The 818,546-nt window shown below is 45.1% G+C and overlaps 279 protein-coding genes across 279 annotated transcripts; 137 read left to right on the top strand and 142 right to left on the bottom strand.

Moving 5' to 3' along the window:
- Nucleotides 1–506: 506 nt before the first annotated feature.
- N7466_010395 (type I polyketide synthase) lies at nucleotides 507–8,180 on the top strand (the record flags this gene model as incomplete). The annotated part of the gene is made up of 7 exons (XM_057169784.1): nucleotides 507–529; nucleotides 618–681; nucleotides 1,010–1,143; nucleotides 1,200–5,919; nucleotides 5,975–6,259; nucleotides 6,321–6,736; nucleotides 6,806–8,180. The coding sequence occupies 7 exons, from the start codon at nucleotides 507–509 to the stop codon at nucleotides 8,178–8,180; spliced, it is 7,017 nt and encodes a 2,338-aa protein (XP_057016393.1).
- A 214-nt stretch (nucleotides 8,181–8,394) lies between these two features.
- N7466_010396 (uncharacterized protein) lies at nucleotides 8,395–9,212 on the bottom strand (the record flags this gene model as incomplete). The annotated part of the gene is made up of 2 exons (XM_057169785.1): nucleotides 8,395–9,159; nucleotides 9,210–9,212. The coding sequence occupies 2 exons, from the start codon at nucleotides 9,210–9,212 to the stop codon at nucleotides 8,395–8,397; spliced, it is 768 nt and encodes a 255-aa protein (XP_057016394.1).
- Nucleotides 9,213–9,791: 579 nt separating this feature from the next.
- On the bottom strand, nucleotides 9,792–11,217 carry N7466_010397 (lipase ROG1 family protein; the record flags this gene model as incomplete). Its single annotated transcript, XM_057169786.1, has 2 exons — nucleotides 9,792–11,094; nucleotides 11,162–11,217. The coding sequence occupies 2 exons, from the start codon at nucleotides 11,215–11,217 to the stop codon at nucleotides 9,792–9,794; spliced, it is 1,359 nt and encodes a 452-aa protein (XP_057016395.1).
- Nucleotides 11,218–11,813: 596 nt separating this feature from the next.
- N7466_010398 (RNA exonuclease) lies at nucleotides 11,814–13,763 on the top strand (the record flags this gene model as incomplete). The annotated part of the gene is made up of 1 exon (XM_057169787.1): nucleotides 11,814–13,763. One exon carries the CDS (start codon nucleotides 11,814–11,816, stop codon nucleotides 13,761–13,763), a length of 1,950 nt encoding a protein of 649 aa, XP_057016396.1.
- A 377-nt stretch (nucleotides 13,764–14,140) lies between these two features.
- N7466_010399 (60S ribosomal protein eL22) lies at nucleotides 14,141–14,893 on the bottom strand (the record flags this gene model as incomplete). The annotated part of the gene is made up of 4 exons (XM_057169788.1): nucleotides 14,141–14,267; nucleotides 14,344–14,540; nucleotides 14,629–14,664; nucleotides 14,876–14,893. The coding sequence occupies 4 exons, from the start codon at nucleotides 14,891–14,893 to the stop codon at nucleotides 14,141–14,143; spliced, it is 378 nt and encodes a 125-aa protein (XP_057016397.1).
- A 1,084-nt stretch (nucleotides 14,894–15,977) lies between these two features.
- Nucleotides 15,978–16,415, bottom strand: N7466_010400 (DUF3759 domain-containing protein; the record flags this gene model as incomplete). The annotated part of the gene is made up of 3 exons (XM_057169789.1): nucleotides 15,978–16,147; nucleotides 16,203–16,337; nucleotides 16,400–16,415. The coding sequence occupies 3 exons, from the start codon at nucleotides 16,413–16,415 to the stop codon at nucleotides 15,978–15,980; spliced, it is 321 nt and encodes a 106-aa protein (XP_057016398.1).
- Nucleotides 16,416–17,920: 1,505 nt separating this feature from the next.
- On the top strand, nucleotides 17,921–18,525 carry N7466_010401 (DIM1 family thioredoxin-like protein; the record flags this gene model as incomplete). Its single annotated transcript, XM_057169790.1, has 4 exons — nucleotides 17,921–18,035; nucleotides 18,090–18,137; nucleotides 18,197–18,439; nucleotides 18,500–18,525. The coding sequence occupies 4 exons, from the start codon at nucleotides 17,921–17,923 to the stop codon at nucleotides 18,523–18,525; spliced, it is 432 nt and encodes a 143-aa protein (XP_057016399.1).
- Nucleotides 18,526–19,172: 647 nt separating this feature from the next.
- N7466_010402 (translin) lies at nucleotides 19,173–20,549 on the top strand (the record flags this gene model as incomplete). The annotated part of the gene is made up of 8 exons (XM_057169791.1): nucleotides 19,173–19,238; nucleotides 19,376–19,412; nucleotides 19,525–19,578; nucleotides 19,727–19,860; nucleotides 19,916–20,021; nucleotides 20,109–20,194; nucleotides 20,257–20,406; nucleotides 20,475–20,549. 8 exons carry the CDS (start codon nucleotides 19,173–19,175, stop codon nucleotides 20,547–20,549), a joined length of 708 nt encoding a protein of 235 aa, XP_057016400.1.
- Nucleotides 20,550–20,966: 417 nt separating this feature from the next.
- On the bottom strand, nucleotides 20,967–21,876 carry N7466_010403 (glutathione peroxidase; the record flags this gene model as incomplete). Its single annotated transcript, XM_057169792.1, has 3 exons — nucleotides 20,967–21,374; nucleotides 21,412–21,464; nucleotides 21,633–21,876. The coding sequence occupies 3 exons, from the start codon at nucleotides 21,874–21,876 to the stop codon at nucleotides 20,967–20,969; spliced, it is 705 nt and encodes a 234-aa protein (XP_057016401.1).
- Nucleotides 21,877–22,701: 825 nt separating this feature from the next.
- Nucleotides 22,702–23,164, bottom strand: N7466_010404 (CTAG/PCC1 family protein; the record flags this gene model as incomplete). Its single annotated transcript, XM_057169793.1, has 2 exons — nucleotides 22,702–23,029; nucleotides 23,118–23,164. 2 exons carry the CDS (start codon nucleotides 23,162–23,164, stop codon nucleotides 22,702–22,704), a joined length of 375 nt encoding a protein of 124 aa, XP_057016402.1.
- A 567-nt stretch (nucleotides 23,165–23,731) lies between these two features.
- On the bottom strand, nucleotides 23,732–25,041 carry N7466_010405 (uncharacterized protein; the record flags this gene model as incomplete). Its single annotated transcript, XM_057169794.1, has 5 exons — nucleotides 23,732–23,862; nucleotides 23,917–23,991; nucleotides 24,054–24,326; nucleotides 24,391–24,654; nucleotides 24,720–25,041. The coding sequence occupies 5 exons, from the start codon at nucleotides 25,039–25,041 to the stop codon at nucleotides 23,732–23,734; spliced, it is 1,065 nt and encodes a 354-aa protein (XP_057016403.1).
- Nucleotides 25,042–28,999: 3,958 nt separating this feature from the next.
- On the top strand, nucleotides 29,000–30,965 carry cdcA (phosphoprotein phosphatase CDC14; the record flags this gene model as incomplete). The annotated part of the gene is made up of 3 exons (XM_057169795.1): nucleotides 29,000–29,039; nucleotides 29,117–29,658; nucleotides 29,706–30,965. The coding sequence occupies 3 exons, from the start codon at nucleotides 29,000–29,002 to the stop codon at nucleotides 30,963–30,965; spliced, it is 1,842 nt and encodes a 613-aa protein (XP_057016404.1).
- A 690-nt stretch (nucleotides 30,966–31,655) lies between these two features.
- Nucleotides 31,656–33,899, top strand: N7466_010407 (putative C6 transcription factor; the record flags this gene model as incomplete). The annotated part of the gene is made up of 6 exons (XM_057169796.1): nucleotides 31,656–31,720; nucleotides 31,776–31,835; nucleotides 31,921–32,642; nucleotides 32,705–33,128; nucleotides 33,193–33,475; nucleotides 33,543–33,899. 6 exons carry the CDS (start codon nucleotides 31,656–31,658, stop codon nucleotides 33,897–33,899), a joined length of 1,911 nt encoding a protein of 636 aa, XP_057016405.1.
- Nucleotides 33,900–35,966: 2,067 nt separating this feature from the next.
- Nucleotides 35,967–37,778, bottom strand: N7466_010408 (sugar porter family MFS transporter; the record flags this gene model as incomplete). The annotated part of the gene is made up of 6 exons (XM_057169797.1): nucleotides 35,967–36,130; nucleotides 36,195–36,355; nucleotides 36,421–36,780; nucleotides 36,837–37,157; nucleotides 37,234–37,513; nucleotides 37,601–37,778. The coding sequence occupies 6 exons, from the start codon at nucleotides 37,776–37,778 to the stop codon at nucleotides 35,967–35,969; spliced, it is 1,464 nt and encodes a 487-aa protein (XP_057016406.1).
- An 879-nt stretch (nucleotides 37,779–38,657) lies between these two features.
- Nucleotides 38,658–39,277, bottom strand: N7466_010409 (GFA family protein; the record flags this gene model as incomplete). Its single annotated transcript, XM_057169798.1, has 2 exons — nucleotides 38,658–39,071; nucleotides 39,152–39,277. 2 exons carry the CDS (start codon nucleotides 39,275–39,277, stop codon nucleotides 38,658–38,660), a joined length of 540 nt encoding a protein of 179 aa, XP_057016407.1.
- Nucleotides 39,278–41,362: 2,085 nt separating this feature from the next.
- N7466_010410 (homeobox domain-containing protein) lies at nucleotides 41,363–43,277 on the top strand (the record flags this gene model as incomplete). The annotated part of the gene is made up of 3 exons (XM_057169799.1): nucleotides 41,363–41,541; nucleotides 41,624–41,735; nucleotides 41,823–43,277. The coding sequence occupies 3 exons, from the start codon at nucleotides 41,363–41,365 to the stop codon at nucleotides 43,275–43,277; spliced, it is 1,746 nt and encodes a 581-aa protein (XP_057016408.1).
- A 698-nt stretch (nucleotides 43,278–43,975) lies between these two features.
- On the bottom strand, nucleotides 43,976–45,858 carry N7466_010411 (flavin monoamine oxidase family protein; the record flags this gene model as incomplete). The annotated part of the gene is made up of 4 exons (XM_057169800.1): nucleotides 43,976–44,973; nucleotides 45,078–45,466; nucleotides 45,575–45,612; nucleotides 45,733–45,858. The coding sequence occupies 4 exons, from the start codon at nucleotides 45,856–45,858 to the stop codon at nucleotides 43,976–43,978; spliced, it is 1,551 nt and encodes a 516-aa protein (XP_057016409.1).
- Nucleotides 45,859–46,955: 1,097 nt separating this feature from the next.
- N7466_010412 (uncharacterized protein) lies at nucleotides 46,956–47,879 on the bottom strand (the record flags this gene model as incomplete). The annotated part of the gene is made up of 1 exon (XM_057169801.1): nucleotides 46,956–47,879. One exon carries the CDS (start codon nucleotides 47,877–47,879, stop codon nucleotides 46,956–46,958), a length of 924 nt encoding a protein of 307 aa, XP_057016410.1.
- Nucleotides 47,880–49,427: 1,548 nt separating this feature from the next.
- N7466_010413 (T6SS phospholipase effector Tle1-like catalytic domain-containing protein) lies at nucleotides 49,428–51,551 on the bottom strand (the record flags this gene model as incomplete). The annotated part of the gene is made up of 2 exons (XM_057169802.1): nucleotides 49,428–51,356; nucleotides 51,435–51,551. 2 exons carry the CDS (start codon nucleotides 51,549–51,551, stop codon nucleotides 49,428–49,430), a joined length of 2,046 nt encoding a protein of 681 aa, XP_057016411.1.
- Nucleotides 51,552–54,447: 2,896 nt separating this feature from the next.
- On the top strand, nucleotides 54,448–58,086 carry N7466_010414 (peroxidase/cytochrome P450 family protein; the record flags this gene model as incomplete). Its single annotated transcript, XM_057169803.1, has 5 exons — nucleotides 54,448–54,843; nucleotides 54,931–55,028; nucleotides 55,094–55,335; nucleotides 55,417–57,972; nucleotides 58,034–58,086. The coding sequence occupies 5 exons, from the start codon at nucleotides 54,448–54,450 to the stop codon at nucleotides 58,084–58,086; spliced, it is 3,345 nt and encodes a 1,114-aa protein (XP_057016412.1).
- A 3,182-nt stretch (nucleotides 58,087–61,268) lies between these two features.
- On the top strand, nucleotides 61,269–61,955 carry N7466_010415 (dynactin subunit 5; the record flags this gene model as incomplete). Its single annotated transcript, XM_057169804.1, has 2 exons — nucleotides 61,269–61,307; nucleotides 61,389–61,955. 2 exons carry the CDS (start codon nucleotides 61,269–61,271, stop codon nucleotides 61,953–61,955), a joined length of 606 nt encoding a protein of 201 aa, XP_057016413.1.
- Nucleotides 61,956–62,192: 237 nt separating this feature from the next.
- On the bottom strand, nucleotides 62,193–64,533 carry ccg9 (putative trehalose synthase (Ccg-9); the record flags this gene model as incomplete). Its single annotated transcript, XM_057169805.1, has 6 exons — nucleotides 62,193–62,902; nucleotides 63,003–63,073; nucleotides 63,118–63,582; nucleotides 63,650–63,925; nucleotides 63,978–64,378; nucleotides 64,432–64,533. 6 exons carry the CDS (start codon nucleotides 64,531–64,533, stop codon nucleotides 62,193–62,195), a joined length of 2,025 nt encoding a protein of 674 aa, XP_057016414.1.
- A 503-nt stretch (nucleotides 64,534–65,036) lies between these two features.
- N7466_010417 (ADP-ribosylation factor family protein) lies at nucleotides 65,037–65,834 on the top strand (the record flags this gene model as incomplete). The annotated part of the gene is made up of 4 exons (XM_057169806.1): nucleotides 65,037–65,130; nucleotides 65,204–65,509; nucleotides 65,594–65,706; nucleotides 65,793–65,834. The coding sequence occupies 4 exons, from the start codon at nucleotides 65,037–65,039 to the stop codon at nucleotides 65,832–65,834; spliced, it is 555 nt and encodes a 184-aa protein (XP_057016415.1).
- Nucleotides 65,835–66,831: 997 nt separating this feature from the next.
- On the top strand, nucleotides 66,832–67,225 carry N7466_010418 (hypervirulence associated TUDOR domain-containing protein; the record flags this gene model as incomplete). Its single annotated transcript, XM_057169807.1, has 3 exons — nucleotides 66,832–66,880; nucleotides 66,963–67,075; nucleotides 67,157–67,225. 3 exons carry the CDS (start codon nucleotides 66,832–66,834, stop codon nucleotides 67,223–67,225), a joined length of 231 nt encoding a protein of 76 aa, XP_057016416.1.
- A 625-nt stretch (nucleotides 67,226–67,850) lies between these two features.
- On the bottom strand, nucleotides 67,851–69,201 carry N7466_010419 (cobalamin-independent methionine synthase II family protein; the record flags this gene model as incomplete). Its single annotated transcript, XM_057169808.1, has 3 exons — nucleotides 67,851–68,422; nucleotides 68,494–68,910; nucleotides 68,985–69,201. 3 exons carry the CDS (start codon nucleotides 69,199–69,201, stop codon nucleotides 67,851–67,853), a joined length of 1,206 nt encoding a protein of 401 aa, XP_057016417.1.
- Nucleotides 69,202–70,338: 1,137 nt separating this feature from the next.
- Nucleotides 70,339–71,418, top strand: N7466_010420 (F-box domain protein; the record flags this gene model as incomplete). The annotated part of the gene is made up of 1 exon (XM_057169809.1): nucleotides 70,339–71,418. One exon carries the CDS (start codon nucleotides 70,339–70,341, stop codon nucleotides 71,416–71,418), a length of 1,080 nt encoding a protein of 359 aa, XP_057016418.1.
- Nucleotides 71,419–71,888: 470 nt separating this feature from the next.
- N7466_010421 (Proteinase inhibitor propeptide) lies at nucleotides 71,889–72,319 on the bottom strand (the record flags this gene model as incomplete). Its single annotated transcript, XM_057169810.1, has 4 exons — nucleotides 71,889–71,988; nucleotides 72,059–72,127; nucleotides 72,203–72,243; nucleotides 72,305–72,319. The coding sequence occupies 4 exons, from the start codon at nucleotides 72,317–72,319 to the stop codon at nucleotides 71,889–71,891; spliced, it is 225 nt and encodes a 74-aa protein (XP_057016419.1).
- A 358-nt stretch (nucleotides 72,320–72,677) lies between these two features.
- N7466_010422 (uncharacterized protein) lies at nucleotides 72,678–74,553 on the bottom strand (the record flags this gene model as incomplete). The annotated part of the gene is made up of 4 exons (XM_057169811.1): nucleotides 72,678–73,617; nucleotides 73,697–74,158; nucleotides 74,235–74,387; nucleotides 74,450–74,553. The coding sequence occupies 4 exons, from the start codon at nucleotides 74,551–74,553 to the stop codon at nucleotides 72,678–72,680; spliced, it is 1,659 nt and encodes a 552-aa protein (XP_057016420.1).
- Nucleotides 74,554–75,765: 1,212 nt separating this feature from the next.
- Nucleotides 75,766–76,831, top strand: N7466_010423 (uncharacterized protein; the record flags this gene model as incomplete). The annotated part of the gene is made up of 2 exons (XM_057169812.1): nucleotides 75,766–76,011; nucleotides 76,073–76,831. The coding sequence occupies 2 exons, from the start codon at nucleotides 75,766–75,768 to the stop codon at nucleotides 76,829–76,831; spliced, it is 1,005 nt and encodes a 334-aa protein (XP_057016421.1).
- Nucleotides 76,832–77,176: 345 nt separating this feature from the next.
- Nucleotides 77,177–79,714, bottom strand: N7466_010424 (putative PHD transcription factor; the record flags this gene model as incomplete). Its single annotated transcript, XM_057169813.1, has 1 exon — nucleotides 77,177–79,714. One exon carries the CDS (start codon nucleotides 79,712–79,714, stop codon nucleotides 77,177–77,179), a length of 2,538 nt encoding a protein of 845 aa, XP_057016422.1.
- A 3,073-nt stretch (nucleotides 79,715–82,787) lies between these two features.
- On the top strand, nucleotides 82,788–84,749 carry N7466_010425 (sigma-70 region 2 family protein; the record flags this gene model as incomplete). The annotated part of the gene is made up of 1 exon (XM_057169814.1): nucleotides 82,788–84,749. One exon carries the CDS (start codon nucleotides 82,788–82,790, stop codon nucleotides 84,747–84,749), a length of 1,962 nt encoding a protein of 653 aa, XP_057016423.1.
- Nucleotides 84,750–85,225: 476 nt separating this feature from the next.
- N7466_010426 (Male sterility NAD-binding) lies at nucleotides 85,226–85,513 on the top strand (the record flags this gene model as incomplete). Its single annotated transcript, XM_057169815.1, has 1 exon — nucleotides 85,226–85,513. The coding sequence occupies one exon, from the start codon at nucleotides 85,226–85,228 to the stop codon at nucleotides 85,511–85,513; it is 288 nt and encodes a 95-aa protein (XP_057016424.1).
- Nucleotides 85,514–86,662: 1,149 nt separating this feature from the next.
- On the top strand, nucleotides 86,663–87,529 carry N7466_010427 (Male sterility NAD-binding; the record flags this gene model as incomplete). Its single annotated transcript, XM_057169816.1, has 1 exon — nucleotides 86,663–87,529. One exon carries the CDS (start codon nucleotides 86,663–86,665, stop codon nucleotides 87,527–87,529), a length of 867 nt encoding a protein of 288 aa, XP_057016425.1.
- A 75-nt stretch (nucleotides 87,530–87,604) lies between these two features.
- Nucleotides 87,605–88,864, top strand: N7466_010428 (Male sterility NAD-binding; the record flags this gene model as incomplete). The annotated part of the gene is made up of 1 exon (XM_057169817.1): nucleotides 87,605–88,864. One exon carries the CDS (start codon nucleotides 87,605–87,607, stop codon nucleotides 88,862–88,864), a length of 1,260 nt encoding a protein of 419 aa, XP_057016426.1.
- Nucleotides 88,865–90,485: 1,621 nt separating this feature from the next.
- On the top strand, nucleotides 90,486–92,079 carry N7466_010429 (DUF1593 domain-containing protein; the record flags this gene model as incomplete). The annotated part of the gene is made up of 2 exons (XM_057169818.1): nucleotides 90,486–90,800; nucleotides 90,871–92,079. The coding sequence occupies 2 exons, from the start codon at nucleotides 90,486–90,488 to the stop codon at nucleotides 92,077–92,079; spliced, it is 1,524 nt and encodes a 507-aa protein (XP_057016427.1).
- Nucleotides 92,080–92,209: 130 nt separating this feature from the next.
- N7466_010430 (sugar porter family MFS transporter) lies at nucleotides 92,210–93,995 on the bottom strand (the record flags this gene model as incomplete). The annotated part of the gene is made up of 4 exons (XM_057169819.1): nucleotides 92,210–93,322; nucleotides 93,384–93,464; nucleotides 93,527–93,729; nucleotides 93,821–93,995. 4 exons carry the CDS (start codon nucleotides 93,993–93,995, stop codon nucleotides 92,210–92,212), a joined length of 1,572 nt encoding a protein of 523 aa, XP_057016428.1.
- A 2,025-nt stretch (nucleotides 93,996–96,020) lies between these two features.
- Nucleotides 96,021–99,353, top strand: N7466_010431 (putative C6 transcription factor (Mut3); the record flags this gene model as incomplete). Its single annotated transcript, XM_057169820.1, has 5 exons — nucleotides 96,021–96,189; nucleotides 96,368–97,118; nucleotides 97,186–97,797; nucleotides 97,867–98,251; nucleotides 98,310–99,353. 5 exons carry the CDS (start codon nucleotides 96,021–96,023, stop codon nucleotides 99,351–99,353), a joined length of 2,961 nt encoding a protein of 986 aa, XP_057016429.1.
- A 585-nt stretch (nucleotides 99,354–99,938) lies between these two features.
- N7466_010432 (oxidoreductase, 2OG-Fe(II) oxygenase family) lies at nucleotides 99,939–101,025 on the top strand (the record flags this gene model as incomplete). The annotated part of the gene is made up of 2 exons (XM_057169821.1): nucleotides 99,939–100,288; nucleotides 100,425–101,025. 2 exons carry the CDS (start codon nucleotides 99,939–99,941, stop codon nucleotides 101,023–101,025), a joined length of 951 nt encoding a protein of 316 aa, XP_057016430.1.
- Nucleotides 101,026–102,549: 1,524 nt separating this feature from the next.
- pacC (putative C2H2 transcription factor PacC) lies at nucleotides 102,550–104,554 on the top strand (the record flags this gene model as incomplete). The annotated part of the gene is made up of 2 exons (XM_057169822.1): nucleotides 102,550–102,777; nucleotides 102,851–104,554. 2 exons carry the CDS (start codon nucleotides 102,550–102,552, stop codon nucleotides 104,552–104,554), a joined length of 1,932 nt encoding a protein of 643 aa, XP_057016431.1.
- A 1,934-nt stretch (nucleotides 104,555–106,488) lies between these two features.
- On the top strand, nucleotides 106,489–108,738 carry N7466_010434 (putative forkhead transcription factor Fkh1/2; the record flags this gene model as incomplete). Its single annotated transcript, XM_057169823.1, has 2 exons — nucleotides 106,489–106,602; nucleotides 106,717–108,738. The coding sequence occupies 2 exons, from the start codon at nucleotides 106,489–106,491 to the stop codon at nucleotides 108,736–108,738; spliced, it is 2,136 nt and encodes a 711-aa protein (XP_057016432.1).
- Nucleotides 108,739–109,612: 874 nt separating this feature from the next.
- N7466_010435 (putative transcription regulator PAB1642) lies at nucleotides 109,613–110,809 on the top strand (the record flags this gene model as incomplete). The annotated part of the gene is made up of 1 exon (XM_057169824.1): nucleotides 109,613–110,809. One exon carries the CDS (start codon nucleotides 109,613–109,615, stop codon nucleotides 110,807–110,809), a length of 1,197 nt encoding a protein of 398 aa, XP_057016433.1.
- A 775-nt stretch (nucleotides 110,810–111,584) lies between these two features.
- N7466_010436 (2EXR domain-containing protein) lies at nucleotides 111,585–112,577 on the top strand (the record flags this gene model as incomplete). Its single annotated transcript, XM_057169825.1, has 1 exon — nucleotides 111,585–112,577. One exon carries the CDS (start codon nucleotides 111,585–111,587, stop codon nucleotides 112,575–112,577), a length of 993 nt encoding a protein of 330 aa, XP_057016434.1.
- Nucleotides 112,578–112,993: 416 nt separating this feature from the next.
- Nucleotides 112,994–115,061, top strand: N7466_010437 (putative PHD finger domain protein; the record flags this gene model as incomplete). The annotated part of the gene is made up of 2 exons (XM_057169826.1): nucleotides 112,994–114,868; nucleotides 114,921–115,061. 2 exons carry the CDS (start codon nucleotides 112,994–112,996, stop codon nucleotides 115,059–115,061), a joined length of 2,016 nt encoding a protein of 671 aa, XP_057016435.1.
- A 339-nt stretch (nucleotides 115,062–115,400) lies between these two features.
- On the bottom strand, nucleotides 115,401–116,960 carry N7466_010438 (Gfo/Idh/MocA family protein; the record flags this gene model as incomplete). The annotated part of the gene is made up of 5 exons (XM_057169827.1): nucleotides 115,401–115,665; nucleotides 115,725–115,815; nucleotides 115,902–116,600; nucleotides 116,712–116,874; nucleotides 116,937–116,960. 5 exons carry the CDS (start codon nucleotides 116,958–116,960, stop codon nucleotides 115,401–115,403), a joined length of 1,242 nt encoding a protein of 413 aa, XP_057016436.1.
- Nucleotides 116,961–117,575: 615 nt separating this feature from the next.
- On the top strand, nucleotides 117,576–118,586 carry N7466_010439 (dihydrodipicolinate synthase family protein; the record flags this gene model as incomplete). The annotated part of the gene is made up of 1 exon (XM_057169828.1): nucleotides 117,576–118,586. One exon carries the CDS (start codon nucleotides 117,576–117,578, stop codon nucleotides 118,584–118,586), a length of 1,011 nt encoding a protein of 336 aa, XP_057016437.1.
- A 1,038-nt stretch (nucleotides 118,587–119,624) lies between these two features.
- On the top strand, nucleotides 119,625–120,959 carry N7466_010440 (NAD(P)-dependent alcohol dehydrogenase; the record flags this gene model as incomplete). Its single annotated transcript, XM_057169829.1, has 5 exons — nucleotides 119,625–119,699; nucleotides 119,766–119,793; nucleotides 119,847–119,906; nucleotides 119,975–120,016; nucleotides 120,082–120,959. 5 exons carry the CDS (start codon nucleotides 119,625–119,627, stop codon nucleotides 120,957–120,959), a joined length of 1,083 nt encoding a protein of 360 aa, XP_057016438.1.
- A 1,232-nt stretch (nucleotides 120,960–122,191) lies between these two features.
- Nucleotides 122,192–124,388, top strand: N7466_010441 (F-box/WD repeat-containing protein; the record flags this gene model as incomplete). The annotated part of the gene is made up of 3 exons (XM_057169830.1): nucleotides 122,192–122,945; nucleotides 123,012–123,357; nucleotides 123,416–124,388. 3 exons carry the CDS (start codon nucleotides 122,192–122,194, stop codon nucleotides 124,386–124,388), a joined length of 2,073 nt encoding a protein of 690 aa, XP_057016439.1.
- Nucleotides 124,389–125,020: 632 nt separating this feature from the next.
- On the top strand, nucleotides 125,021–126,200 carry eb1 (microtubule-binding protein BIM1; the record flags this gene model as incomplete). The annotated part of the gene is made up of 6 exons (XM_057169831.1): nucleotides 125,021–125,034; nucleotides 125,108–125,179; nucleotides 125,268–125,302; nucleotides 125,424–125,501; nucleotides 125,577–126,052; nucleotides 126,138–126,200. 6 exons carry the CDS (start codon nucleotides 125,021–125,023, stop codon nucleotides 126,198–126,200), a joined length of 738 nt encoding a protein of 245 aa, XP_057016440.1.
- A 1,433-nt stretch (nucleotides 126,201–127,633) lies between these two features.
- On the top strand, nucleotides 127,634–129,274 carry N7466_010443 (uncharacterized protein; the record flags this gene model as incomplete). Its single annotated transcript, XM_057169832.1, has 1 exon — nucleotides 127,634–129,274. One exon carries the CDS (start codon nucleotides 127,634–127,636, stop codon nucleotides 129,272–129,274), a length of 1,641 nt encoding a protein of 546 aa, XP_057016441.1.
- A 2,274-nt stretch (nucleotides 129,275–131,548) lies between these two features.
- Nucleotides 131,549–135,462, top strand: pmcB (putative calcium-translocating P-type ATPase(PMCA-type); the record flags this gene model as incomplete). Its single annotated transcript, XM_057169833.1, has 5 exons — nucleotides 131,549–132,382; nucleotides 132,451–132,881; nucleotides 132,946–133,088; nucleotides 133,146–134,583; nucleotides 134,655–135,462. 5 exons carry the CDS (start codon nucleotides 131,549–131,551, stop codon nucleotides 135,460–135,462), a joined length of 3,654 nt encoding a protein of 1,217 aa, XP_057016442.1.
- A 910-nt stretch (nucleotides 135,463–136,372) lies between these two features.
- Nucleotides 136,373–136,793, top strand: N7466_010445 (uncharacterized protein; the record flags this gene model as incomplete). Its single annotated transcript, XM_057169834.1, has 2 exons — nucleotides 136,373–136,406; nucleotides 136,555–136,793. The coding sequence occupies 2 exons, from the start codon at nucleotides 136,373–136,375 to the stop codon at nucleotides 136,791–136,793; spliced, it is 273 nt and encodes a 90-aa protein (XP_057016443.1).
- Nucleotides 136,794–137,439: 646 nt separating this feature from the next.
- Nucleotides 137,440–138,809, top strand: N7466_010446 (uncharacterized protein; the record flags this gene model as incomplete). Its single annotated transcript, XM_057169835.1, has 3 exons — nucleotides 137,440–137,509; nucleotides 137,596–137,693; nucleotides 137,772–138,809. The coding sequence occupies 3 exons, from the start codon at nucleotides 137,440–137,442 to the stop codon at nucleotides 138,807–138,809; spliced, it is 1,206 nt and encodes a 401-aa protein (XP_057016444.1).
- A 1,518-nt stretch (nucleotides 138,810–140,327) lies between these two features.
- N7466_010447 (uncharacterized protein) lies at nucleotides 140,328–141,245 on the top strand (the record flags this gene model as incomplete). Its single annotated transcript, XM_057169836.1, has 1 exon — nucleotides 140,328–141,245. The coding sequence occupies one exon, from the start codon at nucleotides 140,328–140,330 to the stop codon at nucleotides 141,243–141,245; it is 918 nt and encodes a 305-aa protein (XP_057016445.1).
- Nucleotides 141,246–141,623: 378 nt separating this feature from the next.
- N7466_010448 (ferric reductase family protein) lies at nucleotides 141,624–143,517 on the bottom strand (the record flags this gene model as incomplete). The annotated part of the gene is made up of 3 exons (XM_057169837.1): nucleotides 141,624–142,481; nucleotides 142,543–142,728; nucleotides 142,804–143,517. 3 exons carry the CDS (start codon nucleotides 143,515–143,517, stop codon nucleotides 141,624–141,626), a joined length of 1,758 nt encoding a protein of 585 aa, XP_057016446.1.
- A 577-nt stretch (nucleotides 143,518–144,094) lies between these two features.
- Nucleotides 144,095–145,604, bottom strand: N7466_010449 (Zn(II)2Cys6 transcription factor domain-containing protein; the record flags this gene model as incomplete). Its single annotated transcript, XM_057169838.1, has 4 exons — nucleotides 144,095–144,413; nucleotides 144,479–144,588; nucleotides 144,654–144,782; nucleotides 144,843–145,604. 4 exons carry the CDS (start codon nucleotides 145,602–145,604, stop codon nucleotides 144,095–144,097), a joined length of 1,320 nt encoding a protein of 439 aa, XP_057016447.1.
- A 731-nt stretch (nucleotides 145,605–146,335) lies between these two features.
- Nucleotides 146,336–148,565, bottom strand: N7466_010450 (uncharacterized protein; the record flags this gene model as incomplete). The annotated part of the gene is made up of 10 exons (XM_057169839.1): nucleotides 146,336–146,386; nucleotides 146,451–146,719; nucleotides 146,782–146,937; nucleotides 147,003–147,162; nucleotides 147,234–147,698; nucleotides 147,751–147,873; nucleotides 147,936–147,945; nucleotides 147,998–148,230; nucleotides 148,296–148,358; nucleotides 148,407–148,565. The coding sequence occupies 10 exons, from the start codon at nucleotides 148,563–148,565 to the stop codon at nucleotides 146,336–146,338; spliced, it is 1,689 nt and encodes a 562-aa protein (XP_057016448.1).
- A 1,882-nt stretch (nucleotides 148,566–150,447) lies between these two features.
- N7466_010451 (uncharacterized protein) lies at nucleotides 150,448–150,903 on the bottom strand (the record flags this gene model as incomplete). The annotated part of the gene is made up of 1 exon (XM_057169840.1): nucleotides 150,448–150,903. One exon carries the CDS (start codon nucleotides 150,901–150,903, stop codon nucleotides 150,448–150,450), a length of 456 nt encoding a protein of 151 aa, XP_057016449.1.
- A 1,894-nt stretch (nucleotides 150,904–152,797) lies between these two features.
- On the bottom strand, nucleotides 152,798–153,373 carry N7466_010452 (uncharacterized protein; the record flags this gene model as incomplete). The annotated part of the gene is made up of 1 exon (XM_057169841.1): nucleotides 152,798–153,373. The coding sequence occupies one exon, from the start codon at nucleotides 153,371–153,373 to the stop codon at nucleotides 152,798–152,800; it is 576 nt and encodes a 191-aa protein (XP_057016450.1).
- Nucleotides 153,374–154,940: 1,567 nt separating this feature from the next.
- N7466_010453 (type I polyketide synthase) lies at nucleotides 154,941–162,236 on the bottom strand (the record flags this gene model as incomplete). Its single annotated transcript, XM_057169842.1, has 5 exons — nucleotides 154,941–155,813; nucleotides 155,867–156,013; nucleotides 156,068–156,235; nucleotides 156,303–161,634; nucleotides 161,692–162,236. 5 exons carry the CDS (start codon nucleotides 162,234–162,236, stop codon nucleotides 154,941–154,943), a joined length of 7,065 nt encoding a protein of 2,354 aa, XP_057016451.1.
- Nucleotides 162,237–162,706: 470 nt separating this feature from the next.
- On the top strand, nucleotides 162,707–163,816 carry N7466_010454 (uncharacterized protein; the record flags this gene model as incomplete). The annotated part of the gene is made up of 1 exon (XM_057169843.1): nucleotides 162,707–163,816. One exon carries the CDS (start codon nucleotides 162,707–162,709, stop codon nucleotides 163,814–163,816), a length of 1,110 nt encoding a protein of 369 aa, XP_057016452.1.
- Nucleotides 163,817–164,882: 1,066 nt separating this feature from the next.
- N7466_010455 (flavin-containing monooxygenase) lies at nucleotides 164,883–166,880 on the top strand (the record flags this gene model as incomplete). Its single annotated transcript, XM_057169844.1, has 4 exons — nucleotides 164,883–164,931; nucleotides 164,990–165,863; nucleotides 165,924–166,581; nucleotides 166,635–166,880. The coding sequence occupies 4 exons, from the start codon at nucleotides 164,883–164,885 to the stop codon at nucleotides 166,878–166,880; spliced, it is 1,827 nt and encodes a 608-aa protein (XP_057016453.1).
- A 395-nt stretch (nucleotides 166,881–167,275) lies between these two features.
- Nucleotides 167,276–168,093, bottom strand: N7466_010456 (short chain type dehydrogenase; the record flags this gene model as incomplete). The annotated part of the gene is made up of 3 exons (XM_057169845.1): nucleotides 167,276–167,444; nucleotides 167,510–167,792; nucleotides 167,853–168,093. The coding sequence occupies 3 exons, from the start codon at nucleotides 168,091–168,093 to the stop codon at nucleotides 167,276–167,278; spliced, it is 693 nt and encodes a 230-aa protein (XP_057016454.1).
- Nucleotides 168,094–168,432: 339 nt separating this feature from the next.
- N7466_010457 (DUF3237 domain-containing protein) lies at nucleotides 168,433–169,142 on the bottom strand (the record flags this gene model as incomplete). The annotated part of the gene is made up of 4 exons (XM_057169846.1): nucleotides 168,433–168,590; nucleotides 168,647–168,765; nucleotides 168,821–168,957; nucleotides 169,026–169,142. 4 exons carry the CDS (start codon nucleotides 169,140–169,142, stop codon nucleotides 168,433–168,435), a joined length of 531 nt encoding a protein of 176 aa, XP_057016455.1.
- A 350-nt stretch (nucleotides 169,143–169,492) lies between these two features.
- Nucleotides 169,493–171,039, top strand: N7466_010458 (FAD-dependent oxidoreductase; the record flags this gene model as incomplete). Its single annotated transcript, XM_057169847.1, has 3 exons — nucleotides 169,493–169,794; nucleotides 169,846–170,117; nucleotides 170,171–171,039. 3 exons carry the CDS (start codon nucleotides 169,493–169,495, stop codon nucleotides 171,037–171,039), a joined length of 1,443 nt encoding a protein of 480 aa, XP_057016456.1.
- Nucleotides 171,040–171,302: 263 nt separating this feature from the next.
- Nucleotides 171,303–172,269, bottom strand: N7466_010459 (uncharacterized protein; the record flags this gene model as incomplete). The annotated part of the gene is made up of 2 exons (XM_057169848.1): nucleotides 171,303–171,641; nucleotides 171,715–172,269. The coding sequence occupies 2 exons, from the start codon at nucleotides 172,267–172,269 to the stop codon at nucleotides 171,303–171,305; spliced, it is 894 nt and encodes a 297-aa protein (XP_057016457.1).
- Nucleotides 172,270–172,770: 501 nt separating this feature from the next.
- N7466_010460 (Zn(II)2Cys6 transcription factor domain-containing protein) lies at nucleotides 172,771–173,480 on the bottom strand (the record flags this gene model as incomplete). The annotated part of the gene is made up of 2 exons (XM_057169849.1): nucleotides 172,771–173,222; nucleotides 173,297–173,480. 2 exons carry the CDS (start codon nucleotides 173,478–173,480, stop codon nucleotides 172,771–172,773), a joined length of 636 nt encoding a protein of 211 aa, XP_057016458.1.
- A 3,305-nt stretch (nucleotides 173,481–176,785) lies between these two features.
- N7466_010461 (uncharacterized protein) lies at nucleotides 176,786–177,890 on the bottom strand (the record flags this gene model as incomplete). Its single annotated transcript, XM_057169850.1, has 2 exons — nucleotides 176,786–177,513; nucleotides 177,596–177,890. 2 exons carry the CDS (start codon nucleotides 177,888–177,890, stop codon nucleotides 176,786–176,788), a joined length of 1,023 nt encoding a protein of 340 aa, XP_057016459.1.
- A 269-nt stretch (nucleotides 177,891–178,159) lies between these two features.
- N7466_010462 (ATP-binding protein) lies at nucleotides 178,160–180,038 on the bottom strand (the record flags this gene model as incomplete). The annotated part of the gene is made up of 5 exons (XM_057169851.1): nucleotides 178,160–178,594; nucleotides 178,649–178,989; nucleotides 179,043–179,284; nucleotides 179,337–179,702; nucleotides 179,761–180,038. 5 exons carry the CDS (start codon nucleotides 180,036–180,038, stop codon nucleotides 178,160–178,162), a joined length of 1,662 nt encoding a protein of 553 aa, XP_057016460.1.
- A 673-nt stretch (nucleotides 180,039–180,711) lies between these two features.
- Nucleotides 180,712–182,184, top strand: N7466_010463 (PP2C family serine/threonine-protein phosphatase; the record flags this gene model as incomplete). Its single annotated transcript, XM_057169852.1, has 1 exon — nucleotides 180,712–182,184. The coding sequence occupies one exon, from the start codon at nucleotides 180,712–180,714 to the stop codon at nucleotides 182,182–182,184; it is 1,473 nt and encodes a 490-aa protein (XP_057016461.1).
- An 844-nt stretch (nucleotides 182,185–183,028) lies between these two features.
- N7466_010464 (translation initiation factor 3 subunit CLU1) lies at nucleotides 183,029–187,002 on the top strand (the record flags this gene model as incomplete). Its single annotated transcript, XM_057169853.1, has 4 exons — nucleotides 183,029–183,065; nucleotides 183,167–183,226; nucleotides 183,291–183,346; nucleotides 183,406–187,002. The coding sequence occupies 4 exons, from the start codon at nucleotides 183,029–183,031 to the stop codon at nucleotides 187,000–187,002; spliced, it is 3,750 nt and encodes a 1,249-aa protein (XP_057016462.1).
- Nucleotides 187,003–188,094: 1,092 nt separating this feature from the next.
- On the top strand, nucleotides 188,095–188,808 carry N7466_010465 (uncharacterized protein; the record flags this gene model as incomplete). The annotated part of the gene is made up of 1 exon (XM_057169854.1): nucleotides 188,095–188,808. One exon carries the CDS (start codon nucleotides 188,095–188,097, stop codon nucleotides 188,806–188,808), a length of 714 nt encoding a protein of 237 aa, XP_057016463.1.
- A 1,086-nt stretch (nucleotides 188,809–189,894) lies between these two features.
- On the top strand, nucleotides 189,895–192,630 carry N7466_010466 (uncharacterized protein; the record flags this gene model as incomplete). Its single annotated transcript, XM_057169855.1, has 1 exon — nucleotides 189,895–192,630. The coding sequence occupies one exon, from the start codon at nucleotides 189,895–189,897 to the stop codon at nucleotides 192,628–192,630; it is 2,736 nt and encodes a 911-aa protein (XP_057016464.1).
- A 342-nt stretch (nucleotides 192,631–192,972) lies between these two features.
- N7466_010467 (guanylate kinase) lies at nucleotides 192,973–193,606 on the bottom strand (the record flags this gene model as incomplete). The annotated part of the gene is made up of 2 exons (XM_057169856.1): nucleotides 192,973–193,541; nucleotides 193,600–193,606. The coding sequence occupies 2 exons, from the start codon at nucleotides 193,604–193,606 to the stop codon at nucleotides 192,973–192,975; spliced, it is 576 nt and encodes a 191-aa protein (XP_057016465.1).
- A 382-nt stretch (nucleotides 193,607–193,988) lies between these two features.
- On the bottom strand, nucleotides 193,989–194,998 carry N7466_010468 (RTA1 domain-containing protein; the record flags this gene model as incomplete). Its single annotated transcript, XM_057169857.1, has 3 exons — nucleotides 193,989–194,584; nucleotides 194,639–194,731; nucleotides 194,803–194,998. 3 exons carry the CDS (start codon nucleotides 194,996–194,998, stop codon nucleotides 193,989–193,991), a joined length of 885 nt encoding a protein of 294 aa, XP_057016466.1.
- Nucleotides 194,999–196,362: 1,364 nt separating this feature from the next.
- Nucleotides 196,363–197,249, bottom strand: N7466_010469 (uncharacterized protein; the record flags this gene model as incomplete). The annotated part of the gene is made up of 4 exons (XM_057169858.1): nucleotides 196,363–196,436; nucleotides 196,493–196,839; nucleotides 196,886–197,139; nucleotides 197,217–197,249. The coding sequence occupies 4 exons, from the start codon at nucleotides 197,247–197,249 to the stop codon at nucleotides 196,363–196,365; spliced, it is 708 nt and encodes a 235-aa protein (XP_057016467.1).
- Nucleotides 197,250–197,576: 327 nt separating this feature from the next.
- N7466_010470 (Transketolase C-terminal/Pyruvate-ferredoxin oxidoreductase domain II) lies at nucleotides 197,577–198,097 on the bottom strand (the record flags this gene model as incomplete). Its single annotated transcript, XM_057169859.1, has 2 exons — nucleotides 197,577–197,798; nucleotides 197,837–198,097. 2 exons carry the CDS (start codon nucleotides 198,095–198,097, stop codon nucleotides 197,577–197,579), a joined length of 483 nt encoding a protein of 160 aa, XP_057016468.1.
- Nucleotides 198,098–199,310: 1,213 nt separating this feature from the next.
- Nucleotides 199,311–200,915, top strand: N7466_010471 (uncharacterized protein; the record flags this gene model as incomplete). Its single annotated transcript, XM_057169860.1, has 5 exons — nucleotides 199,311–199,687; nucleotides 199,777–200,091; nucleotides 200,171–200,233; nucleotides 200,322–200,394; nucleotides 200,511–200,915. The coding sequence occupies 5 exons, from the start codon at nucleotides 199,311–199,313 to the stop codon at nucleotides 200,913–200,915; spliced, it is 1,233 nt and encodes a 410-aa protein (XP_057016469.1).
- A 9,111-nt stretch (nucleotides 200,916–210,026) lies between these two features.
- Nucleotides 210,027–211,093, top strand: N7466_010472 (Rab family GTPase; the record flags this gene model as incomplete). Its single annotated transcript, XM_057169861.1, has 3 exons — nucleotides 210,027–210,110; nucleotides 210,177–210,333; nucleotides 210,468–211,093. The coding sequence occupies 3 exons, from the start codon at nucleotides 210,027–210,029 to the stop codon at nucleotides 211,091–211,093; spliced, it is 867 nt and encodes a 288-aa protein (XP_057016470.1).
- Nucleotides 211,094–211,697: 604 nt separating this feature from the next.
- N7466_010473 (40S ribosomal protein eS7) lies at nucleotides 211,698–212,759 on the top strand (the record flags this gene model as incomplete). The annotated part of the gene is made up of 3 exons (XM_057169862.1): nucleotides 211,698–211,853; nucleotides 212,198–212,280; nucleotides 212,396–212,759. The coding sequence occupies 3 exons, from the start codon at nucleotides 211,698–211,700 to the stop codon at nucleotides 212,757–212,759; spliced, it is 603 nt and encodes a 200-aa protein (XP_057016471.1).
- Nucleotides 212,760–213,483: 724 nt separating this feature from the next.
- Nucleotides 213,484–215,486, bottom strand: N7466_010474 (putative dynactin Arp1 p62 subunit RO2; the record flags this gene model as incomplete). Its single annotated transcript, XM_057169863.1, has 2 exons — nucleotides 213,484–215,050; nucleotides 215,104–215,486. 2 exons carry the CDS (start codon nucleotides 215,484–215,486, stop codon nucleotides 213,484–213,486), a joined length of 1,950 nt encoding a protein of 649 aa, XP_057016472.1.
- Nucleotides 215,487–216,077: 591 nt separating this feature from the next.
- N7466_010475 (uncharacterized protein) lies at nucleotides 216,078–217,239 on the top strand (the record flags this gene model as incomplete). The annotated part of the gene is made up of 2 exons (XM_057169864.1): nucleotides 216,078–216,302; nucleotides 216,397–217,239. The coding sequence occupies 2 exons, from the start codon at nucleotides 216,078–216,080 to the stop codon at nucleotides 217,237–217,239; spliced, it is 1,068 nt and encodes a 355-aa protein (XP_057016473.1).
- A 243-nt stretch (nucleotides 217,240–217,482) lies between these two features.
- On the bottom strand, nucleotides 217,483–218,129 carry N7466_010476 (actin-related protein 2/3 complex subunit 5 family protein; the record flags this gene model as incomplete). Its single annotated transcript, XM_057169865.1, has 2 exons — nucleotides 217,483–217,693; nucleotides 217,771–218,129. 2 exons carry the CDS (start codon nucleotides 218,127–218,129, stop codon nucleotides 217,483–217,485), a joined length of 570 nt encoding a protein of 189 aa, XP_057016474.1.
- A 1,441-nt stretch (nucleotides 218,130–219,570) lies between these two features.
- N7466_010477 (uncharacterized protein) lies at nucleotides 219,571–219,792 on the bottom strand (the record flags this gene model as incomplete). The annotated part of the gene is made up of 1 exon (XM_057169866.1): nucleotides 219,571–219,792. One exon carries the CDS (start codon nucleotides 219,790–219,792, stop codon nucleotides 219,571–219,573), a length of 222 nt encoding a protein of 73 aa, XP_057016475.1.
- A 425-nt stretch (nucleotides 219,793–220,217) lies between these two features.
- On the bottom strand, nucleotides 220,218–222,916 carry N7466_010478 (putative glutaminase; the record flags this gene model as incomplete). The annotated part of the gene is made up of 5 exons (XM_057169867.1): nucleotides 220,218–220,853; nucleotides 220,912–221,042; nucleotides 221,097–222,108; nucleotides 222,166–222,568; nucleotides 222,648–222,916. The coding sequence occupies 5 exons, from the start codon at nucleotides 222,914–222,916 to the stop codon at nucleotides 220,218–220,220; spliced, it is 2,451 nt and encodes an 816-aa protein (XP_057016476.1).
- Nucleotides 222,917–224,334: 1,418 nt separating this feature from the next.
- N7466_010479 (uncharacterized protein) lies at nucleotides 224,335–225,514 on the top strand (the record flags this gene model as incomplete). Its single annotated transcript, XM_057169868.1, has 3 exons — nucleotides 224,335–224,634; nucleotides 224,747–224,917; nucleotides 224,993–225,514. The coding sequence occupies 3 exons, from the start codon at nucleotides 224,335–224,337 to the stop codon at nucleotides 225,512–225,514; spliced, it is 993 nt and encodes a 330-aa protein (XP_057016477.1).
- A 1,676-nt stretch (nucleotides 225,515–227,190) lies between these two features.
- On the bottom strand, nucleotides 227,191–227,436 carry N7466_010480 (uncharacterized protein; the record flags this gene model as incomplete). The annotated part of the gene is made up of 1 exon (XM_057169869.1): nucleotides 227,191–227,436. One exon carries the CDS (start codon nucleotides 227,434–227,436, stop codon nucleotides 227,191–227,193), a length of 246 nt encoding a protein of 81 aa, XP_057016478.1.
- A 458-nt stretch (nucleotides 227,437–227,894) lies between these two features.
- On the bottom strand, nucleotides 227,895–229,526 carry dbp8 (ATP-dependent RNA helicase DBP8; the record flags this gene model as incomplete). The annotated part of the gene is made up of 2 exons (XM_057169870.1): nucleotides 227,895–228,957; nucleotides 229,027–229,526. 2 exons carry the CDS (start codon nucleotides 229,524–229,526, stop codon nucleotides 227,895–227,897), a joined length of 1,563 nt encoding a protein of 520 aa, XP_057016479.1.
- A 476-nt stretch (nucleotides 229,527–230,002) lies between these two features.
- N7466_010482 (anion exchange family protein) lies at nucleotides 230,003–232,112 on the bottom strand (the record flags this gene model as incomplete). Its single annotated transcript, XM_057169871.1, has 5 exons — nucleotides 230,003–230,877; nucleotides 230,937–231,433; nucleotides 231,496–231,583; nucleotides 231,651–231,799; nucleotides 231,898–232,112. 5 exons carry the CDS (start codon nucleotides 232,110–232,112, stop codon nucleotides 230,003–230,005), a joined length of 1,824 nt encoding a protein of 607 aa, XP_057016480.1.
- Nucleotides 232,113–232,695: 583 nt separating this feature from the next.
- On the bottom strand, nucleotides 232,696–235,047 carry bbp (putative zinc knuckle transcription factor/splicing factor MSL5/ZFM1; the record flags this gene model as incomplete). Its single annotated transcript, XM_057169872.1, has 7 exons — nucleotides 232,696–233,412; nucleotides 233,474–233,694; nucleotides 233,749–233,857; nucleotides 233,915–234,123; nucleotides 234,333–234,550; nucleotides 234,608–234,830; nucleotides 234,900–235,047. 7 exons carry the CDS (start codon nucleotides 235,045–235,047, stop codon nucleotides 232,696–232,698), a joined length of 1,845 nt encoding a protein of 614 aa, XP_057016481.1.
- A 251-nt stretch (nucleotides 235,048–235,298) lies between these two features.
- On the bottom strand, nucleotides 235,299–236,181 carry N7466_010484 (glutathione S-transferase family protein; the record flags this gene model as incomplete). Its single annotated transcript, XM_057169873.1, has 3 exons — nucleotides 235,299–235,923; nucleotides 235,985–236,038; nucleotides 236,102–236,181. 3 exons carry the CDS (start codon nucleotides 236,179–236,181, stop codon nucleotides 235,299–235,301), a joined length of 759 nt encoding a protein of 252 aa, XP_057016482.1.
- Nucleotides 236,182–236,551: 370 nt separating this feature from the next.
- On the bottom strand, nucleotides 236,552–237,395 carry N7466_010485 (putative oxidoreductase, short-chain dehydrogenase/reductase family; the record flags this gene model as incomplete). Its single annotated transcript, XM_057169874.1, has 2 exons — nucleotides 236,552–236,926; nucleotides 237,033–237,395. The coding sequence occupies 2 exons, from the start codon at nucleotides 237,393–237,395 to the stop codon at nucleotides 236,552–236,554; spliced, it is 738 nt and encodes a 245-aa protein (XP_057016483.1).
- Nucleotides 237,396–238,522: 1,127 nt separating this feature from the next.
- stm1 (uncharacterized protein) lies at nucleotides 238,523–240,093 on the bottom strand (the record flags this gene model as incomplete). Its single annotated transcript, XM_057169875.1, has 5 exons — nucleotides 238,523–239,168; nucleotides 239,377–239,506; nucleotides 239,610–239,786; nucleotides 239,938–240,004; nucleotides 240,070–240,093. The coding sequence occupies 5 exons, from the start codon at nucleotides 240,091–240,093 to the stop codon at nucleotides 238,523–238,525; spliced, it is 1,044 nt and encodes a 347-aa protein (XP_057016484.1).
- Nucleotides 240,094–240,694: 601 nt separating this feature from the next.
- Nucleotides 240,695–242,297, bottom strand: N7466_010487 (bZIP transcription factor; the record flags this gene model as incomplete). The annotated part of the gene is made up of 4 exons (XM_057169876.1): nucleotides 240,695–240,981; nucleotides 241,111–241,584; nucleotides 241,651–241,867; nucleotides 242,112–242,297. The coding sequence occupies 4 exons, from the start codon at nucleotides 242,295–242,297 to the stop codon at nucleotides 240,695–240,697; spliced, it is 1,164 nt and encodes a 387-aa protein (XP_057016485.1).
- A 1,678-nt stretch (nucleotides 242,298–243,975) lies between these two features.
- On the top strand, nucleotides 243,976–245,273 carry pex19 (putative peroxisomal membrane protein receptor Pex19; the record flags this gene model as incomplete). Its single annotated transcript, XM_057169877.1, has 3 exons — nucleotides 243,976–244,150; nucleotides 244,251–245,086; nucleotides 245,151–245,273. 3 exons carry the CDS (start codon nucleotides 243,976–243,978, stop codon nucleotides 245,271–245,273), a joined length of 1,134 nt encoding a protein of 377 aa, XP_057016486.1.
- Nucleotides 245,274–245,521: 248 nt separating this feature from the next.
- Nucleotides 245,522–246,393, bottom strand: N7466_010489 (uncharacterized protein; the record flags this gene model as incomplete). Its single annotated transcript, XM_057169878.1, has 3 exons — nucleotides 245,522–245,706; nucleotides 245,789–246,155; nucleotides 246,202–246,393. The coding sequence occupies 3 exons, from the start codon at nucleotides 246,391–246,393 to the stop codon at nucleotides 245,522–245,524; spliced, it is 744 nt and encodes a 247-aa protein (XP_057016487.1).
- Nucleotides 246,394–247,446: 1,053 nt separating this feature from the next.
- N7466_010490 (DUF1765 domain-containing protein) lies at nucleotides 247,447–250,980 on the bottom strand (the record flags this gene model as incomplete). Its single annotated transcript, XM_057169879.1, has 3 exons — nucleotides 247,447–248,434; nucleotides 248,488–250,071; nucleotides 250,127–250,980. The coding sequence occupies 3 exons, from the start codon at nucleotides 250,978–250,980 to the stop codon at nucleotides 247,447–247,449; spliced, it is 3,426 nt and encodes a 1,141-aa protein (XP_057016488.1).
- Nucleotides 250,981–254,243: 3,263 nt separating this feature from the next.
- On the bottom strand, nucleotides 254,244–254,767 carry N7466_010491 (ATP synthase subunit H; the record flags this gene model as incomplete). Its single annotated transcript, XM_057169880.1, has 3 exons — nucleotides 254,244–254,509; nucleotides 254,609–254,684; nucleotides 254,741–254,767. The coding sequence occupies 3 exons, from the start codon at nucleotides 254,765–254,767 to the stop codon at nucleotides 254,244–254,246; spliced, it is 369 nt and encodes a 122-aa protein (XP_057016489.1).
- A 797-nt stretch (nucleotides 254,768–255,564) lies between these two features.
- Nucleotides 255,565–256,611, top strand: N7466_010492 (transcription factor SUA7; the record flags this gene model as incomplete). Its single annotated transcript, XM_057169881.1, has 1 exon — nucleotides 255,565–256,611. The coding sequence occupies one exon, from the start codon at nucleotides 255,565–255,567 to the stop codon at nucleotides 256,609–256,611; it is 1,047 nt and encodes a 348-aa protein (XP_057016490.1).
- Nucleotides 256,612–257,442: 831 nt separating this feature from the next.
- Nucleotides 257,443–260,362, bottom strand: N7466_010493 (Aim21 family protein; the record flags this gene model as incomplete). The annotated part of the gene is made up of 2 exons (XM_057169882.1): nucleotides 257,443–259,376; nucleotides 259,441–260,362. The coding sequence occupies 2 exons, from the start codon at nucleotides 260,360–260,362 to the stop codon at nucleotides 257,443–257,445; spliced, it is 2,856 nt and encodes a 951-aa protein (XP_057016491.1).
- Nucleotides 260,363–265,069: 4,707 nt separating this feature from the next.
- N7466_010494 (Tvp18 family protein) lies at nucleotides 265,070–265,827 on the bottom strand (the record flags this gene model as incomplete). The annotated part of the gene is made up of 4 exons (XM_057169883.1): nucleotides 265,070–265,370; nucleotides 265,425–265,520; nucleotides 265,691–265,706; nucleotides 265,791–265,827. 4 exons carry the CDS (start codon nucleotides 265,825–265,827, stop codon nucleotides 265,070–265,072), a joined length of 450 nt encoding a protein of 149 aa, XP_057016492.1.
- Nucleotides 265,828–267,147: 1,320 nt separating this feature from the next.
- On the top strand, nucleotides 267,148–267,591 carry N7466_010495 (uncharacterized protein; the record flags this gene model as incomplete). The annotated part of the gene is made up of 1 exon (XM_057169884.1): nucleotides 267,148–267,591. One exon carries the CDS (start codon nucleotides 267,148–267,150, stop codon nucleotides 267,589–267,591), a length of 444 nt encoding a protein of 147 aa, XP_057016493.1.
- Nucleotides 267,592–270,006: 2,415 nt separating this feature from the next.
- N7466_010496 (CFEM domain-containing protein) lies at nucleotides 270,007–270,830 on the top strand (the record flags this gene model as incomplete). The annotated part of the gene is made up of 3 exons (XM_057169885.1): nucleotides 270,007–270,087; nucleotides 270,148–270,286; nucleotides 270,358–270,830. 3 exons carry the CDS (start codon nucleotides 270,007–270,009, stop codon nucleotides 270,828–270,830), a joined length of 693 nt encoding a protein of 230 aa, XP_057016494.1.
- Nucleotides 270,831–272,003: 1,173 nt separating this feature from the next.
- N7466_010497 (Clr5 domain-containing protein) lies at nucleotides 272,004–273,007 on the bottom strand (the record flags this gene model as incomplete). Its single annotated transcript, XM_057169886.1, has 2 exons — nucleotides 272,004–272,463; nucleotides 272,541–273,007. 2 exons carry the CDS (start codon nucleotides 273,005–273,007, stop codon nucleotides 272,004–272,006), a joined length of 927 nt encoding a protein of 308 aa, XP_057016495.1.
- A 762-nt stretch (nucleotides 273,008–273,769) lies between these two features.
- Nucleotides 273,770–274,649, top strand: N7466_010498 (SDR family NAD(P)-dependent oxidoreductase; the record flags this gene model as incomplete). Its single annotated transcript, XM_057169887.1, has 2 exons — nucleotides 273,770–274,119; nucleotides 274,187–274,649. 2 exons carry the CDS (start codon nucleotides 273,770–273,772, stop codon nucleotides 274,647–274,649), a joined length of 813 nt encoding a protein of 270 aa, XP_057016496.1.
- Nucleotides 274,650–274,862: 213 nt separating this feature from the next.
- Nucleotides 274,863–275,792, bottom strand: N7466_010499 (class II fructose-bisphosphate aldolase; the record flags this gene model as incomplete). The annotated part of the gene is made up of 2 exons (XM_057169888.1): nucleotides 274,863–275,133; nucleotides 275,206–275,792. 2 exons carry the CDS (start codon nucleotides 275,790–275,792, stop codon nucleotides 274,863–274,865), a joined length of 858 nt encoding a protein of 285 aa, XP_057016497.1.
- A 737-nt stretch (nucleotides 275,793–276,529) lies between these two features.
- N7466_010500 (Zn(II)2Cys6 transcription factor domain-containing protein) lies at nucleotides 276,530–278,272 on the bottom strand (the record flags this gene model as incomplete). The annotated part of the gene is made up of 3 exons (XM_057169889.1): nucleotides 276,530–277,255; nucleotides 277,428–278,130; nucleotides 278,196–278,272. The coding sequence occupies 3 exons, from the start codon at nucleotides 278,270–278,272 to the stop codon at nucleotides 276,530–276,532; spliced, it is 1,506 nt and encodes a 501-aa protein (XP_057016498.1).
- Nucleotides 278,273–278,760: 488 nt separating this feature from the next.
- On the bottom strand, nucleotides 278,761–280,461 carry N7466_010501 (cytochrome P450; the record flags this gene model as incomplete). Its single annotated transcript, XM_057169890.1, has 3 exons — nucleotides 278,761–278,914; nucleotides 278,976–280,377; nucleotides 280,437–280,461. 3 exons carry the CDS (start codon nucleotides 280,459–280,461, stop codon nucleotides 278,761–278,763), a joined length of 1,581 nt encoding a protein of 526 aa, XP_057016499.1.
- Nucleotides 280,462–280,841: 380 nt separating this feature from the next.
- On the top strand, nucleotides 280,842–281,766 carry N7466_010502 (uncharacterized protein; the record flags this gene model as incomplete). Its single annotated transcript, XM_057169891.1, has 2 exons — nucleotides 280,842–281,630; nucleotides 281,692–281,766. The coding sequence occupies 2 exons, from the start codon at nucleotides 280,842–280,844 to the stop codon at nucleotides 281,764–281,766; spliced, it is 864 nt and encodes a 287-aa protein (XP_057016500.1).
- A 1,170-nt stretch (nucleotides 281,767–282,936) lies between these two features.
- Nucleotides 282,937–284,809, top strand: N7466_010503 (uncharacterized protein; the record flags this gene model as incomplete). The annotated part of the gene is made up of 3 exons (XM_057169892.1): nucleotides 282,937–283,763; nucleotides 283,831–284,043; nucleotides 284,107–284,809. The coding sequence occupies 3 exons, from the start codon at nucleotides 282,937–282,939 to the stop codon at nucleotides 284,807–284,809; spliced, it is 1,743 nt and encodes a 580-aa protein (XP_057016501.1).
- Nucleotides 284,810–284,937: 128 nt separating this feature from the next.
- N7466_010504 (putative phosphorylase) lies at nucleotides 284,938–285,924 on the bottom strand (the record flags this gene model as incomplete). Its single annotated transcript, XM_057169893.1, has 2 exons — nucleotides 284,938–285,747; nucleotides 285,805–285,924. 2 exons carry the CDS (start codon nucleotides 285,922–285,924, stop codon nucleotides 284,938–284,940), a joined length of 930 nt encoding a protein of 309 aa, XP_057016502.1.
- Nucleotides 285,925–286,768: 844 nt separating this feature from the next.
- N7466_010505 (uncharacterized protein) lies at nucleotides 286,769–288,630 on the top strand (the record flags this gene model as incomplete). The annotated part of the gene is made up of 5 exons (XM_057169894.1): nucleotides 286,769–287,096; nucleotides 287,157–287,200; nucleotides 287,259–287,326; nucleotides 287,375–287,568; nucleotides 287,636–288,630. 5 exons carry the CDS (start codon nucleotides 286,769–286,771, stop codon nucleotides 288,628–288,630), a joined length of 1,629 nt encoding a protein of 542 aa, XP_057016503.1.
- A 359-nt stretch (nucleotides 288,631–288,989) lies between these two features.
- N7466_010506 (NAD-dependent malic enzyme) lies at nucleotides 288,990–291,093 on the top strand (the record flags this gene model as incomplete). The annotated part of the gene is made up of 7 exons (XM_057169895.1): nucleotides 288,990–289,058; nucleotides 289,114–289,335; nucleotides 289,418–289,621; nucleotides 289,689–289,817; nucleotides 289,874–290,007; nucleotides 290,060–290,326; nucleotides 290,391–291,093. 7 exons carry the CDS (start codon nucleotides 288,990–288,992, stop codon nucleotides 291,091–291,093), a joined length of 1,728 nt encoding a protein of 575 aa, XP_057016504.1.
- A 1,889-nt stretch (nucleotides 291,094–292,982) lies between these two features.
- N7466_010507 (putative ubiquitin-protein ligase (Asi3)) lies at nucleotides 292,983–295,913 on the bottom strand (the record flags this gene model as incomplete). The annotated part of the gene is made up of 2 exons (XM_057169896.1): nucleotides 292,983–295,430; nucleotides 295,482–295,913. The coding sequence occupies 2 exons, from the start codon at nucleotides 295,911–295,913 to the stop codon at nucleotides 292,983–292,985; spliced, it is 2,880 nt and encodes a 959-aa protein (XP_057016505.1).
- An 863-nt stretch (nucleotides 295,914–296,776) lies between these two features.
- N7466_010508 (elongin C) lies at nucleotides 296,777–297,241 on the bottom strand (the record flags this gene model as incomplete). The annotated part of the gene is made up of 2 exons (XM_057169897.1): nucleotides 296,777–297,042; nucleotides 297,115–297,241. 2 exons carry the CDS (start codon nucleotides 297,239–297,241, stop codon nucleotides 296,777–296,779), a joined length of 393 nt encoding a protein of 130 aa, XP_057016506.1.
- Nucleotides 297,242–297,436: 195 nt separating this feature from the next.
- N7466_010509 (SDR family NAD(P)-dependent oxidoreductase) lies at nucleotides 297,437–298,516 on the top strand (the record flags this gene model as incomplete). The annotated part of the gene is made up of 3 exons (XM_057169898.1): nucleotides 297,437–297,844; nucleotides 297,906–298,299; nucleotides 298,359–298,516. 3 exons carry the CDS (start codon nucleotides 297,437–297,439, stop codon nucleotides 298,514–298,516), a joined length of 960 nt encoding a protein of 319 aa, XP_057016507.1.
- Nucleotides 298,517–298,943: 427 nt separating this feature from the next.
- Nucleotides 298,944–301,609, bottom strand: N7466_010510 (E1 ubiquitin-activating protein ubaB; the record flags this gene model as incomplete). Its single annotated transcript, XM_057169899.1, has 8 exons — nucleotides 298,944–299,211; nucleotides 299,268–299,614; nucleotides 299,685–299,797; nucleotides 299,851–300,309; nucleotides 300,367–300,428; nucleotides 300,506–300,903; nucleotides 301,030–301,200; nucleotides 301,292–301,609. 8 exons carry the CDS (start codon nucleotides 301,607–301,609, stop codon nucleotides 298,944–298,946), a joined length of 2,136 nt encoding a protein of 711 aa, XP_057016508.1.
- A 934-nt stretch (nucleotides 301,610–302,543) lies between these two features.
- N7466_010511 (queuosine 5'-phosphate N-glycosylase/hydrolase) lies at nucleotides 302,544–303,973 on the top strand (the record flags this gene model as incomplete). The annotated part of the gene is made up of 4 exons (XM_057169900.1): nucleotides 302,544–303,009; nucleotides 303,080–303,234; nucleotides 303,295–303,526; nucleotides 303,585–303,973. The coding sequence occupies 4 exons, from the start codon at nucleotides 302,544–302,546 to the stop codon at nucleotides 303,971–303,973; spliced, it is 1,242 nt and encodes a 413-aa protein (XP_057016509.1).
- Nucleotides 303,974–304,307: 334 nt separating this feature from the next.
- Nucleotides 304,308–305,760, bottom strand: N7466_010512 (uncharacterized protein; the record flags this gene model as incomplete). The annotated part of the gene is made up of 2 exons (XM_057169901.1): nucleotides 304,308–305,499; nucleotides 305,576–305,760. 2 exons carry the CDS (start codon nucleotides 305,758–305,760, stop codon nucleotides 304,308–304,310), a joined length of 1,377 nt encoding a protein of 458 aa, XP_057016510.1.
- Nucleotides 305,761–306,087: 327 nt separating this feature from the next.
- On the top strand, nucleotides 306,088–306,791 carry cyp5 (uncharacterized protein; the record flags this gene model as incomplete). Its single annotated transcript, XM_057169902.1, has 2 exons — nucleotides 306,088–306,099; nucleotides 306,174–306,791. 2 exons carry the CDS (start codon nucleotides 306,088–306,090, stop codon nucleotides 306,789–306,791), a joined length of 630 nt encoding a protein of 209 aa, XP_057016511.1.
- Nucleotides 306,792–307,638: 847 nt separating this feature from the next.
- On the bottom strand, nucleotides 307,639–309,260 carry zpr1 (zinc finger-containing protein ZPR1; the record flags this gene model as incomplete). Its single annotated transcript, XM_057169903.1, has 3 exons — nucleotides 307,639–308,869; nucleotides 308,934–309,037; nucleotides 309,138–309,260. The coding sequence occupies 3 exons, from the start codon at nucleotides 309,258–309,260 to the stop codon at nucleotides 307,639–307,641; spliced, it is 1,458 nt and encodes a 485-aa protein (XP_057016512.1).
- Nucleotides 309,261–309,970: 710 nt separating this feature from the next.
- N7466_010515 (RTP1/Tango6 family protein) lies at nucleotides 309,971–313,487 on the top strand (the record flags this gene model as incomplete). Its single annotated transcript, XM_057169904.1, has 3 exons — nucleotides 309,971–310,047; nucleotides 310,089–310,676; nucleotides 310,736–313,487. 3 exons carry the CDS (start codon nucleotides 309,971–309,973, stop codon nucleotides 313,485–313,487), a joined length of 3,417 nt encoding a protein of 1,138 aa, XP_057016513.1.
- A 451-nt stretch (nucleotides 313,488–313,938) lies between these two features.
- Nucleotides 313,939–316,184, bottom strand: N7466_010516 (RNA lariat debranching enzyme; the record flags this gene model as incomplete). The annotated part of the gene is made up of 3 exons (XM_057169905.1): nucleotides 313,939–315,891; nucleotides 315,965–316,066; nucleotides 316,149–316,184. The coding sequence occupies 3 exons, from the start codon at nucleotides 316,182–316,184 to the stop codon at nucleotides 313,939–313,941; spliced, it is 2,091 nt and encodes a 696-aa protein (XP_057016514.1).
- Nucleotides 316,185–317,406: 1,222 nt separating this feature from the next.
- On the top strand, nucleotides 317,407–320,614 carry canA (putative cullin binding protein CanA; the record flags this gene model as incomplete). Its single annotated transcript, XM_057169906.1, has 3 exons — nucleotides 317,407–319,722; nucleotides 319,806–320,144; nucleotides 320,198–320,614. The coding sequence occupies 3 exons, from the start codon at nucleotides 317,407–317,409 to the stop codon at nucleotides 320,612–320,614; spliced, it is 3,072 nt and encodes a 1,023-aa protein (XP_057016515.1).
- A 552-nt stretch (nucleotides 320,615–321,166) lies between these two features.
- On the bottom strand, nucleotides 321,167–322,418 carry N7466_010518 (uncharacterized protein; the record flags this gene model as incomplete). Its single annotated transcript, XM_057169907.1, has 3 exons — nucleotides 321,167–321,430; nucleotides 321,486–321,745; nucleotides 321,926–322,418. The coding sequence occupies 3 exons, from the start codon at nucleotides 322,416–322,418 to the stop codon at nucleotides 321,167–321,169; spliced, it is 1,017 nt and encodes a 338-aa protein (XP_057016516.1).
- Nucleotides 322,419–325,366: 2,948 nt separating this feature from the next.
- N7466_010519 (uncharacterized protein) lies at nucleotides 325,367–328,066 on the top strand (the record flags this gene model as incomplete). The annotated part of the gene is made up of 3 exons (XM_057169908.1): nucleotides 325,367–325,677; nucleotides 325,759–327,432; nucleotides 327,493–328,066. The coding sequence occupies 3 exons, from the start codon at nucleotides 325,367–325,369 to the stop codon at nucleotides 328,064–328,066; spliced, it is 2,559 nt and encodes an 852-aa protein (XP_057016517.1).
- A 603-nt stretch (nucleotides 328,067–328,669) lies between these two features.
- Nucleotides 328,670–329,089, bottom strand: N7466_010520 (class I SAM-dependent methyltransferase; the record flags this gene model as incomplete). The annotated part of the gene is made up of 1 exon (XM_057169909.1): nucleotides 328,670–329,089. One exon carries the CDS (start codon nucleotides 329,087–329,089, stop codon nucleotides 328,670–328,672), a length of 420 nt encoding a protein of 139 aa, XP_057016518.1.
- A 782-nt stretch (nucleotides 329,090–329,871) lies between these two features.
- On the top strand, nucleotides 329,872–331,125 carry N7466_010521 (Kinase-like protein; the record flags this gene model as incomplete). Its single annotated transcript, XM_057169910.1, is given in 3 exon segments — nucleotides 329,872–330,070; nucleotides 330,090–330,352; nucleotides 330,520–331,125. 3 exon segments carry the CDS (start codon nucleotides 329,872–329,874, stop codon nucleotides 331,123–331,125), a joined length of 1,068 nt encoding a protein of 355 aa, XP_057016519.1.
- A 1,023-nt stretch (nucleotides 331,126–332,148) lies between these two features.
- N7466_010522 (uncharacterized protein) lies at nucleotides 332,149–332,496 on the top strand (the record flags this gene model as incomplete). The annotated part of the gene is made up of 1 exon (XM_057169911.1): nucleotides 332,149–332,496. The coding sequence occupies one exon, from the start codon at nucleotides 332,149–332,151 to the stop codon at nucleotides 332,494–332,496; it is 348 nt and encodes a 115-aa protein (XP_057016520.1).
- A 728-nt stretch (nucleotides 332,497–333,224) lies between these two features.
- On the bottom strand, nucleotides 333,225–334,749 carry N7466_010523 (NAD(P)/FAD-dependent oxidoreductase; the record flags this gene model as incomplete). The annotated part of the gene is made up of 3 exons (XM_057169912.1): nucleotides 333,225–333,373; nucleotides 333,441–334,418; nucleotides 334,473–334,749. The coding sequence occupies 3 exons, from the start codon at nucleotides 334,747–334,749 to the stop codon at nucleotides 333,225–333,227; spliced, it is 1,404 nt and encodes a 467-aa protein (XP_057016521.1).
- A 529-nt stretch (nucleotides 334,750–335,278) lies between these two features.
- N7466_010524 (Major facilitator superfamily domain general substrate transporter) lies at nucleotides 335,279–337,059 on the top strand (the record flags this gene model as incomplete). The annotated part of the gene is made up of 4 exons (XM_057169913.1): nucleotides 335,279–335,411; nucleotides 335,467–335,557; nucleotides 335,627–335,850; nucleotides 335,963–337,059. 4 exons carry the CDS (start codon nucleotides 335,279–335,281, stop codon nucleotides 337,057–337,059), a joined length of 1,545 nt encoding a protein of 514 aa, XP_057016522.1.
- Nucleotides 337,060–337,292: 233 nt separating this feature from the next.
- On the bottom strand, nucleotides 337,293–342,850 carry N7466_010525 (uncharacterized protein; the record flags this gene model as incomplete). Its single annotated transcript, XM_057169914.1, has 2 exons — nucleotides 337,293–338,460; nucleotides 338,514–342,850. The coding sequence occupies 2 exons, from the start codon at nucleotides 342,848–342,850 to the stop codon at nucleotides 337,293–337,295; spliced, it is 5,505 nt and encodes a 1,834-aa protein (XP_057016523.1).
- A 1,753-nt stretch (nucleotides 342,851–344,603) lies between these two features.
- On the top strand, nucleotides 344,604–345,197 carry N7466_010526 (uncharacterized protein; the record flags this gene model as incomplete). Its single annotated transcript, XM_057169915.1, has 1 exon — nucleotides 344,604–345,197. One exon carries the CDS (start codon nucleotides 344,604–344,606, stop codon nucleotides 345,195–345,197), a length of 594 nt encoding a protein of 197 aa, XP_057016524.1.
- Nucleotides 345,198–345,530: 333 nt separating this feature from the next.
- Nucleotides 345,531–348,378, bottom strand: N7466_010527 (uncharacterized protein; the record flags this gene model as incomplete). The annotated part of the gene is made up of 2 exons (XM_057169916.1): nucleotides 345,531–348,137; nucleotides 348,214–348,378. 2 exons carry the CDS (start codon nucleotides 348,376–348,378, stop codon nucleotides 345,531–345,533), a joined length of 2,772 nt encoding a protein of 923 aa, XP_057016525.1.
- A 427-nt stretch (nucleotides 348,379–348,805) lies between these two features.
- On the top strand, nucleotides 348,806–352,448 carry N7466_010528 (uncharacterized protein; the record flags this gene model as incomplete). The annotated part of the gene is made up of 3 exons (XM_057169917.1): nucleotides 348,806–348,884; nucleotides 348,935–351,690; nucleotides 351,747–352,448. 3 exons carry the CDS (start codon nucleotides 348,806–348,808, stop codon nucleotides 352,446–352,448), a joined length of 3,537 nt encoding a protein of 1,178 aa, XP_057016526.1.
- Nucleotides 352,449–352,698: 250 nt separating this feature from the next.
- Nucleotides 352,699–356,645, bottom strand: N7466_010529 (uncharacterized protein; the record flags this gene model as incomplete). Its single annotated transcript, XM_057169918.1, has 10 exons — nucleotides 352,699–353,641; nucleotides 354,108–354,531; nucleotides 354,586–354,772; nucleotides 354,822–354,997; nucleotides 355,055–355,328; nucleotides 355,379–355,422; nucleotides 355,474–355,920; nucleotides 355,980–356,138; nucleotides 356,200–356,363; nucleotides 356,599–356,645. 10 exons carry the CDS (start codon nucleotides 356,643–356,645, stop codon nucleotides 352,699–352,701), a joined length of 2,865 nt encoding a protein of 954 aa, XP_057016527.1.
- Nucleotides 356,646–357,696: 1,051 nt separating this feature from the next.
- N7466_010530 (putative proline oxidase Put1) lies at nucleotides 357,697–359,168 on the bottom strand (the record flags this gene model as incomplete). Its single annotated transcript, XM_057169919.1, has 2 exons — nucleotides 357,697–358,510; nucleotides 358,582–359,168. The coding sequence occupies 2 exons, from the start codon at nucleotides 359,166–359,168 to the stop codon at nucleotides 357,697–357,699; spliced, it is 1,401 nt and encodes a 466-aa protein (XP_057016528.1).
- Nucleotides 359,169–360,253: 1,085 nt separating this feature from the next.
- N7466_010531 (L-glutamate gamma-semialdehyde dehydrogenase) lies at nucleotides 360,254–362,093 on the bottom strand (the record flags this gene model as incomplete). The annotated part of the gene is made up of 3 exons (XM_057169920.1): nucleotides 360,254–361,738; nucleotides 361,807–361,914; nucleotides 361,974–362,093. The coding sequence occupies 3 exons, from the start codon at nucleotides 362,091–362,093 to the stop codon at nucleotides 360,254–360,256; spliced, it is 1,713 nt and encodes a 570-aa protein (XP_057016529.1).
- Nucleotides 362,094–363,420: 1,327 nt separating this feature from the next.
- On the top strand, nucleotides 363,421–365,875 carry mvp1 (sorting nexin Mvp1; the record flags this gene model as incomplete). Its single annotated transcript, XM_057169921.1, has 5 exons — nucleotides 363,421–363,910; nucleotides 363,978–364,724; nucleotides 364,779–364,921; nucleotides 364,992–365,585; nucleotides 365,666–365,875. The coding sequence occupies 5 exons, from the start codon at nucleotides 363,421–363,423 to the stop codon at nucleotides 365,873–365,875; spliced, it is 2,184 nt and encodes a 727-aa protein (XP_057016530.1).
- A 1,571-nt stretch (nucleotides 365,876–367,446) lies between these two features.
- Nucleotides 367,447–370,689, top strand: N7466_010533 (Na+/H+ antiporter Nha1; the record flags this gene model as incomplete). Its single annotated transcript, XM_057169922.1, has 1 exon — nucleotides 367,447–370,689. One exon carries the CDS (start codon nucleotides 367,447–367,449, stop codon nucleotides 370,687–370,689), a length of 3,243 nt encoding a protein of 1,080 aa, XP_057016531.1.
- Nucleotides 370,690–372,365: 1,676 nt separating this feature from the next.
- Nucleotides 372,366–375,795, bottom strand: N7466_010534 (tethering complex subunit PEP5; the record flags this gene model as incomplete). Its single annotated transcript, XM_057169923.1, has 9 exons — nucleotides 372,366–372,746; nucleotides 372,821–373,219; nucleotides 373,272–373,778; nucleotides 373,829–374,164; nucleotides 374,224–374,457; nucleotides 374,511–375,143; nucleotides 375,219–375,512; nucleotides 375,578–375,646; nucleotides 375,700–375,795. 9 exons carry the CDS (start codon nucleotides 375,793–375,795, stop codon nucleotides 372,366–372,368), a joined length of 2,949 nt encoding a protein of 982 aa, XP_057016532.1.
- A 473-nt stretch (nucleotides 375,796–376,268) lies between these two features.
- Nucleotides 376,269–378,419, bottom strand: N7466_010535 (uncharacterized protein; the record flags this gene model as incomplete). The annotated part of the gene is made up of 1 exon (XM_057169924.1): nucleotides 376,269–378,419. The coding sequence occupies one exon, from the start codon at nucleotides 378,417–378,419 to the stop codon at nucleotides 376,269–376,271; it is 2,151 nt and encodes a 716-aa protein (XP_057016533.1).
- Nucleotides 378,420–379,554: 1,135 nt separating this feature from the next.
- amdX (putative C2H2 transcription factor (AmdX)) lies at nucleotides 379,555–383,204 on the bottom strand (the record flags this gene model as incomplete). Its single annotated transcript, XM_057169925.1, has 3 exons — nucleotides 379,555–379,640; nucleotides 379,696–383,043; nucleotides 383,111–383,204. The coding sequence occupies 3 exons, from the start codon at nucleotides 383,202–383,204 to the stop codon at nucleotides 379,555–379,557; spliced, it is 3,528 nt and encodes a 1,175-aa protein (XP_057016534.1).
- Nucleotides 383,205–383,656: 452 nt separating this feature from the next.
- Nucleotides 383,657–384,012, top strand: N7466_010537 (uncharacterized protein; the record flags this gene model as incomplete). Its single annotated transcript, XM_057169926.1, has 2 exons — nucleotides 383,657–383,698; nucleotides 383,830–384,012. The coding sequence occupies 2 exons, from the start codon at nucleotides 383,657–383,659 to the stop codon at nucleotides 384,010–384,012; spliced, it is 225 nt and encodes a 74-aa protein (XP_057016535.1).
- An 8,351-nt stretch (nucleotides 384,013–392,363) lies between these two features.
- N7466_010538 (ribosome biosynthesis protein RRB1) lies at nucleotides 392,364–394,000 on the bottom strand (the record flags this gene model as incomplete). Its single annotated transcript, XM_057169927.1, has 3 exons — nucleotides 392,364–392,388; nucleotides 392,450–393,713; nucleotides 393,802–394,000. 3 exons carry the CDS (start codon nucleotides 393,998–394,000, stop codon nucleotides 392,364–392,366), a joined length of 1,488 nt encoding a protein of 495 aa, XP_057016536.1.
- Nucleotides 394,001–394,630: 630 nt separating this feature from the next.
- Nucleotides 394,631–395,811, top strand: N7466_010539 (Spg1/Tem1 GTP-binding protein; the record flags this gene model as incomplete). The annotated part of the gene is made up of 3 exons (XM_057169928.1): nucleotides 394,631–395,231; nucleotides 395,293–395,660; nucleotides 395,713–395,811. The coding sequence occupies 3 exons, from the start codon at nucleotides 394,631–394,633 to the stop codon at nucleotides 395,809–395,811; spliced, it is 1,068 nt and encodes a 355-aa protein (XP_057016537.1).
- Nucleotides 395,812–397,060: 1,249 nt separating this feature from the next.
- Nucleotides 397,061–399,295, top strand: N7466_010540 (uncharacterized protein; the record flags this gene model as incomplete). The annotated part of the gene is made up of 1 exon (XM_057169929.1): nucleotides 397,061–399,295. The coding sequence occupies one exon, from the start codon at nucleotides 397,061–397,063 to the stop codon at nucleotides 399,293–399,295; it is 2,235 nt and encodes a 744-aa protein (XP_057016538.1).
- Nucleotides 399,296–399,740: 445 nt separating this feature from the next.
- Nucleotides 399,741–403,859, top strand: N7466_010541 (uncharacterized protein; the record flags this gene model as incomplete). Its single annotated transcript, XM_057169930.1, has 3 exons — nucleotides 399,741–399,825; nucleotides 399,899–401,448; nucleotides 402,216–403,859. 3 exons carry the CDS (start codon nucleotides 399,741–399,743, stop codon nucleotides 403,857–403,859), a joined length of 3,279 nt encoding a protein of 1,092 aa, XP_057016539.1.
- Nucleotides 403,860–404,208: 349 nt separating this feature from the next.
- Nucleotides 404,209–406,425, top strand: N7466_010542 (Carboxylesterase type B; the record flags this gene model as incomplete). Its single annotated transcript, XM_057169931.1, has 8 exons — nucleotides 404,209–404,224; nucleotides 404,389–404,660; nucleotides 404,718–404,722; nucleotides 404,774–404,958; nucleotides 405,013–405,097; nucleotides 405,229–405,739; nucleotides 405,846–406,248; nucleotides 406,301–406,425. The coding sequence occupies 8 exons, from the start codon at nucleotides 404,209–404,211 to the stop codon at nucleotides 406,423–406,425; spliced, it is 1,602 nt and encodes a 533-aa protein (XP_057016540.1).
- Nucleotides 406,426–408,697: 2,272 nt separating this feature from the next.
- On the top strand, nucleotides 408,698–410,499 carry N7466_010543 (sugar porter family MFS transporter; the record flags this gene model as incomplete). Its single annotated transcript, XM_057169932.1, has 3 exons — nucleotides 408,698–409,002; nucleotides 409,070–409,270; nucleotides 409,356–410,499. The coding sequence occupies 3 exons, from the start codon at nucleotides 408,698–408,700 to the stop codon at nucleotides 410,497–410,499; spliced, it is 1,650 nt and encodes a 549-aa protein (XP_057016541.1).
- A 1,142-nt stretch (nucleotides 410,500–411,641) lies between these two features.
- N7466_010544 (zinc-binding alcohol dehydrogenase family protein) lies at nucleotides 411,642–412,688 on the top strand (the record flags this gene model as incomplete). Its single annotated transcript, XM_057169933.1, has 1 exon — nucleotides 411,642–412,688. The coding sequence occupies one exon, from the start codon at nucleotides 411,642–411,644 to the stop codon at nucleotides 412,686–412,688; it is 1,047 nt and encodes a 348-aa protein (XP_057016542.1).
- A 1,012-nt stretch (nucleotides 412,689–413,700) lies between these two features.
- Nucleotides 413,701–415,044, top strand: N7466_010545 (uncharacterized protein; the record flags this gene model as incomplete). Its single annotated transcript, XM_057169934.1, has 1 exon — nucleotides 413,701–415,044. One exon carries the CDS (start codon nucleotides 413,701–413,703, stop codon nucleotides 415,042–415,044), a length of 1,344 nt encoding a protein of 447 aa, XP_057016543.1.
- Nucleotides 415,045–416,010: 966 nt separating this feature from the next.
- Nucleotides 416,011–417,498, top strand: N7466_010546 (TLC domain-containing protein; the record flags this gene model as incomplete). Its single annotated transcript, XM_057169935.1, has 3 exons — nucleotides 416,011–416,133; nucleotides 416,226–416,960; nucleotides 417,025–417,498. The coding sequence occupies 3 exons, from the start codon at nucleotides 416,011–416,013 to the stop codon at nucleotides 417,496–417,498; spliced, it is 1,332 nt and encodes a 443-aa protein (XP_057016544.1).
- Nucleotides 417,499–418,951: 1,453 nt separating this feature from the next.
- On the top strand, nucleotides 418,952–419,917 carry N7466_010547 (phosphotransferase family protein; the record flags this gene model as incomplete). Its single annotated transcript, XM_057169936.1, has 2 exons — nucleotides 418,952–419,164; nucleotides 419,231–419,917. The coding sequence occupies 2 exons, from the start codon at nucleotides 418,952–418,954 to the stop codon at nucleotides 419,915–419,917; spliced, it is 900 nt and encodes a 299-aa protein (XP_057016545.1).
- A 389-nt stretch (nucleotides 419,918–420,306) lies between these two features.
- Nucleotides 420,307–421,433, bottom strand: N7466_010548 (zinc-binding alcohol dehydrogenase family protein; the record flags this gene model as incomplete). The annotated part of the gene is made up of 2 exons (XM_057169937.1): nucleotides 420,307–420,955; nucleotides 421,054–421,433. The coding sequence occupies 2 exons, from the start codon at nucleotides 421,431–421,433 to the stop codon at nucleotides 420,307–420,309; spliced, it is 1,029 nt and encodes a 342-aa protein (XP_057016546.1).
- Nucleotides 421,434–423,437: 2,004 nt separating this feature from the next.
- N7466_010549 (uncharacterized protein) lies at nucleotides 423,438–425,976 on the top strand (the record flags this gene model as incomplete). Its single annotated transcript, XM_057169938.1, has 2 exons — nucleotides 423,438–423,466; nucleotides 423,519–425,976. The coding sequence occupies 2 exons, from the start codon at nucleotides 423,438–423,440 to the stop codon at nucleotides 425,974–425,976; spliced, it is 2,487 nt and encodes an 828-aa protein (XP_057016547.1).
- A 1,010-nt stretch (nucleotides 425,977–426,986) lies between these two features.
- On the top strand, nucleotides 426,987–428,939 carry N7466_010550 (uncharacterized protein; the record flags this gene model as incomplete). The annotated part of the gene is made up of 1 exon (XM_057169939.1): nucleotides 426,987–428,939. The coding sequence occupies one exon, from the start codon at nucleotides 426,987–426,989 to the stop codon at nucleotides 428,937–428,939; it is 1,953 nt and encodes a 650-aa protein (XP_057016548.1).
- Nucleotides 428,940–429,135: 196 nt separating this feature from the next.
- Nucleotides 429,136–430,258, bottom strand: N7466_010551 (uncharacterized protein; the record flags this gene model as incomplete). Its single annotated transcript, XM_057169940.1, has 2 exons — nucleotides 429,136–429,600; nucleotides 429,662–430,258. 2 exons carry the CDS (start codon nucleotides 430,256–430,258, stop codon nucleotides 429,136–429,138), a joined length of 1,062 nt encoding a protein of 353 aa, XP_057016549.1.
- A 634-nt stretch (nucleotides 430,259–430,892) lies between these two features.
- N7466_010552 (phosphotransferase family protein) lies at nucleotides 430,893–432,315 on the bottom strand (the record flags this gene model as incomplete). The annotated part of the gene is made up of 2 exons (XM_057169941.1): nucleotides 430,893–432,179; nucleotides 432,235–432,315. 2 exons carry the CDS (start codon nucleotides 432,313–432,315, stop codon nucleotides 430,893–430,895), a joined length of 1,368 nt encoding a protein of 455 aa, XP_057016550.1.
- A 1,047-nt stretch (nucleotides 432,316–433,362) lies between these two features.
- Nucleotides 433,363–434,335, top strand: N7466_010553 (F-box protein; the record flags this gene model as incomplete). The annotated part of the gene is made up of 2 exons (XM_057169942.1): nucleotides 433,363–433,827; nucleotides 433,877–434,335. The coding sequence occupies 2 exons, from the start codon at nucleotides 433,363–433,365 to the stop codon at nucleotides 434,333–434,335; spliced, it is 924 nt and encodes a 307-aa protein (XP_057016551.1).
- Nucleotides 434,336–435,511: 1,176 nt separating this feature from the next.
- On the bottom strand, nucleotides 435,512–436,873 carry N7466_010554 (uncharacterized protein; the record flags this gene model as incomplete). The annotated part of the gene is made up of 1 exon (XM_057169943.1): nucleotides 435,512–436,873. The coding sequence occupies one exon, from the start codon at nucleotides 436,871–436,873 to the stop codon at nucleotides 435,512–435,514; it is 1,362 nt and encodes a 453-aa protein (XP_057016552.1).
- Nucleotides 436,874–437,207: 334 nt separating this feature from the next.
- On the bottom strand, nucleotides 437,208–438,028 carry N7466_010555 (uncharacterized protein; the record flags this gene model as incomplete). The annotated part of the gene is made up of 2 exons (XM_057169944.1): nucleotides 437,208–437,544; nucleotides 437,601–438,028. 2 exons carry the CDS (start codon nucleotides 438,026–438,028, stop codon nucleotides 437,208–437,210), a joined length of 765 nt encoding a protein of 254 aa, XP_057016553.1.
- A 2,226-nt stretch (nucleotides 438,029–440,254) lies between these two features.
- On the top strand, nucleotides 440,255–440,812 carry N7466_010556 (uncharacterized protein; the record flags this gene model as incomplete). The annotated part of the gene is made up of 2 exons (XM_057169945.1): nucleotides 440,255–440,277; nucleotides 440,353–440,812. 2 exons carry the CDS (start codon nucleotides 440,255–440,257, stop codon nucleotides 440,810–440,812), a joined length of 483 nt encoding a protein of 160 aa, XP_057016554.1.
- Nucleotides 440,813–441,881: 1,069 nt separating this feature from the next.
- On the top strand, nucleotides 441,882–442,689 carry N7466_010557 (uncharacterized protein; the record flags this gene model as incomplete). Its single annotated transcript, XM_057169946.1, has 2 exons — nucleotides 441,882–442,562; nucleotides 442,639–442,689. 2 exons carry the CDS (start codon nucleotides 441,882–441,884, stop codon nucleotides 442,687–442,689), a joined length of 732 nt encoding a protein of 243 aa, XP_057016555.1.
- Nucleotides 442,690–444,367: 1,678 nt separating this feature from the next.
- Nucleotides 444,368–444,872, top strand: N7466_010558 (uncharacterized protein; the record flags this gene model as incomplete). Its single annotated transcript, XM_057169947.1, has 2 exons — nucleotides 444,368–444,742; nucleotides 444,789–444,872. 2 exons carry the CDS (start codon nucleotides 444,368–444,370, stop codon nucleotides 444,870–444,872), a joined length of 459 nt encoding a protein of 152 aa, XP_057016556.1.
- A 252-nt stretch (nucleotides 444,873–445,124) lies between these two features.
- On the bottom strand, nucleotides 445,125–446,043 carry N7466_010559 (SDR family NAD(P)-dependent oxidoreductase; the record flags this gene model as incomplete). The annotated part of the gene is made up of 2 exons (XM_057169948.1): nucleotides 445,125–445,364; nucleotides 445,423–446,043. The coding sequence occupies 2 exons, from the start codon at nucleotides 446,041–446,043 to the stop codon at nucleotides 445,125–445,127; spliced, it is 861 nt and encodes a 286-aa protein (XP_057016557.1).
- Nucleotides 446,044–446,516: 473 nt separating this feature from the next.
- N7466_010560 (alpha/beta hydrolase) lies at nucleotides 446,517–447,808 on the top strand (the record flags this gene model as incomplete). Its single annotated transcript, XM_057169949.1, has 3 exons — nucleotides 446,517–446,670; nucleotides 446,812–447,580; nucleotides 447,643–447,808. 3 exons carry the CDS (start codon nucleotides 446,517–446,519, stop codon nucleotides 447,806–447,808), a joined length of 1,089 nt encoding a protein of 362 aa, XP_057016558.1.
- Nucleotides 447,809–447,970: 162 nt separating this feature from the next.
- N7466_010561 (uncharacterized protein) lies at nucleotides 447,971–448,843 on the bottom strand (the record flags this gene model as incomplete). Its single annotated transcript, XM_057169950.1, has 1 exon — nucleotides 447,971–448,843. The coding sequence occupies one exon, from the start codon at nucleotides 448,841–448,843 to the stop codon at nucleotides 447,971–447,973; it is 873 nt and encodes a 290-aa protein (XP_057016559.1).
- A 604-nt stretch (nucleotides 448,844–449,447) lies between these two features.
- N7466_010562 (uncharacterized protein) lies at nucleotides 449,448–450,938 on the top strand (the record flags this gene model as incomplete). The annotated part of the gene is made up of 1 exon (XM_057169951.1): nucleotides 449,448–450,938. One exon carries the CDS (start codon nucleotides 449,448–449,450, stop codon nucleotides 450,936–450,938), a length of 1,491 nt encoding a protein of 496 aa, XP_057016560.1.
- Nucleotides 450,939–451,484: 546 nt separating this feature from the next.
- Nucleotides 451,485–451,970, bottom strand: N7466_010563 (uncharacterized protein; the record flags this gene model as incomplete). Its single annotated transcript, XM_057169952.1, has 1 exon — nucleotides 451,485–451,970. The coding sequence occupies one exon, from the start codon at nucleotides 451,968–451,970 to the stop codon at nucleotides 451,485–451,487; it is 486 nt and encodes a 161-aa protein (XP_057016561.1).
- A 2,265-nt stretch (nucleotides 451,971–454,235) lies between these two features.
- N7466_010564 (adaptor protein STE50) lies at nucleotides 454,236–455,847 on the top strand (the record flags this gene model as incomplete). Its single annotated transcript, XM_057169953.1, has 3 exons — nucleotides 454,236–454,506; nucleotides 454,569–454,730; nucleotides 454,784–455,847. The coding sequence occupies 3 exons, from the start codon at nucleotides 454,236–454,238 to the stop codon at nucleotides 455,845–455,847; spliced, it is 1,497 nt and encodes a 498-aa protein (XP_057016562.1).
- Nucleotides 455,848–456,484: 637 nt separating this feature from the next.
- On the bottom strand, nucleotides 456,485–457,165 carry N7466_010565 (uncharacterized protein; the record flags this gene model as incomplete). Its single annotated transcript, XM_057169954.1, has 1 exon — nucleotides 456,485–457,165. The coding sequence occupies one exon, from the start codon at nucleotides 457,163–457,165 to the stop codon at nucleotides 456,485–456,487; it is 681 nt and encodes a 226-aa protein (XP_057016563.1).
- A 654-nt stretch (nucleotides 457,166–457,819) lies between these two features.
- N7466_010566 (uncharacterized protein) lies at nucleotides 457,820–459,931 on the top strand (the record flags this gene model as incomplete). Its single annotated transcript, XM_057169955.1, has 2 exons — nucleotides 457,820–458,129; nucleotides 458,199–459,931. 2 exons carry the CDS (start codon nucleotides 457,820–457,822, stop codon nucleotides 459,929–459,931), a joined length of 2,043 nt encoding a protein of 680 aa, XP_057016564.1.
- Nucleotides 459,932–461,616: 1,685 nt separating this feature from the next.
- On the bottom strand, nucleotides 461,617–463,149 carry N7466_010567 (chitin deacetylase CDA6; the record flags this gene model as incomplete). The annotated part of the gene is made up of 2 exons (XM_057169956.1): nucleotides 461,617–462,770; nucleotides 462,837–463,149. The coding sequence occupies 2 exons, from the start codon at nucleotides 463,147–463,149 to the stop codon at nucleotides 461,617–461,619; spliced, it is 1,467 nt and encodes a 488-aa protein (XP_057016565.1).
- A 548-nt stretch (nucleotides 463,150–463,697) lies between these two features.
- On the bottom strand, nucleotides 463,698–464,674 carry N7466_010568 (uncharacterized protein; the record flags this gene model as incomplete). The annotated part of the gene is made up of 2 exons (XM_057169957.1): nucleotides 463,698–464,376; nucleotides 464,445–464,674. 2 exons carry the CDS (start codon nucleotides 464,672–464,674, stop codon nucleotides 463,698–463,700), a joined length of 909 nt encoding a protein of 302 aa, XP_057016566.1.
- Nucleotides 464,675–465,728: 1,054 nt separating this feature from the next.
- N7466_010569 (uncharacterized protein) lies at nucleotides 465,729–466,683 on the top strand (the record flags this gene model as incomplete). Its single annotated transcript, XM_057169958.1, has 3 exons — nucleotides 465,729–465,898; nucleotides 466,010–466,475; nucleotides 466,534–466,683. The coding sequence occupies 3 exons, from the start codon at nucleotides 465,729–465,731 to the stop codon at nucleotides 466,681–466,683; spliced, it is 786 nt and encodes a 261-aa protein (XP_057016567.1).
- A 1,452-nt stretch (nucleotides 466,684–468,135) lies between these two features.
- N7466_010570 (uncharacterized protein) lies at nucleotides 468,136–469,049 on the bottom strand (the record flags this gene model as incomplete). Its single annotated transcript, XM_057169959.1, has 2 exons — nucleotides 468,136–468,788; nucleotides 468,866–469,049. 2 exons carry the CDS (start codon nucleotides 469,047–469,049, stop codon nucleotides 468,136–468,138), a joined length of 837 nt encoding a protein of 278 aa, XP_057016568.1.
- A 1,214-nt stretch (nucleotides 469,050–470,263) lies between these two features.
- On the bottom strand, nucleotides 470,264–472,209 carry N7466_010571 (putative PHD and RING finger domain protein; the record flags this gene model as incomplete). Its single annotated transcript, XM_057169960.1, has 2 exons — nucleotides 470,264–471,867; nucleotides 471,945–472,209. 2 exons carry the CDS (start codon nucleotides 472,207–472,209, stop codon nucleotides 470,264–470,266), a joined length of 1,869 nt encoding a protein of 622 aa, XP_057016569.1.
- A 1,067-nt stretch (nucleotides 472,210–473,276) lies between these two features.
- N7466_010572 (60S ribosomal protein eL43) lies at nucleotides 473,277–473,883 on the bottom strand (the record flags this gene model as incomplete). The annotated part of the gene is made up of 4 exons (XM_057169961.1): nucleotides 473,277–473,340; nucleotides 473,478–473,642; nucleotides 473,760–473,790; nucleotides 473,865–473,883. The coding sequence occupies 4 exons, from the start codon at nucleotides 473,881–473,883 to the stop codon at nucleotides 473,277–473,279; spliced, it is 279 nt and encodes a 92-aa protein (XP_057016570.1).
- Nucleotides 473,884–474,652: 769 nt separating this feature from the next.
- N7466_010573 (saccharopine dehydrogenase family protein) lies at nucleotides 474,653–476,126 on the top strand (the record flags this gene model as incomplete). Its single annotated transcript, XM_057169962.1, has 5 exons — nucleotides 474,653–474,842; nucleotides 474,911–475,058; nucleotides 475,116–475,188; nucleotides 475,238–475,362; nucleotides 475,418–476,126. 5 exons carry the CDS (start codon nucleotides 474,653–474,655, stop codon nucleotides 476,124–476,126), a joined length of 1,245 nt encoding a protein of 414 aa, XP_057016571.1.
- A 409-nt stretch (nucleotides 476,127–476,535) lies between these two features.
- Nucleotides 476,536–478,069, bottom strand: N7466_010574 (alpha/beta fold hydrolase; the record flags this gene model as incomplete). Its single annotated transcript, XM_057169963.1, has 7 exons — nucleotides 476,536–476,813; nucleotides 476,896–476,947; nucleotides 477,030–477,360; nucleotides 477,435–477,544; nucleotides 477,638–477,745; nucleotides 477,824–477,876; nucleotides 477,991–478,069. The coding sequence occupies 7 exons, from the start codon at nucleotides 478,067–478,069 to the stop codon at nucleotides 476,536–476,538; spliced, it is 1,011 nt and encodes a 336-aa protein (XP_057016572.1).
- A 937-nt stretch (nucleotides 478,070–479,006) lies between these two features.
- On the top strand, nucleotides 479,007–479,333 carry N7466_010575 (PHF5 family protein; the record flags this gene model as incomplete). Its single annotated transcript, XM_057169964.1, has 1 exon — nucleotides 479,007–479,333. One exon carries the CDS (start codon nucleotides 479,007–479,009, stop codon nucleotides 479,331–479,333), a length of 327 nt encoding a protein of 108 aa, XP_057016573.1.
- A 226-nt stretch (nucleotides 479,334–479,559) lies between these two features.
- Nucleotides 479,560–480,898, bottom strand: N7466_010576 (twinfilin; the record flags this gene model as incomplete). Its single annotated transcript, XM_057169965.1, has 4 exons — nucleotides 479,560–479,676; nucleotides 479,743–480,003; nucleotides 480,144–480,781; nucleotides 480,880–480,898. 4 exons carry the CDS (start codon nucleotides 480,896–480,898, stop codon nucleotides 479,560–479,562), a joined length of 1,035 nt encoding a protein of 344 aa, XP_057016574.1.
- A 438-nt stretch (nucleotides 480,899–481,336) lies between these two features.
- On the bottom strand, nucleotides 481,337–482,586 carry N7466_010577 (putative succinate:fumarate antiporter (Acr1); the record flags this gene model as incomplete). The annotated part of the gene is made up of 5 exons (XM_057169966.1): nucleotides 481,337–481,950; nucleotides 482,040–482,238; nucleotides 482,303–482,352; nucleotides 482,416–482,463; nucleotides 482,520–482,586. The coding sequence occupies 5 exons, from the start codon at nucleotides 482,584–482,586 to the stop codon at nucleotides 481,337–481,339; spliced, it is 978 nt and encodes a 325-aa protein (XP_057016575.1).
- Nucleotides 482,587–484,353: 1,767 nt separating this feature from the next.
- Nucleotides 484,354–485,679, top strand: N7466_010578 (uncharacterized protein; the record flags this gene model as incomplete). Its single annotated transcript, XM_057169967.1, has 2 exons — nucleotides 484,354–485,117; nucleotides 485,175–485,679. 2 exons carry the CDS (start codon nucleotides 484,354–484,356, stop codon nucleotides 485,677–485,679), a joined length of 1,269 nt encoding a protein of 422 aa, XP_057016576.1.
- Nucleotides 485,680–486,687: 1,008 nt separating this feature from the next.
- N7466_010579 (arylsulfotransferase family protein) lies at nucleotides 486,688–488,271 on the top strand (the record flags this gene model as incomplete). Its single annotated transcript, XM_057169968.1, has 1 exon — nucleotides 486,688–488,271. One exon carries the CDS (start codon nucleotides 486,688–486,690, stop codon nucleotides 488,269–488,271), a length of 1,584 nt encoding a protein of 527 aa, XP_057016577.1.
- A 471-nt stretch (nucleotides 488,272–488,742) lies between these two features.
- Nucleotides 488,743–490,112, bottom strand: pex26 (the record flags this gene model as incomplete). The annotated part of the gene is made up of 2 exons (XM_057169969.1): nucleotides 488,743–489,622; nucleotides 489,688–490,112. The coding sequence occupies 2 exons, from the start codon at nucleotides 490,110–490,112 to the stop codon at nucleotides 488,743–488,745; spliced, it is 1,305 nt and encodes a 434-aa protein (XP_057016578.1).
- Nucleotides 490,113–490,723: 611 nt separating this feature from the next.
- Nucleotides 490,724–492,596, top strand: N7466_010581 (CAF1 family ribonuclease; the record flags this gene model as incomplete). Its single annotated transcript, XM_057169970.1, has 5 exons — nucleotides 490,724–490,958; nucleotides 491,019–491,111; nucleotides 491,164–491,390; nucleotides 491,442–492,075; nucleotides 492,139–492,596. 5 exons carry the CDS (start codon nucleotides 490,724–490,726, stop codon nucleotides 492,594–492,596), a joined length of 1,647 nt encoding a protein of 548 aa, XP_057016579.1.
- Nucleotides 492,597–493,095: 499 nt separating this feature from the next.
- N7466_010582 (mitochondrial 54S ribosomal protein mL46) lies at nucleotides 493,096–494,275 on the top strand (the record flags this gene model as incomplete). Its single annotated transcript, XM_057169971.1, has 3 exons — nucleotides 493,096–493,141; nucleotides 493,198–493,862; nucleotides 493,973–494,275. The coding sequence occupies 3 exons, from the start codon at nucleotides 493,096–493,098 to the stop codon at nucleotides 494,273–494,275; spliced, it is 1,014 nt and encodes a 337-aa protein (XP_057016580.1).
- Nucleotides 494,276–494,771: 496 nt separating this feature from the next.
- Nucleotides 494,772–495,190, bottom strand: N7466_010583 (uncharacterized protein; the record flags this gene model as incomplete). Its single annotated transcript, XM_057169972.1, has 2 exons — nucleotides 494,772–494,903; nucleotides 495,041–495,190. The coding sequence occupies 2 exons, from the start codon at nucleotides 495,188–495,190 to the stop codon at nucleotides 494,772–494,774; spliced, it is 282 nt and encodes a 93-aa protein (XP_057016581.1).
- Nucleotides 495,191–495,764: 574 nt separating this feature from the next.
- On the bottom strand, nucleotides 495,765–496,934 carry N7466_010584 (uncharacterized protein; the record flags this gene model as incomplete). Its single annotated transcript, XM_057169973.1, has 3 exons — nucleotides 495,765–496,082; nucleotides 496,187–496,634; nucleotides 496,705–496,934. 3 exons carry the CDS (start codon nucleotides 496,932–496,934, stop codon nucleotides 495,765–495,767), a joined length of 996 nt encoding a protein of 331 aa, XP_057016582.1.
- Nucleotides 496,935–498,796: 1,862 nt separating this feature from the next.
- N7466_010585 (uncharacterized protein) lies at nucleotides 498,797–499,615 on the top strand (the record flags this gene model as incomplete). The annotated part of the gene is made up of 1 exon (XM_057169974.1): nucleotides 498,797–499,615. One exon carries the CDS (start codon nucleotides 498,797–498,799, stop codon nucleotides 499,613–499,615), a length of 819 nt encoding a protein of 272 aa, XP_057016583.1.
- A 2,152-nt stretch (nucleotides 499,616–501,767) lies between these two features.
- Nucleotides 501,768–502,232, bottom strand: N7466_010586 (ATP synthase subunit C family protein; the record flags this gene model as incomplete). Its single annotated transcript, XM_057169975.1, has 1 exon — nucleotides 501,768–502,232. One exon carries the CDS (start codon nucleotides 502,230–502,232, stop codon nucleotides 501,768–501,770), a length of 465 nt encoding a protein of 154 aa, XP_057016584.1.
- A 4,075-nt stretch (nucleotides 502,233–506,307) lies between these two features.
- Nucleotides 506,308–507,428, top strand: N7466_010587 (isocitrate lyase/PEP mutase family protein; the record flags this gene model as incomplete). Its single annotated transcript, XM_057169976.1, has 3 exons — nucleotides 506,308–506,794; nucleotides 506,864–507,345; nucleotides 507,399–507,428. 3 exons carry the CDS (start codon nucleotides 506,308–506,310, stop codon nucleotides 507,426–507,428), a joined length of 999 nt encoding a protein of 332 aa, XP_057016585.1.
- Nucleotides 507,429–507,751: 323 nt separating this feature from the next.
- N7466_010588 (uncharacterized protein) lies at nucleotides 507,752–508,584 on the top strand (the record flags this gene model as incomplete). Its single annotated transcript, XM_057169977.1, has 3 exons — nucleotides 507,752–508,018; nucleotides 508,075–508,301; nucleotides 508,473–508,584. The coding sequence occupies 3 exons, from the start codon at nucleotides 507,752–507,754 to the stop codon at nucleotides 508,582–508,584; spliced, it is 606 nt and encodes a 201-aa protein (XP_057016586.1).
- Nucleotides 508,585–509,927: 1,343 nt separating this feature from the next.
- N7466_010589 (GNAT family N-acetyltransferase) lies at nucleotides 509,928–510,437 on the top strand (the record flags this gene model as incomplete). The annotated part of the gene is made up of 1 exon (XM_057169978.1): nucleotides 509,928–510,437. One exon carries the CDS (start codon nucleotides 509,928–509,930, stop codon nucleotides 510,435–510,437), a length of 510 nt encoding a protein of 169 aa, XP_057016587.1.
- Nucleotides 510,438–511,443: 1,006 nt separating this feature from the next.
- On the bottom strand, nucleotides 511,444–511,766 carry N7466_010590 (uncharacterized protein; the record flags this gene model as incomplete). The annotated part of the gene is made up of 2 exons (XM_057169979.1): nucleotides 511,444–511,670; nucleotides 511,730–511,766. The coding sequence occupies 2 exons, from the start codon at nucleotides 511,764–511,766 to the stop codon at nucleotides 511,444–511,446; spliced, it is 264 nt and encodes an 87-aa protein (XP_057016588.1).
- A 3,975-nt stretch (nucleotides 511,767–515,741) lies between these two features.
- On the bottom strand, nucleotides 515,742–520,127 carry N7466_010591 (uncharacterized protein; the record flags this gene model as incomplete). Its single annotated transcript, XM_057169980.1, has 7 exons — nucleotides 515,742–515,779; nucleotides 515,906–516,688; nucleotides 516,876–519,304; nucleotides 519,364–519,448; nucleotides 519,498–519,910; nucleotides 519,984–520,057; nucleotides 520,104–520,127. The coding sequence occupies 7 exons, from the start codon at nucleotides 520,125–520,127 to the stop codon at nucleotides 515,742–515,744; spliced, it is 3,846 nt and encodes a 1,281-aa protein (XP_057016589.1).
- An 831-nt stretch (nucleotides 520,128–520,958) lies between these two features.
- On the bottom strand, nucleotides 520,959–522,631 carry N7466_010592 (uncharacterized protein; the record flags this gene model as incomplete). The annotated part of the gene is made up of 2 exons (XM_057169981.1): nucleotides 520,959–522,162; nucleotides 522,288–522,631. 2 exons carry the CDS (start codon nucleotides 522,629–522,631, stop codon nucleotides 520,959–520,961), a joined length of 1,548 nt encoding a protein of 515 aa, XP_057016590.1.
- Nucleotides 522,632–523,002: 371 nt separating this feature from the next.
- Nucleotides 523,003–523,755, bottom strand: N7466_010593 (uncharacterized protein; the record flags this gene model as incomplete). Its single annotated transcript, XM_057169982.1, has 1 exon — nucleotides 523,003–523,755. The coding sequence occupies one exon, from the start codon at nucleotides 523,753–523,755 to the stop codon at nucleotides 523,003–523,005; it is 753 nt and encodes a 250-aa protein (XP_057016591.1).
- A 2,447-nt stretch (nucleotides 523,756–526,202) lies between these two features.
- Nucleotides 526,203–528,554, top strand: optB (small oligopeptide transporter, OPT family; the record flags this gene model as incomplete). Its single annotated transcript, XM_057169983.1, has 1 exon — nucleotides 526,203–528,554. The coding sequence occupies one exon, from the start codon at nucleotides 526,203–526,205 to the stop codon at nucleotides 528,552–528,554; it is 2,352 nt and encodes a 783-aa protein (XP_057016592.1).
- A 1,597-nt stretch (nucleotides 528,555–530,151) lies between these two features.
- On the top strand, nucleotides 530,152–533,230 carry gua1 (GMP synthase (glutamine-hydrolyzing); the record flags this gene model as incomplete). The annotated part of the gene is made up of 22 exons (XM_057169984.1): nucleotides 530,152–530,196; nucleotides 530,373–530,396; nucleotides 530,522–530,645; nucleotides 530,699–530,731; nucleotides 530,782–530,821; nucleotides 530,884–530,892; nucleotides 530,948–531,012; nucleotides 531,066–531,190; nucleotides 531,241–531,313; nucleotides 531,376–531,404; nucleotides 531,458–531,845; nucleotides 531,896–531,927; nucleotides 531,983–532,059; nucleotides 532,110–532,153; nucleotides 532,241–532,269; nucleotides 532,322–532,336; nucleotides 532,396–532,407; nucleotides 532,468–532,509; nucleotides 532,564–532,737; nucleotides 532,794–532,946; nucleotides 533,077–533,135; nucleotides 533,194–533,230. 22 exons carry the CDS (start codon nucleotides 530,152–530,154, stop codon nucleotides 533,228–533,230), a joined length of 1,629 nt encoding a protein of 542 aa, XP_057016593.1.
- A 1,340-nt stretch (nucleotides 533,231–534,570) lies between these two features.
- Nucleotides 534,571–535,302, top strand: N7466_010596 (ribonuclease H-like domain-containing protein; the record flags this gene model as incomplete). The annotated part of the gene is made up of 1 exon (XM_057169985.1): nucleotides 534,571–535,302. The coding sequence occupies one exon, from the start codon at nucleotides 534,571–534,573 to the stop codon at nucleotides 535,300–535,302; it is 732 nt and encodes a 243-aa protein (XP_057016594.1).
- Nucleotides 535,303–536,021: 719 nt separating this feature from the next.
- Nucleotides 536,022–536,612, bottom strand: N7466_010597 (cell wall mannoprotein 1 family protein; the record flags this gene model as incomplete). Its single annotated transcript, XM_057169986.1, has 2 exons — nucleotides 536,022–536,213; nucleotides 536,283–536,612. The coding sequence occupies 2 exons, from the start codon at nucleotides 536,610–536,612 to the stop codon at nucleotides 536,022–536,024; spliced, it is 522 nt and encodes a 173-aa protein (XP_057016595.1).
- Nucleotides 536,613–537,393: 781 nt separating this feature from the next.
- Nucleotides 537,394–545,512, top strand: N7466_010598 (Fum1p; the record flags this gene model as incomplete). Its single annotated transcript, XM_057169987.1, has 12 exons — nucleotides 537,394–538,058; nucleotides 538,123–538,636; nucleotides 538,689–539,373; nucleotides 539,424–539,879; nucleotides 539,943–542,104; nucleotides 542,165–542,261; nucleotides 542,314–542,339; nucleotides 542,401–543,267; nucleotides 543,322–543,603; nucleotides 543,664–543,738; nucleotides 543,794–544,612; nucleotides 544,667–545,512. 12 exons carry the CDS (start codon nucleotides 537,394–537,396, stop codon nucleotides 545,510–545,512), a joined length of 7,494 nt encoding a protein of 2,497 aa, XP_057016596.1.
- Nucleotides 545,513–546,053: 541 nt separating this feature from the next.
- On the bottom strand, nucleotides 546,054–547,307 carry N7466_010599 (uncharacterized protein; the record flags this gene model as incomplete). Its single annotated transcript, XM_057169988.1, has 4 exons — nucleotides 546,054–546,282; nucleotides 546,334–546,917; nucleotides 547,006–547,122; nucleotides 547,176–547,307. 4 exons carry the CDS (start codon nucleotides 547,305–547,307, stop codon nucleotides 546,054–546,056), a joined length of 1,062 nt encoding a protein of 353 aa, XP_057016597.1.
- A 736-nt stretch (nucleotides 547,308–548,043) lies between these two features.
- N7466_010600 (male sterility protein-domain-containing protein) lies at nucleotides 548,044–549,258 on the bottom strand (the record flags this gene model as incomplete). Its single annotated transcript, XM_057169989.1, has 1 exon — nucleotides 548,044–549,258. The coding sequence occupies one exon, from the start codon at nucleotides 549,256–549,258 to the stop codon at nucleotides 548,044–548,046; it is 1,215 nt and encodes a 404-aa protein (XP_057016598.1).
- Nucleotides 549,259–549,742: 484 nt separating this feature from the next.
- Nucleotides 549,743–550,453, top strand: N7466_010601 (uncharacterized protein; the record flags this gene model as incomplete). The annotated part of the gene is made up of 1 exon (XM_057169990.1): nucleotides 549,743–550,453. One exon carries the CDS (start codon nucleotides 549,743–549,745, stop codon nucleotides 550,451–550,453), a length of 711 nt encoding a protein of 236 aa, XP_057016599.1.
- A 680-nt stretch (nucleotides 550,454–551,133) lies between these two features.
- Nucleotides 551,134–554,027, top strand: N7466_010602 (uncharacterized protein; the record flags this gene model as incomplete). The annotated part of the gene is made up of 3 exons (XM_057169991.1): nucleotides 551,134–551,249; nucleotides 551,276–551,440; nucleotides 551,489–554,027. 3 exons carry the CDS (start codon nucleotides 551,134–551,136, stop codon nucleotides 554,025–554,027), a joined length of 2,820 nt encoding a protein of 939 aa, XP_057016600.1.
- A 1,748-nt stretch (nucleotides 554,028–555,775) lies between these two features.
- N7466_010603 (sulfite oxidase) lies at nucleotides 555,776–557,547 on the top strand (the record flags this gene model as incomplete). Its single annotated transcript, XM_057169992.1, has 2 exons — nucleotides 555,776–556,002; nucleotides 556,074–557,547. 2 exons carry the CDS (start codon nucleotides 555,776–555,778, stop codon nucleotides 557,545–557,547), a joined length of 1,701 nt encoding a protein of 566 aa, XP_057016601.1.
- A 602-nt stretch (nucleotides 557,548–558,149) lies between these two features.
- Nucleotides 558,150–559,898, bottom strand: N7466_010604 (uncharacterized protein; the record flags this gene model as incomplete). Its single annotated transcript, XM_057169993.1, has 1 exon — nucleotides 558,150–559,898. One exon carries the CDS (start codon nucleotides 559,896–559,898, stop codon nucleotides 558,150–558,152), a length of 1,749 nt encoding a protein of 582 aa, XP_057016602.1.
- A 1,844-nt stretch (nucleotides 559,899–561,742) lies between these two features.
- Nucleotides 561,743–562,561, bottom strand: N7466_010605 (uncharacterized protein; the record flags this gene model as incomplete). Its single annotated transcript, XM_057169994.1, has 1 exon — nucleotides 561,743–562,561. The coding sequence occupies one exon, from the start codon at nucleotides 562,559–562,561 to the stop codon at nucleotides 561,743–561,745; it is 819 nt and encodes a 272-aa protein (XP_057016603.1).
- Nucleotides 562,562–563,956: 1,395 nt separating this feature from the next.
- On the bottom strand, nucleotides 563,957–564,346 carry N7466_010606 (uncharacterized protein; the record flags this gene model as incomplete). Its single annotated transcript, XM_057169995.1, has 3 exons — nucleotides 563,957–563,996; nucleotides 564,044–564,194; nucleotides 564,250–564,346. 3 exons carry the CDS (start codon nucleotides 564,344–564,346, stop codon nucleotides 563,957–563,959), a joined length of 288 nt encoding a protein of 95 aa, XP_057016604.1.
- Nucleotides 564,347–565,015: 669 nt separating this feature from the next.
- On the bottom strand, nucleotides 565,016–567,830 carry N7466_010607 (uncharacterized protein; the record flags this gene model as incomplete). The annotated part of the gene is made up of 2 exons (XM_057169996.1): nucleotides 565,016–567,178; nucleotides 567,240–567,830. 2 exons carry the CDS (start codon nucleotides 567,828–567,830, stop codon nucleotides 565,016–565,018), a joined length of 2,754 nt encoding a protein of 917 aa, XP_057016605.1.
- Nucleotides 567,831–569,363: 1,533 nt separating this feature from the next.
- N7466_010608 (sterol methyltransferase) lies at nucleotides 569,364–570,500 on the bottom strand (the record flags this gene model as incomplete). The annotated part of the gene is made up of 1 exon (XM_057169997.1): nucleotides 569,364–570,500. One exon carries the CDS (start codon nucleotides 570,498–570,500, stop codon nucleotides 569,364–569,366), a length of 1,137 nt encoding a protein of 378 aa, XP_057016606.1.
- A 2,094-nt stretch (nucleotides 570,501–572,594) lies between these two features.
- On the bottom strand, nucleotides 572,595–573,691 carry N7466_010609 (uncharacterized protein; the record flags this gene model as incomplete). The annotated part of the gene is made up of 2 exons (XM_057169998.1): nucleotides 572,595–573,267; nucleotides 573,342–573,691. 2 exons carry the CDS (start codon nucleotides 573,689–573,691, stop codon nucleotides 572,595–572,597), a joined length of 1,023 nt encoding a protein of 340 aa, XP_057016607.1.
- A 1,546-nt stretch (nucleotides 573,692–575,237) lies between these two features.
- N7466_010610 (glycoside hydrolase family 47 protein) lies at nucleotides 575,238–577,281 on the top strand (the record flags this gene model as incomplete). Its single annotated transcript, XM_057169999.1, has 5 exons — nucleotides 575,238–575,505; nucleotides 575,605–576,110; nucleotides 576,185–576,299; nucleotides 576,354–577,051; nucleotides 577,135–577,281. The coding sequence occupies 5 exons, from the start codon at nucleotides 575,238–575,240 to the stop codon at nucleotides 577,279–577,281; spliced, it is 1,734 nt and encodes a 577-aa protein (XP_057016608.1).
- Nucleotides 577,282–578,363: 1,082 nt separating this feature from the next.
- N7466_010611 (ankyrin repeat domain-containing protein) lies at nucleotides 578,364–581,585 on the bottom strand (the record flags this gene model as incomplete). The annotated part of the gene is made up of 1 exon (XM_057170000.1): nucleotides 578,364–581,585. One exon carries the CDS (start codon nucleotides 581,583–581,585, stop codon nucleotides 578,364–578,366), a length of 3,222 nt encoding a protein of 1,073 aa, XP_057016609.1.
- Nucleotides 581,586–582,170: 585 nt separating this feature from the next.
- On the top strand, nucleotides 582,171–583,258 carry N7466_010612 (uncharacterized protein; the record flags this gene model as incomplete). Its single annotated transcript, XM_057170001.1, has 2 exons — nucleotides 582,171–582,785; nucleotides 582,953–583,258. 2 exons carry the CDS (start codon nucleotides 582,171–582,173, stop codon nucleotides 583,256–583,258), a joined length of 921 nt encoding a protein of 306 aa, XP_057016610.1.
- Nucleotides 583,259–584,648: 1,390 nt separating this feature from the next.
- Nucleotides 584,649–584,918, top strand: N7466_010613 (uncharacterized protein; the record flags this gene model as incomplete). The annotated part of the gene is made up of 1 exon (XM_057170002.1): nucleotides 584,649–584,918. One exon carries the CDS (start codon nucleotides 584,649–584,651, stop codon nucleotides 584,916–584,918), a length of 270 nt encoding a protein of 89 aa, XP_057016611.1.
- Nucleotides 584,919–595,392: 10,474 nt separating this feature from the next.
- Nucleotides 595,393–595,710, top strand: N7466_010614 (uncharacterized protein; the record flags this gene model as incomplete). Its single annotated transcript, XM_057170003.1, has 1 exon — nucleotides 595,393–595,710. The coding sequence occupies one exon, from the start codon at nucleotides 595,393–595,395 to the stop codon at nucleotides 595,708–595,710; it is 318 nt and encodes a 105-aa protein (XP_057016612.1).
- A 4,942-nt stretch (nucleotides 595,711–600,652) lies between these two features.
- N7466_010615 (uncharacterized protein) lies at nucleotides 600,653–600,895 on the bottom strand (the record flags this gene model as incomplete). Its single annotated transcript, XM_057170004.1, has 1 exon — nucleotides 600,653–600,895. The coding sequence occupies one exon, from the start codon at nucleotides 600,893–600,895 to the stop codon at nucleotides 600,653–600,655; it is 243 nt and encodes an 80-aa protein (XP_057016613.1).
- Nucleotides 600,896–622,427: 21,532 nt separating this feature from the next.
- On the bottom strand, nucleotides 622,428–623,925 carry N7466_010616 (uncharacterized protein; the record flags this gene model as incomplete). Its single annotated transcript, XM_057170005.1, has 2 exons — nucleotides 622,428–623,113; nucleotides 623,181–623,925. 2 exons carry the CDS (start codon nucleotides 623,923–623,925, stop codon nucleotides 622,428–622,430), a joined length of 1,431 nt encoding a protein of 476 aa, XP_057016614.1.
- A 956-nt stretch (nucleotides 623,926–624,881) lies between these two features.
- On the top strand, nucleotides 624,882–625,345 carry N7466_010617 (uncharacterized protein; the record flags this gene model as incomplete). Its single annotated transcript, XM_057170006.1, has 2 exons — nucleotides 624,882–625,084; nucleotides 625,162–625,345. The coding sequence occupies 2 exons, from the start codon at nucleotides 624,882–624,884 to the stop codon at nucleotides 625,343–625,345; spliced, it is 387 nt and encodes a 128-aa protein (XP_057016615.1).
- Nucleotides 625,346–626,592: 1,247 nt separating this feature from the next.
- Nucleotides 626,593–627,712, top strand: N7466_010618 (leucoanthocyanidin dioxygenase; the record flags this gene model as incomplete). Its single annotated transcript, XM_057170007.1, has 2 exons — nucleotides 626,593–626,979; nucleotides 627,044–627,712. 2 exons carry the CDS (start codon nucleotides 626,593–626,595, stop codon nucleotides 627,710–627,712), a joined length of 1,056 nt encoding a protein of 351 aa, XP_057016616.1.
- A 758-nt stretch (nucleotides 627,713–628,470) lies between these two features.
- Nucleotides 628,471–629,173, top strand: N7466_010619 (uncharacterized protein; the record flags this gene model as incomplete). The annotated part of the gene is made up of 2 exons (XM_057170008.1): nucleotides 628,471–628,733; nucleotides 628,792–629,173. The coding sequence occupies 2 exons, from the start codon at nucleotides 628,471–628,473 to the stop codon at nucleotides 629,171–629,173; spliced, it is 645 nt and encodes a 214-aa protein (XP_057016617.1).
- A 211-nt stretch (nucleotides 629,174–629,384) lies between these two features.
- On the bottom strand, nucleotides 629,385–629,996 carry N7466_010620 (glycosyltransferase family 34 protein; the record flags this gene model as incomplete). The annotated part of the gene is made up of 1 exon (XM_057170009.1): nucleotides 629,385–629,996. The coding sequence occupies one exon, from the start codon at nucleotides 629,994–629,996 to the stop codon at nucleotides 629,385–629,387; it is 612 nt and encodes a 203-aa protein (XP_057016618.1).
- A 1,532-nt stretch (nucleotides 629,997–631,528) lies between these two features.
- Nucleotides 631,529–635,395, top strand: N7466_010621 (hybrid sensor histidine kinase/response regulator; the record flags this gene model as incomplete). Its single annotated transcript, XM_057170010.1, has 7 exons — nucleotides 631,529–631,608; nucleotides 631,674–632,759; nucleotides 632,809–633,480; nucleotides 633,541–634,587; nucleotides 634,650–634,938; nucleotides 635,016–635,130; nucleotides 635,187–635,395. 7 exons carry the CDS (start codon nucleotides 631,529–631,531, stop codon nucleotides 635,393–635,395), a joined length of 3,498 nt encoding a protein of 1,165 aa, XP_057016619.1.
- A 47-nt stretch (nucleotides 635,396–635,442) lies between these two features.
- Nucleotides 635,443–637,306, bottom strand: N7466_010622 (uncharacterized protein; the record flags this gene model as incomplete). The annotated part of the gene is made up of 5 exons (XM_057170011.1): nucleotides 635,443–635,670; nucleotides 635,727–635,827; nucleotides 635,885–636,284; nucleotides 636,343–637,011; nucleotides 637,079–637,306. The coding sequence occupies 5 exons, from the start codon at nucleotides 637,304–637,306 to the stop codon at nucleotides 635,443–635,445; spliced, it is 1,626 nt and encodes a 541-aa protein (XP_057016620.1).
- A 2,860-nt stretch (nucleotides 637,307–640,166) lies between these two features.
- Nucleotides 640,167–641,293, top strand: N7466_010623 (intradiol ring-cleavage dioxygenase; the record flags this gene model as incomplete). The annotated part of the gene is made up of 2 exons (XM_057170012.1): nucleotides 640,167–640,598; nucleotides 640,664–641,293. 2 exons carry the CDS (start codon nucleotides 640,167–640,169, stop codon nucleotides 641,291–641,293), a joined length of 1,062 nt encoding a protein of 353 aa, XP_057016621.1.
- Nucleotides 641,294–642,107: 814 nt separating this feature from the next.
- On the bottom strand, nucleotides 642,108–643,604 carry N7466_010624 (uncharacterized protein; the record flags this gene model as incomplete). Its single annotated transcript, XM_057170013.1, has 1 exon — nucleotides 642,108–643,604. One exon carries the CDS (start codon nucleotides 643,602–643,604, stop codon nucleotides 642,108–642,110), a length of 1,497 nt encoding a protein of 498 aa, XP_057016622.1.
- A 509-nt stretch (nucleotides 643,605–644,113) lies between these two features.
- N7466_010625 (uncharacterized protein) lies at nucleotides 644,114–647,129 on the top strand (the record flags this gene model as incomplete). Its single annotated transcript, XM_057170014.1, has 2 exons — nucleotides 644,114–644,381; nucleotides 644,482–647,129. 2 exons carry the CDS (start codon nucleotides 644,114–644,116, stop codon nucleotides 647,127–647,129), a joined length of 2,916 nt encoding a protein of 971 aa, XP_057016623.1.
- Nucleotides 647,130–647,759: 630 nt separating this feature from the next.
- Nucleotides 647,760–649,808, bottom strand: N7466_010626 (nuclear export protein Noc3; the record flags this gene model as incomplete). The annotated part of the gene is made up of 1 exon (XM_057170015.1): nucleotides 647,760–649,808. One exon carries the CDS (start codon nucleotides 649,806–649,808, stop codon nucleotides 647,760–647,762), a length of 2,049 nt encoding a protein of 682 aa, XP_057016624.1.
- Nucleotides 649,809–649,986: 178 nt separating this feature from the next.
- Nucleotides 649,987–650,520, top strand: N7466_010627 (ribosome biosynthesis protein NIP7; the record flags this gene model as incomplete). The annotated part of the gene is made up of 2 exons (XM_057170016.1): nucleotides 649,987–650,230; nucleotides 650,309–650,520. The coding sequence occupies 2 exons, from the start codon at nucleotides 649,987–649,989 to the stop codon at nucleotides 650,518–650,520; spliced, it is 456 nt and encodes a 151-aa protein (XP_057016625.1).
- Nucleotides 650,521–652,630: 2,110 nt separating this feature from the next.
- N7466_010628 (DCN1-like protein) lies at nucleotides 652,631–653,050 on the top strand (the record flags this gene model as incomplete). Its single annotated transcript, XM_057170017.1, has 1 exon — nucleotides 652,631–653,050. One exon carries the CDS (start codon nucleotides 652,631–652,633, stop codon nucleotides 653,048–653,050), a length of 420 nt encoding a protein of 139 aa, XP_057016626.1.
- A 762-nt stretch (nucleotides 653,051–653,812) lies between these two features.
- Nucleotides 653,813–654,852, bottom strand: N7466_010629 (Mpv17/PMP22 family protein; the record flags this gene model as incomplete). The annotated part of the gene is made up of 4 exons (XM_057170018.1): nucleotides 653,813–653,875; nucleotides 653,943–654,209; nucleotides 654,346–654,621; nucleotides 654,733–654,852. The coding sequence occupies 4 exons, from the start codon at nucleotides 654,850–654,852 to the stop codon at nucleotides 653,813–653,815; spliced, it is 726 nt and encodes a 241-aa protein (XP_057016627.1).
- A 1,420-nt stretch (nucleotides 654,853–656,272) lies between these two features.
- Nucleotides 656,273–656,871, top strand: N7466_010630 (uncharacterized protein; the record flags this gene model as incomplete). The annotated part of the gene is made up of 4 exons (XM_057170019.1): nucleotides 656,273–656,482; nucleotides 656,640–656,675; nucleotides 656,728–656,788; nucleotides 656,849–656,871. 4 exons carry the CDS (start codon nucleotides 656,273–656,275, stop codon nucleotides 656,869–656,871), a joined length of 330 nt encoding a protein of 109 aa, XP_057016628.1.
- Nucleotides 656,872–657,821: 950 nt separating this feature from the next.
- On the top strand, nucleotides 657,822–658,855 carry N7466_010631 (uncharacterized protein; the record flags this gene model as incomplete). Its single annotated transcript, XM_057170020.1, has 2 exons — nucleotides 657,822–657,979; nucleotides 658,069–658,855. 2 exons carry the CDS (start codon nucleotides 657,822–657,824, stop codon nucleotides 658,853–658,855), a joined length of 945 nt encoding a protein of 314 aa, XP_057016629.1.
- A 1,289-nt stretch (nucleotides 658,856–660,144) lies between these two features.
- N7466_010632 (sister chromatid cohesion factor PDS5) lies at nucleotides 660,145–664,841 on the bottom strand (the record flags this gene model as incomplete). Its single annotated transcript, XM_057170021.1, has 2 exons — nucleotides 660,145–664,428; nucleotides 664,503–664,841. 2 exons carry the CDS (start codon nucleotides 664,839–664,841, stop codon nucleotides 660,145–660,147), a joined length of 4,623 nt encoding a protein of 1,540 aa, XP_057016630.1.
- Nucleotides 664,842–666,396: 1,555 nt separating this feature from the next.
- Nucleotides 666,397–667,938, top strand: N7466_010633 (MFS transporter; the record flags this gene model as incomplete). The annotated part of the gene is made up of 1 exon (XM_057170022.1): nucleotides 666,397–667,938. One exon carries the CDS (start codon nucleotides 666,397–666,399, stop codon nucleotides 667,936–667,938), a length of 1,542 nt encoding a protein of 513 aa, XP_057016631.1.
- A 2,595-nt stretch (nucleotides 667,939–670,533) lies between these two features.
- Nucleotides 670,534–673,807, top strand: N7466_010634 (putative translation elongation factor eEF-3; the record flags this gene model as incomplete). Its single annotated transcript, XM_057170023.1, has 2 exons — nucleotides 670,534–673,651; nucleotides 673,722–673,807. 2 exons carry the CDS (start codon nucleotides 670,534–670,536, stop codon nucleotides 673,805–673,807), a joined length of 3,204 nt encoding a protein of 1,067 aa, XP_057016632.1.
- A 328-nt stretch (nucleotides 673,808–674,135) lies between these two features.
- On the bottom strand, nucleotides 674,136–674,648 carry N7466_010635 (acyl-CoA-binding protein; the record flags this gene model as incomplete). Its single annotated transcript, XM_057170024.1, has 3 exons — nucleotides 674,136–674,246; nucleotides 674,318–674,389; nucleotides 674,451–674,648. 3 exons carry the CDS (start codon nucleotides 674,646–674,648, stop codon nucleotides 674,136–674,138), a joined length of 381 nt encoding a protein of 126 aa, XP_057016633.1.
- Nucleotides 674,649–674,958: 310 nt separating this feature from the next.
- Nucleotides 674,959–675,575, top strand: N7466_010636 (uncharacterized protein; the record flags this gene model as incomplete). Its single annotated transcript, XM_057170025.1, has 3 exons — nucleotides 674,959–674,970; nucleotides 675,030–675,143; nucleotides 675,246–675,575. The coding sequence occupies 3 exons, from the start codon at nucleotides 674,959–674,961 to the stop codon at nucleotides 675,573–675,575; spliced, it is 456 nt and encodes a 151-aa protein (XP_057016634.1).
- Nucleotides 675,576–675,806: 231 nt separating this feature from the next.
- N7466_010637 (DEAD/DEAH box helicase) lies at nucleotides 675,807–677,756 on the bottom strand (the record flags this gene model as incomplete). The annotated part of the gene is made up of 3 exons (XM_057170026.1): nucleotides 675,807–677,507; nucleotides 677,584–677,698; nucleotides 677,731–677,756. 3 exons carry the CDS (start codon nucleotides 677,754–677,756, stop codon nucleotides 675,807–675,809), a joined length of 1,842 nt encoding a protein of 613 aa, XP_057016635.1.
- A 316-nt stretch (nucleotides 677,757–678,072) lies between these two features.
- Nucleotides 678,073–680,001, top strand: N7466_010638 (uncharacterized protein; the record flags this gene model as incomplete). Its single annotated transcript, XM_057170027.1, has 1 exon — nucleotides 678,073–680,001. The coding sequence occupies one exon, from the start codon at nucleotides 678,073–678,075 to the stop codon at nucleotides 679,999–680,001; it is 1,929 nt and encodes a 642-aa protein (XP_057016636.1).
- A 439-nt stretch (nucleotides 680,002–680,440) lies between these two features.
- rscE (uncharacterized protein) lies at nucleotides 680,441–682,608 on the bottom strand (the record flags this gene model as incomplete). Its single annotated transcript, XM_057170028.1, has 3 exons — nucleotides 680,441–681,799; nucleotides 681,863–682,443; nucleotides 682,506–682,608. The coding sequence occupies 3 exons, from the start codon at nucleotides 682,606–682,608 to the stop codon at nucleotides 680,441–680,443; spliced, it is 2,043 nt and encodes a 680-aa protein (XP_057016637.1).
- A 333-nt stretch (nucleotides 682,609–682,941) lies between these two features.
- N7466_010640 (uncharacterized protein) lies at nucleotides 682,942–683,166 on the bottom strand (the record flags this gene model as incomplete). Its single annotated transcript, XM_057170029.1, has 1 exon — nucleotides 682,942–683,166. The coding sequence occupies one exon, from the start codon at nucleotides 683,164–683,166 to the stop codon at nucleotides 682,942–682,944; it is 225 nt and encodes a 74-aa protein (XP_057016638.1).
- A 3,451-nt stretch (nucleotides 683,167–686,617) lies between these two features.
- N7466_010641 (uncharacterized protein) lies at nucleotides 686,618–686,959 on the top strand (the record flags this gene model as incomplete). The annotated part of the gene is made up of 1 exon (XM_057170030.1): nucleotides 686,618–686,959. The coding sequence occupies one exon, from the start codon at nucleotides 686,618–686,620 to the stop codon at nucleotides 686,957–686,959; it is 342 nt and encodes a 113-aa protein (XP_057016639.1).
- Nucleotides 686,960–687,550: 591 nt separating this feature from the next.
- N7466_010642 (putative sister chromatid cohesion factor (Chl12)) lies at nucleotides 687,551–690,823 on the bottom strand (the record flags this gene model as incomplete). The annotated part of the gene is made up of 3 exons (XM_057170031.1): nucleotides 687,551–687,968; nucleotides 688,031–690,533; nucleotides 690,592–690,823. 3 exons carry the CDS (start codon nucleotides 690,821–690,823, stop codon nucleotides 687,551–687,553), a joined length of 3,153 nt encoding a protein of 1,050 aa, XP_057016640.1.
- A 422-nt stretch (nucleotides 690,824–691,245) lies between these two features.
- N7466_010643 (electron transfer flavoprotein subunit alpha/FixB family protein) lies at nucleotides 691,246–692,417 on the bottom strand (the record flags this gene model as incomplete). The annotated part of the gene is made up of 3 exons (XM_057170032.1): nucleotides 691,246–691,823; nucleotides 691,884–692,052; nucleotides 692,121–692,417. The coding sequence occupies 3 exons, from the start codon at nucleotides 692,415–692,417 to the stop codon at nucleotides 691,246–691,248; spliced, it is 1,044 nt and encodes a 347-aa protein (XP_057016641.1).
- A 462-nt stretch (nucleotides 692,418–692,879) lies between these two features.
- N7466_010644 (uncharacterized protein) lies at nucleotides 692,880–694,102 on the bottom strand (the record flags this gene model as incomplete). Its single annotated transcript, XM_057170033.1, has 2 exons — nucleotides 692,880–693,983; nucleotides 694,034–694,102. 2 exons carry the CDS (start codon nucleotides 694,100–694,102, stop codon nucleotides 692,880–692,882), a joined length of 1,173 nt encoding a protein of 390 aa, XP_057016642.1.
- Nucleotides 694,103–697,365: 3,263 nt separating this feature from the next.
- On the top strand, nucleotides 697,366–698,771 carry sun1 (SUN family protein UTH1; the record flags this gene model as incomplete). Its single annotated transcript, XM_057170034.1, has 2 exons — nucleotides 697,366–698,655; nucleotides 698,727–698,771. The coding sequence occupies 2 exons, from the start codon at nucleotides 697,366–697,368 to the stop codon at nucleotides 698,769–698,771; spliced, it is 1,335 nt and encodes a 444-aa protein (XP_057016643.1).
- A 2,611-nt stretch (nucleotides 698,772–701,382) lies between these two features.
- On the top strand, nucleotides 701,383–702,963 carry fhdA (putative transcription factor Tos4; the record flags this gene model as incomplete). The annotated part of the gene is made up of 2 exons (XM_057170035.1): nucleotides 701,383–702,873; nucleotides 702,937–702,963. 2 exons carry the CDS (start codon nucleotides 701,383–701,385, stop codon nucleotides 702,961–702,963), a joined length of 1,518 nt encoding a protein of 505 aa, XP_057016644.1.
- Nucleotides 702,964–703,956: 993 nt separating this feature from the next.
- N7466_010647 (regulator of nonsense transcripts 2) lies at nucleotides 703,957–708,019 on the top strand (the record flags this gene model as incomplete). The annotated part of the gene is made up of 7 exons (XM_057170036.1): nucleotides 703,957–703,975; nucleotides 704,034–704,078; nucleotides 704,138–706,959; nucleotides 707,026–707,361; nucleotides 707,421–707,562; nucleotides 707,614–707,722; nucleotides 707,905–708,019. The coding sequence occupies 7 exons, from the start codon at nucleotides 703,957–703,959 to the stop codon at nucleotides 708,017–708,019; spliced, it is 3,588 nt and encodes a 1,195-aa protein (XP_057016645.1).
- A 711-nt stretch (nucleotides 708,020–708,730) lies between these two features.
- N7466_010648 (Amino acid/polyamine transporter I) lies at nucleotides 708,731–710,641 on the top strand (the record flags this gene model as incomplete). The annotated part of the gene is made up of 4 exons (XM_057170037.1): nucleotides 708,731–708,940; nucleotides 709,019–710,192; nucleotides 710,270–710,381; nucleotides 710,464–710,641. 4 exons carry the CDS (start codon nucleotides 708,731–708,733, stop codon nucleotides 710,639–710,641), a joined length of 1,674 nt encoding a protein of 557 aa, XP_057016646.1.
- A 958-nt stretch (nucleotides 710,642–711,599) lies between these two features.
- Nucleotides 711,600–713,404, top strand: N7466_010649 (sugar porter family MFS transporter; the record flags this gene model as incomplete). The annotated part of the gene is made up of 3 exons (XM_057170038.1): nucleotides 711,600–712,136; nucleotides 712,224–712,937; nucleotides 713,036–713,404. The coding sequence occupies 3 exons, from the start codon at nucleotides 711,600–711,602 to the stop codon at nucleotides 713,402–713,404; spliced, it is 1,620 nt and encodes a 539-aa protein (XP_057016647.1).
- Nucleotides 713,405–714,195: 791 nt separating this feature from the next.
- N7466_010650 (coiled-coil-helix-coiled-coil-helix domain-containing protein) lies at nucleotides 714,196–715,105 on the bottom strand (the record flags this gene model as incomplete). The annotated part of the gene is made up of 3 exons (XM_057170039.1): nucleotides 714,196–714,418; nucleotides 714,479–714,770; nucleotides 714,910–715,105. The coding sequence occupies 3 exons, from the start codon at nucleotides 715,103–715,105 to the stop codon at nucleotides 714,196–714,198; spliced, it is 711 nt and encodes a 236-aa protein (XP_057016648.1).
- A 276-nt stretch (nucleotides 715,106–715,381) lies between these two features.
- Nucleotides 715,382–716,536, top strand: N7466_010651 (thiamine diphosphokinase; the record flags this gene model as incomplete). Its single annotated transcript, XM_057170040.1, has 3 exons — nucleotides 715,382–715,496; nucleotides 715,560–715,639; nucleotides 715,754–716,536. 3 exons carry the CDS (start codon nucleotides 715,382–715,384, stop codon nucleotides 716,534–716,536), a joined length of 978 nt encoding a protein of 325 aa, XP_057016649.1.
- A 570-nt stretch (nucleotides 716,537–717,106) lies between these two features.
- Nucleotides 717,107–718,324, bottom strand: N7466_010652 (uncharacterized protein; the record flags this gene model as incomplete). The annotated part of the gene is made up of 3 exons (XM_057170041.1): nucleotides 717,107–717,866; nucleotides 717,953–718,186; nucleotides 718,245–718,324. The coding sequence occupies 3 exons, from the start codon at nucleotides 718,322–718,324 to the stop codon at nucleotides 717,107–717,109; spliced, it is 1,074 nt and encodes a 357-aa protein (XP_057016650.1).
- Nucleotides 718,325–718,961: 637 nt separating this feature from the next.
- On the bottom strand, nucleotides 718,962–720,270 carry N7466_010653 (putative mitochondrial carrier protein; the record flags this gene model as incomplete). Its single annotated transcript, XM_057170042.1, has 2 exons — nucleotides 718,962–720,014; nucleotides 720,076–720,270. The coding sequence occupies 2 exons, from the start codon at nucleotides 720,268–720,270 to the stop codon at nucleotides 718,962–718,964; spliced, it is 1,248 nt and encodes a 415-aa protein (XP_057016651.1).
- An 829-nt stretch (nucleotides 720,271–721,099) lies between these two features.
- On the bottom strand, nucleotides 721,100–722,164 carry N7466_010654 (uncharacterized protein; the record flags this gene model as incomplete). Its single annotated transcript, XM_057170043.1, has 4 exons — nucleotides 721,100–721,662; nucleotides 721,716–721,936; nucleotides 722,008–722,025; nucleotides 722,097–722,164. The coding sequence occupies 4 exons, from the start codon at nucleotides 722,162–722,164 to the stop codon at nucleotides 721,100–721,102; spliced, it is 870 nt and encodes a 289-aa protein (XP_057016652.1).
- Nucleotides 722,165–722,957: 793 nt separating this feature from the next.
- Nucleotides 722,958–725,059, bottom strand: N7466_010655 (transcription factor domain-containing protein; the record flags this gene model as incomplete). Its single annotated transcript, XM_057170044.1, has 3 exons — nucleotides 722,958–723,655; nucleotides 723,723–724,810; nucleotides 724,947–725,059. 3 exons carry the CDS (start codon nucleotides 725,057–725,059, stop codon nucleotides 722,958–722,960), a joined length of 1,899 nt encoding a protein of 632 aa, XP_057016653.1.
- Nucleotides 725,060–725,352: 293 nt separating this feature from the next.
- Nucleotides 725,353–726,615, bottom strand: N7466_010656 (uracil-DNA glycosylase; the record flags this gene model as incomplete). The annotated part of the gene is made up of 3 exons (XM_057170045.1): nucleotides 725,353–725,646; nucleotides 725,729–726,188; nucleotides 726,245–726,615. 3 exons carry the CDS (start codon nucleotides 726,613–726,615, stop codon nucleotides 725,353–725,355), a joined length of 1,125 nt encoding a protein of 374 aa, XP_057016654.1.
- Nucleotides 726,616–727,153: 538 nt separating this feature from the next.
- Nucleotides 727,154–728,885, bottom strand: pdiA (protein disulfide isomerase PDI1; the record flags this gene model as incomplete). The annotated part of the gene is made up of 4 exons (XM_057170046.1): nucleotides 727,154–727,508; nucleotides 727,566–728,005; nucleotides 728,072–728,450; nucleotides 728,518–728,885. The coding sequence occupies 4 exons, from the start codon at nucleotides 728,883–728,885 to the stop codon at nucleotides 727,154–727,156; spliced, it is 1,542 nt and encodes a 513-aa protein (XP_057016655.1).
- Nucleotides 728,886–729,874: 989 nt separating this feature from the next.
- On the bottom strand, nucleotides 729,875–731,679 carry atg22-1 (putative autophagy protein Atg22; the record flags this gene model as incomplete). Its single annotated transcript, XM_057170047.1, has 2 exons — nucleotides 729,875–731,448; nucleotides 731,517–731,679. The coding sequence occupies 2 exons, from the start codon at nucleotides 731,677–731,679 to the stop codon at nucleotides 729,875–729,877; spliced, it is 1,737 nt and encodes a 578-aa protein (XP_057016656.1).
- Nucleotides 731,680–732,592: 913 nt separating this feature from the next.
- N7466_010659 (mediator of RNA polymerase II transcription subunit 14) lies at nucleotides 732,593–735,878 on the top strand (the record flags this gene model as incomplete). Its single annotated transcript, XM_057170048.1, has 2 exons — nucleotides 732,593–733,276; nucleotides 733,332–735,878. 2 exons carry the CDS (start codon nucleotides 732,593–732,595, stop codon nucleotides 735,876–735,878), a joined length of 3,231 nt encoding a protein of 1,076 aa, XP_057016657.1.
- Nucleotides 735,879–736,204: 326 nt separating this feature from the next.
- On the bottom strand, nucleotides 736,205–738,499 carry N7466_010660 (DNA polymerase epsilon noncatalytic subunit; the record flags this gene model as incomplete). The annotated part of the gene is made up of 1 exon (XM_057170049.1): nucleotides 736,205–738,499. The coding sequence occupies one exon, from the start codon at nucleotides 738,497–738,499 to the stop codon at nucleotides 736,205–736,207; it is 2,295 nt and encodes a 764-aa protein (XP_057016658.1).
- Nucleotides 738,500–738,832: 333 nt separating this feature from the next.
- On the top strand, nucleotides 738,833–740,266 carry N7466_010661 (SHNi-TPR domain-containing protein; the record flags this gene model as incomplete). The annotated part of the gene is made up of 2 exons (XM_057170050.1): nucleotides 738,833–739,906; nucleotides 739,979–740,266. The coding sequence occupies 2 exons, from the start codon at nucleotides 738,833–738,835 to the stop codon at nucleotides 740,264–740,266; spliced, it is 1,362 nt and encodes a 453-aa protein (XP_057016659.1).
- Nucleotides 740,267–740,742: 476 nt separating this feature from the next.
- Nucleotides 740,743–741,432, bottom strand: N7466_010662 (yippee/mis18 family protein; the record flags this gene model as incomplete). The annotated part of the gene is made up of 1 exon (XM_057170051.1): nucleotides 740,743–741,432. The coding sequence occupies one exon, from the start codon at nucleotides 741,430–741,432 to the stop codon at nucleotides 740,743–740,745; it is 690 nt and encodes a 229-aa protein (XP_057016660.1).
- Nucleotides 741,433–741,932: 500 nt separating this feature from the next.
- N7466_010663 (ornithine decarboxylase antizyme) lies at nucleotides 741,933–742,603 on the bottom strand (the record flags this gene model as incomplete). The annotated part of the gene is made up of 2 exons (XM_057170052.1): nucleotides 741,933–742,149; nucleotides 742,233–742,603. The coding sequence occupies 2 exons, from the start codon at nucleotides 742,601–742,603 to the stop codon at nucleotides 741,933–741,935; spliced, it is 588 nt and encodes a 195-aa protein (XP_057016661.1).
- A 1,019-nt stretch (nucleotides 742,604–743,622) lies between these two features.
- N7466_010664 (cleavage polyadenylation factor subunit MPE1) lies at nucleotides 743,623–745,665 on the bottom strand (the record flags this gene model as incomplete). The annotated part of the gene is made up of 4 exons (XM_057170053.1): nucleotides 743,623–744,881; nucleotides 744,977–745,077; nucleotides 745,141–745,438; nucleotides 745,494–745,665. 4 exons carry the CDS (start codon nucleotides 745,663–745,665, stop codon nucleotides 743,623–743,625), a joined length of 1,830 nt encoding a protein of 609 aa, XP_057016662.1.
- A 942-nt stretch (nucleotides 745,666–746,607) lies between these two features.
- Nucleotides 746,608–750,425, bottom strand: N7466_010665 (histidine biosynthesis bifunctional protein hisB; the record flags this gene model as incomplete). Its single annotated transcript, XM_057170054.1, has 9 exons — nucleotides 746,608–746,697; nucleotides 746,758–748,197; nucleotides 748,268–748,435; nucleotides 749,136–749,186; nucleotides 749,249–749,336; nucleotides 749,390–749,522; nucleotides 749,577–749,938; nucleotides 749,999–750,344; nucleotides 750,404–750,425. 9 exons carry the CDS (start codon nucleotides 750,423–750,425, stop codon nucleotides 746,608–746,610), a joined length of 2,700 nt encoding a protein of 899 aa, XP_057016663.1.
- Nucleotides 750,426–750,848: 423 nt separating this feature from the next.
- On the top strand, nucleotides 750,849–753,315 carry N7466_010666 (putative autophagy ubiquitin-activating enzyme ApgG; the record flags this gene model as incomplete). The annotated part of the gene is made up of 7 exons (XM_057170055.1): nucleotides 750,849–751,039; nucleotides 751,095–751,203; nucleotides 751,292–752,016; nucleotides 752,078–752,222; nucleotides 752,288–752,755; nucleotides 752,808–753,170; nucleotides 753,235–753,315. The coding sequence occupies 7 exons, from the start codon at nucleotides 750,849–750,851 to the stop codon at nucleotides 753,313–753,315; spliced, it is 2,082 nt and encodes a 693-aa protein (XP_057016664.1).
- Nucleotides 753,316–754,884: 1,569 nt separating this feature from the next.
- Nucleotides 754,885–756,535, bottom strand: N7466_010667 (uncharacterized protein; the record flags this gene model as incomplete). The annotated part of the gene is made up of 3 exons (XM_057170056.1): nucleotides 754,885–756,093; nucleotides 756,157–756,447; nucleotides 756,503–756,535. The coding sequence occupies 3 exons, from the start codon at nucleotides 756,533–756,535 to the stop codon at nucleotides 754,885–754,887; spliced, it is 1,533 nt and encodes a 510-aa protein (XP_057016665.1).
- A 237-nt stretch (nucleotides 756,536–756,772) lies between these two features.
- Nucleotides 756,773–757,937, top strand: N7466_010668 (OST3/OST6 family protein; the record flags this gene model as incomplete). The annotated part of the gene is made up of 4 exons (XM_057170057.1): nucleotides 756,773–757,117; nucleotides 757,183–757,259; nucleotides 757,337–757,692; nucleotides 757,756–757,937. 4 exons carry the CDS (start codon nucleotides 756,773–756,775, stop codon nucleotides 757,935–757,937), a joined length of 960 nt encoding a protein of 319 aa, XP_057016666.1.
- Nucleotides 757,938–758,920: 983 nt separating this feature from the next.
- N7466_010669 (uncharacterized protein) lies at nucleotides 758,921–760,225 on the top strand (the record flags this gene model as incomplete). The annotated part of the gene is made up of 1 exon (XM_057170058.1): nucleotides 758,921–760,225. One exon carries the CDS (start codon nucleotides 758,921–758,923, stop codon nucleotides 760,223–760,225), a length of 1,305 nt encoding a protein of 434 aa, XP_057016667.1.
- Nucleotides 760,226–760,420: 195 nt separating this feature from the next.
- dbp3 (RNA-dependent ATPase DBP3) lies at nucleotides 760,421–761,984 on the bottom strand (the record flags this gene model as incomplete). The annotated part of the gene is made up of 2 exons (XM_057170059.1): nucleotides 760,421–760,577; nucleotides 760,648–761,984. 2 exons carry the CDS (start codon nucleotides 761,982–761,984, stop codon nucleotides 760,421–760,423), a joined length of 1,494 nt encoding a protein of 497 aa, XP_057016668.1.
- Nucleotides 761,985–762,606: 622 nt separating this feature from the next.
- N7466_010671 (replication factor A subunit protein RFA1) lies at nucleotides 762,607–764,740 on the bottom strand (the record flags this gene model as incomplete). The annotated part of the gene is made up of 6 exons (XM_057170060.1): nucleotides 762,607–762,700; nucleotides 762,765–763,663; nucleotides 763,718–764,261; nucleotides 764,323–764,419; nucleotides 764,476–764,627; nucleotides 764,697–764,740. 6 exons carry the CDS (start codon nucleotides 764,738–764,740, stop codon nucleotides 762,607–762,609), a joined length of 1,830 nt encoding a protein of 609 aa, XP_057016669.1.
- Nucleotides 764,741–765,064: 324 nt separating this feature from the next.
- N7466_010672 (uncharacterized protein) lies at nucleotides 765,065–765,406 on the bottom strand (the record flags this gene model as incomplete). The annotated part of the gene is made up of 2 exons (XM_057170061.1): nucleotides 765,065–765,230; nucleotides 765,330–765,406. The coding sequence occupies 2 exons, from the start codon at nucleotides 765,404–765,406 to the stop codon at nucleotides 765,065–765,067; spliced, it is 243 nt and encodes an 80-aa protein (XP_057016670.1).
- Nucleotides 765,407–766,157: 751 nt separating this feature from the next.
- Nucleotides 766,158–767,729, top strand: N7466_010673 (ubiquitin-specific protease UBP14; the record flags this gene model as incomplete). Its single annotated transcript, XM_057170062.1, has 2 exons — nucleotides 766,158–767,530; nucleotides 767,585–767,729. 2 exons carry the CDS (start codon nucleotides 766,158–766,160, stop codon nucleotides 767,727–767,729), a joined length of 1,518 nt encoding a protein of 505 aa, XP_057016671.1.
- Nucleotides 767,730–818,546: the final 50,817 nt, after the last annotated feature.

Genomic DNA, 818,546 nt, shown 5'->3' on the forward strand with positions numbered 1-818,546 from the left:
CATGCAATCTGCAGCCTGCATTGTCGAGCTGGAAGTGTTCCCTGTCAAACATAGTACAGCAAACACGGTTCCTCATCTAATTTTTGATCATAATGAACATTTCATGATCCACATCATACATTCAGGCTGTGACTCAGTGAGTAATAGACTTCTTACGTTACGCAATGTGGATTAGTCTTGCTATTTATTACCGCTAGGCTACAGCGTCACAAGTGGGGGCCGTTCGATGGGCATGCATGTCAAATACGGAAGGATGGAGGCGAGCTGATGTTTTCTTTAGACTTCTATTCCAATGAGTTGTCAAGCTGACCTGCAGCTGTCATTGAAACAAACCTTTGCAAAATTTCAAGCGGCACGTGCGGTGTGTCCACAGAAGATGATACCCGTGGACCCTGCATGACTATAAGTTCTACTAATTTCCAAGGTTTGACTCTCATATACTTCCCCACCATCAAAACCCCACTGAATACTATTTACACGTATCTGTATCGATGACTTTATTGAAAATGACCACTGATGCCTTGAATGGGTATGTTGAGAAGCTCTGATCTTGATCGAGAACCATGAAAACTGCATGGATTGCTATTAACTCTGACTAACTCATATAACAAGATCAGCAATCAGGATGGAAACCATCCAGAGAAGTCGCACCCAGACCCCATTGCCATCTGTGGTATGTCAGTACGTCTCCCGGAGGATACACACACCTCAACAACTATGGGATTTCTTGATTGCCAAGGGCGATGCCTGCGGTCCAGTACAGAGTTCCAGATACAATGCTTGTGCATACCACTCCAGACGGAAAAGCCAGTTAGTACCAAGACTCAACATGGGTACTTCCTTGATGAGAGCGTTGATATGGCTACTATCGACACGTCATTTTTCAGCATGGGCAAGACAGAGCTTGAGTATATGGACCCCATCAACGGCAAATGCTGGAAGTTGCCAGAGAGTGCATGGAAGATGCCGGCGAAATCAACTGGAAAGGACGGCCAATTGGCTGTTATAGGGAAGCTTTGGCGAAGACTGGAAGGAAATGTTCGCCAAAGAAAATGAACAGCATGGCATGTACCGTGTAACAGGATATGGAGATTTCACTTTGGCAAATCGTGTCTCATTTGAGATGGACCTGACAGGCCCAAGGTTAGTCAGTCAATGCTTTTTCTTTACCTTTCCATCCACTTACTTCAAACAAATAGTATGGTGGTTCGTACTGCTTGTTCCGCATCTTTGGTTGCGCTCCATGAAGCATGCCTGGCACTATCCAGAGGTGACTGTGAAGGAGCCATTGTTGGCGGAGCAAACTTAATTTTGAGCCCAGAGATGACAATGGCCATGTCAGAACAAGCAGTCTTGTCACCAGATGGCTCCTGTAAAACCTTTTCTGCCGACGCCAATGGATATGCTCGTGGAGAAGCAATTTCAGCTGTTTATATCAAACCCTTGGCTGATGCCATCCGCGATGGAAACCCAGTACGAGCTGTCATCCGGGCAACATCATCCAACAACGACGGAAGAGGACCAGGTGGAATCATGATGCCTAATGATGTTGCTCATGAGGCTTTGATCAGACGCGCCTATGAGGTGGCGGGCATAACAGATTTTTCCCAGACTGCATTTTTTGAATGTCATGGCACAGGTACACCCGTCGGTGATCCTATTGAAACTAAGGCCGTTGGACGTGTTTTTGGCCCATTCGGTGGCATTCAGATCGGATCTGTCAAGCCCAACCTTGGTCATTCCGAAGGAGCTTCAGGCCTCACATCACTGATCAAGTCAGTACTGGCCCTGGAGAAATCTATCATTCCTCCGAACATCAAATTCAACAAGCCCAATCCGGATATTCCGTGGGACTCTGGACTCTTGGTTCCAACAGAGCCAATACCATGGCCCGCATCTCGAAGCGAAAGAATCAGTGTGAACAGCTTTGGTATCACCGGTACCAATGCTCATGTGATTCTGGATTCAGCTAAGAGCTTCGGCATCTCTCCAAGGCCAAAGCGATCAATCACCACATCTCAACTACTTGTTTACTCTGCCAACAGTGCTGATTCGCTGAACAAACTAGCCGAGACTTACAGATCTTACATCCTAGCCAACTCAGACAGCATTGGCGACCTAGCGTTTACATTAGCCAATAGAAGGGAGCACTTGCCATATCGTGCATTTGCTGTGGCGAGCCCCATTGGTACCATCACGACCTCAGCACCCTCAAAGTCTGAAGGAACACCTAATATTGTTATGGTATTTACCGGCCAGGGTGCCCAATGGCCACAGATGGGTCAGTGCATGCTCCAAAGCAATGTTTATCCCACCTTCAAAATAAGTATTCAATCGCTTGATGCACATTTGCAGACGCTTCAAAATGCTCCGGAATGGTCAATCGAGGAAGAGCTCCAAAAGTTGCCCGATGCTAGCAGACTTGGCTCGGCTGAATTATCCCAGCCACTCTGCACAGCCATTCAAATTGCTTTAGTGGACACTTTAGCTTCCCTTGGAGTGCAACCTGCGGCTGTCGTAGGTCACTCCAGTGGTGAAGTGGCTGCTGCATATGCTGCCGGCGCTATCACAGCGAATGAGGCTATTGAAATTGCATTCCAACGTGGCCAGGTCACGATGCTTCAAACAAAGTCTGGGGCTATGGCGGCCATTGGCCTGGGATCTGAAGATGTCCAAGAATTTTTGCAACCTGGTGTTGTAGTTGCCTGTGAAAATTCTCCGAGGAGTGTTACTCTGTCTGGTGACTCCGAAGCTGTTGAAGCTGTCGTGACCAAGATTAAAGAGGCTCATCCCGATATTCTCGCAAGACAGCTGAAGGTGGACAAGGCATACCACTCCCATCACATGGTTGATATTGGCGAGGATTATCATGCCTTGATAGAACACAGGGTCTCTGCCAAAAATCCAACAAAGTTGTTCTTCAGCAGTGTTGAGAAGAAAGTACTCACTCAAGGCTCGAGCCTTGGCCCCCGGTACTGGCAGAAGAATCTGGAATCTCCGGTGCTTTTCAAACATGCCGTTTCTTCCATCATCCAGCATGAGGTTTCTAAGAACATGGTGTTCTTAGAGATTGGCCCTCATTCTGCTCTCTCTGGTCCTTTGAGGCAAATCCAAGCCCAGCTTTCCGACTCTTCTCCCTACGTCTCCGCATTCCTTCGCCAACAGAATGATTTGGAATCATTTTTGACAGCTATTGGAAAGCTGTATGTACTCAATGCCACCATAGATATGAGCAAGCTCATTGCCAGTGGCTCGACCCTGCCAGACCTCCCAAGATACCCATGGGACCACTCCAAGAAATTCTGGTACGAATCTAGGCTTAGCAAAGATTCCCGAAATCGAGAGCACAAGCATCACGATCTTTTGGGTATTCGAGTAGTGGAGAGTCTTGATTCTGATGTTCTCTTCCGCAATATTTTCCACCTGAAGAACGCACCATGGATTCGGGATCACAAGGTTGGTACGGATATCGTCTTTCCATTCGCTGGATATGCTGGGATGGTTGGTGAAGCCGTGCGTCAACTCACCGGAGTCAATGAAGCATTCAAGCTGCGCAAGGTCGTTATCAGCACAGCTCTTGTCTTGAACGAAGGCCAGCCAGTCGAAATTACCAGTTCTTTCCGTCGTATTCATTTGACGGACTCTCTTGATAGTGAGTGGTGGGAGTTCACTATTGCTTCCCACAACGGAACCAGTTGGACCAAGCACTGCTTCGGTGAGGCCAGCTGGTATGGCGAAGAGGTTGGAGAAGCAGAGAGTCATGTTTCTTTCGTACGCAAAGTTGACACAAGTCATTGTTATAAGTCAATGGCTAAATCTGGGCTCAACTTTGGCCCTGAGTTCCAACGTCTTGACAACGTCCAGGCTGACACTACAACCCAGAGAGCGGTATCATATGTGGCCAGCAAAGATAGCGAGGGCTATTATCTGCATCCGACAGTGATTGACGCCTCACTGCAGCTGCTCAGTGTTGCTGCATCCAGAGGATATGCGGATCCCGCTTCTAAGATCATGGTTCCTACTAACATTGCAGAGATGTACATCTACCGTTGCCACGATGATGTTCAGATCCGTGCTTCTGCATCCTACACTCAAAATGGTTCCATTATTGGAAGTGGGAAATGCGTCACAAACCGCGGCAAGGTTGTGTTGCGTAGCTCTGGAATCAGGCTATCCGTTCTCGACGAGCAAGAATCCAACGAAGCTGGCGACACCACTTGTCGGGCAGAATGGGGACCAGATATTGAATTTTTGGATGCCAGTACTCTGATAAAGCCTTTGATTGGCCGCAGTGACTCGATGCCTACTATGGTAGAGCTGACTCATTTGTGTATGATCCATACGGGACGTGTCATTGCAGGATTGGACACCCCAATTGATCATCTGCACAATTACAGATCATGGATCGAGCGCCATCTTCAATCTGTTGATCTTCAGGGTCTGCAAAATCTTGATAACTCCATAATTGAGAAACGGGTCAAGGAGATTATTCGCAAGACGCCGCAGAGTGCGACCGATTATGCTTGCATGGTGGCCGTACAGAAAGTCTTCGACAACGTTGAAAAGATATTCACAGGTGAAAAGGCGGCATTGGATATCCTGCTTTCCGAGGATACATTGAATAATGTCTACGTCTCTATGGAGCAAGTCGATGAATGTCTATTTTTCAAGCATTTGACTCACAGCAAGCCCAATCTGCGTGTCCTTGAAATTGGAGCCGGAACAGGTGGATCGACCGTCAAAACCTTGAAGATGTTGGCTTCTGAGAATAGAACTCTCTATTCAAACTACACCTTCACTGATATCTCGCCTGGTTTCTTCGTTGCGGCCAAGGAGCGCTTCAGCAAGTATCCAAACATGGAATACATTGCTTTAGACATCAGCAAGGATCCTTCCATGCAGGGATTGGATGGCCGAAAGTACGACTTGATTCTGGCTACCAACGTCATTCATGCCACAAGCTCTCTAAATGACAGTTTGAGTAATATTCGACAGCTGCTCGACCCCAACGGCTGGTTGCTGCTTCATGAATTGACCCCGACCTGCAAATGGCCCAACTATGTCTGGGGAATTCTGCCCGGCTGGTGGGCCGGGCAATCTGATAACCGATCAGACGAGCCTTACGTTAGTCCTGAACGCTGGGCGATTGAGCTCAAGGCCGCGGGATTCCGCATCCCTGATGCTGTAGTCCCTGATTCACCATTTCCACATCAGTTGAACACCATAATTGCGGCTAGGCCGGCAGTCGAGATCTTGCCCCAAAAGCGTGTCACACTTTTGACTCTCTCCAGCTCAGAGAATGTGAGCGCTATGGCACAAAGTTTGGAAAATCGGGGATATGCCGTTCACCATTGCGGCATGCAAGATATGCCATTTCCTGTTGGTCAAGATGTGATCGCTCTACTTGATGACGACGGCCCATTCTTTGAGGACTTGGACAATAAACGGTTTGAGTTATTCAAAATGCTGGTGGATAATTTGAAGAAATGCGGCATTCTCTGGGTGACTGGCCTTTTGCAGATGCAATGCCAGGACCCGAGGTTTGGTCAAATCAACGGCATTGCGAGGACAATTCGCCATGAATTGCTGGCTGACTTCGCTACTTGCGAAGTCGACAAAGTTGATGCCTCCATTGAGAATATCATTGATGTGTTTGAGAAGTTTCAAGCCCGCCAGGAAGATGACACTCTCAAGCCGGAGTTAGAATACGCTGTTGTCGAAAATACGATCCACGTTGGACGTATTCATTCTTTCTCAGTGCAGGGTGAACTGCTGTTATCGGACCCGAATGACACGATCGCGCTTCGTACCAGTAAGCCTGGTCGCTTGGCCGCTTTGGAATGGACCCACCAGGAATCTCTAGCTTTGAAGGATGATGACGTGGAAATTGAAGTACATGCAGCCGGCTTAAACTTTAAGGTAGGTTGAAGCCTTATTTTAATAATTATTTAACATGTTTAACGTGAATTCTTAGGATGTTCTGTGTGCGATGGGCATTCTCGAGTCTCCGGGAGATGGGTTCGGCTTAGAAGGCGCCGGAATTGTTCGACGCACTGGTCCCAATGTTAAAGACACGAAGACCGGCGATCGCGTCATGTTTATTGCACGAGGTGCATTTGGCACGAAGGTTGTGATTTCTGAGAATCTTTGTGAAATCATTCCAGACGGCTTGAGCTTTGAGGACGCGGCTGCTATGCCATGCGTTTTCGCGACGTCGATCCACTCGTTGTTCAGCGTTGGAAACTTGAAAAAGGGACAGGTATGTTCTAACTACTATGAGTCCGTACGTATCGTGTACTTGAGCCCTGACGTCGTATTAGTCCGTCATGATCCACAGTGCTTGTGGTGGAATTGGTATCTCTGCCATCCAGCTGGCTCAGATGGCCGGAGCCGAGATTTACACAACCGTCGGCAACGAGGAAAAAGTCAGGTACCTTATGGAGAGATTTGGGATTCCTAGGCACAGAATATTCAACTCTCGAAATACCTCATTTGTTGAGGATGTGATGCGAGAGACCAATGGTGAGGGTGTCGACTTGGCTTTGAACTCCCTATCTGGCGAGTTGCTGCATGCAACATGGCAATGCATTGCGCCATTCGGCAAGATGGTCGAAATTGGCAAACGAGATCTGGTTGGCTCTGGCAAGCTTGATATGAAAACGTTTGTAGACAACCGTAGCTATTGCTGCGTCGACCTGGACCAGATCTGCTTCACGAGGGCAAAGATGGCAAAAGAGTAAGTGTCACTGGCGGAACTGCCCCTTAGATTTATCGCGTTGGACAGCTAACATACTGCATGATGAAGGCTACTCAAGGAAATTGTCAAGCTGACACGAGAGCGTCACATCAAACCCATTCGACCTATCAAGGTCTTTGCATCCGATGCGATTCTTGACGCCTTCCGATACATGCAACAGGGTGTTCACCTGGGGAAGATTGTTGTATCAATGCGTGATAAAAACGGTCAATTGAGTCTGGGAGAAAATATTCAGCAGCGAAAGAAGCCCTTGCGCTTCGATAGCTCTGGTGCGTATCTGCTTGTCGGTGGCCTTGGCGGCTTAGGCCGTTTTATCTCCACATGGATGGTAAAACACGGGGCCCGGCACCTAATCTATCTCTCAAGAAGTGCTGGCTCAAATGAGAAGCACTTGGAATTTGCCCAAGAACTTTCTAGCATGGGCTGCCGCGCCAGTTTTGTTCAGGGCAGAGTTGACAGACTTGAGGATGTTAACAAGGCAATTTCACAGGCCCAAGGCCAGCTCAAGGGTATCTTCCAAATGTCCATGGTGCTTGCTGACCAGAGCTTCCCACGCATGACGATGGAGGAGTGGAGCACTGCCGTTAATCCCAAAGTTCAAGGAACCTGGAATCTCCACAATGCTTCATTGTCCGCTGGTGCTGACCTTGATTTTTTCGTCCTCTTCAGTTCAACTTCGGGCTTACTTGGACAACCTGGCCAGATCAACTATGCTGGTGCCAACAGCTTCTTGGATGCTTTTGCCAATTATAGGTTGGGATTGGGCCTGCGCGCATGCTCTATCCAGATCGGCGCCGTCGAAGAGGTTGGATATGTCGCCGAAAACGAGTCGATTCTGCAGAAGCTCAAAAATTCCGGGACAGCAGACTGGACGGTTTCATCACAAGGTCTGATTGAAGCTATAGAGGCAGCCGTTCAATCTCCTTTGAACAATTCACCACTAGGTGCTTCGAAAGGTTTAAAAGGCTTCTGTCTTGGGCCTCGCACAGACGATACTTCAAGAAATTCCAAAAATCGTGCGGTCTGGAAAAAGGATACCCGACTGGCTGTCTTCAACAATCACGACAATAACGGAAAGGCCTCGGGATACCCATCTAGCGAGGGTCTACAATCATTCCTTGTTGCAGCCAAGAGTGACCAGTCTTTGCTTGAGCAGCCCGAATCCACCCGTCTTCTTGCTAAGGAGATCGGAAAGAAAGTCTTCAGCTTCTTGCTGAAGCCGGAAGAAGACCTACAGACATCCTGCCCTTTGTCTGATCTTGGAATTGATTCCCTTGTTGCCATTGAAGTGAGACAGTGGTGGAAATTGACCTTTGGATTCGATATCAGTGTTCTCGAGCTGTTGGGAATGGGTAGCCTTGATGCTCTTGGGGAGCACGCTGCTCGCGGAATGCTTAAAGTGCTCCATGGTGTTGAAGAGTAAGCACTTGAGACATGATAAATAGCTAGTACCCAGGTGCAGACATCCAGTGGATCTCATCAATATACAACCTTGAAATTCAACTGAGTAGGTACCTACTAATGCATCAATGGGGATTACCAGTTGACCTAAATTTTTCAGTAACGTCGAACCTCAGAATCGGGTAATGGCCGCACAGCACCCGTGATCGTAACATTACAGTTAAAAGTTTATATTTCTATTTCACTTCATATGAGATCCGGCTAACCCCACTCTTCCTAGTGATCTTGCGTATGCTGATCGAGCCAACCAAACCAGTCCGCTCCACATGGGTACCACCACAGGGACTCTGGTCGAGTCCACCAACACTAACAATCCGAACAGGACCATCCCCAGGCTTAGCACGATCATCCACAATCGAGCCAGGATCCAACCACGAAACAGTAACCGGCAAATCCTGCCGAACCAACTCATCAATCTTTGCCTGAATCAGCGGCTTATGCTCATTATACAAAAGTCCCTCATACTCCATACCCGCCTCTTTGGGCGTATGATTAGCCTTGAGCTCTTTCATATTCGGCATGAGAATCTCCATTGCAACGCCGATAATGTGGCCGGCCGTATGAAGCCGAGAGTGGTAGTCCCGTTTGGCGCCATCGACCGTCTGCACAACGCTCTGGCCCTCCGCGAAAGCAGTCGGGTCCCCGTTACTAGGCTTTCCGAAGTGAATGATTTTTCCGTCTGGTGTTTTGCGGACCAGAGACACGGTGAAGCTGGGTTCTTGGTTTAAGGCGGCGATGGTGCCGGTGTCGCTAAGCTGGCCGCCTCCTTGGGGGTATAGGATTGTTTGGCGCACTGTCATGGCTGATTCATCTAAGCTGATGTTCTTGGCTAGGTCTTGTTCATCCTCGGATAGCGAGGAGATGGGTTGATATGTCAGGATCTCTGTAGTCAGAGTTCTCAGAGAAGCGTCATGCAGGTATACTGCCTCTGTGGGAAATGCCTAGATTGATTTAGTGGATTGAATTTGGAGAAATCTAGATTTTCACATACCATGTCTTCAATTGGGGGCTTTTGTCACGCTGTATTACCTGGTCTGCGTTTTTTTTTTTTTGGTTCTGGTCCCTGGAGAAAGGAGACCAGTTGTTCCCGCACTATGTGGGCCCGTGGGGGCGTGTCAATGGAAGGGCGGAGTACTGCGCCTAAGATATCAGGCACCAGTGGGGTTATCAAGCTTAGACTGGTCGCTGTTGACCAGAAACAACATAAGTGCCCAGAGTATGAAAAAGCAATAATGTATGAACTGCGGCGGCCGATAGGATGGCCTCTATCGGCCGCCATACCCCAAGCTGAGGTGACAGAACTATTTACTGTGGTTATAACTTCAAGTTGGTATGCAGTACTAGTTCTTGACATCATTCTCCAGTTTCATGAGACAAAATTAGGGCATGAAAGGTCGGTTTGAAAAGGGAAAAAGAGACTTCGTCATGAATCAAGTTTAAGATGATATTGTGTAGAATGTAATGTCTATCGCGTGTAGTATACAAGTGTCTATGTAGTGCTGAGTGTCTTCAAAAGATAACGCCGAAATTTCGTAATGGTGGAATGAGTCAAGATGATACCGCGTGAAGCAAATTATACCATAAAACCATTGTCAAGCCAGTGTTTCATGACCAGCTTGCCCTCACTGTGGCTTTCCTTTTGAATCCGATGCACGATCGCTGCATGGCTATGTCGGTGCTTATGGATATAGACAGGATACTTGCGGAAACCCACGTCATTCAGAGAATCAATGATGTCGAATTGGCCAGGTGTCAATGCAAGCTTGGGGGATTGAGACGCCACAAATCCAGCTTCTGAAGACTCGGAGTCGGTAGATGAATCCGAATTGAATCTGTTGGACTTCATTCCCTTCCCCGTATTCTTCTCATGGGAGTCAGAAGCCTCGAGGTCAGAACTAGAGAGATAGGCAGGCTCCTGTCGAGCATTGGCACTCTCAAATACTTCGTCCATGACGTGTTGCATATCCCGCACCAGTAAAGGTACTTTGTACTTCCCAAAAAGCGCGCCGTTTTTGCCTTCCACGTGAAGCCGAATTCGTTTCTGGCTGCGGAATGTTTGAATGGCGGCATTGATGCAGAACAGTGTGGAAGCAGGAGGCAGCAGCAGCAGAATAAGCAGATAGATTGGCATGTTTTGTAGAAATGCTTTGCTTTGCTGCCAAGCTTCGGATGCACAAGTCTCGGGTTCCTTGGGTGTGAGCGGTAGCAGGAACTCTTCAGGATCAATGATCACTTGTTCATAGCCCTCAACATAATTAATATTAATTTTTTCGAGGTCCCGGAAAGGGTTTGTTTTCGTAAAAAGGGTTGTGTAAAATGCCGTGGTACGATCGTTCACAATATTTCCGTAGACACTTCGATTTTGGAATCTCTTCAGTCCCTGAATGAAAATGCTCTCTGGGTCGGCGAGAATGCTAAGCAGGGGTCTTCCAGTATCGCGGAAGGAATCGACCATGAACAATTGTTGGCCGGAAATCGAGACCAGTCGAGGGCCTAATCCATTCCATATGCTGTCCCATACCCCCTTAAGGGGTGTTCTCACTCCAATATGTGGTGAGGCAAATGTAGTGAAGTTCATTGGTTCCACTTTATCCAGCCATCCGTGGGCCTGAAGCAACCCAATGGCATATCGAGCGACCAGACCCCCCAAGGAGTAGCCAACAACGCTAATTTTCGTAATCTTTTGCCCTTTGGCCTCCAATTTTTGCAGGGTGTCTTCGATTTCATGCACGACTCGTTCGCCACCCACTTCGACTCCATCATAGGTGAAGTTGCCGCTATTTCCTTCTGGACATAGAATGTAAAGGTGATCTTCTCCATATCTCTCTTTGAGTGCTGCTGCCATGTAGTCAAGGTGTGCTGGCTTACCCCAGAGCCTAGTCAAAGAGCAGGTCAGCTTGTGTCCATTCCGACGTCATCCCAAACCAAGGGAACCAAACATACCCATGCACCAGGACACAGAGGTGGTCGGCTTTGGTCGGAGCTTCGGTATCTGACATTTTTGCAGTATGTGACGGGATTATTTGCAAAGGGAAAATTAAGAGGCCAGGCTGACGAAATAAAAGGCCATGTCTGCGCTCGTCGGAGTTAAGGCTGACTCTAAGTTCCTGTATCCGATAAGGCCGGGCGATAAGACCAGTCTGCATTTGCTTGTGGCCTAGACTTTCGGGTGTCTAGTTTGATTTGGTTTGCATTCCAATCTTCAGCAATCGACTGCTTGGCTTCTCCTACAACATTCACTTCCATTTGTCTCTCCTGCTTCTTTAAAGTGACTTTTTTTATTGTTGATTTCTTTTTTCAATTTCGCCCGAAAGGAAGAAGGTCTAATATATCTTCAATTAGGACCGTGCTATCTCGCAAGCAATCGGTGATACTAATGTCCGCATCCCGAGCTCTATGATTTGCAAGTCATAACAACTGGAAGGTTGCTTGCTTCTCTGCACCTGGACCAAGCTGAAAACATTCCCATGAAGTCTATCGTCATTTTTGAAAGTCAATCATGATCTCTTGATACAGCTTTGAGCAATATCTCATCATATCACACAAAACATTACTTTGTACTTGAAGGGTCTAGCTCAGAGCTCTTCAGCCGATAATGTTCACAACTCTGGGTTTGTTCAATGGGGTTCCCTGTCCTCAGGTCAATCAATGCTGCCTCATCACTTGCATTTTCTCGCACACCGCACAGACAAGCACTCTGCCTATAGTTGTGAAACGAGCTTCTAGCTCAGTTGACGATGAGCGTACCACTAAAAGGCTAAAGGTCGACAGCGCCACCTCATCGTCAGGCTCAAAGTCAATATCATCTATCCATGTGCCTGTTCGAGAGCACTCAAGACACCCACCAGTGGCTGTAACTGAAGCAGACCAGAAATCTCAAAGCGTCAAGCCAGATATTTCCAGACTATCATCGGTTTCTCGGAAAGTCTCTCCTCCGCCAGGGCGCACAGCTTCTAAAACTACGAGTCAAGAACAAAAAGCTCCGGCCACTTCTCAACCGAGTACATCTTCCCAACTTCCTCCGCGAAAGGTGCCAAAAGAAAGTCTCAATCCTCGCATGCTTCCCAAAGCTCCAGCAACTCATGCGGTCCGGTCGGCCATTCTGACCAAGCTGCATTCCGGCATGTCAGCACTCAATGAGAAACTTGCCAAGGACAAGGGCAGTTCAAACAAATGCTTCGTCCTCAACAAAGATGAGCTTGTGACAATGGCCCTGGATGAGGAGGAAAAGGTAGCCAAAGATAACCCAGGGGTTTACTCCAATATCATCAAACTTCGGATCGTAAAATTGACGAAGATGGGATTGGAAGAATGGGCTCAGGAGGTAATGGCTCATCTGAATTCCCGGTACTACAAGATCCAACCTGTCCAACCCAATACGCAAAAGCTATTGAAGCCTATCACTACGGGTCTCTCAATGAAGGAAGAAACAGCTCTTGCAGTTGCACTTGTCACACCAGTGACCGGTCTTGAGGAGTTTGGCTATGTCACTAAGGCACCCACCCAAACGGAGGTTGAAACTGCCAAGAGGGGCGTCATCGAGTCTAAGGGCTGGGAAAAGTGTGATCGGTGCGGTGGACGCTTTCAAGTATTCCCAGGCCGCCGCGAGGATGGAGCATTGGCCAGCGGCGGTCAGTGCACATATCATCCAAGTCGACCTATGTATTCGACGCGCAAAAAAACAGACAACGTCACTGGCTCCCAAGAGGCATACTTTCCATGCTGCACTGAGCCTGTAGGTGCGTCGTCAGGCTGCACCAAGGCCAAAACTCATGTTTTCAAAGTGTCAGAAGTAAAGCGCCTTGCGTCAATTCTCCAGTTTGAAGAAACACCCGCACAACCAAATAAAGGACCCCTAGATCCTGTTTCTTTCGACTGCGAAATGGGTTACACGACTTTGGGTTTAGAGCTCATTCGTCTGACTGCTGTCACCTGGCCGCAGGGTCGTGATATCTTGGACATCTTGGTCAAGCCTATGGGTGAGGTGCTGGACCTCAACTCACGCTATTCGGGTGTCTTCCCTGAGCATTTTGCGTCTGCCATTCCTTATGGCACTGCGAATGCCAAACAAGAAAATAATGGGAAAGACACCAAACCTCTGGAGGTAGTTGATTCCCCTGCTGCGGCGCGATCCCTTCTGTTCACATTTCTACAACCTGATACACCTTTGATTGGCCATGCAATCGATAATGACCTCAATGTTTGTCGAATCATTCATCCTGTCATCATTGACACCGTGATTCTCTACCCTCACCCAAGAGGCCGGCTGCCCAGTCGCATGAGTCTCAAGGCCCTGGCACAAAAGGTTCTCGACCGTAACATTCAAATGGGAGGAGATCAGGGTCACGATTCTAAGGAAGATTCGATTGCTACGGGTGACTTGGTGCGGGTGAAGGCAGGCGTTGTATGGAAAAGATTGGAGGCGAAAGGATGGAAGTTCCAAAATAACAATCTAGTTGCTCCTCCTGGACAAAAAGTTCAGGATGTGAGAGAAGCAGCACAGGGAGGCGGTGGTCCCAAAAGGAATAACCCAGGCACCACATAGCATACTACTACATACTAGTACTAGTACTTTGAATACTGTGATTTCAGCGAATGACATTAGGACTTTTTACATGACGGGTTGATTTGAGAATTTATTCCACTAGAGATGCGCCCTTCTACGGCAAATGTCTGGACAATCTACGATCTCTAGTTGACGGTATGCTACGAAATTTGACTGCAAAATGTGTGAAGGGTATAAACTTTTTTTGATTTCATAACCCAATTAAGGGCTAGTCTATCCCGACAAATCCACGATCCAACCTTCCACGGCTCTCACACTTTTGTCCGGCAAAAATCACAAGCCAAAGAGGAATGCACATAATCCAGATGGAATCGATCGACAATCATCATTCAAGAGTTGGTCGAGGGTTTGAATATTTATTCCTCATCCTCCTCAGCCTCGTCGTTGACGACGTTGTAGAAGCGGAGCTCGTAGACACCCTTGGAGGTGGAGACGACACGGAGCCAGTCACGGAGCTGCTGCTTCTTCAGGTACTTCTTGGTGCTGTAAAGAGAGAAAAGACTCCAGTCAGCAAGACGATTCAATTATGTTACCGAGAATTGGGTGATTATCAACGTACAGGTACTTGAGGTAACGTCCGGAGAAGGGGATGTGAGCAACAACCTCGACCTTGCCGTCACCAATGGAGTTGATGGCGACGTTGTCACCGAGGTTGCCGACACGGCCCTCGACCTTGATGCGGTCGTGGAGGAACTTCTCGAAGGCAGAGACATCGAAGATCTTGTCGCTCGCGGGCTGCGAAGCGTTGATGATGAACTGTAGTATATTGTTAGTTTCTCCGGCTTGAAAACATCCAATTGTATTGGAGGTTGATTTTTTTTCTTCGTAGATTGCAGCAACGTACCTTCTGGGTGACCTTCTGGGCCTTGCGACCACGGGCCTATTACCGGAAAACAACTGAATTAGCCTACTGCTCCAACATGTCGAGTTCCCCAGTGGTAGTCGCAGCAGATCATGGCCACGAAGAAGTCTGGACAGCCGAATAGATATTCCAATATTCGGCCGACATCATTTTGGGTGGTGCATGGGTCTGCTGCATACAGCCAGTGGGGAGGAACAGCAAAGCGTTCACGGGGTGTCTTTCAACGTACAGCAGCAACGGGAGCCATTGTGAATAGATGGGAGGGGATGGGGACGGAAAAGGGTAAGGTCGCAAAGAGGTAAATATCCTGCGCCGGCGTGAGAGATGGTCGGAAGAAGATCTGTCGGGCTTCGTGGTGGAGCCCTTAGTCGAGCCTGCAAAAAAATCCAAAAATTACGCCGACGTGGGCTGCGCTTATCCCGTTTGGGTCATATTAGGGCTGGGGCTCACCGTTAGTCACAGGACTCCCTAATGAGGTGGCGGTGAGGTGCAGAAAATGCAGCAGGGTTATCACATGACCCGGTGGCCCCACTCTTGTTTGCTTGTTTGCTTTGATGATGTAAGCTAGAGACGCGCACGGTCCCCTTACTTTTGGGTATAAATACTTTGTTCCGCTCTCCCCCATTTCCTGTTTTCTTTTTTCTTTTCCAGCTCTCTTTGCCAATTGGCTTAGATCAAGTGTAGTATCTGTTCTTTTCAGTTTAATCTCTGAAAGTTTCCTACGGGAAACACATTGATTATTCCCATTTTTGGATCTCGCAACCAACCTCTGTGCTTGCGCATGTTGGTCGCACAGTGTCATCGGGCTTACACTACCCTCGATCGACGCGAACTCACTTTTTCATCAACTGATCGGCTTGCCCGGTCGCTTGGAGAAGAAGTTTAGTCTTGTAGAAAATAATAAATGCGTCATCGTACCCAGTAGTATTGAACGGCTTTGTTTACGTGTAGCGCGTAGCGCGCGCTAATGCTGTGGCTGTGTACTAAATATGTCCCTTCACCTCTCTTCCAGTCTGTACTGTCTAGTGGCTGCCCAGGCCACATATGCTAAACCTTTATTTCTCTGCTTGACGATCGGCTAGTTCCGAAGCTACTTTAATATGATCTACAAAGCTTCCAAAATCTTCTACTGCGACCTGTCCCAGCGTCCTTGCCCCGCTGTCCAACAGAAACCCGTCTTTGACTACGTATTTTTTAGAAAACAAACTCTCACAGCAGTTCATGGAAATGATCTCATTCAATCGTGGTATTGTATTGTATTCCCATGTCTTCAATCTTCATTCTCCGAAATCGCCAAGTATTGATTGTGGGTCGTTCGAAAAAGGGACTGTTTACCAGCGGCCACTCTCCTCCATGCGGGACTCGTAGGCCTGCTTGGCGTGGTGCTTGGCCTTCTCGCGGTCGACGAAGTCCAGACCACGGGTCTCGACCTCACGGTCAATGAAGGCACCGGCAAGACCAGCAATGATCTCCTTGGCCTTGGCGTGGTTCTCGACCTTGCCTATAAAAGATGTCAGTCCATGAACTTTGGCGACCTGGGGTGGAATTCCAATTACCCTCACGCTCCTCGTGCTGCTCGTAAGCCTTCATGGCCTCGTAGGCGGCGGCACCGCCGATGAGCTCGTGGGACCACTTGGCCTCGTGGGGGCGCTGGGTAACCTCCTCGTGGGCGCGGGCCTCGTTGCTCTCCTCTGTGATAAGTGTGTTAGGCATGGACAGTCTTTCATGTGTAGAAGGATTGTGTGGCACATACCGTGGAACCAAGCCATTTTGATAGATGTGATGTGATTTGGGGGGGTAGAGAGAAAAGTGTTGCGGATGAAGAGAGTGTAAGAGAAAGGGAGAGACACAAGCCTTATAACCCCTCCTCAGCCCCGCGCCACCCTTGTGAAACTACCTTTTCCAGTGATTCGGTCCATGTTTTGCCAAGCTTAGCGAGCTTTGTCTTTGGGGCTTGTTTTGATTTCAGAATGGCGCATCGAATAGTACGTATCCACTATACCTCTTTGGGCCTGTGGGCACCTTCAGATCGGGTTTATGATTGGAACAGCAAAAGCTTTTCCGTCTCCCACTCAATAATCCCCAATATTCTTTCGCCTTCTGAGGCTTAGACTGTCTTGGCCCATAGTTTGTTGAGGCGGTGTCTGGCACCACTCGCCGGCTTAGAGCGGAAGATAAGACAGACTTGAGGTGTCAACCTTGGAAACATTAAGTGCCTCATAGATTACATGTAAACAGGTTTCAAGCCTACGCCTGATAATGTAGCACAGGCATCTACTAGATAGTACCTACTACGCCTTACATAGTACTCTGTGCGTACTATGGATGTACCAAAAGGTCAACTGGTAGATCTTGGGCATCTAAGTGCATCCACGACCTTCCAAGATCGCAATTGGAAGTGCTCAAGTAAAGGGGTGAACAGACGAGCATCAGAATGTTGACCCGAGTAGTAAACATTCAATGTCCAAGGGATCCACAACCGTGTTGGAGGTGGTTCCAAGGTTTTGGACTAAATAGCCGCTGGTAACTCAGTGGAACTTCCAAGGTTTTTAATGTACAGTTCCAAGCACTTGAGCACTTGACTGCAGACTGGTGCTGTTCAATGTTGGTCATTCATTGAATCAATTCCAAGATGTTTCCCAAAACCGCTCCAACAGTATGGATCTCCAGTTGGGCTTGGAATAATCCACATGTAGGTCTAGTTGACAGCGCCTGTATATGTATGGTACTACAAATAATCATTTGTACATGGGTCAATATATTTGGAAATACTGGTGCCTTATTCCCGAGGTCAGGACCAACCTATTTCGATATCAAGCTGCATAGTAGGTATATAAGGTTATTCTGGAATCTTCGAATCCTGGTTGGGGAATTTGCGAATGAATATTCAGGTGAGTGGACGGGCAGTACATAAGCAGTTCCAGATGCGCATGTGATTTTATGGTGGGGGGATTTGTAAATATATGTGGGCATCCATGATGGATGGATGAGGCCTTAGGTGCCCAGGTGGGTGACAACGAGACATTTGCGAGTTGTAGTGTCAATTACGAAGCACCCAGTAAGCGCAATTGTTCAGCCTTTTAAACCTCCAATAAATGCCAAATATTGAATTATCAAAAACCTCTCGAAATCCACTTAACTTTAGTACTGTAGTCTGTCGATCGGTCGTCACCTGACCCTATCGCGGGGTGCTGCGATAAGCTCCAGCTTCTCCAATTTTCACCCGTGAGTTTGACCGAACGCAGTACTATCTCTCAGTCACAGAAACAGCGCCATGGGTTCCATTGTTCTGCCTCACTTGCGATCAGCCTGGCACGTTGACCAGGCCATTTTATCTGAAGAAGAGCGCCTTGTGGTCATCCGGTTTGGCCGCGATCACGATCCCGACTGTGAGTTTCTTGTACTGTTCTGCCGAGGTCGCGACACTAATTCCTACCGACTAGGCATTCGTCAAGATGAAGTCCTCTACAAAATTGCCGAACGAGTGAAGAGTGAGTCCAATCACGGCGTTTTACCCCAACGAACGAGTCCTAACATCAACACCCACTAGACTTCGCCGTGATCTACCTCTGCGACCTCGACGAGGTACCCGACTTCAGCACCATGTACGAGCTTTACGACCCGATGACGATCATGTACTTCTATCGAAACAAACATATGATGTGCGATTTTGGTACGGGTAACAACAACAAGTTGAACTGGGTGCTGGAGGACAAGCAGGAGTTGATCGACATCATCGAGACCATCTACAAGGGCGCAAAGAAGGGTCGTGGTTTGGTCGTCAGCCCAAAGGGTACGTCCCCCAATCCAGCTTTAAGCTTGTGAATTTGGGCACACGCTGACAATTATGCAGATTACTCGACCAGATACCGGTACTAAACGAGGCCTCTTCGGCACAACGGCGGCTTCGGGTGATGTGTGCTCGACGGCACACCCCCAATTCATGATGTTTACGATTACGATCGCTAGAAATAAAAAGAGAGGCGAAGATCAGGAGATCTCAGGGGGATATGGGAGCTTTGATAAGGAATCGATTCTGTCCACGACTGTTCATTCAACCAAATTTATGGGCCTGCTGATGTGCGCTTAGTATGTACAGGTATATCCGGACTCTAAGGCCATAAAAACATGAGCCGACAGAGATCAACAAGTAAAAGAGCTTCATTCAATTTAAGCATTGACAAGAACGTATTGATCAAACAAGTAAATGCACCGTAGATAAATCTTATCACCTTGCGCGACTCTCAGTCGCTTCAAGGTAGTCGTATCTTACAAGATCATCAATGATTCCTAGTAGGTAAAGACAGCAGAAATAAGGAATAAACTGACTCTTTAAGTTTCTCGCAAGCCATTTTGTCCTCGACCAATCGATTCACCAAGCACTTACTGCTTGTTCAACGTTTGTTGATAATAGTCGTTTTTGACGTAACTCTCAACTCACCACGACCACCAATCACCCACCGCAACACTTTCTTCTCTCATCGCTTGATCATCCCCCATCAACCTTCACCCAATCTAACGCCAAAATGATCGACCAACGTATTTTCGAGGATCTCCAGACCAAGATCGACGAGGAGACCACCGTCCGTGACGTGAGTTCACCAAGAATTCTTGCAATCCGCGTATAGCGAAATTCTTCGCGTGCCAAGCCCAAGCCGAAGCTCAAGCTCAAGCACACCCGCTACACGTAATATATGGCCATCAGACAAATCTGACAGTGATTGTTCAGGAACTACACGACATTGTCCAGACTCTTGCACGAAAGGGTACATTTCACTTCGCACCTGATTTCAAGGCTCGAATTTTCTTTTCTGAGATATGACGAGTCCCGCCAACACGGCTGCAAAATTGATTGGACGCTGATCGTGTTTTCTTTAGGGCGCTCTACACAGGCAATTCTCTCAAGGGCACACTCTACCCCGACCGATCAGAGTAAGTAGATCGTTTCGATATATTTGGAAGCTATTCCTGACCTTGTTTGGTGTCGCGCGTTGTGTTGTGTGCCGCCAGTGACATTACACGATAGCTTGGATTTTTTACGAACTCCAACATAATAACTTGGCTAACTTGAAAAACACAGTCAAATCTGTCCTTGATGATGCAACTGCGGCAATTATTGCCCAGAAGCAAGATGTCGCCCGGCTGAAGGCTGTGGCAGACAAGCACCCATTCTACAAGTACAACAACGTGTGGTCACGAGAGTTGCAAAACCTGGTGCGTTTTCCCGTGCCTGACAAATTGGAAACGGCGATTAAGTGTCTCGATTTAGGTTTCTTACGTTGAGCTGTGCGCTTGGCTTGGTGGACTTCAGGAGCACAAGGGCCCTGACTCCACCTCGTTCATGACTATTGAGGACGTCGGAAAGTTCCTGGAGGGTATGTGGACATTCTACATGCATGAACCAATAGAAAACGGGCAAAGAAAGTGATAAGAGGTGATACTGACAAGTTTTCCAACCGCAGTCCCTGTCAACCTGAAGGAGCAAGATGCCTTCCACCTGACTATTGAGGAGTACCTTCTGGCGCTGATCTCTATGGTTGAAGAGCTGGTAAATATGCAACCATTTATTCCTTTACCAGACAGAACATGGAATGGCTGATTTGATTACAGTCTCGTCTGGCTGTCAACTCTGTGACTCTGGGTGACTATGAACGCCCCACCCAGATTGGCAACTTCATCAAGGAGCTCTTCGCTGGATTCCAGCTGCTGAACCTGAAGAATGACATTCTTCGCAAGCGAAGCGATGGAATCAAGTACAGCGTAAGTCGATTCTTTTCAATCGTCTCATATGGAACGATGGAAGGTGCTAACGTGTCTACGATAAACAGGTCAAGAAGGTTGAAGATGTGGTTTATGATCTTTCGTTGCGCAACCTCATCCCCAAGGGCGGCGCTGCTGTTTAATCGTGATATAACCGATTTCTTCAGAAAGAACGGCGAAGAAGCCTATTGCCATCAGAATTTGATGAGGCACACGAATGTCAGTGGACAAGCGTTCTAGGCAATCTTTTCTTTCGACCTAGCTAGCAATAATCATATATTGTCTTCCAAGGTCCCCGTGAACAGCAGCTATTACTTTTATCTGTGGATGACGCTCCAAGTTCCTACGATTTGAAGATGTGCTAAATCTCAGTTTCAGACCCATCTTGTAGACGGATAATCGTATTTAGTAAAGGGGATACCGAAATTATATAAACCCAATCACAAAATTATGTATACATTCCAAAAAAAAAAAACAAAATAAGAAAAATTGGTATCAAAACAGCCTCATCCCGGATATAAAGCAGAGAGGGACATCCAGCTCACATCAACTGAGCTTGCTTACTGCTTAGAAGAAGCAAGAGTACCGGCCTTCTTGGCCTTCTCAATCTCCTTCTCAATAGTCTCCTGGAGACCCTCGGGCTTAGTCAAAGACGAGTAGCGGGAGACAACCTTGCCATCAGCGCCAACAAGGAACTTCTCGAAGTTCCACTTAATGCGCTTCAGACCCATAACACCGGGCTGCTGCTCCTTGAGCCAGGAGAAGATGGGCGCGGCCTCGTTGCCGTTGACGTCGATTTTGCCGAGCACGGGGAAAGTGACACCGTAGTTGAGCTGGCAGAAGGACTGGATATCGTCGTTGGAGCCGGGGTCTTGACCGCCGAACTGGTTGCAGGGGAAGCCGAGGATCGTGAAGTCTTCGGGGTATTTGGCCTTGAGGGTTTGGTAGAGCTTCTCGAGGCCCTCGAACTGAGGGGGTGAAACCGCACTTGGAGGCGGTGTTCACGACGAGGACGACCTTGCCGTCGAGGGAGCTGAGGGGGAAGGGAGCGCCCTTCTCTGTTGGTAGAAAGTGGTTAGTGAATGAGTTCTTCCAAGTCTTGAGTGATTATGGCGCATGGGCAGATGGATCATGGAGCCACCGAGAAGGCGCAGCTCATCTGTCGCAAAAAGAGCTGAGAGAAACAGGGGGAGCGGTATTGTGAATGAGACTTGTGGGGGACGTACTGTCAACGGGCTCAAATTCAAAGAAAGAGGTGGCGGAAGACATTCTTGCGGTTTGGGTGGTGAGGGGTGAAGAGAAGATTAGGTGTTGCGGCCGAGGCTGAAGAGGCTTGGAGCTGTGTTGGAGACGAGAACTCGATGACGTCGTAGAGTAGTAACGGTCGCGAATGATACGGGGAGTGAGCCAAGACTTGGGATAGGAGCGACGAAGGATGGTGCGCAGGTACTGCTTTTGTATTGATTGCATTGAGAGAGACTTCGAGAAAATAGGTACCAGTCTTAACAGGCAATTACCAATGATCACAGGTCCAGACACGGAGCCTTGAAGGGCCGGCGGGGTATCCCTGCAGCCGAGCCGATCCCATTCAATCCAAGTGCTCTGATTGGTTGATCTGTGAACGCTTCTTGCTTTTCTGTTTGGGCAACTTCTTTTTTCTTCTTCTATTGATTCTATGATCCACCTTCAAGTCCCACTGATGCATAACGTAAAGCTTATCCGGTCTATTTGTGCACAAAATTGGCACGGGTAAACGAAAACGATGGATGGATTCGTGTACAACGGTTCATTTTGGAGCGGGAGATGATTATGGATTTCTGCTTAGAAGAGCGGGACGGTCTCGATTCCACCCCAAATTGGCATGTGTCCGTGCCAAGAACACAAATGCAAATACTTCCTTGCGGCATTAAGGTACCGAATGGAGGTCATTTTCCGATGCTAGGATCAATTGTTTGTATGACCAACAAGCACCCCACACCATGGATACCTTCAAATCAATCTCAAGACTGTTCTGATCAACCTCGGCCAAGTACTAAGGTCTTCGCCCTGTGTCTGCGGTCCAGACCCCCCTTTTCGGGAAAGTACACAGGGTGACAGGGGGTATGGGTTGATCAACAGCGCCTTGTTCATATGAAGATAGCGATGCGTCATGCAGAAAGCACCATGCGCCCCTGGCGGCAACCGGTTAACAGGTTCGAGTAGCTCTTCCGACCTCGTAAGCACTGCCTACAGTTGCACAGTCATATCCCGCACTTTGGGTTTCATCGATCAGATAATGCAAAACGCCTCCCGAATTCAACCTTCAAATTCGGCTTTGAGCACATCAACGTCTAGCTCGGTCATCACGCCGAGAATAACACCGAAGCTTTCCATGAATCCATTGACAGCGACTCGGAGCATGCGGTTCGTAGTGGCGTAGTAGTTGACCAACAAAACGGTCTTGGACTCATCAGAGTTGGGATCTTGTTTCTGCTTCTTTTCTTGGGGCTCGGTCGCCGTTTCGGAGGCGGGGGTTGTAAGGGTCAGAGTGCGTCGCACAGAGGCGGACAACTCAGGGTCGACATCAAGAGTTTGCAGGGCAGCCGAGGCAAGACGCTGGGTTGGCAGTGGAATTGAAATTGCTCTGTGATCTGGGTCAGCATAGTATCCGACAAGAGAGAGTATTGCACGCGTGTTGCTGATCTGTACGTGGGGAGGTGGGGTGATCGTACAACGAGCAAGGGAATTCGGATTGCGGAGGTGGTGCGGTAGCTGCCATGGTTGTTGTTATGGATGTCGATGGAATGAAGATTGATAAGGAAACCGAGAAGATAAATGTCTGTATCGCTTAAGAACGTGTCGTAGCGTTCAAGGTACAATTGCTGAGTGAAGTTGAATATCTTATTTCTGAGTTCGAGGGGTGAGAGGGTGACTCAGCATCTCCACTCCTTTCAGCTTGAAGTATTTGTGTCCAAGGGCCAAGGTAAATATAGTTAAAATCGGACGCGAGTTACTACTAGCTTACCAAATGGCGACTTTCCATGGTACTGACTACATGCGATGCTCCAGATTTCTCTTAGGCATTATCGGGAATTAAGAGACGTCATATTCTAGCAAATTGGAACAATTTCATGGCAAACAGCCAGATGTTGCGAACGGTCATCATAAATAGAGAAGCGCACTCGTCGGATATAGTACAAAAGCTTGATCAAGCAAGAGCCCGAGGTATGACGGGGAAGAAAAGAATTAAAACAAGAAGGTAAAGGCCACACCGAATCAACAATGTCATGACACCTTGAATGCAGACAGACAATGTCCAAATGCTCTATTAAGATTGCAAGGGCATTTAAGCGGTGTAGAGGAACTCGACGACGTACTCGAACTCAACAGGAAGGCTGGAGATCTGGCTAGGAAGAATGTTGCCAGTTGAAAGAGCAGTCTGCAGGCCAGCGAGGGCGCCAATGAGGCCAGATGGGTCTAGGATAAAAGGTGAGCCAGGTTCATTTTAGGGAGAGGATCATGTAAACATACTGCCGGTCAACATGCCAAGATCGTTCTGAACGGAAGCATCGACAACGTTACCGAGGCCGGGTAGCTGACGCTTGGCTATTACACTGTTAATCATATGTTATTTGACGTTCGGTCGGCGTTTGTCGATTGAGACTTACCAGGAACGACACCAGCAACCGTGCTCTCAACGGTTCCAACAGCACCAGCAGAGGTGGTCTCAGCAGTGCCGGCAGCACTACCAGCGATACCAACAAGTCCATTCGTAGATTCAGTCACGCCATAGACGGTTCCGGTAAGGGCATCAGTGCTGTCACGCTTCACATCACGCTTCATGCCAGCAGCAGCTCCCTCGGCCGTACCCTCAACTTCACCGACGACGGTACCACCGGGCAGAGCGCTAAGGCCATTAAGACCAGGAACTTCACGCTTGGCTAATGTGTTGTTAGCACTAGATACTAATTCCATTTTGGACGGGGTATCTCAATTGAAACTTACCAGGAATGACACCAGCGGCCGTGCTCTCGACAGTTCCAACGGCACCAGCGGCGGTACTCTCACCAGTGCCAGCAGCACTACCAGCAACGCCAACAATTCCATTCGTAGAGCTAGTCACGCCATAGACGGCTCCGGCAACAGCATCAGTGCTACCATCACGCTTCACGCTACCAACTGCTGCCTCGGTCGTACCCTCAACTTCACCGACGACGGTACCGCCGGGCAGAGCGCTAAGGCCATTAAGACCAGGAACTTCACGCTTGGCTAATGTGTTGTTAGCACCAGATATTCTCTCTAATTTGAGACGGTATCTATGAGTTGAAACTCACCAGGAACCACGCCAGCAACCGTGCTCTCGGCAGTTCCAACGGCACCAGCGGAGGTGCTCTCAGCAGTGCCGGCAGCACTACCAACGATACCAACAAGTCCATTTGAAGAGCCGGTCACGCCATAGACAGCTCCGCCAAGGGCATCGCCACCGTCACGACGCTTCATAGCAGCGGCAGTGCCATCGGTCGAACTCGCAGCATCACCCACAGCGGTACGACCGGGAAGAGCGCTAAGGTCAGTGCGACCCGGAAGGGTGGGAAGAGCAGAGACGGATAAAGCGCTCGCAAGGGCAAGAGAAACAGAAAATCCAGAAAACTTCATTATGGCGGTTGATTGATTTTGGGTTAAGCTTTGTCAAAAGAGCGACTGTGTTGAGTTGACAAGTGACTGCAAAGAGCGAAAGGGAAGGAATGAGTGACTTGAGTAGTGAGTGGACTGGGAGGGTGTAGAAGGAGTGGTGCTAGACCGGATTTTATACATCTCCTTTTGGTTGTTTTGATGAGCTCGAGCAGCTACATGTTGTCCCAGTGAGCTCCTCGCATGTATTGCACCGGGATCACCAGGGGTCCATGGTTCCCCGGCGCTTTTTTTTGTCCGTTTCGGCCATGGCTGATGATGATCGACATTAGGAAGTGCCATCCGCAGCACCATGTAACTAGTAGTGTCGAAGGCCCACATGAGCTCCAATGAAATCTCTTGATGCAGGATATCGAAGGTTTTTTTCTTATGGGCGGTGTACTCGATTTGGAAAAAGTCGGATAGGCTTTCAGCAAGGGCATCAAGACTAATTAAAGGGCCATTGGTTGCCAGAGCCGCGTTGGTCATTTCCAAAATGAACCTCTAGGTACTACCTTGAGGCTTGGGTATAGATCATATTCCTGTCACGTTAGGCTTTCAGTATGGAGCACCAAAAGTGAAATGTCATTGAATGATCGCTTCTTCTTTTAATTCGAAGGAAATATTGAAGACGTTTCCAAAGCTCTGCTGGGTTAATTGCCTAGTGTTGCAAGCTATCACCCGGACAGGGCCTCATTTCATTTTCGCATGCTAGGGATGGCGCGGGTGCATCCGCTATGACCTGTGTGGTGGGGTGGCCGAGGCAAGGGCGTTAATATCGGACGACGCTCGAAAAAGGGTCCTGCTATTGCCCTGTCGATTCAACTTTGTTTTTCTTTTTTTTTAAGATAGGCCAACTCTTTGGATGCATCGCCCGCTGACCCTACCTTCCCGTGGCTCTTTACTGACGCCCGTTCAATAACCCTGTGTCGATCGTGCACTGACCCAAGGGGGAAATAGTTTCCAGACACTGAGCCATTGTTTGATCAAGAGACAATCGATATTTGTCGCTTCGGCGATGTGTTGCCTTTTGGATTTGCCCTCCGGACACTACAGTAGTCCACGTTCTGAGCCTTGGAGGTTGACCGTTGGGAGTCCAGGAGTCGGGACTCGGGAGGGCCTCGGCAAATAGATCGAGGCGGGAGCCAATCACCGGGGACAAACAACCCTGGATCTGATCAGTCTGCGACTCTGCGCAGAACATTGAATGTCAACAAACAACTAGAGTGGCAAAAAATACTCCGTATCGCAACCTTCCTATCGAGCTTTCAAAAGGCTCCTACCATTTGAACCTTAACCATCAACATGGTCCTGGAAAGTGCGCCGGTGGACCGTTCAGTCCTTGGCAATGGGTCTTCCAACATTGAAGTTCCAAGGTTAAAGATCAATGCATGTGCCCAGTTGCCCCAGTGTCTAGGTAAGTAGGTACTGTATATTCCTTATATCTTCGAAGATACGTGGTGTTGTTTCCAAGCCCTAGAGACTTTCCCTTTAAGGTCCATGTAGATCTCCCAAAATTTTGTTGTATCCAACGACCTCTGGAATTTTTCTTTGAAGGTTGGAATATAATATAAATAAAAAGGGCCAAGGTAGATGGTTAAATCCATGGATGTTGTAGTAAAAACTTTAGAGAGTGACTGTAGTAATTCGGTGCTGACTTCTGAGCTCCCGCTGCTTTCATGAGAGTACTGAGAGTCAGGCTCACTGATTACTACTCAAGGTCTATTTCAAGCAGTCACTCATATCAATTTTCCAGTCATGGCAGCTGATGCACTCAATATTGAAGGTTTCAACGTTCAATGTTGGTTGGATGACAAATTTAAACGGTTCTTTCAAGTGGCTTCCTAGGTCATTCCTTCAAATTTTCTCCGCTTTCCTGCACTACATGTACTATGTACCCCATACCTCCAGTGCTTATACATATCCGATTCCCCATACTTTCCAGGTTTGTATAACATGACTAGACCCAGGCCATCACTTAAAGTGACTTGTAAAATCAACTCAAGTCGCACATGAATCCCCTCAACGGACTTTTGTAAAGACATTATATGAAAGTAGGAGTACATATTTATAGTGGACCGTTAGGATAGACCAGGCTGCAAAAATCAACGGGATTAACACAATCAGGCAAACACTCGTTTTACTTCCAACATTGAAGGTCACGCGCTGGGGTTACAACCAGTAAACATTTAGGAAACCGAAAGATAAACTCTTCTACTGAGAAGCGGGCTCAGGTGATCCCTATCTCAGGACTTCAGCTCTTCTTGATTTGTCTCACCTCCTGAGCCATTCTTTCTCTTACTTTGTCCGTTGCTTTTCTCTGTCACACACCTCTGTTGCAACGATTTTGTCCCCACGTGCACGGCGCTTCCTGCTTCACATTAATCAAATTACTTATTCAAACATTGCAAGGGTGACATCTTTCATCCACAACCCCCGTTTACGAGCAATATGAAAATTTGGTAACAATGAGAGACGACTGCACTAAGTGGTAACGCTACACTCACCCTGGCCCGGACGAGGACGACCCCCGACCTTGGATGAAATTCAAATGGTGCGAAAGTTCATTGAGCGCTACAGCACATCCGACCCTGTTCACCACAGGATGCCACTCATAAGCTCATTTCGCGCGTGACAGATAAGCGCCAAAATTCCGTCGTGACCAAAGGCGACTGTGTTGGTTATTTTTTGTGAGATGTTGGTATCGACATCCCGTGCCACCAACTTGCCATTCTCGAGTTATTAGAGGCTATTCGCGTGCTTCCTCAGATAGAAAGAACTGAGGAGCAGATCCGTGCTGTTCATTTCGAGGACACACTTGGAAGTCCTTGGAGAAATTCCAATATTTTTGGGATATCACCTCCTTTTTCCGCGAGTCGCTCGCTCCATATTCAACAAAGTCCTACCAGTAGAGACCAAGTAAACCAAAAGGAATAGTCTATGTAATGAAATTATTTCAAGTCAAGTAGTAGACTGGAAGGAAGACAGGCATATAAATACACCTGAGGAATTATTGATTACGTTCAAATGTTGATGTTTAGGTACATGCACCCGTGGACTGCACACATGTGCATGTGGATACGCTCGCAGCAGCGATACATATCCATGGATATGCATACCAACATACATGTATGCAAATGTTTCAAGACCTCAGCGGCAATGCCAGGTCACGCGATACCCGGCACGGCTTTTTCCGCGGATCTCAGGTGGCGGTCAACATTGTTGATGAGATCAGGTGAGCACAATTCTTCACTAGTTCTGTGGAATGCTTCCAATGTTTGGACTGCCTAGCATAGGTTGCCCGTTTCAGGCATCGACACCTTACCGCCCTGATGAAATGTTATGTTTGGATGTTTTGATAGAAGGGAAAACATTGCAGATGCCTAGGCAACAACCGCCAACAAGAAGTAACATTTATGTATTTCATGCAAGCCAGACAGCCCAAGCTGCATTGCAGAGAGGGGAAAGACGAGTGTACAAATCATGATGGATCATTTTGATGGAGTTTAATCCAATCTTGGGGGCAATGTTTGGCTGAGGTAATCTCTCCAACTTTATTGCCGGCCTGAGGCCACACATAGCTGATGGTTGTCGAGCCAACGGCGGACACTAATCCCAATCAGGCCCAGCACAACATAACATCGTTAGCGTGGCATGGCAATTAATAACCCCAACACCATGAGATTCTTCTTCCACTCTTCAACCTTGTGAAGTTCCTCTTACCCAGGCACTTATCATTACCTTTCGTCCTTTTCATTATTCCTCAGGTCTTTAAGATCATGAGCGTTTAAGGTCTTTGTATCCTATCAATTGTCGAACTTCGTGTTTTCCACACCATCGGGCACCGTCACCAAAAGTGACCATTTGCGACGCTGTTCAAGCTTGCATCATTTTACCTTCGTTGTTCCATACCTACTGAAGTCGCAACCTACTCATCGACAACATGTCGCTTGATTCTGGCAAAATGATTGAATACATCGCAGGTGCGTGATCAATGTTGTTATTGTTGTCATCCGAAATGTTTGAAAATGGTGGGGTCTAACAACAAACAAAACATCAGACCGCCTGTATCTGGCATCCTATGACTCCGCACCAAGCTCTAGAACGCACTTCCCATTCCCTGCCGAGTCCTCCAAGTCCCCAAGCAAGCGGTCGCGTGCTCAACCCCCAGCTACACCTAGCACCAAGCGTCGCAGCCCCGTGTACTTCACCGTCGATGATACTCTCCTTTACAATGCCTTCCACGCGGACTTTGGCCCACTCCACATTGGCCACTTGTACAGATTTGCAGTACTTTTCCATGAGATTCTCGGCGACCCAGCCAACAGCGACCGGCCCGTGGTCTTCTACAGCAAGACCGATGCGCGAAGCCGTGCGAACGCAGCATGCCTTGTTGCATGCTACATGGTCCTAATCCAGTCATGGCCACCCCACTTGGCCCTCGCACCGATTGCACAGGCTGATCCTCCATACATGCCGTTCCGCGATGCTGGATACAGCCAGGCGGATTTCGTCTTGAACATCCAAGACGTTGTATATGGAGTGTGGAAGGCCAAAGAGAAGGGTCTGTGCGGTCTCCGAGACTTCAACCTTGAAGAGTATGTACCTAAACCTTATTTTCCACCCTTGTCCTACAATATACTAATTAGTATCGCAGATATGAAAAGTTTGAGAGAGTCGATATGGGTGACTTCAACTGGGTGACACAAGATTTCCTCGCTTTCGCTTCCCCTCAACATCAACCCGTGGAGCCGGTCCCCGCAAACACCCCCGAATACGATGCCCTGCCCTCCACCATCTCTGAGGTTTGCTCTGCCAAACTGCCTTTGTCATTCAAGAATGTCCTAGTTCACTTCGCGTCGCGGAATGTGGGTCTTGTGGTTCGGTTGAATTCGGAGCTTTACAGCCCGTCTTACTTCACAGCTATGGGTATCGCTCATATCGATATGATCTTCGAAGACGGCACTTGCCCACCCCTACAACTTGTACGCAAGTTCATCAAGATGGCCCATGAGATGATCACCGTGAAGAACAAGGGTATTGCTGTTCACTGCAAGGCAGGCCTTGGTCGCACGGGATGCTTGATTGGTGCCTATCTGATCTACCGCTATGGCTTCACTGCCAATGAAGTCATTTCTTTCATGCGATTCATGCGACCTGGCATGGTTGTAGGACCTCAGCAACACTGGCTGCATCTCAACCAGGGCTCGTTCCGCGAATGGTGGTTTGAGGACAGCATGCGCGAGAAGATGGCACAGTCCGCCCCTGTCACTCCTGCTCGTATGTCAACCAAGAAGCGCGCAAGCAATGGCGTTGTTTCCACACCTCCCAACAACACTCACTCAAAGCGCGCTGCTCTTGGGGAAATCGATCACAACGAAGGCGCTGCCAACCAGTATGAGGAGAACCTCCCAGCTCCAACCCCCGGTCAACCCCGTAAGTCGCACCGAAAGGACTCTCGTCACCACCCTTACTCCCGCACCGCATCTGGATCACTAGCTGTGGAGCATGAAGGACACAAGAGTGAACAGCGCAGCAAGGGCCACCGCCTCAGCAACGAGAGCAGTGAGAGTGACGAAGAGATTCAGCTTCGTATGTTGGCCAAGAAATCATCAAAGTCTCCTGTTGCATCACCTACACGATCCATCAGCTACTCAGCAACTGTCACTGCCAGCTACACCTTGACAGATGACATCCATGATGATCAGGAGAACTGGGTCGAAAATGCCGCCCCCAAGACTCCTATCAGCCGCAAGAGTGGTGGCGCCCCTATTTCTGTTAGCAAGGTTCGCACCAGCCCCCGGCGGGCAACAGATAGCTCCAAGGGTGAATCCCGAGGCGTTCGCAAGCCCAGTGGTCGCATCGGAAGCACATCAAGCCCCGCTCGCGCTGTTCGACCTGTTCAATAAGGGATGTGCCTCTTGATTTCCTTTTCTTCCACTCTGTCTGCCTGCGGCGACACATTACATTCTTCCTGCCTCCTCGGGGCAACCTTTCGCATACCCCATTTTCTGCTGCATTTGAATGCTCTTAATGTTTACTTCTCTTCGTCTTCACATTTTTTACTTCGGGTTTTTCTGGCGTGACATTAGGGTCTTTGGCATGTTCTGCTTGGCGTTTGGTTTTTGTGCTTTAATTCTTCTGTTTCGTTCTTGGGTGACTTTGAAGCTGTCATAAATGCCGTCGATTCCGATTGTCTAAATTCTTTCTGGTTTCTCCGCCCTCCTGGCATGGCGTTCTGTTACAGGGTTTTTCTGTACGTGTCAATTTGAATGGCGAAACGACAATCAATTTCACGATCCCACAATACTTCATGCTCACTCTGAATCGTAAAATCTTCCAAATCTGTCCATATTAGAAATAGGTTGTGTGTAAAGCCATATTCAATCCTTAATGGCTGCAGACTGGATTACTATGCTTCTTGACTTTATTCAATCCCGACTCCGAACCATGGCTCGACGCTAAACTACTTTGGGAAGATTTGATTCGCACTTTCTCCTCAATCGCCTCACATCTACTTTGAACCTTTCCAGCCCCATGGGCCAATACAATGAGAAATACTGATGATCGGCGCTCGCAATCACCCGCGACCCGGCGAAATGGCGCGTTGCAGTCCTGCGAGCCTTGTCGTCGGTCAAAGCAGCGATGCGACCATGAGCGACCCGTCTGTCACCGATGCGCGTCTAAGCGGATGAGCGACAAATGTTTCTATCATCCAGCCCCAATGACCAGACGGAGATCTTTACAAAATATCAGGCCAACGGTAATATCCTCCAACAGTCAGTTAACGAGCCAGCCAACTTCCAAGTAAACATCCATTTGCCCCGCCACTTCTGACTCGGAGTTTCTCTAACAAGAATCTAGTGCCTCAAGCCCGGGATCCTTGGGAAGTGGTCGCATTTTTGCTTCGTTAGAGGCTCAATCTGCTCTTCCTGGCTACCTGGGATCCACAAGCTACACTGCGATTCTGACGGAGCATCGCAATGAAATTCCCTTTGAACCGGAAGAGAGTTCGGATTCATATCCTGTCCTGTCAGTGGAGCCCGAGCGAGCCCGGTCCGGGGCAGACGTTTTGCTGTTCCTTTATAACCTCAGTTCCCGGCGAGCGTTGGTTGAGAAATGGTATAGTCGGTCGTGGAATGCGGTCATTCCTAGTATAGTATTGGATGCTATGCTTGATTCGGTTCAAGAGATCTTTGATGGGCTCAATCCTAGCAATCTTATGCCTGAGCTGCAGAACTTGGCCACGCAGATATTCCAGAACTCATCACGCGCAATGAAAGCATATCCGTCGATGACCGTTAAAGATTACTGTGCCTCGTTTACTGGCCGGAATATTCGGTGGGAGGCTCTGGGGAATATTTTTTCTGTGTGCGGTCAACAGCTCATGATCACACCGGAGAATGATCCCGAGGTCTCTCAGGGCATTGAGGACCCGCAGGTCAAGGAACGGCTGCTGGAACAGTTGATAGGAGCCAGTACCGTTTGCCTTGGTTTCTGTGACCAGGCTTCTTCGGCGAATGAGCTGCTTGCTTATCTGCAATATAACGATGTCATGCTTCGAACGCAGCAATATGGAGACTCGAGTATGTCTTACCTTTGGCACTTGGCGACCTCCTATGTACAAACTGTCTAACACATACTCTAGGTTATGAAGCATGGCGTCGATTAGGTGACTTGGTCGCTACGATCTATGCCGCAGGTATCCATCTTGATACCGATAGTGCCGAAAACTATCCCTTTTTTCTCCGCCAATGGCGAAGAGGCTGTTTCATCTCAGGTTTCTATATAGACAAGATGATGGCCACATTTGTCGGTCGGCCACCTCTAATGAACTATCGATATTGCACTTTGACTCCCCCGCTAGATCTGAGCGACGACGTTCTTATTGCAGGGGGAGACGCTCTTGACAAAGCAGTGTCAGAGCTTGACAGTAACGGCTGGAATACGCAAGGAGCTCGGCATAGAATGTCACCCTCACGGCTCCGTTTCCATCTGGCTGTTGCGAGAGAAAAAACCCTTGATATCGCGTTAGGGAATCCTGATATTCACGACCTGGTCCGCAGAACAAAGTGAGCTGATGCTATAATTTATCGGCTTCTCATCCGTCTCTAACATATCATGTTTATGAAATAGTGAAATCGAAGAAGATGTACGCAAAATATGGCATGCAACCCCCGATCATCTTCGATACGATCGCCAATCCAATGATGAATTTCATCATGGATGGTTGACAATCGTTTATATTTACCTAAGCTATCTATATACCTGCTTCCTTCTCCAACGGGCTCTGATAAAGCACACAAACACTGGGCAAGCCGCTCTCTGTGATGTTTCCCGCCGAGTCCTCGCAATTGTCGTTACCATCACTTCTCAGCGAAGTCCCATGATGGACTTTGCAGCGCATTATTCCTGGATTGTACGTTTGCATCCCTAACTTCGGTTGTACAACTCTGGAAGGCAGCAGTTTTACTAACTTGACACAGGCCCTCACTTACGGTCTTCCAAGTGCCAGCGTGCTTCTTGTCGAGCTCCTACACCAGTCTCACGAACCTGGCCCTCATAACGTGGCATTGCCGCGCGCTGAAATAATTCGCAATATTAGCGTTTTCATCTCGTTGTTGTCATGGGTATCGAAACCTGGCCATGGGAACTACCATACCTGCAAAGAAGCGGAGAAGAAGCTTTCTCGCATCTTGGACCAATTACTGGATCCACAGCCAGTGCAAGCGGATATGGTGCACGATGTTACTTCTGGCCTTTCTAGCTTTCTGGACTGGTCAAATTATAACGCCTGGGATTTTACTGAGTACTTTCCCGGCGCTGGCGGATTCGCACCATAGGGGACTCTTTTTGAAATGCAGTATATAGATCATTTAGCCCATATGTAGCCCATGCTTAATGACAAACGACTGTGCCCAGGCGGCATGGAGAGATTCCCTCACACTAAAAATTAATACTGACTGGCTTCCAGTCTCTCTGACTCATTTCGATTGATAAATTGCCTCTTGATGGCCAGGAAGTTTTCAAATGTTATAGAAAAAAATAGGGAGCTGTATGATAGGCATACTACCTACCAGGACTTGAGTATTGTAACTTTGAAAGCTGCAAAATAAGGTTGAATACCATAATCCTCAACATTTGAATCATCATAATTTCATAATCATTAATATCGGGTGTTACCATATATTTGAACGCATATCCTTGATCGTGTAAAATGTTCAAATGATCCACCCCAGTGCTCCTAAATAATCATACCATCCAGACATAATCATGCCGAGGCGGAGTCTCCGCAACAAAATATGCGCGATGGCACAGCGGACAATTATAATGATCACCCAAGAACCACTTCTCCAGGCATTCCCGATGGAAAACATGCAAGCAGCGTAACTCCCTTATTTCTTCAGACCGGCCCACCTGCTCCAGACATACGGCGCTAGATTAACATGATCAGCCAAATCCCATTTTCGCACGCATATATGAGTTGTATTTTTTGAGAGAAATAGAGCGAGCAAGGGGGTATGGATGCATGCATACCAGACAAACTGGCCATCCACAGCCTCCGAAAGGCCCATTTTGCCCTTAGTCATGGTCCACCATTGTTCCAATGTGCGGGTGGGTGATACGGCATCTAGACTAGCCAGTCGTTGATCGGGATTCTTCTTTGATTGCAGGAAAGCGCGGCGATCGCGTCGGTTAACAACAATCGTCAAACTGGGTTGGATTGTCAGTACTTTCTCGTCGCTGGTTCGTGTCGCACAAAATCGGAGGGTAATTCAGGAGGTTCGGCACTGTCGGAATTGAATAGAATTCAATGGGATCAAAGAGGAGAGTCGAAAAGAGTCGTCTTCAAGCCTGGGGCTTCTCCTAATGAATATACAAGGAAACCTCGAAAGACCCTCATAAAAGTATCATAAAATCAAATTAAAAGAAAGTGAAAGTGAAACAGAAAGACTGGAAAGAAGGGAAACAAAAACAGAAAAGAAAAGTCAAAGATAACTCACACCAGGCTTAATACGATCAGTAGCACCACCCCGAGCCCAATACCCAAGACAATGGCCATATGGCTCGTCTTGAGGTTATCATCTTCGGCCATTTCCCCACCTTTTGGAGAATCCTCAGTCGCGCGATCGACCAGCAGGGGATGGCGATAGATGCGCGATCTTATCTTCAATGTAATCCAATACGAGCTTGTCAGCGGTGGAAAACTGATCCTCTCCCTGGAGCTAGAAATAGATCGTATTGCAGCGCAACGCAATGTGAAACGCCCAGGATCCAAGTCAGCTCCAATAAGGAAGTTCGCGGTAGGAAAGTCGACCAGGGAGGGAAGTAAGGAAAGAAAATTTTGCAAAGAAAAAAAAAAAGTGCAAACGAAATAGTCTTCAAATTAAAGGTGTAAGCTTGGGAGCTGTGAGCCGAGAGCTGACAGTGGCGACCTTTTCGGCTCAGGTATGAAGAGGATCGACGCATTCAAAGCGGGGGAGAAGCTGGGAATAACACGAGATGCGCTTTAGTTTCCCTCGTTGACTCTTGTTTCTTTTCTTTTTCGTCTCTTCCCCTTGTGCACCCGTGGAACCAATGGTGATTCGAGTTGTTGGAAGGGATGTGCGGGCCAAGGTACTTAGTGGGAATGTTGATCGGCTGAAATGTCCTATTCTTTTTTCAGCTTTTTGCAGTGATTGGATTAAATTTGAATTTCCGTTTTCCATCTTGTTTTTAGGTTGTGGAAAGTAAAAAAATCATGGTCAGATGAGTGGTTTTTATCGACGTGGGTTGATTTGTGTAAAGATGTAAAGAGTTGTGGTGCCACACTGCCCACTGCCCACTTCCATCTAACTCGTCACTTTATCCATTTCTCCACTTTCTCTCCACTTCTCCATACTTTCTCCATACTTTATTTCTCTGTGTTTTCAAAGAGCATGTTCAACATTCGACAATACTACCTTTTCTGACTCTACCGGAATCACTGCAGGTATCCGATCCGACCGATCAAAAAGATCATCTATCTCCTCAAGTGTCTTCTGCTTGGTCTCCAGAAAAAAGAAATAAATGATCGGAAATGTGACGCAGAGATCTACACGGGAAACTGTCAGCAGGGGGATCCACAACGCAGCTTTGAAGGGATGACGGAGACTCACTCCATGCCACAAATACAAAATAAAACCTCCACTGGATCTGTCCAAGAGCAGTTGGTGAGACCTGATTCCACACGGTACTGACCGCCCAGTTCCCAATCCCCACTGAAAATGCATTGCCCTTGCCGCGGATTTGCATGGGCATGACCTCGGCCATATACACCCTGTACTGAATGTGAGAAGTGGAACATGATTTGAAAAAAAGAGGGGGCGGAGTGGAGGGTCGCACCAGCTACACGGCCCAAACGAGACCGAGAAGGCAACCGATACGGCAAAAATGAAAAACACTCCACCGATGCTATATCCGATTCGTTCGCCGTTGGGGTTCTTCCAGGCGAGAATGGCCTCACACGCGAGCGCTATGGAAATCGCTACTGTGCCGAATAGCAGGGGCTTCCGGCGTCCGACTCGGTCGAGGAAAAACACCACGAAAATAAGGTTAGCAAGCGGGCCGACACAGTTGTAAACCCCTGCGATGAGGGTGTCGCGACCACCCGTAATCCCCAGGGCTTTGTACATGATTGTCTGGTAATACGTGATCACGTTAACACCAGTCATTTGGGTGAACACCTGGACTGCAAGGCCATGGCTGCAACTGTGAGCGTGGAAAGTCAAAAGGGAGCAAGGGATTGATCCGGAACATACAGCATACGAGTCCGCCACTTTGGAACAGTGAACATCGACACCCAACCAGGGGCTACAGCCGACTTCCCAGATTCATGGGCTTGACATATATTGTTGAACTCGGCTTCAATCCACTCGTCATTCGTTCCATCGGAATGCAACTTTCGGAGCACGCACATTGCCTCTGTGTGGCGACCTTTCTCGATGAGGAATCGCGGAGACTCAGGTACAAAGGTCATGCCGATAACGAGAATAAGCGCTGGTATAACCTGGAAGGCTAGAGGCAACCGCCATTGGAGTTGACTGGAGTTTGGCGCACGGAGAGAACCGTATCCTACCCATCTAACATTCCGGTTAGCTTCGACCAAAATGTTGGTTCTAATGAGATACTTGTTGAGTCGAGACCAGGGAGCCATACGTGCTAACAATAAACCCAATACCAATCATCTGCTGCGACAACCCCACAATCAAGCCCCGGGAGCGGGGATGCGCAAATTCGGCTTGGTAGACCGGGACCGCCATGGACATGATCCCGACACCCCAACCCGCCAAGATCCGACCAACAAGGATCATGGGTAAATTCTGAGCCGCCGCCTGAAGCGTTGCGCCGACGAGGCAGATCAAAGCACCCATCTGGATAGTGATTTTGCGGCCGAACCGGTCCACGGTGTAACCACCCTGAAAGGCACCGATCATGGCTAATTGACAGGAAAATATGAATGTTAGAAATTGGCGAGGCATCTCTATCATATGTACACCGGCTTATCAGAGCTAGAGGGACTTACCACCACCCGAATAGGTACTATTGATAGCACCGATGATTGCTGAAGTCTGCGTCGTATGAAAGGATTGCAGGAAATTTGTAGAGTCAATCACGTCGGTCATGACACCACTATCATATCCGAACAGAAATGAGCCCATCGCCGCCAATGCAGCTATGAAAACAGAGTATGATCGCCCCATTGTCAACAGAGTGGGCCTTTGAATGATTTCTAGAACAGCGTGGATAAAGACAAGAATATCTCCGCAATTGATCTACATCACGGCAAGACTGAGCTTTCCCGTTCCTGACTCGCATGGGCTCAAAGTGCGGGGGCTAGGGGAAAACAGCAGTGAACAGCCAAGCTAGAGTGACAGGGGGCAAGGTCCGCAAGGAACAGCGAACACGGACCAGAAAATCCAAAGTCCGGGGTTTGTGGTGGATCTGCGTTCTGGGCCCTGGCCTATCAAGTATCAGACTGTGGGGAAACCGGAAAAGCATCTGGAATCTGGATAGAGACAGATTGCGAAGTCTATTCTCAAGTCTATTCTCAAGTCTCTTCTCAAGTCTATTCTCAAGTCTATTCTCAAGTCTCTTCTCAAGTCTCTTCTCAAGTCTATTCTCAAGTCTCTTCTCAAGTCTCTTCTCAAGTCTCTTCTCAAGTCTCTTCTCAAGTCTATTCTCAAGTCTATTCTCAAGTCTCTTCTCAAGTCTATTCTCAAGTCTCTTCCAGATGTCTCAAGTCTATTCTAAAAGTAACCCATGTTTAGATCAAATTCCTTAAGAAATTCCTATATATAACATATACAATACAGGCAAGAAACAGGGCGGTAAAGCTAAAAATCCAAATTGGACTGGTTATGGCAGAGGGGTGGCGGGTATCGGCCGCCGTACATAGACAGATGATTAGTATGGGAGGGAATTCGATACTGGGATTCCTGCCCCAGTGGATACCGATGACGGCAAGGAGAATTGGACTCAATAAGAAAAAATTGAAAAGGGTCATTCTTATTATTTTTTTTACATGGGTTGATAAACAATTCATACACACTGGTAGCCAATTGCTCCAGACATCGCAACTTCTATACATGCAAACCATCCTCGACAAACTGCTTGGTCCCTTCCGTAGGAGCCTTCCAAGCCACGCGGTCCTTGGTAAACTGCTCCATCGTAGGCCTCAATTTAGTCTCGTGCAACGAGAAATCATCCACACTACCAACACGCAGAATACTCATGCCCGGGAAAGCCGCACCAACGCGGTACATTAGCGAGCCGCATGTGGAACAAAAGTAGTTGGTCATGGTGTTGTCCTGGCCAGGAGTTTTGACGAACACCGTGCGAGACTGGCTGTATGTCTTCAGGTTTTCGCGACCACGCAGATGTTTCAGGTGTGTGTCGTAGACTGTGAAGTTGGTTGCGTGCATGGATGCGGTAAGCTTGTGGCAGTCGGAGCAATTACAGACGAAGGAGCCGACGTAGCCAGGTCCGTGGGTTGGCTGGGAGTTGACGGCCGTTGTTAGTACTAGCACTTGAGTACAAAAGGAAAAGCAAGCCTGTAGCGCTAGATGAGACTCACAAATGATAATTGCACTGCACCACAGAAGCATGTGGCTGTTGCTTCGTCCTCGGTAGACCAGCCATCCTCGGCGCCGCCGGCGAGAGGAAAATAGGACTTTGACTTGTCGATGGTGGCGGATGCCATTGTTTCGTTGATTCTATACTTTTTGATGAAAGCTGTGAAGTTTTTCGATGTAAAATTGAAGAACCTCGCGGTTTCCTGGTTTTATATACTCGAGATGGAACAATCTTCAGTCAATTTTTGTCCTCGTATCGTGCGTCATTGTTAGCCACTTTTGGTTGAATCCCGCGAAATGTGGTTTGTAATCGGTGGCTTTGAAATTCAATCCTTCTGCATGATTGTATACAATCCTCCCGCGGGCCGCAATTAGTCTCCGAGAAGCATACATGACAATTTTCCAATCAATTCCTTCGGGGGATTAAGGTTAGTTGACCGGGTCAATTACTAGGCCGCTTATTTCAAAGCGCTTCAGAATATTGGCCAAAGATCTCCGAAGGGTCCGTGGATCCTTGAAGCGCTTAAAATATGGGCCCTTGAAGTACGACCAATGGTATATCGACACTACATACAAGACGACCGAGACAACGCCGCATGAAATCCAGCACATGTGAGGCATCCGCAGCATCCGCAGTATCCGCAGACTGGACTGAGTAGAATACAATGCCTACTAGTATCAATGTATATCAAACCTAAATAAGTACAAAGTTCACCTAGATACTAGGCTCTCTCTGAATCCTGCTCAGAGGTAGTCGTTTGAGGCCCATACATTCCGTATCTTCCAACAAAACGATTTCACTCATCCTAACGCAATCCACAGCTACTCTTTCCGAGCGCTATATGCGAAGACCCGACTCCACTCAAGGGCCCAGTACTCTAAGCTCGCCAAAGGGCGATTTCAACCACCCTAATGCAGCCCTGTACTTCAGCCCAAATCGCGCCACTGCAGAACAATACCGGCAGCTTTACCCCCGAATGCATTCGCAAACAATAGCCGGAATTATCTCAATCAGTATTCTGCGTCGGTGCATCGAGCAACTGAAGACAGCGGAACTCTGGGTTTCTTCCGATTGGAAACGATTCGTTTGGAGTAATAGACGCGGACAGTGTGCATGTGTACCGTCGCATCTATCCCTTTGAATACACATGCACCACGAAGATGAGCTCTAATATACTGGAAATAAGCACTTGAGCCTGACGACCACAAATATATCTTTGAAGCACTGGCCGTCACCCAACAATTTCCATGTATTCTCATTTGGTCGACTACAACTACCAGTCTCGTTCACATGTGCAGGCCCTGAACACGTCCGCGGATGAATATGTATATACTTCAAACACTGTACCCCTACTCAACTTGAGAACTTGTACCTAGTAGCTACTTCTTAAAACATTGAAGCATGCCTAGGCGCTTTTTAATTCAAAGCATAGGAGATTTCGTTACATTTAATGACGTTTTAAATATATTGCACAGTATACTCACAAGGTCTGTAACCCCTAAGATTAATGGCACTTGTAGGTACTATTCACTGTTCAGCACTGGCATTGAGCAACTGGTCAATGCCTAGAAAAGGTCACGTGCAGACGTGTTTTTCGCGTTCGGGGCTTTTTTTTGGTAGTAGTTCGCATACCTCGGTCTAAGACCCGGGGCTTTTTTTTTTGCATCTCTTCCTGGATTAAGCATGATGTTATGTGAAATGTTACATACCGGAGCCTCCAAGATTCTTAGGATCTCGCGCATTCTATAACGTGACGTGGGACACGCGATGGCCCCATAGCACGTCCGTGGCCGCAGTGGAGAATCCCGAATTACCTCCGACCGCGTCAATAGAAGAAGTAAATAAAGAATAAAAGAGCTCGAAATAACGAAGAAATTGGTGAAAACATAGACTAAAAACAAAAGAATGGAATATTGCCATTAGATATCAGCTAAATTGAAGAATAAAAAAAGTAGAAAAACCATCACCAAAAAACCTTGAAGGCAAAAACTAGCGCGGGCACGGTCTCGATTCCTCCGCGTCCACAATCGCGACGCGATTCCACTACGGCCTTGGTCTGCATACTCTTTCTCTGCACCAGCCTCACGCCCAATTTCCTTTTATTCTTTTCCTTTTCCCTTCTTTTGCTTTTGTTTTATATTCTATCTTTGAAATTGCCTCGACCGACCTATATACTCTATACCTCTTCCTTCCCCTCAATGCTCTATTGAGAATGATGTCTGATCCGGAGCCCTCAGTGGCCGTGGCTTCGTCCTCGCCATCTCTTCCGGCCACCGAATGCAATGCCTTGAACTACGCCTTCCTCGTTCACTCCCAAAAAACCCTCACACAAAACCTCCCTCCACGCGTCGACAACAAGCTGCTAGCTCGCCAAAAACGACGCCGAACGAGGTAAGTTCGCCATTGGTCGACCCACTCAACCCCGAAGTTGAACGCGTTGTTTTCTAACCAGCTATGGGTGATTTGATTTTAGCCCCGAGGACCACGCAATTCTAGAGACCGAATACCTGAAGGACCCAAAACCGGATAAAGTCGCTCGTGCGAATATTGTGAATCGCGTCTCGCTCGGCGAGAAAGAGGTCCAAGTACGTGATCATGATGCCAAGACCTCACCACAGCCCGCAGAAAAAAAACCTCCACACACCGTTGAACCTCGTGACTGACCCTTACAGATCTGGTTTCAAAATCGCCGCCAGAACGACCGACGGAAATCTCGACCTCTTCAGCCGCACGAACTGCTCGCTCCTCGATCGAGTATGTCTGATTCGTTGGGACATCCTTCTAGTGATGATAACGCGTCTGCGGAACATGGGTCGTCAAGTGGGGCAGAGCAAGTTGACACTCCAGACCGATCGGAGGGAACAAGGCCAAAATCGTGGGGTGGCAATCTGTTACAGTTGTCTGATGACTTGGAGCCGTTGACAAGTGAGAGGGAGGAACCTGAGCTGCCACCTCACAGCACACAAACTAGTGTGGCGACGATGGATTCTTTGGATGATACCCCGCCGACAACACAGGAGGAATTCCCCGGGGCGGACTCACAAAACAACCTGAATGAAAACACAACACTGGACGACTCACAGATACCCAAGCGGAAGCGCTCGATTTCTGAGATTCAAGATGTAGGGGCACCACAAGAAGAGCCACGCACAGATAAAATCATGTCAACACCGACAAAGTCACCACCATCACTACGGCTGTCGATGTCGTTTGATGGGGAGGCGATGGTGAGAAAGGAAGATGAGATGACACCGTCGCCGCCAAAGGGTCAGAATGCCCTACGGATTGCCATGTCGTCCGATGGCAAGGCTGTCATCCGCGCCGAGAACGAACCGTCCCCGTCCAAGAACAGAGTAGCCATGTTCTCAGCACGCCGCACAAAACTCACAGGCATGCGTCGCAGCAGCAGTGCCATCTTCCCATCCACGCCACGCGCCGGCATGGCCGAGAATGATCGCGTCTTCGGCCGATCGCGCGATCCCCGCAACTGGGAATCATTCTTCGACACAGACGCACGAAGCGCCCTATCCACCCCCGCCAGCTCCCAGACTGCTCCAAACCTCCACTCATCCCCCAGTCTCTTCCAGTCTCGCGGTCCCCGTTCCCTCACCCGCAGCGCATCAACAAGGCATAGTCTCCTCTCCGCCCACGCCGACCTCGCCCGTACGCCGATCTCACAGGCCATGGGAGAAAAGCGGCGAAAGCTCTCTCGTACCGTCTCATCCATGGGCAGGTTAGAGACCGATCGCAACCGCGTGAATTCTCAATCTAAGCTCTCCAAGCTGACGCCTTCGGCCTCAAAGTCTGGCAAGCTGGACTTCGAGCTGGATGCCGGTGACTCGGACAAAGAAAACTGGGTCCCGGGCACTCGAGCGTCTCAGAATCGTCGTCGTACAACCTCTCATGCATCCCGTCCTGCTCTGCGGGATGCAAACCGGAACCGCGGGTTAGGGCTGACAAATGGGAAACGGAACCGGCCATTTGCAGCTGGTGCGCAAGGCAAGGCTCCGCCAGAACTGAGCGCTGAAGTAACTGCTTTCATGTCCGGTGGTGGAGGGGACAGTCAAGAGGATGATCTTGACTGTGTTCAGGGGCTTCTTTCCCTCAGTCAAGGGGCATGGCGATAGCGATAGCCCCTGCCCGCGCATGAAGCGGGGAATCCTTTTCCTTCAATAAAAAGGGTCCAGGTACATACAGATGATGTATCACCTGTCAGCGTTGTCATTTAATCCTTTCTTTCCCCGCCACGGCCATCTTCGGGGATTTTGTCTGTTTTTCTTTTTCCCTTCATGTTCCCTTTCCTTGTTTGTCTATGTCATGATTTCTGATTCGCGATGTGTGCTCGCAAGCGGTTCTTCGCCACATCTTCATCACGTGAACTCCATGATCCCTTTCTAGGACTGTTGAGTCCTACTTCTTCTTTCTGTGTATATCTGCTCCCTATCGAGTTACATACGGCTCGCTGTGCGGGATGTGGATACATTTGGCCATATAGCCCTGTCTTGGTCGCTGGTCGCTGTTGTTACGACCAACTGTGGGAGATGACTCCCGGTATAGATTTAAAACTAATCCTGGAATAAAACTTCAGTAACGATCCAATGATACAGACTGTTTTTATACTCATTTCAGCGCATGTCCACTGACATCCCATACTACTAGTGGAGACAACCAGCAGTTTCCCACTTTGACTTGAACTACCAGAGCTCACATTCTCCATTGGTACTATTTACTATTTAAAAGCATCCGCTTTATATGCACTCAACAAATACACCCATGCATCAAGTCCATCAATCCAAACGACATCCGCATCTCCAGGTAATCCAATCTACAGCTTCGCACCACCCGAAGGCAAAGAATCATCCACTCCACCAGAAACCCCAACACACCTCAACCCCCTCCTCTCGCAAACCTGCCCAGCAACCCTCTCACCACTCCAATAAGCACCAGTAGTAGTACCCAGCGCCACAAAAGGCGCAGTATGCTCACCAGCAAACCACAGGCCCCGCTCCGGCCCCGCACCCGCCCCAGCGCGCAAAGCCTCAATATCCCGATCGCCCTGCTCAAGCCCAACCTGGAAATTGGAGTAAGATCCATACCCGGCGTACGGATCTGCCTGCCAGCGCGTAGCCAGAATAGTACTGGGGACGCAATCGGGCGACGAGGCGTCGTAACCCGGTAGCTTGGAGTAGAAGGGCTGAAGAGTCTTCATTAGTGTTTCTTTGTATTCTTTTGAAGCGGGGTCGAGCAAGGCGATGCTTTGCACTATTTCTGCGCCGCCGGGGCCGTAGGTGTAGAATAGGAGGGTTGGGTGGGCGCAGGGCGAGGGGAAGGAGGCCATTGAGAGGCATTCTTGGTTCCATTCTAGATGGGGCGGGTGCTCTGCGTAGGAGGGGTCGAGGAATTGGGTGAAGGTTGGGTTTGTGGGGAGGGTTGAGTCGGTGGGGTTGCTTGTGTTGCTGCTGCTGTTGCTGGGGTCTGTTTGCCAGAAGGCGCGGGGGAATTTCACGAAGATTTTCTCCAGGCGGCCGACGGAGAGGCTTTCGATTGCTTTTGTGAGGCGGGGTGGGAGGGCTGGTGTGAAGGCTTCTGTGTTGTGCTTTAGCCAGCCGAGGGGGCAGGTGATTACCAGGTCGTCGAAGGTGAAGCGGGCTCCTGTGGCTGTTGTCACGGTTACTTGGTGCTGGTTAATTGCTGTGTCGTGCTTGCGAGGCGGGGCTTCGATTTTGACGACGGGGTGGTTCAGTTTGATGTCGGCGTGGGACTGGGCTTTCTTGGCCACTTGCTCTAGGATGCGCTTGTGGGTGCCCGCTACGAAGTAGTTATCTGTGGGTTGCGACGTTGTTAGAATGTTTCAGTTCACAAGCCACGACATACCTACTAAGTAGTAATTGTCTCGTGGATATGCGTTATAAAGATGGGAAACTTACATCCGTCAATGCATTCTTCCAGACGGAAGAATCTCAAGCTTTGTCTCTCGATAGGCTCGCCTACATAGGCACCCCAGAGCTTGCATGTATCCAAAACCATCTGCTCTTCCTCCTTGGAGAAGGAAGCCTCCCGCAGCTTCATTAAGAAGAAATCATACAGACTTTCTTCGGGCCGGATGCTCTCTCCGCGCTCATTGCTGTATGTGAAGGCATCGGCGATGGTCTTCCACACGAATTCGGTGATCTTGGTTCCAAGTTCCTCACTGACATACTTGCCATCGCGAGAAACAAGGAAATTTCCTCCCTGGGGGTCCCAAGTGACAGTCTGGGTCTCCCGAGCCATTGTCATGATGGGGTTCTCGCCCTGGCCATGGATCCAGTTTGCTCCCCTGTGATATAGGTTAGTCTACATCCATAGTAGGAATAGGACATGAATTGGTCCATATCAATTGCAGATATGAAGCAGTAAGAAATCTTCAGTCTAGATATGCACTTACATATCCACTGTATGACCTTCCAACACATCTTGATACACCTTTCAAAGTAGCACAGAGATTAGCTCGAGGGGTCCCAAATACAAATCCAGAACATTGAGCATTGAAGCATTCGATCAAATTCCACAAAACAGCAAGCAAAAAACAGATCAATAACATACCCTCCCACCAATGCGATCCCTAGCTTCTAGAATGGTGACCTTTGCCCCATTTTGAATGAGGAGATCAGCGCAGCGCAGACCCGCAAAGCCGGCACCAATGATACCAACATGCGGCCGGGAGCTCATGATTGCGGAACGAGAAGAGAAGAGTCGAGTAGATGGGGGTATTCGGCAAACGCACTGAATTGTTGCCCTGAACATGAATTGAAAAAGAATAGAAAAAGCCAGCAGGTCGAAATCGAAGCTGTGATGAAGTTTGCGCGGTATTGCGCTGGTAGGAGCGGGACCGGAGATAGCGGGTGATTGGCTGTCATTGATGTATGGACCGCTTGGACCTACTGCATGGGGTAGAGGCGGAGGGTAGAGGCGGATAGTAACTGGAGTTGATGGGTACGTGTAGTATGAACGTATGTTGACTTCGGAGATATCGAACATGCACCAAGTAGCTAAATGAAAACATCTACTTGCTGCTTTAGCGACCGAATTAGTTGCCGTGATGCGGGTTCTAGTCCGCTTTTTCTTCAGGGTCTGTGGTTCCAAGGTTACTACCCAGGTGGGCTGTTTGTCATGTGTGTGGAGCTCTTTCTAGGCTGAACTCTGGAGTATGTAAAGTTCACGATACTTGATACGAGAACCATTCCTCTACGTGATCGATCGATTTTGGCCGGAAATTGACCCTTTCATTCCATTGTGAGGCTAGCCGAAGACCAGAAGCATAATGCAGATGAGGACTCTTGAGTGAGATGCCCCGAGACCATGGTATTGAGCAAAGATAACAAAAAGAACTAAAAAATCAAATGGTACACCCAGAGACAAAAACAATTATGCTCAGCATAATAGATGAAGAATTCATGCGCCTAGTCACCGAGGAAAGCATAACAAGGGGAAATAAACACCGAGAAGGCAAAGCACCCTTAAAACTCCTTTTGGTGTGATGATATCGCGGAAAGATGAGAGAAATAAGAGGCAACCGAATATGTACGTGTCGGATACAATGGGAAGGGTATCAAATAATGTCGAGGAAAGCGGGGCGAAAAAGCAGCTCGACACAGCTCGAGATTACCCGTGGAGATCAACTCCAGAGGAATAAAACAGGCTTGTCGAGAGGGAGAGTTGTGGGATCGCAAACGCAAGGTATTAACGTGCTGCGGGTGATTCGGATCGTCCGGTCTTCAGGCCAGGACGAACAATGAATCATAGTATTGGCGATAAGGGCAAGCTCGTTAATCTTCCCAAATAGTCTCGAGGTCGAGATCTTGCCGGCGCTCTGCGCCACAGACACTCCATCGCTTGCGACCACCGCGGGGGGTATTGAACGAGTTAGACGAGCTAGCTGTGTCGGGAATACCACGTCGTCGGTTCAAGGTGTTGTTGCTCGCGGCATCATCCGCATCGGCCGCAGCCTTGAGCTCCGCGATCCGATCCTCTTCCAGGGCTTCAGCCTCAGCGTCGGGAATATCAGGGATAGTTTCCAGAGAAGAAATGCTGGGACTGCGAGAGCGAAGGCTGGTCGGGGTTGACGGGACGGACGAAGAGGAGGAAGCGGAAAGGCCGGGATATGATTCGTTGTATTTTCCGGTGAGGGTGGGGGAGGTATGGATGGCGGGCGGGCTGTTGATGGGATTTTGAAAATGAAGAGGGGAAGTTGAGCGCATGCGACCGATGCGGGGGAAAGTCTGCGGCATCAGGACGGGGGAGTTGCCCGACTGTGAGGGGGATTTGGGCACCGTCTCCAGCTCGGCATTTTCAGAGATGGTCTCGGAGATGTTAAGCGAACCCAGCCGGGTCTCGATGTGATCGTCCATGCGCGTCTGCAGGGGCACGCGCTTTGCATCGACAGATGAGGTGGGCATCCCGCGGCCGTTGACGAAGATATATCTTCCCCGAGAGTCCAGCCCTGGGGAGGAATATGCGCGCGTCATGGATGGCATGCCGGGGATTCCCACCAGTGACCGAGAGCGCAGGTGCGATCGGGCCAAAGGGGATCGGGTCCGGGAAGGTGCCAATGGTTCGGGAGAGAGAGACATCGAGATCATGACGTCTTCCTTTCCCACCCGTTCCAAAGAGACGTCAGAGTTATCTTTATTGGGATCGTTAGAGTCGGAATGAGGAGCGCGCATGGTCTCTGGTCGTTGCGATTCTTCCATGTCGATCAAAAAAATTGAAGAAAAGGGGGGGGGATGCGGAGGAAGATGAAAAAAGGTGAATCACGGGCGCATCATATCAAGGGAAACAAAAAGAAATCTTGGGCCGGCCAAGCTTCAGAATATGCGAGCCGAGGTTTGTTGAGAAATAAGGTGGGAAGCAAAGGGAGGGAGAGAAAGAAAAAGAGAAATAGAGAGAGAAAAAAAAGATGCTAAGACTTTGAGGCGAAGGGCAGGACCGGTCCAGACCACGGGAACCCTGAACACGCATCGGCTTTGATACTTTTGATTCGATGACTCTGTTCCTGTTACAATGGTTTTGTTTTAATACTTTAACAAATTAAGTAGGAACATTCAAGAGTTCCAGGGTGAATATTGATATTCATACTTTAAGATCTGGTGAATGGCGGAGAGCTACGGGAGGTTTCATCGGTTCATCACGGAGATAAGTAGCAGCCCTCACTCCACCAATCGATAGAAGCCACCGGTGTTTATCTGAACGTCGTGGCACTTGAGTATGAGTTTAAGCTTAACATAAGACATACATGTAGCATGTATGGTTCACCTGTAATGTTCAATTTGGTACATCTAATAAACCTAATGAACTTACCATAAAGAACTTGCATTAGCCTTTGATTTATATGGATCTTAGAGTTTTTTTCTTTGCAAAATCTTCTAGATCAAACGCGACTCTAGAATTAGAAATACTTACACATGAACCATGAGCTTTTATCTGCATGACGCCATATATGAAGTTCTATAAGACATGAGCCATATACGGCAACTCCGATATCTAAGTATAGAAATGTGCGGTGTATGGAGCCTTGGAAAACGGGCGTTGATCGGTAAGCCTGCACCTTCTCTACCACGTTCTTCTCGGCATGACCGGGTGCATTTAAGCGTGATAAAGTCTGGACTCCCACATTTCACTTGCCAATTCACTCAGATCATTAAAAAAAGACATGTATGTCAACACAGTACTTATCAGATAATGGAAGCCTACCCCTCACCTTCCTTTATAGGCAATTTTATTTATATGAGCCATTTCTTAAAGCTTGTCCAAAAGACCCTGAGAATCGGGTACTAGAGTCCCCACCAAAGACTAGTGTCCGTGGTGGGGGGACTCAACTTGAGACTGTGTCAACATGAGACATGATTGTTACTCGTTACCCGATAATCACGCACCTTGGTGCCTGGGGCTTTCCACAATTCTTCTCGTTACATACATGAAGTGGCACTAGTAACTAAGTCGGAGCCGAGTAATGGAAATTGACTGTCGCTTAGGCAAGATAATCAACATGTGATTTTGATCTGGGCTACAGGAATCTAGATGGCTCCAGGTGGTTCTAGATGTAATAAACAGTGACATTTTGAAACATGTTACATACTGAGACTGAATATTATACCGAGGATAAGGTAGTAGATTAATGAATAGTTAAGACAAAGATAAAAGAGACTAGAAGAAAAGAAGGGACTGAAAATTAAGGGGAATCCAAAGAAATAAAAAATGAAAGAAGGCAAGGAGGAAAAGATCATCAGATCATTAGATCATCAGTGGGCATGTTCGTGCTCATGCTGGTGCTGAAGTTGCTGCACCAATAGATCCTTGCACTTGGTAGCTTGGTCTTTCCGCACATATGTCTCACGTACACCATCGCCCTCATTCTTGAGGACCTCCCACTCTCCCATACCGAGATAAGTAGGAGCAATCTTAACACCGCGTCCACCACCGCCCACAATAATATTACCAGGGCGGTAGTTAGGGTCAGCCTGCATTCTTCGAATAGCAGAAACGTGAATCTCGGCATCCAGTGGCACATCGCGGACCTCACCACGCGGCAACGGCCAACGAATAGGTTTCCACGACCCATCAGCCTGGAGATCCATCCGACGGAAAGGCAACCACTCCATGATTCGCCAAGAAATAACAGAGATGGTTGGTAGGCCCTGCTTGAACTCGAGACAATCGTGCTTGGGACCCTTCGTGCTGGACGTGTGCAGTGCATGCCAGAAGTCACGGCTAGCAGCGCTCCGCTGCTTCTCATCAGGACCAACGCGGTAGGCATCGGGATCGTCCTCTGGAGAACCCACCGTACGACTGATACGGCTGCCACGGCGGTTGCCAAGGGTTTCCTGGATGGGAGTGTAGTCGCCGTCGTACTCTTCCAGACACTGGAACTGCTTCATCTTGCGCTCGTCGAGTTCCAGACCGGCCTTTTGGGCTTCCTGGACCATCCAGACCAATGGGGCGTGACTCAAGGCCCACAGCTCGCCACCCTCGAGTTTCCATCCTCCACCAATATCGGCGTGGCATCCTGGGAACCAGACCTCGTGAATGTCCTGCTCCTCGTCGTCACTCTCATCATCACCGGCAATGCTGGGGACCTGGATTGAGAGGTTTCCAGATTGACCGCTACGAATTGATGTGAGATCATCACAGGAGGCATTTCCGTTGGGAACGGTCAGTCCAAGCGTGGGATTTGGGGATTGTCCGCGGTTTGGAGACGGTGCGCGGTATCGATGAGGCTTCTCTCCAGCATTGTTCTCACTTCCCTGGTTTGAGGAACCGGCACGAAGGTGGTGAGGGTGATAGTAGGACTCGCCTGGATTGGGACCCCATCCGGGGTTCTCAAAGGTGGGTAATGGAGCGGGCGGTTTTTCATTTTGAGGACTTGCGGAATCATCATTCAAACGAATAGCGGGGACTTCGTCTGGGTGGGCATCATGAGGTTGTTGAGATTGCTGAGACTGCTTCTGTTGCTGTTTGCGCGAACCATCCTGGCGGTGCATATGCAAATGGTCGAAATGGGGAGTAGGAAGGTGGTGTCGGTGGTGCTTGTGCTTCTTTTCTTTCGGGCGCTTTCCGGAGATCAGATCCTGACGGAACTTGGCACGTCGCTCATCAATACCGACTGCGTGACGGATGACACTAGCAGAGCTGCGTGCCGTATAGGGGAACTTGCTGCGCTGCATCCAAGCATTCTCGAAACGTGGAACACTGTTTACGGTATCGAAAAGTCCCATGAACTTGATGCGAGTGATCGGACGACTGAAGGTCTCACGGAAAGCCTTCATATACTCAAAAAGTTTCTTCTTCTCGTCTTGGTCCTCTTCCGAATCGCCTTGGCGTTGCTGCCACTTCGCAAAAGTCTTCCAAGCAAACCGGATCAATTCCTCGTTACCGGCTTCAAGCAGACCGATATAGTCGAGCATCTCGGCCAAGAAACGAGCAATATATGAACCTCGACTAAAACCAATGAAGAAGATCTCGTCACCAGGAGAATAGTAACGCATCAAGAACTTGTACCCGCCCATCACATGCTCGTCGAAGGAGGAGCCAATGGCAGAATCCTTCGCCTTTTCATACCATGATCTAATGCGCTGAATGCGACCATGACTGGAGAGTGATTTCGTTGTCACATAGGTACCGATACCAGGTTGGTAGTAATGGTACTGGTGCGGTTTACTGCGATCCAACATCTGTTGGGGAATTTCGATTAGCAGGCATATTTACACGATGATGCCTTTTAACTTCCGACAATCGGAGAGGGAACATACACGGAAAATTTTCAAGACATTACTATCCGATTCATCACCAGCAAACTTGTTGCCCGTTCCATCGAAACAGAGCACAAACTGCTTTGGCGTCGCGGAAGAGGCTACGTGATGAGCCATGATCGCGGGAGACGTATAATCCCGACCAGTGTGGCTTTCACGGGAACTATAAATGGAGGGGGAGGGACTGGGGGTTTTTACGAGGAGAAGCTGCAGCTTTTAGAGGGGCGTAATTACCATGAATCAGAGCCAAGGCGGCATCGGGGGGTTGGATAAGAATGCTCCAAGCGTGTGTCGCACCCACTCACACACTGAGGATGATCCCTGCAGTCCAGAGATACGTCAGGTTCAACTGGATGTGGAGACGGCATTGGCGTATTCCGATTATGGATCCCATATCCATTTGCTGGGACCTTTCTTGTATTTTTTAACTTTTTGGGATAATTGTTTTTTCCCACCTGGTGACTCGACCGCGATGCACGCAAAAGAGAAACAACTTTCCGAGAAACAGGGCAAACAAGGCTGACCCAAAGGTAGCTCATGTTGCACACAAACAGCGCTATGCATTCAAATTAACGTGGGGGCAAGGTCCAGCCAATCACTTTGTTGCCTCGGATCGCATTGCTCTTGTTTTGATCTGGGCTGAACTGTACTCCTGAGTGGGGATTACACCAAGGCCAGGGCGCTCTGGGAGGGAAAAAAACACCCGCGATTCAAAATACCAGTCCAAAAAAAAACACAGAAATTCAAATCTTGCAGACCGTGCAAATCGAGACACTAAGGAACATCGATGGAGACTCAAAGCTCCACGATGGCAACGGGGTTGGACCTATGAGAGCTTCGATGCGGCAAGCAGATACAGATGAGATTGGTGGTTCGGGAGATTATTGTCGATCTTTCCCCATACTGCACCGAGTATCCCCTTGCCCATGGATCTGTGCAAAAATAAGGGGTTTGAAAGAAAAAGTAAAAGAGGGGGCGTTCATCTGTATTTTTGCTCCTTTTTCGCTCTGATCGAGACTTTCGCCGCCACTACGCCTAAAGTGTCACTTTTTCCACATCATGGCCCGCCCGGGATCCACCTGTCTGCCGTCATCTGAAGATTCCTTAAGGATTGAATGAAAGATGCGGACCTGAAAGTTACCATGTGGAAGTACGGCTGAAGGGAAATCCAGGTTTTTATTTTTATTTTATTTTTATTATTATTTTTCTCTATTTTTTTTTGGTGGAACCGGATCACCTCACAGACAAAACTTTCGACGCCTGAGAGTTTTAGACCCATTACTTTTCAAGCATAATACGGGCGAAAACAATCACATGGAATTGAAATGATACCTTTTCCAAGGAATAAATCAATTCATAATTCCAAGGTTCATATTGTTCATTGTTCACAACCGTGCCAAAGCCCCGGGAAGGGCCGCGTTCCCCGGACCTGCCATATCCGACCCGTGGTTTTAGTGCTGTCCAGCCTGCAGAACCAGGGTCTTGATCAAGAAAAGAAAAAACCTTAGAATCTTTTTGAAAATGGCCTTGACACTGCAGAGATCTCGAAGAATCTCCAATACCTTCTTTTTTGTCCTTGATGCCTAGTGTGCATCTTTCCCACGAGGTTCGAAAGTTGGATTGTGCGACGAAGCTAAGGGAAGGAAGTGGGGGAAAGTCACGATGCATCCGATTCTCTGATAAATTTCTGATGATGACTGGCAGATTCGTCCGCCAATGACCAGGGGCGCAATGAGGTTCGTGCTACCATTCATGCTTCTTGGGAGACGCTAGAGCCCATAGTGGGAGAACATGTGGGTCCGGACCGCTGATCCATCTCATTATGAGAAAACAAAAAAACAAAACATGACAAAAAGAAGACGAATGACAAGATAACAGAGCAGCTGCATCAAACAAAAAACCGTGAGGCTGCATCCAGTTTGCTGAAGGTTGGAGAGACGCATCCCTTGCATCGGGTCCCTAACCGCCAAATCATGGGGGTGTATGACGGTTACTGCTATACAACCCTAAACCCATAATACTAGTACAGTAGTTATGGTTCAGCTCGTCTTCAAAATAACCAAAAAACCGGTTGCTATGGGATCGTCCTCCCAGCCAGCCACGCAGGGACGAAGTTTTCCGATCGGGACGTCAAGCGCAAACTTACAAGTTTACTTTACCACCCCACTTAGCGTTGCTTTCACCCATTTGGCTGGATCTATACAGTGTTAATGTGGGGCCTCATGACTCCACGACTCCGAGATTCGGTTCATCTCGTCTCGTCTCCGTACGAAGTACACCGCTACTGTGTAATTTGACCCCCTTCCATTGGTCTCGTTTCTTGTATTAAAAAAGAAAATTAGGAAAGAAAAATTTACTTCAAGGAGCACGACACACCGAAAACAACTCTTCTCAGAGCACATGACGTCGCAAGAGAGCTGAGCTGAGCTCGTCTCTATGGTGATGGTGTACTCCGTAAGGATTTTCCTTGTCTTTTTGGGTGACGTGCCGTGTTCAATGGCTCTGGCCCACCCCCTTTTCTAAACAATCTTTACACTCTCCACTAGAGGGGACACCAGGGTGATCAATTACTCGGTTCAGCCGTTCGTCATCGCAAGAGACATGTTTGTAGTGGGGACAATTCAGCAGCTGGACCTCAAGCTCGTCCCACGCGGGGCCACCGAGCTGATTGGCTATGGGGCTCCTACGAGCCACAGCCTCCGGGCAGATCGAGGCTAGTGCTCACTGAACCTGTCTATCCCCAATCAGATCTGCTTATGACAGTCAATCAACTATTGGCGATAACAAATCCGCCACTTATGGATGCTCCACAGTCTTGCAGCTGCGGTGACCTAGGTCGCCCGCACAGCTCGTTTTTAAATCCGAAAGCGCGCGCGGACTCTGCTTTATTACCTTCCCCTCCCCCCTGATTCAGCTCGTAGCTTAACATTTTTTTATTATTTTTATCTTAATTTTTTATTTTTCTTTCTCCCATTGAGTGACCTGTCTGTGTGAGCCTCAGACTACCATCACTATGTTGCGGAGAATCTCTACACAGTTCAAGCGGAACAAGGACGGCAATGGCGACGCCGAGCCCAAGGCTGAGAAGCAAAACAAGCGCTTCTCCAAGGTCTCGCCTACGCGCAAGTCTTCTGCCAAGGAGGAGCCCGCCGAGGTTCACCAGGTGAAGCGCGCCGAGGTTGTCGCGGTGTTCGAGAAGTATGCACAGGCTATTCACGCTTCGCGCGAACCTTTGCCCAACCAAACTGGCGATGGCACATACCTTAAGCACGACCAGTCCAGTGGACTCATTGATGACATTAAGACCCTCGGTTTCCGCGATGTCAACACCGTCAAGGATTTGATTGCGAACAAGGCTTCCGGTGAATTGATTGACGACAAGACCTACCTTATGGAGCGCATTATTCAGGTACGAGAAAAGAACCATCGTTTGGAATTGAACTGTGGGAGATTCAGTAGAGAGAAAATTGCGAACTAACAATTATTTGAATTGCAGCTTGTCGCAGACCTGCCCGGCCACTCTCCCAGACGTGTCGAGCTCACTAACACATTCCTTGACGAGCTGTGGACCTCTTTGCCGCATCCCCCGCTCTCGTAAGCATCCCTCAATTGCACCACCATTTTCAAGGAGAAATTTTGCAACTAACAAAACACAATAGTTACATGGGTGATGATTACAAGTACCGCACTGCTGATGGTTCCAACAACAACCCCACACTCCCTTGGTTGGGTGCCGCCAACACCCCCTACTGCCGCACCATTCCTCCTCTTGCAATCCAGCCCAGTGGGTTGCCTGATGCCGGTTTGGTCTTCGACAGCTTGTTCGCTCGTCAGGAATTCACTCCCCACCCTAACAAGGTGTCCAGTATGTTCTTCAACTGGGCATCTCTGGTTATTCACGGTAAGCAAAACAACGCTCCCAACCTAGAAAAAAAAACCACTAGCAATTGCGAAGCCAACGGAAGTACTAATGGTTGAATAGACATTTTCCAGACCGACTACCGTCAACCACACCTGAACAAGACCTCCGCTTACCTAGATCTCTCTATTCTGTATGGTGATGTCAAGGAACAGCAGGATCAAATCCGTTCCCACAAGGACGGTAAGCTCAAGCCTGATTGCTTCTCCGAAGGTCGCCTGCAGGCCCTTCCTCCTGCTTGTGGTGTCTTGCTGGTTATGCTTAACCGATTCCACAACCACGTTGTGGAGCAGCTGGCCGAGGTGAACGAGGCCGGGCGCTTTACTAAGCCTACACCTAACCCTAGACTCTCTGAGGACGATCTCGAGAAGGCTTGGGTCAAGTACGACGAGGACCTGTTCCAGACTGGTCGTCTTATTACTTGCGGTCTGTATATTAACATTACTCTGTACGATTACTTGCGTACAATTGTCAACCTGAACCGCACCAACTCTACTTGGTGTCTGGATCCCCGTGCCCAGATGGAGAAGGCGGGTGCCACTCCCTCCGGCCTGGGTAACCAGTGCTCCGTTGAGTTCAACTTGGCCTACCGCTGGCACTCTGCCATCGCCGCTGGCGATGAGAAGTGGATCGATCAGGTCTACTTTGACCTCATGGGCAAGCCCGCTGACCAGGTTACCATGCCCGAGCTGCTGATGGGCATGAAGAAGGTTGAGAACATGCTTGATGCTGACCCTTCCAAGCGTGAGTTTGCTCACCTGAAGCGTGGAGAGGATGGCAAGTTCAACGATGAAGAGCTTGTTGCCATCCTGAAGTCTGCCACTGAGGATGTTGCCGGCAGCTTCGGACCTCGCAACGTTCCCAAGGCTCTGCGTTCCATTGAGATTCTCGGTATGGAGGCTGCCCGTCGCTGGCAGGTTGGTTCCCTCAACGAGTTCCGTAAGCACTTCGGCCTGAAGACCTACGATACTTTCGAGGAGATCAACTCTGACCCCGAGATCGCCAACACTCTGCGTCATCTGTACGAGCACCCTGACTTCGTCGAGCTGTACCCCGGTATTGTCTCCGAGGAGGCCAAGAAGCCCATGGTTCCTGGTGTCGGTATTGCCCCTACCTACACTGTCTCGCGTGCTGTCCTGTCCGATGCCGTGGCTCTTGTCCGTGGTGACCGTCACTACACCGTTGATTACAACCCTCGCAACCTGACCAACTGGGGTTACAACGAGTGCCGCTATGACCTGAACATCAACCAGGGTTGTGTCTTCTACAAGCTGGCTACCCGTGCTTTCCCCAACTGGTACAAGCCCGACTCCATCTACGCTCACTACCCCATGACTATCCCTAGCGAGAACCAGGTTATCATGAAGGACCTCGGCCGTGAGCAGGATTACTCTTGGGACGCTCCTGCCTTCACTCCTTCTCGTATCAACTTGACCTCTCACCAGTCTGCCAAGCTCGTTCTGGGCAACCAGGCAGACTTCAAGCCCTCTTTCAGTACCGCTTTGCAGGAGCTTTTCGGCAAGGGCGAGTTCGATACCAAGCAGCAGCAAGCTCTGAGCCAGGCTCTCAGCAAAGAAGAGTTCCCCAAGCTCATCAAGCAATTCTACGAGGAGACCACTCTGCACCTCATCCAGCAGAACGGTGCCAAGCTTGCCAACATCAACCAGGTTGATATCACCCGCGATGTTGGTAACTCCGCCCACGTCTACTTCGCCTCTGCTCTCTTCGGCCTGCCCTTGAAGACCGAGGAGAACCCCGCCGGTCTCTTCACCGAGCACGAGATGTACATGATCCTCACCACCATCTTCGCTGCGCTCTTCTTCGATGTCGATGCCCCCAAGTCGTTCTCTCTGCAGCGTGCCGCCACCGCCGTTGCCCAGCAGCTCGGTGCCGTTGTTGAGTCCACCGTCAAGGCCGACACCAACACCGGCCTCCTGTCCGGTCTCATGAACAACTTCCGCCCCCACGATAACGCTCTCCGTGAGTTCGGTACCGCCGCCCTCCGCAACCTGCAGGAGTCCGGTCTTACCTCTTCCGAGATCACCTGGTCGCAGATCATCCCTACCCTGGTTTCCCTCGTCCCCAACCAGGGTCAAGTCTTCACCCAGGTCGTCGAGTACTACACCAGCGAGGCCGGCAAGAAGCACTGGGCCGAGATCACTCGTCTCGCCAAGGAGGATTCCGCCGCGAACGACGAGCAGCTCTACCGCTACTCCCTGGAGGCCATCCGTATCAACGGAACCTTCGGTGCCTACCGCGAGGCCCAGAACGCCGTCACCGTCGAAGACGATGGCAAGACCGTTCAGATCCTGCCCGGCAACATGGTCTTCGCTTCCTTCGTCGAGGCCAACCACGATGCCAGCGCCTTCCCCGACCCCGAGGAAGTCAAGCTCGACCGTCCCCTCGACTCCTACATCACCCACGGCCAGGGCCCCAACACCGGCTTCGGTCAGGAGATCACCAAGATTGCCCTTGTTGCCATGCTCCGTGTCGTCGGTCGTCTGGAGAACCTCCGCCGCGCCCCCGGTGCTCAGGGCCAGCTGAAGAAGATCAAGCAGGATGGTGGCTACTACGTCTACCTGCGCCAGGATGGCACTTCTTACTTCCCCTTCCCTATGAGTAAGTCATATATGCCCAAATTTTTATTTTCTGAATAAATGCTAACGAATTATCTCTACAGCTCTCAAGCTCCACTGGGACGGCGACTTCAAGTTCGAGCAGAAGAAGAACTAAGCTCCCTCAGCCAAAAGCATCTTGCCCGTTTTTTTTTTAATACGGGACGCTTATTGTCCCGGGCTTGGAATAATGTGTGGTCCTTCAAATGTGGGCGGCCATGGTTAACGTTTTGAGTTTTTGTTTTGAGGACATGTTTGTTCTCCAGGATATCCAGAATTTGTGCTTCTAGTCATGGAACTTTGTTTCCTACCATGTATTGTTCGATGATGACACTTTATATATGATGATACTTTTATCTCTGTCACTGCATTTCAACCTCAGGCTGTAATTAAATACGTCCGTACTCCATAGTGAGGACCTCGGGTGAGGTACAAGTAGACCCCGTAACATTTGAAGGCATTGAGTGCAAGTGCCTAGGTAGAACCTTGAAATATTAAGTAAACATTAAACATTGAAAGTGATACGCATGGGCAGTTGATGGCAATTAAATAGCAATGATCAACTGGTTCCATTTCGGTTCATTTCCAATACGAAATCTCAAATTTATAGAGGCTCCACGACCTCACGCGTTTCTTCCACATGTGCATGCGATCAACTGGAAAAGACATGACAAAAAAGAGCACAGACACCGACTACAATACAAAAAACGATGATGAGACCCAATATAGTTCTCAAACAGTCTATTCAGATAATATTCTATCTGTCAAGAGCCATGGTCTCCCCATCTCCGTAGGTGACCCAGTCTACATAAGATGGTGTGGATGTGCCACATAGCAAGAGCTCCCAATGTTCTTAGCGCTGGCTCAAGGAGAATTCAACTCAGTTTGTGGTTCTGATATCGCGCCGGGGGGGGGGGGGGGGTTCGGCCCTTTAAGTCCAGCAGGTTGGAGCTATGTCCTACATGGGGCAGGTTCCTACTTAGGAAAGTTACAGTTACGAGTCAAAACATTTAAAAGTAACCTTGAAAACATTTATTATTGAAGGAATTATACATTTCAATAACGATGGGGCAGCAGCTACCCATATGAATGCGTACAGATGAAGGATAATCGATATTCAATTCAACTATAAACACATTTGAAAGGCCATGAGATGAATCAGTAAAGAGCAACAGCCATCCGGCTCTATAAAATCCCCTCTCCCAAAATTCAATCCTATCGGGGCCCCAAAAACAACAACAGAAAGCCCATTATAAAAGCTCAAACGGGGGAATTATCTGCACAGCCGGGGCAACATACGTCGCGTATAATCACAGTACCAAGAATAACGCAAAAGAAGGCGCAGATGATTAAGAAAATACACAAAAACTTCAGTAGCCATATGATAAACTCAGGCACTTGCGGCTGGGGATTATAAAAAAGTACCTTGTACATTTCGCTCACGCCGTAAAAAAGTGCCCCTCCACACGCAAGGAAAAACACCCCCCATATCCAGCGGATATTAGGCGAGTCCTGTGGCTCCCGTCCGCTTTCTTCGGGCTCCGGGGAGACTGCTTGTGGTGGGGTGTATGGCCTGGAGATTCTCGGTTGGGGAGTATAGGCTGGAGGCGGGAGTAATAGTGGTGATGGTTCCCTGTATGAGGGCAGGGACGAGTAGGAAGGATTAGAAATTGTAGCCACTGAATCTTGGCTAGACGCTTTGGTGGGTTTTATTTCCATTGTGAGTAACCTTGGGTAGTTTGAGATGTAGAGTGGGTATAGTCGAGAAAGATGGTTCAAATTACGAGGAGAATACAGTGAAGGAGCTCGTGTGCGTACATAGGATGTACTATATGCATTGTCTTATTTCGGCACACCCGTCCGACTACTAATGCAGTAGTTGGGGCAGACCCAAACATGTAGCGGCACCGACTTTCTATATAGAAATACTCCCAAAGAGCTTTAGTGACGAAACTCAACTAGTAGTTCCAACCTTGAAACGTTGAAACTTAGAACCCTGCAACCTTGGAACACTTCAATCTCAATACCTACTATGTACACGGCCAAACACAGCCCCACTACCTACCTAGGAAATCAGGTATTCGTCTTCTTCGCTTGACGATTCTAGCACCTATGTACTACATACCTACATATGTCTAGGTAGGCCGACACCTGGGCAAGAACTAGGTAGATCTAAAGAAGAAAAAAACTGCTTCCATTGAATGCTCCAAATGATAAAATTAAAGCCATGCCCCATCAAGTCTCGCAAGAATCAAATCCATCCGTCTTGAATAACATTTAACACATCACATACAAAATTTGAACAATTGAAACATTAGTCTGTAGACGAGACATCCCCGTTGCCTAATAAAAGAAATACATGTAGCAATGGGCAACCAACTTCATTGGGCCAGTTCCACGGTTTTTTCAAAAGCCCACTTAGGTAGACCCTCTTCGACATGCCAACAGCGGACGCCGGACACCCAATTCAGCAATGGAAAGTAGACCGAAGAGAATGCCGATTGAGCCAATGCCGATGAGAAATATGTAGAGAAGGAGAACCTCACCTTCAATCTTTGTAGTCGAAGGGTCGCACACGCTGATGGGAACCATGAGAAGAAAGACTCCAAGGACAATGAGCAAGAGCCCCACTAGAATTGCACGGAAATCCAACGCGCGAATGCACTTTCTCAAGCCTTGGAGTTTCTTTTTGGGCGGCGCTGTTTGTGCAACTTGACCTATGGTGTAGACTGGTAGAGATTCAAGTTCCATTGAGCTGCGCTTTGAATACATGGCTCTGAGCGTGTGTATGGGGAGAAATTAGAATATTCGGGTATGGTAAAGAGTGAGGATTTACGAGCAGGATGCAAGGGGAGAATTTTTGACAACCTACTAAGAAGCAACTGCCCGTCTTTAAGTACTAATATCTTGACCGAAAGTCAACTTTGCTTCCGTATCTTCTTTGGGCCAAAGTTCAGTGTAAACCTTGGAAGGAGTTTGAAGTTTCCTGCTTTTTCCATAGTGGGAAAAAAATAGGTATAATAATTGAACGCCAACCACATCTCCGATACTGTAAAGTTTAGTACAAAACAAGAGCCGCCAACCTACTATGTTTCGCCCGAAATCCGTTAAAGTAACATGGACTCTGTACAGTACGGTATACTTAGTAGTACTATGTAATTGTATAACTAGTAGTAGACTAGTAGTTAGTAGTCTCTGACTCTCTCCACCTCCACACCGCCTTGGTGGACCCGCGTCAATCAACATCGGGGAAAGACCGAACAAACATTTAACAACTACAGGCACAGCTCCCTCTCCAAAATGCCTCCCAAAGTCGCCAAAAGCGAGTATATCGAGACCGTAAGTTAAATCACAAATATCTCAATGCCTGGACAATCCACATATTTCCCCCTCAAACCCCCATCAACTGACACACCCCAGGACACGGGCAACAAGATCTCGCGCCGCTCGCAAATCCACGGCACACAGCACATCATCCTCGGCGGAAAGACCGTCATCCAGGCCGAAGCAGTCATCCGCGGTGACCTCTATCGTCTCCCTTCCACAGCCGTATCCACAGACCCAAACAACCCGCCCCCGCAACCCAATACCCCCAGCGTTGCGATTACCGTTGGTCGGTACAGCTATATCTCCAAGAGCGTGATTTTGCGCCCTCCGAGCAGGTTACACCGTGGCGTGCACTCGTTCTACCCCTTGAAAATTGGAGATCATGTCTTTGTGGGCGAGTCCGCTGTTGTGGAGGCCGCGTCGCTGGGAAATCATGTCCATGTTGGCGCGGGTGCGACAATCGGGAGTATGGCCATCGTGAAGGATTTTGCGGTCGTTTTGGAGGGTGCGGTTGTTCCGCCTGGCATGGTCGTGCCTAGCTGGTGTGTTGTTGGAGGACGACCGGCGCGCATTGTTGGTGAGGTTGGTGAAGGCTATGGAGTTGAAGGGGCCGAGGGTGGTTTGGCGAGAGAAAGGTATCGGCTTGTTGGACGCCCGTGAGATGGTCTCCTTGTTCATTTTCGATTTTTTTTGGCCTGTTTGATTTTAAATGATACCCTTCTACATTTCTTGCCTGAATTGATTTGCATTTTGGTGTTGACTGCGAGTACTAATGTTGATGCTTGTGATCCTTTTCTGATGTCATGCGGTGATATTATTCAATTATGCCTGATAAGAGAGGAGAGAAAACTGAGAAAAGAAGACGCAGAACCGTCGGGTCAGACTGGGCGCATTTTTTTACCCCATGTTTTGCACCTGCACGGCTCGCTTGAGACGAGGACCGTCTTCTGGAAGATCAAGATGTTCAAAAGCCATGTCATTGATCCAGCGCCCATTTGGCCGCACGTCCTCACCCTTGGAAAATCTTGACGCAAGATAGAGCCAAAGTAGAGTATTGCCTACCGTGCCCATCTCATCAGAGACGTGACTGTGCGCATACTCAGACATACGGTGGTATAGAGCCTTGTCCGTCCATAAATCATACAGATGCTGTGCAACAGCATCGGTGTCACCCACATCTACCAGGAAACCATTCTTGTTGTTCTCAACCTGCAGTGGGATTCCACCAGCGCGCGTGGCAATCACCGGCTTACCTTTATGAATTGCCTCGGAGACTTTCACCTCAAACCCCTCGCGGCTAGATAGCTGGAGGGCAATAGTAGCTTTGGAGAGGAGAGCATTCAAAACCTGATCAGAGGGCCTCAGTCGCATGATGCAGATAAGATTTCGGAGGTGTGGGAGATTGCTTTCGATGTGATCTATCACTGCATCGTAAATCAGCGCCCCGTCTGGGTCATCTACCGAGCCATGGCCACAGATCAAAAGCTTTGGAGGCTCCACATCAGGTTGGCCATTGACCAAACGATTGTAAAATTTCTCGTACGAATCCACGACGTCTAAGATTCCTTTGGAAGGATCGAAACGTGCGATCTGCACGATGTACTTGTCTGGTTTGGGGATAGTTAGCTGCATTGGCTGATGCATCTTTATCAGAGTTGCCCTGTTTACCTTCGGGATAAGAGATAGGTGCCATATCTGCAAGCTTACATGCTGCATTGAAGATGCGGCCATAGTGGGCTACATCCCAGTCGCGCATGTTTTTATTCAACCCATCCAGCCTGGACACGTCAGCAAGATAATGCATGTTTATCGGGCCACTTACCAATCAGTCGACGCCGGCATGTATCCCACCATTTCAGGTGGAACATTACTTGGTACAAAAGCGCTTACAGGGTGACTGATGAAGCAGTCGGCAAGCTTAATTTGGTCCCACAAAAAGTCCCATACTTCGGCCTGGGGACTTCCAGATTGCTTGATGAGATCGCTGCGGATTTGAATATGGCTACGGAAGATGATTGGCCGATCTGGAGCTTGTTGTTTGGCAATAGGTATCAGTCCTGGCATCTGGGGGTCATCTACAATGATCACATCTGCTCCCCCCTCTGATGGAGGTAGCAATGGACCACTCGGCCCGGTCCAGTATCGCCTGGCGTTTTCTTCGATCCATTCTCGCAAAGACTCCTTATTCTTGGCGGTCAATCGTTCGTCAGGCGGTGCGACACCCTGAAGAATATTGTGGGTGTTCTTGGTCAATCGGAAAACCCCAGGCCGGGGTTTCGGAACATACCTGGAGCATCCAGATTAACAAATACGCATTTTACAGTCAATTTTTTTTTTTAGTAAGTGAGGCCCACCACTTGATGTCTGTGCCCAGATGATAAGAAAAGCGAACCAGCGCATGCCGCATCAGCGCCACCCCACCACCTTGAGGAGTCGCACTGAAGAAGGCAATACGAACGTTTCGTTTCTTCAAATCCGCAGCGTAATGCTCCACGGCAGACCAAGTTTTAGCAGAGACGGTTGTCTTGAAATCATCAAGATCTGCTATTCGCACATGGAAATTTGTGTCAACTTCCACGAGGCCCATGTAACCCACTTGTAGCAAGGGTAGATTCTCCGGGCCAAACAATCTGCCCAAAGTTTAACGGTAAGTTCTCCACAGCCCTGCCGATCCCAACTTACCGCACGCATTTTCGCGACATAGACTCCGCCTGCTCGTCGATCGTTTTCGGATCATTTGGTCGTGTGCCCTTTGGGACAGCTGAAGCGTATTGGTCCGTCAGACTTGATTCGGGTAGCACCAGGGGAAGGATGTCAAGTTCTGCCCATAGGCGCGAGCAGAGCTTGGGACATTGCTCCGCGACATTTTTTGGCATGGTCACACCAATGATCTTCTCCAGGTGTTCTTCTCCATATGTTTTGAGTTCCGAGACGATGAAATCGGTGGTTGCCTCTGCACCCTGTTTATGTCTATCGAACACTTTTTCGATAAAGTCCAGTAGATAGGTGGTGTCACGGAAGGCAATGACAATGGTAGAGGGAGAATCTGTCGAAAAGAATCCTGAAATTCCTGCATAGATGATCTTCTAGGGGTTAGCTTTGGCTGAATTTCAAGCTCATAGAAAAGTGGACATACATCTGATGGAGGACATAGCCAAGCGTGTCTCTTGAATGGGTGTGAAAGCCGGCGCTGCTGCGTAATCGAAGCGCGCCGCTCACCTGCTCCGTTGGTAGGCATAGTTATGATAGAGATTTAAGGAAAAGGAATTACATCCCACAATTGATATGAATTGAAAAAAAAAAAACAAAGAGTTGTAGGTAGATTAATAGGTAAACTCCGGGCAGCCACCCAGTCACGAGTCCGAACTCATGACGTGTGAAAAGTCACATGCTACCACGGTTCCTGATGCTTGGCCATCGATTTGGAAAAACATTCTCAAATCGAGATTGTGTACTATCATTCATGGAAACGGATGAAGCCCCGAGATATACGTATACACAGCCCAATCGAATAGTTCGGTGGAAAGTAAATTGCATTAAAGTGGATCCGCGTCTCAATTGGGGCTGAGTCAGCTTAGCCTGCCCCTTTTCCCCCGCCTCATCTCGTCTTGTCTTGTTTTCCCAAGTTCCAACTTCCGGGGTGAAAGCCACATTTATCCCTGGCTTAATCCGTTCCAATTATTTGTGCAAGAGCACCCCGGTTTGAATCTCCCCTAAAATCAGTCAATTGATACCGTCAATATGGGTGGCCAAGTCTCCAAGATGATGGGGAAGATATTCGGCACGAAGGAGATGCGCATTCTTATGTTGGGTTTGGATGCTGCTGGAAAGACTAGTAAGATTTTTCTATCACGCTTCTCATTGAGATCGAAAAGCGCACGTGGCAACAACAAGCTAACTTATACCAGCTATTCTTTACAAATTGAAACTCAGCAACCAGGACGTGACTACAATCCCTACCGTCGGCTTCAACGTGGAAAGCGTGACCTATAAGAATGTCAAGTTCAATGTCTGGGATGTTGGTGGTCAGGACAAGATCCGACCACTCTGGCGACACTACTACTCCGGCACACAAGGCTTGATCTTCGTGGTGGATTCTAGCGACACTGCTCGCCTGGAGGAGGCTCGCTCGGAGCTCCACAAGATCATTAACGATCGCGAAATGAAGGATGCTCTCTTGTTGGTGTTTGCCAACAAGCAGGATATTAGCGGTCGTACGTCTTTTCTCCCGCCCCCGAATTTCGATTCGCTTTTCGGAATTACCCCCTTTCAAGCTGATACTAACCAAATTGTTTTAGACTTGAGCCCGGAGGAAATTACCAACACGCTCCAGTTGACCAAGCTTAAGGACAAGCTGTGGTACGTCGCGCCCAGTGTGGCCACGGATGGTACTGGTATCTTCGAGGGTCTGGTAAGTAATTTCCTTATACATTTCCCTGTCCGATCGGATCAAAACAAAAAAACAAAACCCTGACCCGCATTGTCTCCACTTTCCAGGCCTGGCTCTCCAACAACGTCAAAACTCAACCTGCCAAGTAAACGTGTCCATCTCTCCTCGAATTGAACGCCAAGGGTCGTACCTCCGTTGGGTCTTCCCAGACATGCGCCCAACCAGGCACGCAACGCCGTTGATCACTCATACCCATCCAGACTGGGACCTGGATCGTTTCCCGGCTATGATCCTGAGAGGCACCCCTCCGCCGCCTCGTGTATAACACCTCGCACTGTCCGACAAAGTATTCCATCTCTTTCCGCTTCATGTCCGTGCTTGATGACCAGATGAAACCCGCATTCCGGCCGTATTCCCCTTCTCCCTCTCCCCCCTTTCCCTGGAACATGCTTTTCTTCGGATGATTTCCTTTTCTGTGCGGGTTACTTCTCTGTTTTTGTTCTCCCTTCCCGTTTTCCTTCCTATGATATCCCCTCTGTTCTTACCCATGGGACTCGTCATGAGCTCCGACTTAATTATTTAATTCGTATAGTGGTCCATATCATCAGCGTTACCATTGTTCGATTCCCTTGTGATTTTCTTCTGGATTCCCGATGTGTATAGAGTTGATTAACTTCATAGAGAGATACAATAAGTGGAAACTGCGCTGGGATAGAGAATCAGAATGAACATGACATACGCGTGACCGAAACAATCACCATCCACAACACCCTACTAGATGCCCTCGGAATCTAAATCCGGGCCCTTCTCGTCACTAGATCTGATGCACTCTTCCTGTCATCCTTGCCATGTAAATGTGACGTGTAGCCCCGGCAATAGAATCCTTTCCTCAATCTCGTATAAATAGAGCCAATGCACCGAGTCGATATCAATTCAAACCGCAATTGACCGATCCCACGCTTGAGATCGCTCCCATCCAAACCTGAAGCTACTAGTACCTTGCCTCGCACCCCTCCCACCTGCATCTGCATTCGCCTCCATTTCCCACCCTTAACATCTAGAGAAATCGCCGAAACGCACAAGTCCACACCCCACCAGAAAACACCTCACAACGAGTTCCTCCTTCCAAAAAAGTGTCCAGACACAATGCCCAACTTCCAGGAAGGACAGAGAGTCAACTACAAGCCCGTGGGAGGTATGGATCAATTCCCGATCTTATTAGAGTTCGAGCAGGTATCGGATGGTTCGAGACTGACCAGATCTTTCGAATCCGATAGGTCCCAACTCTAATACCAGTTCCAGTATCGGCATCATCCGCGAGGTTGCCACCAAGCCGACGGCGCTTACTGGTCGCAGTGTGACGGCTTCGGATGAAGAACCGCGTTACCAGGTGTGTATTAGGTTTTGGATATCACTTGTTTGTTTGGGGAACAGGATTTTATGGCTGATTGACTCGCTTTGAATGTTTTAGATCGAGAACTTGAAGACTCACAAGCATTCGGCGGTTAAGGAGGCTAATATTATTGGGCCTGCGGAATGAACTCTGTCATCTTTTGGTTCTAGTCTGGCTTGAAAAAGTGGTTGTTTAGTAAATTTGAAGTACTTACTTAATTCACTATCTTCACTTCTACAATTGTGAAGGAGTTTTCGTATATCGTGCGTTATTGTAGTCGCGTTTTCAGGATTCTGGTGTATGTAGTACTGGACAGTGGGTACATGTGATGATGTGACAAAGGTGGTATCCATCCAAGCTTACTACTGCATACTACTTGTTTTGAGGACCTTGGGAATGACTCGATGAGTTAAATACAAGGTCCCTCCCCCCCGCAAGTTAGTTTCCAACATCACCTCCACTACTATTACACTTTATCTTTACCGAGAAAGAAAAAAGAGAGAAAAAAATTGTGATCGCAATCATGAACGCGGGTTCATCGTTCATTGACTATATTCAAGAATTATACGTTAAGTTGGTCTTCCGGAGTATCAATCATGACGTTCATCCCAAGCATCCCACCAGCGCTGTACACAAAAAGAAAATCCCAGACCCGTCGCATTGTTGAATAGGCAACCGAGCATGACGCCTCTTGGCAGTGACAAAGAAATATTTACAGATGGGTATTCGTTGAAGTCGTTCTACATTCAGTGTTTTGTTTGGTGCCGTCCGCTTACAGCTGACCGGGCCAGATGTCGTTGGCAATCTCACGAACCAAGGTGAGCTTGTTGATCATGCCATCCCAGTCGATGGCGTTACCCTCACGGTGAGAAGCGAATCCACACTGGGGGCTGACGCCGACCTGGTTAAGGGCAGCCTCGAGGGTGATGTTGTTGCCCTCGGCGATGATCTTGGCGGCGTTGATAACGCGAGCCTTCATCTCTTCCTTGTCCTCCATGGTGGCGAACTTGGAGGTGACGACACCCAGGATGACGTTCTTGTGGGTGGGGAGGTGCTTGAGGGGCTCGAAGCCACCGGCACGCTCGGTGTCGTACTCGAGGTAGTAGGTGTGCATGTTGAGCTCCTGGAAGAGCTTGGTGGCGATGCGGTCGTAGCCACCCTCGGAGAAGTGACGGCTGCCAACGAAGTTACCGCGGCACAGGTGGACACCGATGTGCAGGTCCTCGGGGAGACCGGCGACGGAGTCGTTGTACAGCTTGATGTACTTCTCGAACATGTCGTCGGCGGTGTAGACGTTCAGGGGGTCAGCCTTGAAGCCGTCAAGGAACTTCTCGGAGCAGAAGTCTGGGGATAACTTGTGAGTTTCGTGTTTTGATTCATAATTGGGGATTGGTAGGGGCGGGCTAATTGCTTACAGGCAAGGTTAGGGTCGTCGTACTGGACGTTACGGCAACCGGCCTCGTACAGGATCTTCAGCTCGGCCTGGTAGGCCTTGGCGATATCACCGAAGTACTCCTCATCGGAGCTGTACACGTCCTTGGGGTAAGCCTTACCCTCGACGTAGCGCAGGTGGTACCAGTTAGGAGCGGCGAGAGTGATCTTCAGGTTCTTGACCTGGTCGGCGGGGACCTGGCTAGCGAGGTACTTGAACTGGTCGACGTAGGTGGAGCCAACGTGCTTGATCTTTCCAGTGCAGATGACGGTCTCACCGGGCTTGTGGCCAGCCTCGAGGAAGGCAGCGATATCGGGAGCGTAAGAGCGGAAGATGTCGGTCTCGAAGTCGGTGATCTCCTCGAAGCCATCCAGACCGGGGAAGAAGGTACCCCAGAACACTAATTCAGGTCAGTATTTTGTTACATTTTTGCCCCTCCTTTCTTTTGGTATGAGGCCATGAGGGTTCTCTTACTGTGACGACGGTATTCACCGTCAGAAGCGGCCGGGTAACCGAGCTCCAGCTGCTTCTTGACGATGTCGGTGACTTCCTTGTCCTCAACGACAGCCAACTCAGCATCGGAGACCTTGCCGGCCTCGTGGGCGAGCTTGGTGTCCAAGAGCTGCTGGGGGCGGAGGAGGGAGCCCAAGTGCTCAGCACGGAAGGGGGGTCTCTGGTGAAGGCAAGGCATTGTGATATATGCTAAGTACTATGAGATTAGCTTCGGGTTGGTAAGAGCTGAAGTCAAGTTTGCACTCACAATTGAATTGTTCTAGTAAAGGAGAGGGGAAAGAGGAGAAGAAAAAACGAAACCGAAGCCGGAGTAAAAGAGGGGCACGGAACCAGCTCCTCATGGATTCCATCTTGCCGTTGTGCTCTCCGGATTGAGTGGGGCGTCAAATCGCAAATTGATGGCCATCTCCACTCTAGGATTTCACCTATCGCATTCCTTTGATTGACACACTGATCTACTATGAAGCAGTGAAAATAATGTACCACAGCCACAAAAAGGCATCATTGAATTCATAGAAAATTGATTGATACTACATCTTGTAGTTACTAGTATATGTCTTGTTCGTCTGACGTCAAGGACATCCGGACGTAACCGTGAAACTATACAAAGTACAAAAAGTACAAAATAAGTAACAATGTATAGAAAATTGTGGGGCGCATCTTAGCGCATAAAACTCAGCGGGGTTTTAAGCCTGGGGACTTTGATCTGAATTCAACAGCATAGAAAAAGGTTCTAAGCAGTTCAAATCCTGGTCGAATCCCGTCTCTTGTCCATATTCCACTGGTGTCTCATGTTATTCCTTCAAGTAGACTGTAACCGAACTCCGTGGCGAAAAAAAAAACCCAGCAAATCATTAAATATCATTTCATTTTGACTAGTTCATAAATGTGGATCATTGGAAATAAGCTCCACTATTTTCTTCTTTTTTTTCCTTCTGGGGGTTTCCCGGATCAGCTCCCCAGGTTTTTATGTCTTATGCCAGTCCAGTATGTCTAGAATTGCTATTGTATACTCCATAGATCCAAACCAAGACATTGAATCCTCTCTCTTATTTTCAAATTCCATACAATCTCAAAAATCGAAATCACGGACCCTGGCTGAGTAAAATATGACAAAGTGCCAAGTGGAGGACTTGCGTTTGGTCAAAGTGGGGAACCGGCACTTCTACCTCCTTTTCCTTCCCGAAGACCTCAACTTCACCGGCCCAAGCAACCAGTTGACCACGACACAGCCACTGCAACACCAATTTCCTGGGGGCCGAAAACAATAACCACGTCATGTGAAACAAGGGCTGCGGCTGCCCTCCCGAGCATCATGCCGTGTGCCCTAGAGCTACTTCCCAATGAGCTCCTGGATCAGATCATCTTCTATCTAACAACAGAGCCGCCCTCGCTAGGACGACTCAATCAAGCCCCAGACCGCCAAATCACTCAATCCCAATACAAGCCACTTAAGCATTTGGCACAATGCTCATACCACTTGCTGGATCTTGTCCGACCTCGGCTTTTCGCCCATGCATGCCTAGACCTAAAAGATGAACCGGCCTTTCAAGCGTTCATCATTACATCTGACCTGGCTCGATATGTGACTTCCCTCGTGGCTATCACGGAGAATGCCTCTCTTGACTCAAACGATCAACACTGGTGGCGCCGACTCCTCCATTATCTGGATCCGACCCGTGTCACCGTAATAGCGCCACCGACTTTCATCGGGAACATGTTAAACACGCGCATCATGGATGGCCACAGCTGGGCATTTGATATCTCACTGCAGATCTTACAGCTTGAGCGCAATGGGCCATCCTTTCCTAAACTGCCTCCTTTACCCGAATTGGATGACTGTGAAAGTCTACTTTTGGCCCGTCCGTGGACATCAATGTCCTTTAACGAATCCTCCTCCCTGAAAGCTTACAATCATTACGAATATTTTCTCTCCCGCGTCCCCTCCATTCTCGGAGAATGGGGCTCCCAGCTTAAACCACAGGAATCTCCACCCGCGCAATTATCCGCCATGCTAGGCCGTCTCACCTCCTTTTCCTATACTGCCATCTTCCCCTTCTACAACCACGTGAAGCTGGTACTGGACTCCCTTTCCCTAATGCCGAATCTGCAGAGTTTGAGCGTACAATTGGCACCCGAAGAGCACAATCATGTCTTGGAGATGGAACAACGCGGGTCTTTGGACCCCAACGATCCATGGACCGAACTGTCAACTTCTTATTCGTTGATTGGCTTTGAAATTCGCCATAACCAGTCTTTGATCGAGTTCAAAAGTCGTGACTTTGCCTTTGAGGCCATACGAGAGGAGCTGGCTTCTGAGCTCGATGCTGATTTGGGGCATACTGACTGGGCTCCTCAGGGCAATGGGATTTGGAGGCGACCCCGCTCTACATGAATTTTCTACCATAATGCTCATTGATGGTATGTAAAGTGTAAGTAACTCAAATTTACATCATCGGCCAGCGATGAATGCAAACATTCTCCCTTCGTAGATAGATACAGCACAGCCTTGAAACCGAGTAGTACATAAACTGTACTATGTAGGTTATTGACTAGCCCCGCAATTACTACCTAGTATTGATTACCAGATCTAAATGACGTCATATGACCTTTGAGAATCAAGCACTCGAGGAGATTCTACTAGTAATATTCGTATATGAAACAAACCCTTATCTAGACTCACATGCTAAAATAAAGATTGCCAACCTTGAAACAGCATGCCCACATGTTGATCGTAACATGTGTTGGGTAAATAAAAGTAGACCTCGGGAACCCTGGAAACCTGCTATGTAAAGTTCAAAGCGCGGTATCTAATCCTTTGAATAGACCGAATTCCTTCCAGACCCTTGGTTTCCCTTAAACGCCTTATTGAGTCGTGACGGTCTGGTCAAGTTCCAGACTGTCGATCGCCGGATGGTCAGATAGAGCGCCAACGTCGAGCGTAGACACCTCCGGCTTTGTGAAACTAGATTTCATTTGAGTTAGACCTTTTCAACGTCTTTGAAACGCGCGACCTGAGATCATAGATAACTAACCTAAAGCCCTTGATCAGATTATATTCATGTCCGATGACACCACCGCCCTGGGTAATGTGATCTTTAACCCTTTGGAGAAAAGATCAAATGTTAGTATCCTGCTCCATATGCTAGGGAAATGAACTAAGTCGTAATTTAGCTTACTGCTGGATTTCTTCGTCTGAAGTGTTTGAATTGAAGGAGACCTGAAGATACAAGGTTAGCGTTTGTTACACCCAGTAGATTGGAAAATGGGGGCCAAGGTACCAAATAGCCCGACATGGTGAAGTTAGCCTCGTTTATAGTAGATGAGAGAGTTTAGATATTTGATGAAATTCGAAGTCGAAGTATGCAAGGATGAAGAAGAGAAGTTCCAGTGAGTAACTTTGCTGACCTTTTTATACTAGGTAGCACCTTCCCCTGGGGCCTATCTTGTTGTAGTTCCAAATGTCACTTGACACTGATGAGCCCCGCACTCTTGATTGCGAAATCTACAATGACGTCACGTAATCGAAGATAAACATTTGAATATAACATGATTTTAGGGGCAAGTGGTATCATCAATGACGGTGATATCCGATCGAGCTCGACTCAACTAAGCATAGGCCTCGTACAAAATAGTGACTGCCACATGAATCCTTTACGCGATTCCTTCGGCGCTGGGTCCCATATCAGCTTTCCCGGAATCGTCAACCTCGATCTTTTCCTCAGGCTCCCACATAGCCTCGCGCATGAAGGTACTCCGCTCCCGGATTTGAGGTCCCTTAAGAACCAGAACAACAGGAACGATGGAGAGTGCAATCCCGATGAATCCAAGAAGCGTGCCAGCCCATCCAAATCCAAGGTTGCTGAACAGCTCAGTCGAGGCAAGGGGCAAGAAAGCGCCAAAGGCATTACGTCCCAAAGAAGCAGCTGACAAGGCAGACGCAGCGTATCGCTCATACGCATCAGTCAGATAGTTGACAACTGCCATATAGATGGAATAAATGCCAATACCGGCCGCGCCGATTCCAAGAGTGGGAACGATCCAGTGAATATCTGGCTGACTAGCCCAGCCATACCAGAAGAGACCACCCGCAAACAGCAAGCTGCCAGGGATAGCGGTGTATAATCGTGCTTCGGGAATTGGACGACCTGGCTTTTCGGTATTTCTCCGGGCAGAACGGAGATACAACCAATCCTGGAGAGGGTTGATGATAGTACCGATGATAGCTCCGACAGAAATGGCAAGCTGCACTAGTCCTGTTGCCAGAGTACCCCAGCCGTAGTTGGTAGAATAGGTCTGCACCACGCTAGAGAAGAACAGATACAGGATTCCCCAGGCGAAACTGATCCACAGCGTGAAGAAGATCACCACGGGCTCCGTGGTGAGCATGCGCGTTGGGCGTTGGAAAGATGTTTTAAGGAGAGAGATTTTGTTTGGAGCATCAATCTCTGCGGCGGCATAAACAGGGCGACCTGTCTCCTTGCGAATCTTGCGAGCACGTGTTTTGAGGATAACATCTGGTCGGGTCTCACGTAGGATGAACCAAAAGACGGGGATAAGGGCCGCGTTGTAGATGATTTGAATATAAAAGATCCTGAATCGAAGCACATCGTTAGCAAAAAAAGTCTGAAAGAGCTTCAAAATGAGGGTATGGAGGAAAAGACAAAACTTACCACCGCCAGGGTTCACTCTTAGGAATCTGTACAATGACAGAACCGATGAACGGTCCGAGTGCAATACCCACGACGCTAGTAAATCCAAAGATAGACATGGGTAGACTACGAGCCTTGTCGCCAAACCAAATGTCACTGATACTTCCTCCCACAATGTTGATCGAAACAGATGAAGCACCACCACCAAAGAATCTTGTAACAACCAGAGTCGCGAAGTTCTTCGCGAAGGCCGAAGGAAACAATGAAATGACCAGAATAATATAAGCCACAAAGTACCCAGGCATACGACCAGAGGATTCCGTCAGGGGAACGAAGATCAGTGGCCAGAACGCAGCACCCATATTCCAAGAAGTTGTGGCCCAGTAGAGATTAGGGAATGGGGAGTTTTGAACATGAAACTCTTTCTCCATCCAATCGTCACCAGATCCATAAGTTCCCGCTGGAAGACCTGTCAAAATAGACCTGTTTTGAAGAATAAAGCGTCAGAAAACAGTACAACTATGAAAGCCCTTCCTTGATATCGTCCGAGTGTTCTTACACGAAGCAAACTGTAATGGTCAGAAGCCATTTATACTTGGAACTGAAGTTAAATGGGTTCTCCGGGTCATCAGGGCCATTCCAAGTGTGAATTTCGATATCCTTGTATGCAGGCATTTCCTCTCGAACATCCGAGCCGAAAAATCCCTTGATCCTAGACGAGGGTTAGTCCACATCCAATGACCAAAGCATAGTTGAATGGGAAGGCAAACTTACTTCCCCATCAAGCCTGGACTGGATGAAGCTTGCTGAGTACGAGCAGGCTCAGCTACTCCAGCCTCATGGATCGAATCACCGCGAATCGCATCTTGATTGACCATCTTGTCCAAAACTTTCGACGAAAGCCCGAGTGATAGATGGATTAGGTCAACCAGATGGAACGCCAGAGATAAATAGAAAAGAAAAAAAATTCAATCGGAATTGTTCGGCACGGTTTTATTTCGATTCAAGAATTCCTACTCCGTGCTCAATGCTCAAAGCCGGTTGTACCTGGTTCCCGATAATAATAGTCCGACCGGGATGCCGAGATAGTTCCGTTTCGGGAACCCGGTAAGGCTCAGTGCCAACGGATTGCCATCCATTCCATGCTTTGAAATCGAAGACTAGCAGCGTGGAATCTCCACCTTCAACGTCATATTTGTGGTCCTATGCCCATTGTAAAAGTCTTCAAACTTGACGGTTCTGCCATTCAGTATCCGTGATTCCGTATTGCCGAGCGGAATGCGTCCTTTTCCTTTCTTCGAAACCAGAGACTGGCCAGTGGCAACGAAGGGTTCTCCGCTTTCGACGTCATTTTCGAGGTTATTTTTGTACAAGCGAAGAGTATAGCGTTGTTTGTGCTGGCATTGAATGATCCAGGGGTAATTTTTCTTCCAATTTGTCAGAAGCGACAAAGACTTACGTTGAACACCTGGGCTCCTCGTATTCTTTCCATTCCCTTGAGACTTTTCGCCGTACATCTATGGTCAATGGATACTGTGTAAATCGATAGACAGTCAAGTCTTCAATCTTGAAACCTTGAAACCTTGCCAAGATTTAGTTAAAGCTTGGCGTTTGAGTAATCCTTGATGGCTCCTACATACAGTAGTTACCATGTAGCTAGTAGCCATCAATGTATGCAAGAGCCTCAGAGACATATCAAGAATTGCCACGCGAAGATTTGGTGTGGAATGCGTATTATCTTCAAATGTTAATCTCAATACGCAATAATCAAGCTTTTTGTTACATTTGATAGTTACTAAATAAGAATGATTTCTTCCCACTCAAAATTGATGTCAAGGTTAATATCTGAATGAATTTGTGTTTCCCCTATAGATCTGTGGGTCGCGTACTCGCGAATCGCGAATCGCGGGAAGCCGAAAGCTCCAGTAAAAAGCGGTGGGTCTCCAAGCTTACTCTTGAAGCTGCCCCCCACCTCCAAAGCTACCGACTCTCACCATCTGATCCGATCAATTTGATCTATGAATGCCTGGAACAATTCTAACATGAACAGCTCCCAAAGGCACACTGTACACAATTACTGATGCCTGATCATGACATGCAACATTTATTCCGCGGAACCCGCTCATCCGGTCCTTGCCCACTCCCTGCTCAGTGAGCCAAGACCCACAACGATCGACCAACCCATCCATGGACCAACGACCAATGATTGGGACCTCAAGGATGACTGGACTACAGGCCTGGGAGTATCTAAAGATGGTGTTTTCCGAAGCGGAACGATCATTGGTTTCTCACGACTACGAAACAGAAGCAGCGATAGTGACGAATATGTCGGACAGGTAAACAATCCTCTTTTCTTTGTCTTTCCAGAATTTGCACCAGCTAATGGGATATCATTAGCTTCCGCGCTATCTTCTCACAGAATATCTGCGGAAGAACCCCCCATCATCTGAAGCAAACACCTTCATAATCTACCCCAGTTTCTCCGATGCATTTGCTGCCAGGACCTTACTCACCAGCCTGCAATCTGGCCCATCGCCTCTATCCAGAGAGGATGCCATGAAGAGGCTGGATTGTGTACAACTATATCCAGTGCAAAATCTGCCAGATGCCGCCCAAGCCATCAAACAGGTCTCGGAACTGTTGCAGCAGGCCGAAGAAAACCGACAGCTGTCGGACCAGGCAGCAAGTCCAATCTACCCCGCTATCATCCTTGTCGTGGTCGGCCTGGATACGTTGGCTGAGGGCATTATTCGGACTTCTAATACAGCTAGGGGATCGGCCGTGCTTGCGAGTACCTTACGGGCATTGACGCGCATGTCTCGCACACATGGCTCTTTGCTTTCTATCTTGCTTGTCAATACTAGTGGACTTGGGTCTTCTCCTTTCGACGCTGGTCAAGATACGTCGAGTGGACGGGCTGCTATGATCGGCAGCGGTGAAAATGACACAAGACCATCTAACCATGATGGGATTCATTCTATCTTCCAGCTGCCTGGCTCTCAGGTGCTGTCAACTTTACTGATGAGAACGCTGGATCAGGGAATCGATACGCACATCTTACTTTCCGATGTGAAATACGCGCGTGTGGCAGAGGTCATTAAAGATCGCACTGGTACGGGTTTGGGGAAATGGGGAATATGGTCACCTCCGAGATGAGCATCCGACCTGCCAATCTCAATTAAATTTTGGGGTCATTTCCCTCGAAATTCGTTCGGATTGCTCTATCGCACAACCACTACTAATCGTACAATATTGACATACATGTGTCATTTCCACTCCCTGAAGCGCCACGATTCAATGCAAAAGAGCCTTCAATGAAAAGCCCCGCCGAGTACTCCCGATTTTGGAAAAGAATACCAACTCCGATCCATGAGCGAGCTTTGTCTGCTGAGAAAAGAAAAAAAAAGGGGTATCAAACGTTCCATTTTTTGATTTGCTGGTCAAGTCCTGGCAGCTCCACGCAGCGAGCTGGGAAATCAATGAAACCATGGGTATCTCCGACTACCTACCATTCGTGAGCACATTTTCCTTCTCCGCCCACCTCCTCAGAACGGCCCTCTCAGCGACAGAGCGTGCTTCTGTCGCATACTTGGCAAGATCTGCGTCTGTCGTTTCTTCTTCAAATACCATATCTTGCTGTTGCACCTTCATCCATTGCTTGTGTCTCTCGCAACGTTTCTTTGTGCAAACCCCACGGGTAATGAAGCTGACTTGGTCTTCATCTGTACCGTCCATGGGTGTGTCATTGTCGGGGTAGCTGAAAGCCATGGCTTCAACTGTACCCTCCACAAGCGCAACTTTGCCAGCTTCAGACAGTCTCCAGTCATCGAATTCCTCGTCAGACCACGAGAGTCGCATGTCAAAACCACAGATATCCTTCCATCCGCCTTTGGGCTCAAGTTGCTTCAACTTTTCAACTAAGCCCTTCGCTCTCGGGCGTAGCAGGTTCAAGAATGTGGTGCGAGCAGCAATCATTTCTTTGCGGTGGATGAGCTCGTCCCGTCGGATCCGGATTTTTTCGATCTTAGCTGCCTCCTCGGCCGAATATTCCGCATTGGGTGCGTCCATGTTGAAGTCTTCGTCGACAGTCTTTGATGACTCCTCTTTGTGGTCACCGTTGGTCATCTCCTTCTTGATGGGTTCTGGTGACAGCGGCAAGATCCTATCACCCAGTTTCCGGAACTCCTCCACGGAGGTGACCCCCATAATCGCGGCACGGAGGTCACCGGGTGTGAGAATGCCACCCATGCTTCCCAGATCCTCTTGTCCTTTCCTCTCCGGCGCTAATTTAAGGTTGCAAATTTGACGACGCATGAATTCATGGCCATGGTCATCAGAGCAATACTTGCTCCTCTGACCAACGCGAGCCGGTTTTCGACATTCCAGAAGACGACACATTGGCTTCCATGTTGTGCAGCCCTTGCCATTCTGGCTGCAGTTTGGACCTGTTTTCATCTGGTTAGAAGCAAGATATAAGACGGAAAGGTCGGTGGGAGGAAGTAGCTTACAGATGTATTTGTCGATCAACTCAGAATCACGAGACTCGATATCAACACACTTGCCATGGAACCAATCTTCACATCCACCATCGCAACCGATCATCCATGTATGATTATCAGGCCGTCGGCAGATACAGAAAATGGCATTTTCATCCGATTCTTCGTCGTCTCCAGCCGCAGCATCAGCTTGTCTTTTTGGACGCCTTTTAGGCTTTTTCTTATTTTCAGGTGCAGGCGATCCTGCGATTGACAGAGAATCCTGCTTTTTGCCAGGTATTTGGCCCGTGCGGGATGCAGGAGTGTTAGATCTTCGCCCATCAAGGCTATCTGTATCTGGGTCATTGGCCTTGCGCTTCTTGGCAGCAGGCTTTTTCTTGAGAGGCGCCTTTTTGTTTGAAGGCTTCACCGAATTTGCTGGGGAGGACCGATCAGATGATGATGCTCGGGAGTTGACTCCATTCCTAAGATTGGCAAGTGTTTTTGAGGTTGGATAATCATTTGCTCCATCACCCCCAAATGATTTGGTTTCAAAATCATCCCCAGTGGGTTCGGTTTTGACAGATGGAAGGGGGATATCTTCACTTGCAACCAGCGGTGTACCTTGACTAGGGTCATAATCACTGTTATAAAGATCTGACCATGTCGCAGCCTTTCCACCTTTTGGTTTGGGCAATCCGGTGTTCCTCAATAACCGGTGTATTTTCTTGGCCCTCTCAAAGCCAAAATATCCGCTTTGTCGCCAGCCAGTAATACCGACGACCCGGTCGTCCTTCAAAATTATATGCCCAGGCACCAAATCGTTGTGTGTAAAGCACATTTCCTCCTTCAAGGTTTTCTCGGAGAAGAGTATCGTGTGCTCCTTTTCTTGGCCGGAAGGTGATTCCTGGGAGTTGAGTCCGCGACAGACGTAAGAAGGTTCGTTCAGAGCGGGGTCGATGGCGGCGAGGATTTGTAAGATTTGGCGGCATTGGTTCTTGAAGCCAGCGATTTGTTTTGGAGTGAGGTAACGCCCGGCGACTTCGAGTGAGACCCCAGGAATTCTAGATTCCACGGTCACATTGCGTCCTTCGATTGTGCCACAGTAATAAATTACTGGAACCGCAACACCAACCTCCCTGAGCGACTCCTCCACTTTTCGTGCGGCGGATAATTCATTGGCATTCACACATGAAAATCGTTCTGAGGCTGCGCCCGCAGGCTCACGGTCAACCCATATGATCACGCTGCCTGCAGCGAATGCCTCTCTAGGTCCCGAGGTGTTGAGGGAGTGCTCCGGGGTGCAGTATTTCTCCACAACTTCTACCCAGAAGGTATTTGCGTCGGGGTCAGATTGATACCAGTCCTTGTGGTGAGGGGTGAAATCGTCGGGATGCGGGGCATATCGGCCATATTGTGCGCTTAGGGCGAGAAAAGGATCCTCGTGTGGAATGTGATCTGGATTGGTTTCGTATGGGTTGTTGCTCGTTTGATGGGTCTTTGCGCTATCGGCGAACCCATTCACATGGGTTCCGCGGCCCGCGGGCTCCACGTCCGGTGTCATGACAACAGTGACAGATATGAGCTCAGTGGATTTCGAGAGCTTCCGTGGTATATCAAATCACGCGAAGATAAGAGACGCAACGCCAAATCTAAAGAGACTCGGGCTGGGTCAAGGTTTAACGGGAACACAGGGAGCGGGCGCGAGATGAGTTTTGATTCACACAGATGTAAACAGGACGATTGGAGGCATCATGGAATTTTCATTCGAATCACACAATTCCCAAAGCTCTCCGGAGAACCTTCGCGTTTTTGCGACGACCAAGATATATGACGCGGCCCTTTTAACTGGGTCAGGGTCGCCGGGGGGATTTCTTTCGCGAGAATCGGGGCTCCACCGCTTGCTTGGAGGGGAACAGCCGGGGTCCAATTTGAGTTGTGGGTGGTTGCCAGAGGGGTGGTGAATATCAAAAGAATTCTGGAAAGGAGCTTCGAACATGCGAAACCTCACCGGAGTCACAGATGTTAGCGCTATCACAGGGAGAATCTTGGGGATTCACGGATCGGCGACGCGGAGTTTTGGCGGAATCTCAGGGCGGTGAATAGGTTTAACACGCGATCAGTGTGGGCGCGGCCTTACCGCCTTTGAATGCCAGAACTTACCGCATCACTTGGATTTCTTTGTAGCCCAAACCTTTATCTGTCAAATCCTTGTTTGTTTGGTGGGGGACTTCAGAACTTTTCTGAAATGATAGGCAAACTGTCCTTGGAATTCTTGTAAAGGGAATTTTTTACACCCTTAGTCCCTGCACTGGCGCCGCCAGATACCCCCCAAGTCGATACTTTGTGCCCAAAACCAAGCCAACTCTCTGTCGGATCCGATTCCCAACAACCTACAATATAGTTGCAGTCATCACGAAGCCATCCAAATAATCTACGGCTCCGATATTCCCCGGCCACCGAGCTCCTCACCGCACATATTTAGTACAGGGGGTCAAGATTTCTATGTGAAAACCCCCTAGGTGGTTACAATCATACAGGAAATTCAAGGTTTGAAGAGGCCTGGGAACCGGTGTGCTCATTCAGGAAAAAATCCTTGTTTGGCTTATGTGTAGGTTTGTATATAGTACTAAGTATTATCCAGGGCTTTTTTAAAGCGTGTAAAAAGCTTGCACTAATACGGAGTAAAAATAGAGGAATATGAGTGGAAATGATGCAATAAGGTCAGACATTGGAGACTAGCCCTGGAGTCAATGAATTGTGGCTGAGACTCGTATCCTTAATCTATGCTTTTTTTCGCTCAAGTGCTTTAGTACATACTCGTATGTACTGAAATTTTCGTATAGCACCTGGGCAGGGGCAGCATGAATCATGAACCATGAAGTCAGCCTGCATGTGGAGCGTTTGGGGGCCGTTTCTTAGCGTGTTATCGCAACTGGGGATCAGACCAACGGTTGTCGATCGGCAAAAGTACTTGGAACTACCAAAGAATTCCCTGCGTCTTACCACTTTGAAGGGTGGACTTGCCCACATTGTCATATGGTCTCGGCAATTATGATCATGGATGCATAATCAATCAGACATCTACTACTAGTTACTAGTACTATACATAGAGGAAATAAACGTAGAATTGTCAAACCCCCTGAAAACAGACAGTTCACACGTGAAGATTGGGATCATCAATTCAATTTGCCCCTGGATAAAACCCTAGCAGGGATCATTGTCGAATGAAGAAGTAGAATCCAATAATTTCAGTGAGGAGGACCCTCATGTTGGTCGCCTAACCCGCCACACCTTGAAGACTCGGGAGACGATCACTCTAATTAATACCCAAGGAAGTTATAATGTCGCAGATGGGTTATGTGGGGGCTTTCCAAAGTTATCTGCAGTCTATATATGGATAATGGAGCACCGATAGTGCCAAAACACGGGAAACAATAAAGGCCATGAGGCGGTCCCATGGATAACTACCAATGATCATCGTAGATTCCTAGGGCATCGGGAAAAGGAAATGCGAACGGGTTGAACCTCTGGGGATATTTGGGGATTCTGGGTCCACAATTGCCGTGTTCAAATTTGAGAAATCGAAGAAATCGACAGAAAAAGAGGATACAAGAGAAAAAGCCGGAGATATTCCGACACGAAGCGAAGCGAGACTGGTCACAAAAACCTTTTCTCCACCAACTAAACGAATTGCTGGGATTTTGACGTCAAGAGTCTTATCAATCCCCCCCCCATTACATGCCTAAACCCTTTGCCCAAAAAAAGAAACAAACTTAAGCAATTTCACCATGAGCACGAGCCTCGCCAGGGACTAACGAGTCAGTAGCTAATTCGTCCGCTCGGTAAAGCAGAAGGATTCCCACCGTTGCTTGTGGAGAGCGTCTTAAATTGTGGCCCCTCGGATCACGTCTAACCGGAAATGGGGATAGGAGTGCGAGTTTATGAGTAATCTACCAATCATCGTCATCTCTCGTGACGGGCCGCATCAACTGATCTTATCCGTCTCAGATCGGGAAAGGGATCATTGCAGAGTCTTTGGAGACGGGTCAAGCTCAGGGAATAATCATTAAATCCCAAAGCATTCTCGCCCCCCATCTCTTAAGCCCTTATGCCGGGCATTTCCTGACCGCTGATTTGTTCTCCCGGCGGCGATCCAGACATTTGACGCAGTCAACTCGAACCACACGTGTCGGATCCGGCATATCGGTTCATCACCTCTCGGGTCCTAGCTTATACCCACAGTCCCTTTGCCCTGGATGTTCACTTGAGCAAATCTTCGTTAAAACAGTCCCTTTCGAGGTCAATGCATCAGCGCCCGGTGGACCCCTCGCCTCTGCCTATCTTCTCGATCGCCCGCCGTGCTATCCCGACTGTCTGGACCTTCGGCCGTTGAAACCTTTTGGCCCCAGGGACCTCCTCTTTTGATGCACTAAAATTCTATCTGACAGAAATATACATTCGCTTGCAGTTGCAGTCACGGAATATATAACCCACCAAAAAGAACAGCGCTGAATCAATCAACCGTCGTCCCTCCTACTCCCCCCTCCCCTTTACCCCCACTTATAGCCGAAGTAACGCGATACACGCGCACAAAGCATCTGCCGGCTTCTCAGTGAAACATCATTTACTTCACAATGTCGGATACAGGGGATGGGAAGTCGGGTAGTTTGCCAGATACCTCTACATCTAATGTAAGGTGGCAATTTATCGATGCGACGGAAAACCGTCGAAGCAACCTGACGCAGGTGAAGCGTCATGTGATGCAAGAGTATATGCGCCAGAAGAAGGGTGGGCCCCGTCAAAGTGATAGCGACGAAGAGATCCCTCGTCCGCCGGCTAGACGTGGACGTCCTAAGAAAGACCGAGCTCCATTGAAGCGCAAGCCTACCAAGACCGCCAGAAACAACAGCCAGGGGACCTCAAGCGCATCTGCAAATGAATCTGAGCCTCTATATGGGGAAGAAAGTTCACCAAACGGCCTCGAACACATGCGGGGCTGGCATCAGGGAAACTCTATATCATCGCATTCTCACGATGCCTCGTTATCTCTTCCCTTTCGAAGCCCGACGGCCGAGACACAAGGAAATCCCTTTCTACCAGACTTCTCCTCTACAACGGACTTCGGCGGTAACTTCACACCGGGATCTTCAGGATTAGAAACACCTTGGGAGGTCGTGAAATCCCCGAGGACTATTATGAGCGCTGCCAGGACAGACCCATTCAACTCACTTCCCTTACAACTCGATCAAGACGGTCAAAGGCTTTTCGACTTCTACGTGAACGATATGCCGGCTTGCTCTTATGGAACCCATTTCCGGTCACCGAAGGCCCACAACTGGTATACTTCTGTATTTGTTCCGGAAGGGATGAAGGGCGCTGTTGCTTTCCAAAACACCATCCTCGTTCACGCTGCAAATACCTGGGCGTGGGTTCGCAACGAGACTGAATCGACAGATGCCCTGGTGCATCGTGATCGTTCGCTCAGCATGCTTCGCGAGCATTTGACCAATTATCCGCGAGACAATTCGGACGTCGCAATTGTATCCTGTCTGAGTGCCGCTGCTCTAGAAGACTTTGATCCGCGACCAGGGCACAAAGAGATTAGTTGGGTACATATGCGTGCTGCCCGGGAGATGATTCGTAGCCGCGGCGGGCCCGCTGCCTTTGCCAATACTCGCCTTGGGATGTTAATCAACTGGCAAGATTACATTCTGTCAGGATATGAAACACATGGCCCTAGCTTTTCATTTGAGTACTCTCCATCTACCACAACCTCGCCTCCTGATCCTACACCACCCCAGCCTTCCGAAACCATCACTTTTATACCCTCTCCGCCATCTTCCACATCATCTACCCTGTCCGATTCACCACCCTCGGGGGGCTGTATTGATGTTCCTCCAAATCCTTCAAAATCCCTCCAAGTTTCAACTCACCCCATGGATGAAATTCGACTTAATTGCGAATACTTCCTCGATTTTCTCCGGCGCTGCGAGCAGCTTGCCTTCTACCAAAAAGACAACCCAAAGACTTGTGACATATCTCGACACACGGCCGTGTCAGAGACCTCTCATCTCTTCCAAATCCTAGCTGCGCCACCTGGCTCTCGATTCACAACCTCAGGAGATCGAAAACAAATGGTTGCTCGGTTAACTGCACTCGTGATGCTGAATGCCGCATTCTGGGACTACCGGTACACTCCTGTCCATGCAGCGAACTTTTTAAGAACGCTGCAACAGGCCATCGTTGAAAGCGAGGTTAGCATGAGCGGCTCTGTCGAAGCAGTCCTCCAAATACTGCTCTCATGCAATGATGGCTCTACGATGGAATGTGGAAATGGTCCTGACGGTACCACTCCAGATTTCTCGCAATATTCTCCCAATGCTCCATCCCCTTCTGCACGGCCCTGGTTTGCTGGTCGAATGTTAAAAATTGCCAAGCGGTTAAGTGCGGACTCGTGGTATCGCATTAGTGATTTTCTTTTTTCATGTTTGACAATGCAACTGTCAGAGCCTACTACATATATGTGGGAAACTGATTTACGACGGGAGATTTTGGAAGCCCCCTTGACGAGTTATATTATGCCATCGTTGTTGTAATTACTCCATATCATATGTTCTATTATACAATTCTATATAATTCGCAATCCCATTCCAATGGGAAAATTCAACATACAGATGAAATTCAATGTTGTGAGTTTGATGGCAAGGTGGCCCATACATACCCCCAACTCCAAATATACCAACATTCGCGTTGTCCAGGCTGGATACCGTTCTGGAGTCTGCACATGTGGTTTTCTCTCGTGCTTTGGAAGCACTAATCCTCCGGTTTTAATCGGGACTTGCGCTTTCCAAGGGTTTTAATTTTTGGGCTCATCTATACTATGCATGAACACTCAAGTGCTGCTCACTGCATGAGTTCTCACATGACTCTGGCTTTTAAAATACTCAAGTGCTACCCCTCTGCCGACCGTAAACATTTGCACATAAGCATACTAATCAATATCTTCAGTGATTAGAACATACCCCAGGCCCCAGGCCCCTTGGCTCATTTTATTTTGATTCCAGCTGCAGTTATGGCTACAGCCAATATTCCAGGAACAGAATACACCCATTATGGTAACCAGTCTGCTGGGCGTCGAACTCTGCTTCATTACATTAGTGATCTAGCGATCCGAGACCCACATAAACCAGCTATCCATCAACTTCTAGCTCCACCAAATGATCAATCTGAAGGTCAACAGGTGATCCTGAGCTATCGTGATATTGCCGCCTTGGTTGACAAAATATGCTGGAGCATCCATGGCCACGGCGTTGAGATCAACGATTCCTCTGTTATTGCGTATGATCTCACCTCCAGATGAATTTAAGTCCTATGGACCTAATTCAAGTTCTTGATAGTTACTTGGGCCCGAGCGATTTGAGAGATCTGTTGATTTCATTGGCAGCAACAAAGTTGGGCACAAAGGTGCGTACTGTGCTACCTATTAGATGGCACTTGAGTTCAAATTGATATCGAGGTCTAATCAACATCTAGGCTCTTCTGATATCACCTCGCAGTAGTCCCGCAATCTGCAAGCATCTTCTCGGGAATTGTGACTCAACGCTTCTGTTGTTTGATTGTTCCTTTGATGGCATCAAAGATGAGATCTCACAGACAATGAAGATCGATACCCTTATGATTGATGATCTTCTTGATCTGATTCAAGATCTAGATGCTGTGGAAAATTATCCATTCGAGGGATCATGGGACACTCTCATTTCGAGCCCTATGCTCGTGAGCACCCCGGACAGAATTAGTCCCTGCAATTTACTAATTTGCTAATTTCAAAAAGGTATTGCACACGTCCGGCTCGACTGGTATGCCTAAACCTGTGTCAATGTCCCATCATGCAGTTGCAGCAGCGGATTCTTCGCGTTTCTTGTCAAAGAACGAACCCTGTGGTATGAAGTGCCATTTTGAAATAATGGCGGAAGCAAGGACAGTATATGTTGCATTTCCATTGTTCCATGCGGCAGGTTTTGGCATGGCTTGTTATTTTCTCTTCTCAGGCTCTACTGTTCTTTTTGGGTATCCGCACCAACCACCAAATACTTCGGTTCTTCGCGATGCGCTGCAGGTACCTGATTTAGATGGTGCCCTTTTGCCGCCTTCGTTGATTGATGATATCGCAAAGGACGCGGAGATCTTGGACGGTATATCTAAGCTTGATTGGATCTTTTCTGGAGGAGGTAGGTGAGAGGCTTCGACGTTGATTTTGTGTGCTCGGTTTATTGACAAGAGTTCTATCCTAGGCTCGATAAGTCTGAAATCAGGGGATACAGTCTTGACAAAGTGTCGACTTTTTAATGCCATTGGTAGCACAGAGTGCTGGTCCTTTGTCCAGTATCCGACTGATCCCTCAAATTGGCACTATTATCATTTCCACCCCTGCAATGGCATATATTGGCGGCCTGTTTTGACTGGCTCCAATGAAGAACCTACCGACTTTGAGCTTGTGATCCGTCGCGATATGTCTTACGAACAATATCAAGCTGTGTTTCACAACTTTCCTGATGTCGAGGAATGGTCTACCAAGGATGTGTTTCGGAAGCATCCATCAATCGATGAACTATGGGAATATAGGTACAGGATAGACGATCTCGTTGTCTTTTCCACTGGAGAAAAAATGAACCCTATGCCTGTCGAAAGTCGTTTGAATGGCATTCCAGGAGTGAAAGCAGCTTTGGTGTTCGGAGGTAACAGACTATATCCAGGGCTGCTGGTAGAGATGGATGATGGAACACAAATTGGAATATCTTTAGATACAGTCCCTGATGATCTTCAAAGATCCATCAAAGATGCTTTGAAGATCGAGAATTCGCAGAATTCCCGCGACTCTGAAATCCACGAGAAGATGATCATCTTTGCTCCGACAGACAAGCCTTTTGTTCGGACCCCAAAAGGCACGGTTCACCGGAACCAAACACTGCAACTGTATGAGTCTGATATCGATAAGATATACCATTCAGTGGATATTTCCGAGTCGTCCGACTGGGAACCCCTGTGCCTAGATTTATCTGATGAAAAGGCTCTTGCAGCCAGCCTGGCTACTTTTATTGGGAAGAGTTTATTGAGCTCAACAGCATTGATGGCTCATATGGATGTTTTTGCAGCTGGATTGGACTCCAAAAAAGCCCAAATTCTCGCCATTTCTTTGGAAAGAGCGCTTGGAGATCGGGGATGTCGTGCCAGCGAAGATAAACTGACTATCAACATCAACGCCATCTACCAAAACCCAACACCTGCCATGCTAGCGAGCTTTATTTTTCGAGATCTCGAATCGCTTGAAGATGGACCAGGAGAAGAAAACGGATTTGATCAAATTCTGACAAGGTAACCCGCCATTCTTGGCAAATCAGAGGCATCGATATGCTAATTTTATAGATATCTCGAGGATATACCAACCACTCCTATGAGCACTAAGGCTGCCGCTTCCAATAGTAATGGCAGACACGTTCTTCTTACTGGAAGCACGGGTTTCGTCGGATCTTACACACTATATGCTCTTCTTCAGAGAAAGGAGATAAAACGGGTAACCTGTTTAAACAGGAGTGGAGGCGATCAGACCAACGCTTGGATCCAGCAATTCCCCAACTATGAACCGACTGTCAAGTTTAAACATCTACAGGCAGATCTAACACAGCCAGACTTTGGTCTTTCCGCAGATGTCTACTCCGAGCTCCTAGACAGCGTCACGGACATTCTTCATTGCCAATGGGCAGTAGACTTCAATCGGCCTCTCGATTATTTCGAGCCAAACATCAAAGGCGTGTCAAGCCTGATTCATTTCACCCATGCCGCCAAACATGCAATCCATTTCATATTTCTTTCCTCGGTCGGCACAGTCAGAAATTGGGACCAACCCAACGCAGTCCCAGAAGAAAGATTGACATCTCCATCAATTGCCGGAACGGGCTACGGGGCAAGTAAATTAATCGCCAGCCTCCTCCTTGACAAAGTCGGCCAATCGGTCGGGATCAGATCCTCAATCTGTCGCCTCGGACAAGTTGCCGGTCCTATACAATATCTCCAGAAACGGAAGCATAGCCAGCACCAAAAGCCAGAGCTTGACCATACTCGCGCTTGGCCATTGCGCGACTGGTTTCCGACTCTTCTCACCAGCTCCATTGACATCGGTTGTCTACCGGATACGCTTGGCTTTGCGAACGAAATAGATTGGCTCCCCGTCGACTTTGTAGGCGAAATCCTTTCAGACCTCGTTTGCAATTTGGATCTGGACGCGTCTCGGTGTGTAGACCATTCTGGACACGGTCACGCCGGCACTGATGGTTTTTTGACAAAATACTACCATCTTGTGAACCCTCACCGTACGCAGTACTCTGATATGGTGCAATTCTTGGCGGGGCGGCTTGGGCGGCCGGATGCTCTCAAAGTGGTGTCTCTGCAAGAATGGGTGTCGCTCTTAACGGACCTGGCGCTTGGAAGTTCAGGGATCCGGTCGCAAAGTTCTGGTATTGGCCTCCTTGGCTTTTTCCAGGGGCTCGCCGATAGCAGTTATCTGAATCCGCTCATATTGGATACGAGAAAAACTGAACAACAGTTGCCCCGTTTGGTGAGCCTTGGGTCGGTTAGTGAGCACTGGTTGGATATGTGGCTTGAGCAGTGGGGGTTGATGAAGACTCGAGGGGGAAAGCAAATGCTTGAAGATTGAAAAGGAGCATTGTCCTCGTAAATTGTGAGATCTTGAGCATAAATTTCAACTGGATATCTAAGAGAGTGACCTGTGTTTCTATCAATTTAAACCCCATAATCTATGCCACTCGCGCCCCACTTGTATCCCAAAGGAAAGTGTATTCTAGACAGAATCTAGAAAGCTTCTAGAATACTACTAGTGTCTAATTTTAACATGGTATTTTGATTTGTAGAGGCTGTGCGCGATTTAAAGTTGAGCACATTTTCAACCTGGGAATTGTTCTAGATTTTGTTTAGAAGATACCTTCTTTTGGCACCACTCCCCAGACTGAAAATATGCTCAACTTTAAATCGCGCATGGCCTATATAAACTGAAAGTCTCAGTAAATTTAGCCTTTTAGATCTTCTAGAATACATACATTTGTTTATACAGCAAACGTTCTTGAAAAAGCAAACACAAACAATGGGCTCAACTTTAAAAATCGCGCATATCCTCTATAAATCCTGAGGCCACACTAACATGAGACCTTTCTAGAACTACCCTTCACCATGGATCTGCCAAGTAATTTAGGCCAATTATTACTCCTCCAGTCTTTCTTATACCACAAGTACCTCAAACTTGTTATTGCTTCTTCGACTTAATACCCTTTCACTTCACGCACAAACTTCCAATGATATGTAGTGAGGGCTGACATGACCGTCGCTACCGAAAAGAGATGAGTTAACGCGTTATTGTAGGCGACAAGCACCTTATGGAGGTCCTTTATGGGTATCATAGATCGTAGCGAGGCTGTACCCACTGTAGAAATCTGCGGGGCATCGAAGGATCTTACGGTTGGAAATGTCGCTTCGAGGTCAACCTCTAATGTTCATGAGCCGCACGGTTCTGCAATATATTTTGACCGACTGTTATGAATGCGGCACCACCCAATGTTTCAAAGGAAGAGCACAATCATCGTTTGAAGCTCCTGCCGGAGTATCGGCTTGAAATAACACGGCCTAGATTGCCACTTGGGGCTGTTGAAGTGCTGGCCCATGCTGATGTCAGGAGTCAGGCCTATTAGAGCACTTGAGCCTGGTATCCGACCCAGTGAGAGAAGCTGGTATCGACCTTCCAGGTTGTCATGAGACCCTCTCCAATAGGTGTTATATTCGAGACGAGTAACATGAAAGGTGTACCTAAAGTTTGAAAATGTGAGTTGGATTGCCTAAAATTTGGAATGAGTTTCAAGAAAGCACTTGAGGTTCATTCTCGGACACCGGGCCCACATCTCAAACACATGGTCACAGCCTACCCCAGCACTTCTTTCAATATGACAGGGCCCAATTCTAAAACAAAGTGGATCCCGATCTAGGACGGCAACATTTGAATCGACTAGTTAATCTTTACCCCGGCGGTTAAAGTTACCACTTTCGAGGAGTGCATCGGCTAAACCCCGGCTCGACCGACCCCCCGCTTCATCAATCCGGGGCTGCGGGGCTCGAGTTGCGGTTTTGGGAATGTGCTGCTTGCATGCTCCAATAAGTTCAAATATGGCTTGTTATCCTCATGGTTATCGCTTGACGATTTCCCCTCCTCTTTGTTCTCCCTTCTTAAGTTTGCTTGGATCAAACCTCAAGCTTGGAAGCCGTAAATCACCATGGCGTCTCCCGATCAACTCCAGCTCCAGACTTTCCCCTCGAAACCACGTGTGTTTATTTTGAGTGACATTTCCAATGAGCCGGATGATGCGGAGTCGTTGGTTCGCTACTTGCTTTATTCAAACCAGTTTCAGACTGAAGGGCTGGTCGCTTGTACGTCGACATGGATGAAGAACAAGGTTTGTCCACAGGATATGCATAAGATTGTCGATGGCTATGAGAAAGTGGTCGACAACCTCAACGCCCATGCGAATCCAAAGGATCCATACCCGACAGCTGATTATATGCGATCTTTGATCAAGAAGGGTGCAGAGGTACATATACAAGATTGTCCTCCCGCGCGTTAGAATTGACTCCTGACGTTTATTCATGTACCATTCTTAGACCTATGGCATGACAGCAGTCGGAGACGACATACCCCTCAGCGAAGGCGCCGAGCTTCTTCTACAACGTATCCTCACACCAACAGACGAACAGCCCCTCTGGATCCTTTGCTGGGGCGGAACAAACGTGCTCGCCTCCGTCCTCCTCAGAATCCAAAACACGCATTCAGCCGCCGAAGCCCTAAAGCTGCGCTCCAAGCTGCGCGTGTACGCCATCTCCGACCAAGACGACACAGGCGCCTGGATGAGAACAAAGTACCCGGATCTTTTCTATATCTGCTCCGTGCACGGCTGGAACCAGTACGGCATGGCAGCCTGGTGCGGGATCTCCGGCGACGCATGGTACGGCTTTGACAAGGGCGGGCCGGATCCCAGCAAGATCAGCAAGACGTGGATCAAGGAGAATATCCAGATCGGGCCCCTGGGCGGAGCGTATCCGGATTATATGTTTATTCCCGAGGGCGATACGCCGACGTTTCTGTATCTTATCCAGAATGGATTGGGTGTGCCTGAGCGGCCGGAATATGGATCTTGGGGCGGTCGGTATATTGCGACTACATGTGGGGTTGGTACGGACGGCGTGGCCAATGGTCATTTTAGTGATACTTCGGATGAAGTTGTTGGGTGTGATGGACAGACGCATAAATCGAATCATGCAACTATTTGGCGATGGCGCGATGCTTTTCAGATGGATTTCGCGGCGCGTATGCAGTGGTCGCTTTCGTCTGATCTGAGCAAGGCTAATCACCATCCTGTTGTTGTTTTGAATGGGAGTCAGGGTCTGGAGCCGCTGGATTTTGAGCTGGAGGCTGGTTCGACGTTTCGGTTCGATGCATCTGCGTCATATGATCCTGATCCTGACGATCGTATTACGTTCAAGTGGTATCAGTATCGCGATCCAAGTGCGACGCAATGGTCTGTTCATTATGAGGTTGGGTTGTTGGAGATTGAGCCGGTCAATGAGATCGGTAGCATTGTGGATGTCAAGATCCCGCCGCCCGATAAGTGCTGTGTGGAGCTTATCAGTCGTGTGGCCGTGCCAAAGGGTCAGGTATTACATCTGATTCTTGAAGTGATGGATAACGGGTCCCCTGCTCTTATTAGCTACCGCCGGGTTATCATTCAAACCACGAATGAGAAGCTCCTAGGCGGAGGCGGTGGCGCAGACGCAATTGGCGATATAATGCGGGATGTGATTTCAGGTCATTAGAGATTTCGGAATTCCGTGGTAGTAGATGAAATGAATAGAAGTGTATAAATGGCAATCTTCTAGATGCCATGGTAAAGCATTTGAAGTTGGTCAAACAGAAATCGTTAATTGGTTGTACATATATGCAATCTTATACTTCATCCATCTTCTTACACCATAGCTGCGGCGATGTGTTGCCGCGACTACCCCAGCTACTATTTGTTGGATGCATGGACAAGGGATCCATTCCCTTGTGCTTGATATGTGAGTCTCGTCGTAGATCCTCCGGACTGGGTGCGGTAGGAAGAACTTCCGGCTCCGCAACATAGTTCTTCTTTATGAAAACATCTTCCACCTCCTCCAGAGACCGACCCACGGTTTCTGGATAGAAAAGCCAAACAAGAAGCATGGCCATCCAATTGAAAGCAACAAAGCAGTAAAAGTAGTTTGAACCAAGCTTCGTGAGCGCAATGGGAGAGCACTGCGCAAAGATCAGGTTCAGACACCAGTTTGTCGCAGTAGATATAGAGGACCCCCGAGCTCGAATGGCCGTAGGGAAAATCTCAGACGGATAAATCCATGATATCATGCCAAGGGACGTATAGAACAGAGAGAAGACAAAGAACATGGCGATCGCAGCACGGAGCGCGTTCGGGTTGGCGTTACTGTCGTTGAAGTCGACATATCGTGCAAGCGTAGCCTCGGCGCACATGGCTGCACCCATGCCCAATAATGATGGAATGAGCAGCTTTCGTCGACCCACTTTATCGATGAAGAACATGAAGACCGTGTTCCAGAACTGCGCCAGCGCACCCCAGACGCCGATGATCATGAGTGAATTCGAGGTTGAAAGACCCAAAGACTTGTATAGACGAGGTCCGTAATACTGGATAACATTTGCGCCAGATATTTGCGTGAAAGCCTGTAAGCCACAGGCTAGGAGAATCCTATATCGCCATTGTGGGGAGAGTAAGAGTTGGCGCCAGGAGCGGACGGCAGATGTGTTCTCGTAAGCGAGACTCTCGCGAATCTGGGCCAGCTCGTGTTCAACCAGCTGGTTGTTGGTTGCGTTGAAGTTTAGGTGCAGACGAGTCAGTACCGACCGCCCGGCGGCTTCTTTGCCGTGTTCGATGAGCCAGCGAGGCGATTCGGGGAGAAACCATACTCCACACGTGAGAATGATGGCTGGTGCTGTTTGTAGGGATAGAGGAAATCTCCAGGCGAAGTCGTCGGGATAGCGGGAACATCCGTACCCCACCCATTGCTGGAATGTATTAGACAAGGATCAGACACCCCTGCGAGCAAACGGAAGCTAAGCTACTTACAGCTACCATGATTCCCAGGCCGATCATCCATTGCTGCATGCTTGCCAGCATACCACGGATCTGAGGCGGTGCAACTTCGCTCTGAAAACAAAATTAGTTAAAGCTGTTGAAGCTGACAGTGCGGCTGAGTAGAGTCAACATACGCAATATACGGGGATTGTGGCGGACATGAGACCGATTGCCAAGCCCGCGATGAATCGACCAGCGATTAGCATCGCAATAGTGACAGCACCTCCCTGAAGTGCAGCACCGAGGGTAGCAAGCAGTCCTCCAATGAAGATGACCATCCTCCGGCCGCTGAAATCAGATATGTAGGGTGCTAACAAAGACCCCACGATTGCCCCTCCTAAAAAGAGAAGAAAAAATTTGCAGATTAGAGATCGGATGCTCTAGTTCTCGTTTTCGGTTTGGTTCTAGACCGGTTTCAGGGACTATACCTGTGTACGAGGAGATAATCCCGCCGCTCGCCGCATCTGACAGAGCGGGGGATCCGAATTTGTTCAAGAAAGCATTTTGCGCTATGCTGGACGAGATGATACCGGAGTCATAGCCGAATAAGAATGAGCCCAGAGCAACAAAAGCGCAACAGAGAGTGACTAGCACGTAAGCCATGGTTTTAAAGCAGCGCAGCTGCCATTGTCTGACTTTGAAACGGATTGTGACAGGCAGCGGAGTGGACAGGAAGCGTATAAGAGTTGGATCGGCTCAGATTTGGGGGTCGCGTCGCAGAATGTGGCGATCCACACTGGGGATAGTGGGACCACTGGGACGTGCCGAAGGGGGTAATCGATCGCGAAACCACCAAAGAGTTATCATCAATTGAGCCTTGGAAAAGCTTGGAATGCCATGCAGGATGTGAGGGAGATCAGTTTTAATCCTGTTAAGAACAAGTTTGAAACGATTGTCAAATAAGGAGATGAAATTGAACGCGGGTTGTCCCCTGCAGGGCTGACAAGCTTAAATTCTAGAACTGAGTTTTTGGTTCTTTTTTTTTCCCGTCGATCGCAAATCGTTCGAGACTTGATGGAGAACCATGGTTTGGTCTCACTACTAAACTATACTTTTCTACTCTGCAGTGGTACCCACTAAGAATCCAGTATATTTCAGCTTTTTCTTCATCAATAACTTCCTTGTTATCTCCCTTTTTTTTCTCTCTCGTAATCCTCAGGGCTCAGGCATTCCTTGTCGCGTCACAGGGTTTTGTCATGGTCTCCTTTGCATGGTTGATCCCTTCATGACGATGAGATATCAAGGATCAAGCTAAGGAAAAAAGTGGCCAACATCACCAATGGACAGATCATCTGCATTGAAATACAGCAATAAATCAATATCGTGCAGTGCCGAGGCAACTACTTGGTGATTAGTGATAGAGTAATCACCTGATAGAGGATCAAGTGACCCATAAGTTATAACCATAAAATCATTATCTAATCAATCACCAATCTTGGCAGCATAAATTTATGCGCATAGTAGTCATGTGCATCCAACATTGAAGGTTCCTTGGCATGTTACTACTCCATACTCAAACTAGTATATTCCCATGGAAAAGCAGGCTGTGCAAAGTTGGCTCCATAAAGTACACATGTGCACATCAACCTTGGAAATGTTCACAAATTACTAAAAACTTGGGAGTCATATATCGGTGATTGACCTCGGCGATAAAAACCCGCAGGCCATTGACCGAATGCGCCGAAGTCTCTGCATTTATTTTTTTCCCCTTTCGATATTTGAATGTTACCTGACAGGTTGAATTTTAAATAGATCGGTGGAGTACATGCGGACATTAATATGTACTTTATAGGTATATATACCCCATTCTTTAAACATTGAGAGTACTACCGATTAGATGCTTCAATAGTTCAAATATTTGGAGATTCCGACGGAATAATCGGCAGATTCCCAAACTCTCGACTCCGTACCTAGGCAACTTGACTTGATCCCATTCGGCATATAGGAAGGCCCACCGAAGCTTATAAACCGACGCCAGCCGAGTCGAGAACCACAGTGGAGAATCCGGGAAAATTCTATCATCGGAGTGGAAGCCGATACGAAAATGCCTCAACCACCAAAGAAACCCTGAGAAAAGCACCCCCGCTTATCGGGCTTGTCGGCGTCGCGAACACCGGATGTCCGAAAGACCTTGAACCTCCGTCACAGGTACTAAAGAGCCCAACGTTTGAACTTGCTTTGTCCAAGTGGGTACTTGGACACCGAGGCAAAGTAACCTGTAAATCCTTTCCAAGTTGTAGTACAACTCCTGTAGAGGTTCAAAGGGAAAAAAAAGGAATTAAAAAAAGGCCAAGCTTTAAAAGAATAAAAGAATATTCCACCCAAGTTTCCTCTCCACTTTACACCGCTTTCGGTTTCCAATTAATCATTTCATCATCGCCGCAGCCTTTCGATCCTCTTGGACGATCTTCGTACATCCCGTCTCTAACTCTACCTATCATTCGTCGCTCCAAGCACCTTTAATAATTTTCTTTTTTCTTTTTTTGTTTCCCTTTCTTTTTTTATCTATTCTTCTTGTCAAATGTTCCGGCAAGGAGGGCGATCGAGAACTTGTTGAATTAGATCGCCCGCCAAGCTCTCCTTACATGAAGCACAGTCTCTCCCACTTCCTACACTGCTATGGCCACCATGACAGGTCCTTATTCTGGCGAGAATGAGGATGATCCCTCCATCATGGATGCCTATTCGCACGAAGAGGACTTCTCGCCGCATGAGACCTCCCCCGCAGACCCCAAAACCAACCAGTCCTTGCCCATGCAAAAGAGGCGACGAGTTGGTCGCGCTTGTGATGAATGCCGTAGAAAAAAGATCAAGTGTGACGGGAAACAACCCTGTACACACTGTACGGTCTATAGTTATGGTGCGAACCACTGAAATCCCATTTCGTTTTTTTTTTTTGCTTTCTTTTTTTTCTTTTCTTGGTTCTTTTCTGCTTCTCTCATCCCAGTCTCCTTCACGTGGCTGACATTCCACAGACTGCACGTATGACCAGCCCTCTAACCGTCGTCGCAACCCGGCCCCGCAATATGTGGAAGCTCTCGAAGTACGCATGCACAAGGCGGAGGCCCTCCTCCGATCAATCCTCCCGGATATTAACCTCGATGATCCGGAACTGGACGTACGAGCCACCGAGCAGCGACTCGTCACCGCGCTGAAGGAGAAGCACACGCCGACCGAGGCCCTCGCGCCAAAACCCCCCGCGGCACCGGTCGAGCCAACCCCTGAGGGCGGGGATGAGTCATTGCTCGAAACTATGGTCGATAACTCTGGCTGTCTAGATCGCGATGACCAGGGCCACTGGGATTACCATGGCCATACCTCCGGCATCATCTTTATGCGCCGTCTGCGTAAACAACTGGGTGCTACCGAGTTGCCTATAACACGACCGGGCGGACTTACACAAACCCTCGAGAGCCCCAAATCAGTCTCGGATTCCCCACAAGATTCGCCTTTTCCCCCCACACACGATCTGCCGTCTCGGGTCGTTGCACGACGCTTGTGTCACAATGCGCTAGATGACGCTTGTAGCTTGATGCGCTTCATTCATGAGCCATCTTTCTTCGCCAGCCTCGAGCGCATTTACGATAAATCCCCTGATCAATATACCAATGAGGAGAACTCTTTTCTACCGCTGCTATTTATTGTAATGGCAGTGGGATGCTTGTTTTCAGATGACGGAGTAGGTACCCTCGACCTAGCTGGTTACGAGGGAGCCATCGGCCAAGGGTAAGTTTCTCAATTAAGCCTGCTTTCCTTCTTAAGAACAAACAATAACTAATGTTTTTTTTTCAAGATTTCAATTCTTCAAAGCTGGAAGACAGCTTTTGGAGGTTACAGATTGCCGAGATCTGACCTCTTTACAAGCGATTTGCTTCATGGTTCTCTTCCTTCAATCCTCTGCCAAGCTTAGTACGTGTTATTCTTATGTGGGTATTGCGCTCCGCTCAGCACTGCGATTGGGTCTGCACCGTAACGTGATTGCGGACTTCAACCCGATTGAGCGAGAGCTCCGCAAGCGCATATTTTGGGTGGTACGCAAGATGGATGTCTATGTCAGCACACTTCTTGGTCTGCCACAGATGCTCAGTGACGATGATATTGACCAAGAACACCCCTTGGAAGTTGATGGAGAATTCATTACTGCGGAAGGGATCATTCAAATGCCCACGGACTACACTCCTCTGATGGCTGGTCCAAATGCGCATACTCGCCTTTCCAACATTATTTTGAAGGTGGTCAAGTATATTTACCCGGTGAAGAATGCGAAATATCGCTCCAAGTTTGATCAGCGATACATGGTCAGCCATTCCAAAATCCGAGAAATTGAGCGCGATCTTCAAAATTGGATGGAGGAACTACCACCAGCTCTCCGCCCCGGTACAGAAGTGTCTCCACAACTTGAAAGGTAAGCACCTGCCCAACGCACATCAGCATGACCGCATTCCAGGATAAATTTGGCTGATAAGCTCTATAGGATTCGTCAGCTGCTCCGAATCAGCTATGCACACGTACAGATGGTCATGTATCGTCCATTCTTACACTATGTATCGGGTGGGTCCCAAGCTCGGGGCGTCGATAAGCGTTCTTACGCCTGTGCTGCGGCTTGCGTCAGTGTGTCTCGAAATATTGTTCACATCACCACTGGAATGCACAAGAGGGGTCTCCTGAATGGATCATTCTGGTTCACCATGTACACAACCTATTTCGCCATTCTTTCTTTGATTTTCTTCGTGGTTGAAAATCCTGATTCTCCCACCGCTAAGGATGGCGTTCTCAAGGATGCCATGGAAGGCAAAACCACCTTGGCCGGGCTAGCTAAGAAAAGCATGGCAGCAGACCGGTGCTCTCAGAGCTTGAATGTAAGTGTGACCCTATTCATTCGGTGTTCCCCTCCCCCCTTACTAATCAATATTGCAGTGTTTGTTCAAGACATTGCCCGAAATGTTGAAGAATCGCCAGGGCTCGAAACCTCTAGTGAATTTGAAGCGACCCGCTCCATCCAGCGTTTCCATGGAGCCAGAACCTATCAAGCTTCCCTCAGACCAAACCACCTTGCCTCATCGCTCAAGCACCTTCCCCACCCAGTTGATGCAACATTCTCAGATTCCGGACCCTTCTACTCGTCGACAAAAGAGTATGGATAACCCCAAAGCTATGAACAACCGCCCCGTTGATAACGGCTCGCACTCGGCGTGGCTGGCCTCGACACCTGAGCTATTGACAGAAAGCATGGCCACCCCGGAACCCATGGCCTCTAGCTCTTTAAACGCTACCCTTGCCAACCAGGAACCGTCAAGCTTTGTGTGGTCTCAGCAGTCTACCAATCCAAACAACCTTCCCGATCTCATGCCCATCATGTTTCCCTCTGACGATCCGTTCGCGTATCCTACTCAGCCTATGTCTACCCTGGAAGACGATCACTTCCGCCATGACCGCTCCGGCATGGCTTCCGCTCAATTCCCATTCGACTCTGCTTCACAGTCAGGAATGGCGAATTCACCAAGCGACCCGAGTATCAGCACTCCCGGATTTGACTTCTCGACGCTTCCCGGCTTTGGGGCAACATCCGGTTTCAAATCCTCAGTGCCCAGTCGTCTCCACGCCCCTCCACAATCATTGAACTCGCCTCGAATTCAGTCCCCAATTTCCCAAAGTCATACCCCGACCGAAGCTCTAAGTAGCCCTGACCTGGTCTCCATCCCTAATCAGAACTTTGTCTGGCAAGGTTACAACTTCCAACCGACAAACGGCAATCTAGCTTCTGAGCAGCAGCCTATGCAGCAAGAACCGGTTTCCAATGGACTTCCAGACTTTACCATGGGCCTTGACGAGAATAACATGGGTATGAACATGGATCTGGGCATCTCATTCGATGACCTGTTTGGGAATAACACCAACTGCCGCCCTGGTAACGGCGCATCCAACGATGAGTGGAACCAGTGGATGAATGCCGGCATGTAACCTGACAACCTGTGAATCTACGACGAAATGCACTTACGAAGAAAGCAAAAAAGAAAAATATGTTTATACCTGGTTGGCGTTACGTAGTAGTTATGGGCCTGCTTTTTCTTTTTGTAACAGGTTAGTTTGTGATATACAGCACTATTTAGGAGATTGATCTAGCGATCGCCATAAATGATTAGTAATGTTTTCATGGATTAAACAACATGAGATTTATTTCTAGAAGTTAAGCACTACGTGTGACACCTACTAGATGACATTGATCTTCCAGATGTCATAGCCTGGAACGGGTTTAGCCTGGATGAGCTTCAGACCCACTTGAGTGATCCTCGCACGCCCGAATCACCCCATCCTCCAAGACAACTTTCCCCCCATTTAAACATGGCTATGCCTAACAACAACCCATTAATTGGGACGTTCATACCACAGCATTGATAGCAATTGAGAATATCGACCGCCAAACACCCAACATTTCAACCAAAACATTCCGCAAATCCTCTACCGGTCGCATCGCATGAGCTCTTCAAGAGACCCGAACAATCTACCTCTCATATCATACAATATCCAATTTCCTATCTATTCAGAATGTCATCCCTCCCGAAACTTTCCACCCTGGTTACATGGGCTCTATATTTCATCCCAGTCTATATCTTCATCCTCTCTCCCCTCCTGCAAACCTTCTTCGGCTCTCGCACCACCACCACGACCCACTCCTCCGACACCGAGAACATATTCGACTACTGGACTGGCCCAGACTCAAGTCCAGCACCAGAACTCAGAGACGACAGTTTCATCAGTCCGGACGATGGTGTACCAGAAACATGCCCCGGCGAGCCTGCTGGATATAAAGTGCATTTGCTTTCACGCGCACCACTCATTCTATACCTAGAGAACTTCCTTGGTGACGAGGAAGCAGATCACCTAGTTGATATCAGGTGAGCCTACATATACACGAACCCTACCCATACTCCTCCACTTTTCAAGGCATCGTGCAAAGGGGCATAGAGGAGGGGGGCAAAGAAATAATAAAAACCGAAATTAATCAGCTACTAATACCATCACTCATCCTAGCCTCAACAAATACACCCCTTCAATCGTCTACGACGGCCAAACCGAACAAGTCGACCCGACCAAACGCCTCTCAGACCGCGCCCTCCTCGACCGCGACGACACAGTCCGCTGTCTCGAAGACCGCGCGCGCGCCTTCCAGGGCTGGCGCCCCCATCTACATATCGAGCGCATGTGGGCACAGCGCTACAACGCCTCAGGCCACTACCAGCACCACTACGATTGGGCGGGGACGCTCGCGCGCGGTGGAGACCGCCTGAGTACGTTTATGGTGTACCTGGGTGCGGATTGTGAGGGCGGGGGCACGAATTTCCCCCGACTGAAGATGCCGCCTGGGGAGCAGTGGTGTCGATTTTTGGAGTGCGAGGAAGGCGGTGCCGAGGCTCAGGGACAGGATCAGATTCCTGGGGTAATTCCGAAGCAGAAACCTGGTATCACGTTCAAGCCTATTAAGGGGAATGCGATCTTTTGGGAGAATTTGCGGGCTGATGGGTCGGGGTATGAGGAGACTTGGCACGCCGCGTACCCGGTTACGTCGGGGACGAAGGTGGGATTGAATATTTGGAGTTGGTATCAGCCGCCGATGCGGGCGCGAAGGGGTTGAGAGGGACGTGCTTTGACGTTTTATGTGTTTTAATAGACCCAAGGGTTTTTTCTTTCTTGTAATTTTTGGAGGGCTTAGAGGGTTGCCAATTTGGCCCGGGAGAGGCGTTGTTTGGGTTCTCACAAGCACTTGAGGTATCTTCATGGAATGCTTGGGAGGGTTCTGTGTTGCATTACACTGGTGTAACTGGCACTGCTTATTTTGTTCTACCTACTAACATTGGGACCGGGGTAGGGACCAGTTGACCTTGTTATTGTTGTTGTAGATGGCGTTGATTGGTATATAGCGTGTTACATAGTGCTTCAATACATACTGATTCTGCAATTCCTGAATATGTATATTGCAGTGCTGGATTACTTCGATATACCCCGGATCTAGGATCCTATCTTCCCCGAGTCTTGACTTCCGGCCCCATTCGGATACGAAAATAGATGAGCAAAATCGACACATCACCACAGTGGGGGAAGAGGGGCTTCGAAAAATAGGCAACGACATTCATGGTACAAGGAAGAAGGGATGCCAAGTGCCAAAAACGTGCCGAGACACTGGGATTGGGGGCTTCGGAGCGGGAATTGGCAAAGAGGAAAACCTTGGCTGCCAAGGATGGATGGCCATGGCTGACGACGCTTGGCAAGTGACCCCGATTGTTTTGCCACTGAATAACATTTAATCCATGTTTCCCGGCTAGAAAGGAACCTGTTGCAATTTTCTGTCGTTCTTGCTTGATAGGATAGGGTTTCCCTATGGGCTGACCTCGTAAATTTGGTACATTTGATACATTTACATTTTTGGTACGCAGGACCCGTGGACACATACTAAATTGGGTAAATTTGGTAAATTTGGGGGAATTTTAGTCCTGCGCTTGACCCGATTGGGGAAGACACCGAGAGAAAAAGAGCAGAATAGGAATTTGCAGTGTTTGCACATGGATTTTACGGTACAGGTGTGGTTTAAATACAAGTAGTACCAGATAGTTAGTATGGGAAGATGTTCATTATCGTGGAGCAAAATGTGTTCAGTACAAAACTCTCCGGATTTCTCTCCTAATATACCATATTTCTCTCAACAACATCCTAATAGGAAAGAAAGTGCACAGCCCCTGTTTTTTCGAGAGCTGACCAGTCATCGTGCACCATCCAACGCCATCTCTTGGAAGACCCGCATTAACTCTTGGCCCGGTGTTGTCCGTGCTTGTCCCTTTCTTGTCCCTCCGCCCCGGCAAAAGGGCTCTGGGCAAAGGCTCGGCTTATTATCCTCTCTGCGGAGTCCCCCCCTTCTTACGCGCTTTCCCTATAATCCATCTCTTCCTCTTTTCCCATCTCCCATTTTGCTTTTCTCTAATTAACTTGGAAACACGCTGGCATAATAAAAATCCCTCTGTGTGACCTCGTTAAGCATTTTGGTGGCCAGATTACATATTCTGGTGTTCTTCGCCCCCCCTCTTTTTTTTCTTGGTCCATTTTTGATAAAGCGTTGTGCCTGGGCATCCCGCCAGCACGACAAGACTCCCCGTTTCTTGGCATCATGTCGGAGAACAATATTCCCCAAACTTCAACTCCTCAACTGGCGCCGTCGGTCCCGGTTGACCAGACACACCCTATAGCTCAGGTCACCACCACTCCGACCGCCTCGGTTACCGCGACCGCTGCCGCCGCCACCGCCGCCATCAACAACTCCATGAATGGCGGCGAACAGCTCCCTTGCCAGTGGGTGGGTTGCACGGAGAAGAGTCCGACTGCCGAATTACTATATGTAAGATCATCGCTGCTCCCATTACTGAAGATCTCTGGGTGAAATACTAAACAAGCGATTGTTTTCAAAACAGGAACATGTCTGTGAGCGCCATGTCGGTCGCAAGAGCACAAACAACTTGAACTTGACTTGCCAGTGGGGATCTTGCAACACTACCACTGTTAAGCGCGATCACATCACCTCGCACATTCGAGTCCACGTGCCCCTGAAGCCACACAAGTGTGATTTCTGTGGCAAGGCCTTCAAGCGTCCTCAAGATCTGAAGAAGCATGTCAAGACCCATGCTGATGACTCGGAAATTCGGTCACCTGAGCCCGGGCTCAAGCATCACCACCCGGATATGATGTTCCCTCAAAACCCCAAGGGATATGCCGCTGCTACTCATTACTTCGAGAGCCCCATCAACGGGGTCCCTAACCAGGCCTATACCCATGGCGCACCCCAGTACTATCAGACACACCAGGCACCACCCCCACCCGCCAATCCGCATTCATATGGCAATGTCTACTATGCCCTCAGCCAGGGTCATGATGGCGCCCCCTCTTATGACCGCAAGCGTGGATATGATGCGCTGAACGAGTTCTTTGGAGATCTCAAGCGCCGCCAGTTTGATCCGAACTCATATGCCGCTGTTGGCCAGCGTCTGCTGGGTCTGCAGGCCCTCCAGCTCCCAATTTTGAATGGACCCGTACCCGAGTACCAGCCCATGCCGACCGGCGTTGCCGTGGGTGGAGGTGGCGGGTACAGCCCTGGTGGCTCTCAAGCCCCTGCCTACCACCTGCCCCCAATGTCCAACGTCCGTACCAAGAACGATCTCATCAACATTGATCAGTTCTTGGAGCAGATGCAAAACACAATTTACGAGAGTGACGAGAACGTGGCTGCCGCCGGTGTTGCGCAGCCCGGTGCTCACTACGTGCACCCTGGCATGCACTACCGTGCCACTCATTCTCCGCCAACCCAGCTACCCCCTAGCCACGCATCAGCCACTAGCTCTGCGCCCATGATGCAGGCACACTCCCCTTCTGTCGGTACTCCGGCGTTGACTCCTCCTTCCAGCGCTCAATCTTACACCTCCAACCGCTCTCCCATCTCTATGCACAACCACCGTGTTTCTCCACCGCATGAGAGTGGCCCAGGCATGTACCCTCGTCTCCCATCCGCCAGCATGTCTGATAGCATGGGCGCTGGCTACCCCACTGCCTCCGGTGCTGCTCCTCCGTCAACTCTCGGTGCTTTCGATAATGATGACCGTCGTCGTTATACCGGAGGCACTTTGCAGCGTGCGCGCCCGGCAGACCGCCAAGTTGACAATAGTCAAATGGATATCTCGCATGATAGCAAGGCGGACGGAGAACGCACTCCGACTAAGGAGCACATGAATATCTCAGAAAGTCTGATTGACCCTGCTCTGTCTGGCACTTCTTCTGATCCTGATCAGGAAGCTGCTCAGCGGACTGCTCAGGCTGCTACTGAAGTGGCCGAGCGCGATGTGAATGTTGCCTGGGTGGAGAAGGTTCGCTTGCTTGAGAACCTACGTCGTCTCGTCTCCGAGCTCTTGGAGGCCGATCTGTTTACCCCTGGCTCTGGGCAGGAAAGCAACTCTTCTACCCCGATTGATGGGGCTATGGAAGGTATCGAGATTGCCAGTGCACGTGCCTCCTCCGAGCCATCTAAGGAGGAATTCAAATCCGAGCCTGTGGAGACCGTCTCCTACCCGACCCTTCGTGGGCTGGATGAAGACGGAGACGCTAAGATGCCCGGTGACGATGAATAGGGGCATGAAAAAATTGGACCGATCCTGTCCTTTTCTCATCTAACGCTGTCATGACCAATTTGTTCTACTTCCGTTCTACTCGTCTTTCTTTTTTCCCCTTTACTTCTCTATCTATTTTCTTATTTATCTTGCCTTTGTAAGCAACGGCCCTGGAGTCCATTGCTTAACCCTTTCTCATCGGTGGACGATGCCTGTCTTATACTCACTGTTCTTCTCTCCTTTGCCTTTGCCTTTTCTTTTTCATTATTGTTTTCTCCAAGTGTCACCTGGATTGACCAGACTTCTCCACCTTCTTCATCTGTAGCAACAAAACTGCACACACTGTTTATTTACAAGCTTTCACGTTGTTTGCATCCAAATATCCCTATTTCTTATGTGGGGTAGCGTAACTATGGAAGTACGTAGCTACGGAAGACCTGATCGGTCTTAGAATCGATCGAGATCTTCTCCTTGGCACAATTAAGGTTACATGATCTGTTGATTATCCGATGTGTTTTTTTTCGCTTGTCTATGATCTTGTTGGCATAGTCCCCGGATTTGGGTGATGTGAGGCCCGATCGACATGTCAAGTCCTAAAGGGGGAAAGCAACATTCCAACGGCGAGAGACTAAACTGCATCCGGGGGGCCCTGTGACGCAAACGATTAAAGCCGTCAATAGAAGGTGACTAAACCTTGCAGGGATGATTTGATTTCTAATTGCCAGGGGTGCCATTGTCAAGCCGAGAATACCAGTGGCTTGCATGAATGAAGTCGAGAGATCTAGAAAATGTACTATGTATAGGGGATACTATAGCTGGGCAAAAGCAGAGTTGACAAGAATCTCTTTTTTCTTCTGCAGTTCCTATCAAGACCTTGAGCGGATCCCAATGGATGTCTTCAATCATACCTTGATCAGCATCTTCCAAGGCAGCCCCTCATCCAACGTAGGATAAGTTTTCCATGAACTGATCATTCTGTAACTGCACTCGGCAACATCGTGGATCCCACGCTGAGCACGTAATGTGTATGTAATGGTATTACCGGAGAAGTCCCTGGGTTATCGTGGGGTTTTCTTAGCTTCTCCTTGACAATCGGTTGGTATTATACACCGTCGTGACAGCGACTCCACCACTGTTTACGGCCAAACGGGCGCACTTCGAACTAGCATCTGTTTTCTGTTTCTTTTGATTTCTTTTAGAATACATTGGACCTTCTTAATTCCCCTGTTTTTCTTTTTCTTCTTTCTCTTTCCCATTGATGTTTTCTTTTTCTTTTTCTTTTTTCTTTTTCTTTTTTACCTTGTCTCTGTGATCTATACTAGATGATAAGGTGAGAAAAAAGAAACAAAAACATCACACGCTCCCCACGCGACAAGGCGGTCACCCCCAAACAGACGCCATCGCGTCGATCGTAGGGATTATCGATAACCAACATCCCCAGCCACTTGATTTACACTTCCCAAAATCTCCTCCACTTGGTTGTTGTGTGTTTTGCGATTTTCGGTTTCGGAGCTTGGGGGTCATCTTTGGTTTCTTCAATTTTTTATTGGATTTTTTTTTACTTCAAACCTTTTTTCTTGGGGCTTGAAGGTGGCAAAATCCAGACTCTACCGGCTGGTTCTTACTGACTTCATTCTCTGGTTCTACCTCTCTGAAAGTGTCTCCGAAACTGGGGCGCTGAAATCCGGATCCAGACTTGGTCTGTTGTGTTTTTTATTTTTTATTTTCTCTTTGTCCTGGGATCTTGCCTCTCTCTCACCCTCTCTTAACCTCACCTTTTGTTTGCCCCGCCGTGGAATATCTGCGGAGTATTCGAACCTCCAAACCGCTACATTGCCCACATTCTTGAAAATTCCGAAAACTGTCACGCTCACCATTCCGGTACTGATTCGCGGCAAAACCCCTCTCACCTAAAACCGACCTCCGCCTCTATCCTCCAAAAAAAAGTGACCGAGATGCCGTTGTCAAATCGCCGGCGTGCGCGCCGGAAGGAAATCCAACTGCAGGAAACATCCGACGCAGAGGCACCAGACTCGTCGCCTACTCGTCCCTCTGCAAAGAAACGCAAGGTGAGTTCCGATAACAGTGGCGATAGGATCCGTCGGTCCGAGGCCGCACCCTCCGAAGCACAAGAAGTGTAAGAAAAAAAAAAAAACAATCGCTGACAAGGACTCGAATGATAGGTTGAGCGCCGCGCCTCACCATCTCGAACCGTTATCAAAGCGGCGCCCGAATCCGACGAAGACGAAGACTCCGCCGCTGAACATGAACCGACAGCCCCTCAAGATGTGGTCGACCTGGTGATCTCATACCTGAATATTCCGCGCGAGGAACTGCGCGTCACGCGCGACTTCTCCAACACCAAGACCGAGAACAAACAATGTGTTCAAGCCTATGCGAAAATCGCCGGCCGCGACTGGACCTATTACGTCAAGTCCCTGCATGTCAACATCGGTCGCGAACCAGACCGCGAGCAACACCCCGCCGAACAGTCCAGTCCAGTCACCATTGCCGCTCGTTCACTCCCAGATGTCGATGTGGATTTAGGTCCGAGCAAATTTGTGTCGCGGCTTCATGCGGAGATTTTCTATGATGGCAAGTCGGCGCCCGCCTGGCATATCCGGGTGAATGGTCGCAATGGTGTCCGTCTCAACAATCTGATGCTGAAGCGGGGTGTCGATGCGATCCTATCTTGTGGTGATATCATTGAGGTCGCTAATACCCAGATGATGTTCGTCACTCCCGGTGATGTCCCCAATGTTCAACCCGCTTTTATCGAGCGCGCCCAGCGCATTGCGAGTGGTCAGGAACCGGACCCGGCTTCCATAGCCTGGGATGCGTCGCAACATGCTCATCCCCAGCTGCAAGTCTCGCAGGCAACGGAGTCGGCGCGTCCCTCTTCATCTGGTGGGCCTTCTTTGGCGCCTCCCCCGAACTTCCTGAAGCGCAATGTGACGCCACCTCCCCGCTCCCCGGATACGTCGGGCGCGCGCACGGTCAAGCAGTCCCCACTTTACAACCGGGGTATGATGATGGAGAGTACTGAAGAGATCGACTATAGTCAAGATGCGGCTAAGGATCTTAAGCCTCCGTACAGCTATGCTTCATTGATTGCGCAAGCTATCTTCTCCAGCGAAGAGGAGAAGCTTACCCTCAACAGTATCTACAATTGGATCATGGACCGATACGCCTTTTATCGACACTCCCAGAGCGGCTGGCAAAACTCCATTCGCCACAATCTTTCCTTGAACAAGGCTTTCCAGAAAGTTCCACGTCGGACCGATGAGCCGGGCAAGGGAATGAAGTGGCAGATTGCTGCCGAGTACCGTGATGAATATCGGAAAAAGCAAGCACGGAAGGGTAACCAATCGTCGGCCCCGTCATCGCCGGCGACCAAGGAGCCTCCTTCGTCCGCACGTGCAACTCACATCCCATCATCAATCGATACTTCCTTCCCAGCCACCGCTAAAAAGTCCCCGCCCGTCTCATCCCCCGGATTCAGCTCATTCCCCGTCGCCCCCATTGAGGCTTTCACTCCGGAGCGTGGTTCGCGGGCCGGCCGTGGTGCCGGCTCCGACCACCCACTGCGACACATGGATCCGCAGGCCGGCTACGAAGAACCTTCTCCGCTTCCTGCTCGCACACGCAGCACTGCCGAGGCCAGCAGAGCGCCGAACGCAAGTAACAACCTTGCCCCATACGGAATGTCAGACAACGTGGCCGGATCACCACCAGTGCTTTCCTCATCTTACTATGATGAGGGACCTTCATCTATGATCACGCCCGCCCCGCAACGACAGCAACCCCGCCTCCCTCCTCCAAGCACTGCCCAGATTCCATCAAAATTCATGCCCATGAGCTCACCGGCTCAGTTCTGGAAGTTCGCCGATATTGGCAGTACCCCTGCACGCCCGGTGCCGGACATGAGTCCATTGAAGGGCGAACGCAGTGATCGGGATCGTATCATTGGCGGTTTCCCTAGTTCTAGCCCCCCTCCACCAAACCTGGCTAGTCCCAGCAAGCCAGGGACATCCAATGGACTTGGCTCTAGCAGGACACTGCCGCCGCTACAATCTGATGCGTCGGATATGGGACCGGCTGTCTCACGGAAGGAAGAGGAGGAAGAGGATGATAATGGTTTTGATCTTGCTCGGTATGCTACCCCTGGTCTTTCTTTTCTTCCATCGGCTCCACCCTTCAAATAAAGTAAACAGTCACTAATGTCCAGACTTTCTAGTGGTTTCCAACCCATTGGTTCATATCATCGACAATTGAGCAATGCTGCACGTGCCACTGCAACCTAACCATTTCTCTTCCTGACTCTCTTGCCCCAGTGATGTATAACATGTTCACTCAGATTGTTGTATGCTACGTGTTTACTGTCCCTTTTTTTGTTTCAACTTTTGACCGCATAACCCGGTGTTGGGTGGCTGACTCATGATTCTGCGTATCTTTTATCTTTTGCTTTCTATGTTTGCTTTTCATTGACGGGCTCGGTGCTTGGTTTGGTGTTTTGGCTTTGGGTTGGGCATTTTTATCTCTTTTTGGGCTCACGGCTGTCTTTTTTGCTTGGTTTGATGTGCGAGAATCTGAGCCACGGTGGCTATGTATGTATGAGCAGTTAGCAATGTATGATATCAACATGCAATATGCCACACGCAAAGCTAGTATGTTTCAGTCTGTACTACTGCTACCTAATAGATTCTTTTACCCCGCCCCCATACCATAGAGGTATTGCGGGGCATCGGGCGTAATGATATTGTAGCATATTCAAATGTTGAGATTAAGAGTATAACCAAAAAGACACCCAACTCTCTTATGCTTTTTCTGGTCAGCTCATATGCAAAGGGTACAAGAGACTAGTACGCCTTGCAGGAGTATATTCTGCAAAGTACCCAATAAGCTTAAGTTAGTTCAGGGTCGCACTGACGCCATAACCACATCAGACCCACTCCAGCTCCGATCTTAGGGCCGTTATTACTACATCGCCCCCCTCCAAAAATTCAACTATCAAAACAACACACCCCACCATCCTCCACCCCTGAATTGACAAGTCACACCACACCAATCAACTCCAAAATGTCCAGCCAAGGCCCCCTAACAACTTGGCTCCTCGAAAGCTCCCCCCAATCCCTCACCCGTGCAACAAACCATCCTTTCCTCGCCGCCGCCGGCCGCGGCACCCTCCCCAAACCAATCCTCTCCCAATGGCTCTCCCAAGATAGACTATACGCACAATCCTACATCCGCTTCATGGGCCAACTCCTCTCCAAAATCCGCCTAGACGCCCGCTCCACAAACCCCAAAGCCTCCCAAGCCTCAACAGCAGACCAACAAGCCGTCGACATCCTCATCGACGCCCTCGTCAATATCCGCACCGAGCTCCGCTTCTTCGAGTCCACCGCAAAGGAATACGGGCTCGATCTCTCCGCCATCTCCGTCGACGAAGGCGGCCACTGCCTCGCCGTCAACGGCTCCGGCTGCATCACCACCTCCGCCGGCATCTCGACCACGGGCTCAGGCTCCTGTCCCGGCTTCACCGGCGCCGCAGGCCCAATGGGCGGCAAGGTGATCGGCAGCAGCAAGACCGGCGGCTACGGCACCAGCAAGGACGAGCTCGACCTGCCGCTCTCGACCATCGAATCCGGCGAGCTCGATTCCGGCGACAGTATCCTCCACCGCCTCTGTGCGGCGCAGGGCGAGTGCCAGGTGCAGAGCGCTGGGGACGTGTGCCATGCGTCTGCGGCTGCGTCGGCGGCTGGTGTCAAGAATAAGAATCCAATTGCGTTTACGCCGGAGGGCGAGCCGGTTGTGCCGTCTGGGGCTGGGGGGCGGCCGGCTTCGCTGGAGCCGCTGGAGCGTGGCGGGCCGGTTTTCTTTGCGGCGACGAGGATTACGCGCGCGTATATTGATATGTTTATGTCGGCGGGGAGTGCGGGCGTGCCGGTTATTGAGGGCTTGACTGTTTTGTGGGCGACGGAGGTGTGTTATTTGAGGGCTTGGAAGTATGCTGCGGCGTTTTTGAAGGCGAGGGAGGGTAAGGATGATGGGGCGCGGGATGCGGATGGGGGTGCGTTGCGGGAGAAGTTTATTCCTAATTGGTCGAGCGATGAGTTTGAGGCTTTTGTGGATCGCATTGGGGAGGTTTTGAATATTTTGGCTAGTCAGTGTAAGGGGGCTGAAGAGTGTGAGATGATGCGGGGTCGGTGTTTGGAGTGGTGGAGGCAGGTTGTATGGCTGGAGCAGCGGTTCTGGCCTATGATGGAGGAGTATTGATTAGAGTACAAGACCTAACATTCTTGGATGTACACTAGTAGAGTATATGTATAACTTGAAGCTTCAAATCCAAGGCTCTTCGGTTTGGTAATATTGTATCTGTATTTTGAACATTTCAAGTATCTCTTAGGGGCAAATATACCATTTTACTAGTACTACTAGCATGGATGGAAGACATGTTAACATTTGAATATGACTGGATCCTAAGACAGTATGAATAGTAAACTTCCTCAATTTCCACTAGATATACTATTACTTACGCATAATAGTCCTTCCTATCTTAGGGAATTCTTATATACCCTTATATCCCACTGCTCAATGGCTCTTATATTATAGCTCTCCTCTTTACTAGGAACTATAGCTAGGAAGATGGTTAGAAAGACAGTTAGAAAGATAGTTAGGAGGATAGCTATCATAGCTAGGAGAATAGGTAGGAAGACATTTCGGAATATTGAAATAGTACGGAGAACAGAAAACTAGACTTAGTAATAAAAGGGTTGTTTTTTTAGCCTCTAGCGCTGTGGTTTGAAGTTTTGATAAACTCCTAAAAAAAGCCCAACCTGTCTTAGGATCCAGATGACCTGTTTTTGTATTAAATTCCTTTACCTATTACGATGAGTTAGCGAATATTCATGATCAGCATCACTGAGCACTTACGTGATCTACAGACTCTTTCAGATTGTGTTCTTAGACTGCCGAGTGAATCTCCAATATCTCCGTCCTCTTGGCCCGGAATCCGAACCACTGATACGACCTACATATACCGCTCACGCCAATGACGACCTCCGGCGATGATGTTGGTGCTTTCTCGCGCTTCCTGGACCTTCCGCCAGAGCTGCGAATCATGATCTGGAAATTGTGTTTACCGCATCGAATACACGAGCTGGACAAGGTTCATTACGCGCCCGATGAAGGCGACTTTGCATTTATCTGCGGGGCTCAAATGACAACGCATGCCAACCTTAGGCCACCGGCCATCTCCCGTGTATGCTATGAGTCTCGCACTGTGGCTTTGCAAAGTCGCGTCTTACGCCCGCATGGAGAAATGCTCGAAGACGCCCGGTGGGAAGATGAAGGCCCTGCTGAAATCACAAAGGGCTTTATTGATCCATCCAGAGATATGGTGCACCTGAATGACTCTAATGGCTTTCCGCATGGAAATGAATATTATTCTGCAATCGCATATCTTGCCTGGCATGCGGAGAACTCTGCACAAGGAGGTTCTCTGAACTTGGATAATATATGCTTCCATTGCCCAGAGGCTCTTAGCGGAATACCCAACTTGGTGGTCATTACAAAAACCATTGTTATACATGCCAGCGCCAGATATTGCAGAAAAACAGGATTATTTGGACTCTTGGGCGATGCCCCTATTCAGCTTGTTGATCTTGCCGACGAAGAGAGACTGAAGGCATTCTTTGATTTGGCAGAAAAAACACAGAAGAAGGGCCATGTCACCTTCGCCCAAGACCTGCAGAGAAAGCCATCTGAAATTCTTCAACAAGAATTTGAAAACTTCCTGGCTGGAAGACTTGGCAGCCCATACAATGATCAAAACCCGCCGCCGCCCATGCGTCCAGTGAGGATGTTCCGATTATGTACCGATATGTGTAACAACTCAGAAGATGCAGAAGACGGATTCCTTCCCCCGCCTGAAACTAGATTTGTTTTACCGTCAAGTTATCGAGGGCGCGAATCCGAATTGAGTGAGGAGCAAACCAGGCTATACCGTTTAAGAGGCTGTCGCGGAAACAAAGTCGTTGCATAGGTGTGACCATCATGTTCATTTATTCATATCATCTACTATCGGGGCTACTCTAAGTCAATTCTATGATCTATTGCTCCTGTGAAAAAAAATGAAAAAAAGAAATCTTCAGCTAAAAAGATAGAAAGTTTGACCTACTTAGAATGTATGGAGTGGGTTTCATTATTTATAGATCAACTGCCCTTACTCACCGCTTCCATAAGGGAAAACAAACAGGCTCCACCCGGGAACCCCGATTTGAATGGCACATCGCCGCACATGCAGGAGCTTGAGCTGACCTCACCCTGATCACATTTCGCTGGATATTGGGCGCTTCGCAGTCCGTGTTCTCCTTCCATTCAGCTGGAAATAAATCCATTCCGTGAACTCGCTCATCCTTGCGGTCGCTGACAAAACGCGTCGTCGTTAAATCCGCAAGGATGCCAATGACCGATGAAACCGACCACAGCGGCGGGGTCATCTTAGATGGCCCCTTCGATCCTGACGCTCAAGCTACTGTAACCGATTATATCGACTACACCGAATACCTTCCCGCCGATCTCATCCGCTCCCTAACCCTCATCCAGGGCCTCGATGATCGTTACCTTGACTCCGCACAAGAAGTACACAGCCTGAGCAGGACCTACGGCCAACTCCCTAACCTTCCTCCCGATGAACGCCCAAACCCCATCTCCCTACGCCACCAAGTATCTCATCAGTTAGACCGCGCAATTAATGCACGTGAATCCGCCTATGCAGAAGCCTGCCGTCTATACGATGTTGTGGATCGCCACTTCGACCGCTTGAGTTGCATTCGACAAAAGCTAGAGACACTACCGCGTCCACCCTCGGTAGAACCATCTCCGCCGCCAGAACCTACTCCGAAGCGCGCGCGCAAGGATAAGAAATCCGGTGCATCCACAACACGTATCACCTTGCGCCTGGATGGTCGCAAGAAGAGCGGAACACAAAAGTCAAGGCGGCGCGTGGGCCTAGGAGGGCAATTCGCAGACTTTAATCCGGATTCTCCAATTGCCAGTACCGAGCAATCGGATGCGGACGCGGAATTGCCGATTGTTCCCAAATCCAGACCCTCGAAGAAAGAGAAGCAACGCCGTCCTAGCTCAGGGGTTGTGGTTTCGACAAGCCATGCCCTTGCTTCGCTTAAACCTCCGCCTCCAGATGCAAAGCCGGGCAGTGAACATGCTCCATGGGGCCGATTGACCGAGTATGAAATGACCAAACTACGCAAAAAGATGAAGAAGAACGCTATGTGGCAGCCCAGCGAGGTCATGATTCACCGCGAGTTAGCCATCATGGGACGTGGCTGGGATAACTATGTGAATGCTAAGCAAATGGCTGAAGAATCTGGCATTGCACTTTTGGACTGTGACAACTTGGCAGAAACCTACCGTGGCGCAAAACCCAAAGATATGGAAGACACCAAGATAAGCAATAGAGGCATGAAGCTGAACGAAGCGAAGAAGCTCAAGCGGGAGCTATTGGCACGGGAAGCGGCAGCTAACGGCGGAGAACTGCTTCTTACTGTAAAACAGCCAGTTCCTGCTCAAGGGACTCCAGCTAGCCGACCATCCCGCAAGAGAAAACGTGAAGAGGATACCGCTGAGGACGATCTCTTGACTTCGACCATAAAAGCTCTTTCTGCAAATGAGCCTGTTCTAGTACCGTCGTCAAAATCCCGTCGCAAATCTGACCGAGGTGGGCCAAGCAGCGGATCAGGTTCAGCAGAGGCGACCAATGCCCCCGCGCTGCCTGAAATTGTAAGCCAAGCACCTGCCGAAGCAAAGGTATCGCCTCCATTGCCCTCCCCAAGTGGATCACGACGCTCTGCTGGAGCCAAATCCGTCGGAAAGCCTGTCGCTACACCTACTCCACCAGTTACCCGGCCTTCGTCCAGACGGTCTGCGGCTGCGGCATTGAGCGAGCCTAGAGGCTTGGCAGTTGCCTTCCCCGTCGCTGTATCTGGTGGACGAGACTTGCGTGTCAAAAGCGCCACTCCTGCCCGCAAGACACCAGTCCGAGAGACGTCTCATGCTCCCAGTGTTCCCGCTCCAGCTCGCCGACGCAAGCGCCCCGCTCCGGGCCCTGTCTCATCTGGCCAAGACGGCGGTGCAGCCGTGAGCTACGGCCGTCGCAAGGCCAAACCTAGCAAGAAACGTCTGCTTATTCCCAACTCTCAGGATGTTCGTGTTGACGAAGACGGAGTCCTTGAGGAAATTAATGCCAATGAGCCCCGCTACTGTCTCTGTGGGGATGTGAGCTTTGGAACGATGATTTGCTGTGAAAACCAAGATGTAAGTTTCTAATCTCATGATATTTTCAGTGCATCTTACTAATTCCGCTTAGTGCGATCGGGAATGGTTCCACCTTGACTGCATTGGCCTAACTGAGGTGCCTTCCCGCACGGCTAAATGGTACTGCCCAGAGTGCCGTGTCAAATTCAGCAAGGGCTCAGATGGTATCGTCAAAGGTGGATCGCGACGATGAAGTTTTTTATTGAAGTTTCTTACATGATACCACATGATTTTTCTTTTATTTTCTTATTGGATTTTGACTGAGGATGTATTATTCTTTATTTTTCATGTTCTGGCGTGGAATTAATTGAGCTTGGAGTTCCGGGGGAATCAAGGATATCCTTAAGCCAAGGCTTTACTAGTAGCTATCGAATTCGACTACTTTTTACTTACTATATCTCAATATACATACTAGTACATATTTCTTTATTCGCATACTACCAGTTACGCCTAGGTACTGCTGCAGCTGCTATAATTGGAATAAGGTTGGTTCATTCACGTGATATATACTTGTTACTATTTACGTTCAATTTTACTTGAGCTCCCACTTATCACCCTCTGATACAATCTCCACCGGTCGGCGCTCATCCAGTGCCTTGCGGCCGGCATCGAGGATGGCCGTGGTGGCAATTGTGTTTCTCAAGGTAGGCAAGGGGCGCGCATCGAGCTGGTCGAGTGTCACACGGCCCTCGTTGAGAGCAGTGACGGCATCAATGAACTTCTCGAAGCTGACATAGCCGTAACCAGTCTGGCCACCGAAGTTTCCTTCCTCGTCGGGAGCGTAGCGCATGTAGAAGCTAGAGAATAAGGTTAACAAACTTGCTGGAAAATGTTTTCTGTGGAAAATTCGACTTACGGGTTCACCCAAATCAATCCCTGTTCGTCGGTGGTCACATCGTAGCTACGCTTAGCCTGGTTCACGCGGATCTCGCCATTGGCAGCCATGTCTATCGATAAACGTTAGTATACCGCAAACAAAAAAAAGACAGCACGCGCACCCAGAGGAGCCACAAAAGGAAAGGGGGAAACATACAGTGGAAGTACTGGTTCGAGTGCACACCCGCGTTCTGGGGCGCAGTCCAACTAGCCGTGTAAACACCCGTAGCGATCTTCGCCGGGTTATCACGACGCCGCCACTCCACAAGCAGAGTAATAGTATCCTCGGTCTCAGGCACACAGCCCAAAGCCTCGGCCGTACCCTGCGAAGCCGTAGCCGTGACCCGCACAGGCTTGTAATCCGGCACCATACTCTCGCAGATATCGATGTGGTGCGAGTTAAGGTAGTAGGAGATATCAGACTCACGGCCAGCCCACGCCTTGAAGGTCTCAAGTTGGCTCTTGGGCTGGCTCATGTAGCTGTAGAAGTAGTTGAAGTCGCCCAGGGTGCGAGCCTTAGCGCGGGCATCAGAGTACGCGGGATCGAAGCGCTTGTGGTGCTCGATGAAGACGAAGACGCCGTGTTTGCGCGCGGCTTCGACGAGGGCCAGGTGGTCTTCCAGACGCTGGGTTGCGGGCTTGGTGATCATGACGTGGATGCCGCGCTCGATGGCGTAGAGGGCGATTGGGAAGTGGGTTGGGTCGGGGGTGAAGATGGTGATTGCGGAGCCGCGGGGGAGAGCGTCGATGGCTGTCTTGTAGGCGTCTGGGTCTGTTTGGTCGTCTGAAGGGAACGAGGCGAAGGATGTGTCGAGGCCATTGTAGACTTGGGAGATGTTGCGGTGCAAGTGATCGCCTGTGTTTCTCTGTTAGCTTTCGTAGTCTAGCTTCTGGATGTGACAGCACTTGGTTTTCTTGGCCTTGTTGTCTGGCCTGGTTTTTTGGGGGAAGTGTTTCGTTTACTTACGGATTCCGGGGAACTTCTTGCCGGACACGCCGACCATGCTTAGATCGGCCACCTTGCCTCGGCGGCGCAGATCGAAGAGACTCAGGCCGACTACGCCGACCTTCTTGTCAGAGCCAGAGGCGCCACCACCGACGAAGCCGGTGGTGTACTCGCCGGTGCCGACCTGGATATTTTGATTAGCTGCTGCTGTATGCGGTATGCGGGGCAATTGTTAGTTGAACTCACCATCAATACACTAGGAGGAGCCATGATTGTTTGTTGAGGGGGTAGAAGAGGATTGGAGGATATTAGGAGAAGTTAAGAAGTAAATAGGAAGAATTAGAAATAAGAATAGAAATTCGTGACGGGGGGGATTGCGTCGCTGGACATAATTCTTCCGGCGTTTGAATTGGAAAAAACGTCAATAGCCGAGTATCTTATCGTGAGCCGACGAGCTCAAGCTGCTCAACCTTCAAGAAGCTCTATATTCTCTACAATCCTGAGAATCGCAATGAGTTGATGATGTACACGATATGAAAATTATGAATTAATTGACAATGTCCATTGATTTGTTTTCTTCCAATGTCACTGTCGCGTAACATTGAGCAATAGAAGACCCCTCCCCCTCTCCCCCGCCACGATATGACAATGTCCCCCACATTTTACTTCCATGACTTTGATTGGTGGAATAAAATCCTCCGCCATACATAATGCATCGGAGCATTCGCCGAGCGTGGGGGAAATGGAACGATTAAAAAGAAGAACAGCCAGCTGTCTTTTGTTTTTCAAGTCAACATTGTATATTCTTCAATCACAAAAAAGTCATTGTAAGTCCCACTCCATCTAAATATTCACTCAATAGCTCCAGCTAACCAAGTCAGCATCATGCCGTCACTCACTCCCCTCCGCCCCGGTGTTTACGCGCCAACCATGACTTTCTTCGATCCCGTCACCGAAGAACTTGATGTCGCCGCCATCCGCCGCCACGCCGTTCGTCTGGCCAAGGCCGGTCTGGTCGGTCTTGTCACCATGGGATCCAACGGTGAAGCCGTGCACCTCACAAACGAGGAGAAGATGACCGTCACCCGCGAGACCCGTTCCGCCCTCGACGAGGCCGGATTCCAAAACGTCCCCGTCATCTCCGGTGCCAGCGAGAACAGCATCCGCGGCACCATCAAGCTGTGCGAACAGGTCGCCGCTGCCGGCGGCGAGTACGCCCTGATCGTGCCCCCAAGCTACTACCGCGGCGCCGTCGGCAACGACGAGACTCTGTACGAGTACTTCACAGCCGTCGCCGATGGCTCCCCCGTCCCTCTCATCCTCTACAACTACCCCGGTGCCGTTGCCGGTATCGACATGGACTCCGACCTCATCATCCGCATCTCCGAGCACCCCAACATCGTCGGCACCAAGTTCACCTGCGCCAACACCGGCAAGCTGACCCGCGTGGCCGCTGCCCTGGGTGCTATTGTTCCTCCTTCCCCGTTGGCCCCTGCCCAGCGCACCGCGACTGTCTCCAAGCCTAACGCCAAGCACCCCTACGTTGCCTTTGGTGGTATCGCCGATTTCAGTCTCCAGACTCTTGTGTCTGGTGGCTCGGCTATTCTGGCTGGCGGTGCTAATGTCATCCCCCGCTTGTGTGTGCGCATCTTCAACCTCTGGTCTGAGGGCCGCCTTGCTGAGGCTATTGAGGCGCAGCAACAGCTCAGTGCTGCTGATTGGGTTCTTACCAAGGCTGCTATCCCTGGCACCAAGTCTGCTATCCAGACTTACTACGGATATGGTGGATACCCTCGCCGACCTCTCGGCCGCCTCAGTGATGCCCAGGCTAAGGAGGTTGCTGATAAGATCAAGCCCGCATTGGATGTGGAGCTGTCGTTGAAGGATGTGGTATAAATTATTTGACTTTTCACGATGTAAATGGACATAGCCTATAGGGAAATACTTTTTAGTTGTATATGATCATAAATGATGACTTTGAAAGCGCAATGGAAGAAATATTTCCTCATAAGCTTACTACTGAACACGGCTCGTATGTAAAAAAGGCCGCTTAGTTCTTGGCACATAAACATTCTTAGTATAGTAACCACTACCATAATAACCCCTCATTGGAATTCTTGTAGCTTCTCAAGACTCTTATCGATTACGATAAGCCCCATATTTTCCAATAGAATCCATAGCGGGTCCAATTTCTCCGGGGATCCTTATAGGTGGAGAAACCCCAAGTCGGAGTTGATACGAGACGTCACTTCTTATCGTTATGTTTTTTTGGAGTCTTGGACTGATTTCTGCTGCCCCACGCCTAATAAGCCGGAACCCAAAACCACCCCACGCCATGTCCACCTGACTGGTTTTTCCATATCCACTTGACCCAATTGAAGCCGCGATGCTCGGTATAGTAGATTCCGGACACGGTTTAGTTCAAAATGCACTCGGATTCCACTTCGGGATTCATTGTCCAGCCGCTAACACTATAGCATGGCCTCGTGCTCCGTTTCCGAGAAAGCCGATTTACTCTAGTTTGAGGAGGGAGAATTGAGCCATTGGATGTTATTCGTGGAGTATACGATGGGATTGGAAGGGATGTAGATCAATTAACGTGTTTTGAGTTTCTCTCTCGGTCGAGAAATGACGCTGATTCCTGGATTCATTCTTGGTGGAGATGATCCAGATGGGCATATGGGGCGTGGTGACGGGGACGGGGACGGGGACAGTGCTCTGAAAGAGTCGGCTGGAATTACTCTTGTCTTTTTTTTTTTATTAATTTCTTTTTCGTCCAAGACTTGATATACCCCTCCACTCCCACTATTTCTGTTTTTCTTTTCCTTTCTTATTCTCAATTCTCAAGACTTCTATCCATCTTTGTTGGCACATCCTCTGAGCCATACCACTATCATATCTAATTGAACTATCCATCTCTCCAAATCTACAATCATGCCTTACCCCGAGGAAGCTGAAGGCTTCCAGGTCGATGGACCTGATTCCTTTACCCAGTTCAAGAAGCGATACGTGCGTTGACAATCTCGTGGTATTCTTTTCAACTCAAAGCTAATAATGGTGTTTTGCAATATACAGTTCAAGTTGAAGCCCTTTGGTGATCATGGTGCGTCAATGGACTTTGCAATTGGCCATTGTCATCTCTAACGTGTCATCTAGATGTTGACATCAAGATCGAGGCATGCGGTGTATGCGGCAGTGATGTCCACACCATCAGCGGTAAGAAGCCACCCTATAACCTAACCAAGGATTAGAACCAGAAACCAGAAACTCACACTATTCTGCAGGTGGATGGGGAGACCAGAAATTCCCTCTTTGCGTCGGACACGGTAAGCATTTCTTCCAAAACCCAAGCAACACAAGCCAGGAATCCAGCCGCTAATATTTTTCCTAGAGATCATCGGTCGTGCCATTCGTGTCGGATCCAAAGTTACCCTAGTCAAGGAAGGCCAACGCGTCGGCGTCGGCGCTCAGTCCTACTCCTGCGGCGAATGCAAGCAGTGCCTGAACGACAACGAAACCTACTGCCCCGTACAAATGATGGACACATACGGATCCGAGTGGCCCGAGACCGGCATCGTCAGCCAGGGCGGCTACTCATCGCACGTGCGCACACACGAGCACTGGGTGTTTCCCATCCCCGACGCCCTGGAGACCAACTCCGTCGCGCCGATGCTGTGTGCCGGATTAACAGCTTACTCACCCCTGGTGCGTAACGGCGCTGGACCGGGCAAGAAGGTGGGTATCGTTGGGCTGGGCGGCATTGGACACTTCGGTATCATGTTCGCGAAGGCCTTGGGTGCGGAGGTGTGGGCGATTTCACGATCACGGGCGAAGGAGGCTGATGCGCGGAAGCTGGGTGCTGATGGGTACATTGCTACTGCCGAAGAAGGGTGGGAGTTGCCGCATCAGTTCTCTTTTGATTTGATTGTCAACTGTGCCAATTCTTCCGAGGGCTTTGATTTGGCCCGGTACTTGTCCATGATGGATGTTCATGGACGGTGGATTAGTGTTGGGTTGCCTGAGGAGGAGGGCCAGGTTATCAAGGCGCAGAACTTGATTGCTAATGGCGTGCTTATCGGTGCTAGTCATCTCGGAAGTCGTCGGGAGATGTTGGACATGCTGCAGCTCGCTGCGGATAAGGGGCTTAAGGGTTGGGTTGAGGAGATTCCTATTGGAGAGGAGGGGTTGAAGGAAGCTATGCAACGGATGCAGAAAGGAGATGTTCACTATCGGTTTACTTTGACTGGTTATGAGAAGATCTTTGGGTGAGAGGAAAAACCAGGAGAGAAAAAAAACTTGCTGATGCCCAGGTGGCTTCGGACTTTGCCCAGGTGGGATCTTTGAATGACGTATTGATAGAAATAATGATTAGAGAGAAAATTGCAAATGACTTGAGAGCTTGATTGTTTAATTTTTTTTTATATATATATTTATATTTATCTTAAGGAGAGGGGTAATATGGTTGGATAATAGCACTAGAAATCATAGATGAATGAATATATGCTAGATATAACCTCCATATTCTAGCCCCGATATAGGGCTATTTTTGAACAAAGACTGGAACATTTGAACATGGATTTGGGGTCCATTCGAATGTTGCCTGTAATCGTTATCTGCAAAAACATCCCCAATAACCATTTCCCCATAGTGGATCCGCTGGGGCCGAACACGATCGCCGATATAGCCGCATGTCAAGGATCAATTCAAATGTTAGTATTTCCAATCCAACTTTGAACCCCAAATCCCTACTTTGCCCGATTGTGATCTAGATATAGGAGAGCCAAAAAAAAACCTTGAGATCAGGAGGGCCTAAACCGCCACTCCGGGCCCAGAGCCCAATTATTGGTGGTTGCCAAAGTACTTGGTACTTGGGGCAGAAGGCAATTTGTGGTAGATCTCTGGGTAGCAGCTACTCTACATATCTCGTCAGCCCCAGAATTTGCCCCCCAGAGACAAGATTTTTTTTTTTATTTCATTTTGCTGCGGGTAGAGCGAGAAGTAGCGGTGACTTGAATCCTGGTACAGTTTACCATAGAGTTCCAGCGACACTGGTACTTCCCAGTGACTTCCAAGTGACTTCCCACATACAGCCAATCATTCGGGGCCGATTCACCGCCCAACTCTCAGACCCATTCAATATTTCCTTCTGGAATTCTTCCGCTTCTCCTTTTATTCTCCTTGCGCAGCCCTCGTTTGGTCCATTTTTTCTTTATTTTTCTTTCCTTGTATTCTAATCCATTGCATTCATTCCCTTCTTTCTATTCTCTTGCAGGGCACGTTGTGTCGTTACAATCTTTCCATACCTTGATTCGCCATCGGAAACCCGTTACATCTGAATTTCTATATCAACACCAAATTTCAACACATAGACGGGGATTGGAGAAAAAAAAAAAAGAGAGATTCAATCGTTTTTGTTTAAAATCTACTACTGATCAGCCAAAAGGATCAGTGTCAGTATTTTTGTTATCGTTTCACCTTTTGGCTACCCGACGACCGACGTCATGTCGCCACGAGAGTCCACTACCTCCACGAAACGCCACCCCTCGTCACTTCGTCCACGAGCCCGAACTGCAGTGCAGGTCCCCTTTCCCAAAGACTACACATTCGACCAGTGGCAAGTTGGAGCCTGTCAGGATCATAATGCATCGGTGGTCGAAGAGATGGAGCCTTTCCCGCACGCTGCGCCCCGACGCCGTGCGGCTAAGAGCTTCTCGAGTCTGCGCCACCCAGTGGATGGCTTAGTAGCCCTGGGACGCCGCCTTTCGGTCACCATTCGCAACAAGTCGTCAAAGCACAATCTCCAGGTTCAAGGAGAGGAGGAGAAGGAGGAGGATAACGAATACCGCCATTACCAAATCGCAAGTCATTCCCACAAGCGCAATGCTGCGTCTGGTAACTGGGAGGTGCGACCGCAGCCATGGACGCATGGCTATAGTCAAGTCAACCGTCGTCCTTCTCTGAACAGCGTCTCTGCGCTCCACAGCTTTTATGCGCCCACCGCAGCAATTCCAGCTCCTATCCCGGGCCATGGATTGGAGCCGCCCATCCTACCCAACGATCGGTTCTCCGGTGCGGCGGCCCGTGCCGCGGCTGCGGCGCAAAACGAGCAGATGGAGATGGCCAGACTCGAGTTGGCCCAAGCAGAGCGTAGGAAGATGCTTGATATGATCGTGACGCAGGACTCCGAGAGTGGGATCGAAATTGATTTGCGAGATCATACTGACTCGGACGATGAGCTGGACATAATGCGCCTTGGTAAGCCAGTCTTTTATCTGCGCTTGACTTTCATCTCGTTATTTGCAGGCCTAACTCATTCTTTAGATCCGGCTTCTTACTTGCCTGCTGAGCTCATGACACACATTCTTTGCCATTTAGACCCTGCCTCTTTGTTAAATTCTGAGCTGGTTTCACGTCTCTGGAACCAGCAAGCATCGTCCCCTTATGTCTGGAAGCCCGTGTTTCGTGGTGCCTACCCCCGCCGTCCTGCCAGTTCCACCGCAACCAAGAAAAAGCAGTCTCTCGGGTTGGGGAAGCAGATGCCCCACCAAGACTGGAAGAGAATGTTTCTTGTTCGACGAGCTCTCGAGCACCGTTGGAAAGAGGGGAAAGCGGCCGCAATTTATTTGCATGGACATCAGGACAGCGTTTACTGTGCGCAGTTTGATGAGTAAGTCGAAAATGCGCGCTCATTTGGTTATCTGGGTTTGCGCTAATATTCCTCACAGAGATAAAATTATTACCGGATCTCGGGATCGCACAATTCGTGTGTGGGATGCTCACTATCCTTGGTCTTGTCTCAAGGTCATTGGTCCCCCTCTGGACGACGTGCCCGGGATTGGCCAAGTGAACAACCCGGCCCAACAAGCGACCGGAAAGTCTCCCTTCCTGACCATCTGTCCTCCGTCCACACCTCTGGAGAACATTGCTTCACCAGTGACACAGTCGCTAGATTACCATAGTGCCTCGATTCTCTGTCTTCGATTTGATGAGGAGATCATGGTCACTGGGTCTTCGGACTTTACCTGTATCATGTGGGATATCAAAAATGACTACAAGCCGATCCGTCGTCTTTCTGGTCACCGTGCTGGAGTCTTGGATGTCTGTTTTGATGATCGTTACATCGTTTCATGCTCCAAGGATAGCACCATCTGCGTGTGGAGCCGCAAGACTGGCGAACTCCTGAAGAACCTTGTGGGTCACCGCGGGCCGGTGAATGCTGTACAGCTGCGGGGTGATCTCGTGGTGTCAGCCAGCGGTGATGGTGTGGCTAAGCTGTGGAACGTCACATCCGGCCACTGCGTCAAGGAGTTTCCCAGCAAGGACCGTGGCCTAGCTTGTGTTGAGTTCAGCGACGATGGTCGGACCATCTTGACGGGTGGCAATGACAAGACCATCTACCAATTCGATGCCAATACGGGCGAATTGGTCAATGAACTCCACGGCCACACTGGGTTGATCCGCTCGCTGCACTTGGACAGCATGAACAAGCGCATCGTGAGTGGCAGCTATGATATGAGTGTCAAGGTTTTCGATGCAGACTCTGGAAAGCTATCTATTGATCTGCCTGGATGGACCACCAGCTGGATGTTGAACGTCCAGTCAGATTACCGACGCATCGTAGCCACCAGCCAGGACTCGCGAGCTGTGATCATGGACTTTGGTTATGGTCTCGATGGGATTGAATTGCTGGAAGAGTGATTCCGAGTATCTGTTTCTATAATAGTTTTGATCTTACGCATTCGACCTTTAGCGTGTTTCTTTTTGCTTTTTTTTTTATGTTTGTTCTGGGACAGATTGGTTGGCATCCACGGATGGATCATGGCGGAGTTGGCATTGAAATATTGGGAACTTTCGGACAAACGAAAATTGGGGGGAGAGGGCATATTTGGCATAGATCTCTTGTACGTTCACTTTTGAGCTTTGATTCTTTTAGTTACCACAATGGAGTACATACAATTGGACTTGAGAGACTTTGACTTGTCTGATCATTATTTCTTAAATTACTACTGTGGATACACTTGCAATAGTCCAATATAGTTCCAAAAGTTCCAAAAGTTCATGAAAACCCGTGTTGCAGGCCTCAGGCGCTAAGATGACGTAAGAGCCTCGTGATTGGTTCCCGTGATGCCTAGTACCACTGTGATCCGTGGATTTTGGCATCAAAACAATCACATCGCTGTTTTGCATCAACACAGACAGGCAAACCCTGCCAAGGCGCTCTGATTCCGAAATATCAAGTCCAATTAGCGTTTTTCACTTCCCGCCCATTCTCACATTCCTCCCTTTTCTTTTTCCCTCACAATCTCAGCCGCGGCTATTATTACCCCACCATGGGTGAATCCAGGTTCGGCTTTCACCCCTATCGTCAATGAGTTATAAAGCGCGTCAATTAGGTGCTAACCATCTTTTTTGTCCAGACAAGAGCTCCTGGCTTGGTTGAACAACCTCCTCCAGTTGAACATCACCAAGATCGAACAATGCGGAACCGGGTATGATGGATCGACAGACCCTGTCCCTCGGGGGCGGGATAAGACAAGAACGGTGTGACTGACGTTGGATTGTGCATATTCAATACAGTGCTGCGCTATGCCAGATTTTTGATTCGATCTTCAGTAAGTTCAGCCTTGATTGCAAGGCTCGCTGACTAGCGGTCAGACGTGAAAGGGGAAAGCGAGGTCCCCCAAAAAAGTTGAACAGTCTTTACTGATGCGGGGAATTTTTTTTGCCTTTTAGTGGATGTGCCCATGTCGCGTGTCAAGTTCAACGTCAATTCCGAATACGCTTACCTGCAGAACTTCAAGGTGCTCCAGAGTATGTGCCGACGGACCTAACCTCACCCCAGTCAATACCAATTTTTTTCCCCCGACGCGTCTAATTTCCTCCCAGATGTTTTCGCCCGCCACAGCGTTGACAAGCCCATCCCCGTCCAATCTCTCAGCAAATGCCGCATGCAAGATAACCTGGAGTTCCTCCAGTGGGTGAAGAAATACTGGGACCAGCACTACCCTGGTGGTGATTACGATGCTGTTGGCCGCCGGAAGGCCTCTGGTGCTCCCGTTGGTGGTGCCCCAGCTTCTTCACGCGCCCCCTCAGCGGGTTCGCGCCGCGGAGCTACCCCGGTCTCATCTGCTGCTCGTCCCCGGGTTGCCACTTCAACTGCCCCCCAAACTGCGGCCCTGAACCAGGAGATTGCCACCCAGAAGGAAGCCATTGCTGGTCTTGAGAAGGAGCGGGACTTCTACTTTTCTAAGCTGCGCGACATTGAGTTGCTGCTCCAGACCGCCATTGAGGCCGACCCTGAGCTTGAGAAGGAAGAGGATACACTGGTGAAGCACATCCAGGGTATTCTGTACTCGACCGAGGTATGTATTACGTTTTATTCCGGTTATGCTTATACCCGTTGTGAGGCTCTGCTAAAATCTGGTTTTTTTTTTCTCTTTTTCTTAGGATGGATTCGAGATCCCAGCCGAAGCGGACGAGGAGACTCACGAGGATTTGGAGACATTCTAAGCGGTCAAATAGGGACCGGAGGCTAGAAATTGCGAGAAAGTGTCCCTTTTGGATGTCCCCTTTTTAACTAAATACCCCTCATGTGTGTGTGTTTCTCAAGTGAGCCCAAATGTGAAAGAGTGAATTTGCGCCATCTGTGAAGTACAGAGAGTAGAGATTGTTATTGGTGTGGTTTCACCAAGGGTCGGAAGAAGAGCCCATTTCAGTCAGCGCAGAGTACTTCCGTAGTCCATATTAAATCATATTAATCATATTAATAGTACGGGACTCTTTTCGTCCTTGCTGAACAATAATTAAACCTGCGTGTGCCGCTAGTCCTATTGCGGTTTAGTCTGGCTGACAGTGGCTGGCCAGAACTCTCGGCGAACTCCACTTCCTCCACTCTGATTCGCTCGTTTCCTCGTGTACCTGCAGCGTCACTATTCCTTTTTCGAGACTCCCGTTGGTCTCCTCGCATCTTAATCACTTTGCTTTTCCAAATAAACAAAGATGTCTATCGAATCCATTGCCATTTCTCCCAATTTTGAAGTGTCCGATTCTTTGTGAGCAACCTGAGCCCCTTGAAAGCTTAGGGGGAAACCGTTAGGGAACAAAAAAAAGCCCACTTTGGCCCCGTCGGGCTAGGTCGTCATCCACGCGGGTCGGGACTTAGCTTCGATTAGGGGAGCGCTGGGTCCTGGTCTGGCCGTTCCACCCATTTCGCTTTTTTCTCTTCTCTTCTTTCTCACTTCTTCCGCCCCCCACTCTCAAGACATACTCAACAGAGTCACTGTTTCTGCAGAAAGAAGGTTTTAGGACTACCTCGTGTCACGCCCAGTGCGTTTTGCTTATCACGTTGAATCCGCCTCATCCGGATCAACGCTGATATCATTCGACCGTTAGTGCTTTTGGAGGGAAATTTGTATTTGGCAATGTTCAACATGGACTAGGCCGCGCGGTCTCTTGTTCATTTGTGTTTCCCTTCACTTTCTTGATTCTGGTACGTTGCTAGTGGGGAACAGGAGACGAAGTTGCAATAATCCTAAAGAAGGAAAAGGAAAACACCGACATCATGTTTACCGTTGACCACCTGAGGCAACTCGATTGACACTTGCTTGAACCATACTAACAGGACTGAACTATCAGGTCATTCCACGAATGCCATTCACTCGTTACTGAAATTCAATCAAACCGTTGGCGGCTCCTTTCACCCGACCAACATCCACTCCTTACTTTTCCACAAGTTTCCTCCTTTCTTTTTAGGAAACATTGGATCCATTCATTTGATCGAATTAGCGGGCAAGAGCCTGCTGTTATCTATACCGACGAATTCCTCGCCAAGGAAAATACCCTTCCATTCACCATATCGTTCGTGCTGGTCGATCCAGCCCCAACCTCTGTGAGGACTTTCAACAAACCTTTGTTTAGGACCTCTTTTTACAACTATCGGCACAATGTCTCACCATGGATATCGCCATTCCCGGATCAGCAGGATCATCAATTCAAAGCATCGACATGAGGATGGCGAAGAGGATTTGGTGGACGACTTAAACCCCATTTCGTACGACTTAGATGAAGCGCAAGCGCCTCTGGCCCCTGAAGATGCCATCTTGACTGAACCATGCGCACAGTTGCTCAATAAAGCTTGCTCGGAAGATGCGACTGGTCTTTCGGAAGATTTGCTGGTGAAACGACAAGCTGAATCCTCCGCAACTGCGGCTGCGGTGGAGACGTCAGTGCAAGTGGTGGAGAGTATTTCTCAAACTGTATGGCCATCAACCGGAGTAGATTTTACAATGACTGCATCCGTTACAGCTTCCATTGAAGTGGTGATCTCTGCAACTGATTCATTACTGGCGACTTCAACGGACTCTGCAATTGCGTCGGTAACCTCACTTACTACTCAGTCCACGTCCACGTCCACGTCCACGTCCACTACATCGTCGACTACATCGGCCACAAGCAAGCAGCGTGTACCTGTTTCTTCACCTAAGGTTTCTCCAGCTGCTAGTAATCAGCCTCACACGTCTACTCCACTAGTCCAACCCGCCACTCCGACAACGTCGGCTACGACTAATACCCCAGTCGTGAATAGTAGTAGTACAACGGCTTACTACTACCCGGCTTCTGCTTCATCGTCATCCCAATCAACTTCATCTTCTGCTGCTTATTCAACCAGTACATGGGATGATTACTATTCGAGCTCGACGCAATCAGCATCTTCTACTACAGATGGGTTTGGAGGGGCCGTGCACACTGGCATCAGTTCTGGCTCTGGGTCCAGTGATGGATCAGGATCATCAACGAACACGGGGTCATCGGGATCGGGTTCTTCCATCTCTCCTACGACGTCTAAAATTGTTGGCGGAGTTGTGGGCAGTGTGGCAGGTCTGGCTTTGATTTTCGCTCTTCTGTTTTACATTCTTCGCCGGCGAGGTTACTTTCAACGTTTCTTCAAGGATAAGGGAGGCCAAGCCCTCCCATCCAGCGATGCCGGACCTACCGGAAGCAGGGAAATTGCCGAGAGACCCTCCAGCATGTTCACAACGGCATACCTGGCACCTGCTTTCATGAAACGCTGGCGCAATTCAACCATGACCACAAGGACTGACAGCACAGTGGATTCTTGTTCTAGCGAACGCGGATTCCAAAAGATTTCAGGCCGCAAAATCCCACCCGTTCTCACCCACGGAGGAGATGGCTTTGGCGGCAGAGTAGAAGGCCACTCACCGACGATCCCGGATTGTTTGATTGGCCTTTCTCCGCCCTCCAGTGCAGGACCTAGTAGTAGTGGAGCTGGAGCTTTATCTTCTCCAACCGCATATGGCCCACCTCCAGCATCTCCATTCGGCTCACCACTTGATACGAACTATACACGGGAAATAGACGAGTTTCCACGCCCGCCGCGGCCCAAAATTCAACTTCCCGCTTCCAGTTCAGTGAACTTTGGCTCTCCCACCATGGTCACTTCTTCCCATCCCATTCCCCAGCCTCAGAGTGCGGTTCCTGTACTGCGACCGGATGCATTAGGACGGAGTCATCCAAGTTTTGATGGCAGCCGCAGCAGCCGCTTCACGGAGAGTCTTGATCTGTGATCCAGAATACCCGACCTCTTCGAGATATGCGATATGCGATATGAACCCAAAAACAACAAAACATAAAGGCAAGTTGTTTATGGGACTTGGAAGATTCTACCTTGCCGATAGGCCACGACCCATTTTGAGCGCTTTCATTTGAATACCGTCTTCTTTCGCCGTGTTTTCTTCTTTCTTTCTTAGTATCTTCTTTCCTGCTTTGCTTCGTCTTGCACTGCTCTCTGAGCATTTTCCATCGTTCATATTGAGTCCCCCCCCCCTATTCTCATCACTTATTCTTTTCACCCATAGATACCCATTCTCTGATCCCCTCACTTGTCCATATTTTGTTCGCCTTTTCTTGTCCATCCGTCTTATCTTTTTCTTTTTCTTTTTGTTGATGCTTCCAGGGACATTTTGGTAATATGGTTATGAGCCATTCCGCGGTCATGCCACTAATGTTGGATATATCCAGGATAATCTAATAATTGAACCTATTGCATATAATAATTTCTTTTGATCATCTGATGGAAGCCTAGAGTGTGGCAGTGAAGCACATGTGTAGTATTTAAGCGAAAACTGCCTTGAGCGTCGTGCCCAGTTGCCTAAATAGATGACATGAATGACATGTGAGACATAGCCAAGAGGCAACATCGAATGTAACATTTACAGCCTCCTCTCCAGCCACATGTACCCTGAGAAGTGCATGTGCCCGGGTGCTTGGAGGCAACACTTGGCATATGAGCAACGATGTACCTGGTCATCACTTTATCTGAGCACCGCCACAAGGTTAATTGCCACGGGCCACCGCCACATGGCTGTGGCTAGTGGTCCGACCATCGCCAAGCTTCTCTGAAGACTGCTTTGCCCCAAGTGCTCACTGCTGAGTGGCCAAACACAAGTGTCAGATCTGGCATCCCTGCGATCAACAAGCCAATGAAAAAAAACTGTTTTCACCCAGACAGATCAGTACTAGAATCCAATGATGGATAATACTTGAAATGACTTTCAAACTATCTCAGCTCAGACCTCGAATTTCGAAGTACCTGCATTGAACATTCTCACACTGTCAACCTAACCCAAGCCGCGAGAATGACCTCCACAATCTCACTCGCCCCTTCACGGTGTGGAAAAGAATGCAATCAGTTTTTGAAAGTGATGCATGACCCTCTCTATCTGACGCATAGAGTTAAGCGGGGTCTGCCGTTCCTGTTGTCATTGGTGAGTTCATCGAGGCGCAGCAAGCAACCCACTCCACTCGGCGGCAAGCCAAACCCGTCAGATCAGACGGCCATTGGACCGCTCTTTTGGCGGAACCAGTTCCATTATCTGATTCTGTCGTCAGGCCTAGTCCCACGGGTCGAAAAGAATAAGCTGGGAGGTTTTTGGACTTTTGACGAGATAGGACCTCAGCTACTAATGACAAATTCTCACCAATCTCTGGTGCAGAATAAGTTGATCCATGCATATGTCATATCGTGCTGTGCTTGGTATCCCCCGAGGCCGATCTAATGGACGGCACTGCCGCCCCAAGTAATTCGCCTCGCCCATGTTGTGTTTTTCTCTCAGTTATATCAGTCATGCTTGTACATAGACTTTGGGTCTGATGAGTAGTTGGGCCGCCCAGTAACCTAAACTAGAATCCAAGATACCTGTGAGGCTATGGTGAATTGAAAACGTCATCTCGAAAAGATCACCCCGGCAATCAAGTGCTTTTTACGCTCGTGCCAACAGTTTTTACCGCTACATTCCTCTCAACAGACCTGTGGAGCCTAGCTTGGCATCTTCTTAACGACTAGCAAAACACGGACGTCCTATCTATGTCCGGCTCTATCTTCACTAGGCAGTCTCGGCATTTGAACACAGCCTCCTTCACTCCCACTGAGGAGAGGGGTCATAACAGCCTTCTGCGCCCCAGATTCGAAACAGGAACCAAAACACGAAACATCAGATTTGGCTATTACACCTGCATAATTGAAGGAGTGAGCTTGGTGCATTAGTGCTCAGCACCCATGTCTTCTCCAGATCAACACCGGGCCCATCAGAGCTCGTTATTGAGCCCAATTGTGGTAACCAATACCTTGGGCAGAGAGGTACGTTCTACTATATTCCGAACATTCGAAACCCACCCCGGCGCCAAACAAAACAAACCTCATTAAATTTACTACTCACACTAACATCCCATTTTATCCACTTCCTCAGCGTTCACTTTCTGTCTCATCAGCAGGAGCTTCATCATCATGTGCCAGTCCAACAGATTTTGCTCATAGTCCATCATCATCTCTATCCCCCGACATGGCATGGAATCAGGATCCCAAGCATCTAAGCGTGCAGCATGCCTTTCAGCATCGGCCCTCCCACTCCATAGACGGAGACACTCTCCGTCCTCGCTCGGACTCATTCGCCTCAAACACAGAAACAGTAGTCCGCTCCAGAGCAAATTCCGACGTCGGCAACACAGACCCAGACAAAAAGATAGCATATGACGACGTCCTGCTCTCCGAGGCTTTACTCCCCGGTCCTCGCGAAGAATCAGATTTCCATGTCCTCGACAACCGATTTGCATTCTCACCGGGCCAGCTGAACAAATTACAAAATCCCAAATCTCTCGCTGCTTTCCATGCACTTGGCGGCTTACAGGGCCTCGAACGTGGCCTTCGAACTGATCTTCATGCCGGTTTGTCTGTCGATGAAGGTTCGCTGCCGGGATCCGTGGATTTTCAGCAAGTGACTCCGCCTTTATCGTACAGCAGGCGTCCGTCAATGAGTAAGGCGGCCCTGGATGAACAGAGCAGCGAGACGCCAAGCATCATCCCCGAGACGAATAGTGGCGATGGTACGCCGTATGAAGACCGCATCCGCGTTTTCGGCCAAAATAAGCTACCAGCTCGGAAGTCGACTGGGATTCTCAAACTGTTTTGGATGGCTTATAATGATAAGATTATTATTTTGCTGACTATCGCTGCTATTGTCTCTTTGGCATTGGGTATTTACGAGACAGTCGATGATGGCACCGGTGTAGAATGGGTAGAGGGCGTTGCTATCGTCGTTGCCATTTTGATTGTTACAGTTGTCACTGCTGCCAATGATTGGCAGAAGGAAAGACAGTTTGCGAAACTCAATGAGCGAGTGAGTATATTACAATTGTCCTTGTTATTCATTGATTGTATCATCTGCTAACTTTCCACGCTTCATAGAATGACGATCGGGATGTCAAAGTCATTCGCTCCGGCAGATCTATGATGGTATCTGTCTATGAAATCATGGTTGGTGACGTTCTTCACCTTGAGCCTGGTGACTCTATTCCCGCGGATGGAATCTTGATCTCGGGTCATGGCGTGAAATGCGATGAATCGTCTGCGACTGGTGAATCCGATCAGATGAAGAAGACTGATGGTCATGAAGTCTGGCAGAAGATCATGGAGGGTAGGGCGACCAAGAAGCTTGACCCTTTTATGATTTCCGGTAGCAAGGTTCTTGAGGGCGTTGGGACCTATTTGGTTACTAGCGTCGGGCCATTTTCTTCGTATGGCCGTATCATGCTCTCTTTGCAGACTTCTAATGACCCTACGCCGCTGCAAGTGAAGCTGGCTCGCTTGGCGGACTGGATTGGATACCTGGGATCAGCGTAAGTGAACAATCATTGCCAGATATAAAGAATACTCCTTTTTCTGACCGATGAACTGCTCTAGCGCTGCAATTATCTTGTTTTTGATCTTGGTGTTTCGGTTCATCGCCGATCTTCCGAATAACCATGACACACCTGCTGTCAAGGGAAAGGAGTTTGTGGATATCCTCATCGTGGCTGTGACTGTCATTGTTGTCGCTATTCCAGGTAAGCAATCACGCTTCAATATTGCCTTATCATGTACGTGCTAATGATATCTTCTAGAGGGTCTTCCCTTGGCCGTCACGCTAGCGTTGGCTTTTGCTACTACTCGCATGGTCAAAGAGAACAATCTCGTACGAGTCCTCCGAGCTTGCGAGACAATGGGAAATGCGACAGTCATCTGCTCTGATAAGACAGGAACCTTGACACAAAACAAGATGACAGTGGTCGCCGGTACTTGGGGCTCAAACCAAAGCTTCAGTCAATCCTCTGAGATCGAACTCGATGCCACTAACAATAGCCCAATGAGCACTGCAGAGGCCTTTAAGAAGCTCTCGGGCCCGGTGCGGGATCTCATTGTCAAAAGCGTAGCGTTAAACTCCACGGCATTCGCAGAGGACAAGAACGGCCGCAAAGAATTTCTGGGCAGTAAGACTGAGGTCGCGCTACTGCAGATGGCCCAGGATTATCTTGGCATGGATCTTGTTTCGGAACGGGGATCTGCCAAGATTGTCCAGCTCATCCCCTTTGACTCGGCACGGAAGTGTATGGGTGTCATTTACCAAAACTCTGGCGCTGGATATCGTCTCCTTGTCAAAGGTGCATCGGAGCTGATGGTTGCAGCCTGTTCCAAACAGATCACAGATCTTGATGCCTGCAAAGACTCTCTCTACACCGAGTCGCTCTGTGATGAAGATAGACAAAACACCATTTCAATCATTGATCAATACGCCACAAGATCTCTTCGAACCATCGGGATAGTCTACAAGGACTACGAATCTTGGCCGCCGCATGGTCTTAAAAAATTGGAAGATGAACCCTCTGCAGCGAATTTCGACGATTTATTCCACGATATGACATGGGTTGGAGTCGTGGGAATCCAAGACCCGCTTCGCCCAGAAGTTCCAGCTGCCATTCGCAAATGCCATGGCGCAGGAGTCCAGGTCAAGATGGTAACAGGCGACAATGTTGCAACAGCTACAGCTATCGCTTCAGCCTGTGGGATTAAAACCGAAGGTGGTCTCGTGATGGAAGGTCCCAAGTTCCGCCAGCTATCGGATGAAGAAATGAACGAAGTGATTCCCCGCCTCCAAGTTCTGGCACGTTCCTCACCCGAAGACAAGCGAATTCTCGTTGAACGGCTGAAAATCCTTGGAGAGACTGTCGCTGTCACAGGTGATGGAACCAATGATGGACCTGCTCTGCGGACTGCTGATGTTGGGTTCTCTATGGGTATTGCTGGAACCGAAGTAGCTAAGGAGGCTAGCTCGATTATCCTTTTAGATGACAACTTCCGGTCCATTGTGACGGCCATCGCATGGGGCCGGGCTGTCAATGATGCCGTGGCCAAGTTCCTGCAATTCCAAATCACGGTCAATATCACCGCTGTGATATTGACTTTCGTGTCTTCTGTGTACAGCAGTTCAAACCAAAGTGTTTTGAACGCTGTGCAGCTACTTTGGGTTAATCTTATAATGGACACATTTGCTGCTCTAGCCTTGTGAGTATTCCCGAAGCTCAATCCAATACCTTTCTCCGATAAATCGAAGTCTCCCACTAACATATCAACAGAGCAACCGACGGCCCAACAGAAAACATTCTAGATCGAAAGCCCGTCCCAAAACGCGCATCTCTCTTCACCTTGACCATGTGGAAGATGATTCTTGGACAATCCGTCTACAAACTTGCAATCACATTCATGCTCTATTTCGCCGGCGATCAACTCCTCGACCCATACCTCGTTGCCGGCGACCCCGCTCTCCGCGCAAAACAACTTTCGACAGTCGTCTTCAACACGTTTGTATGGATGCAAATCTTCAACGAACTCAACAACCGACGCCTCGACAACCACTTTAACATTTTCGAAGGCATGTTCCGCAATTATTGGTTCTTGGGCATCAATGCCCTTATCGTTGCCGGCCAGATCATGATAGTCTTCGTCGGAGGCCAGGCATTCGGCGTAACCCGACTCAACGGCACTCTATGGGCAGTGTGTCTGGCCTGTGGATTCGGATGTCTACCATGGGCGATAGTCCTCCGCCTAATACCCGACCGTCATTTTGGCCGCGTGTTCAATGCAGTTGTCAGTGCATCTGTTTTTCTTTTCAAGCCCTTCTTGATGGCTTGGAAATGGGTCGTTCGCGGCTTGAAGGCATTCTTTCGGCCCTTGACTCGGGTTTTCCGTCGCGTCTTCTCTCGTCGCCAGGTTGTCGAGGACTCAGAGATACCGATTGAGTCACCTGCTCAGGTATCTTCGGACTGTCCTGTTATTGATGAGGAAAATCCACCGGACCACAAGGTCATTCGACAGGAGAGCCCTGAGTGGGTTTCTACGCCGGGGATATCAGTTCCCCCGATCACGGTGACTGTGTCGCCATAGACGATAGAATTTAGAAAAAGACTTTTCATGTTGTTGACGAATGGGTGGATGTCTATTCTACTTTTTGATAGCGTTGTGCTTGTTCTTTCGGCGTTTTTTGATACCTCTCTCATTGGTTCTCATCACCTCGTGGCGCTTTGGAAACGATCTCCCCCCCTTGATGGGCAAAAGAAACTACTAGGTAGCACATGTACTTTGAAATGAAACACTTACGAATTTTTTGAGGTTTAATTTTCAAATGTTCCGTAGTCATGTAGCTGTAGATACCTGCTACCCATTTCCGCACTCCTTCTTTTTACTCGGTATGTACTCATCTCAAGTACTCGGTATGTACTCATCTCAAGTACTCGGTATGTACTCATCTCAAGTACTCAGCTTATACTCTTCTCCAAGTGCTCCATAAGTACTCATCCCAAGTATGCACATAGTACTTGTATACCTTGCTTCTGGATGATCCTCGGCAAAAATATTGACTCCTAGGTATAAATATCTTGGAAGTCTTTTCTTATTTTCTTTCTTCTTTCTCTTCTATCACACCCTTGATGATTTGAATTTGATGCTGACACCCTGACTTGTCTTCACGACAGCCTCCCCTCCCGCTACCCCTTTCAATTTCATCTGCCTTTCAGATTTTTCCAATTCTACCAATTTTTGGTCGTTCAAGGACTATTGAAAACATACCGATCCAATCACTCTATTGATCCAAATTCGCCCACATATACGCCCACATATACGCCCACATATACGCACGTACGTGAATATCAACACATGCCCTTATGCAAGTTATGCCACGCAACGTATGATTCAACATCCGATCCGGGATTTGTGTTTTTTCCTGCCGACCTGGAGTTCTTTTTGCAATTTGAGAGGAATGACAAGAAGAGACGATCGAGCCCCTCTGGGGAAGACAATGTTTCAAATCGCCTCGTCCCTACGGCCGAGCAGTATGAACAACATTTGCGGGATTCCGGGTCGTTAGATGGCTACAATGTTGGCCACTGAACGATTATTGCCGTTCTTTGAAACGTAAGAACCTTCTCTTTTGGCCCCTTTCTCCTCTTTTTTAACTAACTGTCTTTTCTACAAATATAGCCATTATTAAGGAATCCTATGTGGGGCTGGACCTCACAACCAAGGTATTGGGTATTCTGGCCCTGATCCTGCCGTTGAAGGCAATCGGAAGTTTTTTGTGGAAGTGTACAGTGAAACGCTTCAAATGGGGGGATGACAGTGAGGACCTCGAAGAGGGGCATCTATCCGATAAGGATAGAATTAAGATGCTCGAGGATGAAAAGCAAGATACGGACATCATAGGCGCATGGTGGAGTTAGAGGCCCTGGTGAACAGGCTGTCAAATTCGATTCCTGTAGCAGGGACGTCTTCGGGGATGAAGATCCCCGATTCTGGAGAGGCGTCCAAACGGAGTAGCAAAAATCCCAAGGACGAGGGCGAGAACAAATAAATTAAAATGAATTTATTATGTTCTCCAGCACTGACTGCAGTATATCTCGAGGATCTGAAATCCGCAATTACAATGATATGCATACATAAGCATTGTGAACATCTTATGTACATGAGATTACTTGCATGAATAGAGCCATGCTCACGTGCATCTTGTTTACTACGGGATATGGGCAGAGTCAACCTTGTTACTCGAGTTTATTCACTAGTTCACATCCTCGACTGTTCAAAACTCATAATTTCTTTGACTTCATGATCATGCATGGAAATCTATAATTGGTGAGACAAAAAGCTTTGGAATTTCTTTATTGGCCTCTGCTTGGCCCCCACACATGCCGCCCACAACGAGACGGCTTGTTGCCAAGGCCCAAGAAGATCGTCGTGACAAAGCTACGTCCAACCCCCCTCAAAACAAAAAAAACCCCCCAAACGTGGAGCATTCAAGATCCATGGGGTGTGATCCAATCTTCAATTTATCCATCTACTCGAAGGTGCCTGGTACACGGGGATGAAACAATGTCGACCAGCGCAGAATCCCCGAGTTTACGGAACCCGCTCCACAGTCCCGTCCCCTCTTCGCTCTCCTGTGAGTACACAATGAAACATTTGAACCACTGTTTCTCCGCACCGAACCACCGACTCATGTCCCACACTAACAAACATATCATCCAGCCGAGTGCGCAAAAGCAGCGGTGATTATAGATTCGTTTATCAACCCGAAACTCGTCGGCGATGGCGGTATTCCACGCAAGCTTCTCTTGCGCGCCAAAGTAGGCGCATCTCCCATAAACTCTGTCTGCACGAGAACCACAACCCCGATCGATTGAAACTGACGCATTATCTACTAGGCCCTGATTATCTGTACCATGGTTCGAGTCGGCTTCCTCGGTTGCGGGCGTTTCGGCTCTGGAGTGATTGTTGTTCGTCTCCCCGACGGGAGCTGGTCTGCTCCGTCGGCTGTGGGCCTAGGCGGGCTGGGCGTGGGCCCACTTCTCGGCGTTGAATTGACGGACTTTGTCTTCGTTCTCAGCACAGACGAGGCGGTCTCAAGGTTCACGCAATCCGGCTTCCTGCACCTAGGCCTCAATCTCTCCTTTGCGCTCGGGATGGGCCGGAGTGCGGAATCGGGTGGTATTGCGGGCGCTCGAGGCGTGTCGGGCTTCTACTCTTATTCGAAGACTCGGGGCTTGTTTGCGGGGGTTTCGGGCGAATGTGGGGTTATTGTTGAGCGGTCGCGGGCTAACAAGAGGATCTATGAGCGGAAACTCAAATCGGTGCATTTGGCTGGTGGGGAGATTCCTGCGCCCCGTGAAGCGGAGTCGCTGATGCGCATTCTTAATTCGAATGGACTTCGCCCTGCGTCGTCGTCGAAGCCTGTTGCGAACCCGGATTCTAGTGGCCTCCAATCGCTGGGACGCGAAATTCCGCAGGAGCTGGAAATGGGCGACCTGAGTAATTTGGGTCCTGGACTCTCGGAGATTGGGTCTTCCGAGGCTCACTGGAGTGCTTTGTCGGCTCAGGGTAATACACATAAGCCCAGGGAACTTAACAAGGTTCCCCGAGAGCTGCTCGGTAACCCTATTCAGCCTGTGGAATCGGTTGAACCTGCTCGGTCTAATGAACCGACTGATCCTTCTAAGATCTTCGAGTTGGAGTCACGTCAAGAGTCTACATTGCCGCCCAGCGAGAATCTTTCGCATCATGCATCTGTCAATTCGTCTACTGGGAGCGCTTCGCTGAACACGTCGCTTCAATCGTCTGTTGTTAACTCGCTGGAAACGCGAGACTCGTCTGTTATGGCGTCTCCCGGTATCATTCCTGAGATTCCATCAAAGGAAGCGCAAGCAGAGCAATCAGCAGACCATGATGCGACCGTTCATGCTTGATCTATATTCCACCTTTTGACTCATATTACTGGCCATTTCATGGGCATTGTATTATGTTCCCTTTGTTTGTTTGTTTTTCTTACCCGTTTGTTTACGCCTGATCGGCTAGATGTTTGGAGCTTGATTTATATGATCTGCTTGATGATATCCTTACTACAGTATAATATCCTTGGATACAATGGCACTCCAGGGCTTTCAGCCTGTCACACACCTTCGAATACTGCCCGAAACATTGGGACTGCTACGTATCTCGATTATACATGTGCATGCCCTCAGCCTTGGGAAGCCTAAAGAGAAGACCAACTTTGGAGCCACCTACGCAGCTTGAGGTGCGTGCATCATGTTGACAATAATGCATTCTTGGCGTCTCGAACTGAGCTCCAACTTGATAACCAATATTGGGCATCCGCTTCCCGCAGAGGACGTAGACGCCCTTCAGGACGGGGAACCAGGGTTCGTTTGGCCAGTAGATAATTGGCGCCGGCGACAAAGGTATCCTGTCCATCCGGCCGTCTCCATTGGCGTCAACGGATTAACTGGCTAATTTGTGCTCGACGATCTGGTGCCTGGGCCTGGTTAATCTGACCTTGAAACATTGAACATGGTCTTCTAACTAATTTTAACCTCGCAACCTTTACAAATTTCGTCCCTCCATCTTTCTCCATCTCCTTTCCTATAGACATCTCTCTTGTTTTATCCTCTTCTCTCTTTCAATGTCGTTCTTCACTACCTCTTTTCGAATCGAAGAAAGAGTCCCCCAACCCGCCGCATCAAACATTAAAGGCGTGAAGAAGTGGCTGGAGCGTGCAAAAAAGGTAGGGCAGGGGGTTCCAATCGTGCACCATCGCGCATATGGCCATCACTCAAGTCCGCTTCCCAAAAGACAAAATCGAAATCGTAGCTATGAGAGCTATTTGGCCAGAAAATCAAAACGCACCTACTGGCTACTATTATTGGGGCCCTTTCATGAAAGCGCTCAGACTCGACACATTTTCTCGGAGTCACTGAGCGCCCAGTGCTCGTGATTGGTTGTTAATTACTAAGAGGTATTTATTGACCACTCTACTGCTTATCCCCGAATTCTAAGCAGGCCGACCGCGCAATGATGAGGGCAAACTCTGCCAAACTCTGCCAAACAACGCTTACCAGTGGCTTGATGGGTAGAAAACCTCAACTACCTCTGCAAATGCGATCAATTCGTATGAAGATCAGAATGACCCCTCTCGCTCTGGTGGCATGCAGAAGCACATGTTATTCATCACTGATTACTGACCCAGTGACCATCATTCGAATTCTTCATTTTTGATGGCTTTTTGGCAGAGGCCAGTGGACTGCGGTTGGGGTCGGGCACGGAGTTAGCTTAAGCCGCAGCTTAAGCCCGAGGTGAGAGTGAGAGTCAAGGCGTACATAGGGTCCACGAGATGACTACTCCTCCTCCCACTAATAAAAGCAACCTCTTGCCCAAAGAAATTCAATTTATCGAACAATTCAACTTTCTTTTCTTCTACATTTAACATCATGTCGACCGTCATTGTATTTGGGCCAACCGGCAACATCGGTTCCGTCACAGCCCGCACTGCTCAAGAGCATGGAGCCAAAGTCATCTTAGCCATGCGTGACTCGAAGAAGACCATACCGGGTCTGAGCCCACAGCAAGAGCAAGCTGGTAGTTTCGAAAGAGTCCAGGCCGATTTGACGGATGCCGATTCCGTCGCTGCAGCGATCAAGAAATCCGGAGCCAAGCGTGCCTTCATTTACGCTACTCATGGTTCTTCAGACCACATGAAGTCGGCTCTCGAGACTATGAAGTCCTCTGGGATTGAGTTCGTCGTCTTTCTGAGCAGTTACACCATCTCAGGGGACCCCAAGGACGTCGAACCCCGCGATCTCATCCCTTATATCCACGCGCAGGTGGAACTGAACCTCGACGAAGTCTTTGGTGTGGAGAACTACGTTGCCGTGCGCCCTGGAGGTTTTGCTACAAACATCATACGCAACAAGAGCGAAATTCTGGCTGGGGAGGTGAAAACTTATACACCGGACTTCCAGCTCGATTGCGTCACGCCTATTGATATGGGTCGCGTCAGTGGAACTATTCTTGCTCAGGGACCGAAGAATGGTCAGAAAAAGGTCTATGTCTATGGTCCTCAGGTCATCTCAATGTCAGATGCCATTCATATTGTCGCGAAGGCTCTGGGCAAGGACATTAAGATCACTACTATCAATGCGGAGGAGGCCCTGGAGCAACACCTGAGCCATGGCATGCCTAAGCCGGTAGCCGAGTATTTGATTCGGGCATTCGGAACTGATGAAGATCTCAATATTCCGCGTGCTCATTACGAGGAAGGTGTCCAGAATGTGCAGCTTTACACTGGAACACCTTCAACTGGGTTCGAGGAGTGGGTGGCTGCGAACAAAGATCTCTTCAGCGCGTAATATGGTTGAGGCCGAAACGTCCGCGGGTAATCGATTATCTTGAGATTTTGCTTCTTGGTATATATGATGATGATCACCGGAATTTGCATCTATGGATTGCTGTGACGCAGACTCTTTCATATCTCGCTTCTGTACTATCTTTTGAAAATAATCGGGCTCGGAATTCCCAGAAAGAAATGTCGATCTGACGAGCGATAGCAGTTCCAGTAAGACCACATTGATAGTAACTGGTGATCATGAAACGAGCGCTCTGACGACTTTCCTCATAGTAGCACCGAAGCCGAGGCTCTGTATCCTGGCATGGATGGACCGATCCATCCATATACCTAATACTCAGACACCAAATAAATTTCCAAGGTTGAATCCAGACCTCTGTTTCTACCATGAGAAGCTTTCCTCAATAAAATCAATCTTTGAAACAGACTGTCTCCTCCGACAGACATATCGAACACTGTCACTTAAACTCCCATTCCCGCATACCATGACACCCATAGCACCTATTTGATTGCCGATTTCCATATCAACCAACGTTTCAATATTGGGTCGACCAGGAAATATCGGGACCGTCATCGAAGACCCTTGAATCTCCTTTGTACTCTGCGGCTGCGTAACAAACAGCATGATTCGAAGTACATCTCGCTGCTGACTGATAGCGAGTATATTCGATATCCAAGACCGGACCCATTCCAAATGTGCAGAAGAGCGAACGATCCACACGAGAAGAACCCTGCGCATCGCTACCGTCCCTTCCGAGTATCCCTGGACAAGGTGACGAAGGAAAGAAATCTGGTGTGCAATCCCCATGCCACCTGCGAAAAGAAGGACTGTCCCATATGAGTCTAAGGAATGGATATTGCCGTAAGGCCCTTCTATAAAGGCGCGGTATGTCGTGGATTCTTTCGAGGCTAGCTGGAAAAGTTTGTCTGTCATACCGCCACGGCGTTGGACTACTAGCGAGATAACGCTCTGCTGATAGTCGACAAGGCTTTGTTTGAATGAGGGTAGGGCCGCCTTGTTTGAAAGTGTTCTTTCGCTCCAGGCGACAGAAAACGGGTGAGACGTCCACCATCCGATTGATGGGATATAGAGGTATATATGCTGCCCTGGTTTAAAGTTCCATGGTCGTGCCAGGCGAAGGATAATACACATTGCGTCTCCAGGGAGGATCTCGACATTCGCGGTCGTTGAGTTGGGACCAATATTTCGGTAAATGAGGGACACTATACGGGCAACGCGCTAGAGTTTGGATCAATGAGTGAATTTTCTGATTTTCACGAATAGTTTATCTCAAACATACCTCTAGGACCCAGAGAATTATTGCGACTAGGAGGTACATTTGAGAATGCATACCATCTAGGTGGACCCAAAGAAAGCCCATGGTCAAAGCCGCAAAGACGAAGTGCAGATACAGGAATGTTTCATAGAACGCATGTCGAATCGGCGACGGTGAATGCAGGAGAAGGGCTATTAAGACACAAGTTGCCTGTTTCGAGAAAAGATCTCAGTAAAACTTCACAGACGAGACATCTCTCGGTTAATGATTCCACGCCTCACTTACAATAAAGCCATCCCGAAGAAAGCTTCCGGCAGTCAGCGCCGTAAAAACCGTCCTCCAACATTCCTTCTCAGCATACGAGATCCCCCAAGTCATGACATGCACCAGAGACTCAAATACAACAATGCGCCCCAGCCACCGATGCAGCAACATCCACGTATCAAATGGAACATGCAATATCCTGCCGAGAGGATTATTCCTCCCAGCCATCAAAACAAGAGGAATAAAATTGGCAGTGGCCACCGTCCCCGAACTCTTGCGAACGGCTTTCGCCGCCAACTCTCGATCGCGAAAAGGAACACCCACCAAGCAAAGACACACGTTCAAAGCCACCATGCCGAAAATCAGCAGGCTGTGGAACCGACTTGGCAATGTGCCCATGTGTATGTTCCTTGACAGCCGGAACTCGCGATTGTGGCGCACTCGGAATAGCGGGGCGTATATGAGGTGTTCTTTGAGCCAGGGGAGTATGCCGTAGGCTGGAGTTGCGAAGTAGCGTTGGTTGTTGTGGCCGAAGGTCGACAGGTGGCGAAGGTGGTTGTTGTAGCGGGAAATAAGCTGCCATATTAGGTAGATGAATGCTGAGCAGGCGAATGTGAGGAGACTGTATTTTGCTAGATGGGTGGGCTCGTTGCTTGACCAGGTTCGCTTGAATTCGACATCTGAGGTGGCACTGCATAACTTGACGAAGGCTGGTAGAAGGAGAAAAGTCTTCATGATTATTTTTTGTTTTAATTTTCCTCTTGTTATCACACATATGCTTCTTACGCTTAGAACCTTTACTTTATATCTAAATTTAATATTGTATTGTTGATGGTAAGGGCCGTAAGGCTACCGGTTCGGGTAGAGATCGGCTCCTGGAGCACACATGCATACACAGCCCATGTGAGTTAGTCCGGGACTCCGCCCTGAGCAACCTCAGGATGCTTAACCATGTATGTATAAGTCAATATCCTTGTACTTGAGGCATATCCTTTTTTGGAGACATTGTAAACGTGGCAGGCTTCAAGGTGAGGGAGCAAGCATGGGGAGGAGTTCAGTATACTTAAGTAAGCACTACAAAAGCGAACAAATGACGATCAGTCTTCAATGAAATTTTCGCCTAAATTTAGTAGCAATCAAAAAACCACCATGATAGAGCCGCCCAGCTTGAATTAGTTACATAACATCTTGAAGTTGATTATACGGATTTTGAAGACCACGATTTATCCCCCACAGCACCACGCACAACGTCTTTACTCGGTTTTCAACGTTATAGTACTGGATTTCGGATACTCATTTATTACGGGTACATCTAAACCATCGCTGTAGCTAGCGTAAGCATAAACCCAACTGTATCAGCCTCTGCGTTCCAGCAATCTAACTTGTGAATCATGCTCGGGTCACTGCTCGCCTTATGAGCCTCCATCAAATCTCCAAAGTATGTAAGCTGCCTCCCAGGGACAGTTGTCTGTGTTGCGCTGTACTCTGCCTCCCAGCCTTGATTCGTTCGGCACTCCCACAGAGATCGGCCACCCGGCAAAGGAAGACAATGGTATTCTTCGGATGTGTCGCATGGGATACCCGTTTTGGTAGATATGACCTGCCCGATGATGAACCAGATGCAAGCAACCCTAATGATTATATTTGTTAGGACAGCCTGGAGTTACATGATCCGAACAGGAAAAGTCAAGCGTACCTGCGCCGAGATTCGGCAAATACCCAGTCAGGCCAGGTGCGACTGGGGTGTGTTTGCTCTGGATGGCTAAATGGTCCTTGGCAAATGTTGCGGAAGCGACTGCAAAGAGTCTATTTTTTTCTTGTTAGTGTGGCTCTCAGCATTCTGATGCGCAACAGCGGAAAAGGAAACTCACTGCGAAGGTGAGTAGCATATTGAGGTCATGCTCGCTATGATATGCCGCGTCATCAACCACCCGCATGATTATATAAATAATATAACACTGTATCGAGGCAAGCAAGTCCTCCGGCCCGAACGACTCAGACTAAATGAATTTCATCAATATTAGTGTCCAAGCTTTGTCAACAACTCTAAAGAGGCTCACCTGGTCCATCAGTCGTCGCTGCTCTGTTCTGATAGCGTTCCAAACAAAGGCCCTCGTATCAGGTGTTCTGGAGGCGAACATATGTGCAATACTCATACAGTTACCAAGCGGCTCAGGCAGTGTCTTCCGTATTTCAGGCCCATCTGCACGGTGCCAGTTAGGATGAACAAAAGGTGGGAAAGCAGCTCTCCGGACCATCATTTGAGGAAAAGCTCGCAGTATTTGAATCGTATGAGTGGCGTTTCGCTGCGCGATGGGATCATCAATAGGTAGCCGTGTGAGAAAGCCCGCATCAGCCAAGGGCGAGATTTTCGGCGGCCCAGCAAGTGCTGCAAGCAGTTCTGGTGGATCCATGCTCCAGCCAAATGTGAAGTCGGGAGTGGATGCCACTAATGGCGCGGTAGTCATTGTGGATGCAGAAGCTTGCACGCCCTTGGGGTCAGTGAGGCTTGGATCCATTAAAAGGAAATCGGTGGAATTTGAGTCTCCGTCCCAGATCATGTCATCTGCCATTTTGTCAAGATTGGCCATCAGGCTGACTGCACTACCGTCGTCAGGACTTGTGTTTACTGAATCTGCCGGTGTTCGTTGATCGATGGAAGGGGCCTCATCCGCGCCGCCTTGTTTGGAGAGTTGTCGCCGACCGGATCGCTGTTCATATATACATTCGATGCCGCGTCGCAGGCACCGGGTGCACGACGGATGAGAGCTGGTGCATTTTGTCTTGGCCGCGCTGCAGGCGCGACATGACAAGGTTCGCATGCGAGGCCGGTCTGTTGCCTGGCGGCAATATTCTAGGTGCCGGTTCCGGGAGGAAACTGGAACGGAATTAGAGAGTTGCGCGACTTCTCGATCCTCTGCAGTGGGGGTTGATAAGAGTCAAGGATATCACATTACTTTGTTTGAAGGGCTTCGAGCAGAGCGTACACGAATACATGAGAAGGATAACTATTTGATTGTATTGGAGTGCAAAGGATAGAATTTCATAGTTTTAAGACTGATGTTATCAGAACGTGAGAGCTTAGAGGACAAAGGCCCATTTATTAGTAATGGGGCGCCGGCGAAACTGGCCGGCCCCCACGGGCCACGGGCCACCGGCCAATTTCGCCGCAAAACAAAGGACAAAGATTGGGAAGACTGAGAGATGACTTGCAAATAGTCGACTCAAAAATTGCGATAAAGAACTTATTAATAATATCAAGATTATGCGTAATCACAATTTGGATATCCGGAAAGAAGAAGTTCCAAGGTTAGACTAATATACCCTGGGTACTTGTCACACATGAAGGCCGTCAAGCAGCCTGCGGCTGCTGGGCTGACGAACAGACGGGACGAGAAGAAAAGGTCTATGAAGAGGGGAAAATTTCCGAGGGGATAAACACTACTAGTACCAGGTATGGGAGGCACTCCCAAAAAGACCAGACACGGCTCAAACCGGGGGTGGAGGGTGTTAGCCACCTGGTGAAGGTGAGTTGTCAACCCATGTGGCACATTTATGCTGCGATGGCTGTTCCTTTGGCGCCCTTGGTGAATAACTTGTCTTTCTATTCGCGGAAAGAATGTCAGTATATGGTCACCGAAATTTAGGCCGGGGTTCTCTAAACATACCCCCAGGAAAAGAGACAACACCACACAAATGCCACCTGCAACAGCAAGTAAGATCCACACGGATCGCATGGCCACGATGATAGCATTAATGACGGCGACGGACTGGGAGCTTGTCAAGCTGTCGCTGAGGCTGGAGCTGGTTCCAGCAATAAACTGACGAACTTCGGAATCGCTAGCACTGGGCAAAAGCTTGTGGATCTTCTCAATGACCAAATTCTGGTAGGATGTTCCCATGATCGCCAAGAAGAACAGAATTCCAAGGAATTGCGCTAAATAAGACTGTCAATATGTGCCTTCGAGTTCAAGGCTGGAAGAATCGTCATGTACTTACATATACTCATCAAGCCAACAACATTAGTCAACTCGGTCATTGGAACCAACTGCTGGGATACACTGTAGCTGGCTTGGCAGTAGGCGCCGACGCCGATTCCCAACAACACAGTGTATCCGTAAATGGTAGAGTTGGAGGTATTCGCATTGACGGTGCCTGATCAGAGTTCATTTTATTAGCGCTGGAACGTATTTGGATGTTTGATGAATTTGAGAACGTACACATCAATGCTGAGCTGATTACTACCAACGCGCCACCCCCGAAGTACCAGGGCATGTAGTATCCAAATCGAACCATAAGAGCAGCGTTGATCAAGCAGCCAGCGACAAGCATGAAAACGTAAGGTAGAAGCCGTACGGCGGCATCGAGTGCTTTATCGCCCTGAAGTTTTGTAATTAACATTAAAGAGCACGGAGAGTGAAGCGAGCGATGATATGGAAAGGGAGGCATACCTTCGCAAATTCAAAGTACAATGGAATGTAGTAGATGGCGCCTTGTAGCACACCGGATGATAAAAACATTTGAATGGACAGGTTAAACATCAGGGGACTCTTCAGCAGATGACTAGGGAAGAGAACCTGCTCCTTTTTCACAAGCGGATGGAAATACTGTACCAGGACAAATCCAATGCACATGACAGCCGTCATGACCCAGAGAACGATTTCCTGAGCAGATCCCCAATCATAAACAGCACCTCCAAAGTTGATGGCCATGACAAAGCATGCAACGAATCCATTTAGAAAAATGATGGATACCCAGTCCACTTGCTTGTGCTTCTCAAGTAAAGTCGCTGTTGGCTGCGCGTCGATATTAGGGAGAAGGAAGAAGTAAATGGGGGCAAACAGGGCAGCGATCAAAAGGTTGATGTAGAAAGTCCAGCGCCAACCTGCTGAGCTATCTGCGAATGCGCCACCGACCTATGTACCAGATTAGAATTTGAAATATGGTGAGGGGATCAAAGGGTCATACAATCGGGCCGAGGACAGTCCCAATGCCCCATACAAAGCCAACTAGACCGATATAATGCGGACCTTCGCGAGGGCTAGTGGTCATAGCGAGGTATGTGATGCAACCGAGATACATGCCCGATCCCTAGTTTCGTTAGCGATTGTTTCAAAGAAACGGAAAATCTGAAGATTTTGCCAAAGACTCACTCCAATTCCACTGGCAACATTGTTAGCAATCGAAACCGAAAAGTAGGAGGAATCAGACATACGCAATCACTCGTCCGATGATCAGGGCCGTCATATTCGGCGCCGCACCACAAATGGCACTCCCCACCTCAAACAGGCCAACCGTAAGAATATATGTCCACTTCAGGTTAAAGACACCGAATGACTTTCCCCAAGGAAGAATGTTCATGGCCCCCAATGCATAGCCAGAACTCAACCAGGGGAGCAAATCTGCATGACCGAAACGACTGATCATCGCGGGGGAAATATCCGCAACCTGCGAGGGACAAGTTTGAATGAGTAATTGCGACAGGGAGATTGAAAGTTATATTGGAATCTTACTGCAGTGGTATCCAAGCCGAAGAGAAAGACAGACGAGAAAATGGCCAACACAGCCAGAGACCACTGCAATGGTTAGCAGTCACTCAATACCCGGACTGGATTGAATCCCACTTTAATGCCATGGATTTTGCGGTACTTGTCTCGCTCATCTTCAACCGGCACAATTTCCTTTGAGGTGTCCGGCGCGGATTCACCAGAGCTAAAGTGCCCATTGAATTCATCAACGTTGGTCGCGTCCGAAGACGGTGCCTTCTCGCTGGAATCGGCCATTTGATGGGTTATGCTTGCACTTGATGATACAAGGGCAGAAATATACAATAAAATATTTTGTGAAAAGGGGTATTATTGACCAAAGATTGAGGAAGAAGGAAGAAGAAGAAGAAGAAGAGAGAAGAATAAAAGACCTAGAAGAGAGACAGACCCGGGAGTCCAGGAAATGTGGTCAATTGACAAGTCAAACACATTAGAATTAGAAGCAGAGAAAGTCGAGGTTTTATCGTGAATACATTTCTTTAAGTGTTGGGGGCGTTCCTGTCCGCTGCTGCAGTGACGGCGAATTTCGCCGTCATCCCGGCGAGCGGCGCCGGTATGTGGTTGTTGACAATGGTTTTGCGGGATTTCTCAAACCGCACAAAGACGGAGAGAACACTCGGGTTTTGGGGGCTTAGTTGACTTTTTCAAATTATGCCGCCCATTTGAGCTACGAAGTTGTATTTTTTAATGTATATTCGAACCAATTTGACCTTTACTTGACTGTCCCTTGCCAATGTCTGATGTATTTCTTGTTCTGGAGCCTTCTAAAACGAGATCAACGTATGTAACAATACTAGTATTCAAAGCAAACTTAAAGTAATGAACCCTCCCGGAGAACCTGGTAATAGTACTGATCTGCTTTGAAGGAAAATAGGACTAGGGGGAGTTATTTGTGCACTTACTTGGCTCAATATAGTTTCAGCACAAGATCTACCACTGAGCATTTGGTACAGCCCCAGTACTTTAAGGTTAGAAAGAGAATAAGCTTATTACTTGGAGACAATCCATCTGAGGGTATGGATAAGTCTCGAAACCAATCGAAGGCCCTTATAACACGAGAGAAACATTGGAGTTCTTCAATGTTTGCCTCAGATAAAGAGGTATCCGAGATCAAATACTGCAACATCGGGTACAAAAGTATCACAAGTACTAACATATTTCTTTTTTTTTCACAGAAGCAATAGATCACAGAATTGATTTTTTGTAGTCCGACAGGTGATATGAATAAATGAACATGATGGTCACACCTATATAACGACTTTGTTTCCGCAACGGCCTCTTCAACGATATACTAGCCTGGTTTGCCCCTCACTCAATTCGGATTCGCGCCCTCGATAACTTGACTGTAGATCGAATCTAGTTTCAGGCAGGGGAAGGAATTTGATCTAAACATGGGTTACCTTTGGATAGACTTGAGAAGAGATTGAGAATAGACTTGAGAGTAGTCTTGAGAAGGGACTTAAGAATGGATTATATGACTAGGATCTCACATGCACTGATTTTATACTAATACTATATCAGTATTACTATATGATAGTTTCTTAGCTAAAGATTTCCATATCTAGTAATAGTTATTTCTCCACACCCCTACCAGCAGCAGGTAAGTGATAAGCTAGCTTTATCCCTTTTAGCATCAGGATATAAACTAAATAAACTAACTGTTAGGAGAAGTGAACCATATGAACCATTCTGGTCACATGGTAGATGCTCCAGCGCGTGGGTTGGTTTTGTGTGCGAGAGGGTTAGTGTTGGTACTAGTTAGTCCAGGGAAGTGAGAGCTTCTCTCTCCTTTCCTTCCTTCCTTCCTTCTTTCCCCTCCATTCCGCTCAGTAGAATAATACCATTACCATTGATTCTTCTCCTCCTCTTTCTCTTTCCTCCTCATTACCATTCGTTTTCCCCCTAGAACCTCATTGGGGTTCTAACAGCAACAGGCGGTCAGTCAGGACTCAGCACGGTGGCTATCAGCATAGCGGTAGCCGCTATCCGCCCGCAGCATCAACTGCACCCCGGGCTCCCACCATAGGTGTATATCAAGTTCACTAATGTACCCCCCCACATTTCCGAACAGAAGATCTCAAAAGCATGCCGTCAGATGTTTGATCACGGCAGCCGAACATTACTGGTTACTGTACCTAGTGGACCACATGAGCGGGCTTCCCACAACTTCATGCGTCAGTTCGGCATGCTCATCGGTGCTGCCTGTGGCTGCCGCCGGCTCAACCAGAGTGGAAGGGACATGCTGCTCTAAGGAGGCGGACGGCACAATGCAACCAATCAGCCCTACAGGCTCCAAATGGCCATCGGTTGTAGTGGAAGCTGGGCTGTCCGAATTCAGAACCAAGCTGAAGGCAAATGCTGCTTGTAGCCGAAATACAGCGGGTGATGGCATTCCGAATCCGCCGCCCATCAGCGGCCCAACGTCGCCACGAGAGTCGTCATGAAGAGGAAAGCAGATCCCATGGCGTATCACACGGTTCACCTGGCGCCCCTGGCCCTGCCCCTGGTGCCCCCGGTCTCCGTTTTTCAAAACCTTCCAAATCTCCACAAAAACCATCAAATCAAAAATGGCCATCTCGTGGATGGTCCTCGTGTTTTTCGCTCTCTTCATCAGTAAGATCAACAAGCTAAATAGGGGCATCACCCAAGAGTTCAAATAATCCTATTTTCCCTACCCTTATTCCTCGTTTATACTTATTCTTTGTTCATTCACTATAGATCATATAAGTACTCAGTAAGTACCTAGTTAGTAGTAAGTACCTAGTTAGTAGTAAGTACCTAGTAAGTGCTAGATCATGTAAGTCCTTAATGAGTGCCTAGTAAGTCCTGAATAAGTACTTAGTGAGTGCTCAGTGAGTGCTCAGTAAGTGCTCAGTGATACTAATCATTATTATTCACTAACTTATTATAATAGCTAAAAGGGGATAAGTTACAACTAACTAAGACTTACTACTCTCTGCTCAGATAACTAATAAGAGCTTATAACTCCCTAATATCATATATCAGTATTATATCAGTATTACCATATAACAGTTTCTGAGCTGAATATTTCCATATCTAGTAATAGTAGCTATTTCAGCCCCTTGTTTGTTCCTTTGTTCTCGTTATTTGCTCTTCTTTCTTTGTTCTCTTTGTTCGTTCTTTTATCCCTGATTTCGTGTAGGAGTAAACCTACTAGGCTTGGATATTTAATGGTGCTCCTTTCTTCTTGTATCTTTCCCTTTTCTTTTTCTCTTCGGCCCTTTTCCTCCGTTTTTGAAGACCTTCCAAATCTCCACAAAAACCATTAAATCAAAAATGGCCATCTCGTGGATGATCCTCGTGTTCTTCGCTCTCTTTATGGTAAGATTTTCTTTCCCCACTCTATCAATTCAAATTCACCCACGTATACGCGGAGTGGAAATTTCACTTAAGCACGCCGAGACACGGCAGCATGTCCGATTAGGCGGCGCAAGCGTCTCACCTAGTATTCCAGAAGAAGGCTAACGAGATTTGATATGTGATAGATGAGCTTGGTTGTCACTGCCAAGAAGGCAACTCCCGACTTTCCCCTACCCAACAGTTTGGGAGAGTTTTGCGTGAATATTGACACGCTTAACGAGTATTGCCGTTCGTTGAAACGTAAGTACCTTCCCTTTTGGCCTGCTTTTAATCTCGAGGCAGATACTTAGACATGATGTGGTGCTTGATTTTCTTTTTGGCGTTCTTTTTGGCGTTCTTGGCTTTTTCAAGAAAATATGCTCATCAAGAGATGCTAAATGAAAAAGAGACCAGAACATGTCTATGTATCTACCTAGAGAATAAAATACTTTTTGAGTGTTCAGTAACTAATAGTACACTGTAAAAATATAGCTATTATCAAGGAGTCTTATGTGGGGCTGGACCTCACAACCAAGATATTGGGTATTCTGGCCCTGATCCTGCCGTTGAAGGCAATCGGAAGTTTTTTGTGGAAGTGTACAGTGAAACGCTTCAAATGGGGGGGATGAGAGTGAGGACCTCGAAGAGGGGCATCTATCCGATAAGGATAGAATCAAGATACTCGAGGGGGAAAGGGAGAATGCGAATAGGCGCTTGGTGGACTTGGAAGCCCTGGTAAAGGGGCTGGTGAATACGATTCCTGAAAAAGGAACGTCTTCGGGGGTGAAGATCCCCGATCCCGGAGAGGCGTCCAAGCGGAATAGTAAAACTTCCAAGGACGAGGGGAAGAACAAATGAATTTATTATGTTCTCCAGCACTGACTGCAGTATATCTCGAGAATCTGAAATCCGTAATTGATTAATTAATTGGTTTGAATATGGAGATATTGATGCCTTTAACATGGAGATTTGTTTGAATGATGCCTATTATCATTTGTGATACTTGTGCATCGGCTTATACTTGTACTTCCAGGAGAAGACGATTGGAAAATAAGTCAATCTGTAATGATTTCTGATTCTAATGTTTCAAAGTTGTTTTTTTATGTTTGTCACCTTCGACCCTTCTTCAAAAAGCGTAGTAGGAATGAAAGCCACTTGAGCTCCCTCATCTTCGGCCTCTCTTTGCTCTCAGGAGGCTCTTCGAACACAGTGTGCCACAGTTCAGGCCATCCAATTCCCGTAATATGCTCAGGAGACATGAATGTTTTGTATTTGTTGTTTTTAAGATAGGAGAGGTTGCGAGACTCCAACTCCTTGAATGATTTGGAAGCCATTATGCCTTCAAAGTAAAATCGAGGATTTGTGTAGTGATTATCATTTGGAACCTTAGCTTGCCAAAAAGGGATCAGTTCAATATGGGTCCTCCATAACTCATCATCTTGAGTAAGGCCAGGCCCTAGGTTGAACCATCTTGTCATGACAATGGTCATCGTAGAACTGTCTTCAGCAACCCGAACCTCAATGTAGGAATCGGTATTACAGATATCGCATGTAAAGTCCTGACCAGCAGGGGTTTTTATTCCTTCACTCATCGAGTCCATGATAGGCAGAATACTGTCGATCAAAAGAGAGTGTTTACATAGCTCAAAGGCCTGTAAGGGCTGGAGAGTCTGTAAGGACTGCATGTGGAAGAATTTGGCAGTTTGGTCAAGATTCAACCCATTTTGTGGTTTGAGAAGTATTATGTCCTGCATTCGAAAATGGAGGCCCGGGGGACTTGGACAGATTTGTGCTTCTCGCGAGAATAACGAGATTATAACTGGCCCCAACTTTTTAGGGAAGTGGTGCACTTGTGTATATGATAGCGAATCAGTACTGATTCCAGCTATTGGACCATAGTAAAACCTCCTCATCGCGAGTTTAAGCTGAAGAAAGGTAATTCTGCTCTGCACATGATTCCAGAACATCGGGGAATTGGTTCTCATACTAAATGCCCTGACCGTCCACTCATACGTTCGGATACACTTCAGTGGGGATTGTCTAACTCCGCGACGAGTGGATTTAATGGGTCCAAACCAGTCAGAGCCATCATAATGGTGAAGAATTCTGCAAATATCACAAGCAAAGTATTCTGGGAGATCTCTCTCCAGGCGTGCTAAGAGAGAGAATTTATCATCGGTTGATGGTGTATCCAGCCGCGAGAGCGGCCTCCGAGATATCTCAAGCAGACGGCGATTGCACAGGGCAAAGCAAGTTAGATCAGTAGATGGAAGAAAGTCGATTATTGATAATATGAGCTCGGGGGGAAGTCGATCGAGGAAATTCATATTGAGATTTTCCGGCCTTGGATCCATGGAGCGATCGTATGTATCTTGGGTTGCACGATGTGGGATTTTGCAGGTGGAAGAATTTGGTTGACTTGGGTTGATGAGGAGAAGTGGTGGGAATGTTAATATCTGTTACCTGTGCAGTGTGCTCCGTGCAAACCTTCAATGTTCAAGTCGGAACCCTAGAAGGCATAGTAGTGATCAGACACGTCACACGGCACTTGCGAGACCGTGGCGCGCGAATTCAGCGATACCATCCATGGATATATCTAAGGACTAAAATCGATAATGGAAAAAGCCAAATCGACACTAGCCATTTTTGGGCTCATGCCCCAGCAGCACTTGAGTACTTCCGTCGCCAAAAAAGACATCTCTGAGACTGTAAGAGTGCTCGGAGGTAAATATAAGCGTTTTAATCTAAACACGGGTCACTGACTCACTCTTATGCTAAGTCATAAAATGCGCTAAGCCTAACCGGGACGCATTCTTTCTGCCCGAGGCAGAAAGAAGGGTCATGTGATTATTTACTGGACTTGGAAAGTTGTACCAGCAAATGCAAATCCTTCAGTTCATCAAAGAAGCAAGATAATGGTTTAAGAGCTGCCAGAGCTGCTAGTATTACACGCTAGTAAATGTTAGCCAAGAAAAAAGGGCCCAGGGAAGATATCGATTACTAACTTAAGAGCTGCCGGATTCCATAGAATGCACCTGCAGGTTGCAACCTTAGACCCCCGGGTCACTCATACAGCGCAATATACACAGAAGCATTTTCATTTAATGCAATTTGTATTGATCTGTCAGTAGCGAAGGTACAATTTAAACAAACAAGCCTCGGAGAGATATTCAGAGTCATCTTTCTCGATCAATGGCAGGTTCACGAAACAAACGATAACATGGAACGTATGAAATAAATAAGGTAAACGTCTCACAGTGGCACAGGGAGCAGGCCTAACTTATTGGCGATGGCTGTAGCCAAAATTTTGACGCTCATTTTCGCTGCCAGAAGCTCCTGGAACGCAATGTCAAGAGTATATTGCTTGAAAAGCCAATTGCGCAGCTCTGCGCCAATCATGCTGTCAATGCCGTAGCTAGCAATGGAGTTGCCATCATATTCAAAACTTTCCAATGGGACGAGCAGCATTCCAGCGAGCTTCTTGATAACATGTTGACCCACTGCTTCAAGCATGGCCGCAGGTCCCTCCTCCTTGAGAATCTTCGCAATATCTCCGTCACCAGAATCGCCTGATGGAGAATCCTGACCAATAGACTCAACAGTGTGGCGGATGCTTTGAAATCGTGCATCGTTGTACCAGTAAGCATCGGCCGACTCGGAAGCTGTCAAAGCGGCTTCCAGCCGGGCAGGCTCCATGCCTAGGATTATCTGAGCATCGCCAAGAATGGGCGGGCTGCCGATTTGAGGGATTGGCTGGGCCATTGAAACCTCAAAGCCGCGAAGCATCTCCCGTTCATCAATACCGTACATTGCCTTGCGCGTCAGGGAAGCTTCAAGACTCTGATCTTCTGAGACCACACCCACATCAAGGATCATGGGAAGGACAAGAGAGACACCCGGAAGACCAAGCTGGTTACGGTGCCACGCGAGGCCATCCAAATAGCTATTACCGGCACAATAGTTGGCTTGACCGGGGTTTCCGAGAGTGGCGGAGATAGAGCTTGTCATGACAAAGAAATCTAGTGCATGTCCCTGCAGCACCTCGTGCAAGATACGAGCTCCGTTCATCTTAGGAACCAGGGCCGCTTTGAACTTTTCATGTGACATGCCGTTGTATATTCCATCCTAAATTCGATGTCAAAACATATTAATTGGCTATGAGAGGATTTGCTGCTTACCTGCAATACCATGGCGGCATGTACCACTCCACGAAGAGGCCGCTCCGATGTGACTTGAGTGACGGCCTCTGTGACGGCCTCTACATCCGAAGCATCGGCGCGGAAAACCTGCACCCGAGCCCCTGCTACTCGTAGAGACTCGACCAGCTACTAAATGTCAGCAAATAAAATCTCAACGCAAGTGATATAAAGTTAACTTACTGATTTAGCTTCAGCCTTATCATCACCCGATCGGGACAGGAAAACAAAATCTCTCGCTCCCCGTTCCATCATCCATGTCGTGAGACTTCGACCAAGGCCACCAAGACAGCCGACCAAAAGGTAGGCTACATCGGATGGGAATTGGAGCTTTCTTTCGGCAGAGTAAATCTAATAAAAAAATTCATTAGTTTAAAAACCCATCAACTAGTCTCTGTTAGAGAAGTCAGTAGCATACCTGGACAGGAAGATCATTGTAGTTGAATTGAAGGACATTATATCCAGTCGACCAATTTGCAGCGTTAGGCATGCTCTCACCCAGTGATGTGATCTTGTGTTGCGTGGCACCTTCGAAAGGAATATCATTTTGCCCTTCCAACAAGTGAAGAGCACGTTTCACCAGAGAACCCAAAACCGGACCTTCGTTTTTGTAAAGGGTCTCGATGCTCGTAGATTGGAAAGAGGCGCCACGCTGGAAGGGAACCACATCAGGCGCTTCATCCAGCGAAGCACCGTTGAAGACAAATCGGCCTAGGGCCGGGATGGATCGCCATGCGTTCCGACTAAGAGTGTTCCATTCATGGCTGACAATAGAGACAGGAGTGGCTTGCTTGGAGAAACTTTGCAAAGCCCCACGCACTTGATCCCAATCAGCAACACTAAGGTGGGTTTCAGCACTGAACCCTGGTGCTGATGAGATCAGCCGCCGCTGCTCTTCATCGGCACAAAAGATGGTTAGTTGGAATGCAATTTCTCTCTGTAGTCGAATGACCGCTTGGATGAACCAGTAAGGCGCCGGAAGTAGAATCAGATGGTCCGCCGCCCCTGAGACCTGGGCAGCTCCCTGAACAGAGTTGATCGCGGACACGAGACCGGGGAGAACAGTGACCACATTTGCAGCACTGAGATTGAGATTCTCCGGATCGTAAACACCAGCAGCCAGCGATGTAGTTTTTACAAGAGTGCTGATTGGGCCGGAAGTATATGCAATAGCGGTGGAGCCAATCAGTGAGCTATCCACCCCAGCTCCAACCCGGGTAATACTACCTGCAACCAGTCGCGGCTCAACAGACACAATCTTCAGATCGGTTTCGAAAATTTGCGCTTCATGAACCTGGATTTCAAGTTCATTTTCGGCAATATCGATATGAGTAGCGGCGTGGAAGACAAATTCTCCCGCCACCGGCTTGGCCGCGAAAGATTGACCTTGTGTAAGGGGTGTGCTTTGAACGTCTTTATCCCCCGGACTGGCCCAGGTTTCATTGAGGTGAACATTTGGTGTGACCCGTGGAATGTGAAGGATGCCCTTGTGGAGCCAGAACTCAGTCTCCTCTCGCGAATCTTTGGTCGGAATTCGGTCTAGCAACTTGGCAAGAGTTGCGGCTATTGTTTCCTGATCTTCATTTCGATCCACATCAAGCAGAACAATCCTAGCATTCGCTTGCTCAGATCGAATGGCACGAAGGAAGCCCTGAGAGGATGTTCCCTCAACACATTGGCCTTCATTGACGCCGGCCGTCAACCAGATAGTTGGAATTCCAGACTGAAGGATCTGCTTCAGGGAGACCCAGGTTTGTTTTGTCAAAGTTGACAACAGTTTGCCATCCACATCGTGGATAAGAAACACTTCGTTTGGTTGAGGGTTCAATACAGTGACATCTGACAGAGGCCATTGCTGCGTCCTTACCCCTGCTTTGGAGCCCAATTGCTGTCCCAGCGAGACAAGGTGATGATCTTGGCTGTCATCCCGATAAAAGGTCGTCACCCCAGTTGCTTTCGATGAATGACCATTGGTAGATTGAGATTCAACTTCTTGTTTATGCGAAAAGACCACGGAGACTGCGGGGAGCGGGAAGACTAGTTGGGGGGATGAGAATCCGGTTTCTGAAAGCTTCTCAACAAAGTCTGAGGTGGAAGAAGGAGACACCAATGCCAGTAAGCTGCCCTTTTCTGCCAGCAAGGGGCTCACGGCAGCCAATAGTTGGGCAGTATCCACTCCGCTGTGGAGTCCTGCAAGTACCAGATCTGCGGGGGCAAGGTTGAGATTTCTCCACTCTTCAGACGCGTCTACCGTCACCTTGGAGATACGACCCGCAGAGTGCCCTACTGAAAGGTTGTCCAGGTACTCATCTGATGGATCGAGTATGGTTACGGCAGTGGATGAGTTGATTTGCGCCCATACTGCCTCGAGGACTTCCTGACTAGGCCGACCCAGGATAATCAAATGGGCCAAGGAGGTGTGATGTTCCATTAGCTCAACAATCGCAGCGGCCGAGTCTGCATCTGATTGCACGGACGGGTAGGCAGCTACTGCCTGAGCTGTGTCAAGTGTGGTGATCTCGGGCTTCCAAACAGTCTGCATGTACGGAGCACGGTCCACGCTATCATCTACTTGCGGAACCGCAGCCTCATAAGAAACGCAGCGGAGCTTATGTACGTCAAGAACTAGCTGGCCCGAAGGAGTGAACAGCTTCGTGTTGGTATCGAAATAACGGCCTTTAACCTGGTCGGTCCAGGCCACGGCCTGGCCAGTTAGTCCGATCTCCGTTTCGTTAGGAAACCAGAGCGACAACTCCTCAATCTCAATCGGGACGACGCCGTGGGGCATCTCCTGATGTAAACCCTTGTTGATTGAAATGATGATGAGCTGCAGACAGCCATCGATAGTAGCCGGGTGCAGAACATATCGGGATTCGCCAGTGATCAGTCCGCTCTCTGTGTTGATCTGCACTTGTGCGGCGGCATGGTGGTCGTGGCCGTTGCTTCGAATCTTGCTTAATGGCTGGAAACTTGGACCATATTGGAAGCCGACGCGGTGAAAGGCATCGTACCAGCGTTTTCCTGGCACCTGGTGAGGAAGTTTTGATGCCAATGTTTCGACGGGGTGCTCATGCTGTCCTAGAGTAGCCTCAGAGCTCTCTAACGTCGCAACTCTCCCCTCGCAGTGCAGTGTCCATACACCATCCTGGATGGATTCGACTGTGAATTCATACCATCCTCTTTCGGACGCGTCTTTACTGGTACCTTTTGTGATCGGTGAAAGACGGACTTGAATCTCAGTTCCATCGTCATTATCTGGGACTACCAGGGCAACTTTGATCGCCACATCACGGAAGGTAATGCCAGGTATGGCGACTCCTTCGTTTTCGCACACTTGACGCAGAGCCTCAACTGCCACGGACAGATAGCCAGCAGCAGGGAAAACGTCGGCATTTCCTAACTTATGGTCCACCAACCAAGGGATATCCCGATGCCGAAGCACATTGCGCCACACGCACGAGCGATCCGATAGGCCTGCAATCCGACTGCCGAGGAGGTCGTGACGGGGATGTGTCAATTTCCGGATCTCTTGGCTTGGGCGGGGCTCAGCCCAGAAGGTATTATCGTAATTCCATTGGTAAGGAGGTAGGTCCACTAGTGTGCGAGGGCGGCGAATTTTAAGACTTGCGTCCATTGCATTGACACGGTGAAGGTCAAGGGGATAGTCCTGGACCCACAGGGAGCCGGCAGTCTGAAGAAGCTGGACAGCACTGTCCTTTCCCCGAATCAAGGTTGGTAGGTAGTTGAACCGTGCCATTTCTTTCACGGCCTTGTGAATCTGCTTAAATGGCCCACTGAGGGCAGCATGAGGACCAATCTCAATCATGCTGATGCTTTCATTCTCATCCAGGAGACCTGGAATGGCAGCAACGGCTGTATTGAAGCGTACCCGCTCACGAAGGTTGGTACTCCAGTAAGACGCAGGGACTTGTTTCGCAGTAAATTCTTCTCCGGTGACTGACGAAACCCAGGTAACCCGAGGTAAGACTGGCTCTGTATCGACACCCTTCACGGCGTCTGCGAGTAGCGCATCATAGACACGTGATACGGGATCCATCTGTGGTGAATGATAAGCCTTGCCCGTTTTCAGCTCTCGTGCAAAAACCCCATCTGCATCCATTTTAGATTTGACTGCCTGAATAGCTTCCAGCGAACCACTTAGGGTTACGCTGGCAGGGCTGTTCTCGCAGGCGATGACAATACCCTCTTCAAGGTATGGAAGTACCTCTTCTTGTCCAAGGCCGATAGCTAGCATGCCGCCGGCCGAAGCATTCTGCGCTACAGTCAATCCGCGCAGATAGGCCGCAATGATGGCAACAGGAGCAGAGATGCGTCCGGCAGCGTATGCGGCTGCAATTTCACCAGATGAATGGCCTACAGTCACTTTGGGTGTGATCTTCCACTCAGCAAAAAGGTTCACAATAGCAATCTGCACCGCAGTGCACAATGGCTGGGAAAATTCTGCCTCGGAGACACGGCTGGTCTCGATGGGGCCTAGCAGAACATCTTCAATTTTCCAACCAGGGGTGGGCTGGAGAGTCTGCAAGACTTTGTCCAGGCGTTTAATGGTTTCTCGGAACGAAGGGAAAGCTCTGATTGCGTCAGCCCCCATACCCGCCCATTGGGCACCCTGCCCTGTGAACAAAAAGCCAACACTGGGGGTGGCTTTTGGAGCAACTCCATAGGTGATCTGATTAGCATCAAAGGCATGAACGAGACTGCCCTCGGAAGCGACCGTGAAAGCGCGTTGGGTGAACTTGGTGCGATGATGGAGCAGCGTGTAGGCCAAGTCAGCCAAATAGTAGCGATCGGCTACCTGGGAATGTGCCACAATGTTTCGCGTTAGAGTTGTTTTCCCGTGAGCTGAAAAGCCAAGAAGAAATGGCCGAGATGCAGAGTGGTCGTATGAAGCCTCAAACTTGGCTTTACCATGCTGCTGGTAGTGGGGGAACAGTGAGTCAATGCTCTCCACGATGACATGGCCGTTGGTGCCTCCATAACCAAAGGAAGAAACACTAGCACGTCGCTCAGAGAATTCTGCAGGCCATGGAACCGTGTTGGCATTTACTTTGATATTCCACTCATCCTCCTTGATTGCCGGATTTAGTGTCTTTAGCCCACACACGCCCGGAATGATAGCAGCCTCTGTCATCATAGCCGCCTTCATCACTGCAAAAATACCGCTAGCGGCCTCGCTATGACCAATATTTGCTTTGATCGCTCCAATGAGCAGCGGCTTTTCCAGACTGCGAGTGTCATTCATGGCCATCGAGACAGCGTGACTTTCAATGGGATCTCCCACTGGAGTACCTGTTCCGTGGCATTCGAAATATGCGGTGCGATCGGGATTCAGGTGCGCTTTCTCATAAGCAGACCGAACGACGCGCTCTTGACCGCGTTTGCTTGGGTGGGTAATACCCATCCCAGGAACCTTGCCATTTGTATTCACGGCAGAGGAACGAATCACTCCTCGAATGACATCCCCATCGCGAATCGCGTCGGACAGTCGCTTCATGTAAAGAGCACCAGCGCCTTCCGCACGACCATAACCATCGGCCGAGGCATCAAAGGTGTGACAAGTAGATGTTGGTGAAAGGATTCCCAGCTTCGCAGTGTTCATGTGCTGATCGACTGTCATAATCAAGTTCACTCCTCCTACAACGGCGGCATTGCAGTCTCTTCCACGAAGTGCGTGGCACGCGTTATGGACAGCATAGATGGACGATGAGCATGCAGTATTGATTGTGAAACTAGTGAAAATAGTCAGTCTTAATTTCATTTCCAGGTGAGAGTAACGGTAGAGTTACCTTGGTCCCTGCAGATTGAAAACATTTCCGACGCGAGCACTGATGAGGCCCGTGTCCACACCTGTCGCAGCATAGTTGTGACGGAAATCCGGTTCGCGTGTCGACATTTGCTGATAATCACTAGTAAAACTGCCGATAAAAACAGCAGTGTTGCTGCCTGACACTTGATCCAATGTCAGGCCAGCCGACTCGAAGCACTCATAGACAACTTCGAGAATCTTGCGCTGTTGAGGGTCCAACCACATGGCCTCTATGGGTGTCATATTGAAGAAACTAGGATCGAAGCTTTCAACCGGTTTGTCCAAGAAGTAACCTCCGGGGACATTGAAGCTTCCGGGGCGCTCAAGATTCGGATGCAGGTAGGCGTCAATGTTGAATCGTGAGGCGGGGACTCGTGGGGTTTGGACTGATCCTTTTTGGACGAGGAGGTCCCATAGGGATGATGAACTATCCACGCCCCCAGGCAAGCGGCATGACATGCCTACAATTGCGATGGGCTCGAGTGGACAGTCCTCTCCCAGTTTATCCTCGTTGAAGTGAGGCATGTCGGCGGATTTAGCACGGGACAATCTAGAGGTGGCTCAAATCCAGCTCGATGTGATGGATAACAGAACTGGTATGAGAGTCAAGCTTGAAGCCATCCTTTAATGTTTTTTCATTGTTTGATACCTCCCAAGCCAAATAATGATGTTTGTAAGCCTGCGGCCCGAGTTCCGGTATGGCGAAATTCGAGATATGGAGGCTCGGCCCGGGGGCCTCTCTTCCTTGGGTAAGCCGCCACAAACAACCATGACACTCGTTTCTGTGTAATATCGCGTTCGGCAATCACGGCGGGATCCGTGCATCAATGTTCAGCTCTATACTCATCCTGTGGACTTCTGTCAGTTTTTGGCATTTTGCTCATTATGCTTCCTGTGACCCGCCAACCTTTTGATCATATACATGGTTTTCTAAACTTTTCCATCATTCACAAGTACCGTGGTTCATCTCAAACATCATTCCACTTGCTGTAGCAATGTTGACAGCGGAAAACTACTTCATCTCATTGTCAGTTGTGGCAACGCTGCTGCTTTGGGGGGTCAGTTTGTGGAACGGCACCGTCTTGGAGCTGATCCTGACAGTCTGGCGCGGACACTTTGAGGATGGGACACCATTCTTTGCTAGCTATACGGGATTCTTCCCTCTGGACTTTCCTATCGGCCTGTTGGTTGCGTTCTTTTTTTATGGAACCAATGGCTCTCACCCCGGATACCAAGTCTTCCTCATCGATGCCTATTCAACATTGCAGTCGGCCTTTGTGTGGTTATATATTGAAAGTTACCGACCATCTTCAAAGCCTTCTACTATCTCGCGCCCCATTCTTTGGGGCCTGCTGTGGCAGGCAGCTGGAGCTGCAATCTCCCTACCTCTATTCTATTATCATCACCTAAAGTGGATTTCCAATGTTGGGGCTCATAAAGTTGGGGCTCCGGATTCCACTTCGGCCGATGTCTTGTCATTAAGCTTCCTCTTGGGAGCCGTCGCCCCGGCAGTCATCGGAATGCTCCCTACTTGGGGTCCTCGGGAGGATATTCGTCATCAAAAGATATTGGCCGCTTGGCAGCCAGATCCTGTATGGGTCTCGATCTTCCAAGTCATCTTCATCGCAATTTTGAGCCAGGCAAGGCGTGGAAATATAGACGCACACCTTAACCGCCGTCGCGGCGTGTACTTCGTATACGGTCTTGCTGCTCTTTCATCCGCTATTGGTCATCTATACGCATCCATCGTGATTTATCGGTCTTCCGATTTGGAATTGACCTGGAGCCGCATTTACATCCCGAATTTATTCCACGGACCTCCCGACGCTACTACGCTGCTGGCAAAGGGTCCTTGGCTATTTCTGCAGTATGATTTGATTATCATTGCCCTGTCTAGCTTGTCGTGGGCATATGTGGTTGCATGTCGCTCATCGGACAGACAATCTTCTGTCAGATTATTCTTACCCTTCCTTCTTTTCATCGGCCAAGTCGTTCTTGGGGCAGGTGCAACTGTATCACTGGTACTGCTTTGGCGAGAAACTGTGATGGCGCGCAAGGAGGATTCCATGAAGAGCGGTTCCTTGCGTACCAGGAAAACCAAATAATGCATATCCTACAGCTGTGTGCTATCAACATTTAAATTTAGCTACCTGCACAATTTTAGCCAGCCTCGGGTGCTTGAATACCTACATATTCACCTACGGGAGCATTTGAGTAGTTTCTTTTGGTCTTTTTACCTAAACATTCATTTCAATTGATGATATACACATGTGCATATAAATTATTTCAGAGCCATAGAGGTAGACTTCCCCAAACCAACATTCGGGAAAATCATACTTTTCCGAAATACCAATGTTTGGAATGTCAAAATTACAATAGATTACACCACTATACCCATGGGCCGGGGCTCCTCACACCAAGATTCAGCTTCCAAGATTTTTGTATAATTTGCGGTACGGACTAAGCTCGACCAGTACTGTGATAATACATAGTGTAGTAGGGAACCGCATGTTACATGTTATTACGGGCAAGACCGGAAGAGGTCTAGAATCTCGAAGATAGTAATGTCTAGAACTCTCCATGTGATGTGCAAAGGTAAGTGTCATGCACAAATATCTCATAAAAACCCATGCATGTGTGCGGTTGGTTGTGTTGTTGTGTTGTATGGCAGAATCGGCCCTCAGATCCTGAGATGTGCTGCTTTCAAGCGTTCCCCTCTTCAGTAGGTAATATCAAATACGATATTGTTGATTAATCCATTAGATCTTGTTGTATCAGCCTTACCTGTTAGTTAGTACCAAGTACTGTGTGAATTCTACTGGAGTACTCCGGTTCTCACCCGGACCGGGACCGCCGAGTGATGCCCCACACGCTTCGGGGCGACCCCGAAATTCGAATACTCACCTGGGCAGAGGCCATATACCCCGGGGCCCGGGGACTACCGCCGGCCCTCCGTCAGCGAATGAGGCTTGGAATTATTGCTGTCAGAACTAGCCTCACTTGGACTGATTTCACAAGACCTCTGTTCAAATAGAATGGATGCTTCCAAGTACATCACCTCTGGTCATTTCTCATATTGGCTACATAACACCAATCACTACGGTCGCTCCCACCCTGGAAGGTCTTCCCTTTATTTTATTTGGTGTCCCCGTCCATCACTAAAATCACTAAATGGAGTCCAAGTCGGTTGAAAATGTCGATGTAGCCATCATCGGAGCAGGTATTATCCCTTGTCTCATGAAAATCGATCTTTACCTGACGCGCTATTTCCGATTTAGGATGGTATGGCCTCGTTGCAGCGCGTACATATCTTCGACTTTGTCCGAATGTCAATCTAGTAGTGATTGACTCCGACTCCACAGTGGGCGGCGTATGGAGCGAAGACCGGTTGTATCCCAACCTTGTAGCGCAAGTAAATCTTGGCTTGTTCAACTATACCGACACGCCGATGCCCAGCATCGGCGTCACTGGCGAGAAACAAGTAACCGGCCGCATGATCCATGATTATCTCCAGCGGTATGCCGAAGACCACAACCTCCTCCCGCATATTCGGTTCAATACTTTCGTGACTCAGGTGAATCGTGATCACTCATCGGGTGGATGGCTTTTGACTCTCCGTGACTCTTCGGAGATCATCAAAACCGCCAAGCTGTTGGTCGCTCCTGGAGTCACCTCAATCCCCAACATGCCTGACATCCCCGGCATTGAACCCGATACTGCGAGAGTGCCAGTTGTTCATTCCATGGATTTAGGCCGCTCCTTCTCCGACTTGGAAAACCCTGAAATAAAAAAGGTCATAGTCGTCGGTGCTGCCAAGTCCGCTTATGACGCGGTGTATCTCCTGCTCACCATGGGGAAAGAAGTGACTTGGGTCATCCGAGAGAATGGCGCAGGGCCCTTGGCCATCCTACCTTCTACGCTACTTGGAATATGGACCAGTATTGGCGTGGCATCCACCAGATTGATGACTGGGCTCAGTCCCTCCATTCTCAACACCGATGGATACCTGTATTGGATTTTTCAGAAACATCATTTCGGTCGCTGGCTCACAGGGCGGTTTTGGGACACTGTGGCGATGCTGAGTGACTTTCATGCTGGATACTACAAAGGCGATCATGTTGCTTCGCTGCGCCCCGAGATTGGGAACAAGAGGTGAGCAAGCGATTCTTTCTGCTTTCAATCGGGTACTTCAGGAACTAAGTAATACCTCAGCATATTCTGGGCAAACTCGGGACTGGGAGTAGTCACCCTCCCAGACTTTTGGTCGACCATTCACAAGGGCAAGGTTCGCGTGGTGCGAGAGAACCTGAAAAGTATTGATCGGAACGCTCTTTTGCTGCAGTCGAATGAGAGAGTGCCCACTGACTTTATCGTAATGTGCACTGGCTGGGGGGATCACTTTGCATTATTCGATGCAGAGACAAAACGAGATATCGGGCTCCCTACTCAGACCAAGCCGAAGGATCTGAAGGTTGAGCAGAGCCCCGACCGCTGGCAGCAGGCCGATCAAGATGCCGATGCAGCTGTAAATCTCAAGCTACCGTTCCTGGAACACCCACCTGCACTACGGAACCCAGGAAATCTCCAGCGACCCCAGAAGAAATGGCGTCTTTACCGACGCGCCGTTCCTCTCGAGCTAGCTGAGAAGGGAGATCGCTCGCTCGTAATCCTAGGCCAGATTCATACTGTACAGACCCCACTAGTGGCCGAATTCCAATCCTTCTGGGCTATTTTGTATCTCCTTGGTCGAGTTACTCTCCCGGACAGCGAAACTATGGTTCGAGAAATTGCCGAGTGGAACGCTTGGACTAGGAAGCGGTACCTGAGCCAAGGGCAGAAGTTTCCTTATTCCCTCTACGACTTTTTGCCAGTATGTTACTCTTCCAAACTTAACTCCACTCACGATATGCTAATTGCACCTAGTATATTGATACGCTATGTAAGGACTTGGGGATCAACTCTCGGCGAAAATCAAACCCCCTAGCAGAGATCTTCTCTCCTTATCGCCCCGAAGACTTCAATGGTTTCATCGATGAGTATTTCGCCAATCAAATGAAGGCTTCGACCTCTGAACCCAAAGCCTTGACGCGAATTCCATCTACGTGGGGAATTTTCGGATTTAGTATCGCATTTATCATGATTTTCTCTACTGTTGCCATAATGATGTAATGCCAGCATCTCGCGACGACTTTATTTAGAAGAGAAATATTTGCAATGAATATATGATTCTTGACTAGCTTCAAGAAGAGTCTTTCTTGTCCCTGTCAAGAAATTTTATTTTCCTATACCAGCCTGTCATCAATTGAGGAACCATGACTGCAGGTGATTTCCACTTATGCTTTGTAATGTTTCATACGAATGTCCAATGTTGTGCTCGGTTTCTTCAAATGTTATTTTTCATGCCTTTCAATCTGGGCAGATTATTAACAATGCTTTGAAAAATTATGTAGGTGATCAGGATCCAGATTATTGCGTACGTACAACGGATTGAGATTTCAAAATGGCTTTGCGAAGAAATTGCTTCTCTCGATTATTTACTTGAATAAGGCCCTGGTCATACAAATTTAAACCTTAGGAAACTCCTTGTATCCTTGGCCAGCGACAAAGGTATCCATCCACGGTCTCTGCTTACGATCCTGGCTAAGCTCCCAGTACCGCTCCGCATGAGCAACGCCGCTGATAGCACCACTAGCGAAATCGCCATTGGCAAGGCGCTCATCGCCATAGTAGAAACTAGTGGGTAGATTATTAGCTTGACCAAGTATCGAAAAAGTTGCAAGGGTAGATGGATTGCTTACGTATATCCTTTGCCTGCGAAAGCGAGAGTAGCATTCTCAATGACATGGCCAAAAGCAGTCTTACCAAGCCCGAGGCTGACGAGACGAGGCATAGGCATCATGTTCAGTCCATTTGCAGTATATATGAATGACTTGGGGGTTTCAGCGGGAAGCGTCTCAAAACCCTTGATAGCTTCCTGTGCGGTGAGGTAGGCGGAAGTGAAGTTCACGGCCAGGTCATAGTTGAGCTGACCCAGACTGAGCGACAGGGGATTATTTGGCTGCGCGGGAAACACGTGGTACGCTGTAGGATATGGGTGTTTAGCTTCTTAACTTTGTGGCACGAAGCATCATGCGTACTTACCATTGTGGATCACCACATTCGGAGCACCTCCGTACTTCTTCTTGACTTGAGCAAACCACTCAGGGATCTTCTCAGGGCTGGAAAGGTCACCCTGGATGTAGAAGTAGGAAGGATCGAAAGAGGTAGAGGTACCACGGCTGACGAGAGCGACTTGGTAGCCTTGCGCAGCAAAGTGCTTGGCAGTTGCAGTGGCAACATTAGGGCCTGCACCAAGGATAAACAAAATTTTCTGGTTCGTCATTGTTGAAAAAGGTGGATTGTGAGCAGGCAAGGAGAAGGAAGTCTGCTGATCGAGTAAGGGAAGAAGGATAATTAAGAAAGAGAGAAAAGATCTGCAAGAGAGATAGACCGAAAAGAGCCAGGAGAAGTCGTCACCTAACAATTGTTACTGAGATGCAAATTGGAGTATTTACTGATAGCCAGTGAAAGCGTGGAGATTATTGTTTATTTAAGATAAGAGGAGTTCATTTCTTAGATTGTCCCGGGGAACGGCCCGACGCGGGCATGGGCAGGCCGGCGAAATTCGCCGCAACCACCGGAGCCCGAATCACATCATTCGGTGCTACTATGAACTCAATCACTATTCAAACCCGGTGGCAGGAACAACGCGTGAGATACGAGATTCCACCGTAATAACCCGTGTTTCCTCGTCTACCAGCATACGTCCATTGCCCACCAGGGTCATGTTCTGCAGCTCCTCAAGGGCTGGGTCTCCGCTATGGAATACATGGGATCCCGCTTTTTCCTCTTATTAGTAATTATCCCTCTCAAGACCTGATACCAAGACTACTTACTGCTGAACCCGAATGGAACACTGACAGAATCTGCCTCCATATTGAAAATCTTCATCACTGCTTCATTCAATTCGATAATGCCTTCGTATCCGAAACTAATATCCTTCCCGTCCTCGGTCCTGAATGGAATCAGAGGCGACTTTAATTGATTTCAGGCACATAATGCAGACTTACCTGGCAACAGCTTTCATGTTGATGCGCGCATGCTTCTTGTCGGGATCAAATTCAAGCCAGTCGGCACCAAAGACTACCTTGGCTGAGAACTGGGGTTCAAATCCTGGCACGGTCTCGATTGTCCCAGTGGGAGTTTCCTATGATATCCATTAGTAGTCCGAAGTATAAATCGCATGGTGAATATAACTTTGAGGAAAATTCATACAAAATGGATCAATGTCGAGCCACTTTGGCGAGGTCCAACAAGATGCGCGGCCCCCGCATTCACCTTCCATACAATGGCAGGTTGTAGGGTTGCAAAGTTGATCGTAGGAACAGACATGATTAGGCGACTCAGTAGATAAATTGCGGCTGTAGACTGGAACCAATAGTTTCAACCTGTAGAGCCATGACGGTCATTTAAATCTCCGTAGATTTTCTTCGCGAAACCTACTGAGGCCATAGTTCACCTCGAACGGTGAGGAGACAAAGAGCCCGGGCCGAACGCCGGCAGGGCATCAGAGTAAGCTGAGGAGGGCCGGCGATTCATGGCGCGACCCTTTGGAGATCTGACGGCCTCGACCTCCGTACCTTGAGTGAGAAATGTAAACAAATAGCGAAGAATTTGTGTCTTGATCCATGGTTTAGAGCACGCTACACTATTTGCCTCAGATTCGAGTTCATGTCCAAGCTATGAGTTCTTCTCAAAAAGCACCATTCCGTGTTATCGTGGTAGGTGGCGGTGTCGGTGGTCTGACAGCAGCTCACACCTTTCACCGCGCCAATATCGACTATGTGATCCTGGAGAAAGGTGTGATTGCTCCGCCGATGGGGGCCAGTATTGGCATCTACCCACAGGGGTCTCGCATCCTAGACCAAATTGGTTGCCTGAAGTCCGTTGAAGCGGAATGTTATCCTTTGGGAAAATCAATCAATATTCTGCCCAATGGTAAGATCATCGCGAACAGTGACTTCTTTGCTCACTCACGCAACTAGTAAGGCTTCACCACTGTGCATCTCCATCGCTTTACTAAATCAACTTCTAGTCATGGTTATCCCATTCCGGTGCTAGAGCGTCGGCGATTTCTCGAAATCCTGTACGAACAGTTGCCCGACAAATCCAAGGTGCGCACCAAGGCTGGTGTAGTGGACATCATTGATGGTGTCGATGGGGTCAAGGTTTTGCTAGAGGACGGCAGCATTGAGGAAGGGGATCTCGTTATTGGCTGTGATGGTGTCCATAGTGCTGTGCGCAGTCTTATGTGGCGCAATGCCAATGCAAAAATCCCAGGCTACATAACCACTACTGAGAAGAAATGTGAGTTTCACCTAAAACGCTAGCTTCCACATGCTGACATTCATGGCCCCCAGCTCTCTTCTGTGACTGGACTGCCCTCGTGGGTCTTAGCCCAACACTCCCCGGCATGAGCAATTGCGACATGACATGCACTCACTATCCAGGTCGCTCTTTTCTCGTCATTGGCCAGAAGACATACACTTTTTGGTTCGTCTTTTTCAAGAACCCCCAGCGACTCCATTGGCCCAGTCGTCCTCGTTGGAGCGACGCGGACGCGGCTGAACGGGCCCGTGAATGTGCCGATTGCCCCATTTCCAGCACGCAGGTCTTTGGTGAGCTTTGGAAGACACGTATCCGTGGGGAGCTAGTCAACGTCGAAGAAGGTCTTTTTGACCATGCTTACTTTGGGCGCGTGGTTCTCGCTGGTGATGCGGTCCACAAGATGACCCCCAATGTCGGGCTTGGTGGGAACTCAGCTATGGAGAGCATCGTACTTTTGTCTAACCTCCTCAATCGCGCCATCCAGGTCCACCCCGGTGGGCGTCCGGATGCAAAGCTTGTTGAGCAGGTGCTGTCAGAGTATCAGAGTTTGACTAAGGAGCGCATGCGTAAGATCATCGACTTCTCCAATCTTGCCACGCGCATTCAGGCTTGGGATACGCCCTTCCACAAGCTTTTGTCACGCGTGGTCCCCTTTCTTCCTGACACTACATTTGCCAAGCAGGCTGCTCAATTGATCAAAGCCTCTCGCAAGTTAGAGTATGTTCAGTTACCGAAGCGTGATGTCACTGGAACTATGCCATGGGACGACGAGCTACAGCTAGCTCCCAATGACAGCAAGGTAAACAAGGGAGTAACTTCATTTTCGTTCCTATATACTCCCCTCGTTGGGTTATTTGTGGCTATCTCGTTTCTTTTTCTTTCGAGTTTGATTTCAGCATAGGAATTACATATGGGCAATAGGGTTGTTGGGTCACCTGGCGTGTATCTACCATATCCCTCCACATGTCCGTAGAAACCTGTTGAAACGCGGTCACTCATTGTGGAATGTGAATTTCATTGAATATAGTCCAGGGCTAGGTACTGTTTTTCAGTCTGAGATATCGCCATCATTTCTTCCAGTTGTCGTCTCATGTATCTATGTTTATGTTATCTTAAGATCGATTCTATAGAGATCTTTCTTGCTCTTGGCCAAAAGAGTTATTTTCAATCGTGAGGTATTTCGAACCCAGGCACTAGGTTCTCCACTCGACCAATGAGTCGAAGGTCAGTGAACGGCTTGCCTCCCATAATTTCCATATCAATCTGCGAAATAAACAATCCGGCGATTGGGTTATGCAGAGTAAGGATTGACAATGTTTCCAGCAGTCGCTGAATATAGTCCAAAAATCTGTACTGGGATGTACCCAACCCGGCGGTCGCAGGTGCGGCTTCTTTCTGTAAGGCGTCCAGATGATTTGGTGTTGATGAAATTCCTGATTGTTGCAAGTCTCGCACAAAGATTTGGGCAGCGACATAAATAGCCCACAGAATATAGGGGCTAATCTGAGATTCAACAAGTAAGGTTAGGTAAATTGGAAGAACGACTGCGTGAACCCTGGGGAGAGAAGAAACTTACTGTACCGCGGTCCATTTGACAGACTGCGCTAGTGGTCTCAGCGATTCTAATCGCCGAGTCCAAACACTTTGTCTCATGATCGATCAACACAGGCAGAGGCGACGTCTTGGAATTTGCAATTTGCAGGTTGGCAGCAAAGTGCAGGGTGATATTAGTAGCATGTAGGTTTAGAAACATGCATATTGGACCCGAATCTTGGCCACCCATCAAGCTGCATGTGGGCTGATCTATCCCAAAAGTTTCGAATATATGAATCAAGGCCTCGCAAAGTTGGTAGTGTTGCAGCCAGAAATCCCCTTGTCCGAGGGCAGGATTTAGTCTTTGAGATGAGTTTTCCAGATGAACAAAGGCAAAGCCTAGCACAGCAAAACTGACGATGTATCCTTGGGCAGTGGACAATGCTTTAGGGGAAGTTGATGGACAGAGAACTTGCGATAGTGTGAGTTTCGAGGATGATATGACCTGCTCAAGAGGCAATGAAGTCGGTAAGAATGTTGTGATCTGCCATGTCAGAGTGATTAGCTTCCAGAGGCACCGCGAGCGTTGTGCTTCCATTCATTGGGAAAATGCATTTATTTTGGATGGAAGTTACCTGGTTGTAGTCAATCAGCGCATGTGCGTTCCAACCAGCTGTGATGCTGGCAAAGCAACTCAAGTTGAGAACAGTCCAGAATGTTCGCCTTTGTTCCTCCAATTCACTTTGTGTATCACCACTAACTGGACTAGAGTCTCCTCTTTGATCTATACGATCTAAGCCAAATATCTTAGACATCAAAACTGCACGATTCAAGCTAGCCCTGGCCTTTTCAAAATGAACATTCTGCAGCTCATAGAATGCAATGAGAACACAAGCCTGTAGCGCGACAATATTTCTTCCCTGGCTTGAGGCCTTGATCTGTTCAAAAAATTTGCAGGCCAGGTTGTAAAAATCTACCTTGTATCTCAAATAAGTCGCTGAAGTTGACGCTCCTTGAGCTAGGAGAGCATATTTCAGGCTGCTGACCTCTGGTGTTTCTGGGACTTCTCGGAGTCTTGCATGAAAACGATCAGGGTCAATCATAAAACAGCCAGAATTCGCCTTATAAATATATGTCCGGTATCTGTGAATGCCATGGTTAGATGGTAAGGAACTAGACCCAGAGCAACCCGATCTTCATTGAATGGTGAGAAATACATGTTCTGCAATTCCGAGTCCGATGAAACTACATTGTCGGCCAATTTGGGCTCAACAAGCTTGTTCGCATCGTACCAGGACATCATCGGCACTGGAAACGTATCCCCAAAAATTGGTGGTGATGATATCTCCAAATCGGCCAGTATTTGTTGGAAATCAATATCCGCTACCTGCGGCATCATGAAGATATTGTCATCTGAAGTCTGTTCCACGGTCCCTAAATCAGAGGGTAACATGTCGTCTGGTGAAAATGACACTGGATCTGTCGCAGCATCATGCTCAACTCCGGGAGTGACCGGTTCGTATTGAGGGGCAAGGTCATTTTCAAAGGCACCTGTATTCGATTGACGCATTAGCTGGCCCGATGCGGAAATTGCATCAATCGATTCCTGCGTCGATGGTACCCACTCAGTCGTTGAGTTAAATCTTTCAACAGGCCTAGAATCTCCCGTTGGTCGTGGACCTCGGGGCGAATGTAGCTGCAGGCACTGTTTCTAGTGGCACACTGATTGCAACAGGGCTGATTACCGTCGCAGCGGGTCTTGCGTTGGCGACAGGAGTTGCAGGCCACATGTCTAGCTTGTGGGGCCATGGTTGCTCCGGCGGGTATTAGATCAAGAAAAATAAAGGAAAGAGACGAGAACCTACTACACCTGGGCAACCTCGATTAATAGAGCTGCTGTCACTTTGATACTTTAACTTCTTCAGGCGCTCCATAGATTGAGTCTGACACATAGCTTCGTGTTCAGCTGTGGCCCCAAATCCTTCACGACCTGAAATGGCGTTTTTTACTACCACCAACCATTGCTACCACCAACCATTGGCCAAGATAACATCATCGGCCATGGTATTGGCGGAATTCGGCTACGGAATTCGGCTATCCTCAACCCCATTAGGAATGCTGCACGCATGGCATTTAATGGACAAGATAAAAGCAATTCAGTTACGAAGAGATACATTTGGATCTTACTTCGCGGGCTGCGATTTCTAATCGTGAACTTCGGCCGTGCTGCATAAATAAAAGCTACTGCTTTGAAATCATCGTGTTTCTTCCATTACAGCACTATGGCCTCTAGCACAATTGCAGTCTTGCATATGCTAGTCTACATTTATCCAGTAAGCGACGCAGCCACTCTGTACTATCTGGCCAAGGAATCACTAACATTTCTTAAGCCCTGAAGGAAGCATGTAGCATGTATATGCAAGAAACAATATAAGCGTCCCAAAGTGGATCTATAAAATCCAAAATCCAAAATCCAAGATTTTATTTCGTGGTTGCATGCGCGGTATGTAGTGTTAACTCTTTTGACAAACAGAATCTCAGTCAAGCCAGTCCAAAGGGTCTGAGACTATTCCTCCGGTCTTTCCAATTGTTCAAGGCTTTTACTTTCAATTTTTACTTGATTTTGAGTCTCAGGCTGCCTTCAAGGAACGTCGGTCTTCTATGTGTTGGCTGAATTGGCACGGGAAGAAGGCTGCACATGTGGATTAGTAGGTGGCCCGGGCTCTAGTAAAGCGGCAGCCTTGTCTACTCCAGAGTCCAGATTATCTTCCTTTATTGAAAATCCCGATTTTATCAGACGCATGCCCGGAAGCGGCGCAATGATTATTAGGAACCGCTGCACACCCGTCCGACGGGCTGACTCCATGGGGCCTCGATCCAACTCCTCCGATAAGACACTTTTTTTCTTCAAGCACATGTGTTTGATGTCCGTAGGGCTATCGTCGGACACCACAATGGGGTGAGGGGAAAGGGTTAAATTGGTACAATAATTACGCTAGTATTGATTGAATCAGCCACCAAGACCACCAAAACGGCGCTTGTATTTTTCAACATTGTCATCACAGATGAATTGACTACGCATCTACACTGAGATGGGAAACATGTGGTAGATAAGATGAGATGAAGAACAGGAGCTCTTGGGATTCAGGAATGGGCCCTGGAGTAGTATAAAGGCAGAATCAATGCATCCACCATGTTCCTGGGAAAGACCCAATCCTGCACGTTCAATGTTAATAAAATATACTTTTCCCATATCGTCTAATTACTAGTCGTATCGTCTCGTCTGCTCTTTTATCCGTCCTCTCGTCTACATGACATTTGAATTCTCTCCTTCCTAGTGTACATGGATACTTTCCTGAGTTGGCGAAATTCCGTACGCTTCGCACCGCTATGGCCGCGGGAAATAGGACTATGCTCATTGACCCCAATGATATCGGGCGCTTTGCCGCTGCTGCTCTCACGGAGCCAGACCCGTGCTTGCACCGTTCTGTGAGTATTGAAAGTGAAGCCTTGATGGCAGAGTAGATGGCGAGCGCAATATTTGGGGTCAGCGGACGGGAGGTTGTGGTCGACCATATCCCCACAGTCTGGCGGAGCATCTAGCATCCTCGAATCCTCAGATCGACGCTAAACTGTGGTTCTGAAAGCAGCAGGATAGATTTGAGCTACGAGAACATTGAACGAACCAGGGGCAAAGTTTGGAATTAGTGTTGACTAAGTTCAAGGAGTTCATGACTGCAAATAAAGAGCTGATTAGGCAGACGTTTGAATTTATAGTAGTCTTGGTGGATTTTGATATCCTCAAGTGCTGATTGGGACTAGTGTTTTCTATCCCACCAGTTAGGCTTCCAAGTCGCTACACAATATTACGCTAGTAGTACGTAACATATTGTATTGCTTCCCGCTCCCGCATACTGGAGTCTATAATTATTAATGTTGGTGTACGCACATGAAAGAGGGGAGTATGGATTTGCAACTTACAAGCAATTAAGGGCCATTGTAGTCGATGTGGTACTCAAAGAGGAGTCAATAGGCTTTGAAACATTTGAAATTATGGCAGATTCTCCTTCTCCTGCCATGAATACGCATAAACAAATTCTGTATGCCAACTACCTCGAACCAGTTTGAATACGAGCGAAAATACTTGTAACGGTTTGATCTAGCGTTCAGACTAACGCAGGTCATCCTTAACTTACTGCAGTTTTGATTGACGCCTCGCAATTGGGGCCAGCCGACGTTACATTGCATATGCAGTCATTATTTATTGATTTATATCTCGTCAGATCCAGACCAGCTTATCGCGACGATGGCGCCATCTCCAAGTGCGGCAGGACAGATAGAGACCGCCGATTTCGCCGCAGCAGGCAAAGAGGAAGAAAGTTGACGACAGGAAGTCATTCTTAATTGAGGACTGTCATGAATCCATTCGAGCTGTAAGGCAGCACCCAGTTAGTAAGCTGTGCCTGGCAGCTGGTCTATCTCATTGTGCTGGGCCTCTCTACTTCCAACCCCTGAACAAATTCCCTGATTTTGTGCTGTATTAACTCTTAAGGCTGACTTCGGGAAACAAAGTCAAGTTCATCATCAGCACTGGAGCCGCTAGCATAGCATGCTTGGGATTGATCTAGAAAGACAGGAATTGAACTCCGAAGAGCACCAGATGCTTGACTAGCCCCCATTCAATGTTTGAATTACAACTGGGGTCTTTGCATTTTCAGTGACGCAGACATGTCAAAAGGACTGACCGATGTCGGGATCAACCCTTGAAATAAGGCCCATTCGGCCCCCCGTCGGACTTTACGGAAGTTGCAGATCCCAGGTCGAAAGAGGTAGCCAAGACACCTGGATGTGAATCAGTTTCTAAAGTAATTCTTTGGATTTTTTACTGCTACAGCCACATTTTATTGGCTCGGAGACAATTTGGCGAACATCAACCTTCTCAAGTTTGTTATGGCAATCTTGCAAACAAAGAATTTTACCACGTGAAACCCAAAGACTCCCATTAAAAATATGATAACAAACGTTGATTCCAACACCGTGCACCGAGCGCTATCAGAATTGAATCGTCAGATCGTCAACAGCCGTCTCCAACACCCTGATCATCCTTTCACCCATCATACACCATCAACGGCTTCAATCCAGCCAAAGACCGCACCCACAGCCAATGTCGCGAACGTCCAGACCGCACCCCAAAGCGACGCTCCCTCAACAGAGACACAGTCGATTGTACCTGCCACCTGCACAACCGTATTGAGCAACACACCAGCAGCAAGCACAAGAGTCCGGGAAGTAAGAATTCGAGTCTTGGCCGACAGCTGGCACCAAGTCTTGCGGTAAACGGCTGAGATCAATAATTCTCCTTCCAGGTCTGTAGGATCCGATTGCACATTTGTCGCGTGACCCGTGGAGCTGACGAAAAGGAAGTCGCGCACGGCATAGCCGGTGGGAATGAGGGTCAAGAAGAGAGCGGGGAGCCCGGCAGGACCTGCATGCGCAGCGCTAATGTCGGGAATACTCTCAAAGTGCACGACCAACTGGGCGGGGAGCCAGGATGCATAGCTGGCATACAATACAACGGTGAAAATCGAGGTCGCGGCAAGTGTAGTGTAGATTGTAGTGGGGCGATCTTGTAAGATAGATCGGTTGGCCACTGCGCCGGAAGGTGCGTGCGATAAGTCATGGACCGATGTGGGGCGACGAAGGAAGAAGAAAGGAATCACTGTTGAAAGAACTGTGATCGCGTAGGATATGATCGTGGATGTCGGCCGGACACCGTAGAAGTATGTCAAGAGCGAGTAGGTGGGAAGGTGAGTTATGTAAAGAAACGAGGCAACATCCCAGCCTGTATTCAAAGGTAAAAAGGTTATGTTAGTCTTCATTCGTCTGATCAAAAATCTTCCGCCATGTGTGGTATGTTCACTTACTATCGAATCCCAGCACCCAAGCTAGTCCGATCTCCACAGCTTTCCAGGCCACGAGCCCGCCCACTTCCCACCACTCCTCCAAGTGCTTGCTGACCAGTCCAAGATCACCAACGGTAAGGTCGGAGGTTAGAGTAAACGAAACTGAGCTCACGATGAGACTAGTCAGGACAACCAGGGAGAAGCGCGCTGGTGAGGGGATGCGCGCCAGGTGTGGGACCGCAGGGGCCAGAGCTTCTGTGAAGTCGCGCTCGGGCGCATAGCTGGTCTTTGAAGTTGACTGCTTCTTAGGCGACATTCTCAGCTCTGTGCAATTCAATTGCAAGGAAATATGGGCTTTTTTGGCAGTCGCAAGAAGCTCTAACAGAACAGGAAAGTTGGAATGTCTGGTCGGCGGTGAGTGGTCAAGTCTGATGATGTCACTATGTGATTGGGCAGTTTAAATTTCTCTAATCTTGGAAGTTGGAACGAATCACTTTGTACACCTGGGTAAGAACTTGGAATCAAGTTTGAGAAGTTCCAATTACAAAATTTGATCACATAAATTACATTACTATTGACAAATATCTACTCATCATCCTCTCGTTCTGCCACAGAGAACTCTACAGTTCCGCTCTCATTGCCCCTGTTGTCCTTCACCACGACCCGGTACTTGCCCTGATTCCAGAGGTCCTTAATAGTCAACTCACGGGTACGGCCGAGAGATTCGATGTCGTCAATCCGGTCCAAAGTTCCCTGAAGGTGTTTATCAAATCCTTCATCGGCGCAAATCTCCTGGAATGCACGTTGCATAGGAACAGAATCCGCACGCACCATGGCTCGCGAGTCAATGGTGAAAATGTTTTCATGATCGTAGGCCTGCATGAAGTCGGCACGGGTCATAATCTCGCGCGCTTTGTGTAGCGGGATTTCAGGCAAGATGTGGCCAGTCTCGGGGTGGTAGGTCTGCTCCATTTCACTTTCAAGGTCGACGAGAGCTTTAGCCAGAACCATTGCGGCAGACTAGGAATTCATTAATATCTAGCGTATTCCATCTCAAGGTAAAAAGGCACTTACAGAGAACTTCTGTTGATCCATCACGTCGTCATCCATGCTCTCGCCTAAAATCCAACACTTGTTCAGGAACCATGTCTTCTCGGCCCGACAGATCTCACGGCAGGTCTGCAAGATATCGGGAGATTTGGCTACTCGGTTCAAGAAAGAAAGTCGACCGCCAACCTCATTGTAAACATGCTCGAGAGTGGAGGCAGGCAGATCTTCATTGCAGAATTGTTTGCGATATCTCTTCAAGGCGTCCATCGCTTTCTGCTTGGGCAAATCCTTAACTGGGATTACCTCCATCCGAGTAGCGTAGCGCTTTAAGCGTTCATATACCCAATAGTCATCACTGTTGAGGACTGGTTTGTTGTTAGTTAGTAGAATAGAATACTGTCACATTTTTATTACGTACTTGTGGTGACCAGGCCACTTGCAGCCCACTGTTCAGCTCGCTGCTGGATCATCTCCAGCAAATCCTGTCCATCATGATCATCGCGAACCAAGTGAGTGCTATTGATGATCAAAACCAATGGCTGCTTGTCTGTCGCTCTCCTCGTCAGTGCGACCTTTTCCAACTTGTTAAAGGCGCGTTCGATATCTAGCAAGGCGGTGGTGTCTCGCGGACCGCGGATACTGAACAAGCTGCCGATGTAGCTGTGTATCTTTGTTAGTACCACTATGCCAGGGCGTATGGAATGGAACCTACTCCTCGTGGAATTCATAATCAAGTGCCTTTCCCAGACGAACGCGGAAGATCTCCAGATCAGCATGTGCTTCAAAAATAGCAACGCCAGCGCCATTGATCTTGCGCATGGCCTCAAGAAGCATTGATGTCTTTCCAGTACCCTTTTCGCCGACCATCAAATAGTAGTGGCCGGCTTTTTTTCCGGCAACGATATCATCAATCCGAGGTTGCTCATCCCGAGAAATCCAGTGCTCTTCATGGAAATACTCATGTTGGCCTGGCCCAACACCCGCCACCTCGAGAGCGGGATCTCCTGGATTGAAGGCATTATCCATTTTGTCCAGGATCAAGTACTTGTAGTACCGGTGGTATGAATAACCCGCCGCGCTGTGTAATACGGTTTAGCTAGGCCCGGTCTCACTTCTTCTGTGAGAAAGGATCTTACCCTAGGATGAAGATAGATGCTGCAGTAGTTGCCGCAGTTTCAAGCATCTTGAGGATTGTAGATTTCAGATTGGGATCCGAATCATTTTTGCGGCCTCGTCCCCGATCCTCTTCGTCATTTTGATCGGTAGGATCTGGAGTATACTGGCCGGTGTTTTGAGGGTTCGAGTTGTACCTCTTGGCTGTGTATTGCAGAATGCGTCCACAAGGCCTAATTGGTTTCGATAGGCCTTGTCGAGCAAATGATGACAAGGGTGGCGTGAGCCTTTTCCATAGCATTGTGGATCTCCTTGGCACCTTTATCTGACACTAATGCAGCTTCAAATGGATTTGGAGGCTCTGGTGCCTGCTTTTAGGCAAAAATGTTCAATTTAAGAAGACCTGCTAGTCCCAGCTGGTTCGATGCACCGTTACAATGGGCACAGCTGACAAGGTTTATCGTCAATTGTGCTAGACAGTAAACTTGTTTTCAATGTCGACGCCACACACCTTCCAGGGGGTGACGTGAGAGAATAAATGACCGGACTGGACCCAAGAAAAAAGCCCGAAAAAGTTATTGATGAAATGAACAGCTGATTCAATGAATGAAAAGAAATGCAAGGAGAGACAATGAGTGGAATGGGGTGCAGCCCTGGAGGATGTCAGCCAGGAAAGAGTGCAGAGAGGGCATTGTGGCTTAGCGGTGGAGTTTCTACCGGGGCTTGGACCGCTTGGCAGATGCGTTGGCCTTTCAACACAATCTCAATGATTTTCATGATTTGGAACCACAACAGGGGCCACTACCAGTTGACTCGAGTTACCCGTCACTGCCATCGGCTACTGATAATTTCCGCTCTCAATTTCTCCTCAATTACAGATGCGAAATTTGTCAAAATACGTCTAAATAAATTGCTACCAAAGTGTGCCCTTTTTCTGCTCTCCTCTTCCCCTCTTTAGTTGAACCCTGCCGATCATGTTATTGGGCCCAGCTCGAACGCGACTACGCGTGACCACAACATCAAGTCTACGGGCGCGGGCAAAGAATCCATATTCGAGTAGGGGCTCTAGCTCAGGCTTAGACTCATTCTCGAACGCGATGATATATATGATGGTTGCCGGCGTAGTCGGTACGCCAGGACTTTGGTGGTTGGTAAATACTCTCGACGATGCGACGAGAGACGATGCCCCACAAATTGAAAATCCTCCAAGCAAGCACTGGAATGTTGAACCAGGTCCTTCTAAAGACCAAGTGACCCGTATCATTTCGCAAGGAGCATATTCATTTCTGGTCCGAAACGTTGCCGGCATCAGCAGATATGATGGTGCTCAGTTAGCTTCTAATAGCCCGTGCGAGGATCAGTTCACCCATGGTAAATTTCCTTCACCATGGAAAGAAGGCAACCAATGGATGGCCTGGGCTGTCTTTGATGGCCATTCGGGCCTGCAAACATCAGAATTGCTAAAGAAGGAACTTCTCCCTTTTGTCCGGCACAGCCTGGGTCAAATAAAGCTATCCTCAGCCTCAAACACCGCACCAGAGGAGTTAGTGCACTGTGCTATCATCAAAGGTTTTACCGACCTCGATGATTCCATTATAAAAACCGCTCAGGATACGGCTCAAAGTGAAGGATCGTTGCAGGAGAAAGTAAAGAAACTATCCCCCGGTTATTCTGGCTCATGCGCTTTGCTCTCCATGTACGATTCCACCACAGGCACACTGCATGTAGCATGTACTGGTAATTCGAGGGCTGTTTTGGGGCAGCAAATGCCAGACGGAAGGTGGAAAGCAATACCATTATCAGTAGATCAGACTGGCAAGAACGAAGAAGAAATTGCCAGGCTTCACAAAGAGCACCCGGATGAAGGAGATATGATTAAAAATGGACGGGTGTTAGGAATGGCGGTCTCACGAGCCTTTGGTGATGGACAGTGGAAGTGGCCTCTTGGATTCCAGAAGGATGTGCAACGAAGATTTTATGGTCCACCGCCGCTGGTGCCAAGATACAACATTCGAACGCCCCCCTATTTGACGGCTGAACCGGTCGTGACAAGTATCAAGATCGACCCTGGGAATCCTTCATTCCTGATCATGGCAACAGATGGCTTGTGGGATATGCTCTCTAGTCAGCAGGCAGTAGATCTAGTGGGGAAATGGTTGGAATTCAAACCGACTGAGAAGAGGAACAGCAAGCTAGAGCCAACATATGAACCATTCGACTTCGGCCAATTCTGGAATGGAGTAAGCTGGAAGTTCGTGACGGGCAGAACAATAGTCCAAGATGACAACGTTGCTGTTCATCTGGTGCGAAACTCACTAGGTGGAAATCATCACGAGTTGATAGCAGGTCGACTCGCCTTCAGCTTTCCATCCTCCCGTCGTCTACGCGACGATACCACAGTGCAGGTGGCTTTCTTTAATTCCCCAGATCTTGGAAAAGAAAAGTAGTTAAAACCTAGTATTTTGAGCGAATAAGCGCGCACAGAAGACCTGAGTCTTTTATAGAAATTTTCTACCGCTTTACCGCTAGTTTGATGGCCGGTCCTCGACAGGTTATAATTTATGACCCCTTTCCCCTCAGTCCTCTTGATTCATCACCCTCATAAGGTTTGTCAGGATTGCAAGCCTGTTGGAATTAGCTAAGCCACGGACGCGCTGCATAGATGTGTTTACAGGTCACTCACCTCACCTTTTGTGGGGTGACCTGATTTCTGAGTTGACTTGCTTTGTTAACAGAATTCCGCGGGGAAGCCTCAGGCCTCCAATTCTGCACGTCACCAATCAGAGCATTTCAAGTATAACACCTGTAAAGTACTCTACTATACTTGACCAATTCAAAGATCCACATATACTACTAGTATATACAACCTTGATATTTCTAATAAAAATTCTATTCCATTCCAACTTCAATCCAACATTTGAAATACTACTTGTAAATGTCCGATTCCCGCAATCTCAAGGTTTGTGGAGAAGATCCACGGTGCCTTCCCCGAACCCACCGCCCGAGCACTTCCGAGGGTATGCCGCATCCGCGAAATTTTCTCCTCCATTCCATCTCTCATACTATCTGGACCCTTTCCTTTTTTTTGCATCTATATTCTGGGGTACGGGGTTTTTTATTAATCTCCTTTCAATTGCCCTATCCTTCTTGTATCATAGCGACTTCTTTCTTCCTGTGATCCGCAGGTCGTCACCTTTCTTTTCATCTTTTCTTGATTCATCCATTACTCCGTTCGTGCGATAGCTACCTGTCAAACTTGACTGGAGCTATCCCTTTCAGCAATCCGAAATAATGGCACACACCAATGGCGAATTGGAGCCCTCGAAAGGTTGGTCCGCCCTCGATTACCCCCAGCTTGTCACACGACATCGAAATGCGGCAGAAAACACGAAACATGAAAAGATGGACATATTCTGACTCGGGCAATAGAGGTTCCTCAGGAAAATGGAACCCACTTGGAGGGTGCTGCGGAGGATGAGAACGCTGGTGGTATGTGCAATGGCTCAAACATTGGTGCCCGAACGAACATGGTGGTTTTCTGACTTGTGTCAAGGTCTCTTCCAAATCTCCGTCAAGCTTCCTCATGAACCCTACAAGATTCAAGTGATGGTGGGTAGATTGCCGTATCACGTCTTGATGGAGTAGACCATCTAACGAATGCTTCATAGGTCTCGAGCCAAGAACAGGTTCAAGATGTTCGCCAATCCATCGTCGAGCTCCCCGGTACCTTCCAGTACACCTGCTTCCACCTTGAGTTCAACGGCATCCGCGTCAACGACTTTGTCGAGCTGTCCGAGGTCCCCGATCTGAAGGCCAACTCCGAGATCGTGCTGGTTGAGGAGCCCTACACTGAGAAGGAGGCCCGTATGCATGTGGTGCGCATGCGCGACCTGGTTGGTGCCGCTGGAGATCGTGTTGACACCCTCCACGGTATCTCTGCTGGTCTCTCCTTGCACGATTCCATCTCCGCAGAGGCAGCTCTTGCCGGTGAATCAGAGAAGGACCACTCGCTCGCCAAGTACGACCTGACTGGTCCCTCTTCCCTGCAGACCATTCTTCCCCAGTCTGAGGCTCCTCTTCCCAAGACTGTGAAGTCGATCTCGCTTTCACCATGGAACCCCGTTCCATACCACCTCCGCCAGAAGGGTCACCTTCTCTACCTCCAGGTCCAGACCATGGAGGGCGAGCAGTTCCAGATCACTTCCCACGTTTCAGGATTCTTTGTGAACAAGAGCTCGACCAGCCGTTTTGATCCCTTCCCCAGATCGATCCCCAAGAAGGCCAGCGCCCACTCTCTCCTCACTTTGATTTCCATCCTCTCTCCCTCTTTCAACGCTTCCTTCGAGGCCCTGCAGGAGGCCAACAACCAGAAGGATCTCCTGACCACCTTCCCCTTCCAGAACGCCATCCCCAACAGCCCATGGTTGGTTGCCCCGACTTCGTCGACCCTGAACGCTCACCAGCCCGACATCACCCGTTCGCAGGAGAGCTTCTTGATTTCCGGTGCCGACAACGCTGAGACTCTGCGTGATTGGAACGAGGAGTTCCAGACCACCCGCGAGCTTCCTCGTGACACTGTCCAGGATCGCGTGTTCCGTGAACGTCTGACTTCCAAGTTGTTCGCCGATTACAACGAGGCTGCTGCCCGCGGTGCGGTGCTGGTTGCCCGTGGCGAGGTTGCTCCTCTGAACCCCACCGAGGCTCAGGATGCCCAAATCTTCGTTTACAACAACATCTTCTACTCCTTTGGCGCTGACGGTGTTGGCACCTTCACCTCCGAGGGTGGTGACGAGGCCGCTCGCGTTGCCGTTGGCAAGGACGTTCTTGGTATCAAGGCTGTGAACCAGCTTGATATCCAGGGTCTGTTCACTCCTGGTACCGTGGTTGTTGATTACTTGGGTAAGCGTATTGTGGGTCAGAGTATTGTCCCAGGAATCTTCAAGCAGCGCGAGCCAGGTGAGCACCAGATCGACTACGGTGGTGTTGAGGGCAAGGAGGTTGTGGCTACTCACGAGGACTTTGTTCCTGTCTTTGAGAAGCTGTCTAAGGCACTCCGTATCAAGCAGCACCCTGTTTGGGATAAGGATAACAAGCGTCACGACCTTCAGGGCAGTGTTGAGACCAAGGGTCTTCTCGGCACTGATGGTCGCAAGTATGTTCTTGACCTTTACCGTATTGCCCCTCTGGATGCTCAGTGGCAGGAGGAGATCGGCGAAGATTCCTACCCCCACCGCATGTCGGTTTTGAGATTGGAGTTGGTTGAGTCATACTGGAGACACAAGATGAGCCAGTATGTTAAGGCTGAGGTTGAGAAGCGCCGCGCTGCCAAGGCTGAGGAGACACCCAAGGAGAAGACCGAAGGTGAATCTGAGGAGAAGTCTGAGGAGAAGACCGAGGAGGCTGCTGATCAAGAGCGTGTTGACATCTCTGGATTCAACCTGTCCCTGAACCCTGATGTTTTCAGCGGTCAGGTCCCCCAGACCGAGGAGGAGAAGGAGCAGTGGGCTAAGGATGAGCAGGAAGTGCGTGATGCTGGTGACCACTTGCGGTCTAAGATCATTCCTGATTTGGTCAAGGATCTGCACGACGGTGATGTTGGTTTCCCCATGGATGGCCAATCATTGACCCAGCTGCTGCACAAGCGCGGTATCAACATCCGCTACCTGGGTAAGCTGGCACAGCTTTCTACTGAGAAGGGTGCCCGTTTGCAGGCTTTGTCCACTCTCCTTGTTCAGGAGATGGTTGCTCGTGCCTTCAAGCACGTTGCTAACGGCTACCTGCGTAATGTCCCTGCTCCTTTCGCCGCTCCTTGTGCTGCTCACTTGCTCAACTGTCTCTTGGGTACTGATGTGAACTCCGCCCCCGTCGCTGAGATTGATCAGTCTCTTCGTGAGGTTTACCCTGAGGGTGACTTTTCTTTCGAGAAGGTGACTCCTGAGTCCCTGCGAACTGCTATTGAGAAGCAGGTTACTCTACGTTACCGATTCACCCTGGAGAAGAGCTGGGCCGACTCTCTCAGACATCTCCAGCTCCTCCGTGACATCTCCATCAAGCTTGGTCTTCAGCTTGGTGCTCGCGACTATGCTTTCAACAAGGCCGATGTCAAGGCACCAGCTCCGGCTCCTGCCCCTGTCAACGGAAACAGCCAGGATGAAGGCAAGAAGCGCAAGGGCAAGAAGGGCGGTGATAACAAGGCCCCCGCTCGCGCTGTCGTTGAGAAGGCCAAGCCTGCTGTCTCTATCCTTGCAGATGATATTCTCAACATTGTGCCACTTGTCAAGGATGCTTCTCCTCGTAGTGCTTTGGCTGAAGAGGCCCTGGAGGCTGGTCGAATCTCTCTCATGCAGAACCAGAAGGAATTGGGCCAGGAGCTCATTCTTGAATCTCTGTCCCTGCACGAGCAGATCTATGGCATCCTCCACCCCGAGGTTGCCAAGCTCTACCACCAGCTGTCCATGCTCTACTACCAGACTGATGAGAAGGAAGCCGCCGTGGAGCTGGCTCGCAAGGCTGTCATTGTCACCGAACGCACTATGGGTGTTGACTCCGCTGACACTATTCTCGCCTACCTGAACCTGAGCTTGTTTGAGCACGCCTCTGGCAACACCAAGACTGCCTTGGTGTACATCAAGCACGCTATGGATCTCTGGAAGATCATCTACGGCGCTAGCCACCCCGACTCCATCACTACCATGAACAACGCCGCCGTGATGCTGCAACACCTTAAGCAGTACGGTGACTCTCGCAAGTGGTTCGAGGCTTCCCTCTCCGTTTGTGAGAACCTGTTTGGCAAGGAGTCTATCAACACCGCCACTATCCTGTTCCAGTTGGCACAGGCCCTCGCCCTGGACCAGGACTCCAAGGCTGCCGTCGGCAAGATGCGTGATGCCTACAACATCTTCCTTGCTCAGCTCGGTCCCGAGGACCGTAACACCAAGGAGGCCGAGTCCTGGTTGGAGCAGTTGACCCAGAACGCTGTTTCCATCGCCAAGCATGCCAAGGATATCCAGGCCCGTCGTCTGCGTCGTATCGCTGTCAACCCGCGTACCTCCTCCATGGGTACTCGCGTTCAGCCCCAGGTTGGTCAGACCGCTCCCGAGACCGCTGGCACGGCCGGTGTCTCTGGCTCATCCATGGACTCCCGCAGCATTGATGAGCTGCTGAAGTTCATCGAGGGTGGTGATGCCAACTCTTCTGGCTCCAAGCAAAAGAAGCGTTCCGCTGCCAACCCCAAGCTCCGGGGCTCCAAGCAGTCCAAGGCATAGATAATCCCTCCTTTTTCACATAACGTTTGGGGTTCCATTTTGGTTCAGATTTTCAATTTCTTCCTTTTTTTTCTTTCTTGGTCATCTCGTGTCTTAACAACAAATATACTCCATGATTATGTACGGAAGGGGGCGGGGGTTAAGGTTGATGAGCGAAAAACTGCTATATTTTCAATGTTTAGATCTCTCTCCTCTCTTTGATTCATTTTACGATTTGATCTATTGATCTTGTCCTGTCTACTTAGTTGGGCACCGCATCCATGGATGGGAATTTCATGGATTTGGTTGTATTATAAAATCCTTCTCTCAATATGTTGATGACTGGTATCTATCAAGGACATATGACGTGTTAAGGTTAGATGATCCATAAATTAAGCGCTTGACATTATTCATAGGCGAGAGTCTGTCCTTTTACCTAGTGCTAGTAGGCATGGGTTAGCTTAATCAAGTGCCCAGTTCCACACTTGCCTCTGCGAGGCCCACTACCCTTGAGGGCTACTAGTAGGGTACTAAGGCCACAAGGCCACGCCTGGGCAAGATAAAATGAGCCCTGCACTCGAATTCAACTGGCGTTGTGAATACCAGACATAAAAATGCCAATTTGAACCCTTTTGAAAAATAATTTTGGTTGTTTTTTTTCTACGGCGAAAGGCAAAGCCATGCTTTATTATCATGATTTACCTGGGTATCAAGGTAATTGTCTTTATTCCCACTGTATCCATAGGTTCATAGAACTGGAACGGGATTTCGAGCTCAAATATTTCAAGTGATACAAAACAGAGTTGATGGCCTGGAGATCGAGCAGGTGGAGTTGGAGTGTTCTCATTAAAATCTCCACGCCCTATGTGCCATTCGGTCCTATCTTGCACGTGCCTGAGTCCTCTTAGTACTCCCAGAGATCACGCGACCTTGCTGCTTTTGTTTACTACACAGATTGCTCCATCTTATAAATACGCCTCCAACCTTACGGTATGATTTGCTATTCATGGTTCACACAAACCAACGCCCTCCAAGACTCGTCCTTTTTTTCTGGTTACCTGACCTACTTCACGGCGCCGACCTCCTCGGTCAAAAATTGACATCACTTCCGATATGACAACAACGGGTCCAAGACGTCCTTCCCTAGCGGAAATAGACCCATCCGAAATTCGCTCCACCGCACTTCATATCATCAGGGAGATTACGCGCTCTGTTCCGTCTTCGATATTCAAAGTAGATATGGAGGGGGAAAGGTACGCATTAAAGCTTTTTCACGACCATGGCGAAGCTGGATCTCAGCAGAGAGGTCACGATTCGCACCGATTTGACCGCGAACGCGATGCATATGAAAAACTCCATGCCTCGGGCGTCTGTGCGCGCCACTATGTTCCTAAATATTATGGCTACATCGATCGACTGGACCCGCAAGCATTCCATCCTGCTTTCGATCATTTCGCCGAAGACATGTTCAAGCCGAGAGGAATCGTCATTGAGTACTTGCCGAACGCAGAGACTCTGAACTGCGTGAACTACTCGGATGCACTATATTCTCAGGCAACAGAGGGTATGAAGGATATTCACAGGGCGGGCGTTCAACACAATGACATCTCTCCCAGGAACGTTCTCGTTGTTCCTGGAGACCCCGATAAGCTAGTAGTCTGGATTGACTTTGATCTTGCCACGACCTTCACCAACCTTGGGCCGGAAGAGCAGTTCTCCTGTAACTCTGCTATGGAGCTTGTGAAGTTATTTGGGGCAGCACTGGTAAGCACTTCACTGCGCCCTATGTTTGGAGCGATTGACGTGCTGACCAATACAGAGCAGTGACCAGGCCGAGGGACTCCCACCGAACACGAAGTATTATTAGGTTTTCGTGATGTGTCGACTATGCTGGCAATGCTTGTCGCGTGCATGCGTTCGTGTAAGAGATGACTTGGGTGGGATTATAAGTTAGGGCTGTTTTGCTTCGGTTTACAGACTTTATTTTGTTTCGTCCTTGAAACGTTGGCCCTGGAGAGGGGTGGGTATGTTATACGCTTTCCATCAAGTGCTGCTCTTGCTGCCAATTTTATCCTGTTTACTTCGTTAGCTACAACACCTGATACAATCTTCGTTTCGAATGATATCATCATTGGGGGTGCTAAACAGCATCCGCCCAGCTGAATGCCAGCCCGTGCTCCCTGGACATCATCTACCTACTACTAGATAACAACCTTGGAATTGAGCTAGTGAGTGAGCTAAATCCACAGCTGCTTGCCCAGAGGTCTGAATATAATGTACCACACGAGCCTCATGGGTCATAGGCCTACTTAACTTACTAGCAGTGGTTTACTTTACTTTTTCATATTACTGACCGGCGACCGCAGCCAGAAAAATTTGGGTCTATTATAATCCAGCTCCTTTGAAAGAATGAACAATGAACGATGTGATACGTGTTATAACTTATGGTATCTCAGAGCTGAGACTGACAGCCTGAGAGAATAGATGACTGATAAGAGATAAGAGATAAGATAGCCCATCTATCACGTGTCGGAACCCTAATTTTCATGCCTTATTATTCAGGCCTAAAGACTATGACGATGGACGCTAAACCGTATACAGAAGACCCACCTGAGTTTGTTTTGTTCCGATCTCCGAGTGTCGGTTGTGTTCACATCAACATTCCATTTCAACGCGTTGTATTCTTGTGTTGCACCTCTATCTTGTATACTCTTACTTGCTTAGTTCTCCCATTATGTTTGGAGGCTGAGTGCGGTCTTTTGCCATGCTTAAATGCAGATATAATCGCGCGCAAGTCCCATTTCTGCAGTACGCCTCGTTTGCTCCCCACTCAATTTCTTTGTACACCAGACTAATGCCTTTTTTTCCCAGGCATATACTTCTATCCGATAGCATTACTCCCAGAATTTATCAATGGATGACGTTCAACCCACCGCCAAATGGGCAAACCGTGTGCTGCGCCCTTTGACCTCCATTTATCGCCGACTCGAAAAGCACCAAGAGACATTAGCCATTATCGCGGCCGAATCCAAGGCACTCAACCACGACAAAGACTCCCAGGAACACCGTTCGGAAGCACCAAAACCCGCAGACCCTCGCGAAAGCTTCGGATCGGACGCCGACGAGGATGATCCCGGATGGATCCCAGGCAAAAGCGCCGGCCAACGGCGCGTCAGGCATAAATATTCTGGGCGCAAAGGAAATACAGGTGGGCGCAAGCGCGCGAGGTTCTCGCTTCAAAGTCCAGAAACTCCGAGGACCCTCCCCGGCGCGATTGAGGTGGCTACGCCGCTGATTACGGGCAAACGATGGGAGGTACCTTTGAGTGCTCGATCACAACAACAGCTGTTGGAGGAGCAAATACCGAAACCCGATTCACGCGGCCCTACGCAGGTCTTTCGTGACCGATACGCACAGCACAAGAATCCTTGGCGTGAAGCCCTCAATGAATCTGGAGATACGGGCCTTGTCGATATCGTACATAACCTTGACTATGTGCTTCTAAACTTCTTGAGTAAAACGGATACATCCGCCAGGCCGAAGAAAGGTGCACGCTCTCTTCTTTCTATGGTCGCCCGGCACTTACCAGAGTTCATCGCAATCGAGCAAGAAGCGATGGATGAAGAAGATGAGGATGGGGATGATGATGTGTGCCACGCGTATTTGACGGAGCTAGAGTCATTTTATGCTCCCCATGGCAAGGGATGGAAACCATTGCGCGAGATAGTCCGCGCCCAGGGCCTGTATATGGTCTGTGCGATGATACGAAATCGGTGGCTGACAGACTCAATCATCTTCGCATTAATTGATGCGTGTCCGCACCTTGAGCAAGATGCATCTGAACAGTTTCTCTCCACATTTCTTTCAAACTGCACGACTTGCCCTCTTCCTATGGCTCTTAAGCCTACTACGGAGAGCCCCTCGCCTGGAAGATCCGTTGCGTTATTGCATAAGTATGCTATGTCATCTGGTCATCGATCTTACATGTTTGACGAAGTTTCAAAACTACTTGTTCGAGGTGCACTTCCTCCAGAATGGATGGCCACTAAGCCATGGACTGGCTGGATGACTCGGGCAACAATATCATTCTCACGGCATGATGGCGATTATGCTGTTTCCTCGCGGTTAATCGAGGCTGTACTTGTTTCTGCTTGCAAAATTTTTCCACATGAAACCTCCAAATCCCTTTTTCAAACGCCATCAACAAGCCATTGCGTTGGCCAAGTCAGAGCGACGCGGAATTCCATGGCCCCAGCAAGCAATTTGTATGTTTATCGGAAATGTCCTGTGCCAGTGGAAGATGCCTTGAGCAACCATGTTGCAAGTCTCTTGGCAACGCTTTGTGGTATGCACATATCGCGATCTCGTATGCTTGATAAGATCAAGGATACAGGTGGTACAAAAGCAGGCCATGTTATCAACTATGTTTCCTTTACATTGGGAAAAGAGGTGGAACGCGAACCACTCTCCCACATTTCCATTCTTCCTTCCCATCAGTTATTAAGACGCGGTTGCATTTTGCTGGCACGTTGCCTTGTGCTTTGTAACGATGCAGTTTTGGCAGGCGAAACTGGGCCTGTTTTGGTATCAACAGCGTGCACTGAAGAATATTCAACTACATTGACATCTCAGTCGGGTGTGATCAAGGAATTGGCAGTATTCGTTCGTGAATCATTCCGCTGCTTCAGCAGTCCGTCCAACGATGATAGGGACACCGATATGAGAAGCGAAATTCGACGTGTAGTCTCACGACTTCCTACTCTGACAGAAGATCCAGGTCTATCTACATTTCTCAGTCGTGTTGCCGTGGAGGCCGCTATGAAATTCGCAGAAGGGACTGGGGACCCAGATGATCATCTGTGGGCCGTGGATATTCAGGAAGCAACCATTACTCTTCGACACCAAACGGAATCAAGCCCCGGGTCAGCAAGTGAAGATGAGGACTCAAGACCGAAAAGTGGCCTCTTTCGCTGGGAAGATGGTATTGGTGAATGGGTTGCTCGTACTCCCGCAATCAAAGCAAACCCCACAACAATCACTACAACAAAGAGACGGGCTTCTGGGATCTCCAACTGTTCGCCTTGTATTCAACACTCGTTGGAGATCGGCTCTCCTGAGATTGATTCCGATTCCGATTCATCAAATCATCAAAATGAGGCCGCGGATTCCTCGCCCATTCGAACTCGATCCTTCAAACGACGACGTACCACTCCTATGGTTACGGTTGAACGTCCACAACAAGGCCGATCCGCATCCCCGTTCTTTGAATGTCTGTCATCTGAGTCTCTGTCCGAACGCTCACTGTCGAAGTCTCCCTCGAGATCTCCATCTGTGGAACCGGTTCGTTCTCATCGCCGTGTTTTGCGTGATATGTCAAATCATGTTATTTCCAATCCAACACGTTCTGTGCCATTATCCAGGCCTACATCTAAAGTCGAAGTGGTGATCATCAATAAACCAAGTCCTCGGCTCACTGCAATGCCTGCCCTCAATTACGCTGAGAAGCGGCATCCTCGGTCTATGGACCGGCGAAGATCCGGACGACCTTCGGCTTCTTCAGCCCCTAGCCCGGTGGTGGTGGTGCCTCGGCAGCAGCCTGCCATCCCCTACTCGCAAGATGACAGCGACGATGAGCTTAGCTTCATTTAACATCTAACGTTTGATTTATGTTGGCTCAATCCAACATCTGCTTTGCCCCCAAATGATCTAGGGGCTTTATCTTTTATCTTTTTTTTTTTTTTTGCCTGTCGTTCTAGACTCTGGTGTTCCGGCTCTTCTTACTAGATACCCTTGGGCTGCTGTTTTGAATCTTGAATTTTGTCTCTCTCAAATCAATGTTGCCCAACTGGACATTTCCCTTTTGTTCCCATTCGTCATTCGCTCATGTGCAAAATGAAATTCCCATAGATCCAACACGAGCCAAACTGAAATGAAATGGAGTGAACTATCGAACCAAATAACAACCAAGCAAGCCAAACCCCATCTAGTTATTTATTGTTGGAAGATGTACGCCTCCAGCTCCCTGTAAGCCACCTCCAAATCATCATTAACAATGTGCATATCCTCAGTCTGCGAGTTGCCATACTCCAGCTCCGCAGTAGCCTGCGCAAGCCTAGCCTGCACATCCGCATCAGTCTCCGTACCGCGCCCCCTCAATCGCTGCTCCAAAACCTGCAGGCTAGGCGGCTGAATAAACACATAACGAGGATCGATGCTGGGGTTGGCCTTAATCTGCTGCACGCCGTTCATCTCGATATCCAGCACAACGACCAGACCCTTGGCCATCTGGTCGCCGATGGTCCTGTGGCTGGTACCGTACTTGTTTGAGCCGAATTGCGCATGCTCGACGAAGGCACCCTCGGCGACGAGGGTGTCGAATTGGGGGCGGTCGACGAAGAAGTAGCTTGTTCCGTCGGTTTCACCGGCGCGGGGTTGGCGGGTTGTGTGGGAGACTGTGAAGGCGAAGGTGTTGGGGTGCTCGGCGAAGAGTTTCGCGATCAGCGAGCCCTTGCCGACGCCTGAGGGGCCGGTGATCACGATCGGTCTGGTGTTGGTGGGGGCTTTGGGGGGCTTGGGTTAGTTATTTGGGGTTTGGGGGGGGTTTCGGTTGGGACGTACGGGCCATTTTAGGAGTTTCAAGGAGTGTTGGGTATAGAATCGGGCTGGATTGTAGATGAAGTTGTTGTGGGCGGGATGTTGAAGGTGGGATATGTAATTTATTGATACTGGTATTTACCTTTGTTGTCGGTGCTATTGTGTCTGTGAGGTACGCATGCGGGGTGTATTTTGGTATTTCTATGTATTAGTACCATTCCGAGTCATCGCATCCGGAGAAGCTCTCTATAGATAAGAATGTAGTATCTACTGGAAGTACTTACTAGTAATTGAACGAATTTAAATGCAAATTGAAATGACGCTTTTGTTAATTCTGCTGGTCTATAAAGTCGGTCTTGAATTATCTACATTTCTATTCTTCAACTCCGGCATTAAGGACATCAACCTTAAAGCTAATAATTGTTCGGAGACGGCTTCATCTCAACTTCATCTGAAGGAATATCTGGCGTAAAGGCAGTATCCTTGGGCAGGAACCAGCCAGGGTGCACAACGTTGAAAACCACAACAGCAGCGATCATCATAGCGCCGTCCATCGCAATGAAGTATTTCTCGTGTGTAATCAGATAGCCAGTCCAACCCTGTGACAGTTCAATAGTACGGTAGATACTCCGAACATAGATACACAACACGGAGAAGGTCATGGCAACCAGCAGCGGGATGATAGTTCCGGTCAGGGGTTGGATAAGATTGTGACGCACAGATCGGCGAATGAAGTCTGCGGCGCAGATGACGAAGACAGTGACGGAGAGCAATTGAAACACGATACCAGCCACCATGATGTGTGTACCGGGTGCAGTGTTGCCACCAACCTTGTTCACTGCCATGGAGGCAAGACCACCACCGACAGCTTGGATAACCAGGGAGATGATATCGCAAGTACAGAAGATCCAGAGGTACAATTTTGGTGACAAGATGGAGGACTGGGGGCCCAGGATTTGGATAAATCTACCGAGGAGAACGTAGATTCCAGCAGTGAAGAAAGTCGGAGCTTTGAGGAAGTTAGTAATAAGCCTTCAAACAGCAGGAAGCACACTCTACTTACCAATAATGAGAGTGGATATCTGCATTAAGAATGCGGTCCCGTTATACGGACACGAATGCGACCAGGTTCGACCAGCCCATCCGATCAATTCCACTGTAAATATCATTCGTCAGCTATACTGAACTGTAAACCGGTCAAGATCCATTCTATGTCTCATCACTCACCCATGCAGCCAAGTGTAAATACCACACACCACCATTGTCGCTTCAAGCAGAACTGAATCGTATGTGCAATCATGGAAACGCCAAAAAGAACACAAAACGCGATTCCCACTGACAGGTGCGGGACATATCCATAGGAAGTGTTAACACCTTCAATCTTGGCGTGGCAGCCCATTGTTAAGGCCATTCGGTCAACCATGGTGAACTTGATACCACCTGGCAGGCGACTGAAGAAGGTATAGAGTCGAGGAAATTAGTGGCTCGAGTGGACCGAGCGTGTTGAGTGATATAAAGCTGGGAGTCGTCTGAATGAAATTTGGAGATAAAGAAAGTAGGTCTGGACGGATAGACTCCACAAGCTTGCGGGATCAGAAATTAGGCAAAGAACGAGTGCGGCGCCACAGGGTATTAGTATATAAGTAAAAAAAGGGAGTGCGGAGATAAGGCTAGGCCGAGCGAGCGTCACGCTAAACCCCTCTTAAGGATGCTTGCGAAGATCCCCAAGAAGATGCTTGCGAGGATCCTGTAAGTATAAGTACGTACGTACCATGCATCCACGAATAAATTTATTCGTCAAGTTTTTATCTGCAAACTCTGCCGGCTAAAGACCGGGGGTCCATCGGGGGAACCAATCCCGATTCTTCGTACGGATAATATGCCGCACGTTATTGGTACTATTAGAAACCGCATGGCGTCAAAGAGAGGTAAAGTGGATACCCAGCTAGGCAACCTTGGGAGGTATGAATCAACTTGCAGCAACATTGCATTGTATTCAGCAAGAACCGGCTTTCAACTGCTTAGGCGCTGGGTGATATGAACCATATCTGATAGGAATTCGGGCCGACTAGAATTGACTGTCCGTATGTCAACTTTGGATCTCTCGCAAGCCCCTCCATTTTGGGTTTAGTGGTGTGGAGACTGTGGAGGCACAGTCGCTGAACTCCGATCCGACGTTGCCGAATGAGCCTCGTACTAAGCCACTATTGTTGTCTTTGGGGAAATTGTTTCATATATTGAAGTTGGACCGTAACAATAACAGAGTCAGAGAGCCAATGGCCATGTCATAAGACTCGCAACATGGTCCAGAATCTCGCAAGATGGATTGTAAAGGGAAGGCTTGAGCTGACGACGTGCTGCAGTTCCAAGTTTTTATTTGTGGTGTATGCACGGGCCTTCACCGCTCCCATGTTCCCTTTGAGTCTTTGACACATTTGAAACTTGCCAAGAAGTTGAGTTGCAGTGCGAAGCTGATAGATCTGCTTTCTGTACGTGTCTTATGTACGAAATTGCCTGCAAAATATCGTGGAAGACATGATCCCGTTGAATTCTCCTATCTGGAAGAAAAAAAAGTAGGATTCATTCAACTTATTGTATGTACTCAACCAACCGTGATTTCTTGGATGCTCACCTTCAACGTTTGATTTTCAATACCCAATCTCATTTCCGGTATGCTAGGTATACGAGATCACGGGCCAGTCTGGATCTAAAGGTCAACTCTACATACTGACTGAGTCACATGCAGACGCACACCTCACTCTTCTTTGCAAATCTATCCCATGCAGTCTAATCTGTTGAATTCCCACTGCCGACGTCATCTGTCTGTGTGAATCTTTGAAGGTCGTATGAGCCCTCGGGATCTGAAATTCAATCAGAAAGGCATAGCCGAATACCAAGAACTGGGTGAAATACTTACCTTCATGCTTCTCAATGATAAATTTCCTCGACCCAACGATATCATGACCAAGCTCAGCCTGCAACTCGTAATTACGGATCTGGATCTTCTCGTTGACCTTCGACGCACCCTGATCAGCAGCTTGTGCCACACAATACCGCGACGTACGTTTGACAAGCATCGTATCGAACGGCGTGGTAGTCGAACCCTCCTCCATATACGCAGCAATCAAAACACATCCCAGACGAGGGCGTCCAAAAAGCAACCCCTGCAGCTCGTGCCTATGCTCATGGTAATTGAAATGGATGCACTTGTTAGCAGTGAACAGGTGGTCAAATTCTTCAGTCGACAAGGAGTTCGGATGCACACTCGCGTTACCAGCATCATCAGATCTGTCACGTTAATCACACAGACACGCAAGTCGGCCGTTTCGAGCCTACCATCGGGTTGATATAGTTCCTCGACTCCAGACAGTGGTGCAGGATGGATAAGAAAGTATTTGCGTCTGGTGGGAGATATACGCGAGCTGCACTGCGTGTCAGTTTCAACACCGGTCCGATGAAGGATGGGCTTTGGTGAGAGAAGTCGTTGTGTTCCTGTCGGGTCCAGGTGCCGGTCTCGATATAGTTGAGACTGGCTTTGGTGGAACGCCATTTGCTTTCCCGGGCCTGCTATTTGTTAGAAAGGCATATTCTATTCACTGAATTCGAGTGGAAAGAGGCAAAGGTAGGTAGATCCAGCTAACCATGTTAATGAATTTAGCGTACTTCACTATCATCGTGTGAATGATTCCCAGGAAGCTTTCATACGACGGGAAGATACCCACGCGACCGATCAAGGTGTATCCAATGTTGCATGGAGCCCTAGCGCATATTTTCACTGAGCACTGGAATTTTCGGCCCGTCTTCTAAATTTCAGCATCTAGCTTGTTGCTCTCCAGTTCATCTGGCAAGGACAGACGCGCGCCATGTGGGTTCTGTAGGAGAAGCTTATTGATCATTCTACCCGCTGCCTTCATCGAACTTTCTTCCACGGCCGTATTCACACCAAAATGTTTCCAGTCTGGTAGATTCGGTGCAGTATAGCCGTTGTATGATTCGATGCGCTAGCCAAGTTTCTCGGAATTATCGGTCGAGATAATGGATTTGATCTCATCAATTATATCGCCAGTTTCGGTGAACAGCTCCTCGGGTTTAGAATCTGAGAGCCACTTCTGGACCAAATCCAACTCTTCTTTGTCAGATTTTACCTTGGGTAAGGGTACCTCGTGTGAATGAAAGAAGCCCTCAACGAAATTTCCGTAGAGCATTTTGGACCCCGACCAACCCTGTGGCACTCTTTATCCGGAACAATATGAAGACCTACCTTGATAGTTCGCAGAATCAACATCGGCCAGCACGGTTTCACAATTGGTTTTCCGGAGCGCGCCGCATTTTGAATTCCATGGATCTCTTTCACAGCCCAAATCATACAAGAGTGAAGATCAGCATCGATGTCATTCATATCATTCATATCTTCCACAAACCGAACTTGATATCCGTACCCACTGAAGAGAGCCAAAAGCTCCTTTTGGTCGGTCCATGCACCGAAAGACGGTGCGCTCACTAATATTGAACCCATTGACATGGAGGATTGGAAGAACGGCCCCAAACTCTTTGAGATCAAGGTATTTTATGGCATGCCAGGATCTGTACCAATGTCATTGTCGTTCTTGAAATGGCAGAATTGGTAACGAACGTAGCCGTTGGACTGGTCTCGGCCTCCCCATCACCCACAACGGAGGGAACGATCAAATAAAGATTATCCATAACCGCGCCAAACGATACAGCCAAGGCATACCCCAATTCCGCACCTTTGTGGATCGCACCTGGGGTCTCGGCATTGATGTGGCTTGGGAAACCGGGAAACCAGCCGTTCTGCTAAACGTGGATATAAGGTTATGAAATCCCTGGGCGTCCTGAGAATACTCTGGATAGAATCTCTCCAACAATCTCTCTAGCCTGCTAGAACTCCCGGTGCTCCTTGTCCTGGACCGACAACAAACAGCATTTCGAGGTTCATTATTTTGTTGAGATACATAGTTGAGGTGGGAGTAGACTAGCACTAGGCCGGGACATGTTCCCCAGTGGCCTACCAGATCTTAGCAAAGTACTGCGTGAAAAAAAAAGAAAGGAAAGAAAAAAAAAGGGGGGGGGGGAGGAAGAAGGAAGGAAGGAAGTAAACTCATCCAGTAACCAAGGCTTAATATCATCAAACGTAAGCTTTTTGTTTCAAAAGAGTGTTCTCATGCAAGAAATCATCGCTTGGTGATAGGTTCCTGTTTGCAGTATGTTTTGTGGGTCATGTCATACCTGCGGCGATATAGCATGCCGCCCTGCGAAATTTGAATAAGGCATCGCAGGCTTTTTAATCTAGTGTTTTAGGAGGAATGGTGACCCTGATATTCTCTATCTCGTTTAGTAAATGTGATGGTAATGGTTGTGGATTTGGCCGATCAATGACTTCGCCTGGCATGACGGGTAGAGTCCACGGGTAAAGATGGGTAAGTTCGGTGGATGACAATGCCTAAAAACGAACAACTGCATAAATTGAATGAAAAAGGCCAATTAAAAACATAAAGATGCCTCAGTAGGTACGAAACGGAGGGCACTAAAACCGTTTAATGCAAAGATCATGCCATGGCATCCGCTTTAAGTATAGGTATTATCCGGCATCTCATCTACGTCACAACTGATTCCAACCTTGCAACTTTGACATCACTTACAACCACCACGAACCACGCGCCCAGTTGCAATAAATTCTTCGCGCATCATTTCGAGTGTCATTCTTCATTTCCACGATGGCAAAGTACATTCTCGCCGTCAACGCCGGCTCCTCTTCGGTCAAAGTCACGTTCTATACATACGAGAACCCGCCAAGAGCTATCGCCGATGCCCAGGTGTCAGGTATCACTGCCCCACCACCTTCGCTCAAGTACCAGCGCGGCACTGTGAAAATTAAAGAAGAGCTGAAGGGGAAGCTGGACACGCCTCAGGATGCATTCAAATACATCTTGCAGCGCTGCTTTAATGATCCCGAGCTATCGGAGGTCGCTAGCGAAACTGACCTCAAATATATATGTCACCGGGTAGTCCATGGCGGGGACTACAAGGAATCAATCAAGATCAACGAGCAGACTTTGCACCAGCTTGAAGAATTGGAGGACCTTGCGCCGCTGTAAGTGCTCTGCTTCTGTTTACGGGTCACATATATACCGCAGGTGCTAAGTGAGAGTTGTACATTTGTAACTAATTTCCTTCGACCAGACACAATTTCTCGGCCTTGGAAATCATCCGCCTCTGCAAAGAAGAGCTTCCAAGCGTCGAGAGCATCACCTTTTTCGACTCGGCGTTCCATCAGACGATGCCCCTCCACGTGAAAACATATCCCATCAACCAGGAAATCGCCAAAGCCAACGGGCTACGGAAGTACGGGTTCCACGGAATCAGTTACTCGTTCATTTTACGCTCCGTAGCACAGTTTCTCGGTAAACCGGCCGAGTCCACTAACCTGATCGCAATGCATATTGGCAGTGGAGCTTCGATCTGCGCGATCAAGGATGGCAAATCAATTGATACCTCGTGAGTTACCCACTTATTGTTTTTCTCTTCTTCATATCGTGATTCATTGTTCGGGTCACTAATAACAACTCTATCTTAGAATGGGCCTTACACCCCTAGCTGGGCTACCCGGCGCAACGCGAAGTGGTTCCATTGATCCCTCGTGGGTTACTCCATACCTCGATCTACCTACCTCCACTCTAGCCCTATTGCAGGGCATACATACTGACCATCTACCCCTCATGATCTAGACTGGTCTTCCACTACACGAGCGAGGCGGGAAAATTGAGTCCCGGCAGCACCAAAGAGATGCACATAAGCACGGTAAGACCAAAGAAAAAAAAAAAAAAAAAAAAAAAAAAACCGGACTCCCCCATCCTACAGAATCATTCGAGACCATTGAATCCGAACCCCTCGCTCACGGATGTGATGTGATACAGGCGGAAGAAATCCTCAACAAACAATCCGGCTGGAAAGCTCTAACCGGCACGACGGACTTTTCCAAGATCGCGATCGAAGACGCGCCAGAAACACACAAACTGGCGCTCGATATCATGGTAGATCGAATTCTGGGCTATATCGGGAGTTACTACGTAAAGCTGAATGGACAGGTAGACGGGCTCGTATTTGCGGGCGGGATTGGGGAGAAGAGCGCGTTGTTGCGGCGGAGGCTGGTTGAGCAGTGCGGGAGTCTAGGTGTGGCGATTGACTCGGGAGCTAACGACAAGGGGCCGGCGGATAACGAGACAGTTCAAGATATCTCCCTTGGGACCGGCAAGGGGCCTCGGGTGTTGATTTGCCAGACCAATGAACAGGTAAGAATGGAGTTTGGCGGCTTTGATTAGTTGCATTTGCCCGGTATTCGTTCCGCGAAGCAGGGTTGGGAATTGTTTGCTGATGTTTTTCTTTTTTTAGTTTGAAATGGCTTATGCTGTTTGCACGCGATGAACTTTGGAGGAGCGGTTTGGTTGGATCATAGTGATCAGTGGGAAAGTGGCTAGCCTTGGATCAATCTTGAGGCAGAGCGATTGGATTGGATTGGATTGGATTGGAATTTTCTTTTGGGGGGAAACAATTACAAATGTCACATATGACAGGTTGGAAGGTGATGGGACATTTATGACTTCTTTGGGATTGGGATTGACCTGCGTACTCGCTACACCGTATGATGTACTAGTAGGCTACAAAGCGCCTCAATTTGAAATGTCAGGAACACCGCGCATAGGCGCATTTAGGCTTTTATTTTTGTCATGCGTGTGAAGGGGCAAGCCCAGATCAAAGAGAGAAAAAGAGAGAGAAAAAAAGACATGTCCCTGCATTCCAATGCAATTGAGTCTAATCTACGAAGATCCAAAGTGGGGAATCACGATTGACAGCGCAAAGTTGATGAATGTGATGGATCCAAACCTGGTTGTCGGATTCGACAGCTTGCATCGGAATTCCCGTTCCCAGCTTCCCCCCGAGCCTTTCCCAGTCGATCAGGACGCAGTAATGCAGGCAGGCGGGAAGGGGCGAAATCTTAGGATCGAGATCGGGAATGGCGATCGGGAAGCTGCAATACTGTGGTAAATTGTAACCTTGGGAGAGGCGCTACTCAATTTGAATCTGTAAGTACATTAGGTACTAATGTATTGAATAGGTAGGATCTGCAAGGACAAAGTGCATTACAAGTCTACCCCCCCGTACATCTCCTCTCCGTTCCATGTAAGATTAAGTAACGGATTAAGTACGGAGTACATGCAACTACTAAGTGAGTGTTCTAGATGTCTGGAGGAGATACGGGGTAGTACCTTCGTGCTAAAGAGAATTATGGAGTATACTAAGTCATATTAAGTTCAATGTTGGATCTTCTGCAGTCTTGCAGATCAAATGCAAGTCAAAATTATCCATGGCACACAGTCCCCAGCTATGTACTCCGTACAGGGCACATGTAGATGTAGAATGTAGTCAGGTACGGAGTACATTCGAGATGTCCGACTACATGTACGGAGAACAGATTGCAGAGGAAAAGAGAGGGAAATGTCATAGTGCATCCCAAGTGTCATGTAAGACGCCGATCTGGAACGAACCCAGGGGCTAAAGCACCAAAGCGCGCAAATGAGAAGCTGAATTTGTTTTTTTTTTCTTTCTTTTTTTTTTCGGAGCGATCTCCACTGATTAGTGTGTGGCTGGAATCAATACCCATTCCCGTCCTGACCTGACCATTCAAGTGGCGCGCGGAAGGTCAAGATGAGAAGCCGGCCCAAGAATGCTAGAAATAAAGCCCTGTGGAGTCCAATTGAAATTTTCTTGATGTTTTTTTTTTCTCTATTTATTATTTTGATTTTTGGAAATTTTTATTGGATATCCTGATTCATCTGAAAAAAAGAAATCTCCAAATCTGATAGTCTTTTCTCCCCCTTCAAGTGCGTCACAGAGAGGGACCCGGCAGGGAGGGAAAGGAGACGATCCCATACCCGACAAGACGGATGTTGGGGCCCGTGGGGAATTGGAATGATCGTCATTCACTGGACTTGTTTCTTGGTTTTTTTTTTTTTTTTGTTTTTTTTTTCTATTTTTCTATTTTCTCATAGCCATTTACCAGAAAACGGATCATGGATTGCTCTCCACTTCAGTTGCGAAAGTCTGGTTTCCTGCGGGTGTCGCCGTGCGGTTTTCCGACGATCTCATGCGATAGAGCACGTCGCACGATATAGAGGAAACAAAGGGAGATCACGAACTCAAAAACAGGGAAACAATCACAAAGAAACGATAAAGTTCGATTTAGAAAGATTGGCCCGGGGAACGAACGGAGTTGGACGGCGTACTTTTGTTGAATCCTTTCTTTGACACATCACCAACCTCTCTGACCATCATCCTTCAATGTTGGACTTCGAGGCCCGCATCGGCTCAGCATTTACACAAGGCATCGTGGATCCATACCGGGTTCCAGAATATCCAGCCTTGGAAGAGTATCCAGAATATCGGCTAGAAGCTGCGGAGCCCATACGGAGTACAACCGGAATACCAGAACCAAGTGGACTTTGTGGACTGTGCCAGAGAGTCCACTTGTTCCAGAAGCCTTCTTCTTCCATAATTTTTCTGTTGGATGGAGCCTTCCAAGCTTGGAGATTTTTCTTTTCCCGCTCTTATTGGGACCTCAGATCGTCCGGCTTCTCTTCCGCGGAGCCCTAGTTCGAAAGAAAAGAGAGAGGAGAAAAAGGCCAGCAAATATGGAAAAAAAATATAGAAAAAAAAAACGGCTTCGAATTTGGTCTGACGCTACCCGTGTGAGCTATTGTGAACTACCAACTGCTACTTGGACTAGACGGTCTGGCCCATTGCGAGATTGAATGCCCCAACGGCCGTCACTGTCACAATCTTGAGCAATTGATGTATCAAGATCTATTGAGACAAAGAGAAATCGACGTTGACTGGGATACCCCCTGTGCAGCAAGGCCGGTTTCCCAGGCTTTTTGTCCAAATCTTTCCGGATTCCCTTCCCTGATCCCTGTTCCCCGTCCCCTGCGCCGCGGACTGGAATTGGCGCATTGCATATGTGGTGTCCGTTATCCCCGATCGGAGAATTCGATTAACATCATGTTTGCTTTTGTTGCGTATATGGAGTAAATGTAAGTAGTGATTTTCATTGATTTCCCAAAACCCTTAATCTTGACCTAGAAAAAAAAAAAAAAAAAAAAAAAAAAAAAAAAAAACCTCCCCTGCGTAATCGAAAGCCCCCCAAAGCCAAAAAAGCGGTTCATGCAATTCGCTAAACCTTGTTCCTCGCGGGTGAACTAATGCATCGAGCCGAAAGTCTGGAGACGCGTTCAGGAACCCGCTGTGGCAAGCTCATCCGAGATCAGCAGAGGCGAAAAAAGAAAAAAAAAACCAAACACCTGAGCCGTTAAGCGCCCTGGGTAAATCTTGCCGTTTTGGACCCGGCTATGGAGTATAGACAAACAATAAACAAAGAGGACCAAACGGACTACGGACTCGGGGAGAACGGTGCAGCCCCGAGTCATGATGATTCTGGAAGTCAACTTGTTTCTAGCGTTCTTCTAGCCGTAATAGAAACGGGGTCTTCCCGTATGTTGCTCCACCTAAGCTTGCGTTACGGTAGTACTGTAAAAGGAAGCTCGTTTTTTTTGTATTACGTGGAACACGGCTTCTATTTTCCTTCTTTTTCCTTCTTTTTCCCTTCCCTTTTCTCCTTGAGTTCCCACTATCTCTTTGCTTTCTTTCCTAAACCACCGAGTGGTACCCATATAAAACCCATATATGGAGTATGTAACTCATACTTTTCCCTCCCGATCGGGCCAGCCTACTGCAACGAAAAAAACGTAAATACCGGTCCCATTATTTGGATCCTTCCAAAGGTTCTACCGCGTGCGAGAGAATGACCCACTGAGGATCATCGTCAATTCCCCTGCCTTGAGGCCCATCATCCCACGAATGGGGACCCAGCCTGCGAAAAGGTGGCTTGCAAAGGCGGCAATCACATCAGCAACTTGCGAGCTTTATGGAGTTTTTTTCTTCTTCTTCCTTCCCCGTAGAAGCTCTTTCTCAAAGTTTCGCCTGCCGTGTCTTAGGGTACCGCTCGATCTCGCTAACGGCTCTCGGACTATACTTCCGCGGTAGATCATCAGGCCCGATGGCAATAGCCCATGAATGTCCGGTATGGCTAGTAGGACTTATCGATTTCACTATTCGCACTCTATCTCCCAGTCTAACCTATCCCAACATTGAAGGCAATCTTTGCCCTAGTTTAGATCTTAGCCTACTATGTACCTACTGATAGGTAGATGGAATCAGTTATATACAGTAGTTGACGGAGTTATGTAGCTAGTGTCTAGGCTGTGCCTACTAGGCAGATGATATCAATTACCCAGGTAGCTATATAATCCATGCACATGTGTAAACTACAGGGATAAACACGGCTGAAACAGGATTTCCCGAGCCAATTGCGTGTGAGCCAGGATGGAAAGATGCAGGGCCGCACGTGGCCGAGGCCTTATTAATTTCCTAAATCTAAAAGGGGAGGTGATGACAGGGGAACAACTCCATATTCCGTACAACATAGCCACATCAGCTCCAGTGTGGCGAACATTTACTCCATTACAGAAAAATGGAAACAGAAAAGAAGAAAAGAAAAGAAAAGAAAAAAAAGACACAATGACAGAGGGCTGACGCAAGAGGGCATTTAATAATATTGTTAATTGTTATAGGCTGGACTGTACCCTTAAACAGAAAAGATAGGGGTATGGGGGTGGATCCGACTTAACTGTTTTCTGCAGTTCCCAGGGAGATTCCAGAAAAAGATTGCGATGGAGAATTTACCGGGTCGGGGGTGCCACTTGTATCATCGCATACCGTCAAGTGGGCCACTGGACCCAAGTCCCCGGGAGAAACTAGAAAGGCTAGAAGGCCAAAAGAATGTTCATACGTAACCGAGACCTTGGGTTCATTCGAGCTTCGCATTTGTGAAAACTTGACGTACTGATACCGTAATGGCAGTGTTTTTTATTTATTTATTTTTCCTTTTGGCTCCTTTGGGCTCTGTTTAGGGGGGGTGTTACGGAGGTCCTTAGCGCGCGCCCCCCGGGGACCCACCCCCTATGATGGAGACTTCTCCCAACAGGATCGTGGGAACCATGATCGAGATCGGTTGGTTAACGACTAGTGCGAGAGAAAGGAAAGAAACCACAAAAAAAAGACACACGGAGAAACGGGATCATCAGATGAGTCGGGCGCGAAAAGAAGGAAAAGAGAGATAACAAATAAAAAAGAAAGAAAAAGTAGACGCCCGAGGAGACGGGAGTTACATGTTAGTTTCTTTTCTTTTTTTTCCTCAACGATTGGCTTTGTTTGAACGTTTTAGTGTTTCTGGTGACGGGATTGCGAATTTGCGATCAAGGGGGAAGAAAGATAGGGCAAGCGATTGGCCGAGGGAGTCGTGCGAAGCTTGCCGAGACCGTGATCTCGTTCATATGAAGGATGTTTAGGATATTGCGATAGGTTTGACTGGGGGGAAAAAGTCCATTTAGATACATAACAATATTCAGGAGAGACTAAAGGTGATAGCGTGAAGGCGAAACCGAAACCAAATGTCTGAACTTGATTACTTTTTTCTTCTGATGAGAACATCGCACCTGGTAGGTTATTGGGTCATGTGTTCATTACAGTATTCTATAGAACTACCTAGGCATCAGATGTCAGGACCCCTGAAGAACGGGAAATCCGAATAGAAGTTGAGGTAACTTTACCTGTACATTACAATGACGGAGTACCTATCAGAAATACCTGTTCGGATGGATCCGTCTGTTCCTGCGGCTGCTTCCCCTTGTCCCCACTTATGCAAAGGCTTGCCCGGAGATTCGGTTCCTAGCTTCCCCTGGGACAGTGGAGAGCTGGGGGAATATCACCTGTACCCTTTTACTGCATGGTACTTTGGAGATAATGATAGAGTGGAACGATGCATCGATAGAGGATTATGATGGATCCAGTGGGTTTTGATGTCAATAAGAGATAAATAAAAGAAAAAAAATAGAAAATCCAAATAATAGAAGCATCTGATCGGCCCCTTTTGGCGCTATCTTGTAGAAAGGGGAAGCAGGATCAGTTCCCCCGGGCCCCAAGAAACAAAGAAATCGAATTTAAAGATAAAAAATCGAGATCAAACTGGCATGATTTGCATCGGTTTTTGGTTTATTTATTTATTTTTATTTTATCTTATTTTATTTAATTCTTTTATTGATTTTTCCAATTTACGTAGTTTGTTCCCCTTTTGATTTCCCGTAATTCTTTTTCTTTTTCGATTTTATTTTCTAAAATTCATTTCTTATTTATTCCTTTTTTTTTTAATTATCATTTTTATTCTTTTTTTTCTCTTTTGTTCCTTCTAGTTTTATTTTTTTTTATAAAAATCCAAAGGAAATTTTTTTTTTAAAAAGAAGGACGATCATCCTAATGTCTATATCTACTTAATTCTTCCCTGATCTTCCTCTTCTCTCTATTTAATTCTCTACACTTTGGGGACTCTACCTGGACATACTTGACGAAAACCACCCAAAAAACGCCCCTACCTGTCCCTGTTCTCTCCCTTCTCTCCCTTGCGATTAAATCTTTGCTTCTCAACCGGAACTACCGGGTCACTTCCGCGGCACTTCTCCTTTCCAGGGCCTCCCTTGCCGGACCTCAAAAGCTATCCCTTCTCTGCCCGTTTATCCTTGGTTCAGATCGCGATTTCGAATGAACTTGATTCTGCAGCCACCCTTCTAATTTCGAATTACAATCTTGGGGCTTTATTCCGATTCTTACGATCTTCATCCGTGGCAAAACCCATAAAAAGAAACGAGCTGCGACCTATCGAGCCTCTTTTGCTTTCTACATCACTGCCGAAATCCACCATCTGAGCGTATCGGGTCTGCAATCGTCACATTCCTGCCCTACAACCTGTTGGCTCCCGCATCAACCTAGCGGTCACCTTTAAAAAGGTTCACCTTTTCCGATCTCGACCGCATACGCCTATCACCACCATCCTTGTCAACAACCGTTTCCTGCCGTTTCTTTCGATTTTTCTCATACTTCGGGGGGTGGATTGGGACTCCGTTTGCCTACTGCTCAAAAACCCCGGCCGAGAAATTTCGAACTATATAAGTTCGGCTCGTCGTCGTGTTTATTTGGTATGTTCTTCATCTCATTCCTCAGCTTTCCACCGTCACATCCAAACAAACCACACAAGCCTTTTTTTCCTCCTCGCAAGAATTTGCTTTTAACCATGCTTTCCTCCGCAGGGCTTAATATGATTCTGCGAGATCTCTCTGCCTTCAACATGGGACGCGGCGCTTACGACACAACCGGTGTGAAGAAGCCTGGTGCTCCACCACCACCACCTAAATAAACGCTTTACCAAGATACCCTCGACATTCATACTGGATCGTTCGGTATCAAGGACGTTTTGCTCTTTACCTAGCGCAATTTGCTCTAGGCCTTCATGCCTCTACGTTGGAGTTGACACTTTTACTTTTTTTCGGTGAGTCAGGCCTCGCCTCATCTTGGGCACCAACTGAACAACGGCTAACCATGATATACTAGACACCTGTAACACTATTGAATTTTGGCTCTGCTTTTTCAACTTGTCCTATTTTCGGTCACATCCTTGTCCATGTTACGCCACCGGACTCAGGCGACCAACCATTATACCCCTTTTAATTCAGCTTTCGCATCGGTTTCGGATTCCCCCAGCGTCGACGCTTTTTCTCGTTCTCAACTTGCTCCGTCTTCGCATGTGCGCCTCTTTATTTTCTCGGAACCCCGTCCTCTTCTCCGCCATCTCCTCAACCTACTTTTCTATCTCCGACCTTGCCTTCCGGGGTTACCTTTCTTTTGATCTATCAAAAAAAGTTGTTATGTGTTGATTTTTTTGTCCTGTTTTGATTTTCTTTTGTGATTTGATTTTACTTCGGCGTTATGGTTAGACGGGATGGATGTTCTTGTTTGCATGGGATGCATGGGTTTATACCAGAAGGAATTAGACCTTCGACCTCACGGTCATAAAGCACGTTTATTTTTTTGCTGATATTGAAAAAATTTGGATCTTTTTGGAAACGTCACTCGTGATAGCTAGTCTGGTCCCTGTATGTGCAACTGTACGTGTATCTCGCTTCGGCATTGAAGCCATACCTCCGCGCGCCTCAATTGTAAGCGTCTATCGGTTTGGTCCACCTTTCCACGATGATGTCTAGACCAACGGCCGAATCCATGTCGGACTGATTTGTCCAGACAAACCTGCAGACCAACTGTCGTGTCCCTCGGGTTTGCCAGGTGCGGGTAGAATCTGTTGAACATCGGGCAGATTTGCTTGGGGACTAACGAGTCCAGGAACCGGTCTGATTCTGGATTGTGGGTCCTGTCAAATCTATCGGCAGGCAGTACCCGACATCATCTTGCATACCCGTTGGGCACTAGCCTGGTCAGGAACGAGGTTTGTGCTCACACAAACCTACCAGATTCTGGTTTTCCCGGCGAATGCGCCGTTGCCATATTCAATCTGGATTTTTGTGTTCCTGATCATCAAAGAGTCTTGGTAGCCAACCAGGGAATTGGAGAATATCCCAAGGTTCATTTCTCACAGGCCCAAAGCAATTGACGCCTGATTATCATTTTGAGGATGCCTACTTTTCATTGCTCACGGGGTCTCCTGTCAACGTAGCACTGCAGAGAATTGCTCTGTTCTAGAAGTTACAAAAGTACCGTTTCCCCCGCTCCCCATTGCCCCTGGATGAGTTCATCTATATCTGACCACTGGTATGTCCAGTAGCAGGAGCTAACTCATTTGGGCGCTTCCGACCCCATGATTCTATACCACAGTCTCGAATGCGGTACCTAACTAACTACTAGGTACCGCTTTTTAATGCAGGTCACTAGATGCCTCAGGTTTGAGCTTTCGTTAACAGAGGCTGGTATCAATTAATGTACTTGTAGGTGACAACACTGGAGATTAATAGGAATGATGTATTTCGTCATGTGCAGTCAATTCAGCCTGCAGACCCTGATCTCCTATCCTTGGCAGTGTTTATGCATTATACTACAACCAGTTAACTACTACACAATTTGCTTATGTATGTGGTCACGTGATACCAGCGCATGGCGTTCGCGCTAAGCCAGACATGGAAAGTGCATCATCATCGACGTCCGCCTAAGCAGCTCAATCCTCGAGATCCTCCTAGAACACTTCCGGTTGCGACGTTTCTTGAAAATCTTATATCACTTCCGCTCCAGTTCGCGAGAAACCCCAATTCTTGTATATCAGCTTCTGTCTCGCCTCTCAGGAAGCCAGCTTCAGAGGTCTCAGTTGAATCTCGCCAACTTAGCCTTCTGCCTGATTATCGATTGTTTGACAAGCATCACTTCCTGCACGACGGCCTGACCGATCCTTTCGCATTCCCCTCACCTTTATTACTCTCCCCTTAACCATGTCCGAATCAGCGGGCGCAAATGCCCCCAAGCCAAGCAGCAGCGTGAAGCTCGTGCTGCTCGGAGAGGCTGCCGTGGGAAAGGTATAGTTCTCCTCGCCACGTTACACAGGAAACAACAGCTGATCAGCTTTTCGTGGCCATTTCCAGTCTTCTCTCGTCCTTCGCTTCGTCAACAATGATTTCCAAGAGAACAAGGAGCCAACCATCGGCGGTAAGACACTCCTCCCGTTTCTCTACCCCCCTCCCCCATCCAGCGAACCACACAAGATCAATGGAGATGACTCAACATTTCGCCCGGTCATACGTTCGTGTCTGTCGCAGAGGGCCTTGCATGGTGTTACACCGGTGGCGATCCATTTAATGCGCCATCACCCCCCATTCTATACCCCATATTTGATCCGAAGTGGATAGGCTAACATCATCATCTTCCCCATACAGCTGCCTTCCTTACACAGAAATGCACCCTTCCTTCGCGCACAATCAAGTTTGAGATTTGGGATACCGCCGGCCAGGAGCGGTTTGCCTCGCTTGCCCCGATGTACTACCGCAACGCCCAAGCCGCTCTGGTGGTCTACGATGTTACCAAGCCTTCTTCGCTAACCAAGGCGAAACACTGGGTGGCTGAGCTTCAGCGCCAGGCCAGCCCTGGGATTGTCATCGCGCTCGTCGGTAACAAGCTGGACTTGACCAACGACGGTGGCGATGCCTCCGCTGCTCTCGATGCCCAGGACTCGGCTGCTCCCGAGGGCGATGAGGCATCTGGCGAGGAACGTGAGGAGCAAAATGCCACCCCCGGTGATGCTCGGAAAGTGTCAACTCGCGAGGCAACCGGTTATGCCGAAGAAGAGGGATTGCTGTTCTTCGAGACCAGTGCAAAGACTGGAACCAATGTGGTGGATGTCTTCACGGCTATTGCTAATGCTATTCCAGAAAGCAGTCTCAAGACTGGTCGCGGCCCAGCAGGAGCTGGCCAAACCGCTCTCGGTGGCCGGGCCGGAGAAGATAGTCGTGTGAATTTGGGTGATCAAGGTGCTGCGACGGCCAAGGAGGGCTGCGCCTGCTGATCCAAATCTCCGCATGCCATTTGATCTTTCTGTTTTCTTGCTTTCCTAACATCCCCTTGGCAATTTTTCAGGCGTCTTCATACCTATTACTTTGTTTTCGCTCCGTCATTCAAGATACGTATGAGTTACACCTCATGTTGTAAACTCTCAATTGTCTCTGTTGCACATTTCAGTGGTCTATCACCCTTTTGTTTTGTCTTTTTTTTCTTTTTGCATCATAATTCAATGATACAGTGTCTGCTAGAACTTGAATGTATAGAGAATCTGGGCCTAGAGCAGTATACTGGAATGTACTCCGTAAAACCCCTGGAACTACTAGAGCACACTAGGCCATTACCGAACAAAAAGCATTGAAAATTAGTTAAAGTCTGGAACGTTAGGAACCAATAACTAAGAAGCAGCCAATCAGAAGCAGCCGAGGGCAGGGTAGTCACGGGACCACCTATCCCCTAACAAGAAAGTACGCTAAACCCAATCTGGCCCAGGCGCACCCTAAGCGAAAGTGACGATCCCACAGCAAATTCCCATTTGGCTTCTTGATGCGAGAACACCTCCCCTCCGCCGACATCACAACCAGCAATTCCGCAGCACCCCGTTGCTCACCATGGCTGCCGTCAACAAGATTGCCCTGAACTCGCCCTCCCGGCAGAACCCCTCCGAGTTGGAGACCGCCATCGCCGGCGCTCTTTTCGACTTGGAGAGCAACACACAGGACCTGAAGGCCACCCTTCGTCCTCTGCAGTTCGTCTCTGCCCGTGAGGTAAGAATTGCGCCTACGCCTATCGGATATCAACCTGGAAATCGTGTCGACTGGAATTTTTTGGTGCGCTTTTGTGTGATCGGAGCAAGAGGCGGAAATTTAAAGATTGATCATGGGGAATGTGGACACGCCTCAATTCCTTGTCACAGACAAAATACAACAAGGCAACATCGACATCTGGAAAAGGCACACACTACCATGACGCCAACCGACACGCAACGACCCAAAAAATTCCCCCGACATGGTTTCTGTGGTTGAGATCTGGATTTTGATGTTTTTTACATTTTTTGTGTGCACACGCTGCACGTTGGAATCAGTCATTCTAACATTGTTCACCATCACAGGTTGAGGTCGGCCACGGCAAGAAGGCCATCGTTGTCTTCGTCCCCGTTCCCCTTCTCCAGGGCTTCCACAAGATCCAGCAGCGGTAAGATTCGACATCCACCACACACACACCCACCACCAACCACGAAAAAAAAACCCCTACGCATAATGAACAAAAAAGGAAGAATCAAGAGAACTAATCAATTGCGCCCCAACAGCCTCACCCGCGAGCTGGAGAAGAAGTTCTCTGACCGCCACGTCCTCTTCGTCGCTCAGCGCCGCATCCTGCCCCGCCCCAAGCGCTCCGTCAACTCTCGCTCCACCCAGACCCAGAAGCGCCCCCGTTCCCGCACTCTGACCGCTGTCCACGACTCCATCCTCGCCGATCTCGTCTACCCCGTCGAGATCGTCGGCAAGCGCATCCGCACCAAGGAGGACGGCAGCAAGACCCTCAAGGTTGTTCTGGATGAGAAGGAGAAGGGTGGTGTTGACCACCGTCTCGACGCCTACGGCGAGGTCTACCGTCGTTTGACCGGCCGCAACGTTGTGTTCGAGTTCCCCCAGAGCGGCGCTGAGTACTAAGCTTAAACTATACGAATCACCAGTTTGAGCTTTGCTTCTTGTGTTGTTTTGAAGGAATGGAGGGAAAGGACAGGAAAGGATGTCGGTGTATTGGGTTTACTTGTTTCTAGGTCTTGAAACTCAACTAGATCCAAGCCAGGCATGACGGGTGAAAAGACCAAAAAATGCATTCACGGGTTTTTCTTTGATTTATGTGTGCCCCTTTCCATTGACTTGGTGCATGGTTTGTCCTCCGGTTCTTTCATCGAGAACGAGGCGACGGAGCTGAGTATTATTTTTTTCCACATCCGGACACCGTGTTTCTTCTTTAATGAGGATGAGATGGGATATGTGATAAACTATTCCAATTGAACATTTCCGACTTTCAATTATGCGTAGGAACGTCAGAAGAGAGAGAGAGATGCCCGAAATACTGTCCTGGAAAGCCCAAGGTTTGCGCTCGTACTGCATATCCCATGGATTTAGTCTAAACATGCATAAAGGATCAAGTAGCTCTCCCGTTCCTTTCTCATGTTCCATCTATTCATTGTTCTATCTGTGTTTTGATATCTCCTCGAACTTCGGACAGTCATATACATTCGAGCAACCAGTTGACATGATAAAAGATGGTACATGTATGGTATGCAACTATTACTATCCACGGGGGTATGAACAAAAAGTAAAAAAGAAGAACAAGCAACTACTATGAACAAAGACAAGACGGTTAACGACCCATCTATGTAATCTACAACCCAGCCTGAATCTTCCCAACTCCCAAAACCATCCAGTAAGCCAATTCCCTCGCAACAAGGTCATCAGGCTTAGAAGCCTTGCCAACATTCTGCTGCTCAAGCTGCGCCTCCGCATCCCATTCCATATGCACGAAGACCGGAATTTCCAACACATCCTCATCCTCCTTCAAAGCAGGTATCACCGCATTCTCATCCCGGCCCCCCTCTCCATCATTGTTACCGTTATCATTGTTCCCAGCATTAGTAGTATCCGCCTCAGAGCCCGGCAAAGTCCCCGGAATAACCTCCAGCACGACCGTCGTCCAATTCCGACCCTTATCCCAAACCTTCCCAGCCTCAGGAACCTTTTCAGACGCACGTAAACCCGTAAACCGCGCATCACCCGCGATAGGAGCCGACGCACCCTGCAACGCCTCATCCCAAACATCGCTATTCGCCCCAATATCAAACTGCGGACTGAGAACCGTGACTCTACTCGCGACTCGGCCCGGCGTTACAGACGGGGTAGCGAGCGTGATGCGGACAGGGTCAAACATATGGTTCTTCAGCGTGAGGAGAACATGCACCGGCCTAAGCGGGGGAAGCGCATCCAGGTCCGGCGCCGAGGAGACCGTCGTCGAAGTAAACGACGACGGCGCAGCCAGCGCCAGCGGCCGCAGCGTAGGCAGCGGGATGTAACTGAGGGCGATGAGACGGATGCGGAAGCGCGTGGACTGCGGCTTGGTCTCGGGTTTGACGAGGATATGCTTGCAGGACTTGCAGCGCTTTGCGCGCTTGGTGCGGAGCAGGACCGGGAGCGGGAGGAGCTCGTCGACGAAGCGGACGTCGGGCGATTGCTGCGCGCGCTGATCGAGCGATGCGACGCCCTCCCAGCCGCCGTCTGCGGAGGCGAGCCGCTCGATCACGGCTGCTTCTTCGCCGGCTGGTGTGATGCGCAGGCCTTCGCTTGCGGTCAGCGCCTCGCGCATGACGGGCGGCTTGGATTTGGATTTCTTGTTGCCGCCGTACAGGCCGCTTAGGCGCGATGAGGAGGCGTAGAGGGACATGAGGCGGTTTAGGGCGCCGGGCGAGGAGAAGCCGAAGTCTGAGCCTAGCGGGTCGCTGGGGGAGGTTGAGGTCTCGGAGATCTGGGTGCGGTAGAAGGCTTTTAGGGCGGCGAAGCGCGCGTCTGTGTTGGCGGGGGCAAGGTCGTTGGAGTCTTCTTTTGTGGTTTGCGTCTCCTCGGTGCCGTTGTTGTCGTTGCTTCCCGCGGCGCTGGGTTGCCCTTCGGCGGAGATTAGGGTTGATAGGGGGGATTTCAAGTCGCCGAATGCACGGGAGCCTTGTCGTGATCGGGCGTCGTAGGCTGGCGATGCGGTGGAGTCGGTCATTTTTTGTAGTTGGCTGCGGATGTTGGTGGGCTTGTCGAACTTGATGCCGATGTCGAGCGTCGTCCACATGCAGTATCCGCAGGACAGTACCCATGGCCCTTGTTGACTTCCATTGCCCGTCACGTTTTCAATGGTGCTCACAGCTAGCGGGGCTGTACAGACGGGACAATTGAAGCAGTTACGTCCACATCTGAATGCAGTTAGCAAGCTTGCGTTGGAGAGGATAGAGATATTTGGGCATACCGATTGCCATCACTTTTCACCATGCTACTCGGTGTCTCAAACAGACAGTTTGGACAATACCAACTCACGACTTCCTCCGTTATGCAGCGGGGGCATTTGATTTGGTGACAGTCCTCGCAGTATAGAAGCTGTTCAGGGGGGTGCAGCGAGAAGTTGGAACGCAGAGACCTAGGGTCGAATGTTTGTTCTTCATCTTCATCTTCCTCCTGTTGTTGGCCACTCTCCTGCTTTGGGTTTGTCTTATCTTCATTCGTGGATTCTGTTGTTCGTTCCGGTGTTTGTTTCCGTGGTGATTCCCTCGACCTTCGCTTTCTGGCGGGATCTGGGGTTGGAGTATCGGCGCAAGGGCACGAGATGTAGGTGTATGGAAATGGACGCGACATGATAACTTGCCGGTGGATGGCGGTTTAATGAGACGGCTTCATAAAATGGTGCTTGGCTCGGTCAATTCATGCTTCACGTTGGCGGGGTCGAGATAATAAGGGGAAGATGCAGAGACAGTAGGTTATAACAGTAGTGTAAGGACCCGGTGGGCTAGTGTAAATGCTGGTCCAGTCATTAGCATTCACTTCTGGGTCTTGAGCTTCGTTCTGACCACCTCGAGCCTCCCGGTCGTGGGGTAAGGAGTCGTCAACGATACGCGACAAACATACCAAAATACGGCGCAAGTAAATTATTTAACACCCGGCCTTCGAAATGGTCTGCCCAGGCTTCCAATAGGGACCTAGGAAGCTCTATCCAGCGGGGACGGCGAATCAATTGCGGGCGCAAGAAAAAGCACGAGCGTCGCGGAGATTAAGCTGCGGTCCTGCGGAGGTCGATATCAACAATCGACGTCAGAACAAAATTTGGGCTTCAATCACTCCTCCATTCAACTCTCCTCCACCCCCGCAACCCTCCCCCAACAATGACATACGATTAATTTCTGTTCTCCGATCACCAACAAAAAAACCACATAATTAATTTATCCTACAATGTTCTCCCTTCAGGCCATCCGGTCCAGTCTCCCGCGACGATGTCTCGCCGCAAATTCCGTGCGGACGTACGCTAGCCAGACCCCCGGTAATCCCATGATAGAGGTATTCAACCGCAAAACAAAGCACCTGCAAAAGGACCGAGCCGCTCGGAATGTCGAGGAAAGCCGCAAAGTCGATTACCTGAAAGATGAGGTAGCAAGGCGGTTATGCGAACGGTTGCTGGTAAGGAAGCTCGCGGAACAAGAGAAAACGGGACAAGGAAGGAAGGGATCCCGAGCATGCAATTGCTGACGCTATGTTCGCCTGCGACTTCTAGGACATTAAACGTGATTTCCCCCATGTGCTTGATCTCGGCGCAAATAGCTGCAACATCGCGAAAGCATTGACGACACCGGACCTCGATATGGGTGCGCCGGAGGGCGTATCGACACCGCCGCTGACGCAGAAAATCCCCAATCTTACCTGCGTGGAGACATCGCGGGCTTTGCTACACCGGGACGAGGACATGCCTTTCAATAAAGAACTCAATATCACCCGCGACGTGATCCCGGACCTGGAGACACTGCCGTATCAGCCCAATACATTTGATGCTGTTCTTTCTTCGCTGTCGATGCACTGGATCAATGATTTGCCGGCCTTGCTGAATCAAGTCAACACGATCCTCAAGCCGGATTGCCCTTTCATTGGAGCTATGTTCGGTGGGGATACTCTGTTCGAGCTCCGGGGGTCGATGCAGCTGGCTGATCTGGAGCGACGCGGTGGAGTTAGTCCGCATGTGTCGCCACTGGCGGATGTTAAGGACGTGGGAAGTCTGCTCAATCGTGCTGGGTTCAAGATGCTCACAGTAGATGTGGAGGATATCGTGGTTGAGTTCCCGGATACATTTGCTCTTATGCAGGATCTACAGGCTATGGGTGAAAACAATGCTATCATGCATCGGGAGGCTGGCCCCATATCCCGGGATGTTTTGTTGGCCAACGAGGCCATCTACCGTACTCTGCATATGGAGGATGATGCGCCCGGTATTCCTGCGACATTCCGAATGATCTACATGATTGGCTGGAAGGAGGGCAAGGACCAGCCGCAGCCATTGCAACGCGGTAGTGGTGATGTCAACCTGAAGGATATCTTGGGTGGAGGCGACTTTGAACGGCCTTGATCACTTTCGGCATGATGTTTATAGTATAGAAGAGGAGATGGAGATTGGATGGATAATCCAACATAATGTTTTAGTATATCAATGTAAAACAGTCACGCTGAAAGCCCACAGGAAAAGATTTTGGACAAGAAAAAAAAAAGACAAGGGAGCTTTGTATGGAAATGCAAATAAAGCATAAAGCCTCTACCATAAACAACGGCAAATGAAAACAAAAGTCAACAATATTACAATATTGCGCTTCTTTTAAACCGTCCGGCGGTCCGTCATGACCCGAACAATTGATCCAGTCCCTGTCAACTCCACCAATTTCTCATGCCAATTGAGCAGCACGCTCATCTGCTGACCACCACCTCCTTCACCAACGTTCCGGGCCTGGATCTGCGAGAAGCCCGTACCTTCCGGCGAAATGTTCTTCGATCCGCTGCTGGAGCCAGAGGAAGACATACCCTTGTATCTGTTTTGATTTTAAACAAGTTAGCTCGGTTTCAAGAGACCTTCCAATCATGGAAACGTGGAGGGATTGTGCCTTACAGGTACTTCATCAAGCAATCCGCCCGCTCAGCCCCACCATTGTTAGCACAGACACCCTCCAGAACCCGAGTCATCTCCGCCTGACGAATGCCCTGCAGCACCTCAATCACAGTTGCCATGTGCACCTCCTTGGCGCGGTCGTCACCGCCCAGCGGCGCAGTGTCCAGAACGTGGCGGAGGGCGCCCTCGGTGTCGCCGCCGCGCAGCAGCTGGCGCACCTGGGTTGCGACATTTGCGGCGTCACTGGAGGTCTCGGGTTGGGGGAGGGTAGCAGGGAGGAGGGTTTCCATAGGGAAGTTGGCCGACGACTCCGGGTCGAGCTTGTCGACGTTGATGGTGCGGTAGTTGATTTGCGACATGTTGGCGGTGATTTGTTGTTCCTTTCTGTTTCTTGTTTTTCGGGACTGGTGTCTCGGTGGGTTTCCAGGGGTTTTGAAAAATAATTGAGCTTTAGACAGGGTATATGAATCCCAATTAGGGGTTATTGGGGGGTTCGCGCGGAGGTGAAGCGTTGCCTGTTGGGTATATCGGGCGGTGGAGAGAGCGGGGGAGATTCGGGGAATTGGGGCGGTGTTGCCGGGCGGTATGAGATGCAGTTATCGGCTCTATATGGTAAGGTACTAGCTAGTAGCTACCAATGGGTATTATGGGTGCATTTGAATCACTGTGAGGCTAAATTCCCCCTAGTATTTAATCGTTTAAAAGCTTATGAAGAGCTAAACATTGAGTTGCAAATGGTACGTGATTTCTTTCTAATGTGGAGTCGTTCGGCGCTCGCAGTACTGGTAGATCTAGAAGACTAGTTTAAACACGCAGACTACCGTGGATGGTGATGAAAAGCTTCTTGTGATAGCCAGCTTTCCCACTTGGTGTAGCTAATGAAGCTACTGGACTTGGATCTTTCTATTTGCCTGAATGGAGACAGATGAAATAAACAAAAATCTGCGTAAAGCTTATGGTGCAGCTGTGCCAAAAGTGCTATTTGGAGCACTTGAATGAAGAGGTTATCTATGGGAGCTTGGAACTTTATGATTGACTAGTACTAGTATCCCTGGAATTTTCCGAGCTTGACATCACTTGTATCCTGAGCTTTAAGCCATTGAACGTGATTAGCACCAACATTGAAGAGGGGAACAGGGAGCCCCGAGATGCTATCCATGTGTATTAGTACTTGATCATTATATTGGTACATTTCTTTCTTTTGATGTGCGTTATACTTGCTATGACTCGCATATCCATAATCTTCCATTCGATTCCGTTTTCTCCATTAACATTCGAATGAACCTTGGAGCAAAATCACATCGATCTTCAGCATTGAACTTATTCAGCGAAAATGATAGAAGACCAGCGGAAGATTCGAATCCTACATCTCATTGCTCCAATTAAAGATCAGCAATAATAGTAACCGCTTCACCGGAGCCTAGTAGCTACATAGTACTAGTAGCCTCTTAGTACTTTCCCCGATTAGGAGCTATCACTGTTCTCACATAGAGAGTACCTCCCCCTTCCCAATTGGGCTTGGTTCTCCTCCAACTCTCACTTTCTCTGCCTATAAATACTTTGTTTTTCTCCCACTTTTTCTTTTTCTTTCTTTCTCTCTTCTCTTCTCTTCTCTCAAGGCCGTCGCGCCTCTTCAGTCGACAACCCCACTAACCTTCCAGCTTCGTAGACCGCACTAACCTCGCAGCTTCACTAACCTTCCAGCTTCGTAGACTTCCATAGTCTTAGATAGCCTGTCCGCTCCTCTTTTTTTACGCTCGCGAGCGCAAGACATGATGATATCACACATGTGTTCCGATCTTACAAGTCTCCAGGCTTTCGAGCTTGCGAGCGTGAGAAACGACGACACTCCACAACTGATCTGATCTTGCAATTGTCTCCGGGCTTCTCCCCTCCTTCTCCTTCCCCTCCCCCGTCTTCGTCCTCGTCCTCGTCCCTGTCCCTTTGCCCCTGCCCTTCCACCTCCCCCTCCTCCCCGTTCAAGCCTCTGGCTCTTTGCTCACGTACTTGGTGTAGAGGCATGAAGGAATGCCATTATGCCCAAAAGCCCGAGTATATCCGTAAGACCCCTTGTAACTTCTTTCTTCAGTACTAGTGTTTCTCACGACCTGTATCAGAGGATGTATTCTTCTGTTCGAACCGAATGACCCCCGAGACGTATGCGTATATCTGTGTATTCAATACATACTATGTGCGGGATCTACTGTACTGATTTATGCTGAGTACTGCCCAGGTAAATGAAAGATATTGAATACTTTGAGAGAGCGTGGAGCTTTACAGAGTATGTAAAAAGCCAATTCATTCCAAGATTGTCCTCCAAATAAACAGGCTAACTTGAGGATATAGAAGCGAAGCAGCTGGGTTAGGCCATAGACAGCTGTTCACGGGTGAATGTTCATAGTGAGTTCCATGTCCAAAAATCCAATAGCAGGCATAAACCAATATCTCTACAGCTCTCCATCTGGTCCGTGGTGATTCTTCCAGGGGCCAGAAAGCTCTGCAGCGGCAGCTTCGGCGGTCTTGGTCCACGTCTGCATGGTCTCCTCGTCCACCTCATCCAGGAAAGACAAACCAGCCATCGCCCGGCCTCCGCACGCACGCTCTAAAGCTAAGAAAGCAAAATGGCCGCCGATGACGGGTCTAGCAAAGAAATTCGGACCGGGGAAGTTACCATCGCCCTCCGTCTGGTGAAGATCAGTGAAGGGTCGGTCGGTAACAGTCTCGTTGACCCAGCGTGCAACGGACTCGAGAATTTCCGTGCGAACGGGCTTCGATGCCACGGCCATCGAGAAGAACTCCCAGTCGGTCTTGGTGTAAAGGTGTCGGCTGTCGAGGGGAAGTCCGTATTTTTGACGCACGTAGTGGTACCACACCGACTGCTTCTGGTAGATGTGACGAGGAACGAAGCCAGGGGACTCGTTTGCGGTATTGGTTCCGTCTAGGTGGAAGCAGAGCTGGGCATCTGCGTATAGGTTGTAGATCGTGGTCCATGAGCCATACCAGTCGTAGGCGAGCTTAGCATGCGAGCCATCGCGGGACATGGCAAACTTCTCCCACTTGGCAATATACTGGTCGGCAACGCCCTAGATTATGACATCAGTATTCATGTCTTGTGCATATAGCAAGCTGTCTGATACGTACCTTGAAGTATTTGGCATCATCGTCATTTCCAGTTAACTCGGAAAGTTTGCTCATGGCGTTGATGCCAACAATCCCCTTCAATGCTAGATTAGTCTGCAGTGCTAGCCAGCCAGCAAAGTCGTCGGTTGAAACTGTGTCTGTTAGCTAAATGTTGATGGATTTGAGGAGCGAGATGTTGGACATACGTTGATTAGCTGGTTCCAATGAGAATTCCACCAAATAACCGGTCCATTGCTTCCAAAGACGGTAGCTTCGCTTGACCCATTTCTCGGCAAGGTGCTGGCCTTCAAGACCACCACCCCATTTGCCATCTTGGTGTGCAATACCTGAGAATTCCTGGAGCTCGTTCAGAGGGAAGAATCCAGTCTCTTCGCTAGATTGCGTCAAGGGCTGCGCCGACCCTTGTGAGGACCAAATAGAGGCAGCTTCAGATGCCTCTGAATACTGAAGGGAATTCGCAATAGCCAGGCCCATGATCAGTATGTTACCACACTCTTCCACCGGCATGTACTCATCTCTGCCATCGGGATGACCCGTAGCATTGGGGAAATGAGTGCCCAAGTCATGCATAGCGTAGGTATTGGGGTATTGACCACTCAGCATATGCTCAATTAATGGCTCAAGAAGATATGCCAACCATCGTGGGTTGGTATACAAAAAGAATGGGAAGGCCGGGAAGATGACATCAATAGTTTGGAAGTTGCCGTTTGATGAGATCTCCTTCAGGAACAAAAGAGGGTTCTCTGGGGTTCCAGAAAAAGTTGTAGCACCCATGACCTGCCGCGCACTGAGGGCGACAATTTGAACATAGTCATCTGCACCAGAGAGGTAGGCATCATCGGCCACTTGCTGGGAATAATTGGCTGCCAGAGAGGCTGCCACGGCGTGATCGTTATAGTGGAAGCTGAGCAACTCCTCCGTAGTTGGATACCACGATTCCCAAAGCGGTCGCATCAGGGTAAGTCCGCGAGCTGATGCATACTGCACAACGGGAATTTGGATAAGAGCAAGGGTGAAGGTGACGCTATCGGATGATTGCTTGGATGACCGACCAAGGCTAAAGGATTTGGAAAATGCAAAAACGGGCGAGCGGTCCCGAATAGCACGGAAGTCCTGGTCATTCTCATTTCCAAGTATGCCGGTTTTAGCAAACCTTTGCCTTACCTTCCCTGCCTCTCCGGACTCATACCTAGTATTCTATGGACAAAATGGTTAAGCCAATGATATGAAGTTCGGGATGTTGAAAGCACTTACTGTAGGCCCGGTGAAGTGAAGGGTGCCCCATTCCGCACGATCGCGGATCTCCGATAGCAGGAGTTCGTTCTCTCTCCGAATTTTCCATTGTTGTAGAGTTGGTTTCTCCTTATTTTCGATATTAACAGTGTCCCACTCCCAGTTGATCTTAGACCCAGTGTCTCCACTCAGCCATCGCCCATCAATGTCCATGTAGACATTAACATCGACCTCGCCCTTGACATCTATTGTGATATAAGAAGCCGGAATAGACTGTCGCAAAGTCGATGTCGGCGTAATGGGGGAGAGGAATGAGACCGTGATTTCGAGAGGGGTGGAGGCTTTAGTGTCAATGCGATAGGTAAAGTTGGTCGTGGAGGCATCATAGTTATTTCCTAGATACTCTGGGTATTGTATTTTGTATCTGTGATAGCTCAAGTCATCAGTGAATGGTTTCATTCGTATAGCGAGACACATTTATTTTTTCTCGGGGTATTGCTTACCCTGCATTTTTCCCCAAGGAATCTTGTGGCTTGCCTACCAGAGGATAAACCGAGCCCTGGCTCGGGACATGGGCCATCAACGATAGTCCAACTTCATCTCCTGTGTAGAACATGGGCCATTTGGCCCACGGAGCATCACGGGCATTTCCCAGCCAAGTGCTAAGGTACGGGTTGCGCACGATCAGTGGCAGCACTGGCGGTGTAAGGCTCGATGCTGTCGTCACAGCCGCCTGACAGACGGTGGCCAGAATGGCAAGTGACAAGCGCATGGCGGCACGTTTTGTTTCAAAATGAATGACGGCAATATGGTAGAACTAAGCAGGGTCAGTAAGGGAGTAGATGTGTGACAAAGCCAGAATTAAGCCAAGGGGCGTTTGGGAATGTAAAATGCGGGGAAAAGGTTCAGGTGTGATCAACGCCGAGCACGAATCGGGAGCAGTTCGTTACTATATTGGGAGCTGACTAGTTACTAATTTCATAGAAACAAATGACTAAGTAGATACTTGAAACAAGTCTTTGTTTTTCATCGATTTCTATCTTTTTTTCACTCTTTAGAATGGAGTTGATTCTTTTCAATATTAAGCAAGATTGATCTATCATCTATGGTACTCAGCACTCCTCTCCGATGATGTCATGCGGAGACGAATAGATGCAACCAGTTGATAGTGTACCTTGCATGTTTTCAAAGCAAATGTTAACTTGATTATACTTAGCTGGGTCTTTCAATTCTGTGTGCTTAAATTCAATGTTTGAAGTTTCAAAAAAAGGAAAATATTTGAAAAAGTTGCCCATATGTATTTAAATGCTAATCTAGAGTACAAATGTAGGGCTGTAGCCTGCCATTATATACAATAGTAGGCTACATAGTACCATCCCAAGGCAGAAAGGTTCTGACTGGCGACCATCTTTTATGTATATGTGCACTATGTATGTGTTGTAAAAATTGAGAAGTTCCATGTTACAAGTCAAATATTAAAAATAATTACGCACGTTGAAATTCCAATGTTCCTTACTGAGTTCTGGCGTCGCGTCTTTAGCGCGCCTGACACTACATAGTACATGCACTCTACATTAAGTGTGGTATTTTAGAGGTCACGCGGGTTTCTATTTCTAACGGTTCGACATCAATTGTCCAGTATGAGGATTCCTTCCTATCATACAATCTCTTCCTGCCTGAAAATTGAACCTGCGGCCAAGATTACTTTAGTAACTTGACACTTTTTTCTAAAAAAGAAAAAGTACCAGTAATTGCAAGTATTTTACAGATAGAGACAAATAGAACCAGTATTCAAATGTGATATTCAAATGTTTACACTGAGCCCTCCAAAAAGCCCTAGAACTAGAATGGTTGTAGCTTAGACTCCACGACGCGTGCTCAACACGACCGTGTGTCGGGTGGAGCCAAGTCCGTGCTCTATACAAGCTAGTAAGGTATCAAAGCCTATACGCGATTGACGCGACCGTTTTTTTTACCCTTTCTTCTTTCTTCATTGTCAAGCTTAACTTCCTTTCTCCTCTTTCTCTCCAAGCTGTACTATCCAAACTATACCCAATCCCCGTGTTCCTATTGTATCGCTCCCACATCCCGAAGCTCCGAGCCCACTTCCCCGCTACGCGGCTCGTTTCTCCTGCCTCAAAGCTATTCTACACCTCCCATCCCTGCTAGCGCCCGACAAACTTCTTCAAGATGCAGGCAACATCAGTCCAGCTTAGTCCAGTTAAGGACGCACGCCGCATCCTCGGTGAAAAGGATACCAACGCGTGTCTGTCGCCAGTTCACCAGAACAAACAATCTCTCCCGGTTACCGGAACGCCAGTCAAACGGACTCTGTTCTCGACATTATCACCCAAGAAGCTTCTTCCCTCGCCAATGTTTGCAGGTCAAAAAAGATCCAGGGAGCAGATGGATGAGACAGAGGGGAACGGATCGGTGCAGACGCGGGGCTCTTCCATTGAACGCTCCCCGACCAAGAATGCTAGCCCAAAGGTAAGCTTCCATATACCGATGACTCTTTATTAGCATCTAAACAAAGCAATGCCCCCATAAAGAGCAGAATGAAAAAAGAAAACAATTGGCTAATATAAATGGCAAATCATAGCAAAATCAAGAACTGGACGCGCAGGACATCCACATCGCCACACCTACACGCTCCGAACGCGACCAAAATCAACATATGGATACACAAACCTCGCCCACCGCGCTCGCCAGCCCACAAGTATCACCCACAATCCCCGACGACCCAGCCGCAAGAAAAATATTTATTCAAGAAGTAAGCCGGCGCTCTGAAACGAATCCCAATCATACGAAAAAAAAAGCCCACTAACAATCTACTCAAAACAAAAAGAAAGCGGCCCGCCTCCGAAACACCCTCCAAACCGCCATGCGCAACGTCAAATCAACCGATCACCAAATCGATCGGCGCCTCTCCGATCTAGAAGAACACAGCCGGAAATGCCCACGAGTCTCCATGCCGACCCTCTCTTCCTCGCCGCTACCACCCTTGTCTTTCCGAAACACCACCACTCCCAAATTCACCACTCCCCGCATTGGCTCCATGCCAGATATGAGCTCGACACCTTGTCACCAGACGCCCGATCTTCCCCGTCGCCGGTCCCCTTTAGCTAACGTCGCAGAACGCGTCAAGGCCTCGCAGCGCACACCGCCTCGCACGCTTGGATCGCCCATGCAACTGAGTAGTCCCCCTGCCACGGTAGTTCGCCATAGTCGTACCCGTGATGTGGAGGAGAGTGGAGATGCAAATCTTGGTGGCCTATCGCCGTCTCAAAGAGGCGACGCGGTAGACGGTCTGCTCAAGTTGATGAGCACGGCTGATCGACGGACCAGTACAGATGCTTGGAGTGAATGATTGGTTTCTCTGTGGAACGAGGCTCTCCACGTTGACGATCGTCCGGTGGGCTTGTAACGAATGGGTTTGGGAATGTTTCTTTTTGGTTTTCTTTTTTTTTGTCACATATATTATCCTCTTCTACTCTGGTCGTCATTTTCATTCGGGCTTGACTGGGGAGGAGATACGGGGCGCTTTAATTGTGGGTGAGGCGTTTAGAATACTTGTCATTGCATGTTAATCAACGATACCATTTTCTTGTCTCTCTCTTTCATATGATTGGTACCGATCTTAAGCGAATGGCAACCTTGGACGATGAAGGGGGTGTACGCAAAAGATAGGCTAGTAGCTATCGTACATGGGACAAATATGCATCACACACGTCACGCTCAGTGGTACAAGGAGAATACATCCTATCATGTCAATATTTGAACCCAAAGACCGAATCAGAGACCAGCACTGGATGCAATACAGTATACCCCCTTCCCTCAGGATGTTGCCTAGCCCATCGTCATGACCAGGGGGCTTTTGACACGGACCAAAGATTAAAAATCAGGGCAACGATCTGGGCTTGAAAGATTTCTGTACTTCAGAGGGAGGCAAGGCTTGGTGTGAAGAACAAGTCTCGGTTATCTTCAAGTGCCATTTGATTAGTTCGATGAGTGAGAGGGTACATCATCCCCACGAATGGTTGCCACGCCGTGCCGTTTGTGTAATGCGAGTCTATAGATCGTCGGTAACACAACACCGGGAAAATAGACCCAAAGGGCTGGGAGCCGCTGCCCAAAAGGATCAAAGGTTACGTAGCTGCCGTATTTCCTATTTCACTATGAGTATCTGTCTGACATGCCGATCTGTTATTCCCTAACTTGGCCAGTTACTTTTGTGGTGGTCGTCTGAAATGCACGCTGAGTGGGTGCGGAGTTGATTACCGGCATCTGGATTATGCAACTCCAAAGATCGAGGGTTCCTGGAGTAATGTATCAGTGTGTGGAACGTGATATGGAAGCCTCGTGGCGAAAGAAATGTCTCATTCGGCTTTTCCAAAGTTCAATGCTATGACGCAGTACTTGTATTTCTTTTCCTTTTTCGCGCAAGATTTGACTGTGATGGAGGGTAGAGGCGGTTGAAGAAGCCGATTTACGGCGTATAAAAGGAGTCCAAACATCCATGTCGAGACATCTTTATCTCTTAACTTCTTTCTGTATTTCCAACGCACGCGATATTAATGTATCTTGAATACTCCATTACTGTATCTCCCATTTCGAGGAGAACCCACCCTTTCATTGCTATTGCATAATGATCTACAATCAGGCCTGCGAGCACTGCCGCCAGAAGGTACTTTGTCCCCCCTGCCTGCATTTGCTTTTGATTTTGATCTTGCCCATGTCAAGCCACGAGATTCTTATCTAACATGGTTCCTGCGTGCAGTTGAGACAAGGTTTCTACCATGTCTCTTCTTATAGCTCTCCCATCACGGAGAGGAAAGAAAGACGCCGCTCCTCAATGACCAGCGTATCATCCAGTCATTTTCAACGTCAACAAGCCCACCCATGGCTGAACGAGAGCGTGTTAGGTGCATTGGACACTCCTTCGTTACCAGAGGCGTTCGTGCAGGCCCAGCCTGAACAAGGAGTATACGACAACGCTGTTGCACCCGGTATACACCCGAACGCATTCCAACCATCTACTACCGATCAAGCCCTTGACCAGCTGCTACAGTCTCTCAATACCGAGATGGTAGAGACAGAGAGGCCGGAGGAAAGACCCTTGCCGGACTTGCTCGGCGATACGCCCCTTGGATCCGATGTGGACAGTATACTCTCATCCGAAGCTAGAGCACTACTCCACTGCTTCCCTGATCGTGACTGCTCCAATCCTACTGGGAACTGGTGGACAGGTGCACCTCCTCCTCTTCTATCCTCCTCTTCTTCTTCTTCCATGGCTGGCGACTTGATGGTGCCTCGATTGCCTTTTTCGCCTTCTTTTGTTCCTCTTGCTCCTGCGCCGTCTCCTTCCTATCCGAATGCCGGGCCTTTCCGTCTCCCGGGTTTGGATTGCTTGCCTCAATTTCCTGATTCGGGCTTCTCACTGGATAACAATGACCTTTTGCCAAATGTGTCCAGTGTCGATATGGGTTGTAGGCAATTGGCGCCACGTTCAAAGCCAGGAACACGGCAGACTCAAGGTGCGCTCAAGGATGCTGGCTCTAGGAATCGGCCTTATAGAAAGTTTCGGTTTGTCTTAGAGGATATCGGGGGTCAGGGACCGGTCTTTCTTCAATAGATTAGAGTTTTGAAATATATCCATGGATGTATGTGTACGCTTTGCAAAATCATTCGTTTTAGATGGTATCAACTTTAAGAGTAGGTATACATATACATTAGATATACGAGACATTTCATTCCCGGACCTTCTTCAACTTGTTCCGCTTGCGGCCCAGTACATCACGGCCTTCGTCAATTTCACCCATGGCCTCGCGCTTGGCTGAACCAACCTCCTTCAAGACGTTGGTCCGCACAACACGACTTTCGATGTTGACGCCCTCCTGGGCCCACTCTTCCATCTGTCGACCCACTCGGGCCTCGATGGCGTGGATCAGTTCAACGTCACGTTGTCCAACCAATGTGACGGCCTCACCGCTTCGTCCAGCACGGGCTGTACGACCGACACGGTGGACGTAGTCATCTGGGTTGCGAGGGACATCGAAGTTAATAACCAGACTGACAGATGGGATATCAAGACCACGCGATGCAACATCCGTAGCGACTAGGATACGAGCAGCGGCGGCACGGAATCGAGCCAGATTAGATGTGCGCTCAGATTGTGGGAGAATACTGTGCAGGGATGTGGCGCGGTGACCCAGACGGCGAAGAGTGCGCTCCAGCAGATCAGTGGTCTTGGTGTGATTACAGAAGATGATGACGGGCTTGGTGACATTTTCTTCGGTGGAGAGCAGAGCGTGAAGGAAAGCCTCGCGGTGCGTCATGGGGACTTGAAGGTAAGTCTGCTTAAGGGTTGGGGGGATGTTGCCCTGGTTTTCGGTGGCGATTTCAGTCACAAAGATTGGCGGCTTGCCTTCTGGGCGGGGCATGGACTGCAGGGATCGAACTTCCGCTGTCAAAGTAGCTGTGAAGAGGAGAGTTTGGCGTTCTGCTGATGGTGGGAGAGCTGATAGACAGGTTTCTACGTCCGGCAGCATGCTTCCTTGTCCACTTGCGAGCAGTCGGTCTGCTTCATCCATCACGACCATTTTCACACGTCCTAATCCGGCAATTGTATCTTGCCCAGAGGTTTTGATATGATCCGCAAGTCGACCTGGAGTTGCGATCACGACGTGGGGGCGTTCTGCAAGGGCGGTTGCTTGTTGTCGCATATCCGTACCACCGGTGATAAGGATAGGCTTCATACATTGTGGCGCCGAGATAGCCTTGAACTGCTCAAAGATCTGTAGCGCAAGCTCTCTGTGGAGACAATCATGTTAGCAAGAACTAATTCTTGTTTCTAGATGGAGGTTGCGCAAATGAACATACCGAGTCGGAGTCAAAACCAGAGCAAAGATTCCAAAGGGATCCTTGGCCCATTTCTGCATGATAGGAACAGCAAACGCAATGGTCTTTCCGGAACCAGTCCGACTTCCACCAATGCAATCCCGACCCTTCAAAATCTCAGGGATACACGCCTTCTGAATGGCTGTGGGCCGTCGAACAGCCATAGTAGTCAAAGATCCTACCAACCACGGTGACACATCGAGAGCACCAAAAGTGGACCGCTCGGCCTGTAAGCCAATCTCAAGGGCATCCTTAATTGTGACTGGGTTCTCATCTTCGTCTGATTCGGTCTTCTTCGTATCGTCCTTCTTCTTAATACGGGATAGAGTGGGGAGAGGTGCTGGCGCAACATAAGAGTCGTTGGAAGACTCGGAGAGACGGCGTCGCTTGGGAGCTCGGTTTTGAGCGTCAACCTGGTTCTCTTCTGAAGCATCAGAGACGTAAGAGTCGTCAGACTTCAGATCATCTTGTGAGGAAGCCATTGTGGTTGCAGCTTTGATCTTGATTGTTGCCAGAGAAATAATTTTGCGGCAGAAAATGCGATAATTATCTGGCGGTGTGAGTGCTGGCCGCTTAATATGTCGGGCACTAAGGAAGGCCGCCTCTCCGCTTTCACTCCGCAATTTGCACATTGATCATTTTGAGTGCAATGTACATTTCTTTTGGGCTATAAAGCCAAAAATCTCTGCTTATTACATCAATTGGTAAGATGGCCGAGTTGGTCTAAGGCGCCAGGTTAAGGTTCACCTTGACATCACTTCCTGGTCTACGTTTGTAGGCGTGGGTTCAAATCCCACTCTTATCATTTCTTTTTGTCTTTTTGTCTTTTTGTCTTTTTACTCTTCAACCTGCTAAGGAAGTAATCCCTCTGTTCTGTACGAGTTTACCTTTGATTTCTCAATGTTTTTGAACTCATTCTCTATATTTTTAACGTCTCTCTATTGACCAAACTACCACATTAATCCGCTCGACTGGTTGTACTTCTTCTCCGCATAGACGAGCGAAGCTCATAGGCTTCTCCACGCTCCAGATCATTGTCCTCGACTGCAGATTCCGAAGAAGATGACCGACCTCGTAGAACGCCATTTCCATCACTCGATTGTGCTCCACTGGATGTCTCCTCTGCAGGTTCTTGCTCGTCCAGCCCATGTACACCACCACAACTCTCCATAGTGAACGGACTAGCTGTAGGTGCATCTAGAGCATTCAATTCCTCTCGGGTAAACCAAAGTGGGAACAAGAAAGAGCGTACAGGTACCAAAAGAAGAATGATGACTGGGAACCCGATAGCAGCAATGGTCTGAGTAATTGCGAACGTGGCACCAAAGCCAAGCAATTCAATGATCACAAATGCCCAGATAGCGGATCTGCGTTTAATCCGCTTGAGGGGGTTGGATGCAGGAGTCAATTCTTTGTCTTGGGCGAGGAAGATTAGCTTCTGAGTAATGCCGTTACCCTGGAGAGCCTGAACTCCCATTATGAAGAAAAGACCAGCCATGACACCTTGAGGGATCAAATGAAGGACTATCAGAAGCGGGCCGGACATTGTCCCGAGAGTGAGAAGACCTTGAGCGAGGTTGCTGACCCGTTGTTCCACTACATGGTCTGTGACTCGGATGGCTTTGCCCTTGTTGGTGTCATCATCATCGGCTACCTGGCGTGTCACGCAGAGAGCTGCAGTGTGGAAGGGCGCCTGTGGAATAAGTCCATTGGGGAAAGGGATTCCGAGAAGGCCAGCAACAAAGGTTGTAAGGCCGAGAAGCCAGATATCCCAGTGGAAACCAGCGGGCTTGCGAAGGGGGAACTCGGTTCCTTGTGCAATGAGAGATGAGACTGGTTGAAGTTAGTCGTGGAACAAAGAATTGGACTACTAGTATTTTTGAAACACCCACCGTTATGATCAAAGTAAAACAGAATTGTCAAGAGCACTGCAAAGGGAATGGCTAGGAAAATATCCCCGACATCGATATTCCAGAAATGCACCAGCCACGGCCGATCAAGCGTGGGGAAGAACGACTTGCTGGTAGGGAGTGTAGCGACGTCAACATCACGCATGTGACCAATGTGAACAAAACCAGTAAAGAAGATAATGACCAAGGGTGTGCCATAGTCTTCGAGAAATTTCCGAACATATCGTTGAAATAAGTTGCTGTTGCCTAGCTCTCCGATAACCCAAGCAGCCATTAAGACAAGGAGGGCTACCATGATAGCGAGATATGCTGAAGTCTCCCCAACGTTTCCCCATTGCCGCGTAAGAACCTGGATTCCCTTTTGGAGATAGATGCAGGCAACATAGAAACCGAAGATATCACACGAGAATCGAGTGACATATTTAAGGCCGTTGCATGCATTTGTAATTGCCAAGAGCCAATGCATAATCAACGACCATCTGAAGGTTAAGCGTGAGCATATGCATGATAAGCAGAACGAGGGGACAAAGAACGGACGTACATTCCAATCCAACACATAAATGCGAGGTAAGGGGTTCCTCGGGGACTAATGATATCGTAGACCGTATAATTAAACACGGTTATAGGTCCTATGTATGAGCTATTAATTTCGGTCCATAGTATTCGCTAGATAAAGCGAAAGCGTATGTGACTTACCAGTAACACCGACAATGACCAATGGCTGGGCTGCCAATAGAGAAAACACGACAGCTCCAAGAACAGAAGCAAGCAGAACCTCATTGACGCCGTAGCTCTGATTCGTCTTTTCAAACATATCCAATGAGAACGCCAACGCAGGTAATATACTAAGACAAGTATGAGTACTTTTCTATCAGGGGATGAGTGGTTGGTATTCAAAGATATTCAACCCCAAACCAACTCCGTGGATGTGCGAAATGCATACTTAGCAAAATACATGTACACCGTCGCGGGAACGATGCGATAATCCCAGGCATCTGTCCAATCACTCCAATAATACGGAGCTCGGCGCTTGACATCGTTGATCATGCCTCGAAATAAATGCACGCGCCACCATTTTGGCTGAGAGGACTGAGCCGACGTCGCTGTAGAAGTACGGCGCGAAGGCTCTTCCTGTAAAACACCGGGAGCTGCAGACATGGTCGAATGATATGAAGATGGAGCATGGCTTGATGTCGTTGATCGCGCGGACGGCTTGCGCTGAGACTGCCAAGACGTTTTCCGCTGAGTGGACGAAGCGGAAGCTTGCATATTGGCTTCCGGGACAGCTCCCCGTGCGACAAAATTTGCAAGTATACTGGAGATAATATTAAGCTGTTGAGGTGCAACTCCCCATGCGCATTCGATAAAAGCTTTACCAATTAGGGTATATACGAAGCTTTCGGGATGTAATCATGCCGGGGGAATTTGCGGGGATGAAGAAAAGTTGGAGCCAAGATTTGACGGCCTTAGGCATCAGGCACTTGTTGGCAGTATGGTCTTGAATGCCCGTCCAGTCTAGGAGATTCTACCTGGTACTTCTTTGGATTCTACAAAAATGGATAAAGCAAGATTTCATACCCGTTTCAGGTAGCTTCAGGTAGATTCACAGCTAAAAAAAATATTACTTCACATAGAAAACGATGGAAAGAACCAGGCCCATCTTCGGTATCACTGATTAAGGAAAGCAAACAGTCTGGAGAGTTTTGTCACCGGAAAAACCGATTGCACGCAAGGAATTAGTTTAAGCCGGGGGAGGGGGAGGGGGCTGGTCACTGGGAGGTGGAGGGGGTGGTCCATCGACAGGAGGGGGAGGAGGCGGGGGGCTTCCAGCGCCAGGAGCGCCAGGAGCACCTCCGTAGGACCAAGGAGCCATTCCAGGAGGAGGGGCGGCCATACCAGGGGCAGCATAACCGTAGCCTCCATATCCGTATGCAGCTTGACCACCGGGAGCAGCCTGTTGTTGCCAGGGAGCAGCGCCCGGAGCAGCGCCCGGAGCGGTGCCAGGTGCAGCATATCCATTACCACCACTGTTGTGACCGCCGTGGCCACCGTTACCACCGTAGCCACCTTGAGATCCATAGCCACCGCCGCCGCTACCGCCGTAGCCACCACTATTGCCGCCGTAGCCGCCAGAGTCACCACCACCACGTCTCTGGGCCCAAGGAGCAGGGCCATTGTCACGAGAACCGTAGTCATCGCGGGAACCGTAGTCGTCACGAGGACGGTCATCACGGGGACGATCATCGCGGGGGCGATTCTCACGTCTCTGTTGCCAGGGAGCCACATCACTGGGTGGGGGTGGCGGTGGGCCACCAGGGCCTCCTGGGCCGCGCTGCTGCCAGGGGTTCGCATCACGGTCGCCAGCAGGAGGAGGATAAGCGCCCTGATCAGGACCAGCTTCAATACGACGGGGTGGGAACTCGCCGGGGGCACCTCCAGAAAGCTCATTCATGAGTTGCTGTGAGAAATGTAAGTGGGTATTCAGAATATATCAGCTAGGATGGGAATTTAAAACTTACCTCCATCTCACGGTCGACAGCATCACCAGTACCAGAGACACGAGGAGCGCCAGAATCACGGGCGCCTGGGAAGGCAGTGTTGTTGCGCCAATCGCTACCTCTCTGGCGGTCTGGACAATCACGGGCCATGTGACCAGCATTGCCACAAACGCGACAGATAATGTTTGCTGTGAAGTTGCGTTGTTCAGGGCAGTCGTACTTGCGATGTCCGATTTGACCACCTTGTGTATAGTTAGAATCGAGAATTACAAGTAATGGGAGGGATGTCAACTTACAGTTCTGGCAAGCCTGGTTCTCATCATCACGGAGAGTACCGTTGAGAGCGGCCAGCTCACGAAGCTGGTTGCGCTTAAGCTCATTCTGACCTTCGGGAATAGAAGCGGCCTAGGCAAGAATGGTAAGTAGTGGACTTTAGAGTAAAGGGGTCGCAGCTGGACTTACGGTCTCGATAACGTTGTGGATCAGCTTCTTGGCCTTGTTCACCTTCTCTTCAGTCTCGGCCATGATCAGACAGTGAAGATCTTCCTCTTGGTTACTGGCATGAGCGGCATCAGACCGGCCCTTTCCTTCCTTGACGGAGCCCTTGCCACGAATAGCAATCTTAGCACCAGATTCGGTCTCCATTTTCTTCAAGGTGTTTCCACGAGGTCCTATAAGTAAGCCAACTTTAAAAAGATAGCAAAGAGCTAAGTGTTAGTCATCCGGTAATTTGTTAAGTATGTGCAACATCAAGCACCAAGTGTTATCAAGAAACGGGCCGAGGACATCCATGAAAATGTCTCGTCGGCTCGAGTCGAGTAGGGAGCCATGACAGACACAGCGGAGGGACAGTTAGGAGTTAGAGGGTTAGTTATCATACTGAAGTTAATCTCTGGATAGTCATTCACGGGAACATAGACCTTCTCCTGGGTCTTGGTAGGGCGTCTGTAGTCAGATGGCGGGTGGTAGTTAGGAATGGTCTTCATGGCCTTCTCGACCAGCTTGTGACGCTCATCCTCGAGTCGCTTGCGGTAGCGGTACTCGCGAGTGTTCACACGTCTACCAAAGTTGTCGTACTGCGGAGGGGGCGAGGGGGATCTGTTTCTGTGTTAATAAGGGATAACGCCACAATCATCATCAAAGGGCAGTACTTACCTGTCACCATCACCAGGGACCACATCGTTGATCCGCAGCTTCTGGCTGATCTCCTCGATACGCAGGTGCAAAGTGTAAGCTTCCAGCTGTTCGCTGGTGAAGTTGGCCATGATCATGGTGGGCAAGCCCATCAGACCAGCGGCCTTGTTCTCTTGCTGGTCTCCCCAGCGGTTGCGCTTCTTGCGCCTTTTCACGCCATCACCATCTACTGCTGGGGCCTCGGCTAAAATCGGGGGAAAAAACAAACGTTAGAGATGATATCGGAAAGTTGGACACAGGAGTGATAACATACCTCGAACGGGGCTGCGGCCACGCTTAGGGCCATCAGGCATAGACGGAGGCGCATTGTTACTATCATCTTCCTCATCACCCTGGAAGCGACGGCGCGCACCCAGGGGAATATTGTTGGAACCTGTGGTTCCTTGGTTGCGCCAGGCCATGGCTTTTGAGATTCAAAAAAGGTCGGTTAATCAAAAGAGACACAAGTTTAAGGTAAAAGATAATAAAAGTCACGAAGCTTCTGAACGAAAAGTGGCCACCGGTCACGTGCTGAAGAATGGACAGAAGGCGGTGAATCATACAATAAAAATTAAATTGGAGATGGTTTTTAAGAGATTGGGGTTGATTGAATTGAGGTTTATCTTATCGTCACTCTGTAGGATTCATTATTATGTATGCAGTTCTCCGCGCTTTAAACCTTGCTCTTTGCGTCATCCTTCATTCCCTGCTGAACCCATGCTCGGGCCTCAGCGGCCTTCTCCTCCATGGCCTTCTTATCCTTAAGCAGCTCCTTGATTGTGTGCGGGGAAGGGACATGGCGTCCCTTCTCCGTACCTTCACGCTGAGCCATAAGCTCTTCCCACGCCTTCAAGTTAGGGAACTCATCAATATCAATACCAGGCCACCCTGCAGCGGCCACCCATCCCCAGTGTGAGATATCGGCAATGGAGACATGGTCGCCAACCAGATACCCGGACTTGGACTTGGCAAGGTGCTTATCGAGCACGCCATACAGTCGGCGAGTCTCATTGACGTATCGGTTGACTCCGTACTCAATGCGCTCGGGCGCATATCGCGCAAAGTGGTTGGCCTGGCCCTGCATTGGACCAACGCCTGCATTTTGGAAGAAGAGCCAGTTGGTCATTTCGTAGTGTTCGCGGGTGCCCTTTGGGAAAGAGATCTTGTATTCGGGATCATATTGTTCCGCCAGGTATTGTAAGATACCGCCAGACTCGAACAGATTGATCTTCTCGCCATCAGTGAACTCGTCGGTCAAAGCGGGAATCCGGCCGTTGGGGTTGATCTCGAGGAACCAGCTGTTTGTTTGTATCCGTTAGTCTTGGCTACTGCCGAGCTCATTGGCATTGTGATACATACTCCTCCTTTTGGGCGTTCTTGGAAAAGTCAAGGACCTCGACCTTGTAAGGCAAGCTGTAAAGTTTTTAGCAACGTCGCGTTACTGAGTGAGATAATGAAGTAAGAAGTAAGTCCTACCCAAGCTCCTCCAAAGCGATGGAGATCTTGATCCCATTGGGGGTCTGAGCTGTGTACAGAGTGATATTAGGGCGAGTCATGATGAGTGATGAGGCAAGCTTTGTGATTCTTGAAGATAAAGTAAAGGTTTACATTCACTAGACTTTGGGTGGCTTTTAAGTATTTAGTTGGGGATTGAGGTCATCATCAATTCCCCCACTTGGATTTATAATCGTTCGGTGACTTTCTGCAGAAGTGTCACCACCTGAGTAAGCACTTGAGCTACTAGCTTCCTCGGCATCCGAGCTCCAGAGAAAAAGGAACTGACTATTCAACAAATTGAAAACCTGTACAACTTTGCTGAGAAATCCTGGCAAAAGCATAAAACTATTTGATTGATTAATATTCAATATTTAAAACTCATGTTCATACATACATACATACTACACATCTGACATCTAAATTCCAAGGTTATGCCATCCCACCATTAACCCTAACAACCTGTCCGGACATCCAACTACTATCCGCCCCAGACAAGAAAGCCATCACAGCCGCGATCTCCCGCGGCTCCCCAATACGACCAAACGGATTAGATCCAGCGATAGCCTCGAGGACCTGCTCCGACTTCCCCTCAAGGAAAAGCTCAGTACTCGTCGGCCCGGGAGCGATAGCATTAACCAAAATACCCCTTCGCCCAAGGTCCTTTGCAAGAACACGGGAGATTTGCTCAATGGCACCCTTGGTCGAAACATACAGAAGATAAGCAGGCGCGATACTCGATACGGCATTGAGACTGGTGGAAACGAAGATAATGCGCCCTCCGGATGGGATGTGTTTCGCGGCTTTCTATATATAGCGGTACTGATCAGTGACTGTGTCTTGAATGGTGCTTGGTGCTGAGAGCTTCTTCAGAGAAGATGTAAAAAGAAGCATAAGCATCGGCTGAACCTACCTGTGCCAGGAAGTACGGTCCCTTGACCATCAGGTTATATGAACTGTCAAAGTCGGCCTCGGTGGTATTTTCCAGATCCTTCATTGCAAGAATTCCCGCGTTGGGTATGAGGATATCGATCTTGCCGAATCGGGCCACTGTTGCGTCGACGAGACGGTCTAGATCCGAGAGCTTGGAGGCATCTGCTTGGACGGCTAGGGCGCGATCTGTACCGATTTGCTCGACGACGCTATTCGCGGCCGTTGAGTCGGAACGGTAGTTGATGACTATGCTGGCACCTTCGCTTGCAAGACGGAGAGCTGTCGCTTTGCCGATTCCCTGGGAGGAGCCGGTGATTAGGGCTACTTTGCCTGATAAAGACATGGTGGATGGTTCAATGTTGATAATCAGAGTGTGGGATTGCTTCTGTGGGTGTATGGGAACTTGGGATGATAGTGGGAAATCTAGTCTGGAATGTCTGATTTAGAAGTTCTATATGGCCCATTTTATAGCTATTGCCTTTGGGTTTGAAGATTGGAGCGCGGGTGGATTTTTGTTTTGTCTTGGTTTGTCCATACTACATACAAGTTCGTAAATCCGGAGGCGTTAAAGCTGCACAATACATAGCATTTCGGGGCTAGAAAATGACGGAGTAAACCATGTTAAATCCAGCGAATAGAATCAATTGCAAATAGTGCCAACCATGCCAGACTCGGAGAAATGGCTTTCCAAGACATCCCTGCCTTGTCAAAAAAAATCATATGCAGAGAAGGATTCGATCTCCGGGCTTTATGCCGAACACAACCCCGCTCCACTTTCCAGGGTTAATGTCGAGTCCCATACGGAGTAAGCAACAAAGCTTTTACTCCGTATCCTCTTGACTTTAATATATGCTCTCTCTAGTCATGATAGGAAGGTTTTTACATTTACATACTAGTAGGATTTGATTTTTTTTTTGAATTTCAGTTCATCCAATTCACGTTTGTTTGCACACATGTTAAAAGAGCACAGTAGACACAAGACACAGCCTAGACAATCCACTCTTTTAACGACCAGGAGATTATAATCATGGATCCGAGAAAAGAAGTACAAAATCAAAAGGCTGTGGCCATATTTTTTAGAGCGCGGCCCAGAACAGAAAAAGATTAAAACACAAACCGATCTCTTCATTTCATTTCAACAACCATCAATTGTCTGCGCACTGAACTCTCTTCCTCCAACCCCCCTGGCTCACTTCAAGTCCCGTATAACGAAAATAGGAAGAAATCCAACACACATAGAGCATCAGTTGAGGATTTCATGGACCACAGACCACGAACAATAGATAGTATCATCACATCCCTCCTTCCACGACCGAAGAAAGAGAAAAGGGAAAAAACGGGCACCAGAGGGAGAAAAGAAAACAGAGCGAAGCAGAAATCAAGGGCTGGTTCTGGGCAGCAGTTTCGTTTCCCGTTTTAAGTCAGCGCTGGGGCGAAATGAGAAGGGGGCACGATAATGGGGGGGAAAATTTAGTTGCCGCCCAGGCTGGGGAAGTTCTTCTCGTCGACGGTAGGACCGGCGGCGGCAGCACGGCCGCCACGGGGAGCAGCAGCGGCACCGCGGGGGGCACCAGAGGGGCCACCACGGGGAGCACCACCACGGGGACCACCGCGAGCGGGGCGGTCACCACGGGGGGCACGGTCGCCACGGGGAGCGCGCTCGGCACGGTCACCACGGGGGGCGCGGTCACCACCACGGCCACCACGGGGGGCACGGTCGGCGGGGCCGGAGCGGGGCTGCTCAACGAAGCGCATGTCAACGTCAAGGAAGTTCTTCTCCTTGCGCTGCTTCTCACGCTGCTTCTTCTCGGAGGTGGGGGCAATGAAAGCCTCACCCTCAACGCGCTTCAGCTCGGTAGCAGCGGCCCACTTCTTGTCGGTCTTGGCACCCTCGTTGGCGGAGCGGACGGGCTTAGCAGCAAGGCTGTCACGGGCGGCCTTCTCGGCGAGGTAGTCGTCGTAAGACTTGGACTTGTCGGCCTCCTCGGTCTCCTCAGCGGGAGTCTGGGGCTCCTTGTCGTCCTCCTTGGCGATGGTCTCGCCAACACGCTCGTCGTCCCAGGTCTTCTCACCGGACTCGCCGCCCCAGCCCTGCTGGACCTGCTTGCGAGTGTCGCTGTAATCGGAAATATTCGTTAGTTACGCTGTATTGCGGGGTCAAGCTCGATTTTGCCACACTGTTGTCGAAAGAGTGATTGAGAATTTCTTTTTCATCATCTCGCTCGTCTCCATTATTCAGGTTTTTGATATTCTTTCGATTCGTGTGTGGCTTGATTTTGCTTGGATGGAATCATCTCCAAAGAGAAACAGAAAGGGTCGCTTACGTCTGACCAGTGCGGGACTGGCGGTCTCCACGGGGGGGACGGTTGCCACGGGGGCGCGAGGTCTGTCCCTCGGCCTCCTCAGTGGGCTTGGAGCGGTTGTTGGTGCGACCAGCGTTGCGGTCGCGGTAGGCTAAAGAGGCCAAGCTTGTCAGCTTCCGATGCTTCCTATCAAGCTTTCCCCACACTTCATCTACCCCACCAAACTCTTCAAAAACCGATTTGATTTCACATACCAGCGTCGTTGCCAGCGGTCACACGGCCACCACGGCGGTTGTTGTTCTCGGTGCGGGGGGCGGCATCGGTAGGAGCCTCCTTGGGAGCATCACGCTTGCCAACGCGGGCAGCGGGACGGTCGACAGCCCGGGCGGGAGGGGGAGCAGGTCTGGAGGGGTCGAGCTCGGGGTCGTTACCTAGATAGCAGAAGAAGAAAGGGTTAGTTTGGAGGTTGACTTTGGAAGCTTGGGAGATGCTCTGAAAATGAGGGGTGGGTTCCCGACCATGAATTGGATCATGGAAACGGAATACACGGAAGCTCATAGTTCAGATTCGAGAATCACATACCGAGAAGCTCGTAGAGGTTCTGTTTCGAAGAAAAAGCAAGACGCAATGATGTTAGCCACGGCGCTTGCTATAAAAGCCCAATTGTGTCGCAGGGCCGAGCTCCGCTCATGATTTCGACCACTTTCAGCGTACCTTAGACCGGATGGCGTCAACCATGACGCCTGGTGTTGCGGAGTTCCTTCCGGCGCGGGAGGCACTCAACGATCACTAGGGTGTGTAGAAAGGTAGGCACAAGGCAGAACCTCAACAGATCCAGCCTATTAATTTGATAGTGATTGAAGGGGTGTAGTCTTAGGAAGGGAAGGTTGAGGGTTTGTGGTGCAGCACGAATCCGGTTAGGCGCCATTTACTAAGCGAATCAGGCTAGGGCTTAGGGTATCATGGCGTCACTAGATGGCATCATACATTCTACAACCTCGAGCTACTTCCTGGTCTAATTATGTTATTTAATGAGCTTTTGAAGGCCCTGGTTCTCTAGTAAAGGAGTTGTTTATTCCATTGCACAAATGCACAATCCGATGGTATCAAAATATCAGTATCAAAAACCACCAAAAAAATCCCAATGATCAACGCCAGGCAATGCTCGAAAATGAAGAACTTTTTTTTTTAGAAGCCAACCCAATGTAACCCCAGAATCCCGCGAAATGCTTTTTTTTTTCTCCTTCGTCGCTTCTTCCCACTTCAAAACAAAGGGTATATGAGATTGAAGTTCCGATAATAATTATATCGAAGTAAATCGATACATGCATGCATCGGCTTAGTTGCGGGAATTGCTTTGCTCATAGTTGAATGGCGTAGGGAAATGCATACTTGCGCTGAGTCCAAATGGATCAGCATCTAGCATCGGTTCATATTGACCAAGCATTTGGTTTGCACTTCCGAAGTCTCCGGGCGTTCCGTCCCCGCCGGGGGGAGGATTGAAGCCAGACAAATTATGCGAGCCGGAGGCAACCGACTGTGGTGTGAATCCGGGCACATATGATGTATTCACTGAACCATCATGGTCATCATCCACCATGTCAGCCTGTGCATCATACTCTTGTTCTGTAAATTTTAGTTAGCCACGATCATTAACTTTTTTTCAAGAGCCTGTCTTCTTTATCTCTTTTTCTCTATTCCTTGTGTTTTTGGCTTTCTTTTCTGGGGGAATTCATTCCGGGAAAGTTAACTCACCCAGTTGATCATAATGTTTCTGGAAAGGAGACGGGTAATAGTTAGCTGCAACCCGCTGTTGGCCACGCGGCGCCCCCCGCAACTTGGGTTCATTTGGATTAGTCTGCGGCATACTGATAGCCGGCGGGGAAGTCTGATTATTGAAAGCCCTAGGCTGTGGCAGTAGCTGCGGACGCCCAGTCCCTTGCGGGTCAGCGGGGGACATGCCAGCTTGGAAGCCGAAGCCAGGTGACTTGACATGCGATGGCGATGAGACATGAGATGTCGGCGTCGGCTGAAACTGTGGCGACGAGACCCCATACGCACCGTCGCGCTGCGACATGGCGAACGGATCCTGCTTGGAGGCAAGGCCAGGATGCCTTTGCGCGGGTCGAGGCCCCGTGGGACCCGGAGGCTTGGGTGGCATCGGAGTAGTCTTAGCCTGGGCCCCCGGTGCGCCAGTCTTAATCCGTAACTCAGCTTGCACATCAATACCTGGGAAAGTCCGGGGTTAGTCCAAAAGCGGGGGTGGAATGCAAGTCGGACGCAAGGGGTGCATACCTTTCTCAAGCAGGATGCGCTCGAGCAAGGAGTTCTTATAGCGGAGCATCAGACATTCATCCGCGGCACTGCGGTGACTCTGCTGTAAGCTCTGCAAGGACTCTTCATTGCGCTTGATGGTGGTCTCGAGCTGCCGAATATATTCCGTGCGGCGTTCACGGAAAGCAGCTTGAGCCTGCCTATTGCGCTGCTTCCTTTCTTCGGAAGTGGCGTAAATCTAAGATGCAAGGTTAATATAAGATCAAGTGATAGATAAAGGGGAAAGATAAGGGGATGCGGGAAGGTGCAGATGGGCCAAACAGAATGACATGATAAGAGGATGAGATCGAGAAAAAAAGATATAAAAAGATATAAAAAAGATAATCGAAAGAAAATGGAAAAACAAAAAATAAAAAGAATAAAAGAAATAAAAAGGAATGCGGGGCCCCGGATTTTTGCTGCAAAGCAAAGTTGTTACGTACAGGTTTTCGACCACCTTTTCGCTTTTGAGTCTGCGCAGGGTCTTGAGTCAAGGCTTCGACTTCGGGATCTGGCGTCGACACGGTTGAACTGATCGAACCCTCTAGCATGGGTTCGGTCTTGGGTACAACAGGATCCATGCCCATGTCATTCTGATCGGGATGGGAGGTCTCGACCATAGAGACCATTGGATTGGAGTGATCTTGATTTCTCTTACTTAACGAAGATCACGTCTTGTCCTTTGACAACACGGACCAGGGATATTCGTTTCTCCCGCCGAACCACGGGCTTTAGGGGGGAAAGCGGCAGAGGGAACAAGAGACCGAATCAGAAACGCAACCGCGCGGCTCGGCGGTTAGCAGGGGACGAGTGAGAGGCAAGAGAGTGACATAAAAGAAATTGAAATTATGAGAAAAGAAGAGTCAGAAGAATTGAGATAAACGGAATGGGGCGAGGAGGAGAAGAAATGTGAATAAAACGATTGAGTAAAAATCGACTAATATTATTGTTCCAAAGGGTCAGACGAGAGGGGCTCGCCTAGTTAGTTTTGACTTTTTTTTTTTTTTTTTTCCTTTTCCTTTTTCTTTTTTCTTCTGTTTCTTTTGCTCTGTTCCTTTCGTTTATTATTATTTTTTATTTGGGGGTTTTGCCTTCGTTCTCAACCATGTCTGGTTGTGACGGCACGGGTCCACCATCAGACTTCAGACTGGTTGAAAGACCAAGTTCTCAACATCCTTAGTGGTCATACGAGGTGGGTTAAAGGAGCTATGTGGGGAACAAGAGAAAAAAAAAAAAGAGCAGAACAACAAAAAAAAAAAAGAGAAAAAAGAAAAACCTGCCACGCACGTCAAGGCAGGATTTAGTTCCGCGGAGAATCTTGTCATTTTGTATAACTAAACGGAAGTATACCTCGAGAGTATATGGAGTGATGCTACTCAAGTCAAGTACTCCCAGTCACTGCAAGTCACCAAGTTGGCCGATTAGCCGATACCGGGGCGCACCGGGGGTCACGTTGTGCCTACTTCGGTGCTTTCCGCCTATGCTGGTTCAGCTCACCGCGGGGTCTCAGGGGCGAAAAAGTGAAAAAAATTTGCTCTTAAGGCGGCAAGGCTAGTGCCAAACATGGTGCATTGGTAAAAGTACAGGCTTGGCACCGATCTAGGCAGGTCATTAGAGAAAGGCCCACGGGTGCCTTGACCCTCTTTTCGATCACGCGGTTCCACGTTCTTGGCCCTAAAAGCCCATGATGCAATATTGGAATGACTGATTTTCCGACTTCCGAGCTCGTCTAGATCGACTGATTGGTACACTGGTACATTGGTAGTACGGAGCACATACTACATCTCGTATAAAGGAAGGCTTAAACCATTGGGAATCCCCGGATTATTTGTCTAGAATAATATGCGGGTGTACCTTGGCCCCATATAAACCCAATCCTGTATATACACGAAGCACCTCCGGATGATTCAATTCAGCCCACTGATCTCCAATCCTTGCATCTTGCATCTGAGATGGACCCAGTCAGATCAGATCTCAATACGGAATAGGAAGAGAGAGTTGGAAAATCCCCTCTGACGTACTATGTAGTACCTAATATGTACTATTTACATAAGTACTATTTAACTACTAGCAGTTAGTTATTGTAGTTGCTAGTTTAGTTATGTATACTATTACTTACTAAGCTTATGCAAAGTATGCAAAGTATGCAACATGGCATCTCGGCGATCGGCATTCGGTTCCCCGCCAAAATCCCCCAGTCACATGCCGTGGACCTTTCACCTTCCCCGGCTACCAAAACAACATTTCCGATCTGGTCGTTCTTTCCTTCTTCATTCATAGCAGATCAATATCACACACAAGGCGACCATGGTAGACGTCTCTAGCCCCGACCTGCGGGAGGATACAACCCTACCTGCGGCCCCCGAGGCCCCCGCGTCCAACCAGCCCATTGCGCAAGCACAACCTGCAGAGCCCCCACAGAAGCAGCAAGCCGATCACGACGACGATGACGACGATGACTCTGACTTGGACGAATTGGATGGTACACACTACATTGCCCCTCTCCATCCCCTCCTATTTCATCCATCTTCCATTTCCATCCCGTCATATCGGAAACTGATCAAGATATTGCCCCGCAACAGACGTTCTAGATGACTTCTCCAAACCTAAGCCTGCCCCCGCGCAGCCCGCCCCAGCACCAGCCCCCGCACCAGCGGCAGCCGAGGCCTCACTGGGCGATTTCGACGAAGATGCCTTCCTGAAGCAGCTCGAACAAGACATGGCCAACATGATGTCCAACCCGGGCGCAATGCCATTCGGCGCAGGCGCCGACCCTAACATGGCAGCCTCGGTAGAACAAGGCGCCGACGCCTTCGCCAAAGAGCTCGGCGATAGCGGGATCCCGCCAGGCGACTTCTTGAAACAATTGCTGGCTGATATGATGGCCGAGGAGGGCGGGAATGCCGAGGCCGGTGCAGCGCCGCCTAGTAACCCCACACCTGCTGCGCGTGCACCAGCCGATACTGGCGCATCAGGCTCCAGTGCCGAGCAGCCCAATGAGTCTTTTAATGATGCGATTCAACGGACCATGGAGCGCATGAAGAACTCTGGTGATCGGGCTACGGAGGCGGCGACGGAAGACGATGGGTTGTCGGATGATATGCTTGCTCAGTTGCTTAAGGCTGTTGAGGCTGGGGCTGCGGGCGGTGACGAGGGTGATTTGTCGAAGATGTTTATGGGCATGATGGAGCAGCTGTCTAATAAGGAGATGCTGTATGAGCCTATGAAGGAGCTGGATGATAAGTTTGGTCCTTGGATCGAGAAGAATAAGACGGGTGGGAAGGTTTCTGTTGAGGATATGACGCGGTATGAGACGCAGGCCAAGGTTGTGGGGCAGATTGTGAAGAAGTTTGAGGAGGCGGGATACTCGGATGATGATCCGAAGTGTAGGGAGTATGTGTGGGAGCGGATGCAAGAGGTGAGTTTTGGTCGTTTTCTTAACGCGATTCAACTTGGTGGGGCTTGACTAATTGGTTCGATAGATGCAAGCTGCCGGTAGTCCGCCAGAGGAGCTGATCTCGAATCCACTCATGGATATGGGTGATATGGGAAATGCTGGAGCTGCAGCTGCAGCTGGAGGAGTCCCTGAATGTCCGCAGCAATAGAAGAGTTGAAAGGGTTTCGATATGACATGATGATACAACATCTTCATTGACTTGCTCTGTACTGTAAATATACACAACCACGTCCGATACCCTGATTAATTTATGTACTCCCGAGATATTCACAAGATGATGAATACTGGCCCAATATCCAATCCATAAAAAAACACCACCCTGATGCAATGATAATAAACGCTAAAAAATGCAACAACATCCACACCTCCAAAACTCAAAACTCAGACAATATTAACTCACGACATGTCCATATCCTGGCACTCATTATCATGAGACAACGCATGCTCAGGCAGACTCATGAAAATATCATCATACTCATCATCACTGAAGGAACAGTTCTGTTGATCCCCAGTCTGATTCAGAGCCATCTCCATCGCCTCTTGCTGAGAGACATATTCATCAAAAGCACGAGTATCCTCATCTGCAAAGAAAAAAACGTTAGTCAAAACGCACCCCTTGCGAAAACAAACACTAGACCAAAAGAAAAAGGAAGAAAAACATACCAGGAAGCATATCATCCTCCTCCGCCTCCGCCTGAATCGACCCATCCAAATCCCGCGCCATAGCCGCCTCCCACTTGCGCTTATCAGCCAAGTAATCCGCATGCATCATCTGCTCGCCCCGCGCCTCAAAGCGCCCCTCATCCCGCTCATTCCGCACGCGATTCATAAACATCTTCCGCGTCTTCGACCGCGCCAGCGCCGCAGAGCCCTTCATAGGATTCGCGACCTGCGCCGCATACCGGTCCGCGAACTTGGTTGAGCGCGTAGACGGCGAAGGCGAGGTGGGCGACATGAGATTCGACTGGGCAGGGAAGAAGTTGCATGGCGTGGACGCGCCAAAGATATTCGTTGACGGGGAAGAGTGGTGCTGTGGTTGGCGCTGCGTGTCACTGTGTAGCGCCAAGGTAGGGAACGAGATCGGGGCGAAGCAGTTCTCTTGTGCTCCGGCTGGTTTTTGGTGTGCGGGTGCGGCGCGTGAGGGGGGAGCCCATTGTCCATGGGGGAGTGGCGATGTTGGAGGTGCGAGGTCCTAGGGGGGATGGACGCGTGGGGGTGTAGTGGGAGGTTTGGCGGAAGGGTGTTGTTGGGGATTGTGTTGCGAACATGGTGGTGGGTGTGGATGGAGGTGGAAAGTGGGTTTTTTTTTTTGCCCTTGGTTCCCGTGGTTCGGATGCGGATGGTGTTGTGGTTTGGCCAAGTCCGGGGATTGAAGATGGTTTTGGTTTAGCTTTGAGATCCACTTGGGAGTGATTGATTTGATGCTGTGGGAACTTGGTAACTGGGGATTGGGGTGGACTTTTAAATGGGGATGGGGGCTGGGATCACGTCGATCGATCGCGACGCGCATTCTACGCCACGTGCTAATGGGCGCGTCGGGAGGTAAGACCACGGTATGGAATGTTGATCGAGATTATCTTTGACATTGATTTGAGCTCTTGAGTATGTCTAATCTTTCTAGTCTTTAATTCTTGGAATATTTATCTAAAATAAGTACCATATTTTGTTGCTTTAGTATGAGCTTAATTAATCAGGTTGGGGTCTGCGGAAAAGTTAGCACTGCGTATGTGTGATGTAGATTTTGGACGCGTTCTTGATTCAAGACAATGTTCATAAATTTTAATGTGAGTCTGACCCCCGCCTGGCACACTTTTGTTCTTATCTTTAAGTGCTTGATAAACATGTATCAGGTACCAGTCTTTGGCAAACTGCAAGCCGACTACTAAAGATACACATTGTAAAAGTCTCAAGAGAGAAGCCTGGGATCGATTCCAGTGGCCTTGTATTCATTTGGGCTAGGTACAGTCGAGAGAAGCATGGTAGGAAAGAATTAATTACCATGTATAGAAATAGTCTTAAATGGGTACTAGTAAGTAGTAGTCAAAGGTGTGCATCTCGCTGGAATACAAAAGAAGAAAAGAAAAGAAAAAAACCAGCCTCGAAGGTCGAGTTTGTGAACGCCAAAACCCTATGCTCCAAACCCGCGATGCACACGGCGCAATGAAGAAGTAGAACGAAGACAGAGATATAAAGAAATGGATGGAGGGAGTGTGAGTGAAGGGTGTGTGTGTGTGTATGGGTTGTGTGGTTGTGCGGATGAGTTGGTGTAGGTGAGTGTAGGAGAGTGTGGGAAATTGAAGAGGACGAACAAGTGTGACGCTTTACTTGCGGAAACTTTCGACTCCCAGGGTAGGGTTCTCCACAGCGCGGTCGGTCGGGACACCTTCATCGCGTCGTCGCGCAAAGAAGCTGTCGCATTCAGAGACAATGTGAGCCCACTCTGCGAGAGCACGACCAGCATATTTGCTAGGCACCAGATGACCATAAGCTGGTTGACAAGGAAGCTCTGGTAATGGGGAGTCCTTAGTAGTGTGATTTCTGTTTTGGGTTTCTGAAACGGGTTCTGTCGGGAGTGACTGGGTGTCTAATGCAGGATCAGATAGATCTGCATCGGGAATGATCTCGGGGTCCGTGACGGCTTCTGAGCCGGTGTCATCATCATCGGCATCAAACTCGGAAGGCTTATCGGGAGAACGCCGGTGTTGTACATGTATCTGAGATGCCACGGGGAGGCAGGGGGCGAAAAGGCGCTTGTTCTTTGTGGGCCATTGTGGCCGGTCCATCCATTCCAGGGAGAATTTGAAGAAGAATGGCTGATGGGGTGTTTTGGGACGAACAACATTATCCGAGCTGTTGTTTGGGGTCAACTCATGATCATCCAGACATCTACTCTCAGATGTCACGGTCAAGTCAATGCCGGTGACATCGGAATCGTCAGAGCTGCTGCTGCCGCTGCCAGGACCATCTGTGCCCTTGCTACTTGTTGAGCTGCCAAACATGGACCGAAGAATACCCCATCGACGCTTAGAAGGCTGGCCATCTGAGCCCGTTGAATCCGAGGAACCGGATCTCCGATGTGTCATGATATGATCAGAGGACATAGGTGGAACGACACGATCAAAAGACACAAACAGATTCACCGGGGAGATTTGATTGTCACATCGAATAATGATGATTCTTCGTCCTGGAGCAGGTGTGCAGGGGGCAGATGATAATGGCGCCGTGAGTGTCTCTTCAGCCTTTGATTGAAACCCAACATAAAACTCCCAAACTCGTAACAAACGGTCAGAAAGGGTTTCATAGATATTTCTAAATGATGAATTAGCAGTGAATCACATGATGAGGATCGAGGTGGAACTCACGAGTCAAGCGCCGATGGATCTCCGCTGAACCGACCCACCCTCCAGCAAAGCAGACGGTGGAAATAGGCACGAACCATAGGACTCCAATGGTTGAAATAATGGAAAAAGACAGGTTCATGAAGAAGGTAGTCGAGGCAGAGACCGGCCTTTCTCTCATCGGTGGTAGTCCAGGTCCCCCATACAGCGTAGATGAACGAAAACACACGGACTTCAGTCAGCGAATTATGGCTCTGATTCATGCGGCGACACACTTCTAGCCAAAACGTCCAATCAAAGAGCTCCGTCTCGATTGACTGCGCATATCGTGTGATGATTGGAATCGCCTCCTCGGTAAAGTCACACAGAAGGAAACAAGCATTGTGGTCATAAAGGGATATCTTTTGGGCAACAATCTTCAAAAGGCCACAGAAAGTCTCGGCGTACAGCAGACGTGCACGATTCGGCTCTGCAGAGGATTCGGAAAGAAAGTCGCGCAAAAGAATGATCAATCGATTCTCTGCCATCGAACGGTGGCTATTTCGTGCACCTCCGATTTGATGGGGAGCCGCAGAAGCGTCTGGTGATTCAAGATAATCATCAAACGTAATGGCGGCAGCTGTAGCTGGATTTTCGGCTGACGGTTGTATTGACTGCTTGTAAATGGTATCCTCGAATGCGACAAGAAGCTGCGCATGGATGAGAAGCAAGCCAGGCGCCAAAATTCGCTTTGCTTTCTGTGTCTCTGGGGGTAAGTACTCTGCATAGAGAATATGGATGTACTTGACGAAAACGAAAAATAGATCAGTATCGCGGCCAGACCATCGTGCCGTCCATGGTCCATTCCAAGGAATATTGGCCGTGTTAAGGGGGGGTTCGGGTTTCGTTCGCAAATAGCGCAACAAGGGCGCATGGGAGTGAAACGCCAAGGGACGGAGGGAAGCCGGGAAATTCAAAGCGAGCTCTTGTGTGTATGCGCGTGTGGCTGCAGCTCGAGAGTCGGTCGATTCGGAGAATACGCGGCGAAACATGGCTGGAGCAGTTTTCCACAAACGAACCAGGATATCTGATACCCCAGGACAGAAAAAGAACGCATACGCACAAGCCTTCCCACAGAAAGCCACCAAACTGGCAGGTGCATGTCTCATGGACATCCGTTCCACAACAAACGACATCTGTGACAAAAGGTTCTGGACGAAAATATTCCGGATATTATGATGAATCGACTCAACCAGGAAATCGGAGCCTGATGAGCCTGAACCTTCGGAGGTTTCTGAAACAGAAGTGGACGCATAATGCATGGAGTCAGTCGTGACGCCGCTGGTTTGCTGTGCCGTTGGATATGGCATACGCCATTCTGGTCGGGTCATAATGCCCACGACGGCCTCTAAAAACACCGGCCTGTCTGTTCCAGATATCGACTGGTTATGCTTCCCATTGAGCATTTCCAACATTCCGATCCACCATTTGTTGAGAATATTCACCCGGCGATCCAAGTCTTCGGGACGAAGGTTTTTACAGGAGGTGTGCAGATGGTGACGGCTGAGAAAGGGAAGAAGGGCGGTCCGAATAACGTTTGCCTTGAGTGAGGTTGACTTGGATTGGAACCTTTTTCAAGAGTCAGTAATGGCATTTAGAGAAATTAGCAAGCGCAGAAACTCACTTTTGAAAATCCGCTTCAAGCCCGCGGAAAATACCCCAGAGCTCATCCTTTTTCCGGGATTGCTCAGGCGCGCTATTCTGAAATGATGCCGCTGTAGCTGCAGCCCCCTTGGGCATCGGAGGAAGAACCGGTGTCGACACAGAGAGAGACGCAGTAAACTTTTCGAATGAGGTTTGGTGTCGTAGTGCAGAGTTCCCAGAAGGGCTAATTGGTGAACCGAGGGAATCCCCATGCCCTTTGGCTACCACTGCGAGCATGGGACGACGGGGCCGTTTATATAGAATTGTGCGCCTGCGTGATGGCTGTCCTGAATCAGAGTCCGACTCGTTCTTGCGCCATCCGGATCGCGTGGGGGATTCCTCTACTCTCTGTTTCACTCGCTTTGCCGTGGAAGGGGAAGGTGATCTCGACGAGGATCTGAAGGGCTTTCGCGCCAAGCTGACTATCCGACCTGACATTGAACGACCTTTGGACGGTCGAGCAGCGGGCTCCGGCGCCCTGTGTTCTGGTAGCTTTGGGGCATTTTGTGGTTCCGTATTCTTCAATTCCTGCAAGTCCTCGGATGATGACAGTGTAAAATGAGAGACGCCGGCTGAGAGTCTATTTTTAGATCGGAGAGAAGTGCGACGCAGAATATCTTTCCCAGCAGCTACGCTTTCTTTTGTAGGCTTCGTCGGCGATTCGGCCTGGGTAGGGACGGCATAATCGGAGAAGGTTCTTCGTAAGCTCGGTGAGCTGGAGCCGTCCGTGTTCGTCTGGCTAGGGAGGTCGGTGTAGCTGGCGGCGCGTTGAGGTAAGTCACTTCCTTCGTCGTTCATGTACACACTCGTGTTTTCGACGACGGGCGAAGACATGATAGGAGGGGGTAATTAGAAGAATAGCTGTCAACGAGTGGACATTTCCCCGGGGGGAGAAAGAAGCACCGCAGAGTTAAAGAGGGTGTTTGAAGAAGGCCAGCTCCTCCATGCACCAGGAAGATTTCCGGTCAATAGTTAATGCTTAGACGCGCAGCATTTCCAGCTCCACCGAAAGGTAAACACAGCAGCCCCCCTCAGAAAGGGAAAACAGATCCAATCAAATGAAAACGGGACCAACAGAGAGAAGCGCAGAGGTCCTTTCGATAAGTCACACGCGGGGAGAGATCAGATTTCTCCTAGACCAGAACGCGCACGCACATCCGAGAAGACAAAAAAAAAGTGGCAGAGTCGGTGACCTGTAGATAGATGGATCGCCGGTGCAGCTACGGTCAAGGGAACCCCAGCGGCCTGAAATTGATCGGCGTCGGGAAATGCTTTAACGGGCGGTTCGGGATCAGAACAAGGGTCCGGTCGCGTAGTGGCGGGGAAGCGGAAGTGAGGGAGTTCAAAAGGTGAACAGAATAATTGATGAAAGGGATAAACAGCCCCCGTTTTATGCGAGACGTGATGATTGGATTTGGAGCTTGAGAGTTTTTTTTTTTTTGTTTTTTTTGTTTTTCTTGTTCTTTTTTAGGTTTTTGTTTATTGGTTATTGAGATCAGGAAGGAGGTAGTTGGCAAGAGACAGACACTGACCAAAAAATAAAAAAAAATATCAGAGAGAGAGAGAGAGAGAGAGAGAGAGAAACAAGAGGCTTAAAGGACAAGTAAATGTAAAGTTGAAACTGGATAAATTGAAAGAAAATCAATGCTGTAATTGATTCAGATCCTCTCTCCCCTTAACCCAATCTCCCCATGCTAAGGGTGAGACACGCTGTCCGTTCCCCACCACTACAGAACCCACTCCGTATAAGTAGCCATCATTCTCGCGTAATCTTGTGTTCCACTATGAGTTAAAGCTATTTCCAGCTTGTCCTTGGGGCCGATTGTAACCTGGCACAGCGCCAATCGTATCGGCTCCGGAGAATTGAAAAAAAAAAAAGCATTTGTTTACTCCGTAGATAGATAGAATTCGCCCCAAAGAGGGGAAATCGTCCAAAGCGATATGCAGCGTCCAGCCTTAATTAGGTTCATATACAACTTACCCGATCCGACCACTTCCGCTTTAATGTATAGATCAATGTGGTATCTATCTGGTACATAATACAATGTATCTAATTCCACAGTGCATATGCTTCAACCGCATGCCCGTATTCAGATGTTCGTTGTCCCTGTATGTACTCGGGTCCTCTCGCATGGATTGGATATACATTCCACTCTTAGTTACCAATACCTATGGAATGTTGCCTCTGAATGGCACCATCAACCCACCCAACAGGAATAAGAGAACAAACGACAATGACATGGTGCCCCACATTCCTCCGCACGGAAAATTGGAAACACCTGAATTTGAACTGGTACAGCTGATGCACCAGACCTGACCAGGATTACAATCGAATCGGCATGGGAGGTAGATTCATCTGGACATGTATATTCATCTGGACCGTCCTGTGGAACATCATCGTCGTTCATTACCCACTCGGCAGGGGGTTCTCGCCACTAGAGCACTGTCAAGAGCCATGGATAGACCTGGCCAAGCATGGCCATTTTGTGTTTTTGGGTTTGAAGTTGGTTCCGCTGGTGTAATCTCAGGGCCATTTCCCCAGGGCATTGCGCAAACTCTTGGCCATGGTTTCATCTTTGGGCCCCCCTGCCGACGTATTCCAGCCACGCATTCAGCTGAACCGGGTTAACGAAAAAAAGGCGCTATATAATAGTTGCTGCATGCCGATCAATAGTGTGTGGCCTGCGAGGACGGGTAATATCACCGGTGCATAAGGTTGACAAACAAACAAAGAGAAAAAGCAATTCGATAGAAATCGGATAAGGCAAAAAAGAAAAAAAGAGGCATCAACAACCGAGAAATAAGCTCGGCCAGACGGTCCATGGACAGGAACACGTCATTAGGCTCGTTATGCAGGGCGTTCAGCCCCAGGTCCACCTTTTACGACGTGGAAGTTTGCTCGCATTTGGATAACAGACCTTCATTTTGACAATCTGTCGAGCGTTTTGGCTCATATAACCAAAAGTCTCTGCAACCTACATCAATTGGTAAGATGGCCGAGTTGGTCTAAGGCGCCAGGTTAAGGTCCACCTTGACATCATTTCCTGGTCTACGTTTGTAGGCGTGGGTTCAAATCCCACTCTTATCATTTCTTTTTGTCTTTTTCATATTTTTGTCTTAGTCAAATCACTGCTTTTTTTTCTCATTGTCTCCGTTTAACCTTAGACAAGATTGGCATTGTATCTTGTCTATGTCAATCAATCAGACAATGGGGATTTTATACTTCCATAACTCTCCCTATGCAACCCTGCATTCTCCCAAGACTACCAAAGATATGTACCATATGGATGAATAGTTGTGTCCTCCAACATTGAATAAAGATAACATTTGAATCATAATTTTGACAATTCAAATCAATGATGCTCCTTAAATAGAGCCCTTCCAAGTGTTTCATAGTTATGTATCTTAGTTTATGCTTAATTCGGCAGTACCAGTCGCCGGCATCGGAGCACCCCTCTGTCTATTGACATTATTGTAGTAATTATTAACTAGCGTTTGCATGGTGAGCTAGAAACACTACTAGTAGTTGGTAAATTCCCTGGCGCAAGTATAGTCGGACTAGTCTCATAGATCAATCGATAATCTTGGAATCGAGTTTTCACCTGGGCCTTCAAACCTTGGGAACTTAACCTGTTATCAGATGAAGTGGGATCAATTGAGCCATTGTTTACGTGGCTCGCAATATTGATCACTTCCAAGACGTCAATGTGGCGATCCCATTCCTTACACACATGATGAATTAGACTTAAGAAGTCGTGGAATGCGTATGGCATTATATACTACATATGTTGAGAGTCGTCACAATCCATACCTACGGGAATCCCCCAAGGCTGTCGCACCCTATCCAAGGGCACACGAGCACCTGGCATGATGTCCCAGGGTTGTTTGCTTCAGCTCGAGGACCAACATGAAGCAGATTGAAACAGATCTCCAGGAGAATCACATCCAGAACAAGATAAAAAGAAGTTGAACATTTCACGGGCGGTCTAATTTACAAGCTTCAGGACCCAAGAGGCGGCCAATTTAGTCACGCCACAGGCATGCACGACCGTATCTCCATAATTCCCCAGACCTGACCAAATGAAAGAAAGGGAAATTTAGTGGGCAGCGGCAGCCTCCTCCTCCTCCTCAACGAACCAGCTCTCCTCGACGGGGGCGGCCTCACCAGCGGCGGCCTGGCCCTCAACCTCGACGACAGACTGCTCGTAGGCGGACAGCTCACTGGCAAGGTTGGCCTCCTCGGGGGAAGCGGGGGCCTTGGGGAGAGCGAACTTCTGGACGTGGGCATCGGCGTCGCCGGCCTTGATGGGGGTGGGCTTGTAGGCCTTGAGCTCACGGAGGTACAAGTCCTGGACGGGGTCGGCTGGAAGGGGTGAAGTTAGTCAAGGGAACAGGCGAGATCGAGTATCGAGCTGAGAGTAGGTCGCGTGAGCTCTCGGAGGGTTCAAGGGCCGATACATACCGCGGCGGACAGCGGAGGTCATGAAGGTGCGAGCGACCGGGACCTGTTGCCGAGCGGCACGGGTGAAGAGAGAGCGCTGGTTCGGGATCGCGTTAGCTTGTTGGTTAGAAATCACCATCAATATGAACCTACCGAAGCCCGGAGAGTCTGAGACATCATCTTGACGACGGGGGTAGTCGGTAGACGTAGAGTGAGGGGATTCTCGAGAGGAAGGAGATCTGAGCCGTCGTTCCGGTGCAGTGAAGTTCGAAACGACTTCTGTTCGGAAGTAAATGCTTGGCGCTGAGTCAGTATCACGTGATACTCCGGATTGTTCTCAACCGTGCCTCCATCTCTCACTTCACTCGAGGTTCGATTTCACTCTCATCTCTCCCCCGCCCCTCGTTTCACCCCCAACCTCAGCTTGTCTCCGGAACTCGACTCTCCTGCTCTTTACACTCCTGCAGCCGACCGGTTCGCCGACCCCTTTCGTGAGCTCGCTCTTACGGAGACCTTGATTGGTTCCTTGTGGTCGAACAAGCTCAGGCATCGAGGCTCTCTGAATCTCTTTCTCTACTCTCAAAGAAAGTGCAGACTAGTGAAAGATTTCTCACTACTGGGGGGTGATCTGATTCGTGTGCGTCTCCATATCTGAAAGGTAATGACAGCCTCGAAGACTCGGGAAAGTCGGTGGTGTCGCAACTTGGATATCCATCCAGATGGCGGTGACACTATCCCTTGGCTTGTCGTCGTAGGATTCATGCTGGATACGACTGGGCTAACATGAATACCTGGGTAGTGGTGCACGCAAACCGAGGAGATAGCTTCTACCTTCTTCTACTCGTGGCACAGCCGCCAAGGTGTATTCGCCACTTTTCCTTCGTTACTACAATCGCAAATACAACATTCCCATCAGTGCGAAAAGAATCGCCAAGAGGCAGAAATCCCGTTTCGAGCAAATTCGGCAAGCAAAGAAGATGGCCACTCTAGGTATGGCAGCCGAAGCGGCGGCGACGACCCCGTGGAAGAAGAATCTCTCTGCAACCCTCTGCTGCCCTGAATGCAAGGAAGTGCCTCCCAACCTGGAATTCCCAGACTCCCATGAAACCGTCTGTGGCTCCTGCGGCTTGGTTCTTGCCGATCGCGAAATCGATATGCACTCCGAGTGGCGAACCTTCTCGAACGATGATCAGAATAATGACGATCCGTCCCGTGTTGGAGATGCCCCAAACAGCCTTCTGAACGGAGCTCAGCTGGAGACTACCATCGCCAGTGGAGCTACTGGTCGTTCCCGCGATCTTTACCGTGCTCAGAACAAGCAGTCGAATGAGAAGTCCAACAAGGCGCTGCTGGCTGCATACAAGGAGATCGGTGCTCTCTGCGACGGTTTCAACATCCAGAAGAACGTTGCAGATACAGCCAAGTATCTCTTCAAAGTTGTGGACGATGCAAAGGCCTTCAAGGGTAAATCCCAGGAAGTGATTATTGCTGGTTGTATCTTCATCGCGTGCCGTCAGTGCAAGGTCCCCCGAACCTTCACTGAGATCTTCGCTGTGACCAAGGTCACTCGCAAGGAGATTGGCCGCATCTACAAGTCTCTTGAAAAGTTCTTCACAACTCAGAACATTGAGCGCAACAAGGCTTCTGGCGGTGCTGGAGATTCGACTGATAACTACACGGCTACTACCTCGACTAAACCTAGCGACCTCTGCAACCGTTTCTGCAACCTGCTCGATCTTCCATACTCTGTCACCAGCGTCTCTGCTTCGCTTTCTGACCGTGTCACAGCCATGGGTGACCTTGCTGGTCGTTCTCCCCTGTCCATCGTGGCTGCCTGTATCTACATGGCTTCGTACCTTATGGGTCACAGCAAGTCTGCCAAGGAGATCTCTCTGGTTGCCCACGTTAGTGACGGAACCATTCGAGGCGCCTACAAGCAGCTGTATGCTGAGCGTGAGCGTTTGGTTGACAAAGAATGGATCAAGGACGGCAGGGGTGATATGTCTAAGCTCCCTGTGAGCTAAATCTACCCAGTTCTTAACTATGATTCTGTGCAGTTTTTCTTACACATATCGTTATCTTGATGATCTGTGGCTTTTTACATATCTATCGGTTCCTATTGGTCTTTTTTCCCGACTTTGAAAAAAGAAAATGTGAAAAAAAAGGTTCTTTGTCTGATGCAATACCCCGGAATTTACGATTTCCAGTTCAAAAATGTTTTTTTTTTGCCGATAGTCTGCGATGCCATGCATGTATTATATCGGCAGTCAGCTAAACCAGATCTTACAATATCATTATCATTTATTGTTATTTCATTCAACATCAAGTTGCGTTCCTCGCCTCCCGTGCTCCTTTCTGTTCTGTAGAACATTTCTTTATTAGGTTGTATTGACTCGGTATGGAGTAAGAAGTTCTGTGTATAGTCGGATTTGTAGAGTGGTGCTACCCAACTCTCATCAAAATTCGGTCTACTCGGCTATATACTCTAATTAAAAAATACTAAACATTACCTGATTATACTGGACCTTAAGCCATTCAACGCACTAGTGCTAAATGACGGGTGGGACAGCCTCCAAATCAACCAAGTGGCATTCTAATAAAATGCCATAATGGAGTAGATTCATGATCTGGTGATTCAATCAATCACTTATTAAAACAACACGCAACAATAGGTTGAGCAGGTTCGGGTGGGATAAATAGGGTTAGCAGGATGCGTATGTGATACGTCGTGGAAATGCACTTCCACTCGTATTGCCCATATTCAGATCATCAACAGCTCAAGAAGAAATAGGAAATGCAAACAAAGAAGACAAGTCAAGAAAATAGAAGATGGGAAAGTCATAGCAGGTCAGATACTAAGATGACGATACCACGTCATGAAAGTCGCCATCCGATGCCTTCTTGCTATCGGCCTCTGCGGTCATATCCTCAAGGGCGTCGTCCAACTTGAGGGAGACCGCTTCTTCAGCAGGAGCTTGAGCAGATTCGGGCAGGACTGCCTCTTGTTTTGATTCTGGCTCTGGCTCGTCTTGCTGAGTTGGGGGCTCGATAACGGGAGAGGAAATCTGCTCTGGCACTGGCTCTGCCGTGGAAGTCTGTTCAACTTCAGTGGCTGCGTCTTTGTTATTGGAAGAAAGTTCAACCGCGGCGATGGGAGACTCCGGAGTGGGGTCAACGGGTTCACCAGCAATATTCTTCGCGATCTCCGGGGCGACGATAGGTTCCGATTGAATTGATTTCTCTGGCAACTGAGTGTCAATTTTCTCGTCACCAACAAGCAGGTTTCCATCCTCGCAAACCTGCCAGACATTCCATGTTTCTGTAATCTTGATCTCTGGAATAGTCGGCAGTCGGGCATTGGCATTCTCGGCCGCTGGCTTGCGCCGGGCAGGACCACGAGCTCTGCCCTTACGGGCATCACTCAGTGGCTGCTTCTCAACTGGTGGTTCTGGCTCCTTCTCTTGTGGCTTGGGTTGTTGCGGGCCAAGCTGAAGACGGGAGTTCAAATCTGTCAGGAATCCTGCCTTAAGAGCTGCGATCTTGCTGCCGCCGGGACGAGCTGGCACTGCGGGCTTTGCTTTGGGCATGGCTGGCCCTTCAACTGCAGCTTCTCTAGTTTCTGAGCTCGCCGGTGCCTGGGGGCTAGGTTTCGCGGGGCGAACCGCTATTTGAGGTTTCGGGCGGCCAGGAATCACTGGCGGCTGGCGTTTCTCCGTGGGTGACGTAGACTGAGGCTGTCTCTGCGGGCGAGCAGGGATAGAGGGTCTAACAGGCTCTTCTGGGCTCTTGATCTCATCGTCTGCAGGCTCAACAGTAGTCACTAGTTGCTGACTGTCGGGTACATCCTCCCAAATATCTCGACTTGGGAACCGCTGCTTAATAGCATCGGGGCGCTTCGGGGCCTTGGGGCTTTCGCGGGCGCTTTCACCCTCGAGGATATGACTGGCTACTTGGTGGGAATTTATCTTTGAGTTTTGCATTCTCCGAACTGCCTCTTGTTCGGGTGTTTCGAAGGCCCCCGCAGAGTCACTTCTCGGAAGATCAGGTGTGTTGACAGTAGCATGGAGTTGCAGGCTGTTCGGTGTATCTTCCCAGATATCTTGGCTCGGGAATCGGTGTTTAGATAACTCTGGGCGCTTTTTAAAGCGGTCTGCAGCCGAGACAGGGCGGTCCTTCTTGTTCTCGTCTTCTGGGAACAGCGGCTCGTATTCCTCGACATTTTCCAAAGGAGTGTGGTTATCATCATAAAGCTCACGCGAGTCAAATCGAGTCAACACGGGCGCTGCCTGGGCACTGGCCGATCTGCTGTTAGAACGGCTGTGCGACACGCTGGGCGTTCGGCTTCTGTACTCTTCGTCGAAGCTTCCTCTGGTGGGCGAAACAGCAGGGTGCAGGTATGCCGACCCAGGGCGCACTTCATCGGAAGCCAAAATAGGCTCATCTTCCTCCAATGCCTCTTCGACTGCTACCGTTGGTTCATCTAGCACTGGGGTAGGAGCAAATCCATCCGGGTGATGAAGAGGATGTTTCGGGTTATCAACGTGGATAATTTCATTATCAGCATAATTCCCGTGCGATCTGCTTCGGCCATGACGCAGCGGGGAGGCAGGCGCATTTTTCGGCTCGATTTCAGAGGCTGGGAAGCTAATTTGGCGCAGGGGAGATTCCACCACGGGTTGGGAATCAAGGCGAGAATCAGGTGGGGGAGATGACATCCGGTGCATATATTCATCGGAGGCAAGGTAGCCAACTTCTTCCTCGGGTGTTCCCAGAACATCGGGAGAAGTACCTAGTGTTTGATAACTGAGGTTAGTGTCTAGTTCAAGGGACATTTCACCCAATTTAGTACTTACCGGGTGTAGAGCCAGCTGGACCTCGAACAATCTTGTTCAGGTCGTCGCTGCTTAGAGCCCAATCAGGGCGAGGAGTACCCACACCGGGGCCATACTGTCCCTCCTCCTTCACGTATTCATCGGGGTGTTTTTCATACCAAGCCTTCTCAAACTTGTCACCATTCGGCACACCATGCCCATGCAGGCCATAACTACCTGGAGGTAATGAAGAATCCCGAGCACTACGAGAACGATGGTGGTTACGACCCGAGCGTTGAGAGCCTTGCTCTAAGTAGGGACTAGGCGAAGGTGCTTGGACATCACCGGCATTGGGATACATAGGTACCCGGAAACCATGTTCATCTCCGGGCTGCATGGAAAGTCTGCGATCGGAGGAAGCGGTAGACGACTCGGCCCGTGAGCCGCTTGCTCGGGAATGCAGCGATCGACTGGTCCGCTCCGGCTCTTCGATTGCGGGGGAGCTTTCGCTTTCCCGACCCAGGCCAGCAGCAGCAGCCTGGCGAGAGTCTGTGCGGGTGACCGCCTGCACTTTGGCCTTAGCACTTAACGTCGGCAAGGAAGGTCTCGGTGCATGAATCTTGAGGTCACTGCTAACGTTACGAGTCTCCGCTGGTGCCTGGTGATGACCTTCGGGCACGTTTCCAACATTTAGATCTGCATACTCTATCCCCTCTTCACCCAGGGAAGGTATTGTTACGCTCGGTGGACGCTGGGGAATATCGTTTGAAGTGGTCCGGCTCAGGCTCGGGCCACTCCATTCGTTGAAAGGAGATGGTGCATAACTGCTCCGCATCGGAGACATTGATCGGTCGATGCGGCGGTGAGCCGGACGTGGGGGGATACCAGGCATTTCTAAGGATGAACGTGGCTGTGGGGATCGAGAAGGCCTGGGAGGAATGGCCGGGGCAGTCTGGGAGGACATGATGAAGATCTTTTTGAAGCTGCCGGATTTCAGTAGTATCAGCTTGGGCTCGACTATACCCGAGGGCCACGTGTTTAGGGGGGTAATTTGGGCGTCTTTCAGTCTGCTTGTAATCCTTGCAGGCCAAGACTCGACAGTGGTTATTCTGTGGGGTCAACTGCCCGACAAGTGACGTCTATACATGCAGGATAGGTCCGGGCCCCTGGTCTATCCAGAAGAGGAGGGGATAGGGCGGGTAGCTGATAAGCAGATGCAGAGGTGATTTGCTTACCCAGATTGATCTGTCAGATATCAAGGATTGCCTATAGGCCAATTGACAGAATGCAAAACAAATCGGTGAATGTAGTGACTAGTGAAGGGACAAATCGAATCACAGAAGAGTTGGCGAAAGACAGGAAAGCAAGATGATGTATCCATATGTCTTCTTTCTGCCGTGACCCACCGAGAGCGCGCGTGACGTGCTCTGACCGCATCTCCAGTCCCCATACAGTGTACCAGAAATCAATTATTGAATATTACAGCAGCATTTACAGTATTGTTACATGTGTGGATGTTCAAGTTCTTTCATGACACTATAGAGTACTATACTATGGGAATAAAATTTGCATTTTGCAATTCTTGAATCACCCTACGAGATGTTTAATTCTCCATTCATTCTTCATTCTGAAACCATCCGAGTAATCTAGATTATTAGAATACCTCAAACTTGATGTCCTATCTGCGGCATTTTTCAAGCAAATGCCTCATGAAAGAGTGGAGAGTGGTTAGAATTGTTTAGGTTTGGGGGCAAATCATGCCTCGTGCAGCTTTTCTGGCGGTCTGTCTAGACTCGAGCCACTTTCTAAGTAGCGTCCTCAGTAGTACGGACTCCGGAGTACAAGGATATCTTTTTTTTTTCTTTCTCTCTATCTGTTCTTTCCCTTGCACTTTCGAGGCCATCAAGCCGATGCTTATTTTTGCCCAGAACATGGGCCCAATGTATATTAATAGCATATCTCTGAGACTGTGGCGGTGCTTCAAAGATGCTTTAACTAAATTTAAGGATAGCTCCAATTTTGATGATAAGGAGCACTTGGTATCGGTCTGGCCGATTATTTCTATGCGAGTTCATTGGTCTGTCCAACCGAGGCGGTGAGTGTGCGAACGGTTCTCCGCATTGCATCATCTAGCATGAAAGGCCCCCTCTTCCAATGCACATTGCTCAGAGGGCATATGTATATCAATTAAAAGGCAATTACTCCAGGCTAAGGTCTTTAAACGGTACGGTGTGTCCATATTGTTATTTTACCCGTTTGGATCTTCGATCTAGCTAGGAGAATCACACGATCAAGTTTGCTTGGGTTAAGCTCTAAGATCCACTCTCAGCCGTACCTAGCCTTACAGAAATTGCGACAAATACCGTCACGGTCCGGTATCATGCGAGGGCCTGGAACAAGACTATTCTGACGTGGTTCCTGGGTATGAATCAGGATGGTTGGAAGTATTCCAAGTTGGATTGAGGGGTCATGCGTCAGGTTGATACTTACTTGGATCTGTGTATACACGATTTGCGGGGGCGAGAATCTTACCGAGGGATTATCATGAACGTTACTATGTATTGACTGGAATAGTTAACTATGTGGCGCTGTAGTAGCATATTGTAATAGAGTGGGTGGGAATTAGAGTAGTTTGTGCGGGATAATCCAAAATTTCGAAGGTTGAACCCGTGGACCTGGCCTGGATGGATGGATGGATTCATCCATAAATGGACGCTGTGTAGACATCAGTAAATACATATAGTCAATTGCGCTGAATATATTTTGCCTGTAACCTTTTGTATAAAACCTGCAATCTCATGTCGCCTATGGTTTCAAAACCCACTGGAGATCGAAGATGCATTAGATTGCCCACTCCGGATAAGGTTGTGGGCGTGTAAGTCAACTTGTCTCAAGGATATGCCATATTCCTCGGAATTGATTGTCTAATAACAGCTCTCCGGGGTGATTTCCACGTGTTAAAATGAATCGATTCATTTATCGCCTGACTTGAGGAGGGTTCGTGGAGAAGGGGGAAAAAACAAAAAGAAGTGATAAGAGTGGGATTTGAACCCACGCCTACAAACGTAGACCAGGAAATGATGTCAAGGTGGACCTTAACCTGGCGCCTTAGACCAACTCGGCCATCTTACCAATTGATGTAAGTTGAAGAGATTTTTGGCTATATGACCTAATTATTACCTAGTACAAATTCCCAACCAAAGTTTTCATGGTTTCATGGACCAACTACAAACATTTGAACTAATCGTACCCAAGAAGACTCCTCAACCTCGGAAATAGTGTGCGCGTATGTACCAGTTGAGTATGCATGTGTACTAGTATGCTTTGGCCTCCTGGATACACAACTTTTAGTGCGCATTTATGGAAATGTATTTAATATATATTAATAATAGGTCTTCAAATTAATGTAAACACGGGTTACTCTCAACACGGGTCAGCCCCTCTGGCACTTGAGCAGAAAAAGAGGTCATGTGATTTTGAATGTATATACTAGTAGTTAGTAGTAACTACTAGTTACACATGTGCATAGTACCCTTTAACATTTGAAGAAAAAAGTCTATATAAATCATACATAGGTTCTAGTGTATAAACTATGCACTGGACTTAAGAATGAGCATGAGAATGAACATAAGAATAGACTTGAGAAGGGACTTAAGAAGGGATTTGAGAATAGACTTGAGGATAGACTTGGGAATATACTTGGGAATATACTTGGGAATAGACTTGAGAATAGACTTGAGAATAGACTTGAGAAGGGATTTGGGGCAGATCAAGACTCACTCATGCTCGCCACTCTCAAGTGCCTATAAGCCGGAAACCCTTGAAGTGGATCGATCACCCCATCTCTTGGAAACATAGTACTTGTCAGACTTGAGAGGGGTCAGGTAACCCCCTCTAGGTATATCTAGTGCTTGCTTCCTTCCTTCCTTCCTTTTCCCTTCTTCAAATGTTCTTCTCTCCACCCCCCCCCGAGAGAGATTGTCCATAGCCAATCCAGTTGCTTTTCTCTCTCCGTTCTTTCCTTTCCCTGAGCAGCGGCTGTATCCCTTCGCTGGCCACAAGTTTTGGCATCTTGGCCGCACCTTCCGTCTCATGCTCGCCACTCTTATAAGCCGGAAACCCCTGAAGTGGATCACCCCATCTCCTGGAAACGCAGTACTTTATTCTCTCAACTCTCGGAAATTATTCCCATATCATCAGCTCCTTTACATTTTTCCAAAATGCCGATTATCACTTTGGTCATTTCACTTCCAAGCGAAACTTCTATTACGACATCCCGAGTCACAACTGCAATGAGAACAGTCACAGCTACTACAACCCGAGGGGCAAAATCGGGCCTAGGGTACAATGTTGCTCCTGGATTTTGGGCTGTTATCATCATCATCATCACCCTTTTTATTCCTGGACTAGTTGCATGGGCAATCGATACTTGTGTGAACAAGCACGAAACTACAAAACCAGGGTAGGAAAAGAGTATAGCTTCAGCGGAGCATTCAAAAGCCCTTATGGAATCTCGTGAGAATATTGGCTAACATTTAAGTAGTGCTTTTCGAACACCAGGCAGACGTCTTGGTAGTGGTTCTGCAGCAAATTCGAATCCCATTCCTCCGATAGGCTATACATTAATCATAAACCCCGACACTAAGCTTGATGATTTGAATTTAAATCAGACCACCGAAGAAACATCCACCGTCGAGCCTCCTAGTTTTCCCACCCAGTTTTCAAAAGAAATTTCTCAAGTCGCCTAAGCTGGGGAACATGCGTAGTATAGTGGAGATGCTGAATAGAGGAGCGAGTACATAGGATCAACTGGTAGTTAAACATACTAGTATGCATATATTTTTGACCTTAAGGGCACATGTGGACAACCTCAGAAGAGAATAGATTTGAACATTGAAGGTTTAAATGTTGCCTATCACATCACGCTTGGGCAAAAAAACATACATACTAGGTACCTAGTACGTAGCACCAATGTAGGTATGGGCCGCGGAACATTGAACAACCAGTTGCCTTCCTCAGGTGCTTAACCTGCAGGGCTCAAGGAATAGGCGTGAAATATTTAGGTAGCACTCCGTGCCCGTCCACATGTGCAGGTACTATCAATCGATCTATCCATACGACCTCCAGGGCTAAGTCGTGCATTCAAAATGCCTCCCGAGGTCCCACCCGGTTCCCCCAACATTGAACCTCCAAACCCACATGTGCAGTGCCCAAAATGTGTGCAGAAAGTTGGAACATTAGAAACTTAGATAATCTATTCCAATGTCGGAATGACGGGATTTACGAGAAGCACATGCGCACAACTGAGATGCGTGGTGATTGTTGGAATGTTTTGTCCCAATTCTAATTAAGCGCAAATAATTAAGTCATAAAAGCCATCTGCAATGCAGAGCTGAACCGTACAAAAAGCATTCGGAATATGTCCGTGGCGAAAACTTCAAAGTGCGAAAGAGGAGGGCTCGCCCCAAACTGGAGACATACAAGTACAGGGCAAATAAACAGTAAGGTCATGACGCATTCCAATGCAAGTTGGCCAAGGGCCTTTTCGAGGATTTCGCATCGAGCATCTCATCATTTCACGCAGATCTTTGAATTTCCAAGAGTTGTGCTAGCACATATACACCCGGATTCAAAGTAACCAACGTGATACCAAGTTCGGAAGCCAAGCGCATTAAACGATCATTTGTACGACACCTTGACCACCCAGGGTCTTGCTGCCAACAAATTCCTGGTTCCTCAGACCCGCGAATGCGTAGAACAGCGCGGCGATAATGAGGACAACGGCCACAGCGATCAAGCTGGAAGCGCCTGTGCAAAGACTGGCCCACTGGATGCCGCTGAGAACGAGGTACATGGCAGCTCGCATCCAGTTTGTTGTGAAGCGACGGATGAAGGCATCGAATGTGGAGGAGGTGGGGCAGATGCGGAGGAGCCAGGGAACTTCAATGAAGAGGATCACAAAGGTCGAAGCACTGTCGCATGGTTAGTCGGAGAGGTTTCCAGCCGGAAAGAGATTCTAGGCTTACAGGGCAAGAACGGAGAAGATGATCCGAACGACGTGAACGGTGAAAATGTTGGCGATTCCAAGCGCCAGGCAAAGAATCATACCCAGCACACCGGTCCTATTTGAATGATGTTAGCTGTGGCGTTCGACACTTTGAACAGAGACGGAAAATCCGAGGCGGCGGCGAAATTGAGCGCCGGAGACCTTCCACTTTACAAGCGCATTTCTCTTTGACGACACTGGTTTTGAAGGGTTCGTCGGGCGACAAGAGGAATCGGGAGTACTAACCATTGTCCGTAAATGCCTAAAGAAGGGCGAGGTTAGCAGGGCTTAGGAATCCACTGGTAGCTGATCGGCATAGTCGCTCGATCAGCACGAGGATACATACTGAAGTTTCGTGAGCGGAACTCCTCGGCAAGCGTCATGATGGGTAGGAGAGTGGTAGCAGGTTAAAGCGATCAAAAAAGAAATACTTGAGATTGGAATCGCAGGTGGATGTGGCGGTTTGTATTTGGGGAAGAAGGGTTCGGATTGTGAAAGTGTCCACGCGGCTGATTAGCCACTGCGGCGGGCGGTCAATCACTTGAAACGGAAACAAAACAAAGCGGTTGGAGTGAAGAAAGATTTGGTGTCGATCAGGTACCACTGGGGTCAAAAGAGACGGCGATCTGTCAATAATGCAAAGATAAAGTAGAAACCGGGAATCTTAGTTGCTTCCATGATCTTTCAATATCTTTTCTATCCTGTCTCCCAGGCAGACATAAATTTTTTTGGTCCGGCACCAGGCCACTCGATGTTACTAGGCTACCACATATCAATGTTATGTATTGTTTTCCTGCCAATTCTATACTAAGCTCATAGACCTGAGCCCCCAGAAATCATGGAAACCCCTCTTTAACGTATGAAATGAGGTAAAAACAATTACTCCTCCGTATATAGAAACTTTCCCATGGAAAGCTGCCGTCATTTTCTTCTTGTATAACAGCCCAACATTAGAGAACTGAGATTCCAGGAAGGAAATCACGACCCAATTCAACATGCATGGTTTAGTAACGAATGAGCCCAAGAAGAGCAATCTGTTGCGATTGCAACTAGAAGTAAAACAAGAAATGAAAAAAAAAGAAATGACAAGAGTGGGATTTGAACCCACGCCCCGAAAACGAGATGCGGAAATCTGGATCAGGTGAACCTGAACCGCACGCCTTGGACCAACTCGGCCATCTTGCCTGTTGATGTTATCTGCGGATTTCTTTGGCTATATCAAAAGGCTGCAAGAAAAAGAAGGCAGAGTAGCTGTCTCCAAGATGGCCTTCCACATCTATATCATATATGAAAGACTCCTCTACCTCAGAAAAAAGTTTTTGGACTTTCCCACCCAACCACCATGATGGATCTCATCTATAAGACATCTGCTTGTTTTGTAGTCCATGTCCGCTCTGAACAGGCAATACTTGGCAATTGTCAAGCTTTGGAAGACTATGGCCCTCGAAAATCTTAACATGAATCCATTCTAGGTAAACTTTCAAGGCTACTGGCCTTGTAAATTCGATGTACATAGTAAAGAGGAGGAAATAGCAAACAAATATTGCATAGACCAGTGCCATACTTTCTAGCTTCAATCACTCCCCAGCTACATCTACTTCACCCACACAACAATCTTTTATCCACTACACCTCACTTAACATTTGTCCGCTATCTGCTCACTCTAGCCAACCCCAACAATGTCCACAAACCCACCGGACACCATGGCCATAGAGAACACTCTGGCTAGGATTGAAATTCTGAGAAAGACCTTGAAGACACAATCCGAGCACAAAGAAAAGATTCTGAAGCTCATCGATACCTTGTTTGATCAACACGAAGCAGCGCAGGACAGCAATGAGAACGCCACAGCTGCCCTGGATGACCTTGAGTGCGCTATGCAACAGGCAACACGCGATTGCCGCCTCCTTCTTCGAGGCATCCATAATTGCGACACCACGCCTCGAGCCCTGCGAGAACGATACCGGGCAGCGAAGAACAGCGCGGATGAGATGGCAATCTCCCTCGACATCCTCAGCTCTGCTATCCAAGATGCAGTAGATGATTCCAAGATCATCCTTCGATGTGTCGCCGAGCTTGCGGTCATCGCATCCAACACTCTTGAAGTCGCAGCACGCGCCGAATTTGGGAAGATTCTGAAAGACTAGACCGACGATCACGATTCACGATGCGGGCTTTTCAGCCATTGATTTATGTTTGAATTCCATGGGCTACAGTTGGAGTATCATTGGCAAGCTTCGGAGGTGAGGCATCTGGCGCAGTTACGGCTGCATGATGTTGGTTGGCAGGTTCCACAAGCGCGTGGATTGGACGAGGCCTCAAGGTGACTTCAGGTGGTGACTGAAATTGATAATCAATTGATCTTTCAACTCCTACTTTCAAGCGATAAAAAGTCGTGACAGAGGTTATTCGTAGCCTTTAAATACAAGGGCGCAAGTGATATTGTTAGCGTAGTGATGATATCAATTGATTCAAGTTCACGGGTGTGGACTTCGTTGTTTAAGGGAGTGGATCCCTCCAATTTCCCAATTTTCCAAATTCCAACTGTTACTCCAACTCGCCCCCGGATTCCCCGCAATCAATCAACGGTCAAGAATCCACAATCCGGACATGGCCCATGGGCAACGGACACCGTAAGCCGGGAAAACCAGAATGGTCGAGTCGCTGAATTACCCGTCTCCTAGGAGGCTGGCTTCCAATTTCCCAGGCGTTATTTCCTCAGCGCTCCGACCCCGTCAAAGATCCACTTACCCGACAGGCGACTCCATGTGATCGCTGTTTTTCTTCTCGTCCCTGATGCCCCACGACGCCAGTGACTAGCGTATTTATCGTGGTCTCCACCGATCGATTATCTGAGGGGTCTTATGTTGACCCTGAAGGGCCCTGTCGCCGAGATTGCGGAGCACAATCCGTTTGATTCCGCCACAATGTCTCACTTGTGGACTGATGGAGGTGCCTGACCCCCAAATTGAGATCGGAACCACCCGTTACTTGTCCAACTCAACTGTTCATGATATCAAACAGAATTCATACAAGATTCGACCACGGACCCTTTGGTATGCAGGTACAACGAGCTCTATGTCAAAAAGATTATCTGGGGCCTGGATGGCCCTTGGGTACATATCGCCAAGGGGACTACTAAAGTGGGTCGAATCATCTGGAGTTGATGAGCTCACGCGGGGTATCCCGAAGCCCAAGAATCCAAGACCCCACGGGTCCAGGTCCTCGCCGGGGAAGTTCAAGGCTACCCCCACGGGCCACGAAACATGCTGCTCGTGAAGTCTGGAAAAAAAAGAGCACTAGTTTTTTTTTTTTGCTCAATGAATGAGGGAAACCTCTTTAAAAAGGGGTATTCTGTCTTGAGCCCTATCCTGGACCGCATTGTTGATCGGAATATCCCGCAAACCGTGCCAAAAAAACCTCAAATCTGACAATAAACATCTCGTGCAACCCCAAAAACAAAATATATTGATGACACAGGTGGGCCGAGCGGAATTATCGGATCATGGCCTGATTTGGGATAGTCGGATGCTACGCTGATGCAAGTCGAGGCCTAGTGTCTTTCCCCAGATTTACCTTCGGCTCCATGTTTCCGTGATACGAAATTACGGTTTCTCCAAACCAAGATGAAATTTTTTTTTTTTTTCAAGCTCAGAAAGAATAGCCAGGCGTCAATGCCAACTCCTCATTTGAAAAGAACTATTTCAATATCTGATAATCAACGCTTCAGTCTTGGTGAACCGGTTCATTCTCCTTGCACGCCGTGCTGCCTACAAGTGCCATGCATGCCAAGGAGACCACTATGCACTCGAAGCAATCATTGTTGCACCGCTAAAAAATATCCGTGGAATAACATACCACGAGTTTTATTACGTACAGGGCGTTCGACAAGTGGCGACCTTCTGTGTCGATTAGCATGTGCTACATCCATATCGTTCCCAGCACTGTCTATCCTATCATGCTTTGGGAGCCCTTCCAGAGACAGTGGAGATTAAAGACAAGGTTCCCTGATCCCGCTGTGCAACTAACCATGAAGGGGCACTGCATGAAGTGGCTGATTGGTAGCATTGGGTGCACTATTTCGAGGAAACAAAGTTCTCTGCAGGTTTCGCTTAACCCCGACTTTCCAAAGCCAATGAAGCGTGGCGGACGCCAACCCCGAACCAGCTTTTAATTTATTTTGAGTCAGGTCTCCGGATTCAATTCAGGATCCGGCGTCAGCCATAGGCTTGCCCTCGAATTTGGCGTTCAGGGATCCTGGCTTCCAGCCACCAAAAACGATCTAAGTCAACCGCGGCCCTGGTGGATTCTAGATGCTCATTTCCCTCTTCTGATGGAGACATGTGATGGATACTAGTAGGCACCCAGTGCGACCCTGAAAATAGATTGCCAAGTTGTAGTATAACATAAAAAACAAAGCTTATAAAAGGCCTCTGTGCCCTCTGTCTAACCCCAGGTCCTGCTTCTATCATATTCTAGATTATCGCCTCGCTCGTTATAGCCTTGCCAGTCGCTTCCGGTGTTTCACTTGACTTCTTCATATTCCAATATCATCAGCAAACATGCAGTTCTCCCACGCCTTGATTGCTCTCGTTGCCGCCGGTCTGGCCAACGCCCAGCTCCCTAACGTTCCCACCTGCTCGGTATGATCTGCATACGCTCCGCTCATACCCACCTCACTCCGCATACTAACATGGTCCCAGCTCGACTGCTTCGTCTCTGCCCTGACCAGCGATGGATGCTCCTCCCTGACCGACTTCGCCTGCCACTGCGCAAAGACCGCTCTGATCAGCGACATCACCCCTTGCGTCCAGAAGGCCTGTGACACCGCAGACCAAGCAAGTATGTACTTCTTATACTATAAAACATCATCCAATCATAATAGCAACCCCACTAACATTCCCCCCATCTAGCCGTCTCCAACGTTGTCGTCTCCGAGTGCTCCGCAGCCGGCGTCCCCATCACTCTCGCCCCGATTGTGACCAGCACCAGCACCAGCAGCGCCAGTGTCGCCACCACCTCCGCCACCACCTCCGCCGAGACTACTACTGAGACCACTACTGCCAGCAGTGCCTCTGGCAGCGGCTCCACCGCTAGCGGCGCCCAGACCACCGAGTCCTCCTCTGCTTCTGCCTCTGCCTCCGGCTCCGGCTCCGGCTCCAGCAGCAGCAGCACCTCCTCGGGTGCTGCCGCTACTACTGCCGCCACTACCCCCGGATCTACCCCCAGTGGATCTACCCCCGCTGGCACCTCCACCCCGCTGGTCTCCAAGACTAGCAGCGGCTCTTCGGCTACTACCTCCGCTACCTACAACGCCGGTGCTAATGTTAAGGGTAACATGGCTGGTGTTGCTGCTGTCGCTGCCGTCGCTGCTTACATCCTGTAAAATATTTAGTTTAATATGTTTCCATCGGTATATTTATGTCAGGTGTGATTGGGTCTCCGTGGATGTGATCAATTTGCCTCGTGCTGCTGCACGCTGCCGATTTGGAGTCAATATGCCGAGGATGTTATGGTGTTGATACTGTATATTTGAGTGACTTAATGCAACTAATCTTGACGGATATCTTTATGGTACAATTTAATCAAGTAACTATTGTTTTGAAAAAAAGACTTGCAGCTAAATAAACTACATAGAAACAGATTATTGCCTAAACCAAGCATCGCAAAAGTCCAATCGTGCATGCAAAGATTCCCAACTTGTGTCCAAGCATCGATTTCGCTAAGAGCAGAATCAATACGATTGTTTGAAGCTCTCCAGAATATCCTGTATTCAGTCTTTCTGTGCAATTGAGTGGCTAGAGCTGGTACAGACATCTGGAGGAAGAAGGTACAAAGTACTAGTAGGTGGTCGTATTTTGGGAAGAGCTATTGGTCTCCAGGAAGTAAATGACCTTCTTCTTGTATTCCGATCTTTTGCTCTTCTATCTTTTCAATGTTAATTTTACTCGTTTCGGCCCCTTCAGCCTACTGACAAGAGCCATTCAGGGCGACCTCCGAGTATCTCGAACATCCTTCTGTGGCATTTGATGAATGCTGTCTGGAGTGGCGTACAGAACTAAGGTCCGCCTTTGTTGCTTATAATTTGTAGCATTCGGTGTATTCAAACGTGGGGCGTTCAAGGTTGCTCTCGTCGGACCGCGATTGGAACAGTTGAATTTTTCTCTGGGTACTACTAGTAGTACATAGCTTGTGCCCCCACTCGGCCAATTACTATTATACAGCAAAGGTTTCAGTACGATATGCTCCACAATTAGGTGAAAATCGTACGGAAACTTGTGATGACTGATGTGAATATTAATCCCGACGCGGGTAGTGCTGGGCAGTCAAGGGCGTGGCTGGGATCTTGAGCCAGCTTGGAAATATAATATGTACGCCTTGTCAACCTTGGAATATTTTACGGAGCTGGGTAGTATACATTAAAAAGGGGGACACTGCTTGTATTATTGATTCACATTGGAATGAAAGTCACCAGTAAGAAGAAATCTTCGTGGCTTCAGGCCGTAAATTGTCCTTTTAAAGTTCACAAAACTCATAGCAACCCTGCCGTGCAAAATAGTCACTCATCATGTCCAATCTTTCTCCGCGTACTCCTCCGCGTGGGTGATTGTGGCGCTAGGGGGCGAGATCGCTTCAACGCTTGAGACTTTGTCTGCCTTGTCATTCGCGAAGGCGATGGCTGAATGGTTTCCATTGGTGGCAGTACAGCATTCTTCTCCAGTAAGACTCCTGAATTTGCCGAGCGCTCCGCGGCTATCTCTACTTCGAGATGTTCGATGAAACGTCGGGTATCACCGTCAATAGAATTATACGTCTCGGTACCAGATTGTTCCGGCTCCATATGCCCATCTTCATGAGATTCATCATCAACTGCATGTGACTCAGAATCACCTTCTATATCGGGAGACACAGAATCAAGTGTATTCGGCATATCTTCCTTGTAGACGCGCGTTGTCATTTTTGTCCGCAAAGCGGAAGTTTCAGGGTACAGTTCCTGCCATACAGCATGGATCTGGTCTCTAAGGCAAACCCGAGATATAAGCAGTTTGTACGATAAATTGTGGCCAGACAAAGAGACACTGGGAGGATAGGATACCGAGTATAAGGTTTGCCCATTCGCTTGAAGTGGAGATATCTATATCTCTTGCTATACCACTTGATTTCCCCCTTTTGGATCTCCGCGAGTATAACCTCTTTGATCTCTGCCATCTGTTTCTCTCGCTGCTCAGGTGTGAGGCGGAGTTTGATACCTAGACGCCGTCGTATGCGTTGTAAGCTTCGATTTGACGTTGGCAGGTTTTCGGCTTCTAGGACTGTGAGGATCTCCGACGAATTATGCGTGCCTGTCAGCTCTCGGACTCGTTTCTCAATGGCGGCTGTATTGGGTAGTTGGGGTTTATATAGGCCCCATTCTTTAAGCCGGTGCTGCAGGGTGGACCTGGAAATTGTGAGATTGTGTGTATCTTTGAGAATGCTTATGATTTCGGGTTGTTTTCGACCCTGTTGCACCAATTCGGTGATTTGAGTTTGAAAAGGATCAATAAGACCAACCCTGGCCGGCATGGTGGGCAGGTCAAGAGGTAGTAGCAGGAGGGTGTGGGTGTATAAAGTAGCGGTTTGGAGAATCGGAGATTGGAGACGTGACTCGTGAGCCTGAAGACACAAAAGCCGGATTAGTCATTTGGAAAATGAGCTATGATGACTAAGGAAATGCGGGCATCCGTGTGGCGTGGGGCGGTGTGGATATCCTTGTGACTTGTCCACTGCCGCCCACCTTTAGATGGCTAACAGCTTCGTTCCAAGTTGATATTTTGGTCGATATTTTGGTCGAAGAAATGCATTAAAAACCTGGTATTCCTGAAGATTATAAAGTATTCAGCTTCGTCAATATGGGATACTTGAAATTGCTTCTTAAGCTCTAATGATATGACCATTGACGGTACAGTAATGCACGCGGCCGATGTAGGGCAAAAGCAACGTTTTTTTCCCTCTTTTTTTTTTTTTTTTTTTTCGGATTTTCATTCCCCCACAAGCTTCCTAACAATGGCAACTGGTCTTTCCTACCTGACAGATGTCTTTCAATGCCCGTGCTTAAAAGCACAATGATCAAGTTAGTATGCCACAGACGGCATAGACATCTGCGATCATCCCCGCACATGTACATGTGGGGCACTCGAGACGGGGGCTGCCCCCGAGACGGATGGCAGATAATCCCCCGCACCCCAATTCATTCTGCTTTAATTGAAACTTAGTCGGCTCTTAATAGGTACATGCACACCTTTCTTCATTGAAAATATCGATCCTTCAATCATTTAATAATCTGATATGGCCGCGCTACCAGCTTGGAATTTGCTCGCAGGCAAGACAGCCGCCATCACCGGGGGCACCACTGGAATTGGACGAGCGATTGTTTTGGCATACATTACACAAGGATGCAACGTTGCAGTCAACCATTTGGGGCTTTCGAAGGATGAAGGCCACCGACACAGTCTCCTCGAAGAAGTCAAAGTGATTGAGCGAAAGGGTATCAAAGCGGGGAAGATCCTCGAGCTTTCTGGTGATGTTACCAACCCGCAGACTAGCGAGGATCTAGTTCGAGCAGCAGTGTCTCAATGGGGCAAGCTCGATGTGTTTGTTGCCAATGCTGGAGTGTTTAAGCAAGCAGAATTTCTCAAGTATGAAATACCCGACGATTGATCCTTCCATCGTGAAAAGAGTTCTGCTGACACTCGTGGACCATAGGATCCAGCCTTCGCTACTAGACCACAGCGTTGACGTCAACGTCAAAGGTACATTCTACTCTTGTCAAGCAGCTGCTCGACAGATGGTGGAGCAAGGACACGGAGGTTCGATCATTGGAATCTCCTCCGTCAGTGCTCTTCTAGGTGGTGGACTTCAGACACATTATACCCCGACCAAGGCTGCAATTCTTTCAATGATGCAATCGATGGCAATCTCGCTGGGCAAAGATCAGATCCGGTGCAATGCACTGATGCCGGGGACAATCGCTACTCAATTGGCCGATCATGATATGAAAAACCCGACCAAGAAGGCGGCTCTCGAAGCACGGATCCCACTTGGTCGCATTGGTGATCCCAATGATATGGCCGGACCGGCTGTATTCTTGGCTTGTGAGGAGATGAGCCGCTATGTAAATGCGACAGGAGTACTAGCGGACGGTGGAATGTTCAGCAATTTACAATAATTTGGAATTTTGGAACTGGCACCTGGGCATTTCTGATGAATCTTGTACAGCTTATATGATAGAAGAAGCCTCGAAGAATTATTAAGGCAATACACCTGCATGCTTACTGTTGATTTAAAAGTGAAGTGCCATCCAAGTCTTACACGTACATTTTATTCGTGAATGACGACTTGAAACGTGAAATATTTCCAAATGCACTACTATACACAAGCTCTATGCCTTTCCTGCTGAGCCTGAAATCTCCATCCATCTAATAGTCAAATCCGCCACCTTCTGAATGCCCTCTTCGATAAGCTGAGTGTGCGGCATTGTCGCAACATTAGCCCTCAGATGATCATAGTAGTCATCCAAAACCAATTTGTTGACATTAATTTTGGTAACGCCAGCAGCTACACAACGCTTCATGAGATCCGGCGGGAATCCATTAGTGCCGTGAAGAGCGAGCTCAACTCTTCCTTTCGCCTGCACACGAATATCTTCGAATCTACCCATTCCACGAAACAGTCAGTAAGTGGCTTCTTACTTTAAAAAGAAGGCATCGGTAAATGCTACTCACCGATTCAGATCAAGCTGAGGCCCCACAGGTCCATATTCCCCATGAATATTTCCAAACGCAGGCGCAAGCACATCCACGCCCGTGTCAACAAACTCATCCACCTCCTCCGCAGTAGTCATGCACGCCTCAAGCCCCGCCGTATCCATCACGCCGTCCTCCCCACCTTCAATACGTCCCGGCTCGGCCTCGGTAACCTTCTGACGTTCATTGCAGTACTGCACCAACTCCCGGGTCTTCGCCAAGTTGACATCCTTCTCATAGTGCGACATGTCAACCATTATGCTGTCAAAGGGAAGGTCTGCTGCTCGTTTGATGATGTCTTCGGACTGTGCGTGATCAAGGTGGATACTGATCGGCACACTGGCACGTTTGGCTGCATCTGCGGCTGTGCGTACGAGCAGGCCATCTGTCGCTTCGATGGCCCAGGGGAAGAATTGGATGATGAGGGGTGAGCGGGCTGTTTCGGCGGCACGGATAAGGCCTAGGATATGTTCGATGTTGTAGGCGATCGCGGCGATGACACCGTATTGGCCGGCTGCGGCATCGCGCAGGATGGTTAGGTGCTTGTTTGTATCTTTCCAAGACATTTTTGTATATTTTGTTTGGTGAATGGGAATTTGTGGGCTTGAGGAAGGAGTAAGAGGGAGGAAAGGGAGGTTATATTATCACTGGGAGGAATGGCCAATTGATTACATTGCTTTGGAACTAATAATGTGCTGGCCCGGGTTGCGATGCTTTTCGTGGGTCCGGGGATAGCCTCGTGACGAGGATGGATTGAAATTCGGGTAGCCCCGCCGTCGTCATTGCCATCGGCTTTCCTCCGAGAGGCGGTTCAATGCAATTTCGAAGTCCGAGCAGGCCCACCGTCTACAATAAATACTATTCATTTGTAAACACGCTATACTAAATAAAGCCCTTGCCGGTCGAGGATGCACTCATAATATGATGGCATTCCCATAGCTGGCGTAGTTCAACCCCGAGTGAGCTAGCTGGCCAGCCACTCCGCTGCCGACATGAATCCAAAAGCTCCAATATAGTTTCTCTAGATTTTTTATCCTGCGTGAACAAACCCGCTTTGCTTGAGTTAGCTGGGCTTCAATTAGATTCACGAATCATAAAGCACGTACCGATAAACAAAGCTTGCGATGACATAACGCTAGAAGCGCTATCCTTGAGAGTCATGGCAATGCCACAGATATCCTCAATATATCGTTTAATCATACCTTGTCGCGTGGCATACTGCTCCAAGCCTCCGATACTTGGCTCATTGGCTAGTAACAGGATGTGTGATACGCTGAAAAACTGAACTGCCACGGCTACATGATTATGTTAATGTGTGTTTCAGAAGCTCAGTATAAAACTCAAAATCAAGAATGCGACACAGACACATACCAAAAGCAGGAGGATTGACCCATATTGGATTGAAACACGACGATATTTCTCTTGAAGCCAGAGGCAGAGGCGAGAACTCAATAGTCAGATGTTGCTGCCAGTCGTCCAATGTACTGCGGAGACGATTAGCTTCGTCCATCCGATTTTGAATACTGGCTTCAGTAGAACTGTCAGCACAATAGCTGATTACTTTAGCAGCATTGTAGATTGCCCGATTAGCAAGTTCGTGTGGTAGCAGGGCAGAAAGCGGTTTCTGAGGAACCCAGAACGTAAGTGTCTTGCGTTGCTCGCGAAATGCAGCCCAAATATCCTGGCATAACCAAGCCCACCATACAGCGGAATGAAGACCCGCAGACTCTCCATGAATGGTTTGGGATCGCTGGATCAGAAATACTCCTTCAAGATGCCGCTCCCAGCCATTTGTGGAGTTATCCAGCATTTCATATGCGGAAATTATCAGGGTTGTGGCGAGGAGTTCCAGGCTTGTCTTGTAGGTCGAGTATTGCATTGCTCGGTGCACATAATGCAGCGTCTGGTAATAATACTGAACAGCTGATTCCCCCTTGCCGGGGATATTTTGCGTGTCTTGGTAGGGATTTAAGGATAGATGCCGTAGTGCAAGTGCCAAAATGGCATTCAAAAGTCCGGCATTGTGAATCTGCATTATTATTCGTCAGCTTGAAAATCTATTCTTGATAAGGCGGATCTTCATACCGCTAGATGAGCAACAAATGTAGAGAATTGGTCTGTTGGATCAAATAGATCAATCTAGAAAATAGTGTCAGCCGCAATGTTCAATACTCGTCTTCACATATCAATGTTCAGCTTACCCAGGAGCTGACATGATTTACAAAATGAACAAATAATATCTGCTCATTAGGTAATAGCTCGATTGGATTTCGCGAATGCCAGATTTCTCCTTGGAGCGTGGCACTTTCATGAGCCTCAGAATTAATCGGTTCATGACTTCCATTGAAGACAGGAGGGCTGTCCAAAACTTGAGTCGCGCGCTGAAGTGAGCTAGGCTTATCGATGTCACCACTAGATTGGTCAAGAAGCAAGCCCTCCGTTTCCCATGAACTCGGAACGGCTGCTTGTTGAGGGCTGTCTCTTGCAGCATCACTCGCTAGCAATCCAAACCACCTGACAGCCGCGACGGATGCATTAGATGGAGACAGGTAACTTTTCTGAAGACCCACTGGACTTGTGATCTCAATTGATTCGACTGTTAGATCCTGATCATGCACGTCTCCCGACTGGTTGGTGGCGCTCGCGTCTTGGCTAGTCCAAGCCAGAGGCGCTATTTCATGCGGCTCAACTGCAGCCAAGTCAAGTATACCTGCATTCGATACCTCATGGTTCTTATCCGGTGATTCTTTTCGCGGTGTTGTAGAGACATGAGTCTCAGTATTCGCACTACCCTGGGCCCGAATCGATTTGCGGCCTTCGGGAGTGTTGGCATATTCACAACTCTTGTCCTTGCTCACACAAGGTCCGCATATAGGCTTGGCCTCATCGCACTTTAGGTGGCGCCTCCGACATGTTATGCTTCATCTGTTTAGGTAAGCTGTACCTGAATCTGAGCACGGGACACTCACCACCCATTTGTTGTTCGCAGGCCACGGCCACGAGGCTTTCGTATACGTAGTCGTCGAGACGAGGATTGCGGAGCCATGATTTAATAGTCTTGATTCTAAGTAGTGCGATTACTGTTATGGTCAAGAGCCGTCCATCGTGTAACTTGTTGGACAGTGAAGTTGGCCCTCGTCTCGGGGGCCGGGAAAGTGGATACAAACCCCGCCTGCCCCCGCGGTTTAGCCCCGATCAGACTCCACATTGATGTCGCTCGCCAATTGCCCCGGTCCAGGTGGATAAGATTATTATGTATCAAATGAGAGTGCGGTCTGCTCCGTACTGTTTAGGAAAAGAAGTTCAATCGTTCAAGTTGTCTCATGATGGATTCGAATTTTGTAATGACATCATTCTGAAGCGAAATAAATAGCATATTCCAAACTTCTCCTACTCCAAGCTAAGTTTGACATTCCAATGAAATTTAACAAGATACACACTCTGAGCTAGCACTTTTCGAAATTGATCCAACATTCATGTTCCTGTATAAAAAAACCCAAGTTAGTAACTGCGCGAGATATAGACTTGAAGTTGTCAACTTGCCTCCATTTTTGGCAGAGTCTCATCATAGAAGACCTCAAACCGACTTGTCACTCCTGGACTGACTCCTCGCTGTCGCTCATACTCGCTCGTTGTATAACGCCGATAGATGGCAGCTAACAAAGTCGTCATCTCGGCCATAGCAAGACTAGACAAAGCAGATGGTTAGATAGCGCGGGGGGTATTTTCATGGAGTAATTAATACATACTGCAAGCCAATGCACATCCGACCTCCACTTGAAAATGCCCAGAACCATTTCTTCATTTCAACAAGATCACCACATTCTCCGAGCCAACGTTCTGGCTTGAACACCAGCGGATTTGGGAAGACCTCCGCATTTCGGTGAAGCGTATATGGTGACATACTCACAACCGTATTGGCTGGGATTTTATAGCCGTCGATTATAGTGTCAACAGGAAGGGAGCGTGGCTCTGATGCTGGAAGTGGAGCATAAAGTCGAAGAGTCTCCTTGATAATGGCATCGAGATATGGCAATTTGTCGGAAGCTTCCACGGTGGGAATGCCATCGACGCATTCTGTTTCGGGGATGCGAGTAACCTCTTCAATCAATTTTTGTTGGTACGCTTTGTTCTCATGTCGTGACAAAGCCCATATGGCGAACGTTAAAGTGTCACTTGTCGTGTCAATGCCAGCTAGGAAGTGATCGGCAATTTCGGAGGCCATATCAAGGCTATCAAGGAAGGGTGCTTTCCCAGAGGTCTGATGTTTCCAAAGTTTTTCTATAATGGAGAGATTCTCAACTGGGGGCTTTTCAGAAGCAGACAACTCGAATCCAGTAGACGACTCATAGGCGTGTGCTCGAATGCCAGTGTATGTGGCAGGTTTCTGCATGGGAAGCAACCCAAGGCTAGTAATCAGCTTCTCGGTACTCCCGCTTCTGCTATATAGCCATTTGGTATAGGGGCCCAAGTGCACGGCGAACCAGCTGAGTTTCCGCCTGCTTGGGTCAAGGATATCGCCGATCAGATCTCTGTGAGCCTTGTTTCCTCTCACAGCATCCGTCCCACCATGTTTATCTCCGTAAAGAAACCCAGTAATACTGTCCAGACTGAACCAATGCAGACTTTGGAAGATCTCTTCTGCTTCTCCCTTCTCGCGTTCGAGCAGCTCCAAATAGTCTTTTACGTTCTTCTCAATCAGTGGCTTTGCTATTGCGTGGGGTGACATCATGGCACTTTTTGAGTAGGCGTGAGCCAACAGTTTCTTTCGCTCAGCATGTTTCTTGACCTCAGCAAATGTAAACAAGTTTTGGCGTCCGTACACATCGAACATTCTGTAGAAGTATGTTCGCTCGAACCCGGACCCGGCGCCGTAGATCGTTTTCAGTGCAGAGAGAGAGGCAAAGGAAAGCTCATTTGGGCCGACGCGCACAGATGTACCATACGTCTGGTGCAAAGCATGGATGGACTGTGTTCTGACACCCTTGTAGTCTTCGTATGCAAGTCGCCATTTTGAGGACGCAAAGGATTTGGGTCCAGGGACTCTTCGGAGAGGTGTCGCATATAGGTTGGAGAGAACACGATAGATAATGGATACCAGGATGAAAGCGCCTGTAACGACAGCCAATTTTAATGGCGAGATTTCAACATCTATCGTAGCTCATGTGTTAGAATCGCATGAAAGTGAATTTGTTCTCATCGGTACGAACCCTTTAAAGAAGACGCAATAGCCATAGTTCCTAGAATTCAAAACTACTAGTATATGATTAGCCTTTGGAAGTATGTGAGAGAGACTTTCTATTTTACGATGGGTGAAAATAGACCAAGTGCGTCGCGTGCGTGCGGGGAAGATTGATGAGGAGCTCCTCCGCACGAGGCGTAATCTTATCGCTTGGGCATTATCATGAGCCGGGATAAGGTCGGATTGTCCGAAAAATGGGCGAGCTTTCCGATAATGATTCAATGCTAGGCTCAAATTGCCATGATGAGGAGGAAGCTTTGTTGGCACATTCTCTGCTATCCTTAATATCGCGCGACTCAGACGGTCACCATTTTCAACCTGCCAATTTGCTTGCGACACGTTGAAAAACAAACGTCAGAACGTCCCCCGGATAATGGCACCAACAGCAACCCCAGCGCCAGCTTTGCGGCCCTCTATCCCGGTCGTGCAAAAATGCGATGTCGATGCCATGGCCGCGATGGCCCATAGAGGCAAAGCCCTGCCCGGAATACCCGATTTTGACTCACATGCCCAAAAGCGCCAGTGGCAGCTGGAACATATGGCATGCGCATTCCGTGTCTTTGCCCGCGAGGGCTACGCGGAGGGAATATCCGGGCATATCAGTGTGCGGGATCCAGAATTTGAAGATCGCTTCTGGATCAATCCACTCGGGGTGCACTTCGGCATGTTGAAAGCTAGCGACATGATTTGCGTGGACCTGGACGGCGAGGTTGTTGGTGGGAATACGGCTGGCTCCATCAATGCTGCTGGCTTCCAAATTCACAGCTCAGTGCATCGCTCTCGGAAAGATGTGCATGCCATCTGTCATACACATTCTATTCATGGTCGAGCTTGGTCTGCGTTTGCGAAACCTCTTGATATGATCAACCAAGATGTCTGCTATTTTTACAAGGCCCATTCGGTGTACTCGGACTATGGTGGAATTGCCAATGAGGCCTCTGAGGGACAACGGATTGCTAAAAGTCTTGGAGATGGCAAGGCTGTTATCTTGATGAACCATGGGCTCTTGACAGTGGGTGAGACGGTTGATGAGGCAGCGTTTCTGTTCTGTTTAATGGAGCGGAGCTGTAAAGTGCAGTTGCTCGTTGACCGCACAGAGATGGAGAAGCAAATTGTGAGCGATGAAGAAGCAGCTTATAATTTCAAAATGGCCAGCACACCGGTAAGATTCGTTCCCCTGTCAAAGTTCCGAGGTTGTTTACTGACGCTTACATATATTGTAGGAATGTCTCTATACTGAGTTTCAACCACATTATCAGTACGAAGACCACCTATCTTATGGTAACTTCAAATATTAGCCGTTTAGAAAATGAGATTTAGTTATAAATAAAAGCATCTTGACTTCATATATTATACATAGGAATGTCTCTATACCAACTTTCAACCACATCATCAGTACACAGACCATCCGTCTTATGGTACACCGTCCCTTCTTTGTTGGGCTTGTTGGAGAACTGCAGTATCATGATACATAGGTCTCATCGGGGAAACGAGAGGCATCTGGTCAACGACGCCACCCGGATTCAACATAGCACTCATCGGTATAAAATTAGAACTCGTCTCCAATTGTCGGCGATCCAATGTCGGCCGCGGATTGCAAAATTGCACCGGTTCCACCAACGGATAGGATCGTGCACAGTGATCATCTTCAGGTGGCTTTTCAACAGCTTTATGCTAAATGAAATGTAGTTCTCAATAAAAAGGCGAAAAGTGACTTGTTTCCTAATAATCTCTACTGCCACACACCTGATTCAGTAATACCACACCCAGGTTGTCAGATTTTAGTGGGATATGCACAGGCACTAATTATGGGTGCTTACATAGTACAGGCGATCTAGATTCAATGTTTCACATCAATTGACGTTGAATCAACTTAATATATGTGGCACTCTCCTTTAAAAATCATTTGATCAGTCATTAAACTTAGACTTTGACCTACAATTTCTTATTTCTTGAGCAAACTACTATACATGATAATACACTAATTATAAGCTTAGAAATGATTCTTACCCCTAGAGCCTCCCCGCACTATATCTAAGTGGAGAAGGTCGAGAAATCGGCCATTCGTCGGCCAAGCCGATTTGCAGAATTTACTGATAAGCTGTTGGTTACGTGAAGTTGAAGATAGCGGATAGCCCGATGTCACGATAACCATCTAGACTTTGAATGGCTGATCACTTCTTTTCCAAGCTCTGCTTGACCATAGAGACGCGAATCCAAGATATGATGCTGGCTTGGGAATTGTTCTGCTCTAACATTCTTGGCGAAGGCGAACATGTCGGAGGCGGGAGGTAAGTCAAAGAATCGATAAGAGGTCTCTAAGGGGCTTGTTTTGATATCTGCTCGTCGAAGAGAAAGATACGCCCGCAATAAAACAACTTATATTCAAATATGGAGGGTATCTTTCAAACTTCGTGATAAATTTTAATCTGCACCAGTTGTCCGTGAACCTAACTTCTCGCGGCAAAATGTCAGCCCCCAGGTATCCTGAAAAGGACCCAATATCAACGACAGGGAGTGACCATTCAATGGGGGGTAGTGAAGATGCTACTGGAACAATCTCCAATATTACCGCGGGCTCTCAAGCTTTACATCGCAAGCTTCGAGGTAAAGAGGTGCAGCTTTTTGCCATCGGTGGCGCCATTGGCACTTGTAAGTCCCATCCCCTGTTCTTGCCCAGTGAAAATAGCAAAGTAAGCAAAGCAATATTGATGAAACTTCTAGCGCTTTACGTGCAAATGGGCTCAGCACTACCAAAAGGCGGCCCAGCCGGCCTTTTCATCGCCTTCCTCGTATGGGGAATCGTCATGTGGGCAGTGAATGAATGCTTCGCCGAGATGGTGAGTTATCTACCCGTGCCATCTCCGTTCGTCCGCTTTGGTAGCGAGTGGGTAGATGATGCCTTGGGTTTTGCGATGGCGTGGAACTTTTTCCTCAATGAGGCCTTTCTCGTGCCGTTCGAAATGGTGGCCATGAATATTATGATCACCTTCTGGACGGACAAGGTACCAGTGGAAGCTATTATCGTTGCGATGATTCTCCTTTACGCGCTCCTCAACATGATAAGTGTGCGATATTTTGGAATCGCGGAATTTTACTTGTCCATATTCAAAGTAATGCTTATGATTGGGCTGTTTCTCTTCACATTTGTCACTATGCTTGGTGGGAACCCCTTGCATGACCGCTATGGATTTCGATACTGGGAGAAACCTGGTGCATTTGTGGAATATCTTACATCTGGGGGAACTGGAAGATTCCTTGGTGTTTTGACATGTCTTTACCAAGCAAGCTTCTCGTGAGTGAGGATAGCTTTTAGTAGCTACTCGTTTTCCCTGTTGATCGACGCTGACAATCGGTTTTAGGATCTGTGGTCCTGAGTATATATCCATTGTCGCGGCTGAAGCTGAGAATCCTCGGAAAGTTCTGCCGCCAGCCTTCCGATCATTTGTCTGGCGCATGCTTGTCTTTTTTGTTGGTTCCGCTCTATGCATGGGAATTGTCATTCCATATAACGATCCCACACTCGCTGCTATCCTCGGAGGAGATGTGTCTGGTTCAGGCACAGGTGCTGCATCGTAAGTTCTATCCAACACTTGCTGGGTATTCTAATGCTTCTTGTTCTAACTTTCCATGTATAGACCGTATGTTATTGCGATGGAGCGCCTGAAGATCTCAGGTCTCCCTCACCTGGTTAACGCTCTTATCATGACATCGATCTTCAGTGCTGGAAATGGCCTTCTTTTTACAGCAACCCGCACCTTACACGGAATGTCAATCATGGGTCACGCACCTCGCTTCTTCTCGAAATGCACCAATGGTGGTGTTCCTATATACGCCCTCATGTTCACATTATCCTTCTGTCTTCTTGCATTTCTGCAGGTCAACAGCACCTCTGCTGAAGTCATGAACTATTTGGTTGACCTGGTCACATGTTGCCAGCTGATGAACTACGGCTTCACTGCATTGGTTTATCGACATTTCTTCTCTGCTTTATCAAAACAGGGGATTTCACGGGATACTCTCCCTTATAAAGGACGGTTTCAACCATATACATCCTATTTAGCTATGGGTGGCACGTCTTTCATGCTTTTGGCAGGAGGCTACAGTGTATTTTTGAAAGGGGGCTGGTCTGTGATGTGGTTCTTCCTGGATTATGGTATGATCGGGTTCTTTATCGTCGCATTTGTTGGTTGGAAGTTGGCTTTCAAGACCAAGTATGTTTGGCCTGGAACTGCCGATTTGAGTCTGGGTGGACTTAAAGAGGAGATTGACAATTACGAGGCGATCCACAGTATAGATCAACCGCCGAAATTGGGAGTTCTAGATAGGTTGTTTAATTAACTAGTGCCATTAAGCCTAACATTTTGTTCACACGCATCGACCAATCTCTGGGTTTTATTTGAGCAGTTCCAACTTTCAAACCTTTGTTTCTATTCTATAGTAATCTATGTATGCGACCGGATGCCAGTTTAATTCTTTAGCTGCTCTCTAGGCAGTCCAAGACTGGCTAGAACCTTCATCGGACCAACCTCCTTCCATGCATCCAGCTGCTTTGGGTCATCCAAGTAAACCGAGCCGACCATTGCTGCTGAGTTGGCAGTAATTCCATGACATAATTTTGCTTGTCTAGGAACGACCATCATCCACCGCTTGGTCAAGATAAAGTTATGCGGACATGGATCACCCTCTTGCACATTGAGCAATTCTCTAGCCTGTCGCAACAATCGCATGTAAATTTCTAGCACAAGCTCGCTGTTTATGACAGGATCACCCGGCAGATCCCGAAATTGTTGCAATAGATGAACAAAACCAGGCGGGCCTTCCTCTGGCACCGAATCATAATCCGGGAAGAACTTGAACCCTTCACCGTATCTATCATCAGCCCCTGGTGCAGGAATCACCTGCAAATGTTTATGAGCCCGACTAGAGCCCGCCAAGACACCACAGTTAAAGAAAACATAATGTTCCTCTTTCATCTCACAGATCATCTGCCACCCGGCATCGAGGTCCTCACGATCAAGCGCCTCGTGTTGCCTCCGATACGAGTCCACCGTCAGCAGGAGGAGCATGGGGCGAAAGACCGGGAACTTGTTGTGCACCAGATAATGGGTGTCATTGACGATGGTGATAAAAATATCAGGGTGATCTCTTGCTAGATCGCTGCCGGGACCAAATGTTCCCGAATGAGGATCCGACTCGGATGCGCCCGAGCTCAAGACGTGGACTTTGTCATCAGCCTGTGGCTTGCTCTTCAGGGTCTGGACCACATGGAAGCAGAACTATAATTGATTAGTTTCTGAGAGGGACTTGGGAGTCATGTGGTGGTCGAGACGAACGATCATGCCCTGGTCGGTAACAAGGACCGGTTTGCTGGGCTGATAAGCAATGATCCCGTTCGACACCAGTCGGTCGAACTTGGCGCATATCTCCGCATGACTGAGAAGACCAATTGGCATGATGAAAATGCCTTGGCGGCTGAAGGAATACGAATTCTACTTCAGGTGTGATTGATGGCTCTTGGAAAAGATGGATCTACATTGTGAACTCGGTAGGCAAGAATCAAGAGACGTGTACGCGTAACGCGGCCACCGATTGGCGGCGATCACGCGACCAGCCCCCCTCGTGGGTTAAGGTTGGGCCACTTCAATTAGGCCTTGAAAACAACACATACTAGTACCTGGCTATGCAAGTGCCATTTTACTCATATATCACGGATCAATCTGTTGAATCGACCCCGGAGACGGGGTTGGCAACTTAAAATTATTTTTACGAGCCCGAGACCAGTTGATTTCGAGGCTTAAAAATCAAAAAATCCCCAATTAAGGCTGTGCCAGGCTTTGCGGGCGAATCCCACCCTTCGAGACAATCACACGCGCGGGCAAGACCTTTTTACTGGCTTATTGTGTATCTGCAGGACTTTTAGTAAACTTGCGTGGCTGGCAGTTAGTGCTTACGGGAATTGTCTACTCATGGCTTGTGGACAAATCAAAACGCCACATCAGTCTTCCCTCATGCTATCGCGGCAAACTCCCCGCCACGCATTTTGGATACGAAATTAACCCTGAGAAAACGGCAGCACCCGGGCATCCGTTGGACCCTCGGCGTGGCTGATGATGGAGGCTCAATTAGGGATTTTGCAAGTCATAAATGCCACATGGACTTCTTTTTCGGTTACTTCAAGTTGAATTGTTATAAGCAACGCAATTGTCGTCTAGCGCAAATCCAGACCCGATTCCCACCCAGCGGGTGTTTTGAAATAACCTCGTCTTTGCTGCAATAATCTACAGCATCCCCGCTAGGATGTCTACAAATATTCTCAGTCAGGCCGAAAACGGGGATCTGACCCGATTTTCACGACTTGAAGCTTCCCTTGTGAACGCCGAAGTTGAAAAACGCCCTAATTCGAGATCGCAGAATGATGTCGACCGGCATGCTGAAAAGACTGATCTCGTTGTGAATGAACTGGATTTTGATTTTGACCTTGACACAACCAACTACCCGCTGGGAAATCTCAGTTCCCTTCAACAAGTTTTCGATGCCGTGCAGTGCAACCATCATCTGAAGAATGAAAATAATTTCTCTCCCGTATCTCGCGTAGAATGCCTGAACGTTGACTCGCAGGGTGGAGGTATGTACTTGCGACTCAAGGATACAATGGCCATTTTTCTAACATTTGAATGAATCAAAGAGTGGCAAACACTAGACGAAGATGGCATGGGAACCTTCCTACAGGTATGAACAGTCCGCGAAGCCATATATAGACTATTCTTTCGATGTTAACAATGACCAGCAATTCAAATTGCCATCTCCCACGTCTCCGCCATCTAACCGCACAACCGGCCGTAGAATGCTTGTTTTGTGAGTTTGCCCTTCTTAATCTTTTGGACTCAGCCCTGACTGGTCTAGTTTTGTGCCTCTGGTACCCGCTGAAGGAACATCATATGGGTCACGGGCTGTGATCACCAGGAAAGATACTGAGGATCTTCTCAAGACTTTGAACATAAATCCAGCCTTTCTGCTCAATCTGATCGGACGACCTGATTATTGGGCGCCGCAAAAACACTGGGAGGCCGATGATACGGGAAGGTTAATTGCTTGTGGTTCGTGAACATCAAATTGCTGAAGAAATACTCCGAGAATTAGAGTGTACTAATTTTAAAACTTCAGATTTGTTCTGCCAGCATCCTCGCTGGAACCTACATGTCCAGGGATCTCCCACATCAGTCTACATGCGGCATGATATTAAAAACGATTTGACAACATACATCATCTCACACAAACAGTTCGATACCCCGATCAAGACACTCACCTCACTGCTGAATATTGCACTCAATACTGCCTCAAGTGCTCAAAGGGGCCCCGTGTTTTTAGACGACCCTTTCGATATTCATGTCATCTTATCCACTCTATCCTTTGAAGCTTCAAAATACCACGTCAAGCGATTCCAACGGTTCATGTGGACCCACATCAGCAAAGTCGATGACCATCTTGCCGGCCTTGAGATCAGCGACCGAGCAAAATTAGGAGACCTGACCAAACAGCTCCAGATCATCTCCAAAAACGCAGACTCACATATTGCAAATGCAGATGTGGCCATCATCACAGCAACAGCCATCCGAGACGCTCATTTTCGACTCATCTCCTCACTTTCACACTCTGCTCCTTTTATTGTTCAACGCGTGGAAGATTCTATATCTTACATTATCTCGTCTATGGAGAAACAGAAACTGTGGTTTTTGAACTACAAGCAACGCAAGGACAGCACCATGTCTCTGGTCTACAATCTCGTAACACAGCAGGATGCAGAGAACAACATTCAGATATCGCACAGCATGAAGCAGGACTCTACGTCTATGAATGCGATCGCTGCTCTGACCATGATCTTCCTGCCAGGTACCTTCGCCGGCACCCTCGTTGGAGCTGGGGTATTTGGCGGCGCGATTGGACAAAAGGTGTGGCTTATTTGGGCAGCTATCACAATTCCTTTAACACTGATAGTCATGCTATGCTGGTGGCTATACCAAAAAATGAAGAATCCCATGGTTTTTGGAATGTCAATCTTACAAGGTAAAGGGAAGCCCGAGCCACAGGTGGAAGTTCCCAGACCTAGGCGGTTTAGCACATTTTCCTTTCGGAGCTCGAAAGCGCAAAAAGAGTTTTAGCTGAAGAAAGCTGAGTCAAGGCTTACTTGATTATTGACTTGTGTATGTCCATATCACTTTATCATCTGTATGAAAGCTATGTTTATGATGGAAACAAGTAGATTAGATTTGAAGAAAATAATCAGATCGAACTGGAAACCGGTCCCGAGCCGAATGACATCACAACTGAATATTTAGACTAGACCACATCCTATACCCCACTGTGTCACCAAGTTGTTCTACGGGGGATAAATTAGCAGGGGGTCTCTGTTTGGAGATTGTCATCAACTTTAGTACACACAGGCCGCGTGAGATTTACCCCCCTGCCCCGCACCTGCTCACCACGCAATAATCCCAAACCCGCATACTCCGATCGCAATATGTCGGCTGTCAACAAATATAATGAGCTACCTCGCTCGATTACGCGACCATTGCAATGTCCCTACGAGGTGAGTATCCTCGTGTTGTGAGACGCCTCAATACGATGCTGATGGGCTCTTTCAGGGCACCACATTACTCCAGACTTCGCGTCTCAACAAAGGAACCGCTTTTCCAGATGAGGAACGACAAACTTTCGATCTACACGGGCTACTGCCGCCTAATATCCAGACACTGGATGAACAGGTGGAGCGCGCTTACCAGCAATACAGCAGCCGGAGTGACGATCTGGCCAAGAATACGTTCATGGCTAGTATGAAGGCGCAAAACGAGGTGCTATACTACAAGGTATGCTACACACGGTATAAATGGGCTTGGCATTTTCGCACACTATTGTGTTTTGATGTGCTGAATCAACTTTTCAAATCAGCTGCTGCAAACCCATCTGAAGGAGATGTTCAGTATCATCTACACTCCTACCGAGGGTGACGCCATCGAAAACTACTCGCGACTGTTCAGGAAGCCCGAAGGATGTTTCTTGAACATTCGAGACCAAGGCTCCATTGACAATATTCTGACGCATTTCGGAAACGAGGCGGATATCGATTATATCGTCGTCAGTGATGGAGAGGAGGTAAGTCTATACATATGGAAACATTTGAACCCACTCCAAAAGTACCCGTCTCTAAAGACCATTGCAGATCTTAGGAATTGGGGATCAAGGCGTTGGTGGAATTCTTATCTCCGTCGCCAAACTTGTGATCACCACTCTCTGTGCTGGTATTCATCCGGCAAGACAACTTCCTGTGGTCCTCGACTGTGGAACAAACGTAAGTGGCACGGGAAAGCTATATAAACAGCAACTGGAAGCTAATTCATTACCTAGAACGAAGAGTTGCTGAAGGATGAGTTGTATCTGGGACTCCGTCAACGCCGAGCCCGAGGCAAGGAGTACGATGAATTCGTGGATAACTTTGTTCGCGCAGCTCGCAAACGCTTCCCGAATGCCTATATCCACTTGTGAGTGAGAAAATTCGAATATATAATTTGCATTGGTGCTAATCCCGAAAAGTGAGGACTTCGGACTCGACAACGCGAAAAGAATCCTAGACAGATACCAATCACAGATTCCCTGTTTCAACGATGATATCCAAGGCACTGGCTGTGTGACGCTAGCAGGCATGATGGCGGCTCTGCACCTGAGTCAGGTCCAGATGAAGGATGTTCGCGTGGTCATCTTCGGCTCGGGTACAGCTGGGACGGGAATAGCGGACCAGATCGCGGATACGATTGCAACAGAGACTCACAGGCCCAAGAGCGAGGCTTCAAAGCAGATCTGGTAAGTACAGCGCCGCAAAACCAAAAGTCCCCTTCCCCAAAAAGAAACTAACGTGATGCAAAAGGTGCATCGATAAACCCGGTCTCCTCTTCAAGTCCATGGCAGAGAAATTGACTCCAGCCCAGACACCATTCGCAAGAGAAGATACAGAGTGGCCATCCGAGAAGCAAAACGACCTCCTATCCGTAATTCAACATGTCAAACCCCACGTCTTGATCGGCACATCCACAAAACCAAAGGCATTCACGGAAGAAATTATCCGCGAAATGGCCAAACACGTGGACCGACCCATCATCTTCCCATTGAGCAATCCCACTCGCCTCCACGAAGCCGAACCAAAGGATCTCTATAAGTGGACAGATGGCCGCGCACTCGTTGCAACAGGCAGCCCCTTCCCGCCTGTGGAATACGACGGCGTGAAGTACGAGATTGCCGAATGTAACAATTCGACTTGTTTCCCGGGAATCGGACTCGGCGCGGTTCTTTCCCGTACGCGGCTTGTTTCGAAGAAGATGCTTGTTGCGGCGGTGGAGGCACTCAAGGCTCGTTCGCCTGCTTTGGATGATCCGAATAAACCTCTCTTGCCTGATGTGGAGGATGTGCGGGAGATCAGCGTTGATATTGCTGCTGCTGTGATCAAGTGCTCGGTTAGAGAGGGCTTGGCGCAGGAAGAAGGAATTCCTTCTGAGGATGATGATCTTAGGGAATGGATTCGGGCACAGATGTGGGAGGCTGCGTACCAGTCTTTGGTGAAGCCGGAAGCGTGAAGCGTGGTCTGCTTATTTATGTGTACTACGTCTCTCGTGTTGGATTTGTCTTGTTTTTCTATGGGTTGTTAAGTACATATTGTTACAGAGGCTGTAAATGCTACAGCTCCAGCAGATCAATATCTCTTAAATGTCAATGTCTTTCCTTGTTTATAATCATCCAAGTCAACGAATGATCAATTGATAGGTAAATCCCAATTAGGCTTGGTTCTCCTCCAACTCTCACCTCCTCTGACTATAAAACCATTTTTTCCTCCCTCTTTTTCTTTTTCTTTCTTTCTCTCTTCTCTTCTCTTCTCTCAAGGCCGTCGCGCCTCTTCAGTCGACAACCCCACTAACCTTCCAGCTTCGTAGACCGCACTAACCTCGCAGCTTCACTAATCATTCCAGCTTCGTAGACTTCCATAGTCTTAGATAGCCCGTCCGCTCCTCTCTTTTCACGCTCGCGAGCGCAAGACATGATGATATCACATATGTGTTCCGATCTTACAAGTCTCCAGGCTTTCGAGCTTGCGAGTGTAAGAAACGACGACACTCCACAACTGATCTGATCTTGCAATTGTCTCCGGGCTTCTCCCCTCCTTCCCCTTCTCCTTCTCCTTCTCCTTCCCCGTCTTCGTCCTGGTCCCTGTCCCCGTCCCGTCCTCGTCCCTGTCCCTTTGCCCCTGCTCTTTCACCTCCCCCTCCTCCCTGTTCAAGCCTCTTGCTCTTTACTCATTTACTTTAAATAGAGGCATAAAGGAATACCATTATACCTAAAAGCCCAAGTATATCCCTAAGCCTCTTATAACTTCTCTCTTTAGTACTAGTATTTCTCGAGATATCCTTAATCAGAACCTAATAAGAGTAGACAAAGCTACAGGTAGACAAAAGAGACACTCAAAATCCTCTCTAATACTACCAGCCTGATAATAAAAAAAGAAAAGAAAGAAAGATCAACCTAGGAATCGAACCAGGGACTTCCAGAGAGGTAAAAAGCACAAACACGCAAATATTTCCCAAGAAACAAGTCACTTGCTCCCGCCATCGATGCATCACGGCTTCATACTAAGAACTCCCCTCCGAACTTCAAAAACCAAAATCAAATCAAATAAAAAAGATAAAAATAAAATACTTTCTTAATTTAAAAAAAGAAAAAAAAAGAGGGCAGATACTTTGTAGTAGGTCCGCGGCGCACTTTCTCGCTGTCACTCAACTTAGGCTTCGACTCTTAGGCTCGCCGTACTACTCAGCATCCCCATCGTGGATGGGCCCAGTGTACCTGAAGTGGGGGCCGCAAATCCAGAGCTGGCTGAGGTCCCGAAGGGTGGAACCAGTTGGACTACGTGGGTGCCAGGATGGAATTTATCCTCAAATTATTAAATATAAGGGAGCCCTTAGCTACTTTGACTATCTTCCTGCCTTGTCTCTTCCCTAGTGATTCATCATACAGGCTACTCGGATCTATTGATGCCTCTTATTTATCTTGACTTGGCTCTTGCCTTCCTGATTTATTCTTGATATCTTCATCTTTTCTTTTGTCTTATCCCCATAACCTTTTTTTAATCTCCACTCTCTCTTATAGAACTATAGACCACCTTTTCTGACACCACTATGGAATGTGTTTTTGATTCATGTGTACTATCTAGTAGTAATAATTGATGTGCAGACATTGTTCACGAGAATATTGCCCTCGTACAACACCTGTATTTACTACATTCCTTGTAACAAAACAATTTGATTGATATAATATCGAATGTTTAATCCGTTGGGACCAGTTTCTTGAGGTCATGAATATTCTACATAAGCAGTTGAGCTAGGGGCACTGAAATCAAACTATGCTCATAAAAACAGAAACAAAATATAATGCATGCACATTTGTGCGAGATAAACATTTGAATGCAAATTCTTCAAGGAACCCATAGACGCATGAAACCAGTCACATCCTGACGACAAGTGACACAGCTTCCAAAATTATTCATAGCCAGACTAACACGACAATCTTCACAAATGCAAAGGCAACGACATGGCCAGGTAATAACAGACCGAGGGCTTGTCTGACAAACCACACAGGGCGGTCCATTTGGACCCAATCCCATGGCACCCTCTTCCCAGCTGTGGACGTCGCCAGTAGGTGCAGTTTCTGAGCGCCGAGAAATGATCAGATGCTCCAGCAACTCGGTTTCTTCTTCGGGGTTTGGTTTGTGCTTTTCGGCAGTTGCCCTAGAGCCGGCGTGATGAACACGGGAGGAAAGCAGGACACGGGATCTATCCAGTTCTACCTGCTTTCGATATTGACTGCGGGTCATGATGCGGTTCTCGCGTCCCGGGGTGAGGTGGGCAGCAAGGATGCGTGCTTCTTCTCTGCTCTCACGGTCACGAGGGTCAAGGAGACGAGCAAACGTTCCCATATCCAGGTGGGAATCTTGAAGGGGTGAATTCTCCCGAGAGAACCCATGGGGATTGGATTGAGTGGGGGTCCGGCGACCATCAGATGGGTAATCTTCCCATTCGGACTCGGAGGCGTTGGTGGAAAATGATACGACACTGGTCAAGTCGTCTTCGTAAAGAGGAGGTTTGTAATCCGGAGTATGATCTTGATTACCCCAGGACCCACCAACCTTCCACCACCGGTACATTTTCTCTTCCAGTCGGCTCTCATCAGGTAGTTCCCATCGTTGTCGGCTGGAGCTCTCTTGCTTCCTCATTTCTAATTCGACGTCGAAATCATGGTTCTCTGGAAGTTGAAGCACTCCATCATCGGTGAGGATCCAGAAGTCTAAAAATTCTGGCGAGGAAATTTTGGCAGCCTTTCGGTTTTGACGCGACCCTGCCAATCGTTTCAACCACTGTGGCCGAGAGTGGATACCCATACGGTCAAGCAATCTACTGAAACCACAGGCAACCCAACGCGCAATGAGCGAGAATATGGCGCGGAAGAAAGAAAAACCATGCCATAATCGGACGGAAGACCGGACGGCGCCAACACCTCCAAGTTCAGCTTGGGACTGTGTCGCTCGTGAGCCATTCTTTGGCTTCTCGATCTTCTTCTCTCGTCCGTATCCGCTTTCCCAGGTTGAAGCGTCATCGGGCAACTCAAAACTAGCAAACCTGGTCGGGTCAAAAGGTGTTGTTCCCTCACCCTCACTGACCCAGTTTCCGCGTGACGAGTTGCGCTGTCGGGAGGCTTCGATTTCGGCCAGTCGATCATGTTCTAGCCAAGTCATTTGCCTTGCGATCACCGTCTTGCCTTCATTCAAGAAGACAGCTTCACTCGCAGCCGTTAACGCCACATAGCCAACGCGCAGCAAAGTGGTGTAGAAATCCTCATGTCGGTTGAAACGGATGTTACGAATCTGGCTGGCCCCCTGCATGTTTTCGTTGGCCACCATAAATTTCTCTCGGAGAGTGAGGGTACGGTTTCCCTCGGGTGCCAAAGAGAATGCAGTGATAGTCAAAGCCAATCCATAGATTGTGACGCATATCAAAACCCCAAATAGAACAAGTAAATGAGGAATGAAACCGACGATGCAAACAGTTGGGAATTTGAGGACACCGGTGTCGAGGCTTATAGGTGGGCCCCTCTCCAATCCCCAGCACATGGCAGCCATGAAGCAAGCCCCCCAGACAGCAGTATTCGCAAGCCGGTATCGGCTTTGTTTGCCAAAGACTTCAAGGATGTGCGATGTCAAACTGTTGCAGCACGATATCAACACAATAAGTAAAAGCTCCGGCGTGACGTTCATGCGCTCCAAAACTTGAGCTCTAGTTAGCATTTGGAGAGGCGATGCCGAACTTTCTGCAGTTGAACCCTGTGTAAGGGGATTTTGTTTCGCAAGGCCAAACATGCCAAGTCCAATCGATTTACTGATCATAGATTCGGCTTCCGCAAAGGCAAGGGAGTGTTCGAAAATCGACATTCCTGTCTCCGTCATAACAGGTCGTCCTTGTAGTGCGCAAGAAAGGGTTTCCACAAAATGGCTGAGGCATAAGATGATGAAAACCGGCCATAGAAGCGCGAAGGATCCATATGGAATGGTCTGAGCAGTTTCCGTTCGCATCATATTCACAGCACTGCAAGCTTGCTCATCGGATTCCCATGGCAAGAGGCTCGATGCGAGCCAGTGCAATGAGCCCCCGCCAGTTGCGTAGTCAAACACTAACGGCTTCCCTGGTCTCCCATAGCGCATTGCCGAAAAGTCAGGGGAGGTTTGGCACCGGATTCCACGGGTCAAGGACAATATCTGCGAGAGAAAAAGAACGATAGGAATGATGCGCATAGCAAGGCGTCTCTCCCATCCCAGTTGTAGGTGTCGGCGCGTAGATGCGTAGATGGTGATTCGGTTCAGGATTAAGGCCTGTCGCGATTCATTAGTTCAGTCACGTTAAAATATTGACGCCGTACTTACCTCTACCAAGCATGCAAAAGACCATATGCTGGTCAAATACCCAAAGAAGCCACCGACTTTCCGCATCGTTGACGTGAGTTCCGCCAGGTACCAGTTCTCCACCTGTTCCACCACCTCGGGAGCACCGGCCGCGATCTCTGCGGCGGCATTCAAGGCTTCGTGTGCGATATTTTGCCCGGTCTCTGGCGCAGCAGTTGGCCATAGATTCAGACTGATATTCTCTATCCCAGCCAGTCGGGCAATATGTTGTGGAACGGTGTTGAAGGCAAATGTTTCCGCATGGTGTAGGGCGCGGAGTGGAAGTGAGAGTAGTTCGCGTGGCGAAGGAAGGAGTGTATTTCCGGAGGTCTGTGAGATGGTTGAGTTGATCGCTTGCACCACGGATGCAGGGGAGGTGGATGGCATCGATGCTGGGCCTAAAACACCAGACATGGTGGGCGGTTGTCAAGGAGGACCCTATCGGTGATCACTATCAACAAGATCCGGGGAAGTCGGAACGCTATGGGGAAACCCCCACGCGACGCTTGGTATCAACAGATGGAATGTGAGATGCAATCGGAGCTATGGAAGAAATCAAGGGCCACATTCAAAACCATAGCGAGCATAGTAGCTCCTGCTGATTGCAAACTGATCAAGGAGGGGAAGAAAGGGTAGGGGCTGCGCGCTGCTTCCTTCAATCCGGGCAGCATCTCCGGATGAGTCAGCAAATGGATAAGCAATCAAGATTCACATCTCCTTGCAAAATTTTGTTACAGTTTGGCTGCGAGGGGGAAATAAGCTGGGATTTTTATTGAAAAATGTGAATTAAAGGCAACCAGAGCCATATGGATACAAACATTCAATACGAAGTACTTGGGAATTTAAAACATACGTTAAAGTTAATAGCCGGTCTCTTTGCCATCTAACATTTGTATACATCCATGCGATGTACTACATATTGAGTATGAACAAACAATAATGTCTAAGATTCCCAAAACCAAATATCTCGAGTCTGAGGTCCATAGTGAAAAAGCCACATGGGCTGCTTGAATTCAAGTAACATTACCCATCAAGGACATGTGCTGTAACTAAACCATTTAACAGACCTTGCAAGGCATATGTAAGTAATAACAGTCCATAACTCCACGAAAACACATCGCCCGTGATATCTTTATGTTCTCTCGTTGCGCCATGAATCATAACAAAAACCCTCGGAAATGCAAACCTGCCAAACCATCTCTTCGTCAGTGTTTGTTCCTGCGACCAGAGCAAACAACGAACGCAACGTACACTTACATTGAACCCTCGGAGGATATTTAAACGTCCAGATAGTCGGCAGCCATCAACAGCTCAAGGCAGAGCTCGGTGGGAATTTCCATATCTTTCACATCTTGATCATTCCTGTGAATATAGTTGTAGAGAAAATAAAAGCAGACTTCCACGAGGACATAGCCGCTACACGAGAGGATAGAGTGGTTATTATTACGGAGCAAAGCAAGTGGCGAGATACGATGGTCGGGATCGGGGACAAACCTTATGGTTTCAAGCACACAGCGACCGGTGATAGCCTCTTGGAAACTGTCTAAAAAATCGAGGATAAGCAGAGGTTTTGAAGACATGGGCAAATATTAGCATCGGGATTGGAATGACATACTCTTAGGGTCCAGCATGCGGCGGAGTGTGCCCGAACACAAAACAGCTTCATAGGGTACGACAAATTCGTAACCATCAAGCGACACCAAGGTCACATATTCGAAACGCGGCGCTTCAGAGATCTCCATGGTGGACAGACCTGAGTTGAAGCTTGAGTCAAGAAAGTGAGGAAGGTGAGATTCCGCGATCCGCGGCGAGTGATATTCGCGAGGTCCGTGCACTTCGATAACGATAACGATAACGATAAGCCGATAAAGCCCGCGTCCTTCTTTCGAAGCCCGTTAATACTGGGCTTACTAGTGGCTGAGTGAATACGGATCAAGATGAATAGCAGCGCATCTTGGAATCGGCTCAGAGCTCCAGCACAATGGCTACTCTATACCCGACAAATTAATACGACAAGACCTACGCTTCTCAGCACAGCTAGTGTAAAAGGAAGCTTCCGGTCTCATTCCTCTGCCCAGTCCAGTAATGATACACCCATTACCTTCCAGCCTGCGAGCCGGCTCTCTGGTCGGACATGCATGATCACCGGCGGAACATCAGGGATTGGGTTTGCAATTGCAGAGAGATTCCTGCATGAGGGTGCGTCTTCAATCATCCTTGTTGGCAGGTCTCGGGAGCGTCTAGAAGCAGCAGCTATGAATCTCCCATCCCCGGCAAAGGTACAGCTGCTTGTCGGCGATGTAGCAGAAGCTGGCACATGGATGCGTGAACTCGAAAAAGAAATGGTGAGTCTCTGGCTGTGAATTTTCTCTGTCGGTTACAAACAGGAGCTAAACAACGACGCAGACAAACGTGGATGTCCTTGTGAATGCCGCAGGAATCTCAATCACAAATATTCTTCCTCGGTCTGAGGTAGAGGACATCTCTAAAATCCTACGTACAAATCTTGAAGGCGCCATATTGACTTCGCGGGCTTTGATGCGCGCCGCAATCCGCAGCCGTGTACGGAACCGGAATGCCTTAGAGGGAGACAAGAAGCCTCCTTCCAGGTGTATCATCAATATTTCCTCGTTGCTGGCTCTCAAGGCAGGAACGGGTGCCGTTCCTTATGCAGCGTCGAAAGCTGGTCTTTTGGGGTTGACACGGTCGGTTGCGGTCGAGTCGGCGGCATCGTTGAAGAGGGTCGTTATTCGGTCTAACGTTATTCTACCGGGGTATATTGAGACTCCTATGATTGCAGGTATGCTAAAAGATGTGGATTTCTTATTGGTTTTACGCATTGCTGATCTTTATCTCCAGAGTTCACTGAAGGCGAAGTAGGCAGACTGAATGATAGCATACCTCTTCATCGATTTGGGCAACCGAGTGAGGTGGCTGACGCGGCCGTGTTTCTTGCACACAATGAATATGCTAATAATTGTGTGCTTAACCTCGATGGTGGATTAAGCGCGGTCTAGCCGGTATTATTGATTTGAGCCTAATACAAGGGAAATGATAGTTACAGAGCATGTACTAATAGCATACTGCGAGGTCTTCATTTGTCACCTCGATCATGTATAAAAGAAACATTCATCCCTGTTTCAACTAGTTGTATTACATACTAGTAGGTACTTCCAATATCCTGGTCACCATCTCAAGCTTGATATTCATACTATGCTCCGCCATTCATTTCCGGCATAATTTAACATTGAGGGATTGCGAAGTGCTAAAAATATTTCTTGATCAAACGTAAATTGCTTTGGTGTAGTATAATACAAATAGGGTAATAAAAGCCACAAAGAAAAATGAATATTGAAAAATGAAAACCTGGACGCCGGTGAACCTCTATTCTTTTTGCCAAAAAAGCAGATGTTGAGCCATTAAATCCGAGGCATGTACTATCTTCTAATCGTCGATCGTTATAGCCCCTTCATCTTCAATCACGATAGGCTCGTTGTCATCAGATGATGACTCACCTGCGACCTTTTTGGCGATATGTCCATTCGTCAGATCATCATCTTCACCTTCTCGCTTCCGTTTGCCTGTTGAAGTGGTACCATTTTCCAACAGTGTATCTTCGGAGAGAGCCTCGGTTGTGGGTTTGGCTCTGCGGGGAATTTCCACGAGCTGCTTTAGCTGAGCAGGCTTATCCTCCTCAGTGGCTTTTTCAGTTCTATAAACCCGAGTTAGCCTGAATCTATTGGTAGTCACCCACAAAATATGACTCACCTTTCAATGAAGAACAACTCCAGGTTCACTCGAGGTACTTTATCTTGATCATCTTCATCCATGACGGTGATCCAAGTACCGTTTGTTATTCCGAGCTCAGAAAGTTTCTTTGGGAGGTTATCCTCTAGATCAGGATCGTAAATGACACCTGATTCTTTTAGGATAGAAAATTCTTCACTGTAGCCTAACTCTGATTGAAGTACTCCCTCGACGACATCATTGAGAGTAGCTTGCTCGGGGTCAATAATTACATGACCGTGCACCGCTGAACAAACACCGCAATCGGGTCTTGGAGGGTTCAGAGAATCAGAGTTGATGGCACGGGCGCCAGATCTCTCGAGGAAAACCTGGAGAGTGAATTGTAGCGTCAGCAATGGAGAGAATCGGAAATGTTCACGAGAAGAAAATTGAACGTACCATCTTCGAATTTGCCAGATCATTTTGGAGGACTTTGAATGCCTGCAGTACGCAAAGTCCAGCGGTCATAGCATTTGTTGTGGCAATAGCAGGAATAATATTGCCAGCCATCTCTGCAATTCTTGTTAAAAATGTAAAGCTGTAACATCAGTTGATTTGAACTCACGTTTAGTATCGAATTTTGATCTACTTTCGATACCGAAAATGGCAGCCCGCAGGATTGCCGTGGCCGTCACGAAATCCAAGGTATCGGTATCATCTTTGTCAAACTCCAAGACCGGGGGAGGGCTCTCGGGCGATGATGTTTTCTGGAGCTCTTTGAGGCGTTTGCTCAAGCGGACCAAGCTGTCCTTGAACACGAAAAACGCTTCTGGTAGCGTCCACTCCCTCTGGTCGATTTCGGCGATTGTAGGTTCGACGGACTTCGACTGCTCCTGCAGGTCGTCCCAGACAAGTGCTTCCGGGGCTTTACGCTCCTTCCACATTCCTTCCATTGCCCCCAGTTCTTCAATGTCCAAACGGAATACCTTGTCAAAGACCTTGTGAGGGAACTCTTCCGACCCCATAGAATCCCGAATCTCTTGCAGTTGCCGCGCTTGTTGCTTCAGTTTTGCGATTTCATCGGCTGGTCATAAATTAGCATAAACAAAAACCATCTGTGACATAGCTTGGGTGAACTAACCATTGTCTGCGGTCGTGGAATTATCGAGGGTCTCTGTGTCCTCGCTCTCTCCGAATAATTCACTATTCCATGAGTTAAAAGCAGAGCTTCCAATGTTTGGCGGGCTGTCTTACGGCAGTAGATAGCTTTTCCCCCATACAATGCAGTGGATTGGTTGGGTGGGGGAGCTTCTGATTGTACAGATAGGATGCGCTTTGGGGGTCTCTTTCGGATTGCAATCGTAGCACTCAGTCGTTCCCTGCTCGAGTCAGCCATTATCCTTTCTTTGAACCATATTGTCTCCCTGTCATTGCGACCCACCTTTTCGATTACCTGCACCTGACCATTAAAGCCCGTGGTGCCACTCTCAATTAAGGGAACGGATGCAGCAAGGCACATATGATTGACATGACGACGTGCAGCAAGATTGTCAAGCGCATTGAAAACAATGTTGAATGATTGAAACCACTCAACATTGAAGCGCTTGTCCATGACATTGGCATGGTAGGCTTCTAGCTTCGCCTTCGGCTGGAATTTGTGCGCAACCTCCTTCGCGACCTAAATAAGAAAACCAGTTTCGTCAGACTCTTGTATATATATATAAATGCGCATAGTCGTTTTGCGCACGTTGTGCAGAGAGCGGGAGTTGTGTAAAGGGAGCCGGAGGGAAAGGGTCGAACGCACCAGTGCCTTCGGTTTCTTGATGTGTTCGTGTCGGAAGAGGAATTGGCGATTAAGGTTACTGAGGTCGATTGTGTCCAGGTCGATAATGTGAATTTCACCAAAGCCTGTTAAGACGAGGTTTTTCAGCAGTTCGCATCCAATGCCGCCAGCGCCGACCAATAACACGCGTGACTGTTGAAAGAAAAGCATGTTAGTACTATGCAATCGCATCAAATTATTCCACCCTTCCGAGAGCTTCCAATTCTGTTCCAGGCTTTGTTACCTCTTGAATGGTGCGTGTGAGGGAAACACCAAGAGAGCGCTTGATGGAGCTTTCCGGCATGATGGGCGGAGGGTTGGGGGTGGCGTTATCTGTGTTTGTGATCAAAGGTGATCGCGGATCCAATGGACCATGTCGATCGCGTGGAAATAAAAGACGGCGGAGAGGGGTGGGAGAAGAAGGAGGAGAGGGAGGGAAGGTAGGGAAGGTAGGGCGCGTGAGATCCGGAAGCAATGGCCGAGACGAGGTCTTGACTTTCGATGATGGCAGAGCCTCGCCCGCCAACTCCGCAGCCACTTCAGAATTGTTCGGCTTGGACATTGAATTCATTTTCATTGCTTTTTTTTCTCTCTAGATTTTTTAATCTACTAAGCTGATTATCTTCTTTTTATTTTGAATCATGAGGATTTTTTTCTCTATAATTGTTTGTGCCTTGGTTACAATTGTCTTTGCATTCCATGCAGCAGTTGGCGGCTGCGTACAGGACCTTGCATCCCCCGCTTGTTGCCTGTGGAGATAATCTCTCCAGTTGATTGAATCTACTGAAGGCATGTATTTCTGGTTTGTTTGGATCCTTTGTTCGGTTTGAATCCAAATCAAACCATATCAAACATGGCGCTTTTTCTCTTAAAATTCTCGTGGTTTTGTTCCATGGTTCTATACTAGTTAAGTTAATAACTAGTATGTGTTCCCGATTCCCGATTACATATCGGTGACTCCATATAACCTCATTTAGGTGAAGTAGTATCGAATATTAGTTATAAATCAGATATGGTGAATCTACCCAGACAATCAACTCTTTCCAGGAACACGAAGAAGATCTGTACAATCAAACAACATAAAACAGAGAAAGTCCATCTTCCTTTCAGCCTCCACATCCAGGCCCGTGTCTGCTTACCTAATTGCGATTTTTATCCAAAAATCCATGGTTTTTCTCCGTGGCGAATGAAAGAACATTCCCATCACTGATTGTTGCATATTCAAGAGGATCAGATTCCATATCTCCGTATATTCAATCTTGTCAAAACACAACATTACGTCAGGTTTCCTTGCGTTGGTGGGCTGACTGGTCCTCAGTTGACCCTTTTTGTTTTGTATCTGGTCCCTGAACCCTGTCGCAACATCTGAAATTCTGACTACAGGAGATATAGGGGATAAAACCAACAACACCTGGGCATCTGCAAAACTCCCCTGTCCTATTAATCAATTGATACCCAACATCTTATCAATTCCCCAAAACAAAGCACGTTGAAACATGCCTTCGCTGGAACCTATCGAGCCTAGAAAGCAGCTTATCGATTCAGGGTCTGAGGACGAAGCGGACCCTGAATTGGTGGAGCTGCTTCGCCAACATTACGGCCTGAGCGGGAAACCAAACAAGTCTGCTCCGCCAGAGACAAAAGTGCTGCGTGATGCTCAGTATGTATTCGACAATGCCATTGATGTGGCCCTGAGCTTGACCCACACCAAAGATGCAGCCGAGACAATATGGCGCATGATGCAAAAGAAGGCATACTCCACCCAAACTTGGTCAGAGCATGAGCTTCACCCAAAGGCCAAGGATGAGAGCACTGTGGATTTCATCTTTACGATGGATCTTCTGAACTTCAGCTTCTGGTCTGAGCTTGATGACGAGAAGCGCTTCCAGATCGAGTACCGAGGAAAGAAGTGGACTGGTTATTGGAGCCTAGTGGCTGCTCTTCAGAGAGCCCTCGATGAGGGTAAGAATTATATCTGCACTTCCTTTTCATGATCGAATGCGAAATATCAGGCTGACCAGTCAATTCACAGGTATTCCTATCACTACCCCTGACTTTTGGGTGAATGAGTCAGAATGTACGGAGGACGTACTTAAACATGTCTTCCGCTCTGCCACCGACGAAGAGATTCCTTTATTCAAAGAAAGAGTCAATTGCCTGCGCCAGGCTGGCCAAGTGCTGTGCGACGTATGTAGTATACTCCTGATCCTGATCTCAATTTATACAATGCTAATAGAGAACAATTAGGAGTTTGGAGGCAGCTTCGCAAACTGCGTCGATAGCGCCAACTTCTCCGCCGCAGGCCTTGTCAACATGATCACCGAATCATTCGACTGTTTTAATGACGAGTCAGTCTTCCACGGCAAACGAGTACGACTACACAAGCGAGCCCAGATCCTGGTCGCGGATCTGTGGGCCTGCTTCAATGGCGAGGACTTCGGAGAGTTTCACGACATCGACAAGATCACCATGTTTGCAGGTAGGCTTTCCCACATCCCTCACCATCCCATCCAATCACTAATATCATCATCGTTCAGACTACCGTATCCCGCAGATGCTGCACCAGCTTGGGTGTCTCCGCTACTCGCCCCCATTGGAGAGCCACATTCGCGCCCTCAAGCCAATGACCCCCGGCTCAGTCTGGGAAGTTGAGCTTCGTGGGGCCAGTATCTGGTGTGTTGAGCTGATCAAGCGCGAGATTGAGAAGCGCCACCCGGAAGTCAAGACCGCTGGCAAGTCTGACAAGACTGGTGAACCTGACAACGAGGACTCTGAAGAGCCAACTGTAATTGATGAGAAGCCGCACAAAACTTACGGGATCAATGCAATCCTCATTGACTTCTTCCTCTACGACACAATGAAGAATTTGGAGGCGGAGCACAACGAGGGCATTCCTCACCACCGGACACGGAGCATTTGGTACTAGGATATATTTACTCATGGCGTCAGTGGTGTCTTTGCGAAGCATTTTAGGATTGACATTCCGATCTACAGAAAATTCGACCTCGGGATTGGATATGGCTCTGGTAGCCCTGTTCTTTGGGTTAAAAGCATAGCACATAGATTCGTTGGTTCTATAGGCAAATTTGGTGAATCAGGTGCACATACGGCATAGGTAGATGATCCGTTGATTAATTAGTGAACCAAGGTATAGAATGCATAGTAATTATTACTCATTTCATCATGAAGGGTATCAGCTCCAGCTCTAGCGCCACTCGCTCTCCATCCTGACTTCGAGACTTCCCCCGAATAGACAGAACTCAGACAGGTGCAAGTTCAACCGTGCTATGTCCACCCTCAATACGGCCCAGCATTTCCGCTTTCCAGTCGATAAAGTTTTCGCGGCGGACGTCGCTGAGCCAATCCAGGCGGTCCTGCATCATGGTTCCCAGGCCCGGAAGGAGACCACCGTGAGTAGCATTATTGGACTGAGACCCTTTCTTACTGCTCCCACTCGCATCGTTGCGCTTAGGTAGGCTAACACCACGGAAGGCTGCATCCTCTTCATCAAGATTACGGAAGGAATTGCCTTCCTCGTCCTCGCCGTCCAGCTCTCCCGCAAGTGGAATATTCTCAAACCATTCATGATCGTTGGCCCAGCCTTGCTCCATGATCAAACCAATCCATTGATCAACATCGTCACGGTGGCGCCTGTCGTTCGGGAGACCAAGACTAGTCAGTGCCGTCTGGCGCATCTCGGTGAAGGTTTTCTTATCCATCTTTTGGCCTTCATTCACTACTTCACCATCTGACGATGCAGCTGGGTTTCGCCGACGAGCCAAAACAAGGAAATAAACAGACACGACCATGGCGTACACAAGCTCCTTGAAATCGTCATCGTTGTTCGCATTCGTAATCGACACAATGGGCTCCAGGAAATCTAGGGTCTCTTCATCCATTCCTTCTTCGTTACTGGACATACTGGACGTCAAGTAAAGGATAGACGAGACACCGGCGAAAATGTGAGGAGGAAGGGTTCTTGAGATTGGAGGCCGGGACCATGTGGTCGTCCGTGGTGCTGGAGTCGAGAGTGTCTTGCATACTGTCCGGATCGCTGTCATTGCCCATGCTGGGGCATCTGGGATAACAGTCGAGGCAGAAATGCCATTAGGGCGGGGTGCGGGCTTGCGTGCGGACTTGGATGGTGTGCCAAGCTTGGCGACACTGACGCTTCTCTTCAAGGGCGTTGATCTAGATGGTGTGTTTTGTAGGCCTCGGGGCGCGGGAGCGGCCTTTGAAGGGGTTCGCCCACCGACTGTGGCTTTGGTAGGCGCTGTCTGGGTAGAGTTGGTTCGCGATGGGGTACCAGCGACAGACCCACTCGCTGATCGTTTGATGCCGGCAGAGCTTGCTGAGAGGGACTTGTCTAGGTATGAATAGAGCTTCTTGTAGGCGCGCGGAGGGCATGGGGGATGACCGAGCAAAGGAGGAAGATTTAATGCTCGAGTGAGCCTGCCAATCGGAAGATGTTAGTTGGTTGAGACTAACTGAGCAGCTCTCAGAGCAACAAAATCATATCAAAACATACCTCTTGCAGGCGATCTCTGCGCAGGCATAAGGCCGGGCGATTTCTTCCTCGGGCTTCAGGCTGGCGGAAAAGCTTCGGGATTGAGCAACGAGACTGAAAGCCAGGCTCAAGAGCTCTTGCGGTAGATCACTGGCATGGGTCGGGACCAAATTCCCCAGAGCTTGCTCTATCTGGCGGTTGTTCATGGTTGGTGATGTGCTTCAGACCAGGGCAGCCGAGCTCAGTGAAGCGGCAGCGATGTTTGATGGTAACAGTCAGGCGGTATATGGTATGCGAGGTTTATCGGCTTAGTATATGATGTCGTAGAAGAATGGCGAAAATGCAATTTTATCTAGGAATTGAGAAAGCTAGAGTTGTAAACATTTATCATCGGAGGTGTCGACGAACCCCGGCCGCATTCCCATCTGCATGACTAAGCACTATATTGAGGCTGGGCTCATCATCCGCACCAGCTCAACCTGACTTTCTTGTGATTACTGCGCATACACGATAAAACGGTTATTCCACTAAAGATGTCTGTCACAGTAAGTACTAAACAGCCCACTTCCTCTCGTATTGCTTGATACAAAGACACAGCGTTAACAACTTGTTTATCCAGCTGCATACCACCCAAGGCGACCTCAAGGTTGAGCTATTCTGTGAAGCAGTCCCCGAAACCTCAGAGAACTTCCTCGCCCTTTGCGCATCTGGCGCCTACAATGACACTCCATTCCACCGTCTTATTCCAGGATTCATGATCCAAGGCGGCGACATCTCCCTTGGGCCAGTCGCTCGGCCGTCAACCTCCACAAAGCCACCGCTGCCGTTTGAGATCCCGAAAGGCGGTACATCTATCTACCACCCCGCTGCTATGAACCAAGAAATCCACCTTCCGTCAATTCGACACAATGCCCGCGGTGTCCTCTCCATGGCGTCCCGCCCCGTCAAGGACAGAACTGCTCCCGGCTCACAGAATGCGACTGGCGCGACTATAAACGGAAGCCAATTCTTTATCATTTTTGCACCTGCGCCGCATCTCGATGGAGCCAGTACGGTCTTTGGAAAAGTGTTGAACCTGACTCCCCAGGATGAGGGTGGTGATGTCCTTTCAAAGCTGGAGAAGGCCAATGCGAAGGTTGATAAGAAGGGCAAGGTTTCTCAGCCGAAGGAAGGTGACGACTTTGAGGCGCTTCGGATTCAGCGCGTCACTATTCATGCGAACCCTTTTGCGAAGTGAATGCTTCCACACACGCATAGTTGAAATAAGTTTGACGAGATTGCCTGCTTTGGCACCAATGGCATCGATCAGCGCGGCCGCAGTCCGCAAGGTGCTACCTATTGAGCTTTCAAGAAGATGAACCAGTCTGCCGGGATTCCCAAGCCCTTTATTCCCAAATTACCTGCCCTGCCTGCAGCATATATGGCACTGCATCGAAGTATGTCTGATCCAATCTTGAAGCCAGTGGCTAAAGGCAAACCCCTGGGCGTGTCAGTTGGTTCCATTCAAGCGTTCATCATGGAGACCAGTCCAATTCTATCCTGCCAGTGGGATCTTCTCACTACATTGCAAAGTTTAAAGAAAGAACCTTGATCAACTCGACTTGATTGCCTAGGCAAGAATCTAGCATGTACATAGAACATTGAAAGAACATGGCTTGAAATTCCAGATGCACCAAGCATCAAGAGCTAAACCCCAAATCAATTATCAGTCCCATACATAAAAGCCCATGCAGGGCCAAAAAACGCAGCCAATACTCCAAAGCTGTAAAAATTTGCCCTGGTAAATATATCATTCCAGAGCATATGTGCATTTCAAATGTTGAGAAGGATAGGTAACTGAAGGAAGCCAATGGACACCTGGGCACCTGGGCAGTATGTAGCCCTGGAAAGTGGAAGAAAAGCTGATAAATGGAATAGGCACAATAACTTTTTTGTTCTCAACGACCCCATCACCACCGGATATCTAAGAGTGAAAACAAATGTACATATCGCAGACGCCATAATATAAACCAAAAGCATAGACAAAGCGTCTCATATCATGAAAATGGACATAACAAATCATAGATCAACATCTAATTTAATACTCATTTGGCCATGGAAGCCTCAAGCAGGTTATCCATGGCAGAGGTGGCCTTCTCCTTGTCTTCGGGCTTATCCTCATCCTCATCCTTGTTATCTTTCTCGTAGCCCTCGGTCTTCATGTCGGTGAGACCAAGATCGTCCTCTTCTTCGGCACTCCGCTCATACTCCTCAATGGTAATTTGCGGGTCCACAGCAGGGGAACAAAGATCCTGGACGTAACTGTTGGCCATAGGGTCCTCGAGAGTGATGCTGAACTTCTTATCTCCGGCAATAGCTGCGTCCAGGTTGTCGAAGAATCTTTCCCACTTGCTCTTCTCTGAGGTCTGCATGCTGTCACCACCGGAAGCGCCCTCGGCATCGAAGATATGGCCGTAAAGCTGCTCCTTAATTTCAGTCAACAGACCCTCAACACTGGTGAATCGTCCACCAAGGGTGCCGGGCTGGACCTCGATTTCAAGATCTTCGCTAGACAAGGCACAGGTGTTGGACTTGAGAATATCACGGGAAAGGTCGACCATGTTCTCGACCTTCAAAGTAATGCGCTTGCCCTTAGCGGGGACTTCACCACCGGTACGAACATCAGAACTCTTGTAGCCACACTCTGGGCAGCTGGTTCCGAAGATGTAGACCTCCTTGAAGTGAGGGATGTTAACGCGCTTAATGCGGGTGGAAGCACCTTGGCAGTTGCATCCAGGGCATTCGGTGGGGAGGTCGTAGACTTCGCCATCAACAATGTCCAGGTCTTCAGGGTTACCCATGTCGTTGGGACCCTTAACCTCAGCCTCCGCGGCATTGGCGTTGGCATCGTGGGAGATTCCGAGATCCTCGTTCTGCTCGTGGGTACGGGGGTATTCATGGCGAATGTACTTGTTACCACGATCGGTAGTGTTAGGCGCAATCCAAGAGTTACCAGTCAAGTCATCCAGAGAAATGGTGAATGGGAAACCATTGCGGTCCATAATGTCCTTCAGCTTCGCAATGATAGGCTCAAGGGCGGCGTAGAGCTCGGGGGCCTGGTCTTTGCGCAGATCCTGCTCACCACTCAGCGATTCGTGAATGCGCTGAATGACTCCCTCGACGTTGGTCAATTGACTTTCACCCTTGGGCATCTCGATACCGAGCGATTCGACCTTGAAGATGGAGAGATCACTGCGGATGACCTGGCGTTGGAGGTCATCTTCGTTCTCGACGTTGAGGGTGTATTTGCAACCCTGTTCCTGGATCTGACCAGCACTTTGAGACATATGAAGTCAGTATCGAATATACTTCCACGGGATTCGGTTGAATCTTAACATACGACTTGACAGAGTTATCTTTGAAATGACAGTGATCGCACGCAAATGACTCAAGGATGATATCTCGGAAGTAGGGAACGCGCAACAGCAAAAGTTTGGTCACACCCTAAAAGAAGTTAAAGACATTAGTCTAGGGCAAATACTTGAGAAACCGGGTCAAGCGTCCCAGTCTCTTCCGGTCTTTCGGTCTCAACAGCGCGACATACCTGTTCGTGGCAGTTCATACACAGACTGTCCAGCTGCATAGGGCCATTGTCGTCATTGCCGTCAACGACCTGACTGAGATCCTGAAATTGCGACACGGGCGCGGGGGTATCGTCGTTCAACATTTTGAATGAAAGGTCGTAAACTCAAAGAAAGGGAGTTTACAGATAATATGCAGGACGTGTGGAGGAAACGAAGTATCTGATCGCAATTATGCGGCAATACCAAAAAAAAAAAATTCCTCCGCTGCCCATCCCGCCTCGGAACCTTCCTTAACGTTCTGCCATGGCGGGGCACTGATTAGTTATGCAGCGAGGGGCAAAACATGCAGCTGACTAATACTATACAGTTATCCCATCGATCTATGCAGCGATAAGTTTTGGTCGACAACGCCTATACACTACTAGTAGGTATATTGGTTTAATTCTAATACGATCCATCATTTACCCGAAGTTCTCAATAATTGAGACAATAGTGAGTGAAGGTGCTCAAAACAGACCTAAAGGGCACAAAGCTTGTAGTGAAAAAGAGCAAAATCTTCACTAACGACCATGCTCAAATTGACCATGTACAAATAATACTGCCCAGGGGCTCTTTTTTGAAAAATCGACTACTTATAACATGAATCAGCTAGAAGGTACTAGTAATTTGCTTCGCTACGCGAAAAGTCATGCAATTGACTTACATGATCACATAATCAGGTGCTGACTCATCCTCATCAACGCCAAGACCGGAGCTTCAGGTCTCGTCCATAGCACACGAGTGCCCATTCTGATATCGACTATCAAGACGAATGATTAAATAGATGCTAATATAAAGTCCGCATTGCTTCAAAATGGGAGAGCCCATGGAAGTCCGGGCCGCGTTCAAGGAAGCCAATGACTTTTTGAGTCCAGTGCTCAATCGAGGCATGTAAATTCCATCTACCTGATCATTGGATATCCAGCTAACAGTGCCAAAGTTGAGATCGAGAATTCTGAAGGCAAGTCTCTATTGGAGACACTAAACCAGACTGAAGATCTCGCACCCGGTGGCGGTGAACGTACAAGGACTTCCGTCATCACCAAGGCGTTGCAAATACTGAGCCGCATACACAATGCATTTGTCACCCCAGACTTAGAGCAGTCTCAGTTTCTAGCCACGGAAGGTGAAGATGGAGCTCTCGAAGATGCAAAGCGTCGCCGAATGCTTCATGCACTCTTGGATCTGATCTCCCTCGAAGGAATCTACCCGTCACTCTCATCTGGTGTTGGAATTCCTCTCCAGCAGCGAGTGATTTCTGTGCTGCCTGCTGGTGTCATCGCAACACAAGCACCGATTCCCACAAGTAGCTCACCTCGCAATGTTTCTCTTCTCCGCAAAGTTATGGAGACTCTTCTTACCATCATCATGGACACGAGATCAAGCATGCAGCCTATCATTCGAGGCCGTATTCTAAGCGACCTCATCAGCGGCACGGCTGATCTTGCCTTCAACCCGAACTGCAGTGACTCTGAGGAAAGAAATTATTTTCAAACACAGTTTACCAGGATATTAGACGAGTATGCTATGTCGTTTCCCTAACTGGTTTGAAGGCAATGACTAACTAATATTCGGACAGAACACCCAGTGTAGTCCTGTTGCCTACGCTGTCTGCATTTCTTCAAACGGATCCTACCGCCTGGTTCAAATCAATAGTGTCAAGTCAAATATCTCAAATACCTCTCCGCTCTGGAGGCGTCCTACAGACAATCATGTTCATCGCCTCACAATGCGCCCCCTCCCTTGGACAGGAGGCTCACAGCGAGCCATCGAACGGTCCGCACTTAACTCTCCCAGCTATAATGCATATATCGAAGCTTCTCTCCTCCGTTCCACAAGGAGCAGACCCTGTTTCGTACTTTAAAATCATTGCACCTCAACTTTTGACAATTCTTGACGGCGAAGATCCAGACCTTGTGAAGACCGTGTCATACACAATTGGAAGCGGCATTCTTGGAAAGAGAAGCTCCGGGGCCCCGGGCACAATCGGACATGCCATTTTCGTGGAGCCCCTTTTCAACACCCTCACTGCCGAACTAAACGATTCAACAAGACGGTGGATGTTGCAATCAGAGCCACTGGAGTCCAAACGCAGCATACTTTCAAATATCATCGTGGATGACACATTGGTAGACCGGGCACTCGACAGATTACAGAAGATTGCACTGCAGCACCCGAATCCAGGGCTGGTGAAGAGGATTGTCTCCCCAATTCTTCTACCACTGTGGGGCTTGCTATGTTATTCCAAAGAGCACGAACTGGAAGCAATTCATGCTAGGATCATGGCAATACTTCAAACATACTTCAGCATATCAGTGGGCCTGTTGCCGCTCAAGAAACTTGTTGATAACCTACTATGGGATGGTGGATCGACTTGGACTTACAACTCCAGTGTTCAAGGGGGAGTCGATCTGGTTAAGCGGAATGATCGGGACAATGATCAGTCAAATTTGATCAAATTGATTGATTCCCTTCAAAATCGGACAGAACTATTCGCTGGTCTGCTGGGTTCAGATCCGAGAAGTGAAGACTTGACTGGTGACATATTCCTTTATGCAAGCCAGACATGGCTTGTAAGCTCGAAAACACAGGGACCGCAAACAATTGGAGACTCGGAAAATATGTTCAAGAAGCTTATCAGCGCAAAGGTTGCGGAGAAACTACTGGATACCTTCAAAGACACATTGTCTCGCCGTCCACTTCGGGTGCTAGAACTTATCAAGCAAGTCATTGATGGAGAACTACACACATCTGGCTCCAATACGACCAGCCAAGGAGGGCAGAAGTCTGGGACACCCTCATTATCGACACTCGCCAACATTGTGTCCCCGGAAAGCACAAATGACGAAGAACTCAACAATGACGCATCTGAGTCATTGTCCACTGCCTTCAGCTTACTGTCTACTGTCCTGGCTTCAGCAGAGTTTTCGATGTCTGAGGACATTAAGTCTCTCCTGGGATCCATTAAGGCCTCCTTGGACGAACTTATTCCTTTTCTTCCTAACAGTCTCTCCAAGCCGGCAACGACCTCATCAATGCTGCTGGAGATCACACTCACCTCCCCAGAATACAGCGCTACCAAAGCACCGCTACCACATATCGCCGATCTCGAAACACATCGTCAAGCCCTCGCAAACCTCAACTCGGACCTCCCGCCTGTCCAAGGAGAAGGATTCTCCCTACTCTCAAAACTAATCCTCAAATCTTCCCCCGTTCTCGACATCCCGTCAACCCTAACACTCCTCCTATCAATCATAACCGACGTCTCTGAATCAACCGCCAATGAAGACTTTATCTACCTCAACGCCATCAAACTCATCGGCACATTGGCATCCCGTCACCCCCACACCGTAGTAAAAACGCTGGTCGACAGCTACGCGGACAAAAACGAACAACGCACACTAGACCAGCGCCTAAAACTCGGCGAATCACTTCTCCGAACAGTCCAAGACCTGGGAACCGCATTGACAGGTGAAACAGCCAAAACCCTCGGTGAAACCATGGTGAGCGTCGCAGGCCGCCGGGGAAGCAAGCCACAGGCCCAAAAATCCCGCAAGAGACAGGAAGAGAAGGAGCGCCGAGCCAAAGAACGCGAAGAAAGGAAACAAAAAGACCTTGCCATGCCCGAAGGATGGAAGAGTTCAGTCGGGCCTTCCAGCCTCAAAGAACTGGATCCAGACTCCGACGACGACGAATCCCCAGAACAATCAGCCCACGCCGCCAATATCGTTGCTGCATGGGCCGCCGGTGCGCCAAGCGACTCTGAGCCAGAGGATCTGCGTATCCGCGCATCGGCCGTTTCAATCCTTGCCTCAGCCATTCAAACTAATATCATTGGGCTGGGATCCACTATCGTTGCATCGGCCGTGGACCTCGCGCTGGCCACACTGACGTTGGAGCCGGCACCCGAAAGTGCGATTCTGCGGCGTGCAAGCGTAGTCTTGATTCTTGATATTGTGAAAGCACTTGATACCGCACGTGAAGAACGAAAGGGGAGGGACGTTGGCTTTGGCTTTTCGATTATGGATGATGGGTATTCTCATGCTGCGGCGCAGAGTCGGGGCCCGGCTACTATTGGGAATATCCCGTCTATGTTGCGGACGCTTGGATTCAGCGAGAGTCGAGAAGAGGATGTTATTGTGCGGGGGCATTTGCGGGTGCTTATTGAGAGCTTGGAGGCGTGGTTGGAGAAGTCTTTGATGTGGGGAATTGGTTCTGGGGGTGTATCGGATATCAAGATGGAGTTGGATGATCATATTGCTGGACTGGATGTTGATCCTTTAGCTGGAAGGGGTGGGTCTTCGAGGCCTAGAATTGAGGAGATTGAGTAGATCTCGTGGAGTCGTGGTACTCATATCAGAGGAATGAATCGATACGTAATTGAACCACTTTATGTTCACATTTGCGATGAAATCTCAAGTTGATATGATTACAAGAAGGATTGAAAGGAGGATTGTATAGTTAATGATGAAACTAAGAAAAATGTGAAGAGATTATGAATTTGAGATTCTTTCTTTGCTTGAAAGTCTTTGACATCTTCAACCTCCTAGATGTGAATAGATACATATGGTATATCATCGTGCAGCCCGGGCGCCACCGGCTGCCCTTATGACAGCACGACAACACCACACAGAAGCGAACACTTTTTTCTGTATTTTTGTTTTTCCTTTTTTTTTCCCTTTCTTTTTTATTCCCACCCTTTTTTCCCCACCCTTTTTTTGTCTCTTTTCTTGCTTTTTATGGACTTATCACAGTCCCGCTTCACTGACCGGCAGCTCTCCTTCAGCCAAACCTCTGACCCCGACCCCTCTGGCCACCACGTCCACCACGCCCATGACGACCCCGAGAACCCCGACGGTGGTTCGGGTCGAAGTTGGGACGGGAGGAAGGTCGGGGGCCACGAGCCACCCGCGCCTCACACTCCTCGTCTGACAGGGCGAACTTGTTCTCGATACCCACGAGCTCGCAGAACTGGGCAGTCTGCGGATTGGGGAACTCACGCGGGGCATCGGTAGTGGTGACCGGAACGGACGGGTCGAACACCGGGGCGACGCGGGCAAAGTTGAAAGGGACATTCAACTTCCCAGGCTGCACGACATTTTCCTCAACCCAGGCCTCGGCCTCCAGGATGGCCTTCAGATACCCTGCCTCGCCCACGTTGGCGGGAACCTTGGCAGTAGGATCACCGAGCTTGAGATCCTGGGCAAAGACACGGGTAATGGCCAGCCATTCTTTTTCATACTGGAGGCGGAGCGGGCGCGTGGAATCGGTGTTCGTTTGGTCAGAGATTGGCATGACCTCGACCAACTCAAGATAGGAGTCACGGCCACCAGGCTTGTCAAGAGCCAGGAATTTGGTGGTCTGGTTCTTGATAGCCTCCGGTTGGCTCATTTTGGCAGGAGACTCCATCTCTCGAGCTGGTTTACCGAGGCTGGCAGGCAGCCTGTTGCGGAGGGCCTCTGGGATCACGTCATCCAAGACTGTCTCGGTATCACAGGCACCATCCATTGTCATATGCGCGCTGCGCTTGGCAGGAGGCGAGCCGGTCGATGAACAGCCACTGCCCAGAGAAATCTCGTCTTCATTCTGGACCTTGGAGACCTTGGGGGGTGTCACTGGCTTTGGAGCAACGACAGTACTGTGCTTTGCGGGAGGCGAGCCGTTTGATGAAGAGCCACTGCCCAGAGAGATCTCATCTTCATTCTGGACCGTGGGGGGTGTCACTGGCCTCGGAGCAACGATAGTACTGTGCTTTGCGGGAGGCGAGCCGTTTGATGAAGAGCCACTGCCCAGAGAGATCTCGTCCTCATTCTGGACCTTGGGGGCTGTCGCCGGCTTCGAAACAGCAACAATACTGCGCTGGCCATCTTCATTGACTGTGACTTGTCTCCAGGTGGCAGTGTTCACCGGGTCAGCAGTGGGAGCAGTGTTGGCGGCACGGGCGCGCTGGCGATTCTCAAAATCGGCACGATACGCCTCGTTCTCTGCCCGTTCCTTGGCCCTGATGATGTCCCCAAAGTTCTGCCAGGCCTCCACTTTGCCAGGGTTAGGCGTGGGCTCGGCTGGAGTAGCAGCCTCTGTGGCGACATAGCACCATTCGGCGGGCTCTTCACAACAAGGGGCGGCCTTCTCAAGCCGCTTACCATTGTGACCCATGGTAAGAGCGAATCGGGTATGAAGATGGGCTGAGAACCAGTAGGCCGGGCGTAGTCGATCTAGAACTTCGCGGGCGGCCGGACTGCCCAGGCGGCCATGCATGGAGTCATCCCGCAGGTGTTTCTTTTTACGGAAGAGGGTACCACAGTCTCCCGACTTTTCAATGGCACGCGGCCAGTCATGAGATAGACCAATGTCTACCTGGGTGCGAACTTGAAGCAGTTTGCGAACATCAATTTCGCGGATGTGGTAGGTACTCATGATATCTTCGCTGTTGTAAGGCAGACGCTCATGGTGTTGCTTGCGGAAATCATAGTTCTTCCAAATTCCGGACATGCCAGAGATGCGGAGAGGACCAAGGCGCAGGACATTCGAAGCACCAAGATAGTAGATATTAGGCGCGACCCAGCCGCCGTAGTAAAGCTCGAACAAGTAGTTACCAGCTTCGTGGTTACCGCCACAAAAGATGGTCAAAACAGGGGCAACACGCTCTCCTGAGTAGTATTCATGAAAGTCTCCTACGGTCTTGTACTTGTCAGGCATTGAGATGCAAGTAGCATCATTAGAGTTGCGCAGTGTCTGCATTCATATTAGTACATGGCTTCGTGGGGGAAAAAAAGGGAAAATCAAATAAAGAGCGATGTGATATTACCTGGAAATCACCGCCAATAATAACGCAGTCCACTGTATCCCAGGAACGCTTGGCCATTTCGACCGAGAGATTTTCGTAAATTTCATTCAGCGCGCCGTGGCCCTGTATACATGAGTCAGTCTCGAAGGATGATGACTGCCAGTCCATATGGAGATGGAGTGGGCGGGGAGTGGAGGAAACTTACGCAGCCAACTGACGCGATGCGGAGGGGAGACGACATTATCAGAGATCAGAGATCAGATGTCGGAGGAATGAGAAGATTAAAGATGTATGAGATGAAAAGGGCAAACGGAAATGTAAGAAACTTGAAGTACTTGATAGTACAATGTGTCTCAGCAGCAGAGACAGGAGCGAAATGTCGAGGGTAAACGTTAAATTACGCCAGTGTTCATGCTGCGAAGAGAGGATGTAAAGAGGTTAGGAAGATGGAGAAGGGAAAAGAGGGAAGAGTGGGATTTAATTCCTTTAATGTCGCTGGGGGGGAATTAGAGGGGAGTTCCGAATGAGTATTCACAGTAGAATTGAATGGAGATGGGATGTTACTGAATCGGGTAAGAATGATTCTCATTCGTCGAATTTTTTCCTCTATTCACTCCGTCTTCTTTCACAGATCCCACCCCCCTCAAAAGTGAATTCCACTACGTCGAATTACATTGAATTTCGAGAAATTTTGAGGATTTTTGCGTCAATTGTTCTGTAACCATGCCTCCTATGGAAGTTCCCCAGTTACACTTTCTCAATCAAGCAGCAGAGTGGTTGGCCACTCGTAGTCCATCCACCTCGGCGCACCTCTTAGGGGTTCATACACGGATTCTTCATGAGGACTTGAAACCACTCAACACCCACCAAAAAAAGCATCACTGTGCCTGTGGTGGTCTAAGACAATCCCCAAAGACGACTCGAATCACTAAAGTGAAGTCCAAGGGCAAGAAGAAAGGCAATTCGTTGGGAAGTGCAACGGTATACAAGTGTTTACGCTGTAGGCAACGAACAGTTCTATCGCGTCAAAAGCCACTTCCTACTAGACCTACTGCTAAATCATCCCGTGCCTTGAATCCTATCATTGCTAAACCCCCAATTCCACATATATCAACTCCAGCAGAGACTTCAGCTTTGGAGTCATCAAATCCATCAATTTCATCAAATCCGACAGACCCACCTAAAACTGTCGAAAACGTCAATAGCAAAAAGCGAGCTAAATCTCGCAAGCAAGGTGGACTCCAGGCTCTACTAGCTGCGAAACAAAAGAGTCAAGCTTCACTTGATTTATTCGACTTTTTACACTGAAGGAACTGGTGAAAAGTGAGCTTCTTCGGAACGGCCCCACTTATTTCCGGACTAGCGCGGGGGTGGAACAAGCTCCAACATTGTCAATGTCGTCAAGTTTACAGGTGACACATCTGCTCAACCCTTTGACTTTGCTGTGGAAGGCACACCACAACATGTCTGTCTACTCTCTCAACGATGATGATCATGACCCCCAAGCCGACGAGCTCCGGGAGACCGCCCTCGTCACCTTGGAGGCTCTGATTAGCTCCTGCAACCAACAAATGCAGCCTTACCTCACAAACACCACCCGAGCCGCACTTCGATTCTTGAAATACGATCCCAATGTCGCTGAGATGGAAGACGACGAGGAAATGGGCGGTACACAAGACGACGACAGCGACGAAGATCAAGACTTGGACGACGACGAGTTTGGGGACTTTGAGGATGAAGGTGGATACAGTGATGTGGATGATATGAGCTGGAAGGTTCGTCGATGCGCAGCCAAGCTTCTATATAGCCTGATTTCGACCTATGGTCGCAACAGCGGCTTGGAAGATGCCACTCTGTATCAGAAGGTCGTGCCGGCTTTGATCTCCCGCATCGGCAAAGAGCGTGAGGAGAGCGTGAAGCTGGAGGTGGTCTCTACCTTGACTGCTCTGGTGCGTAAAACAAGTGAGGGCTCAGTGATCTTAACATCCGGTGGATATCTGGAAGCTGTGGGGGGATCGAAAAACTCCCGCAAGAGAAGACGCCAGGACAGCGATGCAAGCATGGTCGACTTCGAACCTGGAGTGGGAGCGTCCTCAGCCATTGACTCTCCACTTACCCCTTCCTCGCCCAAATCTGGACCCCAGGCGGATTTGGCCCGTTCTGTTCCTTTGATCGTTCAGAGCCTTGTGAAGTCGTGGAAGCAGGCCTCGATACCCTTGCGACAGGCTATTATTGTTCTCTTGAAAAGTCTCTCGTTGGTTCGCTATGGCGGACTGGCCGACCATCTCCAGCAGATTGAAGATCTGATCGTGGATGCTTTGAAGACATCATCCCTTGTCGGCAACTCGGCTGCCCACTCTGGTGCAGCTGTCAGCGCTGGTACTCTACAAATTGAAACACTTGGCCTGGTCTCTGCCATTGCGGAAACACACCAATCCGATTCCCTCCTCTCGTTCCTCGTCGCCCTGGTGCCAGGTGTCGTGGGGGCTGTCAACGAACGAAACTATAAAGTCAGCAGTGAGGCACTAGGTGCTGTGGAACAAGTCGTGAAGGCATTGACCCCACCTCGCGTGTCAGCAAAGGGCTCTGACGTCGCTGTACAGCTGGCGAAGCTCTATGATGTCGTTCTTACCCGAATCACCGACACTAGTGCCGACCTCGAGGTCCGTCAGCGAGCAATTCATGTATTTGGTGTTATTCTGGCACGCACATCCGGTGAACGCGGAATTGACTATCTTTCCACCGACCGCCGATCAAATGGCCTCGACATCCTAATCGATCGTGTGAAAAATGAAACAACCCGCCTTGCCGCTGTTCGTGCCATTGATGATGTTGTTGTATTGGCTAGCCGCACAGAAGACGTCAGCAGTGACTGGGTCAACACGATTACCATTGAGTTGGGATCAAACCTGCGAAAGGCTGATCGCGCCTTGCGCAGCTCTTGCCTTGAAGCTCTCCGCAGCACTGCTATGAACAGTAACACTCGTTCCCATATCAACGCCGACACAATGACTAGCCTTGAGGCTGTCTTGCTACCGCTCTTGTCGGCGCCCGACTTCCATCTTCTCACCCCTACCCTGATCATCATTGCCAAGCTAGTACCAGGCAACTCACAAGCCCTTGTCAACGAGTCTCTCATCCAGTCAGTCTGCTCTATTGTGAAGCAACCCCTTGTGGGTAACGCGCTGAAGGCTTTGCTTCTCTTGGTCAAAGTCATCGGTGACGAAGGCGTTGGTGCTCAACTTATGCAGAGTTTACTCCAAAACGTCGGCATCAATGGCGACGCCTCTGTGGTTGGAAGAGCCATCGGTACCTTACTCGTCCATGGCGGATCGAACCTAGGAGTCACAATGAATGACTTCTCCACTGAGCTGAGCACTGCTAAAGATGATAGCCGGAAATGTCTCGCGCTGGCCATTCTAGGAGAAATTGCCCTGCGAATGGGCTCTGGGTGTTCATTGACACCGGACGTCTTCATTCCTCACTTTAAATCTCCATCCGACCACGTTCGCTTGGCTGCAGCTACAGCCCTTGGAAATGCAGCGGCTGGAAGTGTCAAGGCTTATTTACCGATCATTTTAAATGGTCTAGTCAAGTCAAACGCTCAGAGCTATTTGCTTCTTCATTCCGTTCGCGAGTTGCTGCAGCACGCCAATGTGCGCCCTGACCTGGCCCCGACCGCTCTCAAACTGTGGCAGGCATTGCTGCAGGTCTCCCAGGAGGAAGACAATCGTGCCGTGGGCTCAGAGTGCATTGGCCGACTTGCCTTGATTGATCCCGTGGCCTATATTCCTCACTTCCAGGCAAGTCAAACGTCCTTGGTATATCATACTTAAACTGTATACTGACAAATACTCAACAGGAACATCTCCATAACTCGGATCCAATTGTACGTGGAGTGGTGATTTCTGCCTTCCGCTACACTTTGGCTGATGCAAGCAATGCCTTTAACGCTGTTCTCCGACCATTGATCGTGCCTCTGTTGACCGGCATGCTGGCAGATGCGGATCTCAGCAATCATCGACTTGCATTGACTACATTGAATTCGGCAATTCACAATAAAATGAATCTCCTGCTACCACACCTGGGTGAATTGCTTCCTGTGGTTTTCGGTGACGCCCACATTAAGCCGGAGCTTATCCGTGAGGTACAAATGGGTCCATTCAAACACAAGGTGGACGATGGACTCGATCTGCGCAAGGTTAGTATAAATTCTTTTGCTCCTGAATAATTTCAACTAACAATTTAATGCAGAGCGCCTACGAAACTCTCTATGCCACCCTGGATACATCATATGCCCGTTTCAACCTTCCTGACCTTTTCGAACGCGTCCTTGCCGGAATTGAAGACGAACAAGACATCCGCGCCGTCAGCAACTTGATGACCTCTAAACTCATCATCGCTGTGCCCAAGGAGACAGAGCGTCGTCTGGATGCTCTGGCTGAGCGCTACACTACCATCTTGTCGTTCAAACCCAAGGACAATGCTGTCAAACAAGAGCTTGAGAAGGCCCAGGAGGCTTCGCTGGGTATCCTCAAGATCACCAAGGAACTGAGCAAGGCGTTCCCCGGTGCCGAGGCCTCTAACGAGTTACAGAAGTGGAGAGGATACATGGACTGGGTTCGCAAGAATTTTGGTTCACAGTTCCAGAGCCTTGAATCGGATCTGTAATGCAAGTGCGAACCTTGCCGCAATTCCGAGCGGACATCATTAATACCTTTGTTTGCTCCAACATATACATTAGCTACGAGTTCAATTAAAATGCATACTACCTTTACAGTATTATCTGCACCACAGATAGTATTGCTCTCCCTGAGTATGCGCTGATCAACCCTGAGTACTCCCTAAGGACTCCCCCCTGAGCACTACCTGAGTAACCCTAAGGTCTGTTATCTTGCTACTAGCTCCTGCGTTGCGCCACTAGCTCAAGCTATTCTTGCAAATTCCTGCTTGAAAAGCGTCAAGTCCAATTGCATCTCTTGATGAACCCCGCCCTTATCCATGCTCAAATTTCCACATAGAAAGACCCTCTTAGGCTGCAACCCCATACTACGGAGAGTCTGCGGCGTTCAGCATAGTCCTAAACAGCGAGATCCCCAAATGGAAATCAGGCCTCAATGGCAAGTATTATTTTTCAGCTCACAGTAAAGCATTGCACGAGAATTTCCCTGCCTATGCTTATTCCTTCGGTGCTGAAGACTGTGGATCACCGTCTGAAGCGTTTTAATCTTCAATTTCTTGCATAAGCTGTAAAATCTTTTGGGCATCTGCTCGTGTCCGTTCCATAAGATCATCTTGCACACTTGCCCATTGCAGGCGCTTTCTCCAAAATTCCCATCTTTCCATTGAGAACGACGAGTCTCCCTGCCATAGATTGCAACCACTCAACTTCAACGTTTCGAGTAGGGACAGATGGCTTTTTCCTATAAAACTAAAGATAATATGGCCAGCAATCTCAAAAAAAGGAACCATGGCGTGTATATCGGTCTAGTTATATTAGTCATGGAGTTAAGTTGCAGTGGTAGACGGTAGGATCACTTACATTCAACATTTGGATATAATCAGAAGGTGTCTCGATACCCGTAAAGCGGTGGTCTTGCCGCGGTGGCAGGGGTTTTTGTGCATGAGTCCATGGATCTTGCTCTAAAGCGAATACCATAAGTCGTAATGCGCTGGTTAACTCCGTTGAGTCAGGAGAATCGGGGGGATAGGCGGCAAGATGGTTCGCATTGAAAGCACAAGCACTGTGGAACTCAACCCATCCGTAATAGGGATATGAGCCATATCTCATCTCCCAACGGCCTACAATTAAAATGTTAGCTCGAAGCAAGTTATGTACGTGCAACTATATTGTTTCATCGAACTTGATGAATCGAAGAAGATATGGACCTCCTCCAAGGTTCAAACCGTGATGCCACTATACCAAAAGTAACAATCGGTTCCTGTCTGGACTAGCAAGATAGAAAGGAGTGAGCCACTCACGCATATGAGCCTCAGACCAAATATCTGCGAAAGCCTCCAAAGACCTCCAGGTCTCTAGTTTATTCTCGAAACGACCGGCACAGATCTGCTCCTCTGTTCTTTCCAGCTCGGGCAGTTCCCGAATAGCCTGAACAATCTTGAGAATGGCAGGCTGATAGCGCGGCATATACATACCAGCGTCCCATAATAACCAGGAAACGCGTTCGCCTTTATCCACGACGGGATTCTGGCGCTCATCTACCACGCGGTCCTCGTCAGTGAGCGACATTAGCTTGCGAGCAGCAGCGTATGCTGGAATTGCATCGGATGAGTCATAACGCTCAGCAAATTCTCGCAGAGTTTGGATTTCGTCCAGAGTTGGAGGGTCTTCTTCATCTGGGTCTGGATGGGTGAAGCATTCCCACTCGGTGTAGTCGTCTCTCATTTGTAGCAGCGGTTGGCACCATTCGTAAACAGTAGTAGGCTTTTGCGTCGTGAATCTGGTCGAGGACATCTAGGGCTCTTTGACAATTCACGAAGCAGATTAGTGGATGCTCGGAGAAAGGAGATACTGTAAATCCATCACCCGCGCAGTTTTGGCTATGTTATCAGGGTTTGTCATCCATAACAATGTAGCTAACTACTAGTTAACTAACTGTAATCGGTAAGCTCGCCGCCGGTGTAAGTATGCGGCCAACCCAGCCAAAAATGTGTAATTCCTTCTACGCGTCTTATCTTCAACCACTCACTGTATCGCTAAATAACGCCAAATCTTCTCAAAACTTGGTATAATAAGAGGGCAGGGTCGTCCTTGTAAGAAAGGTCCATCATGATGGATCAAAATATTTGTTTACAAGGTTTTTGATGTAGAAAATCCATTGATCAGCATATACTGTAGAATACTTCCGATTTCGCGCATATCTTATATAGTCTCTTAACTTACTGTAGTATCTATTACCTCTTCTGATTTCGCGTATATCCTGTATACTAGTACTAAGTAGCCTCTTATGTAGGTAACAGGTTGGTATATACTTAAATGTTTACAACTTGAAGGTTTTTGATGTAGAAAATCCATTAATCAACATATACTGTGGAATACTTCCGATTTCGCGCATATCTTATATAGTCTCTTAACTTACTGTAGTATCTAATACTTCTCTAATTTCGCGCGTATCCTATATGCTAGTAGCCTCTAGTATGGGCTTGTAAATCGACTTTAATATTTACAAACTTTTGATGTAGAAAATCTATTAATCAACATGTACTGTGGAATACCTCTGATTTCGCGCATATCTTATATAGTCTCTTAAATTACTGTAGTATCTAATACTTTTTTAATTTCGCGCATATCCTATGCATACTAGTAGCCTCTAATATAGGTTTGCATATCAACTTCAACGTTAAAAAACTTCCAGATGTCACGCATGTTCAAATATACATTCTTATGATCTAACTACTTTCTAGCATAAAGAATGGTTCATTCACCAACTACATGTAGGTACTTGCATGTAGGTATGTCCATTCAATGTTGATGTTTCCAATTTGAATAATGTTGTGTATTTTTAACATTTGAACATGACTTCTGACATCTGAAATCTGTGTATCTTTAACCACCACTTCAAAAAGACTTTATTAGTATTTTCGAGAGCAGAATATTTAATCCAAGGTTGGTTAACCTATTTCGACAATTCAACTAGGAAATTCAAATGTTCAAATGCAATGTTGGGAATCAGCTGCACTCTTGCCAAGCCGCTTAGGCTGCGCTAATAGACATGGCACCCACCTTGGCCCCCGAAGGATTCAGCTAGAGATCGGCATTTGTTCGAGCCAAACCTTATTCAAACCTGCATATATGCATTTTCTAATAATGGAATTGATCTACAATACGTACGCATTCGATAATAATTGAAATTGAATGTAGATTATGGGAAAGGATTGCATGAAAGGTAGGCTTGATATGACGATCAGATCGCGGGGTGATGTGGAAGTCGGGACTCGGGAGGCATGGGGATCTTCGGTGGGGGTGATATGTGATCGTCGATCCAGTTGAGATCTACTTGTTGTGTTGTTGATTGAGGATGGGAAGGTTAAGGGTAGGACTGGAGAGAATCGAAACAAACAGGAATTTGTCTGTTGTGAAGAACCCTCCAGTAGAGATATGTGTAATTAAGCTCGTCGCAAGGTACCAATAGAGTAGCAAGCTTGGAATATGACAAGGTGATGTTGATCTCTTGTGCTTTGACGGGAGAGAGAAAAAGAGAGAAAGGCTGTGCAGGAAACGATTCAAGGAAGTCGTCTGTCACGTGTACTTTTCCAAAGTGAAATGTTTCGGGTTTTGGCAAGTAAGAGAGCTACTTGAAAAGGGGTTAGTGTGTGCATCTAGTGCCTCGGTTGAAAAAGCTTAGGTTGTTGCGCGAATTAACCTCCGAATCATAAATTACAATCCACAAAAAAATCAAGGAAAGTTCATTGCGCCATGTACAATTATGCACATAAAAAGCAGGTCTTTTTGTACCGAGGAAGCTCTACAGTCTGCTATAGGGGGTCGGCGTATCCGTATCGTGTATGCATTGTCATCTCGTAAAGAATACCTGGCGCCACCAAGAGTGGGTCGTAAGCCTAGAGCAAAATTCTCGATTTAGACCCTGAATCTCCTTGATTTCCCTGAGTATTCGGTCAGCCACTAAATTGAGCGGAAGGCCTGGGACGCCTTACGGAGTCACGGAGCTGGAACTTCAGTAAGATCCGTGGGTAAAAAAAAACCGGAACTGCAAGATGCCGACACCGAAAGTTTTTCTCTTTTTTTCTTCTTCTTTTTCTTTAACGGAAAAAGCATCAGGGACCAGGCAACACAGGTAAAGTTGTGCCGAGTGAGACCCTGAACCAAAAAGCTAAAATGCCTCGGACAAATTAGTGCAATTTAGCCCGAACTTCAAGATCAAGCAATTAGCGGCTGGAAGAGCGTAAAGGGGTCTTGATGATTGGCAGGTGAAATTGACACGCGACCTAATGCAGAATTGGGGCGTTTCATGAACTTTGCCGACTTGAGTCTAGTGACTAGTGTAGCTGTAGTCTAACCTATAGTCCCTGTGGCTGCAAGTACCTGTTCTTTTTCCATTTTGCTTTTTTGCCAAACTCCGGTTCGATTTAGGCAAGTCCACTTGTGATCTATTCCAAATTGGTTGATTTTTGGACCCTTCTTTTTGATCTGCTAATAATAAAAAAGTAAAAAAAAAAAAAAATAGCTAATAATGACGCCTTTTCTTGGATGTGGGCTATGTTTCGTCTGAGCCTCGCTGTCATTCAAAGAAGTCTCCTTTCTTTTCCCTTCTGCTTCTCTTTCCCCAGAAAAAAACACACGTTTGTTAGGACGTGCTTTGGTACTGTTGGATTTGTCGTTTTGGGGAAATACATTCCCACCTCTCTCACACATGAGTCTATCTCCTTGAGTCTCCTGACACCATGAAGCTCAACGCCCGCCAGAGCTGCCGGAATCTGGTCCGCATCCTTTTCTCCCCAAGTCTTTGGTTCGATGTCTACTGGCCAAAATACCGCAAATACTGGTTCTCCCTTCTCTTTATTGGCGTCGTCAGTGCCAAACTTCTCCACATTTACTCCCATCTCAACTCCTTGACCGTCGCTCGTTTTCTGCTCTGGGGCCCAACATTCTTTTTGCAAGATATCATCTGTATCGCTGTGGCATATGCCATCTGTCAGGAATTCCAACGAAAATGGATCCGCGTTCTGACCGCTTTTGTGGGCGTCTTATCCAGGTGCGCAAAAATAACAAATAGATCTTCATCGCTGTCATGTGGACCCTGACTAACAACAACCTCTTTTTATTTGCACTATAGCTTGTTGATCTCGGGAATAGCCGCGGCAAACATCTCCTTCTACATCAAAACTGGCGCCGAAATCCACTGGCGACAAGCGCATTCCTTCCATCGTGATGCGGCGTCTGTCAAAACATTGTTGACTGGCTTGACTGGAATTGTCATCGGCGAGATTCTGTTTAGTCTGATTGCCTGGGTATCAGGCCCCTCCCTATACAATCTTACCGACAACGCTTTTTCGATTTTGAAGAACGCAATTGCTCCACTATACAGACGCTTGAAGAAAGATACCCCCGAGAAATACGAACAAGTGAACGGTGACGATTGGCAAAGGGACGAGTTTAATGATGCCGAGTCCCAATCCATGCTTGGGTTGCACAAATCCAAACAAACTTTCTCCTCGAAACCATCTTTTTTGACTCGAACCATTTTCGTCTCTGCCACTATTTATATGCTTGTCCTTCGATTATTACGCCCATCTGATGACGCATACGGATTTCTCTCACAGACCGTCATTATCACCCCATTCGAAAGCTCCCCTGGCGGAGAGACGACTTCGGTAAATATCCCAGATTTACCGGGTGACTACAGCTGGTTGTACAACCACACTGCACTAGGCGAGGCTCCACACTTTGACTGGCTCCCCGCCAAGGAACTCGCAGGCTTTCGCGACTGGTACAAGGACGCTGACGGCAAGCAACGACAACACTATGACCCGCTCCTTGATCCGCTGCATATCTCCAACCTTGATCGTGATATTATTGAGCCATTGCGTGACACTCTCCGCAACGGAAATGTCAGCATCAAGCATGTACTTCTAATCAAGCTGGAAAGCACGCGTGCCGACGTTTTCCCTGTGCGCAAAGAATCATATCTCGCGGATCTGATCCAAGAATCATACTCCGACAAGAAGATCCCGGAAGATGTCGAGAAGCGATTGGCCACCCTGACGCACAATGCAGAAAGATTCACTGGTGTTCAATCCGGCTTCGGAAACGAAGACGAGACATTCCAACCATACGGCGGTATCTTTGCGACGAATGCATACACGAGCGATACTTTCACTCTCAAGAGCATTCTAGCGAGTGTCTGTGGTATTGCCCCTTTGGTTGTCGACTTCAACAAAGAATATCTTCATCACATCTACGAGCCGTGCATGCCACAGATCTTCAATGCACTGAACTTAATGCCGAACGCCACCAAGTCTGAAGAACCCCATCAATACAAGACCTGGCCCTGGCACTCTATTTTTATGCAGAGTATCACCGACAATTACGACAATCAGAACCATCTTATTCCAGCAATGGGATTCGATGAGAAAATCACTGATAAGACAATCACCAAGGACTGGAAGAAAAAGAAGGGCAAGGGAAATCCTCCTGAAAAGTTCAACTTCTGGGGATACCCCGAGCACGAACTGCGTGGCTACCTCTCGCGAGCCCTCTTGGATGCGGAAACACACCAGAAGCGGCTCTTCCTCACACATCTGACCGGCCAAACTCACTATCCTTGGGATATGCCTGTGGGTGACAAATATGAGAAATTTATGCCCACCAGCATTTTCAACCATAATAAGAGAATCGGCAAGTACTTGAACACCCTCGGAGTTGCCGACAGGTGGCTTGGAGAAATCCTGGAAGTTTTAGAAGAGACCGGGGTTATCGATGAGACCTTGATAGTCATGGTCGGTGATCAGTAAGTGACTTCCCTTCAACCTAGAGTCCTACAAAGTGGCTTTGATCTAACCTCACGCAGTGGCCTGTCTATTATCGAAGATGGTGGAGCAACTCCATACGACAACCCCCATATATCCAACTTCCACGTCCCCCTTGTATTCTCGCATCCACAGCTACCCCCAATCAAGGTTGATGGCCGAGTCCATTCGATGCAAATTCTCCCCACTATTCTCGATCTGCTTGTTGAGTCTGGCTCCTTGGACGAAGAAGCAACACATGCCATCAAAGATCTCCTCCCGCTTTACGAAGGCCAGTCAATCATCCGGGACCTCGTCCCTCAAAAGGATGGCCGACAAGACTGGCAGTTTACTGTGATGAACACTGGCGGAACATGGCTTGCCCTACGATCTGCTTCCACGCCATACCGTTTGATTATTCCTTTGGTCCAGGACGTGGAATGGAGATTCACTGATGTCGACGTCGATCCTCATGAGTTCCACACTTTGCAGTCATTCTCTTTGATCCCTTTGCTGGAGGACGTTGCAAAGGTTCATGGAGAGGCGGCTGTGGAGTGGATCAAAGAAGCCGCACATGTTACCCAATGGTGGGTTTCTGAAAACTGGCGGCGATACGAATATGTCCCCGAGAATTAAAAGGTCGAACCGGGGAACTGATCTACTTGGGAGTCTCATCCCATATCTGCATTTGTCACAACATATCCCAAGGAGTTTTGCATCAACGGCGTTCAACACTGGGACATCATAGTATCTTTACCAACGAGTCCAAAAAAACCCATGTACAATAAAAATAAAACCTAATCAATTCCAATCCAATCCAAACATTTAACCAAACAAACCAAACCTACTTAAAACAAACAATCTCCACACTAGGAATAGAAATAAAAGCATCAACCTCCTCCCCCCAAGCCTTCCAGCTTCTCGAAATCCTCTCCAAATCCCCCCACCCCGCCAACCCCCCCTCAACAGCCGTCGTCGCAAACGCACTCTTCAAAGCCCTCTCCTCCCACGTCTCACTCCACCACCCCACCTCCTCCCTCCCCGCATAACACCAAGAAGAAACACTAACCTTCCTATCATCCAACCCCGCCTCCCGCGCCCACGCATGCAAAAACCGCCCCGCATTCGGCTCCCCCCCATTCCGCCTCGCAACCCGATCATAAAGATCCTGCCACTCCCTCAACCCCTCCACCTCAGGAAACCACATGAAAACAGAATAATCCGCCTCCCGCGCCGCAACTATCCCCCCTTCTTCGTCACCCGCTTCATCTCCCGCAGCATGCCGACTGGGTCCGCCACGTGCTGCAGCACCTGGTGGCAGAATACCACGTCGAAGCTCTCGTCGGCATAGCTGAGCCCGTTGCCGTCGCCGGTCACGAAGGAGATGTTGGTTATCCCGCGTGAGGACGCGAGCGCTTCGGCGCCGGCGAGAACGGACGAGACGCGCTCTAGGCCGGTTACGTGGCCCTGTGGCACGTAGGTTGCTAGGTCAACGGTGATGGTGCCGGGCCCGCAGCCTATGTCCAGGATTTTCATGTCTGGCTTGAGGTGGGGCAGTAGGAAGCTGGCGGAGTTTAGGGCTGTGCGGGTGCTGTGGGAGCGCAGGACTGAGGCGTGGTGGCCGTGTGTGTAGGTCGCTGCTTCTGTTTTGGAGGCCATTTTGGGTTGGGGGTGTGCTGGCTTTGGAGTGGAGGAAATACTGGTAGAAGTTGGGGTGATTGATTGGTTTTCTTTTTCTTGTTCTTGTTCTTTTTGGATAATGAAGAGGATTCTGGGGTGTTTGGTTGTTGGTTTTATATGTTTTGGAGCTGTTGGCGGGATGTAGTTCGGATCCGATGTCGGCGTGGATGTCGATATGTCAGCGAGATGGTAGATGATTCATAGGAGATAGATTGGGTTTCATTGGGTGTGCGAGGTGCGGAGAGGGTTTACTTGGACTCGGCGTTAAGAGCTAGTTAAATGTTCGGGTGTGATTCATTGGGAGTCACTATGGTTTATGGGTTTCGAAAGCTTCCTCTAGCTGGGCTTGGGGCCGATGTTGTATGTGCACTAGTTAGGGCGAATCAACATCCCGCAACTTTCTACAAAGCATCACTTGAGAAGAACACTAATAATGCTAGGTACGGGTAATGAACTTGGTCAATAAATTGAATTTTAAAGATATTTATCTTTTCCATTGCAGAAATCTTGGAACTTTGGAACATACTTCGCAATATTGAACGGTGACCGTATACTTCAGATGTGGTATGCCCGACATCGGGGCCCCACTCACATAGCTTGCCAGGTCGCGCTAAGTGCTCGGACCCACCTATTGCTATCGGCCTAAGTTACTAACTCAAGTTCTGGCCCATCAGCAACCGCCCAGAATACCCAAACATAATAAACTAACCTTGCATCGGCCTTACGTATATTCATCATCCTGCTTTTGACCGACTTGAAAAATGGAACCTCCAATGAAGTACTCGCCATTAATGGCAGACAATATCGAAAATATAGAGCGCTACCAACCCGGTGGCTTTCACCCTGTTCTTCTCGGCGATACCTTCGCGGATGGGCGATACGTTATCATCCACAAGCTAGGAGCAGGGGGATTCTTTACGACCTGGCTTACTCGTGACGAGACTTTGAACATTCCGATACGTGGCCCTAAAAATCATAGCGGCGCACGCATCATTTCCCCGCACCGAGCTCCATGCCCATCAACTACTTCAACGCTCGACTTGCTTCTCTGATCAATTTGCCCGCGACCATATCTCTCAACTGCTTGATCACTTTGAGGTGAGCGGTCCTAACGGGACACATGCTTGCTTGGTGACTCCTGTTGCGGGGCCCAGCATCTACAGTCTGCCGCGTTCTCCTGGTCAGATCGCCGGCACTCGTCGACTGGGGGGTAGGCTTGCTGGAGCAATTGCAGGACAGGTGGTGCGCGTAGTTCAATGCCTTCATTCTGTGGGGATTGTTCATCGAGGTATTGATGTTGGTTTTTGAGAAACTGTCTCTGTGGTCTGTCTACTCTTTACTAATAACTGCGTTGCTTTTGCTTCCTTTCTGCGAATCAAGACATCACAACTTCAAACATTCTCCTCAAGACTGTAGATTTTAGCCAGTGGTCTACGCAGGAAGTATACGACAACCTGGGAGAGCCGGAGATATCTGAGATCACCCTCTATGGCGGGGAACAAGCTGGGCCATACGCACCAAGATACGCAGTATCTGCAGTTGAGTTCGCGCTCAAGGACTCCCCTGCCTACCTGACCGATCAAATCCTCGTCATAGACTTTGGTCTGTCATTCTCAAAGGATTGTGTTGCAGGAGGAGATGGTTGTATCCCTATCTCCTACCGCGCACCTGAAACCATCTTTGACCATGTGATGAGCATCCACAGCGATATTTGGGCGCTTGGCTGCGTTCTCTACGAGATAAGGGCAGGAGTGCCTCTTTTTGAGGCCGTGGTTGGTGGCAAAGACGAGGTCCTACTGCAGATGGTGCAGGTACTGGGGAAGCTACCCCTGCCATGGTGGGAGGCGTGGGAGACTAAGCATCGATATTTTGACGAGGATGGACATAGCAAAGAAGGCCGCCCGTCAAGCTCGCTCAAGACACTGATACAGGAAATAGGGGCGAATGATCATACTTTGACCAGGCCAAACCCGGTAATAAATATTCGGGCTTCGGCAGCATTAAGCTCCAGCTAGACGAATAGATGCACGAGCCTTCTTGATCCGGCTGGAACGACTTTATCTCCCAGTGAAGCTTGTCGTCTGCAAGAGCTATTATCTGACATCTTGAATTATACGCCGGGGAAACGACCTAGTGCCGAAGATTTACTTGCCTATTCTTGGTTTGCCCAAGATACCCGGGAATCTAGTGAGTATGAGGCATGAGGCATGTAAAAAAGAAGTCACACCTTTGGATTTTATTGAGTCCGTAATAGATGGAATTTATGAAAGGGGCCGGCTATTCATTACGGGGGATGAACAGAGTAGAAAATAGCATTGATGTACCGGTTGAAACATTGAATGGAAAATGCAATACACAATGCTAGCATCCATAGCTTAACATACGGTATTTGATACCCGCTTATGCATGAGACGACTTGATCTACTCAGCATATACTGTGAGGACATGCATTCTCTAAGAAAGTCATTTTTAATTGAAACGAGAAAAAAGGAAAAAAAGAATCCCGGCAGAAGGAATTGAACCCCCATCTTCCATAGTCCCTATGTACAAATAAAATATGAGTTGGAGCTATGGACGCGTTTTCCATTACGCCATACCGGGTGATTTATAAAAATACTGAAAGATTACCTAAAAGTCTCCACTTTATTCAACACTAACCACTCACAGTGCTAGCGCTTCCCTGGATCCACCCTATCTTGGTAACATACTCGTACTACAATACAGACCCAGTAGTATAATTAGTATGGCACTGGCTTATGATCCCTGTACCCAAGTTCCCCGAGCTCCAGCCCTAGAGGCTTACCCTAGAACATTGAATCTGGCATTGAATTTTCTACATTCAATATTCAATATTCACTGCTCTAAGATTAAATCCATGCCTGGGGACAATATTCAATGAAATCCCTAGTAGGTAGTATTGAATTAGCTCCAGTCTACATTTTGGACATAAATACACCTATTGTTATAATGGAAAACAATTTTCCTTGACCAGGCCTGTCTTGACAAATTTTCTGATTGGACCAAAACGATCATTCGCTATGAACATCAATCAAAGTTTTGCAGCCCTAACCCTGACCAAGCAGGGAGGTCTCGGGACCTTCCGTAAGCTACCCCCTGAACTTCGAATCATGGTTTGGAAAGAACTCTTCAAGTCTATCGAACAGCTCCAAGGACCCCGGTCAGATCCTACTCCCGGTAGTAACGAAAGCATCATCAGCATCATGGCATGCAGCCAGGATCTGTATGAGGAAGTCGGTGAACTCCTGTTTAACAATTTCAATCACGAGATTGAAATTCCGACTGCGTCAGATGGCCCTGCGTGGTTCATCAACCTATCAGCTCGTTATCTCAAGTCTCAACAGAATAAGATGGGCCATTCCGAATGAAGCGTCTATAATTCAGCATGTGGTTTCCTTCCCACACAGAAGAACTCGATTGGCCGAGAACCATCACCTTAACATTGTTAATGTGAAAATGAACAAGGTTGAGAGAGCTCCAGGCCAACAAAAGCCTATTGGAACGGCCTTGGCACTAGCCACCAGCCGGGCAAGTGCGGTCTGCCTGGCTTTCCGCAAGATTCCTCGTGCGCCAAAGAGTAACCTGTACTTATCAATTGCTGACATGGGTCAGAATGGGATCCTAGACTATGAGGATACAGAGAATTTTCAGAATGCCTTTCAACACCCCCCTCCATTAGTATATCATACTCTGCCAGTCGAAAATGGTCGGGGGTTTTTCTACATATCAACCACTTAAGTTCTAGATAAAAGGGCTTAAAAAAACTCTGAATCATGGTATTATACAATTCATCCCACCAAGTATACCAAATGTAAGCTGTGAGGTATTGCAAACCCTTATATAAAGGTTGACAAATCCGATTTGGATAGGTACTAAAAGCAGTCAACGGGAACTTTAGGTGTCCGGTCACTGTAAATTAGGCGACTCAGCAGGACATGATGGAATTCCAAGACCAATTGATAGAAATGATATGTTGAGACAAGCATTGAGGATTTGACCTCGGGAATAATCGTGGGAAATTTTTAATTAACAGAAGAAACATTAACATTGATTTCGATTTTGAACCCTTTTTATACGTAATGAATAAATGATCTTTTTACCAGATAGAGGGCAACCCACCCTCCGCAAGTCTAGACAGTCTTTCTCTACTAAATTGGAAACATTCAGGCAATCCTGTAGCGCTCCATTCGTCGCCCAATACAATTTTTGCAACCCCAGGTGCGCTGGTGAAGATGCGTGCCATTCCTAAAAAGTGGTGGAATTAGCCTTGGTCCCACACGATGGAAGTACATAGTATGTAGCCTAATCTCACCATGTCCATTAAATCCAGCACAAATATACTGCCCAGGAAGCGATCCAATAGCACCGACGAACGGAACAGAATCGGGCGTCATGGCAATAATCCCAGTCCACGCATGATCCAAGCCTTCGCCATGCGCCGCATCTTGTGACGAAGTATAATCAGGAAATATCCTCCCGAAGCTACTCAGCGCATCTTCAGCAATCTCCTGATTAAAATGACTATCATCAGTGCTGAAGCGACTGGCCAATGTTTCAGAGCTTAAGGTGGGATTCGACCTCGATACCCCAAGGATAAGTGTACCATCCCCCCTGCGTTGGATCAAAGAATAAAAATGGTACAGACTGTATCGGAGCGAAAATGTCTTGTCGAGAATCTTCTCGCCTCCGAAAGTCGAATTCGCGATTAGAGAGTGTGCCTGGGCGCGGTTCGGCGTCACATACGCTTCCAGCTGCGGGAGCAAAAGGGCCGCATGTGCATTGGTACAGTGAATGATCTTCTCAGTCGTGATCGTGCCGCGAGGTGTATGTACATCCCACAGTCCCAGCTCGGACTCGTGCTGCTGTATCGCTGTAGCGGGACAAAACGTGAAAAGCTTCGCACCTCTTCCGATGACGGATTGCAACAGGAAATGAACCAACTTCGCAGGATGACAGGATCCTGCCGGCCACTCGTAGGCCGCAACAGCTGCATGGACACTCGTCTTTGCTCTTGCCTCCTCGCCTTCATAATACTTGATTTGAGAAGTCTCGCCCCCCGCCCGCTCGTAGGCCTCGAAGCTCTCAGATTCATACTTGGCAAACTCAGGTGTCATGCAAACATCAAATGTAGAGGTAAGGTTGAAATCGCATTGCACGTCATGCTTCTTTACGAACTCGGCTACTTTCTCCAGGACAAGGCGCTCGTTTTCGATGATCTTCAAAGCCTGTTCGGCGCCATGAACCTTTGCGTAGGCATTAAATCCACGAAACGCATCTTCCAAGTTACTCTCTTAGCTCGCGTCCTATCTGCTTCGCTGTCGATGGGAATCAATCGTATTCATACCTGGTCGGACATGGCCTGCATTCCGGGATGTTGCCCCGCTGGCAGCCTCGCGGGCTTCCAGAATAACAACATCATCACCTTTGATGCCTGCTTCTAGCAGCTCAAAGGCCGTGAGGGCGCCAGAGAGTCCGGAGCCGATAATCACGTATTTGGTCCGTGGGGGGACGCGGGTGTGCTGGTTCTCGAATAGATGCGGGAATGCCCGAGTTGTTCGTTGCCAATAACTTATGCAAGGGGCCTTTCGCGGCAAGCTATTGCTGGAATTTTCGTCCGGCATGGCTGCGAGATTTATTAGTCGACAGACTAATGAAAAAGAACTTGCGATTTGCAAAATGGGAGTGTATCGATGAGTCGGTGCTAGTCTGTATCTATCAGGATTCAGGAAGCTTTCCGTGCGGGGAAGAGCGTTTCTCCTTATCGCAGACTCCAAACCCCAACTTCCGACCTTCAAAACCCCACAGCTTATCAAAACTTCGATCAACACTTGGCATACGGTGCGGCCTCGCCTCGACCTGCACTTTTCTTTCTCATGTGGGGTTCGTCAGGCTTGGAGGTGCCTTTCTGAGCATCGGTACCTTCTCCGAGGTTACGCTACCTATTAGCCCGCGGAATGCGACTGGTTCTTTGGAGTCTGCATGAGCTCTTATCACGCGCACCGCTTCCCCTCGGATCTGCAGGGATCATGTCCTTTGTGGCGCTTGGGGTACTGTCTTATCTTGACTTCTTCCCCTGCGACCCTTTAAGCTTAACGGCACGCCTCCAGCATCGGGAACTTCGACTTTCGAATCTCCCTGTTTCATTTCGCTATGGGTAGCTGGAGGATATTTCGCCATGTTCCGTCGGAGAATCCAGAAGGGACGAGTGAGCGGTCTGCGGAGGAGAAGGCCCTCGTCAGGCGTCTTGATATGTTCTTATTGACATTCGGCTGTTTATCTCAGGGTACCGAAACAAAGCCAGTCTCCAAAACGCCAGGCGCAAAGCTAACAAATTGCAGTTATTAAATATCTTGACCAGCAAAATATTAATAATGCCTACGTATCAGGCATGATGGAAGATCTCAATCTCCATGGGAATGAGTTGAATTTGTGAGCGCGTGATAATCACTAGTTTCCCCTTCACGGATTTCGGATTTCGCAACTAACATGTACTTGTAGATTTACAACATACTTCAATGCAGCTTACTGCGTGATGCTCATTCCATCACAAATAATCTTAACATATGTCCGACCAAGCTTCTGGCTACCCGGCCTAGAAATACTCTGGGGTCTATTCACCGGCCTAATCGCCATGGCCACAAGCGCAAAGCAAATCTACGTCCTCCGAGTCTTCCTCGGTCTATGCGAGAGCAGCGCCTGGCCCGGCATGATGACTCTACTCAGTAAGCGAAATACACCCCCCATCCAATCCTCCTAAATCCAAATGCCTCCACCCCTCCCCTGCCCTACCCTGCCCTACCCTGCCCCGCGATAAGAATCTCACACAAGCCACAGTGTACTGGTACACGCCCACCGAGCTAGCCAAGCGGATGGGCTTCTACCAATCCTGCCAAGCAGTCGGACAAATGATGTCCGGCGCCCTCCAAGCCGCGATAACAGACACCCTCAACGGCGCCGGCGGCCTCGCCGGCTGGCGCTGGCTCTTCGTAATCAACTCCATAATAACAGTGACCTGGGGCTTCTTCGGCTTCTTCATGATCCCAGACCTCCCCAACAAGCCCAACCCGCGCGCCTTCTGGTTCCAAAAACCGCACGCCGACCTCTCCCTCGCCCGCCTATCTCGGCACGGCCGCGCCTCGCCCAAGAAAATGACCTGGGCCGGCGCCCGGCGCGCCTTCTCGGGCTGGGTCATCTACTTCATCGCGGTGCTGTACATCGCCACCGTGCTCGGCACATACGGCTACGTGTACTTCTCGCTCTTCCTGAAGTCGCTCAAGAACGCGGACGGTAGTCCGCGGTGGACGGTCACGGAGGTCAACGCCATTCCTATCGGGGGCTCGGCGATCAATGTTGTGTTCGTGTGGATTTGGGCTTTGCTTTCGGATTGGCTGCGCACGCGCTGGACGCTTATTGTCGTGCAGGCGGTTATTGGGATTGTGCCGTGTGTTGTTATGAGCGCTTGGACGGCGCGGCCGGAGGCTGTGCCGCTGGTTGCGGCTTATGCGGCGTATTTTATTTCGTATGTTTGTTTGGGCACTGCGCCGCTTATTTTTGCTTGGTTGTCGGATCTTATACCGCAGGATCCGGAGGCGAGGACGCTGATTGTGGGCGTTTCGGTTGCGGGGTATTATGCTATTTCGGCTTGGTCTCAGGTTTTGGCTTGGCCGGCTTCGCAGGCGCCGTATTATAAGTATGGGTGGCAGTCTGCGCTTGCGTTGCTGGTTCTTGTTATTGTTATGACGTGTTTGTTGCGCTTTGTTGATGTTAGATATCTTCTTCCGAAGCGTGCGGCTTTTTATGATACGTTGGAAGTGCAGGGGGTGGTTGTTCAAGATGGTGTTCAGGGACCCTCGACTGGGGACCATGAAGAAGGACAATTGTCAGATGCTGATCGAAAGACAGCAAGGACTACAGCTTTGGTCGAGACTTAGGTAGAAAGGTAAAATATCTTCCATTCAAATAATAAAGCGCTGTCGCAAAAGTCTCAAAAGCTTCTAACTCCAGGAATGCGAACATGCAAATGCTTAAGACCCAACCAATACCCATAGCCGGATCCAACTCTGATGAGTATAAAAAGTAAACAAAACTCCATGCACGCTATTCAACAAATGTTCACACAATATCCACACTCACGCAATGAAACACGCAATGCAAAACAACCTCATCACGCCTTTTCGGTAATGGCCTTTCTTCGAAGCACACCAAGTTCCTCAAGCCGAATCCACGCCTGACCCATATCCGACGAGTCATCGCCCATGACTGGTCGGAGGTCCAACCCATCCATCACCTGGAGAGAACCGCTTGTCCCAGCGTAAAGAAGAAGCTCCAGAACCCGGCGGCGGAGTCGAGTCGCACGGTCCAGGCGCTGAAGATATTTCTCGTCTGCTTGGGCATCTGCCGCGGGTAGAGTCAAGGGATCGTTAATTTCGATCTCTCGGTCGGACTTGACACTATCATCCCAGGTGACAGCGTGGGCGACCTGGTCATTGTGGTCAAGGTCGGCCAGCGCATCAGAAAGATCCCTTCGGTTATCCCGCTGGTGCGTAACTGCCTTTTCTTCATCTTTCAACTTCTTGCGTTCTGAGTTTGTACCGTTTCCAGTAAGAGCTGGAGGGTAGAATCCGACCGTCAAGGGGTTGCCACGGATGTCAAGCTTGCGAAGTGAGCACGGGTTGCCACGTCCTGTCCTTCCGAGTCGGCTCAGAATCTGGCAGATGCGCCGCATCCTTGCAAGTCGGTTACCGACCATCGTCAATCTGGCAAGGCAATTCATGCCTACCAAGGGCTCCAATTCGGTGAGGGAATTGAAGTTCATATTCAATACTTTGAGGTTTGGGAAGCTAGATGCAAAAGTGCCTGGAAGAGCAGGCAAGGTACATGCGGCGATGTCAAGAAGTTGTAGTCGGAGGAGAGGAGAGGACGGGGAGAGGCATCGGGAGGCAAGCTTGTTCGATGACAAGAATACCTTCCGGATGTCCTTGGCCGATCCCAGGTCGAGGTCCAAGATGATACCAGAGCCACCATCTCCCATCTGGGTCTGCTCACGCACAGAAAGTACTTCCAGGTTGTGGCAGTTTTCTAGTCCGCTGATGGTCGACAAGCCATTATGATCGGCGTACAAGAGGCTCAAAGAAGAAAAGTTCTTCATGTCCAAAACACTCAGGCGGTTTGCTGAGATTCTCAGTGCCCGTAGGCTTATAAGGGAGGACGATGCTTCCAACAGAGTAATTTCGTTGGCACTGAGATCAAGAGTGGCCAGAGACGGCAGCCACTCGACATTTCGTACAGATGTCAAACAATTATGACTCAAATCAAGATCGCGAAGTCGAGTTCTAAATAGTGTCAGTATCCTCCTATCAACTGAATGCTGTCAAAGAAAACTTACAGTTCCGAGCCTTGAAAGTCCACAGTTGTCAACGAATTGTTGCTCAGCTTTAGACTCAGCAAGCCATTCAAGTCATGAATGCCATCAATGTTCCGGATTTGATTGTCATTCGCTTTCAGTTCTCGAAGGTGAATTAAGCCTGAGAATCCGTCCAGGGTCTCAATGTCGTTTCCAGAAATATCCAGATATTGCAGATTGGTCAGGTGGCCCCATGGCGTGAGGTTGGAAAGTGAGTTCCTGGGAATTTTGAGGGTCCGGAGGGTTGTTGGAACACCACTCAATTGTCCAATGTCATTGTCGGAGACATCGAGATCCTCGAGACGAGGGCAGAAATCACTTAGCTTGTGTAGAGTGATCAACCCCTTTTGACGCAATACTAAGCGACGTACATGTTCCCAGTATAGTTCGTGGGGTTCGGCGTCGGTGATATGCTTGATCAAGTCTTGTGTGGCAAGGGCGAATGTGCCATGAACATGTCTTAAGGATGTCGGATGAGTGCGATCTGCCACATAACTCATTTCCAGATTCATGTGGTGATCCGGCTGGTTGACTGAAAACTCAGCTAGCGGACTCATGTGGAAGCTGTAACTAGTGTCATGGTCACCTGAGTGAATGGGAACCAGGGAGTTTTCCACAGCATGACTGCCTGGTGTTTGCTCAACATCCAGAGAACCATCTCTATGAACAAGGCTAAGATCCTCGGTTCCTTCTTCATTTCGCTCTTCGATTCTTGAAACTGGACGTCTAATAAATGGCTGACCTCCAACAGAGACTTCGCGCCGGGCAGGCGGATGAGATGGGCGGGGATTGTCATTTTGTTTCTCTTCGTCGGTGGGTGCTGACTCTCGGGCTGCAGTATTGAGCTTAGAAGCCTCCTCCTCGTCTGTGTATGCGACCTGTGAAACGACAGGCGACGAGAAAGAGATTGTTGGAACCCGGGTCTGCTTGTTTTGTGGCTCAGGGTCTATGCTATCCGGCTTTTTGACATTATTGTCCCTGGACTCGTTCCTGTGTTGCATTTCATCGGTGCCCCATGAGGTTGCTCGAGTCCCGGAGTTTGGAACACTTGACGTGAAGCGAGTGAGTCTGGATTGAACAGAGCTTGCATTCACTGAGGGATCCCCATCTCTTGTATGCGGTCTGACATCACCCTTCTTTGGTGAGGTTCCTCCAACACGGGGGCGAGATTCCACCGCTGACACACGCTTAGACGGAGAGTCAAGGCCATGAACTCGCATCATTTCCTGCAACTCATCCACACTCAAGTCGGGAATATCTTGGAACGGGTCCTTGTTATCGTTGTCATCTTCCTGAGGTACTTGCGGAGCTGGTATTTCAGCAATATCCTTGATCCATAGATTTCTGGATTTGTCGTAGGTAAAACCATTGACTTGTTCTGGGATTAGATGAGCGACCAGATCAGATGAAAGTACACCTTTCGCTTGCGAATTTTGCGAAGAGCCTGTGTGTACAGAGTGCATGCTGAAGCCGGACATTTGAGTATTGATGGTCATCAAGTCTTGGGCGATAGTGTCCGCCACATCATCATAATTGCTGCTTGTCTTGCGTTTCCTTGTGCCTGAAGCCAGACGTCGGGAGCTACCCGGTCTAGATTCTCCTTCCTGTTTGAAAGACATGACAGACCCACTGTTCCCAAAATCTCCATCTTCTTTTTCTTGATATTGCTTCAAGTAGTTGAGAACTTGGGCATTAAGCTCCTTGGGCTCTCGGATCTTGCGGAAATCTGTGTTCGTGCCATCACGACTTGGTGGGCGAGAAAACGCTTCCCTGGTCGATTCATCATCATAGCTTCCATCCTCATCTTCACTGTCCCCGTCAGACTCCTGGACACTCGTCAAACCAGGCACTGGACGCCCTTTGGCTCGGATCAGATCCATGATCTTTGTTGCCTCATTCAAGTAGTCCTGGGTCGTTATAGAGCCCTTGCGCGATGAGTCGCTTGCTCCGGTAATCTTAACCAAGGGGATATCACCCTCAATGGAGAATGAATCTGAATAATCAAGGTTATCGAAATTTGACTCCGAGTACTCCCTGCTGGGCACCACAGTTGACTCCCGCATGGACCGGATTTGACTGGGAGTCGGCGTTCTAGGCCGTTGCATGGACTGTGACAGGCCAGGGGGTGCGAGGTACTCTCCATTCTCGAGCTGCATGCCATGTTGCATCAAGCTTCTCTGTAGTAATGACATACTCTCGCCAAACTTTGCTGAGCCTCCATTTGGGTGAGGATGGCCCGGCGCGGCTTTATCATCGCGCAGAATAGTTCGTCGGCGCTTTGGAATTGGATCCATGGCCGCCGCTTTGGGGACTCTCTTAGTCTCAGACGGCGCGACGTTTTCCTTGTTTGCGCGTCCGGATTCCGCATCAGGTGCATTTTCAAAGTAGCTTTGGCGCGTCCAGGCGGATGGTTTGCGGGTAAAGCTAGAGCTTGATGATCTGGTGTATTGCAAGGAGCCCGTCTGTGAGCCCCGATGAAGGTATTTCTGACGATTTGACGAAATTCTTCGAGATGTAGGACGAGACCCAGATTCTTGTACTTCGCCATAAGCAATGTTAGGCTCGTAGGGGCTAGTGTCTGAGAAATCAAATTTATCAAGTTCACCGTCACCAAATCGAGAAAGGCGAGGGTTTATCATATTCCGAGAGGGCCCGCGCTCATTTCGACGGGGGGAGATTTCGCTCAAGGGCTCATGACGAACATTGAGCAAGCTGCGACTTTCTCCCTTCTTTCGTGCTTCTTCTGATGGTGATGGCGGCTCATCTCCCTCCGATCCTGAATTGTAATTGTCACCGAATGTTTCCTCGAATTGACTCATTCGTCGTAACAGTCTATTATTTGTGAAGGTGTCATGCTCGCCAAACAATTTTAAAGGGCTCCCTGAGGAGGGCATTGTTTCTTGTTTTGATGTATTATCATCCGAGGTTGAAGGTCGAACGTGAGAGGATGAGGGTCGAGGTAGTGTAGGAGATCCGTTGTTTGGGGATCGATTGAAGAGAGGAGAACTGCGAGTTTTGACGTTTGCGAGGGTGGCGGGGGATAAATGGTGAGAGGGAAAGGGCGAGGGGGAGAATTGGTGGAAAGGACGGTGAACTTTGCGGCGACTGAAGTCCAAAGTTCCCATTGACAAGTCTTGAGGCAAGGAGTGACTGGTTACATCCAATAAACTGTCATCGTGGGGCGAACCTTCAGCCCTTGGTTCACTATGATTATAAAATAGGAAGCTATCACTAGCTGGTGAATCTGGGCGACTGCTGTTGATAGACAGGCTCTCTAGCTTATTAGTGACTTGCTTCAAAGCCGATTTGATCACCTCAGTTGTGGCGGTCCCTTCTAGTGTATTGGTTCGCGTAAAAGTTATTGGGGTGATTCCCTCATTGCGAAGATCCTCTAGCCCACTAGCAGTCCGGGTCTCTGTGTAGCCATGTGACAAGCCTGACTGGTCTGCATGATGATTGCTCGCTAGTCGCTTGTCGGCCCAAGGTGCCCGATGATTGACTGTGCCAAACGGTGACTCTATGCCAGTACCCGAATAATCACCTTCACCGACGCGTTCAGCATAATCTTCCTCCCCCTGTCTCGTCGTAGTTTCCCGCGAGGAGGTGTTATCGGTAAAGTCCCAGAGCTGGTCATCCTGTCGGGCAAACGGAATGGAGTCCGATTGACCAGCTCCCGAACCTGGCGAGGGGGGCTTGAATACACTCTCCAGGCCAATCGGCGCAAACAGGTCGCGTTGATCTCCCACGGGGATCTCTCCGCGCACCAGTCGCTTCCGCCATTCTGGAGTACCCCCGCCCTCCTCGCCCTTCTTTGGCTTGATCTGAACGGTATCGGCGACCTCGTAGTCGGACTGGCGGGAAACGTTGGACACGGAGCGTAGTGGGGAGCGCGTATCCATGGTCGGGGCTTGCTTTGTCGGGGCTTGCTTTCGGGCCGCACCTGGGGTCGGCTTCGCGCTGACCTTGGACGCAGATTTCGGAGTGACGGCTTTGGGGCTCCTCGGGGTCCGTGTTCTTGTCTTGGACGGGGTTGGGGATCGCAATTTTGAGGGTGTTTTGGGGGTCCGCGGGGTCTTCGGAGTGGGAGGTTCCTTCCTATGGAAATGACATGGTCGGGTAACCTTTTTCTTGTCGTCGGCTGGGGATTGTTCCACAGATCGGCGTGCAGGTACAGGAATGCGACTAGGGGAATTCTGTACACTATTGTGCTTTGAGGATAATAGATTGACGGCCGGATTGGATGGAGCAGGAGTGGTAGGAGTGGTAGGAGCCGATGGCCAGTCGTCTGACAGACTGTCCAGCCATGGTTGGTTGCTCATTGTTATGATTTAACAGGCGCGTTAGGCCCGGCGGTTCGCGCTCCAATGTAAAACAGAGTGAAAGCCAAAGTCATTTCCCCTCGGACATTGAAAAGCCCTAAGAAGAAAAAGAAAAAAACAAGAAAAAAGAACAACAGATCGACAGCAAAAGCGAATAATAACAACTTTCAGCCCCGAAGACGAACTGTTTGGGGATTTTGCGGAGCGGTGTTGGTCCAAGTCACAGTCAGCTCCACTCAAGCTCCTTGTTTATTTAGCGACGCATGATGTACGCGCCACCGATTATCAATTATTCCTTGCAAGTCGTTAATTTTCTTTATGCATTACTCGAGGCTAACAACTCTTACAATGTAAACAATCCACGATCCCGATTTACCCAAAACTTCGACTTCCCCCACTAACGTAGCCAATGATGCGATCGAGGATCCAAGTAGAAGTGGTCTGATTGGTCTTTGGTTGCAGCCCAATGTTGTTTTGGTCCCACTTCGAGCCCCAATTCCCTTGACCGATACTTGATCTATATCTGTGTAGAATTATTGCCTTAGTAACCCTTGGAAATTGTAGGTAAATATAAAAATTGCATAACTTGACCTAGAGATTTTAGACCATACATAATGGTGTCCAGGTGGTGCAGCCTCAAGCACTTGCTTGGAACATTGATTGAATCTCGGAAACACTGATCGTTCAATGTTTACTACCTAATGTGGATCATCGGTGAAAATATATCGTTGGAATCACAACATTGAACATTTGAACATCAATTGGTTGAAACTTGGAAATTTCCAAGGTTGCAGACTTGCAGTCAACATTTGAAAACATAGTACATCACCTGCAATGCACATGTGAGCATTCAAAAGCGAAATGGGCTTTCCCAAATTTGAAGGTTTAATGTGTAGGTACTGGAAGGTAATTCTCAAATCGAGTCTAGGTATTCACTTAGGCAAGCTGGAATTTCGTGAGCCCCAGCACTCGGAGCCCTCGAGGAGGTTTCTGATAACATTGAATACCCACTAGTATGTACATACGTACCTACTTCTGTATGTAGTATTATTGAGGTATGAGAATTGATCAATGAATTCCAAGATTCGATGGATGCACTTCAACCAGTTGAGTTTTCCAAGCTTGCCTACGAAATTTTCATTTCCAGAACCTTCCCCAGGCTGGGCTTACTAGTACTAGTAGTTATTCAATGCCTGCTAGTAGATAATCTCCCGTCCTACAATCAATGTTTCAACATTGAATTCTCCGATGCACCCATGGACGATGTGTATTCACCTCCAGATTGAATATTAGCATAGATGCCCATACTAGCTAATATTCAATTAACTACCTCTAAGATTGCCCTTTTGGGACCTCAGGAACTCCCAGGGGCTAGACTTACATGTATGTTTCATATCTAGGCCAGGGAAGTGAATGGATCCATTAAAAAGAGCCAATATTGAATTTTGATATAGCCCTAATAGGCTTGTGATCCCTGTACCCAAGTTCCCTGAGCTCCAGCCCTGGAGGCTCACCCTAGTATCTGACATTTAATTTTCTAAATTCAATGTTCAATATTCACTGCTCCAAGATTAAATCCATGCCTGGGGACAACATTCAATGAACTCCCTAATATGTAGTGAAGTAGCTCCGATCTACATTTTCGACATAAATACATCCATTATCCCAATGGAAAACAATTCTCCTTTACCATGCCTGTCTTCAAATATTGACATTTTTTACATCAGACGAAACGGAAAGAGAATCACTCGTCATGGACGTGCACGTGCACGAAGCTTTCTCAGCCCTAACCCTCACCAACCAGGGAGGCCTTGGAAACCTGCGCAAACTACCCCCTGAACTTCGCATCATGATCTGGAAAGAATTATTCCGTGACATCGAACAGCTTCAAGGACCTCGCTCGGATTCTACTTCCAGTACCAATGAAAGTGTCATCAGCGTCATGGGATGCAGCAAGCAACTGTATGAAGAGGTCAGTGAACTACTTTTCAACAATTTCAGCCACGAAATCGAAGTCTCGAGTACGTCAGATGGTCCTGGATGGTTCATCAATATTTCCGCTCGTTATCTTAACAAAATTCGATGGGCCGTCCCGAACGAACAGTCTTTGGTCAAACACGTCGTCTCGTTTCCTCACGACAAAACTGAACGGGCCAAGAGATACAAGATCGAAAGCATCAACGTGAGAATGAATGCCATCGAGAGTCCTCAACCCGGCCAGCACTGGCTGCCCTTCGGAGAGGCGTGGTTTCGGGCATGCAAACGGCTACTTGCGGTGCATGACGCATACAAGAAAATTCCTGATGCCCAGGAGATGGAACTCAATGTATCTATCAAGCGTGAATAGTAAGCATTGAAATGGGTTTTTTGGTCAGAGAATTTCAAAAGTATGCTGTTTAGCAAAATGTGGGTGTTCTTCAGCAAAATGAAGTAGTGACCGGTGGGAAACGTAGGCTTCGGGGTGGTAAAACTTACGTAAACTTATGTTCGGCTGGATATGATGGGATCTGGACACAAACAAGAATTTGACTTGGGGGATAATTTTTGGGAATGTTTAAATTAACAGAAAAAAACATTGATTTCGATTTTGAACTCCTTTTTATACTTAATGCGTAATGGTTGATACAGTATGAAACATGAAATGTAAAGTCTATGGGTATATCCACCCATTAATCACTCATTAAACCAGAAGTCTCTCGAAAGAGTACTTGCCAACCTCCTTGCGACGCATGTAACTAATCTCACGGTTGCTGCGAGCCTTGGTTTCACCCGTTGACTTCTTGACCTTGGTTTTCGACACATCAGTGGAGACAGGCTTCATCGATAGCGGCAGCATCTTTCCACTGGCATCGCCATCATAACCATCCTCACCCTCACCAGGACGAGCAAAGACTAGGAGGTCAGCACCGTTGATTTTCTCATGGCGAACAAGATGAGAGGAGCCAGAAGTGGCCTCCGTCTCGACCTTGGCGACTACATTTCCAGCAGTAGACTTCGGGGTGACGACCTTGTCGGCAAATCGAAGGTACTCGCGAAGAATACCCTTCAGGTGGGTTGCCTCTTCCACACCGTTGAGGGTAGCAGAGATCTCTGTTCTCATATCGGAAATCAGGCCCATCTCGCGGGCGACTGCGGCAATGTTCGAGTCGGTTTCATCATCAAGGTCGTTCACGGAGGGGAGGGCAGAAATCCAGCCGGAAGGACCGACGGCATCAACCGAGGAAGTGAGCATATCACTGATGATTTGGAGAGAAAGAGAAGGAGTGACCTGGTCGATGGTGACGGGGGTGGGTGGGGTCTCGGAGAAGCGGTACATGTAGCCACCGGCGGCGAGGCAAACGCGAAGGTGGCGAATCATGGAGATAAGCTCCTGTCGGGACAGGTTGGAGCGGAGAGCCTTTGTGACAGACGAAAGAGGGTATGCGTGAATCTTTTGGATTGTGATGTTCAATCCCTTGAAGACTGCCTTGACGGTAGCAGCCTCCTCATCTCCCAATTGGCGTGTAAGCTCCTGCGTTGGCGTAGCAACATCACCGTTGGTGATAGCGCGGGTGGTTTCCTCCAATGGACCAGAACACTGACGTGCCTCAATTAAGAAGTACCTCAAGGCGTAGGCCAATTCGTCGGTCGAGAGGGTAGTTGGGCCACTGAGAACATGATTGACGTTCTTCAACGATGAATCAAAATTGATGAGTGCTTGGACTAACGATCCAGTGGGCAGGGGCTGGAGGATGCGTGGCTTCAAGGCGCGTCGAAGTGCAATCTCAACATTATCAGTAGATAGATGACCCAAAGTAATCAACCAGGCGCAAGTGACGCGAGGCCAAAGGACAACACGCAGCTGGGATGGTGAAGGCGACACGGCATCACCTTCGGGCACAGATTCTTCAGCCGCAAAGATCTTAGACAACAGGAAGAGAGTTGATTCTGTGTTAACATATTGTCCTCGGTGAGGTAGAGTAGAGCCGAAATAAGCCAGCACGGCTTTATCGAAGAGTGTGGCGTTCTTGGACGCTGTAGCTTCATTGACGGCTGTTGTCAACTGACTCCACTTCTCTACCTGCTCGGGGGAAGTAAGGTGGAGCGAAGTCATATTCTCAGACCGGTGTTTCTTGGATGCCAGATCCCACTGCGCAGCAGATGCACCGATACCACGTCCAATAGCATCAATAAGAAGACCATCACGAGATCGCTTCAGGGAAGGTCCAGAGTGGCTGTGGAGGGAAGTCAAATCGAAACCAATAAGAGTGTTTCCCTTTGCGGCTACTGCGATCCCCAGCTTCGCGAAATAGCTGATAAAGGCAATGGGGGTATTAGAACCTGTGCCAGACAGAACCTCACCGGCAGCAATGCTTCGCTGTACGGATTGGTATTGGGTATCGTAAAGTGCGACTAAGGAGTCACTGGCGCCAATAACACATTGGGGAGAGACACGCATCACAGAAGAGAAATTCTCGTCATTAAGAATGAACTGTGAGGTCACCGATGGAGCGTATTGTGATAGATCGGTGTTTATGAAACCCTTATCGAAGGAAAGGTGGAGGCCAGCTGATCCGGCGTGGAAATTCCACTGCAGGCCATGGCTGTTGACTGTATCGATTCCCTTTGGACCGGGTACCTGGATTGTTTGAAGGTGACGAAGACGTTCGCTTTCATCTTGAGATCCCGACTTAGCAGGCACTGAGAACATCTGGACATTCACATCTTGCAGGGCAAAACGTTCGGCATCCTTGGGATGCGACACAACGAGCAAGATAGATGGCTCATTGGTTCCATCTGCTGCTTGTTCTCCCAGAGCGAGGGCAGCCAAGTCCTGGCGCCTCTTGAGCAATGACTTACGTGCATCATCCAGATCAATCAAGAAGCAAGTGTGGACGACATGGGTGGAGGAGAACTTGTTCAGTTCACTGTGCTGAATACTCCATCGCTGGGTCTTGAGATCGGATGACAATCGGCGCACACGACCATCTTCATGCACTGCAAGGACATCGAAAGGGTCGGATTCATTCTCGTCATCGACGTTGATAGGAACAATACCCACGAAAGCTGTGGGGCTGCGGGAATCTGTGATAGTGGCTGCTGACGAAGAAATTGCTGGCGCGCTTGATCCGTTGCTAACTTCTTCCACAAAGCACTTGATCTGATGTTCTGGCTTAATCGCTGCAGCATATGTCTGCCTCTTAACAACAGACTTTTTCGAGATCTTGCGACGAACAGAGCATGGGCGGCAAGAGAATGTCGACTGCGGTGGAACGGCATACGAGGTTACGAGCTTGGGAGTTTGCACCTAGAGAAAGAAAGGAACGAATTAGCTCATGTATTCCATAGATTGAGAGAAAGTCAAGAAGGCTGAAGGGCCATACATTGTAAATGTTAATGGCTTCACCATCGATCGCAACGGCAACTTCATAGCGCTTGCGCTTTTTAGCATCAGCGAGGCTGTAGACATCGCCAATACGAGTCTTGCCTGAGGAGGCATGGAGGGGGCGAGGCAATTGTGCCAGCACGGATGGAGACTGCAAGTCCATGGTGAAAGAGAACCTCAAAAACTGCACAACTGCCTTGATGTCCTGTCTCTTCAGGTCCTGTGCAGTGAGAGCACCGGTTTGTCCCAACGAGGAAATCTGAAAAATTTTCGGGTTAACGACGGACCGGGCCCACCAACTGACCCACAACTCTGGGCCAGATCAAGTCTAGCGTCAAAGTCATGTAATTCGGCTTACATAACTTTCTGCAAGACGCGCTCCGCGTCAGGCGTGTTAAGTGCCTCCGATAACGATCTGCGATTGCTAGCTCCAAGAGAGCTGGGTTTTGCTCACCACTCATTCCAATCCTGTTTTCTTTGGCAACGACAGGGTACGCGTTTTTGCTTCTATATACAACCTCTGCTCTTTCTTTTTATCAAATACCAGGGCGATCACTTCTTCATCTTTCCTTATGAATTGAGCGTCTCACATGGATACAGCAGTATCCAATCCATCGGTGGCCATGGCACAGGGCCAGAAGCAAGCAATCCACCCTTTTTTCCAACAAGGTATTGTGCTTCCAATGGCTTTATCTGAAGATTGGCTTACATGGTAGTAGAGCTTGCAGTCTCAGAGAAAACTGGAGGGCCAAATGCCTCTAGCAATTCGATTGAAACGAGCACCGATATATTTACTCTTCCCTCGGTCCAAGGCCAGCAGGACCTCGAAGTGCACCGACACCGAAAGGCAACACCCTCTCCAAATCCATCACAACACCCAAAGGAACACGAAAATAAGAATCCCTTGAGTCCAGAGGAGGACCTCAATGCAAGCCGAAGAAAACGACGAAAGAACGATAAGACCAAGAACGTTGAACATGATGGCTCTCGGAAAGCTGGTTTATCGGGATGGCTTGGGAAGGATATTTTAGTGCCAGAGCCAGAACCACCGACCGTTCTTACACCAGAAATCGCGACAAATGATCTGCCAGTCTCCCTCGCATTAAACGGACCTCAAAACCCCCATACCCAAGAAACGATATCGGCCGAACCGTTAGCATTGACAAAAACCTTGGATCCAAACCGCAAAATCCTCAAGCTGAACTCGAATGGGAGATTGCGGAGCTCGCCTCCTCAAAACCCCCAAACAACGGTTGACCAGACTCGGAAAGCTCCCAAACGTGGTCGACCTCAAAAACCTCCAAGCAAATTGGTCATTATTGGATACAGCGTGGCTGGAGAAAGGAACATTGGCCAATTGATTGACGATATTCTCAGTGGGAAGCATATCACTACCCCGAGGGTACTTACACCACCGCAAAAATTGATTGTTCGCCCACAAACCAACGTAAACAAGCCAACGCACCCGTTCTTTTCCAAAAAGCCCCCTCAAAAGACCCTCACTGAGGTCGAACCGCCTATTTCGACCGCGAACCCCAGGCTACCTCTTAAATCCAACTCATCATCAACGATCGAGCAAAGAAACTTCCTACCTTCGGCATCACTATTTGGCCGTTCGAAGGCGAAGTTTCCTGAACTTGTTCATCCATTATGGCCCCCGCGAGAATTGGTTCACGTCAGGTACAATGCGTCACACTCGGATATCTCTACCTCTGTGCCCACTGTATCTCAGCATGATCGCAAGAAAGCCAAACTACCAACTATCGTGATCAATGATGGTGAAAATGCCACCCTTGCGAGCACTGCATTGGCACGAACAGCTGGCCAGAAGAGTTTGGAAGAAGGTTTCAGTCACCGCCCAGCGCTTCGCCTTCCAGCTCGACATAATGCTAGTGGAAAAGTTCTGGAAGGCGGGATTATGACCCAGTTGTCTTGCCCTTTGCCTGGTGAACCTCCCATCATCCACCCCCCATCTATCGCCAAACTCCGTTTAAGTCTACATGATTCCTTTTCCGCTTTTGACTCCGGTAAATATGAATCTCAACTATGGCCACAAAAGTATGCTCCAAAATCAGCCGAGGACGTTCTGCAGATTGGGCGTGAGCCACAAGTGCTACGGGACTGGCTCCGTCATCATAAGATCACCGCGGTAGACACAGGAAAGTCTTCACACGAGAACAAGAAGTCAAAGTCAAAGCCTGAAAAGAAACGGAAAAAGCGACAGAAAGCAGAAAAGCTCGATGGATTTATTGTCTCCAGCGAAGAAGAGGCATCCGAAATGGATAATCTCTCTGGCTCGGATGATGAGCTGGCTGGCGGAGTGACTGTTTCCGCCCCTCGAACTGTTGTACGATCTGGAGATATAGGTCTAGGCTCCGAAAATGCTTCTGGTAAGGCTCAACTCACCAACGCCATCCTTTTAAGTGGCCCTCCTGGCTGCGGAAAAACCGCCTCTGTGTATGCCATCGCCAAAGAGCTTGACTTTGAAGTATTTGAGATCAACCCCGGTAGCCGTCGAAGTGGCAGAGACATGCTGGAAAAAGTGGGTGACATGACACGAAATCATCTTGTTCACCTTCTTAACGAATGCGACGAATCCTCTGCCAAGCCGCGAGATATTGCGGTAAACGAACCGAAGCAAAACAAATTGATGGGCTTCTTCAAAGGCCAACCTTCAAAAACAGAGAAACAAAGCGATATAAGAGCAACTGCTACCAATGAGCCTGAGAGTGACCAGAAGCCTCGGGAACAAAAGCAATCTTTAATTCTTCTAGAGGAAGCAGATATACTTTTTGAAGAAGACAAGCAGTTTTGGACAGGAGTTTTCACCCTCATCAGCCAGTCCCGCCGCCCGATCATTATCACTTGCAACAATGAGAGCTTGATTCCCATTCAAGAAATGTCATTACACGCCATACTACGCTATCAGACACCGCATCCAAATTTTGCTCTCGACTACTTGCTTCTCGTTGCTGCCCATGAAGGGCATTGCCTGAAGCGGAAGGATGTGAGTAAGCTTTACGCTGGATCTGGCTGTGACATCCGGCGAGCTCTCATGGACCTCAACTTTTGGTGTCAGATTGGTGTTGGCAGTGAAAAAGCAGGTCTCGACTGGATCTTGCCCTTTTGGCCACCAGAAAAGAATGTTGACCGTGAAGGTGATCGCATTCGAGTGCTGAGTCTCAATTCATATCAATCATGTATGGGTTGGTTCAATCGGGATCTTTTCCTCGCTGAATCTCCTCTGGCAAAAGAGGCCGAGGCCTTGCGGAACACCTCTCAATGGTTCCGCCTTGGACTTCAAGATATAGAAGATGCGAGTGGATCTACCAATGCAGAGCTCTTGTCTTCTGCTGAATTCTCCTCAAAGTCTAAGGTCGAGCAACTAGAGTTGCTAATCGATGAGTTGGATTACTGCGAGATGAGAAGCTCCCTTGATATTCTTTGCTCGGGATGTTCCTATAATAAGTTCGATGTAAGTTCTGCCAGAATTAGGTGTACATTGGCGGTATCTTACTTAATTCTTTGCAGGATATTCTTGACACTAGCGCTCCGCCAATGCTCGAGTCTCACCGATCAAACTACGTTGACGCTCATCCACTCCTCCAATCGGATCTACTTCCTGAATATAACGCCTTGAGGGAGGATATCAGCACAACGACTGCCGCTTTGATATCTCGTACTTTCCGTCCCACTGACGAAGACGTTGAATCTGTCTCCATTGACCGAATCTCTGAAGGTTGGGCCCAGATAGCGGAAAGACGGCAGGTTACCCCATCTGACTACACCGGATTTCAAAGAGTTTTTGGGCCTATAATGCGGGCTCGGCACAGTACATCAACAGGTCGCCTAGCACCATCGTTTGAAAACGGCCTTGCCGCCATCACCGAAGATCTTGCGCCATACATTCGTGGAATTATGTCATTTGATGGTCGTCTCAAGACATACCGTGATAGTCTTCATGCAATCTGGGCCGAGGAGCAGGGGCGGGGAGATGTTCGGGCGAGAACCACCCGGGCTAGTCGAGCCGCGCTCGAAGGAAGCGATAAAGCATTCACACGAAAGGAGAGATGGTTCCCCGATGAAACCAATTATTTCCACGTGCAAGGCACCGGTGAGCCCGAGTGGCAGGATGCCTTATTCCAGATGGGCCATTTCCAAGTGATGAATCATCTACAAGTGCAGGAAAGTCTGCCGGCGAAGGTGAACCCAAGCACCCCAGATGGTGTCTAGTTGTTCAGTTCGAAACGACTTGATCTCACAGTCTATATTTTACGACAATGCTACACGAAACACATACCACCATAAATGGAACTTGCTAGAATTGGATTTATCATATTCATTTACCCTTAACCACATCACTGAGTTATTATATCCCTGTAGTAATTATTCATACAGGTGGATTGAGTGGTTTGGTCATTGACTTCCAGACCTTTACATGAAAAGTGATTATTTTACATTGATAGATAACATCATAGCTCTACTAGACATCAGGTTTATTCGCATCCAACTGCGTCAACAACTCGCTCTTGGGAACCTCACCATCCCACTTGCTACGCGGCCTCTCAAAGGTAGAAGAAACCCGACCATAAGAAACCCCACCAAGCTGCGCAACAGGCCGCAACTTATCCAAATCAATATGGCTATAATCCACATCGGCCGTTCCCTCCTTAACCCAAAACCTGGTAGCTTTAATCAAAACCGTAGCAGCAATACTCATCCCCGGTTTCTGATGATCAGCAAACTCCTTAATATCAACCACCTTCCCCTCAACACAAAACACCGACTCCGCAACCCGAGCAGGCTTAACAGTCGTAGAAGCCGCCTCATGCAAGCCCGTGACATCCCACTCCGAAACCCCATAAGGCGCATCAATGGAGCTGGCATTCACCGCCTCGATCATATTCTCCGAGACCGTATTAATCACACACTCCCCCGTCTCTTTCAGGTTCGTATACGTATCCTTAGCGCGTCCAGGCCGGGACGAGAACCCCACGATAAACATCGGCGGGTCATGGTCAATAACCTGGAAGTAGCTGAAGGGCGAAAGATTCTTTTGCCCTTTGCTGTTCACGGTGCTGATGAAGCCGACGGGTCGGGGCGCGATCCCGGACACCAGCAGACGGTAGTTGTTGATCATTGGTCTGGTTGGTGAGTAGGGGTCGATTTCATGGTGCTTTTGGACAAGGCTTGCGCCGTTGTCTGGGACCCCGTCGCCGTATTTCCATTTTGGATACGGTGATTTTGTGACCTGGATGGGGGCTTCGTGGTCGAAGCCTGGACGGTTGGATTCGACTTCGTCGAAGTTGCCGACGTCTTGGATGATTTTGTATTCTTTCTTTGCTGCCGCAGTCGCAGATGAGTTCATGCGAATGGATGGGATCCAGGGTTTTGAAGTAACATGGCCATGAGTGCGGCCGAATGATCTGAACTGGTATCAGTACTGGCTAGAACTTGAAGGATACAGTATATCAATGGAATTGATTCGATGCTTACTGTCTAAGCAAATGGCGAGCCGCTCTTCCTGAATAGTTCATTTTTAGATTGAAATACGTAAAGAACGTATGTAATGCTTTCTCAAGTAGGATGGTTCTACAAATCTCAGATCCCGACACGGCTCTTTAAAGCACCGGGCCGTGTGCCCCACAATACCGGCACTGGGCCGGTTAGTGTCAATGTGAAAATGTCGGGTCGGCCATCCGACATTTCTATGAACACAATCGCAACACCAATTCCAAGGTTGAAGTACGCGAAAATGGTAAACCATACAGGCGAATAGAATCTTTCATAACTAGTTTCATGTAATTCAATTTCTCATTGACTTCGTGGCACATTTCTTCGTATATAACCCAATCATTCATATGTTCAAGTTCCCAATCTCAGTCCACACACGCTCCAACCGATCGCATGATGCTCTCCATATCCAGTTGATCCGCAAGATCCAGAAGCTCTGCTGGCGGAAGGCTCACAGACGGATTGATGCCTAGCAAGTCCCACTCAAACTCATCGCCAACATCTACCTGATCCATCGTATACGTCTCTTCTTGCTCTTCCGTGCCAGGATTGAAGTGGACGGGCGGCAGTGGGCTATTTTGAGGTTTGGGAGTCAAGGGTGCTAGGACTTGCTCCAACTGGCGAAGTTCTCGTCGTCGTAATGGTGCCGCTAGATTGCCCTTTGCAATGAGTTTATCCATCACGCATTCCAGGTTATCGCACCATGTGCTGTTTGGGATAAGTGAGGGGGCAATGGCACGGATCAGGTAGAGAACGAAGGCAGATGAAGAAGCATCTTCGATTTGAAATGGTAGAAACGCATCTGTACATGGAGTTAGTCGGACATATCTGGCAGTGGGGAATCTCAAGAACCAACCCATCAGGTCATCGTCAGCTAGGATTTGAAGGGTCTGGAGGATAGTTTGGGCGGAATTTGCACAGCATTGGAGAAGCGAAGATACTGGTGGGGCGAGAGAAATTGTCTGGGAAGTCTGCATATCGGTGCGTTCGATGTGCATATGCAAAGCACACATAACCAATGGCCTTGTTGTAAGGACAATGCACTTTTCGATTTAGCATTCGCGTATAGAGAATGAACCATGCAAGACTTACGTGGTGATGAGCCAACATGAGCCGAATGGCCATCTTTGATGCTCGGCTGATGAGACCATGAAAATATGTATTCAAGAATGCAGTTAGGTCGTGTGAAAGCTCTGCCATGCTGTGGAGGATCGATTGTGTATTTCGAATAAGGGATCCATTCAGCTCATCGCCGGGATTGTATACAGCTATTTGTGGTGTTAGTTGTAAAGAGGATAGAGGCCATGGAACAGGTGCAAACCCACTTGTCAAAATTTGGGCTATCAATCTCGAAAGTCGCACGTGCAACGTTAGATTGATATCCTCCAATGAGCTTTCGACCTCTGCAGGGAGGAGAACGGTGATATCCTCGTCTCGAATGGAGCTCGGTGCTCCTATCAGTGCTGCGAACTCCCGGTCGAGCATATACACCACCCAAAAGATGGTTCTGCATCTTCTAGAAAGCTCAGGCCCACCAAACTCTTCCGGAACATGTCTATGTATTCCTTCGATAATACATCCACGTAGCGCATGACCGATCTGTAGTTGTTAGATATTATTTCCTCAATTGATAAAGGGCTCCTGCTCACGTGTTGAAATGCCGCCCGCCGCATGTCGATGGACTGAAGATATACTGCACCCAGGCTCATAGCTTGGATGCATGTCAAAGCATCTCTATGCATACCAGATAAATCTGGAAGAAGTGCCATGGCCCTTGCGGCATATTGATGTCCAGGGGGTGGCCCAGACGCACTCTTGGGTGTGAGAAAAGCTTTCCCAAACGCAAGAACAAGAAGATATTGCGCATACCAGTACCTTGACTCCACAGCCTTCGCAGTTGGATTCTTATAAAATTCGTGCAAATCTCGAAGATAAGATTTTTCATCGATTATAAACGAAAGGAATCCAAAATAGAATTTGACGGTATTGAAAAGGAACAGCGCGTAATCCAATGGAGGTAGGTTTGATACATCGGGAACCTCATCATCAGCTGCAGGGCGCCATTGAAGCTTGAATGCCATCCCATCTAGATGCCATGGATCAGGAGGACAATTTGATTCTGGAACTCGCCTCCCAATAAGGGCTAGGACACGGCGGCAGAACGACCATGAAGAAGTGGGGCCCATATACCCTGAAAAGTATCTATTAGCGTTGTCAAATTTGAGGGCTTGAATACTTATGATCACTTACAGAACCGGCCATCTGGGGTTTGAGCGAATTGTGGATTTTTATCCACAAGAGGATTACGAGAAAACCGTGAACGATTGTCATCTTGTTCCATGTCGGGGTCACTTTCGACATTCCTTTGTTGAGGCAAAGCCTCCGTCGAGGAGAGGCTCGGGTTGATACCTTCATCATTCAGATATTGGATCAGCGAAGCTATACATCAGCACTTTCCGTTAAAACCTACCATAGCTGATATTGGCCCATGGATGATCCTCTAATAACAAAGTCTGATTCGGAGTCGACAGGTCAACCCCATTTCTAGCCCCACCCGAAGGGCTAGCTGCGGCTTCAGATCGACGTATAGAACTTCCAGTACTTGCTATTTGCTCTTCCAACTGCCTCAAGTATCTAGATGAAAGTAGTTAGCGGCCGGATAGGGTTGGCATGAATAGAAGACCAACCTCTCAGATACCGAAATACGCACATCCTCTTCAGGGAAATGGCAGCGTAGCTTTTTGCGGGCACATCGTGTACATGGTTCTGAGCCCGAACACTTCACTTTCATACCCCGGCATCGCACACATCTAGAACCTTCTTGTTAGCAAAGCACGAGCCTTGTCTGTTGAACACAACACGGACTCACGCTTTCTGACACTTCTTTGACTTGGCTCGACTAGCTGAGGCAGGCATACCGGATTGCAGAACCGAATGTGATTTTCAATAAAAAGACGAAAATGACTCCCGGGGATTGTCTCCGATCTCAAGTTTATTTAGTATAGCGGGGTAGTGAAGGCTCACTGTCGGGATTGTCACCCGATATCTGTTTGTCCAGCTTATCTGTGCCGGGTGATAAGGGTGGAGCAAACTGGAGACAGGATTGTATGTTGATTGGTCAACTTAAATTCGATTTTGTAGCGGGGCATCAAGGGAACTAGGAATTTAGTAGAGAAATCATGATCACTTTGACGACCCGTTGATTATCGAACATACACTCAAAATTTGACAATTTTCACTTGAAGGTAGTGTACAACTTTCCTGAAGTTCAGCTTGGAAGCTGTTATATTAGAACCTTGCTAGCAGAGGTGCTGTAAAATTGCCAATTTAGCATATATGCAAGATTTTGAATTGAAATTCGTAAATAAAAGAAAACGAGGCAGGAAGGGGACTGCTGTGCCTTTTTTATGGCTTGGAAAGAGCCGGGTTCGAACCCACGCTGGGTGGGTTTCCCTATATACCTGCGAGGAATGTTCCGAATAGCATCATATGCATCGGTCCAGAAATCAACCCTCCGCATTACTCTCATTTTTCCACACCACATAGTGAAATCGAGCTTCAAAAAAGAAGCAGATATTCAAATCTAGCATGGTCTATTATAAAAAAATGGCAAACATCAACCCCAGAGGGACCCCCCCCTCTGGCGGCATATAGCCACCGGGGGGAGATCTGCTCTGGGGGATGTTTCCCATGTGACTGACTACCCACCCCCAAGGTCCCGCGGCCAACATTGGGGGAATAGTGGGAGGGATATACCGCTCGACCACAGGTGCCAGTCTTATACCAGGGCAACTGAATTTTGCCTCTTAACCCTACTCTTACCTTAACTTTTCAATTCCTGTCACCAGCCTCAGCTTTCATAAGCCATCTAATTTGACATACAAGCTATTATGTATGGATTACAATTTATCATTCCTTTTCAAGTTCATATTATTTCAAAGAGTTTTACCGAGGTTTCTGGGAAATTCTAGCCAAACATTCTCCGCCACAATTCCTTCCGTAATGCATCAACCATATGCTGTGTCCGCTCAACAGCCCCCTTATTCTCAATCGCCCGACGATGCAGATACTGCATACACTCCGCCACCGAGCCCCAGGCCATACACTTAAAAACCTTCGGCACAGACATACTCGCAGCAGAAGACTCCTTCAAAGCGCGCTCGTAATTCTGCACCAACTCACAGCTCAACTCATCAGCCATTCCTTGGATCTGGCCGCACTCCAACAAAACCGTGCGCTTGTGCGCAAGAAGTAGATTCTGGTGGGTAGCAATTGCCTTTGCGGCACTGGTGGCGTTATGCGTTGCAAGAAAAAGGGCGGCATTAGGAAACTTCAAGTCCTTGACTTCCTTGGGCATTTTTCGGCATAGCATCGTGTTCGCGATCAAGTCGTACGTATCGTCTGTCTCTTCTTTGGTATCGTGGATAAGGGAGCGGGTTTCATGCTCAATGTAGGCTCCTCGGACTAATTTTATTCCTAGAGTCCAGCCTTCTTGTGCGGCGAGCGTGATGTGATGGTCGAGGTTGGCCTTGGATGCTTTGAGGTATGCCTGAATGGTGTTGTAGACCAAGGGGGACTCCGACTTGTTGTGTCTGCGCATGATATCGATCGCCCAGTTATCCAGTCCATTCTGCAGAACTTGCTGCTCGGCGTCTAGCCAGAGACGGGAGCCCTGCTGTTTTGTCGCGGTGCATATCTCGTCCATGGCTTTGACCATCACGTCTGGCATGGGCCTTTTTGCTGCCATGGCGTCGAGGGAGATCGGGCCGGCTCCTGTGAGTCTGAGATATAATCGGGTTAGAAATCTCGTTGCGGGTGAAACAGTCGGAATGTTCTTGTCAAATGAACTTACTTGACAGCAAGAAAGTCGCCAGGCCCGACCATATGGAGAGTCTCAAGTGTACCATTCTTCCATTCTTCAACCGTCTCGTAACACTTGTCGCTGTAGACCGTATTTCCAGAGTCATTGGAGGCCAATTTCTCATTTGGAGCGAGAACAATCTCCCTTGAATAACCCAAAATCACACCCTGGTATCCAATGCTTTTGATCTGTGCCACGGTCTTTGACACTTCTTGTCGGTTTGTCCCTGCGCAGAAGTGATTATAGACTGTTAAACGGAGAAGCTTGTTGAGGACGGGGTTTCGATCGGCATTTAAAATGGCGGAGTTGGAGGTGCTTAGAACATTCAAAAGAGATAATGCAGGTTTCAGAAATATATTGGATGTCATAAGAGAGGTCAGGATTAGAGAGCGCAGTAACAGCTTAGTTGGTAGTCTCGCCAACGATGGCAGCTCGATGGGAGGCTGAATGGGTGGTGCAAGAGCAATATCATGAAAGCTGTTTTTGGCTGATCGATGTCGCCGAGTGACTGTCCGCTGGACGCATGTAATGCGGGGTATCAGGGTACGTGGAAATATTGAGGTAGATTGAGAGATCATCTTTGTTGGGCTGGTGAACTACTAGTATGTAGCGTTCTATGAATCCAGGAAACTCCCAGAGATAATCAGGAAATTTCGTTCAACTTGGAGTGTTTTAGGAAACTGTGATGGCAGGTCTAGTAATCTATATACCCAGCTTCAATACTGCACCTTTGACTTTCATCGACTCCGAGATATGCCCAAATGTTGGCTAACATCCACTGATGAGCTGTCTAGCGGTCAGCCGACTATAGTCGGGGATGCATTCCGATGGCGGGAGGGGTCGTCGGGTTACACCATTTGGAACAAACTTATCAATGGATCAAGGAGGGGTATCCGTTATCAATAGAAATTGAGTTGGAGTAGATGTTCTTGCCACTTGATTCCAATCTGGCCGGTTTGTGCCTGGTGAGGCGTTAGACTTGCCATAGAGTATACAGATGTTTGCCCTTGATCTACAGTGGACCAGTCGCGGGAATGGGCCACATCACAATTCACTACCTCAGTTTGGCCACTGGCTCACCGTCATCTACGCCTGTAACAAACAAAGTGAGCCCCGAATACGCGCGTCGCAATAAACATTTCCGCCGAAGCTTGAAATGTAATCCATGAATAATTTATGAGCAAAGGTGTTGCAACATACGCTTGCCTCGTTAGTATTCATAGAGAGCTTACCTGGGTGGACTTCGCACCTGCTTGGTTAGGGTTGATATAGCGTATGTAAACTCAGGCTTTCGATTAGGAAGAGAATTGCGATCATATTTACTAGTAGTACTTGAGAAGGGTGCAGGCTTTAGAAAGCCAGAGAATCTCATCTACCCGGGTTAGGGAACTAGAGTCTAGGAGCAAAAGTGTCACTGCCGAATCTGATGCATTTCAAACCGCGCGCAAAGAGGCGGGTTATCTAAGAGGCGTTAAGGCCAGAGAGAGCTCCGGTGCTAAAAATGGTCGAAACATTAGCCTTGATATCTCATAGAAAAAGAAAAGGGCGTGGAAATGGTCAGGGAAGTTCTAAGGTTCAACAAATGTATCTATAGAATTATTCAAACTATGTGAAGATTTCTCTTACCACAGAAGGACCTATTTATAAATTTTCCATCACTATATTAAACTTCATTGGAAGGATATTCAACCTTCTCCAAAGGCACAAACTCCTCCTTTATTGTCTGGGTGCTCACAAACCTCTGCAAGTGTGCCATAGTACCGGTCTTATCATTTGTTCCCGAGTCACGGCTACCACCAAATGGCTGCTGAGCCACCGTCGCTCCAGTGCACTTGGTGTTAAGATATAGCATACCAGCAGCGTGCTTCAATGCCTTTTGTCCCTGACGGCTTGCATAAGGGTCCTTGGCAAAGATGCTTCCAGTCAGAGCATATCGTGATGTAGTATCAACCAGCTTCAACGTCTGCTCCCACTCCGCATCGGGATACACATAAGCGCACAGGATTGGTCCAAACAACTCTTGAGACATCATATCGTGATGCGGATTGGATGTCTGGTACACAGTTGGATGTACGTAGTAGCCATCCTTCTTGGAGGCCTTGCCGCCCACAATCAACTCAAGCTCAGGATCAGCCTTTGCGTCCTCAATGACCTTTTGAAGCTTGTCGAAGGATCTTTCGTGGATAACTGGGTTGATGAAGTTGCTGTAATCTTCCACATTACCAATCTTCAAAGCCTCCGTCTGCTCAGCCAGGACCTTCTTGAACTCCGGCCAGACAGACTCGGCAATATAGACACGGGAGTTGGCAGAGCACTTCTGTCCTTGGTACTCAAAAGCAGCTCGGATGGTGTTCAGCGCAGCGCTTCTCACGTCCGCTGAGGGGTGAACGATGCCCCAGTTCTTGCCGCCGGTCTCACCGACAACACGAGGGTAAGAGTTATATATGCCTTCCCCGATGCCGTCGCCGATCTTCTTCTGGATTCCCTTGAATGTAGCTGTTGATCCGATAAAAGTCAACGCACTGAACTCGGGTCTCTTCAAAATGACGTTTGTGACTTCTTCTGCATCACCAGGAAGGAACTGAATGACATCCTTTGGCAAGCCTGCTTCCAAAAGAATCTTGTGGAGCAGCCAGCTAGCGTGCAGAGCTGAGTCAGATGGCTTCCAGATAACCACGTTTCCAAGCAGGGCAGCTGGTCCGATCAGGGTAGCTCCCAGCGCAGTAAAGTTGAAGGGAGCAATGGCATAAGTAAAGCCTTCCAAGGGACGATACTCTAGCTTGTTCCAGACACCATCTGTCTGGATCTTTGGCTGTTGAGAGAACAATGCCCATGCCTCGTGAATGTAGTGACGGAAGAAATCAGCTGTCTCGGCTGCCGCATCTATCTCCGCTTGCCAGATATTCTTGCCCTGTCCAAGCATTGTCGCAGCCACTATCTCGGCGCGGTATTTCCCGGTCACGAGTTCGGAGGCGCGTAGGAAGATTGCTGCGCGGTCTTCGAAGGGCATGGCCTCCCATGCGGGCTTAGCTTTGAGAGCGGCATCTATGGCGGCGTTGACCTGGTCCTCGCTCGCGTAGGCATAGTTCGCAACGATCTCGCTGTGCTTGGAGGGGTTGCTTTGGGATCTTGACTGTTTCGTTTTGATCTATTGTATGCATAATAAAGTCAGCCCCTGGCAAAGATTCGCTTTGAGAAAAGGGTCAATGGTCGTACCTCTGCTCCATTGATTTGGATGGGGATTGTAACGGGGAATTCTCGCTTCAATTTTTGGATGGCTTTGGTGAGCTCGACTCTTTCGGGGGAGTTCTTCTTATAGTCAAGCTATCAATCAATGGTAAGTACAGTCGTTTTACAACAGGTTCAATTGAATTGCAGCTTACCGGTGTCTCATTGACAAATTTGGGTGGGTGGAGCATAGTCAAGTGACGACGAGGTACTGCATTACGGCGGATTGGAAGTCGTTTTAGACCGGCCACACGAGGAATCATGAAAGATCGCATTCTGCAATATAAGAATCTTTCAAAAAATTCCGAGCGCAATTTTGAAAAGCAAACAATTCAGCTATACATGAATACTGCTCTCCATGGAGCTTTAAGTATGATTACCGACATGACAGCTGTACCGAATATCGGAGAGGTAATCCGACCTGGCATATCTCATTGCATGAAGCTACCCCTCTCTTATCAGAAACACGTCGTCACTTTTGCGGGGAAGAGCAAGATCGTATCTGGTTGCAGATCATTGATAAAGTAGTATGTCGGGATGGCCCTCCGATGTCTGATACATAAGCCCTGGGTGGAGTATCTGGGATTCATTGAGAGAAAACAAGCTATGGCCAAGGACATCTAGTTAGTATTAAGGACCAGATCGTGCCCATGAATTAAATAGTTAAACGAGCCATCAGATAGTAATTTTGTTTGGTTTTTGTTGCTACTTGCGAGTCTTGTCGCGAGATAGCGTATTGAGGATCGCAGAACCCGAATTTGCCTTCCCTTTGAGCTCTCGCTGCTATTGGGAGGCCTTTGGCATTCAATATGCCATAGGGTTAGACGATGATACATAAGACGAAAAGATGGATGTGGAGGCACGAATGTTTGAATGTTTGATGTCGTTGGTCTTTGACTCTTGAGGCAGAAGAGATGTTAGAATGGGGAATTTATGCTCAGCGGAGGCAGAATTCAGCTAGGTGATCTGTCTCCGAGAGAGCTCAGGAAGTCGGTGATTGCATAGTAGTGAGAGGCAAACGAGATGAATAAGTAGAAGAAAGTCGATGATTGAGATTACAAGCTCAGGAACAAGTTCTTGATATCTCATAGAAAAGGAATCTTGAACCTTGAAAATGCCCTAAGTCTTATATTTGACGGGGGAAAAGTGCAGGCACCCAAGTAGCCAGGGGGCAAAATTACTATATTTTGAGGTAATGGAGGAGATCAATTAATTCTGACGATACTTAAGCGCTGATGACCGCCTACGGTACTTCGAGAGGTTCCACGCGGATGGGGCTAACCGTTATCTCTCCCAAGGAACATCGCCTCTCTGAGTCTCTATTACACACCTCCTCCAGTCAATCGAGGAAGGGCGGGCCTTTCTTCTATTGTTTGGATTTAACTAATTCATGCTGAGCTGAAGAGATTTCAGACGAGACAAAAACAAAACTCCCCCGCTGCAGCAATTTGTACAACCCAGCCACCCTCCAAAACCGAGCTAGCTCCGCTTAAACCGTATCGGTCATTCGTCATTATCGCTAGGCTCTAGCAACGACCTCCGCACTTGAACTCCTCCCATCTGAACCCCCGCGCAAACGTCCCACCCCCGCGGAAACCCCTTATGTCCCTATTCGGTACATCCCCGGAGGAGCCTTCAGCGGCTGCCTCCGCCCAGAGGTCCAAGTCGTCGCTTTTCGCGGACGATTCAGCCCGCGGATCTCCGTCGCTCTTCGCGGATGACGACGGAGATGATAGCTCCTCGCCATGGAACCAGAGCAACACCGTGAAGCGGACAGCTCGTCGAGACCTTGTTCGAACCTTGCTACCTGCGACCGATGTTCCTGAGAGCTACGTTGACGCATACGACCTGATACTGAATAGTGGGGATAGGGTTGGCTCCGTTGTCGGGTTGACCTCTGTTCGCGAGATCCTGTCCAGCAGTGGGTTGAGTGCAACGGATCAAGGCAGAATTCTGAATCTCGTTGTATCTGCGGATCACGAGAGTTCGGGCGGGCTTGGTCGTGCTGAATTCAATGTGTTGCTTGCGCTTGTCGGCCTTGGGCAGGAAGGCGAAGATTTATCATTTGATACGGTCGATGACCATCGCAAGAGTGAGTGATGGGATTGAATACTCTATAATGATCGCTGTGGAATGTAACTAACGGAAATTGCCCACAGAACTCCCTCAGCCGAGAAGTGGCTTCCTGGACCGACTTCGAAACCCCGACTCCTCGACTAGCGCTGAACCCGAACGACCGCGCACTCCTCCCCTTCAACCAATCCCTCTACAAGAACCCAATTCGGCACGAGCCCGTCAGGCTAGACGAGAATCATTGGGTGGATTGGATTCCGATCCATGGGGGAGCCCAGACCTTCACCGGGGTCACGATCACGCGGCAGCCCCAGTGACCGTCACCCAGCAGGCTTATAATGGGTTTGGAAGCATGCGCTCTACCACCACCAACGCATGGACGAGTAAAGCTGTCGATAATATAAGCCAGGGCGAGGTTATCAAGGAGCATACCAATGGGCGCACCGAGCCAGTACCCCCGAGTAGCTCTGGATCTGGATGGGGTGGCAACATTGGTCGACCGGATGAGGAGGCACCCTTTAATCCCGCCCCTCGCCCAGCTTTGGGTGGATTTGGACCACCAGGAGAAGATCCTAGCGATATCACGCCTCGGCGCCGGCCGACCGGTGTATCTCGAAGCACGAACCCCCAGATTGAGGAGTCAGTCACCATCAACCTTTTGCCAGAAAAGGAGGGTATGTTTATGTTCCAACATCGTAATTATGAGGTCAAGTCTGCACGAAGAGGTAGCACGGTCGTTCGTCGATACAGTGACTTTGTTTGGCTTTTGGATTGTCTTCAGAAACGATTCCCTTTCCGGCAATTGCCTCTTCTTCCGCCGAAGCGAGTTTCAGGTACGTCGTACGCTAATTGAAGCGCTCCATATTGCTTGCTCACCTTATTTCAAGTGAATGGTACTCACCTTTCAGCGGATTCCAACACCTTCCTGGAGAAGCGACGCCGTGGACTTATCAGATTTACCAATTCCCTTGTTCGCCATCCTGTGCTTGGGCAGGAACAGCTAGTGGTGATGTTTTTAACCGTGCCTACCGTAAGTTACCCCCTCTTCCCCCTCTCTCGGGACTAATCGTGTTGGGGAAATGGCTAATCTCTTGGCGCAGGAACTTTCCGTCTGGCGCAAGCAAGCCACCATTTCGGTCCAAGATGAATTTGCTGACCGCGTTCTTGCACCCGACCTCGAGGATTCACTGCCTTCCGATCTCACCGATACGCTCGACACTGTCCGCAGCGGAGTTCAACGATCGGCGGAAATTTATATTAATTTGTGTACTCTGCTCGAACGACTTGCAAAGCGTAATGACGGATTGGCTGCTGATCATCTGCGATTCTCTTTGGCTTTGCAATCCTTGACCGAGGTGACCAAGGACACCTACTCGGTCGATACGAATGATGTTCCGTCGCTCAACGTGGGTATCACGGCGACCGCGCGGCACCTGTCTACCAGTCAAAGCTTGCTGGAGGACGAGGCACGTGCATGGAGTGAAGGCGTGTTGGAAGATCTGAAACGACAACGGGACGGCTTGGTGAGCGTTCGTGACATGTTTGACCGACGGGACCGATATGCACGCAACAACATCCCGCAGCTGGAGCGGCGAATTGAAACCAATGAGCGTAAACTGCAAGACCTTCGGGCACGACCGTCAGGCACCGTGAAACCCGGTGAGACCGAGAAGGTGGAGGATTCTATTTTCAAGGTTCGTTGATTTACCCCCCACCTATTCCAATGCAGCCGATTGTTCCGGTATTTCAGTGTGACTTACTTTTGATGATGCAGGATAAGGAAAGCATCGTGCAGCAGCATGCGCGCGGAGTGTTCATCAAGGAGTGTCTTCGAGATGAGCTTCTTCATTTCCAGCAAAGCCAGTATCATATCAGTCGCCTGCACCAGGACTGGAGTCAGGAGCGGGTCAAGTATGCCGAGCTGCAGGCAGACAATTGGCGACGACTCAGTGACGAAGTGGAAGGAATGCCGACGGGCGAGTAAAGTAAGCTTTTCGAAGGCATCGGTACATAAATCGAATCTTGGATTGATTCCGAGTCCTTTGTTGATTAGGCGCGGAATGCGCCAAGTCGATTCTCTCCTCGTATCCCCGGGGGTTCAATATTTGCTTTTTTTTTCCGTTTTGCATTCTCCGTTTTCTCCATTTTCTCCATCTTTTCCCCCGCAAATGTTCGGAGTCTCGACCCAATCACTCAATGGTCCTTATGTTGTGCGAATAACCCTGTGGAGGGTTTGCAATTCAACTGAGACACTGTACGTGTCGATGGTGGCTTATCGTCTTTTTTGCCCTTGTTTTTGTATTTGGGTTTTCTGTGCCGCATACTAATTCCCAAATTCCCCCCAATTCCCCTTGTTTCTGTTGAAAGTATAGCATAAATTTGTTTTCTTATTCTGTTGAATTGACCGGTATTGCATATGGATCTACATCGGTAGTTGTATAGAGTTAAGTTGCATCTTTACTTCTTTTCCAGCGGCTTTTAGATGCCTCCAGCCCGATGACGTCCGTTTACGGGTCCGTGATTCCAGAAGCTCCACATGGGAATGGGCTAGTGGATCCTGAAATGGAGATATCAATCCAATCAAGTCGGGAATCTGGAATGCCATGGCTTGGCAAGTCGCAGGGCTACTCACTCTGATCTTGGCCGCAAGCGTCCCGTATATTACAGACCGGGCGCATATGGATCGACAGGGTTTCCCGCCTAATTGTTTTTCTATATAACATTTGTTTACTGCGTCCGGTAATTTGATTATTGATTCTGCATTTGAAGATCTGAAATCTCTTCAAATCTCAAATCTCCCTCCAATCTCCAATTCTCCATCTAATTCTCCAACTCCCAATTGTTCCTGTTTGCCAAGCGTGGGGCGTGCACCCATGAGAGTTCTCGGCTGACGAATCCCGCTCCAAGGAAACTGAACTTCTAAATCTCGTCTTTCCTCCTCTCGGCCAAGAGTCCAAGACTCGTCGCGCCCCGGTCATCTTCCTTGGTTCTTGGTTGGTCTTGGTATTCTTCTATTTCCCTTTTCTTTTTTCTCTTTTCTCTTTTCTCTTTTCCCTTTCTCTTTCTTTTCCTTTCCCTGCGCATGGGAAAACGGGCCTTATCTACTTAATCCTCCCAGCCACACCATTCTGCCCTTACCTTACCTCTTTATCTCTCTCCGCTCCCCTCGCACGGTTACGCTCGGACTGCGCCTCGGACTTGCATGAATTGAAGTTATATCTCCGCAGAACTGAACTTAACCGGAGATTTCCCCGAGACGACTACGACCTGCGACCATCTTTCAGCCCTACAGGGCATCTATTGCCACCCGCCCAATCTCCACTCCCATAAATCTTTCGCCAAGGCATGAGGAGCTACGTGATACAGCGACGGTCGCGGCGGATATCTATCTGGTAATTAAGTACTAGTGACTTTGGGGTGGGGAAGCTCTGAAAAACAAAAATCAGAGACAAAAGAACCAAGACCTGAAAGACGGTCAAACCCCAACCTCAAAACCAAAATACAAGCTTCCACACCGACAATTGTTCCTGAGTTTGTGACACTCAGTTCTTCATCATGGCGTGGGACCATTTAGATGTCGATAAGCCGCATCTGGCTTACATGATCCTGGGTGGTTTCACCGGCCTGTTCATGCTGTGCTCCCTCTTCGTCAAGGAGAAGCTTTATATCGGCGAAGCTACTGTCGCTACACTATGCGGTATTATCTTCGGACCACATGCTGCCAATCTATTCGACCCCTCCACATGGGGAAATGTCGATAAAATCACTCTCGAATGCTCGCGCATTGTCCTCGTCGTTCAATGTTTCGCCGTTGGAGTCGAGTTGCCCAAGGCGTACATGGAACGTCATTGGAGATCCGTGGTATTTCTGCTTCTCCCTGTCATGACCTGGGGATGGCTGGTGACGAGCTTGTTTATCTGGTGGATGATCCCCCCACTAACCTGGCTCGAGAGTCTGGTATGCGCCGCCTGCGTCACAGCCACCGATCCCGTCTTGGCATCATCCGTCGTCGGTAAGGGAAAATTCGCCAAACGAGTCCCAAAACATTTGCGTGATATCTTGTCTGCTGAGTCAGGTTGTAACGATGGCATGGCATTCCCGTTCATCTATCTTTCATTCTACATTTGGAAGTTACGACCCGATGTCAACGAGGTGTCGCTCAATTGGTTCTGCATCACCATTCTCTACGAGTGCATCTTTGGTGCTATCTTTGGATTCCTCATTGGTTATCTCGCTCGTCACGCTATCAAGTTTGCTGAACGAAAGGGCTTGATCGACCGGGAGAGTTTCCTTGTGTTTTACTTCGTCCTGGCAGTGTTCTGCGCCGGTTCGGGCAGTCTTCTGGGTATGGACGACCTTCTTATCGGATTTTCCTGCGGTGTCGGGTTTAGTAATGATGGTTGGTTCACGGAGAAGACGGAGGAGGCGCATGTCTCCAACGTTATTGATCTGCTGCTCAATTTAGCATACTTTGTCTACTTTGGCGCTATCATCCCTTGGGAGGACTACAACATTCCTGACATCGGTATTGTCCCGTGGCGGCTGGTGGTCATTGCACTTCTGGTAATCTTCTTCCGCCGCATTCCTATCATGTTATTGATGAAACCATTCATTCCTGATATCAAAACCTGGCGCGAGGCTCTCTTTGCTGGGCACTTCGGCCCTATTGGTGTTGGTGCCATTTTCGCAGCAATTCTGGCTCGAGCCGAGCTTGAAAACGATAGCACGCAACCGTCAAGTCAGAGTGACCTGCCTCAACCCGGGGCGGATAATTACTACATTGTGAAGCTCATCTGGCCTATCACAACGTTTATGGTCATATCCTCAATTTTAGTGCATGGATCATCGATTGCTGTCTTCACTCTCGGCAAGCGCATCAACACTCTGACCGTGACGCTGTCCTACACTCAAGCGAATGAAGAGGGTCCATCATGGATGAATCGGTTGCCGCGTGTATCCTCATTGGCCAAGGGTTCGATGTCTTTCCGAAAAGCTGACGACTTAGATGCCTCCGAGGAAGAGAAACTGCCAGAGTACCCCCCTGGAACCTTGCCGCCAATTGGTATGCCAGGAAACTTCCTTCGCCGAGTGCGCGAGGATGAAAACGATGCGCAAACCAACGAAGATCTACGAAAGCAGATGCGCCGACGACGCAAGAAGCACCGTAAACATGATGATGTCGGTGGACCTATCAGTCAATCTGCTATCATGCCTCAGAAACGTCCTGAACAGGAAAGTACCTCCGAGGAGGAGAAAGAAGCAGAACAAGATGATATGGAAGGTGGTGCTTCTCCACCAAACGCTGATCGTGAGCCGGAGCTGGAAGTGTTCCAAGAGGGTCACCACATGATCATCGAAGACGAAGAAGGCAATGTGCTGAAGACGGAAGATACCAGTCATTTGACACCCGAACAACAGGCTCAGCATATTGAGGAACAACGTCTACGACTCAAGCACGACAAGTCTGGCGAATTTGCTAAATCCCGTAGTCACCCTCACGAGAAGGACGAGGGCGAGGAGATTAAGCACGCCGTGGAAGATACGATCGGTCATCCGGGCGAAAAGGCTCGCAGCAAATGGACCTCCTGGGCTGGCCTTGGCAAGTCTCGGGGCAAGGACAAGCAAGATGATTCCAAACCTACCGCCGAAGGCCCAGTAAAGCGCCCCAAGCACAAATCTGCTCACGCCTATCAGTTTGGTAACACGATTATTGTTGAGGATGAGGATGGTGAGGTGATCAAGAAGTACACCATCCCAGCTGGAGACAAACCCGCCAAGTCAAAGCCGCCTAGACCTGATGACCAAACTGGCCCTGCAAACCCGGCTCCAATCCGTCGTGGTCTCACCCGAATGGGTACTTGGCTCGGTATGGAAGAAGAGGGAGAGTCATCCCAGACTGGCCAGAAGAAACAGAAGCCCGCTCCCAGAACCGAGACTGATGACTGGACCACTGATGATGGTCTACGATTCACTCTGGCACAAAGCGCGGATGCTGACTTCAACGGTATCGGCCATAAGGGTCGTCGCATGAACAAGCACGAGTTCTTCCAGCAAATCAAGGGCCTGGATGCCAAGGCCCGCCGAGATGTAGTTCAACAAACAGACGCACCTTCGCCCGTTCAAGAGGTGGCCCAGGAAGAGGCCATGAATGAAGAAAAGACAGAACGCCGCCTGTCCACGGTTGCCGCGGCTGTTGCTGCCAACACAATCCCCGAGACGGAAGAAGACCTAGAGTCCATCACCGACAGTCACCTCAGCAGCGAAGACGACACCGACATGGAACGAGATCCACCAAACGTGGCCGCGTCAGTCGCCAAATGGACCCGTGGCACCTCTGCCCAAGAACGGCGCAGCAACCTCAGCCCTGCACCTCCTCGCGCTCGCCTCCGTCGTGACTCTGATGACGACGGCACAGAACGTATCCCTCCCTCTGCGCTGCGTCAAGCCGCCGGTCTCACGGCCCCACCCCGCCAAAGAGAAGACGACACGGGCGAGACCCCGGCCGAACGCCGTCGTCGTCTCGCTGCCCTCGGCCACAGCGGCGACACCGAATCCGAATCAGACGATGATGATGATGACGAAGTTGTCGAAGAAGAATCCGACAGCGAAGACGATGGCGAGCCCCGCCTGATCCCCCCAACAGGCAAGATCCAGTTCGCCGATGACCCTAGACCATCCGACCCATCCACTCCCAGCGCTGAACAATCCTCCAGCTCTGGATCTGGATCCGGCTCCGCATCTCGACCGACCCCAGGCCACCGCCCACGCATATCCTGGGGTGGCGAAAAAGGTCGCTAATGACCCTTGATTCTTTTTATACATGAGCTTTCCCTTCTTACTTGCCTTGTACATGATCTGTGGTGGATACTACGGATGTTTGAATTCCCATGCAGTACATTAAATATCAAGTTTTGAACATAATACATCTTGCAGCCTTGCTATTATTCGTGTATCTTTATTGTCTTCGCTGTGCATAGTACCCATTCTCTTTGAGGTATGATTATACGAAGGCCAAACATTTGAAGTCATTTGTGCTGGCTTGCGGACGTGGACATGGGTCTGGTTCAAATGTTGACAAGTACATGATTCCTTGTTGGAGGAGTTCGTTTCTTCAAAATGTTAGTATAGTTGATATTGCTAGAAGAGAGATATGTCATAAACATTTGAATGCATTGCAGTCTTTCTTGGCGCCAAATCTGAAAACGAAAGTCCGTCCTCGTCGACGTTTTTCCTAACATTTGAATCTAATGTCAATGTAGAATCGATACACTACCATTCTTGAGCGTTATTTACTCAGCATATATTATGTTCAGAGGCTCACCAGATCCGATCTCCATCTTCTTACTAAGGACGAGCACCGGCTCATGTGAGTCAAAGTCGTATTTATTCAAAAGCAGCAAATGTCGAGAAACCCTAGCTTTGCGATACGCCTGTGTGTAATACTACTCGTTTATTGGCAGTGATGCAAGAAAGAATAAGGAAATCATAGTGGCTTATTTTTTTTTTCTTTTTTTTTTACTGGGATTTCCAGAGGCACTGTCGTATAGCCAGAGCTACAAGTCAGGCCTTGGTTGAGCAGAAGTCTTGTGCTTGTTGACTCAGAGTGAAGTTTGTTAGTTACTCATTAGTAGGATATACGCAGTAAACTTACAAGTTAAGATGAAAAAGATTCAGGCAGAGGTCAGGTTACACTAATAGATATTTTCTTAGGCAATGCGCGAAAACTTCAGATAAAAATATATTTAGGTAGTGAACACCTCCTAAAAGGTTAACATTAACTGAATCTCGGAACAACTAAATTCTGATTATTCCTAAGTATGTGTACTGAAGTCTGAAAGTCACCTTGTGTTACTCTGCTTAAATCTTTTGATGAGAGGTTTGAAAATTTGAGTGATTTCATGTCTCTGTAGTATGCGTATCAATTCTGCAATGATTTCATCTACAATTAGGGATCGCCCACATGTGCAGATGCACATGCAGTTTTCACATCGCAGGCAAGGTGTACTGTGCTACAGGCCCTAGGGTCTAGGTGAATCTCATTTTCATGACAGTACATCCATCCAGATGTCCATGTAAATATCCCTTCAAATACATTCTTCATATTCTTGGAATTAAAATAGTGTCTTTTAAGAGTCCAACCTCGTTTTATCGTTGGAACTTCTTAACATGTCCAAGGGTATTGTAGCGTGTATACAAAGGTGTAGCCCTGGAGGATTCCAAGGTGATGTCTTAAAGCTGAATTGATACATAATTATGAAACTTTGGAAAGTGTGACATTGAGACTCTTAAGGTTTAAATGTTGGTTTTAAAACCTGTGTAGGGCATCCGCTAGAACATTGAAAGTAAACATTCCAGAACAGTGGTATCAATATCATGAAAAACGAGATTGAAGCTGAGGTATCCAACAAGAACGAAATCAAACACAATTCATATACAACTAGCCGAGGTGATTTTGGGTAAGAAACCAGGGGAGATCATGAATCCATCGTACTCTGAGACCTCATAACACCCCTGCCGAAAAATTCACTAACAACCCCAAACCCATCCCTCGAGCGCTGCAGTTCTGTCTTGAACAAGTCATGCTGATCGGCAGTATCAACCTGTCGTTGACGAATGGCCCGGAGTGTAGCGTTGCTAGGGGCGCAGACGGGGCATTGGGCGTCTTCCTCGACACGGTTGAGGCAGCGTTCGTGGAAGGAGTGCTTGCAAAGGAAGTGCACGGTGGGAAGATCGAGGGTACCACCGCAGGATTGGCAGCGACGAGATTGGAAGACTACTGGCTGGGTGGCGAGAGATTCAATTTCTTGTTGTTTGGCGGTTGTCTCGGATTTGTAGCTTGATATGAGGCGGCGATTCTGGTAGAGTGGGAGTCAGCTTTGCCAAAAAAAAGAATAGGGCGATAAGAAAGGAGTTGCCTATGGCTGCTTACCGTGGCGATGTCCTTGCGTTCTCGCTCAATGTTATCACTCAGGTATTTCTTTACTCGGCCCATCGTAACAACGGCATTGTTGCTGAGTGCTTGGATCACCTGTAATGGGGAAAGCAGACCATCTGCATCAATGCGTTGAAGGACAACATCCAGCTCGTCACCTGCTTCCTCAAGGATCTGAGGGCTGGAGGCAAAATATGTCAAAGCGTCGACATATAGCTGAGGCTCATCGGGACCATATCGTCGCAAGGCTTGAATAGCTCCCGGGGTGTCCTTGGCCGAAGTGAAGGATCGGAAGATATCCAGACGTAACCCTTCTTGTTCACGAACAAGTGTAGATCCCTCGCGGAAATTGGACAGATCGGAAAGAAGCAAAACATTGGATGTGGAGATTGGAATCTGCCAGAGTTAGATTTAACATAATCAAGAATTTATCCTTGGGGTTACTCACATCTTTGCCTTCGATCAGCTTCTTGGCCTTGGTCTCCCATTCTTGCTTCTCAGCTGCATCCTTCTTTCCCTTGGCAGTATCCAAATACATCTCAAACAAGGTCGTGAAAAGATCGACTTTGGCCTCTTTGTTCAGTTCGGGCTGTTGCCCAAGTGTCTCGAGGAAATCGATAAATTCTCGGGGATGATCAACGAAAGCTGAAAATGCTGTCCGTGGCTTCGGAATCTCGTATTCAGGTGAGGGAGTAGTAATTGGCTCTTCTTTGGCAACAGGCTCCGGCACAGTGACTGGAGCTTGAAGTGCAGATGCGCCTGGCATATATCGCAACGGCAACATCCCAGCAAGACTTTGAAGAGTTGTTGCTGGTTGAGCTTGGGGCTCGGCGGGCATTTCCACTTGTGTCCGGGGTTGGTACTTGCCCGCATAGTAAGTCTTAAACAGCTCCGTTGTTTGCTCAGGACAATGGGAAAGCAGGACGCGGGCATATTTCATGAGGTTATGATAGGCCTGGTATAATTAGCTGTCTGCAATGAGAGTCTGTGAGTATGTCCACGTACCACTTCAGGCTCCAATCGCCATATGTACTCGACCGCCTCAGCGTACTTCTTAGAGTCCTCAATTAAAATATCAACTACCATATCGTTTTCACCATGCTTTGTCGCAAGGTATGCTGCCTGCTCGTAGTATCCTCCTTGGCGGCACATGGCAATAGCAGTCTCCAGATCGAACTTCAGCTCACCAGGAGCCTTGATGAAAGAATCTAATTTGCTGGTATCTTTTAGTTTGGCGTAGCAGTTCAAAAGAAGCGTGGTGTGGTCAACTGTTGCCCGGCCATGATCGTGCAACTCTTCCAGATACTCGATCAGGTTATGGATCCGCTGGGTATCCAAATACTACAGTCCAAATTAGAATACTTGATACACTCCGCAAAAAAAATTCAAAATTGACGAACCTTGCGAATGACTTGTGACGGTTCAGTATTGTCAATTGCTCGAAGATATTGTTGCATAGCAGTATCATAGTCCCCACGCTGGTACAAAAAGTCACCGTACTTGCGATATATGGCATTTTGCTGCAATGGATCAATGCCGATCTGTTGTGCAAGATTGATAGCCAGAATGTAAAGATTGCGTTCGTAAAGGATCTCCAGCCGCTGCTGGAGGCTCTTCTCGCGATACCGAAACACCTAATCCGGTCAGATATTGCAAGTAAGGACCAAAGCAAAAAGCAACACCATACCTTGCCATCAGTCGTCAAGAGATACATATCTCCCCACTCCATGAAAATCTGTTTCATCGGCGATACCAAAGTCTCATTATGTGCGATAAACTTAAGATCCGTATCCAGCAACGTAAAAGTCGTTGTACCAAAGATTGAATCAGCAGGATTGACCCCATACTTGCGCATAGGATCCGATTTGCCAGATCCAGCCTTTGGTGGACAAACCAGCGCGACATAATCGCGGTACGAGCGAATCGATGTCTTCGGGCTCTCAAAAGCATAGCTCGGGCCGCGGCCACGGGAACCGTAAGTGTAAATAGCATCCTCACGGGCAATCAAAATATCCCCGCTCTCTCGATCCAGCGTCATACATCCCAGCCCACAGCCCGTATCCTCCAAGACGCGAGCCGGCTGGCCTTGTCCTCGGCCCGCGATAACCAAAGTCAAGATGCGGCTTGTAGTCGCAATGTAAAGCGCAGTCAGCTGTCCATCTTGAATTTCCAAGCCAGTGATTGGCTCTTCCGACTCGAAGACGATCCGTTGGCGCGCGCCCCGATCGTGAATCAAATCACCGCGGATAATGGTGACGGAGCCGTTTGCGAAGCCAACGGCCACTTGCGAGAGATCATCGACGGCTGCGAATGCAGAAATCTGCTTTGCGTCAGTGAAATGTGTTCAATCTCAATTACAGCATGGTATTTGGAATTTGATAGGGGTCTTGCGCACCGGAAACTGGCGTCTTGCATTTTGCACGGAGACTGTCGATAGACACCGCGGTGCGCCATCCTTTTGCTCGGTATCCAGAGCCCAGACCTTGAAGACTGGCTCGTTCAATAAATCTTCCGCCACAGTCACAAGTAGAGAGGTTCCGTTAATCTGCTTCATATGGGTGATCGAGCCCGCATCATGCGCCTTGAACGAGCGCACGATGCGGAAGGACGAGGAGAGGATGTGGACGAATCCATCGATTGTACCGACGAAAAGGTTTGCAGAGCCGGTGCAGAGACTGGATAGATCACTCTATGAGTTTTGGTGTCAGTTAGCAGGAACGACAACGGTGAGGAAGACGAGTTGGAGGGACGTACACCGAAGAGCGCGGAGCTCTCTTCTGGTAGTCTCACTGGGGAGACGTCGACGAAGTTGAACGCTTTCCACTGCAAAGATGGTCAGATATTAGTCACATAGGAGTGCTTAGGATTCAGCGTACTGATGTCAGTGCCATTTGGGCTGCTGGCCGGCGATTGGTGACGGAGCTAAGTTGGAGGCGGCCTGGAGCTATCCCCGCTGCGGGCGCACGGACCATTTGGTTCCTGCGGATCTATACAGCGTTCAGGTCCCCAGGAACCCGGAAATCACATAGATTACTCCTACTAGTATTCAGTGCCTACTACTTCCATATCAATCGATCTTACTTTACAACTACCAGCTGAGGAAATCATGTGACGAAATTTTGCGCCGGCATACAAGTAGTAAAGGGTGGGATATGTAATAGACATCATTGATGTTTTCAGCTAGCTATGAACATTGGATTCATGAATCGTTAGTGGGCTTCAATTCCACAGATGGAGCTTAAATCATATGTAAAAACCAAAACCACGAAAAGGGGGAATCAAGAGCCAAAAATAAACAACAATCAAGAATCAAGAGGAAGACACAAAAGACAAAACAGAAATTTCCAAAGCCCCCTATGCAATGTGTTGGATCTCAATCACGGGAATGGGCACCAAAAATGGCTATCTTCTCATCCCAATGGGGCTTCTGAACGTCATTCAACCTTCACATAAAGCTCTGCTGCAGCCAACTTCCTGCGTCGGCGATGGCCTCGCTGAGATTAAAAGAGTCTCCGGCATGAAGTCCCCCTTGGCCATCCTGGGCCGTTGTAGGCGTTGATCCACTCAAATGAAAAGGAAGTGAGGTGCCTTGCGTATTTAGTGGGTGGCTAAATGTATGGTCGGGTGCTGGATCATGGACAGGTGGGGAGTGTGGACTTGTATGTTGAGGATGGGCTGCCAAGGTATCGAGGTCAAAAAGCGAGACTGGAGAAGACGCAGTAGCAGAAGCGGCTTCCGCCGAATGGAGCGCTCGTGGTTTGGTAGGGCTGCTCTTGCGAGGGGAAATTGAGCGGAAAGCTCTCGGTCTTTTCTCAGTGCTGAAAGTAAAGGGAGTAGCAGCATCGATCATGCACTGTGTGCTCATGGCCTGCACCTTGCTTTTCTCAGACTTCCCATTCTCAGACACCCTGAAGCTACGGGGTAATGCTCTGTCTGATGTATCGGCCCTAAAAAGAGGTGTTTCTTGTGCCAAGAGCGACTCGTCGTCCGCATTGGACATCATGCGCTGCTGGGCTGGTGTGATTCCATACTGAGCAGGGCTCTCCAGGGCATCTTGGAAGGATTTCTGTGCGTATAATAGAGCCGCTTGTGTAGATAATTGGGTATCGGGAGTTTTTTCTGGGTGGGTTGTTGAGTTTTCCTTGGGCATGGCTGTTGAGTGGAGAGATGGCATGCGGTCTGACAGGCTTGGTAGACCAGGAACCTGCTGGGCAGATGGAAGCTCCTCGTATGTATTTTGTTCAGTCGCTGTTGGACTATATGTGGTCGTGAATGTCGTTCCGTCGGTATCATTGGCAAATCGCAGGCTTTTCGATAAATGTACCCGTGAATCCGTTTCTTGACCTTGCTTCTTACTAGGTTCATCAGGCTCCTCGCTTGTTGGTTTTGACTTCGCTTGACGGGCAGCCTTTGTTGCCTTTGCGGGATTAGGAGATTTTGCAGACTTGATATGCTCCTCTGCTCTAACAAGATCTTCTGTCTCGATAGGCTCTGCTTCATCAACATTTCTGCCTTTATCAACTCGAGGAGATGGTTTAGCACCAACAATTTGTGCGGCCGGTGAAATGGGCTCGAGATGCGGGCTCGAGACAGGTACGTGCAGTCTATACTCGAAGCGTGCCAGCTGAGAGGTCGAAGAGACAACCCGTAACGATGTCAGTTTTTCACAACTTTTAGAGATAGTTCCATTTGGCGATAGAGCGTTAAGGGCGGGGCTCTGCCGCGGGGCCTGTGCAGGGGATCGGTTAGCTTGCGGAGAAGCTTTTGCAGCCGTGGTTGCACGTATAGTTGCAGGAAGCGGTCCTTTCTTGGGCGAAGCTAGATTTGCAGAAGTATGTGAGGATGAGGGAGCTAGAGAGCGTGTTTCGCGAGTGCGGGGGCCAATCTCCCATTCCGTTTGCTGGCTTTTCGGCGTCGGGGAATCAGGCGGTTCAACCGATTTGAATTTCATTCGTCGCCGGTCTTTCTTCAGCCAGTCTGTTGGCTCATGGCCGGCGAATGTAGTATTTTCTTCAGACAAGAGCTGCTCTTTCGCCTTCTTCGGTACGCGGGACGAAGCTTCACTGCTCTCCGCGAAGTCGGCACCAGAAGGTCTCCGCTTCCGCCCTGGTTTGGGATGTAGAGGAGAAGCCTTTCCTCCATTTGGAGGCACAGCAGGAGCAGGCGAGGCTGCGACAAATGGAGAAGCTGAAACTCTAGGCGGACGAGCAGAAGCCGTCAAATCGGTCTTATATCTCTTGCTCCTTACGTCGGTTTCTTTGACAGCCGTCTCAGGGGTCCGAGCTCGCTCTCCCGGCCTCGCATCGTTCAGCTTCGTATTTTGATGTGTGATGACCTTCCTGTTTCTCCTCCATGGATTCCTCCACCCCTCATTGAACGGTCCACGCAGTGACGCTGAAGCAATAAACAAAGGTCGGCCGCTGAGATAGACCTCTGCCAGCTTTTCGATTCGCCGATACTTTGTAGCCCGAGATGCATCATCAAGGTCGTCGTCAGAGCCTAGTAGCTCATATGGATCCTGATCTGAGTCGGTAGGTGGGGGAGGCGAGTATGTTTCGAGAGCGACCGGGGAGACGGATCGCAGGTAGTTTGGCATCAGGAATTAGGAGAGCGCCGTGGCGCAGAGTTGATGATTTGTCGGGGCTGCAGTCGGGAGTCGCGACGGAGCAGCCATACGCAGACCCGTTTGAGGGCTTGTCGTCATTTCTATGATCTTCCAGGTTCTTGTCGGTGAGATAGGCGCCTAACGCGAAAAAGCACTTAACGCGTGAAGTGCCCCAGCAACGGTGTCGGATTACGTAACTTTACGCTAGATGATATACCAGTTGACGTCGACCAGCCCAAGACATAGGACAAAAAAAGACAAAAGTAGATGTGCAAAAATAATTACGAGGAAGAATCAGGAGCTCAAAAATTGAGAATCCTACTTACACTGAGCACGAGTATAATAAGACCTCAGATTCCTCTTCTACTAGGTATTTCTGTTCATTTTTAATAGCAAGTTATATATGACAGGTTTTACATATTCAAGTTAGTTCTACAACTCTCTCTTGAATAACATAAGAAAAATGAAACGGGGAGGTCAGCAAGCATAAGAGCTTTAGAACCAGGGAGAAGAAAAGAAAGTATATAAATAAAAGAAAATCCTTCTAATGTTTAGTTGGCAAGTAAAGGCTCGGGGCCGAGGTATCGATGGTGCTAGATATGGTGTGGTGTGATGCGATGTCGCATCTGTGATATAATGTCTACAAAAATCCCTGCCAGCGAGCCTTGGAATCAATGAAAGTCCAATTGATAATAGGTACCATATTCACATGAAGTAATCCATATAGTTAAACAATGGACATGAAAAAGAAAAGAGAAGAAAAATGACGAACAAATCAACAAAATGCCACCGCAAAAGCAAGCATCCACAAACATCCCAAAGCACTTGAATTTGGAAAAGAAGGTCATGGTCATCAGAATCAAATATAACATTCACGCAGCAGCACAACCCAAAGCATACACTCCGCAAAACCTCAGATAGATAATATCAAATATCAATAAAACAAAGCATGGCATTCGTCTATGATGGATTCGATCGGGGTATCGATATCGATTCAAGCAGCAGGCCATTGAGGTAGGCCAGGCAAGATAAACGTATAAAAAGTTCAAAAAGGGGGGTCGCATATAACATAACAGACGAAGAATGAGAAATCAAATGGAAAGTCATTCATAAGGAAAATTCGTTATTAGGTGTTCATCATAACGGAGTGCTCAGCTCGCTCCTTCATTCGCACAGCCTGTGCTTCAAGTGAGCGGACCATCAGTTTCGTCACTAAATAATCATTAGTATGATGTTGTCGAAGCAAAATGACGGTGACTTGTCTTACCTGGCCAAACGGCAGCCCGGTCCAATAGGCTTGCCGTAGCAATCAATATTTTACATCCGTATCCTCCTTCCACCACGCTTGGCAGACGTTGCATAACACTAAGCGCTGACATGGAGTTATTGTTCTGTACCTCGCGCTGCATCTTGGTCTCCACATTGTTGAGAATCTCATTAATCTTGTCCACTAGCTTGCAATCTTCATCTTCAAGCAACATGACCCCGGGCACCTGGGTCAGGTCGAGATTGTCTCGACCAAGGATACCGAGGTAGGGCCCGACCCGTTCTTGAACTGTAGTGATCCACTCAGCAAGTACCTGTGAGCAGTCAAAGGCACACATCGCACACTGAATTGGCAATTCCCTTGACGAGAATTCGGCAAAGGTGTTGCCCAGTCGATCCGACATGGAGATGGAGTCGGCGGCGTAGAAAGCTGCCTTGCGGAGATTCTTTTCACGCTTGGACTGTCCGATATTATAAACGCTTGACAAGGACTGCATGGGCTGCTCTTGGGTTGGGGTTTTGGAAATTGCGAGATCCGCAACTCCAAGATCACTGATCGATTCACGTCGACCATCGAGGGATCCAGTTAGGGAAGGATCCACAACGTCACCCATTGGCGTGTCGATCTGTTGGAAAACCTCACCCCCACGAGCGAGTTCGTCTGCCATGCCGTTCCAGTCTCGCTGCCAGAATGCCTCTTTGGTGCGACCCAGATTAACAAATAATCGAACATACGCCAAATCCAGTAATGGAATGCTGTCTGCTGATAAAGGCCCAGCACCAAAGGGATTCGGACGTTCGAGGCTATGTACCGGGTTACTCGCCCAAGCTGCTTGCCACGCGCGTAGCGCGGGTTCAATATGTGATTGCATTGCTTCGGTCTCTTGGGAGGTCCATTGTCGACCCATATGCCGTTGCCGGGTTTCCCATATATAATTGTGAAGTGAATATATGAGAGCGAGACAGCCGAACGTGCTGGGCCGGTTTTCCGCATTTATTGGATCATCTGTGCTGCCGCCACTGAAGAAAAGATTCTGGGACTGGTTTTGTTGCTGTCGTTGGCTGGCTGTGAGAAGGGAAGTCAAGGCAGCTGAAAATGAAACGCTTTTCTTGGAAGCAGTTTGGCCTCCCATCTTTTTCCAGGCCTGAGGAGACTCGGCAGCCCATAGGTCTTCTTCACAGGGTAGGTCAAGTCGAATTTCGGAATTTGTCAAAGCTGGCGCGTGGTTATATGCGGACACAAGGAAACTTGAGAGGGTAAAGATCGCGTAAAGAGTGCGCTTCCGCTCTTCAACCACCTTCCAGTTCAACCAGTCCCGTCTTTCCTTGGGTTGGCTAAATGATGAAGACATCCAGTCTTCCGTATCATTTGAAATGTTGATTCCAGCGGTTAGATGGTCTTGAGGGAGGTGTTTCGGGTCCAAGTGGTGAGTCAATTCAGCTGCACGGGCCAAGCTGACCAGTGCAGCGCAGTGCGTACTAGCGATGTCTGCTGATGTCTTATCCCCACAAGTGTGGCCATATATCACATTCAACAGCATCGCCTGGACCAGCCACAGCGGTGTTGTATGAACAGAGTTGTCACGGGCTGTATTTGAACGACTTAGAGCGGCAGACATATCGGCCTTTCTCCGCTCTTCTAGGTACAGCTGAATCATCTTCTTGGCGGCCTCAAATAGTTCCTTGGAGGCCGCCGGGTCGTGTTCGTATAATGCACCAATGGCAGCCATTGAGAGGATCAAACAGCCTCCTCCGCCGGACACACCAGTGGAACTTAGGTTAAGGTGACCGCTCGGGGTGCGCAGATTATTGGTATATTCGGGGGCCTGAAAGTTGAGGGTCGGGGTATGAAGAAAGGGCAAGTGTGGGTGAAAGTAGTTGAGGTAGGCCGAGATATATCGTTGCAGATCGGTGGTACTAGGCAATTGGCCGGAGCTGTTGAAGGCAGTCGAGCGGGCGAATAGTTCTCGGCTGTTTTGGAGGCCACTTGCGGGTTGAGAATACTTGCGGTGATTGAAGCCAGTGGGTTGCGACATGCTCGCTAGTAGAGCCTGTCGTGTGGAGTCTGTAAATGTATCCGTTGAGAGTGGGGAATGTTGATTTCGTAGGGCACTATTCGGGAAAGGAACGTTGAGAGGATTAGGAGATTCTCCGCTTGTTGCCATTGAGGATGATAACATACTCTGCGAATGTCCTCCCACGATGGGCTGGCCGACCGAAGTCATTGATGGAGGGGTAGCATATGACTCGGCAAACGGATTCTGGGCCATCTGAAGTGCCTTGGGGGATACGGTCTCTGGCGGGATCCCTAATTCATTCAAGGTGGTGGGCGAAAAGTCGATTGTCGCAAACTGGTTGGCGGAGGATGGGTGAGTAGGGAACGGGTTGTGCCAGCCATTGGAGATAGGGATGCGGTTCGGACCATCTAGCATGGCCTCGCTGATACCGCTCTGGCTACCCGTACTCATGGCCGACGGGGATGACTCGTCGATTACCGAGTCATTTCCATTCCCTAGCGCTACGGCGGCGTCAAAGCCGTTCATCCAGTCAAAGTTCATTTCGTCGTCCATCATGGGATCCGTTGCGGAGTGCATGCCATGGGGGTGGTGGCCAAACGGGGGAGAGGGGGAGTCACCAAAGCCCTGAGGGGAACCTGCAAAGTGTAATTGCGCCGGATTTATTGTGCTTCCATGGCCCATCAGCATACCGTCGATGCCTAAATCAAAGCTCCCGTACACTGGGGCTGTCCGCAATCCACCAGCCATGTCCATGGGCAATCCTGAAGTTTCAATCTTGGGAAGGCCGCTCTGGTGGGGGTGACCGGAGCTAAAACCGCGATAATCCATGTTGGAAGGAAGCGATCCCAAGCTGGGATGATACGTATGACCCGATTGGGTAGGGGCAGAAGAAGGGTTGCCAGAGTTAGCGATCCCCAATCCTGCGCCATCGATGTGGCTGATTGTGTTGGCTCTGGGGCGCATGGAAGATGAAGAGGAGTTGTTAGCGATGGAGTTCTTACGAACCCGATTAGCACCGCCGGGGGCTGCAGCGCCGGTACTCTCACGACGGCCATTCCTCGGACGAGAAGATGGGGTTGTCGTCATGTGCAATTTCTGCTGATGCCGAAGCAACAGATCACGGCGCGCAAAACACCGGGCGCAATCGGGGCACTCAAAGGGCTTTTCCTTGGTGTGGGAGCGTTCATGGCGCTTCAAATGCTCCAATCGCGCAAACGAGCGACTGCAAGTTGTGCAGACATGTGGCCGAGGTTTGTCTGTCTTTGGAGGTGGGATATTTCCATTGGCAGCTTGGCCATTGGCCTCGCCCTGTTTCTTCTCCTTGGACGGAGCTACCGAGATTGCGAGTTCAGAATTCGCAGGTTGAATGGGCTAATTGGTATCAGAAAGTTTACTTACCAGGCATATCTCCGGGTATTTCGTTGATACTGGCTAGATCAACCACTTTTTGGCTATGGGTTTGGTCTTGACCAACCATAGCATCAAGCAGCATCCTAAGGAAATTTCAAGAAATAGCCTTAAAAAGACCAGAATAACTTGTGGTCCCTGAGGATGTAAATTGGGGAATGTGGGGGAGGGGGAAGGTCAGGCGCAGCCTTTGGAATGAAGGGTTTCTTAAGTTACTCCCAGAGTGACAAGAAGAAAAGAAGCGAGGTGGTTGGAAATAACTTTCTGCTATTGTCGCATCAACGACTATTTCGGTCGGATGACATTAGGTCAGCATTTTCTGTATTGTCTTTCTTTCTCATGAACTTGTTGGTGTGCGTCGAGTCCAGGTCATCACATATAAGGACCCAGGGTAATGGGGGAGGGGCGGCTATTCATGGGACCATGCTGGAGCGGATAAGACCCACCAGAGAGGAACAGCAGCTGTACAGCACGTTTCTATCGATCGGAGAAGTTGGATATCCTCGAATTTATTCGAGCTTGAACTGGATCGGAACAATGGGGATGAAGGAAGAAACAGGTTCAGAGGACCTGGCGCCGGTGGGTAGAAAAAGCCGAGGGGTGTGTTCTAATGGGGGGCAAGTTCGTAACATCAGCAAGGCAACCGGCTTTAACCATGATAAACGGGTTGCGCAGCACGGTCGCAGTACCCCCAACCAGAACTTACAAAGTCAAACGAGGAGTTGACGAAAGATGTCGAGCTTCTCAAGTATCCATTGACTAAAAAGGATAATTTGCCTCCTGTCACCAAGTCAAAGCTTCCAAGTGTCTCTTTGTCTGCTCGCAGCTACAGCATGCGAGTGGATAAAGCCGGAGATAACCGAGATAGCGGACAATGGCAGATGAGGTCTTGACAAGACCACGACGAAGAAAAGGACAGGGATGTGAGGTAGTGAAGAGAGGAAGAAGGATGTCAAGGTTGGAGGTTGGAGGTAGAAAGTAGAAGATGAATCCGAGCAACGATTACGCCAAAAGGTACCTGGGTCTTGGGTAGTTACATACCCGTGGTCCGGTCGTTCGTGGCAGTAAGTGGCGGCTTTGGAAGCTTCGTATACACCAAATACACTAAACCCACTATGTAATAGTATGTAATCAATTCCATTACAGTGATACAAAGTACCCAGGACGTGGTACCCAAAGTACCGGGATTACAAATTTCAAATTACCTGGTACTAGCACGCACTTTCCCCCGGGTCTCCGATAAACGGGCCTAAACATGTTGTTCCTGTTACAGGATTTGTTACCAAAACTTAATGAAAACTGTCAACAAATGAACATGACATGTAACAGGTGGCTTCAACTGTATAAATGCTCTCTTCCTGAAAATTACAAGTAACCATTACTGATTTATAATTTGGTCACAGAAACTCCAAATGCGTTATTATAACTGCCATGAGTCCATAAATCCATCAACTACGGATAGAAACGACTCCAATACAAGTTATTCGGTGATCCACTCAACACGGCCGAGAAGCGCCAATGATTGGGCTGCGATTACCCAGGGTGATACTGAATGCGGCGTAGCCCCGAATCTTACGACCACGCACGGCCGGCTCACCGAATGCCCACCAGTTCCTGGCTCTGGTTATCGATGAGCGTTATTGGCTCCAAAGAAATGGCCGCCACGCAGTTGCTGCGTTGGGTCTAGTGGCGTAACCAGTCAACGCGGCGCTAGTATATTTGTCTTCCCTGGTTACTCCGGGGTTTGAGCCGAGGAAGGACGGGAATAGCTGAAACCGCGATAAGGGAAACAAAGGGAAAAATACCTCCAAATGGCAGTCTAAACGATTAACGAATTATGCGATGAATGATTTTAATATGCGATTTCTCAATGTTTCTTTGCTCCTATGCATTCATCCCAAGGTTGAGTTATTTCTCTGTTTTATTCTCTTGTCACAAAGCATACATTCATTGGTTACGGGCACATTTTGGAGGGAACAAGTCTAGGCTGGTCGAAGTGGCTTGTTTCGGGGTCACTTCGGTGGCACTTACTCCGTACTGGCATTCTATAATTCATATACATAGTAGTCAAGTAATGGATCCTTCCACGCAGACATACATATCAGCACGGCCTTTCCAACATTCCTACGAGTTTGTTCAGATGTTTACCAAGCAAAATAGCCCATGAGGTCCGATCTGAAATAGCTCCAAATCGATAATCAATAAATAGCCATTGATGCTTCTATTGGAAATGTGACCTCACATCTTTACAAGTTCTAAAAGGCCATGTTACCATTTACATTACCGCTCAGTATTCCCCCTGCCAAACTCGGAAAATCCCCCAATAGCAATGTCAAAAGGACGATTACAATCTCGGGCCCTCGTGACGACCACGATCGGCAAAAAAGCAGTCCCAAACCAGCATGGTTGGGAAGGCGTGGGAAAACCTGCGACAGTCAGAAAGCCCCGGCCACGGTCTATGATGTGGCCAGGTACCCATCGAGATCCACCGAGGCTGAGGTCAGTGACTTGTTAGCGGCCAATGGAGATGAGCGGAAGGATCCGCAAATTGATCCAAATTAAGGGAGGGCCATGCGCCATTTTTGTGGGGGAAAAAAGTGTGTTCCAGATGGCCAAAGCAAGGGTTCGTGTGGGGGATTTGCCTTGGGATCAGCTTTTTTTTTAATTATACAAACCTTGGGCTTGGGTTTATTGGAAAAGAAATGACATTCGAAAGGGGCTACCAATTGGTGTGTGTCCATGAGTGGAATTACAGTAACAGAAACAGAAACATTGAAACACAGGTATTGTCTTAAAAGTAGGCGTTGTGGTGATTAGGCAATTATTTGCCACTAATCCGTTACCTTATTGTCTTATAGCGTCCATGGTTAGATAGAAGAAAGAGAAGGGAAAGAAAGAAGAATGTAGGCTAAATGGCTGTTTCTAGGGTGATTTGGAGTCTCGTGGCACAGGTACGAGGCAAAAGGCAACCCCCAAAAGTTTGTTTTCTAGAATGATTCCGCATTCTAATCCCCATTCTATTCCCCATTCTCCTATTCCTCCATTCCCAATTTCCCTTCTGGAACTTGGTGAAAAAAAATCCTTTTGACTTTGCACGTTGCAGCCACGCCGGTTTGAGTTTGGTCGCACGGAACGAGGAAGCACCCCGGATTCAATTGGCGCGGTGACCCATTCGTCAGATTCTCGTGAATGCGGCTGGATCTGGGGTTACCGTGCCCGACGATCCTTCTATTCGCCCGTTTCCTTGTGGCTTTTTTGTTATGTGATGGATATCTTTTTTTTTTCTTTTTCTATTTTCCCTTTTTCCCTTTTTCCTGGGGATGACCCGCGCCTTTCGGATGTGAGCGGAGACCGGGGGATCCCCCGGTACAATTGTGGATTCTTTGGCTGCCTTTGGACGAAACAAACAACGGGGTGACTTGACACTTGAGACCTTGTCAACCAGAATAATTATAACTGACAAAGAAATCAACAAGAGAAAATCAGTCGCACGGACATCTCGTTTGCAGAAACCCCAGACCCGAATATGCACACTAAGGCAGACTAGATTACTAGCGGCCTGAGAGAGCTGCAGGTGACCCGAGATGACTCAAGGGTGGTCTAGTGACAAATGAAACGACTCCCACTAAACTGCGTCACGGGTGGGATGATCGTGGGAAAAAGGCATTACGGAGTTAAGCCTATGAAAACCCGGCAACGCTCTTCCGAACACATACGGAGTACCACATGAGCAATTTATCCTGCACCTTTGAAGATTTCTCTCCTTTATTTGAAATCCGTGTTACTTTTCCGGGGTACAGATTACTTACTAGAGCAGATAAATTGAAACCCCGATATATGGAAGTATAGCCTTGAGAAATTACTAGGTCAATGGCCTACTCTGCATATAATTGCCCCTGTTCCAAAAACCGCCCAAACTCCAATGACATAATAAATCTCATTGATTTCTTTGGATTCTCAATGTCAAAAAAGAATCAAAACAATGCAGGTCCAAGAGCGGAAGTCAATTACTGGCCAATCTCAATTTCCTAACAACAAGGACGGGCGCACTATACCTTCTTTGCCAATACCATCAAAGCGCCACGACCAACGCAGCCAATAACACAAATCCACAACCCCCTGTCTCAATACAAGTCCCAAGAAATGCTCACCTGCGTCATTGCACTTCTAAAGAGAGATGTTGAGCCGAGTCCAACGTTATTGCGTAACCGCGCTTTGCGGGTGATCGCTGACATCGTACGCGGTACGCCAACGCAAAACCCATAATTCTGCATAAAATCAACGAATAAGATATCCACCTCCCATGTATTCTAAACAAGGCATATTAAAAGCAACCCTGACCATAATACCCACAGGACCACAATAATGTTTCCATCTTTCTTACAGAGTACATACAGTACATCAAACAAGCACTTCAGTGTGACCTGACCTGACCTGACCTGACCTTACTAATGCAACGGGAAATTCTCCGATACTCCGATGCACGCACACATCTTGGTCCTGAAACGGACTGATCGTCCAGTGGCCTGTGCTCGCACTTGTGCACGAATAATCGATGGCATCAAGCCCCAGAACGGAGTAAAAGAAGGCCCACTAGTCTTCATCCATACCGGGCGGATCGGACTTCAGGCCGTTTGGGCGTCCAAGGTTATTGCCGCTTGTTCCTGATTTGCGCAATGAGGAATCGATGCCAGGTTTTTCCGAGGGTTTTTTTTTCTTTGTCTTGGTCTCTTTTCCCTTCAACCTTGCAAGGACTGAGTCGTCCGTGAAGAAAGCCAAGGGCTGTGGCCTTGACGATCATTGGTCGGATCAAAGCCATCTTCCAAGCCGTGGAAGGCTTACCAGATGGTGCTTTTCTCTAAAAATAATAATACGTGTTATTATTATCATTCATTAATCAGTTTGAATCATTATGCATTCCGCCTGTAGTCCTAGCGCTGCGGTGGACCTGGAACAACATTGCTCTCAGATGGTTGTGGCGTTTCGCTTTGGCCCGCAGGGCAATGCAGGATACATGATCTTTCCCTCTATCGCCGACGCTCAGGTACTCCGTAGCGATGAATGGAATGCCCCTGGGGGCTCTACTTGCCTGCCTTGTGCGTCATTTTGCCAATGTTTGATCCACTCGCGGTGATAACGTCGGCGGGCGAAGGTCCGCTGTCCCGCCAATGGAGACGAAGTGGATTCCTTAAGGAGGATTCCACTGATCCTGTCAGACAGAGCCCGGGCCATTCCTTGATGTGCAGCTCGGGTCGACCAGATACGCGACATGCGATTTGCCGCTTCCCTCTCGGCATGTAACATGTAGCACTTCAGATTTACTAACCCTTTTTTATACTACAAATATTACAAACTGCTTGAAGTTGACGTGGGGTTTTACACTTTGATAGAATTCACTCTGTATGGACACCATATATAATAATGCACATATTGACATAGACTAATAGGCCTGCCGCAAAAACATGGCACCAGCCTTGTCACCTGCCATCGACGTTGCAGGGGATCTCAATTTATCCAGGGACGCCCTGTGGCTTGCACCACTATTTACAGACATCGTTAAGGCCGGCAATAGCGTGCCGGAGATTTCCCGATGACGAATCGTATCAGGTCAATCGATTCAATCGAATTCATCTGGCATTCTGTTTAATTTGAAACGCTTTGAGACTCGCGACGTGCAGAGTCTAGACGGCAAGCGGCAAGCCATGGAGAGTGGGGCTCCACTTGGTCTGTGAAGCGGTTGATGTGGAGGAAACTACAAGCGGCGGGCACCAGGGGACTCAAACTGGTGTGGATAATTGGCGATGCGCGCGGGATTTCTCCTTACAAATTACAGATAAGTTCCATGATAAGCTGCATCCTACTATATCCACTCATATGTGTTGACAGTGTTGTAGTACTGACGTGCTTTACATCGAACCCTTGTTTTTTCTTTCTTTAGATGGTATGATCCAAATGTTTTCTATTTACAGAAACAATTTTTGAAGAATGTCATAGTACTGTGCACTGTCCACCAAGCATATTGCCACTTACACTCTGAGCCAACCAGAGCTCCCTGGGTCTAGACAGAGAAACCTGGTTTGAGAGCAGGCGCTGGTTAAGCTCGGAGCTCACTGGGGCGTCCGCGTCCCTGCGCTGACGATCAAAAGGTCCAAGAGTTACAGGGTCGGATGATTTAGGATAATATTGACCAATAAATTCTTGAGAACGTTCAGACCTTCCGTGGCTGTTAATTCCATGGACAACATTTCATGTCTGTTGGAGACGATCACTGCAAAGAGAGTGGCGATATGAGCTCCATGCACCACGAGTACACACATACATAGTACATGCTATGTAAAACTAAAATCATGATACTCTACTATAGCCACTGATCGAGTGCAATTGGGGGCGATCGAGCGGGATCGGCGTTGAGACTTGGTTAGGGCAAGCGCTAATTTATGCCTAAGACAACAGAAGAAATCTACACTAAAGAAGAAAAAAAACAATCGAGGCGGGAAAAGAAAATTAAAAAATCTCTTGAAGAATGCATATCTCGGATTCTCGGATCCATTAGCGATAACAAAATGACTGTTAAATTTGCCAAAGGCACTAAATACGACTAAGTCCAGCTAAGTGGAGCGTGAAGCTCAAGGCTGGGGATTTTCGATTGACCGGAGACTGATAGGGAAAGATCGCGACATTGCCCGATAAGAGCACGACTATGGCAAGATATTATTGTCAAATCCTTTTCAAATATTATTTTAGATGTTTTTTTCCCTCTTACAATAATTACTGCAAAAAATACGTGTACTGCTATTCTTTTAAGCGGTCGTTTATTCTCTCATTGCGCCTGATATCACTTCCGGTGATTTTCAACGGAGAAATGCCGATGCAGGATATGCCTTAGCCTGGCTCTCTGCAGCACGTCGAACTCTACTTGGTCGTAGTGCATGATCACCCCACGGAACGTGCAGGCGTCGAATGGTGAGAGCGGCTAGATCTGATGTGATTGACCGGTCGTCCTCGTCGTGCATTAGTTGTATTCTGTATTATTTCAGATATTCTCAATGTTCAAATGTTTTGCCGGTTTCCGCCTATAATTCTGCGTAAGAATTTATACAGAGCACTGTATGTAGAAGACAACCTTGGTATGTTGCTTGTAGGAAATTATTTACATGTACATGCCCTACTCCGTGTATGGTTTGAAATCAAAAGGTCCAATGAGTTACTTCCAACAAGCTCTTACTATACTACCCTACTAGCAAGGAACATTAGTGACTCCAGAAAATCCAGATTGTACCTGAACCCGATCAAGTGCCCACTTTGAAAGTCAAACGTGACTGAAGTAACCCAGGAAACCATCTCCAAACTGCTCTAGCATGTCTTATTGCGACACAAATACTCCGTACCGCCGCGCTAAAATCTGTCTGACCTTCGGCGCCACAAAACGTAGTAACTTTACAGTATGTTTCTCAATACTCGGTACCGGAACCGACAACCATCCGACTTCGCAAACAAAGTGACCTGAATCCATGCATGTCATACCTCGGCCATACTAACATACGCTCCAATCAACTCTTGAGCAATTTTTTACAGTACTACTATAGCCACCGTTTACATCATTTCGAACCTACGGTTTCCGCAGGGTCTCGTGGCGATTATCGTCATTTTCATTGTCGTTTCAATCAAAGGTAATACGCATTCAAGCATTCAAGCGCGACCTGAGTCCAGATACAAAACACCAAATCAGCCTTGTATGTACGAATCCAATGTTTATTACTATATCAGTAATTGTTATCTATCTACTGCTCCACTTATGGAGCTCTCTTTTCATCAATGTCCACATAAAACAAACAAAAAAGAACCTTGGAAGAAAATAATAGAAAAAGAAAATAAAATGAAAGAAAAACAGACAGGTGGATCGCATCCTCGATCATCCTACAGTACCAGTCTGCAGCCTCCTAAAAGTATATGCACGCTAACAGCAGCGCAACTGGTCCAAACCCGCCCCTCATCCGCCACTAAACCTGCCAAGTGCAGCAAGATCATAGAACCGACTGGCCTAGCCTGCATGTCGCACCCGACTCGGTCCCAGCCAGGCGCCGGAAATAATCACGCACCGCAACGGCACTAACAACTGGCGATCTAGCATCGTAGGCTGTGTCCAGTAGGCTCAAATACTGGTGGAGTGAATTCTCTCAATTACCTACTATGCACAGGAAGAAGACCATTGCACACATGAGTATCGCCCATCCATTTAAATATCCAAATACCCAAACTATTATCTACCAGCACTTACAGTCGCTGCATAGATTGAACTTCCAAGGTTTCCAATTAGCGATCGCCATCAATTCAGCCCAGCTATTCCCGGAATACATCCATGTACCTACCCTTGCGTATAGGTATAGGTACATACTACTACGCACAGACCACGCATTCTAATGCTTCTTTACATATTACCACGAGCGAATGATATCAGAGCGCTTCATACGTGTACGCTGCGTACGGTACCTGGTGTAATGATGGCGCGAAGTGCATATTTACGCAGCGCTGTTCCGGAGTACCTCGTGCCGGACTACTCAGAGCTCGGCGGGTGGGTGTAGCTGTAACTCGCACGCACTAGGAACATGTTTTGCATTGCAGCGGGTTGCCCCTCCCCCTCCACTGTATGTACCCGTTATTTTTATCTTATCCCAAGGCTATTTTGCTTTTGGTTGGTCCCTAGGCTGATCGTCTGGTCGGTGCGGAATTAGTCCAGTGCTGTAATTCCGCGGTCGTGGGATTGGTGGGTTATACTGGAGGGTTTTGCAGTACTACTGAACAGTATGTTGGACTTGAGTGCTGCTTTTGGAGTTTGGAGTTCGGCGTCGGTGGTAGGAACGGACGATTCTTGGTTGGAAGACTGGAATCACAACCTTTCAAGGTTCAAATGTTGGTGCTTTAGAAGCTCACATGCGAGTACATCCATGGATCCATGGATCCATGGATAGGTACAGGGCATGAACTTAGTAGTATGTAGTCACCGAAACCTTCAAGTACTAGTTGGTTGAGACCGCGGTTGGAAGGAAACATAGACGACAACGACAAGTGGAAATATAGACGTGCTCGAAAAGGTAATAATTTTTGTTCATTGGTCTATCACTAATAAATGACAGGCTACAACTCTGAATCGTTATTGAGCAAGGCTCCATGGTGCTCGAATGGTATATGAGCAGGACATCACACATGACTTTTGGGGTAATTACAAGTAGACTTGGTCGCTCATCTAGACACTGATGGTCTTGAATACACTGTAAACGTAGGAAGATTAGTATTATTGCACATATCAGAATGGTGTTTGGAAGAACATACCTGAATCCACTGCCACCAGTGGCCATCAGAGTACCCGGCATCTGGGCCTGCCAGTGCACCTCCTTGACGGAATCCATATAATGCACGAAAAGAAGCTGAGGGGGAATATCGGCCATGGCCGCATTGCGGCTCTCTTCGTCATCCAACTCAACGGCCAAATCCCAGAGAGTAACGGTGTTATCAGCTGAGCCCACAGCGACCACACTGTCATCAGACGGGTGCCACTCAATACTGGTGATAGGCTCCTTGTGGAAGTCGAACGAGGCAACGGGCGATGCGCGAATCTGGGAAGAAGGATTGGCGGTATCAGGCTTCCAGTGACGCAGATCCCACACAGCCCATTGACCATCATCCGCACCAGTCGCAAGAAGGTGGAAGGTCTGGTTAGACCAGCTCATAACGTTAACGTCGCTCTTGGAGATGTGAACATCCACGGCGGGCTTGCGGGACTTGGATCGCACATCCCAAACCTTCACACTACCGTCACTGCTAGCGGAGGCGAAAACATTGCGCTCGTTAGGCGACCACTGGAGCTCTTCAACTGATGAGGTGTGACCAAGGAATGGGCGGGTATCGGTCACCCAGCCACCACCCTCAGTGCGGGTGGTCGCATAGATCAAACCGTCATTGTCACCAGTCAAGAGCTTGCCGAGGGGCTGGAGCGGGGACCAGTCGAGAGCATAACCCTCAGCCTTGTGCATACGGAGTGTGGAAAGAGGCTTGGAAGCGGAGGGAGGAAGGATGGTGCCGGGCACGTCAAAGCTGGTAAGGTGAGCGGTGACGTCGTGGATGAGGACCTGAGAGTTCTCCAGCATAGTAGCCGTCAGGGTCTGTGGGGGCTTGGAGTAGTCCGCCGACTGAGACGGGGTTTGGTGGGCACGAATGCGGTTTGTGGTGGAGCCCAATGGAATGGACTTGTGCTCAAGGATGGGTTCACCCATATCATCGTCTGAATCCTCGTCGCTCTCAGAGTCCTCGCCGTCGCGCTCCATTTTGCTCAGTCCGCTCATCTTCAACACCATCAATTCATTGTCCTTGGCCTTGGATCCCTCTGCCTGTGTACCAGCAACGGCATAAACGGTTCCAGGGAAAGTCTTGCGGTTGTCGCCGAGAGAATCGCGCACAATATCGAATGACAGACAAGGCCATGTTGTGGTGAGAGTGTGAAGCATATCGTAGGTTGAAGGATCGGGCGAGAGAGTCTCTCCAGGAGCCAATTTTGTTCGTCCAGGAATGAAGGTTTGCTTGTCGACGTCCATGCCCTCTGTTAAAAATGGTATTGATTAGTATTCTTTCTCTTTTTGGGGCTTTTCAACAGAAAGCAAGCAGACATTGAGAACCGGAATACTCACCTCGCTCTTCCTCCTCACGCTCTGCATCTGGGCGACCGTCGACACCAGCCTCCAAGATCTCATCTTCACTCTCGAACTCATCTTCAAATTCGTCCTCAAACTCCCCCACTTCGTCGGGAATAGCATCGTGCATTGGGCGGTCACCAGCCTTGAGGGCGGAGGACTGCTCCTCAGAATTATCTGCCGCTCTCTTAGACATTGTGAACGTGTCAAAGGAGGTAAGGGATATAAAGTTAAGTGGTTTGGAATGGAGGGGAAGTTCGGCGATAAGAAGTTTTTCAATAAATTTTGGGCGACAGCCGGTCCCACGCTAGTCCTATCGTAGACTAGCGCAGATCCATGTTTCCCGCATTATGTGAAGTTGCTGAGAGAGCTGAATCGCCAGTCTGTCTAGAGATAATTAATCTCCGGGCGCGTAAACCTCCTCGTGTTCCTGCAGTAAACACTTCACATCATCTGCTTCTTTCCCTTCCCCATCCCCCTTTTTCTTTGCTCATCGTCCCAGTAACTGGCCTCCGCTGAGTCTCTGTTTACACCGCCCTCGATCGGTTCGCGCCAACTCCCCCGAATCTCAGACCCTGGCGATTCGTCAGATCTTCCCTAGGTCGGAGGCAAAGGTAAGCGTTCCAAAAAGATTCCTAGAATATCGAGAATTCCATCCCGTTGAGCTGTGATACACGTCAGACCAACGATTGGTCGTGATTGGTGATATATCACATGGGATGCTCTCCTTTCCCCGCAGGTGCTAACAAAAGTGCTGTAAACAGGTACCCAACGCAAGGAAGACACACAATCTCTCCTTCTGAAATACCCCAACCGACGCGCCAGAATGGATCCGCTACAGCAGCCTGTCTCAGAGGTTCATGCTGTTGCGGAGCCGCAGCAGCACCCAATCGAGGCCCAGGCGATCCCACAGCCGCTGTCAGTCCCGTCCGAACAGGAACAGCCACAGGAACAGCCACTCGAGCAGCCTGTTCAAGTCAGCGTCAATGTTGAGGAACCCCCTGTAGACTCAGTTGCTGCCCCAGTTGAACATTCTGCTGGTCGCATCCGAGTCGAGCAAGGTTACGCTAGCGACTCTAAAGCCCATTATCACTCTCGATCCACTGATTTCCACCATTCCGCTCCTGAATATCATCCTCAAGATGCCGATCCCAATTTCCGTCTTAATTCATCGCCATCCATGACCCATCAGCCTCAGCTCAATTCCGCATCACGTCCCGGCTCCGGAGTTTCAAGTGGCCCAGAGCGACACGGCATGCCTCAGCCACAGCCATCGGAGGTCGCCCAACGAGGCCAGCCGTCGCAAGCGGCCAGAAATAGTGTTGTCATCAAGGTTGGAATGGTCGGAGATGCTCAGATCGGAAAGACCAGTCTCATGGTCAAGTATGTCGAGGGCAGCTGGGATGAAGACTACATTCAGACCTTGGGTAAGTGCCATGATGAAAAGATTTGACTTGATCATTTTTGCTGACAACTCCTCCAATGCAGGCGTTAATTTCATGGAAAAGACCATTTCAATTCGCAACACCGAAATCACCTTCTCGATCTGGGACCTGGGTGGCCAACGTGAGTTTGTCAACATGCTGCCGCTGGTTTGCAACGATGCCGTGGCCATTCTTTTCATGTTTGATCTCACCCGCAAGAGCACTCTGAACTCCATCAAGGAATGGTATCGCCAGGGCCGAGGCTTCAACAAGACAGCCATTCCTTTCTTGGTTGGCACCAAATATGATCATTTTGTTAACTTCCCTCGGGAAGACCAAGAAGAAATATCCTTACAAGCGAAAAGATTTGCTAAGGCAATGAAGGCAAGCTTGATTTTCAGCAGCACCAGTCACAGCATCAACGTTCAAAAGGTCCGTTCTCATTTCTCTCTGGTTCTACAATCTCTTGACTAACCCCAAACAGATCTTCAAGATTGTTTTGGCCAAGGCATTCGATCTCAAGTGCACTATCCCCGAGATCGAGAATGTTGGTGAGCCATTGCTGCTGTACAAAAATGTCTAGGGCGTGAACCCCTAGTCTGTCTCATGATTATGTGCCTTAGGATGAAGTGATGCTCTTGATGAACGATGCTGACTCCTGGCCTTTGAGGTCTGTTCCTTTTTACCCATTCTCACTTATCATGTATTTCTTGTTATTTTTTGTGTATGGCAATGATCTCCCTTTTATGATGAACGATAGGTGAATTGCCACCGGGTCTGCAGTCAGAAAGTTAGATGGCCGAACTCATTCTCAATTCTTTTTTTCTCTTTGTTCTTTACTTTTTCTATGTGTTCATTAGGGATATATCCCTTATCCATTATCCATATGGACGTACTTAGGTCTTCTATTGTCTGTTTTCGTGTCTTTTCCCTAGAGGGGTGCTTTTTTTTTTTCAGCCACTCCAGGCGTTTGGGAGTCCAAATAACAGGCAACGTGTTGGAAATACAAAATTTTGAAATTTAATGTTAACTTGCCAGTACCTCAGGTGTTGGCAGGGCCAATGCCAAGTACTTCCATTGCTTATACTAGCCCTGAAGTACAACCATGGATGCCATCCAAATATAGATTCGGACCCATGGAACAAGCGGAGTCCCAAATCTGCCCCTCAATTGGAGAAATGCAAGTTTATTTTTTACTTTTCTCAAACGTGTGCTATTGATTTCCAAGGTTGCGGCTTAATGTTCTCCACAGGGTGCGGCGGCCGATAGAGGCCACCCAATTTCAAGTTTCCAACCGGCAGAAAGTAAATTACGAGTAATTCCAACATTCAAATTCATATTAGTTTTTGAACTCCATTATGTTCAGGCAGTTAACTACTGATGTCTCTTTCTCTAGGTAGATTATCACAACAACTGGCAAGAAAGAGAGGCTGAGATCCTAGTCATATAATCCATTCCCAAGTCCCTTCTCTGGACTACTCTCAAGACTACTCTCAAGTCTATTCTCAAGTCTATTCTCATGTCTATTCTCAAGTCTACTCTCAAGTCTATTCTCAAGTCTATTCTAAAAGTTACCCGTATTTAGATCAAATCCCTTAAGATATTCCTATATATGATAAATACAATACAGGCGGGAAACAGGGCGGTGAAGTTAGGAACTGAAATTGGGATATGACCTAGGGGTGGCCTCTATCGGCCGCCATACCACAGGGACAAGGCTGAATTGCTAGACCCACGCCAAGACCATCGGCGCTTGGAACTTGACGTTACAATATTCTGTTTGCTGAGTTCTTTTCTCAGTTTCCCCTTACCAAGGTGTGAACATTCAAGTTATGACAGAAGAACCGCAGCTGGGCTCGATTCAAGAGCGAATCGCTGCTCTAAAGCTCTCCCAAGCCACTTCCCCATCGGGCCTTGAACCACCTCTATTCCGCCCGCCTGCCGATCGCGGCCAACCCTCTAGCAGACCACCACCATCATACGATGAGACCGAGTCCAGTTTTGGAGGCGACTCGTTTAGAAACGACCCCACAGATGCCCGTGCCCAACGACCAGCGGTGCGCCCCCCTCCAGCGCCATCGTCACGCCCGGAGTTGAAGCCGAAGCCGAAAGTTCCTCCTCCACTCCCAACGCGAAGGGACCGTCCACCACCTCCTCCCCCTCCTCTAGCGCGCCCTGAGCTCACTGAAAGACGCCCCGCTTTACCGCCACGCAGACCCACACAAGAACAAGCACGCAGGCCATCAATCGAATCATTCGCCTCAGACGCCTCTCACTCGACTACTGCGACAACTGTGAACAGTCTAGGGCGTGGCGCGTCGACGACGTCTGTCAATTCCACTGGCACTACTGGTACCACTGGTAGCAACCGCATAAAGGCCCCTGCTTGGGGAGAATCAGACCTACCCGTGCTTCCACCAAAGCGCATCAGAGAAGACCCAGTTGATGTGCCACCGCTCCCGCGCTCCGAATCCAAGTACGGATCCAAGTTCAACGGGTTGACTTCCAAGCTATCCTCCTTGCGCGGCAAGGAAGATTCATCCTCGCCAGCCACAAGACCATCGCGCCCTAGTTTGCCATCGCGCTCCTCAATCAGATCAGAAAAATCACCGGCGCCACCACCACTTCCTGCGCGGCGGCCCTCTGGATTGGATGTACCTACTTATGGATCCGAACAGACGAATGAAACCACACGAGATGAGCCCCCGAGCCTCCCTACTAGGCGGCTACCCCCTCCTTCAGATTCGTCTACTCTAGATAATATTCGACAGTCTGGGTTCGGTGGGCTGAAGCCTCCCAATCTCCCCGTGAGGCCCAGTAGCACACCAACCAACAGACCTCCGCCAAACGGAGTGCCTCCCCCGATTCCGCACGGATCTCGTCCAGACCTTTCCAAACTCCAAGCTACCAAACCACAATTCCATGCCTCCATCCCGGGCGCCGCCGCGCAGACTCCTAGCTCTGCGACAGAGTGCTTGGTATGCCGAGACTTTTCTGGTCCGGACTCCAGGGCAGCCCAGTATCCGCGTTCTTCCCTTCCCACGCAAGATTTGGGCTGGTTAGCGAATGAGTTGACTGCTCCATTCCCATCCCTTACAGACAAGGCTAGATCGATATTCACGTGGATGCATCATAATATTCATTACGATACTGTTGCATTTTTCAATAATGCTGTGAAACCTTCTACGCCTCAAGGCACCCTGGCTACTGGATTGGCCGTCTGCGAGGGCTATGCGGGGCTATATGCCGTGCTGGCCGCAAAGGCAGGATTGGAGGCCATCGTGATCTCAGGTGCCGACAAAGGCTTCGGTTACGAGCCTTTGGCACCAGGTGCGCGCCCTCCGCCATTCAAGTCTACACATGCCTGGAATGCTGTCAAGATTGACGGTGGACAGTGGAAGCTGGTCGACTCCTGCTGGGGCTCTGGCCACATAAACGGTCCCGGGATGCCTTATCAGCCAAAGTTTACCCCCTCTTATTTCACCATGTCAAACGAGGAGTTTGGTCTGAAGCATTACCCTGGAAACACAGACTTCCTCTATCGCGAAGATGGTCGCATCGTCTCTTACGAAGAATACGCAGTCATTAACCCAGACATGCCAACTGGGTTGAAAGCTATCAAGACCTACAACGATATGGATAACCACAATATCGGCCGCCGGACCCTACAGCCCGAGAGTGGTGATATCTCGGTATACAGTGCACAGAGCCCCCTTCGTTTCCAATTCGGCTTAGTGTGTGAACACTGGACATTGGCCCATCACTCACGTCTCAAGCCCGCGCTGTTCCTCCTTATGATCAAGGGGGTCGACGGACGCAAAGATGAAACGCTCCTCTTCAAACATGTGCGTGGCTCCGGGCCTGGTGGTGGCGGCGAGTTCTGGTATGTGGATGTGCCTGATTCAAGAATGCTCGGTGCTCCGGGTCAGAAAATCACACTTGCTGTGTTGACTAAGTTTGGGGAGCGCACGGATTGTCTTGGAATCACGGAGGAGGAGTTTGAATCCAAGCGCGGTCGTGTGGGGATGGCATTCGCATTTATTGCTCAGTGGGACTTGGTGAAATGATGATCATGCTGGGTGGTTAATTCGATTCGCAAACTTCTTACCAATATCTATGATTGTTGGTTTATTGCATTGGATATCTGAAAGTATGCCCTTCAAATGTTCGCGGTTAGATTTCTGTTCATATGAGAACGAACATGCATATATTGGAATTAATAATGATACTATGACCTGATTTGTGGACTGCGTCTATCTGTCGATTACTGCTATCCACCTGATTTGAATATTCAACGTCGCAAAGGGATCTTCCAAGGTTAGAAAGCTGGATAGTACCTAGTACCCCATTCCCCGGTTCCTCTAGGAGAGACCCTCTAGGATAATGTGGATTACGAAATCAAAATGGTTGCTTCTTTTACGGTTAGTAGATGAATCACCTGATGGCGGGGTATCTTGCTGAATCTTGATTGTGGACTTAGCGCTCTACTACTCAGCCGTCCTACCCATAATCATGGCTGCTACCACTTCCTACGGCGGCGAAAACCATGGAATTCAAGTTGCGCAGAACTATGCTCCTATCACTGTAAACCGGGTCGGTGAGTGAGGAATCAAGACTCTAACGAGACGTGGCTGATACAGCTAACACGTAAATACGTCTATTTTCACTAGAATCATCTTCGGATCAAGCATGTCTTCGGGATTTGCGTACGACTAATCCTTACGATGATAAGAGCCGCATTCAGAACACCAACGGAGGGCTGCTTAAGGATTCATACCGCTGGATCCTAGAGAACAAAGAGTTCAAACAATGGCAAGAAAGCGAGAACAACCGTCTCCTCTGGGTTAGAGGCGACCCCGGCAAGGGCAAAACGATGCTGATGTGCGGTATCATCGACGAATTGACACGATTTCATGGGAACGACGCGCACTCACATATCTCCTTCTTTTTTTGCCAAGCCACCGACGATCGCATCAATAATGCTGTAGCCCTTGTCCGGGGCTTGATTTACCTACTTGTGAGGAAGAGCCCAGCTCTTCTTTCTCACGTGCGGGGTCATTATAAGGAAGCAGGCAAGGCCCTATTTGAGGATGCTAATGCTTGGAGTGCACTCTCGGCTATCTTTACGGATATCCTGAATGACCCTACTTTGAACAATACTTATATCATTATTGACGCCTTGGACGAGTGCACAAATGGACGTCGTTCCCTTCTGGATTTGATCGTGCAACAGTCATCAACCCATCTAAAGATCAAGTGGATCGTCTCAAGCCGGAACTGGCCTGATATCATTGAGCGTCTTGATATTGCAACTCAGATAGCTCCTATCTCATTGGAGCTAAATGAGGTCTCCGTGTCCGAAGCTGTGAGAAAATTCATTCAACACAAGGTTGAGAGTTTGGCGACAGTCAAAAAATACAAAGAAAGCACCCGTGTTAGAATTTACGACCACTTATTGCTAAACTCGCAAGGTACATTTCTGTGGGTAGCCTTAGTCTGTCAAAATCTTGATAGAACACTACCGAGGCATGCTATCAAGAAGCTAGAGGCATTCCCTCCTGGATTGGATGATTTGTATAGCCGAATGATAGATCAGGTTCGCTGGTCTGAAGATGCCGAACTTTGCAAGCAGATCCTAGGCATCATGTCAACAGTTTACCGACCTATTACTCTTAGCGAGCTGGCTTCACTCATTAAACTGCCCGAGAGTGATGATAACAATGACTATAGCGAAGATGATGGTTATGAAGCCCTCTCAGAGATCATCACAGTTTGTGGGTCATTCCTGACGCTACAAGAAGATACTATTACATTCGTCCATCAGTCTGCAAAGGATTTTCTACTTCAGGAAGCCCTGGAAGAGATAGCCCCGAGAGGTACAGGAGCTACGCACTATATGATTTTCTCACGATGCCTTGAAGTGATGCTCAAAACACTTCGACGTGATATCTTCAACATTAAGCTCCCTGGATTCTCAGTCAATGATGTAAGACAACCTAGCCCGAATCCACTAGCAGCAGCAGAATATGCATGTGTCTATTGGGTAGACCATCTTCAAGGTAGCGAGCGGAATGAATACTATGAACTTAGCCTCAATGAGGGAGGTTGCGTCGATGTGTTTTTACAAAAAACTTACCTTTACTGGCTTGAGGCTCTCAGCATTTTGAGAAGTGTTTCACACGGCATTCAAGTAATGCAACGACTTGCGATGCTAACTCAGGTATGGCTTTCTTTATTTGATTCAAGATGTCTGTTTCTATTCTAATGAAGGAGCAACATTCATAGAAAAAAGCAAACTCGCAGGCTATGATTCTTCGGACACAGGACGCGTCACTATTCATTCGATATTTCCGAACTGCGATTGAAAGCAGCCCTCTACAAGTGTATTATTCGCCTCTTATATTCAGCCCAACAAGGAGTATTACCAGGCGTTGCTTTCAGACTGAGAAACCAGATTGGGTTTTAAATAGTCCAGTGGTAGAAGAAGAATGGGGTCTCTGTTTAGACACTCTAGAAGGGCATACTGGTGGCATCAATTCGATCGCCTGGTTGCCAGATCAAAGCCGGTCAATACTTGCTTCAGCGTCACAGGATACAACAATCAGGATTTGGGATCTGTCTACTGGTCAGAGTGTATGCACTCTTAAAGGCCATAGTGACTCAGTCCGTTTGATCTCCTGGTCGCCAGATGGAAGCCAGCTTGCTTCATCGTCATCGGATAAGACGATTAGGATCTGGGATATGGCTAACGATCAGAGAAGCGAAGGAAGTATCTGCATTTTTGAGGGCCACAAGGATGGGGCTAGTTCTATTATATGGTCATCGGATGGAAGTCAACTTGCAATAGGGATGAGTGATAAGATAGTCCGGATTTGGAATCCGGCTAACCCCCAGAGTATACATACTCTTAATGAACATACCTACCGAGTCAGATCGATCTCTTGGTCGCCAGATGGAAGCAAACTCGCATCGGCATCGCATGACAAGATAGTCATAATCTGGGATCCGGCTACTAGCCGGAGTATTTCTACTCTAAAGGGACATGCCAATTCAGTTGTTTCCATCTCTTGGTCACCAGATGGAAGCCAACTCGCATCGGCGTCTGATGATGAGACAGTCATGATCTGGGATATAGCCTCTGGCCAACGACTGTTTACTCTTGAAGGGCATGAAAATTCGGTCTATTTGATCACTTGGTCACCAGATGGAAGCCGACTCGCATCGGAGTCTGATGATAATACAGCCAGGATCTGGGATCCGACTACAGGCCAGAGTATTCATACTCTTGAGGGGCATATACCTCATAAGTTGTTTACTTCAATCTCTTGGTCACCAGATGGAAGTCAACTCGCATCGGCGTCTGATGATGAGACAGTCAGGATATGGGACACGATCACTGGCCAGAGGGTGTCTACTCTTAGGGGCCATGCTGGCATGGTCTCATCGATCGCTTGGTCACCAGACGGAAGCCGACTCGCATCGGGGTCTCATGATAAGACAGTCAGGATCTGGGATCCAGCTACTAGCTACCTACAGAGTATACCTACTCTAGAGGGCCATAATGGCTTAGTTAGCTTAGTTGCCTGGTCGCTAGATGCAAGCCAACTCGCATCAGCATCCGGTGCAGATGATCATACAGTGATGATCTGGGATCCGGCCACTGGCCAGAGTAAACGTACTCTTCAAGGGCATACAAACACGGTTATGTCAATCGCCTGGTCGTCAGATGGTGGGCGAATTGCATCGGCATCTAGTGGTAATATAGTTATTATTTGGGATCTGGCTACCGGCCAGAGTATATATACTCTAAAGGTGGGTACTACCCTTACATGCCAGTTCCGGGAGTTGATCTCCTGGTCGCCAGATGGAAGCCAACTCGCATCAGCATTAAGTGACACCACAGTCATGATCTGGGATACAGCCACTGGCCAGAGCCTCTCTACCCTTTGTGGGCATAAATCTTATGTCACATCACTTTCCTGGTCGAAAGATGGAAGCCGACTGGCAGTCGCGTCTGATGATACTATCAGGATCTGGGATTTCACTACAGGCCAAAGTATAGATACTTTTCAGTGGTTTATGGATGAGATGGATGATTCCGATCTTAGTGATGAATTCTTATCAGATGAGATGGATGATTTCGATCTTAGTGATGATCACTTAGTATCAACTGCCTGGTCGCCAGATGGAAGCCGACTTGCATCATCGTCCTATAGAAATATAGTCAAAATCTGGGACCCAGCCACCGGTCGGAACGTATCAACTTTCCGCAACTCTCTCAATGATCCAGGCTCCGTTCAATTCAATGAATCCAATCCGAACTATCTGCAGACTAGTATGGGTTCGTTTGATATCAGTTCGTTTGATATCGGTTCAGTTGATTCCGACCAACCATTGATGCATCATGACTTGAGTTTATCGCCCGAACAACACATGTACGGATATGGTTTGAATCATGACTCTTCCTGGGTAACTCACAATGGAGTTAAGATCCTGTGGCTGCCCGCTGAGTACAGACCGAGTGATTTCTCTCGTTTCGCCATATCGGGAACAAATCTGGCGATCGGGTGTTCATCAGGGCATGTTATATTTCTTGCGCTCGCAGAAAGAAGTTCCATCCTCGCTCGGTGATGAGAGTTTCCAAGTTATGTTGCTTTGGATTTCTACATTCTTTTTGGACCCCGACCATCATAAATAGACCTGGGCTGCACATGTGTGCGTTGACGAGGTATAATGACTACGCAAGGGTAGTAGGTCATGATCAGGAAAACTCAATATCGAGAAGACTCGAGGATCGGGATATTTCTAGCTTTGAATTAAATGTACGTACGACTCTGAGGACCAGACCAGAGCCTCAAGTGACCAGTAATGATGAGCCGGGCTTCAAGGTTCCGGGGCTGTTATGATAATGCCTAAGCACGCATGCTTGACATCCTATGATCAATAATATCGCAGTCCCGTTCTAAACCCATCATAATCCATGGATAGTGAACGGGGTGAGTCCAGTCAGCACTGCCTATTTGAGTCACATATCTAAAGCTTGCTTGAAAGTCATTCATGCTACTTAGTAGTATTAATATGTCAGTTGCCCACCGTTCATTGCATTAGTAGTCTCGTATTTGGCTAAGTACTAGTAGGTGATCATACTTAACAATGGCAGGCCAAAGCAAGCTCACCCAGTCGATAATCGCCGCATGCGCAATCTTTCTTGTGATATACCCGTGTCAACAATATTCTGCCTTAGCCCACCCTTCTCCCTTTGGTACTTCGGTTCAAACCAGCACTGGACTGATAATTGGCCACGTTGACTCCAAATTCCCCGATGTATTGGAGTATCTAGGCATTCCATTTGCGTCACCACCAACGGGCGAACTGCGATTCGCAGCACCCGTGTCATTTGAGTCCAAGGGTACTGTTCAAGCCAATGATTATGTCTGTCTTTATTTCACAGTCTTACTTTCACTAAATCCTTGCTAACATCATTGGTAGGGCCCGTACGTACAATACATTCGGACGCCTCCTAGAGCTAGCTAACGAATCAATAGCAATTGCCCGGCCAGTAACGCCTCACTTCCTCCATATCCTGGAATGACTCCTCAAGCACCCAAGATTCTTAGTGCATTTTTGCAACAACCTGGCTTGCAAAGTGAAGACTGCCTGTACCTCAATATTTGGACGAGACGTGATCCAGTCAGGTTGAAACCGGTTCTATTATGGATTCATGGTGGACGTGAGTGAAAGCTGTGACTATAATATACACATCTCCGTCTGACATGCGAGCAAGGATTTATCATTACCGGCGCTGAGTCGGAATACTATGATGGAAAATTTCTGACCTCACGGCACGATGTTCTGCTCGTTACGATCAGGTGAGTTCTTTTTTTTGGTGGTGGTGGTCGCCCAAGTGGGTAATTGAACGTACAACTGCGGACAGGTACACATAGATATACCCACCCAAGAATTTGAATCACTGACGACCGGAATCCACCTCCCCACCCAGCTACCGATTAAATATCTTCGGCTTCTCAGGCGCTCCAAAGCTCCCCCAAAATGTGGGCCTCCTCGATCAACGCATGGCAATCGAATGGGTCCACCGAAACATCGCAGCATTTGGCGGAGATCCCGACCGCATCACAATATTCGGGTCTTCGGCTGGCGGTACCTCTGTTGATTTCTATTCCTACGCATGGGCGCATGATCCCCTCATAAGCGGTCTCATCTCCCACTCCGGAACAGCATTGAGCTACAACCCCAATACACTTGCACAATCTGCACACGCTTTTCACAATGTGTCTACGTCCTTGGGATGCGGAGGTGAAGCCGAAGATCAAGACCTGGTTCTAGGGTGTATGCGCCAGAAATCTTTCGAAGATATATGGAACGTTTCTAATAACGTTGCGATGATCTCATCGGCCACGATCCCCGAGCCAGTGTTTCATCCCGTTGCGGACGAGATAACGGTTTTTAGTGATTATAATAAAAGATCGGCTGAAGGAAAATTTGCGCGATTGGTACGTTATAAAATCAACTGATGCATTCTTGGATTGTGATGAATCCTGGATCTGAACGGTTGAGTTTGACCAATCTGGAATAGTATGAACTAACATATCTTGACAGCCATACTTAGTAACATGCAACAACAACGAAGCCGGTTTCTACCGTCTCGCCGCATACGCAAGCCAGATCGCTGTCAGCAATAAATTGTGGACCGAATTCGATCTTGCAGCATTCACATGCCCTAGCGGTCAATCTGTAAGAGACCGATGGACTCATGGTGTCCCGACATGGCAGGCTCGATACTTCGGCGACTGGGACAACCTTCGTCTTTACCCTGGAAGCGGAACATATCATGGATCAGATCTACCAATGGTATTCGGAACTGCAGAGATAGTAAGCGATATCTCAGATAGTGAATCTGAAAAGGAGGTTTCAAGCTATATGGCTTCGGCCTGGGTCGCATTTGCCAGCGACCCGCAAAATGGGCTCGAGGAATTTGGGTGGCCGCGGTATAATCCCCATGGTGAGTTTTGAGTGACTGATCTGGGTTTGGGACGCTTGTTAACTTCGAATAGAGAAAACATTGGTTGGGCTGGCCTATGGAAATTCAACGTGTGCAGAGTTTTTTGAGCCGCGGCAGTTTGAGCGTGGATGCGCTGCTTTGGAAGGGGATGTGTTTCTCAGAGGTGGTGCTGTTTAGATTGATTTTTGGAGGCCTGCACATGTGGGTTAATGAAATGCCACATGCGATCATGTTTTCAGCATCCTCTTTGCGGAGGAGAGTCCCTTTTCCCCCTCCCTCTTTCTCTACCTTCCACCAAATCCCTTATCCATGGGTCTCCCTATACCCTGAATTTTTCAGTTCTCCTCTCTCTTTTCTTGGGGGAGTACCAGGAGCTACATCAAATGCCACTACATCATCCGTTCTAGACTTGTTGAATTGCCGACAAGACCGTGCATTTCCTAACAAATGAACCCATGGTTCCAGATACTCTTAGGCGTAAAACTTTCTTTCCCACTGCGGACCCGTGCGCCGTATGACGAGGAGGCGCGGGAAATGAAGACTAGCGCGCCCATCGACAGCCACCGCGTCGCATCGAGAAGGTAAAGATGGTACAAAGTTCACGGCAGAGGAAAAAAAAAGCCCCATCCGCAGCTAGTGCTTAAGTGCGCCATGGAGATTTATCCGGTGGAAAGACATAATTTTCCCTCCAGTAGCAGGCTCGGGCAATTAACGGAGACTTGACAAAGATATCGGGATGCGGGCGGGCCGTGCTAACACAGGGTCACAGGGTCTGTTGAGACTTTTTTCAGTTACTCAATTAATTAGAACCGAAAAAAAGTGGGAATGGCCATGTTGGTGATGCGAAACTTGAATTCAATTTTCTTTCTTAAACTCTGCTTGGATTTATTTTCCCCCGCTACTCCGTACTTGAATTGTAAATGCGGAGGGGAATGTCTGGGGAATGAGGTCCCGGTGAACGAAATTGGGAGTAGTCAACCCCGACCAAGTCGATCTCCGCATGAAATCAACATCAAACGCGGAGTCGAGCGGGTTGGAGGCCGACAACTTCATTTCCCTGCTTTGGATCATCGGTTTTTTATTTTATTTTGGGACCCACGCACACCTAAACTTACTACATAGACGACCTGCCAAATGTGGGCAGAAAAACAGCTGAAAAGAGGAGGGACTAAAAGTCCTTGGAGCATATTTTTTATATTTTTTTCTCTGTTTTTCTTTTTTCTTAGTCGATTTTTTCCCTACTGTGGTCAATTCGGGTTGGGATTTAGTAAATGAGCCGGAAAGACACCGTAATCCACGGGATAGGGCACCGAGAGACCCTCCGAAGTCCCACTTCTTCGGCGAGGGCCGACCACTCAATGCCGTGAGATGCCGTCCAAGGCCGTCCCCTTCTGGGTAAATGCCCGTCGTTGGGGCCCCGGATTGGCTCTCCAGCTCTCCAGAATGCAATGCAGATTTTTACTCAGAGTAGACCAAGTGGAGATTCGGTTAATTTGTAGGTAATATGCGCCAATTAATTTGTCGCCGTGAGTCGACCGTGGTGTCGCTGATTGCGCAGGGCCAAGTTTTGGGCTTTATCCTCATGCCTTGTTTACCTTGCTTTTTGGTTGCATTTGGCTTGGAGCTTCCTATTGGGCCTAGTCATTTGGCAATTATGGGTGGTATGATGAGTACTCTTACTATGGAGCAGAGCCAGGAAAAAGTTTTCTCCTTCAGGGTCCTCGGGTAGAGACAGGAGACCCTCTACTTTATTATACTTAATTCCAGGATGGAAATCTCACTTACGGAGAGACCTTGCGTTTGTCGATTCCCGTGCAGAAAGGGATTCCGATGGCGTCAGTAAGCCGACAAAGGGGCCGACCGAACACGGCTTCAACGGAATTCTTAGGGATTGACCATGCGTCTTTCGGTCTAGAATAGGCACCCCTCGTGGCCGATTCCCCGGATCCATTCATGCGATCGGCTTGGCCCAGCCAATAGGGTCAGTGTATGTGGGTCGCTGTCCCCCATTTCAGCCAATCAGAACTCGACTATCCCCGCAAGGAACACGCGAACAGGGTCTTGGCACATCTTGCCCGGAAACGTTGCACTCAATTTTGTTTTGAAGGCCCTCGAGTTTCTCCAGACTGAGATTACCCGGAATGAACGTACGTCTCTAGGCCAAATTGCCAGTGGAGCTGTCGCGAAATGGTTTCGGCCCCATGTTGAATCCACCCAGTCCAAAAGTAAAAAACAATACTAAAAAATAATAATAAATCAGAAAAAATAATCAGAAAGTAAAAATTTCGAAGAATTCCCTGTCATATGCAGTATCCCCAGATCTATTTAAATGCCCCTTTCCTCCCCCAGCCGGACTTGGGTTGATCGACTGGTCGTTTCTTTGTGTTTCCCCTTTCCCCACCTCGATACCCTATAGATCTGGGATCTAAGTCTCATTAGACTGCCCACAATGCCTCTCGCGGGGAACATCTACTATATCGCGGCCGTCTCCGTCATTGGAGGCGGTCTCTTTGGCTTTGACATCTCGTCTATGTCCGCTATTCTGGGGACAACTGCCTACAAGTGTTACTTCAACCAGGGACCCGAGGGCCCGCCTTTCAATGACAGCAACACATGCAGTGGATTGAGCTCCTTGTCCCAGGGTGGTGTTACTGCCTCCATGCCCGCTGGTTCGTGGCTTGGTGCTTTGATTTCTGGTTTCATCTCGGACCGTCTTGGTCGTCGCTACTCTATTATGGTTGGATGTGTTATCTGGTATGTCAATTCTCACGCGCAGCTATGTCTATACGAACCAGGAATCAAAACTAACGTGTTGATCCAGGATTGTTGGCTCTGTTATTATTTGCGCTTCGCAGAACATTGCCATGCTTTGTGTGGGTCGTGTCATCAACGGAATTGCTGTCGGTATCGAGAGTGCCCAGGTTCCTGTCTACATCTCGGAGCTTGCTCCTCCCTCCAAGCGTGGTCGTCTGGTTGGATCCCAGCAGTGGGCTATCACTTGGGGTATTCTGATCATGTACTAGTATGTTCAAACTCACCCCCAAAATCCTCGAACTATGCGCAGATGGCAAGAACAGGAGAACTAACACTGCATTTTTCTTTTACAGCATCTGCTTCGGTTGTTCCTACATCGGTGGCCAGGACACCACCAACTACAGCACCGCCGTCTTCCGTATTCCCTGGGGTCTCCAGATGCTCCCTGCCGTCCTCCTCTTCCTCGGCATGATCAGCCTCCCCGAATCCCCCCGCTGGCTCGCCCGCAAAGACCGCTGGGAAGAATGTCAATCCGTCCTCGCCCTCGTCCACGGAAAGGGTGACCCCAACAGCCCCTTCGTCGTCGCCGAGATGCAAGAGATCGGTGAGATGTGCGAGTTCGAGCGCCAAAACGCCGACGTCACATACCTGGAGCTGTTCAAGCCCAAGATGATCAACCGTACCTTCATCGGTATCTTCATGCAGATCTGGTCCCAGCTCACCGGCATGAACGTCATGATGTACTACATCACTTACGTCTTCACCATGGCCGGCTACTCCGGCAACGCTACCCTCCTCGCCTCCTCCATCCAGTACATCATCAACGTCGTGACTACCGTCCCCGCTTTGATCTGGGTCGACAAGTGGGGTCGTCGCCCTACTCTGCTGGTCGGTGCTGCCCTCATGATGACCTGGATGTACGCCAACGCCGGTCTCATGGCCTCGTACGGTGTCGTCGTCCCCGGTGGTATTGACGGAACTCCCGAGGAGTCCATGCGTCTGAGCGGTGCCCCCGCCAAGGCCCTCATCGCCTGCACTTACCTCTTCGTTGCCTCCTACGCTCCCACCTGGGGCCCCGTGTCCTGGGTCTACCCTCCCGAGTTGTACCCCCTCCGTGTCCGCGGAAAGGCCGTCGCACTCGCTACCTCCGCTAACTGGGCTTTCAACACCGCTCTGGGTCTCTTTGTGCCCTCTGCTTTCGCCAACATCCGCTGGCAGACTTACATCATCTTTGGTGTTTTCTTGACCGTTATGTGGCTCCACGTTTTCTTCATGTTCCCTGAGACTGCTGGCAAGACTCTTGAGGAGACCGAGCAGATCTTTGAGGATCCCAATGGTATTCCGTACATTGGTACCCCTGCCTGGAAGACTCGCCACGATCACAAGCGTACTGCTGCTGCTGAGCGTGGTGATGTTGAGGTCCTGGGTGAGAGATTGGCGATGGCTGAGAAGAAGCCTGTTGCTGCTCATGCTGAGGACAGCACTGAGTCATCTTAAGTTATATTTAATTTACAGTTGAGGAGATATATCTTCTTTTTGGTTTGGATTTGCTATGGTCCTTATACTGGATTGGATGATAAACATGTAAAACAAGATTCATGAGATACAATTGAACATTTGAATAAACAAACATTGAATTGGTTTTTCCAAAGCTTCCAACATTGAAGGTTGCATTCCTACATAAAATTGATCCAGATGTCTATTTGGCCTTCGTGCTATTAAAATAAGCCCGGTCATTACTTCGTAGTAGATACCCATATGTACTACCAAGGTTGGAAACTCAAGGTTATACATAAGCAAATGCTTGGACTGTACTCCGTACAATTTCCAACTACACTTTGGGGAAGCGGGCCTGGCTTACTAGGCTAATGTACATGATTCATGATAAGTGCAGCCTCAGGCAGGACTGGAAAAGTGAGATTTGCTTGCGCACTACTAGTGATTGTAAAGGAATTCAGTGAACCTCTAGCGGTATATCCATCTCCTCCGTGAGGCTTTTACCATACTAGTACTAGTAGTATATATGGTAGATACCCGCGGATATCCCTATATAGCAGGAGTTGATATCCCTTTTGCTATTTATTTTTAAGAAAGGGTTGAAATGACTGTTGATCAATGATGGAGTGCAGATTCACGTGACCAGACAAGTTCTTCAGAATCTTCAAAATCTTCACCGATATTTCACATATTTCTCATATTTTTGTGCACGGCTCGTAACTGTGAATGATTGATAATCAATTAAGATGTTTCAGATTTTAACCTCGGTCGTGATTTCATTATTAAGCCAGTTTCTTCAGGAAGTTTGGTACGCTCCATAGGTTTTAGCTTGAAAACGTGATCTTATTGGTCACCCTGCGGCGATTGAGCTTCATGCAGCTAGCGTTAAACTCCGCATTCGGGTTAGCGCCAATAGTATATGGATAATGGATGCAATGATGAAGACATAAAAAATTATTAATCGATGTTCGAACAAGGTTCGCTGATCTTCCATCGCATTGAATCGGGCTTTTCGACTTTGATTTCATCCGTGGACTCCTATATAAATCCCCAATCCCCAAAAAAGGTTCAATTGAAACACTAATCCAACCACCCCCATATCAATCACCATTGATATTCCTAACATAAAATAAACCGCCAAAATGACCACCCAAAAAGCCGTCGTCATCACCTCTCCCCAGGTCGCCGAGGTAGTTACCGATCGAGCCCTGCCCACCCTCCGTGACGACTACATCCTTATCAAAACCGTGGCCGTCGCATTGAACCCCACCGATTGGAAGCACATCCTTTACGTCTCCCCACCCGGTTCCCTGATCGGCTGTGACTACGCTGGCGTGGTCGAAGAGGTCGGCAAGGACGTCAAGAAGTCATTTAAGAAGGGCGACCGTATCTGCGGTTTCGTCCACGGAGGAAACAAGTCCCAGCTCGAAGATGGTGGCTTCGCCGAATACATTGTCGCAAAGGGCGATCTCCAGATGCACATCCCGGATAACCTCACCTTCCAGCAAGCCGCCACCCTCGGTGTTGGTGTCACAACTGTCGGCCAATCGCTGTACCAGACCTTGAAGCTTGCCCTCCCCACCGAACCCCTCAAGACCCCCGAGCCCCTCCTCATCTACGGCGGATCCACCGCCACCGGTGCCCTCGCTATCCAGTTCGCCAAGCTGTCCGGTTACCGCGTCCTCACAACCTGCTCGCCCCGCAACTTCGATCTCGTCAAGAGCCTCGGTGCCGACGAGGTCTTCGATTACAAGGATGCTGGTGCTGCGGCCGCTATTCGCGCGGCTACTGACGACAAGCTCAAGCTTGTCCTCGATACCATCTCCATTGATGCCAGTGCGGAGTTCTGTGAGAAGGCTTTGTCGACCGCTGGTGGTGATTACACTGCTCTGCTTGCTGTCGGTGTTAAGCGTGATAACGTGAAGAGCCACATGACTCTGGGATACACCGCTGTTGGTGAGGCCTTTGATAAGTTTGGACGCTTCTGGGACGCTGTCCCCGAGAACAAGGAGTTCGCCATTGGATGGTGGAAGATTGCTGAGCCAATCCTGGCCTCAGGAAAGGTCAAGGTGCACACCCCCAAGGTGAACCCCGGTGGTTTGCGTGGAGTTCTTGAGGGACTGGAGCTGCTCAAGGCGGACAAGGTCAGCGGTGAGAAGCTGGTCTACAATGTTGCCGAGACAAACTAGGATCGTTTGTTGCAAATTGAAAATCATGAAGAATATTAGGTAGGAATCAAACGCAATTATGATCCAAGATCTTTGGAAATATGCACCAATGTAGATGTTCCTAAACAATTTCTTGGCCTTCTTTGATCGGGCCGAAAATATTGAAAATTGAATGCCGGAGACACTAATTGCACCATGCATCTAATGTAGATCGCTTCGGTATCGGGAAGCCGCCTTATTAGGACTGGAGCGGCGTGAGCCGATCTCGGGGTATGTACACACCGCATTCGGCTAAGGGTTTCGTATCGAGGCTTAAACATCGCGGGCCCCCGACACCAGCCGAACCCTGACGTCGGTATAGACATCCATCTTCGGGACCCTGTTGGAGCTAACACTATAAATTTACTCCGTGTGAGATCCCGTGTTACCAGTTTCGGTCTTGCCTTGTCGAAAGTGTCATACAGGAAGCCACTCGAAGTAGCACTGCGCCGTTCCGTGGCCGAATGACCCTAAAATTTCCGATAATATTTAATGGATAGAACGATACTAATGAAGATCACCAGAAGAATTGCTACATCCGTCATTGAAGTAAGTGATATTCCAAAACTAGACCTTTTTGACATCGAAAAACCCTGGCCAGTGCAGCGGGGCATGACTAACATCCCCGTGCGAGACGTTGTTCGGAGAAACCCCGACCCCAACCTTGGAATCACCCCACCTGATTCGGCTTTCGAAGTACTGAACTCAATTGCCGCTTCGCTGACAGTATGGGCGCTTGTAAGGATATCTGGAGTATAATCGATCGTCTCCATACTCCCGGCTTTTGCATTAACCCGTGTGGATATTTCAATGGGCGAGATGATGTCAGATGTACTATAGTTGCTCCCCACGCTCCAGGGCTTGTGGGGGTTCATCATAGGAAAATTCGGAAAATGGCTCATGTCAAGGCTGATCAGCGAAGTATATAAGGAGGAATATTTTTCTTCATTTTTCTTTTCTTTTCTCGAAGCAAGCATACTCAAAGTCATTCACCATGTTGAAGTTGTGGTTTATTGCCCTCTGGGTCACCCTGGTCAAGGCCTGGGTTGTCAATGAAGGAACAACATGTGTTCTGTACCCCGAATCGCTTGTTCACCATGGACAAGAGGTGGATGACTCCCCATCTATCCAGGAAGCCTTTGACATGTGCGGCACAAACGGAACTGTTATTTTCTCCAAGAATGTCTTCCACGTCAACACTGTTCTGAACACTACCAATCTGCTGAATTGCGATGTTCATCTCCGTGGTGAATTGCGCTTCTCCACCAACCTCCCTTACTGGAGAACTCACTCGATCAGTGTTGTTCTCCAGGATCAAGTCACTGCTTGGCTGTTTGGAGGTACCAACGTGAACTTCTACGGCGAAGAAGGTGGTTTCTACAACGGCCAGGGTCAAGCTTGGTACAACGCCAACCGTAATGAGTCCAACCAGCCAGGACGCCCCATGAGCATTACTTTCTACAACTCGACCAACCTACTTGTCGACGGTTTGCGGATCATCCAGCCCCAGTTCTGGGCCACCTTTGTCTGGGACAGCAAGAATGTCTCCGTCACCAACTTGTTCGTGAACGCCACTAGCAACAGCAAATGGGGCACCATGAACACCGACGGTTACGATTCCTGGAAGAGTGACTCTCTGCTTGTTGAGAACGCCACAATCATCAACGGTGACGATTGCATCGCAGCCAAGGGTAACACCACCAACCTCCACGCCAAGAACATCTACTGCGAGGGCGGCACCGGAATTACCATCGGATCTATCGGCCAATACCCCAACATGCCTGACTACAACATCAACACCACCTTTGAGAATGTCATCGTCAAGAACTCCATGGACGGCGCCTACATCAAGACCTGGCAAGGAACCCGCGTCTACACTCCCAGCAACGGCGACTGGGGTGGTGGTGGCACCGGTCTCGTGAAGAACATCACTTTCCGCAACTTCGAGATGATCAATGTCGGACTCCCCATTCAGATGTCGCAGTGTGTTTACTCGGCAGACAGCAACAAGGGCTGCAACACATCGACCTTGCAGATCGAGGATGTCAAGTGGCAGAATATCAGCGGTACTTCCCGTTTCAACATCGCTTCTTCCATTTACTGCTCCGACGAGGTTCCTTGCCCCAATATCACGTTTGATAACGTGAATATTACTAGCGTGAATGCCAGTCTGGGCCTGCCTTACTACGACACTGATATCCACCGTGAACTATACCAGTGCACGAACATCGTTGGACAGAAGAACTCTGGAATCCCCTGTAACCAGGCCGCTCCCAGCAACTTCAGCCAGTGGATCTACGGCAATGTCGACAGCACTGGCCTGGCAACTTTGACTTGAGCTTATTAATTTGTTGCATGTGAATACGATATACCGACGAAATTTGAACGGATTGTTTGATAACTTTGTATGATATCCCATGTCCTCCAACATGTCTTGTTATCTATTATTTAGATAGAATAATTAGAACAGAGATTTTTTCTTATGAACTCTGAGCATTTTCCAAGTTATAGAGTTACAAGTAAAGAGCGCTGCACATATGCCCGGCACAGATATGAAAAAGAGAAGCAGAAGTCCGCAGGTGGGAGTCTAGAGGAAACGGACTCGGGTTTCAGACTTCAGGTCGAGAGAAGGTGGGTCAAAAGAACAGCGATGATTGTCTCTTGCGTTAGAACAAGTCAGCTGACTTATACTCTGTACAAAGCACACAGGGCTTCTTTCATCGTCATCGGAATTGTGCAGAAGTGCTTATTGGTCCTGTTTTGTAGAGCTAGTGCATTTATTCACTAGTGCGCCCCGCAGAGATTTGCCTTTTCTCGGTCCGAATTGTTATACACGTATCCGTATACCCGTATACTCCGTTTGTACTTGAATCTCAATCACGGGTGGATGCATAATTATTAGTTACTCCGTAAGAACAGACGAGATGTCCGGAGTGACATGATCGTGGATGAATATCCCGGATAAGGAAGGAAAAGTGGAGTCAAAAAATCTTTGACAAAACAACCTTGTGTACGGTGTACACACAAGAAAGAGAGAGGAAAAAATAGGGGCCAAGACAAATCGGGCCTCGGAAGAACCGGTGGTCCAATTCAAATGTTTTGTTTATTTTTTTTTCTTTTTATACACGATCCATTTGATGAAGTGGATACATATAAGCTCGGTTGGTGAGATCTCGTTCTCGTTTCTCTTTCCGTTTTCCGTCGCACCCTAAAAAAGCACGTGAGAGCGTTGATCATCGAATCGGTCGCATCCAACTTTCTTCCTTCCGACAACTCACACCTTGGAACAAAATTCCTTACCACAATGGTTCGCCCTCGTGGTAGATCCCATCTGGGCGTGGACATCCGCGGTGACACCAGTGCGCCCGCCATGTCCACCATGAACGAAATGAGTCCAATCGAGCCCGCATCTCCCGACATGGCCAAGGTACGTGTCTGAATGTACTCTCCGAATAATTCTTGAACCCCAAAACTCAAGCTTCGCGCGCTAACATGCCTTCCCTTGGGTGCATTCAGCAGTTCGAGAGCCAGGTCTCTGAAAAGTCCCCCGCCAAACCCCATACAAAGCGTCGTCGCAACCGCTCGCTGCTGCATCGTTTCGCCGACACTTGCCTCAAGTACACCTGGCTACTCCCGCTGATCGTTCTGGGCTTCTTGCTCTCCCTCTACGCGATCAATCCTACTCCGTCAAATCCCATGCACAGCGCAATCTTCCTTTCCTACCCACAATCACCCAAGACCCCCGGCGGCCCGATCATGTATGGAAAGGGCAAGAAGGATATTGCCTTTGTGGCATTCTACACGGTTGTTCTCTCGTTCACACGCGAGTTTATCATGCAGCAGATGATTCGCCCACTCGCTATTTTCTGTGGCATCCGTGGAAGGGGCAAGACTGCCCGGTTTATGGAGCAGGTCTACACAGCGATCTACTTTGGCATCTTTGGTCCGTTTGGCCTGTACGTCATGAAGCGCTCGGATATTTGGTACTTCAACACCACCGCTATGTTTGAGAACTTCCCCCACCGCGAGCACGAGGGACTGTTCAAGGCATACTACCTTCTGGAAGCAAGCTACTGGGCGCAACAGGCCATTGTGCTCATGCTGCAGCTTGAGAAGCCTCGCAAGGATTTCAAAGAGCTGGTCGGACACCACATTATCACCTTGGCGCTTATTGCATTGAGCTATCGGTTCCATTTCACCTACATTGGTTTGGCGGTGTACATCACCCACGATGTCTCGGACTTTTTCCTGGCGGTATGTGCAAAGCAAAACCAAGACATTGATTCAATAGAATTTCTTGCTGACCCAAGTGACCTAGACCTCAAAAACATTGAACTACCTTGATGCTTATATCACGATTCCTTACTTTGCCGTTTTTGTTGGCATGTGGGTCTACCTTCGCCACGTGTTGAACTTGAAGATTCTTTGGGCTGTTTTGACCGAGTTCCGTACCGTTGGTCCTTTCGAGCTCAACTGGGAGACTCAACAGTACAAGTGCTGGATCAGTCAGTACATCACATTCGGCCTGCTCGCTAGTCTTCAAGCCGTGAATCTGTTCTGGTTGTTCTTGATCTTGCGCATCTTGGCGAACTACATTTTCAACAGCGTCACAAAAGATGAGCGTAGCGATGATGAGACTGAGGAAGAAATCGAGGTCGAGGTTGAGACCAAGGCTACCCTCGCTACTGGTGCTGAATCCGCCAAGCAGGAGAACCAGGCTCCGCAGCTCTTCCTCAATGGCGAACCTGCCCCCGAACAGCGTGGTCCCCGAACTCGCAGCAGAAAAGCGTGAGGATGAGAATGTCCAAAATGACGTCAAATGTCTCAAATATCTTTGGGAGGACCTCTCTGCCCGCTCATCGCGTCTATTTACGTTGTCTTTGGTTTCATGGGGCAACCAGAAAGTCCTTTCTCTATAATTACTATACATGTGTGAGGATTCGGATGCCTCAGACATGGTGTTCATGATTCAAGCGATCCACCTTTAATTGGCCGTTTCGAACTTACGTGGTGCATTGGGATGAGGTTTGTTGTGTTTGCTTCTTGTGCGTGGTGTGGACGTTTATATTCGATTCATGCACAATCTGTTTCTGACTCGGTTTTCTTCTTGTTCTTATCATACACTTTTACACCCTGTACGAAAGTTTTGTTTCTTGACTGATGCCATTGAACGAACATATCCATGATCTTCACGTGAGAACTGTGTCTTGAAAAAATCAAATAGGCGTTTTTTCTCGAATGGCAGTGCTAGGTTGACTACATTGGATATGCATTCACCTGCACATGTGGGCAGATCATGGGCTCTTTTTGCTTATTTAACCAAGGTTATCCAGCAAAATTTCCCGCAAAAACCAGGATTTCTGGAATCAATTGAACAAGTCTCTCAAGTTTCTCAAAGCAAATATGTTGCAATGTCCAATAGAAGGTCGATGAATGATAGCTTGATTGAGCAAGAGCACTAGAACATTTAGGGGGTTCAACTATAAAAATCAACTGTTTTTTTTATATAAATGTCGTTGGACTAGCTTGTAAGTTAATAAGATGTATTTTATAACCATAAACTCCAAATAGCCCTCTACTACTTATCCACCACCGCCCACAATCACCCATCATACCCCTTCTATGCCCCCACCAACTACAACACTACCGCGGTCCGCACATGTGCATCCACCCCCTCTCCCCCACCAGCTCCACCACCTCCCTCGACCCCCTAACACTCACATCCCTACTCCCCGCATCCACCAACTCCCCATCCCTTACTATACAGTACAAATACAAAGTTTAAGGTGCCTCGGGCGCTGATGATCCACACCGCTCATCATTTTTTCCAGTTCTCACTTTCATTTTGAATCCTGTTAGAGTCTGCGAGGAGAACCATATCCTATCCTTTCTCTCCGTAAGTGAGAGGTTTTTTAGATCCCCTAGTCTATATTTCTGTTTGGCAGACAGTGGTTATTTTTACCGACTCAAGCTCCTGGTCTACTGTCCAGGCATTCCTGGAAAATAGTGATAGCCAAACCTCTCGCTATTTTCACCAAACTCAATGGGATGAGCTCTGTCGAGTTGCTTCGGGCCTTGCTGGTCATTCAGAGTGCGTTGCCTTAGACCGGGTTGCAAGTGGGCTTAACAATATTGTTCGTTTGCTGGAATTTTCCAACAAAAGTTGTTGGGTCGCTCGGGTTCATATTAGAAGAAGCTGCTCCCCGCTTGTCAGCTGCACCAAGCTTGAGGCAGAAGTTGCAACAATGCAATTTATTAAAGAGCATTCCGATCTACCACCGCCTCGAGTTTTTGCTTATGAAGTCAACGATAACAATCCGGTGGGCACTGCTTTTATACTTATGGAACTACTACCTGGTAGTGTGGCTATGGATGCCCTGGGTGGCTACGAGGTCCATCGCGGTGTGATTCCTAGAGAATACCGGCAAAACTTTTACCGCTCTGTCGCGAAGTGTCATGTTCGTCCCCTAACCCGCTATGCAGATTCATCTAGGTACTCCTTAGTTGCTCACCTCATATTTTAGGTTCAGTTAACATCATTACGTCTCCCAAAAATTGGGACGATTGTCCGGAACCGCGATGGTGGATACGAGTGTGGCCCCTTACCAGGCATTGGCGGACCGTTCGACTCCGCAACTGCTTTTTTCGAGGCATGGGCAGACAACGTCAACTTCAAGTGGGATAAAGAAACAATCATAGACATGATGCAGCGAAGTCCGTTCCCAGCAGAAAAGATGGTTGAGATCATCGAGAACTTCCCATCGCAGATCAAAGCATTGGCTAGCCGACTATCCTTGTGCAACGAAGGACCATTCCCTCTGGACCATGATGATTTCCTCCATAGTAACATCATGGTGGACGAGGATAACTTCGATGTGACGGGAATTATAGATTGGGAAGGGGCATGTACCGTTCCCTGGGAGCTCATCGCATTCCCAGATTTCCTTACAGCCATGCCGGTGTCCTTCGATCTGCCTCAGAAATATGATCGGCATGGGCAGCCGTTGGATGGTGAAATACAAGAAGTCTGGCGCGAGCGAGGAGACTATATCGAAATGGTAAAGTCAATAGAGCATGCGGATAGCCTGCTCTCGACTTGCCTGAGCAGCAAGAAGATCCAGGCTATAGCTTATTCGTATGGGGCGTATACTAGTGTTGGAAAGTTGGGTTTTTATGATCGAGTTATAAAAGAATTACACATGCAGGAATAAAGCTTCATTGTGAAGATTCATTGTGAAGACTGAGACTGTGTCAAAGTTTGTTGGCGAAATCTGGTGAGGGTTGGAGGCCGAACATTTGAATAGCGACATTCTGAATTCGTTAGTGCTTGGAGATCTGTCACTACGCATTAAGTGACAATTCAACGGAACAAAGGGTCCTACGTCTTTGTCTAAATTGTCGCTGATATACTTTGCAAAATATTCCCCTGGATGATTAAAGGCCATCAGGTCATTAGTTTACTTTTTGACCTAATAACCTGATCGTCTACAACATTTGAAACTCGGTAGCCTGCATACAGTGGACGGCGGTGTATCCCGTCATTTGAAACTATTCAACGTTAATGTAATTCATCTACATATCACTTCGGCGGTTGATTCTTTTACACAGATACCACCAATTTCTCTCCGCTAACACCTTTGCGCATCAATTCTAGACCCCTTTCCAGCTTATCAAACCCACGACCCACCTCATGCACTGGAAGCGGCAGTTTGTATTTCTCTTCCTCCAACAATCTCTGCAAAGATTTCATCATGTTCTCATTTCCAGGCAATTTAGGCAGATCCCCTCCCCTGAATAAGACTGATTCGATGCCACTCGGGACCTTGATCTCGCTGTCACCGGTCCACACTTGTGCATATTTCTTTGGCCCTTGGGCATCCAATGTCTCAAAGATATGGCTCTGCAAGGCACCGGCACCGACAACATCGATAATCGCGTCCACGCCTCGAGATTCCGGAGTTTGTGATTTGACCTGCTCGACTAATGTCTCAGACCCTCTATCGAATACGCCATCGACACCAAGTGTATTTTCAAGGTAAGCATGGTGCCGAGGAGAGCTTGTGGTCAGGATTCTACAGCCAGGGACTGCAAGACGAAGAAGCTGAACGGTGGCAGCGCCGACTGCTGAGCTTCCACCGAGTATGAGGACAGATTTGGGATTGAATCCTGTTGTCTCTCCGCCTTCGAGAAAAGGCAGTGGCGTCTTTAACCCGATGCCAAGTGCCACGATGCCCGTGAGAAAGGTTACCCTAAATTATTCTCGAGTCAGCTTAAAGTTCTTAATACTTCAAATCAGCCGTGAGTGAAGTGAGTTTTTCTGAGAGAAGGAGAGAGGGAGGGAGGATACCCAAGAGTTGAGGCTTGTTCAAGTGTCCACGATTCAGGAATCCTAGCCACGTCCGCTTCCTTTAGGACCGCATACTCCTGGTACGATGCGGCACGATCGCCGGGTGTGAACAGAGCCAACACTTTGTCACCCAAGCCTACTCTTTTCACGCTGCTCCCGATTTCCTCCACAATGCCTGCTCCGTCCAAGCCTGGTACAAATGGCCAGGTCTTGACTTTATGGCCCTGGTCGACCATTTTGTAGTCTGCAGGGTTGATTGCGATGGCTTTGAGGCGAATCAGAATTTCATCTGCGTCTTGTACCATTGGCTTTGTAGTCATAACAGCTTCCAAGGGCCGGCCTTTTTCTCTGGCCACATATCGAAGCATTTGCGTGGCCATATTGCCAACTTATATCAATAGGTTTCTATGTTTTCTTTTTCCGATCGATTTTCTCTATTCAAGATAGCAGAATGTAAGTGCTGATCGCAGATACTCGTGTTTAACGGATGACAGCTTACCTCGGCATGTACTGATCCTGGTATTAAGAACCCCTTAATTGTGGTCGGGGATGGCGCTCTGTATATGTATACTATACTATCACTTGAGGATCAATATGAGAACATATCGTCATGCTTCCTATTATTTATATAAACGCCTTAGGAATTTGGGGTGTTAGTTATCTCTTTGTTCTTTATCTCCGACGCCATTTAGACAGTGAGAACGGAGATAGAAAGGGGGGCCGAATTTAAATCCGGGTTCCCGTTTTCGGTCGGTAGCCTGAATTCATAAACAGCACGTTCCAAACAGTCTTTATTATAGACCTGGCCTTCCTTGCGTATCAATGGGAAACGCACTGGTCTGGAGCTTCAAGCAAAATCAAGCTTCATTGTCATACAGCGAAAGTCTGCCCACTGACCGTCCATCTACGCGAAGAGACCGTGCAAAAGCCAAACGTTTACGGATATTCTTGACCAGCTAGTGCAAGGACTAGGTTCCCTTTTTAGATCTGATTGCCTTAGATCTCGGGCAAAATCGGCCCTTTTTCCTGAAGATATTAATCTACACACTATCGTTGAGATCCTGTGCACATCATTGGCGACCATCGTCGGCTCGGACCTCTCGTTTGCTCAAGCCTGCTTACATGCATGATGCAGGGTATTTGTGGTCAAGGCGAGATAGCGCCGCATTATTGCTTTTCAATATGGATCGACCGTCAGATTTTTGTGATTAACTTAGAGATCGGAACTTTTAATGTCGAGGACCAACCCCTGCAAACTGCCGTGAAGATTTGCTTGCGGTTAGGAGAGATGGAGCGGGTAAAATGCTTGATGGACCAGCTTCGATCGCAAACCGATGCTTTGGAGTTTATGATTCCTGCTGTCGAGGAGGTTTTTCGCAGCGTAAATTCCTGGCTTGGACGGGATTATTTGAGAATATTCGACATGATGGAGTCGAAGCTGAGAGAACTGAATACTTGAAATGAAACTAGTTATGCCATTTAGATGGAGTTGATACACCTATACCAAACACTGAATTAGTCTCATCCATTGCTTCAGACCTTGACCATGCCGTATACTATACATAAGTCAGGTTTATACCTAATTATACTTGGATTTCTAACTTTGAAGGTTGTACTTGGATTTGTGTTTGGTTTATGACCCTTGGCTTACACCCAGCATCCCGATGTCTACTATCTTAGAATCTTCTGTCGCCCGATCGCCTAGTGCTAGGTCAGTAAGCCCAGGTGGCTTCTCATGTGTCTGCCTGGATTTTACATGTTCCTGAGAAGGTTCCAAGGTTTGTTCCCGTCTCTTACCGAGTGGGTCCCTAACAGCCGGATAACCAGCACGGATCTAAGGAAACCAAAGACTACAAATAGAAACACGGGAATTGTTGTTCACACGCACCGAACACAGTCTTTTACGTGTACTAAAGTTCGAGCCAGGCACAAGAAGGACCCGATGCGAGTTGCCTCACCAGTCTAGAGCCTTTGGGGTATGATGTAAAGTTGGTCAGAATCATTAAATGGGGCCGACCCCCCAAAAGAGTAAAATTCGAAAGGAAGTTCAGATTTGCTAATTTGTGGTTTAAAGAGAATGAACTGCAGAATAGTGACTTTGACCTTGGCGAGAAAGGTACTGGTATCTATTATAACTGCCAAGTGGAATGGCGTCTGTACCGTCTATACGCGTATACAGATTCCCCACAGAATACGGATACGAACTATCCCTATTTAGTATTTACGTTCACTGCGACCCACTATGATGCAGTAGAAGGTTCAGTACTACTTAAAGAGAGTCTTGAAAGCTCAAAGCTGATATCAACAAGTGTGAGCAAAAAGCACCCACGGTCCACAATTGTCATGAACTCATTGCTCTCGTTGATCGTACTTTTAACAAGCGCATGTTTCGCTCTGGCCAGAGAAAGGTTGAGTCGCTATCTTCATTCCAATTGACATGTTTGAGCCACTGACATTTCGGCTAGTGCCTACTTCCGAGCCCAGAAAATCAGCGTGGGAAAAGCTCCCAGCATCCACAGTACTCAGTTTCGCGAATTCACTTTGACGCCGGATTCCCCGTATGCCACGCTAGACTATGGCGCGGATGTGGCCGGATTTCCCACATTCGAAGTCGATCGCCTTTCTAAACCTGCACAAATTGAAGTGAAGTACAGCGAGCAGTTCACGGGACTCCTCCAGCCACTCAGCGATGGGCCTAGTCTCTTTGTGTCGAGTCTCTCAAATTCATTTCGAGTCGAAACCTTTAACGTCACTCAATCTGGAGAATTTGATTCTGGGTTGATTCAAGGGGGCCAGCGCTGGCAAAGCATTCGGTTGCTCACAAACAGCTCAGTCACCTTCCGGGCAGTCTCCTTCAAATCCACCGTTGGTACGGTGGACACTGAAAGCCTTCCCGGATCGTTTCATTCGTCGAGCCCCTTCTACAACGAGATATGGGGATTGGGTGCACGTGCCGTCTCGCTGGCTTGTTTTGACGCAGGCTCACAGAAGTCCATCTGGTCGGTCTCCGGCGAAGGGGTCTTGGTGTCAAGCAGCGTCCCCAGTTACTCGTTGAAAAGTTACGATTTTGAAGAATATGACTTGCATTTTGACGCAAAGATTGCTCGAGGGGGAGTGCTCTGGTCTACTGGTTACAATTTCGGCATTCGGTCCAAGGGAGGTGTTCTCATCAACCTGGCCAGTAATTACCCAGCAGATTCTACTTTCGTCAACGTCAATAAAACCCTCTTCCCACCGTCGACTATCACGCTGGCCTATGGTGTGAATTTCGTTAACCAAACTACCTTGACTTCCTACCCACTGGACTCCTTCTCTGTACCCTTTGATGTCCTGGAAGATACCTGGTACCATATCACGACCACTGTCCGCTCAGGATATCTGGCTGTCAGCCTGAACCGGACTCAAGTTTTCAATATTTCTCTGGATAGCTACTATTTTGGTGGTGGCTCCATCGATAGTGCTGGTGCGTTTGGCTTTGGGGCATGGCAAGACCAATCTGCCCATATTCGCAACGTCACGGCACTGGATACAAATCGTCAGCTCATCTATCAGAATTCGATGACGAATGCCACAGCGGTCTTACCGGAGTACGGTGTCCATAGCAATTATTTTTCGGAATGTGTGGATGGTGCCAAAAGAGATCGCTTGGTGTGGCAAGGAGACTTCTTGCACACCAGTCGCATCATCGGTGTTACTACCTACCGGGGTGACCATGTCACTGGTACCTTATCACAGCTTCTGGCCTACCAGCTTTCCACCGGCCAGCTACCTACGGCCCCCTCTCTTGGATATTCACCAACAACAAATGGCTCGATCTTTGCCGTGGCAAACGCCGCGTACCTTCTTCCGGACTATCACATTCTTGCTCTTATGTCGTTCGTTTCCTACATGGAGTATTCTGATGATGTTCAGTATGCACAGAAACACTGGGAGGCTTGGAAGCTCGCGGTCAATTGGCTTGTATCATATCGCAGCAACTCAACTGGATTAATCGACTTCAGCCTTTTTGGAACCGCCTTTCTCGGTCCCACCAGTGGTTCTGCCATCAACACCGCTGCTGTTGGGGCTATTGAAGGTATGGCTTTAGTAGCCGAAGCTGTTGGAGATGTTTCCTCATACAATAAATGGAAAGCAGTCGCCATCTCGCTCAAGAAGGTCGTGAATACTGCATTCTGGAGCGACGAGTATGGCATTTACTCCATTGCTACTTCGGATCCGGGCAACTACTCCGTTGCTGGCCTCGGATTTGCTATTACCTCTGGCTCGGCAAATCACACGCAAGCTCAGCTCGCTTTGTCGCATGTACCATCCCTCAAGCTGGGTCCAGGATATCGGGATTCAAGTAAAATTCTTTCATCCGACTCCTCTGCCAATCTGTCGCCGAATACGAACGGCTTTCTTCTCCAGGCTATCTTGGAGCAGAAGAAGGCGGACCTTGCAACCTTTTTGTTTCAAAATCTGTGGGGTGCAATGATTGCCAACACATCAAGCCATTCGGGAGCTAGCTGGGAGTATGTGAATCAGCAGTTGAAGCCTGGCCTTGGGCAATTTACTTCACTCAGCCATCCTTGGGGTGGTGCAGCTACTTACACCCTTACCAACTATGTGGCTGGTATTCGGCCCGCGAGCTTCGGATATAAAACGTGGGTGGTCGAGCCGGCCTATGTAGGCTTTGGATTGGACGAGGTCAACGCGACGGTGCCCACCCCGCATGGTCCTTTGCGCGTAGCTTGGAGCGTGAAAGACTATTTGGTCAGTGTGACGATTGATTCCCCAGCGGGCACAATTGGAAAACTGGTCTTGAGCAAGGACTGGGCGTGCGGGCAGGAGATTATGCCCGAAAATTGTGAGAAAGCCACGGACTTCATTCGCGAGATCCAGGGAGGGAAAACTGAAACTTTCGTACATCGAATGGTGATTTAATCAACTATCGATGTTGAGTGCTTCTTGCCACGTTCAAATGTTGTTGTTTCTCTTTTTCTTCATGGATTCTATGTATATATTTCCTGCATACATACTAAGTACTAGAGCTTGACCTTGCCGGTCGCCTAAATATTTAAAACCTACAGTATGATAGGGAGTTCTAATGGAACATTCAATGTCAACTGGTTATGGAGATATATTCAAAAACAACTATTCGGCATCTTTCTTCCTTAGTCTATAGTCTATAGTCTGCCGAAATATGCACTAGTACCTATTCAATGTTCAATGTTTTGAAAAGCACAATCTACTTTTTGTTACAAAAAACTTCCCGTAGCAAGATTGCTTACGTTAGTAATTCCTACGCCTGCTCGTACTTCACGTGACGCTTCTCTAACATTTGAAAGCAAGAATTTCCCGTCTTACCCGAAGCTATGAAGTGGCCTAAAAAAAGGAGTACAGAAAGATAGACAGTTGATTGGATAAAATTCATTGAGCCTATGATAGAGCCATACGCGAAGTGGGTCGATCCCGGGTGTGGACCGTGTGGGGATGTTGCAAGTATACGCGTATTCGTTTAGGTCTAAGCGGCCGGTTTCCAAGTTCAGACACGCCTGTTCCAAGATAGTTTGCGCCCAATATTTTCCCCGCTGGGCAAAGTGGTCTCCTTAATTAGTCCATAGGCAAAGTAAATAATACTTGGTCCCACTCAGCCGGTCTAAAATAGACTGGAAATCCGGGGTTGATGTCATGGCGGAAGCTAGGAATCTAAAGCAGAGTCAACCGCACGGGTGAAAAATGCCGGTAACCCATCGCGAGGGCATTGCAGATTATCTTTGAGACACAGCTGACAGAGTGGAGATGCGATCGAGCCATCAGCGATGGTTGAATCTCGCGGTTGCCTGCTACCTCTTCCCGTTCCATTATGGATAAAAGCCTGATTGACGACCGAGTCTTTTCATTCCCAATTACCCCCCAGCTGGGAGAAAAGAGAAGCGAGAATGCTAATCAACATGCGTTTCATTGTTTCAACCCAAGTTGTCATTCTGCTTTTGCTGTCGCTGGTATACGGGCACCCGAATATTTCCCAGAAACGCATCACCACCACCAATGCCGTGCCCTCTCCCCCAGAGCCCGAGACTATTGATGTGATCGAACTCCCCCTTCCGCCCGTCACTGCGAACGAGAGTACCGGGGGGTGTTCTTACGCCGTCAATCCGCATGGAACCGGGTGTATCAGCGCTTCGTGGACCACTTCCAACTTCCAGAGCGGGAACTTTCTCCCTGATGGGAAGCATGTCACAGCCTCAGTGGTTTTTACAGGGGCACCGGCTTCCCCGGATTCACGCAGTATCTATAGCGGCCTACAGTTGATTATTGTCAAAGCCGATGGGACGCTCTTCCCCAACGGCGATGCCTTCAAATGCATCACCTGCGGCATACCAGCCAAGAATCGGTTTAATTTAACTGATGCTACCGATTACCAATACCCGCAGGCCTTCACAGATGGAACTCGCATTCTGGCCGGCTCATATATTATTTCCTGTGGCACTCACCAGCTGGAAAGTCCCGCATGCACTCCCGAGCACGTGTATATATATCCACTGCGATGGACAGTCACCTCGGACGGATCCGGCGCTGGCGGAACTATGCGCGAGCTACGTAAACATCCCGACGACGTGCACATCAGCTTCAACGCAATTTCGGTATCTGGAGGCATCATAGATGAGCATGCTTACTTTGCCCGGCTGCGCTTCAACACTTCGCCCACAACCGGAACCCCAGGCACCCCTCGATACGACCTGGTCAACGTCACCCGACTTTTAGATCCAACAGGCTCCTCGATGCTCTCCGCCGATGGCAGCAACCTTACTATCAATGCACAGGCTATCGTGGTGGGGGAGGCCAGGGGCTTTAATGGACTGGGCAATCGTCTAGACTACATCGGATTGAACCGAGAGTCTTGCAATATTGATATCAACGGCGTCGACCTGGAAACTGGCGAGGTGACCCGAGTGACCAGTGACCCTGAGTACGTCGACCCCATCGATCCCTCGTCCGACGGCAAGTGGACTGTCATCATGGACACTACCACGGAGAACCGGATGATGTTTCTGGCAGGCATGCGAGGCATTCCCCCTCTAGTTGACCAGCTGATCACGGGGGCCGTCTCGTCTATCCGTAATAATGGGGTGCGCCGGTTTTTCCAGCCGTGGCTTATCGACCGCTATGGTGCGCGCTACTACGATGATAAAACTCGCTACTATCAAGGGCAGCAGCTCAATGCCGCGGGTGACGGGAGCGATGGCAGCATCAACGACCCCAATTGGAATGGAGGAGCAGATCCAAGATGGTCCTTGGACGGCACGAAAATCGCCTACTTCCAGATGTTAGTCACTGCGCCCAACTGTGGCGGTTCTAACCCACTGCCCTGTCCCAAATCGACTGCGCAAGGCGGCCGTACCTTCCGTCTCATGCTCGCCACTCTTACAAGCCGGAAACCCTTGAAGTGGATCACCCCATCTCCTGTCTCCGATACAATCCCCTGGGGTCAGCCGTATGTTCCCGGCCGCGCCCTGCCGTCCACATCGAGTCCATTGATTGGCAACTACACTCTTACTGGCCAGGTTCAAGGGCACGCCGATGTGGCTTTTATTGGAGTGAATGCTAGTAGCACCACTCTCCGAACCGTCGCAGTCACTTACCACAACTACTCCGACGACGGAAATAATTTCATTTTCGGCACTGAGCAGGTCACCGCGACCTACCCTAATCTGACTTTGATCCATGTCGACTGGTATTCTAACCTGCGTTCAACAGGCATCAATGGGAAGAGTACCAAGATGACGAGCTCGGATGGATTCCATTTTGAAATTGACGTGTATAACAATAAGTTCTATGCAAATGGCACGTTGGCGACGACTGTGAACGGGACGGTGTATCGCCAGCCTGTCAATGGAGGCTGATTCACTGTAAGTGGAAGAGGGGCCTTGTATAGATAGTAGGGTTGGAAGAACTATTACGCAGCCACAATTTGTTTATTATTTCATTGAGTCGTTATTGAAGCTAGGACAAGATTCGTGCTCTCCCACGTTTAAAGTTCTCTGTTGCCGTTGTTATGGTCTTTCAGTTCCACTGTCTGCGTATTTTAGGAAAGAGCCTTTAATGATTCGCATACTTCTCTCTGACCATTTTGCCACAGAACATATCACTTATCCTGCCTTCCATGTCCTGCCGTAAACCACTCGGCCAACTCCCTTTTGTGACCCACGGCGGGACCTCTACGACCAGATCACCCTCACGCAATAATGTTCCACTCGGTACAAATTGCCGGATTTTGCGGAAACGCATGCGCCCTGCGTAGTCTCGTTCCCCAATCACGAACGCGCCTAAAGGCCATCGGAAACTTCGATCGACTCTATAAGGGTACCAGTCGCCAATATCAATGTGTAATGAGAGGAGGCTTGTCGAGATTTCGTCAAGAGACTGAATAAGGGCCTGGCAAGTGTCTTCGTTGGCGCCTGGGTAGGGCCAAGACTTGGAACGGCTGCGACTGAGGTCTGGTAAGTTGAGTTCTAAATGGCGAATACGAGTTTGCAGGACAACGTTGGCGATTAGGTCATATGGCTATATCGATTTTAGCGATTGGGATATCATGATATGGAGAGCAATGGTCTGAATTACTTACCAGTTCTTCGTCGGTTGTCCAGTCAACTTGAAGACCGAGGGAGTCGAGACTCGGGAACTGAGTGGACAAATTTTCGAGGCTATGGATGCTGGCTCGAAAGGCAGGGTCTCCCGTAGAGTATCCTGTGCCAGTATTGAGTTGGTTTCGAAACCGAAGGTCCTTCAGATGTTGGGAGTGGTGCGCCGCCAATACCGCCAGAGTCTCTTGTGGAAAACCATACCCAATGAACGTTTTCAAAGGCGGGAGATTTTCCAGAAAGGCGTGGAACTGGCTTATGCATTTTGTATTGGTATGAAGTTTTGTGAATGAGGGTATCGGGATTGGAACACTAGCCTCCAGGGCCTCGATGGCATGGAAACAACCCTTTTCGGTCAGCTTTGGCAGCAAGCTAGTCCAATTGACTTCTAACAAAGACAAATGTTTGATGTTCCGCCATAGTAGCTGCGTGGCCCACGATTCGCTCTGCAGGGGCCCAAATCTCATACCGCGAAGGCGTAGGTTTTGGACTCGGGGAAGATCATCACCTTCTTCCAACGTAACCAGGGACGTTTTATTGATACCGGCTTCCTCTTCTTTTCGTCTGAGACCATCCCACATGTCTTGTCGACGTACTCTATAGCGCCCCTTATTAATCAGAGAAAGAGTTTCGAGGTTCTGGCAACAACGTAAAATGGTTCTCAGCTGGGCTGGATAATGTGGCGTTGCGTTAGGCTTAATCGGCTCGTCATACTCCCCGTCACACCAGAAATGGAGACGAGGACGCACGATAATAATGGTTCTCACGTGGATGCAGATATAAATGGGATGCACGCGTCCTTTTTGGCTTTCATACCATTGAGGTTCATCGGGGAATCCTTCGCATTCAAGATAAAGAGTCCTGAAGAGGATTGGGGCTGCTAGTCTGTACATATCAGAACTGCAGCGCAGGACAGACTTGAGAGAAGAGTGATCTTCATGGTCTAGGTAAAATGTAATATGAGTATAAGATGACTTGAATGGCCATGTTCTTTTTGAAGACTTACTATGCTCAAGATGCAAATCCAAATCTCTGAGGGTAAACCCCCCGGCAGTGCTTTGTGTACTTTCGTTGCAAACTGTAGATTGAGACGGGAGATTTACAAAGGAGCGTTTAGCAAATCAGGTCATCAGGTCAAAAAGGGTCTACAAACTCAATCTACTAGCCAGTAATGAGAAATCTCAGCACATTCAGCACTGCTCAAGTGCTACATCTCTAAAACCCATTGTGCTCCAAAATTTTGATCAAAACCCCTTCATTGTCATCGCGGCATTTTCGAATGACCTCATCTGATTGTCTACGCAAAATATCAGAATTGGTCACACGCCAGGGGAGAATGGAGCTAAGAAGGGCGTCGACGTCGGCCACTCTATCAATTCCCGGCATCGTGCTTGGGCGCTTGCAACCCGCCCTTTCCAACTTGTCCTCCCAGACTTTAGCAACCTTCCATTGTACCAGACTCTCTTTGTCTTTCTCATCTGGAAAAGTATCCGGGAAACAGTTGAGTTTAGCGTCTTTAAGCGCCTTTTGTTCATGACCCTCAACACCAGACCAGCCACGAAACTGGCCACCAAGGCCTGAAAAGGATCGTAGAAACTCGTAGGATGGATGAAGAGTACAAGAAAAGTCATAGTCGATTATTCCGGTTATATGCCCCGAGGAGGCATCGAACAAGATATTACTTGGCGCTGTGAGGGGATATGTATGAGGACCAGTGACAAACAAGATATTAAGGGAGAGATACTCACTGAAGTCTGCGTGAATGATGGCCCTCTGCTCGCGTGAGTCAAGCGGCTCAAATCCCGATGGGAGTCCATGCTCCACAAATGTCTCCAGCCGAGCGCGAACTCCGTTTGCATGCCAACCCTGGATGTATTGATTCTCGTCGGCTTCCCTGAGAGCTTGCTCAAGGCGTGCTTTGAATGAAGCTTCGTAGGAAGACCAAGGTCCGATGCCAGTGCTGGTCATCGGAGCACTGATAATTTCTCCATTGGCGTCAAAGGTGAGTCCTCCAAAATGGGTGATAGAACTTGGTAGAGGAAATTCTTGAAGACATTTGAGGACCTTTGCGATCTGCGCAAATACCCTTTTCTTATCTTCAAGATCCATGCTATCTAGGCATTCATCAAGAGGGCTTCCAGAAATAAGTTCCTGGAGGATCCAACCTTGCTGATGGTCTCCCTGGGCGGACCTGCTCCCAGACCAGCCATATAGATGGGGTACAATGTGGGGCTTGAAGATTGAGCCTAGCGCAGCCGCGGCTAGAGTGATGATGGCGACTTCATTTTCAACACGATTTGCTGAACCCATGCCTTGGGCATCGGGATTTGTGAGACGAAGAATCAGCTTACTGCTACCACGGGGGATAGGAACACAGCCAGGCTGAACCTGACATGTCTCGATCTGCTTGTTGAGAGGCGCCGAAAGGGAAATTCGATAGACAAAGTTATTGTATTTGAATGGACACTCGGGGTCGTATGCGATTGGCGTAACTTCGGTATCCTCCTATGTGTCTCAAATTACCGCCTTTGGCTGTTGTTATTTTTCAATCACTCACCGGCAGACCAAAATGTTCACTCAGTAACCTATGAATGAAATCAAGACGGACTTGATAACGGGAGTGGTTGTGGTTCATCATTATTGGCTCCTATGATAAATTCGAGCTTGAATGATTCCTTCTGAGTTGTTCTTGGGGATGTTGTGTGATTGATAGCTGTGTTTACATGCTTGATTGAGCACTTTGTCGGTGTTTCAAGATAGGAGATAGACTTGTCACATGATGAATGATACCCCCGCACGAGCAACATACCTATTTTGATTGGCTAATGCTTCTCTCTTGTTTACAATGAGGTCGGACTAGAAATAGTAGTTGACTGTTATCGAAGAGGTCGCTCTCCACAATCTTGTGAAACCACCGGCGACGGCTTGATTTCACGTACCAGGGTAATAACTGACTTTAGTGCGACGGTTCTCATTCCACCGGGCACCGGCTACAAAGGGGCCGATCCATCATCCAACACTCATGAAAATGTATGAGCTCCCTGGACCCTGGGTTCTGACTGGAAGCAACGAACCCTAAACATCACGAATGGTACGATAACTGTGGTCTTTCCATCATTTCACGCGATTGTTTCATCGTTGGGGGTTAGCGTCAACTCAATTCTCAGCCTCGCTGCCGATCGGTTGTCAGCGCCCATGTCGGGGATTTCTCCATATTGGGAACACCTTGTGGCCCTTGTACCGATTCGATTCGATCCTAATTTTTTCACGACTCGAGATGCAAAAGCGGTGTCTTCTTACCTACCGTAATGAGGAGACTGATATTGCAGGGGCAGTAGGGGAAAGGGAAATCATGTGAAACACCGAAACTCGACACTGAACAGTTTTCACGATTCGCCATTTAAACAGTACTAATCAGGCTCCAGAATTACTAATGTGCTTCAAGTTTATCTTTCCCTGATTCCGACCTGACGCAATGCAACCCACCCGTAATTCGGCAAGTGCCTTTTAATCAAGCTGCCTACAGTTAGTACCCCTGGGGCTGAAGTCTATATAAGCCAAAACCGCACAGGGTGTACAAGCCAGTCATTTTGTGTTACCACCTCTATTTCTCACACACCGTCACCTGAAAACTCATTAAATTCACTCTCTTCGCCTTCCTTCAAATACTTCCTCCATCATAGCAATGGAGCAGAAGCACTTTCACGAAAAGCGGTCCTCGACAGAAAGAGCCCTTTCTATTACGGAGATCCTCGAAGCGATTCTTCTTCATCTGGATCTGTGCACAATTCTCACTACAGCACAATTAGTAAATCGAGGCTGGAGGCAATTGATCCGAGAATCCACCCAGATCCAGGAAGCTCTGTTTTTCAAACCCGAAAAACCGCGACGCAGGCGCAGTGAACCTATTTTTAATCCATTGTTACTCAATGCCTTTCCTTCACTCTTCCCAAAGCCCGGGGGCACAAGTTCCATAATCAGCTTCAAATCACTTGATATGGTTCAAACCCCCGAGAAACTCGCAGCATACGCACGGAAAGACGCAAGCTGGCGCAACATGCTGGTCCAACAGCCTCCGATCACAGAGTTTGCCTTTGTCGACGTGACACACGCCATGGCGGGGGATTTCTTTGAGCAATTCAGACTTAATGTGAGTACTGTCTGCTTTGTTCAGGGACTAAGACAAAATCTAATAAAAGAATCTGAAGGGCAACATTGATCTCCATGGTCGGAAGCACAGAGGTCTCCGAATGGATACACTCTTCGGATACATACTCTTTAGTCCCCGATTTTACTTCAGTGACTTCTCGACAGCTAAAGTCGGCTGGTCAACAGAGGAATTTTCTGCTCCCAGTCTGCGTGGTCACAATGCTCTGAAAAGGAAACAAGAGTTCGAAGCGATGATGAAGCGATTTCGATTGTTTATCCATAACCGTCGAGTCATTCAATGCGTTGTCGGGCGGGATTCCCAAGAAAATGAGGAACAAGTGCTCAGGCACCAGATACAAGATGCATATGTGGAAGCTTCCCTCGATTTGAACTGGGATTCTGCGGAAACTATTGAAGTCAAGTACAATCTGTTAAAAGACATTATTGATGGCATCAAGTCTCATGTGGAGTCGATTACAGGTTTCGTGACTGGTGAAAGGGGTGATTAAGGATAGAGATGTAATCCTTTTTAATTCCAAGTTTTCTTGCAATGTTTGATATTCAATCAAGTTTCTTTCCCATTATGTTATCTGGCTATGTACTTGGGTATTCTTATGCAATTCGAAATCCCGTACATTAAATGCTACCGCGCTTTGAAAGGTTAAACTTCACACACTGCTGCCACTGTAGATACATTCCTCGGACTACCGAGGTTCCTTTCTATTTCCCAATATCAACAGTGAAATGTTATCGGGGGTTTCCGTTGCAGCTTGATTGACCAAAATCGCACGTTAGTATCCTTAGTCCGGGAAAGTGGTGCAGTCTGGTGAAACACTTACTTGGCCACCCGGAATCAGCAATGCGGACACTTCTGGTCCACCTGCGGCGTTGAAACGATGGCTCTAGGAGCAGGGGACTTGCAGAAGCCGGCTTTTCCCGACTTTGTGTTCCTTTCGCCGCAATGGAATGTCACCTGTTGAAATTCATGGCCACAGACACTGGAGTAGTATATATACCAGCCGCAGGAGCAATTGCTTGGGTTCTCGGTGTGGTTGATTAGCCGGAGCGTTAGATCCTTTTCTATTTGAGCTTGTGTTATCGTTTCCTCGGCCATGTTGGCTCGGGAGCTTGAGAGCACTTGAGAAAGATCTCTGTCGAGGGAAGCTGGAAGTCCGTGGTAGAGATATAGAGGTGTTTGACTGAAGAGAGCTAACAAGAACGAATGTTGACGAGGGCACGGGATGCATAGGATTTCACTACTACATGTGTTAACGTTAGGCAACCATCCCTTAGTAATCACACAGGCACCCCTGTCCACCACTCATTACGCGCTTACTGTAGAGATTCTTTACGCCACTGGGCCCCACCCCGGTGCGGCCCGTGCTGGACCCACCCATCGCGATAGAACTACATATAAAGGGTCTTAATAAAATATCTTGACAAAAAGAAATAGTTTAAAAGCACTTGAGATAAAAGTAAAATCAAATGTACTGAGTTAGGCTGGGGATTTAGCAGCCGAAGTTGCGAAGATGGGTGAAATATGATAGCAGAGTTATTGATGTGGAGGCTGAAAAGCCGTGGCTGGAAGATAATTCCTGAAGTCTTGAAATGAAAATGATCGATGTAATTAACTAACCATCGGTATCTATTATTAACATGATATGTAAGTGAGTTTGTACAATATATTACATCACAACCAAAACAGCAAGAAGAGACGCGACACCATGAGTCAGCGTCCATCGCGAAGTGGATGCTGCGCCGGTATAGACCGCCTCAGCTGCACTGCTGCTTGTGCTGGGAGTGTTGGAGCCGGTAGAAATGGCAGGGACACCTGTAGACGCGCCCTGGAGAGAAGTAGAATGTCCAACGGGGCTGGAAGCGCTCTTGCTGCCAGAAGGAGTAGAAGCACTTCTAAGTGAAGAGAAGGTCACAGTAGGGATCGTCCCCACGGCACCCACACCAATTGTTTCCGAGGTAAGGGCCCCGGATTGTCCAGAAGCGCTCACACTAATCGCTGATCCAGACTCTCCGGTAGACTGGGCTGATGAACCAACACTAGATCCTGATTCCACGTTTCCTGGTTGTTCCGATGCAGTCTCTGATGCCCCCGCAATAGAGGTCTGTGTGGCCTCGGCGGTCACAGGGCAGACGGTAGTGTAATCCACTACAGTCTCGGTGGTGACGAAAGTGCTCTTTGCAGAAGCAGGGCAGTCCACGACCCCGGACGGACAGGAAGTAACAGTAGCGACGCGAGTAGTCAACACAGTGGACGTGGTAAGCTCAACGGAAGAACCGGCCGGCACTGGTTGCACAGTGGTCGACTGCTCAGCGGCGCTAGACGGGCTCTCTGTGCGGGTAGCCTCGGCGGTGACAGGGCAAACGGTAGTGTAATCAATTATAGTCTCCGTAGTGACAAAGGTACTCTGCGCACTCTCTGGACAATCGACTACACCAGATGGACAGGCAGTGACAGTTGAGATGCGGGTGGTCAACACAGTGGATGTGGTTAGTTCAGCAGATGTCTCTTTAGGGGCCGTTTGCAGAGCGGTCGACTGTTCATCAGTGCTAGAAGCACTCGCTGTCTGTGTGGCCTCGGCGGTGACAGGGCAGACGGTCGTGTAATCGATTATGGTCTCAGTAGTGACAAAAGTGCTCTGCGCACTGGCGGGACAGTCGACGATACCGGATGCACAAGCAGTGACGGTAGAGACGCGTGTAGTCAGCACAGTGGATGTGGTGAATTCAGCAGAGGTTCCAGCAGGAGCTGTTTGCAAAGTGATTGACTGTTCAGCCGTACTAGTGGGGGTCTCTGTGTGCGTGGCCTCGGCGGTTACAGGGCAGACGGTAGTATAATCGATTATGGTCTCAGTCGTAACGAAGGTGGATTTCGCAGAAGCAGGGCAGTCGGGAACGGTGGAAGGGCATGCTGTGATGGTCGCAGTACGTGTGCTGAAGACGGTGGAAGTGGTGAATTGATCTGCGCTGGAGGTGGAGGTGGTAGATGTGGTGGATCCGCCTTCGCTGGGGCTGGATGTTGTTCCTTTCATTGGAGAAGAAAACGCAGAGCTTGATGGAAGTGGCGTAGTCACAGATACGAGGCTCGTGGGGTGGCCACCCTCTGCACCGCTGCTGGATGCTTTGCTTGCAGACGGGCTGCTAGAGATGGAGGGTTGCGCTGGGAGGCTGGGGGAGACAACCCCAACGGAAGATGACCGAACAAGTGGTGTCGAAGAAGTAGAGAGGGTTTTAGACAGAGACACTCGCACCGAGGACTGAGACTGAGCCGGAGTTGAGGGTAGAGGAGAGGAAGAAGAGTGTACATAGGCCGGAGTGGATGATGAGCGCGTTGGGGGAGTGCTCTGGTTGGCAGTTGAGCTAGGGCTAGAAGGCGAAACATTTGGCGAAGAAGAAGATACGGGGCTCGAGGCCCGCGATGATGAAGCTGAAGACTTCGGCGACGACAGCGGTGAAGAAACCGGCGAAGAAGAAACCGGCGAAGAAGAAACCGGCGAAGAAGAAACTGGCGAAGAAGAAACTGGCGAAGAAGAAACTGGCGAAGAAGAAACTGTAGCGACTGATGTAGGGGTCGATGAAGGAGTCGACGATGCCAGTGACGAAGTGGTAGAGATTGTAATAGTGTAGGTAGTGGTATAATCTACAGTCGTAGTCCCCACAATATCCGATGTAGAATCCGAAGTAATAGTGGTGGAGCAGGGATCTGTTGTGTAGCGCACCAGAGCTTGCACCGTGGTCAATGCCGAGGCAATTGAGTACCCGCCCGTGCCGGTGAGGTACTGACAGGAACTCTGCGAAGGGAAATAGTTGACGCCGTTGCACAAGGCATTGAAGATGGAGCAGTAGACATAGCAGTCCCAGATATTGGCCATGCGAGTATATGGGTTCAACGCAGCGTTAACGTTGCCACCTACGGCCGAGGCGCTGCTGCAGGATTCCTGCCAGTAGTAGGAACCCACGGTCCACGCTGAATTAGCGCATGAGGATGTAGGCGGCTTGCTGCCGCTTACAGTACAGGTCGTGGCAACGGTGGTGACGGGGAATGTTGTGACGCTGGTAGTGGTGATGGTGCTCGCATAGGTCGAGGTGATGGTAGCGATCGAGGTGTCGATGGCAGCGGCAGGGCGCACGGCGACCAGAGCCTGAGACCCCAATGGCAACAAGGCCGCCAGCAAGAGGTTAGTCATGCAATGCAGCATAGTGAGAAAAAAGCGTATAAATGATGGAATGGCAAGAGAGAAGAGAAGGAAAGGGGGGCAACGAGATATAAGTGCTACAGAACATGTACTAAGGTTTAGTCGGTTATTTTCTAGTGTCCAAGTGCGCTAAAAAGCTCATCGCGAACTGTCCATGAGCTATCAATAGATGGGCATGCCGCATGATTATGAATAGCCGAGGGACTAGATCCAGTTAGTGCGACGGAGTTCCCGAAGAATTCAAATCAAGGAAATCTTGAGTCTTGACGTTGAAAAACAAGGAATACATAGTCTACCAGTTTCTAGACACCTGCTCAGAAGGTCTGTATAAGCCATTGGAGGTTTGGAGAAATAAAAATTCAAATGTTATATGCTCTACTCCACAGTTCCATGTGTAGTTGGGATTTTGGGATTTTGGCCCACTCCAATAGCCACATGGGGTTTTTGGGTTTTTTGGGTTTTTGCCCCTGGGCCGCAGTCACGTGTTGCACGCCACCACCTTTGATTATCGGACGATTGTATTTCCGGCTTGAAGTCGAGGTGCCCAAATGTAATATGTTTTCTCAATATTTGGGAAAATTGTTCATCTTGGGATTTTTGTTGATTGGTTGACTAGTAGGTAGAACCAGCGTCAAGCCAGAAACATGTGCATTGCTTATACTGTCAATTTTCCGTGATGCGCGTTTCTTCTGGGTCCTCGTGAGTCCTCGACTCCTCGCCAGTCCTGACACCTGATCAAATGACTCAATTTAAAAACTTATCCTTGGGGTCTGGACCTTGATCGCCCACCTGTGCTGCCCGAAATTGGAACACTTCCTGTTGGAAGCACATGACCATGAATCACATGACCATGTTTGTCAGTGCTTCCTTCATACGTAGTTCCAGTTTGCAGGCTGCGTCTCGCTTCTTCCTTCTCTTTTCCCTCGAACGATCAATCATATCCATTCTTTCTTGTTCTTCCCTTGTAGGATTCTATGACTTCCCCATTAGCCCGGTCTCCGCAAGAGGGCTCTGCAAGATCGGCCAGGTTAGAATAACCATTCTACAGAAAAATAACTAGATCTTTCCAACTGTGTTATTGGGGAAGGGAATGAATAGGAGCCGTGGCAGTAAGGTTTAATAACTTAAAAAGTGCAGGCTCCAAAAATGCACCCATTCATTGGAAGCTCGGACATATCCAGCATAGTAGTCCACCGTAAACATAGCCAATTTATCCCTGACCTCGGGAGGCGGAACGCGCCCCACATGTGCGACATTAGTCCTGGCTCCTGGTTCCTGGAGGCAACATGGGGTTCCTCTCCAACAAACTGAGCCAATATGAGATTACACGAGGAATTTCATAGGGTCAGAAGTGCCTATATTGGTAGAAAGGATGCGTATTACTGCGCATTGCCTTCTTTTCATCACGATAAGCCTCGACAAGGCTGTTTTTGTACGTGGCAGTCTCTAGATGTCTCAGGCTGACAAGGTGTTTTTTTTCTGCTAGCTGTCAAGCCCATCAATAAACGACTTTCTTTTAGCACTTGAGTGGAATTGACTGGACATCTCTGGATCAAAGCATTCCTAGGTCAAAACCTAGGCGCTCGCCCGGGTGATCTACTGCAAGAAAAACAAAACAGTGATGCAAATAAATGGCGCCCACGGACCCCTGGGGCCCGGGCTAAAACGAGCTATGCATGCTAATTGGTCAGAAATGAGCCCCAAAATGAACATTGAATAGCACTGCAAAGGTAACCTAATGCATACTCAAATATTGCAAGCGCTAAGCTGATGCAAGCTTGCTACAAATATCAGGTATAGAGCTATATAAGTATAGATAATTTGAAATATACTCCACAAGTTCTAGTTAGCATAAATCCTCCTAGTAAAGTCACTGATGATAGTGCTTGTCACTTGAAGTACATATTGGCTATGATTTCCTCTTTGTCGCACCTCTCCTGCTTCCTTATTCTGATTTTCTACGCGAATCTCGTGGCTGGAGATAGCGGCAAAAATTCGACAAGTGACGAGAGTCTATACCAAACAAAAATAAAGTGCTATGAACTGCCATATGGCGGGTTCGGGTTTCTCTCCTATATCTTGAGTTACTATGCGATGACAATGCTGTGTTTCGGAAAGAGGCCCTTAGCCCCAGGTACTGAGCTATCATCGCCCCCATGGAACATCTTCCTTGGAATTATCAAATTCATCTTCACGACCATCCCTTGTATTTACAACATGGTAAAATGCAGCCACTCTTGGTAAGTTTGATTTTTCCTCTTCATCCCTTCACCTCTGACATGTTACATATACTTACTTTGAGGTTGCATTTCTAGGCAATTCGAGTCCATAGCAGCAATGAAGTTCGCACTTTCACTCACATCCACCCTCATCGGCTTCGTACCATCTCCGTTTTGGGCACTGGTATATCTCCCCGGTGTGATCGCTGGAACGGCTGGAAACATGTCTTTGGTCGGATCGAACTTTACCCATTCGATGGTCACAATCACTGCCGTATTCGGCTCCCTTGCCATCACTTGTGCTGTCTTGTCAGTCATCGTCGCTCTTATGCTTTGGCATGGGAAAGACCCTTGCGCATCGGGAATACTTATTGGCTTGATTGGATACCTGTCGTTTATACCATTTGTTCTGGTATTTGGGGCTTTGTACTCGGATTGGGTGTTGGCTATTGTGGGGAATAACCTTGTTGGCTACCCGTATACAGGGAGTAAGATTGCTAAAGTCTTGTGGGTGTTATATATGGTTGGAAAGAGGCTGAACTTGTTCATGGCATGAACTTCAGCTATCTGTCAGAGTTCTAGGAATGGCAAGTGTATTTCAATGTCTGCCTGCCAACACTGTCAGCTAGCTCATATAAATTTCTTAACTTTTCTGTATGCTCTCAGTACCATGATGCACCTAAAATCTTACACTTGAGAGTAAATCGGATTACGCTGCGGATTATAGCTAATTTAACGTTGCGTAGATCCGGGATTTTTCAAATCCCGGAATCGGTGTTCGAAACCTCGGCTTTTGTTATCTCGGGATCTAAAGAATCGGCATTCTAGTCCCGGAAATTATAAGTCGGGTTTTGATAGATCGGGCTTTGATAAGTCGGGTTCTGATCAATCGGGACATGGAAATACGGAATATAAGATAATTTGAAAATCTCAAGCGCCAGGCAGGTTTAAATTCATTCATGTTAAAAAAAGATTTGTGGGAAAATATGAGCTTTTGAGTTTCATTTTCAAAATAAGGTCAGAAAGACATGAAATTTGACGTAGGGCGATGGAGGAGTTACCAATACTCGGTCTACCAACAGAATTCCTGTGGAGCAATCTGTCAGGACTCAGGAGATCTAGGACATGTGACTCCTGATATGGGCTCATATTATTGCCTCCTGGACTAGCATCTGAGTACGTCGCGTGTTGTGTAGCTTAGTTTGAGGAAAGTGAGAGTTGACTACTCTCTCTTTTCCTCCTTCTTTCCTTTTCTCCCCGTCCCACTCAGTCAGTTGAGAAGAATGCAACATAGTTGATCTTTCTCCACCTCATTACCATTCGTTTTCCCCAGACCTACACTGTACTTCTACTGAGCCCCGGTTTGCTCCGAATGAGCATTCTTTCTTTTTTTCTTTTTATCCCTTCAAGTCGACAATCTCGGATTATTGGAAGACAGTCTTGACTCTTCACCAAGGAAAATCTGTGCGGCATCAAAGGCGGAAGCTGCATAACAACATCAACAACTTGATAACAACACCGGAGCCGACGTTGCAAACCAACAAGAATTCACATCTCCAGAAACCGAGAGAGAGCAACCGGATAACGTCAACAAACTGACACCAGAGCTGGTGCCAAACAACAAGATGTCCTCAATTCAACAGAAGGGTTGGGGCAAGCAGAACTGGCTAGACATTCCGGAGGATCAAGATAAAGATCAATCTGCGGGACTGCCGGACTTCAAAGACGTCACATTGCTACGATTTAAGGATGTGCTTGAATCCCCCGAGCAGTTCGAGGGATTCAAAGCTCGAGTCAAACATATTCTTTGTGGTGCAGGACTGTCGAAGCTCATTGATAAGACGACACACGAACCCAAGAAGGGCGCATCGGGTGCGCAAAACTGGTTGGCATTGTCCAAGATGGTGGCCTCGTGGATTCGTGCCAATGTGTCGCAAAAGATCCTCAAGAAGTGCAAGAAAACCGGTAAACGCATGCTCTTAGCGACAGAGATATGGGACGCTCTAGAGAGCGTCATTGGTACTGGGTCGTTCGCATTTATGAAACTTCTTAAAGAGTTCAATGGTATGGAGCCTGAGGACTTCCCCGAACCAAGCATTTATGCAATGAAGGTGCTGGCGTCATACAGCAGGCTCAGCACTATGTTCAAGAACTTCATGGCGCCATTTGCTGTCCTAATCAACATGCTAGTTCGTATTGACATCGGACACATCACAGTTTTGGTGCTTACGGGGTTGGAGTCACGGGATAAAATATATGATGACTTCACCTATGATGATCTTTTCAGAGAAGTTCATGACATCGTTGTATGTCTCCAAATCATCGAGAGAAGAATGCAACATAGTTGATCTTCTCTATCTCATTACCATTCCTTTTTCCCAGACCTACACTGCAGTTCTGCTAGAATCGCCAGTGATAGATCCACAGGACTAGCTAGACGATAGGTTTTTTATTGAACGAATCACAGATGTGAGATTCAGACCACTTACTTAAACATGCTGTTGTATGTTGTTTTTGTTCATGTTTCTCGTTTTCTTTTTCACCTTTCGATTTGTCCTTTTTTCTTTCATATTCCTGAATACGTAAGTGGAAATGACTTGAGATATTGTAAACTTCATGTGTACTTGGTTTCTTTTCCAACAGGTGAATCTCGCATGCAGAATTTCCAGAGACCTCCGCGGAGAATTGCTAAGATACCACAGCCATGTTATCACGCGAGTGGTAAAAAATGCCGACGTCGGCGTTCAATGTTCTAATTCGCCCGCCATCAGCATGCATGTCCGGTCTTCGACAGCCTTCATTGGTTAACATCGCTCGGTACATCCAGCCTATCCTTGTTTGCCAAAATACGAACAATAGCCACCAAGTCTAGGCTCAACCTCATGGGTGAAATACCATGCGCCAAGCTTCGTATTTCACCTATATCAGACCCTGTTAAGCAAGCCGCCTGCACATTTGTCTATCTAGACGAGATTTCTCACACATCGAACGAATCAATTGAAGAGCAATTACAATATCATGGCTATCTTTGGCCACCATGAACAGACAATTGTTCATCGCTTTCACACTGCCTTGCTTGTCATGTTGGTGGCTGGCTGAAATTCGACGCACCCATTTGAGGCTCTGCTGCCTTCTTCGGAGATTTCGAAGGTTGCCTTTTTTTTGAAAAAAAAAAGTGGAACAGAAATTGAAAATTCAACAAGCTGCCGGACCATTCATTGCAGGGAGTATATCTTTGATATTCTTGCTGGGGCTTGTTGAGTCCAATTCAAATTCTACCCGGATTTTAACCAGTCATCATTATGAGCTATCAACTGGTTTCCAGGTTGTTTTCTCATCATGAGTTCCCGTCCTTAACAACTGCATTCTTAAGCACCGCGCTGCTTGTGTTGTCACTGGGCATCGGTGTGGTGATTATCAACTTCCCAACATCTCCAACAACCGGTATTTTCATGGGAATACTCTTTTTCTTTGCCTTGTCTATCATTGGCTCGTTTGTTTTCGATCTCGACAGAAAGTGGAAGCTCCCTTCAGAGCACATCAGCTGGAATTCCAACTTGATGAGCACAGTAGTGACTACTCTTCTTACTCTCTGCGTCTTGCCTATACTCTATCGCACAACCTGGTACTCACAGCTGAATGAAAATACCATAATATTGGAAGAGGATGTTGTGGTAAGTCACAGGATAATTTGACCCTGTTGGCTCTTGCAGTCTCCATGTTTCACTACCTTGTAGATTGTGTTGGGATTATTGACATACTGATACCTGTTTCTATCTTAGGAAAACATTCAGTTTCCCTCGCTTGCACTCTTCCAGCGGGTAGATTGGAGTTCTCAGGCCAATCTTACGATCTCCCCCCAGCCGAAATGTTTTCTTGGATGGCAGACTGAAGACCCGCCTGTCTGCTCGTCTGTTTCCTCTGGTAGTGCATGTTCTTGCGCCACAAGTTGGAATCAATCGATCCTGGAGGGTTTCGAATGGCAGGGAGTCGGATACAATATGTTGTCATTTCAGTCATCCGAATACTTGATGAGCACAAACCCCACTTTTCTGATGATTGCACAAGCCTTCTTTTACTGCAAGCGCTTCATGTCTCATTTCGCAGCCATATGTTTACTGACTACTTTCTAGATAACAAAACCAAAGCGGTTGCTGATTCTTCTCGAGCCTCATCCCCTGGGCTCTGGCTTGCCTTCCACGATCCTGTCCTGGATATTCGTCAAGCTCTTGAGAGTGGTAATACGCAAATGCATCTCATCGCTGCCAATGGTGAGGTTGCGATTAATCTTGGTATAACAAGGAGCCAAAAGGAAGGTCAGAGTCTATTTTATGATTATGAGCTTGCTATCTCATCTGTACAGGCATCAGACTTGGTCTGTGATATTGGCACCGAAGGCTACTACGCTTGTTATGTCTCGCTTTTGATCCAATTTCCCACTTTTGCAAGGCAAACATTTAGGACCGAGCCCGTCCTAGATTGGAAAGTATGTTTATCATCTGAATTCTTGGATTTTCACTAATCGGTAATAGGATGTTGTGGCTGCAGCAGGCGCGTGGTTCTCTTTCTTCCAGATTATTGGCTGGGTTTTCTCGGGTGCGTCTATAAAAGAGTAGTTGGTATGGGCGATTTTCTATTGAACATTATTCATTCATCACACAGTCGGGCTTCGAAGTTTACACCCATGGATGGTCATTCTGAAGCTTCCAAGGTTCTATCAGTATAAATAGAAATCTGGTAAAATCCGGTTGGCAGAATCATTTTTTGCGTGAAATACCATCTTATCCCATTGTTATCTTGAAGGAAACTTGCAGTAGATGTCCAAGCATCAATTGTGATTTCATCCACTCATTTCTATCTTTGACTTCTCAAGATGATGCGTTTACACTGGCATTCTTTGGTAATTCAATTCCCACAGCGGCCGTGATTCCAGCATCAACCGGAAGAATCACTCCAGTCATCCATCGAGCATGTGGACCCGCAAGAAATACAACAGCTCCAGCACAGTCCCATCCATTTCCCTCTGTGGCCAGCAAACTACGCTTTCGTCGAGCTTCACGGACCTCGTCGCTCATCCCATTACCATACATCATGGGTGTATATAGCATCTTTTGGAAGGGAAAAAGTCAGTGAAAAGCCCCAGTATCCGAGGAAAATTCAACTTACACCCGGGCAGACACAATTAACTCTGATACCCTCTGAGGCATGATGCGCCGCCATAGCACGTGTCAAATTCACCACTGCTCCTTTCGCAGTTGGATATAGCAGATGAGGCGTGCCACCTTTTAATCCAGCAACACTACCCATATTCACAATGCTCCCTCTGATTTCTCCTCCATTCTTAATCATCTCTGGTACGGCATATTTGCTCATCTTCACCATGCTCCCGACGTTGACATCCATGCTCCTAGCCCACTCTTCCATATCAACATCAACGGCCGTGCCTGACGCTCCGCTGATCCCAACATTATTGACCAGGATATCGAGGCGACCGAATTTTTCAACAGCAAGTCGCACTGCAGACTCACAATCCTTTTCACATGTCACGTCTGCGCGGAAAGAAATTGCTCTCCCACGGCCAGGTTGCGATGTTATCATCTCGACGGTTTTGTTCGCCCACTCCACATTCAGATCAACACAGACCACATCACAGCCATCGTTGGCTAGAAGAATTGATATCGCGCGACCATTTCCAATTCCATCGCCTAGACATCCTGCGCCTGTCACGATGGCTACTTTACCTTTCAGGGAGCGGGAAGGAGGGTCGGTCGGTATGTTGGCGTCCATGGTTGATCAGAAATTTGACTCTACCAAGGCTCGAAATTCATGTAAAGTGGCTTTAATTTTATTCTAAAATAAAAATCTTCGGTCTATCCATATCATTGATTCTGACCGGGCAGAACACCGGTTACTCCAATTTGGCTGCGAATGCGGGGTTTTCCCCTCGCTACCCGAACCGAGGTCTTACGCCGTGCCTGTATCTCTTGATGATGCAGTCGTTGTCAGAAGAGAAGGCTGATATTAAATGTTCAAACTTAGAGAGAGTATAACCTACTATGCCATAGGACTTCGGGTGAACAACTAGCCGACGGGTTTTTGTCATCTATTGATTGGCGAATCCGTGACGCTAGGAGGCCTTAAAATCAAAATCACCCCGCAGGTCCTTCATCCGTTATACACCTTTGCTGATTATCTGGGCTGCTTTAGAATCACGACTTGCTCAAGCGCTATACAGAATTCCCCACACCAATTCTCATAAGATGGCTGATTTCACTGAATATGGTGTGCCCAGTGCCGAATGGCTAGCACTGGAGCCGTCTTTACCTCAAATGCCTGATCTCCCGCTGGAGGAGTTGATAGCATTTATTAACAAGGGTCGCGAAGATATTGCAGCTCAGGCTATGATTGATCAAGGTCAGTGAAATTCAAATTTCTTCTGAGAATACATCATTTGCACTGTCAGCAGTTTTTTGTGGTCCTACAGCCTGCGCCTGGCAGTTCCAAGCATCTCCCAGTCTGTCACAGATAAGCCTAACTAACACCTCCTGGCTCCAGGCTTCAGCTCCAAAGTCCAGATCCACGATCACACGGTACCCACTCGCGACGGCGCAAGTCTAGAAGCACGAACCTACCGTCCCACCGGTATTCCGCTTTCACAACGACTTCCACTCTATATCCATATCCACGGAGGCGGTTACATGTTCGGAACCCTGGCCTCGGAAGACGCCATCTGCTCGCGAATTGTGACTTCGCAAGAAGAGAAAGGTACACCTGTTGCCGTTCTCAATATCAACTACCGCCATACCCCGGAATACAAGTACCCCACGGCTTGGGACGACATTGAAGACGCTTTTGTCTGGGCTCATGAACATATTGCTGAGCTAGGCGCTCTCGCTGACCAGGTTGTTGTGGGTGGAATCTCAGCTGGCGGACAATTGACTGCGTCTCTAGCTCTTGCGCAGCTTCGAGGTGACGACAAACGTTTGGCGGCCTGCCCCAAGATCAGAGGCCAAGTGCTGATGATCCCGTGTCTTGTGAATACGACTTATTATGGGGCCCGAAAGGAATTGCTTAGCAGTCCCGAGGTCTCGAGTCTTGTGCAATGCGTTGATGCACCTATGTTGCCAATGAGTCGCCTTGTATTGTTCATGCAGATGTTGGGTTTGCCCCTTTCAGACGATGCAAGTCGTGATCTCCGGATGAATCCTGGAAATGCCACTGCGGAGGAGGTCAAGGATCTTCCCCCTACGACCTTTGGAATTGCTGGCCGAGATCCCCTGCGAGATGAGGGGCTCTTTTATTCTAAGCTGCTCAATGATAATGGGTAAGTGTGCCGATCTTCTCGTTGCTGCTATACTTGAGTGCTGATATTCAAACAATATCAAGAGTTCCTACTGATATCACTGTTTTCCGTGGGGTTCCCCATGGCTACCGGCGACATGGAATTGGATTGGAAAGGGCGAGCAAGAAGTGGGACGAAGTCATGAGTGGCGGGATTTCTTGGGCCTTGAGCAATCCTGCGGTGGGGCCTTGGGAAATCAAGACTGATTAAAAGGATAAAGCTGGGATATTCCAGATCTAACTAGGACTTTCAACATTGAATGTTCCTAGTCTGTATACGGCCTTTTCTATGAGACGTTTAGTTACACATCGGAGAATATAGCAAACCCTATATTTCAAAACCTCCCATTATTCAACGTGTACTATGTACATTTTAAATTCCAACAACCTTGGAATTATATTCATTTCTTTCAAATTTTTGCCATTGGATGAAAAATGATATCACAGGGCCTAGCATCAATGCTTCCTGGTGAGCAGCCCCAGGTACAACATGAAGATAGCAATTGGCACCAGCTACACGCCATGCATTTTCCAGACGAACAGTAATTCCGTATCGGCCGTGTTGAGTGGGATCAACAATGCGACCCCGCGCCATAGCATAGAAGGTATCAGTATCAGCATCTCCAACAATAAAGAATACCGGAACGGAGCACAGTTCCAGCCACTGCATTTCCAACCCAAATATCTGCTCCAGATCTTTCACTCCTTCGGGATAAGGCAAAGTAACGTCAGGAAGAGTCTGAGATCCTGGAGCCCCACAAGCGACAGCCCTCAACCGCTGAGGATACAAATATGCAAACCGATGCACAAATTGACCACCTCCGCTGAATCCAAACAAAAAGAATCGCTCAACCTCAAGCCGTCTGTATCTAGCGCTGACCTCCTCCACCATGGAAAGTAATATTTGATCACATCTAACACCATCGTATTTGAGGAGTTTGTAGCCACCACTGTTGTAGGGATCGTCTAGCTCAAGCGGAAACAGTGGAGCAAGGATGATGCATGGGATTTCGTCTGCTATGCTGACAAACTGTTTTCGTAACTCGGGTGCGTTGCGTGAACTGGAATGTATAAGAACCATGAGATTGAGACTTTTGAGCTTGTAGTAGTCCTGTGACACGTATAGATAGTAGGAGAATCGGTTATTTGCTGCACAAATCCACGCGGGGGTATTTCCGATATAGCCTAATTCTGAGGCGACGCGAGGGTCGAGGTCGTCGACAGTTCCAAAGTTTTCGTCTTTCATTGTGAACCATGGACACAAACATTGAATCGTTATTGCACAAAGATTGAAGACCAATGGCCAAGGCTGGAATGTCAGGTTCTCAAAACTTCCCAGACACGTTCATGGGAGAGGCAGTTATAGACAAACTTGGAATATTTGAATTAAATCCCGCACATGATGTCCGGGGCGTACAAGGTCCACCAAGGTCAATGATAGGGCCCTTTTCGAGATGGTACCGGCTATGTTCACGCTCGGAGTCTCTGGAGCTGCACATGGGGGAATACAGGACGTGGTCACTGGGACTGGAAGAGCCAGTGAAACCGTGTGATTCGAAGCTCAATGTTGGAGATTTAGGCTGCATATTTCACCTATCATAGTTTCCAATGCTGCATTCATCTGGGAATCCTCCTCAGAATATCCTAACGTTGCTCGAAAGCTACGTCATATCCGTTCAATGCTTAAGCATTGAAAGCATCCAGTATCCTCCTCGGGTGTATGTGCTGAGCTAAAAAATAACAGCCCTGGCGGGTAATATAACAAGCCACTTCCTCGCCATAAACGATCGTGATCCATCATTGGACAGAGTTTTGGTCAATAAAACTTACTAGCAGTCACAAAAGCCAATATGGCAACAAGTGGCATAAAAGAAATGTCCGAAGATGATAAATCAACTCCCGATGTCATTCAAGAGAAACTTCTTCCGGAACAACTCGTGATTCCTATACTGCCCCAGGACCAACGTGCTCTTGACCGAAAAATCCTCCGAAAGATCGATCTTCTGATTCTCCCCATCTGTGCCCTAAATCATTTCTTCTCGGCTATGGATCGTTCCGACATCGGAAATGCCAAACTTGCTGGGTTCAGCAAAGACAACCACCTCTCTCCCATCCAATTCTCGGTCGTCGTGTCCATGTTCCAATTCGGCGCCATACTCTGCCAACCTGTCGGTGGTCTTCTCATCCTCCGATATATCGAAGCCTATCTCTTACTGGGCTTTGGAAATATCTTCTGGGGAATATGCACAGTCATGCTCACTTTTTCCACGAGCATGATTCTACCTAGCATATTACGGATTCTTATCGGAATTGCGGAGGGCTTGACTCAGGTCAATACTATCTTCTTGACAATGTGGTATACAAAGGAGGAGATGGCGACGAGGACAGGGTTCTGGATGTCCTTCAGTGCCCTGGCTGGTGCTATCAATGGGTTGATGGCTTGGGGCATTCAACACAACATCCACTCAACCACCCTCAAATCATGGCAGGTTCTCTTTCTCATGGAGGGAGCATTCCCCATTCTATTTGGACCACTGATTCTATACTTCTACCCATCCTCTCCATCGAAAGTGAAAAAATACTTCTCAGAAGCTGAGAAGGAGATATGTATCGCCCGCACACAACGAGCCGGCAACACAGTCGACAGAGCGAGCAGTATAAGGGAAGCAGTGCCTGTTTTCCGCTGCCCAGAGACATATGGCATGTTCATTGCACACTTTTGTGTTATCTGGGCCGCAGCAGGGTACGGCAATTTCCTGCCCATAATCATCGACGGCCTAGGTTTCAGCGCAGTTGAAAGCCAACTTCTTACCGTCCCAGTTTGCGTCGTCAGTTTTCTCTCCGTGAATTTCTTTTGCTGGTTCAGTGATCGACTTCAACTACGTGGCCCGCTTATAATGGGCCTCGCCCTAGTCTCGGTAATAGGATTCACCATGTTGGCTGCACTATCCAGCGCCAAAGGCCCACGTACCTTTGCCCTCTATCTGATCAGTCTCAGTGTTTACCCTTTGATCCCGCTTACTCTCACTTTCCTCTGTGTGAATACTGTTGGGCTTTCTAGGCGCGCTCTGGTTATTCCGATCCAAAATGCCTTTGGTCTGCTGGGAGGCCTTGTTGTGAACTATACTTATATACACAAACCTCGGTATCTTGAGGGAACCTTGGGGACAATCGGCTGTCTGTGTATTCTCATCGTTACAATCGCTGCCTTGGATCTCTCATTTATCGCTCGAAATCGGGCTAAAGCTTCTGATGTCGGTTCAGAGCAGTGGGAGAAGAATCGTACAAAGTCTTTTGATGAATTGGGAACGGATCACCCAGATTTCAAATTCACTGTTTGATATTTACAGCACATTGAAGCTAGAAAGTTCATTGCCTATCCTTTCAAATCAAGAAACTTATCCTTGGTCTTCAGATTCGTCAGCAACGCATTGATGCAACCTTGGAATAAATGGCGTCAGACGCTTGCATCTACAAATATCAGATCAATGAAGAGTGCTAAGTAGTTGCAGCCTTGCAAGGTTTGAGAGCTTTCTCTACTTGTCTTTAACATCCTCCTTTCCTTGTGAACAGATACCCCAAAGGCACAGCAACCTTGCAAGCATGGGCATTAAAAAAAATCTCAATTTGTATCATCTTCTCGGGGGTAATAATCTCCCCAGCGCAATGCAGTTGTCTATTCCGTTTGATGCGAGAGCATCCCTCATATTCATATGCCCAAAGTTCATAGATGAGCACATGCCGAATCCGATGCCGTAGCGAATCCCGAAATCAGGTCAATACTCCGCAGTAAGAAAAAAAGAAAAAAAGAAAAAGAAAGAACATAAGTAACGTGAGTTACTGCCATGCAGATTCGTATCACAAGATTTCCCCAAGCCGCCAAGGGATCATTTCTTGTCTCCGTTCGTCTCGTCCTCCAAATCCACCATCTCCCGCAATATGTGTCTGAGTCCAAGAACTCCCTCGGCCACAACGGCTTCCGGAACACGCACATCCACCTCTTCAATAAACTTAATTGGATCAAACGGCAGGATTTCGGAGTTCTTGTCAGAGTTCCCTTTCTTCGTGCCGTTGGCTTTCCCCTCTTTCGCGGATCCGTTCGCCGACGCGTCACCTAGCGGCGGGTACTTTTTGGCGCCAAGGGCAGGGTGAGCTCTTCCTTCCGCCGAGGCCATTATTGCTTCAATCACATCTTCGAAGGTCTCGCAGCGGCCGGCGCGGAGGAGTTCGGTGGCGAGGTTGGTGACTTGCTCGGTCCAGCCCACGCGATGTAGGGAACTGAGTAGGGATTCTTGCAGATTTTCAAGGGCAGAAGTGGTGGAGAGCTTGGAAAGGAGATCGGACTCGAGCGCATCGGGGGTAGAGGATGGCATGGTGTCGAGAGCTGTTGGTGGGGTTCAGTCCCACCTTGAAGCGCTCAATTTGTTCTGTCGTGGGGTTTGCGATGATTTCAAAACTCGTGTGACTAGGGGGAGAAAAAGGCGCCGGAGAATCTTTGTCGCTTCACACAAGTTTCTCCTAAGGAGCCTCGGGGTAACGACTGTTTGTATGTGGTATGCGCGCCGGACACGTATTCCGACTCGAGTGTGGGAGGTTGCGACAAGGATAGGAACGAAGGGGATCCTGCCCCTGGTAGAATATACTTTTGGTCAAAGACGCTGATTATAATTACTGGTAGGGCGGCTGAAACAGAGTTTACCGCCACGCACGCGCGTAACAGTATGTATTGAGAATTGAGTCCGGTGCGCGCAACAGTAGATATGGAGAATGACGAAGGTTTCCGCGGTCCGGCCTGTCAATGCGGTGATGTGAGTTAGCGCTGTGGCAAATAAGCCCAAGCGATGGGGCTCAAATTATGATTATACCATTGGCTAGTAGCAACAGGCAAGTGACTGACCTCAGTGGGGTGTGATTGGAGATCTTTGGTGGGAGCTGTAGGTTCCAGGCGCAAGACGGCTGCTGATGCGGAGGTGGAGTTGATGCGATCCGAGAGGAGAAGGAGGGAACAGGGTCGGCCAGGAGGATACCGGGTTACAGAGATGAGCCCATTGCACACAGACAAATAGATCTGTCATTCACATACAGCCTAGGGCAATGAATCTCAATTGGTGATGTGCATTGAACCAGGAAGAATTAATCCTTCCCCGATCGGAATCTCCAGCACAGGCCAATCGGCATAGAGCACGGGCGGTGAATGCGGTGAATGCGGTGACTTCGGAGATCTATGCTCTACATTACGTTGTTCATTCCTTTCTTATTTTGCGATTTTTATCTTATTGTCTTTTCTGTTTTTCTTTCGTCGTAAAAATACCTAGATATTCTTTTTTAAGACTGAATCTCTGTTTCTTACTAGGCTTGTAATATCTTAAGAGTCATATAAAAAAAGTATGATCAGAATGTCTTACAGAGCCTCCCGAGGTCCCGCGGTATATACTTGGTACTCCGCGTACTCCGTATAGGCGACCATCAGTTTAAAGAGTTTTTACTAGAGGGCTTTTTCTCTTTGAATCTTTCCCGTGTCAACCTAAGCACTGGTTTTGAAACAAGATCTTTCCTTGTAGGTGGAACCCATGAATGTAACACAATCTGAGAAAGGGCTTCCAAGGTTGCCGCTTTTGCCATGAACTAGTACTACTTATAGTTAACGGGACCCCGCAAATCATCACCGGGGTTATAGACGGAAGTCTGGAACCTAGCTGACTATATTATACTGACAAGAAAATGGTCATATTTATGGTAATAAGTGTTGGACCAGTATGACTAAAAACTTCAATCTAGTTAGTTATCTTAAGATACTAGTCAATCTTGAAAGCCTTCGAAACATTGAAGTACTATTCTTTCGAGAGAGAGAGCCTTGATAACTTAAATAGTTGTGCGCTGGGTCATACGTGTTTGTTGGCTTCTATGCGATCTCAACAACGTGCAGAATCTTCCTTTCGGCATATTAATGTTGGGTTAATGATGTGTGTTTTCTTTCCTTCTTTTTTTTTTCAAAAAAGAAAAAGAAAACATTACTTCATAGTAGACAAGAAAGAAATTAGGGGGGAAGTAGCAACGTCTCGGGCATGTACTAAAGGGGTCAACATCGAGTCCAGACCCAGTCACGTGCACCACCAATTGATTGTCCGCGACGCTTCATCTTTAGTGCTGAATACATCTCGAATATTCCTCCCCTACACAGTCGCCCGCCGGACTTCCCTTTTGAAACCTTGATCAGACAAACAGGCAGACCTTGCTGATCACTCCACTTCCTTTGGGGCCAATAATACACCTTCGCGCCGGACAGCTTTCCCCGCTCTGGCTCCCGCGCCTACCAATTTGGACTCGCCCACAAGCGCCTATCCTTCGCAAAAAGTCCATCGCTCCAGATCGAACGTGCCTTATCAGGCACCAACATCCCACCCGACTCATCAACCAGTCTGATAAGACGTTGACGTGCGCCTGACACGAGCAGCGCCTACTTTCGCACTTGACGATCTAGTCGCCCGCCCTCCCATGAACTTGATCCTTTGTCGCATACCCGCCCTCTCCTCCACATCACAGGTTCGGAAGTAATTTGGTTCAGTGGCAGCAAAGGTGCCATTTTATATTGACCTGACTTGAATTCCGTGTACCTGGTTTCGAAGACGCGTGCCATCATGTCTCTCCATACCTCCTACCATGATGCCGATTCCGATGCGGATGACGAGTATGAGCGCAGTGTGATTACATCCCCGCACCTTCAAACAGACTCCGAGATTTCTCCTATTGATTCCGATATTACTTCATCCGAACATACACCAACCAAATACGGCCACCCTAGCGATATCCCGCGCACTCCCCGAGCAATCATCTCTGACTGGACAGCCGATGAATGTGCGGAATTCCTGACGTCGTTAGGTTTACTGCAGTACTGTGGAAACTTTCGAGGTAGGTAGCACCTATCCGACAAATAATAACAGAATAGATGCTGATGTCGGGGTCTGTGGCAGAAAATGGAATCGTGGGAGAGGCACTCGTCGCATTAAGACACGATGAATTGAAGGAAATGGGTATCAACAGTGTCGGACATCGATTAACTATTCTGAAGAGTGTCTACGAAATCAAAATTAGACAGAATGTTCCGCTCGATGTCGACCACTACATCCCACTCTGTACGACCCCTCCGCTACGATGTTTATAGACTTTACTAACCAAGCGGATATAGCTGCGGATCAGAGCATGAATGAAAACGCAACGCAGGATGATATTGCCCGTTTAATCCAATCTATTCAGATTCGAGATCAAAAGATATATTCAGTCGAAGGAGAGTTGCGTCGTCTCGCGGACGAGTACCGCCGGCTACGAGAAGAAATTCTACCCATGATCAAGATGGCCAAAGATCGATCGCAACCATTACCACCTTTCACAATGGACCCTCCCAGAGACAATCATCATGACAGCGCAACTCTCGTATCACCCTCTCAGATTACCCTTACAGACAATCCCCCCTCATCGAAACTGTCCCGGGCCTTCTCCAAACGCACATATGGCGGTGCTACCCCCAAGAACAACTCGCCAACATACATCCCGCCTTCTGTTTATGAAGGTAGGCACTACCATGATGGAAACTTGGATCCGTCCTCCGCGGCTTTGGCTGCTTCTTCCCATTTGACCGCTTCGATGAATAGTGGTTTACAGCATTCACCAGGCGTCCCTTCACCAACCTCTCCGAATGCGCATACCACCCAACATCAAACCCTCAACTCTCGATCATACTCTCAGCCTAGTTCCACTGCCAGTCGCATGATGCATGATCATCCCGAGGAGACTCCAAGAGCTTCATCCCGGTCAGATCGACTCACGCCCAGTCAGCTGCCGACTGCTCGCACGGAAACCCCGTCTTCCGCATCCCGAGTCGATCCTCGATCTGGTGCTGGTGCTGGTGCTGGCCCCTCAAGTGTCGAAATATTCAAATCATTCCGTGTGTCTTGGGAAGATCCCTGCTATAAAGTTCTCCCTGCCGCCCTCAGGAAGTACAATATCCACCATGATCCGAAAGATTACGCACTATACATTGTATACGGTGACCAGGAAAGGTGCCTAGGACTGGACGAGAAACCACTCTTACTCTTCAAGCAACTGGAAAGAGAGGGACGCAAGCCGATGTTTATGTTGCGAAAAATTCACCCGGACAATCCTTACGGAGCGACTCCCGGCTCGGCTCCTAACAGTGCTGGCTTTGAAGGTGGGAGACAGGGACAGATCAATTTACCAGGAGGTGTCCTGTAACCTTGGAAACCAGTTTTGATGCAAGCTTTTGCGTCTGCTACTCGAGCTTGAGATACCCTGCGACCCTCTAATTCTTATTTGGCATTGAAATTTTGTTGTTCTCTTTCATTCTTCCAGTCTTACCCTGGACTGTTGGCTCTCTGGGGCTTTCTATGGTTTCCTCGGGATATATGGATTCCTATATGCATTTGTTGGTGAAAGAGTTTGGCGCTTATTTGTCTTGTTGTCTTGTGGTGGGCCAGAGCTTCTTCTGCATTTAAGATCATGGATCGTGCATTAGCATTTTTATTTGTTTTTTAGATACTTACTACGTACCTACCTAAGTAGTCATAACCCCGGGCGTCAACCTTGGAAGTCTTGAATGTCAATATACCTCTACCTATGTCCGGATATGTAATGTTTACAGATGTATAAGTTCATTATGGGCATTTTCACTCCACATGCACATGTGCATGCCCAGGTGCAACATTTGAACGCTATAAGGCTCGGTTCAAATGTTTTACTGCAGTTTTCAATGTTTTACATACCTAATTCAATGTTGGAATGGGGTGAAAATAGAATGAAGAAAAAACCTTGATTGATCGAGTACTTTTCAATATACCACTATTAGGTCAACTGGTACAAACTGACGCACTGCCTATATAAATTGTTCAATATCAAACCGCAACTGAAGGGTGTAGTTCTCGACCCAGCTAACAATCTTCGTAATGCGCCGAGTGCCTCTAGCAAAGGTATTCAACAGAAAATACACAACAACCTTACCAATTCTAGTACCAAGAAGCGCCTGGTAGTCAGCTGTATTATATGCAAAAGACTTAGGCGGGGCGTCACGCAGACCTTTTGTCCACTCGGGGTAGATGAATGTCCACATGAAACTATTCGTCTCCTCGTTAACAATGTTATCCACGAAAACGTACTTCAGACCCTGGGGATCAAAGTACTCTTCGTAGGCAGCTTTGGTTAGTTCGGATGCATATGGAAGGGGAGTCACTGTGTTATTTGACCGTCCAATCGACTCAATAATGATCATACCTGGTCCAATGATTCCAGTCCACTCGGCATAGACATTGCGTGGTACGGCTTCGGTTCTATAAAAATTGGCTTCTAGGGGAATTCTAACTCGAGAGACTCGGGGATGGTATTCTCTTGGGAGGGAAATTTGTTCACGGTCGATTCGCCAGGATTGTTGGAGGTCATCAAGTTTAAGAGTTGAGATAGTTAGAGGGCAACGTTGAGCTCTAGGGTCGCTGAGCCATTCCTGTCGCTTTGCGCCAGATCGTTGGAAATCAACGCGATTCAGAGAGCCAGTAGATGACATTTTGCTGTCGTTGACTGTTGACGTCAGGTAACAAATAGTAGACACTCACCGTGTTTTTAGCGGGATTTTTGTGAAGCTGATCGAGGTTTGCACAATTCGATGATTGAAGTGCCTTGAATAGTAGATAGATGATACCTTGATTAGGGGGGATATGGTAGCTTATATAGCCAATTCATGGCTTTTGCTAAAATAGAGACCAAAGATATTGCTGGCTTCGAAGAAAAATGGATACAAAGAGCCAAAAGAGATGAAAGTCCCACTACACAATGCAAAGCCAAGATACACAAAGACCTTCAAGTTTGACAATCAATGCATCCTCGGGGAACAAAGCATCTAATTATATTATTGAACACTTGATTTTCATGGACAACACAATGTGATTGTCCTTTGTTAGCCTAAAGAGCAATAATGGAAGGAAAAACGTATTTTTAGCCAAAGAATGAGACTTGTAACAGATGAAAGAATAACAAAGAGTTCATGTCGAGTCCTTTCTTTAAAGTAATAAGATAAATAATAGCCAATCATTGGTGGACGTTCGGCTTACTGTAGTTACGATGCTTTGTATACTTCGCTTATCATCACGTGTGGACGTGTTTTATCCAAACGCGCTCGATAAGCCCGCTTTCTCCCACTTCTCGAATCGCATTGCTTGAAATGGGTTGGGATCGAGTTATACAAGACTCCGATGAGGAGGAGCCTCTCATTGAGGATGATCTGCCGGCTTCTCTTGATCCTCTTCAAGACCCAGAATTCCCCAGTGTCCAACATCACGACCATCCCGCGCATCAGGATGCACACACGACTGAACATACGCTCGCCGAAGGTTTCCCCGGTCCCCAATTGAACGTGAACTTCGATCAGTTCTTGCAGTCGCAAGGAACACATGCAGCTTCTACTTCGTCCCAACAACAGCGCGAAGAAAGATGGATTCCCTCGACCACGGAAGGTGGGGGTGGATCAATTAGTGCGTCGCGGTCTTCCGACTGTAATTCCCCTACCATTTCTCGAAAACCATATACTAATTACTGCATAGACGCAATGATGACAGAAATCGGATTTGCGCAACAACGGTTATTCGACGATCCTTCAAGTGCCGGTCAGCATCTACCTTCTACCGCGACCCATTACCCCAGCGAAATCTCCCAGCCAGGGTCGTTCCCAGCTATTCAGCCAGATCAATTTCATCAGATGAACCCAGCGACGCATGGCCAATTCACATATAACCAAGTGTCTCAAAATGCTTCATACGAAGCAACTCAGCTTCTTGCACCGTGTGTTGCGCCCGCCTATGACTACAGTACGCCAGCTACCTTGATGCACGTTGATTCACCATCAGACGGACTCACGGCTACCACATCAATTCAAACACTTCCAAATGTACCCGGTATCCCAACGAATAAAGCATTGCAGCGAGAAAATCCAATGCAATCAATGATGGGTTCTCCGCATGATACTGAACCCATGTCATCTGTGGTATCGCCAGGGTTGAACAAGGCCAAAGACAATACGATGTCGGAACTCATGTCTCCGCAACGTTCCCCGGAAAGTACCTACGACGAGCTTGCAACTCCCGCTGTATACGTGCAGGTTCCCTCGGCTGTAAAGCGTACTCGTCCATCGAACGAGTTTCTGCCAGAAGATGATGATGACGACGAACTCGCTATGGATGGTGGTCCTGAACCCAGTCCAAGTAAGCAGGCTCGGGAAGCAATGCCAGAACCACCCATTCAACCTGCCTCCGCAGATAAAGGCAGCGAATATGTCTCAGAAAATGCCATTGCCTTTGAAAATGACGCGCTTGAGGCCAGTGGCACAAATAATTTGGATGAGCTTAGCTCTACCGACAAAATCGACCGGTTGTCCACATCTGGTAAATCTTCTACCAAAGAATACAAGAAGAAAAAGGAGAAGAAAATCAAGAATGCCCCTGCCATATCAAACTCCCGAGTGTCAGATGATGACGATGTTATTTGGGTGGACTCGCGGCCTCTCGGGGTCCGGGAGACGCAAGGACAAAATATTTCAGGTACCGAGTCGAGCATTAGAAGCTCCAGTAACACTGGAACACCACAACCAGATCCAATCGCTTCTTCAAAGGAGAGCTCCACCACCGGCAAGCCTGCTCCCAAAAAACGCGGGCGCAAGCGGAAGATAGTAGCAGAAGAGGCCACAGAAACTTCCTCAGAACAAGCTATAGAACAGAATCCCCCACCACTCAGCAAAGTCTTGGTATTCAATGCCAACCCAGTGGAGGGTATCTCTGGTCCAAACTCCAGCCACCTTGGAACACCGCAACCTGATGCCACTGTCTCCACAGAGGAGAGCTCCACCACAGGCAAGCCTGCCCCAAAAAAACGCGGGCGCAAGCGGAAAGTAGTAGTTGAGGAAAGCACAGAGGCTGCCCAGGTACAGCCTGTGGAGAAGAATCCTCCACCAGTCAGCGAGGTTTTGAAACCGAATGCCAACCCAGCCGAGGTTCCCTCCGATCCAAGAGCTGGAGGGAAGGCCGATGAAGCAGAGAACGCAGATCCCCTACTCCAAGAAGATACCCATGTGCCTCAAGAAGATGACCAAATCAAAGCACCGCCGCAAACTCCCCATAAACCAGATCAAACCCCAAGCACCCCGATGGCCGGCGGCAGCACAACCGCTCGCAAAGGACCAGCAAAGCATAGCCCTATTTCATCGACCAGCAAAGTTCCATACCGTGTTGGTCTAAGCAAACGGGCTCGGATTGCGCCATTGCTCAAAATTGTGCGCAAATAAGATCTTGGTGATGTTTTCCAATCGATTCACAGATTTCCCTTCTTGAATTCCGATCTGTTCTTCCCTTTTTGTCGAGTTTAAATCACTTTTCTGTTATCCCTGGCTCCGGTTGTCAGTCATTTTGCACATCATCATTATACCCCTGCTGTACGTTGGATCTTTGATTTTTTGATTCTTAAATTTATTTCTGTCTCTGGTAACACATTCCATGCTCCAAAGATTTGTGTTTGCAATGCCAAGTCACCATCATCATTATCTCAAAGTAGTATATATGTACTAATATATCTTTCCATTGCTTCAACAAACCATCCCTTTCATCATATCATTTCCCGAGGTTTCTTGGGGCACCCTAGACCTCGCCTCGACTCGACGCTCAGAAACTTTGTCTTCGACCGTAGGTCAGGATTAACATGTCAACAGAGTCTACAACACGCATCACCGTCAGCGTGTGGGCATTTCAAACGAAATGCATCCTCATGCATACGAACATCGCAATGAGTACCTTTCAACCAACCATAATTCGTAATTCATAAAGTCATTCCACTCGCGCTCAAAAATTTCCCTCACGCTTTCACCCTCCACTTCGAAGCAGGCGACTCGCGCACGATGGCTGCAGAGACCGAAACCGACATCGTCAGTACCTTGGCCATCTCTTCCAGTCTGGCTAGCGAGCTTGTGACCGAATCGGCCATGGCCAGGACTAGAATTGCAGGAGGGAGGAACACGTCGAAGAGCTTCATTGTGGAATGGTTGTGGTATGTATTCAATTCGGTGGTCGAAGAAAAGGTGTTGAGGCCTGGATTTTCGAACTTGTGTAGTAATGTATGGTAGTAGTAATTATTTAGCACTTGAAGGCGAGAGGGATCGATGGGGGTTGGAGGGGAAATCTACCGTTTATGTATCGAGTGCTGCTACAGTGTCTGCTTTTTTGGTCAGGAGTCATGTTCTACAGTCGGATTGTTTCGGATGATTTCCGGATCTGGTATCTTTTCTTCATGGACTCTTTTTTTTTGGCTCAGGCGTGGCCCCGGGGCCCCCATCTTACATGTGCATGGGTCGCGGGGTGATGGTTATTTATCTATAGACTCCAGGTTTTTAACGAAATGAATTTGAAAGTTGACCTGGGGATGATTGACGTGTGCTAGATCCATTTATTACAATATCAGAATGTTACTGACACATGTTGTATATTATTTTGCGAGTTCTTTATCTGGAAGCCAGCTTTGCTAACCACATTTTTTGGAACTTGAAGTTCGTACACATCGAAGTCCTGGCTTATTTCTTGATTAGGAAATGCCTCATTGGGAAATAATAGTGAACCTTAATATGCGGCTCATGTGACTTTTCAGCTGAGTAGAATCAGCAGCATTGGACTCATAAGGCATTGAGAGATTTTATCTTATTAGAAGAAGTAATTTTGATTGGGGAGTAATAAACAGTAGAGCCTCTCCTTTTACATCTCGATTCCCGGCTATCTCACAGGCTTCATCCCAGAAATACAAACTCGCCATGGAAACAATGACAACTCACGGTCTGGAGGCCAATGATCGGCAAACCATGGGTGAAGTCCAAGCATCGAATGCATAGCTATAAATATAATTTCGAGAATTCAAACTTCAAACTTCAACCCAAAACAAGAACCGAAAACCAAAGGGATACTTTGGCTCAAAAGCAAACTCGATCCATCACATCCAAATCGCCACAATCAATGCCAAGAACAAAGAAACCACAGCAGCAGTACCAACAGCTCGGAAATCAGAGTCTGCTTCCGACTTGCTACTCTTCCCTGGGACACTTGGGTCCCATGCATCACCGTTGTGGGGTACTTCCACGGAGCAGTAGCCAGCATCCTTTTGACAACCTTGTCCACAATGGCTAGAGCTGTTCCCACAAAGATTCCAGTGGCCGCAACAAATTCCGTAACTAGAACCCAGGCAGGTGTAGTTCTTGCCGCAGGTGCCGTCGATCGATATCTGAGGAGGCTTGGTCTTTGTGGATGTCTTCTTGTGTCCAGGCCAGCGGCTATCCTTGCGGTACCACATCTCCCGTGAATCCCGGAGGCATTCTCCGACCGTGGCAGGACGATACCCGAGGCGTGCCATTGTCTGTAACATGTGTTCCGTAAGATTGTGAACCGTTTGCTCATGGGCATCGTGGGCAATGATCAGCCAGGAATGAGAGGCAGGGTTTCCAGATGATAAAGCAGCGTCAAAAATATCCTTTGATTTTTGAATCAAGCCCGGGTTGTCGTTCTTGTAATCGTCCGTGTCGACATCATACAACACGATGTGATAGCCCATCCGACCCAGGTCTTCACGACACCCAGAGCCCTCTTCACAGCTAGAATATGGCGGGCGCATGTAGGTGGGGAAACTGCCCATGATGTTCCGAAGAGCAGCTTCGTTCTTCACCATCTGATCTACACGCTGGGCGACTGTCACTTTGCTGAGGTCCTCATGGGACCAGGTATGACTGGCAACTTGGTGGCCACCGAGCAGCATACGTGAGATCAAAGAAGCCCAGGGTAGCTCTGGGTCATCAATCGCACCTTTGCCGTTGTTGATACCAGTAACGAAGAAAGTTGCAGGTGCCTCATATTTGTCAAGCAAATCAAGAAGATCACCGGTGTATCTGGAGGGTCCATCATCAAATGTCAAAGCGACCGTTCCTGGGACTGCACAAGATCTGATCTGTTGAGGGCCGTATTGAACGACACCGATGTGAGGCCGGAGAATGTCACTGGTGGGAGGGCCTTTCGGTGTCTTGTGGGCATCGCACAGGCCATAGTCGATCTTGCAATCTGGAGAGCGGCAGTGCGCCTTGGTGGTGCCGCAGAAACCTTCAATCAATTCACATTAGGATCCGTGCTTGTCAAACCACTTCGAGGGTGTTCTTTCTGGCTTACCCGAGCTGGAACAGCATGTTCCACTAGGACATCTTCCGTGTGTTTTACCACAGCGGTAATCGAGGGTAGCGCCGGGGGCAACATTTTCCAAACGACGCTGAGGAGACTTTGGTACATTGGCTGGCGTAGCAGGCTCAACCAGATCTTGCGTCACCGTTGGCATGGTTTGAATTTGCCAGGGCGAGTATTGACGATGTCTGATGATTGGTGCCTGTTCAACAGTTGGGTTGATTGGTGCAGGCCGCTCGCCGATAAAGCCCCAGGTGATGCCTGCAAGAATGGCAAAAGGAACTAACATGTTTTCAAAACGCATTTTGGAATATATTAGTAGAATGACGAAGTATAATGTATGATAAGCTGGCTATGCAGGGAAGAGGAGAGGTTGAAGGAGAAAAGTTCACATGGCAAGAAACTGAAGGGGAAAACATGATGAGCATTTGTAGACTGGGAAGGCGTGGTCCATTTAAGATGGCGGAAATGGAAGGAGCCAAAGGGGTACTTCTTTTCGGTGAGCTATGAAAATACGAAAAGGAAAATGGACAAGTTGAATTGCAAGATACCTTATTATCAATGCAATATGATTTAAGTGATATTCATTTTAGTTGAAATGAAACATCAACATGGGTATCGTTAAATTTTTAGGCATGCCGGGACATCCACTGTACTATAGCCGTGGAAAGCGGGTACACTCCGGCATGAGATGCGTTTCTGCTTCTTCGTACAAAACCCCTTCCCAGTCGCTTTCATGATAAGAATAAATGTTTCCATTCCTCGGGCGTGGGAAGTTTGCACCGGCTAGCGTTCTACAAGGAAACAGTTCCCCGCAGACGGAGCGGTTAAATTAGCAATATTCATTCAGTCTCACTGCTCAACGGCGCTTTCGCCTACCGCGGAAAAGACGAAAGGTGCCAAGCTAGTCAAGTGCGGGCCGAACTTGGCTGGGGCACTACGAGCGATAGTGCCGATAGCAGCAATCAAATGGCGGCGATGCACGATAGAGATCTTAGGTGATGAAAGGGATTCTATCAGGCTAACCACAAAGCTGTGTAACTGGCTGTCCGAAAAGTAGAGGACCAGCGCTGAGATGGCCGTCAGGGCACGCTTGGTAACGACGGTTCCTGCCGTGTCATTGTGGATGATTGCCATGACAGGTTCTTGCAGGGCAGCCAGCTCGGACTCCTGGAGGAGCGGGCCAAAGCATGTCACAACCTTGATGAGCACATCAATTGCCTCGCTGCTGAAGCCCTTGGACGAATCTTTCTCCAACATGCCCCGCACTACCGAGCCACGTCTACCTGACGCTGACTGGGTCGGTCCTGTCAGTCGAGGAATCAGGATCTTCGAGACTGCGGAGTATGCGATGAGGACGTTCTGTGGGGCGGGTTGGCCAGCTTGGGGCCGAGGGAGGGTATCAACAATTGTGCGTAGGGCGGTGCTGGGGACGGAGGTATCGATGGTCTGAGAAGCGGTCATGGTGGTCAACTTCTCGAGAAGTAATGTGAGTGATTCAAATGGTAAGCGGAGGGCCAGTGGGCCAAGACTGTATCAAAGCTCGAGGTTAGCTATCTATTACAGTCAACCTGGAAGAGCACGCGTGGGGAGGCAAACCATTTCAGTGCTTGATTTTGGACATCACCGTGTTGGTCATCCAGTGCCTTCAACAAGCCTTCCGCAAGACCTTGTGCAGAGCGGGAGTCATTTGCGATAAAGGTTGATTGGGGGTTGTTCAGGATCCCGAAGAGGTCATTCAAGGACATATACCGCAAATCAGCGTCGGGGTCATCGAGCTTTCCCAGCAGAGAGGAAATATTCTGCTGAGTCAGTTGCCGGTCTGCCATGACTATCTCAGATCTCCGGAGGCGGGTGATTTCTGTTGTAAACTAAAGCGGAAGCTCGAGGGTGTATCTTTCAAAGAAGGAAGGTCGGCTTCGTGATGGTGATATCAACGTGGGGTTGTTGCCTGAGGCATGAGCTTCAATCTTGGTGGAGTTACAATGTATGATGCCTGAGGCTTAAAATTTGGCCTCAGGCAATCAATCTAGTTGCTGGGTCTCTTCAATGTTCATCTTCAATCATAAAATATTCTTGGAAACCTTGCGTCAACTCTTATAGCATTCATTGCACTGTGTTTTGCAAAAAAAAAAAAAAAAAATATCGAAAGCAAGAGAAAAAAAAAGGGCCGAAATGGACCTTTGGCGTCAGCATTAGTTACTTGTGTGCGCATCCTGGACCTGAGTCTTACGCCATCAAGTTTGGGCCCCGAGGCTTGAATGTTGCCGATGGACGTAATACCAGGGAGACATACACTTCTTCCCAGAATAATTGGGGACATTTTATATGTAGTGGCATTCCTAAAGTATATTGACTCATGACTGTAGGTGGATGTGCTAAACATAGATACCACCAAGATCTAATCAGATAGGCGGGACCCTCTATCCATGGAAGCTCCAACCTCCAACCAGCAAAATGAAAATACCCAACTAAATTTATAGTCAAAGCTAACTGGCTCGAAAAATTTGAGATTCATATCATTAATAAATATACCAGACTTTCAGAAAACAAATTGGCAACGGTACCTACAAGAACCAACAGGGATAAAGGCAACTCAATATGCCATTACATCACTCGTCACACTGCGCACAGACCAACGGAAGCGGCTGGGAACTTGGTCATAGGTCTTACGACCCCGGAAACTGGGCCTTAGTAGCTTGCTGAATCCTGGGAGGAGAGAGAGGGGAGGCGCACGTAGCTGCAGGTTACGTCTGTGGGTACTTGGCGGTGGCAGCTTTCCTTTCTTTTCTTCCCACCCTCTCGTACCTGACCGATTCTCTCTTCTTCTCCATACATACCTAATTGCTTTATCCATATTCTTTTTCATACCGTCCCACAATCATGGCTGGCATTTTTACACGTCGTTCGGCATTGCGTGCTTTCACCACTGCCCAGGGTCTCCGTGCTGTTCCAAGGGCAAGCCGTCCCGTCCAGCTGTTAGGGCAGAGGCTGTATTCCAGCGGGAAAAATGACAAGGGCTATGAGGATCATACTACTAGTGATCTGCCATGGTAAGCATCTCCTTCCAAGGGAATTGGCCTTTCAATCTCTACGTGTTTGAGAGTTCGCCCGGGTGTACTCTGTACGCAAATCCAATTGCTAACATGTTTTTGGCGATGTAGGTTCCTTGGCTCCGTCGGAGTGAGCGCTCCGGTATTCTACTATTTACTGCAAGCGGGCCCGGAGAAGAAGCCTCATGACGAATCCCACGGCCATGCTGATGAGCCCAAGGAGGACTCTGAGGAAAACGGAGCTGCAGCTGAAGCGGAAGATAAGGCGGAGCCTGCGGAGAAAGAAGGTGGTGACGAGAAGTCTGCAGATGAGACTGAGAAACCGGCCAAGGAGGAGAGCAAGTCAAAGCAATCTAGTGAGAAGAAGGGAGACGACAAATCGGCACCAAAGGAGTCTTCTGAGAAGAGTGCAGAGAGCGATGGCCAAAAGGATTCCAAGAAGGAATCTAAGGAGGAGCCCAAGAACGATTCTAAGACGGATTCTAAGACGGATTCCAAGGACTCCAAGGATCCCAAGGAAGAGAGCTCCAGGGAACCCAAGAAGGAATCATCCGGTGAGGATTCAAAGAAGGACAAGGTCAGTCAACTCTTGCGATTAAATGCGATTCGATGGTAACTAACAAAGCAATGTACAGTCCGACGCTACCAAGTCCTCTGACGGTGAAAAAGAAACCTCTTCGAAGCAGAAGGACTCTCCAAAAGAAGAAGCCAAGAAGCAACCCGAGAGCGATCAGAACAAGGATGAAAAGGATGGGGCCAAGAAAGAGTCCTCTAAAGAAAACTAAACCCTTGAATGTATGCAAGAAGCGTGTCTCCAATGGGCTAGAGCTTGCTTACATATATGTAGATCATGAAATGAAATTTTACCCAATTGACATTCAATCTTGGCGTGACACCTGGGCATGAAACTATGCCTGTACGGTGACAAAAAAAAATCCATGAATGAAATCTTATTCGTAACCCCCAAGGGCCTTGCATAAATAACAAATAGATTTGAACAGATGTTGTGGAGGTGGAGATAGCCGGATTATAAAAAGAAAAGGCAAAAAAGAAATCTCTCCCTCGGGGAATCGAACCCCGGTCTCCCGCGCTTATCGGTGTTAATGACAAGCGGAAATCATGACCACTAGACCAAGGAAGATGAGATAGCTGAGTTTCCGCTCGGCCACTTGGAATGGTTGATGACTGGTTTCCCATTTTTGGCTATATAATCTAAGCAATACCCACATGCAGGTAGTAGATAGTCTGGATTCCAAAATTGGTACTCCATCACATCACCAACATTCAACCATCTGCTTGTTAAAAGCATTTCTCCACATTTCCACATTTCTTTCCTTTAATAATTTCCGGAGGCATGTTGGTATTCTTTTTTTTTGGAGAAACATCTGAAATTGAAGTCTAACCTAATACAGGAATCCAGAAAAGTTAGGCAAGAATTTCTCATGCGTGGACGTATATAAGACTACTAGAAGTTCATGTTAACTAAGCAACGCGCGAAAAATCTTTGAGTTCTAAAAATAGATTATTCCAATCTAGGACTCAAAGCACCTAAGGAATCACAGCGATTCTGGGTATGTGGAGATAAGACCTGGCTAAGCTTAAACTATGAGCATGTGGAACTATGGACTTTATTAAGCTACGCGCGATTCTAGGGATGTGGAAATAAGACCTGGCCTATACCAGGAGCATATGGCACTATGGACTTTATTAAGCTACGTGCGATTCTAGGGATGTGGAAATAAGAACTGGCCTATACTCAGAATGTGTAGAACTATAGACTTTATTAAGCTACGCGCGATTCTAGGGATGTGGAAATAAGAACTGGCTTATACCAGGAGCATATGGCACTATTGACTTTATTAAGCTATGCGCGATTCTGGGTATGTGGAAATAAGACCTAGCTTATACTAGGAGTATATGGCACTATTGACTTTATTAAGCTATGCGCGATTCTGGGTATGTGGAAATAAGACCTAGCTTATACTAGGAGTATATGGCACTATTGACTTTATTAAGCTACGCGCGATTCTAGGGATGTGGAAATAAGAACTGGCTTATACTAGGAGCGTGTGGAACTATGGACTTAATACACCAATTTTGCACTTATCAAGACTGCATCCTTCTAGTTACACGACAGAAATGTGACCTCTCTGTGTAAGCACTTGAGGTTCAAAGAGCTATGTCCATTAATTATCTAGTACAATATAGTCAACTGGTATATAGTAATATGTATAGTCTTACTCCATCTCATGTATCGACTTCACTTTCACAACTTCCTCCCCGCCTTCAAATTCTCCTACATGATTCCCCGCAGGCAATTCCGTCGATTTCCCAACCGGAATCGGCACAGTCCCCGGCAGCTCAGACCTTGATCTGGCCGGAAGTTCAGCCGCTTCCGCAGTCTCATGGTGATCCTGGTTGACAGCATTATATTTCCGCCTCCGCCAGCAGAACCAGAAAAGCCCCAATGCAGCGAGCGCCGCAACGCCAACGCCCACCCCGACGCCGACCCCAATGGCAGTAGAATTAGAAGAGCTATGGCTGGATGATGTGGAAGTGGATGTGGAAGTGGAGGATTGTGTCGATGTTGTGGATGTTGCGGTAGCAGTGGGGCTTGTCTCCGCGGTGGCTGTCAATAACCCGGTGACCGTTGACGACGCTGTGACGACACTAGCTTTATCTCGGACGTAAAAGAGCGGGCTCCAGGCCCTCCATCCATTGTTGTTATCGCCGCGAAGGGCCGAGCCGTCGAACAGGCCGATCTGGTATTGTGGGTTGCTGGTGTTGAAGTCGGAAGGAATAGCCCAGCTATATTGTTCGAGTGTGCAGTTTGCGGTGGTATTTGTGACTATTTGGTACAGGACGCTGTCTGTGGAGAAGGTCGCATCCACTAGAATGGGGTTGTTTGTTAGATTTCATCGCGGGGTACGGAGGTGAGGACTTGAGGAAGGGAAGGGTTGTACGAACCGACGATCTGGTCTACTAGACCTCCTCCTGTTCGACCTAGAGATATGTTTAATGGGAGGGTGCCATCTTCAATGGTCCCCCATTGCATATTGAAGGTCTCGCCCGGATAGAATTCATTATCGGCTGTGTCTGTGATGCCGTAGAATGTGCCTGACACGCAGTTTGTATATCCGTTCGTTGACATGGTGGTTGCACGAGGAACCTTGAGGTTCGAACAAAACGTCTGGGGTCACTGGGGCATGGGCTCAGAAAAAATAAGGGACCCATGTGGATTATGTACGCTATCTACGGAGTACTTATCCAGTTAGTTTAATTTAGCATGAGGGATGCATCCTTGTCAGCCCATGTGGGTGACCCGCTTGGGCAGCCGCCGCACCAGCCTCCACAGGGGTTTGTTTACTTTTCTTCACACATGCAATACCCTATTTATATTTGAATGTTGTTCTATATTGTACGAGTCATTTCACACTGATTGAGATTTACGAGACCTGGAGGGCTACACCAATGGTTCATCCTCTCATACTCGACTTGTGGAGATTCAAACTGGAAGGAATCTGGGCTCTGTAAGAAAATTTCGAAATCCAAATGCAGGGGGCGAAGCGGTGCTAATAATATCGGGACTTCTCCGGACTGTTGATTGTGACTGGTTATGTAGCTCCTAATTTCAAGTTCTTGATGTTTAGTTTCTTTACTAGCGCTTATGCCAAATCACACTTGTTATACTAGCGCTTTCCGTATTAGCTTAAAACTAGCTTGTTTTTGGTGCTCATCGTCAAAGTTACTGTACAGCTCGGTAACAGGGAAAAAGGCTCTCCAGTTGTCTGATAAGTACTGATCCACAGGGAGAAAAATTGAATGACCCAATATCTCTGCTTATTGTTTCTTATATTAGTGTGGAGTACTAGATATGTAATAATCCACGGTATTCTTCATGTTGATTGGTATTAAGTATAATAGGCGCCTCCAGGGCTCACGTGGGCAATACTACTTGAGCAGTGTAGATTGGAAACACTCAAGTGCTGGGAATCCATGTTCAACATTTTGAATGTTCCAAGGAGGCCATGCCCAGAGCGTACTAGACGGGTGTATATGAAACTGGAGGTATCAAGATGTCAATATTTAACATTATATAATATAAAATTGATGATGCCGCTGCCAAAGACGCTGTAAACAACTCGCAAGACATGCACGAATAAGTAACAAGAAAATGTTGGAATTGAAACAAGTTTCAGTTAATATCTCGCTGAAGAAAAGGAAAGAAACCTTAGAAAAGACTCCATATCGGATGACCAAAACGCCAAATGTGTAGTACATTATCCTTCAGAAACAAACCAAAAATCGCTCGCTGAGAAGGAAAAAAAAAACGCCGTTGAAAATGCTGATACAATATCATCACAGTCATTGAATATCGCCGTCGCTTTCAGATGTCACCATGGGCTGTTTATCTTTCCTCTTGTTGCTGGGCAGAGAGTCTACACTTCTCTGCACTTCGCGTTTCGCGAGTTGCTCCAATTCGAGACGGAGCTGAAGATTCAGTGTTTCAACAGATCCAACCCGCTCGTATAGCTTTCTGCAAATCGTGCGGTTGATCTCCGTATATTGTTCTTTAGTCACCATCTTGGCGCGGTAGTGAGGCTTCAAAGAGGTCCCGACCATTTTCTGAATGGCAGACTTGACGGTGAGTGAAGGACCACTCCGGCTGGGTGAGGTTTCTGGTGAGGATCGAGATTGAGCTAGCTCGAGGGCTCGCCGAGGAATGCGGGATCGTGGACGCGCCGCTTCACGCCGCGGCTCGGCATCATCGGAAGTAGGGGAGGCATCAGGCGTCCCGGAGAAAGAAATTTCGGGCGAGAATGGAGGAGAGAAGGGTTCAGCTGGGGAGGAGAGCTGAAGTGGGGAGACAGGTCGGTTGCGGGAGAAAGGAGGGGGCGTGCTGGATGCCAGCCGAGGAGACGGATGGCTCGAAGAAGCGGGGGAGATGGATGGAGATGATGGACCAGAAGTAACATGATCGACGGGGGCAATAGACGCAGTAGCAGAGGGACCAAGAGAGGTAGAGTGGCTTGGAGGAGATGCATCCTCCACTTCCTTCAAAAGAGAGGACAAGAAGCTCGGCCCACCAAAAGTTTCACCGTTCGTTCTTGCGCTCGACCCCGCAGCTCTCGAAGATTCTCCGTTTTGATGAGCCATGGCAGCGAGATCTTGCGGTCGTCTTGTGCGCGGGCGTTTTAATTTCCGGCGTGGCTCTGAGGGCTCAGGGGATGGGGACAAGGTCGGCTCTTTGCGCTTACGTGCAGCGTTGGGGTTGTTCTCAATTTCGCGAGCCCTTTCAAATGCGTTCCAAGCCCGCATTTCCTCCAATGTCTCGGGCTCCGGTGTTGGTGCTCTGGGAACTCTAGGTCGAGATTGTCTTTCAGGTTCGATATCAAAGAGCGAAGCTGAATCCCGGAACCGACTGCCTCCTCCCTGTCGCTCAGCAATCTCGAACCGGCGTTGCCATGATCGGAACTCACGCTGATTGGCCTCTTCCCGACGACGCTGTTGCATCACTCGCTGGGCAGAGCGACCATCGTCAAATGGGAAGTCTAGATCAAGATTTAGATGGTCCCAAACAGACTGCCATACCCGGGCCCAGTGCAAGGAGTTGACCTGGTTATGGCTCTGGAGTCTTCGCCGTTGACCTCGGGTTCGTCGTGTCTCTGTCTCGTTTGTACGAGCGGGGCGACTAGGCCCTTCAGGAGCCGGTCCAAGCGCCCTTTGGGACTCGCATGTGGAGCAGTACCATGACCCAGAGGGGATTTCATCCAATCCCAAACAGTATGTATGGGAGGGGGCATCGCATCCATCACAAAGAAGTAAGACGTCCTCGTTGTCCGCTTCCCCGCATATTGTACATGGTTGAGAGTCGGCGAAATCATCATCAATGTACTCCATCATCATGCCCGGATCCACTTCAGCGACTTGCACCCGATCTTGGACGGCGTATGATGATGTTACTACACCTAGAGATAGGGAGAAGACAAGTTAGTTACAGTATACTAATAGACAAAAGGGACTGTTGAAAGATAGGACCACATACCTCCAGGTCGGTCGCTCAGCTCGACCATGTTGAAGCTGCGACGACATATTGGGCAACTGTTCGCTCGCTCGACCCATGGCTTTAGGCAGTTATTGTGCAGAATATGACCACACGGCAATAACTGGGCGATTTGACCCGGATCCTCATCGACACCCTCCTTGACCTTTGTAGCATCGTGGAGATTACTAGGTCTTGGCACGGGTTCGGCGGGATCACTGGCGCTTTCGCCAAGGTCTCCTAAACAGACAATGCAAGTGTCGGACATGGACAGGAATCAAGCCAGGGAAGAGAAGGCTGAGAGTCGGCATGAAGAGCGTTTCAGGAAATGTATGAAAGAAGAAGGGAAGTGTGGGGAGAAGAGAGCCCGGCCTTTTGAAGGTGGGCCGGAATTTCCAGTCTAACTCAAAACAGGGCGTCAACGTGACAGGGCGAATCATCTGCACTTGCGCCCTCCGTGAATCAGCCAGCGTCGGCCAGAAAAAACATAAATTCGCATTGGTACAAAACAAATTTTATGTCATAGGGTATGGTCGTATTATGTCTAGCTATGGTCTTCGCTTTGACTCCTTCTACCTGGATTTTTTAGATCGTGAATGGTGGCTGCGATCGTCCCTTGCTGTAGCGTCCCCAAGGTGACACTGCCCTGGTCTATACAACTAGCCCCATTATATCACAAAAGAAACTCTCCAGGGCTACGTCGCTACTAGTTAGGCGAGTTCCACAATTTAGCCAGCAAGGTCATTCTCTTTTTCTTTTTTCCTTTTAGCGCGATTAGAATAATATGGTAGAGGAAACCTGTCATGGTCTAACTTGTGAGAGATTCCTGTCGCCTAGGTGCCCCTGCACGGAAGTGGGCCCATGTGAGGAACGTTGCTAGAGGTTCCACGACTATTTCGCGAAATTAGAAAGGATCCGAGAATGTACGAGGCGTAAAAGGCCGATAGAGTCGCAGTGAAGAGTGCAAATGGGGCAGTTGCCTGTCAAGGGGCGGGCGCGGGGAAGCCCAGGCCTCTACAATTATTGCCAAGTCCTCAAACCAGCCGCACTTGAAGCTTTCATATTGAATCCATTGAATCCAATCTGGCCGCTTGCCAGAAACGGTCGCAGGACTCAAATCACAAGTTGAATGGCTTGAAGGTACGGTCGGATGATTGGTGAAATGGTTGTCTATTCCGGTCGGCCATGGCCAAAGAGGCCCCGAGGGTTCCAGAAAAAAATCATGACGTTACGCGGAAATTCAAGTGCGATGCAAAATCCTTAGATTCCAAAGTTTTTCATTTTTGGTATTCAGACGTGATCGTAGAGTAGAAAAAAACCATGTCATCTCCCCTTTTAAACCTCAGCGATCTCACGGAGACGGCGGATGGTGGAGCGGGTGGCAGCGGCAGCGGGGGTCCTGTAGCACATCCAGCAGTTAGCTTCTGATTATTGATCCCAAAGGGTCACGAGTCCCGGTGTTCCTGTTCCATTTCCCGTCGAGGTCTAGGTCCAGGTCCAGATCCAGATCGTGCCGAAAAATTGCGGGCGACTTACGAGACGGTGTAAGCACCACCGGCGACGGTCTTGTTGCAGCCCTTGCACTCCCAGATACCGACAGCCTTGCGCTTCACGGTGTTCTTTCCGCAGAAGGTACAGATGTAACGGGCGTGCTGGGTGACTTCCATCTTCTTCACCTGCTTACGCAGGGAGGCACCGTATCTGTTTGTAATGAGTCAATATTCGATCGCTTTCGTGTTGCCGGTCGCGGTTCTCGGGGCGAGGAATCATGTTCGTTCGAGAGCGAGGGCGAAATCGTGGAGTGGGTGATCATCATACCTGACACCATATTTACCGGTGATACCGACCTCTAGAAGGGAATTAGCATTTTGAAAATAACGACGACCTCATTTCAGAGGGGAGGAGAGGTTTAGAGAGACATACTCTTGGTGCGCTTGGTCATCTTGTCTGCAGTGCGGCTGTAGGTTGAAGATGGGTTCAAAGCAGATCGAGCAGAGGCTTCTGAAGAGTGGTTGTGGGTGGGCTCGCTTAGGGCTAATGGGGCTTGGCGGTAGTGTGGTCACCTGACAGGGGGAGACGTGATCACTGGATTTGGAGTATTATGTCATTTGACGTCATGTGATTCGGTCAAATTCGATTCGTTGATGATTTTCAGTCAATTGTGGTTCTTTCGCATTCGATGATTGGTTCTTTTCTGTTTTCAGTTGTATTGATTTTTTAGCGCTTATATTTCTGTGTCCACCGGGGATCCATGCACCCTGGCAGGGGAATATTCGGTGCGAAAAAAAAATATTGTTCGATGACTTGTGCGTCGTTTATAGACCACTCGCTATGTTTTCTCAAGTTGAATTGACATACAAACATTGAATACACATATTAACACCCCATCTAATGCGACCTCACTTATCGTAAGGTCACGTGGTGCTGCCATGAGGAATGATCAGAGGTAACCCCGTACACGGGCCTCGGTCGAACCAACTATCCGTATTTCATCATGAATTTGTACTACTTAAGTGAACAAGACAACCTCAAGGGCAATGCTAGCTTCTCCTTTCTAATAAAAAAATCATCAGCTCCATCACGGAAACCTACCTCTAAATAAGCCATACCTCCGATACTAGCGCCGAGGAGCTTGTGGTCCTCTCAAGAGCTTGGCCCTGCGCAAGTGGAGCTCCATCCGCAAAACACAACAACCCCACGAGTCAATCACAATGGCTTCCAACAAGGAATACGATCTGGTTCTGCTGGGCCCTACCGGCTATACTGGTCGATTCTGCGCCGAGCATATCGTCAAGAACCACCCTACAGATCTGAAATGGGCGGTTGCAGGTCGTTCAGTGAACAAAATCGAGCCCATCGTCCAGGAGCTCAACGCGCTCAATCCAGACCGCCGAGCACCAGGTATGCAATAAAATTATCTGGCATCACTCTACTTTCACTTGGATATATGCTAAATCACACCTTCCCAGATGTCCTCCCGGTCCAGTTGAATCCTACCGAATTGAAGGAGCTTGCTCAGAAAACCAAATTGATCATCAATTGTATTGGTCCTTACCACCTCTACTCCACCCCCGTGGTTGAGGCCTGTGCCAACAATGGAACTCATTACTTGGATGTGTGAGTAGACAGACGACCCTTTATTTGCCGCTTAGGCTGACCCCAACCCCCCTGCAGGACTGGAGAGACTCCCTGGATCAAGTTGATCATTGAAAAGTACCATGAGACAGCTAAGGCCAATGGCGCTATTGTGAGCCTCCTTCCTTAGTTTTGCTGTACCCCATTTAATAAATCCCTAGATCATCCCCTCCGCTGGTATGGAAAGTGTCCCGTCGGACATTTTGGCCTGGTCTCTTGTCAAGAGAGTCCGCGAGGACCTTGGTTCGCAGACCCGTGGCATCGACAGCTGTATCAAGGACATCAAGTAAGCTCTTAACATATACAACATATCGGTTAACACAAAAACTAACTTGTATCAGGTCATCTGGCGCCAGTGGCGGCACCCTAAACACCATTCTGAGCGTCTATGACTGGCTCCCAATCTCCGAGCTCCTCAACTCCGTCGGGCCCTTCTCACTAACAGGCTCCGGTGCACTCAAGCATGTGCCCCGCGACTCGATCATCACCAAGCTCTTTGGTCTGCGCTCTGTTCCCGACCTGGGTACCCTGACCACTTCCCCCAACGGCATGGCCGACATGGCCATCGTCTACCGCAGCAGCACCCTGATGCCCGAGTTTTACGGCAACCGGTTTGTTTTCCACCAGATGCTCTACGTGCGCAATGCCCTCGTCGCCGTCGCCATGCACGTTGGTTTCAACATCCTCTTGCTGCTCCTGATGATTCCACCTGTGCGCTGGCTACTACGAAAGCGTATCTTCGCTCCCGGTGCCGGTCCTACACTGGAAGATTCTCGTAATGACCGGGTGGAGTACCACGCCGTTGCGACCGCAGACCAGGATGTGCCCAAGCCAAAGCGCGTTTTCGGTAAGCTGACCTATGAGGGAACCATGTATGTCATGACTGCTTTGCTGGTTTCAGAGGCTGCTATGGTCATTCTTCAGCAAGAAGACAAGATCCGCAAGGTCTCCCGTGGTGGTATCGTTACCTCTGCCACGCTGGGTCAGGAGTACGTGGATCGTCTGGACAAGGCTGGTGTTCACATTGAGACCAAGGTCTGGGATTTTTAAAGATTCACACATTCCACTCCGATTTCCACTGTTCCGGTTGTTTCTCTCCTATACGCGGTACATTACATCGCTTTTTCGCTCTTACGACACTGCCTACGTTTCACGAGCTCCGGAATTTTTTACATCTTTTTTTTTGGATTCATAGCTCCAGATAGCATACGCAATGAACGATCCAAGCACTTTAACGATATGTTTACGGTGGATTATTAAGTGCACGGTCCCTCTTGAAATGTTCAATTCAAATGTTTATTACCTCAGTTTGGCTGGCAGACCGGTATGTATAGTATCTCTAGGTCATATTGATAGCCCTTAACCTTGAACCTTTGAAGTGCACATGTGTATAGTATGTATACTTCAGACTTCATACTTGGAACCTACAACTAATAGCCAATCGTAATATGTTTCAGTTTCAAAGCCTCTCCAACGGCTTTCCTGCAAAGGCAACGTCCTTCAACCACTCAGCAAGAATGGCATTCACTTCTTCGGGCTTCTCCCATAGTGCCCAATGCGCGGTATCAACCTGCTTCAAAACCAGGTCTGGGATCTGCTTCCCCATAGCTTTCCCAAGATGTGGTGGCAGAGCCAAATCCCGAAGACCTTGGATGAAAAGTGTGGGAATAGTAATTCTCCGACCAACGATACTCAGCTCATCCTCGAAATTGAGTTCTCGCGTTCGGTACCAGTTCACTATACAATCCAGTTAGCAAATACGCAATATGACAATTTCCTCTATTTTCTGCAAAAAAAGCAATGCAAGGATGTGGCATACACGGTCCATGAATTCCATTCCTCGAGTACTCTGTCGCATAATACTCCAATTCCTAAAAGAACATTAGCATCAGAAATCAACATCGCATTCCTCTCCACCCCAATGAGCGTTATAGACGATGCAAGAGAACTTACCTCCTCACTCAACAATCGCGAATGTCTCAACCTCATAAACCGATCAAGCAAGACTCCCTCCTCCACCTCGAACCCAAACTCATTCTCGGGTGTTCGACCCCCATGCAAAGCAGTCAAGAACTGCTTGATCTCCTCCTTAGACTGAACGACCTTCTCCAACTCCCCACTTGCAAACTGGATCTGATACCCGAAGTTCGGCATGATGGTCTTCGCCATCTCTTCGAGTGGCAAATAATCTTTCTTGGGACTCGAGTATGGCACACACACGGAGAAGAGGTGTGTGATTAGATCCGGATGCCAGAGGGCAATGCGGTAGGCGAGAAAAGCACCCCTGTATGTGTATAGACTTAGCACAGTATCCAGCCATTGTACATATTATCTAGTGTTTGGGCTTTTAAGACCCACCAGTCATGTCCACCAAGGATGATTTTAGATTCGCCCAAGTGCGTGGCTAAAGCCTTCATGTCGTCTGCGCAGGCTTTGTGTCCATAGTGGATGTAGTCCTCCGGGGCTTCCTATTAATTTGAATATAAATCAGTATTCCGTTTTTTATGGACTTATAATTTGAAGATCTCAGGCACTGGGCTTGGGTGTATGTATCGCCTTACCGTGCGGCCGTAGCCTAGACAGTCTGGGGCCACGACTCTCAGTCCCATGTTCACCAGCATGGGGATCTGGTATCGCCAACTGATGGATAGATCTGGGAATCCATGGATCTAGGTTGATGTTAGTAAGATACTAGAATTTTCGAATGAAAACCTTGGTACTTGGTTTCCCAGGCCAAACTAGCTTACCAGAAATATGGTGCCTCGGTATTTACCAGATTTTGGTTGACTGAGAAGATAGCCTGTATGCCGGATATGTATATTATTAGCCTGGGGCCCTGATCTGGCGTAGGTATGTACTTTTCACGAGTGTATCTTGCAAAAGGCTGAAGGTGGGTATTCAAGCTGGCACTGACCGTATTTCCGGCCGTTCAAGGTAGCAGACTCATACTTGACGCGCTCGTCGCCCTCAACTCGGATCTTATCCACTGGCATTTTGATGGTTGCTTTTCAGAGATATTCGGTAGCTTGAATTATTTTTGCTTATATTTCTGCGTGTTGTATGCTGTGATCAGAAAGAAGTCTGTGATCTCGATTTGAATGCAGACCACACTCGGGGAAACATGTGTCCACCTAACGCAAGTTAGTTTCAGACCCCAGTACATACTAGTACATATTTGCCACATCGTAGGTCACGAGATGGAAGGGATGCAACTAACTTAAGTGCCTCCTTTGACTATCTGCGAAGATATTAGATTGAAAGAGATTTGGAATGGGAAGAATAGAAGAAACTTGAAGCTACGATGACCTCACTTACAGGAGGGGAATTGACCATGTATGTGTCTCGTGCCCCTCTTGATCTTCATTGAGCCTCGGCCCATGGGGCGTTGATCCCTGGAATTCCAAGTCTCACTATTCCACAAGGGATTCGCTTGAAAGTAAGCGGGAAAATGGAGCAGGGGTACCCATGATTCTAGGTATAATGACATGAAGATTCAACTATTAGAGCTCAATCTTTCTTCGAATCAAGTTTCATCATACAAAATGCTGATGATAATTACTAATATCCATATCGGTGGTAGAGGCATCCCAAGCGGAAGACTGCACGAATGACAAAGCATGAGTTTCGCATAAAAAACGACCGAATCTCGATGATCCCATAACCCAACATTGAACACCTGGAATGTTCCAAGTACACTATGTATGTTCCACCAGGTCCAGATGTTGATTTCTAAGGCCATCACTACCCGTGGTCCGTGCGCAAAACGCTAACCTCTTCCAGCTTCTCTCCAGCTTCTGAAGCTGAGTTCCTTTTTCTCTCCGAGCACACCACACGCATTGCTTGATAATTCAACTCATTCAAGTCAACCTACCTACCATTCTACACATCCGCACAATTTGAATCCTATTACTTCAATTCCAATCATCCACCATGTCTCGTCACCACCCCGATCTGGTTATGTGCCGCAAGCAACCCGGTATCTCCATCGGCCGTCTTTGCGACAAGTGCGACGGCAAATGCCCCGTCTGCGACTCCTACGTTCGCCCCACAACCCTCGTCCGCATCTGCGACGAGTGTGCCTTCGGAAACTACCAGAACAAGTGCGTCGTCTGTGGCGGTGAGGGAATCAGTGACGCCTTTTACTGCTTCGAGTGTACGCGTCTGGAGAAGGACAGAGATGGGTGCCCGAAGATTATCAACTTGGGAAGTTCCAGGACGGATTTGTTCTACCAGAAGAAAAGTTTTCGGAATCATTGATTGGGGCTTGTGGCCCCTCTCCATGGCTGGGTTTTTGGAGTGGACGCGTATCCAGCATGGTCTTACAGTCTGTCTTGGTCAGGTGGAGGGGACGTTCTTTTTTACTTGACATGTCTTGCCAGACGATGTGCAATCTCGCTTGATTTGGTTGATCAAGGTCCTGCCTGGTCTAAGGGCTGTTATTTATCTACATACTAGACTAAGGAGCTACCGTCGGCATTATCATCTACCGGCCCGGGCGACGGGGTCGGGCAAATCCTCGTGAAATGCCCTGGTCTTTCGGCGGGTCAACCTCTTCCTGCAATCGCTCTGCGGTGATCTCGTCCGGTGAAGAAGCCTCGATCTATTGTTCAACTCCGTTAGTATGACTGCGACTGCACGGCGACTTTCCGGTCTGGTTCATTCATACCTTCTTCAAAGTCTTGGTACCCTTGAGACACTGTTGATCGGCAACCGTGATTACAGTTCTCCGCGAGCTGGCGTTCAACATGCGCTCTTTGATCGACGAGCCACTGGGGCAGGTATACACGAACACAACAGATTCCGACCCGGGGTGTTGATAGAAGGAATAGCGGGGCGAGGCCGAGTCGATGTGGGTAGCCACTGAGCCCGCATCAACGCAGGTCTTAGCATCGACGAGGATAATACTTTCTGTGCGCACATCAACCGTCTGTACAGAAACCAGTGATTAGCATTGAATCCAAAATTTTCACCAGTCTCCCCCGCCCTTGCATTCGAGTCTGTACAGATCCACGTAGGGACGTATAGACTGCACACAAAAGAAGATGTAAAGCGGACGAAATTACATACCCATTGCACAAGCCCAGCCTCCTCAATATCAACCAAAGCTTTAATGGCCTCTTCATCCACAGACATATTGATTTCCATGCCAGACCCAGAGCCGGGACCAAAGGTACCTCCAATCCCAATATCACGCTGCGGCGTTCCACTACGAGCCTCAGCCTCAGCTATCCTCACAGCCTCAAGCTGCCGCTCCTTCTCGCTCATCATTTCCTCCCGTTTAACACCACCTGGCAACTCCCCATCCCGCTCACGCCACGAAGTTTCGCCAACAACCTCCTCTTCCTCAGTAGCAAACACGTTCGAGGTGAACTTCTCCGTTCCTAGCTCGCGAACCAGCGTCGAGCGAGTGGAGGCGAAGAGCATCTTCGGACGGACTGGTGCATTGTAGGGGATGTACGTCAGGGCGACGAGGCTCGATGAATCTGCTGTCGGGCGCCGGAGTAGGAGGTAGATGGGGGTCTTGGGCTGCAGGATGCTGGATAGCTTAGGGATGCAGGCGTAGAAGTCCGCTGGGCTGTCATTGGATCCAGAGAAGGGGATTGCGGTTTGTGGAGTGAGGCTTTCGCCTGTGATGGTTACTGGGAGGCAGAAGAGTCTGGGATCGGAGTTGAAGCTGGAGAAGGCATCTCGGAGCTCCTTCGAGACTATGGGGGTTGATGGTTAGACTTGGGGATAAAGGGTACTTTAATGACTCAATGAGTTGAGCGGAAGTTGGAGTATCATTGTGCAGTACTTTACTTACCGGATATGCCTGACTGCATGATGTCAGATTGACTGTCTCTGAATGTCTGTTGGGTTTCGGGGGGTTGTTTATGGTTATGGATAGCGGGGAAGCGGTGAAGCGGTGAATGGCGGGCGCTTTTTACATTATGCCGTTGACAATGGGATTGATGGGCTCTTGGCTAAAGGTACGGCAGAAACCCAATTTACAATAATAAATCTACTGCTCCTTACATTCTTTAGTATGTACTTTGATCAGTTTGAATATCCAGAACCATATGGTATGCACAATTAAAAACAAAAAACAATAAAAAAAATAATTCATATTTACAAAGAATCTTTCCAGTGACTGGCACTTGGAATCGACCAAGGAGAAACGCAACGCCACCATGCGCAGTATGGTATCACATGCCTTTTCCAGAACAAAAAAAGAGAAACCCACCGGGCTATTTCTTGACACCTTTTATACTTTTGGTACTTTATTCCTCAAACTGACCTCCCACGAAAGGCAAGGTGGACTTCTCCAGCTTGCCCTTAAGGAACTCGTACACGGTGAAAGTCACAGCCTGACCGGGAGCAACACGCATCACACGAGGGGTGATACCCTTGTAGAAAGCACGAGCACCCTCCTGCTTGAACATATCCTTGGCAATAACCATGATACGGGTAACAGCGGACTGGCCCGGTTCGGCGCGGGTCTTTTGGAGACGGGTCTTGATGGTGTCGATGGGAGCGTTGGAGAAGGGACCAACGGCACCGGAGATGAGACCGATGAGGGTGGTCTGGTAGGAGGGGAGCTGGGTGTTGGCGTATTCGGGCTGCAGCTTCTGCAGCTGGGACTTGAGCTCGGTGTATGCAGTGAAGTTGGCAGCCTGGTTGGTACCCTGGCGCAGGGCTGTGAGGGAGACACCGCGGTACAGGGTCATGAAACCTTCCTCCTTGACGACGGTGAAGAGGGCGTGAGGAGCGCTGCGGTACTTGGGGGCGTCGAGGGGATCGGCAAGAGAGTGGTGTTGCGCTTGCAGGCGAATCTTGATCACCTCCATGGGGGTAACGACGGCGACAGCTTCGGTGACACCAGCAGAGAGACCAGCTAATGAAATGACCAGGGTTAGCAAGGGAATTTGTGAAAAGTCGCAATCGCAAAGGGAAACTGCGGTTGAGGAATTCAGCGGCACTTACCAAGGAAAGTAGCCTTGCTGGTGACGACGCCGGTCTCTGGGTCGGCGAGCCAGCCCTTGTATGTCTCATATGAGGTGAATCGAATGGCCATCTTGGGGACGATACCACCCAGCACGGCACCCAGACCCTTGTATAGACCCATGGCGGTCTCCTTGCGCACAATCTCGGCACCGGTGGCGGCGAAACCGCGAGGCTTGGCCTGTGATACTCAATTAGCGACTGGGATTTTGGGAATTCTCCAAGAAATTCAAGATTGAACGTACACCAGGAGCGCGAGCTCTCCGTGAAAGCTGCATGCGGACCTTAATTGTGTCTGAAAAGAAAACATTAGCCATTGAGCTCTGCGATTGTCTTCGCGGAGCAATGCATAACATACCAAGAGGGTGACACACGAGAGCCTCCATCATACCGGCACCACCTCCAGCTATTCACCAAGTCAGCAATTGAGTCCCCAAATCCGACGACAGATGTTTAATGTACCAATCAGGTTCACGGCGGGAGAGGTCCGCTTGCCATTGGGACCTCCTTGTACGTTTTTGGCAGACATGATTATGTTTTTTTTTTGTGATGGTGTATTTGCAAAGTGTCAAACAGAAACCAAATTCTTTTTTCTCACGCGATATGTCGTGATTCAAAAGAAGCTAATTGATCGGAAGTGCAGGGTTCCCGAATGTCGGGGGGAAAGCGAAATGCGGAGGGAGTCGGAAGTATACAATCCCGGGGTTCGACAGCCGATATTGGACCGAAGATGACGCAAAAGAAAATATTTTTCGAAGTGGACTCAATTGGAGTTTTAAGTTATAGGAGCCCCTTCTTTTTTTAAACGAGAAGTCCCGAGGATAATGTTTTCGGTTGAGGTGGCGGCACTGAACTTTGTGGGGAGGAAGCAGCTATGACGGGGCGAGCGGGAACTGGACGAGCGGATGTTGGGTATATAGATCTTTTCCGCTGAGAAGCTTTATAATAAGGAGTCCAGATAAAAATAGAGAAAGGGATGTACGGAGAATGAGAGGCAGAGAGAGCAGAATAAAAAGAAACAAAATGACTTTGGTTATTGGATTAATCTTATAGACCGCGAGGCGTCATTACCGACTGTGTTCAATCCCGAGGCCTTCGGGAACAAGGATGACTCTCTCCCCCACGGTTCTAAGCAGTTGCGGTTATGGTCATCCCCCGGATCCTCAGAAATGATCTTACTCTCACATGCCGTCAAGGCTTTAAGTGGGATTGTCGTCATAGGTTAAGAATCTTAAATAAACTCTAGATTTCCTTGTGAATGTTCTATATTGTTAGTATTGTTGTTTTGTTTCTTCCCTTTTCCTCTCTGAATTTAACCCAACAAACCCTTCAATTTCTACTCTGTAGACATAGGGGTCTCCGGGGAGGGAGGTGACTTACTCCGGGAAATGAACCAGCCATTCCTTTACTATGGATAACCGCCGTCATGGGAGCATTTGCTCTAATGCCGCCCCAAGAGCCATTCGTTCTGCCGGGAGAATTCGGATCAGCCAAGACCTCCCCGCAGCCGAGGTTCAATTTCAAGCAGCACAGCCTAGGTCATTTGTCGCGACCAATTCGAGTCATGAGACCTCAAAGACCTCCAAGACCTTTTGAAAGTCTTGGATTTAAATCGAGATACGTGTCACTGCAGTCAAATCCATTCTCATGTCACGTTGGCCAATCCATGAAGAATATGGTTCAGTGTACGTCATCGGTAAGTGGGCGGTAGAACGTTTTACCCAGTAATGGAGCGTCGGTTATTGCTGGAACAGAAATAACTTAACATAAGGTAAAATCGCTTAAACAAGCGCAGAACTTCAAAGTAATGCACACGCAATGACATACCATCATGATCTGCATATGCATGGCCAGCTTCACATGTAATCCCGTGATAAATCAGCTCTGTCATGCTCGTCGGACTTGGTCGTCGGGTAACCGATTATCGGCGCTTTAAAACACCTTGTTCTGGACCGGACCACAGAAAGCTTGGCATATCGGGTATATACTGCACGTGTGTGTTGATCAAAGCCATGGCTTGAATGTTTATCAGATTAGATCTGGATAATGATTAGTTTAAACATTTTCCAAGGCGATGGACTCATCATATGTCGGTCGAATCGCTGCACGGCTTAAGGATTCGCCGATATAACATTCCGGTGAAGGATCGGAGTAAAGCCGAACGCGCGATCGACGTGAAATTTTGTCTTTCTCAACTACTTCATCCGCTCGAATTCAATTGGCATCTGTAGAGAAATAGCCACATGCAGATTGAAATCATATGTCCTCGTGATCTGATAACCCAAGGTCCATGAAAATGGCAGGGCCACCGGCGGTCGAAGAAGGGGTGACACGGGTACCACCACGGTGGCAGATCATCACCAAGAAAATATTCAAATTCATATTACACCAATGGCTTCTCATTGGAATGGGAGTTGCCTGCGCACTAGCCTATTGCTTCCCCAACGTCGCGAAACATGGCGGAATCATTCGATCCCAGTATAGTGTCATGTACGGTGTGATCGCGATCATTTTCTTGATCTCGGGACTGAGCATCGATCGCCGGAAGCTTTTCTTACAGTTCATGAATTGGAGACTGCACCTCACCGTGCAAGTGATTTCCTTTTTGTTCATCCCCGCTGTGGTTTTGGTGGTTGTTTATGCTATTCTGGCTGGCGATCCGACCGGCAAGATCAACCGGTCTGTGCTGGCGGGGTATATCTTTGTGGCTTGTATTCCGACGACCATCGCCTCCAATGTGGTAATGACTCGGTCTGCTGGCGGTGATGATGCGGCGGCACTGGTGGAGGTGTTGATCGCCAATGTTTTTGCCCCGTTTGTCACTGCTGCGTGGACGGTTGCTTTGATTCCCAAGACTCCTGAGTTTGATGCGTGGAGGTATGGTGGTGGGGACATGAGTAGCATGTACAGAAATGTCTTCCAGCAATTGGGACTGAGTGTGTTGTTGCCCTTGTTCGTGGGCCAATTGGTGCGATGGACATGGCCTGATCTTGTGGCGCGGGTGTTGCAGAAGACAAAGCTGCCCAAGTTGGCTTCTGTCTGCATGTTGTTGCTGATCTGGTATGTGCTCTTTGGGCTGGCCCTCATCTACAAATATAATCTCTAACCCTTTTATAGGACCACCTTTTCTTCTTGTTTTGCCACGGGGGCTCTCCAGGAAATGGACACCCAAAGCATTATCTTCGTTGTATTGTTCAACATCGCCCTTTACATCTTCCTCACAGGGATCTGTTTCATCGTCTCTCGACCACCTCAAATCTTTGCTTCAAACAGATGGTACAAAGCTGTGTTCCAACCCCTTCCACCCAAAGAGACCATTGCAGCTTGTTTCTGTGGTCCAGCAAAGAGCACGGCGCTTGGAATTCCACTGCTGTACGCCATGTGGTCACCGCTGGATTTATACCTCAAGGCGCAAACCTCTGTGCCTGTACTGCTCTACACCACCGAGCAGATCTGCGTGGCTCATTTCTTCGTCCAAATATTTCGCAAATGGCACTCATACATAGAAAAGCGAGATGGAGAGCAGATCGCTCGTGGCGACTCACCCGAGACTGATATGGTGGAAACTCCTGTAGATGGCCGTCATCTACCACTGAGAGTGGAGAACGACTCAAAGGCCTAGGTAAAATGCATACACTACTATACATAATTGTCTACATTGACAGGAAAATGAAATCATGTATGTTTTTCTTGTTCAAGTATTGAAAATTGGAATGCCTAGGCGATTCCGGCTTGTTAAAACATGGTACCTCCTAGCAGGTATGAGTGCAGACCTCATACCTGGGAGAAATATAGAAAACGCTCAATACGGCTGGGGAGAGTGAAGCACCAGCTAATCAATTATTATCGCAGGACTTACTCTTTATATACCATCGGTTAAAGAGTCCAGACGTCAAGATATTTCAAGATCTTCTTTGTGTTCGCCAAGTGTTCTAGCGGGAATGTTTATAGTGGGGACTTTGAAAGAGGCTTGACGGCGGAACAAGTTATTGAAAACATTGGGCTCTGATTGGTCAGTCAATGGTTCTTTTCGGAGAATTGATTGAAATAAGGCCAATCAAAATACTGTCACTTTTCAAGCTGCAAGTATGCACCAATCAAACACTTGGTCCTTCTGGGCTGACGTGGTCTATCAAATCCACCATCTCAAAGATTGTACATTTGTGCCGATGGACCCTTCGGCCCCTAAAGAGGCAACGATTGACAGGAGCCAAACCAAGGCAAAAAACCAACTCCATAAGGGCCCTAGGACAGAAACAGCAAGCCATTAGAAATATGTGGATGCTCTTCCTCGTTTGTCGGTACGGAGTAGCCGACTCGTACTCCATTATGTTGATCTCCATGTCTGGTGGACCCAGTTTGACAGTACAGATCGAGAGAAAAACGACAAGAAAACAAAACACGAAAGGCTAAAATTTCCTAAATCCGCGTGGAATAGGGCTCTAATCCCAATGAGGACCCAACAGCCTCAGCTCTTGAACCCCTTATAGCATCCATTAGATCCTTGGCAGCCGGTTCTATTCATTCCCTCTTTGTCGTTCTTTGCTTTCGATCACGATCTTTAATTTCAAAATTTCATCATTTTCTCTAACCCCATACAGTCATTACTTGTTTGAATTTTCTATATAAAATGCGGAGCTCTCTGCTCTCCGCATGTGCCGCTCTTTTCTTGTCCGCTAGCGCGAACGCCTTAGCCGACGCAACATGGAACGACTACACATACATGACCGGTCCCTGGCAGCCTCCCCAGCTAGAGGTGAGCAAGACTGGGGACATTGACCCGGGCCTGATCTTCATTCCCATCCGAAACAACAATACCGCCGGCAGTGCGGTGACCATCTACGACAATGATGGTGCTCTCGTGTACCAGGGCCCCGAGGAGATCACCATGGATTTCAAGATGCAGAAGTTGTTCGGCAAGAACGTGATTACCTTCTGGTCTGGTGTGCCCAAGATGTCTGGTGGCTATGGTTATGGCACGGTCCATATCCTGGACGAGACCTATAGAGAGATCTACACTGTCAAACTCACGGGAGACTTCCAGACTGCCAGCGGCAACACCTGGGACTCTTATATTGATGTGCATGAAAACACTATTACTCCCCGCAACACTATCATCGTCTCGGCCATCAATGTCACCCAGCACGACCTCAGCTCTGTTGGGGGTCCAGTTGATGGCTGGATGTCCGTCAGCCAGTTCTACGAGATCGATATTCCTACCAATGAGATTCTTTACCGATGGGATGCTCTCGAGCACCTGGATGCAATTCCCCTCTCCGGGTCTAGGAAGTCCGTTCCGCCTAATGTCTCGCGTGAGTTGCCCTGGGACTGCTACCATATGAACTCTGTCGAGACCACCAACGAGGGTTTCTTGATTTCCATGCGTTTCTACTGGACCGCGTTCTATTTGAACCAGAACGGTTCCGTCCGCTGGCAGCTTGCCGTGAGTATCACAAGATCCCTCTCCGCACATCCAAAAGTGATCACTAACATTGCATCTTTCCAGGGCGTCGATGGCGGTGATTTCACCGGCGAAGATGTCCGCTTTTCCTGGCAACACCACGCCCGCATTCACAACGAAACAGCCGACGCCCTCGTCCTGAGCATTTTCAACAACGGCAACGGCCTAAGTGTCACTCAGACCGAATCAACCGGCATGGCCTTTGAGTTCGACCTAACCAGCATGACCGGCTCCCTAATGCACAATTTGTCCGACCCCACCGACTCAATCGAGTCCCGGACCCAGGGCAGCTTCCAGTTCCTAGGCGAAGCCGCCACATCCTCCCACGTTGTCCTGGGCTACGGTTCCACACCCAAGTTCAGGGAGTACGATGGGGCCGGCAACGTGGTGATGACCGGCCAGTTTGGTGCCATGGATGTTAGCGAGGAGTATGGCGAGTCCTACCGTATCTTCAAGTTTCCCTGGACCGCTACTCCTTTCTGGAACCCTGTCGCTGTCGTTGGGCCTTCTGCTCGGCTCTCGGATTCTGAGGCCACCATCTACATGAGCTGGAATGGTGCTACTGAGTATGATAATTGGGCTGTTTATTCTGTTCCGTCGAAGAACTCTAATGCGACGACGTTGCTTACTACTGTTAAGCGCACTGGGTTTGAGTCGCAGGCTCTTGTGAGCACGCTTAACAATACCTTTGTTAAGGTTGCTGCTCGTAAGGGGAGTACTGTTTTGCGCCTCTCGGATGCCATTAGCCTTTGAGGATAATTTTATTCGGGGTGGGACCTCCATGGGTACGGGTCAATTGTAATTACGGTGGGATTGTGAAATAATTGCCCTTGCGGACCGGTCAGAGAGGTGTAGAAGTGTCTTTCTAAATAGTAATATCTCCATATTTATGACTTCAATTATCCATACAGATACCACATAATGATATCCGCTGAGACGTCAAGGATACCTGGATAATGGAGACTCTCCTTCAATTCTCGTTTAACAAGTGAATAAAAGAAAAGGATGAATGGATCATTTGTCAGGCCGAAGTTTGGTACAACCCGTGAGGTAAAAGTTGAGCTCAGTATATGAATGACACCTAGATAATACATGAATAGACTAAGCATACTTGAGAAATGTTTATGTAGCATCAGATCCAATCACCAGAATATCGAGAAAAGAAGACAAAAGAAAATATACAGGAATGAATTCATGCAAAGTCAAACGCGGCGAGCCAATATCTCAAATATAGCTGACCTTCACACCCATTCCAACGGTGCCCTTGACTTTCTGCCACGCGGAGTCCGTAACCCTGCGGACCCGTTCACGTATATCCTGCCGGCTGAACGCCATCAGGATACCTAGTAGGAAAAGCAATGTTCGGGCTAATGACATGGGGTTCCCAGAAACATTCTGGATGATTTTCTTGAACAAATTGCGGATGGCCGTAGCCACTGCTCGCGCCTGGTTGGCCCGGGATTGGGGCTTGACAGGTTTCTTAGAATTCTTGGAATTTGATGATGATAGAGCTGTGCGCGGTGTTGCTTTTCCATTTGGCGACTTGTCTGCCGGTCTGGATGCCTTGCCCTTAGAACCACTGCGCGGGCTACCTTTCTCAATACCGTAGTCCACCTCGCTGGTATTCCGCTTGTGGCCATTCGGCTGCTGTTGGCGGGCAACAGCAGCGGCTTCTTCCTCGGCCCTTCGGCGCTCGTCATCCTGTTGTCGCTCGAGCTCGGCATCTTTGGCACGTTGCAGTTCTGCGGCGCGCAATTCTCCTCGCTCTTTCTCTTCCTTCAACCCTTCCAATGTTTGCAGGAATAATTCTTTGCGTTCTTCATCTAGAACTTCACTCAGGTTGATGAACTCATGAGCGTATTCCCATTCCTCATTGCGGGGAAGAACGTGCAATGTGAATAATTCAATAATCCGTACTCTCGCAGCCAGATCTTTCGGTGTATCTGTTCCGCTGGCCGCAGAGATCCGTTGTTGTTGAAAGTCGCCCGACGCATCTAGTCGATCTGCTAGGTCTAGATTGGGTTGTCCGTATGATGACAGGTATGTTTCAAGTCGTTGTTGATTGAGCGCTTGCGAGGAAGAGTGATTGAGGATTAATGTAGCCCTGGGAAATGATGAAACACGTCAGCGGTGATGAACGATCTCCCCCGCGATCAACAAGACACTCACAAAACGTAAACTACCTCGGCGTCTACGGAGCCCTCCCGACCTCGGTATCCAATTTGTACCACATTCTCCCAGATCCCGCCTTCGCGGACCTGTGTTGCCATAGTCTTCCATTCCTTCTGTCCAAATTGATTCTTGCCTTCTTCTGGGCCAAGTTCTACGATCGCGCTGAGGAGGGTGATGTAGAAGTTCCACACCTTGATTCTCCACGTGCTGGAGGCGGTGGCGATCGGCGCGACCACTGCGGGATGGTCGCCATTTGTTTGCGAATCTTCGGGGGATGATGGAACTGTTAAAATAGGCAGGAGGTTCTCAAGAGACTCTGGTAGCCGCCGTGTTAGGAACAGCTGGGAAGCTTTCTTGTAGGTGCGGGAGCAGAGCTTCGTGGGGGAAGTAGCGGTGGAGGAGAGTTGGGTGTGAGATGACATATTTTCAGTCATTGTACAATATCATGGATAGAAATCAATTGAAACGGGGGAAGGAGAAAGGAGAGAAACTGAGGGACCATGGAGATGACAAGTCGGGGACGGGGACGGGGAACCAGGTTGATCGGCTTCCGTTTTCCCTCGGCTCGTTTCAAGTCTGGGGTTGGGGGAAGTCACGGGATCCATTAGACATATGGCATCGCATATAGTTAGTTAACTAGTATAGTCAAGATGCGACGAATACCCATCGGTTAAAGCATTATTATATTATTTTAGTGTACTATTGTAGTGAATTACCATCTTCATTCACTCATCAATCACGTAAGATGCTTGAATCTTTATTGAGTACCGTAAAACTAGACTTGAGATAATCTCCCAAGTCGTGAATCGTGATACATACTAGGTTCCTCGTGGCCTAGAACGTCGACACGAAACAACATCAATACCACCATCATTACCGCCATATCCGTTTCAATTGAGAGCAAAGCGAGTGAAACTATCTCTTCCGAAAGTTTTCTTTTCCTTCCCTTTTCCCTTTCTTTTTCCCTTTCTTCCCTTTCACATGTGCTTTGTTGTAGAGCCTCAATCGTTTGTGGTCAAGTCCAAACAGCAAGATGGACGTGACAGCGGCAAGTCTCCCACGTCTTTTGCCATGGATCCTTCATCAGATCTCCCGAAGCAGCTTTGTGGCCATTGATCTGGAGTTCTCAGGTATTTCAATTGTCCCAACCAGCGAAGCCAAGGGAAACCTGCCTCTTCAGGAGCAATACCTCAAGATGAAGGCCGCCGCAGAAAAATATCAGGTGCTTCAAATCGGTCTCACAATTTGCGAGGAGGATGTCAAGAATGGTATGTTCATTGAAGAATGATACATTGACACGAAGCTCTCCACGTAGCTAACGAAAGCAGCGACCTACACGATGGCGCCGTACAACATCACCCTGAGCCCATTTATCGACCGAACGTTGGACATCAAACGTGACTGGACTTTCATGAGCTGGTGTAAGTCAAGTTTCTGTGCGTCACAGAGTTGTTGCTAATTGAACTTGTTTAGCCATGGAATTTCTGATGGGCCACAACTTCAGTATGGACTCACTATGCAAGTACGGCGTGCGATATCTCTCTCGAGACGAAGAGGCTGAATCTGTGGCCAAAGCCAGACATCGATTCACCCGCAAGAATTCAATCGCCACTCTTGAATTGACGGAAACAGACAAGGAATCAATTGATTTCCTGGGGGCTGTGCGTCGAATTATTGACTGGTGGCTGGCCCAGCCTGCTGTAAGCTTTCCTTCCTCGAATATCACCTCACTTGTCTAATGTCTATCACAGAGAGATCGCATGGGTTACCTCAATATCCCATCGCACACGTACGCGAAGTCTCCCTCTGCCATGGGTCCAGGCGTCCCTTCGATCCTGAACAGTATGGAGAAGCGGCTCGTGCATAATCTGGTCAATGCCGAATTCCCTCAGCTCAAATCAAAAGGCAAAGCCTCGTTCATTCAAATTATGTTCGCTGACCCAGTCCATGACAAGGATATCAATGAAGAAAAGGCACAGGCATTGATCGAAACGATCCGTGGCCACGTGGGATGTCGGTGGATTATTGAAGCGCTCATCGGAGGAGACCTGTCAGAGCTCCCAGACAAGACTTTCAGTCCCATAGTGGGAGATGGGGTACCGTTTGGAGAGGTCGAATTGGCCCAAAAGACGCGGGAGCGCCTCCAAAAGCATAGGCCGATCCTGGTTGGGCACAACTGCTTCTTGGATCTACTCTTTTTGTACAGTGGTTTCATCGGACCGTTGCCGGACACTGTGGAGGAATTCCAGATGCTGATTCACGGTCTGTTTCCTAACGTGGTTGACACCAAATACCTGGCAACCTCCAATGCTGGTTCTATCAACCCAACTTCCTCCCTAGAAGAGATCAGCCGCAGATTGCTTCGTGTATCGGTCCCGGCCATAGGTATGTACCGTGAACAGATGCCTTTTTAAGTTTTGGACGAATGAACTCGCTAACTGTTGACAGCAATCGACCCGATGCACCAAAAGTACGCTTTCCGAACGTTTCACCACGAGGCAGGCTATGATAGCATGCTATCTGCGATTCCTTTCATGAAGCTATCGGTCCAGCTTGAGAAAGGCCAAACCAAGCTCGGCGCTCAGGGATGTCTGAGTGGCATGGAGCTCGCAGTGGCCTCGGAGGTATCTCAGGTACAGCAAGTTGAGCGATGGATGCGTCAAATCCTGAAGCAAGACGAAGATGCCACATCGCAAGAAATGGAAGACCTGGATTTGATTGAATTCAGTGACGATGAGAATCCGAAGCCCAAACAGCCTAAGCCAGCCCAGAAAAGATCTGCCAAAGTTGTGGCAAAGACGCGCACTAGGGATTTGGTGCCTGAACTGGGTACTGAGTTCTGGCGTGTTTATGGGAACAAATTACGCGTGTTTGGCACGGTCGAGCGGGTTGTACACCTGGACTAGACTTTCATTTCGACGTCTAGTTCTCGTGTAAAGTTAGTTACTATCGGAATAAGTGTCACTCTATCAAGGGGAAAGAGAAAGCGTAAATGAACAAGTGATTTTGAAATTAAATTTTTTTTGATATTTTTCGAATTCTCTCATAAATAGAATTAGACTGGCAGTGCAGAAGTGTTCGCCGCATCTATCTAACAGTACACCTTGGGTTTCAAGAAGGTACCGCTAGCGAATCAGCCGCGAGATCGTTCTTAGCACCTCTAAATGGACAACTGGCCGTGGAAATCTAGACGCAGTGACGATAAGGTAATGGATGCTTGAGGAAAAGAAAGAAGAGACCGAGATTTTTGCGAAATTTAAGGGCCGCCTTCTCCCACTAGTCCCACTCGGGTCTAGCGTAAACGTGACCGGGGGAACTTTTCTCAACATGAACATGATCATGATCAAAGCCGATCAACGAAAGGGGACCCTTTATCAGTAATCAAAAAATCCCATTCCCTCGGTGATGACTACAGGAACTAATGGTGCTCGGCGCATAACGTCGCTGCTGCGTATGTGCCATTGACTCCCAATCCCGCAACAATCTCAGTACTGACTTTCATTCCAGGCCCATCAAGACTCGACTCTGGCGTATGCCGAAGCTGTTCAGAAACCTTGGGCCGTCGCAACTACGCCTCTGCTGCCACCGAATCCACATCTGCATCAACCACTCCTCCTCCTTCCACAACCTCCGTGAACCCCGTCTACACCATCAATGCCGGCGTGGTTCTCTCCCGCCCGCCCCAGGTCACCCGCGACCTTGAGCCCTTCGAGAAAGCATACTACTTCTACCAGAAGCGTTTGAATGAGCGTCTGGCCCTCCCCTTCACCAAATACTTTTACTTCAAGCGCGGTACTCCGTTAGACGAGGACTGGAAGAAGAAGATCCAGGAGCGTCTTACTCCTGCGCGCGACATCGGAAAGTACAACGCGTACTCCAGTGATGCATGGAATGACGAACTGCTTCTTGGTGCCAAGGAGGCAGAGCCTGAGTACCAGGTCGAGCTGCTGGTCCAGGATGCCGAGTCTACCGCCAATGCGACGTCTCAGGATACCAGCAAGAAGGAGGAGATTCCGCGCCCACACAGCCGAGTGACGGAGGCCGACAAGAAGGGTGATTACAAGAGTCTGAACCGTTTGTTGTCCAGGACTTTGTATCTGCTCGTTCAGTCAAAGGAGGGATATTGGAAGTTCCCTAGCTCTCCCGTGGAAGTGGACGAGACTCTTCGCCAGGTGGGTTTCTTCTTTTCTCTTCTTTTGGATTTTTTTTTCTCTTTCGTTCCGCCATTCCTTCCCACGGTCCACAGTTTCATTCGTACTAATTTTCCTCCTTTTCTCTCTAGGCCGCTGAGCGTACTTTGGCCCAATCTGCCGGTGTCAACATGAACACCTGGATGGTCGGTTTCCACCCCGCCGGCCACCACGTCTACAACAACCGCAAGCCCCGAATCGAGGAGGCTACCGGTGTCTCAACCCACGGAGAGAAGACCTTCTTCCTCAAGTCCCGCATCATGGCCGGTCAGGCCGATCTGACCAACAGCCTTCAGAAGCTCCAGGACTACAAGTGGGTGTCGAAGGACGAGATCTCGCAATTCGTGACACAGAAATACTACAGCTCCATCAAGAACATGCTGGCTGATCGTTAAAGCGCTTAGCTGGAAGACTCAATTCAGCGAAGGCATGTACTATTTGTTCGAGTACGGAAAAAGCGAAAGAGACCAAAGGATGTTGGCTCAGAAACCAGCAATTTGTTTCTGGCATAAAGCGTTATTGACGCACTGCATATACTTTCCCGCGCATGCCATGTATAATTAGATTTATTTCCTTCCTGTCAATCGAAATTATTTGAAAAGACCCATTACCTCCATATAGTACCGGTCGACTCCCAACGCCACATAGTTGTAACTCGCTTCCAAGGTTCCAGATACATAAAATCTACCTCCCAAAAAACAACCAAGCTTCAAGGGTATCCCATACATCAATCACTTTGAGGTCGTCTTGTGTCCCGAAACAATGGGCTGGTCCTTTGCCGATTTACCCAAGATATTCTTTCCACACATAGTGCATGCTAAACACAGGATCAGCAAATCACGCCACCAGATGAACGGCAAGAAACAATTTAATTGAAAATGAGCACATGTATCACATACCATTCTTCTTATGAGCACACTTATGACAAAACTTATATCCCTTCTCCGTCTTGGTTTTACAAGTCTCACAAGACGAAGCATAGGCCGCATATGGATTCTTCGCTTTAGCACCGAGGAGTTTGCTCTGCAGAAAGTCAGCATCACAGATCAAGTCAACAACACACTTGAGGCAATTAATTCCAGGATCCAATATCCAAAGGAAATAAATGAAATAAGGAGAAGAAGGATTATCAGAGCGAAATGGAATAGACGATGGCAAACCTTTCCGATGCCGGTAGCTCCAAGCGTCGCTTTCCCAGATCCCCCTAACGTGGTAGACGGTGAACCGAGGTACATGTCATTTTTGCTCTTGACACCGGGAGTGGCGAGCTCGGTCGTCTTGAGCTTTTTCTGACACTTGCCGCAGACCATTTCTTATTTATTTGATGGGGTGTGAGTGATGCGGAGTGAGGTCGGTGATGGATCTCATGTTTTGTCTGACGTCGGTTGCCAAGACTTTATGGTGGTGGACGTTGGTGGGAAATGCAGTGTCTTAAATGTCAAATTGATGAAAGGTCATATTAATAGAGACTGGATCAATGGGGTATTTCAAGCTATGTCAGTCCCTTGTCAAGTGTTTTTTGCAGTATAGAAAATGAAATTACTAGCTTGGATTGAGGTGATGGTCGAGTGACCAATCTAGTCATGTCCATTATAAGCCGGGTAGATTCACGTCAATCGATATCGATGGGAATAAATAGTTAAATGTTATGATTGATTATTTGCTAGAAATTTTGTCAAGGGGTATTAATAACAACGGTATCCATAGCTTCATATCGCTGGGGGGGGGGGGGGTATTCAACAGATATCTCTCCAAGTCTGTGCAGCAAGCAAAAACCTCAAATAGACACATGGTACATAATTAGGCAATAGTCTTATCCTCCAACATTAGTAACATCATTCGGTAAAATATATCCAATTCCCTCTCTGCATTCTCTGGAATGATCTAGGGTTGGGGGTGGAATACTGGTCCTTGCTGCTGGTACGGCTGCTGCGGGTACGGAACCTGAAGCTGAGCATCGTGAGGCTGCACCGAGGTCGGGGCCTTTGCATGGTTTTCATCGAGCCTGTACCATCCCGAAATGCAGAACAAAAGACCCAAGAATATTCCAACGACGAACACAAACTGGAAGACTGATTCGATGATCTCGGCGGCAAGAGCCCCAGAGGAGAACATCAAGTCGTAGACAATGGCGTAGACGCCATACATCAAGTTATATCCGAACCAGCATAGACTTGCAGCAATGAGAGAGAATAGAGGCGTCTATAAAGAAAAGGAAGACCAATCGTGTTAGCATGGACATGTTCGTTTCGAAAAGTAAAATAAAAGTAAAAGCGTGCGCTATAGAATGCGTAGTTGCAACTTACCCGTGAAACAAAACGTTGCGTCCCAGCTTTCACGGTCACAAAGATCGTCCACATGAAGATCTCACAGGCCATTATGAAGTAGACAATGACACGGGCGCTGTAAAGCCTGTCGTAGTTTCTGGCGAATCTATCATAGAACCGATAGGACAGGCTAACGATCTCGACAGAGTAGACATTGACCGCGACGTAGACTGCCCACTCGGCAATGGAGAGAGCGGAGACGAGTCCCAATGCAACCCAGTGAACGATCCGTACAGCTGTATATGGGCTTCCGGTGTCTGTGAGACGGTTCAAAAGCTTGTGGATGATTTGGTAGAAGGCCAGGAATAGCAGGCAGGTGGAGATCACGCCGAAGAGATCCTGCAGCATGAAGATGATCACATAGTAGTTTTTCACAGTTGCGTCCGATAAGATTAAGATCTCCCAGATAACGTAGAGGAGTTGAGAGCTACAGATGGTCAGCTTTTTGAGTGAAGCGAGGTAAGTGATTATGTAGCAGTGATAGGATTCCAACATACATCATCCACAAGGCAAGTGCGGCTATAATGCTTTTGAGAGCCCGGCTCGAAACTCGGATGGTACATGCCCAGGCGAGAAAGCCCACCAAGGCCAGGAAAGTTAGGGCGTCAAAAGCAAAGCTGGCGTAAAAGATGCTTCCGCCAGATGATTGATAGTAATACCCGAGATTGACTGTTTCGTCCCAGGGATTTTCAGTAGAGTAGTAGGAGTAGGTGCTACTGGGAGACATTTTGAAAATGATGTCCGTAGACAAGGACTAAATGCTGGGGAAAATTCAGGAAAAGTCCAGAGTCTTATTAGTTATGTATTAATTTTCCAGGGTCTCTTTTACTGAGGCTCTTGGAACCCTAGCCAGCCTTGTACGGGGCCACGCGAGGCTCGGGCGTATGTCAGCTCATCTTGATTGGTTGGAGATGGTCTTAGTGCGAAAGAATATGCATGTACTAAGAAGAACAAAATGAGGATTGACCCCTTTTTTTCCCATTTTTTTCTTTATTTTTGGCCCCCATATGTGCCCAGTGTGCCGTGTGTGTCCTGCTGCTCCTGCATTGCCCGGAATTTGGGTTTGGGCAGTTCAACATTTGAATGTTATTTTTAGTTGGCATTTCTACGACAGAGCAGATCAGAATAAGTGTAGAAGGAAAAGGAAAAATCAACAAAAAGGCCAAGTCGCTTGGCGGAAGGATTTGCCAGCACATCCCGAGGTGTCATGGGTACTTCATAACTAGAAGTATTTTAGACTATAATTAGTAAAAGCCTCGGGAAAGGGTTTTTTCTCAGCAACGGGGGATCCAAGCCCTTTTATGTCTGAGTCCACACGGCATCTCCGTCAAGGCAATTCCCCTCTTCAGCCTCGTGCATTTGTGGAGAGTCAAGCTGTGGCTGAGTCGCACCGCCACCGCAAACTTGCAGCTGAGATGATTAAATTGACATGAACATGATTCCATGTAGATCCAAGGAAGATCCCAGAGCTACTTCTCAGCTCGAGCTTATGTGTTCGTGCTAAAAAATCCGACGAAACACATCCGAAAGCATAATCCCACACGTCCAAATCGTCCTACTCGTTTCAAGCTGTGTGCTTCAGCTCAATCTTACACATTCCAGTCCTTTCTCTTCCTGACGTGTTGCACTGTCGCTCATTTTTGCTCAAATTTTTTTAATTCCTTTTTTTCAATTTTTATTTCTCTTCCAATTGCTTTCTTTTTTATCTCGGTCACAACGTGATTGATTCCGAGCCATGCACGGTGACCCGCCACTTGCAAACTGGCCCACGCTTCCTTTTGTTGAAGCGAATGAATTGAACAACACATTGCGAAGGCGATCCAAAGGATGCAGAGAGGGGAACTGATCCAATACCTTGGGACACGCTTATTTCCCCATAGATTTTATTCTGTTAGACCATTTGGGCTCCGAGGTCCCCTGAGTCGCGTTCCAGGGGGCAAAAATCAAAGGTACTTCATATAAATACTTTCTGGTATTCTTTTCTTCCTCTTAAGCAAATGTCTTGGTAGAAACAGAATTTTCCATTGTTTCACGTTCATTTTTTGGCCTTTATATTTCTTTTTTTCTTTTGCATTTTTCAATTCTTCTTTCTCATTCTTCATTTACTTCTGGTCGTACTCCTCCAAACCCGCATTCGGCAACATCCGCAGAATCCGCTCTTCTCAGCATCGTCATAACCAAACCCATTTTCCCCACATTTATTACACTTTCATCTCGATCGAACACATCGATCGCCTAATCGATAATCTGATCCGTGATCAACCTAGTATTGTATCGAGAAAACAAATGCTGTGACCCAAAATTCCCCCCCCTGCCACGACCCTCCGCCTATTCGCTCAGCACAGTCTGCACAAACATCAAAGCTCAATTGGAACTTTGTCCTCCGAGCAACCCCGTTGACTCAGGATAAAAACCTACGAGACAATTCGCCCCCGGGTAACCTGCCATCAATCTATCGCCAAAAGAGAGAACCCATAGACAAGAAACCGTCATTTTATTCGAGCCATACAGACATACAAACACTATACACATACACATACACATACACCCACCTGCTACAACAGAACCCGAAAAACTATCCGCGCCAAAATGCCTCCAGACGGCACCTCATTCACGGCCCTAAACCTCCCACCAGCCTTCACTCTACCCGATTGCATGGAATACTTCACCCTAACAGCCGGCCCCAACACCGATCTATGGCGCAAACCGCCCAACGGCGACACATCCACCGCCCCAATAGTCTTCACCTCACTCCGGCACCCCTTCGTCGTAGCCGAAGTGACCGTGAGCGCAGACTGGGAAATGGAATGGGACCAAGGCGGCCTAGTGATTTTCGCTGGCGCCGCGCCCCAGTCCTTTTCCTCCGATGCACCGATCCTAGCCGCAACTCCCACCACCACAAGCACAAGCACAAGTACAACCACAAGTACGAACTACCGCCGCGCCCCCCAACATCAACAGCCCTGCAAATGGGTCAAAGCCGGCATGGAGTTCTCCGGCGGAACAATCAATGCGTCCTCCGTGAGCGCGACGGCCGACGGGGCCGACTGGTGTCTTTCGCCACTGATGTATTCGCCGCGCGGGCCTGCGCCGAGCTCGTTGCGCATCAAGTTGGAGCGCGTCGGTCATGCGCTGTGGATCTGGTACCAGGTGCCTTCGGTTTCGCCGTATGCTTTGTCGCCTGGGGCGGTGGGTAGTACGTGGAAAAAGCTGAGGGAGGTGACGTGGTTTTTTTATGGAGTTGAGGATAAGTTTGTGCATGTGGGCGTCTATGCTAGTCGGCCGACGGGTATTGGGCGTGGAGGGACTATGTGGGATGCTATGCATGGGATGCCGGTTGATAGCTCTTTGTCGTCTGGAACGGCGGATGGGTTGGTTGTGGAATTTGAGGATCTGGAAATCTTCTAGTTTTGGTATATGGCATTGGTTGTTGTTCTTTTTTTTCTTTTCTTTTTCTTTTTTTGTTGGCTGTTTCCCCCTTTTTCATTTTCATTTTTTTCTCTCTCTTTTCTCTTTTGTTGGAGCTGTTCATATTTCTTTTCTCTTTTGCGGTACGGAGAGCTTTTGTGGCATCTCTTCGGTTTTGATACCTGATACCTTTGCCCCTGCGTTTCAGCAAGCGAGTCTGGCATGTTTGGAGTCGATTTGTTTGCCCATGTGACTGGTTCATTTCTTCACCTAATGATCTTCTTATTGATACACCTATTTGATACAACTTTTTGGGAAAGAAACCTTGCAGCTGTGAATAGACAACTCTGAAAGCGAGGTCGGAGTTTTATATCGGAGCATCCTCAACATAAAATTTCCCGAGTTTAGTTGCGAGTAGTAGTTCCGCAATGCATCGCAACTCGTTTGAGACACCGAATATTGACGCGTAAACTGCATACTATATCGTTTAATGTCGGTCAAAACGCGTCTACGGGTATCGCTAGGTAATATGCGCGACGCAACGGAGCACCGGCGCGTCAAGCATCATCCATTATTATCCAGCGAAAGACCAAGCGCTGACATACTATGTAGGTACACGTACCGCATCAATCATATCAATTAGCACGTACCTCGTCACTTCGAACATGTATTAAGATGGATTCATTGTTCCCGAAGTCGCAGCGCGTCAGAATCAGTCACATGACTGAGTTGGATATGGATGTACATACTACATACTAATACGCGTAGTATCTAGTTGACAGGGCATGAACTGCTAATCGGGAGGGCAAAAGAGATATCAATCGAGCTCACATCCATGATACTGCTTTTCCAATGCAGCAAATATCCTGATCATTCTGGTACAATCAATCGAATTTTCTATGTGGAAAAATAAACATGTGGAACTCTATATGCGGGTTTTGAGTGGAAATATATCCATATCGGTTCTGACTTTGGGTGAACCAATTGAGAAAGTTGGAACACACACCTGGGTACGATTCGACAAGTCGGAAATAACACCTGGACCTCCATAAATTCTATGTAATGATTGTTCAACCAAAGAAAGATAGAGCTATCTGAGCTCGAAAGCGATATCTTAGAATTGACATTATCGACCTTTCTGAGCCCGACTCGATATCAAACCGCCCGGGCGGAAGTCCGAGAACATTAAAATCTCCCTGGGATCGATCGCGACTGGGAAAAAGCCACATGGCTATCCTAGACGCAATCGCCACCACTTAGCCGCTGATACTTCTTACCTTTGCTAGTGAATTTACTTTCTACAGCCATTAACTTTAAATTCAGTGTTTTCCAGTGCAATGAAAATGAAATGCCGGTCGTTGATGTCACTGTGAAAGCTGAGTCAGCAGTCAACCGGGCCATGCGGGAACATGTTTCCCGAGGTCCCGGCGCTAGTGTGAGTTTTACGTTGGGGGACTGGGGAGACCTCAAGCTTCAAGGTAGGAGCCCGCAACACAAATAGAAAACATATTGAAATAGGTCAATGGATTGATTGCAATGAACTGAATACACTGGGAAAGCATTGGCACTCAATTGATGGTGGTGGTTGTAGAATGGCGGTGGGAAATTTTGACACGTAGACAAGACATCCGACGACCCCGGAAGCATCAAGATCGGAGAAAGGGGGTCTAGCCAGAGCTCTGGGATTATAGCTTTGGGAGAGCTTGAAGACAGAGATGAAAAATGGATAGCTGGAAAATGGATACAAATGCTTAATTTCTTGAATAGTGGAAAAAAAAAGAGTTCTACTGGGGTTCGGGGTAAGGTTTGAAGGAGAGAAGGATTGCCAGAATCCCGAGATTAATGGAGACAAAGAATTTGATATGGCCGGAGGACTCAACACACAGAGTTTTGGTTTGGCTCGTTGGAAGTTGGGATGGGTGGGCCATATAGACTCTATATGTACAGAAAGAAATAGGTGTTGTAAGATGACGCTGAAAAGTAGTACATGGTAATACATCACGACCAGATACCCTCCCCGGCGGACTGAAGAGGGAAAAAATAAAGGGGAAATCAACAAAAGCAAGGAAAGTCTTTCAAGATATAGTCCCAGATCATGTTTCTCTTATAAATTTTCTCTTCTCTTCGTTCCTCAAGCCCTTCGATCAAACGCTTAAACGTACTTGCACATCATGGCAACCATGAGATCGAAGAGACCCATAGCCTCGACGAAAGCGAAACCCAGAATGGCGTAGGAGAAGAGCTGGCCACGGAGAGCAGGGTTGCGGGAGACACTCATGAGGAGAGCGGCGAAGACGAGACCGATACCGATACCGGCACCACCGAGACCGATGGCAGCGGAACCCATACCAATGTTCTTGGAGACCTCGACCATGGCGGAGGCGACCTCAGAGGAGTACTGGCGGCGGCCGGCGTTCTGGAAAGCAAGGCGGGCGTTGGCCTGGAGGAGAGTGGGCGAGGCGACGCGCTTGGGGGCCGAGAAGGTGGTGGCGGGAGCCTTCTGGGTGAAGGTACGCTTGGTGGCAGCGCTGAGGTTGACGCGGGCAGCAGGGCGAGCGACCTTGGAGGACTGGGCCATGGCGGTAGCCAGGCGCTGGGTGAAGACACGGGAGGCCATTGTGATGATTTTGGGGCGTTTTTTTTTCGACGGGGAGAAGAAAAAAGAGAGGAGTTGGGATTGGTATATGGGGGGATGGACTTCTTTTCAGGGAGAAAAAGCTGGGAAACTACGGAAGAAGGTCGACCCAGGACATAAATACTCTACGGCCAAATTTTCGCCCGTCCGCCTCCTATTCGAGGCTAGTGCGTCTCCGTGGGAAAAAAAGCCCTACTCTGTGCGGACGCCGGAGTATTTCATACGCAAATCACCTGTATGAGGAATGTTGGAGCTGTGTTTTATCATGGTTTTTCAATTTCGTACCATTGATACCTGGTATTATCCCCAATTGATAGTCGGGTTCATTCGGAATTTCATTCAATTCTGTACAGGATCCACCGGTAATCATGCAAAACTTTAGGAATGGGAAAGCTTCATGGCGCTGTTGAAAATTACCACCCTGGTTTTTTATTTTTCATTACTTTTCTCGTTTTTTTCTTCTTTCCCCCTGCATAGATCTATTCCATAATTGGTTTCATATCTATCAATTGAGACATACAGAGTAGATCTATATCATTTTACCACACATATAACAGGTGTTAGGGGTACAGGAGAAAGGGGGTTGGCAAGCCAACTTTTTTTTCTTTTTTTTTTTCTTTTTTTTTTTCTCCCTTCCCTGCAGTGGATCATCCCTTAACAGACCAAGTGGGTCAAGATCCACCGATCCACTCTCTGGCTAAGCTATAAACCAATCATAATATACTCGGGCTCCACGAACCCAAGGTTATGTTTCTGGATTGATTCCCGGCGTCGCCCAAACCGGGCCGACTCGGATTCCAGGTCCACCAACTACAGATTCACTGGGCAACCGTCCCACCCGAAAGGACCACTTGGTCGGCTGAAAGGAGGTGGAAAAAGTGGAATTGCTCTCCCTTTCCTCGGAAACACGCACACCGAGTGGTCTATTTGGAAACACTGTAATTTTGAAGAAACTGGATCCGGCTCCCGATGGGTGTTTTTTTTGGTAATTAATTTCTTTTTGTTTTCGTATATTTCGCTGGATGCGGTTCGTCGGAGCATCATCTAGCATGAAACCTGCAGATGGGATCGAGGTGGCTTTTATATGTGTATCCCAACGATAAGGGGAAATTAAAAAATTCCAAGAATTCCTGATTCACGAACGAAAAAAAAAAAAAGAAAAGAAAAAAAAGAAAAATCGAAAATTACAAGTTGTTTGTTGTCCTCGCTTCTCTCGGCCTCCACACCTGGGATTCCCGACCCGCCAGGACCCGATTATCACACAAAAACGGGCACTCTCCCGGTTCGCTCCAGCATGAGAACCGCCAGGATACAGACCCCCCAATGTTAAACTGCGGTACCCAATCTTTCTATATAACCCCTTCCATGCCCACCGGGCGACTGTTATACCCTCCCCCCTAGCCTCTATCACTTTTATTACAGGGGGGTACTAATGGCCGGAGGCTCTGCGAAAGTCCGTAGGAAAAATTGATCCGGCTGCAGCTCGGCTGATCGCAGGCGCTGAGCTTGGCGGACCCACACAAGCTTGATTCAGGGTCATTCCGGGTGTATTAGTTCACCAACCCTTGCAGCTTGCAACATACAGAGACGAACATGCAGAACATTGCCTCTCTACACGGATATTCATGCTGATGGAACTGCGCTTTTCTTCCGCTTTTTTCAAGCTTGAATCAGGTATACCTGATGCAAGTTGACAGCGCGGGAGGCTGATCCAGGGGGCTGACTTCGGGTATTTTAGGGTACGCGGGAACGCGTAATACCGGATTACGATACCTCCATTCGACGAGTCGATAGAGGCATCATGGATGACCCGCCGTGAGGTCATGGGAATGGAATTCCTTGGCAAGGACAGCTGGCATTCACTGATAGACCGCTGCACATAATCACAAGCCTAAAACTTTCATATAGTGGAATATTCATTGATGCAATCTGTTTAATTTGTATTGAAGAGGAAGAAGGTTATCCTTAGTTCCAGTAATAGTGTAGGTTATAATGCTGGAACAGAATACGATGTCTTCATCCAGTGCAACCGGTACCCTCCGACTCCGGAGCTTATCCATTCCATCCCCTATCCAACGAAAGTTGTTGCTGACGACGGAATCCACTTGATGGGAGCTGTGGATCCCCTGTCCTCGCCCCGTCCTCACAATACAGGGGGATGGTATCGGCGCTGTTGTCAGGTACCAGTCGCCTTGAATTTCACAAGATACGACAGCGGCAGAACGGCACCTTGTCAGGTAATTTCAACCCCATTCACCCATGCAATCGTGTTGGGACATCGGTTTCTTTGGTAACCAAGGTCAATTGTCTTCGAGGAATGGAGCTGGCTGGCGGGTTGCCCGATTAAGCCGAATCAAATTAGGGTTAATATTCAGATCATAACAGATCTTCAGACATGCTGGAACAGAGACATGCAGGAACGTTTCATCAAAGGCTTCATGTATGCTGTTTTAGATATGGTAATGAATAGAGATTGTTAGTATACTCAATATGCATATCAATAATACCATGCCTGGGGGCAAAAAACCTGCTGTTCGTTATTTTGTCCAAGGGCGTTGGGGATCCATCGTCTCGGGCAGCTCCCGTGCCCTACTCTCAAAGCCACAACGGGGAATTTGTCCTCTCCATATAAGCAATGAACTAGCTCCGTTGCAAGTAGCCACAACTCTGGAGTTCAGCTTTCCCCAGATCTCTTCCTTTCGATCTGATCCACTCTTTTAGACTCAATGGGCATAGCGTGTTTAAAAGGCTATTTTGAGTGTGAGCTTGCCCATTTCATTTAAAAATTGTCCTGATGACGGTCAAATGTCCACTTATCATTGAGCAATGGTTAGACGGTACCCGCTCAATTGACCCCGTGGATGAGCAGCTTGAGGCTCATTGCCACCTTCCCACGATGGCATCGGAACAAAGATATCCTCACATTCACAGCCCGAGCCTCTCATTTTTGGTGTTCGCACAATGACGTGAATTTTGAGAATTTTCATCACCGTGTGGCTCGTTTACTGATTTTATCAGCACCTTGCTTATTCTCATCCAAAGGACCCCCGCTCAGTATAATAGATCTTAGCCAGTGGCGATTGGTCGCCACACAGAAGAAGAGCTCTATGTCAGTTGTCGAATCAATAAAAAGACCCCCCAAGTTATTCTCTGTCAACCGAGTCGCAAGACAATTCTTTCAGTGTCAAGTCAACCGCTCAATATTCCGTGCGTGTCCATGGCAGCAATCCAATCCTCATGAACCTTTTTGACTTCGATTCAACTTCACAACCGCCACCTGATGGTCGGAGGTGGCAAGAATGAAGGATTATTTTGATAGATCGAAGAGCGAACCATGGCAATCGAGGCTGTATCAGAATACAGTCACCGCGGAGGTTTCTTCCAATTCTCGGCGGAGCTGAAGACCTTGGTGGCTGTAACATTCATCTTGAATGATTCAGAGATCTGACAACCTCTTCGAAGGAGAAGCATCTTCTGAGTATTGACTAATGTCTTCCCTCATTAGAGAGCATGACCCTGTGATGCTTCACGAGACGGTTTAAAGAAGTTCAGTTTCACATCGACACGGTTAGCATATCTGCGGTACATAACACCGTACCAGCGAAACAGCAGGTCAATATGTAGGCAGACCCTGTGATAGGGTTCAATGGAGAAATGTGAGTGGTTGGGGAACCCAAGACATCTCTTCTCATATCTCAGATGGTCATTGTGAGACTCGATGGAGCCTAATGTGAAGAGGGGGGAAAAGCAGAACGGACAAAATTGTTCAGAATATAAGGAGCTGGCACCCAAAACACCGAAATAAGCTCAGAAAGAAACCCTTGCCAGCCAATTCAGCCAATTGACGTCGAAAAGTTGAGACAACATTGGAACTCGACCGATTTGAACGCGGGGAAGAGGGGCATCCCCCGCGATCGGATGATGCCAAGTATATCTGACTTGCATCACCCACGATGAAACAGTGACACCGATATCGTCTCGATAGCATACAAACACTCACACCTTTCCTCTTTATCATCTCACACCAACAAATCCCATCAGCAATCCAATCCCCAACATGTCCCTCAGCAAAGTCCCCTACCCTTTCCAATTCGATACCCCAGCCAACCCCACAGGGCCCCAAGATGGCACAACCACAAACATCCAAATAAGCATCTCAAACGCCCGCGGACGCATCCCCTCACAACAAGCATCCCGCCTCCGAACAATGTTCCAAGAAGCCCACGCCGACCCAACAAAGATCATCGCCCACGCATGCACATACGACGGGCTCTCCTCCCGCCTCGTCGAAGAAGCCGGCTTCCCCATGATCTTCCTATCCGGGTACGCCGTCGCCAGCACGCACGGCCTCCCAGACACAGGCTACACAGCCATGGCAGAGATGTGCGACAAAATCCAAGAGAGCTTCCGACAAGTCTCCGTGCCGATAATGGCAGATGGTGATACAGGATACGGGAGCCCGATGAACGTCAAGCGGACGGTCGAGTGCTTCGCTGCGGCCGGGGCAGCGGGCGTGATGATCGAGGACCAGCAGTGGCCAAAACGTAGGGCTGGAAGCTGGGATTTGTTTCCTGTGGGGCTGGTATAGATTTGGCTAATGGTCGATGGTTTAGGATGCGGACACACGAAGGGGAAGAGCGTGGTCTCTCGCGAAGAGGCGTATGCCCGTATGCAGGCTGCTTGCGATGCGCGGAACGAAGGCCGGGATATCTTTATCCTTGCAAGGACTGATGCGCTGATGCATGGGTGGGAGGAGGCGATGGCGCGCGCGCAGGAGTTCAAGCGGATTGGTGCAGATGCGATTTTTGTCGAGGCGCTGCCGGATCGGGAGGCGATGAAGCGCGCTGTTGAGGAGTTGGATATTCCTGTTTTGGCGAATATTATTGAGGGGGGCAAGACGGAGAATCTGTCTGCTAAGGAGCTGGGAGAGCTTGGGTTTAGTGCTGTGGCTTATCCTTGGACTTTGGTCGCTGCGCATCTTAAGGGTATTCGGGATGCTTTGGATAATTTGAAGAAGAGTATGACTGTTGGGGCGCCGCCGATGATTTTGTCCTATGATGAGGTTTGTGAAGGTGTTGGGTTCAACAAATACTGGGTAAGTCTGTTATGCGTGTATAAGGTCTGTCGACACGATCTAACAGGGTGTAGGAGCGAGAGGGGAAATACAAGTTCAACTGAATTGTTAGATTGGAAAAATGGACTGAGTTTGATTTGCAATGGATCGAGTTCAAAAGCCAGAACTCATTTCAGGGTTTATTATGCAGAAACAAACCGGCTATGTACATTCGTTCACCCTTCCCCTTTATCGGTGGGTTGAGTTTCCTCTGTGGTGACAGAGCTTGCGGGAGGACTAGTGCTTACCCTGTTGGCACCTTGGTTGGTGCCTGGGAGTCATTCCGCGACCTTGACCTAGGTAGGTTAGTCACGATACTGTAACCTGACAACTTCTCGACTTCCCATTAATATTGCCACGTTGCCCCTTTCATCCCATTAATGACATAATGTCGCGAACCACTGAATATACCCCGCTGCTGTCGGACCCCACAGCCGATGAATTAGGATCCCCGACTGATGAACGATACGCTCCCATTGTGGAAAGACATCAAGAACGGTGCACCAAAACCATCTTCGCTTTGACGTGGAGCTCGGCACTGCTCGCGACCTTCATCCTTGTTCCGGACCTGACCATCATATTCATATTTCTTGCCCGATTCGGGCATATCATGCCCTGGGCGCCAGAGGGTGCTCTAGTTGCCCTCTTGTGGACGGTATGTTGATGTCAACTCCTCACCAGGAAAATAGGCCGCTGACCAAGCGACAACAGCTCCTGGCGGCCGGACTGATTACGTTCCTTAATCTGGCTCGTCTGTATCTCTGGAACCGACCTATCTGGCTCTGGTTGAACCTGATCCTGGACCTCGCCATCGCCGTATTCTCAATCGGTAATGGTCTATCGGTGTTAGGCCTCGACGGCTCCGGATGGGACGCAGACATACCGCTATGGTTCATCCGTATCGCCCAGGTCGTATCCTGGTTGGCTGTGGTTTTCGGGTCAGTCATTTCGAAAATATACTCTCTGCTCTTCTTCTTAATATATACTAACACCCACTGGACATCTAGACTGATTCACTTGGCTCTGTTCCTCGTGCGATGCTTCCTGTCCTTTAGCTACCGGCCTTGGCGTGAATATCGTAATTGGAAGTTGCCCTGTTGGCGTTTTAGCATTGTGTTCAAGGTGCAATTTATTCGACAGTCGGACAATGCCGAAACGTCGCCCGACGCTACTGCCTCTGACACCGGAATCCAGGCAGATGTGGCGGCGCAGAGGGTTTGAGGGGATCTATTCCTAGTGTGTACCAGATACAGTAACTGAGTCAGGCCCATCTATGCATGTGCAGTAACTCATCAACAGATAAGATGTATATATGGGTAATATAATATTCTATTTTCTAACAGAATTCCCGAATGAGATCAACATTGAATGTTTACCAAAAAGCCAACCCTCCACCGGATGATTATATTCACTCACACTCATTAAAAAGCTCCATCTCAACTTTACAGTGCGTATATGGAAAGGGCTCATCACGAATAAAGACAGCATAGGTAGATTTAGGTTCAGGCTATCTTCCGTAGTGCTGAAGAAGCTGAGCTATAAAGTCTTTGAAAATTGGCGTCTGTGGAATCGTGGAAGACAGTGAGAGAACGTTTCTATCGTGGGTATATGACTGGTAGGTAGTATCTGATATCGCTGGTCGCGATGGAACTGTGATTACTGCAAAGGGGCCACGTAATACGATGACCAGCCTGTGCGCCTGAATACATTGGCCCGCTTGTCATATCCCGATTCATCCATATAAACTAGACGGTACGACTGAAAATCCGACAAACTATGGAGATAAAGTTCTCGCAAATCGGCATCACGCTCCATTGCATGCTGGGGACAAGTCTCGGGGCCATATTGCAAGCCTAGTATAGGGTGTCGGTCAAGAGTCATTTACAGAAGAAGCCTGTTGCTTAGGGAAGAGAAGAGGGGTGGAGGGGTATAGCAGTTTCCCGTAATTTATAAAAGACAAGGTCCCACCCGCGTCATGTAAAATACAGTTTCTATTCCAGGAACAAGGGAATCGACGGATATACCATATCTGGGCTGGCGTGTTTCAAACTAGGGCTGGGGAATTAGAGTCGAAGAGTGTAGAGGTAAATCTGATTTCGAATACTACTGTTACCCTGCTGGCGGTCACCACCCAGGATCACCTGATTACCATGTATATTAGCGGGAAGAGTCCCGATCCCTCTTAGCAATGGATGCCTGCACCACCATTACGCTCACGCGGTAATAACTACTGTACCAGGTCCAACCCCACAAAACTCAATCGAAACATTGTTCAACCATCGAGTACAGTGGAAACTGTAGAACTGGGAGCAGTAACAAATTTAGGTTAGTAACATCGGCTTTTAGAATCTTCCAACAAAATCCCACAGCCAAGCGAATCGATTTCGCTTCGGCTAAGGCGGCCCGCAAGCCACCAAATCTAGATCGCGCCCTGCGGATGACAAGATGATAAGATTCCATGCGGAACGCAATAAAGAAGAAGAAACCCGCCAGCCAAAACGCCACACTAATCATCCCTACCTTTTGCTTTATCAAAATCAATTACATCCCAATCTGTCCTCAAAATGGGAAGCACATCCACAAATCCAGGCTACATTCTCCGAAACCACCGCCCAGGAGACATAGGATGGATCATCCACCGCCACGGGGTCCTATACAACCAAGAATACGGCTGGGGCGAGCGCTTCGAAGGCCTTGTAGCTGGCATCGCCGCAGACTTTATCAAGAATTTCGATCCCCAAGCAGAACGCTGCTGGATCGCCGAGCGAGAGGGCGAGTTCCTCGGATGCGTTATGCTTGTGAAAGATGATTCCCCGGCCAAACATGCGGCAAAGATTCGCCTGCTTCTTGTCGAGCCTAATGCACGTGGACTCGGGCTGGGAAGGGCGCTGGTGCGGCAGTGTACGGAGTTTGCTAGGGAGGTTGGGTATTCTCATGTTGGGTTGTGGACGCAGAGTACTTTGGTCCGGGCACGGCATATTTATGGGAGTGAGGGGTTTGTGCATGTCAAGACTGAGGAGCATTCGTCGTTTGGGATTAAGTTGGAAGGGGAGCTTTGGGAGTTGGAGCTGTAGCTATAGAGCCTGCATATAACGAACTTGGAAGATTGGTTGGTGTCTCGTTGTGAATGAATGAGTCGGGTTGGAGATTTTGGCAGATACCTGATGCAGAGTAGAAGACTGGTTCTGACTGGAACAAGTCACCCAGAACAACATTGAATGCTCGGCAAGATTTGGGCTATTGAGTTTGTTTTAATCATGTGTCCAAGAGAATATGAATGATTTTCCGCATATTCTTGTTGAGCCCTAGAAGCGATGCCCTAACATCGAGTTGGAGACAATGGGTTGGTTCAAAAGCCCTAAATTTCGGCCAAATTAGACGGGGCACCACCACCTGAGCACCTCCGGATTTACTAGTAGTCTCATTCTCATAAATGGCCTGATCACAATAGGTCGATCAGTGAGTCTTAGCAGGAATGAAGCTAATGATGGGGAGTATTGAAAATAAAAAACCTATAGGCAAAAACAGGCAACGAGGGCACAATCTTTTGAAGCGCTATATTTGCAGTTTCTACGATCCTAAAAATAGGTTGATCAAAAGAGGATCTACATACTCAACTGGAAATCTACAAGAAGGTTCAAGTCATATTATTTTGCCCATTGATTCAAACTGGCAATTTGATGAGCCTGCCTAGGGAAAGATGTGACCAGAAACGGCCTGAGTTAGTGAGAGTCAAGTCCTTCACTAGAGTTCATGTCATTGAATGAATAAGTGAATATAATATTTACAATATGCCAAAGAAGCGTAGTATATTCTTCTATTCACCTCACCCATGATAGTCTCCTAGATGGATTTTTGGGTATTTGAACAGTAAGCTTTCACCCGAGAATTCTTTCTTTCCTTTCCTCGACTTCTCAAGCTTACACCTCCTTCTTCTCATCACCTTTTCTCGCAGCTGGCTGCGCCTGTTCTTTATTTTCTCTCTCTATCATAGACCAGCACAGCTGGCTCTGCGTCCCGAGAAATGTCGAACCCCTTTTCTTTTGCTGTTCCTTGGAGCTGGCTCATTCACCCAGCCGCTCACCAACAGTCCATTAGCCACTCCGGCTTCGTGTCATTCTGATCCCTGATCCCCAATACCCAAGCTCCCAGGATCCAAGCTCCCAGAATCCCGCTGGGCGTTGATCGACGAGTCCTATCGATAGAAGCTTGACCGACATCATCAACGAGGCCCAGGTGGGCCTGAATACCCAATCCGACCTCGGAGTTTTTTCGCGCAAGGGACTGAAGCTTGTCCTGAACGAGAACTAGAAACTACTCAAACTTATGCATGATTTCATGTTCGGCAGGGTAGAAAGCTTCATACCCGGGACAGACGGTTCCATCCCTTCTTGTGATCGCATGGCAAACTTCCTACGCCAGCAAATGTCTTTCTGCATGAAAGTCCTGTGAGTGAATATCTTCCGTCGCAGGCCCGACATGCGTGTATAGAACTTGCGTCGCAGCATTCATTGGCATAAGGGAACGTTCCCTCGTGTCAGGATTATTTCCATGACGCTGTTCGGTGCAACTATGAGACCATTGATCTTGGAAAACTGCTACACGAGTACTTCCTGTCGTATGAGGCCGCAACCACAGACATCAAAAATGCACAGCCTTTAAGTGTGCAATGGGAACGGACCTATCAATTTGGCCCAGTGATGCTGAAACACAAGAAGGCCATCTTGAGTGGCCGACCAGACTAGAGTGTCTGGTACGGAGAAAGTGAGGCTCTGTATCCCTCGAGAAGGAGTACATGAGGATGTACCAGCTTTTGTGTCGAGCAGAGGGCTATACATGTTTTGGTCGCGTCCTTTGCCGGAGGGTGTGGAAACTGAGGTCCTCCCTGGCTCGTTTATTGACGGCTCGTCGTTTGGCGGGTATGCAATGGACCCGGCTGTCGAACAGCGTCCGTGGGATGGGTGGAAACGAATGTGAGGAGGAAGGTGAGGAGTTTATGGACAAGAAAAGAAAAAAGAAAAGAAGAACCAAAAAGAAACCAAAAAGATGCCCCCGGTACTGACAAATCATACTTTGGTGATATCTGGTTTTGCAAAGCACTCTGGCTTGCAGTCATTATTGTGACTGAAGCTGAACGCGAAGCACCGCCTTTCAGGCTCTTACCCCCCATTGCCGGGCGACGTAACCATCTTACCGTCCACAAATGTAGTCCAATGCACTGTCATTTCAAATCATGAGTCTCGTACGGGAAAACCATTTGACGAAGAAACAGCTGGGGCAACGCGAGGGGATCGCTGAACCGATATTCCTATATGCACATGTGCCATCGAATGTGGCCCTGATGATGAAGTCCCCTGCCCTTCCTATCGGAAAAAGAGCCACTTGTAACTGGGACAAGAACGATAGAACGATGGAACGACGGAACGACGGAACATGTATTTATGAATCAAAAGAATATGAGCAGAAAGAAAAAGCACCCTCATCCCGCGCATAATTGACCATTCAAATTCTCCCTTTAGAGGATATTCTTTAAGAAAGAGACCCCTTTCCATCTTTGCTCCACAAGATAGCTAGGATAACCTTTGTTGACGCCCTAGTGATTAACCAAGCCTGCTTATTTGATTGGCTTGCCTACAAGGATACTACACTATCTAGAGCACTTAAGGAATCTTACGCCTTCTCAGCCTTTGATAATGCAATTCCGAAAGCTAGCCATCAAAGGTGGCGAGTAAGGCTGTATATCACTTAACTTCTTTAAGCATGGTACACTCTCTCATACTTTCAGCATCTACATAAACAAATATAATATCGAGTGCTTGGAACCTGACCAAAGCCCATGTCGACAGCAACCCTGGTGCGGCTCTAATGGCCCCATAAGACCCTATATCAACAGCATAGCGTTCCTGATGTGCTGTTTGCCACCTCGGGCTTTGAATCGTCTGCGACAATAGCGACGACAACAAGGGGGGCCAAGAGGACGAAGACTCCTTTAAGAGAGCTATCGCCAGCAGAGGTTACACTTCTAATATGCTGTCCTAGGAAGGATGCGATGATGCATGGACTAAGAGGTGTATAGGATACGCGCGTTTTTTCCCTTATCTCGCCTTTCACCGCCTTACCTTTCACCGCCCTTTCACAACTACTAGTATGTAGTTTTTTCACCACTTTGTCTGCACCGCTTTGAACCACCTACATGAGTCACATAATATACCTGTTTGACTTGCGACGTGAGAACTTGATGGAGCGAACACGTTATTTTATTAGTTCAAATAACAAATTGACATTTGAAATCCTCTTAGATCATGACTCCATTCACGAGCATCTACGGGAGTAGCTGGTTATACAAAGTAGAGACCAAATCTTACTACATAAACACATACATGCATTCTAATCTAATTTCTTGTCATATAAATACTAAATGAGGTGAATTAGCTCATAGATCTAAAATTTCGAACTCTCTTTCTCTGGAAGTCCCCCACAATGTTTGGATACAGTCAAGCCATACCAGACTAAGAATGTATAAGAATCAAAGCCGTCACCCTGCTAGAAGCTGCTTGTTTGGTCATGTGACCTGTACTTTTACTCTATCTTACTTTAGATGGTTCTTCTTATGTACTACGGAGATCCTTCCTAGGTTTTTTGTTATGTAAAGAAAGCTGTGTGTATTTAATTTTAATTCATTTATTTTGGCAGCAAGTACACAATAAGAAAACAAGGCTTCCTCACATGCAAAGTCAAAGCAAAGCAAAAGGTTTGCAGGTGGAGTCCTGTGCCAAGTTATACACCTGCACGTTCAGGCACCGATCAGCAAGGAGCAGCACTTGGAACTCGGCAGATCTCCATACACTTCCCTGTAATTGAACCACCATTGAACAAATTTTTTTTTCCAGTCACAAGACCATCAATTGATCAGCGGCAGGTTCATGACGGGTGCCCACGGAGTTTGACCGGATGAATCGGGAGATGAATGGAGACAAGACAAAAGCACGGAGTCCGAGATGGCCCGTGTGAAAAATTAGCTGCACGCCATTTATAAACAAAGGCATTTTTTTGGGTAAGTTGTTATGATTTTGAAATCAAGCCATGAGTCGGATAGATAACTTCTTTCCCCGGTCAATATAGATGGGGACCTCGGGGCAAAAATGGACAAAAACGGGGCCACAGAATACGGAGTCCACGGGTAAGGAGTTAGGGAGTACGGATAGGAAGGGGGTATGTATAATGGATGGGGCGGCAATAATATACGCTATTCTGGAGTACTGGAGTACATAATAAATAATCCAATATAAAATAATATAATGTGTTGTGTCATGCCATGCCCTGACCCAATCGCCGTCCCATGGATCGCGGCCTGAAAACCTTGGTAGCTGACTACAATCTTTCTCTCTGGTCAAAACTTCGCTATTGAACTATACCTCCCCCCTCCTTCATTGCCACAAAGAAAAGTTTCTAACTTCTCAAAAGCAATGCGCTGGTCGATCACCTTCGTCATTTGTATGAGTCAAAGCAATTGACAGGTGGAGAGGAAGAGAGCCCCGGGCCCATCGAACCCCATTGGCCCATGTTTATCAGAGAATGGGTCCTGCACCACTAGCGCCTCCACCTAACTTTTTTTTTTTTTTTTCTTGAGCTCAGGCTTTTTGATGGATTGCGAGATTCAAAGAGAATGAAACAAAAATCCCAGATGTACAGGAAAGAGGGGGGGAAAAGCAAAGAGGGGAAAAAGCTAAGAGAAAAGTCCCGAATGTCGTACTTCCAAAAGACATGTCACCAACTCACTAGCTCCTGAGCCAGTACCACCCGCTAAGTCAAATAGTCCAAGGGAAGAAAAAACAGACCTCGGCGGCAAACAGCTTCACCGCATATTGGGTCTCCAGTGGAGATCGACCAGCGGCCCAAGAAAACGAGGGCGATGTCATTGGGCAAGAATTGGGTCTTTGATAGACTAATGGGACTTGTGGTGTGCCGCTTACCCTGATTCGACTTTAGTATGAGTTGGTCACTGTGCCAACTGTGTACAAGATCCACTGCCGGATTTTTTGGTACTTTGAGCTTGTTGTACAGTTGTTGGGCATCGGGAAAGGGTTTTTTTTTCTTTTTTTTTTGCTTAGAGAATTTTTGCTTTATTGGCCTAAGCTTTTTTTCCTCTCTTTCTTCCCCTCATAGGATTGCTTTTTTTCCATCTTTCCATCTCCCCCTCTAATCAAAAAGGAATTTCTGCTCTGCCATCTACCATTACCCCCCCTTATCCCTCTATACCCCCCATCGTGCTCTGCGAGCTTTGTACAGCTAATTGCTTGGATCCTGCGTTACTCTGCTTTTGCTGGTCAAATTGCGAATCCTACCCTTTGTCGATAATACACCAACTTTCACGACCGTTACGATTTTAACGAACCTACAAACATGGCGACCGCCGCTATCCATAATGGTAAGTGAGAATGAATTACGAACAACTTGGCTTTGCCCGAGAGTTTGTTTTGTTTAATTGATTGGGAGAAAGAGAGGGAAGAGAATAGAAGAGAGAAAAAAAAAACTTGGATACCCGTGGTGGAGATGACACTAACACAATTTTTAGTCTCGGATGAGACCCTCAAAGACCCCATTGTCTCGGTGAATGAGAAATCATCAGCCGATGTGATCGAATCCACCGAAGCGGATACCGGCTCGGGAGAAAAGGCCAAGAAGAAGAAGAACAAGAAGAAGAATAAGAAGAAGAACAAGTCCATCTCGGAACCAGCCGGAGAGGAAATCAACGATTCTCCTGAGACTGAAACTGTGGAGGAGGCTACTGAGAACGGAACAGAGACCCCTGCGGAGGCTGCCACCGAGGCTCCCGCTGCAGAGGAATCAGAGCCGACAGAGTCTGTCCCCGAACCGTCCACAGAAGAGACCGAGCCCGTTGCTGAGAGCACCCCCGCGACAAACGGAGAGTCTGTCGAGACACCCGCTGAGACCACTACAACCGAATCCACCGAGCCCGAAGCTCCTAATGCCGAAGAGACACCCGCCGAGATCACCAAGGACGAGCCCGCTGCAGAGATCGCCACAGAAGAATCTGCCGTCGAGCCCGTCGAGGAATCGAAGCCTGTTGAATCTGAGTCTGCGCCAGAGCCAGTAACTGAGGAGGCCCCTAAGGAGTCTGCCGAAGAGACTGTCGAAGCCACCACCGAAGCTCCCGTCGAAGCTACCGCGGAAGCCCCAGTTGTCGAAGAGACTGCCGAGGAGGTGAACAAGGACGAGCCCACAGCAGAGATCAGCGTAGAGGAAACAATTGCTGAGCCCGTTGAGGAATCGAAGCCCGTCGAGTCTGCGCCAGAGCCAGTGACTGAGGAAGCTGTTCAGGAGCCCACCGAAGAGACTGTCGAAGCCACCACTGAAGCTCCCGTCGTTGAAGCTACTGAGGAAACCCCCGTTGCTGAAGAGACTGCCGAGGAGGTGGCCAAGGATGAGCCCGCTGCCGAGATCCCCACAGAAGAATCCGCCGCCGAGCCTATCGTTGAGCAGTCAGTAACCGAGGAGGCTGCTGAAGAGCCCGCCGCTGAGACTATCGAAGCTGCTCCCGAAGCCCCGGTTGTCGAGGCCTCTGAGGAGACTCCCGAGGCCGAGGAAATCGAAGCTCCCAAGGCCGAAGAGACAGTCGCAGAGGTTGCTCAGGATGAGCCTACCACCGAGGCCGCCGAGGCAGTGACTGAGGAGGCTGTTGCTGAGCCCGCTGTTGAGGAATCGCAGCCCGCTGAGCCAGTGACCGAGGAGGCGGCCCAGGAGCCCGTCGTGGAGGTTGCCGAGCCTTCCACCGAAGCCGCAGTCGAAGCCACCGAGGAAGCCCCAGTTTCGGAAGATGCTGCCACAGAGGTCACCAAGGAGGAGCCCGCCGCCGAGATCGCAACCGAGGAATCTGTTGTTGAGCCTGTTGTTGAGGAATCGGAGGCCGTTGAGGCTGCTCCTGAGGTGAAGGAGGAAGTCGCGGAGGAGCCCATTGTTGAGAGCACCCCCGAGCCTACCGTCGAACCTGTTGTGGAGGAATCTGCTACTGAAGCTGCCATCGAGGAGCCTGTCGTCGAAGCTACTGTTGAGGAGCCCGTCATTGAGACCATCGCCGAGCCTGAGGCTGTTGCTGAAGAGCCCATCGCCGAAGCCGCCGTCGAGGAGCCCGTCGCTGAGACCGCTGCTGAGCCCGAGGCTGCTGCTGAAGAGCCTGTCGCCGAAGCCGCCGTTGAGGAGCCCGTTGCTGAGACTGCTACCGAGCCCGAAGCCGCCGTTGAGGAGCCCGTTGCTGAGACTGCTACCGAGCCCGAAGCCGCTGTTGAGGAGCCCGTTGCTGAGACTGCTGCTGAGCCCGAAGCCGCTGTCGAGGAGCCCGTTGCTGAGACTGCTGCTGAGCCCGAAGCCGCTATCGAGGAGCCCGTCGCTGAGGCCGTCGCCGAGCCCGTCGCTGAGACCGCTGCTGAGCCCGAGGCTGCTGCTGAAGAGCCTGTCGCCGAAGCCGCCGTTGAGGAGCCCGTTGCTGAGACTGCTGCTGAGCCCGAAGCCGCTGTCGAGGAGCCCGTCGCTGAGGCCGTCGCCGAGCCCGTCGCTGAGACTGTCGCCGAGCCCGTCGCTGAGACTGTCGCCGAGCCCGTCGCTGAGACTGTCGCCGAACCCGAGACTGTCGCCGAAGAGCCTGCTCAGGTCGAGGAGCCCATCATTGAGACTGCTGCTGAGCCTGAGACTGTTGCTGAAGAGCCTATCGCCGAAGCCGCTGTCGAAGAGCCTGTCGCCGAGATAATTGCTGAGCCCGAGACTGCTACTGAAGAGCCTGCTCAGGTTGAGGAGCCCGCCGCCGAGACCGCCGCCGAACCCGACGCTGTTGCTGAAGAGCCTGCCCAGGTCGAGGAGCCTGTCGCCGAGACTATCGCTGAGCCCGAGGCTGTTACGGAAGAGCCTATCGCTGAAGCCGCCGTCGAGGAGCCTATTTCCGAGACCGCCGCTGAAGAGCCTGTTGCTGAAGCTACCGTTGAGGAGCCCGTCGCCGAGACCATCGCTGAGCCCGAGACCGTTGCTGAAGAGCCTGTTGCTGAAGCCACTGTCGCTACTGAAATTTCTGAACCTACAAAGGAGATTTCCGAGGAGCCTATTGCTGAACCTACTGAGGCTGTTTCTGAGCCTGTGGTTGAAGAGGCTGCTGTTGAAGTTGAGCACAAGGAGGTTGTCGAGCCTGCCGAGGACATCGCCACTGAAGAGCCTGCTGAGGCACCCGTCGAGGCCGCAATCCCCGCTGAAATCGCCACAGAGGCTGTTTCTGAGCCGACTGCCGAGAAGGAGGTTGAGATTGAGGCCCCTGCTGTTGAGGAGACCCCTGTCGCCGAAGAGGCTGTTGTCGAGGCCCCCATTGAGGAGACCCCCGTCGTCGAGGAGGCTGTTGTCGAGGCCCCCGTTGAGGAGACCCCCGTCGTCGAGGAGGCTACCATTGAGGCCCCCGTCGTCGAGGAGGCTATTGTCGAGGCCCCCGTCGAGGAGTCTCCCGCTGTCGAGGAAACTCCCGCTATCGAGGAAACTCCCGTTGTTGAAGAGGCTGTCGTTGAGGCCCCTGTTGAGGAGACCCCTGTAGTTGAGGAGACCGCCGCCGTCGAGGAAACTCCCGCTGCCGAGGAAACTCCCGCTATCGAGGAAACCCCCGTTGTTGAAGAAGCTGTCGTTGAGGCCCCTGCCGAGGAGACTTCCGTTGTCGAGGAGACTCCCGCTGTCGAGGAAACCCCCGTTGTTGAAGAGACTGTCGTTGAGGCCCCCGTTGAGGAGACTGCTGTCGAGGAGGATGTTGTTGAGGCCCCTGTTGTTGAAGAGGCTCCTGCCGTCGAGGAAGCCCCTGTTGTGGAGGAGGTTGCTGTCGAGGAGCCCGTAACTACTAACGATGCTCCCGTCGCCAAGGAACAGGAGTCTGTGGTTGATGCATCGGAGCCCGAGGCTGAGTCTCAGACCACCAAGGATTTCGCTCCTCAAGATTCTACCGATCCCGATGTCTACGGTGCCTTGCTTGCCGGTCTTCGGCCTGCGAGCTCCTGGGCACCAAACCCCGCTGCTACCGAGGAGGTTGCGACACAGGAAGAGCCTGCCACAGAGGAGTCAGTGTCCAAGGAAGTTGAAGAGGCCCCCCAGACCGAGTCCGCCGAGGAAGCTGTCAAGGAGAATGATTTGACCACCGAGGAGATTCTTGGAGCTGGAGCCGCTACCGCCGCCATTGCTGCCGGTATTGCTGCTACTGCTGCTGCCGTGCACCACCACTCCGACGATCAGGCCGAGCCCCAGACCGAGGCCAAGACTGAGAATGAGACACCTGCCCCTGCAGATGTCCACACTGAAGACTGTAAGCCTTTGCTGTCGGCTCCTGCGCATAACGCGTCCGTCCCGTCCTTCGAAGCTGATTCGGTTCTCGCAGCACTTGTTGGCGATGGTGAAGCCCTTCTTCACAAGCTCAACCACCCCTCCACCGACCAATTGACCTCCATCACAACCATCCACGCGCCCCCTGCCCAACGCCCCGTTGAGCAGCCCAAGCAGATCGAGGCCGTCCCTGAAAGCGAACCGGTCGTCGAATCCAGCCCCAAGCCTGCTGCCGCCCCTGCTCCGGCCCCTGAACAACTCACCCCTCCCACCGCCACCGAGAACGGAGATGAAGATGCTCGCCCCACGAGCCAGAGCCGGTCAGTCGCCGCTCTTTCTATCAACAATGCTCATGATAACTGGCTCAAGGCACTCCTGCGCACGGTCTTCAAAAGCGTTGGACGCATGTTCCGTCCTTGGTCTTGGGGCAAGCAATAGATAGCTTGTCCCATGAATTGGACTGCTTTGAGGGGAAAACAACATACCGTGCGGGGGAGTGTAGTCATTTGCATTCTTCTTACCCTTTGACGCCGTGAACCCTTGGATTTTGATGACATGTCTGGTCCTTGAGGTTTTTGTTTCATTTTTTTTTCTTTCACCTTTACTCTTGAGAAATACGAGGCTCGGAGTCACAATACTGACGCTGATTCAACCAGGTCCCTGTTCTTGATTGCCATTGCGGTCCCCATTGTTGTGATCCTCTGGCGCTCATTCTAAACAATCATCATCCGTGGACCGCGCGAATCAGCTCAAGTTGAACCCATCGATTCGAACCCGCCCAAAAAAAGTTGTCAGATTGTTGTATACACGCTTGATTCCCCTGTATTTGATACCTGCGACTTGTTACTATTTTATTTACGATTTTCATATCCTCTCGGTTTTTTATTTTTATGCGATTGATTTTGTTGTTTCTGCTTTTTGTGTCCTGTGGTTTCATGGGTTAATGATTTTCTTTTGTCATCTCTCACTTTTTGGTCAACTTGGCTTTTCACTCGATAGAAGGCTTTCGAGGTATGGTCTGGTTATCTCCAGAATGTAATGACCCCTTATGATTTATTCAAGAAATACTTTATTGAAATGTGCAGTCTTGTAGATTTTTGGACCTGGTCTATGTAAAAGATATCGATTGGGTATAGGAGCTTCTATTGCTACATATTCAAATAAGGCCAAATTGTCACGCATGGAGACTTTGAAGGTCGAAATGCCCTGGTCACTGTACAGCCATAATTTCTGTCCACTCAGGACAATGCTCGAAGGCTCATATCGTTCTGTACCCACTGCTCAATATGTGTTACAGTTTCCCCAACTAATTCATCGTAGTGTTTGCCCTTGGTAAGGAAGATAGACTGGTGGGCTACCACCTCGTCCATATCCTCCATCACTACTGGGACCCATAGAGAATTGTTTGCGCTCCTCCAGTGATGTGAGGGCAATAAAATGAACTTGCGCAATTTTTCGGGGGGTGTCTCTGGTGCAGGAATGGTTGTCGATGCCATGCTAGATGTATCGTCTGACAGACTCGTGTTCTCCATCTTGTCGACTGAGATGGACGATGTGAGACTTGCCGCGCCTCTAGATACGCTTTCTTCGTCGGTAGCAGGCGATTCAACTGCCAGCGTGGAATCGGATGCAGTAGGCTGCGTCTCTAGTATTAAGGGGTCATCCTTCGTTATGGCTTCATCTGTCTCCGCGCGCGTTTCTCCAAGTACATCGGATTCTGCCGTAGGAGACTTTCGCGAGTCCGTTGTCGAACTTGCTGTTTGGACGATATCCTCGGATTTCTCATCGTCCTTGAATTCATCCGAACCTTTCGTTTCGCCTGCCTCCGTGTGCTCATCTTCACCCGCATCTTCATTCTTAGATTCCTTCGCGGGTTTCTTCTTGCGACCGGTGCTCGCGGTATAATACTGGACAAATTGTACTCCCGGGTAGCCCTGCTTCCCAGCTTCCAACTCCATGAGCCGACGATACCGCATTCGGATCCCCGGATAATCATTCACACAGTTTGCAAATTGGACAGGCGAAAGGACGAGATCAACGAGCGATCGCGAGATGCGATCTGTGTTCTTGTTGAAAAAATGCTTGATACTGCCCAAGGCATCACGCTTCACCAGACGCACATCATTCATAAATGGAGGATCGAAGTTGGGGTTAGTATTGACAAGCTTGTTTGTGTCCATTGCTAAGGATTCGAACGATTCTGCTAAATCGCCTTCGGCTGGCTTGTCCTTTTTCTGAAACAAGCTGCCAATGCCAGTGGGGATGACCCTCGGGTGCACCCCCAGCAGAGGGACATCGAAATTGATAAGTCCGAATATTCGATGTCGTGGCTGCCCATCTGGGATCTCGTTCTGTAGAAGCGCAACGTCTGCAGCGAGAATACCACCGAGACTATGTCCTAATAGGATGACGTCAAGATCATCGGCCTCGTGCGGGGATAACCTGTCCTCAGTCGTCAGTTAAACGTGTCTTATCTTGTTGTCTTTTATGTGTTCCAGCAGAGATACGGATCCAGCACGCGTTGGATGATAGGGGTATTTTCTGCCCACCCGGATGTCGTCACATACCATTTACTGAACTGGTCAACAGCAGTTTGTATCTCGCCGCGGGACTTGTAACGAGGGTAAATTCGAGTGTACACGATGTATGACTCGCTGAGTACAGCGGTCAATAAGTGATGAACATGGGCTGGGAAGTCGTTGAAACTAGCTTCGGAGCCCATGAAACCGTGGATGTAGATAAGTAACAGTCTCCGCTTCGTGGTCGCTTCGGGGCGGGGCAAGGATAGGCTGTATGAGGGGTCATTGGGAACTCCCTCGTCCATCACTATTGCATTGGGTACGGCATCAGTAGTTGTGACTTGACTGCCCGGAGGTCGTCGGGGTGGTAAAGGGGGCGGGTCACCCCTCATGTTTTAATGTTTGATATTGTAGGAGAGAAAGAAGACGCGCGCCTTGAAGATGAGGTCTTGATCAACTTTACGGGTAGCAGTATTTCCACTTCCGCATTACGTGTATTTTTCGCAACAATTTTTTTTCTGTTTTCTGTTTTCTTTTTGAATTTTTTCCCTCTCTCCTGTTGACATGTTTATCGGGCGCATATAGATCCTATGCTGAGTGAGATTTCGAAATTTCTACCATGGATCATGCATTTACCCCGGAAATGGTTATTTGACGTGTACCCGGTTGTCAACCGGTTCACCCGCGTTGCGATAGGCCACGAGGTCCAAGGAATCCACTTCAAGTTGGAGAAGGCTTGATTGTCAATACGAATTCTTTCTGCTTAATTCGTCGCGTCTTTCCACTTGGATTTGTCAAACATAGGATCCTCTGGTAATTCCACTCCCCAAAATTTCTTCAAACGGTCCCGAATTAGCTCATAAGAGGAGCCCATTCTGAGAACCTTCATATTCTCAAAGTCGATTATTGTAGAGGCGCGTCCTTCATAAATATGATACCGTTGCAGCCCATAGTCGACAATAATATCAGCAGCCGCCTTGATCTCAGCATCAACATCCTCGATTCTAAACTTCTGGCCTGTCCCGGTCAAATTGGCACTCGACCCCAGCATCAACTGACCCGCTTTGTCATTCAATCGCGCCAACTCGACCAAAAAAGAGCTTCCACCAAAATACATTCCCAGCGTACCATTTTGCGTCGCGTTCGCCAGCGTCGCGGGCGTGAGCCGTTGAAGAAGCGGATGCTCTGCTCGGAACGGCGCAACAACGCCAAATCCCACGTCGAGATCCTGGTGAAGGACGCGAATCATCTCTAGTTTATCATCCGGCAGAATGTGTAGCTCTCGATGTAGCTTGTATGATCCGACGACTCCTTGGGCGTGGCCTGGTCGGCGCTTTTTGGCTTCGAAGGCTTTTTGGATGGCTTCGGTGGAGGAGGCCACGAGGCCGTAGCCGACTTCGGTTGGGATCAGAGCAATGCCTCCTGATCGGAGGACTTCGAATACGCGGTGTGCGTCGGATTTGATGTCAGGATGGTTTCCTGGGGCCGGGATGGTTTTGGATTGGAAGTCTGTCATTGTAACTAGTAGTTATTTAAACGATAATGTGTTGGAAACGAGAAAGAATGGTATAATGCGAGTAATAGGGAGATTTTGACTGTTGGTAGTGAGCGTTAACTCAGCCCAGCCCAGCCACCCCCTCTTGTTAGTTGTATCTCACCCCGCTAAGAGGCGCGCTGGTATGACGGAAAGAAAAGAAAGACAGGGCATTATTGGTGATTTACCGAGGAAACCCTTTTTTCAAGTCAGAAAACATAGAGAGAGCATCTCTCAAATATTCAAATAGTTATAGGAGATGCTTATGTACACACAAATCGCAACCAGCATCCAACCAGGGCTAACTTGATTAGGTTATAAATGATAAACACCCCCAAGTCATCCTTTCTTTTACCTTTCAGATGAAATATAGACAGCAAGTTCCTAGTGATATCTCATGTATACTTTTTTACGTAATACCAAGGCCCAGGAGTCAAGTGATTTCCACAAATGATCACTGGTTTCAAGTGATTCGTGACTTTAAATTCCGGGTACGACGGTGATCAGACCAGCGATCCGGGCACCCGACGGGTTTACGATACCACGCGATATGAAGGGTTCTACTGCGTATTTCTGGAGGCAAAGGAGAATTCGCTGCTCGTTGAGGCTCTGTCTATGTCCATGTACTTGTCACTTTTGGGCTCATTTCGAATGGGCTCAAACACTGTGAACATCCACGGATGCTAGGCCACCCCTAGATCCCCAAATAGCTGGACATTGTTCTTTTTCGTGACTAATTATGTTCTAGCTTTGACGCCAGTTGAACCCTGCAGAGAGGCGTTTTCTCCTCAGGGTTGCCCTGCGAGATGCATGATCGTCTATATTTCCGGAGTGGGTACGGGGAAATGAGCAGCTCAGCAGATGCTGACTTGGATTTTGCGGGGTATGGATCATATGACTAAGAAAAACAGCAAACCGAATCAACCGAGAATCTCCCGAGACCGTTTGGATGAGACCACACTAGGCCCGCTACGGAAGCTTCTCCAGAATCCCGAGGTTGTTTTTTTTTAAAAAAATGGCGATGTGGGCCTGGTTAGCGGATGGAATTAGAAATTAGAAATACGATTGCCTTATCAATTCCGATATGCCCAAGCTTTATAAATTATGCATCAATACACACAGGAAAAAAAGAGTCCCATTAACACTGCGGTTGTCTAGAGAACAGCCGACGTCGAGATTGACAGTTCGCAATGGCTTTTTGGGCTTTTCCCGGCTGATGAACCGTTTGTTCTGCGTATGAGCAATCCCGCTACGGGATAGCGGCGTGCGGGGCGGATAAGATCATTGGACTTTCCACTCCTTAGTCCCCCTTAGTACTTCTTGGGGCGTTCGGGCGCGCCCTAAGAAAGTCTCCTGATATGCGCTCGGCTCTTTATACGCTAGGAACTGCCTGAGAAGGCCAGGTCTCCGGAGTACGGAGTAAGCATCTAGTTTATTCCTGTCCGACTTCCAACGCCAAGGGCTGAACTGGTTTGATTTTTCATTGGATCCTCCGTTCTTCACGCATTTCTCATACATGGGAACATTTCTACAAATCACTTAGAAATGTTGTCCAGATTCTTTCCCAGCCCCCCACAGTCTAAATTTAATTAAAATGCTACAATTATGTAGATGGAATCTAAGTTAATCCACTTGATAAAGAAAAAAAAGCAAATGACAGGGCCGCAGACTGTATACTAAAGAGTTAGCGCTGCACGAGTGCCCCCCCCCCCCCCCCCCCTCCCCCTGCGGAATCAAACCAACCACAACCCGCCTATCAGAGATGTTAAGCGACTTGCCAGCTCGGCGCTACTTGCCAAGGTAAATCTTGGCAAGCTTGAATACAACCAAAAGCTTTTGTCGAATGATAAGGCTAGTGCCATGTGGCAAAAAAACAAAAACAAAGAGAAAAACAAGAAAAGAAAAGAAAGTGGCAATCTAACCTCACAGTGAAGTGATGCCAAGTGTCAGCTACATGGTTGATACTACCTTGCATGCATATTGCTGAAAGATACGAAACTCAGATAATCAGCATAACCATTCACATATGAACGGTGGTTTACAAGCGAATCGCGCTACAGATAAATATGGTTGGTCTTAGCGGAGTCGCCCAGTCTTCCAAGCCTTGGCCCCCGGAGGAAGAGACGGACTTCCGCTTCAGCTTTTGATATGCAAATGCCGAGATCGCCATTTGAATTCGACGCTATCTTCTGACCCCGGTGTACCCGATAGTGAATGGTACTCAACATGCGGGGCATGGTCCTTTTTGCCATCTCAGTTATCTCCCACATGTGGTATTGCATAATTATTAAAGTAGTAGGGTAGTACCTGCCGTGTATCACCAGGTCACCGTAATATAGATATCTTCTTCTCTGCCCTTTCCCCCTTACTTCTTCCTTCCTTCACCACTCCTTCCACCATATTCATATCCCATTGATCGGTTGCCACACATGTCAGCCAAATCCACCGGCATAGAGGTGGCCGAGGTCCCCTCGGAGACCATCCCCAGCCTCGAGGAGCTCAAAGAGGCCCATGAGTTTGACCCCAATCTTCCTACTGAGATCGAAGATGAACTAGATGATGCCTTGCGAAGCGGCGACGTCGAGGTCAAGGGACACCTTGAAGATATCCTTGATGACTCACCCTATCCCGAAGTCCGCGCTGCTGTTCCCAATTACGATGAAGGCGGCACTGGCAGCACCGTCCGATCTTGGGTTCTGGGTCTGATCTTCGCCACGATTGGTTCCGGTCTCAACGCCCTTTTCTCACTGCACAGCCCAACTATCAGTATCACCTCCTATATTGCTGAAGTTGTTGTATTCCCATTTGGTGTTGCTTGGGCTCGATGGCTTCCCAATTGGACCTGGACGATCTTCGGTCACACAATGGAGTTGAACCCGGGCCCATTCACAAAGAAGGAACACGCTCTCATCACTATTATGGCCAACGCGACTTTTGCAGGAGGGTTCGCGTACACACTGGATATCTTCACGGCTCAGCGTGGCTTCTATGGACAGCGTTATGGCTGGCCCTTTGAAATCTTCGTCACTATCTCCACACAAACCCTGGGATTCGGTCTTGGAGGTATGCTCCACCGTTTCTTGGTCGAGCCGGCGGCTATGATTTGGCCTTCCAATCTGGCCAATACCGTCCTCTTCAGTGCAATGCATGATCGTGGGTTAGGCTCGGCTGACCCATCCAAGACCCACGGTTGGAAGATCAACCGATACCGACTGTTCATGTACGTGATGACCGGTGCCTTCTGTTGGTATTGGTTCCCCGGTCTGATCGCTCCATTCCTGAGTGTTTTTGCCTTTGTCACCTGGATCAAGCCCAACAACGTGATTATCAACCAGCTCTTCGGTGGTGCCACCGGTCTTTCATTGATCCCTATCAGCTTCGACTGGTCCATCATCTCTGGATATGTCACATCGCCTATGTTGTCTCCCTGGTTCGCCATTGCAAATACTCTCATTGGTATGGTGGTGTGGTTCTGGGTCATCACACCTGCCCTTCACTTTAGCAATGTGTTCTACGGAAACTACTTGCCCATTTCTGATTCGAACAGTTACGACAACACTGGCCAGAAGTTCAATGTTTCCAGGATCTTGACCCCTGAATACACCTTTGATGAGGCCAAATACTCGAGTTACTCCCCGCTTTTCCTCTCCACCACTTTTGCTCTGTGCTACGGTCTCTCCTTTGCTGGTCTAGCTGCTGTCATCTTCCACGTTGGTCTTTTCCACGGAAAGGATATCTGGCGCCGAATGCGCGAGTCCAAACAGAAGCATGAGGATGTCCACTCTCGCTTGATGGCCAAGTATGAAAAGGTGCCTATCTGGTGGTACATGTCTGTGTTGGTGGTGATGATCGCCATCGGCTTGGCAGTGGTTCTCTCCTACCCTACTCACCTCTCCTGGTGGGCATTCTTCGTCTCCATTATCATCGCAGGAGTGTGGACCCTCCCTATCGGAATGATCCAGGCTACCACTAACATTCAACTGGGTCTTAATGTCGTCACCGAGTTCATCGTTGGTTACATCCAGCCCGGAAAGCCCATGGCCATGATGCTTTTCAAGACCTACGGTTACATCTCCATGTCCCAAGCCTTATATTTCTGCCAGGATATGAAGTTGGGTCACTACATGAAGCTTCCCCCACGTGTCACATTCAACGCCCAGATGGTCAGCTGTATCTGGTCTTCCGTGGTGCAAGTGGCAGTGCTGAACTGGGCCTTTGGCAGCATTAAAGACATCTGCTCCTCTACTCAGGCGAACAGCTACACTTGCCCCAACGGCCGCGTCTTCTTCAACGCCTCTGTCATTTGGGGTGTGATTGGCCCCAAGCGCATGTACTCTATCGGCCAGATGTATGCTAGCCTGCAATGGTTCTGGTTGGCCGGCGCTGCACTGCCTATCATCATCTGGCTGGCAGTCAAGAAGTGGCCTCGCAGCTCCATTCGGTACCTCAACGCCCCTCTGATTTTCAGTGGTACTGGCATGATTCCCCCAGCTACTCCTCTGACTTACCTGGCCTGGGGAAGTGTTGGATTCGTTTTCAACAAGTTCATTCGTAACCGCTGGCGTGGCTGGTGGATGGAGTACAACTACGTTGTCTCCGCCGGTCTGGATGTCGGTACTGCTTTGTGTCTCATTGTCATGCTCTTTGCCATTAGTTTGTCCAACTCGTCGTTCCCCAGCTGGTGGGGAAATACCGAGGCTCTGGCAACTTTGGACTACACCGGTGCTGCTAAGCAGATTGTCCTCCCTGACGGAGAGACCTTCGGACCGACTCACTGGTAAATTTGATGATTTAAGGACAGTCAGATTTTACATACAGATGTATTATGTACATAAGGTGACAAAAGTGTTTGTACACTTCTATATTTGCCCGCAAAAAATAGCAAAACTCACCAACTTTGATATTTAATATCTCTATAAATTTATATTTAGAGTTTTCTTCTGATTATAGCTTAGTTATAAATAATTAGTAAATAAGTACTTCCTACAGTTAGAACCTCTGGTATGATTTATCCTGGTAGAGTTTCATGACTTCAAAGTTGAGGATGAGAAAATTTGTTGAAATTTGTTAGCAAACAGGCCGCATCCCCATAGTAAAAGTTCAGAAAAATGTGATGTCCATTTTCTAGGCCAAACATTTCCACAATACACACATTTAAACCGGATTCCTAATTATACAGATCAACTATCAATCGTTTATTTAGAGTTAAAGCGATTTAAAAATCTTCTTTTACATATAAAGTTGTTAAGATAATTATAACCAAACAGGGTGAGTTTTGCTATTTTTTGCGGGGAAAAATGGAAGTGTACAAACACTTTTGTCACCCTATGTACGTATGGGGGTTATGTGTCTTGGAAACTTTCTTTTTTAAAAAACTTCATCATTGCTAGGAAAAACATTTTAGCGCTTCAATCCAAGATATCAAGTTCATAACGAACGACTGGCTTTGAGTAAATGATAGATGTAAAGTGTATGAGCAGTGTTGCTACAGATTGATCGGAGGATGAGTCATCTTACTACTACTTGACAGTGACGTCACATGATGAACTCCGATCAAACTGAGTTCACCGCCTATCTAAGATCTATAGCCGCCGATCTACTTTACTGCTTTTCCCCCCTACGGAGTATGTGAGCCCAGTTAGGTAGTAGGTATGTCAGAAATTTCAAAGGTCAGCTTTGAAACTTTGATCTCCTAGCCCACTCGTACCATTCACATTCGGCTATATCCCTGTTAATGCTCTCTACTTTTTTCCTACATATTTGGGGGAATTTCTGCCGTCTTTATTCGCCACTTGAGTTCCTCCAGTATATAATCACGTGGTATGAATTTTTGTCTTTGACTCCCCAAGCTGGGTATCAAGCAAAAGACACATGATGCCAGGTCAGTGTAGTACCTTGTATTAATTAAGATTTGAAAAAACAGAAGCGGTGAAGGTTTTGGTCAATAATCGCAGGGGCTCAGCGATTCAATTTGCAACCCCCACTATCTCCACTTCTTTTCTGCCCAATTTTCTGCCGGAGTAATCAATTTTAGCTAATCAAGATCTTGATATGCTGCCGCATTGGGAAGTCGAATAAGCATATCTCTACAGATAAGCTCACCTCAATGTTCATTTAGCACATGGAGAGTATGCAAAATTTCTACCAAGTGGCTTCAGACTAGCTTTCTTTATCCAAACTTTAGAAATATGCGTTGTTTCTCCGCCAGTGAGTCACGAATAAAGTATTTTTACCTTTCAAAGGCGGTGTCCTATTTAGGAGGCGGGGTACCACTGTACCAAACTTTTTTTTTCATATTTCTTTTCACGGTAATAACTTCGAGATTCTCTGACTCCGCAAACACCCCCAACCTTCTCGATAAACCGAACCAAATTCAAAATGGTTACCAACGTCGAGGCCGAGGCCCCCCACAACAGCTTCGACGTACGTACTTTCAATATCCCACCGAGGGCTGGAATCGCGAGCCTTGAAACTCACTTATCTCCGCACCTCCCCGCCCTCCACAAGTTGCGATCGATCACTCCTAGACGGGGAGTGCAGGCGCAATTGATTCCAATATACAAAAATAATAACGGATTGGCTGACAATTGAATCTCTAGACTATCCTCGTTCTCGATTTCGGCGTATGTGAATTCTTCGAGTCCTCCTTCCCCTCGGCCTGTTCCAGATAACGAGGCTTCTTTTATACCATACCCAGTTCCTGGATCTCGACAAACCTCCAAACTACAGATGCTGACTTACTTTGAAGTCCCAAACCAGCCATCTTATCCTGCGCCGTCTTCGTGCCATCGGCGTCTTCGCTGAGCTGCTCCCATGTACCACCAAGATCGCTGATCTGACATGGAAGCCTAAGGGAATTGTCTTCTCTGGAGGTATGAGGTCTTTCCACGAATATTTTGTATAAAGGTCTGACTGAAGTTACTAGGTCCTTCTTCTGTCTACGACGAGGGCTCGCCCCGTAAGGTTTCCCTCTCCCAAACGTCCTGTTGTCTTTACTCATTTGTGTAGATGTTGACCCCGCGGTCTTTGACCTTAACGTCCCCATTCTGTGAGTTTTCTTCTCTTTCTATACCTCCAGTTCCTAAAATTTGACTAACGCGGAATGTATAGGGGTATTTGGTATGACTTGTCTCGATATATCGGCGCTGCTATGACACTAATCCAATCCATTCAGCTATGGTTGCCAGGAGATCGCCTGGCGCATCGACTCCAAGAACGTTGCCCGCGGAGCCGCACGAGGTTTGTCACCTTTGAATCTTCATCTGAAATTACCTCTGACCCTTCCCTTTTAGAGTACGGCCAAGCCGATGTCAAGATCACCAACGTCAATGGCCACGTCGACCGCCTCTTCGCTGGCTTGGGAGACGCAATTTCCGTGTTCATGTCCCACTTCGATAAGCTGGTCAGCTTGCCTACTGTGAGATAAACCAGCTGCTTTTTCCGAGGGATTGTTATTGACCCCAATAGGACTTTGTGGTCATTGCTTCCACTAAGAACTCTGAATACGCCGGTATTGCTCACAAGGAGAAGCCCATCTTTGGTATGTTTCCGTTCAAGCTTTTGGTGAACCATTGAGGAAATGCTAACGCAATTTGATTTTAGGTGTCCAATTCCACCCTGAGCTCGAACACGTTCGTCACCCCCGAAAAATTGCAGTACAACTCCCTCTGACATCTCTATCTAGACACCCCGCGGAGTCGATCTCCTCCGCAACTTCAGTGTTGACATCTGCGGAGCTCAAGCGAACTGGAAAATGGGTGACTTTGCTGAGCTCGAGATTGCTCGCATCCGTGAGCTTGTTGGTGACAAGGCCCTTGTCCTTGGTGCTGTCAGCGGTGGTGTGGACAGCACTGTGGGAGCTGCCCTTATGCGTGAGGCCATTGGCGACCGCTTCAAGGCCATTCTCATCGACACTGGATGCATGCGTCTCAACGAGTGCGAGCAGGTCAAGGCTACTCTCGGAGAGCACCTTGGAATTAACCTCACAGTTGTCGAGGCTGGCGAGTTGTTCTTGAGCCGTCTTGAGGGTGTTGCTGACCCCGAGAAGAAGCGAAAGATCATTGGATCTACTTGTGCGTATCTTCAAATTTGGCTTATTGACTGGATACTGACTATTTCAAAGTCATCGATCTTTTCGAGCAAGAGGCTATCAGAGTATGTTTACCCTTATCTGAAAGTATTTATCAGTCCGGCTAACAAGTTTTGATAGATCGAGAAGGAGGCAGAGAATACCCCCAACTCTGGAAAGGTCGAGTGGTTCTTGCAGGGAACCCTGTACCCTGATGTGTAAGTTGACATGAGGGGAAATTGCTGGGTCTTAACTAATAACATTCCAGTATCGAATCCTTGAGCTTCCGTGGACCTTCGGCCACTATCAAGAGTAAGCCAGCCTACAGAGCCCTTGAGGCAGAAGACTGCGCCGCGACGTCGGACAAAAATAACGGACAAAAACTGACATGAGAGATAGCTCACCACAACGTTGGCGGTCTGCCCGAGGTAAGCAATATCACACCCTAACACAAGAGCATCTTAACTAATCAGCATATAGCGTATGATGAATGGCGTAAGTCGAACTAGACTGGCATCCTTTTGTTAACTTACTAATCCACATGGCTCGTTTAGCAAGGTTTGCGTGTAAGTACAATTTCCACCTCGTCATCAAAGCACACAATACTGATGATACTTCAATTATAGCTTATTGAGCCCCTGAGACTCCTGTTCAAGGATGAAGTGCGGGTAAGTTGAACCTGATACGGTTGATATTTTCTTCAAATATACTAAGCAGTGTAGGCAATTGGCCGCAAGCTCGGTATCCACGAGTCCCTGGTTAACCGTCACCCCTTCCCTGGTCCCGGTATTGCCATCCGTATTCTCGGTGACGTTACCAAGGAGCGCGTCGAGATCGCCCGCCAGGCCGATCACATCTTCATCACCAAGATCAAGGAGGCTGGCCTCTACAACGAGGTGAGTCGGATCATATTAACCATGGCAAAGCCCGGTGCAAGCTAACCCTTTCCTAGATCTCTCAAGCCTTTGCTGGTCTTGATACTAACCGCAGTGTCGGTGTCTTCGGTGATCAGCGCGTTTGGGGATACATCATCATCCTCCGTGCCGTTCAAACCAAGGACTTCATGAGCGCCGAGGTTTACGACTTCAAGAGCTCTTTCCTCGCGGTGAGTAAAGTCTTGATTATACCACGGGCTCTACCCGGATTTGGTTCTATTCCACGAACTCAAATATGCTCCATTCCTTCTCCCGACAGGCCCAACAATACTTGTTCCTATACTGATTTGTTTACTACAGGATGTTTCGCGCACTATCTGCAACCAGGTCGACGGTGTGGCCCGTGTTGTCTACGACTTGTAAGTAAAAGCCTTTGACTCAGTCGGTGTTGAGTCTTCAGCTGACATCATCTTCTAGGACCTCCAAGCCCCCTGGCACCATTGAGCTCGAATAAGCGTCATGACGGAGATAAGTCATATAGAAGATATATCACTTGCTAGCGCGAGCTAGGAACCAAAAAAAAGTGTTATCAGAATGGCGATATGATTGAAGGAACACAAAGATATAGAGGAAAGGGAATCGATATACACACATGAGGCCATGGACCATAGTCAATCGTGTACACTTTGGCCTCGACAGATAGGAATTGACATTTATGGCGTTTAGAGATTTTACTGGAAAGGCACATGCATATCCATGGATATAGTGGGGGAGGGGATGGAGGTAGAAATAAATTGCATCATGATGCCACCAGCCTTAAGAGGGAACTCACCAATTCCATAGTACAAGTGTCCTTGAGCTAGATCTTGTCTGTTATGGAGAGAGCGCGTGCGGGAGAATGAGAGAATTAGAAAGGTGTGCGCGAGGTGGAGGAATAAAGTAGAAAGATTTCATAGGCGAAGACCTCGCGAGTGATGCGCAGGAAAAGAGAGTTGGCGTGGCAATGGGATTGATGCACAGCTTGATATGCATATTGCTTCGACCTTTCGAGGCTACTAGATCCCAAGAATGTCAATTTCATCGCTTTAGACATGGTAAGGAGCAGCTGTTCTCTTCTGAGTATTAGTATGCTTTAGCAATATAACTATTGATGGTGATTTGGGCTTCAATTATTTCTGTCTCAATCGTATTTCCTTGTTTTTTTTTTTTGAATTGGTTGCTAATTCATGGGTCGACAAGCATGCGTTGTGTTTGGCAAAATTTGTTTATTGACTCTTTTAACCTTGGAAGGGAGGCATAAACCTGGCCAGATGAGTAGTAGATTACTTTATGGTAAATGGGTATAGCAATATATTTTAGTTGTTCTAGAAAGGCTCGTTTAGTGAGCGTTGCTCTTCGTGTTTAGTATGCAGAACTATTTGTCTTCCTCTTCTCTCTCCTCCCCTCTCTCCTCCCCTCCCATCTCTCCTCTCCCCTCTCTCCTCTCTATGTACTCTTCTCCCCTGCCCCGATTGTGAACTCTTCGCTGCCCCGTATTTCACCTAGACCCAAAGTCCGTGGAGGCATACACATCAAGAAGTGAGCAAGTGATAAGTGATTTGCCTTGGTTCTTCAAGATGCCTTTGACTGATACACTATCTGCCTAGTCGCTTTATGTGCAAGGATACAGCGCCCAAGGCGACCTGTATTCACCAATTGCTTCCTGAAGAACGGAATTGTTCATCCTCCTGCGTCATACCAAAAAGCCAAGCTCGAGTTATGTTTCGGGAGAATTCTCTTCTTCCAGATAGGTAGTCTACCCACAGCCGTTGCTTTACTGGACAATCATTTTTCGACCTGTGGTACCAATTCAACATGACCTCTTCCTGTTCCGGCAATGCTAGCACTACGCAAATCCCCTCTACTGCCCCTACGATTTTCACTCTCCCAGTTGAACGGCAAACATGGCAATCCCTTTTCCTACCTGTGGTCGGATCTGTACACACACAAAACCTGCGGCGCTTTATTAATCGAACCAACATTCACCAATTCCTCATATTCACGACTGGTTTGTGCCATAGGGATGCCCGTGGGATTCCAAGCGCAGGTTGCTCCTTTGTGTTCGGACTTCATGCCACACTATGGTTAGCGGGCTATGGCAGATTTCATCTCGAAAGAAGAGGACCTAATTGGGATAGACAGGTGCAAACAAGCAATCGCGCAGAGCTGCGTGCCGTAATTGGGGCTTTACAATACAAGGACTGGACCGAGGGGGGATTCAACAGTATGGTCATAGCAACTGATTCCGAATACGTGATTCTGGGTATCACCAGCCGGGTCTGGGGCTGGGTCAACAATGGCTGGCAGACAACTGAAGGATTGCCAGTTGAGAATCGGGACCTTTGGGAGCTCCTACTCGATGAGATTGAAGGGTACCGCACTGCTCATATGGAAATTCAATTCTGGCCTATCCCAAGAGAGTGGAACAGCGCAGCGGTACGCCACGCCAGATCAGCTGCTCGCTCGACTACATCTGAGCACTTTCGAGTTTTTGAACCTCTAGCTTATCCTCCAAGCCACCCTTATCACTATGGGGCTGAGCCATGAGCTTCATTCACTCAGCTGCTTATCGGTATCGACCCAGATAAGACTACACGCGGCCTAGGTTGAAAAATTATTATGGTCTAGGGCTACCCGTGGATGGAAGACGAAATAGTGAGGAATCAATTAAAGCAGATTTAACTTGGCCGCCGGTATCAATATACCTTGCTTTTATTTTTGACCTATCAGTTCAGCCGATGAACTGGGGTTTAACTACATTAATATTCAAGACACCTGAAGCTCTTGAGAATTTCCAAGGTTGAATCTTTGACAACATTGATATTTGTGCGAGTGAGAATAATTCCAAAGCATACTGCAATTTTTCATTATATTCCGACATCTGGAGGGGATTGGTTCTGAAGCTTCTTGGTACATGATAATATTGCAAAGATTGCTGACATTAGCATCGATCATCCCATGTGGTCTAGTGGTTAGGATTGCCCGCTTTCACCGGGCCGGCCCGGGTTCAATTCCCGGCGTGGGAGCTTCTGATTTCTTTTTTTTCTCTTTTCTCTCTTTTGCCATTTCCCCAATTTTTTTTCCTTACAATCAAACATTAAATTCCAAGTTTAACGCCATTGAGAAAAATGCATACATAATACATGCAGCTGGAATATCCAAAATCCAGCTAACCTAAAACAACGCTCAACACCAACACCAACACCAACATGCAACTGACAATTCCCCCATAGCTCCGTGCGCGATTTACATCTTAGCTGATTGGGCTAGTCGCTGAATGAATCCAGAGTTTTCTTGAATTCTCTGTCTATCTGATCCACCGACGGTTTGATCATGAGAGAATGTTCGTTGGACAATTGGCCATGCATCGCTTCTTCAAATCTGCTCTTTTCATTATAGAGATTGCTGATCATGCCTTGAGCCGGGTATGCAAGCCCTGAATTCTTAACCAGAGGCGCCTGATGCACGCAGCACAAGTATACGTCAGTTTTGAAAATGCGAGACTGCCGGATTCTATGCCTTCGTACCTTAACTTGCGCGACTTCCAAAGCACTGAGAAGCACGGGAGTGAATTGGTTGTATGCGTCCAATGTCAGATCACTATCTTCGCCAGAAAATGGGTCGGAGCTGCCCATGCTGTTTCGCGCTGCCACTGCAGAGCTGTGGGCATTATAAATGGCCCTGGCAATCAATAAGCCACCAGAGATGCCTCCATTGTAGTTTTCCAATGCCTGCTTTGCGATTTGAGTCTTTTTAGTCAACGCGTTGATATTATCAACAGTCTGTTGGCTATTTGTTATGGCTAGAACATTGCCAATGGTGGCAGTGGCGAGAACGAGGATGGTTTTGAGGAGCATGGTGTGTTGTTAATGGCGGGCAACAGAGACAAAAAATAGTGCAAACGGGTGCTCGGATAGCTGAGACGTGCGAGAGCAATTAGGAGTTCACAATTGACCTACCATGTCGCGTGTATTTATTTCCAAACATAAGATTGCAAGGGTAACATTCCACCTTGGGAGTCAATCGGAATGTAGCATACCAACTTCCAAGACTCCCGAGTCCCGACGGTGGACAAACCGCCGAAAATTCGCATTATGAGAGAAAACAAGATTCGAAGAGATTTCAACATTTATCAAAGAACTTGGAAGCGCCAATACGAGAAACTCCGCATTATGCATAGACATGCTGAAAATTTAATGTGAGGCTGGAGGAAAATATTGATTTGGAACAATGCAGCTGCCAGCGATGCCATGTCCGACCTCGGGAATCGTGTTCGCTATACATTGTCGCATTCGTTTTGTTCCCCATCTTCCATATTTCAGGTTTCCCATCCTCCATATTTCATTCAAATCTAATCTCCAAAGAGGCATTGACTTATGCCTCACCGATATTTTTACTAAATTTGTGCTAAAGAGACACTTTCTTTCCCCTTACAGCTTCCAGGTGACTCCTTACATGGACGCGGTGCTGTGCAAGAGATCGATCTTAAGACTGGTTGACAATACTTAAGCTGCTAACAATCTCGACAGCTTGAGTTTAATTCTAGTTCAGTCAATTTACTTATAGTTAACGACTAAACACAGTAAACATAGGGCGAGTCACGTTACCATGTCACTTCCTGCAGACCCACTCGCTGCAATGGAGATTCTGCAAGCCAATCAGGAAAACAGAAAGGAGCGCAGCAAGAAATCCGAGTCCCTTAATAGCGAAGATCCAACTCTGACGATCAACCACAATTCACTTTGCAAGGACTCTGGAACCAACGAATATGGATTTAATTTACTGGAAGCTGTCGAGAGCCCGAGATCGGGTCCTTGTGAGCCAATTGCAATTGTGGGTATGGGTCTACGGCTCCCAGGAGGTGTAAACTCACCTGAAGAATTTTGGAAATTTTTGATCGAAAAAAGAGACGGACTATGCGAAGTCCCGGAAACTAGATACAAATTGGACTCCTTTTACAGCGAGTCGAAGCCTCATTTTGTGAAGACCAGAAAGGGGTACTTCCTTCAAGATGATCCCGCCTATTTTGATGCGGATTTCTTCTCGATTTTGCCTTATGAGGCAGAGAGAATGGACCCACAGCAGCGACAGCTGATGGAAGTTGTCTGGGAGTGCCTTGAGAGTGCCGGCGAGACGAATTGGCGGGGTAAGGAGATTGGATGCTTTGTTGGTGTTTATGGCGAAGATTGGCTTGAACTGGCTAGTAAAGATCCTCAGAACACTGACCGTTACCATGTGCTGGGAACGGGTCAATTTGCCTTGTCAAACCGTGTTTCTTATGAGTATGACTTTCAAGGTCCCAGGTAAGGCAATGCACTATTTCTAGATTCGGCTGTAAATTGTTACTAATAAAGCTCGTTCATGTAGCATGACTCTTCAGACTGGGTGCTCATCATCCCTTGTTGGTTTACATGAAGCCTGTCAGGCAATTTACTCTGGAGAGTGTTCTTCGGCGATTGTTGGTGGAACAAACTTGATATTTTCCCCAACCATGACGACGACTATGTCAGACAACATGGTTTTATCTCCCAGCGGAATGTGTCGGACCTTTGATGAGAAAGCAGATGGATATGGAAGAGGTGAGGCGATCAATGCGATATACATCAAACCTCTCAGAGATGCCATAAAAAACAAAGATCCAGTGAGAGGGGTTATCCGTGCGACGTCGACCAACTGCGATGGACACACGCCGAGTATAACAACACCAGGCTCCATCTCTCAAGAGCGCCTCATTAGGAAGGCTTATGCAAAGGCAAAAATAGCCGATATCACACAGACAGCTTTCTTTGAATGCCACGGAACCGGAACGATCGCCGGAGATACAGCGGAAACCTCTGTTGTTGCAAAGATATTTGAAGAAAAAGGCACAATTGTTGGCTCTGTGAGTTAAACAGACCATCTTTATTCCGTGAAAATACTGAACAAAATGCTAGGTCAAACCCAATGTCGGTCACTCTGAGGGGGCCTCCGGAGTTACCAGTGTCATCAAGGCTGCCCTGGCTCTCGAAAACAAACAAATCCCGCCGAACATCTTCTTTGACTCGCCAAATCCCAACATTCCATTCAAACAAGCCAATATTCAGGTCCCAACAGACATGATAGCATGGCCAAAGGACCGCAAAGAAAGAGTCAGCGTCAACTGTTTTGGAATCGGTGGAGCCAATGCACATGTGATAATGGAGTCTATGGCTGCTTACTGCAGTCAAGCATCCAATCCACAAGATTCTGGAAACCCGATCAGTGAGAAGTCGCATCTTCTTGTTGTTTCTGCAATGTGCCATGACTCGTTGCAGCAGCGAATCCAAGAAGTAATTCGTTATGCAAATGAACACCCAGACCTGCTTCTCGATTTAGCGTATACTCTAGGTGAGCGACGGCAGCACATGTCGCATCGTGCTTTTGCTGTTGCGACAGCAAGCAAGCCAATTGATACATCGGCCTTTCAAAGCAGCCAAGAAAAGCCAGCGGACTTGGTATTCGTCTTCACAGGTCAAGGTGCCCAATGGCCAGGAATGGGAAAGGACCTGATGGATACGTTTGAGAGCTTTCGAAAAGATATTCAAGATATGGATAGTGCACTCCAAGAGCTGGAAGACTCTCCAGATTGGTCTTTACAAGGTAGGTCTACTACCCCAATCGCGATCATGACGCATGAATGATTCTTATAGAAATTATAGATGAGCTCGCCAAGGTCAGCAATAGCCGTGTCAGCCACGCTGCCTACTCGCAACCACTCTGCACTGCTGTTCAAATTGGGATTGTGAACATTCTCCGTCGGATGGGGGTTCAGCCGTCATCCGTCGTTGGTCATTCCAGTGGAGAAATCGCAGCAGCATATGCAGCAGGAGCAATCACAGCAAATTCAGCAGTGATTATTGCCTACTATCGAGGAAAAGCAATTGAAGGTCAAGATGGAAAGGGTGCAATGGTGGCAATTGGCCTTGGGCGCGAGTCGATTTCACCGTACATGGAAGATGGCGCAGTTCTGGCCTGCGAAAACAGCCCCGAAAACATCACTTTATCAGGTGATATTGAAGTGATCCGACGCATCACCGCCAAAGTAAAGAACGACTTTCCAGATACCTTGTGCCGACCTCTACGAGTTAAAACTGCCTACCATTCGCGTAAGCCAATTTTACCCTTGGAATAACACTGAGAGTACACTAACCATTCATACAACCTATCAGACCATATGCTTGAGGTCGGCATCTCTTACGAGCCCTCACTCAAAAATCGCATCGAGTTCAACTCAAGCATGCTCCCTTTGTTTTCCAGTGTCAACTCAGCGAAAATGACCGATCCTCGGGACCTTGACGCAGCGTACTGGCGCCAGAACCTTCAATCTCCTGTCCTCTTTTCCGATGCCATAAAATCCACATTCAAAAATGCAGACCAAGGTCTCATATTCTTGGAGATTGGTCCACACTCTGCACTTGCAGGCCCCCTTCGTCAAATTTTCAAGTCTGTTGCGCCCAAGAAAGACCCGGTTTACATCCCCACAATGACACGCTATGTCGATGATTCACGATCCCAGCTACTCCATACGCTAGGTTGCATCCATACGAACGGTGGAATCATTGATTTCTCAGCAGCAAACGGCAAAGGACAGACCTTGACAAATTTACCCACATACCCCTGGCTTCATAAGTCTCGCCATTGGCATGAAAGTCGACTAGCAAGTGAGTGGCGACAACAGAAGTCACCTCACCATGAAATCCTCGGCACCCGAGTCACCGAGTCCTCCGATTTGGAACCGTCGTGGAGAAATATACTTCGTCTTCAGAATGTCCCATGGATATGGGATCATGTATTACAGGGAAATATCATGTTCCCTGCCGCTGGGTACATTTCAATGGCAGGAGAAGCAATTCAGCAGCTTTTTCCCGGCAAAGAGGACTATTCAATCAAAAACCTGTCGTTAAAGTCACCGCTTCTGATGCGAGATGAGCAAGAAGTTGAGATATTTACTACGCTCCGGCGAGTGAAGTACAATGACTCGGCTGAATCAGAATGGTATGCATTTACAGTGACGGCATTTGATGGAACAGGCTGGACCAAACACTGTCAAGGGCAAGTCAGATCTGGCTATGACTACCCGCCGCCTATGAAAGAGATAAAGAGAAATATTCGTGCTGTCAACGCTGATCAATGGTACCGACGTCTGAGCAAATACGGTGTGAGTTATGGTCCGAGTTTTCGTGGCCTAAAGGAAATATTTGCCCATCCAGTCGAGCGAATAGCCAATGCAACAGTAATCGACCCGACGGAGTACTCCAGCAGATACACCATGCATCCCATTGTGATTGACCAAACATTGCAACTGCTCAGCGTTGCGACGGCAAATGGAGTCGCACGCTGCATTGACCGATTTGCGATCCCTGCCGCCATCGGTCATGTTTATATTGCTGGCCACGCTTCGGAGATGCAGATAGAGAGCCAGATGGCCCAGAACGAGACTGGGGTACTGTTTGGAACGTCGTCTTTGATGGCAGGTGGAGCTACCTTGTTATCGCTCGATCAAGCTACGTTCTTCACTGTGCAGGATCAACCAGTGAATAACCATACCTCCCTTATGTCGGAAATAAGGTGGACACCAGACATTGATTTCACACCAGCCGCCTCATGGCTAACTACACCGACTCCTTCACCGGAAGAAAAAGAATATTTCCATGACGTGTCTCGAGTCACTCTTGCTTACATCCTCGAGACAGCTTCTCGGGTAGCTTCATCTACACCGAAAGAGCTACATATGGTCAATTATAAAAACTGGCTTACCAAAGAAGCTGGCAGAATCCTGTCTGGGACACACAACAAACTCTCTCAGGGTTCAGAGTGCATTCCAATTCCACTGAGCCAGGATGACCGAATGACAGTTATTCAAGATTTCTTTTTGAAATATGAGAATCATGAAAGTCGTTCCAATCTTGCTCATGCCCCCCAGGCAGTTCTTGACAACTGCGTTGCCCTTGTATCAGGGACCAAATCATCGATAGAGACTCTGATGGAAGATGATAGGCTACGGAAATACTATGACACCCTGGATTCAGTTTCTATGTTGACCGAATACCTTCAGCTTCTTGGTAGCACAAACCCATTGTTAAGAATCTTGGAAGTCGGTGCAGGAACAGGTTGTGCGACCAGGCGCGTCCTTCGGAGCTTCAAATCGAAAGAAGGTGTTTGTCTTTACTCAAAATATGTGTTCACCGATATATCTCCTGGATTCACAATTTCTGCACAAGAAGAATTCGCTGAAAATCAGAATATTGAGTTCAAGGTACTTGATATCTCGCGTGATGTTAAAGAGCAGGGGTTTGAAACTCATTCATTTGACCTTGTCATTGCTTCGAACGTACGTGTCTGCCAACGTGTCTGCGAAGTGTCTGGAGATAAGCAACTAATGCCATTCTAGGTTCTCCACGCAACACCATCCCTCAACGCAACTCTGCGAAATGTGCATAGCCTCTTGGCACCCAACGGGAAATTGCTACTACAGGAGATGTCTCCAGGTGGGCCACTTTATCTCAACTTCGCAATTCCATCTTACTAATAAATAAGCAGTAATCCAAATCACCTCTTACATCATGGTATTTTGTTCTGCGGTTTACTACCTCAAAGCGAATGAATTAGTAGCTGACCTAATTTTAGGGGACCTTACCTGGATGGTGGATTGGTAAAGATGACCAAAGAGCTGATAAACCATACGTTTCCCCCGAAAGATGGGATCGTGAGCTCCAAGCTGCGGGTTTCACCGGAAGCGAGGCCTTTGCAAACGACTTGGAACCGCCTTTCCAACATACTTTCACTATGATTTCCGGAATCGCTGCGGCTGATAGCCCTGCAAAAAGAAACGTTTCTCTCGTCTTGAACACGAACCCAAATAACTGGGCCGCGGATTTCGCATCACAACTAAGTAAAAACGGCCACCTGGTGGAGTGGGACACTATAGGGGGGTGTCCACCGACCGACCAGGATCTGATATTTTTATTGGATACCGATGAACCCTTTCTCCACAGACTAGAAGAAGGATCGTTTACTCAATTGCAGGAATACATGCTGAAAGCCACAAGGAATCGAATGATCTGGGTCACTCGTTCATCACAAATGGCCTGCCGGGATCCACGATACGGCCTCATTTTGGGGTTTTCTCGGACTCTTCGACGCGAATTGGGTATTGACATTTCGATTTTTGAGACTGACATCTTGGACGCAAGCGCCATAAGATCTCTGTGCTCCGTATATGACAAGATAACAAGTTCGCGAGAAGCGGATTTCCCAAATCCCGAGTACGAGTTTTCATACTACCAAGGCAGTGTTCATATTGGGAGATGTCATTGGGGCCCATCGAGTGGAGCTGAAGCGAACTTACCCGAGGTGACCGAGAGAAGTGTGCGAAAGCTTGATATCGGGTCGGTTGGTCTTCTTGATAGTATCCATTGGACCCATTGCCCGGAAGAGAGTTTGGAAGATGACCAGGTCGAGATTGACATGAAGCATATTGGCCTTAATTTCCGAGTCAGTAAGCCCAGTACCAGAAGTATACTTTCAAACTTGCTAACCCATTGACAGGATCTCATGGTGGCTATGGGTCTTGTTGGGCACAAAGAGCAGCTCGGGTTCGAGGGCAGCGGTGTGGTTCGACGTGTAGGACTGGGCGTGAAGGGTCCTTCTCCTGGTGATCGTGTGATTTTATTCTACAAGGGAATTTTGAAAACAAGGATTGTGATAAGCTCAAAGCGCTGCAGCCCCTGTCCCGATGAGATCTCGCTCATCGACGCAGCCAGTCTGCCAGCAGTATACACCACAGCAATTTATGCCCTTATTGAAGTGGCAAATCTTCAAAAAGACCAGGTAGGTACAGACTTGTTGGCTTAAATACTAGCAAAACTGACTTTTGTATCTACCACACAGAGCGTTTTGATTCATTCGGCCTGCGGTGGAGTTGGTCTAGCCAGTATTCAGATTTGCAAGAACATTGGCGCAGAGGTGAGCTCTTCAAACAACCATGCTAAAATGAGGACTGGAAGTTAACACTTGATAGATATTTGCTACCGTAGGTAGTGAGGAGAAGGTTCAATACCTCATGACAGAGTTTGGAATTCCTCGGAATCGTATTTTTAACTCTCGAAACAACACATTCCTACCTGAACTCATGCGCGAGACCAATGGACGTGGGGCTGATGTTGTTCTTAACTCACTGGCTGGTGAGCTGTTACATACTTCATGGCAATGTGTTGCAAGTAGAGGTAAGATGATAGAGTTGGGAAAGCGTGACTTTCTCACCAACGGAACGTTGAGCATGTCACCCTTTGCCGGAAATAGAGCTTTCTACGGTGTGGATCTTTTGAGCCTGGCTGAAGAAAGCCCTGAATTTGCGACAAGGATATTCACACATGCCATGGAGCTATTTGAGCAGAGAAAGATCAAGCCGATTCGACCAGTGAGATCATTCCCTGCTAATCAGACGACGGATGCATTCAGATTTATGCAACAAGGTGTCCATATGGGTAAGATCGTGATCGACATCCCAGAGAACATTCAAGATCTTGATCTTTCTCAATCTGTTCCTGTCACTTCGTTCTCATCACAGGTCTCGTACCTGTTGGTGGGCGGACTGGGCGGCATGGGTCGAGCTATATCCACTTGGATGGTTGAAAACGGAGCACGTTACCTAGTGTTTCTGTCTCGGTCTGCCGGAGAAACAGAAGATGACCAAGCCTTCACACGAGAGCTTGAGACCCAGGGGTGTCATGTCACAGTCGTGAGAGGTAGTGTGGTTGAGCTTTCTGATGTTCAGAATGCTGTTGCCAGCTGCATCAAGCCACTGGGAGGCGTTATGCAGTTATCGGTGAAGCTAAGTGTAAGGATACCTATTGCGGATCATAATTGGACGTATACACTAACAAATAATCAGGATCGTACATTCGAAAACATGAATTTCGATGATTGGACTTCTTGCCTTGCCCCGAAAGTGACCGGAACCTGGAATCTCCACCGCGCAGTTGAAAAGGAAAACCTGGATTTCTTCGTTGTGTTCAGTTCGCTTACAGGCGTCGTCGGAAATACTGGCCAGATCAACTATTCTGCCGCAAATACCTTCCTTGATAGTTTCACCCAATATCGTCGCAATCTGGGTCTAGCATCTTCTGCAATCGCGCTAGGACCGGTTGAAGATGTTGGAATTGTCAGCCGGAGCCCGGAGATTTTGCACGCTGCACGTGCAATAGGGTCACATCTCCTAGACGAGAGTGAAGTCATAGAAGGATTAAAATCAGCGATCTCTCGTTCAGCTGTGAAGAGCAACGACCAGAATGCATTGGTAATTATTGGCTTGACTGCCTCCCAAAGCCCCGATTCATGCCTCCGTCCTACTTGGGAAGCTGAAGGTCGATACTCCCTTCACCACAACATCAAATCTACCAAGGATTCCACTGCACAGCCACAAAGTGATCATCTCAGGACGCTTATTGCCCAGGCTGAGGGGGATCCCGCTATCCTGGATGACCCTGAGACTGAAGCACTTATCCGTCGTGAGATGGGTAAGCTGATCACACAGCACATGGCTACTGCGAAGGATATGGATGATGAGCAGATAGCTAATATTGTGGTTGATTCTCTCATGTCAATCGAAATTCGAGGATGGATACGTCGCAATCTGGGGCTGGAAATTAGCTTGGCGGAGATATCGAAGGCGGGAACGGTTGGATCTCTGGCTACTCTGGCGGTTGATCATCTTCGGGCTAAATACAAGAAGCAGTGAAGAACTAAGGTATTGAATTGAAGACAAAGAGCGTTCCTGGTTACGGCGGCCGATACCCGGGGGCTAAAACCATGGGTCTTAGTCAGCAAACCATGGGTTTCCCATGGGCCCCCATGAGTGGATCCCAAGATGCATAACTTCAAATAAGGGGTTTTTTTCATTTATGCAACACACCCAAATCTTAATATTTATTAATAATTCAAATGCCAAAAGAATCAGCATATTCAACTTAGTCAAATCAGCAGGATTATAAAGATATATATATACATTTGTTTGACCCCCGATGGCTTCAACGTCCCGCTAGGAAATGGCTCTAAAAGTTCAGGAAGGAATAGGGCACACATGCACGCGGATATAATTATCATCCATTCAAAATTAGAGGAATTTAGAAACACATTTTGAACCCACGGCCGAAGTAAAGTCGTGAAAAGGGCTTTGGGATATTCAAAGCCTACGAGGGTCCGAGTCATTGTGTGAATAGGTCAGAGCTCCCCGTTACATTATGCTTGACTATTCAAACATGCACTGGCAGGTACTATTTTCACAGGGGGAGACTCGATCGAACTCCAAAGGCTTCGTCAGGTTCAATCAAGTTAGCATGATCGTAGTCGGCCTCCATGCCTGCAGCCTCCATCTCTAGATATCCAGGGGCGTAAATTCTTCCAATATCTTCCTCCCATCCATCTCTCCCGCCATCAAATCCGAATACAAACTCGTCGCGCTTACTTGCCCCCTCCAAGATGTCAATCACAGGGAGAGTCATGTCCAAGCTGCTGGAAGTTAGTAAATCGCACAATCAAACATCAGTCGGGTCAAAATACTCAGTATTCATCCAATTTTTGCCCCCCACGCCATCATTATCAACTTGCTCCACACATTTCCTGTCAATGAAGAGGTACTGATAAACAGGGCACATGTTATAGGCTCTGCGGCGGACAGCTATATCAACCTGACCATTATACTTAAAGTCCACAGTTGTAATCAGACCCGCATCCAGATCTTCTTGCGTAACGACAAACCAGTTTTTGATTTGTCGAACGTACAGAACAGTCCCTTGGCGGGTCATGGCGATGTATTCGAAGTTTGCCATTTCGAGGAGAGCCCTCGGTAGTATATCAGTTAGCTGCACATTTGAGAGGTCGTGGACGGTTGTCGGGTTGGGATCAAGGCTGCCGTGATTGAATCCCATGTCGTTCATACAGTGCCCTGCTTCTCCGTCTAGCCGGTAGGCGAGAATGTTGAGTTTGATCCATTTTGATCTGTTGACTGGGTTCGATGGGCCCAGTGGTGCGAGGCAGATGAGGTCTGGTGTGTCATAGGAATGGTGGGAATTTTCCAAGGCGTTCTTTGGGTACCGTGACGCCCCGTATATTGCATCCCTCGTTGGGGCTCTTTGGTGGTATGACTACTGCAATGTCAGTACTATTAAATACAAATTTTTCTCCATTTATCAGAATAAAAGGTCTTGCACCAGGAAAGCACGTTAGACATACGTCGCGGAATTCCTGGCTAGCCTTCGCCCAAGTTTCCACTAAGCTTCGGCGTTGGCGAACTTCGTAATCTCCGTCCTCGTCAGGGACATTGGCATTGTCGCGGGGGACCCATTTCTCCTACAATCATTTAGCGACAAAATCAAATACATCATGCAATCGCATCTTTTCACCTCTACAAAAAGTAGCCACCCTTTGGCCTCCTCATTAATTTCGTCGCGTGTGATATCGCCATTAGGGTCCGCTTTAATCACAGTAGGGATACCGCCTGGCCAATGAAACGGCTTGGAAGGTAAAGCGACCATAATGTGCCCTTAAGAGAGTCAGTGGACATGAGAAGTGTTTGAGTTCAACCCTTTGAGCGGCTATATACAACCACGCACAGGCACACACAGAGACCGGTAGCGCTAAACCGAAAGTGATAAGACTAAACCTAAAAGCGTAATTTGTTGTCTCCCTCCGATATGGTGTAGTGGCTAACATCGTCGTCTCTCACACGACAGCCGGGGGTTCGATTCCCCCTATCGGAGTTTTCTTTTTGTTTGTATAACTTGGTATAACTTCTAAATTTGCCCAATTTCAACTTTTCGACCGGCAGAAAGTAAATTACGAGTAATTCCAAATTCATATTTGTTTTTGAACTCTGTATACAGCGTGACCCGTAAAAAGATCAAATCCTGCATGTGATAAATACAATACGGGCGGGAAACAGGGCGGTGAAATTAGAGATTGAAATTGGATTATAGCAGTAGGGTGGCGGGTATCGGCCGCCGTACTCTGGGATTCATGTGTGATTGCCTGTCTCAATACCCGACCTCTTAAGTCAGGTGCTTATTCCTTGCTAGCTATCTCACAAGTAGATCAAGTTAGAGTAGGAATATGAAGCTGCCTTTGTTTATTCATCCAAAATCACTCTATATCCTTTCAAGAATTTAAAACGAATCTAGTTGTTCCTACAGAGATATGCCGAACAATACTGGGAAGTTGGAACATTACTGAAGTATTTCAATGTTCTAAGGGGGTTCGAATTTCAACTTGGGATCATACAGACATCAAACTGTCCACCCATGATTCAAGTCTTCTAGCCTGATGTTGAATTCTTTTTTGCGCAAAATTTTCAAAGTCATGACCGTCAAGGGATAGGCCAATTGGCCCACCCATAACTTTGAGTGGTTTAGACCGTTCACAATCAATGTTCCACACTCGAGAAACACGGCTGAGCATTTCATCTGCTTGGTCGATGAAATTGATATTCTTGGCCAATCGCAGTCTGTTCACTTTCTCGGTGATTTCTTTTGGCACATATCGCTGAAGCTGACCGATGAATCCCTCAATTGTCACCGGCTTATAAAGTTGCGAGCCAACATGTACAATCTCTATCGAGCCGATGGCAAGATGAAGAAGACATGCGTTGGAAACAATATCTACTGGAACTTCGTCCAGAATAAGATTTTTGGGGGCTGAATTCACATCCTCAAATTTGCGGTAGTTTCCTCCTTCAATGAGAAGTCGGGCGAATGTGTGAGTGGGGATCGCGCCTTCTGGCCCATATAACGGATATGGGTCCTGAATCGCTGGGCCAATACTCGCTGGTCGGACGAGCAGTACCGGGAAAGGTGTTTGTAGATTAAGAAGAAGCTTTTCCGACAGGTACTTGGCCTGTGCGTAGGGAGCCATAAAACGATCTGCATATGGCGATTGGCCCGTGGCCAAAATGTTCTCCAACTGTATTTCGGGGGATGCTTCATCGCAAGAAATGTTTTCAGATTTTTCAAGCACAGAAGGCCCAGGGAGAAAGCTTTGGGTGGAAATGCTCGATACATGCAAGAAGACCTTGATTCTTTCAAAGGACATCACCATGCGCGCCAACGATATGACTGGCAAACAGTTTATTTGTAGGCTTGCTGGAAGCTCCTGGAATAAAGATAGCTTGGCGGCTGTGTGAATCACCACTGTGACTTCCCGCTGTAGTGTTTCGATTTCGGTCTTTTCTAGCCCGAGGTCAGGCTGGGTGATGTCGCCAATTAGGCAATGGACTTTGCCGGTGTCGAATATGTCCTCGACTTGCTCTGGCATGGAAATCTCCCACTTTTCCATGGCTTGGCGTTTGGAGCCTCGGCATAGCATGTATATTTTTGCCGTAGGAAGCTGGACGGTGAGTTTGTATAATAAGCACCCTCCCAAACTTCCTGTTGCGCCGGTCAGAAAGACCACCTGGTTTTGGTACCAGTCTATATGATTCGTGGAGATAGCCATGGTCGGGAGAGATAGCGCGATAGAAAACAGGGAAAGCGAGGAACAGGGAAAGCGAGGAGATGCAGGAAAACAAATCTCCGACTTGGAATTTCTTGTTCTCGTCATGCGCTTTGTAATTCTATGTAAGGGGGAGGTCTCCAGTAGAGGTCCACAAAACTCATATACACTTTCGTCACCGCCTAAAATGGAAATAACAAATTCAGGTGTATACTAGTTGGTGAGTAATGATCATCATTAGTCTTTTCACATAATTCAGCCGCGCATCAAAAGGCATACTGACCTCCCACTGTTTATCCACATTTGTGCAGGTCTACTGTCAACCGTGGGTCTTCCCCAGCGGAATCTATTTCAGGCAGCGGTTAGCACAGAAAGTAAGACCCTTCTGAATCATATGCTCGCAACTTCGCCAACTTCAACCTACCAACTTCACACTTGTCTTGAAATCCAAATTGTGCAATACAGAGCTACCGATCTCATGTCAAAAATGCCCGAATCAACTCTCGAACACCAGGCGTCGCAGGTAGCATCATCTGGTACTTATTCCGACACCCGCTCTCCACCATCAAACACACCTAAGCCGAGACACATGCAACCAGACGAAGTAATCACCTCTGTCTTTGAAAATTTGACAGCCTTTCACAATTTCAAGGAAGAAACTGAAAAGCTCCATCATGAAGAAATTTCTGATTTGTTATCAAAGATCCATCCCGTAATTGACGAAGAACCGCCTATATGTGATTGGCCCGTGGTGATGGAACTCTTTCTTAAGTTGAGTCAAGCATATAAGATTGCGGGACAGCTAATGGAGAAGGGGGCAAATCTACTGCAGGATCGTATCAGTTCTCAATGCCCTGAGATCTATATGGCTATTTTCAATCAGGATATCGATGAATTAGATCGGATAGAAGATTTGCAGAGGCGGAATGCAGCCTTACAGGCACAGCAAGAGCTGTTTCAACACCACAAATTAAGCTCAAATCATCAAAATGGAAACTCATGTGGAGCTATCCCTCTGGCCCCTGATTTTCAGCCCTCTGAGTCGGAGCTGTTGCGGAACGCGGACAAGATCCAGGCTACATCTCATCATAGGCCCCCACTCTATAATGAGGTGAATGATTTGGAGATGGCTGATATTAAGCCATCTAGGAGCCATTGGAGGAGAATCTTGAACCGTTTGTCTCGTATTGGAGCATAAAGTGCAATATGCCTGTTGTGTCTATATCCATCTGTTTTTGTGGATTGAAAGTATCATGTTTGTTGAGTTGCCACTATCGTTATTATTATTGCTTATGTACTCTATACGGCTATTATACGGATAAATCAAAAACAACACTTGTAAGGCACGCATTTGAATGCAAAAGCAAAAACATACAACAGTCAGGATTTGCATGTGGTGACCATACTACTGACTAACCGGCGTGTGGCTTAAGTACCAGTTGACGGCTAGTAATTTGGGGGGGATCAGCCGGGTGAGAAACATTTGAATACGTAGGTGAGAAGGATAGTGCGCAAGACAGGATGAGAGCGGGAGAGAATCACTCTTGTCTCGCGACCACCGCACTGGCCCTCTTGGCTGAAATCATGCTAAATTATTAGATAATATTACGACTTCTCCTCTAAATCACACCTTTGGCACTGCCCTTCGCCACTTCGATTGTCACTATCTATAGGCTTGCATATCCACAAAGCTTTAGAACGACAGTCCTGCGTTAGAGGTGCTCCCTAATTGAATACTCGACGGAAGCAGGGATCTACCAAGCCACGTAAGAAGGAGACAAAACCTTCTACATATATTACACATACCCCGCACTCAGGTAAGTGGCAGGCTCCTCACTTCCCCCCGAGAATACAAATGCCGGTGGAGTTGCTTCAACAATGGCACAGAACTGGTTTGGCCGTGGAAACTCTGGGTTCCAGATTGGGATCAATAATGGCCCTATCAACAACTCGCAGTTCTACCTGCCCCCAGGCAAGTATCGCCGAACCTCGAAGTTAATCCAGTCAAGTTGACTGAAAGCCGCCTTAATCTAGCACGACCAGAAACTCCACCAAGCCCTTTATCGAACGTCCCATTTCGTCGCGACCCAGACTTTGTTGATCGTGTAACATTGCTCAGTCGCATCGATGAAAAAAGCTCCATGACAGGAGCTAGGATAGCCCTTGTCGGTTTAGGCGGCGTTGGGTATGTACAAATTGGTCAATCAGTATGTCAGTGCTGACACATTGGAAGGAAATCACAACTTGCCATCGAGTACTCATATCGTGTTCGAGATCAATCGCCTGAGACATGGGTCTTTTGGATCCACGCAAGTAACGAAACCCGTTTCGAACTGAGTTGCCGTGAGATTGCCGACCGACTTAAACTATACGGCCGGCAGGATGCTAAGGCGAACGTATTCAAACTCTTTCATGATTGGCTACAGGATGAGAAAAATGGGAAATGGGTCCTTATCTTTGATAACCTTGATGATGATCATTTCCTTCATGAAATCCCACCAAAAGAGCAAAATAGCCTCGGGAGTGATGAAAGTGGCGTGCCAGGGCGGTCGATCTGGGATTACTTCTCCTATAGCTCTACAGGGGTAATAGTGATTACGAGTCGGAGCAGACACGTGGTATCAAGTGTGGTGGAAGATAACGATGTCATATTGGTTTATCCGATGGATGAAGTCCACGCAACAATGCTCGTCGAGAAGAAGCTTCGAATGGAAGCAAGCAGGGAAGAAATTATTGAACTCACAACAGCACTGGAATTCATGCCACTCGCGATTGTGCAAGCAGCGGCGTACATCAACCGAAGGGCACCTCGACTTTCAGTCCCACAATATTTGAATAAGTTACGGGAGAGTGACAGCCAGAAGGTCAGACTTCTCAATCACGAGGGTGCATACAGACAGCTTCGCAGAGACCGAGAAGCTAGAAGCTCTATCCTTGGTACCTGGCAGATATCATTCGATTTTATACAGGAGATACGACCATCAGCAGCAAATTTACTATCTCTTATGAGCTTCTTTGATCGACAGGGACTCACTAGTTCTTTACTTCGAGAGAGCAGAGATGGAAAACAACAGCCTGGAGGTATATTTACAAAAGCTATCGACGAGACACCTCATACCAGTGATACAGAGAGCACATGTGAATCCAACATTATTGAGATGCTTGAGGATGATATACTGGTACTGAGAGACTTCTGTTTAATATCTATTGGACCGAATGGGAAAACCTTTGAGATGCATCGCCTGGTCCAACTAGCCATGCAGGAATGGCTTAGGGCGCATGAAGAACTTGAAATTTGGAAGGGACGATTCATCAGAAACCTCAACAGAGAATTCCCGGCCAGTGATCATAAGAATTGGCCACTGTGTCAGTTATTGTTTCCACACGTTAAGTCAGCGATGTCACATCAGCCGGATAAAAAGTCGGAGCATTCGATGCTGGAATGGGCGCTGCTCCTTCATAAAGGATCACAGTATGCTCGAAACAGCGGAAACTGGGTCGATATGGAATCCATGGCAATTAAAGGGGTGGAAGCCTGCAGCCTCTTATTTGGCCCGGATGACCTAAAAACCCTAAATAGCATTGCGATGCTAGGGCTTGCATACACCTTGAAGGGACGATGGCAGGATGCCATGATGCTACACACACAAGTACTTGAGACTAGTCGGAGGGTTTTTGGCGCAGAACACCCCCGTACACTGAATAGCATGGCAAACCTAGCGTCAACTTACCGCGATCAAGGTCAATGGAAAAATGCGGAAATTCTTGGCTTCCAAGTGCTGGAGGCCCATGAGAGGGTATTCGGTGTTGAACATCCTTGGACGCTGATCGTCATGACTAACCTTGCAACGACATATTGGAACCAAGGTCGATGGCAGGACGCCGAGGTACTCAACGTGCATGTGCTAGAGACTCGTACCAGACTTTATGGCACTGGACATCCTGACACGTTAATCGGAATGTCACAGCTTGCAACAACCTACCAGAAACAAGAGCGATGGCAGGATGCTGTAGCGCTCGAGGTGAAAGTGCTTGATACTCGCAAGCGAATCCTTGGTCCAAAGCACCCTGACACACTGACCAGTATGAACAATCTGGCAACAACTTATTGGAATCAAAGTCGCTATCAGGAAGCTGAAGTACTTCTAGAACAAGTGCTAGAGGCTCATCAGGGGCTGCCCAAAGATCATCCTCACACGTTGATCAGCATGGGAAATTTAGCATCTATATACCTGGAACAACACCGGTACGAGGACGCTGAAGCCCTGAACGAGAAAGTGTTGAAGGTTCGCAAGCGGACGCTTGGAGAAGAGCACCCCGAAACATTGACTACCATGGGAAACCTAGCATCAACATACCGGAGTCAAGGAAAGTGGCAGGATGCTGAACGGTTGGAAGTAAAAGTACTCGAGATTAGCAAGAGGGTCCTCGGCGAAGATCATCCTGACACATTGACTAGCATGATCAATCTTGCATCAACCTACAAGAAACTTGGCCGCGAACAAGATGCGAAAGCACTATTGGCGCAGGTGCCAAAAGCTCCCAGCATCATGCTCCAAGTCCGAGAAGAATATTCAGATCGAAGCACCCTTAATTCAACAGCGGATTTTGCGAACCTTCGGACAAAGTTTCGGGGGAATCTCCACCCCAATACCTCCTTGCCTTTCTCTGCCACATTAAAAAAGCCAACTGAATTAAGAGAAAACGGGGTCGAGGGCCTGCATCCCCCCAAATGCTGCGAATTTCTGACATACGTGGCGACAGGCCTTTGATCGCAAACGAATTAATGGGCAGCTATCAACCTACCTTGGAACCCGTCCAACGCGGTCATAGCCAAATCAGAACATCCAGCCTTAACACTAGCCAGAAAATGGGCAGGTTCGCTGAATGGGTCCGCAAACGTACAGGGTACTTTGCATCTCAACTACCTAGCTTCTTCTTTGACTCGGGATTCAAAAAAAAAGACGCAATTCACTTCAACGTTTTCCAGAGGTTCCTGGAGAATTATTTCGAAACCAGAAGCTTGTCGAGATCAGAAATATGTCCGGCGACTCAGCAGGTCCTTCCCATAGGCTCTCGAGGCCCCCGAGACCTAGAGAAACTACCGAGCGTGCTGCTTCCCTATAAGCACTCCTTTTATATAAAAGATAGAGTGTGCATGATAGCCAGTTCGGGTTAAAGTATACTATGTAGACCAAAAACAATACAGTCTCTGGCCACGAAACTTACAAATCTCCGATGTAGCGCCAAGAAGGCGATCTTGCATCAATACTGTATTTGAGTATCTATACGATTGAAAAACACTTAGTCCCTATATAATCAAAACTACAGATAGCAGGTCGTCATTGCAATACGGACTGAGGTTGCAGCTAGTACTAGCGTGGAATGACTCCGGATATTTGTAAGTTTCGTGGCCAGAGACTCATGTGTACATATAGCTTATGAACATATAGAAATTAAATGAATTGGATATATAGCAGAATTATGTAAAATTGGAGTAAGTGTAGCCTATTCTTTGGAGGGCCTTGGAAGTAGAATGTTACATGTACGGAGAGCTGTAGTTGCGTCACTTGTGTGAGGAACCTCCAGCTCGGGGACGGGTGATTATCCAACTAGGTCAAAAGACCAATTAATAAACGCAGTCTGCGGTTATTCCCCAGGGTGGCAAGGATACTTCCACAACGAAACAAAAAGAAAGAGAAACAGAAGAAAAACAAAAAACATACAACAGTCAGGATTCGCATGTGGTCACCCACCATACTACTAACTGACCGGCGTGTGGCTTAAGTACGGCTGAGCGGACGGGAAGCCCTGTTCTCCACACCCTATGGTCGTATGTGCTAGATTGTTACTTAGAGTTGGTTATATAGTAAAGATAAACTTATAGTGGGTGAAAGAAGTAGGAAACGTGTCGCAAAGTGCCAAGTCTGAACCGGGAGGGACTGGGTGTTTTTCTGAGACATCAAAAAATCAATTAGGGATTGAGCGGTCGGGCCCGATGACGGATGAAGATGATTCGGTAAGGGTTATGCATGGCAACATGGGTACCACCATCCTTTTCTTATCAGTTGACTACTTCTTGTACATCATTCTGGGTTGAGGGTTTCTGACAGCGCGAACAATACTCACCACAGTCCACTTGTACTTGCTTAGGGAATTTATTTATCGATTCGCACTACGCTAATCTGACATATTTACCCACCTACTACATAGTTCAAGTTATCTTCTCGCTTCTGTGGCATGAAAGAACCCAATCATCAGCCAGATGACGCTGTACAGAAACTTTATTGAAAGCGAAGACAGGGATTGAATGAGATCCATGTACGACAAATACGAGAAATGATTGAGACGCTACCCAGCTTGCATATCACAAGCAAGGGCTGAAATATCGGTCTGTAGGTCCTATGTATACATAGTAAGCCAGTGATCAATAATTGTAATTTGGTACAGATCACCTGGAAATCATTTGTTTCGAGCATTCCCCATTTTCTTATTCCAAACGTCCACACATCGTTCCACTATGGAGACTCGAACCAAGTATACAAAGCCGATCAACAACCGCCCTGATGAGTGGAAGGTTGAGCAAGGTCTTGCAGCTTACAAACTTCCCATCATTGATCAAAGCGGAAAATCCGTCTTTTTCGTTGCTCCGCCCGAGGAACAACCGGTCACAAAAAATGAAAAGGCCATCCGCGCTATTGGTGATCGAAGTAAACTTTTTGCCCGTGAAAAGCCGGGATGGACAGGGTACAGTCTTCCATGAGATGAGAATGTATGGCTAGATTTGCCTCGACTAATCAGTCGCGGAATTAATTCAGATACGTTGAGTGGGAGGCTTATCCCGAAAAGAAGGCGAAAGCACATGAAGTTTTGACATCGCAAACTTTTGCCCCTTGTCCAGACTATCAATGGGGACCTATACCCCCTACCAACCCTGTGTTACCCGGCGACGATTTCAAGGCATGGCATGCCGCAATAGGAGGGGAGTTAACTAAAGTCCCCGATGATTCCTGGAAGACGGTTCTGAAAGAGAAACACCCCGAAATGCTGCACCTGCTGCAATTTCCCTACAACGGAGAGCCACCCAAACGATTGGTTACAGACAAGGCTATTACTCCCAACTCGCTTCACTTTGTGCGTAATCACGGTGGTATCCCGCTTATTGACGAGAAAAAATTCGAGTTACAACTCGATGGTCTTGTCAAATCCCCCAAAACATATACGATGAAAGATTTGATGGATGAGTCGGTTTTTCCACAGATGGAGAAGACAATTACTATGCAATGCTCAGGAACTCGTCGGATTGAGCAGATCTCTTTGTACGCTGGACAAGGCGACGAAGTTCCCCAGGCACCGTGGGCCGAAGGTGCCATCGGCACTGCGAGATACAAAGGCATAAGTCTCAAAAAGCTGATCAAAGATTGTGGAGGGCTGGTCAGCAACGCCAAGCACCTTGAATTTTATGGCGTTGACACCTATGTGAAAGACCTCAATGTCGGTAATTACGTTGTCAGTGTCCCATGGTCCAAGGTCAAGAGTAATGAAGTTATTCTTGCCTGGGAGATGAATGGCGAACGACTTCCTAAGATTCACGGATTCCCATTACGAGTGATCGTGATGGGATATATTGGAGCTCGCAGTGTGAAATGGCTGTATCGAATCAAGGCCATCAAGAGTCCATCCATGGCCCCTGTTCAAAGCAGAGAGTATCTGTACTTCAACCAACAGGTGGGTAAGTATAACCTACGCCCCATGGATGGAATCCAGATCCAGGAGATGCCTGTAAGCTCTGCTATCATGTCGCCATGGCAAAATCAAGTGATTATGCATAGTGGTAAGATCTGTTGCAAAGGCTGGGCTTATTCTGGTGGTGGCCGGTGGCCTGAACGTGTGGAGTTATCAGCCGATGGAGGTTTCAGTTGGTACGCTGTTCCAGAAGAGAATTTATCGAAGAAAGGAAAATGGGCTTGGAGATCATGGGAAATCGATCTTCCCTGCGATGTAGAAGGTTGGATCGAGATTGTGTGCAGATGTTGGGACAATTCTTTGAATACTCAACCACTTAATGTGCGAGCAGCCTGGAACTGGGGTCTACATGTCACGTCCTCCGCACACCGGATCAAGATCTACAGCGTGAACAAAACCCACAAGCTCACGCAACAAAAGTTGGCGCAATTCAAAGAGCATGGCATTCCACTCGCTCCCTTGACCAAATATGACCCTGTTCCGGGAATTACCGACCGTGAACTTGCAAAGTACCAGGACTCCCACCCTCGTGATGTCGACGAATGATATTGACTTTCTCTTTTCGAATCCGACAAGTCTTGCCAGAAAAATACTTCAATTCAAAATACAGAGAAAATCTATCTTGGGCCAAACATGGCCAAACACACGCGTCTTCTGCCAGAGCTTGTTTTGAGGCACATCAGGTCGGGCAATGAATTGTGAATGGCGTATTGAGAGATTTTTTCACATTCGAGGTCCTTTTGCGGGCCAAAAAGTTTTGGTATCTCTTAATAGGTTAAAAGACCATTCTCGGAGATAGAGAGCAGCGATAAATTTCAAATTGAATTCTTGCAAGTTGAGAAACTAAATGAACTTTTCGAGCAAGCCAGTTTACTCGTTAAAACTGTGCTAGAAAAGGTTCGGAGGCAAACACGTTACACCAGGGCGTGTTGCCATTTTACGTCCAAGTGGAGCTCTATTGGGAGCTCAATTTAATTGCTTCTGTGAACAGTGCTTATTCTTTGAGTGGCGTCCGCCGTTTTAACTGGTTAGATTATCCGAAGAACGAAAGAGAGACGCAGCCTGCTATCTAGAACAAACAAAGGAAGCGCGGGCCACCTGATTCCAAGAGTTCTGGCTACCACCGAGTCTTTAACATTCAAATGTTGCTAACCAAGTGTGAGTTTAGCCTCTACAAAAGTAGGTGCCACAATGCCACCTGCAACAGTAATATGAGGCCATATACATATTCCGATTCGCTGCCATACCATGCCCTTGCCACCGGTGGTTAAAACTGGGCGCACAATTAGCCCTATAGACCCGACCAAATCACTCATAACTTCAGTACTCTCGCATTCGCTATCCGCGGAGTCGTCATCGCCGTTTGGATCGTAAAGTTTTCCCAACAGAAGAACCGTCAGGTCCTGTCCAAACACCCGAACAAGCTCCCAGGCCAGGGTCTGCTGTGTCGCCACATTCATATCATCCCCGTATAATAGATCCAGGGACAAGAGCCGTGTCAATTCTGCACATGCATCCAGAGCAATATATTGAACCGCCGTCGGTTCACCTTCCCAGAGGTGTATCCCCGAATGCTCGGTCATGAAATTCTTCATTTGATCCCACGTTTTTATCAGATCTTCCATAGAGCATCGACCACCTTGAAAGACGGGAGCACTGCCGGACCCAGAAGCTCGAATTGTGCATTCATCTTCAAGGATTAGACCAACCAGTCGCATCTGCTCGGGAACATGCATGTTGCTTGATATCCGCCATGCTCTTCCTGTCTCTGGTTCCACATCGTGGACAAAGTACTGCCCCATCACTGAAGACCGACTGCTGATAGCTAGCCCGAGTTGGTCCTCGAGTTCCTCGACCGTGAAATCCCGGTCGGGCTCTGCGACTTTTCCCAAAGTGAATCCATATACCTGCATGATCCCATACACGCGATCCGCGGGGCGTCTTGTCATGCGACGCGCCGCAGCGTGGTAAATCATCGGCTCGAACTCCCAGGCGACCAGGGCGAGTGGAGATAGCACTTCTAGAAGATGCTGAAACGAGCGTTGCGTCTTGTTCGCGCCCGGGGTGTTTCCCCCACCTCCATGCAATCTAGAGCTGCGCAATTTCACAAGCCGACCATGGACCGCATCCTGAATGGCGCCTAGATTTTGAATAAAGTTCAGAAGACCGAAGTATTGGAAACCTGGCCGGACAGGCTCAACGCCCTCGTGTGAAAGAAAGCGGGCATCTTTTCGCAAGAAACACTCTTGTAGAGTCCAGAGAGACGAGAACCATTTGTCCTGTATGAACTCCTCAACGACAGCCAACACTGCATCCAGCCACGCAGGTTCATCTAGGCATGCTGGTGTTTGACTGGGGCTTGCACCATAGTGAATCGGGACGTTGCCTAATTCACTCACGTACTCTGAGACTTCGTCACCATCGAGCCGATCGGCGAGGTGTTGGAGGGTGGACATGGCGGATTGCAATTTTTTCTCTGGAGTACCGTGTAACCACACGTAGGACTCGTCCGCATTGTTGAAAATGCCTGCTTGCCTGCCAACCTCGTCCAGTTTGACGAGGTCGTCAATCTGGTCAATACAAGCAACGTCAAGCCAAACCCAAGAGTTTTCCCCAGCCACTTGAAGGAGAACATGCTCAAATTGCGGGACAGTGAAGCGCGCTGGGTCAATAGCAGGAATATCCCACGTCACGTTCTGAACAGGTAACCTTGCCCCATCGGGAATCTCCCATCGGCCCCAGGTGTATGATAAGATGTTGAATTTCGGCTCGGTGTCGCCTCCATACTTATTCCCATCTTCCCACTCGTAGGATGTCATAGTCGGGACGTGCAGCAGCCGCCGTGGCCATAATTCGATGTCATTCCGTTCAAGCACCTGATTTCTGCCGAACATCATTTTTAGTTACTGTAATGAAAGCGCGAATACTGCATAGTCTTATCCAGGCAGATGATTAGCTTTTAGTAAGTTAAAATTTCTTGTAATATATGAAGAGATTCATATTGCTTTGTTGGCTCTACCCCGCTCCCAAGCCTTTAGTATGTGGCTGTTAGTGTGCCACGTACCGAAGACGGCCAACAATACTTACATTCGTCTACTACTGAATTTGTTATAGAAGTCACGACTCACCCTGTTGTGTTGGGTGATCAGAATAGCATGGCATCACTGCAATATCCAAGGACATTAAAAACAATTATTGGCCCGCGGTAAGACAGATTGACGATTTCAGCCAGGGAGAGCGAGACATAAACAGTGATTGGCCCGTTCCTTCAATGTTTCTAAAGGGACTGCTTTGACTTCAAAAACAAAAAACATACAACAGTCAGGATTCGCATGTGGTCACCCACCATACTACTAACTGACCGGCGTGTGGCGGAAGTACGGCTGAGCGGACGGGAAGCCCTGTTCTCCACACCCTATGGTCGTATGTACTAGAAAGGGTATTGAGATGGAGTATATAGGATTGAAGAATTGAAAGTAAATATAACTAACAACACAGACATACAACAGTCATATCTAAGGTCGTGGTAACCTAGGGCCCACAATTCAGGTCTTTTCTGAGTGGTCCTGGCAGACCTGAATCAATGTTCCGCCCGTGCAGCAAAAGGTGCATTCGCGTTTTTGAAACCTTGGTATAAATTAAATCGCTGCTTTTCAAATGTTCCTTATTTGTAGCGCTGTATTATATGTTGAATCCCTCAACTCCACTGTATGTTGAATCGCTGCACTTCCTTTTACATTGAATCTACGTACATGCACAGGGTCACATGAATCATGATGCACCATTTTTTTCTGTGATTTCTATTTTTTGGATACATATTGTAGTGGGGGAGTACGTTCTTACGTATGTATGATTACTACATTCAAATGTTACATCACCTTCCTGCTTGTATCTAGAAGTTCAAGCCTTATCGGCTGATACATATGTATGGTCATTGTTCATCGTATCATGGGCACTTGGTTAATCAACATTGAATATCAGAATGACATAAATAGTATAAAAGGCGAAACAGACTGGAACGAACAATATGATAATTTCAAATATTACGTGGAATAAACAAGTCTACTTTAAGAACGAATCTATATTTAGCTCCTTTGCTTTCTACACCACCAATATTCGAGTAGTAGATAGAGTAGGTTGATGGGACGAGGTAAATGTTTCTCGCTGCTTGACTAAACTACTGCGGAGTATGTAGTTACTTTAGCATTGCTGGCAGCGAAATACAGCCGCTGCTCAGGGGAAGGAAACGGAGAGAGGAAAGCAACTGGTTTGGCTATGGACAATCTCGGGAGAATTGGTGAGGAAGCAAGCAAGAAAACAATAAAATTGTCCTAAAGGTCCCAGACTCAAGAAAAACAGAGACAAGAAAAATAAAGAGAAAGCAAAGGAGAAAGGAAACAGGAAGAGAAAGCCAACCTTAAGTACCTTAAGGTTGACAACAGGAACTAAACCCCATTCGGAAATGGAGCAAAACGGACAAAGACTGTCGACATGTTACACCTGCAGTGTCGACATGTGACAGGATGGAGAGAAGAAGAAGAAGAAGAAGGGAAAAGAGAGAAGCAAGCAAGCAAGCAAGCAATGGATATACCCAGAGGGGTCACCTGACCCTGCTCTGACAAGCATTCCGACAGAGGAGTTTCCAAGTAAACACCATATAGGCCAAGCTTAATAAGGTGAGATTGAAAGTAAACGGATCCGCAAGAAACGCCTCACTACAGAGGAGTAGGAGAGAAGGGCACTACTTCCTCCGAAATAGGCGCGAGAGGATTGTGCGCCTACGGCGTCCGTCTTGCCTGGGCACTTGCTCGGAGATTTCTGGGCAATTTGATAGCATTTGGTTCTTTTTGCTTTCAGTCGACGCCTGAGAGAATTGAGAGGATGAAGATGTGGAAATCTCCTTCCTACGCCATTTTTCGAGAGCAGACTTGGAACATATGGTATCCGGATGATCCAGGCCTAGTTTTTGCTCGCGCATTCGAGCGCATTCGGCCAATAAAAGTAAGGCAGGTTTGGCTTGACCTACTGACCAGAGGGTCACAGCTAGGTTGCTCATACTTCTCAGCGTGTCAGGATGATCCTCACCAAGCTTCATCTTGCTTGTTTCCATCACCTGTACTCCTAGCTGCTCGGCCTCTTCCCACCGGCCTTGATTCTGGTATGTTAATGCCAGATTGGCCATACTCATCAGTATGTCGGGATGATCCTCACCAAGCTTTAACTTGTTTATTTCCATCACCTGTGCCTCTAGCTGCTCGGCCTCTTCCCACCGGCCTTGATTCCAGTACGTCAATGCCAGATTGGCCATACTCGTCAGTGTATTAGGATGATCCTCGCCAAGCTTCATCTTATAAGCCTCCACCACCTGTACCTTTAGCTGCTTGGCCTCTTTCCACCGGCCTTGATTCTGGTATATTGATCCCAGATTGGCCATACTCATCAGTATATTAGGATGACCCTCGCCAAGCTTTATCTTATGAGTCTCCATCACCTGTACCTCCAGCTCCTCAGCCTCTTTCCACTGGCCTTGATCCCGGTATGTTAATGCCAGATTAGACATACTTCTCAGTGTGTTAGGATGATCCTCACCAAGCTTTATCTTGCTTGTTTCCATCACCTGTACCTCTAGCTGCTTGGCTTCTTCCTACTGGCCTTGGTTTTGATAGGCTATTACTAGTATCCCTGTGCTCTCAAGAGCTATCTCACTTCTGTGACCAAACAATTTCACTATCTGCTTTTTTGACTTCGATGCCATCTCCTCCATATCACCAAACAAGCCTAATCCAAATGTATACTAGGCGCCTTTACAGAGTAATCCAGATAATTCTGTTTGACATTCCCGAGACTTTAGCTATTGCAACATTGCTGATTTAATATGGGGATAAAGAGCCTGGTACTGTTCCCAAGTTCCATAATCACCACTAGGGAACTCCTTAGCTAAATTCTTGATGAACCTCTCCTGCCATTACTCTTCCTCTCCATGTGACTTCAGCCACGCGCGGGTAGAAAGTTGCACAAGTCGGTGTATTATAAATGAACTACTGTTTTCACTGGTAGATATAAATAAGAAGTCTCTTAATATATCCACATCATGCTCAAAATCAGCGCAAAAATCCGATATCAATAATTCCGAGTCACTAGAGCTACTACCGAGCTCTATAGGTGATATTACTATGTTTAGAGAGTGAGGCCGTACAAGATTCTCGGATATTCCTTATCAGTCACAAAAGCTCATGAGTGAAAGCAAGTCCGCTACAGATGGCCTCATTTCGCGTATATACTTAAATAATATTTACCATATTACTAAGATAGAATTCTTTGCTTCCCAGTCCCAGTGTATATAACAGACCTCTTCTCGTAGCAGCTCTGTTACTTACCGATCCTTTCGGAAATCCCTTAGATACTGTGCTACTGAACAGCAAGGTGCCCGATTCCGAATATAGCTAGCTGCCTACACAATTACTAGCGGTATGTATTCTAATAGCTCTACTAATTGTTGGCTCTCTTGGCTGTCTTCCGGCTAATCCATTTTCTTTTAGAAGAGGTCTAAGGCCTCGGATCTTGCCATTGGCTGAACGTGGATGAGGTCTGTATCATTGACCATTTTCAACGCAATTTCTCGACTTCGACTTATTAAAATAGTGAATCTATGCGGCCTTCGAGGAAGGTATTCTACCAGTAGTTTAGTAGGGGTATTTATTAGCACTTTCGTCTAGTTGTCTTTTCTCACCATCAGGGTTGAGCAAAGGAACTCGTCATCAACATTATCAATAACACAGATCCATCTTCCTTTCGTCTCATCTCAGAGCCAATTCTCCGTTAGTTGGAATATATTAACTCCCAGGTCCCGACGCCCGGGGAGTTTGAGTTCGTCGGCAATTTCCCAAAAACTTTGCTCGAAGCGGGTTTCATTACTTGCATGAAGCCAGAAAATCCAAGTTCCCGGAGATTCGCATCAGACTCGGTAGGTGTATTCGATCGCGAGTTGTGATTTCCTTTGAGTTGTGAGTAATGAACAGTAAATAAATTGCTCTTCGCTTACCCGACACCGCCGAGGCCGACCAGCGCGATTCTTGCCCCAGGGACTAAGGATTTATTATGAAGCTGGTCCAGCAGAGTATCATGACGAACGAAGTCTGGGTCACGCGGGAATGGGACATTTGATAGAGGCCCGGGTGGGGTTTCCGGTCGATCTAGATGGGACGCAGGTTAGTGGGTGAAGGCGATGTTTGAGTCACTGCGCCTTACGAGGAGGATGGAATTCCGCATGAACTGAGCCGCTGTTATCTCCGATCTGGATCCCATAGTTCTCGCCACGGAATGACATTGATGCCATAGCGGCCATGATCGATAAGTAGGTCCTTCAAATTCTATATGAAGAGGATTTTGCCTAACGCCCAACTTCAAGAGGGGTAGAGTCTCTGCGTTGTCATCATCAGGTGACTTATAAGGCTAAGTAAGACTAGTCAGAAATGAGGCTGGCCTATAACCCAGCACGCGGTAGATCGATGTGGGGCAAGGTAAAGCGTCTCCAGGAACGGTTCGAGCCGAACCGGCTTGGTCAGATCCAGTTCAGCCATCCAAGCTGCTTCTGAGCCCGTAGGAACACTTGGAAATTCTCATGTGGAAACTATCTTACTCCGGGCGATTCCAAGCAAATCTCGCCATTGAAATCTATTTCCACATGTCTAATCCGCAATCCTGCAGATGGTAATACAGTAACCGACCGAGAGCCTCCCCACATTCTGGTAAGAGGCCCCCTGTGTATCCTATAGCCATCAGTGCTTAACTAGCGATATTCCCTTGCATGCCGTCATAAAGTCGGAACCCTTAAATTATTTATCGCCTCTCTTTCTTCCTCTGCTATCAATAGCTTGGGAGACGATTTCGGGGTAGAGCATAAAATTTAGGGTAGTCCGATCATCGATGCAAAAAAGTGGTGTTCGGGCTGTAAACCGGGACATTCAAATGTTCAAAGCTTGGAATAATTGATTTCTTGTTCGGGCTATACAGATCAGAAACTACGTGGCTCCTCTGTGGTAACATCATTGATGTCTATCCTTGAACTCGGTGAGGAAGACCGACTGGACTGCTTGGCTTCTGTCTGTTGGGATTGCAGGGTGTTCTCGTGATAGGACCTTGAGTCTTGTCTCATAGCTTGTTCATCTTCTTGGGAGAAAATTTCGTTGCTAGATTGATTGATCGCGACGTCTGGCAGGATAGGAGGTTGATCCAGACTTTGGGATTGAGTCTGATAGTTGAAGTTGTTGAAAGAGTTCGAGACCCCAGACCCGAATTTCTCGTCTACGCCAGATGCAGCGACATCTGCACGCGCCGGCGACATTGGGTATGATTGCATACTGAGAATGTCTTCCTGTGTGTATGGAACATGGGTGCCGGCCTTGCGGTGGCCAGTGGAAATTGAATGAGAAGAAAGCTGACTCTGGCCAGAGCCCATGGTGTTGCTGCTGGCTTTCCGATGGAGACCGTCTTCACGAGAAGATTCGAAAGCGGATGAACGGGTGTTCAGTTTTTCGATCATGGCGGCTTCGCTCTCTCTAGTCGTTGGGCGATGCTTGAGTGTCCCAGATGTGGTTGGAGTTTGGTCAACTCCGGAAGCTATGATGACGTCTGATGAAGGGGAGATGTCGGAGGTGACAATCTCGGCGGCCGCGGCCGCTGCAGCTGGCGTCGTCTTGAGATCACCGATGCTGTACTCGTTTTTGGCCATTTCGGTATCATTATTGTCATCGTTCTCGTCATCCTTCTCTTCGTCACGGGTGGTACCGGGAGGTCTCATCTTGAGTTTGCGCATGGCAAGAATCAAAGCGCACATGAACTTTGAGCGTCGCGTCGCGCGAACAGTTTCGTTGGACCAATTAGATTTATGCCGAATATCGACGCATATTTGAACTTTGTCCATTGACTCGCCGACACCGAGAATCTCGATGTTAATATCTGATTGGAAGTCGCGGCTATTCTCTGCATCACGAACGAAGACTTGGAGTTCTTCGCGTAACGCTTCGATCTCGGCGAATGTGGTATCAAAAGAACAGGATACAGTGAGTTGTTCATGCATCGCGTTTGCCCTCGTAAAGTTGTCAACCCAAAGGTTGTTCAAGATATTGTTTGGGATTTGCGTTAGACGATGGTCTTTCACGTTGCGGAAGACCGTAAAGAGAAGCGAGATACGTTCAACGACATACGGCTTATCGCTGACCTCCACACGATCTCCGATATCGAAAGGATGCTTCACAAACAAGAAAACGCAGGATCCAAGAACTTCCGCGGCAGTGCTGGAGAATGCGAAACTGAAAGACAGGAGAGCAGATGCACCGGCGGTGATGATAGTATGTAGACCACTGGTCACAAAAGACAGGAAAGCCAGGATTCCTAGCACAGAGGCAATAGCCATGAGCAGCCCGTCAAGTACACGGATAGCTTGGTCCACATCATGCATAGAATGATTCAGTGCCTTGCGTATACGACCGAATTCAGTAATAGTCAGGATAATCTCATCGAGGCTGACGTCTCCGTTGCCGTCCTTGTCCAGAGCGTGGAAACATTCCTCTGCCTCTTCCTTGTGAGCTGGGCCAAAGACCTCGACGATATCTTCCAAGTATAATGCATCGTGGCCTTCAACTACCAGAGATAGCCAGATACGGCGAGCGATTGCAGTAGCACACCGCTGTCGCTCAAGTGCTTGAACCACAATGGAGTGTGTCGCATTCGGATTGAACACTTGCTTTCCAGTGAGCTCTGCTGCGACGTTACCGAACGCACTGGTAACCTTATCTCCTAGACGGCCAACATTATGTCCAACATTTTGAACCATACGCAAAGGATTAATACTGCTCTTTTTAGCACCCATCTTGTCAGTTGCCTGGGTAAAAAAGGAGTCGAAGATCATCTTATCCTCTTCCAGGAATTCACGACAATAAACAGGAAACATTTTGCGCGAGGCATCGAATAACAGATTGACCAGGTGCACATTACGCTTTGACTGCTTGATTTTAGCATCGAACTGTTTGCGGTGGTAGCTGATGGAGATGAGTTGAACAATGGCCTTTTCACCCATATAAATCAGGCTACAAATAAGGAGACCAAATAGGATGTTCTTGATGCTGCTTTCCCAGCTAGAAATATCGCTGTTGTTTCCAGCTCCAAAACGCATAATCTGTACACCGAGGGTTAACGTCTTTCGCATTTCGCAATATATTCTGCTGTCCGGCACTTACAGGCAGGAATGTCACCAATGCGATAACGTTCCATAGGACCAGAGTAAGAGGTATTTCCAGAGCACCCAGTATGAGCGCATATTTGCGCGTCCCAGAGCTCACAATACCACACAGGGACTGAAACACGCGAGGGAGATACTGAGCAAAGACCTTGCACCCCCACAGGCTAACCCAAAGGATCTCAATCCATGTAAAAAACCAATAAATGTGCACGCCTCCGATGTGGGCATTCGGTGCCGCCGTCGCACCCACGATAATCGGAATCGCGATCAAGATACCAATGGGGAATACGTAAATCGCATATCGAGTCACAATCGAGAAGTGGAAGAACGCCTGATAAAACTCTCCGATCCGATTGATTGTTCCGTCTTTTAGCGATTCGGAATCTTTATCGCTGCTTTCGAAGCCGGTTGTGCGACGCCGTCCTGCAAGTCCTTTAATATCGGACTTCTCGTTTTCGTTGGAAGGCACACTGGTACTGCTGCTCGTATTCCAGATTTCTGCGTCGTCATGATTCCGGCTCGAGTGGCTTTGTAGGGGGATGTCGATTGTCACGTCATTGGGATTCCCCAGTCTATGGGGGTCTGACATGTTGTTTTTGGGTGCCGAGTACTGATCGCACGAGCACGAAATGGGCCAGCATAGTGAACAAAGAAACCGAGGAATGTCGCGGGTTTAAAGATGAGGGGAAATATCGAATCGGGGTCAGGTCCATCATTAGGGTCAAGAGGTGCAAATGGATTTTGCCTTTGAGCGGGGCGGACAATTGCACTTCGTTTCCGCGCCACTTAAAAATCGAAAAGATCTCTGCTTTGTCTTTACACGTCAGCGCGCTATTGTCAGTGGGTATCGCTAAGTAGAACGATCGACAATAGGTATCCAAAACCGGCAACTCTAGCGAAAAGCCAAGAAGCGAAAATGGGGAGCTAGTACATAGTGCCGCGCGTCAAGGGTCCACCATGAAATTCTCACCACTTCTGTGTTCGTCACGTCGTCTTCAAGATTCAATCTCGCTGAAACAAGCATCAACTCCAGCGCCACAGTTCCGCACTGCCACATTCAGCCTCATCGCTCGTGCGGTATGCCACATGGTGGAATTCCAGATCACCCCTGCAGCAGGTACGTTCATCGCCATTCGCGGGTCGTGTGGGTCGTGTGGGTCTATCGAATATGTAAAGGATCCATCACAATCGCAATTCTTTGGTCCCCTGGATACAGGAAGGTCTTCGAGAAGTGGTGATATCGTAAAAAATGATCGTACGCGCTGGCTTTCCATTACAATTACAATTGCAAACGAATACTACAGGTGGAGTGGTCAACTGGATTTGGTGGTAATGAAAGATAAGATTAGGCAGAGCGCAATAGATATCCTGTAGTAATGTAATTGTTAATTCATACCTGCTAGTTAAGTATACTGGTTGGTAACGCAAAGAAAAGCATAACTTTATCCATATTATTCAGTTCTCCCAAGACGGAGAATTTTAGCCTCATCCTTGCGGATTTGAAACATCTGCAGCGTGGGGGTGGGGGCCAGAGCCAGGTCTTTTCACTCATTCACACATTCAATGTTTTCTCTACCATTCAAAATACCATACCACCAAACAAATCATGTCCACCGAAGAAAAGGTCTTTGGAGGTTTTTTTGCCTCACTGCCACCATCACCCAAGTGGGCTCCCTTTTGGAGTAGTCTGTTTGAGGGCTTTCTATCTGCTTTCCCGGTCTGGACCTTCACTCAATTGGGCTTCAAGAATGCATGTACTATGCAACTGATCTGCTCAACATCAATCCATATCGCCCTGTTTCTTATCATGGCTTTCTTCGGCCAACAAGAGGGATGGCCTACAGTGGTTATAACGGAATGCCTTGGGCGGATAATTGTTGTTTCTATGTTTGCGGTGTATAGCTATAAAAAACTGTTATAGAAAGGAACAACTGTGTATGTTTTATTCTTTACAAATGCTAGAAAGTGGCTCACATGGATTTTTATACTGAACTTTACAGGAACAGAAAGAAATGCCGGTGTTGTACAGCAAGAAACACTTTGAAGCTCATGTAAATAGAAAAAAGAAGTATCCAGAAGCTACACCTGGGCAGAGCTATTTTTCTTTCTTTAGAAAGAAGAGTCAAGCCTCTGGCTTACGACCAACCATCAGATACATAGGCGTGAATAGCTTCTCCTTTCCGCCCGCGACAAGACAGTCTGCGCCCTCAGCAAGCGAATCGGCTGTCTTCCGTGATCCCTTTGGCGCAACGCCAACCATCTCAAGTGCACCAACAATGCCATGCGCCAGTCCACGGCCAACATGGGTCATGCGTACCAGGGTCGGCAAGTCCCAAAGGCTCTGCGTGTATTTCAAATCCCCGCTGAGAGGCCAGTACCAAGGAAGCTCGTCATTGTGATCGGCAAGATCCTCGCTGACCTCAAGCACAAAACCAGCCTTCTTCATCGCGTCCAGAGCGACAGAGATCTTCTCCATATTGCTAATTCCATTCCCTTGCTCGATCCCAAGACGAATCGCACGGTGACGGAGGTCATCGTTGTCGTAGTTCTCGGTCATCAACCACTCGTAAACACCAAAGACGCCGCCAGGCTTGAGGACCCGGAAAATCTCCGAGTAGATTCCTTCCAGACTCGGGGCGTGCACCGTAGCTTCGATCGCGTAGACAGCGTCAAAACTTTCGTCCGGGAATGTCATTTGCATAAAGTCGCCTTTGGTGAAGCTGACCTGATCACTGAGGCCTTCCTTGTGTGCGTACAGAGTACCACGCTCAACTTGGTAGTCGTTGTTGTTAAGCCCGAGGACACTGCACCGGGTGAACTTGGCGATTTCCCTCGCAGGACCACCAACACCGCAACCGACGTCGAGAACCCGGTGACCCTCCTGGATACCCATTTTAAGCGCGAGGTAATGTTCGTGTCGAGCTAATGCTTGCTTAAATGGCTCGCTCTTGCTGAATTGACAGAAGTGGAAACTCTGCGCCCAGCCGTACTCGTAGAAGTCGGTCGCGAGGTTGTAGTAGTGTCGGGTGAGGGTCGCATATTCCTTGCGTCTGGATTCGCGGGTCTTGGAAGTCTCGTCATCGGCACCTTTGTTATCCCAGTGCTTGAAGTATTCGTCCACGGCGATCTTTTGAGCATCCTTGTTCTTGCGCATAATATTCATGAATGAGTTTTGATCCTGACCTGTTTTGCCATGTAGCGCCTGCTTGAAATCTGCATCTCGCTTATGGTCTTGAGGCTCGAGAGTAATGGCGGCCATTTTTGGAGTGACCGTTAGGGAGATATTGTTTTTGAGGCGGAAGAAAGGATTGTGAATTGGAAGTTTTCGATTGGAGTGAGATGGAGAAGCTATGCATTTATGCAACTTGAACTACAAGAATTGTATGTATACAGCACTTGAGGATCATATAGGGGCTCGAAAATCGGTATGATTCGACCAATCTGAAGCAACGAGGCGTTAATCTCGGGCTTTGACCCTCTCGTAGGCATCCATATTCAAGATAACAACTCACGGGTCGCTGTTTGTTTAGGTGGCGCCACCTACTTGCAGGGATTAGTAGGAGGTCGCATGCAGGGACGGAAAGGGGCATTGTTACATTTGTATTTTGTGGTCTGCGAACTAGTAGAGATGTGATTATGAAGACGCGTAATCAGCATCGGTTCCAGGGTATCATTCTCGTACTCCAGCATAAAAAAATATTTTTATGGTTATCTAGAGGGCTCCAAGGGGCATTTTCGATTTCAAAAGACTCACTCAGTACTCCGGAGTCCGTAGGACTTCCCTGTTTAGTAGATGGGCTTCATCGCCTATGTACATAGGGTGACAAAAGTGTTTGTACACTTCCATTTTCCCCGCAAAAGACAGCAAAACTCGCCCTCTTTGGTCATGATTATTTTAACAACTTTGTGCGTAAAAGATAAATTTTCAATCACTTTAACTCTAAATAAACGATTGGTAATTGATCTGTATAGTTAGGAACTCGGTTTAAATGCTTGCATTGTGGAATTATTTGGCCTAGAAAATGGATAGTTATTACATTTTTCGAAACTTTTACTACAGTATGGGGATGCGGCCCGTTTGCTAACAATTTTTAACAATTTTTCTCACCCTCAACTTTAAAGTCATGTAAGTCTGCCAGGAAAAATCATACCGGAGTTTCTAACAGCAGGAAGTAATTATTTAGTAATTATTTGTAGCTTAGCTACAATCAAAAACAAGAGTCTATATAGAAATTTATAGAGATATTGAATATCAAAGTTGGTGAGTTTTGCTATTTTTTGCGGGGAAAAATAGAAGCGTACAAACACTTTTGTCACCCCATGTACTTCGTCCGTGCACAACCCCTTGCCCAGTGTTACCGGGCTCACATGACCCGGATGTATTTTAGCTCATTGAGGCTTCCCCTCCATTTTTAGAAATCGCCTCCATCACTCCATTTTGCTAGCTCACTACGAAGCTCGTAGCATCTGGGCTCTAGGCCATTTCTCCCTAGTAACACCCAGGATATTCATATCACCAAAAACCGCATCTTCTGTTACCAGACATTTTCTGTTTAATGTTAGTCGACAATTAAGACTCAATCTAGAAGCGAAGCTCCCTCATTTTATCTTCCCTAATTCATGAAGACGGTGCACAATTTTATGTCCGACGCCCCTAAACCCATATTTCAATACGAATCCTAGGTGATCTACCTACTGAAAGGTTGAACTCTGAAGACTATCTAGCTTCAACTCGTGAATCAATCAGAACCTTGGTTAACTTTTGACAAGAAAGAGCAGCTTTACAACTTTAAGCTGCGGACGTTTGGCCTCGACACCCCTGTTTTGACACACATATTTTGTGCTTGATTTCAATGATATTCTCAGAAGTAATGAAACAGAACAAGACAGTGGTCATTGGAACATCTGGGCATTATCTTGAATCTACAACATCTAATGGTGGTTTGGACTGAGCCGCTCGCCCGTGAATTATGTTCTTACATCAAGGCAAAACTGTATACCATGTCCCTTTGGCGGAGAATCGGCATATGTTATTGAGCGGTCACTCTGGCCTGTTGGTCACTGTCCCGTTGTGGCATGCAGTGTTGGTTGGCACAATGAGCGGTGGGAGGCGAAGAATCTCATGATTCGATACCCAGATGATTCAAAGAGAATAAAAAGATCAATTAAGGGTATTCTATAAATAAACCGCCTTGAAACATGAAAGGGCTTAGCTATTGCGAGCGAAGAGAAGAAAATAAGATATATCCTAGAAGGCCTCCTTACCCAGCCTCAAGACCTTGGACTCAGCATCAAACAAGTGACATCGACTTCCCACCTTGGGAGGTTGCGGGGTGTACAGCACAGCAGGCCATCAACTCAACTCGATTGGGGGTTGGGATTTTCGGCCGTAGACATAGCTGGCTCCATCCATTTCACCCGGCACCGCTAAGTTTCCCTGCCATGCGCCGGGAACGTATTGCTGTCTGGTAGGCCCCGGCAACTCGGATACGCGTCGGCCCTGCGGTGCCTTCCATCGTCGAGAAAAAATCCACAGAGCGGCTATCAAGGCTACTACGCCAATGCCTCCCACACCAACACCCATGCCGATTCCCCACTTCGCTCCTACACTCAGGCCCCCGCTTGTGGTCGAGTCAGATATTGCCGATGTGTTTGTCGAAGTTGAATGTGTTGTAGAGGAACCAGTCGAGGTAGTCGAGGCAGTGGAGGTGGAAGTGGCAGCGGAAGTGGCAGTAGTAGCAGCAGTGGCAGTGGAGGTGGAAATAGAAGTAGACGTAGAAGTGGAAGCAGAAGTGGCAATGGAGCTGGACGTTACACTGGCTGTGGCTGAGACTACGTATTGGACATTCCACCCGACGATGGCTATTGCGCCCACGGTAGAACTCGAGGACATCGTCGTTGTGGCTATTGTGAAGGAGTCCGAGTCATCTGAGGTGGATCCATATGTCAGGGTCATCCCTGAGCTAACATTGGACAGGCAATTCCCTTCAAGTTGTCCCGCAATAGCACCATCTAAGTAGTAGTCGCTGAGAGAGTGGCTGTTAGATCAGTGGCCCTCGATTGACCTTCGCATGGGCAGTAGTTGGGAAATCCGACTTACAAGGGACAGCACATCAAAGCGGTGCTGGTGGAGTCCTTGGTGGAAGACGCGACTGTCGACCAGTCTGAAGGACACTTGACCGGCCCAATGCTCACCACTGTTTTATAGCCGCCATTAGTGACATCGGGGCTGTTCCACCATGTGGTTACAGCTGCAGGACCACAGTCCACACCCGTTTGCACGTCTATTCCGTAGGCCGGGTCGAACGCCATGAGACTTGGTCTATCCAGACGGTATTTAGTTGAACATGAGCCCGGGAACGTATATACTGTGGCGAGAGGGAGAAACGATGTGATGGTACTTCCATCAGTCTCCGCCGGGATTGTAGTTGCAGTAGAGTACGAAGACATTGAGAAAACGGTCAACGCTGGAATCGCTTGGAAACTATGATATTTAGCTTCAACTTAGCCAGGAGTATTATCGGCTTACGACATTCGCCGAAGCTCTCGGGGACTGATCACTTACCAGAGATTCAAGTATAGTTGCAAGTATCGCCCAGGGATGGCGTGGACCTCGCCGTGGCGGAGGATTGCTGGGGGTGACGGCAAATACCAGTCCGCTTACGGATACTTGATGTGGGATTCTCAAAGGTTGGAAAATTTCGCCAGCGCCCCCCGGGGGAGCAGGATCCATGCGTGGTTATGAAGGTCGGCCTAGTGCTCTGGCTGGATATCTCTTTTCTAAATACAGTGCCTAACCACGAGGCTTACAAATGTAGCGCCAAGAAGGCGATCTCGCATAAATATTGTATTTGAGTATCTAATACGATTGAAAACGACTTTGTTCCTATATAATCCAAATCATAGATAACAAGATAGCTATTGCAATACAGACTGGTATTGCAGCTACTAACGTGGAGTGACTTCTGAAATTTGCAAGTCTCGTAGCCAGGAACTGTAAGTCTCCCTTGGCGCCGCCCCTAAGCCTATACACCATAGTAAGTCGTGCTAATGCAGGGTACGCTCCAGCACACACACCGGCAGCAACTAGTCTATCGATTCGAAGCCGCCACGCGCAGCATCGACCAATCAATAGATGGCATTGATAAAAGATCTATTTTAGTGTCGCTTGTCGGCCATCATGATGAAGCGGCGACACGGTTTCCTGATTGCTTCTGTCGGAGGTTTCAAAACTTCGCTGACAGTAGTTGCCCTGAAATTTTAGCATAGAAGTCCTGAAATACTCGACCCACAGTCCACTACATAACTCCCGCCCTCTCCACCAGAATCGGAGGTCCGTGCGATTTCCCCCGTGGGCTCCGGAGCCTCCGGAATATGCCGTGGTTCGTGTGGGTTTGGCCCCCAGATGAGCTGACAGCCAGGGGCAAGAATCAATTGGCCTGGAATTACGCCTGCACGACGTATATAGATCTTGTAGGCACCGTACCTGTTCTTGAGGTCCTGAAATATAAGAATCTATTGGTGGGTAATAGTAAGCTTTACTTTAAAATTTCAGACGGGCCGGACCGACCAAGTCAAAAGACGAACCCAAAAGACGAACTCTAGCGTGAAAAGGTGCATGGGATTATCCACTTAGCAGTCAATTGACTGTTCGAATTAATTTCGCCCCCAATAAAGAGCCCCAATGAAGAGCATCTGCAGAGACGCGGTAATGGCACAGTGCAGTAGCGCCATGCTAGTAAGCTATACACAGGTTTACAGTATTCTATGTATAATAACCCTTACTATTGACCAGCCAGGGAATGGGATAAATAACACCAGATCTGCCTAGTATTAGCAATACTGGAGCAAACTGGGATCTTGATTAGCCCTGTCCCTGCAGATGTAGCTAGACAGCGTACTGAAGATCCTCCGTACAGTAAGTAGCCAGTGGATTCCCCCCTATTTAGCCAGCCAGGGCCCCCCGCACGAAATTTCCCCAACATCTCAATCGGCCATGCCATCAACACACCCCAAACAGCCAAAGTATCGACATCGTCACTCGGTGCCATGGCCTATCTGGTTCGCTAGTAAGAGGGTGGTTAGCACTCTGCTGATTGGCGGATTGGTCTTTGGGGTCGGGACTCACATATACACGCCCAGTACAGAAACTGTTTTAGATTATTTTCGTCCCACCGACCAGGATAGTTATTGGGATTCTCACCGCGAGGAAGTAAAAAAAGCATTTACCACCAGTTGGAATGCTTATGCTAAATATTCCTGGGGTAAGTTCAAAGCTTGCCGAGCGTCAGGGTTTAAACTTGACAGACAGTGCAACATTCCGCGTATCAGCCTGGTAAATTTAACACCGACGTGTCAACTAGGAGCCGATGTTTTCCACCCCGTTTCCAAAACTGGCGGACAGATGAGCCCCAGCGGCCTGGGATGGATTATTGTCGACAGTTTGGACACTTTAATGATCATGAATTTGACGACGCAGCTCTCCGATGCCCGGAAATGGTTGAATCGCGATTTGAGCTATGATCAGAACCAAGATGTGAATACCTTCGAGACAACCATTCGTATGCTCGGCGGGCTACTCTCAGCACACTACCTATCGACCCTACTTCCAGACGTATCCTCCCGCCGGGACTACATCTATAAGGCCAAAGCAGTCGACTTGGCCGATCGGCTTTTAAGCGCCTATGATACCAGAACGGGAATTCCTTATGCCAGTGTCAACATTGGGACCCGACAAGGTCTGCCATCTCACACGGATGGTGGGGCTTCGTCGACAGCCGAAGCGGGCACTCTGCAGCTGGAGATGAAGTACCTCGCGCAATTGACGGGACGGGAGGTGTATTGGCGCAAAGCCGAGCACATTATGAAAGTAATCAGCCCCCTTTCCCGTGGGCTCACTTGGTGGGCTCCATTTGGATTTGAAGCTAATGAATCGGTCAAAAGGTGCTTGATGACCACCGCATGCAAGATGGCCTGCTGCCTATCTTCGTCAATCCCCAGACGGGCAGCTTCCCCTACCAAGAGATCCGCCTCGGCAGTCGCGGTGACTCCTACTATGGTATGTTTTGATTCTCTCCGAATGATGCACCATGCCAAGCTGACCCCTTTGAAGAATATCTGGTGAAACAGTATCTCCAAACCTACGGCGAGGAGACTATCTATAGCGACATGTGGGAAGAGGCTCTCGCGGGCATTCAGAAACAGCTTGTCATCACTACCAAACACTCCCACCTACGGATTATTGCCGAGCTACCTAGCGGAATTGGTGGCAAGCTATCACCAAAAATGGACCATCTTGTTTGTTTCTTGCCCGGCTCGATCGCAATTGGTGCAACGGAAGGACGAACTGAAGCCGAGGCCCGAAAGCTACCGTCCTGGACTCCACAGAGGGAGAAACAGATGGAACTGGCAAGGGAGCTGATGAAATCTTGTTGGGCAATGTACGCTGTCACTGAATCCGGTCTCGCGCCCGAGATCTCATGGTTCGAGGCCGATCCCGACGAGCTCAAGCCAAGTTCCAGGTCATCACATCAATCTTGGCCGCGAAGCAGCAACGAGAAGGAGTCTTGGAAAGAAGACTTTATTATCAAACCTGCCGATGCTCATAACTTACAACGTCCGGAGACCGTGGAGAGTCTCTTTTTAATGTTTAGAGTCACGAATGACCCTATCTACCGAAAATGGGGCTGGGAGATCTTCAAGGCATTCCAGAAGCATACCTTGGTTCCCGATGGAGAGGGATATACGTCTTTGCATGATGTGACTGAATCTACGCCGCGCCAACGTGATAATATGGAGAGCTTTTGGCTGGTGAGACATACACTTCCCCATGGTCCCTTTTTTGTGATTTTATTCCGTCAACAGTTTTCAGCTAACCTGAATTTTCAAATTAGGCCGAAACTTTGAAGTATTTATATCTGCTGTTTTCTCCCAGGGAGTTCCTCCCTCTCACTGAAGTGGTTTTCAACACCGAGGCACATGTACTGCCCCGCTTTAAACCCAAATTCCAGACCGGCTGGACCCGCAAAAAGCGTTCATAACGTCTTGATTAACCTCTCTACCCCGGGTCTCTTTTGATTCTTTGAAGTGACCGAGAGGTACGCCGCAACGAGATTGAAATTGGAGTAAGTATTGTACTATGTATATATGCACAGATGGACATATTTAATGTTGCGAGTTCCGGATCAATTGATTCACACATGTGCATGTCATGTATGCACGTTCCAAGAGGAATGATAGATAGACTCTCGCCGTGTATATATACAATATAGGTCCATAACACGTCAACTAAACGTTAGCACTTGATCATCAGTGATTACGGATAATGTCTTTGGGTATTGTCAGACTATCGCGTAATTCAATTGAGATAGACCCATCAGCCGCATTACTGGATCTAGTTGGCTTTGGAGGTTATAGAATCACGTAGAAGACCCTGAAGTTTCCCAACATTGAATGTAAGCATTTGCAGCTTGATAAGTTTGTGGAGAAAGTATTGTCAGATCTACACTGTAGAGCTGGAGAGAACGAATGGAAATGAGAAAGAAGAAGCAATTGTGTGGTATTCTTCTTCACTCAGCGGGATGGAGAGGAAGGAAGGAAGGGGAGAAAAGCTCTCACTTCCCAGACTAACTACCAACACCAACACAAAGCCAACACGCGCTGCAGCATGACCAGGAGCAGACCATGTGACCTCAAGTCACATGGTTCACTTCTCCTGACAAGTATTCCAAACCGCCCATGTGCCCGCCTTCGATAATCTGACCAATCAAAAGGCACACAAAAACACAGTATTCCCAGTAGTATATGGCTGGATAGTCTATGAATAGACTGAACTGGATTGGTCGGTCGCATTTACCGCACTTGTTGTATTTATTCTTTCAAATGCGAATTCAACAGGTCTCAACTACAGAGGGGGATATCGGGCGGCGGAATTGTAATTGATACATGTTTATACTCGGATGATCAAAGCAAAGCTCGCGAAACGAAGAGGGTGACTTTATATCAAAACTTGTGTTTGGTCTCTCGTAGTACTAAAAGTGGGCCCAACATTAAAAATACCCAAGGTCAAATAATTGTGGAAAATCACTGTAGTTTCCCTATGAAGTGAAAGATATGAAAATTCTCATCGATAACATCGACATCCACCCTGCCTATGTTGAGGAGCATCTGAACAATGATGCTGTGGCCGTTCTCGGCAGTCTATGATAGCGGTGTTTGGCCAATCTTTATCTTTGGCATCGACATCCACTTTTCCTGTGTCGAGGAGCATCTGGATAATGGTGTTGTGGGCGTTCTGGATAGCACATGACAACGGTGTCTGGCCGTTCGGAAATTTGGTCTTGATATCCACCTTGCCTGTGTCGAGGAGCATCTGGATAATGGTGTTGTGGGCGTTCTGGATAGCACATGACAACGGGGTCTGGCCGTTCGGAAATTTGGTCTTGATATCCACCTTGCCTGTGTCGAGGAGCATCTGGATAATGGTGTTGTGGGCGTTCTGGATAGCACATGACAACGGGGTCTGGCCGTTCGGAAATTTGGTCTTGATATCCACCTTGCCTGTGTCGAGGAGCATCTGGATAATGGTGTTGTGGGCGTTCTGGATAGCACATGACAACGGGGTCTGGCCGTTCGGAAATTTGGTCTTGATATCCACCTTGCCTGTGTCCAGGAGCATCTGGACAGTGGTGTTGTGGCCGTTCCGGGCAGCGCAAGAAAGCGGTGCCTGCCTTTCGTGACTTGCAGCTGTTTGAATTTCGGAGTACAACTGTGCTGGCCAACTGTTTTGGGCATAAATCCTCTTCAAGTACTGAATTCCTTGCAAGGTTGATGCGGGCATTGGAATTATTGGAGAGCACGGGAGGGAGAGCCCTTTTGTCGGTCGATCACGCTTTGGCTCTTCGCATTCATCAAGACCGTCAACTATGCAAAACCACTTGACCGATGAGTGAGCGGCTCCCGGGTGTCTGTCCAAATTTAATAAGAAGTCAAAGACAAGCTTCGGTTGCCCGCTAAACCTCTGCACCGTTCTGATGGTATGCTGACAGTAAAGGTCCTTTCTAGCAGCAGGTGGGTGCCAAGTCAGAGCCCGCCAATTTGCTGTGAGCACGCTGTGTTTCATATCATTCTCTTGGCAGATACCAAAGGATTGAAACAATCCATTATCGGGAAGGCTACTGTCAAGCAATATCTGTGACAGTAGCTGTTTGCCACAGCCAGGCTTTGCAGGCAACCACAATGAGCCCTTTGTTTCAGATTTCCATGTTTGAAATTGCGACCCGTCCAGCAACCATTTATCCTTGACATTTGAACATCTGACGCTTTGGTACGTTTGATGTGGTACTTGGCATTGTATGTTAATTGGGTAAGGTCCCATGCTTCCCAAGTAACATGCAAATGATTCCTCGTAGGGGCCTGGTAAGTAGCCATGAGTAGATTCTCGACTTAAGAAAGGCCTCTTCCACCTTCTTTCACTGTCGGACTGCTTGACAGATTCCGCTTCCCTCGGCGAGGAACGGTTTACTGTCCACGGTTTTCTGGTAGTATCCTTTGGTTCGTTCAACAGGGCTTCAGCCGCGAGATTTTCGCAAGATAGTGCGCAAATCCACGCAACATTGTACTCTTTGGGCGAGTCTTTACAGAACCCTAGAAAAGAGTGTTTACCAGCCTTGCGAAAAGGCAGGGTGCAATTTTCAAACACTGAAACCTCGGAGTGAGGTGGAATTTCACGCGGTCTTGGAAGAGAGAAACAAGGGACTTTGCGAAGATGGATTGTGGTGTCGCCTGTCTCTGAGTGCTCGCTGTAAGATCGCAATTTCCAGTTGTCTCGACCAAAAGACTCTTCATTTTCGCTGTGGTTTTTCTTTGGCTCTCTTTCATGTGTGGAAGTGGCAAGTTCGGATTTCACCGCCGTTTCTCCAATCTGCATGAACTTTGTCATAGCATCGTTCAGGATATCTGCGGCCGGAATGATGATCGCAATTTTGGATCCTGCATCGCCTGCAATTATTTGACCGTAGATCATTCCGGTTCTAGCATCTCGAACCATTGATCCGGAGTCACCAGGCTGAACCGGGCTGTCAAATTTGACTGATAAGATATCGGTGTATCTTGCGGCATTTGGAAGTCGAATGCATGACAATTGAGGGGACAGGACACCTTTAAGAATGTTCCCCGAGCTTGTGGCTGCTGTCACATCAGCCGATTGGGAGCCCAGTTGGCCGATATTTTCTTGACAGAGAATGGGGAGATCTGGCAAATCATGCCCAACGTCGTTAACCTCCATCAAACAGTAATCCAAACTATCTGATTTCAAAAAATAGTAATTTGTCTCTTGGGGGGCTGAATGAAGCGATGAAGAAATCTTGCTGTGGCCCCAAGCGCAGTAAGCTTCATCACTAGAGCTAGCGATGCTATAGTCGTTCCCTTCCATCGGCATGATAGAAGGTATAGAGCCAGACTCGATATCTGACAGCCATTCGCTGTCGTCGCTGTCGGGATCACTTTCTAGATCACTTTGTTCCGGGGTTGCACTAAAGGCGCTCATGAAATCTGCATCTATAGGATCTTGTTGCTCATCTTCTTCTTCATCGAAGAACTCAAACACGCATTCGCGATCCTCCGGTGTTGAATCCGGTTCGGGTCCCATCCCCAGAGAATTGTTTTCATGAAGATAACCCACGTGTGCGGGGTATATCCAAAAGCGCCTGTCGGAGATGGTCACAATGCTACCAATGGTTGCCGTGCGATGATATGCAGGTTCGGTGGATGTATTCGATAGAGACAACTGCAATACATGACAGATGCCCGGCTCATTGAGGTCAGGTATCGAGATGCAATCTTCCTCGCGGTGTGAAGGAGCGGATTTGTTCGCCCAATCTGGGTTAAAACTTTCGTTCGGTGCCGCACATGCTCTGAATTCAAATTGGCAGTTGATTAGATGGGGAGGAAATTGCCATTGGCCAAGCATGATTCCAGGTGGACTGTCATTGTACACATCCGATTTTTTCATAGCAGCCACGGCATCCTTCCGAGGTTTAGCGCGCCAACAAGAAAACATTATAAATGGGGTTGCAGTCTCTGGTGTATCTCCAACCATGAACATTTCGAACTGAATAGCGCTCAAGCTTCTCACTTCTTCACACTCATTTTGGAGAAGCTCCTTGATAAGTGGTCTCATTTCCTCGAAGACCTCCTTGACTGGACCTATCGCCCCCCAGTAATTGAATTTGCAATTTTCTCCTTTTTCACCCAGCAAATCTCCAGCTGATTGTTCTGGATGAGGCCATCGGGCTTTGCGATTTTGGAATCGTGAAAGGCGGTTACGAAGCCGCGATGAGGCCATCTTTCCTCGAAAAATAGGTCCAATTCGGGTAGATACCAAATATCGTATTGCGAAGCCGGAAATATTGCACGGGATTTGGGATATGCGCGAAGAATATTGGGAGTGAAATTGGGGCCTAGTTGAGGGTAATTTGGCAGAAGCTCCTTGGAAATGTAAGCAGAAAAGCGAGAAAAAAAGGCAAGAAAAGAGGCAAGAAGAAGAAAGTATGATGAAGCCACAGGAAGCCACAGCGGCTGTACGTCCAGTCAAATGATTTACCATGCACACATTCGCATTGATGTGGGTGCCAGCAGCCATGCGAGTAGACGTGTAACATTAATTGGTGGCTGAGGTACACGTAATTCGTGGCTTAGCACCTTGAAAGATCCGTATAATGCAAGCCTTTTCACACGGACTACATAACTTTATCACTAGATGTCCCCTGAAGTATTAGGTATTGTAGTGGGGAAGAGCGGTGTATCATGATTCGATACACCGCTCTTCCCCACTACAGTATAAACCTCCCAATACCAGCCATCGAAAAAACCAAGAGGATGGAATAAAACTTCTTGAAACAAACTATTGGAACCAACATATTTATTCCTGATGCAGACCATACAGCTATCATCCGATGCAGACCTGCTGGACACATCACTCCGTGAATGGCCCATTCCAGTACAGCGACAAGAGAGAATCATTTCATACTTATGGGGTAAAGGGAGCACCTACCGGAAGCGACATTTACGCCCGTATTTCGAATATTACACCGAACAATGCACAATTGCCACTCAGTCCTATCAAGGCCTTCTTGTTGTCAAGACCCATCAACACATAATCAATATTGCTACCCGCATCCAAGCCGGAGATTCGCGGTCCGAAGTACAACAATTCGTGGCACGATCCACATGGACCGAAGACCAGACGTCAGAAAAGGGTATCGACGCTTCGATAGACCTAACCGTTCGTCTACTCTATATGATCGATGTTGGACAGCTTGAGAATGCTTATTCCGGGAGAGAAAAGCGACTCTGGACACACGGAAATTTACAGGACTTCATGCGGGATACATTCTCGGAATGTACTTCTCTGGAAAATGACGGTACCAGATTGGATAAGACTTTCCAGGTTTGCAATATGATCCGTATCGCAGGCTTCCAAGTGGAACCTACATCCAACATATGCGATCATCTTCGATTCACTGATATGAGTAAAACGGTGGAGGTGTTTCATCATGCGTCGTTTCTGATGTCCCATAAACAGTATGAGTTTGATATTCCTCCTTGCTATGAACTTCCTGACTAATGAAAACGGTGCACTTTAGACAGTCAATGTTTCCACCTGGTCTTATCGATGAGACACTATCAACTTTAGCTCTCATATTCCCACAGGGCGATAAAGAGACCGAGAAGTGGTATAGGAAGCATAACGGGCCTGAAGAGCTCGATCCGAACATAGTAAGATGTGGGAAGATTTCCAAGCAAATAGAAGATTACAAATATTGGCACGACCGGCTCATTGTCCTAAAACGCGAGTTTGATCACTCTCGGCCATCGAATATGACACAGTGGTGGAATGATAGGCGGGATGCCAGCCAGTGGTATCCACTCTGGGTTGCAATATCTTTGACTGTCTTGTTCGGTCTCGTGCAGAGTGTTGAGGGTGCTCTGCAGGTTTATAAAGCCTACAAGCCATAGTCTTGATGAGACAAGGGTTTTCTTTTTCGCTTTGATTTAGTGTCTTGTACTTTCGTTCCTTGTGTTCGCTTCTCTTAGCAATGACACGTTGGAATTTGTTCGCGTGGCAAGACGGACGCAGTGCACGCATATACTGACGTCACTGGGCCCGATAGAAGGAGCGACGTGATCTATCAGTAAATATTAAGACTAAAACATAAGCTTGTGCATTTTTAAAAGGTTTATCGTCTGAATTTTTGACTCTTGAGGTGTACGCTCAAATATCTTATCAATCGTGATCTAAGGCCTTACATCTGGGCCCGAAGTAATTTGAATAATAAGCGTAGATATAGTAAATTGGAGAAAAACTACAGAGTCCGAGAACACTACGTTGAATTTAATAAGCATTTAATATTATTGATCTGTCAGAGAGCACTAGTTAATTCTGAAGATTAGCATAGGCAATGCGTAACTACTTGTAAACTACTATAGGTACGTGCTGACTGTTTCACGCTACTTTTAACTAACTAGTCACTTAGCGCACTTCACCCACATGTGCAAACCTGTATAGTCAGCCTTGCCCCTGTCGTAACCGACCTTGCACCTACCTGACCTGACCTGAAATGGAATGCTATAAATATTGAAGGTGTCAAGATACTGGAGCTCTGAAGCGGACAAGAATGACTAAATAATTTTCTCCTTCAGTGAAGACTCTAAGAGGTTCCAACGCCGTACGTTGGTTGAAGCTCTACTCTTTAGAATATGATGGGCCTCATTTCTATGTACAGTATATTTTAAAATCACTCAAACGAGAGGGCTGTGTGCAGATGCCAAGAAGCTGTCCGTTTCAGGCTTTCAGCTGGAGGGTCGTGACCCAATCATGTTGTTCTCACGCTCAGCCTGGAAGGTCAGTGTGTCGTCGCAAGGCTGGGGGCGATTCTCACCCCGCTTTTCACCCTGGCGACACCCACCCAACAACTAGCCGTAGGTGACATTGTGTGTTGGATTGAACCCAAAGATATGCGCAGGGGAGGTGGTCAAATTCAAAACTCGACACCAACCCACCTATCATAGTAACTTGAGCCTTGGGCAGAGATCTGGGGCCCAAATTGGGCTTTGCAGAAGTCTACTAGTACCTGTGCATATCAGGTGGCATACTGACGCCTCATTCTTTATGACCAATAGATTCCCAGGCTGCCGCATATTGTGGTACTTCTTAGTGTTTTAAAAGAGAGCTTTCCAAAGCCATTTCTCTCAAACTTTTCATTTCTTCTCAAAACATCAAGAAGACTTTCATCTCATCATTATATCGGTAAGTGTACATTACTGATAATACTAGAAATGCGCATAACAAAGTTTTAATCCTGATTTTACAGCTCTGATGGCTATTCCTTTGCATATCCAAGTACCCATGTGCATCCTCACATATGCAATAGAAACTACATATGCGTGGCAAGAAGACCTCGAGAAAGCAGCGGATCAACCGAGCGCCAATCCAGTTGACGCGGAACTACAGGGTCGGTTGCAAAACCAGATCAATAATTGGTCGATCGTCTGGAAAGCTATGGTCGAGACGCACAAATACCGAAACACTATCAACGGTGTTAGAAAGGACAACATCAATTTTTCGTCCTTCGGCCTCGCATACTTTACAGTCATCATTTATCCGTTTTCAGAGTGAATTCAAGGCTATTTCAACTGATTGGCCATCAATATCTGTCACTGAGCGGAGCAACGGCTGGTTTGAAAATTATCTTCGCAATTCGGATGCCCACAATACCACAGTTGTCCAGAGGGGAAACGGGCAACTGGGGGTCGCCATGTCAAACTCCCGGGAGCCGACAGTAACCAATTTTGAATTATGGATGCCCGTGAAAAAATATGTCGAACTGATCGCATATTCTTCCAAAAAACACCTTGATTCATGTCCGATGTGTGCTGATTATATCGAAGATCGAATGAAGTTCTCAGAGAAACTTAAGATATTCATACAGTGGTTGACTGGCCTCAGAACATCCCAAGCGAGGGTTATCCAACATTGGGGTCCAGCGCGCCACATGTAGTAACCGCAAAGACCGCGGTTAACCTAAACCCTAACCAAAACCGCGTGTTTTGGTATTTGAATGGAAACCGCCATGTTTTTGTTACAGACCCTGCTGTGGGCGTGGAATTTTGATTTCGGTGCTGCTGCTGGATAGTGGTGTTTCAATGTTACGGGCCTGCTTTTCCTGCACATCTGTATGCTTTTCTAATACTTGTTTCCAAGAGGGGACAGTCTACTCTAGGTACCATCCTACCAATGACATTTAGATTCGACTATCTCTCTCTTCTTATTAGCCTGCTCCAGGCGTTGGTTTTAACACGCGAAATATGGTCGATACTGGTAACAAGCCATATGGCACTTCTTCAATACTATCCTGCTCACTCTTGTAATAAATCACAAGACTTGGCGCCGCGCGGTAGGGTCCATGAAACCTTCCAAGGGAGATGGTCAACTGGTAGCATCATTGGAATCACCTGACAGTCCCGAATCCCGATCACCTGACTACCATGTTCGCTTCATCACGTGACTAAGACCGACTCTAGGGCCAAGACAAATACCCACTTTGGGCCTCTCAGCCAATCAGGTGCTGCAAAAAAACACGGGTTCCCGCGTAGTAGAGGGCTGGCTGGCCGCTGGATGGATGGATCATGGATGGATAAATACAAAGCAAACCCTCCATCACCAATCCAAGTTCGCTATCCTCCTCACAAATATGCAGTACAAAACCAAGAGCTGGGGCCAAAATCCGATTCGTAGTGAGAACAGAACACTAGTAGGTGCCAAAAACAAAGCGGGTAAAGCCAGTATACAGGACTGGGATGGCATGACATGGACTTCAAGTTTAATGATGCAACACTGATCAGTATATCTGAATTGTGGCATGGCAATGTTCGAATTCTTTAGCCAAAATCACCTGAGCGCCGCATTGCCTACTTTTTTCCTTTCAACTCTCTTTTTTAATTCTCGAAAAAACCTGCGTGTTTCTTATGCTGAAATGTCAATGAAGATGAGGTTTGCTAAGTTTCCTCAGGAGAATCCCTGTCGAATATGTGCATGGGGGGATCCAGGAAAGTTCTTGAAAGACGGTTAGTCACAATCTTTTACCAAAGTTTCTTTCAGCTTCAGGAAACTGAGAATAGAAGTTCGAGAATTTGGACCGTCTGGCTCCACCATTCGCTTCGGTAGGTTTCATGAGAGTATTTGGACGAGCTTTATTGACCTCAGTATAGAGTCCAGAATTTTTGTTCACGATTTCTGCTGGCGGAGGCTACTGAAGCATTTTGACGAGCCTCCGGATTTCCACAAGCTAGTCGACATACTACAAGAGATAGGCGCACCAAGATACACAGATGGTATGATTAATCTTATCCAACGATATGCTCCGCCGTCATTCCTCCCCTAGTAACAGATAATTCAAGACTGCAAATGCAGTCCACATGCAGGCTATTTCTCCGTAGTTCAAATGCAGGAGAGGATACAAAACCAACGATTTCCTCGAATTCTCAGGAGCCGAAAGAAATTACCAAGGCCCAAGGACAGGAAACTCGGCTTTCAAACAGTATCCTTTACTGATTGTTTCCAATCTCTTCCACTGGAGATCCGGTTTATTATCGCTCAGAACCTATCTACTACCGACTTCCTTAATCTTAGGCTTTGCTCAAAAGCTATGGCTCCTTTGTTTGAAAGCCAACAATTCTGGAGAACGAGGTTTGTGCTCCATGGTGAAGAAGGCTACTTGAGCTTCTTAGCTGAAGAGGGTTATAATGACTGGATACTTCTTTATTGGTATACTCGTTCAAAACGTTCCTGGCCTCTAAGACTCGATGACCTGAGGACGCAATGGCTTGTGAATGAGCATATCCGAGATAGGTATGTGATGGTCGAAGATGCAAGCCGTCCCTTGATAGACAGCTGTATACAACAGGACGATTCGGATGAGAATTTACAAGAGGAAAGAGTGCCGTCGCCTTGTACAAGGTTCAATCCAAGCCATCGGATGTTTTACCATATCCAGACTTTGCCGTTTTTCAAATTTGCCACGCTTCACTGTGGTAGATGTGGGGTACCGGGAATCACCACAAAAAGCCATACAATCACTGTCTCTTACCCAATATTGAAAATTGCTGTTTCTCTTCTTGTTGAGGAGGAATTCACATTTATATCCGGATTTGATCTAATCCATGGATTAAATATGCCTGATACACAGTTTGGATATAGAATTCCACAAAAACAAGTTGTTTTGGATATGCATGGCCGAGATTTGAAGGGGTTTGAGATAGTAGCGGATTCTATTGCTATTAGAGCCATTCGTCCACTCACGGAGAACGAAGGAGCTGTGGTTCCTGGTTGGGTTGGGGATCGAAGCTTTTACGACGTTGGAAACCCTACGCGGCGGGTTTTAAACCACGAGATTGCGGCGATTTCCGGGGATTTCCAGGTGAGTGTCTGCTATCTTACTCTTCCTCAACCATGAGATACACACGACAGTATTGACGAGCTTCAACCCACAGGATCGAAAATTAGTAGGATTTGCGTTACTCTCAAGGTCCAAATCGACATTTGCCAGCTCTTGTTGAAAATTTGTTGTATATGGCTAGATAGATGGAGGACCTGGATTCTTGGTAGGGAATGTGTTCTGTATGTGCTTTACTATAGGAGTAAGGAAGAAAGGTTATATGATAGAATTCTTCAAAAGTAATCTCTTATAAATTATGGACCTCACCGAGCCGATGTACGAGCCTATACAGTCTCAGGTATCGATGAAGACGTCACTCACATGTTGAGTCTTTACGGAACTTGATAACAACCAACTTCGTCAATTCTGGGCATTTGCTACCAAGGTGAAGCCTCTGTGCATTTGAAGTCGGATACAATATGTTGGCGGTAATTCCCCCAAGTCCGGGCTTCTCCCTTCAATGCCTGAGGCTCGGGGGCCTAACCGAAGATTACTCACGTTCTCGCACACAGAATCCTTACCGCCCACTGCCAGTTAAATTACCACATTAGGTAGCAGTCTTAGTTAGATTCTTACACACTTCAATACAATTATTACCATACAAGTCCCTTTCCTTTTTAGCCTATCTACTATCATCCCTATCCCAACTAGCCTATCCATCTCATCCAACTAATAAGCTTATTCCTAATTTATAATAGATTATAAGCCTAGATCTTAACTATTAAGATAGTATTCTTAATAAAGGAATAAGTTTAATAACTCCTAGAAGATAGGCTTATTATATAATATATTCAGAATTATTAGAAAAGAGTAAAAGTATAAAAGAGTAAATATAAATTAATTATAGCCCTAACCTATATTATAAATATTACTACCCTCTAATCTAAACTTATAAAATATAGAATTATAGCTACTACCTAAAAGATATACTTAAAATATATAGATTCCTTTATTACCCCTACCCTAATAATTATAATATCTATCTTACTAATTATTATTATCTAATCTCCTATTATTATTATAACTTAAGCTACTATATTAATCTCCTTAAATTTATCTATAATCTCCTCTAATACTACTACTACTCTTATTACTATATCTTACTAATACTCCTAAACTCCTAATTCCTCCTTTATATCTAGTACTATATTAAACTAATTAGATTATAACCCCTCCTATTATACTATATTTATAAATAAAACCCTTATTACCTTAATCCTTAAACTTATAGATCTTAAGAACTTTACCCTTTAGTATTAAGTAATTTATAATACTTTCTCTACTAAAGATATTTAAGAGCTTATTACTAATAAAAAAGATCCTCTAATAAAACTTATAGATATAAATACTTAATACTAATAATCTAGTAACTACTATAAAACCTATTTTAATTAGTATAAACTTAATACTAAACTCTTAGATATTATATAAATAACTATTAACCCTAAAATCTCTATCAATATTACTAAAGATCTAGTTACTACTAAAATCTATTACTATCTCTATAATAATTATTATATTAAGGGAATTTTCTTAATTAGTAAACTCTTTAAAGAACTTATAAATCTCTAACTTAGTAATTTTAAAGATATTAAAGATTATATTAATAAATTTATTAATATCTAAAACTAAATTATTATAATTTAGGTATTTTTTATCCTTTCTTAGTAGATAATTAATAATAGTTTTATCTAAGATCTATTAGAATCTTATTAACCTTTCTATCTACTCCTAAATTAAGATAATATTACTATAAACTCTAATAATATTATATTATAATCTATCTTTATTAAGAAAATTATAAACTATAAGATTATATTTTAATATAATATAAAATCTACTTCTTAAATCTTAGTCTTATTAATAAAAAAGAATAAAACCTTTTTAATTAATATTACTCTTTAATAAATTAAGGCCTTCTTAGCTAATAATACTCCTTAAATTATAAATTAACTAAATTATTCTTAATATAAATCTTAGAGTTTCCTTAATCTTAATTATTATAAGTCTAAGTACTAAAAGAAGGAAGATAAATCTAATAAAGAAATCTTATAATTTAAAAGAAAAAGAGCTAAATTAATCTATATTATTAATAAAGATCTATCTAAGAGGATTACCCTAAGAGTAAACCTTATTACTATTAATAATACTTATTACTAAATAAATCTTATTATTATAAAAAATATAGATATAAATAACCTAACTAATATAAATAATATAAATAATATATCTTATCTCTATATAAACTATACTAATACTTAATTTAATACTACTAAATCCTATAATTAATATCTTAACTCTAATATTTTAGCCTCTATAATATATACTTATTACTACTTTAATATCTTTAGTCCTAATAAAACTAAATTTATCTTTATTACTAATAATAAAGACTTACTTATATTTAATAAAGATATAATTACTATTTATATTATAATTAACTAAAAACTATAAAAAATTTATATTAAAAAATATCTATTTATCCTAATAATCTCTAAAAACCTCCTCTCTATAAGCTTTCTTAATAACTAAGGATTCTTTATTATCTTTAGTATTAATAAGATCTAAATCACTAAAAATAGAACTATCTTTATTATTAATAATTATTAATAATATCTATATAAACTTAATATTATATAACTTATTTTTATAATTATAATCCTTTTTACTTAAATCTTAAACTTTATTACTCTACCTAATTATAAATTAATAAGGATATTAATCTTAACTACTCTCTAATATAGATATCTTAACTATTTTAGTCTTAATATCCTTTAATATACTATAGATCTAATAAATAAAATTAATATCTTAATAAAGATTAAGTAACTCTTTTATAATATCTATTTTTAGGCTAAAATACTAAAAATCTAATTTACTTAATTACTAATTTATATTATTAAAATCCTTAAACTTATCTATATAGATATTAGTTTTATTCTAATCCTTAGCCCTTAAGAAGAATATTATTATATTATTCTTATTAATAATTATATCTATTATATTTAGATAATTAATCTTAAGAGTAAGAGTAAGATTCTATAATCTTTTAAAATCTAGTATAAAATAATAGAAACCTAGTATAATACTAAAGTTTTATAGATTAGATATAATAATAAAAATAAGTATTATAGTATGAGCCTGGAATAGCTGGCTATATCTATATGGACCTGTTATAAGGGCTATAGTTATGTGATCTATAGCTTATATATCCTATCTAAGGATTCTGATCTGAATATAGTTCCTTGAGCTATATCTTGTAAATAAGACCTCTTGTATCTGAGAGCTTCCTGTCTGAATTAAATGTATCTATATATATCTGAATGAACCCTATTATCCTGGATTCTTGTGGATTAACTCCTATTATACCTACTTGATCTTATATCTTAATATTATATAGCTCCTCTCTTAGGAGTTATCTATTATTATTATTAAAGATATTTATACCTATTTCTTAATCCCTATTCTTACTAAGTAATCTTAAATAGTTTACTATTTATATTAGAGAGTATCCTAAATAATGGTTTAAGTACTACTAAAGTATATATGATTATATTGAAGCTATCTAGTCTAAGATATTAAATACTTATAAGCTTATAAACTAAGCTAAACTATATTTATAGGTTATAAGAATAGAGATTAAGTATCTTACTAAAGATCTTATCTTAGCTAAGTATAATTATATATAAGATACTAGTATTATTATATATTAAGAGAAATTATATAAGAAAAGCTAGATTAGTCTCTAAGAGACTAAGATTAAAAGGATTAGAGCTATCTAAGCTACTATTCTTACAGTAATTATTATATTTATCCTTATTTATAAGCTAATTACTAAGTTTCTTATAGTTACTATTATAGGAATATCTTTATTATTTACTCCTAAGTCTTTTAGTTTATATATTTAATCTAAGTATTTTCTTAATCCTAATAAGTTTAAAAAAGAATAAAAAGATCTTTATTAGTTTATTTCTTAGATTAAGAAGAAGCTAAATATTAATTTTAACTATTATCTAATCCTATAAACCTATATAATCTATATAATTAATTACTTAAAGAATATCTCTTATATCTAGATCCTACTATATATCTATAAGAGTATATACTAATTATATAATTTTATTAATATCCTAGAAATCCTTAAATAAGCCTTTAGAGACCTAAATTATAACTATAATATCTAAAATAAATTATATTAATTATATTAAGGGAATAAGGAATTTAGTTCCTTTTTTACTAAGTTCTAATAATTAACTATAAAAGGTAATATACTTAAAGATATCTTATTAATAATATTTAAATAAATAATTAGCTATAAACTAAAGAGTATACTACTCTATTATAATCTACTAAATAGAAATTATTATAATTTAGTATATTTCCTCTAGAATCTTAAGAATTATTATACTTAATATAATAGTATTTTATTATCTATCTCTTAGATCTTTATTATTATTATAAGGGTAAACTCTCCTATTTTACTAAAAATAACTAAGCTTATCTCTTAAAGATAAGCTACTAAATAAAATCCTATCTTATTTATAAATCTTAATATTATAGATCTATCTATAATATATTATTATATATTCTTAAACTATTCTTATTATAATTAGAATATCTATTTCTATTATAGCTTCTTAGAGTATTTTATATATAACTACTTATATATTAATTACTATCTTTTAGCTATCTATTAGATAACTATTTAAACCCTATCCCTTCTATATAAGAACTATAGCTATATAATCTCTTATTATTTACTCTTATCTAAAGATTTAGAAAAAAAAGTAAGTCTAGCCTAAGCTATAACTAAATACTAAAATTATATATTATCTATCTATTTATTATTATCCTAATTAATCTTATTATTAAGGAAGAAACTTACTAATCTAACTTAATAATACTACCTATTATACTAAACTAAAATAAAGAGGAATTATTAAGCTATATAATACTTAACTCTAGAGCTAAAAAAAAGAGATTTATTAATACTAACTAAGCCTAAGAGAAAGGCTTAGTATTACTTCTATTTATAAAACCTATTTATCTAGAAGAATTTAATAACTAAGAGACTAAGAATAAGCTAATTATTTATTATATATAGATATATACTTATATAAATAACTATTAAGAAAAGAAAGCTTATTTCTTAATTATATAATTAGTCTATTACTTAATTATATTAGGCTTATTATAGCTAAAGATATATAATCCCTAAATTTATTTTACTAAATATATTATTAAGTTTAGTAATAATTACTACTAAAAGTATTATAATATATCTTTATAAAATATAAAGATCTAAGTATTTTATAATATATTTACTAAGATTTACTTAAAATACTTATTATTATAATTTATTAAACTAAAGAAATAGGATATTACTACTATTTTACTAATTATTTATACTATATATATATAAAAGAATTACTAAATATTTATAATTATTATTAAGGATATTAAGTCTACCCTAAACCTAAAGGCCCTTACTAAGTTTAATCTTATTATTATCTTATCTACTAAATTCTAACATTTTACTAAAATATTCTCTCTTAAAAAAACTAAGTACTTATTCTTATATTAATCTTATAATTATAAGATATTATTATAAGAAGAGAAAGTATTATTATTTAATCCCTTATATCTAATATCCTAAGAAAAGTTATAAATCCTAAAAAAATAGATTAAAGATAATCTAAGAAAAGGATTTATCTACCTAAGTATATTACTTATTATATTACCTATTTTATTTATAAAGAAGCTAAATAAAGATCTTTAATTCTATATAAATTATTATATCCTAAATATAATAATTATAAAAGATTATTATTCTTTATTATTAATAAAAAAAATCCTAAATAACCTAAAAGAGATAAAATATTTTATAAAGATTAATATTATCTTTATCTTTAATAACCTAAGGATTATAAAAGGATAAGAATACTTAATTATATTCTATATAAGACTAAGATTATTTAAATCTCTTATAATATCTTTTAGCCTAACTAAAGCTCTTATATTATTTTAATATTTTATTAATAATATATTATAAGAGTATCTTAATAGCTTTTATATAATATATCTTAATAATATCCTAATTTATAGTAAAACCTAAATAGAATATATCTAATATATCTATCTTATCTTAGCCTATCTAAGATCTATTAGATTATTTATAAAGCTATCTAAATATAAATTTATTATATTTAAAACTAAGTTCTTAGATATTATTATTAGAAAGGATAATATCTAGATAGATCCTAAAAAGATTAAGATAATTATAAAATAAAAGATTTTATCTTATCTAACTAATATATAAGCTTTTATTAGTTTTAGTAACTTTTATTACTATTTTATCTAAGATTTTTTTAAAATTATTACTCTATTAATAAAACTTATAAAGAAGGGTATCCTATTTAAATAAACCCTTATCTACTAAATAAGCTTTAAAATATTAAAAAAAGTATTTATATCTATCTTAATCCTAAAGTCTTTTAATTAGATAAAGGATATAATCCTTAAAATAGATATATCTAACTATATTTTTATTAGAGTCCTATCTTAGTATAATAATACTAAAGTCTTATATCTTATTATTTTTTTCTCTAAGAAGTATTTTACTATTAAGTATAATTATAAGATTTATAATAAGGAATTATTAGTTATTATCTAATATTTTAAGAAATAGTATCCTAAGTTAGAGGATATACTCTTATCTATTTATATAATAATTAATTATTAGAACCTAGAATATTTTATAATAATAAAATTATTAAACTATTAATAAGCCTATTAATCTAAATTTTTATCCTAATTTAATTTTAGGATCTAGTATTAACCTAGTAAATAAGATATAAAATCTAATATACTAACTAGGAGGTTAGAAGATATCTTTAAGAAGGGGGATAAATAATTATTATATTAGAGTTAGGTTATCCTAAAGAAAGAAAATCTATAACTTAATATTATAACTTAGTTAAAAGTAATTAAAAACCTAAATATATTTATTAATCTATCTATATTATTTATAATACCTAAAGACCTAGAACTATTTAATACTCTTAGAGAGCTAGAGATACCTAAACTACTTATTAATAATCTAAATCTACCTAAACTACCTAATCTATTAGTTATAATCTTAGAATAATTATTATAAAAAGTATATTTTACTAATAATAACTTATTTATATTACTATCTATATTTAGGGATATATTAGATAAAGCTTATAATTATAATAAGATTATATAATTAATCCTAAAGGTACTAAATAATAATATTACTTATTACTCTAAGATCACCCTTATTAATTATAAATAAAAGAGTAATTATTTATATTATTAGAATTACTTATATATCCTTTATAATAATAAACTAAAAGCTAAAATCTTATATTAATATTATAATATCCTTATTATTAGCTATCTTAGTGTTACGCAACGCTCTGTGGTCACAGTGAGTATCGTTCGTTAGGGCTTCTACTTGCCAAGTAGACACTCAATCCTCGAGTCGCCGATTCGCAACCGTACCGTTGCCAGTTGACGTTAGGCCTTATACGGGCTCGGGTCTAACGAACGATACTCACTGTGACCACAGAGCGTTGCGTAACACATTGATCGTCCTGTCTTTGCGGAACATACGTGAAATCAGTAATCAGCATGGCGCCGAACGAAGCAGCCAACAACCAGGGAGGACAGCGGACTACAGCGTCCGTTGCACCACCTGCAACAGCAACGCCTACCAATGAGCAACTCATGGCGATGGTGAGCCAGCTCCAGGAGCAGCTCGTCACCCTGAACAACCGCTCAGCACCGGTAGTCAAACCACCAAAGCCTGCATTCTTTGAAGGAGCTCGAACTCAGCTTCGAAGCTTCCTGACTCAAATGGAAATGCAACTTCGCATCATTCGCTGCTCCGAGGAAGCAGACAAAGTTATTTATACATCTACCTACTTAAGGGGACAGGCATTCAACTAGTTCGAACCCTACATCCGGGAGTTCAACGAGAAACCAATGAAAAAATGGAGCAATACGACGAAGGACATCTTCGGGTCTTACGACAAATTCAAGCAGAAACTCGAACAGACCTTCGGAGACATCAACATAGTACGCACAGCAGAAAGAAAGCTCGATCAACTACGACAAACTGGCTCGGCCAGTAGCTATATAGCAGAATTCTAATAAATCATCTCACACCTAGACATAGATAACGATACCTATATTTGGCTATTTGAGCATGGATTAAAGGAAGAAGTCAAAGACGAACTTATACGAATTAACAAACCCGATAAACTAAGTAAACTTATCAAGGTAGCGGTCAAATTCAACAACCAACTCTATAAGAGAGCATAGTAACGGCAAGAGAGTAAATAGTGGAAAAGTAATTCCAACCGACCGTACCATCCACAGTTAGGAGCCCGCCGACAGCAGCCTAGAGAGTTATATAACAACCCCTATAGACCACAACCTATAGAGCTCAACATAATAAGACTACCCGACGAAGAACAGAAGCGTCAGAAGGAACAACACCTATATTTCTCATATAGGAAACCAGGATATATATCACAGGATTACCGAAGCAAGAGTAATTACCCATAATAGATTAGAGCTACCCAAGACCAAGAAGCCTATAACATTACCGGCCTTAAAAATAAAGGGAAGGCTTAACAACTCCACACAACATAGGAAATAGTAGAAAGATATAATAGTGATAAATTCACAGAAATCAAGTAGACTGACGATGTATATAGAAATATAGCCGCAGAAGAACCATAACCTAAGACCTAAGGCTGTATAGGATATACATCTATAGATATATAGGTACTAGCAGCCATAAGTCAACAGATAGACCAACTAGGACCTATAGCAACAGATAGAGCTATAATACCCCAAAATAATACTTTTAAAGCCTAGAAGGCCATATAAACACCTACAGAATCTCCCAAGATTAATAATAATACTACAACAAATAGCAAAGAGAGAGTTAAACAACTCTACTAGGAACTATAAGGAATTTCAAGCTAAGCAAAAGTTAAACAAGATAAGCTTAAGTGCTGGCTTTAGGAATAACTAAGACTAGTTAACACAGAAGGATTATACCTATATAGAGACAAGCTATACACTTATATAGGATTCAAATAATACCCACAATATTAATATATAATAACTAATCACTACTATAAGAAGGATTACAAGGAATATAATTAGAAAAGGATAGTACTAACCTATACTAAGCCAATACCAAAATAGAAGAAACTACCCAAGTAGAAGCCAGCTTTCTAATAACTCACAGCTACCAAATAGGGGGCATACCTTAAAATCGAAGCAAACATCCTTCTATAATTAGGTAAAGTACTAATTAATTCAGGAGCATATAGAAACTTCATAGACCCACACTACACACATCAACTACAGGTACAGCTACACCAGAAAACAAGAGCAACACCAATCACAAGGCTTAATAAAGAAAGCCTAGGACTAGGGATAACTCACAAATCTAGGCCATTACCTATAATCATCAGAAACCATCTAGAATCAATAAAGTTCAACATCACAAATCTAGGAGGATATAATATAATACTAGGAATACCATAGCTTAAACACCATAATCCAGTAATCCATTAGGGCACTCAACAGATCGATTTTATCAACTATAAATACAAGACAGCAAACCAATAATAAAGCAGTTAACCACTAACAAACCGAGGTACCGGATCGGGAGCGGGAGCCTATAGAAGACCACAGGATAAGAAGCCTAATATAATCTTTCAACCTAAGGGCAGGGTCCATAAGACTAATAACACAAGTATTATTAAGGAGTTAGAGTAACAACCTAATATAAGTAATAATAAACTCAAAGAATATATCATGGTACACCACAAGAAATCCCTTTACATAACAGAGGAAGGAGCACCAGAACTACCTCAGGAATACCAGGAGTTCCAGGATATATTCACAGCACCACCAATCGGCCAGCTACCAGAGTATAGGCTATATGACTATTAGATTCCAATTCAGAAGGGAAAAGAACCAAGATATATACCAATTTATCAGTTATCTAAAAAGGAATCTTAGGTACTAAGGGAATACATTAATAAGAACCTAGCAAAGGATTACATTCAATACTCCACATCACCAACAAGATATCCAATCCTATTCATACCAAAGAAGGGCAATAAGCTATATCTTTATATGGATTACAGATAACTAAACAAGATTACCATTAAAGACCGATACCTATTACCATTAATCTAAGAGATTCAAGATCAAATTCATAGAGCAAAGTAGTTTACCAAATTTAATATCACCAACACATATAATCACTTATATATCAAAGATGGAGACAAATAGAAAATAGCATTCAGAACAAAGTTCAGACATTACAAATATATAATCATACCATTCAGATTAACCAATACACCAGCATCCTTCTAACAATTTATCTTCAGCATTTTAGAAGAATACCTTAACACATTCATTATCACATACTTAGATGATATCCTAGTCTTCTCCAAAACAGAAGAAGAATATATAAGACATATATAGAAAGTACTAGAAAAGCTTAGAGAAGCTAAAGTAACTCTTAAGCTCAAGAAGTATAAATTCTATATATAAGAAACTAGGTTTCTTAGATATATCATTAGTAATAACAGTTTCAGTATAGAGGAGGAAAAGATCAAGAGTATCTTAGAATAGCCTTAACTTAAAACTATCAAAGAAGTATAATAATTCTTAGGACTATACAACTATTACCAAAGAAGTATAGATAACTTTAGTAAGATTATAGTAGGACTTAACTAGTTAACAAAGAAAGATTAAGTTTAGGAATAAGATAAAGTAGTAGATAAATCATTTAAGGGACTAAAAGAATTATTCCAAGCAAGACCAATCATTTATACCTTCAATCCGGAATTATCTATTATAGTCGAAACAGATATGTTAGACTATATAATTGGGGTATAACTTATGTAAGAAATTATTACTAATAGGATTAGAGGACCTAAACCAATCACCTTTTGGTCATAAAAGATAATACTAGCAGAACTTAATTATAATATCTATAATAAAGAACTACTAGCTATAGTATTAGTATTTAAAGTATGGAGACTATACCTAGAGGGAGCAAAACACTAGGTATTAGTTAAATCGGATTATATGAACCTGATATTCTTTACCACCACAAAAACACTTATATAATGATAGGTATACTAGGCTAAGACACTTTTATAATATAATTATAGGATTAAATATTATAAAGGAAGAATAAATAGCTAAGTAGATACATTAAGCAGGAGACCTAACTACTAGATTAGAGTTAAAGATATAGTACTAGTAATACTAAAGATAAACAAAAAAGGAAACCTTATCTATAATCATCAGATACTTATAATAATAAGTGAGTTAGAAAATACTATATAGCTTAAATAAATCTGAGAGGCTACTGGAGATAACCAGTATCTATAGGATATAGTTAATAAAGAAAATAATAGAAAGGTAATCCTAGATAAAGAAATCCTACTTATCTATAGATTAGTATATATTCTATAAAGAATATAAAAAGAGATTATTTAGTAGTATTATAATATACTAAGTAAAGGATACCTAAGGGTAGAAAAAATAGTTAAGCTAATCATAAGGAACTTTTATATACCTAATATATACCAAAAAGTCAGGAACTATATTTAGCAATATAATACTTATTAATAGGATAAGCCCTTATAATACTAACCCTACAAAGGAATACAAAACTTAGAAGTACCAATAAAACTATAGGAATAGATCATAATAGACTTTATTACTAAACTACTAATTTCAGACGGATATAATATAATCATAATTATTATTGATAGGCTAACTAAGTATACCTATATGATTCTAATAACAGAAACTATTAATATATAATAAATGGTGAATATCCTAATTAGGAATATCTTTATAAACTATGGATCACTAAGAAAAATCATATCCGACTGAGATAAGCTATTTACGTCAAATATATAGTGTTTATTTGCGGACCAGATCAGAATAGAGTATAAACTCTCAACCACCTACCACTCGTAAACTAATGGCCAAACCGAGTAAATAAACTAAATACTAGAATAATACCTAAGGTACTATATAAATTACTAGTAAGATAACTAGGTAGGATTGTTGCTAATTATATAATTTATATATAATAACATAATACACATAATAACTAAGGAATCACTATTCTTTGCGAATTATAGGTATAATCCCGCAATTATCAGAGAACCAATCAATAATTATACTATAGTGGAATTATTACAAATTCTGGCTACAAACATCAAGCAATTATACAGTCAGATAGTATAAGACCTCGACTTCTTTAATCTACAAATAAAAAGTCACTACAACAAAAACCATAAAGAAGGGCCTATACTTAAAAAGGGGGAGAGAGTATACCTCCTACAAAAAAACATCAAAACCAAACAACCTAGCAAGAAACTCGACCACCGAAAATTAGGGCCTTTCACAATCGAAGAAAGGACAGGACTAGTTAACTACCAATTACAGTTACCAGAAAGCATAAAACAAATATACCTAGTTTTTCATATTTCGCTACTAGAAAAAGCACCAAAGAACACACCAATCACTACCAATGTTGAAATCGAAGACGCTAATAAACAGGAATATAAAGTAGAAGAAATCCTAGCAGACCGATAAAAAAACAGTCAGCAACAACTCCTAATAAAATAGCAAGGGTACCCTACCAAAGAAAACACATAGGAACCAATCAAGAACTTAAGGGGCTACCACCAGCTAGTTCAACAATATTACCAAAAGGCGAAGAGAACCCATAAGAGACAGCAACTAAGAAAGCATCAAAATTGACGCCGCTCCAGTCCGCAGACACAATCATCTACATTAGAGTAGGATCCTCTAATATAGCCACAAAAAGTTAAGCATCCTCAACACCAGCAAGACCAGAATACTCTCCAACAGCCAAAGCAGTCTTAGCTTTACATTCATTTTCGGAACAATCAGCATCAACATATTCCTTCTCGAGCCGATCCAGTTCATCCTTTTCACGACACTCGAGTTCTTCTAATTCAGCAATATCTTTAAAATCATAGGTAATAAAGTTACCGGTATATTTCTTAAGTAACACTTCCTGACGCTCAAGACACATCACAGCAGCCATAACATCCTAGCTAGCCTAAAGAGCAGCCCAACACTTATTAGTAATCTCCCCTTAAATTTTAACCAAACAACACCATTCGGCATTAGAATAGGTAGGACAGGATATAATACACTTCACACCACCACCACCTTTCACACAACTACTATAATAATCTGAACAGTCAGACCGAACACACACTCACTTAAGACAAACATAACAATCATAAGGGACAACAGATTAATAACCCTTGTCTATAATATATTAGGATAAAGCATTCTTACGGATAGAAGCCTTAGAAGATATAGTCAGAAAAATATAAGAAAAATCAGAAACAACCAATACTTACCTACAGGGGGATAGACAATTATAAAAAAATCTTTAAGGGCAAAGATCCAGGAAAGGAGGGGGTAATATTATAGACCTATAGGGGTTGTACTCCTGCAGGGCAACGAGACCTAACCGAATTATCTAATGTATAGATCACATAGAAGGCATAGTTCTAGGAACTATAGCTATTCTGTTATACCCAGACAATACAGAATAATATAGGATCGCAATAGAAAGACCATGACTTAGGAAAGTAACGCAAGAAAGGTCCTATCACAGGATAAACAGTATTATAGGGATTAGGGATCCCTAGGATAAAAGAATATCCTATAATAATATATAGGTTATGGTTTTGTGTGATAACAGCTATTACACAAACAGGAGTATCCTAGGATATACCACAATTAAAGGATTCCGCAGGATACTAGTTATCCTAAGAATACCGGTATCCTATGATAGGTAGTAGCCACTAGTATTGTATGAACAGCAGGATCCTGGGAGCATTAGGATCCCACAGACGAGGATTACGTGACGACTTATCGGGCGATGAGACCCACTTATTAACTGATGAGCCCGGAGAATATCAAGTGATGAGTCCCGGACTCATCAAGTGATAGGAAGGATTAGATATATAAGATAGTTATTACCTATATGTATTTAGTTCTTTACAATTAATCTATATATTGTTACTTGGAACCTAACAGTTCATTCACCTATCAGTTTCGTATAAGATAAACCCTACTAGAAAGAGGTATCCTTGGTCTCTAGTCTCTCGACTCAGAAACCAAGTATAGCTTGACTAGGCAACACCCTCTTAGACACAGCCCCCTTTAAGTCTATTCTATAGACCCGAGCCCATATAAGACCTAACATCAACTGGCAACGGTACAGTTGCGAATCGGCGACTCGAGGATTGAGTGTCTACTTAGCAAGTAGAAGCCCTAACGAACGATACTCACTATGACCACAGAGCGTTGCGTAACACTTAGTTAATTAAAGATTTATAAACTATTATTCTAAGAATATTATTAATCTTAAGTATATTAGTATATAAGTAATTAGATAAAGAACTATTATATCTATTACTAAATTACTCTTATTTATAAGATTTATTAAGGCTTACTAAGATAACTACTAATACTTAAAAGAGCTTAGTAAGATATTAGTATAGATTTTATTATATATCTATTATAAAGCTATAGATATAATATAATCCTTATTATAGTAGATTACTTAATAAAGATAAAGTATTTTATTTATTATAAGAGAACCTATAATATTAAAGAGGTTATTTATTTATATATTTATTATATCTAGAAATTATATAATCTATTAAATATTATTATATTTAATTAAGACCTATAATTTATAATCTTATTCTAGAAATACTTAATAAAATATTTATAGATTATAAACTTATTATTAACTATCTATTATCCTAAGATTAATAGTTAAACTAAGTATATAAATATTATCCTAAAATAGTATCTTTAAGTATATATATCCTATCTATAAGATAATTAATTAGAATAATTATTATTAGCTAAATTTATTATAAACTTATATTATTCTAAGAGTATATAAATATTCTTATTTTATACTAATTATAGATTCTACTCTTATATTAGATTTAAACCTATCTTACTAAATAATTATCTTATTACCTAAGATATTAAGAAGTTTATTAAATATATATAAGACCTAATTATTTATATTTATACTAAGATCTTATTTATATAAGCTTATTATAAGATATAAATAAATTATTATTATATATCTATTTATTACTACCTACTTAGATAATTAGTTTAGCTAAATACTAAGAATATTAAGATCTTATATCCCTAGAAGAAGCTAGACTAGAAGAACCTAAGCTTATTTTATATCCTAGAAGCTATAAGCCTATATATTTATAAGCTTAATCTACTTATTAGTATATAAATATATCTAGTATTTAATATAAGTCTATTATAACCTATTATTAAAATATTTATTAAGGAATAGTGTTACGGACCTACTTGATCAAAACCTTAGAAAAGAGATAGGAACTAACCGTTCCCAGGAAGCATAAAACAAGCCACAGGATATATAACCAGTCAAGGCTCACTAAGCCAGGACTAAGCAAGCAGTCAGCAGAATGAGTCAGGACGGGAAGTCCAGTACCTAGGTTACTCTACATAATGAACCTCCACTCCCTCCAACTACACCATATTCAGTCACCACCCAAGCAAAACAAACCCGGTGCGCAGGGAGCCAGTTAGGGCCGCCTCGGCATATTAGCTATTACTCCGCCATAACAATATAGCATATTTAACATAATCACGTAAGGTATAACCCTCAGTAATCAGGCACTAACCTACCCTAGCAGTAGGATAGGATCTTATCCTAGCAGTAGGATGGGACCTAGGTAATAGATAGGAAGGACTTAGTATATAAAAACAATCATTACCCATATATACTTAGTTCTTCACAATCAATCCATACATTATTACTTAGAACCCAATAGTTCATTTACCTATCAGTTTTATACAAGATAAACCCTACTAGAAAGAGGTATCCTTAGTCTCTAGTCTCTCAACTCAGAAACTAAGTATAGCTTAACTAGGTAATACCCTCTTAAACACAGCCCCCTTTAAGTCTATTCTATAGACCCAAGCCTATATAAGGCCTAACATCAATTAGTAATAATACAATTATAAATCAGCAACTTAAGGATTAAGTATCTACTTAGTAAGTAGAAGCCTTAACAAACAATACTCATTATAACCACAGAGTATTATATAACATATTAATTATCCTATCTTTACAGAATATTATATAAAAATAGTACCTACTATATTAATTAGTAAGAGATAACCCACTACAAGAAATAATAAGGACTAGTAAGACCAGATAGATAATTAGCTTACTTAATTAAAGAGAACCTTAGAAGCCTTTATAGAAAATACTTAAGGTAATAAATAGAATCAAACCTTAGTCATTAATAAAATAAGGGACTACTTATAGTAACTAGATACTTAAGTAATTACCTCTATTTTAATTACTAGTATCTAAATAGTTAAGCTACCTAAAACAAAAAGCTTTAACAATACTAGGTTAAAACTATAAGGATTCCTTACATAGATACAGATACACCTCAATATAAACCAATAATAATTAAATAGTAAAGAAAGTAAGATTATCTTTATATCCACCTATCTAAAAGGCTAAGTATAGGACTAGTTTAAAGTATATATTAGAGAATACTATAAAAAGCCTAGATCAGAATAAAGCATAACCACAACTAACATATTCATAAGCTATACTAAGTTCCTAGACTATATAAACAAAATATTCAGAGAAATTAATATAACTATTAATACTAAATAAAAGCTAGCATCACTATAATAAATCAACTCCACCAACACATATACCACATAATTTATATAAGTCACCACTACTTTAGGCTAAGATGATTATATACTTATTCTATAATATATATAAGGACTAAAGTCCTATATCAAAGATAAGTTAGCATATATTAACTAACTAAATACTATAAACTAACTTATTAACCTTACTATTAAAATAGATAACTAGTACTATAACTAATAAATAGAAAAGAAAGAAGTTAAATACTAGAAAAAGAACCTAGGACAAGGAGGCTACTAATTCAATAACAAACAACTATAACCAAGGGCTTAGGATAGTAACCCTTATAGACTATAACCTATAGAGCTTAATATAGTAAGACTCCCTAATAAAGAATAGAAGTATCAGAAGGAATAATACCTATATTTCTCTTATAGGAAACTAGGGTATATATCATAGGATTACCAAAATAAGAGTAATTACCTATAACAGATTAGAGCTACCTAAGATAGAGGAGCCTATAATATTACTAGCCTTAAAAACAAAGAGAAGGTTTAATAACTCTATATAATATAGGAGATAGTAGAAAGATATAATAATAACGAATTTATAGAAATCAAGTAGACTAATAATATATAAAAAAATATAGCTATAGAAGAACTATAACCTAAGACCTAAGGCTATATAGGATATATATCTATAGATATATAGGTACTAGTAGCTATAAGTTAACAGATGGACTAACTAGGACCTATAGTAATAAACAAAGCTATAGTACCCTAAAGCAATATCTTTAAAGCCTAGAAGGCTATATAGATACCTATAGAATCTCCTAAGATTAATAATAATATTATAATAAACAATAAAGAGAGAGTTAGATAACTTTACTAGGAACTAAAAGAAATATTAAGCTAAGTAAAAGTTAAATAGGATAAGCTTAAGTACTAGCTTTAGGAATAGCTAAGACTAATTAATATAGAAGGATCATGCCTATATAGAGATAAGCTATATACTTATATAGGGTTTAAGTAATACCTATAATATTAATATATAATAACTAATTATTACTATAAAAAGAATTATAAAGAGTATAATTAGAAATAAGTGGTATTAACTTATATAGAGCTAGTACTAAAATAGAAGAAACTACCTAAGTAGAAGCTAATATTCTAGTAACTTATAGCTACTAAGTAAGGGGTATATCTTAAAATTAAAATAAATATCCTTCTATAACTAGTTAAAGTGTTAATTGATTTAGGAGTATATAGAAACTTTATGGACCTATGTTATATATATCAACTATAGGTATAGCTATACCAGAAAATAAGAGTAATATTAATCATAGGGCTTAATAGAGAAAGCCTAGGACTAAGGATAACTCATAAATCTAGGCCATTACCTATAATTATCAGAAACTATCTAGAAACAATAGAGTTTAATATTATAAATCTAGGAGGATATGATGTGGTACTAGGAATATTATGGCTCAAATACCATAATCTAGTAATCTATTAGGATACCTAATAGATTAATTTTATTAACTATAAATATAAGATAACAAACTAATAATAGAGTAGTTAACCACTAATAAACTAAGGTACCAGATTAGGAGTAGGAGCCTATAAAAGACCATAGGATAAGAAGCCTAATATAATCTTTTAACCTAAGGGTAGGGTCTATAAGACTAATAATATAAGTATTATTAGGGAGTTAGAGTAATAACCTAATATAAGTAATAATAAACTTAAAGAATATATTATAGTATACCATAAGAAATCCCTTTATATAATAGAGGAAGGAGTACCAGAACTACCTCAGGAATACTAGGAGTTCTAGGATATATTCATAGTACCACCAATTAGCTAGCTACTAGAGTATAGGCCACATAACTATTAGATTCTAATTCAGAAGGGAAAAGAACTAAGATATATACTAATTTATTAGTTATCTAAGAAGGAATCTTAGGTACTAAGAGAATATATCAATAAGAACCTAGTAAAAGGTTATATTCAATACTCTATATTACTAATAGGATATCTAATCCTATTTATACTAAAGAAGGGTAATAAGCTATATCTTTATATAGATTATAGATAACTAAATAAGATTACTATTAAAGACTAATACCTATTACTATTAATCTAAGAGATTTAAGATAGAATTCATAGAGTAAAGTAGTTTACTAAATTTAATATTACTAATATATATAATTACTTATATATCAAAGAAGGAGATAAGTAGAAAACAGTATTCAGAACAAAATTCAGATATTATAAATATATAATCATACTATTTAGATTGACTAATATACCAGCATCTTTCCAACAATTCATCTTTAGTATTTTAAAAGAATACCTTAACACATTCATTATTATATACTTAGATAATATCCTAGTCTTCTCTAAAACAGAAGAAGAATATATAGGATATATACAAAAAGTACTAGAAAAGCTTAGAGAAGCTAAAATAACTCTTAAGCTTAAGAAGTATAAATTCTATATATAAGAAACTAGGTTTCTTAGATACATCATTAGTAATAACAGTTTCAGCATAGAGGAGGAAAAGATCAGGAGTATCTTAGAATAGCCTTAACTTAAAACTATTAAAGAAGTATAATAATTCTTAGGATTATATAACTATTACCGAAGAAGTATAAATAGCTTTGGTAAGATTATAGTATTACAGACCTACTTGATCAAAACCTTAGAAAAGAGATAGGAACCAACCGTTCCTAGGAAGCATGAAATAAGCCACGGGATACGTGACTAGTCAAGGCTTACTGAGCTAGGACTGAGCAAGCAGTCGGCAGAATGAGTCAGGACGGGAAGTCTAGTACCTAGGTTGCTCTATATGATAAACCTCCACTCCCTCCGACTACACCATATTCGGTCACCGCCTAAGCAAAATGAACCCAATACGCAGGGAGCCAGTTAGGGCCGCCTCGGCACATTAGCTATTACTCTGCTATAATAACATAGCATATTCAACATGATCACGTGAGGCATAACCCTCAGTGATCAGGCACTAACCCACCCTAGCAGTAGGATGGGATCTTATCCTAGTAGTAGGATGGGACCCAAGCAATAGATAGGAAGGACTTAGTATATAAAGATAGTCATTACCCATATATACTTAGTTCTTCACGATCAATCTATATATTATTACTTAGAACCCAACAGTTTATTTACCTATCAGTTTTATATAAGATAAACCCTACTAGAAAGAGGTATCCTTAGTCTCTAGTCTCTCGACTTAGAAACTAAGTATAGCTTAACTAGGTAACACCCTCTTAGACACAGCCCCCTTTAAGTCTATTCTATAGACCCAAGCCTATATAAGGCCTAATATTAACTAGCAACAATATAATTACGAATCGGCGACTTAAGGATTAAGTATCTACTTAGTAAGTAGAAGCCCTAATAAATAATACTTACTATAACCATAGAGTATTATATAATACATTAATTATCCTATCTTTACGGAACATATATGAAATTAGTAATTAGTATAGCACCAAACAAAGTAGCCAATAACCAAGGAGGATAGTGGATTATAGTATCTATTACACCACCTATAATAGTAACACCTACTAATAAGTAACTTATAGTAATAGTAAGCTAGCTCTAGGAGCAACTTATTACCCTGAATAACTGCTTAGCACTAGTAGTTAAACTACTAAAGCCTGTATTCTTTAAAGGAGCTTAAACTTAGCTTTAAAGCTTCCTGACTTAAATGGAAATGTAACTTTGTATTATTTACTACTCCAAGGAAGTAGATAAAGTTATTTATATATCTACTTACTTAAGGGGATAGGTATTTAACTGGTTTAAACCCTATATCCAGGAGTTTAATAAGAAACTAATAAAAAAATAAAGTGACACAATGAAGGATATCTTTAGGTCTTACAATAAATTCAAGTAGAAACTTAAATAGACCTTTAGAGATATTGATATAGTATATATAGCAGAAAGAAAGCTTAATTGACTGCAATAAACCAGCTCAGCCAGTAGCTATATAACAGAATTCTAACAAATCATCTTATACCTAGATATAGATAATAACACCTATATTTAGCTATTTAAGCATAGATTAAAGGAAGAAGTTAAAAATAAACTTATATAAATTAATAGACCTAATAAACTAAGCAAACTTATTAAGATAGCAATCAAATTCAATAACCAACTCTATAAGAGAGTATAGTAACAGTAAGAGAGTAAATAATAAAAAAGTAATTCTAGCCAACCATACCATCCACAATCAAGAGCCTACTAATAATAGCCTAGAGAGTTATATAATAACCCCTACAGACCACAACCTATAGAGCTTGATACAGTAAGACTACCTAATAAAGAATAAAAGTATTAGAAGGAATAATACCTATATTTCTTATATAGGAAACCAGGATATATATCACAGGATTACTAAAATAAGAGCAATCACCTATAATAGATTAAAGCTACCCAAGACTAAGAAGCCTATAATATCACCAGCCTTAAAAACAAAGGGAAGGCTTAATAACTCTACATAACATAGGAAATAGTAAAAAGATATAATAGTAACAAATTCATAGAAATTAAGTAGACTAATAATATATATAGAGATATAGCCGCAGAAGAACCACAACCCAAGACCTAAGGCCACACAAGATATATATCTATAGATACATAGGCACTAACAGCCATAAGTCAATAAACAGACCAACCAGGATCTATAGCAACAAACAGAGCTATAATACCCCAAAGTAATACTTTTAGAGCTTAGAAAGCCACATAAACACCTATAGAATCTCCCAAGATCAATAATAATACTATAACAAACAACAAAGAGAGAGTTAGATAACTCTACTAAGAACTACAAGAGATCTTAAGCCAAGCAAAAATCAAACAAGATAAGCTTAAGCACTAGCTTTAGAAATAGCCAAGACCAATTAACACAGAAGGATTATATCTATATAGAGACAAGCTATATACTTATATAGGGTTTAAACAACACCCATAATACCAATATATAATAACCAATCACTACTATAAGAAGGATTATAAGGAATATAATTAGAAAAGGATAGTACTAGCCTATACTAAGCTAGTACCAAAATAAAAGAAACTACCTAAGTAGAAACCAACTTTCCAGTAACTTACAACTACCAAGTAAGGGGCACACCTCAAAATCAAAGCAAACATCCTTCTACAACCAACTAAAATACTAATTGATTTAGGAGTATATAGAAACTTCATAGACCCACACTACATATATCAACTATAAGTATAGCTATACTAGAAAATAAGAGTAATACTAATCACAAGGCTTAATAAAGAAAGCCTAGGACTAAGGATAACTCACAAATCTAGGCCATTACCTATAATTATCAGAAACTATCTAGAATCAATAGAGTTCAATATTATAAATCTAGGAGGATACAATATAGTACTAGGAATACTATGGCTTAAACACTATAATCCAGCAATCCATTAGGGTACTTAATAGATCGATTTTATTAACTATAAATATAAGATAGCAAACTGATAATAGAGCAGTCAACCACTAACAAACCAAGGCACCAGATCAAGAGTAGGAGCCTATAGAAGACCATAGGATAAGAAGCCTAATATAATCTTTCGACCTAAGGGCAGGGTCTATAAGACCAATAACACGAGCATCATCAGGGAGTTAGAGCAACAACCCAATATAAGTAATAATAAACTTAAAGAATATATCATAGTACACCACAAGAAATCCCTTTACACAACAAAGGAAGGAGCACCAGAACTACCTTAGGAATACTAAGAGTTCCAGAATATATTCACAACACCACCAATCAGCTAGCTACCAGAGCATAGACCACACAACCATCAGATTCCAATTCAGAAGGGAAAAGAACCAAGACACATACCAATTTATCAGTTATCTAAGAAGGAATCTCAGGTACTAAGGGAATACATCAACAAGAACCTAGCAAAGGATTACATTCAACACTCCACATCACCAACAAGATATCCAATCCTATTCATACCAAAGAAGGGTAATAAGCTATATCTTTACATAGATTACAAATAACTAAACAAGATTACCATCAAAGACCAACACCCATTACCATTAATCCAAGAGATTCAAGATCAAATTCATAGAGCAAAGTAGTTTACCAAATTTAATATCACCAACACATATAATCACTTACATATCAAAGATAGAGACAAGTAGAAAATAGTATTCAGAACAAAGTTCAGACATTACAAATACATAGTCATACCATTCGGATTAACCAATACACCAACATCCTTCCAACAATTTATCTTTAGCATTTTAGAAGAATACCTCAACACATTCATTATCACATACTTAGATAACATCCTAGTCTTCTCCAAAACAGAAGAAGAACATACAAGACACATACAAAAAATACTAGAAAAGCTCAAAGAAGCTAAAATAACTCTTAAACTCAAGAAGTACAAATTCCATATATAAGAAACTAGGTTTCTTAGGTACATCATTAGTAATAACAATTTTAGTATAAAAAAGGAAAAGATCAGGAGTATCTTAGAATAGCCTTAACTCAAAACTATTAAAGAAGTACAACAATTCTTAGGACTATATAACTATTACCAAAGAAGTATAGATAGCTTCAGCAAGATTACAGCAAGACTCAACCGGTTAACAAAGAAAGATCAAGTTTAAGAATAAAACAAAGCAGCAGATAAATCATTCAAGGGACTAAAAGAATTATTCTAAGCAAGACCAATCATTCATACCTTCAATCCGGAATTACCTATTATAGTCGAAACAGATACATCAGACTACATAATCAGGGCACAACTCACACAAGAAATCATCACCAACAGAATTAGAGGACCTAAACCAATCACCTTTTAATCACAAAAGATAATACTAGCAGAACTTAATTATAATATCTATAATAAAGAACTACTAGCCATAATATTAGCATTTAAAGTATAGAGACTATACCTAGAGAGAGTAAAATACTAGGTATTAGTCAAATTAGACCACATAAACCTGATATTCTTTACCACCACAAAAACACTCACACAATAATAGGCACACTAGGCCAAGACACTCTCATAATACAATTACAGGATCAAACATTACAAAGGAAGAATAAATAGCTAAGCAGATATATTAAGCAAGAGACCTAACTACCAGATTAGAGTTAAGGATATAGTACTAGTAATACTAAAAGCAGACAAAAAAGGAAATCTCATCTACAATCATCAGACACTTATAGTAATAAGTAAGTTAGAAAATACTACATAGCTCAAACAAATCCAAGAGGCTATTAGAGATAACTAGTATCTATAGGATATAGTTAATAAAGGAAATAATAAGAAGGTAATCCTAGACAAAGGAATCCTACTTATCTATAGATTAGTATATATTCTATAAAGAATATAAGAAAAGATCATTTAGTAGTATTATAATATACTAAGTAGAGAATACCTAAGGGTAAAAAAAATAGTTAAGCTAATTATAAGGAACTTTTATATACCTAATATATACCAAAAAGTCAGGAACTATATTCAGCAATATAATACCTATCAATAGGATAAGCCCTTATAATACTAACCCTATAGAGGAATACAAAACCTAGAAGTACTAATAAAACTATAGGAATAGATCATAATAGATTTTATTACTAAACTACCAATTTTAGATAGATATAATATAATCATAGTTATTATTAATAGGCTAACTAAGTATACCTATATAATTCTAATAACAGAAACTATTAATATATAATAAATAGTAAATATCCTAATTAGGAATATCTTTATAAACCATAGATCACCAAGAAAAATCATATCCAACCAAGATAAGTTATTTATATCAAATATATAGTATTTATTTATAGACTAGATTAGAATAGAGCATAGACTCTTAACTACCTACCACCCATAAACTAATAGCTAAACTAAGTAAATAAACCAAATACTAGAATAATACCTAAGGTACTACATAAATTACTAGTAAGATAACTAGGTAGGATTATTACTAATTATATAATTTACATATAATAATATAATATATATAATAACCAAGGAATCACTATTCTTTACAAATTATAGGTATAATCTTATAATTATTAAAGAATTAATTAGTAATCATACTATAGTAGAATTATCATAAATTCTAGCTATAAATATTAAGTAATTATACAATTAGATAGTATAAGATATCAACTTCTTTAATCTACAGATAAAAAGTTACTATAATAAAAGCTATAAAGAAAGACCTATATTTAAAAAGAGAGAGAGAGTATACCTCCTATAAAGAAATATCAAAACTAAATAACCTAGTAAGAAACTCAACCACCAAAAATTAGGACCTTTCATAATCAAAGAAAGGACAAGACTAGTTAACTACCAATTACAATTACCAAAAAGTATAAAACAAATATACCCAGTTTTTCACATTTCACTACTAGAAAAAGTACTAGAGAATATACTAATCACTACCAATATTAAAATTAAGGATACTAATAAATAAGAATACAAAATAGAAGAAATCCTAGTAGACTAATAGAAAAATAATCAACAATAACTCCTAGTAAAATAATAAGGGTACCCTACCAAGGAAAACATATAGGAACTAATCAAGAATTTAAGGGGCTACCACTAACTAGTTTAACAATATTACCAGAAGATAAAGAGGATCCCTAAGGAACAATAGTAAAGAAAGAATCAAAATCAATACTACTCTAGTCCGTAGATATAATCATCTACATCAGAGTAGGATCCTTTGATGTGGCCACAAGAAGCTAAACATCCTTAGCATAAGCAAGACCAGAATACTCTCCAACAGCCGGAGCAGTCTTAACTTTATATTCATTTTCAGAACAATCAGTATTAATACACTCTTTCTCAAGCTAATCCAGTTCATCCTTTTCATAATACTTAAGTTCTTCTAACTCAGCAATATCTTAATATTCACACACAATAAAATCACCTACATATTTCTTCAACAACTTCTTTTATTTACACAAACAAGCTAGCTTAGCCAGCATTTCCTGCTAAGCAACTAGGATAGCTTCCTCCTTATCTTTAAGTAAAGACTAGGATTTAAGCAATCATCACCACTTAGCATCAGTAAAAGCCTCCTTAGGCATTTCACACTTTACAGAACCACCAACCCAGTTACAGGCTACATAGTAGTAGGAGCAATTAGATCAAATATAAGATTTATTTTAAGCAATATAGCGAAGATAAGGAACAAGGGACTCAAAACCCTCACATTTAATTAATTAATAAAGTTTACAACTAGAAATACTAGAGGGAGATATAATTAGAAAAATATAAGAAGAAGAAAAATCAGAAAAATATTTAAGTACCGCACTTACCTAAGGGGGGTAGCAGTTATTAAGGAATCTTTAAGAATAAAGACTAAGGAAGGAGAGGATGATATTATAGACCCACTTAATCAAAACCTTAGAAAAGAGATAGGAACCAACCATTCCTAGGAAGTATAAAATAAGCCATAGGATACATAACTAGTTAAGGCTTACTAAGCCAAGACTAAGCAAGTAATTAGCAGAATAAGTCAGGACAGGAAGTCTAGTACCTAGATTACTCTATATAATAAACCTCTACTCCCTCCGACTACACTACATTCAGTCACCGCCCAAGCAAAACAAACCCAGTACACAAGGAGCCAGTTAGGGCTACCTCAGCACATTAGCTATTACTCCACCATAACAACATAGTATATTCAACATAATCACATAAGGCATAACCCTCAGTGATCAGGTACCAACCCACCCTAGCAGTAGGATAGGATCTCATCCTAGCAATAGGATAGGACCCAGGCAACAGATAGGAAGGACTTAGTATATAAAGACAGTCATTACCCACATATACTTAGTTCTTCACAATCAATCCATACATTATTACTTAGAACCCAACAGTTCATTCACCTATCAGTTTCATACAAGACAAACCCTACTAAAAAGAGGTATCCTTAGTCTCTAGTCTCTCAACTCAGAAACCAAGTATAGCTTAACTAGGCAACACCCTCTTAGACACAGCCCCCTTTAAGTCTATTCTATAGACCCAAGCCCATATAAGGCCTAACATCAACTAGCAACAGTACAGTTATGAATCGGCGACTCAAGGATTGAGTGTCTACTTAGCAAGTAGAAGCCCTAACAAACAATACTCACTATAACCACAGAGCATTACATAACATATAGTAGGACTTAACTAGTTAACAAAGAAAGATCAAGTTTAGGAATAGGATAAAGTAATAGATAAATCATTCAAGGGACTAAAAGAATTATTCCAAGTAAGACCAATCATTCATGCCTTCAATCTAGAATTACCTATTACAGTTAAAACAGATATATTAGACTATACAATCAGGATATAACTTATATAAGAAATCATTACTAATAGGATTAAAAGACCTAAACTAATTATCTTTTAGTTATAAAAGATAATATTAGCAGAACTTAATTATAATATCTATAATAAAGAACTACTAGCTATAGTATTAATATTTAAAGTATAGAGATTATACCTAGAGGGAGTAAAATACTAGGTATTAGTTAAATCGGACCACATAAACCTAATATTCTTTACTACCACAAAAATACTTATATAATAATAGGCACACTAGGCCGAGATACTTTTATAATATGATTATAGGATTAAATATTATAAAGGAAGAATAAATAGCTAAGTAGATATATTAAGCAAGAGACCTAACTACCAGATTAGAGTTAAGGATATAGTATTAGTAATACTAAAGATAGACAAAAAAGGAAACCTTATCTATAATTATTAGATACTCACAGCAATAAGTAAGTTAGAAAACACTACATAGCTTAAATAAATCTAAGAGGCTACCAGAGATAACCAATATCTATAGGATATAGTTAATAAAGGAAATAATAGAAAGGTAATCCTAGATAAAGGAATCCTACTTATCTATAGATTAGTATATATTCTATAAAGAATATAAAAAGAGATTATTTAGTAATATTATAATATACTAAGTAGAGGATACCTAGGAGTAGAAAAAATAATTAAGCTAATCATAAAGAACTTTTATATACCTAATATATACCAAAAAGTCAGGAACTACATTTAGTAATACAACACTTATTAATAAGATAAGCCCTTATAATATTAACCCTATAAAGGAATATAAAACTTAGAAGTACTAACAAAACCATAGGAATAGATCACAATAGACTTCATTACTAAACTACCAATTTTAGATAGATATAATATAATCATAATTATTATTAATAGGCTAACCAAGTATACCTATATAATTCTAACAACAGAAACTATTAATATATAATAAATAATAAATATCCTAATTAGGAATATCTTCATAAACTATAGATCACTAAGAAAAATCATATCCAACCAAGATAAGTTATTCACATCAAATATATAATATTTATTTATAGACTAGATTAGAATAGAGTATAGACTCTTAACTACCTACTACCCATAAACCAATAACTAAACTAAGTAGATAAACCAGATACTAGAATAATACCTAAGATACTACATAAATTACTAGTAAGATAATTAAGCAGGATTATTATTAATTATATAATTTATATATAATAATATAATATATATAATAACTAAGGAATCACTATTCTTTATAAATTATAGGTATAATCCTATAATTATTAGAGAACTAATTAGTAATTATACTATAATAAAATTATTATAAATTCTGGTTATAAACATTAAGTAATTATATAATTAGATAGTATAAGATCTTAACTTCTTTAATCTATAGATAAAAAGTTACTATAATAAAAACTATAAAGAAGGGCCTATACTTAAAAAGGGGGAGAGAGTATACCTCCTATAAAGAAATATTAAAACTAAATAACCTAGCAAGAAACTTAACCACTAAAAATTAGGGCCTTTTATGATTGAAGAAAGAATAGGACTAGTTAACTATTGATTATAGTTACTAGAAAGCATAAAATAAATATACCTAGTTTTTTATATTTTACTACTAGAAAAAGCACTAGAGAACACACTAATCACTATTAATATTAAAATTAAGGATGTTAGTAAATAAGAATATAAAGTAGAAGAAATCCTAGTAGATTAATAGAAAAATAGTTAATAATAACTCTTAGTAAAATAATAAAAGTACCCTACTAAAGAAAATATATAAGAACTAATTAAGAATTTAAGAGGCTACTACTAACTAGTTTAATAATATTACTAAAAGATAAAGAGGACCCCTAAGGAATAATAGCAAAAAAAGAATCAAAATCAATACTACTCTAGTCCATAGATATAATTATCTATATTAGAGTAGGATCCTCTAATATAGCTATAAGAAGCTAAACATCCTTAGTATAAGCAAGACTAAAATACTCTCTAATAGCTAGAGCAGTCTTAACTTTATATTTATTTTCGGAATAATTAGTATTAATATACTCTTTCTTAAACCAATCCAGTTCATCCTTTTTATAATACTTAAGTTCTTCTAACTTAGTAATATCTTAATATTCATATATAATAAAATCATCTATATATTTCTTTAACAACTTCTTTTATTTACACAAACAAGCTAGCTTAGCTAGTATTTCTTACTAAGTAACTAAGATAGCTTCCTCCTTATCTTTAAGTAAAGACTAAGATTTAAGTAATTATTACTACTTAGTATTAGTAAAAGCCTCCTTAGGTATTTTATACTTTACAGAACTACTAGCCTAGTTATAGGCTATATAGTAGTGGGAGTGATTAGATTAAATATAAGATTTATTTTGAGTAATACAATAAAGATAAGAAATAAGGGATTCAAAACCCTTATATTTAATTAATTAATAAAGTTTATGACTAGAAATACTAGAGGGAGATATAATCAGAAAAATATAAGGAGAAGAAAAATCAGAAAAATATTTAAGTACCACACTTACCTAAGGGGGATAGCAGTTATTAAGGAATCTTTAAGAATAAAGACTAAGAAAAGAGGGGGTAATATTATAGACCTACTTAATCAAAACCTTAGAAAAGAGATAGGAACCAACCATTCCCAGGAAATATAAAACAAGCTATAGGATACATAACTAGTTAAGGCTTACTAAGCCAAGACTAAGCAAGTAGTCAGCAGAACAAGTTAGGACAGGAAGTCTAGTACCTAGGTTACTCTATATAATAAACCTCTACTCCCTCCAACTATACCACATTCAGTCACCGCCTAAGCAAAATAAACCTAGTACACAAGGAGCTAGTTAGGGCCACCTTAGCACATTAGCTATTACTCCGCTATAACAATATAGTATATTCAACATGATCATATGAGGTGTAACCCTTAGTGATCAGGCACCAACCCACCCTAGCAGTAGGATAGGATCTTATCCTAGTAGTAGGATAGGACCTAGGCAACAGATAGGAAGGACTTAGTATATAAAGACAGTTATTACCCATATATACTTAGTTCTTCACGATCAATCCATATATTGTTACTTAGAACCTAATAGTTTATTTACCTATCAGTTTCGTATAAGACAAACCCTACTAGAAAGAGGTATCCTTGGTCTCTAGTCTCTCGACTCAGAAACTAAGTATAGCTTGACTAGGCGACACCCTCTTAGACACAGCCCCCTTTAAGTCTATTCTATAGACCCGAGCCTGTATAAGGCCTAACGTCAACTGGCAACGGTACGGTTGCGAATCGGCGACTTAAGGATTGAGTGTCTACTTGGTAAGTAGAAGCCCTAACGAACGATACTCACTGTGACCACAGAGCGTTGCGTAATAAATAGATCTCTAATCTACTATCTTTAGTTAAAGTTAAAGGACTAAAAGAATAGGAAATAGAAGATATCCTAGATTCCTATTAAGAATAATATGGTTATAGAGGCTTATGACTAAAGTATATTATAAAATAGAATAGCTATAATAAGCTAACTGAAGAACCTACTAAGTATATTATGAATGTATATAAAGTTATATTAAACTTCTATTGTTGCTATCTATATAAGCCTTATTTTGATGGAGCTTAGCCCTAAGGGAGGGTATACTATTATGGTGTAAGCCTGGAATAGTTGGTTATACTTATATAGATCTGTTATAAGGGCTATAGTTATATAACCTATAGCTTATATATCCTATCTAAGGATTCTAATCTAAATATAGCTCCTTAAGCTATATCTTATAAATAAGACCTCTTATACCTAAGAGCTTCCTATCTAAATTGAATATACCTATATATATCTAAATAAACCCTACTATCCTGGATCCTTATGGATTAACTCCTATTATACCTACCTGACCCTGTACCCTAATAATAAGTATATTAATAAGGCCTAGAATATTTTTATAAAAGCTAAAAAAATTATCTAAGAGCTTATAGCTTCTTATTATCCTAAATAAAATAGAATAAGTAAAAAGATAAATAAGAATCTTTAGTCTTAAATATAATCTATCTTAGATAAAAATAAACTTCCTAAATCCCTCTAAATAAAGTTATTTATTATAGCTATATATCTAAAGAATTAAACTTTAATTAAGGTCCTTAAGAATAATATCCTATAAAAGAAACTAATAGATTATTATCTAGATTTATTATATATTTAGGTTTTTAGATTAATAATCTAAAAAATAATCCTATAAGATTATAAACTTAAGAAGTTTAAGGATTAAAATTAAAGATATATTCTAATTAATTATAAAGCTTATAATCTTTATTAAATATAGAATCTAACTCTAAATTATATAAAATAAATATATAATATAATATTTAATAAGATCTTAGTAATTCTTAAATAAATTATTCCTAATATTAATAGTACTATTTTAGTATCTAAGATTATTAAAGAATTAATAATTTAATATAACTAAGATCTATTATTAATTAATATTCTTAAAATACTACTATTTAAGGGAGAGAAGTAAAAGTATATAAATAATAACTCTCTAAATATAACCTTAAATAATCTTAATAATCTACTATAAACTATTTAGGATTAACTTAATACTCTTATTATTAATATAAATATAAATTAAAACTCTAAAAGATAAGCCTTTATCTTACTTATTATTATAGAATATACTTAAGAATTTACCTTTAATACTAACTGAGAAATAAATATTAAGAATCCTTAAATATATAATAAAGTAACTAAAAGACCTTAAAGTATTAACTAATAAGTTATAATATAAGAAGAGTTTAATTTACTACTTAAAAATAATATATAAGAATTAGTTAACCTAAAAGATATTTATACTAAACTATTTACTATAAAATAGATATATAAAACTAAACTTAGTCTTAATAATAAGCCTAACTAATTTAAAACCTAATAGGTAGTCTAAGACTTCCTCTAATATTATAGTATTAATTATAAAAAGATATTTATTATTATAATTAAATTAATAAGCTATAAGATCCTTTTTATTCTTATTATCCTAAATAATTAAGAGATTAATTAAATAGATATTAAAATAGTCTTTTTTAATAAAAAAATAAAAGAAGTTATCTTTATTATCTAATCTATAAATTTTAAGAATAAGATAAATAAGATCTATAAACTTAAATAAGTCTTATATAATCTAAAATAATCTTTTTAATTTTAATATAAATAAATTACTTATTTTTTTTAAGCTTATAATATATACCTAATAACTAAAGATCTAAGTATTTTTATAAATAATACTTATATTATTATCTTAGTTATTTATATAGATAACTTATTTATTTTTAGTATAAATTAATCTTAAATAAATAATCTTAAAAAAGCTCTAAATATTAAATTTAAAATAATTAATATAAGATCTTATTAATAATATCTTAGAATTAAGATTCTCTATAAAGATTTATATTTATAATTAAGTTAAAGAGTCTATATTAAAAGAATTATTAAGAAGTTCTTAAGCCTAGAATATTATCTAATCTTAATATTAATAAATAATATTAGGATATAGTTAGTTAAATCTTTAAATATCTTAAGAAAACTAAGGATCTTATATTTATATTTATCTTAGATTAAGTAAATTATAAATTAATTAGCTTTATTAATATAAACTAGGCTTAAGATTATACTAACTAATAATTATTAATAGATTATATATTTACTCTTATAGGAGGAGTAGTTAATTAGTTATTTAAGTAATAAGCTATTATAATAATATCTTCTTATAAAGCTAAATATATTACTAAATCTAAAATATTAAAAGAAGCTATTTAGTTATATTAACTCTTTAAGAATTTTAGGTATTATAGATCCTAAATTATTTAAATTCTTAGGAATAATTAAGGGGCTCTTACCCTTATAAAGAATCTTATATTATATTAAAAGACTAAATATATTAATATCTAATATTATTTTATAAGAGAAAAGATAGAGGAAGGCTTAGTATCTCTTAGTTATATTAATACTAAGGATAATAAACTAGTAGATAGATTTATAAAGCTATTATTATACCTAGACTTTAAATAGTTTATTAAGAAAGAAGGATTATTATCTTAGATAGATTATTAATAATTACTACCTATTTTAATATTATAACTCTTTACTATATATATATATATCTTTAAAATCTTTACTAATAACTATTATAATACTATACTAAGGGGAGTTATTATCTAATACTCCTAATCTTTAAGGGGGAGTATTAGCAGTAATTCCCCTAAGTCTAGGCTTCTCCCTTTAATACCTAAGGCTTAGGGGCCTAACCGAAGATTACTTGTGTTCTCGCACATAGAATCCTCACCGCCCACTGCCAGTTAAATTACCACATTAGGTGGCAGTCTTAGTTAGATTCTTACACACTTCAATATAATTATTACCACATAAGTCCCTTTCCTTTTTGGCCCATCTACTATCGTCCCTGTCCCAACTGGCCTATCCATCTCGTCCAACTGGCGAGCTTGTTCCTAATTTACAACACAATACATGGATATGAACCTGTTACCTCCGTCATACAGGTATATGGTCAACTGCCCTGACGCCGATAAATGGAGAAAAGCAATTCACAAAGAATTCAAGAACCATATTCAGTTTGAATAGAACTTGGCGAATGATGCCAAGAACAAAGACTCATGTTTTTCCATTACGGTGGATCTTCCGCATCAAGTCTGATGGAACGTACAAGGCTTGTCTTGTGGCCAAAGGGTTCAAACAACAACCCTCTGAATTTGGCGAGACTTGCGCCTCTATCGCTAAGTCAACGTTCTTTGTTCTTTGATCTTCTCTTCATCGACAGTTCGAGACCACAGTGATTGAAACTTCAGTGATCTTTCTCTACTTACCGTGAACAGAACAGCACAACCAGAGTGCAGTCTTGACTCATTATCTCACATCATCCTCTCCCACTATTCTTTCCATGATGACAGTAGGTTCTTCATCAGAAGTATTTCAAAACTCATGGATTCAGCTAACATGATTTCTAGTACCTAACAGACAGAGTTGTCGCCTCCTATATCACCACTATTGAACAGCGGACATCACTTGAGATTGTTGATGATTCAGCGTGGCAAAGGATCTTACAGATCCTTTTTCCTTTTCAGGATGATTATCTACATGAGAGGGAAGAGGAAGAACTATCTACAGGGAGACAAGTGAGAGTAGAATGATCATATGACAAAACAAACCCGAAACACTTGCAACTTATATTACAGCAGATTAACTACCGTACCTTTTGTCAGAACCTCGATGAGGATCTGGGGAAAACGAATGGTAATGAGGAGGTGAAGAAAGGGCAATTGTATGGCATTCTTCTTCACCAAGCGGAATGGAGAGGGGAAAGGAGGAAGGAAGGAAGGAATGAGAGAGAAGCTCTCACTTCCCTAAACTAACTACAACCCTAACCCTCTCACACACAAAACCAACCCAACCCACGCGCTGGAGCATCTAGGAGCAGACCATGTGACATCACATGGTTCACAATCTCCAACACCTTTGCATCAGTGCCTTGAAGTCACTGTCTTCCAGAAGCTGCGCGGCACTGAGACGTTTCTCGGGGGAGTAGACAAACGCCTTTCGCAAGACAGATATAGCGAGATCTTTCTCAGCTTCGTCCATCTCAGGCCGACGCATAGTGATTCGCTTTCTGAGTTCCGCATTCGGGAAAGGCTTCTCAATGTCCTCATACCACGAATCCTCAATGATGGGGTCATCGCAAAGACCTTTCCAACGCGCAGGTAAAGGGCCTAGGATCTCGAAAAGATCACCGATGATTCCACCCTTGGCTGTAGAGAAAAAAGGCGGAAAGTCCAAGTACAGTTCCGAGAATATAATCATATAGCTCCACATATCGCACGCAAAGCTCGGGGGTTCATTGTGCAATCGGTCTGGTGAACAATACAGGGGTGGTGGAAATCCCGGCATGGCTTCGTATGTGGGGTCGCCTAGTTTGGTCGAGATTCCAAAATCTCCCAAGAAGATATCATCTGTGCGCAACTCAGTGGGAATCTCAGCAGGCCGAACGAGCTCTCCCTTTTTCCAGAGCTCGGGTTTGACATATGGTATCCGCATTTTCAATGGCCGATTGAATTTCTCGTACTTTTCCGCCCGGCTTAGACCACTAAGGGATTGAAGCCCCCACATACAGTTGGCATCGCTCAAATCTAGTGACGTATTAGATTATTCTACCAATAAAAAACCCATCAAGAATGGAAAAGGAGAGCCACTTACCACGATGAACAATTCCAACTTCATGCAAGGCCTTCAAGGCCTTGAGCAATTGAAGAGCAGCGGACATTCGAGTAGTCATCGACATCCCCTCCATAACGATCCATGATAGAGTGGGGCCCACTAAGGGAAGAACGTGGATTGTATGAAAGTTAGCATTGTCCTCACGAGGGAGAATAAATGTGTCCAGGGCCACCAAAAGATGTGACCTGTCCTGGATGTGCTGCCGAATCTCAGTCTGAATGCGCGTCTCATTCGTATCATATCCCCCGAGCGACAAGACCTTCAGAGCAACATCTTTCCCGTCATGGAGATCATGGGCCATCCAGACCGTAGAAAACCCTCCATGACCAAGCTTGTGTTCGACTAAGTATCGCCCGTTAAGCAACTCGCCAATGTACACTGGGTAGAAAAGTTCGGTTTTTTCGCTGGCAGCGTAGTTATCCCAGGGCTCGTTCTCGAATTCAACATTGCCCTCCTCTTCTGCGCCCTTAGCGAAGTCACCGAATTCCGTATCCTCAACCTGGGAATCTTGGACAGTTTTTTTAGTGATCGCTTCAGGTGTCTGAGCATTCGATTGTAGAGACTCAATTAGCCCTCGTATCGCCTGAATGCTGTCTTCATGTGACTGGATGCTTGTTTTGTGATTCTGAATGCTCGCTTCATGGTCCCGAATACTTGCTAGTAGTTTTTGGATGGTCGTTTGAGTCCCCTGAGGGTCCAACGCTGGTTTTTGCGTGGCCAACATGTTGATTTCAATCTCTGCCTTGACGAGTTATCGCTGGGAAGCGGGGCTGGTGAGAGAAAGCCGAGCGATGGATCCGATACCGATACAGGGAGAAAAGCAAGAGATGGCGAGAAGTTAAGCTCGCGCGGATAGCACCTTCCTGGGCAACTTCTTGTGATTAAGGCCAAAAACCTATGATTCTGAGACTTGGAGATGGGTAGGTGATGTAAGAACTCACTGAAGTGACCTCGAATATCGCTTTCCTAGAAGCCGTGGGGAATCGAAGGAGAAATGAGCACGTAGAGGTCTAATGGAAGCCCAGAGAACTACCAGATGACTTGTAGAAAGAAAGAAGGAGTGAAGGTTGATTTTGAATAAGCGACAGCCTAAGTTTTGCCCGGATGTTTGTCAACAAGTGAATTTCGAGGGAAAACGTTACTTTCAGAAGTTGGGTGGTTCGTGTAGCTACCAAACAAACACCAAGCGCAAACGCTCATAGACGCGCTCCGGGATACATACTGGTACGTACACAGTGCTGCTCAGACTGCTTGTATATACACACAGCAAGTGTAGACGCGTTTATGTCGAACTTGGTCAACCAATAATACCGTGACTACAAGGCTAAATACCCTCTTAGGCCAGCGTGATATATCAAGAATCCGATACTACTAGAGGTCAGATGAAGGTAGGTACCCAGATACAATGAATACTATACGAAAACCAGTTCGGATCTCACTGGGATTTCTTTACTCTTCTCTCACTTAAATGTCCTTGTCGAGCTGCCCTTCTCTTTCTTGTCGAGTACCTACCACTTACTTCTTGCTTTTCTTCAAGTCTCTTCTCTCACCTCGACATTTCTCTTTATCCCCCAAAATCTGATCTATTACTTTCAGTTCCATCCGCATCTTCGTTCTCTTCAATCCTCATATCCAACTGCAAAAATTCACATTTGCTCTAAGACGCCCAAAGCTTCCACAATGGCGTTTCCAAACTCCCTTCCCGCAGATCAGTGGGCAGGAAGCGTTGGGGAAGTTGAGATTGAATGGACGCTGGCTGCCAAAAATTGGCTTCCGGCGACAGCGGTTCAATATAAAATAACAAGCACTGAGATGAAAGCAGCCACTGAGCATCTTTCCATGCAACTCGCAAAAGAATTACGGCAGAGAAGAATTCTGATCCGGTATGTTACCGTCTGCTCTCACCTAGCCTAGGTGACTGGTTATCATTTTAAGTACTAATACCATAGTTCTCTTTCAGCGGGGCCTTTCACAACACAACAACAATACAGGCTGCCAAGGTATATGATGGATGCCACATCACAGTGGCTCTTAGCGGAGTATCGGTGCACATCTATGTCAACCTTGTGGTAGGGCTCCCAATTCAGGATGTGCAGATTATTAGAAGAACCCATATCACCAATGGCATGGTCGTACCCTTCTAAACACCATAGGAAGAGGGTAACACATCTTATGAGGTTATGAAAGCTCTACGCTGCTGATGATTCTATCATCTTCTTTCCTCCCCCAGGTGCCTCTAAACCACGACGCTATTGGGTCAAATGCAGTATCTCCGGGCCGCAATACCCTAACTACCAGAAAGGCCATTCATACCCAACGCATCTTTATCCTTGATAAAAAGAAAAAAGAAAAAAGAAAGAAAAGAAAAGAACTGCCGGAACCATGTCACAACTCACAAGTGAGAAACAGCCACATAAGCCTTTCTGAGAGATAGATTGAGAATTCTCTCCATTAGGATTTGAAATGTGAGGTCCGGTAGGGCATGATTGGTGTTGATGAGATCTAATTCGGCATTGCATTGAGGCTTCACATCTGAAACACCTGGTTCCTTGGTATATGCACATTGCCATAAACCTGAAATGGCTCGTTAAATTAATTCAATTGCCTTTCGTACTATTCTACATCCTCTTTTGAGCCGATAAGCCGCTACCCTGTTGAGCTGCACTCCGTTGCAGTAACGGCATGGATTTGCCAGGTTGCCTTGATTGTTTATTGCTCCTGGCCCCTAATTGTTAGGAGTTTGATCTAAACACCCCCCCCCTCTCATGCTAACACACCCCCACATGACCTACTAAGCCTAATCAGGATATATTGATGCCTGAATTCTCCTCATCCTGCTTTAGGCAGTCATATTTTTGCATGGTGCAGGAATCTTTTTTTTTTTTTTTTTTTGGCAAGTCGACCGCAAATCCATGAGAGATCTCATATTAATGCTACAGAGGACAGAGCTCCTACAGCACTAGGAGACCAGAGTCCAGAGTCACCCGATCAAAACTCATGACACAATTGCCTTCCATCAGCACAATTGAGCCCCGCAGCCACACGGAATATCATTGGTTTAGCTGTGGTTTAGGAAGGTGATCTCGGACCCACGCTGACCATCTAGGAACATAATCAGCTCGAAATCTTGCATTATGTTTCGAGAATCATTCGCAAAGGAAAGTGATGATAGCACGACCTCTTGTTATTGGATCAATGGAGGTAGATAGCTCTGTCATTATGGTCTATCTTCCCCACGTTAGGATACAGTCGAATTTTGGTTTCATTTGTCCATAAATGGGCCTCTCCTCATCCAAATTGCCATTTTTGACAAACCATTCTGAACATTTTTGACAGTTTCATAAAGAAAAACTTTCACCAAGACCGTGCTTACTGACTTTACTCTTTCAAAATGGCCGATGGTATTGATCTGTCTCTATTAAAAGGAACTCCCCTTCAGAGAGAACAGACTTCATCTGCGCTGCTCAATGGCCTCAAGACACGAGGAGGTGTCAAGCTCAAGAATCATGGTCTCTCTGACAAGCTGGTGTATGATCTTTTTGACTGGGCGAGTGCAAGATTTTTTATCATTGACCCAATTTGTCTTCTGACCATGGTTGACTCTTCTGTGAAGACACGCAAGTTCTTTGCCCTGCCTTATGAAGACAAGATGATTGCCAAGCACCCTCCCATGGCAAATCCCAACCGCGGATATTGCTATGTTGGACAGGAATCCATTTCAACAATCAGTGGTTATGAAAAAGGCCTTCCGCAGGACAAGTTTGTTCGTGACATTAAGGTAAGACTAAACCACTATGTCTTTTATATCATCAATCCATGTAAATATACTCACAATCTTGCAGGAAACAGTCGACTTCGGTTCCCCCCGTGATACGCTGGTGGACAATATCTGGGTACCAGAGGAGAAACTTCCAGGTTTCCGCAAGTTTATGGAAGACTTTTACGAAACATGTTTCAAGCTCGAGCTCGAGATTCTTGCTGCACTTGCCAAAGCCCTCGGTGTCGACGAGCAACAAATGGTGACCCTGCACAACAAAGCTGAGAACGAGTTCCGCATTCTCCACTACCCAGAGGTTTCCGCATCGGAATTAGCCGATGGAACTGCAACACGCATCGCAGAGCACACGGACTTTGGCAGCATCACAATGCTTTTCCAAGATTCTGTTGGTGGCCTTCAGGTCGAGGACCAGCAGAATCCGGGTGTCTTCCGTGGAATTGAGTCGGCGGATAAGACAGAGATCATTCTCAACATTGGTGACTCGATGCAGCGTCTGACAAACGATACCTTCCGCGCTGCATGTCACCGCGTCACATATCCACCTTCGGTTAAAACGGGTGTAGACGAGGCCGTGATCCCCGAGCGATTCTCCATTGCATACTTTGCTAAGCCTAACCGCACAGCATCGTTATTTCCTTTCAAAGAGTTTATTACGCCTTCAACACCTTGCCGGTATGATGATTTGAATGCATGGGATTATCAAAATCTTCGAATCTCTAAACTCTTCAGATAGTCAGGCTCCTAGATCCAATAATTATTTTTATCAACTTCCAGAATGTATAAAAATTGAATGACTATATCCCATGCTATCAATTATATCTTTATCTTAGCACCTCACATGCAGTTACGTACTTTGAAATGCCGCGCTAGGTGGGATAATAATGTCAGAATTTACTTTTCGAAACACGTCATCTTACCAATAAGCATAACAGCAATATAGGCTATCGACAATATAATGTCTGTGGATCTGACCTTTTTAAGCACTCAAGTGCTCAATGTTGAATGTGCTTTTACTTTGAGTTATCTCGGAGTTTCCTGTACCTTCTAACCTTGGAAGGTTCCATTTCCTTTGCTGAAAATCCCCTATTCAATGTTTTCAATGTTAGCCGTACCATGCCATACAAACGCGCATGAAAAATTACTAGGGCAAAGGAACAAACAAGAAACAGCTGGATTTGTCTTCGGGTACGAGCTGTCACATACACATTTCACTGTAGCTTGAATCGAATGCTGTCATTGTATTGAATTTTTCCAAGTCTTACAGAGTCCCTTGACATTTCCTTTTCATCTCGCTACGCACCTTCCAAAAAACACCTTCCTACACGTCCATTCCCCAGAATTTTGCATTTCAGATCGGCACATCTCACACTGATTTCCACGGGTCTTCAAACTTCTCAACATCCCACCCCAGCACAGAAACCAAAGAAAGTAATTCGGATTTCCACGAGCTGCAATAAAAGCGGGCCCCACTAAGGACTCGATCCTTACACAATGCCAGACCTGGAAATGAGATGGGTGGATTTGGACAACCCAAGTCCAAGCTTCAATATCGACTCGGACGTCGATACCGCTAAAGAGGATGAAATTGGTGAATCCGCCAATACAGCATCCTCCACTCTTGAGACTGGCATGGAGTCTTTGGAAAACGCCATGCAATCCCTGGCAATCAATAACTCGGCCGCAAACACAGCTTTCCTACAGTTTCAGAGCTGTTACACTAAAACCCTGTCCGAGAGCGCATCAAATGCCCAAGAGTATGAAGACCTAGACCCCCAAACTCCTGAGATACTGTTAAGCTGACACCTGGCTCAGTGCAGTTGGTGATTTTGACGAGGAAATGAGACAATTTATCCTTAAAACACGTGAATTTGCGCCGGAATCGAAGGAATTGTCTGAACTGCTCGACCAAATGAAGCATGTGCGAAATGATGAATGGAGCCTGGAGGATCGATCTTCGGAGCTCGCAGAACAATTCGCGATTCTGCGCCTCCAGATCGAGAATCGGAAGTGCGAAGATGCCTATCTGCCAGGGTTCACGGTCTCGTTCAAAGAGGATGATGAGCTGAAAGAGGCAGTATGGGAACTAGAATCACGCTTTCGCATCCACATGAATATGCTGGAAGAACTTCGGAATAAGCAGTGCGAACTGTTGTTGAAGGGGTATCATTTGCAGGCGACGATTGGCCTTGACTAGCATCGGTGACGACTCTTGGGACTTGCAAGTCAAATTTCACATCAACGAGGGAGTTTATCGATCCAACGTGTGTAACTTTTTTTGTTTTTTGTTTTATCGCTGTTTCATTTTATCACATTTAACGAATCTTAAAAATTGAGCAGGCGCTTGAGCAATGAAAATGTGCATTATCTCGACATAACTTTTATACCTGAATGAAAGTAACCTCTGCCTAAATTTCTTGCTCATCCTCTTCTGGGTCTAAGTCTACCTCCGGCTCTTGGACCACCTCAGCCTTGGGTTTGGGTGTCGGCTTCGACTTCGGCTTTGGTACATAAGGTTGCCGATGCATTGTTCCCCAGAACTTGCTAGTCTCTTGGACATAATCCGTCTTGTCCAGCGTAGGTTCCCACTCGGCTTCATGCAACTGTGCGATTTGAAGATAGGGCGATAGAGTGTGGTTGAGATGTTCGCGCGGAGTGCCGGGGAAATGAACCAGCAAATCTCCAGGGTGAACTTGGAAATGCGCAGGCGAGTCCTCATTCTGTGACCTCCCATCTTCTGATCGCATATAGGCGTTGAACCATCGCAGTGGACAGTATACAACAGATCGGGCAAATATTTGGTTCTCATTCAGTAGGTTACTTAAGGCCGATTGGTCGGGCCAAAATAGTTCGATGTCTGGATGGACGATTGGGTAGGCGATTGCGGCGGATAGTAGGTTCACGGACCATTCGTGGACGCGGATGAAGAAGACTCCGTTGTTCACTCCGTTCCAGTCTTTTGAGAGTAGCATGTGCACATTTCCAAAGTGATCGGGTGGAAGGAAGACTTCGAGGGGCATATTGGGATTCATAAGGACTGTATCGCTGTCATGCCAACTATTTAAGCGAAATATCGATTAGTTGTGGTCGCACCAGGAGAGAGTTTCAATAGAACCAGTGATTCTTGACGTACAAAAGCCACTCTAATCTTTGGCCTTGTGGCTTTGCCAATTCTTGGAGAACGAGGGATAGAAGAATGGCATATTTGTTGAATGTACCGTCAATAATAGGTTGGCGGAGAATAAAAGCCGGATAGTTGAATCGTCTGCCGTGTAGTTCATGTGTTTGTAATGCATCATGGTATACTGTACTGTTGCCGTATATCATAGTAACTTTGCCAATCGTCGGCTGTATTCGAGGAAAGCTGTTGGCTAGAGAGAAGTCAGATTGGTGAGTAGTAGTATGTATATCGCGAAGCCGATGATGCATGTGTATGCACGCACTGTATAAGTCAGACAGTTTCAAAACCCCCCAAATGCCCAAAACCGCCAACGCCAAGTGCTGCCATAATTTTGACCCTCCGCGAGGAATTTTGTAGATTGCTTTCGACATGCTAGACTCTTTGCTTTCTGAGCGCCCGCGCATGGGTATGGGAGGAACGAAAGCTGGCACCGACGCAAGGCTACACGGCCCTGGTCCCCTTATCTATCCATCTGAGCCCTACATTTCCTGTCCCCACTACGCCAAATCGAAATCGAGGCTCCCTCAATATCAGCTGGTGGTACTGAAAATCATGCCAATTGACACGATCTATTGACGGATGTGGCGCTGAATGCATTCAGGGTTCGCTGAAATTGCCGATGAGGATGAAAATAAGCGATACAACTCTATGTAGTGGTTCCCTCGGATAAGCCCGAGCAAAGCACCGAGTGAGGTACTCCATACTGAAGACGCCAATCTTTCCGCCGAGCCCTAGGCATGGGCGCCGCCAAGCTGCAGGTACCCCCGAAATGAAGAAAATGATTGGCAGCATTTCACCATGAGCTCCACCCTGTAATCATGGCGTTTGATTGGCTGTATCAAATACATCGTCCTCCACCTTGCAGCCAATCAGCCTCCTGTTTATGTCGGCCTTCAATGCCTGTCCTAGTTTGGGGTGTTTTTCTTGATTTTACATTGAGGTCTTTCTACCTCCCAATCCACTTGGTTCTTCCAGTCACGACAAAGGCATTGTGTAGCGACGAAGCACATGACTCAGAGGAGAAGACTCTAACTGGTCGATGCAAAGAGGCCGTTTGAATCACGTGTTTACTCACAGTGTGTCACGTGGCTCACGCTCTAGGGGACATTCGCCCTCGCGAGTCATGACCAGTGATCTAGAATGCACACAAGAAGACTTCAAAAATTATGCTCCGGCAAGTGGCAGGTGGCATATCGCGCTTAACCTATAATGGCCAACACTGAGGAGCAACAGAGGGGGAAAAGATCTGATCCACCAATCAGAATTGATCTTTCAATTTTCACGAGAAAACCGGTTTCCAGATCGGGGTCCCCCTCAAACATTCAAACATGATCTGATCCATCGTGGGCTTGAGTTCTATGCCAAACAACTATGGCAATAGACACCGGACCAGCACGTCCGCGTGAATCTAGGATTTACTCAGAGCAAGACAGAATCCGAGATCTATCAAGGTGGGCGCTCGTTTCTTATCTAACCTTGCCGCCACATGCTGATCATAATTTCCAACGGTTTTTAGATATTATTGTACATTCGATCAAGATCCACAATCAATCAGCAGCCCTCGTCTCTCGCCTGATTCTACACTCACTGCGCTCACCCAACTCGGCGTCTATCGCTTTGGGTGTAACCGATCCTTTGTCTCCATCATTGATGGTGAACAACAGCACCTCATCGCAGAAGCAACCGCGTCAACCTCTTTGCGCAACGAAGATCAACACCTCCCTGATGATGGGATCTACCTCGGCGTTCGGACATTGGACCTGGAATGGGGTGTCTGCCCCCATGCTATACGTCTCTTCACAGGACAGGACTCCTCACGGGTGACGAACACGACAAACATAACAGCAAATCGAACTCGCAATATCATCCGCGACTTTACCGTGGATGATTTCTACAACACCCGTCCATATGTTCTTGAATGGCCATACTTCCGATTCTACGCCGAGGTCCCCCTATACAGCCCCTCTGGATATGTACTCGGCTCATACTGTGTGGTGGACAACAAAACCCGCACCCATTTTGGAGATGAGGAAGTTGCTGCGCTTCAGGAGATTGCCGATGCTATTTCTCAACATCTTGAGAATGTTCGGGTCGCTCATTATCACAATCGCGCTGAAAATCTGGTCAAGGGCTTGACAAACTTTGTCAAAGGACATGCGGAATCTGGCATCCCAGACCATCTCGAGCAACTTTCAGCCCCGGAAACCCTGAATTTTCATAACCTGAACTTTACAAGTAATGCCATTGATTCAACTCAGCCAGTTACGTCGGCTTTGACTACTAAATCATCCAACACGAAATCAACATTGGATCAATCGTCTCTAGCAACCAAGGAGGAGGAGCCGGCCATTTCTCTTTTCTCGGAGGCCAAAGATTCGGAAATGACACGACCGACGACACAGCCATCATCGCTTGCTCCAGGCTCACCGGAATCTGCAGAACGACTATGCAACGATTACTTTGGTACGGAGTCAGCTATGGAAGATGTGCCCATTGCAGAACGTGTTGCTGCCATATTTTCCCGGGCTAGTGAACTTTTGAGAGGTTCAATGGACTTGGATGGTGTGGTCTTTCTCGATGCACGTCAAGGCGACTCAGCATTGTTAGTATCATCCCTTGAAATCGGATACCCTCCCCCTAACACTATATAGCGACCTCGGGGATGATTTTGAAAACGGAGAGTCTCCCAAACTCGGGGACTCTGAGCCTGTGACTAATCCGCAGCCTTGGTTGCTTGGCTACTCTGCCGAGCAATCGTCTGATAACAAAGAAAGGCTATGCCGCTCTTTGAATTGTTTGACCACCGACTCTCTCAGTTCAGAATCTGACCTCGCCCTTTCGGAAGACTTCCTGCGTACCCTGATCCACAACTTCCCGAGCGGGCATATTTTTAATCTCGACGATGAACCCTTTGAGCCGGAAACATTACAGCAGCAGGTTGCTCGTCACCTTGCACAGAAGCTACCAGATGCGAAGTCCGTACTCTTCATCCCATTGTGGGATTGGAATAAATCACACTGGCTAGCAGGAACCCTGGTCTGGACACAGGAAGCTTGCCGCCCTCTGGGAATGGAGGAACTGCACTATTTCAAAGTATTTGGTGATTCCATCATCTCTGAGGTGTCTAGGGTGCACTTCACAGCGACTGAAAAATCAAAATTCGATTTTGTATCTTCCATTAACCATGAGCTTCGCTCTCCACTGCATGGTATCCTTGGAAGCACCGAGCTTTTGCAGACCATGCCACTCCAGCCCTCACAGCATGAAATGGTCAAAATGATAGACACTTCGGGCCTGGCATTGCTCGACACCATAGACCATCTGTGAGCTTACCAATCCTGGGGTCTGCAACTACAAAGACATACTGACGCAATTCCTCACAGATTGGAGTACTGCAGGATCAATGATTTGGCGACAGGAAAAAAACCAGACAACGCCAAAATAGGAAGAAAAGCTAGCGGTCAAGATTCGGACTTTGACCTTGGCACATTAATCGAAGAAGTTGCCACCGCTCTTTGTGCTGACAAAAAATCCCGATTCGTTCCCACTCTGGCTGATAAATCCACTACTGTCTTTGACACCGCTGGAGACCTTCATAGTACTAACAGTAACAATGGAGTTTCAATGGTTATTCGGGTTGACCAGCCTGACTTTTGGACTGTGCGGTCTGCCGCAACTGCCTGGAGAGGAATACTGCTGAATCTTCTTGGCAATTCAATGAAATGGACAAATAGAGGCCTCATTGAGGTTACATTGTCCAAAACGAAGTCAGATAATACTAATAACAGCTTGTCTTTTGCCCACTTATGCGTGAAAGATACCGGAAGTGGAATTTCACGGGAATATCTCAAGAACCAGCTGTTTTCCCCATTCGCCAAGGAAGACTCACTCTCGCCAGGAGTCGGGCTTGGCCTCAGCATCGTACGGAAGTTCGTCAAATCCCTAGACGGTGAAATTGACATCAGAAGCGAGCAGGGCGCAGGCACCCAAGTGGATATCCGTATACCTGTGAAATACCACAGACCAGCTCCCTCCGCCGAAGTAACAGATTCTTCATTGCTTTCAGGATCTTCAACTTCACCGGTCCCGATCCGAGCATGCCTTATTGGGCTACACGGGCAACCGGCCTTGCATGATGTCCCAACTGGGATTTTGACTGTCGACGCCAAACGAAAGTTGGCCATCCAAAATGCACTGTTTGATGTCTTTATGACAAAACTAGGATGGGATCTTTCGACAGCAAAGTCTCCACATGAAGAGCTTGGTGATGTGGTGATAATTGAGGGAGCTGACCTCCACAAACTGTTAATCGAGGAACCAGAGATGGCCAGAAGTTGCGAAAATGTCTTGAAATTCTTCATTGTCCTTGACGGAAAAACATCACCTTTGACAGGTGACTTACCGGACAATTTCATACGCGTATCTCAACCGTGCGTTCAAGAACCCCTCTCCTATACTCTGTTGTTCATAGGTCAACTAATTTTTGTTACAGATTTGGACCCAAATCTCTTCTTGATGCAGCGGAAAGATTTATGAAAGTTTACAAGACGCCACATTCACCGGCAACTACTGAGATCGCTCCGGTTTTGTCCATAATACAGCAAGATCCGCCCTTGGAAGCACAATTGAGCTCTAGGGACACACCGGAGATTATTGTCCTGGGAGACGACCTCGCGGTCGCTAATGTTCTCGATCGACCGGAAATCATTGTCCCTCAAATTGAGACCCAACCAAAGCCAATTAACGTCCTTATTGTGGACGATAACTCTATAAATCTTAAGGTGCGTGAATCATATGCAAATCCCCATGATATCTACCATACCCTTGGGGGCATCTAAACTGACTTCTATAATATTAGATCATGTCCACTTTCATTCGAAAAATTGGATGTCATTATGAAACGGCACTCAATGGACTTATAGCCCTTGAGAAGTACGAGAGTGCCAAACAGCCATATGACTTTGTGTTGATGGGTAAGCGTCAGATGTAACGCATTCCTCCCCCTGGGACATTTCTCTAACATCAGCAGATATATCGATGCCCGTAATGGATGGACTCGAGGCAACGGAAAGAATACGACAACACGAACGCGAGCAAGGCCTCCAACCATCCACGATCATCGCCATCACAGCGGTCGCTTCCAATGATATACAAGAGGCTGCCTTTAAGGCCGGAGTTAACGATTACCTGGTCAAGCCACTATCGCTCGATAAGCTCCGTGAACTTATTCACGTATGAAGTCAATATACCACAATGCACACGAAATCAAGACTTCTAATTATAATTTAATGAGCGAATCGGAAATCTAACCGTTTGTTACCTTCTTCCTCTGTCGTTTTGAGATAGTGATTCTTCTGCTCCGCGCTCATGGAATTCCAAATCTGCTCGCGGGTTCTATTTCTCCATACGAAATAGCATTTGATGAAGATGGTCATCACAATATTCCAACCTACGACGGTAAGAAGAATCCTATTCCCCCTCCTATAGTAAGGTTTGTCATCATCCCGGTAGACCTGTGAGTAGATCAGTCACGTATTCATATACCACCGAAGGGAGATATTGCACTGACATTGGATGAAATGATGGCACCGGCTTGACAGATCATATTGTACACAGCACTCCCAACGGTGCGCGTGCGTACAGATCCAGCGTTACGTGAGATCAGACTCACTGCATAATTTTGTTAGTGATATGGCTTTTCAGAAAATTCATACATGCAGTTCTCACCGTTTATGGAATGTATGTATGGATGCCCAATTATAAGTACGGTGATTGCGTACCAGGCCCAGGGGCTTGCAGTTGATGGAAGGAATTCCAGTGCCAATAGAAGGGGAATGCACCAAAACGAATAGTAAAGAACAATAGCCATGCGATTGTTGATTCGTTCAGATACCCAGGACCAGAGGACTAGTTGGATCAGAAACAAAATGTATCCGGGGATAGTCAGCAGGTTAACTTGGAAAGTATCAAAGCCCAAAGACTTCAAGAATAGGGTCAAGTATGCGGATTGCGGGTGTGTAGGGATTAGCATGGTAATGCTGATAAAGTAAAGAGGCCAAAGGTCGTAGTCCATCAGACTGGCCCATAAAAGCTTTAATGTCAAGCCTTGTCTATTATGCATTCCGCCCTGGTTGAAATAGTCAGTTGAGCCTGGGATAACAGCCGTTCATGGGTTTGACTCTCACCTTGCCTGGGTCATCACGCAAGACACGGTTGACCATAATAACCTCCTCTTTCTCCGTAAACCAACCATCCTTTCCACGAAACCAGCTTGCAGTTTGCGTGGGACTAGGAGGCAAGTAGAACCACGAGATAAGACCAATAATAGCCGTGACAGTACCCTCAAGCACGAACAGCCACCTCCAGCCCTCCCAACCGCCTATCCCGCGCATATGAAGAATCCCGAAAGCCAAAAACGCCGCAACAATATATGTACCGTTCGAAGAACAATAAAACAGCGCGACTCGCATCGGAAGCTCCTTGTTCGTATAGAAGTAGGACAAATAAAGCAGCGCATCGGGGATAAACCCGCCCTCAACCAGTCCCAGCAGAGCGCGCGTCGCAAAGAAACTCTTCCGCCCGCTCACGAATCCCTGAGAAATCCCAATAACGCTCCAGACGACCATCTGTATAGGAATCCACCGGTCTGGGCCCAGTCTCTTCGAGAGCATTTGCGAGGGAACCTCGGCGCATAGGAAGCAGAAATAGAATATTGTCATTCCATAGTTATATTGGTTCGTTGATAGCCCCAGATCACCGAGCATGCCGTCAGATAAAGCTTGGGAGATATTGCCGCGGTCCAGCTGCAGAGCGAAAAACATCAGACAGACCCAAGAGCAGATTCGGTAGTCAAGCTAGGCCATATGTTGGTTAGTGGTGGATGTTCTTGCCCGTTCACTAGGGATGAAGAGTGAAATTCACCCTCCGGACAAGTCTCTGCTCTTCTTTCGCTGTCCATGTTGCTTTCGGGTCATATCGATGGTTCCCCTCGTATCCTGGTACAGGCGAGTAGTACTCCGCCGAGCCGCCTGATGCTATTGCCCCACTTTGGCTGTATGAATCGGATTCGGCTGGCGTGGATGGGGGTTGAAGGAGGGCAACAGAGGAGTCTTTTGCCTCGAAAGTGTTGTATAAGACCCTTTTTGACATTGTGGATGCTGAATATCGGATCGGTCTTTGTTTAGACTCGGGCGCGGAAATGGCAGAGCTGCTTCTGCCCGTTTGGCATTTATTGATCACGACATGTGCCATGTGACGGGAATTGCGCCATTCGTAGGCGGATGAGGATTCCCTGTGGAGACCATACGGATAGTGGGGAGTTGGAACTCGATAAGCTTTTATTTTGGATTATAGATCAGTAGAATCTGGAATAAATGATACCATTCGCAGAAAAATGCTGTGATCATCAAAGATCACCGTTTACTTCGATGGGTACACGCCGCGATCTGATTGGCTGGCGGGTAGCGTCCTCCAAGCCTATTGGTCAGTTGATCCCACCACCTGTATGAGGTAGAGGAAATACTGAAATACTAATTAGTAAGTATTTTTTAGGCTTAATCCTTGGACCATTTTGACGGTTGCACTTAAGAACAAGGAACATATAACATTAGTCAGATAGAGCAATACTTGGCTCACCAGGTAGGTCGAATGTGTACCTGTTCTAAAGTTTTCTTCAGTCTTTGTTCACTGAACGGTAAGATGTCGCCAGTAGTGGTTACTACAACAGAGTTACTGGCCTGAACAGATATTATTCCCTAATCTCCCGCGAAGCTGCTCAGGGAGAAGGATTAGTGCAAGTTCAGCAATACCTTGGAGTTCTTTTTGATGATCTTGTGTAATATCAAATCCTTCTAAAGAGAACACGAAGAACAAGTCTACGAGGGAAGGAGGGCGAGAACGTAATGTGGTAGTATTGGGTGCTGTAAGTAAGAAAGAAGAAGAAGAAGAAGAAGAGAAAGAGAGAACGACTCGGAGCTATCTACACAAGATAGAGTGATGATACAGGTCACATGACCAAACACTTCCAAACAGCGCTTGACTTAGTTAGTGCTTCTCACATTCCAAATTTTGAAATAGAAGTCCCAATTTCTACTAAGAAATCCTTGTTGGCTTCCAAGGTTACCCGTTCAAGTGGACAGGCTCACGGGCAGCCGGAACTGTTGTTTTTGCGCCACTCACACTGGGCTTTGATCTATTGTGGAGCGAAAAAAGATTCTGTTGATCTTTGAGATAGACTCAGCAAGTCCACTTTGGACATGAACCATTGGTTTGAATGACATAGGATCCGGAACTCGAAAAACAAATGGTACGTACCACCATTGATTCATACAGAACTATTCTCGCACTCGCTTTATCTTTCCGGGCAGAGACCAAGTCTAAAATATGTGGACTCGTGCTGAGTCGTGCATATAGTGTGACTTGGCAGTGTTCTCACGGTATTGAATTTATCCATCCTGCAACTTGGAACTGTCGGGCCCAGCGCCCCTGATGAACAACATTTGAACATTTGAACAGTCCAGAGATGTGATACCCCCAAATATGGACGGAAAAACACTATCCATCGTAAAATGTCAAGCACACAGCCCACCATCTAATTAACTGCCAAGGTTTTAGTTGAGCAACATTTGAACATTCATGCATGAATAGGCCGTCCTTCAAATGGGGCCCTCATACTGTAACATTTGAAGGGTCCACAATAGATTGTAGCCGGAGCTGGTGCAGATCCTTCCAACCTTGAAATGTTGGTGGATTCTGCAGTACAATCAGAGTACCTTGATCCGGAACTCCTCAAGGGGCTATATAAATTGCGTGCATAATATCTCAAGTTTAACTGGATATTGCGAGCTGATTGTCATCTCTTCTTCCTTTTTAGGATTGAAGAGGAAGAGAATTAAGCCGGTCTGTGTATCTGACCCACATGATCTGCCTATCACAGTCAATTATTTCAAAGGTAGCTTAGTTTTATATCAGGAACAAGACCCACTCAATAGACTTACTAAGGGAACAAGATAATAATAACCATCAAAACCTGAAGATAATATTTCTGCAATACGACATTCCAAGGCTGGTGCGGCTGGTGGATAAATGGGCAACACTCAATTGTCATCAAATGGCACATCCATGGGTCTTGAGCTAGAACCTTGGAAGGCCCCATAATGAGATCAATCGTCAATTCCAAAGGTGATCTCTCTCCGTTTCAAGCTATCCATTCCATGCCATTGCCGTGTCCAACTTTTTCTAGATGCAAATTGCCAGTACTGACTTCTCCAATACAGCCGACTGAATGAATCTGTAGATCCCGAAGTCTCGAAAAATAGCCGACCGGGCATGGCGCTGAAAAGTCCCCGAGTTGGATATTAACACGGGGACGGGTAGCCGAGATTCGGATTAGTCCGAATGATCTGTTGATCTTCGCCGTCGGTGGACCTACTAATTGCTGACGGAGTATTGCTGGACCCATGACAGGCTACTAGTATTCATTGTTAACCCGCAATCACTGGGCCACGTAACATACAGCGCTCGCCACATGCTTAGTGCCTCTATAAAGTCTTGGCGCATAAAGACCGATCCTTCTCTCCCGTCGGAGTTATCGTGACCCAGCACTGGAGACTACACATGAAAGGAAGGATCAGGAAGGGTCCATCACATCCAATCGCACGATCACGATTGGCAAGCTAACTCATAGAAATCCAATCATATTTACTGTTTTAATTGAGATTGGCAAGCTTTACTCCCGATTGCCAACCACATTTTGGAGTGAAACTCGCCGATGATGACTTCCATCTTGGCATTTTACACAATGCTCCAACACTGAGTACAGCATAGGTAAAGATTGTCGCTGACGGCTATTCATTCTCCCTAGACACTACCTGAAGGATTGAATATGGATAACCATCGAGGCTGTCGAGAAATATAAAAGGGTGCCCAATTCACCATTGATCAAGCTCGATAGCAGTATTCACTCTCACAACAATCTTGGGAAACTTCTTTGAGAATACTCTTCATCACAATGCAATTGACTCGCCTCCTCACGTTGGCCGCCATTGGTGGCCCCCTCATGGTTACTGCTCACCCAGGACACCACGAGGAAGACGCTTCTCCTGAGTTGAAGGCATACAAGCAAAACGTCCGTCGCTCCGCAGAGGGGTGTGCTTTGCACTGGGAGAACACCGGTGCTCACCAGCGCAACATTGCTCGCCGCCAGGCAACCATTTACATGCATCGCCGCCGTCTGCACAAGAAGGACACCAGCAAGGTGCTTAACACTTCTCACTACGAGGAGAACGTCAAGCTCAACTCTCCCTTTGAGGATTTGTGGTCCGCTACTAGCATTCCACTCAACCCAGAGGGCGAGAGTGGTCCTTACTGGGTTGTTGGAGAACGTCTTCGCTCCAACATCCTGGAGAGCCAGCCCGGTGTTCCAGTAATCATTGAGGAGCAGGTGAGAAACGACCCCTCGATCGAGATCTCCATATTGGCATTGAAGTTGACCTTTTCATGAACTAGTACATCGACGTTGAGACCTGCGAGCCCATCACCGACATGTTCGCCGAAATTTGGGGCTGCAATGCCACCGGTGTCTACTCCGGTCTCGTCGCTTCGGGCAACGGAAACCCCAGCGACCTCTCCAACCACGATACCACTTTCCTGCGTGGTGTCCAGCGTACCGACGAGGATGGCGTTGTTACTTTCATGACTCTATTCCCCGGTCACTACGATGGCCGCACCACCCACCACCACGTCGTTGCACACGTCAACACTACCTTGCTTCCCAACAACACCCTTGCCGGAGGCTACACCCCCCACATTGGACAGTTCTTCTACGATCAGGATCTTATCGAGAAGGTCGAGTCCACCTACCCCTACAACACCAACAAGATTCCTCAGACCCATAACAGCGTCGACCGTGTCTTTGAGCAGGAGACAGAGGGATCTACTACCTCCGACCCGGTTCTTAACTATGCTTACCTTGGTGACAAGATTGAGGATGGTATCTTCGCTTGGGTCCAGGTTGCTATCAACACTTCTGCTCACCACTACCCTTACTACACCAATGTTCTCACCTCCACTGGTGGCAAGAATGTTACTGGTACCGAGTGCGGTGACTACACCGAGATTGATGGTGGCAAGTGTTAAATTTCTTGATTCAATTAGCACCAAATGTGATTGAACATTTGGAGAATGCCACGCTGTGCAACCGATGATTCCCACGATATTTCAGATGCTGGAAGATTTGGGTTTGATGAAAATGGTTTCTGTCCTTTCCCTGTTGATAGAGAACCCAGGCTATTGGAGGGCTATATTATAAAGTTTTTAGAGATGTTTTTGAATTTACTAGACTTGAAGCCATTCCCGTTATTTGGACGATCGTTTGATGTGCAATTACTACTAGTAGGTACTGAGTAGAGTACTGCAATGCCTGTCTCACTGGCAAGTACTAATAAGTTCTGGGTATGTAACCCTTCTCAAGTACTCAGTAGATACCGTGCACAAGTACTGCTTACATATGTATGACATCTACTATACTCTTCCTTATTGAAAGTCCAAGTTTGCTATGTCAATTCTAGTGCTTACTAGTAGGTACAAAATCCTCCTAATTAAGTAAACTCCCAAGTGCCCTCGGGATCCTGCCCAGGTAAGCATACCTATGCTCCTTTGAACCCCACGGCTCATCATACATCATGAGTAATATTCTAAGATTCAGTGGGATTGCTTCAACTCGCGGTTCAAAGCTTGGCTACAGTTGCGGAATGTCTCGAATAATTTCATTTTCAATTTTTTAACCTTGTCAAGTACAGCAATTTGTTAAGCAAATCAACCCCTCATAAGTAGATATTAGGAACAATAACCATCGGCCCCATAAAAGTACAGATTAAGAAAACCAAATGATACTGCCAAGAAAAATAATAAACGATCCTTCAGTAATTCGCAAGTTCAAGAACGCAAGACATCAGTTTTGGGGAGTTGGAGGATCCACGTCATCAGAGTCAAAGTCTGTATCGCAAATGCGAGGGAAAGGATCTTCATCGAAATTCTCCCGGTATGCTTCAACTAGCAGAGTCTGGACACTCTTGGGCTGCATGTAAATCCCATATGAAATAACTTCCTTCTTATGATCAATTTGGTCAACTAGGCGGCGTCGATCACGCATCTTTTCCGTAACGACTTTCGCCTCTGGTGATCCAAGCTCCCTGTCAATTGCCTCAACCTCCGACATCAGTTTTGTCACATCGTTGAGCTCCTTTACTAGGGAGTGGTCAGGATTGAGGCTAATCGCCCCGTGAACTTCAAAAGTGACTTTGCGCTTCTTAGGAACTGTGGGACCGGAGTCGACTTCCGTAGAGATACCGGCAGTCTTGCGCTTGGCGGCTGGCTTGGGAGTCTTTGGCTGCGGCTTATTTGCCACTTTTTCACCAGCTGGTGCTTTTTTGGAAGAAGCTGGGCCCTTGGGCTGCTGGATAGTCTCAAGCTCATCTGGCTCGGATGATAAGACTGCTGCTTTGCTCTTCCTGGGCTTCCTCTTAGGAGCAGGCTTGGTAGCCGGAGTCGAGTCCCTGGGTTGAGATGGGGCTTCATCTTCCACAATCACCTCTTCCAGGACAGGAGACTTGGGCTTTTCGGGGACTTTGGGCTTGGGGGCAGCTTTGGCTCTGGGCTGCTTTTTAGCTTGACTGGGTTCCTTTGCATTTTCATTGCTTGGAGAATCTTCGGTCTCTTTGGCTGCCGCAGAAGCCTTGCTCTTTAAGGCGGATCTGGGTTTTGGAGGAGCTTTTGGTTTCGGAGGAGCCTTTGGTTTGGCCGAGGCCTTGGGTTTGGCTAGAGCCTTAGGCTTCTCTGATTCTAAAGCTTCAGTAACTGTGTTGCCTTTGTCCAGGATCTCCTTTGAAGCTGCGGTAGTCAATGCTTCCTTTTCTTGAGACGCGGGCTGTTCTTTAGACTCGGAGCTTGTAGGAACTTTGTCACCAGAACCATTTGGCTCTGGGGTGACTCCCGTCTTTTGCGTAGCTTTCCTCACTGGGGATTGAGCCTGTGGAAGAGCATCGGAATCGGGTGGGTTAATTTCCGACTCAGGGATCTGAGGCATTGTTTCATCACTGACTCCGCAGATTTCGGGAATCTTGGGAGAATCATTGGTGATATGAGGCTCAGTAGGTGCCCGAGTATCGTTTCCGACTTTCACCTCTGTAGTGCCCTTAGGTTTGTCAGCTTCGAGGTTCTCAGGAGCTTCCGGTTGAACTGTCTTTGCGTGTTCCATGGCAGGATTCATCTTGAGAGAATCCTCAATATCGAAATAACCGTTTGTTTCCAAAGAACTCTCGAGCTCTGTGGAAGGTGACGGTTGAGTCATTGTTTCATTGCCAGGAGTCTGGCTAAAAGGCTTGGGTTGAATAGCAGATTGGTTGGGGGATTGGTTGGGGGACTGATTGGAAGGTTGATCAAGATACATGGTTGGCAGCCAGAACTGGACTTGGGCAGTTAGAGTCAGTAAGTCGGTTAAGACGTTGAAAGAGAAATGATATGACTTGCTTGAGTTGCCTCTGGAAACTGTAAGGCTCAGCTCAGTTGATTGAGCGAAGTGTAACGAGATTGGAAATATGCCGTAAGACGAAGCTATTGGGCAAACGGAATCAAGATTCAAGAATGTTGATGGTCAAGGTAGAGAAAGATCGAAGTTGAGAAACGTTGACTCGCTGTTATATAAAGTGGACGGAGCTAAGAGGGTTCAGTTAATTGGCAAACACCTCATGTGATTGAATTTTGTCTCCAATATTTTTCTCACTGGTAACTTGTTTCAATTATTCTCTCCCTCATCTCTCCCTCATCCCTCTTTTCCTCTCCCCTCCTTCCCCCCAATCCTATTTCAATTTCACGCTCTTTTGCATCAACTAAATTGTCGTTCCTTTCCAGTCCCCAAAGCAGATCATCCTACTGGTATCGGATTTAACAACATCAACAATGCAAAACGAGAATGAAAAGCCCCCCGACCAAATGACTGACCGTCAGAAGTCATTTGAAGTCAACAATGCGTCTTCTGGTGAACCTCCCCCGGGAAATCAAATGCCTGTGCGAAGTCCCACTGTTACTCGTTCTCACCTTGATGGACTAGGCCTTGATATGCGGGCATCCCTCCTCCAATCTGGAACCAAATTCCAGCCTGGGAATGCCTTCTCTCTGCTGAAGCCTATTCCTGCCAATGGAAGCAGTCTTCCTCGTCGAGCCAGTGGTAAGCTTGTGTATCCGTGTTTACTTCCAATAACTCGATTTCTCACGCTCGTGATATCTGAAATTTGAATAAACTCGACTGACAAATTTATCACCTTCAGCCCGCTCAGCTTCCCGCAGCCCTGAAGAAAATGTTCCACGCCCTCCTCCAGTGCTTCGCAAAATGTCAAGCCTCGATTATGAGGAGGGTCTCGCAATTCCCATGCCTAAGCCTCGTCACATGAAAACCGATTCTAACAATTGCTCAAATACTTGTGAAGATAAAGTTGAAAGACCCAATACTTTGCGCAAACGCTTGGCTAGTGATCCTATTTCGTCTCTGGCACACACCACACCCGAGCCCATAGGCTTTCAGGATAGCCCTGAAGGCAGGAAGAGGTCGCGTTTTGAGATGATCAAGTCAAAATTGAGCTTCAAGGACTTACGGAAGGAAGCCCTCAAGGATGCTTCACCTGCTCATTCCAACAATTCAAGCCCTCATGAGTATCCTAATGGAATTCCAACTGGGTCGAGCTCAAGCAGTCAGGGATCCAACCTACACACCAAGACCCACCCAATTAAGAAAAGTGACATATTACCACCCATACCTCTACAAGCTCCTCCAGTGAAGCCCCGGCAGCCCTCCGCCAAGAGAATTCCTCTGCCTTCCTCGGGGACATTCTCCAGTGCAAGACCTACATCTTCTCTCGTCAAACCAACTAGCCAACGAGCCAGTCTATCGGGAAGTCGAGCTTCGTCTTCCACAATCACGTCGACCATTGAAGAGAATGAAAACCCGGTAGTTTGCACCTCTCCCTTCCCTCCAATTACTCATGAAAGACGCCGTCATGGAGTTGCCATTCCTCCTTCTATTGGCGAAACTCCAACCAGGCTGCCTTCCTTTCCCAATACTGCACCTGTGCCAAATTACCCCGTCACAAAGGACTCGCCTCCCAATATTAGCGACTTGACTGAGAGAGAAGGTAAAGTGAAATATCTTCCAGGCAGCTGGTTTGATGATTCGTACCGACCAATCTCCAGTGGTAATGAGCAGAAGAATATTCCACTTACTGCCGGTGCATATGACAACAATGAATCACCCATTGAATCTCTCCCCAACTATCTTCCGTCATTCAAGGAGCGTCTGAAGAAGTCGAATCTCCCGCTGAACGAGACCACGCACGATGAAAATCCAAAACGGAGTCGAATCTTTGTCCACCAACTTGATGACATTCTGGATATGATCAAATCCATCCAACAAAGAACAGATACTGGGGTTGCCGTTATGAGCAAAAAGATTGAGGAGCTTTGCGCCTGGGTTGGCGATCAACTTCAGAATCAAATTGAAAGCAATGGTGATTTGAGTCGTGCCAATTCGGATCTTTTCTCAAAGCAATGCCAAATCTCCCGGGAGATGATGAAGTTCCATCTCGAAATCCGTCTTGAAATCGGCGTCATGGAGCAACGGCTGAGCGACTTTGAGAACAGGGTTATCGATGAACTGCAGAACGAAGTTCGCTCTCTCACCATATCTTATGGTGAACTGAAGCTGACAACTGAAAAAATTATTGCAAAGCACATATGCAATGATAACCAGAGCTTTATCCATGGCCACATGCAGAAAAATGCGGACATTGAAAGGGAAATCGCATACATGAAGGCTCACCAGGGTAGCTCAATGACCTTCCAGGACAATGCTTCTTTCGTATCTGCAGGTGTCACACCCCAAGTAAGCTACTCTAGCCTTGACAGCACCGAGCCCTTGATCTATTCGGCCGTATGTGGCCCTCTGTCTTCTCCCGAAGAAGCTCTTGCAACACCCAAGAGGCACCCGGCTGCCTTGGAGCATACTCCAGTCCCTCCAAGAAATACCCCGACTACTCCAAAGCAACTTCAGCTCACTCCAAAGGCCAGTACCGCCCCTAGGGTCAGCACTGCTGCCATGGATGTCGCCATAACCCCTATCCGTGGCCAACGACTCCCAAAGTCGGATAGCAAGGTAGTTGGTATGATGCCACGCAGTGTTTCTCTTACTGGAAAGGGGATTATCAAAGGAATCAAAGATATGACGTCCAGCTCACCAGATATCAAGAACACCAAGGAAAAGTCCCCCCTCGCTAAGCCCAAGAACAACGATGACGTGAAGAAATGGAACTTGTTTAGCATCCGCACTCGTCGCCGCGATGTCAGCGACACTGCTTCCAGTGGTGGCAGCAGCAATAGCAGGTTTGGCTGGCCTTCCCGCGGTCGCCGTTCAAAGTCGAATGCTACAAACCCTGAGGAAATAGCCACCAGATCTCGCTCTTCTACTCCTCCTCTGCCGGCTATCCCTCGCACTTCTTTTAGCCCGCGCAATGCTGAACACGCCCGCTCTATTGAGCGTATTCCTACCCCTTTCCCACATGTTTCGCAAGATCATAAGTTCGCCACTCACCCTGCGCTCCGAGCCGGATCTCGGACTGAAAATGATAAATCTTTCAGTTCCTATGAGACTGCCACGGAGACATTCGAGAACAATGCGGAGCAAAATGTTCTTGATGGCTCTGTTTCTGCGTTTGCCGAGCCTCGCCCTGACCTGGAATCCGTCAATAAAGTTCGTTCGGTTAGAGATGTTACCCCTACAGTGAATGACCGTGGGTGTGTTGTTGAGAGTGTGTCGCCGGATACTGTCGTTCATCGGTGCAGCGAGGATGTTCGAAAGGATGTCCATTCGACAGATACCCTACAGGAATGGGACCATGTCTCTGTTCCTGATACCAAGTCCGATTGATCAACCTTCAAATGATCATTTTGTATCAATTTCCACAGAGGTTGCCACGTCGCCTTTTGTTTTATTTGCTAACGTTCGGGAAGATGAAGTGTGTTGTGGTGAATTGTTGACTGGAAGACTATGCTCGGACACGAGCTAGTGGAGTGTGTGCAGACGAGCAAGAGTTGTAAGGATTTGAAAGATCGCCTTGTGTTTTATCTGCTAATGCGGGAAGATGAAGTGTGTTGTGGTGAATTGTGGACTGGAAGACTATGCTCGGACATGAGCTACTGGAGTGTGTGCAGACGGGGAAGAGTTGTAAGGATCTGAAAGTTCGCCCTGTGTTTTATTTGCTAACGCGGGGAGATGATGTACGTCGTGGTGAGTTGTGGACTGGAAGACTATGCTCGGACATGAGCTACTGGGATGTGTGCAGACGAGGAAGAGTTGTAAGGGGTTGAAAGGAGTTGAAAGAGACTACAGTTCTCATCTGATCAAGCGTTCGAATTTGCGTGCAATATTTTTTACCATTAATGATTGAAGAACCAAGATAGCCACAAAAATATGAATCGCTTTTGAAATTTACATCCTCAAAGTAAGAATATCGTAACCAGCCTTCTCTATAAACATTCACAATGGACACAAAATCGTCTATTTGGCAGAAAGAAGCATCTTCTCAATGTCAATGGTTGCATCGCGGACCTGCGGGCAGTAGTGTTGCCGTAACAATTCGCCCTCGTAAACCGATCCAGCAAACACATTTGAACCCTCGATATCAGTGGAGTATGGGTTAAACACACCGTCACCCTTGCGCTCATCCGTGTGCCACAGAGGAGAGATGCGACGCCCATGGTGCCTAGAGACCTGGTGCAGGAGAGAAAGTGTGGCGAGAGCAGACTTCTCGGGAAGTTGGAGAGTGGAGGTCATGAGACGCTTGGAGAAACTGGCAAGTCGAACTGGGGGTGGGTTACCGTGTGCGCGGGATAGCAGTGTCGACTGGAGGCAACGGAGAAGCAAGACCATGGGAGTCTGGAAATTGACCTTGTTCTTGGAGCGGATTCTGGACGACTCTTCGGGGGAATTCGGATCGGGCAGACGCAGGGAGGTATTGGGGTTGAACTCGACTTCTGGGTTGGTAGATAAGGCGTAAAGGGAGCGGTAGAGGTGCTTCATGAAGAAGCTCAGGTCTAAGTGGAGAGTTGTTGCAGCCTTGGCAGTATCCTGGCCATCCAGCAAAGCAAATGCAGTGACTGTGCACAAGAGGGTCTCGCGGCGCGAGTCACGGCTGGCGGCTTCAGAAATAGCACCTTCCTTGGTATCATCCTCTTCCTCATCTTCATCTTCCTCCTCTCCTTCATCCTCACGCTCGGCGTGTCCAATGAGATCCTTCAGGGCTTCCAACAGATCTCCGAAGAAATCCTGATTGATGAGACGGGCGTACTTGGCCAGACCCTCCAGAACGGGACCCATCAAGTGGGGAATCCGCTGCTTCAAGATGCGGAAGTAGTTACCGAACACAAGTTTCAAAGTCTCGGCCTGGTTCTTATCACGCTCCTCGTGCGAGACGAGTGCATCTGCCTGTTTCATGTCCTTCTCGACCACCTTGCGCTCCTTCATAACCTTGCGCTCCTTCTTCGTACGGAATTGACGCTTTTGCTTTTGCTTCTTGCCACGAATTTGCTCAGTGTCTTCTTCTTCGCGGTCGATGCTGTCTTGTGAGGCCTTGAAAGTAAATTCACCCAGTAGACGTAGGTGGAGGAAAGTATCCAGCACACTTTCGTGGATGCGGAAGTCTCTGGCCTTCATCATCTTGGAAAGCAAACGGACGGTCTCAAGAGAGACAACACCATCAATATCCTTGGCGAAGACATCTTCCACAGTCTCACGGCATTTGGCCATATCCGGGTCCACAATTCTTCGTGCAAGTCGGTTGATGATAATCTTAATCAATTCGGTTCGGAAATTGAAATGAGGCACAGCCTGAAGCAAGCTGCAAGCGCAGTTGATAGCCATGCTTTTGAGGCTGGCATCTCTGGCGCTTGTTTGGTTCCGGCCAGGCTTGGCCAGCATAGCCAATTTGTTGACATAGTTCTTGTATCCAGCCACAAGGCCCTGCTCAAAATCACGCAGCTTGCGCACATCCTTTGAAACCTTGGCAGTCTTGTCTTCTTCGCTCAGAGGACGAATGCGATATCCAGGAATAATATCCTTGTAGACAGCAGCCTGAGCCGCGAGGGCCAATTTCTTCACCGTGAGAGGCGAGTCTGGTTTGTCGGCAATCTCGGCCATGGTCTTGAACAAAGCGACGTTCTCTTCAGGATCCTCATTGATTTGAGTGGCTATCCGGGCCAAGTCTTCCTTTGCTTGCATGATTTGGACCTTCACAGGGATCTTGGGTTTTTGCTCCTCTTCCTCCTCTTCTTCGGACTCCTCCTCGCCGGACCCATCTTCATCATCGGTTCCCAAAAAGCTGTCGCTTTCATCCGCCGGCTCCTCTACTTCATCTTTGGCCTGGACGAAACCTTCGGAGGTTTTGATGGGCAATCGTGTGACCTCGCTGTCTTTTTTGTTCGTTTTGCGCGGGCGTCGCTCGTACTCTTGCTCGATATCCCACTCGCCGTCGTTGGTGTACAATTCGCCCTTGCCTCCATCACCAGGAGGACTCAATCTCCTTCTCTTTGACGTTTGACTGCGTGCCATTTTTGTGATTTTGATTTTGAGATAGTAAATTTGCGGGAGTCGGAGAGCGCAAAAGCTTTGCGGCGAAGAAAGGCGGTGCGGACTAAAAATTATTTCTGCCGCATTTTTTCCTGAGTTCTCCACTAGGAGATTTTATCGAAACTTATCTCCATCTTTCAACAACCATCTTTCGCCCATCATGCGTTCCCTTACTGAGGAAGAAACCAAGACTCTTTTCACCAAGATCGCCAATTACACCGGCTCTTCTTTGTCACAGCTTGTTGCCCCCACTTCTGCTGTGGATGGCGTCGATGGAGAGGGAGGCCGCATGGTCTTCCGCATACAGAAAGACCGAGTCTTCTATATGCCTTTAAAACTCGCCAATTTGGCTGTTTCTATTCCTCGCGCTAGCTTGTTGAGTGTCGGAACAATGATTGGCAAATGTGAGTCTTACCTATTCTTCAGCTATTCCGCCCACGATGTCTTGAACCTTTGGATCTGACTTTCTTTCGTTCTTTTAGTCACCAAGACTGGCAAGTTCCGTCTTGCCCTGACCAGCCTCGACGTGATCGCTCCCCACGCCAGATACCGCCTTTGGATTAAGCCTAATGGAGAGAGTATGTCCCAGACCAACGAATCTATGGTGGAGATTCTCATGCTGATGGTTGTTGTTTACAGTGCCCTTCCTTTACGGTTCCAACGTCGTTCGCGCCCACATTGCTCGCTGGAGTGAGGATGCGCCAGAGCATTCTGGCTGTATTGTATATTCTATGGATGGTATGTCGCACTATTTCCCATTGTTTTATGGACTTGACTAATTTCTCGTGTCTCTAGATACCCCTCTGGTATGTTGAACTAAACAATCACTAACAAAACTCAACACTGATTATAACTTTTCTCTCTCTTTTAAACAGGGCTTCGGAGGTATGTTTGGTCATCTTCTGCTCTCTCCTAAAAAAACACTCTGCTAATATCCCAAACAGTGACTGCTCGCTCCACTGCTGAGATTCGCAAACTTGATCCTACTGCCATTGCTCTCTTCCGGCAAGCAGACGTCGGTAAGTTTTGGACCCACCCCTATTTAAGTCTTTTTTCATGTGCTAATATCCTATGCAGGAGAATATTTGAGAGAGGCATGTGGCCCCTGCCTGATAGACAAGATGAGCTATCTATTATATGAACTATTACTAACGTTTAACAGGAGGACACCCTTTTCACCACCTAAAGGAGCATTGGTTGAACCGGAAACTGGAGTTTATGGAGTCATTAGATGTCAATATAAAAAGTCTTATTCCACTTCGGTATGGGGTTTTTCTCTTGTATCAAATAAGATGGTGGTCAGATAACTTGAAGGAACGTTCACAAAACTTCACAAATCTGGACTTTGAGCCAAAACACTGTCAATAAAACAATGATATATGCAATCACTACCATTTGCACACTGATAAGATACTATATTCGTCATACCTAGCTCAATGATCATCATAAACAGAGGCTATCAAGACAGGCTTGATCTCGCTAAACGTAAAGAACAAGAGGATCCCATAGTACGATAAGATAAGCCGCCTGAGGCCATCGCTGAGTAATCCCGCGGGGGAACACGACAAGTTCAAGCAAGCGTACAATGTCGGTGCAGGGACTTTGAGTACCCTTGAGCGACATTACCCAAAGGCGCATCTCCCACACATAGAAACTCTTTCCTCTTCCAATTTCCACTCCTTAACTCCGATTATCTCCGACATTCCGCCTTCTCATTCCACATCCCGTTCCGCTTATCTGCGGGTTCAATATCAATTTCACCATGCCATCCCAAATGCGCTTGGGACCCGTGCGCCCCAACCTGACGGCGGGGCAGCAATTGGCATGCGAGCAGTTCCACTCTGTTGCTGTCCACTGTGAGAGTACTAATGATGCTGGAGTTGTATGTTCTTTCCAACGTTCCTAATTTATGGCTTGCATGATCCATCATTCAATTTAAGCCCCCATGCATATCATATACCTCGATGGACTCTTACTGACGGGTCTTCTCTCTCTTTCTCTCCTTCTTAGTACATGCATGATGCCAATTATGATATCCAGCGAGCAATGGCCTTGTAAGTTTTACTTTCTGACTTCCTCCTGCGCTGTGCATTTTGTCATCTTGCCTATTCCGGAAAATAAGATGTACAGAGAGAGCATATGTATTATCTTTTTTTTTGTCTCGATCTTCAGCGGCTTTCGCATTGTGAATACTTCCAAGACCAGTACACCGACTCCCTCGGGAACTTGAATACTGGAATTATTCTCACAACATAAATTGCTTGCTGGTCAATTCTTTTACTCACTAGCAGATATGATCTAGGTTCTACGAGGCCAATGCCAGCAAAAGGAGAGAGTTTATTGCCCCACTGAACAAGATCTTCGATAAGTACCGAGGTAGGTCCCACTTGATATCAATATCTCATCGATCCCCATCTCCAGTTAAGATGCTAATCTCATAATAGTTGCCTCTGATCCAAAGGACATCTTCGGCATTGAAGGCGCCATGGCCTTCCTCACCGATATCGATGTTCCACTTGACAACGTCGCAGTCCTCTTGGTCGCGGAAATCTGCCAATGCCCTTCGCTAGGTGAATTCACCAGGGCCGGATTCGTGAACGGCTGGAAGCTGCGCAAGTATGTCTGCATCTTGCCTTTTTGCTCTTCTTCTTCATCCCCGCACTCTTTGGTCCTCGAATGCTTTTTTCACCCCCGAATTTCTTTCCCTGTTCTTTTCATCCTATCATACTACATACATCCACCCATTATACTAACTCCAAATCCCAAATTCCAGATGCAAAACCATTGATCAGATGAGAACGTATATGGATAGCCTCCGCACAAGATTTGCAGTGGAGCACCCCCTGTTTCGCTACATCTACCGCTACTCATTTAACCTCTGCCGTCTTCCAGGCGCCCGGACTTTGGGCCTCGATATCGCCATCGAGCAGTGGCAGCTTTTCTTCGACCGCGCAACTGGCGGTATTCAGGCCAATACTTCGGTCACTCCGTGGCTGGACTGGTGGGTTGAGTTCCTGCAGCAGCGGAACGCAAGGGCTATCAATAAGGATCTGTGGCAGCAGCTTGAAGTTTTTCTGCGCAAGGCGATCGAAGATGAGAAATTAAGCTTCTGGAGTGTGGATGAGGCATGGCCAGCCATCATCGATGAGTTTGTGGCTTTCGTGCAGGAGAAGAGAGCAAAGACTCCTCCGGGGGATGAAATTATGGATGATGTGAACTCCTGACCGGGGATCTAGAGACCGCACCGAGATGTAATCTGAAAGCATAATCATCATCCGGCTCTTGTGAGTCTGGTTGGTTTAAATTTCTGCTCGGGTGACTTCACATGTGCAAGGTTCCTATCGTGGAACATGGCTAGGTTTTGAGGGATGACTTGGTAGTTTTTAGCCAACATTGATAGCCGTCTTCTTGAAGAACAAATAACATTTATTAATCCATTTTCTTGGTTGCTCCAAAGCCGCTGTCCTTAACGGTCAACTTGTAGGATACCCGCCACAGTTCACATATTGACATCATGTGTAGGGTGTAAATGTAAATATTCGCTTGGGCAAACTTGAACGTTTGATGTTTAAGAGTGGGTCCGACTGAAAGCCTGGGGAATTTCTTTTGCTTGCTGGGATCAATAGATCGCATAGCCTTACCTACCAAGTTCATCATCAATTGTGTATTGCGGAAGAATTTGAAACATTAAGCATTGAAATGTATCGGGAATTCCATTCGTCATAAAATTGAATAAGTATCAATGTAAGAAAGATATTTGACGTATACCAAAATGCAAGGATGTGTACACAGGGATCAAACACCAGAAACAAGAAATAAAACAAGGACATCACACAAAAGAAAAGGAGGGGGAATAGATATCTGCGGAAATAATCGAATAGATGCTGTCACTGTACGAATCCAGCTCATTCGATGCGGACAAGAATGTGGTTCCACATTCATAGTTTAGTCTGCAGGATGGGTAGTGAAGAGCGACTGGAAATCCTCTAAGGGTAGTCGCGCTTCTCATAGTCCCGGCGTGAGTCGCGCTGGTCGCGCTGGTCATAGCGCTGGAACAAAATTAGCTGGCAATTCAAAAAGTTCACATGGGAAGGCAGAATTGCATATTTATCTCACCTTGCGCAGAGCTTCCAGACGCTTCTTCTTGGTGTGGGTGTTCACATAGGTTCCAATGAAGAAACCGAGGATGTTGAAGAACGGCACCCAGGTGTGCTCGGGGAGGAACTTCTGGGCAAAGGCCAGAGCCAGCGGGGAGGTAACCCAGCTGACCTTCATGACGGGCATGAAGCCGGCGCGAACGGTAGCGCGGACCTGGTGGAAGGTACGCGCACCAGCGATAACCGCCATGGAGCACAGGTAGACGGAGTTCTGGATGGGGGAGATCTATCGGGTAAAGCGGAACGGGTTAGCATTTCCGTGTCCGTTTCCGTATCCGGGGGGGGGGGAATTGGGTTGGGTATTCATTGCGCGCGACGCCCGACGGTCGCAAAAACCGAGCAGTGGAGATGGGATGACTTACAATCAAGTTGCTGACCAGAATCTGGAGGATCTTGGCCTTCAGACTGGTGCGGCCGGCAAAGATGCGCTGCAAGATGCCGATGAGGACGTGGCCGAGGGGTGCGGCGACGAACATGCCGTAGAGCGACATCTTAGGGATGCGCGAGGAGAAGTAGTGGCCATGCCTGCCGACATCCTTAGCCAGGTAGGAGGCGAGGAGCTCTTGAAGACCCGAGAGCACACCGGAGGTGAGCATCTTGGTGCGCAGCGGGTTGTGCTGGAGCTGACGGAGGTAGGCCTGCGATAAACATTCCTCGGATCAGCATGGAATGTCGGGAAATGAAATGGATTGAATTGGCTTTCACCAATCAATCTATTCAAAGAAATCAGTAAAGAAAGGGCATCATACCTGGAGGTAACCGGTAGTGGTGTTTCCGCCAGTCAATCGCTCGCCGACGCGGTGCACCAAGTCCTCTGGCTTGCCGCCAGTGACGGTGCGGATAGTCTCCTCTTGAAACTTGACAGACATGATGGGCTAAAGGAAAAGCTCAAGCAAAGAAAGACCCAAATGCGCCTAGAAAGAGACTATTAGTTTTCAATGGATTTAAATTATCGATAAAAATCCAACGATAAGGTAAGAAAGTTGGGGCGGGACGGGGGGGGACGTGTTTGTTTATGGAAATTGGGCCAGGAAGCAAGAGGGGGCTGGGCCGAGTGTAGTAATCTCTAGCATCCGAGGCTTGTTTTCTCTCTTCTTCCCCTTAACAGCTGTAGTCCACAGAAATTATGAAGCCAAAAAAATATATGCATAAAAAAAGAGACCCACGTACCTAAAGTCCAATACTTTTTTTAAAGGACCAGTATGGAATAAGAAGAAGATCTGGGGAATAAGGCGGTGGGGGGAGAGTAAAGTAATAAAAGCGGTCGGTTTCTGGAGTCGGCAGATGGGGGGATTTTTAGGGGTTTTGTTGTATTGTATGGGTTATATGGGTTGTATGGGTTGTATGGGGCTGACGGCGATATCCATCACATCCACTTGCCCTCTCGGAAATCTCCGACACAATATTGGAGGGAACTTTTATACATATTCCTGTAGTTAAAAAACTTCAAAATTCATTGCTTTATTCTAATGATTTAATTAACCTATGGACTTATTTAAAACTACATTTCCAATATTTCTGTACTGTTACTATTGTAATTGCCGCGGCTCGGAATTCTGACTCCGGAAAATCGGGAATTCCCCCGGCTTAGTACTATGTGCATACTAGTCCAGTGCATAGTATACCTACACGTACCATATGTCTCTATAAAAATTGATTTCAGGCAGATTCACAAATATCCTGTAAGGTCAACTGGTGCATATCATAGTTCGGAGTTGACCTTGTCACACTCAAAAGCTCTCTGCTGTGAATAGCCGTCTAATATCATACATGGCTAATGATATTTCTGCATGACTATTGTTATGTACTAAGTTCATGACAGTGGCCTGCATGAGGTTTAAGGCTCATAGCAATTTGAAACCGGCAACGTTCCAAGTACCACCAAACACTCTCGCATACTATCTGCTCATGTATGCAAAAAAGCAGCATGGATCGAGGGAATTGCCCAGATAGCACAGGCCACGCTTGATTAAGAGGCATGTCTTCGAGTCGAGACAGTCCCGCTTGACGGGCATTGTAGAGATCGTAGCGTGATCGTAGTAAGAGAGTAGGGGCTCGATACGAGTGTATATTTGCCGACTTCTCGAGGCCGTTCACGCTTAGTCGCCGGCGAGGTGGATTGTTTCATCATGCAAGTTTCAACAATCCAGTCTTCTTCCTTCTTTCTCGCCGTGTGTCCAGCCCCAAAGTACCAATCCACCTGAACCACATCTGGGATCCCATAAACAATTTTTTCTTCTTCTCTTTTCTTTTCTTCTTCTCTTTTCTTTTCTCTCTCTGCCCAACACCATGGGCTTTTCCAAGCCGGAGAGGGGGCCCGCCAAGCCTCTTCCCAGCATCCACGAGAGAAAAACCGTTGCGACCTCCCCAAAGTGGAAGAAGAGGCCGTTCAGGAATCCTCTCCGGGAGTATAGGAACCCTCTCCCCACCATCTTCGAGGATCCACTCCTTGGAATTGATGAGGTGCCGGAGTCCCTCACTCATCCTCTAGTGCCGTTGGTAAGTCATTCCCACGGTTGATATTCTCAACGCGTTTTCCATCGGGTCATATGATCCCTCGTTGAGCCCAGTCGACATCAGACCCATGAATTTATACTGGGTGGACTTGTGAGTCGAGATGAAGTAGCAGAAGTCGAGTGTTAACAATATCAAATAGCAGGCCGCCGATCCACTTGGTCGATCCTGGGCCGGGGTAAGTGCTTGCATATAGCATCGTGAATATATCATGGCTAACAAGGAACTAGGCAGATATGGAGGATGAGTTGTCAATTCCCACGGAGCTTCGAGGCTTCCGTCGGAAGACAAGTGAGTAGAGCGATTGATCACATATTGAATAGTATCTGAGGCTGACATATTTGAATACAGTCCCTTCCTGCTGCTTCTCCTAGCCTCTCTCGGTTCCCGAGAAAGGCTAGTTGAGTGAGCGTAGCGGTGAAGGTGGAGATGAGAGCGGTGGTGAGCGTGATGTAGTGCGGTTGAGATCGAAGATGAGGTTGAAGGCGAGACATCAAGGTTATCAGATTCGGACAGAGTCTGTCGCTTTAACACCTTGTCTGCCTCATCAAAAAAGATAACAGGGATGTTGGTGGGCTTTGTCTGGGTAGTCAGTCTGGACTCTGGACTCGCCGCCTTTCCTCTCTCATGCGAGCATCTCGCGCCCCGACAAAATATGGCAATCACCGCGACACCGGTTACGTTACGTTCGGGCAGTTCCTGCCTGAGGATGCGCCCAGGTGATCCGCCGGGACTACGCAACAGATCTTGACCTGCATCTCAGCGTACGATGCCGACCTGCCCCTTCGGGATGTTGATCAAAGTCCTCGAGACTTGGGTACAGAAGGCAATTCGCGAGGGAAGTTCCCACAAATCCACAATGGCAATCGAACCAGAACAGGCGCCATCACCCACGGACGCAGGCCTATTTCTAATAAATGGGTGTCATGCTTGCTGTGCCAGATGGACTGTGCCTACCAACGCCGTCATGATTCATCAATTAGGTGTACACACCTCGGAGATCCTCAACCGGAAGTACCAACAGGAGCATGCGCGGAGAGAAATAAAAAAAGCGACAAAGTGATTATTTTTTTTTTATTTTTTTTGATAAAAAATAATAATAAAAAAGTGTCAAGAATTGGACGCTCACGAGGGTGAGATCAACTTTCATGTGGAGTTCGCCGAGTGAGGAAGTCCCAACCTTGTTCCGAGCCTCGGTTCCTTCCGTCGCGCGATTTCCGTGATACGCTTATTATCTTATTCCTTTCTGCACCGAGAAGCTGGTCTTTCTCTTCTTTGCCTTTTTTTTCTCTCTCTCGTTTTACTTCCATATAACACATTCCAAATGGCAGACCCAACCCATCCTCCCGATGAGTCAAAAGCGTCAGACGACGCTCAGCGTGTGGGGGACACTAGCCCGATATCCGCGGGGAAATCGGCGTCACGGCGACAATTATTAGCAGCCTTGACGGCGACCGACGTGACTATTCGTCGCTTAGACTTGTGAGAAGCTCCCTTTCTACCTGCTTATCACAGCGAAATTCATCACGCTTGTCTCCGTCCTTGACCCGGTCGGCTAACGTCCTCTTCAGACTCCTTTCCTCCGCTGATGGGCAAGAACGAGTCCTCGCAACAACAAATTACGTCGCATCAATCTTACAACACCTCTGCGCATCCGCCCCCTGGATCGCACTACAAACACGCCTGGGCATTTTGGCCCGATTAAGAGGCCGAGCCCCTTCACATAACCCCAAACCCACCTCCTCATCCTCCTCCTTGTCCTCCGCCAGGTGGTCCGCCCTCTCTAACCTCGCCTCCGAAACCCGCTACAACCTCCGGCTCTTCGGCTTACTACCTCTCTGGGTCTGGGGCTCTCAAACAATCAAATCACCACCGGCTGACCCGATAATTCACGCCCTGACCCATCTACAAGTCATTTCCAACGTTATCTACCAGCTCCTCGAAAACATAGCCTACCTCGCCGGGAAGGGCGTCATCTCTAAAAAATGGATCGATAAATACGGCGGCATCGATCTTTGGTACATATGGAGTACCCGTGGCTGGTTCGGTCACATTTTCTTCCAGTTCTTCGTTCTCTGGCGGGAGCATGTGCTACGCAAGAGACGCTTGGCAGCGAAACGTGCCGCGGCTGGTAACATCGAGACCAAGGAGATCAAAGCTGAAGAGGCAGAGCAGTTACGCTTGGAGATCAGATCTTGGAAGAAGAGCCTGGTCAACAATACCATCTGGGCTCCCTTGTGCATTCACTGGTGCTTTGAGAAAGGTGTGGGCATCCCGGAGAACCTGACTGGTTTGGTCAGTCTGATGGCTGGTGCTTGGGGCATTTATGATTCATGGGTTGCGACTGGTAAAGCATGATTGCATCTTACCATTTATTTCTTCTCCTTCCGGGTTATATTTTATTCTACATTGTCGTTTGTATATAGAACTCACATTTGCCAACCTTGGAATGTGATCCTGGTTACCTGCATATACCCCCTATTTTGAATATGAGTGCTTTTTTCTCATGTATCAAAATTCGAACCAGCGTCCATTGATTCTTTGAAAGTATTGACTTTTAAATCAAGTGCACAGAGTTGGTCGTTATAACGATGCCTATACGAACTTGAAGCCCGTTGCCAATCGCCGGTATCCTCCGATCCATCCAATATTGATGGATATATGCCGATTGGATACCAATTGACCTCAATCCCACCAAAATGCAACTCAAGAAACTCAAACTCTCCAGATGCCCTCCTATACGAGAATCAACTTTGAAGCATTTAAAATTGAATATTCAATTACACACCCTCGCGCCACACCCGCTTGTCGCGACAAGGAATCGTATCCAGACACCGACTAGTGATGTGTGGGGAGCCATGGGAGGTGTGGAGAAGTTTAGCTTCGAAAAAGGAAATTTGAGGCGGTTGACGGACGACTGTAAAGTGACTTTTTTAGGTAAGTAGCTACAGAGATAATGTCTTTTTGTTCGAAGTCCAGATTTCTGTTAGTCATAACTCATGTAGACGATTTTTTCCAGCCGTTAAATAGCGAGGTTTTCATGTTCGATTGGGTCCTGGTGGATGGAGTCCACTTGTTCTAAGATCCACTGTGAGAACTGTGGAGCAGATTAGGCAAGGCCATGCGGTTATCAGATCTTTTTTTTCTTTTGGCTTTGTTGAATTGTTTGCTGCTTTGGGGTACTGTCTGAAATTTTGACAGCGCTGTGGATTCACCTGTAGATGCTGAATTGGGGTTGGACGAGGATTAATTTGAATGTATCCACGACTGCGCGTTGAGAACTGTCATGAGTAAGCGATACACCGTAGAGTACTCGAGCTTGTATACTTGAAAAACACATGGAGTGAAATCCATTGTCATTCCGGTTGATCGTGGGTGATCAGCACTAGGTACATCTGCGATGGTTTACTGAGAGTAACAAAAGGCTCGTTAAAACAAAATGAATTCAAGCAGGTGGATGGAGACATCAAATCAGACTGGGTATACATCTCGAATGGTCATCGGCTGCAAGAAACAGAAACATGGTAGTAAAAAAAAGAAGATAAGAAGATAAACATGCTATGCATGCCAACAGAATGAATCATACAAGAATGGCAAAAGATAAAGATAATCACGTATCCTCATATAGATGTTATGAGAGAACTCGTTCATCCCCGACGGGACGATCGTCGTGTTGGCAAAGTGGCGGTGGTCGGCTTCTCTTTCTCTGCGCGGGGACTCTTCGCTGTAGAAACTTGGGGACTCTTCGCTGTAGAAACTCGGGGACTCTTTGCCGTAGACACTCGGGGACTCTTTGCCGTAGACACTCGGGGACTCTTTGCCGTAGACACTCGGGGACTCTTCGCTGTGGACGCTATCGACACCTTGCGTCCACGCTTCGGGGGAGTGGGAGGAGAATTTTCCTTCTCACTAGCTTGTGCGGGCTCATCCACCTCTTCTTGTTCTTCATCTTCCACTTCCACTACATCCTGCACCTCTTCTTCGTCCGCTTCTTGCTCTTCATCCTCGTCCATTTCTTCATCGTCATCTTCGTCTTGTGCCACATCATGAGACTCTTGCATCTCTTGATCATCTTCGTCGCTGTCGTTATCAGCATAGCTGATCTGAGGCTTAGCGGTTCCTCGACTGCTACGACGGCGAGCAGAAGCAGTAATGCTTTCCGAGCCGACCTCAGAAGACCACTCATCGTCGCCTTTGCGCTTGCGTTGGGGAGTCTTGTTGACCACGCTTGCAGATGAAGAAGACTTGCGAGGTGGCCGTGCAGTCTTCTCCTTACGTGCTTTCTTGGCTGTGTTGTTGCCAGCAGCATCCAATGATTCGGGCTTCCTCTTCTTGATGGAGCCTTGTCCACTTTGAGAGCCGCTCTTTGGCTTCATTGCCGTTCGTACAACACGGTCAAGCAGGTCATCCAACTCATCTGGAAGGAAGTTCTTATCGGCAACTTCTTGGGCTTCTTGGTGACTACCCATGTTGGCAAACAAGGAGCTAGGCACACCCATCTTACCTGGATAAGTTTGTAGGATATTTGTGCTTCCACTTGCGCCACCAAACTTATGTTGTTGTGAGTAAAAGTCCGCAAACTTTCTGATGGTCGATTGAGCCAAATCAGACAGAGTGTGAAGACGAGTAGACATCTCGTCTGACTTTGTGATGCCATCGCGGAATTGCTTCACACGCTGAGCTACATGGAAAATCAGGGACATGTTGTGCTCATTAGCAACAGCGGACAAGTAGAAGACAATGTATCGGGAGAAATCGCTGAGATCTCCGAGCTTCGTCGATTCGTCCAGGTCTTCAGATGGATAGTCCGGATGGTAGGCGAGCAACGACAAAAGACGCGAAAAGATCAATTCCATCACCATGGTCTGCTCATTTCGTTTACCGATAGCTTGGGCTAAATGAGCGAAATGCGCCGCACGAGACCGCAGCCAGGTAAGCGTGCTCTCTTTCAAGCTCAAGCTCGGCTCGAATGCAAGTAGACAAGGGACAATGTACCACCGGTACCCGAGATGTGACTTTTGGACCAGCTTTTTCTTAAGATAGTTGATGAAATTGCTTCGTACTGGTAGAAGTGGGTCTTGGGCCATCAGAGCAATTGCGTTGAATTCCGTGGGACCCAGCAAATGGTCACACAAAAGACTAGAAGCACAGAGCTTGATAATTGACTTGGCAGCAAGAAGACGCAATCGAGACTTCTGGTTTGCAGGGGTGTCTTTGTCCTTCGAGAGTTCACCCTCTCCGGCCACAAGTTTGTTCAACGTGTCGTAGACTGGCCCAGCATGCGCACGGAAATCTTCATCGTCATCCGAACCGCCCTTCGCACGTAGACGATTGACGATAATCTTGAGCGCCCACTCCTTCGCCTGTGTCTCTTCGTCGGTTTCTTCGGACCATGTATACTGCGGATCTTTTTCAGGGTTTCGGTTGGTCAGCAGAATCTGGTTAATTGCAATTGAAATAATCATATCGCTTTCCTCATCAGCTTCCCGCGGAGCAAGTAAATTCAGCTGGGACAGAGTTGCCAGGCGGGCCAGGAAGTGATCAGAACCGTACTTCCACTTCTTCACACATTTTTGTACGAGGTCTTTGGCGTACATTTCCTTTCGTTCAACTGTAGCCATCAAAATCGACACGGCGTGTTTAGCAGAGCGTGGCGAAGTACTGTACAAAGCATAGCTAGATAAGGCTTGGTAAAACTTGCGCTCCTTTGGTAACTTGGCTGGGAGCTTCTTAGCAAATCCGGCACATGCCTTGAGAATCTCTTCGGAGCTAGCTGAGCCAGGCGAAGAAGCCTTGGGAGCTTGTGCTTCAAGGTCTCTGCACATCTCTTGAACCTGGGCCTCCAGAACCTCTGGGTTTTGTGAGGATATCTGCTTGAGCATCTCCTGGGCGGCGTTGGCCAGCCCGTTCTCGTCGCTCCGAGAAAGACTCATGATGGCCGGGATGTGACTGCGGTTGAAAATCAAAGAGCCACTGCGGTACAAAAGAGGCGTGATGGTTTCAAGCAAGGGCGAGTTGTTAGCACTCTGTGCGCGTCGCTGGAGTTCCTTGATAGCCTTGGTCACGGTCCGGTAATCACTGACGGCAGCCATACTGAATCGAATTAGCTGGTAGCTGCGTCGATCGTGGGTCTTGGCAAATTTCCACAAGTCTGCAGATGCCCGTGGAACATCGGGAAACGTCTTGGACAGCGATTCAATGACTCTGGAAAGCTGGGCCTTCACTTGCTCTTCATCTTTGTCAACCACTCCACCGTTGTACTTCTCACATGCCTCCAAATACAATGTCATAGCCGATCGCATCGACAGTTGACGAGCCAGCGTAACGAAGAAAACCCGTCTGGCCTTCTCATCTAGTCCCCTAAGTAGAGTCAGAATGCGACGGACACGGATTTTGTCCACGTCGGTCTCCTGGTCCGCATCGGAACTCTGCTGGCTATCCTTCGATTTCTGAGATTGATTGGAAGCTCCGCGGCCAAGCTTTGACTTGATTGGCGGGTAATTCAATGGAAGGAGTGTTTCAAACAGAACATGATCAATTAGGATATGAATTTCTTGATCGTTGGTGTAGAAAGCATCAAAAATCTTGGATGGTGCATCTTTCAGGAGAGATACGACAGGTCCAGTGTTCTGCTCGATGTCTCCGGCAGCCACAGCCCACATGCGTGCCAAAATTTTCATGGCATGTTCACGTACGTGTGGCTTGCGATCTTTGACACGTTCGGCAAGAATTGCCAACACGGAATCCGTTGATGAGCAGCCGCCCTTCATGCCGAGTTTATGAACGAGATCTGTGTAGCCGAATTGACCGACAGTGTCTACGGCAGCAACACGGACCTTCTCATCAGCATCGCGGAGCATTGAGGCAAGACTCTGAACAAGATCTTGCTCCTCGCCTTCGCCCAGGCCAGAGCCACCGGCAGAGGTCAACAAAATTCTACCCACAACTGTCACCCACGCGGCGCGGACAGAAGGCGTTTTATCGAGACGCCGACTTAAAAATGCATTGTAGGCCGAAGAGTGTACCTGAGAAAACGGCTTTGGTGACATGGGCGTAAGCAGAACATTAGGCTGGGGAATCGTGCTCTCATATTGTTCGAGTGTCACCGGCGGGTAAGCCGTAGGGTCCATAGGGGGTGGTGAAGGAGGTCCGGCAATACCAATACCCGCAGCAAGGTCACCGATGGTCTGCGTAGCCAGTAACCGGAGGGCGACTGACTCTGCAGACAACTCAGCTTCAATCTGCGGGATAACATTCTGCAAAACATCCGGGCAGGCTCGCCAAAGCTCCCGAATCAGACGGTGCGCTTTGCTTAATTCCTTGATATCCTCCCCTTCCTCATCTGAATCGTCCAGGTTCGGCTTGCGTGTCCCATTCTTTGACCCATTGGCTTGACCGGCAGGGGCAGACGCATCAATGATGACGTTGTTGAAATATTGACTGATATGGCTCGTCATTCTCTCCGGACAGGCCTGGCAGATCGCTTTGGCCATATCGTAAGCTGCCGGGTAGTCCTTCAACAAGAGTGTATCCTGCTTGGCATCGAGGGGTGCATCGCCGCGTTTCGCCTTGGTAGGGTTGCTCATAACCCGAGGGTCTACCCGCAGGAATTGTGCCACAATGATGTCTACAACTTCGGAGGCTAAGACAGGTGTTTCATCGATCACAGTCACAAGGAGTCGGATCATGTCAAACTCCACGTTCTTGGCCACTTCCTCGCCTGTTGACGCTTTGGATGATCCGGAGACAATGTCGAAGCAGGCAGTGAATAGGGGGATAATAAGAGAGTCGGGATGGTCCATATCAGTCATCAGAATGATACTCTTGACCTCGGCGAGTGAGCCCAGGACGTATATATGTTGCGCATTGTAGGCATTGGATGGATCGGCTAATGCGGGGATGATCGATGTCACGATACAAGTAAAAACGTCCTGGATTAATGTACGTTAGCATATTCCCACAAGCCAATTGACCATTGCAGGGACCCGTCCTCTGGTAAGCACACCTTGAGCTGGTTCCTGGTAAATGGCGCGTCCGGCGCGCACAGTCGTAAGACATCGACCAGGCAGCACGTGGCCCAGGCTCGCACCCCCTTATCCTTATGTGCGAGAAGCTGAGCACTAGCTAATTCTTGTGACACTTTTCGCAAAGATTCTTTATCGATTTCCTCTTGTTCCAGCTGGCGAAGTTCTTGGGCGAGGGTCTGGAGACGTTCAAGTAGATCGGCGATGATGATAGCCGAGCGCCCCACGCGCCATGACAACGGCTGATTGAAGGATAAGCCACGAAGGCCAGACTCCTCCTCGGCCTCGTCAGCGGGAACTTGGCGAGTGCGCGACGGCATAATTGCGACAACTGGGCTCACATAAGAGATGGAGGGGAGGAAGGAAGTTGACGCGGTGCAGAATGGGTGGAGATGGAGGTTGACCGCCCAGACGCGTCGCACCGACTCGCACGGGATCGCGTCTACCCTACAAATTTTACATTGGCTGTACTATACAATTTTATTTCTTCATCTCTTTTCCAATTATAATGGAGCAACGGAGGACAGCAATAGATGTGTTTCCCCTTCTTTTCCAAGATGGGTGTACTAAGTTGATGACTAGTTATGTACAGTACAGCTTGTGGGCGGGTAAACACTATGGGCGGTGTGAGGCGATGTATGGTCTTGATAGAGTACCTACCACTCATATATTAATAGCAACCTGAATCTTCATAACTCTATTAAGATGGGTATTGTCCTCGCGGGGAAATCATGTAACGAAAAAAACGCAGATATTCAAATACTAAAGGAAAGGAGAAGGAGATATCGTACATCAATTAGGCATGATAGAATTGGCGGTGAACATTCAAAAAGAAAAAGACCTATTTGAATTCTTTGCCAAGGTGGAACAGGATGCCGGCTTACGACCTCTATAAACTCCGAATATAAAGGAGATATGGAGAATATGATTACACATTAATGCCCGATGACCAAGTTATAAGTAAGCAGGTAGTCCGTAGTTTGGGCAAATGACAGACGATGGAAAGAGCCGAGGTCATGAATAAGGGCTTAGGGGGGATCTATCAAGATTGATAGCGGGTCTCCACTCGGCATTCGGCCTTTCGGAGGAACGAGCGCGAAGCCGGGACTCATCAACAGCCGAACACGCAATTCAATCAATTCTTCATTAATTACAGAGTAAAGCCCAGCCAAACTATATTATGTGACTCATGAGAAAACAAGTCCGGGAAGAGATGCCGATATTTGTAGAATTAGTCAAGGCAGTAGTATTCGCAGTAGTATTCTTTATCTAAAAACCCAACTAGTATATTAGGGCTTAGAATATCAAAGTGGGTGGATCTCGGTCTCGCGCTGTGTCGGACTTTAGTCTGCGGGTTATCCACGGACATTAGGTCAAACAGTGGATCTTCCACGTTTTCCTTATATTGCGATTTAGCGAATGATATTGCTCCATGATGGTTTTACCTCGAGTTCTAGCCTTGGATCTTGGGTTTTTTTTACTCCCTTCTTGTTGCGGAGCTTGCCTTCGGGCTTAATCTTTGCGGACCCACGATTTTTGCTAGCATGACGCTATTCAAGATAAAACCCAGGCCATTTCCACATTTAAAGGGGGTCTCTTCCAAGATTCAACTTCATCACAGCATATATTCTACTTATTCAGCACTTGATAGTAGCTTTTTCATTTGACATTTCATATTCCCAAGTTGGAAGTGTCGACCTTCTGATTACCTTCCTATACTTGAATACCAAGCCGAATACCAAGCCAGGGACGAAGATATCTTTATCTGGCAACCGACGATTTTCATCCCAATTTCGAACTCATTTGGCTTAGGCTTGAACACGAGAGATGAGTCGCAATCAATTTGACTCCAATACAACAACACCTCGACTCAGTATGGATCACCACGAGCCTACCATCGAATCCACCATGGATACCTCTGCCACGGAAAAAGAGCTGTCTGGAACACCGAACGAAGACACCGACGTCGAGAGCGCCCTCGACCAACAACCTCGCGAGAAACCTGCCGACAAAGATCCCAACCTGGTCGAATGGGAAGGTCCAGACGATCCGGAAAATCCTCAGAACTACCCCAAGTGGCGAAAATGGTTGATCACTGTGACCATGTCATTAATGACCGTCTGGATCACATTCGCCAGTAGTGTCTTTTCGACCGCAACAACTGTCACAGCCAAAGAATTCAATGTGTCTACCGAAGTCATGGTCCTAGGAACCAGTTTGACTGTCTTCGGCTTCGCCCTCGGTCCTCTCTGCTGGGCTCCGATGAGTGAACTATACGGCCGCCGCATCCCACTATTCTCCGGCTACGCTATATTTGCTATATTCCAAATCCCCGTCGCTGTCGCCACAAATCTCCAACAGATTATGATCTTCCGTTTCCTGATCGGCGTTTTCGGTTGCTCCCCATTAGCCGTTGTTGGCGGTGCCATGGCTGACCTCTGGGACCCTGTTGATCGGGCTGTCGCTATCGCCATGTTTAGTGGAGCTACTTTCCTCGGCCCAATCATGGGTCCCATTGTCGGTGGTTTCATCACAGATTCATACCTAGGCTGGCGCTGGACTGCGTGGATTACTCTCATCGCATCCTCGTTCTTCGGTATCACTGCCCTTTTCATCATTCCAGAGACATATGCTCCCAAGATCCTCCAGGACCGTGCTGCCCGTCTTCGTCAAGAAACCAAGAACTGGGCACTGCACTCTTTCCTTGATGAGCACAGGCCCACTTGGAATGATATTGTGACCAAGTATCTTCTTCGTCCATTCCAGATGCTCTTCTTGGAGCCTATCCTCCTCTTCATCACCCTCTATCTCGCTCTCATCTACGGGATTCTCTACCTCTTCTTTGAAGCCTACCCGATCTCCTTTGGCGAAGTACGTGGCTGGACACATGAAGGTGTTGCCGCACTCCCTTTCATTGGTATTATGATTGGTGTTTTCTTGGGCATTGCCCTGATTATCTACACAACGAAGACCCGCTTTGCTCGTAAACTAGCCAAGCACGGCCGTGTCGTTCCTGAGGAGCGCCTGATCCCCATGATGATCGCTTCAGTTCTCCTGCCAATTGGATTGTTCTGGTTCGGCTGGACCTCTAATAAAAATATCTCATGGGTGCCCCAGGTCATTGCCGGAGTTCCAATTGGATTGGGCATCTTGGTCATTTTCATGCAAGGTCTCAACTACATCATTGATGTATATATGATGTTTGCCAACTCTGCCATTGCAGCCAATACCCTCGTGCGATCTCTATGCGGTGGTGCTTTCCCACTGTTTGCTACTCAGATGTATGGAAACCTTGGTGTGGCTTGGGCGTCCAGTCTTCTGGGCTTTGTCACCCTCGCCATGGTTCCTATTCCGATTCTGTTCTTCTTCTATGGAGCTAAGATCCGGAGCATGAGTCGGTTCAGTCCGAAGTTTTAAACTCGTTTTCAATGTTTGCACATGTGTGTTTTTGGCGAGTTGTTTGCCTGCTTTATAATCCAGATTCGCTGCACCTTTGGAGTTTTGAGCTTTGTGTTTTCCCCCGCCTTTAATGATGCTGCATGATGACCTAGACTTTATATACTAGAATATTAATTGATATTTCCAAACATTTTCCCGTCTCTGTATTCAACTATATTACTTAGTACATGACTTGCCAGCTAAAATTTCGATGTATTCTATTCAATGTTCAAATGTTACTGCAAACTCTAGATGGGATTTGCCAACACTGAAGTTCAACGTTGTTAACCTTTGAAGATACCTAGGGAACTTCTGTAAAATTGTGAAACCAGATTTTTTTACTTTTTATTTATTTTACGAACCTTTGAGTTTTTTTAGAATTTTTCGTTATTTTTCAGCTCGGCCCCTTTTTCTGGAGGTTGAAGATGATAGGTTAGTCAATTCAGGGCATTATTTTCGATCACACTACATGTATATGTACATGTACATGTACGGCGTCACAGATGGTAGGCCTGAGCGTCAGGACAAGGGGAAAAGGGGGCAATGAAAAGTACGATGGCTTGAAAGGGGCGTTCGGTTCAGTAAATTTGATGTAAGATAGGGGCAGCCAGAATCAACATCAACAAACCAAAAAGGTGACTTGCGGGAAATTCTCGCATGGGAGATGGCCCCTTTTCAGTATAGAATATATGTGGATCTTACCCCAGATTTGAAACATGGAGATATCGAATGCAATGTAAGACAGACCTAGTTACCTACTAAGGGGGGACTTATTTAGCCATCCCACTTTTTTTTTGTACAGGTCAAGGGAACAAGGGGCCAAGAAAAAACCAGACCCATAGAATAAGAAATGAGAGCTAGGGGGCGCATGGATGTTGCCGTGCGGATCCCACAGCCCCCAAAATCCAACTATAGAACTCATGATCAGAGTGCTAGTGTAGGTATGAAAGAAAATAGTGACGTGATTAACCTCCTAGTTTGGTGGCGGACGAAAAGAAAAAGAAAAAGAAAAAGACAAATAGTAATACGAACTCCCTCTTCCGATGCCTTGCTCCAGATCCCGGCTCGAACGAGTTAAATGTGTACATATTGAATTAAAGTGAAGAAATTGAAAGCGAATGGCAAAGTTAAGCTTCTTCTTTGGAGGACCCACTCGGATCGGTTTTCGCCGGGTTTCGCGGGGGATAAGGATTGATCCCAGGGCGATAAGTAGAGTACATGCTAAGAGTAGCAGAGTAGCAGGTGAAATAGAAACCGGAAAAAGATTCAAGTTAGAAGGGCAAAAGTAATATACCCCCTGAATGGTTCGCAGGGTTGATCCCCCAAGTTCGTAGATCTAATGGAATAATCTAGAAATGCATATTCTATTCCAATGTTGCTCAGATCGTTTTTTGCTTTGTTTTACGCTTACGATACCTTCAAACTCCTCAGCCGCTGACCGCTGACGGTAAGATTCCAGAACACCTCGGATTGTGTTAACGGGCAAAGACGGAAGAGGAAGAACATGATACCTATGGTGATGAGATATAAAGCCATATTATTTGGATACTAGTATTCATCTTTTTTTTTAATTTATTTTTATTTGTATTTGTATTTTAGAATTTCTATTTTTTTTTTACACGAACTACGCCACCGAGTCATGAAAGTGGCGAAAGAATAGAATTTGGCAGCGGCAGCCCTTAGCCACTAAAAAAAAAGTCTGATATGCAGGTATTCCGTAGATGTTTCATGCCCCGGATTGACCCCCAAGGACTAGACTGGCTCTGCAAGTGCAGGGGCCCCCGAACCTCTGATAGCCGCGTTTAAAGAGGAAAAGAGAGAAAAATTAAAAAAAAAAAATTAAAAAAAAAGTGTACATGACGAGAACAAAAATAGCCCAAGAAGGGTAAAAATATAATACCCAAATTGGGCGCTGGAGGTGCTGGAGTACTCTGATTCTCTGATTCTCTGATTCTCTAATTCACTCTCTAACTTCTCTAATTCTCTTTATCTCTTTCATTCAAGCCCTAGTTAGTACAAACAGAGCAACCCCTCCTTGAATCCATTTTTTCCCTCATTTGCACTGTATTCACCTAACCCGGCTTCTGCACCAATCACAGACGCGGGATTCAGACACACTGTGCCTCTTTATCCAATCGGGAAGCGGAAGTGAAACGAACTAAACCCGAAACAGCCTTAGTTTGCTTAGTTTCGCTGGGAACAAAAAAAAAAAAAAAAAAAAAAAGAAAAAAAAGAAAAAAAAAATTTGCAAAAAAAAAAAATTTCGCTCTCATTGCTTGGGCGGCGAAGGACCACACGATAAATAATCTTGCCCCCCCTTCCGCCCCTCCTTCTTCCCACTCTCATCTGTGTTTTCTTTTTGAGGTCTGCCTCTTTTTTTCGTTTTTCTTTTTCTCTCTGCATAGACAGATAGGAAAAAAAAATTCCCTTCCGCTCACTCTGATCAGAGCGTTGCTGTGTCTTGAACAGTCGACACAGTTTGGGCCATCGATATCGTGATACCCATAGAAAAGTTTTTCTTTTCATTATCTTAATTCCCTCTTTTCTCTCCCTACCGCCAAAATTTCCGCCAAAATGCCTGCTGTTGATGTTTCCAAGGTCCCTGCTGCCTCCAGCAAGGAGGTCGCCCAGTCCGTGGCCGTCCTCGAGGACTTGATCAAGAACCTCAACGTTTCCACCAGCCCCGAGGAGGTCAACGCCGCCGCCGGCAACCTCGCCACCCTCTTCAGCGGTCCCATCCCCGAGCAGACCCTGCCCGCCAAGGCTGCCGAGTCCCTCCAGAAGCAGCTCCTCAACAAGAAGGATGCTACCGCCCGTGAGCGTGCCCTCGAGGGTATCCGGGCCATTGCCTCCCACGCCACCATTGCCCCCGGTGTCGAGCCCCACCTTGCTTCCCTGCTCGGCCCCGTCCTCAACGCCGTTGGTGACAAGGTCGTCCCCGTCAAGGAGGCTGCTCAGAGCACCGCTGCTGCCATCGTCCAGGCCATCAACGGTAACGCCGTCAAGGCTATCGTCCCTACTCTCCTCGAGTCCATCCAGACCGCCCAGAAGTGGCAGGAGAAGATGACTGCTCTCACTTGCCTCGAGCTCTTGATTGAGTCCTCCCCCGCTCAGCTCTCCTACCAGGTCCCCAGCCTGATCCCCGTTGTCTCCGAGGCCATGTGGGACACCAAGGGTGAGATCAAGAAGGCTGCCTACACCACCATGGAGAAGGTTTGCGGTCTCATTGTCAACAAGGATATTGAGCGTTTCATTCCCGAGCTCATCAAGTGTATCTCCAAGCCTGAGAACGTCCCCGAGACCGTTCACTTGCTCGGTGCCACCACTTTCGTTTCCGATGTCACTGGCCCCACTCTCGCTATCATGGTTCCCCTGCTTGACCGTGGTCTCGTCGAGCGTGAGACTGCTATCAAGCGTAAGGCTGCCGTCATTGTCGACAACATGTGTAAGCTTGTCGAGGATCCCCAGATTGTCGCTCCTTTCTTGCCCAAGATGTTGCCCGCCTTGAACAAGAACTTCGAGATTCTTGCCGACCCCGAGGCCCGTGAGAAGACCAAGCAGGCCCTTGACACCATCACCCGTGTTGGTCAGATCGTCGATGGCAAGATCCCCGAGATCTCCACCGCCGGTGACATCTCCACCGTCGCTGCCATCCTCAAGGACATCCTGTCCGCCAAGTTCCAGGACCGCATTGCCCCCTGTGAGACCATCATCAACTACGTTGCTGCCATCGCTGGTCAGCTCGTTGACGAGAAGGACTCCGATGCCACCATCTGGACCCAGAACGCCCTCCCCTACATCGTTGCCATCACCGGTGAGGAGGATGCCAAGCCCATTGCCGAGACCCTCCGCAAGCGTGCTTCCCCCGACGCCGCTGCCGCTGACGAGGTTCCCTCCGACGAGGAGGAAGGTGTTGACCTTTGCAACTGTACCTTCTCCCTGGCTTACGGTGCCAAGATTCTGCTTAACCAGACCCACCTGCGTCTCAAGCGTGGTCAGCGTTACGGTCTCCTGGGCCCCAACGGTTCCGGAAAGACCACCCTCATGCGTGCTATCAACAACGAGCAGCTCGAGGGTTTCCCCAAGAAGAGCGAGGTCAAGACCGTCTACGTCGAGCACGACTTGGACTCTGCCGATACCGAGCAGACTGTCCTTGGCTGGACCATCAAGAAGCTTATTGAGGTTGGCCTGACCCCCGATGAGGCTGATGTCAAGCACAAGCTGGTCAACGAGTTCGGCTTCCAGGAGTCCCAGCTCGATGGTCTCATCACCGCCCTTTCCGGTGGTTGGAAGATGAAGCTCGCTCTTTGCCGTGCCGTCTTTGAGAACCCCGATATTCTCCTGCTCGATGAGCCCACTAACCACTTGGATGTCAAGAACGTTGCTTGGTTGGAGGACTACCTCAAGAACTCTCCTTGCACTTCCATCATGGTTTCCCACGACTCCCGCTTCTTGGACCACGTCATTCAACACGTTATCCACTACGAGCGCTTCAAGCTTAAGCGTTACCGCGGTACCCTGAGCGAGTTCGTCAAGCGCGTTCCCTCCGCTCGCTCCTACTACGAGCTCTCTGCCTCCGACATGGAGTTCAAGTTCCCCGAGCCCGGTTTCCTTGAGGGTGTCAAGACCAAGTCCAAGGCTATCATCCGTGTCTCCAACATGTCCTTCCAGTACCCCTCCACCCCCAAGCCCCAGATTCGCGATGTCACTTTCCAGGTCTCCCTGGGTTCCCGTATCGCCGTCATCGGTCCCAACGGTGCCGGAAAGTCCACCTTGGTCAACGTCTTGACCGGTGAGCTGATCCCCACCTCCGGTGATGTCTACCAGCACGAGAACATCCGTATCGCCTACATTAAGCAGCACGCTTTCGCTCACATTGATAACCACCTCGGCTCCACCCCCTCCGAGTACATCCAGTGGCGTTTCCAGACCGGTGAGGACCGTGAGACTATGGACCGCGCCAACAAGATCGTCACCGAGCAGGACGAGAAGGCCATGGACAAGATCTACAAGGTCGAGGGTACCCTCCGTCGTGTCATTGGCATCCACTCTCGTCGCAAGTTCAAGAACACCTACGAGTACGAGATCTCTTGGTCTTTGGGTGACAACATCGGCATGAAGTCCGAGAAGTGGGTTCCCATGATGACCGCTGACAACACCTGGTTGCCCCGTTCCGAGATCATGGAGTCTCACCAGAAGCAAGTCGCCGAGGTTGATCAGAAGGAGGCCCTCGCCTCCGGTCAGTTCCGTCCCCTTGTCCGCAAGGAGATCGAGCAGCACTGCGCCAACTTCGGTCTCGATGCCGAGCTCGTTTCTCACTCCCAGATGCGCGGTCTGTCCGGTGGACAGCGTGTTAAGGTCGTCCTGGCTGCTTGCTCTTGGCAGCGTCCCCACGTCATCGTCCTTGATGAGCCTACTAACTACTTGGACCGTGACTCCCTGGGTGCTCTTTCCAAGGCCATCAAGTCCTTCGAGGGTGGTGTTATCATCATTACTCACTCCCGTGAGTTCACTGAGAACCTGACTGAGGAAGTCTGGGCCGTCAACGATGGTCTCATGGCCCCCTCCGGACACAACTGGGTCCAGGGTCAAGGTTCCGGTCCCCGTCTCGACGCCAAGAACGACGATGAGGAGGACAAGTTCGACGCCATGGGTAACAAGATCGTTGTTGAGAAGAAGAAGAAGCTCACTGGTATGTTATTCTTTACCTTTAACCGTCTCATCCCTTGATATTTTAAAACTAACATCAATCTTTTCTACAGGTTCCGAGCTCCGCAAGAAGAAGAAGGAGCGTGCCGCTCGCCGCAAGCGTGGTGAGGAGGTCTTCTCTGATGAGGATGACATCTAAGTCATTTAAGACGGGCTTTTACTGTCTTTTTATGGAGTTTATGACTTTGTTTAATGAATTTCATAGTTGTTGTTGAGGACAAAAATACATTTCATATTGTTCGGACTTTTTTTTTTTCAAACCAAGAATACAATTTCAAGTTGCTTGTGAATACTGTATTTCCTTGTGCATTGTAAAATCAGTACAAATTGTACCTGCTATGCATGCAGCATGTATGTGCATGGATATGCATTAATTATTTATTTAGTACACATGTAGTAGATGCATTTCTGATTCCGAGTCAAATAAAGTCTACGAGCTAACATCGGCTCTTGTTACAAATAACCTCTTAGAATCCATGACTGGCCTTGAGCTGATCAACAAGCTTAATGTAATCCTCCTTGGCTTCGTCCTGGGTCTTTCCCTGGACCTTGGTCCATGCCTCCCACTTGTACTTCTCCTGTCATGAGAGTATTCGCATTAGCGGGAAAGTCTCGTGGTATGAACATGGGGGCAGCATAGTATGCTTACCTTGAAGCTGAAAGCTCCGGGCTTTGTTGTGTCATTGTCACCGGTCGTGGCTTGCTTGTAGAGGCCGTAGAGCTAGATGGCCTGTCAGTATCAAAAACAAAGGGGCCAGAAGCAGAGAACAAGCTGTATTTACCTCCAGCAACTCGTTATCGGTAGGCTTCGCCTTGAGGTTCTTCACATCGGCGGCAGCGGCTTCGAAGCGTTCATTGAGGGAGGACATGATGGCGGTATTGGTGATATCGGTGAAGGGGAGAGAGATTCGTGAGGTTGTAAACGACTTGGAGAGAGCGGGGTGAAGGATTTCCTGATCGTCTACCCCGCCAGGTGACATGCGATTATGTAAGCTTAGTAAGCTGGTCTTGTGTGCTCAAAGCCGAAGTATAAGATTTATGTAAATAATCTATTGTTTTTGTCCACAGTTTTAGCAAATTTGAGCCTTGGGTTACTTGGGAGATTATCATTGGAAGTATTAGAGTATCAAAATGGACAATATGATTCTTCTATTGTACCTGTAACAAACATACTTAAACAAACATGTATGCATCTTTCAGCCTTCAAACTTTCCTTTTACAATAATAACCACCCATAACATGACCATACCTATTCCCCACTCGTCATTTTGCGATGGACATCATATCAACATGGTTGACAAAGTCAGTTTATTAATACAAGAACGGTCTTAACGGTCTTAAAAACTAATGCAGATCGACAGAACAGCAACGCGTCCTCAGCAACACTCGCCAAAACCTCTCCCCATCCACATCTTGAGCAGAATATCAACAAACGCAAGGCTGAGGAATCTCTCCCCGGTCAACCAGCAGACAAGGTTAGTATCTTCGTTACCTAGAGCAAGCATCACAAGCCCGAGCTATGTCTGTTTTCTAAACCCGGCATCTAACTTACTGACATTTGTGTTTCAACACTCCAGCAAAAACGCAAAAACAGCTCAAGTCTCTACAGTCCTCAGAAAACCTCGGAGTTCTCAACACTTACAAGATTGCTCGTCCAGGAGACCGATTACCTAGAGATCAACAAACGAAGATTCATAGATTTCACACAAACTCTGGCCCAATTACATTCCCGTTATGGTGCGATGCATACGATGGATGTTTATGATACTGCGCTGGCACCACTGGGCGACTGGATAAATGATATGAGTGAGCAGGTCCATCGGATGAAAATGCAGCTGGATCAAGATGAGGAGGCGCTTGGACAGTTGATGGATCTGTATCGCCGGGGTTTTCATGGGCTTTCTTGATGGGCTGGCAATTGTTCTACTGCCTACTGGTGTACTATTAAGTACTTGTGTTTAATTCTGTGTTCAAAGGTAACACCTTAAGGAGAATTCAGATTGGTGCAGATGGAGCTTGTCTTGTTATCGACTGTCGCTCTTGGGATTGGGTATTACAACCAAGTTCAGTCCCGCGTTGAGTTAAGGGACTGGGTATACGTACATAATTTACACGGCAGATGAGGTGAGATTTCATCATTAGCCTTCCAACGGCCCAACTTTGACATCAGTCCTTCGTCGCAACTCATCCATCTCGTCGACTTTCCGTTGCATCTTGCGTTGCTTAGCCTCAATTTCCTTGAACCGTTTCTTGCCCCCAAATTTTAGCTTGGTAATCATATCAGTGGCCTGGCCACGTGTTAGATCTCCAGTCTTCAGTTTGCCGTCTCGGATGTGGGCTTTGTTCAGCATTGCAATCTGCGCCGACGTGGCTGGGTTCTGCCGCCAGGGTTGCCGGGATGAGATATATCGCTTTTCGAACTTATTGCCTGCATACGTGTCTGCTGCGCGGACGGCAGTTTCCAAGTCCGGCCCAGATGCAATCAGCCGTGGGCGGGTGAATTGAATCTTCTCGGTCGTTGGGTCGTTGAATTTCATGACGTGGTTCACGGTGAACATCTCGTTGTCTTGCTCGATGCTTAACCATCCAGAAGATTCGGATAGTAGGTACTTGGTAGCGTCCACCCGGACCCAGGCATTTTGGCTGAGAGACCTGATATGTCTCTCGGACTGGGTGTCTTCTAGAAGATCATAGATGCTGTCGTATTTTGTGAATTTTAGATTTGGGTTTTTTCCGTCTGATTCCCCTTGAGGTGTTATACACTCCACTGGGGGGGCTATAGATTGTTCCGAATTGCTTTCTTGGATTTCCTTCGCGCTGGACTTGTCTAGGACCTCGTCGGGGTGAAGACCAAAGAGTGTCGGGGTTGAGAGGACCCCTGTCTCCAACGAGGCAACCATGTCAATGATGTGGCAGTTCTCCTTTCCGGGGAAGAGACGCAGCCCACGCCCGATCATTTGAATGAGCAGGTTTCTTGATCGGGTTGGTCGCGCTAGGAGCACACAATCGATATTCGGAATATCAGTGCCCTCTGTGAATAAGCCACAATTCAGCAGCACTGGGAACTCTTGATTCTTAAAAGCTTCAAGTTGCTCTGATCGAACGTTCTTGTGCGTAGTGGCTGTGATGTAGCGAGCATCGACGCCATGCTCGCGGAAAGTCGCGGTTAGTTGTCTGGCATGTTCAACATCCACACAGAAAACCAGAGTGGATTTTCGGCCCTGCGAATTGGCCATCCATGTCCGAACTGTGATGTTGTTCGTACTAGCAGTATTGACAGCTTGGGAAAGCGAGCCAAGGGCAAAGTCACCAAATTTGTCTTTTTTGACAGTGGAAAGATTTGCTTCTGACTTGACCGTGGTGAAAACCGCATTTGCCAGCCAATTGTCCTCAATCATGTCGACATAGTCTTTGTGATAGACAATGTGGTCGATGGCAGCACCGAGTTTGAGTCCATCGAATCGTGCAAATGTCGCAGAGACTCCAACAAGCACAGGAGTGTTGGGAGTAGGTTCATTTAATCCAAAATAACCTAGAACTTCGCGGTATGATCGTGCCACGATATGGTGTGCTTCATCTACAAGAACGAGTTTGAAAGCGCTGGGATCGAATTTGTTAATGCGCCCTCGGGAGAGAGTTTGTACGGATGCAATGATAATGTCGCCATGTCCGGTGGCTTTATTCTGACCCATCTCAATTTCCACGAATTTTTCTGGATAAGCAAGTCGGCAATGTTTCGCTGCTTGTTCGACCAGTTCGCGACGATGTACAATAATCATAGTCTTCGTTGCTTTGGCATCATGTGGCGGGACTCGGTCGATGAGTTGCGTGAATATGACCTGGGAAGAAGAAAGGATTAATAAACTTCTTTCAGTGGGGAGGAAGGACATATAGGGAAGATTTATGTCAACTAACAGTTTTGCCTGCGCCAGTAGCTAGCGATATTCCAAGACGTCGGTGGCCTTCACCTAGGTACTTAAGCACCGACTGTATGCTTTCCTCCTGGTAGTCGCGGAGAACGATGCTTGAGCTAGGTAGTGGAAGAGTGGAGTTGGATCGCACACTTCGCCAGCAATGTGGTACTGCATGTCTTCTGGTCGGTCTTTTACACGACCTTGAGACTGTAAGTAAGCCCAATCTCCGAATGAAATCCATGCAAGAAAGAAAAGCAGCTTAAGACTTCAAGAATCAAGATGAAGCTTGTGGATGACAAACAGTGCAAACAGTGCAAACATTTCTTATCGATAACGTTGCTGGTGGACCTCAGCATTTAATGCTTCTTAATTTTCCCTCCACTTTTTACTATCTCTCTCGTTCAATTGAACGACTTTACGATCTCGCAGACGTGGCTGTGATGTTCCGTCTCCAATTTGTTATGCGCTGTGAGCTTGCGAGTCTCCCATGATGAGCAGCAACTCTTCTTCCGACCACGACAACTCCGATGACTCCGATTTCTCTCTCGAGTCCAATCGCGGGCGACAGCAACGGCGCTCTAATTCCCAACTTGAACCCTTTGACCTCAGCCTTTCGGTATCACAAGATCAGAATCCACCACAAGATCATGAAAATTTTGAAAGTGGGCGGGAAGGAGCCAACGAAGATGAACCAAATTCCTCACAAACCCGATGGGAGCACTGGGATACGCTTCTCGCAATCTTGGATGAAAAGTCATTAACTCAATACACCACACTCTTGGAACAAACCGAGAGTGATATATCAACAACTACTGAAGCAACCGATGACGATGAAACCACCCAGATAGGTACAGTGATCTGGACCGCAGCGGAAAAAATATCACTCTTCCAACTTCTCGGCCGGAAGGGCAAGAATGGACTCGGGCAGGTCGCCGCTCTTCTTGGGAGCAAGTCAGAATTGGAAGTGCTGGATTACCTCAAAGTACTCCAGCGTGGCTTGGAAGATCAGCATATCCTGAAGCGACAGCTCAACACAATAATCCTGGGTGACGTTCCCGCTGCCATGGAAGTCAGTAAAGAATGCTGCGCCGAGCTGGATAAATACGCGCGGGTCCTGACAATGAGAGAAGACCTTGATGTGGAGATTGCGGGCCGCGTAACTTATGACGATAATGCGATTATTGCCAAAGCCCAGGCTAAGAAACTCATTGCACGAGAAATCAATGCCCCCTTGCCAGGCAGGATCGATCTCGCTGCCAATTTGTTCAATATTCCACATTGGATACATCTCTCTGAAACAATGTTCATGAATTTCGGCGGGTCAAGATCGGAAGATTGCTGGAGTAACATCGTTCAATCAAAATCTGAGTCTCCGTCGCTGCACGGTGAAGCTCTCATGGATTTCTACGCTTTGACAATGAGCGTTACGCGCCGTTTGATTCAATCCGCTCTCTTCTTTGCCATGTCACGACTACATGGTCTGCATGCAATAGGCAGAGACAGAGGAAGCTTCGTTCGAAAGAGAGACGTTCGAGCTGCTCTGGACGTGTTGAATATGGAACACGACCGAGGTGGAGCTAGTTTCTTTGTCAATCTCGCACGTCGAAATCGGTTGACCATCACAGATGATGTGGATGACGAAAAGGAGCCTCGGACTATCAGCTACGATGAAGCTCTTCAGATTACCCATGAGGACGAAGACTCCAACAACTCTGATCAGGATGATATTCTAAGCCAATCGGAAGGTGATAGTCAGTCTAAATTGGAGGCCGCGGGCTCACAACCAGCCCCGATTCCAATTCAGCGTTCATTACCTCAAATTCCAAAGACCGCATGGGAAGAAATGCCTCTAGATCCCGAAGATGAGCATGCAAACCTCCTCGATCTAGAAATGAGTCGCCGCGAGGAAATAAAGCTATGGCATCTATTGGAAGAACCCGTGCCATCTCGTCTCAATGCCTCCCTTGTTCCGGAGAACGAAATTGAAAAAGACGCACTTTCTCGCAAGCCTGCCCCCGAACGCAAGTCAAGAGAGGACCTGGTTGACTGGCGCGACCGAACTCTTTACCGGGGCGATTGGGAAGATTACAAGGATGGTACTCAAGACCTCGAAGCCGAGTTGGTTGAAAATCGACAAAAAAGACGCTGGGCGATGTATGAGGAAGGGTCATCGGAGGAAGAAATTGAAAGATCACGGAGACCCAGAAAAAGGAGACCATCCGATCATTTGCCTACCAATATTGTCGGAATTGATGACTCGGCCGACGAGGATACTGGAGACGGCGCAGTGGAGGACAACGAAGCTCCCGATGGAGCAGGCGAGGACCGCATGGATGTCGATGAACCCAGTCCTAGTCTCAGACCAAGCATTGTTGTTCAAGTGCCGCGGCATGGAAGTACAAAAGAGCCAATTCCCTGATACACACATACTCAGCGGCATTGATGACTCCATAAATAGACATTTAATACATACTACATATACCCCCAATCGAAATACGATTCGTTTTACATGCAAACCAATTTTGCACAGGATATCAGGCATTCCCATCGCCTACATTTATAATTAGCTAGAGAAAAGAAATATTCAAGAAAATAGGTCATAGGATAGAGGACCTTTGGCCCGATGGCTCCATCTCCTGAGGGTAAAATAATAATAAAATAAACAATACCTAAACTCATCAATCAGGTCTTGTAGGGCAAATCAACTCAAACTCCAGTAGATAATAGAGACTGCGCCTTTTCCTAACCACAAAAAAAAACTACTCGAAAATCATAAACACCACCAGATCACGAAAGTCCCCTCTCGCTCTCTCTCTCTTCTCCGCACATGGGATATCGTACATGCATTGAGGAAGAAGTTACAGGTCGAGAGTTTTGAAATCAGCGCCAGCCTCGGCGCTCAATGGTTGAGCTCCAGCGCGCGCGTCTCCACCAACAGGTTGGAAGCTGTAGTGGTTTCCAATACCAGCAGTGGCGGCACCTGCGAGCATGGTGTTGGTGTGTTCGCTGGGACCCTGAAGGCTAACAGCCTGCAAAGCATCCTGTGCCTCCTTGACGCGCTTCTTGAAAGCCATGCGGTCCAGGAAGAGCTGTTGACGAGCCTGTTCCAGTTCTCGACGTTCAACCTCAATGACTTCCTCCATCTCGTTGAACTGCTGCAGCTTGATCTCGAACTTTTGCAAGGTCACGTTAACTGCAGCCCCAACCAAACGAGTCATTTCACGCTCTTCATGTGAGGCAAGGGCACTAGCGCGAGCAGCTGAAGCTGCCAGAGTCACAGTGGCAAGTGACTCCTTGGGCTTCTCAGCTTGGCGAACAATATCCACATCCATCGAGTCTTCGGCCTTGACTGACTCCTTGCCCTTCCTATCACCCTTCTCCAGTTGGTTGCGCAACTCCTTCCGGATCTCCTCGACTGTACGGCCGGCGGCGGCAGCAGCCACTGCGGGATCCGCCATCTGCGCCAGGAATGCAACAACTGAAAGGACCGGGTTCTCTGTTGCGCTGATTGGCTCCCTGCCGGGGCCAGAGCGAAGCTCGGGCAAGTCTTCGACATACTTGTCCTCGATCTCGAGTTGCAAAAATTGCATCACACACTCCTCGCTGGTGCGAGTACCAACATGGTTAGCAATCTGCTCCCAGTTATCATCAAAGCTTTCTAGGGCCTCCAGAAGCAAAAGTAGCTCTGAATCCGACCAGGGCGCATCCTTATCGGCCACGTGGGAGTGTCCCTTGTCCTCCAGCTTGACAAAGTCCGAGGCGTTATGGCTAGAAGGCATACGGGCTTCAAGGAAGCAGTTAGGGCACATGTCGTATTTGGTGTTCGGGGCGTTTGCATTTGCTGAGGTTGGGGATGCCTTGGCGTAATGGAATCGGAGTCGAGTACAATCAATACCGCAGGAAAAGCAGTGTGACTTCTTCCGAGGCTCTTGAGTCTCGGTTCCATTTGTAGCACCATTAGTTTGCTTCTCCTTGTCCGAAAATGGAGTAACGTCCTTGCCCTTATTGTCGTAGACATTGCGGCGGAGATCAAGATCTGTCTTAATGGCGGGAGTAGCGGAGGCAGCGCGTTCAGTTGCTGGGAGGGCTTTGCCAGAAGAAACAACGGGTTGTGGACCGGGCTGGAAAGGTTGCAAGCCACGAGGGGTGTCGGCAACAATACGGAAATGGCCAGTGAATGGGGGGCCAATGCTGGATGGTCGGGATTGAGGATCGACCTTGAAAGACCTTTGTTAGTGGGCCAGAAGAGAGAAAGTAAGTCACGCATTTGGATTTCTTACTTGGTAATTAATCAAACCCCATTGCTCTAGGAACGAATGAATGCGCATAATCGCGCAAACATCACCGGCAAGGTTGCGACGGCAAGCAGTCACTGTTAAATATTCAATGGGGTTCAACCGGTAGGTGTTGATCATGAAATCACGGTAATCCTTGTATGTGGCGGGAGTCTTGCTGCGGTTCCGGCCGTTGAAGAACTCTTCAACAGCTTTCTTTTCAATTCTGTTGACGGTGCTCATGTCAAACCAGCTAGCATAGCTGGGAAGGATGATGGCGTGTGTTTGGGCCAGCAGGTGGTCACGGGCAGAGGCTTCCAAAGATGACTTGGTCGGTGCCGGCTGATCTTCACCCACGGCATCTTCAAGACCCTCAGTGGCATCAGCGGGGGGCTGTGACTCTCCCGCGGCATCCTCCAACCCCTCAGTATCGCGCTTTGCGTCCGTCTCGGTGCCACCCATCTCCTCATCCTCTGGCTCGGTGTTGCCGTTTTGGGGTTTAGGAGAGGCCGGAGCATCGAGGGGGTTATCAGATCCAGTGGGGTTCTCAGCCTTCTTCACGGGTGACTCCTGGCGCGATTGCGCCTCTGTTATCTAGTGAGCTACAATGATCTTATTTTAGACAGGGCTTAGGGGGGAGGCGAATTACCGGAGCCACTGGCGGCGTGAGATGCTTCTGCGGCAGCATCTGAGCCAGTCGCAGACTGGGCATTGTCCAACGCGGTGGCAGGGTTGACCGACATGTCATCCATGATGATTCAGGCAAAGTAGCTGTCGCGGGCGACAAGAGGATCGGCTCTTTTTTATGTCGAACGCGCAAATTGAACGAATTGCGTATTGTTGTAACAGAACATAGGCTGACAGATTTGTACGTGGTAACAGATGGCCCAATCTGATGAGAAATCAGCGAAAGGGGATGATTGGACCGGGTGCTGGATCAATGGGGATGAGAGGTGGATGTCGCGACACGGAAAACTCGCGGTTTCGCCAAGACGGGCTTTCACCGCCTAATCTGTTTCAGGACTAGCGTTTCCTTTCTACCAAAACATCCAGCTTTCACATCCTTACTTTACTACCTTTGTTTTCTACTTATTATTATTCTGGTTTGGTGAATATATGAGACGGTATTGGGGGTCTTGGATGGCCGGGACACGGCCGTTGGGGTTGATTGACTCAAAGGGCTCCTTCAAATCGACCATAGCCATGATCTTCTGGGTGTAAGGGATTGCAAGCTCCTCGAGAACCATGACGACCTTCCAAGGATTGGCGCCGCTCGCATGACCATAGAAAGTGATGGATTTAAGTGACATTGTTCAATGTTGTGGGAATCAAAGGCTTAGATTTGGAGACAAGTGACAGCCTTGAAAGAGAATATCTGGTGAGTCACTATCAACAAGGTAGATTTAAAGACATTTTTAAAGCCCAAAATTCAAGTATCGATTATCTGCAACGTCCCCTACCAGATTCTCTAGACGTGGGGGTTCTCTCCCCCAGGCTTGTTCATGACATGATTATTCATGGCAACATTGAACTAGTTAGTTAGTTAGTTAACTCGGCACTCGGAAATGCTTACAAATAGCAAATCAAATTGGTCAATTTTTTACCCCATACATACTCCAGGGCTGTAGGTATACGACCCCACAAGTCCCAAGTTCCCACTCATATATATTCTCTGGGTTTACCTATAAGGAATCTCAGATGTGCAGGTTCATCAAATTCCAACCTTGTGGTTCCGACCTCGAGACCTCGGGGGCTAACCAGCACAATCTGCAAATTGATTAACTAGCAATCAATTATCTTAGAAACATTTCAAGATTGTGCCTAGCTATTTCATTATTCTATCATTTGCTTCCTTGGTTCTTATGTACTTCTAGGGTTGGATGGTCTACCTCCAGTGCTAAGTACACTACCCACATGTGCAGTATATTTTTCACACATGGGCAGCAGATAACTATCCATCAATTCGAATGTGGAACGACCGTTCTTTAGTTCGGCAGTACAGCTCTATGTCAACTGGTGGTTATCGACCTTGTGGTCAATTGGCACAAGATCTGATGAATTCCAACTTGGGCTATTCAATTCTTGGGTTGGCTTGCCTACAGGTTGCGTTTCTCATCCAGATGTTCAACATCAATTCAAGAAAGTCCATACATAAGGACTAGATACATACATGTAGATATATGTATGAGCGGAACCTTGGAAAAGAGCGACGGAGAGACAGACAGTGATAAAGCATTTGAAGGCAATTTTTTGGAAAATGGCATATGTATTCATAAACAATATATCAATTGGATTTCAAATCCACCGGGAAAATCAATAGCCCAAGACACTTTTCATATGGCATATGTACTAGTATACATACACGAACAATATTTTAGATTTCAAATCCATCGGGAAAATCAATAGCCCAAGACACTTTTCATATGGCATATGTACTAGTATACATACACGAACAATATTTTAGATTTCAAATCCATCGGGAAAACCCCTAGTCCTAGAGGGGTCGTGCCTAAATCTGAAATCTAGTATGTACGGATGACCCTTAGTGTCATCTCCACCATAATGAGTGGGGGGTTTCCAAGCCTCACAGGGCGCGGGTTTAACATGTTAGATCTTGGCATGAATCAATCATCGGCTGGATCTGATGACAATTGGGGGAAATGATGCTCGGACCAGTTTGGATCCGGAGTAAATTGATCTCACATGGATGTGACCAATCAGAGAAGGCAAAGTCTCCGTAGAGCCCCTAAACAGCATCTCGATTGAAATCGTTCTTCGCAATACTATACATATCTTTAAGAATGCAGATTTTTCCTAGAATAGTATACGGAACTAAGCGTCGGAGCAAAATTTGCCTCAATCAGGTGGTATTGTTCCACGGAGTTACTATAGTCTGATATCGGAGTAAAATATGAAAGAAAAAAATCGAACGTCGGAATAAAACTCGGACTAAAACCTCAAGCCTTCGGACTAGGCTCCAACCGACACCACGTTTTCTCTCACACGCCATTTTCTTAGCTGGGATTCTAGATTCTAATGCCGATCGATCATTTTCTTACTCTTGAGTTTTTATTCTATTTTTTACTTTTTTTTTTTTTTACTAGGTATACAAATCGCCAAGACTAAAAGGAAAAAGTTGCCCAAACCAAACGGCATCCTCCCGCCAACGAATTCCCCGCACTAGATCATTTATTGGACATTGGATTCACCCTGAGTCATAAGCCACGAAACTTTCAAATCTAGGCTGTCATTCTACTCTTAGTAATCGTCTCTCGATCAACATCACAGATAAATTTGTTATTTGGGTATACCACATGTGCATGTGCAGGTAATGTTTCTATAACCATAAGGCCTTGTCCGCTGGTAGCCGTGATCAAAGTCTAGGTCGGTAGTAGAGACCCATATTTCTCCGTCTCTCTATTCTAAGAAAGCTCCATATGTGGAGGCTCTGGTGGGAAGAAAAAAAATTTCTTCCTGGATATATCTTAGCGGCGGGAAGTGGGGTCCCTTTGATCTCCATGTACAAACTTCAGGGTTTCAGAGCAGGAGAGAAGAGAGAATGACCTGCGCTCTGAACATTTGAAAGTAGGTTGCATATGTAGATTCCAATGCGCGATTTCCACTTTTGGATTTGGACTGCTGAATTCTAGGCTTCCCAGTATACACGAATCTAGGTTTCTCCAGAATGACGACAGGATGTGAGTACTGACTACATCGACAATGCCTGAGAGAGAAATGATGAAATCATACATAAGAAGCTTAGGCATCCGAGATCTTTCGTAAGCGTCGTTTTTATAGTTTTTATAAGGGCCAAGTAAAAGGTTGAACAGCCTCAGGCGTGAGTCAAGCTTAGGCAGGCTGAAAGGCTGACGCATCATGCGCCCTTTCGTGTTGATTACTGAAACGGGGTCCTGAACCGGTAGGAAGTAACGCCCAACCTTGACTACCGAATTAGGAGCCCGCGGCATTGGGCTCATTCAATTAGGCTATACTGACACGAGGATTTTGGAAATTATGGGGTCTAGCAGCTCACTGGACGCCCTTTCGATTTAGTCCAAGTTTGCTTCTGGTTTGCTTCTGGTTTGCTTCCTTTCTTGAATCATAACTCCTGTTCATAGTCCAACCTTGGAAAAGGAAAACAATTGGGATAAGCGGGATTCAATATTACTGTAAACATGAATTATGGAGTAAATGGATCATGTACTTGAATAACATTCTACTGACATGTGCTCAAATGGTTTGCAATTAAGATTTCGATTACAAATTCGAAACGATTCAAACACAGCAAACAAGCCAAACTGGCCAAACCAGCCTAACAATCTGGGTTTTAGGGAACTCCGAGATCTACTCCGACGTTAGACGTCGCAAGTCCGACGCTATACGTGCTCCACTCTTGACTCTGACGTCTTTTTTTCCGAACGCTTCACAGCTTTCGACTCATTATGATGGGCTTTGACGGTGGATCTTTGGGTTTGAGGGCGTTTTTTTAATACTTTTTTTTTCTAGTTTTGATTATTTTTCCTTTTTTTTATTTTATTTTTACTAGTAATTCTTAATTTTTTTTTTCCCTCGGAGTTGACGACGGGGTATAGTAGGTGACTGACAATCTATATAAGGCCAACTGACATCCCCCCCACTGGTGAAAATATCATTCTCAATCTATCAAACACAACAAAGATCATTCTTGATTGCCTTGGCTCAAGCATTCCATCTTCAAAACAAACCAATCTATTCAACTCAATCATACCTCCAACCTTCATCATGAACCTTCTCTTCCCTGCCATCGCCCACACCCCTTCTGGGCAAACCCCAGGTTTCCCAGATGAGCCCGAACAATGGCCTACTGCGCTTAAGAATCATATCAAGGAGAAGATCAAGAACCGATCCAGCGCTTCCTCTACCAAGAGCTCGACCAAGACAATCGCCGACGATGCCTCCATACACTCCACTGTTTCTACCGCAACTACTCTCAAGGGTACAGCGGACGCCAACAAGAAGAAGTGGTTCTCTCTGAGCTCCAAGCCAACCAAGGTCTCTGACAAGGAGGCTGCTCTCAAGGCTGTGCACAATGAGGCCGTTGCCAGCTACTTCAGCATGCGCTAAACTACTCTTCCACGACCTGGGCTTTCTGTTTACTTGCCTGACTGTCGTGCACATTCGACTTTGATCTGTCTCGATGCTTTCTCTCTCTCTCTCTCTCTCGTTTTTCATTCTTTATTGTTTCCTACGGCCTCTACTACGTGAGCCTTGCCGCCTTGCCGCTTTGACGACGACACGACTTGAATATTAATCACGATTATCTACGCCGGCTGGCGATCTTTGTTATTTGGTTGCTTATTTTGGGATGGAACTAATGGTATTAAAATGTGTTTACATTTGCTGGTTATAAAAATACTTGTACTGGGCGTTGGGATTTTATAGATTACTGTTTTATTGGTTTAAATGTTTGCTCATGTTTTAATCTCATCAATTGATTTAATCTGAATTTGATTGAAGTTATTCTCTAATTGGTATTAAAAGAAAACAAAACTTTAGTTTCTCATGAATTCTATATATGAATGATAGACTATACATGTGTTGATTTGGATGAAATATGAACAGAAACAGAAACAAGCCGAATGCCCAGTAAATGAAAAAAAAAAAACGCCACTACACGACACCCCAAGAAACATTGACATATATACGTAAATCATCTCACAGCCCACTCAACAACTCCCCCATTGATATTGGCTTTCGCACTGCATTTGAGAATCCTTCATGGAAGGTAACCCAGACTTTCCTGCCAGCTTTCGAGCTTTCATCGTTATGGCTTCCATCTTCCAAGTCCTTGGACCCGGGAGTTTCCTGGATTACCCGCCCAAAGAAGTCACGCTTGACCAGTCCTTCTCTGATTCTCCGGGCAGCCTCGCCTTCTTCTGTGGCAGATTTACCAAGTGCTGCCCTGGCGGCCTTCGCTGATGCGCTTAACGCACTGGATTGCTTTCTCAGGGTCTCTTTCCGATATTCCTGATCCAATGCTTGGCGGACTGCATAGCGGACGGGTGCATTGCCACTGGAATTTGCCAAGGAGGTACCTTGAATTTTTGAAAATGTTATGAGCGAATCAATTGGTCTGTTGTGGAGAGTCAGTTAGTTAGATTTCCCACATGCATTGAAGATTGGAGTCTCACTCACGGCTCCATCCGGTAGGCCCATCCACCATGGTTTCCACCTTCGTTTTCCACTCGGACTTGCTCAAATGTAACACCTAGACCAACCATCACTCGCACGGCAGACTGAACAAGGACACGCTCTGATTCTTTACGCACGCTAGCTGTACTCCTTGACTCGCCGGTTCCTCGGACAATGACTGGTTTGACGTCTGGGGATAGCATACGGACTAGGTATGGAACTAGTTCAACGATCACGTTATCAGGTGACCGGAATAGACGAACAAGTGGTGCCGAGAAGGAAGTGTGAAACCCAGTCAAAATAGCCCGATTCTGCTTCTGTGTCTCGAACGCAGCAAAGTCTGCCTTGGGACCGGAAAAGGGGTGCTCTTCTTCGGCGTCATCGTCATCCTCGTCATGGCCAGCAGCCTCCGTCTTACCACCGGCGGTTGCGAAAAGGTGGTGAAATCCAAGAACCGATTGACTCAAGTACGGATATAACTCCCATTCTTGAGAGGAATGTACTTTGGAAGATATCATGTCATGGAAGTGAAGCCAATCGTAGGCGGCGTTTGGTTTGGACAGGAAGGTATCGTCTTGATACTCTTGAATGGGATACGAGGCAAAGCAGTCGTTGACACATCGGTCATGCTCGCCGCTAGAATCGATCATCTCTCTTAAGCGATTGATGCCATGTCGTTTTCGCAAATCGGCAACGCCAACAGGGACCCGGCTATTGGGTCCACTGAATCGGTCTTGGAAGGAGTCCTTGCCAACAGGCGCATCTGTAAACCCTGCGGCTTCAGTAAAGACTCGGTTCACAATTTCACGAACACCTCCGCGGCTCATTTCTTTGGTGAATGAACCACCTTCAGTTGACGCGCTTAGGACTCGTTGTTCCAGCCAGTTTCTAGTCAATCTCAGCGAATCCTGGCGTTCGTTTCGAAGCTTGTGCGCCACTCCCTCGGCAACGACAAGAACACTTCGAATGTCACCTTCGGCAGATCCTGAATTCTTAGAGTTGCGCTGTCTCCTGGCCGATAACCCCCAAGCTGCCTCGCAGAGCCTCCGAGCTGCATCACCGTCGCAGGGGATGCCTTCTCGAACGAAAATGGTCTTGATTCTCTGGACAACGTTCTCCAATGGCGCTTGGCGAACATGAATCATCTCAGCGATGGATGAGGCCCTCAATGGCCGTAGACTTGGGTGATATAAATCGTTGCAAACCAGAATCAATGGTCGAAGGAAGCGGAAAGTGTCGCCTTTGCGCTTTTTGCCATTTTGTCCGCCATTTTCGGCAGATTTTTTCGAGTTGCGCTGGTCGAGTACAACCAGATCGATGAGGGCTTTCATGAATCCACCCTCGCCTCCACTACCAGCTCCACCAACGACACCATCCACCTCATCCACTATAACGCAGACAGGTTTCGCGGCTCTTCGTACCTTGTTCTGGCCAATCTCAACATTTGAGCCCTTCACATTCTCTGTGCCCAATGCGTCTCGAATTCGTCCCTTGACCACATCTCTACTACGCTCATCACTTGCGTTGATTTCGAGTACTTCATAGCCAGCCTGCTTTGCACACACATGCGCTAGGGTTGTCTTCCCCAGTCCAGGGGGCCCACTAAGCAGGAGAACTTTCCGATGCATGCGCCCTTCTTCACCATCCTCGGGGTCTGCCTTTTTCGTTCGGGAACGAGCTAAGCCAGGGAACACGATCGGTTCCCAAGCTTTCAGCCAATGAAGCACCGAACGATGGGTACGTTCATCTCCAATGAGATCTGTGAATTTTCGAGCGCGGTACTTCTCAGTCCACATCATTGAGTCTAGCTTCTTCTGTTTCGCATCTCCCTCGGTCTTTTCAATGGAAGGGTTGACTTGAGGCGATGGTTTGGGCTTTGGAGAATTTTTATCTTTTGCCGCGTCATCTAGCAACTGGTGAATATCAATCCCATAGTAGCTTTTCTTCGCTTTACCGGGCTCTGTTTCAGACCGGCTAGCGATCATTTGCTCATATGAAACAGAAACATGGCTCTTCTTCAGAGAAATGCTGTGTGTCTTGCCGTTGCATGTTTTGATCTGGAATTTTTTTGGTGCAGGCCGAGATGCGATTTCTAGCTCGGGGTTTATAGATGTGAGAGGGAAAGTCGTTGGTTGTTGTATATGAGTAGAAATCGGTGGTTGCTCTGAAAGCGCAGGCATTGAGAACTGCTCTGATTCTGTATTTTCTTGCAACTCAAACTGGGTTTTCAGTTCTTCGTCTCTGAAGGCGGCAAGATCCTCATTTTCATCATCATCATCCTCGTCGTCAACAAATCCTCCAAGGATTCTTTGCCGCTTAGGCTCGCCAGGCTGTGGACTTTCAATTTCCGCTGCTTTTCTTTTTTGCGCATCGTCGGCCGCTGCAGCGCTGGGAGATGATATGAACGGCATTTTTGTAGTTGGAGGAGAAGACGGAAGAAATGACAGGCGCAGATTACGACTCTGCGTAGAATTACTTGGTCGGGGGGTAGCTTTGGTCGGAGTATCTAGACACAAGTTACATTAGGATCAACACTCAAATGGAGCAGGTCTAGAGGTTCAAACCTGGTCTTATATCGTCGTCACTGCGAAACACCTCTGACAGGTTCCAGGAGCGGTGTTGGATCACGACTTTATTGCGGGTCTGTTCCACGCGGTGCTGGTGGATTGCCTCAATATCGTCGGAGAACGACTCGAACAGCTCCGATGGTGGGTTGAGCGTGGTGTTGGGGTCTTCAGAGTGGAGCTGAAGAGCAGGATCAAATGAAGAAAGAAAATCAGGTGATGAGGGAAGCATCCAAGCGTCTCGTAGTCATTTCAACCGTGGATTCGAGACTGTACTTAATTGGCGACGATTCCCTCTCTGATAGGAAGACGCGCCGACACGCGCGCGGTCACCACGCTAAACCCTTTTAGGCGGTATTAAATTGATTGCACTTCAATGTACGAAGTCCGTACCTGGCAAGTCCAGATGAATTTTTTTATATAGAAAATTGTACAAGACTATATTGACTTTACATATTCTTTCTCCTCATACAAATAATACGTTTTAAAGTTAGAGAGATGTTATATTGCAGTGACTAGGTCGAAATGCGACTCAAGTCCTCTAATCATTGGTATACTGTACGGTTCATAGAACACAAAACAAAAAGCTCGCAACCTGCTCAATGGTCATGGCATAAGATAAATCAAAAAGAAAATTTCCCCACCTTTTTCACTCTAAGCGCTCTTCAACTTTTCGGTCAATTCGGGCACCTTCTCAAATAGATCACCCACCAGACCAACATCAGCAACCTGGAAGATGGGGGCCTCGGGGTCCTTGTTGATGGCCGCAATGACCTTGCTGTCCTTCATACCGGCCAAGTGTTGAATGGCACCGGAGATACCGGCGCAGAGGTAAAGCTCGGGAGCAACGTTCTTACCAGTCTGACCAACCTGCAGACTGTTGTCGGCGAAGCCGCTGTCCACTGCGGCACGGGAAGCACCGATAGCAGCACCCAAAGAGTCGGCCAACGGAACCATAATGCGATCAAACTCCTCCTTCGACTTGAGGCCACGGCCACCAGAAACAACGCGGGTGGCGGTGGAAAGATCGGGGCGCTCAGACTTGGTGAGTTCCTCGGATACCCACTCAGTCAGTCCGGGGGTGTTCGGGTCTAGTCCATCCACAATCTCGGCGGAGCCGCCCTCGGTCTCAACGCCCTGGAAAGCGGTGCCTCGCACGGTGATCACCTTGATGTTGTCGCTGGACTGCACGGTCAGGATTGCGTTGCCAGCATAGATGGGACGAACAAAGGCTACAATTTCGGTTAGCACGCTGATCACATGTCAATATACATTATTGTGGTTAAACGCACTGTCTTCACTCTCGATTCCAGTGATATCTGAGACCTGTTGGACATCCAAAAGAGCGGCCACGCGGGGCAGGACGTTCTTGCCAAAGGCTGAGTGTCCAGCAACGATGTGGGTGTATTCGCCCTTCTTGATGTTTTCGACGAGGAGAGGAGCGTAGTTCTCAGGAAGGCCCTGCAAGAAAAAGATTGATATGCTTAGAAGGACATCCTTGTGACGTATATCAGAAACAGCAAGCTCACCTTTTCATAAGCATCGTTCTCCACAGCAACAACCTTGTCCAGGCCCTTGATCTTAGCGGCCTCAGCGGCGGAAGTGCTCTTGACACCAGTGCCGGCCAAGAAAGCTGTCACTGGTCCACCCAGCTTTTTTGCCGCAGCAATAGCGGATAGAGAGGAGCTCTGTAGCTTGCCATCGCGCTGTTCGAGGACGGCGAGGGTCGAGAGGAGGCGAGCTAACGCTGACTGGTTGAGCGCGCGGGCGGGGGAAATCTGCGAGCGAACGGCCCGCAGAGCAGAGTATCTGGCGATTGGAATCATGACGGCAATTTGGTGAATACGATATTCGTTTCTCTCCCGTGAGGGTCCAGGAAGGTCAAGTTTGAGATCTCGGCGATCTGCGGCGATGCAAGAAGTGTGGCTATCACCGGGATGCCAAGACCTGCCCTCCCGAGGTCGGACTCGGTTAATGCAGGCTTCATATAGCCTGATCGAAGCACGAGGCAATGACGTGATGTACTAAATTCTTTCCGTAAAGAAATATTGAGACTTCTATATAAGGAGGGCATATTGATTCAAAGCACTTGAAAACAGTTGAATGCACCTACTAGTACATACTACATGGATATCTGGGGCTCCAATCATACTAGTACATATCTCAATTTCCATAGAATTCCTAAAGCTTTTGTTTTTGAAAGAAACATAAAAAGAACATGATATTTTATACGCCGAGAATACCTTGTACATGCAGAACATTATCTAGGTAGAACAAAAAACTCCCAATCATGAAGTCGACTTTCTCTTCTTCTTCTTGTCCGCCTGGGGTGCGGCTACGGTCTCTCCATCCTCAAGGGCCTTGGCCTTGAGCTGCTGGAGCTTCTCTTTCCGTGCCGCTCCTGACGAAGCTTCCTCCTCGTCTTCCACGGACTTGGACTTCTTGGTCTTCTTGCCTTCAATGGCCTTCTCCTCGCCGACAGACTTGCGCTTCTTGCTCTTGATTGAGGGGGCCTCGATCTCTTCAACGACATCAGCGTCCTCCACCCACAGCTCACTGGCAAGCCAGATGGGCATGGCCATGGTGTTGGCGCCCTTGACGTGGATTGCCTTCAAGTTCTTCCAGCCCTTTGCGACAAACTTCTCGGTCATACCCTGAACAACGGCAGCAACATTCTCGGACAATTGGTCGGCAGTGAACTTGGAAGTACCAATGCGGATTGCGGCAGTAGTGGAGGGTGCAAGCTGCACGGAAGCGCAGCTCAAGGTGCGCTCAATCTCCTTCGCGACAATCAGGGGAGCGGCAAAAGCGGCGCTTCTGTCCTCCTTGGCGGGCTTCTGCTTGGGGTCCTTCTTGACACGCTTTCCGTCCAACTTCTCGATCTCTGCAATACGAATGGGAATTGGTCGCTTGCTCGACTTGTAGAAGACCTTTCCGAGGGTGGTAACGAGGCGGTTGATAATACGATCATCGGCGAGGAAAACATCGTGTTCTCCAAGCAGCTGGCGCCGGCTCTCGAAACTCTGGTAGCGGGCCTTCAGCTTGCTGAAGCCAATGACCTTGTCGATACGGGAAGAAAGTTCTTTGGGGAAGGAGGGGTCAGCAACGATGTCCTTGACTCCACGCTGCGGGTCGGCAGTGATCAGGCAGATGCTGAGGGAAGGCGACGAGTTGAGGGAGTGCGGGAGGCTGATCTTTCCAGGCTTCAGGCGGTTCTTGTCGACCACATGCTTCTTGGTGGTAAGGATAAGCCAAACGGCTTCGTTGTTCATGGGTGTCTCCTCATCATCTGAGTCGTTATCACCAATCAGAGTCTTCTTGGTTGCGGACTTTTCTTTCTCTTCCTGGTTGGACTTGATATAGCGCAGCAGTGCGGAGGAAGCTTTGGTGACCTGGCTGGAGTTAGCATGCGCGCGGTTTTGATTTTGAAAATTGAACAAACCTGAGGCTTATCTAGCTGATAGGGTGATCCTGAAGTCACCTTCGTTGTAAGGGTAGTGGAGGACGGCATCTTGGCAGGTTAATGATTCAACTCTAATCCGTTTTTTTCGCCGATGTTATCAAGATTTTTTTTTTTTCCTCGGGAAGGCGGTGGCAGTTTTGGCTTGGCAGTCCAAACCCCGGTCGCAGCCTGAGGCAAGTAATCACGTGGAGATATCCCAATTAACTATAGAGCATTCGAATTTAGATAAATTTGGTCACATATTTTTAGATATACATTCATGAGTATATTCAGCACTTATTTCACCTGAGAGTTCCTGATATCGCATCCATGCAGAATGTATGTATCGAGTGGCTGGGAATGTATCCATGAACATTGAATGTATGCAGGTGTACATTCATCTATCAATAGTGGGTACCCTTGGATATATGTAGCCGATGAACACACCACTTCAATGTCCGGAGTTCGAATACGTACACATGTACATATGTTTCCATCATTAATGTTATGTACATTTTTATCAATTAATAATATACATGTATGTAGTCGTGGAATGAGGTACTACGATCCAGATGTCTCCTTGGGTTAAAACCCCGCACTGGAAATTTGAGCATTGAATTAATCCATGGATACCAGCAACCATGAGTATAAACCCCACCTGTCATCAACATTTGAATCGAAGAACACCCCGAAGAAACACAAGGGGGTGGATCCATACAGCCAACATTGAATGTGAACACATTGAAGAATAGAGTATAGACATCGGGAGTAAGTATGTGAATGATCCGAATTTTACCATATTGTGTCATCTAGAACAGGTATTTGTTGCGTACGACGTCCACGGGTACAGAGTAGGAGGTTTTGCTTTCAAGAACCACGTGCCCAAGTGGTAGCAACCTCATGCCATTATTTTGAGTTCTTTTACACCCCGAAAAGCTCTCTTAACGACATTACAACCTTGGAAGCGACATGCAGGTGGCATAATGCCAAGGGGGCAAAAATAGGCGGTTAGTACTATTAATAAGTGCTCTTGGCTACGGCGTCCATTCCCGTGGACCCTATACAGTATCCGTAAAAATTGGGGAAGAACAGGCAAGTAACCTAACTAGGTAAGCATTCATCGAGTGAAATTAGCAATTTGTGATTTTTTCCTCTTAAAACTGCTAAAAAAAACCTCCAAATAGCTCTATTAAATAGTAGGGAGGACATATCGGGATCAAGAGTCATGGCGGGCAGCTTTCTTGGGCCCGCAAGTCCGAGGTCCCTGTTCCACATGGAGTCCAACTTGGCGGAACCAGATAACGCTAGTAGGGTGCGCCACGCAAGCACGTAGCCCACACGGCCCCAGATCAAACCCCCGGGGAGTCCAATCCATACCCGAATCAGAAGTTACTACGGATTAGGTCTCGGGTCGATGTACGGAGTACGGAGTAGCGTATGGATCAGTTATGATTTACCAAGTATAAGAGGGAAAAAACACCCCTTGAGATATTGACACCTGGAAACAATTGCCGGACTACAGGGTGCAAAAGCGTACGCTGGGTAGAGATCTGATATAAAGGGGACAAATGTTTGATTTTGTGAAAAAAAAAAAGAAGAAAAAAAGTAAAGCCGACTCGGTTCTTGATGACAAGGTACGAGCATGATAAGTTGAAACGCAGGAGTGTATAGTTCAACGTGTGGTGGGTAACGGGGGTATTTTACCATTCTAGTGTATTTCGCGTTTGTCCCGTCACGGAGACCATGACGCGGTCAATTAAGATTAATGGGGATCGACAAAGATTGGTGCCTCTTGTAGGACTTATTTTGAATGGGCGGTCTGATTGAATGGAACCATGTATGGATGTGCTGTAGGTACTTCAAGACAAGGCTGGACATTTTAACTGTATTGCTTAGGGTGTCGTCATCTTGCGTGGACATATGAGATCTTTGCAGGGATTGGTACGGAGTTTAGTACAGAAAGTCAGAGTGAAATTAAGGTCAGGCGACAGGTGCTGGGTTTAGGGGTTGTTTGCAGCCCCCTGCTGTGAGACCTGAAGGTTAGCTGCCAGGGGAGAATACTCCTAGCGTGCGATCATCAGTGTAAGATAAAGCTTGCGGAGTATGTAACGGTGTCTTGGCACTGAGAATCAAAAGAGGCAGTTTTTAAAGGGTTATACCATGCGAGTATGGGAAAGAGAAGAGGATGATATGAAAGTTCAATAGCCGCCGAGGTCATTATTTAATTTCCAATTTCCAGAAAGTTGATTAAAAATGCTGTTTGGTACCCATGGATACGCCAGGTATTTGGGCAAGCCGCAGTGGAAGCTGATTGGTGTACCTGAGCATCATTTCCCCTGCATTATAGGTCGACATTGTGATTGGTCAACCCCTGATGGGCAATCTCGGATGCAGAAAAAAGAGGTAAACAAACCAAAAGAGATTCTCCCAATATAACCCCACTAAGTAGGATAATGGGTACCTACTTTTGTACGGAAATGTAGTCATTTCGGTTTTTCTTTCAGATTTTTTTTTTGGGCTGGTCAGACTCGATACTTGGATATGTCAACTTAGGGGGAAATAAATGGTGAAAAAAAAAAAAAAATTCAAACAAAAATTCCATAATAAAACTCAAGACAAAAAACCACTGGAAAACAAAGGAACCCAAGCAAACCAAGGAAAATTATAAAATTATAAAATAAAAAAGTACAGAAAGCACCGAAAGAAATGCCCCTTTTTTACCGTGCATGGAGTGGAGCCCGGGGGGGCAGTGGTAACCGTAGCGTATTGGTAAAGACTGTCCCCCTGGGCCCTGCGGTTTTACTATCCTCGTTTCCCCCCTTCTCTTCTCTCTCCAGCATCACCCTGTGTATTCCTATCCGACCAGAGGGATTCGTTCTCTCTAACACGTTCATTTGTTACCAGGAATCTCCGTCGCTCTTTTATTCTGCTCCCAAACGACCTCACTCTTACATATAACCCCTTTACGCCAACGTGCTAATTGCCGTGATATACATCTGTACGTGAGATTCTTCCATCTGGGTACCGCTATACCACAAACAAAAGTCAGGGAGGAAAAGTCGCATCGCACATAGCAGAATAGCAGAAGAGACAAGAGGCACTGCCAATGGAACTTGGGATAAATTTAATTGCGGTACACACATGCAATGTTTGGATGCGACGGAAACTCCAAGGGGACTTGGTGGGACATGCCATGAATACTGCTATTCTCGCGGGCGCGTTGGCGCAACCCAAATAAACAACTTGAAAAGGCCATGGAAGAGATCACAACGACTAACAGAATGCTTATTGATACAGACTCCCAAACCTGAAACCCTTTTTTTCGAATCGCAATGAAGTTCAACTCCGTTGCGCTGACCCTGGCTTCGGCGGGTTCCCTGGTGGCCGCTCACGGCCACGGCCACGCCCACTTCCACAAGCGTGCTGTCGAGACTGAGGTTGAGACTGCCGTCGTCGCTGGACCTACCGCTTACGAATTCGTCGTCATGGATGCCGATAACTCTGGCAAAGTCGAGGAGATCACCCTTGAGGAGGCTTGCGCAGGTCTCGCAGACCACGAGCTGGAATGGCTTGGAACTGCCGTTGCGGCGGCCTGCTCCACCAGCACCCCCGTCAGCACCTCTACTCCCACTCCCACTTCGACCTCAACTCTGGCTCCCACCTCGACCTACACTCCCGAGGTGCTTGTTCAGACCTCCGCGGTCATCTCCAGCTCATCTTCGAGCTCCAGCACCAGCACTAGCACCAGCAGCACCGTGACCCCCAGCTCTACCAGCTCTGTTGTTGCTTCCAGCACCTCCTCCGCCGCCGTCTCCACTGCCACTGGACTCACTGCCGAGTTCCCTGATGGAGAGATTAGCTGTTCCGAGTTCCCCTCCGCCTACGGTGCCGTCGCTCTTGACTACCTGGGCTTCGGCGGTTGGTCTGGTATCCAGTACGTCAGCCTTGTTGATGAGATTATCAGCGACATCGTCACTGCTATTAGCGGCGAGAGCTGTACCGACGGAGGCATGTGCTCGTACGCCTGCCCTGCCGGTTACCAGAAGAACCAGTGGCCCTCGACCCAGGGCTCCACTGGTCAGTCCATTGGTGGCCTTAAGTGTGAGGGTGGCAAGTTGTACCTCACCAACACTGAGCTTGGAAACACCCTTTGCATCCAGGGTACTGGTAATGTTCAGGTTCGCAACGAGTTGGGTGAGGATGTTGCTATTTGCCGTACCGATTACCCCGGTACCGAGTCTGAGACCATTCCTCTGGCTGCCAGCTCTGGCACTACCCAGGATCTGACCTGCCCCAACAGCGAAACCTACTTCCAGTGGGAGGGCAAGTCTACCTCCGCTCAGTACTACGTGAACAACAAGGGTGTTTCCACCTCGGACGGTTGCCAGTGGGGCTCCAGCTCCGAGACCATGGGCAACTGGGCTCCCATGAACTTCGGTGTTGGCTACACTGATGGCACTACCTACCTGTCCATGTTCAAGAACGAGCCCACTACCGATGCTGACCTTGACTTCAAGGTCAAGATTGTTGGTGATGACCTGAGCGATGAGTGCCGCTACGACGGTGCTGGAAACTTTTACAACAGCGATGGCTTGATCGACAGCTCCACCAACGGTTGCACTGTAAGTTATTTCCATTTTTTGAGTCAAAGAGATGATTTTGTTCTAATCTTGATTTTTCTTCTTTTTTTTAGGTTGGCTTCTCCACTGGCAGTGCCTACTACGTTCTGTACGAGTAAGCGTTTCTTTGACGCTTACACCTCCATATGCCTTAACAACGTTCAACTGTTACGGAGTTGGATGAGTGTTTTCACTTCTCTTTCAATCAAACCGCGCTGCGGAGATGAGTCCAAGGGCTTCCCTTGGCTCTCTATCGTCAGTGATTCTGTCCATATATTATGGTTTGTAACTTGGAGGGTTGCTTTCTTCTGTGTATCTTACATTTTTTTTTAAACCTGTGCCTCGATGTGTGTTATCTTGGGGAGGGAATCCAATCTTTGTTACTTTTATTTCTTCTTCTTCTCCTTCTTACTTTCTCTTCTCACCATCTCGTGGGAATCTCGTGGGAAGTTGGGTCGGATGTACCTCAATATTTCAAGTGCGACCAATCTTGATCACACAATCCACCCTTGCTCCTCCATAACTTTTTTTGATCTCAACCCCATGTCTTGATTCTCTTAGGCCCTTTCTTCCTCCCTCCCCCCATTTTGTATCAAATCTTCCCTGTATTTGAGGAGGCTGATGCTTACTGTTATGCCCATGGTTCCACCCCATACTGCAGCAGGCTGCAAATTGATAGCGACCGTCTGACATTGAGATTGTGTGATGAGAGACCTATTACGACCTTGAATGCTTCCAGTTGACTGCTTCCTAGTATTGTTATATAGGCTTTTCATCTATTTCAACTTTTCTCCATTAATTTCATGTTTCTATTCACTCTAATTCTTTCTCCAATCTTTATTATTACCGCAAGATCGGAACACTATAGCACAAGTCAATTGCCAGGTTTTCTCAAATCCTTCTCAACCACTTTTCTAGTATGATCATCTCACAGGGCAGCAGAGTAGATCATATTCTTGATATCTCCAAGGCAACAGATATTCATGGCTTGATGTTTCGTGGAATGTGATTCATCCAGCCATCCTTGGCGTTATACCTGCAGGATTACATCATTTCCCAGTGGCAGATTGGAAAACCTTACTTAATCGACCACAACCAACAACCTCCAACAAAATGACATTCCTCGTTTCTTGGGGGCCGGAGGACAGCCTTATCTATGTTCTCACATGCGTAGTATGTACCAGGTAAATGCGTGGATGGGATCAGTGGCGTTTATGACATTCCCCCCTTGCAACCATCAGTCATATCCTGGGCCTATGTATGCATTTTGGATTCCAATTCTGACTAGGGAGAGGTAACGATGTATGGGAAAAAGGAAAGAAAGACAGACAGACAGAGAGAGAGAGAGAGAGAGAGAGAGAGAGAGAGAGAGAGAGAGAGAAAGGCATTAACCTGTTGCATTTGAGATTTTGGGCTCTGTAATGTGCATTGTTTCTGTCCTCTTACGGAGTCAAATCCTCGAAATATTCTAGCAAGTGGAGCGTGAACATCCACTTTTTAATGGAAATGTCATATCCAAATGCCAATCCAATCGGTCCTTTTGGTTTAGCGGTGGCCAACTGCTTTACATGCAGTGTCTTGACGGGTCCTTTACTAGTTGAAATCTTTCTGACAACGGTGCAACCGTAATATGAAACATAGTAATTATAGAATTTATTTACAGTACTTCCGTACATTCAATTGACCATTCAGTCATTCATATCCCGCTTACCTTCGGCAAACGCTTCGTATTGCCTTTTTTTCTTTTTTCTTTCTGTTAATGGTGGGCGCGACTTTTCCTCTGTACAAATGTGAAAAGTACCCAGACGCGTGTATGCGCGACGCCAATTTTTTTTTTTTTTTTTTTTAGTTAGCGCGTCAAGAAAAGGTCTTGCGCTAGAAAAACCAAACCAAACCTGTATTCAGTCTACATCAGTTTAGTCTTTTTAGAACTGTCTTGGGTATGGTCCCAAAGTCTCCATATAAGTCATCTATGACTGCTCAAAAAAGAAGGAATCATGTTCGAATACTTAGACGCATCAGTTCAAGGGTATGGAAATTCACATGATCATCGAAGCTCTATACATATGTCAGATGGCTTTTCAGCGTTGCCCAGATTGTTGATTTGTTACTTGGTACATAGTAAATCATATTAAAAATTCCAATGATAAATACCAAAAGTCATCTTGTCATACTCCAGCGTGTCACGGTCCACTTGGGCACGTGACTTGAGACGCGAACGCGTTTTGTTAGATTCAAGGTGTATATTAGATCATACAAGCAAAAATTCAAATACTTTTGTATAGATTAAATTCCTGGTCAACCGACTTCTAAAATATACCAGATGGAATTGGAAAATATACGCGTGAGTTGTGTCTTGCGATCGCGAAGGCATAGTGGGGCCTGTAAAGCCTCGTCGGCGCCTATCGAACGCGTCTCGGGCTGTAAGCGTGCATTTCCGCGCAGCGAGACCCTCTCCGGTCCCCAGTGCATTCCACCACACACCTTTCTTCACCTTTTTCTCCCAAGTCCTTCCCCCCTTCCCCCCCTCCTTTCCCCTCCCAATCTCAATCTTTCTCTGGAGGAAAGCTCGATTACGTGTCTTTGATTTCCTATCCTTAGATATTTCCTACCTTTCTACACAACCTGTTTTAGGATACGCGGTGTGACGCGAGTCCTTGAGCTCGACTCGTCTCTCGTCTAAACCGAAAAAAAGGAGCTCCTGTGACTTGGTCACTGACTAAAAGCATCATGGATTCATCACCGTCGAGGTTGTCTTTGGGTCCTGCCACTGGCATGAAGCGCCCGGCGTCGTTGTTGCCTGCCTTCGAACCTTTGAGCTCATCCCCCTCTCTTCCTCGGCCCCAGAAGCGTGTGGCACGCGAACCAGCCGTCACCTATCCCACTCCGGTACCAACCTCGTCAACCAATATCATGTCGTCCTCGCCACCAGGAATCTCGACGCGTCGTACCTTCTCATCTGCCTCCGAACGGGCTCCCTTGTCCGCCGTCCCCACCCTTATGCTACCTGAAAATGGAGAACCCATCCTCATGGGTCGGTCGAGTGCCTCCTGCCACCACCAGCTTGCCGCTAGCCGGATGATCTCTCGTGTCCACGTCAAGGCCACATACAAACCCGCACCGAACCCTTTTGATCGGGATAGAGTCGAAATTATGTGCATCGGTTGGAATGGCATCAAGATCCACTGCCAGGGCAAGAAATATGATTTGGCCAAGGGCAAGACATTTACATCCGATATCAAGGATGCGGACATCATGATTGACGTGCACGAGGCTCGGGTTTTGGTGCAATGGCCTCGTAATGAAGCTGACAGAAAAGACTGCCCATCCACTGATTCAGAACAAACTTGGGACGAACTTGAAGGCACACCTACTCAGAAGACTCATTCTCGAAGAGTATTGCAGGATAGTCCCTTCCCTCAAAACCAGCGATTGGCTTCTCCCGTCTCCCCGTCCCCAGCGGTGCAACGAACCCTACCCCCATCGTCCCCGATTTTCACACCCTCCCGTTCTCGTGCTGCTGTTGTGGTATATGAGGATGGACCGTCCCCACTGAAACGTCATAATACCATTATTGGTCTCACCTCCCAAAGTGCCCGACGTGCCAGTGCTATCCTCCAAAGCGACCTGAGTAGGCCCGAGGAAGACTCGGACAATGATGAAGAGAATGACCCCATTGTGCACTCCTTCGGACCATTTGGCGACAATCTGCTTCCTCGACTGGCTGCGTTCCACGCAGATGATTCGCCTATTCGTTCTGCAAGGCCCCCACGCAGCTTGCTGCCAGCACAACCCCTACAGCCCACTCTCTCCCCTAGACAATCCGCCAAGGTCCAAGAGACCCGTGAGTCCACACCCATCAAGGAAAGGTCTCAGCAAGAAGAGGAAGGCTTCGAGCGCGTTCGTAATCATGCTGTGAACCAATTGGCTTTCTCCCGACTCTCTTCGACACCCTTCTCAACCATCTTGAACAACCTCCCCCCTTCATTCTGGAGATCCAGTTCAAGTGGCTCTGGTCCATCTCGCGCTGATATTCGATTCATCCTTGAAACCACAAAATGTATTGGCAAAGTGGCCCGTGAAGGCAAGGATGCCGCTGGCAAGGCCCTTGAAAGCGAATTCTATTATGTACCGGATGACGACGACGATGACATGCGCCGCGAGACCGTGGTGAATAATTTGCGCAAACCTGGTCTTCGCAATTGCCGTAAGCAACACAAGGTATGTGTCACTTCTCTATCTCTTTTTCCCCCTCACGAACCTTTTTAGACTGACCTTGTATAGCAATACTTCTGGCGCAAGCCCAAATAAACTATTTGGCAGAACGGTCTCTTTCTGCCCTTCCTTGAATGGATTGGCTTTCTTAGTACATATTTGGAAAAAAAATGTTCTTGGTCACCTCCCTTTTGGATGTTAGGTGACTTGTTGCATAGCGTGGCGTGAGGCATACCCTGATTTAATGTTGCTTTTTTTTGGTTGTCATCTCCTTTTCGTGTTTGTTGTTCCAGCATGAAGGTCGCATCACAATGTGCTTGTGATCATCACAATCGACCACAAATGATGTTGCCAAGCTGTATGTGTCTGCTTTTTCTTATATTTTTTTTTTACTCCACCTGAGTGACCTGCCTTCGAAACTTTTGAGCTTTTGAGTTTATACCTTATCGGATTGTATTGTACTCGTGGAAAGAAATGAAGGTTGTTTTATGCGTTGAACGTGTGTATGAAGTTTATGGAGTTTTCAGGAAACCTATTTCAGAGAAGAAACAGAGCTTTAAAGGTTTCTGTCCCTTTAATAAGAATCTGAGATATGACTAAACATGGGTGCTGGAATCCAGCTTGATCTATACTATATCCTCTAATGTAGTTAGTACGCAAGGTAGAGATCATCACTTCAATTTTCCTCTCGCAAATTTCCCACTCTTTGACTGGTAGGGAAATTTAATACTTGGATTACTCTTTCATCCCAGCGTTAATACCTGGTGATATAGCTGTAGATGCTATGTTTGTAGTGATTGGAAAGTAGAACATTTGAATAAGTGAAGTGATCGAAGCCTGACTGTACGGATAACAGTAGCAAAGTGCCCGCACCTGCGTGGATCCCGCAAGTCCAATCGCAACCTCCGCACCGCCTTGGAGCCCGCTTCTCCCGCACAAGGAGCTTCAGTGGCATTTACTTCTCTTCGAATCCCCACGTCTGATACTTCCCTTCACTCGACCCCCCCAATGTGGTGTTCCGGTCACCTTTCTTTCCTTTCAGACTTTCTGAGAGGACGTGACACTTGAAACCCTAACACTCATATTGCTATGGAGCGCCAGAAGAAAAGTACGTCAGAATTTCGGCCTATATACTCCGACCGCTACTGACGCCGATTTCACAACAGGGGAGCTTCGTGATCTGAATGAGAGGGCCTGGGCAGGCGAGAATGGTACCATCCCCAAGTGTTTATTCCATTGGTGCGCCTAGTTTCTGACGATCCCTCCATAGATGTCTTCCCAGTCAGCAAGTCCCTAGACTCTGCCCTCAAGAAGAATACTGCCTTTATAAAACGCCTTCGCACTGGTATCAGCGCCGCCTCCCTCTCTACCTTTTTATCTGACATTCGCACCTTGTCGCTCCATAAGTACCTATCGGAGATCATCACCGCCTGCTATGAAGGTGTGTGCAAGCTCAAATCGCCCGGGGAAATTGCCGTTGGGATTGAAATTGTGTGCGCTTTACATCAACGATTCGGTCCTGCAGAGTTTACCCGGCAGATTGGGTGGCTTCTTGGCCGTGGCTTGAGTTCCCCCGATAAGGCCACTCTCAAGGCTCTTCCCCAGGAGCATCGCGAGCGCGAAGAAAAGGAACGTCTATCGCGCCACCGAGTTCTCCTGCGAGTAGTTACGGAATTATGGCTTGTTTCGGTTCTGAAAACATTGGATGACGTTGAGCGGCCGGAGGAACTGGGCGCGAAAAGCAAAGATGGAGTGGCTGGTATCGGAGGCAAGCAATCAGATACCCCGCTCAAGTCCAAGATACCCACCACGGTGAAGGACCAGGACAAGCAGGCCGACCCATTCCCGCTGGAAGTTTTGAAGGAGCTTTTAGGTCATGACCGTGACCATACCAATCTACCGCTTGCCGTCCTTTTCGTGAAGAGTTTCAGCTGGGATATCCTAGGCACGACATTGACGGATGAAGGTCGAAAGAATGTCGAAGCGGATGGAGTTGCAACTACGGCCGCTGCTTCGAAGCAGGAGGACACAGAGGACAACTCTGGAACTGATCCACCACTTGTTCCGGAGAAGGTCCAGCAACGATTCAAGAATATCATGAACCGTTATTTGGATGATGTTAAGGCGCATGTGGTTCGCGATCAAAGGGCGCTGGCCTTGCAGAGTCGGCGAAATGCCGAGGCATATGTCAAGAGCGGCGAGATCTTTGAAGATCGCCAGTCTAACTTCGAGAAGCAATCGAAGTCCCTCGAAAAACTTGTCACCAATACGCAAGTTTTGTGCGAGGCTCTGGGGGCTGACATGCCGGACCTAGCTGAAAAAGAGGCCAATGATTCTGGATCTAGCGGCGGTATTGGCCTTGTGAAAACCACGGATTATCTTCGTGGACAAGGTGAAGGTGCTGGTATCTGGGAAGACGAGGAGGAGAGGCGATTTTACGAAAACTTGGTAGACCTGAAAGGCAAAGTGCCTGCGGTTTTGCTCGAGGACGGCAAGAAAAAGAAGACTGATGCCGAGGAAACTGGCAAAAAGAAGGACGGAGACTCTACTGATCCCGCTGCAGAGAAACCCGAATCTTCTTCCGATGACAAGTCTGCGGCCGAGCTGGAAGACCAATCAATGGCAATCGCCAGCAAGACCGTGGGTGCGCAAGTCGATTCTTTGCTGGGCAAGCTTCCGGAACTGCAAAGCAAAGACCAGGTTGATCAATTCGCCCTAGACTTCTGCTTTGTCAATTCAAAGGCATCCCGGAACAGGCTTGTTCGGGCCGTCTCGGATATCCCCAAAGGTCGAATTGATCTCTTGCCTTTGTACTCTCGTTTGGTTGCCACTTTGGGCCAATATCTGCCAGACATTCCGCAAGGCTTGACAATCTATCTTGATGAAGAGTTTCGAAGTCTACAGCGGCGAAAGTCTAAGGAGTTTTTGGGTCAAGTGCGCATGGGTAACGTGCGTTATCTTGCTGAATTGACCAAGTTTGGTGTCGTGCCGGAGCACATTATTTTCCACTGCTTCAAGGTTTCACTTGATGACTTCTCGCGAATGAACATAGAGATCATTGGCAACCTTTTAGAGAACTGTGGTCGATACCTGCTGCGCAATCCAGAAACGGCACCTAGGATGGCCTCGTTTCTAGAGACCCTGAGCCGAAAGAAGACTGTCCAGCATTTGGCCCAAAACGAACGCATGGTGATTGAAAATGCCATCTACTATGTTGATCCACCCCCACGCCCAGCTATCCAGCAAAAGGAGCGCACCCCAATGGAGCAATACATTCGTCGGTTGATTTATCTAGATATGAACAAGCGCAACTACACCAAGATCTTGAAGTCCATCCGCAAACTTCACTGGGAAGAGCAAGAGGTCGTTGATATTTTGGAGCGTGTCTTCAGCAAACCAGTGAAAGTCAAGTATGGGAGCATTCATCTTCTGGCAATCCTTGTCAGCGCTCTATACCGATATCATCAGGACTTTGTGATTGGGGTTGTTGATAACGTTCTGGAGCAAATCACCCTTGGGTTGGAGCAAAACGACTTCAAATTTAATCAAAAGCGCATTGCTGAGGTCAAGTATTTGGGCGAGCTGTATAACTACAAAATGATTGACTCCCCCGTCATCTTTGATACGCTCTACCGCGTCGTCACCTTTGGCCACGAAGGCGGGACCCCAACGCCTGGACGGATTAGTATGCTGGATCAACCAGATGACTATTTCCGAGTTCGTCTTGCCTGTACGCTACTCGATACGTGTGGCCACTGCTTTGATCGGGGATCTGCGAAGAAGAAGCTCGATTTCTTTTTGACTTTCTTCCAGTATTACCTCTTTACTAAAGACCCGCTGCCTATGGATGTCGATTTCCTGGTTCAGGACACCTACTCTTCTCTTCGGCCCCACTGGAAGCTAGCGACTGACTCTGAAGAGGCGACGCGAATTTTCAGTGAAGCCGTTGCTTTGAATTATAACGTCCCTGATTCTGAGAGACACATTGACGCGGATGAGGAAGATGCGGAAACCAGCTCCTCTGAAATGGGACTCGAAGAAGATGCAATCCATGATATTGAGGATGAGGGAGAGTCCAGCGATGAAGCCGAGGTGAGTCTTTTTATTTTTATTTTTTTTTTTTCAGATAAAGAATGCTAGTTCCTAACTAGACCGTAGGCATCTGGACCAAACCCGGAGCCAGACATGAACGAGGAGTCCGAGTCTGAAGATGAGCAGATTGTCGTCACGCGCCAGGCAGAGGAACGAGACCCAGAAGTGGAGGCCGACTTTGATCGAGAGTTCGAAAAAATGATGGCCGAGAGCATGGATTCTAGAAGATTTGAGCGCAAGGCAATCTTTGATATCCCTCTGCCTATGAAGCGCCCAGCACGAGAGGCAACGGCTAATGAATATCTCGAATCTCCCGAATCTCCCGAGCCCATTGCGGCAATTCCTGTGCCTCCCAAAACCATGGCTTTTTCTTTGATGACGAAGAAGGGCAATAAGCAACAGGTTCGATTGAAAGATCTGGAAGATACATTGTTGACTACGGAACTGACCCATTCCACTAGACTCGCACCATCGATATGCCTTCTGATTCCAGTTTTGCTGTCGCCATGCGGACTCAGCAGCAAGCCGATCGTGAAGAGCAGCAGCGTATCAAGAATCTTGTCCTGAATTACGAGGCGGCGAATGAGCCTGAGCCTACCGAGAGTAAGTCCAGCTGTTTAGAATTATGTATCTCGTTCCAGTCAACTCATGCAGCCACAATAGCCTTTGAGAAGCGCATTCCCGCTAGCCAACGGCTGGAAAAGACAAATGCCGGTCGCTCCGCCTTCCGATCACGCAAGCTGCAGCTTAGCGACGTGAACTGGTAAATGAATGCCATGGGCCTGGGAGCAAACATCCGTCTCCCTTCCCCATATCCACGTCATCTTCTCGCAAATGATCATGAAAAGAGCTTTTCCAAGAAATTTCGCTCACATGCGAGTCTTGGCTTTGACGCACTAAGTATTGATTCCTGTCGATGCACACATAACTCTTGCCGGATTCTAGCGTCGTCGCCGAGAATTTCGATCGTGTTCCTACCTCTCGACTGCAGATAGCGATGGTCACCTTCACTGGCCTTATGCTTCATGCGCGTATAGGAATTCCCCCTCTGGCCATTTAACAGGACAAGACCTGAGCCCAGTTACGCGCCTGAGCTGAAACCCCAGGTGACAAACCTAGGGGAGTAGAAAGGGCACGAAGAGTGAAAGAAATATACGAAGCAACATCCTTAGCAGGTTAAATCGCTTCAAGTTGTTTCTGCAGTATGAAGCCATGGGCAATTATCTCTACATTGAATTATGCGGTCTAGGAATCCCTTTCAGTGTCCTTTTGGCTCTCTTAACAAGACTTGTCATTGAAAAGCCAGAAACTACCACGCGATTAGCCAATTAGGATACAAAGTTAGTGACATGTACCCCTCAGTGGAGAAAACCGAAGATCGTACTATTAAGGTTATATACTTGCTACTAGTAGTATATACCGATCTCTTTTATTGTTTCCATGGGTTTATATAAGGTAGGATAAGGTAGGCCACGTGCATGTGCTTAAAGAGGCATAGATTGTATCTTCGCTTGCATAACAATTACGCCACATGGTACATTAATCCCACTCCGGCAAGTCCAAGCTAGATAAGCCAAAAACACACGATAACTCTCATCAACCACTAAGATGGTGTCATTTGCTGGTTTTTTTCGTCCTTTTTTAGCGTGGATTTCCTTTTCTTCTCCCTTTTTTTTTTTTTTTTTGCGATCTTCTTCTTTCCTCTCCAGAAGAACAATTCTAAGTTTATAATTTTGATTTGTCTTTCCAATCCTTTTGGTTAAACCCCAAAATGGCCGGGACTATCGAAGACCCAGTGGCCTTGAAAAAGGGAAGTGCACAATATGATGTGCATGATGTTGAAGATCAAGCCCCACCACGGTTTGATGCTGGGGAGATCACCCCTGATGATGGCTTAATCGTGACCCAGCATGAACGGCTGGGTCTAAAGCGGGGATTATCACAACGACATGTTCAAATGATTGCTATTGCGGGTGCGATTGTGTGTGACATACATTCCCTTCCCCCTAGTCAGCACATTCCAAGTTTCATATTTACTCATTGACGCTTTTTTGTATAGGGAACAGGACTTTTTCTCGGTCTTGGTAGTTCAATTGCTACCGGCGGTCCACTGGGCGCTCTGTTGGGCTACGCCTTCGTCGGTTTGGTGGTCTGTGCCATTCAATTCGCCCTTGGTGAAGTATCTGCCTTGCTTCCTGTGACAGGCTCATTCGTTCGCCATGCTGAAGAGCTTGTTGATCCTGCCCTGGCCTTTGCAATCGGCTGGAATGTCGTATATGGATGCTTCCTCAGCGTCCCGAGTGAGATCTCCGCCAGCGTGGTGTTGATCCAATACTGGACGGACATTAATGCCGCAGTCTGGGTGACTATTCTGATCATCGTGTCAGTTGCCGTTGCTGTTTCATTCATCGGTGTCTATGGTGAAATCGAATTCATCTTCGCCATTCTTAAGATCTTACTGGTCGTTTTTGTCGTCATTTTGGGCTTGGTCATCGACCTCGGCGGCATCCCAGGAAAGCCTCGACTAGGATTCCATTACTGGAAAGAACCGGGCCCCTTTGTTGAATATCTCAGCCCTGGGTCTTTGGGTCGCTTCCTTGGATTTTGGGCAGTCATGACCAACGCCGTTTACTCCTTTGCTGGTGTGGAGTCTTTGGCCATGGCGGCTGCGGAGACCAGGAATCCTCGCCATAATATCCCAAAGGCCTGTAAGCGGGTGTTTGCTCGCGTCACAATCTTCTATCTCGCCGCTGTCTTGATTGTGGGCATGTTGGTGCCGAGCTCTGATCCCCGGCTAGAGGACGACTCTGGAACCGCGGCCCAGAGTCCCTTTGTCATTGCCGCTAGCGATGCGGGTATCAAGGCGATTCCATCTATTGTGAATGCCATCTGCTTGACATCTGCGTGGTCTTCGTCCAACCAGAGCATTCTGGCAGGTACCCGAACCTTATATGGTCTCGCTGTCAAGGGTCATGCACCTAAGATTTTCCTTCGAACTAACAAATGGGGTGTGCCTTACATTTGTGTTGCGTTGCAGGTGGCATTCTCTTTCCTGGCCTATATGTGCGTGTCTAACAGTGCCACCACGGTCTTCTATTGGTTTGTGGACTTGACTGCTGCCGGCAGTTTGGTCTCGTGGATCACTATTGCCTTAAACCACATTCGCTTGCTGCAGGCGTGTGATAAACAGGGGATTTCGCCACATACTTTGCCTTGGCATAATAGTATCACTCGTAAGTTGGATTTTGAAATTTCAACGTGGTCTTTTATAAATTTTTTTTTTTTTTTACTGATTTTGATATGTTCATAGGGTACACCAGCTGGTTTGCGTTGATCGCCTGCTCTGTCATCTTGTTGACGGGAGGATTCACTGTTTTCACCACTGGAAACTGGGACCCTGCCACATTTGTGTCATCCTATCTGTAAGGATTCCTCTCTCTCTACCTTGATATTTCATGCCTTGACCATGAATCAACAATGACTAACCTTGACTTTGAAATATAGAGATATCCCCCTCGTCTTGTGCGCATACGGAGGCTATAAATGGATTCGAGGTACCAAAATAGTACCTCTAGAAATGGTACCTCTCCGTCAAGCGTTGGACGAAGCGGATAATGACCCAGAAAATGTGCCAATCAAGAAAGACAGCATATGGGCGAAGATGAATATTTTGTGGGGATAGAACATTTGAATGCCTCAGGTTATTCATTTCCAAGGTTGAATCCAGGGTACATAATCTGCCCGGAGATATTGTATGTAGTAAATACTAGTACACACTATGTACTATTGACCAAAGCTTTTTTTCTTTAATATAATATATTTTTTATAATACTACATGATTTCCACTCTTGTTTTCCTTTGACTATCACTCATTTCACTAATAACTGTACAGGTATGCACCGAGTATATACCAGGTACCGAGTATACGGGAGACTCCCCGAGGTCAATTTCCGAGGAATGTCCGTGTGGGAGAAACATAACATTACACTGGGCTGAAACTAAGATTCAGCCAAGGCATGACAAGCTTTTGTTTCCGTTCTTCAAATCTTTGTTTTGTGCTTTCTTTCTTCTCTTTTTATATGAACTTTTGAATAAGAAAAATCACCCTAAGTACTAGCAGTATATGTGTACATCGTAGCCCTAAGCTTGGAATAAAATGAATTTTACCTTGAAATATTGCCAATACCAATTCTTACCAAATCTTACCAAATCCTCCTTTATGTACACACCACTTTTCCCCCACACACCCCACAGTTCCACATAAACAATGCGGAGAGTACATGGAGTACATGGAGTACTAGTAGTATGGACTTTTGTTATAAACACTCGGTTTTCCCATTATGTCTACTCTACATGTAGGGTACTGGCTATTTGATTTCCCCCCCCCCTCTTTCGTCCTAAATTACTATATGCTCTTTCAAGGTTGATCTCTTCCCCCCCCCCCCCCCGGGATTTTCTTTCTAATTCCCCTGAAAATCGAGTATTTCCTTTCCCTTTCATCTTTTTCCCCCTCAAACCCTACAGCTTTAATTTGTTCCACTCCGCCTTACTCCTCTGTCATAGGAGGTGAATAAATTATCTATCCAGCCTTTGACAAATCTCCCCCAGCAGAGGAACACCAGCCCAGCGATTTCTCAAAAATGGGCATCCTCTCATTTGTAGAAGACCGGCCCACGCCAAAGGAAGTGTACAACTGGCGTGTATATCTTCTTGCCGCTGTCGCTTCTTGTACTTCTTGTATGATTGGATACGATAGCGCTTTCATCGGCACAACAATCTCTCTTCCTTCCTTCAAGTCAGAATTTGGCTTTTATTCAATGACTACTTCTCACCTGAGCCTCATTAGTGAAAATATCGTCTCCATATACCAAGCAGGTGCTTTCTTCGGCTCCTTGTTCGCTTATCCGATTGGCTTCTACTGGGGCCGAAAAATGGGACTATGGATCGCTGGCCTGATCTTTGTCTTGGGCGCTGGTATGATGCTAGGCGCAAATGGGGGACGAGGCTTAGCTCTGATCTATGCTGGTCGTGTTTTGGCTGGGTTGGCCGTTGGTATGGGCTCCAATATGGCCCCTATGTATATTTCGGAACTGGCACCCCCTGCCATTCGAGGTCGACTGGTCGGTTTTTATGAAATGGGCTGGCAAATTGGAGGGTTGGTCGGGTTTTGGATTTGTGTAAGTGCCAACTTACTTACCTGGGACTGATATTTGTTTTCTTTTCTATCCATATCTCTATTTTTCTTATGTTAACCGAGTTCATAGGACGGCGTTGAAAATACCCTTCCCTCCAGTACGAAACAGTGGATCATTCCCTTCGCTGTGCAACTCATCCCCGGAGGGCTGTTTCTCATTGGTCTTTTCTTCGTCCGAGAGTCGCCTCGTTGGCTTCTTTCCCGTGGTCGTCGGGCAGAAGGTATTAAGAACCTCTGCTGGATGCGTCAACTCGAGGAACATGATATCTATATCCTGGAAGAAATTCGAATGATTGATCAAACCCTGGAGGAGCAATCAGCCGGGGCAGGTAGCGGATTTTGGAGCCCATTTCAGGTTGCCGCGTCTGATAGAAAGATCATATATCGTCTGTTCTTGGGCAGCATGTTGTTCTTCTGGCAGAATGGATCTGGGATCAACGCAATCAACTACTATAGTCCCACCGTCTTCAAGAGTCTTGGTGTGGAGGGCACCGATACCGATCTATTCACAACGGGCCTGTTTGGAGTCGTGAAAACTGTCGGAACGTGCATCTGGATTCTTTTCTTGATTGAATGGGTTGGTCGACGACGTCTACTCATGATTGGTGCTGCGGGAAGCTCGGTCTGTCTTTGGATTGTGGGAGCTTATATTCAGGCTGCCGACCCTGCAAAGAACAGCTCAGGAAAGATGACTAGTGGCGGCATTGCTGCCATCTTCTTCTTCTACCTTTCTACTGCTTTCTATACTCCAACCTGGAATGGAACCCCATGGGTTATCAATTCTGTGAGTCTTATTTCTTCCCTCTCTTTCTCTCCTTTAACTACTATAAAAGCCATTTACACATACCCCTTATACGAGACTGACCTGTCATTCTTAAACAGGAAATGTTCGAAACAAGTGTGAGACCTCTCTCTCAAACGAGTGCGGCCTGCTCTAACTGGCTTTGGACTTTTCTTATCTCTCGTTTCACAGACCAGATGTTCGCGGCGATGGGAGCTGGAGTCTGGTTCTTCTTTGCTGCGTTAATGTTGTGCTCCATCTTCTTTGTTTTCTTCCTCATACCGGAGACCAAGAGTATTCCACTGGAGAGGATGAACCATCTTTTCGATTACAAGCCCGTGTGGACTGCGCATGGCAAAATTCTTGCCGATCTCCTGGATGAAGAGCAACAATTCCGCCAAGAGCTAGGAGTGTCGGACGAAAAGAACCAAGTTACTCAGGTGGAACAAGCGACATTGGAGCCGGTCTAGAATCTTCAATGTTCGGATTCTGTTGGTGAATACTTACAAGTAAAAAGCGCCGCGCCCGCAGCTAAAATTCCAGTCATATCTCTAGGTAGGCACCTAGAAGCCCTAGGAGTACCTAACCTTAAAGTGTATACACTACGTACTTCATACTTAGTACTCAAGATGAATACCTGCTTAGTACTATATATTATAACAGACTAAATACATAGATAGATACAGTAAACATTGAATTGAATTTGAAACTAAGAACAATGAAAAGGAACCATCTGCACATGCATGTGTGGTTTCGATTTTATGAACATTTGAAGTCCCCATTCAAGCACTTGAAACTCAGAAATGTTTTCAATACATGTAATCTTCAATGTTCAGCATAGAAAGTTGTCGGTCCTTTTTCAAAGTTGGAGGTCAAATATGGATACATATCTGTAGTCACAATGAAGATAATATTGAAAACAGAAGGAATTCATAGAAATTCATGATGCAACAAGTCTATTCTATTTTCCTCTTTGAAATCCAGGAACAACAAAGCACATCAATACACTAAGTTACAATGGGGGACAAGATCAACCACATAGAAGCGTAATTGGGGAATGGCCGGGGAGTTTCGTCGAAAGGCGCAACGAGGAATTAAATCAGCAGAGACGGAGAGATTTTTAATATAGTACACACCCCGATCCTAGTCCCTGGCTTGCATGAGATAGTAGGCCAAGGGAGAATTGGAGACAAGGTTATGATGCCTGCCTCGAGGATAGGTGTCAAAAAAAGAGAATATTAGCAGGTTATTAACGTGAACTTTATTTCTCCGTTTGAACCTCGTTCTTCTGCTCATCGTCATGCGAGGCTTTGGGAACCAGAGAGTCGGCATCGACCTCAGTGATTGCCTTCACCTCGGGGGTGGAGGAGACCTCCTGCTCACCAGCGGAAGGCGGCTGTGCGGGCGCATCGCCCTCGACCTCGTCATCTTCCAACTCGGCACCGTAGATATCGGGATGTTGACGGAAGCAATCTTGCATGGCCCTGAAAATTCGTAAGTACGAATGCATAGCTTCAAATGCGCGAAATAAGAGTACAACTTACTTGAATTTGTCAATGCAGTCAATGCCCTTGGTCTCCTCCTCAGAGTACACAAAACAGCTGAATGCTGCCTTGAAGTCCTCTCCACATGGACCGTGTGCCATGCCACCTAGGCATGGACAATCCCAGTTGATCTCGCCAGTCTCTGGGTTGAAAGCAGCTTGCTGTCCGGCCTCCTCTTCGAGTTGCTGGGCGTGAGCAGCGGCCCGCTCTTCCCGGATCTTGGGGGTAATGGAGTTCAAGGTCTGGGAAGATTTTGGGGCATCATCCTTTTGCAGATAAGCAAGAATGGAGACTAGTGAATAGATGAGAAAGTCATTAGCAATGATTCAGCAAGCCATTGGGTCCGTAATGCGACGAATTCAAAGATCCCAGGGCCTTGAAGACGCCAGGCGAGAATCATGACATGAAAAGGCAAAGCGTTTTTCACATACATGATGGCTCCTCGGAGAAGACACTGCTGGTGTTATAGTAGTAGATGGCACCACCGGCCAATCCCAAGCGGGCAACGGTATTCTTCCAGCTTCTGGATTTTGGCGCAGGACCGGTGCTTATCAATCGGGTGTTCGCCGGGCTACGGGCCGCGACAGCAGGCGCGCGGGCAAGCGCTCGGACGGCGGGGCGGAACATGATGTGAAGAATTGTGTCGGAAGGGAATTGACACCGTAGAGGACCTCCGAAGGGGGGGGTGGAGAGAAGGAGAAGAGGGTTGGCGCCGGCGGACAGAGAAGTTGGTGGAAGGAGAAGGTGGATTCCGGCCTGAGGTTTGGTTGATTGGCGGCCAGTCACGTTGCGCGGGTCGTCGCACCACACGCGACTCTTTCCAACGCTTCTTTGGATTCCCGACCAACGAAACTACTACTATTAGATTATTATCCTTGATCTCTCATACCTCCTTGATCTGACATGGAGTGGCATCCAAGTCTTTTCTTTCGTCCCGAGGGCAGTCCGGCACCGTACGCTCTGTTGATCTTGAATCAGCCAATCAACGAGAGGGCATATGAGGTATTGAGTGAACATGGTAAGCCTGTTTCTTTCAACCACTGCTTTAAATTCAAAGCAGTCTCTTATCTTTTTTATATAGCTTCCTACGTTATATGCGCCGATGGAGGTGCCAATAGACTATACGATTTAACGAAGAGCCAAGGGCGAGAGTCAAAAGAAGTAAGTTAGAACTGTCTTCAATACTTTTGATAGTTATATCAAATATTGGGTGCTCGGATGAAGCTACTTCATGATGGGATTTCTAGTAATACCAACTAACTTTTCTGGTTATAGCTTCCAGATATCATCGTTGGTGATCTGGACTCTCTCCAGCCAGCGGTACGAACGCATTATGAAAAATTTGGAGTAAGCATTCTGAAAGATTCGGACCAATATTCAACGGATTTTACCAAATGTTTGAATTACCTCAATACCCATGCATCGGAGATCATTGCAAATCCTCGTCGAGGTCAACTAGAGAACGCCTCTCAACCAAGCCCAAACTCATTGCTTGATATTGTTATTCTCGGCGGTCTAGGTGGCCGTGTTGATCAGGCCTTTTCGCAAATTCATCATTTGTATATGATGACCCAAGCACAGCGACAATTACGCCAAGTCAACCACATTGCCAGTGAAACAGACTTCTATCCTGATGGGGACAACAAGCCCCAGCCGGGTGCAGGCGGAGGCCTCTATCTAGTCTCCGAGGAAAGCATGACATTTGTGTTGCAGCAAGGCCGAAATATCATTTTCACACCCGCAACGAGACGTGCAGATCTCGAAAAAGCTGCTTCGGCCTTTGAAATGCAATCTCAACCCTCTGGAGCGCCTCAAAATGGTAGACTTGATGGGAAATACGAAGCAGAGTATTTTTTCGAAGAGAATGTTGGCATCATTCCTCTATCTGCTCCAGCTTCCATCACCACCCAGGGATTTGAGTGGGATGTGCAAGATTGGCATACTGAGATCGGAGGGCAGATCTCTACAAGTAATCATATTCGAGCTGAAAAGGTCGAAGTGACGACATCAGTCCCAGTACTTTTTACTGTGGAGTTGGCGCAAAGACTGAAGAGATGATGGAGCACATTTGAAATACATGTGTAGACCTAACTCGTCCCCAGGTCGCCGATGAATCGTCTCAAACATTGATAAGTCTACCATAATCGCTTATCGATTCGGTATAGAGTCAACAGTAAAGACAAGCGTCATTCAAAGTCAAGAAAGAACCCCCAAGAACATAGAAAGACCGTAAGAATCAAAACCCAGGCGCCGCCTCTGGCTGAAAGGAGAGAACAAGAGAAAGAAATGAATAAGAATAAGAGATTCACATATCGTCGCATACCCTAAGCACACCAAGCTGGACGCATAACCCACAAACCATAAGAAAGGCAAATAACAAAAAAGAAAAGAGAAAAAAAAAAAAAACCCCCAATCACGTACGATAAAAGGCCAGGATTTAATCATTCCAGTGGAATGTGCGGCCAGATTATGTACCAGAGTCACATAACAGAGGGGAATAAAATCGCGGGGAGGGGGAAGAAATATCAAAGAACCAGTCCACAGTCGTTAGCAAAGGACTTCCATCCTCGTCTGCAATGCCACATAAAAGGCCCCCTGTACAGCAAAAAGCAGACACAGGAAGATTATTTACGAACGCCGCAGAATGGCCTCGTAAAGAGTTCCGATGACACCAATGGCGGTCCCGGTCAGCATACCACTATACTGGCCGGGAATAGAGAAGTTGACCTTTTGAATGGCATATTTGCTAAACAGATCGGCAAAGTCAAAATGCTCAACATAGACCTTATACACCAGCAAAGCCTTAGCGATGTTGAAGGATAGGGGATCAAAGCTGGCGAGAGTTGGCGTTGAGCGAGTACGACGCGCAGGACCCTGGGCACCACCAGTGGCAGCTTGCCAGCTCAAGTTGAAGAAGTAAGCAGCGACTAGCGGCAAGCCCAGATTGGTGAGAAACCATAGAGTGAATGGAGCCCAGAATGCTCCAGTTAAAAGGACAAAAAGATCGGGAACTTTAATCGAGAACGAGGGAAGATATGCGGCGGGCACGGTAGGGGTAGTGGTGAGGTAACGGAGAGGTACAAGCTCGTAGAGAACGTAGCCAGCCTCCACAAGGACAAAAATAGTCTCAATGACCTTAAGGCTGCTCAAAGTTGCGCGCAGAGCGTGTGAATGCTCAATAAAACCAGATTTGGTCCACACGTGTTCCAACCCTTCGCGCATCTTCGTAGTTTGACGGTCAATGGCGTCGGTCACCACGGCAGGCGACGGGGGGAATTGTGCATTTGCTGACTCAACAACAGATCGCACAGATCGCGGAGTGGCACGCGCAGCGGAAGTGAGGGTCTTCTTTACGGCCGGAGTTATGATAGGAGCATCGTCAGACTCGCTATAGTGGTGAGTTAGTATTGGAGGCAATGATGTCATGACATATTGTCGCATGTCGCATTGCGACATGCTGGAGTGAGATCTTACGCGGACTCCTCCTCCTCTTTTGGCTTCGTTGATCGACGAGCAGGGGTCTTCTTCTCGGTCACAGGAGAAAGGTCGACCCGAGGTTCGCGCTTCACAGGTGAGCCTCTACGCGTGGCTCCCGACAGGCGTGAATAGAACTCGGCGAGTCTCTTTTCGCCAGAGAAGATGGAGCGATTATCATTGAGGTGCTTATCCAACGCGGCAATCAGTTCGGCTTTGTTGTAGTCATCGTAGCTTCAAAAACGCTCAGGTTAGCTTATTTGTGATGGGATGCGACGTAGGATAAACATACTCTTGTAGGTCGGTTGACTCGGCGATTTCAGCCAGCTCCGGCTTGCGCAACTTGTTCAGAAAAGGCAGACCGTTTGACATATTGAATGTATTAGGATAATCTGGGGATCAACAGTTCGATGTATGCGATCAAGTTGGGATCAATCTAAACTTAATAGAACCACAAAGTTAAGAGGGGGAAGGTAAGATGCAAGGAGGGGAATCGGACTGGGCTCTCTGGGGGGGGGGGAATTGTTTACACCCGCGGGATCGCCAAAACAAACCACGCTAGCGCGTTCCCTTTTAGACTTGGGAACTCTTGAAGAATTATGTATCATTCTTATTGTAAATAAAGAAAAAGGGGGAAAGAAAAGACCATGTGTTAGATTATTCTATACATTTTATACATTCTTACTTGGATATACTTGAAGGGGGTTTTCTTTTCTTCTTGGAAGAAACAACACTCATTCCGAGATCCTAAAGAGGAGATATCTATAGTACAAATTCGACCATTTTAAGGTCAGTTCTATGTAAGTTCTATCGGGAAAGGGGGTTTAAGTACAAGGTGATACACTCGAACAAGAGAACAAGAGAAGGGAGGAATGGGAGAAGAAGAGGAAGAAGAGGAAGAGGAGGAAGATGAAGAAACTCCCCTTTAAAAACAAAACAAAAAAACGCCATGCCAATGAATAAGGTCTCCTTCCTCTCGAGAAATGTATGCAGGTAAAATTCTCGGATATCACAGAGATGAGCCTTCCAGGCCCTGGTAAGCCTCGATTTGTTTAAGTAAGTATTGGTACATGACCAACATCGTTCCAGATTGGATGCTGGTCCACACGCCGCGTGGACCCACGCCGCGGAACCACCCCGCAAGCCCCTCTGTGCGGTAGATCATCTTCAAACCCGTGAATACGGATGATGTATCTAATCGTGGCGCACCAGGGGGTGCAACTGATGTAGATGGGGAGGACGTGGAGATCGGTCGCGTGTGTGTTTTCGAGGATGAATGGGATGATCCAGGAGCATGTGGTCGAGGACTTTCTTTCGGGGTATGATCACCGCTGTGTTTGGCTCCAGATGATCCAGTGGGGTTTACCGGAGGATTTTGCTGGGTTTGAATACGCGTCTTCACCACATCCAACGGACAGGTAATCACACCAGCCATACCGCCAGCCGTCGCTGCGGTGAGGATTTCCAGACCCAACCCAATATCCCGCTGACCAACCCATTCTTTAGCTAAGTTTCGTTCTTGTTCATAAAAGGCGAATTGCAGAGCAGAAAATGGCAAGTCTCGGAAAATAGTGGCCTTGTATCCGTGAAACAGGGCTGACACACCTTCTTGGCGCACGATCGTTCGGAATGCATCGGTGGTGCTGCGGTAGTTGTATCCCGAACGGAAGAAAGGATTGTTGTATCGGCCCTGCAACTGGAGCCGGGTCTTGAGCACCTCCGAAGGCACATAAACAATCGACGCAGCCAAGTCGGCAAAGAAACCACCGGAGAGATAGGCAATGTTGGGATTGATTCCGTGATCGAGCATCACACGTTTGGTGAACTCGTACACGCCGAAAAAGGTGACCGTTCCTGGGAAGGAACCCCAAAATGCGGGGATCACACCACCATATAACCCTCGTAAAAATCCTTCCTGGCGATAGATGGTTGCATAGGACGAGGTCATGGATGTGTATTTCGGAGGAAAGGTCGGGTCGCCTTGTTGCCTGGTCTTGACGGTATCCAACGAATGCATTAACATATCACCGCATGTACCTCCAATTCCTCCAGCCAACATTGCCTACCAAATATGAGGGTCAGTGTCATAATCTTAATGGTGTGTAAATGCTCCAAAATCTCACATGTAGGTACGGCGGACGGGGCTCTTCTTCGTCCTCTAGCACATCTCTGTCCCGCGCATGGCGGACGGTACCGACGGCTATCTCATTATGCGTTACAAATGGCGTGTGAGGGATAGAAGTGGGAGGATCACTGGTCGAAGGGTCCGAAGTTGCCGTTGTCGAAAACAGACCGAACACTCGCGAGGTCAGGCTCATGGCAATTATGCGCCGAGAGACTTTGGTCCCGGGATGCGCGGGAACCGGGGGGTGATTTTGGGGAGATTGGCGAGATATAACGAAAAGGTATCACCCCCGGTAAGGAATAGGTACAAAGAGTGACAAGAGAGAAAGTTGAGAGTAATATGAGGGAGATATGTCCGGGGTCCTCGGGGCCGAGATCAAAAATCTGGCCGGCGATGTTTTTTCTCCGCCCCGTGAATGCCCCTGTAATCAGGCATCAATCATGAAGATACAGATCTACGTCATGGCCTAGAATTTTACCAAAAAAAAAAAAAACTTGTTCTACTAGAATATTTATACATTTTTCATTTCAAGATAATGTGTACCTAGATTATCCGAAAAATCCAATGTATGTCCTAATACACCTGTATAGTACTATGTACCTGTATATACATATACAAAGCCCAGATGAATCTGCGATGTGAAGTGAACTTAATAAACATGGCTATCCGAACATTCGAAACAAGAAAAATACGCAATGGATACAAGAACATTGCATCTGGAGAATGAAAAGAGAATAAAGGGATGAAAAAGGAAGACATGACATTGCATTGCGTATAGCATCATCAGGGCGGTAATCCTCCACGTCCGCCTCTTTTCTACAAGGGAACCTTTTCTTGTTCCACTCACACTCAATCCACTCATCTCCTCTCAATTTGACATGAGCCAGTACATATAGGGGAAAGACACGCCGGAATAGCTCACCGAGATTTTTCATCCCGAAGTCTCAAGTCTTTCACGAAACAATATGCTCCAGGAAAGGATCATATCGACAAACGTGTCCAATGCGTGATCTGACAGTTGCTTACTGTGGCTTCTTGTTGGCAGCAGCAGGGCCAGAGACATAGCGGCTTATGTCGGTAGCCTCGTAAGCTTGACGAACAATGCCCTTGAATGCCTCCCAGCCTTGACGGAGCTGAGGGGGGGTGCTCTGGTGAGAGATGGAGGCGTCAGCACGGGCGGTGAGCTGGCGAACGGCCTGCTGAACAAAAGAGCTCTGGGCGTAGCGAGCACGGAAGAAAGACAGGTAAACCAGCAGCAGAACCCAGCTACCCTTCGAAAAGGCGATCGCAGAAAGAATCAAACGGAAGAGGAGCAAAATCTCAAGGGTGGCAACAACACCCATACTAGCATCATAGTACTGCTTAATGAATCGACCGATAGTCTCGGCGAGGGCATTCTGCTTGGTTGCAGGCTTGGAGCTTGGCGAGCTTGGCGAGTTTGCGCCCGCGGCACCCGGAGCCGGGGGTTGCAAGGTGGGGATCAGGTACGTGCGGCTGTAGGTCGCAACATGGAAGACTGAGTAGACACTGAAGGGTAGAAGGGCCAGGATAAGCTGGCGCGAGTACAACCAGACGAGAGCCATTCCTGCGACAAATCAGTTTCCTGTCACATGCTAATGATTATCGCCGGGTACTCACCAAGATATTGCACATTCTCATCGGAGATGAGCTTTGTCACGATGGTCGGCACATTTCCCTGGACGCCCCGGGCGAAGTGGCCTTTGTACACGACGATTCCATAGGTCACAGCCGCCGAGATAAACGCTAGGCGGTAGGCGATCTGTGCCGCCGAAGAATAGTAATTGAAAAAGATGAAGGATAGAGAGTAGCGGAAGACAGAAAGCAAAAGTGTGAGGTGGCTGTATACGGTCAGCGATCGATCCTTCCTGGAAAGAGCGTTTATGGGCAGAATTCCCGAGGTACGACATACCCGACAAACCAGGCAAACCTGCAGTGAGAATTTGTATTAGCACCGACTAATCATCATTGAAGCTTCACACAGCTACAGGGAACACTTACTGGAGGGTTTGAGCCAGAGCCTTCAGTCGCTCGGCCAGAGGCAGGGTTGCGGGTGGAGGAGGAGCCATGGAGAGGTTGGTGGAACTCTTCAAAGCGAGCACCTGGTCTGGTTGGGAGAGATGAGGGGAGGGGGAAAGAAGAGGAAGGGTGGATTTTTATTTTCTGCAGCAAACAGGAAAAATTCGAAGGGATAGATAAGAAAGGGGTGGAAGGAGGGAAGAGACCCGAAAAAGAAAAAGAAAAAAAAAGGGAGGAGAGGAAAGAGGCTGTGGAGGAGGCTGGGGGTGGGAGCGGGGAGATAGATGAGGTTGTGTGTTACCTATGATGCATGGGCAGCAGGCTATTGGGGCCACAATGGCAGTATTACATAGTACTAACTTGAAGGTAACTCGTACACTGCTTACTAGGGTACGTGACATTCGAGGTCACCGCTTCAGACACCGCCTTTTGAGCTGTTCACCGCTTGATCCTTCGATATGCCATCATTCAACTTACTAGTACTACGTTAGTTAGAAAGCCAGTACCGAGATGTCAGTCACTTCATACTTTATTCATCCTTATCTATCCGCGCTAAATACACCTCATCTATACATATTTTCATGGAGTTTATAGCCTTATGAGATTCCAAGGTCTCGGTGGAGCAAAAGTCAGAATACTACCACACGGGCAAGATCTACCACGTTGGAAGAGTGGGACGTAATCCTGAGTTTGGCAGATAAACCATTTCGGATTGGCCCATCGTGAGTATGACACCAAAGAGATAAACGGCTTTGACAATCAGGTTCGTGGGCCATACTGAGTATTGCTGTGTGGATCGTGATCAGAGGAGAATTTCACCAATTTTCTTCTCTACGGTGGCTATCAGGACCCTTGATTGTCTGACTCTGCCTCTGCAAAGATGGGATCCCAGAAGTTCGTCGGAAGGGACAGATCTAGGAATTCGCCAAATAGGGCATCAATGTCGGAAAACCCATGCATCGAAGTATTGATATCATCCATAGGTGGAAGAGAGCTTTCCATAGAAATCACAGGCGCAAGGCCCATATCTGATACACCGGCATCACCTCCCGATTCACCCAGGCTTGATCGGGGCTCATTATCGTGGGACGGGTCAACAGGCTCCGGGTAGGGAGAATGCAAGTGGGGAGACTGTGGCATCAAAATCGTCTTCGGTCGTGCATATTGTGATTTTTCAAGGCCAATATGCTGTAAAGCTTTCTGGCCGAGGCGGGCCATTGCTTCAGCGGAAGACCAGCGAGGACTGAGATCTTCGAGTAAACAGCAACATGCCTCCAAGCTGGCCTTGGCTCGATTAAAGTGGGTGATCAGCTTGCTAGATCGAAGTTGCCGATAAGATACACTCATCGACAAGGCTATTGCATAGGGTACAATAGGAAGAGGTGGTAGCCGGCCCGTACATTCTGTTGCAACAATGGATTGAATCCGAACTGCTGCGAGACCTTGCCGAATGGAGGAAACCTTGGCACCGTCAAGACCGTCCGTCAATTTGTACCGGCATGACAAGATAGCAACACAATGATAATACAACTCCAAAATCCCTGTGGATCAGTCAGCTTTTTATTGGTCTCGCTTCCATCATAAAACCCGACATGCTGTCCAACGCACCAAGGGCCGAGAAATCCAAATCACTGTGGGCGTCTCCTACAATATCTTCGAAGGCCGGAAATCCTTCCTCCCATCCGCTAGTGATTACGGCGGATGGCCGGTAATAGGATATGACGGTGGCAAGTAAATCCGATATGGCAAGCCACACGCCAAATGCTCCCCGAGGGGGAGTTTTTGGTCTTGGAATCCCAATGTCGCGGTCGGCCAAAAGAACTGGACGACCGCCAATGCTTGCATGCATTTTATCCAAGGTCCAGAGACCCCAGAATAATTTGACAAGGGGGTCTTCAGATGTCCGGTCCGGCCGGTCAAGATGTAGACCTATTGTTTGAGCTTGATGAATAGCCTTGCAAAGATGCAAAGATGCGGCCTCCCCCCCATCATTTCCTTCAAAATGCAAAGACATTAAAGCAAGAATACGGATACGAGTCAAGCGGTCAGACTCTAGTTCCATATCCATAGCGACTGTGAGTCCATTATGGATGCTAGAGCAGAATTGACGCGTTGGTACAATCGGCCCTTCCTCTAATAGGCGAAGACCTGAGGGCGCCTCGGGGTCTTTTGCTGCAATAAGGCAGATGGCACGCTCAAGGAAAATAGAAACAGAGCCTTGGGCTTGAGCATTGACAAATGACTCCATCTCTAGTAGAGGAATTGTGTGGTTGATCTTGGAAAAATATATGGCCGTAAGAGACTCCCTAGTTGCCTTGGGAAGCTGCTCACATGCTTGGATCGCAGATGAGCAACGCTGATTTAATAAGATTTCAACTACCCGTCGGTCCAGGGATGATGATGGCGGTGGTGCGGAAAAGGTATCATTGCCAGCAGCATCTCGCGAATCACGCACATCATGATCAGGCCCCCTTATGGATGGGGAGCTAATCCAGAGACCAACTCGGTCACGGAGACGATTCCCAGCTGTCTCATCCAGTTTCTCTCGAATGAAAGCTTCGGGGTTCAAGTCTCCTACAAATCGCTCCGTGTTGGAGGTTGATTGCAGAGCTGGATCTGCTGATGAGGTTCTCTGCCAATTTGCAATACATTGGGCAGGTGAATTCGGGCGATCTAAATGACTGGCAGCATTGTGACTCGTATCAGGCTTATTGGTAGTATTGTGTCTTGGTTGGGGTTGGCCCTCAACTGAAATGGGCGCTAGGTGTCGGCATCGCTTCTATGGAGATTCTCAGTACTTAAATGTTTGATTTTCGTGCCCCATCGACGCACCTTTCGTCGTTGACAGGTCGGACAAGCTCGTGCAGCCCGAGTTCTACTCCGCCATTGGGGAGTATTGGCTTGCCATGTAAGTTCCATCGAGACAATAGCAAGGTCATAGTCATCTCGTGCGGGGAGAAAAGAGAAATTGAAGCTTTATCGATAAGAGCAGCCAGGCCAGACCGCCTTCAGGTATACCATCATGATTGAGTTATACTAGAATAAATCGAGAATAAGAAAATTTCTAGGCTGATTATGATGTTCATATTATTACTAGTAGATTTGAATGAGAAATGGCATAGTGCCTCCCAACAGAGAGAGGCATTTTCTTGCTCCTAGATACTACAATACTCCAACCGCAGCCAGGGATCCTCGGAGCATCTGCACTTGCTCAACTTGGGACAAGCTTGGCCGGTCCTTATTCCTTTTCTTCTTCATTGTCTTCTTCAAATGCTGCCAAGGCTTCAAGAGCATCCGCATCGTCGAATTCGTCGATAGGGCAAGCTATAGCTTTCGAGTCCTCCTCGGGACATGGAGGTCTCGATACCTTGGTGGTTGTTGATGTGACATTGACCAAAGTTGGCAGATTTTCTTTCTCTGAGGAACCAGCTGACTTGACTTTTATTGGGACCAGGCTCCAATCAATCACCTCGTCATCGCCATATCGTGAGGCAAGCCAGTCATTACATTTCTTGAAATGACCATTGTCAAACTAGTCGCATCAAAGTCAGTCTCCAAAGTATTTAACTCTATGTGACCAACCAGACAATATGATTGCAGAAGAAAGAACTCACAAATCCTCTATGTGCGCTGAGGGGACTTGGGTGTACTGATTGGAGCACAGAATGTTTCTGGCGGTCAATCTTAGCCACCCGCTGCCCGGCAGGGCTTCCCCAAGCAAGAAATACAACCCCACGAGTTCGAACTCGAGCGACCAAATTAATGACTTTTTGTGTAAACGTCTCCCATCCCTTGTTAGCATGGCTATGAGCCTGGTGTGCACGAACCGTAAGACAAGTGTTGAGCATCAGCACGCCTCGTTCGGCCCAGGGGGTAAGTAAGCCACCGTTGTTTGGTGGTGGGATGAAGTCAGGGTAATTCTTCTTGAGCCCTTTGTAAATGTTGACCAATGACGGTGGAGCCCTGGTCGGAGGTCGAACCGAGAATGCCAGTCCATGAGCTTGGTTGTCGTTGTGATATGGATCCTGGCCCACAACTACTACTTTAACGGTGTGTAGTGGGGTGAGTCGGGACCTGGTTGCTCGTTCAGTACATTTTTGATAGAAGTAGGATTTTGAGGACATCCTTACCACGAATAGACATCTTCGTTTGGAGGAAAGATCTTGGCCTTGGAGTCCATCTCCTTTTTCAGAAATCGCTTCAAATTCAGAAACTCAATCGTGGTGATATCATCCTTCAAATGGGCAAGCCAGCTTTCATCCAGTGTATCAATCTCGAGTTGCAGTAACTCTCTTTGCTCTGGAGTGAGGGATGCTACCCATTTATCTTTATCGAAAGAGCTAGACCGGGGAGGTGGTGCGACTCCAGTGTCCTGTGTGCTAAGCACTTTTGGCTTGGGAACACCAAAGAAAGATGTAATGCTCCCTCCCTTTGGCTTCTTGGAGTCCGAAGCTGGGGTGGGGAGGTGATCCGCGTTCCGCTTCAGCGTTGGGCTAACCATATCGATTGAAAGTTTTGAAGAGGCCAGGCGAACGAAGGAATTGGACAAGACAAAAAAAGAATACTAAACAATGCCTGTTTTCAAATCTACCAGGAAAGATTTTTCAAGAGGTCCGTTGACAAATGATTTTCGATCGACGCGTTGTACGTGACTCGTCAGACGCGTCGGAAAGAAGCTGACTAAATTCATCGGAAAATTAACAAAAATGGTTCCGTAGTATTTAAGACAGTATACCTGTAGACTTTGATGCCCCGTATTCTGCAGGTTTTATGATTTAGTCCTGACGTTATTATTATGACTTCTTTATCATTACCATTGTGGTGAAGACTGTTAGGGTCTTTCTCCCTCTTTCTTGTTTAACAAAATGAGATTTCTTTGAGAAAATTACAGGTCGCAGAATGAACCTCTGCCGGTGTCGAATATGTTTTTAAACGAATCAAAATTGATGTGTCATATTTGGAAATACAAGGCGTCGCGATCATGGCAGAAATAGGGGGTGAAAACTACTCGTCACGATGTACGGGTGCAGATGACCGGTTTACAACTCATCGTGGCCCTCCTCAGACGCCGGGGTCTCAGTGGCCTTGTCAGAGGCCGAGGCAGGGGCGGTTTCTTCGTCGCCCTGCTCAGGCTTAGCACTCTCGGCCGACCCATCAATCTGGTACTTTCCGTTCTCCTTGATGAAGGTGATAAGGTCATCAACAGTGCGAGATCCCTCGTACTCAACCGGTTCATCCTTCTTGCCAGCAGGGTACAGCTTGATGGTCGGGAAGCCAGTGATGGAGTCAGGGACATCATTGGCGGTGGCATCAATCTTGGCGACAACAACCTTGTCCTTGAACTCGGCTACGTCGGCGTACAGAGAAGCAAGCTCGTCGTACTTGGGGGCAAGTCTAGACTAGCGTTAAAAGGGATTGTGGTGAGAATGTGGGAGACAGATATGGACTTACGACTTGCAGTGGCCGCACCACGGAGCATAGAACTCAAGCAAAACATCCTTGTCGTTGTCAATAACGAGCTCCTGGTAGCTACGGCCCACAACCACAGTGACCGGGCCCTCCTGGGTCTCGGGAATAGGTTCGGACTTGATGCTAGGCTCAACCTTGCCATCAATGACATCCTTGATGAACTTGCCAACGTCCTTGGCGTCAATTTTCTTGGACTGATCGTAGGGGTACTTGGCATTCTTGGTCGTGTCCTGAATAGCGAAAGCGGGGAAAGTCTCGGGCTCTAGGTTCAGGTTGCTAGCGTGGGCACCAAAGAGTTTGGCATCAAGAGTAACAATGTTGATGTCTCCACGGTGCTTGGCAGCGATCGGGCGGAAGTCCTCAGCGAACTTCTCGCGCTCTTCGGCGGTCTCGGCAAAGATATAGGCCAAGGGAATACCAGCCTAGGGGGGAAGAACGAATATCAGTTATCTAGTGGTTTAGTGGACAACATTCTACTTTCGACATACCGACATGTACTTGGCGTAAGTCTCGGGACCAAGCTCACCAACAAGGGGAGTGCTGGCGGTCTTCACCCACTGGATAATAGACTCCTCATCGAACTTGCCGTCGTAGACATCCTTCTTCTCATCGAAATCCTTGTACAGCACAATGGATGGCTGCTTGGCACCCTCGGCTTTGGCAAGGGAGGCGTCATTAGAGGCGGCAAACATATAGTTATCGCGGTGGGCCTCGGCGAAGGTAGTGAAACTCTTGTTTGATGTCTGGTCGTCGGAACCGACATAACCGACAATAACAATGTTATCCAGGGCCTTGAATTCTTCCAAGGTCTCCTCGGTGACGCTGGAAACGGCGGGCATTGACTGCTTGGTCATGTACGAAACGATCCTAGCAAGATGGATTGTAAGTAGATGGGTCAACAAGCCGGGGTATGGTCAGCATTTCAAGAACTCACGAGTCTGTTTGACGAGCACCGCCGTAGGGGGTGTGTGAGTCGGGGCCCCGGAAGACCTTCAGAGTTGGATAACCGTCAACCTCGTAAGTGCGGCACAGTTCCTCCTCTACGGTGCAATCCACCTTGACCAGAGGGATACCCTTGCCCTTCAGCTCGGTGGCAGCTTCTTCGTATTTGGGGGCCAATGCTTTACAGTGACCACACCAGGGAGCATAGAACTCAGCCAGGACCAAGTCGTGCTCCTTGACGAAATCATCGAATTTATCCGTTGTGAGGGAGATCACGTTGGGGGCAGGCTCGGCATCTGTCGCGGAGACCACGGTGGTGGCACCCAAAAGGCTCAGAACTAGAGGAGTAAAGGACCGCATGATGGATGTAGAAGTGTCTTGCGCAACACAAGCTAGAGCTGGAGTTATCAGGATTTGTATTAGCCTGGTGTTTTATATTTGGAAGGCAAATCAAAACAATATAAACTTACCAAGCTGGGAATTTGGGGGAGAAAGGAAGTTCCAAGGAAGTATGATTATTTAAGATAATGTGATTGGGGCCGAAGTTGAGGACAGTTTGTTCTCTTGGCTTTGGCTGTGGAGCTTCTTTTTTTGGGTACAGTATGCAGGGCGGTACCCCACGCAAGGGGAACGCCCTTTAGGTATCAGCTTGGTACCTTGTACCTTTCAAGGCTTGTCCATACTCTGCAAAGATCTACACATCCTGCAGCTCCAACTATGAACTTCAAAGTAACCCCAGAATGACACAGAAATCCTTTCAAATGTTGACTATACATGTCCGAATGGGTCTAGTACCGTGATGGTATTTACTTCAGGCCACACTAACCCGAGCTTCAGCGCCACACTGAACTTCATAAGTTACACGTAGTAAACCATTTAGTAGAATTTTCTCTCAATGATGGTGACCGAGGGCCGCTTGGCAGAATGTTGTACAACAGGCCAGAAGAGAGAAGGGGGGGGGGGGCAAGAGGAAGTAAAGAAGAAAAGAAAACATTTGAATGAAAACAAGAGAAAAATTGACGTTGGAGACGTTAAACATTTGAACATAGCGTTCAGACTCTATAGAAACAATCAAATTCAAATATTTGAATGCACAATGACTTATGCCAATTGATCCAGAAACACAGCACTTGAGTAATTTGAATGGTATTAACAATGTATATTTACATAGTATGTAGTGGGTGTACGACGAAGAGAAAGAGAAGGCATTCAAACAAAGCCAAGAGTTTCACATGAAAACCTGAATTAACAAGCAGATAGAATTGACCGAAAAAACAAAATCAATCACAAAAAATAATGATAAAATAATTTACTCTACATCCAAACCTCAAATGGCATCATATATTCATTTATTCCCCTGGGGCTCTGGTGGCGATAGAGTCATGGCCCGGGTTGGCTGACAGGCCATCAAGTTCAGCACCAAGTTCGAGTGCATCTCGTTTTCCACGTTCAACGTCCACAAGTAGCATAAGTGGCAAGGGGAGAAATATCAGAATAGCCAAAAACACAAAAGCAGGTCGAATCTCACCATATCGATCAGTTATAACACCGACAATTGCGGGGCCAAAAATGCTAGATCCTTTGTCGGTGATGGCGTACAGAGCATAAAAGGCCGCTTCGTGTCCAGGTGGAATTAACTCGGCGAAAAAGCTTCGGCAGTAGGACGACAGACCACCCATGACTAGGCCATAAATGGCTCCCAGTGGATACATCTCCCATGGTTGTTGGAGGCCAATACCCAAGCGCTGAACGGACGGGACGAATCCAAGGATCCCGTACAGTGGAATCAACTCAAACAGAATAATACAGGCGATGATGGTATGTGACGCACGAAGACGCAGTAGGCTTGACACGTAGCTCCAGGAGAAGGCGCCACACACGCCGGCAAGCATGACAATCACATTAATGAGCCCCAACGCCGCGGGCTTCATATTGAGTTCGGTCTTGGCAAACAGTACAGCGGTACCACTGACCGTAGCAATCCCGTCACTTAGAAGAAACCAAGCAGCAAGAAAGAGGAGGAGATCCTTTAAGCGCCTTGCCCGCATAGCCGTCTTCCCAAGTGACTGCCAGGCATAGGCCATGTATGCCGGCCATGAGTGAAGGGGTTTCCCATTGCTTAGCAAGGGTGGACCAGGTCGACTGCGCAGCCATAGGGTTGCTGGAATGGTGAATATGAACCACCACAGCCCGATACAGAACAAGACTAGGCGGAGTGAAAAAGTTGTCTGCTGGGTGATGACCACGATAGCAATGGATATGACTTGCAAAATCACAGCACCAATATAGCCAATCCCAATTCCAAATGATGATATTTTGGTAGAGAGACTGAGTTGTAGGGATGCCATACCGGTCGCCGCGCGCCCATCATTATCGATGGATTGGAGTAGTGGAGTAGAAGCATTCACTTCTTGCCTTCCCTCTCCTCCTGCTAGTCCTTTCTGGATCCTCTCGATGACCAAAGGATGATGGCGGACTAGAACCGGCAAGAAAGAATTCAGTAGAACAAAGGACGCACCGAAGCAGGTATTGGCCACAATCGCTAGCAACCCCCCCAAAAGGTATACCCGAGGAACAATGGCAAGGAATAACATGGTTGCTATAGCTCCAGTAAAAGCAAACATCACCAGAAGTTTCTTGCGATAGCTTCCATGGTCTGCAGCGCCCGACATTGAAATGATAAGGACTGCCTGTACCAAAACACTCAAGGAAAAAGTATACAAGGCAAAGCTTGCAGTATTGATCTCCGCACCCAGTAGAAAGATAACACATTGGCCAGTATTTGACTTTTGAGATTCATAGCTGGATTGATTGGTCACCTGGTGAGAAGGATTCCACGTTGGGCTACATGGTGTCGTTTTGTCAGACAGAAGAAACCCACGATCTCGGGCCATCTGCTCCAGGGTAATAGGCAGGAAAGAACCTGGATTGTTCAATATTCAAAAGGACGTCATCGATGAAGAGATAGAACAAGGGGGGTTGACTACATACCCATGGCACATACGGTAAACACTTCTGCGGCCCAGCCATAACAATACCAACCCGCAAGCTCCTTCTTGCTGGTCGGGCGGGGATCATCGCCAGCGTAAAGAGAAGTCCGACCGTTGATTTCAAGTTCTTCCTCCACGTCTATCTCTGTTTCATCATGACTCATTGTTAGGGCAGGTTATGTATCTTGAGTAAAATAACGCTGCTGAGAGATAGTGAGGTCATGCTTGTAAGATGGGGCAGATGGGGCAGATGGAGCTCCCCCTTACAAGAGAGTATATGTCATCCATCTTCTTACAGTACCGGTAATTAGTATACATGTTTTACCACCAGTAACACCAGGAAACGTAAGGACAATACATTTCCATAACCGCATAATACACATAACTAGAATAGTGTACCTAACTAGTTACTAAGCACATAAGTACTTCATGCTACAGGCCAAGGCACCAAGGCATCTACAGTCCCCAAAGGCGGTACATGCGCATTGCGCGCTTTCTCTTCCCTTATCCTTCATCCGTTCGGCATCAAAACCGCTTTCCCTTCCTTTCGCCTAGCCCCATCTTAGGATTCCCGGTTCCTTTGAGATCTATCCCTCCGCGCTTACAGCTGTCACACCGTTTAACACGTTAAATCGCTCCTCTTCGTCCCGACTCCGACCTACAAAACGCCAAACACCCACCGGCCATCTTCGATCACATCTTTCAGAAATTCGGCGCAATTGAAAAGAACAACCTCCCAGCATTCTTTTGGAATCGCCCATATACCTTCATCATTGACGGGCCTCTGGGTTCTTTAATCCCAAGGGCTGCAATTAGAGCTTCGGTCGTGAACCCAGCTCCCTTGATTATGATCGAGGCCATTGCTCTACACGGCCAGTGATACGCATGGCTCTGGGCTGAGAAATTTTTCTTTCACCTGGTCCTCACTTCCAGCTTCCCTTCCTACCCCAGTACCCGCTGGTTTGCGCTCAGAACAGCGACTGAACTAGCTCGCTCGTTAGGTACGGTGAAGAGGGCCCAGGAGGGGAAGGCATCCTAGAGGAAAAACACCAACCCGACGATCCGATTTGTTCAGACATGCCCGGTGTCATCATGGATCACGCCGGTGTTGATGGATCTTTGCGGCAGTCTGGCTTCAATGAGGCGACAAATGGCGCACGGAGCCACGACAAATCCTATCAACTTCCTGCTTCCATCAACGGGCCGGTCCATGTGAATGGGATGGGGGGAGACGTTGGCGCTTTGAATCAATCTTCCAAAATGTCAGCCCAAGACATGGGACTTCCCAGGCCAACACCTTTTGAGTTGCCACATATCACACAGGGGTTTTTCCCATTCCGTACACTTGTGAACCGAGCAGCGCAACAATGCTGGATTGATCTTTCAGAGTTGGTGACGGAACTGTCTACAATGTCAGTCTCCTCTGAATCATCTACTCTTCCAGCAGCAAATGGAAAGCCCCTAGGGAACCAATCTGTGGAAAATGTGAACAAGAAAGTGCGAATCTTAGATTTTGCACATGCCAAGAGGGCCGAATTCATCAAGCTCTTGGTTCTCTCGCAATGGAGTCGCCAGGCCGCAGAAGTCAGTAGGCTCATTGATATTCAAGGCTTCATTCGCACTCGACATCAAGCATATACCTCCGCGGTACAATATGTGGGCGAGATGAAACGGGATCTCGTTCGAGCACAGGTAGCCAATCCGGATCTTAAAACTGCCTTGGAAATCCTTTCGAAGGGCCGGGTAGCAACCCTTCCAGATGTGAGTTCACATGCCTTGCTTGAGTTGATGGCTTCTCTAATCCTACTTGTTCTAGCTTGGCTATAAACCCCCTAAACCCTTGAATGCAAAGGCGACGCTGAAAAAACTACACAAAATTAATCGTATCATCAGTGTACGGTTAGCGTTACATGACCAAGTACCGCCCTCCTTACGGAATTATCGTGTCCATGATGGTCGCGTTACATTCACTGTACCTGGAGAATTCGAACTTGATCTTTCGGTTGCAGAAGAATCCAATACATCTCAATTCTTTTTCGTGGATATTCGATTCCTTTTCTCGCCGTCATCCCCTATTCCAAAGGGGAGGATTTTTGACCAGCTCGATGCTAAAATCAACGAAATCCTTCATATCGATGGTCTGATAGGTTGCTTTGATTTTCTTCACGGCCTGGTCTTGACCAACAAAATCAATACACTTTTTAAACAGGCCGCAGACCTTGCTCGAGGTCTATGGTCGGACGCCTTGCGTATCGAACTCCTTCATCGAACACTGGTTGTCCAGTATTGGCCAGCAAGAGTTGGGCCAAAGAGTTGGTTGGAGATCGGTATTCAAAGAGGCGTGCGAAAGAATGCTGTCAATGATTGTGGCAAAGAAGTCCCTCGAATTGGGCTTCGCTGGATGCGGGATGGTCAACATGCAAACAGTAACGCTATTCAATTTGATTCCAACGACCTTTCTATGGAACGCCTTCTGCGGAGCATTATCGCTCTACACACATCGCATCTGCTGTCTACCGCTTATGCTACCCTGAACAAGAGTCTTCTTTACTTTAATCATGTCCTTTCACTACGGGCCCAATTATCTTCCACGGAACCTGGCGAATGTTTCCTCGATGCTCAGCTAACATTTTCTCGGTCTCTTCGGGTCTCCATAGAACCTTTGTCAGGGGCGATCACTCTGTCTAGTGCATCAGTGACTTCAGAACGCCCTGAGCCTGAGCGAAGTGCAAATAAGTCAGCGATTGAAGAGCTTCTGTCTCGTGTGTCCCGTCTGCGATGTGCCACTGCAATTGAGGAAGTCGAAATTGGCACCAAATCTCTCGGTCTAGAGACTATTGGTCAACGAAGCCTGGGGCTTGACATCCGTCGCCTGTTTCCCTCAAATACGATGCGTTCTGCATTCTTCACGCATCCCCTTTGGGATCGTCGTTGGGCCGTTGCGGCTACGAGTAGTATGGATGGCGATGGCTGGTGGTTGGTTCAACTTCGGTCTACGGAGTCCAACATCACCTTGCCCGCTCATCGCGTCAGTACTACTCTGATTTCCACACAGCGAGGATTCGACTACTTGGCGTGTGCAGAATCATTGCATGGTCTGACGGGCATGCTGTCAATTTATGCTAATGCTCGGTTTTTGGCAGAAATGCCCGACCTGCAATTCTATCCATCCCTGGACCAGTTGCAGCTCGGTGCAAATCTTCAGGTGCCGGACCTAATTTTCCGCTACAAGCCATCTGCACTTCCCTCGTCTCTTCGAATATCATTGCCTGCGGGGATAGAGCATGGCTCCTATCTACAAGATACAGTACGTCTCTCCTTCCATGGAGTGGATCATCAAAACAAGTCAGCTGTTCTTGTGGCCCATTGTAGTCTTCGATACCGTGTTAAGTCTCTTCTTTCTCTGGTATCCAAGACAGATTCTTCGCTTCTCATGCAAGACAAAGGTTGCGGGTTTGCACTCCGCATGGTCGTCCCAGCTGGGAAGTGCATCATGATTGGCCTGTTTGAACGTTTGCAACGGTTTGATTGTGTTCTCTCAATCCTCCAGTCCTTGGTGAAGCAAGGAATGGAAGTCCGGTCATTATCTCTCTCCCAGGTTGCATTTCTGTACGGTCCCGGGCAGAAGTTCGCTGCCCGGTTCGACATTGATGTTTCAGAACATTCTCTCTGCGATTTCATTGATGCCTCACATGGTCTGTCAAACGCCGATCCTTTATTCCGCCGACACCTGAAGATCTCTTTCGATAGTCCCAGTCCGCATCGTCGCATTCAGGAACCACTGACCGTGGTCTTGAATCATCGGTTCTCAGAAACCGGTGTGGACTCTATCCTTGGATTCATGTCCGATACTTTCCCGCTTTTGCAGTGTTTGGATCAAATTACCAAGACTGCTCCAACGGAGTCTTCAATTGTACATGTCACTGCACGCAGTCCTATGGTTCTTCAATTCCATTACCCTCGATTGAACTACCGATTTCGCTTATCTGCACGACCGCGGCTGGGTCGCATTGTGTGGTTACTTGAAGATTCTAATCGATCAGAGTCGCTCGAAGGCAGTCACTCCTCAAACATTGTTAGAGACAAGATCTACAACTCAAAGGGCGACGGCTGGCAAGGATTGGGTGATGGTGCCATATCCTCCCTCGAGAAAATCGGCAACCTTCTTTTCGAGCTCCATTCGTCCCTCGGCGCATGCGTTCCCGAGCCTAATATTCAGGGAACTGAAAAGAAAACCGAGCAGGATAGCACAGCCGAGCTACATCCAGAAGCAGGCCCTATCATGAATACTGCCATGCTAGAAACAACATCAGCTGAAAGAACAGATATCCTAGGCAATGCCGATGTCATTACAATCGACTAATTTGCCCTCATGGCTGGGGGGCGGGGGCGGGGATTACTCTAATGCATGGACATCTCTAACTTCTTGATCCGCTAGAGGAACCCATGTCTCCTTTTTCCTGGAATGTACTCCTAGACTTTGAATGTGACATGCCTATCTATGCCTTTCTGATATACATTCGTACATACTGAGTCAACGCATCTGTAGTATAGTAGTATGTATTAAAATCATCGTCTCTATGAATATGCATTCACTAAAATAAGAAAAATACATGTACACAGATTGACAAGACCAATCAATTGATCGACCTTACTTTCTTTAAATGGAGAATTAGCGATCAATCGGAATTAATATCGTTCTTCCTTAACCTTTCCTCGGCTCCGCAGCACATCATATTCTATCCATCTCACTGTTGGAACAGCACCATCAGGAAGGAAGCGTCCAGGATTCATGACATGGCATCCTTCGTAGGTCATGCAGAAAGGAGCGGCCTCCGAGTCTGCCAAAATCAAGGCAGTGGGCAGTGGGTAAAGCTGGACAGCAGATGCATGATCCCACAGAACTGGCCGAACTGGTAGCGGGAATGGCGAAACAGTCCCCTGGTCTAATATAGTCTTCACCAGCTTCCGAGCTGCGGATGCAGCAGGTGCTATGGTATCTGATTTGGCTTCCTTGCCTCGGTTGGGGAGTTCCGGCACTTGGGAGACCGCGGCAGTTGTTGGTGCATTATCCAGCACCTCGTGCATGGTAGCATCTCCCTCGTCGTTATCTGCCTTGACATTGATCGATGTACGCCTCAGTCTTCCTGAAATATCGTCACGAAAGATGGCAATGTCGTGCACAGGCCCAAACCAAGAGAGGCGCGCCGGGTTTGAAGTCCACAACGCCTCGCCCATCGGTTCTGAAGTCTGAGAACGATCTGTTTCCGAGTTTGCTGTTGCAAATGCACGCTTAATTCGAGAGGTAAACAGCTCGGGTATTGGCTGGCGCGGTATGGTTGATGCAGCCCCAGCAGAGAATGCGGACGCCCATGGATCATTGTCACCGGGAACGAAGACAAAGGATGAATGCTGCAGCAACGCAGGAAACTCGGATAAAACCACCGCGAGGGAGTCGAAATGTTCTTTGTATTCTATGCTCCCAGCTCGGCCACCTCCGTTTATGATCGCTTTCTGCACAAAATTTCCAATCAAAACAAAGGTCTGTGGACGGTCTGCAAGAGCAAGATCATTGTAGGTGCTGAAAACTTTTCGCAGGGCATCCAAAGCCCTCATATTGTCGAGATTGATTTCGCTCATGACGGCCATTTTGAGCCGAGGCGGTGCCTCCATTGCCTCTGGTTCCCCTCGAAGACATCTATCTTGAACCCTCCTCATTCGTGCACCCTGTGCTCTTTCACTCCCAATCCCTAGGAAATCGACCCATCCAAATCCACCGCTTGAGCTCAGCTCCCCATTCCCTTGACGGCTGTTTGTGCCTAATGAGATATCTCTTCGCTCACAGGGAGGACCGCAGATCGATACCCCGACGAAGTGTCCCCCAATGGCACCTCCAACTCCAGAATTTCCTCCTAATAAAGATCCCTGCACCATCTCCTCTTCTTCATAGATCCCATCCACAAGCACAATCATGCCTGGTGCAAACCATGCGCCATCCTCCGGGATCATGCGTGCGTGGCTGAGGTCCAAGGCCACGCTTCCTGTTAAATCTACCAAAGTCAAATCACCAGTTGGGGAAATTGACAGAAGCCCTAACAAAAGATGCGAGCTACCACTTCGGCCCAGGAGGTTCGCAATCGGGGTTAACTTGTACGATTGTTGAGTTGCCAGATTGGAGGACGATCGCTGCAGAGAAGGAACACCCGTAACCCCCAGGGAGCTTTGAAAGGTCTCATTTCGAAGCAAGCGCTGATAGACCAAATTATAGCGATCTCTGAACAGAGCAGTCTTGTGTGAGGGGGGTGGGAATAACGTAGGCTTGGATTTTATCGCCTCGAAGTATTTTTTGTCAACATTGTATGTCAGGCGCGGAAGCTGGAAAGCATCGATAGCCTTGAACCAGTGGCGTGGGTACAGTGAGAGCTTAGAATCATCCTCGTCCGGATCTCCTGGTCTAGCCCCTTCGGTCATGGATTCTGTGCGATCAGCATCCAAGCCATTTCCCAATGACCTTCCGGATCCATCTTGGGGGCTTAGTTTCCCAGCAACCACTCTTCCACCACTCATACCTCCCTCGAGGGTCTGTAGGATTGTTTTCAGGGATGCACCTTTCCCTTCTTCCACGATGACGCCCCCTCCAGCTCTCTTCCAGAACTTGGCCACCTCATCGAAAACTCGCTCTGCAAGCCCTTCCTCTCGCCATCCTGACCCACAGTTCTTTCCCACAAACACTGCTAGGGTTTGCAGGGCCGATGATGAGATGGTCAGGTTGTGCTTGCGAGTAAATGTTCGAAATGCCACTGGTCGAAGCGTAGACGGAGGGAGCAGAATGGGTAAGACAGATGTCTTGGTTGGCGGAGCATGTGTCTTTTGCATTCGAAATGGTCGTGCTGGTGTCGCAAATGCAGGCGAAGAGGAAGGAACTGGGTCCGTAGCCCCCAATTTGAAGCGATCTGGATGTCGCGGGGTGGATGTAGGATCCATGATCGGTTGAATATGAGCGGCTTCTCCTTTTTTGGTTGCAAATATGAGGCAATTGAAATAAAAACGATTATCTTCAGGCTAAAATTTGAAAAATTCTTTCTTGACGGGGAAGAAAAGTTGTCGTCCTTCAAAGCTTGGGCTTTTGACACATGAGATCAAAGTTGTAGATTGTAAAGTAGAGTCTAGACGCGTGACACGTCGCGACCGCGATCCAAGCTTATCGCTTATCGCCGATTGCCTCTTTACTCTCTCTTTCTTCTCTAACCTCTGCTCTGTCTCTTCTTTCGTTTCTCTTCCTCCTTTCCCCAAATTTGATATATCTCAATCAACACAATGGCTGATAAGCAATCAAATTCTTCTGCTCAGCTACCTGCAGCTGTTCAAGAAAAGCGAGATCAGCTGGAAGATCTTATCACACGGGCTACCGCTAAGGATGCGACCAAAGATCATAACAGCGCTTCGGAACTTTACTCGCAAGCTACCGAATTGCAAGCTGAGTTAAATGGCGAACTCTCACCGGAGAATGCGAATCTACTCTATGCGTATGGAAAATCGCTTTACAATGTCGCTGTGAGCAAGAGTGACGTGCTGGGATCCAAGGTCGCCGGGGAGCCTCAAGGTCAACATAATAAAGCCCCTTCCGCAAATGCTTCTTCTACCGGTGCAACTGGTGCTGGTGGGAACTCGGTCCGGGGTACCATCTCTAGCGCCTTGACCAACGAATCTTCGCCTGTTCAAGCGGAGTCCGAAGTCCCCCTGTCGAAGCCCTTCTTTCAGTTTACGGGCGACGAGAACTTTGTCGACTCAGATGAGGAGGATGAGGAGGATGCCGATGCCGGAGATGAAGAGGACGAAGACGATTTTGCCAATGCCTTTGAGGTTCTGGATCTGGCGCGTATCCTTTACTTGAAAAAACTCGAAGCTGTAGAAGAAAGCGACAATGCCAAGGGCAAATCAACCGACCTTTCGACAGAAGTGAAGCATATCAAAGAAAGACTAGCCGACACCTACGATCTCCAGGCCGAGATTTCTTTGGAAGCAGAAAGGTTTAGCGATGCGGTGACTGATCTGCGAACTGCGCTCGATCTACGATATTCTTTATTCCCGTTTGAGGATCCTTCTGTTGCCGAGTGTCACTACAAGCTTTCCCTAGCTCTCGAGTTTGCATCAGTTCCGCGAGAGAACGAAGACGAGGAGGCAGAGGACGACAAGGAGAAGACAGTGGACGAGAAAATGCGAAAGGAAGCTGCAGTTCAAATGGAGCGTGCCATCGAGAGCTGTAAAGTCCGAATGGCCCACGAGGAGAAGAAGGTTGAGATCCAAAAGCACATGGACGAAGACAAGTTGACTGCTTCGAAGAGGAAAATTGCAAATGTCAAAGAGATCATCGCGGATATGGAACAACGGGTAAGCATATAATCTCAATCATCCCCACGCAGAAATATGTATCATTTAGGGCTAGCTAACATACTCTTATAGCTGATCGATCTCCGACGCTCCCCTGTGACCGTTGATCAGGGCAATCAAGAGAATGAAGCTTTTCTCAAAGGTATTCTTGGTCAAATTGTTGGCCAATCCGCCAATGATCAAAAGGTTCGGTTAGACTCTGCCAACAAAGGCGCCACCGATGTTTCCTCGCTAGTTCGCCGAAAGCCTGCAGCACAGCCTGCTTCACAGTCTACTGCATCAAAACGCTCAGTTGAAGATGCTCCTTCTGAAAGTGACTCAAAACGTGCACGTGTGGACGACACTTCCTCCACTAAATAACTAAAAAAAAAAAAAATTTATTTCTAAACCCGATACAATCAAGCATTACTTGAGATTTGGTTTTCGCTTTCTTAATATCTCCTTTCGCACTATCCCTGATAATGCAGGTGGTTGCATAAAAATACCAGATGTTTGAAGAGTCATCATGATTCCTGTCGTCTCTAGAATAAAATCCCCTAGGTATCACCAGAGAGGGATCACCAAGATCATGAAACTTGGAAGACAGGGTAGGCATGCATACGAATAGGGAAAGGGTAAGAAATAAACAAATTACATATGTAATTCTAGCCCGAGTACATATGTTTAGATGTATACAAAATGGATGAAGGGTATGGTAGCTCATCCACTTTATTGTATTCACCTTTTGAAAAAAAAAAAAAAAAAAAAAAAAAGAACAAGAACAAGAACAAGAAAAGGAAGAACAGGAAGAAAAGGAGGAATCAGATATCATCCTGAATATGTCTTTATCTGGTATCTCAAGGCAATCCAAACATCGTGGGTCGCCGTTCAATTTTACGGCTTCTGCGACATGTAGCCAGGCCTGGGCTCCAGATGCCGGCAAAGAGGTCCTCACATTCATCCTCATCCTGACTGTCGAAGTCGGGCTCCAGGAAATCTGGCTCATGTCCACTTTCCTGGTGTGTCTCAAAGATAGGCAGATTCACCTTTGATGGGGATTCCCAGCATGATGAGGTGGTGATCCGCTTGGTCTCGAGAATGAACTTGCCCACCTTATATCGCTGTGATTCTTCCTCGGCAGCGACGTACTTCCAGCCTAGCACACTGCCACAAATTTCACAGCTCACATCGCTGACCGTATGGGCTCCTGTTACTAGCTGCCGTGGAACTGGATGATGCAAAATGGTGTTGGGAAGGGAGGCCGTCGGGGACGAAGATGCGCTGACTGACACAGCTGCCGCCGACTCGGCAGAGACAAGATAGGCACGGCCATGGCGACCTGTAAAACCTTTACTAATGATTTGGAATGTCAAACAGAGCTGTGCTGCACATCCCGTACATTGAAGGTAGGAGACATGGCCACCCAGGCACTTGGCAGTGGGGTCTGAGGAGCTTGGCTGGGAGAACCCCACATTTTGTTTATCAGGGAATGAAGGAAAGAGGAAACGAGGGAAGGTAAAAGACTTGGTTTTGTCTTTTGACGACATATTTTACTTGGTTGGATGGGAAAATGTAGGGTAGGAATTTCTAACAAGTTAGCGTAACGGAATAGAGAAGCTAGGGATGGAAAGCTGCTACTGCACATGTGTAGTATGACAACATTTGAAGCTCGCACAAACGGGGTCGGATGACTTCCTACTACAGGATCACATGTCGACCAAAGTCCGGTAATTTTTCAAATGTTCCTTACATGTATCTGTATGGAAATTTAGATCAAAGTAAACAAAATGCTGGTATTATATATTTGTGGTTTGCTGGCAGATAGAAATAAAAAATAAAAGGAAAAAATTGCGAAATAAGAAGACCAAAAAAAACCCCCCGAAGGAAGCAACTGCTGGATCATTAAGCAGAAGAATAAGAGATAAGAGGGATAACATGAGAACTGCACGGCAGTCACATGTAGATGAAGAAATTCGGGACTAAGAAAAGAGATGAATTCCCAATCCAAGTTCCGCGGGCGTTCTAGACCAATTTGTGGTCCATACGACTAGATTTCAGCGACTAAGAATAGCCATTTAGTGCTCAGCGATGGGCCCAAGTCCCCGCTTGTGGCCCATGGCCCTAGCGTAGTCAGACTGAATCCACACCATCCAAGGCTCCGGACAAGCTCCATTTCGTTGGTCTGTTGGGAACGCTTGACACAGGCAACGATTTGAGAACAGTCAAACGCATCCATTCCCGCCAGTTCGAAGAGGGCTATCAATCTGCATTGAAGGAACGATCAGTTGACATGTAACATCACAAAGCTGGAATATATGGCATGATTGGGGAGGGGGGGATTCCTTACCCAGATTTCAAACCATGATCAAGTGCACCATCTTCGAGGAATACAAAGAGGGTCTGCTCTCCGTCTACATCTGCCACAAACCCACGGTAGATGGCATCACTAGTGTAATCCCACACTTCAATCCAACGGCGGATTCGATCATGGATAGGCCTCATGTCATTCGCCTGAATATTTTGGAACACACCCATTCCTAGCGACTCCTGTGTCATGGCAGTCCCCTCACCAAGGAATGTCGTGAACAGTTTGTCGCAGAAAAGTCTCTCACACTCTTCCGGAATAGTGCGTGTTGCCTCCCCTTTGTACTCGGGCCAATTATTCCCAGGCCAGCTTCGCTCTACGCTGGTGGGAAGATCGAGGGAAGGACTTCGCATTGATGTTTTAGACCCCGAAGGGACCTCAGGGATACCACTGTGCTCCTGTTGGGGGGTGGGGAGTGTGAGAATTTCAAATCAGAACATACAATCACGGGGGGGGGGGGGGGGGGGGCTGACATACCGGCACCCAGGGTACTGCAATAGTGGAAGCCGTGAACCTTGGTGGATGATTCAACGGAGTAGCAGCTGGCCAGGACGGTGGACTCTTGATTAAGAAGTCCGGTCATCTGGCCACAACTACTACTATGATTATTCATAAATTTCGCCATGGTAGATATTTTCTTCTCGATAATTTCGATAAGACGATGAGTAATAGTAGGATTGGGGGTGGAACATAAGGTTGAAAGCGACTAGAAGAAGGGTGGTGATGCTTTGCGGTGTGGAAATCTGGGGCGGGATTTTCTGGAATCTGGAGTGGGGAAAGTCACCTGACCAGTGACTGTTTATATTGATTCAGAATCCTACCATTTGAACTTCATTTCACGGTTGCCTGAAGTGCTTGGTCTTTGCAGATCTGTAACTAAAAGACAACATTGAATATTTATTCTATCATAGTGCGTACCAAATTACTTCACTACTCGACTAGGTAACTACTAAATGAAACCACATACAAGCAAAGTGCCCGAGATTCTAGAAAAACGCAATCGAGAGGGAACATTGAAGGAGGAAAAGTGAATTTGCTCTGGGCTAAGATCTTGGCTAGATTTACACATAGTGTTAAAAATAATAGAGATAGCAGTAGAAGGGGATGGGGGGAGGGAAGAGAGAGGGGGGGGGGGGAGGGAAAGGAAAGAAGCAGGACATCAAGCCCTTCCAGAGGGGGGAGGGAAGCCCCTATAAACGAACAGGCTCGCTTAGAAAGATCAAAAGCAAAGAAAGGAAGAAAAAGAATGCGAAAGAAATCGGGGAAAGGGAGAACAGAGGAAAGGGAATGGAAATGACAATAGCCGCTCTAAATGCCTGACTGCCTATACAAAGTGCACTCAATGCCCCAACGCCATGATTTGTGCTTGTCATCACAGTTCCCGGTAATCGCTTGGTCGCACTCGGCGATTCCTTGCCTGGTGACGTTGAGGATTCACAGGTTGCCGGAAATACGGCGAGTCCTCCTCGCGTGGATAGGGTCCGCTAAAAGTGGTTCGCTGTTGGTTTGAAAAGCCGTTCGCCCCTGGACCTTGAAACCCGGGATTTTGCATAGATGGGGCGATTTGAGCCATCGGAAACATTGACATGGACGGGTCACCATTGAACATGTTGGGAAATCCATTAGACTGATCGCCGAACATACCAGGGTTGAAGGTCATATTCATTGGATTCCAGCCTTGTCCCATGGTGTTAGAGAAAGGATTAGCCATGGCCATTGGGTTCATAAACCCGTTGTTAAAGCTGGGGTCTGCAAATGGAGGCATTGCACCGAATCCATTAAATGGCATATGTGGATTCATGGGCACCTGGGGCCCTATAGTACCCGCTTTTGACGTCTCTTGGGAATTAGTGTTGTGGTTGAGATCTGGCTGGTTAAATTGATCTTCAGATTTTTGTTTCTTTGTCACATTGATATGAGAACTTTCCGATCCCTCAACTGGTTCACTTTCAGCAGGACGCTTCTTCGACTCGGTAGATGTGTTATCTGCCTCTTGATGGGCTGGGGACTGTTCTTTAGGCAAAGAATCCTGGACAGAGTCATGTTCGGGGGTCTCGTTGGCGGTGGGGTCATCCAGCACTACCGATTGCTTCTCTTTTTCCCTTCTCGCCTCCGCCCTCTCCGACTCGTAAGCTTTGCTCTGGGAAATAGCATCGTCATCCGGAGTGAGATTATCAAGCAAGACACCCTCAGTAGCACAGCCAGGGCAGACAAAGTCACTTTCAATCAAAGCATTTGAGATACAGTCATTGCAATAGGTTCTGTGACAACATGGTGTCTTTGTTGGTTCTAAGAACATCCTCTTGTCAATTGGGCATTCCAACCCCCGAGCCTGCAACGCCCTGCTCTCCTCCGCCGCTGCCGCCTCAGCTGCCGCAGCAGCAGATGCCTTCAGTTTTTCTTGGTACAGTTCCCAGGCTGCCTTGTCCGGCTTCGCAATGACGAAATCACCATCTGCATTAACCATGACCCCCGTATTCCTCGATTCATCGCTGGAACCGTCGGGTGCCAAAGACTCTGGTTTATCAACCTTTGTCTGAAGAGATCGTGGAATACCGGTAGATCGTTTTACCCGGTACTTTCCGTCGAATTTGGGATCATTGTTTGTTGGGCAGGCTTGAATCCAGTGACCTGATATTGAAGGTTAGTTGTGGACTGTATTGTATGATATGTGCCTCTCTGCCCCTTCCCCGAAAAGGGAAAAACAAGAGGAAAAAAAGACCCACCTTTCTCTCTACACCGATAGCACAAATACCCGGGGGGTGGTGGGTGGTCAGGGACATTCACCGGCTTTCCTCGGCCTCGACCAAAAGGAACTGGAGTTGCACTAGAAGCGAAAATTAGTACTCTGGTTATTCAAGTATTGGTCATCAGAAAGAAATAAGCATACTTAGCCATCTCTTGCTGCTGTTCTTTCCATTGACTCGCTTGTAGATTGAAGAGGGCGTTGATCTTCTCCTCCTCTGTTTGCGCATTGGTGAGCTCCAAGACATTATTGTTAACAGATTGGGCAGCCCCCGGCGTGGTTCGACTTATGACCGGTTCGGTCCGAGATGCGTTACGGGCATTCACAGGCATTTTCCCCGAAACATAACGAGCTGCACCGCCTTTCCCGGGACGAGCTGCAGGCAATCGACGGGCAATGACCGAGGTAGATCGAGGGATGATTGTGGTATCGTCATCGTATTCTAGAATCAGTTATTAAGATATTATTGCGAGATGAACATCGGTCGCGTAACCTACCTTCTTTGGTGTCCTCGTTGTAAATGGACAACTCGAAGTCAGTCCCATCGCCCAATCTACTTTGGCCGATAATTTCTCGCTTGAGCTCAAAGACAGAAATACCCGTGCCATCGAAGGTGACCCGCGAGGGTTCTTTCTGGGACTTGAATTTGAAATGAACAGACGATGACATTGTATTGAAGTCTCTGTGCAAGTGCAATCGAAAGAAGAAAAAGAAAGAGAGGGAATTGGTCCTCGGAGAATTAGACCTCAAGCTTAAGGAGCAGCAGCGGCATACAAGATGTAAGGGAAGGGTGACAGGAAGTTGAGTGGCAGACCAAGAGAATCTGAGGCCAACTGGCACCGGATTAAGCTCAGCAGAGAAAAAAACGGATAGGGGAAGAAAAATGGCTTCGAAAATCAGGATGCAAGGATATTTAGCGCAGTGAATTTCTCGATCAGTACTGGGCCTATCGATCGGGGGAGGAAAGATGGATTGGGTATGATTTTTCTCCTTGAATAAGGATGGACAAGCAAACCCACTGCATACAAATGAAGAACACTGATGAATACAAGAATTGCCTCTGCTGCTTCACAGAGCTGCCTCCGTCACTTGAAATCAGACCAATGTATCTGAACCTCGTAGAACCCGTAGTGTTTCTGAATCTAAGGCCAAACCATGCCAGATCAGATCTGTGTCAATTAATAACAATACAACAGTTGGATGAATCGGACGTTCCGGAGATGTGATGGGGTGGAGAGACGAGGTTGAAAGAGGGGGGGGGGTGAGGAGGGATGAGGAGGGATGAGGAGGGAGAGATTGAAGTTGGAGTTGGTGGCAAACCGCGGAAAAGTCAGATTATACCGCCTGATTGACCGCCTATAAGCTTATGTCATAAAGCGAGGGGCACTTTCCGAATTAGGAAGCATGCTTCAAGGCCGCCCTACTAGGTAGTCATGAGGTCTTTGTTCTAGAACGCAGCTACTAGTACTTACTAATTTTATGGCGATTAAAAATGCAAATACGCGTTTCCATTATTGCGTGTACGTGTAAAAATAGCTCTTCAATTGCATCTAGACATCTCTCTATATACAGGCAATCAAAATCCAGGTGAAAGCAAGGTAAATAAAGCATTTAGAGCTCGGATTCGAATTGTCGCACCAAGAATCCGTCGTCCTGCAGGTAATTCTTGACTTGGTTGACGGTATATTCTCCGCGGTGAAACTGTATAAACGTTAGCAGGGATGTTCTCTCGTTTTCGCTCAACATATTTTTTGAACTCACCATGCCGGCTCCCAGCGCGGCATCCGTAGTGGTCTTGCTGAAGACCTCTGCAAAATGGCCGGGGTTTCCTGCACCACTTGAAGCAATAACGGGGATTTTAATCGCGGCTTTCACGTCGTTGATGAGCTCCAAATCAAACCCACTGTTGCTTCCGTCTTTATCAATGCAGTTCAAGAGGATTTCTCCCGCTCCCATAGCCTCAACGGCCTGCACCAGTTGTCGCACATCAATATCGCGAGTTTCCCGACCACCTTTGACAGTACACTGATACCAGCAATAGTTCTGCCCTGAAGCATTGGGGTACGCGGTTTTAAGAGTGTGGTGGCTAGTATCCTCAGGTCGGTCCACGTAGACACGCTTGGGGTCCACGCTTACCACCACAGCTTGCTTTCCATAGGCCTGGGAGATTGTCTCAATTGCTGTACGACCACTCAGAGTCTTGCCAGCTAGGTAGAATTCCTCAGCGGCAAAAACTGCATCCGAACCAATGCTGACTTTGTCTGCGCCGGACTTGAAATACATTGTCGCCACATCCAACGCAGGGACATGAGTGCCGTCGGTGTCCACGGTGTCTTTAATACCACCACCGATAGTTAGGGGTACAAACACTGTTTCCGATGTTCGGCGTAGAATCTCAAGCATGGGTGTGTCCACAAGCGGGCAGTTTCGGAAGGATGTGATATTCAAGAACGTCACCTCATCTGCACCTTGTTCGTAATACTTCTTGGCCATATCAACGGGCTTGCCCAGATTTCGGACTTCGCCACCAGCATTTGCTCCGCTCTTTTCACGCACGTCATACTGGTCTCCTTTTGTGACGACAAGATCACCGGAATCATTGGTCCGCACATCAAGGCAGGCAATCACGCGCCGAGTCAGTCCATCTGCCTTGCCCACAACCAACTCCTGGGGAAGTGACTGGAATTGATCACCAGTCAGAAAAGCTCGGATGGCCCGCAGTCCTGCTACTCCGCTCTTTTCGGGATGGAACTGCGCGCCAAAGATATTGTTTCGGCTAATTGCACCGATGAACTCCTGTTCACCATAGGTAGCTGTGGCAACTGACCAGCCATCTTTCTCCAGCACGCCAGGCTCGTAAAGCGCGGCATAGGAGTGTACATAGTAGTACTTGCTTGATGGCCTCAGTCCGCAAAAGCTTTGGTCTTTCGAGGCGGCTCCAGTGTTCAATGCCGAGTTCCACCCGATGTGTGGCACGCTCTTGGTTGAATCATCGAATTTTTGGATGCGGACGGGAATCAAACCAAGTCCTGGGACATTGGGATCTTCTTCAGAGCCCTGGAAGAGTGCTTGCAGACCGACACAAATACCCATGAACGGCTTGCCCGCATCAATATGTTCACGGATCGGGCCCAGAAAGCCGCCTTTCTCGAGTTGCGAGAGACAATGACCAAAGTGTCCGACGCCAGGGAGGATCAATCTCTGACGCATAAGTTAGAATTAGCAAGATATCCATGTACTGGCCCTCGGGGAAGTTCAAAGATTGACGCACATCCGCATTCTTCACATCCTCCGGCGACTTGATCCATTCCACCTCGTATCCAACTTGGTTGATAGCATTTACCAAGGAACGGATGTTACCCGCAACATAGTCCAAGAGGTGAACGGTGGGCATGATGAATATTTCTCCCAGAAAACAAAAGCTGACAACCTTGACAACCTTGGGACACAGGATAAAGAAATGGAGTCATCGAGCCCCTCCAAACTTAACTCGCTGAGTCATTCGTTTCTTTTTTTTTTTCTGCCAGGCAGAATTATGGATCCCGAATACATGTGAGGGGGGATCTAAGTAGATTACTATACATACCATGTAAAATTATTCTTTGAAGGTATTATTCAAAGTACTATGAATCTATAGTATTTGAAGAAAAGAGAGGGAGAGAGGGAGAGAGAGAGGGGGAGAGGGAGAGAAAAAGAAGGCAGTGATTTTGATTTTTCCCCCCTTCATACTAGTATCCATTAGTTCGAATCTCGATTGCATTATCGTGGGGGAGTTGTTCTAGTAATGCGTATATAGTATAGTCAAATAAACTCAAAAGCTCGACGGTACAAGGCTGTAAAAATACCGCAATGTGATCAATTTTATTATTCTACTAAGCTGAGACTCAGGTAAATAAATACCAGGGTGAGAATCAACTTCATATTGGAAATTGTCAAGATAAAGGTATGTCTCTACTTCGAGTCAAACATACGGTCGCCATAAAGATTAGTTAGATCTTTGCAAATATATGAGTCCATTGGATGGCTAGTCACTCCGAATGATTCATGTTAGCACCGAAAAAAAAAAAAAAAGAAAAAAGAAAGAAAAAACTTCGGAAATGAAATTTGAAAGAAAAGAGTGAAAGCTCAAGAATACTTACCGGGCTAAATTGTCGTAAGCGTACACCTGCAGCCTCAAGGATGGCAGCGCTCTGGGTAACAAATGTTAGTTCAAGTTTAGTTCAAGCGCCATGGAGTGCAAGATGATTCATACATCTTTGTCCATGTTGTAACTCTGTGAGTAGACAACTTCTGAGATGCCGACCTGGGTAATTTTGACGGTGCAAGTCAAGCACGGGCACCTAGAATACAAGGTGGTGAGTATAAGATTTGATCTGAAATATTCCCAACTTACGTATCGCAATAGAGGATTGCGCCCTCTCGAATACGCTCCCGACCGGCTTCTAATAGCGCATTTTCTTCGGCATGGAGGCATAGACAGGCGGATAAGCTAACTCCTCCACCATCGCCACGGTTACACCGGGGGCCTAGATAATAGTTTAGTGAGGTTATTTCAAGATCGCTTCCAGTTTTATCCATACATCCACCTTCATTGCAATTGGGAAGATGCCGAGGGGTACCGTTGTAGCCCGTACTGATGACCCGCCGCTCTCGAACAACAACACACCCCACTCGTCGTTTCATACAATTGCTTCTCTGTGCCGCAAGGGATGCCAGTTGCATAAAGTATTGGTCCCAGTTTGGTCGCAGTCGTTGTTCATCCGCTAGATTCAGTGTTTGGAGTGATTGATGAAGCTCGTTCAGAGATGAGGAGGAATTGAAAAGGCGCACTTGGGCCCGTTCTGTAAGGTAGACTCGCCCAATATCCTTTTGGTACAGGTGACGATCATTCCACAGGACGAATTTCTCGAGATCTGGAGGATCCAATTGCCTTCGCTTACATCTATAGCAGATGGGATGTGAGTGATATAACACCTATGTAGTATGTATTGAGACAACGAACCTTTCAGAGAATCGTTTCCAGCGAAGGCTAACTGGAGCATCCACGCTCACGAGAAGGAAAAACGGCCGTAGGAGAAAGCGGTCCAGGGTCGGTCCGTCCGAGATGTCTGTAGTCACCCAACGCTCCTGCCATCTCTTGGTCACAAAGTCTACGAGAGATTCCGCAGTGTCAAACATATATTCGGCTTTAGGCTCTCCGTGTTTTTTTATCTCCGATGCCTGAAGTCGCAGATCATCATCTGGCTCGTCGGCAATGCGATGACGTGAATGGTTAACTAGCTCCAAGAGCTGAAACCCTTGGTGCTGGATCAAGTACTCCGCAATGGCATGCTTGCCCGCACAGATCCCTTGATCATGGTCAGTCTCTCAGCAAGTGTAGATGTGGCAAAGCCAAAATTGTGCTGACCTCCACATAAGCCGATAAGCATTTCTGTGTTAATTGCTGGCCTTGTTCTTCTTTCTCTTCTTTCTTCTCTTCTGTCTTCTTTTTTTCTCTTTTCTTCTTTATTCCACGAGACCCTTCACTTCTCTTTCCTAGACTTCCGAGCGACCCTTTCCTTCCTGCGTCAAGCTTCACAGTAACAAACAAAGGTACAAAAAAGAAGAAAAAAAAAGGACCAAAAATCAAAAGAGAAATGGACGATCACGCGTGTTTTTTTGGCACGCGGACACAGAATTAGGATTTGGTTCGCGTGTTGATATCTCGATTACGTCACCCTCTATCACTACCCCCACTTTCCCCTCTGATATACTACTCCCCTATCACAACACAACCCTGGTCTTAATGTTCTTCTCAGAGCGCACCTAAAAACAATCGATACTGTGAAACTAAGATATGCTCAGCGATCAAAATGCAGTATACACCATTTGTCTCTGATATTGAGCTGCCATTCTACACAGCTCTAGCCTCACACAAGATTAATCATGATAAACTGGACGACTCTGCCCGCCCGGTCCTAGGCCTGTATGAGATTCGCTCTACAGATTCCGCAAATGCTTCCTGTCGAATGCAGATTAATGGGAATGCACTTACAGGCGCAGAGTAAGAGCCCTTCCCTCAAGATATCGGTGGTTGTTTGCTGATCTTTGTCGAGTAGAGCACCCGCCGGGCTGTACCGTGCAGAAGGCATGATCAAAAATGTCAATACAATCGAGGAATATCGCAATTTGGACAAGGCTAGCATGATCCACCAGACTGGAAAAATGGTACGGATTTCCTTTCTTTTTATTCTTAAATTATTTTTTTTGGTGAGATAAATCCAACGCGACTACTATATTGACCAAGAATTATTAGATCTGGGACGCTATTAATGACGGGACTATATTCTCCTGTCCCTCTTTGCTTTCGTCGTTTACCATATTATCCTTTGCCGACTTGAAGAAGTACAAGTTCTACTACTGGTTTGCCTTCCCTGCCCTCCACTCCGATCCGTCGTGGATGGAATCCACATTGCCCCAGCCCAACTCCCATCGGAGCGAAATGACCACAGCATCCCAAGGAGAAATTTTATCACCCGATGACAACTTGGCCCTTGTGGAGGCTGTTCAAACCTGGAGCTATGGTACAGATGACCGACAACGGGGATTTTTCTTGGCTCGGAAGCAAAGAAGATCCTCTGGTTCCTTAACGCAAAGCAAATGGCAGATTGCATGCTTGTCCGAATACGAGAACGGGTTTTTCACTGGTGCCGCACTCAAGGATCGATATGTATGCTTCGCAGATCCATCTAATTATGATACTGCCCCGGGTTGGATGTTGCGAAACCTACTTGTATTAATCAAGCAACGGTGGAGGCTTGATCAAGTTCAAATCCTACGATATCGTGACGTGCATTCAAAGCGTGATCAATCCAGAAGCGTAGTAATCCGACTGGAATTGAAACCGGGATCGGCTCCAGACGCAACGAACCTGACGCAAACCGAGACCCAGCTACCAAAAATAACTGGCTGGGAACGCAACCCAGCGGGGAAGCTAGCGGGCCGTGTTGTCAGTCTCACGGATTATATGGACCCCATTAGGTATTACAGAATCCCTGCAAAAAGCCCTGCAAGCCTGGAAGCTAAATTTTATAAACTTAAGACTGGCAGACCAATCGGTCGATCTCAATCTCAAACTCATGAAATGGCGCATCAGCCCGACGCTCAATCTAGAAAAGATCAAACATACGAAATGTCTTCTGCTTGGTGCTGGTACGCTAGGGAGCTATGTTGCTCGAAATTTGTTGGTAAGAAACACAAACAGAAAAAATACAACTACGATCAACTAAGGAGGTCACTGACACCATACCAGGGTTGGGGAGTAAAAAAAATCACTTTCGTCGACAAAGGCAGCGTTTCATTCTCTAATCCCGTTCGGCAGCCGCTGTTTACTTTCACAGATTGCCTGAATGGTGGGGCACCGAAAGCTACTCGAGCATCTCAAGCTCTGACTGCGATCTATCCTGGGGTAGATACCAATGGCTATGAGATTACTGTGCCTATGGCCGGTCATCCAATCCTCGATGAAAGTGCGACACGAGGGGACTTTGAGACGCTTAGAGGTCTTATTGATGAGCATGATGCTATTTTTCTTCTCATGGATACTCGAGAGTCACGCTGGTTGCCCACAGTCATGGGAAAGGCAGCAGGAAAAATCGTGATGAATGCAGCGCTTGGATTTGATTCATTCGTGGCAATGCGTCATGGAATTTCCGGAGAAGGAGATAAAGCAGCAGACCTTGGGTGCTATTTCTGCAATGATGTTGTAGCGCCAGCGAATGTAAAGTCGGCAACACAAATATCTAATAGATGCATGGCTGACCATTATATAGTCTATCAAGGATCAAACGCTCGATCAACAATGTACAGTCACCCGCCCCGGTGTTGCCGCCATCGCCTCAGCACTTCTGGTTGAACTTTTGGTCTCAGTCTTGCAACACCCAGAGGGTGTTTCTGCGCCAGCTCCCCTCAGTCAACGTGATGAGCGTGGGGATCACCCTCTTGGACTTGTCCCCCATCAAATACGTGGGTTCCTTGGAACATTTGAAAACATCGTAGTCACTGGCAAGAGCTATCCCTGTTGTAGTGCCTGTTCCGAAAAGGTGATAGCTGCGTATCAGGAACAAGGTTGGGATTTTGTGCGACGGGCTTTGAACCAGCCAGGATATGTGGAGGAGTTAAGTGGCCTGAAAGAGGTAGGAGAGCCCAAATGGCAGTGGTCTCATCACCCATGTTGTCTTTGTTCTGACATAATACCAGGTTCAAGAAAGGGCCGAAGCGGCACTGGCGGATATTGACTGGGATGAAGTTGAAGAGAATGAGAAGGCCGAGGACCTGTAGAGCAATATTTTATCACATGGCATCGTGAGTCGGCTCACGATCTGCGATCCAGACCAACAAAGAATGTTTCTTTGGATTCCTACTAGCGGATTTAGCCAATGGGACCAAGGTTCTGCACTCAGGAACAACCCACACTGCGAGATGATTCGGGTTTCAGCCGATGAACTTTCTGAAACAAATCCTTAAGTTGCTTCTCTAGCTCTTTATCCTCTGCACCTGGATAAAATTTACAAACAAAATGACCTCCTGCCTTGAGGACATCCGAGCTGAAATTCAAAGCAGCGTGACAAAGGTCCTTGACCAATTAGCGAAGTCATTCCTTGTGAACTAAGGTGAGGATCAGGAGACATACCATACTGCCGGCATGGTCTCTAAAGTTATTTCCGCTGGTGTTCATCATCCTGTTATAAGGATTACTTAGACTTCGTTTCCAGAAACCAGATGTCTGGAGCCAGGGTTCGCACATATCGCTTAGAACCACATCCGCCGTTCTTTGAAGAATCTTATCATCTTGAATTGCAGAGGCATGTGAATCGCCGGGGTGCATAGGCATTTCAGACTCCAGTGAGCTCACGCCTGTATCACCTAGTTGGAATTGCCGCGGCCTGCCTCTACTGGGGCTGCGTAGAAATTCCTGTATGTACGCTTGAATCTCGGGAGCAAGAAAATTCCCTTGAATAGTAGAAACCCCTTTCGGGGGCTGTGCTGGGATGATATCAACACCCAGAACCCGACCATTCGGCTGGGTTCGGCTGACAGCTACCTGAAACATCGTCAGCGAGTTCCCAATTGAGATAGACACTTAATAAAAACCTGTGACCATGAGCCAGGGGCATATCCCTATTGGAAGAATTCAAGATTAGCTATTCCATCAGTTGTTCTCCAGGGATTGTCCAATGGTAGCAATACCAAGTCCACGACTGTTTGACCACGTTTGAAAATGTGGTATTTCTCGTCAATCTATGCTTCGAACAGAGAGCTACGTTAGAGTCTCCATTAATGGAGCAATGAAGTAACGAATAAAACTCATCGGACCTGTAAGAGCTTGAAGGCAGCTCGGCTTTTTAAGCCTTGTACGGCTGCTTCTCGGGTGAATTGATCTCTGTGCTGCCGAGCTTGCCAGCGCTTTGAGGATGATAGGCGAACCTGCCCGAGCTCTCCAACATTGCAGACGCTTTGGAAGATCCGGGAGACTCTGACCGGGGGGGAAATTAACATGTTTGTGCGGTCAAAGAGATAGAAAGAGTGTAGGTATGATCGCTAGATGCTCTTGGGCCTTTGCGGACGCTGTGTGTTTCTGCCGGCAGAAAATAAGTCAAGGCGCTGTGCGGAGAGCTTATAATGTAGTAGTTATCGGTACAATCCGTTCTAGATACCACCAGATAGTAGCAGTATACACATGAGAACACAGCCGTGGATGAGTATGTACGTCTGTCGGAAAGGAGCTCAATGTTTACTAATGGTAGATATTCTTACTGGCATGACATAAAGTTCTGCTTCAAATTTGTGCAAGACTGTTATTATAATTTGAAGGGCAAGCTGGATTCGGTAATTTGCCTTCAATCTATCTCATCGTTTGCGGTCTCGCTTCAGAGGTGAAAATCCACCGAATCCCAAGGCTCTTGACGGCTTATCACCCACTGGTGCAGCAGAAATTTGTGTAGTTGCAAGCACTGACGTCCGCCCTGTACCCAATCCGAGCTTGCGCCCTGGCTTTCTGCGTTCAATGATCTCCTCTTCGTCTTCCTCAAAGAGGGTTCGATCTCGCTGTCCCCCCAGCTTTCGTTTTTTGAGTTTTGTCTGCCCTTGATCTGTCGAGGGATCCTCATATTCATCCGCCTCCTTAAGAGGCACCTTTTCGTCCGTTCGATTGAAAGATCTCTTCGATTCATTCGCCAAGTTTCCCTGTCGTGGTTTGGATCTTGCTCTTTCTTCATTCTCAGGTCGTCGTGCTGAGCTCGACCGATCAACCAGGGATGTGTCAATACCTCTTGGGTCGTGGGTGATGCGGGCTCTGGTTGGAGAATGGCTGTCTGTCATTGCCTGGTTAACTTCTTCGTTATCCAAGTCTGAGCTGGCCGGAGAAGCTCGGTGAGCCCCTGTTCGGTTGAGGAACGGAGTAATCGAAAATGCCGATTTCTCGCCAGGCAATGCCGACGGCTTTTTTATTTTTTCATGCACACGGACAGCTCCGGGCGTTGCAATGGTGACACCGTTCTGGTAGTCTGCACTTGGGCCAGGTCGCTGCAGAGGAATGGCTCGAGATCCGGGATCGGAGCTCTCTCTGTCATGGTTGCGAACAGCAGTGCGTTTTTGTTGTAAATCGTGCTGGGTCTCCAGGAGCTTGTCCTTTGTCGACCGAAGCTGCTTTCTCAGTGTTTCAACCTTGCCTTCAAGTACGCCGCGCTGGTTGTCCCATTCCATGTTTTGATGACGGTTGTCTCGTTCGTATTGTTGCTTCACTCGCAGCTCCCTCGTGAGTTCGCCCTGTAGTTCTTCAACTTTCTTTACAAGCGTGCTTATCTCTGACACTTGCTGCAAGTTTTTGGCTCTGGTGCGCTCGTGGGAAAGCTTTTCATTCTCAAGTTGAGCATCCAAGGAGTTCAGCTGCCGCTCCAATTCCTGTTTCTCTCCTACGGATGCCTGGTGAGAGGAGCTCTGAGTCTTTAGCCGGTCTAGCTCTAACTTTAGGTTTGACAAATCTCGGGTGAGCTGTGATTTTTCGGAAAGAAGAGCATTGTAGCTTATCGAAGTATTGTTCAAGGCTAAAAGGTCGCCCTGGATTCGTTTAGTTCAAAGACCCTTGACCCATACAAAGATTGGCGAGGGACAAGTGCTCACCTTCAACCTCTCAATTTTGCTGGACGAGGCCTGTACTTCATGATTAAGGCGATCAATTTCCTGGCAAGCTTCATCTAACTGGAGGAGCGTGTCTGACTCGGCATGTGAAAATCCACGTAACTGCATGTTGGCTTGATCTAACTGTAGCCGTAGGCTTTCACTTTCAAATTGAAGCAACAAGTGCTCCATTCGCCTCACGCGATCCCTCTCCCCATCAAGAAGATGTGCCGAGTTTGCGAGAGCTCTTTCATATTCTTGCTCAAGGCGGAGTGTTTTGATACACAACTCACACTAGAATTGTTAGCCAAGGGGTAAGGTCCCAAGAAGAATTATAGGATCTACATACATCCAAGGACGATGCTTCCACGGATACTGCCATGGTGGAAGATCTCTAGGAGAGGAGGGGGAAGGGGAAGGAGAACGAATCAACAACAATGTCGTAATGTTGAATACTAATGTTTTAGATCTCAACGCGGTCCACTGACGCGTGGAATTTTGGGCGGGGCCGCCTTACGTAATGGGGCCACCTTTCACCTCGGCGCTGTTGAATAACTAGTCTGCCATACTTCCTACCAATGCCTGGACGGTGAATTTGCAACCCAGCATCAATGCCAAAATGAAGCCTTGGACAATCATCTTTTTGTTTTTCTCGGTGCTTTCCGGCGTCTTTGCCGCAAAGTCTACCCCCGATAAGTTCCAAAAATACAACTCACTCTCTCGTTCTGGGCCCGTTGATTTGGATACCTCCTCGTTCGAGGATCTGACAACAGCTCCCCGCGATTACTATGCTGCCGTCATTCTGACGGCTATGGATGCACGCTACGGCTGTCTGATGTGTCGGGAATTTGATGCGGAATGGGATCTTATCTCTCGGAGCTGGAACAAAGGCTCCAAGCTTGATGGATTGAAGGTAGTTTTCGGTACTCTGGATTTCGACCAGGGGAAAACTGTTTTCCAAAAGGTATGACTGGTCTTCAAGTGTTCAAATTATCTGATGGTAGTTGAAGCTGACAGCTATGGAAATAGTACATGCTTCAGACTGCACCGGTTCTTCTCCTCTTTCCCCCACGGTTGGACCTTTTGCCAAAGTGGAAGCAGAGCCGGTGAGATTTGACTTCACAGGGTAAGTCTTCGCACTAGGTTCTCAATATTCTTCTGACATTTATTTAAAAAACGTTAGCCCGATCTCCGCCGACCAACTCTACGCATGGATCGGTCGTCACCTGCCTGATGGACCTAAGCCTGCCTTGGTTCGACCTGTCAACTATATGCGTATTGTCTCTGGCATTACCATTCTGATGGGCGCTGTCACTTTGCTTACGGTGATCTACCCATATATACTGCCCATTATTCAGAACCGGAATCTCTGGGCCGCTGTCAGTCTGATTGCCGTTCTTCTGTTCACCAGTGGTCAGATGTTCAATCACATTCGGAAGGTACCCTATGTTGCCGGTGATGGCCGGGGTGGAATCAGCTATTTTGCTGGAGGCTTTCAAAATCAATTTGGCATGGAGACCCAGATTGTGGCTGCTATCTGTAAGTCATACCTTGAATGACTCGAGCGTATGTCCTTGGTTCTAAAGCTGACGACCTGTGTAGATGCTATTCTCTCGTTTGCGACCATTGCGCTTGCGCTGAAGGTGCCCCGAATGGAGGATGTTAAGGGCCAGCAATTGGCCGTGTTGATCTGGGGAGGCATTCTCTTTGGGACATACAGTCTTCTCCTCAGTGTGTTCAAGACCAAGAACGGAGGTTATCCCTTTTACCTTCCTCCGTTCTAGGCTTACTATCTTGTCGCATCAGGGGTTTCCTGTTCTTGATGCTTCTCTTGGTTTATCCCTCATCTTGGGTTTCTGTAGCCATGAAACTTCACTTGGCGCGTGTGGGCTTTCCGTCGTATGGGACGAGTTTGGCTGCTCTTGGTTCCCAACCGCATTGTCGCCGGCGACACATTGTATTTCCTTGTACACTTGTAGATCAATGAGCAGCGTATGATTGTTTCTTTCAAGAAACTCCCCACTTTTCTATTACTCACTGGTATACTACATATTTCTTTTTGGGATGTATTCACATACAGTACTATACACAAACATTCAAGGCGCGACTTGTAATATATCAATGTGGGATCGGTTATTTGGACCAGGTGTAAAAGTGAACTTTGATATCCTTGAATCTACATACTCCATTGGACATGAAATATCAAATATCCAACTACAGTTCCAAGGACCAACATTTGAAGGTTATCAGGAATAGTTACGTAAGCGACAACGCCTCTACTCTTGGTGTACAACCAGAGATTAGGTTGACATAGGAGTGTACAATCACTTGGTTTCCAGACGCCCCTCTCCCGAGATTGGTAAATAGTTTTACCCTTTTGTATCTGGTATATCTGTGTTTCCCCCTGGGAAAAGTGTTTCCGACACGTTGCCTTGCGACATACGAGGTTCCTCAAGCCACGTCGGCCAGTTCACGCCGTGGATGCAAAATGCAAGAACCTAGCGAAGCCCATGAGGGCAGTATGCTAGCACATTCTGCAACGGGTACATCATTCTTGATCCTCATTCAATTGACATCTCGGATCTTCACTTTTGCCTCAAACCAACTGGTTTTACGCACGTTATCCCCCATGGTACTAGGGGTCGCCGCTCAACTCGAGCTCTACCAAGTCACAATTCTGTATTTTTCCAGAGAAAGTATACGAATGGCCATTCAAAGACAGCCAATTTCCACAGGCCTCTCAAAAACGAGCGGATCCTCTCTAGCAATGCAATCGACAGCATCTCAGTCGGTCGTAAATGTGTCTTATCTGAGCCTTGTCCTCGGAGTTCCTTCTACGGTTTTGCTTGCAATGCTCTACCAACATTTCGCGCCAGGGAAAGCACTTGAAGTCCCCTTTTTTGAGATCAGTGTCACTATCACGGGAGTAGCTGCGCTCCTGGAACTGAGCGTTGAGCCATTTTTTGCGATAGTTCAGCAACATATGTGGTACGAGAAACGAGCTGCAGTCGAAATGCCCGCGGCATTCATTAGAAGCCTTGCGACATGTTCAACTTTTCTTTATGCTTCCCAAACTGGTCGACAGGCTGGCATTCTGCCTTTTGCACTTGGCCACTTAAGCTATTCCTTGGCTCTCATCTGCGGGTACTGCTTATCCTTGCTCCCTCGTGCACATGAGCGAAGTTTTTCCTTCCTTCCTGCCCGCATAAAAGAGCATAGTGATGGAAATGGGTACATGATGGGTCTTTTCTCTCTGCGATTGACATCCCTTGCTGCTAGTGTCTTTTTCCAGTCTCTTGTGAAACATGTTCTCACCCAAGGAGATTCTATGATGCTCGCCGCCATGTCAAGTTTGGAGGACCAAGGAATTTACTCTCTGGCATCAAACTATGGTGGCCTCATTGCACGGATTATTTTCCAGCCCCTCGAAGAAAGTAGTCGAAACCTATTCTCGACACTTTTGAGTCCCGATGAGAGTGGAAGGACAAACACAGTCCAGGTTCGCATTGCGAAGAGCCATCTAACAGATCTTCTTCGAGCTTACCAGCTTCTTTCAACACTCATTTTTCCTTTGGGCCCCATTATGGTGCCACAAATGCTTCGCATTCTGGGAGGTCGCCAGTGGGCATCACCAGCAGTCGGTGACATGCTGTCACTATATTGCTACTATATCCCGTTCCTTGCCTTCAACGGCATCACCGAGGCTTTTGTGTCGTCCGCAGCCAACCCAGCAGAGATCCGAAGGCAAACTGCTTGGATGGGTGCATTTTCTGCATGCTACGCTCTTGCTGCTTATCTATTCTTGGAGATTTGGTCGATGGGGGGCTACGGGCTGGTACTCGCCAACATTGTGAACATGGTGGTTCGTACCCTATGGAGCTATGCATTCATTCGATTATATCTTCGCCGACATGGAGACGCACTAAGCATCACGGAAGTGAGAATCCAACCTATGAGTTATGTCATAGGAGTGCTTGCCACGACTATCATGGTCACACAGAGACTATCGCGCCCAGACCTGGATATGATTCCAGCCGTTGCATTCAGTTGCTTCTGTACTTTATCAATGTAAGTCACCCCGTTTCGATGCTCATACTGGGACAATATCTGATGAGAAGCAAGTCTATATGTGGAGAGACGATTCTTGATAGGACAAGTGACACGCTTGCGTCAAATTGGAGTCTCTAGAAGCGCGAAAGGCTCTAAAAGTGAATGATGGTCTATACAGAAACAGAAACAGAAACAGAAACAGAAACAAAGTAAAAAATCAATCGTCAAATGTAATCTTGGTCGCCTTTTGATCGGTGTCAACATCCTTGAAGAATGCGCCATATGCACCATGCTGCTTCTTCTTGACAGTAGTGCCGAATTTCAACAATGACTCTGGGACTTCTTGCTTGGCAGCTTTGAGCACATTGATCAATCTGGTTCAATTCGTTAGCATGGGCTGGAACAACATAAGTCAAATGTAAAAGGCATCAATATATCACTCACCCGCCCGAAAGAGCCTTGTCCTGTTCAGTAAACATGGTGATGGCATGACCCTCAGCACCGGCTCGCCCAGTTCGCCCAATACGGTGTACGTAGTCTTCTACGGTGAGGGGGAATGTGACGTTGATCACCAACTTCACGGCAGGGATATCCAGACCTCGCGCTGCGACATCGGTTGCAACCAAAACAGTAGCAGTGCCACTTTTGAAGGCCTCTAGGTTTCGGAAACGATCAGACTGGTTCAGATCACCATGGATACCGGCAACCTTGAAGCCCTTGGAGCTGATGAGTCTTTCAACCCGCATTGCTTCTTTCTTGTAAAGGCAAAATACCAGAACCTTCTCGGGGTTCGAGGATCCTCTCTGAGAGCGAGCGAGGAGTTGAATGAGTCGGTTCTCCTTATCCCGCCCGTCTAGAACCTCAACAACCTGCTTGATCCTCGTGTTCGCACGGGGGTCAGCGGAAGGATCGCCACCGATAGTCACAGTGACGGGAGAGCTCATAAAAGTAGCAGCCAAATCGCGGACCGATCGCGGCCAGGTTGCCGTGAACATAACTGTTTGCCTTCTGGAGACTGGCATGGGTTGGATAATTTCCTTGATATCTTGCTCAAATCCTTTATCCAGCATGCGATCAGCCTCATCCAAAACAAGATACTTGACTTTCCCAAGGTTAACGGATCCATCATTCTGTAGATCCTTTAAACGACCGGGTGTGGCAACCACAATGGCAGCCGTCTTCAGGGCTTCACGTTGCTCATCCTTTCCCACACCTCCAAAAATACACGTTACACCAACCTTCGCCACCGCGGCAAATTTGACAAGCTGATCATGAATCTGCATCGCGAGCTCGCGCGTGGGGGAAATGATAACTGCGGTGGGATGGCATGGCTTCTTGCTGCGTTTGGAGTCGATCATTTTTTTAAGGCAGGGCAGGCCAAATGCCAAAGTCTTGCCACTGCCGGTTTCTGCAATACCAATCACATCACGGTTGGAAAACAACAATGGCCAGGTAGCGGCCTGAATAGAAGTCGGGGCAGAGAATGACTTCAATGATTTGTACAGCTCGCCTTCACAGGGAGGGAGATATTCAAATTGAAGTATGGGGCGAAGGCTAGGGCCGTCGGCAGAGGCATCGGTGGTCTTAATGATGTTGTCCTGGAGGTACTGATCAATCTGCGACTGTGGAAGATCACTGAGAGCGGAAGCTTGAGTATAGCTTGTGTTGCTGGAATCCGAAGTTCCGGTCTCCTCGACAGCCTTTTTCTCCTTGGATTGCTTATCCGCCTTGGATTTTTTCTTCGGCTGCAGCTCCGTTGACTCGTGGCTGCGTTTTCCCATTGCGCCTGGCGTTGATTGAAATCAGTAATTCAGAAATAACACTGCCTTCAGATAGACAATTAATGTAAACAAGACTGATATAAGTCTTGGTCTTGTCAGTCTTCAAACTGGGTACCCAGAAAATCACGATAGAGAAATAGAATCTTAAAAAAAAAAAAAAAAAAAATGGATAGGCGGACAGGGTTTTTCCCAAGTTTCTGCCCGTGAAAAAATCACTCACCGCTTGCCCATGTTTTCCCTCAACGAAATTCCGAATTACTTATGATTTCATGTTTCATACCATCTCACGAGATTCTGAATTTCTTGCCAACAAAGTTGATCAAATACACTATCAATCAATTCATTAAGCTGGGTTCCCATATATACAACATATCTAAGGCGACAACTATCTATATATCTCAGTGTGGAAGTGTTATATAGTAGACATAATAATTGAAATTTTTGTGGTTATTCATTGTTACAGAAACTCTAGCTATCTTTGGATAAGGCGCGATAAATGTAATAGTCATTCCGGCTCATTCGTAATCATGGAACGCAATAAGCAGGATGTCAGAAGGATTGACAAAGTCGGGAAGGCAGAAGAAAGGTAGGCGCAAGCCCCTGGCAGCATCTTGCTTGACAACTAGTTGATATTGTAAGAATTGATGATCTCGGCCAGGCGAGAAGCTTCTTCAGAATAGTTGATAGCCTTCGCAGATGACACCTGGTATCGAACCCTGTGTGAGACGTGTCAGCTAAGGTGATTTGAAAATACATAGGAGCATAAGATGATGTACTTACCGTTGTTGATCACCATAGGTGTCAATCTTAGCTCGACATCGGAAGTTCCAAGTCTGGCAATTGGCTGCCTGGAATACCTCGCTGCATGCCGTGGGATCATCTTCATGAAGTTGCATCAGGTTATCAGCCGATATTCCCATGAGCAGACGGCCGGTGTCATCAAAGCAACTGAGCCAAAGCTGACCAGTGTGGTCGCTCACACTGACGGGCATGATGTAGCGATATTCTGCTTTGGGGTGAGTCTTGCCGCACATTTCGCAGCTCCACTGACCCGGCTCCAGCTCAGTCACTTTCTTGTTGCATCCTTCCGAAAGACAAGCTGGGTAGCACCAAGTCGAGTCTTGTCTGATGTAGAGAACAGTGGCCTTCAACGAAAAGTAATCTACCTGGTCTGACATACCCAACTGTTCCTCCCGAACTTGTGTAACAGTCTTGAATTGGTCAGACTTCATGTTAGTGTTAGTTGCATTGGAGAGAGATGCATGAGAAGTGAATAACTCAGTTCGACCCTGTGCATCATACCAGCCCTTTAGCCGGTGAGCTTCTCCAATATCGGGGTCGACAGCCATCGAGCCAGAGCTGAGCAAGCTCAGACTCCGACCTCCAAAGTCAGAAACTTTCACTCCTTTGAATGCTACAACAGACTCTAGAGCCACATTGAAATTGACGGCAGAGGCACCCCAGATAGTCAAACGAACTGAGAAGCCAGTATTATCGACCAGGCTGAGTTCCCTTTTGTCATATGGCTTGCCTGTCCCCTTGGAAACGATCTGAGACGTCTCGGCGACTTCTTTGAGGATGCCAATCACATCAGTAGTCGTGTCCTTCTCCACGGATTGGAGATCTCCAATGGTGGTAAAGTTGAATCGAATTTGGGGCACATCATTTTGGTCCTCAGCCTGGTTTCTACCGTAAGCCACGATGTTTTTTTAGGAAGATTTCAGGGGTCCTACCTTCTCGACCAAAGTGTCACGTTCAAACGTCAGCTCATAATCATTGTTGAGGTTACTGAATTGTTTCTTGGCAATCTGGACACGGCAGGGGCTCGAGATGTAATAGACACTGCCTTCCTGGAAGAGGTCATAAAGCATTTCACACTGTTCCTGAAAACCGGTTGCACGGATTTCACCGCTATCATCCAGGAGGTTCACACTGAAAAGTTTGCCCTCGCCATTCTTATTATGCCATGTTTTGATGCTGGACTTGCTTGTGCAGCGGGCTTTGATGGTCCATTTGTTCGAGTAAGGCGATATGGCCTCTATTGGGTAAATGGTGGCATGGGCAGACGATGAGGGTCCTCGCATAGATGGTACCTGGGGGGGCTGTTTCGGTGGACCACCTTGAAGCTTGGAGCCATAGAACCCATTACTAGAAATGGTAGTGGGTTGAGTCTTCTCCTCTTCCTCTTCACCCTTCACCTCCAAAGGCTTTGGTTCGCCAATCTTCTCTGCCTCGCCTAGTTCTTGCAGAACTTCGAGATCCAAGACGATGAGGATCCTATGAAGTAGTTAATACATATGGATGAACATATGTCGTTTACCATTTTGGGGGCACTTACTTTTTACCCTTCACAGAATTGGCCTGGAATGACTTGAGTCGGACAAAGCACCCTTTCCGCAAAGATCCATTTGTCACGACATGGTTGGCCTCTGCTGCTTTCGTCAACACCATAGCTTGAATGCGAATGATTGAGCAAGAAAAAAAAACATACGGGTGGCAAGCATGGTTTGCACATAGTTTGCAACATCGCTGAACACGGCTCGATAACGCTCTTGGTGACCTGGCTGTGGTGGTAAAGGTTTCACTTGGACACATTGGACAATCGGCTCTCGGACTTGATCCTTGCTGTCGTCAAAAATGGCACTTTGACATAGTATTAGGATCTTGCTGCATTCATGCATAGAACAAATCTTCCTCCGGTCATGAACTTACCTGAGAGCACCAACAGTGATCATAGAAGCTGCATCTGAATCCATGGTGGCTATCTTTGGAAGGCGCGGTCAAATATCAAAGCAGAGGGAATGGACAGGGTAGGAAAAACAGATTACGATGAAGAGCGCCCGCGACGCGTAAAGCGGGAACTTGGAAATAACGCGTAAAGTGGACTCTTCAGGGCGGTAAGATAGTCTTATGCGCCTCAGGCCATAAATATTATATAATCTCTCCGCGCCTCTTGAATATTGCCCCACGTCGAAGACGCTCCTGCCTCGTCCCGCTTTTGGGTGATTTACAATGTTCTCTCTTTCCCTTTCCCTTTCCCTCTGATCACTTGTCCTTCTCTAGTTCTTGTCAATCCTTCTTCAACCCATATTCTCGCCTTCTTTATCTTGGAAGGTCATCTTGATCTTCAAGGGGAAAATGGCCTGTTCCCATTCAGGTGCTTTAGGTTGGTGAGAGAATAGTTCGCCTTGAACAAGAGTGATAGGCTGATCATAATAGACCTTCGACCACCTGGGACGTCTCAGGCTGTGTACAGGGAGGATTGCACGCAGTGTTTTGACTCCATTGTATGTTTTCTTCATTTATCTCCATGGTCACTTCGATTCCTACTACTAATTGACTTACCTTGAAAGGACAATCCCTCGGGTCTTAACGTATGCCTTCACTGCTTCAATGGTGGTTGCACCGGGGACAGAGATCATGCATTGCTACACTACCAACGTTTTGATCATTCACTGGTCTTGAATATTCGCAGAACACCGAAGCAAGTTCAGGTAAGCTTAAGCTATCCAAAAATGACGTCAGAACTTCTTCTCACAGGCTTTAGAGGGATGAGCCCCCGCCGAAGATTTCAAAGCTGGCAATTACCGCCGAGACGGACGATGACCGATATAATATCGTGACATCGGTGACATGCTATTCGTGCGCGAATTACGATGTCGATAAAACGATTGGAAACCTGCCAGCTGTGATCGACGGAGTGATGAGTGCAATGACTTTTTCGAAAAGAGAGGAGGTCAAAGCATGGGAACAGGAATTCGTTCCTTGTGAGCACACTTTATGTCTTGCTCAGGAAAAGATTGACGATAAAGAATCAATGGGTAATTATTTGCCTCGCGCTATTCAAGTTCCTGTGATGCTTATTCTCTTTTAGATCTAAGCAAATGTTCTACGTGCGATTTAAAGGAAAATCTTTGGATTTGCCTGCAATGTGGGAACATAGGATGTGGACGAAGTCAATTTGGTGGCATAAAGGGTAATTCCCATGCTCTCGCCCACGCAGACGCTTCAACACATGCCGTGGCAGTTAAACTGGGTTCCATAACCGCAGAGGGCTCCGCAGATGTCTATTGCTATGCATGCAATGAGGAACGGATAGATCCAGAACTTGCAAATCACCTCGCGCATTGGGGTATCTTCTTGGCTGGGCGTGAAAAAACCGAGAAAAGCTTAATGGAGATGCAAGTTGAGCACAATCTCCAATGGGAGTTTTCCATGACCACTGAGGATGGCCGTGAACTGACTCCGGTCTTCGGACCTGGCTTCACTGGCCTCGCCAACCTCGGAAACAGCTGCTACCTTTCCAGTATTATGCAATGTATCTTCTCTACGGCTGCTTTCCAATCTCGTTATTTCTGCCCAACTGAGGAGCCACCGCTGTGCCAAGCACCTGCGCAGGACCTTGAAACCCAGCTGAGAAAGCTAGCAGATGGTGTTTTATCAGGTCGTTACTCTCAACCCGGTTCGCGCTTTGGCACAGCTCAAAATACACAAGACCTTTCACATCAAAAAGGACTGGCTCCAGCCATGTTCAAATATCTCATCGGACAAGGCCACGAAGAATTCGCAACCATGAGGCAGCAGGATGCGTTTGAATTTCTTTTGCACGTGTTCAAATGTGTGAGTCTTTCAAATCGTTCCAATGGGCAACCGAACCCAGTCAAGAGCTTTCGATTCGAGGTGGAACAACGCCTCCAGTGCTTGAGCTGTAAGAAGGTCCGTTATAAGGTCGATGAACAAGATAACATATCTGTTGCTGTACCTGCTCGCCATATCCCGGATCAAGTCGATTGCTTCGAAGCCGTGACTCTATCAGAATGCTTAGACATATTCACTGCAGAGGAAGTCGTCGAACTCAGCTGTCCTGCCTGCCAAAGCGATGATGGGTTCTCGAAGCGTCTGTCCTTCAAAAGCTTGCCACGGGATTTAGCTGTCAATGCTCGCCGCTTTGGACTTGTCAACTGGGTCCCTACCAAATTAGACATTCCGGTGATTGTTGGTGATGGGCCTGTCGATTTTGGACCCTACTTGGCTGTCAAACATGACGTGAATGAGGAGGTCTTGCCAGAGTTTGATGAAGCCGTGGCTTTTAAGCCCAATACGGATGCCATGAACCAACTCTTGAGCATGGGTTTTCCAACTGTGAGATGTGAAAAGGCACTTCATGCCACTGGAAATTCTGACCCCGAAGCCGCCACGAACTGGCTATTTGCTCATATGGAAGACCCAGAAATCGATGAACCCTTGATCTTAAACAGTGCTGTCACCGGGTTGAGAGATACTGAGCAGGATGAGGCAAAGGTCGCTCAGTTGGGGGATATGGGGATCGAGGCTGCCAGAGCTCGACGGGCATTATCTGCCACTGATGGGGATGTGAACCGAGCTCTGGATTGGGTTTTCAGCCACCCTGATGAGGATTTGGAAGATGGTAACGGTGAGAATGAAGGCATAGGAACTCAACAAGATTCCACTGGCTTCGATGGGTTGCCCGCCCGGTATCAACTACAATCCATCGTTTGTCACAAAGGCACATCGGTCCATGCAGGGTGAGTGATGTTCGTGGCCAGATCTCAAAACGAATACACTGCTAACTACAGAAGGCATTACGTGGCTGTCATTCGCAAGGCTTTGCCAGGTCAATCTGGCCTCTCCTGGGTTATGTTTAATGATGAAAAGGTTGTGAAGTTCGAGGACTTTGATCAGATGAAGAAGACTGCTTATATGTACTTCTTTACACGGCTATAGACTTATGTTCCTTGAATTCATGGTTTATCATACTAGTATGATATCAAGGATTAGATGTCTATATCTAGTTCTAATAGGGGTATTAGGGTTATAGTATTAGATATCAGCTTCAATGTCAGTAGGGGCTATTGATTTAAAGGCTTATATAAATGGCTAAAGTATAACTTAGTTTAGATTAGCCAGGCTATAGATTATATAGCGAAAAATTGTTTTTATTTCCATTCAAATGTTATTTAGAACTTCAACTAACACAGGTAGAGGGGTGCTTTACAAATTACCGCCCACGGCGCCACATCAGGGAATTGAACCTACTAGTATATTCACCACTCCCCCTCCGAACACTATATAAACCAGGGTAAATAAGGATCTATAAGATTAGTAAGGGGATTAATCTAAACTGCCCCCTCATGCTACATGTGGGGGAAGAGCTGGTGGGCTTCATAGGCAGCATTCCTTTTACTGAATCGAGGATTGTATAGTGTTTAGCCATGAGTGCGCCCCTTCGGTAGTATATACTTTACCGAATTGCCTCCTAACCGAAGGTACTTGCTCAAAGGTGGAAATTAATTCTCGAACTTGGGCAGGATCGGCCTCATTCACTTCGTGTATTGCTCGTTCCTGGGGAGACAAACTTTTACAAGCTTCCGGGAGTCATAATTGCTTTGTCGTTTTCTGAGCCGCATTCATAAACTCATGAACAGACTCACATCCGCCGAACATCTTGTACGCGACGTTTATCTTTTCCACCAATCACCCGTGTTCGGTTTGGAGTTGGTGTGGGGATACGGCGGCCGATAGCCCTCTTAGAGATTCTCAAGTCCCTTCTCAGGTCTGTGAATCAGTAGAAACACAATCAGATTTTCGTTTGACCTTCCGTAAAGTATCTGATATGGTTATAAATGGATGATTCCGTAACTGATTCATTTGAGCTGGATCAACCCAGGTCTGTGCTTGTGCTCTCCAAGCATTCACCATCTCCTCTTCCAGTCTCGATTGATTATTGATTATTCATTGGAGCATTCCATGATTGGCGCTCGAACTCAGGCCCTATCCTGAAGATTAGGCTCTCATTTCCGCCAGGGATTGAGGAGGTCGAATTCGTTGCAAACGGATGGTTTCGTAGTTCATCCTCGGTCATCGGCATCCTTGCTATTGGTTGAAAGGAAATTAGGGGGAATGAATAAAACGGTCGTGAGGGTTCACTAACAGGTTGTTCTGTCAAAACTGACCCATTTTCAATTGTACTTCGTTTCCATTATACTCACTTCTCGTTCAGTTGTGTCCCCAGTTTGACTCTCTTCCGATGCATGAATGTCCCCATAATTCTGGCATTTAATAATCGCTTCAGAGGTTTCTTCGGAAGGTTTTCAATAGTTTCTTATATCTCTACTTCACTCTCACTTCGAGGGGGGTTTCTCATCAACTTCTGGGTAATAAACCTGTGAAGTATGATGCTAATAGAGAGATAAGGTAAGTTTTGACTATTTATTTAGTAAAGAGGAAAAGGGGGAAGTAAGAAGATGATTATAAGTAAGAAGGTAAGATGAGGACTAAGTAAGGTATCAAAACTATAAGCTTTACCATCACTAGTCAAGATTTGATCAGAGAGGTAAAAGAGAAAAGAGAAAGAAGGAAAAGAAAGTTCACTAGGGAATAGTTCTGGGTAGTTAGATCATAGGTAGCTATACTATTAGTAACTCCTAGATATATATTAATCTATCTATTTATACTACTAACTCCTCTTCCTTATCTAATAATAATAATAAAAATAATATTCTATTAGTTAACCTAATACTATCTAGTAGCCTAGCTAATTATTATTATAATAATATAGGTACTTCTATTAGAATTAAGGGGTTATGATTATAAGTTTACAGGCCTTACCAGTATAGTAAGATTGGAAAAGTCTTGGCGTTTTTTTTTTCGCAGAAAAAACACCAATCAATTAATTGGTTATAAGATTAATCTTTGATTAATATATAAGATCTATCCTATTCCCCTTATTCTATATACTTATTATATATATTATCCTATCCTATATTATAGTATTATACTTACTTATACTAACTACTCTTTTATTAATTACATTTATTAAATTTATATATTATTTATATCATTTAAATAACTTAAATCTCTTACTTAAATAGTATAGGAATCTTATACTTATTATAGGATTTAAGCTAAAGTTAATACTTAATTTATACTATATACTTTATATAACAACTAGAATATACTTTCTTCCTTCTAAGAAGCCCTTATTCCTTCTATCTCTTTATTCCTTCTTATTAAGTCTAATATTAAATCCCCTCTAATTATATAACTACTATCCTTCTTAGTATTATATTATATAATTATATTATATACCCCTAACTATATATATTACTATCTCTTAATATTATACTAAGGTTCTTAGGATAATCTTATCTCCTAAAACCTAACAGTTATAAGCCTAGGATTTATTGAATCTAAAAACTAATCTTAAGACTAAATATCCCTCTAAGCCTCTTCCTTAAGAGCTTATTCTATCTAAACTATGATTTAAAGTCTATTCTTCCTACTAAATAGTATTGATTTAAGATTCTTATTACTAAGAACTTAACTTTCTATTAGAATCTATCTTCTAGATTCTTCTAGAGCTTTTATTCTTCTTCTACTAACCTTCTAAAGCTTCTATTCTTCTTTTACTAATCTTCTAAAACTTCTATTCTTCTTCTACTAATCTTCTATTTCTTTTATTATATCTTTATCTAATATTAGGAAGCTTATAATCCTTATTTCTTATATATCCTAGCCTTTATAGATTAATAATATCTAGATTATTACTATAAATATAGAGATATAGGACTAAATTAATCCTTATTAGGTTCCTATTACTACTTAATTAATTAGAGGCCCTAAAATCTTAGATAATAAACTAGAACTAACTACTTAATCTCTTTTTAGTATTAATCTTCTTAATATAAATACTAATTAATAATTACTTATATCCTTTTATCTAAAGAATTAGATAAATAAATAAATAAAATAATATAAGATTATATATACTAATACTATTATAAATATTATAATTAAGATTTCTATCTTTATAGAGAATATAAGAACTATAAAATATAATATATTATTATATAATATCCTAGCTATTTTTAAAAGGATATTTAAACCTATATACTTCTATTATATCTATAAGTTTAATCTATAATATAATAAGCTTAAAATACCTTCTTAATCTAATATTATATCTTTTATTATAAAATAGTATTTCCTTTACTCTAAAAATATTAATCTATAGATTCCTAGATAAGATATATCCTAAATAATTATCCTATCTTTTTTATTAATAATATATAATATATTACCTAATTTCTATATAATAAAAATATATATAAATAAGTTATTAATAAATCTAGATATTTATAATTTATTTACTTAATATAAATACTATATTTATAAACTTCCTTCTAAATTAATAAATTAAGTTATTTATATAATATTCTAAGAGAAAGAATAAATAAAATAAATATCTAAAATAATATAATCTAACTAAAAGAGGAAGAAGAAGTATTCTTATAAAAAGGATCTTTTTAATAGAAATTATAAATTTAATAATTATCTATATATTAATCCTAATAAAAGATTAAATAAATAAATATTATTATCTAAAACCCTTAAATAATTTAAGAAGATAATTAAGAGAAGCCCTTAATTAAAAAAGATATTTAATATAATAAAAAAGAGATATATAAATAAGATAAATAATAATAATTATATTATTATTATAATTTTATAGCTTATTAATCTTATAGAATCTATAAAATCTACTAAGATTTAGGTATATAATATTAGTATTATAATCTATATATATATAATAACTATATACTCTTTATTAATTATACCTCTTCTATCTTAAGTATTTATATTAATAATACTAAGATATAAATACTTAGATTTAGTATTATATATATATTATCCTCTAAATTATATAATAAAAAGCCCTTTTTTTTATATAATATTATATATTCCCTAGGATTTTATCTTAATATCTTCTTAGTATCCTATAAATATAAGAATAGCCTTTACTACTTAGATTATATTAGGATCCTTAAATCTATTAATAAATTATTAATTTATAATATTAAATAAAGATTAGGATTTTATATAATTAAATAGGATAAAAAGAATCTCTTATCTTATATTAATAATATTATTATTCTATTACTTAAATTACTTAAGATTAATAATTAATATACCTCTTTTAGTAAGATTATTAATAAAGAAATACTATATTAAGTATTAGAGTAAGCTTTTATATTAAAAAGCTTAGAAAAACTAGGTTAGAATCTAAAAGATACTACTAAAATATCTTCTTACTATCTTATATACTACCTTTATTCTAGTTTAATTAATTAGAATATAGTATTTAACTTATATAAACTAAGGATTATAACTATATCCTATAATATTTAGTATTAATACTTAGGATATATAAATTATAAAGCCCTTAAATATCTATAAGAAGTATCTTTTAGTATTATTATTAATATAAAATACTTATCTAAACTTTATAAGCCTTATAAACTTACTAAACCTATTTATTAAATCTTATAATATTCTATATATATTAAAAATAAACTATTTAAATTATTATACTAAGATCTAATTATTATATAGAATAATAATAATAGAATATATTATTTATCTTATTCTATTAATCCTATTATTAAGATACAGTTTATATACCCCCTTCCTCTTAAATCTTATTTATCTTATTCTATTAAGAAGATAATTAATCTTATAAAGAAATAGTATAATTATAATATTAAAATACTATATATTAATAATAAGATATTAATCTTACTACTCTTATCTAAATTACAATATTTAGGTCTATATATAAAGATTACTATAATAAGAACTCCTAAGTAGAATAGCTATACTAAATATTATAATACTATAATTACTATAATTATATATATAATACTTATTTAGTCTAATCTTCTTAAGGAATTATAACCTAAGATATATATATTAGATAAGATTTAAGAGAATAATATAAGATATAAACTTATAGAATTAGGATTAAAGCTCTTTCTTAATAATCTTTATATTTATAGTAATTATAAGCTTATAATTATAATCTTTGTTAATAATTTTCTTAGTATTTATTATTATTAATATATTAATTATACTCTTAATATTAAATATAAACTAGAATCTTAATTTAAGATAAAAGATTATAATAAATTAATATAATTTATTAGTATCTATATTATCTAAGATTATATAAATTATTATATATATCTTAATTAGTATATATATATTAAGAAGATTATATTAAGATTCTATCTTAAATCCTATTAAAAGATCTATATATTAATACCCTCCTCTTCTTTTAATAATCTTATTAGTATTATTTAGATAAAACCCTAATTTATTAAAGAATATTAGATAAAAACTAGTTTTATACTCTATATTATTATTTAAATATATCTTAATATTATATTTATAAATTAAAAGATCTCTTAATATCTTATAAAACCTATTAACTACTAAATAATTATTATTAATTATTTAATCTTATATTTATACTAAATAAAGGATTTAAGCCTTATTTTTAAGATAAAAATACTAAATTAGGTATTTATAATATCTTTTAATACTTCTTTTATTAATAATCCTAATTATAAAAGCTTAGAAAGATATATTTTTATCTTATTTAGAGGTTTTATTAAATAATATATATATAAATAATATATTATTATTATATTAATAATAAAGACTAAACTCCTTTTTATCTTATCTTTTATATATTAATTATATTAAATTAAGTATTTATTTAAGTTTATTAATTTTAATATTAATATCCCTCTTAATCTATAATATAATAATACTTAAATAGTTAATTTATTTATATATAAGTATTCTAATTATTAGACTAAAATAAAATATATTAATATTTATTATTTTTAGACTTAGTAGGAAATATAAGCTAAGAGATTAATAATTACTTAGATTCTTATTAAGGATATAATTATAAATAGGATAATAAAGGCCTATATTTATTAATAATAGTAGAAGTTTACTAAATAACTTAGTATATATATTTTTAAATTAAAAGATTAGATTAAAATAGTTTAATATTTTAATCTAAGGGGTTATATTAGAATTAAGGGATTATAACTATAAGTTTATAGGCTTTATTAGTATAGTAAGATTAGAAAAGTCTTAGTATTTTTTTTTCTATAGAAAAAATACTAATTAATTAATTAGTTATAAGACTAATCTTTAATTAATATATAAGATCTATCTTATTCCCCTTATTCTATATACTTATTATATATATTATCCTATCCTATATTATAATATTATACTTACTTATACTAACTACTCTTTTATTAATTATATTTATTAAATTTATATATTATTTATATTATTTAAATAACTTAAATCTCTTACTTAAATAATATAGGAATCTTATACTTATTATAGGATTTAAGCTAAAGTTAGTACTTAATTTATGCTATATACTTTATATGATAACTAGAATATACTTTCTTCCTTCTAAGAAGCCCTTATTCCTTCTATCTCTTTATTCCTTCTTATTAAGTCTAATATTAAATCCCCTCTGATTATATAACTACTATCCTTCTTAGTATTATACTATATAACTATATTATATACCCCTAATTATATATATTACTATCTCTTAGTATTATACTAAGGTTCTTAGGATAGCCTTATCTCCTAAAACCTAATAACTTCTTCTATCTATGTTTTATAATTAATTAATTTATTTATTTAAATCCTATTTTTTTAATTAAATTAAAAAATAAATCCTTTATTATTCTAAAAATAATATTAAAAATATTTTATATTTTATTTAAGAATTTTATTATAAAAGATTAAGAGAATAAAAAAATAAAATTATTTAAGAAAAAAAAGAGTATTTAGAATTTTTATTAAAAATAAAAAAACTAAAAAATTAATTTAATATTTAAATTATCTTAGAATTTAATAAGGATAATAATAAATCTATCTTATATTATAACTAAAAAGAATTTAGAATATTTAAATTAATATTTTTAAATTAATATTTAATATTTAAAAATAATTAAATTAATTTAAAAATTTAAAATATTATTTTAATATAAATAATAAAATTTTTTAAAATAATAATAAAAAAAAGATTTATTATATTATATTAATATATATAAATAGAATCTATAAATAATATTAAAATCAATATATTAAAAATCTAAATAAAAATAATAATTTTATTTAATTTTTAAATTAATATAATTTTATATATAAATTATTATTAAAATATATTATATTAAAAATTAAAATATATTATATTAAATATTAAAATTTATTATATTAAATATTAAAATTTATAAAAATTTTTTTTAAATTAATAAATAAAAAGAATATTATAAATAAAATAATTAATATTATATAATTAATAATTTTTTTATTATTTTTTTTTATTAGAATTAAGAGGTTATAACTACTTAATTATTAATATTATATATATAATATATATTATATAATAAGATTAAAGAATTCCTTAGTATTATTTAGCTAAATTAAGAAACTATTTATTAATACTTATTATTAATATAGATTAATAATTAGTATATAGGATTTATTATATTCTTCTCTTTTTATATATTTATCATATATATTATTTCCCTCTTATTTATAATATTATATTTATTTATATTAATCTCTTTTTTATTATATCTATTATATTTATATATTATTTATATTATTTAAATAACTTAAATCTTTTATTTAAATAAAAAAAGAATCTTATTATAATATTATTTAAATAAATAAAGTTAATTAATTTAGATATAATATAACTAAAATTCTAATATAAAAAAAGAAAAAAAAAAAAAATCTTTTAGTTTTAATAAATAATCTTTATATAATATTCCTTTTTATTTATTGTTAATAATCTTTAGTATTCTTATTAAATATTTAAATAATCTAATTCTTAGATATTCTTATCCTAAGATATTTTTATAATCCTTATTCTAAAAATATTAATTAATTAATAAGATATAAAAAAATATATAATATAATATTATTATATAATCTTTTTTATAAGATTAATTAAATCTTTTAATTAAATATAAGTTTATTATTAAATTTATACAAATCTAGATTTTTATTATTTAAGATTATTTTAATCTATTCTTATAAATATATTAATAATTTAGATTTTCTTAGATATTTATTATAAAAATCTCTTATTTTTTTTAAGATATTTTTAAAATTTAATATAATATATTAATTTAAAATCTTAATTATAATCTTTTTATTTTATTTTATATTAATTCTTTTTTTTTTTACAATTTAGAATTTTTTTAATTTCTTATTTTTTTTATTAATAATAATTAATAATTTTAGATCTTTAATTTATTTTATTAAAATAAATCTTTTTTATAAATCTTTTTTAATTCTAATATAATCTCTTAGATTAAAATATTAAATTATTTTAATCTAATCTTTTAATTTAAAAATATATATACTAAGTTATTTAGTAAACTACTTTTATTATTAATAAATATAAACTTTTATTATCTTATTTATAATTATATTCTTAATAAGAATCTAAATAATTATTAATCTCTTAGCTTATATTTCTTATTAAATCTAAAAATAATAAATATTAATATATTTTATTTTAATCTAATAATTAAAATATTTATATATAAATAAATTATTTATTTAAGTATTATTATATTATAGATTAAAAAGAATAGTAATATTAAAATTAATAAACTTAAATAAATATTTAATTTAATATAATTAATATATAAAAAATAAGATAAAAAAAAGTTTAATCTTAATTATTAATATAATAATAATATATTATTTATATATATATTATTTAATAAGATCTTTAAATAAGATAAAAATATATTTTTCTAAATTTTTATAATTAAGATTATTAATAAAAGAAATATTAAAAAATATTATAAATATCTAATTTAATATTTTTATCTTAAAAATAAGACTTAAATCTTTTATTTAATATAAATATAAGATTAAATAATTAATAAGTTTTATAAGATATTATAAGATTTTTTAATTTATAAATATAATATTAAAATATATTTAAATAATAATATAAAATATAAAATTAGTTTTTATTTAATATTTTTTAATAAATTAAGATTTTATTTAAATGATATTTATAAGATTATTAAAAAAAAAGAATAATAATATATATATTTTTTAATAAGATTTAAGATAAAATCTTAATATAATCTTTTAAATATATATATTAATTAAGATATATATATTAATTTATTATAATTTTTTATCTTAAATTAAGATTTAAGTTTATATTTAATATTAAGAATATAATTAATTTATTAAAAGATTCTTTTATATTTTTTTTTTTAATTTATTTATAAATCTATTATATTTTTAGTCTAATTTACTAATAAGATATTATAAGATAGCTAGAATATTATATTATAAGATAAATTATATTATTATATAATATTAAAGATTAATAGATAAAATAAATAAAATAAAATAAATAAATAATATAAATAAGATTTATTAAGATTATATTAAATAAATTAAATATTAAAACCTCTAAGTATCCCTTTTTCTATATCTAATAATCTCTGTCTCTTATTTATATTTTTTTAATATATTTATTCTATTTCTAATTTATATAATCTTATTAATTTATATATTACTAATATTAATAAAAATAAATTAATTAATTAATAAATAATAGATCTATAATATTTAGGGATATTCCCTATAATACTTAATTATATATAATCCTTTATTCTTAATAAATTATAATATTCCTTATATAACTAAAATTAGTATAAGAGAATAGATAATAATAATATTTTAAAGTTTATAAATATTTTAAAAGAATATATTTTTAGGTTATATTAATAACTATTTAATTAACTATATTATAAAATATCTCTAGAAGATAATAAAACTAATCTAAAAGATATATTCTAAAGATAAAGAATATTATTTTAAGAATTAATTTTAATATTATTAATTATCTTATTTAGTCTCTAAGATTTTAATTTAAACTAAGAATCTTAATCTTAAGTTTAATAAAATTAAGATATATAAATAAGATATATTATATATTTATCTTATTATATTTATAATAATAATAATCTAAGAGATTTTAATTAAGAATATATTATTTATATATCTTAATTATTATCTTATCTTATTAAATAATAATAATAATTAAATATATAAGTAAAACTAGTTTTTTAATCTATATCTAAATAAATATTATATTTATTAATCTTTATAAAGATTTATAAAATAAAAATATAATCTTAATAAGAATAAGAAATAAATCCTAAATATAATTTTTATAATTAAAAGAGTATTATTCTTAAATCTATTCCTTAAATATTTATTTATATATAAATATATAAGTTTAGTAAGATATTAGATTATGATAATTATTAATAATATATATAATAAAATCTATAAAATTAATTATAATATAATATAATATTTAATATTATATAGATTTAAATATATAATTAATCTTATTCTTAATATTTTTAATCTAATGTATTATATATATATATTAAGTTAAATATTTAAATAAGATCTATAAAAATAAGATTATTATTTATATATATTATAAATAAAGAATAATAATATCTTAAATTATATTAATAATTAAATAAAATATAATAATAAATATAATAATATATTTATAATATTATATTAAATAATCTTTAATAATAAGATTCTTATTTAAGATTATATCTAAATAATATAATAAAATTATTAATTTAATCTTAATATTATAGATTATTATTAAATCTAAAAAATAGATTTTTAGTTTATTTAAAGATTAATAAAATAAAATATATTAATATTCTTTTTTTAAAAATAAATAATATTATATTTAGTAAATAAGGATTTAAAAATATATTATAAGATCTATTTTTTTATTATTTTATAAAATTATAAGATTTATATAATTTATTTATATATAATATTCTTATATTAAAATATAAATATTATTAATATATCTTATTATAAAAATATATTTTAATATAATAATATAAATATTATTAATAAGATTAATATTATAAAATAAAAGAAAAATAATAAATAATAAAAAATCTTAAAAAATATTAATAGTAATAATCTTATTTAGATAATAATCTTTTTATAAAAATAAAATAATAATATAATTTATAAAAAGATTAATTAATAATCTAATAATAATCTTTAGAATATAATATTTTTATAGATTATAAAATAATTATATATAATAAATATTATTAAATATATTATTATTATTAAATATTAAGAATAATATAATCTATTAATCTTTTTATTATATATTATATATTATTTTTAATAATAAATTATATTATAATTATAGATTTAAAATCTTTTCTTAATATTTTTAATAATAAGACTAAATATTATATATTTAAATTAAAATAATATAATTTTTTTAGTTTATAAATAATAATAATAAGATTGTTATAAAAAACTTATAAATAATATCTTAATATTAAATAAATATTAAAAAAGATTATAATAATTTCTAAAAAACTAAAAATTTTTATTATATATTTTTATATAATAATAAAAATTCTTAAAAGACTTAATATATTATATAATATTAATTTTATTTATATAGATTTTATTAAATATAAGAATTATATCTAAATAAATAAATCTAGAAATATTATTTAAATTAATATTAAGAGATATTAAAAAAAACTATTTTAAGATAATATATCTTTTTTTTTAATAATTATAAATTTATAGTTATTAATCTTAAATATTAATATAAATAAAAAATAAGATATTTCTTATATTTTTATTTATTTTATTAAAAACTAAAAATTATAAATTAATATTATTATTTTTTTTATTTAATCTTAATAAATTTATTAATCTTATTTTTTATTCTTTTAGTTTAATATATATTATAATATATAAAAAATCTGATAATCTTTTTTATTTTATAATTATTATTAATATAAATATATATATTATATTTTTTATTATATTAAAATAAATATTATTAAATAAATAAGATATAAATAATCTAAATAAATTATATATATTATATTTATTATTAATATTATAATAATATTAATCTTTATAATAAAATCTAATTCTTAATTAAGATCTTTTTATTATAAGATATAAGATTAAAAAATCTTATATTAAGTTTCTTAATTTATTATTTATTAATCTTATTATTTATAAATCTTTATATAAGAGATTTATATATTAAACTTAGTAAATATAAGAATATAATTAATACTAAATTATTAATCTTAATATAATATATAATCTATTATATAATCTATTAATAAGATTATAATCTATATTAAATCTAATATATTCTATATATTATATATAAATATAGGATTTTTAAATATTATTATTTTATATTTTATTAATAGATTAAGACTAAAATTACTTATTATATAAATAAGATTATTAATATTATTACTATTATTCTATATTTATATATTCTTTAATTATAAGAGATAATATAAATTAAAATTATTAATTATTATATATTAATTAATAATCTTAAGATATATATTTAATATTATATATAATATAATTAATCTTTTTTTTATTTCTTATATTAATATAAGATTATTATTAAACTTTTCTTAAAAATATATATTATAAATATATAACTTATCTATTATATCTAAATTAAATATTAATATATTAATATTTTTATTATAATACTTAATAAATTAGGTCTTAGGATTAATAATCTTAGAGATAAAGAAATAAATATATAATTATATTTTAAGAATTTTTTTATATAATATTATAGATATTAGTTATAGAAATATATAGAATTAATTATCTAAGATCTATAAATAAATCCTTATCTTAGGTTTTATTTAATAATATATCTCTAGCTCTTAAATTACTAAGATATTATATTTTTATATCTTTTTTTTACTAAAGAATTATTTTATTATTTTATTATTAAATTTATAATAATTAATCTATAAGATCTTTAATAACTTATTTATTATATATATAATATATTATAAATAAGTATCTTTTATAATTTAGGTATTTCTTAACTAAGTTTATTATTAGATTTCTCTTTTATATATCTATTATAATCTTATATCTGTATATTAATAAACTCTAGGTTAATAAGATTAAGAGAGATAGAAGTAGATATAATAAAATTATTAGAGATTTTATAAATATTAAGATTAGAGTCTATAATAATATTATTATTATTATTTCTTAGGATAATATTATTAAAAGATAATATAACTATCTATATTAATTAAGTCTTATAAGGAACTAAGCTCTTATAAAAGAGAGAGAGGATTAAGGCTAGGGCTATAATCTTAATTCTTATTAATAATAATAATAGTATTAATATATAATAATATTTAGGAGGGCTTCCTAAGTAAGTATAATTTACTTAAGATAAGAGTATTATTATAAGAATATAAGAAGGAATAATAGGGAGTAGGGTAGTTAAGGATATATAATATATAAGAGGATCTTAAGTATATAAGATATAGAGTAGTTTAAGCTTCTTAATATAATAAGGATACTCTTATTTATATATAAAATAGTTAATAGCTACTTAGTTAGTATTAGTTATAATCTTATTAAATTAAATATATATAGTATACTTAGTAATAGTATAATTATAAGCTTATATATACTTCTTAAAGTTATATAATCTTATATAGTATATATACTAGGTCTATCTTCTATAATTATAAGTAATATAATTATATATTTAGTAATAGAAGTATTATTATAAATATTAATTATTATTAAAGAACTAATGTTTATAATCCTTATTATTTAATATTAAGCTTAGTATTAGGATATAAGATTAAGTAGGTATAATAGGAGTTAATCTATAAGGATCTAGGATAATAGAGTTTATTTAGATATATTTAGATATATTTAATTTAGGTAAGAAGCTCTTAGGTATAGGAGAAGGGGGTCTTTTTTATAAGATATAACTTAAGGAGCTATATTTAGATTAAAATCCTTAGATAAGATATATAGATTATAGATTATATAATTAATAATTATAATTCTTATAATAGATCTATATAAATATAATTAATTACTCTAGGCTTATATTATAATAATATATTCTTTCTTAGAGCTAAGTTTTATTAAGATAAGGCTTATATAGATAATAATAATAAAAGTTTAATATAATTTTATATATATTTATAATATACTTAATAAATACTTTAGTTAGTTTATTATAATTATTCTATTTTAGAGTATATTTTAGTTATAGATCTTTATAGCTATATTATTCTTAATAAGAATCTAAGATATCTTTTATTTTTTATTTCTTTAATTCTTTAATTTTAATTAAAAATAATAGATTAAGAATTTATTTTTTTATAAATATCTTAATAATAAATTATAATAAGCTTATATAAAATATTAAATATATTTATAAATTAATAAATAAATTAAGCTTATAAATATATAAGTTTATAGTTTTTAGGATATAAAATAAACTTAGATTTTTTTAATCTAGTTTTTTTTAAGATTATAAAATCTTAATATTTTTAGTATTTAATTAAACTAATTATTTAAATAAATAATAATAAATAAATATATAATAATAATTTATTTATATTTTATTATAAATTTATATAAATAAGATCTTAATATAAATATAAATAATTAAATCTTATATATTTAATATATTTTTTAATATCTTAGATAATAAAATAATTATTTTATAAAATATATTTAAATCTAATATAAAAATAAAATTTATAATTAATATAAAATAAGAATATTTATATATTCTTAGAATAATATAAATTTATAATAAATTTAGTTAATAATAATTATTTTAATTAATTATCTTATAAATAAAATATATATATTTAAAAATATTATTTTAAAATAATATTTATATATTTAATTTAATTATTAATCTTAAGATAATAAATAATTAATAATAAATTTATAATTTATAAATATTTTATTAAATATTTCTAAAATAAGATTATAAATTATAGATCTTAATTAAATATAATAATATTTAGTAAATTATATAATTTTTAAATATAATAAATATATAAATAAATAATTTTTTTAATATTATATATCTTTTTATAATAAATAAAATATTTTATTCTTATTAAATAATTTATTATAATAAGAATTATATTATATTTATAATTTATTAATAAATATTTAATAAAATCTATATTAATATCTTATTAAGCTTTTTTATATATTAATAATTATCTTAATAAATCTTAATAAATCTTATAAATAAGAATAATTTAATAATAAATATAATAATTTTTTATTTAGTTATTTATATATTATAATATTTAAGATTAATAATATTCTTAGAATAATAATTTATAAATCTTTAATTAACTAGAATAATTAATAATAAAAATATTATAATTTTAATATAAGATTTTAGTTTTTAGTTTATTATTATAAGAAATTTATAAATAATTTTAATAATATAAATAATTATTTTTTTATTTATAATTAATAAGAGTAATCTTAAAATAATAAATAATATTATTATTTAATATTTTTAAGATTATAATAAATAAATTAAAGAATTTATATAGATTTATATTATTAATAAATAATTTAAATATTTTTAATTTTTTAAGAATATTAAATAATTCTAGATCTTTAGATATTATAAATAATATAAATAAATTAATAAATATATTTAGGTTTTTAATTATTCTTAACTAAGTTATAATATTTAATTATAGATTTTTTTTAAAAAATAATTTATTTATCTTTTTTTTAAAAATATTTTTTAATTTTTTAATTAATATATTAGATTTTATATTTTATATTTTAGATTAATATTAAATCTTAAAATTAAATTAAGATAAAAATTTAGATTAATAAATTTATTAATAATTTAATAATTCTATTATTATAAAATATTTTAGATTTTAATAATTAATTATTATATAAATAAATAAAAATATATTTTTTAACTTAGAATATTATTTCTTAAAATATAAAATAATAATTAATAATTTTTTATTATAAATTTTATAATTATATTTAATAATAAAATATTTCTTAAAAAAAAATAATAAAATATAGAATTTTAATATTATTATATTAAGATAAGATTTTAATAAAAATATAATTAAATATATTTATTTAAAAAATTATATTTTTTATTTAATTAAAAGATTTTAAGATTAGAATAAATATAAATTTTTTTTTTAATATTTTAAAGCTTAATTAGTAAAAAAAGATTTCTTTAAATAAAATATTTTTTTTGAAAGTTTTATTAATAAAATAATAATTTTTAAAAAATATTAAATAAAATAATAATAAAAATTACTAAAATTAATAAAAGTTTATATATTAATTAAATAAAATAAAATCTTTTATTTTATAATTATTTTAATCTTTTTAAGATTTATTTAAATATTATCTTTTTAAAAATAATATTTAAGAATTTAGTTTTAGATATAATAATTTTATATTTAAATAATTTTATAAATAAATTAATAAATCTTAAATAAGCTAAAATAAAATAAATATATTAAATAAATTTTATTTAAATTTTATAATAAATTAAGATATTTTTATAAATAAAATAAATAAAATAAATAATATAATAAATAATATATTTAGATAAATAAATCTTTTTTTTAGATTATTTTTAATTTATTCTTTTAAGATTTATAATTTTTCTTAGAATATTAAATATAAAAGATTAAATAATAATATTTTTTTTATAATAATATTTTATAATTATATAATTAATATAAAAATAAATATTTAGTTTTTTTTAAAAAAGAATATTTTAGTAAAATCTTAGAATTTAGTAAATAAGATAATAATAAGATTAAATTTAATAAGAATTTTTAGATTTAAAATAGATTTAATATTTTTCTAATAATAATTATAAATATTTAATAATTCTTATATATATATATAATATAAATAATTAGTAAAATAATAATAATATCTTATTTTTTTAATCTAATAAATTATAATAATAAATATTTTAAATAAATCTTAATAAATATATTATAAAATATTTAGATTTTTATATTTTATAAAAATATATTATAATATTTTTAATAATAATTATTAATAAACTTAATAATATATTTAATAAAATAAATTTAAGAATAATATATTTTTAATTATAATAAATCTAATATAATTAAATAATAGATTAATTATATAATTAAGAAATAAACTTTTTTTTTCTTAATAATTATTTATATAAATATATATTTATATATAATAAATAATTAGCTTATTTTTAATTTTTTAATTATTAAAATTATTTAAATAAATAGATTTTAAAAATAAGAATAATACTAAATTTTTTTTAAGCTTAATTAATATTAATAAATCTTTTTTTTTTAGTTTTAAAATTAAATATTATATAATTTAATAATATTTTCTTATTTTAATTTAATATAATAAATAATATTATTAAATTAGATTAATAGATTTTTTTTTTAATATTAATATTAATTAAAATAATAATAAATAAATAAATAATATATAATTTTAATATTTAATTATAATTTAAATTAAATTAAATTTTCTTTTAAATCTTTAAATAAAAATAAATAATAAAAGATTATATAATTATAATTCTTATATAATAAAAATAAGATTTAAATAATTATTTAATTAATAATTAAAAAATAATAATTAATATATAAATAATTATATTAAAATATTCTAAGAAATTATAATAAAAATAAATATTTTAGTTATAATAAGAATAATTTAAAAATATATAATAATATATTATAAATAAATCTATAATATTAAGATTAATAAATAAAATAAGATTTTATTTAATAATTTATTTTTAAAAGATAAATTTAATTATTTTTAATAAAATAAAAAGTTTATTTTTATAATAATAATAAAAATTTAAAAAATAAATAATAAAATATTATTATATTAAATATAATAATTCTTAAAGATTCTAAAAAAAATATATTAAATTATAATAATTTTTATTTAAGAAATTATAATAAAATAATATATTTTTTAGTTTATAATTAATTAATTATTTAAATATTATAAGTAAGATATCTTTAAATATATTATTTTTTATAATTAATTATTAAAACTTAATAAAAAAAAATTAAATTTCTTATTTTTTTAGTATAAATAATATAATTTATTTTAAATATTATAATTATAATTTAGATCTCTAAAAACTTATTTAAGGACTTCTAAGATATTAATAAAATTATATAATTAATATATATTTTTATAAATATATAATAAGATTTAAATATAAAAAATATTTTTTAAATAATTAAATATATAGATTATATAAATTTATAAGATTAAATAATAATAAAAATTAATATTTAATTTTTTCTTAATTTAAGAAATAAATTAATAAAAATCCTTTAATTTTTTTTTAAATTTATTAAAATTAAAAAAATATTTAGATTAAATATATAAACTAAAAGACTTAAAAATAAATAATAAAAATATTTTTATAATAATAATTATAAAAAGCTTAATTATTAATTTATAAATAAAAATAAATATAATAATTATTATAAAAATAATAATTTAAATAATTTTAATCTTTTTAATCTTAATCTTTTAAAAATTAATCTAACTTTTCTTATATAATTCTTTTTAGTATATAATAATATAAATATCTTATATATAATTATATTTAACTAAAATAAGATTTTTAATAAAATATTTAATTATTATTCTTATAATCTATAATTATAATTTAGCTTAATTTATAAGTTTATAGATATTTAATATCTAAGATTAAATAATTTTAATATAATTATATATATTTTAGTAATATTTAAATTATTATTTAAGATATTTTTTAATATAAATAATAAATTATTTAAGATTATTTAATAAGAATAAGGATTAAGAAATAAATATAAATATTTTTAATAATAATAATAAATAACTTAAGAAAAAGAGCTATATAATATTAAGATATAAGATTAAATAAATATAATAAGAGTTAATCTATAAAGATCTAGGATAATAAAATTTATTTAGATATATTTAGATATATTTAATTTATATAAGAAGCTCTTAGGTATAAGAAAAAAGGATCTTTTTTATAAAATATAGCTTAAGAAACTATATTTAGATTAAAATCCTTAGATAGGATATATAAGCTATAGATTATATAACTATAACCCTTATAATAAGCCTATATAGGTATAGCTAGCTACTCTAGGCTTAAAATTAAGGGATATATTATATATTATTATAATAAATATTAGTAATTTAAGATAAGTCTTAAGACTAAAGATAGTATACTAAGATTTATTAGGATACTTAATATTAAGATTAATAAGTTATTATATATTAATAATATTATTTTATTATAATAGGATATTATTACTAAGAAGAATAAAGCTAATAAAGACCTTAATAAGAGGAATCTTAGGTTTAGTAATATTATATATATCTTTAATATTATAATTAGTATATTAGATAATATTATTAAGATAATCTTAAAAGAGATTAATAAGTATAATCTTAGTACTATAAATAATTATCTAGAGATCTTTATATAGGATATATTATAATATAATATTATTATTATTATTAATATTATTTAAGAAGATTATATTATTCATACTAGCTTTTCCTATCTAGCTAAAAATAAATAAGATATCTAAACTATTATATGATATAATATAATAATCTATTAATTAATACTAATTAAATAAGATAATAATAATAATAATAATAATAGAAGTAATAGTTTAATAATTAATAATATTCTATAATTTATATAAGATATTAGCTTATATTATATTTTATTAATTAAACTAGGTCTAAAGATACTAAAATTCTATAAGAAGGTTATTATTAATTATTCTTTTTATTAAGGAAATTATAATATTAAAAAGGTTATATAAAGCTTTTATAGGAGATAAGGAATTATTATTAATAAATAGCTTCTATTACTTAGAGATCTTTAATATATTTATAATAGAAGTATAGATATTATAATCTTTAGTAGATAACTAAGATTATTCTACTAAGTTTATAGTATTTAATGGGGAGCTAATTAATCTCTTTTTCTTTATTTTTATTATTATAGGATATATTAAGTACTAGAATTAAAATATAATAATTATATAATAATAAATATATAATAAAAATAGGATTAATTAATTTAGTAAGAAGTAATTAATAATAATCTAGTTACTAAATAATATTTAGGATAATATAGTTATAATTAGTATTTTATATAAGAGAGTATATAATTCTTTTATATAAAAAATAGTTTTATTAAATTTAATATTATATATATATATTAATTTTATTAAAAAAGAGATACTAAATATATTATATATTAGATATTTTATATCTAATATAATATTTAATAAATATATATTTATATTTTATTAATATTATTATATTTAATATATAGTTAAAAATTAAAAATATAAAAATTAGATAAATTATATAAATTGGGTTTTTTAAATAAATAAAAAAATTAATCTTATTTAGGAATTATATTAAATAATATTTCTAAGAATATTTTTTATTATAAATTATATTAAAAAATATAATTCTATAAATAAATAATAATAATAATATATATCTTAGATTATAATTTGTTAAAAAGATTAGATTAAATAAATATTATATATATAATTATAATAATTATAATATTATAATATTTAATATAAATATTTTATTTAGGAGTTTTTATTATTATAATCTTTATATATAGATCTAAATATTATAATTTAGATAAGAATAATAAGATTAATATCTTATTATTAATATATAATATTTTAATATTATAATTATATTATTTTTTTATAAGATTATTTATTTTTTAAATTAAATAAGATAAATAAGATTTAAGTAAAAAAAGATATATAAATTATATTTTAGTAATAAGATTAATAAAATAAAATAAATAATATATTTTATTATTATTATTTTATATAATAATTAAATGTTAGTATAATAATTTAAATAATTTATTCTTAATATATATAGAATAATTTAAGATTTAATAAATAAGCTTAATAAATTTATAAGATTTATAGAGTTTAGATAAATATTTTATATTGATAATAATATTAAAAGATATTTTTTATAAATAATTAAAGATTTTATAATTTATATATCCTAAATATTAATATTAAATATTATAAGATATAATTATAATTCTTAATTTATATAAATTAAATATTATATTTCAATTAATTAAATTAGAATAAAAATAATATATAAAATAATAAAAAGATAATTTAATAATATTTTTTAGATTCTAATTTAATTTTTCTAAGTTTTTTAATATAAAAAGTTATTTTAATAGTTAATTTAGTATTTAATTTAAAACTTTTTTATTAACAATCTTAGTAATTATATTAATAAGAATATATTAAATATTAATCTTAAATAATTTAAATAATAAAATAATAATATGATAAATTAATAATTTATTAATAGATTTAAAGATTTTAATATAATTTAAGTAATAAAATTTATTATTATATTTATAAGATATTAAGAAGATATTTAAATAAAAACTAAAAGAATATATAAAATTATATAAAAAAAAAAGTTTATTTTTATAAGATTTAAAAAATAATATATATAAAATATTAGATCTAAATATTTATATTTTTATATTATTAATATGGATATTTAAGATAAAAAAAATATAATTAATAAAAAATATATAATTATTATAAATATAAATTATAATATTAATATTATATATATAAATCTTAATAAATTTAATAAATTTTATAAGATTAATAAATTATAAAATTATAATAATAATATAATTATTATTATTTATTTTATTTATATATATTTTTTTTATTATATTAAATATTTTTTTTAATTAAGAGTTTTTTTATATAATTTCTAAAATTATTTAAGAATTTTAAATAATAAGAATTATTTATTTAATTTTTTATTAAGATTAATATATAAATAATTATTAAATTTATAATTCTTATTAAAAAGATTTTTTTTATAAGAATATTTTTGTTTTAATTAAATTAAATTATTTTAAATATTTATTTTATTTATTCTTTTTTTAAAATATTATATAAATAATTTAATTTATTAATTTAAAAAAAAGTTTATAAATATAATATTTATATTAAATAAATAAATTATTAATATCTAGATTTAATAATAATTTATTTATATATATTTTTATTATATAAAAATTAAATAATATTTAATATATTATTAATAAAAGAAATAAAGTAATAATTTAAGATTTAGTAAATCTAAGAATTTATAAAATAAGATTTATAAAATAAAAGAAATATTATTTTATAATAAAAAATATAATATTAAGATAAAAAAATATTTTAAATTTATTATAATATAAGTTAAATTTATAAATATAATAAAAATATATAGATTTATATATTTTTTTAAAAAGAATTAAAATATTATATAATAATATACTATATTATATTTATTTTATATTCTTAATTAAAATAAAAATCTTAATTATTATATTTATAATAATATTAATAATATTAATATATATAATCTTATATTATTTTATTTATTTATTTATTTAATTTTTTAGAAAAGAAAATATAAATAAATATTAATTTATATTTATATGGAAAAGATTAATACTAAAAAAAGATTAAGTAATTAATTTTAATTTATTATTTAGAATTTTAAGATCTTTAATTAATTAAATAATAATAAGAACTTAATAAGGATTAATTTAATCTTATATTTTTATATTTATAATAATAATTTAAATATTATTAATCTATAAAAAATTAAGATAAATAAGAAATAAGAATAATAGATTTTTTAATATTAAATCAAAATATAATAAAAAGAATAAAAGATTAATAAAAAAAGAATAAAAGTTTTAAAAAAATAAGAAAAAAGAATAAAAGATTTAAAAAAATCTAAAAAATAGATTTTAATAAAAGATTAAGTTCTTAATAATAAGAATTTTAAATTAATATTATTTAATAGAAAAAATAGATTTTAAATTATAATTTTTAAAAAATAAGCTCTTAAAAAAAAGACTTAAAAGATTATTTTATTTAATCTTAAAATTAATCTTTAGATTAAATAAAATACTAAACTTATAATTATTAAGATTTAGAAAAAAGATTATTTTATAATCTTAATATATTATTAAGATATAATAATATATATAATTAAAAATATATAATATAATTATATAATATAATATTAAGAAAGATAATAATTATATAATTAAAAAGATACTTTAAATTAGATTTAATAAGAAAGAATAAAGAAATAAAAAAAATAAGGACTTCTAAAAAAAAGAAAATATATTCTAATTATTATATAAAATATATAATATAAATTAAATATTAATTTTAGCTTAAATCTTATAATATACATAAGATTCTTATTTTATTTAAATAAGAGATTTAAGTTATTTAAATAATATAAATAATATATAAATTTCATAAATATAATAATAAAAAAGATATTAATATAAATAAATATATAAAAAAAGAAGAATAAGATATATCTTATATATTAATTAATAAACTATATTATTAATAAATATTAATAAGATATTCCTTAATTAATCTTATTATATAATATATATTATATATATAATTTAGTAATAATAATCTCTTAACTTTGATAAAAATAAATTATAATTCTTAATTTAATATAATAATTAAAAATATTTTTATTTATTAATAAATATTTTTGAAAAAAGATTTAATTTTTTTTTATATTAATTCTTTTTAATAAAATAAATATAATTTTTTTTATTATTTTGTATGTAATTATTATTAGACTATTAAATTTTATATTTATTTTTTATAAATAAATAAAAATTAATATTAATATATTTTTAAAAATAATCTAAAATTATTAATAATTATAATAATTTATATATTTTTTTATCTTTTTTATTTATTTTAATTAATAAAATCTCATATTTAGTAACTTTATAATTTTATTTATTTTTAAATAAATTATAATTATAATTTTATAAATTTTATTAAATAATTATATTGAAAAATCTTTTTTATTTAATATTATGAATTTTTTATTATAAAAAAATAGTTTATTTTTTAATATTTAAAAATTATCTTTTTTTTAATTATTAATTTTTAATATATATTTAAATTTATATAAATGTATTTTTTTTTTACTTTCAAATTAAATTTTATATTTTATTTAATAAATTTTAGATTTATTAATATATATATTTTAATTTAATAATTTATTAAGATATTTAATTTAAAAATTAAAATATTTATTTTTATTTTTATATTAATTATAAAATTTTAAGATATTTTTTTTTAAATAAATTCTTTTTAATATTAATAATAACTTATTTTATTAAAATATTAATATAAAAATTATATTTAAATATAGATTTTTTCTAAATTCTTTTTTATTATATTTTTTATATTTTTAATTATATTAAATTTTTATTTTTTATTATTAATATTATAATTAAATCTTTTTTTAAATAAATATTTATAAAAAAATTTATATATTTTTTAAAAAATTTTAATATTTATTTTTACTTACTTATTTTATATATATATTTATAAATTTATTAAACTTTATTTAATTATTATTTCTTTTTAAATTTATTAATTTTTAAAATTTAAAAATTAATTTATTATAAAATTTCTTTTAAGATTTTAATTAATATTTTAGATTTTATAATTATTAATATCAAATTAAATAAAAAAATATTAAATTTTTATTTATTTATATTACTATATATTAATATTAAATATTAAGTTTTTAATTTAGATTTTTATAAATATTTTTCAAATAATTAATTATATTTTTAATATCTCAAAAAAATAAAATTAATCTAAATTTTAATTTAAAAATTAAATATACTTTTATTAATTTTTTAATTTAATTATTTATAAAAATCTTTTAAAATTAAATAAAATTAAAATAATCCATATTAATCTTTAATTTATTTTAAATCTTAATTTTTTAATTATTAAATCTTAGGTTTCTTTTATTAAATTATATAAATTTATTAATTAATTTATAAGATTTTTTAAAATTATTTTTTAAAATTATATTATTTTATATATAATTATTTATTTAATAAAGATTTAAATAATTTAGATTTTTATTTTATAATTTTAGAATTACTTACTTTTTATTAATTAATTAAGTTTTTAGATTTTTAAATTTTTATTAAATTATAATTTCTTATTTAATTTATAAATTTATAATTATTATAAATATTATTTAAATAATTCTAAAAAAATTTATTTATTTTTTAAATCTTATAATATTTATATATAAGATTCTTTTTAATATAAATAATTAATTTTTAGTCATTTATTATATAATATTAATAATTTTTTTAATAAAATCTAAATATAATAAACTATTTTATTTAATTAAGATTTTTAATTAATTAAAAATTAAGTTATTATTTTTATTTTATTTTATTAAAAAATTATAGAAAATATTAAATTTTTTAATAATAATCTTAATTATTTATTTTAGATTTAGATTTAGATTTTTTTAAATAATTAATTTTAAATTATATATTAAAATATTATTATAATAATAATTTATTTTAATAATTATTTTAGATTAATTTAATAAAAATAATAATATATTATTTTAATTTTTAATTTAAGATTTTATAAAAAATTAATTATTTTATTAATTTTTAAATTTATTATAAATAATAATAATTATTATTTATTTAATTCTTATATTTTAATATTATTATTAATATAAGCTTAAGATATAATTAAATATTTAATTATATTGATTAAATAATATAAAATTTTTTTTTTTTAGAATTATATTATAATATTATTTAAATAAATAAAATTAATTAATTTAGATATAATATAACTAAAATTCTAATATAAGAAGAAAAAGAAAAAAGAATAAATCTTTTAGTTTTAATAAATAATCTTTATATAATATTCTTTCTTATTTATTATTAATAATCTCTAATATTCTTATTAAATATTTAAATAATCTAATTCTTAGATATTCTTATCCTAAGATATCTTTATAATCCTTGTTCTAAAAATAATAACTAATTAGTAAAATATATAAATAAATATATAATATAAAATTATCATATTTATTAAATTATTTATTATCTTATTATAATAAAGATTATTGATTATATATCACTTTTAATTAAGAGATTATAATTATTAAATGTAATAAGATCCTATATATATAATATTATCTAAATATTATAATTATATATATAAATAAAAATAAGCTTAATAATGAGATTAAGGATAATATTAATATTATTATAATAATATTAATAAGGAATATTTTAGTCACTATTAATATTATAGATTTAATCTATATTACTAAAGTATATAGGATTAAGCTAATCTTAGGCTTATTTAATTATAAAATTATATTTTATCTAATAATTAAGGATCTTAGAAATAAGACTAAACTAAAGATTATTATAATCTAGGTTTTTACTTAATCTTATTATAATTTTAGTTAATATATATTATATATAATTACTAAGTTACTAGATTAAGTTTATTAACTCTAAAAGATCTAAATCTACTAACTCCTAAGATATAAAGATATTATTAATAATAAATATATTAATATATTTATTAAAAAAGCTATAGAATCTATAAATAATATTATTTATATATTATTTCTTTTTATTACTATATATATAATTATATATAAATAAATATTTAAGGAATAGATTTAATAATAATAATCTTTTAATTATAAAAGCTATATTTAAGATTTATTTCTTTCTCTTACTAAGATTATATTCTTATTTTATAAATCTTTATACTATCTAATAAATATAATATTTATCTAGATATAGATTAAGAGGTTAATATTATTAATATATCTATATATTATTATTATTTAATAAGATAAGATTATTATTAGAATATCTAATTAAGAAATCCTTAACTAGAATCTCTTAGATTATTATTATTATAAATACAATAAGATAAATATATAATATATCTTATTTATATATTCTAATTTTATTAAACTTAGGTTTAAGATCTTAGGTCTAAACTAAGATCCTAGAGATTAGATATAATAGTTAATAATATTAAAACTAATCCTTAAAATAGTATTATTTATATTTAGGATATATTTTTTAGGCTAATTCTATTATCTATCTAAGATATTCTATAATATAATTAATAAAATAGTTATTAATATAATCTAAGTATATCTTAGAGTATCTATAGATCTTAAGATATTATTTTTCTATCTTTTTATACTAGCTTTAGTTATATAAAGAATATTATAATTTATTAAGAATAAAAGATTATATATAATTAAGTATTATAAGGAATATCCTTAATATCTAAATCTATTATTATTAGTTAATTAATCTATTTTTACTAATATTAATAATATATAAGTTAGATAGATTATATTATTAAATATAAGAGTAAGTTAGATATATTAAAGGAATATAAGTAAAAAAATAAGATTATTAAATATAAGAGAAGGTACTTAGAGATTTTAGTATTTAGTTTATTTAGTATAATCTTAGTAAGCTTACTTATATTATTTATTTCTTTTATTTTATTTATTCTACCTACTAATCTCTAATATTATATAATAGTATAATTCATCTTATAATATAATAGTTCTAGCTATCTTATAATATCTTATTAGTAAATTAGGCTAAAAGCCTAATAGATCTATAAATAATTTTTTTTTTAAAAAAAAGAAATATCTTATATATTATTTTTATTCTAATTTAATTAATTAAAATATAATATTCAATTTATATAAATAAAGACTTATAATTATATTTTATAATATTTAATATTAATAATTAAAATATATAAATAATAAAATTTTTAATTATTTTTAAGATATAATTTTAAGAATTATTACTAATATAAAAAATATGAATAAATAATTATCTAAATTTTATAAATTCTATAAATTTATTAAACTTAATTATTAAATCTTATATTATTTTATATTAGTAATAATTCTTAAAATTATATCTAAAATAATTAAAAATTTTATTATTTATATATTTATTTATTTTATTTATTTTATTTATTTTATTTATTTTATTTATTTTATTTATTTTATTTATTTTATTTATTTTATTTATTTTATTTATTTTATTTATTTTATTTATTTTATTTATTTTATTTATTTTATTTATTTTATTTATTTTATTTATTTTATTTATTTTATTTATTTTATTTATTTTATTTATTTTATTTATTTTATTTATTTTATTTATTTTATTTATTTTATTTATTTTATTTATTTTATTTATTTTATTTATTTTATTTATTTTATTTATTTTATTTATTTTATTTATTTTATTTATTTTATTTATTTTATTTATTTTATTTATTTTATTTATTTTATTTATTTTATTTATTTTATTTATTTTATTTATTTTATTTATTTTATTTATTTTATTTATTTTATTTATTTTATTTATTTTATTTATTTTATTTATTTTATTTATTTTATTTATTTTATTTATTTTATTTATTTTATTTATTTTATTTATTTTATTTATTTTATTTATTTTATTTATTTTATTTATTTTATTTATTTTATTTATTTTATTTATTTTATTTATTTTATTTATTTTATTTATTTCATTTATTTTATAATATAATATTCTAGCTATCCTATAATATCCTATTAGTAAATCAGGCTAAAAGCCTAATAGATCTATAAATAACTTTTTTTTTTTTTAAAAAAAAAGCAATTCTCAAATTAATATCTTAAATATTAATTTATTTTTTAATATTAGATTTATAATTATAAATCTTATAAAAATAATTAAATTATATAATTTAAAATATATTTATATTTATATAATAATCTTTAAATTCGTAATAAAAAAAATTTTTATATATTAATATTTATAATATATATTCTTTTTTATTTTTATTATAATTATAATAATATTTAATGTTAAAATCTTTTAAATAAATATTATTAAGATATATTTAAATTTTATATTTTAAAATAAAATATATATTTTTTATTTTCTTAATTTTAAATAAAATAAAATATTAAGATTAAAATATATAATCTATAATTTATATATATTAAATAAGATTTAAGAAACTAATATAAAATATAAACTTATGAAATTAAGATTAAAAATTTTTTTAATAATTTTAAAATTTATAATAATTATAATTTTTAAATAATAATTTTTATTAATAATTTTCTAAATATTTATTATTATTTATATATTAATAGATTATATTAAGATTTTGTCTTAAATTATATTAAAAGATTAATATATTAATAATTTCTTTTTTTAATAAATTTCTTTTTTTTTAAATTTATTTATAGATGTATTAAGCTTTTAGCCTAATTTATTAATAAGGTATTATAAGATAGCTAAAATACTAAATTATAAAATAAATTATATTATTATTTAATATTAGGGATTAATAGATAGAGACAAATAAGATAAAAGAAATAAATAATATAAATAAGAGACCTCCTAAGATTATATTAAAAAAACTAAATATTAAAATCTCTAATTACCCTTTTTTATATTTAATAATCTTATTTTCTTATTTATATCTTATTAATATATTTATATTACTTACTAAGTTTAAACCTATCTTATTTATATATTATTAATATTAGTAAAAATAGATTAATTAACTAATAATAATAGATTTAGATATTAAGGATATTTTTTATAATATTTAATTATATATAATCTTTTATTCTTAATAAATTATAATATTCTTATATAACTAAAACTAGTATAAGAAGATAGATAAATAATAATATCTTAAGATCTATAAATATTCTAAGAGATATATTTAGATTATATTAATAATTATTTTATTAATTATATTATAAGATATCTTAGAGAGATAATAGAATTATCCTAAAGGATATATTTTAAATATAAATAATATTATTTTAAGGATTAATTTTAGTATTATTAATTATTTTATTTAATCTTTAAGATCTTAATTTAGATTAAGAATCTTAATTCTAAACTTCATAAAATTAAGATATATAAATAGAATATATTATATATTTATCTTATTATATTTATACTAATAATAATCTAGGGGATTTTAATGAAAAACTTTTTAATTAAATATCTTAATACTTATCTTATTTTATTATCTTCTTAATAAATATATTAATATATTTATTATTAATAATATTTTTATATCTAAGAAATTAATAAATCTAGATCTTTGAGAGTTTATAAATTTAATTTAATAATTTAATAATTATATATAATATATATTAATTAAAATTATAATAAGATTAAGTAAAAATCTATATTATAATCTAATTATTAATAAAGATTATAATAATCTTTAGTTTAATCTTATTTTTAGGATTTTTAATTATTAAATAAAATATAATTAAATAATTAAATAAGCCTAAGATTAACTTAATATTATATAATTTAGTAATATAGATTAAATCTATAATATTAAAGATTATTAAAATATTTTTTATTAATATTATTATTAAGTTTATTTTTATTTATATATATAATTATAATATTTAAATAATATTATATATATAAGATCTTATTATATTTAATAATTATAATCTTTTAATTAAGAATAATATATATAATTAATAATTTTTATTATAATAAGATAATAAATAGTTTAGTAAGTTTAAGATTATATATATAGATTCTATATATATAAAAATACTCTTTTAAATATTACAATAATATTATAAAAGTTTTTATAATAAGATCTAAATTATAATTATAATTATAGTTTTAATAATATCTTATAAATATCTTTTTATTAATAAAGATATATTTATAGAATTTATTTTTAAGATAATATATATATATATATAAATATATAAATTTAGTAAGATATTAGATTATAATTATTATTAATAATATATATAATAGAATCTATAATATTAATTATAATATAATATAATATTTAATATTATATAAATTTAATTATATAATTAATCTTATTCTTAATATTTTTAGTCTAATATATATTATATATATATTAAATTAAGTATCTAAATAAGATCTATAAAAATAAGATTATTATTTATATATATTATAAATAAAAAATAATAATATCTTATATTATATTAATAATTAGATAAAATATAATAATAAATATAATAATATATTTATAATAATATAATAAATAATCTTTAATAATAAGATTCTTATTTAAGATTATATTTAAATAATATAATAAGATTATTAACTTAATCTTAGTATTATAGATTATTACTAGAACTAAAAAATAGGTTTTTAGCTTATTTAGAGATTAATAAGATAAAATATATTAATATCCTTTTTTTAGAAATAAATAAGATTATATAATTATAAGAATAATTATTATAATCTTTAATATATATATTTAATAAGAGATTATATTTCTTTATTAAATATATAAATTATATTATAATTATAGATTTAAAAATCTTTTTTAGTATTTTTAATAATAAGATTAAATATTATATATTTAGATTAGAGTAATCTAGTTTTTTTAGTTTATAAATAATAATAATAAGATTATTATAAAAAACTTATAAATAATATCTTAATATTAAATAATAATTTTAATTTTATTTATAAAGATTTTATTAGATATAAGAATTATATTTAGATAAATAAACCTAGAAATATTATTTAAGTTAATATTAAAAAATAATAAAAAAAAATTTATTTTAAGATAATATATCTTTTTCTTAGTAATTATAAATTTATAATTATTAATCCTAAATATTAATATAAATAAAAAATAAGATATCTTTTATATTCTTATTTATTTTATAAAATATTAAAAATTATTAATTAATATTATTATTTTTTTTATTGAATCTTAATAAACTTATTAATCTTATTTCTTATTTTTTTAGCTTAATTTATATTATAATATATAAAAGATCTTATAATCTTTTTTATTCTATAAATATTATTAATATTAATATATATATTATATTTTTTATTATATTAAGATAAATATTACTAAATAAATAAGATATAAATAATCTAAATAGATTATATATATTAATATTATATCTTTTAATAATATATATATTATATTTATTATTAATATTATTATAATATTAATTTTTATAATAATATCTAATATCTAATTAAGATATTTTAAGTTTTATTATAAGATATAAGATTAAAAGATCTTTTATTAAATTTCTTAATCTATTATTTATTAATCCTATTATTTATAAATCTTTATATAAAAGACTTATATATTAAGCTTAATAAATATAAGAATTTAATTAATACTAAATTATTAATCTTAATATAATATATAATATATTATATAATCTATTAATAAGATTATAATCTATATTAAATCTAATATATTTTATATATTATATATAAATATAAGATCTTTAAATACTAATATTTTATATTTAGTTAAGAGATTAAGATTAAAATTATTTATTATATAAATAAAGATTATTAATATTAATTTATTCTATATTTATATATTTATTAACTATAAAGAATAATATAGATTAAAATTATTAATTATTATATATTAATCTATAAAATATATATTTAATATTAATAAGATAATGATATAAATAATTAATAATCTTATTATTAATATTATAAATAATTATCTAAAGATCTTTATATAAGAGATATTATAATATAATATTATTATTATTATTATTAATATTATTAGAGAGGATTATATTATTAATATTAATCTTTTTTATCTAGCTAAAGATAAATAAGATATCTAAACTATTATATAATATAATATAATAATCTATTAATTAATATTAACTAGATAGGATAGTAATAATAATAATAATAATAATAATTTAGTAGTTAATAATATTCTATAACTTATATAGGATATTAGCCTAAATAATATTTTATCAATTAAACTAGGCCTAAAAATACTAAAATTCCATAAGAAGGTTATTATTTATTATCCTTTTTACTAAGGAAATTATAATATTAAGAAGGTTATATAGAGTCTTTATAAGAAATAAGAAATTATTATTAATAAGTAACTTCTATTACTTAAAGATCTTTAATATATTAATAATAGAAGTATAAATATTATAATCTTTAATAAAAGATTAAGACTATTCTATAATATAATTAATAACTAATAGATAGCTAATTAATCCCTTTTTCTTTATTTTTACTATTATAAGATATATTAAGTACTAGAATTAGTATATAATAACTATATAGTAATAAATATATAATAAAAATAGGATTAATTAACTTAGTAAGAAGTAATTAATAATAATCTAATTACCTAATAATATCTAGGATATTATAGCTATAGTTAATATTTTATATAAGAGAGTTTTTTTTATTTTTTTTAATAATCTTATTAATATTATTTAAATAAAATCTTAATTTATTAAAAGATATTAAATAAAAATAAGTTTTATATTTTATATTATTATTTAGATATATCTGAATATTATATTTATAAATTAAAAGATCTTATAGTATTTTATAAAAATTATTAATTACTAAATAATTATAATTAATCATTTAATCTTATATTTATATTAAATAAAAGATTTAAATTTTATTTTTAAGAAAATAATACTAAATTAGATATTTGTAATATTTTTTTAATATTTTTTTTATTAATAATCTTAATTATAAAAGCTTAGAAAAATATATTTTCATCTTATTTAAAAAGCTTATTAAATAATCTATATATAAATAATATATTATTATAATATTAATAATTAAGAGTAAACTCTTTTTTATTTTATCTTTTATATATTAATTATTAAGGTCTTAATTAAATTTTAATTAAAAATTATTAAAAATTATAAAAATTATAAAAATCTTAGATTAATTTATTAATATTAAATAATTTTTTGAAATTAATATTTAAAATATATAATTTTTATTTTTTTTATAATTTATAAAATCTATATTAATTATATCTAATAAGTTCTTAAAAAAGAAAAGAAAATATAATTATATATTAAATTATTAAAATATATTTTTTTTTAATAAAAAATTAAATTCCTAAATTTTATTATTAATAAAAAAAATATTATTATAAATAAAATCTAAATTAAAATTATTATTAATTAAAAAATCTATTAATTTTATTAAAATATCTAAATATTTATTACATTTTATAAATTTTATTAAGAATTTATTTCTAATATTTTAAGAATAATTTAATTTTTAAATTTTCTTTATAAAATAATAAAAATAATAAAAAATTTAAAAAAATAAAATTAAATTATATAACTTTTAATTAAAAGTTATTTATAATTATTAAATTATTTAAAAAATAAAAATAATATATAAAAAATTATATATTTTTAATTAAAATCTTATTAAATTATTTAAATTTATAATATTTTATAAATAAAAAATATTTTAATAAAAGAAAATTTATTAAATTCAGATAATATTATAATATAAAAATAATTAATTTAATTATTTATAAAAATTATAAAAATTATAAAAATTCTTAATTAAGATTCTAAAATATAAAAAGATATATTAATAAAATATATTTATAGAATACATTAATAATAAATTAATATAATATTAATTAATCTTAAAATATAAATTAAAAAATATTAATAAAAAGATATAATAATTAAAAAAAAAATTAAAAGATATTTTTTTTTAAATATAATTAATCTCTAAAAAATAATATTTTTTTATATAAAAAAAATATTTATCTTAGTAAAATAACTAAGGTTTATTTTAATATTAATAAATTATAATAATAAATTTATAAATTATTTTAAATAGATTTCAATTATTAATCTTATTAAATATAATTATTATTAATCTAATTTTCTTTTTTTTTTAAAGATTTATTTATAGATTTATTAAGCTTTTAATCTAATTTATTAATAAAATATGATAAAATAATTAAAATATTATATTATAAGATAAACCATATTATTATATAATATTATGAATTAATAAATAATATAAATAATATAAAAAATAAAAATAAAAATATAATCTTAATAAATATAGGAAAAAGATTATAAATATAATCTTTATAATTAAAAGATTATTATTCTTAATTTCTTTTCTAAAATATTTATTTATATATAATTATATATATAATAATAAAAATAAATAATATATAAATAATATTATTTATAGATTTTATAATTTCTTAAGTAAATATATTAATATATTTATTATTAATAATATTTTTATATCTTAGAAATTAATAAATTTAAATCTTTTATAATTAATAAACTTAATCTAATAACTTAATAATTATATATAATATATATTAATTAAAATTATAATAAGATTAAATAAAGATTTAGATTATAACTTAATTATTAATAAAGATTATAATAATCTTAGTTTAATGTTATTTTTAAGATTCTTAATTATTAAATAAAATATAATTTTATAATTAAATAGATCTAAAATTAGCTTAATCTTATATAACTTAATAATATAGATTAAATCTATAATATTAAGGATTATTAATAATATATATAATAAGATTTCTAATATTAATTATAATATAATATAGAATATATTAATAATATAATATAATATTTAGTATTATATAGATTTAAGTATATAATTAATCTTATTCTTAATATTTTTAGTTTAATATATATTATATATATAATAACTTAAATATCTAAATAAGATTTATAAGAATAAGATTATTATTTATATATATTATAAATAAAAAATAATAATATCTTATATCATATTAATAATTAAATAAAATATAATAATAAATATAATAATATATTTATTTATAATAATATAATAAATAATTTTTAATAATAAGATTCTTATTTAAGATTATATCTAAATAATATAATAAGATTATTAATTTAATCTTAATATTATAAATTAAACTAAAATCTAAAAAATAGACTCTTAGTTTATTTAAAGATGAATAAGATAAAATATATTAATATATATATTTATTAAAAGATTATATTATTTTATTAAATATATAAATTATATTATAATTATAAATTTAAAAATCTTTCTTAATATTTTTAATAATAAGATTAAATATTATATATTTAGATTAAAATAATCTAATTTCTTAAGTTTATAAATAATAATAATAATAAGATTATTATAAAAAATCTATAAATAATATCTTAATATTAAATAAATATTAAAAAAGAATTATAATAATAACTAAAAACCTAAGAATTCATATTATTTATTTCTAAATAATATTAAGAATTTATAAAAAACCTAATATATTATATAATATTAATTATTAAATAATAATTTTAATTTTATTTATAAAGATTTTATTAAATTTAATAATTATATTTAAATAAATAAATTTATTAATATTATCTAAATTAATATATTATTTTTTAATAATTATAAACTTATAATTATTAATCTTAAATATTAATATAAATAAGAAATAAGATATCTTTTATATTTTTATTTATTTTATTAAATAGTAAAAATTATTAACTAATATTATTATTTTTTTTATTTAATTATAATAAACTTATTAATCTTATTTCTTATTTTTTTGGCTTAATTTATATTATAATATATAAAGGATCTTATAATCTTTTTTATTTTATATATATTATTAATATTAATATATATATTATATTTTTTATTATACTAAGATAAATATTATTAAGTAAATAAGATATAAATAATCTTAATAGATTATATATATTGATATTATTTAAGAAGATAATATTATTAATATTAGCTTTTCTTATCTAGCTAAAAATAAATAAGATATCTAAATTATTATATAATATAATATAATAATCTATGAGTTAATATTAGCTAAATAAGATAGTAATAATAATAATAATAAGAATAATATTTTAGTAATTAATAATATTCTTTAACTTATATAAGATATTAATCTAAATGATATTTTATTAATTAAATTAGGCTTATATTCTTTTTTTTTTTTAAAAAAAAAATTATTTATAGATCTATTAGGCTTTTAGTCTGATTTACTAGTAGGGTACTATAAGATAGCTAGAATCACTATATTATAAGATAAATTATACTATCATATAGTATTAGGGATTAATAGGTAGAATAAATAAAATAAAGGAAATAAATAATATAAATAGGCCTATTAAGGCTATATTAAATAAACTAAATATTAAAGCCTCTAAGTATCCCTTTTTCTATATTTAGTAATCTCTCTCTCTTACTTATATCCCTTTAATATACTTAAGTTACTTATTATATACAAATATAACTTATTAAACTTATATATTATTAATATTAGTAGAAGTAGGCTTAATTAACTAACTAAAATAGTAAATCTATAGTATTTAGGAGTATTTCTTATAATACTTAATTCTATATAATTCTTTATTCTTAATAAATTATAGTATTCCTATATAATTAAAGCTAGTATAAGAGGATAGAAAATAATAGTATTTTAAGATCTATAGGTACTTTAAGAAGATATATTTTAGGTTATATTAATAGCTATTTTATTTATTATATTATAGAATATCTTAGGAAGATAATAAAATTATCCTAGAAGATATATTCTAAATATAAATAATATTATTTTAGGGACTAGTTTTAGTATTATTAACTATCTTATTTAGTCTCTAAGATCTTAATTTAGATTAAGAATGTTAGTCCTAAGTTTAGTAAAATTAGGATATATAAATAAGATATATTATATATTTATCTTATTATATTTATAATAATAATAATCTAAGGAGTTTTAGTTAAGGACTTCTTAATTAAATATTTTAGTAATTATCTTATCTTATTAAATAATAATAATTATTAATCAGATTAATAAGATTAACTTTCTTATTTATATCTAAATTAGTATTATATTTATTAGATAATATAAAGACTTATAAGATAAGAATATAGTCTTAATAGATATAAGAAATAGATTATAAATATAATCTTTATAATTAGAAGATTATTATTCTTAAGTCTATTCCTTAAGTATTTATTTATATATAATTATATATATAATACTAAGAAAAAGTAATATATAAATAGTATTATTTATAGATTTTATTACCTCCTTAATAAATATATTAATATATTTATTATTAATAATACTCTTATATCCTAAAAGCTAGTAAATTTTAAATCTTTTAGAGTCTATAAACTTAATTTAATAACTTAGTAATTATATATAATATATATTAATTAAAGCTATAATAAGTTTAAGTAAAAGCTTAGATTATAGCCTAATTATTAATAAAGATTATAGTAATCTTTAGTTTAGTCTTATCTCTAAGATCCTTAATTATTAGATAAAATATAATTTTATAATTAAATAGGCCTAAGATTAGCTTAATATTATATAATTTAGTAATATAGATTAAATCTATAATATTAAGGGTTATTAAAATATTCCTTATTAATATTACTATAATAGTATTAATATCTTTATTAAGCTTACTCTTATTTATATATATAATTATAATATTTAGATAGTATTATATATATAAGATCTTATTATACTTAATAATTATAATCTCTTAATTAGGGATAATATATATAATTAATAGTCTTATTATAGTAAGATAATAAATAGCTTAATAAGTTTAAGATTATATATATAGATTCTATATATATAGAGATAATCTTCTAACTACTATAATAATATAATAAAGATCTTTATAATAGGTTCTAAATTATAATTATAATTATAATCTTAGTAATATTTTATAAGTATCTTCTTATTAATAAGGATATACTTATAGAATATATTTTTAAGAGAATATATATATATATATAACTATATAAGTTTAATAAGATACTAGATTATAATAATTATTAATAGTATATATAGTAGAATCTATAATATTAATTATAATATAGTATAAAATATACTAATAATATAATATAGTATTTAGTATTATATAGACTTAAATATATAGTTAATCTTATTCTTAATACTTTTAGTTTAATATATATTATATATATACTAAATTAAATATCTAAATAAGATCTATAGGAATAAGATTATTATCTATATATATTATAGATAAAGAGTAGTAATATCTTATATTATATTAATAATTAAGTAAAATATAATAATAAGAATTATTATATACTTATAATAATATAATAAATAATCTTTAGTAGTAAGATTCTTATTTAAGATTATATCTAAATAATATAATAAGATTATTAACTTAATCTTAGTATTATAGATTATTACTAAGTCTAGGAGGATAAGCTTTAATATTTATCTTACTTAGAGGTTAATAAAATAAATATATTAATATCCTTCTTCTAGAAGTAAATAAGATTATATTTAGTAAATAAGAACTTAGAAATATATTATAAGATTTATTCTTTTATTATTTTATAGAGTTATATAAGATTTATATAATTTATTTATATATAATATTCTTATACTAAAATATAAATATTATTAATATATCCTATTATAAAGATATATCCTAATATAATAATATAAATATTATTAATAAGATTAATATTATAAAATAAATAAAAGATTAGAGATAATAAGAATCCTTAGGAAATATTAATAATAATAATCTTATTTAAGTAATAATCTTTTTATAATAATAAAATAATAATATAATTTATAAGAAGATTAGCTAATAATCTAATAATAATCTAATAATAATCTCTAGAATATAATATTTCTATAAGTTATAAAATAACTATATATAATAGATATTATTAAATATATTATTATTATCTAATATTAAGAATAATATAATCTATTAATCTTTTTATTATATATTATATATTATTTTTAGTAATAAATAGATAATATAATTATAAAAATAATTATTATAATTCTTAATATATATATTTAATAAAAGATTATACTCCTCTATTAAATATATAAATTATATTATAATTATAAACTTAAAAATCTTTCTTAGTATCTTTAGTAATAAGATTAAATATTATATATTTAGGTTAAAATAATCTAGCTTTTTTAGTTTATAGATAATAATAATTAGGTTATTATAAAAAACCTATAAATAATATTTTAGTATTAAATAGATATTAAAAAATACTATAATAATTTCTAAAAAACTAAAAACTTTTATTATATATTTCTATATAATATTAAGAATTCTTAAGAGACTTAATATATTATATAATATTAATTATTAAATAATAGTTTTAATTTTATTTATAGAGATTTTATTAGATAAAAGAATTATATCTAAATAAATAAACCTAGAAATATTATCTAAATTAATATTAAGAGATAATAAAAAAAATACTATTTTAAGATAATATATCTTTTTCTTAGTAATTATAAACTTATAAATATTAATCCTAAATATTAATATAAATAAGAAATAGGATATCTTTTATATCCTTATTTATTTAGCTAGATATTAAAAGCTATTAATTAATATTACTATTTCTTTTATTTAATCTTAATAAGTCTATTAGTCTTATTTCTTATTTTCTTAATCTAGTTTATATTATAATATATAGAATATCTTATAATCTTTCTTATTTTATAATTATTATTAATATTAATATATATATTATATCTCTTATTATACTAAGATAACTATTACTAAATAGATAGGATATAAATAGCCTAAGTAGATTATATATATTAATATTATATTCTTTAATAATGTTAATCTTTATACTAGAGTCTAGTTCCTAACTAAGATTCTTTTATTATAAGATATAGGATTAGAAGGTCTTCTATTAAGCTTCTTAATCTATTATCTATTAATCTTATTATTTATAACTCTTTATATAAGAGGCCTATATATTAAGCTTAATAAGTATAAGGATATAATTAGTACTAAACTATTAATCTTAGTATAGAGTATAATATATTATATAATCTATTAGTAAGGCTATAATATATATTAAATCTAGTATATTTTAGATATTATATATAAATATAGGGTCTTTAAATATTATTATCCTATATTTAGTTAGGAGATTAAGACTAAAATTATCTATTATATAGATAAGGTATTAGTATTATTATTAGTATTCTATACTTATATATTTACTAATTATAGGAGGTAGTATAGATTAAAGTTACTAACTATTATATATTAGCTAGTAGCCCTAGGATATATACTTAGTATTATATATAATATAGCTAAACCTTCCTTTATTTCTTATATTAGTATAGGATTATTACTAAACTTCTCTTAAAGATATATATTATATATATATAACTTACCTATTATACCTAAGTTAAGTATTAATATATTAATATCTCTATTATAATATTAGGGTTAATAATCTTAAAGATAAAGAAATAAATATATAGTTATATCTTAAGTACTTTTTTATAAGATATTATAAATATTAGTTATAGAAATATATAAAATTAACTACCTAAGATCTATAAATAAATATCTATATTAAACTCTATTTAATAATATATCTCTAGCTCTTAGATTATTAGGATATTATATTTCTATATCCTTTTCTTACTAAAAAGATATTTTATTATTATATTATTAGATTTATAATAATTAGTCTATAAGATTATTAATAACTTATTTATTATATATATAATATATTATAAATAGATATCTTCTATAATAACTATAATTTAGATATATCTTAACTAAGTTTATTCTTAGATTCCTCTTTTATATATTTATTATAGTCTCTTATTTATATATTAATTAACTCTAGATTAATAGGATTAAAAGAAGTAGAAGTAGATATAATAGAGTTATTAAAGATCTTATAAATATTAGGATTAGAGTTTATAATATTATTATTATTATTTTTAAGAGTAATATTATTAAAAGATAATATAATTATCTATATTACTTAATTCTTATAAAAAACTAAGTTTTTATAAGAAGAAGAAAGGATTAAGACTATAATCTCTACTAATAATAATAATAATATTAATATATAATAATATTTAAGAAGGCTTCCTAAGTAAATATAATTTACTTAAGATAGGAATATTACTATAAGAGTATAAAAAAGAATAATAAAAAAAGGAGTAATAAAGAATATATAATATATAAGAGGACCTTATATATATAAAATATAAAGAAGTTTAAGCTTCTTAGTATAATAAGAATACTTATATTTATATATAAAATAGTTAATAGCTATTAGATTAATAATAATCTTATTAAATTAAATATATATAATATATTTAGTAGTAATATAATTATAAGCTTATATATACTCCTTAGAGTTATATACTCCTTAGAGTTATATAATCCTATATAATATATATACTAGGCTTATCTTTTATAATTATAAATAATATAGCTATATATCTAGTAATAGAAATATTACTATAAATATTAACTATTATTAAAGAACTAGTAGTTATAATCCTTATTATTTAGTACTAAGCCTAGTTAAATTACTAAGATAGTAGTATTAATAATATTAAACTTAAGAATAAGTTTAGTAGTTATATATTCCTTTAAATATAATTCCTTAATCTTATAAATTAATAAGAATTAGCCTAAATATATAATCTTAGTATTATATAGAATATAGTATATATTCTATAATTAAAGATATATAATAATATTAATAAAAAAAGGGCTTAAAATTAAGGAATATACTATATATTACTATAATAAATATTAATAATTTAAGATAAGTCTTAAGACTAAAGATAATATATTAAGATTTATTAAGGTACTTAATATTAAGATTAATAAATTATTATATATTAATTATACTATTATAATATAATAGAATATTACTACTAAAAAGAATAAAGCTAATAAAGAGCTTAATAAGAGGAATCTTTAGTCTAGTAGTATTATATATATCTTTAATATTATAATTTATATACTAAATAATATTATTAGGATAGTTATATAGGTAGTTAGTAATCTTAGTATTAATATTATAGATAATTATCTAAAGATCTTTATATAAAATATATTATAGTATAATATTACTACTACTACTAATATTATTAGAGGAGATAATATTATTAATACTAATCTTTCCTATCTAGCTAGAGATAAGTAAAATATTAGAACTATTATATAATATAATATAATAATTTATTAGTTAATACTAACCTATTAAGATAATAATAATAATAATAATAATAATAATAATTTAATAATTAATAATATTCTATAGCTTATATAGGATATTAGCCTAAATAATATTTTATTAATTAAACTAGGTTTATAAATACTAAAGTTCTATAAAAAGCTTATTATTAATTATCTTCTTAGCTAAGGAAATTATAGTATTAAAGAGGTTATATAGAGCTTTTATAAGGGATAGGGAATTATTATTAATAAGTAACTTCTACTACTTAAAGATCTTTAATATATTAACTATAGAAGTATAGATATTATAATCTTTAGTAAAGGGTTAAAACTATTCTACTAAGTTTATAGTATTTAATAGATAGCTAGTTAACCCCTTTTTCTTTATTTTTACTATTATAGGATATATTAAGTACTAGAATTAGTATATAGTAACTATATAGTAATAAATATATAATAAAAATAGGATTAATTAACTTAGTAAGAAGTAATTAATAATATTCTAGCTACTAAATAGTATCTAGGATACTATAACTATAGTTAGTATTTTATATAAGAGAGTTAAATTAGGCTTATATATACTAAAATTATATAAAAAGCTTATTATTAATTATCCTCTTAGCTAAAGAAATTATAATATTAAGAAGATTATATAGAGCTTTTATAAGAGATAGGGAATTATTATTAATAAATAACTTCTATTATTTAAAGATCTTTAATATATTAATAATAAAAGTATATATATTATAATCTTTAATAAAAGACTAAGATTATTCTATAATATAATTAATAATTAATAAATAACTAATTAATCTCTTCTTCTTTATTTTAGTTATTATAAGATATATAAAAATATTAAAACTAATATATAATAATTATATAATAATAAATATATAATAAAAATAGATTAATTAACTTAATAAGAAATAATTAATAATATTCTAGCTATTAAATAATATCTAAGATATTATAATTATAATTAATATTTTATATAAAAGAGTTATTAATATTTTTAATAAGAAAACTAAATATTATATATTTAGATTAAAATAATCTAGTTTTCTTAATTTATAAATAATAATAATAAGATTATTATAAAAAATTTATAAATAATATCTTAATATTAAATATATATTAAAAAAAACTATAATAATTTCTAAAAAACGCAGAATTTATATTATATATTTCTAAATAAGATTAAAAGTCTCTAAAAAACCTAATATATTATATAATATTAATTATTAAATAATAATTTTAATTTTATTTATAAAGGTTTTATTAAATATAAGAATTATATCTAAATAAATAAATTTATTAATATTATCTAAATTAATAAAAAGAAATTATAAAAAGAAATTATTTTAAAATAATATTTTTTTTTAGTAATTATAAATTTATAATTATTAATCTTAAATATTAATATAAATAAAAAATAAGATATTTCTTATATTTTTTTTTAATTAAATATTAAAAATTATTAATTAATATTATTATTATTATTATTTAATCTTAATAAACTTATTAATTTTATTTCTTATTTTCTTAGTTGAATTTAAATTATAATATATAAAAAATCTTATAATCTTTTTTATTATATTAAGATAAATATTATTAAATAAATAAGATATAAATAACTTAGATAGATTATATATATTAATATTATATTTTTTAATATTATATATATTATATTTATTAATAATATTATTATAATATTAATCTTAATAATAAAATCTAATTCTTAATTAAGATTTTTTTATTATAAGATATAAGATTAAAAAAAAAAATTATTTAGCTTCTTAATCTATTATTTATTAATCTTATTATTTATAAACCTTTGTATAAAAGATTTATATATTAACCTTAATAAATATAAGAATATAATTTATATTAAGTTATTAATCTTAGTATAATATATAATATATTATATAATTTATTAATAAGATTATAATTTATATTAAATCTAATATATTTTAAATATTATATATATATATAAGATTTTTAAATATTCTTATCTTATATTTAATTAAGAGATTAAGATTAAAATTATTTATTATATATATAAGATTATTAATATTATTATTATTATTAATATTTTATATTTATATATTTATTAATTATAAAAGATAATATAGATTAAAATTATTAACTATTATATATTAATCTATAAAATATATACTAAATATTATATATAATATAATTAATCCTTTTTTATTTTATAAATAAATATAGGATTATTATTAAATTTCTCTTAAAAATATATATTATAAATATATAATTTATTTATTATATCTAAGTTAAATATTAATATAATAATATTTTCTTATAATATTTAATAAATTAAGTCTTTAGATTAATAATCTTAAAAATAAAAAAATAAATATATAATTATATTCTAAGTATTTTTTTATATAATATTATAAATATTAATTATAAAAATATATAAAATTAATTATCTAAGATTTATAAATAAATCCCTATCTTAGGCTTTATTTAATAATATATCTTTAGCTCTTAAATTATTAAGATATTATATTTCTATATCTTTTTTTTACTAAAAAAATATTTATTATTATATTATTAGATTTATAGTAATTAATCTATAAGATCTTTAATAATTTATTTATTATATATATAATATATTATAAGTAGATATTTTTTATAATAATTATAATTTAGATATATCTTAATTAAGTTTATTCTTAGATTTCTCTTTTATATATTTATTATAGTTTTATATTTATATATTAATTAATTCTAGATTAATAAGATTAAGAAAAATAGAAATAAATATAATAAAATTATTAAAGATCTTATAAATATCTAGATTAAAATCTATAATATTATTATTATTATTATTCCTAAGAATAATATTATTAAAAGATAATAATATTATCTATTTTACTTAATTTTAATAAATAACTAAGCTCTTATAAAAGAAAGAGAGGATTAGGATTATAATCTTAATTCTTAATAATAATAATAATAATATTGATATATAATAATATTTAAGATAAAAGAATTATTATTAGAGTATAAGAAGATATAATAAGAAAAGAGATAATAAAGAATATATAATATATAAAAAAATCTTATATATATAAGATATAGAGTAGTTTAAGCTTCTTAGTATAATAAGAGTATTTATATTTATATATAAAATAATTAATAATTATTAGATTAATAATAATCTTATTAAATTAAATATATATAATATACTTAATAATAATATAATTATAAGCTTAGATATACTCTTTAGAGTTATATAATCTTATATAATATATATATTAGGCTTATCTTCTATAATTATAAGTAATATAATTATATATTTAATAATAAAAGTATTATTATAGATATTAATTATTATTAAAGAACTAATAATTATAATCATTACTATTCAGTACTAAGCTTAGTTAAATTATTAAATTTATAATATTAGTAGTATTAAACTTAAGGATAAGTTTAGTAGTAGTATATTCTTTTATATATAATTCCTTAATCTTATAAGCTAGTTAGAGCTATCTTAGATATATAATCTTAGTAATATATAGAATATAATATATATTCTATAATTAGAGATATATAATAATATTAGTAGAAGAGGGCTTTAAATTAAGGGATATATTATATATTATTATTATAAATATTAGTAGTTTAAGATAGATCTTAAGGCTAAAGATTATTTACTAGGATTTCTTAGGATTAGAGTACTTAATATTAAGATCTATAAGTTATTATATATTAGTAATATTATTATAGTATAGTAAGATATTATTATTAAGAAGAATAAAACTAATAGATATCTTAATTAGGATAATCTTAATAGTATTATATATATCTTTAATATTATAATTTATATATTAGATAATATTATTAAGATAGTTATATAGATAATTAGTAATCTTAGTATTAATATTATAGATAATTATCTAGAGATCTTTATATAAAATATACTATAATATAATATTATTTAAGAGGATTATATTATTAATATTAGTCTTTCTTATCTAGCTAAAGATAAGTAAGATATCTAAATTACTATATAATATAGTATAATAATCTATTAGTTAATACTAATTAGGTAAGATAGTAATAATAATAAAGATTATCTAATAGTTAATAATAGTTTATAGTTTATAAAGAGTATTAGCTTATATTATACTCTATTAATTAAACTAGGCCCTAAGATACTAAAGTTCTATAAGAAGCTTATTATTAGTTATCTTCTTAGTTAAGGAAATTATAGTATTAAGGAGATTATATAAAGCTTTTATAGGGAATAAGGAATTATTAGTCATAAGTAGTTTCTATTATTTAGAGATCTTTAATATATTAATAATAGAAATATAGATATTATAATCTTTAGTAGAAGACTAAGACTAATCTATTATTATAATAATAGTTAATAGATAGTTAGTTAATCCTTTTTTCTTTATTTTTATTATTATAGGATATATTAAATACTAGAATTAGTATATAATAATTATATAATAATAATTATATAATAATAATTATATAATAATAAATATATAATAAAAATAAGATTAATTAATTTAATAAGAAATAATTAATAATAATCTAACTATTAAATAATATCTAAGATATTATAGTTACAATTAATATTTTATATAAAAGAGTTATATTAAATATAAGATTAAGAATAATTTTTTAAATATTATTATTTCTTATATAAAATACTAATTATATTTAATAGATTTTTTATTATTAATTATAAAAGATTATAATTAAGATTATTTAATTAAATTAAGAGTTTTAGTTATATAAATAATTATAATTAAGGATAAATTTATAATTAATAAGATTAAGAATTTATATATAGATTTATTTAATTTATTTTTATAATTATATTAATAATTATATAAATTCTTAAATTAATAAGTTTTTATTATTTAATAATATAATTTTTAATTTATAAAAAAAAGTATAGATTTAAAACTTTTAATCTATTTTTTCTAAAATAATTAATATTATAAAAAAATAAATTAATCTAAAATTAATTATTATTTTTATTCTTATTTTATTATCATTTATCTTAATTATTACTAAGAAATATATAAAAGAATTATTTATAATATTTAATAAATCTTATATTAAATAAAATTAATTTAATTTAGATTTTATTAAAGAAGGTAATCTTAGTTTAATATTAAATATAAAATTTAAATAAGTTTTTTTTTAAAATAAGAATATAAAAAATCTTTTTTAAATAATTAATAAGATCTTATATTAATTATTTTTCATTAATTAATTAAATTAATATAATTAATAAATCTATAATATTTAAATTAGCTTATTTTATATATTAATAAAAAAATATAAATAAATATATAATATAATAAAATAATATTTTTTATCTTAAATTTAAATAATTTTTAAATATTTATTTTCATTTATTATTATTATAATTTAAGATTAATATTTTTATAAAAATATTATATTAAGATATTCTTAAGAATATTATAATTAAAAATAATTAAAATTTAATATAATTTTATAAAATATTATTATATAAACTTTTTTTAAATATATAATATTAAAATTATTTTATCTTTTTTTTTTTAAGATATTTTAAGAATTCTTATTTAATCTAGATTTTAAAATTTTTATAGATTATAATTAATTTTAGATAATCTTTTTTTATTTTTTATTTAAAAACTTTTTAGATTTTATTAATTTAATCTATTAATTTATTATTAATATAAAGAATTTTTAAATTATTAAAAATTAAACTTTTTTAAAAATCTTTATATTTTAAAAATAATATTTATAATTTATTAAGAATTATTAAATTATTTAATATTAAATATTATTAAAATATTTATTAATAAATTAAATATTCTTTAATAAGATTTTATTTAGATCTAATTTAATTTTATTAGATTAATTATAAAAATAGATTTTAAAAAAAAAGAATTATTAATAATTAATTATAGATTTTTATATATAATATTTTATAGATTTATTAGTTTTTTATTTTATTTTTAATATTATAAAAATATATAATAATTAAGATAATTATATTTAAATTAAATATTATTTATTATATTTTTAAAAAATAAATCTTTTATTTAAATTTATTATTAAAAAAATATTAATTATTAAAAAACTTATTAAGATATCTAAGATATTTTTATTTATTTATTTATTTATTATTTTAATTTATTTTATAGAGATTTATTAAGATTATAAGGATTTAATAGGTTTAAAAATAAATAATCTTTTTTATTTAGTTTAATATATTCTTAATAAAATCTAGATAATTTAGAGTAGATCTATCTAAAAATAATAAATGATTCTTAATTAGTTAGAATAATTAAATATTATAGATTGAAGATATATTTTTATATATAATTTAGCTAAGAATATATAGATTTTTATATATTATAGATAATAAGAATAACTAAGTTTTTTAGATTTAGTAAAATCTATCTAAATAATAATAGATTTATCTAAATACTCCTATTTATAATTAAATAAATCTAGATATAAAGAATAATATTTATTATAATAATAAATAAATAATAAAAATAAGATTAACTAACTTATTAAAAGATAATAAATAATAATCTAGTTATTAAATAATATCTAGGATATTATAATTATAATTAATATTTTATATAAAAGAGTTTATAATTAAAATTAATAAATATTATATATAATTATTAGATTATTAGATTAAATTTATAGATTCTAAAAAATCTAAATCTATTAATTTCTATAATATAAAAATATTATTAATAATAAATATATTAATATATTTACTAGAAAAATTATAAAACTTATTAATAATATTATTTATATATTATTTCTTTTTATTATTATATATATAATAATATATAAATAAATATTTTAAGAAATAGATTTAAGAAATAATAATCTTTAAATTATAAAGATTATATTTAAGATTTATTTTTTATTCTTACTAAAATTATATATTTATTTCTAAATCTTTATATTATATAATAAATATAATATTTATTTAAATATAAACTAAAAAATTAGTATTATTAATATATTTAATTATTATTATTACTTAATAAAATAAGATAATTATTTAGATATTTAATTAAGAAGCTCTTAACTAAATCTCTTATGTTATTATTATTATAAATATAATAAGATAAATATATAATATATCTTATTTATATATCTTAATTTTATTAAACTTAGGATTAAGATTATTAGTTTAAATTAAGATCTTAAAGATTATATAAGATAATTAATAATACTAAAATTAGTCTTTAAAATAATATTATTTATATTTAGAATATATCTTTTAGATTAGCTTTACTATCTTCTAAAGATATTTTATAATATAATTAATAAAATAGCTATTAATATAATCTGAATATATCTTTTAGAGTATTTATAGATCTTAAGATAATATTATTTATCTATTCTTTATATTAATATTAGTTATATAAATAATATTATAATTTATTAGAATAAAGGATTATATATAATAAATATTATAAAGAATATCCTTTAATATTATATATCTATAGCTTATTAGTTAATTAATCTATTTTTATTCATATTAATAATATATAAATAAGATAAGTCTATAAGAGTAATAAGTAATTTAATATATTAAAAGGATATAAATAAGAAAAAAGAGATTATTAAGTATAAAAGAAGGGATACTTAGAGATTTTAGTATTTAGTTTATTTAGTAGATAGTTTTAATAAGCTTATTTATATTATTTATTTCTTTTATTTATTTATTCTATTTATTAATCCTAATATTATATAATAATATAATTTATTTATAATATAATATATTAGCTATCTTATAATATTTTTTAATAAATTAGGCTAAAAGCTTAATAAATCTAT

The sequence above is a fragment of the Penicillium verhagenii genome (genome assembly GCF_028828195.1).
Source record: "Penicillium verhagenii strain IBT 33310 chromosome Unknown utg000011l_segment0_segment0, whole genome shotgun sequence".
NCBI lineage: Eukaryota > Fungi > Ascomycota > Eurotiomycetes > Eurotiales > Aspergillaceae > Penicillium > Penicillium verhagenii.